Below are 1,146,859 nucleotides of genomic sequence, written 5' to 3' on the forward strand. Positions count from 1 at the left end.
CTCGGAAGGAAGAGGAGGGGCAACTGCGCGTGGGGAAGAGAAGGAAGAGGCGTGGGGGGGGGGGGGGGAAGGAAGGAAGGGAAGGGAGTGGAGGAGAGGAAGAAAGAAGGCGGGAGGGAGGGAAAAGCGAGGGGGCGAGCAGCGGGGCGGGCCGGGGAGGCGCCCGGGGCGGGGCAGCCTCTCGCCTCGAGGAGGGTGCTGGGCGCGGGGGCTACGCGGGGCGGGGCCGCGGGCACTTGAGCTTCGGCGGCGGGGCTGCCGGGAGCGGGGCGCCGGGTCCTCCTCGCGTCCAGCGTCCAGGCTTGGCTCCGAGGGGAATGTCCGCACCGCGCTCGCTGCGCGCCCCGGGCTGCTAGCTCCTCCGGGACTTCCTGCTGGGCCCCCGGCCGGGCTCGGGCTGCAGCGCGGACCGCACCGCTGCCGTCATGGGGCTGCAGCCCCTGGAATTCAGCGACTGCTACCTCGACAGCCCGTGGTTCCGGGAGAGGGTCCGCGCCCACGAAGTGGAGCTCGAGAGGACCAACAAGTTCATCAAGGAGCTCATCAAGGACGGCAAGAACCTCATCGCGGCGACCAAAAGTGAGTGGGGATCGGGGCGCGGGGGGTGGGCTGCGGCGCGGCGGGGCCGGGAGGAGCCTCTCCCCGGGGGAGACGGGCAGCCTCCTGCCCCAGGCCAGGGACCAGGGGGACTGGAGGTTCAGTCGGACCGGCAGGGCCTTCTCTAGGGTCTTTTCTCCCCGGCTCCCAGGCAGCTAGCTGGTCGCAAGTTCGCTTCCCCGCTCCTGCCCCTCTTGGATAGCCAGGGCCGGGAGCCATGCGGGAGAGGTTGGTCCCGGAGCCCGCCTGCCCCAGACGGGCGTCCTTCGGTGCCTGCGTTCCCCGAGCAAGTTTTAATGCACCCTAAAGCTGCCCACAGTCCCCTACCAAACAGAAACCGTCAGCTTTACTAGTTTTTTTGTCTTATGATCTTTCAAAAGAACTTCGCTAAGGGTTCTTTGAAAACCTGGTGGGTGTTGAATTGCACTCTTCCTTTTGTAAATTTCTGATCTTCCCAGACAGTCTCGGGTCCTTCCCTGGCGTGGTGCTGCTTTCTGCGCATTCCTTCCCTCCACGCCGACCACTGATGGGCTTTAAGGCTGAGCAGCCAGCAGCCTGCCCTCTGATCCCAGGCAGGGCTGCCTGCAGATAGGGAATTCCACCTCTGTCAAGCTGGATGCTTTCCTCCCTATCGTGTGTGTGTGTGTGTGTGTGTGTGTGTGTGTGTGTGTGTGTGTGTGATTTTTTTTTCGTGCACATTACAAGGTAATTAATTAGAGGAAATAATTTAACATTGCTATTTGCCCTTTCTCTATAATAGAAGTGTCAGAGACGAAAGAAAATTATTAAAAAATGTATATGAAAACCTTCCTCCTGTCAGAGTCCGGGGCTCACCCTGAGTCCCAGAGTCAAGTCCCCTCCCACCCACATGCACCTCAAAATCGCATGAGACCCAGACCCAGACCCCCGCCCCCCTCCCCAAATTGGGCTAGGTCTAGACCCGGTCAGTCCCACCATTGTCAAGCCCTGCCGAGCAGGGGCGAGTAGCCTCAGATTCCTTGGACCAGTGCCAGGATGGGGGGCATGGCCTGAGGTCCCCCAACCCAGACCCTGGTGGGGGTGGGGTGGGGGTCGTGGGGATGCCTTGAGGTCCTCCATCAAGCCCTGCCAGGCTCCCCCCCTCAAGTCCCACTGGCAGGGTCGCAGCCTGGGGGTGCACCTTGAGGTCCCCCATCAAGCCCTGCTGGGTGGAGGCCCAACCTGAGGTTCCCTGGCCTGGTGCTGGAGCAGGGGGAGCAGCCTGAGGTCCCCTAGCCCAGCACCAGGAGGGGAAGTGCACCTTGAGGTCCCCTGTCAAGCCCTGCCGGGTGGTGGAGGGCATAGCCTCAGGTCCCTGCTGATTGCTCATTAAGGCTCCTTATGGAACTTGGCCTCAGCTGTGGGTGCAGCCATCTTTGTATAAAGCAGTGTTTCCCAAACTTCTCTCATGATGAGAATCACCTGGTGGAGTTGTTAAACCACAGATTCCTGAATCCCACCTAAGAAGTGCTAAACTAGAATTTTTGGGAACATACAGGTAAAACTGTATACTTAACTAGTGCTCTAAGACAATTTTACCTATAAGTTCCCCAAAATTCTAGTTTAGCACTTCTTAGGTGGGATTCAGGAATCTGTAGTTTAACAACTCTACCAGGTGATTCTCATCATGAGAGAAGTTTGGGAAACACTGGTATAAAGTGATGGTCAATTAGCATATTCCCTCTTTATTAGATAGGATTATTAGATAGGATGATTTCAGAGAGAGAAAGGGAGAGGGAGAGATAAAACATCAATGATGAGAGAGAATCATTGATTGGCTGCCTCCTAGCACACCTCCTCCTGGGAATCAGACCCACAATCACCCCATGTGCGTTGACAGGGAATCCAGCCATCGCCTCTTGGTTCGTGGGTCCACACTCAACCACTGAACCACACCATCAGGGCTTTTCTCTATCCTGGAAGACTTGTGAGTGAAGTGGCCACAGAATAAATTGTGTGTGTGTGTATTTATATCTGTCTGAGTATCTGAGAGAGTCTTTCTAGGAGGAAGGAAAGGGGGCCGAAATCCGTGCCGGAACACTGAATTGGTGATCCTGCTGTTAACGGGGGGCATTAACTCCAGTGAGAAGCTGGGCAGATTGACCCCACCTGTAACCCATAGCCTGTTCTGAGGATGTCTCTAGTGCTCCCTGTTCTGTCTTAAAAAATCCCAGCTCATACAGCAGACAGCGGAAGGAGCAGTTATCCAGTCTTGCAAAACTGTGTTAGGGTCTTTCTCTCTTCCCTGGTTTCTCAATCTAGTGATTTCCAGCCTTGGCAGTCTGACCCTTGTATGTTTGTAGCCATCACCTCTATGAAAAATACCCCTATGTCACTGTCTCCTTGCCTTAAGGAAGGTTAAACATACTGAGCAGACTGTCTCAAGTCCCCAGCACGGCTAGGGCCTGGTTACATGACAGTTGGGCAGGTCACTTAATTCTTTTTAACTATCCATTTAATGAATAAGTTGGAAAAAAGTTTAATGAGAAGAATTTAGTGAGCCATCCTTGTGATTTTTGGAAGCTGCTTTGGATAATGTCCAAGGTCCCCTTTGGCTCTGTGACCTCTTTGATGTTGCAAAATGAGGATTGGGAATCACTTTGGGAGATGTGACTAAGTGGGCTTATTTGGTTGATGGCTCTCCAGTATCTGTGGCAGTGGGTATGGGTGGGGAGTAGGGAGGGACTGAAAATCTGTAGGAGTGAGTGTAGAAAGGCAGAGGCCAGAAGGACACACACACACACACACACACACACACACAGTGATCATGAAGCCTGGTGTTACCCGTGTCCCTGGCGGGAGGCACGTGCCTTCCCTGACTGGCTATCGCAGCTCCCTCGGGAGCTAGGGAGCTGAGGAGAGAGGCTTTGGTGTGCAGAGAGACAGATGGCACAGCCAGTTTGGCCACTGGCAGAAAGCTATTTATGTGACTGCATGTTAGCTCTTCTGCCAAGCAGGACACATGCCTGGTGTGTCCCAGCAGCAGCTAGTGCATCTGGGAAGTGGGGGGAGGGCAGCCGTCAGCCTTCCTCCCCACAAGGTAGACTTTGGTGAATTTGTGAATAGGTATTTGTATTCTTCTTCGTTCCTGTCCTTCACCATAAGAAATAAAATTTATAATCATGCTTAAGAGAGCAACCAGAAAGTATCCTTTTTCTTAATCATGTGTTGTTTTTTTTTTTTAAAGAAAAGTTTCCATTGAACCTTTCTTCTTCTTTTTAAAATATATTTTATTGAATTTTTACAGAGAGGAAGAGAGAGGGATAGAGTTAGAAACATCTATGAGAGAATCATCGATCAGCTGCCTCTTGCATACCCCCTACTGGGGATGTGCCCGCAACCAAGGTACATGCCCTTGACCAGAATCGAACCTGGGATCTTTCAGTCCGCAGGCCGACGCTCTATCCACTGAGCCAAACCGGTTTGGGCTTAATCATGTTTAATTAACTTAAATTCTTTCTCAGAAGATGGTAAGAACACAGCTTTCCCTTACAAGCTTTTGTCAAGTTAGGAAGACACCGCCTTTATCCAGCTTGCTCCTTAAATGTTACTTCTAGTTCCTGTGGAAGATTAAGAGCGCTGGATTTAAGTCAGGACATCTGAGTTAATTCGCCTTCACGGTTAGGGCCTGGTTACATGACAGTTGGGCAGGTCGCTTAATTCTTCTGTGTCCAGTTTCTCTTGTCCTACTTATAAGAGACATTAGTAAGGTTCTGCAGTGTTTGGAAATTGCTTGATTAGTTCATCTGAAATTGCAGCCTAGGTCAATCATTTGCCTAACTAGTTGGGCCTTTCCATCACATCTGAGAGTCAAGAAGTGCAGGAAGGACATGAAGCAGAGGGAAAAGCTGCAGCAAGAATTAATCAACTAGGGCAGACTGCTTATATTTTAAGATTGTTTACATTGTTTTTGCAAACATGGATTTTTTTGGGTGCATTTTCAGAATTGTGTGTTTAAGTGATTTCTGTTTTTAATTGCCCTGTAAGATGCCTCCTGCAGGCACTAAATACTTGTTAGGTGTATGTAATTGTGAGGTCTTGATGCTTTGAATAATATTCCACACATGTGTAAGGATGTTGGAGGGGGTTCTGTGGGACCTGAAGACTTAACTGCTGAGTTCAGTTATGTAGCAATCAGAACATACTTAGCACCTACTACAAATATTGGGGTTGAGATAAAAAAGGAGGTAATTGAGTTCATTGTCCTTGGGTTGAATAAAGTTCAAACTAGGGGACATGTCCTCTCTGTATTGTGCTAAGTTCTTGAAGAAGCAAAGGATACACAGACACACATGGTAAAAAGTTAACAATTCAGTGACAAGTCAATATTCTAACTTCCCCAGGAATTGGTTGTAGGTTAGAGTAGAGAAGGTTTGCTGGAACTTTGGGAACTCATTGGTGTTTTAAGTAAGGAATAGCACGTTGTCAGATTGAAAACAGCTTAGAAGAAACCAAACTACTAACAAGTGTCTGAGAACTATGAGGAGACCGGTTTGGTTGGAATAGAGATTCCATTTTGGGTAGTAGAATGGGATGCATGGAAAGGTTAGTTTCAGATTATGGAGGTCCATAAAAGCGAGGTTGGGAATGGGGACTTTATATCCTGTGGAGAATGGCTGAAGGTTTTTCAGCAGAAGCTGGGCCTAGTGGGAAAGAGATGGCTGAGAGATAGTGTGTGACGTCTGTGTGGGCTGGAGATAGCAGTGAGGGTAGGAAGGAGATCCAAAGAGAAGAGTCTAGGATACTTAAGTTGTAGAGTGGAGATCATTCACTGGAATCTTTTTAAAATGATTTTTCAGTCCTTTAATTTTTCACTCTCCTTTCCTTTCCTGTCCTGTCCTGTCCTGTCCTGTGTCCGTCCTCTTTCAATGCAGCTTAAACTGTGTAGTTTAGATACTTGTGATCTTTAGAAATGTATGGCATATTTGCCAGAAACAGCCATAAGCCATATATACTTTTTTCATAAATTTTATGTTAGGCATTCTTGAGAGGATATATTCTATGCTAAAGGGAAATACATATTTTTATTATTTTTTAATTCTTAACTGATATATTTATTGGAGAGAGAGAGAGAGAGAGAGAGAGAGAGAGAGAGAGAGAGAGAGAGAGAGAAAATCTATTGACTCTTGTACTTGCCTTGATCAGGATTGGAACCCGCATCCTGAGTATGTGCCCTGACCGGGAATGTAACTGCAACCTTTTCCATGCATGGGATGACTCTCCAAACAACCAAGCCCACTGGCCAGGGCCCAAAACACATATATTTAAAACAACTAATTCTTACAGTTATTAAGCACTTACATGGGTATATAAAATGCTCTTTAGTAAACTTAGATTGTCTAGTTGTGTGTGTGTGTGTGTGTGTGTGTGAGAGAGAGAGAGAGAGAGAGAGAGAGAGAGAGAGAGAGAGAGAGAGAGAGAGAGAAGGGAGGGGAGGGAGAAAAGCTGGAGGTTGCCCTCATATGTGAGTCTGCTCTTATCACAGATGTGGGAAGAATGTTAGTGGCAGCCAGGACTAGAATTTAAGTCGTCCAAGTCTTGGTTTTAGTACATCTTTAGGCTTTACTATTTTAATAATTTTCGCCTTGTTTTCTTCAGGACAACATAAAAATTCTCTTTTGCTGACTTTCTGTTTATTGGAGAAATTTCATTGCTGTTGCATCGAAACATAGGGAAATTTGGAATACTTAAAAGAATTACTTCATAAACTCGGTTTCCTTATTTGTAAAATGGGACTGCTGCGGAAAGCCTTGAGGATTGACTAAAATGGGGTGAAAGTGCATTGAAAACACAGATGTTAAGCATATCCAATGGATGCAAGACATTGGGTATGTGTCGGGGGTGGGGAAGGGGAGACAGAGGGAAGGTCAATGGAGAAAAAAAAGAGACATACGTACTACTATTTGTAATACTTTAAACAATACAATAAAATTTTTAAAAAAGAAAGAAAACAGATGTTAAGTGGTCGTGTAGATTCTGTTGTTTGCCCAGCCAACATTTTTTCTCTTTCCGACAATCCAAATTTTGTGCAGGGTCTGTACCATTCCCCAAATGACTCAGGAGAAAGTGATTAGGGCTAATTATGATTAGTCTAACTCAGTGGTTCTCAATCATGGCTGATCTTTAGAATCACATGAGTAGCTATAAAAAAGATGCGCTGTCAAGGTTGAGAATCACTGAACCCGGTTGTGGTAAACCTACTTTCTAGGCTAGTAACTGGTTTGAAAGTGAGGAGGTAGTTCAGTTCTGGCCAGTGAGACATGGTGGAAAGTCTGCTGGAGACTTCGGGAAAGATTTCCTTTTGTGTGAGGCGTCTCATAAAAGGGGTTCTTCACTTTCCTGTGATGTCTGGTTATGCTGTCCAGAGCCTCTGCCACCATCCTGGGACGGTGAGTGAAGCCAAAGCAAGGACTGGCGCAGAGAGGTAACTGAGTCTGATTTTTGATGCCACTGTGGGAGCCATGAATTGTCTCAGATTTTTATTATTAATATTTTTAAAAAATATATATTTTATTGATTTTTTTACAGAGAGGAAGGGAGAGAGATAGAGAGCTAGAAACGTCAATGAGAGAGAAACATCGACCAGCTGCCTCTTGCACACCCCCCACCGGGGATGTGCCCGCAACCAATGTACATGCCCTTGACTGGAATCCAACCCGGGACCTTTCAGTCTGCAGACCGACGCTCTACTACTGAGCCAAACCGGCTTCGGCTCAGATTATTATTAATTGTCTTAAGGGAAGCCCACCTATGGATATCTTGTTGAATGGCATAAGCCAGTTTCAGTTGGGTTTTCTGCTACTTAGCACTCTATTTTTTTTTATTATTATTATTTGTTTAAGTATTACATAAACCTCCTTTTTTCCCCATTGACCTCTCCCCAGCCATTCCACCCCCCAGTACATGCCCTCACCCCCCTACTGTCTGTGTTCATGGGTTATGCTTATATGCTGCATACAAATCCTTTGGTTAATCTCTTACCCCCCTCCTTCCCCTACCTTCCCTCTGAGGTTGGACAGTCTGTTCGATGCTTCCATGACTCTGGATCTATTTTTGTTCATTCGTTAATGTTGTTCATTATATTCCACAAATGAGTGAGATCATGTGATATTTATATTTTCCCAACTGGCTTTTTTTGCTTAGCATAATGTTTTTCAAGTCCATCCATGCTGTTGCAAATGATCAGAATTCCTTATTTTTTTACAGCAGCGTAGTATTCAATTGTGCAGAGGTACCACAGATTTTTAACCCATTTATCTGCTGATGGGCGCTTAGGCTGTTTCCAAATCTTAGCTATTGTAAATTGTTTATTTAGCACCCTAATTTTGATGGAGTGGTATAATTAGAAATTTTGCCCTGCTGCTCCTATTAAGTAGAAATTTAGAGAGGTATAGAAATAAAATGCTATTAAAAGATAGAATTTTTCTCTGAGCAGGAAAGGATATCCATATATATTCTTTGCCCCAAGAAATCACACGGACACCCCTCCCCCTGCCACCACCCTCCCTTTACACCTCAGGGCATCCATCACCTGGGGTGAGTATGAAACTCTCCCTTGAGGTTTTCCTACAGGGGGCTGGTCTCGTACATGAATCTAGACTTGCTGTTAAAATAATTGCTATCAAACTGAAGCTGGGCAGTGGACCCAGGCAGGCGTTACTGGATATATGCAGGTGGTCCCTGATTCCATTTAGAGTCGTTCTCATTTAGAGCCCTCCAGCAGCTGGGGCCGCATTTACTTAGATTGTTTACTGGTCAGTTTACTGGTCAGTTAGCTGATGTCCGCTGGGTCTCTCTGGCACATTGCCTTTTCCCTTTCCCCCCAATTGCTCAGGTTTTTGCTTAGTTTTCTTTTGGGGTGTGTGCGGGGGAGATTAGAGAGCATTGTTGACTTTCAGAAGAGGAGGATATTTTTCTGCTTAATCTTTTTTCCCCCTTTTTAAAAAAATAAGTATTTTTTATTTATTTTTAGAGAGAGAGGAAGGGAGAAAGAGAGAAACATTGATGTGAGAGTGAAACATTGATTAGCTGCCTCCTGCACATCCTTATTGGGGATCGAGCCCAAAATCCCAGCATGAGGTCTGACTGGGAATCGAACCAGCAACCTTTCCATGCACAGGACAATGACCAACCAATGGAGCCATTAAAAAAAAAAAAAAAAAAAAAAAAAAAAAAAAAAAATATATATATATATATATATATATATATATATATATATATGTTTATTTCAAAGAGGAAGGGAGGAGAGAGAGATAGAAACATCAGTAATGAGAGAGAATCATTATCATTGATCAGCTGCCTCTTGTACACCCCCTACTGGGGATGGAGCCTGGAATCCAGGCATGTGCCCTTGACTGAAATCAAACCCAGGACCCTTCAGTACTCAGGCTGACACTCTTATCTACTGAGCCAAATCTGGTAAGGCCAATGGAGCCATTTTTTAAAAAAATTTCTTTATTGATTAAGGTATCACATATTTGTCTTCAACCCCCCATTCCAATTCCCCCCCCCCCCCCCCCATGGCCTCAACCCCTATTGTCCTCGACCACTTGTTAGGCTCTTTGGTTGATCTCTCCCTTTGAAGTCCAACAGTCTGACCCGTGGCTCCTTAGCTCTGGGTCTATTCTTTTCATCAGTCTATGTTGTTCACCATTTCCCCTAGATGAGTGAGATCATGTCCTACTGGAGATATACTTATAAGAATAAAAAATGAGACAAAAGCAATAATCGTTATGCTGAAAGGCGTATGAATCAGTCCGTAGAGAGTGGAGCCATTTTTTAAAAGAGAGAGTGGGAGAGACGGGAGAGAGAGAGAAAGAGAGGAAGAAATAGAAACATCGATGTGAAAGAGACACGTGGATTGGCTGCCTCCCACATGCTCCCTGACCAGGGCCGGGATGGAACCTGCAACTCAGGTTCGTGCCCTTGACTGGGAATGGAACCCGAGACCCTTTTGTCCAAGGACGACACTCCAGCCACTTAGCCATATGCTGGCCAGGGCATGTTTAATCTTTAAAAGAGCTGATGAGACAGAATGATATAGAAGATTAAGATCATAGACTGAGGTATTAGTGTGTCTGGGTCCCAAGCATAGCTCAATCACTCACTAACAATGGAACTGTGGTCAGGGTGCTTAGCTTTTCAGTATCGATGTTGTCATCTGTGAAACAGAGATTATAATTATTTCTACATAGAGGGTTAAATGAGTTAATATGTTTAAAGTGTTTAGAATAAGTACTCAAATGTACTTATTTAACCATTGTGATGCATTACCTTAATTGTGGTATGTGTTGTAATATGAAGGCTTCTTTCTTGCTTGAGAAATCACTGCTGTGGCCCAGAGACTAATATTTAACCTTTTAGTGCTTATTTACACTAAGAGTATATTTGTCCAAATCATCCTTACCATTGACCAAGAAGATAGAAAAACTTGTCAAACTGTGGAAAGACTTCCAAAGTTTGAATGTAGTTCAGGATGCTGGAAAGTCTTGAAGGTTAAGTTGATAGACCAAAGCTAAGAAGCATTTGGGGAAAATAGTTCCCAGAATTTATTTCTGACTCACAGAGATTTGCAGATTAGATAGAAGGTGTCACTAAGGCTGTTGTCAATCGAGTGGGCTGCCTGCAGGGACACTCACCCAATTAGCAGCAGGAGCTGGATCCTCTCTCTTCCAGGGGATGATGAGGAAGAGGGGAGATGGCCAGGAGAGCTCTGCTCAACGTCTTGAGATGACACCATCAATGCTGGAGCCTCCAGAGGCTTATCCATTACAGTGATACTTTGGGAGGATATTAACTTTAGTGTTTAACCAATTAGTGGACAGTGCTTGTGCTTGCTATGGGAAATTCACCACGAGAAAAAGAAGGCAACGAGAGATATCTGTAAGAGGAGTGGTTATTCTGAAGGGCTATTAGGTAATCCTATTCTCTACAAAAGAATCATTTAAGTCCCTGGAACAAATTTCCTAAGGGTTTGAAACCTCTGTGACTCTTATAGCCGCATATCACCTTATGATTTTTTTTTTCCATCATAAGAGAGGCAAGAATTACAAAAAATATAAAAATATTGTGTGGTCTGCCAGTTGGTATAAATCATGTTTTAAGAGATTGCTAACTGTATGTGGCAGGAATAGGTAAACTGTTTACATTTGACCACAGTTAATAATATATGATGTCTTTCATTGCTGTTTCAGTTTGATGTTAGAAACATAACTTTGAAAATATTTGTTTGAGATTCTGTGTTTCTTGAATTGCCTTTGACTTTATACATCAAGTTGGCTTTATCAGGATTTGTGGAAGAGTGTTTACACATTTCTAGATTATAACTCTGATTAAGGGTGTCTTGGATGTTTTACTAGTTTCCTGTCAGTGAAATTCCATTCCAGAGACAAATAGGTGATTCCAAACTCCATCTGAAGAGGGTTTTATATTATTTAAGGTGTATTTAATTTAAATAATTTTAATAACAGTAGCTAACTTTTATTAAGCATTTACTATTTGCTTTACTTTGTGTTAAATTCGGGGCAGCTATTATATTATTTAGCATGAAGATTTAGTGAAGTATATTATTATTTACCCCATTTTGGAGATTAAGATACCTAATTTAGAAATATTAATAGCTTGTCCAGATCACTGAATTTGTCAGTGGTGGAGCTGGAATGTGAACCCACATTTGTCTGACTCCAAAACCCTTAACCACAATTATAAGCTGTCTCCATAAAGGGGTGTAACTGCGGTTTTCTGTTAGGGGGAGTTATGATGATAAATCCTGGTTATCAGGAATGTGTGTACATTTCATGATCTAGTTAGGAGACTGTTCTTATACTATGCTCAGCACAATGACCATGATTTAAAATATGAATTTTAAGGCTCTCTAAGATTATTGTAAATAAAACTGATGGCTAACTTGTATAGTATGTACATCAGAGACAAAATTGGTTAAGGACCTCTCACTTTAAAAAAAAAAAAAAAAAACACGCCAAAAAAACAACAGAAAACTTTCTTCCCCTCAGTCTCTCTCTTAGACCCTCTTTTCCTCCTCAGTATGCATCTTACTCTTTACCCTGTTTCCCCGAAAATAAGACAGTGTCTTATATTAATTTTTTCTCCCAAAGTTGCGCTAGGTCTTATTTTCAGGGGATGTCTTATCTTTCCATGCGCTAGGACTTATTTTCGGAGGATGCCTTATTTTCGGGGAAACACGGTAGTAAATTTTAATTTTGTTCTCATAATTTTGTATTAGGCTTTTTTACTTTAAAAGTTTGTGAGATATTTTAGTAATATGAAAAGATATTAAGAACTCATTATTGCCGAAACCAGTTTCGTTCAATGGATAGAGCATCGGCTTGGGGACTGAAGAGTCCCGGGTTCGATTCCGGTCAAGGGCATGTACCTTGGTTGCAGGCATATCCCCAGTAGGGGGTGTGCAAGAGGCAGCTGATCCATGACTCTTTCTGGTCGATGTTTCTAACTCTCTATCTCTCTCCCTTCATCTCTGTACAAAATCAATAAAATATATTAAAAAAGAAAAGAACTTATTATAAACATCTCTGTATTTGCCTCTGAATTTAAGAAATGAAAGCTTCTCTAGTAACAACTCCCTCAAATGTGGTGTTTACTGTTCCCAGGAATTTTAATTCATCTGAACACAGTCCTAAATAATAGTACGTTTTGCATGTTTTTAGACTTTAATAGTGGTTTCATGCTATGTGTTCTGTAACTTCTTTCCTCCTCAACATCATAATTGTCAGACTTATCCATGTGGCTGCATGTGGCTCTGTTTAATTTAGGTAAAACTTTTTCCTACAAGGCATTTACAAAGATTTTGATTGATGTTCTGTAAATAACATGAGTTCAGTGATGTACCTTATATTTCATGCATTTTTTGATTGTGAAACAATATATTTGGAGAATTTCCTCAGTATGAAAGCCTTCTTGTAATTTCATAAAATTTCAAACACTAGCTTTGACAACAATCTGAATTTTGAAGACATTTAGAAAAATTCCTTTTAATATTTTTGAGTTACAAGCTTAGCATAGATCTGTGGTCGGCAAACTGCGTCTTGAGAGCCACATGCAGCTCTTTAGCCCCTTGAGTGTGGCTCTTCCACAAAATACCACGGCCTGGGTGAGTCTGTTTGGAAGAAGTGGAGTTAGAAGAAGTTTAAGTTTAAAAAATGTGGCTCTCGCCAAAACCGGTTTGGCTCAATGGTAGAGGTCAGCCTGCAGACTCAAGGGTCCTAGGTTCGATTCTAGTCAAGGGCATGTACCTTGGTTGCGGGCACATCCCCAGTAGGGGGTGTGCAAGAGGCAGCTGATTGATGATTCTCTCTCATCGATGTTTCTAACTCTCTATCCCTTTCTTCCTCTCTTTAAAAAAAAGAAATTTTATATATATATATATATATATATATATATATGTATGTATTAAAAAATAAAAAAAATAAAAAATGTGGCTTTCAAAAGAAATTTCAGTCATATTGTTGATATTTTGCTCTGTTGACTAATGAGTTTACCAACTAATGAGTTTGCCGACCACTGGCATAGATCATCAGAGCAAGCAAGTGTAAATTTTAGGACTGTAAGAAATTATTGGTCTGACTCAAGAACAAAATAAAACCTTTAAAAAGCCTTCTTGCTTTATTGAAAATAGTCTTCCAATAATAGTAGGTAGAGAAAAATGATGTTTGTATTCATAAACAAACTGCGCATTAAACGCTGTCAGTCTAGTTAGGTCAGATGAACATAATTTTTAGGCAGGGATTGGTCGGCATTTAGCGATAGGCCTCAAAGCAAACAGGAACCACAGCCTGCTTTACTTGATTATCCTAATATATAGCATAATTTATAGACTAGCCAAGGGGATGCTTTTGTAATGAGAGGGCCTTGACATCCTCCTCCTTAAACAAACATATGGGCAAACACCCTGAAAAAAACCCCTGATGCTTTACATTCTTAGGGCAGGCATCTTCCTAAGCTTCAAGGTCCACAGGAGGGACACCTGCATTGCTACCACCGCTAGGCCTGCTTCCCAGGTTGAACTTGAATTTCCTCCCCATGTTTCCTGAGGAAGGTGTTAATTCTGTGCCACTCAATATTTCAACGCTGAGTGTGATTTCTCCTTCCTTGTTGACTTGTTCGCCCACGGGCACTGTCTGCCTTGCAGCACCTTCCAGCAGTGGGTTATGGTGAGGCGTGTGGCTGAGGAAGTCAGTTTGGCCAAAGCACTGTCACCTCAGGTCTGAATACAGGATACTTCATACTCTTAAAAAACAAAAACAACCCACAGAAAAACGGATGCCTTTATCTCTCTTTTTTTAAAAAAAATTATATTTTATTGATTTTGTACACAAAGGAAGGGAGAGAGATAGCGAGTTAGAAACATCGATGAGAGAGAGTCATTGATAAGCAAGGCACATGCCCCTGACCGGAATAAAACCCGGGACCCTTCAGTCCCCAAGCTGACACTATCCATTGAACCAAACCTGTTTCGGCATGCCTTTATCTGTTGACTATAAAGTTGGCTCTACTACTTAATAGCAGAAGTAGACTTGAGCAAGTTGCTTAAACCCTCGGTGCCTTTCTTAGTCAAACGGAGATCGTAAGATACGGCGTGGGGTGATGTTACTTATTCTTCATGTTACGTATCAAAGGATCTTAGCACTCTGCGTGGCCCATGGGAGGAATGGGAGGCGGAGGGGGACGAGCTGCTTCTTTCTTCTTCATTCTTTGAATGCTGTCCTGACTTCCTTTGCTGGACTGGAACACAGTTATAGTTTTATTATTAGTGACATAGAAGCAGTCTGTGAACACATTCTTTTTCTCTTTTGAGCTACCAGTATTTTGAAGCACCGGGCTGACTATAGGCCTCTCATTTATGAAATAGGAGAAAACACCTGTAATAGTGTGTTGTAGTCTAGCATATTCCTGAAGGTCTTTGCTTGATGGGGACAAAGCCGAAAAGAGTACAAGGGGATGGAGTGTTCCTGACAGGCCATTCCTTTTGTTTGAGAATCTGGCAGATAGTACTCCTGCCATTCTGACACACCGCCTTGTTTTCCTTTTGTGAAACACAGGTCAAAGGGAACCCAGGTCTTTGAAGTCAAATGTACATACTCTGTGACCTTGGGTAACTTACTTAATTTCTCTGCGCCTTGATTTCCTCTTCTGTGAAATGTGAGTACTAATGTTAGCCCCCTAAATGTTTGGCTAGCATTAAATTGCTCATTATTTGGAGAGAGCACTTGGAACATATACTCTGAACCAGAGTGAACCCGGTATGTGTTTGCTAAGTGTAGAAACCAAATTAAAAATCTGTTCTGTCATCAGTATAGTAATGTCATTTATAACAATGGGGGAGATGTGCCGTTCCCAGATCATTGAATTCCACCTATTGTGGACTAGTTGCTAGAGGTTTAGCAGTGCAGTGTCTTGGCAGAAGTTAGGATTTGAATGGGAGAGACAGGAGGTCAGTTAGACAAGTAAATGTGGCTCACATTGTGGAGTTAAGAGTGGGATGCTGGCCATAGTTAACAGAACTAACTACATTAGGGGTTCAAAAAAGGCTTCAGGGAAGGTAGTAACTTCTAACCTGAAACCAAAAGGAAGTCTTAGGAGCGTTTCTTGCTGAGGGTAAAGAAGAATTCTCCACGCACAGTGAAATGGGGCCAGGAGGCCAGAGGGAGCATGAGCTGTAGCTGGAAGAACAGCTCAGGTGGGCTGGGGAGTGGGGCAGGGAGCCAGCGCAGAGCAGGAAGGACCCTGCTACAGAGAGGGTTTGGGGGTGAGGGTGGGGGCAGCGCTGGGAAGGGCCTGGGGAAGCAGGTTAAAGACTTCAGATTTCATTCTGAGGACAGCAAGAAGTGATTAAAACATTTTAAGCAGGGGATTGGCATCATTTGAATTGTATTTTTAGAAAAGTTTGTTAGGCTGCAGTTGTGAGAATGGAGCTGAGGAAAGTGGGACTGGAGGTCAGTCACCTAGGCCAGACTTTGGTGGGAAGAGACAGGAACTTGAGGAGTCAGGATTTAGGGGCTGCAGGCTCTGGCAGGTGAGTGGGTGTGGGGGCCTGGATCATTCCTCAGTCCCTGTCTCAGGCTGCTGTGTGGTGACTGAGGTAATCCAGCCAGAAGAATAGGTTTTCTGGGAGAAAGGATACATTTTTGGTTTTGAACATATTGAGAATGAGGTGCTTTTGAGATATCCAGTGGACATAATCAGTAGTGTGTTTGTTTTACGAGTGTTTCAGGAACAGGGAACGGAGCTGGAGAAATGAAAAGATTCCTGGGACACAGCATATAAGGAGGAATTGACACCATGTAACTGGATAGCAAACCTGCCCAAAGAGAGAATGTAGGAGACGGGAGGGTGGCTCAGGGCGAATCCTAAGGAACACCAGCTTTTAAGGTGTGTGTAGAAGAACTTGAGAAGGATGTTTGGAGAGCGGAGCCATTGACAGAGAGGTGGAATCCCGGGAGAGGGTTGCACAAGCCAAGGAGAAAGAATGCTTGGAAGTAGGAGGAAGCAGACAAGGTCATGCCATAGAAATCAAGTATGATGAGTCCAGGTGACATTGCATTAGCAAGACAGTGTCCTTAGTAATAGCTGGGAGAGTAGTTTCTGGCACAGCAGGGAGGGGAACCAAGGGGCAGAGGGTTGAGAAGACAGGGCAAGGAAAAGACATGAGCCTCTGGTACAGATAGATCTCCCAAGTCATTGGATAATGGGTGTGATTTGAATAAGCAGAAGCAAGTATCCAATAGAGAGTAGAGGGCAAGTATCCAATAGAGAGGAGAGGGTCGATTCAGGGAATATTCCAGAGTAGAAAGTAGTTCAGAATAGAGGAAAAGATGCAATTCCGTTTCCAGGGGACGGGGGAAAACCCCCTTCATCTGTTTAAATAACAGAAAGGGTGGACATGATGGGTGTAGACCCAGGAAAATTTGCAGATTTGTTTCAGGACATTGAGCCAATGATTAAGGGATGCTTTTTTGTGGCAAGATAGTTTTCAGTAATTAGTTGTTTTAACTTCTCCCCCAACACATTCTTTTTCTGGTTAGTGAATATGTGACTTATAAGAGTTGTATCATAGTCAGTTTGAACTGGGTGGGATGGACTATAGATGTTTAACTATTAAGAAGTAATGAGAGAAGGGGAAAAATAGAGGAGTAAAATGTCTGGATAAACGGCCCTCAAAGCTCCAAGAAATACTTTTATTTCAGACTTTATTCTGTTGGCACTTAAAGTTGACTAGTTCATTCAAATAGTCCTTATTATTTGTTTTAAAAAATGTGTTAAACAAAAACGTGTTTTTTTTTTCTTTTCTTTTTTTCTTTTTCACTGAAAGGACACTACTGATTTTTGTGTCGAATTTTCGTGGAATAGTGCTGGTTCTCTTTGTATTCTATAGAGAAGAAAATGCTCCTGGCAACATCTGGGAAGATTCTAGGACTTCAAAATTTCTTCCTTTTTGTCTGAGAGAAAAGGAGGGAATGGAACCTAGAAGCGTTAAAAAGGCAATAATATTCTGCGACCTAGAAAGAGCTTCTCTTCCCCTTTTTAGCTAACTGAATAGGTTCTAACTAGTCTAAGAAGTGATTGCTAGAGGACAGAAATTCTTAAGAAAGATATAACTCTAGCCCTAACCGGCTTGGCTCAGTATATAGAGCATTGGCCTGCAGACTCAAGGGTCCCAGGTTCGATTCTGGTCAAGGGCTTTTGTACCTTGGTTGCAGGCACATACCCAGTAGGGAGTGTGCAGTAGATGGATGATCGATGTTTCTCTCTCATCCATGTTTTTAGCTCTCTATCCCTCTCTCCTCCTCTCTGTAAAAATATCAAAATATATATATAAAAAAGAAAGACGTAACTCTCCAAGTGCAGTGGTATGTAGATGGCCCTTTCTGTCTGGATGCACTGATGGCAGGCACGCCATGTGCTTTCCTGGAGGTGCAATGTGGAGGCTTCCAGGTTCTTCAAAGGGAGGGATTCTGGGACTTCATTGGAGGAGTTCATTGCTTTTGACCCTGGAGCTAGAGTTGATGTGAAAAGCATAGGATGGGGTTTAAAATGAACCCGAAGACTTTTTTTTTTTCTTGTCAAATTTTTGGCATAAAACAAACTATATATACTCATTCATTTCCTTCAGTTAGAAGTGAGAGAATCCCAATGAAAACTAATTGAAGCAAAAAAGGGAATTTTTCGCTCCAATGTGTGAAATATAAGAGAGGGCCTTGCTTTATATGCACCTAAACTCAAAGGTTCAGACAGTATCAGTAGGTCTTTTTCGGCATCTCCCTCCACTGGTTTGACCCTCAGAATAGCACTCTTTCCATGATGGCGATAGATTAAGGTTTATTTACTTATTTATTTTGTTCTGAGAATTTTAGAGAAGAGTACCTCCTTTCTCTTAGAGCTCTTGTTCTCAAATAGAGGATTTTGACATCTTGAAGACATTTTGGGTTGTCATAATTGGGAGGTGCTTCTAGCATCTCGGGTAGAGGCTAACGATGCTGCTAAACATCCTTCAGTGCTCAGGACAGCCTCTAGCCTACAACAAAGAATGATCCAGCTCAATGTCTTAATTGTGTTGAGGTTGAGAAACCCTGCTTTAGAGATAGGGAGATCATAGTCTAAATCAGGATACTTTTCAGAATATAATTATGCCAGGACAATAGGCTTAAGCTGGGATTGTCCCAAGTAAACCTGGACATTGGATTCCCTCACTAAATGCTCGGTCAGTCCCGAGTCACTTCCCAGCCTAAACCACTGAGACATGGCAGATGGTGTACTTCAGCCAGCCTGGTGATGCACCAACCCCTGGGGTGAAGAAGCAGGCAGCAGGTGGTGATCTGCTTCAACAGAACATCAAGGTTCATAATAAAGAGATGTGGAGAACATTAAAAAAAAGAAAAAAGATGAAGTTCGCTATGCAAGAGAGGATAGCAAGTGGAATTAAGTGTGCCTTCTATTTCCCCCCCGCCCCCCCTATTGCTTAGTTGATTAATTTTAACCAGAATAGAGAAGGGTGGGAGAGATGGAGGGTGGAAATGAAGACTGTGGTCTGAATGATTTGCCTGGATACAAGGTCAAGGTTGTTGATACGTGTTGGCTAGTATGTGTACCTTAGAGTATTTAACCTCTGAAGTATGTAGTGACTGTGGCATTTTATTGATCATTGTGGACAAAGCTTAGATTAAAACAGTAAATAAAATATTTTAACTTATAGGCCAAGAAAATACTTAAGTAAATAAATAGTGATTTGCTGACTTAATTTAAATTCCTGACACTAACAGTGCTCCTGTTTAGTTTTGGAAATAAAGTCCTACTGATAAAAACTTATCTTGGTGAAAGTAATTCATAAAACAGAGTAGATTGAGTAATTTTACATTCTTTTATCTTTTTTAAAAAAATGATTTTATTGATTTTAGAGAGAAAGGAAGGGAGAGGGAGATATAGAAACATGGATGAGAGAGAAATATCAATTGGCTGCCTCCTGCACTTCCACTGAGGATCAAGCCTGACTGGAATCGAACTAAATGCCTCTTGGGGCATGGGTTGATGCTGAACCACTGAATCATTCTGGCTGGGCTCTTTTTCCTTTAAAACAAAGAAGTGTGTGTGTGTGTGTGTGTGTGTTCTGATTACCATTGTTTATAATTTTTTTCTTTTTGAAATAACTGCTTTCTTTTTTTAAGAATGAGTTTAAAGACTTATTTGAAAGCTTTACACTATGTAAGATATGGAAATCAATATATTGGCTTTCCCAATCTATACTTATCCTCGGTTAGAAAACTTTATAGGCTTGACTTTCTCAATGCACAGTTAACTATATAACTTGAATTGGAAAATATAGTAGAGTATTTGAAATTTTATTATTTATTTAAAAATTGCGTAGTGATAAGCCTCAAGGAAATGGCAGAATTATTTACATGTGAGGAAAAATAGAAAATTATTAATTTTATTTAAAAATTATTTTAAATAATTTTATTTAAAAATAAAAATTATTAATCTATGGAAAAATTTATAGCTTTGCTAAAACAAAAGTAATTTTGAAAGTACCGTTTTATACAAATGTGTTTATTGAGGTGGTTAAAGAAAATTGAACTTAGAGCAGTTTTATTTTTTCTAATTTTATATATTCCAGGTTTAATTGTAAATTTGAAGTCAATAAAGAAATCCTGTAAACATACTGAGAAGTTGTCCATAGAAGTTATAGTCTTCTAAAATTGTGTGTTAGTCTCTGGAAATATTTTCCTAGTACATTTTATTGGGCATGCTGGATACTATCTAAAGTAAGGATTTGAAAGTAGCTAAGTGACCTATTTGGAGTATTTTCATTGATTGTCTACTCTACGGGATTGAGATGATTAAATAACATTTGGTGTGAATTCTGAAATCTTTTAGAATTGACTGCTATGTCTTCATTGATATCCTCTGAAGGCTTGCATGCCATGCAAAGCCACCTGTTGATGAACAGCCAGACACCCAGAAACAGGATATATCACGTAACCACAGTTAACAGTTTTTTGTTTGCTGTGAGATGGTTCAGTGCCTTTTGGCAGTGACTACCAGAGTGTCTGCAGGTCTGATTTATCTTGACAATCACAGCACAAAAAGGTTTTAAAAAGTGCTTCTTTGTCCAGAGAACAAAGAGGCAAGTTTGTAAAGACCTTCAAATTTTCTGACTTTGAAGTTTTCAGTTTCCTAAAGCTTTATTTAAAGGTGAAAGTGTAGTTTTCAGTGAATGGACTTCCTCAGTTTAATGTATGACAGAACAGAATGGAGGGGCATGGAGGGGGGAATTGGCTTCAAGGTGGAAGCTAGTGCACCAGTGTGCACCTGACCTTTGGAAGGTGTCAGAGGGCCACCTTTAGAATGAAGGGTGCTAGATTGTGGCATCTGTTTAATGAATGGGTGCCCAAACTCAGAGTTTATATTAGGAAGAAGAGTTAAAATGGAATGGAATGGAATTAATAGCATTGAGCTCTCAGTCTTCCATTAAGTGTGTGTGTGTGTGTGTGTGTGTGTGTGTGTGTGTCTAATCTGATCGAAGTTTAGATATAAGTAAACTCTATTTATTATGTAAGAGGGCTCAGTGTTGAATCCTTGAAAGTGAATTGTCATCTCACAACTATTTTTTGTGTGCATGTTAATATCCATTTTTACATGATAAATTTGTTTAAATGAAGATGCATATAAAATATTTTCAATTTAAAAGAGCGATGAGTATATTACTCTTAAATTAGAAATCTTAGATTTTATTTTAATTGACCTGATAATCTACAAGTAAGTTTAAGTATTGGTAAGCATTTTCTGAGATGTATGAAAACAAATGCATAAGTTTATTAGAAGTAATAGTAATAATGGTGTTGGTTGTAGTAGCAGTAGCAGGTAAAAGGTATTTTTTAAAATTTTTATACAACAGGTTATTTGATAGTTACTCTTATAATTACTCTTATTATTTTATAGTAAATACCATTTTGCATCTTAGGATGGGGTAAGATAGGTTGTTACTTGCCCAAAGCCACTCACCTGGAAAGCTGTGTGGCCTCTACCAGTGACACATTCTCTCTGAAGTCTCTGTGTTCTAGGTGCTCTTTCATTATCGTCATTGATAAAGTATTTCACCAACTTGATTTGCCACATTTTTTTTTTTTTGTGTAAAGGTGCAAAGGGAGGCTTATGTCTGTAAAGCTTACTTTAGGGAATTTTTAAATTTTCCAAGAAGTGATAGAAACTTCCTGTAAGCTATGAAAAGTCACAGGAAAGGAAGCCATTTTCAGATGATCTGGGTTATATTATTCTACAAAAAGTAAAAAAGTATTGCTGTTTGCCAAAACCAAAGCAGAATTTAAAAAGTAACGGAATTGTTAATGATCCTGAGGGTGATGCATAGATTTTATTGGTACTGACAACCAATATTAATGCTATTTTCAGTGTACCTGGCTTATAACTGATAGGCAAAATCCCTGTAAATTTTCTCTCCTTAAAGGAAATCCTTTGTTTTGTGGAATGGATGATTTACTTAAAGAAAAAAAAAATTCTTAGGCAGTAATGGCAAAATGGAAGCAAACCTATTATTTAAGCATAAACAAAGCTGTGATGTTAGAAGTACTTGTTATTTTAAGAAGAACACAGTGTCATATTTTTTCCCTTATTAAACTTTTCTTACATAACCAGTTCTTGTGATAAACTCAGTCTGGACGTTCTGTGTTCATGGCATCGCTTCCCATTTCATTTCTCTTAGAAAATAACTGCAGGGCATTCCATTCCATTCGACTGTAAACAGGAAGCAACACTAGCTATAGGCATATCAGTACCATGTCATCCAGAAAAGAGGAGGGCTCTTTTTGAAAACACTACTGTCACTGGCCTTTTCTTTGGCAAGCTGCTGATTAAGTATATTTTAGAGAGTAGCTTTACCTTTGCTCTTAGAAACACAGGAAGTAGATAACCACCCTCTTGTCCTTATATTGGGTAGGTGACACTTTTCTATTTGTCCCTTTTAGAAGCTGTGCCATCACTAAAGAAGGAAGAGGGGTGTGTGTGTGTGGGGGTGTGTGTGTGTGTGTGTGTGTGTGTATGTGTGTGTGTGTAGGTGCGTAGGTAGTAAGTATATGGTGAGTCAGCCTCTATGGCGGTTTTCGGTATATGTTGTCCTTGAGTATATTGAGGTATTTATCCCACTTCTGTGTAGAGGAGCAATACAAGAAGCAACTGGCTGCATATAAAAGTCAATTGAGCCGAAACCAGTTTGGCTCAGTGGATAAAGCATTGGCTTGCGGACTGAAAGATCCCAGGTTCGATTCTGGTAAGGGGCATGTACCCTGGTTTCGGGCACATCACTAGTAGGGGTGTGCAAGAGGCAGCTGATCCATGATTCTCTCTCATCGATGTTTCTAACTCTCTATCCCTCTCTCTTCCTCTCTGTAAAAAATCAACTATATATATATATATATATATATATATATATATATATATATAAAAGGCCAATTGTCAGACCTTGACCAAGTTGGTGATTTTATTCTCACATAACAAGTCACATAGGAGGTGGTTGCTGGCTGGTTGTCAAGGCTGAGGATTCTACCAATTTCTTGGCCTTTTCCTCATTGTTGCAAGATGTCCTAGCCATTAACACCCCCTTGCTAGGGGAAAAGAAAGAGGAAGAAGGAGGAAGGAGGAAAAGTCTGTATCATAGGCATTGCCCCTTGTTTAGGGGAGAGTCTGTCTGGCCAAGCTCATGGAAGATCACTGGCCAGCCCACCTATGGGGTGCTCTTGGTTCTGGTGCCTGTCCCAGTCCAGGATCTGTATGTAACTTGTGGCATAGAACAGGCTGAATGAGGGGCAGGCACAATTCAAGTAGGAACCTCATACATGTGCCATAGCTTCCTTTGTGCTATAGAATCATGTAATTCACCAACCAAACAACTCAAAGAGTATAATTCAATGAGTTTTAAGTATGTTTGCAGATATGTGCAGCTATCACTACAATCACTTTTAGAACATTTTCCTTAAAAACCCCCCCCCCCCCCCCCCAAAAAAAAAAAATCTGTGTCCTTTGGGCTCATACTTTCTGGTGCTGAAAATATGTAACCCACTTCAGAGGTTTGCACAGTGAGGTCTTTCTGATCACCATGATTCAATTTGCATCACTTCCCAATTTTTTCTCCCCCTTACCTGCTTATTAGGCACACCAGAGCACTTATCACTTAATGTCCTCAGTATTTTTATGGACCTATTTGAATTATTATCTGTTTTTCTCAGAATGTAAGCTTCATGGAGACAGAGTTTTTGTCTTACCATGTCTAGGGCTTAGGTAGGTAGGTACTCAGATATTTGCTGAATAAGTGACTTTTAGTCAATCTGTGAAGCTTCCAGTTACTAGTACTGTATTGTGTTAAGAACTCTGTACGCTAACTCATCTAAGAGCTATTATCTCCATTTCACTCACATAGAAACTGAAGTCGGAGGTGGAATAACTTGCCCCCAGAAGTTAACTGGTGGAGCAAATTTATCATTTAAAATATAGATAGCTCATTGCTATCCACTAAAGATGAAATATGTAATATATGTAGACATGTAAACCACATACATACATGATTCGAAAACTTGTAATAACCTCATTAAAAAAATAAGGAGAACCGGGTGAAATTATTTTAAATATATTTTATATGATTCAGTATATACAAATATTATTTCAGCTTAAAAATTTATCTAAAATTACTTGTGAGGTATTTTGCATTTTTTTCCAAATGGGATCTTTGGTATCCAGTGCGCATTTTATGCTCACAGTACCTATCCATTTGGACAAGCCACATTTCAAGGGCTCTGTGGCCCCAGGTGGCTATTCTGCTGTAAGCCTGGGTCTAACTGACGAGCAGTCCTGTGGCCTTGCATCTTGCTGCCCAGTATTCACGCTGCAACCCCCTCCCCTCCGGCTTGGGAGGACAGTAGTAATGTCTCCATTTGTAGAGGCCGACTACTTACAAAGAGCTTAGTTTACATGCCTAACTCCTTAGGTTATTATAGGAGTTTCAGGAGGTAAGTCTGTCAGGTCCCAGTGCCTACCCAGTTAGCGTAGAAATTCTCCAGATCAGCGATTGCCAACCGGTGGTCATGGACCCTGGTGGTCCGGGAGGTCTGGAAGGTTGGCAACTGCTGCTCTAGATGACATACTAGTATGTAGAGCTTTTACTAGTAAAGAGTTCGTCCAGATTCACCAGGCCTCCAGGTGGCAGGGCTGGGAGTTGAATGCAGCTCCCAGGAGGCATGGGCTAGCCCTCCCACATGAAGGTTTGTATATTTGGTCCCCTAAGCCCGTGCTTGGCCTTCTCACAGACTCTGTCAGAGACAGATTCGTTGTCGCCGATTTCAGCCTTTAATCTTTTTGACCCCTCCCATGTTCCCTCTTGTTTTGGACACTGTCCCTCCTTCCCTACTCAAACTCATTCTTCTTTCAGATTGGGGTCCTTTTAAGACTTTCTTATTTCCCAAATTCTCCCCTGGAAGTTCCTGTCCTGTTGCTTGCATGATAAATAACTTACAAAAAAATTAATTTGTTGACTTGGTTATCTCGGGGCCAGTTAACTGGTTGACAATACAGAACCAGGCGAAGAAAGGATTTTCTCACCTGTGTCTGGTTTCTCGCTGTCCCAATGGAAGGGAGCTAATTAGTCTCTTCTGGGGGATGATAGGAAAACCCCACTGGCCCGTGGGTGGTGGGTGGGGCTCCCCCTGGCTGAGAGATGGGAGTTCCTGGGTGGCTGCTCCCATGCCAGGCTTGATGAAACCTTGTGTGTTGGAACCAAAGTCTGGTGTGAAGTTGACCCTGGAATGACAACTGGAAAAGAGTTTATGGTACAGTTTCTGCCAGGCAGTTTGATAAGTTAAGGTTATCCTCTTTATAGTTCTCTGGCATTAAATTTGTTTGAAGTGGTTTAAGTCATCTCTCTAGGGTTTTCCCCACCCTCCTCCCCTCCCCCCTTTAATTGTAACGTCTTCACTGACTGCAGGTGTGTTCTGTGTGTTTTGTGTTTGGATGCTAGTTCTTTGGGTGGGTGTGGCAACAGCACTCAATTCAAACCGAATGAGTCTGCAGAATTGCTAGTGTTCCTCTCTGATTGAAAACTTGGTATTTGCATTTGTTCCCCCTGCTCTTCATGGGAGAGGCAGCAGCCTTTCATGAATGGAAGGGGTGCTTTTGTTGGGGAGCTAGCCTTTATGTCTGGCTTTTACGTGTATCCATCATGAAATGTAATTGCATTGCCCTGGCCCAGGGGCTCAGTTTGCTGGAGCATTGCCCCATACACCAAAAGGTTGTGGGTTCGATTCCTGGTCAGGGAAGATTTGATCCTTGGTTGCAGGTTTGATCCTTGATTGGGGCTCATGTGGGAGGCAACATAGGGATGTGTCTTGTCACATTGGTGTTTCCCTCTCTCCCTCTTTATTTTTTATTTTATTATTTTCTGGCTTTTAAAAAAATATATTTTATTGAGTTTTTACAGAGAGGAAGAGAGAGGGATAGAGAGTTAGAAACATCTATGACAGAGAATTATCAATTAGTTGCCTCTTGCACACCTCCCACTGGGGATGTGCCCCACAACCAAGATACATGCCCTTGACTGGAATTGTACCTGGGACCTTTCAGTCCACAAGCCAACGCTCTATCCACTGAGCCAACCCAGTTTCGGCGCTCTCTCCCTTTTTAAAATCAATGAAATTAGAAATCCAAGGAGGATTAATTAAAAAAAAAAAAAAAAAAAAGCAATTGCATGGCATTCTGGAAACAAATAAGGGCAAACCATATGAATTGGGAAATCTGTCCATTCAGAATACGTTGGCTAGCTTACCTTGTCTAGTATTGGGCTCTTAAGATTTTGTGCTGATTGGTACTAAGCAACTTTTAAGGTGATTTTAAGAAGGCACAATAAGGACAAAGGAAGGAAAAAAGCTGAGTTGGATGAAATGAGTAGTACTTGCTTTAGCCATTCTCTGCAGCGCATCTTTTCTTGTGTTCATTCTCTTTAGTTTTCATGCTCACATCTAGGTCAGAAACCATTCTCTTTAGTTCTCCATTCTCCACCATTAGAAATTCATTCCTTTTTAAATGTAAATATGAAACCAATTAACATGTTATCTCCTAATGGGTTATACTCTTTAGCATTGGATTTTTTTTCTTTCAGCTATATTGAAGTCTGATTGACAAATGGAGTGGTAAGATATTTAAAGTGTGCAAATGATGATTTGATACACAAACATACATTTTTGCAGGATTCCTTCTAGCATTGACATATTTTATAAGCACTAGTTGAAACACATATGGGGTGGGTAACCTGGTAGGGGTGTAGGGAAAGGAAAAATAAGTATTGAAGTTGATGCAACAGCCAAAAAGAGAAATGATTTCTGTTTCTATTTTCTTGATTGTATGGACTGGGGAAGGGAGTAGGGTTGACAGTTACTAATAAAAGAACTTATAGCTGTTACTCACCTACTCTCTATTCCATTTGCTAAGGATTATGAAAGAGAACAACATATTTTAACAATTGAGACAAGACTAAGATAGGACATAAACCTAAGGAAAGTGAAATCAGAATTAGCTAACTAATGGTACACTACAGATACAGGAGACCCATAATAAGAGGATGTTTAAGATTTATTGGAAGGTGGATATTATAGAACAGTGATTCTCAATTCCCACTATGTATTAAAATCAAACTAGAGGTCCAGTGCATGAAATTCGTGCCTTTACAAAATAACTGAGTGATTTTTATTCTACTTGTTTTGGGATGAAGGCTGGGCATTGGTATATTTGAGAGCGCCAAGGCATAGTAGTGTGCAACCAGAGTTGAGAATAGTTGGCATAGACCATAAATTAAGCCTTACATAGGGAGTAATTCTTGAACTTTAGTGGAAATCAGATTCACTTAGGATGTTCATTGAACATAACAGTTTCCAGGTCTCCACTTAAATTCTGGAGTCTGATGCAGTATCGTGGGCTGTCCTTTCAGAAAACTATGGTAGGTGTAGGATGTTGGGTTATAGATCAGTGGGCACTGAATGGGGTTAGACAGGTTTCATGGAAATTGGAACATGAGCAAGTGTCTGAGTATAGGATTCAGAAGAAAATGGGGTGAGAAAGTAAAAGGTATATTTGGGACACTGATACAGTTGGTTTTGGGGAGGGGGGTAGAGGGCCTTCATTGCCACTTTATGGAGCATAGGATTTGAATTGTTAGGCTTGGAGAGATTTGAGGGTCTGAGCAAGCCAGGTAAGTAAACACATCCAGAGAATAAGAGCCCTTGACACTTTAGGAAGTGATTGCTATATGGGCGGTGACTTTTGTACTATTGCTTATCTCATTCCACATCAGCTTCCATGCAGTAATGAAATAGTGACACTTGAACCCAGATCATCTAAATTTGGAATAAACTTAGCAAACGTTTATTAAATATATTTTATATGATAGTTATGCTGGGGATATAGCCTATTTTGTAATAACATGCTAGCATGCTTTGTTGGCAACACATTTATATAAAAGTTACAGACTCACCAGTCCCATTAGACCAGGGTGAAAAAGCAATCATGACTTCCAAATGTGCGCAGATTCTAATATCATGGTCAGAGTTCATTGGAAAAAAAATTTTTTTTTTTAATCCTCACCTGAGGATGTTTTTCCATTGATTTTTTTTTTTAGAGAGAGTGAAAGAGAGAATGAAATATCGATGTGAGAGACACACATCGGTTGGTTGCCTCCTGCACACACCCTGACCAGGGCCCAAGCCAAGGAGGAGCCTGTAACTCAGGTATGTACCTTTGACTGGAATTGAACCTGGGACCCTTTAGTCCACAGGCCAGCACTATCCACTGAGTCAACTAGGCCTGGAAATGTTTTAATCGGGACAATTTGCAATGGTTTGGATGATCTTGGGGATTTGGCAAATACAGTTGTTTTGTGTTGCACATATCAGGGTAATGCTAGGAGACTGGTTCATTGAGAGGCTTTAAAAAATATAATTTGGACCATGGAATTCTTTGAGTATCTGATGAAAGCAAGATCTGCCTTTCCACAAAAATGTACAGATATACATAATCTTATAATTCTAGGCCTTTGGAAGTCAACTCATAACCCGTGTGTTTATTGACTCCAATATAATCCTTAGAATAGACTGTGGAATAACTGTGATGCGTGGCATTACATTTTAGGGAAGGAGAGTATACAGATCTTTTTCTGCTTCTTTAATTGTTAGCCACAGTTCATCATGACATAGGAGTAATTCAGCATCTACTAGTATTTAACAAATAGTTTTTGGATGAAGTTTGTGTAATCCATAACCAAATGTTTCCATTTCATCCTATATAATAAAAGTGTAGTGTGCAGATTGTCCCCTTGACCGGGAGTTCGACCAGGTGGCAGGGCCAGCCAGGGAAGGGAGGGAGGCCCCTGCTGGTGGCAGTGGCGATGGTGGTGGTGGTGGAGGACCTGGGGAAAGGAGGGACGCTTCAGCTAGAGGCAGCAGCAGCAGGGGGTTGGGGGAAGGGAAGGAGTACCTGGCTGGCAGCTAACAGCCGCTAGGGACCCTACCAGTGCACAGATTTCATGCACTGGGCCTCTAGTAGCGCTCAAATTAAATCACACATTAGAACAGGGATGGATGAGTGTGTGTGTCAATGTGCCACAGCCATTTTCACTCTTAACAGACTGCAGAGAAATGGGCTTGTCTATTATTATTAAGTCTTCTGAAGTCAAACACAAGATAGGATTTAATCCAACAATTCCCAGTGTGTTCTCTGGGAAATGCTAGTGCTGACAGAAAGAAGCTCCATGAAAGCAGTATCTGAAGTCAAATCTTTCTGTAACTCTCAACATGTTCTGTCCTGCCTGGAAGACACACTGCACCAAAGAAACCTGTTTAGCTTTGTTTAAACTCACCGCTTCCTAACTCTGTTATCCAGGAGCTCTCTTCTCAAAGTACTCTTTAACTTCTCAAAGGTAAATATTGGGAAACATGAATTTAGCTCACTGTAATAAAAGTTGGCTGAATGTGAAATATAAACGAAGCCATGTTGTGTGTGAGCTGAAGAATCCACATCCCAGCCCCCTTATTTAAAAAATCAATTTGGAAAGAATTATGTAGGCACACTGTGCAAATCTATTGTCAGAATTTTGAAAACTATTGTGAGATGTGTGAAATCTGCCTATACAGTACTTTTAAAAAAGAGCTGTATTTGTTTTTATAAAGGAAGACTGAGAATAAATCAAGAGGTTATTGAGAATCATGTTAAATACTATAAAAGAAAAAAAACTTTCTAGTTTTCTTTTTCTACCCTGTGACTTTGCTCAACTGGGGTCCTTTCCTCAGTATACATTGCAAATTTGAAAACAGTCATGATGTGGGTGGAGAGTCTGGGAATATCATATTTGAATGATTAAGGGAATGGGTCTTAATGAATAGGACAGATAAATTAGAGCCAAAAGGAATTATATAAAGTCATGAAGGATATTATATATGAATATACTGAAGAATACCCTTTCCTCTCCAAAATGATATGTCTTAACATATGACAATTGTAGTGTAACTAATGGATTATTTCTTCTTAATAACTTGACTCATTCAGGTTTATTTGAAAATATGTATTTTTAATTAGACCACATTTAAACACTCAATAAATATCTGTCATTGACTGCCTAGTTCCCTAACTGCTGAATGTTCTGGAAAAGATAAAGGATATGACTTCTGCCCTTAAAAAGCTCATAAGTTTAGAGGATTTGCTTTCCTGATGCAATTTTCCTCTGGGTTGCATTTTTCCCTTCTGGGCCCTTCTCCTCCTTACCTCTCCTGCCCCCAACCCCAGCCACTATTTTTGTAGCCTAATTTCAGGTAGAATGGAGTACGGAGCTTAGCACAGCAATACTCACATTGCCTTATTACACTGTAAAGCACTTTTTTTTCTTCTTCTTTTTTTAAAAAATTTTATTTATTTATTTATTTATTATTTAACATTGCCCCACCCCCCCCCACCCCCCCATACATACTGTAAAGCACTTCTGGATAAGAATACACATGGAGTTCTGGGGTTTGGAAACATTGCGAACCTATTGCCACATAACCCCAAAGAATCCACTAGTAGCATCAATTTGAAGACTTGTTAGTGACTTACTTGGCAACTCCTTATTGCCATGATAGCAGTCTCCCTAGGGATGAAAAAGCCATGCAAGCTTTGAATTTAATTAATGTTACTTAACTAAAGTTTTCTCAGGCACAAGAGACTTCAGTATATTCTCAAAACTGTCCATTCTGAAAATCTCTGCCAAGTTTTCAACTTTTGTTGCTTGTTTAAGTAGAAATGGATTTAAGTAAGCTGTAGAAACTGAATGTACTTAATGTCAAGCCTTTTGTTATTGAAAGTTTTCATTTAAATACGTAAGTACTGCCCTAACCGGTTTGGCTCAGTGGATAGAGCATCAGCCTGCGGACTGAAGGGTCCCAGGTTTGATTCCTGTCAAGGACATGCACCTTGGTTGCGGGCACATCCTCAGTAAGGTTTGTGCAGGAGGCAGCTGACGATGTTTCTCATCGATGTTTCTAGCTCCATATTTCTTTCCCTTTCTCTCTGTTAAAAAAAAAAAATCAATAAAATATATTTAAAAACGTAAGTACTTAAAAATGGGGAAATAAATTATGCAGTGGCAGTCATTAGTGCTCTCAAGAACTGGATAAGAGGCAAGATCCTACTAATCAGTTTCAATGATGATGTATTTTCTCACCATGTAGAGTAGTTCTGGACTTTAGGGAAATAACTTTTCAGTAAATGTTCTTGAGGAAGAAGGGAAAAAATGAAAGTTATCTATCATGTCCCACGATTTCAAATTTAAGGTAAACGCCTAATTAGAAAATAAGCATGTCTAAAGTTTATAGGCATCTATGTTATTATATGTCTCTGTTAGTCATAGTACAAACATTGAAAGTAAACCATGCATCAAGACTGTTTCAAGTATGTGCCATAGTGCTTCTTTTTACATAGTAAATTCCCTATTAGTTGACCTTCTGTTACCCATTATGTTAACAGGTTCTTTCTCCTGCAAAGATTAATATTGAACAATGATTACCCTCCGGATATCATCACAATTAAATTATAGTCAGTATACCTTTCCCTCAAATTTGGGTATTGACAAGTCATACTGCCTCGGCCCATGTGGACCAATTAGTTGGACCAATTTGTTGGAGCATCGTCTTGCCCTACACCGAAAGACTAGGGGTTTGTTTCTTCCATAGGCCTGCGGACTGAAAGTTCCTGGGTTCGATTCCAATCAAGGGCATGTACCTTGGTTGCGGGCACATCCCCAGTAGGAGGTGTGCAAGAGGCAGCTGATCGATGATTCTCTCTCATCGATGTTTCTAACTCTATCCCTCTCTCTTCCTCTCTGTAAAAAATCAATAAAATATATTTAAAAAATATATATATTAAAAAAAAAAAAAAAGACGGGGGGATTGTTTCCTGGTCAAGACACATACCTAGATTGTGGGTTTGGTCCCCGGTTGGAGCGGGGACAGGAGGCAACCCACCGAGATTTCTCTCTCACATCGATGTTTCTCTCTCTCTCTGAAAACCAAAATACTAAAAAAGATCAGTAAACATATCCTCAGGTAAGGATTACAGAAAAATCATCCTGCTTTTGTGCAAATGCTGCAGTAACAACGTAAAAGGCTAAGGAGAGAGGAAGAAAACTATTGTAAAGTTGTCATCTTTGATCACCTAAGAGATGGAATGTGTGTTTGTACATCAGCCCTTCCTCTGTCTTTGCTCCAACTTCCTTATGTCAAGTCGTTATCAGGTCTGCCTGCACCATCTCATTACCTATGTGAGCAGGGCATCTTCTTCAATTTTGAACTTAACTGCAATCCTTAGGATTGTTACTGCGATCCATAGGATCGTCTCCCCTGGTTGCTGCTGGTGGTAGAGTCCTTGTGATATCCTGAGGAAAGGAATTTTAGGAGACTCTTCAGGGAGAACGACTGATTTTTCATTTGGGTGGAATTACACCCTGGGTTTCCAAAGTCTCATTTTTCTTAGTCTAGTCACAGAAGTGTTGCTGGGGTTTTAATAGAACTAAAATCAGAGCCGGTGCCTAGACTTTCCTTTCCATGTTGGGAGTCGGGGTCTAGTTCAGTAGCAGGCTAGCTGCGGTCTGTCGGTCCATTGTGTGGGGTGTCTGCACGGCTGTGGGCCATGTCGGTGAAAGGAAGGAAGCAGGAGTTAATGTGCCAAGAGTGAGAACTTACTTGTTTAGGGGATTATATATTCCCAAATGTTCATATCCTTGCAGTGGCCACTCCCATTTGGCCAATGATCTTTGTTCCCAGGTGTGACTGACAGTAAGCACCTTCCCTATGTTACCCCAGTTTTACCGAGCATGTGTCTATTTTCCCATTGTTGGGTCCCTACCCCAGTGTTTTGCAGGGGACATGCCTATAATGTTTGGACTTCCCTTTTCTCCTTTACTATTATTAATAACTAGCTAATTACAATGGTCTCAGAATCACAGGTACAGTAGTACTTGTCTTCAAAGCACGTAGGAATTATACTCCTATCACCTTGTATTATGGCTTTGTCTTGGTGTCTTACATTCAGTTGACAGTCATGTGCAGTAATTAAAGAGTAGCCACTATTTATTGAGCATTTACTTTGTGTCAGGCTAAGTACTCAACTTGGGAAGAGTAGTTTGTATTTTGACCTGTATTCAAATTTCAGCTCTGCCACCTACTTGCTGTGTGGCCTTGCTCAAATTACTTAACCTCTCTGAGCCTCAGTATCTTGTTCTTTATAGCAGTTCTACTACTTGGTTAGGGCTGCCATAGCAAAGTACCACAGACTGGGTGGCTGAAACAACTAAATTATTTTCTCACACTCTGGAGACTAGAAGTTCAAGATGGAGGTGTTGGCAGAGTGTCCTCTGAGATCTCTCTTTTTTGGCTTATAGATGACTGCCCTATCCCTGTGTCTCCATATGGCCATCCTCTGGGCATATATCTCTGTCCTAGTTTCTCCTTTTATAAGGACACCAGTCATGTTGGATTAGGGCCCACCCTAATGACCTCATTTTAACTTAATTACATGTGTAAAGATCCTGTCTCCCAATGTGGTCACATTCTGAAGACCTGGGTGTTAAGACTTCAAGATGAAAATTTCAGGACAATTCAGCTCATAATACCTCTGAAAGCAATATGTAATCAAATGTTATTGTATTGTTGTGAGGATTAAATGAAATAAGATAGCCTGGCACAAGTTTAGTGCTTACTCAGTGTTAAACTTTTCCTTACTGGAGGTGGGATAGAATCTAGTTTTTAGATTTCCCTCAAGTATAAACAATGATCATTAGTAGAATAATATTTTGAATATCTGGGTGTGATTTTTGTTGTTGTTGTTGTTAATCTTCACCAAAGGATATTTTTCTATTGATTTTTAGAGAGAGAGGAAGGTAAGGAGTAAGGAGGGTAGAGATAGAGAGAGAGAAAGGAACATCAATGTGAGAGAGACACCTTGATTGGTTGCCTCCCATAAGGTCAGGGATTGAATCTGCAACCCAGGTATGTACCCTTGACTGGGAATCGAACCTAGACCCTTTGGTTTGGTCTGGTGCTCCATCCACTGAACAACACCGGCCAGGGCAATTGGGTGTTTTTTTTTTTTTAATTTTTCACATGATTCTCATTATCTTTTACCTTCACTCATGCAACGGAATGAGTGGTTTGCTTCAAGGCTACTTGTGGTCTCTCCTAGGAAATTCTCTCTGCTTCTGCTCCCTACCCAATTGGTATCATCATCATCATCTCCTCTTTTAAACTAAACTGGGCTTGTCTTTCCTTCCAGTTGCTACGCATGTCAGAAATCTCTCCAGAGCATAGCCCTGGACCTTGACTCCCTCTCTGCCAGGGCTCTTTCAGTTTTCCTTTCAGCATTACTGTGTATCAGTTAGATGACACTCTTCAAATGCCAGCGTTTGTGGTTTTTAGGCCTAGTCTACTCCCTCCCTCGGATATATATTCTTTTCCTATCACATTTTTGCACACAGACTGGAGATTTAGGGCAGGCAGGGCAAGATAAGTGAATGAGGAATTAACACAAAAGAAAAAAGGGCCCAGGCTTGGAATGACTTTTCGTTTTAGTTCGGACCTGTACCACGTGGCCTGAGCTGTAATTCCTCTGAGAACGGTCTCTGGAAGGTTAATGTTGGACAGGCCTTAGCAAGCGTTTGCCATCCAGGGAATTCCAAATGAGCATTCACACACAGCCTAAAATCCTAGGGTGTAAATGGTCACAAAACCATTTCTCTTGTTTACTTCTAGGGGAAAATATGTATTTTATGAGCTTTCCCAGGCGTTTTCTTTCTTCACTCTGAGCAGTTTCCTGCAGTGTTTTCTGGAGTTGAGAAGGGTGACTAAATGTAGTTTTCCCAACTGGACCTCAGTTTCCTGAAAGCTATTCTTGGTGTGGGGGATGAGTGCAGCTGTTCATATCTCCCAGTAGTTCAGTTTGAGTCACTGGGTGGGCGGAACTGATTAGAATTCCAAAAGCAATACATATAGTAGGCAGTTAGGTAGAACGACTAGAACTTATTAGGAGAGATTTCTTTTTTTTTTTTTTTTTTTTGACAGAACTCCTACATTCTGCACTTAAGTGGTAAAAAGAATATTTTATGGACAAAGTATCTGAATATATATCTTCTACATTTTGCTTTAGTTTCCCTTTTTGGGTGAGTTGCAGGGATACTTTTTTCTTATATTAAGAAACTTAAAATATGTTGTCTAGACAGCCCTCTTTGAAAATAGTTAAAATAACATTTTCCTTCCAAAACTATGCTTATTTATTGTGGGTATGACCTTATTTTCATGAAGGTTCATTTGTGTGTACAACACAATTATCATTTTTTTTTCTTTTAAATACTTCCCGAAACTTTATAGTAATTCCGCCCAAGTTTGACACTTGCTGTGTCCCATATATCTGTGGGAAGAGGAGTTGTATTTATTGAGTGGAAAGCGGCTTTTAAGTTGGCTAACATCAACGTCTCCTGGAATGTTTCCCAGCATACTAGGGGGGGCAGTGCCAGGCTTCATATTTTAAAATTCCAGCTGCCCAGCGACAGCTTGGGGAGCAGTGTTTATGTTTTAGAGTTTATCTTGGATGTCAGATCCATACGTAGGCTTGAGTGTTTCATTCGGAGCTAAGACACACTCTGACATTGGAATGTTTTCTAGTGTGGTTTCCTGGGTTGCCGTGATGTCACAGGGAAGCCTTTGAAAATTCCTGTGGGTTACACCGGATAAGAGGATTCTGGGTCCTCCACCTCAGGTCTTAAGAACGGGTCAGCACGGTAATCACCTGGACAGCTCTGACACAGGCATACTTCAGAGTACCTGGAAGCCCCTTTGTAGGCGGTTTCCTTTCCTCCGCCGTGCAGGGGTTGGTGAATTGCAGAGCATAGCCCGCAGCAGGTCTCAGAAGCCGTCTGTGAAGCCAGTTGTGAAGCTGGAGAACCTGAGCGCCTGGCTGGTTCACACCTGGTTGTGCCATCCCAGCTATGTGACCGTGGGCAGTCACCTACCTCTCTGTGCCCCAGTTTCTCAGCTGTAGAGTGGGCATACTAGTATTCAGAGGGTTATTGGGAGAACTGAATGTGTTAATATATGGAAGGCATTTAGGATAGTCCCTGGCACATCGCCATGTACTAGTATAAGGGTTGAATGTCATTATCATCTTAGTACATACTCAATTCCCATATTTCACCCTGGTCTGACCAGATTGATGTCCAACTCCACTTGTTTTCCATTCCTGAGTCATTTTGTTACCAGAAAGGGCACAGGGCCCAGGCCACTTGGTATGCAGGAAAGATTTCACAACAGGAGTCCAGGTGATTTTTGAGAGTATGTTTCTTAAAAGCTGGGGACAGTGAAATAAGGAAGCACTTAGGATAGAAGGAGCAACAGGAAGAGAGCCTAGGCTGGGTGAGAAGTCAGACAAGGGGGCCTTGGAGACAGGGTCAGGGAGTTAGCCAGGGTTAATTGCCCATTTCTTGGGTTAATTGCCCATTTCTTCCCGGGTTGCAAGTCTCGTGGGGCCCCTTAGTGTTTAGGAGATGCACTCCTGTGGGGGAAGAAGAGGAGGAAAGGAAAGGCTTGGGCATGCTCCTGGTGGGAAGGCCTGCTGGCTCCCTATTCTCCAAGGCCTTAAAGGCTGGGAGTTTAGGGGAGGTCTTAGGGGAAAATATCAATGGAATAGTTATCTGCTTTTCCAGGTGTGCTTTTTCAGGGTCATGGTCTCCACTGATTGGTCAGGGCCAAGGCAGGGGTCTAAATCACATGACCAGAGCTATACCAGGGGAGGAAAAGCTACCCTGGGGTGGTCTGGCAACCATTTAGCTCATTGCTAGGCATCCGGGGTTTTCAACCCGGGTGACCTGTATCTGGCTGTAAATTGCTGGGCCAGCTTGTTCAGTTACCTCTCTCAGTTTCCCTATTCCACTTGCCAAGGAATTTTCCTAGCTTCTTAGTAACCTGCCTCAATTTTTTCTGGGTTGTCCAGCTGAAATCTGAGATCCCCGACGAGGTGAACATCAACCCTCATTCTCAGTGGAATTGTGGTGGCCAAATGTGTTTCTGTAGGCACCTGGTGTTGTGTGACATGTCTGGTTTGTATACAAGAGTGTGCATCTGGAGAACTGACCTGGGTTTGAGGCTTATGAGGGTGACTTTGAGATAGAATTTTTAAACATCTCTTTCTCCAAATTTTCTCCATTCTATAATAGGATATTTAAAAATTACCTTTTAAGGCTCAGTCTCTTTGCTTCTTGTGACTTTATTGGGTGGGATGGGGACCCCAGGGAATCTGAGAGCTTGCTTTTGTGTGCTGTGGAAGGCTGTATAACATGCACTGATGCTCTCACCTAGCCACTGTGGGTGTTTTGTTTGCTTTCCCTTGGCCTTACCTGAAGAGGCAGATATAAAAGAAACCTCTTGGCATTTACCAGGTCCCAGCAGGACTCTGAGCTGATATTAACAGCTTTTGCTCTGTCTTCTCCATGGTAATACTTAACCGCAGTCCATTGCCCCTTAATGGCGAGGGGGACCAAGTCTTGGTACCCCCAAACATGCCTTTAGGGATATTGATTGTAATCTGTTTATTAAGAAACAAAGACCCAGAAAGAACCTTTGACACTCCCCCTTCCTCCCTTTTTACCTGCCTAAAGGAATTCACTTGGAAATTATCTTAGCATCAAAATATAAAATAAACGTGCAGGCTAAGAGAAATCTAACAAAGCTTGTTTATTAGCCTTTTCTTTTTTTTTATTTTTTTAAAAATATGTTTTTATTGACTTTAGAGAGAGAGGAAGAGAGAAAGAGAAACATCTGTATTTCTCTGTGTCCCATTGTTTCTGGGTGGCCCAGCAAGAATTTGCTACCATGTGTTAGTTCTTTTTCCCAACTACCTGTAAACTGCCCACTTTTCCTTTGGAGTCCCATGCCCTTGCCCCTCTTCTCCTTTATCCAAAATGGCATCTAATCCTCAACTGCCCTATGCTCCAGGGTTTCATATTTTTGGGAACCCCCAGATGTGCATCCATAATACACTATGGACATTTTCTTCTGTTAACCTGTCTCATGTTAATCTGACCAGCCAGAAGGACTTAGAAAGGTAGATGGAAAATTCTTTTTTTGTGCCCCTGCAAATGGTCCTTAACTGCTCTCGACATCCTCATGCATGGAGTCCAGGTGAAATGCATGTCCCTCCTGCTGGCCTGTTGTTCCCTGCCATTTACAGCTTCACCTCTGTCTCAGGCGGACACGGATGCTTCTGCGAGGGCCATGCTGTGCAGCTGGGGGTGGCGGAGGACAGCAGCGCCTGTTGTTTGGGGGCTGGCCTCAGGGACAGCGAAGGCTGAGCCCTTTTCTCAGAGCCTCATCACCGTGGTAGTGGAAACATGTTCTCCTGGGATCGGAAGAGGCTTATTGAGATGTGGCCTGGTGGAGAAGGGTGGTCATTCTGATTACCATCGGATTTTGTCTCCTCCTGTTTGGCCCAGAAGGCAGTGTAGGAAGATGGAAGGATCCCAGTGTCTGCGGTCAGGCTGACCTGGGTTTGAGTCCTGGCTCTGCTGCTCACTATATTAAAGCAAATGAGTAACTCACATAGCCCTGATTTCCTGCTCTGGGGCCCAGGGCTTCTAATTCCTCCTGCTCAGGGCTATTGTGGCGTAAAACATGTTTATCCAGCACACCTGGATAGCGGCAGATGAGGACGATGATAACATTCACCTTGATCGGGCTCACGGTGTACCAGGTTTTGTCCTATGATGCATGTGATCCTCACCACAACCTCTTCGTTTCCTACACTAGGACCCTGAGGCACAGAGGTGGAGCGTGCTGAACACAGGGGTCCTGAAGCACAGATCTGGGTCCAGACACGCAAACGTTTGCTTCTGCCGTTATCCAGATGTATAATTTTTAATAATGATTTTCAAGACTGCTGATAATGTAAAATATATCTACTGCTAAATTCTCAGTCTCTGCATAAGAGTTCCCTGCCTGGTCCATTTACCTTCTGCAGGCGGCCTACCTGCGGGGAACAGAGCAGCTTCAGGCTACGAATGAGAAAACTGTCCTTTTGCAGATGTTCCGGATGATGTTTAATGGTTGCTGTGGTTCAGTGGGAAGCATATTTCTCCCCTCGGTGACCGCCGGTGCCTCCACAGAGAGCAAGCAGGCTAAGCATCATGGTTTTATAACTTTGGATAAATGTGTGAAAAGGAATGGCTCCAAACCCTTTAGGTTTCTTCCTCTCTTCCTTTTCTTTCTTTTTGGCTTAATCCTAGTTGACCTAGCTCTGCTGCTGCTGCTGCTGTTGAGGGAAGGTTGTGTCCGGAGCAGCTGTTCTGGTCATGGGTGCCTTCGGGAGCCCAGCACTGGGGCTTCCCAGCAGAGCAGAGATAGTTTTATCCATTGTGAGGCTCAGGTGACATAATGTGGCTCAATTGTACCCTGCTAAGACTTTGGGGACTTTTGCCAGGGCCTGGTGGGAGCTTCCGGGGAGGTTCTCCTCTCTGGGAAGGCATGCCTTCCCTCCCCAGCAGCCAGCAGTCACATGGAGGCTTGGGGGTAGGTGTCTGGCTGTATCATCACCGACCAGTCCAGGAAAACGTTGGCTGCGCTGACTTGGCAGCAGAAAGGATTGTGTGTGACATGCTGTTGTCATGACCCGTTTTCTTCTTTTGGACCTAAGTACGTATTCATGTTAAACTGTTTTAAGATGGATGTGCCAGATTTGAGTTTCAACTCCATGTCTGTTGTCCGTTCACCATTAGGAAATTGGGTTTTCTTTCTTTGCCAAAGGAACGAAGGTCCGTGTGGCTGGATAGAATTGTCTGGCTGGGATGTGTTTGTCCAACTTGACCTCATGTTGAACCTAAGGCTTGGAGATGTAACCTTCCTGTCAGGCAGATCTATGAATCACACTGCGTGGATGGACTTCAAGGGTGATTCATGTGCCTGTCTTTTCCAACTGTGTTTTCACTCTGCCTCTGGTAGGGACACTTTGCTTCTTGAAATAGCGATATGAATGTGGAGGCATTGGCGTGCACTCTGGGTATCACACATGAAGTTATACAGGGTGGGGCAAAAATAGGTTTACAGTTGATTCTATGGAAAATAAAACAATGATTAATAACCTAGAGGCCCAGTGCACAAATTTGTGCATAGGTGGGGTCTGGCTTGGTAGGAAGTTGGCCCAGCAGGCTCACCCTGATTGGGGCCTGATCAAGGCCAGGCTGGCTGGGGGGAGGGCCCCTGGAGGTTGACTGGCCCTTCTCCTCCCCCCAATCAGGTTGGTTTGCTGGCCGCAGTGTGCGTCATAGTGACTGGTCATTCCAGTGTCTGGTCGCTGGCTTTTTACTAGGTGTACTGGGTTAATAATAGTAGATTTTGTAATAAAAGAAAACACAATAATTTCAAGAGAAACATCAAAAGTGCTTTATTTAAAGTAGTGTCCATCACTGCTACATATTTTCCCATCTTTCAGGTAATTTGTGGATACTGTCCCAATAGAACTTTTCTTGTTTTGAGGCAAACCATTCGGAGACCCAATTTTCCACTTCTTTGTATGTTTTGAAGTGCTGCTCAGAAAGTGCATGTGCCATTGATCAGAACAAGTCCTAATCTGAAGGAGCAAGGTCTGGTGAATATCAGCGGGTGAGTTAATACTTCCCAGGCAAGATCTTTTAACATGTCTTTAACTGATTTTGAAGTGTGTGATGGTGTGTCATCATGAAGCAAAATTACTTTGCATGTCTTCTGGAAACATTCTGGTCATTTCACGATCAAAGGGTGGTTCAATTTGATTATTTGTTGTTGCAAATAATGATCAGTATTAATGGTTTCACCTGGTTTTTAGAAGCTCATAATACACCACACCTTCCTGATCTCACCAAATGCAGAGCATTGTCTTCCTTCCAAAGTGATTTGGCCTTGCAGTTGATGTTGATGGTTTTCTTGGATCAACCCATCATTTTGTGTTTGTATTCTCAAAATAAATTCACTTTTCATTGCCAGTCACAATTTGAGGCAAAAAAGACTTTCCTGCCATTGAAGCAACATTTTATTGATGACTTTTCATTTTTCCATTTGTCTTTCATTGAGTTGATGTGGCACCCATTTTCTTCCTTTAAAATGTTTCCCATTGCTTGTAAATGATCAGAAATTGTTTGCTGAGCAACGTTTAATCTTCCTGTAAGTTGTTTTTGAACTTGACATGCATCTTTATCCAATAATGCTTGTAATTGTTGGTCTTCAAACTTTTTCAGTTGACCTTGACATCTTGGTCTTTCACATAGAAATCATCACTTTTAAAGCATTTAAATCAGCATTCACAGGTGTTTTGAGATGGCGCATGTTCACCATAAGCTTCCCGAAGTATACAGTAACTTACAACATCACTTTTCTTCAAAATAAAGTAACGGATTAAAACTTCCCGCAAATGCTTATTTTTTTTTTTTTTGGCATGAAATTCAGTATTTTTAAATGTAAAAATATCTATGATGTTAACACCTTCAGTAAAGTTGAGACGTATGTAGTTTTGAAGCTTGTTGTCAATACAATAAAATAGCATATATATATATATATATATATACAATATATATATATATATAAAATCACATATATATCAACATATGTGTAACTCCATCTATTGAAAAAAAATCTGCATTATTAACGGGTACACCTAATATATACACAGAGTAATATAAGAATAAACTCTGTGTTTTGTGTACTTTCACAACTGTAAACCTACTTTGCTCCATTCTGTACCTCAGGGCCCACCACCAGGGCTGTGCTTTAAATGACCTAAGTTTCTGAACTGGATTCTGTTTCCTGTAGGGGGGAAGGCATCTTTAGAAACTGAAACTCTAAAACTAGAAAGGGGGTTTGCAGGTCCAGCCAGTGTGGGTTACCTTTCATCATAATCTATGTACGCCACTGAATTAGATAATGGGGCGTCAAAATAAGGCCTGCTTCCTGTCTTCAAGTTGCTTACAGCTCCAGGTGGAGATAAGCGAGGTGGAAACTATGTAGTTTTGTAACGCACAAGATCCTGTTAGAAATGTCTGTTAACGTTAATGCTGGCACTGAGAGGAACAAAATGATTTGAAATAGATGGATCCTCCTCCTCTGAGCCTGGCTTACATGTATCTTTTTAGTGTGATTTTTATTTTATTGTATTTTTTATTTTTATTTTATTTTATTTTTTACTTAGAGAAGTGGGTGTTGTCTGACATATGACAGGAAATGGTGTCTTTTTGTCTTTCACACCACCTGGTATCATGCAACTGGAATTGCGGAAAAAATGAGGTATGTGTTGTTTACAATGGGTCATGACATCCTGAGACCTGCCTTGACCTGGGCTGCTTTCTCAGACCTGCTGGAAGGTGGAGCTGCCTGACAGGTGCACAGAGCAGCAAGATGGTCATCAAAAACCAGATTACGGTAGTCTGTTTTGTCTCTGTACCTTCCTCAGCCCTTTCACCCTGTCTCAGTTGGGTTAAAACCGTGGAGCAGATAAGAGACATTTGTAGTAAGCATACCATTGCTCTCCCCCACTCTCCCCAAGGAACCACTCGCAGGGACGTTTTCCTACCTCAGTGCGGCCTCAGAATCTTTCTTAACACATGGTTCCTGTCTGTCACTACTCTGCTTAAAATGGGCACATTTAATGAAATCCCTGCCGTGGAGCTTTGGAGCATTGCCATCTTTTTGTTCTGTTGTATCAATGAGTGTTGAGGGAGTGGTCCAGAGAATAAGTTCTGTTGGAGTTCATCTGCCGACAAGAACACATTAGAGTGATCTGTAAAGGTTTTATGATGAAGGAAGGATTGGATCTGTGCTTTGAAGGTGGGTAGGACTTAGACAGGTGGGGGCAGGAAGCTGGCCTTTGAATAAAGGAACAGAAAAGGAAAATACCAGCCGTAATCTGGGGACGGGGACACTGGTTTGAGAGATCTGGAGGTTTCTGTGGGGCAGGTGGTTTTCAGTTTCAGTGTACCAGTCAGCTTCTGGGCCCCGTTCCTAGAGTTTCTGTTCTAGAAGGTCTGCCTTGGGGCCCTATCATTTGCATTTCTAACACGGTCCCAGGGGCATTGATGCTATTGGTCCAAGGGCAGTCCTTGGGAATTGCTCTGTAGAGGAACACTGCTGGAGTCACCTCAGGGTGGAGGTGGTGCAGGGGCAGCTGTGCTCCCCAGCTCCAAGGGTCCCTGTTCCCACGTGTGCTCCGTTCAAGCAGCAGCCTCCCTATGGCCTGGAGTCCCAGCCTAAGGAGCTGGCACTTGATTCCGGTGTTGAGAAGCAAGGGAAGAATTGTACCAGGATCATATTATTGGCATCTCCTTTCGGTTAATGCGGTAGCAGAGGGAAAGGTGGCCAGGTATGGGGAGATAAGTCCCATGTCTGGGTTATTTCAGGAGTGAATTTTGGAGAAGGATCTGGAAGGTATGAAAGAGGATAAATACAGAGATGACCTAGCCTTCCCTTCAGCTTGGGAGCCTGGAAAATGGTGCTCACACAGACAAAAAGGGGAAATCGGCAGGGACTGCTTTTGGGGAAACTCCTCAGTTATTTTTTTAAGCTGAATTTAAAGTGTTTATCTTTTTTTTTTTTTTTCCCCCCAAAGGGTACTGTTGTCTAGCCTGTTTTCTAACTGAAGGGTTTACATAATTTTCCATGCCTTCCAAATCGCTTATGTCTTTAACGTCTAAGCTTTTCATGAGTCTAAACATGCAGTCACTGTCTCCCAGAATAATTTCCTCTTATCCTGAATTTTAAATGGAAGAATATTGTTTAAAAATATCTCTTAGCTCTTCCACTGTAATTACCTCTAGACTTTTACACTCGTATAGTCTTGCCTAAGTCTAACTGAAATAGTAGTGTCAAAACCACAGGTGTCTTATAACAATATAACCCTAACTATAGTGGGCTGCAGTACCTTTAATTTCTTTTGGTAAGTTACCAGTTTCTAATCATCTTATCACAAATTGGCGTATAGTTCCATTTTCCCTCATTTTTCAAAGTAATACATGTTCATTGCAGAAAATTTGGAATATAAATCAATAATAAAAGTAAGAATTAACTGGGAACTACCATAAATTATGACTCTATAATATTTTCATTCATTTCACTCTCTTTCCGTCTCTGGGCTGAGGCTCCTTATGCCAGTGTGTGGATTTAGGTGACCGTTTTTTCCCCCCCTCCTACCTCTCTGCCACCCCAGTATTTGGCTATAGTCCATATTTTGCATGGGGCCAGGTTACTGGGAGTGACAGTAGCCACTCTCTGCTCTGTGAGAATGAAATGAAGTGTCAACATTGATAAGAGAGGAGTCTGGTAGACAGGGCGGGAAGTGAAGAGGGCAGTGTTTGTAGTTGTGGAGAGAGGCGGGGAGACAGACTAGCTCTGTTGTGGGGTTCTCCTTGCTTGACCCCAGGGAGAGGGAGTGAGAAGGGGAAGTTTCTTGCCTGTCATGCAGAGAGAAGGAAACATTTGAGGTTAGTGACAGGTCAGCACGCCTCATTCTGTGGACGGCCCCAGCAGGGCAGCGGCCATGGGTGGGGCAGCCCAGAAGACAGTAAAGGCAGGCAGTGACAGAGCTGAAGGCCTGGCTGGTGAGCAGATGCCCAGAGGGCTGTTGCTAGAGTGGTATCCCATGTGGGGGTGTTCACTGAGGATGGGAGGGCTAAGGAAAAATGTAGCACCTGGAGCCTAGAGAGTCAGAGGCACAGAGAGCAGCCTGGCTGAGTGTGGGGTAAAGACCTTTCCCCTCCACCGCTCACCTCAGGGAACTCCGGAGAAAGAGAGAAAAAAAGAGGAAGGGCTCATACCTTGCGTTTGGCAGTAGGAGCCATTGACCCTACAGATTTAGGGAATAACTGTGAGTGACTATACTTAGAACCCCAAAACTATTGGGGGAATAGGTGTGGCGACCACTTATTTATTCTATTGACAAAAATGGGGAACTTAATATTTACATTAGAACTCACCTGGCAAGCCAGGAGGTAGCATCGCCTACATTTTGGGGTTGTTCAAGTTACATATATACGTGGAAAAACACCTAAAGAACTGTGTTTATTAGTATGTCTTAGGTACTGTACGGCCATCCGAAAGCCTTAAACTGTTTTCAAACTTTAACTTTGTTGTACTACCTTCAAAGAAAGGATAATAGTCTTATTGTGCTAGGACTATTTTGCTATACTAAGTGTTTTATCAAGAATATTGTTAATGGCTAATTGTGTTCCATCTCATAAATGTACCATCCTATATAATAAAAGCCTAGGTGGTATCACACCCTCGCAATGCCCTTGTGCGACATCGTTGTAAGATGGCCCCCACAAGATGGCCATGCGCACAGTGGAGGCGGGCGCCCGGTGACAGCTCTGTGTGGTGAGGCCTGGGGGTCCCGTCGCTCTGCGAGAATCCAAAGAGGCCAGTGGGCAATCAGGCCTGCAGGGGAGCGCATTGGGGGTGATCGGGCCAGCAGGGGAGCAGTTAGGTATCAATTAGGCCAGCAGGGGAGTGGTTAGGGGGCAATGAGGCAGGCAGGCAAAAGTAATTAGGTGTAATCAGGCAGGCAGGCAGGCAAGCAGGCAGGAGAGTGGTTAGGAGCCAGCGGTCCTGGATTATGAGAGGGATGTCCAGATTGGAGAGGGTGCAGGCCTGGTTGAGGGAAACCGCTCTCCTTCTCCCTCCTCACCCCCACTCCCCCCCCCCCCCCCACAAATTTTGTGCTGGGGGCCTCTAATACTTTTGTTAATTGCATAATGTTACCAATCGAAATAACTTTCCAGTTATTTGCTACTATGAATGGCAACAAAATAAATAGATCATTGTATATAACTCAGTATTTCCAGAGAAGTAAAATTCTTAGAAATAGAATAACTGGGTCAGATTTCATACTTCTTGATATGTATTGCCAAATTCTAGGCATTTGTTTTAAATGTGGACACCTAAATTGAAAAAATGACACAGTTGAGCCATTTTGATTTGGAAATATGGCAAAATAAATGTTTTATGAAGGCACTAAATAGTTTTTATCACTTGGTATTTCTCTTGTGACTTTGGATTTACAAAGGAAGTAATATGAGGAAGGAACAACATGCACGAAGAAACCATTTTTACTGCTAATGCAGTACTTTTCACATTGCCATGGAGTGGCTGTCCTACAGAGAGACTGTCATACACTCAGTTCAGCTGCGATGGGCGTGGGCACACAGAAGTATTTGGCTATGACAGTCCTTATGTTTTCATTGCCGGTTTGCACAATAGGGTGGAAAGATCAACTTTTGGGGCGTGTTTAGTGTGTGTAGTTTTCATGAGGAGTGGGATTTCTTATGTCTGATGGCAGTTGAATAACAGAATGGAGTGCCAATGGCATTTTCCGCATGGCATCTGCATTTGATCATCAGCAGGAAACTAGCACATTTTTCAGGAGTGGGTTCTTCCAGGGTGAGTCAGCTACTACTTTGTGGAAACGGTTGTCAGCAGGAAAAAAAAAAAAAGGGCGGGCGGGGCGGGGGTGGGTGGGTGGGGGGGGCCCCGCGACGCTGAAGAATTGGCTTTGAGAGAACCCTATGTGTAGATCTCTGGGTCCAGGGAAGTGAAGGAAGGTGCTTTGCATAGCCTGTGTGGTTAATTGACCCATTCCTCACTCACTAGAGCCTGAAGACTGCATGCCAGCCCCACATCTGAGGTGCTGATTACTGACCATGTTACAACTTGCTCTGAGGGGTCAGACCAGTTTGCAAACAGGAAAGAAGAAACTTCTGTGAAAAAGACTTCCTGGTTCGTTTGAAAGCATTCCTGAGTTGTTTCCAGCTCTGTTTGGTCTGTGAAGATCCAAAAGACCCAGAAAAAGATTTCCTCCTGTTTTACATATGATAGACTACAGTGATTCCAAAAGAATGAAATGCACAGATGATTAATGTCTAACAGGAAAAAAAAAATGTTCCTGTATGACTGCAGATAATAACACTTAAGCTAAAGGGAAGGGATATCTTTGACTAATGACTTGTTTGGCTCTCAGAGGCTTTCTGATCAAGACTGAAAATGAGGGTTTCTGCCTTTGGAAGCATCATTAAATCTAAAAATAAAAATCACAGGGCTGGAGTTCTGCTTTTTCAGTTTCCCCAGCTTTCTAATGATGGCCTGTGGTGTTTCCTTTTTTTTCTGCTGTGTCCGTAATTCAGTGCTCCCATTTGCTGCTTGCTCTTCGCTGGCAGCGGTTCAGCATTTATCGATAGAGAGTCCCAGCTGTGTTTGAAAGGTGACTTAACAATGTTAGGGGTAAGTAGCAGCTAAATTAAGCCCTTCAGATTACATGACATGCAGCTTTTAGAACATGAGCATTGTGGATATGTTTTTTGATAACTGAAGCACCTCCTCAAATTCCTTGGACAGCCCTGAAATGGATGTATGTGCCTGGTGTCCAGGACATATGTGACATGAAGTTTATGCCTCAAAAAAAAAAAAAGAAAAAAGAAAAAGTCATTCAACAACCTCCCCTACTCCTGCATGTTGTCATAACTGAGCTCTTCACTCTCACAATGGAACATGAAGTCTGTTGAAGGTATGGAAGAGGAGGACACAATTTTGATTTTCTCTCTGTCATAGTGTAGCCATGACTTTGGCCAATTAGTGTGGATTTTCAGCAATCTCCCTATCTGATCGAGAGGGAGTATGCACCTGGCACAGTAGGGGCTCAATATTTGAATGATTCTCAAGGCAGGGTTTAAACAGACAGACGGGATGAGGAAAGAGTATGTTCCCTTTAGGAAACAGCATGAACAAAACGTCAGCAGAGGGGAAGATGGCGGTGGTGAAGGTAAAAATGAAAATCATTCTCTTGGCGGGAGTGGAGTGATGGAAGGGGGTGAGGTGGGAGGAGAGCAAGTGTGTGTTCTTGCCAGACTGTGGAGGGCTGGGAATCCCAGCCAGAGCATTTTGGGTTGTGTCTGTCAGGCAGGGGGTGGACTGGAAGGAGTCTGAGCTGGAGAGGTGGTTGGATTTGGGGAGACTAATTCCTCGGCAGTGGGTTGAAGGGGATCAGAATGAGAAAAATCCTCATTTTGATCTCTGCTTTGGACTCCTCTGAGGCATTTTGTTCCCCAGGGGGCCCAAATCCTAGCCACTCACTGCCTCCAGGCTGCATTGTCTCAGTCCTCATGAGTGACTCCCTGGGTGTCCTTTAGTCACTTAACTTGAGCCGTGGTCCATCAAGTTCCTATCACCTTGTGCGCACAGCATATGGAGTCATAGCAGCCTTAACTCAGGTCTCCTGCTAGCACAAGTGCTAATCCTGGGACCTTAGGAGCAGTCCTCCTACCCAGGAGGACACACAGCAGCATGATGGTTGGAATTGGTGGGAAGCACCAGGTCCGTGAGGGTGAAAGGGTTTGTGATTTAGAAAGTGAGTGAGGAGACTGTGAGGTGGGCACCTTGGGTAGGATTAGGAATAAGGGGTTTAGGGCAAAATCAGGGTTAATTGTTTGTCAGACACCACATAGTTCCCAGATATAAAAAATTCCTGAGAATTTAGAGTTTATCAGCTCTTGTTCTCCAGGCCTTCTTTCTCTGTATCCACAAATCAAACACACGCCCAGTACCCCATATTGACTTCTTCTTCTTTTTTTTTTTTTTTTTTTTTTTTTTTAACTAAGTGTAAGTACTTCAGAGGTCAAATGAAAGCCTGAAGGAAACACTCTGGCAGTACTTCTGTTTGTCCAAACCTTGGTGAGCTGGGGCAAGGACCAAGAGTGTGTGATGAGCACCTTAGGCTGGGAAGGGCAGTTCCTCCACTTCGTCTGGACCAGCTAACTCTAGTGCTTGACACGCATTTGGGACCGTTCTGTGCCAATGACTTGAGCAGCGGTTAAAAAACAATCACTGTATTAGCATATGGTGTCTGCCAGATCTTTCTTGTTGATAAAAGTGAAAAAAAGGATCATTATGAGATATTCTTAGTTAACTATGATTTATAAGTGTTTTGGTAGGTTCCTGTGACATTAGGAAAGCAATATATTTTCATAGGCTTGAGGAAATATTGGTAGCTATGAAACAACACCTGGGAAGTTACTGAAACTGGGTCTATGTTAGAACGTCCATTAATATCTATTAAATAATCATACACATGATGATGGTGCCATCAATCCATTCAGCCCTTGCAGCAGCAGCTTTCCTCAACTATGACATTCTCCCTGACCTGGTGACATCAGTGTGAACTGCCAAGGTGGTGACTGCTTTTTTTTGCGAGTGGTCTCCCCTCTTAGCAGCTTGAGTTTCCTCTCTGGTAATGAGCTCTTTTTATAAGCAGCATCTTGTTTTCCTTCAACTTTGTGGAAGTCGGTGCAACTATACTGTCAAAACCAGCCTGGTGGAATTGTCATGTAAGTCATATTTTGTCAAGGAATACTTCTGTGTAAGTAGGTTATGGTCTCCACATATTTTAAATGAGAGGTTTAGAAGTTCCTAATTAGTGCAATACCTAATTTTGAAATTGAAGAGACTTGGGTCACCTGGACCAGTCTTATGTTTTCAGTAAGGTTGTCAGGTAAACAGACATGAAATATTTCGTATAGTTAGGCAGTATCAGAACTCAGACCTTTGGTATTTTCCCTTCCTATGTAGGGCTTTCCTCAATAAAGTTTCCTCTATAAATCTGAAAGATGAAACAGAGGAGGGCCGGAGACCGGGATGCCAGAACACAGGCTTTATTGAAGGAGAATACCATTGCCAGCTGCCTTCCAGAGGAGGGGAGGGGGGGTTTGGGTGCAGGTAACTTTCAAGGGGAGCAAAGAGAGGGGACGGGACTTAGGGTACTCAGCACATGCTGATTAGTGGTTTCATGTAAGGCATATGATTAGGGACCTAGGGACTTAGGAATCGGGGGCTTAAGGTATTTGGCAGGTGCTGTTTGGCAGTTCAGTGCTCAGGAATATCTGGCTGCAGGTGGAGTTTAATTCATTCTCTGACCAACAGTTGGAGGAAGGGAGGATCTATCAAAACAGTGATGAAACTATTTATAATCAGAGCATTCCTGTTGCTCCAGGAGAAAGGGTTCAAACAATATAGGTCCTCTTCCTCCCCATCCTCCCTCTCCTCCCTTTCTTTCTCCTCCTCCACTTCTCCTCCTCCTCCTCCTCCTCCTCCTCCTTGACTTTTTTTCTTCTTTTTAAAATATATTTTATTGATTTTTTTTTATAGAGAGGAAGGGAGAGGGATAGAGAGTTAGAAACATCTATGAGAGAGAAACATCGATCAGCTGCTTCCTGCACACCCCACCCTGTGGATGTGCCCACAACCAGGGTACATGCCCTTGACTGGAATCGAACCTGGGACCCTTTAGTCTGCAGGCCTACACTATCCACTGAGCCAAACTGGTTAGGGGAAGTTGTGTTCTTAAAGAACAAAGTTTTTTTTTTTTTTTTTTTTTTTTTTTTTTAATCTTAGTGTCAGTCATAGCTTGGGTTGCTATAACAAATATCATAGACCAAGTGGCTTAAACAACAGACATTTCTCACAGTTCTGGATGCTGGGAAGATCAAGGTCAAAGTGCCAGCAGATTTTTCTTGGTCTCTTTCTCTTATAAGGACACTAATTCCTTCATGGGGCCCCACCCTCATGACCTCATCTAAACATAAGTACTTCCCAAAGGCCCTGTCTCCAAATACTAGGGCTTCAACCTAGGAATTTTGGAGAACACAAACATTCAGTCCATAACAGCTAGTGGTACTATGTTTTTAAATGTGCTGTCTAGCAGAAAGCATGTTTTCAATTTAAGAGATGATCCAACATGTCAGTGATTATTATTCATACTCACAAACATTCAGAGATGTGGTTAGATGTATTTGAAAATATTCAGAGATGGCTAGGTTAATAATTTGAAATTTTTTTTTACATGTTTGTCCAGTGTGTTCAAATATTTGAGCACATTTTATTAGTCAGGCCCTGTGCTGGGTCATAGGCCAAAGTAATAATGAGATAGAGCCATTCGTCTTACTTGAGCTGTATGGTAGCTAGTTTTAAAGTTCTATACCATTGTTTTCTTCCAGTCTTCTTTCAAATACATTTTGCAAGTTGCAATCTTGTCCTTTTTAAAAGAAGAGCCATTATAACCTAATATATGGATAATATAATAAATACCTAAGTACTCAGACCTGGATTTATCACATTTTAATCAAAGTATTTGATTTGAAGAAATGTCAAAATATATTATTTTTTCTTTTCAAAATTTTTTTTTTAAGTATGAGAAATAAACATCACTGGCAATAAGGACTCCTGTATGCCCCTTTCTTTTCCTTTCTATAAGTAGCCACTATCTTTGATTTGTGGAATATCATCACCATGCCTGTTTTTTATACTTCTATTATGTATGTGTGAGTTTATGAACAATATAAAATATATCACTTTAAAAACTTCATTAAAAGCAAACTGTATATAATCTTCTGTATCTTGAGAAGAAAAGTAAACAGCCACATCATTTATTCCTCTTGATACTTAGCTCTATCTCTTTTTTAAAAAAACCTAATGTATGTAGTATCTCACTGTATGATTATTCTACGTTACATTCGCCTGTTCTTCTGTTGTCAGATATTTTTGGAATGCTCCCAGATTTTCATTATTGTAAATAGCACTGCTGTGGACATTCTTGTCCCCTGATGTGTGTTTTGAGTTTCCATGGAAAGGATGTAAGTGCTGAATTGCAGGTGATAGGATGTGAGTATCTTTACTTATCTCCCAGTTTTCCTACATTTTGCCCCGGTGCTCTACACAGTCACCAGTTTACCTCTCCACCCTTCCCCCTCCCCCCTACACTGTATTAGTGATTTTGTTGATCTGAATCTTCTCCAATACTTGGTATTATAAAACTTTGAAATTTTTTGACCATTGGTTAGCTATAAAGTAATAACTTATTATTTCTAGCTTAATACTTCATTTCCCTCGTTGCTCATGTCTTTTGGCCTTTCAAGTAGTTGGCATCTGTGAATTGCCTGTTCATAACATACCCCCTCTTCTTTACTGGTGGTGGTGGTGGGACTCAGGTGCAGAGAAGTGGATTGATAGTAATCTTTATTCATGACATATTGCCATCACTGGGTTTTACATGGCCTTCTAATTCATATTTTTAATATAATGAATACCTGTGCATTCATCAACATCTGAAACTTTACGGACAACTTATATCTGCCTGTGCTTTTCCCTATTCCATCCCTGTGCCTCCCCCCATAATACTATCCAGAACTGTATCATTATTTTATTTTATTGATTTTTTACAGAGGGGAAGGGAGAGGGAGAGAGAGTTAGAAACATCGATGAGAGAGAAACATCGATGAACTGCCTCTTGCACATCCCCTACTGGGGATGTGCCTGCAACCAAGGTACATGCCCTTGACCAGAATCGAACCTGGGACCCTTCAGTCTGCAGGCCAACGCTCTATCCACTGAGCCAAACCGGTTTCAGATGTATCATTCTTTATCATCTAGTTCCATATGTCGTCTATCTTCTGGGCCTTGCTTTTCTCATTCTCCATTATTATTATGATTTATCCAAGTTGTTGCACTGGCTTGGTCCACTCATTTTCACTATCATATAACATTCTCTGGTGGTGGTGGTATTTTTCTATCATTTCTCTTTTGAATAGGTATTTGGTTTATTTCCAGTTGTCTGTTGTTATGAGCTGTTCTTTTATGAGCATTCACACATGTGAACCTTGCAGACCACCATCATGATGGTCTCTTGAATACTACCTGGGACTAGAAATGCTGGATTAGGTGTTCTGATGTTTAATTGTGTTAGCTCATGCCACTTTTCTCTCTCTCAAAGTTGTGTACCATCTCTATCCTATAAACAGTGGACCAGGTTGCTTCAGAGCTTCTGCTCAATAGTTTGTAGTTCTTTTCATGTGTACATTTCTCATTAGTAAACATTTGTTGGTTTGGTGGGCTTGAGTAGCAAGGTTTGATTTTCTTGTAATATGATAGCTGATATGGAGAGGATGGTGGAGGAATACACAAGCCTATCCTGCTTACAGTTGGAGGCTATTAGTGTTTATGAAAAGAACTTGACATTTTCTCATGGCCAAGGGGACTCAGGTCAGTGTGCAAAACTTCTCTTCATGTGTATTTGATTATTTTTATGTCTGTAATAATTTTAAATTTGCTGGTTTTATAGTCTTTCTCAAAGGTTTATCATATAAAATTTATAGTGGATCCAGTCTCTGCTCTTTTATAATGCCTTCTCCGTTTGGTTCATAGTGGATTTTTCCCTTGTGTGTGTTTTAGTTTTGGATTGTGCACTCTTACTGACTTGAGCTTTATTGGTGGGAATTCATAAGACCTGGGTTAAAGGTATGACATAAGTAACATAGTAAAATTTCAAACTAGTTTTGGGATTGCAGAGGTTGTGGTATGTGTTCTTTAAGTGAATATTTAGTAGAGCTTCTTATGTGGTCAGCACAGTGAGGGTTTTAAGAGTACCTAATATTTATTGTGTACTTACCCATGTATAAGGCAGGCAAAATTTTATATATAGTTAATCTCTGTAACACAATTTAAATTCTCACAACATTCCTATGAAGATTATCCTATAATTATCCTCATTTGAGTAACTTTTTCAATTGAAATTTACTTGGATGGACTTTCATGAATTGTACATACCTGTGGAACCAGCACCCAAAGCAAGAACAAACCAAATGCTCCAGACACTCTACAAGCCCCCCCCATGCCCCCTTGACTTCCAGCAGCAAGTTTCCCCCCATTTTTGTATTTTCAGGAAACAGAAACATACTGTATATATTTTCTTACTGCAATCTATTGCATGTAGTTGTTGTCTAGTATTCCATTATCCCCATTTTACAGATGAGGAAAAGAGACTGAGAGGTCAGTGTAGCCCAAGATCATGCAACTAATAATGGACCTGCTGATATTGTAGTGCCCTTAAGTGTTTTTCCGAAACATGATTTTTAATGATCTTAAGGTGTTTTGTTATGTAAATACAGCACAATGAATTTATCCAATCCCCTTCTGATGGGTATCGGGTTGTTTCTAACATGACTCATTTATACTTTATCATAAAAGGAAAAGTCAGTTTTAATATTTAAAGTATGCTTTTAAGTTTCCAGCTAATTTGCCACTGACGATAATCAGTTCCCTGTAAATACAGCTGGTAATAAAATAATAATTTCTCCGTGCCTTTCATGTAAGGTGGCAGCTGTTAGTCAAGAGTGGCATCTGTAGTTTTTGTCAGCTGCTTGCCTTTTGACAATGCATTATAAAAGGATGCACGGTCCTTTTTCCCTTTTATCCTAATTGTGTTTTTGTCTTCCTACTCCTGTCTTTCCTTGGAAACTTTTTATTAGGTCATCTCAGTTCTGCTATAATCCAAGATTATATCCTTTGCCCAAGAGATGGCTCTCTCTTTAGCCCCTGATGAATCCGAGACGGGTGGGTTCTCCATGAGTTGGTCCTTCAGAGGATATAGACTTATCTTCATGAGACATCCTCCCATGCAGCGTCTCACAAAGGGAGCTCTGGAGTGTGCGCTTCTGGAAGGCAGGGGCTGTATATTGTGCACTGTGGTGCCTGGCATGCTGTAGATCCTCAGTAAATGCATGATTACAAATGAGGACCTACTGCAACCTCAGATTTGTCTTTTTTGATTGACCTTCATAATACTATGATTTATGCTTTTGGGGAACATGATTAATTTTCTTAGACTCTTCAAACTTAAATAGAATTCTGTTTTGTTTTTAATCCTTACCTGAGGATATTTTTACCTAAAAAGTTGAAGGTGGGGTACTGGATAGGGAATATAGTCAATAATCTATACTAATAAAAGCCTAGGTGGTCCTTGCACCCTCGTATGCGATGTCATCACAAGATGGCCACCACAAAATGGCTACATGCACAGTGGAGGCAGGGCCCAGTGGCCGTTCTGTGCGTGAGGCCTGGGGGTTCAGCAGTTCTGTGTGGCATGTAGGAGGTGGGTCCCAGTGGAAGAGGCAGGTCGTGGCAGGAGAGGGCAGTTGTGGGCTATCAGGCTAGTAGGGGAGGGCAGTTGTGGGCAATCAGACTAGTAAGGGAGGGCAGTTGTGGGCAGTCAGGTAGGCAGCGGAGGGCACTTGGGGGTGATCAGGCCACCAGGGGAGCAGTTAGGCATCAGTCAGGCCAGCAGGGAAGTGATTAGGGGGTGATCAGGCAGGCAGGCAGGCAAGGTCCCTGCAAGACAAGGAATTTGAACAGAATGTTAACTAACCAAGTCCCAAGCACATTGTTCAGTGACTGACCTTTTTTCACACCAAGATATTATATCTCTATTTTATAAGTGGTGGGGGTGGTAAGAAAGGAAATTCCTTACGCCCTTGTAACCAACAGTCTGCAGATAAACATTGGTCTACTGCAGTGTTTCCCAAACTTCTCTCATGATGAGAATCACCTGGTGGAGTTGTGAGGAGATGCTATATGAATTTGCTCTGTCAAAAAGTACTATTTGGGGCTCTGATTGGTTTGGCTCAGAGGATAGTTCATCGGCCTGCGGACTAAAGGGTCCCAGGTTCTATTCTGGTCAAGGGCATATAACTTGGTTGCAGGCACATCCCTAGTAGGGGTTGTGCAGGAGGCAGCTCATCGATGTTTGTCTATTCCTCTCTCTTCCTATCTGTAAAAAATCAATTAAAAATATTTTTTAAAAAAAGTGCTATTTGGGGGTGAAAGATCATGAATTGGGAGTCAGACCTAGGTTTAATTCTGGTTTTCCTCTATGACCTATTAAGAATGAATGTTTATGATAATTAAAAGGATTTAGGCAATATTTATATAAAGTATTCACCATAACACTAGATGTTTATTGTTGTTAGGAAAGATTATGAAATGATTAAGTTCTGAAAAAGAAAAATAAGAGGGGTAATTGTTGACTGTATTAGGTAATGAAAAGTGTGACATGAGACTGTGTTTCAAAATGTGGCACAAAAGATAGACAAAGGAATAGAATAATGCAGACATGCCAGCATTAAATCTTAAAAAAAAAAAAATCAAATTTAGGATAGTTAAAAAGAAATTTAACCTGAATATTTGAAAAATGTTTAGGGATGCAAAAGAGTGGGTGCTTTTTAAGTGTGCAAGTGACAGAAGAAACTTCTTTAAAATAAAGGAAAAATCTGACTAAGTCAAAATATATAGAATTCAAAATCATAATCCAAAATAGAGGCCACAAAAGTAAGAGGGAAAATATTTAAAACAAAGTTATATATCAAACTTGGAGCAGATAGAGCAGATATAATACATTAATCATGGTTTATTCCATAGAAATTCTTTTTGAAAAGGAAATTTAAAAATTAAGGATTAGAAAGTACAAAAAATAATTTTGAAAAAAGTTGAACAATTACAATATTGAATTTCCATGTACCCATTGCTTATTACAATACATCCTTTGAAATGGAGTCTGGATGTTATTAGTGGGTAAGGGGAATCAATTATGTAATTAAACCTAGAATAACATATTAAAAACTTTAACTGGAAAATATGCCCCAGAAGCAAGTAGATCTTCGACCACTATATAGGCAACTATTTCTTACACATCTTAGTGTGGCCTTTTTAGTTAGGTATTTGGAATAAAAACCAGTTGAGCCCTGGCTGGTGTGGCTCAGAGATTAGAGTATTGGCCCTTGGACAGAAGGGTCGTAGATTTGATTCCTGGTTAAGAGCATGTATCTGGGTTGCAGGTTCCATACTCAGCCAGTCAGGAGGCCACCAATGTTTCTCCCTCCCTTCCTCCCTCCCTTCCCTTCTTTCCTCTTCCCGTCTTCCCTCCCTCCCTTTTTCTCTGCTACTCTTTCTAAAGATCAAGGGGAAAAAATATTCTCAGGTGAGGATTAACCAAAACCAACAAACAAAATAAAAACCCAGTCGAAGCTAGGATGTAGCGCAGCTACATGCATCCTGCTGTGCAGTAAGTACATGGCTAATACTGGAGTCCTCTTTCTAAAAGCCATCAGATGACCCCTCTGTAGCTTGAGTGGAATTTCTAATACAGGTTGAACTTGTTTCCCAGGTGGTGGGAGAAGAGCATTCCAGGCTGAAGGCAGGGCATATACCAGGGGTCCTCAAACTTTTTAAAGTGGGGGCCAGATCACGGTCCCTCAGAGAGCTGGAGGGCCGGACTATATGAACTACTAATTCCTACTGTAACACCTCGGCTGCGCTCACTGCCCAAAAAACCTGGCGGGTCGGATCAGACTCCTCGTAGTTTGAATACCCCTGGCATATACAAAGACCTCAAGGAAGGAAAGCACTCTGGCCTTGTTCTTTTCTTCCAGGAATGGAAGGGAGACTGATAACAGCTGGAATTCAGTGAATTTAGGGAGTGAATGAATGAAGCTGGAGAGCCACGCAGCCACCAGGATCATGTAGGGTCTTTTAGAGATTTGGTGAGGAGTTTGGATTTTAGCCCAAATTCAACAGAACAATGTTGAAGGATTTCAGCTGGACAGTAAGGAGATCCAATTTATATTTTCAATTAATTTAAAAAAAATTAATTTGAGAAAGAGGAATAGAGGGAGGGAGGAGGAAAAAGAATCAATGACCCATTGCTCCACTCATTCACACACCCATTGTTTGACGCCTATATGTGCCTAACCTGGGATTGAACCCACAACCTTGTCATGTCAGGACAATGCTGTAACCAACTGAGCTACCTGGCCAGGGCTATTTTCAGTTAACTCTTGATCCTGTATGGAAATTGGACTGATAGGGGGTGAGTGGAAGCCGAATGGCCAGTCAGGAGATGATGGTAGTGGGGCTAACAGTGGAGACAGAAAAGTGAGCAGCTCCATGAGATAGTTTGGGGGGGAGAGTGGATGTAGGGGTTTAAGTGAAAGGGAGGAATCAGGAAGACTTGTCACAGGACTACTTCTTGCCAAAATCTGACTGCTTCACAAAGCATTTGGCACTTCTGAGCATTCTTGGTGTCTTCTCTGAAGCTGCTCTCTTCCTATCCCCCATTTGGCTGCCTTTTCTGGGTCTTTCCTCCCTCTGGCCTTCCCTGCCCCTTTCTCCATTTGTGAGTCACCTTTGTAGTTCACTTTTTTCATCTCTAGAATTTCTATACTTTTTTCTTCTATAAAAACACTCCTTATTTTTCTTTACTCGCTTCTCTGCAGATAGACAATTCAAGCCTGTGGTCTTGACTGCTATTTGGAGCAGCTTTTCATAATTTCTATTTAGCTAAAATGCTACTTTCTAAAATACCTAAAATGCAGTTGTTTCCTCGCCTTACATTGGCTTCCTCTCTTGACTTCCCTTTTTCTTTTACATGGTTCTGCCATTTTCTGTCACCCAGACAGGAGAACTTAGTAATCTTTGATTCATTATTTTCCTTCACTGCAATTTGCTATTTAAAATCCAATGTTATTCCCCAAATTGTCAGGGAAGAAACCAGAGCTCAGACAGGTTGTTCAGGGGGGTCACCCAGCTGGTTGCTGGTGACACTACTGTGTGAGCCCAAGTCTGACTCCAGAACCCATACTCTCAGTCACTGCTGTACTACAAGGGGAAATACTGCGAGAAGTACCTAATGACTGTGAAGTACACAGAGATTGTTTGATAAAAAGCCACATGAAATGCTAAGTTACGGTATTAATTTGTTTGGGTGGTGCCACCAATCTTAATTATATTCTTCACTCTCTTTGAAACAGAATACGAATGGTGATGCTATTCGGTGATAGAACTTTCTTTTGCAAGATGGAACATTTTATAAAGTCATTCAAAAATTTCAGAATGAAAACAGGAGCACCGTAAGTCCTTCTCTAAGAAGGATAGAGAAGACCTATCTCTAAACTCAAACAGGCAGCAAGAGAGGAAGTTAAGATTTCTTGTCTTTTTGTTTTGTTCAGGTCTTCAGCTGGTTGGATGATATCCACCCATATTAGGGACGGCCAACTGCTGTGGTCAATCTACCAATTGAGATGTTAATCTCTACTGGAAACGCCTCACAGACACACCAAAAATCAAATTTAACCAGCTCAGGTTGCTACATAAAACAAAACTTTATAGCCACATTATCTTACACCTATGCCTGTACTTATAAGTGGGTGTCATTAATTTGTTTGTTTGTTTTGGCTTTAATAGTTTGATCATAATTTATGCTGAGTGAAGACTTTAGAAAATACCGAAAAATTTAAAGAACAGAGAACCATTGGATAAGACTTTGGGGTACTTGCATTCTAAACAGTTTTATGTGCACTTAAATATCTTTCTCATGCTTTCAGTGATTTTACACATCAATCATGTGTCTTACTCGGATAACACCTCCTCCCTCCTGGAACGTGGATAGTTTTCAGAAAGCGCAGAGTTTGTCAGTCCGCCCAAGAGGCTTGGGTTGTGTTGATTGTGCTGTCTGGGGTCTTGATAAAAATTGCCCTTGCCCTTGAAGAAGCATGAAATCAAGAGGCAGACCTCAAAACACCCAGCCACTTTTCCAAGTCTGCTCTGTTTCCTTCTTCCTATTGGCTGTGTGTTCCTCAGTGTAGCATTCTGGTATCCTGCCATTCTTCTTGGGAAACTTTTCCTTCCCCAGGGACTGTCTACAATATTTAAAAAAAAATTTTTTTTTTTAAATTCTTGACCTTTTCTCTAACATTTCAACATGAGCAAAGCATTTTGATTATCTACATTCATTTTATGAGGGCATTGCAAGGAGAGAGTCTTTGTGACCTGTGCAGATTTTGTTTTGTATGGTGAGACCTCATAGTCTGATGGTTTAGACTGAAAGCTTGCTCCAGGTTAAGATCAGATAATGTGACCTATCTGTATCTTCTTGTGTTTGTTTATAACATGCCGTAAACAGTGCTTTCCTAATTGGGTTCGATGAAGCTTACATGATCTAATACATGCAAAGTATTTCTAGGAGCAGTGGCCAGCACATAAGAAGTGCTAAATGAACATCAGATGGTTGTTGCACACACCTAAACCATTTGGAACCACTGGATTCGAAATAATTTTTGTAGTCATTGATGAGTGTTTACATTTTTTTTTTTTTAATGAACTTTACACATAGTTCATTATGTGAAAACGGACTCAGACCCTGTCTGCTGTAATTATGTAGAAGGACTGGTTTTTGCCTTTAGGGGTTATGGAATTTTGTGTGTTAGTATAGTAAAGTCTTCAGAAATAATTTTGGCCTTGAAAGGATATTTTTTTCTGTACTTGCTGGCCTTGTACCCGAGTTGTCACTTATGGCATCTGCTGACTTCATTCGTACTTCACAGCCCCAATCAGGGAAAGCGCTCTGCTCCCGGCCCCTGCGGAGGAGAAAGCACGTGGGAACCGTTGTCTTCTCCCTGGACTGGCTGGTTTGATTGGGGTGGGACAGCTACTTTTCTCATGGCCTTCTGTGGGAAAAAATGAGCTCAGCCAGTTTGATTCTCTAGAAAATTTTATTTTGGGAAATAAGGGAAAAGCAGTGGGAGTTGACGTTGAAAGAACGTCATAAACTAACGTAAGGACGGTGAAAGGGCCCTACTAGGCAATGGCATAGCAGCAAACCCTCCAAGTGAGCAGCAGTTCCAACAGTAAGAGTTGATATGAAGTGGAAGAAAAAACAACAACAACAAGTTGTGTTAAGGGCAGAGGTCAGGAGAGAAGACCTTGTGGGGAGGCTGTAAAGCCAGTTCACTTTGTTTTTCTAGGCTCTTTGCGATTGTATTCTCTTTGCTTGAGTCTTTGTTCCTTGCATTCTTTAGGCCCTAAGGCATATAGGTCATATAGTGCAGTTGATCCTTGAACGTAGGGTTTGAACTGGGCAATCAATAAAATGTACAGTACTGTCAATGTATTTTCTCTTATGATTTTCTTGATCACATTTTATTTTCTCTTGTTTATTTTATTGTAAAAATATATGTAACATACAAAATATGTGTTAATTGACTCTGTTATTGGTCAACAGTAGGTTATTAGTAGTTACGTTTTTGGGGAGTCAATAGTTATACGTGAGTTTTCTATTGCATGAAGAGAGGGGTTTGAATTTCTAACCCCCGTGTTCAAGGATCAACTGTCTTTCTCATTCCCATCTAAAGGATCCCCTCATTTTGTTCCTAGTACATTGACTATCTCCTCTATAGTTTATGGTGACTTAAAACAAACAGACCTTTTAGATCCCATTCAAGCCCCCCCATTCCATGACATGCTTTCCTGGTGATTTTAGTGTGTGTGTGTGTGTGTGTGTGTGTGTGTGTGTGTGTGTATGTGTTTTGTCTTCCATGAACTCCTATGCAGTTTGTAATCTGGACCCTCTATGTAGTATGTGATAGTTGTCTCTCATGAGTGGAGGTCATGAACTCCTAGGGCAGCAGTCCCGTCCTGTTAGAATGTCATAGTGCACGCTGGACTCTGATGCATGAGTGGCGGATGCACGTCATTGGTCATTTCTGGTGTCATTTCTCTTAACTCTGCGATCCTGGTTTAACTAAGGCACAAAAGGGAAGGCTTTAGCCCCTCCTTTGAGTATTCTATTACTTTAAAGAGAATAAGTATTTTTGTTTTAAAGAGAATACATATTGAAGCATCTGAGAGAAATGGGGTAGTTATACAGTGACTCTTGATTTTGTTGGACAAGTAAGTTTCTCCTTATGCCGTAACAATGGAAAAGTTCATGTGTAGTAAGCCAGAATAACACCTGACACCTAAAATCCCTACTAATATTTATTTTGGGCCTGAGGCATGCCCTGTGGTTAATAAGGTAGCTTGTTTGGGCATTATCTCTGTATGTGGTTTTCTTTTTCTTTTTCTTTCCCTTTCTTGAAGACATTTTGAAAACTACTTTGTTTGTCAAGTTACTATATTCAGTAGCAAAATGTGTGAATAATTGTTTTGTCATTGAGCTTAAATCTCAGATCTGTAAAAACAATTGCTTAATATTGTGTGGCCTTTAAATCGTCTCTTTCTCTCTCTCTACATTGCGTCTGTGTCTCTGGCTGGCCTGTGGGGGCTGTTCTTGGGTCAGCTGCCTATTCTTCATTCAGCCCTAATGAACTTTGAGTAGGGTTGTATGCTACACCCCACCAGCTCAGAAAGTAGGGACTCTGGGTCAAACAGTTTGTGAAAGTTTGGAAAGTGAGAGGTCATGTGTTAGACATAATATTCTTATTATTTTCAGTTTGTAGGTGGGAATTTCAGTGCCAACTACACACCTGAGAGATGGCCAGTATCAGAACCTAGGTCTGCAGGGTTATAGAGCCTTCTTCCTTATGACAAACCACATTGCCTCTAGTTTATTGTCCTTTTGATTTCTCATCTGTAAAATGGGATCTATGACTAAATTCTCTCTGTGATTACATTCCCTGCTACAGTTTCTTGAGGCCAGGACTTGATATCCAAATGCTTCCAGAGATCAGGTAGATATTCTCAGTGAGGCCAGTGACAATAGGGAATAGTGGGACCAATGGTACCAGAGGGTTTGAGAGATTGAAATTAAAATTTTAATGAAAAGGATGGCTAAATAAGTTAAGTCTGTATTACCACCAGTTTTTGACATTCAGATTTAGGCACTTCCCTGGACATCAAGCCAGCCTAATTTTTAGCATGCAGTATTGTCAACTAGAATGTTTGTCAGCCTATCAGCCATTTGTGTTTACTATGAAGTGTAATTAGAGAACATACAGGTTGGGAGTGTGTTGGCCTAGATATATACTTTTTCATACATAAGCACTTCCTTTTATGTCCCCCATCCCAACACACACACACACACAGACACACACACACACACATACCCTTGTGTCCTGGGCAGCCATTCTCTGGGACATGCTGTCCAACTGCTGGACCACGTGTTCCTCACTTACAGGTGCACCTATTACTGTCCTCCTATGCCTCCCAAAATTACACTAAAACTAGGATTCTATGCTAAAACCTGGATTCTAGTTAGAGCACTCCTTGAACTGGGTGTGTAACATTGAGCTAGTTATCCAAAGTTGTGCTTTCATATCCCAGCTGTGAAGTGAAGGCGAGAGCCTCTGTCACGGGTTTTCAGGTTGGGATCTGCAGGATGAATTCTTCATCCTACCTCTACCTGCGCAGCTTTAATGATCTCTTAATTTAATGTACTATTTATTTAATATAATGTACTACTTACTAGTTGTATGGTCTTGGGCAAGTTGCTTAACCTCTTTGTGTGTCTCCATTTTCTCCTCTGTAAAGTGGGCATAAGAATAAGAGTTGTCGTGATACCTAAATGAATCGATAAATGTAAATACGACTGACATTTTAAGACCCCCCCCCCCCCCCAGAGATGTCCCTTTCTAATTCCCTGGACCTGTGAATATGTTATTTTGCATGGCAAAAGGTACTTTGCTGATGGGATTAAATTAAGGTCCTTGAGTTGCTGAAGTTTTCTAGGGTCAATCATGCTGGGCCCATGGTGATACCAATGGCCCTTAAAGGAGTCAGAGAAAGAGAACTGATGCCAGAAGCAGAGGTCCAAGGGATTCGATTGGTGGCTGAGGCTATGGACCACCCTTTAGAACAGAGGTGGGGAACGTTCGGTCCATTTGGTCTGGCTCTGCCGAGGCATCAGGGGTGAGTTAATTAAACATTGGACCAAATATAGCGGGCTGATTTTCAAGTTGATCACTTTGTATGGCCTGTGAGTGATGTTATAAATACCCAAGTGGCCCTCGGCAGAAGTGAGGTTCCCCTCCCTTGCGGAAGCTGGAAAAGGCCAGGAGAAACACGGCCCTGTGAGACCCAGGGTCGACTTCTGGCCTCCAGAACTGTAAGATAATACATTTGTGTTGTTTTAAGCCACTAAGCTTATGGCAGTTCGTCACAGCCATACTAGGAAACTAATATGTGTTAGATGTATTTTCTGTTCTCACTGTAAATAAGGTTTTCTTTGAACAAAGGGAATCTGTGGCCAAAGACGGTTGGAGAGCCTGTGGGCCAGGTGATCGCCAGCATGCCCGTCTCGCCTGCCAGCCTGTTGTGGCAGGTTCTCTCTGTACACAGAATCTAGCCCGAGCAGATTCCTCCCTCGCTGAATGTGCGCAGTGCGCTTGACGTCTGCATAAGGTGGACTGAGGGTTGGGTGGCGTTCTCCAGAGTGGACCTGCCGGTGGGATCCCCTGCAGGGCACACTCACTTCTGAAGGGGGTCTTTTAAACTAATTGACTCCTTTGGAAAACAGGATCTGGCTGTTGGTTATGTGCCATATTGGGTCTAGAGCCCTAAATCCATCCAGGTTTACGCATTTGCTTTGGGTGCGAGGGTCTTTGTGGATTCAGCTTATATTCCTTTTACCCCATAAATCCATCCATTCAAATAGTTCTTGGTACATTACACAGTGCTTATTCTCTGATTAAGAAGCAGTCACTTCACAGGCACCTTGGATGGGCTGTATTTGGAGAAGTAGAGCTAGGAATGCCTTAACCCAAGCTCAAAGGCCAACGCAGGCCAAATAAACGAGGCACGCGGCCTATGGGCAGCCGGTTTGACTTGCTTGCCTTAACCTAACCGTTCCAGAGACCTTGAGGGCCATGCGCTGCTCCCAGAACAAACAGCCTGTGATTTGCCCTTCAGGCCTCTACTAGCCCAGCAGTGAGTGCATCTTAGGCTCGTGAGATGTTAGCACAGCTTGTAAAAATCTACAATGTACGTTATTTACTTTCTTTTTTTTTTTTGTGTGTGTGTGTGTGTGTGTGCAGAGCGGCCACAATGTTGCTCTTGTGTAAAGCACAGCTGCCGGGTTTGTAAATCTGGAAAACATGAGGCCAAATATGAACCAGCCTGCAGTCCCAAAGGAATTTTGTTTCCCTTCCAAGTTACTTGGATTAACATCAGCATTATTTCCCTGGCACGCATCTGGCGTGAAGGATGTTAAGTTCTTAGAGTCCGTACCCTACTTCTCTCTAAATAAAGCATGGAAGAATTCTGGTGCATGTTTTGATGTGCAGAACGGGTGGCAGAGGTTCGTTGGCAGAGCTTTTGCATAGTTGATAATCTAGTTATTTGGGTCTCTACATGCACAGGAATGTGCGCTTCCAGATGTAATCTGACTGAGAAAAAGCTTTTAGAATCCAGTGTGGTTTGTGAAGAAGCCCGTATTTTACATTTCAGGAGTGAGAAAGGCTTATTTATTTGCTAGTGTCATTTTTCCCCTGTTTATGCCCAGAATGAAAGAACATGCCGCATCTTCTGTGTCCCCGTGAGTGAGTGCCATGGTGGATGGGTGGGAAGTTGCAGGAGTTGTCGGGCCCGGCTTGTCACCTCAGAGGCCAACATTCCCAGGGGGCTGCCTAGAAGTTCAGTGCAAGTGGAGCAACCTGAGTGGAGAGGTATTCTCTTCACCCCCAAGTGGGATAGTTCCTGGTCTTCACTAAAAACTCTTTGAGTAGGTAGCTATGCTCCTGGAAATGATTTTTATGCGTAAAGATCATCAAGGGTGATCCGAGGTGGCTCTGCCAGTGTCCAGAGGATTCTCCAAATCTGGCTGAAAGCTGTGCTTGAATCTCCCCATGGAGTGTCCTCCATCTCAGACTCAGCAGGTCCCCCATAGAATTCCTCACGTCACAGACCGCTCCTGTCCCTGGGAAGGCCTTGCTTTCCCCCCCCCCCCCCCCCCTATTTGTTGACGGATCGAGGGCTTAAAAATTCCAGTGTGGGAGACTCTGGAGTGGCCAGTTCATTTGAAGAGTGCAAATCACATTCAGTCTTTTATGTTAGTTGAGCTTTTTGTGCTCAACTCAGGCTTGGCCTTGTCCACCAGCTGGCGTCATGTTCGCCTTGAAGGCGTTTCAAAGGGCAGTGTTGCTTCGGAGAACTCGGGAATCAGAAGATGGGGGCATGGAGGCCCACGCATATGAGTTTTCCATTTGGTTAGAATTCTGCATTTGAGCCTTTCAGATAACTGGTTGAGATCTGGGCAAAGTATTTGGGAAAAATGTTAAATCCCTCGAAAGCTGGAATGATGTCGTAGAAAGGACGTGAGTGGAAGCTTGGGTCTACACCTTTGGAGCGTACTACCAGCAGCCTAAAGAAGTGTGTGACCTTGATGAAGTCACTAATCTATCTCTGAACCTACTTATGATAAGGTGGCACCAGCAATTACCCTGCAGGCCGATTATAAAGAGTAAATGATATTTAAGTCAATTAGCATAGAGTAGGCACTCAGTAAAGATAATTCTGTCTAGGGTGCCCCCTCACTGTCTTCTCCAGTCTTTGTAACTAGTGCACTCTGACTGGTTGAGTTGCATGTGTAATTATAGTGGAAAGAAAAAAACATTATCCTTTGTGCAAAGCATCACTGTGCTTATTTCATAGGACTGTACTAAATCTAGTAAGCTGTCTTATGATTCTATATTATGTTTAGAAAGGCAGAAGATAGCAACAAAAGTGTAAACTGCATGGGAGGAGAAGTAAGTTGAAAATGTACCAGGTAACAGGAAGGTAATAAATCTGTGATTTTCAAAAGGAATGGAGTTTGGTATAGTCAAATTTTTAAACAAAAATTTTGCACAACAAGCTCTAATAACACCAGAAGGAAGTCAACAAAGAGGAAAACTGAGTGAGGAAAATGGTATATTCTAAAATAAATTGATGTGGTTATAATAATGCAGAGGTTAGACAACATGCTATTTACATAAAAGAAATATAATAACTGTGTAGATGAGCTCAAATTTAATCTGCTATCATAAGCATTTCAACTTGCAAAATTAGGAACTATGAAGTACATGTTGGAAAATTTATGTATTTAAGTTTTAAGTTTCTGGAGGGCATCCTATCCTGATTATATGAAACACGGTCTTTAAAGTATCATGAGTAGGTATTTTGGATAAAATAGTCAAAGGAAATAACTCCAGAGGGAAAATATAATTTATACAGCATTGATGATTATATATACATGTGTGTGTGTGTGTGTGTGTATATTTCTGTTAATATATACATGCATACATTGCATATAAGTAAATATAAACAATAAGTACACATTGATATCTATATATAAAAGCCTAAGCGATCCTTACTACCAGTCGACCAGTCAACTGGTCAACCAGTCGCTATGACATGCAATGACCACTGGGGGGCAGATGTTCAACAAAGGAGCTGTGTCCCCTGTTGGTCAGTGCACTCCCATAGCCAGCCTCCTGCAGCCAGCCAACATCCCGTGGTCCCTCCCCGCAGCGGGCAGGCCCCAATCAGCCTGATCATCAGCTAGGTATAGGGACCCCACCCCTGCACGAATTCATGCACTGGGCCTCTAGTATAAACATAAATGGAACCAGCTTCATACCCCTATTGAGTACTGGCAGAGCATACATTAGCAAAATAGAATAATACAAAGTCATTTTAATGATAATAAGCCCACTCATTAATATTTGGAAATAGGTGCCAGATATAAATTAAAACAGAAAAATCCTGTTGTGGTCCCTATTTCAGGGACATAAGGGAGCAGAAGACTGTCAGTTGCTGCTTCAGGGACATGATATTCTAGAGTCTAAAATAGATCACCATGAATATAAATATTGGCTAAAGGAGGTGATTTTAGGTAATAAGTGCTATTAAGGAAATAAAAGGACAAAGGACTAGAGGGGGACCTTGGGCAGAGGGGGTACATAATTTTAGAGAGGATGGTGAGAGGAGGGGGATTCTTCGGTGAGCCAAACTTGTTGAGAGGACCTGTCAGGTGACAGTGGGGGTGGGGAAGGAGCACCTCAGGTGGAGGGAACCCACGTTTGAGGACTCTCAGATCAGCAAGAGTGAGCCAAGAGCAGGTCAGAGTGGTTAGAGCTGAGAGAATAATTGTATGTTTGTCTAGATTACAATAGAAACTGAGTTAGTTTTGAATGGCCTAAAATAGCTAGACTTTTACTTTCTTATGGTTTTAAAAATTTTATATTGTGAATGTGAAAATTATGGCAAAAATACAAAAGTATATGAAACAAATGTATGTTTTAAAGAAGGAGGACAAAGCACACATCCACAGACCCACCACCAGTTATGACCTAAAACACTATAATGCCCTCGTAGCTTTTGGACTGCGTTGCTCTCCCTGGCTCCCAGTGGTAAAATAAACAATGTGTGAACTTTTGAGATAAGCATTCCCTTGCTAGTCTGTGACTGAGTGACCTATATTTGCAACCCAAACATGTACTCTAGTGTAGCTTGTTTTGAACTTTATATAAAAGATCCATGGTATGTGTGTTCTTCTGTGACTTGCTTCTTTCTCTCCAAATCGAGGTTCCTTTGTGTTGATCTGTGAGTTTTTACTCTTTAGTATATGAATACACTGTAACTTATTTATTTTTAAAAAAATATATTTTATTGATTTTGTACAGTGAGGAAGGGAGAGAGATAGAGAGTTAGAAACATCGATGAGAGAGTCATCGATCAGCTGCCTCTTGCACACCCCCTACTGGGGATATGCCCGAAACCAAGGTACATGCCCTTGACCGGAATCGAACCCGGGACCTTTCAGTCCCCAAGCCGATGCTCTATCCATTGAGCCAAACCGGTTTTGGCTAACTTAGTTATTTGTTCTGTTGACCAGTATTTGTCTCCCCCCCCCCCCCGCCCCCCCAAAGTTTGGCTGTTAATTGTAATCAGGTCTGTTGTAATTTACCTAGAACAACCTCTGGGTTGTAAGATGTCACCAAATGTACTAGACAATGCCCAACTCCTTCCAAAGTAAACACACCAATCTTTACTCCCACTAGCGGTGTGTGAGGCTCTCTGTTGCTCCATGTACAGGATTATACCCACCCTGGAGGTTGCCAGACTTAGTGATTTTTTGCCAGTCTGACGGGTGTGTCCAGGTATCTAGAGGCCTTAATTTTCACTTTTATTCTCACTAATGAGTTGGAGCACCTTTCCATGTAGTTATAGGCTATATGGATTTCTTTCACTTATTTTCCTGAAAGGCTGATTCAAGTTTTTTCCCCATTTTTTTTCTTGGGGTTCTGCCTTACCACATTCTATAGCAGTTTTTTATACCTTCTCTATGCTTATCTTCCCCTTTTTATTTTTTTTAAATATTTAAAATTTAAACAGACGAATTTTAATGATCTTTTTATACTAGTTATCCATTGCTTTGTGACCGATCACCCCAAAACCTAGTGGCTGAAACAACTTTATTTCAGTTGGGACTCAGCTGACTAGGCAGTGACTGCCTGCCTCCTGTCACAAATTCGTGCATGGGGGGAGGGGAAGTCCACTCAGCTCAGCCAGCACCCTCTCCAATCCAGGACCCCTCGGGAGATGTCCAGGGATCAGGCCTAAACCGGCAGTCGGACATCCCTCTCACAAGGTTGGCTGTCTGACTGCTGGGGTGATAACGGGGTGACTGAGCCACAAGTCTTTCATCAGCCGGCAGACCAGCTTGGACTTGTTCACATGGAATTGGGCAAAGGTGTACAGAGCTTCTTGAGGTGGAGGCTCCAAAATAGCAGGTGTCACACTCACCACGTCCTGTTGGCCACAAGCCCTGCTGGTATTGAAGGGGTAGGGACATAGACCCTGCCACTTGTTGGCGAGGCTGTACATGAACAACCCCCCCCTGCAGGCAGGGGTAAGAGCTGAGACCATGCTCACAAACCATTGGCATTTACATTATCGTTGTGCTTTTCTTTCCTACTCCAAGGGTAAGAGATTACAATCCTATAGTCTCTTCTAAAAGTTGTAAGGTTTTTCCCTTTAACATTGAAGTCTTTTACAATTTATTTTATTTTATTTTGAAAAGGAAAAAAATTTGAGAACAGCAAGAGAAACATACACTAGAAGAAGAATGAAGTTTCAAACATAATGACAGTAGGGGATGTTGATGATGAAGGAGGCTGTGCATCTGCAGGGGCCATGGGTCAAAGAAAAATCTGTACTTTCTGCCCAGTTTTGCTGGTAACATAAAACTGCTCTAAGGCATAGTCTAATAGGAAAAATTAAAAAACAAAAACAAAGCTATGACAACAGCTAAAAGAGCTGGTGAGCATTCATTTCTTGTTTGTTAGCTGTAATACAATGAAGAACATAAAAAAAAAAAACACTTGCTTTTACTATCTTACCATCTTATTAAAAATTGCACTTGGTGTTTTGCATTATTCCCTTCACTTTCTTGTCTATATTTATTTGTTGTAAGAGGGCATTCTGACCAGCAGTAATGGATTGCATTTTATTTTTTTCAACTTTTTAAAATTTGCTTGACATGAAGTTTTTTTGGAACACAGTCTGTCAGCACTCATTGTACTGAGACCAGAGGCATAAGGAGTGCAGGCGTCAGTGAGCAGCTTCTTAGAAAGTGCTTTAGACCTGAGGGAGGATTGTACCCTGGCTAGGGCCTGGGCTTTGGACACATGGCCTTCAAGTAGAATTCAGCCTTTACTGTTGCAGTAGCTGTGCCACTTCGTGCAAATAACTTACCATCTCTGAGCTTTAACTCTCCATTGTAAAATGGAGATCATCTTTATTTATCTTTCAAGAGTATTGAATGAGATAGAAAAAAATATTACCTAGCATGGCATGTGGCCCATAAAATAAACATTAGCCTAGATTAGAAGTAGGTTTCCCACTATTTTCTGTTAATCTCCGGTAAGAAAAGATGAGGACTTCTATAGGTCTTTTGCAGAATGAATTCTTTTCCCATTACTGCCCCACCCTGCCAACCTGGTCACCCCTCATTGCCCCCCTCTGCCACCTGGTTGCCCCTCACTGCCCCTCCAACCCCCCCTGCAGGCCTGGTCCCCGCCCCCCCTCTACCCCCCTGCCGGCCTGGTCACCCCTTGCAGCCCGTTCTGTTGTCTGTTTGATTGCCATGGTCACTTAGGCATATATATATATATATATATATATATATATATATATATATATATATATAAATTATTTTGTATTAGTTTCAGGTGTGTAGGATAGTGGTTAGACAACCATATACTTTACCAAGTGTTCACCCTGATATTTCCAGTACTCACCTGGCACCATACATAGTTGTTATAACACTAGAGGCCTGGTGCACGGATTCGTGCACAGGTAGGGTCCTGCAGGCCAGCCCCAATGGGGGCCAATTGGGGCAGGGCCGGTGGGGGGGGGAAGGGCTGTGGGATGTTGGCTGCTGGCCTCACCCCCAATTGGGATGGGGGAGGCGATCAGGGGTGAGGCCAGCCAGGGGGAGGGGCTGCCTTACAGGGTGGGGGTTGCTGCGGGAGGTTGAGGGGGGAGGGCAATCGGGGCTCTGATTGGACTGGTTGGCCGCCGCAGTGGGCCTCATAGTGACCAGTCCTTTTGGTTGTTCCGGTTGCTCGCCGTTCCGGTTGCTTGGCTTTTACATATATAGATTATTGACTGTATTTCCTATTCTGAACTTTATATCCCCAACCATTTTGTAACTACCAATCTTTACTTCAGACACTTCCGTTTGAAACCTTGGCAGCCAGCCGGATCTCTTGGAGCCCTGGGAGATACCATCAGGGGTGTGTGTTCATGGTCCTCACTTTTGAATTGGGCAAGCTTTGACCTGAGTACTAAGCAGAGAAAGAAAAGTGTTTTAGGGAACTAGGTGAAGCAGTTGGATCTCTGAGGAACAAGAGGCTGGGGAGGTGGGGGGTGGAATAAACATTTCTCCAGCACCTGCTCTCTGCCAGAATGCAGAGTGGAAGACAGAAGCCCCAGGAGAGAGCACCAGGGATGGTGGGCCCCTTGGCAAAGCAGTTGGGTTGTGCCTCTTCCCAGACTGATTGGAGTAGAGCTCTCTAGCTCTCTTGACCTTACGAGGAATAAATATCTTCTCAGCCTTGACATAAGACGAGGACCCACCTCATGATTAAATCTTTCTTTCCAGGTCTTTCGGCAGCCCAGCGGAAGTTTGCTCACTCGCTCAGAGACTTTAAATTTGAGTTTATCGGCGATGCGGAGACCGATGATGAACGCTGCATCGGTATGTGAAGGGGAGGGTTTGGTTTGCTCTCCTTTGCTTTGTCCGCCAGATAACAATTCCTTTCTCTTGACAGATGCTTCCTTGCGTGAATTTTCTAACTTTTTGAAGAACCTGGAAGAACAGAGGGAAATCATGGTGAGTTGTGGGATGTCAATGAATAAATCCAACTTTGAGCAGGGAAAATCAGGTTTCCATTTCCTCAGTGGTGCTGACTGTGGCAAGATTTTATAATAGATAAGTTCCTGGACTTCTGGACCTGTTTCTTGATCAGTAAAATAGTGAGTCAGACTATATCACTGCCATCTAGATGTTCATCAACACTTGGATTTTACATTCAGGGGTGGGGAATGTCCGGCCCTCGGGCTGTCTGAGGTCTGGGAAATCATTTGGCCTGGCCTTGCCAGATTATTATTGGTGAGTGAATTAAACGTTTGACCAAATATAGCAGGCTAATTTTTAAGTTGATAATTTTGTGTGGCCCGTGAGTGATGTTATAGATATCCAACTGGCCCTTGGCAGAAAAAAGGTGCCCCACCCCTGATTTAAATTGGGTCTCATGCAGAACCTTAATGCATCAAAAAGATAAAAGCAGAAAAGCTTGTGTAGAAGCATAGGGACAACAGATATATAGAGCTATATCTGTCGATTTCCAGGCTGTGTGGAGAGGGAGGGAACTCAGGAAGTCTTTAAGATCTCACTTTGCTTTGAAAATCGTGAACCTAACAGTAACGATAATAGCTACACTTCATTGGGTGTTCTCCACGTGTGTGATGCTATGCTGAGTGCATTGAGTAAATCATGTTATTTACACCCAGCAATGCAGTTTGAGTATTGAATAATGCTTACCTTTCTTAAAAGTTTGCATTTCCCACCAAGTGACTGATACTCATTCATTGCACAAAAATTTACAGTAGAATTGGCACTGGATTAGGACACAGTTCTCACCATCTTTTCAGGCTTTCAGAGGGCTTGTGAAGGCACTGTGGTCCTGTTAGGTTTTTCTGGCACAAACTGACATAGTCAACCATTGTTCATGTGATCCTGTAGTCACTGATTTTTCAGCTGTTTAGGCAAGTTTACATGTGAGAGTGGATGAAAGTAGTCCTGTGACATCCCTTTGCTGCTCCATGAAGTGGGTGTGAGTGTGTGGCTGGTGGTGAAAGCTGCATGCTCGTAGGCTTTGTTAATAGTTAATAGCCGTGGACTTTAGTCTCAACCCTCTTTGATATTTAGTTGTGCTTTTCTGGGAGCCTGAGCCTTCCCCAAATACGTGTCAGATCTTCTTTTGCCTTTTGTGTTCCAGTAACTGATGAAAATCTGAATACAGAGGCAAAGCCAAGTCCCTGCCTTGAGGGAGGTTACATTCTAGAAGGGGGAAATGATGATAATAAATAAAAAAACACCCATATAATACATTGTCAGGTAGTGATAAGTGCTACAGAATTTAACAAGGAAGGGTACTTAGCCAGAGAGGGGGACCCGGTACTGTTACACCTAAAGTTGGGAGGGAAGACCTTTGCACAGAGAACTGTAGGAGGCTTCTAGGTATCTGGGGGAAGATAGTACTGGTCAGGTGGGTGCTCAGTTTTAGCTCTGCAGGAAATACTGTGTGACCACAGTTGGTCTTTTTTTTAAAAAAATTCTCACCTGAGGATATGTTTTTTATTGATTTTAGAGAGAGAGGAAAGGAGAGAAAGGAGGGAAATATCGATATGAGAGAGAAACATTGATCAGTTGCCTCCTGTACATGCCCTGATGAGGGATTGAACCCTGGGATCCAACCCACAATGTAGGTACCCTGACTGGGAATCAAATCTGTGGCCTTTTGGTGTATAGCAGGGGTGGGGAACCTTTTTTCTGCCAAGGGCCATTTGGATATTTATAGCATACAGAATTCTCAGCTTAAAAATTAGCCTGCTATATTTGGTCAAACATTTAATGAACTCACCCCTCATGCCTTGGCAGGGCCAGACGGAATGATTTGGAGGGCCTTATATGGCCCGAGGGCTGGACGTTCCCCACCCCTGATTGTACAGGATGACACTCCAACCAGCCCAGCCACTCGGGGCACTACTCCCTGTCTTGATATTCTGTTTCCGCTTTATGTTCCCGAGGTGAAACCGGAATGTGGTCTTCCCTCCAGGCTGTCCATGGCTCTCCGAGCTGAGTTAGGGGATTTATTGATTTAATCTTCAGTTGTGATGGGGGCTGACAGGGTATCTGTCTTAGGTAGGAGGAGGATGGCTGGGCTAGGCTTTAACCTCAGGGTAGAAGTAAGACTGGGATGTTGACCATATAAGGCCATGAACCTCAGAGAGGAATGGGACAGTCTCTTATAACCCTCTGTGGGAACAGTAACACCTGCTGGAGAGCAGGAAACTATTCAAAGCCAGCAAGCTGTGGGGGCAGCTGTGACCAATCACAGAATTAACAGGACATCTGGATATCAAATTATCTTTTTTCCCCCTCTGATGTTTTAGTTTGGAAAACTTTGAGCGTGTACAGAAGGTAGAGAGAAAAATATAACTAAACCACATGTACTCATCACCCAGCTTCAAACACCATTGCCACATCACCGATCTGTGTCTCCTCTACCTCTTAACTGCCACCCCCGTTATTTTGATAGGAAGCCCAGGATCATCCATAAATACCTTTGTGCATAGTTCTTAAAGATAACTCGATAACTCTTTGAACCACAGGATCCTTGTCTTAACTAAAAACAAATAATAGTTCCTTAATATTATAAAGAATTAGGTTGTATTTTCATTTTTCTGATATTCATCCACATTTTGTTGCCCCTTCCCCAGCCCCAGTCTCTCCCACCCCCTCCCCCAATAACAGTGGGTTTGTTTGAATCTGGATCCAAACACAATATATTTGATTGATAAGTTTCTAAGTCTCTTTTATTCTATAGGTCCCTTCTTTTTTTTATGGCATTATTTTCTGAGTTAACAGTGATAGTAATCTATAAAAGCAGGCACCGACAGCTGGGGGAAGGAAAGCCTACTCTTGCACGAATTTTGTGCATCGGGCCTCTAGTGAAGTTAATAAAAGATAAAACATTTGACATTTAACCAATATTGATGTCTTTTGGGTGTTTCTGCCAAATGTTAATAGTAATCACTTTTTTTTTTTTAAACCATGTAAATTGTAAGGAATTATTATGGCTAACTTTGTTCCTTTAAGTTGCTTTGAATACTTAGGGGAAAATTTTTTTTATGTTTTAAACTTTTGCGTAAGAAAAGGTACCTCTCTCAAGAAGTGTCCAATGTGTTTGTGGAAACTAACTGGTAAAAAGCTAATCAAAATACATGACAGTAAGTGCAGTAGCAGAGATATGGAGTGTGGCTGCATGGAGTGGGGAGCAGCTAAGCCCGTGCTGCTCAGGAAAGACCGTCTGGAAGAAGTGGCATTTGAGCTGGAGTGTAGAGGACAGAGATGCCAAGGAGAGTCTTTGTATCATTGCACCAGCTCTCACCTCCCCAGCACAGAGAAGGAGATAAGGGCGGTCTTTAAACAGGTGGATGCCAAATTCATTCTGTGAACTTTTAAAAACTCTTATTTTACGTCAAATATTGCAAACCAGCAGCATGTTAAAATAGCCACATATTTAAAAAGGAATGGAAAATGACAGCTGTACATGGAGGTAGAAATATTCTAAAGTTGGAGACACCATTCCTGAGCTGCGTTTGCAGGTGAATGAGAGTTAGGCAGGTAAGGAAAGATGGAAGGGAGGGTGGTTTTCTCTTGTGGAAAACAACTCGATTTTGGGAAAGAGGGAGGTGTGTGTTTGCCTGTCCCCCACTGGTGTCCAGCTCTGTCGCTGTGAACTGAAGTGTCGGGAAGGGAAGTGGAAAGAAGGCCCGTGTAGCCAGCCAGAGTTTTTCCTCCAGGCACGGAAGTCTGGTTTCTATGAATGGTTGTGCCTCGCCCCCATAAAAGGCCAATATTGTCCTTTTTCAGGACAGTGTTTTCAAGTAAGTTGTTTGTGCTGAAAACATTGCCAACCGTGCCTGTGAAAGTGAGGAGCCGGGGCCGTGAGCGGCCAGCATTGCTCTGCCGTGGTCCGTGCCTGTTCTCGGAGGGAGGGAGCCGCTGTGTGGTGTCTCCGCCAGCATTCCGGAGATGCTCTCTCTGGTGATGCAGGACAGGGTGTCCTTATCCCAGGCGGGCTGCTGGCCAGGAATGTAAGGACTTTTAAAATAGTGCTGTCGTGTTTTAAAGGGCTTCATCCTGTATTTACTTCTCTGCATGGTATCCTTTTATCGTAGGAGTTTGTTTTGTCCTCTGAAACACGACTGCTCAGTTTCTGGGGGTTGTGCGAGGCCCAGAGGCCCAGGAAAGCTTTGGGGAAAGGGGGTAACTGGAAAGAGGAGGTCTAGCTTGCCTGATGATGCACAAAAGTGCCCCCCTCCCCATGCCACTGGGCTGGCAAGCCAGCGAAGGGGGGTGTCTCTTCCACCAGCTGCATCCCTTTCCCACCTGAGCAGGATGGCCCTGTGCCTGCACAGCCTCTGGAGGTGGCTGAGACCCTCTTCTGCTTATTCCATGTTGTTTTTCCCACCACAGATTTTACTCTCATGAAAACACTGGCTTGGGGAAAGCTTGCTGGGTGATTTGCCCTGAGCTTATGCCGGATAAGGAAGGCCCTAGCCTCTGAGAACCAAACACTTTTTGTTAATAGTTTAATAAATCTGTGGTGAGCAAACTGCAGCTCACGAGCCACATGTGGCTCTTTGGCCCCTTGAGTGTGGCTCTTCCACAAAATACCACGGCCTGGGCGAGTCTATTTTGAAGAAGTGGCATTAGAAGTTTAAGTTTAAAACATTTGGCTCTCAAAAGAAATCTCAGTCGTTGTACTGTTGATATTTGGCTCTGTTGGCTAATGAGTTCGCAGACCACTGGGTTAGATGGTTCCAGGCAAGATACCAGCATTTCCTCAATCCTTGTCTGATTTGCTTTACTCCTTTCTCATCATTTCTTTCATTGTCTCAAATATCTTAGTCATGTAGTTAAGTGGTTTCTATATCTTTTGAGGAGTTTTGACACTGTTTTTTTGTCCCAAATTTTCTGTTTATTTACTTTCAAAAGTTTCATCATATTATTAGAAAAACGCATGTTGGTTAAAATGAACTAAATCACGTTTATCCTCTGGTAGACATTTTCAGGATAATCTTCCCATAGTGCACCCTGGGGCAGTGGTCCTCCATGGTTGGCCCTCGCCCATCAGCATCAGTATCACCTGGGAACGTGCTGGAAATGCAAACTCTTGGGCCCCAACCCAGACCGACTGTCAGAAACTCTGGGGTGGGGTTCCCCGGCCTCCAGGTTATTGTCACGCACGCTGAAATCAGAACCACTGGCCTAGGGTGTCAGTGACGACTTGGCCGGCATTCCTAGCTTTGGAGCTAAAGCTGTCTGCCGGTGGATGCACTTATAAATTGCCTTTTAATGACTTTAGGTACCACATGGTTCAAATAATCTTTAAAAATCTAAGCTTTGACCTGTCATTTCCAAAGGATTTTGGACTAAATTTAGGTGGTTTGTTTAATGGAACAGGTTTCTGCTGTTAGGAAGTTCAGTGTTAACTTGATTTGTGTTTAACGTTGTGAGTTCCTGTAACGTGTTAAGTACCTGGGGCATCCTGTTGGAAAGACTGTGCCTTTAGTTTCATCTTACATTAATTATAAATTTTATATGATGTATCAGTCCTGTTTTAATCAGTTCTTTTATAGATAAAGTGGCACATTTTTGTGTGGCATTCTGTTGCCAGGCACATTCAGATGGGGAAAAAAAAATCCATCTTCAATTTATTTATGAAAACATTTTTTTCAGTTTTGTTTAAAAGTTTGTAGAAATCTAACTTTATGAAGAATCTTCCCATTTGACACATCATCAGTTTTTCAAATACTGTGATGTTGTTTTTTTTTTCTTATAAACCCATTATAATTCCGTTAAATGTGGATGTCATTGTGAAACCTGTGTTGTTCTTTTGAGAATGTACCTTTTGAGAGTTGGGTTTTGACTGGCCCAGAATCCCATGGACATTGTGGTCAGGACTAACTCAAATCACAGTTCTAGGATGAGTGAAATGCCTTCCGCAGGAGGCCTGGGCTCCTTCTTGGATCCCCGTTTGTGTGGGGCCGTGCCTCTGACTCAGTGTTCTCGCTCGGTGACTCACTGTCATCTGTGGCCTCACAGCCTTGCCATCCCACATTCTACTTCCCCACTGAAACTTTATGTTTCCTATTTTAATATCCTGGGTGTGTTCCCTGCTTCTGAGGAATCAGCTAGTTCTTCTGATTAATCTGTGACTGCTGGCACAAAAGAGCAAAGAATAGGCGTGAACTCTTCTTCCTCTGCCCACATAGCAGGGGACACCCCAATGTAACCAGCCTGCTTACCTCATTGTCTGATCCAGAGATGGGGTTCCCTTCGTGGGAATCAGTTCAGCTGAATGTGCAGTTTTCTGAGAAAACTACTGTGGGCTTAGGCAGGGCATCTCAAATCATTCTTAAGATCCTGCCATCAGGTACTCAGAGGTGTGGCCTTGGCTCTTAAAACAAAGGGCTGAGGGAGAACTTAGGATAATTCACACTTAACCGCTTGATTTAAGCAAACAAACAAGCAGGCTAGTACTAGAACAAGTGAGGTGGAATGATTTGATCTACATCACGAAATTCGTTGGTGATAGAGACTAAAAATCAAATCTTCTATTGTGGGATCCCAAAGACATTATTCCTTGCCTTTAGCTCCTTGTAGGAGTTAATGCCCTTTCCTCCACCTTTCAGCATGGGTGAAATGGAGATGTGTCTTTGTAGCTGCCTTTTACCAGGCAGTGGTCCTGAAGAAACATGAATTTGGTTCTATTTTCTCCCAGCCTGTTTGGTCAACTGTAGGCTCTTGATATTTCAGTCACTAAACCATGTGAGGACCAGTAAAGGAGGACATATGAGTCCTGGTGGGTGTCTAAAGATCTGCCAGTGAGACCTGGTTAGGTCGAGGAAGTGCTAATGTCAGCCTAACGAGTGGGTGCCATTGTCTTGGAGGAAAATTCTGGAGACCCCAGGGGAGCGCTCCTTAAGGAAATACTGCGTCACCAATATTTTTGACAACACAGAGGAAAAAAAAAATAGGTGGGGAAGGCCAGGTATCAGTGGCTGAAAGGAAAAGGGATTCAGAGGAGTTGGACTCTGAAGTGGATTTAGAAATACCTTAACAAATTGCTTGTTTTCTTCTTTGCTCATGCACAAGAGGGTTACATGGTAAAAAAAAAAAAATTACCTAGCTCTCAATCAAAGAGCTTTTTCAGTACATATAAAAGTTCCAAATGTCAAGATACTAAATCAAGATTTTGTTAGCATTTTTTCTTCATAGTCTATAAAATGATGGAGTGTTTTTTTTTTTCTTTCTTTTTTACTATTAATGGCATGATAGATTTAAGGAAATGCAGTGCTAAAATGTTGCTGGGGTCTGGAGGAATACCAGTGGCTGTGGTGGTGCAGTGGGAAGAATTGGACTTTGGCAGCCATGAGTCTGCTCTCAGATCTCCAACCATCAGGCCCAGCTGCTCTGTGGCTCCATCACTGCATTCGTGCGAAGGCCAAGGCCATGGCCATGCTGCTTATGCCTGTCTGCAGCCAGTGAGCAGAGCAGGGGCGGTAAACCAGGCTCACTCCCGGGGACTCTGGAATCCTCCAACAGGCAGCCTGGCTTCAGGGAGTCCCTGAGAGCCTTGCCAAACTTTCCCTGGAACTGCATCCCGTCTAACCTGGTCCCCCCACCTTCCTCCCCTGTCTCCTCCTCCTGGGCTCAGCCCTGCATCACTGTCTGACAGCTCTTCCAGCCTTCCCTGGCTCCCTCCCTCTTTTCTCTCACAGAGGTTTCTTCTATTACATTTGTTGTATTTTAAATCCTGCCTTGGTGTCTGCTTTTTAGAGAGACCTGGATTAGCATAGACACAGACTGTTTTGAGTCAGAGATAATGGACACAGGAGACTCAGTGTGGGCATTTATGGTTACGGGTTATCTCCATCAGCAGGAAATGCTGCATGGTTACTGTTACCGCTGTCACCAGGAAGTGCTGCATTTGTATGGAAACTGTTCTTTATGTTGTTGCAATTTAAAGGAGATTCCCACTTCATTAATACAACATATTTTTGGAGGCCTAGTAGAAGGATATAGTGAGGAGTTAGGCTCTTGTCCAGTTTGAGTGGGAGAGAATGAGCAGGCAAGAGCCTTTCTATCCCATGCCCTTCCTTTTCTCTCTTGGCCGCTCAAATAACCCAGGTGTCACAGAAGGGCTGGAGATCTCTCTTTGTCCTTGGTCAAAGGCCTAGATGTTCTTTTCTGAACAGCCTCTCTCCCTCTCCCTCTCCCTCTCCCTACCTTCCTACCTTCCTACCTCCCTCTCTCCCTCCCTCCCTCCCACTTTTCCCCCCTCCTTCCTTCCCTCTCTCCCCTCTCTCATATTTTCTTGTTTCAACAGTTTATTGCCTTACATTATTCAGTAGGTTCCATTTCTCACTATGCTACTGAATTCTACCATTCACTTTAGAAGTTAAAATGTTCTCTTATTTAAGCCTAAAAAACAAAATAGCAAATTCTCTCGTGATACTTTCACAGCTGTCTTGTTAGGCTTATCTTTTATTTACTTCTGTGGGATTTTATTCCTTCTCATAATGTTCTGCCCAAGTATTTATTTTGTTTTAAAAATAGAAGTTGGTTCTGTATTGTCTCTCATACACGGATGGAAAGAAGATCAACGTTGAATCTCTGCACATCCTTATTAGGTTAGGATAACTCATTCTTAATATAGCCAATAGTTTGTTTTGAAGGTTTTCATTTTTTTCCTAAGCATAATAAAAATTTCTTTATTGTTGGAGTCAATTTGATATAAATCTAAATATAATGACTACTTTCTTTTTTTTTATTAATGTTCTTCAAAATTGAAGTTTTGGATTTTTTCCCCTTCAAACAAACCCAAAGATATTTTTTCATTAAGGAAATCCTAAACTTTTGTGTTACACTTACCTAATTTTTCTTTTTCCCCAGAGATAGGTCATAGCCAGATATTCTGGGAATAAAGTCAGAGAGCAGAAGTGGTCAGAACTTTATTTCAAATCCTCTAGTTTTGTTAGCTTTGAAGCTATTCAGAATTTGGGATTGAAATCTGATATAAACTGTTTTTGGGGACATCTTATTCTTGGACTGTCTGAAGGAAAACAGAAGTGTGGTTACTGAACTAGTGAATTTGGAATATATATTTTACAAGTTTCAGTTCCCAGGCATTAAGAGAGATGCCATGGTTTTGAAAGAATCAGACATTCAAGGAACCATTTCATATTAATTAACTTTTGATTTTTAGGTTTAAACTGAAGTAAGTTAATTTACAGCATCTCTGTGCCCGTGTCTCAGTTAGTGCTTTGGGTATGGGTTCATTAAGATTCTCATTAATTCTTAGCTGGCGTGTTTGAGCTAATACCAAAAACTTAATTTCATTTTTACATTATTTTTCTCTACCAGGAGGATTAGGTTAGCTTGCTTAAAAATAAAATGTCATCCAGGGGTTTCTTTATTTGGAAGTTTGAATTGCTTCTACTGTGACATCCCCTTCCTCTTTTTTACTTAATTAAGTAGGTAGAGTGCGAGCATTATTAGTCCATCTTCACAGGCTTGTCATATCAGAATCTTTGACTCTGTTCTTTCTCATCTTATTTCAATCACAAAAAACAAAAACAAAAAATTGGGAGGACTTTATTGTCCATTTAAATTTTCCTGTTATAACTGGAGTCCTGATTGATGGGGAAGGCACAGGGCAGGGAGAGACCTTCTCGATGGACAAAGAGGTAGCAAAGGATGAAGGTGGATGGATTGTAATCTAATTCAGTAAAAATGAGTTAGTTTAATCAGGAAAAAAACTCTTATGTAGGGATATTAAGAAGGATAGTACGGGAGTCATTTTGATAAGATTAGTTAAGGTTCTGAAAATGCTGAAATATCCTATATTAGTCTAGATATTCATTTGCAAGGTCTAGCTATTTTGCTCAGTAAGTTAATTTATTAAAGAATATTGGTTAGATTGCAGTGTCTTTATAAGGTTTTTGGGAGCCAAGAATGATGTCCTAGGCCACACCGCAGACCTGGGCTTGGAGAAGACAGTCTCCGAATTGCCACTGGATACACACACTGCAGCCTGCACCAGCAGCACCCGCAGTCCCTGGTGGCTGTTGGTACTGCTGCTGCCTCTAGAAACTGGTGTAGTGGCGACCGCCCACTTGACTCTCTGGTCACTGTTTTTTTGACACATCAGCTTCCAAATCAAAGTCTTGGGTGGGAGCATCTAATTAATGGAACTCTACTCAGATGTCAACACTCACTGCAGGACTTCGGGAAAGCAAGTGTGTGGCTTTTTCACCTTTTGTAGTGGCTTCTGCCTCATTAGGAAGGAGAGAATCCCACAAACACAGGGAGGGATTTCATGGGCCTCGTACCCCAGAAGGACAGATGTCCCTACTTGTGTTGTCCATGCCTCATTACACGGCAATGCCATTTTACCATGACAAGATTGGACAAAACAATTTTGGAGAGCTCCTATGTGCCTATTTTTAGGTATGCATATGTATGTTTGCTGGATAATCCCATGTCTACTTTCATTATTTAGTTGATCACACAGGTGTCCGCATTTTAAAATGAAATCACCTGTGCATAATTTAGGAGTAGTTTCCCCCCTTATTTCATGAAAATGTTATTCCAACTCCTGACACCTTAGATGCATGTTTATCACAGACTACCTTCTGAACTTTTTAGCACCGCTTTGCATGTCTGCCTGGGTTCTTTGAGATCCAGAAGCACCTTTTAAAACCTCTTTCTGATGCTTTCATTGGAAATTTTATCTCAAGCCACAAATACTCATTTGCAGAAAATTTGGACAGTCTTTAAAAAAAAAAAATGTATCCCTGGGCTGTGTTTTCATGATTTGCTTAATGTGACCACTCACCTTTCAAAGCGATCTTCACGAAAACACGGAGCCCTGGTCATTTTGGTGGCATCTTCAGAATGACAACTAAATCTTACGTTTCTTAGATTTCCCTTGTTTTCCTGACCCAGCAGTGTTCCTGATCTCTAAGCATCTGAAACCAGCTGCTTAGAGTCCTTTGTTGATCACAGCAATGGGAAGTGCACGCCTTAAGGAAACTAAGAATTCTCTCATAGAGCAGGTCCCTTTCTTCGGAGGGTCAGTTTCGGGGACAATATTCCCTGTGTTTGGAGATGTGCTGTAATGATAGTCCCTTGGCACCCTTTTTCAGGGTTCTGTTTGAAGGAAAATAAGACATATGTCTCTGCCAAATGGTTATTTCATTGCTTTTCTTGACATTGGGATCGGAAAGTAGTTTTCCCTTTAGTCTAATGAAATGGGAAGTGTCTGGAAGGTCATGGGAGAAAATAGTGGAATTCTTGTTTGCTCCCAGATAATGCATTCCTCTGGGGTCAGGAAGACTGGGAATCCGGGATTAGAGTACTGAGGGCCATGGGGAACAGACATAAATCCTTCCGTCTTATTAGACTCAGTCTGGTCTCATTAGTACTGAGTGATTAGAAAGGCATGATTGGCCCTAGCCGGTTGGCTCAATGGTTAGACTCGTAGGGGTGTCGAACTCAATCAGAGAAGGGGCCAAAATCTAAAATCCAGCCTAAATCGCGGGCCGAATGGTTTACTGAACAGTCATAAACTGACAATGTCATAAACTGACAGCGGAGTGCAGTGATGACAGCACGGTGCGGGCCACATTGCAAGGCCTGGCGGGCTGGATTTGGCCCTCGGGCCTTGTGTTTGACACATGTGGAGAGTGACGGCCCCAGGACTGATGGGTTGAGAATTCGATTTTGGCTCCATCCTGGCCCTAGTCAGGGCCTGTGCAGGAGGCAACCAGTCGATATGCCTCTTCATATCCATGTTTCTCTCCTTCTCTCTTTTCCCTTCTCTTCCACTCTCTCAAAAAGAAAATCAATGGAAATATCCTCTATTAACAAAAACAAAACAAAACAAAAACAAAAAGAAAAGAAAAAAGAAAGGCATGATTAGTATTTATATTGATTTACTCATGTCTTTAAAATATTATTAAAAGATATCATTGGATGTGATTTTGCCTTTGTTGCCTTTTTACTGAATATGGGTTTTGGCCCCAAGTCCCATTCTCTTTAGAATTTAGATCAGGGCCTTGGCCTGTGATCTCAGATGTGGGGGGAGGTTAAAGCAGTGGCAGTGGGTCCGTCCCACAGAGGGGTCTGACTCTCTGCTGATCAGCCACATTGTCAGTAGATTTCTCAGCTGTAGCTCAAACTATAGAGGTAGGAAAAGCTACTGCCCTACTACTCCTTTTCTTTTTTCTGAAATTTGTTTTTATTGTTGAAAGTATTACAGCCCTAGCCAGCATTGGCCCACGGACTGAAGGGTCCTCGGTACTATTCCGGCCAGTGGCAGTGCCTCATTGCAGGCTCAATCCTAGGCCCTGGTCAGGGCTAACATGGGAGGCAACCAGTCGATGTGTCTCTCTCACATTGACATTTCTCTCTCTTACATCGCTATTTCTCTCTCCCTTCCACTCTCTCTAAAAAGTCAGTGGAAAAATATACTCTGGTGATGATTAACAACAACAACAAAAGTATTACAGATGACTCCCTTTGGCCCCCTCCACCCTGCTCCTGCTCCCTCTGCAGCCTTTTCGTTTGAGACATGTCATTTCTTATTTCCAAATGTCTAATGAAAAGGGTTTTCAGACTTGACTAGGGGGGAAACATTGAATCCTCCAGGCTGTTATATGATAATCCTGTTCTTTTTTGTTGAGGTGTGAAATTCTAGTGGATTCTGTGGTTTGCTGTCATATGATAAATCAACATTGATATGTAGTTTGTACTTCCACTTCTCCCAGTGATACAGAATCCTGTAATCAGAGAGAAGGACAGGACCTCGGAGGTCTCAGGCCAGCCTTCTGTCAGTGCAGCAATCTGTTGCAGAGCGTCCCTGGACATTGGCCATCTAGCTTCCACTTGTTTATGCTGTAGGGCAGGGTCCTCAAACTTTTTAAAGTGGGGGCCAGATCACGGTCCCTCAGAGAGCTGGAGGGCCGGACTATATGAACTACTAATTCCTACTGTAACACCTCGGCTGCGCTCACTGCCCAAAAAACCTGGCGGGCAGGATCAGACTCCTCTGCGGGCCGCATGTGGCCCACGGGCCGTAGTTGGAAGACCCCTGCTGTAGGGTCACCGCACTGCGTGGTCCCTGGTTGGTCTTAGTGAGTTCCTCTTGAGAGTAAACCCAGGTTTGTTCGATAGCTTCTCCCCATTGGACCCGTGTACGTCCTCTTCAAGCAAATCAAAGTGATTTTTCACTTCTCCCGGCAGTATTCATTTAAATATCGAAAGACAGCTTTCATAGTCCCTCTAAATGTTCTTTTATCCCCAGTCCCATCAAACACCTTTGGTTTTCCTACCTACTCCTATACCTTTTTAGTATTCTAGTCACATTCCTGCTTTGCCTCATTTAGAAAATGTCCCTCTGAAAATATGGTAGCCATACCATCGCAATAAGCTGTGATCTAATGGAAGACAATTGAATGATTACCTTGTTTGTATTCAAATAGTATATATGTACCCGATGTATGTATGTGTTCATTTTTTTCCAGGCCAGCTTATGACGACATTGGCACACGCTAAATGTCAGTTAGTACAAATCTTCAGGAATTAAAGCTCCTATTAAGGCTCTATTACATTCACATAAACTGTTAAGATAACTTTTTTACACTTGAGTCTTTCTGCATTGAAACGATAGATTGCTTGTCCCAGGCAAATTCTATGGCACGACTTTGGAATCTCTCTTTTCAGCTTAAGGGCTAGTAGAACTGTGATTCTCTCTCATCCCAGTATCGCAACCTTTGCTCCCAACTTCTGGTTCCCTGTAAACTTGGTAAATGTATTTTAAAAATATGCCATCAGATAAGAGTAAGTAGAACATCTTAGGCCTCTGTACTCAAGATGATTCTCTCATGCAGGGCTCAGTCAACTGTGGCCCATGGGCCAAAGCCATCACCCCTGCTGTTTTTGTAAATGAAACTTAGTTGCGACACAGCTACGCTCATTCACTTTTGTACTGTGCATGACCGCTTTTGTGCTGGAACAGCAGGACTGGGGAGTTGTAGCTGAGGCCATGTGGTGGCCAAGTCTACGTTAATTACCACCTGGCCTTTTAGAAAAAGTTGGCTGACCCCTCCTCCACGGTGAGAGCAGCTGATTAACTCACATGTTTTCTGTCTGTGTGGATACATTCCGTTTGTAAGCCAGACTACCCAGAACCCTCTCCAGAGCTCATTAGCAAAGGCTTCCTTTTCTCTGTGGCTGTTCCAATATTTTATGAGAAAAAAATATGGTTATGCAACCGTATATGTATCTTTTTAAATCACATTCTATATTTGCGTTCTCTCACTTTAAATTACCGGATTGATTTCTCATATGCTGGTTTGGAAAGCTTTTCCCAACATCATTACTTCAGCTGTCTCTCACATTGGGAAACTGTCATCAGCAGAAATTTGCCTTCAGAGTTTCAGGGGTAGCTGTGTTTGGTATTCATTTGTTTCTGGGGATGAAGAATCCTGTCTCGGCATTAGGAAACTTCAGTGACACTTGTTACTAACAAATATTATCCAATACTTCTCTGAGATTATAAAAGGAAGTGAGAGATTCCAGAAAACAATCCTTATTGCGCAACCCACATTGCCTTACTGAAGCATTTAGTAGCTACATTATTTTGTTCCTGAATAGAATGCTTAAAGTTCAGTTCACAAGTTACACAATTAGACTTTCTTCAAGAAAAATGGTAATGAATTCTATGTTAAATGTTTTTTTTTTTTTTAATGTTGTTGTTGTTGAAGAATTGGATATAGGGTTATCTGACACAGCTACAACTTTCCTATTTTGAAAATTTGCTTACTGACCCACAAACAATAAGACTCAAACCCCCCTTATATTCTTTTCCTACACTAGTGTTAGCCCTGGGAAGTTAGATATTGCATCACATTAATTCTCCAAGTGGAAAGAAAATATAATGACCTAAAAATTGCTCTTGTGTAATCTTGTGTCCTTTTTGAAGGACAGAGTATGGAGTTTTAGTATTCACATTTTAAAAAATTCTCATCAGAGGAGATGTTTTTATTGATTTTTTTTCGAGATAAGAAGGGTGGGGGAAAGAGAGGGAGAGGGAGAGGGAGAGGGGGAGAGAGAGAGAGGGAGAGAGAGAGGGAGGGAGGGAGGGAGGGAGGGAGAGAGAGAGAGAGAGAGAGAGAGAGAGAGAGAGAGAGAGAGAGAGAGAGATGAGATAGAAATATTGACTGGCTCCCTCTCATACTTACCCCAACCAGGGATCCAACTGCAGCCTAGATATGTGCCCTGATGGGGAATCGAACCTGCCACCTTTTGGTATAGAGGGCGATGCTCCAACCAACTGAACCTCCCAGTCAGGGCTAGGGTTCACATTTTAAAAAGCCCTTCATATACTATGTTATTGGTGCCTACATTAGCATTTTCTGAGCATTTCTGAGGTGCCCACCTGATCCTGACTCTGGACTTCTTCAGTTGCTTTAGTGACACTGAGCTGCTTGTAGTCTCATGCCCTAAAATTGCTGTTTTCCCCTCTCTTTGTACCCCTACCCTTTTCGTGGAGAACTTCTGTGCCCTGTTTTGGCCCAGCTCTGCATTTTCCCCTTCAGGAAGTCTTCTCTTACTCAGGCGCCTCCTCCATGCAGCTTGCCAGCACTGTGCATACAGTGTCATATGATGCTGGTGTGTTCACTCTCTTGGCAATACTCTCACCCAGGATGCACTAAATCGCCCATCGTCTCCCTGCATGGCTAAAGAAGGTTCTCACCATGAGGCAGATGAATGTCTTTAGAAACTCCTGCTCCCCTGTCTCCAAGGGCCAGCCGTCCCGCTCAGGAATGTTCATGGCTCTGTGGGAAGTGCTCTGGCCACTGTTTGTAATGATCCTCCCTTCATTCTCCTCTCTTCTCAAACTTTGTCCCATGCTCAAGCTCTCGGAGAGATACCCAAAAGATGAGTGAAACAGAGACAGGTCCCCAGCCTGAAAAAGAAGTGCGGATCAGAGATGCACAGCTGGAAGACACCGCAGGGGATGCGTTTGAAGTTATGGAAGGCCACAGGCCATAGGATGGGTAGAGAACAGAAGGAAAAGGTCCCAACGCTCCGTCAGGAAAGAGGAGCTTAGTTCCAATCCACAGCAAGGGAGATTGAAGCAAGCCATCACAGCACTGGGTGAAGGAAGAAAGGAGTGTAACGTGAGCTGAGGATAAATTAAAGAAGGAATGAGACCTTAGCAATATCTAAGAAAGAACTAACATGCAGGTAGTTAATGACCAAAAGGTGAGACCTTTGTCGCAATAGCCCTTCAGAATGCTGTTCATGAAGACAGAACAAGAGAGATGTCTGCTGAAAGGGAACACAAGGTCATGTGAGGGAATGTCTCTTCTGTTTTTTAAGATGGATTTAAGATGGACCAGCTTTTAAGAGATGAGAGCACCTCTAAAGGACCATGGGAACCAAAAGTCATGGCTCGACATCTCTAATGTGGGGGGAAATGGGGTGCTGATCATGTACCAGTGTTGAACTGTCCTAGGAGAACATACCCTTCATTCCCTGCAGTGGGACATCAGGAGAAAACAAGCGCCAGCACAGTGGGTCTGCAGGTTTCATGAAGGGAAGCGAAGCAAAGCGAAGGGAGATGCTCCCAGATGGTTATTTTGTCCGTGACAAGGCAGGGGAAGAGAGTTCAAACTCCTGGCATCGAGAGGATTCCCTACCACACAGTATGCATGGCCTCTTTGGGAGAAACCCTTACACAATGAAACACAGCAAATGAACCTGTGCTTAAAGCTTCACTTGGAGAGTTCGTGGACAACAGGGGGTGGGCATACATGGGGAAGGGTTTGGGATAGGAATGGGGGGATGAGGACAATTATGTGACACCATAATCAATAAAGAAATTTAAAAAAATAAAAAAGACAGTAGCTCTCAAAAAAATAAAATAAATAAAGTTTCACTTGGTTGGAGCATTGTTCCGTATACCGAAAGGTCATGGTTTCAATTCCCAGTCAGGGCACATACTCAGGTTGCAGGTTTGATCCCTGGTTAGGGTGTGTGTATAGGAGGCAACTGATTGATCTTTCTCTTTCTCTTTCCCTTCCTCTCCCTCTAATATCAGTGAAGATTTTAAAAAATATCCTTTCCTATTCTAAGCCATGTATTTTTTTTTTCCCCCTGTGACTTTTTAGTTTGAATTTTTAGGGGCCTTTGTTTGGGGTAATAACAAGGGTGGCACATTATTGTAACGTGTTTTGAGGTTCCTTTTTCTATTCTGTATATCTCTGGTCTCCTTTGGTAAATGGTTCCTTTTATTTGCATTTCAGCATTGTTTGTTATAGATTCTGTCTTCACATGGAAAGCCCTTCCCATCCAACGTAAGAGTGAGTGCGGCTGCGGTTGGAGTCTGTGTGGCTGCTTGTGTCTTGTCAGTCTCCCCTCCTGTGCTGTGTGCCAACACGCCCAATGTTTACTGACTCCTGAGCTCCAGGGCGCTGCTTCGCTGGCAACTGGAGTCCTCAGGAGGAATTTTCAGCTGCGAAGGGCAGACGGAGCGTATTTAGACTTTGCAGCCACAAACCTAGCCCTTAACCTAATGTATTCTGATACGTCATAAAGTTGACTTTGACATTTCTGAGGAGAGGGAGGGGGAAAAACACCCCTTAAACAGAAGCGTGCTGTTAATGGACGTGATGGACCCCTTTGTTATGTAAAGACAGCCCTCCCACTATTTCCCAGAGCTCCATGGGGCTGTGTGGGACTGGGTGGTGCATTTCCCTGGCTCCTGGCGTGGGGCCCCACCTCCTCTTCCCAGAAAATATTTGTGGAGAACCCAGTGTGTTCATAAATGTAGTCGTGATTCCATAGCTGTATTGGCAGGGCCAGATAAAGCCGCTAAAGGTGTTGTTCATGTTAGCTCTGGGTGGGACGGGAGAGGGGAAATGCAGTGCTGACTTTTTCCTTTTGGGAAAACTAATCTGATGTTCTTTTGTTATCACTCTTGTTCTCTAGGCATTGAGTGTAACTGAAACCCTGATTAAACCCTTGGAAAAATTCAGGAAAGAGCAACTGGGAGCTGTAAAGGTTGGTGTCTAAATTGGAGTGCGCTTGCACGCAGACAGCATCCACGCCTCTGTGCCTTGGTGTGCCCTTTACTCACGCTTGGCAGCTTTGAAGGAGCTGCTGGGAGAAACCATCTGTTTTATGTTCTTAATGTGCGTTTTCCCCTTGAGGTGTGTCGGGGGGTGGGGGTGGGGGGAGATATGAAATGAAAAACAAAACAAAAGACATGGACAGGACCATGAAGCCTCTAGTAATCTTCTTGGGCCACCCTCTTCCATATAGGGTTTTAAGACGGCCTTGAACCAAACAGCACATTGATCCCGAGAGGAAGTGCCTATGGAGGAGTGGAGCATTGCAGCGGGTTAGAGAGCGGTTTAGGAACTGGGCTGCACCACGAGGCCGTTGAAAGTAGGAAGAGGCCATTAGGCTATGGGGATGTGATTTCCTTCCGTTTAGTGAGCTTCTGTTGGGCGCCAGTGCAGCTATTGGAGCTGGGTGTCCAGGATGAGCGAACCACACGGCACTCAGGGATGGAAGAGTGAGCCAGGATTTCCGGGAATAATGGATGATTTTGCCACAGGGGGCCTGGATATATTTAGCAACTAGTAAAGTTTTCCTTAGAGCCCTGCTTTGAGATGATCCCAGGGAAATGAATTCCACTAACCTTTCCTCTGAATCTTGTGCCATGTACTGGAGGGGAGAAAAAGTAATATTCTGGGTGTGGTAAACAACTTTTTACTTGGCCCAAGAAGAAGAGAATAACATCAGTTTTAGGCAGGAAAGAGAGTTTTTATGTTGGTATTTTGTCCCTCCTCCTCCCCCATGGGTTTAGATATGTGAAGTGTTTTTTCCTTATCTTCTTAAAAATGCTATTAAATTAAACACACACACACACACACACACACACACACACACACACACATTAACATCAAGGCCTCAGTGGCTGTAGCTACGCAGATGGGCCCAAAGAGCACTACGTATTCAGTTGCTATTTATGGAATCAGTTTTCTTTTAAGCCATTTGTTAAACTGTTAGACATTTCTTTTCAGTATAGTATTTTATAGTTCTTAGGGATGTATATATTCTTTAATTCTCATTTAAGGATATGGTTATTGATTTTAGGGAGGAAGAGAAGGAGGAGGAAGGGGGAAGGAAAAGAGACAAACATTGATCAGTTTCCTCCCATACATACCCCTACTGGGGATTGAACCTGCAACCTAGGTATGTGCCCTGACCAGGAATCGAACCTGCAACCGTTTTGGTGTACAAGATGATGCTCCAACCAACTGAGCCACCCGGCCGGGGCTACGCTGTGTTTTGAGGCGAGGTCAGGGAGGGTGCCCCCCCCAATTTCCCTTCCTGGGGTCCTTAGCTGAGCTTCCGGAAGCTGAATTGTGTCCTCTGGCTTTGTAGCAGGACACTGGAGGTCTGGTTTCCCACCTGAGACTGGGACAAGTACTGGGCTCTAGTTTCTGATCTGTAACCTGAAGGACTTGGGGGCTCTGATTGCTCTGTTTTGTAGTTTTATTATCGGTTTTATGATCTTGTCTTTTTAGAACTTGAACGTCTTAGTTATTTTCTCTTTCAACATTTCACTGGTAGGTATTGAATACAAAAAAATGTCCATTTATTATTTTTCTCATTTTACTGGAATGATGGTAGTTGTATGGCAAGGATTATGTTCTGGAAATGAAACATGATTGTGATTTAAATATATTTTCTTTTTATTTCCTATAATAACTGCTGGGTTTTCCTAAATTCCTCACCTTGGATTTTCTGTTGACTCCTCTCCATCAAATGTACCCAGCTTCTAGCTCAGAGTATAGCCTATAAAGCAATTGCAAAATGAACTGCTATATGAAAAGGAGAAATTATTTTAATAGTTTTGGTTTATGCCTGGAGCTGGTTAGTGGCCAAACTCTATCCCAAAGTCCCCCTCTTTTATTTCCTCATTGTTCTTTCAGCTTCAAGTGTATGAAGGACCCATCTTACCTTCTTGTGCTGTACAGTATGTTTGTTGACTGTTATACCTATTGATGTTCTCTTTGAGCAGGCCAGTCACTGTAGGTCATAGGCAGAAGCCTTTTTGTTTGTTTGTTTTACCAGCAATCTTTTATATTACAGTAAAGAATAGAGAATGGTGATGTTCTTGTAATAGATAAACATTTGCCTCTTTTATTAGATTCCTAAATCTTGAAGAGAAAATACTATGCTTTATTCTTTGTTTTCTTTTTTTTTCCTTTTTTCTTTTTTTATAATATATTTTATTGATTTTGTACAGAGAGGAAGGGAGAGAGATAGAGAGTTAGAAACATCGATGAGAGAGAGTCATCGATCAGCTGCCTCTTGCACACCCCATAGTGGGGATATGCCCACAACCAAGGTACATGCCCTTGACCGGAATCGAACCCGGGACCCTTCAGTCCCCAAGCTGACGCTCTATCCATTGAGCCAAACTGGTCTCGGCTATTCTTTGTTTTCTAGTAGCCTCTACTCTGTCTTACTCTGTAAGGTACCTAATAAATAACCAAATCTACTGAAAATTCTAGAAAGCTTTGTGATCAGGGCATTTGGTTATTTCCTACATCCCTGCTTCCTAAACATGCAATCATATTTTGACAAGCACATTGGTCTTGTTCCACTGGTTTATCTACTTACCTGGGGTACTTAAGAAAACACACACACACACACACACACACACACACACAAAACTGATTCTCTTAGATTAAGGATCTTATTTGAAATAGCATAAGGCAGTTTTCATGTGGGGATTTAAAAAAAAAAAAGTCTTTAAAAGTTGACCACAGCAGAATTTTTTTGGGTGTGAATGACAAAATGTTTATCTTCTCTATTCTCCTTTTCCCCATCTGGTACTGCCCTACCCTTCGCCTTCATCTCGAAGCTCTTTCAGTTCTGTTTACTCTTTTCTCCAATTTCTACAATCCCAATTAGGTGTTTAGCTTGTGGTTTTACCGTAATCTAAACTGCTAGGTGGTTTTGTGAATTGGATTTTTTAAAAGCCCCAAGGTATCTTTTCTACTGTTTGCTTTTTCTCTATGGCTATATGCTCCTTCAGTCATCTCTCTTTACTTTGGGCTTTTCTCTTCACTCTGTAGATTCTGCTCCATTTTCTTATTCTCGTCTCCATTGAAAAAGCCCCATCGGGGGTCTCTGCTGTGTCACAGCAGGTTGCTGGTCAGTGTCCCTCATGGCCTAGCTCAGCTCTTGCCTCCTCTGAAGCGATGTCACCTCCCTCAGGGTTTGTAACTCATTCCCCAGTGTCCACACTGCACTGTCAATAGCTGACTTAGCCGCAGGAAATGAATACAGGCGCCAAACCACATAGAAGCCAAGTAGACGTATAAGAACACGGGGAAATACCAGAACTCGATAAGAGTCGCAGTGGGAGAATTTAAAATCACTCCTCCAGATTTTCAGGCAATCAGGTAATGAAAATGTGGCTTCTACATGGGTACAGCAAAACTTACTATTATTTTAAATACATTTTTATTGATTTTAGAGAGGTGAGGAGAGGGAGAAACATTGGTGTGAGAGAGAAACATTGATTGGTTGCCTCCTATATGCACCCCGACCGGGAATTGAACCTACAACCTGGGTATATGCCCTGACAGGAACCCAATCAGCGAACTTTTGGTACACAGCCAGAGCTAAACTTATATTGATAATAGAACATATTTAAATGCTATTTGCTAAGGCTTCTTCTATTGCTTTTTGGCTTAGAAGGCCCTTCTGTTTTCTGATGTCTGTGAAAATACTATTTTTTTTTTTATGACTTCATTTTTTACTGTGACTCATTCAATCCATCTGGAATTAATTTTGATATGAGATATGATTCTCATTCTGTTTCCAGACAGCAGTTAGCCAGTTACTCTAGTGCCATTGGTTGAATAAAATTAAATACACACACACACACACACACACACATATATACCCACACACATATGTGTGTGTGTGTGTGTGTGTATGTATGTATGTATGTGTATATATATTCTCAGTGATTTGTAATGACACCTTTATATGTATATACATGCACATATTTATAATTTTTTATGTATTCCGAAGATCTGGTTGTTTAAAATTGTGGTTCTTAGTGTTATGAATTCTCTTTACCAGTTACACAGTGTGCATCTTATTTGACCAATTTTAAGTAATAGCTCTTCACTATTTTCTTTTGCATGTGAGATTTTATTAGTGATTACAAGCTGACTTACCATTAATTATTAGTTATATTTAACCTGTTTTGGCTTACTCATGTGAAAAACTTTTAAATTTGTTACCACTATTTAAAAAACACTGGGTGTTTCAGCTCTTCCAGAAAAAGTCAGAGGATGCCCTCGAGACTGGGCCTACATTCCCGTGAGGCAGGATGTGCTGGAGCTGTGGTGGCAGCCTTCCCCTCTGGAGCACATAGGCTTTCTGGTTTGCCACTGCCCCACCCGCCTTAATGACTTCCTCTTCCAGCTTGCTTTATTCATTATATTGCTACCCAACCTATTGATATATTATTATATTAGTACTTGAGTTTGTAATGCAGTTTTATAGAAAAGTTTTTATTTGTACTTAATTTGATAGAGCCTTTTGTCTTATGTTATGCAATTATCTATCATCCATCTATGCCTAATATGCAAATTGCTCCCTCTGGAGTTTGCTTGCTTGCTATGACATGTGCTGACCACCAGGGGGCAGCTGGAAGACCCATTTGGCCCTGATCGCCCAGCCAGGCCTAGGGACCCTACCTGTGTACAAATTTTGTGCACTGCGCATCTAGTATATTATATATGTATAATCCATACACATATGTATTATATGTATAGCCTATATTGCAGTGTTAAAGAAATATTCATATTGTTTCAGCACAAAAAGTTATATGAGCACAAAGAAACAATAATGCTCTAGAGGGCATTAAGAACAGATGCAGGAAGAAATAATTATGTAAGTCGCTTACAACTCAAAAACAAAAACACAGCAGTGTTTGTATAATACCATAGTCTGTGTGAATGAATGTATTTGCATTCTCGGTGGAGGGTGTAATGTTGTTCCGTGGCTAAATTCTTTCTTCACGAAGCTTTGATATCTCCCTATTCTTTCATTCCAAACTTGACCCACGTGTTAAGTTCCATCCCCCGTTGTTGCTGAGTGTGCTGGGTGTTTTGATGCTGATTTTAGCATCATTCCTTCTTTTGTCCCATGCTGTGATTCAGAAGAAATCATGAGTAGAAATGTTCTCCACATTCCTGGTCAGAAGCAATCTGCAAAGATAGTGAACCTTTTTTACTTGGTGACCTTGCGTTGCAGTAATCTTGTTGTAAATGCAGCTGCATGGCTTCCATTCCTGCGCTCTTTCAACTATGCAAACATGCTCCGAGAGTGCTGGGACTCCGGGCAGTGAGAGTCCTAAGTGGCCATGACTGGAACTTGAGTCTCCTGACACACCATCCAGGGTGTCCTGTACGATATCAGCTTTTTTATTTTTTATTTTTATTTATATTTACTTTTGAAATTGATTTATTTGAGAGAGGGGAAGAAGGAGGGAGGAAAGGAGAAAGAGAGGGAGGGAAGAAGGGAGAGAGAAAGAGAGAGATTTGTTGTTCTAATTATTTCTGCATTCATTGGTTGCTTCTTATATGTGTCCAGACCGGGAATTGCACCTGTAACCTTGGTATACTGGATCCATGCTCTGATCAACTGAGCTACCTGGCCAGGGCTATATCAGCTTTTTAAAATAGTGTAGATTTTGAAATAATGGACACATTTTTGTTTTACTTTATTTTTCTGTTACTATGATAGTTGAGGAAGAATATAATCATGAAAAGCAAAAGACAGAGGAGGCATATATTCATGCCTTAAACTTAAGAAAAAATGGCTTTACATTAACCCTAGGGCAGTGGTCAGCAAACTCATTAGTTAACAGAGCCAAATATCAACAGTACAACAATTGAAATTTCTTTTGAGAGCCAAATTTTTTAAACTTAAACTTCTTCTAACACCACTTTTTCAAAATAGACTCGCCCAGGCTGTGGTATTTTTAAAAATATATATATATTTTATTGATTTTTTACAGAGAGGAAGAGAGAGGGATAGAGAGTTAGAAACATCGATGAGAGAGAATCATTGATCAGCTGCCTCTTGCACATCCCCCACTGGGGATGTGCCCGCAACCAAGGTACATGCCCTTGACAGGAATCGAACCTGAGACCTTTCAGTCCATAGGCCGAAGCTCTATCCACTGAGCCAAACTGGTTTTGGCCAGGCTATGGTATTTTGTGGAAGAGCCACATTCAAGGGGCCAAAGAGCCGCATGCTGACCCGGCCCTAGGGTATAAAGAAAAAGTGCTGCTGTTTCAACAAAAGTTTATTCGTACACATGGGTCCGTCATAGGATACGGAATGCTAGGATTGGATCTATGAGGGAGCTAGTGCAAGAAATACTTTCTGATGTTCTTGAGAAGAAAACCAAGGTTCTGTGGTGGAACTGTGTGTGTGAAGTTGTGTAGCTAGTTTGTAATGAAACTTGGAGGAGGAATAGGAAGAAACTTCAGTTCCTGAGTCTGTCTCTTATCCATCAGTGTAGGTTCTTCAGCTGAGCTGGGAGCTCCTGACCTAGGGTCCCACCGGAGCAGTTTGTAGTCCCCACATAGTGGAAAAAAAAAATAACGATCAATGCAAAGGGATAGATTGTATGTGCTTTATTCAGGCCCCTTGCCTACTCCGAGAAAGACCATACCAGAAAGGGCTGGACTGGTTCATTATTTTGGCTTTAGAAAGGGGAAGTTGGAAAACAGGGAAGAGAATGTTCCTTTCCAGGAGGCACTGGAGAGTCGGGGGGAGCTTGCAGTTAGTGGAAACATTTTGACAGCATGAGGACATAGCGTGCTCTCATTGGTGCTCAGAAATATTTATTTAAAAATCTGCTTAAGTTGGCAAGCAGTGTGAGGGTAGATAGTTTTTTCCTCTCGATTGATTAAAATGTTGATTACTTGTTTTCTCAGAGAGCTTCTATAGCAAAAGAAAGCAAATGCTAGTTCTAGACAGTATCAGAGAGATGTTTGTAACATTAACCATAGGCCCTTCAGATAGTGTTCTAAAAATCACTGCTGGGGTTAGGAAAGTCGATGGCATTTCTTGTTAGAGGATCTTATTGTTATATCCATACTGGAGACAATTAGGGAGAACTTCCCCACCCCCATGTGATTATTATTATTATTATTATTATTATTATTATTAATATAGAGAAAAAACTCAGTTTTAAGTGAATTCCATTTCTGTGCCAAAATCTATATCAAGTTTGCTTTTAAAAAATGTTTTTATTGGTTTCAAAGAGGAAGGAAGAATGAGGGAGAGAGAGATAGAAACATCAGTGATTATAGAGAATCATTGATTGGCTGCTTCCTGCACGCCCCCGACTGGGGGCTGAGCCTGCAACCCTGGCCTGTGCCCTGACCAGTAATGGAACTGTGACTCCCTGGTTCATGGGTTGACACTCAACCACTAAGCCACATTGGCTGGGTGCAAGTTAGCTTTTTTAGCCTTTATATTCTTATTATATATTCTTCTTTTACATTTTTTAAAAATATGGGATAAGTGACATGGCATTAATTCTAAACACTGATAAGTATGAAGACTTGGAAAATAACAGGGTTGGAATAAAGCCCATTCAACAGAAAAAATAAAGAAAAAATAAGTGGTTCTTCAATTCTAATGCTGTCTTGTGTGTTTTTTTTTTTTTTTTTGTAATATATATTTTATTGATTCTTTACAGAGAGGAAGGGAGAGGGATAGAGCTAGACATATCGATGAGAGAGAATCATCGATCAGCTGCCTCTTGCACATCCACTACTGGGAATGTGCCTGCAACCAAGGTACATGTCCTTGACCGGAATCGAACCTGGGACTCCTCAGTCCGCAGACCAATGCTCTATCCACTGAGCCAAACCTGTTTTGGCTAATGCTGTCTTGTTGATGAATAATCAGTGGTCTGATACAGATAGATTTTTTTTCAGATAACTTCACTCTCAGTGGCACTTCTTTTACTTTCAGATTATTTTTCATATTTTGAACTTCCCTGCGAATTTACTACGTGCATGCATTTCTTTCCTGTTTAATCATAGTTGTCTGTGTTTTTCTGATTTGTAGGAAGAAAAAAAGAAGTTTGACAAAGAGACAGAGAAGAACTATAGCCTAATTGATAAACATTTGAATTTATCAGCAAAAAAGAAAGACTCACATTTACAAGAGGTATTGTTTTTACTTTTCTACTCATTCGTTTCTAGATTTGAATAAGCAGTGCATGTATTTTTAAAAGTTTTATTAATTTTATTGGGGGTAACATTTATTAATAAGATTATATAGATTTCAAGTGTACAGTTCTATAACATTACCTGTATATTGCATTGTGTGTTCAGTCAGGCCTCTTTCCGTCACTATATATTATTTGTATAACTTTTTTTAAAAGGTGTTTTTATTTTAAAAACTTTAAAAAATATTTTTTATTGATTTTAGAGAGAGAAGGAAGGAGCAAGAGGGAGTGGGAGGAGAGAGAGAGGGAGAGCGAGAGAGGGAGAGAGAGAGAGAGGAAGAAAGAAACATTCATGTGAGGGAAAGGTAGATCAGTTGCCTCCTATGCGCCCCCTACTGGATAATCTATCAACCTTTTGGTGCATGTAACTTAAAAAACTTTCCATGTAGGATATTGGAGATGGAAAAAAATGAACATGTACTTCCCTGAGTGAAGGAAAAGGAGTTCTTGTGGAACGAGACACAGAGTAATTAATACATCTTACAGTGATCAATCCAGTGTGGATTCATAGTATTACAATCTTGGGTTCTCAGTATATATTCACAGGAACAGTTTTAAAGATCATTAAAGATCAACAGTTACATTATTTTCAGGAATTGAGTCACTGAATAGCTTTCAAGATTTCTTGAAGAAATGAAATAAATTGAACAAGCTCAGAGGCCATTTTGCTCTTATGTGAAGGCAGCATTAATCTTATTTAATGCGGAAGATTCAGGAGGTTCCATTTCATTAGAAGGAGAACATCTGTTTTCCCTTTGTTAATAGACTCATTGTTTTTTTTTTTTTTTTTTTTCTTCTGAGGGAGTTGTATGTAAGGAGAAAGGAATTTGTATCTTATCTCTCATTTTCTCGTTCTCTTTTCTAAATTTCCTGCCACTTTTTTCTCTCTCTCACACACACTTGAATGCAAACGCAACGGTTTTTCCATTTGGAACATATGCTTTCCTTAAAAACAATCCTGTGTGCAGCTGTTAGGCTCTTGGCTCATCCTACAAAAGTGTGATTTTTTTCTTCTTCATTTGTTCATTTTTAAACACATAAGGAATCTGACATAATTTACCGCTACAAGATACACGCTTTGAGGGAGCGTAAAAAAGGCACTAGCAACATGAACTCTAGTACAAACCTGGGTTATTTTTAAACAGCAGCATGTAGTTGGAAATTGTGTGCATTCATTTTGACCTTATCCACATGTCACCCTTCCTTTTGTCCCTTTAATACCCTTGACGGACATTTGGGTGGCATTTGACAGTTTGGAAAAGAGAAAGGAGCTTTTATGTCACTTAATCCGAACTACAATACTGTACTGGGCAGGTAGGGCTCCCCACATTCTCTGCTTGTCCCATAGAGAACCACACCCCTGCCCTCTGTCCATTTTGAAGTGACAGCTGTTGTTTTTATAGGTTCTCTTTATGCTGCCTCCCTTCTCCCCTTATTTTTGTTTTCAGGTATCCTGAAGGGATTTTCATGCCCCAAGTTAATTTCCATTTCCACTGCACTATTGAATTAGGTATCTCCTTCTAAACATTGCTTAGACAAAATCTTTAGAGTCATACTTGGCCTTCTCCCTTACCTTCTCCCTTACCTCCACACCCAGCCTGCCAGCCTCTGTCTTCTTTAGTTGCAGAATATACTCAGAATCACCCTGGTCCAGCTGCTGGCATCTCTCAGCAGATTTCTGCAGAAGCCTCTTACGTGGTCCTCCTGATTCCACCAATGTATTCCCACAGTCTGTTTTCTATGGGACAAGCTGAGTGCCCCTTCCTGTGGTTCCTCTTCTCCAAACCCTTCCCACAGCTCCCTCCCACCCCACCTGTGCTCACCCCCACATGACTGCCTGGCTCTGACTGGACTGGGACAGGTGGATTCTGTGCACAGGGCCTCTGTATTTGGTCTTCTTACTGTCTTGTGTGTTTCTAACCCAGATCCACATGCCTCACTCCTTCACTGAGAAAAAGCAGGCCGCGGGCCATCCTTGGCCTGTGGGCTATGGTTTTGCTGACTTGTGATCCAGAGTTTTTCACTCCTCACTGCCTCTCACTTGACCAGCCTCCGTTACTTGAATGCAGGCAGACGTCCAAGTGGAGCAGAACCGGCAGCACTTTTACGAACTGTCTCTCGAATATGTGTGTAAGCTGCAGGAGATCCAAGAAAGGAAGAAGTTTGAATTCGTGGAGCCTGTGAGTACTGTAGCCGGTTGTCCTGCTGGATTTTTGTGGTGTGATGGAAATGGTTTTTTGTTTCAGCGTTCATGTTTGGTTTCTAGAGGCTGCAGTGCCCACCTGTGAAGCAAGGCCCCATACATTGTACAGGGTGGACACCCAGCCGTGAGGCCAAGGAACGAGTCACCGACACATCAGTCAGGGGTCCTTAGCCTCGTCTGCAATGGGTGTCATTGCTTTCGCTGCGTGGACTCTAGGATGCTGCCGTGAGGGGCAGATCCTCCCTAAGTGAAAGCCCCTGTAAGAGAAACGATACCGGGATGTGAGTGTGAGGGATAATACTCACTCTACTCACGCTGGTTTCTAAAGCAAGTACACCAGTCCAGACTTGGGTACTCTCAACAATTACTGATAAAAAGATGATTTCTCAGACAAGTCCCAATGCTAATGCCAACCTAAGTTAAAAACCAGCGTGTGGAACATTTGAAAAACTACTCTGTGAGTTTTCCTGAGATTGCTTTATACCTATTTTAGAAACACATGACTTTTGTTTGTGCTTATATAGATGCAAGAGGCCCGATGCACAAAATTCGTGCAAGAGTAGGCCTGCCTTCCCCCGGCTGCTCTCACCCGGGACCCGGGCTTCCCTCGCAGCCCCAGCTTCATCCGGAAGGTCCTCGAAGGACATCTGGTCTAATTAGCATATTACACTTTTATTATTATAGATATTACAATAGCTTCAGTTCTGTATATATTAAAGGTTATCATGAATATATTTATATTCTGAGTAGAATGTAAGCTGTACTTCATTTTTTAGCAAAAAAAATTTAAGAAACACTAGAATTTGATTGACAGTATTAATTTTAATATAGTGCCTGGTTTCTTTTTAAAACAGCCTCATTGGTACAGTATAATTTCACATGCCTTACAATTTATCCATTCTGTATATACTTTTGAGAAACAAACAAACAAAAAGAAGTAATGATTGACGAAAAATTGGCATTCATGGGAGGTATGGTCCAGGTGGAGTAAGAGAATTAACCTAAATTAGAGAAAAAAATTTTCTTTCTTAGAGCTTTCTTCTCCTCTGAGATAATGCACGGCATTTACTGAGCCTTTACAGTGCTCATTGTTCAGCTCAGTGTTCTAAGTCCTTTCCTGTGTTCCTGCAGTTTTATTCCACAGAATGACTCAATGAGGAGATATGTTTGTAATCTCACTTAGCAAATAAGCAAATGGAAGTAGAGTCGGTTTCAGTACTTTGGCCAAGGTCACTTAAGGGCGCCGAAGTTGGGAATTGACCCCTCGTGGCTATTGGAGGTCAGAGTCCCAAATTCCTAACTGTTCACCACGTGACATTCTGAAGAAAATGGATTTCAAGATTTCCTCAACTCTCACCCCAAATCACTTTTGCTCACTTAAGTTTCACTCACATGTGCGGCAGCAGCGGCTGCCTTCTAATGGAGAGGGGCAGGTGGAGAGCTGGTAGGAGACCCAGGGCTTAATTACTGCTCCTCTCTGCCCCTCTCTGCCCAGCGACTGAAAGTCCTTATTGACAGGACAGATTGCACTACCCTGCCTGCCATTTAGCGCTTTGATTCTGTGATTTCACTTTCTGTATAGATTCTGTCAACCTACAATGATAAAGTTTCAATGATAAACAAATATAGCAATTTTCTCTACTAAAAAGAACAAATGGACTTTTTTTCTTCTATATATTGTACTATAAAAATTGCATGTCTCATGGCTCTGATATTTAAGGGGGGAAAAATCACAAATCATTTTTTAAAGGGCAAATTAGTTGCATTTGGATTTAATTGAGTTTGTGCGATTTCCTTTTAATTATTTTACTTCATTAGAATCACTGTGAGATTAGGGGAAAATACGTGGCTGTTTTTATTCTTTTTTTTTTCCTCCTGAGTTTTTTGGTGTTAATGTCACTCTTCCTTTTTTTGTCCTAGATGCTGTCATTTTTTCAGGGAATGTTTACTTTCTATCATCAGGGCCATGAACTTGCCAAAGACTTCAATCACTACAAAATGGAACTGCAGATCAACATTCAGAACGTAAGGAAATGAAAGCTTTCGGGTCTTAGAAAATGTGAGAGATGTGCGCTTTTGATAGGCATTTGTTACATGCAAAATCTTAAATCCAATATCAGTCTGATCTGTTGGTATTGAGAAACTGAGGCTGCACTGCCACCTTATGGTCAATGAGCATAACAAACCTCTCTTAACTGGGTGAGGCTCAGGGAATTCTGCCACCTAGTGGCTCTTTTTAAAAAAATTTCATGCAATTTATTTTTCTTCCCTTGTTTCCTAAAAAGTCACCAAGTATGTTTTAATTTTTCCAGTTTTATTGAGATATAATTTCCAGACAACACTGTAAGTTTAAGATGTACAAAACACTTGACTTCCATATATGGCAAAATGCTTACCACGATAAGTTTCGTTAATATGTTACCTCATATAGCTACCAAAATATTTTTTTTTCCCCTTGGGGTGAGAACTTTTTAGGATCTCCTCTCCTACCAACCATTTACATATATCTGAGAGCAGTGTTAACTGAAGTCACCCCACACTCTGGGGGGTTGTCCTAAGGAGAGCCTTGGTTACGCAGCCCTGAGCCCTCTGTGTACAACGCATAGAGCACTTCGCTGTAGCGTGAAGGCATTTCAGTGGTAAGGATCCAAGTTGCTCCTCTCTAACCTGTGTAAATGTTAGTTGGATTTTACTCCAAGGCGGACTTAGGGCACATGAGGAACTTCTCTCCGTGTTGTAAGCCTATTCACTAATAGTTTGGGTTCACGGTGGCTGTTTGCTTTGTTATTTTCCTGGAAAACATATGCTTGTAGTAGGAGAACTTGATCTGTTAAGCAGTACAATATGTGTGATTTTGATCAGGTGGTTGGATGTTGATTCTCTCAATATTTAAATCGATGTTGGACGTGTCCTTGTGGACAAGCCATTCAGGTTCTATTTAGTGTAACTGGAGGCCTTGTTAACCACATGGCGAGTGAGCTTCTGGACAGACGGCTAGCACGTAATCAGAGGCATACAGGTTGAAGGGTAGGAGTCTCTGTGATGTTTGCTGCCTGGCTTTCAATTTCTTAAAGTCTTAGAAACTGAGGATGAAAAGTTTTTGTTTAGATTTGGTTTCTACTTTTTTTCCTGTATAGTTCCCTACACTTAGGAACGTAGACAATGAAATCTCTTGTGTTTTGTAATTTGTGTTAATGTGTGTGTATCCATTGTTTACACATTCAGCTGAATTAAATGACTAAAAGAGTAAGTTCCATTTTCCCTAGCATTCTTTTATGCAATAGAGTTTTTAAAAATATAACATGTATATGTATAGGTTAGTCCTAATTTAATGATCTCTGTAGGTGCTAGAATGTTTAGAGTCTAATGATACTGTGATTTTTCAGAAAACTTCTTCAGACAGCAGAACACAGGGTTGTAAAAAGAACATTGCATAGTTAGTTTAGAAGAATAGATTATAATCCTGATTTATTTTGTCTCCTCCACTAACTGGCTGTATAACTTGTAGAAATTCATTTTTTTCTCTCTGGACCTCATTTGTCAGGTGCAGGAATGGCCTGGATGAGACCTACTCATATCTTGGCCATTCATTTCATTTCCTAATCATGTCAGCTTTTAGCATATTAAAGGGAAAACTCCATAATGCCACACAAAAATCCCAGTTGTGTTATTTTCTTTGCTGTATATATTTATTTATTTAAGGAAATATATGCACATGTTAAAACCAAATCTTAGACTTAGCTACCTGTGTGATATAACATTATAGTTAATCTCGGCCAACTTTTTAGTATTTTACAATAATAAAAATAGCAATACTATTTTATAATCAGAAAAAAGATAAAAGTTATTTAAAAGGCAAAACAACCTATTTTCTCCAATTTGATTCACCTTTTCTATAAAATGCTTTGATTGTTGTTTTTTTTTTTTTTTTTTTTTTTTTTGAGAGAGATTGATTCTTTATCTATTTTCCATGAATAATAAATGCAAAACAAAAAAGAGCAGATGACTTTTAGAAAATAGATTATGTATCCCTGGCTGGTGTTCTCAGTGGTTACAGTGTTGGCCCTCACACAGAAGGTTTGATTCCTAGTCTGGGACACATACATGGGTTGCAGGTTCATTCCCCATTCAGATCGGGGCGTGTTCAGGAGGCAACCAATCGATGTGTCTCTCTCACATTGATGTCTCTTTCTCTCTCTCTCTCTCTCTCTCTCACTCTCACTCACTCTCAGTCACCCCTCTCCCTCTCTTCCACTCTCTAAAAACCAGTGGGAAAAATATCTTTGGGCGAGGATTAATAACAATAAAAAATTTAAAATTTAAAATAATAAAAAGATTATGCACACGAATGTAAATTTCATAAAAATTTAAAGCATATTTTAAAAAATCAACTTTACATTTCTGTGATCTCTTTCCCCAGGGAAATATGGGGAAGGAGAGTAGAATAGAATTCTTGGAGGAAGGTACAACTTGAGAAATTTTAGGTTTCATGAAGAGTCCCTAGAAGATAGGAAGAATGGTTAAAAACAGTTTAAGAATATACAGCCGGGGCTCCTTGGGTCAGAAAGGATGGATCTCTCAGAGGATTAGGGAGCATGTCAAAACACACAGGTCAAATCCAGGACCATTTGAACATAAATAATGCAAGTATTGAGTAAATACCGTGTTTCCCCGAAAATAAGACATCCTCCGAAAATAAGACCTAGCTCATGGAAAGATAAGACATCCCCTGAAAATAAGACCTAGTGCAACTTTGGGAGAAAAAATTAATATAAGACACTGTCTTATTTTCGGGGAAACAGGGTAGTAATGTGTGTGTATATGCTCACGTCTGTACATATATGTGGTATGCACATATATATGTGTCTGTGTGTATATATATGTCTATGTATAAAACAGAGATGGAAAGAAGTGAGTGTGGAAAGAAATCCCAGCAAAGTGACAAGGCGAATAAAGCCAGGGTGTGGTCAGGTTGAGATAAGAAACCCTGGATTCAGGAGGATGGGAAATGGCCCTTCACATGTGAGCCCCACCCGCTTTGCGGCTTTGTAAGTACTTTTAACACATTTCCAGATCTTTTATTTTTTTTTGTACTTTATTTGTTTTTCTTTTAGTTATCTTGATTGTCTAGAGTATTACCAATATCATTGTTCCCTCTCCCCTCCTCGGTTCCTGCCCCACCCCAGGCCTTCACCACCCTATTGCATTTCTCTGCAGACCCGTTTTCCCCATTACAACCACGTCTGTCAGACTCCCCACCCCCCTAAAAATGTCTACATTCTCCCGTTTTTCTGCTCTTAGGACCCTTGGTGACCCCTTTCATTATAGGGAGGTGAGGGATGACTTTCAATAGTAATTTTTTCGTCTCAGCAGTTTTTCGAACTAATACAGTTATTTGTGAGAGTGGACGAGAGCGAGGTCCGGCCAGACACCTGCTGGTGCTGACTCCTCAGTCACCTTGGAAATGGTGCCCCTCCCCTTCCTGTGCTTTGTTAGTGTAAACGCTTGGCAGAGATATTGTGTTCAGAAATGAGATTTGTCCCCTCAGCTACAGGAGACATTATTTGTCGGTGAGATTCCCCGCTCCCCTCCCCCATTTCTGAGGAGAAATGTCATTTTCAAGTGCAGTTGCCTTAACCTGGAAGAAACGGCGCTCATATTTATCTTTAGAAGAAGGAAGTTTTTCAGGTTCTGAGCACTCGGACGTGTTGCTAGCATAGTGGTGATAAGGAGTCAGGATGATTGTTGTGAAGCAGAGACTTCCAGGATCGATGCTTTATGACCCGCATTGTGACAGACGCTAAGAGTTAGTAGAATCGTGAGACGTGGATGCAGGGATTCTCATGTTGAGTAATAGAATTAATCTTGGTGTTGGTAAGCTTCTCAAGTAAGTAATCTCTAGTTACTTTGATTTGTTGTTTTACCACTACCTCTTCCCCCTTTTCTTAACAAAGAGGCACACTGGAAAGGCTGGGTACATTATGAGAAATTTATAGAAAAATGCTACAAATGTAATTATAGTTATGCAGACACTTAAATATATCCATGAAAAAACAAACATAAAAAACTCGTGTAAGAACTTAAAACATGCCTGTGCTTTTTATCCATCTCAGACTCGGAATCGTTTTGAAGGAACGAGGTCGGAAGTGGAAGAGCTTATGAACAAAATCCGACAGAACCCCAAGGACCACAAGCGAGCCAGCCAGTTCACGGCCGAAGGCTACCTGTATGTGCAGGAGAAAAGTAAGAGGCCGCCAGCAGGAGGGCGACTCCTCAGGAACTGTTTTAAAGCTTGTTATTGTAATGATTGTGTTTTTGGAATAATTGTTCCTACCACCTTGCCTCCTCCCATCTAGAAGGTGTATCTGCGTTTTTTTTTGGAAACACATTCCTGCTCCGGGGGGGGGGGGGGGGGGGGGGGGTGTGTGTGTCTGTGAGCTCTGGGCTTTCGGTCCCACCCCTGAGTTCTGCACCAGGCTCTGGGGGGGTCTTCTTCATTCCCCTACTCTCCTAATACCATCTCTCTCTCTCTCTTTCCCTCTCTCCCTCCCTCCCTTCCTCCCTCCCTCCCTCCTCCTTTTTCTTTTTTTTTTTTTTGCTGGTTTGTTTCCTTGAGCTGTCTTACCTGCGGCTTACTGGGTTTTTCCTCTTTAGTAATGTGGAGCTCTGCAAGTTTGCTTATTTCCGAGGAAACATAGAAAGTTCTGTTTTCTTATTTCTTGTGCCAGGGCCTGCCCCATTCGGGTCCAGCTGGGTCAAACACTACTGCATGTATCGGAAGGCGGCCAAGAAGTTCAACATGATCCCGTTTGAGCACAGATCCGGTGGGAAACTGGTAAGTATCTGATGTCACACTCTGTTCTGTGGGAGGGAGTCTTTGACATGTCGCTTCAATGACGGTCATCTTCACTGATGGCGAATACATTTCCTTTTTTAGGATTAAAATGTGTTTGTGTGTTTTTTGGTTTTTTTTTTTGTTTGTTTGTTTGTTTTGTTTGTGTTCATATGTGTGTGTTCCTAAGTAAAATAGGCCAGGGAACAACACTTCATGGTTTTTCACTTGGCTGCATGGGTGTCTGTGGTCAGATGTACTGTGTTTTTGAGAGAGAGTAGAATGCTCTCACGTCACTGTTGTTGGAAGATAAACCTCGCACCTGCCACAGGTTGTCATCACAGTGTTTACACGCAGATCTGACAGAGCATGTGTATCCCTGAGACATGATAACGGGGGGTGATCTGTAATGATTTTCACTATGTTTCCCTTAGACTTTCCAGGTTCTTACTTAGGGAGGACCCTTAGTTTCCTCTTCCCATAGGAAGGAACGACAAAACCTCATAATGCAGGAGAAGAGCAGGAAGGCCCGGCGCCGGCTGCGTGGGGAAGGTGATCTCTATTTGTGTTTTCAGTAGAAGCGGCAGCTCAGAGCAGAGTTCAGAGGCCGGGGGACAAAGGTCTTCCCACCAGCGTTGAACGTCATTGGTGACACATTTTGTTTGCTGGGTGGACAGGCATACTTTTGCTAATGTGACTGCAGAGCTAACCTATGATAAAAGAAAAGCTCAGGTGGCTTAGAAAACGAACACGTTTCTGTAGTCATGATACAGACGTGGAAAATCAGGTTTATGGACAAGAGGAGGCAGTGAGCGTGCCCCTCTCCAAGGCTGATGGGGTGAGGATGGGGCCGAAGGGAGTCTGAGTTTCCTTTCAGAGCCAGCTCAAGTCCTAGGTCCTGTCTGCTGAGGGATGCCTGTTTTAGCCACCAAATAACAAAAAATACATTCTATCAATAGTGACTGTGACATTTTGAATATTTGTATATTTATCTGGAGATCCTTAGTCTAGAAAATGGTACCATGTTCTAGGAGTAGCCCGACTTCTCACAGTTCTTCACCGAGGACCTGTGTTCCTGCATTGCCTCTTTTGAATGCTTTTAGAGAGGATGGGTTAGGGAGGTAAACAAGTACCATAAAAAAATTAAGAAAAGATAAAATTCAGGATGTTCACTTAGGAAACAGGAAAACCATCTAGATTGAGTGGTTCCAGCTTTAGATGACCTGGATTGCTAATCTAGGGCCCTTTGTGTACTTCTATTATAGGTAAGTTCCAGACTGTTCTGAATTCTTTTTTTAATTTAATTTAATATATTTTATTGATTTTTTACAGAGAGGAAGGAAGAGGGATAGAGAGCTACCACGTTTCCCTGAAAAATAAGACATCCTCCGAAAATAAGACCTAGCGCATGGAAAGATAAGACATCCTCTGTAAATAAGACCTAGTGCAACTTTGTGAGAAAAAATTAATATAAGACACTGTCTTATTTTCGGGGAAACGGGGTAGAAACATCAATGAGAGAGAAACATCGATCAGCTACCTCCTGCACACTTCCTACTGGGGATGTGCCCACAACCCATGTACATGCCCTTGACCGGAATTGAACCTGAGACCTTTCAGTCTACTGAGCCAAACCGGTTTCGGCTGTTCTGAATTCTTATTGTGCTTTTTCTCATGTAATCCTTACCACACCTCTATGAGGGAGATGTTATCCTTTCCCCTTTATGACGGGGATCTGGGACATAGAGAACTTAAGTGAACTCCCAAGTTCACGTAGTTAGAATCAAATTTTTATAGGTCAAAATGGTGACATACTGGCTATTTTATTTATTTATTTATTTATTTATTTATTTTGTTTTGTTATTTTTTAAAAAAATATATTTTATTGATTTTGTACAGAGAGGAAGGGAGAGAGATAGTTAGAAACATCGATGAGAGAGAGTCATCAATCAGCTGCCTCCTGCACATCCCCCATTGAGGATATGACCGCAACCAAGGTACATGCCCCTGACCGGAATCAAACCCGGGTCCCTTCAGTCCCCAAGCCGACGCTCTATCCATTGAGCCAAACCGGTTTCGGCCATACTGGCTATTTTACATGGTATACTGTACTAGGCAATAAAAACGCACTATTCTTCTTTTTAAAAGAATACAACAAGAGAGTAATACATATTCTAGCATGCGGAAAATGCTTTGTTCATGGAGCTCTTAGAATGAGCCCTGCTGAGGTCTTACTCAACGATGTCGTCACCGAAGCAGGATCTAGAAACCCCCAAGGAAAGGAGGAGGACAAATGCGGTTAAGATTCTAAAAGGAAACTAGATTGGAAGATAATATGTAGGATAAAGAGACTTAAAAAAGTCTTTCTCTCTCTCTCCGGCTCCCAATCCAGGGTGCCTCAGTGTGCATAGGTTTGTGCTGTGGTTTCTGAGAATGTCTCAAACGATTCTTTGCAGGGGGATGGCGAGGTGTTCTTCCTGAGAGAATGTACCAAGAGGCACACAGACTCCTTAGACAGAAGATTCTGTTTTGACGTGGAAGTTGCTGACCGGTAAGTGACTGGAATTATTAGACTTCTGAAAAGAACCATTTGAAAAAAAATGATTTAAAAAAATATAGAGATAAATTGCAACTGAGATTCCCAGGGTCTGAAGAGAATGTTATCTTGTGACATGTCCCCGCCGATGTGTTCCTCACTGTGAGCTGTTAGTTGGTCTCTGCTTTTAGCCAAAGAGAGATAGCTCGATCTTGGCTGACATTTGGAGTCATTCTAAGCAGTGTTGTCACTTAAAAAAAAACCAAAAAAAAACATTGGGCCCTGGCTGGTTTGGCTCAGTGGATACAGTGACAGCCTATATGGACTGAAGGGTCAGGGGTTCGATTCTGGTCAAGGGCACATGCCCGGGTTGCAGGCTCGATCCCCAGTAGGGGGTGTGCAGGAGATAGCCGATCAATGACTCTCTCTCATCATTGATGTTTCTCTGTTTCTCTCTCTCCCTCTCCCTTCTCTGAAATCAATAAAAATATATTAAAAAAAAAATAACCTTGGCCTTTCATTGTAGATGTTGCACTAAAGGAATAATGGCAGAAAGTAAGGAAATGGGTGGCAAAGCTAAGTAGAGGTGCTGGTGACTGTTCACACAGAACAGTGTTCTTTGTTGTGTGTGGGAATTTTTAGTGTGTATGCTCTATATGTGAGGAAGAGTCTTAGATACTCTGTTAAAAGATTACTGTATTTTTCTTATGGTATGACTTTCTGTTGTTTGCTTATGAAAGAACCTTTGCCAGAGAGAAGGAAGGAAGAAAAAGTTCACCTGCTCCTATCACTTCGTGTCCGGCATTTATTTCTGTTTCTTGCGGGGGCACCGAGGGACATTGTAGTCCTGGGTTTTGCTTTGTTTTCTTTCTATGGCGGACAGCATGGCGGCCCACTGCAAGCCCTGCTTTTGGAAACAGTGGTGCTCAGATAGGGCCGTTGCATATTTGTATCATCAAAGTTTTACATATGAGTGTTGTTGTTTTTTTTTAAAGCAAAAGTTTATTTCAGGCCAGGACCTAATAATACAAAAATAGCTCATGCTTCCTCTTCCTTTAGATGATACAACTAAATCTGTGGGGTGGGTGCGGAGAGAGGAGATCTGTGATACACTTTCTAGTAAATGAACTGAGACCAGAGAGAGAGAGATGTGCCCGTAAGCACCAGGATACAGTTGGCACTACCATGAGAAGGACAGGATTGATTAAAAAAGTGAAGGAGAATGAGCAAAAGAAGTTACATTTCAAAGCCAGTGAGGACTGATTCAAAACTTCAAGAAGGGATTCCAGCTGCGTAGCACAACTCCTGTGTGCAAACACCCACAGTAACTCGTGCTGCGCCCTTTCTAAGTTCCAGACAGCGCTCTGAATTCTTCTGTGCCTTTTCTCTTTGAGTCAGGCAGATGTTATCCTCCCCCTGGATAATGAGGACCTTGTATATAGAGAACTTATTTGACCTCCCCAGGTCACGGAGCTGGGAAGGAAATGAGTGAAGACACTCCCGAATTTTGCCTCCAAGCCCCAGCTCTTATCCTCTGTGCCCCAGGCCCGAGTTTTACTTTGCAATCCTGACGTGTCCTGAGTAACCGAGGAAGTTGAGTCAGCAGTGACGCCAACTAGAAAATGTGCTGCAGGAGGTTAATCTGGTTTGTTTTGAAAGCAGGCTCCTTCTAGTACTTCCTATATATGGCTCTAATGCAGTCTATGTTATTTTTGCTTAAGTCTCTGTCTTCTCTAAAACCGTCATCACACCAAGTGCTCTTCTTCATCAGCCACGATCCTTAGGACGATTGTGACCTCTTCACCCCCTCACAGAGATTGAGTTGGGCTCGCTGTGGAGTTATCGGGAGAAGATAATACCTTGTAAGGAGACCCTTGGAAGACCTTAGAGATGATTTATCCTAGTGGTTCAAACTGGTTGATAGGGAGTCCTCTTTTCAAATAAAATTTTGTGCATATCTAAGACAAGAAAAATCTGGAAAGGCAGTGCCTGTTGCTTGGAGGTCTCTACCCCAATTCTGGGGCTTCGAAGGCATATTTAATGAAAAGTTTGAATGAAGTAGGCTCTTTTTTTTTTTTTTTTTTACTCTTTCCCTGATTTCTGGCTGGTGGACTACTGGGAAGTATAGGTAATTTGTCCCTTGTCTATTAGATCATGAATTCCATGGGTTGGGTACCCCATCTCCGTATCATTTGGTACTAGAAAACCAAATGCAGTGCTTTTTGTATGGTGGGCATTCACCAGACTTGTTCTGGATTAAATGACATCGAATTGTTGCTTAGCAGCGATAGAATTGGGATTAGATCCCGTCAAGCAACTGCCAGTCAGCCGTTCTTTTCTCCTGGACCACACACAGCACCGAGCTCCAGGGTGTTCATTCTGCTTGAAGGAAGTGAAGGTAACCCATTTTTCGAGCATGCGAGGCTTGTGAATGGGTTTCTGATGGGATTTGTACAGAGTTCTTGTTGGGTACCTTCATATAGCAATTTCACAGCTGATCGCACATGTTTACTCTAAATATATTGTATCTTCTGGTATTAATTGTTGCTGCTTTTTATTCCTTGTGTTGGAAAAGGAGTCGGGTAACATGGGCTTGGGTAGGGAATCTTTTTTTCTGCCAAGGGCCATTTGGATATTTATGACATCAGGAGGGCCATACAAAATGATCATCTTAAAAATGAGCCTGCTCTGTTTGGTCAAACGTTTACTTAACTCACTCCTAATGCCTCAGCAGGGCCGGACCAAATGATTGTGTAGGCCGTCTACAGCTCGAGGGCCGGACATTCCCCACCCCTGCAATAAGCGATACTTCCTAAATGGCAAGGTGGAGCCTGAGCTTGCTTTGGTTTGTGTGCGTGTAAACACAGAGCTTTCACTTAATTGTTGCATGAGTTCAGATCACCTTTGATTCCATGTAACAGAAAAACTCCAGCAAGGTGGCTTACATCAGGTAAAAGTTTATTGTTTTCTCGTGATCTGGAAGCCTCGAGAGGTGGTCAGGCAGTGGCTGATCAGCTGCTCTCTGTTGTGCTTGGTTGGCCTTCCTAATCGCTTTAGGCCCCAGGGGCCTGCTCCTGTTCACCACACTGCATCGTCTTTTGTTGTAGGAACACTGTCTGGAGGTTATGCGCCATTGTGGCTCACATACCATTGGGCTAAATGGAGTGGCATGGTTACACCTAGTTGCTAGGGAGGTTCAGAAATTGCCATCTTTTGTTTCCAGACATCCATATGCTGTTCTAATAGTTGGAGAATCTATTACTGAGAATGAGAGGAGGGTGGCTGGTGTATGTGTGGGCGTGTGCATGCGTCTGTCTGTGGGCGTGTGGGCGTGGGCGTGGGTCTGTCTGTCTGTCTCTGTGTGTGTCCAATTAACCATTGCTGCTTTCATTATCATTGGTTAGATGAATGTGTGCTTCATTTTCCTCCCCTAAATTCACTAAAAGATTACTTTGACTATTTCAGCTAAAGTAGTGTTTTTAACCACACATGTCCTTAAAAAAAAAAGAAGAGATAAACCCACAGATTAGGAAAAAACACTTGCAAGTTATATAGCTCATAAGGCACTTGTATCCAGAATATATAAAGAATGCTTGTAACTCAATAATAAAAAGTCAATTAGCCCAATTAAAAGTGGGAAGGTAGATATGAGTTAGAAACTTCTTTAAAGAAAATATATGTGGCCAATAAGTACATGAAGCGATTCTTAACATCATTAGCCATCAGGAATGTGCAAATCAGAACCACAATAAGTTAGCACTTCACACCCATTCGGAGGGATATAGTGAAAAAGTCAGATAGTAGTGTTGGCGAGGCTGTGGAGAAATTACTGATGGTAGGAATTTGAAATGATGTAATTGTTTAGGAAAACAGTTTGGCAGTTCTTCAAAAAGTTAAGCATAAAGTCACCCTATGACCTAGACATTCTACTGGCTGTATGTGCAAAAAAAAAAAAAAAAAAAAAAGAAAAAAGAAAAGAAAACCTATTTCTACATAAAAACTTGCACATGAGTGTTCCTAGCAGCATTATTCATACCAGCCAAAATAGTAGGAGTGACTCAAGTGTCTACCAACTGATGAATGGATAGATAAGATCCTACAATCAAGACCTGTAATAAAAAAGGAATGAAGAACTGACATGTGCTGCAATGTGGATGATCCTTGAAAACAGCATGCCACGTGAAATAAATGCGTCAGAGACCACATATGTATGATTTCATTTATATGAAACATCCAGAACAGGCAAATCCATGTAGACAGAAAGTAGATTAGTGGCTGCCTAGAGCTAGGGGGCTTGGACAGAAGTGGACAGTGACAGCTAATGAGTATGGTGTGGTTTTTTTTTTGTGTTTTTTTTAAGGGGGGAGGGATGATGAAAACATTTCAACATTGATTTTGATGTTGGTTATACAACTGAGTGAATGTCTTTAACAAGCCATTGAATTGCATACTCGAAGCAGCTACAATGTATGGTGTGAATGATATCTCCATAAAAGTCGAATGAAAGGGAACACAGCTTCAAACGAATACTTAACCATAACTAAAACAAGGATCTTAAAAATGACTATAAACATTGACTCAGGGCCAGCCACACTTCAGACACCAGGGGCTGTGGAACGGCCGTGTCACTCACAGGAGGCTGTGGGGGAGTGTAGCCGGGAGCTGGTTTCCCCGTGACAAGCTGCAGGCTTTCAGGAGAGGCTGCTTTCTTCTCTGAAGGGGTGAAACCTACTCCCACCTCTAACAATTGCGTTATATAATGTGCTTTTAGCTTGATTGGCAAGCTTGCCACATGTCCCATTGTGCTGTGACCCCCACACATTTGCCTGATAAATAATTATCATTCTTTGAAATTCTCCCACACATCATATTCAGGCACTGCTGAAAGAAAATGTGCTTCTTCCCATTTCACTCTCATTAATCTGACATTTCAAATATCATATTTCGGTTTGATTTTTTTGCCCTGTTCCTGGTATCTCGCTCTTGGAAGGATGGCAAGATACTTTTTTACCTTTGTAATTCACCTCTTTATATTTTAACGAAAATGGGGGGAAGATGAAGCCTCCTGTGTGTTTGAAGCATTGTGCGTTTCGGAATGCTTTTATACCAGTGACTTTATCATCTGTGTGCATGGAAGTGTACCGTTTGTCACTCTGAAAGGGTGAGTTAAGAGCGTGTTGCTTCCAGAAACCCATGCAAGTGGACTGAATAATAAGAATGTTACTGTAGCCCTCGCCAGCCTGGCTGGGTAGATAGAGCATCGGCCTGTGGACTTGGGGGTCCCAAGTTGGATTCCAGTCAAGGGCACGTGCCTGGGTTGCGGGCTCGATCCCCGGTGGGGGGCGTGCAGGAGGCAGCCAATCGATGATTCTCATCATCGATGTTTCTATCTCTCCTTCTCCCTTCCTGTCTGAAATCAATAAAAATATACTTAAAAATATTACTGAAGCACATTAGCTGTCGTAGTATTTGTATTTTAGTGCATGGCGTTTCGGCACCGAAACAGTCGTTCACTATGATTGGCACTGGTTGCAAGACTAAACCAGACACTGAAAGGTCCAATCTTAGAGAACTTACAGACCTGGAGGGTTTACAAACAAATAGTTCAAAAATCTCTTTAAGGTACTTTGGGAGCTGAGAAGCAATTGGGAATGGGGTTGGCTGAGAAAGCTTTACTAGAAAAATTGATCGTTAAATTGAATTTTGAAGATTTAGTATGTGTTTGGAAGCTCAGAGGAAGTGAGGCCCAAGGCAAAAGGAATTATGGAAGTCTTGAGAAAATAGGTTGAGATAATTCTTTAAGTCAGAGGTTCTCAACTGTGAGCGATTTTCTGTCTGGGAACCTTTCTTTTCCTTTTTATTGCATTTATTGGGGTGATACTGGTTAACAAAATTTTACAGATTGTCACAGCTGGGATGGGGAGGGAGGGACTGGGCAGGCCACTGGTGCTGACATCTCGTGGATGGAGGCCGCAGTGCTGCTAAATGTTTAGTACAGGCCAGCCCCCTACAGCAAAGGGTTATGTGGTCCCAGATGTTAGTAGCGTTGCTGTTGGGAAGCCCTGCTTTCAAAGCATTAAAGACCAACATCTCCAACAAATGTGTGTGGAAGCAAATGGAACTGTACTGTTTTCTTTTACGTGAATATATTTATGAGGCGCATATTTTAATTAAAAAAGTGTAACAGTAGCTTAATTAGTTATAGTTAAGGGGATGACTTAAAGCCAGATGGGAAGGGCTGGGTGTGGCTTTGTCTTGCCAGGAATGCTGCATCTTCCAAGAACTCTGAGATTTTAGGTAGAGAGAATAGGAAAGGAAGTTATTTTTTAAGTAATTTACATGGGATTAGTAGAACATGGAACAAATAGAATTAGAAACAGCATTTCATGTATATAGACTACTATGTTTTTCAGAAGGGTAAGAATTTGCCCTATAGATGATGATGTTGGTAGTGGATACTGAAAGCCACATTTATATTGCTTCTAATATTTAAATAGAAGTATAAATTGACATTATTGTGAATTTGTTCTTAAAATGCATGCTGAAGGATATTGGAGTCTGGGTCATGGAAAAGTTTTTAGCTTTTGAATAAAGCTCTAATAATTGTGGACATGTGTTTTCATTTCTCTTGGATAAATACTGTGGAGGGGGATTTCTGGGTCTGGGGTGTGTGTGTGTGTGTGTATACAGATAAATATGTATATATTTGTGTATTAGTATATGTATGTGTGTGTGTATATTTGTATCTATTTGTTTGACTTTCTAAAGTAGTTTTATCTTCTCACCAGCAGTGTATGAAAGTTCCAGTTTTCCACCCTCATACCAACTTTTCATTATGCATTCTTTTTTTTTAAATATATTTTTATTAATTTTTTACAGAGAGGAAGGGAGAGAGATAGAGAACTAGAAACGATGAGAGAGAAACACCGATCAGCTGCCTCTTGCATATCCCCACCAGGGATGTGCCTGCAACCAACATACATGCCCTTGACCGGAATCAAACCTGGGACCTTTCAGTCCACAGACCAAAGCTCTACCACTGAGCCAAACTGGTTTCGGCTCATTATGCATTCTTTCCCATTTTAGCAATTCATGGTTAGTGATGTTGATCACACCTTTCTTGTATTTTTTGGACATTTCTATTTCTTCCATTGTGAGGTGTCTATTCAAATATTTTGCTCATTAAAAAAATTATGTTGTAAGTCTTATTTTAAGTAACCTAGATACAAATGTTTTATCAAATATATCAATTGTGAGCATTTTCTCAGATCTGTGGTTTACCTGTTCATTTTCTTCATAGTGTCATTTGATGAGCAGAATAGTCTAATTTGGCTGAAATGGAATCGATGAGTTTTTTAAAACTTCATTGGTAGAACTACTTGCTCTAAGAAATCTTTTTTCCCCCCAAGGTTGCAAAGCTATTTCTCCATATTTTCTTAGAAAAGCTTTTTCATTAGTCTATGACTCATGAAAATTTTGAGGAGGATGCATGGGATGATCTGTGGAGGTTGAGTGTTACTTTTTTTTCCTTTTCTTATACAGATAGTATTTCTAACACCATTTGTTGAAAAGGGCTTTCCTGTCATTGAATTATTTTGGCATTTTTGTTGCAAATGATCTGTGTATGTATAGGTCTATTTCTGTTAATAAAGTCTCTATTCTGTTCATTGATCTATTGGTCTGTTCTTTTGTCAATTCTACACTGTTACTATTACTGTAGTTTTATCATAGTAAGTCTTAGCCAGGTTGTGTGATTCCTCTTTTTTTTTGTTTTTTTGTTTTTGTTTTAGTTGTAGTTTTGAAGTTGTTGTGCGAGGCAACAAGTTCATGTGTTTATGCCACCATCTTGGTTTCTCCTTTGGGTTTTTCTATGTATAGTATCACGTCATCTGTGAATTCTGTGAATAAGGACAGTTTTACTTCATCTTTTCCAATTTGGATGCCTTTTATTTCTTCTTGTCTGATCACTATGTCTATTACTTCTAGTACTATATCGTACAGGACTGGGGAAAGTGGGCATCCTTGTCTTGTTCCTGTTCTTAGGGGAAATGGGTTTAGTTTTTGCCCATTGAGTATGATGTTGGCTGTAGGTTTGTCATATAGGGCTTTTATTATGTTGAGGTATGATCCCTTTATTCTCACTTTGCTGAGAGTTTTTATCAAGAAAGAGTGTTGGATTTGTCAAATCCTTTTTCTGCATCAATTGATATGATTAAATGATTTTTGTCTCTCATTTTGTTTATGTGATGTATCACATTCATTGATTTGCGGGTATTGTACCATCCTTGCATCCCCAGAATAAATCCCACTTGGTCATAGTGTATAATCTTTCTAATATATTGCTGAATCAGCTTTGTTAGAATTTTTGTTGAGGATTTTAGTATCTATGTTCATTAAGGATATTGTCCTATAGTTCTCTTTTTTTGTGTGGTGTCTTTATCTGGTTTTGGGATTAGCGTAATGCTGGCTTCATAGTAAGTGTGCCTTCCTCTTGAATTTTTTGGAATAATATGAGGAGGATAGGGTTTAGTTTTTCTTTGAATGGTTGGTAGAACTCCCCTGTAGGGCTTTCAGACTAGGGCTTTTGTTTGCTGGAAAATTTTTGATTGCTTTTTTAATTTCTTTGGTAGTTATTGGCCTATTCAGGTTTTTTTTATTCTTCTTGGTTGAGTGTTTGGAGCTTGTATTTTTCTAAGAATATGTCCATTTCATCTAGGTTGTCAATTTTGTTGGAATAGAGTCCATTGTTGTATTTTTTCATAATCATTTGTATTTCTATGGGATCAGTTGTTACTTTACCTCTTTCATTTCTGATTTTGTTTATTTGGGTCTTCTATCTTTGCTTCTTGGTGAGCCTGGTTAAAGGTTCATCAATCTTGTTTATCCTTTCAAAGAACCAGCTCTTGGTTTTGTTCATCTTTTGTATTTTTTTTTGTTTGTTTTTATGCCATTTATCTCCGCTCTGATCTTTATTATTTCCTTCCTTCTGCTTATGCTGGGCTGTTTTGTTGCTCTCTTTCTAAGTCATTGAATTTTATGGTTAGATAATTTATTATCATTGTTTCTTGTTTTTTGAGGTAGACCTTAGAACTATGAACTTCCCTCTCAGAACTGCTTTCTGTGTCTTATAGATTTTGGATTGTTGTATTTTCATTGACATTTGTTGCCATGATGTTTTTTATTTATTCTTTGATCTCTCTGGTAACCCAGTCATTGTTTAATAGCATGCTATTTAGCCTCCAGATGTTTGATTTTTTAAATTGTTTTTATTGTAGTTGATTTCCAGTTTTATGCTACTGTGATCTTCGAAGATGATTGATATGATTTCTATCTTCTTGAATTTGAAGAGACTTTGCCCATGTCCCAATATATGGTCTGTCTTTGAAAATGACCCATGTGCACTTGAGAAGAATATATATTCTGTGGCTTTGGGGTGAAATGTTCTGAAGATGTCAGTTAGTTCCATCTGATCTAGTGTGTCATTTAGAATTGATCTTTCTTTGCTGATTTTTTGTTTAGAGGATTTGTCCAGTGGTGTTAGTGGGGTATTAAAGACCCCTACTATGACTGTATTGCTGTCAATTTCTCCCTTCATATCTCCAGAAGTTTTTTTTTTTTTTTAATGTATTTGGGTGCTCCTATATTGGGTGTGTATATGTTTATCAGAGTTATATATTCTTGTTGGGTTGCTCCCTTTAGTATTATGAAGTGGCCTTCCTTATCTCTTGTTATGGCCTTCACTTTGAGATCTAATTTGTCAGATATAAGTATTGCTACCCCAGCTTTTTTTTTTTTAAACTTTCATTTGCTTGAAAAACCTTTCTCCATCCCTTTGCTATCTAGTCTGTGTGAGTCCTTTTTTCTGAGGTGGGTTTCATGTAGACAGACAATAATACTCTGCAATTTCTAACTTATGAAATCAATAATCAGTAATCTTTTAAAGAAATATAAAATTTTACTTACATATATGTATTTCCACACATATATACTAGTATGAGGTGTGTGTGTGTGTGTGTGTGTGTGTGTGTGTGTAATTTTTTGGGGGGTCTTTTCTTTTTTTATGCCAACATGTTTATTATCCACTCTGATTTTCTTCATTCTTTTAAGAACTGAATTTTTAACTTGTGCCATTTCCCTGAAGTTCTTTAAGCTAAATTAATTTGAGCATTTCTTGTAATGCAGGACTACTGGAGAAGAATTCTTAATGTTCTGTCTCTCCGAAACTGTCTTTATTTTGCCTTCATTTTAGATGCATATATAATTCTACAATGATAGTTTCTTTCCCCTTAGCACTTCAAAGAAGTTGTACTATTTTTCTCAGGCCTCCATTCCCCTTCCTCCCCCCCATGGCTAGTCATCCATTTTTCTTATTGTTTCCCTATATGTTATCTTTTGCTGCTTTCAAGATTTTCTTTTTATGATGTGCCTAAGTGTGTTTTTTGTTTGTTTGTTTGTTTGTTTATTTTATCCTGCTTGGGGCTTATTCTATCACTTTTGGAAAATCTTAGCCATTATCTCTTCAAATCATTCTTCTGCTCAATTTTCTCTTTCTTCACATTCTAGGATTCTGATTACATCATGTTAGACTATTTGATACTTATTTCAGACAGACCTGAAGGATTTAATTGGTGGAAGGGACTGAGTGACAAGATGGTGAGGCTGATGCCACTTAAAGAAAATTTTTATTACTTAATTTCTGAGACAATAAGCCGGGTCACACCATAAAGACCATGTGGGCAAACATCAGGTTTAGGCCAGGAGTCAAGATTGGCTAGTTTGAATAATATTGGTGAGCACTGGGCTATAGGGGTGGTTTCTGGTTGTCTGGTACCTGGCCATGGGGTAATGTAGGGCAGGGGAAATTGGGTTGGTGGGAATTCAGTAAAGGGAATGGTTGTGATATAGACTCAGGCTTGGTTGGTTTGCATATGAAAGGTGTCCTCCTGAAGTCTTCATCATTATTTTATTTTCCATTCCTGCATATCCATTTGTCTCTTTTTAATAGTTTCCAATTCTTTGCTGAAATTCCCTTCAGTTTATGCATGCTGGCCACTTTTTTAGGTTTCTGTCTGATATCTCCCCAGTCCCATATCTGGGTTATTTCTAGGTTTGGTTCTCTTGACTTAACTCTTCCTCTTTTGATGTTGGGTTACATTTTCTTGTTTCCTTGCTTGCCTTGTATTTTTTTTTTTTTTTTTTTTTTTTTGGTTGAATGCCAGATATTGTGTGTAAGAGCTTAGAGACTAAAGTAACATTTATACCTGATAAAGAGCTTTTCCATTTTCCCATCAGGCTACTAATGTGCAAAGCTGTCACTTCAGTTGGTATTGAGCTGATTAATAGCTTTTCTGCCTAGTATTCTTTTGTAATATTAAGAATTTTCTGGCAGAATCTCCTTATATCTGAATAAAACTGAACAGAGAGAGACCGACCTTTGGTCCTGAGAATCAAATGTGAAGGAAACAGACCAAATAGTTAACTGTGCTGTCTTGGAAGTGGAATTAGGATGGGGTGAAAGTGACTTTCTGGTTTTGTAACTACTATGTATTTCTTTCATAAATAAAAATTTAATCATTGCTACCACCTCTTGCCCATTAGGATGGCTTTTCCACACCACACAGTTCTCCAATGCTTTGCAGAGACCAACTGAGTGTCCTACAACTGAACTCATTCTGACAATAACCAGAGTCAGCACAGATCCCACCAATTAGGGGCTCAGTCCCACAGGCCTGCCCTCTCCCAATTTGGGGGCCATTTACAAGTCCAGGTAAACACCTGTGCTTTTGGCTGACTGGTTATAAATTGAGGGTTACCATGATCCCCTTGGGTTCAATAATAAGTTGGGCCCTGGCCAGTGTTGCTCCGTGGTTAGAGCATTGGCCAGTTTACCGAAGGGTCTCGGGTTCCATTCCTGGTGAAGGGCAAGTGCCTGGGTTAAAGGCTTGCTCCCTGGTTCTGGTCAGGGCTCCGGCAAGAGGCAACCAATTGATGTGTTTCTCTCAAATGAGTATTTCTCTCTCTCAAAATCAATGGAAAAAATATCCTCAGTGAGGATTAACAAATAAAAAAATTATTTATGTATTGGGAAGAGGATATTTAAAATCTACAGAAGAGGATATTTAAAAATCTGTAAGTTAACAGCCAGACAGAGAGATATATTGGACAAAGTATGGGAGGCGGGGCTTGGAGCTTCCATGCTCTCTCTGAGCATGCCACACTCCCAGCACCTCCGTGTGTTCGTCAGTTTAGAAGCTGTCCAAATCCTAGGGATTTTTATAGAAGCTTTCTTGTGTGGCAGATGATTGATCAAATCATTGGCCATTAGTGATTGAGCTCATTTTCCATCCACTCTCCTTGCCTAAGAAGGGTAGGAGAGGATAGGGCTTAAAGTTCAAAATTTCTGATCTTGTGGTTAGTTCCCTAAGCAATCAACCCCCATCATGGGGGTATCCAGGAGCCCCCAGCCTCATCATCTCAATAGTGTGCAAAAAGATACAGAGATTACAAAGGTTTTTAAGGAACTGTGTGTTAGAAAGTGGAATTAGACACCATATATATATTTATTATTATGTCACACCGAGCACTTCTGCTGCTGAGTGTATGCCCAAAAGAATTGAACACAGGCTTTTGAGATCTTTGTATGCCTATGTTAACAGCAGCCTTGTTTACAATAATCTAAAGGCGGAAGCATCCCAAGTGTCCATTGAGGGATGAATGGATGAGCACATGCATACAACAGAATATACAACAGAATATTTTCAGCTTTCAAAAGAAGGAAATTCTGAAATATACTCTATCCATGATGAAAATGGAGGATATTATTCCAAGTGAAATGACCAAGTCACTAAAAGACAAACACTGTATGATTCCACTTATAAGTGTTCCCTAAAGTAGTCAGATTAGACTCAGAAAGCAGAAGGATAGTTGTCTGGTGCTGGGAAGGAAGGAGAATGGGGAGTTCTTTATGGGTACAGAGTTTTAGTTTTAGAAGAGGAAGAGTTCTGGAGCTTAGCTGTTCAATAATGTACTTGAGTACATCAACTCAACCCTGTTGAACTATACAGGTTGTTACATTGTAAATCAGAAGAAGCCTTAATCAATAAGCCACATTTATTTGGAGTCCTTTTCATTTAGTTAGTCCGAGTAGGCACAGAGGAAATACTGCTTCTCAAATTCTGGGACCCGATATGGTGGAAGTCTTTCCTATTTATATGTTTTTCAGCTCTTTCTTTTCCAAATTTGGAATGAGACTTCCAGACCTTCTGAGAAAAAGTCCTGTGTGCTGGGACAGAGCCATGAGACCATATCTCAAGGCCTGGCCTGGCGCCAGCACTGACAACTCTGGGGCAGTTTATGGCCTCTCTGGAATGGGGAGTGGTCTTATTTTTCCCTATTATTTAAGCAAGCAAACGTTTACAGAAGCCAGAATAGCAGGGTTAAATTTTAAACAGCAGCTTTTACCGAAGATGAGGTTACTGTGCTTCAAGGTAACACGGTTAAGATGGTAAATTTTATGATGTATATTTTCTCCTAATTAAAAAAAAACACAAAACAAAAACAAACAAACAAAAAACCCCCACAAAACTTAGTCACCATCATAAAACATTAGAAAATGGAAAAGGAGATTTGTTTTTAGCAGCCGAGGAATAACCTGATTGTTTCGTGTCTTTCAGGCCCGGCGTGGCCCTGACCATGCAGGCGTTTTCAGAAGAGGAGAGGAAGCAGTGGCTGGAAGCTCTGGGTGGAAAAGAAGCTGTAAGGATAATCAGTGGTTGAGTTTAATTCCAAATCCCGTAGAGTTGTGTTCATTTTTCTGTTATTTTATAATATTTGTAAAAAGTTCCCCACTGAAACTGGCGCTTGAATTAATCTCAGATATGTTAAGAATTAGAGGAATTTGGCTCGAGACGGCAGCAGCACACACGAGAGTGGTGTATCATTAGTTTTTATTTTCGATTTTTCATGACTTGCCACTCTGATTTGCTCTGCCTGGGGAAGTCATCTGAGTTTTCCGTTTCTTCTCTCCTATCTGACAGTACTTTGGGTGATGAGCACAATAAAGGCTTGCAATTTATTTTTATCTCCGTGGAGGTGAAATAGTAAATACGAGGCAGGGCAGGCAAGCCCTATAAGCGACTGCTGTCATTATGTCGCTTGCTTTAACAACTTGTGATTTAGCCTACTGGAACACTGTGCGCAGTGCTATGCAGCCTTAGTGAGTGGGCCTGTGTATTTGGATCGGTTTGAGGAATAGAGTCAGGAATATAGATCCAGAGGCACAGAAATGCGGTCTGTTTGCCACTACTTTCATTTCAGTGGCCTTTGGGAGTTGAAATTGGGCAGATCGTGTGTTGAATTGGGGACTTAGGGTCATTATAGAAACAAATCTATATAGAAATAAATCTGTTGGCAAAGGCAGCCTCACCTTGAAGACATATATAACCCTTCTGTAAAGAGTAAAGAGCCAAGTAATTCATTCGAGATACACAGATAAAGGCAAGTCTGCAGAAAGAAATACAGTCATGCACTGCTGATATGCACCACATATGCTATGGAGGTCACACAGGATTATAATGGAGCTGAAAAATTCCCATAGTCTATCATAGCCTTTGTGATATATGACTCACATGTTTGTGCAGACATGCCTTTGTAACCAAACCTACTGTGAAGCCAGTAGTATTGAAGTATAGTCCCATTTACCATTACTATAGTAGGCTACAGCATCTAGGTATATGCTCACACAACGATACCATCACCTAACAATGGATTTCTCAAAACATAGCCCCTTTTGGTAAGTGGCACATAACTATGTCCGGCTGTGTATTTATGTGGCAACAGTTAAGGTACTGTGTCATTTTTGCAGGTGCTATATATGCCTTGCACATAATGGGGAAGTGCTAGAATTCTTAGAGGCAGCCTGGAGTGATCACCTACCTATTTCAGATGTGGTTATTTACATTATGGACCTGAGTCATCTCTGAATTAAGTAAAAACCAGGTTTTGGAAAAAACGAGCTTCACCGTATGGATCAAAATGCAGCAATGTCTCTGTCCTTCTAGAGTTGTAGGCTGAGCATTTCATATTCGCATGGACTTTCAAGAAGTTCCCTAAGGATTGTGATCCCTTCACCTTGTTTTTGCTCCCTCAGCGCGAGACGGAGTAGGCTGGCTGTCTCTACATTAGAGCACATGATGGGAATTCCTCAATACTACTGTACTTTTTGCAGGGTCCTAGGTGTGCCTACATTTTATTGATTTGTTAAAAATACTGTTTCTCCTTTTTTCTCTCTTAACCAGCTGCTCCATAGTTTTAATAGAGCCATCGTCCCAAGACCAGAAGGAAGTAAGTGCCAATTTATAAAACGAACTGTTTGCCTCCTTTTTCCACTAATGTTTTTGTTTTCATTACCGATGCCAGACTGTTGCTGGGTGCTCACTCTCTGCACCCCTCTCTGCGCTAGCCCTCCAGATACGATGTGTATTTTGCCTTATCCACTGTGGACCTGCTCAGATTTTCCTGGGCTTTTGTAACCCTCATTGATCCCATCTCTGAGCATTAAAATAAATTATTTCTCTACAATAACTTTCTCTAAAAACCCAAAATATATTCTGTCATTCACTTTGATATTTATTCTTGTAGCCACACATGAACACATAGGAGTGTCAGGGGTGCATCTTTGTAAGTTCCTGTTGGAAGGAGCTGCTTATCAGGTCTCTTATTGGCCACAGCTCCCTTATCCTTGATACCCTTTATCCTGAGAGTCTCTGCGTATGGCTCCACAAATAACATATCATGGCCCCTTAGAATAGAACAGTGACCAAACATACTCAGATGTTCTAGGACAGTGATTTTCACATGCATTATATGTATGCACTAGAGGAAAATGAAGTACTGCTTGGCTCTGTAGTCTGGATTTTACTGAGATAAACCAAACATATGATCAGATTTGCTAGATTCTTTATGAATTTACTTTTGATATCTTTGGATAAATTAAGACTGCATTTATCACATGTCCACCATTTGGAGATTATGTCACATAACGTACAATTTCAGAATTACCATGATGTGCATATCACTTGAGCCAGCATATGAATAAAATGGCATCTTTTCTAGCTTGGCCCTGGAAAGGGACAGTGTGCATGCAAGGTTGTAAATGTACTGCAGCATCTTCTTAACTTCTTTCTGCCCTCCTTTATCTTCCTCCTTTTCCTCTTGTTTCCCTCCCTCCCTTCCTCCCTCCCTCCTTCCCTCCCTCCCTCTCTCCCTCCCTCCCTCCCTCCCTCCCTCTTTTTTTTCTTTTTTCTCTCTTGACCCTCTTTACCTATTTTCCCCTATATTTCTCTTTTTTCTCCTTCTCTCTTTTCTTTCTTACTTTTTTTTTATAGAGAAATGGAAACAAGCCTTTAAAAAAGTTTTGCCAAAACAGAAAGTATCACTTGCATTTTCTCAGCAAACCACTGCCCGATTTTCCTCATTAAATTTATTTTCAAGCATTAAACCTGCAAAATTTGTATTCATGGGTTGTTCATGCTATCCCCGCTGAGAGGCAAGAGTTAGCATTACTGTTCCCTAGTTCTAAATGCAGAACTAAACTATTTGCTTTCCCTGTTTTCATTTTGACACAAGAATTGTCTTTTATTAAGTGCTCAAATATGCCAGCCTAATCCATAGGCAAGTGTCTGTATTAGAAAAAAAACTAATATTATATTTTCAAAATAATCTATACGAATCATCTGTTCTAAATTCATTGTGAAAACAATAAAATATTAAATGCTTAGAGCATGGAATAAAATATGAAATTCTTTTTGAAGCTCATGACCCAAATAATGTTTTAAAAAAGTGTTTCTTAAATATTTTTCCCTAGGTTTTAAAAAAATAGTGTATGTTATTTCTCCAACTGTCAAGTAATTTTAAAACCTTTCTCTTATATAACTTTTTAAAACCTCCACTGGTATATAATTTTAAAAGAAATTGTTGGAATTTTGGCAAAATGTATCTTAATTATTTCCATATAGCTTCCCTTAAAGGTTTTTTTTTTTTTTTTTTATCACTTTCTCTTCCATTGTTTGATATAAGTTGTATTTATTAATATAAACATTGTGTTAAGCTGGAAATTTATTGATACTGATAGTAAATGGCCTAATAGTCCAGTAAGTGCTCCTCAAAATATTTGAAATTGTCATTTACATTACTTAAACAGGGAATACAAGGCCTTTGACTTTATTTTTCTTAATAGGAAAATAAAAATTAAACTGAGTTTAAATAAATTTTCTTGTTTTTGTAAGGAAGAGAAATGCAAGTAATTAATTGTGGCCTTCATGTTTTATCACTATTCCTTTTAGGTGCACAGTTGGATAAAATGGGATTCACAATTCTCAAAAAGTGCATCAGTGCAGTTGAAACACGAGGTAATATGATTGAGTCATTTTATTCATGAAAGTTTACAGGTATGTGAAATCTGAGAGATGTTTGAAATGCTCATTGCATGGTTGAGTGTCTTAAAGGCAAATACATAGAAGAAAAAGCACATTCTCCATGTCAGAAATTCCGTTGTTCATTTATTGTGTCAGGATGGGGTTTTCTTTTCCCTTACATACTCCTCCCTGCACTGAAAAGGAGAATTATGGAAGAATCATCAGTGTTGGCTGCCAATCTTTTTAAAAAATATATATATATTTTATTGATTTTTCACAGAGAGGAAGAGAGGGATAGAGAGCTAGAAACATCGATGAGAGAGAATCATCGATCAGCTCCCTCTTGCATACCTCCTACTGGGGATGTGCCCCCAACCCAAGGTACATGGAATTGAACCTGGGACCTTTGAGCCTGCAGGCTCTATCCACTGAGCCAAACCGGTTTTGGCTTGGCTGCCAATCTTAATCACCTTTTGTTCATGCATTATTGAGATAGTCCCATCTTCCATTGTTGGCCTCCATTGAAAAAATAAGCCTCTTTGGTGTCTCATTTACATATAATAAAGTTCATTGACTTCAGTGATACAGATTGATGAGCTCTGACAAATGTATACAGTTGTAGAACTACTACTGCAATCATAGATTGCTCTTTCTCCTCAAAATTCCTTTGTGCCTCTTTCCAATCAATCCCTATTCCTTCCTTGGCCCTTGGCAATCACTGAGCTGCTTTTTTTTTTTTTTTTTGCACTATAGTTCTTTTAAAAAGTAGCATTTTATATAAATGGATCAATGCAGTATATATAGCCTTTTGAGCCTACCTTCTTTATTTGACTTAATGCTTTTGAAATCCTTCTTGTTGGGTGTATCTTTAGCTAATCTTCTTTTTATTGCTAGGTAGACTTCCATGACATGGATGAACTGATTTTGTTTTTATCTTTTAACATGTTGATAAATATTTGGGTTGCTTCCATCCTAAATTGAAGGGAAGCTAATCCTTTCCCCAGCCAAAAGTCCACGGGCATTTTTTTACAGTCCTTAAAAAAAAACAGCAAGAAAGCTGTGGCACTTTGCAACCCTTCCAGCCAACTTCAGAGAAACTAACCATTGAGCCATGCAGACGGGCATTTTGGAGGTTAAATTTCTTTCTGTTAAGAGACTTGGTGAAGTACTGGAATGTTGAGAACTTAATTCACTTTCGTGCATGTACATCAGGGGTCTACTTTGGATGGCTTAGTCAGATGAAGCATTGCATTCGTGTTCTCTGTCAAAACAAGGCCTTTGTCATATACAAGTCAGGACTGCTGCCTGTGAAATTAGTGTGGAGGAGACGAGCTGTCCTGTGATTTGGGGATTTGCCCACCAATTACAAAGACCTCAACCACAGAGTGTTCTCCCAGACTCTTGTTACAGTGGCCAGCGAGGCTCTGACAGTGTTCCTTCATGTCCACCTGCGCCAAAGTTGAGCTGATAAATGTCTTCATTTTCCTTGTGCTTCAGAAATTTCCAGACTTCAGAAAAATCCTGTGATTTTCATATCTCTCCTTATTCCCGAGCCTCTTAAGAACCTTAATTGTATTACTCGCATGATTATTATTTTGATAATTAAATTATTTCCCCCAAAGTTATATTTTATACATTTTCTGAACTGATAAAAATCTGTGTAGAACTCTTCCTGGTTGATATGTGTAGCTTTTTGAAATCTTATGTACATTGAATAGAACATGCAGGATGGGGCAAGAATAGGTTTACCATTGTTTGTTTAGAAAATAATGCATTAATTAATGATAATACAAGAATAAACTCTGTGTTTTGTGTATTCACAACTGTAAGCCTACTCTTGCCCCACCCTGTATATATTAGAACCTTTATATATGGAAGGTATTTTTATTATAAATATATTCAGTTGTCGGATTTTTTATTTTTTAAACATCACCCAGGATATTTTTTCCATTGCTTGTTTTAGAGAGAGTAGAAGTGAGGTCTGGAAGGAGTGAGGGAGGAGGAAGAGAGGGAAATAACAATGTGAGAGAGACACATTGATTGGTTGCCTCCCAAATAAGCTCTGATAGGAGCTGGGGATTGAACCTGCAACCCAGGTACTTGCCCTTGGCTGGGAATCAAGACCGAGACCCTTCAGTTTGCAAGACAATGCTCTAACCATTGAGGAAACTGGCCAGGGCTGGATGTTTATAACAGAAAAATGAGTCTATACTTTTTAAGTTAGGTTTTCTCATTTAAATATTTAAAAAAAAACCACATTTTTTCAAATCTTTTGTTCTCTCAGGGCTTCCATTACTAAAGCCTTTTGTTTTTAATGAAGTAATAGACTAAAAATAGAGTTAAAGAATCAACTGTCAGATGATATTATTAAAAATAATGAGGAACATTAGAGAATCTCTGAGGCTTTTTATGCTAAATTTGGAAGCTCTTTCAAGGAATTTGGTTTTAAATTTGGATTTTCCCCCAGTCAGCTCTAATTGCTGCTATTGATATTTTTTTTTATGCTACAGGTGTTGTTGTCTCACTTTATTTCATCATTCAGAATAAAGCCACTTTACCTTATGTTCCTCTAACAAGAGACCAGCAAGGACTGACTTTTCTCTTAGGTAGGGGTAGGTGGGCTTTGCTTATCACTGATACCTGGCCTTAAAGGTGCCTGGTCCATTTTGCAACCCAAAGAAGTTAAAGGTTCCAGGTGCTGGAAGGTGGGGAGGGGCAGGGTTCAGTGAGAACAATGCCCTGGGACCTAACTCAGATACAGAGAACAAACTGATGGTTGCTAGAGGGGAATCAGTTGCAGAGATGGGAGGAAAAGGGGAAGGAGATTAAAAAAATGCAAACTTCCAGTTATAAAATAAGTCAAGGGGATATAATGGACAGCATAGGGAATACAGTCAGTAATTTGTAATAATTATGTGTGGTTACTAGAATTACTGGGGTGATTCCTTTGTGAAAGGTATATAAATGTTGAACCACTATGTGGTACACTTGAAACTCATACAACGTTGTACATCAAGTATAATTAACAAAAAACAAACTTAAAAAACAATGGTTGAGATCAAAAGAAGGACAGGAGAGGATTGTGGGAGGAAGGGGGACACTTGTTACTCCGAAGGAGGCTTACTTATTCATGAATTGATAAGCAGTTGTCAGGCTTAAGCTCCAATGTGGTGAGATAAGATAGGCATCTAGGGAAGATTCTTAACCTCTGGGACTCTTGATTTCTAAAAGAATGTACCTTGGAATTTCATCCATGCTGTCTACCTCCCTGCATGTTTGTGAGGAAAAAGAGCCAATTTTTGTACGTAGTAGATATTCATTAACTATATTTGTCCTCTTTCCATCCTTTCCCTGAATTCTTTTAATTGTGAAATGTCCATGTTCTTCCTTTAACAACTATATTGCATGGTGTGTTCATTACATTTCATGTATTTATCTTGTTTCTGAAACTTGACGATTTCCTTTATGTGGAGAAAATGTCTTAGTGTTTGCCTGCCACTTTTCATCTCTAAGTTTGGTGTCTTACACATATAGTAAGCAATTGCTTTCTATTTGAGTTTTCAGAGCTTTGATTAAAATGGTATCTTAGCACTATTGTGTGTCCCAACTGTTTGTAAAATTATTGGAAGAATTTATTCTATACTTGGTTGGGATTAGTACTTTCAACTAACAGGAAGGATTGTTTTTTACTGGTTTATCAATTTGTCAGCATCTTTTTGCATTCTGGATAATATTTCAGATATCGATAGAAAGATGTATCATATTACATGTGGAAGAGTCTTCATGGTTTCAGAACTTGGGAATTCACTACCTAATTTATTTAAAAGAAACCATCTCCCATACCCAGTACATTGTCTTGTTCTGGAATTGCAAGACACCTAGTTTTTCAGGTACTTGCATTGTAAAATATGCAACAACTAAGGAAGACTCTTTTTTCTTAAAAACTTCTTTTAGTTGCTATTTTTTAAATAGTCATCATGGTTTAAAATTAAATCTGTATGCAACTTTTGTTTATGAAGTTTCCCTTTAAAAAGTCTTCCATATGGGAATAATTTGAATATTCACTTTAATTTCTAGAGTATGGCATTAAAATGTCGGTCTAGGCAAGCTGTCAGTAATCAGGTTCAGCCTTGTAACAAGCTGTGAATTCCTGGGCTAGAAGTAGGAAGCCACCTCTAAGATGTGACAGTCTTAGATTTGTCACATGTGAAAGTGAATTTCTCTTTCTTTGAAAAAGTAGTTTTAGGTTTTTGGAAAAATCTATCTGAATTTGGGTTGAGGATTTTCCTATTTCCAGAGCATTTCCAGACTTATATGGGGTCTCACAATGGGTCTGGAAGAAGATAATAATGTAGAGTTTTAGTATTAATCTTTGTGGGAGGGAAGACGCCCAAAGTGAACTTGCAATATATTTTGCCATGATTGCACATTAATCTTAAATTGCCGACGGCAAATTACGTGCAAAATGAAGAAAATAAAGAACAGCTGTCCCCAGGAAATTTTACAGCCAGTAAATGAAAGTTTTTTGCTCACTGTCTCTTTTTTAATCATAATATAATGGGTGTGAGAAGAGTGTGGGTGGATACAGAGGACAGTCTTATGTGGGAGGAGGGAGCTGGGGAGTCTTGTGGTGACTGCAAAAATGCATATGCAAAACCGAAATACTAAATCCAGGCTAGTCGGGACTGATTATTCATTTTCTCAATTAGTCATCTTATTTGCTTTAAGAAAAAAAATAAGTTTCCAAAGCTATTAGCTGCCAGATGAATGGTTGAATAAGATTAATAGAGACAAATTGTTCAACTGTCTTGCTACAGAGTAGACAGGCTAGATTTTATGTGTTTGGTTCAAATTCCGATGAGATCCTTCTAAGTCTCTGAAGCAGTGTTCACATAGTGGTGAAGAGCGTGAGCTCAGAACTCGGCCTTGTTTGGAAGACTTGTTAACTTTACAACCAAGTTAGTTACTTAACCTCTCAATGTCTCTCTCTCTCTCTCTCTCTCTCTCTCTCTCTCTCTCTCTCTCTCTCTCTGTCTCTCTCTCTCTCTCTCTCTCTCTCTCTCTCTCTCTATATATATATATATATATATATATATATATGTAATTTTTTTATTTTTTATTTTATTTTATTGATTTTTTACAGAGAAGAAGGGAGAGAGAGAGAGAGTTAGAAATATCGATGAGAGAGAGAGTCATCGATCAGCTGCCTCTTGCACACTCCCTATTGGGGATATGCTCACAACCAAGGTACATGTCCTTGACTGGAATCGAACCTGGGACCTTTCAGTCCGCAGACTGATGCTCTATCCTAGGGGTGTCGAACTCAATCAGAGAAGGGGCCAAAATCTAAAATCCAGCCTAAATCGCGGGCCGAATGGTTTACTGAACAGTCATAAACTGACAATGTCATAAACTGACAGCGGAGTGCAGTGATGACAGCGCGGTGCGGGCCACATTGCAAGGCCTGGCGGGCTGGATTTGGCCCGCGGGCCTTGTGTTTGACACATGTGCTCTATCCACTGAGCCAAATCGGTTTCAGCTCCATGTCTTGATTTTATCATGTGTAATAGGGGCTAAAGGTAGGATCTCCTTCCCAGGTGTTGTTGTAAGAATGCTTGAGGCATTGGCACATATTAAATGGTTAGTAAATGTGAATTGCTTATTTAGTGATAACTTATATTAAGTGAGGCCAATCATAGTTTAAGTAGTCCCATTATTGTTTCAAGAGTCTGGGAGCACTGAGAAACTTTGCTTAGTTTTTAAAAACGAGTAAGTTACATAGGGAAATAATTCACCCAAGTATACTGGAGCAGTCACATGGCAGGGGACAGTGAAGAAAAGGGAGGAGGGTCAGCAGGATGATCTCAAGCTGTCCAAAGAAAGAGATCCTCCAACGTTGCCTATAATTGTTTAGTCCCTGATGCCACAGCTGCTGAGTGGAGGCAGGTGGCAGTAGGGAGACAAGGTCCCATGATCCGGCCTTTTTTAACATCCTGGTCTCTGTAGAGAGATGGGATGCCAGGAGCCTTGCAAAATGCAACAGTTGGCTTTTGCCTTGACTTTGAGTATCTTCATTGATTTATATAAGTAGAATTTGTGACGACTTAAGCTACATGAATGATGAATTTGAAAATAAAATGTACCTTGGTTTAACAGTCTCCTCCATCCCATCTTACTTTAATTACTTACCTATTCCGGGACATGCACATTTAGTCAATACTTTCTGGATGTTTCCTACAGGAAAGAGATTGGAAGAAAAAATAGTGGAGATATGGTTCCTTTTCTTAAAGGGTAGCTTCAGTGTCATTGCAAGACAGTAAAGGCTTTGAGATTTTATGCTGCTTTTATAGATTTCCTGCATGGTTTCATGAATACGGTCAAAGACACAAGACTCCTGGGCCATAGAGGAAGGTCAGCTTATTACTCTCACGTAATAGGTTGCGTTATAGGAGAAGAACTCTGAATTTAGGAAGCAGATTCTCCTATAAAGGTGGGCAAGCGTATTGGCTCTTTGCTCTAGTTGGAGACACCTATCTCTATTTTTCCAAAATTGCACGTGAATCTGCTCTTTGCTCCAGAGGGAGATGCTGGAGTAGATGGCGTCTGCCGGCTCACGGTGCTGCTGGCAGAGGGGAGTGGGTGGGTGGTACGATATGACAGACGCTCTATGAGCAGTGGAGGCCAGTGGGGCAGATCCCAGGTGCTGTGCTATGTGTCGGCCTTGGCCCTGTGGTAAGACACTGACAGGTTTGAGAAGCAGTATGCTCAGCTCTCTGACAGGAAGTGGAATGGATGGAAGTGGTGTGTCTGCAGGAGATGGAAGGTGGGATCACTGGTTGGGTTTAGAAATGCTGTAGGTCATTGGAGAGAAGAAGGGGGACATCTGTAAAGATTTAAAAAAGAGATAATGCAGATGAGAGATGATGGAGGTTGAAACTAAGGCATTGGCAATGGAAAGAAGAGATGGATAGGAACAGAGACTTGGCAGGAAAACAGAATCCGTGACCTATGGATTATAGGGGGTAAGTAAAAAGTAACAGTAAAATCAATCGGACTTGGAGCTTTCCAGCTAAGGTAATTGCCAACATCTTGAGCCAAAACAGAATGCACGAGGAGAGATAGGCTTGGGAGGAATGTACACCAGTTTTGTATATCCCGAATTCTAGGTGCCTATGACATTTCTTTTGGAAGTAGAATGAAGGCAACAGGAGAAATGGTGGGCACCATTTTCTGAGAGAGAAGGTTTTTTTAAAGAAAAGATTTATTGATTTTTTTTTTTTACAGAGAGGAAGGGAGAGGATTAGAGAGTCAGAAACATCGATGAGAGAGAAACACCGATCAGCTGCCTCCTGCACACCTCCTGTACATGTCCCTGACAGGAATCAAATCTGGTACCCTTTAGTCCACAGGCTGATGCTCAACCCACTGAGCGAAACCAGCCAGGGCAAGAGGTGAGGTTTGGAATGTCAGAAAGTCATTCAGGTGGATGGTGAGGTAAGAAGGCAATGGAACAAAAGGAAGACTATGGGGATCTTTGTATTCAGGGAAAGAGAGAAGAAGACGAGTGGACACATAGGACACCAATGGTTTCATGGTTGTGAAGGCAAGATGCTGGAGGACAGCCAGGTTGTACGGGTTGTACTTCTTGTGTGTTGTTCCCACAAGAACCCTATGAGACAGTGGCATTTACTTGAGCAACTGAAGTGAAGAGACATGATTTGACTTGAATAAGACTCAGAGCTAGAAAGTCTCCTGACTGAAACGCAAATCTAAGACTGAGCTTGGCAAGCCAGTGCTTTCAGCCACAAGGAAAGCGAGGACATGGAGGTGCAGCAGGCTGATCTTCTGAGGATGTTTGCCCTGGACGAAATAAAGAGAACACATGTTGTCAAAGAACAGAGGTGATATGAAACTGTAGGCAATAGGAAAGGGAAGATTTAAGTATCTCTGAAGCACTCCTCTAGCTCTGGGATGAAGCCATTCTGAAGTTACACCTATCTGTCTTCTTTCCATTGCAACTTAACCAAGGACCTCTGCAGGTGCACCATCCGCCCAGGAAAGAATTGCTTGCTTTGCTGGGAATCTCTGCGACACTGTGGGAAGTCTCTTAGTGGTAGACACGATGACTTGTAGGCTCTGCATCAGACAATACTTTAAATCCTAATATGCAGCATTTTCCGAGTATTCTGTGTACTCTAGCTGCCGAATCTTACACAGCTCAGTGGGTAGTTGAGCAGGTATAGCTTATTAGGCCTTCAGTGCAGATGAGGAGTCTATGATTCAGAGCAAGTTAAAGGTAACTAAACAGAGGCTGTGAGATCCTCCTTTCCTAAAGGTTCATACCGGGAGGAAGGCTGAAGGCCACATCGAATGCATTATGGCTACAGCCTCTGTTAAATCCTGGGACAGCAAGACATCTGACAAACTGGGGGAAGTTTGGGACCCCAAGGGTTACAGAGAAGGAGGAAACTCCTTGTTATTCTGTAGCTTGCCTCCAGTCCCAGTCTAGGCAAGGTGGTTATACAAGGAATTAGCAACAAGTCTAGGGTTTTCTGATCTGAAGCAAAAATACCCTCACTTGTGTTGGTTAGAACCTGGAAATGAAGCCAGCCACACAGAGCATGGGGAATATTTATAGAGTCCATTCTGACCCCTACAAAGGTAGAATCTAATCAACCCAACACTGTTTGTCTTTGGACTTGAATTTGAGATGAGACTTAGAGTTAAGTATAGATGGTGTTTACGGAGTCCTGAAATCACCAGTACTTCCAGAAATACGGGGTTGGATCTGGACATGGATATTTGCCTTTTGCTTTTCCCACATTTATCACACAGCCTGGGCTGGGCAGCAGGAACAGAAGTTAGGTGTGGCGCAGCCGCCCTCCTGAGCCACGGGGTTGGATTTCCAAGCTCAGTCTCTGGCTGGTCTGGATGTGGGAAGACAGGTTGAATGAAAGCACAAGCCCTTCCCTGACACTGGGAAGCCATTCATCATCGTGCACATGAGGATTTATATGAAAAGAGTCTGAGGGCCAGCCCGAGAGTGAAAGCAACACTTCGCAGGAAGGGAAAACGCAGATCGGTTCCTGGCAGATAGGAGCTCTCTGTAATGTTTTTCTCTCCGCTGCCCAAATGATTATGATCCAGGGGAGAAATTCCAAATGTTATTGGTGAGCAGTAATTTTATATTTTCCATGAGTCATTCATATTAAATGAACGTTGACTCTCTTCCCAACATGTGCTTTATTTTATGAAAGTGGGCTGTGGACTACACGCCTTGGTTAGGATAGGATGACTTTTAATGTTTATTGTGCCTTGCTGTTTTGATATTAATTTTGCATTTTATGCTCAGTTAGAGCTTAGAATGAGTGTGTGGTATGTGGGGCTGGATGCAAACGCTTTGCAAACATTACCTCCTTTAATTTTCACAACAACCCCATTCCTCCGTTCACCTCATTGATCAGGTACAGAGACTGGAGACACAGGGAGACCGAGTAACTTACCAGGTCATACAGTTGGGAGTGGTCAAGTTGGAAGTTTCCAGGCTATTAGTAACCTTAATCTGTAATAATTTATATCTTACGAACTTAACAAATTTGTGTCTCCACGATATATATAATATATCTACAAAGTTTAAAATGTTACTCTCATTTCGGGCTTTTCATCTTTGTATGGCTATAATCTTCTAACATTCCCAGTGTTTAGAAATCATCTGCCTTGCTTTGTATAGTACAGAGTGCATTGTATGTGTTGAAAACAATGCATTCTTCTTCCAAAGTTTCTATAATACAATACCTTAAAAGTATCATGCTGAATGGTATGTCCCTTTGATGGAATAGAGGAATCATTTTGAGATCTGCATGCTTATATTGAAAAGTAAATTTAATATGAACACACATTTTTGGCAGAACCTTAAAATGGTTTCAATTGCCCAGTGTCTTGGAAGGATGTATGCCTGTGAACCTGCTTATTTTTATGTCACTCAGCACAGTGGGTAGCTTGGGAAGTGCTTCCTGGACTCAAATAGACATTTAAACATAGTGCCTGTTGAGAATTAGTTATACACCTGTGTGTGGAACACATTGGGAAATTTTTTGTAGTCCACCCGTGACCCGAAACAATATTCATGAGCCTCTCATTGCTTCCTTTTAGTCACCTTTATAGCTTATCATTCTGCACCTTTGTGTTTGGTATTTCCTCACAATTTTTTCCTGATCATTTTACCTATAGTGCTTTTTTTTTTCTCTTTTATTTTTTAAGAATCTTTCAAGATTGGTTAATATTTATAACTACATAAATATATAATTCTAAAACACATTATAATGATATAATTTTATGCATATATAAATATTAATCATGTTTGTTCATTCCATACCCTGTAGGAGAATTTGTCTTTGCAGTGCTGGTAGGATATGTAACCTGTATTTATATTTATGCATACACATGTATCTCTATGCACATATGCCCCATTAGTAATGACATGCAGCAGAATTTTAAAAAAAATAATTCTTTATTGTTGAAAGTATTACATATGTCCCCCCTTTTTCTCCCATTGATTCCCTCCAAGCCACCCCCCCCCCCACCCCCTGGCCTTCAGCACCATGTTGTCCATGGGTTATGCAGATATGCATATACAAGGTCTTTGGTTGATTACTCCCTATCTACCCACCTCCTCCTCCTTCCCTCTGAGATTTCTCACTCTGTTTCATGCTTCCGTGTCTCTGGGTCCACTCGGTTCATTAGTTTATTTTGTTACTTAGATTTCACATATGAGTGCGATCACGTGATGCTTGCCTTTCTCTGACTTATTTCACTTAGCATGATACTCTCCTGGTCCCTCCATGCTGTCTTAAAGGGTAAGAAATACTTCTTTTTTACTGCTGCATAGTATTCCATGGTATAAATGTACCTCAGCTTTTTTACCCACTTTTCTACTGATGGGCACTTGGGCTGTTTCCAGATCTTAGCTATGGTAAATTGTGCTGCTATGAACATAGGGATGCATACATTCTTTCTGATTTGTGCTTCGGGTTCTTAGGATATATTCCCAGAAGTGAGATCACTGGGTCAAATGGCAGATCCATATTTAATTTTTTGAGGGAACTCCCAATGCGGCAGACTTTTGATGTAAATCCTTGAATACGTGCAGGAACATTAATGACCTTTCACCCTGTTGTCAACATGCACAAGTGCAAATTTGATTTATCCCCTCCCCAAATATTGATCAATTACCTCATTCTGTGACATGCACTCTGCTTGTTACTAGAAGAGAGCAGAATAAATGTTAATTTATAGACCCAAAGAAACTGATCATTTATTTCTGTGAAATCACACACCTGCAAAACTTTAAAAAACAATTGTGTGCCTGTTACCATGGCAAGTGTTTATGCTCCACTTTGAGCCTTACCCCTTCATATTGTTATATTTATATTTTCTAGTTAACAATAACCTTTTCTGTCTCTCTTAATTTTCTTTCCTTATTTCTTTGCTAATCAGTCATCACCTTATTATTCATTTATTCGGCTCATTCACTAATTTATTCAGTCCATTTGTTAAGTCTATACCGTGTGCTGAGGACTGTGCAAGGCATTAAGAATACTGAGCTGTCAGGTACAGAATCTGTTTCTGAAGCCAAAAGGAAAGGAAAGACTTTGTGGCTCAGTTGGTTCCAAGCTGCTTTCTCTTTTCACCTTATATTTCTTTTTAGTTTTACCCCAGTTTTCAGTTTATCCCACCTTAGTGACTGAAATATAGTCAGCACCCAATAATTCCTAAGAAGTTAACAGGAAATTAAGGGTTATATAATTTTTAGCCTGTTATCTTTTCATTTATTTCCAGTTTTGCCTTCTTTTCATTTTGTGTTCTCCATTTGTGTGTGGTGTGTGTGTGTGTGTGTGTGTGTGTGTGTGTGTGTGTGTGTGTGTTTTAATGATCTGTTTTCTCTCTTCTGCTTCTTGGAATTGCCACTTTGTTTCCTTCTTACCACATTTACTTGCCAGACTTTGCCTCCACCTCTGTTATTGAAACGAATTTGTCAACCCTGTTAACTTTTATTTTCTTTTTGCCTCTAATTCATTTATTGTTTCAGATCATCTTACCTGCTTTTGTGTTCTCCAGCTCACTCACAAGGGCCTCTGGGGACCCCTGGCAGCTCAGACACAGGTGTTTTCTGGTGCTGAGGAGATTGGTGCTGGTCCAGGCCTTTGGGTTCTGAGAGGGAGGCGGTTGGGCAGAGATGATGATGAAGCCTGACTCATTCCCGCTTCTAATGCTCTCCTCCAGGAAGATCTGGGTAGTGTCATGTGACAGCGCTGTGTGAGATTGGAGGAGGCAGGTGGTAGGAAGTCAGACACAGTTGATTTCACCTTATTCACTTTGCCCAGGGACAGCTGTCATCACCTGCCCATCACTGTAATGGAGAGTATCTGCTTCCCTTTTCTTTACTGCTGATCAGAACCCATCTTAGTTATCAGGAAGAAAAAAAATATTTTGGCCTGTAAAAATGTTGAGCAGATGACAAATTTTTTTGTTAAAACTTAGAAAGTGTTATAGTAATGATAGCAAGTCAGTGGGCCTTAATACCCTGAAAAAGTTTTAAAATATATATATATATATTTTATTGATTTTTTACAGAGAGAAAGGGAGAGAGAGAGCTAGAAACGTCGATGAGAAACATCGACCAGCTGCCTCTTGCACACCCCCTACCAGGGATATGCCCGGAATCGAACCTGTGACTTTTCAGTCCACAGACTGACGCTCTACCACTGAGCCAAACCGGTTTCGGCTGAAAAATTTTTAATAACTTGGATATCTTAACTTTAACTTCTCATTTTCTAACTATAATAACTGTTTTGGCCCAAGTTTAATCTATATCAGTAGTTCTAAATTAATTTCAAATCAAGTCAACCTAGCTATAGTCTATTCTGCACCCAACTGTTTTATGCAGGGCACCGTGAAATGTACTAAAGACAATAATAACAGGGAACAAGGGTGATCTCATATCTTTCCAGGTGAAGTATCTGTGCATTTAGGGAGAGAACGTAGAAGATCACAGGCCTGCAGTTTGTAATCTGAAAATTCTGAAGTTGGATGTATTTCAGAATTTAGATTTTTCTTTTAAATTTAAAAAGGTAATAAGGGACATATACTGTGCAGTCTATAACATCTCCAGGTAGGTTTGGTGTGGAATAACATTTTTTAAAAAATACATTTTTGTTGATTTCAGAGAGAGGAAGGGAGAGGGAAAGAGAGAGAAACATCAATGGCAAGAGAAAATCACCAGTTGACTGCCTCCTGCATGCCTCCTACTGGGGATCCAGCCCATAACCCAGGCCTGTGCCCTGAGTGGGAACCAAACCATGATCTCCTGATTCATAGGTTGAGGCTCACCACTGATCCACACTGGCCGGGTGGAAATTACTTTCAACATGGTGAAATACAAATATTCATAATTGAGTGGGGAAAAGAAAAGCTCAACCTGATGTCAGGTCAAGCATTCAGATTTTTTGATTTTGTGAATTGTGCATAAGAGATTCAGTTTTAAAATGTAATTAAGTGTGAAAAGCATTAATTATGAGCAACACTCAGAATAAGGGAATATCACTGTGGTGTCAGAAGGATGGTATTTTATCTGGTTTTGAAGGTCCAGATAGAACTTTATGTTTGCTCACTGTTGAATCTTTGGCAGCTAGACTGGCACCTGCCACCTATTTGATAAATAATGTTTGACAGATGAGTAATTTATGACGAGAAGGGAGGAGGCTTCCACCTGAACGTGGCTGTGGAGGAGGGAATGCATTTGGTTATTGTGGGCCAGCCAGTGGTTTGCTCTGATTAAAGCGAGTATTTCACACAGTGCATGTGGATAGGTGAGATGGGGGCCATAATCGGTGTTTATATGTTTATGCCTTACATACTTGTTCATCTGAAGAGTTTGGACTGGATTGATGACTTACTCTTAAATGGGGATGGAAGGGAACTTAGATAATCAGAGGTTTGGGGGGAAAAAAGGTAAAAGAAAGATGATGTTTCGAATGGACTATGGATGTATGTGTTTCCTGTAAGGGTGCCTTAAAAATGTGTCTATCACATTTAAAACTGTTAAGAAACCGAAATCACTCTGCGTTTGAAGAAAATGCAGACACTGACCTGCTGAATTTGGAAAGTGACAGGGAGGAAAGCAAAAGAAAATTTCAAAATCTTAATACGTGGTGATTAGAAATAGTGATCCCTTTGGCTGAGAGACGGAAATTTGAGAGAAGCCGGAGAAAACAGGCTAAATCACTGACATGACTTGGCATATTGAGCGGTTTATATTCTTTAAAGTCTTTATTAATATCTTTTGTGTGATGTGTTTATAGATGTAAAGCATGCTCCAGTGTTCGTAGTCCATAGCATCTAAGAACAATGCAACAGAAAATCTTACACAACTCGAGTGTGCTTTACGTGCTACTTGTTAGCTTGCTTTTGTACAAAGTTTATTTAAATTTCATTAAAAAATAAATAAAAGCTGTGCTGAGTAGCATTCATTACCCCTTGCACCTTTTATTATGCATTAGCAATTAACTCTACTTCCCTTAGGATGATGAGTTTGAACTTGATCAATTATCTGATAGTAATTGCCAGTGCAAAGTGATTGTTATTGCTGAAGTAACATTTTAATTTAATTTCTCCGTGTATTTCAGGCACGTTTGTTTGACTGTAGACTATGGCTTGCTCTTTTGGCTTCTGGCACCGAGGACAGACTATTTCAGGTCTCAGAGCAGTACTGGCGTGGAGCGGGGAATCCTCTGGCATTTTAAACTGCCGCGGCCTTCTGGCCTCCGGGAGGAGGAAGGAATGAAGCTCAGCCGTTCCTCCCGCAGCAGGCTCAGACTCTGAGTTTTGTGTTTCTTGACACATTCCCCCCCCCCCCCCCTTTTTTTTTTTTCCAATTCCTGGCAGAACTGACCTGCATTTTTCTCCTCCCTTGTAGTCAGTGGGCATTCCCCATCAGGAAGGTGCCTCTGCTACTCCGGCGCTTTAGCGTTCTGAATAGACTTGTCTGCAGGGAAGGGGTGGCCTGTGCTCTCTGGTTCTGGGCTCTGTTGAGTAATTGAGAGAGTACGTGTGGGCATCACCTGTTTCCTCTCCCAGCACAACACGGGGTGTAGGCTGCTGTCTGTGATCGCAGAGGCAGTATAGAGTGAGAGCTTTCTAATGTAGCCCAAGCTCTCCGCTCAGGAGTGACTGAGCTGTGATTTAAATCCGGTTCTTTAGACTCTGTCTAGTATTTTTTTTTTTTTTTCGTCACTCCAGGCAGGGAGACATAAAGCAAGTATGGCCCTATCTGGTTTGGCTCAGTGGATAGAGTGTTGGACTGTGGACTTGAAGGGTCCGGGGTTCAAGGGCACATACTTAGGTTGCAGGCTTGATCCCCAGTAGGGATGTGCAGGAGGCAGCCAATCAATGATTTTTCTCTCATCTTTGATGTTATATCTCTCTCTCTATCTCCCTTCTTCTCTGAAGTCAGTAAAAAATCTAATTAGGAACTCATACAAGTTAACAAAAGGAAAATAAATAATCCCATCAAAAAATGGGCAATGGACCTAAATAGATACTTTTTGAAAGAACAGAAGGCCAAGAGACATATGAAAACATGCTCAGAGTCACTAATCATCCGAGAGATGCAAATAAAAATGTCAATGAGGTGTCATCTCACACCTGTCAAGATGGCTATCATCAAGAAATCAATAAATGATAAATGCTGGCAAGGATGCAGAGAAAAAGGAACCCTCGTGCACTGCTGGAGGGAATGCAGACTGGTGCAGCCACTGTGGGAAACAGTATGGAGTTTCCTCAAAAAATTAAAAATGGAACTTGCATTTGAAACAGTGATCCCACTCCTAGGAATATATCCCAAGAAATCAGAAACACCCATCAGAAAGGATATATGCACCCCTATGTTCGTAGCAGCACAATTTACAATAGCTAAGATTTGGAAACAGCCTAAGTGCCTACCAGCAGATGAGTGGATTAGAAAACTGTGGTACATCTACACAATGAAATACTACACTGCTATACTAGTAAAAAGGAAGGAACTCCTACATGCAACAGCATGGATGGACCAGGGGAGCATCTGAAATAAGTCAGAGAAAGATAAATATCACATGATCTCACTAATTTGTGGAATATAATGAACAACATAAACTGATGAACAAAAACAGATCCAGAGACAGAGTAGCATTGATCAGACCGTCAAATCTCAGAAGGAAGGCAGGGGAGGGGGGAATAAGGGGGAGAGATCAACCAAAGGACTTGTATGCATGCATATAAGCCTAACCCATGGACATAGACAACAGGGGGGTGAAGGCATGAGCGGGGGTGAGGTGGGAGGAGCAATGGGGGGGGGGCAAGGACACACGTAATACCTTAATACAGAATAAAAAAAAGAAAAAGTATACTCCCATGGGCAAATTTCAAGGTCTGTTTGGTGTTTTTTTTTTCTTTGTTTTGAAAACTTTGGAGATTAGAGGCGTCATCTCCTCATCATCCTGGTGTGTTCAACATGCATAGTGCAGAGAATAAACACACAGGCAGAAATCTACAACTCTTTGGAGAAATAAATAAGTCACATGTTCTGGAAGTCATTATTTTCTGATGGAGTAGAGAAAGTGGTGCAATGAACTCCCATTTTTGTTGTTGCTAAGACTCGGTGACTTCCAGGATTTTGCTGCAATTGCTTCATCTATCCCTTTCCCCTTCTTAAAGTGAATCTAACACAGGTCCCTCCTTTCAGTATATAACCTAAAAAATATAAACTATTTTTGACATAACCTTAATGCCACTCACAATTTTCCTGATTGCCTTCCAAAGTCCTTTTACAATTGGTTTATTCTAATCAGCATCAAAACAAGGTTATGTGTTCAACATACTTAACGTTTGATAGTAACTTTTCTTGCCTTTCTTTCATGCCTGCTGTGCTCTGGGATACTTTGCTCGCAGGTCTCTACAGAGAGAAAATGCAGCGATGTGGTTTGTTTAGATGTAGAGTTTGAGTGATGCTTATTTAAAAATTCAGAGTTTCTCATCGGACAGTGCATTTAACAGCTCTGAACAACAAAACCAGCTCTGCCGCAGTTTTAAATGCATTTCTGTGGTCTTCAAAAATCATCCAAATAGTGATTTTTTTGCTGAGTATTAATCGGCACTCTATTAGTTTTATTTATATATTTAAATTTTTTATATGTTTTTTTTTTATTGATTTGAGAGAGGAAGGGAGAGGGAAAGATAGAAACATCAGTGAGAGAGAACCATCAATTGGTTGCCTCCTGCTCGCTCCCTCTGGGGGTCGAGCCTGAAACCCCCGGCATGGGCCGACCTGGGTGGAGCCTGCTGTCTTGTGCGCAGGACGACACTCAACCAACTGAGCCCCAGTGGCTGAGGCAGCACCATATTGTTCATATAAGGCTGAAGTTTTAAAGAAGAAAATGTCAAGAAAAAGTACACATAATAAACATGAAAGTTGTATATTTTACACACTATATTGATATACATGAGTAGTGCTTAACTAATTTCATTGACATGAATTCATTCCATTTTGACCACATGAAACGTTGTTTATGACATGATTTTCCAACCATAACTTATGAATACCAAGCTGCTCAACAAGTTAGTAAACACTTGGGTTTTGTAAAACGTTATTTTTATACTCAACAGGAATGCTGTTAATGTGAGTTAGCAAAGATTCTGAAAGCAACTGTTTGTTGACAGGTTTTAAGACATGACAGTCTCGTATTTTGTTAACGTTTTGTCTCTTCCAATAGGTATAAATGACCAAGGATTGTACAGAGTTGTGGGGGTGAGTTCAAAGGTCCAGAGACTTCTCAGTTTGTTGATGGGTATGCCTCTTTTCTAATCATTTTCCATGCATGATTTGTTTATGTTCATTGACGTCACGAATTAATGTTTCATAGTCACGTCCAGCATACTTGTGAATCCATTCTCTGCTGCTGCCTAGCTTAGTTTTCTCCCAGTTGAATCTCAGAAGTAGCGTTTGCATCAGCACAGATGACCCACTTCCCCTTGACTTACTAAAAACTGCAAGAAAAGAAAAGCATGCAGCTCATGGGTGAATGTCTTCTGCTTCCATCACACAGGAAAGTAGCAGCCAGGCCTCTGTGTGGCTTCCGCATTGGCTGTCGGGAGTCCTGACAGTCCATGTGATTGGACAAGACCACGGGGAGCTGCTTATTTTTATGGAGCTTCCCAAACTGTCGTTTGACAGCAAGAGTCTGGCTTTCAGGGGTCCATTTGTATTCACAGGGACTTGTTTGTAGTTTGCACCAGGCTCACCTCCAGAACCATGTTCTCTGGCATCACAGACCAAAGGAAGCCAGAAGATGAATGCATTTCATCACCCCAGACATTATTGGGATGACTTTTAAAGCGCTTTTCCATTGCACACGGCTGACAGGGCAGAGCCACCTGTAACATGCCCGCTTCTCTGCCCACCCCAGAGCAGACTGCCTCTGGAGGAGTGATGCTAGCTCATGGAGCTTGAGGGCCTGCGTGTCATTAGGACCTTGCTAAATATTAACTAATGTGATATATCTCTTTAATTAATCAGCATTCCCAGTGCCCTCAGGTGTACCTTCCATGCATTTAAACCTGTCTGCATCTCAAAGCATTGTAGCAAAGACTCATTTTTAGGAAGCAGAAACCAAGATGAATAAAATCATTAATTGAGATGTCACAGATAGGATTTCTTGTTTGGCTGTAGTGGAATTAAGGATTTAATAAACAACAACCCCGTGTTTTTTTTTTTAAGCTATTAACTACAGAAAGAAGTTTCCTGTCATCAGGTGGAGACCTCGTTAGAATACATCCCCTCCCATGAGCTGCTTTATTTTCTGCCTCCCTGGTTTAACTTGGGTTGCCGTTTTGGCAGTCAGATTTTCCCTTTTGCCATTAGCGGTCTCCAAATTAAATAGGCTCAGGTTGCCAGTGGTTCAGTAGCAGCTGGAAGAGTTTAATGGGGACTATAGCATCTGCTTTTAGTTCATTTTAAAATTAGAAACACTTTCCTCATTTCCAAGATGGTGTTACGATGATTAGAAGTGGAAGGCTGCTGCTATCAGAAGGGGGGATTTTGGCCGACGGGCGCACCCTGTGGCAGTCAGTGGGTCCTGAGGATCCTGCACTGCTTTTATTCTGTTCATGTTCAGGGCCCGTTCCAGCGGGGTGCCTCTGTGGCCACCCTCAAGTGTTAAATTGCTCCCTCCCCCCCAATTTGTCTGTCTGTTTTTAATCTCACAAAACCCCCTTGTGATTTGTATCCTTGAACTCGAAGGGTAGTTTCTTTGCTCCTGGGAAATGTCTCATTGACAGCCCTTCACTTGCAAGGTGTTTTAAAATAATCGAAGCCCTCAAAAACTCATGACCTGGAAAACTGTTTTTGCTTTCCGAGAGACTCAGAATAGAGAAGCCCAGGACCCAAGTGTGACAGCCTCATTTATGTGGCTGGCAAAGGAAAGACGTGTTTTCAGTGGTATTCTGCAAACAGAGGAAGTTAGAAAACTGATGTCAGGGAAAGATACTGGCTTGTTGCTTTTGTATTAAGTATCAATTCATTTAGAGGGGCTATGAGATGTAAATTATTCTACTTAATCTATAATTCCTGGTATAAGTTTAAGATTGTCAGTCAGAAATTTTGGATTTTTATTAGCATTAATATTTTATTATTACTTTCTCACCAACTCAAACATTAGCTCTTAACAAAATAGATTTACTTTCCTAATACATTTACTATTTCTTTAAGATATGTCTTTCATTCTGATTAAGTGTTCAGATTCAAATAAATACTTCTACCCCCCCCCCCCCAAAAAAAGGATTTTTAAAGTTTCTCAGCAGCTTGTATAGAGCTAATTCATAGACATTCCTTCTCTCCAACTTCTCCATCTCTATACATTATTTTAAGATTGTATATTTTAGTGAAAAAGAAATTGGCTGAATCTGCCAGATGTTTAACGTTGCACTTTTAAACCAATCAATATTTCCTCCCTCTAGATAATTACTTCTGATAAGTTTGTTCATTTGTAGTACTGTGCACTTATTTTTTTTTAATGACTATTCCTCCAGGTAATGTTTATTTCAAATTAGAATTTTTCAAAGCACCTTTTGTGATGCGTTTTTCTATGTACAAATGAAAATTGACATAATTTTTAAGTATCTGAGAAAAAGTTTTAAGTCATTTTATACTTTTTGAGAAGAAATTTGATTTACTTAGGTTTCTAGTTCTTAAAGGTAATTCTTTGGTATTATTTTTCTATTATTGCCATTTTTACATACATTTTTTTTTGGTATCGTTTAAAATATTTTGAGTATTCCTTAAATACTCACATGTAAAAGTTTGGCTGTTTTTGAAAGAAAGGATGTCTGCTCAAATCTTGCAAGTTTTCTTCACTTGTTCCCCCTTTTCAATATGTTTCCCCCTTCACATTTAAGATTAAAAGAGAAAAAAATGTTTCTATTATTCTTTCTTCCCTTCCTCCTCTCCTCCTGCTCTCTCTCCTCCCCACCCCCCTCTTTCCCCTCTCTCCCCATCCCATCTTCTCTCTTGTCTGCCCATGTGAAATATAATGGCAATATAATCACAATAGAAAGTCAGCAGTGTCCTTCCAGGCCTGGGCACAGAGGGTAGTGGTCTGCTGATTCCCAGCAGCCACCCCTAGTTTTCCCTGGACCAAGCTTCTTAAGTTCCCAAGAGAAGATGCTCAGGTGAACAATTTGCCTTCCTTCCCTTTACAGATCATCTTCCTTCCCTTTGGCTCCAACAGAGGGCGCACTTGGTCTCAAAAAAGTTTTTTTTTTTTTTTTTTTTTTTTTTTTTTGTAGTTGGTTTGCTTTTTAGAGAGAGCAGTTGGGAAAGGCAGGGAGAAGTATCAGATGAGGTGTCTTTGGGTGAATCATTTTTTTAGTAAGTGGGGTGAGAATATAACAGATGAATTACAATAGTTATGGGTAGTTTAGAACTGAGAAGAGTTAGAATTTCACGTGTTCTGCCTTTTCCCCCACTTGGAATGAAAATACCAGAGCAGGGGGGAACTTGTGAGAAAACGTGATAGTAGCTTGTGTGTGTTGGTGAATGTGGTGGTGATTTCCACATAAGTCTAATTTGCAAAAAAGATTGGATAATTTTAAGTTTAGACAGAAACATAGAAAACAAGTAAAACTAATTTAAAAATTAGTTTTTTTTTAAATTTTTAAAACTACTTTTAAAATATTAGCTTCTTTACTTTGTAGAACAACTTTTTCATATAGATTGGCGAAAAAGTAAACTAGTAGCTGGAAAAAAAATCATTTTCAAAATTCACTCTCAACTATGCTTCTTACGTACTTTAAAATGAGACCCCAGTCAGTGCCAACACTTACATTTAGGTTGGGCTGGAAATTTCCTGTTAAAAAAAAAAATGACCACTGGTTAGTTATAAAATTATGAAACATAATCCAAATAAAAAGCCAACTGTTTGGATCTGTGCTTGTTAATTTAAATGTTTAAGTAGTCCACCAGGTGGTTCCCTTGGTCAGAAAGGAAGCAAAATGTTTACCTTATTTACAATAGGACATATATTCTCATGACACAGTCCAATGCATTTCAAGTTTGAATCCCAAATAAGTTAACACATTTATCTAGTCCCAGTGCATCCACTGATGGTAAAAAAAAACAAACAAAAAACAAAAAACTACCCACAAAAACTGCTATGAGTGGTTGAGTTATTTGAAACCAGTAACATTTAATGGAGGATCAATACTGTAGACACAATGTAGTTATTAGCTCCTGAGTTATAATGTAATAGTTATTAACAGCTACGTTTTGTTCCATGAATCCAAAGATGTGTTGTTGTTTTTTCATTGAAAAAAATATGATTCTCAAAATATAGATGATAATTTGGTAGAATGCTGAAAATAAAAGGTTTCATTTAGAAGCCTTTCCTTCAGAAGGTTTTAAAAAGGGTGATTTTCTGGGAGCAAGTTGATTGAATATGTTATCTGACTTGTATGTTAAAATGAGATTTAAATAATTGATGTAATGAGAGAGAGAATATTCAGTTACTGAAGTAATTGGTTGGCACAGCCTTTAGAACAGAATTATTTAGTCCCAGTTATAAAGGATTGCGTCTTTAATCAGGCTGCCTAATTTGATTTCTCGAATGTACCTGTGGCTTGTCTGACAAGCTCAGTAACAAATGTGTCCTGAATGGTAGAAACTGATCAAAATGTAATCAGTGTCAGTTGCCATTGTTGTAGTTTATTGCATGCCGCTGTCAGTTGCTGTAATCAAGAACTGCTGAAGCGCTTTAAAAAGTCTCCAGACTTTTGAGTAATTGACTTCATATGTCCGCTGTTATGGCTGTGAAATAACCATCGCTTCCTGTTTTACCTGATTTTCAAAAAGTTCGGGAATAACATTGAGTTGTCATCCACCCTTCCGCATACCCAAGCCTCAGACGTTTTAGGTGGCATGGATGACATCATAGGGTGGTCCCATTTTGACAGGTTTTTCGTTTTAGTGCTTTTAAAGAGGAAATGCTAACATGATGTCACCTTCCCTGGATAGACAAGTGCAGTGTAAGGGAGGAAAAGAAAGGAAGAGTTTCTGTCTTAGTTGAAACGTCCTTCTGGAGTGAGGGAGAGAGTCCCCTCCATGCATCTCCTCTTTCTCCTTTGTGTGGCGGGAGTGCAGAAAGGCAGACATGCTTATAGTGGTTGTTTGAGACCAGGCATTATAACCCGTCTGCTCCTCCCTCCCTCGGAGGTCAGTATTGCCACCGACTGCTGACTGCTGATACTTGTAGTGATTCAGTGATGGCAATTACCTAGTCATTGAATAACATGTTTAAATATGTCACATCTCTGATTTGTTCTGATGCTCTCTGAGAGCTTTTACATGACCTCCTTCCTGCAGGTGAGGGCCTCAAGTTCAGATGGGTTTGGAACTGATGTGTGTGCAGTGGGGTTTCCTCAGAGATTGCAGCCTGGGTTTGTGATCCCAGGGCTGCACTCTGCCTTGTGGCCATGCCACACGAGCCATGGTAGCCCAGCCTTACCAGGATCGGAGATCCCACCCAGCTCCGGGGGCCGGTCTTCCCCACCATCCAGGACTGACTGTCTCCTCTTCAGAATGCACTGCCTCCCTCCCCTCCTCCTCCTTCCCTCCTCCCCTGCTCCTCCCCTCCCTCCCTCCCTCTCTCCTTCCCTTCTTCTCTCTTTTTCTCCCTCTTTCCCTCCTCCTCCTCCTCCTCCTCCTCCTCCTCCTCCTTCTTCTTCTTCTTCTTCTTCTCTCTCTCTCTCTCTCTCTCTCTCTCTCTCTCTCTCTCTCTCTCTCAAAGACTCATGTCTTCTTTGAGCTTATTAGCTATTTGAAAGGCCATTTGGAAGAACACATCATTAACACACTTGTAGGACAAAGAAAACTGGTTTAATTTTAGAGTGAACGTCATAAGTGTCACACAGGGGGTTCCAATAAATGTTTCCTGAATGAGTGTATCAATTCTAATATTAATGTGACAGATTATCCACAAATGACTGTTGAGGTTTGCATGTCATCATATTTCTATTTTGACTGATCACGTATTAATTTTCAGAAATGTGATATGATGAGTACATATCTTAGACATGTGGGGCCAAACTCATCCTTTCCTCCCACTGACTTTGCTATTCTAATACCGTGTTTCACTGAAAATAAGACATCCTCCGAAAATAAGACCTAGAACATGGAACGATAAGACATCTTCTGAAAATAAGACCTAGCGCAACTTTGGGAGAAAAAAATTAATATAAGACACTGTCTGATTTTCGGGGAAACAGGGTAGTCATCTTGCCATTAACAACACTGCCTGTTTCCTGTCCTAACGCAGTGTGACAGCAACAGTGCCACCTGAACAACCGATAGTGTACAGACACTGCAAATGCCCCATTCGCCAAGCCTGTGGTTGGCAAACTGCGGCTCGCGAGCCACATGGCGACTCTTTGGCCCCTTGAGTGTGGCTCTTCCACAAAATACCACGGCCTGGGCGAGTCTATTTTGAAGAAGGGGTGGCATTAGAAGAAGTTTAAGTTTAAAAAATTTGGCTCTCAAAAGAAATTTCAATCGTTGTACTGTTGATATTTAGCTCTGTTGACTAATGAGTTTGCCGACCACTGCTCTAAGCCATGGCTACTGAGTAACAGCTTGAATAACGAAAATAATATTGATCATATAATAATAGCTATCCATGCTTTGCAGTAGTCGCTATTGAAATGCTCTACTATGTCGAGCTCCTTTCTACTCTCGGCCCAATCCTGATCCTCTTATTTTGATCTCCACAACAGATTTTCTGAAGTGTTAGAAATGTCTAATAATAGGTCATAGCTTTTACAATATTATAAGAAATGGTATATAATGTTTTTATAGGAAACCACAGAATTAATTACTTGTGGTTTGGCCACTTATAAATGAAAGCTTTGTGAGCCAGTCAAGAGGGCCTTTGAATGTTCAAAGTTTTAATTATTTTTTTTTCTTTTTTGCTTGCTCACTAGATGTAAAAACCTGCAATGAGTTGGACCTGGAGAATTCCAGCGAGTGGGAAGTGAAGACAATAACGAGTGCCCTGAAGCAGTATTTGAGGTAAGTTCCTCTGAGGACCAGGAGGGAAGCAGGGAGGATATGGACATCCGATGCTGACTCTGCACAGACATCTTAATAGTCAGGTTAAACCTTATTAAAAGGAGAACTGTGTGAGGTAGCTAATAGTGTCCCACAAAGTGAGTTAAGTAGGGGAACATCAGGTAGGTAAATTGCAACAGAAGAGATTGGAGGGAGCAGACTGAGGTATAGAAATAGATGTCTATTATAAGTGTGAGCTTTAGGATGTAAATACTATGAAACAATGGGGGAAGAATGCTATTTATTTCATTCACTGAATTTTTTTTTCAGATAAAATGAATTTTTTAAAGCTTAAATTTAAATCATTTGATCTTAAAGGTTGAAATGATAACAAATGCAGAGCCATTTGAAAAGATGTTTACTTATTGAGGTTTTAAGATAAACTTCAATTTTCCATTTATTATAGAAAATATTTAGGACTAGAATTAGAAAAAGGTTCATCATCTATAAGTCATTAAACTTTCTCTAAAAAAGAAAGGAGTTTAATGATTAAAAAATTTGAGGTTTGATAAAAAGCAAATAACTTAAAAAGCTTGAAGTTAAATAAAAAATAAATACCTAAGGAGTAAAAAAAGAAGTGAATAAGCCAATGGGGGAAAAATCCTGGCAGCTGCCCCGCTGGTGTGGCTCAGTGGTCGAGCTTTGATGCATGAACCAGGAGATTTGAGGGTTGAGTCCGGATCATGCCTGGGTTGTGGGCTCGATCCCTGGTAGGAGATTTGTAGGAGGCAGTGGATTGATGATCTTCTCTCATCATAGATATTTATATATCTCTCTCCTTATCTCTTCCTCTCTGAAATCAATAAAAATATAATTCTAAAAAATCCTGGAGGCAGTTCTTAGCTGTGGTCCTGTTGAGGAGGTTGATTTTTCTTTGGCAAACATGACAGCTCCCACAGGGTCAGTTCTGTCCAACATCTAGGCTTTTTTTTTCAGGTAAATATTGTTTGCATTCCAGTGAGCACATTAGAATCAACTTGTTATTACATATTTCATATTTATAGAAAATTTACATATTTTTAAAAATTCAAATATATAAAAGCAGAGAGATTCATATAATGGATCCTTATGGCCCCATTATCTTGCCTTCTTCAGTTATCCACATGTTGCACCCATAAACACTTAAATATATATGTCAAAAAAGATAAGGACTTTTAAAAAAGACCATGTCCTAGCTGGTTTGGCTCAGTGGATAGAGTGTTGGTCTACAGACTGAAGGGTCCCAGGTTCGATTCTGGTCAAGGGCACATACTTGGGTTGCGGACTCAATCGCCAGTAGGGGGCATGCAGGAGGCAGCAGATCAATGATTTTCATCATTGTTATCTCTTTCTTCACTCTCTCTTCCTCTCTGAAGTCAATAAAAATATATTTTAAAAAATTAAAAAAGACCATATAGAAAAGACAAGAGGAATATAATTATTATATCTAACAAAATTAATATCATCAAGTACTTAGTCTTTGTTCCATTTTTACTGATTTATTTTTAAAAAAGTCTTTTTATGTATATTTTTAATAAGTATAGGATGTAAACAGTGCCAACACATTTTACTTGGTTGATATGTGAGAAGAAGTGGGGAGACGAGAGAGAGACAGAGAGAGAGAGAGAGAGAGAGAGAGGAAAGAGAGGAAAGAGGAGAGAGAGAGAGAGAGAACATTGAAACATCAATTTGTTGTTTCATTCATTGGTTGATTCTTGTACGTGTCCTGACCAGAAATCAAACCCACAGCCTTGGTGTGTGGGGATGACACTCTAATCAGCTGACCTGCTTGGCCAGAGCTGGTTGATGTGTTATAAATTGCTTTTAATCTTCAGATTCTCTTCCCTCTGCACCCTGCACCCTCACCCCCCCACCTCCCCGCCCCAGCATGTTTTTGTTGGTGAGCCTGGGTCATATTTTTAAAGAGAGTTTTCTGTGTTTTTTTAGTTATGGCTGTATTTTGTGTCCTTATGGTGTCATTTAACATGTTTCCCTAGCCATCATATTTCCTGTAAACTATTAGTTAAATCTATAGACTGCATTAGATTCAGGTTAAGGTTATTTATTGCAAGAACATTTACATACTGTAAGAATGCATCATAGTGGTGCTATATTCTTTATGTTGTTGTTTTTTTTGCATCAGAAGGCCTGTGTTGTCTGGCTGTTCTACTTTTTAATGAAATTAAAATATATCAATAGATTCTGGTGTTCAATATTTTTGAATATTTTATTTAAGCCAGATGTTTTTAGTCACTTTTAGATTTTTTTTTCTTCAACAGTGAAATGCATTATTATTATGCCTAGTCTATAGAAGGACACAAGTAATGTCTAATTTGCCATTAATGGTGCTTGACAAGTGTAGACGAGGATTACAGCAAAAATGAATCTTGTTGGCCTGGGATTAGAATGTAAGCTTCCTGAAGACAGTCATCTTATGTTTCATGCTCATTGCAGAATTCCCAGCATGTAGAGCTGTAACTGTCAGTCAAATATGAGAGCAGCGGTTTTCAGCTGGGGATGATTTTGTCTCCCCCTCCCCCCCAAGGGGATATTTGGCAATATCTGGAGACATTCTTCGTTGTCACCATTTCATGAGAAGGGGAGGGGGTGCTATTGGCATGTGATGAGTCGAGGCCAGAGATGAGCTAAACATCCTACAATGCAGGAGACAGCCCATCCTTTTCCCCCAGATGGCCAACATGCCAGTAGTGCTGAGGTTGGGAAAGCCTCTGTTAGGTGCTTGACCGAAAGAAGGGTAGAGGGATATGAGCATAGAAAGAATTGGCATGTTACTGACTAGCAAAGGGAGCTGCCACTCTAGGGGGAAGCTTTAAACTCATTTGACTGTTTAGTAAACTCGTGCAGAGTACAGGTAAGGGGTTGACCAAGGTGATTCAGTTATTGGTGGGATAACTAAAGACAAAAATACAGTTCTTTTGCAGTGAATGGCATGTGTTCCTGCTGCTCCACATAGTTCTTTTTTTAACGGCTTGTGTGAAGAATTAGTTTGAATGGTTCTTGACACTCACTGTAGCTTGTTCCTTATGGCCCTGGTCCTGTGTTGCGTTCTCTGCCTTTCTCTCTCATCACGTTGCTGCATCCTGTCAGATTCCACTTTGAAGCAGACATCACTTTACAGGGAAACATTAGGAGACGCTACATGTGTCCTACAACTTCCCTCCTAACAGTCCCCACGTTCTGCGTGAACATGATGAAGCAATGAACATGAACTGGCAGGTGCCTGGGAAGGTTTGAGAGGTTGCCGATCTTTCCTCCCGTGTGATGTTTAGCAACTGGAAGTGCAGTCATGAGGATTTGACACTTTTTCTGGCGATGTGCCAGAGGTACCTCATTTTGACTACCCAATTGTGGCCTAAGCAAATGTTTTTCTTTCAGCACAAGGAGTAATAAATACATTGTCAAGAGCGTGGGCGCTGGAGCCAGCCTGCCTGGGCTGGAATCCCAGCTGGCACATGTGCCTGGCACAGAGCTGCAGATAGCTTTTCTCACTGCTGCCCTTGAATTTGCTGCAAGTAACCCTGCCACCTTATGGGATGGGAGGTTGGAGGTTGTGGAAGGGAAGTAACCAAACCCCAAAATGGCAAACTAAAACAAGAAGTAAAACCACCTCCCAGGGTCTGGAAAAAAGAAAAAAAAGATGTTCAGTGGACATGCATATTGTGTTTCCCTCTTTCTTCTGACTTGAGGCAACTTTTGCTTACCTTTTAGTGCTTAGAGAGGCTGAATTCCAGCCCTCTGACTGATTTTCACTTTCAGCAATGTGTTCATTGCAACAGTTTCTCATGTGAGGGGACCAATGAGCTGTTTTGTGATGTTTTTAGTAAAATGATTTTACCTAGAGGAAACTTTTAAACCCTGCAAATTGGAATGGGACTTTAGGGGAAGAATTTGCCAGCATTGGTTGATATTATGATTTATAGTCCCAGACAGATTGCAACGGGGTGCAAAGAGAAGTAGCTCAGAAACACGTTGGGTTGGAAAACTGAGGGATGTTGTGACTAAGGATAATACATTTTGTATGGGCAACTTGTCATTTGTATTAACAGTATTTAGTGTTTGCTTTTAAAAATCCTCACCTGAGGATTTTTAGAAAGGAGAGGGAAAGAAAGAGGGAGGGAAAGAGGGAAGGAGAGAGGGAGAGGGAGAGAGAGACATGGAAGTGAGAGAGTAACATAGATCTCTAATGCTTTTTATGCTTCATTGCCTAGCAGACATATGGCGATGATGTAAGAAGCTTGTAGAAGCTGTTCAGATACAAATTCACTTTTATTGAAAATGAAATTCCTTTGATGTTTTTTCTAAGTGTTCTTATTTTCCCCACTTTTCTTTTCAGCACTCTTTAACTTTCAGTCTTTGCCCAGTAACAGTTTTCCTTCTTTGCTTCATCTTACTTGTCCTCATTTTGAAACCAAAACCCCAATAAATTTACTTCTCTCCCTTAGGCTGTGGTATAATTAATCTTATTTTTCTTCTTTAATAAATGATAGTGTAGGGCAGTGGTCACCAACCAGTGGTCTCCACCGGTGGTCCATGAAGTTCGAAAGGTTGGCGACCACTGGTGTAGGGGGTGAAGAGGAGGAAGAGAGTAAATAAGAAAACAGTTTTCATCAGTACTTCGGTTTCAAAGTCTACAGTGTCAATGCGGGCATGCCTCCGTGTGTGTGTGTGTGTGTGTGTGTGTGTGTGTGTGTGTATTTGTCTACTATACCATTATAAATTGTGAATATATCTATATATTTTTTATATATATTTATATATAAGTTTTATATATAAATATATATAAGTTTTATATATAAATGTATGTTTACATCTATTTTGTTTGTAAACAGTTTTACTAAAGTATAATTGGCATACAGTAAACCACAATTTATAGTGTACATTTGGATAAGTTTGATGTGTATGTATCTGTGAAGTCATCACCATAATAAAAATAGGGGCTCTCTCATCACCCTCAGTTTCCTTATGCCTCTTTGAAATCCCTCGCTCTCACACCACTCTTCTTCCTTTATTCCAGAAAGCAACCTTGGTCTGCTTTCATCACTATGTAAAAAATGTTGTATTTGCTATAATTTCACATAAATGGAATATTATCATATAGTTCCATTTTTTTCTTTTAAATCTTCTTTCACTCAGCAGAAATTCACTTATGTGAATTATGTTGTAGCATAATTCATTCCTTTTTGTTGGTAATTAGTCTTCCATTGTATGGGTATCCACATTTTTTAAAAATTTATTGACCTGTTGATGAATATTCGGGTTGTAGCTTTTGGCTATTAAAAATGCAGCTACTAAGAACATAGGTTTTCATTTCTCATGGGTAAGTCCCAATGTCTGTGTAACGTTAAGTTGTATGGTCGGTATGCCTTTAACTGTTTGGTAAACTGACAAACTTGTTCCCAAAGTGATTGTGCTTGTCTACCTTTCCACCAACAACATGGAAGAGTCTCATTTTCTCTACATACTTGCCAGCTCTTGAAATGGCCAGTCTTCTGAATTTTAGCCCTTCTACCAGGGCCGTGGTGGCATCTCATTTTGCTTTTCAATTGATGCTTCCGTAATGACTAATGGTATCAAACATTTTCATGTGCTTTTTTTGCTATTTATTGGGTCGGCAGCTAAGTAATTGCGGATTTTTTAAAGAAAATCAAAGACAATTTTTTCATGGAACTAAATAACTTTATTCTGTAATGTATTGCCCATTTTGATCAATGACCTTTTGCCATCTTTCAGGCAGCATCATAATCCCACGTTCAAAAAACTTCTGGTTTTTATTAGCAAAAAACTGAATCAGGTACGATTTGACATCATCATCATTATTGAAATTTTTACCATTCAAGGGGTTTTGTAAAGATCGAAACAAAAAGTAATCAGATGGTGCAAGGTCAGGACTATATGGTGGATGTGGCAAAACATCCCAACCAAGCTCCATTAATTTTTGCCGAATGACCAAAGATGTTTGTGGCCTTGCATTGTCATGATGGAATACAACACCTTTTCGATTTGTCAATTCGGGCCGCTTTTCTTCAACTGCATTGTTTAATTTCGTTAGTTGTTCAATGTAGACATCAGAATTGATCGTTCGGTTGGGTGGTAAGAGTTCAAAGTAGACAATTCCTTTGTAATCCCACCGAACTGATAACAAAACCTTCTTTTGATGAATATCAGCTTTTGATGTTGTTTGAGTTGGTTCACCTGGCCTGCTCCACGATCTTTTCCGCTTGATATTGTTGTAAACAACCCATTTTTCATCGCCAGTTATCAGTCGTTTTAAAAATGGATCATTTTCATTACGTTTCTTTAGCAAATCGCAGCTGCTAATGCGTTGCGTTAACTGTGATTCTTTAATTTCGTGAGGAACCCATGTATCGAGTTTTAAAACATAGCCAAGTTGTTTTAAGTGATTTTCAATGCATGTATGTGATACATGAAGCTTCTCTGCAATCTCACGTGTTGTACTGTGACTGTCCGAATTGATTATTGCTTTGATTAGGGCGTCATCAACTTCAACTGGACGACCAGAGCGTTTTTCATCTTTGAGTGAAAAATCACCAGAACAAAATTTGGCAAACCAATTTTGACACTGCCGTTCTTTTAAGGCTTCGTCACCATAAACAGCACATAACTTTTTATGAGCTTGCAATGCGTTTTTCCCTTTGAGGAAATAAAAAAGCAAAATATGACGAAAATGTTCCTTTTGATTTTCCATTTTTTAACGAACGCCAAACGAAAACTACAAAACAGATCAAAAAACTTTTTTTACTGATTAACAGCTGAATAGCCAACTATCAAATAACAAAATGTGTTTTACATTTGTACTACGTCTGCAAACCTAAAAATTCAACTGAAGCCATATATGTGAGAAACCCGCAATTACTTAGTTGCCGACCCAATACATGTATTCTTGGGTGTCTGTGTCTTTCACACAATTAAAAAAAAAGGATTATTTATCCTCTTATGTGTTTTGGTCATTGTTTATATTATTTTGGATATAAATCCTTTCTCACATAAAATGTCTTCTCCAGTCTATGGCTTTTTAAATGTCTTCTCCAGTCGGGACCGATTTGGCTCAGTGGATAGAGCGTCGGCCTGAGGACTGAAAGGTCCCGGGTTGGATTCCGGTTAAGGGCATGTACCTTGGTTGCGGGCACATCCCCAGTGGGGGGTATGCAAGAGGCAGCTGGTCGATGTTTCTCTCTCATCGACGTTTCTAACTCTCTGTCCCTCTCAATTCCTCTCTGTGTAAAATCAATAAAATATATTTAAAAAAAAAATAAATGTCTTCTCCAGCCTATGGCTTGTCTTTTTATTCTTTTTAAGATCATATTTTAAATGGTTTTTAATTTTAATGAATTCCAATTTATCCATTTTTCTTTTTTGTGATGTATCAACAAATCTGCCTAATTCAAAGTGAAACAGTTTTTCTATTTTCTTCCTTTTTTTTTTTTTTTTTTTTTTAGGTTTTCTATTTTCTTCTAGAAGTTTTATAGTTTTATGTTTTATACTTAGATCTGTGGTCTATTTTGAGTTAATTTTTGTGACGATATGGGGTGTGGATCTAAGTTCACTTTTGAATATGGATGTCCAGTTGTTCCAGGACCATTTGTTGGAACAATTACCTTTTTCTTCCCTGAATTGCCTATTGAGATGATGATAGAGTTTTTCCTTTTGTGGATAAATGATTTCTATTTCCATTTTTATTGTTTTTCTTTTTCTAGAATGGTTAGTTGCATTGAATGGTTAGTTGCATTTTAATATTAAGGCAGTTAAATTTTTGTTATAAGCTCATGATGTATTATCCTTTTATTTATCTTTGTGAATTTGAGTTGCTAATATTGATATTTTATTTAGAGTAGTTTAATCTATATTCATTATATTCACTATATTCATTATATTTGGAACTTAGGTAATTCTTATTTAAAGAATGAGTTAAAAGTACTCCCTCATATTTTATGGGAGAATTTGTACATAATTGGTGTTTCCTAGAATTCACCAGTGAAGTTATCTGGGCCTAGAGTTTTCTTTCTGGCAAATTTTAAAGTACAAATTGAGTTTCTCAAAGAGATGTGGGAGTACTTAGGAACCTTGGGAGTTTGTGTCTTTCAAGACATTTGTCCATTTCATCCAAGTTGTTGAATTTGTGTAACAAATTCATTTAGGAGTGTCTTTTAGGTAAAGGATGTACCAACTAGATGAAGTTGGTTCATCGCTTTGTTCAAATCTTCTGTATTTTAACTGATTTTCTGTCTCCTTGTCCTATCAGTTATTGAGACAGAGAGGTATTTAAATCTTGGCTATGGTTGTGGATTTGTCTGTTTCTCCTTGTAGTCTCATCAGTTTGCTTCATGTATTTTGAAGCTCCTATTATTAGATCATTAACATTTAGAATTCTTATGTCTTATTGATTAATTGACCTCTTTATCAATATGAAATGATCTTTGTTCCTGGCATTTTTCTTGGCTTTTGAATATGTTTTCAATTTTTTTTGAGTGTGTGTATCTTTGATGTTTTCTTTAAACATTTGAGGTGGAATTTTTGGATTACATGATTTAAATATTTTAAAGATTCTTAACATCTTGCCAGATTGCCCTCCAGAAACTGTACAGATTTATACTTGTTCTCAAAGTGTGTATAGAGTTCAGAGATCTGGTCTTTTTAAAATTTAGATTTGTATAAATGGTAGAACTATAGCAATTTGTTGACCACAGGATAAAATATACTGCCATTTATGTAATCTTTTTTTGTAAAAAATTAAAATGGTACGGGTATATTTTAATAATTATAATTTATTTAAAAAATATGTTTTTATTGATTTTAGAGAGAGAAGAAGGGAGAAGGACAGAGAGATAGAAACAACGATGACAGAGAAACATCGCTTGGCTGCTTCCTGCACATCCCTTGCTGGGGATTGAGTCCATAGCCCAGGCATATGCCCTGACCAATCCAGTGACCTCTTGGTTCATGGGTTGACACTCAGCCACTGAGTCACACTGGCTGGACTGGCGTGGATATTTTTCAAGTTGTCTTCAATTTCACTTCTACCCTATGTTTTATTGTTTCATGGGCATAAACCAAAAATGGATATCATATTTTTATAATAGGGATATATAAGAGGAAAAGATTGATTTTTTTGTGTGTGGCATTTTCAATTAATATATTAGAGATGATTTACAAAATTATGTGCCTATTTGATTGATTAGAAGATTTGACTTTAAATAACTTAACGAGTCGAAGTAAGTTTTATATATAAAATGTTGTAAAGGTACTACCCAAGATTAAATATGAAATACCATGTGCTTCAGTCTGATAGGAATTCATGGGTGCTTACGCTTTGGTAGTGCCCCGTGCAGATAGCCTTTAATAAAGTAATCTACTGATTTATGTATATTTTGATATGTAAAAGTGTTCCCTAGGGAAGTTCTAGGCATTACTAAGAAATACACAACATATTTAATATCCTCTATTAAAGAATGAACACAACAAGCGGTGACCAGTGTGGATTTGTTTGGTAATCCTGCGCTGTCCCTTTCCCACAGGAGTCTTCCGGAGCCTCTTATGACCTATGAGTTACACGGGGATTTCATTGTTCCAGCCAGTAAGTATTACGTAGAGGTACAATGATGCAGTGTTGTGGTTGGTAGTGTGTATAAGCTGTAATTTCCACATGAACATTGAACTTCATTACAGTAACTAGTGTTTAAAAATAGAAATCACTTTTGAAGATCTTGGGTTTCTTTCCTCTTTTAAAAGGTGAAAAAAAGGGACAATTAGTAAATTCATTCATTCATTCATTCACATGTATTCATTGTCTACTGTACCGTAGTCCCTGGTAGATGCTGGGTATGTAGAGCCATGAAAGAAGTTCTGCCTCAGGAATCAATTCTCTGGCAAATATTGGTGCATACACACCTCCCACTATAGGTAAACAATATAATAATGACATGAGCACAGTGCTGTGGGGACATGTATGTATTTAATTTACAGAAGGTTAGGGAGATGAGGAGATTTGGAGAGATTAATAGTTTGGAAATGGCTTCACTTAGATATTTAGATGGAAGTTAAAGGCAGAAAGAATACTTTGAGATAATGCCAGAAACCCACATAGTATTTAATAGAGAATGAATTATATGTGACAAAATGGTAAAAAGGCCCAGAGTTGGTAGAATTTTAATTTGTGATGAAATTTTGGGCGAGTTATACTTATTTGAAGTGTTCTTGTTTTCTGTTTTATTATCATACACCTCAGTTTTTAAATTCGACACATGGTGTTCAATCCTTACAGCCTTCTGAAATACGCTGGTGTTAGGTATTTCATAATTAAGGAAATGAAGGTGGAGAGATGTTAAGTAATTTGCCAGATTATAGGGATCTTTAAATTCAAAGCCCAGGCTCCACTGGCTGAAACCTGCAGTTTGGTTTTCACAGGTGCACCGACAGTAGCTATAATTGTATTTTCATTTACTTTTTTTTCCTCCCCATCTTGGATGTATTCCATACTTCAATCTGCGGTTGGAAAACTTGGAGCAGTCCCTTTGAGGCCTGTGTCACTGCTGCCCAAGCATTGCTTTCAATGTTGCCTTTTTGTGAGGTCTTTGCTCAGGCCCACGTGAAGGTGCCTAGTATGCTGCAGGAAGAAGCTATGTGCAGGCCTGGTTAAGACTATCATGGAAAATAGGCTTTCAGAAGAGGGGGAAAGTATGGTTCTATTCACTTTTGTTTTCATGTGGGAAGAGGATTTTTTTTTTTTTTTTAAGAGAATTTGTGTGATCAAGGAAGTGGGGGAAAGTTTTCTTGGCAGAAACTCAAGCAAATGCTTAGTTGTTTTGATTTCTTCCCTGTGGCATTTTTGGCACACAGGGGAAAGAGAAATTAAACTCTACTCGGAGGACCATTGTTTCGTGTTGTGCGCCTTGGGGACTGGAAAAAGCAGAAGCGTGCCAGTTTTAATCTGGGATCCTTTGAGAATTGGAGAAAGATAAAGTGATTATGGAATAAGTTTTAAGTCACCACAAGGGAGTATCATTATTATTACTATCAGGCCTTGTAACCGAAGCCAGCGTGTTTGAAACCCTAATGTCAGTGCATTTTACCAGATGAAGGCCCCCTAAGAAAAGGGATTTGCAATTGGTCGTGAAGTCATTGGTGTGGGGATGAGCTGGAAGCGTTTGTTGAGGGTACCCTTCAACAAAGTGGTAGAGGAGATTGTATAAATACAAAAGGTATCACCACCCATGAGGCCAGAACCTTGTGTGTTTTGCTTCCTGACTTTGTGGGATGCTGTTACGGAGCCTTAACCATTTGAGTAGCAGGCCTGTTCCAAAGAAAAACTGTGGCTCCTGTAGTTATTGGCACGTATTTGCACCTACGTGGAGTTGCGGTTGGAATGGACCCGTAGTTACCATAGTTAATGAGAAAAAGTACATCTATGAACCAGGTGTGTTTTAGAGACCAACATTTCTAATTTTTTATTTGAGTTTTGTGAGTTCCGTTCTCTGTACTCACTTTTCCTCTCAGGAGCAGGTCCTCTAATCTCTTGCATATGTACTTCCAAGTATGGAATAAAACAGCTACAGAAATCAGGTGGCCAAAATTAGTCTCCCTTTTTGAATATTGTTGGGAAATTAGGATTGCACTTAGGGCTCTCGTTGTCTGTTACCAATGTCAGAGATGACCCTGTTGTGCTGAAGTGTCTGTTAGCTGAGCTCACTGCTAAAATTACCAAGCATCACCAGACTTCCTTACCGCCTCTCACCCCAGCATGGAAACAGAGTTTTGATGCTTTTCACGTGTGGTAGTTTCCATCTGTTCACGGCGTTGAGATAGTCTCTTCTCCTACCCTCCCTGCTGAGAGCTCTGAAGGTTGCTCTTGGTTCTTCCATTTCCTGTTGTCCGTTTCTTTCCCATAGAGTTTCGCTGAGAACCTGTGAGTTAATTTCTGAAGTGCATGATACAAATATGAATTTTGTTGGTTTTCACCACAGGAGGCAAACATTTTTATTTTTTTATTTTTCCATTCTTAAGAAATACTAACTTACTGTTCAATGTTGAATGCTTTGGGGAATTAAATATTTTTATTCTTAGAAATAATTAAGAGCATTAACTAAACCCTCTCAGCTAAGAGAGTTAACTAAATTTGCTGAAAGGAACTAGAAAGTATCTGTCTAGAAAAACCACTCCTGTGTTTCTCCTCCCATCACACACACACGCACACACACACACACACACACACATACACACACACAAACACACACATACACACACACACTACTTCTAACAATCCCAATCACCAAAGGTGTGGGCTCCCCGCCCCAAGCAGTGCTGGGGCACCAGCAGAGTGTCCTTACGTTCAGTTTCGTTCTGATTCTTTCTACCTAGAATTAGCGTCAGATCCCACAAGTTAAGGACTTAGTCCCACAAGACTGCCCCCGCTTCAGATACTAGTCGGAAGCCTCTGGTTGCCCCCAGTAATTCCGGGTTCTCATAACCCCCCTTTGATCTGTAATTTTCTAGAAAGGTTTATAGAACTCAGGGTGACACGTCTTAGGTTAACAGCTTATAACATAAACCATAAAGGATACCGGGGAACAGCTAGGTAAAAGAGGAGGTTTGGAGGTACTCTGGTATAGAGGCTGTCCGTGTGTAGTGAGTGGGGTGTTCCACTGCCCCCGCATGTGGAATGTCCATGCACTAGAATGCTCTTCCAATCCTGCACTTTGGGGATTTTTATGGAAGCTTTATCATGAAGGTAATATGGATTATTAACTATTTCAGGCCCAGTTGCCTCTCTGGAGAATGGGGGATGGAACTAAAACATCTGAGCTTCTAATCATGGCTAGATCTTTTTGGTGATCAGTCCCCATTGAAAGGCCCACCCAAAGTCACCTCATTAGAACAAAAGAAATTTCTTATCCAGGAAATTCCAAGGGACTTAGGAGCTTGGTGTCAGACATCCTATCACTCAAATTATGGATGGAGGTCCTAGGAGCTCAGTGTCAGAATCTGGGGTCAAAGACTATTAATATTAGAACAAAAGATGATCTAAGCACCTCCATTTACAAGGAATCTGAGGACAGATTATATATATATATATATATATATATATATATATATATATATATATTTTTAACATCATCAATCTTTTTGAGAGGATATAGTGGACTTTTAATGTAGAAATTTATAAGATGTAAACACAGTTTACTTGGTGTACAGAGGAATACAAAAGATTGTACCTATCAGGGGAACGCTGTTGTTGCATGGTGATCACTACCTTTGAGAATGTTGTAGTCCATGGCCTGTGTCTCAGCCTCTTAGACTTGGATTTCTTGATATGTTGTATTGATAAGAGTTGGACCCATGCTTCAGGGTTGGACTCAATGTTAGACTTAGTTTGAAGATGATAGCTGAAGCCTAGATGCCTGCGAAGGCATCACACAAGAAATCTCAGTCCCCCAAACCAGAATACTTGTGTTGTTAGGTTCACTGGTCAAGTTACGTAGGAAGCAAAATTATATTCATGTGATGAAAAATATAACAATTATAGGCTCCAGGGCACTGGTGTTGGCCTACCCAGAATGTTCTGTTTTTGTTGGTAAACAGACAAAATCGTATGGTCTTGGTAGGGAAGGAGTTGGAAATCTGGAAATTAAAGGAATCAAATGATTATTGACATCAAGTTATCTTAGCCTGGTGTATTCATTTCTGAGTCAATTGGAGCTTCCACAGAAGAAGTGGGATTCTTGGTGCCTGTTGAGTGAAGATACCCCCTTGTCCCTTGGGAAGTGCTCATCCTTTTCTAAAATTACAGTACTATTGATTTATGGCATTTAAATATTAACATAACTGAACATTTATCTGCCTTTGTATCTCTGATATGCTCCAGTAAGCTATGATCATATCTTTTCCAGTCTCCATTAGTTGGCACAGTTTGTATCATAAGCAGATAGATGTGAAGTGTTGAGGATGCTAATTTATAGTTACACAATTAAACATATTTCTGCTTATTACAGTAAACTCCCAATTCCTTGGCATATGTTAGGAATTTGGTGTTATGGTGAATTCAGTATCCTAGATTTTTTTAAAAAAAGTTATACCTTTTCTTTTGTTAATTTATATCAATGAAAACGTAAGATAATTTAGTTTAGATGACTTTTGAGTACCATAAGCTAGTATGTTGTATCTACATGGAAATGCCCATTGATAGATTAATATCATAATATAAAGAACTGGAGAAAAAGGTAGAGTTACTTTGAAAGCATTATCTCAAAAGTTCTATTTGGAAGAAGGAGGAAAAAACAGACTTGGATACACTTCCTTGATGACAGTCATTTCCATGCCTGCCTGCCTCACCGTACCTGATTAAAACAAATCCAGGGTGTGTTTTAAAACAGTCACGTTCTGAGACACTGGAGCGTGGGCGGGGGAGTTGATGAGAGGGGGAAGAGGGTTAAACGTCAACATACGTTGTCGGGGGATGAAATTCAATCCATAAAAGGAAAGAGTTTTATTAGCTGATATGTTATTTGCATTTCATTGTGGGCAGGACACAGGGACTAGACCCCTTCCAGTGAGCGAGGAGCACACTGTGAGTGCAGAGTGCCAGGGACGGGCTGGGCTGGCTGTTCTTCGTGTCAGCGGGGAAAGGCAGGAACTGCAGCCTCCTTGAAAGCCCCCACCAGGGAGGCGGGGACATTCAGAATAGGGAAGAGAGGTGGATTTTCTTTTCCTTTGAAAGGTGGCAAAACATGTTTAAATTCTCGGAAGATGTTGAACCGAAGAGATATTGCATGTGTTGACTTTCAGGAGTATATTTGATTCCAAAGACACTACTAACTGTTCTTTCTCCTTTTTAAAGAAAGTGGGAGTCCAGAATCTCGTGCTAATGCTATCCATTTCTTGGTGCATAAACTGCCAGAGAAAAATAAAGAGATGTTGGACATCTTGGTGAAACACTTAACAAAGTAAGCCTCTTTTTCCTTCCTAACGTTCTGTGCGGGTGTTGTGGGGGGTTCTTGCATTTGTAACGGTCAGAATTGGGGCTGCATACACAATACCAGGGACCACACCTGGAAGGGCAGGCTGGACATCTGACTCCTTGTGTGTGCTTTGGACAAGACTGCTGAAACACGATGCTTTCATGAAGTCTTGTAATTATTTGCTTAACATCACTGCCAGCAACTTGGGGTTTGATTTGAAGTAAGGGAAAAGAATATTATACACTTCCCTGTACACTGATTCTGGAAATGTGATTATATGTCTGTTAGCAAATTTAGCCTGCTTTCACACCTACCTAACTCTGAGTTTGAACATGCCCTTTAAGATTATTTAATCGAGGAATAGGTAGTTATTTCATAGGATCCATTCTATTCTTTTATTTTTAAAAAATATATTTTATTGATTTTTTTACAGAGTGGAAGGGAGAGAGAGAGTTAGAAACATCGATGAGAGAGAAACATCAATCAGCTGCCTACTTCACACCTTCCACTGGGGATGTGCCCGCAACCAAGGCACATGCCCTTGACAGGAATTGAACCTGGGACCCTTCAGTCCGCAGGCTGTCACTCTGTCCACTGACCCAGTAGAGAAGTTAGCCCTATCTTTAAATATATAACTCCTTGATCTCTATTTTTGAGGGGAGAGGAAACTAAGGACATTATGTTTTAGAACCCTTGTTTTATATAGAAAGGAAATGAAGGCCAGAGGATATTATGACCTGTGAAGAGTACTAGTACTAGTATAGCCATTTATTCATTTGGCCAATAAATAGTTGTTAGTGAATGCCTTTTTTTATTTTTTATTAATCCTCACCTGAAGATATTTTTCCATTGATTTTTTAGAGAAACTGGAAGGTGGGGGCGGGGAGAAACAGAGAGCAAGAGAAAGAGAAACATCAGTGTGAGAGAGACACATTGATTGGTTGCCTCCTGCTGCTGCCCCTAGCATACAACCGAGGTATGTGCCCTTGACTGGAATTGAACAAGGGCCCTTCAGTCCGCAGGCTGATACTCTTATCTGTTGACCCAAACCGGCTAGGGTTGACCTTTTTTAGGGGCTAGTAGACACATGGTTGGACAGGATCCTTTCAGGAAGTCCTGTTTTTCTGAGGGGAAAAGACAACCAAAAGAATACAAATACAAATATAAAATAATTCCAGGGGATAAGTGGTCAAAGGCAAAAAGGAGCATGAGGAGATAGAGACTATATGTTGGGTGTGGGACTACAAAGAGGGCTATTATGGAAAGTCTCTTTGAGGATGAGACCTTGGAGTCGCTGGGAACAGTTGTGTAGGTTGTTCCCAGGTCTTGGGCGCTGGGACTGAGTCCTAATGTGCTTGTAAAGGTCATTCTGTTAAGTTGCATAGTCCCTGGGAGCCAGAGTACAGTAATCTGGGCTCAGAGGAGGTGCTCTAAGTAGAGGAGGAACAGTAAATAAAGGCTTCGGTGGGACACAAGCGTGGTTTTAGATGGAGTTATTAAGCCAGCCTCTGTGGCTAGCGCAGAGCATCAGAGAGAAGCCAAGAGGTAGCAGGGGCCTCATGATGTGTTGTCTTGTTGGAGGATCCTGTTATTTCAGAGGCAGACATTGAGGACAGTCGAGTCCTGGTATTTAGGGGAATAGTCTTGCAGAATACTGCACAACCCACAGTTTTCGCTCATCTTCTAACCAGAGAGACCTTTCTTTCCGCCCTCATCAACGTTAGTGTTTCAAACCACTCCAAGCAGAACCTGATGACCGTGGCAAATTTGGGAGTGGTGTTTGGACCAACTCTGATGAGGCCACAGGAGGAAACTGTTGCTGCCATCATGGACCTGAAGTTTCAGAACATTGTTGTGGAAATCCTAATTGAAAACTACGAAAAGGTAAAACCATATTAATATTTTTTTTTTCCTTAAAGGAATTTCTGTATTTGGCTTGTCAATTTGTAATGTAAAAGTATCCCCTTTTCTCTCTTTTTAAATTTATTATAATAATGAGCGTGGTTCTGAGAAATTTGCACTGAGGTTCTCTGTTTTGATGTAGCTTCATAAATCGGGAGCCTGCCAGGTCTTCTGTTCTCTCACTGGTTTAAATAAGAAATATTTAACCCAGTTGCAAATGAATATTGGCTCTGCAGTTGTGAACTGTTCAGGATTTTTTGTGTGTGTGTGTGTTTTTTTTTTTTTTTGCTTTGTTTGTTTTTTTTCCTTTTCTGCCTTCATTCCTAGGATTTCTCACTCAAATTCTAGTTCCATGACACAGGGATGCACACATAATTCCCCTCTACCCTAAGCATGTTAACAGTTTCAGGAGGTTTACATGTATCTCTGAATCTGGAGACCCCAAGTTAAGAATCTCTGATTTAAAAGGAATAATCTCGTAGGTGAGTCAGCTTGCTACTTGTTCTATATAATCAAGGGGAATACATGCTTTTTAAAAAACACAACAGGCTCTTTCAAGGACTTTTAGACTTCTTTTTTTCTCATTCTGTCACTTATAGATCAGGACCTTGATAATCATTTTTCCTCCAAGACAACTGTTAAAATTCTTGGTTACTCACTTGTTCATTAAAAGATTTTAAAAATTTTGAGATTACATTATATGCCAAGCGTGTGTTAGGTATGGGGATGCGAAGAGGAACATCATAGCTCCTGATGGAAAGCAGGTCACAGTCTGGGGGTGGGGAGCCTGTGTAGGGGTTTGTATCCTATGGCATCCTTCCTGTCTAACATACTATATAATTAATTCACTTACCTATTTCCTTAGTTGTTATCTCTCTCTCTCTCTGCTCGATCCTGGAGGGCAGAGATTTTTTTTTGTACACTTAGAAACGGTACATATCTGAAGCTCAGTTCATGTTTATTGGATGAATTCATGAACTCAAATTTTGAGGGGGTCAGAAGAGTGGGAAAGGGGCGGTCAGGCAGAGGTGTGGCCCCTTGGAGCAGAGCATTGAAGGAGCATTTCTTGGGCCCTTGTTGTATTTGCTCTTTGTGAGAACAAGTCTAGCTTGTGTGAGAATTGGTTCCCACTGAAAAGCTTGAAAGCTGGTCACTAGCATAGTAAAAGCAGCCTGTTTATGGGAAGTTAGTATGGGGTGTGTGTGTTTGTTTGTGTGTGTGTGTGTGTGTGTGTGTGTGTGTGTGTTTAGTAGCAAATGGTGAATTTATGTCTCCTTTTATGCTCCTGTCAAACTGTCCTTGAGCCTCATTAGTGTGCACTCAGCTTTCCAGACAGCTTCATGGAATCGTGGCTACTGTTCAGTTTTCGAAAAAGAAGTAATTGGACTGCAAGTTTTGCAGCAGTGTTTAGTAACGCGGCTGTCATTAGACTGACTCCCAATTAGGAAACTTTTATCCCATTTGTTTGAGAAAGCACTGGCCCTGGGACTTGCTCTCAGAATGGTCTCCATTGAGTGCTGTGGCTTCCTGAGTTCTGGTCTTTTTTGAAGCTGGGAAGATAACTGCATGATTCTTCTGCTGGGAAGTAGACAGTGCGGGTTCCACCTTGTTAACAAATCTGCGAGGAATTTCCAAGTGGCGTTGCGGAGCCAATGATAATAGCTACAGCAGATGAAACTGGACCTGTTTTCAGAGTCGGAGCTTTGCAGAGCTAAGTAGAGGGTTTTCAGTTTCCCCTTCTCCCTTTCTGTGGCCAGGCTAGATAATGCTATGGATACGCAACCCGTGTCAATTGAAGCACTGAGGTTTCCTACCAAGAAGGGAGGCAGGGAGACACTGAGTTTCAGGTTATTTGCTGAGTGCCTGGGGTTAGGGAAACACAGAGTTGCTTGGTATGCAGAGAGGCAAGAGCAGTTACCTTGGATTTATTACTATTTCTGAGAAAGTAGTTCCCCATAACATCATCTTTCTTCTCCAGTTTCCTCCTTGTCTCCTTCCATTCTCACTCCCAGCTCTTTATCCTGCTTGACTGGGCTTCTCTTGAGAGTCGAGACTCTGTGAGAAGGAGGAGGAGGAAGAGGAGGAGTAAGAGGAGGAAGAAGAGGAGGAGGAGGAGGAGGAGGAAGAGGAGGAGGAGTATTTCTGCTGACAAGGGTGGTCCTGCAGGAGAACTTCATATGGGTGCGTGTACCATGTGAGCCACAGGTTGCCTTGACAACAGATGCACATACACCACCCAAAGCCTTTAACGTGGTGTGGGAGAGCTAGAGATTCTTTTAGTATACAATTGAGAATGAAAAGAAAGAGAGGAAGTAAGAATAGGGGAGATGAAAAAGAATTGTCTAGTGAGGAAGGAAAAAATTCATACGACATGGGGGGCAGGGTTAGGGGAAGCTGGGGGGAGGTCCAGGAGGGGAAAAAGGAGACATATGTACTACTATTTGTAATGCTTCAAACAATTTAAAAAAATAAAAAAATAAAGCAAATGTTAATAGCCAAAAAAAAAAAAAAAAAAGAAAGAAAGAAAAAAATTTAATACAGAAAGGATGGGAAACTAGAAAGGAAATGGAGAGACCCAGGTAGAGTCTACAAAGGAAAAATAATAGAAAGATGTATTCTTTTCCTCTGTTTATGTTTACTCCCTGGGGATGCGAAAAATATTGACTGACTAGGAAAGTCACTCAAGTAGAAGAAGAAACTTTCAACATGTAATTAAAGCAAGACAGATTTGGCTTGTTTTGGAATTAGAAAAGGACCCCTAGTGAATCTGCTTTGGAGATCACATTTTAGCTCAGCCCCTTTGCCATTTTCATAAAATCCATATGGACTTTATAGGAAACTTAACCCATATGTTTTGGCTTCATTTCCACATAATACATGAAGATGTTGTTTTAAAAGAAGTGTTTGTGGGCCAAAAATATTATCAAGGTCTTTTCTTCCCTTGCAAACCAGAAAATTGTATTTCCCAGGTGGAAAGGGGTAGTGGGAAATTCACATGGAATTTCAAGCTAGGATTGTGCCTTAGAATTTGTGAACTGTGCATGCATTTTGTCCTCAAAGTGTACGTGTTATGGATTAGTTCAGTATAGCGCCTGCTTAGTCAGCTGTGGCATGAGATTTGGGGGAAGGAGGACCATGAGCCCAGTAGGGGAAAGAAGAAATGTCCAACAGTAGCTCCAAGAGATGGCAGAGAATAAGAGTAGAGAGACAGAGAGAAGCTGACGGGACTTTAGATGGAGTCCATCCCGTTATGGGGGATTGGAAAATGTCTTGAATAACGGTGTGTTGGTTTTGGAATGGTTTTGAATAGGTGGGGTGTTTTAAGAGGACATTTTGGGTACGGGGATCATGTGATCAGAAAAGTACAGAGAGTGGATATTTGTTCTGTGAAAGCGACTCCTGTTGGAACCTGGGTGAGTGGTTCGGGGTGAGACTAGAGAGTCAGGCCAGGCGCAGGGAGGTTGAGAACGCCACCCAAGGATGTTTGGACTTAATTTTATAGGAACCAGGGCCTCTCGTGGTTTTCAGGTCACCTGCTTCAGGAAGCTTAGTTTGGCAGCAAGGTTTGCGGCAGGAAGTAGAGGAATAAAAAGGCCAGGAGGCCATCGCATGGTGCAGATGAAGGCCCAGTGTGAGAGCGGGAGTTACAGGCTGGAGAGCATCGTTCTGTGAGGGGGACCAGACACCATCCAGGGCCTGGATTTGTGGGACTTCTAAGAGGAAGGACTTATAAGTCCTGAGGACTCGATGCTGAGGACTCGATCTGGGGGGAGTGTTAGTGCCATTAATAATAGAAAAGAAAAAAATGGGCAGGAGTGAGTTCACTTTATAAGAAGCTGAATTTTAGTTGTGGTCTGATGTCTAGCAGACAGTTGGAGGCATGGGGCTCAGCCTTTAGTGGTGGAAAGTGTAATATAAAATAAAGAGGCATGAGATTGACATGTGAGAGCATTAATGGATGCTCATTGTATTATATACTTTTGATCTACTATATAGAGTGTTTATCTCACATACATATAAACACACATAAAATACATATATTTTAAATATATGTATTAAAATATATACAATTCCTGTGGCACATATATTTCACAGTATTTATATGTATGTACAAAATACTTATTACATGTGATATCCTCTTATGCATATGTGACAGTGAAGGGTGAGAGATTAACTTGCTCACAGGCACATAGCTAGTAAGTGGTAATGCCTGCATTGGAACTTAAGGCTTTGCTTTCCAACCCTAGAATAAGGTAATAACAATATACTTTTAGAAACAATGAGATTTTACTATTAAAAGTGGAGTCAGAAGCAACGCAGGCAAGTTCAGTGTCAGGTTGTTGAGTGTCAGTGATGCCAGATGCTGTCATGGGGTGGGAGGATCTGAAGACTGGCATATGGCATATGTTCTCTCCAAGAGTGAAATTTCTGTGGAGAGCAAGGGCTGAAATCAACTTGTAAGGGCTTCAGTGAGTGTTCAGGACTGGGCAGTAATGAGTCCAGATGCTTTTCCCCCCATATGACAGAAAAATATACAGGAAGAAGAGTCAGAATAGACACAATAGGGAAGGAAAGACAGAGTAGGACATGAGTTGTATGTAGCTTGTTAATTTCATATTTGAATGACCTGTTAGTTCATATCTATAAAGTGTCACTTCTTTAGTCCATGAAGGCCCTTGAAAATTCTATGAACATCAAGGAAGACCTTAATATCAGGGTCATTTTCATTTAATATGCCTTATCTTATGTTAATACTTAAAAAAGCAGTTTACATAAAGTAAGGCATATAATGTTCTCAACCAAATCATTTTATGTAATACACATCCTATATAATAAAAGGGTAATATGCAAATAGACCAAACGGCAGAACAACTGAACAACCAATCAAAGCTTAATATGCTAATGATATGATAAGGTTGCTCAACCACTAGCTAGACGTGCACTGACCACCAGGGGGAAGTCGACTGGCCAACCAGTTGCTGTGACATTCACTGACCACCATGGGGCAAATGCTCTGACCTGTAGGGACATGCCCTGGAGCCTTCCTGCCGTCCCTCCCTGGCCCAATCCATAGTGCACCTGTGGGGTCCCTCAGCCTGGCCTGTGTCCTCTTGCAATCTAGGACCCCCCCTTGGGGGATATTGGAGAGCCAGTTTCAGCCTGATCCTGCAGGCCAGTCCCCTAGGGAGGGCGCCAGATGCAGGGCTCATGGCTGGTGAGTGCTGCTGCTTCAGTGTGAGCCTCTCCTGATTGGGACTGATTGGGCACGAGCCCACAGCAGGCACAGTGGGGTCAGGATGAGTGGGAGCAGCAGGAAGGAACTGTATGCGGCATTGGACTGCAGGCCACCCAGGGGGACACCACCCGTGCACAAATTTGTGCACCAGGCCTCTAGTAATAATATAATAACAATCTAGATTATATTTACCTTGAGGATTTTTATAGGATTTTCAGTGCAATATGCAATATGTGGATTTCTGGGCTGATCGTAGCTTTGCGTGGTCTTCAGTACGTTCTGATATCATTGATCTTCTGATAGCTACTGGGTCATATGTTTTCTAGCCTTTATTATAGTGCCTGTGGGCCACAAGGTGTGGAGGGACAATTATATTTTGTTTACATAAACCTTTTCCTCAAAAGGAGTATTTTAGACTTTGAGCTGGGCTCTCTGGTGGTCCATCTCATTTTTCCTGGTGTGAAAATGGAGGCCAATCATGATGACCATACTTTGTGGAAAAGGCCAATGTCATACGTCTGCTCCAGAGCTTCTTTTCTTTTTCGGAAATAGTGGAATGGAGGGGTAAAAAGGAGAGAGAGAGAAAAACATCAATCTGAGAGAGACACATTGATTGGTTGCCTTCCATATGCACCCAGGGATAGAACTTGCAACCCAGGTGTGTGCCCTTGACTGGGGATTAAACCTGAGACCCTTTGGTGCGTGAGCTGGCACTCTAACCATTGAGCAATGCTGGCCAGGGGCTCCACAGCTTCTTGTCACATCTGGCAAAGTCCTTATCTTTGAATAACCAGTGTCCTCGTCACTGAAGAGCCTAGAAAGAGTAAAGGTGAGACGGGCATGTGTGTTTCCCAGTTGACACATCACCATGACATTACATGACAGGCACATGAAGAAGAGTATCGGTGGTGCAGTGCATTCTCTTGTTAAACTTGGGACCACCTTTCTGGTCTGTGACCACTTATCTTTGCCAAGAGCTAGAAGGGTGGTGCATCCCTGCCCCCATGTTCAATGGTGGAATGGATTCCTTGTTGAGTCCCAGCTTGTAGTCCAGCAGTGGCCACATGGGGACCGTGATGGACCTGGGCAGCCCACTTCTCCATTTCCATTGCTGCAAAAACAACACACATCCTTACCCTCTGTCTGCTGCTGGGTCTCTGACATCCTGTAAGGAAAAGCTGGTCCAAGTGAGTAGTATGCAAAATGCTCCTTCTTCCGGTACCAGAAACCTCCCAGTCTTAGAAGGTGCTTGTCATTTAATGGGAAATAAAAATCTCTTAAAAAATACACACAAAAAAAACCCCAGCCTAAATGCTTCCTGATTTAGCTTTGCTGGCCCTGGGTTGCTAGGCAGCATCAGTTTTCAGAGAGAAAAATAAATGTCTTAAACACAAGCAACACAATGAAGCTCCAAAGTTTTCTCAGAGCTTTAGTTTGCCTGCGTAGTGACTGTTCAGTGCAGAAGTCAAGACGAGAATATTTGACAGATTTTCAGAGGGTGTTTTTTGTTTTCTTCTTCCAGTTTTCATGAATGTTGGCCTCCTTGGCATAGCCACGAAAATTTGCTTTCTATTTGATTATTATTTTTTCTCTCAGCAGGGCCTTGCCTTTTCTAGAGTGTTTAAAAAGAAGGTTTAAAAGCACGGAAAACTTTGTATCATCCTCCCTGCATCTTTTCAGGAGAGTCAGAAAATAACAATGGCATTGTCTTCCGAATTCTGCTCTTTTCATGAGTGGACAATATAGGAAGTCCCGGCTTTGTGCGGTTATGTAGCTCTGTAGAGGGTAGATAGTCTTTCCCCCGGGACAGGAGGGGTTTGATAAGAGGAAATTTGGGAGACAGGGATCTTTCACCCTGCAGTGCTTTTGTGTCCAGTCTGGAGAAAGCATCGAGACTGTCTCAAGAAAATTGAGGAGCCGCAGTAGAGAAGATTAGAATAGATTTATTCTTTGTTATCCAAGGGCGCATACTCAGTACAAGTTAGCATAACTTGCCAGGAAATGTGTTTCTGATTCAGTAGAAGGAAGGCCTTCATAATATTTCTTTTAATAATGAGAATGTGTTCATGCTAGCGTTGGGATTGAGGTGTTAGAGGAAAGCTAGCAGGCCTCTGAGGTCTGATCCATGCTGAAATTCTCTGCCAAAGTCTCTGGGAATGCAAAGCTGCAAAGACAGAGCGAAGCTCAGTGCTTGGAGCTTGGCACTCAGTGTTCACAGAATTAAAAATGAGGAGAGGTGTGGCCCCTTTGTGCATACTAGTACACCTCACTTTCGAGACGCATCTCTTCTGGGGTCTTCCAGCTGGTAAATGGCAGTGCTGGGATGCAAACCCAGGGCTGTCTGGCTTTGGAGGCAGAGCTGATTAGCCTTAGACTATATGTGGCTGTACGTGGAAGGCTTCACAGCCACTGTCTAATAGCCCGGACTGCTATATTGTCATCCTTAAAGATAGCAGATCTGGAATATATGTAGATTGCACTAAGGCACCCAAAATAAAATATTTTTTTTTCTAGAAATCGAAAATTACACCAACTAGTATAAGTGGGACAATAGAAACAGGAAGTATCATCACTTCAATATTATGTAGAATGATTTTTCTGAACCACAAGCCAGAGTATTAAAGATAAACTGCATGCTTTTAGCAAAAACCTTGGAATTAAAAATGATCAAAGTTTATATGAATATAATATGTATTCCACCGAAGCCGGCACATTGATAATTTGCATCAGCTAAGATTCTTGCAGAGAAAACATTTTTTTCTTTCTTTTCCTGGGAAGATGTCCTGCTACTTTGCAGACAGACAGGGCTAGGAGAAAGGTATTTGTCTCGACTCTGAACACACAGCCCCTTCCCCTTTTCCCTCTCTCACCCCCACCCCGCATCTGTAGCTTCCATGTCATTTAATACAACCTGTCCTAGCAGACGGCCCAGCTCCTCTGAGAATTGCTCACAGGGGAGATGGACCCTCCGGCATGTCCACTCTCCTTAGACCTGATGATCAGAGGCGGCTAAAACATAAGAATAGTCTCTTCTAGAGATTTGCAATCGGGATGTGGAGAAACCCAGCCAATTACAGGGTAGGGGCTGAAGAACCCCCTGTAGTGGGCCAGGTGGGACAGAGCAGAGGGCCCGCAGGCAGTGCTCAGGGAGGATTAAAACATGCAGAAGTGAGAAATGGAGAGTTGTTGGTTAATTTGTTGATGGCCTCAACCTACTAATTTGGAGCAGCCTTGACTCTTTTTCACTTCCTGGCCTTTCCTTGTAATAGCTCCATTTTTACTCATGTCAACTTGGTAATGTCAGTTTGGTTGCAACCAAATCATTTTTGGACTCTCTGAGAAAAGACAGAGTGCAAAGTACATTCAGTTTGATAAATTGACAGATACAGTTTCCGCACTAAGTTAACTCCATTTCGTTTCTGTGTCAGTGTATCCTGCATGTCCATATATGGCTGGCTGCTTCCTAGGCCCAGTTGTAAAGCAAATATATCGAGTTTGCCTGAGCAACATAATTTTAGGTGAAACTGGGCTTTTAAGGTCACCCAAACCAAAACCTGTGGCTGCATTCCCATAGTTTTATGACTAGAATTTCATTTTTCTTCTTCAGTTTTCTCTTCACAGGCCAGAAATGGCCTTTTCTCTCAACTCTCACATTATTTCTTTTTTCTAGATAATTGTTTTCTATCTCTTGGTTTCCAGTTGGATATGTCCATTATACTCCCCACTGCATTCTCCCATGTCTGCTGGCCAGGTGATCCTTTGGGCTGCCCTTGGGTTAGCAGTTAGCATTTTAGAGTCCACTCCTGCATCTGACATACTCTTCCTCTATCCAGAGCCGTAACTTTGAAGCTTTATTTCATTAGGACTCACTTTGAAAATTGAATGGAAGCTTTGGGTCCTATTCCCTGAAAACAGTCTATTATATATACAGTAAGTCTTCCCTTAACATCATCAGTAGGTTCTGTGACTTTTAGGCAAAACAATCGATAATGAAACTGATTTACTATTTGCAAGTTGGTGTAAACAAGAGTTAAGTTCCTACTGCATGGCATCAACATTATGACGAAATGACATTGGATGAAATGACATTATTTGAGAACCTGCTGTATGCTCAAAAGAAATGCCTATATAATTTAGGAATTTCTGGGATTCCCAGGCCTACCACCATGGGGAAAACCAAGAGCTGCAGTAAGATCATGAGAAGTTAGGGTCTAGAACATGCCTTTCAGGCTCAGCTTTTCTCATCTCTGGCTGTTATCTCCCATATTTCTGCCCAGGAACTGGGAGGGGAGAAGGTAAGGATGCCACTCATTTTAGATTCATGCTTTATCCCATCAGTGAGTGACACTTTGTTGTTCCTATTTCCCATGTGGGCCAGCCACCAAGAGAATCTTTAGTTGAAAATATGATTCCTCAGTGGGCCAAGGAAAGTATGAGCCCACAGTGAAAGACACTCTGCTTTAATAACAAAAAATGGCCACTGTCTATGACATTGAGATGTGTAAGTATCAGTCTGCATGGAGAAGGGGAGGGACATCTACTTGGGGTAGTTGGAAGAGGGTGTCTCTGTCCAGGCCAGGCCTTCACAGTACAACCACATGATCTCATCTGAATTCTACTGAATTTTCCTGAGTTTAGAACCATTCTGAAGCACCATTGCTGAACTGCGTGATAATTAACCACCAACCATATGCTTGTATCACTGTGATTCATTCTCTTTAGCTTTGGGAGTGTCCCATCTCCTTCTACCAGTGAAGTGTGGGTCATCAGCCCTATTAAGAAGGGCAGGATTAACTTGACTGAGAAGCATGGGAATGAAGAAGAATGTTGTCAGAGCAGGTTAAGTGAATTATAAGCCTTGCAGCCTTGTGTTGGATTAATTTGGCACGGGGTGGAAAGCCCCTCAAATGCCCTCCTTGTGTTAACTTTCCAATTGGTCCATTTCTCCTGCAGAGGGACCCCTACAGGCAAGAATCAGTGTATTAGCTTTATTTCTGTTTTCATCCTTAAGTTCTACTGAATACTGCCATGCTTGTCCTGCCCCTTTTCCTCTGTGTCTGCTTCAACCTCCCTCCTTCCTTCAGCCTGGGCAGTGCAGTGTCTGGGTGACACTGACCCTCCTCAGATCTGCTCCTCCCTCCATTTATCATCCAGATTTTTCTCTGGGAAGCCTTTTTATAAAAATGGGTTTTAAACTATTCAGTAGCATTTCTTTCAGTATTTCTTAGGTGACCTTGCCATCCACTGCTAACACTGTCATCCTCTTCCCTGTCTCAATTTCATACATTCATTTTATGTAGATGTTTATAAATATAGATTCTTATATGTAGATATTTATAAATAGAGATATTTATAGAATTACTAGAGGCCTGGTGCATTGGGGGCGGAGGGGCCGTGGGAAGTTGGCTGGCAGGCCCCACCCTTGATTGGGCCAGTTGGCCAGCTGCAGTGCACGTCATAGCAACGGATTGTTCTAGTCACTTGGCTTTTATATATATATATATATATATATATATATATATATATATATATATATATATATACATACACACACATACACACACACACACACACACACACACACACACATACACTAGAAGCCCAGTGCACAAAATTTGTGCATGGGTAGTGTCCCTAGTGGCTGCTGGCCACTGGTCGGGGCCTCCCTTGGTTCTATACTGCCCTATGGTGGTCAGCACACATCATAGTGAGCAGGCGAGCTCCCAGTTGGCTTGACTCCTACCTGAGGGGACAATTTGCATATTAGGCTTTATATATATGTAGTTTCTATTATAGTTTAGTATCATAGGTGGCCATATTAAAATTGCTACATATTAGTGTATCCCCTAATACACTAATATGTAGCAATTTAGGGGAAGTGTTTGATTTAAAAATATATTTTTATTGATTTCAGAGAGGAAGGGAGAGAGAGTTAGAAAGATCAATGATGAGAGAATCATTGATCGGCTGCCTCCTACACCCCCCCATTGCCTACAACCTGGGCATGTGCCCTGACTGTGACCTCCTAGTTCATACATCCACACTCAACCAATGAGCAACACCTGCCAGGCTGATTTTTTTATTGTTGTTTGTGTCCCGGGTCTTCTCTTGTTTTGTCAATCTTTATGCAGTATTGTGTGTTCTTGTTACCATAGAGATACAATAAGTCCTTACTTAACTAGAAGTGCAATGACATAAGGAAACCAGTTTTAACATGGGCTAACTGATAAAAACACAGTTAAGTCTTACAGCATCTCATCAACGTCATAATGAGATGACGTTGAATGAAACATTATTTGAAGACCTGCTGTACAAGTGCCTAGAGTTTTAGGGCAGAGTAAAACTGAATGACCCAAAGCTTCCTTAAAGCACTGCACTTGTGTGGAGTCTGCTTCACTATAATCTGGGAGTGGAGATGAACTCAGATTGATGTGTATGTAGAAGTTCATTATATTAGTTTTACCTCTCTCTTTCTCTCTCTATATATATCTGAAGTTATATTAATAAAAGTTAAGCATTCTGAAATTTTCATTGGCACCCTTTTTTAATGCAATTTTTAATTCTGTCAGCAAACATTTGTTAAGCTGTCCCTCCAGTCCTTGTGCTACCTAGAGAGGCACAAAGATTAAGAAAATAAATGCAGATCTTGCTCTTGAGAAAGTCCGTGCCCTGTGAGAAAGACAATAGCATACGTGTTGGCGGTGGAAATCTCAGCGCAGGGCCTGAAGGTTGTGTATTAGAGATTTGACCCCTGAGAAGCCATTGGCTTTCTTTGTCCAAAGCCAGGTGAAGTCCAGCTCTGCACTTTAAAGTCTTAAATGCACTGACTGGGCATCCCTTTGTGAACCAACTTCATTGTTTCTCCAGAACATACTTACCTATTCCATTCACAGCAGTGAGGGAGGCCTGCAGGGGGCAGAATGGATGTAATTATTAAATGGAAGATCCCTTGTCCTAAGCATTAAGTAGTATTCCAGTCTGCTTAGGGAGGAGTTTCGGCAGGAGCGCCTCTGTCTTCCAGGCACTGGCCAGCTCTCGTTCACCAGAGCCAAGAATCAACCAGCCAACGCCGAGAGGGTGGGGAGTGTTGGTTTGCCTGCAGTTTATAGATGAGTGCAGCAGGCCATATCTTTGGAGGGTTGAAATGAACTTACCCAAGGTCACACAGCTTTCTTTATTCACTTACAGCCCGACTTGTTCCAAAAAGGATTTCGAGCAGTTCAGCCACACAGTGAGAAAGTTTCTTGTGGTCTTTCTACTGTCCCAAGAAAAACAAGACCGTCCGTTTTTTTCTTTTTTTTAAGCTTAAACGATGCATAGTGTTTCAGTCAATATTACTACATGAATAGTTCCAAGTTTAAATTGCACAAAAGTGCTTATGTACGGCTCCGTTGGAACGTGTGGGGGTCGGAAAGGAAATCTCTATTTGATTCCATCAAGTCGGGAGCTCCACAGAGTCCAGGGAGTCGCGCAGGCCGGGGCCTGGTTGTGTGCACGAGGAAGTTCTGATTAATCATCGCACAGCTGGTGTGGTGTTGTCATCAGCATTACTTATTCCTAATTACCAACGTGCACATGGGCCACAGGCTGTCGATTGTGCCAAACCAGATCTCTGATGTGGCTGGACTCATAGGTTCTGAGGAGGATTTATAACCCTCTGCAAACGGCAGTCACTCTCGACGTGTTCCTATAAAGAAACAGTGCACATCGGGAACGCACACAGAATCCGGATCGTAACCTCTAGTGTATTGTTGTCAGTGTCCACCTCCTGTTCTCTTCAATTTGTTGCCAAACCAACTTTGCTTTTCGTGTATAATGAAAGTGGAGTTTTGTTTTTTTTTCCAGGCTCTGCCTTTCTTTTTTTAGGAAATAGTTTTCCTTCTTTTACCTCAGTAGGAAGTATACGTGGAGACAGTGTATCTCCAGGGAAGGCTTCAAGCACTTGATTTCTCTAGGTCATTTCTGTTTAGATGCAAATGGGGGGGGGGGATGACCACTGAGGGGCCTAGTCGTCATTTTCAGAATTTAATGAAGGAGTTAGGTCATTTGCGCTTAATGCGCTACAGAGCCCAGAGGAAGCTGTGCTCGTTGAGATGGAGGTGGAAAGGTTCTTGGAGTGATCCTTATTTCTTGTGTTGAATCATTTTCTTCCCGTGAATCCTGCAGGACCGCCTTCCTCCCATGCCCTGGGCCACAGACACACCCACAGTGGACCTGTTTTGGAAGTCGGCTGTGGCTTTATCTAAATTCCATGTAATTCAAAACTTTTTTTTTTTTTAACTTGACTTTATTATTCAAGGGAATCGAAACTGCTGCAAATTGTTTCTGATTCTTTCTTGTTTCCTGTTCTTGGCAGCTTTCCTGTTCATTACTCTAGATCAGTGATTCTGAACCAGTGTTTATGTTTCATACCCCTTTGAGAATTTAAAAGATAATATTTTCACTTTCTGAAAAAACATAAAGGCATATGCACCATTTACAACTGCTTTCAGGCATATGCTAATTCTGAAGAGCTCAGTGAGGGACCTCTGCTTTAGTGGAATAAACTTAGGTGATATTGACATAACTTATAAAAATGCCGTATGTGGCTCATTTACACATGAGGCGAGTGAGGGAAGGAGTGAAATTTATCGAATTACAGGTTTCTGCATGTGATAGTATAGTACTTTTTACTATATTTGGTATGTATTTACTATAAATAGTATGCATTTATCAGTATTACCTATTGCCATTTTCTTATCTTAAAACAAATATCTCAAACACATGCTGTAAGATGGCAAAGACAGAGCTTAAAATCTTATAGTACAAACCCAAACTAAGTTGAAAGAAAGAAAGAAAGAAAGAAAGAAAGAAAGAAAAGAAAGAAAGAAAAGTTGGTATTAGTCAATGGAGGGAAAGGCTAGGGATCAGCAAGGGATGTTTCTGAAAATGGGCACAGGCCAATTCCGGTTTACTCCTGACTGCACTCTCCACAGAGGCGGTATGGGACAGGCACCCGTGCTTTCCTCAAGAAGCTCCCCTGGAGGAGGTGGAGGGGTGGTTGGTCAGCTTTGGGTCAAGATGAAGCTTCCACCAAGATAAAAGCTCCTCCTGACCACCCTGCTTTCCTGCCAGAGAAAGGAGACTAGCAGGAGCGTGACTCCCTCTCAGACACCCCAAGGCCAGTGATCTCCAGAGAGAAGTGTCTGAAAGACCATCAGAACTGAAACTGGGTTAAGGGAAAGAGCTTCTATTTTGGTGGAAGCTTGGAGAGGAAGATGGGAAAAGGAGCCCTTAAAGGGAGGAGTGTCATTTCCCACCTTTATAACTTCCATCTTGGGCATCTGGAAGTCGTCCTCTCTTTCCTGGCCCATCTACCGCCTGGAGAATGGAAGGAATTGGTCGCTAACTTGGCCGCCTAGGACAGAGACTCCTGGCAGGGGCTGGAATTGTGGACAGCCCAAGCAGGAGGTATGAACACAGACACGGCATTTTGGCAAAAGCAGAGATGAGGTCAAAGATCAGGCTGAAGACAGCCCTGGTGGCATCTTTTCCCCCCCCAAAAAAACCCTTTGGTTATGGATTGAATTGTGTTTCCTCAAAATCCAGAAGTTGAAGCCCTGGTCCCCAAGGCGATTCTCTTTGGAGAGGGGTCTTGAAAAGGGAAATTATGTTTCCATGAGGTCATAAGGATGGGGGCCCTAATCCAATAGCACTGCTGTTCTTATAAGAAAAGAAAAAAGACATCAGGGATGTACATGTACAGAGGAAAGGCTATGTGCAGACACAGCAAGAAGTGACGTCTGCAGTCCAAGCAGAGAAGCTCAGGAGAAACCAACCCTGCCGCCAGGGACTTTCACCCCCCAGAACTGTGAGAAAATAGGTATGTGTTGTTTAAGCACCTAGTCTGTAGTGCTCCATTGTGGCAGCCCTACCAGACTAAGAGGTTTTCTCAGAATGCTGGGCAGGCACACTGGGTAGTGCATCGCAGAAAACACACATCCAAAACCTGGGAAGAGATTCAGGATGTCACCCATACTCTAGTGGTGTGTGCTGAAAGTGTTGACACAGCTGCCCATTGAAGACATTAATATCATTGAAATCAGCCAACCCCAAATAATCCAGTGTGTTGTCTATGTGAATGTATTGCAACAGGAGGGAGGAAAATGTAAACTGTAGACGAAGAATCTATTTTGGAAGAAAAATTGATCTAAGGAAGAGAATAAATGAACGTATTAAAATCCATCTTCATAGAAGAACTAAATATTTATTCAGTAAAATGGGAGTTTAAAAATAAAGTGATTAAAGAGGATTTTAAAAAAAGGTGCTTGCTGAGCTAAGAAAACAGACTGGCACCTAAAACAACATCCAAACAAATGAACAGATTAAAAACCCGAAATGAATAGACTCAGAAGTTGGAAAACAATTCCCCTTGATTGATGAAGCAATCACATTCAGTGGATGAAAAAGAGAGATGAAAGAAGTCAGAGAAAACTGTGGACATGGAGGGCAGAGATGACCCATCACAAGACATTGCTGTCACGGGAACACCAAATCAAGTGCATTGAACCAATCATTTGTAATGATCACACAGAGACCTTTTTATCTGAATTACAGTGAGACCTTCATTTGATCAGTGTAATAACTAAATTTTAGGAAATAGCAATTCTGAATTTTAAGTCACTCAGAATAATCCATGTGGAGACATACTGTGGTTCAGTTACTGTGTTGGAGTTTTGAGGAAAAAGAAAAACTATACCAGGAGGATGCATCTGGTAGCCTTATGTTTTTTTACAGCAGCTCTGAAGACCACAAAGCAATATTTGTAAGTCTTGAGTATCTATTTTGGACCCAGAGAAAAATTCCAGACTTCAAACTAGAAATAATACAGACCTCTTATTCTGGTCTATAATACTCTAGCTTTAGAAATTAACAACAGTAATAATAATAGAAGCCCCCACCCCTCCTCAAAAAAAAAAATAGTTCCTGGTTATCTGGAAATTTTGAAGCGCTCCATGATTCATAGATAAACATTGCAGACTTCCTATAAAAATATGAAAGCATGCATATCAAAACTGAAAGAACAGAGTAAAAATTATGTCTCCAGGAAATTTATAACCTTATACAACTGAATAATTAAGCCAGAAAGAATGAAATTAGTTAAGCCTTTACCCATTTACTCCAAATTTGAAGAAAGTAAAAAATATATATAAGGTGAAATTAATTAGAAAAGAAAAGGGTGTTTTCTTTTGTGTGTGTATTTTTTTTTTAATAATACCTTTTACATTTTTGGTGTATTGGGGCGCATAAAATAAAACAGATTTCCTTGGTCAGACTAGTTAAGGGAAAAAGGGATGGTGAGAAGGCTCACACAAAGAGGAACAAATATGGAAATAACCCATAAATACTCAGTGCACAGAATTTTGAAAATCTGAATGAAATTAGTGAACTAATAATGAAAGAAATGGACCCAATAGTAATATAGCTGCCATCCATTTCCCAAAAAAGCACCAGGCTCAGATATTTTCACAGGTGAATTAAACTGGGAAGAAATAGATCTGTTGGTGTTTACACTGGACCCTAGCAGAATAAAAAAACCCTTCAAATTTTTTTTATGACTCCAGTAGGGCACTAATGCCAAAGCCTGGCAGAGACAAAGTTGTAGATCAATTTCCTTTAAGAATTTTATGCAGAGATCTTAAATAATACATCAGCAAATAACAGCACTACTTTAACAGCATAATATTTCAATCTAAGTTGTGTTCATCCCTGACATATAAGGGTGACTCAATTTTAGGAAATGCAATATTAGGAAATGTACCATATTATGAAGTCAAAAGAGAAAATCAGGAGTTGCCTAAAAGCAATTGACAAAATTTACATAATTCCCAAAACAATATTTTCATAAAACAGAAATTATGGATAGTTCCTTAAAATGACTTAACAATATTTTAACCCTTAAGTTAGTATCCTGTTTAATTGTTGAAATGCTTAAAATGCTGAAATTGTGATTTAGTTCACTATTATTAATGATTGTCCTAGAATTACTGGTCAAGAAGGGAAGAAAAATAATAACTGGTAGGAAAACTGGAAGGGGAAAATTGTGCGTTATTTAGAGAAGTGATGGCATAATATAGATAACTCAAGAGAACTGAGTGACAAGCCAGTAAATACACTAGCAGGATTCATTGGGGTGTAGTATTAAACATAATCACCAGAATCAATAGCTTGCTCATATACAACCAGAAGCAGATAATACAGGGGGAGAATAGGCCCTATTATCAATGCCATCTGAAATATAAATTTCCTGAGTGTAAGTCTAAATCAAGGGAGGAAGAATACATATTTGAAGAAAGCCATAATGTCCCACCGTAATGAGACTTGAGAAGTCACTTTGATAGGAGGAAATTAGTGGTCTTATTTGGTGGGGTGTGATCAAGCAGCCTTTTTGAGACAGTTTGGCAGTGTCAGCAAAACGTAAATGCATGTTTGCTTTGAAGGTAATCTCTCTGCTACTGCATACTCTATAGTATTCCCTTAAAACTTTGCAAAAAAAAAGTGAGAGTGGGTTCACCTCCACATGCCTCTCATTGGAAACAGCCTTCCATTGAGGGTTAAATCAATTATGTCATGACCGTAGAAGAATGAGGCAGGATGGTAGTAAATACCGATTCTAATTGTGGTGGACACACCCTATGTTGACCCAGTGACCCAGTGACCCAGGCCCTGGAGTGCTGGTGGGACCTGTGACTTGATTCTAACCAGGATAATCAAAGGCGGTGGCCTGTCTTTTATGATTGTTCTGTTGCATCAGATTCCATTAGAGCAGATTCCATTGGGGAGAGAGGGACTCTCCTACTGGCCAGAAATAAGCCAATAGTCATGTTGTGAACTGCCTATGGAGAGGGCCACATGGCAGGGAACTTTGGGTTACCTCCAGCTCTTAGTCAGCAAAACCCAAAACCCAAACCCTCCTCAGTCCTGCAACTGTAGGGAAATGAATTTTGCCAACCACCTGAACGAGCTTGGAAGCAGATCCATCCCCTGGTGAATCTTCCAAAATGACACCTGATTATAGTCTTGTGAGCTGAGGGCTAAGCAAAGAACCCAGTTAAGATGTGCCTGGACTCCTGACACATGGAAACTTTGAGATAATTGACAGCTTTCTTACATAGAACAAGAATCAGAAAACATAGGAACAGTAGATGTGCTGTTCTCAGCCTCTGAATTTGTGTTAGTTTGATACACAGCTATTTTGCACTTATTTATTTCCAATGTCCAGAACATCACTTGTCTCAGAGTAGGCATTCAGTTAATAATTTGAATGGATAATTAATTAAAGATACAGATATGAAACTGTATCTTTATTAGGATCCTTCAGATATATATATATATATATATATATATATATATATATATATATGTGTGTGTGTGTGTGTGTGTGTGTGTGTGTGTGTGTGTGTGTGTAAATTGTACATATATGTAGGCAAATACTTAGGCAACTTTTAAATTTCCTTGGAAGGAATCAAAGAAACTATTGACAATGATTATTTTGCTGGGAAAGAAACTTGGTATTTTTCCAATATTCTTTGTGTCAGCATCATCAACATGTTTTCAGGATGAGGAGATTATGGCTCATATGTAGTTTTCTTCTTTGACTTAAAAAAAGCTAAACCAACTACCATGTACTTAAATTTACTTTACAAAATAATCAAATACTCTCGTTCCATATCTTAGAGGGTAGAAATATCTGTCAACTTGACTGATCTATTGTACAAAACTGGAAATCGCTGGAGAAAGAGCCCTGAAAAGTTTCCGTGTGAAGAAACCTTTAACAGTGAGTCTGATTGTTTTTGACTTTGAGCTCCGTGCGTTCTTCCATGCCCTTCCTTCCTGGTGCACGAAGTCCTTGGGTGGACATTTGTCCTTCGATGACAAAAACCTGAAGCAGTGGTGGGAGAAGTATTTGATCTATTTAGCACATTCTATTTCTTGTGTGAAGCACTGATATCTTGAAGTTACTTTAAATCAGGTCATTTTGCTCCCGTCCAAACTATCATCTGATTATACTGGTACACACGGTATCAGATGAAGAGCTGAAATAAACAGGCCGCTTGGTGGCAGATTGAAGATTGCTAGGGATTACTTCACCTTCCTCCCTTAGTGTCTCCTTTCTTTAAATCTTGGTGGGCCCTGAGATTGCATTGATCGTGAGACTGTGGCGTGAGTGACTCTTCCCTGTGGCTTGAAGAGACTGACGGCTTTCACTTCCTTCCTCCCTCATGGGACACTCCTCCCAGGGGGCTCCCGCTGCCTTGCAAGGAGTCCACTCACCCTGAGAGTGAGGAAGCCCACACTGGCCATGTGGCGAGGCTGGGCAGGGGAGAGGAGGCGCTGAGCCCAGCCAGTCCTGGCTGTCCCAGCCTTCCCATCCCAGGCATCGGACGTTTGGAAAAACAGCTTGGTCTTCCCAGACTCCAGCAGACAAAACGGAGGAACCCAACTGACAACCAAAACCGAGCTCAGGCCCGTGGCTCTCTTCCCAGCCGCCTCCAGCCGTTTGGCAGGCCCGGGCTGAGGCTGCTCATTCCTGCTATGCCCTGCCCACACTCCGGAGCCAGGAAATTACCAGCGTAATAAAATGGGGGTGGTTTGATACCGCTAAGCTTCGGAGAGGTGGTTACGCAGCAGTGAACAGAAGGAATGGTCCACTATTTCACTGAAAATGAATGTTTAGTGAATTCTGTTTCCCTATTGACCTCCAGAACAGTATTTTTTTTTTTTAAGGTGGGAAAGGGAATGTTTTTAAAGGTTATGTATTTAAAGAGCAACAAAGTGTTACCTGACCCCCACCCCCACACTATAAAATTTTTTAAAATGAAAATACAGCCTGGCCAGTGTGCTCCATGGTTAGCTTCGATCCAAGAACCAAGAGGTCGTCATTTCGAATCCAGGTCAGGGCACAAGCCCAGGTTGTGGGTTCAATCCCCAGTAGGGGGCATGCAGAAGGCAGCTGATAGATGAAGTTTCTCTCTTGTTGATGTTTTTATCTCTCTACTCCCTTCCTCTAAAAATCAATAATAATAAAAAAAAACAACCTAAGAAAATACAGTGGAGGGGGTGTAGTTGATTAATTATCCTCCCCACTTCGATAGCAGTTATAGAGCTTCAGCCACCTGGCTCAGAGTTCTACCTGCCCTGTCCTCCTCTCTCTTCCCCCAACACACAGAGTTGACTTCTCCAGGGGGATCTCTGACCTTTTGGGAGCTGGCTCAGTACTGCTCTAGCACCTGCATAGTGTTTTGTTTGTTTGTTTATATACAGTTGCATAATAGGATATAGGAAAGTAAGATAAAAATACCTGTAGGTGCTGTGGCTCTTAGTAAACTTCAGGGAGCTAATTACTATGTTCTTCCTCAAAAACTTCTGTGGAAGACTAAGGTTATAGTATTTTGGGAGCCAAAAAAGGATGGATTTGTTTTGTTTTTTTTCACGATTGTATTTATGAAATGGTAACAGTTTACAAAGCCTTTTCATGTACATGCTAATATCTGACATATTATTTTGTGTGTTTTTTTGAAAGAGACAACCAGAATAAAAGGAATGTTAAGATTCTGGAGATTACTCCCTAAACAGTCCGGGCATCCCTGTGGCATGTCAGCCATGCATTGCCAATGTAATGGGAACCCGCAGAACCCAGAGTATGGCTGACTTGAAGTCGGGAAAGGAGGAAGCTCAGGTGTCAGCGTGGTGCAGTGATCAGGAGATAAGAAGAGGTCCCCTTGTCCTGCAGAAAAGGGAGCAGGTCAGCTTGACAGGTTTGCTTCTGTATTGAGAAGAGGGAGTTGCTAGGCTCAAACAGTTCGGTGAAGTAGGCCATCTTTTGGGATTTTGTACATAGTTTCTCTCATAGGTTCATGAGTCCACCCAGTTAAACCCTTTACCCAGTGTTTGGATGTCTTTGGAATGACCCCGATCTTACCTTGGAAAACTTTGAGGACATAGAGCTCATTATCTCCCAAACTAACCTGCCCAGGAGATGTGTAACTTCACAGTTCAGAAGGTTTTTGCTCTCATATTTAGCTGACATATGCCTTCTTATATTCTCAACCCAATAGCCCCGGTTTTAACCTTTGGGACCCATCCCAGGTGACTCCCTCTTCCACGTGATAGTGTGTTTAGAATCTGAGTATGGGTACTGTGACCTGCTGGATTTCTTCTGGCCCTTTAGTTATATGACTTTGTTTTGAACTTCTCACCTTCAGGTCATACTCTGTGATGTGATTTGCAGTAGGAAATGTATATATTTGGTTCTTCATCCACAGTTCCTGGCTCACAGCTCCCAAAACCCTTATAATTTCCTCAGCGATAAGAGCAAAGGGAGCATCTTCACTGTGTTTTTTTCTCTTGTCTTCCTTCAGTGTCTGAAAACACTGCAGATCCATGAAGGTGAATGAAATGGGCGTCTTATTATTCACTATAAGCTCCTTTCCACCACAACTGGGCTTACGTTAATAAGATAACTTTGGAAGGCACCAAAGGATGGGACTGGTTGCTAGGGAAACCAACCCTGAATAGAAGATTGTAAATTTCAGTCCCATCCCTTAATTTGTGGGAGGAGGAATGGGCTGGAGGTAGAATCAATCTCCACTGGGCAATAATGATTTAATCAGTCATTCCTGGGTAATGAAGCTCCATAAAAACCCAAGGACAGGATTTGGAGAGCTTCCAGGTTGAGGAACCAGAGGCTTCTAAGTGCTGCTGTGCCAGTCGCCAAACTCCACCAGGACAGAAGCTCGCCCTGTGTGTCTCTTCATTGGGCCCTCCATTCATATTCTCTAATAGCCTTTGGTAAACCAGTATCTCGTGAGGAACTGGCTCTCCTGAGGCCCATGAGCTGCTCTGGCAGGCTAATTGAACCCAAGGAGAGGGTTGTTAGAACCTCTGATTCACAGCCAGTTGGTCAGAAGCACAGGTAACAACTTGGGCTTGTGACTGGCATCCGAGCGGGGGCAGTCTTGTGGGGACTGAGCACTTAACCTGTGGGATCTGATGGTATCTCCAGGTAGAGTGTTAGAGTTGTGTTGAACCTTGAGACACCCAGTTATGTTGGAGAATTACTTGTTGGTGTGGGAAATCACCCTTCTCGTTGGCATTGAAGATTAGAATTTTCACATTCCACTGCAGACACTTGTTTCTCTGTGACTTTTACCGCACAATAGAATGCAGTGCCCTTTGTGGCCCTGTCAATGAGGACCCCAGCCGGGATTAGCATCACTTTCCTTGCAGGTGTACTCAGTTCTTCCTGTCTAAGATGTCATCAGTTTATATCAGTAGTGACAGGTGGTGGTGGCCTTACTGTCCACGTTGACTTTTTTCATGGCTCTTGCCGAAGCACACATTTTCATGCCATCCTGCAGCTGCTTTTTAAACGTGTAGGTGCGGCACCATTCATCACTTTTGGAAATGGGTTAGAGCTGGTCCCAGGTGAGGTGGGATCAGTTGAAGGAAATTCTAACTTTGGCAGCTCAGACACAGCTACTCTACCTGCGAATCAGCGAGTTGCATGCTGACGTGTAAATCCAAGAATCTAAACATTAACCTTTTTAGAATTTATCTTCTTCAAAAGGCTTTGTTTGGTGTTTACCAGAATTTCTACAAGGAATATAAGTATATTAGTTATCACTTTGGTAACATGAATAAATTATAATTTGGGGGAAAATTATCAAGAAAAAATGTAAACCAACCAAATTTTAGGAGCAGTGACTAATCTTGAAGGCTGATAATTTCCCTGTGGGGTCATCGCTTATTTTCCAAAAGAAGAATGTCATCTTCCTTGAAAACTTCAAAAGCTAATGAGTCCGTTCTAAATGTGTTTACTTATATTCAGTTTAAAGTTTCATAGTGAACATTGAGGCAGGGTCCTTCTTTTTCTCATGGCTCAAGCTAGACCTGGGTAGGGGAGGCCTCTCCCTGTGTGTCCCCAGGCCTCTGGTGACTATAAATGGTAGGTTTCCTGTATTATGATTCTCTGCGCTGGTATAGGACTAAGTGACTTCTAAGGGAGGCCTGAATCCTAGAGAGAAGAAATGTAAAAGGGGGAGAAGAAAAAGAACCTTGGAAGAAGTTGTACTCCCAAATTGAAGGATGAGGAGGAAAAGATAAAAACAAAGGAATATCATGCATGGAGTTATGTCTTCTAGTTGACATAGAGAAGCTATATTTCTTTAATGGGTTTCTAGACTTTAATTGCTGAAATGCAAGCTTTGTTTGCTTGTTAGCGAAGGACATAGCAATGGAAAACAATTCTAGCTCGGCATCAGCTCTTTATTCAGGGAAGGATACTTGTGTAGACATTTGGGTTATGAAGTCAAAGCTACAGCTATGTTTGGTCAAGTGTTTTTTGTTTTTTTTTCTGACTTTGGGAAATGTATGCTGCATTTTCCAAACATTTGCAGGTGCAAATTGATAAAATTGTACCCAGAGTGTTTAAAGGTTTGCAGACCAGAAAACAACATTTTATAATTGGGGTTATAAGTTCACCCCAAATGTAAGAGTGATGCAGCCTTGGGTTAATCACCTTATGTTGATTGGGGAGGATGTAATTTAGATAGCAGTAGAAAACGTATTCAATGCCATGGGTTCTCAGTATACTATGACAGTTATATATTCTTCTTATTTCTCGCTGGTTGTTGTTTTTAACATTGGAGAAAGCAGTTATACCCACAGTTAATGCCATTGAGAATACTCATGGTTTGGGGTAGGTAGTTCTGTGGTCGTTTTAATTTTATAAAGTCTGGTTGATAAGTTGTCCTTTATTGAAATCTTGAAGCCAGACACCAAAGTCTGGTATGCGTTACTCGATTGAATAGAGTGCTACAGAAATCAGTGTGGTCTAATCCATTGGCACTTAGGAAAGGGTCTGAAATGTCTCCTGAAATTAAAGCTCAAAGCTTTGAAAGAAAAAGAAAACCAGAAAGCCTACCAATTTTGTAAATTCCAGCAAGCATACTTTTTGCTTTTCTTTCTTCTTCATCTTATTTTATTTTAAACCAAAATTGAAGTTTTTTTTTTTTTTTTTTTTTTTTTTTTAAAAAGCTCATTGTAAGTCATGGCATAATCAAACCTGAACCTCTGGGATGAATGACCATTACCATGGGAATGTCTTCTGCCCCCGTCCATTCTCCTGGGAGGCAATGGAACAAGATCCTGTAACATGCTTCAGTGTCAGCTTCACAGGTCTCTGTGTCCTTGCATCAGATAATGTGCCTGAAAGCATTTTGAAGAATTTCAACTGTTGAGCAAAACTTCCCCTGATAGAAAGTACTACATGCATAAAGGGTAGTCTGTTAGAAAGGGCCAGAGCCAGCAAGAGGGGAAATAAAAAGTTGGCGTTGAGACCTTGGTCTGGGAGGAAAGCCACTAAATAGTGGTGTTAATATGAACAAATCTGTAATCATAGGGGCCTTGGTTTAGTCAACTGTGAAATAGAGGGGTTGGCTTAAGTGATAACTAGGCTAAGTTTCAGCTCTGAGGTTCTGAATTTTAATGAACCAGAACCAGCATGAAAACTTAGTACATTTCCAGCATCAAGCCTAAACCCAACTGGTATTTTGCTGTCAGTCCCCATTACCAAATCTAGTTAACTTTTCCATAAAAGACCCATATTTAGTCACAGGGTAGCGCCGATTCAGGAATGGACAGCTGGAGAGTTTTCAGAGCTCTGTGTGCTGTTCACATGGGGGCTAATCTCTGAGGTTACGTTGTGGAGGGAGGTTGAAGCTGCGTTGGAGCTGAAAGTAATATTTGGCCATTCTGTAGTCACATGCTTTAGAAACTAGCTTGGAAATACTCTTTTTGTCCCTCCTTTCTATGTTAAAAGTTTACTAAGGCGAGTGTGTATTGATTTCCAGCTGCCTTCTGGTTACAACTCTTGTCTGTTGTGTTAGATACAGAATCACCAAAGAGGATATACTGTGAATGGGGCTTAATATGGCTGGGTAACATCAGAGGCAGGGGAGTGTGGTGTATAAGACTTGCACACCGGAATCAGAAAATCTGGATTCAAATCTTCGTAGGTCAGACACTTGGCATAATGTCGGGCATATTGCAAATAGCCATTGGTTGCAGCTGTAATTGTTCAAGATGAGAGAATATACAAGCTTAGTGGTGGTCTTCTCACCATAATGAAGACCAGTGAACTCTTCAGTAAAACGTATTTTTTTTAAAAAAAAAAGAATGACCTCATCCTCTTTAGTTTCTTTTAACCATAGTATTTATTCATTCAGCTGAGTGAAATGTTGCAGGTTTGAGCTGAGTACAAAGCCACATTTCCAGAGACCTTCCTTACTTCCTGTTGTCTGCAAAGTATTTCTGGCAGAAGTGTCTCAATCATCTCCACACATGGCCCCTGGGGGCAGAGCATGAGGGACCTGGGGAGGTATTTCTGTGTATGGCTGAGTCCCATGGGCATTGGCATCCAGTTTGTTGAGTCTGAGGTATCTGTGACTCCGAACCTTGGTGCCAGACTTGTGTTTGCGCTCACACCCTGAAGAGACCTGAGTCAGCGCCTACTTCCATGACACACCTACTCGCGGAGTTTGTTTTTTGTCATTGGAGCGTCTGGTTTGAGTATTTTCTTGTTATGAATACGTAGGTGCAGTGAGGGAACTTTCTCACCTGAAAAAGAGTAAGTTTTGACTAGACTTGATTTCTTGATTCTTAGTGTTGGTTGAGATGAGTTCATCTGGCCTAGAACAAAGGAAACACATCATAGAGTCCTAGGGGAGTTAGGGGAGTCAAGGGATTTTGGCAAGAGACCTGAGTGGCAGAGACATTTGCATCTACTCAGTGGTTCTGGAATCAATGTTATATTTAAGGATGACACACTCTGCAAAGTAATGAAAAAGATATCCTAGGGTAAGGATTAGCAACAACAACAAAAAATCTCTCAGCATTGAAGTGCAGAAATAAATACACAAAAGAATTGTATGATAAAGGTGGCTTGGGAAATTTGAAAGATGTTCTTCCATTGCTTCTCTTGGCCCAGTGCTTGATGAGGTTTCCCCCACAAATACTTTAGAACTGTGGCCGGCAAACTGCAGCTTCCAAGCCACATGCAGCTCTTTTGGCCCCTTGAGTGTGGCTTTTCCACAAAATACCACGGCCTGAGCTAGTCTATTTTGAAGAAGTGGCGTTAGAAGAAGTTTAAGTTTAAAAAATTTGGTTCCCAAAAGAAATTTCAATCATTGTACTGTTGATATTTGGCTGTTGACTAATGAGTTTGCCAACCACTGCTTTAGAATAACTAAACACTGAATTTGAGGAATATTTAAAACCTCTGAATTGAGTAATGAAGGTCTGTGCCCATTTATATTATCACTAGAGGCCTGATGCACGAAATTCTGCAAGAGTAGGCTCTTCTTCCCCTGGCTGCCGGCATCAGCTTTCCTTTGGCACCTGGGACCCGGACTTCCCTCTGGTGGCTGGCAGGAACCTGATACCTGGGCTTCCCTTGCAGCCCCAGCTTTGTCCGGAAGATTGTCCAGAAGGACATTCCGAAGGATGTCCGGTCTAATTAGCATGTTATGCTTTTATTATTATAGATGATGTAAGCATCTTACAAATACCAGTAACTATTTATTTCTGATTACCAAATGCCAAATGCTATACTAAACACTTTATAAACACTATCTCATTTAATCCCAGAAATAATGTAAGATGTAGGTTTTTATGGTCCTCATTACATGGATGAGAAAATAAGGTGCTTCATGTTTTAATATGTCTAAGCTTCCATAGCTAGGAAGACTTAAAAACCAGGACAGTTCATTCTCAAATTATCATTTTTGCTTTGCTACAACATAATCTGACTGATAGGTTAGCTCTTTGATTTGCAACATGACATAGAATTTCTTGAAGGAGTAGTTGGCCTATAGAATCTTTGAAACATTTTAAGCCCAATCAAGATTTGGGAAGGTCTAAGAAATTGATTGCATATATCCACTGGCAATTTTTCTGAAGTAATTTTTCTGGTATTTTGATTTGGACTTTGATCCATCCAAGACAAGCATCGAATGTAGTGGAATGACATCTAAATGGGCGGTTTTCACCAGTGGCTACACAAAAGAATCACCTGGGGACTTTTAAAAGGCAAACCCAAGAAAACAAAACAAAAAAACTGGAAAGCCCAGTCTCCTTTCCCAGATATTCTTGTGTGTGTTTTCATCCCAGCTTTATTGAGATGTAATGGACAGAACATTTTACTAGTTTCAGGTGCACAATGTAAGTATTTGATGTATGAACAGTGACAGAGCGCCGAAATCCAGCTGTGGCCAATAGTCTAGAATGCAGAGGATTTTTAAAGAAAGATAAGTAGTGTGCTGTTTTTCAGAGTACCCAATTGGAGCACAGATTCTGTGGAAATAGGTGTTAGCAGGTTACCAGTTGGAGCACTAAATTAAATTTTCACTAGCAAATATTTGTCCACAGCAGTTTAAATCATTTTTTATTCTCTTCACACATGAGAGGGCAGTATGGTTCTATAAAGTACATGTTCTGGTGTAATGCTTGTTTATACTGGCATATAATAGTTTTTAGGTGAGGACTTTTAGACCCTATGATTATAACTTTGATACGGTTGTCTGTTATTAAATATGATACCCATATATGATACTCTCACTCATACTTACAGGTCACATGGCTGTTTGTCTTTAAATGCACAAATATAATAATTTCCTTGCAACAGTGGCGCTTTCACACTGTGCCTTTTATTATTTTATATTTATGTTTTGTTGAATGCTAGCTGGCTTTCTTCCCTTTTCTTGCTTTCACTTGAGGAACATCAGCCCTCTAAGGATGCCGTGTCTGCTAGCTTGTTGTCTTTAAATACTTTATTTTATGACGTGATTGAAGACCGAAGGATCTCCAGTGTTTTGGGGGACAGAAGGCCTCTGAACTCAGGTCTCAGCAGCCACGAAAGCTCTATTATAAGTCACCTGTATGATATACTTCCCTTGGCGGCACAGCTTGCTTTGTCTTGCTGGATATATGAATGTCACTGAATAATCAGGGTGCTAATATCCTAGATTTCATAAGTGGAGAGGGAATTATTAAGAGGGATTGGAGAGAATTCAAGTGAATTGGTAAGATCTATAAAACAGTTTATGAAAAATCTATGTGGGAATCTGAAAGGTAATTTCATAAGCACCAGCTACTTTTAAACATATAAAAATATTTGCAGTCATATGTTTTTATTTGTGTAGTTTGAAAATTTTGGGACAAGCTTTTTGGCATAAATATAACCAACGCTGTGTGAAATTTAAGGAGATATTTGTGTGTTTTTTTTTAAATTTTCTGGCTACTTTCCTTATGGGTAAAGAGCTGTGGTACTGACTACACCTGGTAAAGATAATTATAGTTGTTTAGTTTGGGGATTAATTTATTTTGAAATATAATAATTTGATGTCGCTTTGACTTTTCAATGAGAAATTTTATTTAGAAAGACTTACAACTTATACCCACAATTTGAAGGAATGGATTTTTGGCTCCATCCTGTTTTGGATGCGCTCCAAATCAAATGCTGTTTGATGCTGGTTTACCGTTGGAATACACAGGTAAAACAATTAATGTCCTTTGCGCTTTGATGGCAGATTTTTCGGACGCTGCCTGATGCCACACCCCCTGAGTCAGTCTCCCAGTCACCCCCAAATGCTCCACCAAGACAATCGAAGCGACAAGGCCAGAGGACCAAGAGACCTGTGGCTGTGTATAATCTCTGTCTTCAGCTGGAAGATGGTAAGATGTTCCTTATATTTTTCTGCTTGACAGCATGTTGAGAATATAGCATATCATATGTCCTCTGAGCAGGTCATGGTTGTGTTATTTTTGTAAAATGGTTTTTTAGAGAGAGAGGGGGAGGGTCGGGGAGACAGAGAGAGAGAGAGAGAGAGAGAGAGAGAGAGAGAGAGAGAGAGAGAGGAGAGAGGGAGAGAGAGACTGATTTGTTGGTCCACTTATTTATGCATTCATTGGTTGATTCTTGTATGTGCCCTGACTGGGGATTGAACCCACAATATTGGTGTCTGGGGATGACGCTCTGACCAACTGACTACCCAGTCAGGGCCATCCTTTGTGTTTCAATTTCTTTTTCCCTGAAGATTTTTCTGACATTAACAGGGAGGGTGACGCTTTCCTGTCTGGGAGAGAAAGTAAGTTTCAGTTTTGTGTTTGTCTTTGTTATGCATGGTTCTTTTTATATTTTTAAAAGACAGCTTAAATTTCTTTTCTGGGAGACTTGTGTGACCTCCTGTGAGGTTATATAATCCTGAGACAAATAGAAGGGGAACTAAAATTAAAGCAGATCTTTCATGAGAAGACTCTGATGTTAAATGCATTTAAACTAAAGGCACAGTTCACCGTAGCACTGGGGTTGTGGCTTATGCATCTTACTTGCTCCATGTTTCTTACTTTCTCATAAGGCAGGTAGCTGATCATATGTTAGGGGTGGCAAATTGACTTGTTTTTAGGGGCTAAGTTGAGTGAACTGAGCTGTAGTCAGATTCTGACAAATGTAAGTTCTCATGTCCTACTTAAGCTACCATGTTATGGATAAATTTTTTTAATTAATCCTTTTTTCCATTGATTTTTTTTGTTTGTTTTTTTTTGTTGAGAGAATGGAAAGAAGGGGAAGAGACAGAAAGAGAGAAGCACATTGATTGGTTGCCTCTTGCACACATCCCAACAGGGTCGGGAGACTAAGCCTGCAATTGAGTTATACGTCCTTGACAGGGAATCAAACCGGTGATCCTTCAGTGTGCAGGTTGAAACTCTATCCACTGAGCAAACTGGCTAGGGCCAGGCTAATTCTTGTCATGTAATCATGTTGTCTTAGTGTTGCCAGATTGCCTAGTTTTTTTGTTTCTTTGTTTTTTTAAGAGAAAGTGGGAGGGAGGGAGGGAGGGAGGGAGGAGAGAGAGAGAGAGAGAGAGAGAGAGAGAGAGAGAGAGAGAGAGAGAGAGAGAGAAAGAGAAACATCCATGAGAAAGAGACAAAGAGACCCATTGGTTAATTACCTTTTGAACACACCCTAATCTGCAACCTAGGTACATGCCTCTGACCAAGAATCAAACCCTCGACCCTTTGGTGAACAGGCTGACACTTTAACCACCTGGTTTTTACAGACAGTCTGGAAATTTGAAAAACAAATTTAATATATATTTCTTTATTGATTTCAGAGAGAAAGAGAGAAGGAAAGAGAGATAGAGAAACGTCAGTGATGAGAGAGAATCATTGATTGGCCGCCTCCCGCACCCCCCACCCCTCCACCCTACCCCCAACCCCGTGCCCACTGGGGATCGAGCGGCAACCCAGGCACATGCCCTTGGCCAGAAATGAACCTGGGACCCTTCAGTCTGCAGGCTGACACTCTCTCCACTGAGCCAAGCCTGCTAGGGCAAGGAAATAGGAATTTTAAACATGAATTCCTGCAAAACAAGATGGTGAGCCAAGCAGAGAACACCAATTGCTGATTTGTAACCATATGGTTATTGATGTGATTTTTTTCAGTGTGCCTATCTGCAACTGTGACTTTGTTGCAGGTCTTCACCCCTGCTGAGGACATTTCCTGATTTTGAAATTAGTCTTCAGTTTTCTTCCTCTTCCCATCCTCTTTGTTTTTGGCATCTTTCATTTGTTATTCTTTAAAGCTACAGAGCTTATATTGGTTTGGAAGTGTGAGATTATTATCAAAGGGAGGAAGGGAATGAAGATAGAAACCATGCAATATCTTCATCATAAGCAGCTGTGTAATCTAATGTCTAGGTTAATATCCAAATTAACCGTGCAAGCAAGTGACATTGTCTTCAACTCAGCTGACTTGGAGGTGTCTGCAGAAAGACTCAGAATGCTTCCTCTAATAACATGGCGGGCTATGATGTTTTTTTAAAAGATTTTTAAAATTCTAAAGATTTTTAATTTTTTATGGGTGATTTTATTCTTAAAAGTTTTTAAGAACTAAATTTATTGGGGTGACATTGGTTGATAACATTATAGGTCTCCAGCGTATCATTCTATACTACAACGTCTGCATATTGCATTGTGTGCCGGCCACCTCAAGTTAAATCTCCTTGTCTTCATATAGTTGATCCCCTTTACTACTCTCCCACCCCCCTTTCGTCTGGTAACCACCAGACTGTTGTCTGTCTTACTTGTTCATTAGTTGCTTTTTGTTTTATATCTCACACATGAGTGAAGTCATGTGGTTGTTGACTTATTTCCCTTAGCATGATGCTCTCCATATCCATCCATGTTGTCACAAATTGCAGTATTTCATCTTTTCTTATGATGGAGTATTACATCTTCTTTATCCAGTTATCTATTGAAGGATAGACACTTCAGTTGCTTCAGTGTCTTGACACCATGAGTAATGCAGCTATGAACATAGAGGTGCACATATCTCTATGAATAATTGTTTTCAAATTTTTGGGATAGATACCCAGAAGAGGGGTTGCTGAATCATATGGTAACTCCATTCTTAACCTTTTTGAGGAGCCTCCATACTGTTATCCATGGTGGCTGCACCAACTTACATTTCTACCAACAATGAATGAGAGTTCCTTTTTATTCACAACCTCTCCAACACTTACGTGTATTCTTGATAACAGCCATTCTCACAGGTAAGAATTGGTGTCACTTTGTAGTTTTGATTTGCATTTCCCGAATAGCTAGTGAAGTTGAGCATTTTTTTTCCCCATAGTTTTTTGGCCATTTGTATGCCTTCTTGGGAAAAGTGTCTGTACCGGTCCTCTGCCTATTTTTTAATTGGATTATTTATTTTTGTTGTTGAATTGAGTTCTTTATATATTGTGGATATTAGCCCTTTATCACAGGCGTTGTTTGCAATACCTCTCGCATTCAGTTGGTTGTCTTTTTGTTGTTGAAGGGTTCTTTTTCTATGCAGAAGGTTTTTAGATTGATATAGTCCCATTCGTCAATGTTTACTTCCCTTGCCAAATTCATACAATCCTCTCTTAAGACCAAGGTCCGTAAATTTAGTACCCATATTTTCTTCTGTGTGATTTATTGTTTCAAGTCTTATATTTAGGTCTTTGATCCATTTTGAGTTAATTTTTGTATATGGTGACAAAGAGCAGACTAGATTCATTCTTTTGCGTGTGGCTTTCCAATTTTCCCAGCACCATTTATTGAAGAGGCTTTTCTTTTTTTTTCATTGTATGTTTTTGGTTCCTTTATAGAATTTTTTCCCTCATAAATGTTTAATCTTTATTGGGGGCTTGATTAAGACATATTTTATATGATATAAATACTAGTTTTACAATCAGATTCTTGTTTTCCAGGGGAGGGACATGAATCATTAATATGAATCTATAATTTCAGAGCTTTCTTTTAGACATTAGTTACAACTTCTGAACCTACCTAACCTTTTTGTTCTCTTTTTCTCACTTTCATTCTTTCTCAGTAGAGTTGCTAATAAGGAGTAAAACTGGTTGAAATTGCACCTTTTCTTATTCTTCCACTTGTTCTCAGGTGGAAGTGTTAATAAAGAGTGAAAGAGGCAAACGTTGAGAAGTAAAAAGGGTAAAATCAAGAAGACCAAGCCTCAAACTGAATAGACTATATTTAATTAAGGAAATGACCAAACAGGGGCCTTTTGTGTTAGAATTACATCTACTTTTTTGGCATTTTTAGGACTTTAATCATAATATTCCATCACAACTTCATAGCATATCAATCTTTTGACCTTTGAGTTGCTAAGTGATTATTAAAGAGTAAGATTGTTGAAGTGGTATTCAGCACATCTTTTATGGGAATATTGAAGACGGTTTGCTACAATATTTAGGTTATATAATAATTAAACATTATTTGATTGTAAAGGAAAAGAGATAGTCAGATATTCAATTCTCTAGTCTGTTTTTATGTTCATCATTTATATGATGTTTCAGTCTACATTTTGTCATCCATAACTTACATTGATTCTTCTTTTGAAAGATATCAGAATAAGGAAAGCCCATGATTTTGGTGAGGGAATGATTTTATTTTACCTTAGAGGTCACAAGATCAAGCAATTAAAACTATTATTTATCCCCCTTCTCCCCCATTATTTGTTACTTAAACTTAAGTTGTGTGAAAAAGAATTATTTCAGAGAGACCAAAATAGGGGTATGTTTGGCATATTCTAAAAAAAAAAAAAAAAAAGGGAAATAATTTAAGAGAAGTGGTGTACATGCTTTTGAAAGGAAGCATACAGGGAAAGGATGCTGAAAGACAATGTTATTGCATATGACTCAGCATTCTGAAAACTCTACCCCTTCAAAAAAAAAATCTATTCTTATCACTAGAACTAAAATGATGTTGTTTTTGTAGTCTGAATCATCTAATGTCAACTCTACTTGAAGGTTTCAAGAAGTTTAATCTTTTATTGTATTTTTAAAAAATATTTTGTAGTAGAGTTACTTTCCATGTATAGTTCGGTTGATTATTTTTCGAAATGTTTTAGTTTATATCAGTCTGATAGAAAATTTAAATGAAAATATGTCCTTCTCCTCGCCACTCCCCCCTCTCCCCAACACACACACACACACACACACAACACACACACACACACACACACACACACACATTTATTCACTGTAGTATAAAGTAAATTCAATTTAATAAAATCCAGGACAAATAATTTTTAGTTCAAACTTTGGTAGATTATCTACCAGGATTCAGGGACCTAAAGTGGATAACTGGGGATTTTCTCAGCACTATGATTTGGTCACAGATTTGGTATTTGAGAGAAGTGGTTTGTGGTGTGTTATTTCATCTTCTACTTTGGTAGGGTATGAAACTGTGGTGTACCAAATAGCCAACCCTGAACAACACTCATTTAGTTTCAGTTTAACATCAGATGGATCAAAAAGTCATTATTAGCAAAGATTCAGGAAGACTGTTAGCATGAGTCTGGAATCACAGAATCCAAACTGGCGTGAAGTAGGAGAGAAACTCTGCTGTTAGACCTGACTTTTATTATGTCATATTTAATCCCACTGCACTTCCAGTTGAGAGATGATCAGTTTAATTAACCATACTTAGTATCTTTACTTTGATAAAGACTTTCATTGGCTTTAGCACATTCAGCCATACCATATGTACAGTGCTCATTATTCTTCTTTGTAATATATGATTAAGACTTTAACATTCTACTAGGTACTTTCCTATGGATCTTCGTTGATGATTATAAAGGCCTTAGAATGATATAGTATCTAGCTAGATTTCTTTACCTAGAGCAGCTGTTAAATATTTGCTGAAATCCTTGTCTCTCATTATTTCGTAGAAGCTGTATTGTTCATTTTTACGTAGCCTTGAATTATCTTGCAAATTTCAAAGCTGTGTTGATTTGTCTAAGTCAGTTGTGAAATATCAAAATATGATGTAGAGCTCTCTCTGCTAAAAAGAAGATGAAGAGTCAAAGGTTGCTTTCATTTCATTCTGAAGTTACCTTGTGTTTCTTGTGTTTTTATTTCTCTTGAGCTGGTAGTGAAGCAACTCTGAAAATGTTTAGTGTTTGTTGTATCTTTGTTCACTCCAAAGTTGTCCTTACTGCTTCTATGCAAAGAGAGGCTTGTGTTCATTGTAATGCCCCCAATACGAGGAAAGTTCATGAGGCTCTATGAGATTTATTCTTTGTTGTTTTTCATTCAAGGCAGAAACATTTTTTAAAAAAAAGAAGTTTTTGGAGGTGAAAGGGAATTTGACCATCTAAATTTTTACTAAGCTCTCCTTTTCTTCCTTTATGCCAGCTTTAATTTTAAACAGAACTAGACAGTCACAGGACTTGTTCTTATTTGTATCTGCTTGGGTAATTATATCCTCGGTGCCCATCTTTTTTAAATACATGATGGAGCAGTTTATTTATTTAGGCAACACCAAAATATGATTTATAGTGAGTCAAAAACAAACTCCTCCTGCAACTCAGCTGGCAGGATTTAAGCTATTTTAGAGTGGGTGTGACTTGGGTACCATTGGGTTGGCACTTTCCCACCCTAATCTCGGATGCGCTAATTGCGGCACGTTCTGTTGTACGTGTGTTACTGTGGCGCTGCAGTGATGGATGCAGAGCCCTATACGCAAAAAATGTGAAAATGCACCTGTCCATGTGCAGTGAAGCATGATCATGCTCCTTCTGACCCGAGGAGGAGCGTGTCCTGATGGGGATCAGTCTCTAAAACCAGAGCAGGACAAATGCTGTCTGTAGGAGTCAGGAAGGCCATGGTGACAGGCTGGGTACTCACTTATCTCAGTTCCCAGGAGAGTATCTTTAGAAATTGCCTTCTTGAAAACACGCTTCTGTAAGTGAACTGCAACCACCCTGTCCCCTCCAAAATGTTACCAGGACACTCATATGTGAGAAGAACCATTGTTGACATGGAGCTTTAGTGACACATGCTATAGTGATTGATGTTTCCTTTTAGACATATCTCATCCTCTTGACACAGAATTATAATCAACCCAAGTACCCAGACACAAGCATATCTTTGCTTTCAGCGTGGTAATCCTCTTCTGATTCTTTTTTTTTTTTTTTTTTTTGCATGACACTTCAAAGGTGGGCCATGGGTAATAACTTTCTGCGTGCCAAGACTTCTTGCAACATTATGATTTCTTGACATGGAATTACTGTGTTGTGAAATGAAGCCTAAGACCAGGTTTGAATCAGTGACAGTATATGTAGACAGATTATTTCTTAACTCAATTTTACAATGTTGAGATCAATGGGTTGGAAAAGGCACTCAGAAATTTCAGGGCTGGAATTGAGTTGTGGTGTGCCCCCATACATCATGGGAGCCACCTCTCCTGCATCTTCCTCCCCCCAGAAACCTTCCAGAACACCAGCCCCCTTACCCCCCACCCCCAACGTTAGTGACAAAGCACAAGGCAACTTGTTATATGACTTCCTGTATAGTCTTCACTCTGCTTCTGCGTGGGATGAACATTTCCCCCTTTCTCTGGAGGGGGAAAAAGAAAGTGTATTTAATGCCTTTATAAAGTACATAGCTGCTTCTGTGGTGAAAATAAGTTCATGGCAGGTAACTGGGATTTATAGGAGAGAGAGGAATTCTTTAAAGCTTGTCTCCCTGCGGTGTGGGTTTTTTTCTTCACTTCTAATAGCTTGTATTTTAATTTCTAGTTCTGCACGCAGGCAGCTGTCACTCTCTTTATAGCCCTCTTTGAAACTCTTACAGCGTAGGAGGTAGCCAGGCTGTCTAAGAAACATCTTTTCAAACCAACCAAAGTATTGTTTATCCTGAACGAAATAGAAATTTTAAAGGCTGTCAAGAGTGACTGATTTGAAACGCTCTCTTTGGTAGCCAGGAAGATGAGCAGAAATCTTGAAGGAGAAGGTGTTTTGTCTCAGCGTGGCCAATTCCAAGTGGAACGAGGAAAAAAAAAAAACACAACACAACAAAAAACTATTGCCCCAGTAAGAAGGGGATGGAGTCCCTCTTGCATGAGTTGGCATGAAGAGACTTTATTGGTGCCACGTTGAGAAAGGGTAGCTCTTGCTGCTTAGCGATTTCCTGTTCGAGCTGATATGTCTTTCACCTTCTATATGGGCTGCTCTCTCAGAATCACGTTGTCCTAGCATTTTGGGGAATCTGTATCACTGGAAGTACTTAGGCAGCAAAGAATTTTATTGAATGGTAGAATTATTTGCGGTTAAGTTTGGATTCAGACTAACCTGGATTTAAATCTCTGTCACTTCTTGCTGTCTTTTATGATCTCGACAAATTCTCCTCTACGCCTCATGAGTTTGGGGCAATAAAATTTTATGTGTTTTTTGCCAAGAACAAATGTGTTAATGGCTATACACCATCCAGGTAGTAAATCCTTCAGAATTTTAGCTTCTATTTTCCTGAGGGCCTGATGTATGAAGCAGAAGGCTTAAACATATACTTCCATAGAAAATGAAACTGAGTCTTCTGGTTTCTGTCCAGTGTAATAAATAGGTTCATTGGTCACTAGTGTCTTAATCTACAAATTGATAGTAATTAACATTGTTTTCTTAAAATATATTTTTATTGTTTTCAAAGAGGTAGGGAAAGCGAGAGAGAGATAGAAACATCAATGATGAGAGAGAATCATTGATCAGCTGCCTCTTGCACACCCCACACTGGGGATTGAGCCTGCAACCCGGGCATGTGCCCTGACCAGGAATCATATACCATGATCTCCTGGTTCATAGGCCAATGTTCAACCACTGAGCCACACTGGCTGGGCAGTATTTAACATTCTTATGTGAGAAGAATAGTGGGGAGGAGGATAGGTCAATGGCTAGGAGTCCAGTAGCCTTCACTGTCTCCCTGGGCTGGAGTCTGTTCCCAGCACTTGTTCTAAATTTCCTGGGCTGTCACAGTGTCAGCCTCCCTCAGAAGTTTATGGAAGATGGTATCTGACCAACAGGAGAGGGCAGTTGGGGTGATCAGGTTGGCAGGGAGGGAAGTTGGGGGCAATCAGGCTGGCAGGGGGGACAGTTGGGGGTGAGAACACTGGTGGGGAGCAGTTGGGGACAAGCAGGCTGGCAGATAAGAGTAGTTAGGGGTGATCAGGTAGGCAGGCAGGTGAGTGGTTAGGAGCCAGCAGTCCCGGATTGTGAGAGGGATGTCTCAACTGCCAGTAGTAGTTGGACATCCCCTGAGGAGTCCCAGATTGGAGAGGGTGCAGGCTGGGGTGAGGGACACTCCCCATCTCTGCCTGTGCATGAATTTTGTGCACTAGACCACTAGTGTGATTATAATGCAGCTGATTCCCTCCTTAGCTCTTTCTAGCATACACTTTTGGCACATTTTAGCTATCTAACAGCTTTTTGGGGCTAGCATTATGCTTTATTTTTTAAACCTTTGGACAATAGAAAATAAAATCTGCAGTATCATTTTACGGCAATGTCATTTACATCTTTTCATGTCTTAATGAGTTATGTTAATTTCTAGTTCAGGAGTTGCTTTTTCTCTTATTCAGTCTTATTTTTTGGGGGAGGGGAATACATATCTGTATGTAGTTTTGTTTTTGTGCTTTTGCGATTGAGGTGAGAGGTTCCAAGGAGAGTCACATTTCCCTTTTGCAGTTGTGATTTCAGCTGGAGAAATTGTATGATCTGATTCAATTAGTCTCATCTAGCCATTGCCTGTCTTGGATCTGTCTGTTACTTAGTTTCCTTATGATTGGCCTTGTTTGACAAGGGCAAAATGGACTGAGAGGAACTGGGACATCTTGCCCCCCACCCAGCCTGGCATAGCTTTAACTTGCAGTGGAACTGAGAATGGGGCTAAGTGGGACTTTAGGAACCTTTCCTTCCAATCGGCAATTACAACCTGTCTCTGGTGCACCTCCCACTGCTGAGAAACACAATTACCTTTCTTTCCTTAATGGGCATTTGGCAGGGATAATTTCTTGTACCCCCTGCCCCTTTCCCTAATGTAAAACTTAGGGATGATTTTCTGATCAAAGAATCTGTGTGTTTTGCTTTTTTTTTTAATGGTCATCATTTACCACCTACTGTTCTATGGAAGGAAAGAATTCCCTTTGAGTGGTAGTGTTGGGTTTGCCTTTTAAAGAGAGCTACCCAATTACATTAGCAATTCAAAAGTTCACTTTTAAAGTCAAACTTTGGGTTCCCTAACCTGTCTTTATTATTCTAATTAGTTTAAGGAAGGAACTAACTTCTCTCGCCTCCCTTTCCTCTCCTCCTCCCCCTTCTCCTTCGGTATAATTCTTCATTTAAGGGAAACTAATGTACAGTACAATATATTAGGATATAAATCTTCTGGGCTATGTTTTGAGAAGGATAAGAATTGATTCTTGGCCTAAAAAAATATATATCAACTTTAATTTTTGTCTTAATTAGGACTTTTTTGTTTCTTCTATAGATCTTCCCTGTTTAATACTACCACATGTTTAATGCCACCATGGATAGTGCCTCTTTTTTGTTTGTTTGTTTGTTTTGTTAATCCTCACCTGAGGATATTTTTTCCATTGCTTTTCCAGAGAAAGTGGAATGGAGAGAGAGGGAGGGAGGGAGAGAGAGAGAGTTGTGAGAGATGTGAGAGAACCATATCAATTGGTTGTGTCCCACAGGTTCCCCAACCAGGGAATTGAAGCCTGGACCTTTTGGTAAGTGGGCCGATGCCCTAACCATTGAACACACCTGCCCAGGTGATAGTGCCTCTTAAAGCATGTTATTGGCATTATCTGGCCGTTTGAGTTCAAGTCGACTGCATATAGAGAGATGTGAAGGGAGTGCTGGATTCTCTTTGGCTGGTTGGGTGCCCCTTGGGCTTTGGATCTGGCCACACCTTTTGTCAGGCCTGCTGCTCAGAAGCTGTTCTGCTGTGCACCAGCCTTTCTGTGCGTACACCACGGCTTCCAGTCAGAGAAGGTCATGAACTCCACGAGGTTCTGGCCCAACCAAGCATGAGAGTAGGTTGTGAAGAAACAAGTCTGTTCACCTTTCTTCCGTATCCAAGGCGTGGCCTACTTGGATGCAGGCCTCTGAGATAATCCAGCGAGGCAAGACATGCTGTCTTCTGGGTGATGTTTGGGTGTGGCCATTCCCCGTTTTCCTCAGCCGTGCCGGAGAGTTGGGCATCTGGCCACCCGTGTGTCTGTAAGTTAATAATTATGGGATGCCTGTGCCAAGGACAAGATGCAAAACAACATACCGGACCAACAGTGATCCTCCCTGTGGAACAGCAGTGAGTGGCAAGCTGCTCTGGAAGCCACGCTCCTGTATCAGAGGTGGCACGCTTGGATGTTTCACTCTCCACAGCAGTTTCACCCATGATAGGGAAGCAAGCAGATTTGGGTTGGAAGGGTGAGGCCATGTACAACTAGAGCGACCTTGGGCGTCCTGGTTAGAAGTGGAATTCCTTGTTAAAAGATCGAGTTGTTGTTCTGATCTAGTCTGCAGTTCTATGATGTCTCAGTTCTCACGGTCAGGCAGTCCACTCTGACCTATAGTAACCATATTCTGGGGAACAGCCTTGCTTTGTGCAGGCTACTCTACCCATGCACTGATCATTGAAGAATGAATAGCTGTAGCCTTTGACTTCCATCAGCCATCAGATTCCATTGTTGGCCCCATCCTATCTATCAGGTTGAAAATCAGCAGAGTCCTAGCTGATTTTGCTCAGTGGAGAGAGCACACGTAAGGCCTGTAGACTAAAGGATCCCGGATTTGATTCTGGATGGGGGTGCAGAAGGCAGCCAATCGATGTGCCTCCCTCACATTGATGTATCTCTATTCCCCTCCCTTCCACTCTCTCTAAAAACAAACAAACAAAAAACAATGGGAAAATATCCTCATGTAAGGATTAACCAAAAACAAGAAAAAAAGGAAATGGATGGAGACATGTTTTCTTGCTACTGTTTCATATATCTGGAGCTTCTCACCAGCTTCTAGAGAGAGCTAGCTTTAGTTTTACAAATCACTTCCATATTGGCTGTTCAGCACTTGGTTTTATTTACAATGTCAAGTTCAACAGCGTTGTGAGCTGAGGGGAGGAGAAATGAGTGTTGGCTCATTCTAATTTACACTTGTCAGTGCGGCATCAGGAACCAGTTTTGACATGGCAAAATATAGCTACTCAGACTATATTATAGCAAAGTAAGTCAGAGTTTCAGTGACAGGAATTTTGGAGTATTGTTCTTCATCCTAGACGCCCCTCTCCGTTTTAGTGCCCCCTACATTCTAGGTAACATTTGGAGGAATGACCACTATGGTTTGAAGGAGAATTTATTGATGTCAGAACATCTGCCACATGGTGATGGAAACTAGGGCAGCATGAATGTTTCCTGCTTAGTTCAGAGGTTATGCTTTGAATAGGCTTATATAAGCTCGCAAAACAAACAAATAAAACTCTTCTCCTACTGCAGCATTTCATAATTTTCTCCCAGTTTTAAACCTCTTCCTTTCCGCTTTGTTCCAGATCTGTTAGACTGTCTGCTACTTAGACTTTTATCCAGAGAATGCTTGTCTTTAAGGATATCCCTCCCTCTAATGGAGAGAGCATCATCAGAGCAGGCACACCATTTGGGCAAAGGAGAAGCTGAACTACTCTAAGCAAGACATCATTGCCTATTATTGGCCAGCCCCATTTAAAAGACGGAAAGCACAGAACGACAGGAGCATGAGTCCAGGCACAAGGGGGGAGGGGCATGGGGCGAAGTTAATCAGAGCAGCTTTGTTCATCCCTGCTGCTAAGAGCTCATCTGATTCTTAAATCTTATTTATTTATCTATGGGTTTATTTGTTTAACATATAGTTTATTGCTTTCAGAGAGGAAGGGAGAGGGAGAGAGAGATAGAAACATCAGTGATGAGAGAGAATCATGGATCAGGTGTCTCCTGCACATCCCACACTGGGGATCAAACCCACAACTTAGGCCTATGCCCTGATCAGGAATCAAACCATTTCCCCCTGGTTCATAGGTCAGTGCTCAGCTGACTAAGCCATGCCAGCCTGGCAAAGCCCACCTGATTTTAGTTGAAGCTACTCTCGAAACTAAAGTAAATTATGTTTAGGTTTGTGATTTATTACTCTGTATTTAGGTGAATTTTTATACATTAAACCATATTTTTTTCATCAATGTCCACTGTGATTTGGGAGAAAGTCTTACCTACCAGCAGATAATCCTCTATGAGCTAATTTGCTAATTAGACTGAACAGCAGAACGACCGCTGGACGACCTTCCAGATAAAGCTGGGGCTACAAGGGCCGGCCTGGACTGTGAGGGCTGAGCCCCTTGCAGAATTTCATGCATCGGGCCTCTAATAAAAATAATAGTTAGGAGTATTAGCTTTTTACTTTATGGAATAACCTGTGTATAATTATTTATAGTATTCAAGTAATCCCTGTTGAGTAAATAAACTAAAATAAAAAAGACATGGAATAGATTTTAGTAAATGTTAGTTTTATTGAGAGTTCACCCCGACTGAATGTAATTTCAGTATTTAAACAGTCATGGTGACTCTACTTTGATTATTATTATGTAGGAAGTTTGCCTATTTAAATGCGGCATAAAAATATTCTGAACCTTTTCTGTTTCCTTTTTGAGCTATAAAATTCTCTTTAGTATTATTTTGCTGTGTTTCACAAATTTTGATAGAAATGTGTTTATTGTCCTGAGTTATAAATTTTTTCTTCATTTTTATTGTGATTCTCTTTTTAGCCACACTTAGTTTACCAGCATATGGAAAATTGTAACATCTAAGTACTTAGGTTTTAAATACTTTGCAATTTTGGCCTGAGAATGTTTTATCTGGTATGCATTATATTTATTATTTGGAATTCTTTAAGACTTTAGTCTTCCTTCATAAATATTTGATGTGTTAGGTGTATGGTATGTGTGTAAAGTGGGTCAGCTTTGTATTTTTTATTACAGAGACCTTGTCTTTTTTCTTAGTGTATTTTTTTCCTGGTAGCAGTATCTAAGAGGAATGTGTTAAAATCTCCAATTACAATTGTTGAATTTTCTATTTCTCTTCATAGTTCTATTTGTTCCTTGAGGCTGTATCATTTAGGTGTTTGTTTTTTTCTTGTTTGATCATCTTGTCTTTTTATCAATATAATTACTCTCTTCGTCTATCATGCAGATTATTAAAATCATTATCTTTCTTTGGTTTACATTTGCCTGGTATATCTATCTTACTTTTTTCTTTTCTATCTTTGTTTTGTTTTAAGCATGTTTGTTGTAGTTAACATATGATTGTATTTAAAATATATGTTTGGAGAGTCACTGCTTTTTTAATTGGTGAGTTAAATCCATTTCTATATATTGTAATTACTATGATGTTAGAATTTCTGTCATTTTATGTTTATTTAATGAATTTTGATACATGATTTTTCCCCCCTGCCTTCTCTTCAAAAAAGCAAATGTGATTTTGCTATTTCCAATGACATATGGTCTGTTTTGTTTCTAAGATTTCCCTTATTTGGGGATTTATAATCTCATTTATCTGTTGACTTCTTAAACTAAATTATTTATATTTCTCTCTCCACTGTCATCTCTCTCTGGGCTGTCCACCCCATCATGTTGGTATTTTCCAGAATTGGGTTTTGGATAAATTTGGTTGTGTTTTTACCTTTTCTTTTGCCCCTAAAGTTTAAAAAAAGACAACAATAGACATTATCAAGTTTGTTGAATATCTCATATTATTTTTCTTTGTGTGCTATCAATATAGTTCTTTGTGTGAAAACCTGGGTATTTATGTGTAATAATTTTTTTATGGCCTCACATCTGAATGTGAAATTGAATATATAATTCTATGTTCAAAATTCTTTGATACGTTAAATATATTATTTCAATATTGTGCATTCATTGATGCTATTAAGAACTCTGTCAATTTTTTTTTAATATTTTTTTTAATGTAATCTGCTCTATTAGGTGTTTTATTTTTATTTTTAGAGGCCCAGTGCATGAAAATTTGTGCACTGGGGGGAAGATGTCCCTCAGCCCTGGAGACCCCTTAGGGAGAGGCTCCTGCCTGCGCCACTGTGCTGGCCAGCTATAGCTGGCTTCTGGATGAGTGGTGCTCCCCCTATGGAAACACACTGTCCAATAGAGGGGGCAGCTCCTGTGTTGAGCATCTGCCCCCTGGTGGTCAGTTCCTGTCATAGTGACTGGTCGTTCCATGTAGTTCCATTGTTAGGGTCAATTTGCATAGTACCCTTTTATTATATAGGATTCTTAAATTTTGCAATAATGTATCTTAAAACAGGATTTTTTTTTTATTATTATTATTATTCCCTGTTTGGCACTCTGGATCCTTTGGATTGAGGTCTTTGAAGTTTCTTTGATTTTGATGAACTGGTCATTATGTCTTTATTTCTTTCTTTCAGTTTATTGCTTCTGGGCCCTGGATGTTGGCAGATCCATTTCTGTCCTACATAGTACAAAGCTCTAAATCTCTGAGTAGTTTTGTTGTTGTTGCATTTGCTGACTGTGTTAGTTTTGTTTGTGCTCTTAGAATTGTGGTGCATCGTGAAGAAGGAGGGTTTTGTGTGCGTAAACATGGGTCTGATGAGTTGAAGCCTTCTCCTCTCCTACCTTCTTTCTACCTTCCTTCCACCCCTTTTGCCTCCTCCAGGTTCACCTAGGTGCTTTGGTTCAGAACCAAGTCTTTTTATTCCCTAAGTCAAGAATTTGAAGGTCATCTTAGGTTCCCTCTTTCCCCTTCACCTATTCAGAGAATTCTAATGGCTGAACTATCTGAAGCCCTCTTGAATCCATTCTCTGGATTATATCACTTCTTTGCTTTATCTCAGCAATAACCTCCCAATGCCCATAGAACAAATTCAAATACCTTGGTATAGTCAGAACTTCACCCCCTTTCATATTCTGGCTATGTTGTACTGAGATTCCGTGATCCCCAAAGACCACTAGGGAGCCAAGTCCGATGTAATTAACAAGAGAGAGCCTCTTCCATGTTAACATGGGCTCTGTCCCACTCACACCGACAGCATGGCGGACGAGAGAGCGAACTTCGCCAAGTCCAGGGGTTTTACACCGGTGGTGATGTCACTGCTTTGGCTGACCCTGATTGGTTGGATGAAGGCTAGGGTCCAGTTACACAAAATGGAGGATAACTCTGCCCCGCCCCACAGTGGAGTCAGGGTTCTAGTTAGGAGTTCACCTTGCCCTGCCCTGCCCTCTTAGCTATTGACCTTATTCTCTAGAAAAATCCAACTACTTGTAGCTCTAAAAATTGCCACCTGCTTATTTTTGTGCTTCCAGTCTTGATATTTTCTCTTTGAGGTTTTTTTTTTTTTTAAGCATTTATTTGTAAACCTTTTTTCCTCTTTCTTTATTGATTAAGGTATTACATATGTGTCCTTATTCTCCCCCCCACCCCCATACACACACTCATGCCCTCACCCCCCTGGTGTCTGTGTCCATTGGTTATGCTGATATGCATGCATACAAGTCTTTTGGTTGATCACTCCCCCTTACCCCCACTCTCCCCTCCCTTCCCTCTGAGGTTTGAGCATCTGATTGATGCTTCTGTCTCTAGATTTGTTTTTGTTCATCAGTTTGTGTTCATTATATTTCACAAATGAGTGAGATCATGTGATATTTATCTTTCTATGATGGACTTATTTTGCTTAGCTTAATGCTCTCCAGGTCCATCCATGCTGTTGCAAATAGTAGGAGTACCTTCCTTTTAACATCAGTGTAGTATTCCATTGTGTAGATATACCACATGTTTTTAATCTACTCATATACTGGTGGGCACTTAGGCTGTTTCCAAATCTTAACTATGGTGAATTGTGCTACTATGAACATAGGGGTGCATATATCCTTTCTGGTAGGTGTTTCTAGTTTCTTGGGATACATTTCTAGAAGTGGGATCACTGGGTCAAATGGGAGTTTCATTTTTAGTTTTTTGAGGAAACTTCATACTATTCTCCACAGTGGCTGCACCAGTCTGCATTCCCTCCAGCAGCGCATGAGGGTTCCTTTTTCTCTGCATCCTGGCCAGCACTTGTCATTTGTTGATTTGTTGATTATAGCCATTCTGACAGGTGTGAGATGGCATCTTACTGTCATTTTGATTTGCATCTCTCGGATGATTAGTGACTTTGAGCATATTTTCTTATGTCTCTTGGCCTTCCTTATGTCCTCTTTTGAAAAGTTTCTATTTAGGTTCATTGCCCATTATTTTAATTGCGTTGTTTATGAGGGCTTTTTTTTTTTTCCTCAAAAGGTTAGTGATAATTTTTTCCTATTCCCGTTGCCTGACTCCTACGTCTTTCACTCCCACCTTGGGCAGGTTTAGAAATTCCATTCTTTGGATCTCAAAGCTGCTTGATACAACAGTCATCTTATCATATGCACCACCTTCTGCTTGTTTTTATCTGGTTGTCTTCCACACTAAGCTACGAGCATCTTCAGTTAGGAACTGATTCGTCACCTTTGTAACTCAGCGTCTGTGGCATGCCTTGTACATAAGTAGAAGCTCTGTAAATGCTTGTTGATTGAATATAGAAAGTTAGAGATGTATATGGCTTGAATGGGGGAGGATGATAATTGGTAGCTGGGTGCAGATTTTTTAACATTACTTTGAGATTTGTAGTTTTTTTCACTTCTTAATTCCTACAAGCATCGGCTTTCTGTGTTTATGATGTTTCTCGTGAAAGTGAGTCCACTGTGGATATTTTTTAAAGACTTGTGATTTGTTTGGCTCTGCATTGTGTTCTTCAAGGATTACCAAGATTGAGACATGGTCTCCATCCTCAAAAATGCATAATAGAAATGGGGATGTAAAACCATGCCAGGAAACTACAGGTGACAGTGAAATGTGAACTTGATTTCTGCTTACAGTTGTGAGAAAAGGAGAGAAGAGGCAGGGAAGGTGGTGTGCAGGCGCTTTGTGGAGAGGGTGTGAATTAAGCTGGACGTTATGAGGGTCATTTTCTCTTCTCCACAGTGGTAGTTCGGCTTCTAGTGAGTTTCTTATCTTGGAGTCTGTTCATAAGGAAAGCCAGTCGGCACCATTGTGTTTACTTACTTGGAACAACTTGACTGCTTAAGTTGTTCCAATGGACAGATTACTTTGTTCAAAAAAGCCTGTTAAAGTGCAATACCTAAGAAGTTGTGTGACACTCAAATGAAATGTAGAAAAAAATGATGAAAGTATCCGACTTTAATTCTCAAGTACGCATTAGTTTCACAGGAGTTAAAATCTTCATTCCAGAAATCATTGAACATAGAATTTGTTTTTTTAAATTGTATTCTTTTCATACAAGGTAAAAAGTAGTGATTTGGTTTTGGGGAACTAAAGTTTCACACATCGCAGGAGTATTTACTGTTGACGTGCGTGGTGTTGGTGTTCCCTGAGTTCCATGATTCTCAGGCAAATAAGCTCATTCCTGAATAGTGAAGGCAAAAGGAATTACGTGCCCTTTGTTGCCCTCGTGAAGAAGGGTGAGGTATCCTTTGTTTGATCAGTTTGTGTAAACATATTCCCCTCTATCAACCAATACTGTTTTCACCTGGGGGTTCAGATCACCCCTGTATGGCCAGAAGGAAGAGAGAAATTCTAATAGAATGGGATGTAACCCGTTGAATGACAGTTTATGCTGTGTCTATTGGCTTGGGGAGAGGGCTGGGGGCAGTGTGGAGGAGCTGGGGTATCTGTTCCAGTTGCTTCTCATTGACAGGTTTCTCCCTGTGGGAGTGATTCAGGGAGTAAGCTGGTCCCAGGCCCTTGTTTGCTATGTTTGCTCTGTCATGCCCTGCAGTCAGGGAATGGGGCCCAGAGAGCCAAGGGCTGGCATCCAGCCTCCGGAGCCAGCAAGCTGTGTGTGTGTCTGACTCATGTTAAGGTTATCCTGTCTGCTTCAGAGCTGAACCTATTTTGCTACTTCTAGCCAGGCCCTGAAGTGGGAGCTGTTGTGCAGGTAGATGTTCAGGAGTTTCTTGTAGGCCCCATGCTGAGCTTCTCTTTGAAATGTTCTTAATTTTTAAGACAGCCCTTACTCATGATGAGGAACACAGGTGAGTGGGGAGCGGCCTGACAGTCCTGGGCTCATTTGCAGAGAAGAGCTAGATGGACTTGAGCTATCCAGGCATGAGGGAAGAAGTAGCATGTGTTTCCAGGGGGTGGGGGAGGAGGGAGATGTGTCCCAGAACAAAAGTGAGTCAAAAGGAAGTCACAGTGTCTTCATTGGGTTTCAGTTCTTTTGTCCTGAACTTGGCCCCTCTGTGTGGGGCGGAATGACTGATTTTCTAAACACCTTTGTAGTGAAGGGCCATAGAAAAGTGACTTCACTCAACGAGGAATCATGCCATAGACTGTGTTGCACATTGGTGAATGGGGACAGAGTGAGGCTTTACGGGGTGACACAGACCAGGAAGAAGACCTGATCACAGACATTAGGTCATCTCATGCCCCACCACGTCTCACATCTTCCCTGACAGCACATTCATGAAAGAAAAGGCTCAGAAAATGCTTTCTTCCCAAAGCCTTCTGCACGGGATCATCTAGGCATCTTCCCATGACTGTCCCCATAAAGAATCCCTCCTTCCATCCTTCACCTTCATCTCTAAAGCCCCCACGCAGAAGGGCCAAGTTTAAACCCAATGATAGGCCACTGTGACTTCCTTTTGATTTATTTTTGTTCTGGGATGCAGTCCACTAGGAAACACAGGCTGCTACTTCCCTGGTGCCTGGATAACTCAAGCCCATCTTTCTGCAAGTTAAGTTTTTGAAATTGATGCTTATCTTCATCCAAGAATGCTTGTAATTATTGGTCTCAAACTTTTTCAGTTGACCTGGATGTTCTTTGTCTTTCACATCGACATCATTACTCTTAAAGTGTTTAAACCAGCATTCACAAGTATCTTGAGATGGAGCATGTTCACCATAAGCTTCCCAAAATACTCAGCAGCACTTTTCTTCAAAATAAAGTAATGAATTAAAACTTCCCGCAAATGCTCTTTTTTTTGGCACGAAATTCGACATATTTAAGTGTAAAAATATCTATGATGTTAACACCTTCAGCAAATTAGACATATGAAGTTTTGAGGCTTGTCAATACAACAAAATATCGTACATATCAAATTGCATGTATATCAACACCAGACGCCTAGTGCACGAAATTCCTGCAGGGGAGTGTACCTCAGCCTGACTTGTACCCTTTCCAATCCAGGCGCCCGTAGGGGATGGCTTACTGATGGCTTAGGCCTGCTCCCCCTGGTTCTCTGCTCTCTGTGGACCCTGCCTGCTCCAGACCACAGTGACTGCCAAGCAGGCTGTGCTGGGTGCTGCCTGCAGGCCAACCTTGCCTGCTCCCAGGTTGCCATGGTGATGGCCAAGCAGGCCAGGCTGGGAGCTGCCTCCTTCCTGCTGTCAGTATTCACAGAGGCAATGGGATTAATTTGCATACTCACTCCTGATTGGCTGGTGGGCATTGTGAAGTGAAGGTCAATTTGCATATTTCTTTTTTATTAGTGTAGATATGTGTAACTCCATCTATTGAAAAAAAAAAAATCTGCCTTATTAACAGTATACCTGTTAAGAATGATTTCCTATAGTCAATTTTCAAGATTAGCATCTTGGGGTCTAGCTTAATTAGATTTCAGAGTTTCTCATGTGCTTTCCTGTTCCTAGAAGTGAAAGCCGTCTGAGATGGCTTTCTGAGAGTAAGTTTCTTGCTGCTCCTGACATTCCTGCATGCTCTGTTTAGAGGACTTAGGGCTGAGGAGAAATGTAAGGTTTGATCGCCAAAAGCTCTTTGTGCCTGATGGTGTGGACTCTCACCTTATGTATTAATCTGTTTCCATGTTGCACTTTGCTGGCCAGCTATTGAGACCCATAATCTATAAAACAAATGCGAAATCAGGGCCAACTCAATAGAATGCTGTTACCGCTACGAGGCAGTAGAATAGTTAGTATTTAGGGGAGTGTCAGTTTGGATGAGGGGGGTTTCTAGCCCTGATGGGTGCTGCTCATGTGTGTCTGTAGAAGCTGGGATACTGTGACAGCAAGAAGACCAGTTGAGGGAAACCATGGCTGCTGGGGGCCTCCCTTTTCCATCTTCTGTATTTTCTACCAAACTGTGTACAAATGATGCTAAACATATTACATAAAGTGGTCCTCTGTGAATGAATGAATCATGCAACCCATTTTTGAAGTGCCTTTTAATTCTGGTTTGATGTCATCTTCTGGAGTCACTGCCCTGGGCTTGATTCTTGTGTCACATCCTCCCTAATGTTCACAGGGAAACGGAATTTCTCTGTATCTGGGATTTTAGTAAGTTGGGCTTTTAAATTATAATCCAGCTCAGAAGACAAGGTCCCTTAATTTATTTTTTAATTTATTAAGTGCTAAGTGGTGACTGGCAATGTCTTAAAGAACCATCAGGTGCCCTGGCAGGTGTGGCTCAGTTGAGAAATGCCCTGTGCACCCAAAGGTCGCCGGTTCAATTCCCGGTCAGGGTACATGCCCAGGTTGCCGGTTCAGTTCCTGGTTGGGGTGTATACTGGAGGCAGTCATTTGCTGTTTCTCTCTCACATCTATGTTTCTTTCTCCTTATCTCTACAAAAAATCATTAAAAACATATTTTAAAAAAAAGAACTATCAGGTGACTAGGAAGTGAGAGGTTGGACCTTGTGGGGCTGGTGTGCTGCTCTGACTTGTTTTTGTAATTTATAACAGTGCTCCTTAGAGATTAGGAGGTCACTGTGGTCGCTACTAAAGCTTTCATCTTCCATTTGATCTGATTTTGATCATTGTAAGTTCTTCTGGGGGAAACAGTCCTCACTTATTATCTGTGATGTATTTTAAGCATCTTTGATTGAAAAAACACTGACAACATCTTTAAAGTCAGGACACCCAGTACTCAAGCTGCTTTGTAAATGTAATTTTGGATATAATTTGATTGGCTAATCAGGTGATATGGTATAATTATTAGTGGAGTTGGTTTTTTTCCCCCTCCCCCGAGTGAGTATTTGTTTGAAAGTTGATGCCTTATTTTTTTCTCCTCCACAGGGGACAGCCCTAACCCTTCAAAGGAGGACACGCCGACCAGCAGTCTGGACTCACTTTCCTCCCCGTCTCCCACGACGGCCACTGTCCAGGGGCTCCCTGGGCCAGACAGAAACCACCTAGTCGCTGACGGGGACTGGGCATCCACTGCGTAAGTTTCACTGTGCTTATTTGGTGTGATTTTTTTCTTTTAATCTTTATTATTGAAAGTAGTACATATGCCCTCCTTTTCCCTGTTTGACCTTTTGGTGCAATTTGTTTAGAAGCTTCCATGGCCAGTGGGTACTGAAGCTGTTAGATCTGAGAATCTTTGTTCTCTTGTCAGCGGGGCTGTCAAAAGGAGAAAGGTTCCTACAAAAGGCCTTTCCTGAGCAGCGTCTGTGTTCCTGGTATGGGAGGGGTGGGTATGGGAAGGGTGGGTATAGGAGGGGTGGGTATGAGAGGAATGGATATGAGAGGAGTGGGTATGGGAGGGGTGGATGGGTGCTGTTTCCCATATCTTTCAAGTTCAGCTCATGTCAGTTTTGGGTTGCACTAAGGAACTTTGTCATTGTCCTCCTCAGGATGCGTTCCCACTGGTTATGCAAACTTCTGCAGACATGAGAATGCGTGGATTGTGATCGATAGGCTGTTGAAGCTATCGGTAGAAGGATATTTTAGTTGTGTGGATTTTTGAGGGCTTTATAGCCAGCAATCTGCTCTCTTGACTCCACAGTACCCTGTATAATTGAAAGTTGATGGATGGAGTATCTGATTTTATCTTCTCAGTTTGGTTTCATGCCAGACATGTACAATGTACAGGTCAGCTCAGGGGTATTTGGACAACCAACACTAATACAAACACACTTCCTTGGACCTGGTTTGGTTACATGAAGGTCTGTCTTTCTGTGCTTACCAGGCTGTGGGGTGAATGCAGAATGCTGGTGCAGAGGGTCATCAAAAGAGCATCAAATTTCAAACAAATTCTCAGAAAGATAAAAAGGGACTCCACTAATTATTCCATGGCCTTACTTGAATGTTCAATCAAATTGCACCCAAAATTCATTTTATAATACAGCCTGAGAGTATTTGGGTATCTTGCGTTTAAAATTTAAAAACCCGGCTGGGACCGGTTTGGCTCAGTGGATAGAGCGTTGGCCTGCGGACTGAAAGGTCCCGGGTTCGATTCCGGTTGAGGGCATGTACCTTGGTTGCGGGCATATCCCCAGTAGGGGGTGTGCAAGAGGCAGCTTATCGATGACTCTCTCTCATCGGTGTTTCTGATTCTCTATCCCTCTCTCTTCCTATCTGTAAAAAATCAATAAAATATATTTAAAAAAAAAAAATTTAAAAACCCCCAAATCTTTTAGTGGTGGCTGGGTGGCTCAGCTAACTGGGGCATCATCCCACAGACCGGAAGGTTTTTGGTTGGATTCTTGGTCAGGACATATACCGAGGTTTCAAGTTCAGTCCCCAGTTGGGAGGCAGCCATACACTGTTTCTCTCTCACATCAGTGTTTCTCTCTCACCCCCATCCTCCACCCCCGTCTCTCTCTTGAATCAGTGGACATGTCCTCAAGTAAGGATAAAAAGTAAATTAATAAATAATAAAGGCTGCTTAAAATAACTCGGAGATAATGATGTCATTCAACCCTAGGCAGGCATTCTTGGGACTTTAAATGGAATTGGAAAGTGTGCGTCACATTACATGGTGGCTTTTTATAGTTACTCCTGGATTCACCTGAAGTCATTAGGAACTTATTATGTATTAAAAGGGGCTGGTATGCTAAAATTTGGGGTGATCTGAAGACTTTGAAAATCTTACTGAAAAGCAAAGTGAAACTCAAATAGGAATCACAGTCTCCAGATGAAATAACCCGTCCCCCCCCCCCCCAAAAAAAAAAATCAGCATCTATGCATGCTGAAGACTGCATGTTGTGAGTTTAAATTAGATGTTATTCAAACATGCTGTTCATTTTTACTATCATTTTTCCTGAATGAATATATCCTTTTCTCTTTAACAATCTTAGCACCAGTGACAGTGGGTACATAGGAACCTGGGATCTGTCATCCTGGGTACTCCCGGTGGAATTCGGTACACATGAGCATGTTTAAAGCAAACACCAGCTCTCTTAATTTCTCCTTGCAGTGGGCGTTTGTCATGGTCCGTGGAGCACAGTGTAGCCAGGCATCCTTCTTCCATCATGGTTCCGTAGAAAAGGGACAGGAGCCGCAGCATAGCCAGTGCTCAATTCACAGCACGTCCATCCTGAAACATGAAGAGCTTGATATATCTGGTCATAAATCAAACGAGGAGTGAACTCCCCAGCTTCCCATTCACACAAATTTTAAAATGTCATGAAAAGCACTCCCAACACAGAGGCCACAAAAGAAGAGGGGGAAATAGACATTGAAGGAAGTCTGGAATCAAGCATGTGAATTTTTCTGTGCGTTAGATAAAATAGACCCATATTTCTCTTAAATTTGTATATCTCTATTTAAATGACAGTTGAAAGTCAGTGTTATTTTATAATAGTTCTAGGTGTACAGCATGGTGCTTAGGCAATCATATATTTTACAAAGTGTTCCCCCGGATATTTCCAGTGCCCACCTGGCACCGTACGTTATTATTGCAGTACTATGGACTGTATTCCCTATGCTGTATTTTACATCCCGGTGACTATTGTGTAACTACCAATCTGTACTTCTCCATCCCTTCATTTTTTTCATGCAGTCCCCCAACCCAGCCCCCTCCCCTTCTCTGGCAACCACCAGTCTGTTTGTATATTTCTTAAAGGATTTACTTGAAAGCATATTGTGGTCCAGATTTATCATGAAGTCATGGGCGCGTCTTGAACTTGAGCTGATGTGAGGACCCCACTGAGGGCTTGTTAAGCGCCCCCTGCTGGGCCGCACCCCGGGGTGATGCTTACGTTTGAGGGGAGCCTGAAACCGTGCATTTCTAACCTCCTCCAGTGGCCCTTGCGTGCGTCACACATACCCTTGATCCCCTCAGCCTGAAATGTCTCCCTTCTTTCTTTGCTCAAGACAAATCGGACCTATCTTCAGGGTCTAACTTTGTTTTCACCTTCAGAGAACTTTCTCTAGTCCTCTTGTCTACAGGAAGAATAGGAAAATATTGCCTTCTAGTAGTGTTAGAAGTGTTAATATTTACCCTTTAGTGCTATTTGATAGTTACATGTATGTGTATGTGTACCTGTATATCTGTATCAAATCTCATTCTGCCTGCCTGCCTGTCTGTCTTAGTCAATTCGGGCTGCTATAGCAAAAAATACTTTGATTGAGTGGCTTCTAAACAACAGAAATTTATTTCCCGCAGCTGTGGAGGGGGAGTTGCCAGGTTCTGGTGAGAGCCCTCTTCCACAGACCGCTGGCTGCACTCCTCTTGCAAGGACACTGATCCCACTCGTGAGAATTCCCCTCTCATGACCTCAGCTAATCCGATCCCCTCCCCAAGGCCCTGTCTCCTCACCGGAGTGGGGGTCGTGGTGGGAAGAAAGCCGGGGGGCACAAACATTCAGTCCATAGCACTCTCTAACTTTTCCCTCAAGCCAAGATAGATTATAAAGTTCGTAATGATAGACACTGGGGCTTATACTCTGAACATTTCAGTGATATTGATGTCGTTATCAGAACATACATCCCATCTTAATTACGATGTGTTATTAAATAAAACTTTTCCTTTGGGAATCTAATTTCTTTCTGTATGTCACTGAATGTCTTTTAGGCAACTATGTTTGGTGTCTGATCCATATTCCTCTTTTGTAAACATCAGAAAACTCCTCGTCCTGAAATGGCCCAGCATTAATCTCACCATTTTCCCTTTATAGCCTTTCTCTTTGTTTCCTTAGCTTTTGTAAATTTAGTTTTCATTGAGTGTGTAGTGGTGTTTTGTTTTTTTTTGTTTTTTTTTTGTAATCCATTATCTCTGCATACCAGCTGTACAGTATGAAATATAGTTGCATCTGAGTAAATGCTGATTAAGATCCCTTTTAATAAACCCAACGTAGCCGTGGGGCCAATAAAACCCTGCTCGGGGCTCAGAAAGGAGGCAGTGCGTGGGCTGCCTGCGGACACACTTTTCCAGAACGTCCACTTGCCTTATCTCAGGTCCTGACACGGGGAGCCCAGATGTTTGTAATCACATCTGGGACCCCTGTAGCTCTGCGGCACTGAAACGCCGTGACCCCAGCCACTGGAGAGCCAATTGGCAGAGAAAACCCACAGCAGCCGAGAAGCTGATGTATAGGCGGCCTGTAAATACGGCTGTGGCCGCTGACAGGTGGAGAACAATGCAGCAGAATTGGGTTCCTTGGGTCTCTGCTGATGTTGATGACTTGCGAGTGTTATTCATTGCCGTCAATCAGTCTGCAGCTATTACTTACCTGTACGCCCAGCGAGGTGAGAGGTGACTTTGTGGTCTGTGAAGCATCGCTGGCTCAGTCTCCTTGGAGGACATGACATCCTAGGTCAAGGTATTTCCAATGTTCCCAGGTCATTTCCCCCCCAATAAAGTAGTTCCCTCTATAAACAGGTTTTCTTCCACTGTTAAGCGAAGGGGCAGGTCCTTGGCAAGTAATCCTGTTAAGTTCCTTGCCATGGAAGAAAACCTCTTTTAAGTAACACTGGGCATTGTTTCCAGCTTCCTCCACAGATTTCCCCTGAGAAGGAAGACCGCCTTTTCTGCAGGCGGCTCCCGTGCCTGGGAAGCTCTGAGTTGCTGGAGGTGTTGATGCCCCGGGCGCTCTGGGAGGCCAGGAGGGGGGCGTGGATGAGAGGCATGGCCTGGTGTATCCGAGATGCCCAGGTATTCCTGCCGCCTCTCTCCCAGGGGGTGCCCTGAGCTGCTTCGAGGCAGAGATGTCTGTCCACCCAGACTTGACGTTAGTGGCTTAGAATCCTACTCGCCTGGACAGCCTGTGCCTGGCACCCCTGGGCTGTGTGTGCTGTGGCTTCCTTTAGACACAGTGACTTGGCATGTCACATCACTTGATGTTGCTTCCACGGTTGCTTTTTAGGAAGTCGGTGGATTTTCCCGGGAAATAGCAAAGTGCCCCTTACACTTGATTTGTGGCTTAGTGTTCTACAAGCCACGACTGATTTGTTTAAAGTTCAGGGGGAAAAAATAGTCTTACATATTTTTTTTTTAACACATCTGTGAAATCTGGCTCTCAGCTAGAAATCATAAGGTGGCAGCAGTTATAAGCAAACGCTGTGTTCACCTCCCCTTCCCCTCCCCTCCCTCACTTCAGGGAGGGTGTCTTAGCCCATCCCTCCTCCCCCTTGCTGCTCCAACCCTTTTGCCAGGGGCAGTCAGTTCACCCTGTCAGTTGATGGCTTATGTTTTTTTATCTCTTTTATTACGATTATTGTTTGAAGAGCAAACAGGGAATTTATATTTTAAAATTTTTTTTTTTTTTTGCGCATCTGCTTTATTACTGATTTGACTAAAATGAACCTATGTTGCGTTTGTAACAAGGGGATGAAAGCTCTGCAGATTTAAAAAGAGATCAGATGAGGGTGATCATTCGCCCAAAGGAATGAACTGCCTTGTCCTAGGAATTTGTAGCATTTTTGGGGTCAATAAGGAGGATACATCCTAGTAGGTGAGCACCTTTGCTCTGCTCGCCGGCACACTGGCCCCTGGTTACTGGAGCTGTGCCCACAGTGCGATCTCTGGCAGAGCCCGTGCCTTCGTGGGAAAGGGTGTGCCCGTGGGTGCTGTGAAGAGTGACGTGGAAGCCAGCCCCTTCTCCCATCCCTCAGTGAGCAGGAAGGTCCCTGGGTGGGTTCAGAAAGTTTGAAGCCGAAGATAGCCCAGTGTAAGGGGGAATCCGGCCAGAGGAGCAGGAGAAGTCGATCACCTTGCTGTTCACCAACAGTAGCTTTGTAAATGCTACTGAGAGGTTAGCTCCTTTTGCACTTCCTGCTGGGGGGCTGGGGTCTTCCGGGGGAGAACTTTTGCTTCAGCAGTGGCTGGTGGCCAGCGGCCGCAGAGATGGCTTGATTCGATAAGGTGCCCTCTTGTGTTTCTCAAAAACCATGGAACTTTACTTAGTGGTGGTCAGCAGATTTTGTTTTACCGGCTCTATAAATGCCATTTCATTTTAATCCCCTGGGACCCACCTTCGTTTTCAGAGAGGGAAGCAGAGGCACCAGGAAGGGTAGGAAAGTGGCCTCCAGCGTCAGGACGTATAAGGGACAGAGGTGGAGTTGGATGTCTCTGTGGCCGTGGCTGTGGTTCCCGTAGACTGGTTTCACTGTTGGGACTGAAATTGGTTGCTTCTGGGAAGATTGTTCCAATGATAGATAGGTGTCCCCCAGTTTTGAGGCCTGGTGAGATAACTGGCCATCAGCTGGCCGCTGCCCTTAGGAGAGGGCGCGCTGACCCTGCATTGTCAGGTGGCTGTGGTGTACAGTTACGTCTGGGGAATAAACACTTGAATCTGGTTGTTGCCCATTCATCATCCAGCACCTCTGGCTGAGGTTTGGGGATGAGGGCATCTTCCCCTGAAACAGAGCCGGGAGACTTGGAAATTTGATATTTGGCAGCAGCGCAGCATCCATCAGCTTCTGTGAGTAACGCGATACCCAGTTGTCTCCCTTCGGCTTCAGGAAGCTCTTGAAGCTAATCGCAGGGCCCACATACTTGGCCCTGGACCACAAATGTCTGCTTGCATTCATTTCTTTGGGGCGCAGTTTTTGTCCTGTATATTTCTTTGAGTCTTCTCTCCAAATCTGTATAGAAATCATGCCTTGAATGCTCTCTCTCTCTCTTTTTTTTTTTAATCCTCCCATGGGACATGCTTAGAGGAAGGCAGAGGAGTGTGGGGGGGGGGGGGGCGGCACGTGAGAGAGAAACATTGATCAGTTGCTCTCTGTAAAGGCCCTGACTGGGCACTGAACCCGGGTATGACGGCAGCCTTTTGGTGCCCAGGACAATGCTCAACCATCCGAGTCACTCTGGCCAGGCCTCCTCACATCGTGCGTACGCCCCTTGCGTCTTGCTAGGGTATTTTTGATATTTTTATTGTGTACTTTGCACTGATGTGTGGCCTACCACCTGTCTTCCTTTGCAGTGCTGTAATAAACAAGCTAGCCTGTTTATTAAAGCCCCATAATGAAAAGTCGATTTTCCAAAAGAAAGAGACACGTCTGAATTTTATAGTAGCTTTTTTTTTTTTTTTTTTTTTTTTTTTCCTCTGCTCCAGACTCACAAATTATCTTCCATTAGTCTTGTTTTGTTTTTGTTTTTCGTTTCACTGGCTGGATCTGTCTCAGGGTTGAAGTGCAGGCAGGGCCCTGGCACTCCTTGCATGGTGGAAGACAGTCCAGACTTAGAAAAGCACTGACTTTAGAGTTAGACTGGCCTGGCTTTGCAGCCTCATTCTGCTTCTCGAAACCCTGGGGGCCTCCTATCCATTTTGTAAGCAGACCGAGGCTTAGCAAGGTGATCTGTGAAAGGGGAATCACGGCATCAGCCCCCTGGGCCGCTGTGAGATTTCAAGGAACCACATGTAATAAAACCCAGTCCCCGCTCCCCCGGGAGCTCCGGGCAGCCCCCTGCTTGGCATCCCCTCCCCTCGGAGAACCTACAACTTGATATTCTTATTTTCACTTACCCCGACTTCCTGGTTCGTCCGTTACAGAATCTCCTCACCAACAGCTCAGGAAGGTAACCTCTCGAGACCTGCAGAAGCCTTAGCTGTTGGCCCGAAGTTGTGTTGTTTCCAGAAATTGCTGTAGGTATTTTCCAGGAGGACTCGGCCTGGGCTCCTCGCCAGGGTCTCTGTGTCAGAATCTACTCTGTAAAAGCCTCTGTGAATAGGACCTTTGGATACTGCATGACCCAGGCCTGGGGTTCTCCCTGGGTCCCCCCAGCTCTATATTCTGAATAGTGTGGGTGGCTCATCTTCTCTTACCACAGGTAACCCATCCAACAGTTTGGTGTGAACCTGGAGGATTTTGCTCAGCTGAGGGATGCTTAGCCCTTCCCAACTGCAGCCCCTGTTCAGCCCTCAGGTCGGGCTCAGCTCGTTTTCACAGGGGAGCTGAGCTGGTAGAAACATTCCTGTGAGGTAACGCAGGGACCTCTAAAGCCCCGGCATTGGCCGTAATGAAGCCACAGTTCCTTCTCGGTTCAGCTCTTGCACCCGATTCCACAACGATCGTCTGGAAGGAGACGCTGGAATTCAGGGGATGCTCCCAGGGAAAGATGGGCTGATGGGATCCTATCCTTTTATATCAAAACCCCAGGGAGCGATCACCCTAGCAGTGGCTTTTGTAGGTTACAAGCTGACTGGCTGGTGGTGCCCACTCACGTTAAGGGGGGGAAATCACCCAGAAGCCTGAATGCCTGGCAGGGCGAGGACTGAGCGTCCAGTGTGGCCGTGTCCTTCTTCGAAAGGCTCCGTCTTATCTGAGTGGGACTTACTTCCTGTGGTGCCCTCTTCTCCCTGGCCACCTGCCTCCTGTAAAAGGCATTTTCTCTTAAGGGTGAACAAGCGATTGCTTTTACTTGCTGGCTGATGCATCGGCTGTCTCCCTCCTTCAGGGGATGACCTGCAGTGGGCGCAGAGAGTTTCTCCTGGGTGTGTGCAGGTGGGCTCCGGGCACACAGGACCCCCTGCCACGAAGCCCGCGGAGATGGAGTGGGGGAGGGGCCTCTCAAGATCAGGGGCATTTGCTGTCCTCCCTACCTCCCCCCACCAATGGATTCCCATCTGGCCCCTCTAATCCAGGGGGGTCAGCAAATGATGGCTCCCTGCCACCTGTTTTCATAACTGAAGTGTTATTGAAACACAGCCACCCAGTTGTTTGCATTTTGTCTGTGGCTGCTTTTTAGATGCAACGATGGCGGAGCTGAGACCCGCCATGTGTGGCCTTCAGACCCTACAGTATTTATTGCCTTGCCCTTTACGCCTACCTGCCCTGTCAACAGAACAAACCCAGTTGGAAGAGTCCCCGTTTCTTAGAAGTCAGTGTTGTGGTTATAATTGCCATTTTTCAGATGGGCAGCGCAGGTGATTTTTTAAAGTAACCCTCAGGAATTCTTTCTTGTCCTTGAACCAATCATTTTTCTTAAGCTTGTGATTGTCATTTCAAGAGGCCTTGAGTGTTTCAGTCATTAAAATGTTTATTTGAGGGTCATTCTTTTTTACAATCTATTGATTAAAATTAAAAGTGTATTTTCAAATAGCTTTAGATTTACAGAAAAGTCACAGAAGTAGTGTAAAAGTGCTCCCATAGCCCAGCCAATGTAGCTGAGTTGGTTGGGCATTGCCCCATGCACCAAGTCCCAGGTTCGATTCCCAGCCAGGGCACATGCCCGGGTTGCAGGCTTGATTCCCAGTAGGAGGTTTGTAGGAGGCAGCCAGTCAGTGTTTCTCTCTCATAGATGTTTCTATCTGTGTCTCTTCCCCTTTTCCCTTCTTTTTTCTCTCTCTCAAAAATAAATAAATAAATAAATAAATAAATAAATAAATAAATAAAAACACATTTAAAAATCAAATAAATAAAAGTGTTTCTGTAAAACCTTCCCCAGCTTTCCCTGCTGTTAACATTTTACACGGCACCACAGAACTTTTGTTTAAAGTAAGAAATTCATCTCGGTCCAACAGTATTAACTCACAAACTTTATTTAGATTTCACTGTTTTTTTTTTTTACTCATGTCCTTCTTTTATTCCAGCATCCAACCTAGAATCCCACTACATTGCATTTAGCAACTTTAAAATTTTTTATTTTTATTTTTATTTAAAGTGGTGCTGGAAGAAGACTTGACTTGGGGTGGTAAACACACAATTGAAAAAAAAAATGGTGATATCCACTTAATATCAGTAGTTTTCCCCTTTGGCATAGATTATTTGTTTTGGGGTGTTTTTTTTTTTTTTTGGTGGGGGGGGGGGGAGGAAGAAAATGATTTGTAAGTCACTCTCACCTTTCTCAGGCTGTCTTCTCACGTGTACCGTGGAATAGTAGTGTGTCTAGGAACATGTGGACTCATGTATGGAATAGTAGTGTGTCTAGGAACATGTGGACTCGCCAGTCAGTTCTAGACTGTGCAGCTGTGCCTAGCAGGAGCCTGGGTGATACTGGCGATGGCAGCATCAGCTCAGGGCAGACACCGCCGCCTCTAGGAAGCCTTCCTGGATGCCCTGTGGTAGCTAGATGCTTCTTCCTCTGTTCTCTGAGGGCCGTGGGCACCTCTCTACAGGGCACACATCACATTGCATTGTGAGGATCAGTTGTCAGTCCCCACCGACTTGCCTGGGTGCTCATGGAGAGCAGATGTCACAGTCCCCTGGGGGTCCCCAGGACCCGGCAGGGGCCTGACTGATAGTTCCCGGACCTTGAATGATGAACAAACAGGGTTTGTTTGGGAGCCTCCTGGGGCAGTGAAGGCCCCCTTGCCCAGTCCCCTGGATGATGGTGACTCTCTTGTCACGACTACTTGCTTTTCTCCACTGCTGTCCCCTCTGCCGGCTCAGTAGGAGCCAGTGCGGTGCTGGCTGTGGCATTCTCTCCCTCCGGCACTTAGGGAATAACTGTGGCACTTACTGGAACAGAGATTTCCCATAATATACAGATCGACAATATTTCCTTCTGTCTTTATTAACATTTTCAAACACTTTTGCCCAGGACAGCTGTTCTAGACTTATGCTATGTGTGTTTCTCAGGCTGAAAGGAAAGATCATTCCACTAATGTGTTAGTTTCTGCTCAGAGGCCTTGCAAATAAATGAGGTTTTAAAATCTCTCATTCCAGTGCAAACTTCTGATTGGATTCTGACATCATAGAACCACATCAGATATCTTGCTATTTTGGGGGTTTAATCACTTCATATAAGCAGTCGTTTCTTGACTTGCATTCTCCCTCTTCTGAATCCTTTACATTTTAAATCGTGCTCGGCACTCAAGACTGCTGCCCAGAGCCTGTCCTGGCTGTGCGTTCCCAGAAAATGTGTGTGAGGTGCAGGAGCCCCCTGGTGACTCCGCAGCTGTTGTCCAATTGAAACAAGTTAAGAACCCTAACCGCAGCCCCCATTTCTGAAACGTTTGCTTTGTGGCTGCCAAAAAGTGTTCATTCTGCACAGAGTGTATAGTCTGATATTGGAGACCGTTGGGTCACAGTGTGAATGAGAAGCAGCATATAGCACCGATTGGTTACAGAGTGTGTGCATATGCAGCTACTGTCCAAATGTCATGGTTTGAGAGCTTCTTCCTCCCCACTGCAAAGGCTGTAGGGTCTTACCCTGAAATACAGTCCTGTTTTTCCAAAGCAAGTGTGTGGATGCTTTTTATAGAAGAGCATTCTCTCCTCACTTTCACAAATGCCTATTCTGCTCCCTGCTGATCATCCCGAACACCTCCGCCCACCCTGCCCTGCACAGACACAGGAGACTTTGTTGCCTTGGGAATAGCCTGGTGGACTTTATTAAAAAAAATAATAATAATAATAAAAAAATATATATATATACACACACACACACACACACACACACACACACACACACATATATATATATATATATATATATATATATATATATATATATATATGAAGGAAGGAGGGAGAGAAGGAGAGAGAGAGAGATCAATGATGAGAGACAATCATTAATAGGCTGCCTCCTGCATGCCCCCAACTGGGGATCAAACCAGCGGCCTGGGCATGTTCTCCGACAGGGAATCAAACCGTGACCTCCTGGTTCATAGGTTGATGCTCGTAGGTTGAGGCTCAACCACTGAGCCATGCCAGCCAGACCAGGTGGACTTTCAATGTAAGTGCTTTCAAGGCTGAATTTCTGAGTTGGTGGTATGGAAAGGAACCTCTGTGTGTTTTTAGTGAGGCCCTCTTGTCCACGTGTCCCCGTCTTTCTGAAGGAAACATTTCTCCTTAAAGCAATGTGGTGACGTTGGCTTCCCCATGTGGAGTGGAGAGGCGTTCTTTTTTAGGAGAAGATTCTTCCCATTTAGTGTGTGAAATCAGGAAGATAGCAAACAAGCAGATATTACTATTTCTCTGGAGTCTATTTTTGTTTTGGTGACTGTGGTTTCTGAGCTTTTCAGGAAGAGTTGACTACTCTGTCTCCAGTTTTGCAAACCACAAGTTGCCTTTCAGGAAACATGTAGCACTTAGGCATATTTTTTTTTGTAATTGGTCAGCAGCTCATCATTGAATAAAATTGGTGGTTTGTGATCACGCCAGTCTTACTCATCAAAAATCCCTCTTTAAAGCGGCAGCAGGAAGAAGGAAATAAGGAGATTTTAAACAAAATGTTTAAATTTGGGGAGGTAGTAGGAGAGGACACTCAAAACATTTCATTTTGGCTCGGCTGGCATGCCTCAGTGGTTGAGTGTTGACCTGTGAACCAGGAGGTCACGGTTTGATTCCTGGTTTGGACACAGGCCAGGGTTGCAGTAGCGGTTGTGCAGGAGGCAGCCAATCAATGATTCTCTCATCATTGATGTTTCTACCTCCCTCTCCCTCTCCCTTCCTCTCTAAAATCAATAAAAATGTACATATATATTTAAAAAAAACACACACACTCACAATAAAACCATTTCATTATGTTCTAGCAGGTAAGGAGATTTTCATACTTATGTCATCCATCATTTTTCATCTTTAACCCAAAAACTTCCTTAGCCAGGATTCTCTCCTAAACCACAGAATAGGAAAATGGCCTGAGTAGGTTCTCAGTTCTCCCAAGGGTGTTCATGGAAGGAACTGTGAGGTCTGAAATCTTACCCTGCTTGCCAGCTTCCTGATTTGCCTGTGGTGGGGTCACGGATGCTGGCAGAGGACGTGAGACTCCCGGTCAGAGCCAGAGGACTCCGCTGATGACAGCCGTGGCCAGCAGGAGTGTCACTTCCCCTCCCGATTCCCCTCAGCTGGTGCCCTTGGGCCAGGCAGCACCTCCGTGGCGTGTGACAGGAGAGGAGCCTGGAGCTAAGAAACCCAGACCTTTTAGGAAGAGCAGTGAACCTGCCCTTTGCTCCAGGGAAGTCACAGTCTCGATCTGCCCTGGCTGTTTGCTCTACACACATCCATGGAAAGATAGTCCCGAACAAAGGCAGCCAGTGCCTCTCTTTGTAACAGATGCAGAGACACTCGAGACCCTCAGAGAATTGTCTCCCAGCACAGGTGACTAGAACCATTCTAGAGGTACAGGAGAGATGCTCACTCATTATGAATGCCTTGGAGCTTAACTCGCTCCTAGCAATCAGGTTGAGAAGAACTGCTAGACCTTTGCTATGGGCCGCCGTTTCCAAAATAACCTAGTATTTCTCTAAAATGTTTTAAAACAAAGAAGAGAAAGGAAGAGAATATCAGGACTGTCTTGTAAAACTAATATTTTCTTTTACTGCTTTTTGAGAAACTGTATTATATTTTAAAGAATTAAATTGTTAAAACACACACACACACACACACACACACAACACTTTGATACTTATTACCATACACACACACACACACACACACACACACACACACACACACATGCCCTACCAGAATTCTGGGAGGTAGGAGATGGTTTACAAAAAGAAACTCATGTTTGTAATCGCTTGGCTTCAGAACAATATGGCCAGTTTGTGTAGGGAGACTCCTGTGAAACACACTGTCACTTGACCTCTGCTGTCTAAGGGTAAGCTTTCATTTTTAGGTCTTGCGTTTATTTATTTAACCACTTCTTGCTCCTCCCATTCCTTCCCAGTGGAAAAGTTCCAAGCAGCTATTCTGTTTCCAAACTTTGTTTTGTTCCTTGTGGTTCTCCTCCTCCTCCTCCTTCCACCACGACCGCCATCACCCCTATTCAAGCACCTTGAATAATTGCGGTTAGACAAAATGACTTCCAATTCTCCACATGATTTCTTATGCCTCATCTCCATACCTGCGTTTTGCTCCCGCTTATGAATATCCCAGCTTGCAATGTCTGTGCCCACTTGGGATTCTGGAACCCAGAGAAGCACTAGCTGAGGCTTCTGAGGTATTGTGGAGAAGACAGAAACTCAAATACAGAAACTTAAGTCTAAGTGGGAAGTCGGACGGGCTGTCCTGGTGAGCAGGTTAGTGTTGGATCATGTAACACATCTATATTTTGAAGGACAAGAAAAAGATCACAGAGAACAAAGAAACAAAAAAGGCTGGGGTTGAGAACTTGGCCCACGAAAAGGCTTCTGATTCTGAGTTCTGCTTTGGGACAAGCAGGCACAAGCCAACCTTACCTTCTGCACCTGCCGTTCCAACAATTCCTCTGCTTTCCAAAAATGTTATTTCCCCAACAAAAAGACTTTTTTTTTTTAAAGAAAGATGTGAGGATTAAGTAGGTAACTATAAAATTTATGATCTGTGTTTTTAAAGAGCCTTATAAATATAGTCACATTGTTACTTTATCTTTATCCCATCGCTGTCCTCCCTCTGAGCAGATAGATGGCCATCATTTAGTCGCTTGGCTATTTATGACCAGAAAGAGTTGGCGGGGGTGTGGTAAGACATCTCATCTTCCAGCCCCACCGCCACCACCCCTGCTCAAGCACCTTGAATAATTGCTGGGAGACAAAATGGCGATTGTTTGGCTAATGGCAGTCTTAAATTCTCTGTCAGAGCTCCACTCATCCCTTCCTCTCCCTTCCCGATCAGGAAGACATTTTCAGGTGAAGAATGGAGTGAATTTTGCTGCTGGTGACAGGGATCACTTTGAGAGTTATGGGTGTCTTTGCTGTGTATGAGATAGGTTTTGTGACTTCCAAATGAACGGCTGGATGGGGGGTTATAAATAAGTTGTTCAACGAAGAATGTTTTTTAAAAGCACATCCCCCTATCCCCTTTCCTGATCAAAGGATAGGAAAGCTTCTGTGAACTAATATTTCTGGTACCTGATTTATAAAATCCAACTTTAGCTATAGAACAACTGAATTGATTGTTTGGATGTTAGTTGAAGACTTTGTGTGCCTAGCACTCTTCCTGGCCATGTGAGGTATGCAGAAAGAGCTAAAGAGCTAAAGATGGTATCTGAAACCATTTCCGAACAGCTCATGGCAACCTGCCCTCCTGTTTATTGGTGTGATGGGCCTTCGGGGAAGATCTGTGACTTAGGCCAAAAGGAAAGTACTGGGGCAGACCAGCCTGGAGCTGAGCTGAGCTAGGGACAGCTTTGACCAGGCAGAGGGACGGGGGAGGCTGAGGGATGAGGAGAAATGGGAGACAGAGTGTGTGCAAAACCCCAGGAAGCAGAGCTGCAGGCAGACAGGCAGTCTGCCAGGGCAGGTGGGGGGCACACTGGCTCTGAGGGAGGCAGGTTGGGTAGACTGGGTCTTGGGTGGCTGAATGTGTCTGAGCTGGCAGAGGTGGAGGAACAGGCTGGAGATGAGCCAAGAGACCACAGTGGTAACGACACAGGGCAGTGAGAATGGGATAGTCTCCTGGTAATGATGAGAAAGTGGGCAAAGGAACAGCCTGGGGAGAAGTTGAAATAAAACTGGACAGAGTGTGGTGTTAGTTTTTCTAGAGAAGGAAGACTCAATGGCAATGCTTAGGAATGTGGGAGGACAGGAAGCAGCTGCTCATGGAAACTGGTTTTAGCTGAAGAGGGCGAGTTTGAGGTGAGGAGCACTGGGTTCGAGCTGCTGTGGAGGTGTGTGTGCTGCAAGTGAGATGGGACGGAAGGAGTGAGCTTCGTAGACCACTGCCACACGCCTCCCATTGGGATGCCCGGAGAATAATGTAATTCAAGTCAACACACATGTATTGTTTCTCCCTTTGTGTTTAGAGACCCCTCCTTCCCCCAGGAGTCTGTTCACTGACCTTTTCCATTATTTTTTCTTTTGAAATTTGCAAATCTTAGGGAATGTTCAGGTCACAAAGATTTTTGCTCTTCGTTGTCTAGTCCTCTCCAGAGAGCTCTTGATTCCCACTGGATTTTCTTCTGAGTTGCTACATGTTTATGACCAGATAAAAAAGTTTTAAACATTCGAAGGCCACGTGCTACATTTTTGGAGCTCCAGGCCGCCATGTCTACTGCACATCCATTTAACTTTCCGTATAAACAGAAGACCTCCAAAGTCCAAGCAGCTGTTCTGGTGCCCTAAGGAGGGAGCTGGTATGTGGCCAGGTCGGACAAGACCTGACCTTCTCCACTGCCCTGGAGGAGTACAAGGCGCCGGTAGTTTGGGGGTGTGGCTTTTGGGGTTCAAGCAGCATGTGGAGAGGACTCCGTCCTTCTGTTCATCCTGAGAGACGAGGGAGCCATCATCCTAGCTGATTAGGATGGAGGTGTCATGTGTTTGGTGTTCTGCGGCCTTTATCCTATTAAATCCGGTTCTTCAAACTTCCATCCTTAGCGCAAGCCAGACCCGACCACCGATGGTCCAGTGGCTTAACCCACAGTCTCCGACCGCACTGAGCTGCAGCCCAGCGGCTACCCCTCCTTCACCCAAGTTGTCACCTTTCCTTTCCTGTCCTCCTGCCGCCCCAGCGGACAAGCCACCGGAAAGGTACCTGGTTGTGGTGGGAGGTAGAGTATGGTGACAGCACATGGAAGGGGCTCCTTCACCCGAGCTGGTCCTCCTGTCCTCGCTGGAAAAGGCTGGCTCAGGCTCCTCCGGCCGCCCGGCAGCACTCACAGCCTTGTCCCAGAGCTGTACCCCTCTTCCTGAGCAAGGTCGTTCTCGGGAGAAATTCACCTCCTGTGAGACTCTCTCTAACCTGCTCTTTTTGGTGCTGATGTTGCAGTTTTGAAACCATTCATGGTAGAAGAACTTTTTATGCCTGAATGTAAAGCACGTACCTTGTTTTAAAGGAAGGTACACAGCACCGGGAACGGGTAAACAAGCCCCTGTCGGTCCAAACAGATCAGTGTCCGCAGAGCATTGTGGAAGCCATGTAGCACGTGTGTGCCTCTGTCTGTCACCGGCCTGTCTTCTGCCTCAGGACACTGGAGCTTTTCCTAATAGCTGGACCTCAGGGCTTAGGGAACAAACATGCCCGGGGGTGCTGATGACAAGGGAGGATCGGAAAGGGCGCCCCGCCAGGCGGAGAGGAGAATGAGGGGAAGCAGTTCAGTGGAAGCTGCTCAGAGAGGCTCCCCAAAGAAACATTTGAATTTGAAGCCCATTGTTTACTCGAAAATCAAGTGCTATGCTTGTGCCTGAGGTTCCCTTCCCTCATTTCTCTGGTGGAGGTTGTCCCATCAGTGTCATTGAAATGAGACCTGGGACATGGGCGGTGGTGGGAAGGTGAGGTTTCTCTCTCCTCGTTCCTCCACGTGTTAACTTGTGTCTGTCTCGGTCCTTCCTCAGCGTCACCAGTCGGAAGGCTCGGGCGGTGTATCCGTGTGAAGCAGAGCACAGCTCCGAGTTATCGTTCGAAATAGGAGCGATTTTTGAAGACGGTGAGTGCTCCGGGAGCTGTGTGGTCGGACACATTCTGCCTGCCCCCCAGGATGCCCCCCAGGATGCCTGCCGCCTAGACCAGGCGGCCAGGGTTGGGGCGTGGTCAGCGGCACACGTCTCTCCCGTTCTGTTCTGGACAGGAGGGAGCTGGGCCCTCCCAGGAACGGGACGCCAGCAGCTGTCTGGAGGGCTGGCACCCACCCCTGCCTTCTTCTAACTCTTTGGGTCTTCATCGAGGATATCTTTCTCCTGATCTCCTGATGCAGAGAAGCTAGTGCCACTGGAATTAAAATACATTTCTTTTTTTGTTTTGTTTTGTTAATTCTCACCTGAGGGGTGTGTGTGTGTGTGTGTGTGTGTGTGTGTGTGTGTGTGTGGAGAGGCAGAGACAGAGAGAGACAGAGAGGTGAGAGAGACATAGTGATTGGTTGCCCCCTGCACATACCCCCTTAGGGGCCAGGATCGAACCTGCAACCTTGGTATGTGCCCTTGACCAGGAATGGAACCAGAGACCTTTGGGTTTGTGCACGGCTTCTCTAACCACTTAGCAACACTGGCCAGCGTAAGAATATTTCCCATTTTCCATCCGTTGTTTCTTCTTTGAGTCCCCAACCAAGCCTCCCAAATGCTTCAGGTTTGCCAGATCTGAGTTACTGAAAGAGAACTATTATAGAAACATTTTGGTTTATAATTCCCTTACTATTCCTATGCTCTGCATGATTTTTGCTGATTTGAGTATTTAGATATGGGTATGGACTTTTCACACTGAAATAAGAGTGCACCTTTTATTTGTGTTTACTATTCATTCACGATCATTTAGGAACTGTGTCCGGCTTAACACTTTACAAATGACCCCCTGTGGTTGAGTGTGTCTCCCCTCTCCCGCTTTGATTAATTTCTTCTCCAGTCTAGCTCATGATGAAATTCACTGGTTGCTGTGGAAACAGTGATGTGGTGTGTGGGTGGAGCTGCCCAAAAGAGTTCTGGGGAAACAGAACCTTAGTTCTGGGATGGTTGATGAGCCAGAATGTTTGGAATATATGGAATATAACAACACAGTGCACGGCAATATATTGTCAACAAGGCGTCATTTGCTGGTGATGGTATTTTTAGGAAGCACGTTGCCTCTTTTAGAAGAGATTTCTCTATATGTGTGTGCTCTTGAGAGCCCAGGACTCCTGAATGTGACGGAAAACAAACCACCGCAACACAATGCCACATCTGACAGAATTATACTTTGTGGAGGAATTTTCATCTTAGCATGTAAGCAAGATCATCCCTCTGTCAACACCGCGTACGTCACACGGAGAGCATGGTGACATGGCCACCCTGCCCCGGGCCTGCCACCTGCGGGCACCTCACAAGGCAGAAGGGGAAGCTGGGATGTCGTATTGAAACCCACCCATGTGAGAAAGGATGACGGACTTTTGCATTGTGTGATTAGATTGGTTTGGGAGCCCCTGGAATCCCTTCCTGGTGCTCACCGCTGAGATATCTGGTAACGGGTGTATCTGTTAGGAGGCCGTGTGCTGCAGTAACAGAAACTGACACAGGAGGCACATTAATCATGAAGACGGATTAGCTCACGCAGCAGGAAGTTGGCGTCAGGAGCTCTAGGGCTGGTTCCCGCACATTCTCCACCACCACCACCGTGTCTCCCCTCTGCTGAAGCATCCTCAGCTCGGGCCAGGGCGTCTGGCTGGCTTCCCCATGAAGCCAGGACGGCCCGCACAGTTGCAGGCACCGTGGCCACACTCAACGCCAGCAGAAGGCTGCCTCTTCCTGGCTTGTGTTCCATTTTTTTTTTCTCCTTAGAATGAGAAAAGTTTTCCAGAATTTCCCTACTTGACTTGCCCTCTTGTCTTGATAGCCAATGGAATCATATACTCACCTTGACCTTGTTAACTGGCAAAATCCAGAACCACACTGGGGACAGGGACGTCTCCTTTGGGCCCACAGATGTGGGGAGGAGGGTCAGGCCCTCAATCAAATGCACTTCTGTCAGCAAGGATGGTAGATGTCTGCACTGGGGACTGAAGTTCTCCACCTCTGAAGTCCTTAGATGACTTGCCGGAGTCCTAAAAAAGTGTGTGTACATGAAACTATTTGTGTGGTGTATGTGTGCGTGTTTCTTTCTCTCCACACACACACATGTACATGCACACACAGATACCAGTATCTCAGTATGTTTGACGGGAGGACAGCTTGACAGCAGGTAGCTACGGATGGTCAACTGTGGAGTTAATGAGTCTGAGATCAGATCCTGGCCTTTCCACTCTCTGTGTGACTCTGTATTTGGTCCGTAAGTTCTCTGTGCAAGCTGTTCTCATCCTGATCTTCAGGGATGTCCACAGATTGATGTGTATGTGTCAAGACAGCTTTTTGGGTCATGGAAGGTGGGGCTTTGAATGTGTGGATGGAGGATGTGGCTGACGTTGGAGCACCGAGGCCAAATGCACTATTGGTTGAGCCTTCAAGATACACAGCAGCCCTAGCCGTTTTGGCTCAGCGCATAGAGCGTGGGCCTGCGGACTGAAGGGTCCTGAGTTCGATTCTGGTCAAGGGCACATGCCTGGGTTTCAGGCTTGATCCCATGTAGGGGGCATGCAGGAGACAACCGATCAGTGATTCTCTCATCATTGGTGTTTCTATCTTTCTCTCCCTCTCCCTTTCAGAAATCAATAAAAGTATATTTTTAAAAAAGATACCCAGCAGTACGATGAATCCACAGGGAGAAAATACTTGGGGCGTTTTGATAAAAAGTGGTTTCTCTTCCCTTTCAGTACAAACCTCGAGGGAACCTGGCTGGCTAGAAGGGACTCTGAATGGCAAGAGGGGGCTGATTCCACAGAATTACGTCAAGCTGCTCTAGCGCCCGTCCTGTGAGGGCCCCCATGGACCCTGACGCCCAAGGCCCTGCCTGGGGCAGCGAAGCCACAGCCCCCCGGACACGGGAATTCCGGATCTCCATGGGCGCTCCGGGGGCCTGGAGGGGCACACACTGCCGGAGGCGGGGAGAGGGACACACCGCAGAGAACTGTGTGGCTCTGTGGAGCAGGAGGGCAGTGTCGGGATGGACCTTCTATTTGTCACGCCTCAGACACGTGATTGTTACTTATCCAGAGCAGGAGGGACGGGGGTGGCCGCCTGCCAGCCCCACCTCCCCCTCTGGCCACCACCCCGAGGGACACCTCCCCACCCTGCTGCTGAGGTTTGAAAGGGAGCCGTCCTCGTGGTGGTGTTTGCAGGAGGCCTCCTGGCTCCGATGGACGTGCGGAGGGGCTGCTGCCGGTGGTCAGGGCAGTGACTCGGTCTACACCCAGCGGGCAGGTGTTCCTGCCTGGACGGCCCCCCTCGGGCCCCTCGGACCCCACACTCATGCTACACTGAGAGCACCCGCGTATTTATAACAGGCTTCTCCTTGGTGGTGCTCACCTGCGTGCTGTTTCCTGAACACCACCTTTTTGCTCCAAGGTCTTCTCTGTACATGAAATAAAATGTAATTTGCCATGTGGTGTGTGTCGTCATGTGGGGAGGATGCCAGAGTGTGTTCCCTCTGTAATGTCTTATGATTTGCCAGCCGGTGGATGGAAATTCCCTTCCTGCTGACCTGGCACTCGCTCCCCGCCCGGGAAGGAGTCATTAACGCGGAGCCTTATCTGTGGGAGCCATGTTCCTGGGGGCAGCCGCCTCCCCATGTGTGAGGCCCCAGAAGCTTTCTCCAGCCTCCAGGGCCGCCTTTCCCCAGGGCCTGCGTGACCCTTGACCCGGAGTGGGGCTGGCGCGATGCCCCCAGTGGCATGTGTGGGAGCTGCAGCAGCGCTGTGAGGCCGGCCCTCCCACCCGCTGGCTGTACAGCTCTGCTCTCTGTTTTCTAGGCTCTAACTCTCTGGATTAAGCTGGGCTTCACAGCAGCAGGCCAGGCCTTCAGACCTTTCTGGAGGAGCCTCTTGGGACACTGCACAGGATGGCCCCCCGCCTGTGGGCAAGCCCTGCTGCCCGGTGTGATGCTCCCTCGTTCTTAGCCTCAGACTCCCAGGCCCGGGCTAACGCAGCCTCTAGGGGCAGAGGACGCCCCTTTGTCCTGGGCTCCCTGTGTTTCTGTCCCCACAGGAGGTGCTGGCAGACCCCTCTCCAGAGAATGTCACGGGAAGAACGCGTCGGTCGCCTCTGCCTAGATGACTCGATTCAAGAGCTCGCTGGTCCTCAGGTTTGAAGGCCTCCCCTGGACCAGGTAGGTGTCAAGTTTGGGGTCAGGTGTGTGCATGGCAGTAGGCCTGTTGAAAAATGTCCATGTTACAACTTAAAAATAAGCAGCAGGGACCTGTGGGCTCTGTGGAGACTATTGGGACTGCCGAGGCGCCCAGGCCACAGGCCAGCAGCCAGCCAGCTAATCTGTCTTCATGATTGACCCTTCACAATCTCTAGAGTCCTGTTTATGAGTGGTCATTTCCTGCGCTTACGGTTATAGAAAGGCTACTTGGCTTATGGAAAGGGATTAAGGTGTGCCCCACTTAAAGACAGTGATCGCCAACTGGTGGTCCGAGAAACCCTGGTGGTCCGTGAGGACCGAAAGGTTGGTGACCACTGCTGTGAGAAGCCTCTCTGTGGGAAAATGGAAACCTAGGGGCCGGTGTGTGGGCTCAGCTGGGCCCGGGGGATGATTTCCAGGCAATATTGGTGTGTCCTCACGGGACACTGAAAAATAAGACCCATCACACCTGGATGTGATTTATGTGTCTGCTTGAGAGATTTCCATCACCCACACTGAGGTGTACCCAACATGCTGTTTCCCCAAAATTGCTATTATCCCCCCAAAGGGTATATCCTACCGCTTACCTGGAAAAGGAAATTGCCACTAAGTCTGGCTACTTGTGTGGTTTGGGGCAGATTAAATCAACTCTGTGGTTCTGTTTCTGCTTCCTAAAAATACAATTCCTGGGGTTGACATACCGAATACATCATGCCCAGGACGTCATCCCTGCTCAGCTAATGGAACTGCTGGCACTCTGGTTGTCACTTGCATCTTTGTCAGGACCATTGGTGCTCTGTGGGGTGACAGTGAGGCCCCGCAGGGCTGGCTGCAAGGGTCCCTCGGCCCCACGCCCTGCAGACCCTTCCTGGCGCACCTGGTGAAGAGCAGGGGGGTTGTTCTCTGCGGACAGGCCCTGTGGCCAGGGTCCCCACGTGGGCAGCCTCCCCCGGGCCAAGCCCAGAGTAGATTTACGAACAGGATCATGAGGTGCTTTCTGACATTTGGCAAATCACCCTCATTTCCCCAGAAGAGAAACGGGGTGCATTGTTTTCTGTGTGTTTGCTGCCTGGGTGTGGCTGATCCCAAGAGTCTGGGCCATGGCCCCCACCTCACTCAGGGCGCAGACCCCTCCCCTTGCCCCTGGTCCAGCACCAGCTGCAGCGGCTGAAGGGGTCTGCATTGGTGCTCACCCAGAGGCACGTGGGGGCTTGGGCACCAGAGGGCACTCAGCTGCGTCTCCTGTTTGCAGAGGGGCAGGGGGCCTGCATCTGATGGTGTCACCCAAGAGCCTGCCTGGTGGTCTCTGTGCCTGTGAAGGAGATGCCACGGGAGAACAGGCCTGTGTGGGTCACACCCCCTTCCTTGTTGTGGCAGAGACGTTCGCCGTTGAGGCTGGAGATGGGGAAAGCAGCGGATTGGAGTCGGGGAAGGATCTTGTCTTATTGATGAGAAAAGGGAGGCACTCCAGGGCAAAGAGCTGGCTCTGCTTCAGTAGGCTGCTCACCTGTTCCTTCTGCTGCGCCATTTTGCTCCGGGAGCCCAGAAGGGGATACTGGTGGTGATGGGCTGAATTGTAACTCCACCCCACCCAAAATTCATATATGGAAGTCCTGACCCCAGTACCTCAGAAAGTGGCCTTATTCGGAGACAGGATTATTGCAGATGCCATTAGTTAAGATGCCAGTGGGGTTGGGCGCTAATCCAATGTGACTGGTGTCTTTATGTGTCTCAGTATCGCTTAGCTGCTGAGAGACACGCCGAGGGAAGACCACATGAAGAGACACAGGAGAAGATGGCCTCTGCAAGCCACAGAGAGAGGCCCAGGGCAGCCCTTCCCCACAATCCTCCTACTGGCATCTGGAGCTCGGATTGCCGCCTCCAGAACTGTGAGCGGTGAGACAACACATTTCGGTTAAGTCAACCAGTTTGCAGTGCTTGTTACAGCAGCCATGGGGAACTAACACAGTGGCTCAAAGTATGGTTTGAGTTTAAAAACAGCTGGGTTTGAAGTCATTTTTTCACTCTGCCTTGCTGACCTTGGGCATGCTAACTCGGGCTCTTTAAGCTTCAGTTACCGCTGTGAAGTGGAGAGAGTAGCACCTGTCTCGTTGAGATGCTGTGACAAATAGTGACGCTTGCAAGTGCCTGAAGGGTGCATGGCGAAAAGCACGGTTAGTGAGTGGAGAAGATGGGGGGAGGCGGGGTACAGTGCTGGTGCGGGTTAGTCTGTCCTCTTTCTTCTCCCCTCCTCGCTTCTCTCCAGCGTCCCTTCTCCGAAGGCCATTCCCTGCTCTTTCCCTCTGCCCAGCACAGTTTGGCCTTTCCTGGGCCTTGTCTTCGCTCCCCATTCACTTCAGTGCTGGGCCCCTTCTCATCTTCTTCCTGGTTCTCCCCTCAAGTCCAAAGGCAGCCATGGTCACCCCTTCCTCAGCCAGATGTTCCTCATGAGTCTGAACCTTCCTAAGCCATGTGACTTTCTCTCCCCCACACCCTTGCCTTCGCAGGAAGATGCTATTCCAAGAGAGCATCCTAAAGTGGCTGTCCTGTTACTGCCTCTGCTTATGTCTTCCCAGAGGCTTGTCACTCTTTTCCCCTTTACCGGCCTGGGCAGTCATTTGTTGCTACCCCAGGCGGGTAAGCTGGCTCATTGTCCCAGTGCTTTCATGCCTGGCCAAACATATCTCATTCTTCTGGTTGGAAAATTACCTTGGAGATTCTTTCCTATCAGAAGATCAACTCGATTGGAGGGCAGGTTTCTGCTTTTGCCCCAAACAGGGGCAGTAGAGGCATGGGGGCAGCTCAGTGCTCAGTGCCATGAGTCAGAGTCTGGATTTCTCCTTCCTCAGAGGGTTTGGCCTCGGAGGAAACACTGTAGGCGAAGCAAACGGGGTGGGAGGGACGTGGCCTGGTCCATTCATGCGTTTTCACAATCATGAGGGAGCCATGATCTCTCTGGAGAGGCGGGCCGAGGCCATAGAGAGCCAAAGAAATGGGTTTGTTAGGCCATGAACACTTGGAAGCCACTGTCTTGGCAACATCAATTCTATGAAGAAGATATCTGAGTAATTGCTAGTGGTCGATGGATTTAATGACACCCCCCTCCCCCCAATTTCACACCTCCCTTTCCCATGCCCTTTTTGAGGGGCCCTCCCATGCAGACTGTAAGCTTGGCCTTGTCACTTGCTTTGGCCAGTGAAACGGGAGCAAACGTGATGCAATCCAATGCTTGAAAATTGTTAGACCTTCCCACTGTCCTTCTTAGAGCCTTTCTTCCTCTGTGAAAATATGCACAGGCCAGCCTTCTGGAGGATGAGGCCGGCTTCTGGAGGCTGGCCGCCCACGGTCTGTGAACGAGCCTGACTCAGCCCCGCCTGGCCCACATCGCAGAACCCTCCTGGCTGACTCAAAGTCATGAGAAGTCATACATGGTGATTGGTGATTGATGTAAACCACTAATTATTTGTGTGTGTGTATGGGGAGGGGGGGGGGGGGAATTTTCAGTTAACTACCAGCTACTCTGCCCCATGATTCACTTTGCTTCCAATACACTCTTGGTCCATGTTGATCATTCAGATCATATCTTAATCTCCTCTTATCCAGTTTGGGAAGCCACTGTTTTATTTCCAAAAAAAAATGCAGCATTGGCAATTGGATGACTGGAAATTCAAGTGTCAGAGATACTTATAATGAAGTCATTTTGGTCTGTGAACACTTGTGGTTTATCAAGAAGAATGTTAGAGCAGACTTTAACATAAAAGGACAGTGATATCTACTTGCATTTAATGTAGGAGAGCAAGCCAGCCCCTAAGTACATATGATCAGGATGCAGGTTCCCACTGCCCTGGCCCACAGTGGTGGCTGTTGCAGGGGCAGTCTTAGTTCTTAGCCGATTCCTAGATGTGCAGCTGGATTCTTTGGGTCTGAGAGCACGCTTAGAAATTCTTAATATGGTCATACTTGGCCTAACACTGAGCCTGCTTTATTCAGAAAGGGCACCCACTTGAATCAAGGGTGCCAACTGGGGTGGCCTCTTACTAACCTTGGTGGGCTCATGGCCTCAGATGGCTTTTGTTTAAAATTATGGGTTCTATGTGAAAAGCCCTACTCCTTAATATGTCAAGTTCCCTAAATTTTAAGATATAAAACTATCTTCAATTATATATGTCTTACAAGTTTGTACATACTTCAGTTTTTTAAGTGAATTTTTTCCAGTGTTGTGTTTAATGATTGTGAGGTGTTCCAGAAAAATATCTACTGTGTTTAACTGAAGTTGAATCTGTTTAACTCTCAAATAGTCTTGTCATTCTCAAGCAAATGGGTTTGAATGATGACCAGTTAAAATGACCTCCTGGTCAATGGCAGACCACATAAATGACCGCTGTCTCTGCAGTTATAATGGAGCTGAAAAATTCCTACCACCAGCGACATTGTAGCCATGGTAACATTACTGTGTAATACATTATTCACTTGTTTGTGGTGATGCTGGTGTACACAAACCTATCAGTGGTGTGAGAGAGCAGCACTGGTGGTTATGTACAGTACATAACACTTGATCATAAATGTCTTTCTTACCAGTTGATGTATTTTCTATAGTTTAATTTTTATCATTATTGTAGAGTGTATTTTTTCTACTTATAAATTGTTTGCTGTAAAACAGCATGGTTACATAGCTCGTGTTTACCGTGCTCTCTTGATGCACCCTTTTCTCTTATGCTTGATTTAACTTCATGTTGTTTTATAAAGTTAGTGTAACTTCAGTGTGCAGTGTTCATAAAATCTACAGCATATACAGTAATGTCACAGACCTTCCCATTCCCTCATCACCTATTCACTGACTCACCCAGAGCAACAGCCGGTCCTGCAAGCTCCATTCATGGTACGTGGCCTGTATGAATGTAATATTGTCAACTTTTCGACAGTATTGTTACTGCACCTTTTCTATTTTTAGATACACAAATACCTAACATTGTGTTGCAGTTATCTATAGTATTCAGTACAGTAACATGCTGCGCAGGTTTATAGCCCAGGAGCTCGGGTGTATAGCAGGCTACCGCGTCTAGGTCTGTGTGAGTGCTGTTAACGTCCCCACAATGACGACATTGCATGACGATGCAGTTCTCAGACGTATCCCCATCATTAACCTGTGTGTGGCTATGCTTTAATTTACCTTGTGGGGGAAAATGTTTTCTCGTTTTAAAAGGAGCTGATAACTGCTTACTGCTCTCCTGAGTTTCATAATAACGAGCAGAATTGAGGAAAGTCTATAACGAGTCTGAGAAACATCATGGCCAGCGGGGACCTGAGTCTTCCTGGAGGAAGACCTCTGAAGTCAGACTGGGCACCTGGTCTACTCACATGAGTCTCTAGAATGAACAGCCTTTCATGTAGTTGTCAAGACAAATGAGGGAGATAAATGAGGTAGATACAATGGTTAGCAGAAATCATACGTTTATAGGGCATTTTAGCGGGCCAAATATTAATAGTAAGAAACAAGGCATCTAATCAGTCCCCAAAGAGTAAACACGTGGCTAACGCAGGTCTCTAACATGGTGGGGAAACACCAAAAACCTGATACTCCATCTTGGATGTAGGCAGAAGCACATGTGATCAAAGTTTAGGAGGACACAAAATCCAGGTGTTCCTATAGACATTCAAATGAACTGTTTCCCAAACAACAGGTGATTAAGTAAAGGATTTATTGTAATCTGCTTACAGTCCTTTGCAAAGACAGACATATGTTTTTGCATAAAGATATAAATTGCTTCATTTTTAAACTAATTTAGTGTGTTTTCTTTTTAATTATATGAAGAAGTTCTGGTGAATTATGAATTGTACCAAACCGAGATTCTTAAGAGCAATATGGTACAAAAATAAGAGCAGACAGACAATTTGGATCGGGACAGGCATTCAGCAGTGGATTTAGAATATGGCTTTGCTGTTGAACCAAGCAAAGTTACCTGGAGACACACAAACAGCCAGGACCGCCATGAACATGAGAAGCCGGCGCAGACCACCTCCATCCCAAACCTGGTTACGTCGGAATTCTGACTGCTAAAAAGTAAGTCTGAGCTGAGAGCTGCTCGTGTAAGCAGTTTCTTTTCTAGAAACTCCCACTCTGCATGTGGTGCATCTCTCCTTTCCGAGGGTGGCTTTCATATTGCTGTGCATGTAAGTTAGCTGTGTTTAAAGATCTGCCTACAAATTAAATTCCTGAAATTGCAAATGATGTAAGAAAAACTCCTTCCGAGTGCAACTTTCACAGGCTTCCCCTTGCATAAGGCAGGTGTCGTTGGAAAGACAGGGTAATGTTGCCTGCACAGTGAACCCTGGAGAAAAGGGTGGGTCCGACGCTGCCTTCTCCTGGCCGTGGGCTTCTCCAGCTACCGCTTGTAGGTTTTGAAAAATATTGTGATTTCACTGAGTACCTGATGATTATCATCACTTTTAAAGATTGATTTGGCCTCTAGTCAAAGTAGTTTATTTAGTGCAATCGTATTGCTAAGTGTCCCCAAAGACAGATGTTTGTGATTTGGGGCAAGAGAAAAGCCGTAAACTGCATCAGTGCCAAACAGATTAATGAATTATAAATTTTAGTGCCACTGTCTTGCTTATATGATCTGTAGTTTTTTTCCCCCCAAAACTGTTTTATGTATAAAATGTATTGTTAAAACCTACCTTTTAAAAATCTAAAAACCCTCTAATGATGTCGCGGTCTCCACGCTGCTCTGACCGTGCCCGGCAAACCTGCGTGTTCCCGTGACCCATGCTAGGAGTGCCAACACCCTTTCCTCAGACCAGACGTGAACAGGTCACCTTTCACGGGAGGAGCGAGAGCATGGGGTTTCTATCCCCACGGGAGAAGACGCGTTTCTCTAAAACGGGATGGGACTGTGCTCGCCGAGCCCTTGCGTGTCACGGGCTCTCACCAGCAGCCGGTTCTGCTTCTCGAGGACCGAGGAACCCGGTGACGCCTTCCAGGCCCTCCGGACCCCGCAGCCCGCGGCCAGAAAACATGCTCACGTCCCACGCACACCTCCGCGGGAGACCAGAGACAAAACGAAGGTACAGACAACGTAGAAAGGCTTAAGGACAACCCAAGAGGTTTCAGTGTGGTTATTTACAACAGAGACTGGAAAATGGTAAATCAGAGGTGAAGCTAAAAAAGGCACAGCTCTCCCTTTCTTAAATACACTGTAAACGGTTCATTGGGCATGCAGAGCATCTCACTTTACAAAAAGAAATTTTTTTTTTACCTTGTTTAGACAAAGATAGTACTTAAATAGTCTCCAGCAAAATAGAATTCTTTCAAAAATACTTTCCCATTCTTCCTATTAACCATTGAAGTTTTTTTTGTGTGTCTTTTTTTTTTTTTTCTTCTTCTCATTTACAAAAGTTCCTTATACCATATATAACTCAGGTCCTTCACAATTTATACATACAGTAATGTACAGCACAGCAAAAGACTGCAAAAAATTATCTGTAAAGCCAACACAATAGATACTAGGAATCAAAACTGAGGCATTTGTTTGAACGTCTTATCCATTCTAATTAACCAGTGGACACTGGGGGTGGGGGTATGGGGGCGACACACGCCAGTGATGCGGAGGGACGCGGGCGAGTGCGAGCCAGAGGGGGGCGCTCTCCCCCTCGCGTGCTCTGTTATGACACAACGGAATCTGTATAGGGTTTTTTCTTTTTTTTTTTTAAATAACAAAAGAATATTAATGCCCCATATAGCCTATACGTTGTATGTGCAAACCAAGGGTAAGCTTGAAAAAGTTCATTAGTCCTTGAACCCTTTTAAAACAAGCGGCTGATAACCAGAAACTACATGGCATAGTTAAAACCTCCATCTGTTAAAGTATCAAAATCAGAGAGTTATTGACTAGATATGGCTTTTCATCCAGAGGAACGTGTTTCTAAGCGCTGGGGACTGGAGAGGGGAAGAGTCCTTTAGACTGTGTAGAGACTGTCCGGGTCTTGCCAAATCCATGTCTTAACTTCTAACCTGGCCCCAAACCCTTAGCATGACCTTAAACTCCAGAGACTGCTGCACGAGGGCGACTCTGCCATCACCTGCTAGAAATACGATCTCTCGGGTCCTTCCTTCGTGGGTGCGGAACGACACAGGGGAACTTAAGGCAAAGTTCTTCTGCTGCGGCGAGTCCCTCACTTCCTGTGGAAGTAGAGCGGCTTGGCGTTCCCGGACTCCACCTTCGGCAGCTGGTCGCTGATGATCTCCACCAGCATCGCGGGGAACTCCACCTTCAGGGCCTGGGACTCCCGGAAGGTGTAGAAGCAGAATTCCAACAAGTCACTCACCAGCTGCAACACAGAGAGGGGGCGTGACACAGGTCAGACTTCCGTCCCTGTCCCTGCAGCGTTCTGCACTATTAACGCGCGTCAGATCCCAGAGCCACGTTCAGAAATCCAGCCGGGAGATCTTAGTACGTCACCTGTCCTGCGGGAGGAAGGGGGGTGCTCGCGTCACCGGGCACGTTGTATGCCTTCGTGCGAAACAAATCCCACCACGAGCCGAGTAACTGCTCAGGATTAAGTGGATCGGTGGCAACAGGGACAGGAACCAGGATCAAAGTGGCTGGATCACCGAATGGCTGCCCTCAGATTCTCACGTGTGATCGGGTGGGGCGAGTACAAGCGTGTGTCTCTGGGGGATGGGCCTGGAGGGGCAGGTGTCCAGGACAGTGAGGGACAAGGCAGAGCTCCTTAGCTGGCAGGGGCCATGCCCCCTCTAGGCCTGGCTTAGCTCCTCATCCTTTCTTTACTCCCCCTCCCCTTGTCCTCCCTCCTTCAGGCTTTCTGTCCTCAGCTGGTGGCAGACTTAGACTTCTCAGTTACTTTTTTCATTTGCCCCCAGTTTTTCTTAAAATATTTTATTTTTTTACAGAGAGGAAGAGAGAGAGATAGACAGAAACAATGATGAGAGAGAACCATCGATCAGCTGCCTCCTGCACACCCACTACTGGGGATGTGCCTGCAACATGCTCTTGACCGGAATTGAACCCGGGACCCTTCAGTCCGCAGGCCGATGCTCTATCCACTGAGCCAAACCGGTCTTGGCATGCCTCCAGCTTTTGAGCTATGCAATGTTATGCTTGGCATAGAACATTATAGAAGTTTAAGCTGTATCATAGGTTGATGCAATACACTTATATATTGCAAAATGATTAGCCAAAACCTGCATGATGTCACATAATTACCATTTCTTTTTTGTGGTGTAAGTCCTTAAGATATACCATGTGATTAGCTATAATCACCATGCTGTACATATTGGATCACCAGAACGTACTCCTCTGATAACTAGAAATTTGTCCGCTTTGACCAACATTTCTTTCCCCCAGCCCCTGGTAACCACTGTCCTACTCTGTTTCTATGAGTTTGGCTTTTTTAGATTCTGCAGGAAAGTGAGATTATACAATATTTGTCTTTCTACTTCTGGATTGTCTCAGTATAATGCCTGCTCTCAGGGTCCATCCATATTGTCACAAATGGCAGGATTTCTCTTCCGCACAGCTGTGCCATATTCAATGTGAGGGCATCTACTGCATCTCCATGCATCTGCCCACTGTCATCCTCGCTCCATTGCAGGCGGATTTTAAGTAAAAGCATTAAGGACAACTCTGACGTCCCCTCGCCCATCCAGCCATTTTCCCTCCTCTGTCACTCAAGGACCTTCTCAGTCTCCTGGGTCTGAACCACTTTTGTGAAGTAAAGAAACAGCAACCACAAATGCAGTAGAGCATTCTATGGTTGTTGTTCTGTTTACTAGGAATATCATTTCACATCACAATGTACACATTCTGATTTTTTTTTTCCTAGTTAACTAGGCTTTTGGTCATTTCCCTCTGTGGTAAAGCAGGCAATACTAATCCATGTCAGAAAAGCAATTCTTATGAAAACACGTCTGTCATTTTCCCTCAGGTTTTTTTTTAAAACTCGAATAGCGAGCCTTAATTGCATGGGACAGTAAATGAGTGTGTGGCAAAGGCCTTCACTGCAAACCGGAAGTCGAGAAGATGTCACTGGGAAAGATACCGGCTCTGCTGGAGGCTGCGGAGTGCCGTTCCCTAGGCAGGTGCCGAAGACGGTGACACGCAGTAAGTGCTCTGTGGCCTCTGGGCGTGGGGGCCGGAGAAGCTGGGAAATAGCACAAGCCTCCATCCCCATCCGCTCTGGGCACATACACTCACATGCTTGCTCTGTGAATGTGGTGCCTCAGTTTCCACATATAAACTGAGGGTGAGGAGAGCACCTGCTTTCTAGGGTGCCTTCTCTTTAAATCAGAGGCCAAGATGCTCTGCTGGGGTGGAGCCTCTTTAACGCTGCCCTCCTACTGGCTCCTCACTCCTTCCACCGTTTATCTCCACGGACAGTTTACCAAACCTGCTCAGGCATCTTACTGGAACTTGGTCCCCCTTCTATAAAGTGAAGGGCAGGAGGACTTTGTTTTCTGCTTTCCCAGAAAAAAAGATTCTCAAAACAGAATCGGGATGGCAAGTTTCTCAATTGAGGTGGTGGGCCAGTGGCTGTGAAAGCAAAAGCCACCCATGCCTCCCTCTCCCCATGTGGTGCCACACCTTTCAGTGGGGGAGAGCCCTGCAGCTTGGGGTGAGCAAAGGTGGAGTCCCTCGGGACTTCAGAACAGGGGGAAGCTCTGTGCAGACCTACTGCCATCTGAAACAGGCGAGAGCAGTGCTGATTCACACACACTCAGATGCAGGCAGAATAAATCAGCTCTCACCGCGAGGCAGTGTGCATGGAGCGCCTCTGTGCCTGCTCATGGGGACAGGGCCCGACCCACTCGGCACCTTTGTCCCTGACTGTGACACTTGCATTCCTAGGAGGAGCAGAGAAACCCAGAAGGGACAGGCCTGGAGCTCGGCTGTGTTCCTCACAGGTTGGCCGGGAACAAGGGTCCCGGTCACTACTCCCTCACCGTACATCTGACCTGGAGCTGCCATTTCTACCACCTCTGCTCCTGTTTCCAGTCAGGAGCGGATGGATACCCAGGGCTCCTGTTTACAGTGAGTGCAGAGGGAGGGGTGGCCTGGAGCACACCCAAGGGAGAGGGGCCCTGTCACCACCACACACTCTCGGGAAAGAGCTCACCCTCAGGGTGGCTGCTTTGGACGACCACCGGGCCCGGGGACACGGCTGAAGCCCTCTGCAGGCCAGGAGTCACCCGTGACAGCCAAAGGCATGCGCCCCCAGTCACTGGGTGAGAACGTTCCTGACCCGCTGCAGATGCTGGGGGATGGCAGTTCCAGGCCTCCAGCCCTCCTGGAAGCTGTGGCTGAAGGTGGTCAGACTAGGCCCTAAGAACTGGGACACTGACGAGCCAGAATGGACTGTGCACCAAACTGCTGTCACGGCGGGCACAGTGTCTAACCCTCATGCTGTCTCCCAGGTGTCGCCCCGGAGCAATGAGCGGCGTGTGCAGAGGAGCCCAGCAGGGGGCGCCTGCCCGGAGGAGCCCAAAACCACGGCCCAGACAGGTACAGTGCACACGTCGTCACTGGACACGCTCCCAAGATCAGAGTTGGCAGAGTGAGGCTGTAGTCAGACCCTGCAAGATGGCTGTGCATCACTCAACCTCCACAGATAGTTCCTGCTTACACCCAAACCACGGTTTCCCCTGCAGTGTCAGAAACCACCAGGGCAGGGCAAGGAGCTCAGGCCCCTGCCCCCACCCTGTTGTGGGGGGAAAGCCAGACTTCTCACAGGCCACCTTTAAAATTGAATCACTCCAGCCGAAACCGGTTTGGCTTAATGGATAGAGCGTGGGCTTGGGGACTGAAAGGTCCCGGGTTCGATTCCAGTCAAGGGCATGTACCTTGGTTGCAGGCATATCCCCAATAGGGGGTGTGCAAGAGGCGGCTGATCGGTGACTCTCTCTCATCAATGTTTCTGACTATCTCTCTCCCTTCCTCTCTATACAAAATCAGTAAAATATATTTTTAAAATTGAATCACTCCAAGTCCACAGCATGCACAGCCATGCATAGTCCAGAAGTTTTCTTGGACACTCCATTAGCATGGAATGATTTTTCAAAAATGTCTCTTCAAATGATAGTTTTGGCTTTTTCTACAGGTTTCCCAGGCTCTTCCTTTCACAGAGCCCCACTCCCTGCAGTCACCTCCCGCCCCCAGGAGACCTGGAATCTTGGCCTGAGGACCCTTGCTCTCCTCTGTACTCAGATGCCATTTTTTGTCTTTCTGATTACTTGACAGTTAAAGCCAGGTGACACCCTCCTCTTCTATCCTGTGGTTTCCACCTGCTGCTGGTGTCGCTTTGCACATCTGCAGCTCCTCAGGTGGCCTGCAAGCTCCTTGAAGACAGGAAGTACGATGCAGCCACACAGCCCCTGGGAGAGGCCTTCCTGCGAGCTCTGGGCAGCCCTGGCTCCTGCCTTTCTCTGACTGGAAGTGGCCAGTATGCTTTTTCAGAGCAGCCTGTTGCTGGTATTAATCAACGAACAACAACAAAACCTGGCTGATGTAAGTGGCACCTGCATTTCAGCGGCCTGAGTAAATAACGCACACCTCAATCTGTGAAGCTACCCGCTTCCATCTTTTCCCATCAGTTCGATGCCCTTCGACTTGTTTGCGTTGGGTTTCAATGTGAGATTGTGTGCACCCCACCTTTGCTGTCAGAGGGACTGGGGTCCAAGGGACATCATGGCTACAAGGACCAAAACTCTGCCCTGCCAGCATGAACCTCTAATTGCATTGAGACAAACAGCCAGGCCAGCCGTCTCATCACTGATTCCCACCGGCTTTCCTGGTGACACCAGACTAAATGGAGAGGTAAGAATCCAACATGAGGAGGAATAAGAGACAGTTTTGTGCAGTGACTTTTCATTCTGTACAAAATGCATCTGCTGGGATCACAGAAGTTTAGCTCGATGCTCAGCATTTCTCTGTCTGCTGGGCAACAGCTGCCAGAGGCAGATGAGCCGGCAAGGTCAGAGCGAGAGCAAGGGCCCTGAGCGGCGCCCACGCGTGGCCTCTTGGTTCCCCTGCAGGTGGACCTGGCGCTGGGGCTGGAAGGTTACTGAACCACTAGGTGGGACAAGAACCTGGCGGATCACTGCCTCCAGGAAGCAGGCCCGACTTGTTTTCAATTGTGTGCTCCCTTCTCCCAAGTTACTGCTGACTCCAGAGCTTCCACCTGAGTAGGATCAAGCTTTATTTGCTTGAAATAAGCCTTGGGGGGAGGTTTGAAGCTTTGTTGTCAAAGATCAGAATTCTACGCAGCTATAGGATGGGGTTAGGGCCAGATACAGAACTTCACCACCATACCGTCACAGGAAGAGAAATAGTCATACATTCCAGGTGTTCCCCGACAGGTGTGAACACTGGAAAGTGTCCTGCAGTGATTACAGAGGAGCCAGGGCTTCATTCAAAACCCCCGACGTCCACGCAGCACAGGCTAGGGAGGACGGTGCACAGTCTGGTGGGTTAGCCTGCTGAGGTCTGGCTGGTGCTCTCAATAAGACACGATAATTACATGGAGATGCCACCCTTCACTTGTGGATCCCTCTGCAAACCCAGCTCTGTGCTCAGGAGCTGAAGGCCTTCTGGATGTGACCAAGTAAAAAATGATCAAAAGATACCATCAGGAGTGACAGTGGCATAAGATGGTTCACCCTGTTTGTCCCCAGTTCAACAAACAGGGAAGCCACCTGTGCACCCAGCAGAGCAGCAAACCTGGAGAGTGCTGGCTTGGGCAGATACTCAAGAAGGAAACGGCAGAGGTCTATCTGGCCTTCCCCAGGGGAAATTCCAGCGTGCCATCGGAGCAAAAGTCAAACGAATTTAAATGCCGCAGAGACGGCAAGAACTTGACTAGCAAACCCCCAGCCACAATGCACTGGATGATCTACCAGTGGTGTTGGCGCCTCCCACAGCTGCCCAGTGGAGCGCTGGAGAAGCCTCTTTCTCTGCAGTGGCACCCAGAGTGCTGAGGCGGGAACTCCATCGCCAGGAGGAGGCAGGAGACTGGGAAAGAAGCATCCAAAGGCATTACAGGGACAAGGCTGCTGCTGACTGCTCAGCAGGAAGTCTACCGAGGAACTGCTGGGAGCACCACACCTGGAGGATCCCTTTATGTTTCTGCAGGCACACCTGATGCTCCAGTTCTGCACTTCCCCCCACTGTGTCCACTTCCAAGTGTGGAGGCAAGAACAAGATCCAGAAGGGAGGGCCCTCAGAGAACAGGCCGGGGTCTATGGGCAAGAGAGAAACCACAAACTTGAACTATAGCGCCACTACTATGGAAACAAAGAGGTTTCTTGCCAGCAGTTTGGTCAGTGGTAAGAACCAGAGGCATAAAAGCTTAAGAATTATTCCTCAAGAGGGAGTAAGACCAGAGTAACATACAAAGGTACCTCCCCCCTACCCCCCAACCAAGCAACTATGAACAATACTCATTGAGGTGTCTGCTACTTCAAATGACAAAGCAGCAATGCAAAACTACAAACATTCAAAATCAAGGAAATCTCTCCACTGAAAGGTAATCCTCTACCATCTGTGTTCAAAGGCACAGTATTTTGTGATCTTGCTGATAAAGATTTCAAAATCCCTGTTTTGAAGAAACTCAAGGAACTAAAGAAAGCTCAAAGACAATTCAATGAAATAATGAAAAAGAACCAAGTAGAAGTTATGTAGCCAATAAACTCAGTGAGTGAAATGAAAAAAATGCAATAGCATATATATATATTAGAAAACAGGAATTGTGAAATAACCTAGTTAGAGGAGAACAAAGAAAACATAATAGAGGAGAACAAAGAAAACATAATAAAGCTTACATGGCCTGTGGGATTTCATCAAAGCAACAAGGAATAGAATATATCCCCTGTCTTCTTCTGGAAAGAACTAACCCAACTTGGGAAATGAATTGAGCACCCTATTATACCAATGCACAGAGAGTTTGTCCAAAACATATTGTAATGAAACAATCCTAAAAGGAACCTGGGGGAAAATATTATAACCTACAGTTGAGCTGTCATTGGAACTCTGCAGACCAGGAGAGAGTGGAGTTAGATATTCCAATGTTGAAAGAAAAAATGCCAGCAAGTATACTGTATCTGGAAAAATTATCCTTCAGCTATCAAAGAGAAATAACTTTCCTAGAAAAACAAAAGCTGAGACAATTCATCACCACTCGACCTGCCTTTCAAGAAATTCAAGCTGAAATGCACAGATGCTAAAGTATGCAACACATTGGTAAAGGTAAATAAACAAACTTAGAAACCCCAAATTCTGTAATAGGATGTGTGTTACCCACTTAACTACAATAAAAATTTCAAAGGGAAAGAATATTAAAAAATAGTCACAGCTACTGTAATTTGCTAAGCACATAATACAAAGAGGTAAATAATGACATCAAAGATATAAAAGGGTGAAGCTTTTCTAGATGATTGAACTTAAATTTCTGTCAGCTTAAGTTTAATCCAGGAGATGTCTTATGTAACCACAAAGCCAAAACCTAGAGTAGGTGCACAAAAGATAAAGAAAACGGAAACAAAGCATACCACCACAGAAAGACAACAACTTATGAAGACAGGCTAGCATGGAGGGAAAGGAATAATGCAAATGCAAAACAACCAAAGCACAATAAGATGGCATTTGTAAATCCTCACTTATCACTAACACTCTAAATCTAAATGGACTGAATAATAATAATAAAAAAAGAACCAACACTACAGGTATATATTGCCTACAAGAGACTCACTTCAGCTTTAAGGACATCCATAGGATCCAAGTGAAGGAATGGAATAAGACAGGGGTCTTCAAACTACGGCCCGCGGGCCACATGCAGCCCGCAGAGGAGTCTGATCCTGCCCGCCAGGTTTTTTGGGCAGTGAGCGCAGCCGAGGTGTTACAGTAGGAATTAGTAGTTCATATAGTCCGGCCCTCCAGCTCTCTGAGGGACCGTGATCTGGCCCCCACTTTAAAAAGTTTGAAGACCCCTGGAATAAGACATTCCATGAGCCGAAACCGGTTTGGCTCAGTGGATAGAGCGTCGGCCTGTGGACCAAAAGGTCCCAGGCTCGATTCCGGTCAAGGGCATGTACATTGGTTGCAGGCACATCCCCTGTAGGGGGTGTGCAGGAGGCAGCTGGTCGATGTATCTCTCTCATCGATATTTCTAGCTCTCTATCCCTCTCTCTTCCTCTCTGTAAAAAATCAATAAAATATATTAAAAAAAAAAAAAAAGACATTCCCTGGAAGGTGAGGTAAATATACTTAGACAAACTTTAACCCAAAACTGGTAATAAAGATGGCCAATATATAATAGTAAAGAGGACAATTCATCAAGAAAATGAATTCAAAGCAATCATATGTAACAGATCTGGGAGAAATAGACAATATTGTAATAGTTGGGGACTTTAATACCTCATTTTCATCCAGACAGCACATCAACAAGGAGACATTGAACTTGAACCATACATTAGTCCAAATGGACCTAACAGATATGTATAGAATCCAAAAGGAGAATACACTTTCTTTTCAAGTACATCACAACACTCTCCATGATAGAACATATAATAGGAACTAAAAGAAGTCTTAGTAAAATTTAAAAAAAAAAAATGTAAACTACAGAAAACATCTTTTCCGGCCACAATGGTATGAAACTAGAAACCAACAAGAGGAAAGCTGGAAAATCTACATACATGTGGAAATTAAACATAACTTCTGAACAATCAGCTGGTCAAAGAAGACATCTAAAGGAAAATAAAGCATCTAAAAACAAATGAAAGCACAACATACCAAACCATGGAATTCTGCAAAAGCAATTCTGACAGGGGATTTTATAGTGATAAGTGCATATATTAAGAAATAGAAAGGTCTCACATAAACAGCCTAACTTTACACCTTCAGAACTAGAAAAGAACAAATTAAACCTAAAGTTAGTAGAAGGAAGGAAATAGAAAGATCAGAGTGGGAACAAAATAAATAGATACCTGAAAGAAATAAATCTTTGACTAGACCATGGGGGGAAAAAAGACAAAATCAGAAATGAAAGAAGAGATATTACAACTGATACTTATAGAAATGCAAAGGATCGTAAGAGACTAGTATGAATAGTGAGAAGCTAACAAATTGGATAACTTCTAAGAAATGGATAAATTCTTAATGAACAACATAAACTGATGTGCAAAAATAGAATCAGAGTCATTGAAGCGTCAAACAGACTGTCCAACCGACAAAGGAAGGCAGGGGCTGAGGGGGGTAAGAGATTAACCAAAAGACTTGTATGCAAGCATATGAGCATAACCAATGGACACAGGCAGCTGGGGAGAGGTCAATGGGGGGAAAAGGAAACTTATGTAATACTTTTAAAAAACAAAGAATTAAATAAAAGAAATGGATATATTTCTAAAAATATGCCAAGACCTAACTAGGAAAAAAATAGAAAATCTGAACAGATCAGTAATGAGATTCAATCAATATTCACAACCCTAAGACCAGGTGGCTCCACTGGTGAATTGTACTAAACATTTAAAGAATAAGTAACATCAATCCTTTCCAAACTCTTCCAAAAAAATGAAGGAAACACGTCAAAACTCATATGAGGCCAGCATTACCCTGATTCAAAGCCAAGTAAGGCACAAAAGCAAATTCAACTAGTAGGGCTACGTTAAAATGAAAGCTTCTATATAGCAAAAGAAAAAACAAAATAATGAAAAGGCAATGTACAGAATGGGAGAAAATATTTGCAAACTACATATTAGTGAAGAGGTAAATATTCAAAATGTATAATGAACTCATATATCTCACTAATGAATAATCCAATTAAAAAATAGAGGAATATTTTCCCAAAGAAGATATACAGATGGCCAACAGGTACATGAACAGATGCTTAACATTTCTAATCATCCAGGAAGTGCAAGTCAAAACCACAATGTGGTATCACCTCATACCTGTTAAAATGGCTGCCATCAAGATAAGAAATAAGTGTTGGTAAGGATGTGGCAAAATAGAATCCTTGTGCACTGGTGGGGGAATGTAAATTGGTTCAGCCATTATGAAAAATAGAGATTCCTAACAATATTACAAATTGACTGAAGCACTGTAAGATCCAGCAACTCCACTCTTGGGTCTGTATCCAAAGGAAATGAACACAGGATATTCAAGAGATAGCTGCACTACCATGTTCATTACGTTATTCGCAGTAGCCAAGGCATAGAGACAACCTAATTATCCATCAGTAGAATACTATTCAGCCAAGAGAAAGAACATCTGCAACAACATGGATGGACTGGAAGGCTATTATGATAAGAGAAGTCAGACAGGAAAAGACAACTATATGAGAGCACTTATATGATATGTGGAATTGAAAAAAAACAAACTCATAAAAACCACAGAATGGTAGTTACCAGGGGCTAGGGAAGGAGGAGATGTTGAAGGTAGAACCTTGCAAACAAGTTCTAGGTTTACAGACAACAGTACTGTATTATCATCTGTAGAGATGCTAAGAAACTAGATCTTACTTGTTCCACCACCAAAAAGAAAAGATAATTAAGTGATAGAGATGCTATAGTGGTAATCATATTGCAATATATAATTGTATCTAAGCAAGACGTTGTACACCTTGAATGTACATGCTTTATATGTCAGTTATATCTCAATAAAGGAAGTTACCATCAGAAAAATATCCAAGAAGACTAGTTGTCAGACATTCACCAAAAGACATTTCATAGCCCAAAGCTTAACAGGTGAGCTTTGCTAGTGTGTCAGCAAAATCCGAGGCCTTTATAAGCCTGTGGGAAGCTTAGCAGGATGCTTGGGAGCTCTGGGATAGCACAGTCACCATCGAGAAGGGGACATCTTTGGTTGATTCCCCATTTTAAAAAGGCCACCCTCCTCTGCCAAGGACCAGTCTGCATGGGCAGGGAACATCTGGACTCAACAGGGCGGGGCTGTGAGCTCTGCCTGCAAATTCTAGGTAAGGGGAACCTCAGTGAGTGGCCAAAGCCATGGCTCCAGGCCAGAAGCGTACCTCTGTTTCACAGGGAGACTGCCTCTGGGCTGAGAGGAGGGCGTTACTCAACATCTCATGAAAAACCAAGGGCATTTCCACCCATTAGCATCGAATTATCTGAGATGTCACATTTTAATTTCTTCTTAACCATTTTTATAATATATTAAAAAAAAAACTGGTATCTGTTCAGTGGTGAATATTTAATCTTCAAAGTATGTTGTTTGGATGCTGTGCTAAGCAAGATGGGTTCATTTCCCTTCCGATTTTTTTTTTTTTTTTTTTTTTTTTGGTACTCAAATTTATTTAATTCCTACTCTCTGTAAGTTCCCTTGTATTACAAGCCTCGTTCTAGATTGCAGCCCCGCCTTCTTGTGAATAAGGTCTATTGTATGTGTGAAAACACAAAGAAAAACGACACAATGGAGGAGAAGAAAGTAGAGCTTCAAGATAAAGGGATAATTAGAACATGGCTGCACAAAAGAATTGTAATGAAAGGGTTGTGTTTGAAATGCATTGGCATGTTACTGTATATAGAAGTATGAACTTTTCCCAATTTTGTTTTCAATATTTCCTAGATCCTTCTTGCAAATGCACACCACACCAAGCAACATAAAAATCTAAACCAATTCATGTTCCTAAGTTACCAACTTTAATATCAGGTCTAGTCAAGATCGAGCAGTTAAAGCCTTCTTTCAGGCACAAACAGAAGAGGAACATGCAACAACCAGGGGCAGCCACACTGGCGAAGGGCAGCTTCCACTGACCCAAGGCCCTGACACCAAGGTGATGTAGATTCCTCCCGTGGTTCGATGTTGCCACGGAATGAATTGGTTGGCAGGCCAAATCTGGCCCAATAATTGTTTTTGTACACTTTTAAATGGTTGGAGGAGTGGGAGGGAATCAAAAGAATATTTTGTGATGTGGAAATTATACAAAATAGTTTTACTGGTACGCAGCCATGCTCACTCATTTAGAGATTATTAGTGGTTGCTTTTTAGACTACAAGGGCAGGCCACGTTATTGAGATAAGAATCACAGGACCCACAGAACCTACAGTACTTACGATGTGGCCTTTTAGGGAAAAGCTTCTGCTGTCTCCTGGATCAGAAGGCAAGCCATGGACTTGGTGACAATTTAAGGGAAAATAGGTTTTGGGTGTTTATTAAAATACATAAATCACGTATGTCTCCTGATTTCAGAAATATTAAATGTGAAAAATAAGTCTTTGAGTCAGGAGATATGGCACCAGCTAGATCTGGCTTTCCAAATATTACACAGATTCTCTGAGCCTTTAGGAAATGCTTTTGGGAAAACCCTTGTACTGGGGCTGAGCTAGGTAAGGGGGTGGTCTAGCTTACAGCCTCTAGAATCTCCATCACTTACGCCTTCCATTTCTGACTGCCCTCAGGAGCCATTTCCTTTTGTTCCTATGGTCCCTGCAGATCATACCCATTTACAGCTGACTCTCATTGTCCACAAAGTCATTGGGAACAGTGAATTCCAAACACTGAACCTTCACTCCTAGGGAAAATATGGAATTAGGTTCCTATGACATTTTCATAAAATCTCTATTTAACCTTATTTTATGTGTGTTTCTCTTTAAAGACTCCTTATTTAATGTACATTCCTTAACATTGAACTCAGATTCTACAGCACCATACCTCATACTGAATGAAGCTTACTGAACACTTATTTTCTCCATGAAGCACATCCCAGCCTCCTGCCTTAAGAACACAAGACAGTGTATGAGCACTACATTTGGGACAACTTTAAATAGCAAAATCACTAACAAAAATGCAAGAAATGTGTTATCAAGTAGATCATGAAAAGCACACTCATTTATGAGCTGAAAGAAGAAGGGAGAATTTCACCTTGTTTGACCTGCGTTGGGAACATGCACTTCAGGTGACTCAGTTTATTACTCTGCTCATGCCTGTGAAAGTGCTGAGAGTATTGATTTGGGGGGTGGGGGTTGCAAGTATTTTAAATGTTTTAGTTAATCCTCACCTGAAGACATTTTTCCATTGTCTTTTGAGAGAGAGTAGGAGGGAGGGAGAGAAACACACATAGATTGGATTGGTTGCCTCCCGCATGCACAGTTGCCTGGAATCAATGCCCTTGACTGGGAATTGAACCTGTGATCCTCGAGTGTATTGGTCATGCTCTAACTCTTGAGCATCACTGGCAGGGCTGAAGGATACAATTTTAACTTCTGGGCAAACTCAAAAATACAGAATCTGCAAATAATACTTGACTGTGTGAACCTATATACACTTTCTAGTTCCTTTCACCATGACCTTGACCTTGAACAACTGGCATCTTCAATGTCAGTCATTTCATATGATCTGCCCTAGTCCAAAATGGCACTGATAATAACGTTCCTCTTTTCTGTTGCTTAACAATGTCTCTGTCCCTTAGGATATTTTTTCACTATTTTTGTTTTAAATTAGACCTGAGGTTTAAGGCTCCTTGCCAGTGTGTGGACCAGTCTCCAGTTTCCTTCTATTGGACCCCCTGCTCCACTGAGGCTTCTGCCTTCCACCCCTGCAACTTCCATGGACACATCTGCATGGGCCACCACAGGTGCTGCTTCCACTTTACTTAGTGGAACCCCTTGTTCAAAGCGTATGAAGGACCTCAAGATGGAGACAGAGGAACAGGAAGCTAAGAGTGAGACCCTTCTGTGTGTGGGATGCCAAAATGACACCTCACCTACCAGCAGCCCAGGAGCTAACCAGGTGCAGGGCTGGCTGTGCACAGATGCCTCTCACAGGTGCTGCGTCCTCTCCATTCCTGCCTTCTGCTCCCTCCTCCCTTAGGAATCAGGGAAAATGCACTTAATCACTCCCTGCCTTAATTCTTTTCTCCATGAAAGGGGAAAAAAGGGAGTAAATATTATTATTATTCCTCTTTTGTAGAGAAAGGAATTAAGATGAGGTGGTGAAGTGTAAATAGTAATATTTACTCATCCTTACCACATGGAGATATTAGGAGGATTTAATGATGGGACTTGGGAAGAAAGGCACTAGGTAAACCCAAGGCATTACATGGTTATTTTGTATTGTAAGAAGAGGGATTTAGGCAGCATAAGAGGGAGGGATTTATGGACACAGGTGTTAGACAATGAGATAGTTTTCCAAAATCTTCCCTAGATATATTTCAGATTAGAGAGAGATTCCTGTGTGTCAGGTTAGATTTAGACGTGATTCTCAATGAGCGAGCTTCCAGGACCCTCAATGCTTCTTTCCACGGGATAATTATTCCCCCCCACCCCAAAGCTTACCCTGTGGCATCATAAATCCCAAAGATTCAGGTGGAAATGGAATGCACAATTCCTTTATACCTCCCCAGACAAGGCCAGGCCCTAGTTCCTCCCCAGCATTCCCATAGAAAGTTATTCTCTGACAGATTTGAAAAACTGAACAATGAATGGCACATGTTCTGTAGATGTGCAGCGTACGAAACATTCATTAATAATGAAGTCAAAGAAGTTATAAGAAAAACACTTTTTACACTCTAAATAAATTGCAATCAGAGACAACTGGAATCCATAACTGGCAAAACTTAAAGAAACAAACTACTGACTTATAAGTTCAGAAGAGAAGACTTTGACACCCAAACAAACAAAAGTCATGAAATGGGAGAAAATGTTTGAAGTCATATATTAGATAAGGAGTTAGTATCCAGAACATATATAAAAAGAAAAATATGGACCCAGAACTTGAGTAGACAATTCTCCAAAGATGACATAAACTCATGTGTTCAATAAACACATGAGAAGATACTGACCACCACAAATCATTAGGGAAATGCAAACCACAGTGTGATGCCAACTTACTACCCACAAGGAGGGCCACTAACAGCAGTTAACACTTGCAATGCAAAAATACACCCACCCCTGGAAGCCTGACCACAGCTGCTTTAAAACTTTTTTTTCTTTTTTTGGGGGGGGCGGTTAAGAAATAGATGCTCAGAGGGCTTATGATTCATTAAAGTTGCTGACCAATTCAGATACTCAACTGCCAGCCTGTTCTTTTGGAGAATGCTGTTGTCACTCCCCCTGGCACAGTTCTGCCAACATATGTGTGCACCGTGTACGTGAGATCTATGGACATGTGCCCTGAAGGGTGGCCTGGTATGCTGCTTTCTAAAGCAGCACTTAGATTTCCATCCACAGGGTTCCTATTTGTAGGAACAAACACACTCTTTCCAGAAGGTGAGCAGGACTCACTCTGCACACAGAGCCGGTCCTCCTGCAGCTCTTTGTTCCCTGGAAGAGAATCTACAAATGCTGACTCACTGATTCCCTCTAATGAAAAGCCGGAGGCAGCCTCAGGTCTGGGTAAGCACGAATGTTAGAAGGGTCCCTCTAGGCTTACAATGCATTTTTCAATGTTCTGTCTGGAATAGGAATATAAATAGAACTTTCAAGATGCTCCTGTTAGGCTATTTCTAAGAGCAAACAGTTTTTATAATTTAAAATAAAGGCTTTAGAATTAAAATGATTCCCCAAAGAGGATTCTCTTTCCAGACAAATGGAGTAGGAAGGACTGGCTTTACCTGCCACCAGAAACAACCAAAACTCAGGAAAAAAAAAATGCTTTTTAAGCTACATATCAGTAGAGGACAACAATCTCGAGGAGAAAATCCAGGATCAAAGCTTTGTGACACTGGCTTAGACTAGGATTCCTTAGATACAACACCAAAACATGGCTCATAAAAAAAAATAATAAATTGGGCTTCATTCAGATGGAAAACTTATCTTCCAATAACATTGCTAAAAGAATTAAAAGAGAAGCACAGACTGCAAATCATATATCTTACAAAGGAATTCTACCTAGAATGTAGGAAGAACTCTCAAAACTCAACATTCTTATTAAAAACAAGCAATTCTCCCCTCCCCACCCCCACCCCCACTCCCCAATGAGCCAAAGGGCTGAACAGACACTCTACCAAAGACATAAAGACGGTAAATAAGCACATGATGAGATCATTCATCACCAGGGAAATGCAAATTAAAACCACCACCACACAGTTATTGCGATAGCTACGACTAGGAAGACTAATCTTACCGAGTGTTAGCAAGGATGTGGAGCAATACGAACTCACTTGTCAAAGGAAAGCACAATTAATTGTACAACGACTCTGGGAAAGAGTTTGGCAGTCTCCAAAAAATGGGAACACTTTGCCTATATGACCCAGGCATTCCACTACTAGCGATTCACCCAAGAAAAAGAGAGTGATGTCCATTTCAGGACTTGCACATACATACAAAAAGTTCAGAGAAGGCAAAGGTCAATCTGATAGGCAACGGGTCTTCCATGCAAAATACTGCAAAGTGACATTCTTTTATCAAAGAACCTGCAGAGAGATAACGTTCCACTGGCATAAACAGATTTCTAAAGGATGAGCCATTAGTTCAAAAGAAATATTAATATTGGTCATTAAGCCTGCAACATTTTCCTCAACAGAGAAATACCTGAAGATGAATTTCTTATGCAAATCCATGGGTTGTGCTTGGGTGATACAGTTTACCCCCAAATAAGTATGAAAACCTCATAAACGTGAAGAACTAAATTAGCATGACTGCATACAACTTAACTTTTTTTTTTTTTGAGCCAAAATTGGAGAAGACGCTTACAAAGTGAAGCAAGAAGCACATTTTAAATGACATAAAGCAAGTGATTCAAATCAATATTTTGTAGAAACCTCTAACCAATACCTCAGCTGCATATATAACTGGTTAAGTTAGAAGAAACAATCTCAGAATTTGCTTTCTGTATTTACATTAAGACAAGAAAGGTGACTCCTATGAAGAACAGTGAATATAGGATTCAAAATTTGGCAAAGGTTGAGATGATCCACGCTGGCCCTGGACCACTAATAATGTTTTTAGAAGATTGGGTTATTAGATTAACAGTTGTAGAAGATGGTCCTATGCAATGTGAAAGCAAACAGTCTACTAACCAAACATTCCCTAAATTGCATGCAGAAATGTGAAACTTGACCCGACCCTGGGCCGGGACCCGGGTTCTGCCCTGGTGGCACACGTTCCTCCAGTCCTACTCCCAGGGAAAGCCACACCCTGGGCTTGAAAGGAGGTTTGTTACAAACGTGATCTGGAGGAAAATTTCCTTCCTGGTCATCTCTCACCTCCCACTAGATAACAGACCTTCCTCTTCCCAAGTCCTGAGAACTTTCTCAACTCTCCTACTTCATTTGGTGAACAGTGTGTGGTGGTTGACCCTTCATTGAAGAGGCATCACAGGGCCATACTCACATCATGCATGGAGTCCAGAAGCTTGGTCAGTTGATAGAACCTCTGCCAACTCTGCCCAGAATTGTTGGGACACTTGGTTACCATCTTCCTCAGCTCTTTGATGTAATTTGTCCTCATTTCTTCAAATGCAGCTTGGCTTTTGAGGCCATCCTTTGGAACTGTGTTTAAGGAGAACAGAAACGTAAAACCCCAGGATGGAAAACAGCTTTCACATCTCAGCAGTTAAATGGCCTAGGATATTTTAGGTTCCCACTTTTAGATTGATACTGAATCTCAATTAATTGCATTTATTAGTAAATATGGCAGTTATCTTGGTAACTATTGTACATATACATACACAAAAGAATAATAACTGCTATTTATCAGGAGCATGTTATTAAACATTTTGCGCATATCAGCTTACTTATTCTTGACATCAGTCTTATGACAACCATTATATTACTCTTATTTTATAGATGAGGAAACGAAGGACCAGAGGTTTAAATACGTGTCCAAGGACACAGTAAACGGGAGAAAAGAGATATAAACCTAGCTTGGTCTGTTTCCAAAGCCTGACTCTTAACCACAATGCTTCATGGCCTTGTGGCTTGTCATCAAAGTGTTTTATGAATCCTGACTTGCCAACACCTCTGAGGAAGGAAAACATACTTTGATTTTCCAGAACAACTGGAAGAGCCACAGACAATCTAAACTGGAGCTAGAATTAGAAAGCAATGTTTTCATATTCAAGTTCAAATATCAAAGACACTTGGGGAAACTGGCCATCTACCCATGGGAGAATGTGTATACAAAGAAGCACTCTCCATTCTCTTTGCTCCAGATCACATGACAATGAGGCAATGTCATGTGACCTCCCAGATAACCTGATGGGGTGGGGATATGTGTGTGTAGTGGCAGTCCACAGCCAAGGGAAAATCTAAAACTTACAAACAGAAAATAGCATGTTCATCTTTATCTTTGGTAAGGTAGAAAATGAAGGATTATGTTTTCTTCTTTTATGTAGTGACTAGCTGACATTAACATTCTGAGTTGGAAACTGCTCTTAATTACACAGCACATTTGTTGCTTTATCATAACTGGTATACATAATAATTGACAGGGTCATGAGCACTTCAGAATGGCTAAGCACGTTTCTGAATAGTATGTGCAACCCTGGAAGCCAGGAATGCCACTGTTTGCAATTAAGCCTGTGCTTTTCTATAAAGATATGGATTATCCTGAAAAATTAACTTCACATATTAATAATTCTTCCCCTTGAGTTGAATTGGTAAGGCTTTTGATTTGTCTGTTTTTGTGGGGGGGAAATAAGTCTCTAAAAGCAACTGCACAAATTCCTGAGGCTTTCACAGTATTACTTGTGGTTTCAAATATTTGACATTCACATTAAGAATGAAAACCATCCGTTACATAACTTTTTCTTTAAAATTAAAAACTTGTTTTAAAAGTATAAAAATACTAAAAAAAAAAAAAAAAAAAAAAAAAAAGATGGTAACAACCAGGATGTTAATATTAGAGCCATATATCTGTTTTAACCAAAATTTTTAGGTTCACACAAAACTTTCTAAAAGAAACTGAAAGTTTGCACGTAATAGCCTATACTTCTCATCCATGTATTAACTTTTGAAGCTATGACATTTTATGGAGTAAACTTTTGTTTTTCAATTTAGAAATATTTATGGGTATCATCCAATACATTAAAATTTTGCCTAAAATTAAAATAAGAGAATACATTTCACAACTGTATTTCAATACTATTTGGCACAAAATAGAAGATTAAGCAAAGACCTTCATATTTCTGATAGCTGTGTTAGCAGAAGTTCTCAAAATATGAACAACCTGTGTCAAATTTTACTTATACATTATTGAAGTGGTTGAAATATAATGTACCAATTTTACGGATAGATATTTTAAAAGCTGAAACAAACCCACAAATAAAGAGAACTTGAGCAAAACCTCAGGTTTTGGAGGTCTGTCCAGATTTTGTGAATTTACTTATTAAGCATCATGGCTGCTGGAAATCGTCCAGAACCTACGGGGCTGCAGAAGAGCAGAGACTACGGGCGGAAGGAAGTCTGCCTGCTCTCCTCTGCGAGCAGAAGGAGCACAGAACTCTTGCTGTCATTGCTAAACAGTCTCCTGATTCGCTGGTCATACGGAGTGCAACAATCCTAAGAGGAAGGATGCGTAGGCATTCCACAGATCTGCAAATGAGCAAACTAAAGCCCACAGTTCCTGTGGTTCATAAAATTCTTGCTCTTTTGCTTTTCCTGCATCTATAAAAAATCAGAAATGAAAGTACTGAGCTCCTTGGAAGCTAATACATCAACCTGGACAGCTTCACAATCATATCAGAGTTGATGACAGGCTGGCTGATTAAATGTGCAGGGATGGGCAAATAGGTTACAGTTGTTCAAATGGAAAAATACCAATTAATAAATAATAATACAAGGACAAACTTATGTACTCAAAACTTACTTTTGCCCACTCCTGTATGTAAAAGAGTCAGATACCAATTAAGATTGAGTAGTCAAAATTTATAAATAATTAGAATCACATGAATTTTTAGGAAAAATATTTCATTTAAATTTTCTATTATCTCGTATGTGTGCATATTTAAAACACGTTTCTAACCACGGATGGTTAATGGCAAAGATTGGAAAGAGGAATGAGATTACTGATTTGAGTATCAATTTCCAAGGTTACATTCCAGGGAGTGCAGGAGTAGGGACAAAGAGCCTGGATACTGCCTGGCTGGCAGATGAGGGTCTGAATGTAAACAGTGAGGGATGGTGGGGCCTGTGGCAAAGGAGAGAACATGCCCAGGCTCTGGCGATCACATTCTATGAAAGTAAGACAAAAGGCCAAAAGCAACCTAAAAATCCTGCCCCGCCAAACAAAACAGCTGTGAGGTGCAGCACGCCCCTGCCAGGCTGCCATGGCCCCTTCTGCAGAGTCCACTCGGCCCACGCACAGCCCGCTGTCCCTGAGGCTGTCAGGCGCCACGAGCTAACTGCAGCCCTCACTCCCTGCTCCTGAGACAGTGGGGGCAGCTCTGGGCATGAAGTCCACGGTCCTGGGTGAGTCCTGACTCACAGAAGGCACTGAACAAATAACTGTGTGCCTGTTCTGTCAACTCCAGCACTGGGCTATCAATCTCATTAGATAACAGAAAACTGCAAGGTGCTGAACGTGTGGATTCTTAGGCTTGGTCACCACTACATCCCTGCTCCTGTCTGAGGCTCCCTCTTCCGCAGGCCCAGTCGCTCTTGGCTGGAAATACAACTCTTCTAGTCCACTGTGTCCTCCTTACCTTGGCTACTGATGCCCTTTTCTTCCAAATGACTCTGCTGCTAACAGCCCTTCCCAGCCTGATTCACTGGCCAGGGAAGGGCGGGAAGCCACAGCTGGTCGGTCACTCAACAACTCCAACTCCTCTGAGGTCCACGCCACTCGCCCTGGCGTCGCTGGCATCCAGAACATGTCTTGAGTTACCTCAGTGGCCATGGCATGTGGTGGAGGGATTACCTCTCCAGACAGTGGGTCTCCTGCCGCCATTCTTAGTCTGCCCCTCATCCTCAGATTCCTTCCCCTGTTTGAACATGCCTATGCCCTTGTCCAAGGAAAAGGTGCTCCCTGTCTTTGCCAAGGCTAATCCTGACCTGTCTCTTCTGGCTTCTTATGCCATCAACTCCTACTTGGTTCCAGAAGCTGAATGAAGCTTCCCATCCATCTAAAAGTCGCTGGCCATCTGGCACCTGCCTGACGCCTAATCGTCAACGCTGTGCAAGCCAGGCGGCTCTTCTCGCCCCTGTTGGAAACCGAGTCTTGGCTTCCACGCTGTACACCTCCCCTCTGACAGCTGTGTCTCTGTCCCTGCCGCCTGTGCCACCCCCTTTCACGTGGCTAACTGGACCTGGTCCCATCTTTCTGTGGCCTGGCAACCCACTCACCAGTTGAGTCCAGACTACAATTTTCTATAAAGATAATTTCAAGTTTATATCTTAATACCCAAACCACTCTTCTGAGTACCAAGCCCAAATTTTCTCCTTCTTTTGGCCTCTGTATTAAGATATGTTTAAAAATGAATTTAAAGATAAAATTCATTTTTTACTCCATAAAACTTGCTCCAAGTACCAATGTTAAAACACACTCCTCTTAATGGTATTATCACTGCCATCCTGGTCATTCCTCTGTGCTCACTTCTGACCCAGACCAAGTTCATTTCCTCTTCCTCTTTCTCTCCCCATTCATCGTCAACCAACCACCATGAGCCAGTCCATTATTTCATCAGCCTCACAGGTCTCCAGGCTTCCAGACAGGATAGATCCTATCTTTGCCTCTCCTCCCCCATTTCCTGTCAAATCCATCAAATCCAGTCTACCACCCACACCTCTTCTAAAGCCACAAATTCAGCTTTGCTCACATCACCCCACTGCTCAGAGCCTTCAGGGTTGTCCTCTCTGCCCACCCAGCAGAAGCCAGGTGTCTCCCCAGTCCAATATAACCAGATGCACCTTGGAAAATTAAATACTTAAATACAATAAAAATTAAAAATTAACAGGCAACAACTCCCCAGAAGTAACTGCTATTGCCTGGTGTGCTCTGCCACATTGCCACACCCCCTCTCCCAGTTTCTTGCTGGAAATGCCATTCCATTCCTCATATCCAGCCCGGGAACCCTTCCAAAGCTCCTCAAGATCTGCTCCCCCTGCATCCCTCCTTGACCCCCAGAGCTGACCATGCCCTGCCCTTCCCTGAGCCGCCATGACACTCTACATCATAGTAGGCAGTCCCTTCCACATGTATTGCAATGATGTCTAAACTTAAAGTAAAACTCACCAAGGGCAGAGACCCTGCCTCAGTTACCCAATCATCCCTGACCTGCCCAATCCTACTACACACATCACAGACACCTAGTGAGCAGGTAGAGGCCAGATGAATGAGGACTGAAGGCATGTGCTCTTTCATATGCCCCTAGCTTTATCCTCTGCAAGTAACCTAGCTCATCAAAGCCTCCCTCCAGCTCCTCAAAATGTTCCTTTTTATACCAACTACCTGATACCCTCCAGCGGCTACTCCCCCCAGGGGGAAGTGGCCTGACCCGGTAGAAAAGTGCCCGGGATGGGCATCGGCTTACCTGTGCTTAACAGGAGCAGCACTTTCATGATGGTGTACTCTTCAAAGGTGAGCTGCAGTCGGACGAACTGCAGGCTGACTTGGTGCATGCCCTGGCACAGCTCATACATGGCAGACTGGTGCATCTTCTCTCTGCCGAGGAAAAGGGAAAAAAGGGTCTGAAAAAACAAGGTTCCCTGTCAAACCCAGTCTGACAGCTCCAGGCAGCCTAACGAGAGGGCTAAGTTAGGTGTCATCACGGAGCAGATGTGCATTTTAAAGACAAACTGGATGCCTTGCCCAGTACGGGGAATGGCTTCTACACCCACACCGCATGGGAGCACGTGTCTGGAGCCCTGCTGCCAACTCTCAGCGTGCCATGCTTCCATTGTGTGGCGCGCGCTGCTGTAGTGAGGGCATCCGGACAGCAGAGAAGCCACTGTGATGTGGTTTCCGGTCCGTGTCAGCAGAGACCAAGCACTCGCTGTTCGGAAGGACTGTGCTGGGTGCTATGAACACAGGATAGTGATGACCAAATCCAGTTTCCACCTGGACACCCTGACCCCCTTCACCCGCCACACACAGAGGTCTTGACATAAGTTTGTTAACTGATGAAGCACCTTTAAAAAGGGAAATTAGACACAATTTGAAAAGGTGAGAACTTTGACTAGAATTTTTCTGATAAAGGGAGAAAGCGATGTGGGAGTTTGCCAGATGTTTCCATTCATTCGAACAACCAACCAATCCACTTCCTCCACTAAATCCAATGTTGTCATAAAAACTCACATTATGTTACGACAGAAGGCATTATTTTCTCTTTCCATGAGAAGTATGGCATCACTTACAGGTTTTTCGATGTATTGGCTCATAGTAAATTGGGGAGACCCTGGGTAACTACTACTTTATATTGAGCAGAATGTAATTAGTGAAAAAGAGAAACAGTGAAAAATGTGAAAGGGCTCGACAAAGGCTGAAGAAATGAACAAAGAAAGGTCATAGTGGGTGATAGAAATCTATGAATAACTGACAGCAGGGCATCTGTGGGAAAGCAACACTGTGATGCCTCTTCCAGGAAGCACTCTTGGGTTCAACTGGCAGAAATCTCTCTCATCTCAACTCTGAAAGCCATTTGTAAAGAACTCACAGTGCAACACAGAACGTTCTGCTCTGCATATGATGGTGATGTCATTCCTCTCTAATTATAAGCTGGAAGTTATTTCCAAAGAAGGGAATATTTTAAATACACACACACACACACACACATACACACACACACACACAGAGGCAATAATAGCAGGAGCTATGCATCTACAATCCAGAATTAACAATGCAAATAAGTGCTAATATGTTTACTATATTTGATTCACATCATTGCAAATGGAACATGACAGAGCTCAGGTCTGCTGTGTCTTCCTCTCTGATCCATTCATCTTCCTCATTCAAGGCGAACCACTCACGTGGGCTGATTACCATTGCCCCTCAGATGTGTCTATTTCCCTGCACACGCACGCATCTGTAAGCAGCACACAGGACTACTTTGTTTTAGTAAATTTGAAACTAGATATGCACTCTGCCACTTATTTTATCCAATGTTATAATTCTGAGATTATCCATTTTAGCACAGATAACTCTTAAGTTCCCTCATTTTCACTGCTACAAGCTTCACTTGTGTGACTATGTCACAATTCACTAATCCATCCCATTAGGGATGGACCCTTTGTGTTTACTGCTACTGCCAGTGATGCTCAAGGAACATCCCTGAGTGCTCCTCTAGGACAGAATGAAGATGGTGAGCTGCAGATCTGTGCACATCCTTTCCTTCTAACCAGTAAGAGATGAGACTGTCCTTATATCCCACTTTCCACCAATACTTGTCATTATCCAATTTAATCCCCCTCCCCCCCCCAATCTGGTGGGGTTTGAAAGGGTAGCACACTGCTGATTCTATTTGCATTTCCATTATCAATAGGATGAATATTTTTCAAATGTTTTCTGACCATGTGGTTTTTTTCTTGATTTGTCTAATATCTTTACTCATTTTATTGTAAGTTTTTTTTCTCTTGCTGTTACTAATAACATCTTTATTTTTAATCCTTATCCAAGGAGATTTTATATATATAAATGAGAGAGAGAGAGAGAGAGAGAGAGAGAGAGAGAGAGAGAGAGAGAAGCATTGATGTTTGAGAGAAACATTGATCAGCTGCCTTTCGCACCTTGACAGGGGACTGAACCCACAAAATTGGTATGTGGCCTGACTGGGAATCAAATCTGCAACCTTTTGGTGTATGGGACATGATGTTCTAACCAACTGAGCCACCCAGCCAGGACACTAATACCATCTTTAGTCCAAATATTTTTTGTCTTAAAAAATTTAGTGATATTCATGTTATTCCTTCATTATTCTCTCCCTTTTTTCATGTCTTTTGCTCTGCCTTTAGAATTTGCCTGCTAAACCTTTTTAAGTTCCTTATTTCTAAACTTCCCATATAATTATATTTCACATAAGTCTCTTATAAACAGCAAAAGGCTAGAGTTAAAAAACAAACAAACAAACAAAAAAACACCTTGAAGTCTTTGGATTTTAACCTGTTTTCATCAATTATGATTACCGATATATGATTTTTTTCTACCATTTTAACGTTATCCCCTCCTTTGCTTCTCTGCTTTTCTCCCTTTTATCGGATTGATGCAGTTTGTTGTTTTTTAAAATCCCCCTCTTTGCTCCTGGACTGGGTTTATACATTTTATTTTTACTCTTTAAATAATTGAGTTATGAACTTGCATACTTAGACATCTAAAGCTAATCAGTAGCCTTCCAATTAGCAACAGAAATGCAGTATACTTTTTCTTTGGTCTACTGCTCCCTGTCTCCCATGTTATTGTTCTTTACTATTTAAATTCCAGCTTGTTTTCAAATTGGCCATGAATTTTGTCTCTCCTACACATCCATACCCCATGTCTGTTTAGAGTTACCAATGTGTTTCTTTAGCCACCACTGTTTCCGGCATTTCTCTCCTTACTTCTGGGTTCAATTTCTATTTTGAAGACCATTTTTTTTTTGGGGGGGGGGGAATTCTTTCAGTCGTTGAATGTTTATCTTTCAATCTTACTAGTAAATTGTGTGAAAAATTTCTTTATATCACCTTCATTCTTGAATTATAGTTTAAAAGTTCCAGATTACTAACTTGACAGGTAAGGAAGCTCAGTTCTGTGAAGACGATATTCCACTACAGCTGGGCCTTTAGCGCTGCCTCTGGGAAATTTCTTCGTAGTCTAATCGTCATTCCTATGTAGGTGACCTGCATTTTTCTCTTTGGAAGCTTGAAAAATTTTCCTATGCTAATTTGATGTTTGCAGTTTCACATACTGAGGTGCAGACTGATCCTTATTTCTTCTGCCTGGGGTTCAATATCTGCATTTGATTTGGAAAATGCAGGTATGTCTTCAGTTCTGAAATGGTCTTAACCATCATTTCTTTAAGTATGATTCCCATCCCATTTGTGCTCTTTTTTCTTTTTGAACTCCTATTAGCAGTGTGTTGGACCTCATTTTGTCTTCCACAGTAACTTCCCTTTCTATTATCTTATCATTGTGCTGGCATTCTAAGTGATTTTCTCAGATCTAGTTCCTAACAGATATTTTTTTCTTTCTTTGTGTCTAAATTATTTAATTTCTATAGTGTATTGATTATAATGGTAATATTTTTCATGTCTAGGTGCCTAGAAATGCTATATTTAGTTCTTTTTCAAACATTTGTTACATAATATACTTTATTGTCATTATATCTCCTTTCTCTAAATTATATCTTTACCTATTCTAATTCTAAATACATTTAATGCATTTATTTTATAGTTTCCCTGATTTTTTTCCCCAATTTTTTTTAATGCTAATATGCAGCTCCACCATGTATTGTTTTGGCATATATTTGTTTTGGTGAATCCCAGGGCACTGTCTGTGGAAGGGACTCTGTAGGAAGTTTTAGCATTTGTAACTGTCAGGGTATAGGCCTTTCACTTGTTCTGGACTAGTTTTTATGCTAATTTCTCAGCTTGAATGCTTTTTGTGATACTTGTGTAGTTTAAATTTAGACCCCACACTTGATGTGGTGCAGGCTTGTGTTTCTTATTTCTTTCAGCTTCCTTGCCATGTCCTGGGCTGCTGGCTGGCTGGCTTGTTGAGTTTTTCCTTCCTTGTTAGTAGACAGAAAATTTTTACAGAGCCTTGGCTCTATGCAGGGGCTCTATTTCAGGCCCCAGCCCTGCTGGAGTTCTAGCTCTTGTCTGCTGTTCCAGTTGGTGTTCTAATACTCACCCGAAGGCATTTATCACATCAAGTACTTTGTGGGCCAACTGTAGCTTTAGCTCCAAGTTAAACCACTTTGGCTGTGAATTCCATATTCTTTTTCTTTTTTCTTTTGAGCTTGGCTATATATTTAAGGCTTTTTTTTCTTTTTTCTTTTTTTTTCTTTTCTGAATGTCTATGTGTTTAGGAAAAAAAAAAAAAAAAGGCTCAGTTCAGTTCCATCATTCTAATTGTGAACTGCAAGCTTCTTAAAGGCAAGCTCCAGGCCTAGCTAACCTTTTTGAATGCCAAAGAGAACATGATGGACAAGTGCCATAAGTAAAATCTTTGTTTGGTCAATATTGCATGAACGAATAGAGATTAGGAAAGGAAAAGGAGAGAGAACAAGTGAAGACAACAAAAAGAATTAAAGACACAAATTTGCATATGATGATGATGATTAGAGAAAGATAATCCTGAAAATTTACAGAAAGGTTAAATGGCTAATACAATAGATGTGGCATCTGTGAAGTTCTCAAAAAAGAAAGAGATTTAGGTTGTAAAATGGGGGGAGGCAGGTTGTGAATCAGGATGTCATGGAATATAATGCAACGTGTACTGACACCAGGCATTTAAAAGTGCATTCAGGTGTCTTTGATCCCTTCAGCCACCTTGTGCTGGAGGCAGAACAGCCACCCTTGGCTTTGCCACAATAGACTCCAGAGATGTGCAACCCAGAAGCCCTTCCACATGCTGTGCTGTGAGCCTGTGATTGTGTGGCTCCTGAATCCATGCAGTCCTGTGTAACACACGGATACTAACAGTAATCCCACCTTCGCAGGGATATAGGAACCAACCTATAGAGGTTCTTAAATTATATATATATATATATATATATATATATATATATATATACACAATATATATCTTGTGTGTGTGTATTTATATATATATATATATTTATATATATAAAATGGATACAATAAAATGCTTCTTGAAATTCAACCAATGATCATTTTGATAAAATAAACCAAGATAGAATTAAATTCTTTTATAAAATATATTTTTATTGATTTCAGAGAAGGAAGAGAGAGATAGTAACATCAATGATGAGCAAGAATCACTGATTGCCTCCTGCATGCCCCCTAGTGAGGATGAGCCAGCAACCTGGACATGTGCCCTTGACTGGAATCAAACCTGGGACCCTTCAGTCTGCCGGCCGATGCTCTATCCACTGAGTCAAACCAGCTGGGGTAGAATCAAATTCTTAAAATGACTTTTCAGGAAAATAATATTGTGTTATTATTGTTAATATTTTCATGTGCGGGATGGGGAATTGAGAGAACAACCAGAGAGAATGCTGATTTTGGGGAAGGCGGGAGGGACTAGCTTAGTATAGAGCATGAGGATTAAACCCCTTTGTGTCTGTGTTTCTGTTATCAGATGTGGTAACTGAACATCACACAAAGATTAAAGGCTAATTAAAGAGAGGCCTCAGATGCTACAGGAAGGCAGATGTGAATGCTAATGTGACAACACACCTGGAGAATGCATGCTCTGCCACTTCAGTGAGAATAGCATCTCCATGCCTCCAGGAAGTATCCAAGGAACTCCCGTGGCCTTCAGTGCTGCCCCTCATGAACACCTATCACACAGGGAATCTCACTTTCTTCTTGCTAATTCTCACAATGCCTTGTGGAGATTATCATCAAGGTCATGATAAGAAAATTTAAGTCCATGATGCAGCCAGGATCCAGACCCAGGTTTTGTATCTGTGAGTTTGTTTCTGACTCATTTTGTTTGTTCGTTTTGTTTTTTTTTTTTTAGATTGCACAGATAAGTGAAATCATACAAGAACAAAATAGTGGCCCCCAGCGAGGTGAGGAAACAGTAAGAAAGGGGGAGAGAATTAAGAAGTACAAACTTCAGCTATAAAATAAGTCACGGGGATGTCATGAACAGCATAGGGAACGTAGTAAATAATATCATAATAACCATGGAGGGTGACAGATGGTTACTACACTTACTGTGGTGATCACATCATAAGACATATGAATGCTGAATCACTTTGTTGTATACCTGAAACTCATATTGTATGTCAACAATGAAAGAATTAAAAAATTAAAACCTTATACCTTCTCTTCTCTCTATGCTACCGGCACAACAGTTTTAGCTCTTTTCTCCACAGTATCTCTTTACAACTATAAAGATATTGCCACCTCATATGTTTTGTTGTTATATTCACTCAATTGTTTATCCTTTGGTCCCCCATTATGTGGTAAAATTCTGTGTCTTCAAATTCCATTGCTGTTTGTACGGCATGAAATTGAGTTCTCTAAATGAAGGGTACTGTGTACTCAATATAGCTTGAAATTTCAAGAAAATAGGCCATCTCAAAAACACATTTTGCATCACATCATTTTCTGTATAATTAGATTAAATGCACAGAAATGTACATCCAAAGAAGTTGAATCAAGGACAATCTTTTTTGGCATGATACCGATATTAATTTTGCAATATTACCTCACAGAAATCTTTTTGCTACATGCTTTTATTCATTTAATAATCTTACCTCATTTTGAGTAGAGTAATGTGAAAAAATATGGATTACTTTGGGAAAGAGATGAATTTTGTATAATGCTTCTAAAAGATGAAAGTAAGTGAAAACGTCATCCTTGGACAGTGGACTAATATAAAGGCTGTAGGAGATTACTGAGTTAGGAAATATCCCTACGTCAAAGTGAACATCAGCCCTGAATAACTGATAGCCATCCGTCTCTACTTGTGAACCGTGGGCACATTACCCATTTCTAAGCATCATTTCATTTGCAGGAATAGAATAACCTCTGCTTTCGGATAAATAAATAAATCAATACAACCCGGGACCCTTCAGTCTGCAGTCCCATTCCAAAGACCTTGGTTAAAATCTTTGAGAAAAATAGTTCTAAAAAATATTTTTAGAGAAACCCATCAGAAAAAGAAATGTTTCGGTAGTTTTGTAAACTTAACATTTTCTCCAGTTAGGACACCAGTTTTATTCATAGCTATAACTTCATCCTGTCCTCTCTTAGAACATCAATTACATTAAACTACAATCATATGATCATTTAAAAAGTTTTAAAATAATCTCATGTCTCCAAACCCTATTCATTTGGGACCAAAGTGAATAATTGAAGAGTTAGACCCCCCCCTCCTCCCGCCCTCACTTTTGAAGGAATGTAGAGTTGGAAATGGAGTTTAGTCTTTAAAAAAAGCCCCCATTAAAATCAGAGTGGTAAGGACAGTCACAGTTTAAATGATTTGTATGCTAGTTGCCAGTCTTTAACTTAGTAAACAACCTGAACAACTTTTGTATGTGCCATCTTTACATGTTAGCGGTGTTACCAGGTTTCACATTAGGAGAACAGCCTCCTGGACCTACTGGCCAATAGCTGTCTACAGGAACTCTCTTTAGTATGTTAGTATTCCAGTACTAGATTTGCAAGACAGGAGCAAAAAGGACTTTTGGAAAGGTTAGTCCTCTAGTTATCTGGAGGACCAAGTGGAGGCAGCTGATAGGGAAATCACTGCCCCAGACTACAATGCAATCCTGGAACCACATCATCTTCTACTTTGATAGGCAGATACTGATACATAGATACTATAGCTGATAAGCCCACAAAGCATCCAGGCTAGCCTGACTGCCTCCTGGAACTCCTCAAGCTTTGGCCTTAAGCAGGAAGAATGCAAGCTGGCTTCTAAGTAAAGAATCTCTGAGGCTGGTCTCTAAGACATTTACACTCATGTCACAATAGCACTACGCACAATGTCCAAAAAGTAAAAGCAACAAATGAATGGATAAACAAAATGTGGTAAGAGCCTTCAATGGGATATTATTTTTTATTTATTTATTATTTTTTAAAAGGCAATTAAAATATATATATATATATTTTATTGTTTTTTACAGAGAGGAAGGGAGAGAGATAGAGAGCTAGAAACATCGATGAGAGAGAGTCATCGATCAGCTGCCTCTTGCACACCCCCCAACTGGGGATATGCCTGCAACCAAGGTACATGCCCTTGACCGGAATCGAACCCGGGTCCCTTCAGTCCCCAAGCCAACGCTCTATCCATTGAGCCAAACCGGTTTCGGCCAATGGGATATTATTTAACAGCTATTCTGATACATGTTCCATATAAACCTTAATGATATGCTGCTGAGTGAAATAAGCCAGTTGCAAAAGAAAAATACTGTATGATTCCACTTACATGAGGTACCTAGAGTAGTCAAACCCAGAAACAAAGCAGAATGCTGGTTGCTGGGGACTGGGAAGAGGAGATGGAGGGGACTTGTTTATAACAGTGTGGATGTACTTAACATTATAGGACTGCATAGTTAAAATGGTTACGATGGCAAATTTTATTGATATTTTAAGTACAATTAAATTTTTTAAATTAAAAAAAAATCTGCAACCCATGATCCTATCTACTATACTTTATTTGATAGAGATTAAAAAACTAAGATTTGTGTTTAATTATGTAACTTCTCTTGGAGCCTAGGCTTTTCATTCTTCTTCTTTTATACTATATAGAATATCTCTTTTATCCTCTATTTGGATGACTTGTCTTTTTCGCCTTTTTGGGTCTTGATGGATACTTAGACTTGCTGTATCCATGCTTTTATGGCAAGTGGTGCTAAATGCTTTTTGAAAACAGGAAGAGTAAAAATCCTTTAATGAACCATAATTTCAAAAACATAGTTGGGAACAGTGCCCCAAAGGCCTGCCTGTTGGTTTTGGTACCCAAAGGGGGAAGGCAGAACAGAAGAACTCTATCACTCCTTTCTCTTTCAGGGAACTCACGTTTCCCAGATGCCACCATCTCACACTGGCTGAGTTTAGAGATGACGCCAGAGCACCAGGGGTCCTGACATTCCCTCCCAGGCATGCATGAGGCACAATGACATCTTTTAACTGAAGATCCTTCAGCAGTATTGTACCAAACACCTTTTATCTTAGGTGTGTAAGACATCACTTTATTTAGTAGGAATTACAAAAATAAACCTGCGAAGTGCTTCACTTTAGCCCTTGGATTAAACAATAGGCAGCGCTCGTCCCTTGGAAGGGCTGAGTCCTTCCAGATAATAAGGGGCCTATCTCTCTATGATTTTTTTTTTTAATAATGCATAGGTCCAAAATTATGTGAGTGCTTAATAAATACCTGGTAGCTACTGAGAAGAGGCAAATTCAGTGACTGTACAGACTCTGAGTTGCTCTTCAAATACAGATATAACCAACACACTGCGATGCTCACTCTTAAAGTCCCTGCAATCTCAAGAGGCCTCTTTATGAACAGGTTTGCTAATATGCTATTGCTTCCATAAATTGTCCCTAGGGGTGTGTGTGTGTGTGATTGCTAAAGTGTATGCAGCGATAGTGTCAATGAGAGTTAAATAGCTTGAGTGGTGTGGTGAACACACATAATCACAGCAGGTCTGAAAGACCAGCCCCTTCTCACATCTGATACTGCAAACCACATCATTATGTCTGAGTAAATCTAACATCTTGTTATATGGTCAGTGTAACAGATGGTCCCTGTCTCAGGCTTATTATTTTCCTAAAAAACAGATGCAGAAACAGGTTTTTTTCCCCCCCCAAAACCTTAATTAGGATAAAAATGACCTCAACTTGAGCATTCAAATTATTCCAGTTTATGGTTTTTAATTTTTTCATATTCTTACTAGATTTATCCTCAATAGATAAACAAGCTATCTCCGTAGGAGGACCGTTTTCCTAGTTGTGGTTGATGTCTGTTCATTTTTATAGTATTTACGGCAGAACTCAGCAGCTTCGATCTCTGGATCACTGGCGAGTGTTGTTTGTGGTCACTGCTTCCCTGGGCTCCTGTGCCAGAGAGAGTGGTGTCCCATGGTCTCCATGACACCCATCTATTCTCATCCATTTTACATGGCCAAGCCTAGTCACAGTTAACAGCCAATTCAGGGTTTTGTTTGTCACCTTAATTGATGTTCCAGAAGGGACATGTTTTCATAGAACCGCCCTTGGACGAAAGCATCACAATTTCCACTGGCTTTAATGGATGTTACACAGATCAAAATAATACCTGATGATCTAAAAATCTAGAAGGGACCTGGTTACATGGCAACCATATCTGACTAAGGATAGCTGTAAAACTCAGGAAATACATTTTTTTTTTTTTTTTTTTTTTTTTTTACCATAAAGTTTTGGGTAAAACATTGCTTTGCACCTTAGATTTTTAAATACTTACATGCTTAGCACAGTTTTTTTGGGGGCACAAGGACACACGTTTTTGGTAGAGGAAAGAAAACAGGCAGCCAGGACCCACCCGGAAATGCCGATGTGAGAGAGAGGGTCTCTGGTAAATCACAATACAAGGAGGCGCTGGCTTAGCTACAGGGTCAATCTTACTCACTGAATTGTGACTTTCATAGACTAATGACAACGTAATTCATTAAAAAACTGATTTCTAAATACATTTTCATGACTCACCTATGGTATCAGGCAAGGAACACCTATCCCTAAGATATGTGATTAATATCTCACTCTGGGATAAGGTAAAAAAAAAAAAACACACAGCAACCTGCAGAAAATTTAAAAAAGAATATTAGCTCACTGTCTATCTTTTCTGTCTTTCTCACTGTCTATCTCTTTTTTTACCTTATCCCAGAGTGAGATATTTAATCACATATAGTGGGGGGCTCTCTGGCAAAGGGAGATATTTGCACACCACTGCACCCCATTCCTGCTGGAGGGGCCTGCACCAGCAGCCCTTCTACCCGGGCTCAGAGGCGGGCCTGTTTGTTCACCAGACGTGTTAAGACCTAGCGACCTCATGTTTGGATTCTAGGCTTTGGTGAGGAAGTTTGTATGAGTCACTGACAGACGAGCAGGTGTGGTTCTTAACTCAGTGACTTTTGAGTGTGGCCTCAGAGCCTGCACTCTTCGCTGTCCAACTACAGGCAAAACACCCAACAGGGTACAAGCACTTACGACTGTTAAGACTTATGGCCAAAACTGCCCTGCACATAGAAAGGAGACAAAAGAAGATGGAATTTTTTAATGCCTTCAAGCCTCATTTTTGTAGACTGTAGACTTAAATGCCAAGTTTTGGAAATCTCACGGTATGTAGACTACAGGGGGTAGAAGACAGAAAACCTTTGGTGGCTTTCATAGGGACATTTGGGATATATACTTAAAGACATTGCTTAATTTTAACAAATGACCACTGACCACAGTTTCCTCACTCGTAAAAAAGGAGCCATAGAAGGTAAGATTCCTGCCTGATAACTAGTGAGTTTCAAGAATGTGAAGAAAGTTAACGGCTGAAATTAAAAGTGTTGACGGACGCTTGTTTGGGTGAAGGGTTACAGCAAACTACTTCTTCCCAGTGCAACCCAAGACTGGCATCGGCTGCACCTCGTGGAGTCAGACTCCCCCTGATGCAAAAGTGACGTCGCTCTAGCAATCACAGCCTGAGGTAGGTAGAAAGAAGGAAGTTCACTCTGATGAAGGTGCAGCTGTGCTTCCATAGCAACGGCTCACACCCGCAGAGGTGAGGGGAGCAGGGGTGAATGTGCAGGAGCTGGGAGGTGGAAGGTGCAAGGCAATTGCGATCACTTTGCAAGATAACAGATTCCTTCTTCTACCTTGAAAGCCTTGCTTCAGAAGAAGGAAATGGCTAAACCTCTAGAGACTGTTATCACAGACGCTGTTCATTAATCAGCCGGGGTCCTAGAAAACATCTTTCGGCACCATACTCTGGGTGAAAGGTGCTTTCTTCTGTTTGAATCATTCTGAAAGCTGATAAATCATCTGCCTTAACAAATTACGATGTTCAACTCGATTAATTTATTAGAGATTGGCCACGTGTCCTTTCTTATTACTGATTCTGAACATCTGTCACAGAGCAGATTCTGTTCAGGACATTCTGAACATCTACATCATTCATGACTGCGAGGAATGAGTACCGCACCACCGGGCCGCTCCGCCAGCAGTGACACCTGTTTCCCGTAAAGCGCCCGCACAGAAACACACCACACACGCACACGAAATGACATGAGCACGATGCGTATTCAGAGGGTAGCCTTCTTTTCTCCACCCGCGGTAGAAGGTTACTAGTCACGGCAGCGAGGAGTACGGCTAGCGTTTTGTAAACGTCTACTTTTCATTCTGTGAACTTCTGAACTTCCTGGAAGCAGATGGCACTGGCCTTGTAGCCTCTCTTTAACAACAAGTAAATGAGTCTTCGGGGTTTTGTGTCTATCACCAAGAAGCAATGTGTTAAGGCCAGCAGCTCAAAAGTGTTAGGTCCCTGAGATGGCTTGAGCAGACAGGACCCCCAGTCCCTGGCCAGACACTGCCTCTGGGAGGAGGGAGGGAGGGAGCGAAGGAAGGAGGGAAGAGTGTTTGAGAGACTCTTGTTTGGAGTGCAGAGCACAGCACCTTTCCCAAGCTTTCAGCATCAGCTCCCATCACTCAAAACCCCCTTCTAAACCACTTGACTATCAACTAGTCTTTATCTTTAGGATCATGTAAATGGAGAACGGTATGAACTGAATGTATGCATCCCCCCCAAATCTGTATGTTGAAACCCCACCTCGCACTGTGATGGTATCAGGAGGTGAGGTCTTTGGGAGGTCACCTGGTGGGGTGGAGTCCATGATGGGGTTAGTGTCTTAGGAGGAGGGGAAGAGACACCACAGCCTTTCCTCTCTGCCCCTGAGAACACGGAGGAGGCACTGTGGCAGGCTGGGAAGGCCCTCACCACACCCGCCCATGTTGGCCCCTCACTGTGGTGCTCTGTTACAGTGGCCTGCGTTGACTAAGACAGAGAGGTATCATACCTGTACCAAAAGGGAATTTGGAGTTTATAAGCCACAACTGCATGGATTCTATTGAGGCACTGTCGATTTGAAGGAGGAGGGGCACAGGTGTGGGAAGACAGACAGAGGTTGCCATAATGTAAATTTGTACATTGGTTGGGGCAACATTTCAACTGCAGCATGAAGGAAGTGAGCTTGTAAATAAGGAAGTGGAGGGTCTCCCAATAGGACATCCTTGTAGTTTGTTTCTTGCGCTTATCCACTGTTGCTTTCGGGAAAGTATCAATCCGAGAACCCCCCAAAATTAAATGACCTCTTCAGAGCCCTCCAAACAGTCCTATTAAAGTAGCTTAGGGTTCATGGTTGGAAGTGAGGGATATAAAACCCAAATCGTCATTCTGCTGTGCTGCAATGGAAATGGATAAGCATGGGCTCCGTTCTGGTTCTAGAAGTGTCTGAAGACACCTGTTCAGAACACACTTTATATATCAAGACACATGCGTGCGTGTTCTCCTGCTTCAATATGGAGGGCACTGTCCACACCACCGTCCTTCTGTCTTGTGACAAGTGTCAGTCGGGGAAGGTGGAGCCTCCTGGGTCCTATAATTAATCAATCCATTCCTCACCTGCCCATTTGGGCAATACAACCACTGCACCAAAATTAAATTTTCTCTATCAATTTTTCAATAAAGAAATTTACTCCCGTGGTTTTATCTTGTATTGAAGAGAAGAGTATTTTTAGCTGGAGACCAAGGTTCTTCAGCATGCTAACTGAAATAAAAAATATGCTAATATTAGCCACCTTAAGCCTTTAAAGATAACATATGATCTTAAACCGGTTTTGAATTTTATTCAGAATGAAAATAGCCCGAATGAGTTTGGCTTAGTGGATAGAACGTCAGCCTGAGGCCTGAAAGGTCCCAGGTTCAATTCCAGTCAAGGGCATGTACCTTGGTTGCAGGCACATCCCCAGTAAGAGAGGTGCAGGAGGCAGCTGATCAATGTTTCTCTCTCATCGAGGTTTTCTAACTCTCTATCCCTCTCCCTTCCTCTCTGTAAAAAAAAATCAAAAAATAAAAAAAATCAATATTTAAAAAAAACACAAAGAAACAAAATGAAAAATAGCTCCCTTATGATTCCAATATAATAATATATTGTTTAGACTGATCCTTTCTATTTGCTTTAATTTCATACTCTACTGGCAATTAACCAGCTTCATTAAATACTTAGGATATTTCTCAAGTACACTACAATGCAAGAAATATTACTATACAGCAGTGTTTCTGAAGTGAAACTTGAAAAAAAACCCACAGAAAACTCCACAAAGAATGAATCCTTTTCATTAAGTTCACATGCTAAGCCCTAAAAACATTGTAGGGTAACCCCACACCAGGGACTTTGCTTCTGACCCTCATGCTAGGAAAAGTACTCATTAACAAAGCAAAAGTAGTCTCTGAGTGCCAATTACGTAGAAAGCGTTTTGCTGGCTATTCTGAAAAAATTTAAATGCATACTTTCTGTGCTCTTAGAGTTTTTGGTCTATCTGGAGTGAAATGTACACAAAACACATAAAGCACCAAACAACTGATATATTAAAAAAAAAAGTTTGGGAGGAAAAGTCCCTTCTGACTTTGAGTGGAGAAGCAGCGTCCTTTGAAAGGCAAGGCAAAGGAAGTGTGAGGAGAGAATCCACAGTGGGGGAGGGCAGGACCAGGGAAGAAAAATGCTAATTTGTCCTGCACAGAGTTTATGCAGAGAGCAGCAGGAAATAATGTTGAAAACAGCATTTTGAAATTAATTAGTTCATCAAGCACTTACTAATGTCAGGTAGTATCTAGATGTTGGTGATGCAAAGGTGAGCCAGGCAGGCCAGGTTCTGCCCCTTCCCCTGCCCCCCAGTAGACATTGGGGGGTGGGGTGGGGAAGGAGACCTACTACAAAGAAAACAAGCACTTGATACCATGGGGAGGAACCGGGCAGAGGGGCCTGCTCAAGGTCTGTGGTCAGGCAAAAGCTATATGGATACGCAGTATCTGAGGCTGAGACAAGAAGGTGAGAAAAATCATCTTCCTGCACAGAGCAAACACCAAATGCCAGAGCTGAGTCAAGAATGAGCGTGGATTCTTAGAGCACCAGGAGGCTGGTGTGGCTAGCCCAGGGCCCTTGTTCACCCTCTGAGAGAGTATGTCCACACCCCACCTTACCATGTTAAACACCACTTTCTTGCAGGAATACACAACCATCACAGGGATGGAGGCGTGCTGCCTAAGCCGTTGTCCTTGGGGACACAGCCCGTGCATTTCTTCCCAAAGCTGCCGTTTGTCTGGGCCACCCACCCTCCCTGCGGTGTGAGTTCCACGGTGTAGTCACTGTTGTATTCCCAGTGCCTGGATCGGTGTTTAGTGTTCTGAAGTTAGCTGAATGAACAACTGAATGAATAACATGTGTCTCCATCTCCCCCGAGTGGTCCTGCATGAAGAGGCAGGAGTTGGCAAAAAAGAAAGTGGGTCAGGAAATGAGTGAGAGAGTGGTTCTACACGGAGTGGCCAGATTATTATGATCTCTGAACACATAATAATCTGGCCACTAAGTGTGTGTGTGTGTGTGTGTGTGTGTGTGTGTGTGTGTGTGTGTGAGTGTGTGTGTGTATGTGTGTGTATTAGAGGCCCAGTGCATGAATTTGTGCAGGGGTGGGGTACGGCCAGCTTGGCCAAGGGGAGGGGACATGGGTGGTTAGCTAGCCTGCCTGCTGGTCCAACTTCTGGTTGAGGAGACAATTTGCCTATTAACCTTTTATTATACAGGATATACACTGAGTGGCCAGATGATTATGCGTTCAGAGATCATAATCATCTGGCCACTCAGTGTAGTGTTAAACTAACCCTGCTCTCCTCAGGTTATCTTCCCAGGTGAGGACAGTTCTGTCCCTGGCATGCCCATTTCACGACCTTTCCTCACAGTGCGCCCAGCTCACTGTGAATTTCCCTGCTCTTAATTCCTCTGCTGGGAACGTCTGGAAGTATCTTCTTACTACAATTCTACTTCTTACCTTTATGCTGGGTTCAGTAAAGAATAAAATACTATTGGGGGGGGGGGGACTACAAACCAGCCATGGGGATGTAAAGGACAGCACAGGGACTGTAGGCAGTGACACTGTAATAACTGTGTGTGGTGTCAGGTGGGTCCTAGATTTATTGGGGGAATCACTTCTTATGCTAGGTAAACGTCTAACTGCTATGCTGTACACCTGAAACTAATATTGAATGTCAAATTATAATTTTTAAGAATTTTAAAAAGAAAAAAAACTCTTGTTTTTTGGGGAATCTCCCTACCTCTCCTCTGCCCCCATACACACTGAGAGAATTGCTGTTTCTAGTTTGTAGCCTATCACATCTCCTCAGGCCACACTGCATCTTCCCCCAGGCCCCCCACAGCCCCCTTCAGGTGACAGGTGTCCTCTGCACCCACCTCAGTGTAAGAGAATTGCACTCTGCCCTTTGCAGTTAGAATGGGCCACTTACTACTAGTGACACTGTTTCTGTTTATCCAGGCCTCTCAGACTCAGCCATCTGCGCAGGTAGGCAGAGCAGCAGGCAGCAGCAGGAGCCACAGTGGGTCGGGCCGCACAGGCGCCCATTAGGGGAGCTGCTGCTCCCGTCCAACAAGCACAATGCTCACACTTCCTGCTGCAGGCCCGGGCCCTCCAGCTGCTGGTATAGGGCCGGGGTTTTCATGGGTCCAAGGCAGAGATAAGGTGCGGAGGAGACTTGTTTTCTTTTAAAGCTTATCCCCTCATAGTAAATCAGAAGTAAAAACAAACAAACAAAAACCCAACAAGGGGCATCTCAGTGATGGGAAAAGAGGTGTGTGTGACAGAGAGGGAAGAGGGAGGAAGGAGGAGGGAAATTGAAGGAAGAGGGAGGGAAGGGAGCAAGTGAGGGAGGGGAAAGGAAAGGGAGTAGGACAGAGACTAGAAGCAACACAGATCAGGGTCCCAGGGAGCCAATGGAGAGTAAGAAATCCTATTGGAAAGAAGCAGAAAGGGAACAGAGGAGGGAGAGAGAGGCTGGCGGCAGTGAAGGGGAAGCTGGCCCAGGCTCCATCCCTCATCCTGGCCCCTCTCATCAGAACTCCTGTCACTGACCGACCCTGGCCTTGACCTTGACCTTGGCCTTGGCCCTGGCCCTGGCCCTGGCCCTGGCTCTGGCTCTGCTGGAGGAAGAGTCCAGGCACAGAAGCCGCCCCTATGGCTCAGGAATACCAATGCCTAGCCTGGGGACTGAGTGCAGAGCATGTCACATTTGACCTCCAAGCATGCTAATCCCCCCAAGAGAATGCTCAGATTCCCCCCTGAACCATGAGACACAGCCGTGGGACATGTAGCCTGCATAGGAACCAGGCCACCAGGAGCTGGGAGACCCCAGACACAGAGGGGCCGTCAGGGCACCGTCCTGTGGGCAGAGCTGGGTGGAGGGGAGCTCTGAGGACGACTGGGCTCTGATAGCACCGTGATCCCTTGCTGGGCACCCAACAGGGGTGGACCGCACTCCAGGAAACATGACCTGAGATGACCAACTGCGCCTCACGCGGCTTTTCTACAGCTGCTGCCATCGCACAGTCAGCACTTGATCCCGAGGATGGTGTGGGCTGACTTCCCCTTCCCACTCGCAGCCTCGTCAGAGTGCTCGCAGGGAGGGTCAGAGAGGGACACCAAGACTTAAACCTTCTCTCTTTTAGCAACAACCCGTGAGGCACAACCAGGAAAGGATGAGAACCACGGAGCACTGAAAGGTCACCCAAAACATTGTTCATTGGGCTACAACTCGAGACCATAAAAATCTGCTCTTAACTATGCTTTAATTCCCACGTACTGGCTGTGTCTCCAAAGAGAGTGCAAACTGAACCTCCATTTCAGAAGTTAATAAGAAACATTCTGGAGAAATTTCATTACAGGCTTAGATGGGAGTTCTAATATGTGCATTGAATTGGTAAGGAATGTGAATACTTGCAGCGATCTAGTGCAGTACATGATAAGCTGTTTCAAGGTAAAAATGGAATAATTAATCATTTAATACATAGTTGGAAAGTTTTGAGTTCATAAGGAAAGTTCTATGCTAATTTAAAGGACGAACTCATATCTTCACACCAATGTTTAATAAAAAGTTAGGAAGAACGTTTTCCTTGATCGTTCCCTGCTCCCCCCTTTCCTCCAGGTCCCACATGGCGGGTGCACAGCCGAAGGGGAGGTCGCTGGGAGCCTGCGGATGTGTTTCCCAGCTGGAGACAAACACTGATGACTGCCTTTGGAAGTTCTGTCCCCTGTTTCAAACACAGCAGTGCCTCTGTTCATGGCACCCCATGTCACAATTCTTTTATTTTTTTATTGATTATGGTATCACATAATTGTCCTCATCCCCCCATTCCCATCCCAAATTCCTCCCCACATATTCCCCCATCCCCCTGTTGTCCATGGCCACTGGCTAGACCCATATGCATGCACACAAGTCCTTTGGTTAATCTCTTCCCCTTACCCTCCCCTCCCCTACTTTCCCTCTGAGGTTTGAGAGTCTGATCACTGCTTCTCTTTCTCTGGGTCTGTTTCCATGTCACAATTCTTTACCATAAACTTCATTCTCATCATGAGAAAGGATAACTTAGAAATCCCTTTCTAGACTGATTAACAGACTGTCAATTTGTTCAGTAATTCATTTATTCCACAAATATTTACAGCTTACCTAACCTACTGTGCCTTGGACACAGTGTAGGTGCTGGAAATGAAAAATGATATGACAGAGTCTGTGACTTCACTGAGAAGGTGCCATGTAGACAAGAGTGGGTGGGGAATGCAGACACCTAAAGAAGAAGCATCAGTGCAGGTGAGAGGTGGTCTCAACGGTAGAGGGTTGGTGGAGAGCAGGAGAGGACCACATCAGAGTGTCCTACCCTCAGCAGAATGGCACAGGTTATGCCCCTGCCCAGAATGCCAGGCTGCTTCCTGCACTTTGATGGAAGGGTGTGGAAGTGCAGGTACTGGCCAGGGGGGAGTTGAGAGGCATATTCAGCAGAGATGAATATGCAAGGTACTGGCAGGCAATGAGTGGGCATGCTTCCAGATTTCCAGTTCACATCTCACTGGGGTCACAATGGCATTTAGTCCCAGGGAGGTGTGGGATTCCTTCTGTAACCTCTATGGCAAAATGTGTTCAAATTTTACACCTTTAGCCTGGACCTCTCAACTGTCTGGTCCATATAAATAACTGCCTCTTTAATATTTCCTCTTGGATACTGTTTCAAACATAACTCAACCCTCGCATATCCAAAACTGGCCTCCCTTACTCTTCCCTTCTAAAACCTGGTCCTCTATCTTTGTTTCCTACTCCAGGGAGTCACACCAACCAAATCCTACCTGGCACTTAGGGCACAGACCTGGACATCATCCTAGACAATGACTTCTTCCTCCCCTCCAAACCCCATCAGGATCCAACCTCTGGGAACTGCTGGTGATTTTGGCTTTCACCTCCTGTTCACATCTCTCCATGGCCATCATTACAATGTCTTTCACTCAGGCCCTTCCTGCCATAGGGCCTTTGCACATGCCGGTGCCTCAGCCCAAGTCAGCTCTCCTCTTCCTGTACCTCCTTCACCTGACAGACACTCACTGAGTCCAGGGAAGCCTTTCCTCACTAGATCAACACCTCCCAGGAACTGCTTGCCCTCAAAGCAATTTCCCTTTTGATACTTATCACAATAATAATTCTGGGATTCTTTAAGTAATTTCTTTTTTCCTACTAGACTGTTAATGTTTCCTGAGATAAGTATTACATATTTTTTTTCAGTATTCTAAAACCACTGCTTAGAACACTAAATAAATGCAGGGTGAAGCATGCATCCACGTTCAGACTTCAGTTGTAGGACATTCTCTGTAACTTAGTAGTTTCCCTAAAAAATACAGGGTCTGTGATAGCACCCTCTAATAGAGCTACTGCATCAAGCTCAGTTTGCCTAAAAGGCTTTATGCTATTCCCAAATGTTTCCTGGGAGTAGCCTTCTCCCTTCCCAGTCCTTTGAAAAAGACACAGCTCCACCCTTTTCTTTCTAGTTGAGAGAAAACTTACAGTAGGTTCAAGTTGAGGTCAATGGTTTTAAGAATAAGAAACAAACTTTTCATTCAGATATTATGTAATTTCATAACATTTAAACTACTTATAATATTAGAATGCAATTTTTGTTGTTGGTTCCATTTTATCTCTATTACTATTTTCTAGAATAGATAAATGTATAAAAAGCTTGTATGACCTTTTCTTTTTCTTTTTCTGGTTTGTTATTCCTTATTTCCAAAACTCTTTATTGACATTAATTCTCCCAGGCTTCAAATATAAGGTGCTTGACCCTAAGTTTCATTTGTGAAGAATTCTTACAATTTTGCACTTTGTTTGGAACCTGTAAAGTTGAATGTTTGCACACAATTAAAAATTAATATATGACATTAAAAATAGGCAACAAAAGAAAAACAGATAAAATGGGCTTCATTAAAATGAAAAACTTCAATTTTAAAAGTGCATTAAAAATATTATATCAAGAAAGTGAAAAGACAATCTACAGAATGAGAAAAATTTACAAATCATGTATCTGATAAGGGTTTAATATCCAGAATATGTAAAGAGTTCCTACAACTCAAGAACGAAAGGCAAGCAACCAGATTAAAAATGGGCAAAGGACTTGAATGACATTTCTCTAAAGAAGGCATACAGTGGCTAATAAGCACATGAAAGATTCCCAACATTAGAGAAATGAAAATCAAAACCACAAGGAGATGTCACTTCATACCTACTGAGAGACATGCCAGACAGATAAAGCAAATACACTAAGGTATCACTTATTTGTGGAACCTAAAAAGCCAAACTTGAAAAAATAGAGTAGAATGGTGGTCTGGTCAGGAGCTAGGGGTAGGGGAAGAAATATGCCATTTAAATACACAAACTTTCAACTAGTAAAGTAAGTTCTAGAGATCTGATACACAGTATAGTGAATACAGACAATGGTATTATAACCATTAAACTTACTAAGAAACGAGATTTAATTTGTTCCCACTACAAATAAGGAAATGATCATTATGTGACATGAGAAAGGTGCTAGAGCCACAATGGCAATCATATTACAACTACAGATCTGGTGCACAAATTCGTCACCAGTGAGGTCCCTTAGCCTGACCTGCGAGATTGGACTGAAACCAGCACTCTGACATCCCTTGAGGGGTCCCAGATTGTGAGAGGGCACAGGCCAGGCCAATGGACCCCTCTAGCGCACAATAAGGGCTGTGGAGGTTATCCAGCCACGGAGGGACTGCCAGAGGGCTCCAGGGCATGTCTGGCCTGTTTGGCTCAGTATTGATCAGCCAGACCCCAGCATCAAGCTAATCTATGGTCGGAGCATCAGCCCCCATGGTGGTCAGTGCACATCATAGCAACTGGTTGACCGGTTGACTGTCCCCTGGTGATCAATGCATATCATAGCGAACGGTTGATTGGCCTTAGTGTATCATTAGCATATTACACTTTGATTGGTTGAACGGCTGACTGGTTGACTGGACACTTAGCATATTAGGCTTTTATTATATAGGATATGTAAATGTATCAAATCAACATGCTATAAACTTTAAAATCTACATGATGTTATATATGGAGTATATTTCAAACTTTCCCCAACACTTTTCACCTACTAATATACCTATTTAAAAACAAAACAGAAAATAGTGCTGGCAGGGATGTGGTGAATTTGGAACTCTTGTTACTCTCGTTACATTGCCAGGAATGGGAAAAGGTGCAACTGCTGTGCAAAAACAGTTGTGTGGTTCCTTGAAAGTTAAAGAATTGCCATGCGACCCAGCAGTTCCACTCATGGGTACATACCCAGAAGAAATGACAGCAGGGATTCAAATACATCCTTATACGCTGAAGTGGATAGCAGCAATATCCACAGTAGTCAGAGGGGAAAACAACCAAAATGTCCATCAACAGATGAAAGGATAAACAAAATGTGGGCCAGTCTCTCTATCTGGTGAAAATAAATAAGGTCTTATATTCTAGGAGGTGACAGCAAAGACTGAATTAGTGAGCACTAACCTGCTCCTCCTACAGGAACGTCAGGCTCTCAAGAGCCACCAGCTCTAACATTTTCACCACTGACCTATACCTTCTCCCGTTTTATGCGTATTTCTGTTAGAGACACCTTGGTAACATATACTGATGTTTCAATAACTCGAACTCACCAACAGCACTAACTCAGGCTTGACAGAAGCTTATCTAGCGCCTGCATTTTCCCCTAAGGCGCATCACAGCCTCAGGAACTCTCAACTTCAGCACAAGCTTGGGAGTCACCTTCAACAGGGAAATCACCCACAAAAAAACCAACAATGCAAACCTATGGTTCTAAGTAGACGGTGCAAAGGACAACTTATTTACAACGTGAGGGCCGACACGGGGGCAGTCTCAACTGAAATGCACAGCCTGGCTGCTGGAATGCACTGCCTCTGTGCAGGCCTGCACACAGCCCAGAGAGTGCTACAAGGGCTGACTTTGGGTTACAAATAAATGTAGACAGAGGCTGATTCCTAAGTGCAAAACCTGTAATCAATGAGTACACACTGGAGATACATACAATGGAATAATATTCAGCCATTAAATGAAATCCTGATACAGACTCCAATAAGGGTGAATGCTGAAGACATACTAAGTGGAATAAGCCAGAAGCAAAAGGACACATATTGTCTGGCCCCACTTACATGCAACGTCTAGGACAGGCAAATTCACGGAATAGCGGTTGTCAGGGTGTTGGGGTGGAGGAGAGTCTGTTGTCAGGGTTTTGGGGTGGGGGGTGAATGTGGAGTTACTGCTCCATGGAATCAGAACTTCTGTTAAGGACGATGCAAAAGGACTGGAGACGGACAGTGGGGAGGGTAATGCAGCAACGTGATTGTAATCAGCACACTTAAAATGATTAGAATGGAAAATTCTATTACATATATTTTATGACAAAAATGCATGTGCTAAATAAAATTAAATGGGTCACTTTAATCTCCCGTTAAGAATAAATGGAGACACACTGGACAACACCAACAGCCTCTTGCCCTCACTTCTTTTTAAAGAACGTACCCTCCTTACTATGTTTTTCTCTTGGTTTATAAGCCATATTTTAAAACAGGCTTATTATTAGTAATATCAACTAATTACTGAGGACAACAAGTAAATTAAAATGTGCACGTCAGTTGTTTGGCCACACTTCATGCTTTTGGTGAAAATTTATGCAGTAACAGAATTATTCTTTGTAATTGCCAAGAGAAGGGTCACCTTGAGAACCAACAATGGACGCTCCTGATTTATCTTGGAATACAGTTGCCGGCAGGTCACCCCGTTTGGGTGAAGCAGTCCTCCCAGGTAAATTAGCACCGGCACTATTTCAGTATCTTGGCACTCTGTGTCCACTTTTAATCTCTTCCATTGCTTTTGTTTCTTTGATCATCAATCTATTTCTCATCTGCTCCCTTCCCCACTGAACACCCCTATTTTCATATCTCCGGGGAGAGCCATCTGTTGGAATATGGCTGCGGTTCACTTCATCATTCAAACGCTCCAGTTTAATTTCTGTATCTCTTGACCCAACAAATACAAAGCGGCGCTGCTGGACAGACACAGAGGAAGTGTGCTCATGTGGAATACAAACAGCATTAACATGTAAACTTAACATGTAGGAAGGGATTCATGGCCAAAGGAAAACCAACAGCGATTCTTTCAATCTTGGAAAACGTATCACAAAACTATTTGGCTTCTCTTAGGACTGCGGAGATGAATAAATGTAATTGCCATGATGACACCCCGAGCAGCCGTACAGCAGTCACAAAAGAACCACCGCATGAATGTGCACTGAGGTAGATGCTTCTATAGTCACACTTCCTAGAAGTTAGACAGCCTGAGTGTAGATCTCCAAAGTGGCCGTTTTCTATTAATTGTGGCTTTGTACCAGTCAAGCTTTTGGAGCCAACTGGATCATCTTCCTTTTGGGACCATTCCCACATCCTATTATGTGAAATTTATATATACTGATTCATACATATGCAGGCGGGTGTGTGATGGTTTGGTGAAGAGTAATTTTTAAATTCTCAAATGAAAGCTTTTTTTTTTGACTCTTAAAAAATGCAAGAAGTAGTAGATTCCTTCACAAACATACACCTGTTTAAAAATCATAAAAACATTAAAAAAAAAATAACACAGCAGTCTGCTTTATGAAGGCCAATGAACAGGTACTCACTCATTAAAGACCAGGTCTGGTGCAAAATAGAGGAATTGGCTGTTCGTGTGTTTGTACGACCTCCAGCTCAAGGCGAAAGAAGACAGACACATCCAGGAATACTGGATGAGGGTGATTTGGTCCTCCAGAGGCAGGTTTTTAAATCCTGAAGAACAGAACAATTAGACACAGAGAAACACTTAGCATCTGAGTACACTCCAGGAGGAAGCTCCTTAAGTTAACCTCCCAACAACCACCGTCCTCTAAGGCCCCCGATCGATGTCACAGCCACGTACAGAGCACCCGCCCTGGGCCTGGCCCTGCTTAAGGCCTCATTTCAATTCACTCTTGGTTCTCAGTGAGGGCGGACAGCCTGGGCCACTAACACTGGGGGATTCAGGGCATTTCGCTGGATGACGATCTAAAACCCTTAGTTAGATGGAAAGAATCTGTATTAACCTGTGAAGCATCTTTATCGCACTCCCAGGGATAATGTTAACAGATTGGATAATCTAATAACCATCAGCTACTGCGTTATCTGCAATTACGTAGCTTTTACTCTTCAAGAGTTTGTGGTGGTTGAACAAGCATTATTCCTTGCTTCCCACAGTCTGGGATAACACTGGACTCAGCACTCTTGGCACCTGCCCCCCTGCCCCACAGGCCTCCTATTTGGGTCTCAAGCCCTTCTTTTGTTCCTTTCCCCAGGCCCTGCATTCCCAGTGACATTAGGCTCCTCTTCAAAAAAACCCATCGCCGAGCTTTCCCCAGACTTCATTCCTATGGCTGCTGGTTGGCCAGAGGTCCTTAAAGAAACTGCTTTGGGTAAATGTATAATAGTAGGATATTATGATAGCAATTCTAAGTGATGTTTATGTAGATTAATGGGGACCTTATTAATAAAATCCTATGGCATAAAAAAATGACTAAGAATTTCAAGGATGCTTTATATTTTTTTTTTTGAAAGAACAGATTTTCAGGGGGTCCTACAATTTAACAGACAGGTCTTGCTGTACTGGGTTTCTGGTTAGGTCAGCCTTGGTTACAAGATGCTAGCAACAGGCCATTAGGCTTTCACGATAATCTCTATGGGATGGCATTGCCACCGCAACCATCCGCAGGAAACGTGTGACATATTAACAATGGAACCTTTAACGCTAACTGCTCAGGAAAAGAGAGCAGGATTCCGCGAGGCACCTGTTCCTCTGATCATTCTAAAGTCCGCTCCCAGGATTTAAGAGGAAGCCATCTCTGATCGCTCTGCGGGATGTGGGGAAGGAGGCTGCCCTGACCTGTCCCGTGCAGGACACAGACCGTGGAAGGAGAGGCAAGCCTACCTGGAATTACCTTTGCCCACTTCACGACTTGGATCATCTGCTTGCCCGCCAGGCGGTTCAGCGTGGAGAGCAGGCTCTCGGCGGTGTCCGGCTTGGAGCCGTCATAGCCTGCGTACACAATTTCGGGCTCGATGTTCTCCAGGACCATCCCGGGGGAGGGGGTGAGCGCGCGCGAGATGGTGGAGAGCTGAGGGACCAGCGCGGTGTTGACGGAGGGCTCTTTTGCAGGGGCGATGTAGGTCGTCCCTTCCTCGGGGCTCTGGGGCGGCGGGGGTGGCGGCGGGGGCTGCTGCTGCTGTGACTGCTCCTCGTGAATCCCTTTTAACTTCCCCAGCTTCTTTGACTTGCGGGCTGTATATAAATCATAAGTGATGAGAGCAAATTAAAATTACGATAGGGATATATACACCATCGGAGGTAAATTACAATCACACATTGACCTATATAGAGTGGGGAAAAAGAAAGTTTACAATTATTCCTGTGGAAAATAAAATGATAATAAGAATAAACTCTGCTTTGTGTACTGGTAACTGTAACCCACATTTGCCCCACCCTTTACTAGTTAAAACATGCCTTTCCTCTAAAGATGACTTACGATACTAATGGAAAGAGTATCTTTTTAAATATTTTTTGGGATACCATGTCCTAATGCTTTATATAAATAAAACAGTTTAATGACATTATGAGTAGGTACTATTCTTAGTCTCATTTTATAACGAAGAAACTGAGACCAAAAGGGTTATGAGATGTGCCTAAGGCCACACAGCAAATATACGTAAAGCAGAGACACAAATTCAGAGGAAAGGGAAGTCATTTCATAGGTTAATAAATGGCTATGCCTCAACTAAGCCTTCCGTCAGTCAGTGATCCCCACTTACTATATTCACTGACGAGTTGCCAGCAAGCACTAGGGTGGCCTGACTGAGCTTGTGATTCTCGTGCTGTCCCTGCTCCCTGGGATTAGGAGTTGCTTTGGTGCTGCGTCCTCTCCCTGTGGTGGTCGCTGCACAATCACCTGCTTTGCAGAGCAGTTGTGTTGTGCAAACGCTGCTGGACCTGCATTCCCAGCCCTATTGTGAACACAGAAGCACAAATGCTGGATGCTCCTCCTCTGTTATGGCCCCCTTGGCACCCTGGGAAATGCCATACCTAATGCAAGTGATTTATATATTTCCACAGGATGAATGGGTGAGCAATCAACCCCAAGTCAATGAAACAAAGGGGAAGACATTAAATATCTGGATGATTTCAAACTGGACAGCTAACTAGCAATGCACAGGAACCGATGCCACACAAAAAATCAGGTGCAAGTTACAGCCATACACACAAAATGCAATCTTTAAAAGGCTGTTCCAACTCTTTGTTTTTAATATAAGTAAGGAATTCACATGACTTACAGCCAAGAAGGAAAACATACCACAATCCTATATAGGAATCCTAGTTTAGATGTTTAGGACAAGTGACCATATTTATGCTCCGATGTACCCAGAAGAGCCCTGGTTTATGCTGTTTCCCCAGCATGATTAATTATCAATAGAGCCCTGTTTACTCCTAAAAGTGCCAGATTTTGGGCAACTGATCAATACTGTGCTCATCTTCATTAAACCAAAGAAATAGTGCTGGCTCTAATAGCAACTGTCTTTTTTTCCCACTCCTTTCAAAGTTATTATTGTTAAAATAAATAACAGAATGAGAAGGTGGAAAGGGATATTGGCAGGCAGATGGGAGGGTTTGGGTGGATGGCAGGTGGGTGGGGTGTGTAGATAGGAAAGATTAATGAATAAAGAGAAGAGAAAGCCCAGAACTTAGAGATGTGGTAATAACTCAATTTCCAATTGGAAGGTTTTCCATTTTAAAAATAATTTGTTTTAAAATCCTTGAAGACCCAGACAAGTTCTTTTTTTTTTTTTCTTTTTAAAATATATTTTATTGATTTTTTTACAGAGAGGAAGGGAGAGAGATAGAGAGCTAGAAACATCGATGAGAGAGAAACATCGACCAGCTGCCTCTTGCACACCCCCTACTGGGGATGTGCCCGCAACCCAGGTACATGCCCTTGACCAGAATCGAACCTGGGACTTTTTCAGTCTGCAGACTGACGCTGTACCACTGAGCCAAACCGTTTTTGGCTAGATAAGTTCTTCTTAGTTTAACATATGTGCGGAATTTACAGTATATAAATGTAACACAGTACTATGCCCACACCAATGAACTTGATTTTAATAGTAACCATTCATGTTTACAATTATAGCCATTAACATTTACCACATTCGCCACAGAAACACTCACCAATTCAGATAAAAGAAGCATTGGCCACACATTCATTAAATAATGGAAGGGGCTTAAAAGATGAACAAGCTACAATGTCTATTTTTAAGGTGTTTAAAATCAGCAAAGTAACTTTAAAATTCCAATAACTTCAAATCATTTCATTTCTTATAGATAAAAAGTTGAGGCAGAAAAATCTGATTTTTTTTTTTTTAATGAAAAGCAGATGTGTCATTCTCATGCATACTAATGAGAGCTGCGACAAAGTATTGTCCCATAGCACTGAGCATACAGTAGGTAACTAAGGTGCGTCTTAAGAATGGATAGAAGAAAAAATAGCAGCTAAATGCCCCCCCCCCGCCCCTCAAAAAAAATAAAAAGGCAAAACAAAAGAGAAGAAAATAACCAAATATGTAGATAATCCAAAATGCTGGCCAACTGATGACTCTGGAAGAGCTTGGAAAAATCCTTAAAAGCGTATCCTGGTCATTGGGAATCATATACCTGGAACTGCCCCCGTGTCACATAAACCTGCCGTAAGCATCAACTGATTCTCATAAGAGGAATGGGGACAGCAGGGGTTCCCACTCCTGTCTCGCAGCGAGCTAAATGGATGAGAAAAATAAGAACCTGCTGAACTCATTACTAACATCTGAAATACTATTTCAATGTTACTTCCATTCTTTCCCATAATTTCGCAATTAAGAATGTCCCCATTCATGAAAATGTCATCACCTTGTATAAAACAACATCTGATAATAACCACAATTTGATTGTCTAGAAATAGCCCTGGGTGATAGTCTCAAATTTTAGTAAGAGTGATATTTGCTTGCAAAGTAATGATAAAATTCACATTTGTTTAAGGCCTTAGGTCTATAATGCTGTGTTTATTCTCATGGCCTGTTTAAGGTCAGTGCAATGAAATACCACAAAAAAAGATCCTTAACATTTCCTCTAATGTTATAAACTGTGGCCTGGAGCATAACCTACTGAGCAGATTATCAACATTCTCTTTAGCATGTCAGTCATATTTAGTTTCATGCTGTGGTTTTATGAATATATATGGGGAACTTGGAATTGAATAATAATATGTATTAATTTAAATACTTCAAGGCAATGCATACTCTCAGTGTGCAGACTCTTCATCTAGTGTCTTTTCTCAGAGCATGGAGGTAAGGTTACATATTAATTATACTTATATTGCTCCAGGCAGCCTTCCTAGAATGCTTGACAGTCCTACACTGTTTTTCTAACACCTGCTGTATTCTAGAAGTAAAGCTCCTGGGAGTTGATAAGGCCTTATGTATCCCTACAACATTCTCCATGATGCTTATGGGTACTCAATGTTTTTTGACAAAATTTATTCATTTTCAAATTTTAATAAACTGTTACATAGATTAAGTATTTGTTTACCTCCATTTAGAAAACATAGGCAAGTTTCTGAGATTTTGAGATTCAATTTCTGATTTGTTATTCTTCCTTTTCAAAGTGTCTACTGGACAATGATCCATTTGTGGAGTTGTTACTCATAAAATGCCATCACTAAAATAACATTAAACTAAGTGTGCTGGGCATGTAGGGGCTCAGCACAGTTCAAAACTGTGATTTGGTATATTATTTCCATTTCACAGGTAAGAAAACTGAAGCAGAGAGAGGTCAGTCCTCCAAGACAATAACCTGGGCTCAGAGCCTACAGCCTTAACCTCTATGCCATGCTCTCCTTTAATCCTTTCTCTTTACTTACTTTGTATTTATTTACACTGTAAGGTTAGCAGGGGCTTCAAATCCAACTGTATAATTAAGAAGTTTGCTAATTACACAGGAAAATCTTTGGCCAAAGAGACTCAACAAGCAGGTTTCCATTACCCACAGCAGGAGTGAACGCAGGTTTTGGGCCATATCCCTACCTGCCACCTTCCTTAAATGGGGAGGCACTCACGTGCCCAGCTGGCCAGAGCCACACTTCATTTCTCCACTGCCAGCCACAGCTGCACGAAGGTGCATGTATGGTGTGCATTAATATGACTAAATGTCTCCCAGTCCCACTTAGGCCTGGAGGAGTCGGACTTTTTCTGTCTGGATGCTATAGTCACTAGTACTCGGGTAGTGGCTGCCCTCTGAGGCCAAATCCTTAATTACCGGCAGCATCCTGACAGCCAGTTTCTCCTGGCCTTGCTGGGTGGCAGAACTGCACTGACTTCTCATGACTTGTTCGTCCGGAGCTGTAGGGTGGGCAGGCCCTACTTCCTATCCTGCCGACACGAGGAACACCCAGCTGCGAGCATCTGGTGGGACCCTACAAACATTGTGGCAAGCTCGCAGTGGGGATCTCTAGATGCACAAAGGCCATGAACGTGGCATGACAACCCTTCCCTTCCCCTTTGCTCCATCTCCTGAGACTCATATGACCCAGTACACACCTTTCTGGCAAACGACTGGTGTGATAGGAAGGCGGCTGACTAGAAACTACCTCATTCTTGCTTCCCCAGGAAATTGACAAGACCAACAAGGTTCTTGTGGTATTTCCATCATGACTTTCTCAAGTGCAGCAACTGAAGATTCTTTAGATTCAGCAGCAGGGAATCAGCACAGATTTTTTTTTTTTTTTTTCCTTCTGGAGAAGAGTAAAACACTGATATGGAATGTTTTCAATCACAATGTTTCACCGGAAAAAAAGTTAAAGTGAGAAAGAACTCTGTCATTTTAGATATACCATGCTTGACATTTTAGGTCTTGGCAGTAATTATAATGAAGAAGATATATGGATGTTATATGAAAATATGCATTTTTCTGTTTATGGGCCAAATGTAATCACTGGCTTAAAGCCACAGGCCAATATCTACATCCACCCCCTTCTTCTATCTTCCACAGCCTCTCACCCAGATCCTGAGCTCCTACTTTCCATGTCTTCTCTCTTTACTTGAGGACATCTCTTCACCTTTCTACTGCTAGAGGCAAAACACTGCGAGTTCAGGGACAACCGAGTATTTTTGTCATGAAACCAAAGGAAGGAATGTCACTTTTCTATAAATGTACGTGGCTTTGCAGCAAAACTTCTCTCATTTGTACTAATAGCAAAGGGCATCTATGGTTCTCAAAGTAACACACATCACAGAACTAGGGTGGGGGTCCAAGGGCACAATGATTTAATTAATGAATAAATAACTAATGTCTCAATTGATAATACTGAAGAGGCACTGCCATTGTTTATAAATACTCTTTGAGAGGCTAAGAAACTTGAAAAAAGGGCGTTTTAAAAAGTACCTCTAAATATTCTTAATCTACATTGTGTAATGAATTAACAGGCATTATTGATTTTATTAGCATAGAAAACATGCACAGGCAACTCAAACCCAATCTTTGACTTCTTTAAAAGACACTGAGCACCGCACATACACAAAATGGTAACTATGTGAGGTGATGAAGATGTTATAAATCAGCTTGATTGTGGTAATTATTACACAGGCATACTTATGTCATAATATGCTATACTAGTACACTTGAAATATATCCATTTTTATTTGTCAACCATAACCTCCATAAACTGGGGTGGTGGGGGGAAGACATTCCAAATTAATGGATCCCCATATATTAATTTTTAATGTGTATATAAAGATATTTATAGGTACCTTTATATCTTTAATAAGGATACTTTTGTTGCTATTATGGTAGGATACATCTGTCCATTACTTAGCACATAACTAGTATCTACCCACTGTGTAGACAGTGTCCTGGTTTTGTGAGCGGTGCAGTATTGAGTAACAAGGTCTGGACCAGAGACCCCTGTCTCAGAGATGTTGGATCAATACAGAAGAAAGTAATTGGGTTTATAAAGCCATAATATGTTGTAAGTCAGTGGAACTAACAATATATCAGAGTCAGACAATTGCAGGGAGAAGAAGTTTTATCTTCCTGGGAGCTCACACTTCCCTGTGTACCTCACATTAATCTCACCATGCCCTGGTTTGCTTTTGTTGTGATTCAGATCACACTGAGGGCCCATGTGGAGAGTGGGCCAGTCTTCTATGTAGGAATCCCCCCAAAGCAATGACATCCCCAAGAGGAGAATCTGTAAGACCTGCAGCCAATCTGAGCAGAGAGACAGAAGGAAATCTTAGGGAGTTGCAATAGGTCCACTGATTTTGCAGAGAAAGTGACGGTTCTGGAAGACAATCCTCAGTGACGGATCCTGATACCTTCCCTGCTGGAGAAAGGGAGTCAGAAAGGGGCCAAGCCAGCATGCATCTGCGAGGTACTTCTGGGGCTAGACAGATAATTAACGTGATTGCTTTTATGATATTCATGTTTTCTATAATTATATTCTTTTTTCCCCCTCCTCTAATAATTAGCAACATTTTTTTCCTCCATTTCCCCCCCCCTTTTAAAGCCAGTCAGACTCGGGAATGTGTTCATACATTAGAACATATGTGGGGAGGGTTCCTTTGGGCCAGGGTTTTAATTATTATTATTTTTTAATTTAAAATATATTTTTATTGATTTTTAGAGAGAGTGGAGGGAGAAGGAAAGAGAGATAGAAAGATCAATAAGAGAGAAACATCACTGATTGGCTGCCTCCTGCATGCTCCCACTGGGAATCAAGCCCGCTACCCGGGCATGTGCCCTTGACCGGGAATTGAACCGGTGATCTCTTGGTTCATGGGTTGATGAGCCACACCGGCCAGGCCAGGGTTTTAAAGGTGAGGCAACCTGATTCTGAGTTCTGGCAAAGCTGGGATGGCATTAAACCAAGAATCTCAGAAGAGGAGGAAGCACGATGCTGAGAAATGGCCTCTTGGTGACGGAGAAACCTGCCAGAGGTTTCTTCCACCGCAGCCTTAGTTCAGTTTGTATTAAATCAGGACACTGTCACTGCTGAGCAGGAATCCCAAAGCTCCTCCTGGCACCGCTTCTGCAGGACTGCAGGCCGTGGCGAAGCAGAGGCCGCTGAGGCCTCCTGCGTGGCTAGGTGCACGGGCAGCAGGTTTGTGACACGGCCACCTCCCACGTGGGCCTCGCCATCTCTACCCCCAGGAAACCTCGGAAGGGGGCAACACAAGGACAACCCCTCCCCCACTCACAAAGCCCTGGACAAAATGATGCTTATGGAAGAGAATCGTGGAAAAAGATGGACTGACTTATCCTAGGGCAGAAGGGGAGGGATATGAGAAACCAACCAGCAATTTCAAAAATGTCAGGCATTTGCCAAATCATGGTGAGCATCTCTTTTCTATCTCCACTGAAGTCAAGATAAAATATAACGTGTTCAATGGGCAGAAGACGGGATTTAGATCTGACACTGGGATAATTTCCTCCAAGTGATCTGGAACAAGTTAGAGAGAAGCTGCAATGCATTACCGACCAGAACATGTAATATCCTCTTCTAAAAACGCCAAAGTAGCAGGGGGACAGGTGTCCTGCCTGCCTGAGTGCGGTCCTGCCCTAAGGCAGGGGACTGGGATGAGATGAGCTACTGGGACCCAGTGGCCTGCAATGGGAGTCAGATCTCCAAGGTACAGCCTCACCTTTCATTGTCTGAAAGGAACTTCTCTAGTTCAGGAATAAATTCCTTACGCTTCTCAGTCTGGTAAGAGACAATTTTAGAATATTTTTCTAAAATGTGTTCAAAGAGCAAATACTGGGCTCTCAGATTGCATGACTGGAAGAATTTCTGGCACCATGGAAAAAACATGTCCCCCCCCCCCCCCTCACCCCCCATCCCCAGTCACTCTGCCTTTTTAAATAAATAGTTTCACCACTATAAGTTACAGGATTGTTTCCTCAGTTCTGTATTTAAAATGATTTCTCCTAATCCTGAGATTATTGTATTAGTGGGAACAGCAGCAATAATAAAGAGCTATTATTAATGCAATCTGTATATCCTGGGCTATGACAACATCTTTTAAAAATACCTTCCCCTTTAATCCTCCTAAGTGCCCTAGGAAGTAGGTACCACTGTTATCACCACTGCACAGGGTCCAAAGAATATGCTCACAGTTACTGAGGTTGAGTTAAAAGGAGGTGATTTATGGTAACGACATGGAAAAAACAGAGAAGCCTCATTACATGTAAAGATGACACTGAATCAGAAGGTCCAAGGGGGTGGGAACAGGACCTAGAGCTCAAATGACTTCTAAATTATCAGCAAGGTTGCCACTGGATCACCTCTACTGAAGAGCTTAGTCTTTTTAATAGGAGGTGCATAACAACCTGTACCAATGGATGGTTTCTCTCTAATTCCCTGGCACAACAGTCAACTTCTGTGAACTCGGGGGCTACTGCTTTGTAAGATCACCTAGGCTTTTTGCTTTTGCTCCTATTATGACACCTTAATTCTGATGGGAAGAGAAACCAAAGGAGGCAGAAACCAAACCAGTCAGTCTGTATAAATAACAAAATATATTTGGGGAAGAACTTGCTACTTATGATTAAAAATAAAGTTTGTAAGCTCCATTGCAAATATTAGTTGAGTTCTTCAGACAAACATATAAATACTAGAGGCCCAGTACACGAAATTGGTGCATGGAGGTGAGGTGTCCCTCAGCCCGGCCTGCACCCTCTCCAATCTGGGACCCCTCAGTCGGACATCCCTCTCACAATCCCGGACCACTGGCTCCTAACTGATCACCTGCCTGCCAGCCTGATCACACCCTAACTGCTCCCCTGACGGCCTGATTGACACCTAACTGCTCCCCTGCTAGCCTGATTGCCTCCAACTGCCAGCCTGATCACCCATAATTGTCCTCCCCTGTTGGCCCTCTTGTGGTGGCCATCTTGTGATGATGTAAGGGCGGCCATCTTGTGGTGGCTAACTTGTGACAATGTCGTGTGAAGGCATGACACCTTCATGCCTTTTATTGTATAGAATTTTATTTTTTATTAATTGTCATCTGAGACTATTTTTTTTCATTGATTTTTAGAAAGAGTGGAAGGGAAGGGGGTTGAGGAAGGGAGACAGAGAGCGAGTGAAGGTGAGGAAGGGAGAGTAGGAGGGAGGGAAGGAGGTAGGGAGAGAGGGAGAGGGAGAGGGAGAGGGAGAGGGAGAGAGAGAGAGAGAGAGAGAGAGAGAGAGAGAGAGAGAGAGAGAGAGAAACACTGATGTGAGAGAGATAAATCAATTGGTTGTCTCTAGCACACACTCCTGCACAAGTTCGATACCCAGGAGTGGGTATCAAACTTGCAACCCAGGCATGTGCCCCTGACAGGAATTGAATTTAGTGCACAGGTGGATACTCTAACCACTGACACTGGCCAGGGCAGACGTATTTTAAAAACCCAATGATAATTCTTTAGAAAATAAGAGTTGACCCTTGAGCAGCATGAGTCTGAATCACACGGATCCACTTACAAGCAAGTTTTTTCAATAAGTATATACAGTACTGTAAATGTAATTTTTTCTTCCTTATGATTTTTAATAGCATTTTCGTTTCTCTAGCTTAGTTTATTCTGAGAATACAGTACATGATACATATAACTTACAGAATATGTGTTCATTGACTATGTTATTGGTAAGGCTTCTGGTCAATGTTAGGCTATTAGTAATTAAGTGTTTGAATAGTCAAAAGTTATATGTGGATTTTCAACTGTGCAGGGGGTCAGCACCCCTAACTCCTTCCTTGTTCAAGAGTCAACTGTACAAATTGCCTGCTTTGTAAATGCCTATTCTTTGGAATTAACTATACTATGAGTATATGTAAAACAAAACACAAACAAATAAGCCAAAAAAAAAAAAAGAGAGAGAAAAAAAACACCTTCATTTAGTTTTATAATATGTTTGAAATAAAGAAAATACACACTATGAAAATAGCTGTGGCCGCCCAGCAAAAGGTCCCTCCCTCAGTTAAAAAGTTAATTCTTTAACAGCTGCAAGAGCTGCTTGCCCTCGTGGCATATGTTTGAGCAGAGAATTTATTACATGAAGCACTATCTTATTGGCCAGGCAAGGTAAATAGTCTCATTAAGAATGTTTTATGAAGAAACATTACTGTTCTAACAAGGTCAAGGGGTGAACAAGGCATGAGAAAGAGTCAAAAGGCAGTGACCCGGAACTAGACCAAAGCGCCCAGCTTAATTTACGGTGCCTTCCCCAGTCCCAGTGTGATCCTCAATGGGCCCAGGCCGAAATGAACTCCTCAGATGCTGGAGCACAGCGGGCAGGAGACCTCCCCCAACTGGCAAGCGGGCTAAGCAGGACCTACCCGTAAGCAACCTTACATCCATATTATATTTTATGTCAGAGTTTACACAGGAAGAGGTTATTTACACCAGGCAATGACATTTTTCTTTATAAAGTGTCAGCAGGAGATTCCTTAAATAAGTTCTTAAAGAACACCTAACATATAATGCCTGACCATCTGTGCTCACATCACTTTTTAGGCCTGTTTCAATTACTCTGTTTTTGCCTCTCAGCATTTGCTGCTACTTTACTGCAATGGTTTCCTCGTTTTGGTCCATTTAATTCTGTCTAGTGACCTTAGAACTTGTACGTGTCTGATAATTCTAATGCAGTGAAGGAAACTACATAAATTCGATTTCATGTTTTTTTTTTTTTGTTTGTTTGTTTTTTTTTTTTCCTGCTTAGTATTTGTGTACATAAGAAATAAAAACTATGGTGTGGATTGAAAAAATATACAGACTAGTTTTATCTCCAATACAAATTTTCTTCAAAATATTTCATACCTTATCTTGATATTATTTTGTAAAATAATTACTTAGAGCTTTATCATTATAGTTTTATTTTTAAAAAATTTATTTAAGAATATATTTGATATCAAATAAAATAAAATTATAAGTCATGATATTTATATGAAAATTAAACTGGCTAGGTTTTAGTTGAGATTACCAATGTTGAAATTATAACTGAATGTTAAAAGTTATTCAAGTTTTTGCTTAGGTACAAAGAAGAGCTGGTGAGCCAGGTAACCACACATAAAGTAATAATCCCAACAAGTACTTCTCACAATTTGTACGACACTGAAGATATTCTGTATTTCTGTGTACTATTACTCTAGTATTCAGAACATTTTCCAAAAGCAAGATAAAAGAAGCCAAGCAGAATTTTAAAAAATCTTCATGTTAGAAGCTAACACTGACATCAAAAAGGACTTGTGTAATAAATAGGAACATGATGCCACTCAAGTTGGGGATGGGGAGCGGGCAGGGAGGATGTAATTAAGTAGACCTGGGGGGGGAAAAAGGTCAATGTTTAAAGTTTTTATGCATTTTAAATAAATATTACTGCTTTTTATTTTACTTTATTTAAAAGCTTTTTATCCACATTTTATTTCACTGACATTATTAGAAAGAGTCTAAATTAAGAATTAATAGCCCTAACCAGTTTGGCTCAGTGAGTAGAGCATCAGCCTGCAGACTGAAGGGTCCCAGGTTCGATTCAGGTCAAGGGCATGTACCTTGGTTATGGGCACATCCCCAATAGGGGGTTTGCAGAAGGCAGCTGATCAATGTTTTTAACTCTCTCTCTCTTTCCCTTCCTCTCTGTAAAAAAAAAAAAAAAAAAAAAAAAAAAATCAATAAAACTTTTTTTTTTTTTTTTTTTTTTTTTTTTTTTTTTAAATTAAGACTTAATAGTAGCCAATGATGCACATACTTTGAAAAGTTATTTTGCTAGGCTGGGATCTTTTTAGGATACAGGTTGACTCGCTCTGGAAACTCCTTAAGAAAGCTGAGCCAAACCAAATGGCTTTTTTCTGGATCATGGCTTTTTCTCCTGCATTTGCTTCTCAAGTTTTCATTCTAGCTTTTCTTTGTACCCAGGGCTGGCAGTGAGATGTCTTGAGGCACTTTGGTGACGTCTGGTGTTGGCAGGTCCCAGGTCACTGCGGAGGAGGAGGAGCCTTCCCAGTGGCCTGGCAGGGAGGAAAGCCACGGCTGGTGGAGACGCTGCCTGACCTCTCAGCCCCGGTGAGAAGGGGACTGCAGCTCCTTATGGGGCGTTTGGCCTCCCTTCAAACGCCAGAGCTTCGGGGACTCCCATAAAGCCTAGTTCGGCGCAGCAGGCTGAATATCATCCTTAGAAGAGTATGTTTTCCATTTAAGTTTCAAAAGTACTCTTAAAATTTACATTATTTAGTTACATTAAACAAAGGTCCAAGAGAGAATTAAGCTCTTAATAAATCAGATGCTAACTCATTAAAAAGAGATTTTTAGGATTCATAACCATGAAGTCCTTTTTACTTTGTGTCTGCATTTTCCTTTTCCGTATGGGATGGAAACAGATTTAGATGGAAACAAGTCAGCCCTCCACCAGAGCTGGGATGAGCCGCCCTGGGGAGGTCTCCTGGAGACGACTCAAGTAGTTCAGGAAGGCTAACGGGGCCACTTCTGAAAGTCTTTCTTTGGGGAGAAACTCCACAATTCACATTTAAGACACCTTTAATAATTTTTAAGTAACATCACATTTACAATAAGGAGATAAAACAGTAACAGTTACTTATTTCTTCTCACAAATTGCTATTAGTATTCTGCTTCTGTCCCAAAGACAGGGTTTCCCTTCATTTAAAATCACAGTCTGCTAGCATGCTGTGATTTTTTTAATACTCGCATACATAGCTCTGAAGAATGAGTGGTGCCTTAAAATTTTTTTGTTGTTGTTTCTGAGAGGAAGGGAGAAAGAGAGAGATAGAATATCACTGATTAAAGAGAATTATTGGTCAACTGCCTCTTACATGCCCCCTGGGGATCAAGCCTGCAGCCAGGGCATCAAACCATTACATCCTGGGAATCAAACCATTAGATCCTAGTTCATAGGTCCATGCTCAACCACCAAGGCATGCCAGCCATACCCCATAATCATTCTTAACCTCCATAAATGAATGGGGATGAAATTCCTGTATAGGACTTTTTTTTTCTATAATGGTATTTTGTTTAGACACAGTTAGGATTAGAGATTCCCTTTCAGAATCAAATAGTCTCCCTTTACCCATATGATAACAGAGAACAAAGAACATTAAGACTATGCACAACATAATGATATACTCTGTATTTGTTTTTTAGATTATCAGGCTTAGAACTTGTCTAAGCATTTTGTTGCATGGCACACAGTAGGTGTTAAATAGGTGCCTACTGAATGAAGGGAAAGAAAAGTGCAAATAAACAAATACTATATGAATGCTTTGCTGACCTTGCATAACTGGTTGGATTACTATGATGACCATTCTCTAACAAAGCTTTTAAGAGTAAGAGAGAGAGAGAGCATATTAGGTTTCAATCCAAATGCCAATGAGCCAAGCTAATCTACCTGAAAAACAAGGCCAGCCAAGGCTCAACCCAGCCTCAGTTTGATAGTGGGCATTCTCCAAGAAGCAGCAAGTCAAGTCCAGTCCTAGAGGGCAGGCAGCCCTATCACTTCTGAGTTTGAGAGAGTCTAAGGAGAGATGGAAAGGGGAAAAGCTAAAAAGCAAGCAGCTTTTTGCCCCTTTGACTTCATAGGAGAAGTATACTCTAGAGTTAGAATCCAGGGAAGAGGCACTCTGCTGCCTCCTTAATCTTAGGATCCAGTTAGTGTCACAGAATTGGAAACGTCAGCATGGGACACTCTGTGGGTGGAATGACAGGAAACATACTTGCCCTTGACCCTGGCCCATCCTTGGGGAATGGGTGGGGAATGCAAAGAAAAGCTGTGATCTTCTTCTGGTCCAAATAAGTGTCATCAATTCAACATTTTGATAGCAACAGTGTGAGCAGCCTTCCAGAACCAGAAGGGACATATCTCTCTCTCTCTCTCTCTCTCTCTCTCTCTCTCTCTCTCTCTCTCTCTCTCTCTCTCTCTCTCTTTCTCTCACACACACACACACACACACACACACACACACACACATACAGTTTAATGTCTTCATTTTAATTCACAGGAAATAAAGTTCCCAAAAGATAAACTGGCTTGCCCAGGATTCTCACTGGTCAAGATGGTATAAGCATGCAGCCTCATCATTTCAAGTTTAATGGCTTGTTAGTAGTGCCAGGATGAGAATTTTTATAGAGCATGGGCTTAGGCAAACCTGTGAAAGCACATTTGGTCAATGAAACATTTGTTTCTATTTATTTATAGCAGGCTGGAAGGCATTAAATGGAAATTATGAGGGAGAAGCTAAAGACCTCTCTCTAGGCTATCTGACAACCACTTTAATATCTGTTTGATTTGGTGTAACCACAATGCCATCCAAATGGAATTCCAGCTTTCTCAAAATAGTTTCTTTAGGATTACCATGAGAAGTGATTAAGTTGGAAAACAAAGTTATCCGTGACTCTTGGTGGTAAGCTGGCTAGCCGACTGCTGGTGTCAGATGACTGTTAGTTGTCTTACGTGCGTAGAAGGTCATCTTCATTTTTGTAATGATAGCAGGAATGATACAACTTAATTAACGACCCAATAACTGCCATGCATTATCCTAGTTTTAAATTCCAAGAGCACACTGAGTAACTGCTGCAGACCTACTACCAAAGCCCTGTGATTTCAAGTCATCACATTATAACACATGGAATGTCAGATCTGAGCTGAAGCCCCTGAAGGCAGGTGCCTGCATCAACATTCAGTAACAGGTGGCATGTGTGGGAAAGGCTCCTATGTACCTAGAACTGCCCTCATCAGTTTGCCTACATGATACAAGTACACGACATTTACTACTATCTCCAAGGAGTTTTATGGTTGAGATGTTCAAAAATCAAATTTTTAATCTGTTATTTTCAGGGACCCACTATCAACTAGCTTCTTATGGGGAAGACATATAGTTTATTATAAAAAAAAAAGTAGGGAAAAGAGACTAGAAAGTTTGGGGAAGAAATACTTATCAGATATACCATGCAGCTAACTGGGATACTTACAAGATCCAAATATAGTTATATATAATTTCAATGCTTTATCCCTAAATACACGTTACTTGATTATTTCTCAAATTATAAATAATTATTAAAAGCTATGCATATTTTCAAGGCTTAATAAAAGTAATGATAGTATAGAGAAGTTCAACTAATAGAAGACCTAAAAAGTGAAGACAAGTACAGTGCCAGAGATTATGAAACAAAGACTCTCCGGCCAATTCTCTGTGCTCCATGCCTGGCCTTCCTTAGAATTATCTGGGGGCCACCCCAAATGTAGATGTCAGAATATCTGCAAATGGAGCCTGCACGTCTTCATTTTCAACAAAGTCCCATGTGATGCCCCTCTCTGCATTCTGAAATAGAACCAACCTAAAGATTCTGAATGAGATTACAATGAGGGGGAGAGACAGAGAGACCCTGGAAAAAGGTTAAGAAAAGGATAAGGAGGTAGGAAGGGAAGGAAGGAAGGAGTTATAGACAGGGATAAAAACATCTTCTACTCCAGGGTTTCTCAAACTCATCACTATTGACATTTGGGGCCAGATAACATTTGCTGGGTCGGTCCTCCACAATGTAGACTATTTAGCAGCGTCCATGGTTCTCTATTTTCTAGATGCTAGTAGCATTTCCCACTCTACTCCGAGTTGTGACAACCAAAAACATTTCCAGACTTTGCCAAATGACCCCGCTGGAGGTATTATGGCCCCTGACTGAGGACCACTGGTCTCTGCTAAGGAAGTTGATAAAAAGTAGAAGCCTAAGCTAGACAGATAATTAAATCCCTAGACTTACATTAAAAGGAATAAAATGAGAACTGAAATAAGAAGCATAATCATTATGCTCCTAAAGTGAGTTTCCTTGATAGCAGAAGTCATAAACTGGAAAGTGAGCTAAGGATAATTTAAAAACTTCATTTTCATCTTTCAGAATTTGGCATATTTCATATAAAAATTTGTATTTCTCATAGCTCAAAAAGAAATCTTAAAATCTGGCAATATTCTCCCGTTTTCCCCAATGACAACATATGGCTGGAGCTGAGAGGAGCTCCTCCCTTTAGATGAAGCCCTCAACTTTCCCCCTGTGCTTAACAGACAGGCGAATCCTATTTAAAATTCCTTATACATGTCATCGGTGTTGCAAAGGATGAGAACCTATCCATATGTTTGAAATTTACCTTTAGTTTCCTAGAAATCCAAATCTCATGATGAGTGTCACACTTTTTAACTACAAACATAATTTACAGGCAACACGGGCATACACATAGAGCACACTAGAGAAGGTCTCGAAGTTTGGTGTAGTTGTAACTTCAGGTTTACAATTCACTAGTCACAGTCAAGGACTGATGCTACCACACCCAAAGGGTGTATAGTACTGACCGACAAGTGAATATCCTGTGTTATTACACTCATAAAAAAATGAGTCATGATTGCCTGATTTCAACATTCCCATTTTAAAATTCAAGCTGGGCTTTATATAATAGGCTTCCTTACTAAGCATCCATTAAAAGGAATATGTGTTCCTGTGATGAAACAGGGCCTTCCCAAAGCTTCATCTTTCTTAGCCTATGTTGCTGGCACTGTTCCCCAGGGTCGACTTCCTGCTGACACCACCTGGTGGGAAAGAGGTCCACACCCCTAGGTTTATAGCCATTTCTTGTCTTCGGAAGTTGCTCCCTTTTCCCCATCTCATGAATGCTAGCCCTGCACTTAGCAAATTTCAGTGTTCAATTAAACATGATGACAATCTGAAGAAATTTCCAGGTGTGAACTGCACAAAGTTAATTCAATCATGAACGTAGGCTGATCTGCAAGGAATGCCTGAGTGTGGAGGTGATGAGGGTTCAGTGATGTACACACCTATTTTTTTTCTTCTTCCACATAATGAAGGTCCTAAAGAGCCCCCCAAAGAACATTCTCCTTTTTCAGCTAGTGGGACTCTCTATTGCAGAAATAAGGCTGGAATACTCTTTGTGTTGATGGCCATGAATTCAGCAATGTTTATTTCCACTTTACTCAAGGAGCCACCCAAACATGGGCTGAGCTTTTCTGTCAATCTTGATGAAATTCTTGGAAAGACAGGTTCTTCTTTCACCTGGTCTGCATATGTCCTTTGGCTGTGACCTTGGTTTACAACTCTTCTAGAGACCATGGATTCCACTGATTTTATTAATAATCCTATTAAAAGTGTAGCACTCCACTAAGATCTTCAACCAAATATTTTTTTAATCCTTACTCCTTTGATTTCTCTTCTTTCCATTACCTTCTATTTATTTTGGAGGTTCATTCCTCCAGCCCTTTAGAAGATCAACTCATCCTAACTTCCCTTGACCTTGAACTTGATGCTTCACCACAAACCATCAGACCAGGGCTAGAATTCCCTCAACAGCAGCAAGAGTTATCCCAAAATACCATTCTTCCATTCTGGTGACAAAAAATGCAGTTACATAAGCATAATCCAAAAGTCCAAATGTCACTTTAAATTACTCATCAATTAATGAAGAGATATACAAAACATTGTCTACAATATTAAAAAAAAATATTTTTTATTGATTTTTTACAGAGAGGAAGAGAGAGGGATAGATAGTTAGAAACATAAATGAGAGAGAAACATCCATCAGCTGCTTCCTGCACACCCCCTACTGGGGATGTGCCCACAACCAAGGTACATGCCCTTGACCGGAATCAAACCTGGGACCCCTCCGTCTGCAAGCCGATGCTCTATCCACTGAGCCAAACCGGTTTGAGCTGTCTGCAATATTTTATCATTTCAGATGTTACCAACTTTTACTACATTAAGCCAATGTTAAGATCAAGACTCTCTAATATGTTTTGGAAACTGCACCTTCCTGAAGATGGAAAAATAATATTTACACATGAATGTTAAAAAATATCACCCTTGGACTCTGCTATGGAACTACTTTTGAAATGAAGTCCATTATGCTTTTAATAACTACATAACTAAACTTAAAAATTTTAGGTAAATTCTGCTTAGTGATACATGAGCATGGTTTAACTTCATGTTCATTATTTCATTCAATAAACATTAAGCATCTACTTTCTAAGTGCTCTAAGTATAAATACAAAAGAATACCTCTGTTCCTGAGAAATTCAATGACTACTTGGTAAGAAATAACTATAAACGAATAATTACAATAAAACACGGTGATACAATAGAGGCTTTGGAAGCACAGAAGAGGTACTAATTAACTTCCTCTAAGGAAGTTATAAAAAGCTTTATAGGAGAAGTCTTAATAAATTATATGCATGCGTAACACCTTAGGGACGGAAAGCTCTTTCCACTGTGTAAGTCTGATCTGTGAGGAGTGCCTGACTGTGGAGGTGATGAGGATTTTGAGGTAGGTCTGGAAGATCTTATAGAAACTCAACCCAGGGGAGGAATATGTGGTCCATGCAAGAACTCTGAGGACAAAGGCACAGCTGGAAGCTTGTGAATAAGACATCACAGTGGTTTTAGGAACAGGGGGGTGGGGCAGGGATCAGGAGAGAGGGGGATGAGGTGACTGAGCATAACATGGTCCCAAATCAGAAAGGCATCCCAAATGCTAGCTTGGCAATATGTTTTCTTGAACATAGGTCATAGTGTGATGGGCAAAATAATGGTCCCCCAAAGACATTCCTAATCTCCAGAACCTATGAATGTCTTGCCTTATAGGGCAAAAGGCACTCCGCAGATTTAATTAAGGATTTTTCGGATAAGGTAATGATTCTGAATGCATAATCACAAAAGTCCTTGTAAGTGAAAGATGGTGCAGGACAGGCAGACGTGGAGAAGAGACAAGAGAAGCAGTGATAGGAGCAATGCATTTCACCTGGGTATGAAGATGGACAGAGAGGAGCCAAGGAATGTGGGCAGGCTCCAGAAGACAGAAAGGCAAGGAAATGCATTCTCTCCTTGAGACTCTACCAAAACAAACAAACAAAAAAAACAAGCGACAAACAAACAAATGAAAAGACACAGCCCACTGACACAATGATTAGAGCTCACAGGAACCCATTTTGGACTTCTGAGCTCTAAAACTCTAAGATAATAAATCTGTGCTGTTATAAACTTGTACTGTGTTACAGCAGCAATAGGAAGCTCCTATTGCTGCTATAACAAGCTGACTTGATAGAAGCTGCCCACATCACTGGACCAGAGACAGCTGTGGGTGGGAGAAACTGCTGACTGTGCAGAGGGCACAGCTGAGTAGGTGGCCTAACTAGTCAGTCACACAGGATGATCCCATAAGAAGCTCAGACCCTTTCAAGGGGGAGGGGAGAACAGGTAGAGCTGGAAAGGGAGAGATGTGAGAGTTCAAATCAAACCAGCATTGTGTTCACTGCTTTATGTTTGGTCATAGGGTCCCACTTATTTTTAAATAACCTAAGGGGAGGCTTCTGATTAAAAAAATAAATAAAATATTTTTAGAAACATCAATATAGTAGAAATAAAAGCCTGTTTGGGAATAGGGCAGCCAGTGAGCCTTAGAGTAAATAAATAAAGTTAAAGCAAGCTCCTTTCAGTTTTATTTTGAATCTGATTTTAACTCCAGAGTATTTTATTCAAACATCTTACATAACATTGTAAGCCTGATAAAGGACTTTGCTTTAACCATAAAACAACTAGAAAGCCAACGACAGTGTCACCATTAACATTCACTGAAAAAGTGACCCACACCATCTCTACTGAGACTTCTCCTGATGAAGAAATGGGTCCATTTCTCATCCTGCTCTGAAGAACAAACAGTAAGGAGGAGAAGAGACCCATCCTGATGACTTGGGAGACAAAGACTTTTTTCTCTCTTTTCCTTCTAACCCACAAGCTGCAGGCATGAGAGAGGACACACAGGGCGAGAGTGAGGCCCAGAGCCCGGGGCACTGTGTGTGTGTGTATGTGAGTGTGTGTGTGAGGAGGGGAGTGGCAAGGTGTAGTCCTGGCACCCTTTGCTCTGCTCTCCCCTCTTCCCAGTGGGATACAAATGTCTACACGCATCCAGGGTATGAGGTAAGGAAAGCAAGCAGAAGTGGGTACACTTAGGGGAGCATTTCTAAATTTGCTTCCTCTTTTATAGAAGATCACAAAGCTCTCCAGGGCCCCCTTCTTTTCCTGCTCAATCTTCTTTTAAGATTGTTCCTCACCCTTGGCTTCTACCCAGAAATGGAGGGTCACGGCCTGGTACTTGTCCTCTCTGAGGATAAGGAACTACCTTCCTCTTTTAGCTTTGAACACTCTGCTCCAAATATCTGGACCATTTAAATGTACAGCTTATCAAAGATACCTAACGATATTGCATCATCACTAGTATTGTCAGTAGGCTAAAAGCTAACCTGGCTCTTTATAAATCTATGTTAGACTTGGTAAAAAAAAAATAAAACAAAAAACCCACAAAAATATTAACTTAAAATATCATTTTTTAGGAGACTTCTCCAGATGAAGAAATACCAAATGCTGATTAGTGATTTCCTTGAGGGAAATAAAAATAACATTAAATAAGAAAAAAATTAAAACTAAAGGTCTTTTAAAAAATAAATGAAAATGCTTTCTTATCCTAAGAAAACTGCTGCTAAGGCTATAACAACAACCAGGTCAGAGGTTCTCAGTTCCAGTGAACTCAAGACAACAGGCCGAACTCGGTGAAGGTCAAGGTGCCCACCTTCCATTCCCATTTACTGCAGGAGAGCCTCAGGGAGGAAGGCATGTGTGAGTGTGCTGAAAAAAAAGCCCTGACGGATGAATCTGATGCCCAGTGAGAACTGAGAACAGGGTCCCTCCACTGCCCAGTCCTCCCAGCTTCCCGTCACTCTCAGGTGTAGTCTTTTGAATGTGGCTTAAACTTTCTAATCTGACTCCACTTGATTTGTCTAAACATATGAGTACATACTAGTACAGAATGGAAGAGCGTTTTTGCTCTATGGGATTTAAGTTTTTGCTTTAAAATACATTTAAAAGTGATCCAATTAACATATCAAATGTTTCTAAGTAATTAACATGTAATTCCTTTCATTTATATAGCACATAAAGAGGAAATGGAATTTTCACGGATGAATCAGCATAATTTTAGAATTAAGAATGGCTCAGTTTGGAGATTGCTAGATTAAGAAAACTCTATGTTAAAAGAAATCTTCAGTTACCAACATTAAAAACAATTATTCATAAGCATTTCCACTGGTTTCTCTGATGGTTGCTGAAGATGAGTTCTGAAGTTTCTAGGGAAACAGTAACGTGCTGGGGTGGGTTAAAAATGGAAGGAGGTGATAGAAAGCCAGCTGCTACAAAGTCACCTCTAAGTCCGAAGTCCTCCTTCACAGGGATTTCCTAGTACCTGTTACAAAAGCCGCAAGAGATCCTTTTTCATTTTTTGCCGAAATGATTTTCCTCTGGCTCAAGGAAACCCCCAAATCATTTGGGCAAAACAAATGAAAAAGAATCCCAGTCAAATTTATAGAAAATGTTCTTTTATTAACTTTTGGTCGAGAATATGTTTATATATTTTCAGAAAACAACTCAGAGACCATATGGATTCTGGCAACAGAGAGGAATTGACAGGACTACTCCAACCATGAAGACAGAAGAGAAGCAGTCTAGAGATGGAAGACACTGACAATGCCTTGTCATAATAGCAGTCAGCAGCTGTGTATCACTGTAGGCTGCCCAGGACCAAACCAGAGAGGGTTGGACCTGCATTACCACCATTTGTCCACCATTCAGAACTGAAATATCATTGCTGACATGTACACATAAGGAACTGTTTGACATTGAAATTGGGTCTCAAAAGAACTGTTGGCCCAGAAAGAAACTCATTACAGACTGATTCATATGCCTTTTAGCATAACCGTTATTGCTTGCCTCATTTTCGATTCTTATATTTCCAGTAGCACATAATCTCATTCATCTAGGGCAGGGGTCTTCAAACTACGGCCCGCAGGCCACATGCGGCCCGCAGAGGAGTCTGATCTGGCCCGCCAGGTTTTTTGGGCAGTGAGCGCAGCCGAGGTGTTACAGTAGGAATTAGTAGTTCATATAGTCCGGCCCTCCAGCTCTCTGAGGGACCGTGATCTGGCACCCACTTTAAAAAGTTTGAGGACCCCTGATCTAGGGGAAAAGGTGAACAACATAGACTGATGAACAAGAACAGACCGAGATAAGGAGCCCTGGGTCAGATTGTTGGACCTCAAAGGGAGGGTAGGGATAAAAGGGAGAGATCAACCAAAGGACTTATGTGCATACGTATGAGCTTAACCAGTGGTCAAGAACAATAGGGGGGCGGGCGGATGAGTGGGGAGGGGTGGGGGATTGGAATGGGGGTGTTGAGGACAAATATGTGATACCTTAATCAATAAATTAAAAAAAAAAAAGCGGCAAGAGGGATGGACAGGGCATGCATTCCAAGGAGGTCAACCGATAGGCCTCAGTCTTCCTCAGACTACAGTGACTTTAAAAACTCTAAGGTGGTCAGAAATCTTTACAGGAAAGTTGCATTCAATTTTGAGTTGAGAATGTGAAGGGCTGGTTTTCAGAGTCCAAGTTGGGGGGAGAATTGTGTCTGTGCTTAGATGCTGCAGCTGGAACGGAGGTGAGCAATCAGGAAGGAGCCATGGCCTCTGCAGGACTTCACAGCCCAGAGCTGCTCCTTCCCAGACAATGTCCTACCTACGTACAGGTAGATGCCACAGGCCATCTGATGGGATCAGTACACAAAGGGAGCAACCAGGATGAACCAAATATCAAGGGACAAGGGACAGGGGCACAAAGGCATCCTGAGGTGCCACCGCCCTGTTTCAACAGACACAAGTCAAGAAATTGCTGATACCCTTCTAAAGCAAAGAGGAAGGTCTCGGGGGATTTGGGCCATTGTCAACACTAAGGGTGAGCTTAAGCACCCATTGCTGAATGTCCAGTGCCTACGTGGCTCTTAATACATTTCTTCATTCAAAAAGATTAAATCTTTGAGAGCAAGGCCAGTGCCTGCTTCATCCTCACTATACTGGAAACACCACAAGGAACACCTGGAATTTCAGAGGCATGCCATGATAGTTGTGGAATTGATGAGTGAACTTTTTAAACACTGTGAGACTCTCCTATACAAAAAAAATTAATCTCACTATAAAAACTATATAGTAACAGAATGCTTATTTTCATCACTATTTAAACACACTTCACATTATTATGCTTTCAAAATAAATATGGCATAAAACACTGAAGGAGGAATATAGAACAATTACATTTTGGAATTTTTTATTTTTATGATGCAACTCAGCAACTGCCATTATATTGTTGTTGACAGATCAAAATAATGAAGCATCACATTCTGAAGAAGCTACTTATATTAGCTCTGCCAGTTTAGCTTTTAAGAGCCTCTTTGTCAAAATGTAAATTATTTTTGAATCAGTAAATAAAGGGCTCAGCAAATATCTTGACTCTTCTTCCATCTTTGTTCTCCTAATTTATTACAGAGGACTTTTACAATCCTTTTTTAATCACTATGATGGTATGTCTTTTATAATTTGAAAAATCAATAAAATTTTTAAAAATAATTTTCCTTATTAATGTTTAGAGAGAGAGAGAGAGACTGATTTGTTCTTCTATTTATTTATGCATTCACTGGTTGATTTTTGTATGTGTCCTGCCTGGGATCAAACCCAGAACCTTGGCCTAATGGAATGACACTCTAACCCAGTGGTTGGCAAACACATTAGTCAACAGTACAACGATTGAAATTTCTCTTGAGAGCCAAATTTTTTAAACTTAAACTATATAGGTAGTTACATTGTTATTAACTTAATTAGGGTACTCCTAAGCTGGCCTTTGCTAAAAACTCAAGGGGCCAAAGAGCCTCATGTGGCTTGAGAACCGCAGTTTGCCAACCACTGCTCTAACCAACTGAGCAACCTGGGCAGGGTTGATAAAAATATTTTTAAAATCTAGTAAAACTGGGTTAATCTTTAAAAGGTATGTTATCTGTCCCCCCAAAATCATCACTTTAAAAGATCCTAGTTAAGTATCATACATATTTACTATCAGAGTCTGAAGGACTATTAGAAAGTTAGCTGAATGGTTTTCTGTACATGCTAGAGGTGAGAACAGAGGATTTATTGTAACATAAATAGCTGCCTCTCCCCATCTTCACAATCACAGTATTTTACTGAGAAAATGGAGAGAAGAGGATATTTATTCAGAAAGCCAACACACAGGAGATCATTAGTCTCTAGATCTTTGAATGGAGAAAGCCTGAGCTGTATATTCCTCAGTGGACAGGTCTGTTAACTGAAAGTAAATGAATTCAGGGATTATAACTTTGGGACATCAGAGTCTGAGGTAGCCAGGACAACTGAGTCCTAGAGGACAGGCAGGGAGATTTCCTCTAGAATGTTCTAAGATGACTGAGGTTGGTAAACCTAGGCAGCTTGGTTATAAGTGGTTCCTTCTCCTTCCCTAATATCTTCCATATTCCTCACCCCTCATCCCCGATCTTAGGGAAAGAGAACAACTCAAGTATAGAGAGAGAGGCTCTGTAAGAGAATGTCCACCTACACATTAATTGGTGATTATGAAAAACAAGCTTAAGGTTTGCTTTTTGAGTTTGGCTTGGTTTGTGTGTTTTCAGAGTAGCCATATCAAAAAGCCTTGAACTCTAAAATAAAGCCTTAGTCATTCTGATCCAAGAAGTATGAAAGCCTATTCTCTTGCTTTGTCAATCTGCTTACTAAAACTGACACATTTTTCTTCTAAATATAGGGATAATTTATTACATGTGAATAAAAATCAAGGCTTGAAACAACTGCTGTGATTTAAGAATGCTCCACAGTGAACACATGACTAACTGTTATGAGTTCATCCTGGAGGTGCCTCCCTTATCTGACTGCTACCTATACTTAGAGCTCCTTCCTGAGAAAATGGGGTAAACGTGTGCCTTGGCACAGGTCATGGTTTGTACCACAAAGACCTACAACCTGGGCACAGTTGCCTGGAGGGCAAGGGCAGCAGAGGCAAAGGCAGATGTTTGTCGGTATCCCCTGGAGGGCTCAACCCAATAAGAAGCTCTATCCTACAGTGGCCCACCCACTGGCCTGACCCTCTCTCGGGATGTCTGAATGGAGGACACTCACTGACATTGAGGCTGACAGACAGAGAGAAGACAGTGAGTAGAAACAGGGCGTGAAAACCTGGTGTAACAAAAGAAACCAGGTAAGGAGGAGAGAGATCGGTGCAAAGAAGTTGGTAAAAAGAGAAAAAAATATATCCCAAAAAAATCCTAGAAATTGAAAACCTGTTATGTTCTAAATTATATCTCAGTATTTCACAAAACCTGCGAAATTAACAATATCCTTATACCCCCAAAACTCCATCATCTGAAGTGACCGGAAAGACTGTAACGATGATGTGAAATGCCATGAACAAAACAAAACCAAAACCAAACAGCCCCATTATTTCACCCAAGAATTAGAAGACAGTTGTGTGTTACAGAGAACATCAGGGACTGTGTGGAGGTAAAAGGCTGCTGCTGGGCCAACGACAAGAAAACTAAGAAAGTGCAGCTCTGACTCTAGGTGTCCCGAAACCATCAAGGCCAAATAACAGGATATCCTGGACCCATAAGGTTGGGAAGTAAGACTGGGATGACAACCTGCCAGGACGGATGACAGATGAAAAAGCTAAAGGAAAAATGGAAGCACCAAAGAGCATCTGAGGCCCAAGAAGAAGTCGCAGCATCCCTGCGTTGTGTCCTTTAAAAGCCCCGAAAATGGCAGCCTGCAGGAGTCGGCTCGCTGAGGAGTGTGCCCACAGATGCCTGCATTCTAGGGAGGGTGGCCATCTGCACAGAAGGCCTGGATTGCTTCTGTTCTGAGACGTCAGGGTCTTAAGATAAGAAACCAAATCAATGAGAGTTTCAAAGGAAACAAATACAAACCAAATGTACATATTGATTGCAAATTATAACCAAAATAGTTAAAAATGTGAAAGGAAGGAAGTGACCTGGAGTTGAAGAACAATAGAACATCTTTAAATTCTATCTGCTTTGGCACCAATTCTGAACTTTCCTCCATAAAATTCGTAGGGTAAAAATAAAAATATGCTTAATCCAATCATATCTCTATGACAATTAATATGGCGTAACTTATATATGGAGATTCTAAAAAACGTAATTTCATCAGTTTATACAAATGTGCTATTTCCCCCTCTTCTTCACTGCTCAGAAGTCCCACTGAAATTATTACTGCCTAGAAGTAAGAGGAATGAAAGGAAGAAAAAAATACCTGGGGAATGGCATTTCTTCATAAAAGTCATTACACTTGGGCTTTCTAAACTTCTACAGACTACTGTATATCCTGCCTCAAGAGACCCTTAGAGACACAAAAATTGTTTTTCTTATTTGATTTCTGATATTAAACCTACGTTCTCACCAGAGTTGATCTTGTAATTTCTCTCACCAGACCTACACTGCCTGAGTTTTGCAGGTGACCAAGCCAACCAGTTGCAGCAAGATACTGGCAGATAAAGCCAATTTCAAGTAAAAAGATCCTTCTCTCTGGGCTTGATGTGTAAGTCATGACTCTGTCACTCTTTGGTCTCTGGATCATTTGTTTTTCACTTACTTCTTCATTTCAGTTTTTAAAGCACTTCCCAGCAGGAGACTTACTGATGTCTTGGTCATTTATTCCCTCCTCTCCCCCGACTCCTTCCTGTTTGGGAAAAACTACTCTTTTGGCTACTTGGATGTCTAATTCTTTACTTTTTCTAATTTTTTTTTTTTAAGTTTCAGCAGCACTATTAGTTATCTTCTGTTTCCTTTCCCTTTTGTCCAAAATTACAAACTCTCTTTTCTTTAAATTTTGTTATAAAACATGTTCATATTATTCACAAACTAGAAAAAAAGAGAAAAGCCTTGTCCATAATCCTCACTAACACTATCATTTTGTGTATTTTAACATTTCTTTCTCGTCTTTTGACTCGCATGAATCTATCTCTTCACATATAGTTGTAGTCACAGCATAACCAAAATAATTCTGCATACTAATTTTTCATTACTAGTTTTTCAGGAAGTATTCTATGTTGTTATGAATTTTCATTGCTGAGATTTTATTGGCTGATTAATAACTGCATTATGTTGATGACCTTTAATCTAAATATTTTCCTCTCTTTGGTTCCGTTCTTGTTAGTAATGCACAAGAGTATCTTTTTTTGAACGACTCCCAGCATTTTAGCTTTCTGACCCTTCAATTTTTAACCCAGTTGCCTTTTCTCTCCTCCCAAAAAGCGACCAGGAGGTCCCCTGTTGCTACTCCGTCCTGCATCCGAGATCCTTTTCTCTTTCCACATGACATGTTCCATTCCAAGAGGAAACGGTAGACCCGATCTGGCTACCCAATAAATAAAGTGGGGAACTTTCTGCCCGAAGGCTGTGTAAGGCCCGAGAAATCATTCGGCCTGGCCCTGCCAAGGCATTAGGGGTGAATTAATTAAATGCTTGACCAACTACAGCAGGCTAATTTTTTAAGTTGAAAATTTTGTATGGCCTGGGAATGATATTATAAATATCCAGATGGCCCTTGGTAGGAAAAATGTTCCCCACCCTTGCTGAAAGGCTCCCAGTAAACCGAGTAAAAGTGGTTGCTGGGATTAAGGAAAGCTGCAGGTATGTGATGGAAGTACACTGGAACCAGAATTAGGATTATCATGCGGTTTTGAAGTCTACATTTTTTAAAGCTACAGGAAGCAAGATTTTAATATTTTAGAATCTTCATTAAAGAAATGTAAAAATGGATTTCTTAGAATAGTGAAAAATGAGACATGGGGAGGTGCTTTGAAAAAAATGGAAAGGTGATTGAATTAAAGTCCTTTATAAATTTTTTTTTAAATTAAGTATAGTTAGTATACAATATTACATTAGTTTCAGGTATACGATATAGTGATTCCACATTTATATACTTAACAGTGCAGTAAGTCCAGCAATTATCCTGTCACCATAACGACAATGCATTTTTCAGGTCTCTAGTGATAGGATCTTGAATTCCAAGTTTCTTATCTGTAAAATGGGAGGCCTGGAGCAGGAAAAACACCTTTAAGATCTCTCTAAATCCTATGGGCAAAGTGCAGACAAGCCGGAAACACACTAAAGAACTCATTTTTGATCTGAGGGCCACTTAGCTTTCAGGCTGAGCTTTATATTTTTTAGGAGAATCTTTGAAAGACACGACTAGATCATGCTCTTCAGGACAGGCATGTAACAATAAAGTGGCTCCTTCCTTTGGAGAAGGGGGTAAATGCTCCTGCATATAGAACCAGGACTTTTTTTAGATCTCCTAATAGGGGCTGTGGTTAAGAATGGCAGGCCCAGCTTGGGGCCAGAAAAGCTCTTATTTTCCTTTCCATTTCTCTGTTGACATGCTCACATCTCCTGCTATATTTTCCTTTCTATGTGGCCTAAAGCTCAGCAGGATTTTTGAAGAAAAAGAAGAGTACTTGTGGTGGGAGGGAGGGAGGGCATCTAGACAAAAGGGAAGAGGCCCGTTTATGGCTTTATTCTCTGAGGAATACAAACGGATCGCCCTTGCTCTGCCTCCACTTCCTAAAGGAGAGCCTGCTTTGGGAGCATGGGCAGGGTTACACTCTAACCAGCTGGCAGCAAAGGGCAAATAGCATTTTAAAGTGCTGGGTACCCTGAAGTCTTCAGAAGGGTGTGGCTAATCCTGCTCTGGGAGCCCCAGTATGTGGGTGGTCATCTGCCTTCCCCCGCCACCCCCCCACCTGCCGAGGTGGCAGGGAAGAGGGCTGGATGAGAAGGGACTGGCCAGCTCTGCTTTGCTGGGAAAGCTGGGGTGATCGTGTAACATGTCTGAAGAGGTTTTAATTATTTATTTATTTATTTTTTAATTTTAAAAATCACTTTGCATTAAAAGGTTAACCATTGCATTAAAAAAATGTAATACAATGGCTAACATTTCCTTTGGCCTAACTGGAAACTAAAAGAGAGACTTCAGAATAAGGGATAAAGGAAAAAGAAAGTTACAACGTATGTTATTGCAACTGGATAATTAGTAAAAGTTAATTATTTAATCCGTGAACCAGAAGTGGTTAAATTATAACTTGACCGTAAAGAAAATACTACTTTCATAAATATTAATTTCCACTCTGTCCGTTTTGACTCACTAATTTAAATGACCTCAGGTACTCAAAGCGAGCTTTCTCTCTATTAAAATGGTTTACTAAAACCCACCAAACATAACCCACATGTACAGAAACCAAGAACAGGCCATGTGGTACTGTATCACATCTGATCAGACCTCTCTTACAATCAGTGTGGAGACCAGTTCGTAGATAACCTGGGCTGTGTATGTGTGAAAGGCTCATCTGCAGAGAGCGGGCCTGTGGTATGCAGCAGTGACGGGGGGGGGGGGGGGGGGTGCGCTTTGGCGTGGGAGCGGAGATTTGGGTTCTGGCTCTGCTACTCCTTGGTTTGTGGCCTTGGGCCAACTCTGGAACCTCTCGGTGCCTCCACGAGCCCCCTCTGACACGGACAGATGAATAGGATGTATGGCGCAGTGTTGCTGGGAAGCTTAAGAGGCATGACACACACAAAGGGCTTAGCAGTGCGCTCAGAGCATGGCAGCCGTCAAAAATACCAGCTACTCATTCGTTTATGCAACAGTTAGCTACTGAACAGCCACTGTATGCCAGGCACTCTCTCAGGCACTGGAGATAAAGCACTGGACAAAACCGATAAAAAGCCCTCTCCTGGTGGAATGTATATTCTAGAGAAAAAGAATATCCAACAATGAAATGCTGCTTATACGTATCCTATCTAATAAAAGCCTAATATGCAAATAGTCCCCTCAATGGGGAGTTCCACCAGTTCAACTGCTCGCTAATGATATGTGCTGACCACCAGGGGGCGACCTAGATCATGGCATAAGGGCTTCAGCAAAGCAGCATAAGTGAAGGCACTGCTGACCCCTACGGGCCCTGATGAGAGTGTGACCCCAGCAGGATAGTGGAGCAGGTGAGCAGGCAGTGCCAGGCCAAGGCAAATATGAGCGGTGGCCTGATTGTGTATCGCCTGCAGACAGTGACCAGTGGTTGGCAGGTCCTGATCACTTGATCAGGGCCGGGCCCTGGGCTAGGATGGGGAACTGGGGGTGGGTGGCGGCAACCAACCTCCCTCCGCACCTGGGCGGGAGCTGCGACCTTTCACGGCTATCTGGGGGTGGGGATGATGGGAACGGAGGTGTGGTGAGAATTCAGGTATTCTTGGAGCTTGCCCTCACTCCCCCTGCTACCCTCCCCCGGGATGCCAGGACTCAGGTGGCCTCTTCTGGGTGAGCCAGGCTATAGCAGCCAGCGAGGCTGGCGGAGAGAGAGCCACTGCCCGCCTGGCTTCTGTGCAGTGCCGCTGGGTGGCCCAGAGGCCCAGGTTGCGCCCTGGCCCATGGTGTCCGGCCGTGCTCACCACATCTCCACGTGGAGACTGGAGTGCCATGACTCTGTCAGAGGGGGGCATGCTAGGGCCCAGGGACCCAGGTGCTTCCCAGGATCCAGAGGTCAGGTAGGACCTGCCCTTTCACCCCATACACTTGTGCTTCGATTGCCAGCCAAGCCTAGGGTCCGCACCCGAGTGTGAATTTCATGCACTGAGCCTCTTGTTTACAAGAATTGTTAAACCAGTGGGTCTCAATGCCACCAAGGGGACATTCAGTCAGGTTTGGAGACATTTTTTATTGTTACCACTGGCATCTAATATGTAGAAACCAGGGGTGCTGACAAACACCTACACTGCACAGGACAGCTCCCCACAACAAACACTTCCCGGCCAAAAACGTCAGCAGCGTAGAGGCTGAGAAACCCTGTTCTCAAGGTTATGTATTGACTTAGTTCATCCTTAAGACAACCGTATGAGACAGGAATTATAAGTATTTTCTTATAGTCACCAATAGTAGCTTCATTTTATAGAGAATAATTAATGGTAGTGTATATATACCTTTCACGTCAATAGGTTACATAATATTTGTAGAGTTATATAAAATTATATGCAGATGTTTTAAAAATACCTTCCTAGTGTATATGTGTGTGTTTAAATACAGATGTTAGACTGACAAACTTGATTTAGAGTTCCTTTTGCAACCGGTGGCTGTACAATTGTGCCATTCAGATCGTAAAGTATTAACCTCTTCTGGTCCCCACTCACCTGCCCCAGAAGGCCATCTTTTGTGCCACACCTGCGGTGATTTGGGTATTACAAGAAGAGAGCTGTGTGGTATACCAGAAACACCAGACCAGGTGCCCACCGGTCCACCATCCAGCTTCAGCACCTTACTGGCTGGGCATGTTTGGACAAGTCACTCAACTTCCCTACACACATGAGGTTTACCATCACCACAGCACGGGGCAATACTGTCTTCCGCAAACTGTGTGAAAGTGCTATGGAAATTGCAATGGGCATTACCATCGCCTCTCACACCACCGATGTGATCGATGCAAATGGTAGCTGAGGAAACACAGAAACCTGCTAACTTGCCTGAGGTTACATGGTTAGAAAATGGTAGAACATGGGTTCCCAAGCAGGCATTCTGCCTCTTAACTGGCCTGGGCCTCTCTGGACCAGCCACCATTTGCAATGATATTTGACTTGCCATTACTGGTGATTTCTTCGATTCTTTTCTTTATAGCTTATGCGTTTATTAGATGCTTAGAAAGGTCTTCTCTACTTGGAGAATATATATTTTTAAAATCCATGTTTTCTTTTAGTAATTCTATAGTTATATTTCAAAGTTCAAATCTTTGAAATACCCAGAATTTATTTTGGTGGATAGTAAGAGTTTAGATTCAACTTTGTTTTCCAGATGGCTTCCCAGTTGTCACGATAACTTCTGTTGAATAGTCTACCCTTTCCCCACTGATCTGAAATGCTACTTTATTATACACAAAATTTGGATCTATTTCTTGACTTTCTGTTGATTTGACAATCAGTAAACAAATACACAGCCTATTTTAATTACTGTAGCAGTATCAAATGTTTAACAATTTGTGAGAGCTAGTTGACCTCATTATTTTTATTTTCCAGAATTTTTCTGGCTGTCCTTTAGAAACTTAGAATCATCAATTAATATTTCTGCTAGGATTGTGTTATAAATTAATTTAGGGAAAACTGATACCATTATATGCTGCATAATATCCATGAACGTGTGCACTTTTATGTTTGGTTCAAATCTTTGCCCTCCTCCCCACCTTTGTTTGGTGAGCTCCTATAACATTTTAAAGTTTTGCTCATATAAGTCTTCCTTTATTACATTTCCTCCAGGATTTAGGAATGCATTCCTATCTGGCTAATGTTATCACATGTATGTGTTATTTAAAGCAGATGTGGTAACAAAAACTGTTAGCTACAATGCTATATAAAGTGTCATTCATTTTTGTTTTGGTTATGCACCCTGTTCTTGAAACCTTGGCAAACTCAGGTTTGAAAACATCACTAGAACCAAGGCCACATGACGTACTTCTTTTTAACTCCTGTTAAGACATGCTTTTCTCCAAAAATGTTTCGCATGAATATAGAACTTGTTAGAGTTTTGGAAATCTTTGCTCTATGTCAGATCATCTTAAATTTTGGGAGTACATAGAGTCTAGGGATATTATATTACAAACTAACAATTTTTACTGAACTGCAAACACAAAACTTACCTCCCAAATTCATTCCGGCTTGAAGACATTTCTGAAGTCTGCAGGCAGGACAATTCTTCCGTCGAATCTTATCAATGATGCAATCATTTCTTCCGGCACATAAATAGTTATGTTGCCCTGCATAAAATAAAATTTAAAAAGCAATTGTTAAAATAAAGATTATTATACTGATATAAATTACTAACATGCATCCTCAGAATATAAAATTTCCTCTTTCCTTCGTTGACATCTCCTTTTCAAAGAAGCAAGAAGGGAAACAGGATGTATGGGTAATACAGGCACAGGGATGGTCAGCTGAACACAGCTGAGATTTTGGATTACAGATGATCAGATTAACGCTACATTTGTTCGTTTCCAGCAGGTCTTCGTTCGTAGAAGGATAGCGGCTCTCCCCCACTGTTTAAATATTTTGATAGCCACATGCAGCTTTCAGGAGATGTGCACATTACATGCAGGGATCACAACAGCACTGATCTGAATGAGGGTCCTGCCACAGCTGTGTAATCTGCCATGCCTACAGACTGTTTACAAATGTGATTTCAACCAGAAAACTTTCAAATTACACAGTAATTACTGCACATGTTTAACTTCCATTCTGCAGATGAAGCTGGAACCAAAACAGTCACAGGTGGGAATATGTTTAGAGAGTGGCATCTACTGGCAACAGGTAAACTTGTAGCCTAGCTCTATCCCTCATTTATTTACTCAAAAAATATCTACAAAACACCCAGTAGGTACCAGACACTAATAGAAACACTAGGGATACAATAATTAATATGACAGATATCCCTGATCTCATTAACTTTCACTCAATTGTGGGGAGAAAGACAACAGATGAGGAAATTAGGTAAAATGTACAAATGTACAGTAATGCACTCTAGAGAAAAAGAGAAGGGAATGGGCATATAACACAATGCAGGTATGGGAGGGCACGGGAGGATGTTGACAGTTTAGAGACAGTGCATGCGGGGGGAGGGTGGTGGCGCTCACTAGAAGATGATTTTAAAAGAGAGGTCAGAAGGAAATGAAGGTGCTGTGTGGATACACCTGGCAGCGGGAAAAGCAAAAGAGGTGGGGGCAGGGGTGGGGTGGCTGCTTGGCATGTTTAACAACAGCCAAGTGGGAAAGAGGAGAAAGAATGAGTGGAAACAAGAGGAGACGAGGAGAAATAGCAAAGTGAGTCAGCTCATGTAGGGCCTTTTAGGTCACACTGGACTTTGACTTTTACCCTGAGATAGGAAGCCACTAGCGTAGAGGGCTCTAAGCAGGGAAATGACCTGATAGTTTACATCTGATCCTCTTGTTGCTGTGTTGGGCACTGACTGTAGTGGGCTAGGGACGGGAGTAGGGAAGGAGGCTATAATCCAAGGGTGGGTCAGTGGGGTAGCAGAGACCATGGTGAGAAGTGGTCAGGGTGTAGAAGCATTTGAAACTCAAAAGCTATTAGACTTTGCTGATAGACTAGGCAGGGGTCTTCAAACTTTGCCAGATCACGGTCCCTCAGAGAGCTGGAGGGCCGGACTATATGAACTACTAATTCCTACTGTAACACCTCGGCTGCGCTCACTGCCCAAAAAACCTGGCGGGCAGGATCAGACTCCTCTGCAGGCCGCATGTGGCCCGCGGGCCATAGTTTGAAGACCCCTGGACTAGAGAAAAAGCGTAGTTACAGAGGCATCAAGATGCTTGGGCTGAACAATTAAGAAAATGGAAATGCTGCAAATCAAAATGCAGGAGACAGGAGGAGCATGAGTTTTACAGGTAACTGTCAAGTTTGAGAGGCCCGAGAGGTATCTAAGTACTGGTGTCAAATTGGCAGTGAGATTCCATAAGTCTGGAGTTAGGGAGAGGTCTGGGTTGGAGATGGAATCAGCTTGTGGCCATTATTTTTTTAAAAAATATATATTTTATTGAATTTTTACAGAGAGGAAGGGAAGGGGATAGAGAATTAGAAACATCGATAAGAGAGAAACATCGATCAGCTGCCTCCTGCACACACCCCACTGGAGATAAGCCCGAAACCAAGGTACATGCCCTTGATCTGAATCGAACCTGGGACCCTTGAGTCCGCAGGCAGTCACTGAGCTAAACTGGTGAGGACATTGTGGCCATTATTTTAAGCCGGGGTGGGAAACCTCTTTTCTGCCAAAGGCCATGAGGATATGTATCACATCATTTTCAGACTGTGCAAAATTATCAGCTTAAAAATTAGCCTGCTATGTTTGGTCAAACATTTAACTAACTCACTCTTAATGCCTTTGCAGGGCCAGACCAAATGATTGTTTTGTGGGCTTTATATGGCACGAGGGCTGGTCGTTCCCCACCCCTGAATAAGCCATGAGATTGAATGAGATCATACGGAGAGTGGGCAAGTCTGGGAAGAGAAGGGTCTGAGGACTGAGGCCAGGGTCCCTGCAAACATGGAAACAGGAGTCTAGGGAGTGAACAGGCTTGAAAGCACTCCCTTCAGCCTAGTGCCATCACGCTCCCTTGGTTGAGAATTCTACTCAATAAAAACAATGTGCGTTCCTTAATGCAATTAAAGTAATTTAATCCAGAGCACATTCTCAGCAAGACATTGGCAAATATTATTAATAATAATAAAATGCTATCAACAGCATAGGACAGTGGTTGGCAAACTCATTAGTCAACAGAGCCAAATATCAACAGTACAATGATTGAAATTTCTTTTGAGAGCCAAATCTTTTAAACTTAAACTTCTTCTAACGCCACTTCTTCCAAATAGATTCGCCCAGACTGTGGTATTTTGTGGAAGAGCCACAGACAAGGGGCCAAAGAGCCACATGTGGCTCGTGAGCCGTAGTTTGCGGACCACTGGCATAGGGAAATCTATTAAAGTGAAGAAATGAAACTCCACCATTATAATAATCTAATGACTTAATTTAAAAATGAAGACTCTAAGTGAATAGGTGAGGTGCAGATAATTACACAAAGGAAATCAAGAGGTAAAACCTGTGGGAGGACATTCAATAATTTAATGTATGTGTGGTTGGAATTCCAAAAGGAAATGAGAACATAGGTGAGAAAAAATATGTGAAGGTTTCCAAATTTGAATAAAACCTCCACTCAAAAATCCAGAAAGTTTAGCTCCAAAAGATAAATACCAAAAAAAAAAAAAAAAAAAAAAAAAAAAAAAAAAAAAAAACAATCAAAAACAAAACACACCACAAATAAAAAATATAAAATAACCCATTATGGCAAAAAATAGTGAAATTGCTAAAAAAAAAAAAACAAACATTAAAAGACTTAAAAGCAGCCGAAGCAAAAACAGAAACAAAAAACATTACATAAAAGGGAACAAGAATATGAGTAATAACTGATTTAATCAAGTAAAACTACAAAACATATATCTTTAAAGACCACTAAGTCAGAATAACCGATGAAAACATTTATCAAAATGAAGGTGGAATAAAGACAATTTAGGATAAATAAAGCTAAGGAAACTCATTGTGTGCAGAATCACCTTATATGAAATGAAAAAGGAAGTTCATGCAGAAGGAAACCAGTTAGAAGCTGAGATGTACCAAGGGTCCTGCTTGGCATTCTGACCCTGGCTTAAGCTGCCCCTGCCTTTCTCAGAACCCTCTGCTGCTTCTCTGCAAATCCTCAGAGCTCTTTTCCTTGATGTGTATGTGGAGAAGGGACTGAAAGGTATACTACTGGAGATGAGGCAGAAATGATTTGTACACATGAATCTTTTGTGACCCTCTTAGGAGCCAGAAGGCCTTGGGTGGGTTTGTGTCTATATGCAATACACCGCATGAATGTGTAAATTCTGTATATCATACATGTATTTAACTTATCGGTAACCATGTGTTCCTTCTTTCAGCATTATGCACTAGCAACTATCTGCCAGGCAGGATTCTGCTTGTACCATATCTCTACTTCCTCATTGGCTCACAGACAGATTCTGCATGGTGTCCAGCAGAGCGTCAGAGTTCCCAGCGATGGGTGCTCAGCACTTCTGTACTAAAGTTTCATTTTAAATGGATATTTTGGAATCTTCACATCATATCCCATTTACTTTAAGCTTTGATTTCTCTCCATGTTGTGGACAGGTGCACTTTTTTTTTTCCCTTTGGAGAATCCATTACTGTGCTTGCTACCAGCTAGTTAGAACTTTCTCTAAATTTTTATGAGAGAAACTAATTATAATCCATTTGAAAACTTTAGGACATTTGCATTTCCCCTGTAAGTTTTTGATTTATTTAGTTTCCAACTTTTTGTACAGATCCTTGAGTATTGGTATTATTTACACTGATAAAATAGGTTCTGAGTTTTTGGACTTAGGGGTGGGGGAGTCACTGGATCACATTCTTAGCCAACCGCATGGACAGGGCAGAAAACATAAGCAAAGCTCGGATCAGAGGCATCGGATACAGTAATGTTGCACCATTATTTTTACTGGTGCTTTTATTACCGATATTTTATCTGTATTATTATTGGTGTGAAAGATAATGAATTCTGTGACTTACTTTTTTAAAATATATTTTCATTGATTTCAGAGAGAGAAAAGGAGTGGGAGAGAGAGATAGAAACATCAATGATGAGAATCATCCATGGGTTGTCTCCCACACACCTTCCCCCACCCCCCAATGGGGATTGAACCCGAAACCCAGGCATGTGCCTTGACCGGAAATCAAACTGTGACCTCTAGGTTCATGGGTGGATGCTCAACCCCTGAGCCAGGCCTTATTTTTCACAGAACAGAAAAATTCCAAAGATCTATCACTTTGCATAGTTGGATCTCTATTCACATATACAGACATACAGGTCAGTCCTGCATCCCACACACCATGCTCAGAGACATCCTATAGCTGAGGCTGGGCAGCCCAGATGAAGGTCAGCCCGAGGTGGAGGCAGCACTGAGCACATCTTCCTAATAACTCTTTATGTTTTACCTCAGGAAGGAGTCCTATCCTTGAATTTCTGTGGCGCCACTAATTTCATATTCAGTGATATATACAGATATGCACACGTCCTTCAAGCAATGTTCTGCACCCCTAATTATCTGGAAAAATCCGCTCTTTTTAAAAAATCTCACCTGGGAGCTAAGTCATAAGCATGGCTGATAATGAGGGTGGCCACCTTTCATCAAGGAAAATACTGAAGTTTTCAGGTAAAATTACATATGGAAAGAAACAGGTTCTAGAAACCCTAAAACTGGGATGAACACCTATAAACAACTTTTAGAATCTTGAAAGAAAGGAGCAGGCAGGCATTAACCAGGTAGGACGTTAAAGTGATTCTAGACTAATTGGAATGTGTCAAATTCTACGTTTTGACTTACTGAGACACTCTGGGAGCACAGCCCTTTATATATCAGGGGGGAAGGGTAGGCTAACTGGAGGGAATAAGAATGGACGTTGGCCCCTGTTCGGCACCTTGGGTCCTTCCCTGTCTCCCCCAAAGGAACTGTGCCTGGGGCCTCAGACAGGGCTTCCAGAGGAGACCACTTCTGTCCCGCACCCCACTGATGCTTCCTCCACAGATGGACACCATATTTTAGGCATCTCCCCGCACACCCCTCCAACCTCCCCTGCTACCTCCACTCCCTTTCCTCAGAGGGCCTTGCTGAGCAGGTCCGAGAAGAATCAATCTGACCCGATTGCCTCCTCGGTCCCCTCTTCCTGGCAGAGGAAGACTCTCTTGGGGGCAGATGCAGTCTCCAGTCTTGAGGAGCCTCTACCTTAAGCATCTAATTCTAGAGCTTAAGGAGCAGGCCCCCACCTGTTTTGCTCTTACCACTCAGCCATGTCCTTTAACTTAGTCACCCACCCCAAAGTTGATATTTTATCGTCCACCAGCCACTGCAATGTTTTGTTTTCCAGCACGATCAGAACCTGGTGGGGAGGTGATAGGTCACAGGTGCCTTGGAGGTGGAGAGAGAGCCTAGAGCTCCAGAGTCCCTGCCACTCTACAATGGGGACAGATACTAGGTGAGCTCCCAAGCCTGGATCCAGAGACAAGGAACCTGTGGTCCCCTCCGCCCCGGTCATGGGACGTCTCTCCCCGGTTCCTGACGCCCCAGGTCTGCCGCTGTGGGAGGGCAGGGAACCCAGAGGGGGTGGTCACTGTGGGAACAGAGCTGCGAGAGTTAAGACTTATTTCAAACTCTGCTCTGTTGTTGTTTTCCCTTTAAAAACACAAGCTGTCAAGTAATTTCAGAATCTTGTTTTCCTTTAAAACCTTATTTTCATGCTTACCATGTTATGTGACATGTAATTTTATTTTTTATTCCCCCCCCCCCCCCCCCCGCATTTAACCCAAAATCTTTATTTTAATCGCCTTCTTCAGGCCATAGAGATGCATGAGGATCCTTCCAGCACTTTTTGTCTGTATCCCATATTTGACCTCTGGCACTGCTTTCTGATTTTTCGTGTTGAGGATCCTTCTTCCCATGGGATAAAGAGCACCTTAGAATATAGGGCAGGAATCTGTGCTAGATTCTTGGCAAGTTCATTGGAACTGACCTTACTTGATTGAAATGCATAGGGAGGAATGAGTTTGGTGAGACCGAGCCATTCTCCTGAATCAGAGCTAACCTAGTGACCTTTCTGTTCTTTAATTACTCAGCGTGTCCGTTTCCCCAAATGTACGCAAGGATACTCACACCCAGGGACAAACAAAAAAACAGTCTCTAGGATAAAGACAGAAAACAAACCACAAGCTGTCCTCTTTGCGAATTGATATTCATTTCTGTTTCCCATCACTCGCAGTATGCAGAACGAGGGGGACACACTGCGTGAGCTCTAAGGCGCCGTCCGGTTCTAACACAAATCACAACCCCCTGTGATTGGTGGCTATCACTTATCATGTCCACCCACTATCGCCTATTTTTGTAAGTAGTTGAGCATGAATCTCTAAGAGAATTTAACTAAAAGAGACCATGACTTATAAGATAGTTGAATGTGTATGATATAGTGCTCAATAATGTGTTATATGCCCAAAGAATGAGACCGATTCCTGGTGGTGGTGTTACTTTTCATGAAAACATGGGGGTTCTGCACTTTAGCAGGAAACCAAACTTTGGAAGAGTCCTCTTCACTTAACTTCCCCCAATGGACACTCAAGAACAACCAGACTTTATGCACAATGTAAGTTTCCCTTCTTCGAAAAATGCACTCATTTTCAGAAAGGCAATGTCACCAGATTGCTCTCCAAATTAACTTGTTTAAATCTCTCATTTTTAAAGATCCATTTGTTGTCCTGCTGGAGGATTTTTTTTTTTTTCCTTCAAGCAGTTGACAACTGCCCAGCAACAGCAGCCTGTGTTTGCAGTCACTATTTTGGGCTACATCACATGTCACTTACATAACCTTGTTTAACTGCTCTTGAACCAGTTTGAACAACCTGGGAAACAGATTAGGGCAGTCCCAGCAAATTCCTGCACTGCAGATTCTGATGGGTGATTTTCCCTCCCCCCTCCCCATCTTATAATGTTGCAGGGTGAGTAAGAGGGTGTCCAACGAGAACTGGTTATTCATTGTCAGAGCAAGCTAAAATAATTAACTTCCTTTGCTCGGTCTGAACCGGTCCAGTCCGCCCATAATAAACCCGTATGAACAGGGCTCCCCTGCTGCTGGGGTTTATGCGTGAGCCCGGATTAACATGCTTTCAAGTGCCGGGGGGAAACTCACTGGAGAAGTAAGTATAGGTTGTCTTTGCCACCTTGAAACACAGATCTTTTGTAGTTCCGTTTTCAGGATTCTAAGATTTTAATTTTCCCCCTGTGGTGTTTCAAGAGTTCTTCCCATGTGGGTAAGCACAAAGTTCCCAGATAAACATTTCTTCTCACTGGGAACGGTGTTGCTCTTTTATGTAAGAAAATATGTAACTTCTAATTATCACGATGCAAGCTTTAGGTGCTCTGCACATTTTAGTGAAAGATAATAAAAGAAAATATTACATGACAAAAGCCAAGCGCCTGCCGTAAGCTTTTAACCTTGAGAAACATTGATTAGGATGTGAATAAGAAAAGACAAGCAAGTTATCAGCAAGGAACAAGGAACATTTTTTCAGGAGGAGTGACTGGCGTCCCACACACATTCAATAGTAGGAATTTAACAGAGTTGCACTTCACTATGCGAAAACATCTGTTATCTAGATAAACTAATAAGTTATTCAGGGCAGTGGGTAGGGAAGTAACATTTGTTGAATTCCTGTTATGTGACAGGTGTTTTACCAATCACAGAGTTTAATCTTTAATTTAAAAATCCTATGGGGGTAGACCACGTAAGATAGGACATATTATCCCCGTTTTGTCAATAAAGGCACATGCAGGTTCCATTATGTGGCCAGCATGGCTGGGATGTGTACATGGATTGGTTTCATTACAGTACCTCCTTTTTGTATGGCTCCATGCACATTAAAAAGGTATCTTTAAGAACCTTTGCAGTAAAACATTTAGACTACTGAGTAACTTCAACACGGAAATATCACTAACCACTGTGACACATGGAAGAGGAAACTGCATGAGGTGAGGCAAACCTACAAGCTCAGCCTCAGCTAAAATATACACAGATGGCAGACTCATATACCCCCTAAGCCACCACTCTCTACTCTATCCAAAATGTACTTACTTCTACACCCCAGACCTCGAAGCAGAGGTGTGCACAGCCCTGCGGAATTGAAAATGCCTGTGTGTCGGGCCCTGAATGATCACATTTCATTCATTTTTGCCCAACCGGCAAATCCACCAAGATCTCAACAGCAGAAATGAGGCATTGACAGACACAGGGACTCTTGTTCAGCCACTGGCCTCACACTGTTTATTATGATTTGAAGGTCTCCACACAGCTCAGTGGGCCTTTTGTGCCACCTCAGGCACAGCCTGGTGTCCAAGCACCAGAGCTCTCAGCCTAGATAAGAGCTGCACCGCTGCCAGAGGATGACTGCATCATACACGTCTAGCGACAATCTGCACTTCTGCCAGAAAAATAGTGTGTAACCATTTGATACTAGAGGCCCAGTGCACAAAATTAGTGCATGGGTACAGTCCCTAGGCCTGGCCTGCGATCAAGGCCATGTTCCCTGGCTGCCCGCAGCCAGTCCTACCCCGACACTACTATCACCTTCTGTTCACATTTGCCATCTTGATCGGAGCCTGTTGGCTGGAGAAAGGAACCAAGAGGGGGTCAGTGTGCCTCATGGTGACTGGTCCAGTGGTCATTCTGGTTGTTCTGCCCTAGGGTCAATTTGCATATTACCCTTTTATTATATAGGATGAAGACGTTTGCTCATACACACACATATGAAATTATAGACTAGTTTGAGTGCTATTAAAAAAGATCTCCCTCCCTCATCCTCTAGCCACCCAGTTCCCCTCCCCAAAGTGTCTCTCTGAGACACTTGTTTTTCTTTAACTACAGTAAATATATTCTGTTTGTTAAGTTCGGCCCTATCAATGCAATATGTCTGTTCTTTTACTAATTAATTCAACAAATAATAATTAAGTGGCTATTACATGCCAGTTACTGTGATCAGCACAAGAGCTGAGACATGAATGAGACCGATTCCTATCCTTCATGGCCCTGCATAGTCTAGTGTGGGAGACAGGGGTCTATGCAGATAGAATCCCGGGACAAGAATAGCACAAGGGGCAGGCACACGGGAGAAGACCGGATCGCTCCGCAGTCAGAAAAATCTTCCTAGAAGAAACAATGTCCGGCCAGCTTCTTGAGGAGTGGTTGTTGATGGAAAGGGAATCAGAGGACTTTTCTTACTAGAGAAAGAACAAACTACAGAAGGAATGTTATTCCAAGGGTACCATCTATTTATTTAGAGATGCATGAGCTCAGTGCGTGCGCCCAGAGCATAAGGAGTGTATGTGGAGGCAGCACAAGTAAGACTGTGAGACCTGCTATGCCATGCTCCATAGTTTGGACATGAGTGTTAGGCAAAGGGGAAGCCAGTCCAGGGCTGACTGGTGTTCCAGGAAGTTCACTCTGGCACCTCAGAGGAAGGTATCCTGGAATCATGCTCAGAACTCAGATGACTCTTTCGAAAGCAGGTGGTTTGGAAGGACAATTTCCCATCAGTCAACCTCCTTTCTGCTACTCCCTAGCCCCCAATGTGTTTTTTCCATATCGTCATTGCTTCATCAGCCACTCATTATCCAAGTGAGAATGGCTAAAACCACTCATTTCTTTTTGGTCCTCCTTTGTCATATTTCACACCTTTTTGATTTTATAACAAAGTTGTTGACTTCTGCCTCTTGGGCCCCATCAATGCCTCAAAGAAGCAGATAATGGGTATGCTTGAGATAAAAATGGCAGCCTTGGAGTTACCCACTGAGCTTGCCAAAGCAGAGTAAATATTTTTCTTTTTTAACATTCTAAATAGGCCAGTCCCCTTTGTCCAATTATTTCCAATAAAAATGACTCACAATATTAGAATGCTTGAACCAAAATTCTTGTACTCATGAGGGAAAAATGGTACAAGATGTAAGTCTGTGTACTCTAGAACTTGGAGTTGAAGATTGGAATCAGATGAGCGAGGGAGGAGGAGAGAGGAACTGTGGGAAATCATTGTATGAAGTAAGACAAGCTGTCAGCTGAGAATGAGAAGGGAGGGGTGGATGAGGGACCAGATCCTAAGTTGTCCAGAGCAGCCCTGGGAATGTGACACAGTACGACATGGAAGTGAAGAAGACTGACACGTGTTAAGTACAGACTATGCTATAAGCTACTAGGCTGGGAAAGTTATATTATGATCATATTTAACGTTTTTGATGACCTCTTTGAAAGGTACTATTATTACCATCCTACTCTGGCCAAGGAAATGAGCAGCTGTCCATGGTGCTTCCCACAGCGGGTGGCGACGCAAAAATTTGAACCCAGGTCTCACAAAAGCCCACGTTCACTTGACAAGTCACTCAGAAGCCATCCTGCCATCCCAACATGCACATAAAGATTGCATTCCAGCTTTCTAAACAAGCTTTGTAATTACACATTTTAACCTTGTACATTTGACCATTTGACTACTAGTAAATAGTTAAAATCAAAGCATTTCCCATTTAGAAAATAGCTTAGACCTTATTTACAGCTGAAACTCAGTACAAGAAAAGTTCCAATGTAGTTCACAATGTCCTAATGGGCTTTGGGCAGGACACATGTGGGATCCACCCAGACTCGGTCACTTATCTGCTATGGAAAGCTGAGCAAGCCATTTAACTTTGTATCTTCTCATCCATAAAGTGAGGGTAAAAAAAAAAAATTATCTCACAGGGCATTATGAAGAATAAAAGCAATAGTCTGTTCAAAAAGCCTCGCAAGGTCCCTGGAACACAACTGGTGTTCCACCAACCTTCTGCCCTTCCCCAGAAACAGCCCTGTGCCGGGAGCATCCCACCTGGCTCCCACCTGGTCTCACCATTCCCTCACTGCACCAGCTGGGCTTAGCCAGCCTCATGAAGCTTCAGTGCCCCCATCTGTAAACAGGGGCAGTGTTTGGCCCTGCCCAGCCCAGTCTTGACTTTGAACAGCAAGGATCTTGTCCCTGTTCCAAATCTTGGAATCCTGTGTAACTCACTTTTCAGCTAATTGTGCTTTTACTAAGGTTTGCTTTCTCTTAACTGGGCTCATGCCTCATTCCTGTGTCCCATTGCCTGTATTGTAGCTTGTAGAGTATTCCCCGTTCTTATACAAACAGATTCCCCACACCCTGGCTCCCAAGACTGGGGCTTTGACACCTGCCATTCTGGAGAGGCAACGTGTCTCCTCCTGCACCAAACACTCTCATGGTGTCCTGCCCAGATCACATGGGCTTCTCACTCTGCCTTCTGAATTATACCTTCTGCTGGAACCTGGGTCCATGGTCCAGTTTCTGATCCACCTTGGGGACCAGGGCTGGTTTCCTATCCCAGGCCTTTCCAGTTGGTCCCATCATTGCATTCATTAATTTCCAAAGACATACGGTATTTCCTTTCTCTGATTCCTGTCACTATTTCTCTTACACAAAAGAGCTAAGATGCATATAAAAAAATAATAACATTGAGTTCATTTGCAACTATGTTATGCTTTTTTTTCTCTCTCAAAACCAAGAGCTGGTCATGAGAAACATACAAAAACTGCTTTATTTGATCACTAAGAAAACATATAGATTTACAAACGGATTGCCTATCATTGCAGTCATCTGTAAAGGAGAGAGACACACACATTCTTTCCAGTGTTTTATGTAACTGGAATGTGCCAGCTGACTTGTGGCTCATTTGGAAAATCTAAGCAGGCCTGTGGTGGTTGATCAAAGCCCTCATCTGTCTGGGCCCTTCCCTGCTCCTCCAGGTCTCCCACCTTCAGGACTCATCTTAAGGCTAGAAGTTCCTAGAATGTTCCAGCCCTTCCTTGTTCCTACTCCATAATCCATGATGCCTCCTGATTTTGCTCAAAGCTGCACAGTGTTATCCTCTTGGACAAGAGTTTCCCTACTGGTTCCCAGATCACAAAGTCAGCAAAGCCAGGTCCTCTGTTCTGCACCCTCCCCTTGTGGAGGAGTGTCTGGAGGCTCAACTTCAAGAGGATGGTCCCTTTTTGCTAACAAAAAATGAAGGTGCGCAGACGGAAGTCTGCATTAGTGTGATGCCTTGCTAACTCTGAAATTTTAATATCCTCTCCAGTGGGGTATGCACCCAGCCCCAAGCATTATAGCAAGGTACTCTGCTTCCTCGTTTGTCAGCGTTTCTATGCAAACTCCTCATGGGGAAAAAGAAGTGCAGCTTGAGGCAGGGCTGGCCTTGGTTTTGGTCCCCCATCTCGGTTGCTTTCCCAAGCACCTGTCTGACATTGCTGGTGTGCCTTTATTAGTCCCCATCCTTTGTCCCTATAATCTATGGTTTAAGCTCTAAAAACCATGGGCATAGCTCCAACATGCCAACTGTTTACCTGGATTCTCATTTTTATGCCCTGGTCCATCTGTTACATGATCTCTGAGGCCTCATGCCAACCACTTGCCTGAACTGAGGTTGAGGATTACTATGCCTCTTTGACTCTTGACCTTATTCCAATTTGTCCTAGGGTATGTCATAAGTACAGTACTGTACCATGAAAATGAAGGAACCCTGAGATATAACAGTGCAAAGCAATCACAATGTGGATTTTAAGCCTTTTCTAACCACAAGTACTGATAAATTATTACTTTCATATGTTGAGCTTTTTCATATATAAGTTCCTCCGTAAATCACTAACTTGTTGGTCATTCTGGTGAAGTCACAGCCTTTCCATATCCCTTTTCTTAACTATAAATGCAGAGATGGAGTTGGATGATCTCTAGTGCATCTATCTCTCTATGTCTTTGTTTCTATGGTCTTAAGAGGAACAGTGAAGGAAAAGATATAAAGTCACCACGAGAAAGATTAGGAAGTAAATAGGGCAATGCAGACTTACCCTGTCTCCTGTGTACTGGCAAAGCTGTACTAAGAGCAAACTACTAAAGACAGGAGAGCAAGCTGTAATCACTGTCCTTACCTGACAAAGAGTCTTGGAATTGCAAATCAATTAAGAGAATTAAAAAGCAGTCACCAAGGCCTTTGATGAGAAAAGTAGTCAGAGATAAGGAAAATTACTTTTTTGAAAATACTTCTAAGCAAAGTACCCTAGGAGATAAAAACCTAAGAAAAGAAAGATTGTGTACATATGTGTATAGATATGTATTCATACACATATTTTAAATAATTGCAACAGTGTTGAAAGTTAGCAAGCAATCACATTACTATCAAAGTCATGCTCGCAAAACAAATCTAGAATTGTTCCTTAGGTGTTTCAAGATTAAAAAAATAAAAGCAGAATTGAGAGTTTCACTCCTCCTTTTTCCTGCTCACTGCAGGCCTAGAAGTTTTTAAGGAGGTCATTTGTGTATTTATCTTTATGCTGTAATTATAAAATTGACTAAATGTGGTGGGCAACATCTAGAAGCTACATTTTAAGCCCCCAAACCCTGAGATTATTACACTTGATAAGCTGTGGCTTCACTGGGAGAATATTAATGAGGTGCTCTGTGGCTAACACCTTAGATCAAGTTACATGAGATAATGTGCCTGTAGGAAGCAGGAGGATGATAAACAAACTGCAGCTTGTAGGCCAAAAATAGCCTAGTTTTTCCCAGCTCTGAATTCCATCTGTCAAAATGAGGTGGATGGCATTCACCAGATAGCAGCAGTGCACAGATAACTGAACGGATTCAATCTTCTGGGGGACTTCGTTTTGTTATTCATAACAACTAACCATCAATTAATGAGACTGTTTATATCATGAAGGCTTGGCCATTATCATCAGCCTATGCTTCCTCCCTTCTAGAGACTCAAGTCAGAGCACTTTCACATCCTCTCTACATGTGGAGGCCCCTCTCTAAGACCCTGACTACATATCAACTTTCCTGAAACTTTCACTGGCCTTGAACAATAGATCTCCTGTGTCTGAAACACCTTCTGAAACATCCAACCTACACTGGCTGAGAACTGTTACGAGCTGGGCCCCATAGCACTATCATCTCAATGAAGATGTGCAAGAATACCAGAAGCTATTAAAATTACTCCCACTCTATTGCCCTGCCAAATTCTTACCAGCAATTAGTATCGCTTCCTTCCCTTTGTAAGGCAGGGTGTCCGGGTGTCATTTCTTCCTATCTATATCAGAACACCTGCAAGGCAGGGAGCAGGTCTTATGCATCCGCAGAGCCCTATGGTGCGTAGGATACGGCAAGTGTTAAACATCCAAAGGTAGGGCAGTTACACCCTTCCTCTGAGGAGTAAGAACTACAGTGTCCCAGTTAGCAACAGCCTAGGGCCTGGGGCAGGAACGCCTTAGTCTCAGAGGACGCACCAGCCTGTGCTGTGAGCTGCCACTTCCTCCCACGGATCTTAGGGCCCAGGCTGGTAGAATAGTAGGAGTTAATGTTTGAAACCTTCCCTCCAGAGAGTCATCAGTCATCCTATCACTATACAGTATGCAAATATATGCAGGGGGCCAAGAAAAGACCTAACAATGAGTGAGTCCGTTTGAAAAAAATGAACATTTAAATAAAAAATACATTTTGACTATTTTTAGTCATGTGCAACAAGAGAATTCTCATTGAATCATAGTTTAATCCTGTGATACAAAATGATTTGTGATAAAAACAAACATACTTTCTAACTGCCTAGTTTCTGTCCCTTTATAAAACCTGCTGTGTGATGGTATGTGTTGACTGAGCCTACAATGGGGTATAAGAAAAGTATTTGCTCATAGGAGTTCACAAAACTATGCACAATGGTGGTGAAAAGTGCTGAGTGCACTTTAAGGTATAAAGTGCTAGGATGACTATTTTTAAGAAGGTAAGAGATAAATGTGGACCAGAATGTGAAGAAAAGGGGACCCTCATATACTGTTGGTGGGAATATAAACTACTACGGCTATTATGGAAAACAGAATAGTGGTTCCTCAATAAATTAAAAATATTACCACTGAATGATCCAGAAATCCTGCTCCTAGGCATATATCCAAAGGAAATGATATAATTATCTCCAAGAGATATCTGCACTCCCATGTTCGTTGCAGCAATATTTACAAGCCAATGTGTGGCAACACTCTAAGTATCTGTCAACAGATGAATGGATAAGCAAATGTGATACATGTGTGTATATATCAGCTACCTTGACACACACGCAGAGTGATATTATTCAGCTACACAATTCTTACCTTTTGTGATAGTTTGGATGAACCCAGAGGGCATTATGCTAAGTAAAATAAGCCAGACAGGGAAAGACAAATACTACATGGTATCACTTACATATGAAATGACAACATCAAAAAAAAGTTGAATCATAGAAACAGAGAGAAGAATGGTGGTTTTTAGGGGATGGGTGATGAGGGAAACAGGGCGAAGGTGGGGCAAGGGTACAAACTTGCAGTTTCAATATGAATAAGGCCCGACGATCTAATGGTGGCTATACTGCATCGTACAATGACACTACTGTATTGTACAATGCTAAGAGAGCAGAACTGAAAAAAAAAAAACAACAAAAAGGGATGATGGATGTGTTAATTTGATTGTGGAGATCCTTTCACAGTGTATACATGTATCAAACCACCATGTTGTATATTTTAAATATACTAAAATTTTTGTCAATTACATTTCATTAATGTTGAAAAATGTTATGAGGAGAAAATTAATGGGGGAAGGAAGGGAGACAGCAAGTGATCAGGGAGACTTGAGAAAGAGGTCATCTTTCACCTGGGCCTTAAAGGAGAAATGCAATTTCTACAAGATGAGAAGGAAGAGGGAAGGACATTGATGGTTTCTGTCAGCCAAGGCCGTCCCTCTCTAGGTCACAGCTGCCTCGACAATGCCCCACAGCACACGCAGTGCCTTCTGCATAGGACTCACGACAAATCACTTAAGTGTAAACTCCAATGAAGTCATGGAATATGAAAATCAATATAATATAGATATAAAAATATTAATAAGACAATTATTGCTAAACTAAGGAAAAGTAGAAATCATAAGACTTGATTCTAATGCCCAAGGAATGTCGATCACAAGGTGAGAGAAACTGACCCCTAAAACTTATGGAACTCTTCTGTAGGTTTGGATTCACATGATAACTTACTAAAGAGAACCAGCTTTCCATTTTAATATTTAATATTTATAGTACTCTGAACTCAATAAATTTATCCCATATGAAATTAAAGCTGAGCATTTTTATGCAACAAAGGATATGGTCTTTCACACGTACTCAACCTTTAAGTCAATACAATCTAATAGCTTAAGGAAAAAAGACATTAGATTTCAGAGAGCCATTCTGCCTAAAAACACTCTAAATTATTTAAATTGAATTCTGATTAAAGCTAAAATAAAATCTTATTCAATAGGGCATGCAAGGTTCTTAGAACTTTTGCAAATAAGATCTTTGTAATCTGATTCTGTTTCATCCAGTAAAGCCATATAATGAATATGTCATGACGCTGCAGTCCCAATGGCTGTCTGTGGAATACTTTGCAACTTGCCCTTGAACTCTAGAAAGACACGGAGAATGGTGCAAACCATTCTCCTTGATGTCTGACTACTAGGTACTACCTGGAATCATTGAATTGAAATTTCTATTTCTTACAGAGGAAAACAGAGGGTTTCTTGAGTCTTTACTTTAGAAAATTCTATAATTTTACAGCTGGAGGGAAATAGTTCCTTCCTACTTAGGATTGAAACCAAGGCCACGGAGATAACAGAGAGGTGCTAGACTAAAAAATCATGAGACCTGGATTTGAAATCAAACTTGTCCACAATGCTCCTCAACTTAAGGGGTTACATTCCAATAAACCCACTGTAAGTTGAAAATATCATATAGGTACAGCATAAGGGATATAATAAAAATAACATTGTAATGCCAATGTATGTTGCCAGGTGGGTACTGGAAATATTGGGGGAAACACTTTGTAAAGTATATGATTGTTTAGTTAGTATGCTAAATACCTGAAACTAATAAAAATAATATTGAATATAAGCTATAATTAAAAATTAAAAATATCATTAAGTTGAAATGCATTTACTAAACTTAACCTACTAAACGTCATAGCTTAGCTAAAACATGCTCACAACACGTACATTAGCCCATAGTTGGGCAAAATCATTTTAGTGCTGTTACCCATTATCACAAGAGGTAAATATGTTAGCCTGGGGGGAAAAAAATCAAAATTCAAAATTTGAAGTATGGTTTCTACTGAATACACATCACTTTTGCACCATCATTAAATCAGCCACTAGCTGAAGTCACTAGCTGTGTGAACTGGAGCAAGTCACTTTACTGCTTCTGGGTCAGTTCCTTTATCTGTACAATTGTAAAAATATAAACTATCTTGCTAAATTACTGTAAAGAACAGAAAAAGGACATATTTAAGGTGCCAAGTACAATGCTTAGCAGAATGGGTATGCAAGCAGCTCAGCTTTAATATGGATAGTAAAACTGAGTGTTGAGTCAAGCAAGATCTTCTGCACGTCATCACATTTTATTGTCTTAGTTGTTTTTATTTGCTCTGTTGTAAAAAGTATACAGAAAAATTATTCAACAATAATTTGGGTAGTTGTTTTCAACCCTAGAAACAAAACAAAACAGAAAGATTTCCCAAATCATGGTTTAGGTCTAAAAAGGAATGCCTTGGGCTCTGTGAGCATAATTCAGCATTTCAGGTGGACAACTGAAAGTGGCCATAATGAAAGAACCAGGGAAGAGAAGATTCTACTGAAGGGCTACCTGGGCCCCCTCTAGAAAAAGTGAGGCCCACTGAGCTGCAGGAGGCTGGGTGGGAGATAATGGAATGAAGCCACGGGAGAAGCAAGCAGGCCCTGGCTCTGGGAGCGAGCAGCTGCTCCAGCTGCTGGTTGGGGCTTGCCAACTGCTGGCATCAGGCATGTGGGGCGGAGGTGCTGCCAGATCCTCCGCTGCTGAAGGAGAGGCGGGGCGTCCATGTTTTACAGGAAATTTGATTTTTGAATGCTGGCAACTAATTCACCCTCCCCCCCCCAAACAAAACACCTCAACAAGCTGGGTTGCAATAAGGAAAATCAGTCTAAGACCCTTCAAAGGACAAGGGCACATCCAACCTTCAACATCTCATGGGGGATTAGAATGAGGAGCGAACTCCTCACCACGCATGGCTGGGCAGGAACTTGGCCTTCTAAATTGGGACTTTTTATTTTTATGCTACAAATTCACAACAAATCCTGGAAATTGGCACCAGGGTAGATAATATGAACCTGGTTCAGGGTATGAGAGTACAAAACGGGGCGTTAGAATCCAGGCATGTCCCTGAATTTCGTTACCCTCATGTCCTTGGGATTCAGTGCTGTACGCCTCCGGTGTTTCATAGAGTATCGGGAAAAACATTCAAATCGACTGAGCTCTCTGGAAAACCATTCCAGTTCACTAAGCTGCAAATGTTATTAAATGCCCTTGAGGTGTTTAGCCGAGAACTGCTGTGTGCGGGTGGTGACTGTGCCCTGCAAGCTGACGGACGCTGACCCGGGCCTTTCTTCTGCGAAGCAAATGCTACGGATAAACAATACAAAAAGGTGGAGTAATTTATTAACTCTAGTCCCAGCAATGCCACCCGTGACTAAAGATGTGCATTTGTAGCATCAGGATTAAAACAGCTATTGGATTTGTGCTTCCTTTGACATATCCTGGAAAATAACACTGGGCATCAGAAAAACTTCTAAGAATGTCAAGGTGAAAAGGCTTCCTCATTCTTTGGCCCATTTGGAAAAGGGTATGATTAACCTGCTGGGCTCTGAGCTTTGTAACGATGAAGCACAGAGCTAGATAAACTTTCTGTAAAGGGACCAAATTATAAATATTTCAGGTTTTACAGGACAGTCTGTGTTACAACTATTTGACTGTTTCATTATAGTGTGAGAGCAACCACAGAAAATATGTAAGTGAATGTGCATGATTGTGTTCCAATAAAACCCGACATACTCTCCTAGGCCAGGTAGCTCAGTTGGTTAGAGCCGTGGTTGGCAAATTGCGGCTGGCGAGCCACATGTGGCTCTTCCACAAAATATCACAGCCTGGGTGAGTCTATTTTGAAGAAGGGGTGTTAGAAAAAGTTTAGTAAGTTTTAAAAATTTGGCTCTTAAAAGAAATTTCAATTGTGTACTATTGATATTTGGCTCTATTGTCTAATGAGTTTGCCCACCACTGAGTTAGAGCATTGTTCTGATATGTCAAGGCTGCAGGTTCAATCCCTGGTTAGGGCACATATAGGAATCAATCAATGGATACATAAATAAGTGGAACAGCAAATCAATGTATCTCTCTCTTTCTGTCCCCATTCATCTTTCTCTCTAAAAATCAATAAAAACTTTATAGACTCTGAAATGTGAATTTTGTATATTTTTTTAATTATCACAAAATATTATTTATCTGTTGATCCAACTTACCTTCTCCCCCTCGCCTCCCTCCCATTTCATTCTTGGCTCACAGACCATATAAAAACATTCAGGCCAAAACTGGTTTGGCTCAGTGGGATAGAGCATCAGCAGACTGAAAGGTCCCAGGTTCGATTCTGGTCAAGGGCATGTACCTTGGTTGCAGGCACATCCCCAGTAGGGCATGTGCAAGAGGCAGCTGATCGATGATTCTCTCTCATCGATGTTTCTTTCTATCCCTCTCTCTTCCTCTCTATAAAAAAATCAATAAAAAAATAAAAAAAAATAAAAATATTCAGTAGGCTGTATCCAGCCCCTGATGTATAAATATAGTCAAATAAAAGGAAATTATTTTTAAAATTTATTTTTAAAATTCTTAGACTGCTAAGAATTTTACTGGATCACTTCATTTAACTATGACAACGACTCTGAGGAATATTCTTATTATGTTCATTTTACAAATAAGAACACTGTGACTTGGAACAGCCAAGTAACTTTTGCCTAAGTGTGTTAAGAAGTGATTAGCCAGGATTAGAACCCAATCACACCGGCCGTGGACTCCATGCTACAAACTGGGGACACACATGCACATAGTGGTTCTCGACCCTGCCTGGGCATCAGATCCTTATGAGAGAGTTTTAAAGAAATACAGGAACCCAAATCCTCCAATTTACCCAATCAGAATCATTGGGCATGGCACCCAAGCATCTTCATGTTAAAAGAATCCCCTCCCCCGCCCCACCACAGATATTTCTGGAGTATGATAAGGGCCTATGCCTAGACACCTGCTTTGTGGGGCTGAGTATTACTGAGCATGGTCCTACTGGTAAAGGGCTTGTACATCTTGAAGGTAGATCCCCCTGCTATTTGGACCTGTTACTTAGTTCATGTTCACAATCATAGGCAAGTTCTTTAAAGGAATCAGGCTCACCAAAAGCTAAGTCCCAGATGGTGTCTAGAGATTTATTACCAAAGCCATATTTGCTAAAAAACAAATAAACAAACAAACAAACAAACAAAAACTACAGCACAGAACTCGAAACAAGTCAGAGCTGAAATAAAACTGGGTGCCTAATTCATATCAAGAGCAAAAGGTGATAAGATGACTAGAAAAGACAATACAAATCACATAAGCACTTTAAATAATATATTTAAACAGAATAAGCCCAGATAAACCAATCTGATTAGGAGCAAAGCATTTATTTGCATGACGGTAATGGGTTCCTGTGGTCAGAATTCCCTTGGATGGCTCTGGGAAGTATTTAAGTTTCTAGCTCAGGAAAAAAACCTCAGAAATTTTTTGACCTCCTTGGTTAGATCTAATTCAATGGAAACCACACTGGAAGGCAATCTGCCCAGGAAACGTGTTTCTACTTCAGAACAAAAGTACAGACAGCTCTTAGGAGATGCACAGGAAAAAGTCCGCAGGGCCCACAGAGTCCAACCTGGTACTTCACACCTGAGATGTTCAATCAGGGACAGGGCCAGATATGTCTTCCTGAACTTGCCCTTGTCAAAGGCCATTCATGCAACAGGTTATTTGGGAGCCTGCTTGAATGATGTGACGGTTCCCCGAGGTCCTCTCTGTGCAGGTCCACTCTCCTATGATAATGTTACTCTTCCAGTGGAGTTTTTGCCCCTGTCCATCTTTTCTTTTGGACTACCCATGTTGATGCGTTTGCTACTATCTCTGCTGACACTTCCTTTTGTTCACTTACATGTCTCAGACACCACATGTGGACCCAGGGGCCTGGTCCACAGTTTTTCACCCTCTCACTGGAATTGAGTACTTGCTGCCTATTGAGTACTCAAGAAGCTTAGAGCTATACGGAGAGAAGTCAGACATGGAACAGAACCATTCATCTAAAGGAGCAGACAGAAACAGAGTCCATTGTAATGGACGGTGGCCCTAGAAATGAACACTGGTTGCCACTAGCACAAAACTGCAATAATAGCACCTTTGAATATAAAGGACAAAAAAAAAACACAAAAAACAAACAAACAAAAAAAACCAACAAACTCTTAAAACCAGGAAAATTTCCCTGCAGCTACATGTCTTTATTTGCTGGGGGCTTTACTCATTCAGATAAAGTTTTTGTCTTGTTTTAATTTTCTAAGGAGTAACATGTAACCTCAACAGAATTGTACAAAAGAAAGTTACCAGTTACCAACATTTGATCTTAACTTCTTCAGACACTAAAAGCTCAGTGTCTGGAGTGTAAGGTGTGGATTTGAAATAAGCTTAAGTATACAAACAAGGGTAAAAATCAGTTACCATTACTGGGTGCTTAGTTAGTGAGAAAAATGGAAATGAGAGAATATTTTAGTAATAGTGCACGGGCATCATTAAATAAAAATACTAGAGGTCCGGTGCACGAAATTCATGCACAGGTGGGATCCCTAGGCCTGGCTGATAATCATGGGTTCATATCACCCAGTCCTGATCGGGGCCAGGTCAGCCAGGGCCTGCAGGCTGCCAGATGGGGCCTGCCGAATGTGGGGGATGGACTGGGAGAGATTGGCTGGCCACAGGAGGTTAGCTGTGGGAGCACACTGACCACTAGGAGGCAGCTCCTGCATTGAGCGTCTTCCCCCTGGTAGTCAGTGCACATCATAGAGACTGTCCGACCTGTCATTCCAGTGGTTCTAGTCATTCTGTCATAATGGATGCTTAGGCTTTTATATATATAAATGAATATATATAAATTATTATATATAAATATAAATGTTATACAATATAGACAAATTATATATACATTTCACACATAAAGTTATTATGTATAAATATAAACTAAATATATTAATTATACATGTAAACAGAATAGCAAAAACAAAACAATACTTTGGAAACATGGTCCAAGGGAATCCTCAAGCACAAAAAGGATTCTAGTTGACTAGTCCATCACACAAATGGTGCGTGATTCTGCAGAATCATAGGAAATGCTGTTTTAAGGGCATTAAAAGGCTACAGAATTAGCCACAGATTTTCTCACAGGTAACAAGGGTTCAGTATTAGGTTAGTGGTTTCATTGTTTTGTTTTGATTAATATTTTAATGTATTTCCCTTGTCCTATTTTTCAAGCACATACTTTGACAACACAAAAATATGTTTTTCCCACCCATTTTAATTCTTAAATTAATGATGATTAGTTAATTTATAGACTTGTGCAACCATTAGCACAATCAAGTGTTAGGACATTCTTATCCCCAAAAAGGTTCACAATTCGGGTCAATAATGGAGGGTCTCTGGGGTGATGTCTCCCTTGTGCCATGCTATGCTCTTCATCTATCCCAGGGCACTGTCATCAGAAGACAATGGCTTAGGCGTTTGAAAGGTAAATTATAAGCTTTTACTATTGTGTAACCCTACCAATACTTTTTTTTTCAAATACACCTGTGAAATCTCAAGATTTTCAGAGTCGTAGTGCTATAAAGTCATATGAAGCAGACATATGGGCCATAGAATAGTTCTTTCTCAATCTATACTTTATTTGCAGACATCTGGAGTATAAAGGGGCCTTCTGTTTATTTTTAAGTTACAATATGCCATAAAATATTACAAATGAAAAAGAAAGTTGATGATAAAAACTGGAAGAAGAAATGGTAAAGAAGATAAGTTCCTCAAAACAAACTGATGATAGTTTTTTTTACTTATCTCTTACTCTATTTATTGAGACTAGAAATGAACAAAACCTCTAATAACTACATGACTTAATGGTAAAATATATCTCTATTATATTGTAAATTCAGTTTTAGAAAAAGGACTACAATCTTCATAGTCTAATATGGATTAGGTATAGCAACCTAACTTATACATGTGTGTTGTGTATTAAATAAGTTATTATGTAAAGATCTGGAACTATGCCTAGCAATCACTAAGCTTACTCAGTCACTAATAAGTGTTAGCTATTATGATTGTTTATTTATATGAAAGAAAGCTCATATACTAAATAGAAATGTTTGTTGGCTTAGTCTATGCAACACCATCATTATATTTTCTTCAAATTAAATGAATCATCATTGGAATTAGAATATATCTTATGAAGAGCCATAAAATGCTATCTAAAATGATTAATTTTTGGTTATTTGCAATTAAGGAAAATGGGGAGAACATGAAGAATTAAAACTCCCCAATAGATTCTTATTTCTTAGGAGGGGGCCATGTGCTAAGTGCACCAAAGTCTGTTGATTTAACTGTTGAGCCCAAAGTCCATTTTGGCATACAATGTCTCCCAGAAGGAAATTCACCCTGATCACCCAATGCTTTTAAGAAGTTGAACAAATTCATATTTTCTTCATCAGCAACTCTGCTCTCTGGTGAATGGCAATAATTCTTGGATATTTTAAAAGATAATAGCTGAAAGAGAAGCAATGCACCTTGTATTATATGCACACAGATTAACTACTGAATGCTTAAAAATTTTCAGTATGCTTTTTTCCCCCATTACAAATGGTAGCATTTAAAAAATTAACCAAATATACTAAAGCAACATAATTTAAAATGCCGGTTATACATTCTGTATGATTGAGATCCATTATTTAATTCAGATAGCTTTATAGCTGGGTATTTGACAAGTTTACTAGGAAGGAGCAGGGAAGGTAGACATTTGCCATTTATTTTATAGATCATGTACTGTGTGCCTACCAGCTTCTTGGATGCTATGAGAATTCAAAGATAAAGCTTTCAGATAGTGCTTGTGTGGTCAAGATCTATATATCCAGAAATGTGTAGGAGGGAAAGTCAACGAAGGGGAGGGAAAGGAGAGAGATACCAGGGTAAAAACGTGTGGTAAAGATAACATGGGTGTAGTTGGGTAAAAGGACACAAATAATGTGAACTACATTCTTTAGAAATGCTTTAGAAATAGTATTAAAAAGGTGATAGAACTTGAGTAGCTAAAGAATACTTTATTCTGGTTCCAGTCCCACTTTTCAAACTTATCATCCACTCTGCTCTACAAAGACACTGCTCTTCAGCAACAGGGAGCTATGCATTAGGCTCCCAATATTACTTAGGTCCCCTGCAAACCTCTGGATGCACTCCTCCTTCCCTGTGTCTGTCACCCTTTTTATTCTTCAAGACTCAGTTTAAGATCCACAGGGAAACACCCATTTGGTCCTCAGTAAGTTCCATGTATTGTTAATGTTTTCACACATGTTCTAATTCTCCAACTAGACCATAAACTGCTTGAGCACAATACAAATCTGTGTACCCCCACAGTGTCTGTTAGATTTTCAATAAATATTTGGTAGTTCATTAAGGTAGAATCCTATTTAAGAGCAGACAAAGTCAGACTGTTATTGAGCTATGATAAGCTCTTACTAAAGAAAGGCATAAAGAAACAAGCATGGGAGAAACACCAGCTGCACAATAGTAGTAAGGGAAGTTCAGGGACTCTGCCAAGAGATAGAGAATAAATGCCCGGATAGACAGGAGAAGGAGGGCCAATATATTTTGAAGGAAAAGTTACTAAGGCTTAGAGACTGATTTTGCATAAAAAACAAAGGCAAGAGATCAATCCTAATGACTGTAAAGTTATAAACCTCAGTGCCTAAAATAATAATGGAGTTCACATTAATAGTAATGCAGGAGTTTGAAAGAACTGCCAAGTTTGTAGTTAAATTTTCATCTTCTGTTTTTGGTATCTGCAAAATATACACATAGAAAAAAAATCTGTAGGCAAAGTAGAACACATCTTAGAACTGAAGCTGGAGAGAGAAGATACTGATCTGAGAGATATTACAATAATTCAGCCTGTTTGTGAACATACAAAAGGGATGATGTGATAAAAAGAAAAGACCAAAGTTAAGAACCTTAAGTTAGGTGGAGAGAATATCCATCAGAGAAAAAATGGGGGGCTGGGGGTGGGGATAGTGGGAAAAAAAAGAGTGAATTTGCACAGTTCACGGGGATGCCTAATTTCAGGAAGAAGCAGGTTACCTTACAATAAATTTAATGAGTTGAATAGTCAAGAAATTTATGATTAAGATACAAACTAAATGTTAAAGATTTTACACTAGTCAAAATCGAATGTATTATATTATTTTATGATGTGACATTCAAAGCACAATGATTTTATGTTTCACCCGTTGATCCCTAATACAGAGTAAAGTTCAAAGCAAACAATGAATAAATGTTTGTCATACAGACAAAATATTTCTCTGTATTTAGAAACAACGATGTAGATTCCAGGGTGGATTCAAGAGACAATGTAAAATGAGGCTCTCCTGCAAATAGACAGTGAGACCCACATTTACATTCCATAGCTGGAAATCATTTGAAATCTTTTACACTTTATGGATTTTAAGATTCTAAACCTCAAGAGATAGGGTGGCAAGTAGGAAATGTTTGGGCTTTTGTGTTGAGAAAACGTGGCTTAGAATCCCAGCTCTCCCATCTCTATATATAAAAGGCTAATATGCAAAGTGTCCCTTCAGGAGTTAGACCATGAGACCAGGAGTTTGATCACTCACTATGATGTGTGCTGACCATCAGGGGGCAGTGCAGAGCATGGCAGACAACCAGCAGCAGCAATGGCAGGGTGCTGAGGGAGTGAGGGAAAGAGGAGGTGGGGATGTGGGGAGGTGAGGAACCTGATGGCTCTGATACCCAGCCAGGCCTAAGGACCCTACCCATGCACAAATTTCATGCACTAGACCTATGTTTATTTAAAATCTCTGAAGATTCTTCAATAATGATAGGAAGAAATCAGTTTATTTTTTCCTCTTATTTCAGGAGTTAACCTTAAAAAGCAAAATAAAACAAAACTCCAAAACTCCAAAATTCTTAGAGTTGAAATTCTAGCATCATATTTCCATTTTAATCAAGTATTTCTTCTTCCTGCTGAATCAGGACAAAAGTGATGAACAAAGAGGGACTTATTACTAGGTTATGTGTAAAACTGGAACCTTAAGTCTTCCTTGGGTAGATGAGAAATCATGAAGAGATTGATGAAACATCAATTATCTTCTCTGTTCTGAAGGCCTCTTCCTGTAACTAGAATCCAATTTCCTCAACCTTGTACCAAGCTGACAGAAGATTCTAGAGAATCCTGATACCAAGTCCACAGAAATATGTTCGACTACAGGAAACATGAGGTTTGGCAAGATAAACTTTCTGCTGAATTACTGTTAACACAGAAGTCTATAAAATGCTGTGTGAGTTTCTAGAAAAGTTTATCCACCTACACATAATTATTGATAAATTTGACTTAACGTTTGCCAATATAATCCATTATGAAACAACATAAAAATAATGCCTCAAAAGATAGATATAAAAATATAAATTCCCTCATCTCTGGAACTTTATTTTCAAAAGTTTATACATAATAATTGTATGAATTCTGTAGGAGTTTAATTTTTTTCTCTGCTGAAACTGACACAAATATTCATTTAGAAAATATGCACTCCCATCATCTCCTAATGAAGTAGATATAATTTGTGGATATTAAAACTTGACTAATTTTGAAATAATTAGAGTTCTTTTGAAAAGAAAATTTTAATATCACTTCCATACTAACAGATTTACTCAGTTCCAGAAAAATGTCATTTTAAAAACACATGAAAAACGTTTTTATTAACAAAAAACAACTTCCCGAGGAAATGAAATAAACACGAGGTATTTAACAGAAGACTCATCTGAAAGATTATAACCCTAATATTTTTACACCCATACTTAAGCTTAACTCAAACATCTGGCATTCTACTCCATTATTGCTGGGTCATTTTCTCCTTTCAAAAAGGATGTTTATGACTAACTAATTAATGTCCTCACTTTATACAGAAATTTACTGAATAGATATTTTCAACCTGCAAGCCAGAGTATAAAATAAAATTTAGTTAAAAATGTAAGCCTTTATGCTTTTCTAAGACACGTCCAATGAGAAAATAAGGTAAAATTTCTTTAAGGCACCAACCATAGAAAGTTACTGAAAGCTTTTCATACACAAATATTAATTTAAGGTTCCAATTTAATACATGACATTTTTGTTTAAATTATAATTCCTTAAAAATTTTAGTAACAGCCAATTTAATAGCAGGTCTTCCACTCCATTCTAGGCCTTGTGCTTAACTGAGATGACATTTCTTTTATAATTCAGTAAGTCTGGATACATATATACATTCACCGAATCAAGACACAAAATATTTCCATTTTCCCAGAAAGTTCCCCTAACCCTAACCCTTCCAGCCAATCCCTACCTACCAGTGAGCAATCACTGTTATGATTTCAATCATCATAGTTTGGTTTTGCCTTTTTTGAATGTTAGATAAATGGAACCACACAGTAAGCCTTCTTTTTATGTCTGACTTCTTTCACTCGACATACATTTTTAAGATTCATCTATGCTGTTTTATGTATGCTTCATTCTTTTTATTATTGCTGAGTATCATTCCATTAGATGAATATAAATATACTAGAGGCCTGGTGCATGAAATTCATGCATGGGGGGTGTCCCTCAACCCAGACTACACCCTCTTCAATCACAACCAGGACTGCTGGCTCCCAACCACTCACCTGCCTGCCTCCCTGATTTCCCCTAAATGCTTCTGCCTGCCAGCTTGATCACCCCCTAACCACTTCCCTGACAGCCTGATTGATGCCTAACTGCTCCCCTGCCAGGCTGTTTGCCCCTAATTGTCCTCTCCTGCAGGCTTGATCACCCCCAACTGCCTCCCTTGCAGGCCTGGTTCCTCCCAACTACCCTCCCCTGCTGGCCATCTTGTGGAGGCCATCTATGTCCACTGGGGGCAGTCAACTTTGAAAACAGGGGGGCAGCCATCTTGTGTGTTGGAGTGTTGGTCAATTTGCATAATTACTCTTTTATTAGATAGGATAGAGACCTGGTGCACAGGTGGGGTCCAGCTCATTTGCCCTGAAGGGTGTCCTGGATCAGGGTGGGACTTTCCTTGGGGCATGAGGTGGCCTGGGTGAGGGGCCTGTTGTGATTTTCAGACCAGCCTCGCACCCCAGTGACCCAAATGGAGGCATTGGTATCTGGGATTATTTATATTGTATAATTGAAACTTTGTACCCAAGCCTCCTGCTTGCTCTGTGGCCATAGCCATTTTTGTTGGGATTTATGTATCTTCTATAATTGAAGCTTTATAGCCTTGAACGGAGGCCTGGGCCAGCCAGGGTGTGCAGAAAGCTTGGCTTCCTCCATTGCTGGGAAAACCCAAGCCTCCTGCTTGCTCCATAGCCGCAGTCATCTTGGTTAGATTAATTTGCCTACCTGCTCCTGATTGGCCGGTGGACATGGCATGTGGGTGTAGCAGAGTGATGGTTAATTTGCATATTACTATTTTATTAGATAGGCTAATTATGAGGTTGACCATCTCCCAAGTAATGCCCCAAAAGCAATCTCCACATGCAAGTCTGGCTCCGTTATTTGTAGTCAAGGGTAGAAGTATTCTGCCTACTGAAAACATGTACCAATATGTGCAATTTTCCCATGATGAGATTTCATGAAGGTGGCATATTAATCAATGGCTTTTAAAACAAACTAGGGAGATCAGCTGTACATAAAAATATTTTCACAGGATATTTGGATTAAACTATATGTATTGTTTTATGTTATCTTGAAAACACAAGACTTTGGGGATGGTTAATAAATCACATTTAAAGTTACAATTCCTAGCCTTTATGTGATATTCTATTTAGGACATTAAGATTTGTGGAGCTTGCTTAGTTCCTGACTTAACAAGACATTTATGATATGATACTAAGGAAATTTTAAATGATTATTCTTTTAGTGTAATAATAGTTCATATTTTAAGAGACATTTATATTTCAGTTAATATTTTTAAAGGCCTCCCTACTCTTAAATATATGTATTGAAGAATTTATGGATCCCAGGACATGCTTAAAAATAATGCAATGAGGCAGAAAAAGGAATATACTCATAATTGTTAAACATGGGCAATGGATATATATGAGGGTTCATTATACTATTTTATCTACATTTGTGTATTTAAAAAATTCTCCATAATAAAACTTTAAAAGCCCTTTTTAAGTAAAAGGAATTGAAAGCAGATGTTTCAGAATTCTTAAAAAAAAAAATAAAACCACTCAAATCTGATTTTCACTTTTAACTGCTTCATTGAGGCTATGATTTAGGTGTAATTTTTACTCATTAATATCAAATGGCTATTGTATTGGCTAATGTATTGTTTATATTTGATAATCTAAGGAAAAAGAGGTCAGTGCCCCTAACTAACTAGTCAGGTATTACATGTTTTAAAAATTCTTGTATCACATCGGTTAAAAATCACTGCTTTAAAACCATGTCTATTTTTCTCTTCCTGAAATAGCAGTAATCCTAAAAATAAGAGACAATATTTATCAGGAACTAGATTTTGAAACTAGAGCTATCTTTTTGCATCCCCCTCCCCATATTCATTGACATGTTTCTTCTTTTCCAAGTTATGGAGGAGAAATATAACCACCCCCCCTTCCATATAACTCTTTCTTGGCAGTCTATCACTGCCAGCACCAATGGGCAAACTTGAATAGACTCTTCTGTGTTTCTAAGGCTTGATCAGGGCAGCTCTGGGGAGTTCGCCACCCCATCCCAGACACTTGGGGGAGGAGCAGAATATAATTTATCTTCCTCATTTCTAGACTGGAAAAACTGAAGACACTAAAATAGTCCTGAACAGGACTGTACTATCAGGTAAACCAATTTTGTTGCTGCTCCACTACCGTTTCTACCCAGGCTTTCTTTAGAAGGTTGAGGTGAGTTGTCACCCAGCTAAAATGGCTTCTGATATGTGTCTGTATAAATCCTTCTGTTACCTCAGTGTCATCTCTAGGAATCAGCATTCGTGCTGTTGTTTTAAAATTTATGTTAACATATAACAACTAACAATGCATATGCCTTATGTTTATATAAAAGGCTTGGAAAACTTTTCTTTGAAGGTTTACAGAGACTATAAATTTATATGACAGTACCATTAGTAATAATGTTAATATTCCATTGTTTTAGGCATTAAAAAAATGCTTTTGGGGAGGTGCTGAACAGAGCGGGACACTCCTGGTAATAATTAATAATACATCATACATAGAGTAACCATGCAACTTATTGTCCTAACACTTCTGAGGGTGAAAGGAGGCACTATTAAATAAAAACTACACCAGGATAATTGGTGTAAGTCAAAACTATGCCAGGCAAACTGGAACCCAAGAGCACTCTAGTTATAAGCAAGTCAATACAAAAACATTTATAATTAATTAGCAAAAGTTCCCACTCCTTGGGGGCTATGATAAGATCTCCAATAATTATTCTCAAACTTCTACCTTAGGAAAGATTTGGCCACCAGTATGGGAGAAACAAAAAAACAATCTCTTTATAATCCCATCCCTTGACTCTGATAATTTACCTTTGTACCCATAACATCTTTATCTTCATATTTATAATATATACCACTGAACTATGAACTTCAATAAATACTGAACATAGTATAATAGATTACAATTTATCAAATGAGAATCATGACAGTCACCCAATGGTAAAATTTTGAAAATAACATCCAAATTGTAGGGAAGACACTTTCATTTTCCAGTTGGATTAATTCTGTAAGAAATATTGCCGAAACCACTAGCACTATAAAATATTGACAACAATTTTGAGATGCGGAGTACATACTTATACTGGAAGTGTAAAAAGAGTGAACCTAAATGTGCTCCCCACAACTATTTATATCATTTGGAGAACTAGAATTTGACTAACATTTCAATTTCTTTTAAGGTTTCCTCACACTAAAAATGTCATAATTAAAATTCTCAGTAGCACTTATGTCTATGAACATTAAAATCCAAATCAAGCTAAAAAATTAAAAACAGCTGGAATTTATAAACCGAAAGGATTTTCTACTTTGGTAAAGAGATGATAATGAAGTGCAGCACAATTTTATGAACTCATTAGCCCCACTAAATGAATTTACATTCTGTAGCATGTCTGTAACTTTAGAAATTGGAGCACTGCCCAAAAGTGAAGTGGGAAAATTTTTCTTGTTGCTTTTTATACAGAAGTCAAATGGTTTACATTTAAAAATTAAATTACCGAATACAAAACATGGCATTAAAAGTCAGATTAAGAATTCTATATAAAGTTGGTGCATTTTATAGAGTTGAACAGTGCTATATATTTCTTTGGGGAAGCTAAAATGGTTTATAATAAGTGATTAATACCAATGTGAATTTCCCTGTCAAGAAACAAGCGATATACATGTTAAACAGATATCTGAATGAGATTCCAAAAATATTAGCATTACCCATTTAAATACTTGGATATTAAAATGCTAGCAGCTTAGATATGGGTTCTGACAGTTTATTCCATTTATAGAAGACATCACAAGGAAAGATTTAGACAGATCTGGGGTCCCAAATAAGAAACCTCAATATAACTTTTCTACTAATGTTTAAAATCAACCAACCAGCTGGGGTTTCCACTAAATACATTTCCCTTTCCTTAACTGATCACTACAATTACTGCGAGTATTATTTTATATTTTTGTATTTAAAATTACAAAAATTATCTACTTTCAGGCCTCCTCACATGGTACTGTTTAGCTACCTAAGAAGCCCCTCAGCATGAAAGAACTCTGCAGTCACAGGCGGAAATGACACTCACATTTAACTCTGACATCTGTTTAAATAAGATGTTGTGCTAAAGCCATGTTTTCCCTCTGCTGAATTTTACTGTCAGATTGGTCCTTGAGTAAAAAAATGACTAAAGTTTTCTTTATTTCATCTGCAAGAACATGAGAATTCTGAGCAAATCACTATGATAAACGCTGGGAACGAAAAAACGTCATTTTGCCTGGCAAAGGACAGGTCAGAGAAACCAACGTAGCACTGACACTGAAGGAAGCTATCAAATGTGTGAGAACAATTTAAAAAGAGTAATAGCTATAAATTGCATCAAAAGACCATCATTAAGTGTTGAATTACAGTGCATCGCAGGAACCCAGTTCAAAAGATAATAAGCTTGCACTGTTCTCCTATAGTTAAACTTTCAAATATTGTATTTCCCCAAGATTTGATATGAGAAGAACATTCAACAACTCCATATGACTTTGAGGAGACGATGGATCTGTGTTCACAGCTCATTCATCCCTTCACCTACAGTGTGCTACGTCCTGTATTACTTGTAAAATAAATGGCTAACGAGGCACAGTCCCTGCTCTTAACAGTCTAGTGGGAAGACACAACAGGCACTTCAACAGAGCATGCTAACACCTGTGACAGGGCGAACTCAGGTGTCACAGGACACACAAGAGTCAAGGAAGCTTCCCAGAGGCAGCCAGCTCTCCACTGAGAACTAGCCCTCCAGAAATAGCTGGGGCAGAGGAGAGAGAGGACACAATAGTGATCAAACACAGCTTACTGTGTGTGCAAAGGCCATGGGGGGGGGGAGGGGTGGAGGGGCAGCCAGCCACACAGGAGGGATTGACACGTTCATGAACTCCGTGTGGCTGAAGAATGGATTCTGAGCCATGAGTGATGAAGCCAGAGACATGTGTAGGATCCAAAGCTCTACAATGCCGAGGAATCCTGAGGAATCTTGAAGAGCAAAGCCAAGCAGAGGGGAATGCTGGGTAGGCCCATTTGTTCTCTACTCCCAACGCCCCTCTCACCACTCAGTGATTCAAAGTGGTGCTTCTGGAACACCGCTCAGTGTAATGCACCTTCTAATGAAGGCCAGGCGCTCACACCTGCAAGATGACTTTGTTGAACAAGACTCATGACTTTTGGTTTCTGCAGGCCTTACACAAGGCGTGGAGTCTCTGAGAATTGTACTATTACCACCATCCTTGGACAGTTATTATTTAAGACTAAGGCTTTTGACATGATAATCATAACTCAATAAAGTGGTTAAAAAAAAAAGACAAAATGTCTGGGAGGAATATATCTGGCTTTTTTTTTTTTTTTTTTTTCTCTGCAGGGAGATGGAGAGAAACAATTCTTAGGCTAAGATGTTGTGCCTGGCTAAGTGGCTGCTAACCAGTCTCACTTTCTCCTGGATTTATGATTAGGTTGAAATAATGTACTTAGAAGGTGAAAACCATTTCATGGGTTGTCTCCCAGTGTCTCTAGCAAAAATCCCAACTTCTACAATGATTTTTGAGGTCCGACATGATCTGGTCTCACCTGTCTCTGTCCCTAACTCCTCCACCTTCATTGCTTCTCCCTCTTGTGCATTCTCCAGCCCCACGAGCTGCCGCCTATTCCTCTATCCTCTGTCTCCCTCCGGCCCCAGGGCCTCTGTACTGTCCCAGGCACACTGAGGGCTCCTATTTCCAACTCAAACTTCGAGTCTCAGTTACTTTTCTAGGTAGCCCTTCCAGACAGCATTAACATAACCACTCCCGTGCTCCACTTTAGCATTCTTAGCACTCTTTTTCTCCCCTGCCCACCTTTTATTTTACCTATTGGCTTATTTATAGATTGCCTGTCTTCCTCATGAGAAAGTATGAGGGTGCAGTGCCATTCTGCCCCCAGTGCCTACAACAGCATGGGCTCACAAGACATCCTCCATACATGTTTTAGATTAGAATTATAGGGATGAATGCTGCTCAGATACAGATTTTTATTATTAACCATTAGGGAACATCATGACTCAAGGAGATAAAATATCTTTTTATTGACATTATGCTAAGTGAAATAGGCCAGTCACAGAAGGACAAAAACTGCATGATTGCACATCTCTAGAGTACCTACAGCAGGCAAATTCAGAGACAGAACATGGAGGGGTGTTGGTCAGAGGGTGGGGGAGGGGGTGCAACCTGGAATGGACAGTTCCTGTTTAATGGATACAGCATTTCAGTTGGAGAAGATGAAAAAGTTCTATCTTCTTCATTAAAAAAAAATTACAAAATATATTTTCTTATATAGCAGGGGAAACGACTACTTATTAAAATTAAAATGCTAGCCAAAACTGGTTTGGCTCAGTGGATAGAGCGTTGGCCTGTGGACTGAAAGGTCCTGGGTTCGATTCCGGTCAAGGGTCATGCACCTTGGTTGTGGTACATCCCCAGTGGGGGGTGTGCAGGAGGCAGCTGATCGATGTTTCTAACTTTCTATCCCTCTCCCTTCCTCTCTGTAAAAAAATCAATAAAATATATAAAAATCTACAACAAAGAAAAACATCCTGCTTGCATATAAGAAACTGAGGAATTTAAGTAAATCACGCTAACATTTACCTTCCTTAAACACTGTGCCAAAAAAGTATAGCTATTCAATGAGACTAATAAGGAAAAAAGGAAATACTATTAGAATGATTCTAATAAAAGTAGGAAAATTGGTTGCAAGAAAGTTAGCATGTTAGGTAGCATGATTTCTCCAGATTTTTTTCTTTTTCATTTTCATTTTCATTTTAAACAAGATAGTTGGCTATAAAGGCATATCTTTAACACTGGGAAGGATATTCCCATGATCAATAGGATTCCCTCAACTACTACTACTAAGCAGATTATTATTATGAAAAACAGCTCAAAGCAAAGGCAATTTTACTTTATTTAACTGCCTCAATGAATGGTTTTAAGAAGTTTTTTTCCAGTATCCACTTATCATCCTTTCAGATTTCTCTATGAATCCAAACCAACTTCTCTGGATTTCAAAGGGCTCCACAGCACCTCTTAACACACCGAGGAATAAAATACACCCCTCAAAATCTCATCATTTTCACTTCAACACACACACGCTGCCACTTAGTGAGCTTTCGATAAGTGGCGTCCATTTGGCTAGCTCGGAACGGTGCTCATGACTCTACAATGACATAGTCACAGATCAAAAATGCAAGGCCATTCCGATTTCTCACAATGGCGTCGAGCGTTTAAAAGTCTTGGAAAGCAAATCATCTGTGGAATTGAACAGTGTGCCAAGTATGACCTCGGTTCCAGTTTATTGCAGACAAGTGCTGTATGATTACCACTGTAATTCTGCAACAGAAGAGTTTCCTGTGATTAGATCATTTACAACTGGCGCTATGTACAGAGTTATTAAGAGGGGTTGCTTTGAGGCACAGACAGTCATTTACGTAAGAGAATGAGTTTATATCGTAGTAAATTCTGGCTAATATGTACCAACATGTCCGCCTCATACACAGGTGGAGCTGGTGGTTAACCGCTGACAAACCACCTCCTGGACAGATGGGGCCCAGAGTCCTATCCTGAGACACATATTGACTTCCCTTGGTTTAAAAGGCCAATGACTCAACAGCCATCACAAGTGAATAGTGCCCTCTTAAACTTATTTTACATATTTGCTCTACGTTTACTTATCAGCTATAAATTTTGGGATGAGAGCAGTGAGCATCCTAGCTACCCCATTTCCCTGAAAATAAGACAGTGTCTTATATTAATTTTTTCTCCCAAAGTTGCGCTAGGTCTTATTTTCAGGGGATGTCTTATCTTTCCATGCGCTAGGTCTTATTTTTGGAGGATGTCTTATTTTCGGGGAAACATGGTATTTCTGGAAGAAAATAAAAACAGTAGAAGCTTAAAAAAATACCTTTGGACAATGTAAATCAACTCAAATGTAAATTTTAAACCAAGGGACACTCTCTCCATTTTTATCCAATGTGCCACACTCTAAGTGTTAGCTGCTTTGTCAGGGAACTGTACTGGCTCTGGAGTCAGATTCAGGTTTGTGTGGAAGCTGTGGGAGCCTTCTAAGTCCTAACTGCTGTGAACACATATACAAAGAGAAGCTGTCACAATGGCACATGAAGTAAGGGAGGAAGGGAGGTGAGCCTTGCTGTGTACTACTTCTCAGGAGCAAGCCCACAGGTTCTTAGCTGGGGCTGCCAGTGTATTCTGGTTTCTGTAGAGCTGATTTTGAAAGGAGAGAAATTGCTAAGTATCTTTTTTTTTTACATCAATTATTGCATTCCTTTCTCTTTGATTTTTTTTTTTTTTAAGGATACTTCTGCATTAGGGTTTTGTGGGCAGACATTTAGTAAAATTTTGCTTCAACTTAGGATTAAAATGACTCCTTTTAGAAAAAATTACAGCTTGGGAACTTGTGATATGTGCTCACAGCTAACATCATGCAGTGAATCACCTTCTGCAAAATAGTATCAAATAGACTTATAGCTTTTAATGTCACCCATTGCTCTATTTGATAATAAAACAGAATTGCTTTAACAACTGGAAAATCTGCTTGTCCTTAGGTCTACATCCAATTTCAATGGTATTTATTCTCACCAAGATTCAATGAGCCTCTTATTGATTTCAAATACACATTTTATATTTAGTGCCTGGGGGTGGAATCTGACATAAAATTATGGTTCCCCTGACATTGTCTATACTATTCCATCAAGTAACCACTTAGAGCTTTGCATACTCTGTGATATATGTCCAGTCTGACAAATGGTAAGAATACCTCGAATAGCTATTATTTATTTAATGTCCACAATGTACTAGGTAATTGCAGATTCAGCATCCTATCTTCATTACACAGCTAGGAATCAGGGAGAGCCTGGAATCTTGCCCCAGATCCTAGGGCAACATTGTGAAATAAAACAAAGGAGTGTGTGGAGTCAGAAAGACCAGCATGCAGTTCCAAACTCTGCCCTTTACTGTGTGACTATGGATAAATTGCTTAATTCTTCTAATTAACTTCCTCATTAAAAAAAATAAGAATACTACTTAACTCCTATAGAAACTATATAGAACCCCCCCTCCCCAGAATGTCCATTCAATATCTATTTCACAGTGGGATTTAATAAATATTAACTATGATGAACAGTATATACAGTGACACTAGAATTTGAACACAGACCCTTAAGGTTATGATTCTGACAATAACATGGACCATCTAAATGACACCTGGAAAATGAGATACTATCAATGTTAAAGAAAACAAAACATACAGAGACAGAAAGTATATTATTGATGGTTGTCAGGGGCTAGGAGAGGTGAGGTCAGGGAGTTCCCGTTTATAAAGTTTCAGTTTTATAAGATGAAAAGTGTTGTGGGGATGGATCTTGGTGATGGTTGCACAACAATGTGAATGTACTTAATTCCATTGAACTGTATATTTAATAATGGTAAGATGTAAGTATTATGTTATGTGCATTATACCACAATAAAAACAAAACAAAACAAAACAAGCATTAATATTTATTAGACTGAATCTGGAAATACTGTGTTTAATGGAGATCTTGTGTAAGAAATAGAATTATGTCATGTCAATTGATGCAGAAAAAGCATTTGACAAATATAACACCCTTTCTTTTCTTTTTTTTAAAATATATTTTTAAATTGATTTTTTTACCGAGAGGAAGGGAGAGGGATAGAGAGCTAGAAACATCAATGAGAGAGAAGCATCGATCAGCTGCCTCCTGCACACCCTGACTGGGGATGTGCCTGCAACCAAGGTACATGCGGAATCGAACCTGGGACTCTTGAGTCCACAGGCTGGCTCTCTATCCACTGAGCCAAACTGGTAAGGGCCCAACACCCTTTCTTGATAAAAACTCTCAGCAAAATGGGAATAGAGAGATCATACCTCAACATAATAAACATTATATGACAAACCTACAGCCAATATCATACTCAATGGGCAAAACCTAAACTTATTTCACCTCAGGACAGGAACAAGACAAGGATGCCCACTGTCACCACTCCAGTTTGACACAGTATACTCAACTAATATTTGACGAAGAAGGCAAGAGCATACAATGAAGTCAAAGCAGTTTCTTTAATAAATGGTGCTGGGAAATTTGGTCAGATACATGCAAAAAAAATGCAACTAGATCACCAACTTACACCATACATAAAAACAAACTCAAAATGGCTAAAGGATTTGAATGTAAAACAGGAAACCATAGAAATCCTACAAGACTCCCTAGGCAGCAAAATAGCAGACACATATCATAGCAGTATCTTTACAGACACAGCTCCTAGGGCAAGAGAGACTAAGGGGAAAATAAACAAATGGGACTACATCCAAATAAAAGCTTCTGCATGGCAAAAGAAATTGTCAACAAAACAAGAAAGCCCGCTGCATGGGAGAACATATTTGCCAATGATATTTCTGATAAGGGTTTAATCTCCAAAATTTATAGAAAACTCATACAACTTACCAAAAGGAAGATAAACAACCCACTCAAAAAATGGGCAAAGGATCTAGATAGACACTTTTCGAAAAAAGACATACAGAAGGTCCAGAGACATGAAAACATACTCAAATTCACTAATCATCCAAGAGATGCAAATCAAAACAACAACGAGATACCATCTCACACCTGTCAGCATGGCTATCATAAATCAACAAACGACAAGTGCTGGCAAGGTTGTGGAGAAAAAGGAACGCTCCTGCACTGCTGGTGGGAATGCAGACTGGTTCAGCCACTGTGAAAGATAGTATGGAGTTTCCTCAAAAAGTTGAGAATGGAACTCCCATTTGACCCAGTAACCCCACATCTGGGACTATATCCCAGGAAACCAAAAACATCAATCAGAAAAGATATATGTACCCCTATGTTCATCATAGCTATCAGCAGATGAGTGAATTAAAAAACTATGGTACATCTACACAATGGAATACTATACCACTATAATAAAAGAAGGAACTTTTACCATTTACAAAAGCATGGATGGAACTTGAGAGCATTTATGCTAAGCAAAATAAGCCAGTCAGAGAAAGATAAATATCACATGATCTCACTCATATGTGGGATATAATGATCAACGTAATTTGATGATCAAGAATAGATCCAGAGACAAATGGTAGGGGGGAGGTTAGAGAGCAATCAAAGGACTTGAATGCACGCATATTAGCATAACCAATGGACACAGACATGGGGTGGTGAGGGCTTGCCCAGGGTGGGAATGACTGGGGAGAGTGTCAATGGGGAAAAAGGAAACATATTTAAAACTGTAGACAATAAAAAATAAATAAAAAAGAAATGAAATAGATGAGCTATTTCACATCTGATAATAAATTTCATTATGTGATCAATAGGATCAAATAGTAGGAAGACTATCTTGTGTTTTACTTGTCTAATATACAATAAGTCATTGCCTGGGATTGATTTCATAATTAGTCATTCCATAGAAATGAGTAGGTATATGCAACATGTTCTAGAAACCTGAATCTAAGAAAATCGCTGATGTCCCTATTTCAAATGATATGAAAGAGAGAAGGCCCTTTCCATAACTCTGTATGCAGCAATTTCTATTTTAAAAGAGACTGGTCTACAGTAGGCTGCACAATTATTCACAGACACAATCTCTCTGCACAATAACATTCCCTTTAAGTAACTGCTTTTCCCCAAAAACAAATTAACTGTGACTTACAGTAGAATGATGTCCTAATGCAATAACTAGAGGAAAACTATTTTATTTTTGTGTTGTTACATGTTTAAAAATGTTCATTAATGTCTCAGCTTAAATCTTAAACATATCTCAGTAACTGTAAAAATATTTAATATAGGGTTGATTTTTAAAAATTTGTTATTTAAAAGTACCACAGAGACAAGTATCCGAAACAATATAGTTATGTAGTTCAGTTAGCAAGTGAGAATCTTCAAAAAAATTGTAATCGTGTACCTGGAGGATACTTAATTAAAAATTTTTAAAGGGAAAGTTGTTTTAAGGAATTTCATATGTAAAACATTTAATATTTCTATAATTATTTCTTCATAGTGTTTTTTATTAATGCCTATTAATGCTATTTAGAATTACTAATTATTTTTAAATTGTAATTTCCAGTCATATTAGATGGAAGGAAGGAAGGAAGGAAGGAAGGAAGGAAGGAAGGAAGAAAGGAAAAAGATGGGACAAGCGAAAAAATTAGTATTTATGCAATAAGCTATGGTAAAGATAAAATAGGAAGTGTCATCTGCTTTGCTACATAAATGAAGAAACAGACATTTCTGTTACATTTATGATGGGCTCCCCTCACTACTAGAGGGACAAATTGCTTGATTTTTTAAGTAATTTAAAAATTACTTTAATTTTCTGATTTGTTTTACAAATGGTGAGTAAATGGCTCAATAGAGGTCAATTTTTGCTGCTAAAATAATTTCTTTTTCCTTCCCATCCCTTCCTTGTGAGTCACAACTATAAATTACAACTCAGTCTAATACAGAAAATAGCTACCAGTACTTGAAAACTCCAATTTTCTGCATAGTAAACTGAGTTCAGCAGTGAGACTCTGTAAAAAGGGAAATTTATCCTGGTTCCATTTTTCTGCAACTTGTACTGCTTCACTGAAAAAGTTGAAGTTAATTCCTAAGGCTCAATGTGATTATTTCTGCTTTACAGCTAATTTTCAAGATGCAGTATATGATTTTAAAAAAACATCAACAAAACTTACACTGCTTGAAATGAAGTAAGGGGTGGTCTGTGGAATCCCCGTGCTTTCTCGTTGCTGGGAATGGACTAACACACACACACCCAGTGTCTCCTACATAGCAAGCACTCAGCACATGTTTACAGAATTGAATGACGGTGCCTGGTTTCTGTTTGATTCTACCCTATGGGCACCTGTGGGGCATTTTCCTCCCATTTTCAATGACTACTTTATACCTAAACGGCTCTGGCCCTGCCGGTTCCTTGCTTCTTCATTTGTCTTCTCGGCACCTGTTCCTGGCTCAATTCTCCAAGTTCTGGACCTGGATTTTTAGGTGTCAGTGACATCTTGTCTATTATGCTGTTGTGAAACGATGGTCAAGTTAGGCAGAAGTCAGTTATCTCAGTATTTGGGAGATATACCATAAATATTTATTTATTTATTTTAACTATCACCAATTATAGTGTCTAAAGCTCTTCAAATACATTTAAATCCTCATCAGAAAACTCAGAAGTACATTTAATTTTAAAAATGGAAAGGGAAAGTTGCTTGAAGGATTTTTTTTTTACCCAATTCTATTTAATAGTGGTATTTAATAATGTCTCCATCTCTTCTTTAAAAAACAGTACTTTTTTATTTTTTATTTTTAAATATATTTTATTGATTTTGTACAGAGAGGAAGGGAGATAGAGAGTTATTAGAAACATCGATGAGAGAGAGTCATCGATCAGCTGTCTCTTGCACACCCCCTACTAGGGATGTGCCCACAACCCAGGTACATGCCCTTGACCAGAATCAAACCCGGGTCCCTTCAGTTCTCAAGCCGAGGCTCTATCCATTGAGCCAAACCGGTTTCGGCTAAAAACAGTACTTTTTAAGGTTTCTAATTAATAGCTATTAATACTCTTCATTCTTTTTCTCTTTTGGAATGCAACTTCAGTTCATATTGGTTAGTAAAAAACAAAACAATTATTGCTTATGTAATGTCAGCAATATCAAATTGCTGAGACTGGTTCAACTGGGAAAGTGCGGTGATGCAGGCTGGATGAGAAACAGTCAACCCAGACTCATTCTGCACTGGTTTTCCAATCAAGTTCTTCACCCACAGTGGGAGGGTAGGAGAATAGAGAATGCTTGAAAAAATTTGGTACAATTAATTTAAAAAAAAAAAAAAAAAGAAGAAAGTAAAAAATAGCTGCAACCTTCCAAATTGTTTAAGATGCAGGAAAAGCGTGAAAACTGTCTTTGTTCTTTGTCTGGTTCTATTTCCAGGCAGATTAAACTTGAAGGTTTCCCCATTGCAGCCCTTTGGTACAGTACTCATGCACGATACAGACCTGCCTAGACCAAGGGAGGAGGAGGTCAACATTCCAAGCCTGGCCTAAAATAATATAAGCTTTCCTTTAATATTTACTGTTTTTTTTTTTCTTCAAAATCAAATATTTAACATGAACATAAGGTAGCTACAGTTTAAATTTTCCACATTTTCTTGAGAATAAGAGTATATTGATCACATTACTTCCTAAAAAGGGGAACATTCTTTAAAAAATATTTTTGTAAAGTAATCCCTTATCGTTTATAAAGCAGTTCAACATATGGGTACAACTTTTTGACCTCTTAATTCTGAGAGATGGATTGAGCTGATACTTTTAAGATTTCTCTATGTGTATCGTGGAAATGGGAACAGGCATTCAATTATTTGAAGTCTCAGAATGAGCAGAGTCATTCTGGACTGAAGTCCAGGCTGTCTGACCCCCAAGGCAAATTCTCTCTCTATTCACTATACTCTACATAAAATGACTGTAGAACCTATGTTGGTGATGCTTTTTATAAGGTTTCTTACTGGAAAATTCGTACAGTAAGTGTTAAATTGTTGGAAAACACCCAAGAAGCCTTTCACTAAAATGTTAGCAGATAGTCAGTATGGCTTCTAAGATGGTGGAGTGACTCTCCCAACTCAAGTCCTGGTTCTTCCTTCCAAATTGGAGAAAAATGAAAAAATAAGAAGGGATTAGGAGGAAGAAGAAGTATTTACTTCTTTTTCACCAAACTATATCATTTTAATTCTACTAAAATGAATACAATTTAATGGGCCTGTGTTTTATTTATGGTGCTGTATGTAAGTATGAATTTATGTTAAACTTCATAGGAAAAATATCACCCAATTGACTCCTCAGCTTAGTTGCTATAAGTAACTTTAATTCTTATTGACAGTTATGATATTCTTCCAGATTTATATTATTTAACCTTTTGTTTTATTTCATTTGCTTTACTTCTTATTTTTACCATTAGAAAAACAAACAAAATATTTATGCAAAGATGCACTGGGTTGTCACCAGTGACTTAATGGAGGCTTAGCCTTCTACCTGTTTGGAGAAAATGCATTTCTCACTCTTTTTTGGGGATGGCTCCTTGCTCTATGGGGTATAAGAGCTCACTATTGATTAGCAGCACAGCTCACACAGGAAGGTGATGCTTTTGTAAACACATCATCCCTTTTGGAGAACCTATCTCCACAGTCTCGACAGTCCTGAACTCTGTTCCTTGTCCGCATCCTGACAGTTCTCTGTCAGAGCCCCCTCATTCTCCAGAACTAACCCACCTCCAGGCCCGCCGATTCTTGCTCCTCTCAATCAGGCCTCCCACCGGATTGTAACCAGGCTGGCCCTTTCTCCCATCTCTCATCCAGCAGCCCACCCCAACTGTCTCCTCCTCCTATAGGGGCCCCCTGCTGCAAGTCCCTGCCCAGCACCAAGAGATAGAAATACCACCTAAGCCACGGCGTCCAATCTTTCCACTGTAAAGAACCTTATAAAAAGATCTGCTGTGTTTAAGAGAAGGGCTGAGATTTCTCATTCCAATATGAGGACCTTACACACTCTGCCCCCAGTGTCTTTGTTCGGACACCTCCTCTGCCTTTGGGCACAGGCCAGCTCTAGCCAGGCCAGGCTTTCCCTGAACTGAGCCTGCGTTAGCCTGTGGACTCAGGCTCAAAGCCTCCCCTTCCCATTCCTCCTACATGCCTCCTCCTCCTCAGCCTTCCAGGGCTCTATCTTGGCATTTGATTGCAGTCAGTTTAGTGATTTTTCATTTTTGGTATCAAATCACTCTCAGGAGGATCAAATCCTATAAATTGCATGATCCGATCCTAATTACACTAGAAGTACAAAAGCCACGAGAGCGACAGTTGGCATGAGGCAGACAGCAAAAGCGGAAGAGTTAGTAGCTCTCAGGTTTGTTTGAGGCAGACCATTGTTGCAATGGTCCTCTGAGCCTGATAGGCTATGTTTAATTTTTATCACATATAGGAAATGAAACACAGGAAGAAAAAAGTTTTAAATACAGCTTAAATTAATATCAAGATGTTAAAAATGGTAATGGTAATATTTAAAAAATATGGAATTCATCCCTTAAGAAAAAATAGAGACTAACCAATTTCTTTCCCATTAGGGCCACAGAAATTTGAATTAGAGTTTTAAGTTGGAATGGCTAGAAGTTAATTATTTAGAGTATAGGGGGATTACTGTTAAATTATAATGTGCTCTTCGTAAGTGTTAAAAAGATAAGAGACGTTGCCCTACTTTTTGATGGGTAAAAATAGTTGGGATTTGATATGACCCTGTGAGAGGCAGTGTGGCTTATGTGTTAAGTACACAGAGTCAGAATTCCTGGACTTCCTGTGTCCAAATCCCAGCTCGGCCACTTCTTTCAACCCAGTTGACCTTGGACTAGCTCTACCCGCCTCAGATGACTGATCTCTATCGTAAGGATAGATAATAATCCTAGCTATTCCATAGAATTATTATGAGGAATAAAATGAGAATATACAAAGTTCTTAGCATAATGAGCCCCCCGATAAGTACTCAGATAGTTACAAATATTTCTATTAATTGTAAGTGGTAAAGAGTCATAGCATTAAGCCTTGTTTAAAATAGTCCATGTTTCCCTTGTCACAACAACTACTTAGAGAGTTCAGATAGAAAGATAATACCTTCTAAAATTCATAAAACATTCAGTTTTATGAAGGCTGTTATGAGGAGTAAATGAGATAAAGCATGGAGCACTTGGCCCAGTGTCTGGCATCTAGTAACTGCTCAATAAACAGCAGCTATTTATTAGTAGGGGAGTGGGTGAGTCACAGAATGAAACATTTATTTAGCTCTGCTCCTTAAGATAAACAAACGATTCCATTAGTACCAAAGAGACTTACTTTTTAAATTTCAGGTTCTTGTTCACATGGAAAGAACAGACACATTAAAAATACAGTAGCTCATGAACATTTTCTTATCAACAGACAATCTCATAAACTAGTTTGCAAGAACACTGTAGGTCAGGTGACTTGTCATTGTCTTGGGTTTGGCTGCTAGAAAGCTAACAGCCAAATCAGTGGCTGATCTCTATAAAAATCTCAGAGCATTTATTAACTGTCAACCCTGTTCCTGGCTCTCTATTTCTTACTTGCTCTCATTGTCCCTTTGCTTGTTTTTCATATCACTTATTTTAAATTTTATTTTGACTCAAGTAAAGCTGTTGACTGCTTTTGGATTTTTTGTGGGTTGTAAATAAACACATATACATGGAGAGTAACTCTTAAAAGGATTACATGCTTCTAATTTATATTTTTCAAGTTTGCTATGTGAAGTGTACCTTAAGTTAAAAATTTAAGCTACAAGAAACTCTCTTTGGATAATGTCTATTTATTTTTGGCTCAAATGTCCCTACTTCAAAACATTTTCTAATCAATTATGTCAACATATTTTCTACATCAGAGAAACAGTGACAGCAATGAGGGCGAATCCCATCCATATATGTAAATAGTTATCAAGCAATCATTCAACCAATGTTGTCTGAGCACCCGTTACATGCTTCCATCAGTTTGGTTGTGGGCACCGGACTGGCTAAGATTCAATAACAATCAATACTTAATAAAGAATAAGCTGGGAATGGAAATTCCACAGATGTAATACCGTCTGAACTTCAACTAAACTAGGAATAACTGGACCAACTAAGACTTTTCTGTGTGCAGCTTGGAGAAGGAAAGTAAGATTATTCACACACACACAAACACAGTGTTCTAGACATATGTCCTCTAAGCTTCTAACTTGTCTCTTAAATACCCATTTATTGGGCAAACACATCTACTCTCATGGATGATGATTCCAAAATCTTTCTTTTCAATCTTGCCTTGCTCCCCCTGCTTCAGAATCACACATCCAACTTCCTGTTAGACACACTTGACTGTCTTATAGACATTTCAAAGGCATTGTCCTAAACCAAAGCTCATTTGAATCTCCTTGATCTTGGCAATGCTTTTTCCTCCTGTAGAACTTACCAACTTTTCATAGGCAACATGAGTAACTCTTCTTATGCTTAATATTTCCACCACCTCTCACTGGAATGTAAGGCTCCATCAGAGCAGAAATCTTAGTCTATTTTTTTTTCCCACTTGATCTTCACCCAAGATGTCCCTAAGTCTGCCTAGAATGGTGCCTAGAATTTATTCAGGAGACACTGAATAAATGTTTGCTGAATAAAAGGACCTTTGCTCCCATGCCCCCGGATTAGCTCCCATTCCAGTCTTCCTGATCTTAGCAAAGACCTCAGCAGCCAAGCCTGGGGAATCTTCCTAGGGTTTTTTTTTTTTTTTTTCTTCTTCTTCACTTTCAATCCAGAACTGCAAATGATACTTCCCAGATAGTCTTATTCACTGTCTCCCCTCTATTCTATGCCTGGACATCTCTTCCCCAAATGATTTAAAACAGCCCCTATAGGTGAGCATACCTCCGTGCAGTCAGATATTAAATGCAAAGTGGAGCTTACCATTCTGCTGCATGAAAACATTCAGAGGTTATGTTTTACCCAGAGTCCGGGACCTGGACCTCAGCTGTACCTTTGGCCTCATCTTCTGTCACCTCACACTGCAAATTTTCACAGTGGAAACATGAAGTTGCTTCCAGTGCCCTGTGCAGACAGCCTGTCCTTATTCCTCTCAGCACTGCCAATTCTAATCTCTCAGGATTCAGTTTGGGGGTCAATTCTTTAAGAAGCCTTCCATGACCTTCCAGGTTGGCCTAAATGTCTTGGCTCTGCATGTTCCCATAGTAACCAACTGAAGGGTTATAAAGATTCTGGGCAATAATTTAAAATGAACACTATAGCCTTATGCCTATGTAGGGAGGAAAGGAGTATTCATAAAAATGACAGTTTTAATCTACTGGGTAGGTATTTGTTTAGGCTCTGATGGTAAGTAATTAGAAAGAATCAGGATACCTGGTTCCTACATTCTGGTAAAGGAAAAAAATACTTAATCTTTAAAGTGTTTAGTGAGAAAAATGTAACCCAGAACAGCCTTTGGTTCCCATCTCTGACTCAGCAGCTCTGCAGCAGTGACAATGGACTTTGATGTCCATTAGCTTCTGATACATGGTTCATGGGGACACTGAGGGCTGGATCATATCATAAAGCAAAGACATCATCTATTAATATACATTCAGTTATTTCCTTGCTTTATCATTTCCTGAATTTTACATTGCCAATTAGAAAGAGTTGGCTACAATTCAATTATTATACAACCCCATCAGACTTAGCCTGTGTCCACTGAGTTTAAGTTCTCCTATTTGCAGCACAATTGTTCTGTCAGTCCCCCACACCTCCCACATGCTCATGCTCCTTTCATCACAGGCACACACAGCAGTGATAGGACAACTGGGGTGTATGACATGGTGAGATGCAGTTCTCTGGGCCTTTTCAGATGACTCATTAACTTTAGAAAAGCAAAGAAAACTATTCATTTACCATTACATTTTCTTAAAAACATGTTCCCCATGGAATAGTCAATCTACAATGTAAAGATTTGTTTTTAGCCTCTATACTATGAACTACATGCAAAAGGAATGAGGTACAGGATCACAGACTGGTTGCTTTAAACTACCACCTCTATGTGAGGAACCCTGAGATTGGTCTACAATTACGTTTTAAAGCAATTTTATTTTGGGAAGTAGATTTATAAGTCTCTCACTCAAAGGGAAATGTCAGAGTTGGAAACTTACATGCTACAATTTGGCTAGCCTTAACAAGCTCTGGCCTCTTTAGTCTAACAGGTCTGCTTACAGATATACATACACAGTTGACTTTACATAATAATGAACTCTTTTCTTTTACAGCCTTATAACTCTTCAATGATTTGTGGTGGCTGTGTCTTCCAGATACAGCTTATATACTTACTATCCCAAAAGGAAATTAGGTTATAAAATAGTGTGCTGAATGTCGTCAGCTCTGTTCATTGAGGGATCACAAAGTAAAATACACATGAGATGAAACACATGGCAATTTACAGTTGGAGAAAGACTGAGACAGTAAAAACTCAAGACTAGAATTACACGTTACAGATTAGAAGTCAGATTAGAAGTCAAAGGGCTTGCATAAATTCTAGGGGCAGCTTCATTGCTCATTTACAGATTTTTTTTTGGGAGAGACATCATTTAGTCTTGTTTTATGCCACAACCTCAAAGAGTGGCTATATGGATAAAATAACATATTACAGGAAAAATGAAAATCTAATGAGGAAAAAATGAAGGAAGGGCTTACAAGTGAAGACCTAACAGTGCAAAATCACTGTGTCATTTACAGGATCTCTCTACACAGACATGACCAGGAAACTTTAGCATTTTGTTCTTAGAAAATAATAAAGATCTAGTATTTCAAACTTACAACTGTAAAATTTGCCTATTTTTTCATGTAATTTTTCATAGCAATGTTAAGATAGGGAAATACTACATTTACCATTTATATACAAAGAAACAGAGACCCAGATAAATTAAGTAACTTTCCTTAATCTTACACCTAATGAGTGGCAGAACTGGAAATTAAAACTAAGTCTTCTGACCCTCATGCCAGTTCAGTTTCCACCACAAAGGAGAACTCAATTTAATAATAATACACACACACTTTTTTTTTCCCCAGATAAAAAAGGTCCTGAGAATACTTCAAGGCAAATAAGCAGGTAAAAATGTAAAAGAAATTACAAACTTCCATTTGTAAGGTACAATAACATGGCTTTTAACTGGCACTATTGGCAAATGTATTCTAATGAGACTTCTGAGTGTTTTTATATTAAATGCTTAAGAAGATAAAAACTAAGTACACATATACACTGAGTGGCCAGATTATAATGATCTCTGAATACATAATAACCTGGCCACTCAGTGTATTTGCATTTCAAATGGGTATGAAAAGTATTCTAGATTTTCGGTGGAGATCAACCACCTATTTGCCCTGAGCTTTCTATCAGCCAGTGCAAAGGGGAAAACTAATTAGGTGCACGATTTGTAGTATCTTTGATATAAAATAAATGAGGTACTCAAGAGAAGTACACTGAGGGGCCAGATTATTATGTGTTCAGAGATCATAATAATGTGGCCACTCAGTGTATGATGTCCCATTAAACAGAACATATCACATAATTTACACTAAAAAATGATTTGTCGTCTCCCTACACAGTCACCACTATGCTATTACCAAGCTTTACAGTGCTGTGTTTGGGCATAAAGCCTAAAGCCAATAAACTCAGGGCTCTGACTAAGATGTGCTTCCTCCTGTCTCCTCAGAGAAAGAGGTGTGTGGGGAAGGCCTTCAAAAATAAACTAATTTCAGTATTGTACAAATTAACTTTTCCCATTTTCTTGAAATAAACCTCTGGTAACAGCACCCACCTTTTCCTAAGAAAAATGCCCTTCCCACACTCAGTCTAGGAAGGAAGTTCAAGTTGGCTGACTCCAGCCAGAACTAGCTTATTGGATCACTGCATTCCCCAGCCACAGTGATTACTTTGGAGTGGAACGTGTGAGTCAAGTTAAATTCAATAAGGGGTTTTATGAGAACTGCTGGGAAAAGAAAACCTCTTTTTGATGGTGATCCGATGGCAGTCTCATCACAAGGACAGAACTTGCATGAGAACACAGCAAGAGAAAAGTATAGCAACAGAGAGAATGGGACTGAGTCTAATGACCTGGCTTCAGACCATTGCTTGCCTGAAGCCACACCTATATTAGGAAATGTTGTATGGGACAATGAATTTACACTGGTTCTTAAGCCAGTTTGTGTTGAATTTTCTGTCCTTTGTTACACAGAGACCATCTATGGAGAAAGAAATATGGAACTCATATTACCAATTAAGTGCTGGTTTTATGGATTTTTAAATACTTAATAAAGTAAATAATGTAAAATCATGTAATATCAATTCAATAATACAAAAGCAATCCAAGAAGCAAAGAAATAATTAAGCAGTCAGCTTTTTCATCCTAGAATTAAGGATATTACCTTGTGGTCTCTAGCAAAACAAAGGTGAAACATTTGAGTCATTTATGCTTAGATCTCCAAAGCATCATTTATCTCTCAGAGAACTGCCCTGAGAAATAAACCTGCTGGATTCTTCAAGTTGAAACTCATTAATGAAAATAAGTGTCAATCCTATCTAATAGAAGAGTAATATGCAAATTAACTATCACTCTTCTACAACCATAAGCCATGCCCACCAGCCAATCAGAAGCAAATATGCAAATAAACCCAACCAAGATGGCTGTGGCCACAGAGAGCAGGAGGGAGGCTTGAATTTCCCCAGCAATGGAGAAAGCCAAGCTTTCCACCTGCCCTTGCTGGCCCAGGCCTCCACTTAAGGCTACAAAGTTTCAATTATAGAAGATACATAAGTCCTAACAGAAATGGCTGCCACCACAGAACAAGCAGAAGGCTTGGCTCCGCTCCAGGCTACAAAGTTTCAATTGTAGAAGATAAGTAAACCCCAGCTACCAGGGCCTATGCTTGGGTTGCCAGGGGGCATGGCTGGCCTGCAAACCACCACAGGCCCCTTGCCCAGGCCGCCCCACACCCCAAGGGAACTTCCACCCTGATCCGGGACATCCTTCAGGGCAAACCAGCCAGCCTCCACCCATGTACCAGGCCTCTATCCTATCTAATAAAAGAGTAATATGCAGATTGACCACCACTCCAACACACAAAATAGCTGCCCCCATGTGGTTGAAGATCCTGACCCCATGTGGACACAAGATGGCCAGCAGGGGAGGGCAGTTGGGAGGGACCAGCCCTGCAAGGCAGGGCAAGTTGGGGACGATCAAGCCTGTAGGGGAGGGCAGTTGGGGGTGACCAAACTGGCAGAGGAGGTAAGTTGGCGGTGATCAGGCCTGCAGGGAAGGGCAGTTGGGAGGGATCAGGCCTGCAAAGGAAAGCAGTTAGGGGGGACCAGGCCTGCAGGGGAGGGCAGTTAGAGGCAAACAGCCTGGCAGGGGAGCAGCTAGGCATCAATCAGGCTGGCAGCAGAGTGGTTAGGGGGTGATCAGGCTGGCAGGCAAAAGTGGTTAGGGGCAATCAGGAAGGCTGGCAGGTGAGCAGTTGGGAGCTAGCAGTCCTGGATTGTGAGAGGGATGTCCAACTGCCCATTTAGGCCCAACCCCCATGGGATAGGGTCTAAATGGGCAGTCAGAGATCCCTCTAGGAGTCTCAGATTAGAGAGAGTGCATGCTGGGCTGAGGGACACGCCCCAGCTATAGTTATACAATAATACTTTTAACTAATAGCAAAAATTCTACACTTCGACCAGCCATAGCAGTCAACATTAATAAAATCAACTGGCTTAAGTCTCTAGTTAATCAATTGCTTATAAGTGAGCGTATGAATGCAAAATTAACTAAAAGACTGTTCTCCTTAGGAAGTATTATTACTTGGATAGAAGAAAAATTCATTTTCAAAATTTTCATTTAAAAAGCCATTTGGAAACCTTCAGTAGGAATAAAAGTAGGACTGAAACAAGGTCCTGGCATCTGAAATCATTCTGCATTGAATACAACCTAAATTACAGAAGTGATCCTCATATTAATGTTTTAATATGCAGTTGACCCTTGAACAACATGGCAACATGTAGTTTGAACTACACAGGTCCACTTGTTGGTGGACCTTTCCCTCAATAAATATTATAAATGTATTTTCTCTTCTTGACATTTTCTTTTGTGTAGCTTACTACACTATAAAAATGTAGTATATAACATAAAAAGATATGTTAATTGACACATTTTTATATTATTGGTAAGGTCAGCCGTGTCAATTAGTAACTATCTTTTGGGGAGTCAAAAGTTACACTGATTTTCAACGACACAGGAGGTCAGTGCCTTAACCCCCAACTTGTTCAAGAGTCAACTGTACAGAAATGTAGAAAAGGCAAAAGTTATGTTTTTTGTGTGTTCTTACCAAAAATGGTCTTTCAGATTATACAAATGAAATCTATGACAGAATTATTTTTCTATGTCTCACTGAAAAACAGATCGAGACAAACAACCAACCACAAAAAAAAAAAAAAAACTTCACAATTTCAAATCATTCCCATTAAATATTTCTTGGTGGAAAATCTTCAGGTGGATTTTAGAGAAGGCATTATTACTATGCATTACTGACAGGTCACATCAAAATACTGTTTGCATTATTTCCCAGTGATGCTATAGAGTAAACTGTGCAAGTCTACACGCTAGAGAAAAATGTGTAAAAGGAACACCCACATGAACATTTACCTTCCACTGCTCTTTTGAAGAACACTTTGCAGCTGCCACAGGTTACCACCCCGTAGTGGCAGCCTGAGGCCTCATCCCCACACACCAAACATATCTTGGAAGGTCTTGAGGATCCAGTAGAAACACTTCGTAAAGTAGAGCTGGGGGAAGAAAGAAAGATTTAAATAACTATACTATAATGACACCTTTGATATGCCGTACAACTTAGGTCAAACGTTATCATAAACCATGGTTCCATAGAATAATTCAGTATGTACTGGTCACATATAAGGACTTACACAATGAAGGTAAACCCTATCAGTGGAGTCATGCTATCAACCCATTCTGTAGAGCAAAGCCTCTTCTCAGTATCAAGAAATAATAAACAACCACCATTTAAGTTGCTTTCTTCCTGTCCCTGTTTTCAAAAAAAGTTTACCAAAAATTTATATTCAAGGTGGCCAGGGAGAAGAAGAGTCTTGAGCTGAGTCATCATGAAAAGTATTTTTTGGCATCAAAGAACAATTATAATATTTCTCAACTCTCTTCACCCAGACTCACATCATATATCTCAATTATGCCAGTTTAAAAAAAATAAACACACAAAAAAACCATCTCCTCTTTCCAAAACAATCCACTAATTAAAATTAAAAAAAAAAAATCTTGTTTCTACCGCCAGCAATTTGACCCCTCCCTGAAGCTTCTGCATTTTTTCCGTATTACCTTACTTAGGTATATTCCAATTACCTCATTTTGCTTACTAGTTCAAAGGGACACAGTCAATATATTTTTAAAGCCATATATGGTAAATAGCTCAAGTATCTTTCAAGTAAGAAACTGATAGGTTCTGGGCAATAGCTTTTAGGGGCAAATGTAACCCTTTAAGCAGCAATCTGTATGAATATATTTAAAAAAGAAAATATATATATATATATATATATATATATATATATATATATATATATTATTGTGTAAGTTAATAGCACAGTCTGAACAACACATTTTCAATTCTAATAAGGAATCAATTCTGTGACTGTTTAGATGTGCATTTTTTTTTAATCTAGCTACCCATAGGTGTTGAGCAAAGTAATGAAAAAATAAATATATAAAAAACCACCCAGGCTGTCCTCTAAGATAGTGGTATGTGGACCAGTAGAGTCCGTGCCATGGTGTGGGGTAGTATGGTGGCCCGTGTGGGCTCAGCCTCCACTCCGGAAAGGGTGGGAACAGACTAGTCAGAGAGCATTTCCGGAAAGGTGACAGCAGCCCTGAGTTTCAGAGCAACACCAGATGACAGCCAGACCAGGAAAGAGGGCAGAGGAAGCAGTAAGTGTGATGGCACAGAGAAATTCTAGCTGGACATGCCCAGAAAACTCTGGGTGGATTGTTATGTCACCACCTCCACCTTCCTGTAGGGCATTTGTGTCCATGTGAACCAGTAGGCATGTGGTTAAAAAAAAACAAAACAAAACAAAACAAAAAAACAACCCAAAACCAAAGAAAATATACCAAAAGGATTGAATAGTTGCGATACATTATTTCTGGGTTTCAAATTAGTGGAAAATGTAATAATATTGCCGTGATCATTTAAAAAAACAACAACACAATTTTAAATGTTTAAACTCCAATCTCACTAGAAAAAGATGAAGGAACAAACTACTCAGCTGCTCCGAGCACTGTAGCATGACCGGCTTTCTAGAAAATGACTTCTTAAATCAAGGGCTGAAACAATGTTCTCCAAAGTTGTTTCTCCTTCTGAGAAAAGAGCTCTTTATTATTTTTATTACTGTCCTTTGACTTCTTTATGGCATTCAAAACATTCCATTTCAGCACCAGTGCCTTCTTTAGCATGTCAGCCAGTAAAACTCAATCCATACTCTGACTACCTCTCTTACGTTTCACAGGAAAACACAACTTTGTAAACATTCAAAATTTAAGTTAAAATCATCATTAAAGTGTAATTATGTGTGTGTTTTTTTTCTCACAACTACAAGCATACACGGGGTTTGTATTTAACATTCTTGTGTGCCTTGGTTTTGGTCCTGATACTTAATAGTCTTCCCTTCAGTCTTTGGCACTCCCTCTTCTATTCAAACTCACTCACTTGGTGATCTCATTCCTCTCAGCTCTAAATATCATCCATTTACCTTGGACTTCCAAATGTTTATCAGCAGCGCAGACTCCTCCCTGGAATTTCAGACTCATTCATGCAACTGCCTGTTGGACGTTTCCGATATGCACCTCAAACTTAATATGTGCACAACTTTGCTGACCTTTCTCTGCCTCCAAACCTGATCTTCCCACAGACTTGCTCAACTCAGTTAATGACAATGGTTATGGGATGAACTATGTCCTCACTCAAATTCCTATCTTGAAGTCCTAGATCCTAGGAACTCAGAATGTGACCTTGTTTGGGAATAGGGTCATAGCAGATACAATTAGTTAGTGACAATTAATGAATGAGGTCATTCTGGAGTAGGGTGGATCCCTAATTCAATGTGACCAGTGTCCTTTTTAAAAAGGGGCAATTGGGACACAGACACACACACACACACACACACACACACACACACACACACACACAGGGAAAATGCTATGTGAAGATGATGAAGGCAGAGATGAAGCCAGGGATGCTTTCACAATCCAAGGGCTGCCAGAAAATACCAGAAGCTAGGAGAGAGGCACAAACAGATTTTCCATCACAGCCTTTCAGAAAGAACCAATTCAGCTGACACATTAACCTTGGACTTCTAGCCTCCAGAGCTACAGAATAATGAATCTCCCTTGCTTTAGGCATCCAGTTTAGATTGTGGAATTTTGATATGCAGCCCTACGAAACTAATACAGCAACTTGGACTCACCCGACTCTCCTTTCTCTCACACGACACATTCAATCTGTTATACTTAATCCACTTTACTCTCAGAATACATCCAGATTCATTTCACTCCCCACAATTTCCCCTGGTACTACTCTAGTCCAAACTATCAACACCTCCTAGCAGATTTTCTCATCGCCCCCTTTCTCCCATGTAATAGAAATGAACCTTATTCACTCATTTGCTCAAAACTACCCACGGACTTTCCCTCACACTCAAAGCGGAAGCCAAAGCCATCTCTATGACCACAGGGCCACAATCCGGCCCCTGAGATGTCTCTGATCTCTCGCTTACATATTGCACAGTGGACTCCTTACTAGCCCTCAAAACATAACACCTCAGTGCCTTTGCACTTGCAATACCCCCCCCCCCCCACACACACACATACACACTAGATATTCACACACACACACTATATCCACACAACCCCCACTCTCATCTCCTTCTGGGCTTCATCAAACAACACTTTCTCCATCAGGACTTCTTCACTGACCACGCTACTGACAGACCCCTTGCTTCGGCAGCTCTCCCTCTTACACGCTCTGCTTTAGTTTCCTTCCTGGTACATATCACCATCTCACATGTGGTACAGTTTGCTTCTTCTGGTTTTTTTATTGTTGATCTCATCACACAAGAAAGGAAACCCAACAGGGGCCAGGGTTTTCTTTGGTGTTACTCACCACTGTGCATGGAACTGTACCTGGTACCCAACAGGCACCTAAGAGACACTCGACTGAATGGGCGATTTCCACTAAGTGGCATCATCACAGCAATCATCATAAAACCCACCACGGCATCAATTCTGAAGGCGCACTGCATTCCTTACATAAAGAAATGTGATTTGTTTTTAACTGTCTGGAGTATGACAAGTATGTAGCAGAAACAAAGTAAGAGCAATTGAAGAGAAAGTCTACGTATAAAAAAGGTGAGAAATCTAAATGAAAGCAATATATTTGCTTAATTATAAAATTAAAACAAACATGGATTATTTTTCCTTCTTGTTCACCAATGTATTTCAATGACAAAAAGGGAAAATTTGCTCCTAACTGCCTTTCATCAGTGCCTCCTTCAATTTCTGGAACATTCTCCTAATGCCTCCTTTATTTTATAGTCTCTTATTTTCTTGATCACCAATACAGACTTTCTTAGGAGTTCTCGCTTTGACTGTCTTTCTTCTTATTTCTACACTCTATCTCTTAATGACCTCTTTCACCACCCAGCTCAAATAGCTCTCCTGGTGACTAACTTTCCAGATCTTCACACCCAGCTCTCGCCTCTTCCCCATGTTCCAATGTCATGTTTTCATGACCTTTACAACAACCTCTCTGATCCATGGTCAACTTCTGGAAGATTACTGCCATCTGCTAGTCACCAGGTTCAAGCCTTAGACCCCTCCTTAACTATCACATTTAATCAGTCACCAAGTCCTGAACACTCCAGCCTTGCACACCCTGACATAGCCTTCACCACACAGGTGGTACACTGCTTCAGGCTCAACACCTCCAAAGGACTCTTCCTTAACCCCAGCCTCTCCTCACTCCATTCCATAGTGGCAGACAAATGAGTGTCCTGCTAAAGAGTTCTGACTCTATTGTTTCCCAGCTCAGAAATCTTCAATCGTCCTTACCAAATTCCATCGTAGGATAACCTTGGTAGCACCTTTAATTACCTCCTCCTAATCACCTTTCTCCTGCAGGTCCTCTCCTACTGCCTGACCTTGTGCTTGCCACACTCCAACATCCCTGTCAAGGTGTGGATGCCACCATATATATATTGGAAACCCTGTCCATCCTTCATGGATCTGTAACGTTCTCCAGCAGGGAGCACCACTGTCCTGTTGCCTGATTCATTTGAGCATCTGGCTAATGCCTCCCCTCCAGCAGTCATCACTTTTTCCCTTTACATTAGTGACTTGGGCACTTATACTAATCCCTTGAGGGCAGAAACCATGTCCTATGCATCTCTGGGCTCTCTGCTGCCATTAGGGCAGCACTGATACTATTTATTGAATGAATGAAGCTGCACTCTTAATCTCATTACAGTAGAACATAAATTTCTAAAAGGCGATTTTATAGAAGGTCAGTTAATCAGGCCAAGGTTACAGGTTCAATTCCCATATGGTTCATTTTACTTTGCACAGAGGAATGAAAAAAAAAAATCCAGGAACACAGACTATTCTCAAAAGCTCAGCCAGCTGTCTCATGGACATACACATTATTATCACACGAGAGTCCACAGACTGTGGGTGGGGCGGGAAAATTCCAGTTTCTACTGACATCCTATCATATAGTTATCTTTGAAACTGATTGTCCTGTAAGAATTTTACTTTGGCTGCTGTGTGGAGAACGGACTGTAGGAGTGGGTGTGTTGGAAGTGGAGAGATGAGCCAGGTTCCTGAAGTTATCCAGGCAGGAGATGAGAATGGCCTTGATTACGCATCAAGTAGTAACAACAGTGAGAAGTGGCTACACTAGGAATAGGTGTTTTTTTTTTGTGTGTGTGTGTGTTTTTTTTTCTTCTTCTATTTTTTCCAAGCAGATAGCATTGAGGAGGCTTGCAGGAAATTAGTAGTGCTATTAATTAACATGCAAAATGGGGGAGTTTGTTTTGGACTTGTTAGTGTTAGAACACTATTGCAAAATACGTTCCTATTTTTGTAAATAAAATAACCATAAGATTAAGTTGCAAGCTACCCAAAGAAAGCACTTGGGGCAATATATACCAGTTTTATTTAAGCTCTCTAAGCCAGTTTCCTCATCAGTAGTGATAACAAAGGTCCTACCATACAGGGTTGCTATAGATTAAATTACTCACTATATGTAAGAGCACTGAGAACAGTGTCTAACATATTAAATATTCTTTACAAAATGACAATTATTAGAATTACTGTTGTATCTGTAATTCTTAACAGTGACTGCCATAATAGTGAAACTGCAGGTAATTCTACCTTTCCATATTATATTTTATATACTGCTTTTAATTTATATAAGCATACATAACATTGGAAAGCACCAGAAGAAAAGGGTTTTAAAAATATACTATGACATAGTGGTATTTCAACAGCCATAGTGTTCACTTACTGTACAGGCAATGTTTTGTGTGGATATGATTTGAGCATTTCTGGTAAGAATTCTGGCTCCCTGGTGTCTGCAGAGTATAGGTTTGGAACAGCCACATTAAATCACTAGGATAAACAATTATTGAGATTCAAATACATACTCTTCTATATAAAGAACACTAAACCTAAGAAACATGAGAATTTGGAGAATACTCAATATAAAAAAATTCACAAATATAAATCAATGTTTAACAAAAACATTTCTTATTTTTCCCACACATAAAAACAAACAAACAAAAAACAAACCACAAAAAACCTCATTGGTATTATGTTTGCTGATAAGTGAATCATTAATGTTTTAGGGGACAATTTCTCACTCAATAAGGACCATCATCTCAAACCCAATTAATAATGCACCACAGAGAGGAATTAAAGAGCTGGTACTTATTGTAATAATCTTAGCTATATGAGTAAAGTTATAACTAAAGTTAGCAGATACAGAAAATTCAAGGACATAACTGGCTTGGAAAATATAATTTAAAGCACAGCAATGGCTGATTAGTCTTTTCCAATTTACTTTCTTTGTTTGCTTTCACAACAGTTTATACCATTAATAATATTTATTAAAGTGGCTCTGTTTAATGAGGTATGTACTTTCTACACTAAATTTCACTTAAATGAATGCAATTTGACCATCAAGGACTCAAAGTTATAATTAAGAAAGCAAAGCTGCAGCCCAGCAGATAAGTATCCTGACACAGAGCTAAAAGAAAGAAAAGGGGGCGCAGGGGGAATACTTTCTATCATAAGAAAATGAAGCCCACACTAGTATGTGTAGAATTTTTCTTAAAAATATGGGTCTATGTTAAGAGGTCATTCAAATAATGTTTTCTCCATAAACACAAGCTATGGCTAGAGAGGTTATCATTTGATAAAATATGTAAAATCTATTTTTTTTGGGAAAATATGCAAAAACATTTAAATATAAATGTCTTTTTAAGAAATATTTTTATTGATTTCAAAGAGGAAGGGAAAGGCATGGAGAGACAGAAACAACAATGATAAGAGAGAATCACTGATCAGCTGCCTCCTGCAAGCCCCCTACTGGGGATTGAGCCTGCAATCCTGGCATGTGCCTCGACTGGGAATCAAACCCTTATCTCCTGATTCATGGGTTGACTCTCAATCCACTGAGCCACAGTTAAATGAATTTTCTAACAAAACAAGGGAAATAAACAATTTAACTACTAGGTACTTTGTTACTAATGAGTTGTTTTAATCAATCTATTTTTATTAAACGCAAGCTATGTGAGATTCCTTCTGAGACTACAAGGATAACAAATGGCCTCTATGCTCAATGAGTTTACAGTCCAGGAGGGAAGCTAAGACCTGGAGATTGGTAAATATTAAAGTCACTAAGTGCTAATCACTTAGTGACTTTAATATTAGTTTAAAATAAATCAGAATTCCAAGAAAGTCTGATAATTTGCAATTGAGTTGAAGGAAAGTTTCGTGGAGGAACAGAGCAATGGAATTAGTCCAGACCATGGCAAATGCTCTGGGATCCATCACTGGATCAGCTGCCCTCCACAGGCATGAAAAATGGTCCAAATCACAGAAGGTCTCTGACACCAGCTGAAGTATTTTGAGATAATTCTAGGATAATCTAGTGAGCAACTGAAAATGTGGCAAGGAAAATGAAGAGAGATAGGTAGAAAATTTAGCACGTTAAAGGACATAATTAAAGTTATTGATCACAATTTTAAATACATGCAATACAGACAAATGAAAGCAAAAGGGTCTGATGAACTTCAAGACAACTAACTTGACTGAATAGGGAGCGCAAAAAAACAACAAAAAAACAAAACAAAAACAAAAACAAAAAACAACAAACCATGTACTATAAGAGAGAGATTGGGACTTACCTTCTATGATAGATTATTCTTAGAGAAGAAAGATTCTAGATTTTATGCATGGAAAATGAATGGATGAGCTCACTGAGGGAAAAGTTTAAATAAGGAAAAAACAAGGTAATAGATAGAAATATACAGAAAACTAGCATTTCTGCCTAGGTGGTGTCTGGGCAGGGGGAGGGATGAACTCACTCGTCAGTCTAAGGAAGAAAAACCAAAGAGGCAGGAAGGCAAGATAATGCAGAATCTTGGAATCAAAGGGATGGGTGAGAGATTAACAGTGTCAAATGCCACCAAGAGGACAAGACTTAAGGCCATTGGCACACCTGACCTTAGCTATGGTCATTTTTATGCATATATAAGATTCATATGTAAGCCATATTAGAGTGGAAAGCACTCGCCATCTTTTTATTAAGGAATTTCCATATTCAAGAAAGTTGATTTCATAAAACTATATCTAGCATTACCATTTAAGCATATGCAGTCTCAAAAAAAAAAATCTAACATCAAATCATCTCCAGAAACCTTTATGGAGCACGATATGCCAATCAGTGGTTGCTAAGACAATGGCCAAATATGGGTGCTAAAAAAAATGCCTCTACACTCTAATTTGCCTTTGCAATCATTAGCATGTGTGAGTATATTTATATACATTAGTTGGTTAGAATCCTCTGAGAAGGAATCATGAACTTACTACATCATCTGTGGGTTAGTACTTTATAAAGTATATTTTAATGACAGTGACTTTTGAAATGTCCTATATATACTAAACATGATTTAACCTTCCCGGTGAAGAGTAACTCTCCTTATGTTAAGATGTAGACATAGAGGCTAATTCAGATGGCATGAGATACTGAGTGCTGATGGGTTCTAGTTCTAACTGGGGACCTTGAACCTGAGTGATTTAGAAGTTACTGATTTCAGCATGCTATTTGTTTACCATATTTTCAAAAAGTTGATCTAAAATATGCTGCACCATGGCCTCTCTGTGCCACAGAATATGGCTTCTCTCTATCAATTTAATCAATGAGTCAAAGCTCCAAACAGCTTTTTCCCTGATGGTTTTCCTGCATTCCAGAAATAATGCCTTCACTGCCTCTGGTACTGCTCTCTGATTCCCAAACTCTGTTCTCACTGCTGCTGGCTGACTCCTACATAAAGTCACAGGGGCTTTCGTATCAACTTGTATCCTCCTTTCTTCCTGCCTTATACTAAGTCTGTTCCTGTAGGATAAAGGGATAGTGTTCATTATTTCAAGAATTTACATGTGAGAGGTTTAGAGAAGCCAATTCCAAAATTTATAAATGAAGGACATCAAGGGCAATGTCATGGTACTTTTGTCAACATTGACACCTACCACATTTACTTCAGACTTACTTCAACTCTGACTTTGAGTAGAGTTACCACCTTCAAATATTAAACATGGCATCTTAATATGACAAAGTCCTAAAGAATGCTTATATTAAAGGGGTTAAGTAAATCTGTTCATTAATACTCAGTTTTTGAATAATCAATGAGCTATCACTTGAGAGAAAAACTGTGGAGGGAAAATCCCAAGTTATAAACTTATTTTCTTAGGGTTAATTCCATAATTGTGAAATAATATCAGAGTTTTCCGGTCAGTTTAAAACTCTGAAATGATCTTTCAGGGAAGGTATAAAAATATCTTTCCCATTCACACATTAGCTTACAAACACGGCCCTTTTCAAAATATCAATGAATTTTCCAAGTCACCCACAGGGTATTCTCGATGGGAGCCTCCCGTATAACGGTGCACACAAAACAGCAATGGAGCCTCATCCTGCCTACAGGCGGCCTCGCTTGCACTGGGCTCTGGCTGCAGGCATCACAAACACAATGGCTTTGTCAGAGCTGCCAAAGGCCGCTCAGGGGCAAGGCCAGCCTCACTCGGAATCTCGGGAAATAAGGTCTGCTTGCACACACACACTGAAGGGGAAACACGTATGCTCACACATGCAAAAATCTGCAGGGTCAAGAGCTGCTCTTCAGGCATTTTTCATAAAAAAATTCCCTCTGAAGAAAAGGGCAGAGGCTGTTAGCCAGAGCAACCAGAGGGCACTGGAGTCAGTAGATTTTAGATGACTTAAGTTAAATTCAGAGGTACCTCTTCCACCTCACATGATATCCTCCAGCACTGAGGAAGCAATGCTGTATGTTCCATCAATGGCTGCCTATGCTTACCGGTGAAGTTCCCTACAGCGCCTCCTTTTCAAATTCTCCTGCTAACACACAGGTTGGAGGATTAAGCCACATTGGAAATTGCTTACTGTTTTCCTTCTGCTTTTGACCTGCAAAATCAGGACTTGCTAAGGTTTCTTTTAACCTAACCTTTGGCTTGAATGACAAAACCAGGGTCTGCCCTAGAACAGCATTTCCAATTAAACTCAATGGGATTACCACTGATATTCAGCTGTCTCAGGCCTTCAATGCTATTCAGAGGGCGGAAGTGCTGTTATCCTCACCTCCCATCGCTGAGTTCCTTCCACCACCACCTTCTCCACCAGATGTGGCTATTGTTTTTAAAATTGTGATTGTTATCATATACTATCCTCATTTTTTCTGATCAATTTCATTATTCATATTAGATTTAAAAAAATAATTTAATAATCCAAACTGGGTATTTACCTTCTGAGTTGGTGTGAATAGAACAATGAGAGGATCCTGAGTACTTTCTTGGAGGTCTTTATTTTTCTTAGGGTTTGAGGTTTGGGGATGTATCTTTGATTTCCTCCCACTAAAAATATTTGAAACCTAAGGTTTTAGAAAGGGTGTTCGTTGGCTATCAAACATTGTACACACACTTGTGCTAAGACATGGCCATTGGTTACCATCTTTGTCAGATATCTTGAACTCTACCTTACTTTTAAGAAAAAAAAGTGAAGAAAAGCAAATATCTACTGAATACTCTTTCTCTTCCTCATTCCCTTTACCTCTTTCTCACCTCTCTCGCCCTACCTCCTGTTCCACACTCATCCATATTTTGGCTTTGAGAAAAACAAACAAACAAACAAACAAACAAACAAACAAAAACTACCACTATTATTAGAGGCATGGGTATTCCTTATTAGCACAAACATTAAAACTGAAATATTTCATTTAAATTAAAAGGACCAGATAGGTATTTGCTGGTAGTCAAGAGTGGAAGAACAAAGAACTGCTTAGGACCCATCTTTTTCTAGTTAGTTCACTTTACCTCCTTCCTCATCCTGTCTCTGTAGCTATCTGGATACTAAGGGACAGAGACAATTCCTTCCAATCTCTCTCCCAGTCGTGTGCTGATGAGCAATAACCAGGTGCTGAAACAGGTGTTTGCCCCTCTTCTACTGAATACCATTCCTGAGCACCTACCACTGTTCTAGGTCTCTGACACACATAAGCTAACAAATACACTAAAGTCCTATACAACTGGAGGTCATATTCTAGTGCCAGGATGGGGTGAGGACAGAAGTACAGACAAATCCCTACAGGAAAGTAAGAGAATATTAATATTTTAATTTCTGAAACAATTTTTCTCACTCTTTCAAAAAGATACCAAGCCTACTTAAAACAGCTCTTAAAAACCAAGGAAAACCAAACAAAAGTTCTAGATTCAGATAATGTGACTTCTGTTTCTTACCAATGAGATGGAGAATCAGAGATTAATTAAAGAACGTGCTCCCTAGAGTGTTGACCTTGGGATTTAGATGCCAACTTTTACTGCTTAGTCCCGGGTAGTGTGTTTGTGCTTAGAAAAGACAATTGTTGACTTACACCAAAACAATTCTTATCGTTTCCCTGACATTCTAAAAGCAATGACAGAAGCTTTTCTCAAAAGTTTAAAAATCAAGTTAGGCTTTTGCCTTTGGAATAGATCTGAGTAAGATGAAAAAAATATTTTAAAAAAGCAAATGGCACAGATATCAAAGCAAATATGATATTGTTTAGTGGTCAGAAATAGTTCCACTGGAGTCTGTAAAAAAGAAAAAGCTTTCAGTGTGCTTATAAATAGTGATGAAAGATGGTGAAGAAGTTGAGGAAGGGCGTTCCTCGGCTTTAATTGCAACAAGGCAAGAAGCGGTGTAGAAGTTACTTAGATCTAGCTTGCTTCCTGCCACGCACTGTTGCCAGAGGAGAAACAGGACGGCCGCCTGATACTGCCCTCACACCCCTCCACCAAATACATGAGAGCCAGGCCTTTCCGTTTCTATTTTATTAGAACCTCAAAATAAGCTTTATTGAACGTCTTATGTTCAATTTCAGTGTCATGAAACTAGGACTGCTACAGACCCTGACCTGACACCAAGGACACTGCGTATGTCCTCAATGAAACTTGTACCATCAACACCTATTTGCAATAAAACTTTTTTGAAATGTATGTTAATATTCTCTTTATAGAGTTTGAAACAATGTATATACTATATGCAACCTTAGAGAGAAATACAAAACATTTTCCAATATTAGGATCGTAACACAAATATGTATATATTCTTTAAATATGCAAATTTTACAATGCTTTAAAGAAATATGGTCAATAATATATATTTTTTAATACAGTAAAATAATGTTTAGGAATCATAATGTCATCTTGGCTCATCCCCTTTTAATTTAGTAAAAGTTATCCAAACTGACAATTTTTAAGGAGCCTGAAGAGAAAGAGTCAGCCCGTGAGGTGCTGTGCTGTAACCCCAGCTCAGTGGGTCCCGGAGACAGGAGGCAGCTGACAAGAGCTGGGACAAGAGAGTGGTCAGGAAGCAGAAGAATGAGAAACAGAGAGGCAAGAAAAGGCTAAGCAACCAGCTAGAGCCAGTGACACCCAAAGTTACAAAGAAGGTCTGAGTCAGCAAGGCTAGGGGAAACCAGGCAACAGAATCACAGCCATCTGTGAAGCAGACACAGGGTCAAGGCCCAGAACAAGAGTCAAGATGGCTGGCCTGGCTGGTGTGAGCTGGGGGACAGACACAGATAACAGAGTTGGGGTACCTCACCCCAGGAGCCTCCCTGGCTTGCCCAAAGGCACTGGAGCCCTACCCTGGCCAATGGGTGTGTTTAGCCCAGACCAGGACACACACAGCAAAAATGTTCAATGGGTAGCAGAAAGCCAGTTCACGGGGAAAGGAACACTCATGCAGCTGAGAAACGAAAAGAAGAAAAATAAACCTTTGAAAAAAAGACAAGTAGCTGGAAAGAGCATAAACTTTCTGAATATGGAAAGTGTTTTAAGGGTCCACTCTTAAGAGACAAATGGCAAATAATTTGTTGGGAGTCCTAGAGAAGTGGATATACACAAATTCAATAAAAAGTTTACCTAGAAATGGCATGTATTTCCAAGAAATAAACAGGAAAATAATGATTAGAAATAAATTTAAGGTAGAGGGAACATAATTCTGAAGAACGTATCTAAGTTCACTGTTTATCTTCTGGGCAAAGTAGACTATTCATTAATACAATAGAAATAATTATAGCCACACTGAATAGAAAGATCAGTAAGTGACAAGTGTTGGAAATTAAAGATAGGAAAAACGATTTGCTCAGATGGTCCTAAGAAGTTTCTACTGTACATCAATAGGATAAAAAAAATAGATATATTTATATCTATTTTTTTCATAGGCATTAAGCATGGCATCCTACAAAATGGAGTACTATCATAAATAAAAACTTAAAATTCAGCTCTAAAAATTCAAGTCTGATATTTTGTAATATTAAGCAAGACAATGAGTACCTAAAGAGGACGTTTAAAGATTAATTTGATACGAGTCATCACTGCATAGAAAATAATATGCTCTGGAAATGTCATGGAAATGGGTTGTGCTCAGAGGCATATGAAGTCCCACACAATTTTAAATACATAATAAGCTGTCCAAATTTCTAAAAGACTAACTTAAAATCATGTGGTTTTTTTTTGTTTTTTGTTTTTTTGCTGTAAAGTTCAAGAGAATAACAGGAAATAAAAGTTTTGCAAATGGCGCCCGGACTGAAAATAATCCACCCCTCAGGAAGCCTGTTCCCCTTCTCCCTACCCCACCCAAGCACTCAGGCCAGAACTCCCACTAGCTCTGTGGAGGTAGCGCTTGCCATGGCACCCAAAGTCACTGCAAAGGCCAAGACCTGGGAAGGCAGGGGCAGCTCTACACCTGTAGGACCTCAGGAAAGGAAATCCCACAACTCAGTCATGGTGCAGACTGCCTTCCTGGCAGCCAAAGCGTATTCTCTGAGGAAATGAAAACAGGCTCTCAGCATTGCAAGATGAAACTCTATGCTAGGAATAACATTACTTAGTTAAGAAACTATCCTTACAGACACGTTTCAAAGGACTTACAGAATCAAGTTTTTATATACAACTGATGTTGACCCTGGCTGGGTAGCTCAGTTGCTTAGAGTGTCCTCCTGCTATGCCAAGGTTGTGGATTAGATCCCCAGTCAGGCCATGTACAAGCAGCAACAAATGAGTGCATAAGTAAATGGAACAACAAATTGATGTCTCTCTCTCTCACACAAACACATCTTCCTCTCTCTCTCAAATCAATAAAAAAAAAAAAATTAGAAATACTTTTTTTTTTTAGTTGAAGACAGCATGTAGTAGGCTTTTCTAAGTAATAAGTACAATTTTCTGAGGATACTGGTCTATTATAAATGATAACCTGAGAAAACTAAATTTGAGCCCAGGACCATTAAGTAAAACATTTTTTTAAGTTTTGGATAACACCTGGTTTTTATCCCTACCACACTGAAAAGCTTCACCCTTCAAGAAAGCTTATTGTTTCTTATGACTTTGTCCAGAAATACCTCCCTAAGAAAGTTTATCTGGGGATAAAGACACCGAATTTTTAAAGTTAAAATACATGTATACACACATTTATAACATATGCAGACTAGTATATTTCATACTACTATGTAAAGAGACAAAGTGAGTATTCTTTAAAATGAGAACTACTCAGATATTATTATTATTATTATTATTTTACCCTCTGGCTCCCAAATCAATTTTGGATTTTGAACCCAAGTACAGTCAAAGGGGGGAAAAAAATCAAGACTGATTTCTTGGCTTGTGAAATAGCCAAATTTCACCTTAGGATATTAGCAGAAAATTTTCAGAAATTGTTAGTCTAAAGTAAAATAATAAGTGATTACATGAGCCCAAAACTTGGCGGGGAGCAGTTTTAAATGGGCACAATTTTTCATCCCTTTTATTTCTGTTATTGGAAGTGCTGTAATGATCAATACTATGCATTTCTTCCAGGCTTATGGAAAGAGAAAACAATAATTTTCATGACTAGTAATTCAAAATTAAAATCTGAGCAAAGCCAAGCCCTAAGTTTTCCAGCTCATATTATCAACCAGAAGGGTTCAGAGTCTTTACAAAAGAGTAATAATGTATATAGTGACAAATTTATATGTAAACATAAAATACACCTATCATCCTCAATGTAGGACAAAGAATTTAACTTGAATCAAATCAAGCACTGCATTCACTCTTTACCACACTTTATAGAATAGTAATTTTATCTTACTTTTACCTTAAAATAATTTGTTTACATCAGGAAACATGAAAACTTAATAACAGCAGATACACTCTCCTTTAACAGAATTTCACTGGGCTCCTGTGGGAGACTAAATCTAGTTATCCACAATTGTTCAAAGAAATTTTAAAGCGTTATGTATCCTCACAATTTTTCTGAAATGCATTTTCTGCTAACTACTATCAGAATTAATATGATTCTATTTCCCTGTAAGAAAAAAAATGACTGCAGTTTTTCAGCTTATGAATGCAGTTATCTGTTCACCTGGAGGATTAACTAGGAAGAAAGGTATGAACAGTACCAAAAAGAATGTCAATGGTAAAAATAAATAAAATAAAAAAAAATAAAAAAAATCCAGGGTTCTCGAAAAGAACAAGACAGAGCTTTCATCTTGTGCAGTGTATCAAGTAACAGAATTAACAGTTTCACAGTATACATGGGTATATATTTTCTCTGATGAATCCATGGTAAGGTAAGAGACACAGACTCTTATGTGCACTAATTTATCTTATGTTCATGTCTTATTGTTAAAAGATGTTTGAGAGACAGGGTGGAGACCAGTTGGGAAGAGCAAGCGAGAGGAGCAATCTGAGTCCAGGCACCTGTGCTCCCTGGGCCAGCGCTGTGGGCCCCTCCGAAGCCACTTCTGGAGAACAGGACTCAGAGTCTGACTACCTTCACCTCCCATTGACGCTTCATTATTTTTTGTTCCCTATGGCTTTAAGTTGAAGACAGCATTAGTAGGCTGTCATGGCCTTAACTTCCCTCTGCTTTTTCTTATATCCACTTGTTTTCAATTATAATCCCTAAAGAAGAGAAGAGAGGCCGTGGCACTAGCCAGTTAGCCCCATGGGAAAAGGGGGGGGGGGGGGGAGAGAACAGAAGGCATTTCTTAAGTTTTCCTCTATTGAGCTAGTGCATGCAGTTATAAACAAATGCAAGAATAATTGTTTGAACTGTAGTTAATTATCCTTAATTGAAACAAAAGTTATAATTCATTCAAACATTATCAAGCACTTCTATATAGTTCTGTATTACTTCTGTGTACTTTCCTAATTTTTTTTAAAATGAGCATTTTATATATACCTATACACTTCAGTCAGTACAGTATATTTTATTTATTATTTTATGTTTTTCTTCACAATTAAGAAAATTCAATCACAAAGCATTCAAATACTCACGTATTTTGAAGTTTCAAAAATCAGTGTTTTCTGAGATATGTCTATACTTGGTGCTTTCTCAACTTAAGTGTCTATTTTACCCTCGGTTCCACTGCTTCTTCTGCCTTCTGCCTGATGAACAGATCTGGTTCAATGTCAGCATTCTCTGAATTTTAATTTTCTACTCTTCACAACTCTCAATTCATTCTAACAAATATTCAATAGGTATCTACTAGTATGCTAATTAGGACATCATCATGCTAAATGCTTAAGGAGATGCAAAGACTATTTTAAAAAGGAATAGAGAAGCACAAATACGTATAAAGATAACCATATATAACATCAATGCCATGAAATGTATAGAAATTGTACCATGGAAGAAAATAGGAAGAGATTAACTCAGTTTAGAAGCAGTAATACTTGTGGTGGATCTTGAAGTACAGATAAGATTTTTACACCTGAGAGTTTTCGTAAACTTCTATGATTATCTCTTTTAGATGATTTGTTTACTAGATGGTAGGCTTGTACAATGAGAAAACAGAATCATTTTATGGTAGGAAATGTGTTCAGTATGAAAACTGCATATAAGCCTAACATATATGTATAAATACTGCATGTTAGCCTAACATATCTTACAGTATAAGTGCAGTTGAGGATAAAAGTAGAAGTCACATAGGTTATTTCTCCAACAAACATTTACTGAGTAAGTTAGTAGAATATAGAGAAGACAGAGAAGACAGTGACAAAGACCCTGCTGAGAAGCAGCAAAGAAACAAAGAACTGGTGTGTGTGTGTGTGTGTGTGTGTGTACCCAAAAGGACAGAGATACCAGGAAATTGTCGAAAACCATTTGGAAAGATTAACCTAAAGAATTAATAAACAGTATTTCTAAAGAATTATATAATGTGATGGTATCATATAAATAACAGACATTAGTTCTTTATCCTCTGTAGAATAAAGCTTTAAAAAATAATTCATCTTATTCAATCCCTAGCTCTGTCTACTGAGAAGGCTTAAAGACAAGGGTAGATTAAAGACAGAATAGCAAGAAAGAGATAGATGGGAAAGAAATATAAGTATACATGCCATTAATGGGAAGAGCAGGATTTAAAAGCTGGTAAGTGAAACAAAAGAGAATGAAAGTGAAGAACCCTGTAGGGAATATGGGCGAGAGAAAGCAATGAAGTGAGAGGTTTTGAAGCAAAAGAAAGAAAACATACAGTTGTGAAAATAATGATACCTAGCAAAGTATAAGGAAAAATTATTCTAAGTATTCTATGTGCTACAAGTGCAAACATACAGCACCAGAAGAAGGATCAGAATAATTGCATCATTTTGAACATAAGAAGCAGCACATGAAGAAAGAAGATAAATTTAAGTAAATAAAAATTAAAATAGCCCTTTTTAAGAGTATGGTCAGGTAAACCAATTTTAGCCATTACACACGACTGCAAAGATCAGAAAATTGTGATTTATGTAGAAATGACAACACTAAACTTTTAAATAACCAATACCAAGTTCGTAACCCTTAGAATTTATAAGTATTGCTTCCTTCATGTCAAGGAATGTTTTGTAGAACAACCGAAGGATAAGGGAAACAGAAGTGACAATGACTCCAAGCGTTCCCGGCGTTTTCCCACTGTGACTGCTGTTGACAAGTGTTTTAGGAATCTTGAAAGCCCATCAGGAAATACAAAAAGCATGAACTTCAAATTCAGATGATTTAAGTTGAGCTGCATTTGTAGTCATATATGCAGTTCCTTATCTGACGCTTTTGCAGCTCAATTGGCAAAAGGTGCTTAAAGTTTTTCTCCCCATTTTCAGAATATAACAAAAAATGCTAATTATGCAATCTATACAATAAAAAAAAAAACAGCAACTTGTAATTCAATTCTTGGTTAATTCCTAACTGCTGCCTAGACAACAAATAACTTAGTTCATTAATTCATATTTGATTGCATCAGTTTCTGGTAAATCATTATTCAATTTTTAATCGTAGGCACCATTGAAATTCAAAAGGACACAGATCCCTTCATGTCACAAGACAACTGAGGCCCAGGTTGCTTACCAGCCCATCTCAACCCAGGTTGGGAATGACTACTTAGAAGATGTTCCTATGACAACTAAATTCACGGAGGAAATTACTTTATTGACCTTCCACCATGTACTTAACGCACTTGAGAGGGAGGGCCGTAAAGAAGACTGGGCGGATGCAAAGGTGAAGGGATGGGGCAGGGCTCGGTGTGGGAAACTCCTCCTAATATTTATTCCTTTGGGTTATTCTTGCACACGTGTGTCCCCTGGAAGCATCTTCACTCCTTTAGAGGACAGGGCTGACCCACTAATTGTTGGATCCCCAAGAAAAAGTCAGACATACATAGATACTCAATACATGTTTGCTGACGTAAATGCACGAATGAGTAAACCAGAGGACCACTGGACATGCCCATGTTTTCACAGACAGCTCATGGCAGAACCGAGTCTGGACACTGGCCAGTGATCTTTACTTAGAGCAGTGATTTTCAACAGGCGTGCTGCAGGAATTTTTAAAACATGCAATGGCTGGCTATTTAGTCAGAGGCACTGACCTCTTGATCCTTCGATTGTCAAATAAAAAAACGATAGCAGCCAACACATTACTGTCTCATGTGAATGAATCAAAATTATACCTATATTTTTTGTCAGAATAGCAAAAAAATATATATATATATATATTTTTGGTGTGCTACAGAATCTTAGCAATTAGTGTATGGGTGCCATGAGGTGAAAAGGGTCGAAAATTGCTGATTTAGAGAAAAAATACATTTCTTTCTTTCTGTAACAAATCAGGTGAGTGAATAAATACGTTCAGATTGTTTAAGGGTTCCTGTTTGTTCATCTCGCTGTAAGGAATCTTACTGTTTCAGCCTCCTGACTAGCAAAGAAGGTGAAAAGACCCATGACTTTCTATCCTGTGAGCCAAGCTTTATTTTATACTGACGAGCACAGCTCCAATTAGCGCTGTCTGCCATCAGATGGCACACTGGCCCACAGCACAGTCATCCCAGGCCACTGTCCAAACCTTTTGACCTTCAAAGGGAAGAGGAAGGAAATTAGCATGCGCTGAACCTAAAAGACAGCTAGAGGCTTTACATGCACTCTTCTATTTAATCCTGCAAACAAGTCTTCCTGCTATAGATCAATGTTCTCATTTTACAGATGAGAAACTCAGGCCCAGAAAAGGCAAAATATAACTACCCTCTGGGCACAGAACGGGTACCTGGCAGAAGCAGACTTGAACCCAGGCTAGTCAGATGCAGAGGCCAACTGTCTCTCTGGATCAAAACAACATATGGTTCATTTCCAGAGTCCAGATCTCTGGTGGGAGATGTAGCAGCTCTGAGAGTCCTACTCCAGAGTTGTCATGGCCCATATCACAGCAAAAAAGGGAACCCAGGAGGCAGGACACTAGAGTGCAGCATGTATTCTGCCCCAAGAACAGTGATTTTCCCCTGGCGGCAGCCTCTGCCATGGGATGGATGGATTCAAACTTGCTCTGGGCTTTCTAATTCCTGGCTTGTATTACTGAAGACAATGAAAACCAGACCCTTCTGAAGAATGAGGCTGAGGTCGTGCAGATTCTACTGGTGCCAATAAAAGAAGCAAGAAGCCTGATTCACTGAAGAGGCAATAGAGGAAGTGTATTTCAATTTTTCAAATCAGAAAACTCCTTCCATGCACACACACTACAGCTGCATTGCTGTCCTTTCCACTGGGGATGTGACAAGGTAACATCAGTCACAGTCAAATAGACCGTTATGTAACTTAAGAAGTCTGATGCTTCCTTGTAAAATTCCTGAGAATCTGTTAAACGCTAATGGCATGCTATAAAATACATTTATTTTTCGTGGAATTTATTGTAGAGGAAAAATAATAATGTTAGTTTAAATCAAAGAATGGTCTTACCATTTCTTTTTAAGATTAAAAACAAGTGAAATGTTATGTATCATTTGCTTTAAAAATAACACAGGATCACGGGAGTTGGAAAGCAATAAGTTAAATAGGTGTAACTGGAATATTAAAGTGACATTGCAAGACCAGCCTGGGTGTGTAGCACAAATAATTCTGTTATTTAAATTTCTGCCAGCAGTTTAAATTTTATAAACGACCTCAGTGAACAGGAATACATTTTCTTAGGATATGCTGAATTACTAAGATATTAGAACATTATAAAGCCAGTTGACAGTCATAACAGAGCAAACTAGGAAATACCTTTAAAAATCTCAGCTATGCCCTGGGGTGTGGGTCAGTGGTTAGCATCAGCCTATACACCAAATGCGTGCAGGTTTGATCCCTGGCCCTGATCAGGGTGCATCTGGGAGGCAATCAATTGATGTGTCTCTCTCACATCAATGTTTCTCTCTTTCTCTCCCTTTCTTTCCCTTCCCTCCCACACTTTATAAAAAACAATGGAAACATATTCTCAGGTAATGGTTAACAACAAAAAATCCCAGCTACTGTGAAATCTGTCTCTATCTTCTGGGGTATTTTCATTCAAATGCTCATGAATATATAGGTGAGTAAAAATCAGATTGCACAATGGTGAGGAAATTAAACTGATTATACAAAGCAATTGCTTAGAGGCCACAGCAATAGAAATCTCTGTGACTCACTTCTACAATTAACAACGTGGATCTTCACAACGGCCAGATGGTCAATGAAAGAAAATTCAGTCAAATCTGTAATTTCATGAAATAAAATAGCTTGAATAGTCACTCTTGGCTCATCCAACGGAATCTGGATGAAGGAGAGATGTGCCCTCCTCCTGAATAAATCCAAGAGGCAACCACCGATCACTCAGTCAAGATAAGCAAATCACACAATTGTCAAGCACAAGGATGTTTTTTCAAAGGTTGCACGCAACCTCTCCTTGGCATCTGATGGGCTAGAGCGGTGGTTCTCAACCTTTCTAATGCTGCAACCCACAGGATGAGAACTGCTAGCAAGGTCGCCTAAGACCATAGGAAAACACAGATATTTATATTACGGTTCATAACAGTAGCAAAATTACAGTTAATGAAGTAGCAACAAAAATAATTGGGTCACCACATATATTAAAGGGTCGTGGCATTAGAAAGGTTAAAAACCACTGGGCTAAAGGTTTCAAGAAATCTCCGTCATCTCACAAAAGCATTTTAATAAAGTCTAACCTCTTATTTTATAGATATTAACATACATCCACCAACTGAACTCAGTTACAGCCAAAGGGCAGAGCGTAACTTCTGAACATTACTTCTTGACAATCCCGTATAATGGGAGTCATGTTTCTTTTCTGAATGTGAAAGCCCTCAGAGAGTCAAGGGCTCCGGACTCCCCTGCCCGCACCACATTCTTATTCTGCATCTGTACTTCCTGCTCCCTGGTGGCAGAATGCGAATTTCAAGTAATTTAAATGAGAGCTCCACAGAATGTAGCATCCTCATTCTATAAAACAAAAACTAGAGATAAGGAGCATGTGAGGGATGGCTAGGAGGCTGGCTCACCCAGCTTTCCATTACTGAAGAGAGAATTACTAGCTATGCATGGTAACCATTTTCTCCCTCTGATGTTTCTGAATTCCGATCAGAGACATTACTACTGTTTCTAACTTTGTACCCTCTTTCACAAGCTTCCACAAGCCCCTCATTAAGCGCTGGGAAGGCTTCCTATCTGAGGCCCTGCCAGGCACTGTCCTTTTGGACACAATGCACTCAGGTTATTAGCCTGATGGGCACCATTCAGCGGGCTGTCTTACAATTCCACTGATCGTCATCTAGTAAAACTGGAGAGCTGCCTTGCCCGTGGCTTTTTCAGATTTATATAATTAACCAAAATTAGCTTGATGTTTAAAACACAATGCCAGCCCACTCATTTATTTTTGGAAGAACACTTCAGTGAACACAATGAGAAGGCCGATTTGGAATTGCCAACTTAAATTGTCAAAGTTCCCCTATAAAATTACTATACTTAAAAAAAAATTCAAACTCCATTAAGGCAGACACCATTAAAAAGAAAACTATGTGGTAAAATAATCAGGTGCCACATTTTTTTTTTTTTTACTTTAGTTCACTAAGTATAGTCAACTAAGTTCTGGTATGAAATATTGCACACAGTTCCCTGGGTGTGTATTATTAATACTATATAATGGTTTTGGTTACATAGCCCTACAAAAACATAGCATGCACAAAATAGCATGTATAGAGTCTGTCATTCAGAAGTTATTAATGTCAGACAAGAAGCTTTTAAAAAATGCCACCTACATGCTAAACATTATAGTAGGTAGTAGATAATACTTTGGGATAGACAGTTTTTTCCTACAACAGTTTTACTTACTTATATCAAAATTACCTTCATAATTGATCCATGAAAACATAATGAACTAACCACATTTTTTCATAAAGAGATTAAAAGATAGAAAACAAAAAAATTATTTCCATAAAATGAAACAATCTGTAAGTAGCATGTAGAAAAGCTAAAATTAAAATCTGGGTCTCCCGGCTATTTCTAGTTGCTCAAAAACCAGTGGTATGAATTTTAGAGTTTCCCAGACCTTGGTTTGAATACTTTTAGGCAAATACAAATTTCTCTGTTTGTTTATAAATAAGGTGGTGATAGTAATACCTACCTCCTAAGGACCCAGTAACGCACGAACATCTTATTAACTATGTGAGCATCACAAAGCCTGACAGAACATCTGTGCTCTGTAACAATTAGTTCACTCATAATTCACTCATACATTTATTCAGCCAACATTAATTGCGCATGCTTAATGCCAGGCATTGTTCTAGACACTGCCCATGTGGAGCTGTCATGCTACTAGGAATAATCAGGAAGAGGTTTACTTGTGGCATAAATGCCAGTAAGTGGCCCCTCAGTCAACTTGTCCTCATGCTTCCATTCAGCACAGGGTTCCTGGGCACCAGCCAATTGCTCTGGAAAGCAGAAAAGGTTAAGATTTGAATCCTGCCTAGCTACTTTACTTTTCTCTCTGGTTCACTCTGTCTGCTCCTTTCTTTGCTTCTCTGGTTTACAGCTAGGTACTTCAAATTGTGCCAAATCCCGGGGTTCTATCAGGAAGATGGCTGGACTAGAAATGAGGTGTCCTGGGGAGACAGGTGTGTCAGCCCTGCCTAAATCAGAGCAGATGCCTTTATTTTATCTGTTTCATGCCTTCTACTTAATATACTAGCTTCCGGTGTAAGATTCTAGTGTGTATAAATAACTATTGCTAACAGAATGCTTGGGGAAGAGAGAAAAAATCGCTGATTTAAAATATGTCCCATTCTTTACAAAAAGTGCATTTTTATTGATTTCAGAGAAGAAGGGAGAAGGAGAGAGAGAAACATCAATGATGAGAGAGAATCAACTGATTGGCTGCCTCCTGCATGCCCCCTTTTGAGGATTGAGCCTGCAACCCAGCATATTCCCTTGACCGGAATTAAACCTGGGACCCTTCAGTCTGCAGGTCTATGCTCTATCCACTGAGCCAAACCATCTAGGGCTGTCCCACTCTTTAACAAGCCAATGTACAATACATGAAAAGAAATGAGGGTGGGGTAGGAAAACAAGTATACTAACAGAAACTTACAAGACATAAAAAACAAATAAAATATATGGATCCTGGTGTGAACAAGTCTTCCATAAAAAGGCATTTTTTAGACAACCATGGGAAATTTAAATGTGAACTGGGTATGCAATAATTAATAATTTTATTATGTATTATTATAATAGTACTAGAGGCCCGATGCACAAAATATGTGCATTTGGGGGGGTGGGTCCCTCAACCCAGCCTGCACCCTCTTGCAGTCCAGGAGCACTTTGGGGGATGTCCTACTGCTGCAGAGGCGGGAGAGGTTCCCACCACCACTGTTGCACTCACCAGCTGTGAGCCTGGCTTCCGGCTGATCAGTGTTCCCCTTATGGGAATGAACTGACCACCAGGGGGCAGCTCCTGTGTCGAGCATCTGCCCTCTGGTGATCAGTGTGCATCATAGCGACTGGTCATTTTGCTGTTCAGTCTATTTGCATACTAGCCTTTATTATATAGGATATTATGTAGAAAAACATGCTTCTTAAAAGATGAGTACTGAAATATTTAGAGATTAAAAACTATGATGTTAGTAATGGCACCTTTAATTCTTGCGGCTAGGAAAAAAGATGACATAAATACAACAGTCAACAACAGTTAAATCTTGGTAACAAGTGTGCATTATAGGCTTCTGTTGACTTCCTGTGCATTTGATATATTTCAAAAACATTTTTAAATGAGGTATGCTCAATGCCTATTGAGCAATAAAATGATTTTTCATCTCTATGCTATTTCCTTTCCTACAACTTTGCATACTTACCTGCCTTTAATGCTTGTCTACTTAAAATTAAATCAGTCAGCATTTTTATTGTAAGATGACATGTATAACAAATCAGTTTTCTAGGTTGACATCTACTCTTATGCCACTTGCTAATTAAAAAGAAGAATCCACATTATATAAAGGCAAAAACATGCTCTCTTCGATTTTGATTTTATTTCCAAAAAGTTATTTCCCCGGCAAATTATAAACCTATAAATAGATTGTGGCTTAGAACTTTTTTCTAATAATTCTAAAACAGTTTTTACAACTTGAGTCTTTATGTTAAGAATTTCAAGTTTGCTTTACTATAAGGAAAAAAATATGAACAATATTTCAAATTCAACCTTTTGATGTATTATTTTCCAAAGATATATCTGTGCTTATGTTTTAGGAGATGAAATCTTAGGGGACTGCTCTTTGTACTCTTTTTATATGTATAACTTTACTATAATACTTTTTATATGTATTATTTTTATATGTATTAATCTTACTTTTGAAGTTTGACAAAACATTCATATCTTTTCCTGTTACTATCAATATTTAACTATGCGACTGCATAATAGTTGATAACCAATTTTTATCTGCAAGCATTATGCTTTATTCAGTTCTCACCTGTATTTATACATAGTGAAGTGATTTTACTTCTTTTTTCTTTGACTTTTTCAATCTATTATTAGTGATGGTTAGTTTTTCTTTAATTTCTTAAAATTTTTTCAAAACATTTTTTCCATTGAACAAATACCACAGTAGCATTGCTATTCTCAACTTTACTTTGTAGTAATCCCTGCAAAGTATTACTACATTCTTAGTAATGAATTTCTTTTCTTTATTTAAAGTAACCTTAATTTTCTTGAGTATTCTTTCTTATTACATTCCGATTTTTCTAAGTTGTTTTCTTTTGGTCTTTATTATATTCTATTAGCTCTGTTTCTGGCATTATACTCTATTATCACTATTTCACTGAGCATAGAGAGGATGAACTACTTTATTCATGCAAAATCAGCTGCCATTCTGATAGTGTCTTGTATGAAATTATTCCTGTTCTAGATTTACCTCTCATGGTTTCTTAACTGAAATGCTGTCTGGCATGTATTAATGCCCACTAAACATCTGTTGCTTTATGTATTCATATTTTAAGAAGATAAGTATAAAGTGTCATGTGTATATTGCTAAACCCTTATTACGATACACAACACATTTTAAAAAGGGATCTAAAAGAGAAAATTCTAGTATTTTAGACAACATTTTCTGTACTAATTTATAAAGTTGGAAAGTAAGGACCTACATAGAAAATACTAATAGTCCCTTCAATTCTTACGCAAGAATCTTTACCGTCCAAAAGTAATCCATTCCACGTTGGTGGCTAGGACATGAGGTTTCTCTCAGTCTGTAGTTTGAATGAGGGTAAGGCATCAGAATAGAGATAATTTTAATATGGCCCTTTAAAAAGTCAAACAGCTGAGTTCCTAAGTGTAGCCCAGCTCACAAAGATCTGTGGACTACTCGGGGCTGTTGCCAGACACTGGGCAATGGAACTGGCTGTAACTTTGATAGGCTAGGTTAATATTTATAGAAAAACTGCACTTGATGTGTTACCAATTAGAAGGAATCCATCCATCCATCTATCTATCTGTCTATCTATCTATCTATCTATCTATCTATCTATCTATCTATAAAAAGCCAGCGACCATGATGCTGTAACGAACATGACTGGTCGCTATGACACCCACTGTGGCCAGCGACCTGGCCAGATCAGGTACATATGTCTCTTTTGTTCCCCATTGACCCAAGAGGCCTCTATGCGGTTGCTGAGTCTAATCCCTGGCCAGCATTGCAGCTTTACTTATTCCTCTGCTCAAAGCTGCTCTTTTCCCATTCTTCCGTTATTGTTCTCAAAAGTATCCTTTAATAAGTACTGCCTACTACCAGACTCTCCTACCCAGATCAAGGGCTGGGCCAGCCAGCCAAATGCCCCACCCTCTTACCCCCAGCCAGCCCTGTCCCCAATCTGCCTGCCCCACCATGATAGGCCCGCAGCCCTGCCCCCCAGCCAGCCTGCTCCTGATTGATCCTGTGTTCTAGTGTAATGTAATGCAGCACCTAAACTATGGATAATCAAAACTTCAAATTTGATATTATAGTATCTGTACCTTCATTCTAGTTCGAGATTTCCTCTTAGAGCTCTTCAATTACATTTAAAAATGTTGTTTTGTAACACCAATAATCGAATGACAATAAAATAAGATTATATGATTTAAACACTGACAAAATTATGAAATAGTTAAAAATTTATTTAAACATATTCACAAAAATGAAAACTATGAAAGATAAAGAGAGAGAGGAAGGATCCTGGATTTCTACCTGATTTTAGACCTTCCACAGAATGAAAGTTTATCTTTAAAATTAGAAACCCAGCCCGTGGAATCACGCGGCCCCGCCCACCCGCGCCAGCTTCAAGGCCCCGCCAGGGCCCACGCACTCAGCCTCCTGGCGACGAGTGAGTCTTTGGTCCTTCCACCGCGACAGTGTCATGACCATGGGGTTTTTATGATAGGGGTAAGATATACTGTAAGATCATCTTTTCTGGAAAGCAATTGATGTTTAAGATATGCTGATATAAGAGAAGAGAATCTGTAGAAAATAGAGAAGAGTGAATGAATTAAAGATATTTAAACCTGAAAATAAGCGCTATCCCAAGAAATGCCCAAAACTGTGGCCCTGACTGAAGACGGTCAGAATCAGGCTCCAGTGGTGGTACCTGATTTTCTCTGACCTCACGCTAATTCCCTGTATGTGCCCTCCACTCCAGGAAGTAAGCACACAGACCTTTCTGGTATTTCTGGCCTGGGCCATTGTCCCTGTCAACTGTTCCATTTAGAATGCCTGCTCTTGCCATCTTTGGCTGTCAAAGATACTGCCTATCTTGGAAGGGCACGCCCTAGTGCCAGGAAACACCAAGACGGACAGGCTCTCTCTCGCTTACACCCGCACCCTGAATAAGTCTAATAGGTGCCTACCCTCCTCTTAGATCCTAAGCTCAACAAGGACAAGAAACAGTCCTACTGACTAATTCATCTTCACTTCACCGCACCCCCAGCAGAGTGTGAGCACAGAGCATCAGCAGGTGGGCTGGAGGCTGCTCTGCTTCCCCTTGCCTCTTCCCATCCCCACAGGGCTCAGGGCACACAGGCACTGCAGCCTGAGAAGAGTTGGAAAAGGTGCATGCTTTATTTAATAGTCAACCCATTTTCATCCAGAAATACAGCAAGCACACAAAACATGGCTCAATTTTTTAAAAATATATTTTATCGATTTTTCACAGAGAGGAAGAGAGAGGGATAGAGAGTTAGAAACATCAATGAGAGCGAATCATCGATCAGCTGCCTCTTGCACCCCCCCCACTGGGGATGTACCCGCAACCAAGGTACATGCCCCTGCCCGGAATCGAACCCAGGACCCTTCAGTCCGCAGGCCGATGCTCCATTCTCTGAGCCAAACCAGTCCTAGCAACATGGCTCAATTTTGTTCACATGAATACTTTGCTTAAAGCAGAGGGATTCTTAATATGAGCTGATTTAAAAACAAAGGAATGAAGTTAGTTCACCAAAACAGGGCTTGACAAACCTTAGGATGGCCTTAAGAAGGTCACAAAATATCACAATGGACTCACTTTCTCCTTAAGCCATTTATCTAAAACAAGCATCTATTATTTTAAAATATTATTTTGAAGGATGAAAATAATATTTTTATTGTCAATTTTCCTATCTGTGCTTCAGCATCACTTAAGATGTTACTACATTTCTGGGAATTAACTCAAAAAGCCATCTTCACAGTTATTCTCTATGATCTATAAAAGATTCTAGGTTGGATAAAACAAACAAGTAATATTTTACTTTATCCCATTATATTTAATAGTAGAAGAGAACACTGTCTAATTAGGATCTTTTATTTGTTTTCTTTCTTCACACTGAGAACATTATACCTTTCATAATCACATAATCATTGAAACCAAATGACTTCATTCTTAAGAAAACAGGATTGTTTTTAATGATGCACTGTCTTTATGACTTCAATCTGCTCAGTAGTGATCCAATCAATTAGAAAAACCACATGTGCCTATAACATAGATGGAACAACATATGACAGTTTCTAACGTCACAAATGGAAGGGGGTTGGGACCAGCTGCCCACTACACTGTATGCACAGAAACAACTGACCAGTCGGGTGAATATTTTTACAGGTGGCTATTACCCTAAATAACCTAAGCACTAGATCCAGTGCACACTAAATGTAACTTCACAATACGGGGAGATACGGGTTTCATTGTACCTGTATTGATCTTACAGTTGTGATACTGTACTATATTTCCACATAATGTTACAACTGGGGGAAAGTGGATATAGAACATTCAGGATCTTTATTAAGTTTTACAACTGCATGTGAGCCAATTATCGCAATACAACCTTAAATGAAAAATAATTTTAAAAATAAAATTGCTAATATTGAAAATTTAAGTGAAATCAAAGGCAATGATTACAGGCAGATTTACTTCCTCATACATAAATGCAAAGGACATTTTATTTATTTTACTATATCATACAAGACCAAATACCACCTGATATATCTATTTAGACATACACTATCCAATACAGTAATCACTAGCCATAATTAAACCAAAATAAATTTTAAAAGCTGTTATTTAGTAGCACTAGCCACATTTTACATGCTTAACAGCCACATATGGCTGTTAAGTGACTGCTATAGTCAATAGCATAAAATGACCATTTTATACTGTGGCGCAAGTGAAACAAATTTTTCTACTTCACCTTCCTTTACACTAGTATAATATAATATTGAGAATACAGAAATAATAGTAACCAAAAAAACAAAAAAACAAACAAACAAAAAAAAAAACACTGAGTGTCTGTTAAATGAAAACTTCTGGGACACAAGATTTTTGATTCTAGTGAACTGGAGAAAATATGATTTTAAGATGTACACTGAGGATTTGCTGACCTGGATGTATTTTGTCATCACTTTCTATGCAACATGTCCACACATTATTTCACTTATAAAAACTTAAGTATGAATTGGAAATATGTGCCAAAACGGATTTTCAGCCAGCGGTGCTCAGTGCCTGACGGTCCTTCCTTTGTTGGCGGCTTGAGGGCGATGGTGAAGGCAGCACCCACAGCTCTTGTACCAGAAGGGCCTCCCTCCCGATTCCTGCCTAACCTTTCATAGTAAGTGATTTTCAACATATTTTATCTCATGGCACATAAAGTGCTAAAATTCTAGGCACACTAGTACATAATTATTTTTTTTGCCAATCAGACAAAAAAAAAAAAAAAAAGGTATAATTTGTATTCATTCACACCAGACAGCAGCTATTGCTGTGTTGGCTTGTGTCTTTTTTTTTTTTTTTTTTTTTTTTTTTTTTTTTTTTGACAATGATAGGGAAAAGTGGCCAGTTACCCTGACTAAAGAGTCAGGTATTTCATGTTTTAAAAATTATTCCGGCACACCCTTTAAAAATTGCTGAAGTCAATGAAATATTTGTACTTGTAATTCTTGAAGGAGGATATTACAGTATTAAAAGTTTTCTATAAATGTTTTCACAATTGAAAAAGGGGAATTCATATACTTTTTTAAAGAGGTAAATTTTCCTAGATAATATGAAATAAAATTTGAGGAAAGAAAACAAATTTGATAATACCGATTCAGTTCTGAAGGAAAAAAGTCCGGAAGAATACATTTCCTACAGCAATTACCTATAAATTGACGGACTACACTGAAACAAACTGTGATCAATTTGTACAAAATTCTGTACCCCTATTTTCAGACTCATCATGTCCCTTGGTAATGAATGATTATGCATATTTACAGCTCTATGAAACTGCCTTGAAATCAGATCCTCTGCTGAATTCATTTCTGAATCCACTCCTATTTCCCTTCTCCCACTGGCTGAGTAAACTTTCAGATAAATAGATTATCCCTATGTCTGAGGAAAGTCTGTCATAAATACTCCCCTAACACATCCTCACATTTAAAGACTTGCTATTAACTGGACACAATTTTTTGCTGCCTTGGTAAATTACAAATATTTATTTTTATAGCACCATTCTGAAATATGACAAAATACAAAGCAGCAGAGTTTGAATCCCCCGGTGGGAAAGTAATAGGTCTCATTTTCAATGTTCCTCATTCTTTCAGTCATGGATTAGGAAGGATGACATTGAATGCTTAAATCCCCCAAATAAGGAAACACATTAAAGAAGGAAGTTTCTATTTTCCAGTAAGTTCTAACAGATGGCTTCCAAACACATACCATAGATTTAAATGTATAATTTCACCCTATAAATATGCTACAAAACATTAAAAATAGATTATAGCACGCATATGCCTTATGGGGCAAATGAAAAGATAAAAGGAAATTTGAGCTCCTAGTTAAGAGATAACACTTGTTTACAACTGTGTGTCCTTGTAAATAGAATTAATGGATTAAATACAACAGCTTTATAAATAACATTTAAGACTATTTCCTTAGTATACATCTTAATATCCTAGCAGAGTATAAGAGAAAAGGTTTTTCACTTTAACAAAAATATTTTTGTGAGTTTAGTTTTTGAATTAAAATTTTTTTTTCTCTTTCTACTTCATTATAAGGAACCAAGTTATATTCAGACATTAGGAAAGTTAATAGTTGTAACATTGTAGGTAAGAAATGCAAAAAGATAAAACTTGGCAAAGAGAAAGGACAACTACTTAGAAGGAATTTTCCTACATAAGATGGCTTTGTGGAATAATCTCTGGGAGCAGTCATTTTTTATGACTTCAGACCTAACTTATTGCAGCATAAATGTATTGTCTACTAGAAAGTGAGCTAGAAGTCAATCACTATTCTGTATATTTCTATTGTACTTTGTAATTTTCTAAATAATTGCCTGAAGTATTAACTTACTGATTGGTATGAGGATGAAATGAGATTGGTGGGAGACATCTGACAGTGGAGACTCAGAGCATGAGAGATGTGAGCATGATGCCGAGGATCTACTCTATCTTCTATGCCAAAATCACTAAGAAATTGTACTTTACGAATGCCCTTAGATACAAAGCACCAAGCCAAACATGGCTAGAATTTTGCTTTAGGAGCTCATGCTTATATTTATTTACTATGCAAAACTGTCTATAAACTTGCAGTTAATTACCTTAAATAGGTAATAGATACTGAAAACGCCTTGCTTCCCAATTGTTTTTACGACATTTTACTCTATCAAATATGGTGAGAATACTATGTAACTGAATAGTAAATACTTAGTGTCTTTTTCCAAGTTCACATTCAATAGCATCACATCTGTCACTTGAAATTGGTCTTGGTGGGAGTATTGACACCACAGACATCAGCAAACACTAGAAGTTGGGGCCCTTCTTCACCCCCTACCCCATCCCAGAAAGCCAGTTGTTAACATTTACCAGCACAGTGCTAACTGTCTGTCTGACTATAATGTGCCGTAAGCTCAGCACCTAATCCTGTGCCTGGCACACAGTAGGCACTAAAATACTCTTAAGAAAATGAAGTCTCTGAAAGTCAATTGCAAAAATATACTAAGAAGACAGAAACTGCAGAATTATAATGTATCCTTACTTGATAAGTCACATACAGTTTTATATGGTGCTCTGCTAAATAATGTCACATTAATTCAAATAAATGTCTCATAAAATGATGATTCAACTTAGCTACAGCTGGCAATTTTCCAAACAAATAATCATACTTTTAAAATTAAAATATTACTCCCTCAAATTTCATTTAGTATTGCATTCAGCAAATTTATAAAAAGGCTTTAAAATTTTTTAAAGCACATGATTTTAGTCAAAGATCTGTAACACAATGAAATATTAGAGAAAACCATTTTAAATGTTGGAATGGTAGGCTTTAAAGTACTGGAAGCTGTGAGCATAGACAATAAATGCATCATTAATCCACAACAAATAAGATTAACACTTTCAACAGCAATAAATACTAAATTGTCTCTTAACTGCCTGTTTAAATGACCCTGGACTCTTTTCTTACTAACTGCAAAGAATAATCCATACCAAAATAAGATAAGACAGGTTGGGTAATTTACCAGGGTAAGGAAATGTGTCAGTTCTTAGAAAGTCTTTGGGCTGCAGTCCAATAATCTTTATCTTGTGAGTAGTAAGCAGATTTACGACAATGCATTTAAAAAATAATAACTATAGCCCTAGCTGGTTTGGCTCAGTGGCTAGAGCATTGGCCTATGGACTAAAAAGTCCCAGGTTCAATTCCGGTTAAGGGCACAATCCCAATAGAGGCCATGCAGGAGCCAGCTAATCAATGATTCTCTCTCATTATTAATGTTTCTATCTCTATCTCCCTCTACCTTTCTTTCTGAAATCTGTATATATATATATATATATATATATATATATATATATATATATATATATATATATATAAAACTTTTAACTTTTAACATACTTAGTCCTGAATAACTTCAAATTTATAACAAGTTCATCTCATTCAGTGCAAGCTTTAATATATAAAAATAATTTAAACTGATGGACAACAATAATACACTTTGGTATGCTTCCTACTAGACCTTGCATTGGTTGACATTTTTTCAATCTGCATTTTGTAACTAAGAAGAACTAGTAAAGTATTGTAACTGTAAATAAAGCAAAAGGCTAAAATCCTTTTAAATCCAAGGACAAACCTGAAAGATAGATATAGTTGACCCCATTTTTAAAATGAAAGAAAACTGAACTTCAGTGGCTTTTCCAAGTTGACGCAGGAAGGTGGGAAACTCAGTACTCGGTTTGGGCTCTGAATTCTCTGCTCTTTCCATTAGACGCCGCCGAGTGTTCAAATGTACTTCATGTGCCAGTTTTAAAATTTCAATTGCTTTGACCTTACCTACTGCAGCCTGGCTTTCCCTCTCCTGTATGCATCCTGTCTTGCAACGATGGCAAGCACACCTCCAGAAAAAGCAACTTTCTTGCAAAGCTCAACAGAAAAAAATGAGCATCCCCCGAATCCTACAGCTAGCCTTCCTTGCTCGCACACACTTGCATGTTTTATGAAAGAAGCTAACATAACCTGCCTCGCATCGTTTCCATCAGGAAAGCAAGTGATGGGTCTCACTGACAGCAGCTGCACGTATTCCAGCTTCTGCTTGAAAGATGTGTATTTAATTGTAAGAGCAAGTGCATGCTATTGCCATTCCTATACTGACTAAGGAGTCAAACCCTCATGAGCGCAACAAAAAATGGGTTTAGTTAAAAGGCACGACAAAAGGACCACATTGGGAAAGCAATCTTCAAAAGTAATATGACTGCGTAGGTTGAGGAGGAAATGAAAAAGAGCAAGTGTGACATGAGAAGGTGATGCAGCAGCCTGACCACATGTCCCCAGAAACCACGGCAGCATCAGATTAAGGACACTAATTTTAGCACAATATTAAAGTTTGGTCTTTTTTTTTTTTTTAAGTTCTGCGGACAATATCATCATTCTTTCAGATACATAACCATGCTTAAAATATGACACCTTTCTATAGTTAAGAGCTTCATTCAGTCTCCATGAAAAAAGTGTTGTGAGCTTCTATGCACATAGCTTTGGAGGTGTTTTCCCAGGAGTGGTCTGATTGGTATATTGTATTTTACATTTATAGATACAACGGACATAGTAATAAAAAGTGAGTACCCAAAGGCCTTCAATCCGTACAGTACTTTAAGAAAATACAATACCATGAAACTACCTATGTGTTCATATAGTATACATAATTGATGTTATTAATCACTTGCAAATGGTTTTGTAATGTCTTAGAATGGACTCATTTTGAAAGTATCTAATGTCTACCTTGGTTCTGAGGTGAAAACTAAGTGTCTGACTTCCCAATAATCCAGAAGATTTTCAAAGAAAAAATTAAAATCTAAAAGCCTTCTATTACATCTCATATAAATTGCAAATTCTACTCCTATTTCTGATATCAAAGTAAATTACCATAACATTCTTATAACTAAAAAACAGGCAGGCAATTACACAGAATCTTTACATGGTAAATGATTTGAGTGTTTCCATCTAAATGATGTAAAATCTGTTATACAAAATCTAACAGTGAAAACTGTGTTCTGCAAACTTCATACAATAAATGATGATTATTTTTAATGTAGAAAACCCTGATTACACATAATTCATGCAAACAGGAATTTTAAATAACCAGTGTTTTGACGGTACCAAAGTTACTCTGAGTATTTTTACAAAGCAGTTTTGCAGCGTCATAGTTAGGGCCAGCCTTCTATGTCCTCCAACATCATGGCTCACTATTTAGTCCCTCTGATCTGCCAAGTACTCCCAAAGCTCCACAGCGTCTTCCCAGGGTTGGCCACCCCAGCTCTTAGTTACTCAGCCATCCATCCCATAGCTAACCACAATCCCGCTGGGTGGCTTGAAGTTGTCACTGTGCCTTAGCCCACCTGCCATGCAAAATTATCTTCAGTGTCACCTCAGAACTACCATGCTCAGTTGTTAGTGTTCCCATTAGCCAACCCCTAAACAAAACCTGAGCAAGATAAAAAACAAACTCTTACGGAAAACCCTAAACTCTTTACTTTCTATCTAACCAATAAGTAACGCTGCTCCACAACGTTGTATGATTCTATAACACCTTCAGAATACTTTTTTTTTAAATTAAAAATTTTAATGTTGACATTATTGCTGATGTACCCCATTCTCTCTCCCCAGTCCACTTTCAACCATCCTCACCTCCCTCTTCCTTGGCCTTCACCACACTATTGTCTGTGTCCATAGGCTATGCATATATGTTCTTTAGCTAATCCCTTCACCTTCTTTAGCCAGTCACCCCTATCCCACCCCGCTCTGGCACTCGCCAGTCTGTTCCATGTATCCATGCTCTGGCTCCATTTTGTTCACCAGTTTATTTTGTTCACTAGGTTCCTCATACTGGTGAGATCATATGATATTTGTCTGTCTCTGACTGGCTTATTTCGCTTAGCATAGTACTCTCCAGGTCCACCCGTGCTATCACAAAGGGTAGGAGTTCCTTTCCCCCCCCCCCTTTTACAGCCACGTAGTATTCCATTGTGTAAATGTACCAAAGCTTTTTTATCCACTCACCTGCTGATGAGTACTTTGGCTGTTTTTAGATCTTGTAAATAAAATAACATTGCTATGTACACAGAGGTGAATATATTCTTTCTGAATGATGTTTTGGGATTTTTAGGATATATTCCCAGAAATGGGATTGCTGGGTCAAAAGGTAATTTTTAATTTTTGGAAAATTTTTGTTTTCCACAGTGACTGCACCAGTCCGCATTTCCACCAACAGTTCACTTGGGTTCCCTTTTCTCCAGTCCCATTTGTTTATCTTTTCCTGTGTTTCTCTTGCCCTCAATATAATACAAGAGATCAAAGAACCTAAAAGCTGCTTCTCTGAAAGAAAAACAAGGTTATTAAATGTTTTTTCTTCATGAAGCTTAAAAAAATGTTTTGTTTTTTTCAATCTGAAAATCTATGAAAATAACTGAAAATCAATGCTTAATGTAATGTAAGTTGTATTAAATTTATAAAAAAGTTTTATAATATATACTTTAAGAAATTCTTACTCTTTGACTTTACAATCACCTTTTTTTAACTTTGGAATTCATCTTTAAGTGTCAGAATTCAATGAAGATTGCAGTACTATTATGGAAATTATAGAAGTTGTATGGGGAGGAAAAACGTATGAACTTGAATAGTCAATGAAAGAAAATTTATAGTAGACCACTGGCCTTCTATAATATAGGCCAGCGGTCACCAACCTTACTACTCACAGACCACTGGTTGGCGACTGTTGGGGCTATGATCAAACACTAAAAATATTCCTTATATATGTGTGTGTGTTTGTGTGTATATATATATATGCAAAAGTGTCCCCTTAGGAATTCTACCCACCTGGAGTTTGATCACTCACTATGATGTGCGCTGATCACTAGGGGCAGTGTGAAATGAAGGAAGGCCCTGGCCAGAAGCTACTAGGGATCCTACCCCTGCACAAATTTCATGCACTGGGCCTCTAGTTATAATATAAAACACGATCCAAAAACAAAAACATGATCACACATATTCAACTAGAGGCCTGGTGCACAAAATTCATGCATGTTGGGGGATCCCCTCAGCCAAGCCTGCACCCTCTCTAATCCAGGACCCCTCAGGGGATGTATGACTGCCAGTTTAGGCCCTATCCTGGGGATTAGGCCTAAACTGGCAGTCGGACCTCTCCCTCACAATCCAGGCCTGCTGGTTCCTAACTGCTCAACTGCCTGCCTTCCTGATCTCCCCTAACTGGCCCTGCCTGCCAGCCTGATCATCACCAACTGCCCCCCTCTGCTGGCCTGGTCACTCCTAACTGCCCCCCCACCCCACCAGCCTGGTCACCCCTTACTGACCCCCCTGCCAGCCTGGTCACATCCAACTACTCCCTGTTGGCCTAGTAACCCCCAACTGACCCTCCAGGCTGGCCTGGTCACCCCCAACTCTCCCCCGCCCCCAAGCATGGTTGCCCACACAGCCTGCTGTTCAGTCATTTGATTGTCCCTCACTAACCCCCCTGCTGGCCTGCTGTTTGGTTGTTACTGTTACAGTTTTGGTGTCCCAGACAATTTGCATATTCCTCTATTATTAGTATAGATACTGCATTGTGAGTTAGTATACACACACAGAAATGTTTGGAAGAAAATATATAAAATATTCATAGTGGTTGTATCTCGTGTGGTTGAATAATACTGGTTTGTTTAATTTTTAATTATATATATGTATATATATATATAGTTATTGAAAATAAAATACATTTATATATTTATAGTGAGAACTTATTTTTATCCCCTCTTTAAGGGGGGAAATTAGAATATTTAGTTTTTGGGAAGCCATCACCCATGTAAATGTAGTATTAATTTTCTGTTCACAAATTTCTGTAAGATGCTGACTTAAAACCAGTGCCAATTTTAATAGAATCTAAGGGAAAATGTTATCTTATACATTTTTTACAAAAAAGTATAACTTTTTTTGTGTCTTAGGTTAATAAATTCTTATGCCTTAATAAATTTATGATTTTTCTTTAAAATATTAATAAAGAACATTTCATTGGAATGTTGGAAGTGGAATTAATGTTTCAACCATAAACACATACTATCCTAAATAGTATAAATGTCAAGATGGATAAATTGATGTAATGTGACATATAAAGTATTACTCAGAATTTAGAGAAATACAAATCAGTAAGTTTTTATGAAATTCATTCTTTTCAAATTGTTTTATGAATTTTTATAATTAGCTAAACGTATGCTTAGAGTTACATAGGTTTCTGATTTATGGATGTGACCCCAATTTCATACTATACATTTATACTATTTAGGATAGTATGTGTTTATTGTTGCTACATTCATTTCACTTCCAACATTCCAATTAAATGTTCTTTATTAATATTTTTAAAGAAAAATCATAGATTTATTAAGGCATAAGAATTTATTGACCTAAGACACTAAAAATTTAATCTACATAATTATTAGAAAGATTATCATAAAACATAGTTATTTGAATGGGGAAAATATACTTTAAAATGTTCTAGTATAAAAATTAAGACAATACCAGCTTATTAGCTTCTTTATAACTGCAATAGTTCAACTAAATATAATTGAACCATGTTGCCTTGAATCTATTTTGAACAACTTACAAAGAGTAAGAAGCTACAGAAAAAAACAAACACAATAGCATAGTTGTAATACAATAGCAGAGAGGGAGTGTAGAGATTGAAGATGATAAATAGAAACAAGGTAAATAATGACCTCAAAGGGAAATGTATTTATATTTGTCCTTGAAAGATGCATCATAAATCATTTAGGCATTATTTTGAATAGATGGACAAATGGAGAAGTGTTATGATAAAAATGAAAACCTGATGAATCTTTAGAAAAGCAAAGTAAGTAAGATTACATCTCATTTTGCCAAAGTCTTCCATTTCAAGTTTTTTTCTATACACTTTATCACTTAAAATGTCTGTATTTGTTTCCATTTCACTTCCAAATACTATTATACACAGGTCTAACAAGAACAAATCTAAATCTCAGTGCAGAATGACACCAGCTGGGAGACCAGCATTGCCCACCATCCCATTATCAACCCATAGGATGCCCCATTATCAACCAGAGAAAATACTGCAACCCTGAGAGATTAGCTACCTTTAATTGAATGAGGAATAATCCTAACTGCCATAACAACTATTGTAGAAGACTTTTTTTTTCTTTTTAATTGTCACAAGCTGGCAAATTAAAGACGGCAACATACCTGTGCCCAAGGCAAATGTTATTTCAAAACGCACATGGGTCTGAGAGAGGAAACAGTATCATACTGCAGGGACATCTACAGATTGGGAATCATCTGAGTAAGCTAATTTCCTCAATTCTAACTCGATGATCATTAGTAAGATATAGCTCCATTTCTGAAAGTTCAAAAAGTGGACAGGAAAAAAAGTACTTTTTAAAATTTAGGCTCTGAAGTTAATTTTGTTTAGGATATATGAACCTTCAAAATCAACTGACCAAGATAATTCTCTAACACAAGCACCAGGAGCTGTGCCCCTGTGACTAAGGAGGGAGGCGCATATGTACCAGCAAGAAGTCATGACATGTGAAGCATAGGAACTGCATGAAATCGGGTGTCCTCTCATGACAGTAGAGGTGGAGGTTTCACACGTGTGGCTGTCATTTGTCAAGTGTACTACAGCATAGAAAAGATAAGATCAAAACAGACCGAAAGCAAACAATAGGTAATGTATGCATCTGGGAGAGAAGGCAGACTTTTACTATTGGTGTTGAATAAGAAAGCTTATAGCAAGTGGAACAGAAGTTTTCCACAAGGAAAGTGTCAACAAAACCAAATACTTCCCCTACCTGTGTAATAATCAGAGCAAATGGTTATCTTTTCACAGATGCAAAGGTGAAGCCTACAGCAATAGATGCTGCTACCTAAACTCTTGTTTTGTTTTGCCTGTTAAGTAGGAGATACACACATACACACGTATTAGTTTGGCTGCATTGGTCAAGATTCTGTAATTTTTAGTTTTATTTTGTTCAGTGAATCATGCCACTATTAACAAGTCTGTGACAAATAATCCTCAAAAACACACTTGATTTTTAACTTCTAATTCATTTTAGATATGGACGCTAACTAGCAAGACCGCGGGACTCAGGTGGTCATAAGGAATATAGACGTTGTGTTTTTTAAATATTTTTTCCCCATAGTATCTGATAAGCTTTATGTGAAGCTTCACGTTTGCCAGTGTTAGTATTTCATGTTGAGAGAGTTATTTATAGAAAACACAGCTAGGAATTGGTGCAGGTAAAGGTTGTATTATCCATTATTTTTGTTGCTTTAGTATGCAAGCTGTCAATCTTTGAAGACTTGCGCTTCTCAGGTGTTGCTTTTTTTCTTCAGAGATTGAAGGATTTGCACGCCAACTGTTTATATAACATAGCGATTTAAACAATACATTAGAACACAGACAGACAATGTTAAACTGTGTGATGGGGATTCTTCACCACTCCTGACAATGCTTACCTTTTCTGGAGGGAGCTTGCGCCACAGCATTGAGAAATCCCACTGCCTAATGCTTACCACCATCTACAGTTATACTTCTTCTAAAAGAATGTCTGCCTTGTAAATTAATACAACAGCAAAAACAATCAGGAGAAGAGCTCATTAATCTATTATAAGCTTTAGTAATACCATGAAAATACATGAAATTTCTAAAACATAATGGATATAAAAATACTACCTTAAATATCTCTTTTCAGATCTACAGAAGGTCCTCGAGTAACTTCATTTCATTATGACACTGATGAGATGCCACAGGAACTTAACTCTTATTTATGTCAATTAGCCTGTGGTAACATTGGTTTTGTTATGCATGATTTCACTTAAAGTCACAAAACCCATGGATGATGTTAAATGGGGTCCTGCTATACTATCCAAGACAAGTCCACAGCTGAGTAAGAATTAATTTTTTGTCTGAGAATTCAGTTCTAGACTTTCAGGGCTACATAAAGAGAAGCCACATAATGGGAATAAATTTAAATGAAACCGAAAGAGATGTCAGTGGGGTTAGGGCAATAAACTTCAACATCAGTGTAGCTCAGTTAGGAATGTATTTTTAAAAAGCTAATTTCCTCCACTCTAATTCATGATCATTAGTGAGGCACAGCTCCCTTTCTGAAAGTTCAAAAAGGGGACAGGAGGAAAAAAGTACTTTTTAAAATTTAGGCTCTGTAATTAATTTTGTTTAGGATATATGAATCTTCAAAATTCAAGTTTGACTTTGTGTAGCCCCAATCTAAAAAATATCCTAATCATGCACTCTTCACATGGACCACAGTGGTTCCTCAGACTACTGTGGGGTCCTGGGTGCTATTACTCTGGCAAAAGTGTGTCCACAATCAGGAGCATACTGTGGAGCATACTGATGGGTTCTGGAAGGCTGTTCTTCCCCACGGTCAATAATCAGCTGACAACTCCGGGCACTGGAGCTCCCCAAGTCACTTCTGTGGTGCCCTTCTGATAATTTTACCAAAGAGCCATGGGACAGGAGTGGATGGATGCCTGGATAAGGGGCAAGGTGAATGGGTTCTGCCACAGAAGTAAAATAAAACGTGTTCTTCCTGCTGTTTGTCACATTAGTATCACCAAACTGAGATGGAAGAGTTTGGTCTTGTCGCTCAGCACAGGTGTAACCTGCTAGACTTCCCTTTGCCTCTCCATTTCCTTACATTTTGCCTTCTCACAAACATACTCTTACCCCCATGCAGAGTTGCACAGCTTAGCCACATGGTAAAGGCATCCTCTATCGCACCCCCAACCCCTAAAGCCTCTTTCTTCTCGTGGGGGGATTTTGTTCTTTGCAGTTGTCTTTTCTTGCCTTGATTCCATGCCCCAGCTTGTCCTTTTCCAGAGGCAACAGTGAGGGCCCCAGAGCGATCGGTTTTTATTTCAACACTGGCTTCCTGCCAGGGCTCTACCACTTGGAGCCAGGGATGCATTTGCTACAGAAATGACTGAGGTGAGGAGGGAAAAGGTGGCAGCAGCTGAGAGAGGAATGAATTGTTCTACATCCGCTTCTCCCTGTAGAAACTAACCCTGCACGGAACAGGGGCATTAAGGGGTGCAGATGGGAAGATTCTATTTCCAATCACAGGAGGGGAGAAGTCAAAGGAAGAAGAATCAGCTTCGGGGAAAGAGAAACTTTCCTGTGGCACAAAACAGACCTGCTCCTCACCTGACACTCTACAATTTCTCTTGCTTGCAAAGTGAACACATCATATGTGTCAAAGGGAAGAAAGACACAAAGCCTTTGAAGCTGATCCTTCCATCTTCCCTTATCTTCCTCTACCAAAGGAACAGAAGTGATGGCCAAGTTGGGAGAGTTTGAAGAGAATGAGAGTAGATCTCATCATCCCCCCAAGATATAAGAAAAACAGAAAAAAGGCTTCTTTCTCAAGAAAAGGCAACAAAGCTACTAGTCCCCAATTTGTAGGAGTTATCAACACAGCCAATCCAGATTCATAAATTTGTATCCCGTAGTCTGAATGGTAAAGAGGGCACCGTTGAATCAGAACTATATTCCATTCTCAATTCACAAAGGAAGAAACTTACAACAGTTCAACATGCCACCAGTGAACCAGGGGCTGTGCTGGATCAAGGAATTTATCCAAGGCCTCAGAGTCACTACAGGTGAAATGCAAGTTCTGGGTTTTCTAATTCCAGATACATTCTCAGTTATTTCAAAATCTCACTTTGGCCGGGCTGGTGTTGCTCAGTGGTTGAGCATCAACCTATTAAGCAGGACAGGAGGTCACAGTTGGGTTCCTAGTCAGAGCACACGCCTGGATTAAGGGTTGAATTCCTAATCGGGGGCATGCAGGAGGCAGCCAATCAATGATTCACTTTCATCACTGATGTTTCTCTCTTTCCCTCTGCCTTCCTCCATGAAATTAATACAAATATATTTTTTAAAAACTTTAAATCATACTTTATTACATAATCTCAAATAGTCTCCAACCATACTTCTGCCAGATTTCTTGATGGTATTATTAGTTGTTATGTTATCCCCTTTCATTCACAATACTGTAGAAATGACGGGATGAAGGTCTATCAGAGGCCAAAATTGTCAGCACTTTCAGGGGCCTGGTCACATAAAAGGAAACCGGGCCTGGGTGAATGAGGAGCACCAGCCCCAGGTCCCATCCAATTTCTAATCCTGAGAACATCAGGACTTCCTCCCTTACACTGCCTCCAGAGCTTATACCTTTTGGTTCTAAAACTTTCATGTCCCTTTCTGCCACAATACCAATTTAGTAACCCAAGAGATTTCACACATAAATGGCAATATTTTAAATCAAATGGAAAGGAGGTAGTAAGACTTCTATTTGCTGAGCAAACACCTACGGTGTACCCAGCAGCACACTCATAGATTTAAGCAAACCAGGCTCAGTCAAATCTTGGAAAACTATAAAAACTCCTATACCTACAAGTGAAGAAGCCAAAGTTGAGAAAGTTTAAGTAACTTGTCCAAAGTAGTGAAGACTGGATTTGAAGTCTGACCAATTCTAAAGTCAGTTATTAATTCAATTAACAAAAGGGATTATTAAAATTAAATCTGAAAATTAAAATTCAATTAAAAATATGGAGTAATTCTTAAATGGATTTTAAGCTGTTAACTGGAAGAAGTTTTACTTAACTCTTTACCATAACCTGATACCTAAGCCAGAAATTGGTGCTTAGTAGCTTTTTACTCTGTGATCACCTGCCATCTTTACGTGCTTGGCTACAGACTATCTCTTATCTGTTTGACTAGCCAGGGATACCGTGTTCCCACAATGTCAAGATTTCTGCAATTCTAATTTGAGGGAAAGTTTTTAAATGGATAATTTGGTTGAAAATTCAATGGTGAGCTTCTAAAGTTAATCTCTCATTATCTAAAATACATTACAGTAAATGTAAGTGGAAAAATGACTATGCCTCTTAGCACCTACAGGTGCTTTTCATCTTCATAAAATTTGGCAAATAATAGCTAATTAATCCTAGTGAAATCCCCACAATACGCATGAGGTCAGAGTCCTTCTCAAAAGGCATTTATAAACTAGACAAGTTGTGGTTTCAAAATTTATGAGGTCTTCGGCTCAAAAAAACATGATGAAATGCAGCCTCAAATTCACAACTGGCCCATTTAAAGTCCCCATGAAATAATGAGCTCCAGCTCATCAGTCTCTAAGCGAGTGTTTCACAGAGGTTCCTCTGGGCTGCCCCCTGCCTCCAATCTCACAGCATCCAAGGAAACAATTCCTTTGGTGCCACAGCACAGGCTACCCAAATTAGACCCCAAACTACTAATTTTTATCACATATAATACTTTGTATCTTGCTAATAAAATTTTTTCTCTGGTTTTGGCACATGCTTTTGTGTTTTATTTTCTAAACACCAAGCTTCAGTCATATGTGCACACACAAAGTACCCAGATGCTCCTATTCTACTATTTGACTTTATACTGTTAGGTTCACTCATAGTATATAAATGAGATACATATATTCTCCAAAATTGGGTCAAAGAAAGTAGGTCTGATCCTAATCTTTGGCATTCATAACACTTCTCTATAGATGTGTGTGTGTGTGGGGGGGGGGGGGGGGGCGGGACGGGGAATGATGGGGTCAGGGGAAGGAATAGATCATTCTTCTAGTAGTATAAAGTTTTTGTAATTTTATTAAAAGAAAACAAGATTGGTTAAAAAAAATCACAAAAAATAATTGTGAAAAATATTGCCCCAAACAAAAAGAATAAGGGTTTAGGAGAAAATACCCTAGCTGTCTACAAGCATCGACATAAGGGGGCACCAGAGAGGTGACAGCATCTTTTAAGTGGAAATATCACATTTAAGGACCAGGGTAACTCTCCTCATTCAGAAGTATATTATGATACTTAGAAAACTTTTCATATGAAGGCATTTCCAGGATGAAAGTTATGTAAATTGCATCATCTACAAGGCCTCTAAGAAACCGTTTAAACTTAAGTTTTTCTTCCACACTTACACAAATCTTCTATGAACCCTGGGAAAAAACTGCCCAGTTCATCAATATATGGAGATACACTCTGATTTTTGGAAACAAAAGAAAATAGGTAGCTGCCTAGTAAAAGAGAAGTAGTAACACTAAAAAGAGAAATAACAGTATCACTATAATCTGATATGCTGATCCAGGTGAGCAAAGGGCATGAGAAAATGAAACAACATTTTTCAGAGGACAGCTGGCCTTGTTACCAGTAAAACACCATCTTTTATTACTAAGTAATAAGTACAACTGCCAGCTCTCACCTTGGGGCTCATCCATTTTCCTCAACGCTCCATTTCATGAGGCTGGAGAGCTGGGGGAAACATGTGGGCTTTGTATATTTGTTGTTTAAAAAAAATGTGAAATTTTGATGGTTTGTAAAAGTCTCGGGAGAAAACTTAGGAGAATTGTCCTATGAACTTAGGGTTGGGAAGAACTTTCCAAGTCTATCACTATGAACACAAATCATAAAAGTTGATAGCTATTATTACTATTTTTAAAAAGTACTTTAAAAATACTGACAGCTTATAAATTTGAAAATAATATAAATGCAACATATTGTGCTAAAGCCCAAATTCTTTCAAAAATGATTAAACAAGAAATCCATAGGGTTTAAAAAATCTGTTTAAAAATGTCTAAGAACTTACTAAAAACCATTGAATTATACACTTTAAGTTGATAAATTGTATGACATGTGAATCATATACTTCAATCAAGCTCTGCAAAGAAAAATAAAAAAGGAATGGAAGATAATCTATGCAAATAGGTAGTCATGGCAAGAAATGAGCTGCAAATAAAAGTAATGACCTTTTGCCCAAGATTACAATATATGTAATGCCTACTGCCACTGATAAACTGACTTACTCTTTCAGGAAGCCATTTAAAAATATGCTTTAATATTTTAACCATTATAACCTTTGAGGCAGAATTCCATTGGGAATGTACTTTTTTCTTAATACTTATGTGAAAACTACCAAAATATATATTCTCCCATTTATCAAATTTGGAAGAATGTACATAAGCATTGTTAGTCATAGTTATTTCCAAGAGGTTCCTTTGCTTATTTGACTTGTGTCAAAATTCTTATTTTAAAATGGCTATCAGACTATCCTCAGTATGCCAATGTCTGTGACAATATATATTTTTTTAGAGTTTTTTTTTTTCTCTTTCATTGATTATCCAGCTTTTTCGTTTTATTTTGTTTTGTTAATCCTCACTTGAGGATATTTTTCCATTGATTTTTACAGAGTGAAATTTACAGAGAGGGGCAGAGATAGAGAAACATTAATGTGAGAGAAACATATCAATTGGTTGCTTCCTGCACTCACCCTGACCAGGGCCGGGGATAGAGCCTGCAACCTACATATATCACCTTGACCAGAATTAAACCCATGACCCTTCAGTTCATGGGCCAATGCTCTAGCCACTCAGCCAAACTAGCTAGGGCTGTGGCAAATATCTTAGTTAAAAAGATAAAACTTTTTAAAAAATCTTCTTAAAATTTCCCTAGGAATAGGAGAATTAAAACCTGAGAGGACCATGAGTCTCTCTGGGAGTCTCTGCCAATCATGTAGAGTCACCATAATAGCCCCAGAAAGCCACTCTCTAGGCTCTGTGACATGAAAGAGAAATCTTATTCAAGCCACTCTGTGTGTGTGTGTGTGTGTGTGTGTGTGTGTGTGTAATTAAACTTAAACCTAACTGATATAAAATGAGGAAAAGGAAGGTAGTTATTAGTGTGAAAGTTGTGTCAAAATGAAGTAGATTAAGTTTTCCTGCAAGAAAATACTGTGCCCAGGACCTTGCCCATGGGACCAGTACAGTGCAAGGAATAAAAAAGCTAGAAATTCATGACTTTAGTTCTGGGCCTATGATGCCCACAAAATTAAACTGCTTTGAAAATAGCTTTGAAAAAATGGATAAAAACCAGTGTTTTGCTTCTATTTTTTATTTAATAATCAAAATTATTATTATTTTTTTACTTTTTAAAAATGTCTTTATTGATTAAGGTATTACATATGTGTCCTTATTCCCCCATTACCCCCTACCTCCCATTTATGTCCCCAACCCCCTGTTGTCTGTGTCCATTGATTAGGCGTATATGCATGCATATAAGTCCTTTGGTTGATCTCTCTCCCTTACCCTCACTGTCCCCTACTTTCCCTGAGGTTTGACATTTTTGTTAATCAGTTTATGTTGTTCATTATATTCCACTAATGAGTGAATCGTGTGATATTTATCTTTCTCTGCCTGGCTTATTTCACTTAGCACAATGCTCTCTATCTCCATCCATGTTGTTGCAAATGGTAAGAACTCCTTCTTTTTTACTGCAGCATAGTATTCCATTGTGTAGATGTACCACAGTTTTTTAATCCACTCATCTGCAAAATTATTTTAAATTTAGGGCTTGATAACTAACTAGAAAACAAATCTGTGAAGTTGGAAAAAGGGAGAATACACAAAATGATAAAGTGGACCTACAACAGCCAGATACCGTGAAATGCCCATAGCTGAACTGAGCACAAAGGTCATATAAGCCTTCAGGAATATTATAAAGAACATGAGAAACCTTCATGGCTAACCTAAGAGAGCTTTTTTAATTTAGAGTAAGCACAAAGCACAGAAAAGTTTGCTTAAATCATCCTTTAAGACAGTAACAGAATGGAGGTAGGTAGGAAATAGCACATAACAGAAACTTTGGCATTAATGTGACCATACCTTGCTATGGATGACACAGACCAAAAGCAACCAACCTCAAAAAAGTACCTCTGGGAATCAAATAGATGTTGTGAAACATTTCTGAACTGGTGCATTAGATGGTTAGGCTTCCATAAAATGTACCACAAGCCGGGTGGCTTGAACAACAGACATTTACTGTTAAATAGTCTAAGTGACAGAAGTCCCAGACCAAGGTGTCATCGGCATTGGCTCCTCTGAGCACTGAGGAGGAGAATGTGTTCCAGGCCTCTGCCCTACTTCTGGTGTTTACTGGCAACCTTCCGCTTTTCCTGGCTTTGCTGCATCACTGTGATGTCTGCCTTCATCTCTTCACGTGGCCTTCTCAGTGTGGGTGTGTGTATGTATCCCAATTTCCCCATTTTATAAGGGCACCAGTCATATTGGGTTAGGGGCCCCACCCCAATCATGTATGAATTTGTCTTAACTAATTATATCTGTGCTGACTATTCCCACATAAGGTCACATTCTGAAAAACACTGGGGGGAGGGGAGGGTTGTTAAGACTTCAACATATGAATTTCAGTGGGACACAAGTCCACCCATAACAACTGGTGAAAGACTAAGGTGAATCAAATTCTTCCCCCATTACACCTGGATGAAAGAATGGGGATATTAACACCTGCACCATTTAGCATTGCTTTTGATTTGCAATTATTTATACATGTCTGTGAAACATGTTAATTTACAAAGTATCTGATCACAAAAATAACTAAAAGAATAATAAAAATGCATTATTTTTTTTATCGAAATAAATGCTCTTAATAGTAATGACTAGAAAAAGATGTGTGGAGACATGCACAATGGGCCCACATCTAAAACAGGCAAAGTGACAGGAGTATCACCCACAAAGGAGCGACCTCTCAGCCCCTCTACTGCCACAGGTGCTGGTGTCACAGACAGTCTCACTCCTTCCCACCTCTGGGAGCCCATGCTCTGAAAAGGGATTAGACCCAGTCTTCCTGTGGGTGGGGATGGAAGAGAGAGGCAAGCCTTTGAGAGCCGCAAGAGGATGGCAGCATGAGAGACCCTATTCAAGCAAGAACAGGGCAGGCCTATGGGAGTGTGCGGCCTTCTGGGTGGGTCTACACAGGTTACAGGCAGAGGCCCAGGATCCAGAGGTTGCAGACCTGATGGGATTCCCACGCCCAACAAGGCAAAGAAGATGTAGATGCAGCAAATGTTGAAGGATCACGGTGGCTGGATAATGGGTATGCTGGTGAGGCACATGAGGAACCATAACCTCCGCAGTGCTAGCCCCTGTACGCACACCACAGGATCCTGCCAGGCCCTGGGAGGAGAGAGCTACAGATGAGAAACTGTGTCCCTGTTCGTCCTGGCAAAGCAGTCTCAGATTGAGAAGAAAAAATTCCACACACCCCAGGCTGAGGGTTAAGAATCTTGTGTATTACTTAGCCATTAAAAGAGTATGAAAACATTATAATTATGCCAAGAAGTGTTTGTAATATGTTATGGAAAAAAGACCAAATATAAAAATATGGAAGTCTGATAACACATATATAAATTGTTCTAAAGCACATAGCGGGGGAAAAAACCTGTGCAGAAATATACTAAAATGTCAACAGCTACTGTTTCTTCTTTTTCAGTGGCATGGGAAGAGGGGATATTGCTTTTATTTTATCTATAATATGGCTATATTACTTTTAAATTGGAAAAACAATTCAAAATAATCACATGTGACTAGAATATTCTTTCCTTTCAAACCTGAACTAAGTTCATTTTTGGTTCACGTATAGCATCCTACTAGTTATTTTATGATTGCTGATTTTCATGATAGCTCCTGTTATAACACAGAAATTATAGTTTAGTGGTTTGTTTACTGGATTTTGAGCAGCTCCAGCGCAATGTAGAAACTTTAGGAAGAAAATCTTCTATTAAGGTTTCACTTGAACTTTCAAATATATTTAAGAATTAGGATTTGCTACTGATAAGCCCAAACATAATTTATCTGTTTTTATACAGGATTTAATTGAGCCTAAAATGCTTTGGTTTCAGCTTAAGTAAATCAGTTTGACTACCTTTTCTTTTAACAATTGAAAGAAAATTAATGTTAAAAATGCACCTTCGAACATACAGAAATATATGGTACATTTCAAAAGTACACTGAATTTTCAAGAAAAGAAAATCAGCATTTTCATTAATATACTTTTAATGCAATGATTTAGTACACAAAGTGAAAATTCAGATTTTTGTTTCGTTTCAGTTTTATGAGGAAAAAGAGTCTAGGGAAGGCTGTTTTGCCTTTTGGAAAGAAAACTGCATGGTGGTTTAGTGTTTATAAAAACCTGACTCTGTATCTTGGATCTCTCAGCAACTTTGTGACTAATTATACTTTTTCTGAACTTTATATAACTCATTTCCCCACTTGCAGCATGGGGGTAATATAAAAACTGGTGTTACTGAGACTGTGAGGATTACACAATATATGTAAAGTGCATGGGCACTGAGTGAGCACCAGTATATGACTCTACTTTTACTGTTATTATTAGGAATCGTACTTGCTCTCAAAAAGGAAGACTTTTCTTCACTATGGGAAACGGCAAAACTACAATGTAATTCCCAGCAGTCACTTTCCCTTTGGAAAACCCGAGTATTTTTTATAGTAACAACCTTGGAAGAAAAGCTCAGTTATAGGCTTGTTCCTCGTTACTGGTATACATTGTTTAATATCCAACTAATTTAGAAAGAAATGTTATCTGACAAAGTAAGCAGATCCAGGGCTCCACGCATGTATAGACTAATTATTAAAAGTAAAACATCTAAGAACTGGATGTAATGTGATTTTTAAAATAGTGTTATTTTTTAAGATACAAAATTATAATGTTTTTATTTTTAAAGAGTGGAGATGAAGGAATTGTATCTATATATTTTACTTTGCTCATTGTATAAAAGTGTTAGCATTTATGCATGATTGGTTTATTCTTATAAAAGTCATGGGTCAAAACTAAAGTGGTATAGAGGCGTTAGGCAGATAAGATAAAGAAGGAGCATATCAGGTCGGGACAGGGTAAGGCTGAGGTTGAAAGACAACCAAACCTTGGGCTTAGCATGAGGGGGCAACGGGGGACAGTGGCAAGCGTGGTCACCTAAGGCCATGTATCCCATTCAAAGAAGGCAGCTGCTCTGGACAAAGCAGAATTCAAATCCAATAATGCCAGGCAGGCTGGTCCCCCTGCCCCCTCCATAAAGAAGCAGAAACAACTCAATTTAAGAGTCAGGAACTAATTTAATTTAAAAAAAATATATAGGGGCCAAAGAAAACACAACGCAGGGCCAAACTTGGCACGGGTGCCAGTCTGTGACCTATGATGTCAGTGTTCCCAATCAACTAAAACATTTTCAGTGACATCCCTTTTGGAGTGTTTAACTAGAAAAAAATATACAATGTAATTAATAAATTGCATTATATATTCTCACCCATTTTAATATATCCACTTATTTTTTTTCAGTCAAGAAAAAGTACCTGAAAACTAGAATAACTCCTTACTTATCTGAAACAGAGATATCCCTAACCGCTGCCTATTCACAATATAGTCAAGAGCTAACCAACAAGCAAATGGGCTTCTGAGGAGAAAACACTGTCACAAATTCACACACTCTGTTTATACAGAAACCTCTGGTGCCCCTCTAACTCTTCCTATTCTGGTTGTACATGTTTTACTTAATCATTCTGAGGGATGACTGGGGTTGCTGATGCCAGTCCAACTCATAACAATAGATCTCAAGGTATAAAGTGAATGACAGGAAAACTCTAGTGACAGCTTCAAGTTGTCAAGGGTCAGAGCCTGAGGTCCTTGGGGAAGGGTCCTGTTGCCCAATCCGATCACGGAACTCAGAGTGCTGCAAGGGACTTCATTTACCAAAGGGTCCTGGTGGATTTTGTATACAACACAACAGTTCAAACAGAACTATAAATAATACAACACACACACACACACACACACACACACACACACACACAAAACGATGGCTCTGGGTTCTTCAAACAAATGTACATGATGGTCGGCATTACATTTCAGAAAGATACCTGTTTAATGCAACAAGCATTTATAGGAAGTCTATCATGCACAAGGCATTGGGCCATTATAAGTACTTGGTAAGAATTATTTTAAGAGCTGATGCATCCTTGCAGGTTAGACAACATCTCTGAATGCATTACAACTCTGGATCAGTCTGCTTTTCTCCTAAGCGGCTAACCACTGGAGCTACCCAGAAAATCAAATTTGAATATTTACAAATTCCTCATGGGAGAGTTAAGGATTTTTTAAAGAATAAGAGTAACAGTTTGGCTCAGTGGATAGAGCATCAGCCTGCAGACTGAAAGGTCCCAGGTTCAATTCCGGTCAAGGGCATGTGCCTTGGTTGCGGGCACATCCCCAGTAGTGGATGTGCAAGAGGCAGCTGATCGATGATTCTCTTTCATGGATGTTTCTGTCTATCTCTCTCTCTCTTCCTCTCTGTAAGAAAACAATAAAATATATTTAAAAAATAAGAACAATATAGATAACAAGTCACTTAAGAAAACCCATGAACTCTGTGATGTTTAAGGGTTTTAGCTATCAAGGAATTGACCAATTTTACTCACATACAGTTGGCCCAGAACTTTCCCATAGATGGATTAGACTTTATCAGCGCCTTTGCCGTGACTGATACTGCGGCCTTCCCTCTCGGCTAACAGTGTCAGGAAGTCAGGGACACAGTTACCCTTCGGCTCAGTGCGCCCACAGCTCTGCAGTCTCCCGCATTCCTGGCCTGCTCTGCGGAACCTCCAGGGAGTTAGCATTTAGGAACTGAAGCTGCACAGCTTTGCTGATAAGAGGTTGTGGCTATTTATTTCTTGAAGATACACAATTTCTAATCCTAGAGAAAACAAGAGCTAGTGACTTCTTAAGCAAGTATACAACAGTTGTAGCTGCCTTTTAAAATAAACGATTCCTATGTCTTCACTACTCAATAGTATATAGAGTTGTTTCATTTCAAAATTTTTGTTCTCTGTATTATTTTAGATTTAGATTTCAAATAAATCAGATATCACAGTGAGGAAATCCTGCATTTTTCATACAGCTTAGAACAACTCCAAGTCTGGCTTTTAGGAGCATCAACACAAAGATGGCAGTGCTTACTAGATAGAGCTTCTCTGAGTCAAGCTTTGGGACATATGCAAGGGGCCATCTAGAGCAACACAAGGAATGCGATTCAAGTTCAGAAAGAAGAATTGTCAATGAAACAGAGAACACAGCCGAGAAAGGGAGAGAAGGCAAAAGCTTATGAGGAAATCTACCACACATTACCATTTCTTGAATGTCATGGCTACCTAAAAGCACCAACTAGCAAGAGACTGAGCGTTTAAGAGCACAATAGAAACATCTCCATTAGGGTGCTCTGTGCATGCATTGTGATAGGTATCAAGTTGCACAAAGTGAAATAATTCCAAGAATACACCTGTATTTCATCTCTGACGAGGCCCTGGCTCCCTGATCCATCATAAGCCCCTTACAGCTAAGCCGCGCTTTCACTGGAATCCTTTCCCACGTATCTGAACCTGCTGTGGGATTTTTTAAAACTGCTATTAGCAATGACTAAAACTTCTAATCCCCTGCTATGCCTTTATTATTAACACATATAATTATCCTGCTGTAGCATTAAAGAGCTGTGAAAAACCTTACTTTATTTCTAAATCTCACCATTTTAAAAAGAATTAACAGTAAGATTTGCACAGAAATGCCATTTCAGTCATTTTGTCTGTATTTTTTACTGTAAATCGCTTTGGCTGTAAGGTTAATTGATTTCTCTTGCAGGTGACTTCAAAGTACCTGGAACTCACCCATGACTAATGCAACTACTTCAGATTAAGTAATCTTTAGTTTACTAAAGACAAGGGCATTTTTTTTTTCAGACCATTCCTGGAAAGAAAAAAATAGAACACAGTTTGGAGATGAATTCGGTAGTTGGATACAGAGTGGAATTCATCTGCATCCATGCTAATTGTTAAATTACATATCACAGCTCTTTCCCTAGTCAAACTTAGGAAAGAGTTCTGAGAGCCCAAACTCTGGGAACTGCAAAGACACACACCCACCACCCCACATCCTGCAGGACTTAAGAGGCAAATGGGTAATATTTACCTCTTCAGGTAATGGGTAACTTCTTCACCCCCACCACCTTCTTTCCATTCCCTCAGCCCATGTTGGTTAAACTTCATCCCATATTATTTCATCTTAAATTCAATGACTTTTCCTTCTTTGGTTTCAGTGCCATTGGATGAACAACAGAAATGTTTAAACCCCTTCATTATAGCCCAAACTCAGGGTTTCTTAATCTCACAGATTCAACACCAATGGGACAGCCCTCTTTCAGACCTACCAGGATTTCAAGGGGACCAGAGTTAGACTGGTTGCCTCGCTCGCTACTGCTCCATGACACCCACCTGACTGGTCACCAGGATTTTACTAGGTTAATTTTTTTTTAGTCCTTAAGACTTAGGGAAGAGTTGGATGGTGTGAATTCCAAATTTCTCATTGTGTTTGTAGGCAATGCCAACCTAAGCTTTTAGAAACTAGGACTAGAATGTTCTATGAAAGAGAAATACCCCCTGAAAAAGGAACACTTTCAATGTGTATGAGAAAACCTAATGTAAGATTAAGCAGCAAAAGGTAATGAGTGATTTAAACCTATGTATGCACAAACATACCCTGCAAAAAAAACAGCAAAGGAAAAAAAGCAAATGTAATAATTAAGTACTAGTCTTCTCCCTTCAGATTTTGGGGGTAAGTTACTGCTTCTCCATAGAAAGACAGGTGCAGAGTGGCACCTGGTTCAGCTATAAGAATTCCAAGGCAGGGTGCATTCCTCTTTGCTGAGCCTCAGGAATGACAAGCAAGACTACAGTTGCTGAGATGGACTTAAACTTACTGCCAAATGCCAACTAAGACATAAGCTATACCCAGAGAAAGGACGATAGACCAACTTTTTGTTTAAAACTTCCCAAAGAGTAGTTCTGAGACCCTCATTCTTTTTTCTAGGATGGAATTTACTCCATCAAGGAACAGATGGAGGTTTCTCTCTGCAAGTAACATAAATGGCTACCTGCAGGTTGACATTTTCAGAAATATTAATAACTGGAGTTTTTTAAACTTCTTGAAAATACACTAATGCATTCCTTATATTCAGTTCCATTAAAATAGTATTATAATTATATCATATACGGCAATATTGGAATTACAGGTAATGACAAAGCCAATAACTCAGGAAATCTGAGCAACACAGAGACAACATGGTTGGAAAAGGCCTGGGTGCTAAAGCCCAGGAGATCAAACTCCTCTGGGAGCTAAACTTGAAAAAATAACTCAAGCTCTGTAATTTATACAATGGAGAGAGCACTATGTCCTCAAGGAGATAACATACCCGCAGGACCCAGCAGAGCAGTGCTTGGCATTCGTCAACACGTAATACATGTTAGCTGCTCTTTGCAGGAGCTAAGGGGAGAACAGAAGAGCCAGCCTGGATCTGAGTCTACAGCTGTCTACTTCCAAAGCCCAAGTTTTTTCCACTGCTCCTCTGTTATTAGTCTGAGGTCAACATTGCTACTATTGCTCAACATGCTTAACATTATTAAGAGGGTTAGAAATTTTAAAACCAGATGACCAAATCTGAATTATCTGGTGGAAGAACTTGGATAATAAGCACGGATCGAGATCTGCTTTTCTGCTGGACTTGCAACTGACTCCAAGAGTGGAAAGAAGAATGATCAACACATTAAACTATCTGGTTCTTTTCAACATTATTCCAAGGCCATATAAGATTAGCAATTCTGCCAGTTTACTTTCCACCAAATAGCAAAGGATTAAAGACAAACAAATTCAAGTTGGTTTTCAGATGCACAGAATTGAAGATTTGAGAAAATGTGGTATTTTCAAAGCATGCACCAATGAAGGACTTCTTTTTTCAATTTAATTGTTCTTTCCAAAACGTTAAGACATTCAGTGAAATAATCTCAATTTGCTTTGCTTTGTTCTTTGCTTTCAAATACTGTAAATGGCTGGATTCCAGATAGAGTAGTTATCCTCAAATGCCTTCCAATGAGGCCTGCCAGATTCTGTGGTTCAGAAGTAATTTAAAAGCAGAAATGTGCAACAAATGAGACCTAATGGAAAACACTGGATACTTTATAGTTGGAAAGATCACTTTTTCCCCAGCAAGAAACAGACAGTAGATATACACATTTGTATATGAACGCATAGGCAAACACACCCACGTAAACAAGACAGAAAACTAATTGACATGTGTTTTATTTCTCTTCATTGGAGACACTATTTGGCAAGAGTAAAAAATATACACATTGCTCTGTTTTTTGTTTTTGTTTTTTTCAATGGAAAATGAAATGCATGATTCAACTATTAACCAAACTCAACAATAACGCCTAAGTCAAAACAGTATATTTAGGACAATACAACCTTTATCATTTTTTGGAGGGGGAGGGAGAGCTATATTGCTTGAAAGTTTACAAGTCATTTTCATACATAGAACAAGATATTCCTTTATATAGAGAAACAGTTTTTTAACAATGACTTGTTCAAAGGAAAAAAATGCCCATCTAGTTAGTGATATTTCCATCACTAGTATTCAGGCAGATGCTGGGATGTTCCAAAGGTAATTGTTAAACCTGGGAATCACCACACTGTGTTTTTTCTTGGAAATGTTCATTCATTCATTCATCTTTTCAAGTATTCATAAAGGTCAGGCACATTACTGCATACTACATTACAGTAGATCAAAGGAGACACCTAGTCCTTTCTCCCTGGAGCTTAGAGTCCAGTAGAGAAGATGAAATACAAGAATTTACTCAACAAACACTTATTGAGGGCCTAGTGTGTGCCCCAATGGGGATACATCAGTGTGCATAACAAAGATCCTGCCCTCACTGAGCTTAGGATCAGAAATGAATAACACTGTTTCATAGCAATCCTAATATATAAAAACCCTAGGTCCATAATGACTGACTGAAGGCTCAACCAAACACCTCAAGTCAGTCCTGCAGTCATGGCAACCTAGCACTGACTGCCACTGGTGTGGGCGCAGCGACCCAGTACGGACTCTGAGGGGGCTGTGGACCAGGCCCGGAGAGAGGCCTGAAGAGAGAGGCAGGGTCTGATCTGCAGCCTTCGTGGCAACTATTGATCAGCTATTGCCTCTCTTTTTCTCTCCAGACTTCACCAGCAGCCACACCTCTGGGGTGGCTGATCAGCCCTGCCTCTCTGATCAGGCCTAGAGATAGGCTTGGAGATGCTGACTGGCATAGGAACTGACCAATCAGAACCAAATTGGTTGGCAGGGGAGGGCAGTTAGGGGAGATCAGGAAGACAGAGGCAGTTAGGGGCAATCAGGCTGGCAGGGGAGAGAAGTTAGGGGCTAGATCAAGCCAGCAGGAGAGGGCTGTTGGGGAAGAGATCAGGCTGACAGGGGAAGGCAGTTGGGGGCAACCAGGCCAGTAGGGGAGGGCAGTTGGGGGAGAGATCAGGCTGGCAGGGGAGGACAGTTGGCAAGATGAGGCCAGCAGTAGAGGGAAGTTAGGGATGATCAGGCAGGCAGGTGAGCAGTGAGAAGCCAGTGGTCTCAGATTGCGAGAGGGATATCCCCAGGGGTCAGGCCTAAACCAGCAGTTAGATATCCCCCAGTGGGGTATCCAATTAGAGAAGGTACAGGCTAGGCTGAGGAAACTCTCCTCTCCATGCACAAATTTCATGTATCGGGCCACTAGTAAAAATAAACAACAACCATTTTAGCAGCAGAGGTATATAAGGCTTACAACTGCCACTAACTGTGTCATTACGCCCTTCAAACCTAATATGTATTTGATGCTCATAATTAACTCTTGAGTTATGTCATCCTTTAGGCCAGGTTGGAAAAAAAACATCAAGAGAGAACAGCCAGTCCTCAAGCCACACTCTGTCTGGGGAGACCTAATTTCTTGCTTTGGGATCTAAGTGACATTCCCACCTGCTGTGTGGGCCTTAAACCTGATGTTTCAACTCTCTGCTCTCCCACAGCATCGCCTACCATGGTAATAACTCAGATCGTGCGATTTACAGCTGGTTCACCCATTGGTGTGTCCACTCCAAGAAGGCAAGGGCTGTCTCTATTCTTATACCCTTTGCACCTAGAAAATATTTGGGACCCAAGAGATGCTCAGAAAATTCTAGGTCAATGAATAAAAAGTAAACTGTACAGATTCAGGCCCAAACTTTTATTTTTATCAAAGAAAAATCCCTCATTCTCATCTGTCTTCTGGTTTAATGCAGAGTAAATGTAACTGTAGCTTCCCGGGGTCATCATTATGAACTCCAATTTCGGTACTTGCTTGTAAATGCAGGATGCCATCGAGGAGCTAATGAGGTTGATAGGGTCGTTTGCTTGGATGACAGATAACTCCCTAATTGCTGGCCTAAGTGCTTGTAGGGTTTTAATGTCCTACCCCACCATTTCCAATATGTTTGTTCTACCCTAATTTTCTGCATCTAATATACAATAATCTAAGAAACTTGATATTTATTGGTCTTATCAAAGTAGCATGGGATTTAGTGCAGAGACTTTGTTGTATCTATTCTAACTACTACAATAACTTTTCTACTTTCTTCCTTCTGCTTTTCAACCATTTCCAAGCAATCAGTTTAATTTGTTACTCCATTTTTAAATTTTTTTTTTTTGCATTCAAAGCATTATTACCAAGCACAAAGAAAATAACAAGAAGAGATTGGAATAACTGAACATGTACTAAATTAATTTTCCCATTTGTTACACAGAAGTGTCAACAACTCGAAAGGCCTTACTTATTATTAACCTAGAACCTGATGTAGATAAAAATAATGGTTTCAGAACCTGTCACCTTCTGGTATAGATATTCTATGCAAAATCAGCTTTCATATTTCTGGTTTTCAAAGTGTATTTTCTCAAAGGAGTCCTTCCTTTACAGTGATCATTTTATTTGTTTCTACATTTCCCCCCTGGTTTCATTATGTCTCTCTTGTACTATAATCAGAGTCTGAGATACATCAACTTTACAGGGATAGCTCATAATTTTGCCTGTTGGAAATGTTGTTAAGGCCAGCTGGAAAGCAAGCCTAAAATAACAGAAATCATACGAAGAGAAGGAGGGACACATGACAAATGTCTATCATCTTCTTTAGGGCAACTCTATAAGGGATTACAAAAAGGAATTACCAATACTGACACAGAGCCCAGCAAACCTTTTAAACAATAACCATGGCCCTTCTCTGAAAGTTCTGTGGGTAGCTTGGGGGGAAAGTTCATGATGACCATTTTCCTTAATGTTTACAACACGTTTGATTTTTGTGGTTAATGGTAATGAATGACACACGATTCTCAAGTTAATTTCAATACTTCCATTTCCCATTAGGCAATTTTTCATTATTTGCTAAATTCGAGTCCCCAGAAAAGTGTAAAAGAAAGGTTTATGGTGTATATTGCTGGCATCAAAGAACACTACTGCATACTATTCTCAAGTTAATGTTATGAGGCTGAGGGAAAACACTTGGAGGAAGAATAAAAGATATATAAACATAAAATTGAGGAAATATGCAAACCAGGGTCCTATTATACAAGTTGCAAAGTAAACCAAACAGCCCCAAATTACAATATAATTTTTTCCCCTGGAAGACAAGTACCTGACTATAAAAAAAATAAAATTTAGTTATTACTTAGAATCTGAGCTAGCACTGTGCTAGATCCTTTATGTTCATTATCTCCATGATTCTCACTGACTTTACTGTCCATGAAATCAGGCCCATTTAATAGATGAAAATACTAAGGCTGAGGAAGATTGAATTGCCCAAGAAACAATTACAAAGTAGAGAGGAAGGTCTACTTGACTCCAAAGTCAGTGTCCTTGGATGCTGACCCTGATGAAACCATGTGTACACTGACCTTCAATTGCTGAATATGGGAATTTCCAAGAAAGTTCAAGAGGGGGATTAGAATCCCATGTTCATATTTTTAACATATGAATAAGATTTTTAATATGCTATATATTTGAATAAAAATACTGACTATATACCCTTTACTTAACTTTTTCAATAACTAGAATTAATACATTGAGGGAAAAAGCTCAAAGATTTGGAAATACTTCTAAAATATTTTCTTAATTTTTTAAATTCTTAAACTCAGTTTCTACATTATACCTTCACCCAGGCCATGCTACTTTCTCAAACTACTGAATTAGTCTCCTAACAGATGCCTTCAAATATTCTTCACATAGCCACCAAAGTAAAATATCGAAAACGCAAATTTAAAACTACCTGTCCATCATCTGCAGCACAAACTCCAATCTCCTTGGCATGAAACACAGAGCCCTTAGTAGCTGGCATCCATCACTCCTCTTGTGAGCTCAAGGGCAAGAAACGAACAGGTTTTATTAGTTCAATAAATGTTTATTGCGATGAATTAAATTAATAGCTTTACACTTGGCACAAAATATTCTTCTACTCTCCTATTGTTCTTTTTCATGTTTTCTTTTTTTCCTGTCCTGAAAGAAGCTATACATATCTGAATGCCAAGTTATCTGGTGTGCTATAGTGGGTGTTCACTTAAAAAAAAAAAAAAGTTAGAAAAATAAAATCCCTACCAGGCTCACTGTTTTTATGTTTCAATGTTTTCAGTTAATACTTACAAAGGTCTTTTTAAAAAATATATATTTTATTGATTTTTTACAGAGAGGAAGAGAAAGAGATAGAGTTAGAAACATTGATGAGAAAGAATCATTGATCAGCTGCCTCTTGCACACCCCCTACTGGGGATGTGCCCCGCAACCAAGGTACATGCCCTTGCCCTTGACTGGAATCGAACCTGGGACCTTTCATTCCGCAGGCCGAGGCTCTATCCACTGAGCCAAACTGGTTTTGGCAATACTTACAAAGGTCTTGCATATGAAATCCAAGGCTTGTGTTTGAACACCTGTTTCTAGGCTAACTTGTCTTTTCTAGTCAGTAACTCTTGTCTCTTTCTTCTTCCTGGTTGGGAGTACCTACTACTGCACCTGTCGGTGGGCCCCCTAACTCGTTATGTTTCTCAGCAGTGGCGCAGAGGCAGGAGTCCTGCAGGGGGTCCCTGGCCCCGCTGCTTAATGACAACCTTGGGGAAGCTATCAGCCCTCTGGGACAAGGACAGCTTCTCCTGGGGCAGCTGGCAGGTGAGCAGCAAATGCTTGCTGAGTAAATGAGTGAATAAAAGAGCAAATAAATTGACTCATGGTGTCCAACTCTGAGTCTAGCTTTCCCCAGTCAGAAAAGGATGATAAATGTCTACCTAAAAGGTGACATTAGATATTGAAGGTGATGCTCCTGCCTCATGGGAGACAATATCAAGATTCAGCCTTTATTGTTTTTTTAAAAATATATTCTAATTAATTTCAGAGAGGAAGGGAGAGGGAGAGAGAGAGGAAACATCAATGATGAGAGAGTCATTGATCATCTGCCTCCTGCACACCCCACACTGGGAATCAAGCCCGCAACCTGGGTATGTGCCTTGACTGGGAATCAAACCTGTGACTCCTGGTTCATAGGCCCATGCTCAACCTCTGAGTCATGCTGGCGAGGATTTGTTTTTTAATTGAGATATAATTAATATGTAACATTGCATTAGTTTTAGGTATACAACATAATGATCTGATATATGTATATATTTCGAAATAATGACCAGAATGAGAATCTTTACATTCATCAGCACACAGTTTTTTTGTTTGTTTGTTTTTGTTTTTACAGAGAGGAAGGGAGAGAAATAAAGAGTTAGAAACATCGATCAGCTGCCTCCTGCACATTCCCTACTGGGGATGTGCCCACAAGCAAGGTACATGCCCTTGACCAGAATCAAACCTGGGACCCTTGAGTCCACAGGTCGACGCCCTATCCACTGAGCCAAACCAGTCAGGGCAATCATCAGCACACAGTTTCAATTTTTTTTCCTTGTGCTGAGAACTTCTGAGATCTCTCACAACTTTCAAATATACAATACAGTGTTGTTAACTATAGCCACCAAGGTATAAATTACAGCCCCCGGAGTTGTTTTTCTCACAACTGGAAGCTTGTACCTTTATTACATAATATCCATTATGTCCACCCCTATTTCTGGTAAACACCACACTGCTCTCTGCATGGACGCCAGTCTCTGTTCTGGTTTGGAAGCCATGGCTGATCAAATACCACATACCATGTTTGTCCTCAGTGCCCTAAACTCTGAAAGGGTGGGTTATCTTTAGCTAAAAAAGAAAGGAACTTTGGAATCTTATTCTTAACTAACCGAGGGAAAGATAGGCTATTTCATCCTCCTGACTTGCTGGAGTGAGGAGGGTTGAAGAATCAGATCTACTCCTTTGGGTACCTCCTGGAAGAATAGTGTTCTACCCATTTTCCAGGAATGAAACATTTGAAAATATTTTTTTTTTTCTGGGTTCCTCTCTGAGTTTTTGAAAGTCATGCTGAGAAAGGGTGATTTGTGGTGTGAAACTGATGGGATGTTACTTTATACTTAATTTTTGAGGTCACTCAAGAGTATCCGCTTTCTCTTTTCCGTGTTAATTAAAACAATAAATCTTTGCTCTACATGGAAGTTGACAATATGTGTCCTTGTTCATCCAGCAAAAATGCTGCTTGGCACCGCTGAGCCTGCCACTCGCTGCAGGCTGCTGCGCGGAGGGAAGGGAAAGGCCCCGTCCGGCATCACGCTGAGCCTCTTTCCCGACTGGCTCCTGCGGCCATCAGAGAGGTGAGCCTGTGTGGTCCTGGATCTCTACCTAATTTCCAACATTAATCAGCAACAAGCGTCCTCCACAATGAAATCTGGTAGAGAGCAAACTATAGATTCCTCTTACTTTTTAAAAAATCACATCTTACTAAATGTTTTTGGAAATGCCAACCAACCTGGTTATTTTGAGTTTTTCAAAAGTATAGCTGTAAATAATGTGAATGCAAAACCACAAATCAAACTCCTGAAAGATAAGGATCCTTATAGCATGTGGTTTAAAAATGTAGTGTCACTAACAAGTTTTTAACACATTTTCTGACATAAGGTAAGATATTAAGTCAAACAATGAATCAACACTAATGAGAACACCAGAGGTGATGATACAGGTCTTATCATATTAAACACACACACACACACACACACACACAAAAACAAACAAACAAACAAACAAAAAAAAAAACCTTCCCCAGAAATGGTTTGCATGGATTACTAATGGCAAAAAAGTAAAGTCCTCACTGTAGAGCAATCAATCAGTTTTCATAAAACAAGAAAGATCTGATTTTTCTGACTAAATAAGTAAACTCAATCTCAAAATGCTCCTATGATATAATTAATCAAGATAATATATTTTAATATTTACCTTTATTCTGCTTTATTTTCTAAAATGTAAGGAGGCTTACAATAAAAACACTAGTTAAATTAATTTCAAAATGCTGATAAAATATACAATTGAAGTAGAATATATTTTCATTAATACTAACTTATTTTCATTTTTAAATTATGGAAATTCAAGAGTCAAAGACAAATTTATATTTTGTCAAAACCACAAGAAGTAGCAACATATCCAGCCCTGACCAGTTGCTCAGTGGTTAGAGTGCTGGCCAGTGGACCAGGATTGCGGGTTCAATTACCAGTCATGGTTACGTCCCTGGGCTGCAGGTTTGATCCCCACCCAGTTTGGGGTGAGAGCAGGAGGCAATCAATCAATGTTTCTCTCTCTCTCTCTCCCTCTCTCCCTCTCTCCCTCTCTCTCTCTCTCTCTCTCTCTCTCTCTCTCTCTCTCTCTCTCTCTCTCTTCTCTCAGAAGCAGCAATATGTCTAATAATAGAGGATTATTTAAATTCACCAACATGAGATAATTATATGTATACCTTCCACATATATAAATATGTACTCACTATATAACAACACTGGAAACCTTTTCATGAGATATGATAAATGTAAGTGGCTACAAAAAAAGAAAACAGGTTGCAAAAAAAAAAAAATACTATTTTTACTTTTAAAGAAAAGACTGAAAGTAAAAAATTGGAATTCTAAGTTTTCTATAATAAATGTGTTTTACTTCCATAAAGTCAAAACATACTTTTAAGACTAGTGTATATTATTCCCATGATTATATCACTATATGAAAAGACCATTACTACTCAAAACAACAGACTCCTTGCAGATGAGTAATAGTAGAGGATCTATTATCACTCTTTTTACTGACTAAACATGTCTTATCAATATTTTATTGTTTTATTGGGCAGTTTCACCCTACGTCATCCATGTACTGTAAATAAGAAACCGTATTATAGAGGCATTTCATTGCATATAAAATGGGTTCTACTTAATGACATCTTTCATTTAGGGATAAAAACTTTTAACCATTTCTTAAAAACTAGTATTATAAGTATTATACAGCTTGAATACTATTAGACAAATCAAAAGTCCTAAGTTATACACATGGGCTATGTGAAAATTACTTTAAATCTTTTCAAATTTTCAAATATCCACTCATCCAATAAAGAGAAATAATTGGAAAAAGAAATGAAATATATTTTCTCAATGATTATATTATAAAATCAATTACATTATCCATTATCCAATAGGATAACTGTAAAGGCATATATATTTTTTCAAGCCTGTGGTTATTTATTTATTTATTGTTAATCCTCACCTAAGGATATTTTTCCATTGATTTTTTTAGGGAGAGTGGAAGAAAGCGGGTAAGACAGAGAGAAACGTCGATGTGAGAGAAAGACATCGATTGGTTGCTTCCTGCACAGGATGGGCTTGGGCTGGGGAGGAGCCTGCAACTGAGGTATGTGCGTGCCCATGACCAGAATCGAACCTGGGACCCTTTGGTCCACAGGCCTACTCTCTATCCACTGAGCAAAACCAGCTAGGGCTGTGGTAGATGCTTTAAAATAAAAACATTCTGGTACAAATAATGGTAGAAAGCTAATAATTATAATAAAATACAAATTCCCCCCCCCCCCCCAATACTATTGGTATACCAACTATCTTCAAAAGAAACATAGTTCATGAATTTTTTATGAAAAATATTATAAAACAGCTCTATACCCAACTATGAATGACACAGATTCATCTTAATGAAGAATAGTTTCATTTTAGAAGTATAAAATTAAACAAATCTCTTGTCGCTAGGAGAAACTAGCATGATAGCAAAAACATTATATACCAAATTAGCAATGGAAATTAAGAAGTAATTTGATGATTTTATGAAATTAAAAAAATAATACCTCTATCATAATTAATATCACTAGATTATTTCAATGAGGGGAGGGTAGTAAAATTACTTTTTTTTTTTTTTTGGAATTGAGCAAAATAAAACTACCAGTTACTTAAATAATCAAAGGTTTAAAATGAGCTTTTGTCACAAGTTTTCTAGATATAACTGCTCTATACCAAGTAAGGATTTTCCTCACTGTTCCCACACCTTCCACAATATATCAGAAGGCTATCTAATACCAAACTTCTCAAGGTGAAGTCAACATACTGCTTGGGGAGTGCCAGAGATTAGAAGTCCAAGAAAAACTATATAACATGTCACACCTTAAGTTGTTTGCTTTATGAATAGAATGCCTCAAAGAAAAATATTTCAGACAAAAGCCCCACCATGCCTATAGCCTGCATTTATCACCATGTTTCTTCTCTCAGTCTTTTTTGCTTTATCTATCTTTTGCCCAGAACATCAAACCCTATACCCACCACAGACTCTTTTCCAGATCCATGTCTGTTTAACTCCAGTCCCGGTTCAAGAGCCAGAGGCAAGTGTTCCTGAATTTCCCAGGCAGCGTGCCCTCCGGGGCAGGACTCCCAGGAGCCTGGAGACTGCACCTCCAGCACGCCCCTGCCACAGGGCAGCCTGGCGAGCCTCTCTCCCACCCCCACAGGGGAAGGGCAGCGATGCTCTGTCAGTTGGCCATCGTTGGCATAACACTGGCAAAACAGAAAAGCTTTGCACAGCTGATGTAAAGCTTAGAGGTCAAACATGATCCCTGGGAGGGCCCCCCAGTAAAGCTCCATTTTTAAGTACAACACTTTGAATAAAGGGGTTTTGTGTCAGAAATCTTAAGAGGAAAAGTAACTTTTAGGCTTTGGAGAGCAAATCCTGGTCCTGCTATCTGACCCTTGCCAAGTTCCTTAACCTTTCTGAGCCTATTTCTCCTTATTTTTAAAAGCAGAAACAGTGCTAATACCCACAACGTTTGGTTAGTGTAGTAACGGAGTCATGAGCCTGAAGGTCTTAGCAGAGCACCCACCAAGTAGCTAGTGTTCATGGAGTGCCATGATCAATCAAGACCTTGAATGAGAAAATCACGAAACAGTCACATGCACACTTCAGATATTTAGAATAATAGCATGAAAAGAAACAAATTCAAAAGTATTTTATATCTTGTATTTACCAAATAAAGGAAGCCACTGCTGTTGTAATAATGAAAGTATGCTCTCGGCACATTTAAGAAAATTTCAAAGTACTCAAAATACTGGTGGAAACAAAAATCTGTTGTAAATGTACAAATTATTTTGCAAATTCCATTCAATTATTTGTGCCATGTAGATGTGTGTGTGTGTGTGTGGGTGTGTGTGTGTGTGTGTGTGTGTGTGTATATATATATATATATATATATATATATATATATATATATATATTACATAACTTTGAAGAAAACAGTATGAATGGAAAAACAGTGAATTCTCATTTGATAATAAACAGCAGTGAAAGAGACACCCCAGGGAGGGGGAGAGGGGAAGGAAAGAAGAAAGAATACTTTTTCAGAAGTGCCAGTCATAAAGGTTGTTGATCTATGGTAGGGGTGTCGAACTCAATCAGAGAAGGGGCCAAAATCTAAAATCCAGCCTAAATCGCGGGCCGAATGGTTTACTGAACAGTCATAAACTGACAATGTCATAAACTGACAGCGGAGTGCAGTGATGATAGCGCGGTGCGGGCCACATTGCAAGGCCTGGCGGGCTGGATTTGGCCCGCGGGCCTTGTGTTTGACACATGTGATCTATGGTGTAGTTTATTGAGTCAGTTTCCACAAGTAAATCTATTGTAAGCTTAATGAGAAAATATCCACTATAACTTGGAATTTGCTAAAGGATACTTAGGACCATGTATAACTATCACATTATTTCACAAACAAAAAGACCACTTCTTAAAGTAGCCTTATGCATATGGCACATATCCCAAGAACAGACTCATTTACAAAAATGCTGACACAGTAGCATATGTGTGTGTATGTATAAATAAAGTATTGTTGCCAAAATAAAATTCTCACTTTCCCACAGCTCGCTGGTCATAACTTTATAACTCTGGTCAAACATTCATTTGTAAATTTTAAAAATAAGGATCCCTTCCCTTTTATAGTGAAACCATTAGTATAATGCAAAAAAAAGCTTTTCAATGTTGTCCTCACCCTCCTCTGTAGTGAGATGACTGAATTCCAGGATATACTTCCCAATACATATTAACGTGCTTTTAAACAACTATCTCTTCTTATATAGTAGATGTAGTTTACACATGGAAGTCTACCCAAGTCATAATTTTACCAAAGATAAGCAAATATAATATACACATATATTGCTCCAAATATAAAACATTTTTGTGATATCTAAAAAATTTTAATTTCTTCCATGAAGAATCTAGGAAAATGCTAACATGACAAGCTTTTATATTGAATACAACAAAACTTTTAAAATAATTTAACATTAATTACTAATCTCCATTATATATTTTCTTTTTAAATTATCATTTAAAACTACATTGTTTTTTCCCCATCTTTTAAATTAAGGTATTACATGTGTACATACCTTACCAATCCCCCCCACTCCCATACATGCCCTTCCTCCCCAGAGTTTTGCGTCCATTGGTTATGCTTATATGCATACATACAAGTCCTTCGATTAAAGAAAAATAAAAACAAACTACATTGTAATAGAAGTGTAAGCCACTTCAATTCCTGGCATATTAAAATTAAAAGTGAGGCAAAGATTATGAAGTGAGGAAGAAGTCTAAAAAGGAATAAACACAGTGAGATCAGAATTTTTTACTTCTGCATTTATAGAGTCTGATAAGAGGAAAACACAAACCGATATCTTTAAATTATAAAAATGAACCGAAAGTACCCTCTTTTAAAAGGACTATATTTATTCAACTATGTGCTCCCAATACAAAGTAAACCCCTTATTAAAATGCCATGCATCAACTCTTTGTTTGCTAAATTTAAATTACATGAAACTGCTTAATCACTGGGATTCTAAAAGTAGCAGGTTCTAGAATCTCAAGGGGAAAAAAAAGATTCTATTTTCAAGACACTCATAGCTGGTAAGTTAATATTTAAATGGCAATTTCCTTAAAACATGATAACAGCATCCCAGTAATAGTATTTCCACAAACCACATTTGCTCTTGAAAAAGGGAAAGCACTTACAAAACACCAAGTAGAGAATATAAAATAAGGCAAATCACCACAATTCACAAAACAGACAGAATGAAAAAAAAAAAAATCCAAAATACTATGCATGTTATTCAGTTGCTGTGTCATAGAAGTTACCTATTTTTCAAGCATCATTCCTTTAACCATTATGTCAAAGAGAGCTGTGTAAATGGATAATTCCTTCTAGAAAAACAACAACTAATTAATGGATTGTTTTTGGTAATCTGTAAATTGGGTCCAACTTCTTATGCAGTTTTGTCTATTAATTTTCTTTTCTGGACCATTCAACTTGAATACATTCCAAAAAGATCATATGTCAGTTCTCCTGTAACTGCAACCAACATCTGACCAAATATGTTTGGTTTATCTGCCTTGCCCTCATCACAGGTATTTTTTTTTTTTTTTAATAATAATTTAACTACCTCATAACATAGGTGAAACTTTTAGAATTTATTGGATCATATGCTTCTTACCCGATAGAAGTTGAGGTTTTTATCACTTACTAGAGGGCTGGTGCACAAAATTCCTGCATGGGGAGGGTCCCTAGGCCTAGCCGGCGATCAGGGCCAATCTGTGCAGTGACCAGTAGGGCAATCAGGGGGCTCCCACTGGAACCTGCTTTGGCCAGCCTGGGGCTGGGGAGCTGGGGAAAGCTCCTGCATTGAGTGTCTGCCCCCTGGTGGTCAGTGCATGTCATAGTGACTGGTCGTTCTGCCAGTCGTTCTGCCTTTTGGTCTATTTGCAGATTAGGCTTTTATTATATAGGATAATTCTACCTCCCCTCAATAAAAGGATTCTTGTAACCTTGGTTTTACATCTCACAATGGGCAGGTATAACTATAAAACTATTATAAGAGAAATAATTGAGTACCAATAAATTTTGTATGTGCCAAAATAAATTAGCTATCACTACACCTTTCTGCTGTTTTAAGAACCAGTTTTTTTGGTTTTTTTTGTCCCAAATTCCTTTAAGAAACAGCTATGCACCTAATTCCTCTCCCACATACACATGCACACACACACACACACACACACACACACTCACACACACACTCACACACATTTTATATATATATATATAATGAAACTTTAAAAATGGCAATGCCATGTATAGAGTGAGCTATCTCTTGACATATAAACAACCCTGTGACTGACTGTCCTATCTGATAATGTGGGCTGGGGAGAGGAGAGCATTTGGGATGAGAGACTAAGGCAGGTAGGGATGAATGAGGAAATGATGACCAGGGCCAATGGTTTGCTCTGTTCACTTCTAAGCAGGAAGCAAAGAGAGCAAAAGGAAGTGAAAAGAAGTTCTAGGTGATAGTGGCTGGAAAGACACTGCATTTTCAAGACTGCCTGTTCAAGCACAAAAATATAGAAGGGATATATCACAAGTCATTTAGTACAATCTTGGCATCACAAAAGTGTTTTATACATTCCTGTTTCATGCTTCATTAACATTTTGCTAACTTTGCATCAAATACTGTAGAGAACTTTATAAAAATAAAGTTATTATTTTTTAAAATATATTTTTATTGATTTTAGAGAGGAAGTGAGGAGAGATAGAGAATCATTGATCAGCTGCCTCCTGCATGTCCCCTACTGGGGACCAAGCCCACAACTCCTGGCATGTACCCATGACTGGAATCGAACCTAGGACCCTTCAGTCTGCAGGCCGATGATCTATCCACTAAGCCAAACAGCTAGGGCTAAAAAAAATATTTAACACTAAAGTTATGTACACATATATATAATATGCTGTACATATTTGCTGTGTGATTTCTTCTTTAAGCAAAACCAAAAATATGCTTCAACTAAAACCGGATCACAGTAACGTAGGCCAGGATCCATACACTGTGCCACCACAGTGAGCCTGCCCATTAGTTCCTTACTCTGTGCTATGGGTAGTCAAGTGTCTTACTATGAAGCTAGGGTCCTCATCAGAAAGGCGAATAACAGCCAAAAGAATAACAAAAACAGTATTATCATAGATATTACAGTTTCTTCAGTAACAAAGTCTACTTTTTCCTAAAAAAAACTTTTAAAAATTTATAAGCCTCTGACATATTAACTACAAATTAATCACTCCTGTTTAGATTTAGGATGTGTTTTGGTTTTAAACAGAATCATGCTTTTGAATCACTGTTAGAAACATGATTGCTCAGATTCTGGGAGATTCCAATTCACACAGTAACTGACTGGGTTATAAAAGAGAATAAAAAAAAAAAATCTTTAAGTCGGTGTGCCAGGAATTTAAAAAGAGCTTTCATTTAAGTTTTTACCTTAATGTAGTTATGTTATGCAAGCATCTTTTATAACATAATATTAAATGTGGACTGGCAAGAAAGAGTAATGGTAAAGTCTATTTTAAACCCACGAAGTCTGGGGCTCCATGGCATTGGAGTGTATGGCTCTGGCCACAGCTCTCACCCTCACAGACAGCCTCCTCAAGAAGGCACTTGAGCAATCTGCACTGTGGGCATCCTGGACTGTAATTTTCCATGTCCAGGACTTTCTCCCTCACTGACCTGTAAGCTCCCAGAAGGATAAGCCATCTACACTAATAAAATGCAAATTAACTATCACTCTGCTACATCCACAAGCCATGCCCACCAGCCAATAAGGAACAAGTATGCAAATTAACGCAAGATGGCAGCCGGCCATGGAGGGAACAGGAGGTTTGGGTTTCCCCAGCAATGGAGGAAGCCAAGCTTTCTGCCCACTCTGGCCAGCCCTGAGCTCCACTAAAGACTACAAAGTTTCAATTATAGAAGATAAGTAAATCCCAACAAAAATGGCTGCACACACAGAGCAAGCAGGAGGTTTGGGTATCCCTGGCAATGGAGGAAGCCAAACTTCCTGGCCTGCCCTGGCCTCCTCTCAAGACTACAAAGTTTCAATTATAGAAGATAAATAAATCCCGATCCCAAGGCCTCACTTGGGTAACCAGGTGACTGGGCCTGCAGGGAAGGGCAGTTGAGGGGACCAGGCCTTCAGGGGGGAGCAGTAGGGGGTTACCAGGTTTGCAAGGGAGGGCAATTAAGGGTGACCAGAACAGCAGGGGAGGGCAGTTAGGGGCAAACAGGCTGGCAGGGGAGTGGTTAGGGGGTAATCAGGCTGGCAAGTAACAGTAGTTAGGGGCAATCAGGAAGGCAAGCAGGCAAGCAGTTGGGAGCCAGCAGTCCTGGATTGTGAGAGAAGTGTCCAACTGCCCGTTTAGGCCCGATCCTACTTGGATCGGGCCTAAACGGGCAGTTGGACATCCCTCGAGGGGTCCCAGATTGGAGAGGGTGCAGGCTGGGCTGAGGAACACCCCCCACCCCCTGCACGAATTTCATGCACTGGGCCTCTCGTCCTATATAATAAAAGCCTAGCGACCAGAATGACCTGTCAACAAGTTGCTATGACATGAACTGACCACCAGGGGGCAGACCCTCAACACAGGAGCTGCCCCCTGGTGGTCAGTGCTCTACCACAGTGGGAGTGCTACTGGGCTGACTGGAATGAGTGGCTGCTCCTGCTGTAAATCCCGGGCTGATGGACAGGAACCTGGCTGTGACTGTCACCTTCTCGCCCCAGGCTCCTCCTCCTTGCTCCCTGCTGCCTGGTCCAGATACCCAGAGGCCACACAGCGCCAGGCTCGCAGGTCTGACCCCGAAACCTGGGAGGTGGGTTTGTGGCTGCTGTGGGACTGAGGCCTACTCCACTGCCTCTCAGTGCTATTTTCCCTGGCTCTGCCCTGACCGGGTCTCCTGGAGAGGCAAGTGCTCTGGCTCCACAGCCAATGCCAGACCAGGGAGCAGCCACTCAGAAGGCGGGTCTACAGCCACTCAGCTGACGGGGATGAGTAGTGCTCTCACAGCAGCCAATCCCTCTGGGCCACATACCCCACCAGTGCACGAATCCTGTGCACTGGGCCTCTAGTATGTTAAAAATGGTGTATCTTGGCACCTGATACTAAATCTCTGTTGAATAAAAAAAATAAAGTGTTTGTTTACAAATGATTTTCTAATAGAAGTTGTGGATTTAAAGAGTGCAAAGAGAATGCAAATCAAGAGTACATTTTAAATGAAAATAAAGACCCTCTAAATTGACAGCCCACAATAGTTACACAGCATTGATTTAGACATGAGAAAGCTCAGTAACAGAATTAAAGTGCTAAATCTTTAATCACTTTGAATAAAAACCTTTGGACTACGAATGCTTTTCTTTCTTAAGCAGAATACAATCCATTTGTCGACAGCTCAGTAATTACTGTGAGCCAGTTTCTATACAGGACTTTAGAAGCCGCTGTCAGTATAGATGGCACAAGGCAAAGAAGTAAAGAGCCAGTGAAACCTGCCCCAGCAACAGATCTGCAAGCTGATGCCTTCAGCGGCCTCGGACTCTGTCCTTTTCCATCTCCCTCACACACAGTGTAACTTATGGACAACGATGGGCTCAGGTTTTAATCTCAGCTCTGATGCCTATCTCATCAGCTGGATTTTGGGCCAGTTAAGTTTCTCTATTTCACCACCTAACTGTTAGGTTTAATTAGAACCATCAACCAAAGGACTACCCTGAGGGCCCTTTGTCTTTTGCCTAACCTTAGTGGTTACTAAGGTATACGTGACCATATTTTCTGAACGAAAAATTGAGGAGCATAATCGCATATGCAGACTTATATTTACAATACAGATTTCCTGGAAAATTTAGGACACAGGACATACCACAAGGTTGTAAGCCATTTGCACTATTCCCATCTGAGTCTTTATCTTTGCATTGGTCACTCCGTTATTTCCATTTATAAAATCAAAAACATTTGAACCTTGAACAACATGGGTTTGAACTGTGTGGATCCATTTATATGCAGATTTTTTCAATAAACACTGTAAATGTAGTTCCTCTCCCTTACAATTTTATGAACTTTTTTTTCCCCTCTAGCTTACTTTATTGTAAAAATTCAGTATCTAATACTTATACAAAATATGACTAAGTTATCAGTAAAGCATTTGGTCAATAGTAGGCTTTCAGTTAAGATTTTTGGAAGTGCCAAAACCGGTTTGGCTCAGTGGATAGCCTGCAGGGGTCTTCAAACTACGGCCCCGCGGGCCACATGCAGCCCCCAGGGGAGTCTGATCCTGCCCGCCAGGTTTTTTGGGCAGTGAGCGCAGCCAAGGTGTTACAGTAGGGATTAGTAGTTCATATAATCCGGCCCTCCAGCTCTCTGAGGGACCGTGATCTGGCCCCCACTTTAAAAAGTTTGAGGACCCCTGCGGATAGAGTGTTGGCCTGCAGACTGAAAGGTCCCAGGTTTGATTCTAGTCAAGGGCATGTAGCTTGGTTGCGGGCACATCCCCAGTAGGGGATGTGCAAGAGGCAGCTGATCGATGACTCTCTCTCATCAACGTTTCTAGCTCTCTATCCCTCTCTCTTCCTCTCTGTAAAAAATCAATAAAATATATTAAAAAAAAGAAAAAAGAAAAAAAGATATTGGGGAGTCAAAAGTTATACACAAATTTTGAACTATGCAGGGGTTCAGTGCCCCAACCCTGATGTTGTTCAAGGGTCAACTGCATATTCAATCCTGCTTTCATCTGCTCAAAAGTCCCGGAGTGCCAGGCGTTATACTCTAAAGCAGGGGAGGAGTGTGCACAGCAAGTTAAACCACGTTTGGCCAAGGGGTGAGTGGAGGAGCAGGGGAGGTCGGAAGGGTCTGTGAGGAATGCACACTTCAGCAGGGAACAGAAGGACAGCAGCCCCTGCACCTGGGATGGCACAGTGCTTCTGTGCACGAGATCTTTCCACATTTCTTCTTACAGCTTTTTATTTTCCCCATGTTCTCGCCCTTCCCACACTGCAACAGGGGTGCGGCTAGAAGGTGGCCAGAGTTGCTTTATCTTCCTGGGCTCAATCTGTAAATTTGGGGGCGGGGGGGGGGGAAATCACCTACTGTGCGCACCTTGGCGTCCTGTGAATGAAGACTGTGTGTGAAATGACAGATGTCGAAGCTCTCGTTGATGACAGGGCTACTCAACCGTGTAGACTTATTGTTTCTTATTACATTTTTCCTTCCTCTTACCTTTCCTGTTATCTTTAGTGGACTCTTCCCTGTGGTTAGCGTTCTCTGAAGAGCATAGATCCTTTAGCTACCCTGAGTCAATGCTCTGTTTTCCTTCCAGTCAGAATTTTGGTCACTCACAACACAGCACACCTTCCTCCTGGTTTTCTGTCACTCATTCACTTACCAGACCTTTGAAATACATTTGTTATGTATCCAAGTTACAGACACTAGGGAATAGGATTTAAAAAAAAAATATGGCACTCCTCATAACTATTGTTGACCATGCATATATCTCTATATCAAGTGTCACCTTCGCCTTCAATGGGGTAAACATACTCTCCTCTCAGACTGTATGTTCTAATCTCAAGCATCTATGAAAAAAAAAAAAATGAATGGAGCTTCAGAGATAGAAAATTCTTTTTTTCAAATTCTCACATTTCAACATTCATGCCTAGTTAATTTTACTCAGTAATTATGTTTAATTTAATCACATGCCTTTACAATTAGTCTTGAATATAAATCTAAGTTTTGTAACTTCTGAATAATGTGACCATTTAATAAGATGATACCTATTTCGGTTTACTCACCTATTAAAAAAGGCTACTAGTTAGGGACTACATAAGGCTGTCCTAAAGCAAAACTTCTGTAAAACATCCAATTCAATGTGCAGTACCTTTGTTCTTCCCTTTTCCCGCTTATATTCCCTGACAAGTATCACAGTAAGCGCTGGAGCTTCACCAGGCTGCTACGCTGCGGTAGAAACAGAACCCGCTGTGTCCCCCCATGCTTTGCCTGACCGACGTGAAGCCCCCGGTGTGGACCAGAGGGGTGCAGAGGACAGAACTCCATTTTAGAAGAAAGAAACATCTAGGGAAACATAATCCTCTTTGCTTCCATGAATGGTAATGTTTTTGGTGCGAATTTGAAATTAGCATGTTTCTATAGCAGTTCACTCTAAAGTGTAATGACACTCAGCCATACTTGGAAATTGCAGAGCGAGAGCAGAATTTATATGAGATGCCTTACGTATGTCCTTAACAATTATTAATATATGCCATGTTCTTAGAAAAGCAAAAAAAGTCATTTAATAGCATTTTCTGTATGTATAATACCCTTTGCATAGCTTTTCAAAACTATTTCCCTTGTTTTATCTTTATAATAATTTACTAAGCCAATGTATGTCATCATATAGCCTCACTGTCCGAGTGAGGTGCTGGTAAAACCAGCTCTAGACTACCCATCTGACATGTGCCATGATGCTCCAGGCAGAATGGCAAAGTCTATGGACTATTTCTCAGAATGACATTTTCCAGTGTGTATAACTAGATTGCATAGCAAATATTTAGCTTCACAGCTATCAAAATATTTTAAAATGTGATACGGCAACGGACTACTTTATTAATGTATTAAATAACAAGCTCTACCTGTGGGTGTAATAACTAATCTAGAATGAAGAGCTTCAATATATTTAGTTGTCTGCAACTATTATGTGATATGAGAATGTTGGTGATTTACTTCTGTCAGTGGCAAAGTCATAGACTGCCAATAATATCCAATAATATTATGGCTAATTGCCTACATTCAGAATGAAAGGAAATGCTAATTTTTCAGTTAGGTATTAGTGAAAATAGAAATGTAATATCTTATCCCTAGCTCACAAACTCCTGGAATCCTAGCCACTGACTCCAGTGTGGCCCCTGCCAATGTTCGCAACGAAGTTCACCCATTTATAAGACAGCCACAGGAATTTTAACATGTTTCAATACATAAAAAAAAGTTGTCCTTATAATATCAGTATAAATCTAAAAATCAAATTAAAAAGCCAAAAATTGTGTTTCATAAAATCAAGGCTTTATTGCCCAACCTTCACCCATCTTAATATTCCAAATCTTAACATAAATCTCTAAAATGACTTCAGGAAATAAGGAATTCTTTTAAAACTAGTTTCTAAAAATATATGCAGGGGTGGGGGAAGGGAGTTTTACAGTTGTGAGTACATGAAATGGAGTTTATGCTTGTATTATTGCTAGTGGCCCAGCACACGAATCCGTGCGTGAGTAGCTTACTGCTGCTGGCCTCAGCTGGCTGCCCTCCCGCCACAGCTCCCAGCTCTCCACCACTCCTAGCCTGCTGCCCCGCCCTCCTGCTTATCCGTCGTTACACATCATGGCGTAACAACCATTTGCACATTACCTCTTTATTATATAGGATTTCTTGTATTATTGTATTACTTTCCATACAAACAACTGTAAACCTACTTTTGTCCCACCCTGTAAGTTGGATAAATTTACTTTGGTTTCCAAGAAAATGATAAGGAGGCAGGCATATCAACATGCAGTATCTCAAGAATTATAAAGCAGGACATATTTCCCCACCTTTTCCTGATCTACCTCTGTTTGTACCTTTCCCCAAAAAAACTCTGGATATTCACTGCTTGCTCCCTGACTTCAGTATCATCCTGTCCATCTCTAGCTGGTACCACGTACCCCATGCAGGGAGAACTCAGAACTGCCCCAAATTCATTTTCTGTAGATACAGAGTTGTTTTTTTTTTTGTTTTTTTTTTAATTGAATTTATTGTGGCAACACTGGTTAATAAGATTATATGTTTGACCCTGACTGGATTGCTCAGTTGTTTGGAACATTGTCCCGTACACCAAAAAGTTGTGGATTTGATTCCCAGTCAGGGCACATTTGGGAGGCAGTCCATCAATGTTTCTCTCTTTCTCTCTCCCTTCGTCTCTCTAAAATCAATAAACATATCCTTGGGTGAAGCTAAAAAAAAAATTATACTACTACAGGTTTCAAGTGTACAATTCTATAACACACATCTGCCTATTGTACTGTGTGTTCACTACCCGAAGTCAAACCTCCTTCTAGCACCATTTGTCCCCCTTTATCCTCTCTCACCACCCCATCCCCTTCCCTCTAGCACCATTCTGTTATCTGTGTCTACAAGATTTTTTAGAGACCACAATTTCTGAACCCAAAATAAGAAAATAAATCTTTATGAGAACTGTAATAGAAATGATTTTTCTAGAACATCAAGTCTTCAGTGAAATATCTTTGGATTTGATTAAAGAAACAGCTAGATATACCATTATACTAGCAGTTTAATTTCAATAGTGCCAACCTACAAAACATTTTTTTTTTCTAGGGGGCTGTGCTAACGTTGTATAATCAATTAATAAGTAAGAAGCAGCCTCTCTAACATTTAGAAAGAAGTATGGTACATTATATCACCCCCCCATGGTTACCCCTTTAAAAAAAGAAAGTTCACATCGCTTGAAAAATGAAAAGGTTCCAGTACTTCTACAGAGTTGCTGTCCAAAAAAAGGTATATGATAAAATAGATTTGTCAAAAGACTTTCCTACATTTCAAAGCCTCCTAAAAATTAAGAGATTGTTTCAATGAGTACACTTATTTGATTGAGCTAATATAGCAACCCAAATATTAGACATAAACTTTCAATACCCTGTAATTATTCTGCTGGTCTACACATCTTATTCCATAAATACTATCATCATGTTAAATCAACAATGTCAGCATTTAGGTGGAAATTATAAAATATTTAAAAATTTAAAGGTACTGTCAAATAAAGTGAAAAAATGTCTGTCTATAAAAATTCAGCTTGGGTTTAATATGAAAAATGTTAACGTACCAAAAGAATTCCAGCGAAGCAATCATGTATAAACATAGATATTAGCCTGAAATTTAAGACAAGCTGCTGGATTGAATGATGAGACCATCAGCTTGAGTTTTTCAGCTCATTAGCTTAACCACAATCCCAACCTAAAATCCATAAAGTCACAAAGGCAAGTGTAATATACCTCCTAAGTTTAGAGAACTACACAAATTTTTCATTACTCACATCGTGAAGGATTTATGCTCAGCATTACTCTAGTGACAGTGGAGAGAGAACTCGGAACAGTCTTTGAGGAAGAACTTAACTTTTTAAAAAGGTTAAAAACCTGTTTTTGTTATTTTCAATGCCAACATATTAAACAGAAATGCATCCCTCTTCAGAATAACAACAACAAAAAGACAAAAACCAAACCCTGCAAATGACACAGCATGCGGCCATCCAGAGATGTACCAACACTCAATCTTCCTCCACAAACCTGCCTGCCCACTGCAGCATCTCTGCCATCCGCACAGGCTCCCAAAGTAGGTCCCAGGTATCCCCCCGAACTCTTCCTCTTCCTGGATCCCTACCATCAACCATTCCCCACGTCCTCCTGTTTCTGCCAAAGGCTCCAGATCCATCACTTCGCCTGATGGCCTTCCTGGGGTGGTGGATTCTCCTCTCCCACCCAACAGCAGTCACCTGTCTCCTCCTCCCACAGTCCCTCTCCAGACATCACTGCCTGCTCTGACTCTTGAGGAGTCTCTGACCTTGGAGCCTCTGCACACTTCCCATTTCACTACAGTCACTGTGGGAGGAGGAAGAGGTCCAATGATTGGTACTCACCTCTTTGGTGGGATGTGTGTTAACACAAAAAAAGTGTTCCAACCAAATTATTACCTCCTCAAAGAACAGAATCAGGGAGAGGGACTGGAATAATGAGCTATGCAGTTGTTTTAAATATCAGGGCTGATATTTATCTCTCCTTATCCCTCACCCAGTCTCTGCTACTGTTATTTCATTCTTATTATCACATCATTGTTATTATTAACTAGAGGCCTAATGCACAAATTCATGCGTGGATGGGGTCCCTCAGCCTGGCTTGCGATCGGGGTCAATCGGGGCCCTCTAGCCCAGTCTGGGGGGAGGGACTGTGGGAGGTAGGCTAGCCGCTGGGAGGTTGGCTGTGGGAACAAACTGACCACCAGGGGGTAGCTCCTGCATTGAGCATCTGCTACCTGGTGGTCAGGTCAGGGCGTGTTATAGCTACTGGCTGGTCATCCAACCATAATGGTCGCTTAGGCATATATATCCAACAGTGGTATATTTTTTATTATTAATAAAGTGAATATGGTGCTTTAACATACATAATCACAAATTTACTCCTGGTCCTAGTTACATGGAGCACAACAGGGTCCTATTCATTCAGTATATCAAGGCTTACTAAGCTGGATGAGAGGAAACAGCAGAGAGCTGAGGACAGGAGCGGTGTATAAACTGGCCCTGGCAAGGAGACTAAAATATCAATAAATGATAGGGTAATATTTAAGGCACAGAGGAATACTTCGGAGATATCCACAGGGAGACCCCAGAAAGTGATAACCTCTGTTAGAGACTCCTGTTCCAATGTGTCCAGTATGTTTTCCCAAAAGACAGTGCCCTATGGAGATGGAGCCTCTTTACACAACACTGGGACCTTGACCTGGCGCTCACTGACTCTCCTAGGCCTTTCCTACACGCAGCTCCTTTCTGGATCTATCCCGCTACAGCTCAACTACAAGCTGCAAAAATGGAGTCTGCACTTTAGAATGCTTTGTAAGTAGTGGATCTGGTCACGCCTGGCAATTACCTGTTATCAGGGGGAAAATTATTTTCCTTAATAGTGCTTATGCAAAAATGATCCAGAATGGATTATGAGGAAAGTATCTAAATTGTGATTCCATACGTGGCACTGCATTAATGATTTAATGTGGTTTTAAAATGTTTGCTATGGTGGACAAAATGAAAGCTATTTTGAAATTTTGATGAAGGTGCCCCAAACAAAATTAAAAATCAATTAGAATACAATTTCACACTGACATATATCAGCCACCTCGCATTGCTACTAAAATGCCTCGACCCCCGCCCCCTCATTTCATGACTCTTGTGCTGGCCCATAGAAATTTCAGTGCCTAAAATGGCAGCACTATCAGTAACATACATACCCTTCACTTGAAGCATTAAAAAATTAGAGTTGGACTAAAAGTTAAAACTGACAGCATTTAACTGATCACAGATCTTAAAACGGATATTTAAACAGCTCTTTATCACACTGAGTGCAATCATCATGCTCACCATTTCCCCTAAATCCTTGGCTGTTTCTCTACATTGTAAACCATTTCTCTACCGCAGATGAACTGTGCCCACTCTGATGTCACTATATAAACCTTATCCAGACACACCTATTTAACCTCTTGGCAGGAGGTTAATGAAGAGAACAAGCCAAAGAAGCACAACAGTTTTGTAGGTGGCAGAGGTGAGCTATGCTTCAAAGAGCAGCAAGCCTGGCCTCTGAACCCAGGGTTAGCCATGCTGGCTGTCAGTCTCTCCGTGCGCCACACAGGATTGAACACAACGGCTGGGCACTGAGGGGTTGGAACCAAGCACCACGGTTCAGAAGCAGTAACTTTTAAGTCTGTAACAATGTGCTTTCTGGCAAACCGACATGATGTGGCCAGCCCACCCACAGGAAGACACGTGCTATGCTTTTAAGTGGTGATGACGGTAAGATCTGTCCCATGGGGATGGATGTCCAGTGACAGGTGCAAGACAACTGGCCACAGCCAGCCATGCAATCTGACCACAGAAGACAACCGAGTTCCTGCTCCCCATGGAAGGAAACCTGCACCTGGGGCACCATGAACTTGATGGCTGACCTGTTCGAACAGGCTAAAACAGACCCCAAAACCATCACAAGGGTTCAGAGGCAATTCTGCTGTCTCAATACTAAATATTCATTTTCCTGTGGGTTTACATTTGGAGCAACCTCACTGCAAACCAATTAAAATAAATCAACAGTTTAAAAAAAAAACTTTCTAAGCAATGGAAAGGTTGCTATTTACTGAAGGTTTTCTTGTGAATGTGTTCATGAAAGTGGTATGGTTAGAAGAATCATATAATTAGCCTTCCTACGTAACTTTTTCAATACTCTGTATGTCTACAAGTGAAAGAAACAGATGTGCATTATTTTGGGTAAAATTACATGGAATGCTGTCAAAATCAAGAGGTTTCGGTAAGAAATTCCCTCCTAACTATGCAGTTTATATGTAATTGAAATGGATGAATGTAAGGGAGTGCTGGAATTTAGATATTTGGAAATAGCAGAAGACATGCCCACAATCTGATTTAGTTTATAATAAAGCAGGAGAATCAATCTTATTCATAAGTATTTGGGAAGAAATTATAAATGTTAAATTCCCTTTATACTTTTCATTCCCATAATCATGTGGTAGAAAGAATAGCCGCTAAAAAATGCTTCTGGACCAGTCTGCAGAGTGAACTGGATAAATGCCCAAGACCCCATGGCTTGATGCCTTTAGAATTCCACAATTTTGTAAATATACAAAGCAAGAGAGGCACCCAAGAACACCAAAGAATCAAAAAGGCATGTTCAGTTTTACAGAATGTTAAACATTTTATACCTAGTAACCTTATAGGTAAGCGTTCCCTTTAAATGTGATCTCTAATTCACCAGAGGAGGGGGAAAATAGAGGAAAAGACATTAAAAACTACCAATAGCAAACACATTTACACTGAATATTTTCCTTAAAATTTTCCTAAAATGAAAATATTACCTAACTTAATTGTCACTAATCCAAGAGAAAGATATTATATGGAGATAATACAGATGGATAAACTGTAGATAAGATATATTAAATAAGGTCATTGCTTCTGGTCATAAATTAATGAGTGATTGCACCCAAACAGTATAAGATTAAATGGAGAAGATAGAGAAACTCAACCTTTCCCCTTAAATTTTCACTTATTCACTCATTCATTCATTCTGCATACATTTGATATTGTCATGTGCCAACTACTATTGGCCCCCTAGTCAGGAAAGAAATAACAAGGAATGAATATTGCTCAAGTACAAAAACTCAGCCACAATTTTAGTAGACTATATCTAAAGCAAATAAAGACTAGTTAGTATTCCAACCATATATAAATTAAGATCTATTTCTCTGATAAAACATAACATCATCAAATATCATCCTCCATGTTTAAAAAATGTTCTATGGATGTATAATCCAAAACAAAAATATGTCTCACTTTATAGAAAGCTCCTAGGCAGAAACAGAATTCTAGATTCTATAACGGTGACTTCCTGTTTTTAAAATATGCTTTATCCCCTCTCATTTATATGTCCTGTTAATATTTTCTTCCAACAAAAGCCCTGGCATTGACCATTACTTCTCAGAAATTTTATTAATATCCTTAAAAAATGATGTGACTGGTAATCTCAGCATCCCCCAAAGCTGAAAGAATATGATCAAATGCTAAAGAAGTATTCTTTATATGAACAATTTATATGTAAGAAAATATTTGACTCAAGGTTTCAGAAAAATATTTACTATTGGCAATGAGAAACACAATGTGCCTATCAGCAATCTAATTCATCGTATGCTACATTAAATAATATATTGTAAAATTTTATTGAAACTGATTTGTTACCAAATGGAAGGTATATAAAAGAAAAAAGCTGGTAAATTTTATTTGTCAAAGTCATTAACACTTAAACTCGCTATTCACTGGATCAATTCCAGAGGGAAGTTATTAAGTTATGGCATGATTTTAAGGGATAAAAACTAAGATTAAGTATGTCAATCCTTCCACTGATTTCTGAGTATGCTTCAGCTAGTTTAATCCCTTTAAAGAACTTTTCCATCTTAATGAGTTCAAATCAGGAGTACAACACTCTCCTACTACCAGAGGAATTTATGGGCCACTTGTAATTAAAAGATTTTTCTGTAATATCTGATTATATAGATATACTTATTATGTAACTTAGGGAAAAAAATCAGTAGATGTCTTTCATAAGGCAGTAGGATAAACTATCACTTTATATAAATTTCCAACTTCTAATGGGATTAAATATTATATTTTACTACATAAAGCAAGGCTATATTTTGATTCCTTCCTGAAGTAACTTCTATTTGTCTGTCTTTCCTTTCAAAGCAAACCAAGTTCCATCCACACACTAAGCCTTCTACACTGATGGCTTTTTTTCCTCCTGCCGGGAAGCCCGCTCTGGCTCACTCTGCCTTCTCCTCCCACTGCCCTTCAAGCCCATCTCCAATCCACTCACTCATTGACGTCCACCCTTCCCACTGCATTATTACACTCTTCTTCACTTGTTTTACAACTACCTTTTCCATAAAAGTGTTTCATTCTCATTATCCAGATAATGAGAGCACAGTGCCTTAGCTACCCAGCAAAGTGTGCTGACTTGAGCTGAAAGATGACATTTTTAACTCTTCAAACTGAAGTTAAGGGAAGTCACACACACAATCTAATCTAAACTCAGTTAAGACTCACAATCTATCTGTGAAACAGTCATCACTATCCTCATTTCAGAGCTATGGAAACTCAGAATCAGAACATTTTAATAAATTACCCCAGAGATCAAAACTTTTGGGTGACAGAACCAGAATTCAAACCTAGGGTCTAGGCTCAGCCTTGCAGCTGCTTTTCAAGACACAAGATATATTTCTTATCTTGAAGGTTTTATCTGCACTAGAACTCTTTAAAATTACCCCATACCTAATCTGGAATGAATGAGATCAAATGACAATAATTTATCATAAATAAAAGACAAAGGAATCCAAAGTCAGTGGAAACTAAAGATAAAAAAACCCCTGCAAATCATTTAACATTACAAAATAATACCTATATTCTATAAGTTGAAGTAAATATACCCTACCTTAGAATATCATCATTATTTACAAATTCCAGTCTGTAAAAAAAGGAAAATGATGATGGAATTTTGTTTAGAATTTTCATGTTGGAAGAAACATCTAATTCTACTTATTATTTTACAGATGAGGAAACTGGGCCTAGAATGGTTCAATACCATCAAGGTCATAACATTATTAAATGAAGGCCAAGAGAAGAACCTGGCCTCTTAACTCTAAGACTAATTGCTTTCTCCATTCTACTGGTAGAGTTATATGCCATATTTCTAAAGGAACAATGAAAATAAGAATCATTTGTGGCATATGTCAATGCCCAAAAGAACCTCACAGATCTACAGACTTTTGTCTACAACCTAAATTTTCCTACCTGATAACCGAGGCACAAATAGCCAATATATTTTGCCCACATTTAAAAATTATTTTAAATCCAATGTAAATTCCTCCCTCAAAAATTTACAAGTACTTAAATATAAGATGGGAAACCATAAAAAATCTTAGAAGACTCCATAGGCAGCAAAATATCAGACATATGTTGTAGCATTACCTTTACCAATATAGCTCATAGGGCAATGAAAACTAAGGAGAAAATAAACAAATGGGACTACATCAAAATAAAAAGCTTCTGCACAGAAAAAGAAACCATCAACAGAACAACAAGAGAGCCCACTGCATGGGAGAACATATTTGCCAATGCTATTTCAGATAAGAGTTTAATCTAGAAAATTTACAGGTAACTCATACAACTTAACAAAAGATAAACAATCTAATAATAATAAAAAAAAATGGGCAAAGGACCTAATACTTTTTGAAAGAGGACATACAGAAGGCTGAAACACATATGAAAACATGCTCAAAGTCACTAATCATCCGAGAGATGCTAATCAAAACGACAATGCGGTATCATCTCACACCTGTCAGAATGGCCAACATCAACAAATCGACAAACGACAAGTGCTGGCAAGGATGTGGAGTAAAGGGAACCCTTCTTCACTGCTGGGGAAATGCAGACTGATGCAGCCACTGTGAAAGACAGTATGGCATTTTCTCAGAAAGTTAAAAATGAAACTCCCATTTGACCCAGCAATCCCACTTCTAGGAATATATCCCAAGAAAACAGAAACACCAATCAGAAAAAGGATATATGTACCCCTATGTTGAGAGTTCACAATTTACAATAGCTAAGATTTGGAAACAGCCTAAGAGCCCATCAGCAAATGAGTGGATTAAAAAACTGTAGTACATCTAAACAATGGAATACTACACTACTATAAAAAAGGAACTTTTACCATTTGCAACAGCATGGATGGAACTGTAGAGCATTCTGTTAAGCGAAATAAGCCAGTCAAAGAAAAATAGACATCCCATGATTTCACTCATATGTGGGATATAATGATCACCATAAAATGATGAACAAAAATAGATCCAGAGACAAGGTAGGACTGAACAGACTATCCAACCTCATAAATAAGGCAGGGGAAGGGAGGGTTAGAGATCAACCAAAGCACCTGGATGTATGTATTTATGTATGCATGCATGTTAGCATAACCAATGGACACAGACACTGGGGCAGTGGGGACTTTTCCTTAGGGGTAGGAGTGGTAGTGGGGGGAAGGTCAATTAGGGAAAAAGGAGACATATGTAATACTTTCAACAATAAAAAAATTACAAATATATTAAGAGATAAAAGAAGATTCATCACAGTAATTAAGCATCTTTGTGAAAGCAGACTCCCTATCTTGTGTTAATTACCTAGGCTAGTAGTCGGCCAACTCATTAGTCAGCAGAGCCAAATATCAACAGTACAAAGACTGAAATTTTTTTTGAGAGCCAAATTTTTTAAACTTAAACTTCTCCAAACACCACTTCTTCAAAATAGACTTGCCCAGGCCATGGTATATTGTGGGAGAGCCACACTCAAGGGGCCAAAGAGCCGCATGTGGCTCTCAAGCCGTAATTTGCAGACCACGGACTGAGGCTTTCTTAGATCCTCAATATATCCTTAAAAAGACTGTCACGAAAGTTATCTGATTAAAAGTATAAGTATAACATCCTCTACCTTTAATTCGATTTGAAAATAAGAAAATATATCCTCTAATTACAGCCTAGCAATGTTTCCTTTTTATAAGAAAAAAATTAATGAGGGGGGAAGTAAATATATTGATATGTGTCTATCACATAAAAGAACTTTAATGTCAATAAAGTAGGCAAGTACAGGATATTCAATCTTAGCTTGATGTTTTTGAAAAATAATCACAATATATGTTTAACATCTACTTAGATCCAGAAAACTTCCTAGGTGAAAAATTAATCTATCAAGAAAACCACAAAATTAAAACATTTTGACAAGATGTTATTGATGGCAAGAGAGTACCTATTTCTCTTTGGCATCTCTATTTTAGCAAAAGAACAAATACTCCTTGCAAAAACACCAAACATCCAAGCTTTTTCTTATATTAGAAAAGAGTTTCAAAAGGGACACACCCTGCAGTTGAAAGCAGAATTCCACACCCGTCATTTCCCTCTACCTCTTTTCAATTCCGCTGCAGCCACACAAATTCCAGCACCAGGGAAAGGCGACTGAGGGATGTCAGAAATAAAGCAGGCAGATTAAAACTAGAGCCTAAAACCAAAAATATCCCAGGACAACAAGAAGCAAAACCACGGACGGTATCAAAGAGAAGTCGGAAAACACCAATCCGTCTTTAACATGGCATGGAACTGAAGAGTGTTCTGAACACAACTGCGTTCATACTCGACTTTTCGTTTGTCAGGAGAGCATGGGATGCTCTTGCATTTCAGAGCAGTGAAGTTATCCTGCTTATTTCATCAGGAATTGACCCAAGGTGAAGAATAAGGCAGCAGCAGAAAAAAAATGAACTGTTTGTGCATTCCCCCCCCCCCCCCCCGACCACAACAACTGTTTTTCTATTTTACCATAAATGAAACTCTTCGTTGGAGAGGGAGAAAGTAAATAAAAAAGAAGAACTGTAATCCCTGAGCCCGAGCCAGTGTACAGTATTGGAAAAAAGGATCTGCGCCACAGCTTGGCAGGCGGCCATATTTACAGTAAGCTATCTAGTGTTTTGCCCAACAGGAAGAACAAAGGGCGCAGTGTAGTGCTGCTGGGTTTGTGTGTTTCAAATGTTGTAGGGAGAAGGAATGTAGCCCCACACGCAACAGACTCCTTCCTTTCACAGCTCTCTCTCCTCAATGACTCCCAAAACATGGTCAACAAGCCTATAAAAGGGCAGCGGACAGCTTACCGCTCCCAGGGTTTTAGCTTAAACTTTAAACAACTGTTTATGTTACTTACAAAAACTGCAACATCTCTAGTCGTTTAGTTTGAATTTTTAAATTTCAAAAGCTTAAAAAGTCTGTGTTTAATGGTATACAGGTAATCCTGTCTTCCAAGAAGAGTTAAACCTGAAACAAGAGCCCTGACCACAATTCTCTTAGTGAGACTTAATGGATACTCCCTCCATGGATTTATTACAAAATTTTAGCTCATAAGTGGACTGAATACCAGAAAAATTATAGTAGGCATTCAATTAGTATTTTAACCTAGTACATTCCTAGTTTATTTCCAGAAGTAAATAAAAATTTAAAGTTATAGTTTATGACCAACATATAGAAATCAACAAGAACTCTTCCCTCATTTATATTTCTTTTGAAACTATGATCAAATACAATCTAACTCAAAATTAAGTATACCTAAATTTCTCTTTCTTTATATATGCCTGAGGTTACATATTTTCTTGAGGCAAAAAATAAAATTCTCAGCTTAAATACCAATGTGATGGACCTCACATCCCTAATTTAACTATTAGTGGGAAAGGAGAACAACATAAAGGAAAATGAGTATTATTATAGATGATGAAAATTTTAAAGAGAAAAAAAAAACAAGAAAGAAATGAGGCAACAGGACTCAGTGGGGCAGAAAGAAGAGGTTAACATTTTTAATGTATATTTTTATTGATTTCAGAGAGGAAGGGAGAAGGAGAGAGAGAGAAAAACATCAAAGATGAGAGAGAATCATTGATTGGCTGCTTCCTGCAGGCCTCCGACTGGGGATTGAATGCACAACCCGGGCATGTGCCCTGACTGGGAGGTGAACTGTGCTCTCCTGGTTCATAGGTCAACGCTCAACCACTGAACCACAGCAGCTGGGCAACTTTTGTATAAGGAGTCCGCAAAGGTGTCCAGGAGGGTGAACCTGGAGCCTACACCTGCAAGGAGGGAGTGGACCAGCCTGTGGATATCAGTGAGAAAAGCCCTTTAGCTGTGTTTACCAGCAAACCACGGGGTTTCCTGAGGAATAACTATGTATTCTTCACTATTGTGAAGCTCTTCCCCACGGCGGGGAGACAGCAAGAGAGTGCTATTGAAACACAGATGCTGTCGGAAGGGCTGGCTCAGGGACCGAGGCCGCGCCAGCAGCTGGCAAGAACGCACCAAGGAGAGATGGTGAGGAAAAAGCAGAGGCGTACAGGAGAACCAGAGCAGGGGAAAATTGGGGATGGTGTGAAAAGGTTTTGAGGTAGGGTCCTAAACATTAATATTATTATAATAGCTGGGTAGTAATCATTTAGAAAGAGTCTATGATAAACTCTGACAGCCTGGAGGTTTCTCCTGAGAGCCTGATAAGCTTAGGAGAGGAACCACCAAGACAATGTCAGATAGGGCCACAGCAGGCTAGTTTACTGAGCTTTTATTTTTGTTCCGTTTCCATTGTTTTGTTTTGTTTCCTTCCTTGTGGGGACGGGCGGGGGAGGGGACTTCATTGGGAGACAGGCTGCAGGGCCTGCCAGTGCCCAGGGGACAGCAGGACCGGAGGAAAAGGTTGGGTGTGTGGCACAAACACAGACCCTGCAGGCAGGGCATGGGGATCAGTGCTACGCAAGGGGGTTCCATGGAGTTGGGTGAAAGACACACCAGAGAGTGGGTTGTAGACTGACAACCAGAGGGCCCTCCTCCAATATTCTACTAGTACCTTCACCTCAGCCCTGAAGGTAATTAGAGGAATAATAATAAATAGGATCTAGGAAGATTCCATTCCCCTCCATTCTGGGTGCTTAAGGGCTCTTTAGAAAAAGTGAAAGACAACAATAAGAAAGCATTCATACCCACCAGAGTAGCAAGAACATCAAAGTTACCTTGTTTCCCCGAAAATAAGACATCCCCTGAAAATAAGACCTAGCGCAACTTTGGGAGAAAAAATTAATATAAGACACTGTCTTATTTTCAGGGAAACAGGGTATTAATAACACTGTTCCCAAAATTTGAAACAAGGAGAACTCTCCCATACTGCTGCTGTAAAAACTGTAAGAAGTACTTGGCAACAACTAGAAAAAAAGTGAAGATATTTATACTCCCTGCCCTGTCAATTGCATTTACAAGAATATACCTAGAGAAAAAAATTGTCGTTTTTTTTTTAAATTTTGTTTTGTTTTTTAAAAAACACACATAAAAGTATTCATTGCATTATGGTTTGGAAGGGGGGAAAAATACAAAGGATTTTCATCAAAAGTAAAGAAACAGCCCTGGCCAGCATATTGTGTTTAGAGCATCAGCTCACATACAGAAGGGTCACAGGTCACAGTCAAGGTCATGTACTTGGGTTGCAGGTTTGATCCCTGGCCTTGTTGGGGCTCTTGTGGGAGGCAACCAATTGATATGTCTCTCTCACACTGATGTTTCTCTCTATCCCTCTCCCTCTCCTAATCCTTTTCCCTCGCTTCCTACCTCCCCTCCCCTCCACTCTCTCTAAAAATCAATAGAAAAAAATATCCTCAGGTGAAGATTAATAATAACAACAAAAGTAAAGGGATAAATTGTATTCATACAATAGAATGTTATGTAGCAATGAAAATAGATTTACTGAATCAACCTGTACCAGCAAAAATCCCCCCCAAAAAAGATAAATAAACAAAGGAAGTCACAAAAGAATTCACAGTACAATATAATTTATGGAGATTAAAAGCTGGAAAACAATACTAGAGAGTGATTAAGCATTTAATGATAAAGGATTGGGATCTAAATGTTATCCCTAATTTGGACCTAAATTTTATCTCCCATTTTAGTCATATGTCTGATGCTTCCTTCAGAGCATGCATATTATTATTTTAAAATAGCTTTCATTTAAAAAGTCAACTTAGGGATGTAAACAAGCATTCTTTATGCCAGAAATTATCAAATGGAGGTGGTTCGGAATCGATCAGTGAATCTGGGCAGGGATACATCTCCTGCCCACCTCCCAACAAGGAAAAGAGGAAAGGATTCAAACTAAGGTGTGCGAATAGGCAGAGAGGAACTGCACAATGGGGCAGCAACCTGTGCAGCCTGCTCAGCATCCCTCCCAGAGGCCCACCGCTGACCAGCCAGCCAATCTCTGCTTTCAAAATCAAGGTCCTGAAGAATCATCAGCAATGCTCCAGGAGGGTTTCTATGCGGGACTTTCAGAGGGGTCTAGAGACCATCACTTTGTAACAACTATTTAAGCTTCTATGCAGAAGAAGAGTGGAGAAGAGATGATGGGCCAATTTTGAAATTAAAAACAAAAACAAAATTTTATAGTATTCTCCCATATAATCAACTAAATAAGCATCTTCGATTTTCTAATGATGCCCGGGATAAAGAGAAAGATGAGATGCAAAGAAGAGTCAAAGAATCATGAATAACTCCCACGTTTCCAGTTGGGTTGACTGAGTAGAAGGCCACACCCCCTTCCACATGAACCTCTGTGAAGATGTGAGTCAAGTCAGAGAACACTCTCCCAATTAGGAGGCACAAAACTAGCAGGCTTTTCTAAGATCTTCTAATGAGCCCGTTTTATTCATCTGTTTACTCAAGATTTATTCCACCTTCCCTAAGTGGACCCTTAATTATGTGCTAAGGATAAAAATAAGGAGCTGATTGATCCAAGCACTGAATAAACATATCGTGTTATGTAAGCACTTACTATGTAACAGTTGGTCCACATCTGCAATATTACTTATAATCTTCACAAAAGACCCTACTATTGTACCCACTGCATAGACAAAACAGATTGTCCAAACTCTCAAAATGGGCCAGCACGGAAGCCAAGTTCAAACAACAGGCCTGTCCAACTCCTAGCCAGCCAACCTCACTGCCTCAAGCAACTCAACCAATGAGGAGAGTTTGAAAGGCATAAAGTACATATTCTAGAGATACAATCATTTGGTATGTATACCACATAAAATTAATGTCTATAATTTCCATGACATTATACATTAAATAGGCTAGTCTAGGTATTTTATTCGAGTTTATAACATAATTTCTTTTTAAAATACGCAATTAATGACAGTAATCAATTTAGCAGAGATTTTACAACATTACTCATAGTTACCAACTTCATACTGTAAAAGGCTGAAGCTTCAATTTTCTCAGAGACAATATTTTCAAATCCAGTTTGTAAGTGTAAGATAAAGTTAATTTACCCAAAGTACAACTAAATCTTATAAGTTAGACAGTAAGTAAACACATTCAATATAGTCTCAAAATTAAACTGTGTAAAGAGTTAAGTATTCGCACCTCGATTATTGTAATGTACGATAATGTGTAGGGTAGCGTGAAAAATTATCGTGTTGCAGTTTTTGTTACATTATATAAAATGTGATGATAATAATAGGAACTAAAGCAACGATTCTGAATGATTTCCTAGCATTTTCCTTCCTGAGCTAAGAAAACCAAGCGTCAGGCAGTGAGGATGGAGGTAACTCTACTGTAGGAGGCATTTTTACCTTCACATAAATCATGACAACTTAGTTATATTTTTCTTATGCCCCGATCTATAGTAGCCTAGAAATCTATCATAGTTTTCTTTTAGAATGATTTCACAACTGTTGCCCTTGGTTAACAATTATGGGTTTTCCATATTTTTAATGGATCTGAAATTAAACACAATTTTATGAAGTTTTATAAATGTTAAACAACAGCTGTTCGACTAGAAATTTTCCATATCAAAATGTAAACTAACATCACCAGTGCAAAGGGCCCAAGTTTATAAGTTTAACACCACAATCCAAGGACACGGTTTGATTTCACCAGGTCTATAAATAAGTACCTTTTACAGTCAAATGACAGTAATAAGGAACTACATGCTTAGTAAAATGAAGCATTTTGTTGTTTTTTAGAACCGAGATTCACTGGGAATTTCCGGGAGGGAAAAAACAATAAATTTTACACCGAACACACCTGGCATCTATTATTCTACATATTAAACATAGAATTCAAATCATCATGCATAATAAATAATTCATGTATTTTCTATTAGTAAGAATATTAAAAATGTAAAAACAGATATTCTCTACATGTAATAACAGAAGCTAAAAATTTTCACATCAACGTGTGAATACTTGGAAGTAATTTTATTTCTTAAATATATGTTGATATCTAGTATAAATCTTTGTGTTTATTTAAAAGCAAACCATATTTTTTGTTAGTAAGAATTATGAGAATTGTATCAGTAATTTATTTTTTTCTGTTACTGACAAGGAAAGACATTCCATATTGTCTAACCGAAAGGAAATTTTAAAATTCAAATTGTATGCATAAATCCTACTAATATTGTGCACATCAACACCACATGGTTTTGAACTTATTACTCAAGTCTAAAATTCAGTATGCACTTGCCCTGGCCAAGTGGCTCAGTTGGTTGAAACATCATTTTGTACACCAAAAGTTTGTGGGTTCAAGTCCTGATCAGGGCACATACCAAGTTGTCCGTTTCCATCCTGGTTCCAGGCCTGTATGGGAGGCAATCAATCAATGTTTCTCTCCTTTTCTCCTCTCTCTTTAAAAAATTAATAAAAATATTTATTCCAGTGAGGATTAAACACACACACACACACACACACACACACACACACACATTAAAATTCAGTACACATTCTAAACAAATAAGAAATTTTATTTGCCAAATCTTAACTCCCCCTCTGAATACAAATTTTTTTTCTTGTTCTGTTTGGTGAGTATTATATTTTTCCTATGCTTACATCAATACAGCCCAAATGTTCCATTATCTGTTCTTTTTAAGATATAAGGTAAATGGAGAATTGTGAACTTAATAAAATGTTTAATTGCATTTTATTGCTCCTTTTCAGAAGCCCTGTAAAAATAGTGGTAAGGAGACATACTGGTAACCTCTCTGTAATTAGAGTCCTATAATAACTGCAAGGAAAGACTAAAAAGTTACCACAGCCATCAGGGCAAACATACAACTCTACTCATGGAGGAATGAACTCCCAGGATGCCTAATTCCCTAAGCATACAGAGGAGAGCCTAGATCCTCCCATGCCCATTTGATCAAAATGGAAGAGCATTCCTCGGGTGCTCCCTGGCCCTCTGGAGGTTAGCGAGCACCTAAGTACAAACATGCCACGGACGCATTGTGACCACAGAGATCCTCCAGGCAGGACAGCAGCACAGAGCGCCAAAGCCAGGATCTGAGAACTAAGCTGCAACATAAATGAAAGAACAAATTCCCAGCAAAACAGATTTATCACATCACCATTATATAATAGGAAGCAACCCTAAGCACCATGCGGCTTGTGCTAAAAGGCTTAGTGATCTCATTCTTACCATAACAAATTAACTGCCAGAAAAGACCGTCAAGGTCAACCCTGGCAACAATTAAAAAATAATAATAATGAAAAGCATTCATCCCTGAGGCAGAATTAGAATGTTTTAGTTTGAAGCAATGTGCTGTATATTTTATTAGCTATAACTTGTTTAATTATTCATTGCAACTCTTCTTATATTCCATACAGAAACCTCAGGTTGCTCAAATTTCTATCTGAATATTTTTTTTTTCCTTACTCAAGGGCAAATGTCTTAAGAGAAGGAAATTTCTATCTACTATTCTCAACTGAATACAGAGTTAGTTGTTTAGATTAAAATACTAAGTGAAAGCCAAAAAAGAGACAGAGGGAGAAGAAAGAAAGAGATAATACAGTGTTTTTCATCATCCTTAAATCACATACACCTCTGACCAGACTTTCCACAGGGATCCTCCTCCTGCACCCTAGTTGCCTGCACACCTCCCACCCCCATTCCACCTGCATTCCTGTAAGTAACAGAATCAGGTTATCAAGCATTTTACCTTAGAGGGATCAAAAAGATTAGTTCTACTCCCTCATTCTTGAGATGAAGGGAGGAAACCCTATGCCAGGAAGAACTAAGCAGTCTGTTGAGTGTAACAAAGTCAGACATGGGCAGATCCAGGGCCAGACCCTGTGGTCCCCTAATACTGGGTCTGTACCATTTCTATTACTCTATAAATTGCTGTAAATCAAGAAATCCCTTGCTCTAAATTGCAAAAGAATGTGTGGTCAATTCCAAAAGAAAGGACTACAGAATGACAACTTCTCTTTACTCTATCATTTCTTAGAGCTTTGTCTTAGTCCTATATCAGTGATTTTAAAAAAGCAGTTCTCTCATATACGACTTGATCTCTCTATCATGGCAACCTTTTCACATAAGTGTGGTGGATCCTTCTAATTGTCTGGTCTAGTTTATCCTCCCCTTTTCTTAGTGACACAACCCTATTATACACAGAGTAGCAACTTCCAGCTGGAAAACTACATATGTAACCCCTAGTACAGCTATGGATGGCAGAGACCTAGCTGTGGTCAACGAGATATAAGCAGAAGCCATCAGTTGAAGCTCCTAAGGAAAGCTCTTTAAAGGGGAGCAGATTGGGCTGATTTGTGCCCTTTCCTCTTTGGCTTTCTCTTTCTCTGTTACTAAGAGGATCCTGGAGGTGTGGCAGCCACATTGTCATCATGAGGCAACTAGCACGAGGATGAAAGCTGGATGGCCCAAAAGGAGAACCGAACAGGAGGTCAGAAAGACCTTCAGATGGGATGATGTGATGCGACCTGCACCCTGCCTGGGGCTGCCTTCCTCTAGACTGGAGAACAAGAGACCCCTATGTGACTAAGCAATTGTGGCTTGAGCTTCCCGTTATATACAGCTGCAGTTATCACTGACTTATATATCAGGTGTCAATGAGCATCACCATGAACAAAACAAAAAATAAAATAGCATATATTTTTAATTGCATAGTTCATTTTTTATAGTAGCTTGTTTAAACCAAGCACCGGATGAACGTTACCTGTGGCAACATTGGTCTGTGGAGGAGAGGTGGGTGGCACTTGGAAGTGACAGCAGTATGTCCCATTGTAAAAAAAAAACAAAACCCAAAAAACAAAAACAACACAACACAAAAAAACAATGATCTGATTTCATAAAGTGCTAAAAAATGGTTGTATCTTGAGAAAAGTAGAAATTGTGTCAGTCACTTATGGCATTCCCTAAGAATTTAACAGTAACAGCAACATCTCCTATATGAACAGAGGATATTGCTTTCTCGGAGGATGTGTTTTTATGCTAAACAGATGATATCTCAAGGCCTTAGTTCTGAAATATAGAGCAAGCGGTATTTCCCCAGGGCTACAGGCAACATCTAGGCAACTGGTTACCTATCTCCTTTCCAATACTTTGCAGCGAGAAAAATAGGCAGACTATGAACACAGCACTGAAAATACTGCTATCCACACAGCATTTCTGATAAGCCACTTCTCTGTCCAGATTCATTCTGGGACTACATAAGAAATATGAACTGCCACTACCTCCGCCTCTTGCCAGACACATTCAATTTTATTCTTGTCTCATTTGCAAATTCTAATAAGCTGAAATGAGAAAATGGCTTCACAAAATAATTATATGCTACAGTAGTTTTCTTTCCTTTTCCCCCTGAATATTAGACAAGCAAATAAAAGTCCAATATGTTAGGACAAAACAATAAAGTTTTAAGAGATACACTAACCTCCAATAGCCACTCTTATAAATTATAAATTATTACTCTTCAAAAGGTATATTTATATCACATCATAACTTCACATAAAATATATCAACTATCAACAACAATTTCAACATATAAAGGGACAAAATGTTTATATGTAAGTAGGAGAACATTAAAGAGTCCTTTATTTGGAACTAAACAAACTTATTTTTTTAAATGCTTACCATTTCATCATTTTATTGCTGAATACATGGAAGAACGGTAGGAATGGCTGCCAACTGAAAGGCATTCCTTAGACATGGGGCTTACTGAAGACCCAGATGAGAAAGTGTAGTTTCTCTGGCCCTCTAGAAGAAGCTCAGCCAACCTCAGTCAGGGAACTTGGCATATAACCATAGCAAGCAGACTGAAAGGGACATGTGCAATCATATATGCTTCCTTTGCAGGCCATCCTATAGAGTATTAAGAGAAAGTTTTGCTTGACTAATAGATCATAATTAAGTTGTGCTACATATCAATATTTTATTTTGAAGATGCATGTGATAACCTCAATTGATTCAATGGTCAATTTCGAGGTCCATTTTTCAAATCATATTTCCAAGTTCATCTACCAAAGCATTGCCCGTGGCTCTTCCCAAGACAAGGAAAGCCTCCTTCAGCCACACATCCAGGTCTTTCAAGCAATCTGACTTGCCACTAGCAGCAATGAGAGACCTGGCCATTTCCTTCAGAAAGAGCAGAGCCCCAGATAAAACGGGGCTCACTGCAGAGAACGTGGCCTCCTTGCTTTGACAGGATTCTAAGTGCATGGATGCAAGGTGGTTCAGTGGCAGGACTCAGCAGACAAGAGATTCAAATGTGAAGGTACTATTTTTAGGACACTGATTTGGGACATTTAGCTGTCCCTCATATCCCCAGTTTATTTTAAGAATATACTATGTTGTTAGTTTTAAAGTCTTCTTGTCTTTTGCTCTTTTATTTACTCATTTATCTCCTAACTTTCCTTTTGTGAAATATGAGGCTTTCTTTTCTCTTCATAATTAAAGGAAAAAAGCCCTCATTAGAGAGGGTACCAGTTTACCTTTTAATGAGATAGTCCATGCAGATAATAATTAAGAAACTAATCTATACAAAAACATAGTTTCTGACTGATAGAGATATGTCTTGAATAGTCTATGCATTTCATAATGACTAAACAAAGCTAATCAAGTGTTACATGTTTATTAATTCATTTAAATATAACAGAGCATTAAGAACAAAAATACTAGAAGGATAAAGAATATTGTTGAGCCTAAGAAACTATATTTCCAAACTATTTTTCATATTAAATGTGAATTAAGAAAATTAAATTCTAAATCATATACTTATTTCACCTGCACATCATACGTCATCAGGGAAGTGCAAATTAAAACAATGAGATACCACTACACGCCTATAAGAATGGCTGAAACCAGAACACTGAGAACACTAAATGTTAGAAAAGAAGTGGGACAACAGGAACGCTCATTTATCGCTGGTGGGAATGAAAAATGTTCTCGTCACTTTGGAAGACACTTTGGCAGTTCCTTACCCAGCTAAACTACTCTTAGTATACGATCCAGCAATCAAGCTTTTTAGTATTTATCTAAATGAGTTGAAAGCTTATATTCACAGAAAACACTGCATATAAATATTTAAAGCAGATTTATTCATAATGGCCGAAACTTGGAAACAACCTGTCCTTTAGTAGGTGAACAGTAAACTATGGCACATTCAGACAATGGAATGTTGTTCAGCACTCAAAATAAGTGAATTACAAAGTCATGAAAAGACATGGAGAAACCTTAAATACATATAACTACATGAAAAAAACTAATCTGAAAGGGCTAAGACTATATGCTTCCAACTATATGGCATTCTGGAAAAGGCAAAGCAATGGAGAAAGATCAGCAGTTGGCAGGGGTTCATGGGCAGTGAGAAGAGGATGATTACCCAGAGCAAAGGATTTGTTAGGCTATAAGTACTATGTATGGCACTATAAAGATAGATACCTGCTGTTATGTATTTGTCCAAACCCACAGAATACAACACAGAGAGTGAACCCTAATGTAAACTATGGACTTTGAGTGATAATGATGTGTCAGTATAGGTTCATATTGGGCAAAAAAAAAAAAAAGTGCCACTCTGGAGAATGATTTTGATAATGGGTAAGACTATGTATAGGGACAAAGGATTTATGGGGAATATCTGTAGCTGCCTTTAATTTTGCTGTGAACTTAAAACTGATCTAAAAGAAATCTAAAGAAATTTACCGTAACACTATTCCTCCATTTTTGTAATTACTTTTACATAAACAAATTTAAGGACATGTAATACAATAGTTCACATTGTTTGTGGATATATAGGAATATGGTAAAAGTATACTGGTAAAACATGCCAGGAGAGTGGTAACATCTGAGAAGGATGCAAATGTTGATAATTGAATCAGAGATACAAATTCATGAATGTTAATTTGTCCTATTATTTTCTAGTCTTTCCATATGGGGAAACACACACACACACACACACACACACATACACATACACACACACACAAAACCTTGGGGTGGAATTATAACATTCTCAGGTGAAAACATGACCAAATGAGAAGATCTGGGTTTAGGTAAGAAGTGGCAGACTGTAGTGAGAACTCAAATGGTTTGGTGAGAGTGGCCGGAAGGGTATTCAGAAGGGTCAAAAAGTAGGGCCAGGGTCACCTGAAAGGAGGACAGGTAGAATTGACTGTCTGGGGAGACAGCACACTACAGGCACTGTGTGAACAGGAGACAAAACAAGGTCCTATTCAAGGAGATGCTGTTTACTTGGTGATGTGTGACCCCAGAATTCAGTACTGTATATATCAGCTTACTGTGAACCAAATAGGAAGACGCTTGATTTGCTGCATAAAATGAAACCTTAAATACAGAAGAAACCACTAAAATCGTGTAGGAACAACAATCCTGAACAAAGATTTTGATGGCACATACACACAAAAATTGGTATGAAATACATACTTACCTTTAAAAGTAAAAATTTATAACTGCTCATAATATAACTTTTAAGAGTGAAGTAAGGAATGTATTTTATCTGGTATACCACAGTAATTTGCTATAAAGCTTTATGAAACAGCTAACATAATGTTGCAGCCAGAAACCAATTGTTGCTAAAATACATTCAGTTAAAATGGAAAATATAGGGAAATAAAACACTGTAATTGTCTCTCAACCCACATTGTATAATATGTCACTAAATGACATACTATTATATTTTCTGTTTTAATATGCTTTCCCATAGAGGAATTGATAACATAAGGAAATGATTCCTGCTTTTATTTCTGAAGACCTAAATAATATCCCACACATATTTATAAACCAAACAGTGCCTTAGCCTCTTATTAGATCCCAAAGCTTATAAAAATCTATTTCACAAAACCACCACATGCAGCTATGCATGAAATAGCTAACATAAATGGTTTTCTGTTCTTCTTACTTTGATTCACAATTGGGGAGTTATATATTTCAAGTGAGCTATAATAATACATAAGAAAAAAACCCCACAGTTTTCTTAATTTTAGAAAATCTTTTAATAGAGTATTATATAACTCGTACAAATATTGTCTTTGGCCTTCATGATATTTTATTTAACCTTGCCCATCCAGTGGATAGCTGGTGCAAGTACAGCAGAGACTTCTGTCCAAAAAGATGAGAGAATTCTATGGCCCTGATCCAGATGTGGCAGGATGTTGACAAACCACATACTAATAAGTAATATGTTTAGTACTTACATAAAAGGTCAAATGTCCCTTTACAGGAGGCTATATGAGAATTTCTTACACAATAAACTGTCATAATTAATAAAATACTAGAAAACCTTTGGATAAAAATAAATTTACATACCTCAAGAGAGTAACTTTCTAAATAAAAAATCAACAATAAGGCCAGGTGCTTGGTTTAAACGGGAAGTACTGTACTTGAAATTTAGAGCAATATTTGTAAGGCCTGAAAAGAATCTGGTCATCCAAATATGATGAATGCTTGAGTTTCAACCATCTGACAGGCTAAATAAGATGCACTTATCAAACATTAACAGAGAAACCTGAATCAAAAGAGATAGACCTGTGTAGAAATTTTAAAGAAACTCTTTTGTGGTTATATGATTAATTCAGATTTTCTCTGAATACCTTAAAGTATGAAATAAGAAATAAAATAACAGGTTTAGCCCCTTTTAAGGTTCAGACTTCAGCAAAAAACTGTGTTTCTGAAATGGTTGCTATAGGCAAGTTTTCGATTGTGTTTCTCCCACTGACTTCTGGAACAGCTACCGGGAATGCTCTCTTCCTGAAGCCCCCTCTAACCTCCCCCCGGCCCCCGTGCTCACTGAGGACTGGTGTCCCCGAACCCAGCCCAGCACTTGCTTAGGACCCTATGAATCTGTGCTACACACAAAGACCAGCTAACAACCCCGAGAAGGCAGGTCAATGAAAACAAAGGCTGACCTTGAAAATCTCTCAAACAAGCACTGACCATATCTAAAAAAAAAAACTATAAATGATATTATTGTAAAGTAAAAGTATTTTACTACAACAAAAGATTACAAATGAAGCTGCTGTCTGAGGAGCATAGAAGGAAGACACAATCTGTGTGCTTCCTCGTCCCTCTAGTAATTTAAGGCTTGACCTTAACTTCAAGGTAAGTGGTCCTATCTCCATAGCTATCCTCTACAGTTAATCAGAAGCTATTAAAGCTGGCAAGTCCTCCCATCGTTATAAAGGCATCTTTCAATAGGTAGAGATTCAGGTGTTAGCAAAAGGATCACTACTAAAAATTATTGTTTCTATTTGCATTTCCTATAAGTGGAATATTCCTGGAGCTGTAATAAATGAAGTTGTGTGTGTGTGTGTTTTTTTTTTAAATTAATATGGAGAAGGTAGAGTTTATAAGCTTACATTTCCCAGCAAGTCACAAATTCCCCTTGGTTTCATCACATGCCTGTTCCACTGAGAAGTTATGAGGAAAAGTGAAATAAGTGTGATACCACATGACTTTTCTTTTTAGTAGAGAAATAAGAAAATTCAAAGTGCAGCCATTTCTCCATTATTCAGCGTTATTCAAATATGCAGGAGCCTTATCTTGAGTCAGTGGCTCTTAGGATGGGTGTAGCTTAGAATCACTTGGGAAGCTGTGTAAAAACACATCCACCCAACCTATGAGTCCAGCAAATGTAGCTCAAAGGGCCATGGGTGGAGCTAGAGCCTCCCAGGTGGTTCCGACACGCCCCTGGTTGAGGATGAGCTGGCACTGGCTCAGACGCCATGGAAGCTGAGTGGGTACTTTGAACTAGTGAATGGATAGGGACGGGGACTGTGACGAACTGGAAAAGACACCCCCTTGCCATAGGGGCACAGTCTGCTTAGCTCTACCTCCTTGGGGATGTGTAGAGGCAAGCCTGGTACAACCGGGGCTCCCATTGTGTCAGAGAGAGAATCTGGGATTCAGTTTAATGGGAGATCTCTTGAGTTCTAAGTGTTGAAAGGCCCTGGCAGTCAATCTGTGATCTTTGGTTTAGAAGATTAATGGTCTCAACTGGAGTATTCTCAAGGTATGGAACAGAGGCGGCAGTGTGAGGAACGCGGCCATGGCATTTTGCAGCTCTTCCACTTAAATATGGCTGGCGTGGACTTATTCTGACCAAAGGAACTCAGCAAGAGTGACAGTGTGTGTTCCAGAGCTGGGGCCCAAAGGCCCTTGAGGCTTTCACCCTCCACCCTTTGTACAAACCTGCTGCCTGGGATGGAATAATGGAACACCATGTGGAGAGAAAGGGACTGTGCAATAACCAGCACCATGAACCCAGACAGAAGCGAGGCCATTTATGTGGAAACAAAGTGTCTTTCCTTAGATAACTGGATAAAGAAGATGTGGTGCATATATACAATGGAACACTAGTCAGCCATAAGAAAAGATAAAATCCAGCCATGTGTAGCAACATGGATGGATCATGAGAATATCACGCTAAGCAAAATAAGTCAGACAGAAAGAGTTAAGGGCCATAGGATTGTGGGATATGAAACTGAAAGCAATGAATGAACAAACAAGAAAAACAAACAAAAACTCATAGACACGGGGAACAGTACGGTGGTTACCACAGGGAAGAGGGGTATGGGTTAGTAAATGGTAAAAAGGTCAAATATATAGTGATGGAAGAAAATTTGGCTTTGGGTGGTAGACTCACAATGCAATCAACATACAGATGATATATCATAGATGATGCATCATGATGGATGCTTGAAATCCATAAAATCTTGTTAACCACTGACACCTCAATAAATTTAACTTAAAAATCAAAGTAAAACTCTCCAGCCATCATCAGGCAAGAGACAGACGACCACAGCTGCCTGTGTGGGCCCTGCTAGTCCAGTAAAGTACCCAGCCAAACCCACCCAGAATGAAGACAAATGAGCAAACAGCTACCACGTCTGCCAGTGAGCTTCAGGAGGTTGATTCAGCAGAAACAGAAAACTGCCACAGAAACCGTACTGACCATAGGATGCTGCCATAATAGAACTCAACACTAAACACCAATAATAAAAACTTGAAACATGTGGCATCAGTTTTGGGGCAGGTGGTAGACAGAAACAGGCAAAATAATAAAGAGATAATTAAAGGTCGGAGAGACAGCAGTCTGTTGTGGTGAAATAATTGACAACATATTTGCCTGTGATAACCTGGAAGATCAAAATGTACTAATGACCTTGTTGGTCTGGCTAAGAGCTCTAGAAAGAATGCTGAAAGTATAATTTAATTTTCTTAAGCTACCTATGGCAAAAGCACAAAGGGGAGGTGGCAGCGGGGGTGGGGGGTGGGTTGGAAGGGGGTGAGAGATACTGAGAAATTGCTCAGTTTGCAAGCAGAATTTAAAGGGAAAATAGAGAGCCCAGGAATTGGTGGGTTTGAAATAAATCTGTCTCTCATCCTCAAACTTTTCAAAGTGATAGACAGCCAGTATGACTGCGTATGTGGTGGTGCTTATGGGAGAATAATACTTGTAAAAAGCAGAGTACATAAGTGTGTGTGTGTGTGTGTGTGTGTGTGTGTGTGTGTGTGTACAATATTTTCCTATCAGTTATTTAAAATATTATTTTACAAAATAAATAGACTATGTATAGATTCAAAGTTGGCATTCATTTTTAAGATAAAATATAAGACTTTAAAGAAATTTTATTTTTGTGGTTTGTGGCTCAGCATATACCCCCAATTCCTCTGGAACAGGCATTTACTCTGTTATTACGCTAATGTAACTAATGTAATCACAGTGTCTTACGTTACATTAGGGGCACTTGGTGGTAAAGGGGGAGTAGCAGTGATGAGCCATCCAGGTGGGTCCTCACTTGACACGTATTGGAAACTTGGCATCAGTTAAAGGTCTCGGCAAGGTGGGAGTATGACCACAAGGAGTTGTGGAATTACAACTGTGCCACAAGGATCATCCAGCCTTCACAGAGCCAGTCTCCTCCCCTTCTACCTGCCTAACCCCTCTCCACTCCCCCCACCAAACAAAAAGACTAAAGGACTGAGGCAAATATGGAGGGGAAAAAATAAGAAGCACAGACCTCCGTGATTAAAACAGATGATCCCGAATCCATGTGGCAAAAGCCCTCCTGTACAGTCAGAGCCAGCCAGCCAGGTTCTTGCTCTTACTTGTTTGCTTTCACTGTACATAATATCGAGCCAGCCCCAATTACACTGTCCAGACTCATGACAAAGGGAGGAAGGTATTTAGATGAGCTCTATAAGCCTGACAAGATGACAAGCCCCAATCAAAAAGCAGCGACAGCAGTCTGAAGTCCTTAATTTAATGGCAAAGTGCACTCAAAATCTATCAGCTGGTACTAAGGACATCATAATTTGGTATAATAGTTTCATTCATTCAACTAATGATTGAGCGAGTGTCCTGTTGGGGATTAGTAATGTTAGTCTTGTCCTTGGAGAATTTACACGCAGGTAGAAGTGGTAGTCATACTAGGGACAAAGCATTCTGCACTTACAGAAGCAGCTAAGCTCTCCAGGAGCTTAACATAATCTACAATTTGATCATTCATAAAGTACAGGTTTTTGCTCATTACGATCCATTTAAGAAGACAGGAAAACAGGCAATTTATTTTAGACTGACTTTCATTCCAACTGTCTAAAACAAAACAGTCCTGAATTTTAAGCAAATTCTCAGCTCCCTGGAACAATCCCAATGCTCAAGTTGTACGGAACATATCACATGCGATATTTCAGGATACATCATATAAATATAAAGCAGCACATAAAATAAATTACATATATAAACAGAGACTAGGAATTCATATGTTAATACTTATGCGTAATAAAACTTGAAATGGTTATGTTTTCCCTGGGGCAAAGTTTCTTCGTTTTCTCCATTAAAAGTTCAAGGCAATTTGAGAAAAATGTATATCCAACCATTCCGTGTACATCTAAATTACCCTCAACATTGTACAACTAAGCACCTCTCACCAACAAAGACTTGAGCAAAATAACTGAAGCCTAACTTGAATTTAATTGCATAAAAAAGAGAAATTATTCCCCTCCATAGTTAACTGAGTACTTTTCTGGAAACAGTTACATTAAATCATAAAAAACAAGTACAATTTTCATACCAAGAATTTTATATTTTTCAACCATAATGATAATATAGGGACAAAAAATGTGTACGTTCCTGGAAGCAGGTTTCCATAAAACTACTTCCTTAGAGAACACTGTAGGAACTCAAAGATATTTTAAATTCATTTAGAAATCACACAATGGCTCATTGGAATGTGTTCCATAACATAAAATTTACTCTTGATTAGATGAAAGCTTAATAGACTCTAATAAACTTTGAATACTTTTAAAGCAATTTTTAATCTTTTCGTTAACTTTCTAAAAGTTTCCTTACAAATGCAAGTACGTCACAAAGGGCAAGGTGAGTCTAATCCGCACTTCAATTTACAGAAGTTGATGTTCTACTCATTTCTTCCCTTTTAGAAATCTAAGAATGTTTCTTTTTTAACAATTAGAGTTTACATTCAATAGTATTTTGTATTAGTTTCAGGTGCACCCTTAGCTGTTAGACAATCATATACTTTACATAGTGTTCCCCCAATATTCCCAGTACTCACCTGGCACCATACATAGTTATTACAATAGAGGCCCAGTGCACAAATTCGTGCACGGGTGGGGTCCTTCAGTCTGGCTGGTGATTAGAGCCGATTGGGGCCATCTTGCCTAGTCCCTATTGGGGCCTATCTGGGCTGCTGTGGGGAGAGGGAAGAGGGATTGTAGAGGTTGGCCGGCTGTGGGAGGTTGGTTGTGGGAGTGCACTGACCACCAGGGGACAGCTCATGCATTGAGCATCTGCCCCTTGTTGGTCCTTCATTCATTCAGTTGCTTAGGCTTTAATATATATAGATTGATGACTATATATATTTCCTTTGCTGTACGTTCCATCCCCATGACTATTCTGTAACTACCAATTTGTACTTCTCAATCCCTTCACCTTTTTCACTCAGTCCCCCCAACCCATCCTCCCCTCAGCAACCTTCATTCTGTAAGAACTCTTCTTTTGGAAGGATTCATAGGTGTTAAGTATTAAATGTAGATAACCATTTACAGAAGTTCTCTAGAAGTATCAAAATATCCTGCATGAAACCCACTGATATTTACAGTTTGAACAGCTACTTGTCATCTCACCTTATGGTTTACCTGTCATGTTAAAAGCAGCTGCTCTCCCTGAACATCCCCTCCCAGGCCCCATAGTAGAAAATGCCAGTGAGGACCAGCCTGTCCCCCTTTCCCTCAGTCTTGGACTGGCTGTCCTGACCACCAGGCCAGGTCCTGGATCTAGAGGGGCAGGGCAGCCCCACTCCTGACCCTAGGAAGCCTGATCTTACACCTTGACCCCTTTCTGGTGGCCCTGTGCAATGAAAAGAGGAATGCTTGTGGAGTCAGAGAATCCTGGGTTGTAATCCTGGTTCTACCATCTAAGAGCAATGTGGCCTAAGCCAGTCCCATTGCCTCTGTGCAGTGGGTACACATAGAAACCAATCTCATGTGCTACCAAAATGTACTGCTACACTGTTAGCCACATCATGTAATCTGTTTTACATTATGTAACCTGAGACAAGAATCTAAAGTATAAGTATTCCAAATTCATATTGAGAAAGACTCAAAAAGTTAAAGAATGTGCTCATGGCCACACAGCAAGAAATCATGTTAGGGAGAGAGTTTAAACTCCTGATATATTCCTTCAAAAATAGTTAATGAATGGTCCATATATAGCAGCCATAAATTTGTAAATATAACAGATAGTCTCTGCCCTCATGGAGTTTACATTCTACTAGGGAGAAAAAGGTTTTAAAAAAAATTCACAATGATTACCAATTGTGGTTATGATATGACAGAAATACACATGGTGGGGAGGGGCAAGTAGGAGGGAGAGATGGAGAAGGGAAGGAGAAGGAAAGGGAGAAAGAGCAAGAAGTTCAGACAGTGTGTTTGAGAGGAAGGACCTTTATAAGGGGTTAAGCTTTGCATCACAGTCCGAGTGAGGTGAAGCAGTCAGAAAAAAGATGGGGAAGAACATTCTAGGAAAAGAGAACAAATGCCTATTTTGAATGGCACAGACAAGACTCTAAGCTGTCTCCTGCTCTCTCTTCGGGGTCCTTGCTCATCACTATACTCAGCTAACACCCTATGCTCCAGTCACCCCTCAGAACCACTTTCAGTCCCTCAAATAGCTGCCCTCTCCTGGCCCTGGCCTCCTGTGTAATGGCTTGCCTACATTTAGGATACATATGGGATTATTCCACTCTTATATATAGTGAATGTTCTCCACACTTGTATGAACTTCACACTTATGTTAAAATGGCAACATAAAACCCCGCTGAATGCCATCATTATTCACACACTCATTAATGCCTAACACTGTATTTTTTTTCAAGTATGGAAGTGTCCAGGCTGTAGGTACCAAAATGGGGCACGGGTTTCAGGCTACGAGCAGGTTTTTAATCTGAGTCTGGCAGAATGGTTAGTGTCCTATGTATGGTAATAAGCCTCGCGGACAATAGACAGACACAACAATTACCTTCTGGGCTTTGAATTCTTAATAATAAACGCCAGACTAAATTATGTTTCAGTAATTATCCTCATCTAGAAATAACTTAAAATGGGAGAGACAGGAGGAGTTAATCAAGGTGAAGGTCTTAATGACAAAGCCATCTAATATTTAATAAAGGAAAAATAATCAGTAACTATATCTGCATTGTAGCTGATGACATATGAACATGATATATCTGGCCAGGATACTGCATATTACACTTAAATCAATAAGCCAGTATTTGCTGAGCTTCACGTTTTGCAGTAGACACAAAAATTACATGGAGCATCTGGGAGTGAACCACCTCAGAGAATGAGGCAGAGACCCTAGAGTCACTGGACTGACTTCTCCTTATTAAGATCTGCTATATTTTCGGTTAGAAGGCATCTTTAATATTTATATACTTTTTTGTGAAAGGACTAAAAAAATTGGCATATAAGCCCTTGAGGTCAGAAAGCTATATATTAATTTCAATATTCCTAGTAACCTATGTGGCAAATGATAGGCATTCAATAGTTATTTTATGAAGTAATAAATGCTCAAATTTATCTAGTTAAGTTTTAAGAATAAAACATATACACAATATGGAAAGTAAAGCAGGCTTCAAAGGCTTTCCTGAGAGACACAGAAATAAGTCCAAACTTTATTATTAAATTAAAAATGACAAAAATGACAAACAACAAGAAAATACATTAAAAATAAATCTCTGAAAGGATATACACCAACTACTGGCTCCTTTGGTCCCAAGGGGATGGGTGTTTTGGTTTTTGGGGTGTGTTTTTTTGGTAGTGGGGAACAATAGGCAACTTTTTATTCTATATAATTCTGTATCATTTATATAGGCATATATATTTGTATGTTCATGCATATACATACACATATTTTTAAACATGTATTGTATAATAAGGCACTTAAAATTATTTTAAAAATTACTTGTGAAATCTAAGTGAAAAAATTAGTATTACCCAAATAGTATAATCCGCAAATATAAAAAGGTGTGTAGTATGCAATCCTTACATCTTCCCTCTTTCATTACTATAAAGATTTAATTGTATGTTTCAATAAATTACTATTTGTGACCCAAATCGTATACTGGATGCTGGGAGAAAGAGAAAGAGTTCTCTCTATTCTACCAGCCCTTAATTTTTTATACTTTGTTATGGTCTGCTTCCCATCTACTGGGCAATAATATCTCTATTATAGCCCAAATCCCTGCTGGCTTCAAAAGGAAATCTTCCCTTAGAAAGTAGTCAAGTGTTGAAAAAAAGGTGATCAAGAGACAAAATAAAATAGAAATTTAGGAAAATGTTCTATTTTCTAAGAACTGAGAGAATACTGACTTCTAGCAGTTTTTAATACCTCTCCTCTCAGAGGTACTCAACTTTATTTCAGAAAATTCTTTATAAATTACTCTGTTTTAGAAATACCATTTTTACAGAGAAACCAGTTACTGCTTGCCAAATGAGGCAATAGAATTCAGATGAACTTTTTACTATACTAGATTTGACCACAGTAATTTGCAAATTTAAATGTTCTAAATAACACAGAGTGAAAAATAAGTACCTGTGTAGAAGTTCTAGAGTCTAAAAATGAGGAGCACTTTTTAAACTTCTTCTGATAACAAGTATGTTTTAAATGAAGATATATATTTCTGAAGTCTTTTAATATGTCCCAAAATTTCAAGTCTTCTTTTATATAAATGTACCAGGGGAACTATTTATGGAGAGGAGAAGTGGTCAGTAGTAAGTTGTTAAATACATAAACTTTCATATTCCACAATGAACTTTACGACTTATTTGTCGAAAGTGTCATCTCCACTTCTTGGAAGAGAATTTTAAGAGCATTTGCCCAAGCTCAGAGAACTTAGTTTCACACTCAGAGAATATATGATTTTATGCTCAGGTATATTAAAATCTGCGCTTCTGATGCTTTCTACTTGGAACTATTTTGTAAAGTATAAGTTCATCTCCAATTTGTCTTCATTTCATTTTCTAAATCAGGCTAAAAGCCTGAGTAGACCTGCATAAAAATAGATAAAACTCTATAGAAATGGATATTACAAAAGCATTAAACTACTCATTGATTATTTACATTAGATAATGTTTTTCTTTAGAATAAAATTGGTTTAAAATTAAAGTTCTGAATAAATTTCAAATGTTGATTCAACGTCACATACAGAACTTACATTCATAAAGGAGGAATAAAACACATATTAAATGAGGCACATTCATTTTTATGAGTCAAAACTTTGTTACTGGCACAAGACCATTTCCAGCTTCCAGAACCTGTGTTTTGTTTTTGTTTTTGCTTGAGGTGGGGTGGGAGACAAGTATCTGTGCACCATGCGCAAACTTCAAACAGAAAATATTTCATGTCCCCTGTCATAAGCATAAGTATGCTGCTGCTATAATGCTCTGTTAATTTCGAGGAATTGTTTTCTAACACTTATGATCTACCATCTCATCTAGAAATTCAAATCCAAACTAATATACACAGATCTTGATGAATTTTTCAGAAGGAAAATGATTAAACGACTTTAAAACATAGTAGCAAAGCAAAATAAAATATAATAAAAAAGGAGGAAATATACTTAGGGGCATACTTTCAATAACAATGAAAGTCAATGTAATGTTTTTCATTTACATTCACAATTTATTTATAATATTTGCTTCTCAGAATATTACCTGAAGGAAAAAATTATAATCAAATGCAACTGACTTAACCAGAAATAAAAGCATATATTTAGCAGAATCTTCTAAGCTTATCAGCTAAAATGCATGTGAGGAATTAAATGATTCCAAATTCTTGTATTGGATTTTTTTTTTAGCAAATTATATCAGCATATAAAGTCAGTGGACTGTTACATTTCAAATACTTTATACTATTGAAAATTAATTTCTAGTGAGATAGTAACATTTTAGAAATTGTCTTCTCACATAATGTCAAAATCCAAATTAGACTTATTCAGCTTAAAGAAAATGCAGTAGATGGAAATAACAAATCATTTTATGTAGCAATTTATCATGCAATATGTCTCTGTACAGAAAAACACACTAGTCCCACCAAAAGCTGTATGGAGAGCCACTACCCTTCTCTCTCCAACAGTCAAGAGTGAAAATACATACCTTGCAAATATTTTACCAACTGCACACATGCATGGTGTGAATGCACACACACCGTCCTCACACATTCCCCAACTGGGACTAGGAATGCCTGTCAACCACCAGGACCACATCATCTCTTCTTACACACTCACAAGCAGAGGCAAAATATATCATTCACTTCTCCCTGGTGAGGGATTTTACTCCTGAAGCTACCAAATTTAACAAAATACCAAGCTGGTCTAGAATAAGTCTTGGCTAGATTTTACCTACACTAAGAAGAACTGGCATATTTCCAGCAAAGCTTACTCTGTACCAGTAAAAAAAGGAAAGACCTTTGGATTCACAAAGCATCTCACATATGCAAGGTCCCTACTGGGAAGTTAGAGGTCTCTAAAGCCAAGTCCCTGCTTCACACTCAGAGGGCAGGCTGAGAGAGGCACCTGTTTGCATACCTGCAGGCACAACAGCTGTCCCACAGGCACCCAAACCCCCAGCTCCCCAGCAGCTCTCCCTGGCCTTGTCACTATTTGCTGATCTCTGTAAGAAGACAATAGTGAGCAAGAGAGACCCAGCACTGTCCTCACTGGGCATGTATTCCAGAAGGGAGGACAGTTAAATAGGTAATAGAAAATGATAAAACTGTAGGAGTATTAATAATCACTACACTAATAATATAGACATTTGATAGAAAGGTTGAAGAGTGGTAAGAATATACAGAAGGAGAATTTAAGGTCACAGAGAATGCCTTCTTGATGGAGAAATGTTTAAGCTGTCACTTAATGGTAGGATTCGCATATGGGGCAAGGCAGTTTTGGTGATTGGAAGGCATGCAAAGAGAACTGCCCCGTGAAGAGAAACATTTCCCCAGAGGAGGGTACAGATTGTCAGAAAACTTGGACGAAATTCAGCACTGCAAGGTAAGAGCTGAGAAAAGAGGCTCGTCAGGGTCCTAGTAAGGTCTGGGAGGCCATAGTAAGGAGTTTGGAATGTTTCTTGTAAGGACCATGAGAAGTCATTGACATTCAGGGATTTTCAAATATTAAACCCTCAGAATTTTAAAATAATATTTTTCATTATTCTACAAAATAATTGTTAATAACTTCCCCCCCCAATGGTTTTGACCATTGGAAAACTTTTTCCAATTTTATGAACTAATGAAGAATAGGTGCATATCTCAGTGCTGAACTCTGACCATTGACAGAGCAATGTAAATCCAAGGTTCGTAATTATTGGGCTAATATGTGTTAGTCTAAGACAATGTAATATGAAGTAATTAAAAATATGTATTTTTACTTAATAATGGTAACCAATTGCATAGAGTTAAGAGCTCCATAAGTGCCAATCATTATGCTAAGGGTAGTCTGTGTGTACTTTCTTTAGTCCTCACAACCACCCAATTCATTAAGTAGATGACCAGAAATAGAGAAATGGAGGCTTATAAAAATTACAATAGTAACCACCATTTGGAACCAGAATTCAAATACAAGCCAGTGTGATTTCAATCCCTGCCACTACACAGTGATCAGTTACAAATGCCTGTGAGGGAGATGACATCAATAATATAAGAGAAATATGGCCCATTAACCACCACAAAAACCCTGTTACACACACTGGTAGAGTTCAGGTGATTATATTTTATTTAACAAAAGAAAGTCTTCAAATCAGAGTCTATGGCCATAAACTACATACAAGGTCATAAAAATGTATCTCTTTGCAGTTTTCTATATTAAATGATTGCATCATGCCCCCCAAAACATATAATTAGTTTTGATTGAATGGCTTACTTTTGTGAAACTGTATTGATCCATTCATTAAGCAGCTTATTCTTCATAGAAAACAGTGTTAAAGCCTGCATAAATTACCACTGACAGACAGGATTTCACTAGCCTTCCAGATATGCCAACTATCTTTTTTCATAATTCTAGAATATGATTTGCAAGCATATGCACATAATGAATCTGAATGAATGTAAATCACTCAAATCTATCAGAGGTCCCACTTCATTAAGATTACATCCTTCTAAAGAAAATAGTTCACATCCTATTTTCACATTGGTTAGCAGCGCTTTTAACTATTTAAGCACCATCACAGTAGTATGAAATACCACACATATTTCCATAAAAGATCAGTATCCTTGCCCCATCACTATTTACTACTGGAATAATGTTCTATCTAGAATTATTGAACTAATATTAGAGTATTTTCTTCTAAACAATTTATGTTTGCAAACTGATGCAAAAAGAATCCCAGCAACCTGGTTGACAGTTCCTCAGTAATACCCGCCTAGAAATTAAAAAGCAACACTTTTTAGATTACAAAAAACAAAAACAAAACAAAAAATGCACCTTAAGAGAACCTTCCCACTATTGTGCTGTACCAGGAGGCAACCCAATGTGTAGCTAAATTAATGTCCTTAGCTGAAAAAATGGAGAAATTCCTTTATTAGCTGTCACCTATGAACTAGCAGGGACCCAGTACCTGCAGGAGGGGTACAGCAGTCACAGATGCTCCAAAATAGGCCTCAGTGAATTAGAGTAGATGATCACAATTATTAACTCTGTTGATTACTGCCAATTATAAGAGTATTAACTAGATTTCCATCCGCAATTTTAATGTAACTACAGAGTAAGTTCTGAAAATGCAGTGGAGTTTTATCTTGCCTCTTCCATCCCGGAAGGCAGAAATCATTCCATATGTCAGTATGCTTCATACCCTCAAACTCAAGATTTTTATACTCAGTTGAAAAGCTTACAATCCAAAAATATTTTCTTTAAAAGAATTGATAGTATTTTATTTGCTTAAAAAACAGGCAGCTGTTGTAACTACTTGATCTTCTGTTTATAAAAACACTGGACTAACTGTAGAAAATATAGAAAATTTTAAAGAAAATGTTAATCTATTCCTGCCCTCCTTCCCGACTTCCCTCTGAGATCTGCCAGTCTGTTTCATGCTTCCATGTCACGGTCTTATATTATTCACTAATTTATTTTGTGCCTTAGATTCCACATATGAGTGATACCATGTGATACTTGTCTTTCTCTGATTGGCTAATTTCACTTAGCATAATATTCTCCAGGTCTATCCATGCTGTCTCAAAGGGCAAGACATCCTTCTTTTTGATAGCTGCATGCATAGTGTCCCATTCTAAGCATACTGTATATGCATAGCCAATGGATACAGTCAATAGACAGGTGAAGGCCTCGGGTTGGGTGGGAGAAGGGTGAGGAGGGAAAATGGGGGACATCTGTAATACTCTCAATAACATAAACTTTAAAAAAATGTTAAGGCAAATTAAATCATTCAAAATCTCACCACCCAGAGAAATAAATTAACATTGTATATTTCATCCATGACTCTATTTCATCCATGAATACATCTAAGAATGTATATTTTTACATATATATAATATATGAAAAGATCATGCTATATATTGCCTATACCCTACTTTTTCCCCCCACTCAGTGTATGTATGTATTTCACTCATTTTGTATGTATTGGAAGATATTAGAAGATATTTAAAATACTTATGGCTACAAAGTTCCAAATATAAAAGGAATGTCCCAAAGTTTGTTGCATAAGTACACTATTAGTTGTTGTTTTCTAGGTCTTGCTAACACTGCAATGAATCTTTGTCAATGTTTGTCCACATTTCCCTTAGGATGGCTTCCTAGAAGTGGGGATACTGGGTCAAAGGGTAGAGAACCAGGCTGTTAACATATTGCCAAACTGCTTTCCAGAAAATAAATCCCAGTTTCTGCTCTCATTATAAGCATATGTGTGCATTTCTCATTAAAGAAAATGAAACCTATTTTTAATATTGTATCAATATAGAAAGCAAGCAGAAGATTCTTATTGTCTCAATTTATATATTTTTGATATTGAGATAAAACATTCACATTTTCATTAGCCATTTATACTGTATAAGAAAATAAAACTTTAAAGAACCACCTACGTTTATTTATTTCTCAATTGAATGACTGTCAAATTAAAAACTATGTCTGAAGTTTTAGAAAACATGCTAAAATCTTATATGTGTAAATTTTCCATTATGATGAAATATGAGTATTAACCAAACTGCTTTCTGAACTAAGTTCACCTCTAACCAGCTGGCTGCTTCTCACCCATACTATTCCAAATCAGGTCACCTATGCTTCCACTAAATTAAACAGCGCTTAAAATGTTCTCTTAATGAAGTTTTAAATAAAAGTCTATTCTTAAAATGAGGCAATGGACAGAGAAGGCTCCAAGAAATCAGACCGTCCTCCAAAAAGACAACAAATCAAGTCTCTCAACTCCTCAGTTAATAGCATATTCCCTTTTAATTGAACAATAACCGGAATTTATGAACTTCAAATTTAGAGAGACTTAATTTAGGACACTTTTAACCACATTTTAGTTTAAGTCAAAGTTTAAGATACAGAAATTGAATTAATATACAAGCTAATGTCTTATGACCTACCTATCTGGTTGGGGACCTTTCACTCTAGCTCAAAGGGCAGGGTCACTTGGAGAAATTATTTTCCCTACTTATTACCTATCTGTGAGTTAACTTGAACATCTAAAACTGTGAGAGAGAGAGAAAAAAAAAAAAAAGTAACTCCAAGCAATAAGTACTTGTAGACTGGCCAGCCAGATTTCTTTCTTACCTAAAGCAATTGAGGTACTTTTAGCACTTATGTGCCCACAGAGGACAATAGTGTCATACACCATTTGATCAGCTGCAGTAACAAGATGTGCTTCTACAGACCACTACCAGATTCACAGATATCCAGGATCGATCCAGCACCAAAGATAAGTCAAAATAAGTCATACAAAGAAACCTCAGATAATCTTCAGTATTACAATTCTCAATTCAATCTCACTGTACACAATTGAGAGGTCTAACCTGTAGTCCCAACTGCATGTTTCATTTTGGCAAGAAGAGCGTAAGGCCTGGCCTAGTGACATGCTTGGTTAGAGCATCACCCCATATACCCACAGGGGAGGCAACCAATTAATGTTTCTCTCTCGTATCAATGTCAATATGTCTGTCTGTCTCTCTCTCTCCCTCCTTTCTTCTCTCTCTAAAAAAAATAAAAAAATAAAAAGATATATTTGGTGAGGATTAAAAAGAAAAAAGAAAAAGAGCTTAATGCATCTCCTTTTAGCTGTGAGCATTAATCTTCTTCTCTTTCCAATAACCCAAATAAAGAATCTATTTAGTTGTAGGTTCCAAAATATTTTTATCTGGGGGGCACAGTAATTAGTAGCAAATCATCCCAGTTTCTGGACACTTTTTGTTGAGGTGGTTATTTGGAGTGGGGGTGGAGGGGATACAAACACAGAGAAACATAAGAAACAATATAAGCATAAAACAAATACTCAGATACCTACCACGTAGACTTAAAGGATATTAACATTTTATGAAATCTATCTCAGATATTTTTCAAGTATAAAATGAAGATATTAGAGAGAAGGATGATGTCTCTGCCCATTCTTCCTTTCCCAGGGGCAAGCCATAAATTTTGTATGATAACTTTGTTCCATATTTTATATCCCCTTTACACACGCAAACATATAAACAGGAACTCTAGTCTATGCGCTTTAAAATTTTTATACAAACGGTATCAACTATGTTGAGAGTACTGAGCACACATTCATATCATTTGAGCTTTTCCAGTCTGTACGGCATTATATTTATTTTCAAAATTTAAGATAATCTAAATCTATACTGAAAAACTAATCATCAAAATTAGAAGTCTTTTTATTTCATCTTCCCATATCAGCATATTATTTTCACAAATATCTGAACCTCAAAACCAAATAAAAAAGAAACAACCCTGACTTACGTGTTTTATCTTGTGTTAAATGAGAGCTTCTAAATAGCTATCCAGCAGTCACTCTTTCCTCTCTTAGCTCCTTAACCATCACAGGAAATCATTCTTATTGCTGTGTTGATTATTTTAGCAGATGGTAGTGGCAACCCATCATTTCCTAAAGTAACCCTGCTTCTGAAAAATAAATTATTTTTTAACTACTATATGAAAATTGTTGAGACTTAAAGAATAATAGAAATGATACAGAAAGTCCAGAGTGAAAATCTTTATGATGTAAGGTGGGAAAGATTTCTGAGGGGGAAGGCATATGAAGCACAAACCTTAAGAAAAACTAAAATTCTGCATCAAATTTAAAGCATCCCAGTGAAAAATAATGCCAGAACAAGGTGGAAGGACAGGACACAGAGTAGGAGATCATATTTTCAACTAACATGACCAAAGATTTAATGTAGGATTAGTTGCTTTTGAAAATTATTCAACAGAAGAAAAGTCAGAAGATATCTCAGTAAACAGGACATGAATAGCAATATACAGGAGAGGAAACCAAGTCTGATAAACCTGAAAATAGGTCCAACCTCATTACTAAGAGGAGATTCATATTTCAATCACAAATGAAACACTAGTTCCTACTCACAATACAAAGTGTCAATAAGGATGTGAGGAAGCCAATACCTTATACATGCTGTGCAAATGGAAATCCATAGGGGTTTAATGCAAAACTTGTAAAATTCAAGATACATACATTCTCCCTTCCTCAGTGCCCAAAAATTCTACTTCTAATTCTATATCCTAGATCCGTGGCTGGCAAACTGCGGCTCGTGAGCCACATGCGGCTCTTTGGCCCCTTGAGTGTGGCTCTTCCACAAAATACCACAGCCTGGGCGAGCCTATTTTGAAGAAATTTAAGTTTAAAAATTTGACTCTCAAAAGAAATTCCAATCATTGTACTGTTGATATTTGGCTCTGTTGACTAATGAGTTTGCTGACGACTGTCCTAGATAAATCTTCACTAATGTGTGTATGCAGATATTTACAAATGGATCTTTGAAACACTATTTTTATTAGCAATAAAACTGAAAGCAACCTCAATGCCCACTAATAGGGAGTCAGATAAGTGACAGAATACTATAAAGCAATTAAAGTGCAATGGACCAAGTCTAAAGGCATCACCACACTTAAGAGTTCAAAACTGTAGATGTTTCCCAATGGTAAGATTTCATTCCAAAATGTGAAGTACATGCATATATTTTTGTATGTAGGATTAAAATATGGGCAGGGAGTACACATGACATTCTTGCCTCAGACTGCCTCTGCAAAGACAAGGAAGGGGTCCAAATAGGACTCAAATTTCATCTGCAACAGTGGGTTCTCTAATTAAGGGAAAGATCTGAAACAAACAACTAACTTGTGTTAGCTCTGAGTAGCAAAACAGGGATATTATTATCATCTTTGGTCATTTAACAAATAATAATAAACAAAGGGACAAATAAGGCATCACATGGAAGAGCCTCACTCCTGTGTAGATGATTCGGCTTCTGGTTCAACTGACTCAGCTTCCTGGGAAGTAACTGTAATCTACCTTGATAGTCATTCTACTCTCAACTTCATGCCTTTTTTGAAAGATTCACCCAAATATGATAACCAGTGGATAAAACTTAAATACATTAAGGTTAAAGGATACTCTGTCATATACACTGGCGTTAAAAACGTAACTTCTGAAAGGAAATTATAAATTTAAATTATAATTAAATATAATTATAAAAATATATAAATTATTTTTCCTTTATTTTGCCTAATGGAAATTTAGTTTTTACTGTAAAGAAATACTACTTAGCAATAACAGCTGAGTAATTATAGATCTAGACAAGTCACTATTTCCATGGTTATCAGAGCCTCAATGAATAGAATATCTAGTCAGCAGACCAATTTCAAACATGACATTATTATTGTACAATAATAGATGTTTTTAAACAGTAAGAATTATATAGTATATTTAAAAGCCAGTCTTTAAAATATTTTGCACCTGAATAGCCTACAAAGTTTCAAAACATTCACCTGATACCAATTAATAAAGAAAACTTTTCCTAACTATTCAAATTTAACTTTTCTATATTATTAAGTTAAAAGACCATGATATGAGAACAGCACAGCTTTACACAAATGGAAAGGAAAACAAAAATCAAAAGATTGTCTACCTAATGTAAGTACCTGAAAGAACTCTTCTTACATAAATACAGAAATCCAAGGAACCAGGTCTCCGGCCCGATAAAACTGGGCCTCATGGTGGAATAAGGGGAATGACCATTAGAGCAGAGGAGAAATACATGGGAGGATAATGTATTTTTAATGCAATATTTTATTCAGTCCTAATAGCTCTTAAGTTCCTTTATTAGCTATGGAAATAAACTATATTATGTAAAACCTGCTTTATTCATCATGCTTGCTTATTCAGATAATTATAAACATAACAATTTAATTTACTCTCAAGTAGTTTTAATGGATGTTACAACAAATGGTTCAACAATCTTAAAGCATCCAGAAGCAGGCAAAACCTGCAAGAAACAGACCAACATTCCGAGGGGGGGGGGGAGGGGGTGGTGGTGGTGGTGGTGGTGGTGTGTGTGTGTGTGTGTGTGTGTGTGTGTGCACGCGCGCGCGCGCGCGGGGCCTCCCTCCTCTCTTCCTCCACAATCTCCCTCCTGCACCCACCCAGGTGTGCCAGGGCTGGGCTGGAAAGCAAGGCAAACATACTCCTCAAACACAGATCATAAGGAAACAAAATGCCCATGAGCCCAGAATTCTCTGCTTCTCTGTGAAAATGGCAGTGCCACCTGGAGGCAAATATGATCTTGTTCTTACATGAGAGAGATTTATCATACTCCCAAATGAAATCATTACTGATGCTGTTTTAATAATGCCTTGTCACAGAATTAGTACATTCTTGGTATGGAAAATTTGATAAATACAAGAAAGAAACATTAACCAAGCAATAATTCAAAATTAGTATTCAGAGATAACCTCTACAGACTTGAGGCATTTCCTTCCATGGAAATACACACATTTTTTCCCCTCTGAGAATTTAATACACATACACAAATAAGCAAACACAAGTTCTGTAAATACAGTTATACGTATATATATTAAAAAAAAAAAAAAAAAAAAAAAAAAAAAAAGCCTAAATGACCATTACGACTGAACAAGTGAATCACAGGAATGACCAGTCAACCAGTCACTATGACGTGCACTGACCACCAGGGAAAAAACGCTCAATGCAGGAGCTGCCCCCTTGTGGTCAGTGCGCTCCCACAGCCAACCTCCTGTGGCTGGCCAGTGGCATTGGCATCTGGCGTCTGTTCCTTCTTGCCCAGCCTGGCCACCCTTGACTACTCTCTGACCCTGCTGGGTTCTTTGGGACCACAGCTGGGTGGGAAATCAAGGATGGGTAGCAACGGATGCAGCCCCTTTCCCAGGGGGGGCTGAGGACCAGTTCCCTCCTCGGGGCCGGTGGCCAACCTCCCACTCCCTGTTTCTCTCCCCTGGCCAGCAGGCCCTGATCAGCCCACTGCCCACCTGCCATGGTGGTGGTGAGGGAAAGATGAGGGGGGAAGTAGGGAACTACACAGTGTTGGGGTGCCAGTGTACCATGTCCATTTCTTTGGTGCCCAACCCAGCAACCATAGTTTCCTCTCCTGACCCCACTGGGGCCTTCGGGCCCTAGGCTGGGACAGCGAACTGGGGGTGGGTGGTGGTGTACATAGCCCCTTTCCCAAGGGGCCCAAGGGCCGGCTTCTTCCTTGGGCCCTGTGGCCAACTCCTGGCCATGTCTCTCCCGCTGGCCAACAGGCCCCAAATTGGCCTACAGTCCCTCCCATATTGGCAGCACCTGATCAGCCCAGCACTGATTGGCCCTGATCACCAATCAAGCCTAGGGACTCCAACAGTGCACAAATTCATGCACTGGGCCTCTAGTCCTATATAATAACAAGCTAATATGCTAATTGTCATGATGCCCTCATGCTGTAACAACCACTTATCAGGAGGCTGTGTGCCCAGTGGGGTGAAGCCACCATGTTGCTCCAGAGACTGGGCAGATGTGGAGCAAACACATTGCTCCAGAAGCAGGAGGCGCCTGGAGAAGATGGGACCATAAGTGGCGGGAAGGGTGGGGGGAGGGGGGGGGAGCCCATAGAGTCCCCTTCACCAGTCCTTCGCCAACCACCACTCGCACTCAGAGCACCCTACTGCCCACCTGCCAGGGGAAGGAGTGCAGCGAGCATGCTTCCAGGAAGTGGCACTGGAAACTGCAACAGGAGTGATGCTTCCACACTCTCCTCTGGTGCCATAATGAGACAGAGCTGCTACATTGCTCTGGGGATGGGGCAGTAGTGGGGAGGTGCCCTGAGGAGGCAGGACTAGCTTGAGGCAACTCGTGGGACCAAGGGTGGGGATTGAAGCGGCCAGAGAAGGCCAAAGGGGTTGGGGATGGGGCCAGACACACTCAAGGTCTGGGGGTGTCAAAGCAGGATGGTGGGCGGGTGGGCGGGGCATGCCCAGATGGGCGGGGCTGTGTGATTTCAAGTGCTGGGCCTCTAGTATAAATGTAATGTGAAAATAATTAGATCTTAATGATATCATGTTATTAAATTTAATGTTATTAAATTTTCTCCATAAAAATGCATAAATAACACATTAATGGTAAATTTACCAGAATTTGGCTTATCCCGATTCACTGGAAAAAATTAAATTTTTTTGTCTTATGCCAAAATAAACACCATTATACACAAATTTTTGTCCACATGTAAAATAATTTCCTGATGATATAGGCCTAGAAACTGGACCTTCTGAGGCTCATAAAGGCAATGATAATTAATAATAATAATAAAGCAAGCATACTTATATAGGGCTACTACAGGCCAAATACTCTTATAAGCACTTTATATATCTTAACTTAGGGGTGTCGAACTCAATCAGAGAAGGGGCCAAAATCTAAAATCCAGCCTAAATCGCGGGCTAAATGGTTTACTGAACAGTCATAAACTGACAATGTCATAAACTGACAGCGGAGTGCAGTGATGACAGCGCGGTGCGGGCCACATTGCAAGGCCTGGCGGGCTGGATTTGGCCCGCGAGCCTTGTGTTTGACACATGTGTTAACTCAATGAGTCCTCATAACAATTCTATTTAGTAAATTCTACTGTCGTCTCCATTTCACCTGTGCAAAAACTGAGGCACAGAGAGGTTAAGTAATTTACCCAGTCACATAGCTAATGAGCGGTAAAGCTGAGATTCATATAAGACCATTTCGCTGTAGCGTTCATACACTGGAATTACACAGCACACTACTTCTGATGGCACATGCTGACAAACTGTCTCTCTTTCACTGGTATAATCCCCCATTGACATCTTTCATCAGTATCCATCTACCTATCTATTGTTCTCTTCTCTGAAAAATGGACAGGTGAAAATGCTATCTAATTGTTGCTTTAATTTCTAGCATGCTATGTACTAGTGTGGCTAAATAGCTCAGAAGTTTTCACACCCCATCTATATTTGCTTTTCTATATTCTTTGTATTTGCTTTTCTATGTTCATGTTATTTGCCTGTTTCTCCCCCAACCCCCACCCATCCCTATTGGAAATCTTTATTATTTTCTCATTGATTTGTATTAGTTGTTTATATTATGTAAAGGTAATCAACCTAATCACCACTTCCCCTATTTTGCCTTAAATTTATTTGGCATACAGGCTTTTTTAATTTTTGTATAATTATAATCAAAACTTTGTGTTTATGTATATGTGCTTTCTTTCCACTTCTCTAGTCTTATAAACTACTTCTCTATTCAGGATTCAGATTATGTGTTCAACTAAATGTTTTTCTAGATTGAGTTTCTCTTGAAGCCATCTGGAAATTATCTGGTGTATGGTGTTGGCATTAAATCTTAAACATAGTGGAACTGTAAGGAGTTGGTATTATAGATAGTTATATAATATGTTTTTATCCTCATGTAGTTTTTAGACGAGAGGGCAACATATGCTGATTTATTACAACAGAATTACTCAATCTGAGGAGAAGTAATAATCTAAGACTTCTGTTCTGGTAACAGCCACATCAAAATATTTAAAACATAAAAATTATTCTTAGCTTTAAAAACTCTCAGACTGAAAGCTGCCATGGGCCTTCCCTGAACAGTAATTCTAGCCCAACATTTAACAATAATAGAAAGTCATTGGATTTTTCATTGCCAAACTAAATCCCTAACAGGGTTCCTTTTTTATTTTTATTTTTTTCTGCTGTCCAAAGAAGACAGTGACTCTATATTTGGTACCATCAGATTAATAGTGCTTACATTTGAATAGTATTATTTCAGTTAGTGATTTTAACTGTACGGAGGAGGAAGAGATTAACTAGAGTACCATACAATACCAAACAACAGGGTATGATCTTGTGTGCCAAGTAATTTATTCATAAAAAATAATGAGAGATGTTGTGAATTATTTCCTTTTAAACCAGAAACATAGAACAGGTTCATGGTTTCCATAATAAAACCACTCACTTATTTACATTCTAATGTTTTCTCAAGTGGGAGAAGAAGTGGGAGTTAAAAACCATCATAGAATATCACTGTGCAGCCTACTTTACCTATGCTACAGTCCATAATAAACAACTCTTAGTAAATAGTATTTTTATGCCAAGTATTAAATTTTATGAATACTACCAAAACAAAAAGCTGTGCTATTTGCTTTACTGCCCCCACACACATACCCACACAATGCTTTTAAATCAAATTTGCCATGGAGTATGTGATATATGCAAATATTAAGTTTCATTTGTATTGCTCTAAAAGAAATGAGAATCACTAAACTGTCTTCACTATAATATCTCTGTTTTAGAGAATTTTCAGAACAGAGTTCCCAATTAAGGATCTCATGAGGGCACAAAGAATTGAAAGGATTTCCTCTCTCTAAAATAATGTTAGTTTTGTGGTTGAATTTATTAAATCTGCATTGCTAATTCTTGTCACAATATAATCTCTTAGATCATACTTTCATATGATTAATAATTTACCCAGGTAGCTCCTACTCCTCCCTCTATGTTAATTCTAGGTGAAAGTAATCTATATATAAAAGACTAAGTGACCAAATGTCTATCCGTCTGACCATCCATCCAACTGACCAGCCAGTACATATGACACGCATTAGCAATTTAAAAATAAATGTTAATTTACACATGCACAAAACATATAAAGCTCTCATTGGTGCCAATTGCTTGCATGTGCACAAATCTGTGCACTGGGCCACTAGTAATAAATATCAACAATAATAAGAATTAAGATTTTTATTGCTAGGATTTGGATTGTCAGCATTTTACTATATGCCAGCATTTTATAATAGCCATAGAAGGTAAGGATGATAACTGTCACTATTATAAAGATGTGGAAAATCTTAGAGAGGTCAGGCAACTTGCCCAGGGTCATACAATAAGCAAGTGGAAGTGTGACCCCAAAGGTGACCTTCCTCTCAATCACCATTCTCCTTTATACTTATTTATCAACATTACTCTAACTTTCAATTGTATCCTTCCTATAAGATGCTATCTCTGCCAATATCTTAAAGCTTACTGATCCTTATCTTTTTCAATTTATCAGATATCAATTAATCAGATCAATTAAAATCTCTGGACTGTTTCTATGAGACACAGAGCATCACCCCCTATTTCATGGGATTCTTTTTGCCCAGATAGCCATCTTGAATAAATATTTACCACATTGCAAGATGATGTGGCCAAATGTATAATCTAGTGCTACTGTTGAACAAACTATTAAAATTGCACTTTCAACTATAAATGTTCTATTGCAATTGATTACTGTGATCCTCTTTATGCAGTTATGTAGTTATCTTATATAATAAAAGCCTAATATGCAAATGGACCAAAAGGCAGAACAACCAATGGAACAACCGGTTGCTATGACATGCACTGACCATTGGGGGGGGGGGGCAGACACTCAATGCAGGAGCTGCTCCCAGCTGCTCCTAGCTGCTCCCTGGGCAGTGCCAGGCCAGGCAAGGTGGGTGCCAGGGGGAGCCCCCTGATCACCTTGCCAGTTGCCCCACAAGTCAGCCCTGATCACTGGCCAGGCCTAGGGACCCTCCCCGGGCACAAATTTTGTGCACTAGGGCTCTAGTATTTTAATAATGATGAAGAGGAGTGGTTCTTAACCTGGAGTTCATGGGTTCATGAAAAGATCCATCAATTTTCTGAAGTCATATGCAAAAATCTTGCGTAAGTATGTATGTATCTTGTATTGGTGAGCAGGTATATAAGTTCATTTTGTTAGTAATCCTAAAGTAAGAAAATTTCTTTGTACCAAGAATGGCAGAAGCTCTCAAAAAACAAGCAAAAGAAAATACTTTATCAGACCTTTCTTAGGTGCTCCTAGGTGGAAAAGGAAAAACATGTGGTCTAGGGGCATATTTGTTAATTGGGTCAATTCAATGTGCCTTTTAGATTTATATTAATGCCAGTTTCCCTACGTATCACAGAATGAGAATGAATCTGCAGTGTACTGTTCTTGGAACATATTCTGTCTACTACCAAATTTTCTCATCATTACAGCATCTGTAAGTGCACTCCACAAAATAGACTAGCAGATCTTCCTTCCCTTGGGGGAGGGGGGGGGGGGAGAGGCCCTGCATTAACCTTTTCCAACTATCAATTTTCCATCCTCCTCAAATTGTCAATATTACTAGGTAGAGTTTACTTCAATGACAGTAAAGTTCTTATTAAGGACAATGCTTAGAGAATCAATCACTGTAGTTAATTTTTCTATTTATATAAAGGACTAGAGGCCTAGTGCACAAAAATTTGTGCCCTGGGTTGGGTGGAGGGGTCCCTCAGCCCAGCCTGCCCCCTCTCACACTCTGGGAGCCCTCAGGTAATGTCCTCTCTGGGAGGCGACCAGGCTGATCAGGGAAAGGCACTGCCCCCATTACCCCGCTGCTGCTGCCACTGCTGGCCACTGCAGCCGCCAAGGTGTTTTTATCAACACAGACTCCAGTCCCTTCACCACAAAAAAATGACAACTTTCTTTAGGCATTTTCAAGATGTTTCTTTCATAAGATATGACCTTCCTTCCTCTTTCCTCTCTCCCTCCCTCCCTCCCTCCCTCCCTCCCTCCCTCCCTTCCTTCCTTTCTTCCTTCCTTCCTTCCCTTCCTTCCTGTCTCTTTCCTTCTTTCTTTCCTTCTTTCATTTTTTCTTTCTTATCCTCACTTGAGGATATTTTTCCATTGATTTTTAGAGAATGTGCACTAGGCCTCTCAATGTGAGAGGGACACTTTGATTGGTAGTCTCCTGCATGAGCCCTGACCTGGGGCCCGGCCAGGGAGCAGCCTGCAAACCTAGGTACATGCCCTTGACCAGAATTGAACCCAGACACTGGAGTCTGCAGGCCAAGGCTCTATATTGGCTAGGGCAGGATATGACATTTCTTAGCCCCTCCAGCAGCAGATCTTTGTTTTTTTCCTTCAGAAGTGAGGTGGAAAAACTCTAGATTGCCTTTTTGGATCCTTATTACCCAAGTAACCAAGAATACTGTGAGTGGTGTACCGGGAGCTTAGCCAATGAGCTGTCAGAAAAGGTGTTTCCTCTGTAGCTCATGCGCAGAGGCAGGGCTGCCAGTGCGCTGTGGCAGGCAGGCCCTCTTCTCTCTGGGCCGCAGCCTGCACCATCCGTAGCTTGTCTCACCTCACCGCACACACAGTCCCCTCCTGGGCATGCAGCCTCTTCCTGAATGGTGCTGATGTTACAGCATCCCAGGCAATTTGCATATTACCTCATATATATAATTATATATATAATAACTACATGATCAGTTTTTGAAACTATGAGTACAATGTGTTCTTAGTTTACAGGGTTGGTTGAGGCCAAACAGCCCTCACCCCACATGCATACATGTACACACATGCATCATCTCCACGCAAGTGAACAAGAGACCCAAGTCAGACCAATCAGAGTCTATGAAGAAGCTATGTTTCTTTCTTGGGGATCAATAACTAATGAAAATGCAAACCCAAAGTAATACTGGCTATAGCTCCAGGAACCAAAGTTGAACAGAAAGAGAAAAGCTCCAATAGACAGAGACAAAGAAATGTATGACTCTATCATTTGAAACCTAGAATCTAGCCAAGCCTGAGGTTTACCCCTTGAACTTCTTCCACTTTGTTAGCCAAGAGATTCTATTTTGTTTAAGCCGTTAAGATGTGGTTTTCTGTGCTGTTTACAAACCAGGAGTTCTGACTAATCACACTCAATTCACTTATGGCCATCATGTTATTTTATTAATGAAATAATTAATTTCTAAATATTCCCTTCCCATGTTCTCAAAACTTTATTTGGTACATCCAGAAAAACAATGTGATCTTGGCTCTTATCTAGATTGGGTATCCTAAATGATGAGAAATTTCTCATCCTTGCTTTGACCACTTATTCAGGATTGTGCTTTGACAGAATCAAGAGCTTAATGAATGCTCGTTGAATAAGAGCCAGTATTGAACATAGTGTGTATATGAAATTGTACTTATTTGAAGTGCCAGAGTTAAGTATGCCATGGTCTCTGCTTAGAAGGGCTCACACTCTGGACTTTCAGCATAACTGGGTATATTTTATTTTGTGCCAAGTCTCATCAATGCAAGGCACTCCCATTTTTATTAGGATTAAGTGCTATTTTTAATGTGATTAAATATATATTTACTATTTTAACCATTTTTGAGTGTACAATTAAGTGGCATTAAGTGCAGTCACACTGATGTTGAACTATCACTACCATCTACCTCTAGAGCTTTTTCAGATTAAGTGTTTTAATGCACAATGTTTTTTGTGATAGATTCCAGAGAGTTGAGTAAATAGAATAGGTATTTCATTTAGTTATTTATAGGTAGCAGTGCATTTCTCTTATAGCTCTCCATATTTTCTGTCTTATGATAGTGCATCTCTGTCCTCTCTTGAACCAAGGCCCAGGGAAGGACACCCCCTCTTTTAAAACCAAGCAATGGAAACATCATAGTCTGACAAACTTTCATCATTCTTCATTGATTAAGGACCTTGAATAAGTCAGAGCAGCATGCTCACCGTGTTACAAGAGACCAACTGTGTATGGATTCTGACATATTCATGAAAACTTAATCATTTTCCCCATTAAGTAAAACACTGTTGTTTTAAAAAAAAATAGAATAAAATTAAAAAAACTTGTTATAATGTCTTCCATCCTTAAAACCTTCATAATACTCTACTTGGTTATTTCTACTAGGGTAGTATTGTCAAGAATTAAATTTTTTAAAGCACATTTCATCAGTGTTATGAAATCACTCAGGCTAGGCCATATCCACAGATTTCCATTCTTTACTTCTTACATTCTATGGTATTGGTAACAAATCCACCCTTTAAAAATGGCACAGTTCATGTGAGTATACTCTATTATAAAGCAGCTTTGGCTTTTAAAATGAACATTAGCTCAAAACCAGGGGGATAGCTGCTAATGTACATCGAAGAACCACCATGGAGCTAAAAGTTTCAGAAATCATACAAATATAAGAGCTATCAGCTTTAGATTTTCCTCATGAAAGGTTGCTGTGTTTATAATTCTTCCTTGCCCTACTCTAAGGATCTGTCAATTTCTTTTTTTTTTTTTTAACACAGTACTCAAGAGAGGGGGAAAGTGCTGTTTTCACCTGAAAACCAAGGCCAGAATACAGGGTCCATGGCCAAAATATGATTGTATTTCTACCGCATATAGAAAACTCAAAATGCTTCTAAAAGTACCAAAAGAATACATCAATGACACTTAACCTCAACTGTGTCTGAAAATAAGGGAGAAATTAAGGAGAAAACACTTTGAATTGTATGACTATAAATTCTTCTCTCATATTTTCATGTTTCTAAGAATGAAGACCTCTCTGAACATAATCTCCATTTAAAAAACACAGTGAGAATCAAAATGGAGTAAATTAAGGAATGTCTGCTCCCATTACACCTCAAAACTCCCAATTTTACACTTGGAATCCCTTCTTAAACTTATCAGAAAAAGTACGTTTTAGGTAACTACAAACTGTACATGTGATGGAAGAAAATTAGCCCCATTCCGCTTTTGGGAAGAGCATGGTGAAGTGAACACCATTTACTGGAAGATAATAAATGGGCTTCCAAAAAAGCCGAGATTCTATCCCCTTCTCTTTGGGGATGCATATCAGAATTCTGTATGCCGTTATCTATAATTTATTTCCATAATCTCTCACCAGTTTGCTTTCCAACTTTGTCAAAGCAGGACTTGATTCTTCCTGTTTCCATTTCCCTAAGGGGGTATTTTTTTCCAAAGTCTAATAAAATGTTCTATTTTGGTATCAAAATTACCAGGCTTTAACTTAACCCAAATAACAAAATGATCTCACTTCTTGTAGAATCATAATTATGCTTATATTTTTCTCCTTATAACTATGAGTCTGCATTTTTCTTCCCTCCGACTCCTTGGCAATCTACTTTTTGTGGGCTGTTAACACACGTGGCTTAGTGGAATAGTGGAAAAGTAACAGGTTTTGGGTCAGATAATCTAGAATTCAATTAGTATTTACTTCTTAAAAATGTCTATAATATCTACCCCTTGCCCACCACTCCAACCACTCTGGCCCTCACCTTCCCCATCTGAATTACCCATGATAGCCCCTCCGCTGCCTTTTTTTTGTTGGTCACCATTTACAATCTCCCTCACCAGGCTGACCTTTCTAGCCTTTTATGTTATTCCTTGGTTTTAAAAATACATAGTTAATATATGTGTGTGTGTGTGTGTGTGTGTGTGTTGGGGAAGCCATACACAAAGCATTTATTTGGAGAAGGACAGGGAGGTTGCCCAAGCTACAGAATACTTCAGTTGAAGGCTGAAAGACCCTCTCCATTTCTAGGAAGCTTTTCAGCTCAATGGAATCTAGCAGGATTCCAGCTCGGGAAGGGCTGGGGATGAGAGGCTGTTTGGGGTAGCCAAACACTGATTAGCATTCACAGATTTCTGTAATGCAGTTTTCCCCGACTACCGATAAACCCCTCCACCCTGACTTGGTTTGTCCTCTGTCCAGACACGTGGCCTGTGTTATTACTTATTCCTATAATACCTCTCCACTGCCGACGAAACACCACCGATCCTCAAATGTCAGTGGAGACCTAACCTCCTTCATGAAACTCTCCTTGACTATTCTAGCCCACATAGAACTCTTCCTTTCCTAATCTTTGGAAACAGTTTTTTACTGCATCACATGTCCAAACACATAATTAGGGAATAATGACAAAAAATGCTGTTCATACTCATGTGAGTCATCTCCCCTCAAGATGGAAATATAGGGGAGCCATTTGGATTGCTTCACATTCCATGGTTTCACATTCACATTTTGTGTGTTTTTTAACCCACATTGAGATGATAGTAGGTACTAAATAATTTGAAAATTGTCTATTAGTTTTCTCTCTGTAAAATATTAAATATTAAGTATTTTTCAAAAAGCAGAAGGCTAAAAAAAAGGCAGAAGTTAAAAAACATAAAAAGAAGACATATGGATGGCAAGTAAGAACATAAAGATATTTACAATAGTATCAATTAGGCATTACCAAAATGTCTATTTAAACCATAATGAGATAGCATTGTACAACTACTGTAATGTCTAAAATTAAAAAGACCAATTATCTCAAGTATTGGCAAGGATATGGAGAGAGAACTCTCACAGACTGCTGGTGGAAATAAAAAATGATATATTTTGGAGAACAGTTTGACAGTTTGTTAAAAATTAAACCTATACCTATCATATGATCCAGCTATTCCAGTTGTAGGAATTTACTGAAGAAAAACAAAGCATTGTCCATACAGATGTTTATATGTGAATATTTACAAAGCTTTTATTTGTCATAGCCCAAACTGAAAACTCACACACACACACACACACACACACACACACACATACACACACACACACACACACACACACACACACAAATGTCCATCAACAGAAGAAGAGATGAGCAAACTGTGGTATATAATATTGCTCATCACTAAAAAGAAACCTAAATCTGGAGGCAGACTTCTTGGCAAGGGGAACAGTATGTACAGAGGCACCCAGAAGAAAGGGGGGCATGGTTCACCTGAGCCATAGAAAGGTCAGTGTGGGGAATGAGCCAGGAGGAAACAGATTCCAAATAAGGTGGGCAGGGGCCTGGTGAGTGAGTGCTTTACAGACCCTCAGGTACTTTAGTCGATGCTGCTTGTAGTGAGAAGCAGCCGGAGGGCTTTCTATCAGCCACATAATCTATGTATGTTGTTCAAGGGTCCATGTGGCTGTTTCTTTAGGGCAGTGGTCAGCAAACCACGGCCCGCGAGACACATGTGACTCTTTGGCCCCCTGAGTGTGGCTCTTCCACAAAATACTATGGTCTGGGTGAGTCTATTTTGAAGAAGTGGCATTAGAAGTTTGAGTTTAAAAAATTCAGCTCTCAAAAGAAATTCAATCGGTGTTCTGTTGATATTTGGCTCTGTGGACTAATGAGTTTGCCAACCACAGCTTTAGGGCATTCAGATTTCTTCTCTAACTTGAGTATTTGTTCCTTCACTTACATGAGCTACATAGTCTTAGGCAAATCACATATGTCCTTTCTGATCTTCGACTTCCATATCTGATACTTGGACACTAGCTGCCGTTAACTGCTTACCCATATTGGCTCAATCAGGCAGTAAATATCTAACTCTGAGGCTAACTGCAGTCTCATTTCTATTCTCACCTTCCCGTGACACAGTCCCCATCAAATATCTTCCCACACTCTGACATTTTCAATGTCAGTTTCAGCATTGGTACACTGCCCTCTTCACATCTTCCCTGTCCAACAGAACCCTGTGCTGTTTCAGATCCTGCTGTTTCCCTGTGCTGCCACCTCTTCCCTCAGCCCCTTTCTCTTTACCACCAAATACACGCCTCCCAAGAGTGAACACTGCACCCACAGCTCCAAGTCTCACCTCCTCATTGCTAACTGGCTCCTTAGCCAAGCACAGTCTGATGCCTGTTCCCACCACTGGACAGAATTCCTTCTTGAAAATCGTCAGCACCCATCTGTCACCAAAGATTCTGTCTCACTCCTTGTCCTTCCAGCCCTATCATCGGATTTGGAATCACCATCTCTTCCTGGAAGGAAAGGTTAACATAATAGACAAAAGGGAAGGATTTTACTCTCAGGACTGTCATTAATTTCTTTGCGGAGCCCTGGAAAAGACAAGTAATCTCTCTGGGTCCTCGTCTCAGTATCTGTACCCACAGAAGTGCTGGACTTAGAGCATTAGAGCTCTTCTAATTTGGAAGTTATTCTTCCCTGTGGCATCCATGACTGGGCACTATCTTGATCGTTAAACAATTCACTCCTCTATTAGTATGTATTGCTCATCTTCCAAATTCTTAGAAAAATGCACTGTGAACTGTACTTCAGTCACTATACACATTCTCTGCCTGGGCCACAGTACCCACATTGACTCCCTAAAAAGAGGCCTCTCCTGCCTCCAGACCAACAGTCCTACCGACACAGAGAATCCTTCCAATCAGAGACAGCCTGGAACTTAGAACTCATGCAACCAAGGGAAATCCTCACTTCTCCAAGCCTCTTCTTCTTGATCTCTGCATAGCTCTTAATTGCTTGCCATTATCTATAACAAGCAAGCTCATAACATGTGAGTTTTCCACTAATTTTCCATATACTTCACTCTCCGCTTCTACTCAAATACCAACTCTTCTTCTTTCTCAACAATTTAGTCCTAACGCCATTAAAGCAAGACACAGCAAAATGGATATCCACAGTGGGAGGTACCCAGCTGTGCTGGCCCACAGTGGGGCATGAAGCCCAGGGGTGGCTCTGATGCCAGATGTGGAGAGTGCAGACTGGAGCAGAGGCAGCGTCGTTCGTGTGTTTGAGTGGTCTAGTGTAAGGGACAGTCAGCGCCTGAGTAGGGTACGAAGGGCATCCTTTGGGGAAGCGTGGCCCTGTGACCCAGAATGCGGAGTTGGACCACAATCACAGACAGTAGAGCATCTGCAGGATGGTGGGTGGGTGGGCCTCCCTGGAAAAATGGCTGAGTGTAGGACTGGATTGGGAAATGTACAAGATGGGCCTCACGCAAGAAAGTGCTCGGGCAAGGATGGGAACATGGCAACGGACACAGAAAGCAGCCTGAATGGGTTCCCACTGGCTGAGTCAGAACAATGCGAACATCAAAAATGAGGACAGTGACTAACTATAACCAACCTATAAAAAGATAAGAAACAACGATGCCATGCAGACATGTTATTAAATCAATCAACCAAGTTTGATGAAGAATGTGATGTTTATACAGTTTTAAAGTACCTCTCTTCCCCAAATATCTCCTTCACTGCAAAAGGGAAAGAGGGACTTCACTGTGGAGAAGGCTGTCAGACAGCAACTGAATTGGGTGATCCAAGAGGACAGGTAATGGTGCAAAGGGAATCCGCTCATTACCTAGCAGGAAGCAATGAGAAGAACGCAGCATCACTCTGTAACGTGCCTGCCATAACTGCATCACCTGGACTTACTCATGAGGAAACATGCCACAAACCCAAATGAAGGGACTTCCTAGAAATAACCAGCCTTTAATCTTTGAATGTGATGTCAAATCATGAAATTGTCCCAGACTGAAGGACACTAGAGACATGAAAAGTAAGCACAAGTTGCAATTCTGAACTAGATCCTTCAGCTAGCAGAGACTTCATTGGGACAACTGGCACAACCAGAATGGTGACTATGAAGGAGACGTTAATTTCTTGACTTTGATGCTTTTATTGTGATTATGTGGGAGAAATGTCCTTGTTTCTTTTTAATAGACTTGCAACTTTTCTGTGTGTGATTATTAAAGTTTTTTAATACAAAATCACTCCTACAAAGGCTTCTTCTGTACTGTCTCACGTCTGTCTCCTTTTTCCATTATCCCCAACATCCTGCTCCAGAGGCAGGTTCCTAGCCTCTTGGGCTGTTGCCATAACTTCTTAACAAGGCTCTTTCTGCTCACATCCATCCCACCACCACCACTGCCTAATTAAGGTTTTTCCAAAGTGCTCATGCCACTTCCCGTTCCAACATTCCAATAGCTCCTCATTATCTACCAAATCAAGTACAAATTTCTTAGTGTGACTTTCATGTTCCACTCTCTTTTAATTCCAACTGGCATCTTCCAGGCTTTCTTCCCCCTACCTCCTCCATCACAGCCAACCACACAACACAGCTGGACCACACAGTGTTTTCTGCCCATCTCCAGGGTTCTGCTCAAGTAACTCCTTCCGCCAGGAAGTGCCCACCCCCAGATCCTGCAAATTGCTCCAGACTAAGCATAAACACCAAGTCTGACCACCATTGCTCCCCATGCCCCATTTTCTAAGACTTGCCTAGATAATCTTTGCCTGTCAGAATACCCAAAGTTGATTTCACCTATTACTCACATGTCATTCTGTTTATGTAGCAACTTTTGTATTTGTTTCAACAACTAATATGCAGGGTGGGTCAAAAGTAGGCTTACAGTTGTGAGAATGTAAAACAAAGAGTTTATTCTTGTATTATTATTTATTATTATATTATTTCCCATAGGAACAACTGTAAACCCACTTTTGCTCCACCCTGTATAAGGTGAGGTTTCATACCTATGAAGTATTCATCATTAATAAACTAAGTTTTAGCCACGGTTATGAATTCACACCCCCAGTTATTATCTCACACTCTCAGGCATTAACTTTTTAAATATTCAAATTACCTTTTGTTTGTCACCTTTCCTTTCTGAGACTTGAGTTTTCTATTTCTTGCATAAAGCACAAGCAATTTCTACCTCTTTTCCACATAAAACTTTGATCTTGGCCATACCACTAATTGTCATAAATCCAGAGGTTTACAGATCAATTAAGTACATATTGGCCATATTAATACTTATTATAAATCCAGAGGTTTACTTATATGCAATTATATTTTAGCTTCATCATTACCTTATAAAATAAAACTCTTAAAACTGAAAATAAAGTCTATGCTTGACAAGTTTAAAACTAGAAATTCTAAAGTTTAAGATGAAGACATTACTCATTTAACATGCTTATATCTCCTGCACTTTCATTAATAAATATTGGAAAGTAGTCCACAAAAATATACAATTTAATGGCTATATTTAAACATAACCCAAGAGCCAATATTTCCATCTTGATTTGAATTTAGTAAATAAAATGATACATTATTTAGCCACAGAGCTGAAATTTTATCAGTAGATGAGTGATATGAACTTAAAACAACAGTTGAAAACCTGGGGGAAGGGTAGTATTATTTCAGGGGGGAAAAATTAATGTCATCAAAGCATTAGGGGAAGTGAAGTGTTACTCCTAAATCGCGGTGATCAATAGGACATCTGCTATTACTCTAAACATAACAAAAATAGAAAAGGTCAGACACACCCAGGACTTCGATATTGCAAAAGGCATCAAATCAATAAATAGTAAATATCCAGGTCCTCTTTCAGTGTGTGACCAGGATGAAATCTGCCTGAAGTTGAATACTTTTGAGTTGGTTTAACTGAAACCATGACTTTTATCAACTTTTTAAGGTACAATGTAAACAGTTCAAAATGTTTAGATCACAAAAGGTGGATATACTAACATATAAACCTAGGATACTTGTGATGTTAAAAGCAAAATGCATAAAAGCGCATTATACAGAGTGGTTTATGGATTAAAAAACACTAAAGTTTGCTGTTGTTTTTAAATAAAAGTATCACCACTCTTACCAGAAATACCACAGATGAATGAAAGTAAATGAATCATCAGGAGAAGCAAGTCTCATTTGAAGATCGTTTCTAATAATATTTAGAATACTAACCTGGAGGAATTCTAGGTATACTAGCAACTTCAGAATCAAAATATTATGAGACAAATAAAAAGAAAAGGACAATTCCATCTTTTCATTTCCAAATGACCTAAGTAATCCTTAATAGATTTATTTGTTATAGTAGGCACCAATAATCAATCAATCTCTCCCTCCACCCCAAACCCATCAACCTTTCATTCTTTTCATTACAAAAAGATAGTTACAGCTCAAGGGCTGACTTAGAACGTTTACTAAGAGACATGGCAATCTCTGTAACAAGCTTCTTAAATTCTGAAGGTTTGGGTTTATTATAGAAAGGGAATTTCATAAAAAACTAGGGGCATTTGAAAATAAACAATAATTGTAGGTTATTTACTAAATTGTTTCATTATATCATGAAAAAATGCAGTATATATTAAGATAAATACCTGACTACTTGTCTTGAAACCTAATGAAATATGCCCTTTGAAATAGTGAACTTTATATTCAAAAGTCTAAGTCTATGTTAGCACTGCGTTATGATGCTATCAAAGTGACTACCCCATCACCATAAACACCCAATATTATGCCAACAGAAAAACCTGTTTCCAAAAGGAATGGTGTAAATTAAAAGGATAAAAAATTCATAGTAAGTGTCAAATTTTGCAAAAAAAAAAGGATGATCTGATTTTTTAAATCCTGCTTTTCAAAATAAAATGATAGGTCAAGCCTACTGGCTTTTAGTTTTAAATGGTAAATGACTTTTCTATCTGGAATACCCTGGAAACTGCAGAGCTAGATTTGTAATTAAAACATATTTGAAACTATATTAGCAAATGTGTTAAGGGTGCAAACCCTTAGAGAGCATCTAGTTCAAGTCATTCTCTTTAAAATAAAGAAACTGAGGCTGGGAGATCTCATGACTCACTCAAGGTTAGTTTTGCAGTGTCCAAGCTGGCAGGGGAATGCCAATCTGCATGACACAGCGAGGTCCAGTGTCCACCGTGAGCTTTACATTCAGCTTTTGCCATAATTTACTTTACAGTGTGGCACTCAGACATCCATTTGCTGGAAATTATTAACAGACAGATGACTTTTGTCACCACTCTCACAGAATGCCCAGAGCCTGCAAAGTGCAACACACACTTCTCAGCCATTACTCATTTTTTTTGTCAGCTTGAAAATTTAATCTGGATTAGAATTATTTTTCTTATTTGAATAGGACACTCCTTCCTTGGCATAACAGCCAATAAGGCGAACACAAATAAAGTAATATCTTTCTTTTTTGTTAACTATCACTGGGTGTACACAACAGCAGAGACCAGGGATTTTCAACTTTTGGAACTCAAGACGCATTTCCTCTTCTAAAATATATTGAGGATACCAAAGAGCTTTGGTTCCTATAAATTATATTCATTTATCATGATTAGAAATTATAGCTAATGTTTATTTTAAATCATTTGAAAATAAGTCATTGTATGTTAACAGATACATTGTATGTGGTGATGTGATGATTTGGAACAAATATATAAATAAACTCTGGTCCAACACAGATATGTTGTTGGAAAAAGAAGGTCTTTTTTAATGGTCTTTTCAGATTAGTGCAGATATTATTCTTTGACACTACATTGAAAATTGACAGTAAGTAGTTTCTTAAAAGTGAGTTGCAATGTGGAATCTGAAAGCATGGATATCCCTGAACTTTTCTTACACTATTCCATTAAAATTCATTGGTCTATCTTCCATTTCCAATGGGTCTTTTTCCAATGCATAACTTCTGACCTCATGAAACTCCTGAGGTCTCAGGAACCTCAAACTGTATTTTGAGATCTACTAGAAAACAGTTTAATAGAATTCAACTAAAAGATAAAGAACGCTATAAAACCTACAGCAGTTCCACACTGCCTTGATCCTTTATAATCTTTAATTTATTAATTTATTCAACATTCTCTAGCATGGGGCATCATCATTATCTATTAAGAAATGGGCAAAACTATTGGATTTTTGGTCCAAAAGGCACAAAATAATGAAGCTTAGACGAGGTTAAATTAAATATTATAACATAGACTAAATTCTAGAAAAAGACCTAAATTTCCTCTGAGCTTTGAGCCTTTATGCTAAGAATGATCAAAAAAATAGATTTGGATAATATTCACCAGGAAAAAAACTATAACTAGTCATCTCTAAGAGACTTCAAATAACATTAGAGCTTTGATATTAATATTTTTGGAAAACATTAACTAGCACACAATACCAGCATATATGTAAATGAATACCCTCTGGCTTTACCCGTGGTTGGCAAACTGCAGCTTGCGAGCCATATGCAGCTCTTTGGCCCCTTGAGTGTGGCTCTTCCACAAAATACCACGGCCTGGGCGAGTCTATTTTGAAGAGGCATTAGAAGAAGTTTAAAAAATTTGGCTCTCAAAAAAAAATTTAAATTGTTGTATGGTTGATATTTGGCTCTGTTGACTAATGAATTTGCAGACCACTGGATTACACTAACACATACAGAATTTTAGAATACTCAAACCGGCACCAGATAACACCTCCAGCACCCACAAATGCAGGGTAAGTTCAAGGTCACTGATTCACAGTAATATGTTTCAGGCTAGGTAATCAGGAGGTGCTTCATGAGTCAACAAAAAAGCATAAATAGAAATGCAGTAGACAATGTCTAGTGCCTAATCATAAATTTTTAAATCAGAGTAGAACTTACTCATAAGAATTATCAATAAATAATCTTTAACTATGTACATAATACTCCTTAAAAATTTTGTCGAATTCCATTATCAGGAAGAAAAAGAAAACTAAAAAAAAAAAAAAAGGAAAGAATGTGAAAACAGCTTAGATTTAATCAAATTACCAGTGATAGCTAAAATGTATAGAAGGTATGCTTACAAACCAGGTGATATTCAAAGGGCTTCTCATAAATTAAATCTATTTAATTTCCTTTTTTCAGATACGAAAACCACAACCCAGAGAGGGAAAGGGAGGTGCTTCACCCAGGGCAGCCCTGCTCTTAACTACCAGGCTGCATCCCCTCAGACTAACTCACTGAAAGTAACATCGCTTACCTAAGTATCTACATTATGCACCAAATTTCCTTAAGTAAATCAGAGCACTAGCAGAACACGGGCTGAGTTTGGTTCTGATGAAAGCTAGGCTATCTACTGTGCCCTGTTAAAATCTGAATTTAAGAGAGAGAGAGGCAGCACTAAAATGTAAGAATGTATCTTTTATGGAATATCTGCTCCCATAAAAGCAAGAGGAGTCAGGTTTTAGACAATGATGAGAAAAAGAATGCACAAATTAAAGTTTTTTTGCTCTTGGTTTGGAAAAACAAAAACAAAATAGAAGGACAGAGACATAGGAATATACATATAACCTATGGCCTAGTCATATTACCCACAAAATTAATTGTTTAGGAAAATGTCCATATATTCCTAGATGCCAAAGGAACGAACTATATCAAATAAATCTGTTCTTTATAAGTCCAATAAAGGAATCATTTATTACAACCGTGTAATAAAAATAGTACTGAAGCAAAGTCCAATGCAAGCATTCATTATATAACTTAGAACCACCCTTTCGTCATATCTACAACCTCTTCTTTGTTTTTCTAAATATATACAGTATGCTATCTGCAATGAGGAAAGCCAAGAGATGTTTTACAGCAAGTTATGTATGTCTTCTTGCAGATCTTAAGTTATAAATATACCAATTCAAAACTGCAGTAACATAGTTCTCTTCCAATATAAGAAAGCAAGACTGTCCACTTAGTAATTTTAGCTGTGCTGAGTCTTTAAAAGCTCTCAAATGTTAAGGAAATAGTTTATTTATATTGAAAACCACAACTTACATACAATTAACCTAACCAGAAAAGGACAAGGAGAGTGGGGAGCTCGAGGGTAACAGATTTGAGGTTCAATTTCATTTTTCACAGCCAATGAAGTGATTAATAAAGAAAAAAAGAAAAAAGACAGACGGAAAAGAAGTCTAAAACCACAAAGAAACAAATTTAGAGCAATTTTAGTGAACCAGTATACAGCTAAAGAAAAAAAAATATATATATATCTGGCACTAGTTTGCTAAAGTAAACCTAGTAACAGGCAGCAGAAAACAAACTTTTTCCAAAGACCGACAACAGGCAACGTGGCAAACACCTATCCACACTCCTTCAAAATCAACACATCTGTTTTCTCAGAGGTTTTAAGAACTTTTTGTTTCTCCATTTTTAAAAAGCAATAACATTCTACCAACAAGCAGGGGGTGGGGGTGGGGGGGAATGACGACACTAAATGACCATCCTAAAAATATAAGTAAACCAGTAAACTGAAACGTGCTTCATTTGTCAACTGCAAATGAAATGCTAGCCTCTCCCATGTTATCAAAGCCATGATTTTCAACAGGAAGAAAGAAAAAAAAAGCCAACTTACTTGGATACATTTTCTGGAATGTACTCTAGGACCGGGTAGCCGTCGCTTCTCCGAGAGGCCAGGTCACTGTGGGATTTCCACGACTCCACTAAGGTGTTGACAGGAGGAAAGGAGCTCAGGTGTTGGAAAGACTGGTCTCGGGCCGCTCGCGAGAGAGAGATGGTACCTTGAGCACCAATCCTGTAGTGAAAGGACTGTCCACCCGAATTCACACCGACGATGGCGGAGGACGGGATGCTGGCCTCGGGGTAGTAGCTCCCGTCGTCTGGCTCCTGCTTGATGCCCACGGGGAAGCCGCTGCCTTCGCAGCCGCCGTCGAAGCCGGGCACGGGCGGCCCTAAGATTCCTGATAGAGAGTAATAGTCTTTGTCATCCATAAAGGAAAAGTAGGAGCTATCCATGAAGGGAAACGGGTTCACGGATGGATTCCCTTTGAAAGAGGTGCCCGAACACGAATGCTTGGCCGATTCCTGCTTGATTGGTACTGAGAACGGGGAAGCGGGCGTTGTCTTGCTGTGTCCTCGTAGACACGAGCTGCTGAAAACCCCATCTGGCTCCGGCTTTATGTACGGGACGATGTGCAGCTGGCCGGTCACACCGTTGGAGGTGGCAGTCTCCACTTCTTCCGTCTTGGGGAAGGAGGCCTCGTGAGCACTTTTCTCTTGTGTGTCCGGACTGGACACGGCGTCCCGGGCCGTCCCGGGTCCCAGGGGGGTGCCCGACGCCGTGTAGCTGAAGGCGTTGCTCCCGGGGCTGCAGATGGAGCCCACGGTACTAGCCGTGGGGCTGGAGAGCGTGGATCTGTTATTGGTGTTGGAAGGGCTGGACACGGAGCACCTGGAGTTGTGGACGTTGGCCGGGCTGGACACTGCAGATCGCAGAGGGACGTTGGGGCTGGAGACAGGAGATTTCACGCTGCAGTGACTCGGAGGGCTGGACACGGGGGATTTCCTGCTACTTAATGGGCTGGAGAGGGGCGAGCCCACGTTGCTGGCATGCGCCGGGCTGTGCGACCTGGAGCCGCGGGTCTCGATATTCGGGGAGCAGGTGAGGGGGGTCCCCTGGGTGATGGGGCTGTGCACTGTGAAGTTGCCGAAGCTGGCCGAGGTGGAGGACACGGAGCTGAGGCCAGCGGGGCTGCATGCTGAGGATGCCATGGTCAGAGGGCTGCAAACAGACGAGCTCTTCTCGTGACACAAGAGGGGGCTTTTGACAACCGTGCGCATGACCCCGCCATTCACCGAGCTCCCGGAGTCAGCCATGAGCGGCCGCAAGGGCCTGCTCATCCCCACGGCGGAAGGACAATGGCCGTTTTCTTTGTAAAATTTCACCAGCTGTTCAACGTTCTGGTAGATCTTTGCCGGACTCACGCTTCCTTGCTGGTTCTGCGGGTCATAGGGGTACTCGGCATCTCTGATGGAATCCATGTAGAGGCCCATGGACTCGGCTACAGTCACGGAAAGTTCCTTAGATTCCAGCTCGGTTTTAATTTCAGATGTTAAAATCCCGGGCCGATTGCTGTCTAGCTGAAGGCAGGGGAGTAGTTCAGGTTTTTCGTGGCTGCTTCCTTGAGTACTGTTGTTTGGAATAGCACCGGAAACACAGCTTACGTTGACAATCTCCATGTAGTTGCTCTCATCGGTCCTCTCGGCAGGCCCCAGGGATGAACGGTCCACGGCCTGAGAAACTTGACCCCACCGTCTTTCCATATCTAGACCTTCGGGGAGACTGTGGTAGCCTTTGGTCTCCATAGCTAACAAATAAATTTATATTAAAAAAAAATTGAATTAGAGTCATTTATAACATCACTCTAACATTATTCTTAAATTCCACTTACTAAGCCAGCAATTTTCAACGGGTGTGCTGCAAGATTTTTTAAAACATGCAATGCCTGACTATTTTGTCAGGGGCACTGACTTTTTTCTGTTTGATCATCAAGTAAAAATATGACAACAGCCAACACAACAACAGCTGTCCAATGTGAATGAATCAAAATTATATATATATATTTTTATCAGATAGAAAAAAATATAACATGATTTTGGGTGTGCCACAGAATTTTAGTAATTAGTATGTGTGCCAGGAGATGAAAAAGGTTGAAAATCACTGTACTAAGCTATAAGTGCATATTCTACTTATTATAAGAAACACTTGTATTAAAATTGTTACCTGTCTAGGTGCTAATACAACAGAGCACTGACTATAACTTGTCCAGAAGCCAGACTATAAGAAGCAATTATAAGAAACTATTTTTATCCAATAAAAGTAACACATTTCTATAATACAGCCCCTAGAGTTTACAAAGAATATTTACAAATGTTAACTTATTTAATATTTAAAGTAATCCTGGGGACCATGCGGTAAACAAAGAGGAAACTTTGAGGACTCAGTGAGGTAGGTGGCTTGCCCAAGGTCAAAGAGGTAAGTGACAAAGGCAGGTTTAAAACGAAATATTCTAACTCCAAAGCCTTTTGAATCTTTGGGGTATATGGAAGATACTTTCCATATCTAAAACATGGCTTTATTAAAAATAATAAGAAAAAGGTAATCAATGCTAACATTTCCCAATATAAAGTTATGGAGTAAATTAGCACAGGAGAAAAAAAAAAAAAAACAGTAAGATTGATTGTGATCAAGATAAATGAATGTCAAGTCTAAAAAGTAAAGATTCATCTATCCGGATTAATTAATTAATTAAGATGGGCCAAAGCTCAGAGAGGCTATGTCGGGAATGGCAGAGCTCTTCTCTGCATTTCAGTCCTGGTGAGGACTGTGATGGGCACCCTGACCTAATGGTGTTCCTCTTGCTACAGAGATTCCTGGCAGACAGACAGTTTCAGTCTCCACTCTAAATGGAAGAAGTTCAAGGTGGGTCCTGACAACTTACGTGGTCATCCATTCAACAAACACCCAGGGTGTGCTACATCCTGGGCCTACAGCCGGTCACTGACTCTATAGTGATAAAGAAAACAGGCACCATCTCCATCCTCAGAGAGCCCAGAGGATTACTGTAGATATACAATCACATCCATTGGCTCTCTCTATGTTTCACTGACATAATTATTGTAATAGGCTATATGTATATAATTCTTATGCACCATATAATTCAATGCGATATTATAAGCCCTTCACAAACATTAACTCATTTACCCTTATTAATATAAACAATCCTTTAAGATTGGTAAAAGTATTACCCAAATGATACAAGTGGGGAAACCGAGGCATGGGGCACACAGCTAAGTGGCAGAACTGGAATTTGATCCCACGTCCCTCCCTCCATAAGGTTATCTCAACTTGGCACCGCTGATCTTTTGGGCCTGATAATTCTTTGTTGTGGAGGTCTGCCCCATGCACTATAAGATGTTTATCATATCCTTGACCCTTTCCCACTAGATGCCAGTAGCAGTCCCAAAAATGTCTGGACATTGCCAAATGTTCCCAGAATGGAGGGAGGGAGAGAATACCTCCCACACTCACCACTGAGAACTACCACAATAAAGAAAACTAACTTATTATGAGTAAAACTTTCATTTGCACACTGCACTATATAAACCTCCTAAAATTATTATGCATTCATTTTTCAAATCCTTTTGGTTGTGTAAACAAACTATGACCCAAATTAAGTTCCTGATCTTAAACGTGCTGTTTCTGCAGATCTGGGCACAAACATGGCTTTCGGCCTCTCATCCTTCCTCCCGCTTCGCCACTCACATCTTCATCCTTCCTACCTTCCTCTCATTAAAGAGAGGCTAGGAAGTCCTTGTGTTACAGAACTGGTATTATAACTGATATGCAAAAATGATGATGACTCTACCAAATAAATTGGCAATAGCTATGAGAAGGCTCTGCAATGACATTTAATGCCCAAATTGTATGCATATTATAACTACCTCTAACTTTTCTGTATTCTACAGGAGAATGTAAGGTCCCAGAAGGCAGGAGATTTATAAATTTCACCACTGCATCCCAAGCTAATAGCATAGTGAAAAAAAAAAAAAAAAAAAAGTGAACCATTATAATCAATACTCACTAATTTATGACCATAAATTAAAACCTATCTATTATGTAGCCTCCTTTTACTTAAGGAGCATTATTCTATAAATTCCTAATCACAGAACCTTGGAAAATAAGTAAACTACAGAGGCTGAGGTGGTTATCTGGTAACTCTGGCAAAAAAATAAAAAAATAAAATAAAAAATAAATAAAAAATAAATTAGTAAGAATAAAAGCCAAGCAAACGTTGAGAAAAACCACACCTCACAACAACTACCCAGTATAATGGGATAGAAATGGCTACCACTGGCATTTTCTCCTTTTCTAAAAAACCATTTAGTCATAGTCATAGGTTGAAAAAGACCAGTAAACATTATGTGCTTTTCCAACTTCTACCTGAGAAAATTCTGCCCTCCCCATACCAAACTTGAAGGGATGTACATCTAAGATATAGATGTTTTGGCTCCAAATTCATTCAACACCACAAGTAACAAGGCTGTCTATTCGTGTTCAAAACTGAGCACCTTCTGTGTATCACCACTCACCCCTCAACCCAGTCCCTACACCCATGGCCTCTGTCCAGCAAACTGCACCACCCTCTGCACAGACGCCTGGAACTCACCCTTGCCTAAGCACCTTTCCTACAGGCCTGCACCGACCCACCCCTTCCCACTGCCACAGGACAGCCTCTTCCTCTCCCCAGGTCCCGGGAAACAGGCCTATCTTCCCTGCATCTGAAGGGAAATCTCCATGCAAATCCCTCTACAGAATTCCACAGTTTAAAGTCTCTTTCGGGAAGGATGATCACGTACTGCCTGTTTAAAGGTTCCCTGTGGAAATCTGCATGCTAACACTCGGACAGCTCCACAGGGCAGAGACCTGTTTCCCTCGGAATCCAGCATTCCCTAGGGGCCACTGCGCCCTTCCTGCACAGAACACCTACTGATATTCCAAGGAACGTTTTTTCATCACTTGCCCGAAAGTTGGAATCACAGCTCAGGTTTATGAATTTATGTGAAGATGTGAAGAGAATCTATATGGGAGATGGTGGGAGAGGACAATCTTAAACTGAAGGCAAGCACCTTATCAACTAACATCACGCAGCTGACCACAACTTTCCAAGTCCTGGTTAGCCATCCTTAAACTACCTTAAAAGTAACGTAAGATATCCCTGCATTTCACTACGTTATTGACAGGGCTATCATTATAGAATTTGCAACAGGCTTTGCTGAAATCCAAATTAGCTTTGCAGGTACTCTCATCTATCAACCTAATGCAACTCTCCACAAAAAAAAAAAAAAAAAAAAAAAAAAAAAAAAAAAAAAAAAAAAAAAAAAACAGAGTAAAGGTTGGCAACAGTCAAACAGAAAAACAGAGGACATCAAGCATCTGCATGCGTGGCTTCCGCTGGAAAGACTTTTAAAGATCAGATGTTTTTCAAAAAATAGTTTTATTGAAATATTTTACTCTGAGTTCTCCCTATTATTTTAACTCAACTCCTCTGTAAAGAAATGTATCCGGTTAGAGAAATTTATTTCCTATGTTGTCCAGGAAACCCAAGTTGTTGTCCTTTTGGAATTGGCATAATGACCATGATGGTTTCAAGAGAATTTCGGTCAACTGCAACTTACTAGTGAATACTAAAAATACTAGTTGGTGAATATGATTCTCATAGAACTTACCAGCCACAGGGTAAAGGGTCAGTTTTTTATTACTAGCCTATAGGATACTGGTATAGAAACCTAGCTTATATAAAATGAAATTTGTCTCCCTTACAATGAGGATTACAACAGAGACCTTTTCTGGACAAAGTAAAAAAAAAAAAAAAAAAAAAAAATTAGAACCCTTTAATTTTCATGCAAATGGCTTCTCCACAAAACATAATGGAAATTTCACATAAGAAAGGTAAGGGCAAGCTCTGCTAGAAGTTCTACCTTAAGCCATATGTATGCTCTTAAATATCATTTTTGCAAAGGAAAAAATCTGACTGTAAAATTTTACGTCTTATACCCTGTATTAAATTGTCCCTTTCCATAAGGAAGTAGTTTTTTTTTCAGAAATATTAACAAAGACTCCTGCAAATGTTTATTTTATCTGAAAACATTTTCACTTTTAATATTCCCCAATAGCTCCATTTTAAATGCATCATGTTCTATAGTTATTTCACTATAACATGGCATCTAAAAGACCAGACTCTTAAGAATTTCAGTTTTCACTGGTTGCATAGTTGTCAGTTTGTTGTATGTAACTATTTCTCTGTCATCCCCACTACAGAACCATGATTATGCCCCCCTCCTTTACAGATGAGGTAAATGATAGAAACCTGCCCAAGGTCACCTAAGAGAGCAGGAGAACCAGTTAGAACCGCGCACACCTGATTTCTATTCACTTGCCTAATTCACTGAGCCACCTGATCTTTCCAAAATCCCCAAACAAAACTACTACTTCTCCCTTAAAGGAAAAAGCTCCCCTTTAGATTTAAAAAAAAAAAAAAAAAAAAAAACTTCTCTCCTAGGCCATTTCCATGAGAGCATGCCATGAAGTCAAACATAAAATTAAAACTTCGCAGCAGAACTTCGCAGATGGAGAAGGCTGTCATCATTATAATGTACATATCATCAATAACAGCACCTGGAGAAATGGAGATGGTGCATTGGGGATTCAGCACGTTCCTAAATTTGCCTGCTATCAAGTAAAAGTTTTCCTAACTCCTATGAAATAACAGTTAAAAGCGAGGGTGCCATAAACCATTACGGTTTAAACCTGATTTTTAAAAATTCAGTAGGAAAAGCCATGCACCTAAATCCAGTAGAAGGGTATGGGTGCCACCCAAAGCAGCTTCATCCCTTACCCCCTGCCTTTAGAATGCCAACTGATGCCATGGAAAGAACAGCTCTCTCAAGAGTTTCATGAATGCCAAGGAATGGGGAATTCACGGATTTCCAGAGCCTCCCTCACGCAGGAGATCTATTAGGATCCTTATCTCCTTCAGCTGCCCTTAATAAGCTACCCCTCCAGCTATGATTTGGGTGTTTCTGCAATGGATAGAGGAGAGACATTATTATTCAAAAGGTCCTTTAAAAGAAAAAAGTGTACAAGGCGAAGGACCCGAAATTCATCCTGGGGAAAAAAGAGAAGGGTGATGATAGACCTCCCACTGCCAAAAGCGGCTGAAAGCCGCTCGTTAGAGGGCATTTCTCCAAAGTGGCCAAACTTTCCCAAAATAGTCCTCTGGCGGCCAAAGCGGGGGGGGAGGAAAAAAAAAAAGTGGAAAACCAAAACAAAACAACAAGCATACAGCCCCAGACCGGCTTGTGCCTCCGAATTACGCAGCCACTTCTCCCGGCAAAGTGCACGCTCCCGCGCCGCGGCCGCACGCCCGGGCCGGCGAGCGGCAGCCCCGCCGCGCACCCCCACACACACCTGCCTCGGCCGGGGTCCGTCTCCGCGTCTACCTGTTGCAGCTTTCGCCAACGCTACGACACTCCAGCTGCGGAGCCCCCCCAAATCCAACCACATCCAGGCCAGCGGGCTGCCGCTCCCCTGTAGCGGGAGCGCCCGGGGAGGCAGCGAGGCTCCTGCACCCAGGTGACGGCTGCACGGGCTTCCTCCCGCAGCCTGAAGTTGGCTCGCGTCTCCCCCGTCCAATGACACCCCGGGCGCGGAGAGGCGGAGAGGACCCGGCAGCGGGGCCCGGGGTAGGAGCGGGGCTTGGGGCGGGCAAAAATGGGGAGGGAGAGAGGAGAGAGAGGGCGGGTCGAAGCCCGGAGGGGGGGGGGAGTGGGTCGGCTCCAGCTCCTTTTAAATGCGGGTCACATGTCCAGATAAAGTTCAGGTTGATATCCCGCCCCCCTCCTGAGCGATTGGCCCAGGGGGAAGCAGAGCTCCACGCTGCCTGGGCGAGGGTGGCTTCTCATTGGGCAGTCGCGGCTGTCAGTCACCGGGAGGACGACAGGACTGATACAAAGTTGCTGCGACACAGCCTGGACTGGCAGCTCCCTTAAAGCCGCAGCTGCGGCGGGCTTTTTGGGGTGCGGAGCGGCGGCTACGACACCGGGCAGGAGGTCCCTCCTCCGCACGCTGACACCCTTCCCCCCTCCCCGCGCTCAGCCTCCCCTTGCCATCTGGCTCTCCTGCCGACGCTGAGCTCTCCGAAAAGACGTGCAAAGTGTGGTGGTGACGCGTAAAAGTCGGCTTTTCCGAGAGCCAGTCCAGGTGCAACCCCCTCGCGCTCTCCACCTGCGGCGCCAGGTGACCGGCAGCCCCGGCCCGGACGCCGCCCTCCGCGGCCGCGCGCAGGGCAGGGCTCCCTCCCGCGGGGGCTGCACCGACCCCCGCGGTCCTCTCCACGCCCCTCTCCTGGGTCTCCCCAGTTACCTCTCAGCAGAGCAGCCGCAGCGGCTGCTGCCAGCCTGCAAGAGGAGGATCACGTTCCCACTTGATTTGAATTTCCTTGTTTTAAACCGTGCAGGAAAAGTGGGTGCTTTCAGCGTAGCCGAGCCTTTTAAACACAGCCTCCCACCCACTTCCTCACCCCCCCCATCCCCAACCAAAAAAAAAAAAAAAAAAGTACCAGGGTCAAGAGCTGCTGCGCTCTCTCCTTATAATTCTGTAACTGTACTTACTACTCAGTGTTGGATTTTTCCACTAGTTCCATTAGGAAGGAAAGCCTTCCATGGAGGACAGTCACTTCTTTAGAATGGGTGGGAGTGGTGCAGATAATTGGGGGGGGGGGGACATACAGAACAGGGGGAAGGAGCCCAACTATTTTCGAAGGATACACAGCATCTGCAAGAAGACATTTCCAATATTCCCTCCAACCGCCCGCCCGCCCCTACCTCAACTCTCCTCCCGCCCACTCAAACTCTGGGCTTCTTAACTTCGATATCTAAGCAGGACTTGGAGAGTCGGCAGACAAGGCTCGGTTTTAGGCTCCCCGCTGGCTCCCAATCAGCGCCAGTGACGCACACCCCTAAATCTGGTACCCGGGCCCTCGGCGACCTGCCCGCCTGCAGCCCGCAGCCGGGCGCCAGCAGCTGCCCAGCCTCCCGCCTCACCCTCGCCCCGCGCCCGCCTAAGTCGTGGGGAAGGCGCTCGCCCTGCGCCCAAAGGCCCCTCTCCGCCTGACGGTTAGTGAAGCTTCGAGATTTCAGACCCTGGAAGCAAGAAGACTCGAACTTCCAGCCATTCCAGGCAGGGAAAACTCCCTGCTAGCGGAGGCGACAGGGACCGCGCGGGAGGGCTGGTCCCGAAGCCCACTCAGATGTCCGGCATCCCCCTGCGCAGAGCGACCCCCTGCGTCCCAGCTGCCGGGAGTCCCCGCCGAGTGTCCCCACTCTCCCGAGGGGCCCGCTGTCACCCGCGCCCTCCCAGCCCGGCAGCTCGGGGCGCCGATCGCGCTCGGGCGGAGCGCGGGGGGCAGCGGGAGCGAGGGGAGTCCCGGAGGAACCGGCGCCCGGGCACACGGGGAAGCGGCGGCGGCCGCTCAGCCTGCGCTGCCAAATTATTCATTATTAAAGGAATGGCCGTGCCTGTTTTACTAAGTTTTTTTTTTTCCCCTCCTTTACGGGGAGAGCCCATTTTGCCCTGGATCTCAGCTTCTTGCAAAATCTAGGTTAGGACGGTGCAGAGACGACAGCCCCTGCGATCGCTCGCTTTGCCCGCGCCCAGCAACCCTGCCCAGAGGCGGCCAGGCGGGCACCCAGTCTCCTGCCCGCAGCCCACCTCTGCGTGGACCCAGCCTTCACCAGGGTCGCCCCTGAGCTGGCCGGGTCCCCTCCCGCCGCTGTCAGTGCAGTGACTCGCTGCACTCACCTTTTCTAGGACATGGTAGGGAGGCTGGGACGCGGGTGGAGGGAGGGGGGGTGGCAGCGAGACTCCCGCCGCCGCCGCCGCCGCCGCCGCCGCCGCCGCCACCAGCAAGTCCAATATGGGCAGATCGGCAATAGCGATGGAGAGGATGGTAATCCCGGCGGCCGCCCTTCGGACGGTGGGTAGAGCGATAGAGCAGTGGTGTTGTCACCCGGCAGGAGCAGGCGAGGCGCCGGTGCCAAATGGCTCCGAGGGGGACGCGGGCGCCCGCGCGCCCCCAGCAGCGGCGGCTGGCCTCGGGCGGGCCTCTCTCTCTCTCTCTCTCTCTCTCTCTCTCTCTCTCTCTCTCTCTCTCTCTCTCTCTCTCTCTCTGGGGCGTCTGGTCTCCCGGGCGTTGACAGCGGCCCTGGGAGCCTGGGAATTCCTCGGGGTGATCCCGAGTCCACTGCCCCGAAGCGCGGCTCTCCGCGCCCCCTCCCCAGGCCCGGGGTGGCCAGTGACAGCTTGGACGTCGGAGTGTGTGTGTGAGTGTGTGTGTGTGTGTGTGTATGTGAGTGTGTTTGTGAGAGTGTGTGAGAGAGTGTGTGAGTGTGTGTGTGTGTGTGTGTGCGCGAGTGTGTGTGTATGTGAGTGTGTTTGTGAGAGTGTGTGAGAGAGTGTGTGAGTGTGTGTGTGTGTGTGTGAGTGTGTGTGTGTGTGTGTGTGTGTGTGAGTGTGTGTGTGTGTGAGAGTGTGTGTGTGTGTGAGATGGGGAGGTCGTGAGGGGAGCTCTGGGCGCCGCGGCCCCCTCCGGGGGTCAAGCCCTCCCCAGCTGGAGAAGGTAGCAAAGCGCACAGCCACCGCCTGGTGGGAGACGGGCTAGGGGTGCCAGGGGCCGCCCTCCCACCCAGGCTTCAGGTGGGGAGGAGGCCAGGAAAAAGACGGAACCCCAGTGCACGGAGCACCCTGCCCCTCACTCGAGGCTCCCCTCCCCCCCAAAGTCTGGCCCTGCCTCAGGCCCCAGCCCCAGGTGCAGTTCCCAGCTGCGGGGGGCCGCGCGGACGCCGGGCTACTCTTCGGGGCGGGAGGGAAAAGTTTCTTTTCCTGCTCCCTCGCTGCCCACCCGGGGAGGAGGCAGCATCTGTACTCCTCCTCCGGGGCTCTCTGCGCCTCTGCCCCATCCCCACCATGGGGGGGCGCCGAGGACCCGCTGCGTTTGGGCGGCGGGGGCGCTTTGGGGGAGGGGGAGAGGGGGAGCGGCGGCCGCCCCGGGCCCCAGCTCTGCCGGCCGCTGAGACGCGCGGCCGCGGGTCCCGGAGCTGCCAGAGGCAGGAGCCGCGCGCCCGGGCCCCTTCCCCGCGGCTCTCCGAGCGCCGCGCGCCCCCGCGCCCCCGCGCGCCCCCGCGCCCGCCGGGGCAGCACCTACGCAGACGCGAAAGTGAAAGGGGGGCGCCCGAGCCGGGGAGGCGGCGGGTGGCGCGCGCGTGCGGGAGCGCGCGGTTGGGGGGCGGGGGGGGGGGGGGGAGGATGTAGTGATCCAGGGATTCTCCTGCTCCCCCTGCCCTGCGCAGCTGCCTCCTTGCTCCGAAGCTTCTTTGAAACCCCAGGTCACCTACACCCCGCTACCTGGAGCTGGGGATGTATGTGTTAGTGCACAATAGGCGTCAGCCCCAGACTGTTCCACCGCACTGGTACCCTTACCGCTGGTGGGAGATTGGGATGGGGGTACGGGAGGGGATGTATTGTGAATGTCATTACCACTTACAGTCTCCTTTGCTTGTGGTCCTTTATGACTCAGGTGAACCCAGAGAACTGGCTACGTACACCCCTTTTCAGGTTTAATATCCCCCCCCCCCCCACAGGCTCTACTGGAACTCCCCCCGCCCCCGCCCTGCCTAATTCTGGGTTCTTTCACGTTTTCTTTCTAAATAGCTGTGAAAATTGCTAATCCCTTCCCACACTAAGTCCTGTTAAATCCCGAGCTGCCCTGTGAAAACAATCACTACCTTTCTTTGACCACATTCCCACTGTGGGAATATCAACCTTCCCATTTCACCCGTCACCCTCCCAGGCAGTGTTGGCAGTACTTAATTCTTAGATGGCTTCGAGTGGCATTTTGGCCTCTAGCAAAATGACCTTTTGCCTCAGTTTCCTTATTTGTAGGGAATGTGGAATCCTGAAAATATTTAGGTGAATTAAAAAAATAATAATAACAATGTATTTTAAAATTACCATATTAAAATATATTCAATGAAATGTTTAAAGAACCTCTATTTAAAAGTTTACTGACTACAAAAAAAAAAACCCTGATTTTTGAAATGCATCAAATATTAGATGAATTGAGATTGGTGGGTTGATAAAGTAGACAGAGGGATAATAGATATCTGATAAAGCATACAATATTAATGGTAGATTCTAAGTGGTGGGTATACAGGTATACACTGTAAAATTTCTTCAACTTTTTTATGTGTTTGAAATTTTTCATAATGAAATGATAGAGAAAACCCTTATTTGTGGTAAACAAATATTGTAAGTTTTCTGTTTACAAACTTGGTCAATTAGTCTTTCTTCCCACTTTACAAAATGATTACCATACACATTCTATACCTAGGTACCCCACTGGTACTTAGTCAATAATTCCATTACAGACTGCTTGGTGGGGATCAGACTATTGTGTTATAACTAGAACATTTTAGAATTTGGAAGCTTTTACTTGTGTGTTGTTTTGGGTTTTTTTTGTGTGTGTGTCCATTCTCAATTTTTTTTTTTTATCTTCCCTGCGCTTAAAAGTTTGTTATTATATAACTGAGATTGAATTCTTCAGGATCTATGGATATTCTTTTGAAACTTTTTCACACCAAAATAGCTTCAGGAGAAGGTCCATATGTCCATACATATCAGCTTCTACTACCCTTTGGGAGAGATGTCAAGGGATCTTGCAATAAATAATGTTTAAAACTTTGCTTTTGGATATCTGGGTATCTAGATATTTGCCCAAACGTTTGAACAATTAAATTTCCATTTTCTCTTCATTTTCTTTTGCTGGCTGTAAAAGGAGAGGTGGCCCTGTGCCACTCTTGAAGGGATAACAGCTCTAGGATAAGATGTGTGGTGCCCTCATTGGAGGAGAAGGTAACATTGATTTTGCTAAGAATCAAAGATAGGGATGGAGGGGTTTCTGGTTATTTGGATTACTTTCCATTCCAGTGCTCATTAATAAAGAATCCAATAAACTTTAAAAAGTATACATCCAGAAATGTCATTACGTGTTGTTGTTTTTTTTAAGATTTAAAAAATATATATATTTTATTGACTTTTTACAGAGAGAAAGGGAGAGGGATAGAGAGCTGGAAACATTGATGAGAGAGAAACATTGACCAGCTGCCTCCTGCACACCCCCTACCAGGGATGTGCCCTTGACTGGAATTGAACCCCGGGCCCTTCAGTCCACAGGCCTATGCTCTATCCACTGAGCCAAACTGGTTTCAGCCATTATGTGTTCTTACGGCTGTCCTTAAACAAAGTTAGTTCTTTTCATCCTTTTAGATATGTATATTTTTCTTTGCAAAAGAAAGGAAAAGTTTGTGCATTTTTTAAAAAGAGAAATAAGAATTAAAGGAAAAGCTTTAACTCCATCTGCAAATGGTCGGAGACTACTTATAGCTGCCAAATAGTCTTAAATCTTGAAGTGGCATCAGATATGTCCCTTTTGACAATTGTTCACTCTTACTTCCAGTTGTGGTACCACTGGACACCTCCTTTCCTCAACCCATTAGTGTCAAACTCCCTGAGGTTTGCCACATTAAAGTGCAGGATTTAGCGTTTGCAATGATATGTGACATCACATCCTCTATTACCGTGTTTCCCCGAAAATAAGACCTAGCGCATGGAAAGATAAGATATCCCCTGAAAATAAGACCTACCGCAACTTTGAGAGAAAAAATTAATATAAGACACTGTCTTATTTTCGGGGAAACAGGGTATATAACTTCAGATACAAAGCCTAATATAATCTAAATTTGTGTTGGAGAAAAAAATCCTCTCTTCCTCTATAAGTTTTAGCAGTCAACCCTTGGTTCTGATCCTACTCCCATTTCTTTCATCAGCTGACACGGGGGACGGGGGAGAGAGGGGTTTGGGTGGGTGGATAGGCAATGAATTGTTTGAGCCATGAAATCATAAAACCCCTCCCCCCCCAAAAAAGAATATATTTCTTAATGTATTAAATACCTCTCCTTTATATATTTACTATGGACCAGAAAGTAAAGATCATTAAGTATCATATAATTTACTTCAATAATTTTTAAAAGCTAAAAGCTAAGCATTTGGTCATAGTTAACTTCATTAATAAGCCAAGCCAAGCTGGTTTCCGGTCTCTCTCTCTCTCTCTCTCTCTCTCTCTCTCTCTCTCTCTCTCTCTCTCTCTCTCTTCTCCTCTCCTTTCTTTCTAAAAAGCAAAGCTTACCCCCACTCCCAAATCCTGTCTCTTACCAGCTGTTGGGAAGAGTTGAGAAAGAGAGAGAGAGAGAAAGGGGGGGGGGGGCTGTTAGAGAAGATGAATCCTGGAATAATATAAGATAGAACTTCTTCTTTGTTTATTGCAAAACACACATGTTACAGTTTATAAACACTGCAAGCAAATAAGAAATTGTGGACCAGAAGATAAATACAAAACATATCAGGATTTTTAATACTATCCAAAATAGACCAAACTCAATATTCTAAACAAGTTGGAATATTTTTAATAGATTTGGTTACTCATTAATTTCTGTATTTGTTTATCTAACTATTTATTCATCTGTCTACCTTAATTTCACTATAGTCATTTTAAATAGAAAATACACAAACCTACTACATTTCTATGGCCAGATTTTGAGATGACAGAGCACCGAACAGCCTATGCATCACAATTAGCATGCCATATTATTAGAAGCAAATCAGATTTCACTGTGCCTACACTGATGTTCTAAGTTTAGAAATAATGTACAATGGTTGAAAATTGGGGAAGGGGGATGGGGTTAGAGCAATTTATTTTTAATAAAAATAAAAATATTTCTTTTTTTCTTTTTTCTGTTCTTTTTCTTGGTTTAGTACTCCAAATTCAGCACTATTAAATAACTGTGCTAATCTTAACTACATAACTGCATGATTTGAGTGCTCATTGGGATTATGGATCGAGACTGTTTTCTCATGTTATTTGCAATCACAATCACAGAAAAGTGAAACAATCCAGTGGGTCAGGTGTGAAAAACAAGAGCCTCTGTTGAACTTGGTGAAAAACTCATTTAGAATTTCCCATTAGGACTTTACAGAAGCTTTTCAGTAGTTGGCACTATATTTTTAGCAGCATTTTAACAGCTGTCAGTAACAACCAAGACAACATTTTGATCAACACTATTTTTTTTATTCTAACAGAGATGATTGCAAAGAAATAAAATGCTTCAGGATTTAAATGTTGAGCTATGAAAGAAAAAAAAAAGGGGGGGGTATTTTCTTATGATATAAAATGTTAACACATCAAGGGCAGACAATAAGGTATTTATATTAAAAGAGGCCAAATGAATTTTTAAATTTTAATTTTCTGATGCCTATGTAACATCATAAAGATGATTTTATTCTTAAAAGGTGTGTTCAATGTCAGAAATAGAAATGTCAGAATAAGAGGATGTGCAGTGTATCTTGTCATATAATTTGCAAGTAGGTCAAGAATAGCCATGTGGGTATCTGAAATGAATAAAATCTTTTCCTTAACATTAGCGTTTATAAAGGGAGGTTATCACATGTCAGATATATGACACTGGAAATAGCAGACAGAAAAATGTAAGAAGCTTCATGACAGATGTCATCTTTATTCCTAAAGATAGAGGTAAATTTGCTATGGATAATGCATTACAAAGCAAACTAAAACTAAATATCTGCAAGTATCAAATTTCTCTCTCACCTATAGTCTCCCCAAATTGAATGATTTGGGTTTCAAGGGAAGTAAAGTGATGGTATATTATTAAAAGAAGCTACTGAATCATCTTATCTGGAGGTCATCTGCTCATTTCAAGGTCCTAATCCAATTTTTGAGTTTGTCCCAACAAAGGCAGCTGAGTATTTCCCACTTCATCTAGCTGGCACAGTAGGGAATTAGTGCATTCTTATATCAAATGATATTTTTATTATATTGCATTTGTCTCTTCTAATCCTAATGGGGGCACCAATTATTAGCTCTTTCAATATGAAGCATTTTCAATTGCTTGGTAGGACTTTTTTAAACAGTCATGGAATTTAGAAGAAAAAAAAAAAATGAAGTCAGATCTCCTTTCCTTGTTCCCAGTACAAACCCCTGCTAGATGCAAATCTTTTGGTGTTGGCAGTTTTTCACAGAGCATTGTATGGTTTTCTTAGTGCATAAATTTTTGACATTAAACATCTATATGTAAAAATGAAACATGTATAAAACACTTCCTATGTGTAAAGTATATCCACATCAGTTATTAATACTTAAACCACAATATATTTTGAAGTGCTTAATGCTAATTATAGCTTATTTTTTATTTTATAAAAATATTTAATATTTTATAAAACAAATAGACATGATTCCATTTAAATTAGTTCATTATTTTTATTTTATTTTATTTTATTTATTTTATTTTTTTAAGAAATGTCTGAGCTGGTTCTTGGTAACCAATGCTCTAATTTTTTTAAAAAAATATATTTTATTGATTTTTTACAGAGAGGAAGGGAAAGAGATAGAGAGCTAGAAATGTCGATGAGAGAGAAACATCGAACAGCTGCCTCTTGCACACCCCCTACTGGGGATGTGCCCGCAACCAAGGTACATGCCCTTGACCGGAATTGAACCTGGGACCTTTCAGTCCGCAGACCGATGCTCTACCACTGAGCCAAACCGGTTTCGACTAGTTCATTATTTTTAAAAAATGCTTTAGCCTTAGCCATGAATGTGGTGGAACCATGTACTCTAAATAGAGGCTGAGTAGAGTTAGCCTGCTGCTAGATGATGACAGTAGAGATTGCTTGCTTGTATAAGGGACCAAATAAAACCTCAAGTCTTGGGATTTTCCTTATATATTCATAAATGTAACTTATACTCAGTTGTTGTAAGTTCATACAAAAGCACATACTTTTTTTTTTAATTACAATTAATGATCTTTTAAAGCTAGAAGAAACATCAATATATAAAAAAGCATAAGCGACTGTTACAACTGGTCGACCAGCAATAGCTATGATGTGCACTGACCACCAGGAGGCAGATGCTCAATGCAGGAGCTGCCCCCTGGTGGTCAGCGGGCTCCCACAGCCAACCTCCTACAGCCAGTCAACCTCTTGGAGTCCCTTCCCCTTTTTGGACATGGTTCCTCACCACTGGCCAGCTGGCCCCATCAACCCTGATTACCAGCTAGGCCAAGGAACCCCACCCATGCATGAAATCGTGCACTGGGCCTCTAGTATTGGATATAAAACAATCTCAAAAATGTCAAATATAACAAAAATTTTATTCATGTGAGATAAATCAACAGATTTTGAAATACAAGTAATAATATTCCATAGAAAGCCAATAAAGTTCAGCTCTCAACCTATTCCTAATACAGAGAGAGAGCTAGTATGAGGCCATTGGTGTGTATTAGCACAGGGGGAATGTGCAGAACACACTCTCTCCTTAAGGGCAGAACTGACAGCCCTGTTCCTTCTGATTGGCTAATACTCATGCATAATTGGTCAAGGCTGCCAAACAGGTCATTAAACTTTATCAGCATTATCTCTGCTTTCAGGGGCTATTCAAAATTTGCTTGAGACATGTTCAGACCACAAAGAGCCAAGAAAGAAGGATTCCTACAATAAAAGTAGTAGTTTCTTTTCCTCCAATTTGCAAAAATTCTGTATGTTGGATGAATTAAATGAAGAAAGAGACAGGCTCAGGTTGATCTGTCAACTTCTATATGAGATAAATGTAGAGGGTCTGCAGAAGGCATTCATTTTGCTATTTGGGGTTCATATGCTATTTATAATTTATTGGCCTTCCTGGGATTTTGATGAAGAATTCCAGATTTTCCACACATTCCAGAAACAATATATCTATCTACCTTACTTACAGATTGTAAAATGTTGAGATAGATTACAAAGCAAGTTGTGAACTTCTTACTCTGGAGGAATTTATAAGTAAGTTTTCCTCTGATCAGGAATAGCAAAGGCAGGGGTCTGTAAACTGGGCAATGTAGTAAAGTATCTATCATCTTTGTTTGGCCTTAAAAATAATTGTTTTACAAAGAGGAAATGAGATCAGGAAGAAAGGCCCTATATAGCCTGATGAATTAATGGGTGATAAAGTACATTGGAACTTTGACACCTAGCTTTTTACATTTTCTTTTGAATAGCTGCCTCTATGTCATGAACCAGGTATCACACAAAAGAGTAAATTCAGCAGTTTGTCAGTTAGAGTGGCAGTAAAATATAAAGGTTAAAAGCAGAGTCGGGAGCCAGATTTAGCCTGGATTTGGACCCCAGCTCTGCGTTGGAGTAGCTGTATGACTATGGGTAAATTACATAAACTCTGAGCCTCAGTTTCATCTTCTACAACAAGAGATATAACAACTTACCTCATAGGGTTTAAAAACCTGCATGATGACTGGTTTATCCTATATAATAAAAGCCTAATATGCAAATTGTCCCCTTGGGTAGGCAGTTGACTGGGAGTTAGACAGCTTGCTATGATGTGCACTGACCACCAGGGGACGGTGAGGAACATGGCGGGCATCAGCAATGCAGTGCTGGCAGCAGGTGGCAGTGGAGGCACTGCTGGCCCCGGGGGGCCCCTGGACCATGATGGGATGGTGGAGAAGGTGAGCAGGTGGTGCCAGGCCAAGGTGGGTGAGAGTGGGGGCCTGATTGCCCTGCTGATCACCCTGCAGATGGCGACCAGCAGCAGCTCTGACACTTTCATTACAAAGAAAGGGCAATAGCAACATTACAATATTTCTTCTAATTATTTTCCTTTCAATGTGCACAAATCCATGCACTGGCCCACTAGTAGTAAATAATAAATATCAGCTGTGCTATTTTTACATACTCTTAATTCTATACCATTTTCTCATACCCATTTATCTACCTATATTCTTCCCTGCTTTCCATGCACTTGGCATCTGACCTTATTGGATCACCTCTCCCTTTTTTTGTGTTTTTCTTACTGAGCTATTTGATATTCGGGGCTATCTGCTTGGCTTCCTTCCACTAATATCCAGGCACAATTTCTTCTTCTATCTCAAGCCTCCCATCATAAAACATGCCACCCTTGTGGCATGTTCAGTCCTGGACCTTTACATACTATTTATAAGGTCTTTTTGCTACTTGAAGAAGTAAATTCCCTTAAGTGAAATTTAAGAGACAAGGCTATGGGTTCCCCAAATCTGATTTTATTTTCCCCTTTCCCCAGACACAGGAAAGCTACATACCCCAGCCTCCCTTTCATTTGGGCTGAGTCCATATGACTGGGTCAGGATCCCAGTGCAGTGGAGGTGATGTGCTCCACTGTTGTAACCCTCCTCAGTGATTGTCCAGGCTCTCCCTTCCCTTGAAAGCCTCAGGGGCCTGAAGTTTAGAAAGGAGACTGGATCCCAGAGTCGCCTCTTGGAGGAAAGCTACCTAGGAAAGTTACCTGAACTCCACTTGACTATAATGTGAGAAATAAATCTTAATTGTGCACATTTAAGGATATTTGGGTGTATTAATTTAGATTATACAGAATAGAAGTATTTGGACAGGAAATGAATTTACTGTGAATAGTATTATAGTAGAGTTTGAATGTAGAGTTTTATTGAATTCATTACGGAGTTTACGAGTAGGTAGCTGAGCAGAATGTTGTAGAGAAAAGGATAGGAACTGTAGAATGCCATAGAACCAGATTCAATCTCTGTCTCAGCATTTATAACTTTGACTTTAATATGTTCCTTCTCTGGAATCCAAATAATACTTTTTCTCATAGTGTTATTGTGTAAGTTAACTAAAACATATTAAGTAACTCTCTTCTATCCCTATACGCTTTCCAAAATTCCAATATTTCCAATCTAGTGTTTAATTTCTGTGATTCTTCATTCTAGACTGCTTTCCATAAAGTTGACTTTATAGGAGTGCTGGACTAAAGTCTTGACAATAAAGGGTAGCAATTTGGTCCAGAGAAAATATCCATATCCTTAATTTGTGTCCAAATAAAAGAAAATCATTATAAAATTTTATGTACTAAAAGTAGTACTTAGTAGAGAACAATTTTGCCTTTATTTAGTGCATTATTCAGAATGTCCCCAAGTTAGAAAGCTATGCCAGGCACCATGGCACAATTGTGAAAATACTGTATTTAATTAAAATGGGAATTTCTGAAATAATTACTATATAATTTATATTTCAAAATCTTACATAAAAATTTGACCCATGCAATATTGATGAGTTAATTTTCCTTTTCCCTGTCCCATCTTAACAACTAGAAGAACAGTCTCTATTTGAAATTATTCGGGGTGGGCCATTGGCAGAATGAACACCAGTAAACATAGAAATATCGAGTAGCACCTATTTTTCACCCTCTCTGTTTGCCACACACAATGCTACTGGGACACTCAATATAAATGCACACTTCAAAGGCACACCTGTGAGAGTTGCCATTGTTACCTGCTATTTATATTTAAGCAAATTGTTAAGAGTTTATGCCATATAAACTGGTGATTTTTTAAATTAAAAAACATGAGCTAGCACATAACTTATTCAATTAAAGGGCAAATATGGCAAAATTTTACATTAGGCACACAAGGAAGGAAAATTAAAAATTCAAATGTAGGTTTACATATCTTGGTTCTACATTGCATAGTAATGTATATTAAAGCTCAATATTGCAACAGACTAAGCTCTCTATAACACAGCTTTTCTTTTATAAAATTAGTAAATGCTTCTCATCAATTATCAAATAGATGTCCCTGAAAATGGACAGAGAGACTGCATGCGCGCTTGGTCTTCATTGCTTTCTGACCTTCACTCACCATTTCTTCTTTTCTCTTCTCACCATTCCAACCTCTAACTTCCATCCAAGTTATATTCCAACACCTTTACTCCCCCCTCCCAATGTGGCATTGCATTTTACATAGAGTTTGGTTCTGAAGTCAATGAATAAAGTGAAAAGTCGTATAAAGTCAGAAATTTCCTCAGGGGGAAAAAATCCCTTAATCCCCACTTAAAGTACAATATGCATGACCATTTGCATGCACATTTGAGGCTGATATATGGTCCAACTTAGCTAGTTTTTCCTCCAGCCTAGGAACAGATTGCTGTTTTCTCAGTTAAACACCTGATGAAGTAGTTGGCTTGCATTTAGGGGCCATGTTGTAAAAAAAAATGTATCTTTAAACACTTGAATCACACTCTGCATGGTGAGATGCTCATACTATGAGAGTGATTCAGGAATCAGATCAACTGAGGGAACATGAGGTTCACATCTCTCTTCCTGCGCTCCCTGGGGCATATGCTCAGTGGAACGCGGGACAGAATCTCCCACACTATTTACATTCTCCTCTTTCCCTCTCTCTCTTTCTGGCAAAGGAAGTAGAGTTGAGTATGGACGAGAACTTTATCTGTATTAAGGAAAAATCCTACACAGAACCACAACTTTTTCTAAGAAGGGCAGCTCCTGTTAAAGGGAAATCCAGGGCCTCTGTTGCTCCCATGAGCTGAAACAGCAATTGGTAGCCCCTTCATTATAACAGAGGGAACTGCCTTACAGGTTATGGACATACAAAAATGAATGTCCAGCCGAAACCGGTTTGGCTCAGTGGATGGAGCATTGGCCTGCAGACTGAAAGTTCCCAGGTTCAATTCCTGTCAAAGGCATGTACCTTAGTTGCAGGCATATCCCCAGTAGGGGGTGTGCAGGAGGCAGCTGGTTGATGTTTCTCTCTCATCGATGTTTCTAACTATCTCTCATCTTCCTCTCTGTAAAAAATCAATAAAATATATTTAAAAATGAATGTCCACTTGGATCAAGGAGTATGGAAGCTCAGGAGAGTTGACTTGCTGTATATCATGGTTATCAACCTTTGCTCTATTGGCATTTTGGATCATATAGTTTTTTGTTGGGGTGGGCTCTCCCGTGCATATAGGATAGTTAGTAGCATTCCAGCCTCAAGTCACTTGGTGCCTGTGATATCCACACTCCTCTTCGACAATCTATGAAAACCAAAAATGTCTCCACACTTGCCAAATCACTCTTGAGGAGCAAAATCATCCCTGAGAAACACTGTTCTATGTGATAGAGTGGAAAGCCTTTAAAACCCTTGGGAGGAAAGTCTAGATGGATGAAGTGAAAGAGGCAATATGGGATGGTGATGGGAGGAGCTTTCTAGATAGTGCAAGGCTGGACACTATGTGAGGCAAAGTAACCTCTGAAAAATCCTTAGTAGGGAGATGGCTGAAGGTTTTTAAAAGACAGTAGTGTCTAAACTCCCATTTGAATCTGTTTTCTGTTATATGAACTCCCTTTCATTTCCCCAGACCTCTAGGAAAGTCTATTGTAAACTCCGACACCATGTGAGAGCAATGAGGGGATAAGTTTCCCACCTGAGCTGACATTATGTGCAACAGGGACTGTCCACATGCATGTTACTAAATGACATCTTGGAACCAAAGTAAGCTTTCCAAACATCTTTGGATTTGCACAAAAAGTGGACTATGGGTTTAAAAAGCTCTTATCTATATCGTAATGGGCAAGGGCCTCTCAAAGGTTTTATGACTTGTGGGTTTCCTGAGCCACACAGAGGCACCACCAACCCTGACAAGGGTTAGTGTGGGAGGAGAAGGTGCTCATCTCTTTTCCCAAGTCTTTCAGGGAACTAGGATTAGAATCTGGGGCCTCTGGGAATGGGAGGTGATCACCTCTCAGTGTGAGGATGATCTTTACTATCCTATTTAATAAAGAGCTAATATGCTAATTAGGCTGGATGACAGAATGACCTTCCATAATGACCAGTGGGTGGGGGGTAGGGCCACAGGCCCCCGAGGCAGCCGGGCTGTGAGGGCTGAGGCAGCTGGGGCTGCAAAGGCCTACCTTTGCACAAATTTCGTGCATCGGGCCTCTAGTGTCATATAAATCTTTCCCAGGCACTGCTCATTCCCTTGTTCTCTCACCCTCAAAAATCTCACTGTCTCTTTTGCTTCTCCATCTTAGATGCTCCTCTACTACCCTGTCATAATGTCCCATATATTCTATATAATAAGAGGCTAATATGCAAATTGACCTAATGGCAGAACAACCAAAAAACCAGTCGGTATGACATGTGCTGACCATCAGGGGGTACGTGTGGAACATGGTTGAAATCTGCTGCCATGGGATGATGGAGCAGGTGAGCAGGGGCGCCAGAACAAGGTGGGGCACCAGTTACTGTCATTGAGGTGAGCCTCTGGTGGTTACTGAAAATTCTTTGCTCCTGTGCACTATAGTCCCACCTGACACTCGCACCCGCTGCTGGTTCCGGAGCCGCCACTTGCACCCACTGCCAGCACTGGCCCCGTTCTCACCCACAGCTGGCGCCAGAGCTGCTGCTCACACCTGCTGCTAACACACAATGTCAGTCCCAATTGCCTGGCGGCATCAGCAGGTGCAAGCGGGTAATTGCCAGCCCCTGAGGGCCACAGCAGGAGGGTCTGGTGGGGTGCGGAGGATGGACTGAGACCCGCCCTGCACCTCCTGCAGCCCCACAGTCCACAGTTCTTTTCAAAGTACACAAATTCATGCCACTGGGCCCCTAGTTTTTCTATAAAAACTTCAGCTGTATCTCTTTGCCACCTTCCCAACGCTACCTCACTAGCTGGGTACAAATTTGGAAGGCTTCCTCTCCTCTCAGCCCACTCCCCTTTTAGGGTCAGGTTTAAATTATTTCCTCAACACATTCTGCTCTTTGTTACTCCCTTGCTAATCTGGTCGAAAGCTGCGCCTTCCTACAGAGAATAGAGAGTCTTTCATTACCATATCGTCAGGTGTTAGTTTAATCTATTCTATTCTACTTCAATATATAGGTTCAATAATACTAGTTCTTAGAGTAAGATAAACTCTGAACTCAACAGTTTATTTATACCTCTTTAGGAGCAGTTATTATTTTCTATTCATTGTAATAGCAATTATTGTACATAGTATATTTACCCCTAGGTGAAGAGCTCTTTGAAAACAGGAACTATATCTAAACATAATAATTGGCCCATAATTGTTGTTAAGTAGTTGATTTAAAATTTTTTTCTATTTTTTCCTAAAAGAATTTAAAATAGCTTAGGACAATAAATACTGGCTAATGACTGAAATTAGAATAAAGTGAGAAAGAGAGAGATAATAGAAACCTACGAATAGTAGGTTATTAATAAGTGCTTGCTAGAAAGTAAGTCAATTTTCAATAAGGATTGCCAGTGAGTTAGTTCAATTTTCTAACAAACTATATTTGCTTTCTCACTCACAACTCTGTCCCAGCGGTGATGTCCATACCCCATCCCCTTCTTTACTCTCTGTCTCCTCCACTTCCCAAATCTGGCCATGCTTTTTATGTGGTCCATTAGAAACTTCCATCTTCTTCCACAACCATACCTTCCTGTCCACAGAGCTGGTTCTAGACATGGGCACTGGACTCCAGCCAACCCGCATTTTTCTTTGGGATATTTGAAGCTGGAGCAAAAGGTAAGAGCCTTTTTTTTTCCCCTATGGATGGTAAGGTAGAAATCTGCTGAATCACCACAGTCCCTGGGTAGAGAAAGTTGAATTTTTAGGAGAAGAAGCCAATCTATAGAAAGAAGCAAAGATCAGAAACACAGAGATAATTCTGGTGGTATTTGAATCACTGGTTCTTATTTCTGAGAAATCACCCTTAAAGCTTCCCTCATCCCCTGCCTTTTCAAAGCATATTTGTTAGAGCTCCTTTTGATTTTTGTTGAATTAAGTCCAAACCCTTGAGTCTGACAATATAGCATTTCCAGCACCCAGTCAGCCTTATCTTGCTTCTAAATTCTCAGTGGAGAGCTGTCTTCTCCCAGACACCAGACTCATTCTTTCCTCTGTGGTTTTCTTAGTTATTTCCTTACCTTGAATGACCTCCTGCCTTCTCTCCCTGCAATACTAATTCTAGCCTTTCTCCAGGGTCCAATTCAAGATCTATCTCCTCTATTAAAACCTTCTTGATTGATCTTTTTCTTCTCCAAACTACTGTAGTCCTTACATCCCCAGCTTTTATCATGATGTCTGAAAAATATTTATTTTTCTGCTTTGGTTTTTTCTCTTATGTGTTTTGTGTTAGAGAATTTTTTTTTGGTTTGTTTATTACTTACAAACTTAACTATCTTTAAGAAACAGCATCTTCCCATTTGTTTGTTAGCACCTTGATTTGTTTGAGTATGGACAGTTTGGGGTGAGGATTGAAGGGGAATTAAATTGGTCCACATTAAAAAGAGAGCATAATATGAGGCTTTTGCCAGCAATTTGGAAACGGAGAAGTGAGAAGGAGAGTGCACAGCATAGCAGTGAAGCAGAAGAAGGTTGTGTATAAGCCAATGTTATCATTCTCCAGGATCCTCAGTTACTCAGGGAATTGAAATAAAGTCATAGTATCCATGGAGAGCATATGTATATATTTCCTGGAAATTGGTGAAGTGATAGAGATTTTGGTATAGATTATCAAAGGGAAAAATAGAAGCAAGCCAATATACGCATGTGCCATAGAGAGCAACCATGAAATAATGGCTGCTGGGTATTTGCAGAAAGCATGAGAGAGTTTTCAAATTCAACAAGGTCTGTACCTGGGAATTCAAGCCATGGGGCAGTAGGTCCCAGCAAACAAGTGATCATTAGTTTAGTATTATACACATTAGTCTTGCTTTTCCACCTTGATGATAAGTTTCGTGACTTAGGAATTATGCTTTCTTCTACCTCAGAGATGCTTATGCTGTGTCAGGCTCAAAGTAACTGCTTTCATCCCCTGTCTTTTCATTTCCAGTACTTTCTCTTTATCAGTTCTCTGCTGTATGGTAAAAGTAGGACAGGAGAGGAGAATAGTCTTCTGCTAGTGAATAAACTCTACCCTTATCTGGTCTCATCTGATTTATCGGATCTCACCTTCTCTTACCCAGCATGATTCACTTTTCCAGAGTTCCTCTCTGTCTACCCACAGAACATGGAGTCTCATCTCACTGTTTGTTGTTATGTTGTTGTCCTTACCTAAAACACTCTCCATTCTCTTCTTTACCTACCAAATCCTACTTGTCCTAAATTCTAGCACAAGCCACAGTTCCTTGAGGAAAACTGTTAGGGCTATCAATCACTCTCCAATTATCATTCTTCTATCGTTTGTGCCATGTCACATAACACCAATTCTTGCTCTAGTGATTTTTATGATGGTTAATCTTCTCATAAGGACCTTAAGAACTGAAGGAGTGATTTTATAGATCTGATACACTGGGTTCTCAGTACTTAGCAAGTGCTTAAGAATTTCCTCCCCCAAGTGGATTCACAAAGGGCAGGACTTTGGTTTCCTAAAATCCCTCAATGCTAGAACATTGCCTGGAAAATAGTGGGCACAGAAGAATATTTGTCTAATAATGAATGAATGAGGGAATGAATATTAATCTATCAAACTTTATGACTCCCAGTAGCAAAGACAAGTCTTTTCACTTTTTCTTCCCCACCTATTGTTTAAGGCATTTTTCTCAATCTCTTGAATCTAATAAATGTTCTTCTGTTGTTAGATTTTCCAGTCTCTTTGATAATTTCAGATGCTACTACCTAGCTCCTTTAGTGTGGCATCAGTCATTCTTAAAGCACTTCACTTATTTCAAATCACATTTGTGCTGAATTTAATCTATTTATACTTAAAGAGAAAACTTAAAGAGAAAACATGAATAGCCTGCTCCTTCACTTTCATGCTCCCTTGAGTGTATTGTAATATTGAAAAAGTGGAATTTGGGCATGTACATGGTAAAAACGAATCTCTCTAGAAGATATACCATTCTCATAAATAAAAGTATTCATATCATAAAGGTATTATTCCCAAATTAATATATAAAAATCTGATGCAATTCCAACTAAAATCCCTATAGATAATTTTATTTGATGAAAGTTAGTTTAAGAATAGGCAAGGTCAAAGGATGAGAATAATCAAGATGATTATAAAGAGGAATAAAGGAAAGGAACTTGACTTTTCAGATATCAAGATTTATTATAAGGCCATAGTAATTAAATCAAAATGTTAGTGCAGATTAAGACAGACTAATTAACAGAATTAAAATACACACACACAGACACACAGAGAGAAAGAGACAGCATGAGACAAACAAGCAGAGAGAAATAACATTACAAATTAATGTTGGAAAAAAATGGTGCTGCCGAGACTGGTTTGGCTCTTGGGTAGAGCGTCAGCCTGCGGACTGAAAGGTCCCAGGTTTGATTCCGGTCAAGGGCATGTACATTGGTTGCGGGCACATCCCCAGTAGAGGGTGTGCAAGAGGCAGCTGATCGATGAATCTTTCTCATTGATGTTTCTAACTCTCTATCCCTCTCTCTTCCTCTCTGTAAAAAATCAATAAAATATATTTTTTTTTAAAAAGAAAAAAAAATGGTGCTGGGACAAGTGACCACATGAAAAATAAGTATATCCATTATATCACATAAAAAATAAAATAAATTTCAAGTCAATTAACAGATCAAATGTAAAAAGCAAAAACCATAATATTTTCAATAAAATACAGAATATTTTCAAGATTTGGGACAGGAAATTTTTTCCCAAATAACACAGAGAATGCATAGGCAATACAGGGAAAAAAGATTAATAAATTTGACTCCATTAAAATTTGAGGCTTATAAGGCAAGTCACAAAAGAATGGTATCAAGAATATACATTTTTTAAAGCTCATTATATATATATATATATATATATATATATATATATATATATGTCCAATGAACAAAAAACAAAACACCTAGGCAAGGAGATGAATAGGAAATTCACAGAAAAAGTAAAATAAATGGCCATTTATATTTATTTATATTTAACTCTGTCAGTATTCAGGGAAACACATCTAATAAAATTGAGAATGTAAACAGCATACATGTGCTTTTTTATTTTAAGTTTTTAGGTGTGTGTATATCCTAATATATAAAGAGCCAGGGTCTGTAACATCCAAAATGACCAAACAGATGACTGCACACACAGCAGGCTGCACACACAGCAGGCTCGGGTGGGTGGGGATTGGTGACCTCTTGGTCCCTCCTGGGTTGGGGATGCTGCAGCTACCCAGCACTGACTGACACCACCAAGGCGTGTGCAATGTTATTGGACAGGGGGCCCTGCTGTTGTCCCATGATCACCCTGCAGAGGGAGGCCCAGGCTACTTGGCCAGTGGTGGTGGTGGGGCCTCCCTCTGTGGTGCAATCAATCATGGGGCTCCCGGACTGTGAGAGGGTGCAGGCTGGGATGAAGGACCCCTCCTCCCCCACTGAGTGCATGAATTTTGTGCACCAGGCTTCTAGTGTGTGTGTGTGCATGTATGTGTGTGCATGTATGCCTGTGTGCGTGTGTGTGCGTGTGTGTGTATATACACACACATATGTATATATATGTGTGTGTGTGTATACATATATTAGGGAAACTCATATATGTGAACAGGCAGATATGTACCAAAAATCTCAGCAAAATTATAAGTGTAAAAAATGGGGAAAAGCCCAAATTCTCATTAATAGAGTAATAAGTGAATTGTGGTATTTTCCAAAATTCAGTTAAAATAAACAAACTAGAACTACATACATAAATACAAATAAACAAAAAAAGTAATTTAAAGGCAAGGAAGCAAATTGTACAATTTCTTTTACATAAAGTTTAAACCACACAAAACAATATTTCATATTATGCAAGGACATATGTTGTATAGTATAACACCCTGGGTTCCCCATGAAGCAGCTTCTAAGATAGAGATTACCAAATAGGAGGTTCTTGAGAAAGTGCTTTTGGGAACATCTTGCAGAAAGGAAGTGAAGACAGCAGGACTGGATGGAGGGAGAGTTTTGGTCATGATATAGTTTTAATAAATGCCTCAGCCAAGCCCTCTGAAAGCCTGTGAAAGTAGGATTGCCCCTCAGAATTATCCTGATTTGGGGTGAGGGCCCTGGCCTGAAATGGCGAGTCACTGGATGTGGGAAGGCACATGACCTTGGGGGAGACAGCTCTCCTCAGTCTCTGTGTAGTCATTAGGAACATCCACATGGATACTTGGATTTTCTTCTCTTAGTCACATGATAGCATTATACTTCCCATGTCTTTGAGTTAGGTATGGCCATGTAATATGCTTTGACCAATGGAATGTGAGCAGAAGTTGCATATGTCACTTCTGAGCAGGTACTTTTAATAGTGTGCATGTGCCTTTCCACTGCCATGGTGACCTGTGACCTTCTAGCTCTGTGGAGGCTCTTCTAGCTGCCTGTCTGAAGGAAGGCAATGTGGAGCAGTGCACACAGCCATCCTGGGACCAATGTGAGGCATGATCACTGGTTTAAATCACTAATATATTGGGGGTTTTGTCACTGGAGCATAAGAACCTAGATATCCCTACTGATACCTACTCTGGGCTCCAAATATCACTTTTGCCATCTTTGAGCTCTCTTCTTCTTGCTCTATACTAGTATATTTACTTAATAGCCTTTCTTGTGTTGTTTCCTAGATCAGGTTTTCAGTAAATGTGTTCTGCCGAAAAGTAGCCATATGAACCGCTCTTTAAAATCTTGATTTTTATGGTTAACTAAGTAGGAAACCACATACTTTATCACTCTCTCAAGGATTTATAAATGCTCATTAGCATATTAAATTTCCAGAGCAGTCTTTCTATAAAGAAACCTGTTTTAACTAATTTCAATATTCCATTTCACAAATGCATTTGACTATGGAACCCTAAAAATAACATCAACTAACATCTGACAGAGGAACACATTTTTGGAAATTATGCCCTAAGCAATCTTCCTCTTTCCATTTCAAATTAAACATATCCAGAGGTTCTACTTGAAAGTGAAAAGAATGGACCTGGGACTTTTTTACAATGAGTTCAAGATCTAAAAGGCTTTCTATAAGCATAACATTTCAATAGAACTGATTTATAAAAATAAAGCAAAATATTCTATTGGCTTCTAAACCAATTAACATACACATAGGATATACAGAGTAAGAAACACAAATATATTTTAGATATGTGGTCCTTAGTCACCTAAGGCTATCAATATGTTTGCAAAGGTAATATATAGATTCATAGAATGCAAACCAATAAATGTATATAACTACTGTCAAATGAGTGGGCGCAGACAGAACCCCGAGGATGTCAAACATTACACAATGAGAGAAGGCCACAGGTAGTAGTCTACATTCCACATAGTGAATCTAAGAAACAAGTATTCACTGAGTCACAGAACCCTTACTCTTCAATAATATTCTGAATCTCTTCTTATTCAAGTGTGATATATAAGAACTTAAATGTTAGGCAGAAATAAGGGTGGGTAGCTTTTCTGTATAGTCCTATTACAGCATCAGAAAACAAAAGGATATGTGCCTATTTCCCAATCTAGCAAAGTCCAAAAAGAATTCCTGCCTGCCTTCATTGCAGCAAATTCTAGCACAACATGCCAGCGGAGAAAATGGCCCAGTCAGAATGAGGAGACAGGGCAGATGTCTCCCTTGGCCTTTATACTTTTTTTCCTTACACAATTTAGTTAAGCTAAGGAATTGCTTCTTTTGAATGAAAATTCCATATTTTAATAAATCAGAGTGGTCAACAACCTGGATTAGATGGAGTACAATATTGTATAATTTTTAACCTCCTCTTCTCCACATTTATGAGTTCTAAATGAAATGGAATCTATTTTAGCTGACAGGAAGAAAAGACAAAAACTTTAAACAAAATATTACAAAGTCTTGCTATTGAGATAGGAATGAAATTCATAGTATAATGTATTAAAGACTCAGAATCTAGATATTTTGGGAGTAGATGACTCAGCAAAAACACAAATTACTTTTAGACCCAATCTATTATTTATTATTTCAATTTATAAAACATGCACCCAATGCATCTTCGAGATGGAGAGTTCAAAGTCATTGTGATTGTTTAGTTGGCTTATCTCTGGGATTTAGAAATCTGCATATTTCATGTTGACTTGAAGTTGTCTTCTATAAGAGATTTTTATGCCATAAAAATAAAAAGTAAATTTCAAAGAATAAAATTCACAGAGTCATCACAAATATATTAAGTACTTTTAAGTCACATATCAAATGATATCCTGTCAATAAGAGGTTTGAATTGTGAGGAACAGTTACTCAGATTTGGAGTGGAGCATGATTTTTATCACTGTACCTAATCATTCCTATTGTCTTCAAGCCAGAATATGAATTCTTCCTCATAAATAAAAGTCTGAATCCCATTATTTGTAAATTGAAGGAATTCATTTCTTTAGTTGGATTACCTGTGCTTACAGTACATCACCACTTCTAACACCTTCTTTCTTCCCCACTCCAACTCTTCCCCTCCAACCTCCCAATTTCCAGAAGTGTTTTGGTCTGCTAAATAGACCCAGCTTTTTAATTAAAAAAAAGGAGGAAATTGTTATACTGAGCTCAAGTTCCCCATATCATTTTAGTTTTTGATTAGTAACAATTCTTAGAAAGTTCTAATTTTATTTTGAGATTTTTCTTTCTAAAAGAACTTATAATGATGAAAAACAATGCTTCCTATATTAAAAGTTAACTTTGCTCCACTGGTGTGGTTCAGTGGTTGAGTGACGACTTATGAACCAGGAGATCATGGTTCCATTCCCAGTCAGGGCACATGCTCAGGTTGCTGGCTTCCTCCTCAAGATGGGGTATGCCAATCAATGATTCTCTCTCATCATTAATGTCTCTCTCTCTCTCTCTCTCTCTCTCTCTCTCTCTCTCTCCCTCCCTCCCTCTCTGAAATCAATAAAAATATTTTTTTTAAAAAGTAACTTTAAGGATTACATTTGAGACAATATTTCTTTGAAATAAATTCCTTGTTTTTTTTCTTAAAATATACTGTATGTAAACAGATAAGAAACAATAAACTGCCTTTTAAAAGCTGTATTGTAGATACCTACATACATAAATGTTCAAATCTTGAGTCATAGTTTTGCTTTATAGTTGATTTGCTATTGTTCTTTCTTGTGTACCATTACAGATCTGATGGGGTGCAATTATTTCCAAATAGAGTAAAAGTAATTCAAGTTTAGCTTTAACATAAATACAATTTATTATACTATCATTATTAAAGGTTAAATAGTTCAGGACATTCATAAATCAGCAGCTAGTTTGCCAACTTCTTATATTAAATTAGATGGCACTTAATTATTAAGACAACTAAGCAATAAGTGAGATGCTAATTAAAGCCCAAGCAAACAGCTACTCTCCATTCTTAATTTATAATTCAGTGTCTATCTAAAAAGTCAAACAAAGGTCATTATATCTCTTCATACCTGAATATCTTGGTAAGAAATCTGGATGTTGAATTCAACATCATTAAATCTAAATCTGAATATAAAAAATAACATATAAGACAACCGAACAAACAAACTAAACAAACCCGAAACTCCATAGAGTGAGATTTCAAAAATGACAAGCATGTAAGACAAGCTACTTAGAAAAGTACATTTCATATTTTTTTTCATAAAAGTGAAAGGAATACAGAATTTTCAAATGCAGGTAAATAGACATTTGTGTTATATCACCCATTTGACATTTCTATAGGCAAAACTAGGATGCATGAAGTTATATGATACAGAAATAGATTCTTAAAAATCAAGTTCAAGTTTTATCTTTCTCATCATATGAATGTGAATAAAAGTAATTCAAAAGCCAGTCCTGAATAAACTGCTTATTATAGAGCACTTAATGAAATTGTCATTTCAAACAGCATTTAGGATGTAAACTACAGAATGAAGAATCAGAGGTCCCACTATTACAGGGATAATAAAGTGTTTTTTTTGAAGCTACTTTAATTCTTTTAACCTCTAGTTGATAAAGATGATTGGTAGTTCATCTAGGAAGAATCTGGTTGTTCTTATGAGGCTGTCTACCTAGACACTTTTGGAGCCAAATTCATATTAAATCAAACACTTCTTCTGTTCTCTCTGAACTACCTTCAGGAAATTATAAAACAACACCACATATATAATAAAAGCCTAATATTCAAATTGTCCCCTCCGACAGTCCTTCGACTGGGAGTTTGATTACTTGCTATGATGTGCGCTGTTTACCAGGGGGTAGCACAGAGCATGGCGGGCATTGGGTGGCAGTGGAGGCACTGCTGGCCCTGATGGGCTCCTACTAGAGAGCAGGACCGCAGCAGGATGGTGGAGCAGCTGAGTGGGCAGCACCAGGACAAGACAGGTGCAAGCGGGGACCCAATCGCCCTACCGATCACCCTGCAGAAGGTGACTAGTGGCAGGGGCTGGGGGGCCAAGGCAGGGTGCCAGGCAGGGCTGTGGGGCTGCAAGGGGTGTGTGAGTTGTGGCCTGATCCCTGCAGGCCACCCTGAGGGACACCATCCATGCAAGAATTCATGCACCGGGCCTCTAGTGTTGAAATAAATGCCCAGCTGCCCAAAGTCTAAGAAAATGGGATTTAAATGACTGCATACATTTCCTCTAAGATTTTGATTCTGTATTGTGTTTGTAAAGTAGGAGTAAATAATATCAGAGTATATAAATTTATATGTATATATATTTAAGTTTTCAGAATATATAAAATCAGTGTGAAGAATTAAACAATTCACTTTAATAGGAGTGAAGAATTCACCTAGTCCAGATCACCTAGTTAATTAGATAATCCTAGGGTAGTAGGGTTATTTACATTTATTGAATGAACTAGAGGTCCGGTGCATGAAATTTGTGCATGGGGGTGGGTGGCCCTTAGCCCAGCCTGCACCCTCTCCAATCTGGGACCTCTAGAGAGATGTCCTACTGGTAGGATCGGGCCTAAATGGACAGTCGGACATTACTCTCACAATCCAGGATTGCTGGTTCCCAAGAGCTTGCCTGCTTGCTTTCCTGATTGCCCCTAACTGCTTCTGCCTGCCAGCCTGATCATCCCCTAACCACTCCCCTGCAGCCTGATTGATGTTTAACTGCTGGCCTAATTGCCCCTAACTGCCTCCTCTGCAGGCCTGGTTCCCTCCCCTCCCCCCGCCCAACTTTTCTCCTCTGCAGGCCTGGGTGCCCCCCAACTGCCCTTTCCTGCAGGCCCAGTCACCCCCACCTTCCCTCTTCTGTCAGCCTGGTCACCCTAACTGTCCTCCCCTGCAGGCTTGATCGCCCCCAACTGCCCTCCCTTGAGGCCTGGTCCCTCCCCACTGTCCTCCCCTGCTGGCATCTTGTGGCAGCCATCTTGTGTCCACATGGGGGCAGCTATTTTTAACCACATAGGGGTAGCCATCTTTTGTGTTGGAGTGATGATAAATTTGCATATTAGATGGGATTAGCTAGTCAAACACCTTTTTGCTGAAACCAAGCACTACACTGAGCCTGATTGTATCCTTGTCATTATCCCCTGTACCCATTCTCTTAGCAATGTGATCTTGCAGATTTGTTCATCAAGGGGTAGAGTCCATGTCCCCACCCGTTTAATTATCACTCACCTTGTCACTTGACCAGTGTAATGGGACAAAAATGATGGTGTCCTAGTGCTGAGCCTAGGCCTTAAGAAACTTTGCAGGCTTTTATTTCTTGGTACCCTTTCCTCTATCAGGTAAATAAGGGTTGAGAGACCAGAAGCATAGAACTAAGTTGGCCCATTTACCCCAATAGTGATCCCAGATGTGAGAGAGCCCTGCTAAGGTTAAGACCTGGCTGAAGCTTCATATATAACTTGAAGCTGATCTAGAGCTGACCACAGACTCAAGAAGGACCCCAACTGAGATAAAAACAATTGCCTAGCTGAGCTCAGACCAAATTACAATGAGCTAAATAAATATCTGGTGGATTCACCTATACTGTCATTTGATAATACCCCATTGTTCTCAATTAGTAGGATAGCAACTAAGAATTGAGCCAATAAATTCAGGATTTAAAGGCAAACACATTAAGCCACTTCTCTATATGAATTATCATCTTTAAGCTGTTGACATATTGCATTTTGCAAAGCTGTACAGGAATCAGGTAGTCACTGCCTTTCAACAACTTTAAAAAACATATTTACCATAAAAAAACACATTTACATTTCTTAATTGTGTGGAACTATATAAAAAGTGTGTTTGAGTTTAATTAATTTTAACTTTAAATTTAAAAACCCAAAAGAGATAAGCCTAACAAGACCCACATACTTACCAAAAAGCAAACAATAAAGCTGCTTTGTGTATAATTAGATATGTATATATACATGATATGAGGCAGGGTCATTAATTCTTCTTTGTATCTGGGCATTTTACAGTCAGCCAAGAACCATTCTATCAAAATAGAGACATGAAGTGCTCATTTCCCATCCCAAACCCTTTACATAATTATAATTTTATTTATGCCATTATATATCAATGCCCAAATTCATTACGATCCACAGAACAGGCAAATGATAAGATTTTAAAGTTAGAAGGAACTTTAGAGGTTCCTGAATGGGGTGGTGGTTTTTAGTAAAATGATGCTTTGGGAATATATAATTTCTTTGTGTGTGAGGGCAATTAAAATGTATTCCTCTCTGCATTCTAAAGGGTGGTTAAGAAGAAATGAATTGCAAAGGATGACAGAGAAAGTCTTTGAGAGGCCACTTAAGGAAAGAGAGGGGGCGATGTCACTAGACAAAGGAAGTCTACTGGAGGAATCGGGTAAGTTTCTTTGATATGGCTTGGGTTTCCTCATAAAACTTGGCAATACTTTTGGTCCTATAGGGGAAGGGGAGGGGGCAGATTGAGGAGTACACCTACGTGCACCTAGGGGCTCTGACATGGGCTAAAAGTAAGAAAAGAAGCCCCCCACAAGCCAAGTCATATTACGTTACATAAGATTCTTTGCAGGTCTAAAAATCTCTGGCTGTGAAAGTTGCTGCTGCTTCATAGCATTTATACTAAATAACACTTCTCTTAATTCCAAATTCTCTAATTCAGAATTTTTGATGAGCCATTTGAGACCTGGCTAATGTATATCTCTGTGCTATATATAAAGAAAAGATTTGTCAAGGAAATAGATGGCATTAACCAGGTTGTTAAAATAACACTCCAAATGCTTGAAAGAGCTGTTTTCAAACACCTTAAATACTTTAGGAACATGATTTAATAGTTGTCCCCCATAAAATATATTGAAATTATGACTGATGCTCTAAAAGAATGTTTTTATCTCTAATTCCACAGAAAGACATTGGAAAGACATTGCCTTTTTAATGTGTAAATTATAACAAGTTTTAGGGAAATTGGCTAATAATATGGCAGACTGATAAGATGAATTAGTAAATTAACCCAAGCTGTTAAATGTACATGGGTAAGTTCTCTGAGATGATAGTTTTAATTAATTCCTCAAGGATGCTGGTTAAAGTGACAAGATGACTGTTTGACTGTTCATGTAAATAAAAAAATAAAAAAAGGAGTCAATTAACTTCCATGGTCGGAAAGAACTTTATACAGACCCCACAACTGCTAAACACGTCTCAGTTGAAACATAAGGCTGGTTAGTTTCATTAGCTCTCCTCCTGCCCACCTCCCAACTTCCTATGTCCCCAATGTCATCCATCAGTAATTGCAGCTCCTTTTGTTAGCTACCTTGGTCCAGCTCATTTTTCCTCTTCTATGGCCTCTGTCCTCTGCTAGTTCTTTATCATTCTAATGTTCTACATTCTCATTTCCTCTATAAAGCACTGAATGCATCAATGTTTGATGTAATGTAGTTGATTGGGAAAAGAATGAGATTTGATTTGTCTAAGCTGGTTTCAAATTCTGACCACTCTGTTTACCAACTGTGCAGCCTGGAGAAAGTTACTTAACCACAGTTCCTGGATCCTCATTTGTCACCAAAAGGTAATAATATCCACCTTGCATGGCTGCTATGAGGAGCTCAAGATGATGCAGTTAAAGCTCCCAGAACATAGCACAAAATTAGCATCTAAACTCATTTTCTCTGCCCGTTTCCTTCTACCAAATCCCAGATTTATTTCTAGTAACACTGCTTCTCCAACAACACTCAAGGTGCTTCTGCGTTTTGGCTTTTTGAAGAGGACTCGGGATTGTTTTGGCTCCCACAACTTCTCCCTGACAATTTTATATCATTTTCATTAGGCTCTCTTCTTTTGAAGGACACACTGCCTACTCGTATATCTTCCTTCCCAACAGGAACATTTACTCATAAACAAATATTCTTTTAGTTGATTCTCACAATACTTCTGGGTGGTTGGGAGGTCCAACATCATCTGGATGATAGGGGTTTATGTTACTGTTCCATCCAGGTCATTTTTTTTTATTACTCTGCAAGGATTTTGGAACTTGGCTCCAGTCTCTCTTTACCCCAGCATCAGCTGTCATCTTAAGTGACTTCCGGATACAGCGAATAGTACTAATGAGCCATCTAATAGCCTGCCCTAAACTGAAATTTACCTCCATTCCACTTTACCAATCCCATTTACAGAAGCACATTGGGGACTTTTGAATCACTTGAAACTGCTCCCCCAAGAATCTGAGTTTTGAAGTGATTCTCTCTGACCACAACCTTGGATTCTTTTAACTCTTTCCTTGCCACAAAACCTGTTCTGCTGCCTCATCACACACTCTTCTTCTCAAATCCTTCCTACTCTTTCAGTGATGTTTTCCCACTTCATTTCCCTCATAACCAGCCTGAATTTCAAGTATGTGCTCACTCGTTCATTCATTCCACATTTATTGAATGTTCTGTATGTATTGGGCACTGGGGTAGAAATTGTGATAGGCCATTACCTTAGCCATGAAGCAGCACAGGGTGGATTGGTCAGTCCTGTTCATAACATACTCATCAACACCTCTGGAATGCTCATCTCATTTTCTTTTCTTTGTTTCACGAGAAAAAAATATCTGTTTTATTTATTGTTTCTCCCTGATTTTAGATCTCTGGTTCTAATCATTACTAGACCATGTCCTATCTCATTATGACTCCTGCCTGAGCTGGGTCTTCAGGGCAAATCTAATTTCTCACACTCCCCAGACATCCCTCCAACTCTGCAGCTGCCATTGGAAAACTCCACTGTCTCCCCAGGCTTTTCCTTATTGGATGACCCAGCCTTACTTCACTAAGAAAATAGTGGCTACCAGTTAAAAACTAACTCAATATTCCTCAGCATTCATCTGCACTTTATTCATATTTTTCTATTTTAAAAAAAAGGTATGATAAAGCAAGATAAGGCATAATTTGTGTAGCTATTCCTCCATTCTTACTTTGGTCTCATCTCCTGTGACTTCCACTTTGAATCTTTAAATTTTACACTCTTTTGCGCAGATGGGATGGCTCAGTAGTTAAGCATGACTTCCTATAAACCAGGAAGTCATGGTTCAGTTCCCAGCCAAGGCACATCTTCAGTAGGGGACTTGCAGGAGTCATCTGATCAATGATTCTCTCTGATCATTGATGTTTCTTTAAAAAAAATTTTTTTTCATTGATTTCAGAGAGAGGAAGGGAAAGGGAGAAAGATAGAAACATTAGTGTTGAGAGAGAATCATCGATTGGCTGCCTCCTGCATATCCCACACTGGGGATTGAACCCATAGCCCAGGCATGTGCCCTGACTGGGAATCAAACCGGTAATCACCTGGTTCATAGGTCAACACTCAACCTTTGAGCCATGCTGGCTAGGCTGATCATTGATGTTTCTATCGCTCTCTCAATTTCCTTTCCACTCAGAAATCAATTTAAAAAATATATTTTTAAAAAATTACACTCTCTTTTAGTTTTTAATTTCTCCTTCTCCAGTAGACTCTTGCCTTCAGCCTAGCAATATTCTATTATATATTAGGCTTTCTAATATATAGGCTTTCTATTAATTGTATCTCCTCCTTAAGCTTCTAACACAGAATCCCATTAATGTCCAGCAATGCTGAGAAAACATCTTCACTCATAACCTCACTGCAATGTGGCATCCGCCTCCAAAACCAACAAAATTGCTTGAACAGCTAACTGCCAGCCCTCCATGGCCCTTCAGGCCTCTTGTTACTGTAAACGACGAACCACCACTTGTGTTTATTCTGACCCAGACTATCATCTGGCCAGGACCCGATAGGAAGCAGCTCTAGCAAAAATTTTGGACATTTTTTGCCTTTTCCCAGTTTTGATCCTCCACCTCCCTGGTTCTGCATTTACTTGATACTTGACCTTTTGCTGAATCTCTGATTTCCAGCCAGAACTTTTCACTTGAATCTGATGACAGATTTGCATTCTCTGGCAAATCTTCGGAACATGCCCACAGTATCTGACATAGTTCCAGGCTCTATAAGCCTACTCTATGGCTGGTTAGCATATCTTGTTTCCCTACTGGTCTGGTCTGAACTCTTCTGCGTGGGTGGGAGTCTCCTCCCTGATTTGCGTGATATTCTCCTCTCCGGATGCTTTTTATACTCCTCTCACTGCTCTTTCATGCAGCCAGTGTTATTCTCTCCCTTCTCTCTTCACTCTATATACACTTGGCAGATTTCATCCACTCCAATGGCTTAGCCATTATCTCTATGTTGCCAACTCCCAAATTTATAATTCCAATTTTGAATTTTTTTCCTGAGTTCTATATATGTAAATGCAGACTGCACACTAGATGGCTTCTTTAATTTGGATTTTGAATTCAACATGTTTAAAAGCAAATTCATCATCTTTTTTTTTTTTCCTAGCTTGTATCTTCTCTTATGTTCCCTACTTCGGGTAATGTTATTTTAATTTCCGATATCTAACATCTAACAGGTACTTGAACTCTATGCCTCTGAAATGCCTGCTTGTGAAATGCATCATCTACTAATAAATGGTCTCGTCCTGTTTTTTGTATAAATTTCTTCTGATGGAACCTAGATCAGCTCTTGCATTGTTTCTTACCTAGACTTCTGCAATAGTCTGGCAACTGGTCTCCCTCACGTTTGCTTCCCCTTCCCAGTCATTTTCCACCTCATTTTCTACCATAATCTATGCCTCCTACATATAGATTATAAAGTGGGCTTATGAGAATGACCAACAGTGGTTAAGAAAGAGGAGCTTGTAATATTCATATGACTATTGCCAAGAACACATTTCTTAATGTTAAATTCAAACTATTAGATATTTTCATGACATGCTAAGCAGTAGGCAAATTTTATAATTATCTCAGATAAAAAGGACTGGAAAGAAGATGGCTCCTTGCTCCTCTTCCAAATATTGGCTTGAGAATGGAAACACTCTTGATAACTGTTTGTATTTGTTTCAATACATACATAGAATAAAATGTCAAAATCCTTTGTGAAGTGAGGAAGGATATATACAGACACCTAAACAACTAATTTTGGAAACAGAGGGATAGAATTGAAAGAATATTTATAAGGGTACAAAATGAGAGAGAAATTCCACAGGGGGACTATTTCACATTAATTGAAATACCCTTCCTAGGGTAAGTAATGTGATAATTAGTCATGTATGCTTATAGTGTAACCAGTATGTATTTTAACTATCATTGAAAATTCAGTCTTAACAATAACCCCTACCATGATCTGAAAATCAGCATCATTTTTACGATTCATAGACAGTAAATTCCATGTCCTCTCATTTATTCTTTGATTTAGTCATCTTAAGTTCAAGATTTACTGTGCTTTCTGAGCATCTACTGTATGACTTGGGGGGTCACAGTTTTATAGTGCCTGGGAAAGAGAAGCAGGTTTTAGAGGTATAGAACACTGGGGTTTAATTGCTTTAGTTGGCAAAGAGAAAAGGATTTCTCTTTTCTCAAGTTTACACCAAGTGCTACACCCCACCCAAACTGGTCCCAGAAGACTCATGATTGTTAAACTTGAATGTGCTTAATGCACACCTGGCGTGCTTGCTACAAATATACAGATCCTGGATCAGTGTGTCTGGGGTGCTGCCCAAAATCTGTATTTTCAATAAAGACCCAGGTGCTTCTGATGCAGATGGTCTGTGGGCCACACTGTGAGGAACACTGTTTAGACAAATTTACTCAAAGGTAAAGAGGTCTTTAAAGAAGTTGACTGTTGTAGTAAGAGGCAAATGGTTGACAGGTGGTTCTGCTTGAGCAGGAGACTGAGAGTCTTGAGAAATTGGTGGGGACACAGAGAATTTTAACACACACTTTTTATAACATTTTGATAAATAATTATGAATTGATCTGGTTATAAGAAGCTATGGTGAGTACTTTTTTTTCTTTTTAAAGGACATTGGTTGATCTGAGTTAGAAGAGCCTTAAAGTCAAAAAGAGGATTTTTCCCCTGCAGGCAAATATGAGGCCCAGAGGAGGGACAATTACTAAAGAGCTTTTCCAGGTTACTATAGCTATACAACAAACTACCCCACAACTTAGCTGTTCAAAACAACATCCACCTTATTGTGTTCATGGATTAAGAACTTGGATAGTGCACATGGGAACTACCTAGTTCTTGCTTCAGAATGAGATCTGGGTCACCTGCCAAGACTCAAAGGCTAGAGGTAACTCAATAGATGGGTCAGCACCATCAGCAGGCTCCTTCACTCATGTATCTGGCACCTGGTCTGTGCTGATCTAAGAGGCAGAACTGCCAGCTCTAGTTCCTGTAAGTGGACTTTCCGTGTAACTTGGATTCCTCACAATATGGCTACTTCAGGGCATTTGGATGTGTTACACGGTGGCCCTGAGCTGTGAGCATGAGTGTTCTCATAAATGAGGGAGCCGCATCGTCATGAGAATATGGCCCAGCCTCATAAGTCACAGTGTCACCTCTGTGATACTTTATTGGTTGAAGCAGTCACAAGCCCACCCAGAGGAGAGGATAATTAAACTTGACTTCCTCATGAGGTAGTGGCAAAGTACAGTAAAAGAGTACATGGTATGAAAAATATTGATATACCATCTTTGGAAAATAAAAACTGCCAGAATCTAGGGAATTGAGAGGCTGGATAGATGTGAACAAAATGAATAAAGCAATAGTAATAAGTTTATTCAATGCAATATTATATTGCAGTGAAAATAAGTTAACCATAGCTGTATACATTCACAAGGATGAAGCTTAGAAATACCATGCTGATGTTGTTAAAAGTACAACTTAAAGAATATATTTTTTATTTTTATAAAGTATGCTATTATTTTTATAAAGTTGAAAATACTTAAAAATAAGCACACATTTTTTATGGTTCAAGCTTACCTACATATGTGGTATGACTCTGAAGAAAAATCAAGCCAATGAGAGAAAGGAAAACAAGTTTTGGGGTAGTGGTGCTTTACTTCTAAGATAGGTGATGGATTCATGGATGTTATTCCATCTTCTATTTATTTTCTGCCATTTTGTTCATGCTGAATAACTGATTAATTTACTTATGCATTTAGCAGAGTGATCAACATGTGTTAGGCAGTGAGAACAGAATGATGAATCAGATAGTTGTGATTCTCCCTTTTCAAAGGAGTTTGTGATGAAGAGACACACAGTAGAGGAAACTAAACAGGGAATGATACATCTGATCATTGATAGAAATTTCCCAGAGACTTGCTTTTGGGTCCACAGACTTTAAAACATATTTATTCTCTACCACCCACATCTTTGGGGCCTAAGAGATGCAGGGTATCCTATAACTTCACGTCTAGGCTCCAGGTAAGGTTGCATTGCATCATAGGAATATTTCTGAAACCATTCCCTTTAGTATATTTCCCCAGATGCCAATAGCCTCTATAGGACACAAGGGAACTACGGTCCTTTCTGAGGCCTTGGATGAGGCCCATGCAAATAAGGGACCTAAAATTAAGTTTCATTAGCTTTATGGTAAATTCATCTTTGGCAACAACCCTAATTCTAGTCTTTATTACATTGTGTTCAGATCATTGTATTTATTTCCTAATGAATTTTTCTGGATCAAGTCTCCCCTCTCAACCAGGTTACATAAAAGCTGCAATAAATTTTCCCCCAATACTGCTTTCACCCTGACCTTGTTTGTTTAAAGCCATTGAATACCTATAGAGAAAGACTCAGTCCCTTAGTTTGATACTCAAGGTATCTACAAAAAGTACTATATCATTTATAAATTACTATATAATTTTTGTTTATACACTTGTATCCTGTGGCTTCCTCGACAAAGAATAAAAAGCAATTATGGGGTTCCTTAATTACTTATAGGCATATTTCCAAATGTCAATATTTTAAAATTCTGTAACAAGCTGCCACAAATTACAAATGAGAGAACAGAGTTCAGAGATAACAGCTGGAATTGGAGGTAGATCTGTCTGGCTCCAATTCTTGGCTCTTTCTACCTATAGATGTGTCTCTAGCTCATCTCTATGTGAATTCGATTCTCTGTGTGAATTTGGAAATGGTTAAAATCACTGTTAAAATCCTATCTATACTAATAAAAGGGTAATATGCTAATTAAACTGGATAGACCAGATGTCTTCCACATCATGCCTGACATCCTTCCTGACAAAGCTGGGGCCTGGGTGCCTGTGGCCAGCCCAGGTGAAGCTTCATGTGGTACTGGGTGCCTGCCACAGGCCAGAGGGAGAGAAGCCTGGTCCCAGGTATCTTTGGTCGCCATACAGAGGGAAGCCCGGTTGCCTGAGGCCGGCCAGAGGGAGGGAAGCCTGGGTCCTGGGTACGGGGGCCTAGGCAGAGGCAGTTAGGGGCAATCAGACAGACAAGTGGGCAGTTAGGGGCAATCAGGCAGGCAGGTGAGCGGTTAGGGGCCAATGGTCCTGGGCTGTGAGAGGGATGTCTGACTGCCAGTTTAGGCCCGATCCCTCTAGCTTGTGGCAGGCACTCAGTACCGCGAGAGGGTACCCAGGACCCCAGGCAGCAATAAGCTTTTTCTCCCTCAGCTGTGGGCCCTTCTCTATTCTGAACTGCTACAGTATTGGCATCTGTATTATTTATTGGGTATATATCCTATATTGCCTTGCATTTTTAACTTGTTTCACCCTTATGTGAACTCATTTGTAAGCCCTTTAGAGAAAGAGAATGGTCGATGCTTTGTGTATGCCTTGTGACACCTACACCATTTAATAGATAATTCCACAATCAGTACATATGTCCATCAGTGGGGCTTATAAGATTAACAGGTCAAAGGATGGGAACAACCAGCCATGCTTCCTCTCCCTATTTCTCTACCCCATAATTATATTATTAGGGCAAGAAGAGCTGCCACTAGGGTTTGGTTTTTAATTCTTCTCTAAAGGACAGCTGTTGATTGACAAGACCTCAAAGAATATTAAAACAGCATGAGCACCAGTTAACACACGATACTTTCCCTAAAGCACCACTCTCTGGGGTGACCGACACACCCATCAGCTTTCACAGTAATGACAGAAGACAAAATATTTTGGTTCCCTGGAAATTATTAACACTTTAACTGGAAAAGAAGCTCAAGTTTTCTGAATCACTCTGACATGTGTCCAGTTTTCTCCACTAAAGCTATGCTTATCTATCTATCATATTTATTGTTGGCCTTTATCTCTCAGAAGAAGTATTAAATGCTGGTTTGACATTTTGCTTCCTATTTTCAGCTCTTTATCCCAGAATATTTGAAATACATGTAAAAGTAGAGAGAAGCAGAAACCGGTTTGGCTCAGTGGATAGAGCATCGGTCTCCGAACTGAAGGGTCCCAGGTTCGATTCCGGTCAAGGGCATGTACCTTGGTTGCAGGCACATCTCCAGTAGGGGGTGTGCAGGAGGCAGCTGATGGATGATTCTCTCTCATTGATGTTTCTAACTCTATCCCTCTCTCTTCCTCTCTGTAAAAAATCAATAAAATATATTTAAAAAAATAAAAAGTAGAGAGAATCTTCTAAGTTAACATCCCAGCAGAGCCAGTGTGGCTCAATGGTTGAGCATCGATCTATGAACTTGGAAGTTATGGTTTGATCCCCCTTCAGGGCACATGTCTAGGTTGTGAGCTGGATCCTCAGGGTGGGGTGTGAGGGAGGCAGCTGATCAATGATTCTCTTTCATCATTGGTGTTTCTATTTCTCCCTCCCACTCTCTTCCTCTCTAAAATAAATTAAAAATATATTTAAAATTAACATCCCATGGTCAATCTTGTTTCATTGCTCCTCCAGCTCTGGATTATTTTGAGACAAACCTCAGAACTCAGTATTTCAGACTTTACTTCTTTCTAAAATATGACAAAGTAAATCTTTGACAAAAGAAAATTAATAAGGTGACATTTAGTAATAGCATTTTTTACGTGACAATTTAAAAAAAATTATGACATTTGGTTTGTGATTTACAAAACATAATTATGGAGAAGTTCTCTTTATTATAAAAATTCTGAATATAGAAATCCTGACTAATATCAAAGAAGACAACATTTAATTGTATTCAACCTATTCAAATATTGGAGGCTGGCTAGCAGAAATAAGTAAAATATCCAACAAGTACAAATGTACATCTGGTGTCTTAGCTGGAACACGTTTTTAAGTTTGTTTACATAACTCTTGTATTTATACTCTGCCAATATAAGTGCTTAGCAGTACATCTGCAGAATTTATCTGACTCCAGAATGGTCACTGGGTTATTGTGTTTTCCCCAAGTGAGTAAGTGCTGCAGAGCTTTGGATCCAATGAGAAAAACAGAGTCATATTAATGAGGAAGAATATGTTGCTGGCTACAGTCATGGCTCTTCCCCCATCAACTCTTCCTCCATGTCAGGTTTCCTCCTGCCACAAGAGAACAGAGGCTCATTCGACACTCCAAAAAACTTAGCATGCAGGGCAGGTGAAGAAAGTAAAACACAGGCAATTTAAAGACATTTCAAGAGCTTGTAATGAATCACATTCAATTTATCTTTTCCATTTATTAATCTTTTCTGTTTATTAATCTCTCATTGTCTCTTAGAAAGGATTCATGGTCTCCTCCCGGTTGCTTTGATGAGACAAATGTGGAACTTTTATTTTCCTGGATTGTGTAGACTTCAGCTGTCATCTCTACTAAGTAAGTCAGTCCACAAGACAGCTTAGTTCAGGCCTTTTGATATTTTTATTTCCGTAATAGTAAGAAGAAGAAGAAAAGGACTGATGTAAAGAGAGGACTGCATTTCTAAACCCCGTGAAGGGAGATTCTGCCAGAGAGGTAAATGAGGAGGAAAATAGAAGTGCTAGGTGTGAGAAGAGGGGGAAAGCAGGTGTTTTGGGGTTGAAGAGTAGTCATACTCTCTGCACTCTTTCCTCCATCACTGACCCTAGGGAAGCAGAACCTTGGTGATAGGTTTTCAGTCTCAGCAAAATCCCACAGCACATCTGGGGCCACCGTGTGGTTGGGACAATGAGCAGTCTACTAATGACAATGACCAGTATGGGCTGAGAAACACTGGGTTTCCCCAAATGTTCTCAGCCAAGTAGAACTTTCAGGATCTACACTGGATCTGGATGAAGGAGAGGTGATAGAGTCCCCCCAAAATAACATAATGGTACATGACACATTATTAATTGCTGATTTTGCTAAGTGACTTTCCCAGTTTATAGAGGAGGCTATAAAGCCTGAATTGAAATTCTACACCTAAATTCCCATCTCGGATATTTCAAAATATTTTGACCCTGGGGGAAAGGAGGTCCTTTTGCAATAATCCTGAAAGCAACCAATATTTGAGAGAACATATAGTTTTCAGGGTGCTCTCACAGACTTGGGATAACCTTGAGGAATTGCAATGGTCAATGCTTTCTCCACCCACAGCATACAAATGAGGCAGCCGCAGTCAAAGGAGGTAAGATAGCCAAGGCCTATTGCCTTTGCATGACAGGACTTAGAGTCTGTCCCTAATTATTGCATTTCATTGCTTTGAGTGTTTCACTGCTGGAGTATGCAGTTGACTATAGATGAATATGCTGATGGCTCGATCCCTAACCACACACAGTGGGTCAGGAGGCCAGTAATTAGAGAAACAAGACATGCAGTGAGTGTGGAGGAGGCTGGTATGATGGAGGCATGGTGGAAACAGACACAGGAGGAAACTGCAGTGCTGGGAGCCAAGAGGTGGATGAGCTGAAGGCTTCTCCAGATGTTCACAAGCCATTCAGGATAATTTTAATTTGCTAAAAAGAGTAACATGACTTGAGGCCTCTGCAAAGTGGCAGGATGCTACCTTACAGTATCACATCTTGCCTCGGGCACAAAGTTTCTCTAGTGCTGTGGTAAGATGAGGGAGTATTTCACCAAATATACTTAGCTCTTAATTAAACTCTAAAAATTTAAAGTGATACATAAAAAAGGTTGAAATGATCCACTTCAACCAATGTCTCTGACTTTCTAAATAGATATATGTTACACTCATGATGATTGATTCATCATGAAGACTTTCTAAGTTACCTTGTTACAAACACAGAGGAGATATAAAAAATAGAAGGGTTAAAATTAGTGTTAAGAGAGATTATAGTAGCTAATCCACATCGATTTAGCTTTGTATAGCCTAAAATAGCATATACTGAATTGTAACAAAAACAGAGGTGCAATTAAAAATAGAAGACAGTGAAATCTGTCCTTAATTCCTCCAGCAAGAATTGGTACATACTCCACCCATATGGAGAGCACTAAGACTGGACTCTTCAGCAAATCACTTGTTCTTTCTAGACTCATTTGCCTTATTTATGTGATACTACCCTTTAGCTAAGCATTTCATTTAAAACTTGCTTTAAGAGTGCAATCTAGGTACTAAGTAGTAAAAATAATTTCTCTTTATTGGATTTGTAACATATCTGATAGTATATATGTATATATTAGTGGATATATAACAGCAAGTTCCCTCAGCCCCACTGGGGAGGCAGGTGTGCAGCAAGGCTAGGCCCACCCCTAGGCAGGCCTGGCCACTCCGTGCACCTGCCTCCAGAGTCCCCCAGTCCCCTCAGCCCCACAGATGCCCAGGGCCGGCCCGAGGCACAGGCAAACCTTGGATGGCAGCTGCCCAGCTGCCCAGGGCCACCCAAGGCTCAGGTAACCAGGACTGGCTGAGGCTTGCACTGCCAGTAGTGGCTGCAGCAGAGGTGTGAAAGGGCACAGCCTTCCCTGATTGCTAGGTTACCTCTTGTCCCTGAGGGCTCCCAGACTGTGAGAGGAGGCAGGCCAGGCTGAAGACCCCCCCGCCCCCCTCCCCACACACACACATCCAGTGCATGAATTTTCATGCACCAGGCCTCTAGTTTATTTATAAAAAAAAAGTTCCATCATTTTGACATATGTACATATGTGCTTTATGTTATTTATTTATTTATTTATCATAACTAAATGTGAGGAATTGTTATCTTTCTTCAAAGTTTTTTTTTTTACTGTTTCATTTCATTAGTGCTGTGCATGTGCTCCATATGAGTGATGTTGGTGTTTATGTAGGTGGGTTCCGATTTACGGTGAAAATCGTGTTACATTGCATCAGAGGAATGAATCTCTGACATAACCTGAGGACCTAGTGCATATTGGACTGTGAGTGCATGCACACATGTATTACTGTAATCTACAGTACAGGCAGGCAGAGTATTGTGAAGCTTAGTTCATTGGTGATTGGCCTAGATTAGAATCCAGTCTTGTCTACCTTGAAAGTATGTGCTCCTTCTTCACCATACATATGCTAAAGGTGTGTAGAGATGTTTCATATTTAAGAAGCCAGTTTTAACACATAGTATGATTCAACTCACTTATTCTGCAAATAATTACTGAATTTTTATTATGTTCTAAGGGCTGTGATAATAGCTCAATCTATACGGATGAACACAACCAAGTGGCCCCTATCCACATGGGGTTTTACTATGTTGTGGAGGAGTTTGTTAGTAACAGCTCTAGTAAGGAGGAAAAACATAAACAGTTGGTATTGATAAGCTCTGTTTCAAGTCCCCAAATGTTTACTATAAGAACAGAAAAAGTAAAAATTATGAAAAATAAGAATATAATGAAGCTATTTTGATTTTTGGATTTTGTCTCTAAAGGTTGCAAAGATATTTCTTACGGTGGTATTCTTTTGACCTCTTTTTCAGATAAAGTCATTCCTCCCCACATATACACTGAGGACTCCTTCTGAAGACTCCCCATACTAGTAGGTAGTCGCCCTAACCCCTCCCTGAGAGTTAGGGTCTCTGACTGCATCTAGAACTTAAAGTAATTAAGAATATTTTTTTTTGCAAGAAAGTTACTTAAAAAATTCTGCTACCATGAGTGACAGAGATACTATTTTCAGGAATTGATTTTTTTTTTTTACTGAACATTTCATGCATTGTTATTAGTTGGTAAAGAATTAAACATCACCTCAGAGTGTTTATTTACTTTGAGAAATATGAACTAAATGAAGAGTAGCATTTATATATCTAATAATTAAAATTTATAGTCCTTCCCCAATATGTTTTCTTTCATTTCAAAATACAATGTAACAGACTCTACTATTCATTGTCCTAGGTATCAACTAATGAGATTTAATCTATTCTTGAGCTCATCTCTCTATCAAGCTCTCTGCCTTACTCATGCTTAAATTTGGTCACATCTTAAATCCAACAGTCCTGCAGTTTCATTCATTACTAACCCCAACCAGGCTTTGATGCACCTGTTCCTATTACAAGTGAATCTCAAAGTGAAAGATAATCATAGTCAATTTTCATTCTTCCTGAGGATGATTTTTTTTTTTTTTTTTTTGTCAAGTGGAGATCTTCACTGTAAAAATTTCAGCTTCCTTTAACTGGGGCTAAGTATAACTAGAGTTGCCCAGGTGTGCCTGACAAAGAGTGTCAAAGGGAGATCAAAATAAAGGTGCTAATGAAGCCAAGAATAGTTGCTTAATGTACTTAACTCTTAGATTCTTTTTTAAAAAAATTAAAATGCTTGACTGAGAAGGATTCGAGAATTTCTTAACAAGGGCCAACTCAACGTGTGGACATAATTGTAAAAAAAAAGTCTTACTGAAGTGCCAAATAAAATAATCAGATATAAGCCCCAATGGATGTTACACAAATACATTTCCATATTTCTTTAAAACAAACTTTTAAAAAATATTTTTATTGATTTCAGAGAAAGAGAGATAAAAACATCAATGATGAGAGAGAATCAGTGAGCTACCTCCTACACACTCCCCATTGAGGACTGAACTCACAATTAGGCATAACCCTTGGCCCTGACCAGAATCCAACTGTGTCTTCCCAGTTCATAGGTCGATGTTCAGCCACTGAGCCACACCAGCCAGGCTCCATATTTATTAAGATTTTGCAGCTGATAAAAAATTATTCCTAAGACATTTAGAAATTCAAATTACTGGAGATAAATCTTGGCTTCACTTCTCTTGACATGTTCATACTTAAACTTTCTTTTGATATCCTCTATTGTGGTGTGATCACCAACATTTCCATTACTTACTCAATTCTTTTAAAAAAATATATTTTTATTGATTTCAGAAAGGAAGATAGAGGGAAGAGAAAGATAGAAACATCAATGATGAAAGAGAATCATTAATTGGCTGCCTTCTGCACACCACCTACTGTGAATCCAGTTGGCAATCCCGGGCATGTGCCCTTGGCTGGAATCGAACCTGGGACCCTTCAATCCACAGGCTGATGCTCTATTCACTGAGCCAAACCAGCTAGGGCTCTCAATTTTTATTGACATTTTTTATTCCTCTATTTACTCTGTTCTACATTATAGCCTGAGGTCTGTAGGAGTGGAAAGCAGTCTCATATTCAGACTTTGCTAAAGAGAAGGTTCATTTAAATAAAACTTCCAATAGTCCAAGTTCTGAAATTTTAGATTGGAGGTTACTTCACCAACTTTCCCCAAGTGTAAGAAATTACTTCAGAGTGTAGAGACCTTTGTCATAACATTAAAATGAAGAGTCATGCTGTGTGGATTTCCAGGATGGAAAGCTAATTCCTCTTGCATTAAGCCTTCTATGGGCAGAGCAGAGGGTCCTTCTCCCATTCCTTCCAGACTTTAAAGAAAAGGCTATATTTATGTTTCTTCCTACTTTCAAGATTTGGTAAAATTAGGGAATTTAGACAGACAAGGTCTCTCTTTCTAGAACCTTACCTAAATTTCTATATATAGTTTGCTATATAAATCTTATTTATGTGTCTCAACATAGAAACATATAAGAAACTCATATAGAGAAACTTATCTAACACATATGTATGTAATTTTTTGAAATTTTGAAAAAAAATATGTCAGTAGTCCAATTTACATTGTAGAGGAAAGAACGCTGAAAACTGAGTTAGAAAACCTGGATACTAAATAGTCATGGGTCTATAAGCAATGTATGAAATATCTCTAAGACCAGAATAGTTGACTCATCGGAATATTAATGATAATAACTTCTGTCCAAATTGCTAGCTTATTATTATGAGCATAAAACAAAGTAACATATGTAAAAGTGATTTAAAACCTGTGATGCCCTATACAACAGCAAAATATTATTATGAGGTACGACACCTTCCTTCATTTGCCTGCAGTAGTCACCTGCTTAGCCTGTGTGTTTTGAGAACTTCATCTACCAACTTTATATTGTGAGCCAAAGGAAAGTGTGATCTGATCTAATATATATATATATATATATATATATTTGTCTTGTCTATATAACGGTTATAGCTAGAGGAGCAAATACCTGCATGTGTGTAAATAATAATATATAGAAGATTCTTTATAAATGAAATAGTTTAAAAGGGTTATCATTATGCCCCAGTTAAGAGAGTAATTATATATTTATGGGTGAAAAGTGCAAGTCTCGGATGCCTATTCATTGGGGCCAAGACAGGTGTGTGTTTAGTCTCACTAGCCCAGCCAAATAGTATCTGACTCTGCTGTTTATTAATCATAGCTGGCTCCTCCCTCTGCTGTCTGTGAGTGTCACTGAGAGACTCTACCTACAATGAACTGTATTTTGGATCTTAAACTAATGAGACAGGCTAGTAACCAGAGGAATAGGAAAACTGAGACAGAGTGTTAAACAGCCAAGCAGTTTACAGCCATCTAGTAAGTTGCAAAATCCTGTTTTCCCTAGCCAAGACACTTAGGAGTAAGTAATTGATATTTCTCACCAACCAGAGGGTAAATCGCTTAAATTGCCCTACTCAGGGAGACAGGTAACAGAAATCCAGTTAGTGCCCTTTACCAACTACACCCAAGGACAGATGAAGTTATTTTGGCGCATGAATATTCTATTGAGATCCTCCCCTAAGACCTCCCCTACCAAAAGCCCCAACTTTAAAAATCCCCCAAACAGCCGAGACCGGTTTGGCTCAATGGATAGAGCGTCGGCTTGGGAACTGAAGGGTCCCGGTTCGATTCCGGTCAAGGGCATGCATCTTAGTTGCGGGCATATCCCCAGTAGGGGGTGTGCAAGAGGCAGCTGATCGATGACTCTCTCTCATCGATGTTTCTAACTCTCTATCTCTCTCCCTTTCTCTCTGTACAAAATCAATAAAATATATTAAAAAAATAATAAAAAAAATAAAAATCCCCCAAACAGAAGGACCCAGAACATACCCTCCTGGGAGCACACCCAAAAGCCTTTCAATTTTCCCTCTTCTTCCCTCTCAGGCATGCATCTCTTAAACTCTAAGGGACTTCATCAGACTTACAACCAGGGGAGCAATGGGCAGTGGTGGCTCGTTCCCAGCTAATCCCCTGAACCTGTCTCCAAGGTCCCATTTTCTCCGACTTCCCAGTGAGCCAAAGCAGCCCTGCCTCGGCTCTCTCCTATTGCTCCTTCTATTCTAAGCTCGCTCTTGTTTCGCTGTCCCCAGCTTTAATAAACATGCTCTCAAAATCACCTGCACTCATCTTGTAAAATCTTTCCTACATAAAGTTGAGAACCCACACACTACCAACGGCCCAAGGCAGACCTGCTCTGGGCCTGGCCCTGTCTAGTAACACTATCAATAGGTTGACCATCTGAAATAACATCAATTAAATTGAACACTGAGGCAGAGTAATTTATTTGCACTGATTTGGACTCACCACTAGACATCAGAATTAGCACCTTTTTCCATGCCACACTTGATTCACTAGTAAACATATAAAGGCTAGATCCCCTGAAATAATCAGCTCTGGGCCATTCACCTTAGCTCGCTTGCTTTCCTTCTTTTACAAAGTCCACCACGTGTGTTTGCGGGCACTTTCATAGTTCTGTAATCAGTCTGTACAAGTATGCACTGCCTGTAGGCTATACTCTCCCTCCTGATGTTTTCCAGATACACCCAGACACCATCCACAAACGTTCATAACAAACTATTCAAGGACCAGTTCAGAATAGCCAGAGGTCACTGTACCTTTTACTGTCTCCTGTGCAAACATGGCTGCTGGTTGGTGATGTTTATACGCTGGTGTGAGTTTGCTAACATTCTGCTCAATCTCTGAAGGTTGTGTTTATTCAACCATGACTTGTGGTCTTATACTATGTGTATGTTTAGGACTTAGAGTTGAGAATAATTACTGGTATTTCTTTAGTTCTGAACTACTTCTTCCAAAATCCAATTGCATATTAATATTACTCAGTCACTATGTATTCTTGCCTGTGGCATGCTGTTTAAGCATTTTGACATCTGTTTTTTAAAGAATGCATTTAAAATACCTTTGCAATGGTAAATGTGCAGAGCCCACCAGAATAAGTTTGTGACAGTTTTTTGCCAAACGAGTACCACAATATAGCATATTAAAAATTTAATTGAGATTGAATGAAGTTCTTTTAAAATTAGCAGAACAGCAATGAATAATAAAATTATGGTAGTTTTTGGCACATGTTCACATAGTCACAAGTCTAACTTTCACTTGTTGAAATGGCAAATGCAATGTATCTGTGACCTATTGCTCATGTTTATGTTTCCTAGAACTACAAGTTCAGGTCTAATTATGCTTGGTTAAGTCTTAAATTTTGGGGAGGAATATTTACATTTCAAAAATTCCAAAGTCCAGAAATTTTACATAACATTTAAAAAATAAATCTCTATTTCGTCTGTCATTAAAATGCAGTGTAAATTTTCAGAAAGGTTACATTCTATCTTACTGTTCATGGGTAGCATTTCTGGAATGCTGCTACATATCTTACAAAGTATTTTTTATAAACATGTTTAACATGTATGCGTTTAGAAAAACATAGGCTAGTGGCAGTAGTCGATATCAAGAGGAAAATATCTATAGCTTTGAAAAAAAATCTACCTTTTTACAATATTTGCATTCTTGACACTTTCAATGTCTATAGTTATAGAAATGCAATGCTTTTTCACTGAATTAATAGCAACTTCAGGAATGTGTCTCATACAGACTTACATTTCAAACATTACATGAGTCATTTTCTAGAATGTAGTAAGTTTCTTTTCTTTTGTATTTTCCTTCAAAAAGTGCATGGTGAATATGAATTGCATTTTTTATGAGAAAATGTATTTAATTATCTTATCAATTTTATAAATACCAAGCAATATCCAACACAACATTAGCTAAAAACTATTACATCTTCATACAATGAAAACATATTCAGTCATTAATGCTCTTGTTATAAATAATATTAGTGACATGAGAAAAAAAACAAAGCATATATTACATGATAAAAGCTGGGTTCAAAATAGTAAAAATGAAATTTTGGAAAGAAAATTATATGTGTATACACAGATAGATAAAAATACACAATGAAATATTAACTGTAATTGGCTCTGACTTGTAGGAATGTGAATGCTTTTGTGTGTGTTTTTCTAAACTCTTTTACATTTCCTAAATTTCTATGAGAATTACATATTATTTCAAAAGCAGGATATATATATATATATATATATATATATATATATATATATATACTTTAACATAATAGAGCATATAGTGCTTTTATATGACATTTAAAATTATATATTATGGGCATGACAGAGTACAGGAAATTTAGGCATAGGGATCAGAAGAAGTAAATTCACAAAAGTATAAAACAGTACATTATGTTTGCGGAAGGGCAAAGAGGTCTATAGACTGGAAGAGATGGATAGGGCCAGATCTCATAAGAGCTCATCAACTAAGCTAAAAAATTCATCAAAATCTTTGCAGGCTGACCATACATACTGACTTACTGGAGAAAGCCCCATTTTAGTCCTATTGTAGCAGCATAATTATTAAAAGCATCCCCTTTTATTATCAAAACTATCTGGATTTAGGTGATAAATTATGTAGTTATCTATATAGCTACTGGAAAACCAATGAAAACTTACTACTAGGAGATCAACACAACCAGATTTATATTTTGGAAAGAGACTCTTGGCTGCATTGTGAAAAATGAATTTTGGGAGGGTGGAGGGAGTGTGCAGGAATGTGGGCAGGGTGAATGTTAGATTACTATTGCAAAGTTTATGGGCACTAAATTGGTAGCACTAGCTTTAGAGATGGAGAAGACAGAAGAGAAAATTCATATGGAAGAACAGCTAAGAGAAATCTGAGATGTAATTTATAGATAAATTCTAGAGCAGTACTGTGCAATAGGACTTTCTGCATTGATGAACATGTTTTTCTATATTTGTGCTGTGCAAGGTGGTAGTTTTCACTAACCTCACGTGGCTAGTGAAAATTAGTGAAATTGAATTTTAAATTATATTAAATTTTACTTAACTTAGATTTGAATTTCAGTAGCTCCATGGACCAGGGCTTCTTTACTAGACACAGTAACTCTAGTTCTTTATCTGGAAGGTGAGAGAGAGAAAGAGAGAGAGAGAGAGAGAGAGAGAGAGAGAGAGAGAGAGAGAGAGAGAGAGAGAGAGATATGTGGCCTGGAGATGGAGCTTTGTGAAGGATCAGTTGGGTATTGGTTTAGTAAATGCATTTGGCCAGCAGAGCTTGTATATTGAGAAGAGAGGAGGGTGCCATATTTAAGAGACTGGCAGACAGAGGAAGAGGAACCTGCAAAGAAGAGACTAAGTGTTAGTAAAAGGGTTGAGGGAGTCTCAGGAGAAGGATTTGATTTGATAGTCAAAGAAATTGAGAGTGTCAAGAAAGGAGTGATTAACAGTAATCAAGATTCTTTTTTAAAAATATATATTTTGTTGATTTTTTTTTACAGAGAGGAAGAGAGAGGGATAGAGAATCAGAAACATTGATGACATTGACCAGCTGCCTCCTGCACACCCCCTACTGGGGATGTGCCTGCAACCAAGGTAAATGCCCTTGACTGGAATCGAACCTAGGACCTCTCAGCGCTCTATCCATTGAGCCAAACCGGTTTCAGTGAGTAATCAAAATTCTTATGCTTTTGGCCATTTAAGGAAAATGGAGATATTTTGCAAGGACTGAAGTTAGGAGAATACAGAGGCAGGGAGACATTTTGAAGTCAGTAGAAGAGTCTGGATCTCAAAGAGTTAATTAGCATCTGAATTAGGATAAAACAGTTGAAATTTTACTCCCAAAGGTGGCCATAAGGGAGAGAGTTCAGAAGTAAAATCAGTGGGATATGACAATTAATTTAATCTTCTGAGAATAAAGGAGATGGGTTTCAGAGTTGACTAAGAGGAAAAGTTAGTGAAAGACAAGTTATCCTCTTCCTGCGAGGGTGAAGTGATACAGTCGAAAAGGCTGAAACACACAAACTCAGCCTCATTTCACCCACTACTACTATGTCCTAATCCTTAAGGAATTGTACAGATATCTTGATACAGCTACTTTCTTTTCTTTTTAAAAAGAATATATATTTTTATTGATTTCAGAGAAGCACTGGGCAATGGAGACAGAGACAGAAACATCAATGATGAGAGAGAACCATGGATTGGCTGCCTTCTGCTTGCCCCACACTGGGGATCGAGCCAGAAACCTGGTCATGTGCCCTGAATGGGAATGAAACCATGACCTCCTGGTTCAATGGTTGACACTCAACCACTGAGCCATGGCGGCCAAGCTACAGCTACTTTCAAAAGAACTGATGGCTTATGCCAACCAAGAAGGAAAATTGTTTCATAAGTGCAAGGAACTGCATTTTTTTTTCTTCCTTCTTTTAAGATATCAGAAAAGAACTTGGAGGTTTGTTTACTATCTCAATAGGGGGATTGGTGCAAAGGCCCACAAATGAAAGAAAGGTGGAACCCAAGAAAGAAAGACAGAATCAAAACATTCTCCCTTCTCCCCATTCCCAAATAAAAAGTATTATTATAGAAAAAAAAAAAACCTTCAAAGAACTAAGTTTATTTTAGGTCTGGAAAGAAGTCTGTATTAATCTATAAACTGCATTTGGAGGAGCAACATGCTGTGGTGGATTAAACAATTGAACTGGTTGTGCACTCAGTAGACTTAGGTTCTAGTGTTGATTCCATTGTTAATTATCTATATGACCTTGTCATGTGTGCCATTGAACTTTTCTGGGTACCAGCTACTCATAAAACTAGACTAGTGTTCAAGTTTATGTTTTCAATTTCAAAATTCTATTAGTATAAAGGCAAGTTAAAATTATATCTCACACATTAAAATAAGTCTGGGTGCATGAAACTGTGCTAAATTTTGTTGACTGTGTCACAAAATTTCACTCACTGCTTCAGTGAATACGTTTTAAATGAATTGATTAGCTGTGTTAGCCATCCATCTATAGCAAATCAATGTTGAAATGGATAGTACAGAGAAAACCTGAGTTTTGTGAAGTTAAAAAATATAAAATATATAAGGAATTATTTTCAAGTTATAAAAATATAAATCATGAGGTTGTACCTAGGCTGAGAACCTGAATGACAAGTTTTAGTTCAAAGAAACTGTTGAAGCTTCTTAATGGTGCCTGAGGGACTAGACAGGTTGATGGTTAAGGAATGCAATACTTTTAATCTTTGGTTTCAAGTTTTATTCAATTCAAAAAAGAAAGGAAGGAAGGAAGGAAATAGAGAGAAAGAAAGAAAGACAAAAAGAGAAAGAAAAGGAAATCAGTTGTTTATTGTTGCAAGAAAAGTTCAGTGTGGTATGTATGGGGAGATCACTTTGTAAAGTACTAGCATATGATTGTCTAATCACTATGGTGTATACCTGAAACTAATACAAAATAATACTAAATGTAAACTGTAATTAAAAAAAAAATTCTCCCCAGAAAATATCTCTCCAACAGAAAAAATAAGTGCTCAATATGGTGGGGGCGGAAGGGGTGGGAAGAGTTTGGTGTGGTAGGCCATAACTAGCATTTCAGTCCTTAATCTTCCAGTAACTGTATGACCTTGGGCAAGAAATACCACAACACAACTCTGGGCCTCCATTTCCTCATCAATAAAATGAGGGGTTTGGGCCTGAACCTTTTAAAAGTCCCAACTATAGTGTTTCACTTTAGTGCATATACTCAGTTGTAGGAAACAATTTTCAGCAGTCTGAGAAAAAAAAGAAAAAAAAGAAAAAAAAGAAAAGCAATCTTAACAGTTAATGTTTCCCTATCTCCCAGCTGAAATGGATAGAGGTGCCAGGAATCACTCACTTTGCCCAAGGAGGGAGTCCTGAGGATTCACCTCCTCTATGCCCCCTGCCACCCTCTCCCTAACAACATCAGTCCCAGAAGAAAGATGTGTTCATCTCTACTGCAGAAAGCAAAGGAAAACCTCTGTTCTAGAGGAGGAATGTGGGAGAGAGCTAAAAAATATCCTGAAACACTGGACCTGTCAAAATTCTTGTATTTTTCTGCAATTAGTAAATGTTTAACAGAGATTTATTATAAATAATTAGCCTCTCCACACTCATGCAGTTTGATTAGTCCTTTGAAGCACCGAGGTTACCCTGCAATGACATGAGAAGTATCCTTGTCAAAGAGAATGCTTGCTCTGGTGCCATGTGCCAAAGTCCTTCCTTATACAAATAAAATAAAATAAAATAAAAAAATAGACATACTTTTTCTTTGAAGAAATTGCAAGATTCCAAGAAACACAATTTTTTTTTTTTTTTTTTTTAAGTAAGGGGTCTTCTCTCAAAATCTTTTTCTTTCTGGGGCAGGGTTGGGCAGTAATTTTACTATAGGAACTATGCCCATCAACGTGCTATGCGAGATTCTGGAATTGCAATGGTGCGCATGTGTGAGATTTCCAGATGTCACTTGAGTTTGGACTGTCATTAAAGGCAGAGTGAGGGTAATGGAAGTTCATTCCCAGGGTGCATATTCCTTCTTTGTTTCATGTAAACATAGCTAAAGTGATAACATGTGATGACTCTTTACAGAATTGTTATTTTCTTCCCTTTAGTATAGAGATAGATAAAACACTTTAAGTGATACAAGAGGTAGTGATTTCTTTAAAACTTGTGGGGCTTAAAATATCTGATTTGAGTTTAATGTTCTTGACCATTGGATGTTAACTATAGCTCACTTATAACTGCTTTTTTACACTTGCATCTTAATTGGTTGAGACTATAGTATAAAAGTTTCCCTTTTTTTTTTGCACAGACACTATAAAATCCCTTGACTACCTGGCACTACAGACATTGAGTATGGGCATTCCTTTGAAATCGGTCCATTATCCACTTTATTACAGCAACTTCCTTAAGTATCTCTCAAAAGCCAATGATCTTAATCAATCTTAATTTTCCAGGACCACTATTCAAACAGGACTTGGCTGATGAACTCTTCCAAGTTCTTCCCTCTTGAACTCTTTTTCTTTTATATGTCAGACATTATTATTCTAGTTCTTCCCCTTACGTTTCACCTTTCCTATTTTATTTTTGTTGGAAAATTTTTTCCACTTTCCCCCCTCTCCAAACTTGACACTTTTCTCCATATGTTTCTGGAATGTGACTTCTTTCTTATGGGTTCATCTACCATTCCTAGTATAATCATTCTAAATTGAAATCTCTGGCTCTGATTTGATATCAGAGTTACACTCCTGAGTCTCCAGTTGCTTCTGATATGTCTATAACTTTTGTAATCTGTGCTTGTAGGGGTTAAGTGTATTTCTAATGAGTAAACTGCATTGAAAAGTCACTGGTAGTTTTTAGCTGTGGAGGCAGAACTTTGAAGAAGATCTTTGCTTTCTTAAATTAAACAACGACTAGAGGCCCAGTGCATGAAGTTCATGCAAGGGGCTTGACCCTCGCAGCCCTGGCTGCCTCTGCCCCCACAGCCCCGGCTTCCTCCAGAAGGTTGTCTGAACGGTCATTCCGCTGTTCAGTCTAATTAGCATATTAACTCTTTATTTTATAGGATAAGGCTAATATTTAATCTTGGGGTGGTTCTGAATAATAGTGAAGTTGTCTGTCTTAGAGATGTCAAGTGTTCTGTTTAAGAAGATAAAAATATTTTCTTATGTCAATATACATACTACTGATAACATTTTATGACAATAAATTAAAAAATTCAGATGGAGTAAATAAGTACTTTTAGAACCACAACTTAAAAGTGATGCAAGAGCCCTAATTGGTTTGGCTCAATGGATAGAGCATCGGCCTGCAGACTGAAAGGTCCCAGGTTTGATTCCAGTAAAGGACAGGTACCTTGTTTGTGGGCACAACCCCAGTAGGAGGTGTGCAGGAGGCAGCTGATCGATGTTTCTCTCCTATCCATGTTTCTAACTCTCTGTCCTCCTCTCCCTTCCTCTCTGTAAAAAAAATCAATAAATATATATTTTAAAAAGTGATGCAAGAAAACCAAGTCTGGATAGTTCTATTTAAGAAATGGAATCCCTCTTATACAATCTTCTCAGAAAGAAATATCCAGGCCCAGTGAATGCTCCATTAATTTAAGGAAGTGATATTACCCACAGCCACTTACCAGGCCATTACAAAAACCATCAACAGCTATTCTCACTCATGAGCATAAAAGTAAATATCCCAAGCACAATATTAGGGAAGTGAATCTACAGTGTGTTAAAAGAATGATATTTCACCAGTGTTACAGATGTGACCTGTGGGAGGGTCAACTTGCCCTTTTGAGTATATGGATTTCTTGCTTGAGGGCATTCCCTGGAGCTGCAGAAGATCCTCTCCCTCAATGCATGGAGGCCACAGATAAGAGAGAATTAATACTTGCCAGGAATAGTTCTTAACAACTGATTATTTGGTGGGGTGGTACAGGTTTTAAAATGTTTCAGTCCCTCAACTGAGGAGGGATAAATCTGAGACGTGGGCTACACCATTCCCTAGAATTTCTTGGTGGATTTAAGCTCTAGTCACTCCACCATGGTCACTGGCTTGATAATTCCTTCGCTTCCCTGTCTCACTCTCTCCACCATCAGAATTTTTTAAACTCCTAATAAACTACTGACAACCAAATCCTTGACTTGGGGTCTGCTACTGGGGAAACTTAAGCTAAGACAGTAATGAAGTTGGATTATTCCAACAACACAAGGTAGTCTTAATCAAAATCAAAAATCAATGTTTAATCCATCCCATGTACAGATTGAAGGAGAAAAAAATCATCATACTATTATCTTAATAGGTACAATAAAAGTATTTTCAACATAACCATTCTTGTTTATAGTAAAAAAAAAATCTTAAACTAGGAAGGGGGTTTATCAATCTGACAAATAATATATACAGAGAAATCCTATAGTAAATGTAATTTCTTTGTAATGAAATATTTAGTTCCTTAAGATAGGAGACAAAAATATTGCTCTTACCACTTTTATTCAACATTGCACTAGAGGTCCAATAATGCAAATAATAATAATAATAATAATCAAGGATTGGCACAAAATGATTGTTAAAATAGGAAATACAAAAGAATGTACATATGCTGTAAATTATTTGGATTAATACGTGAATTTCACAAAATCACAATATAGGGTTAATATAAAAACAAATTTCATTATCAGCTACAAAAAAAATCAAACCCCTAGAAAATAAGATTTAAAACATGGAAAATAGCATCAAAAGCAACAGATACCTACGCATAAATCTAACCAAAAATGAGAAAAATTCCCACACAAAACTATAAAATGCTACCAATTAAGTTAAAGAATAACTAAATAATTTTCCATGTTTAGTAATTGTAAGACTCAATATTGTAAAGCTATCAATTTTTCTAAAATTTGTCCATAGATATAAGTAAAATGCAATTTCAATGACAAATTTAAAAAATGATCTTCATTTGTTTGCCCTGGAAAACTTGACAAGCTGCTTTTCTATTAATGTGTCAATGTAAAGACTCAAGAATAACCAGGGTAATCTTAAAAAAAAAAAGTATAAAAGCCGAAACTGGTTTGGCTCAGTGGATAGAGTGTTGGTCTGCGGACTGAAAGGTCCTGGATTCGATTCTGGTCAGGGGCATGTACCTTGGTTGCGGGCACATCCCCAGTAGAGAGTGTGCAAGAGGCAGTTGATCGATGATTCTCTCTCATTGATGTTTCTAACTCTCTATCCCTCTCCCTTCCTCTCTGTAAAAAAAAATCAATAAAATATATTTTTTTAAAAAGTATAAAAGACTTACATGATCAGGTATGAAGACCTATTACAAAGCTACAGTAATTAAAATAGTGAGGTATTGATGTGAGGATATTTTAAAAGGTGAAGAAGAGAATGGAATCCCAAACTTACCACTAATATATGGTAACTGATTTATGTTAAAGTTGCTCCTGCTGAGGGTAGGGGTGGGGAAGGCAGAGATGGGAAGAAAAGCCTTTTAAATGGTACAAGATTGATTGCATATCTAAATGGAGGAAAAAGAAACATTTATCTTTATATACTAACTAATGAAACAAGAAAAGATAGTATAAATAGTTATATTCAAGAGATGGAATCTCTGACAAGATATTCCCAGAAATAAATATTCAAGCCCAGTGAATGCTCCAGATATTTAAGGAAGAAATGTTCCCAATAGCCAATTACCAAGCCATTACAAAAGAAATATAAATAAGGATCAATTGTCTAATAATATCACTCATAAACATAAAGGCAAAATCCCAAATACAATAATAGCCACTAGAATGCAATATTATGTTAACCATAGAAAACATAACACCACACACACAGAAATAGATTATAAATCTAAATGACATAAGTAACCTGATAAAATCTCTAGAAAATAATATGGAGAATATTTTAATGACTAATATATTCTTAAACAGGGCAATATTCCTTTTTTCTTCCAGATTTATTGAATTATAATTGGCATGAAACATTGCTTAAGTGTAAGGTGATGATTTGATATGTTTACATATTGCAATATGATTACCATAATAGTGTTAGCTAACACCTTAATCACTTTACATATAACTATTTATTTTTTGTGGCAAAAAGTTAAGATTTGCTCTCCTAGCAACTTTCAAGTATATAATACAGTATTATTAACTACTAGAGGTCCAGTGCACAAAGTCATGCACCAGTAGGGTCCCTTGGCCTGGCCTGAGGTATCAGGCCAAAACTGGCTCTCTGACACTCCCTGAGGGGTCCTGGATTGCAAGAGGGTGCAGGCCAGGCCAAGGGATGCCACCAGTGCATGATCAAGGCAAGGAGGGATGCAGGAAGTTGGCCATTAATTTTGTCTTTTTAATGATCTTTGTGATTTTGCTAAAATAATATAAAATGCCATTTTGTGATTAGCCATGTATTTTATTGTTTGGTCTTTTCATTAAAATTTCAGAGATCCTTGGGGGAGAATGATAATCTTTTCCTTCGCAAAGGAATTAGTATATTGCTATAAAGGTAGGAGGTACAAAAGAAATATTTGCTTTTGATTGCTCATTATAATTCCTAGTTCTCTAGGAATATATTTACTATTTACTAATATATTTTAACATTTTCTCTCCCACACTCCAACTTTACCTTAAATTATATAGAGGGTAAAAGCTAGGAAATACATGGTATTTCTAAACATCCAATGGGAAATGAAACTTGGGTAATAAAATGTTTAACTTCTTTGAATCCAAATTTTTAAATATAACCAATAAGATTTTTTTAGAGGGATAATTTATACTGAGTAAGAAATACGAAGTTGGATAAGTAGGGTTTCAATAGGAATAAAGAACCAACTGACCGACAAACCTCTAAGATTCTTGAATCTATAGGGCAGCGTTTTTCAACCGCTGTTCCGCGGCACACTAGTGTGCCGCGAGATGTTGCCTGGTGTGCCGTAGGTGCAGACAAGACAAGAATTTTATAATTTTTCACTATTTTGTTTACTTAATATTTCATAATAAAGTAATTATAAAATACTTTCTTTGTGTTTATTTGATTCCTATTCAAGAGAATTACTTTATATATAGTCAGTATAGGCACAGAGTTAAATTTTTTAACATTTTCTAATGGTGGTGTGCCTCATCATTTTTTTCATGAAACAAGTGTGCCTTTGCCCAAAAAAGGTTGAAAAACACTGCTATAGGGCATAGAAAATATGTAAATGAGTGATATCATGTTGTGAACCCATACCTGCACAATGAAAATACTAGTATAGTTGGTGTACTCAAGATGAATGGTGCCAAAACTGGTTTGGCTCAGTGGATAGAGTGTTGGTCTACAGACTGAAAGGTCCCAGGTTCCATTCCAGTCAAGGGCATGTATATTGGTTGTGGGCACATCCCCGGTGGGGGGTGTGCAGGAGGCAGCTGGTTGATGTTTATCTCTCATCGATGTTTCTAGCTCTCTATCCCTCTCCCTTCCTCTCTATAAAAATATCAAAAATATATATTTCAAAAAAAGGTGAATGGTAATAAAATATATAAAAAGCTTGGCAAAAACAAAAGGGGGGGGGGATCATTGGCTTGTTATAATTCTGGGAGGAACAAAATCATATCCTATCTTGTAAAGAGGAACTGATGTAGTCAATAAATTATTTTGACAGGGAAAAGTGATCTAAAAAGCCATCATGGCTCTGGCTAGGTGGCTCAGTTTATTGGAGCGAATAAAAAATAATAAAAAATAAAAAGTCATCATGATTTTTGTTACTTAGGCAGTAGCAAAAATCTCCAGGAGATCCAGTAAGTAGAAGTGGAAAGTAGAATTAATTAGAAGTCCAGTGTTCTCCAAGGTTCAGTGGCAGATAAGATATTTGTGTATGTCTGTGTGTGTGCACCCATATGTGTGTGTATATATATATATATATATATATATATATATATATATATATATATATATATTATATAGTATACACATATACATATATGAGTAGACATATATATATTCAGACTGCAGCATAAACTGAGGTTTTTAAGAATTCTGACCTGACTTAGCAACATTTATTAAGCATTTATTAAATGAAAAATCATTGTCTAAGTGATGTTAAAGGAGAGCTGCTCTCTCTGCTCCAAAGTGTGAGAAAATGTGATTTGCTATAGTGAAAGCTACACTGTGGCAGTGCCTCTGTTTACTACTGTATTTCTAGCACCTAAACTAGTGTGCGGTGCTTCAATAATAAGAAGTAAATAAATGAATAAATTTTTCTTGAATAGGTTCATCAGTTCCTCTTGTGAGTGATATTTAACTTTAAATAAGCAAGTCAGACAAGGCTAACCTAAAGTTAGCTAGTGTATATATATTCTTACAGAAGCATGAGGCATTGAGGCTGAGCAGGTTTGAGGAATGTACGACAATAGGAGATTCACATAGATGCTGCTTGCTAAACTGAAGGATGACAAGCAAATACGGAGTGAGCAGAAGAAAACTATAAAACCTCCACAAACTAAAACTTCATGATTCGGTGTAATTCTGCAATTCTGAGTGCTAATAGGCAGAACACCTTTACTTGGGTATAGTTATTTATGAATAATGGTAATGGGTAGGGTATGATTTTAAAAAATGAAGTCACAAATAGCTGTGGTTTCTGCAAATAGGACTGCAGCTGCCAACCATAGAATAGTCTTTATGTGTGTACAGTGTGGAAAGAACAGTTGGTCATGGAAAGGTTTTCTCAGCCACACCTGTTCACTCAGATAACAATCATCACCATTAGTATTATCTCTAAATATTGTATAAAGGTAAATATATATACTTGATAATATCTATGCCTACATCTATACACACAACTTATAAATGAGATAGAAGTTAGATTGGCTGATTTCATTCTTTTTAAAGAAGACTACAATCCATTTTAGACACTGGATAGAAACGGTCAAATCTCACTTATGTAGTGGTATCTCTTAGTTGAGCTGATTATTTTAGTCATCAGCACGGTCTCATTTGAGTACAATAATAGTAGAACCTTGTTATGAAATGACTCATTAATTATATCGAGTCAGTTATATCATGGATCAGATCACATCTCCTGAAGTACATCAACCACATATCTTAAAGCCTGAAACAATGCAATTGGCTCATTAATCATTCACTCACTCAATAATTCATTCACTTGTTCATTCAACAAATGCATATCAAGTACCTCCTAAACTGGAGGGATTATGAGCAACAGGAAGATGAATAATTCATAACCTTTGTCCATAATTATCCTAAGAAAACTAGTTTTATATTGTGAGATTGATACTCCAGAACTCTGCTAATTTTCTGTGTAAATTTAATATCTATTATGAAATATTTTCAACTAGCTTTTTTTTAAAGAAATATCTATGGCATCCTTATCAAAACAGGTTTTAGAACATCTATTAGAATTTATCATAAATAAAATAAAACAAAAGAACAGCAATAAGTATCAAGTGCTATTTGTATTAAAAAACTGATTATATGTCTTCATTACAATTACAAAGTTGAAAAATGTGTAGCTACAGGATGAAAACTGGTTAGAACTTCTTGTTTCTCAAGTCAGACTTAATCCAAGCTATTAATTATGATTACAACTCAAGATTCTCAATTCTCATGATTTAAGATATATCTATGCACTCTAAAACATGTTTAAGTGGAATATATGTTTCTGGTTAAAGTTATAGAAATGGTAAAGTTTGCCTGCTGTAAGGTTCTCTTCCTCTATCAAAGGTTATAATTTAGGTGTTATTTAAAACAAATAAAATGATTTTTTATTCAGCTGTAGAAGCTGGTAATATCAGTTACCTATGGATGCTTAACAAGTCATCCCTAAACTTTGTGACAAAAAATGATTTTTTTAAAATATATTTTATTGATTTTACACAGAGAGGAATTGAGAGGGACAGAGAGTTAGAAATGTCGATGAGAGAGAAACATCGACCAGCTGCCTCTTGCACACCCCCCACTGGGGATGTGCCTGCAACCAAGGTACATGCCCTTGACCGGAATCGAACCCGGGACCTTTCAGTCCGCAGGCAGACGCTCTGTCCACTGAGCCAAACCGGTCCCGGCCAAAAAATGATTTTATTTGCTCAGTTTTCCTGATCATCTGGGTGGCTCTTACAATCTGAGACAACTTTCTTAATCTCCACAGAGCTGGCAGTTCAACTGAGGCTGGATGGTCTAATATGTACAGTGGTCTGCAAACGTCTGCTCTTGAGACACATGCGGCTCTTTGGCCCCTTGAGTGTTCTAATGCCACTTCTGCAAAATAGACTCGCCCAGGCTGAAAACCGACTTTTGGCATGGGCCAATTGCACTGTACATGTGTGCCCACACTTGGTATTTTGTGGAAGCGCCACACTCGGGGGCCAAAGAGCTGCATGTTGCTCTCCAGCCGTGGTTTGCACTGGTCTAAGATGATTCCTTTGCATGGCTCCTTTTTGTGCCAAATGGTCTCTCATTCTCCAGTAGGATAACTGAGACTTCTTCACAGGGTAGTGGAAGGTTTCTCAGAAGCAAAAGAGGGCAAGCATCAAAGTACAAGCCCTATTCTAGTCTCTGCCTGTTATCATGTTGGCTGATGGCCTTTTGACCAGACCAAGTAAAAACGAAAGAAAGCCCCAAGATTCAAGAAAAATTCTCCCTCTTGTGGGGAGGACAGCAAAGCCACATTGCACAGAACTGTTCTTACAGAAATAGGAGGGACTTATGTTTATTTGTAATCTGTCATACAATAATCAACTCCCCTCTCTTCTGCCAAGGAATGTCAATGAACATATTTAAATATTAAATAAATCTGTAGATTAATTCCAGTTCTTAAAATTTGAAAAGTAACCAGATGTTTTTATCTAGGAGCTACTTTTAAAAAATAGTACTTATTAAGAAAAATTATCAAGGAAAACAATAAAAATTTAAAATCTATTTTTACTGTAAGACTCATGGTGAGTTGTTTGGGATAAAGAAAGGTTGAACTCTAACTTAATCTTAGCCTGTTCAGCCCCATTAATTAGGACACTCACTACCTTTTAGTTTGTATAATTATGCAAGTCTCTGTTGTTTTTTTTCTTTTCTCTGCTTAATTCTCTTTGTTCCACTTTCTGTGGGACATACCTTTATCCACACTCACCCATATTATGATGATTCCCAATCTAAATGTCTAATTTTGACCTGTCTTTTGAGTGACAGATCTACTTAATTCACTGAATCCTTGATTATCTCTAGAATGCTATCCCTTAGCCTGTCCAAACCTGAACTCATTGTTCTGCCCAAACCCTTTTCTCCTACTACAATGTCTAAAGTGGTAATCCCAAAGTTCATTCCATGTCCAAATTGGAAATGAGAATTATATTAGGCTCTTCTTTCTCTCTAATCATTGCCGCCTTCTCATTAATCACCAAGTCAGTGGTTTTGACCACTTAATATTTCTTGATTTCATTTCCTACAGTTCTACTCCATTTGTCTCCATTAGACTCCTCAGCTCATCCCCTTGCTTTCAAGTTTTACTCAAACTCCCCAATCCATCTAGAGCATTTGTTCTAAAACATGAATTTCATTATATAAATTTTCATTATATAATAAAAGGCTAATATGCAAATCAACAGAATGGTGGAATGACCAGTCACTATGTGCACTGGCCACCAAGGGGAAGACGCTCAAAGCAGAAGCTGCCTCCTAGTGGTCAGTACACTCCCATAGGGGGAGCACTGCTCAGCCAGAAGCCAGGCTCACAGCTGGTGAGTGCAGCAGCAGTGATGGGAGCCTCTCCTGCCTCGGTGGCAGCACAAAGAATATTGGATTCACAGCTTAAGTAGACCTAAGCTGTCAGTTGGACATCCCCTGAGGGCTCCAAGACTGTGAGAGAATGCAAGCCAGGCTGAGGGAACTCCCGAGTGCATGAATTTCATGCACCAGGCCTCTTGTCATATAATACTAGATGTACCGACTAATAATAGCGGATTTTGTAATCAAAGAAAACACAATAATTTCAAGAGTAACGTCAAAAGTGCTTTATTCAAAGCAATGTCCATTGCTAGCTACACATTATCTTTCAGGTAATTTGTGGCTACTGTCCCAATAGAACTTGTCTTGTTTTGAGGCAAACCATTCAGAGACACAATTTTCCACTTCTTCATATGTTTTGAAGTGCTGCTTAGAAAGTGCTTGTGCCATGGATCAGAACAAGTGGTAATTTGAAGGAGCAAATTCTGGTGAATACAGTGGGTGGGTTAATACTTCCCAGGCAAGATCTTTTAACGTGTCTTTAACTAGTTTTGAAGTGTGTGATGGTGCATGATCATGAAGCAAAATTACTTTGTTGTTTCTTCTGGAACATTCTGGTTGTTTCACGATCAAAGTGTGGTTCAAATTGATTATTTGTTGTCGGTAGCGATCAGTATTAGCGGTTTCACCTAGTTTTAGAAGCTCATAATACACCACACCTTCCTGACACCACCCAACGCAGAGCATTGTCTTCTTTCCAAAGCGATTTGGCTTTGCATTCAATGTTGATGGTTGACCTGTATCAGCCCATGATTTTGTGCATTTGGAATTCTCAAAACAAATCCACTGTTCATCACCAGTTACAATCCAATGCAAAAAAGACATTCTTTCATGCCATCGAAGCAACATTTTACTGATGACTTTTTGGTTTTCCATTTGTCTTTTATTCAGTTGATGTGGTATCATTTTCCTTCCTTTAAAATCCTTCCTATTGCTTGTAAATGGACGAAAATTGTTTGCTGAGGAACGTTTAATTTTTCTGCAAGTTGTTTTTGAGTTTGACATGTATCTTCATCTAATAATGTTTGTAATGGTTGATCTTCAAACTTTTTTGGTTGACCTGCATCAGTGGATCTCAACTGTTCTAATATCGTGGCCCTTTAATATAGTTCCTCATGTTGTGGTGACCACCCAACCACAAAATTATTTTTGTTGCTACTTAATAAGTGTAATTTTGCAGATATTTTCAATTATGGTGTATGGCTGGAGATTTTTATGGCATATATATGTATATATATCTTTAATATAACATATTCTGATATAATCTGTGGATGACTGCACCCAGGATGGTAAATCAAAATATAAAACCAAAACCTAGAAAGACAGGAAAGATGTTTGAGTCTTCGCACACACAGAAATGCCATGTTAAAAACAAATAATTTCCAGGAGAATGTGAGTTCATGAAATTTACAATGATCATGGTGCTACCCTCCTCCCAGCATATTAATTATGTTGTGGGAGTCATGTGGCTGTGTCTAGTACATTAACCTTCCCAAATTAAGTATTCATTTGCTGTGCTGATATTATTAATGCATGGCTTTCCTTCTTCACTTTTTCCTTCTCTCTCTCGCTATCTCTTTCATTCATAATTTTCCTAAAGTCATTTGGATAGAATGAACAATTGGAAATTGTTGACAGGAAGCACAATACTTTGGGTAGTTTTTACATAAATATTGATAAATAAGTGTTGTGATTACCTAGAAATATAAGTAATTAGATCAAGGGGCATGAACATATCTCAAATAAGAAGACTATATCTATTCACTTCAATTTTTAAAAGTACCCACCTTAATTGTTGTTTAAATATTACAAGACGTGAAACAAAAACAGCCGGAATCTCCATAATGCTTGAACGATGTCTTAATCTATTGGAAGCTGTATATCAAGCAGTTTGGAGCACATTCTTTTTTACACATGTACCTTGTTCATACCTGTCTTCAAGTTGATGCTCAGAGATTAAACAATTAAGAAGCAAATAGATCGATCTGGCCTAAAAAAAAAAGTGTATTGGACTTTGGACTTTCAAACATGAATTACCAAATATTCATTATCTGAAATTCCATATGTTAACATTTTAGTGAGTCTAAGATTTCATTGATTATGTACCACCAAGAAAAAAGAGATTAATTCATTGCAATAAGTTGTAAGTTTATTCTGATTGCAGATTTGTAAAAGTGAGGAAAAATATGCATTCAAGAATTAATGAAAAGTAGTAGCACTGTTGGAAGTATACAAATATACACAAAAGGCAACCATACACTCACACATATAATGCAGTGCTCAGTTTCATTTAGTAAGAAATTAATTAAGCACTTAAAATATGCTTAGCTCTGGGCTAAATCCTGGTCTAATAATTGAGCTGGAACCTTTTAATTAGCTAGAAGTTTCTTTCTGGCAATCACCTTCTGTGTGCACCTCATTAAACCTGTTGGAATAGCTGAAGTATGTAGCTGCCTATCATGTGTGGGTTAAAATGCTCCAGTAAAGTCTATGTCCTTACTATTCTTTTACTGATCATGTCCGAAAATCTCAGGTAAGTGTTTTCTTCCTTTGGCTTGATGTCCTTTGAACATGTGGATATTTTTTGGAGGGATGCATTGAGTGTTTTAACCACTCACTCTCCAGTATGGAATCACTGATTACATTTTCCCAAATGAAGTAGCAAATAAGGCATTTTTTTACAGCACACTTTTGTAACTGATGAGGAATCAGAGCTTCAGAGAGCTTATGAAACTGTCCAGTATTGCACAGCACATAGATGGTTTAAATGAGCTTTCATGCCTGTGCTAGGTACTGATTCTGAATGTCTTTCACGAGTATCTCAAATATAGAGAAATGAAGTCTGTAATGTAGCTAGGGTTTTGAAAAATAAGAGGGTAAAGAGACAAGTTGAGTGCACGAGGTATTGCATGAGAGGATCAACCGTAGGTAGCCATGGAATGAGGCGTTGGCTTGGGCAGGAAGGTAAAGGTTTCTGAAAAGGAAAGTGGAAAGATGCCAGAAATAAACTTGTTGATTTATGTTTCCCCTGTGCTTATATGTATCTGAATTACCGATTCCTAGAACTGAGCTCATCTACCTTTCACATTTGCTAGGTTTACTTCAGTTCAATATTTTACCGTGATTCCTCAGAAAGACTAGGACTCACTTAGAAATACTAGCAAAATTTTAAAATAGAGCTGAAATGATAGCATTTTAAACCCAAGATTGAATGCAAACTTTTTTTTTTTTTTTTTTTTTTACCAGTATTTAAGACTTTGGGAGTTCCTCTTATTCACTTTTTTTTATTATTGGGATCAAAGGACAATTGAGAAACTGTACAAAATACTAGTGTGCAAACATTTGAACACACCCACACCCATGTCTGTATAGCTGAATCTTAATGGCGGTTCATAAAATTTATGGAGAGATAAGAAGAGTAATATCATTTTCCCTTGAAGTGGATAATATTCGTTGTCTCTGTCTGCTAATAACTCTGAAGAGTAAGCCGCAGCATCTGATATGAACACAGGGGTGACATATACTATTATATAAGCAATGGATTCTTGATATGCATCAATGGTACCAATGCAAACCCACAACTTTAATCAACAGAGTTCCTGGTTGGAAGCCATCAGTGGAAAATAACAGAGCTGAGCTGAAATTTATTGGTTCATTCCACAAATGTTTATAGGGCTCCTACTGTATATCACTGTACATGTGCTTTTCTAGGAGTTAGACATATAGCAGTACACAAACCAGACAAATCTCTGCCCCTTATTCTACCAGAGAGACAGTGAGAACCATTACGTTTTTGGGGACTACTGTACATACAGTAGTCTTCATATATGCTATTCCTTTTGCTTCAGAAACCTCTGATGCAGACTTTTACTATTCTTACTCTTCATTTCTTCATTTAGGCATAGCTCTTCTGTGGCAGCCTCCCCTGAACCCCAAGTTCAGTAGAACTGCTTTTCTCATGTACTTTCATAAAATTTGCATTATGCACTTTTTAGATCTTATGCTACATTGTTCTATTTATTAAATTTTAAACTCTGAGGTAACAAGAAGTACAATTGTTTTGCTCATCTTTGCATCCTCGTTTGGCATGGGATAGAAACTATTATTTCCTCAGTGAACAAATAATTGAATGAAATGTGTTATTCTTACACATCTGTCACTTAGACAGTATCATTCCAAGTTCTATTTCCTCATGTTACAGATTATTAGATATTTTTTTTTGGAAAGAATTCACCAAGGATGTAAGATCCCACTTTATCAAGAGCCAAATGCACTGAATTCCTAATCAGTGTGTCAGTGTGGTGAAGTGAGTGTCTGGCAAGATTTTAAAACCTTCTTGCCTAGTGTTTGTACATCTGTGTATGGGTGCACACACGTGTGTTTGAAGATGGTAACTTTGATTTGCCACATCTTGACATGTGAAATTTCAACATATATTTCATAGTTGAACACTTGAAAATATCTATATACTGTATATAAAACCCTAATATGCAAATAGACCCAACAGTGGAACAACCAAATAGTCAGTTACTATGATGTGCACTGACAACCATGGAGTGTACGGGGAACATGGTGGGTGTTAGTCATGGCTGTGGCGGGATGGTGGAGCAGATGAGCAGGGGCACCCAAACCAAGGCAAGTTGCAGATCACTGTCATTGGGGCGAGCCTTTGGTGGTTACTGAAAAGTCTCTCCTGGTGCTCACACCCACTGTCAGCACCAGCTCCACTCACACCTGCTTTTGGCACCAGCCCAATCGCTTCGCACCAACAGCAGGCACAAGCGGGGCCAGCACCATCAGCAAGTGGGGCTGCTGCCAGAGAGGGGACGAGGACCTGGGGCGGGAGGGGCTGGGCAGGGGCACAGAGGATGGGCTGAGACCAGTCCCTGTGCCTGCCACAGCCTTGCAGCTCACAGTTCCTTTCAAGGTGCATGAATTTGTTCACTGGGACCCTAGTATAGTATAAGAACATTGAGGAATGACATGGCATTAAAGCAATGATATAAGATAACAGTCATAGTGATAGCAACATACACCTACTTATTCTTACTAGGTTCCAGGAAATGTATAAGCATATCATGCACACTTATTTTTATACTATGCACAACTCTATGGGGAAACTGAGGACCAAGGTACTTGACTGTATAGTGAGTAAACAGTGGAAGAGAATGTAAACTCCAAAGTTTAGTCTAGAGTTTACATTTTACATTCCACTTCTTTAATTTGAAAAAAATCTATTGATTTGAAAACAAAAGAAAATAAAAAAGAATAAAACAACTAAAGGAGTAACCACTTAACTTGGACAAAGGCATTCTCTTGACACACTAGAAACCAATATATTAAAAACTACCACTGATGCCTATTTTTTTTTTATCAATGGAATTAATTGCTTCCTAGACAGATGGAAGAGCTCAGTTGAAAGAGAAAGCATTAAAGTATGTAGCCCATGTGAGAGAAAGGGCAAGCTTGGCATACAGTGATATGCCAAAAATACTTGCAAAAATATGTCAGAAAGATAGCAGACAGGTGACTAGCATCCCAAAGTCCACATGACTGAGGCCAACATGGGAAACAAAAAGAAGGCAATGAAAAGAAAGATGACAGGTGAACAAAAGCCTTTTATCTTTAAAAAGAAATCTTGTGCAATGAAATAAAAGAGATGAGTCACAGTACTGTAATTAGACAGGTAGAACATTGTAAATCACAGATTATTAGTAGAATAAAATATTTTAAAGACTTAACTAATTAATATCAAATACTATTTAAAAAATAATTTTATGATTACCCTTTGAAGAGAACTCTATAGAAGCAAAGTAGATTTATTAATAACTTTCAAATGTTGAAGATTTTCTCCACAATCTAGAGTTAGATTGAGTTATGAGAAAAAGATATATTTGTAAATGCCTTTAGGGGCTCTTAGCCACAAATACATATGATAAAACTTGAACATAAGCAACATCATTTTTTTAGGTCATATAAATTTGAACATAGGCAATAAATATTTCATATATAAGGATTAAATATTTTATTGAAACATTTAAAAACAGAATATAGACATTTCTTCTGCTATAGTATGATATATGCTTTTCTGAAAAACCTCATGTTTGGCAGAATCATCTCTAAAAAACAACAAAGCTTAATGAAACAATAGAATTGGGGCAGGCCATTCCAAAGCTATACAACTTCATAAGCAGTGCATAACAAAAAAAAAAAAATAAATAAAAAATAAAAAAATAGCAGTTCTAATCACTAACACTAATGCAGTTAAAAAGACATGAAATACCTTTTAAAAATGCTACAGTAAAGTTTAGATTGCACCCGTGGTAAATAAGAAAGGTAAATATACAATAGCTGGATGGAAGTGAATGCCAGAAAAGGATGAAGCTTCTGAATTATGGAAGAGAGATAACTTGAAGGTTGGGGAAGAGTTTTAGGCTTTGCAAAAAATGCACAAAAGGAGAAAAACCTCCCACCAAGTACTTCCAAGACAGTCCTTCTTTCATTGGGGACAGTACTGTGTCCATTTACAGCTTCCAGCAATGAGCTGTTGTTGTATGGTATTTAGTTACTGTTACTAAATGACACAAAATAATAAGAGTCTGGGAAAATTCATGTATGAAGCAAAGTTACTTTTGTGTAATATAAGCTTCCATATTGTAGAGAATCTATTAATTGTAACATTGAATCCATCCATCCAGTCACCCTATATAATAAAAGGCTAACATGCCAATAGACTAAACAGTGGAACAACCCGTCACTATTACATACATTGACCACCAGGGGGCACGCACAGAACATGGCAGGTGTCAGCCATGGGGGATGGTGGAGCAGTTGAGCAGGGGTGCCAGACCAAGGCGGGGTGCCAGTCTTTGTCATTGGGATGAGCCTCTGGTTGTTACTGAAAATTCTTAGCTCTTGTGTGCCGTGGTACCACTGGCAATCGCACCCGCTGCCAGTGCTGTCAGTTGGTGCAAGTGGTGGCTGTCAGCCCCGATCACCCCTGAGGGATGCTCCTGAGAGGCGATTGGGACAACAGCTACCTCTTGCACCCGCTGATGATGCAGGCCCCACTCACACCCGCTGCTGGTGTGGGCCTCAATCATTCTGCAATGTCAGCAGGTGCAAGCGGGGCTAGTGCCATCAGCGCATGGGAGCAGTGGCAGTAGGAGTGGGGCTGCCAGCAGATAGGGTACCAGGGCCCTGGTGGGAGGGGCCCAGCAGGGGCATGGAGGATGGGCTGAGACCCACCCCTGTGCCCACAGCAGCCTCGTGGCCCACATTTCCTTTCAAGGTGCACAAATTCATGCACTGTGCCTCTGGTCCATTAATATTCATCTCTTATCTATCTATCTATCTATCTATCTATCTATCTATCTATCTATCTATCATCTAATCTATCATCTATCTATCTCTATCTATCCAACTACCTACCACCTACCTAGGTAACATGAGAGAGAGACTGAGAATGTTTTTAGAATGTCTTTCTCAGAGCTCAGAAAATGACCCCTCCTCTCTCGTTGTATCATATTAGAAAACTCCCATATGGATCTTTTATTGCTCAAAGCTGTTCCTCATGTCTATGATGCTTTGCCTTAATTGCTGACTTTGGAGGTCAAAAACCATGTTGATATTTTTTAATTCAAGAATATTCAAAATTAACACTTTTCGCTTTAAAATTTAAAGCATCTTCAAATACTCCTGATTATAATAAAATTAGTCTCCAAAATGTCAACAAAAGCCCTTAAAAATATGGAAAACCTGAAATATATATTTATCCTATGAAATGAAAGTAAACACAGGCAATTTTCTCCTTTGTTTTGAACTAAATTGATGTTAATGCTTTTTCAGCTCTATTTTTGTACTAAATGACTAGGCTATATGATTTTTTCTTGCATGTTACTTCCTTTGCATTGGTAAAAATAATTTTGAGCGAATAGTTGCTTCTTTTAATATAGGTTAATTATTTCTGAGGAATATTATTGTGTTTAGCTTTTAGCATATTTAGCAAGTGTAGCTGAGATAATTAGAATGAAAAGAATGCTCTTTTTATTTAATGAATTAATGGAATGGGCATCTAGAAATTGCACTGCACAAGTTCAACCAAAGATGCTTAATCCTTCTTCCATAAATCAACTAGGTTGGTTCAGTAATTTCATAGCCAATAAAATAATATTTTCCTTTGCTTTGCATTTGAGTTACATGCGTGCACTCATTTGATATACAACTTCTTTTTAAAGTTTATATGAAAGATGCAACATAATTTTATTCTAAACATGGACTTGACAATATGGATTCAAATTTGATTCACTGATGTGCAACCTTGCATGTGATATCTGCAACCAGAAATTGTCAAATGGTTTATCAAAAAGGTAAATTAGCATTTGCTCAGTGAAACCTGATATGACAGATGGGTAGGAGGAGGGCTGTTATCCTCAAGAAGAGACTAAATATATTATAATTTGGATGTATACACAAACTGGATAAAAATTTTCATAAGAGAATTTTCTATGCAAAATCTATTTTTTACACTCATAATAATTAGCTAAGCCCTTGCCATCACTCACTTCTTTCTATGCTTTTATGAATTTCTCTGCAAAGCATCCATGCATAAATATTGCTTTACAGAATTTGTGTTTATCGAGCACATAGTAATTTCAAGACACTATGCTGGGCTCCATATAATACATTAGTATATCATTTCCATGATAATAACAATAGTAATAGTAACCATAAGAATACTCATACTGATAATTGCTAATAGCTCGTGAGCACTTCTTATGGGCCGGAACCATTCTAACTGCTTTACACATATTCTGACTTTCACACACAGATGCACACAAACACACACATACACATACACACACACACACCGCACAGTCACCTAACAACAAATAAAAGTGTGTGATGTGGGCAACACTTGTTTTTGAAGATCAGAAGAGGATTAACACTTGAAGGGTCACATGGAAAAGATAGACTGAGCTAGGACCAGAAAGAAATTCGAGTTTGAGAAACAGCATGGAGAGGAGAAGGCATTGGGGAGCAGGTGGTGGAGAGAAGCTCTGTGAGCCAGAACTTAGAAGTGGGAAACTAGTCTGGATGTAGGAACACAATTTATATTAGGAAGTAAGTAATGTTAAAAAAAAAAAAAGTGGGGTTTGTGTCAAGACTAAGGGTCTTGAGCTCAATGCTAAAGGGTGTAGATTTGCTATTATGTAAGTCTTTGGGATCCGTTGAAGGTTTTTGATAAGGAAGTGATTTGAAAGTAATAATTTTGGAAGATTTACATGGTAACAGTGCACGTTGGGTTGAATAGAGAAAAAGTAAAGTTAGAGAGACTAATGAGGAGACAGAATTCATCTAGAACTGACATAAAGAAGGTATGATAGGAAACTCCCTTTGCCAGCAGAGGTGAGGAAAGAGGAATCAGTGATGACTCTGATTTCTTGGTCTAGATGACTGTCCAGAGAGGACCTGTTTCTTTTTCACTGTATATTTTTAAAAACATATTTTTATTGATTTCAGAGAGGATGGGGAGAGGGAGAGAGACAGAAACATCAATTATGAGAATGATTGATAGGCTGCCTCCTGCACACTCCCTACTGGGGATTGAGCCTACAATCTTAGCACATTCCCTGGCCAGGAATTGAACAGTGACCTCCTGGTTCATAGGTTGACATTCAATAGCTGAGCCACCACAATTGGGCTATATTGTATATTTTTATTAATCACAAATTACTTGATGTTGTCAGTTGCCAGCATTTTGATAGTTTCTAATAAGACTAGATTGTCTAGGAAAAAAATGTGTGTCTTTAGGGTTTCAACAATGATGTGGAAAATAGATAAAGGAACAGGACAAGGCACTACTGGAGATTCTTTATAGTACCACATTAGATTCCTTATAGTAATACAGGATAATGTGAGGTGCTCAGATTTATTTAATAATCTGCTTAAAACTATTCTTCCTAAGGCAGCCAGAGAGCATATATAGGCTAGTGTCTAATCCTATAATATTTAGGTTTTGAGGAAAGTCCTCCTACTTAAGAGGCCTTTTGCATTTATTTATGTTCTTTTAATATATATATATATATATATACATATATATATATACATATATATATATATATATTATTGCTTCAGAGAGGAAGGGAGACGGAGAGAGAGAAACATCAATGATAAGAAATAAATCATTGATCAGCTGTCCCTTGCATATCCCCACTGGGGATCAAGCCCGCACCCCCAGCATGTGCTCCTGACAGGAATTGAACCCAGGATCTTCCAGTGTGCAGGCCAATGAGCCAAACCAGGTAGGGCTGTTCTTGAAACTCTTTAAAACAAATTATGTCTTGTTTATGACTCTTGGGATGTTGACAAATTTAAAAGCATGAAAATATTTCAATATACTAATAATTTCACTTGAAGGGATTAAAATTCAAGTACCAGCATTTCTCCCAAATATCCAATTCTGCCAATCAGAACCAAATAACAAAACAAAATAAAAAAACCCAACACAAAATTAGAAAAATATTTTTTTAGGTGATACAAGTTGACTTTCCAATGCTAACTGGTGATGAAACTATAGGCCTGTTCAGTAGAAGTTTAGAGTGGCCAAATATGACTATTTAAATTTAAATTCGTTAAAATTAAAGTTAAAAGTTCAGTTTACCAGTTGAACTTGCCACATTTTCAGTGCTCAGTGGCCAGAGCAGATAAGTAACATTTCCATCACCATAGCAAGTTTTATTAGATAGCACTGGTATAAGCTATAAAACCATAAAAACAAAACAAAAACAGCCTAGTATCATAACCAGATGCAGAGTGCCATATATAGATAATAATTTCATTTTAAAGACTATAACAATATTTCAACATTGCTTTTGTGTTTGTTAAATCTTATTGCAAAGGGGCTTATTTCTTACACTATCTGGAGCTAAATTTTCTTTTACAGTAAAAGTAGTTTTTGCAAATAACAAGAACTGTTTTCCAAACAACTATAGTGGGAATGAGGATGGGACATTGGATAGTGGAAACAGCAAAGGAAGATGTTTGATGAAAGAAGGGGAAGAGACTGGAAAAAAAAAAACATATACACATAACATACAGACACAGATATTAGTGTGGTGATAGACAGAGGGAAATGGTGCTGGGGGTAAGTGGAGGTGGGCAAAGCGGTAAAAATGGGGACAGAATGAGACTTTGCTTGGGGTGATGGGCACACAATGTCATGTGCAGTTGATAATTTGTTGAGTTGTACAGTTGAAACCTGTATGGTTTTGAAAACCAATGGCAACCCAATAAATTCAAATTCTATTTTTTTAAAATATATTTTATTGATTTTTATACAGAGAGAAAGGGAGAGAGATAGAGAGTTAGAAACATCGATGAGAGAGAGTCATCTATCAGTTGCCTCTTGCACACCCCCTACTGGGGATATGCCCGCAACCAAGGTACATGCCCTTGACCGGAATTGAACCCGGGACCCTTCAGTCCCCAAGCCGACGCTCTATCCATTGAGCCAAACCGGTCCCGGCTCAAATTCTATTTTTGAAAAAAGAAGATGTTTGAAGAACCTTAAAGCATGAATTTCTTGGGATGGGGTAGCATGTTGCTGTCTGGGTTTATCCTGTTAGTCATTTTACTTGAGTTCTAATGAGTCCCAAAATCTAGCTCTCTTATAAATTTCAAAAGATGTTCTTTAATCCCCTGTGCATAGACATCTCACTGCTATATCCACCTAACATCTCTAGAACTTGATTGTCACCAGCCTTCCATAAACAGGCCCTCTCCTGATATTTGATGAAGAAATCTGAGTCATCAATTCCTCTTTCCTCACATCTGATGGCAAAGGAAGTTTCCTATTATCACCTCTTTATGTCAGCTCCTCATTAGTCTCCCTGACTTTACTATTTCTTCATTTAATCCAGTTTTCACTGTTACATATTTCCAAAAGCATTACTTTTAAGTCCCCCCTGCCCCACTTACCCAAAACCTTCAATAGATCTGAATGACTCACTTAGTAATACATTTATAGCCCTCAGTTTTGTGTTCATGAGTCTTTTCCTTGATGAGAACTTCACCTTCTCTTATCCTTCACGTTTTATGCCTCTTATGACCTTCAGAAACAAGTACTACCCACATCACACACTTGTCATTGTTGGTTAACTGTGTGGTCTGTGTATGAACGTGTTTGTGTGTATCTGTGTGTGAAAGTCAGAATACTCACAAAGCACTTAGAATGGTTCCTGGCCCATATTAAGTGCTCAAGAGCTATTTGCAAATATCATTATGATTATTATTACTACTACTACTATTATTATCATGGAAATGATCTACCAATGCATCCCATAGAGACTACCATAGTGTCTTGAAATTAGTATATGCTCAATAAATAAATGCTATAAAGCAATTTTTATGCATGGGTGCTTTGCAAAGCAATCCATAAAAGCAGAGAAAAAGTTGAGCGATGGCAAGGGCTTAACTAATTATTATGAGTGTGGAAAATAGAATATTTTATGAAGAGTGAAAGCTTCTTGTGTGCACTGAAGTTAAGTCTGTGCCATAGGAGCCCATGGGCCTGACACAGCCTGTTTTATAGTGTCTCAGTAATGAAATAGTACTTTTAAAAATCCTCATCAGATGATGTTTTTATTTAATTTTTCAGAGAGAGAGAGAGAGAGAGAGAGAGAGAGAGAGAGAGGGAGAGAGAAACATCAGTTGGTTGCCTCCTGTATATATCCCAACTGGGGAATGAACATGCAACCTAGGTCAATGTGTTCTGATCAGGAATTGACCTTGCATCTTTTTGGTATGCGAGCTGAGCCACCTGGCCGGGGCTGAAATAGAACTGTGAATAGGGCATAATTAGGCATGTGTTGGAAAGACGTGGGCTTGGAGATGTAAGAACAGAGGTGCCACCCATTCTAAAGCAGGCATTTTCTGTTGGGAAGCAGAGGGTGGAAAAGCCAAGGTGAAACAGGATTGTGACACAAAGCCACAAACTCTGTTCTCCACAGCCACGTGAGATTGTATGATAATACAGATACATGTATGTAGCAAGATATAAATCACAACATACCATATATAGCATTGGCTGAAGAAGAGCCTACTAGTATATGGCTGGGGGCATGAGGAATGAACATTTCATGGAATCGTTGCATCTGATTTAAAGGGGCAGTTTTCTGGTTATGGTCTTGGTTTGGAAGCAGAACCTCCTATGGCACTGAGGCAGACAGTTTACTTGAGCAGTGATCACAGAAAGCTGGAGAGAGAGAATAAGATTATAGATTAACATGGGGAAGATAATCCATTATTATGGCCACTAGTATGAGCAAGGGGCCTCTATTCTGCTGGAACCTCCACGATTCTCCTTCTGCCGGACATGGCTGCTTGCTATCCATTATTTACTCAGGGGTTTTTTTCCCCCAGGGGTCTTAACTCCCCTCCATTCCTGTGTTGCATGTTCAGCTGGCCCAGCAGTGCTCCCAGGATCTGGAGCAGAATGCAGAGAGGTGCTGAGATGGGGGGCTGTTTGTGCATCAGGAGGCTGACACACATAAACTCTCATCTTTGTCTGAAATCAGAGTGAGCCTGGGGGATGGGACACAGGGCATTGCAGGCATCTGCTACAGCTACCATTACTCAGAATAATCATTATGTGTCAAACACTGAGCTAAGACAAAGCGTATACATTTTATGAGTTAGCTATACAGCTCCCCATGGAGTGAGTGGAACATGTCTGCATTTCACAGGAGATGTGCAGACTTTGAGAGGTGAAATAACTTGCTCAGGAACTCAAATGTATCGAATGCCTAAGATCATACCCACACCCCCAGCTCCACTATACCTTACCCTTTGGAAAAAGGTTTGGCTCTCATCTTTGCACTCTATTTTCTTACTAATTTTGGTAATTCCTCCTCCCACATTTCTCTCCCATTTACTCTTTATAGTACAGCATTCTGCAAGTTTTGGCAAACATATAGTCAAATAACCATCATCACCTTCATAATCTATAAACAGCTAACTCTTGCACAACACAGGTTTGAACTGAGTGGGTCCACATATACACGGGTTTTTATAAATAAATGCCTATAAAATGTTTCAAAACCACCATATGGAGTCCATATAATGCTGATTATATGCATTGATCTACTAGTATATCATTTTATAGAGGGGACCTGAGCATCTTCAGATTTTGGTATCCAAGGGTGTCCTAAAACCAATACCTCGTGGATACCGAGGGAAAACCAAGCTTTGGGGGAATCAAATTGACATCTTAATAATATTCCCCTCATTTCATTATTTTATTACTAATTAGTTGTCACACAGAGGGACTAAACATAGCAGTGCAATAAAAGGAAGACATGCTTATTAATGTGTGACTCCTAACTAGTTAGGAAATTGCAAACTTCTGTTTCAAGTGTACACACATATATATGTTAAGAAAATAATACAACCTTGTGTTGTTGTCTAGGAGGAGGAAATGATGTGTGTTAATCCGGAGGGAACAGTGATATTTGAGAGTTGCAATAGCCCCTCCAACTTTGCTAGTGACCCCTCCTGTGTGTCTGTCAAATATAAGTTATATATCATTTGTAAGTCTTCAGGGAATCTAGTATGTTGTTAAAAAAATAATTATTTCTTAAATATATTTTAAAAATGAAACATTCTGTACTCCTAAAACCAAAAAGTGGATCTCTTATAGGAAACAAACTTAGTTTATTATTATGTTTTAAAATATAGAATAGGCAAACAGGTCATTGTTAATCCAGGTCTCTGGCATTGGACATGTCAGTGTTTCTTGAGTCTGCATGCTTCTCACTGGCAATGCTAAGTGTAGGAAATTTTTGAATGTTTACTATTAGTTTTTAATTGATAACTAAAAAGAAGTATATGTCTTTCTGATATAGAAGAAGTGGCTTTCTTCAACATTGGTAACTTAGAATTTTGTCACCTTTACATCTGGGCACCAGTCCTCCTTTCTGTTGTTTGTGCCCCAAATTCAACTTTCAGAACTCTGTAACTTGCCAGCTCGGCGTTTCAACCTTCCCCAGCCCATTGCTGGCTTCCTGGCAGAATGTCAAGTCTGCCCAGGCGGGACGTCAGACCCATCCAGATTGAACTAGCTTGATCGGAGAAACAAGCCAGTGCAAAACAGCAAGAGCCTCGTTAGTTTTAATTAACAGTTCCAAGCAGAGTTGCACAACAAGGTCATTTTCCCTAAATGAATTATTAGAGATAATATAAGAGGGAGACTTCTCCAAGCAGTATTTTTAAACCCCAGGAGTTGGCAAAAACTGTCCAAGAGAATATCTGTCCTTCCAAGTGAGTCCACTCTCTGAAGGTTGAAGTAAATATTCCCTGAAAACACTGAAATCGTGGTCTATGTCTGTTCCCCGCACCCTTTCCCTTAAGATTCCAATTACAAAGCTCAAAGCTTTGCAGAGAATACTATGCAGTGATACTTCCACACAATGACGAGAAAAACGTAAACAGATTGGAAAATAATTTTTTTTTCTTATACATTGAGAATAGCCAATGTCTTCCAGAGAACTCCAAACTATGCCCTTTCTAGATGATTATTTGCTTACCAACCTACTGGCATTTTGCTTATTAAAAATCAATTGGGCACATTTTTAAAATAAATTAGAGCCTTTGTGTTTTTTTTATTATCCCCTTTTTCCCTTCACGAACTTGTGTATGATATCTTAATCTTCCCCAAAAGGAAACTGTTCCTATGAATGGGCTTTAATTTATAATGAAATGCGCAGAGTATATGTAGTATTTTCCTATGCATTTGAGATCAAACCTTAAATTATCAGTAAAGAAATGCTAAAAATTTAACTTGGACATATAAATGTAAATGTCATAATAAAGTGACAGTTTTGCAAACTTCTCTAAAAATTGTCAGATCGTTATTTATAAACACTAGTCATTTGTCTGAATAAATACAAATATGCATGACCATTGTTGGCTTTCTTGGCAGTCTGATATCCTAGTGAAGAGATAAAAGCACTTAGCTTAAAAGTTTATCTAAGAAAATCAGTTAGATTCTGAGTTACTGTAACAATTCTTGTGAAAAATCAAAACACTGCCAAAAGCAGCTGAAGCCGCTGACCTAGCAGCCTGCGTCTGAAAGAGGCACGCAGTAAAAGCTGCAGGGGCTGAACTGAACATACGGTATCGGATTACTATTAACCTGGAGAAACAGACCATCAGCAAATTGAGAAAACTATCTCTTATTGCAAGCCTTTGAATTTTCATCTTCACTCTCCCTATCTAATTTGTCTTCTGCTGTTTGCCTTATTGTCATGTAGGCATAATGGTTTTCATAACGAATGGACTCCCCATGCAAATGCTTATACACATGTTCCCATCACTAAACTGTGAAATTTCAAGCTGACATATATGTGTATCTATATCCATGTCCATATCCATATCCATATCCATATCTATATCTATATCTATATCTATATCTATATCTATATCTATATCTATATCTATATCTATATCTATATCTATATCTAGTATTTTAAAAAAATAATCCTCTCCTGAGGATATGTTTTTACTGACTTTTAGAGATAGAGGAAGGGAGGGAGAGATAAACATCCATTTGAGAGAGAAAAATAAATTGGTGACCTCCTGTAGGCACCCTGACAGATTGAACCTGCAACTTAGGAATGTACTCCAAACCTACGACTTTTGGTGTATGGGACGATGTTCCAATCAACTGAGCCACCTGGTCAGGGGTCTATAATATTTTATATATAACATTAGAGGCCTGGTGCTGCCTCCTGCACCCACTGCTGGCGTTGGCCCCAATCACTCTGCGCCATCAGCAGTGCAAGCAGGGCCAGCACCGTCAGGGCATGGCAGCAGTGGCCATGGGAGTAGGGCCACCAGCAGACAGGAGACCGGGGGCCATGGCAGGAGGGGCAAAGAGGGCCTGGAGGATGAGCTGAGGCCTGCCCTTGTGCCCACCACAGTCTCTCAGCCCACAGTTCCTTTCAAGGTGCACAAATTTGTGCACTGGGCAACTAGTGATCTGATAAAAAATCAAATCAATACAAATTAACAAATAGATTTGTCTCAACACATGCAAAGATAATTCAGTGAGTTCCATTAGTAGCTCTACAGAAATAATTTCATTTACTTGTGCTGTATTACAACATGATAATTTGTCCATTACCTAAATATACCATCAAAGTATTTGATATTTACATATTATATCCCATATCATTTTATGTCAAGACACACCATTTTAATGGTTGTATCTACCATCAGACCCTTGAGAATAGGAAAAGTCTGTTACCCCTCATGTTTCCAAGGTTAGCGCAGTGCTCACTCAGCACATTGCTGGAAGGTTGGTGAGCAAAGTGTCAAGTACAGTAAGCAGTAAGTTGTTAGAAGTGGCTGGAACAGGACAGAAGCTGCAACTCCTGAGAGATCTGGGTCATACCAAGTCAGGGCCTTCATTCAAAAACTGAAATGAAGTTCTTTGCTGCGATTACATATAGTTCTAATTCCCTATCCAAGGCCTCTAGACTTAAGAACTTCTGAACCTATATTGAAAATTTGCCCTGAATGTAACTTCCCCCTTGTTTTAAATTTATTTCTTTTTCCTTAAACTATGGTCTTTAAGCAGAGACCCATATAAATTCTATCAGTCTTTTATTTGATTATAAGTCACTACTAATAGAGTATCCTTCTCTGTAGGATGAGTAAGTAGAAAAACCATCAGACTTATGGAAAATCACTAAAACCCAGAGATAAAAACAAAGGGAAGGGAGGAATGAAAAGGTGGGAGAGACAGAGAATATGTATGAGAATGAGAATATAGGAACCATTATGGAAAAAGAAGAAAAAAAATCTATGATTATCTGGAAATATTGCATGTAATTTATAGAAAACTTAATTGTTTAACTTACAGATAAAATGTAATCAGTAGAAGCAACCTAATGAAAATTGAGTTGACATAGTAAAAGATAAATCTATTCACCCACACTTCAGAGATTAAGAAGAGAAAAATATAGGAGACATGGATGATCCATCCAAGAGATTAAGCTATATAATATAGTATAGATTAATCTATACTAATAAAAGGGTAATATGCAAATTGGTCAGGATGCCCTCACAGTAACAACCAAACAGCAGGCTGCCTGGGCGACCAGGCCAGCAGAGGGGTTAGTAAGGGACAACCAAAAACACTGAACAGCAGGCTGTGTGGGGCAACCAGGCTGACAGAGAAGAGCAGTGAGAAGTGACCAGGCCAGCAGGGAAGGCAATGAGGGGCGATTAGGCCAGCAGAGGGGGGCAGTGAGGAGGACCAGTCTAGCAGGGGGGCCAGTTGGGGGCAACCAGGCCAGCATGGGGGGCTGTGAGGGGTGACCAGATCAGCGCGGGTGAGGACAGTTCGGGGCGACCAGGTCAGTGGGGGGGGGCAGTTGGTGATGACCAGGCTGGCAGAGGGGGGCAGTGAGGGGCGACCAGGGGCAGTTGGGAGCAACCAGGCCAACTTCTGAGGCAGTGAGAGGATATCAAGCCTTAAAGCAGAGGCAGTTAGCAGTGATCAGGCTGGCAGGGGGAGGGGGCAGTTAGGGGTGATCAGGAAGGAAGGCAGGTGAGCAGTTAGGAGCCAGTGGTCCCAGATTGTGAGAGGGATGTCCTAGATTGGAGAGGGTGCAGGCTGGGCGGAGGGGACTCTCACCCATGCACGAATTTCGTGCACTGGGCCTATAGTAGGAAAATAAAAGGAATGAATCAAGAGCAACGGTCACTAGAGAAAGGAAAACTCCTGTACACCCAAAAGGATGACCTCAGCACCAAAGCTAGAATGTACATGGAAGTTCATTATAGGTCAACCTTATAAAAAAGAACCATATTTAGAAATTCTTATTCAAGTCTTAAAAATCCAAGAGCACATAAATATAAGGACAAGACAAAGAATAAAAAAATATGTTATTTAGGTTGCCCAAGTATCCTAGAGAGGAGATTTGTTGTCTTTTAATTCCTTTGCTATTAAATGTTACAGGTAAAGGAAAAGAGGTTAATGATCAAGATCATGGAGGATGATGCCACACTGCCTGACTTCGAGACCTCCTTTTCAGAATATTAGTTATTGGAACTTGAGTATAACCCCTATCCTCTTTTGTGCCTCATTGACATCAATAGTACATGCAGATAGTAAATGTACTTTTTATGGGTATTGTTAAGAATAAATTGATGTATTTAAAATATTTAGAAGAGTACCTGAACCATAGTAAGCAAAATATATGTTATTTTTCTTCTTCTTCCCTACTCCTCCACCTCTTCTTTTTCTCCTCTGTCCCTACTCTCCTTTTCCCCCTCCTCCTCTTCCTTTTTCTTCTTCCTCCTCCTTCTCCTCTACTTCTTCCTCTCCTTCTTCTTCTTTCTCCTCTTCCTCCTCTTCCTCCTCTTTTTCCTCTTCTTCCTGTTCTCCTCCTCCTCGTCCTTGTCCTTCTCCTCCTCCTCGCTTTCCTCCTCCTCCTTCTCCTCCTCTTTCTCCTTCTCCTTCTTCTTCCTATTTTTTTTTTTTTTACAGGGCTTTGTCAACTTACCAATGTGTGGAAACAACAGAAAGGCATTCTTTGATGAGTATGGATTAATAATAAGCTATCCAGGTAATGTAAATAAATAATTAAAAAATCTTATAAAACAAATAATGTCAAAGACAAGAATTCTTGACAAGGGAAAGCATGGCTAAAAAGGGCCACTAGTCTACATCATTATTAGTCTAATAACTTTTAAAGTAACATATGAGTTACAACATTTGGTTCCCATTTAAAATACGTAGCTTCTATTATATATGATATTAAAAACAGAAAATAAGGGGTTAATATCCATAATTAAGTTATAATCTAGAAATTGGAGAGTATTTTAAATCAAAGGCACAAAGCATTTTACTCTTCATCAGTGGTAGTCAACAAATGATTAGTTTGCCCTGAACTCAGGGTTACTTTACTATAATTTTATGCTGTCTTTGAAAGCTTTAAGGTATTTAGTTAAGGAATAAGTGTAGGTTTTCCTTTTTCCCAATTAAATAAACAACAGGAAAAAAAAGAAAACCTAAACCTCAAAACTAAAGCCAATTCTGAAAAAATAAATAGGGAAAATTAGCAAGCAAATGTTTTAAAAGGACAAAAAGAAAATATACATTGATAGAAACATGACCAAGTATTAGTTAGATTAATAAAGGTCTATTAGCTAAATATTACAATGAAAGAGTAAATCCAGAGATATGCTATTTTATAATTTCCTTACCTAAAACACACGTCTTTGAAATATTGGCAAATATATGCAAGGAAAATGCTAATTTTAAAAAAGCACTATTAGTATTACATATAGTAGAATTTAAAGCAAAATATGAAATGCTCTAAGAGGGCATTTTAATCAAAAGTGATGGTATTCATAACAAAAAAAAAAAAAAAAAACCAAACCATTTAAAAATCCTTATGCATGGATTAATATAGTAATATTAATAGAGAAGTAAATGCTTTTGGAAGTTCCAAGTAGTTTTACCAAATTTAATTATTGTGAGAGATTTTAACTACCACGATAAATCAATTAATCAAATTATTAAGCATATAAATACTTAATATCATTATAAATAATTTTTTTAAATATGTACCTTTTTCTATTAAGCAAATGTTTTTTGAAAATACAATAGCCAATGTTAACAAGTATTATTGAGATGGACCCTCTTATGGCTGTTGCATGTGTAAATGGATACAATTTATGAGAAAAACAACTTGGTCACATCTTTCAGGAGCCTTAGAAAAACTCATGTTCTTTGTCAGACTATTTTCAATTCTTGGACAGGTTGGACAAAGATTTGTATTTATGCACATTAACTGCAGAATTCTTTGAATAGAGAAACAATGTAAATAAAATACCCATTAGTAGAGGAATAATAACTTATTTTTGTCATATTTAAAATATACTATAATAGCATCCTATATAATAAAAGCCTAATATGCAAATTGTCCCCTCCACTGGGAGTTTGACTGCTTGCTATGATGTGTGTTGACCACCAGGGGGCGGCGCAGAACATAGTGGGCATTGGCTATGCTCTGGGACCTCTTGCCAGCTACCTGGGGGTGGGGGTGATGGGGATGGAGGTGCGGTGAGAATGCAGGGAGTCCACCAAGCTCATTCTCACTTGCCCTGCTACCCTCTCCAGGGATACCAGGGCTCATTCCCTGGGGAAGCCCCGAGCTCAGTTGCCAGGTGCCTGCAAGGAGCCTGCCCCACACCTGCACGGACTCTTTTGGGTAAGCCAGGCCACAGCCGCTAAAACCACAGGCTGGGCTCCCCGTGGGTTTGCGCAGGAGCTGGTCTGTGAGGCCAGCCGGGAGAGAGCGCACTGCCTGCCTGGTTTCTGTGTGTTGCTGCTAGGTGGCCCAGAGACCCACATTGTGCCCCAGCCTGTGGCATCTGGCCACACTCACCGCATCTCTGTGTGGGGACTTGGGCTCCGTGACTTGGGCTGAGGGGGGCATGTGGGGGCTAGGGGGCCCAGGTACTGCCCAGAGACCAGAGGTCAGCTGGTGCCTGCCCTTCCACACCAGATGCTTGCGGTTCAATCAGACGGCCAGGCTTAGCGACCACACCCATGTATGAATTTTGTGCACAAGGCCTCTAGTAGAATTATATGGAAAATATCCAAAAATAAATATGACTAAATATTAACAATGTTTTTATCTGAGTGGTGCTACAGGTAATTTTTCATACTCCTTTTGCATACTTTCTAATTTTTCATTAAGGATATAGCCCTCATAATGAAAAAAAAAAACACACACATTTTGAATAGAAAGAGCAAGGAGAGAATTGTCAAACATGCAAAATAGAATGCTTTGAAAAGTATTTTCTGAAATGTTTTTTTGCTATTAAAAAATAGTATATATAAACAAACACAGTACTCTAATGTCTTCCTTTCCTGAGACCTATAAAACTGAAAAATTAGAACATCAGCCAAATAGTCACGTTTCTCTATCATATTACTAAATATTAGCATTTATATAGAACTCTATGTTAGGAAACACTTTCACAATCATTACCTTATTTATTTAAGTTTCACAACTCCTCTCTGAAAAAAAAAAAAAAAGGTGGTACTATTATCTCTAATCAACAGGTAAAGAAACTGAGACTGGAAGAGATAAAAGTTACAAGCCTAAGTAAAGATAGGCAGTCAGATAGAATCTCCAGCTCTTTCTGCCTGCACTGTTTATGCCGATATTCAAACGTGCAGTCTGGTACTCTCAGTATCTCCTCCCCTTGTGCTTTTATTAGGATCTTAGTATCACGTGAAACTGAAATTGCATATACAAAGATGGAGAAACTTATTCCTAAGAGTAATATAAAAAAATAAATTAGTGATACAAAATTGTGGTTGGTTACCTTCCTAAGAAAAATCTATACTCCTTTTATTTTACTTTTCATTGACCTACTGATTTTGAGGCATATAGAGTTAAAGTATGCTTGTAAATTTATACCTATTATGTTTTTTTAAGTGTTTTATCTTTTTTTTTCTTTATTGATTAAGGTATTACATACGTGTCCTTACTCCTCCCCCTCCCCCCAGCTCATGCCCTCACCTCCCTGGTGTCTGTGTCCATTGGTTAGGCTTATTGCATGCACACATGTTTTATTTTTTAAAACAGTTTTAGATGCACAGCAAAATGGAGAGGAAGGTACTATACAGATAATCTTGATGTATCTCTACAGGCTGCAGGTCACATGGCTAGTTTTCACTTTTGTGACTGAATTTAACATTAAATTTTTTAGGGACTTTGGTCTACATGGAAACCTCAGCTGGGTAGTAATGGAAGAGCTACTGGGTACTCAAAGTGAATATATTCAGCATTTCGTCTGGACTAGAAGTCAATCAGAATGCAATCATTCATTAAGACTCCTGCAAGCAATAGCCACTGGACTGTGCCAACATTCATCAAGTTAAGGGCCAGGAAATGTGAGTGCCAGGGCAGATCTCAGGAAGACAGCACAAAAGTCAGCCTGTCTCAGTTACAACAGCAATGGCCGTCTTCCTTGGAACTGCAGTATACTCTCAGGAGGGAATCTGAGAGGCAATTCAGATCTTTCTTGTTGGGTTCATTCCCAGCAGAAACATCCTATCAGGAACAAATCAGAATACTTACGTTCCTATTCTCCATTTTCACAAAAATTGTTGGAATAGCGTGTGTACATCTTGCTGACTCAAGAAATCAAAGCAGCAAGAATGAAGAGTAGTGACTCTTTTGTGTCATGTTGAGGCAGAATATTGAAGTAGGACAAATCAACAACTTTTTAGGAAGACAGTTAAAGTCTTAACTCTCCATCTTGCTAACTATGCACTCCTCAGCAAGTTCTTAAACTTTTCTGATTGTTAGTATACTTATCTGTAAGTTATCTACTCCATAAAATCATTCTAAGAAATATATAAAATGATGTAAATTAAGAACCTAAAAAAAAAGTATACAATAGGTGGAAGCTATTATGATAAGGCTAAAGATGTCATGGAAATTAGAATATTGTCTTTCGGTTGAAATTTGGATGTGGATAACTATGCTTTTAACAAATAGTTAAAAAAACAAAACAAAACAAAAAAAAACTCTGCAAGCAAATGGTAGTGATCAAGAACGTAAAGAAGTCCAAACAACTCCGTAGGGAATAGAATCCTCAAGTTCCGTTTGTCTCATTATAAAATCCGAATGATGTATGCTTCTCTCATAAGCCTATGAAAATGTTTGAAACTCACCTGTCAGGATGGAGACATCCAGAATAATTACTGAAAACAAATGGGGCTTTTATGAGTCCAAGATGTTTTGACAGCAGAGGAAATGACTAGGAGCAGGCTTGACTTTTTGCAACCCTCACTCATCTTCATAGTTTTTGTGCATGTAAACATGTATGTGTGTTATGGGGTTGTTAAATTATGAAACCTCAAACTGTTTATTCTGCTTTCCCCAGAATTAAATGAACATGGGACGTAGTTTGCTATAAATTAAAACGATATAAATATAACAATGGTGTGAATGCTATTCTCAAAATGGTAACATACTTTGTCTCTATTCTCACAGTGATTTACTGCTATCGTTAAGTGGCCCTGCATCATTCCTGGAACAGTCACGTAGCAATGAAAATTCTAGTTGAACTCATGGTCTGTTTCTCCCACTGGCATGATGAGCAAAGCCCGTGGTACAATTCACAATCAGAGTTTCCCCTTTCACTCAGAAGCCTACTATATAGCATGCGAGCCTATAATTCTGGTATGTATGACACCATGGATGAGGAATTGGAGTCTTGCTTCAGGGGTTGGGCTTGATGTTACTGTACGGCACATGGCCACAGTGTTGCTAGGCAACAGGGTTTGTTTTCTGCTGCTGGGATTCCCACTTCTGCTTCCATTGACACATGTTACATAGTTTATCTGTGTGGTGTGTTCTAATTCTGTTTATGGAGGGCGGCTGCCAGCAACCCAGGCTTGGCAAGGGGTGGGGTTGGAAGGCTTTGGTTATGTAACATCTGCCTCTTTTCTTATTAGGTTAAGAAATAATATTTATCTGATGTTACTGTCACACTCTTGCTTGCCATCACCTGTTTAAAAATCTCTGATCACTGGCCCCTGACCCACGCTTCTGTAGGTGCACTAAGTTTTAATCTCTGAGGAGTTCATCTAAAAGTAGCTGAGAGGATAAAGGAATGATGTGTGTGCCAGCAAGGACGGTGTTTCCTAGAAACGTATATCAAAGTCGTCTGACAGAAAGTTGCTTACTGGTTTGACATAGTGTGACAACATTCTTTGGGGCATTGGTCATCTCAGCCAAAAATACACAAATCTAGAACTACTTTCATATGCTGTCCTGTGGGGAATCAGAGCTATTTCCATAGGATGGGATTAACAATAGTTATGGTTTAGATGGGGCAAAAACAATCAGAACTTATATTGCCTAAGAAAAGCAAAAATTTACAGTTGTCTCTTTCTGCTGCTTTGAAAGTACTATAAATGTTTTGTTCTGCTCTCAGATTTCTACACTGTACTGCAATATTGCAGGAGTACTTTCCAACTTCTTATACTATGTCAATTTCTACTCGTTCCCCACCTTCTTTTAGTGATTTAAAAGTAATTACAAACAAATTTTAGTATTCCAGGAGTAACAAAATTTTGATTTATTTACGGACTAGAGGCCTAGTGCACAAATTTTGGCGGGGGGGGGGGGGTTCCTCTCAGCCAGCCTGCACCCTCATGCAGTCTGGGACCCCCTGCTCATTACCGCCTGCCTGCTGGCTACTGTAGAGGCAGGAGAGGGCCTGGCTTCTGGCTGAGTGGCATTCCCCCTGTGGGAGCACACTGACCACCAGTGGGCAGCTCCTGCATTGAACGTCTGTCCCCTGGTGGTCACTGCACATCATAGTGACTGGTTGGAGAGATGGACACTTAGCCTTTTATATATAGAGATTACAAATGAAGAATATAAAAAAATTAAAATTAAGGACAACCAGATTCTAGGCAAAGGAAGACAGGTGAAGCACAACTTCCCCATATCCTATGAAACATTGAATCTGCTGGACTACAGTGTTCAGAAGAATGTTTAACTTGTAGCTTTGGTGGTAGGTAGAGTGTTGATTTGTTTGCTGATTTCCATGGTGTAAATGCTCCCACTAATATTCCATTATCTGAACATATTACAGTTCATATACCCATGCACCTACTAAAGAACATCTTATTTACCTTCCAAGTTTTTCACTTTTGAAAGATAACATCACTGGCTACAGACTTCTAGGTTGGTGTTTGTTTTTCTCTCTCTCAACACTTTTAAATATTTCACTTCACTCTCCTTTTGCTTGCATAGTTTTTGAGGAGGTTTCATTTAATTCTTATTTTTGCTCTTCTGCAAGTAAAGTATTTTTCCTCTGATTTCTTTCAAAAATTTTTTCTTTATTATTAATTTACTGTAGTTTAAATGTGATATGTCTAACTGAAAATTTATTTTTGGATTTTATCCTACTTGGTATTTTATTATACTTTACATATATAAGAGTTTCATAATAAAATTAACATTACTAATTATGATTACTGATAATACTTAAAACTTTTCAAAATGCTTAAGCTTTGCTGGGAATATTTTGTTTTAGCTCTCTGGTTTCTTTTACTATTCTTACGTGAGGACTCGGAAAGATCCCAGTGCAATACTACTGGCATCATCTTTCTAGAATGCACATATTTTTCCTTCTTAAAGGAAAATTTCCAGGTCAATGCACATAGATCCAATACATTATTTTTAAATAATTGAGTAATATTGAGTTTTAAAATGTAATTTATTCAGTCATCATTTAGATCATAAGCTTTGTCACATATATTGAAAATATTTTCTCCCAGTATATTTTTGAATTTTGACAGAAAGTTTATATATTTATGTACTTAAATCAATTGATAATTTTCTTTAGGTTTCTATGCTCTACGAATCTTTTAACTATTTTATTAAATTTATTGGGATGACATTGGTTAATGAGATTATATGGATGTCAAGTGTACATTTCTATGATCCATAATCTCTATGTTGCTTTGTGTTCCCACCACCCCAAATCAAATAATCTTCTGTCACCATATATTTGACCCCCTTTACATTTTACTATACTCCCACCCCCCTTTCCCTTTGATAACAATAATACTGTTGGTTGTGTCTGTGAATTTCAATGTTATATCCCAAATGAAATGAAATCATATGGTTCTTAGCTTTTTATGACTCACTTACTTAGCTTAGCATAATATTTTCAATGCCAATCCATATTATTGCAAATAGCAATATTTCATCTTTTCTAATAGTATTGAATTGTAAATATGTACCACATTTTTATCCAATCATCTATAGAAGAACATTTTGTTTGCTTCCATATCTTGATCACCATAAACAATGACACAATTAATATAGGGGTACATATTTTTTTTTGCAAATAAATGTTTTCAAATTTTTCAGATACCCAGAAAAGGATTTGCTGACTCATATGGTAACTTTATTTATTTTTTTTTTTTGAGGAACCTCCAGTATGTTTTCCATACTGGCCGTACCAGTTTATATTTCCACTTATGATTAAAACACTCAACAATATGGGTATAGAAGAAAGTACATCAACATAATAAAGGCCTCAGCTAATATCATACTCAATAGTGAAAAACTGAAAGCTTTTCTTTTCTATGATCAAGAAGAGGATGTCTATTCTTTTCTATGATCAAGAAGAGGATGTCTATTCTTACCTCTCTTATTCAACATAGTTCTGGAAATCCTATCCACAATGTTCTTAAGTCATTCTCAAAGTTACACAAGTATTTTAAAAATATTTTAATACTATATTTTTTAACATTTAATTTTTAAATTCATGTGTGATTTATTTTTTAATGTGGTATCTATAGGGTATAATTGTATTTTTCTGGATGGCTAGTTAGAGAATAAAGTGCATATTATTCAATATACTGTAAAATAATTTATTAAACATAAAATTCATATGTAGTTGATAAATTTCTATACTATATAGTCTCCTTTTTGACTATTCCCATGCCAACATGTTCTAAGTTTTATAGTAATTTGATGGTAATGCAATGTATTTAGTTGGACTAGAATCCCTTTACTATTTTATTTTCAGGTTTAGTTATTGTCAATTTTTAAATAATTGCTTTTGTGCATATAATTTAATATAATTTTTATATTACAAAAATTATTTATTTTAACTTAAATGCAATACATTTGATAAATATATTAATTTAGGGAAGACAGGTATTATATGATATGGTCTTTGGAATACACTATGCCTCCAATCACTTTTGTGTGATTGTGTATATATATATAAGCATAGAATTTGCAATTTTTATTTTATGGTCATATAATATTTTAAATATTTGTTCATGTACTTGGTCACCAAAAACTTTTACCTTCCAAAAAAATAGGTTTTTTTTCTTCCCCCCAGAGAATTGTCTCCAAATACCACCAAATAAATGTAGAAAACAACAATAAAAAAGTTTCCTAGAATAATTTTCATAGACTGCTGGTGAAGGTACACATTGATTTAACTAATAACTTTGAAATTTGACATATTAAAGCTAAATACTGAATATACACATACTCAACAGTACTACCCTAATAAAAGAGAAACATGCAAATTGACTTTACCTCCACTATGCCCGCAAGCCATGCCAACCAGCCAATCAGTAGTGAATATGCAACTTAATCCAACAAAGACGGCAGCGGCAATGGAGCTGGAGCCAGCAGGAGGCTTGGGTTGCTCCAGCAATGGAGGAAGCCAAGCTTCCTGCCAGCCCTGGCTGGCCCTGGCCTCTGCTCAAGGCTACAAAGTTTCAATTATAAAAAATAAATCCCAGATACTTGCTTCCAGTTATGGCCTCCACTCTAGGAGGCACTAAAAATGAAAGAAAGAAAGAAAGAAAGAAAGAAAGAAAGAAAGAAAGAAAGAAAGAAAGAAAGAAAGAAAGAAAGAAAGAATTAAAGGAGGGTCTAGAAACTTGGGTCGCCAGGGGGTGATCAGGCCAGGATGAGATGGCAGTTGTGGGTTATTAGTCTGAAGGGGAGGTGGGGCCATTGGGGGTAAACAAACCAGTATGGCTCTAGTTGGAGGTAAGCAGGCCATCAGTGGGCGTCAATTGGAGGTAATCAGGACAGCAGGGGGGGGGGGCAGTTTGGAGTGAGCAGGCCAGCAGGGGGGCAGTGGAGTGAGCAGGCTGGCAGGCAGAGTGGTTAGGGGCAATCAGGCAGGCAGGCAGGCAGGTGAGTGGCTGGAGCCAATAGTCCTGGATTGCGAGAGGGACGTCTGACTGCCGGTTTAGGCCCAATCTCTGTAAACTGGCAATAGGACATCCTTTGAGGGATCCCAGATTGGAGAGGGTGCAGGCTGGGCTGAGGAACACCCACCCCCCATGCATGAATTTCATGCACCGGGCAACTAGTTTAAGTATAAGCCCTGTGTATAGCTATGTACCAAAACACAATATGAGTATACACAGCAGTATTGTTTATACTTGCTCCAAGCTGGAAACAACCCAAATATCTGTCAATAGTAGAATATATAAATAAGTTTTGATACCTTCAAACAATAAAATACTATATAGCAATGAGAAAAAATAATCCATTGTTACATGGTAAAACCACCATGACTCTCATAAAGATAATATTAAATAAAGGAAACCAGATAGGAAAGAGTGCATACTGCATGATAGCATTTATATAAAGTTCAAAAACAGGCAAAACTAATTTACAGAAGTTGAGATAGTGGAGCCCTTGGGGGAAATAGCTCTCTGGGAGAGAATCTGAACACTACTGTTATACCAAGATTCTCTGTTGATCACTTTGTGAAAAGTTATTAAGCTGTACACTTATGATTTATGCACTCTTTTGTGTGTATGCTATGCTCTCATAAAAATACATTTAAGAATATGTCCAGGAAATATTGTTAATTGCACTTACTTCTTAAACAAACAAGCAGAAAGCCACTCCCCAATTCACACAACCAAATAAACAGATCTATCAGTTTCAGTACACAAATAAACATTTTTCTTCAGATGGAACAGATGGTTTTTGTTGTTGTTCATCAGTTGTTTTTTGTACCTCATTTTTTATCAAAAGAAGTTTTGACAAATGGCTCTGGCAGAATTACAATGTTGAGAAAAGATGAATATTAATACAGAGGGAGGAAATATCTGGTCCTGCCTGCTTCTTTTTAAGGTGTCAGGCTGACCCAGCGCCATGGAAGCAGTGTGCATCCTTAAGAGCAGCATTTCCAATTACCTCGCATTGTTTAAGGTTTTAAACCTGAAGTGCTGGCTCTAATTTATCCCATACCATGCTTTCCAATAGTCTACAAATCTGAGTGGCTTACGATCCTATGATTCTTTTCATATTCAGGGCTCCTAATGTGAGGTACACACCTCTTGTACCTCTTCTCTTTTGACCATGGTTGTACCCTCCTAATTATGTGGCTCATGCCAACCCAAGTAAATCGATGCCTGCCCAGCAACATTCTAAATCTTTCCCCAGTGTCTCTAGATTGTTCTTGGGACTGAAAAAAGGGGTCCTGCTTCAAGGGGGCAGATTTTTTTTCCATTTTAAAATTCAGACATATAGAAAAGCTATAGAAATAGTAGAAAGAATTCCTGTATATTCTTCTTCCAGATTCGCCCAACTAACATTGTATTACATTTGCTTTCTTATTCTCTCCCTGTCTCTCTGTATCCTCTTCATTCGTAGTATTTTGGTTCTATGAATCGCCACAAACACTGCATTAGCAAATACCAAGTTCCTAGAGAAATACAAGGTTGGGTTCCCATAAGCTTCTGCTCACAACATTTCCTCCAACCCGTCAATACAAAGCCTTTTTAATGTGTGTTTCTGTTTAAAGATACTTTTAAAGCATATTGTTGATTCATTAACCTTGACCTCAGGAACAACAGCACTCTAACAGTCCTGGAATGGAGCTTATTTAACACAAGACTTTTCTTTGTAAGGCACATCGCAGCCTTGTTATCCTAGGGGCAGTGGACAGCACTTCAGTACTATGTTGGGGGCAATTTTAAACAGCAAAATCAACAACAGAAACCCCCCACAAAAATGCAAAACATGTGACACTAAATTGACCACAAAAAGGACACTAATTTACAGTATGATGGTAAAAATGAGAAGGCAGAGCAATGTTTACTGGACATCAACTGGAAGAGTGTGTTTGGTGACAACTTTTCACCACTCTGTATGTATCCATGAATGACTGAACAAGCGCTACAGATATTGATTTTGTGGTTACAAATAAACTTTAGTGAGGAATTAAAAAATGGAACATATCAATAATAAGGATTAACTATATGTCTATTAAATACACTAAAATACTTAGAGTAAAGGAGTATTATATGTGCAACTATAAACAAAGATATTATCTTATATAACCACATTACAATGATCACCAAAGATCAATAAATTGACCTTGATAAAGTATTGCTATTCTAGCTTGATCTTTTATTTATATTTCACCAATTATTTGACTAAAGTCCATTATATTGATATATCAGGATGCCATCCAGAATCACAGGTTACATTTAGTAGCTATGTCTCTTTAGTTTCCTTTCATCTATAGCAATTTCTTAATCTTTATTTACTTTTAATTGGTGCTACCATTTTGATGATGTCAAGGTATGGAAGTAAAAAGGAGAAACTTGTAAAAGATATATATGGATAGAGATGGTAGACTATTCTTTATTAAATATGATTCAATTCTCATGATGATAATGCAGAGGAAATATAGCAATGGGAAGTAAGAACTAATGTTTTCGACCTACACAAGTTTAATATCACTATGTCTGAACTAATTCAATCTTTATGCAAATGAGGACACTGAGGGTTAGAGTAGTTAAGCACTTGTGAAAGGTCACATACTGGTAGCTAGCAGTGGCGGGATTAGAATTAAAATCAGGTAAACAAGGCATTAAAAAGTAATTCTCTTTTAAGCATACATCCTATTATTATGATGATGGCATCCAGTGAAACATAAAGTATTCTCTGGGGCTACATCATTGCTAAATTACCATTATTTTTTAAATCCTCTACCTTAAAAAATACCAGGAAAACAATATTAAGAAACACAAAATACACTTGGACAAAACAATTGTAAATTCAAACAGAACCATTAAAAACTTTCAACAGGAGTGAACTAGAAGAAACCTCATCATTTCCCTCATCACCATCTCCCATGAGTACACATTGAAGGCCATTATTAAATATGTCTTTTAAAATTTGTAAAAAGCAGTATTTACAAGTTGTTTGCAGGGACTCCTTTAAGGTAGGAGATATATGGATTGTATCAGTGTTCGCAGGCATGTTGGAAATGGATATATTCTGGGAATTAAGTTTGAATTTAGGTCCAGTAATTCCAATCAAGAAAGAGTTTGTCTGCTTAACTATAATATTTATTTTTTTTGTCTCAGAGCTATAGTGAATATTCTGGATGGTATTGCAGTGTATAAGCTAAAACCAATAGTATGTGAGCACGCCATGCTATATAGATGGGTTGTTTGGTGGCATCTGAACCTTCACATAAGAGGCAAGCATGAATTGCTTCCCTGATCCTTCTGTCTTCATTTGGAATTATACAACCAGAAAGGCAAAACTAGAGGCAATTTAACTAACCCTCTAATTTGGGGGGATTTATTTTTCTATTAAAATAGATATTTAAGCTAATATTAAGTGAACCCTTATCATGTGCTAGATGTTTCATTACTTAATTTTCATAATTCTCTGAAGTATCTATTACTATACACAGTTTACAGATGGTGAAACAGAGGCTCAGTAACTTGTCCTAAGTGACAGAGTTAATGAATTATGGACTTAGGTCTGGCATCAGAGCTTTCCAAAAAGTTTGTGTACATTTCATCACATCACTGATTTTCTGGGTATAATGTTTCCATCCTCTCTGAGGAAGTATATTGATAGTTATTCATAACTACTACTGGTCTAAGAAAAATTGTGAATTAGCTCTTGGTATCTTCCTAGTTATCATCTTAGGCAATCCCTTTACAGGTCTGGTTCACATGTCTTGGCCCAGTACCTTTGAAGATTTATTTCCATTATATACTACTCTGATTTTCTCAGATCAAAAGGTGTCACCTAGATATGTCAGGTAAATTAATACCTGTAAAGGTGAAAATGGGAAATTACTAGATGAGCACCTTTTGGAGAACATATGCACTAATTTCCTCTCTAAGACAGAGTTAATACTGGTGCCTAATTCATTGAGGTGAGATTTTTCAGGACAGTCTACAGAAAGTTGTATGAGATCAACTTTGCAAATGAAGTAGAGAAAAGCATACCTTTAAAAATGAATAATTAGTGCTCAGCTGATCTTCTCCTCTATGTTATTTGTTTCATAACTCCTAACAGGTTAATAAAATAGGTACGGGAATTAAAAATGAATATCAGGGAAGGCAAAGAAAATCTGTGTTCAAACAAACAGGTTATTGTTATGAAATTAGGAATGGAGAAATTTAAGAGTGCTTTTCTAAAGGGTTTTCAGTATCTTTTAGCATTGATATTGGAAAAAAATGTAAAAAGTAATAGCAGATATATCAGAGTCTGAATAAAGTAGTCATAACTTCAACTGTGTGGTGAAATCAACTAGTAATATCTAAACCTACAGAATTTCACAATTTTATTATGCATTTTGAAATGGGTGAAGAATTTATAATGCCCTTATTTTATGATATAGAAACATGGAAAAGTTTTGTTTCAAACATAATGTCTGACTATTACCATATATCAAAGGAAAATGTACATCAAGACTGTATGTGTTTAACATCTACAGAAGACAGAAATAAAATATTTGACCTATTTATTACAGAGCTTTAGTAAAATTAATCAACTCATGTACAGGAATGTGGAAATAGAAAATGAAATGGGAAATTATTGTTATCAAATACATTTTATGCTTAGTAGTTTCAAAGGAAAAAAACATACATATATACATGTAAATATACATGAATATAAATTTTCTATTATCTAGTCCCAAACTGAGTGATAAAATATGGTAGAGAGCAGGAGAGTTAATTAGCTTCAAGGCATCATCACATTGATGGAGAAATAGATGGGTTACTTAATAAAGAACAATGGTTATCATCTGAGGATAAAGAGAATTGGATCTCCCTCTTCAACTTATATGGGACTAAGTCTCCAATTTAAAGAAAAAAAGTGAACAGGAAAATAGTAATAACCCTTAAAAATACTGAATGCAAACATGCATGAAAATGAGGCCTAACGGAGAAAACAATGCAGAGATAATTCAAATACTGCAGTTACCAGATAAGAATATATATAAAAAATAATATTTTGAGTATGATACAGAATATAGAAGATGAAAAGGTAGAAATTTCAACAGAGAACTCAATATTATAAAAATAATTACATGGTCATTTTAGAACTGATATACACAACATTTAAATTTAAGAATGCATTTGTTTGGATTATCAAAAGGCTGGGCACAGTAATTCAGACACATACGTATAGGAATTCTATATTAGAAAGTACAAAATGCTGTTACAAGTAATTAAGGAAGGTATGCAAAATGACATACCATGTCAAAATGATATATGGAGAAAATAACAGAAGGAAATAGAAAGGAGTGCAAGAAACATGGGGGGGGTCAATGCAAATTATCTAATATTCATGTAATTATAGTCTCAGGGAAAGAAGAAATAGATCAGGACAAAGTAATATGTGAGAACTAATGGTAAGTATTTTCCCCACATTGATGAAAGATATAAAACTATAGTCTAATGCACATTTATGAACCCTAAACAGAATAAATACAAAGAAACAATAACTAGGTACATCATGTTCAAACTGGTAAAAACAAAGATAAATATAGATTCCTTATTTGTTCTGGTTTTCTGGAGAACCCAGACTAAAATAAGCTGAATCTATGAATACGTCAATAAATTTATCAACACCTAGCAAGACTGATCAAAACATAAAAGAGATAGAAAACAATAATTACGATGAAGGATGAAATGTTTTCAACTGTGCAAATTTAGGATGTATGAAATTAAATTAAAATTATAATAAAGTATATTTTGCACAACTTTTAAACAATAATTTAACACCTACAATAGAATGGGAAAATATATTGAGAAACACAGATTACCAAGACTAACACAAGAAGTAATTGAAAAATCTCAATAAGTTGTATCTGTTAAAGAAATTAAATCCTCAATTAAAAACATTATCACAAAGAAAACTCCAGAAAGAGATGGCTTATTGGCAAATTCTCCCACATATTTAAAGAAAAATAAAGTCAATTTAACATAAACTTCAGAGATTCTAGAAGAGATACCACCTCCTGGTATATGAGACCAATATAATCCTAATTCTAAAACCTGAAAATTAAACATCAAGAGAATGGAAAATTAGGGAAATTCCTTTAAAATTATATATATATATATATATATATATATATATATATATATATATATATATATAATTGATTTTTTACAGAGAGGAAGGGAGAAGGATAGAGAGTTAGAAATATCAATGAGAGAGAAACATTGATCAGCTGCAGCCTGCACACTCCCTACTGGGTATGTGCCTGCAACCAAGGTACATGTCCTTGACCAGAATCAAACCTGAGACCCTTGAGTCCACAGGCTGAAGCTCTATCCACTGAGCCAAATCAGTCAAGGCAAAATTAGAGAAATTCTTAAACATAAGATTAGCAAACTGAATCTGGGAAAATTGGAAAAGGCTAATATTTCATGACTAAGTAAAGTTTATCCAAGAAATACAAGGTTAGCTTAACATTAACAAGTTAACCAATAAAAAAATAAATCTAATTCATCACATTAACAGAATGAGAAAAAGACACATGATAATATCAATCTATACTAATAAAAGGGTTATATACTAATTAGGTCAGACGTCTTCTGGACACCCTTAGTGACAAAACCAGGGGTGTGGCCAGCCTGCAAACTGTCCCAGGCACCTTGCCCAGGCTGGCCCTGTCCCAGCGGGGACCCCCACCTAGATCCAGGGCCCCTTCAGGGCAGGCCAGCCAGGCCCCATCCATGCACCAAGCTTCTATTCCTATATAATAAAAGGGTAATATGCAAATTGACCCTAATGGCAAAACAACCAGAATGACCACTGGATCAGTCATTACCGTCATTATGAGGTGCACTGACTACCTCTTCGTCGCTTTCCCTGGCTGATAGGCTCTTGATTGCCAGATGGCCAACTGCTTTGGGGGGCGGGGCCTGTGAGCAGATAGCAACAGCCAACCTCTGGGTCTCTTCCCCCATCTGTCAGACACCAATCCTCCAATGACAAACTGGGAACCTGGGTTAGGTGGCAGCAGGGGGTGGGGCTGGCTGCGGGCAGCTGGGGAAGATGACGCTGACCGCAGGTGAGGCCTAGGGACCATACTCATGCATGAATTTCATGTGCTGGGCCTCTAGTAAGTATATAAAAAGCTATCGATAAAACTCAACCCACATTCATGATAAGAACTCACAGGAAACTGTGACCGTAAAGGAGTAATTTAAATTGATAAAATCATATATAAAAAATGTCAAACTACCCTCAAAATTAGTTTAAATATTGAATGCTTCCCCTCAACCTTATTTTGGGAAGCATTTCTATTCAACATTATTTTGGAGGTCATATCCGGGGGGGGGGGGGGGGGGGGAAGCAAGAGAAATAAGTGGAAGTGTAAATAGCAAAAAGAAAGAAGTAAAACTATTATTCTTTTAGATCACCTTATGTACATAGAAAATTCAAAGGAATCTACAAAATAGTCTATTTAATATACAAATTTAGCAAGATTTTTGGATGCGATGTCAATTTAAAATTATTGGTATTTCTGATAATAATTAATATCTATAATAGTATCAAAAATCATAAACATTTCTGGGAATAAGTTATCTGGGTGAAATACATATCGGAATTCTATATTAGAAAGTACAAAATGCTGTTATAAGTAATTAAGGAAGGTATGTAGAATGACATACCTTAAAAAAAATTATATTCAAGGAGGATCAAAGGTCTAAATATAAAAGGCAATCCAGAGTCATAGAAGCATGGAACAGACTGACAAATCTCAGAGGGAAGGGGGATGGAGGGAAGAGATCAACCAAAGTATTTGTATTCATATATGTATAATCCATGGACACAGACAATAGTTCAGTGAAGGACTGGCTGGGTGAACTATGGGGTTCAGGGGATGTCAGTATGGGGTTGAGGGTGTCAATGGGGGTGTCATAGGCCTCTAGTTTATATATAAATAGCAATAAAAGGACTGAAGAATTTCCATCCTCTACAATATAATTAAAATTCATATATCTAACATTTAGTGAAAAAAGTAGACAATAATGAGCTTTTCAATGAGAGGAAAAAGCGGAATCGTATACTTTTAAAAATAAAAATAAGTTAAAAAAATAAATGTAAAAGACAAAATAATAAAGCTTCTAGAAGAATACCTCAATTACCTTCAGGCATGTAGTTTAATTAAATAAAATACAAGAGCACTAACCATAAAATGAAAGATTGATAAATTGAACTTCATTAAAATGAAGAACTTTTGTTTTTCAAAAGAGACCATTGAAAGAGTGAACAGAGAAGACACATGCTGGGAAAAAATATTCATAAATCATACTTCCAACAAAGGCTTGAGTTCAGGATATAAAAAAAGCCTTACAAATCATTAATTAAGAAATAAATAACCTCATTACTAAATGGTCAAAGGATTTAAATAGACACTTCATAAAATTGTCTTCAATAAAACCGGCAAGGGCAAGAGAAAAAGCTCAACATCATTACTCATTTAAAAATGCAAAGTAAAACCAATGAGATCCTATTACGCACACATCAGAAAGACTAAATTAATATGATTGCAAATAGGTACCACATGTCATATGGTATAGGACAGTGGTTGGTAAACTCATTAGTCAACAGAGCCAAATATCAACAGTACAACGATTGAAATTTCTTTTGAGAGCCAACTTTTTTAAACTTAAACTTCTTCTAACACCACTTCTTTAAAATAGACTCACCAAGACTGTGGTATTTTGTGGAAGAGCCACACTGAAGGGGCCAAAGAGCTGCATGTAGCTTACTAGCCACAGTTTGCCAACCACAGGTATAGGATATTGGGCAACGGAAACTCATAGGTATACTTTGTGAGAATGTAAATTAGTACAAGCTCTTTAGAAAACTATTTTGCAATATCTAGCAGCTTATCTACCCAGTAGTTCTTGTCATAGCATAAACCCAAGAGAAATGGTTGCATATACCCACCAAGAGACACATAAAATAATAATTTTAGCATATTCATAACATCTCAAAGTTAACAGATCCAAAGTTAAAAATAAATAGAACATCTACACTAATAAAAGAGAAAGATGCAAATTGACCATACCTTTGCAATGCCCACCAGCCAATCAGTAGTGAGTATGCAAACTAACCCAACAAAGATGGTGGGTTAATTTGCATACACAGGCGCTGAGTGGCCAGGGGTGGGATGCTTGTGTCATTGCCATGGTGACAACGCAGGCATTCCACACCGCTCCAGCTGCTCCAAGCCTCTGGGCAGTGTGGGAAGGTGGAAAGGAGGCTCTGGGCTGGAGCAAAGGTGGTGCCAGCAGCCAGGGGAAGAAAAGCCCATCTTGCACGAATCTTCATGCATCAGGCCTCTAGTTTATATATAAATAGCAATAAAAGGACTGAAGAATCTCCATCCTCTACAATACAATTAAAATTCATATATGTAACATTTAGTGAAAAAAAGTAGACAATAATGAGCTTGTTATATGAACTATTTATATAAATTCAAGAACAATCAAAGTTAATCTGAGATGCTAGAAGTCAGAGCATTGATTCCCTTTGGAGATGGAATGAGGGAGCAGTGTGTATTATTTGCAAAGGGGCACATGGATGCCTTCTGGGATGTTAATATTTTGTATCTTGGTAGTGGAGGTATGTTTATGCAAAAATTCATCCAGCTGTACAAACAATATTTGTGCACTCTACCACATGTATGAAATGACTTGATTTAAATGTTTAAAAAATGTAAACAGAAAAGTCTCAGAAAAACAAATCCAAATGGCCAACAAAGTATAATGTGCTCATATTTACAAATAAGGAAATTCATGTTAAAGTAACAATGAAACATCACTTTATACATATGAAACTGCCAAAAAATTAAATAGCAGGTAAGCACATCACTGGTAGAAATGTGAATTATTACAATAGCTTGGAATGCAAACTGGCAAGGTCTAGTAAACCAAAGCCATATATACTATAGACCAAAAATATCACATCTGATAATTTCTCTCAGGGGCAGAATAAAAGTTCTAGTACTTGATTGGTAGTTATAAAAGTTTATTGTGACATTGTTTATGGAGGGTAAAAATTGAAACAAAGTTGATGTACAAATAGAGTATTGATTTAAAAATTTTTTTTGATACATATACATCATGCCATAACAAAGAAAAATTAAATTGGGAAAATTAAAGCTATGTAAGCTGACTTAAAGTGTTATAAGTGAGAAATGGAAGATATAGACATGGACACATTTTATTGTATTTTCGTAGCAAATGAGAAAAATTCAGTATTCATGTGTATTTGTATAAATTGTATGTCAGATACAATTTAGTTTTTAAATTGAGTTAAGTTTACTATAAAACTAATGCCTGGTATGATGCTGTAATGGTGGATACTTGACATGTATTTGATTAAACTCACAGAACGTACAACACTAAGAGAAAATGCTAATTTAATTTACAGACTTGGTGTGTACCACCCTGGTGAAGCTTTGCATGTGTGGCACAGGGCTTAAGTTGGAACTCTGTACTTTCCACATAATTTTTCTCGCCTGTGTTATAAGAAAAAATAAACAATATACTATTTTATTTTAACAATTATTACTTTTAATCTTTACCCAAGGATATATTTTTATAGATTTTTAGGGAAAGAGGAAGGAGAGAAAAACATCAATGTGAGAGAAAAACATCTTGTACTTATACCATCTGGGGTGAGGATGGAACCTGCAACCTTTTGGTGTAAGGGGATGTAATATTTTAAATATGGTTCAAATGTTGGGATGAGTGATGGGAATTGGAGATGTTGACTAGGATACTAATAAAAGAGGAAATTATAAGAATACACAAAAATTTCCATTATAAAAGGATAAAAATACATTTAGGAATCTATGTCAAATTATGTCTATATGTGTATATGTAAATTCAAAATTGGCATTCATTTTTAAAATTATCAAAAATTAACCACTTTATTATTTCACTTTATATATCGTAAGTATTTTTACTTAGTAAATCTATTACTATCATTGTTAGGTTATGCAATTGTACATTTTTCTCTTAATTTAATTAATTTTTTCTTTTAATCCTTTTTTTGTTTTTTGTTTTTAAATGCATTTTATTGATTTTTTTACAGAGAGAAAGGGAGAGGGATAGAGATTTAGAAACATCAATGAGAGAGAGACATTGATCAGTTGCCTCCTGCACATAATGGTGATGTGTCTGCAACCAAGATACATGCCCTTGACCAGAATCGAATCTGGGGCCCTTCTGTCCATAGGCTGATACTCTATCCACTGAGCAAAACTGGTTAGGGCCTTTTAATCCTTTTGTATTTTGACCTATATGGTCCTATTTTAAAAATTACATTTTTGTAAAAAGTGAGAAAAATTCCATATATATTTGTATGAAATTACATATTTATGTATGATATACATGGCTGTGTGTTATAGAATATGGGAAATATACTTCATTTTTACTACTATCAATAGATAACATCATAATTTATTTTTTCTGGGTGCTGAATCATTTATTTTAAAAAATAAGGATATTAACATTCTTACCCGAACCATTTTTGGCCATATAGCATTCTTCCCTTTTTAAAAAAATCATTTTATTAGCTTAAATTCCTGGGAATATGATTATTGAGTCAAAGATTATAAACACCTCTATGACTCTTGGAATGTATTGCCAGATTTGCCAGAGCTTATCCCTAAGAAAGTAACAATATGTACCAATACCAGAAATGTGTGTCTTTGATTTTTCAAATTTTACCTCTTTTTATTTTTGCTAATTCAATAGATGTGATAGGCATACTTTGTTGCTTAGAGATAAATATTAATTTTTTTCAACATTAAGATAATATTGTCATTCCATTTTTTATGCCTTTGAACTACATTTTAATATGGCTTTGGAATTGCTCTTTATAAATTGACATTTAAAATGTATTTTAGATTTTTACTACTCTGAGAGCCTATGGGGATTTCGTGAGGAATAAGATTTGACTTGTACAAATGATAAGGACAAAGGATAACTAAGGGGAGAAGGTAAATCACAAGATTGCTGTGCAACGCATTACCCTCTGCCACTATCATTTCACAAGAGAAAGTGCATTTTATTGAAACAGTTAGCAGAAAAAATATAACTTTAGAATAAGGTTTAGTTTTTAAATTTTAGCTTTTTTTTTTTTAATTACACATTATGTGTATATGTGTGTGTGTATTTTTGGTCTGCTTGTGTGGTTTTCTATAAACTATAAAACTAATCCATGATATAATGGTGGATACATGACATGTATTTGACCAAACTCATAGAATGTGCAACACAAAGAGAGGCCCCGTTGTAATTTACAAACTCTGGGTTTACCACCCTGATGAGGGATATTAATAATGGGGGAGACTATGTATGTATAGGGGCAGGGGTTATATAGGAACTCTGTACTTTCCACTCAATTTTGCTGTTAACTTTTTACTCTAGAAAGTCTTAAAATACAAAACAAAACAAACACAAAACCCTAACGCATGGACCGGTATGTGCTAACCCCAGTTGACGCTATTACGTTGCTTCCCTATCAAAAGGTAGAAACTTTAGCAGCTGTTCAGAAAACTGAAGCAGAAGATGAGTGAGGTTCCAGAAGAAATGTTAATTTGACACCCTGAAATACCATGTAAAGAATTGCCACATAGTTAAGATATTCTGGGTATAGCAGCAGCCAAAAAGCCCACTTGGCAGTGAGTTAAACCCATGAAGCTCTTTTGGAACTAAGACATCAGTAACCCATTGAGTATAGAGACAGAGCCATGAGAATTGATTTGTTCTAAAATGGTCCCTAGAATTACAAAAATAGGACAGTCCTCCCATGCATCTGCCCTTGTGGCAAGGCTGTTAGTCTGCCTCTGAGATTCTTAACCTTATCCATATATACGGCCAACAACCCCGTTAGTAGTTTTATCTGTGAAGGCAAAATACAACAATACATTATATATGTGCACTAACATATTTGCTGAATTTTAAGTGTGCAGCATGTGAGAACTGGAGTGAGGCTCTTGTTTATAAAGTATATCATGAAATGAGGAACAGATGATCTAAGAATGAACATTTGTGGGAAAGATCTCTCTGGGCTTAAATATTTATTTTACTTCCTCTACCCCCCCCTCCCTTCTTTATAAAGTACTATGTTTTCAAAAATCTACAATATGGAATCATGGAAAGTTGATGACAAAATCACCTCAAATTGCTACCATAAATTACCTCACACAGTCTTTTTTTCTGCAGTGTGAAATTAATCAAGAAAACAACGTATTCTTTCTAATTAAAGAACTGGTTTGAAGAGTTTCAGGTGTGAGAAGTAAGGTTGATTTCTGAGGAAAACTACACCATTGCCCTATAAATGTACTGTGCTTTCATGTCTATCTTCAAGGTTTAATATATGATACCAAAGAAGGTACATCCCTTGTCCTATTCCTCAGGTAAATGGGTACTCATTGCTGTAAAAGTTTAAAGTTTTGAAGAGTCTTGAAGGAAACAATGTCTCAATAGGGAGTTTATATGGTAGATTTCTCAGAGACACACTTAAAATTGAGTTGTTGAACTCCAAAAGGTAGAGCTCATTAGAGAGGATAATATTTTTTTTCCTTTTAACTCCTGCAGGGTATGGTTATGGTTTCATTGCCTATTTTATAGGTTCCTGGGTTTTTTTGTTTGGGTAAATTATTTCACTATAAATGTATTCATTCTTGTGCAATGATTCACCTATTTACTCATCCATCTATTCAGTCATCCTTCCATCTATCTCTACATCCAACCATCTTTTAATCAACCAATAAATAAATACTTATTGAGCACCTGCCAAATGAATACAGGATAAGGTCCTTAAAACTGAAATATGAATGAGAAATGATCTCTGGTTTTGAAAAGCTCACAGGTCAATATAATTGTGTAAAATAACATTTGCTTCACTCCTAAATTATTTTTAAAAACATGTCAATAACTCTTCAAGGGGTCTCCATTGCTATCAGAATAAAACTAGCCAGTGTGCAATTTGAAATCATCTGTTGCTTTTTTTTTTTTTTTAATATTTTTTATTGATTTTAGAGAGGAAGGAATAGGAATAGACAGAAACACCAATGAGAGAAACAGAGTGGCTGCCTCTAGCATGTCCCCAAGTGGGGATCAAGTTTGCATGTGCCCTGACTGGGAATTGAACCTTGATCTCCTGGTTCATAGGTTGATACGCAACCACTGAGCTACACTGGGGCTTGAAGTCATCTCTGAATTCATCTTCAGTTACTCAATTACTCTTGTAGTCTCACTGTGGCCCACATTCCTTCCCAATGCCCACAATTTAGCCCAGTTTTTTTTTACTTTGTGCTTCTCATACATTTGTTCTTCGCATTTTCCCATCACCTTAACCTTATTCATGTTGTTCTATCAATCCTGAACAGCATTTTTCCAACTCCAGGACACAGCTCAAATTCTTTCTTTTTCAGGGAATTACTCCATTCTTTACAATCCAACATTATATTCTGAGGTGTGAACGCCATATTCATTTGTGGCTAGGGTTCAAGGTCTGGTGAAGGGGCTGAGCACAATTGAATATACTAGACAAGAAATATAAACTTAGAAGGCATGGGAGGAGCCAGGCCTTTCTCTCTAGTAGAGGCTCTACAAACCCCAGACCCATTAGCTTTTATTTACTAGAATATACATTTGCCCTTTAGCAAAGCAAACAGGCATATCAATGGAAAAGTTTGGTAAACAAATAAAAGGGTTATCAGGTAAGGGGATTGCTGTCAGTCATTTGGCTAAAAGCAGGGCAAAATTATGCTAATTTTCAGCCCTTGCTGAATATCAAAGTCCATTAGCCTTCCACCAGAATTGTTGCATAATTATGCTAACTATTTGTTGGTCTTAGCCTCCAGCATGAGGGACTCCATTCTCACTATTCTACAACCAATTGCCAGAATGATCTTCTGAAGCACAAACTCGATCATGCCCTTCTATTAATGACTTGCTGTGCTCCCTTTAGATCAGTGGTTCTCAACCTTTCTAATGCCACGACTGATATTTTAATACAGTTCCTCATGTTGTGGTGGCCCCCAACCATAAAATTATTTTTTGTTGCTACTTCATAACTGTAATTTTGCTACCTATGGTGTAATTCTTGAAGATGACACCATATGTCTCCTATGGGTTTCCATAGTATCTTGTCATTTACATAGCAAAGCACAGCAGGTACCTTGCCATGTTCACATGAAATAGGTATTCAATGAATGTCAACTAAGAATATTAAGTTGAGCCACCATAATTTCCTTTAGGAAACATATAAGCTGGATATTGACAGTAATGGTTTACCATGTGGGAACTGGAAGAAAGCAAGTGAGCCTTGAAGCTAAATATTCCTGCCCCAATATGCACAGGCTAAAGTTTCTTATACAATTTGATTTTTTTAATATTTCCTCTTTAAAGTGTTTTTATTTTTATTTTTTTCTTTTCGGTCTGATGTGGCTTCTTTATAAACTTTACTAGAGGCCTGGTGCATGAAAATTCATGCACTGGAGGGGGTCCCTCAGCCCAGCCTGCCCCCTCTCACAGTCCAGGAGCCCTTAGAGGCGAGAGGTGACCTGGCAATCTGGGGAAGGTGACACTTCCATCCACCTCTGCTGCTATCACTGCTGGCAGTGCAAGTCTTGGCCAGCCCTGGTTACCTGAGCTTTGGGCTGCCCTGGGCAGCTGGGCAGCCGCCATCTGAGGCTTGCCTGTGCCTTGGGCTGGCCCTGAGCAGCTGGGGAGTTGAGAGTACTGGGGGACTCTGGAGGCAGGTGTGCAGCAAGGCCAGGCTCACCCCCCAGCGAGCCTAGCCTTGCTGTGTGCCTGCTGCCCTGGCGGGATTAAGGGGATGTGGGTGCTGCCATCTTTGAAGGCATGACAGTCAATTATCATATTTCCTCCTTATTGGCTGCGGGCGCCGCCATCTTTGTAAAAGAGTGAGGGTCAATTGGCAAATTCCCTCTTTATTAGATAGGATTATAGGACATCTGTTCAGCTAGTCTTCAGATGGTTCTCAAGGATGACTATTCTATAATTTAGTTATAATTTTGATGTGGTCAAGGAAGGAAGATAGCACAATGTCTACTAGTACCTTGTGGATAAAAAGGGGCCTCATGCTAGCCTGACTAGCTCAGGGAAGGCCTACGTGGCAGCCTTGCAAACTCTAGAGACCTAAAGTTACCACAACAAAAGATGGTCTGAAATTAAAACTTTTTAATTAAAAGCAGTTTGTGGTAGATAGCTATGTCCTAGGCTAGATTCTTCCCCAAGGAATGTAAATCTTTATCTTAACTGTTGTCTTTTGCATCTATGATAACATATCATTGGAATGTTAGGGTAACTTGTAATTTCCCTTTTTTAGGGCCCCTAAGGGCACAATCAAGTGTCAGGGAGCCAGGGCAAGACCAAAAATTCCCTCATTGGTATTTTTATCATGTTAATTGTTGAATGCTAAGTAACCTGCACCAACTTATATAAAAGAAGCATGTGTCTATCATTTTACTTTTTATCCAACCCTAGAGGTTCTCCTTCACTCTTTGCTTTCTTCTACCTCCCTAATCTATCACCAGTGGATTTCATATAACCCACTTATATCTCATCCTTTGATTGTAACTTATAAAGCAAGGTGGAAGACGACCATTCTTGGGAGCATTATCCCAATAAGTTGAGATTTTGCTTCTCAGCAATTGTCAACAGTTTGACTCAAATAAACTCACAAAGATTCTTTTTAGGTTGGAATATTTTCTTAAGTTAACAACCTACTTTGCCATCTTGACAAGAATCCCCTTATACAACTTAATTTGAAGCATAGTTTTCACGGGGTAAGAAAAATACTTTTCTGTCTAGAAATGCAATGTGTATGAATTCAAACAGTCAAATCACTAAGAGGTCCTAAACCAATTAATAGGTGGGGCTCAAGCAATTCTTTTTTTATTTTGTTTATTCTTGGGGGCGGGGGTATCTTTCTTTATATCTCAATAAACCATTAAACTCTAGGTTAATCAACAGAATTTTCTCTTAGTAGATGTGAAAACAGTGAGCATGACATTGGGGAATAGAGTCTTTTCTGCAGGTATTCAGATTCTAGAAGTTATTACGAAAGGAATATAAGAGAGACAGTTGGGTGGTGGCTAGGTGGGGGTGGTGGAGGGATTGAGCAAAAAAGAGAGAGGGGGAGGGAGGGAGGGAGGGAGGGAGGGAAGGAGGGAGGGAGGGGGAGAGAGAGAGAGAGAGAGAGAGAGAGAGAGAGAGAGAGAGAGAGAGAGAGAGAAAGAGAGAGAGAGAGAGAGAGAGAGGGAACTTATGGACAGGGACAACAGTGCATTGATTGCCAGGGGGAGCAAGGGAGAGGAGAGTAAGTGGAGGAGGGTAAAAAGGGGATAACTGATGATGGAGGGAGACTTGACTTGAGGTGGTGAACACACGATACAGTGTACAGATGATGTGTTGTAGAAATGTGCACCCGAAACCTGTGTACTTTTGTTAGCAAATGTCACTCCATAAATTCAATTTAAAAAAAAAAAAAAAAAAAAAAAAGGAACACAGGGACACAGGGAGCCAAAATCAGTCCATCAGGCTCTCTGGAAGAGACCAGTTGTGGAGATCCGCACACAATGTGTCTGATTCACAAACCAGAATAAACCAGCCTGAGATCCTTCATAATGTGTGTATGTGTTTGGGGAAAGGGGCACTATAGCTTGAACTTTTAAGATAATGCAATCAAATGTTGTAATTACACTTTGGGGAAGGGAAGGTAATATAAAATTATAGAGCATAGGGCCTTACCAAAGTATAGATTTATTTATTTATTTTTATTTTTTATTTTATTTATTTATTTATTTATTTATTTATTTATTTATTTATTTATTTTTTGCCTCCAAGAAGGTTCCCATTGAAGGAGTTATTTGCTCAACTCTTCATCTTCCAAGAGGAAGATTCACTAACTTCCTTAGGTAACTAGTTCTTCTGTTTTCTGAAGTAATTTAAGTTTACTTCTGTAATAGTTCTTCCTGCAGTAATTTAAAATCCTAGTTTCTTTTTGTGGCCTTGACCTAAAATGACAACCATACTTAGTGTGCTATGATAAAGTAAACTTTCAATTATCTGCGTTAATGGGCTGGGCAAGTGAGGAAGAACATGCAGAATTGAAATACATGTATTATCCAAATCTCATTTTAACTATTAATTTTGACTTTTTCTCCAGCAAACCTTTCAGAGAGTCTACTAAAAAGCAACATGCTGATTTGAATTTCGTGCCTTTTCTTTTTTACTTGTTTATTCTCTGATGGAGTTGATAAAGATCATTGAGCTCCTCAAAAGAGAGAGGAGATAGAGAAGTCAGGAATATGGTAAATGGAGGCTGCATTCATGCATTTATAAAAGCGTCAGGTTTCTGGTTTGCCAATCTGTACTCTCCAATTACTCTATAACGTCATTTAGCATTAAGTCCTGAAATCATTGTACATACATGTTATTTTGAATATGCAGGATATGCAGAATGTAAACTATTTTAAACAGTATTTTAGCATTAAACTTTGGTAATGTAGCCAGTCTGGGCTCAAAATTCATGAACTCCATAACAGTCAGGTGCTACAAAAATAAAACCTGAATTTACTATTTTGTAAAAATTAGACAATAAAATAATAATGGATCCTCAATAATTAAAAATACTTCCAATTAGTAAAATAAGACAATCAGAGAAAGGTAAGTACCATATGATTTCAGTCATACGTGGAATATAGTGAATAAAATAAACAAACAAAATAGAAACAGATTCATAGATACAGAGAACAATCACACAGCTGTCAGAGGGGAAGAGGGTTGGAGAGCTAGGTAAAAAAGGTGAAGGGATTAAGCAGAAAGAAAAACAAACTCCTAGATAACAATATGGTGATTACCAGAGGGAAAGGAGAGTGGGCAGATAGAAGAGGGTGAAAGGGAATATAAATGGAGATGGAAGGAGACTTAACCTGGGGTAGTGAGTATATAGTACAATGATGAATTATATAACTATAAACCTGAAACCTAGGTAATTAACTAATGTTGTCCCAATAAATTAAATAAAAGTATATAAAATGCAGCTAATTAAAGCATGGTAATTTACATAAATGGAAGAACCTTAAATTTTGCATTTCCTGACTGATAGGATTAAGCTTCCCAAAAAAGTGTGAATTAATGCAAATGTTAACATGGCATCTCCTAAATCCCTTTCTACTTTTACCACCAAGAACAGAATATAGAAAAGTAAAAATATATAATGAGAGGCTAATCTTTGTTTGTTCTGTCATTTACTCAAGGAATACCAAGCATGCTTAGAAACTGTGGAAAACTTAGCAAGATTTCAGGTAGCCAACATTCATCTCACACTTTCTCTCTCTCTCCCTCTCTCTCTCTCTTCAACTCCATGTCCAACTCCATATCCATCTTCATCTCACCTAACTTGATATATTGATCTATCTAATAGAGACCTGAGTTCATGTAACAGGACAATGCATTTGAGACACTGAGAGGAAATTTCTGACTGGATTTCTCTTTTCAGAGACAGTCATATTTGGTGGGCCCATTCCTTTAATGAGACCTTCCTCTTTATTATCTACTAGAGGCTGGTGCACAAAATTTGTGCGCGGGGGTGGGAGTGTCCCTCAGCCTAGCCTGCACCCTCTCACTATCTAGGATCCCTCAAGTAGGGTTGCTAGACCTGGCAGACGATCAGGGCCTATTAGGGCTTTCCTTCCCCCAGCTGCCAGCAGCTGGTCCCGGCCCCACCACTGTCATTGCTTGACATCTGTACAGCACTGTCCCTCCTTCCCCATGACCCATTGCCTCCCTCTGTGTGCAACAGGCATGCGGTGTCATCAATTTGCTGGCCTGGGCCTTCCTCTGTGGGGCAATCAATTGTGGGGCTCCAAGATCAATCACCTCACAGAGGGAGGCCCCGCCCACCTGTCACAGCACCATCAGCCAGGTGGCCTTGGTCTCCCTCTCTGGGGCGATCACGGAGCACCCCCTCCTCGCCATTAATCACCCTGCTGGCTGGTGGGCTGGGCCTCCCGTTGCGGGGTGATCATGAGGCAATGGCAGGGCTACCCCTACCAATCACATTGAACCCGCCTTCACTGGTCTGGCACCAGTGCATGTCATAGCATGGTCATCCAGAAGGTCATCTGGATGGTTGTTCTGCTGTTCAGTCATTTAGTCAATTTGCATACTACACTTTTATTATTACAGACTAGAGGCCTAGTGCACAAAATTCGTGCATGGGGCAGGGTATGTTCCCTTAGCCTGGCCTGCACCTTCTCACAATCAGAAACCCCTCAGGGGAAGTCCTACTGATGCCTTAGGCTCACAGGGATAGGGCCTAAAGCATCAGCCAGACATCTCTCTTGCATTCTGGGACTGCTGGCTTTTAACCACTCACCTGGCTACCTGCCTGCCTGATTGCTCCTAGCCACTCTGCCTGCCTGCCTGATTGCCCCTAAGTGCTCACCTGCCTGCCAGATCACCCCTAAACACTAGCCTGCCTGCCTGATTGCCCCAAACTGCCTCTGCCTCAACTCCCAACACTGTGGCTTTGTCAGAAAGATTGTCTGAAAGGATGCTCAGAAGGTCATTCAGCTGTCCAGTCTAATTAGCATATTACACTTTTATTATTATAGATAGGATGGGAGCTTGCCTTCCCTCTGGCTTAGCAAAAGGTGCATAGGGTATTTGGACATTTGGATTCCAGATTGATGCTTATTTACTAGATTGTATTTTGAGATTGGTATAAAGAGCTATACTATAGAAGGTCTCTACTTTTCTCTGATTTGCTTGTTTGACACTGCTTAATAAATATTCATGTGTGTGTCTTCTTATCTTTACCTGCTCATTTATTGAAAATCTCACTGACATTGAATATTTTTTAACCAACAAATGCAAATACTTAGGCTTATTTTCATGAAGATTCATTTAAGATACAATTATCAGAAGGGGTTTACATTGTAAAGACTCAAGCATCTGTCAAAAATAAATGCATAACTGCTAAACCAAAGATATAGAAGAATAAATACAGTGTTTTAAAAATGAGTTTCCATAAGAACACAAATTATAATGACCCATAAAACATAGTTCTTTGTACTCTATCATGTGCAAACTCTTTATTGTGTTTCAAATATCTTTTAAATAGTTTCGTGCCCACTCTTCTCCCTACAGTAAATGCATTTAAATTTTTAGTTATCAGAGATGAAAATCACTTGTGAAATACAAAGTTTCATGGTTCAGCTATATTGGAATGTGCTTGTATTGTGTGCCACTGAGTCCCTCTGATTCTTGGGGACTCTATGAATGATGGCCACATGTCCTGTCCTTAATAGCCTTGCTCAGCTCCTGCAGACTCTACCTACAATTTCTTTTACGGAGTCAACCCATCTCACATCTGGTCTTCCTTTCTTCCTTTGGCTTTCTATATTCTCAGCATCATGGTCTTTTCCAGAAACTCTGCCTTCTCGTGATGTGCCTGAGAGCATTCCTTCAATCTTGTCATTTTTGTCTCCAGCAATGCTTCAGGCCTAATTTGCTTTAGGACCCACTTGTTCATTTTTCTGGTGGCCCAGGGTATCTGTAGAGCTCTCCTTCAACACCATGTTGGGATGACTCACTGCTAAAAATAGCCATGGTCCATGACCTATTGGTTCAGGATCTCACTCTCTTGTAAAGCACCGAGGGGTATATCTACCTCCTTCCTGTTATTCATATTAACTGAGTTCCCGCAGAGTTTTTGAGCTAACCTTCAATCACAGCTTGAACTTGTAGTTGAGATCCCCAGTTTTGTAAATGTGTGGTAAGGGATGATTCAGTCTCGCTGGTGAGAGGTGAGGAGGGCAGCCTGGAACCTCAGGGTGCTGGGATTCTCAGCTTCCTTGGATTGTTCAACTCCTGCCTTTTGTTTCTCACAGACAAAGTACTGTACTCTTTTTGGGTATGTTTTTAAATCTCACAATTTACTTCCCAGGAAGCCTTTTATCAGTCCTTTTTTTGTTTGTTGTTTGTTTTTTTAGTTTTAAAAATTATATTGTTTTTATTTCTCAATTTGAAAAAGTAATGTTCAGGAGCATTTTTAATTTACTACACAGCACAGCCCTCCATGCTTTAAGATAGAGCCGACATTCATTGATTTCCTCTGTCAGCACTCTTCCCAAGGGGTCTATAGGCTCCACAGACCCTTCTAATTATGTCCTGTGTGGAGTGTTAGAACCTATTTAACTCCACCAAATCCTTTTTCTCATCTGCTTTCTACCCAAAGGGGCCCTTTTCCGAGTTGGGTTCTCCAGCAGCAGGTGTTGAGTCGGAGACGGAAGTAAAGGGTGTATATTACGGGTGAACACCTGTGAAAGGAAGCAGGGTTTGGCAGGAAGAGAAGTTGAATTGCAGTGATGGCCAGAGGAGCTCCGGAGTTTACATATTCCGCCGGGTCCATCTGTGGGCTGAAATGGCCTGGCCTTTATATACTTGCTGCAGTCAGCCATTGGCTGTGGATCACTCCTGGGAGCACATGGCTTGGCTGAGGAGGGTCTCTGAAGCTGAAGCAAGCCTTGAAGCTGGCAACCAAAGACCATTTGCGGACAGTATTCCCAGCAGTTGTGACAACAATTTCTTCCCTAGAAGGGGATTTGGGCATGTCTCCATGTCCTTGAAAGTCTTTTAGTTAAGCTGGTACTCATGGCATGCTACCAGAATCCCATGCTTTCTCTAGGTAGATATATGGGCAGAAATGATTCTTTTTTTGAGGGGAAGGGGCGGGAGGAGGCTGTCTTGCACACTGTAGGCTATTTAACAGCATCCTTGGCCAACACCTATCAGATGCCAGCAGCAGTCCCCCCTTCCTCAAGTGTGACAACCAAAAATGTCTCCAGACATTGGGAAGTGTCTCTTGGGGATACAATTGTCCCTGATTAAGAATTACTGTGTTACATAGACAAAAAGGCAAAGTGTATTTTTTGCTTTTTTTTTTTTTTTTTTTTTTATAAAAAATATATTTTATTGATTTTGTACAGAGAGGAAGGGAGAGAGACAGAGAGTTAGAAACATTGATGAAAGAGAGTCATCGATCAGCTGCCTCTTGAGCACCCCCCACTGGGGATATGCCCGCAACCAAGGTACATGCCTTTGACCGGAATCGAACCCGGGACCCTTCAGTCCCCAAGCCGACACTCTATCCATTGAGCCAAACCGGTTTAGGCTATGTTTTGCTTTTGTAGTTTAAATTAGCTGATGTACTTGAGCAAAAAGAAGAAAAAAACATCTTTTCATAATATGAAGAAACATTCATTCATACCAGTTGTGCCACACAAATGGGTGTTAAAGTAGTTAGGAGAAAAACAATTCTGTGCTTCAGGGTAGAGATGACTAGACATTAGATATCTTTTTATGTGAATAGAATGCATTATTTCCCTTTTTTTTTCCTTGAGTATTCTATAAATTTGCTAGGACACTTTTTTCTTCTCTCGTATCTCGTATCAAGTTGGCTTTGGTGTATCTTGTCACAGGGGAAAATTCTATGCTGGGTGATATATTTGATGAAAGTGATGTCTAAACAATTGTCACTGAAGTAAAAAGAAAGAAGAAAAAAAACACCTCATGAAATTGCAATAAGACATTTTTCTTTCTTGCTTTTTCCTCATTGCCCAATGTGGATGACTTCAACTTATATCTAGGCATCATTTTAACAATTGATCTAAAACTGATGTTGACTTAGTATATACTTTTCCAAGGTTGCTTTGGGAGAGCAGTTGCTATTTTCGCCTTTTCAAGTATATAAGAAGGAGGCATAGGAAAACAGAAACTCTGATACATCTATATGCTGGACATAAAGTTTCCATGAATGTTTTCTTCATGATTGCTGAGGAGGTGATGATTAAGCCACGGGGATGTTTTAGATATTTTTCCTTTAATAGCATGAGCTAGATGCAGAGATATTCTCCCAAAGGGAAGTAACAAGATTTGCTCTGAATGGTAAGTTCATATTTGATATGTCTGTGTGAAATATAAAAGCTACAGTATTTCATTTTGGAGCAGTAGAAAGATTAAGGTAAAGAAAAGTGAGTTTAATATTTTATATTTGGGAGAGGAAAATATATTTTAATTTTTAAAAACATACAAATTAATGGGTAAATTTTGAAACCTTATGTATTTACAAATACTATAAGTTGCTTTTCAGTACTTGTCCCTATTTAGTACCTGTCACTTTCTCTTTGTTAGTGATTTATGATTCTTCCTTGAAATTATCAAGTTCCTTTAAATTGACAGGTATTATGAAGTGTGTTCAGTGCCAGGGATGTAAGACTAATACAAAACACCTGCTCAAATTCTTCAGCTTAAAGTACTACCAGAATAGTGATTGTTCAAGAGATTTAAAGTTTATAACAAATCTTTTTGAAGAATTTTCTAAGAATACACAATAAGATCACTCTGATCAAAATATCAACACAGTTTTTCATTTCTTCAATATAACCCTGCTGACTATAGTTGACACACAGTAGCAGTCACATTTCTTATTCAAGGATAAAGCAAGCACTTGCCTACACAGTCTGACTGAATTGGCACAGAGAAAGGGATCCAAAGTACACATATTCTCACTGGGGAGCATGTTCCACCTAGCAGGGCTGGATGGCTCTCCTAGAGGTACATTTTTAAAAAAATATATTTTTTTGATTTTTTTAGAGAGGAAGAGAGAGGGACAGAGAATTAGAAACATCGATGAGAGAGAATTATTGATCAGCTGTCTCTTGCACACACACCCATAGGGATGTGCCCACAACCAAGGTACATGCCCTTGAACGGAATCGAACCCGGAACCTTTCAGTCCTCAGGCCGATGCTCTATCCACTGAGCCAAACCGGTTTCGGCTAGAGGTGCATTTTTGGGGGACTTAGCTTGTGGGGCAATTGGTTTGTGGATCAAAATCCCTTGGGAAGTTACTGCAAACCCTGTTTGCACAGTTATTATTATGTGAGGGTTTAATAAACTCTTCTAGATTAGAAAAGGTCCTCATACTGAAAAAAGGTTGGAACTCCACAGAGGTTTATGCAAAATTCAAACATTATTTAGAGCAATAAACTTAAGTTCTGTTCTCCCTATGAGTGGCTGGCTAAAATGGGAATCTGATAAAGAGAAATGGGTTGAATAATTCAATAGTGACCTCCACCATGCTGGGCAGATTCAGAGTGTTTGCCCTCATCTCAGGTCAGTGCTGAACACACTTTAGCTGCTTTTCTTAATGAAAGCCCATTTAGTTCTGGTGAAAACCTTTTATAAAAAATTCTTCTCAGCCCTGGCCAGATGGCTCAGCTGGTTGGGGCATCCTGCCATTCACCAAAAGGTTGTACATTCAATTCCCGGTGAGGATGTATACCTAGGTTTAGGGTTCAATCTCCGTCAATGTGCATAGTCAAGGCAACTAATCAATCTTTCTCTCTCACATTGATGTTTCTCTCTCCCCACTGCCTTCTTAAACCAATCTAAAACAAACGATGCTTCCCAGCAAGGGAAAAATATTTGTAAAAATATTTATGAGGGATTTGTATTAATAACATTGTCAGTCTTTTCACTTTTTCTTTGTAATAACTTTAAAAAAAAATCCATGCTATGTTGATTACATTTTGAGTTTTTCTAAACCTCTTCAATCTTCTACATTGTCATTCCTAAGACCATTATATTTTAACATTTTCTGATGTATTATCTGCATAGTAGACTTTCACAAACTGAACTCACCATGGAACCAGGCCCAGATTAAGAAACAGAAAATGTCCAGTACTGAGAGGCCCACCATGCCCACTTCCGCTCTACTGTAAGCACTCACCTAAAGGTCAACTCTATTCTGACTCCTGTGGTATAGGAGACCTCTGTTGAGGCCAGGGTGGTGCTTCATCAGAATTTTATTTCTAGACAGCTGTGTTGATTTCAACCTGTGGTTGCCCATGTCCTGCAAGTAGGTAGGACACTGCCTAAGGAAGGTCTACCAAATTGAAGTGCTTCAATGGTGCATGTGCTCTGGGTAATCAAGACACAGTTAGAAGGATGCAGCTTAGGAGAAGTGGTTATTAGGGAAGAAGGACTTAGAAAAAGTGAGATGGGCAGAGGCCATAAAAACAAAACAAAAAAAATTCTCTGTCTTCACTCCTCTGCTTAGAAAAAGCTCCAGAGAATAAAGTTATCTTTAAAAACAACAACAAATCAACAACTGTTTGTTTTCTATTTTAAAAAGGAAGGGAGAGGGATTAGCAACATCATTGAGAGAGAAGCATCTATTGGCTGCCTCCTGCATGCCCCTTACTGGGGATCCAGCCAGAAACCCAGGCATGTGCGAGGAATTGGACTGGTGACCTCTTGGTTCGTGGGTCAATGGTCAGTCACTGAGCAACAATGGCTAGGCCTTTTTTTTTTTTTTTTTTTTTTTTTTTTTTTTATCTTTCCTCTTGATGCTTCTATGTGGTTCTTGTGGTTGACTCTGCCATTTGTGTTTGTGGAGAAAGATTAAGTGTTGCTTTCAGTACAAAATAACTTGGTGAGTATTAAAGATATAAATACTGAAACTTATAAGAACATTGTGCTTCCATGAGTATTTTATTTTCATCCATTTCCAAGGAATGCCTTTTTCAGGGCTGAATAGAACCCACATTTTCAATTCACCAAACAGATCATTAGTCAGTAACAAGAGGTACAAAAATAAGTCAAAGCATATGATTGTGTCATTAACTAGAGGGTGGAGGGTGAGTAGAAATTGATGTATAGGTTTGAACTATTGAATAGTAAGAACTGCTGAGCGGGGAAAAAAACACTGAGTAACTTATAGCAATACCTACCAGCTCTCACTTGCTAAAGGCTGAGGTAATTCATTATTTTTTTCTTTTTTCTTTAAGAAACATCAGCCTAGAATGCCCCTTACTAAAGATGGGAGCAGTCAATAGCAGTGTGATTTATCCAACATACTCATAGTCTAAGGGCTGCACCTATTTTCTTGTCCTCAACATAATTCTCAGAAAGCACACTTCCCAGAAGAGCATGACTCAAGGAAACTCCTCTATAGTTGCAAATGCTTCCACTTTTATTTATTGGAGACAGACTCCATCCTTCCAAATGTGGTAATGATCTCAGGTATTAGAACATGCGACTTAGACAAATAAAGCCATGGCTATCTGTTCACAAGTTTCCCTATGTTCTCCCCTGCAGAGCCAGGGGAGATGGAGAGCTACAGGAAACAAGAAGCTAGAGACTCACTGAGCCAATGTCCATACCTGTCAGGTAGAAGTGTGTCTGTGTATCCAATGAAGCCTTTGGAATCCCTAGGCTGGGAAGAAAAGACCCCTAAAATGTTAGGTCTGGAATTTTCTCTTCAGGTTCATCCTGAGCCCTGGGAATTTCACTAAAACCACACACACACACACACACACACACACACACAAGCATATTCATAGTTACAGCTTATTTTCTTGAGACTCAGTTCTCTTAGCCTTCTCATTTTTTATTGCTATGTATTCCCCCAGCCCCATTTTCATCACTACTCAAATTTCTCTCTTATGCCCACTAGGTTTCTTGTGACTTCTGATTTGATTCTTCATCAGATATTCAATTTAGCTCCCACTCTGTGAAGCTGAGTCTCCCAAGGCAAAACTGACAAATCCTGGTCTCCATCCTACTTATTCCCAAGGCTCAAGCTGTCTCTTAATGCTGGGCTCTTGCTCTTACTTTCTCCACCCCATTAATAAAATGTGCCAATTTATTAATTTATAATGAGAAATATAAACGTCAAGTTTAATTTAGCTCTTATTTTGTTAGACTGGTTAATTTTTCTCCCTGTAGGCAAAAGAAAACTTGCTTAGTGAACATGAAATCAAACACAGGGTTGTCAATTATTATACGACTAGAGGCCTGGTGCACAAAATTCATGCACTCAGGGTGGGGTGAGGGGGGGGTCCCTCAACCCAGCCTGTGCCTTCTCACAGTCTGGGAGCCCTCAGGGGATGTCCAAATGGAAGCTCCTGCATTGAGCATTTGCCTGGTGGTCAGTGCGTTTTATAGCAACCACTCATTTTGCCATTTGGTCTATTTGCATATTAACCTTTTATTATATAGGATTCTTTATGTCATGTGTCTCCAAAACAGGAAAGCACTTTCCACTTATGTCATATGCTGATACCGGGGACTCCTTGTACCATGCTGGATCGAACATATTCTGTGTGTTCTGTGGAGCTTGGGCACCCACCTTGTCCAGTCACACATGCAGGCAGTATGTATGACTAAAACTATGGCTTTGAAAGTTCTTCCACCTTTTCTAAGTCTCCTTGATTCTCTTTCCTTTTTTGATGCTTTCATGATGCATTTCTGTCTTTCCTTTTTCTTCATCTTCTATCTCTTGTTCTTTCCCCTGGACACTGTCTTGCTAAACATCACATGCTTCCCTGTAGACTCCTAACACTGCTCCTTCACTCCCTCCTCTGCTTTTGTTTTCCTATGTGGGAGGGACTATTAGTTTCCACAGGAAACCATATGATTATAGGTGAATAAAGGCAGGTATACTGCAGAATCTATGTTTCTTTAGTATTTCCTTGAAATAGAAAAGTGTGATCCCCACTACATCTTAATATCCCTAGCTGCAGCAATGTGGCAGGGACCAAGGCACAGCAAAGGCTTTTAGACAAACTCAGCTAATTGTCAGTCATGGTAGTGACAGAAAGAATGCTACTTTCAAGCTTTACATGCATTACTACTTATAGTGAGTGCTATACAATGACATTTATTTTTAAGAAAATCTTAACCTGCTTATTTACCTTACCAAGGATGGAAAGAAAGGGGAAGACATATCTTAGGACATACTCTCAGCAAGTGTGTGTGTGTGTGTGTGTGTGTGTGTGTGTGTGTTTCTGAATAACCAAGCAAGTAAGTAAATGAGGGTGATCTCAAACCTGATGGGAAAATTAATTTAAAAAGAATTAAAGATTAACAATGTAATCATTCTTTTTTTGCTTTTAGTTGTCCATATCCCACATGTTCATTAACTAAAATGAAGGTGCTATAAATGAATGAAACTGGAATGAAAATTGGGCAAGATACAGTATTTTTAAAGAAAAGCTTTGTTTTCATTTTTTCAACATGTGAATTAACTCCAATTAGCTGCTTACAACATGATGCCAAGTAGAACTCCTACCACAACTGTTTTAGTAAATATCAAAGGCTCATTTGTAGGTAGTCATTTTCCACCCTGAGAATATGGTCAAAGTGTGTTTTGGGGTTGGTTGATCATTTCCCCCGCAACCAGGCTTAGGCAGATCTGCTCAGATCCTTGCTACTCAAAGTTATACTTGCACACTGGTAACATAAATATCAACAAGGGGCAATGCAGACTAGCAGGGCCCCATCCTGGAGCTATTGAATTAGCATCTGCATTTAACAAGATCCCCAGGCAATTCCTATGAAGATTAAAGTGTGAAAGCATTGACCTAAATCCTAAATTACCAGAAAGGTAAATTTTCTTCTACATGAAATTATGTTGGATTTTAAATTAGTAAAGTAAAAAAAGAAATCAATTTATATTAAATTTTATCCCCATTTATAGATTTAATTTTAGTGTTTTGATTTTATTTTTATTATCTAATAAGTACAATTATTTTCCTGAATATCTTATTTCACAGGCTAATCTACCTTAGATAAAATATCTATTAAAAGCTGGAGTCATACTAAACTACTCTTTTAATCCATTAAGCATAGCTGGGCTTTATCTATTGGGTTGTATTGTAGAGAGATTTTGACATCTTGGCGTTTTCTTTTCTCTGGTGTATTGTATCTTTCCTCTAATTATAGGTAAAATAATTTATTCAAGCCCCCAGGAGGAACATGCATGTTATGTTTTTTATGAAATAAGAACTCTCAACAGACTTAGAGAAGTCTCCTGATATATGTTCAATGGACAATATGTGGAACCTATTTGATGAGGTAGAAAGAACTTGCATAATATAAAATACATTCAAAGACAAGTTTCACATCTTTGTTCAAATAGGAATCAATGTGTATAGTAGTAGGGAAAACTGTGCTTATCATGAAATATACTTTACATTTCTTATATCCACTTTGTCTTTTATCTTTGTATGTCAAAGAATACTTTTAATGGTTCAAACATGTGTAAGCCAAAAAACTATGAGGCAAAATAAAAATAGTATAAATCACATCAGCCTGGCATCCCTTTAAAAAGGACAACTTATTGATCAATTGTGAATCCATATTTTTCTATTTAAAGATATATAATATTGTAGCTATGTAGATGACATCCTTAATCCTACTTATTTATACATGCTCCCTGAGGTAAAAAGAGTTCAGGATTGACACTTTCTGAAAAGGAGACACTTTTTAGACTTTAATTTATTTGCATATGAATCTCATATTACTTTAGAACTAGAATATAAACTCTATTTTTGTCTATTTCACTATTGTATCCTCCAGCACCTAGGACAGTGCCCCAGATGGTGTATGGTAAATACAGAATAAGTAAATGAATGAGCTTAAACATGTCTCTTCAGTATTAAACTATTGGAATTCATTCCTTACCAGGAGCATTTTTTAATTTTATTTTTTTGTATGCGTGAAAAATGTCTTTGAGTAATAAGATTCTCCCTGGACACAAGATCTTATCTAAACAACTAGATAATCAAAGCCAAACAAAGATAACTGTGATTCTAAAAAGTACTATGCAAGAACGACCCCAACAATATGTCAGTTTACCTATAGCTCATCCATTTTATGGCTTTTATTTATGATGTTATTACAAATGAATGGCTTTTTTTCTTAAAGCTCCATCTCTTCCCATTTCTTGATCTGACCCCATCACACAGATTTTTACTAACAAAGTTGTTCAAAGGGATGCCTTTTTACCTCTCATCTGTCACTTTCCTGGCCATGACATGGAGCCTATTTTTCCTTTGAACCTTGACTCTGATGCCCTTCTATCTACTTGCTTGGCTGATGGCATGGCTCTCTGCTAAATATATCTGATAGACTTATGACCTTCAATTTATTTTCCTTTTCCCAAAGAAAGAACACACTATTTGTTGATGGTGGGGTGTATAGACAAGTATTAGGAAATGATGAAGTGACATTTTCCCTTTTGGAGGAGTTTTTTGCATATAAATAGGATTTTAACAACGAGCCTGAAACATGAGAGAGTATGATATGTCCAGTTATGCTAGGTAGTTCATATGACTAGAAAGCTGGCTGAATTAGGTAAAAGGCTAAGGAAAAGACAGAAAAGGAAAGTCAGAATCACATTGTAAAGGATTTTGAATTTAACATAAGTGGAATATCCACGAGAATCCAAGCACATGGTTATATTCTGGATGGACAAAAAATGCATTAAAGTCGGAACCTAAAATGCTCAGTTATGTGTAATGTAAGAGTCAGATATGAAGTGATGTAGAAATGCATTGTAGGCAGAGAGAACTACCTGGACAAAAACACAAAGACTTAACAATGCCCGTGATTTCAAGGAACAACAATAATCCAGTGCTGCTGGATGTGTGATAGGGATGGTGGCGATACATCTTAAAGAGTAGGTTGAGATGAGATTGGAAGAGCATTATATGTCATATTTAGAATTTTCTGCCATAATTAACAAGAGGCTATATTTTAAATAAAAACTAACATGGTTCATAACTGATTTATAACTGGTAGCTTTGGTGATGTTATATAAATTGTGACTTGACAGAAAGGTGGAAAGAGATACTAGAGATGAAAAGAGTAGGTTAAATCTATAAAAATGGTCGAGATGAGAAGTTTTCTGATCTAAGGCAATATGTTTTGTCATTAATTGGAATTGTATTTTATGGACCTTGAGAGGACAGGGAAGAATACTTTTTTCCTTTGCTTGATTTTTGGTGAGAGAATAAACACCTTGAGTTTGAGGTATCTGGGTCATTCAGGTAGAGCAGTGAAGTGGTCAGTTGAAAATATGCACCTAGAAATAGATTAGTCTAGTTTGGAAATGTCTATTTGGTGTCAGCAACTCACAGGAGGTAAACGAAGCCAAGTAAGCAGTCAGAGATGAGCTGAGGAAAATCAATGTTTGAAGATGAACAGAAAAAAGGAGCCAAACGAGACAAGAAAAAATAGGAGAAAATCGGGGCAAAGAATATTTTAGAGGTTTAGATTCTCTTCTCTGTGGACTTTAGAGAGAAAAAAATAATTTCAAGAGGAATAGATTGGTCAACAGTTCTAAGTACTGCAAAGATGTCAAAAATGATAAAAACAAACAAACAAAACAAAACAAAAAAACCAAAACGAAACAAGGAGGAAGACTTCTAGGCTAAGTTCCACTAGGGCAAGGGCCATTGCACTTGACACATATTAGGTGTTCGGTACATATTTGTAAAAAGGATAAATAGAATTAAATTCTGGATTCACTTTGAAAAAAATGGCATCTGTTTTCAGCTTATTCTTGCTTACCTATGATATTACTTATTATTAAAAATGTAACCCATATTAGATATAAATATTTCTCTGGTTTAAAAAAATTAAGAAAAATTAGTTTAAAAAGAACATGATCACATTTTTTAGTTAAAAAATAAGCATTATTCTGCATGATAAAGGTTTTTCCCATTATCATTTTAAAATAAATGATACATTATGCATTAAACAATGGATGATGAATTAGCACCTACTTAATTTACTATGTCATCAGAAGTATGTTTCTTTTGACCTTTACAAGTTAAATTCAGAAGTTAATTCAATTTTCCCTTTAAGGCTTTTAAAGCTCTGAGGCAAGGATTTAGGTTGCATTCAGAAAGATTTTAATGAGCTGGAAGTGGGTCAAAAAACATTTACCACTGATTTTAAAATTGCTCCTGATTTATCATGACTTTCTCTCTAATATTTTCATAGTTTGTCTTCTATCAAAATTAAATCCTATGAGCTGATAAATTACTATATTAATTTGAAAGTAACCAAATCTCTTTCAATGGTTCTAAGAAATACTTCACAGATCATTTAAAAAATATATCATTTGAAAGAAATTTGACACATTTTTTTTCATTAGAGAATTTTTAAAACTGCTACAAACCTAAATATGATTTTTAAATCTCCACTAGTTTATACTCTTCCAATCTTTAATTTTATTTTCATATGTAATAAAATGATGTTTAGTTTTATATTTTCTTTGAAGGAGAGGTTTATGAAGGTAATTAATAGAATTTGGTTAATATAAACTTATTCAGAAAAAAATTCTGTTTTTGAACATTACATTCAGATACTCCTATACTTTTTTTCCCCAAATACATTTTATTGATTTTTCACAGAGAGGAAGGGAGAGGGATAGAGAGTTAGAAACATCGATGAGAGAGAATCATCGATCAGCTGCCTCTTGCACACCCCCTACTGGGGATGTGCCTGCAACCAAGGTATCTGCCCTTGACCGGAATCAAACCTGGGACCTTTCAGTCCGCAAGCCAACGCTCTATCCACTGAGCCAAACCGGCTTTGGCCAGACATTCCTATACTTATGATGGGGTATGTTCTGGTAAATTCATCTTAAGTTGAAAATATCATAAGCATTTAATAAATCTAACATACTGAACATCCTCTCTTAGCCTAGCCTACCGTAAGTGTGCACTTACATTAGTCTACACTGAGGCAAATCATCTCATTGACACTGACCAGCACCACAAGAGAGTATCACACTACATACTGCCAGCCCAGGAGAAAATAAAAATTCAAAATTAAGTTTGGTTTTTATTGAACGCATGTTGCATTCTGCACCATTATCAAGTTAAAAAATTGTAAGTCAAACCATTGTAAACAGCATACACATATTCATCTAACTATACATTAGTAGGGGATTTAGATAGTGTTGTTTTATTATTTGGTTTGAGCTACTTAGATTAGTTTCTTCAGAATCAGGCTCAGAGAAGAGGCATTGTGGCCAAGTGACTTATTACTTGGGAGAAGCTGGCAAGGGAGTAGGAAGCTGGGTAGGGAAGGGCCAGGTCAAACAAAGAGGGGATTTCAGGCAACATCTTTCTTAGTCTCAGCTTGAACCCCAAGAGAAGCTCTGGAGCACATGTGTCAAACACAAGGCCCGCGGGCCAAATCCAGCCCTCCAGGCCTTGCAATGTGGCCCGCACTGCGCTGTCATCACTGCACTCCGCTGCCAGTTTATGACATTGTCAGTTTATGACTGTTCAGTAAACCATTCGGCCCGCGATTTAGGCTGGATTTTAGATTTTGGTCCCTTCTCTGATTGAGTTCGACACCCCTACTCTGGAGTGTTACTTCACCTCTGAGAGTCATACCCTAGGCAAATAACTGGCTGTCTAGACCTATATCAATTGCTAAGAAAGCTTGTGGTGATGGTAGGGAAGAAGGACAGGCAAGGGGGATGCATTCTCAGAACTTCCTTCTCCTATATGTAGGCAAGGCAGAGCTCACCATAGCTCAAAGGCAAGGCTCTGAGGAGAGTGCAGGGCTTTGGCCATTGAAATTACAAGGGTGCTGAAACCGGTTTGGCTCAGTGGATAGAGCATCAGCCTGCGGACTGAAGAGTCCCAGGTTCGATTCCGATCAAGGGCATTGTACCTTGGTTGCGAGCATATCCCCAGTGCAGGGTGTGCAAGAGGCAGCTGATCGATGACTCTCTCTCATTGATGTTTCTATCTCTCTCTCTCCCTTCCTCTCTGTACAAAATCAATAAAAAATGTTTAAAAATTAAAAAAAAAAGAAAAAGAAATCACAAAGGTTGGGAGTGGGGGTGAGAGTAGAATGGCTCAGAAATGGTAGAAATTATCTTAGTGCAACAACAATATGCTTTATATAGTCAAGACCAAATTTCCTAAAAAAATTACAATTTCCAAATTTCTCTAATTTCAGTTTCATTTGTAATCTGAAAGTCCACACAAATGAGGTTTTATTAACTACCAATAGTACATTTGTTGTTTGGTTGCTAAGTTAAAAATGTCTTATTTTCTCTACAGACAAAAACCAAGTAGAAATGCATTTAGAGACACACCAGCTAGCTAGAAGGAAATGCTCTTTATTGCTCCATTTTTATATAGAGAGGCCCCCTTCCTATATTTTTATATAGAGAGGCCCCCTACATGTAGTAGAAATAGGTATGCGATTCACCAAAAGAACATCTGTATTATATTTGACCAATGACCTTTTTTTTTTTTCATTCAAAAGAGTTTTTCCAGATTCACACAAAGTTTGTTTTGCTTTTGTTAAGGATGGCCATTTCTCTTATCTTTGCCTTGCTAAGATATTGTTAGTGCAAAGATAAAGAAACCATATAATTGCATATTGTGATGTATTAATTCAAAAGTACTTTACAGCAATCTCTATAGTAAGCTATTAGTTTCTCTTTATTAAGAGTCTGAGAAGGAAGTTGGTACAAAACGTTTCTTCATGGTTTGGAGTAACTGCTGGGAATATTATGAGGATTAGTTTAAAGCACATGTGTCAAACACAAGGCCCGCGGGCCAAATCCAGCCTGCCAGGCCTTGCAATGTGGCCCGCACCGCGCTGTCATCACTGCACTCCGCTGTCAGTTTATGACATTGTCAGTTTATGACTGTTCAGTAAACCATTCGGCCCGCGATTTAGGCTGGATTTTAGATTTTGGCCCCTTCTCTGATTGAGTTCGACACCCCTAGTTTAAAGGATGTGATGGTTGGCTTTGCTTTTGTGACAAGAGGGGCATTCTGAGCTTCAGTATGGTCTGAAAATTTTCATATTTTGATGAATGTCATAACAGTTATCTATATATATAAAACCCTAATATTCAAATAGACTGAAAGGCGGAACAACCAGTTGCTATGACATTCGCTGACCACCAGAGGGCACATGCAGAACATGGTGGGCATTGGCCACAGTGAGATGATGGAGCAGGTGAGTGGGGGTGCAAGACCAAAGCGGGGCACCAGTTGCTGTCATTGAGGTGAGCCTCTGGTGGATACAGAAATTCTTTGCTTCCACGCACTGTTGTCCCACCCAATGCTTGCACCTGCTGCCGGCGCTGCCACAATCGCTCAGTTGCTCAGCACCATCAGTGTATGTGAGAGGAGGCTGCCGCCCCAATTGCCCCTCAGGGATTCTCCACCTCCACCTGCTTCTGAGGGGTGATTGAGGCTGGCAGGCACCTCTCACATGTGCTGCTGGCACCAGAGCCGCCACTCACACCCACTGCTGGCATCAGCCTCAATCACTCCATGCAGTCAGTAGGTGCAAGTGCGACAAGCACTGTCAGCATGTGGAAGCTGCTGTGGTAAGAGTGAGGCTGCCAGCAGACAAAGGATCAGGGGCTGTGGTGGGAGGGGCCAGGCAGGGGTAAGGAGGATGATCTGAGACCTGTCCCTGTGCCCACCAAAGCTTCACAGCCCACAGTTCCTCTCAAGGTGCACAAATTCATGCACTGGGCCCCTAGACTTAATGTAATAGCCACTGTTTGTTGCTTCAAATGAATATTTCACTAATTCATTGACAAGCCATGCTCAACAGGCAAACCATATTAGAGACTGGCAGTCCTTTCCAGTACAGAAAGGCAATGTTAGCTTCTCCTGTCTTTCATTACACAAAACACCTAAAATCAGGGCAGTTTCCCTTTCAGGACAATTGCTCTGTCCCTCTGGCATTCTTCCCTTCCCTCACCTTCATTCCTTTCTATATTTATCCAGCATGAGGAGAAAAGAAAAGGAGGTAAAATGGACTCATTTCTCCAGGACGCATGACCTTGACTTACTTCCAAGAGGATTTTACTAGTTTGTTTTGTGAATGTAGTTTAATCACTTACTTGAAGCAATAAGGTTTGGTTTTGTTTATAACTGTTTTCCCTCATCCCCCAGAAAGTCATTACCGAAATGACTCTAAAAGACACTAAAACTCATATCTTTCTATTGCCCAGAATGTAGGTGAAGCACAGGAGGTAGGAAGAAAATGCCCCCATTCATTTAACTTCAACCCTCTGGTCACTCAAGGTAAAAGAAAAACATTTTAGGTTCTTATTTGCCCTCGATATCAGATCACTTTAACCCAGAAAAAATGGGCCACACACTGAAAGGAACTTGGCCATGTTTGTCCTCACCAATTTTGCCCTTTTCTTCCCAAATTCCAGTCCAAAGTCAGAAATTTCAGATGAAGATTTTACATGTGAAATATACATAACCTAAATATTGAAAAAATGAGACCCAGAAGTAATGTGACTGCTAAAGAATGTGCAAGGCCATGGAAATGGCCTGAGCTAGTCCCCATGCCCAGACCTTGGACTGATATCTTCATCACCATTTTGGTTTTATAGTGGAGTGAAAGCTAAGTTAGAAACTGGGGGGTGGAGAAACTCTGCTTGGAGAGCAGGTGAGCAGCCAGGTAAGATCACCGGCTCTTTTCTCATCTGATCCCTCTCACTCTTCATTCTTCTTTATCTTTATACTTCTCATTTCCTGTGGTGACTTTCAGGGAACATAGTTTGGGTACCACCATATCTACTATGGCCAAACTATAATTTGTCAGCAGACAAACCATTGTTCTTTTGTGCATCCATTTCCATTACTATTGTATAAAACAAGGAGGCTAGTCTTTGTCTTCCTCCTGCCTCATAAGAATTTAAGGAGGAGGAAGGAGAAAGTGCATGGAATGTTCTAGTCATCTGGAGTAAAGGTGCTGCATACCAAAGGTTATCTACATATCTCATGAGATGTCATGAACTAAGAAAGATAATATGTGAAATATTTGAGTTTTATGAAACACAAGTAGCATATATATTTGATCTGCAATGATTTATGTTCTATGTAGTTATATTAGCGTTTATTGAACATGTTCATTCTCTCCTTCATTAATTCTATAGCAGACTCCACATGGGCACTGATTCAATAGTAGAAGAAAGGGACTGCATTAAAAAATTCCTGTAGAAATACACAGTCATACAATAAATATTGCACCCTCTGTCTGCATACCACCACTAGGTTGTCTATTGTGATAACATTTTCCTTCCAAGGAGGAGGAGGTTGGGAGAGGAGAGATGGGAGTGAAGAAAGGACAGTGTAGCAAGGTTTATATTTACCTGATTCCAGGTCTTACAGCCAGCATGTTGAATGTACCTCCAAACATTAAGATACTCATATGTCCCTTTTGGAATGATTGATTGGTGAAATAAATTTGAATTTCTCTGTTTTCTACAGAATGAGAAGCTCCTCCCCTTTTAGAAAATTATAATTTCATTAAATTCTACTTTAGGAAACATAGGCAATGGAGAGCAAGCTCCCCCTGGCCCATTCATGTACCAGAGAACCATAAAAAATGTCTGTTTAGCGAATGTTTAAAATTTATTATAATTAGAACATTACTTTTGACAGGCTAACATAAAACAAAACATTTTGTTGATTTAATCAACAAAAACTATTTGGGGGAAAAGCTGGGTAACCCACATAATCCAAGAAAGAGCTGAACCAGCAGACCTTGAGAAAAACAGAAACACCTGCTCCCATCTGTACAGCTAGAATTCAGGCCTCTCTGCTTTGGTTGGGGCTATTACTCACATTCATTTCTGTGTTTTTTTTTTCCTTTTTCTCAAGATTAATTTCCTTGGGTGAGGATACAATTAGATTAGTTTGTATTGGGTGATCATCTTGGTGGTGGTGGTTATGAAGAGGTTCCTGGAATTGGCAGTCCCACCAGAGACATAGTAAAGTTGACAAAATGTGGTAAGTACATTTTATAGCATATAGGACTCCCTGGAAGTGTTTCTGCTATCTTTATACTAGTGTATGCATTGCTGAAAGCTATGTAAAGGATGCAGTGGGGTAAAGTAGTCAGTATATCTGAGTTTGCCTTGCTATGGCCACTAATTAGCTGTATAACTTAGATAGGGACCTTCATCTCTCACAGTCTCTGTTTCCAAAGTTGAAAAATGAGGGGGTTTATAAGTTTTTTATTTTCATTTATTTTTCTATTGTTGTTGATCAAAGTTACATAATTAAATTAATTATGCACCTCAGTGTATGGTATACCATCACATTCTTCTAAGCAAGAATCCTTTCTTGTTTTACTTTTTTTTTTTCTACTAATATCTAATCTCCATTTTTATTACCACTTTGATAAACATTCTAGTACTTTCAACATGTATACATACACATATATACATGTTTTGTGTATGTGTAATATATATATTTTGGTATGTGTGTACATACATGTACATGTTCATAATATATACAGGTTTTCACCACTATCCAAAATAGACCATTCCTATGAAACCATTCATAAGCCAAAATGGCATAAAGTAAAGAAGCAATTACAATTAATTTATGTGAAAAGTATTTTTCAATGCTCCTAGGCCCCTAAATAACCTCCTATATCATACCAAATAACACACACAACATATGAGAGCCACTAACATATAGTAAAAGTAGGAATGATATGATATATATACAGTGGATATAAATAGAAACCATGTATGACGAAGCAATTTCACTTACCAGAGTGCGCTGCCTCTGTCATGGCTTGCTGCAAAACAAATCCTGAGCACCGATTTCACTTTTGTCTTTCTCTGTGAATGTGCAAATCCTCGTAGGATTTCCTTTGGCTAGTAAAAACAGGAACCTTTGTAAAAGCATCTATTCCTCTAGTGATAAATACATAAAGCAGTTGCAAATTCTACTAATACTAGCAAATTGTTTGCTTATACATGTTTTTGTAGGTCTTTCAAGAGTTTCTATGGGATATTCCTATGATAGTGAGATTAAGATATGAGGATTCATAATTTCACTAAGTACAATCAAATTGCCTTCCAGAAATATCTTACCACTTACCATTCCATCAGTTTTACATAAAAGCTTTTGTCTATATTTTCTTCAAAACTTGATATTCTCTAATTTTCTATAAATATGCACACACACACACACACACATATGCACATATATATTAATTTTTCTCAATGATCACTAAGAATTTCCCTATAGTTTCTTCTATTTGCATTATCATTTTAACTTGCATATTCAGGTTTTTAATCCATTTGAAACAAATATTTGTTTTTCACTTTGTCTTTCTTCAGGTAAGTTCATCTTTTCAAGACCATCTACTGAATAAGTCACCTTTCATCTTTTTCAGTAATTTTTGCTGTCAATTTTAAAATATAGTGAGTCACACAAATATTAGCCTATTTCAAACATTCTGTCTGTTTCACTGAACTGTTTTTTGTATCTATAAATACTATTTCAAATTATTATAGTTGTGACATGCCTTAATATCTAAAATAGCCTGCCCTTTTTTTAAATTGAAATAATGGCTCACTAGCTATTCATAAGAAAAATATGCTCTATTATAAAAAATTCCAGATAAATGAAGTCTTAGAAATAATAATAAATAAAAACTTTTTTGAAGATCTGTGAGAAAACACATCAGATAGATCACTGAGATCTTTAAGCAAATGGAAATCCAGAAGCTATAAAATAGGTGATGTAAATAATTGACTATATAAAACTTAAGCTGTTCATATGGCAAATATTCCATTTAAAAATCAATAAACAATCATTAAAGAAGAAAAACACATCATTAACTCAGACAAAGTATTAATTTCTATATTATTCAAAGATGAACAACAATTAAAAATTGATATAGATGTGAAAAGACAATTAAGAAAAAGAACAAATTTAAATAGCTAGCAAATGTAAAAAGGTGCACAAATTTAAAAAAATGGAGAAATCCACATTAAAGAACAAATGAAATATAACTTAATACTCATTGAACAAGGCTAAAGAGAAGAGTATGATATATAATGATTGTGGGAATGTTAAGCTATATAGCATTTTGGGAAAGGAATATAGCAACATCTGTGGAAAATAAGTGTACATATTCCTTCTATTCAAAACTTCATTCCCAGAGATCTATTATAAAAATAAAAGTGGAGGGAGTTATGTTTAATGGTAGAGAGTTTCAGTTTTGCAAGATGAAAAGAGTTCTGAAGATGGTTGCACAATATAAATGTATTTAATACCACTGTGCTGTGCACTTAAAAATAGTTAATTTTTAAACTATATATATTTTACCACAATAAAAAAGTTTTAATTAAAAAAGTAAATAAAAATACCACATGAATTAATAAATAATTTAGTACAATTACAAAATAAAGATCAACTTATAAAAGTGAAAACTTCTTTATCTCAAAAATAACTAGTAAATAAAACAGAAAATAAGAAAACATTAATAATAGCAAGAAAAACAATAATGTATTTAGAAATTACCCCAATAGATGAAAATGACCTTTATAAAGAAAAATTTTAAACTCTCTTAAGTATAAGAAATGAGCTAAACTAGATAAATATAAAATGAAATGTAATATTATAAATATATCAAATATAAAAAATAATTTTCTTGAGGTCTTTAATGCAGTGAGATTTACTGAAAGTTTTGGTATACCTTTTTCAAGTGGTGAAAACTCTTCTATTCATGGTTTGTGAGACTAAAATATGTAGTGTCAAACTACATATTTCATTAAGGTATTACATATGTGTCCTTATTCCCCATTGACCCTGCAAACCCCCTCCCCCCCTAATGTTCTCATCCCCTGGTGTCTGTGTCCATTGGTTAGACATATACTAATATGCATGCATAAAAGTCCTTTGATTGATATCCATCCCTTACCCCCACTCTCCCCTACCTTCCCTCTGAGGTTTGATGGTCTGATTGATGCTTCTCTATCTCTGGATTTGTTTTTGTTCATCAGTGTACAATGTTCTTTATATTCCACAAATGAGTGGAATGAGATCATGTGATATTTATCTTTTTCTGACTGGCTTATTTCACTTAGCATAATGCTCTCCAGTTCCATCCATGCTGTTGCAAATGGTTAGTATTCCTTCTTTTTTATAGCAGCATAATATTCCATTGTGTAGATGTACCACAGTTTTCTAATCCATTCATCTGCTGATGGGTACTTAGGCTGTTTCTATATCTTAGCTATTGTAAATTGTGCTGCTATGAATAGGGGTGCATATATCCTTATTTTTATTCTTTGGGATATTATTTTTATTCTTTGGGATATTATAATTTTATTTTTATTCTTTGTGATATTATTCCTATTAGGGTCATTCTTAAATTTATATTCCTTATTGGTTTTTATTTTTCTGTATTCTTTCTTCTCCCTGAATTAATGAATACTTTTACACACATACAACTACTTCTAGTTTATTATTACCAACCCTCAATGTGCCATTCCTTCATGTGTTATGTTGGTATTTTTTTTTTCAAATATATTTTATTGATTTGAGAAAGTGGGGGAGAGAGATAGAAACATTGATGAGAGAAATATATCAAGTGGCTACCTTCTGCATACCCCCTACTGGGGATTGGGCCCATAATCCAGGCATGTGCCCTGAGCAGGAATCAAACCCTGGACCTCCTGGTTCATGGGTCGATGAGCAACCACTGAGCCAACTAGCTGGGCATGTTGGTATTTTTCTAGTCTTAGGTTCAAATGAAGGATCCACCAATCAGGCTACATTCCATTTTATTAGATACTAAAAGTCTTAGCTCAGCATTTAGTGGGTCAAAACTCTCATTTATACTCCATGTATCACTTGATAGAAGAATGATGCTCTTTGTCTAATTTTGAGTTAAAATCATAGAGTTTTTGTGCAGAAAATTACCTTAAAAATAATTTAGTATAGTAATTCCCATTCAGTAGATAAAGAATCAGTATCCTGTGGCTTTCCAAGCAAGTTGCTCCCACAAAGCCCATGTTGTAAAAAAAGAAATGCAGGTCATTACAAAGTTTAGCTACTCTACACAGTATATTTAATGTTATTCCCATCTATAAATGAGCTTCTGGAAATTTTCATGTAAAAGGCAAACATCAATGTTTTTATTTTAATGTTTTTCAGATAAATAGGTACAGAACTAGGGAGATTGGTGATTATGGTTCAGGTCATGTAGTGTGTTAGAAGCAGAGGTATAGCTGGATCCTGGATTCTAATTCCTGTTCCAGGGTTCAGTCCTTAGGTCCACAATGGCTTCTATTTAGATTCTATGTAGTACAGCAGCATAAGAGGAAGTAGCTACATGTGAGTATGTAAGAATTCCACATTACAATACAATGCTGTGTTAGAAAGAGAAAGTAATTTTCATTATAAGCCATTCCTTTCAGCTGTTCAAAGCCTTCTGAAATAATCTGTTTTAGATTTAAATTATCCATGCTTGAAAAATGCATGGTTGAAGCCCAGAGGTAATTTTATTTTAAGAAATTGAAAACACCAATAAGCATCATGACCCCTATTCTTGTTTCAGCCAGCACCATTTCTTTTAAAACCATCACACACAAAAAAAAACATATACAAACTTATTATAGGTATGTCCTTTGAACACTGTACTGTCAGTAGTTTTCAAAAGTAAGGCTCTTTCTGAAATAAACACAAATCAGTATTTCTTGCTATTTTCTCCTTTTTCCCCCTGAATATTTAGTTAGGCATTTTGCTTTGACTGAAAGAGAACTGCTCTAACAACCCAAGCTATGGGGCTAATTGGGAAGGTACATGTGGTCTGGAACCAGAGGGGGAAACTCACAGAGAAGGAAGAGCTCTAGACTGCTCTTTCTTGATCTCACTCATGGAGTCTTAGCTTCTATCTGGGTGTCTGTTTTGATTCCTTTATACCTTCTAGCAGATTCTTATATTTAAAGCTTTCCCTTGCTTCAATGTTACAAGGTCACTGTAGTCTCTCTGCATATCATGTCTCTTCATCTCACCCTTATCCTTGGGAAATAGAACATACCCACCCACAGGTCACAAGTGATGCACTTAGTTTCAGGTAGGTGCCAAAGTGGTTATGTAGTGCCAGCTATGACTGCCTTGGTCTCAAGAGCTGATGGAGGGTACATAGAGTCCTTTATGTCTCTAGAACAAATATGTACTTATGTACATATTTAACAAAGAATGACAAATGGATACATAGACATTACCATGCCTATATGATCATCATAAATTACAGTTATTGGAGACCACATTGGATATTCCATGGCATCAAAAGTGATAGTACATGAAAGGCACAACTATCTAAGAAATGGGTACTCATTATAAATCTCTTACTAAGTATTATTACAGTATTTTATGTACTCTAGACACATTGCATGAATCTGAACATACACAGTTGCTACACATCACCACATCTAAGGAGTTTCTAGTTACAATTTCATGATGGGTGAAGCGATGGAGAGAATACATAGTTTTGTGTTTTTTTTTTTGTTTTTTTTTTAACCTGTTAAGCGAGCGGGATATATAAATACGTCAAACGTAAACAATATCGGGTACGGGTAGGACGTATGAATACGTCCTGGAAATATATGTTGCGCCCTGAGAGGGACGGTATATATTTTTTGTAATCTTTATAATTGTTTGTAAAATTTATAATATTTTAATTCGATGTTTCCATTTTTTTGTTGGTATTCTTTTCTATTTTTTTGTAATTCTGTATTTTCCTTTGTGCTTTATATATAAATAAATGAAAAAATATATATCATTTATTTTAATTAAGTATAAATAAAAAAAATAATAATATGAAATTACGTCCTCTGGGAGTGACGTACTGACACGTCCTAGTGAAAGAGTATGCGCCCATTACAGGTTGCATAATTAAAAAGGGAACTCCCCAGTTAACAGGTTAAATAAAAAGGAGGAACAAGGAACTCAGTGTCAAAAGCTTGTTCAGTTTGATCAATATGTGTACACAAAGGTGTAAATATTAGATAAGTCTTATCAGATGATCTTTGAAGCCTGGGATTCCTCAATGGACTATTCTTAACATATTTTCCCCCGAGACCTTCTCCTATTTTCAGTTGCCACCATTTGAATCCCCGGAAGGCACAGCTTGAACAGCTAGCTTGCCCCTGGTGCCATTGCAATCTTTCACCGGAACCCAAAGACCATGTTGTTCCAAATAAGCTTAGAAAATAATGGAGATAAAGGAAAAAGCCCTGCGCCTGCCACTCTGTGCTTTCACAGGCCCAGAGTCACAGGGGCAGTAGAGCCAGGGGGCATATACAGCAAGAGGCCAACCTCCTTCCAGAGCAGGGGGCTTCTAAGGATGGAGCAGTGAGGTCAGGGACCCGAAGTCAAAGTCTTGGTCTACATGCTTTGAAGTTCCTGCCGCCTGCCAGAATAACCAAGCGGTTCATGTGAAAAACATAATGCTATAGTTTGAAAAAGCTCGATTGAGGTGCTAATTTTATATTTGTGTAAATAACCTAGGATTTGTAAATCTTCTGCAATAGAGTGCATTTCTATAGCAGAAAGATTTACCGTGTTGTAATGAAAAAACCCTGGAACAGGCATCAGTGACAGAACCCTGATTTGTCTCCATGAGCTGTTTGACCTTGGACTTTTAGGGGACTGGGTTCTTCATCTGAAAAATGCAGGTACTTTTGTTTTGAACACCCTATTTTTTCTCCACATGAAATTATAAATTGAAACCTAATACATGTAAGATTTAAAGCTCAGATGGGATACTCATTACGCTTTCTCCTACAGCAATCTCTGAACCACCCCTGCAGAACTTTAGGATTTAGAAAACCTTTTGGAAATGATTAGGTTATCACAGTGGTTCCTGGGCTCTGATTCAGAATCTGTGGGATCAGAGGGCACTGCCTAGGAATTTGATCTTTAAACATTTCTTCTCCCATCAAATTATCCTGTTGTAGACCTTGATGATTTAGTCACTTAGGCTGTTACTGTAGCTTTGTAAAATTCCAGTTTGCTCATCTGAAAATATGAAGATTAAAATATCACTCTACTTCAAAGTTTCTTTTTGGTGAGGATCAGATGAGATAACGTATACAAAATTATGATTTTAAAATGGCATCTGCTGAAAGATGATTTAAATACCTGACAGACTATAGAATACTACACTACTTCAAAAATAGCTCCATGTAAAAATGCAATCCAAAGAGTTTGAAAAGAGTCTTTTAATTCCAAAACTTCTATTTCAAGGTTTTCTAGAACAAAACAATTCTATTGAGCATTTTTCTTCTGTTAACAAAAAAACCAACAACAACAAAAAGTAACAACATGCAATCTAATTGATTAAAGTAATACTGGTACTGATTACAGTAATACTGTAAAACTAATACAGTTTTTAAAAGAATACTACTTATTTTTATGGGTTGTTCTAGAATTTTTCTATATAGTGAGGGAAGAGATAAAAAGATCCTGGGAATTGAACCGCTGCCCTCTTGGTGCATGGGTCTATGTTCAACCACTGACCCACACCGCCTGGGCAGAACATTCCTTCTTTTGGATAAAAACATATTTGTACATATTTGAAGAAGTTCAGCTCTATGGTATATTATATGCAGTTTGATACTCAAAACACTTTTTCATTTAAAAAGTCTCTGACCCTTTAATCCCTCATCTATAAAATGAGTGACCAGATGATCTCTGTGTCTCTCATGCTAAGCAAAAGCTTTTGTAGTTTGTAAACAGCACTTGAAAGGGGAGAAGTCACCTCAAAACAGCTGTGTAGGTGAGGAAGAGGTGGAGGCTATTGTTTGACTCACTGTCATGTTAAGCTTTATTTTTTTGCAGCAGCCAATATTCTGATGATTTTGTAGAATTGCCTGATTAAATATGGTTATTTATTAGCCTATAACTGGAAGAACCATTAAGCCATTAGTCCCAAACCAGGCTCCTCCCAGACCTATTGAGTAGAATTCTGTTGATTAGCCAGGTTTGGAAACCACTGTACATGAGAATTATTTATTGAAAACATAACTTCTGCTGATGTAACTCAATTAATTCTAGTCAGTCCATCACTCTTAAACATAGCTAAAAACGGTGAGTTTTTCTATATATATGCTGCATGCAGTGTGGTGTGTGTGTGTGGTTTGTCACTATTTCTAATAGAATTCATAACTGTTCACATGTGGGTGTTAATAAATACGTACAGCATATTTTGCTGCAATATATACATATACCACTTGCTGCAACAGAAATCTAACTTTCATCACACAATTACACCAAGTTTCTCTTCCTAATGGTATTTTCCTCTTGATTTAATCTATACAATAATATCTCTATTGGGAAGTAAATACATTTTGTAACTTTACGGCTATGCAGAATAGACGTATACAAATAAGTTAGGTCATATTCTATTTCGAAACAGAACCAAATGAAAATCCTTCCAGGAATTTAGTCAATATGCCTACAGTTTCTGAGCCTACACTGCTTTATGCATAGGCTAAGGTGTATTTCTGAACAATTTCCTATTTTAAAAATTTTATTGTTGAAAGTATTTCAGATGTCCCCTTTTAGTCCCATATTTACCCCATTCCCTGGACCCTCCCCCTTCAGGCCTTTATGGCACTACTGTCTGTGTCCATGGGTAATACCTATATGCTTATAAATTCTTTGGTTAACCTCTTCCTCCCTGCTCTCCCCGACCCCCAGCCACTCCTTTCCTTCTGAGATTCGTCAGTCTGCTCCAAGCTTCCATGTCTTTGGATCTATCTTGTCCGGTCCTACTGAAACCACATGATAGGTGCTGAGGGCTCAGTTATTCCACTTCACTCTATAATTCCTTTGTGAATGAAGAAGACTAAGATTTTAAGGGAAGTAAAATAGAAAAACCCGGAGAATAAAAAGCTGCTGTTGAAATAATTATTATATATCAAGGTTGTAAATATTTATTTAAAAACCTATAAAATATATAGCCCTCTTCAAGTCCTGGCATCTTGGAAAAAGACTGATTTAGGACATTTTAAAAATGCCTTTGACTATCTCCTATGATTCCCCCTACAGCCTGGACATCTTCTTTGCACCTATGTTTTTTTTTTTTAATTAAGGTATTATATGTGTACATACCTTACCAATCCCTACCCCACCCCCACTCCCATACATGCCCTCTGTATGTTTTTTAATGTTTCTTACAACTGGCTTTGAAATGTTTTTGTTGGTTGTGAGACAGCTGGAAACCTTAAGACTCTTACTTTATTTTGTTCTTCTGAGCTCATTGTTTTTATGGCAACCACTACCTAAGCTGTTATTTGGAATCCAGTACAAATATGTATCATGGGCACTCAGAATTTCCTTGTCTCTAATCAATACAAAGTCATAAAAAATGTCCTTTTAATGTACCACATATTGTTATCACAAGAATCAGAAAGGAAAAGCCTCAATCAGAAATTTTGAAATATTAATTTTTATAGCCCAGTTTTTTAAGGATGACGTTAGCAAAAATAAAAACCCACTCAAGCTGGCGTCAGTGCAGGGCCTGTAGCTCACGATCTCTCACTGGGGGATAGAAAGGCAGAATTTTCCTCTTTCCTTGTCACTATAGATCTAATACCTTCAGCGAGTCTCTCTGGCTGCTAATTCCCAGGAGGGAGAGGCTGACTGGCTCAGGTGTCATACAATCAAGTCACCCTTCCTGGGGCTGGGGTTGCTGGGAGCAGGTAGTACAAGAAACAGAGTCGGGACTGAGCAGAAGTGATGGTATTTCTGGTCAGTGATTATTGCTGCTTTTTGAATTTTGGTCTTAATATTTATAACATTTTTCCTTCCTTCAATGTACTTCCAAGATTAAAGCATTTTTAAAAACCATATTAAGTCACCTCACTAGCATCCTTGTTTCATTACAATTATTTTATGTTTTGCTTTCTAATAACAGGTTGGGCTTACACCAGACTGCTCCAGACCTTGACTGTCCTTTACCCGGCTCTGGTCTGCATCACAGGGGTAGCTGATCACACTGTCCCATTGCTTAGCCTTGCATGAAAGCTTTGTTAGGCAATAAAAGGCATCCGCCAGAATTTGGAGGATGTGTGAAAGGGAGAAGCATGGGGTTTCCTTCTCCTTTTGCATCCGTGGGTATCGTTTATGGTGATATAAGGGCCTTTGCTTCAGCTCCAGTGCCCACAGTCCACTGTGGGTTCTGCTTCTCTATGTCCCTGTCCCTGACCGTTATACCATGTCTTCTTCCCTTTGTCCTTTCAGTTTGGGGGGGGGGGGGGGAACTGCTTCCTGTTATAGGAAATCACTGTTCCCCCTTTCATTTCTCATCTCCCACCTCACCTATGTAAGCAATCCGTGGTATTAAATTCCCTCTGGTTTAAATATTCACAGTGGTTTGTTTTCCTGTTCGGACTAAGATTGAAACAGATTGAGATCTGAATGTGCCATTAATTTATCTTTGGACAAAATGTGATATGATAGCATAGAACTAATTCTGCTTGTCTCTTGTATTTTTTTTTTTATATTAATGGACTTATTTTTAGAGCAGTTTTAGGCTTACAGGAAAATTAAGCTAAAAATACAGGGTTCCTCATATATCCTCTTCTCGCCCCCACATACAATTTCCTCTATTATTATTTTGCATTGATGTGTACATTCTAAAAGACTGATGAGCAAATAGTGATATGTTACTATTAACTAATGTCCATAGTTTACATTAGAGTTCACTGTTTGAACTGTACATTCTATATGTTTTAACAAACATATAATGACATGTATCTGCCATGATAGTATCTTAGAAGAGAGTTTCACTGCTTCATTCTGTTCCTATTTATCTTCCATTTCCTCTTCCAGCATTCTTGATCTTTTGCTGTCTCCATAGATGGCCTTTTCAGAATGACAAATAGTTGCCATTCTAGAGCATTTTCAGATTGGCTTCTTTCACTTAGTAATATGCATTTAAATTTCCTTCATATACTTTTGTGGCTTGATAATTTTCTTTTATTGATGAATAGTATGCCACTGTATGGGTGTGCCACAGTTTGTTATCCATTCACCTACTGAAGGACATCCTGACTGTTTTCAAGTTTTGGCATTTATGAAGAAAGCTGCTATAAACATTTCTGTATAGGCTTAGTGTAGGCAAATTTTCAACTCATTCAGATAAATACCAAGGAATGCAATTGCTGGATGATGCACAAATGCTGGATGCTTCTTAGTTTTATAGGAAACACCATACTGTCCTCCAAAGTAGCTGCACCATTTTGGATTATTACCACCAGAAATGAATGAGAGTTCCTGTTGTTTCACATCCTTGCCAGCCTTTCTTGTCAGTGTTTTAGATTTTAATCATTCTAATAGCATTTTAAAATATTTTCTTGCTTATTTTATTGCATGATAAGTATAGTTGGTATACATTACTGTATTATTTTTAGGTATATAATATAATGATTTGACATTTTTATATCTTACAATGTGATGATAACTTAGTTTTTCTGGTGGTGACATGATTAAATTGGAGGTTATGTCCTAGCTGTAAGCATGTTTTGTTAATCATCACTATAAGTTGTTTTGAAAAACTTGATATTCATTTGCTCCTTATGGATCGTATTACTTTTTTGGTCACTGTTATTTCTGCATTTTATTTCTTAACTGGAGGCCTGGTGCATGAAATTCATGCATGGGTGCGGTCCCTAGGCCTGATAGCTAGCGAGAGGTCGCAGCCCCCTCCCAGGAGCCACCAACCACCCTCAGTTCCTGGGGCAGGTCCCATCAAGCAATCAGGGCCTGCCTGCCTCTGGTTGCCATCTGTGGGGCAATAGGTGGGGCAATAGGGCCCTGCTTGCTACTGCCTTGGCCTAGTGCTGCCTGCTCACCTGCTCTGCCATCCTTCCACAGTCCCACTCTCATTGGGACCCATTGTGGCCAGCAGTGCCTCCACTGCCACCTGCTGGCAGCACCAAGTTGCTGATGGCTACCACACTCCACACTGCCCCCTAGTGATCAACAAATGTCATAACAAGCGGTTAAACTTTCGTCAAACAACTGCCCGAGGGGATAATTTGCATATTAGGCTTTTATTATACGTATAGGATTGGTAGTAAAAGTAGGAGTCAAGGGCGGTATGTGTGTGTGTATGCACATGTGTATATCTAAGTATGCATTCAAAGAGAAAATTAAAATGTATTTCCTATATTTTTTATTAGCAGTTTCCATATACAAAGAGAGAATAAAATATATTTCCAATAAGCAGTATTCCTATTCCTGTTTTCTCTGGCGGATATGTGGACCAATAAGCCTAATCATTATTTACTATGGTGACCTATAAATCATGAAAGAGAAATAAAATTGTATTTTTTCACTAGCATTTTTGAAAAATTCTGAGGACGTAACCTATTTTTGTAGTGTCTTTGGATGTCCATTCCCAATGTGGCAACCTCAACTCAAGCCTTCACATCGCACTTGGTTCACTCCAACCATATGCCGAGTGGTATTCTTGCCGGCATGCTTCCATTCATTCACTCCATAAACACATGTTACTATGAAGAACCTATTATGTGTCAACAATGTGCTAATCGGCAGGAATACACTGACCAATGAGCTACAGTCTCAGCCATCACAATATTACATTGTAACTAGAGGCCCGATGCTTGAAAATCATGCAAGAGTAGGCATTCCTTCCCCCAGCCGCCAGCACAGGCTTCCTGCTGGCACCCAAGACCGGGGCTTCCCTCGCAGACCTGGCTTCATCTGGAAGGACGTCTGGTCCAATAGCATATTATTATAGATATTATAGTGCAATATAGTATTATATTACAATATATTAGGAGAGGAAATTAGGTAATGATGTGATCAGAACAGAATTTGGTATGTTAGACAATAGAGGTATTACATAACCATATACTTATTTGTGAATATCCCCCCCAGGCAATTATTTTTTTGATAGGAGCCCAGTTACTATGCCAGCATTTTCGACAACAACAACAACAAAAAAAGGTGAGGACCTTAGCTAAGTCGTAGGCAAAGTCTACAATCATCTCAAAGTTTAGCTTAATAAGACACTGTGCAGATCACAGATGCTCAAAATCCTTCAGTGGATTTGCATTTACTATTTACCTAAAACCAAATGCCTTAGCTTGGAAATTGGGGCCATTCAAGCAGTGATCTTTGCCTCTCTATTCAAATTTATCTTATTTTGTTCCTGCAAACATATTGTACCTCCTAATAGATTGGACTATTCACTCCTTCTTAACCCCCTCCCATAAGCCCCTGTATCCTTTGCTCCTGCTATTCTGATTATAAAACTTCCTTCTGATCTCTACCTGTCAACAACCTTATCTTTCCTGTTCAAATAACAGTGTACCCATGAAGATAGTTAGATCTTTCCAAACACATGCACTCTCTGGTTTACTCAGTCCTTTTAGCACCATATATTGTACTTTTCTCTTTATATTTTGTAAGAAAGTAATTATTAGTGTAATTTGCATACTGGCCTAGTCTTCTTTATAAAAATTCTTGAAGGCTTTTCCCCATAAAAGGTTTTAGCACAGGGTGGTGGCCATAGCATAATCTACAATAGATAATATTTGTTGAATCAGTGAAAGGACCAGTTTTCTCTCTCTAAATGCCAGCTAGGTCTTGATATTTGCAGTTTAAGAAGGTGCAATTCTTTTTTTTTAATTTTTTATTAAATTATTATCTGTGTACATATACCATTGCCCCCCCCAATTCATGCCCCCCCCCCCCCAGAGTTTTGTGTCCATTGGTTGTACTTATATGCATGTATACAAGTCCTTCGGTTGATCTCTTATCTTCCCCAGATCTCCCTCCCCTCCCCGCTGTAATAAGAAGGTGCAATTCTTTGGGAAGCATAAATCTCACTGCCCTGCCAACTCAAAGGTCCAGCTTTCACTGGGCAATAAAAAGCCTATTCTCTATGTTCTACAGAAAGAAGAAAGTTGCTGTTTAGAATATCACTTGTTTTTCTCACAGGTTTCAAGTCATGTAGTATATAGAACTCTATAAATATCCTGCATCCTGACCTATGATTCAACTACAGTTGTTTTCCCCTCTGGCTCTTAGGGTTCTATCCTGTGTCTAAAGATTCTTGGGATTGTGGAGAGGCAAGTCAGAAGCCTTCCTTGTTACAGGGAAAACAAAGAAGGTTCCATCTCTAGGGGCCCCTGTGGGAAGGAAGCAAGGAACACACAGAGTCACCACATGGAAATGGCAAAAACAGACCCACACATGTGCTGGATCATGCAACCAAAAACTGTTCCCTGTGGTTTCTCAAAATCAAGCTAGACACTTTTTCATGTATTAATACTTTGAAACAAACAGGCTACCACATTTGCTAGCAAGGAGATGGCTTGATTAGAGTAGCTTTGGGGAGAGATGGTTAATGTGTGGAAGAGTACACAGAGGGGTCCCTGTGGAGGAGTTATATTCAAGGCAGAAGGTAATAGGGAGACCTTGGCATGGGGCAGAAAATGAATAAAAGCAGTGTTTTGGGAAAATTTCCACAGCAGACTTCTCACTAGCCTGAGAGCTGATGTAAGAGACAGACCTTAGTAAGGAGGGCCTGCACTTGAGCTGAGCTGTGAAGTTCTCCTTTGATACCCATGTTCTCTGGTGCATTTTATCACCTTGCTGTGTCTGGCTCTGTGTGCTCTGCCCTTGCAGTGTTGAGCTCTACTCAGCTCTGAAGATAGAGATGAGGGGGCCAGAAGCACAGATGGTCAAGACAAGAGATTCAGGACTCAAGGACTAGAACTTGAAGGGGGTCTTAAAGATGCAAGAGAGAAAGGAGTCAACAAACAACCTGAGGGGTTTATGACAAGATCAAGAGATAAAAACCAAATCACTGAGTTTTAAGAAGAAAGGAATGTTCTTTGGAATCAAGGGCAGTGGAGTCTGTTAAGAATCTAGGAAGCTGATTACCACAACTCCCTCATCTCTGTTCACCCTCTATACTTCCATTTTTTTTTTTTTGAAGAATCAAATATATAATAGGTACCATGACTTTTTTCACATACTATATTATCTATTTAAGTCACCATAGCACTTTTATGAAGTAGATATCATCAACATCATTATTTATTAATTGCAGACGAATAAACTAAACTCGAAGAGGTCAAATAACTTGCCCAAGTTTACATAGATTTGGGATCAAAACCCATGTCTGTTTGTTTCCATAGTCTGAGTTTTTAGTATTGGTCTTATTTTATGACAAATGAGTTTTATATCATCTCTCCATTCCCTTCACCCTCAAAAAAGATAAGTCCCTTTTCCTATTGCTTCTTTGTTCTTTACCGCCTTGTGCACATTGTGGTAGTACAATGCATAATAACCAAAAGACTGAGAAAAGTGGAATGACAAGTAACAGGCCATTGGGATGGATGACAGAGAAGAAATTGTTATCTCATGAAATCAAGATTGTAAAGACCTTACGTCTGACCTAAGCTTGGTTTACTATTCCCTCTCCCAGGTGATCTGTAGGCATCTCCAGATTCCCATTTCCATCTCTCTGACTGGCCTAAGAATTATTGTGTAGCTACCCCTGATCTTATTGCTAAGTGTAACATTTGAAGTCTAGAATAATTTTTGACTCCCATTTCCTGAATAGCCTATTTGCATAGAATTTCCCACATTTTTTTCTAAATGCTTTGTAGGCTGATTTTGGTAAAAGTAAGCTCAAGGAGTGTTGAGTGAAATGTAAGTATTTTGCACACTCTAAATACAATATTTAATCAGCCCCTCTCTGATATCTGAAAAAGATACTACCTACACACTAAAGGTTAATAGAGTGGAGGACTGCAGATCACTGGATAAACATGATCTGCCAAACATCTGAATAGTCAACTCCACATACAGAAACTCCTGTGCAAATTGGACAGTTAGCCCCCCCACCCAGGTAAGTGAATGTTGCAGGATATTTAAAATTAGAGTTGTGAATGGTCTTTTTATTAAAATAAGGAGTGTGTACAACAGAAGTTTGCATTTGCATGAACCACAGGGATCTTTGGATTCACATTGTTTCTCACAGATGAGGAAATTGAGATGAGCTAACTGGCTTTAAAATCACAAAACTAAGAAGAGGGGAATTCCATCTTATTCTATCCTGTTCTCTGGTTACCACAGCAAACTGTCATCCACAACTCTGCAGTCCCTCCTCTAAACAACCCTGGAACAAAATTCTGAACTTTTCAAATGTTTCTAATCTTGGGTTATAATATTTATTTTGGGATATTAATACCCATGTCCACTCCTAGATACATATATAGTAGAATAACTGGAATGATAAAGAACATGGTTTTAGAGCGAGATTGATTGATTGACTGAATTAATGCTAACTGAACTCCTGCTATGTACCAGGCACTGTGCTGCATATGTTAGACCCAAGGAACTTGATGGTAAACAAGACAGGGACCCCTAAACACCAGGAATGTCAAGGATAGTGAAGTTGGTGTTTTGTTGTGCTACTTAGAAGCTTGACATTGGGTTACTTAGCTAACCTTTTGGAGTCTCCGCTATAAAATGGGATAATAATATATCATAGAATTACTGTATACAGGAACACACAAAAGTTGTAGTACACACGAACTCAATAAGTAGTAGCTATTATTAGCAGCTTCATTTCATAGGCAAAACCACCATAGTGCAGAAAGTCCAAGATATGAGCTAAATTTCACACAGTTGTTAGCAATCTGATTTATTCATATCCTGATTTAGGTGGCGGGGACTCTCTGAGCATGCTCAAAGATGTACCCTTCACATAAATTTTATCGAGTAACATCTTGTGCAATAGCTGCTTTCTGTAGTATTTTTACATTGCAATTTCTTGGAATGTGGAAGCAGATGACTGAATGCCAAAGATGATTTACCAGGTGTTAAGGGGAAAAAAAACAACCTGGTATGCTAAAATTGAATCTTTCATCTCTTATAATAAAAGTAACTTTACAGACCATTTAATGCCTCCTCCCCATTTTGGTCATTTGAGTAACTTCTTTGTATTAGTGTTTTAAAAAGCTATCTGGAGGTTAATTTTAAAGGATGCTTATTAAGTATCAAATAATCATCACATCCAGGGATTCTCATGGTTACAGAGCTTTTCATTTTACAAAATCACACATTATGGAACCTATTCAAATAGTGTGTCCTCTTCACACTAGCCTGGTGGGTTTGCTGCTAGATGCAAAGTAAAGAAAGGTGAAGAGGTAACTGGTGCCTCCTGAGTAATATTCAAAAACTTCCAGAAACATTTAAATGTAACAGCAAATGAAATTTTAATAAGTACTCCTATTTTCTGTTATCCCATACCAAACTTCATTCTAGGAAGAAAATGTTACCTCTTTCAAGACTGAGTTTTAGTGCCCTCACTCTGGACCAAGGCAAGGAGGGTGATCCTCAGCATTGCATTTCCAACTCTCTTCTTCTTCAGTGTCCTCATCAGTCATCTTTCCCTAGGGTTTCTCCTGCCTCCGGATCGCAGGGGAGCTTGTTATGATTGTAGATTCCTAGGACTCATTCAGATCAACTGAATCTGATCTTCTGGGGGGTGGTGTGGGGTGGGTTTGGAAGAATCCATAACTTCAACAAGCTCTCTGGGTGACTTTTCCCCATAATAAAGTTTGAGAACAACTGCAGGTGTGTCTGTTTATTGTCTCACTCTGGTCCTTGTTTTAAACCAGTGGTTCTCAAACCTGGTTGCATGTAAGAACCACCTGGGAAGCTTGAAAAACTGCAGCCAGGGCCCCACCCCACAGTGATCCTGAAATAACTGGTCTAGGATGAAGCCCAGCCATCAGGATTTTTGCCAAATGGTTTTCATTTGAAGCCAGAGTTGAGAACTATGACAATCCTTTTGGGACCTCCACCTGATGTTCTCAAGTATCCTTCCTCTCCCTGTATTCTGTCCTTTTTCTAGCACTTTCTTTCCAGTTTGCGGCTTCCTTTACTTGCCTTCTACCTCTCTAGTTCCTGACAGGTAGGATTCACAGATATGAAAAGGGACACTATAAAGCACAAAAAGCAGGAAGTCACTCAATATTTAACATATCTAGTGCTTGCTTATAACATCCAGGAAGGTTGTATTGTGGTCACCGTCCTGTAATTCAAATGATACACTTTGCACCTGGCTCTGCGATTCTGATTATGTAATTGACACACCTTAAAAATAAAATAACAGAGAAGGAGGGATTGGTTCTATTGCTGCTGCTGTTTCCACTTACTATTACCACATGGGGAGGGCCATGAGACACACATGATCAGACCATATCTTATATCTACTGTAATCTTAGGGGACTCAGTTTGAAGATTGGAGTTGGTCAATTTCCTTCATTCCATAATAGACAAAGACTGATTTCCTCTTTTGGATTTTAGTGACCATTGTTTCATTTATTGTATTCATCTAATAAATATTTATTGGGTACTACTGCAATGTGAATAAATGATCTATAACCACATGTAATATTATGAATAAATTTTACTAACATAATGTTGAACAAAAGAATCTAGACACAAAAGCAAATGTACTATATGTAAAGTAAAAGCAAATACAAATTCTCAATATATATATTGTTGATAATATTACAGATGTCTCCCATTCCCCCCCTGTACCTCACTCATCCCACTCCCCCAGGTCTTCACCACCCTATTGTCTGTTTCCATGGGCTATGTATATAAGTTCTTCGGTTTAACTCTTCTTGTCCCTTAACCCTCACATTGATGTATGTCAGTCTGTTCCATGCCTCCATGCTTTGGGTCTTGCAATTCAAAATTAATCTATGCTGTTCTAAACCAGGATTATTACTCAGGGAGTATGTAGTTATTGGAAAAAGTACAATTGGGGACTTCCTGGTGTGAGCAATGTTCTATTTCTTAATCTGGGTGCTGGATACAGAGTGTGTTTGATTTTTGAAAATTTATTGAGCTTGTTTACTTATGATCTCAGCATGTTTTGCAGCAATCTTATATTGCATTTAAAGTTATTATTAATAGTATTTCTTTGGATTCTGCAAGACACTAGGGATTCAGTAGTGACTAAGTCACACCTGTACTCTGCTTTCATTGTATATGCTGTTGAGTGGGGAATACAGGATGTTAGAGAAAAAACATTACAAGGTTTGCTGAAGAAAGTGGCTGCTAAGAGATCTGAAGTGTGAGTAGGAGTTGGCTAGTATAAGGGATGAGGAAAGAGAATGTTCATGGTAGCAGGAGCAGCATAAATGTGGTTCAGAAAAATGAAAGAGGAACTGAAATAATTTTTCATGGTAGAATATTGTAAGAGGACAAGTGATGAAATATGAGACTGAATAGATACACAGGGACCAGAACCAAAATATCTTTATAAGGTATTTCAGAAGTTGGACTATATATTATACTGAGGTCATGAAAAACATTTAAAGGGGACATGACAGGATGCAATACTGATCAGATGTGGTCTTAGAAAAATTACTGTCACTGAAAAGCAAGAAATAGATTGCAGTGGGCAAATCTACAGGCTGAGATGCCTGTAATCCAGGCAAGAGAAAATGAAGGTCTAGCTATGCTACTGGTCGGGGTGAGGAGGAGTACTGAGAGGCATTTAGGAGGTAGACTTGCCAAGATTGGTGCATTTCATTGGAAGTGAGGGAGAAGAAGTGGTCAAGGGTGGGCAGTTGGACAGATGGTGAACACTGGTAGGAAGATGGTGAGTAGAGTTCTGGGTACAGAGAGAATTAGACTAACCCCAGCTGAGAACTCTCTTGCAATGGGTGGTTTGTCCTGCTCTGCCTCTAGTCTTCTCTAAGAGCAAGGGCCACTTCAAAACAGACTCATTAATGGTGAAATGGGAAGAAGCTATTAGGCCCATTCATTGGGCAACTCGAAGCAAGTCTCTTAACCACCAGGTTTCTCAGCTTCCTTCCCTATAAACTGATGACAATTAGCAAGCCAGCCCCGCCCACCCACAGGGAAGTAGAGATGATAAAATGGAATCCTAATTGTAACCATGCTACCTACATGCAAGGAGTTATTATTCTTGTTGCTCTTTCATCATATTAACTTTTGAAGAGTATTTCCCAATAATTTCTTTTACTATTGATGCTAGCTGATATAAAATGTCTCTTCTCCCTAGCATCGCATTTAGATGAGAGGTATTTCTGACATCCATGGGAAAAGGATTGGAATCAGACCCTCCTTTATTTTTACATTTGTGATGGGGTCTTTCTGTTCCTATCTTTGCCATTTTGGTTCCTCCCTTATATCCCAAATATTGTACCGGAAGTTCATGCTCTTCTTGGAGCTGCTCTTAGTATGTTTTATTTATACGTCTGGCACCACCCATCCCATGGATTGTATATGCAGCCCTGGCGCGCAACCTCATAGATTTGAAAAATGGCTGCTCATACACTATCTCTTTCCCACCTGCTAATGAAGAAAATCATAGATGTTACTTTATGATTACTTCCAAATTTTATTAGTTGTGTATCTAAGAAGATAAATGAAATTCTTTTTTATTATGTATGTTTTAAAAATTCCTCTAGCATGAAAGGTCAGATTTATGTTTAATCATGTTTTATTTACAACTTAAACTCTAAATCATAAAGTCAGAGATTGCTTGGATGGCAGCCTAAAGTGTCTAAGTTAAGCGTATGGCATTTTTGGGGGTCTGTCTGATTCAGCTACATAGCCTCCAAGGATTTGAAAATAATTTTGTAAATCATTATATACCACTATGGACGTTCATTACTTTTGATATTAGGCAAAATATAAATAACTTTCATAGAAATATTAGTCATTAGAATCATTTCATATAGTTCTGTCCAAGAAATAATAAATGACTTGGTAGCTATTGAATATATAGCATTACATAATGCTAGAAAGAGTTCATTTGACTGAAGACTTTATTACATATTTAATTTACTTTCTGTATTTCTGTGTATCCAAGTGCCTTCATAAGGTACTGAATTTGTGCCATGCTCAGAATTTCAGATATATTTTAAGCCATTCTTTTCCTCACATCTATCTTCCAATGCACAAAATATTTTCCTTACCTATATCCACACTGTTCTTTAATCTGTCCACTAAAATTTTCATTGCAATGATTACATTTTTCATTTTTATTATTTATGTTTAGTTGCTTTTTAAATATGCTTGTAAGTTATGTAATTTCTTTTGTTCTTTTAACATTAAAAAGCACTTCAGGGTGCTTTTTATCTGTAAGTCTTAGATTTTGAATTATGCTGTTTGTTGCATCAGTAGATTCTTCGCCGTGTTGGTTTGCTCCCTCCTCTTTGTAGTTTTGGTTACCTCCTCTTTCATTAAATTCTATAACATGCTCTGGATGAGGGACTCAACACACAGTGGGACCCTGTACCTTCCCTTTTACCTTCTTTTTTGTACCTTCCTATTTTCAGACCTGCCTTCATTTCTACTTTGGGAGTAACTGGTGCCACTGAGTTTTGAACCACTGTACTATGGAACTACTGTATACTCTTCTATTTCCCTTTCATCCATATAGCTGTGGATAAGAAAGAGGCATAGTTGAAACTTCAAGTGAGACTATTTTAAAACACAATTATAAAGAGCATTAACCACCAGGTTTCTCAGCTTCCTTCCCTATAAACTGATGACAATTAGCAAGCCCACCCGCCCACCCACAGGAAGTAGACCATTGGATGATTGCCTCATTGTTCATACATTAATTAAACATACGTGTGTTGATAACATATGTGCTGGGCCTCCTCTGGTCACTGGAGACAAAAACCTGAGCAGGGCTTATCTAGTTGAAGAGACTGACAAGTGAATAATTCTTATATATAATAAACACTATTATAGCATATGACAAAATGTTCTCAGAGAACAGGTGATAATTACAGTAGTCATTTATGGATACTTTGTGCCAGGCACTGTGTTAAAGACTGAATTTTAGTAATAACCCTGAGTGGCAACTGACAGTGATAGACGCGCGTTAATATTCTCATTTTACGAATGAGAAAACACAGCTCATTCTGTGATCAGAAATTACACCCCAAGTAAGTGGAAGAACTGTTTTTTGTTTTTTTTCTCAAGTGTGTATCTTCTAACTCTAAACCATTCCTTGTGAGAAACTGTGGGACTTCATAGAGGAGATGGCACCTGAGCTGGGTCTAGGATGAGAGATCTCAGCAAGTCAGTGATGTGCTTGGAAGGAGAAGTCATAAAAACATGTGGAGGATCTAGAAATGAGAAGCAGCTAGCCCAGTGGGGACACAGAGAATATTAAGGCAGGGAAGATGAGTCTGGAAAGGCAGATCCTGAAGACTTCTCAGCCACCGTTGTCTCCAGTACAGGGCAGCAGGGACTGAAAAGATAAAGATTGAGGGTGGAACTGAAGCTAGAAATAAAATATACTATTAATGTGTATGTAAACAAGGAAAACGTAAAGTTAAGATATTGGCATTGTGTCTGATTTCTCTGCTCCTGATGGTCTCATGTATACATTAGCACCAGAGATGTGTGGTCAAAGGGGCAGGCTGCACCCAGGATCCTGAGGCGATGTTTGCCCTGTAAACACTGCTTTATACCACTGTCCTTCCATCCCTGCACAGCATCTGTTCCAATCTACTATTGCCCTCCACCTCAAGGGTTTCAACCAGCAACTTTTAAAACAATAATTTGCATAGGTGAAGTTTGCAAGGAAGGCATGCCCCCCACGCCTACACACATACATATACACATACCACCATTGCTACCAAAACCGTTCTCTGGAGAGGATATGTTCTGTTTAATAACTTCAGGCAACCAAGCTAAACACACAGTAACATGCTTTATGCTAATATTTAGAGAAGTGCCAGTGATCTAGGTATTACACCCTCTGCTACATCTCCCGTGGTTGGCTCTCACATAGGTAGAAACATCTCCCTGTTCTGCACATCACTCAAATACTCTGCTGCATTTGGGGGCTTTTTCAATGCAGCACTGACAATTTTCCCAAATTGTCTGACAAAGAATGTTTTGAGGCATTTTTGTACATGTGTTCACAAAGAGATTCCTCTCCTCTAACAGTGTATACGTTTTGAGAAAGTGAAGACATAAAGAGTTATTGCTTCCTGTGGCCCTTTGTTGATAAAGATGTTTCCCTCTCAGGGACCTGTGCACAGTGACTAAACAGTGGGTACCTGAGCACATATTTCACTTGAAATCCCAATTAAAGTGTCTTATAACAATTGCAGGTTCAGTTGAACTTGTGTGCTTGGATTGTGCTCAGTGTCAGCAATTGTTTTTTATTGCAGTGCTGGATAATCACTAAATTCTTGTATTTATTTCCATTTTACCAATTAGCTTAAGTTGTTAGTGCAAATTTATATGTCCTGGTTCTTCCAAGTTCTTGCCAATTACTTTGGAACATTGAACACTTAACTGTGCTTGCTCTGGGGCACTAGCAATGAAACAGTAATTAACTAAGATAGCTGCCTCTTTTCCTTAAAAGCTAGAGAATGGGATTGTATTCCAATAAACTGGCTTAAAGCAACATGATAGCAAGTTTTTAATCAGAGCTTACATCTATAATTTGATTTTTACATTAGTTAAACACTACAGAAGTGAAAACAAACCAAATTGTGGTTTGTCAGATATAATAAAATGCTAACAGATCAAATCTGGCTTGGCTCAGTGATGCTCTACAACCTACATGATGTTTTAAATGAAACATAAAATGTTAATCAGACAAAATTCTTGACCAGAAATCCAAGTAATATGATTCAGGGCTGCTATAGATATAAATCAAATAGAATTTTCTTTCCTAATTATATTCATCACCTTTAAAAAATAATTTGTAGTTATTGAAGAACAGACATAGAAATAAGTTTTAAAATAATTTAATCTCTTCAGTCATGTTAAACATTTTGGTCATTTTCCTATGGAGAAAAGTGAAATGGGATAAATTATCCCCAATGTTGCCTCAATAGTTAAGTTAAATTTCAAACACTCTTAGGGACAATTAATCGAGTAGCAATCATTTGCTGAGTCCCCACTAATGTATCTAGATAAGGTTGTTAAGGATCTGGAAAGATAGGGATATGTGTGTGTGTGTATGTGTGTGTGTATGTGTATACACACACACACATATATTATATATATATAATATCATGTATATATATCGCATATGTGTGTAAATGTAATATTGTTTGTATATTATATACATATATATGTGTATATATGAGTGTGTATATTTTCCAACCCATCATGATTTTACAAATAATATCTGTAGGGCACTTTAAAATATAAATTGCTCTAAATCCAGAGATGATGTGAGAGAATTTTTTGTATCATGTAACCTTCATACCGTTGGTTATAGAGAGGCCTGAAGTGGAGGTGAGGGCAGTCTGAGTTGGGAAGTTCTGAGTGTCACAGAAGATGAGATCCTCTCACTATACAAGGGGCAGTGTAGTCAGTGGGAGCAGAACTGATTCTTTCCCTTCTAAAGGTATTCGAGCAGCTTACTGGAAGATCATTTTTTTTCATGCCAATATGTAGTCAACTTTATTATGTAAATTAAAAACATAGATATGGATAACTAATTTATGACAAAGGATCCAAGAACATACAACGAAGATTATTATGCTAAGCAAAATAAGCCAGTCAGAGAAAGACAAATATCTCATGATCCCACTTACCCATGGAATCTAATAAACAAAATAAACTGATTAACAAAACAGAACCTGAGGCATAGAAACAGGGAACAGACTGACAAATCTCAGAGGGAAAGGGTAGGGAGGGGAGTCAAGGAGTGATTAACCAAAGAATTTATATGTATACTAGAGGCCTGTTGCATGATATTCATGCAAGAATAGGACTTCCTTCCCCTGGTTTCCTTCCCGGCAACCGGAGCCTGCAAGTCCTCACTCCCAGCCAGAGCACCACTCCTGTAGTTCCCTCCATCACCCCTCTCTCCTTCATAGCAGGCGACCCACCCCACCCAGCCACTCCATGCCTACATATGCAAATTAACCCACCATCTTTGTTGGGTTAACTTGTATACTCACTCCTAATTGGCTATGGGCATAGGGGAGGCACAGTCAATTTACATGCTTGTCTATTATTAGGTATGTGCATAGCATACCTAATAATAGACAAACATGTAATGGACACAAACAATTGGGTAGTGAAGGCCTGGGGCAGGAGGGAGGACTAGGTAGAGGGGAACAATGGGGGATAAAGGGGAAATACCTATAATACTCTAAAGAATAAATATCTTAAAAAGAACAGTGGAGAAAAAATATCTTCAGTAAATGGTGCTGGGTAAACTGGATAGCACATGCAAAAGAATGAAACTAGGTTATTGGCTAAAACCTTTAAAAATAATGCAAAATGAATAAAAGACTTGAACATAAGATCTGAAACCATAAAATACATAGAAGAAAACATAAGCTATAAGCTCCTTGACACCTGTTTTAGTGATGCTTTGAGGAATCAACTCCAGGGGCAAGGAAAACAAGCACAAAAATAAATTAGTGGGACAACATCAAACTAAAAAGCTTCTGTGCAGCAAAGGAAACTCAATAAAATGAAAGGCAACCCACCAAATGGTAAAAAAAAAGAAAAGAAAAAAAAAAGCAAATCATACACCCCAAAAGAAGTTAATATCCATAACAGATAGAGAACTCATACATCTCCATAACAATAACAAAACCTGATTAAAATATGGGCAGATCTGAATAAACATTTTTCTGAAACAGATATACAGATGGCCTAAGGAACATGAATAGATGCTCAACATCACTAACTATTAGGGAAATGCAAATCAAAACCACAATGAGATATCACTGCACACCTGTTGGAATGGCTATCATCAAAAGACAAGAAACAAGAGTTGGAGAGGATGCAGAAAAAAGGGACCTACCTCAATTTACAATCTTCCAACAACCATTGGAACCTGGAAGAAATCTCTGAGCCTCAGAGGTGATCTCAGCTTGCAGCCCATACTGTGGTTACCACCCATGAAACCCTGAGCAAAGGACCCAGCTAAGTTATACCCAAACTCACAGAGGACACAGACCCATGAAAATTATGAAAAATAAATTTATGTTGCTTAAAGATGCTCAATCTGTAGTAATTTGTTACACACACACACACACACACACACACACACACAAAAAAAAAAAAACATTAAAAGAGATCTAAGATATTTATACATGCTTTTCATTAGAAAATGAATGGTACATTAGGACATCTTTGTTTTTCTTTAAAGATTTCCAATTTTCCCCTCAATAGTTCTTTTCTACTGTCTAAATGAGTATGACAGAAATCATTCTCCTGCTTCAATACAATGTACAGTGAAATGTATCAGCAGATGCTTGGTTCTAATAGCTATCTCAACCTTGGCATATCCAAAATTTAGCTAATCTCCAAACTCCAGCCCATTCACCAATGACCCTCCCCTCTGCAACTTGCTCTCTCCTCCCCCACCTTCCTAATATTTTTTAAAGGCAACACTATCCTTCTAGTTATGTAGTACAAAAATTTTGGTTCAGCCGTCCCCGCTTAAAACCATCTTATTCTTGTCTACCCTATCCCTCTTGTTATGCTCTATTGTTTTCCTTTTCCCCCACAGCACTTTTCTTTCAATATACTATCTGATTCACTCCTTTATAATGTGTATTATTTGTTTCTCCACATTAGAATGTAAGATTCTCTAAGACACCAGGACAAAGACATAAAATAGTTCCTCCACTGAGGACACTCCAAGAGATATTCGGGAATAAATGATAAAATAAGCTATAAAGACATTCCATAACAAATTCTTGAGTTAGTTTATTTTATTGCCAGAAGTCACTAAAATTATCCAATATAAAAAAAAATACCTTGCTGACCATCATTTAGAATATTCCCAGAATTGCAATGATTGGGCTTTCAAAGTAAGAGTGAGCTGGATTAGGCTGGTTTCTAGAGACATCTTGCAAGTGAAATTAATAATGAGGACTAGAAGAATGCTCTCTAATTTTATTGGTATATCTTTGTTAAATCTTTTATATGTAACATTTTGAGAGCTGATGAGTGCAGAGAAAGACATTTTCTAGAGTCTTGAGAAAAATCCAGTTTATATTTTGCTGTTGTTCCTGTAATTCAGCATAGTCAGTTAATTCAAATACCCTAGCTTATACCTGATAACACTCTCAGGAAAATTTATTCTAAATGACTAAATTATTTCTGCTTAAACTTACTCAACTGAGCTATAGGAGCTAGGACTAGATCGTTTGTACTTATTTCTGCCACCAACCAAGAAAATCAATTTAATTGGTTTTCTTAAAAAAATTATTAGGACACGGAAAAATAATAATTCATGGGACATTTAATTTTCTTTTAAGATAATTAAGAAAAAAGGCTACTGTTTGAAAGGTAAATTGTACAGATTATTTGTGAGATGTAAAAATTTATTTTAAAAAATTACCTTTATTGTTCAAAGTATTAAATATGTCCTTTTTCACTCCATTGACCCTTTCCACCCCACAAGTGCCCTCCTACCACCCAGGCCTTCACCACACTATTGTCTGTGTACATGGGTTATGCATATGCGCATATGAGTTATTTGGTTAATCTCTCCCCACCCACCAAATTGGATTTTTATAATTAAAAGTTTTATTACTATTTTAATTTTTCCAGAAGAGTTGGCTTCTATTTAATCTGTTTGATTAAAATATCTGAATCTCAGATACATAATTTTGAGTAATATCAGTTAATTTATTTTTACTTTACATTATAGGCCAGTATTTCAATTTACACAATGCTTCAAATTGATATAACAGAAATGGTTGGTGTTTCAGAAACAAAGGGGAATGGGTAAAATAATTTAACAATTTATAAATAACCTACAGACATACAACTGGAAATTCATACAACTTCAGAACTAGAAAAAACTTGGAGATCTCTAAAACACTAATTTGATATATGATGAAACTTAACTAAGAGACACCTAGGATTTGCCCAAAGAGTCCCCATCACACAACTAGTTCATGGCAGAGCCAGCACTAGAATCCAGGAATGATGGCTGCCAGGACAGACCTTTTCCCAATATATTATGTCGTTTTCCTTGTATATTTTTTCCTTCTTGATTTCAGTATAATTTTATTAATGCTATATTATTTATATTATAAAAGGGCTGTGGCCATAATGCCATAACATCTAAACAACCAGCCACCAGGAGATGGATTGATGGGTCTCATGGCAGCATGGTGGCTGTAGGTCTCACACGATTTCGTGCATTGGGCCTCTAGTTACAATAAAATTTCTGTGGCGTTTAAAACCAAAGGTAACTGTAGAATGACAAAAATTCTGCCCTAGGGCATATACTTTCACTTTTGGCAATCAAGCAATAATCTTATATTTGTAATCTGTAATATATGATTTTCTGCATCTTTCATATTTTCTATAATGAGTATGTGCTATTTTACAATGAAAACTTCATTTTATAAAACATTAAAATTAAACTATTCATCATGCATATTAAAAATAAATATAACATATAAAACAGATTTAATAAGAGACTAAAGTGGATTCTGTATTTTTCCCTTAAAAGAATAAATTGTCTTATTTAATGTCATTTGTTACTTTTGATGTTTAGAAAGAAAGCATACTCGTCGGGACCGGTTTGGCTCAATGGATAGAGCGTCGGCTTGGGGACTGAAGGGTCCCGGGTTCGATTCTGGTCAGGGGCATGTACCTTGGTTGCGGGCAGATCCCCAGTAGGGGGTGTGCAGGAGGCAGCTGATCGATGACTCTCTCTCATCAATGTTTCTAACTCTCTATCTCTCTCCCTTCCTCTCTGTACAAAATCAATAAAATATATTTAAAAAAAAAATAGAAAGAAAGCATACTAAAATAAGCTTTGTGAATAATTGTCCTTCTATTTTCTGACTTCTTTTGTAAAATAGTTCTTGTCTAAATATATCTGCGTATTCATCATATATTCAAAAACCAAACCTATCAAAAATGAGACATAGGTAACAGTCTACTGTAATTTTTTTTTTTCATTTATGAGATTTTCTTTTCTGGTAACTTTCTCTGTTCACTCATGGTAGATGCACTAGCCTTGGGCTTCATGCTCCTTGATAGTGACTGCACACAGGGCAGTGGGGGTTAGAACTCTATTTAGGTACTCTACTTTATTATTTTATTTTAACTTTGCAAAACCTGAATTTTGGGCTAAATTCACTAACTACCTTGGAGTCTGACCTTCTCTTTTAAGTTGGCTGAAAAAAACATTCTTATTATAGGGAAATAATTCCTACCAGGAACAATTTGTATCTAAGAGCTATCATGTTTCAAACATCATTAGGAGAAACATTGAACAGTGCTAATCAATTTGGATAAATATTGAAGAGAAAACAGAAGTTTGCGAATTACAATGGGGCATAGAGTCTACAGATTGGTTGGAGGAAGGAAAAAAAAAGACAGATAGAGGAAAAAAAGAATATCTGGATAAGACAGAATATGGAATATACTGGAGGAACATGGGGGAGAGAAAATACTCTAAATTGTTAAAGTGCCCTGCTCCCTCTGGAAAGGAGTGTGAAATAGCCTGGCTGATGGCGAAATTCCAGCACATCAGCTCAGGAGCACCTGGTTGAGGAGTCCGCATGAATGAAGAGAAGAGGAGGCAGTTTATCTGGAATCAACCTGAACTTGGCCCCAGAACTTGGTGGGAGCTAACTACAAGAACATAGCTTTAAAGAGAGAATTTTTACATCCACAATTCATCTTGAGGAGCTGGCAAGATATAATAAAAAGTACAAGGAGGAGCCAACATACATTAAGACCTCATAGGTCAGCCCAGGGGGGACATAACCTGTGGGAGAAGTAAACTAGGTGTTTATCTGTTAGGTTTATTCTGGACCTTTTCTGTCTAGACATAGTCTATGTAGTTGGACTAAATATGTTCATTATGGCATATTATTTGTTAATATCCTATTGCCAGTCCTTCCTACTGCATTCCTTTTTCCCTCACTAGAGTTTGCTAGATTCTTGAGAGACTGTGCACCATTCTTAGTTCTATACCCTGGCCACCCACCTCCCATTGCATCCCATGCACACTGCAGTATTCCTCAACTCCCTGCCCTGCCCTATTTTTAACCCATTGGAGCCATCATGACATACTATTCTATAAAATTCACTGTATGTTACATTTATAAGTAAAATATCTTGATTAGTGACATTTATCTTATGGTTATACCATTCTCTTTTCCTTATAAGTAGAGCTGTAAAGGCAGATGTTTAAATTAACATAGCCTCTCTTGTTTTTCTATGAGTTGGGAGCAAGTACAATAGGCATTGACAGAAAGGAGAGAAATAATATAAATTCAGATGGAAAGGATGGAAGCACAATGAACAGGACTTTCAGCTGGAGTATATCCTAATTCAAGGAAGTCCAGAATTTTCCGTAGTGTCCTAAGCTTAGCAAGGAGAACTTGGTTCTAGTTCTGTTCTGTCACTACTGTGTGAAATTAAACAAATCCCTGTTTTAGTTTCACTGCCTATAACATGGTGATAATAATAGTTTTTTTAAAATAAAAATAAAAGATTTTTAAAAAATGTTTTCTCTAAGGTATATTTCTATGTGCAGAATTAGATGTTAAGGCCTAATATACTATTAGATGATACTATATTTAATATTCATGTAAAATATTTCCTGGTTTAAAATATCAATCATTTTTGTAAAGTACGAATTTTTTTTACCTTCTCTATGCCTGTGTATACTCTGTTGGCAATTAGAAAATGAAGTTTGGCTATTTGTGATCACTGCTTCTGGCTGGGAAAATACTAGTTTTGAAGCGAGGAGCAGAGCGCCTGTTGAATGGAGGGCCTGTGGGGAAGGTTCGGGCCGGTGGTGAGCACTGGCGAGGAATGAGTTTGTCAGCAATTGGCCCATCAGGTGCATGGGCCATAAAATGAGGCCATGAGGGACACAATGTTCTTGATGCCAGTAGTAAATCTGTTGCAAATAAAATGAACTGTTTGCTTAAACTTTCCTATGTTCTGTCAGACCTTTCGCGCAGAGAATTGACTCAATATAGAAAGTAGTTACTTAGAGGCTGAAGGTCAGAAAGACTCAGAGTACAAGTCGTTGCATCAAAATTGTGTTTAGTAAGACAAAACTCTTGTGAACTATTTGGTATCTTGCTTGTTAGAACTTTCAAGTTTTAGTATAATTTCCCTTTTTTTGATGATACTACTCTTTTAACATCCCATTTGGAATAAAGTACTCACTTGATGAATTATGTACAGTGTGTCCCACCAAAAAAAAATGTACATAGACTTTAACATCTGATAGTTCAATTTTGAAAGGAAATGTATGTTAATAAACATTGCCTTTATAATTATTCAAAGTTTGTGTATACATTTTATGGCACATTCTCTATAACCACTTCTCTGACAAATCTATGATCTTTTAATTTCAACTTTACATTAATATTATGTAAGGAAAATTGTCAAGCATTCATTGTACTTCTCCTTGTGGATACTTCATGTTTTACTTTTATGTGGACTTTTTTCTATTCTCTTTCTCCCAGTGAAGAGTGTTTCACAGAAAGCTGTCTGCTGGTGAGACATGGTTGCTATGAAGCCAGAGATGCTACAGCCGAGGTTACTAGGGAGAATACCAAGGTGAGTCTTTGATGATGGAAGAGAACACTTTTCATACTCCTGTGAGTCTTTGTTAGGACCAGATGACAAGTTCGGTAGCTTGGTAAGACTAAGACTGCAGAAAGAAATATGAAATTTTAACATGTTTCCTCAGAGTAATATAAATTTGAAGATACTTCTCCAAGGGTGAATGAATTTGGTTTATGCCCACCTGATCTTAATCTACAGTGAAAATGACTTGAAAAATCCCACATGGTACAGATATTTTGGTTATAAAACTAGGCAGGCTCTCCCAGGCCTTTGTCTCGTCACCTGCGTGGGATGACAAATCTCAAATATTTCTTTCATTTTCACATTTGGTTAAGTAAAGGTCAATAAAAATTTATTGAGATCTACTATATGCTGGTGTTTTACTAGGGACTTTTCATACTTTTTCTCATTTAATCCTGTCATCCTGATGCATGGTGTTATCATTTCAATAAACACTAGGAAATATTACTCAGTGGAGAAGGTAGGATTTGAATCGTATTCAGTATCACTAAGTTCTTTCTGTTAAAATATTTCCAGCTAATGAAGAATAGAATATATACATAAATATATTGATTTCATATATTCCTCACAAACAGTTCTTTTCCTGATAGTTTTATTAATACTTTGAAAATTTATAAATTATACAGTTTAATAAGATGCATTGAGGAGATTATTCTGGCTTTTGAAAACAAAATGTGTGAAACACTGCTCAGTTTTACCTTTAGCATGTTTAATCAGCGCTGTATTGTTTGGGCTCCCGTAGGTTGTTGTTGATGCCTACAACATTAACTTAACTTAATTTAAAAAACTTACTGAATCTATATCTTGTATACAACATTGTGCTAGGATAGGTAAAACTGTCATTCTAAAGCTTTCTATATAAGGCAGTGGGCATATTACTGGATTGTGAAGGGAAAGCTTCTTGAGTAGAAATCTTAAATGCCCCTTCAATTTTGAAATTGGCAGTTAATCCTATCAACAATATGTTACAGAACAATTCAAATCCTACCTTCTCCACTGAGTAACTTTAAATACCTTCAATTTCTAGTACCCTAAAATCCTTTCATGGAGTCACAAGACCAAGCCAAAGAAAATCTGCACCTTCTGGGATTATGGAGTTTTTCACTGTCACTAGTATTCATTTATTGAATCTGAATAATGGTATGTGGATTAGACCAATGCCCTTTAAGAAAGGGTTGTGGCCAAACTGCCATGGCATCAACTTATGAACCAGGAGGTCATGGTTCGATTCCCAGTGAGGGCACATATCTAGGTTGAGGGCTCCATCCCTGGTGTGGGGTGTGCAGGAGGCAGCCGATCAGTGATGCTCTCTTATCACTGATGTTTCTATTTCTCTCTCTCACCCTTCCTCTCTAAAATTAATTAAAAATATATATATATTTTTAAAAAGAGGAAACATTGTGAATGTTTGGGTTCACATGTAAAAAAAGAATGAATTGACACCCTATTAGACTGGAAAGCCACATTTTTTTTTGGCTCAGAATATCTTTTAGAAAGCAAAAGTGGATTGAAAAAGAGAAAAAATATGTTTTTGGAGATCAGGTTGTATGACCTGAGTGAGATTTATTGAGGCAGTTTTTGTGTCTGGGTTTTCAAAAGTGCTGGAAAATTTTATGATCACCACTAGGTACTTGTAACTTGGTCAGTGGGGATATAAGAGAAGTTATTTAATGCTTCTAAATATGGATTTATTGCCCATGGGAATTAGGATTGAGAGTTCTTTCTACATAGTGCTTTTTCCTATGCTATATTATTTTTTTAAGGAGTTAAAAAAAAAGAATGTTAGGTCTCTTCCTCTGAAATACCTGTTTGTTTGGTTACTCTTAGGGACAGGACATTTGATTAGGTGGACTAGGTCACATATAGCAAATGCCACCCTATTTTAATACAGGTTGCTTAGAAACAGTGTTTTGGGATTACTACCTTAATGGTTATCTATGAATTGAACACTGCCAATGTCTTATCTCACAGAGGGCGTGGGCAAGCCTTTAAATGACTCCAGTTTCAAAGATTGTGACACTGTGCATTAGACATCAGCCTTTGCAGGAGATCTGGGCCTTGAACACATACCAAGATAAGGGATTTATGTGAAAGACAAGACTTGTTTCTCAAACCACTGGGTGCTCATAAAACAGGACTATCAGATAGAGCTGTATGAGCTTTAGACATAGGGGGAGAGAGGAGGTGAATTAGGTACGTGGAAAAACAATACCTTGTGATTTTATCTATAAGCCAACTTTCCAGAAAAAGCCTTATAAAGAGTTGCAGTAAGATGCCCTATCTATGTAAGAGGTTACAGGAAACAGCAATATTAAAACCACTTATAAGACTGCATTGTATAAATTGCCTATGTCTATAAGTCTAGGGAGTGTATGTATATGTACAATTCGTGAAGCATCTAGAAATTGGAAGGAAGTCTTGGACATGGTTTAATATGGACTTCCCTATAGTGTAGATGAGGAAATATTCAATTCATCCCTAATATATCTAGAGTACTTATTTCATATTAGGCATTGAAGATGTGAATATGGATTAGGTATGTGGAAAAACAATCCTACTATTAAAAAAGAATACTTACTGAACACAACATTGCCACTGAGACAGATTGTTCAAAACAAAATAGGATTATTTGTCCTTGGTTGCCATCTTAGCCATCATCTTCTATTCTAAAAGATAGTGGTCCATCAAAGCAAAGACCCAAGAGACTTGCATATTTTAGTTTATAAGCACAAGAAATTTTTAAAAGACCTGTTTCACAAATATTTTAAATATGGTTTGCTCTTCAGAGGTGCATAAATTGCTGCTACATTTTTTTCCTTTTCTTTCATTCTCTGTTAGCAGGCAGTGGCTACAATTGATTCAGCACTACTTTATCAGAATAAGCAAAGGTTGATTTGTCTTGTGTGATATTAAATTAAATCTGAGAGATAAAAAAACTTAAATTTTAATGCTTCATATTCAAGAGTGCATCTATGGTAATATTTAAATAACATTACAGAGTAAAGCAAAAGTAGGTTTATAGTTGTTTATATAAAAATAATATAATTAATAAATAATATTTCAAGAATAGTCTCTGTATTTCATGTACTCATAGCTGTAAACCACTCTGTATATCTATCTTTCAGACTCTGATTCTGTCCTTTGGTCTTTGGTTTCAGACTTTTGCTGAAAGCTCTACATGAAGAAATATAGAAAGGTGAGAGTATTGCTCTAAGCCTTACTCAGCTAGAAAAAAATTTGTGCAAACCTTACTTGAGATTTATTCACTGAGTTATTTATTTTACTAGTGCAGATCAAGACTTAGTCATAAAGGCAAATAATATACAGCAATATTACCTTTAGTATTCTTTTAGTATATTTGATAGAAGTTTAGGATGACCACATCATCAAATATGTGCCTAAAAAAAAATGTGTTTCATGTCTTTCCTCACCAATTTAATCTATTTCCCAGATCACTGAAAGTGAAGCATGCTGTTAGGGTATTTATGTGAGTATAGATATTTTTTTTTCAGTTTTCATATAGTATAAGATGAACCAGTGGAGTATCAATATACTTTCCTTTTCAATTTTCTTCCTCCCTTATATTGGTATATATTGTTGTTGAACTTTCTCCTTTATGGAAACTTTGCTTTATGTGTGTGTGTGTGTGTGTGTGTGTGTGTGTGTGTAGTATATGCATATATTATATACACATACACATATGCATATATGTATATATATTATACACACACACGTGTGTGTATAATATATATATGCACACACTCACTTTCTCCATATACATATACACACACATATATATTATGTATATATTATACAAAATATGTATATTATATAATAAAAGGGTAATATGCAAATTGACCCTAATGGCAGAACAACTGCTGGACCAGTCAGTATGAGGCACTGACCACCTCTTGGTTCCCTTTCCCAGCTGGCAGGCTCCGATCGCCTGATGGCCACCCACTGCGGGGGTGGGGCCAGAGAGCAGGCGGGAACAGTCCACCTCTTGGTCCCTTCCCCCGGCCATCAATCACCAATCACCAGGTGGTAAATGGGGAACCAGAGGTGGGTGTCAGTGGGGGACAGAACTAGCTGTGGGCAGCTGGGGAAGATGGCCCTGATCGCAGGCCAGACCTAGGGACTGTACCTGCACACGAATTTTGCGCACCAGGCCTCTAGTGTTATATAATACGTATAATATATATATACATCACACACACACATATATACATACATTCACTTTGCCTTAATAAAATACAGATCCCAACTTGAATAAGTGTCTAAACCTCAAAGAACTTCAGTTTCTTATTTGCAAAATGCAGTTAATCATATCTACCTTTTTTGGATTTTATGAAGACTAAATTAATATGCAAAACAAATAGATCCTGACAAATTGTGGGCAATAAAAAGTGGACTTTTATCCTAATTGTTAATTATTGGATACATTAACAAAGCAAAACAAGCCATTTAAGTTTCTCACTAAGATCTAGGAGAAGTGGGAGGTATATATTTTACTTTTCATAAGGTGTAAGGTTGTCAATCAGAAGAAATATGTGGTTGCCAGTACGGTTCAGTTGGTTGAGTAATTGTCTCATGAATAGTTGGTTGACTAGTCATCCTGTGCACTGAAAGGTAGCCAGTTAGATTCTTGGTCAGGGCACATGCGCAGGTTTCTTCTAGATCCCAGGTAGGGTGTGTGTGGAGTCCCTTAATCAATGTTTCCCCCTTTTCCTTCTCCTTTCTCTAAAACCAATAAACACACGCACACACACACACACACACACACACACACACACCCTATATAATAAAAGGCTAATATGCAAATTGACCAAACGGTGGAATGACCAGTTGCTATGAGGTGCACTGATCACCAGCGGACAGATTCCCAACACAGGAGTCGCTCCCTGGTGGTCAGTGTGCTCCCACAGGGGAGTGCCAGAAGACAGGCTCATAGCTGGTGAGCTCAGCAGCAGCGGCAATGGCAGGAGCCTCTGCCTCCGGGGCAGTGCTGGGGCCCAGTGTAGATATTCCCCAAGGGTTCCCAGACTGCAAGAGGGCACAAGATGGGCTGAGGGAACCCCCTGAGTGCACAATTTCATGCCCTGGGCCTCTAGTGTGTATATGTGTATCTTCAGAGATAATAATAATCTGGCCACTCTGTGTGTGTGTGTGTGTGTGTGTGTGTGTATTTTTTTTTTCTCTAAAGAACTAGGATCTTTTGTGATGTTTCCTCTCTGAATCCATCTGCCTTGCTTGTGAAATCTGAGCCACATGGAGCAGCGTGTGCAGAAGCTCCAGCTAACAGCCCCAGGAGAGCCCAGTTGGTAGCCATCATCATGAAAATGAGCCATCTTGGCTGTCCAGCCCTGTCAAGATTTCATATTAATCTAGCCTCAATGGCCAATGCAACCACATAAGAAACCCCATGTTACAACCAATCAATCTCCAGAATTGAAACAGAAAACAATAAAAGTTCTGGGTAGTTTGCTATAGACACCTGAAACAGCATTATAAGCAAAATCATGGTCATTCAAGCAAACACATTCACCTAAAGAGATATGTTAAACCTCAAAATATTAAGCAATTAATGCTCTTTATGTCCAAATCACATTTTTAAAAAATTCAATGTGATCGAGGAGGTAAGATGGCGGAAGAATAGATGGGCGGATTCTGAGCCCGCTCCCGAAGCAGAAAGAGAGAGAAGCTGATGGTCTTGTGCTGTGAGTGTTTATTAGCAAGCTGGGAGACAGCGAACACCAGAAGAAACTGCTGGGGGGCTGCTGACGGAGGTGCCCCTCACAGGGAAGCACCCACGCGGGCTGTGTTCCTGCCCGGAGCTACCTACCGGCTTGCACGGGGAAACCTCACCATCTTGAGAGGAAGATAGGATCGTGTCAGAGGCCTGAATATCCACAGCCGCAGCGACCACCAAGCAGCGGTGCCCCTCAGAACGCGGATCCCAGGCGGTGCGAACACCTGACTGCATTGGACTACCCCACTGCTCGGCGAAAAGGTCAGATTTCGCGGGGAGAGGGTGGAGAGTGCTCGCGGCGAAGATAAAAAGCCTGCGCGCCCGCGCTCGCGGAAGCTGGAGGACAAAGGCAGTGATTACAAGTAGAAGCCCCCGCTGTTGGGCGGGTGTCACCCGTGAGAGTGGACGGGGCTCCTAACAGGGGAGATATCTAAAGAGCAACACATTTGGATCTGGCTCGGAGGGATATCGGAGAGTTGCGGGAGATTGCAGTTGCTCGGGCCTGCCCCCTCCCCACTCCATAGTTCCTGCTGCAGAGAGGGCGGAGAGAAAAAAAAAAAAAAAGCTGGAGAGGCTCTAGACTAGAGTCTGGAAACTCAACCTAGAAACGCTGCCCCCAGAGGCTAATTCACAAATTGATTCTAGTGTAATAAAAACAAAGCAAAACCTGCCTAAAAATCAGGACTGGATCATAACAATAGAGGAAGCGAATGACCTTCATTACTGCAAATTTTACTTAAATTTTTTAAATTTTATTATTATTTTTTTAATTTTTAAATTTTTGTTTTTTATTTTTGTTTTCATTATTTGCAACGTTTACTCAAGAAACTATTTTTTTTTCTTTTTCCTCACTTGATTTTATCTTTATAATTATTACATTGTATATGTAATCAACATTATTACTACTATTAATTTACCTTTTTCATCTTATTTTCTTTTATTTCTTTTTATTATTTTTATTTCATTTGATTATATAGATTTTTTTTTTTTTTATCTCAGGATTACTGTTCTACAGTCTTTATCTATCTTTCCTTCTCCAACGCTTTATTCTATCTCAACCCTACCTTTATGCCTTCACCCTCTTTCCGATCTTTTCCTTTGGTACCCCGTTTATCTTAACCCTTTCCTGCTCTAGATTTTCCCCATTCCTTCTGTCTACCCCCTCCTAAAATTTCACCCTACTTGTATATATCTAATTTCCAACTACCTGCTCCAAGCCCATTCACACCTCCCTCGTAGTTGTCCTAACAACAAAACAAAAAAAAACAAAACAAAACAAAAAAACAGTCTATCTCTCTAACTCTTTGAAGTTGTATGTTGAATGTTAACTATACTGAAGTTGTATGCTTTTTTTTTAATATAAGATTGATTTGCCTATGCTTTTTGTTTGATTGTATGTTTTTGTTAGCCGGGTTCTAGTCACCATTATTGGTGGTTATTAATATTGCAAACACATTTCTATTCAGTGCCTGTGTGTAGTACCTGGTTGTGTTGTATTTTGTGCCCTTAAATCAAAGCAGGAGAGAGAGAGAACTACACAACCAGACATCCTAGATAATGGGCAGACCAAAAAACAGTCCGCAAATGAAAGAAAAGCAGGCTTCACCAGAAAAGGAAGTAAACGAGATAGACTCAAGCAACCTACCAGAGCAAGAATTCAGAGTAATGATCATAAGATGGCTAAAAAGAATGGAAGACAAATTTGACAATATGAGTAAGACCCAAGAGGAAATGAAGAAGAACCAAGAAGAAATGAAAAATGACATTGCTACTGTAAAGAACTCAATAGAAAGCATCAAGAGTAGATTAGAAGAAGCAGAGGACCGCATCAGTGAGCTAGAAGACAAGATGGAAAAAAATACCCAATTAGAACAGCTTCTGGAAAAAAAAATTAAAAAACAGGAGGAAAGTCTAAGGGAACTTTGGGACAATACAAAACAAAACAATATTAGAATAATAGGGGTTCCAGAAGGAAAGGGAATTGAGGAAGACATGGAAAACGTATTTCAAGAAATAATGACAGAAAACTTTCCTGAGATAGAGAAGAAAAAACCCACACAAATCCAAGATGCTCGCAGAGTCCCAAGCAAAATGAACCCCAGAAAATCCACCCCTAGGCACATTATAATTAAGCTGGCAAATACCAACGACAAAAAAAGAATTTTAAAAGCAGCCAGAGAGAGACAGACAGTTACATATAAAGGAGCCCCCATCAGACTAGCAACTGATTTCTCCACAGAAACTTATCAGGCCAGAAGGGAATGGGATGAAATATACAACGTCATGCAAAGGAAGGGTCTGAATCCAAGAATACTGTACCCAGCAAGGCTATCAATCAAAAGTGAAGGTGAAATCAGGAGCTTCACAGACAAAAACAGACTAAGGGAATTTATCTCCACCAAACCAGCAATGCAAGAAATGCTAAAGGGTCTACTGTAAAATTAAAGAAATTGAAAGCAAAGAAGGAACACAGGGGTATAGAATAAAAATGGCGTCAAATCAGTATCTATCAATAATAACTTTAAATGTAAATGGACTAAATGCTCCAATCAAAAGACATAGGGTAACGGATTGGATAAGAAAACAAGACCCATATATCTGTTGTCTACAAGAAACCCACCTCAGAAAAAAGGATGCACACAGACTGAGGGTGAAGGGATGGAAAAAGGTTTTCCAGGCGAATGGAAATGAAAAAAAAGCTGGGGTAGCAATACTTATATCTGACAAATTAGATCTCAGAGTGAAGGACATAACAAGAGATAATGAAGGCCACTTCATAATACTAAAGGGAGCAATCCAACAAGAAGAAATAAACCTGGTAAATATATATGCACCCAATACGGGAGCACCCCAATATATAAAAAAATTGCTGGAGGACATTAAGGGAGAGATTAATAGCAATACAATCATAGTAGGAGATTTTAATACCCCACTGTCACCCTTTGACAAATCATCTAAACAAAAAATCAGCAAAGAAATATCAATCCTAAATGACTCGCTAGACCAGATGGAATTAATCGACATTTTCAGAACATTCCACCCCAAAGCCACAGAATATACATTCTTCTCAAGCGCACATGGGACATTCTCAAAGATAGACCACATTTTGGGACATAGGCAAAGTCTCTTCAAATTCAAAAAGATAGAAATCATATCAAGCATCTTCTCAGATCATAGTGCCATAAAACTGGAAATTAACTACAATGAAAAAAATCCAAAGAAATCAAACACATGGAGACTAAACAGCATGCTATTAAACAAGGACTGGGTTACCAAAGAAATCAAGGAAGAAATTAAAAACATCCTAGAAACAAATGACAATGAAAACACAACTATCCAAAATCTATGGGACACAGCAAAGGCAGTTTTGAGAGGGAAGTTCATATCCCTACAAGCCTATTGCAAAAAACTGGAAAAAAGGGTAACAAATGATCTAACTCTACAACTCAAAGAGTTAGAAAAAGAGCAACAAGAAAAGCCCAGAGTAAGCAGAAGGAAGGAAATAACAAAAATCAGAGCACAGATAAACGACATAGAGACCAAAGAAACAATACATAAGATCAACAAAACCAAGAGCTGGTTCTTTGAAAGAATAAACAAGATAGATGGACCTCTAGCCAGACTAACCAAGAAACAAAGAGAGAGGACTCAAATAAACAAAATCAGAAACGAAAGAGGTGAAATAACAACAGACCCCGCCGAAATACAAAGGATTGTTACAAAATACTACGAACAACTCTATTCCAACAAACTGGACAACCTGGAGGAAATGGACATATTCCTAGAAAAATACAACCTTCCAAAACTCAATCAGGAAGAATCTAAAAATCTCAATAGAGCAGTGACTTGGGAAGAAATTGAAACAGTCATCAAAAAGCTTCCAGCAAACAAAAGCCCAGGGCCAGATGGCTTCACAGGAGAGTTTTATCAAACATTCAAGGAAGAACTAAAACCTATCCTCCTCAGACTATTCCAAAAAATTCAAGAGGAAGGAACACTTCCAAACTCCTTCTATGAAGCCAGCATCACCCTAATACCAAAACCAGATAAAGACAACTCAATGAAAGAGAATTACAGGCCAATATCCCTAATGAACATAGATGCCAAAATCCTCAACAAAATTCTAGCAAATCGGCTCCAGCAGAGCATCACAAAGATCATACACCATGACCAAGTAGGATTTATTCCAGGAATGCAAGGTTGGTACAACATCTGCAAATCAATAAACGTGATTCATCACATAAACAAGTTGAAAGATAAAAATCATATAGTCATATCAATTGATGCAGAAAAAGCATTTGATAAAATCCAACACCCTTTCCTGATAAAAACTCTCAACAAGGTGGGAGTACAAGGATCATATCTCAACATAATAAAAGCTATATATGATAAACCCACAGCCAACATCATACTCAATGGCCAAAAACTAAAACCATTCCCTCTAAGATCAGGAACAAGACAGGGATGCCCACTATCGCCACTCCTCTTTGACATAGTGCTGGAAGTACTAGCCATTGCAATTAGACAAGAGGAGGAAATAAAAGGCATCCAAATTGGAAAAGAAGAAGTAAAGTTATCCTTATTTGCAGACGACATGATATTGTATATAAAAAACCCAAAAGACTCCATTAAAAAACTAATTGGCTTAATAAATGAATTTGGCAATGTAGCAGGATACAAAATTAACGCCAAGAAATCTATGGCATTTCTATACACCAACAGCGAATTTATAGAAACAGAGACTAAAAAAGCAATTCCATTTACCATCGCACCAAAAAAATTAAGATACCTGGGAATAAACTTAACTAAGGAAGTAAAGGACCTATATGCGGAAAACTACACGACACTGAAAAAAGAGATAGAGGATGATGTAAACAGATGGAAGAACATACCATGTTCATGGATTGGTAGAATCAACATCATCAAAATGTCCATACTTCCTAAAGCAATCTATAGGTTCAATGCACTCCCCATTAAAATACCAACGGCATATTTCACTGACCTAGAAAGAACTCTCCAAAAGTTCATTTGGAACAATAAAAGACCCCGAATAGCCACAGCAATCCTGAGAAAGAAGAGTAAAGTAGGAGGGATCTCAATACCAGACTTCAAACTGTATTACAAAGCCACTGTTCTCAAAACAGCCTGGTACTGGCACAAAAACAGACATATAGATCAATGGAATCGAATCGAGAACCCAGATATCAACCCAAATCACTATGCTCAATTAATATTTGACAAAGGAGGCACAAATATACAATGGAGTCAAGACAGTCTCTTCAATAAATGGTGTTGGGAAAATTGGACAGATACATGCAAAAGAATGAAACTAGATCACCAACTTACACCATACACAAAAATAAACTCAAAATGGATACAGGACTTAAACGTCAGACGGGAAACCATAAAAATACTAGAAGCATCCACAGGCAACAAAATCTCAGACATATGCCTAAAGAACTTCTTCATTGATACTGCCCCTAGGGCAATGGAAGCTAAAGAGAAAATAAACAAATGGGACTACATCAAAATAAAAAGCTTTTTTACAGCAAAAGAAACCATCAACAAAACAACAAGAAAGCCCACTGTGTGGGAGAACATATTTGCAAATGTTACCACTGATAAAGGTTTAATCTCCAACATCTACAAACAGCTTATACAACTAAATAAAAGGAAGATTAATGATCCAATTAAAAAATGGGCAATGGACCTAAATAGAATATTTTCAAAAGAAGACAGAAGGAAGGCCAAAAGGCACATGAAAACATGCTCAAAGTCACTAATTATCCGAGAGATGCAAATCAAAACAACAATGCGGTACCATCTCACACCTGTCAGAATGGCCAACATCAACAAATCAACAAACGACAAGTGTTGGCGAGGTTGCGGAGAAAAAGGAACCCTCGTGCACTGCTGGTGGGAATGTAGACTGGTGCAACCACTGTGGAGAACAGTATGGAGTTTCCTCAAAAAACTGAAAATGGAACTCCCATTTGACCCAGTAATCCCACTCCTAGGAATATATCCCAAGAAACTAGAAACACCAATCAGAAAGGATATATGCACCCCTATGTTCATAGCAGCACAGTCTACAATAGCTAGAATCTGGAAACAGCCTAGGTGCCCGTCAGCAGATGATTGGATCAAAAAACTTTGGTACATCTACACAATGGAATACTATGCTGCCATAAAAAAGAAGGAATTCTCATCATTTGCAGCAACCTGGATAGAACTAGAGAACATCATGCTGAGTGAAATAAGCCTGTCAATGAAAGAGAAATACCACATGGCCTCACTCATTTATGGATATTAAAAAACATTATAAACTGACAAACCAAAAGATAGATATAGAGACAGTAAAGCAAAAAGTAGACTGTAAAATTACAGCGGGGAGAGTAGGGAGATCTGGGGGAGATAAGAGACCAACCAAAGGACTTGTATACATGCATATAAGTACAACCAATGGACACAAAACTCTGGGGAGGGAGGGTATGTATGGGGGGGGGGGCAATGTTAAAATATGTACACAGATAATAATTTAATAAAAAAAAAAATTAAAAAAAAAAAAATTCAATGTGATCAAGTTTCACATTGTTATAGTTAGTGTATGGTGTTAGATTAGAGGGAGAGAATTGAAAAGAATTGAAATACAGCATTTTAGAGCTCTGAGCTTCATATGCTTCCATCCATTCATTTAAATATTGATTATGTACATATGCAAAACAATACACCAGGTGGCTGTGGGGGATAAAGGGATGAGTCACAAAGCTGCATCAATATCAGCATTTGGAAGACCCTCCCTTTTCCCTCTGAAGACAATAAAACACAGTGTACAAGTTTCCTGCTGTGTTTTCATTTGGTATTTTCTTCCTTTCTTTTGACCATTCCCCCACTTCCTCCTCCGCATTGTTAGTTTGATTGTTTGAAAAGTGCAAAAAGTTAAATCTTTGATCTGAAGGAAAGTAGTTACATATATAATGACATAGTAATCTTTAAAAAAAAACCCACACTAGTAATATTAATAAGCAATTTAGAATTTTGCTTAAGACCTTTATTTTTATTGGCTCCTATTTTTTTTTAATCCTCACCCAAGGATATTTTCCCATTGATTTTTAGAGTGGAAGAGAGAGGGAAAGACAGAAATATCTACGTGAGAGAAACACATTGATTGGCTGCCTCCTGCATGAGCCCTGACTAAGGCCAAGGCTGGGGAGGAGCCTGCAAAGAGGTATGTGTCCTTGACCAGAATCAAACCGGAGACCTTTTGGCCCGCAGGCCGACACTTTATCCACTGAGCCAAACCAGCTAGAAAGGTTCCTATTTTTTTACCCCATAATTTTGCTATTCTTTCAGTGAGATTTATGTTCATGATCTGGTATAAATGACAGAATGAATTATAGAATTATGTAGCCTGGAAGCTTTAAATGTGATAAACCAATTATTAACAGCTTTTAAATATTGTGACTTTGTTAAACACATGGGCTTTGAAAGGGCAGAGACTTGACTCTATTTCTGATACTGACAATTACTTTTTTTTTTTAACTTTAGGTAATTTTGAAAACACTCTAAGCCTAAATTTCATTATCTATAAAGTGAGTAAAAAAAGGTATTGATATCCACAGCTATTGTGGGTACTGGCTGCAATTATGCATGCAAAGTACTTGTCAGGGCTCTATCACACTGTAAGAGACTTAACCTTTTCTGAGAGCAAGGTTATGGGGGATTGCATTTTCCAGGGTATAAAAAACAATGGTGATGTTAAGGTTCCACAGTCAGTGAGGCAATTTAAAAGTTATCTATCCTATGTACCTTTTACAGATGTTTTGAAAGTTTAAAATAATATCTTTAAACAACAGTACAAGTTTTGTTAAATGAAATTCCATGTAAACAGATGAGGGTGGGGACCAGACTCATTTGCTACAGTGTTTCTCTTATAACAACTGAATGGCTTAGCAAAGTCCAATTTATAATCTATTGCACTAGGCTATTTCCATTTTCTTAGCTCTATTTCTTTCCAGCCACGCTTTGCCATGTGTTGTAAGCACTTGAAAGTATATATTATCCTCAATGTCCCATGTCACTTTTTGCCCCTCTACTGGAGTTCCGACTCCTCACTCTGACTCCATAGTCCTAAACTTGCTTTGGCTTTTCAGACATCAGCCTCTTTGCTTAAGCTTGAAGATGAAAGGATATAAGGATGCCTTAAAAAAAAAATCACACTTAATATGCATTAATTTACTATTGCAAGCATTTTATCCCAATTGCAAGCATATTTCACCTTAATTGCTCAAGCAGACTGAGCTTCATTTTCATTCCATAGTTTTAAATTTTGTAATTTGGGATATCTCCAAATACATTCTAGAGAAGTTGGTGATGGCACTACCAGCTGGTGAGCACAGATGTCAACTCATTTACATATTTAGCCAAATTTTGATAAATCCTAATATGCATTTGCTTAAGCCAGAAGTTCCTTTTCCTTGAGCCTCTTGTCTCAAAAATTCCAGAAATGTCCAGGGTTGTTGACAAGTATTGAGATTTGCCCGTTTTAAGTTTTATTTAAGTAAAGTCCCATCCAAACTCTACAGACCTGAGTTGTTCTCCAATTTTTGTGCCACTCAAGATTTGCCATTGCCATCACTGATTGTGCTGGCTAGCCTTTATATTTGGCATAGAGGATTTTAGCACCTGCTCCTAAACTTGTAGAGTATGAATGGAAACATTTCTGATGTGCTCGACACAGGAAGAAGCTGAAAGTTTGCTGGAACAAGCAGATTCTAGAATAGTTGCTGATAACTTTATTTTTATTTATTTATTTTTGTTATTTGCTTGTTTTTGTTAATCCCCACCCAAGGATATTTTTTTTCATTGATTGTTAGAGAGAATAGAAGGGATGGGGAAAGACGGAGATATAAATATTAGTTCCTTCCCATTTGCATTGGACCAAGGCTGGGGATTGAGACTGCAACCAAGGTATGTGCTCTTGATCAGAATCGAACCCAGGACCCTTTTGTCTGTAGGATGACGCTCTATCTACTAAGCCAAACTGGCCAGGGCAATGGCAGCTCTTTTAATTAAACAAATATTATATTTTAAAATATGCTGATTTTAAAATTTGAAACAACACAGATACTACTGGGTCAGAAGGAGAAATCCTCCAATTTTTTGTCCATTTTATTAAAATCTTCTACATATTTCTACTTTTTTGTTTGTACAGCATATGTTCACTTTTTAAAAGTCAGAGATCTTAAGAAGAAAGAAGAGATAACCAACTTTGTTTTGGTGTTTTATGATATATCTTTACTTATGCTTTCATTTTTAACCTTTCTAATTTTTCTGTTATCAATATGTTGCATCTCATAATAAATGCATAGTTGAAAATTTTAAAATGTAGTGTAAAATTGTTTTGACCTTTAACTGGAACGTGTAGTACATTTAGATTTAATGGAATTACTAACATTTCAAATTGTTCTCTCCATTCTTTAAGTTTTAGGTGTATTTCTTTTTTTAATTATTATTATTCTAGTATTACCTTCTACTAATTTGGAAGTTGTATATTATGTTTCCTTTTTTTTAGTGTTTTCTCTAGAAATTACATCAAAATCTAATGTCAACAATAGCTTTACCCATCTCTTAGACAATGCAAATCTTAAAAATCTTTCATTCTATTTGCTCTCTTTTTAATTTATGTTATTTTGCTAGATATTTAATTCTATTTTTATGCTGCAGAATACATTAGTATAATTATTGGTCTTATAGAGTAAAATTTATTTAGATTTACTCAAATACTAATTTCTTTGTTGTTTTAAAGAAACAATTCCTTATCTTGGACTTTCCATTTGGGATCACTTTCCTTCTGCCTGAAGAATATCCTCTAAAATGTTACTAGTGAGGATCTGCTAGTGGCAAATATTCATAGCTTATGTTTATACAAAAAATGCCATTATTCCTCCCTTTGAAAATATTTTTTCTCTGGATATAGAATTCTAGATTGACAGTCACTTGTTTTCAGCCCACTGAAAACATCATTACTGTCTTTTAGTTTAATTAAAGATGTTATGAAATCAAATGTAAGTCTGTTGCTCATTGAAAGAAATATCTCTTTAAAATGTTTTTATTGATTTTAGAGAGTGGAAAGGAGAAGGAGACAGAAACATGGATGAAAAAGAAACATTATTGGGGATTGATGAGGCAACCCAGGTATGTGGCCTGCCTGGGAATCAAATTGGTGATTTCTGGTGCGTAGGATGACGCTCATTAACGGAGCCACATGGGCCAAGCAAGAAATCTCTCTTTTTTCTGTTAGCTTTTTTAACCCCATCTCTTTGTCTTTGGTGTTGCACTGGTTTATTATAATCAGTATTTCTTCTTATAGGGATGTATTAGGCTTCTTAAATCTGTGGATTGATGTCTCTAATTATTTCAGGAATATTTTCAGCCATTATCTTCCCAATTATTTTAATTACTTCATTCTCTCTCTCCTTTCTTTTTGGGGCTTTAATAGAAAATGTGCTGGACATGCTAACTCTATCCTCAATCTTTCTTGACTTTCCTTTTGCTTTCCTGCTATTTCTTTATTTCTTTATATTGCATTGTAGATATTTTCTTCTGACCCATCTTCCAGTTCTTTATTTTCTCTCCAGATGTGTTCAATCTACTCACAAACACATCACTTGTATTTTTAAACTTAAATAAACGTGTTTTGTTTTGTTTTTTTAATTTCTAGAACATCTAATTCTTTTTCAGATCTGATGGGTCACTTTTAATAGGCATGTTGTAATTTAGAGTTAATTATTCAAATATGTAAAATCTTAGTCTGTTTGTTTTGTACATTAGAAAGTTTTTAATTCTTTCTAGTTTAGAGTTATTTCCTTCTACAAATTATTTTTTTTTTGTTTTCAGCTGTTCCTGCATCTTATTATATCTATTTGTTAATCATACAGCAGTCCATGTAGCCATTTTAAGAAAAGTCTGATTGATCATTAGAAATTAAGTATACATGTGAAATAGTTTTTTTCAGGAGTAAAAGCAGCATAAAATTTTAGCTATTGTTACAAGTGTGTATGTACAATATGGAAACAGTGATTTTACTGAGATATACCAGTTCTAACAATGCAATTGGTTTAGATATAAATAACATTCATAGACAGTGAAGATTGGGATAAGATAGCACATTTCTATTCATTTCTTTTGAGATAATTTCAAAGAGCTTGAAAATTAAAGAAAAAAATTAAGTGATGAAGATTAGTATAGGAGCTATTTTGAGAATGTTTCATATCCTGCTAGCTGTAAAAAAGCCTCCTAAAAGAACAAATACCCTTCTCTTATTATCTTTAATGTTTATATTGGGTTAGGGATGAGAGACTTCAATGAGCTCTGCACAAGGAATCCTGCACCTTATTTGTTGGCACATGGAATTCTTATCACATTTTTACTACCTGGTGGAAGGAGATATTTGGCATAACATTAAGAATGATAACTCAATTTTTGACATCATTTATGTCTCATAAAGTCAAGGTTTAACCTGAGGAAAAGTGCAAATTTAATTTGGGCAATAATAATGCCCAGAGAAACTATTGCAACCTTTATAATTTACACTATAAAAGAGGTAAAGAACTTTACAAAAAAGTAATGTGGTATTCTCTAAAGGGAAATATTTTAGGTCATATGATGTTCAGGAAAGGCAAAACATTTCTTATTTTTATGGAGAAAACAAACTGATGAAATGTATACCAATTATATTCACTAGCAACTTTATATTGATTCCATTTATGAAACCTGAACTGATATTCCCTTTTCTGACTCAGTTAAGTACTCTTCCAGTGTGCGGTGGGTCTACGACACATCGGGGAACAGATTAGTATGTGAAATGCAGACTGAGACCACAAGGGAAAAGGCTGTTGATTAAGGAAGAAATAAATATTCAGCCCACTGTTGAAATGTCAGCATTTGTGGAAACTGCAGCCAGAAAGGCAGCACTGATTTCTACCGTAAAATCCTAAGGTAGAAGGAGGTCCACCATGGAAGGATGTCAATGAAATGGAGGAAACCATAAGCTTAGCAAAAAGAAATGCATGTATGGGTAAATTTATTAATGTTTCATTTCTGGTACAAGGGTAACTTCCTGGCTCTCAATCCACAGTTCTTTCTACTACATTTGGTAGTTCCTTTCTCTTAAAGAGAAAGCCTTCTCAGAAGCTGCAGGCCAAGGAGAGACACTCTATGGATGGAAACATGAGGGAAGGTAAGGAGTATGGTAATTAAATATATTGATCAACATAAGAATAGTAAAAGTAAAATATTGGGGTAGAATGTGGTTAGAAAGCTCCTTTTCTGGAACTGGGTAAAATACAATTTGAAAAGCCAAATCAACCAATATCAGAATAAAATCAGAAAATTAAATAAATTGAGATACAATTATAATGCAAAAACTAACTTTGTAATTTGAGATATAATTAGAATGCAAAAACTATCATTGAAAAAATTATTTTCCTTATTAAGAATGATGGCTGTTTAAATAATTACCAATGTTTGATTGTCACAAAGTGCTGAAAAAATATCCTTGGCCTGTGTTCACTATACCACTTAGGTTCAGGTTATATTTGGCATATTTTTTTTTTACAATTTCTTTTCATTAATGGGCACAGAGAAGTGTTACTGGTAGCATGGAAAAAAAGCACTTATCCAATTTTAATTTTAATGTAGGTGTTTGAACTTAATTATACAATTCATTAGGTAATTCGTTATGTATTTATTAAAAACCCATTTTGTACCAGATACTGTTCTAGAAATACAACGGTGAGTAAGATAATAATGATCCTTTTCATTAGTAGATTTCTGTAGTGGGCTTTAGTAGAACAGTAAAATGTCTCCTCAGAATTTTTTAAGTAACTCTCTATACATTTTTAAAAAAATATATTTTATTGATTTTTGTACAGAGTGGAAGGGAGAGAGACAGAGAGTTCGAAACATCAATGAGAGAGAGTCATCGATCAGCTGCCTCTTGCACACCCCCAACTGGGGATATGCCCGCAACCAAGGTACATGCCCCTGACCGGAATCGAACCCGGGACCTTTCAGTCCCCAAGCCGACGCTCTATCCATTGAGCCAAACCGGTCCCGGCATAACTCTCTATACTTAATGCATAGTATTAATGCAAAATATAGGGGAAAAAAGATAAAGAAATTATATCGATTTTTCTTGGAAATAACTATTATTCAACTTTTGATATGTTGCTTTCTAATTACCTTTTTGACTGTGTGGAGATCTGTGTGTCAACACTAACATATCTTATATCTGTCTTTCTATGTATTCATCATCAACTATATATCTATTCCTCTGCGCACACACACACACAAACACACACACACACTTTAATGTTTGCTCTACAATGTTTCCTCATGCAACATCTCTGTGACTTCTTAACATGTCCTTTTTAATTGAACCAAAAGCTCCTAACCAGAACACCTAACTGCCTCCTATTGTCCCTCTTGAGTGGTTCACATCCATCATACCACTTAGCCCTTAGGAGACGTTTGCACCCTTGCCCTGCAAAATGGTTGAATTACAAGCTGCTCTTTATAACTGTCCTGTGTCCTTACTCAACTCACTGACCAGCCTGCCTGCTTTGAGATTGAAAAGCAGGTTCTAGTCTCCCCAGATCCTAAGACACACCCAATCAGTCTCTAGTAAGAACTCTCACTGTATTTCAGTCCCGTGCAGCTGTGAGGACTGCCATTTTACAGGGTTAGGACACATGGGTGGCTGAGTATCTTATAGTTGCCCTATCCTTAATATGGGTGTTTCTTTTGGAGCATTTGACGGAGGGCTAGGAAAGAAAGGGAAAGGAAAGTGGAAAATACCACTTTACTCCCTGTGAGTTTGATCACTCTTCTTTATTAAAGGTGTTCTTTATTCAACTTCTGAACTTTAGACTTCTTTTAAGTAGGTTAGAAGCCATGGTGGGGGTTGATGGTTGCTGGACCAGCTCTGTTCCCTTCACTAAATCCTCCCTGGATGGGTCCAGCATCTCTCTTTAGAATGTACCGTTATTTATAACTCATTGTTCTCAGCTTTGGGGCTTCAGCCAAAATTCGAAGGTCTAAGACAACAGGAAGAGTCCTATTCAGATTCCTGTATATTTATATATATGTGTTTGATTTCACATTGCTTATGCAATACTTTTTAACTCTTTTTACTTATATCATAAGCATTTAATCAGGTCATTAAATTTCCTTGGAAAGGAAATATTAATAGTTAATGTTATTTCATTTCATAAAAGAATCATAACATTTCCCTTTTTAACTATTTACAATAATGGTGATTTTATTTGATTATAAAAGTAACTAGAGACTCAGCACATGAAATTTGTGCACTGGAGGGGGGTGCCCTCAGTCTGGCCTGTGCCCTGTCACAGTGCAGGAGCCCTGCAATCAATTGCCCCAAAGAGGTAGGTTCCACCCACCCATCTGGGGCTCCTTGATGGATTGCCCCAAAGAGTTAGGCCAGAGCAGGGGGTCCCACCTCCACACTGCAAGGAGCCGGGAGGCAAGACTCCCAGGGCCTCATGCAGGCCTGGCCAAGCACAGCTGGGAGGAGGCAGGACTCCCAGGCAGACTCTGCCTAGCACACAGCATCAAGCCCAGTCCAGCCTACCTGTGCATGCCCACTGTGCATGCAGCCATCTTGTGATGGTGTGAGGGCATCTCAGCATGATGACCATTTAAGCTTTTATTAGTAAGGATAAGTATTCATTATAGAAAATACAGAAAAGCACAAAGGAGATAAAAACGTAATTTGAAATCCCACAGAAAAACATCTACCTACATTTTACTATGTTTCTTTCTAGGTTTTTCTCTGTCTAAATAGATACAGATAGATATAGATACAAGAAAATAGCTATGCCTATTATGTATATGTGTATTTAATTTCATTAATATTTTGTCTTAAGATATATCTGCAGTGAACAATGAATGGGGTTCCTATTGTATACAGTTTTATATACTAGTTTCACTTTCTATAATGTTTTAATCTTTTTAATATTTGGAGAAGTAGTGAAAACTGGGTTTATTAATATAAAATATATATCAATTACAAAAATTTAGAAGATATCAATTGTCAAAAATAAAGTCGCAATAACATTAACTTTTTGTTACCTATCCAATCTGAATCTTTCAAACAGACTTTAGATAGAAATGAGGTAAATAGTATGAATAAAAAATTTGTACTAGCTCTAGACTACCCTCTCTTCTGTGAAGCTTTCTCCTGTCCCTACCCTCTTCATTATGGTCACTCCTCACATGGAATGCTAATCAACTTCATTTTTGCTGCTCATTAAAATATTGGTAGAAAGTATATTGAGATGAGGGGACCTGGGAGGACACATTGCTCCAGAGAACCTAGTGGGTGGGTGCAGTGCTAGCCGCTATGCTCTAGTACCCAACTCACTTTTTTCTCCCATCACCTGGGACCTCAATTTTATTTGTTTTACTGAGTTCCTTCTCTCCTTAGGATCCTTTAAGGATCACAAAAGTACTCCCCGAAATCTGGCCTTTGTGCTATTATTCCTACACCTCCCAGAGTCTGATAAGTATGCCTGTATATGTGTGCAATTCAATTGTAGACACAATAAATCTATTAAAGGGGATGCTTCAGCCCTGTTTTAATTCATTAGAAGTGGTTAGGAGGAGAGTTGACACAGGCAGTATTTGGTTACGCACACACATGCACACATATGAACAATGATGGCATAAATTTTATAATATAAATGATTTTATAGGCTATGTGATTTTGATGCAATTATTACGAAATATTTTATATATATACTTAAATGTTTTTATCTGTATATGTTATGTGTACATGGTGATTTTAAAAATGTGTCTACAGAACCTCCATCCAATAGGGGAGCTTAAATACCCTCCCCTTGAATGTTGGCTGGACTTGGTGACTTGCCTCTAGTATTACGAGGTTACTCCTAATGTTAGATTTAAAAGATTGCACATGCATCTTAAGTGTGCATGCTTTCTTTTTCTCTCCCTCCCTGCCTCTCTCTCACTCCCTCTGGAGGAAGAAAGGCTGTGAACAGTCCTATGGACAGGTCCATATGGTCAGGAAATAACGCTTCTCCGGAGCTTAGAAGAGGATCCTTCAATCCGAGTCAAGTCTTTAGAGACTAAGGCCCTGGCCGACAGCGTGACTGCAACCTCATGAGCGACACTGAACTAGAACCACGCAGCTAAGCTACTCCCAGATTCCTGACTCAAAGAAACTGGGAGAGAATAAAGATGATAGTTGTTTTTTGTTTGTTTGTTTGTTTGTTTCGTTAATCCTCACCCAAGTATATATTTTCCATTGATTTTTAGAGAGCATGGAAGGGTGGGGGAAAGACAGAGAGAAACTTCAATGTGAGAGAGACACATCAATTGGTTGCCTCTTGCATGTACCCCAACTGGGGCTGGGGATTGAGCCTGTAACTGAGGTACATGGTAGATGCCCTTGACTGGAATTGAACCCAAGTCCATGGGTTGATGCTCTAACCACTGAGCAAAACCAGGTAGAGCAGTTTGGGGGTAATTTGTTACATAATAATGGATAAGTAACATGAATAGACAGATGATAGATATCTACCGTATTTTCCGGCATATAAGACGACCCCCTAATTTTACAGTTAAAACATAGGTTTAGGCCTATATTTGCTGTAAAAGACTACCCCCCACTTCAAAGAAAAGACTTACTTTGCCGTCAAGATCTGCAGGTAATTTTTGTGCAATTTTGGTCTTTTGCCCCCGATTTTCGGTTGACTTTTTTTCGTTTCGAAAGTCGTCTTATACGCCGGAAAATACAGGATATATGGATAGATATGATAAACAGATAAGTAGATAGATAAAAATAGATGATAATATGTTATAAGGAATGTATAAAAACAAATTTGTGACCCAGCACTCAACTTGCAACATGGTTTGCCACTCCATCATGAACACTTTTGTAAGTCGCTAAATTTATGGGGGGGGGGGGGGGAAGGTAGGTTTGTTGTGTAGGTAAACAAGGTACTCGCATTCTCCCCCAACAAAAATTAAAACTAAGCCACAGGACCACCATCTGCAACCTAAGATAATGGAAAGGCTCCTTAAGTTTTTACCTACCACCTTTATAAATATTCTAAAATGGTGTGTGTATGGTGGGGGGAGTGAAAAATAATAGATAGCCTTTTTTGTCCACTTCTTAATGACAAAAAGGGGGACATGATCATTTTTTTTGGGTCTGTGTAGTGGTGAGGAAATAGTACCAAACTTATCTTGTTCATCCTTTATTAAAAATTCCCTGCCGACATTTTCCTGTTCATTCAACAAATCCTCCATCTCTTTTCTTGTTTGCTCAACATAGTCATCTGGACTTTCTTTGTCTCTCTTCATACACATTTCCCTGAAGTCTTTCCAAGGCTATTTACATAAACATAGTTTTTCATGATTAACAAATAAATACTCAGCAGATGTAACATTTAAAACATTTTAAATTCCAAATGAGAGCAAATATTACTATAAGATACAGGTAATTAAAATTATGAAGACTATCTGATAGGTTAGTGTTAGGTGAATCTTATACTATATTTATAAATACATACTTGCACATATCTTAATTAGTATAATATAAGTCTTATAAGTAAAATTACTGGGTCAAAGGGGGAATGTTTTCACAAGGAACTGGAGCAAACTTGTCCCAAGAAAATATGAATTATAACACTAATAGTGTACAGAGACTTTATATATTTCATCACACCTTTGCTAACCTAAGATATTACAAATAAAACAATCTTTGATGAATTTGTTAGGTAACAGATATCACTGCCTTATTTTTTTTAATGTACAAATCCTCCTACTGATGGCAGAGTGGGTTTAAGCCATCAGTTGGGCATCCTTGGTTCTGCTGCAGAGGCAGGAGAGCTCCTGCCACCACGGCGGTGCTCGCCTGCCATGAGCCTAGCTTCTGGTTGGGTGGTGCTTCTCATGTGGGGCACACTGACCGCCAGGGAGCAGCTCCTGTGTTGAACATCTGGTAGTCAGTGCCCATCATAGTGACTGGTTGTTCTGCTTTTCAGTCGATTTGCATATTAGCCTTTTATTTTATAGGATATTCAATTCTTAATTTGACTTTGGTTTTCTGTTGGAGAGAATATTCTATTTTCAAAAAATATTATTTTCTAAAATGACTCACTTTGTCAAAAGTATTTAATCTGGAGTTTTATTTCTAGGATATTACTATAAAGTTTGAATTGGCATTAAACTCCTATTTTAAATGATTATTCATGACATTTTTATTCATCTCCATAACTATATTAGCAACAGTTATTTTGCTTTAAAAGTGTGTAATTGGTTTCAAAGTACTATCTTTCCCTAATAGATAACATATTCTATGTTCCAGAGATCTTTGTTTTGATTCTCTTCTTAGTGTGTTAAAATAAGAGTTGAAATATTTTGTTTTCAAAAAGGTTCATCAATAATATACACAGGAACACACATGAGCATAAACTAGCATAGGTATTAGTATCTAAAGCTCTCTCTTGGTTGCTAGTACACAAATCTATATTTTAGCTGGGTATAGATTTGGGGAGAGATATAAATTTTTTTTTCTTTAAAAATATCTGCTGATGTCACTCACTTCTTAGTATAATTTATAATTTTGATTCATTATTCAGATAGCTCTAGAATACTGTTTTATTTTATCCTGAGGGACTGTGTTTTGGTATTTACTCTATTGCTTATCTTAGATTATCATTTTGTTATTCTCATGTAAAATGACAATTCTATTATATAATAAATTATAAGTTACTCCATTGTTTTTGACAGTTCATGTTCCAGAGTATACAGCTGAGAGTTTCCTAAATTTATTTTTATATGTAGCATATACCCTTTTTTTGCCTGTATACTTATACTTTGTCTTTGCAATTCAAAAAAAATTTCAAGGGAGTTTAGGTAGTTGGCATACTGTATTTTCAGTAAAATGTTCTGTAGCATGTAGAGCAACAATAGTGTGCACACTGCAGTTTCAAAAGGTTTTGTACAATTATGTCCTTGATTCTTTCCTTCTGTTTCAGTGTTGTGTTTTTTCTTGTAATATGTAACTTGATTATCCCTTAGATTAATACACATTATCACTGTATTCTTCATTATACTGTACTGATTTTAATACAGATTTTAATTCTACTGAAATGCACATTTTATCCCATTGTTCCCTAATTTCATTCAATCCAAGGCATATCCTTGGACTCTCTCTATATATTGCATTCAATCATACTCAGTTTTACTAAAGTTTGATGTTATATTATTTCATTTGTTTGTCTTAAAGAGAGCATGCTTTCAGAAAATTTCTGATAACATTGAGTAATATGTTGTCATAACAGCAAGTCTTCTGCACCAATCCCTCCAAATTTCCTATTTTTATTAATTTATAGCTACTTATCTATACTAATAAAATGGTAATATGTTAATTAGACCAGACATCTGGACATCCTTCTGGAAAAAGCCATGGTGGCGGGGACCAAGGCAGAGCCGGTTAAGGGCAACCAGGCCAGCAGGGGAGGGCAGTTAGGGGCAACCAGACAGGCAGATAAGTGAGTGATTAGGAGCCAGTGGTCCCAAATTATGAGAGGGATGTATGACTTCTGGATTAGGCCTGATCCCATAGGCCCATAGGAATTGGGCCTAAACTGGCAGTTGGACATCCCCTGAGGGGTCCTGGAATGGAGAGGGTGCAGGCTGGGCTAAGGGACACTCCTCACCCACCAGGCACAAATTTAATGCACTGGGCCTCTAGTTTTTTAATAAAAGCCCAGTGTGTGTCATTAACTTACTGAACTAGATTTGCTTAGATGTCTTTTATTAGATCTTAAATATAAATTCAAGTTATGTGTACAACCATAAGCCTGATTTTGGAGGATTGTGGTCATTCAAGTAGCATCAACTCTTACTGCTTGTGCCAATCTTTGGAAGGTAATATTTTCCTCCTAAATAACTTGAAGCATTATATATTTCCTCCTCTGATAGAATCAGTGCATTTAAAACTTCAATTCCTGCATTGCTCTGAAGTTGTTATTGTCTCTGTCCCTTTTAGGTCTGATCCTATATCCCAATGCCACCATTTCCCCTTCAGCATAACTCTAACAGCTGTTGCACATTATTGAAGTTGTTTATGAATAAAAGAAAAGCAGGAAGAATGAGTGTAAAAGAGAAGTGAGAAGAAGGATGGGGTATTCTCCTTTAGTGTTAGTAAAGAAATTTGATGTGAACATTTTCTAATATTCAAACTGTTACTATTGCAAGGTTGCATCTCTTTCTGTGGCAGGGGGGTGAAGATGGTATTCTCAGAAGAGAGAACATGCGTCTAGGCCAATAGGTGGGATACACCATCATGGGCCTGGGGATTGCAAGCACATTATGTGAATGGACTGTATATAGAAAAGAATGGGAGGCAATGTGGCTGGGAAGGAGGTCAGGGGATTCATCACTGTGAACTGTGAACCTGCTTGTAAAGTTTACCTTTATTTTAAAGGAAGCATTAAAATGTTTAAAGCAGGTGTGTGACACAGTGGGATCGAAAGATCTCTTTGGCAATAATTTGATTGGAGTAGGAGACCCTGTGATGAAAAGAGCACATAGGAAGTCAGTGTAATCATCCAAGCAAGAAAAAGGTAATATCCTGGGGCAAAAATTCAAAAGACTTGTTTGTGATTAGAATAGAGGGCAAGGGAAAGAGGAGCAATCTAGGATGATTCTTACGCACTTGGTTAATGTTACAGGGTCAATGAGTGTGACATTCACTAGAATAAACTGGTTTGTTGGGGCTGCAGTTGGAGTGAAAATGAGTTCAATTTTGGAATCTCATTAGTGCTTTAATATAGACAATTTTCTACACAAACAGTGACCACTTTAACAACAACAGCAACCAAATGTTTCCAAGAATAAAATAAGATAAAATTTTAGAATGCATATACTGCTTATTTTAACAGTTTGTATTGTGGTATCTTGTTATTAAAACCAATGAAAAGGAAGAAATTAACCATCATGCTCAGTATTTAAAGCCAGGCTTGAGTTGGGAGGGAATGAGAAGGAGCTTAGCTTTGGAAGACAGGAAATTAATATCCTTGAACGGATTTTACCATTAACTGTGGGATTTGGGGCAAGACACTTAGTCATTTGGCTCCTCAGGTCCCTGTTTGTAACAGATACTATCATCTTTCAAATTATTTCACAGAGTCTTAAGATCTGAACTAGATAGTTGATATGAAATTGCTTTCATATGCTGGTTTCATATCTGATGAGAAACAAAATATTAGATGTTTGTTGGAAGTAGCATTGGGCAAAAATTTTTCTTGTACACAACTCTAGTATGTAAATAAGACTAGCCTTTGGGACATTTTAATGCCACTGTTAACAAGAGAATCTATTTAATTCCGTTTTTAAAAACATACTAGTTTGGAGACTAGAACATTATAAATGCAAATTCTAACACATTACAAATAAAATAAAGCTAAATGACAGTACTTAGTGCCAGAGAGGATTTTTTTTTGCCATCAATTTTTTAAATTAGCATTTTTTATTAAAAATATAAGAAGGGAGAAAAGAAAATAGTTTTGCATTCAATGTTAATATAATTTTCATCTCCTGGCTATGACTACATCATAAATATCATAGCCAAACATCTTACAGAACTAAATACAGAGCATTTCATATTCTTCCAAACAAGTTCACATAATTAAGAAAGTGTTTTTCAAATGAAATAGAATTATCTCATTTACTCTGCTGTGTTTACATATGTCTTTCATGAAGAGCTATTTGGCAGTAAATCTAACTGTTCTTTAAATAAGCACACCAAAATACTTCTTCAGAGTCTACAGTTCAGCTACACGGGAAAAAATCCACACCAATTTTGCCTCTGAAAAGATATTATCAGTGCTCTTTTTGCTGGTCTAGAGAAAAAAATGTTGGAGAAAATGGAATTTTACCAAAAGCAACTTATGAATTCACTTCCATAGAATCTTATCCCACAGTTTTTTATAAGCAAATAAAAATTAATGGATTAGAAAAAAAAAAAAGCCTGCCTATTTGCCTCAAAGTATTTTGGCATAGAGAAACTGATATTGATTTAACCAAGTAGCATTCTTGGGTAAGCTCCCCTGGGATGGAAGACCAAATGAAAGATTTAAACATTATAAATTGTGTTTGTCACCCAAAGCCCTACAGATTCAAAACTCAAAACAAGAGCCGGCTCCACAACTGATTGGTAGGTGTTGTTAGCTACTATCCATTCAGCACCTTAGTTTGAGTAGATTTCATCACCAAGTTTTACTTTTGGGGTTTCACATCTTCCACAGAATCTATTTTAACTCTGTCGTTAAAAAAAATAGAAGATATTTTAATAGTTGAATTGTTTTGAGAATAACAACTTTCCAGCTTGTGCCTGAGGGTCAACTGCATTCCAGTTGATACCAAGGGATTAGTCTAGTGGTTCAGAACTGGTCTCTGCAGCAAGGCTGCTTGGGTTTGAATCCTGGGTTTGGCCACCATTCACAGCTATGTGATTTAAAACATATTACCTTTATTCTCTGTCTTCTTAATGATAAAATGGGGACAATCATATTACCTATCTCATAGCTATTGAAAGCATTATATGAGTAAATATACCAAGTGTTTAGAACACTTCCAGACACATAGGAAGTACTCAATAGTTATAAGCTCTAGTAACTAGTATCAACTCAAAGAATTGTGAACACAACAGGAAACTGATAAGCAATGAAAAGGAAAAAGTTTGACTCTTTGGTTGGGCCCTTGACATTGCATGGGTTTGGGGAAGGAACGAACCAATGATGGGGGCTCTCCCAAAGGGTGCCTCTCTTTCCCATGCTTGGGGTCCATCTTGGAAAACCAAGAGGAGGAGGCGTGTATCACCATATCCCTAAATGTTGGTGACTTTAACCAAAAACATCAGTTATTTTCTTATTGGTAACATTCATTTTTAAGTGACTCCCTCCTCTTCCCTTCCTCAACCCCCCACCTCAAACATGCAAAACCTACATGCCTCACTGAAGAAATGCATGTGCCAAGTTTGAAATTTTAAAATTCAAATTCTTTTAGGTTGTTTTTTTTTTTTGTTGCATAGACATAAATTCTGGCAAATTTCAATGCTGGTTAAAAAAAACATTTTGCTTGTTGGAATGCTATAATTTCTCTAAAAGATTGAACAGATTTCTGCAGTCTTTCTAAATGTAATTCATTTCTGAGAAGACAATAAGGTTGAAGAATTTCTTCTTCAAGGGTCATGCTGGGGAAGGTTTAGAAAGTACTGAGTTTGTGCACAGAACATATAGAAAAAGTTTCCTCTCATAATTGGTTATTATGTATACTCCTCTCTTCAAAACTCCCACTGAGAAAACATAAACTTGACAAAATGAAGAATGAGTTTCTACTGCAACCGATACACCCCATTGTGATAGATAGGTTTATGTGTTCAGTTGGGTAGACTGTATTACTCATGTTTTCAATCACATACTGATCTAAGTATGGCTGTCCAGTTCTTTTGGAGAAGTGGTTAACATCTACATTCAGTTAACTTTATTTTTATTTTTATTTTTTTATTAAATTATTATCTGTGTACATATCTTACCATTTTCCTGGCTTCTAAATGCACAGTTAGCTATCAGGCATAAGAGTAAAGTAAGGTGTCTTGAAGCAAAGAGCCAATCTCATTATTCAGAAGTTGCTGTCTGTTAAGACTCACTGAAATGTAGAGCAAATGATGAAGTTTTCTTACTATTTTAAAGTCTTAGTCACTAGAAAGTTTTTTTTAAAATGTTTATTATAAATTCTACTCCAGTTAATAGGTAAGAAAATCTAAGTCTGTAGAGCATTTATTAGGCAGATTTCCACCCTCCCATTATTTAATAATTAATTCCAAATATAATTCTAAAAATTAATTCTGTAAAAGAAAATTTTATGTTTCATTTCAAACTTCAAACCAGTGGTAATGTAGTGGTTTTATTATGTGAATATTCCAGCTTCCCCATGGAGACACATAGATCAGTTTCTTTGAAGAAAGGGAGCTTTCTATGATATACACCATAAGAAAATGTCCCAATTATTGACATTTACAAGATCTATTATTGGTAGCACTTGATGACTTTGTGAAACTCCCTTAGGTTTCTGCAGCTGTTTCCCAGTATCACATATGCAATCAATCCACAAAAATTCTTTACTGGCGAATTCACTCACAGTAATTTCATTTTAAAATTCAATATCAGAAGATTACTGGTGTAACTAACGTTACTTCAGAGCTTGCAAAATCGCAACCTCAGTAGTAGAAATAGTACTGATTCCCATGCCCAAAAAAGTTTATGGAAAGGTGGTCCTTAGAAAATGATGACAGAAAAGGACTCCAATACTTCGGTGTCCAGTTCGTTAAGTACTATCTCCTCTGGCTAGAAGTCTCTTGGGCACCTGTTAGAGCATCCCTTCTCTCCCAATTGAGCACCCAATCCTATTCCTCAGATGTGTCCCATTACTCAAATATAAATATACACCATTCCCCAGTCCCTTATGTTATTAAAAAATTGCATGGTATTTGATTTATTGACATGAAAAAAGAGAGAAGCAGTTCAGGGGAGTGGAAAGCCTTTGTGAAATAGCTTGGCCTTCTAGTTCTCAGTGTGATGATGAGAACAAAATCAGAGAAACCTGGCTGTTGAGGATTTCCAAGTTGATAAAATGTTTGTATTTATATCACAATTATATAGGTACACGTCTTCTCTTCTCTAACACACCACAGGCTTCTCAACGAAAAGGTATCTTCCCAACAAAGCTGTGTGTTGCCCCTTGCAGAGCATAGGGCAGGTGCTCAATCAGTATTCGTTAAATGGATTTAAGATAATAACCATCATTTAGTTTTTAGTATTAACATGTTAGAATTAGAGCAAATTATGCAGTTTGGGGGATGAACACTGTTTATCCTCCAAAGAGATTTAGATTTCCTAATTATTGCTTAATCTTTTAGAGAATAAATAAACAGAACAAATCTAAATAAAGCCTTGATATGTCAGCACCTGAGATACTGCACATAATTCTGGTTATTTCATCTTCTGAAACAGATGATCAACAGAAATAATCAGGGAGACTGGTTTCCTTATAGAAAAAGAACTGTAACAAGGATGCGAACAATTCCTACAAATTCTTGATTTCATTTCTTCTTTTAGTTATCAACCTTCACAGCAAAAGTCCTTGAAAAGGTTATCCTTTCCACTTGAATCTCATTTCTCTTCCACATTTTCCCTCAAACCTTCCCCCATTTACCTTTGCCTGAACCAAATAGACTCTACCAATACTGACCTCTGGGTCACACATCTGGGTCACAAATCTCAGTGTTCTTATGTCTTGTCTTACATACCATTGGACAAAACTGACTCCTCCCCCTTTTTCTAAGTTTTTTGGCTTAGCATTGAGGACACAGTCTTCTAAAACAGCTCCTCTGCCTGCTCCTTTTCAAGAGTTTGTTCTAAACCCTCCTCAAGCACTTAATGTTGGAGAGCTTCAGGGTTCACCTCTTGCCTCTTCTCTCTGATTGTCTTCATTCTCTTGATCATCTCCTCAGTCTCATTGTCCAAGTAATCTTTTGTATATTTATGACTCTCAAATCTGTAATTCCAGGCTCACCTCTTCTAAGACCTCCAGTTCCACCAGCCTCTGCAAACTTTTACATGAATATCTCATAGGAATAGCAATATTAACGTGTCCAAAATGACCTGCTACTTCTCCTAAACCTCCCCTGATCTTTGACTACAAACTTCTCATGTATTCCTCCTTATCTCAAATTCAGACTCAAATATCATCTTTAACTGCTCTCTCTCACATACTCTATACCCAATTTATCAGCAAATCCTAGTGGCTCTTTCTTAAAAATGTTTTCAGAGTTTAACCATCTCTCACCAGTTTCACTGCACCCATAATCTCTCACTTACATAGATTATTACAATTGTCTCCTAACAATAGCCTCTCTGCTTCACTTTTACCTTCCTATAGACTTTTCTCAATAAAGCAGCCAGGGTGATCCTATTATAGTAATCAGATCATGTTACTCCTCTGATAAAAACCCTGCATTGTCTTGATAACACATTCAGAGCAAAACCCAAAGTCCTAAGATTGGCCTCCAACAGGATATGCCTTTCTCTTCCTTTGTCTGTCTTTTCTTCTCTACCTAGATTTATTCTTGTAATGATCCCTCCAGCTACATGGCTTCAGTTACCACAAGAAGTATAATCACAACTTGTTTAATAATTATTGCAATGTAAAATATATTTAGAGCCATCTGCTCCTATTCAGAAAAGAAGATAGGCAACATAGAAATAAAATGTTTTTTAAAAAATAATTGATAATTACAAAATGGAACTTATTCTTACTACGGACAACTTCATTCAGTCTCTCATTATTTTTTCTTGGATTATTAGAATAGTCTCCTACTTTTTATCTGTAACTTATGTGTAAATGTCTCCAACCTTTCCTTCAAATAGTAGACAATGAAATCATATCACATACCTTTAAATATATTCCAGAGGAAAGTAACAATGATGATAAATATGTGGAATCAAGTATTTTGAAACTGAAATGAGTCTTGTTCTTTCTCTCAAAATCAAATATATTTTCTATATGAGTTTATTATATCAAGACATTCTGAAGAATGTCTATATGATATGTGTACATAATATTTCCATTGCTTGAAAGATACTTTTTAGTTGAATAAAACAGCCTATATTGCTATTAGAATGTCAACATTTCATTATTTTAAAGTAGAACTAAAACTGAGACCTATCCTGAAAGTCATGATGCATTACTATAACTCTGTGGACTTGCTCGTCATTATGCTCCAGTTTTGGTTTGGTCAGCATCTTCTTCACTGAGATAGTTATCCATGAAACCCATTTTAGATTGATTCTTTTTTTTTTTTTTTTTTAAGTTGCACAGTATTTTAGTGGTGTAGAACAGGAATAAGTTTTCTTAAAGAAAACACAGAAGTAGAAGTGTTTTCCAGATCTTTCTCTACTTGAGAGGCATTCTTCACTGGCTCAAAGTTCTTTCACTAATTAATTCTCTAAGCAAGACCTCAGCCAACCTTCAGAGCAGCTGTTTCTGGAATAACGGAGACTGGCAAGTGAGGGAATAACTGTGGCTTTAACAGGCATGCATTTGCTTTCCACCACATTCTAAATTGCTTCTCTGAAAGGGTTGCTTTTGATGACCAAATGCATCTTGTTTTCTCTTGGTTAAAAAAAAAAAAAAGAAAGAAAGAAATACAGCCCTATTTTTTAGACCATGATAACACAAAGCAGTCACTGGAAAAATTGGCAAGAGTGAGTAGAGTTCCTAATAGGCTGGCCACTGTGACTTGGGACATTTTTCTGAGAAACCCAGTAATGCCTGTTTCATTTTGGAATAGATTCCTTTCCCCCAGTGGCACTCCAGAAGCCTTACTGTCTGTTTCAATTACAAATCCCCAGTCTTCTCATCACAGACTCAGGACTATAACTGACTTCTGGCAATTTATGATGAAACCTAAAGCATTTAGCTAGTGAGTTGTACCATTTGTTGAACATGTAAAAATCTCTGACACTTGGGGCTGAAATTAAAATGTCATTTAGTAAATGAGTGTGTTAATAGCCAGGAAATCTCATAAGAGAGATAACCAGTGTCTCATTCAAAATTCTAGAATTTTAGAGCTGGAAGGGAACTCAGTGATCATTTACTCTAACCTTAATTTTACTTATGAGGAAACTGAGGCCAAGAGGGATTAAGTACTTGGCTCAAGGTCACATTCGGCTTAAACAGAAAATCAGTTGCCAGATTCTCTCAAGTGCGTATTTCATGACCCATATTCTCCTCACTCTAATTAGCTTTTGTAAAAGAGCAAAACTGGGAGCCAAACCAAAGATTTGAGGTGATTATTTTCCTTCCTTAATGATTCTCTTTTTATAAGGTGGGCTTAGAGTAGGAGACATCTATTCCAGTTGAAGGGTACCTGAGACAATATTATTTAATTTCACTAGGGAATGTTACTGTTGCAGGAAGAGTGAAATGAGGGTGATAAAATTATCTTTTATGGAAATATAAACAGATAAGAACTTTTTAAATATATTTTATTGGTTTTTTTTACAGAGAGGAAGAGAGAGGGATAAAGAGTTAGAAACATTGATGAGAGAGAATCATCAATCAGCTGCCAAGGTACATGCCCTTGAACGAAATCGAACCTGGGACCCTTGAGTCCGCAAGCCAATGCTCTATCCACTGAGCCAAACCGGTTTCAGCGTGATAAGAACTTTTTGAAGTCTATCAAATAGTAGAAGACATTGGGGTGTTTTGAATGGCTGGTTTTAGTTAGTGTGTCTGAACACATTGGATCATTATTAGTTATTTTTTATTATAAGACAACCACTTTTAGGAAAACATGAGCCTGGGGAAAAGAAATAATAAAAAAACTTAGAAGAGCCTTTCCATGTCAACAGAATTTTTGGAATTAAGCCATTTATTATTTATGGCTGAGACACTGGAGTTTTATAGACAAATTTGATAGGAAGTGAGAAGAATATTTTTGCAGTCTTATACCTATAGTGTTGTTACATGCAGAATCAATCTGCTAAAATGGGTGCATCCTTTCTGCACCAGGACATCTGCTGTATGCTATATAGGAGCTTGGGTACCCTAGAAGTGTATCGGGATTTGAGTTTCCTAATAGTTGGCATTGAGGCTGGCTCTGCTGTAGGAATGTAGGTTGCCTCTCTGATAAACATCTCCCCTCCAACTAATCCTGAACATTTACATTTAATTGTATTATCTTCATGTTTTAATTATCAGGATATCAGAATATCTGCAACATAGTAGTTACTTAAATGTTTTTCAAATGAGAGCAAAATAATTGTGAATTTCAATCTAATTTTGAGAGGGCCAGGGAACAAATGAAAAAGTTTTATATTGGATTTGGGCATGTCAAGGCTGAATAATCTTTCCAGAACACTGGATCACATCACACAGAGGTCCATAGGGATCCTTGTTTCTCTATTTCTTTCCATCCAATTTGGGAATAAAAGAACAGGTTGTTCTTTCATTCCATCAAGCCATCAAATAATAACCAACAATATTCTATAGTGGCCAGAGACTAATGTTTTGATGTATGTAAATTAAGGAATAGAAAAAAGTGAAATTGTCAAGGGTCACTAAATCCTCCCATTTCTAGTAATTCATCTACTATGTTAATAGATTCAATTGTTCTCAACAAACATTTGTTGATATCCTGCTATTTGTGAAATATTTGACTTCTCTAGAGAAGACCCCATACGTTCCATCTGAGAAAGTTCAAATTAGAATCTCTTAATTTTTATTTTAATCTGAAGGTTTACTTGAAAGAAGACAAAAAAACCTGACTTCTTGCTACTTTCACACATTGTACCAGTATGTAAAACAATAAATTGATCCCCCTTTTATTATTTTGAGCAATTCTTCCCCATTGACTGATTCTACTAGTATGATTATTAGAAAAGATCCTGGCTCCAGTATGTTAGTTTTGGTAATTACACAGGATTTCATACACCATACAAATGCAGAAGACAGTGTTCATCATTTATATCAGATAATGAAAGAGAATTCAGCATTTAAAGAGCTGATTTCTTGGAACAGCTGAGCTCCCTGGAAGGAAGTGCTGATAAAGGTAAAAGGGTTTTCAAAGCAGAAAGGTATCAAGTCAGTAACACCTCATTAGGTGTAAGTGCTTTGTCTGCAGAGAAGACAAATGAATGATATCTCCACATCTTGCAACATTTGTGTGTAATAAAAGTCTTTAAAAAAAAAGGATCCTTTACCTTCTGGGAGTGGGCCTCATTTCAAAAGTTCCAAATTGGTGAGAAGTCACACTGAAATGTTGCCAGTTCTATATAGTACAACATACAGAACTGGTTGCTGCTTATTGAGGAGTATAGACAGGGAGACTGAGTGAGCAGAGTTACCTGTGCCAGGGAAGGAGTGGGAGTGGCCACAAGGAATACAAGGGGACTCTTTTCTCCTTCCAAAGCCAAATTTAGTGCTGAAATATTCTAACCCTTGGAAAACTTCCCAAATAGCTACGGATATAAAAACAATTCATAGGTAGGAAATGTTTTTGAAATAACTGGATTTTTTTTTAACCAAACAAGTATTATACATTAGGAAAGAAGATGAACTATTGTAGTATAGGTTATTGGATCCTTTCCCAATCCCAAAGCCAGAGAAAATAGAGGGAGATTGATGGATCTCAGGGCTATTGTGAAACACCACAAGAAAAACGTTGAGAAACCTGTGGGAGGCAGAAGATAGTTGGGTTTTGATGCAGAGATAGCTAATGTAAGGCTGGTGGGAGAAACAATCGGGGCTCAAAAAGGTAGTGGCAGAGGAAGAATTCTCTGGTCATGCCCTTTCCTGTTCCTCATGTTGCGCTGGGCGAGTTATGGTCCTGCCCTGTTGTAACTGGGACAGGAGAGCTGCTGTGCCAGCCCGACACAGGGGTACAGACACGGCAGTGCAGGCTGTGCTGAGCTGGGATGCTGAGCTGTGCTGAGCTGCGATGCTGATCTGCATTTCCTCGTTGCCCACAGCCTATCTATCCAGGATGCATCTTATCTTATGGTCATAATGTTTATTTCACTGTTTCAACCTCTCTAGCTTTGATGCTCAGAATGAGTTCTGTGTGACTTTCTGCTGATGTCAGTAACTTGGATCGACTGCAATTGCAGAGGGATTCAGTCTTTCTGGTGGGATAATTCATAATTTTCTGAGTACTTTTTTACATTCCAGAGATCTGAAGGGAATATTTTATACTAGAGTAAAATGGTAACATTCCTGAAGAAAAACAAAACAAAACAAAACAAAAAACTGGATTATAATACGTCTCAAAATACTTAGGACCCATAGATAGAATTCCTAAAGGAGGAAAAAGGCATTATTCTTTCAAAAGCACAAGTGAAAATACCCATGCTTTATTCAATAAGCTCTTTGCCTAGATAGCACCATTATTTTCCTTTCAGATAATATGCCCAATAGAGTAAACCTCTGGCACATTTATAAAGTTAACCACCAAATTAGAATAATAATAGGACCATTTGTATCTGAATATTCAAAAGTAGACACAGATAATTAAAAAAAAAAGTTCTAATGATAACTGTTCTTGTTAGCTAACTGGTTTCAGCTAGAAAATAGCAAGTTATTCCAAAGAGATTGTTTTATTAATTTAATTCTGACCTGGTTTTCTTCTAGGTTGATTCTGGTCTGCTTCAGCACTTTTGAGATCAGCTATGAGTATCACCCTCAGTGGCTTCATGCTTGGATCCATGGCTGTTTGGAGAAAAATCAGATGACCTATTAGTCCAGAGAATGAACAGTCAGTTATCTGTAACTCATAAAGTATACCTGATAAATCCTGACTTGTACACAAAGAATAAAGTAGAGTTCATTTATTTGACACATCCTAAACTTAATCTTCCATAACAGATGACTTGGAATTTGGAGGCTAAAGAATTTGTTTCTTTTTCTTCTAAAGCCTGGTATCTTTATTTCATATTTTACTATAATGGAACATCTGAGGACAGTCGCTTTGCTTTAGATTAATGAACTTGGCTGATAGATTGATGGCGATACAGGGTACTTCTTTGTTAGATAAAGACATTTGTTTCTCATCTCCACGTAGAGAATGAATGTTGTCTTTTTATAGTGCAGGAAGTTAATTAAACAACAACTTTTTAAAAAGGAGGGCTGGGGATGGAGAAAATATCTAGAAATTATTAAGGCTTCAAAATGATCATCCCAAACAGCAATAGTTTGCATAGACAGTGCTTTAAAGTTAACAGCGATACTCAGATATTATCTCTCTTTCTCATTCAACATTTATTTATTCACTCATTTATTTACTATAATACTTATAGAGCACCAACTATATAGGAAATGCTGAGCTGTCTTTTGATCACAAACCATTCTCTTTGGGTGCCATCCACATTTAAGAAGTACAGTATATGTTTCTATGTGAATGGTATGAGTTGTTTTATGATGGGATTGTCTTATAGATATTTCTTTTTATTCAGTCTTTCTTAGGGTTTCAGATTTATGGGGCACATGAAGCCAAGTGCTTTAACCATGGTGTGCCTTGAATGAATAGCTAGCTGCACATCTCCAAGTACTCACTATGTACAAAGCAAATAGATGTTTCATTGGACGTAGCAGACATAAGATTGAACAAAATATACTCTGTACAGCAGACAACTATGAATATCATGTACACTAGTAGTTATATGAGGAAAATAGAACGGGTTCCTAGAAAAGATCACTTTGAAATATTTTAGAATAATGTTTTCTCTGTGCTCCATTTAAAATTAAATGCCTATGCCAGGCACTTTAATATAATTTCCAGTTGGAGCAAATACCATTTGATTGATAACTTAGATTTTATCATAGCCACAGACACACTGGCTTATTTAACCATCTCTTCCTCTAAACAGAGTTCCTTAGAACATTTTGTATCTTTCCACTTGCACTTTTCCTGCATTAAGAATAGTATTTGGGCCTGACCATTGTGGCTCAGTATTTGAGCATCAACCTATGAACCAGGAGGTCATGGTTTGAGTCCTGGTTGGGGCACATGCCCAGGTTGTAGGCTTGACCCAGAGTGTGGGATGTGCAGGAGGCAGCCAATCAATTATTCTCTCTCATCGTTGATGTTTTTATCTCTCTCTCCCCCTCCTTTCCTCTCTGAAATCAATAAAAATAATATTTGGAACCTAACAAGCATTCAATTTAAGGTTGGTTTTTAAGTTGATGAGTGGCTATATTATAGATCCATTAACCTAAATTTTCAAAGATTACTTTTCTACCTATGAGCAGTCCCATTCAGAAATGATTATCTTATAGGATATATATATATATATATATATATATATATATATATATATATATGTAAAACAACAAAAAAATGAACTCTACTCATCTCATTGAACTTCAGTGGCAAAAATAGGTTAGCTGCTTTTAATGTTTGTATTGTATTAAATTCAGATTAAATTCAATTTTACAAACAAGTTCCTTATCACAAAAAAAAATAAAAAACTCAGTAAACAACATTCAACTACAAACAAAATAAGGCTATTGTAAGTGCATCATTTGACAACCAGGTTGGTGCTCACCATCTCCCTTCCTTCTTTCCTTCCTTCCTTCCTTCTTTCCTTCCTTCCTTCCTTCCTTCCTTCCTTCCTTCCTTCCTTCCTTCCTTCCTTCCTTCCTTCCTTCCTTCTCCTACCACCACCCCTCCCCATACCTCTTCCTGAGAACATTTAAGATCTACTTTTAGAAAATTTCAATTATATAAGGTACTTACAGTATATTTCAAATTTCAAAACCTACTTTTTTATGTTAATTTGTGAAATATATCCAAAATGACTAAATCTGGACAGCCTATCACATTTCATCTGAAATAATTTGGTACATGAAAATGAAAACCTGTCTTGGTTTGATTGAATGGAGTAAGAGCAAAGTGGCCAGATATAGAAAGACTTCTTAAAAAGCACCATTCTTTCCTCCTACCCAAAAAGCTCAATGTCATAAATTCATTGGTACTTCTTACCTTGAGAGAATACATGAGAAATATAATTTTCGCTTTCATAAGACAGAGCCAAGAAAAAATCTAAAGTGATGTAACCATTTGTATTCCCTCTTTTCCTATTCAGTTAGACCGGTACAACTGCAAGGGCAAGAAAGGATACTTACTAGGGATAAATGCAATATGCTCCTAAAAAAGGCCTTCAACCTGGTATTAATCACAACCATTTTAATGATGCCCATGTTGAGGTTGAAGACTTGTAATATAAAGAGTGGGTCAATCTTATCATCATTGTGCTGGTGACAGACTTTGTTACATGTAAAAAGAAAAATCAGCTTCCGAACATTTCAAATGTGTTGGCTGAACAGAGATAAACAAAAGGAGACTGGCATCCTTGTAGCTATGTCTTATGTATTCAAAAGCTCCTTTTTGTTCATGAGTGGAAAAAAAAAAGAGTTCATTATGTATTTATGAAAAACAAAATTACTTTTTCATAAAAAATCAAAAGCAATATGCTTTACTTGTATCAACAGGCAAAATTAATACTTTTCCTATAATAGTTCATTTACTAAGACATAATTTTGAATATTAGAACATAATGTCAAGAAGAGTTATAAATCGAAATAAGAGATAAAATTCTTCAAGTAAATTGTTTTCTCTGTAGAGTCATAGGAATCAATTATTTATTATTCATGGAAATGTTAGCACTTCTAATTTATACAATGGCTTTCATCTTTACTTATGATTCACCTACAGGGCATGGCCCAGCTGTAAACATCAAGGTACATTATTTTTATTATTGCTGGCACTGCCTATTAATAACTGGGTATCTGAGCTGTATTTTCAGTGACATGCTTAATCTGCTTTTGATTAAACCAAGCCTTCAATTATTCTTGGATATTATTCCCTTGAATCATACTTTTTTAATATTAGGAGTGAAAACCCTTCTTCTTTTTTTTTTGCTAACTCTTCTTTTTCTCTTTATATTTTATTTCTCTATTATATCTGTCCCTGTCTTGTAAACATGACTGCAGATAGATTGAAATTTCGTTCTGGCCATTCTTCCAGATCAGTGCACCTTTCCCAGAACATGTAGGGATGGGAAAAGCAACTTCCTACCAGCCAGACAGTGCTGGGTAGGATTATTCAATTTTTGAAATTGCTGCTGCTACCAAGGTTGGTAATTAATACCAACCATGACAGCTTGTGGTATGAATGGGCTCTTGTTCAACACAAATAATCATTAGCTGCTAATGACTTTAAATCACTGTGAACAAAGCAGAGTCTGACCTTGTGACCTAAGTGTTCCAGGGAATGCTTAGAAGTTACATGGTCTCCAGGAACAGATGAGTCTGGGTGTCTGAATTGAGAACTGGGATTTTGTTTTCTTAGCCACAGAAATCATTTTTTTTTAACAAATAATAAATAATATTGAGGTCTCAATTTATTTAAAAAATGAATATTTTATCTAATGTCATATAGTGTGTGATAAAATTAGTGGCATACAAAATAATCATGTAGGAAATGCATAAAGAACTTTCTACAGATTTAAGTTTATACCTTTATTAAGTTATAGGAGATGCTCCTTTTATTTTTCTTTCCAAAGTGATTAGGATGGCTAATTTCTCCCCATAACCTCTACTTAATGGATCAATTGATTGTCTTGACTAAAAATAGAATGAATAAAGAGAAAGTGAAAAATGACTCCTTCAAACGTTTTGGAAGATAAAAAAATGAGTTGGTAATGTAGTTATTCACATATTTTGTGTATATTTAATATTTTGTGTAACAGTTATTGAATGGTATACATAAAACTGTTATCTAGAGACAGACCTATAAAAATGACCTTAAAAAAACCACAGTTAAATAGAACAGCAATTTGATTTAACAAGAAGAATGTTCTAATATATAACATAAAAATATAAGAAATAATAATGAAAGAACTATAAAAATATAATAAAAAAATTCTAAGAATAAGAGTCTTGGGTTCCACTTTTATTTTATTTGCTGCTCATTTTTTTGCATAACAATGTCCAAAACTGTCACCACACAGAATCCCTCCAAGATGGGTGATTATTGCCACTCTATCAATGGTGACACCGGAGACATAGGATTGTTGCCACTCTCATCAGTAGTCAATGAATGGCATATATAAACATCCAACATTATACATGTACTTTTCAAAATGGAATTTTACTTTCAGACAAGCATAATTACTACTTTCCTTTCCTAAGATTCCCTATAAATATGTATACATTAAGAGATTATTTTATATGGGATTGTCTTAAGGATTATTCATCTCCACTGCAAGGTAACAGGGAACCAATGAAAATGAAATAACTTGGAAATTTGCCTGTTTTTTTGTTTGTTTGTTTGTTTGTTTTTTGAATGAAAACTCAGGGAGACTTAGCAACAGAAAATAGAAATTCTTAGGTTTCAGAATTAAAATAATTTTTATATTCCTGGATGAAGGTAAGGCTTAGAATTTTTATGGTAATAGTAAGTGTGTGTTCTCAGTTTGGAGTATTTTATTCTAACTAGCTCAACTAATTTGTAACTTCCTTTACCAACTGGTTAAATCCTGCTTATGATAAGAAGATGCTTCACATAGTAGTAAAAACTTGTATTTATTGGGGAACTGCCACTTCCAGGAATTTAGCAAGGTACTTTCACATATATTATCTAATTTTCACAAAAACATTATCCAAATTGATGGAGGAATTAAAAGCCAAATGTAAATGTATCTCAATTCTCATGAGACATAGAGCTGGTTCTTGGCAAAGTTGTCACTGTTTACCTCTGTTCTTTCTAGCCTCCTTTTCTCTACATTATTTCCTGAATTCTTGCTCCATGAATACTTAATCTATAGAAAGTATACGATATTGGCTTTTTGCATCTTATGAATATTTAAGCAATATCAAAGAGAAAAATCCGAGGTGTTTTAATTCTAATCCTATATAATAAAACCCTAATATGCAAAATGACCGACCAGCAGAATGACCAGTTGCTATGATGTGTATTTACCACCAAGGGGCAGATGCTCAATGAAGGAACTTCCCCCTGGTGGTCAGTGCGCTCCCACAGGGGGAACACTGTTCAGCCAGAAGCTGGGCTCATAGCTGATAAGGGCAGTGGCTATGGCAGGAGCCTTTCCCACCTTTGAGGCAATGCTAAAGACCCCCAAGGGGTGCCAGATTGAGAGAGGGCACAGGCTGGGCTGAGGGACCCCCCTGACCCTACCAGTGCATGAATGTCATGTACTGGGCCTCTAGTACACAAATAATAGTAAGAACGTATTTTAGGATAAAGACCTGGGTGCTCCCTAATGCATTATAACCCTGAATTCTCTGAGATGCACAGAGAATCACAGGTGCAAAAGCAGAAGGTTAGTAGTGGACCTGGAAAAATAAAACAGTGTCCTTGGTTAATGGGTGAAATGATGGAATCATGATGCCAAAAATGCTCTACAGAGGTACTTAATTGTTATTAAAAGCCCCAGGATTAAAACTATAAAAGTGAATGTCTAAATTAGTGCCAAATCAATTAGTGTCAAATTAGTGTCAGCATTTGTCTCCTTTCATGAGGGAACCATAAATACATGGAATGTTCATGTGTGTGTCCATGTCTATATGCCCACATCTGTGAGCCCCTGTATGTGAATGATTTGTCAGAAAGAAAAATCACAAACAGTGCAGAAGCCCATAGTAACTGTCAGTGAGTGATTATATCCCAATCAAACAAAATCAGAAATTTTATTAAGCTTTACTCTGTCTGTGGATAAGTCCTATCAGGTTAGACTCATATAAGAAAAATGAAGCAAACATTCAAATGAAGTAATGGGTGTGAAAGACAGGGAAGAAAAAAAGAAAGAAAAATCATCCTAAAATTGTCAGTTTCAAGCCAGGAAAATATGATCAGAGCCACAAAAAGTCTTAGATTTAAGGAAACTCTGAGTCTAACTAGACAAAGGGACCCTTGATACATCTAGCTGAATCCTGTTTCTATGTCTGAATTGAGGATAATATTTGAAGAGAAATGTGGGCATTTTGACTGCCTAGATTCTTCTCCTTGTATCAGCACTGTAATCCAGATCAATTCAAGGAAATTGGTAGAGAGTCTGTGGAAAACAAATGCAGGTATTTACGCAACATGTGCTATAGGTTAAGCAATGGACAACTGGCTGCTAGGGACAGAAGGCACCACTGGATATGTGCTAAGCATATGCCAAAAATGCTCTACATCATGATTTGGTACCTCTGTAGAGCATTTTTGGCATCATGATTTAGTACCTCTGTAGAGCATTTTTGGCATCTCTCATTACAGAGACAGAGAGAGAGCTTGCAGCCTCCACCAGGTTTACATTCAACAGTTATTAAATCTATTTCCTATTTAGGTCCCCAAAGGTTCATCACAGACCTCCTTCCAGAAGTGACCCGATTCTTCCACTGTGAAAGTATGGTGAGACTTGCAGAGCTGCTCTCAGTATTGTAACAGTACACTCTTTTCATTGCTATCCTTTTCTCAAGGCATGGGCATTTTCTCAGCAGTACTTACTTAGCTCTTAAGAAATCAACTCCTGTCCTGGCTCTGTGTATATCACCCTACTGCTTTAGTGTTTTTTATTATTATTTAATATTTAAAGTTTGACATCATGATCATTGTGTTCCCATTGCAGACATCCTTACCCTCATTTTGACAGTCTGTACCCACAGTGCTACAAATGCCCAGTGAAAAAAAGGAGGTACAAGCTTTCAGAGACCTTCACTGAGAAACCATTAGTTATTTTCTAATTAGCATGTTTTCTGCAGTATTTTTGATGGTTTCAGTCTTGCTTTCCCATTCTTTGTAGCATGCATTGTTGTTGTTGCTGTTGTTGTTGTTGTTGTTGTTATTATTATTATTATTATTATTATTTTGCCTCTCTTAAGAACACATCATCAAATTTCATTTCCTGAAATTACATCTGAAAATAAATCAATAATTTTTCAGTAATTAAGTGTGGTTATTTCATTGCTGTTTTACTATCTGGTAAAAATCTCAGAATTTTCTTAAACATTATACCAGAATGTAATCCAGGAGAAATATTATCACAGATATTTAAAAGTTTGGGGTAAACTTAATGAGTGCTCATGATAATTTGGGTGATGCCTTATTAGAATTCCCTGTAGTAAAATTAAGCCCTACCATCCTGCTTTTAATTGCAGGGAGGGAATTCTGAACTATAACCACTTTATGAAAATTTTAAGACAGCAAGTCTCAAATAGATAGAGATTACTATTATGTAAATTATAAATCCACACACACACACCTCCATGTGCATACACATATGCAGACACACACACATCTGCAGCAGATGGGACTTTGTCTCGAAGTCAATATACAGATACATTATCATCAAGTCTTGCATGTAATCAACACCTTCTCCACCCACCCCTCCCTATTTATTTCATCTGCTACACAAATCCATAGAAATCCAACCCACTATCAGTATTCTCAAATCTAATTGGTTTGTTCTTCCATCTAGTATTTCCTTTGATACTGGAATTCCTGGCCTGTCCCCAACAGAACACCTAGGACTACTTTTGCCTACATTTGAATCCCAAGGATGTATGACCTGCCACAGAGAGTGCTGGGCAGCAGTAGCCCCACCTATCTTTAAGCCCAGGCATGAAATCAGCTCTGAAAGCTGGTTCCCTCTCCATCTTTGCATGAGAAATATATGCCTTGAAAACAGCTACCGATGTGTCCTATCTTGCACTTACTGGGTCTCCAGTGCCTACCAATGTATTATGCATAGAACTCATCTGTTGATGAAATAAGTAAAATGATAAAAATTTCTCAATATAATTTCAATTTTATTGAGATAAATTTGATTTTATGAAATAATACATGTGGTTTATTAAGTAATACAGAGAACTCTTTCCTGGTGCTTATATCTGTCCATTCTTTTCATTGAAATGTTTGATCATGTATTTTGCCATTTTCTAACTGGGTTGTTTCTAGATTGCATCCTTTGTCAGATATGTTGCTTGTATTTATTTTCTCCTAAATAAATACACGTCATTTGCATATGTCCTTTCACAGAGCAACAATTTTTTAATTTCTTGACATCATGTTAATAATACTTCAGTGAGGAAAGAGGGAAAACATTGGAGTTTGTTATTTAAAGACCATTATCAAGATGTAAGTTAAACTTCAAAGTCTACAGAAATGGTACTCCCATATCTAGTTTGGTATATGGATAATAATAACTGGTGGCAAAATGAGGCCATGTTGTAATACATGGGTCACTTATCCATTTAATAAACAATGACTGAGTGAGTCTTATGTGTTAGGCCCTATGCTGATGATGTAATGGTGATAAAAGTCACAAGAATGTGTAACGAATCCTATATAATAAAGAGGTAATATGAAAATTGACCCTAATGTCCTCACAAGATGGCTGCCTATGACCAGGCTGGCAGGGGGTTAGTGATGGACAACGAAATGAATGAATAGCAGGCTGTGAGGGGTACCGGGCCAGCGGGGGGGGGTCAATTGGGGGCAACCAGGCCAGCAGGTGGGCAGTTGGGGTGACCAGGCTGGTGGGTGGGGAAAGTTAGGAGTGACCAGGCTGGTGGGGGGTGCAGTTGGGGGTGATTAGGCTGGCAGGGGGGCAGGTAGGGGTTACCAGATTGGCATAGGGGGGCAATTAGGAGCAACCAGGCCAGCAGGGAGGCGGCAGATGGAGGCAACCTGACTGGCAGGGGTGGCAGTTAGGGGCAATCAGGCCGGCACGCAAAGGCAATAAGGGGTGATCAGGCTGGTGGGGGGTGGGAAGCACTAAGGGGCAACAAAGCAGGCAGGCAGGTGAGTGATTAGAAGCCAGAGTTCCAGGATTGTGAGAGGGATGTCCAATTGATGGTTTAGGACCAATCCCTGGGATTGGGCCTAAACCGGCGGTCAGATATCCGGTTGGAGAGGGTGCAGGTTGGCTGAGGGAACACTTCCCCCCATGCATAAATTTCATTCACAGAGCCTCTAGTACTAATATAAGAACTTTGAAGTAATAGAATTTGTACAATAAGACCATTTAACAGTGAAAGTAAAATTCCTCTTAGGAAATAATGCCTCGGTTGAGAGCTGAGGAATGAGTAGGAGTTAACAGTGTAAGAAGGAGTGGAGCAGAGGTTAGGCAGTGAGGGTGGGAGTTGGGGGGTATATTGTACTCAAAGGAGGTGCTGAAAGTGTAGTCACCCCACAATGAGAGGGAGCTTGGAGGGCTGAGGAATAAAGAGAAGGGCAGCTGGAGGGTGTGGGGAGTGAGAAGAGTGATGCCACCTGGGGCTGGACTTTGGTCTCCATTCCAAGAACAAGTCAAAGACTTGATAAGTTTTAGGAAGGAGAAGTGAGCAATGACATAAAACTTGCCCTCTGAAAAATATGCCCCAAGTGCTGTGTAGAATGAGGAACAGAAGGAGCAAGGAGTGGTTGTGGGTGCATAGTGCACGCAGAGGCTCTGTTGTTGTTTAGATGAATGCTAAAGGTGGTTTGAACTGAGATGCTTTTGATATGCTCTCAGTATTTTCAGAGAATTCATAGTCAATCTCAGAGAGATTCAAGATGAAATTTTGGCTGCATTTTATAAAATTAAGTGTCCATAGATATGGTGGAACACCTGGTGAAAGGACAGGAAAGGGCCAGGACAACTATTTACCTGCCCTTGGGGCTGACTCTAGAGGCCTCAATGCTTTGTCTTGCCACTAATTGCTGAGGGGACACTCTATTCCAGTCAATTTTGTGACACTCCTCTTCAATCATACCTAAACCATTCTGTAGCACTACAGCCCCAAAACCCACATGCTGTCATTAGCTTTATTAAGTCCTATAAAAGTTTTTTTTTATGTTATAAAAAAGGAGAAAATGTCAGAAAAACTAAGGGAGAAAGAAAAATGGAAAGGAGGGTGGGACATATAAACAGAATCTGTGATAAGTAAGAATGGGGAATAAGGGTGCACATAGCAAGGGATGCCATCCATTATCAGTTGGCATTTCCTCACAGACAGAGACTCACACGTGTATAACTTCCTTTCTCTAGCCACATTGATGGCAGGACTGGTAATTTTGTGGAAGAAGAGTGTGGTAACCCAAGAGCCACATTGGAGCCCCCTAAGAAGGAGTTTTAGGAGCTGGAAAGGTTCCATGATGAAAAGTAGCAATTATATTTCAGAAGCCACTGGAGGACTCAAGCAGGAGGGGGTTTAGGCTTAACTTGAACCAAAGTTAAGTCAGGTTTCCAAGTCTTGTTTATACTTTAAAAATCATAGTTTGCTTTATTTGAATTTTTAATAAAGAGGTTAAAGAGAAAAAATACTTTTAAGGCTTTTGAATGGCAAATTACTTTAACAAAACATATTTTAATAATCTAAGTATAAATGATTCAAGAGCATATAGACTAAATTTCTCAAAATGCAAATATGCAATGTACAGAGATATATTGTTCTTATAAAATATTTTAAGATTTCTCTGATTAATATGCAAAAGATCCCCAGCCCCAGTTGTGTTTATCTGCATAAAAGATTAAAAGATCTAAGAGACAAATGAACTCTAACTTACTTTGGTATATATGAATAAATATGTATTTAAGAGGCCAATTCCATTCCAGTGATTTAGACTGCTATATGCACTTCCTTTCGGGTTCAGAGGGACTCTTGTTCAATACTGTTGACCTTTAGAAAACTGGCATTTTTTTTTTCTTCTCTCCTGTTGGCCTCCATATTCACATTCTAATTCTAGCATATGGGAAAGATTGGCAGAGCTGGTAGTCTGGGCTTTGGGGCAGAAAGGGCAGCTGGCACCAAGAGAAAAATGCTGCAATGCTCCGAAGGCATTTTAGAAATTATTGCGACTGTGAATGGCTATCTCAGGCAATGTCGATGCAGACTTGCCTTGATGAATATTACTCCCTTTTCATGCCGAAAAATTCAGGAAGATGCTTACTTTCTACTTTAGATAATCTCCACATATTTCCTTTTTCTCTTCTATTGAAGGCAGCTCCTGTTGGAAAATGTGTCCTGAGAGGCATCCACAGACCAGTGCTGGTCACTTGGTTATATTATTAGCTAGTCCATGTGTAAACTATAGTGGGACAAGGTTCTTTCTCTCATGTTATTAAATGAAAGAAAGAGGAAAAAAATACTTGGAGATAGAAGAATCACAGCAAAAAGTATGAACCAATTATATTTCTATCCATTGCACTCATTTCCTTGACATAGTATTAGATTTATAAATTATTTCATTGTTTGAACTCAGAATGTTTTTCTCATAATACTGTTTTACCTTAGGAATCCTAGTCCATTTTATATAAAGTCATCTAATTTTGGGGAATCTTTTGATAGTACAGGATCCTCTATTTCTTAGTTGTTCCAAATTTTCTAAAATGTAATTGTGTTGTGTTATGTTACCTAAAGAGAAAGAAAAAATTTTCCTGAGGGAGAATTTACTAATATGGGAGAACTCTCCTATGATCAAGGATCCAGAGAGTTGATGCTGTCATACAGTTGGAAATCACTCTTAAGAGCTTGAGAAAAATCATGGCCCAGATAAAGTGAAGTTGAATGCCAATGCTATGGTACAGACAGTAAGGAAGGGATCAAGAGAAGTAGAAATGGTAAGGAAGCCTGAAAAACTTGCCTAATGACTATGTTATAAAGGAAGTCCCAGAGGACACTCCATTTATAAAAACAGTAAAGAACACTTTGGCAAGAGACATCAACATCATAAAGGAGCTCTGTGGTGGTGATGCTTCATAGGCCGAGTTCCCTAGATAGAACTGGCTCCACAAAGCAGAAGATAATAACAGGATCCTGAAATAATATAAGCTATTTATTAAATACTAGAGGACTGGTGAATGAAATTCATGCATAAGGGGTAGGAGGTGTGCCTCAGCCCAGCCTGTACCCTCTCCAATCTGGGGCATCCCTTTCATAATCCAGGATTGCTGGCTCCTAACCACTTGCCTGCTTACCTGCCTGATTGCCCCTAATCACTCCCCTGCCAGCCTGATCGATGCCTAACTGCTCCCTTGCTGGCCCAATTGCCCCTAACTGCCTTCCCCTGCATGCTTGGATCCCCCCTGCAAACTGTCCTTCCCTGCAGGCCTGGTCACCCCCAACTGTCCTCCTCTGCAGGCCTGATCACTCCTAACTGCTCTCTTCTATAGGCCTGATCACCTCCAACTGCCCTCCCTTATAGGCCTGGTCCCTCCCAACTGCCCTCCCCTGCTGGCCTGATCACCCACAAGTGCCCTCCCCTGCCAGCATCTTGTGGTGGCCATCTTGTCCACCTGGAGGTGGCCATCTTTGTCCACAAGGGAGCGGCCATTTTGTGTGTTGGAGTGATGGTCAATTTGCATATTGCCTCTTTATTATATAGGATGAAAATACAGATGGGTACGTTTACTCTAATGAGATATGAGGCTGCACTGGTAGCTGATATGCAGAAAGCTCAGGAGATGGTTAATAGAATATGGCATGTCTCAGGGCAAGATAAATGGGAAGTAAACAAAGGTACTGCTCAATCTACACAATTAAAATAAATCAAAAATAGATCATCAATAGGCTATATAACTTCCCTAGTAAAAGGTCAAAATCTCTTATTCTTTTTCTTGATCTGAGCCAGTTTACCAATACATAACTCATCATGGGACAGACTAGATCTCCAGAAGGAAGGATACAGCAAGATCATGACAAGTGTACACGGAAATAATTCCCCTAAGACTTCCACAAGGAGATTTATAGGCATTTACTTAATTATGTACTGAGAACAGGGGAATATCCAAACATTTTGAGGAATGTTGGATACATAGTACATAGGAAATAATAAATAAAGTCCTACCTCAGGTTTGGCTTAAGGAGTCTAAGATCCACACACTGCTTATTTCCCCAGTCCCTAAAATCTATACTAATAAAAAAAGGTAATATGTTAATTATATAGGACATCTGTCTGTATGTCCTTCTGGATAAAGCCACGGTGATTGGGGCCAAGGCAGAGGCAGTTAGGGGCAATCAGGCCAGTAGGGGTGAGCAGTTAGGGGCGACCAGGCTGGCAGGGGAGGGCAGTTAGGGGTGACCAGGCCAGAAGGGGAGGGCAGTTAGGGGTGACCAGCCCAGCAGGAGAGGGTGATTAGGGGCCACCAGGCAGGCAGACAGGCAGAGTGGTTAGGGGCGATCAGGCAAGCAGGCAGGCAAGTGAGCATTTCAGAGCCAGTTGTCTTGGATTATGAGAGAGATGTCTGACTGCTGGTTTAGGCCTGATCCCTGGATATTCCCAGCAGCCAGACATCCCCCAAGGGGTCCCAGAATGGAGAGGTTGCAGGCTGGGCTGAGGACCCCTCTTCCTGTGCACAAATTTCATGTACCGGGCCTCTAGTATAAGTAATAGGAAGAAACCCCACATTGGTGACTAAGCCTAAGCCTTTGGGGTAAGAGCAACCATAATGAGGAACACCAAGTACAAGCTCCAGAAACAGTCTCTGGTCCCCATCTTTCCTTCCTGGGACTGAATTTCTCACTCCCTCAGCTTCTGCGAGTGCTGAAGGTCAACAATGAAAAATAAGTTCCCATCTCCTCAATAAATGGGCCATTCCTTTCCAGGGGTGCCTGAATCAAATGGTTGATGAGAATACAAAGGTAGACTTCTTTGCCCAATTTTTGACAACTCTGCTATCAACACTCCCAGCTACAGAGCACCCATAGATTGGCTGAGGTGTTTGTGGTGCTCACCTTCTCTCTCTATCCAGTCTTGCTTCTTTTACCATCCCACAGGGGGTATCCCAGGGTACTCCCCAATAAATTTTCAAATGCAAATCTCAGTCCTTCAGAGTACACTTCCCAGTGACCTGACAAACAACATTATCCTTTCCCTTTTTAAGAAAAGTATTGTGAAACTTGCTCAGCAAAATAAACTCATTGGTTTACTCTGGTCAACTCATCCAAAGTGTTAGGTATATTAAGTGAACTTTTGTGGCTTTCTTGATATATAAATAACCTTGATTTGGTGAAATGTAAATTAGGAGAGAAAAAAGTTGATTATTTTGTTTAGGATTAGCCTAGCAGTCCTAACAGAAGTTAAAATAAAAAGATTTAAGGTATAGAGGTGGTTATTTCTTTGGGGAGTTGTTTAACTGCTTTCCATAGTTAGGAATTCTAACTTGCCTTGAGCCACACCACTGAGTAGAAAGGAACCTTTTTCTCTTGGTTCATTACATGAAAAATGGTGAGAAGCTTTGTTGAAATCCTCTGTACATGAAATGAAAAGGTTTTATTTGTTTGTTTGTTTTTTCTCTTCTATACAGTAATTAAATTATTGTCTTTAATAATAGAAAATCAGGAACGATTTCACCTCTCATTTTGATATTTTAAAATTAACTTCAATTAAAAATTTTTGGGTTCAGACTGGTTTCTATCCATTGCTTTCAGAAGACTTTATAGCCATTACAACCTAAGGATATAAAACCCTAAATAACTGAGAAAGATACTAATGTTTACCAAGTATCTAATATGTGCCTGCTATTATGTTTGGCATATTCATATGCATTATTTAATTTAATTTTTATAACCATCATATATTTTAATCATTCCCCCTGTTATATAACAAGTAGGGGGGGGGGGGATGACTTGGCTAAAGTCAGACAGCTCATCAAATGAATAATCAAGGTTAGAACCCAGGTCCTAAATCCAATGTCAAAGGTCTTTCCACAGCTAATTTGATTGTGTGTTTTATGACTAAAACTCATTTCCTATTCATGACATTTTTTAAGGTCTTAAAAATTGCATTATGCTTACCAGAAGTATTGTGATTTTATGGAGTTAGGCTCTATTGACATTTTTATTTCATTTGTCCAAAAATCATAGAGAAATTTGTGGTATGTTTGATAAGAAAAATTTTATTGTTTGCCTCTGAAAGCAGTAGATTATATCATTATTCTTTTAAAAAATATATATATATATATTTTATTGATTTTTTTACAGAGAGGAAGAGAGAGGGATAGAGAGTTAGAAATATCAATGAGAGAGAATCATTGGTCGGCTGCCTCTTGCACACCCCCTACTGGGGATGTGCCCACAACCAAGGTACATGCCCTTGACCACAATCGAACCTGGGACCATTCACTCTGCAGGTCGATGCTCTATCCACTGAGCCAAACCAGTTTTGGCTATCATTATCCTTTTTAACTATTTGGTCTGAACTTTTGGAACATCTTTTCAATTGTGCAAAATAAAAATTTTGTATTTAAAATATAATTAGCTGTGTATATATGTGTGAGTCTGCTCTTGTTTTTATATTTAATTGACATGACATATTATATTGCCTCCTGGAAGAGAATTAATAGACTATTAGAATGGTTTATAAATATTCAATATATTTGAGGAATGAGACTCTGCCTATTTCACCAGTGGTTTTAAAAGACACCAGGATGATGGGGCAAAGCCATGGTTTTCCTGAATGAATATGAAACCAATGACAATGACTATCTCAGACAATGACTGTGCAGGAGAAAGGTTGTTCTTTAAATGTTCAATACAATTGAGCCCAGTGCTGACTGAATGGTAATCAAAGGAATAACTTCAGGAAGTAAATCCTTTGACTTGACCAGTTCAGTTAAAAAACACCTTTGTGAGAGAGCTAAGAGAGTATTATAGTAATAGCCTTTAGGGGCTCTAATTTTAGTAAAGTAAATAGCTAGGAGAATAAAATGAATTTATCTTGATTCCAGAAAGTATTTATGAGTAATTGTATGTGTTGCCTTAAATCAAAAACAGAATTTTGTCAGCAACAAACATCTCTGTTTTCTTTCCCCTCTGGAGAAGAAAACCAGGGACCGGCACATATCATTAATGTCAGTGTATCCAGAGCAACTTTCCTTGGTTCTCGGTCTGGAGCAATGACTCAGGGTGCATTAGATTGTTATTCATTATGGAGCATTTTCTGCTTGCTGTTACAAATACTTCATTTTAATATTTTTGGTAGGTGTATTACTATGTGTTAAAACTCCAGGCTACCCAATGTAGTCTATTTTTACACTGACTCAAGAGGATGACACAAGAACCCGATTCAGTCCCCTAACAAATGACTAATTTTATGTAACACTGCAGTTATTCTGTAAGTGCAAAAGCTCTGGTTTAGTTACTAAAGCAAACACTGCATATTCTGTCCAATGAAAGCTCTGATGTCCTGCAGTTAAACTATTAGAGTGATAAGAATTAATTGTTGTGTGTTTACAGTACAACTTTCTAAACTGCTCTGTTTTATTCAATATCTTGAGCATTTAATATAACTAATCGTTTCTTACTCTGGAAATGAGCATGTTCTTTGATAAATTGTTTGAGTGTTCAGGCATATAAATTGAAAATATTTTAATTCCTGACACTGTGTAGAGCATACAAGTTGATAAAGAGAACCTCATTATCACATGCCATGCAGGTTCTTCAACATTATGTACCTCCAGAAAAATTGTTGAAAATTAACACAGGCTTTGGAAAGTTAACTTCCTTTCATTGTAAGATTAAAAACAAAAACAAAAACAAAAACAACTATAAACATTTGAGCCATCACTGCACAGGTGAAAAAAAAGCATGAAGGTCTACTTTACACACACACAGTCATTAAATAATTTGTATTTTCTGAAGTATTTGTGAAGGCTAAAGAAAGATGTTGAAATAACTATAGATGGTGGTAGTGATGGGGGAGATAAAGCAACAGTGCCACCACTTATCCTTATCAGCAATGTCACCCCATTATTTAAGTCATAGAGATATGTAGATATATCTTTATAGATTGGCTTTGGTTTATTTGTAGACAGATGTTATCATTTATGTTGAACCCAGCACATTGCACATTCATAAAGCCAGATGGATGACACTGCTTACAGGGAATTTAGTGCCTGTCTATAAAGGCCAGATGGGTGCCGCTCACAAAAAGGTTTATGTTGGCCAGCTATGGCTGCACTCCAAAGAGTAATGAAATGTTCTCAATTCTCCAAATAATTTCTGTACTCTTTTTCACCTATTGTAATTGTCTACGGAACTTTTCAGGACTGAGACTTACCATTGCTTTAATCATATACATTCTATTGGGTCGGCAGCTAAGTAATTGCGGATTTTTTAAAGAAAATCAAAGACAATTTTTTCATGGAACTAAATAACTTTATTCTGTAATGTATTGCCCATTTTGATCAATGACCTTTTGCCATCTTTCAGGCAGCATCATAATCCCACGTTCAAAAAACTTCTGGTTTTTATTAGCAAAAAACTGAATCAGGTACGATTTGACATCATCATCATTATTGAAATTTTTACCATTCAAGGAGTTTTGTAAAGATCGAAACAAAAAGTAATCAGATGGTGCAAGGTCAGGACTATATGGTGGATGTGGCAAAACATCCCAACCAAGCTCCATTAATTTTTGCCGAGTGACCAAAGTTGTGTGTGGCCTTGCATTGTCATGATGGAATACAACACCTTTTCGATTTGTCAATTCGGGCCGCTTTTCTTCAACTGCATTGTTTAATTTCGTTAGTTGTTCAATGTAGACATCAGAACTGATCGTTCGGTTGGGTGGTAAGAGTTCAAAGTAGACAATTCCTTTGTAATCCCACCAAACTGATAACAAAACCTTCTTTTGATGAATATCAGCTTTTGATGTTGTTTGAGTTGGTTCACCTGGCCTGCTCCACGATCTTTTCCGCTTGATATTGTTGTAAACAACCCATTTTTCATCGCCAGTTATCAGTCCTTTTAAAAATGGATCATTTTCATTACGTTTCTTTAGCAAATCGCAGCTGCTAATGAGTTGCGTTAACTGTGATTCTTTCAGTTCGTGAGGAACCCATGTATCGAGTTTTAAAACATAGCCAAGTTGTTTTAAGTGATTTTCAATGCATGTATGTGATACATGAAGCTTCTCTGCAATCTCACGTGTTGTACTGTGACAGTCCGAATTGATTATTGCTTTGATTAGGGCGTCATCAACTTCAACTGGACGACCAGAGCGTTTTTCATCTTTGAGTGAAAAATCACCAGAACGAAATTTGGCAAACCAATTTTGACACTGCCGTTCTTTTAAGGCTTCGTCACCATAAACAGCACATAACTTTTTATAAGCTTGCGATGCGTTTTTCCTTTGCGGAAATAAAAAAGCAAAATATGACGAAAATGTTCCTTTTGATTTTCCATTTTTTAACGAACGCCAAACGAAAACTACAAAACAGATCAAAAAACTTTTTTTACTGATTAACAGCTGAATAGCCAACTATCAAATAACAAAATGTGTTTTACATTTGTACTACGTCTGCAAACCTAAAAATTCAACTGAAGCCATATATGTGTGAAACCCGCAATTACTTAGCTGCCGACCCAATATGTCTAAAGACAATTGCACTTTTGATTATACATGAAAAAAAAAGGTAAGGCACTCAATAACCACTGGAGCCAGAGAAAACAAACCAGTCAGATGGTAAACAGATTTTATGCTGGAGGTTTTTTGTTTGTTTGTTTGTTGTTTTTTTTCCCATTTATATATAGTTTTGAGTCTATAGATATAGCTAAAATTATGTCCAAATGTACAAGATATCTTTTGACGGAAAACACCCCAAATCCATTCATTTCACCTGTATTAACACAAAAGATTCCAAAATCTTGTGGTGAATGAAAATCAAGCCAAAGCTGAATGGAGACTGAATTGATATTCCATCTCTATGTGGTTTCCTCATAAAACATTTATGTTTGTGCCGAGACCGGTTTGGCTCAATGGATAGACTCGCACATGTGTCAAACACAAGGCCCGCGGGCCAAATCCAGCTCGCCAGGCCTTGCAATGTGGCCCGCACCGCGCTGTCATCACTGCACTCCGCTGTCAGTTTATGACATTGTCAGTTTATGACTGTTCAGTAAACCATTCGGCCCGCAATTTAGGCTAGATTTTAGATTTTGGCCCCTTCTCTGATTGAGTTCGACACCCCTAGAGAGTGTCGGCGTGGGGACTGAAGGGTCCGGGGTTCGATTCCGGTCAAGGGCATGTACCTTGGTTGCGGGCATATCCCCAGTAGGGGGTGTGCAAGAGGCAGCTGATCGATGACTCTCTCTCATCGATGTTTCTAACTCTCTATCTCTCTCCCTTCCTCTCTGTACAAAATCAATAAAATATATTAAAAAAAAAAACATTTATGTTTGCGACTTGTTCTCTTTGATGACATGGTGACAAAATTTGTTATGCTTGGTTTCTTAAAATTTCAATCTCATAGTTTGCTGTGGTATAATATTATGATTACTTAAAATTCCTACTTTCACAACAGACTCTTTAAATTAAAAAGAGAACCATCTCAAGGCTTTGTAAATATTCAGATTTCTGAATATGACAATAACAAATTATTTTCCCCATGAAACTTTTTTATATTCTAAGACCCATAACTTTCTTACGTTGTTTCACATTCTCTTTCACTTCTGCCTCTAGAAGTAGCAATTCTCTCTCATTTGAGGACTATTTTTTCCACAGGAAAACACAATGTGTATCACCTCGTGATTTTTACCGTGTACATGGTGACAAGTAGAAGATAATAGATCATAGCTGTACAAACGAGGTCAGTAAGCTTCTAGCTTGCATTACGTCCAACTCAAATTCTTAATAGTTACAAACTGATGCTGACAATATTGATGTTAAGTCTGCAAGCTAAGATCTTACCATGTTGCCTAACCCAATACACTTGTACATGATAAAACTTTTAAGGCTTTGGAGATAAATGGATATTTAATGTGACTGAGCAGAGGAAAGAAGCATCTCAATTTAGGAAAGAGGAAGCACAAATCTCTGCCCATGATTGAAGTCGTTCTTTTTTGCCTTAAAATTTCTCCAGATATTTCTCTATTTTTTAGTATATGTACTATTTTATTAGTGTGAACATTTAAAAATGTGGGGGAAAATGATTGGAGAAAAATTACAATTGAACAGGAAAGAAAAATATGGATAATTAAAAGATCTGAGGTTGTCTAATAGTCAAACCTAGTTATCAATGTTCCTTTTAAAAAATAATGATATATTGGAGTGATATTGGTTAATAAAATTATATAGGTGTCAAGTGTACAATTTTATGATATATCATCTATATATTACATTGTGTTCACCACCCAAAGTCATCTTCTGTCACCATTTATACCCAGTTACCCTCTTTTGCCTTCCCCTCTTCTACCTTTCTCTCTTCTACCTTTCTTTCTTTCTACCTTCCCCTCCTCTAAAGATCACCATACTGTTATCTGTATCTATGAGGTTGTTGTTGTTTGCTTAATCCCTTCTCCTTTTCACACAGCTTCCAAATCCTCCCCTGACAATTGTCAGTCTTTTCTCTGTATCTATGAGTCTGTTTCTATTTGTTTATTAGTTTGCTTTGTTCTTCAATTCCACATATCAGTGAAATCATATGGTATTCTCTGACTGGCTTATTTCACTCAGAATAATATGCTCCAGGTCAGTCTATGCTGCTGCAAAAGTAAGATTTCTGTATATTTTACAGCTAAGTAGTATTTCACAGCTTTCCCTTCCTTCATTTTATTTATTTATTTATTTATTTATTTATTTATTTATTTATTTATTTATTGCTTAATAACTTCACCCTTTTAACGTAGCCCCACAAGGCCACTCCCCTCTGACAGCTGTCAATATGTTCTTTATCCATGAATCTGTTTCTACTTTGTTTATAAGTTGTTGTTTTTTTCATTAGATTCCACATATGACTGAAATCACATGATACTTTTCTTTCTCTGACAGGCTTATTACATTTAGCATAATACTTTCCAAGTTCATACTTGCTATAGCAAAGGGTAAGTTTTCTTTTTTATGATTGAGTAGTATTCTATTGTGTAAATGCACCACGACTTTTTTTATCCACTCACCTACTGATGGACACTAGGGCTGTTTCCAAATCTTGGCTTTTATAAACAATGCTGCATTGAACATAGAGGTGCATATATTCTTTCTAATCCAGATATTTCAACATAGCTTCTCTTCACCAAAGTTTGAGAAACAATGAACTAAACAACAAATTGAAAATTCCATCAAGTTTCAGGTGTTGGGGCCAAGGGTTCAGCATGGATACCACTTAGATTGTTCATTGAGAAAGCTCGGAGCAAAAAAGAGCAGTACTATACAATCCATCCACACAGCTTAGGGCCAGCAAGCCAAAGAGATGGATAGACAGCTATGTTACCACATCTGGCTCTTCTAGTTTTTAAAGTAGTAGGATTTCTTTGCAGTTTAAAATACAACATTATGGTTTTGTCGAAGAATGAACATGGCTCCATCGCCACCCCCACCCCCAATCATGAAGCAGCATCTATGGCTCTAGCAGTAGTTACCTCAATAGTCTTGGCACAACTGAGAGAGGGTCTAAAGAGTGAAGAACTTGGGTGGGCATTGGCATGTGGGCAAGACAGTTTATCTTAGTGCACTTAGGATAATATAAGAAAGGGGGACAAGATCTCTGAGATTTTGCAAATCTGATCTCCTTAAATATCTTTTACAACTAGAAATAAAGCATTGTACAATAATTAGAAATTTCCATGGCCCACTATTATGGCCTTTCCCCAAAAAATAAAAAGTTAGCTTTATAGATAAAACAATGTTTTTTTTAAAGTTTATAAAGTATTGTTATTAATTGCATACATATATGTAGTTATTACAACCCAATTGCTTTAGGAAATTTTACAATGAATAGTATGTTCTTAACTGGACTGATAATATTTTCCCTGCCACATTTAATACTAACTTTAGTGACTGTACTATTTCTAAAACTTACAACAGATTTGGATGCAGTGGAAAAGATTCAGAAGCATATAAATATGGGGTTTAGAAATGAAGTTCAGGAGGAATTGTAATTAGTTTTTTGGTTTGTTTTTTAGCTAGAAAAATGTAAGCTGTAATTATATTGATATTTATTATTCAAATATCTGAATAAAATGATACTATTTGTAAACAATAAGAATATTTTGTCTGTAATAATATGAATATTTAGGCCCTAAAATAGGCTTCTAAAAGATGATTCTAAAGTCCAAGAACTATAATTATTGCAAAAGCAAAATTAAAAATGGCACTTGATTTTTCTTGCTTGATTTGTATGGGTTTCTATTTCTTTAGACTTTACATAAACAAGGAAAAGCCAATATTATAATTTTCTGTCAATTATTATTTGACCTTTACTCGATTTTAATCACACAGAACAAAAGTGACCAAATTTTAAAGACTTAAAATTGGTTCCAAACGCATTACACATTTACAAATTTTTCTAATGTCCCAAATAATTAGAAATAATTGTTAGTTTGAATTTGTGTCTGAAGCAGATGTATAGCACTGATAGTAACACCAAAGGAATGTTTTAATTTATTAGAATGCTATGGCATCTTCAAGGTTGGTACCTAAATGTAAGCTAAAGCACTGATCTGTGAATTCGTTTCTATGTTCAAAGGTAGAGTTGCTATGGATTTTTAAATAGGATTTGACTGAAAAAGAAAGTTCTCTGGCTAAATCAAAGCATTACAACAATTTAGTGAAGTTTAGATTTTGTTTTACTTTCCAACCTTGAAAATGAATTTCCCCAAGCATGAAAGGCAAAAGATGAGAAGGCTGGGAAGAATGTAGTTTCTGTACAGTGAAGCACTGATTTCTATGTAATTGCCACAATTCCACTTCAGTCTTTATTTCCAAAGTCTAATCAGGATTTCTTTTGTGGTTATCTACAACTAAAAATGTCGAACTGATAACAAAGAACCATTAAGTTGTTCTAATAATTGGATGGCAGACAATTCATTTTGGTTCAAGAGACTGGAGGTGAACCTGACAAAGAAACCGAGGCAATTCCTTTTCAATTCCAAGATCTCTCAGGACTGAAATTGATTGAGAAATCCTGGAGGTAGAAATGATCCCTCATTCTCTGACCAAATCTGGTCTAGATCATCTTAACCAGAGATACAGAGTGGGGATGAGAAAATATCTAGGATAAATAACTACAGCATTTATCTCTTTCATCTTTGATTCTACTTAGACTGACAGCTCTGATCAAATTAAAGTTGGTGTTATCTTTTGTACAACTTCTTCTTCAAGGGAAGCTTGAAGAAGGGTGTGGGAAAAGACAATACAAGCTATGACATGCATTTTTGGAAGCTCCCTGGCCATATACCAACTTTCCATCATGTGTGCGCCATTTCTTATTAGTTTCAGTATCTAATGCTTTTCTTTAGGCTGAAAATGAGTACTTTGCTGGTGATTGAATAGAATGTGTAAATTAAATCTTTACAATTGATAGAAAAAATATAACAGATAAGAACAGAGAAAGTTAGAGGAGTAGGTAGTGTTAGTTATTGGGGAATCAAAATATAAAGAAGAGATGACTTTGAGGCATGACAGAAGCAGGTTCCCCTCTACAATTCTCATTATATACTACAGGCACAATGCACAAAATTCATGCTGGGGTGGGGAGAGGTTCCTTAGCCTGGCCTGTGCCCTCTTGCAATCCAGGATCCCTTTCTCCTAACAGCCTGCCTGCTTGGTCCTCACTGCTTAGCTCACTGCTCCTTAGCACTGCTGAGGAGGTGAGAGAGGCTCCCACCACTACTGCTGCACTTGCCAGCATGAGCCTGGCTTTTGGCTGAGTGGTGCTCTCCCTGTGGAAGCACACTTCTGCATTGAGCGTCTGCCCCCTGGTGGTCAGTACATGTTATAGTGACTGGTCATTCTGCAGTTCGGTTGATTTGCATATTAGGGTTTTATTATTTAGGATGACCTTAGAAAACATTAGTGACTCCCAGTTGTATGCTATCAAGTGAAATGAGACTATAGTCAAGAGGAATCTTGGACTGCAAAACCACACCCAAAGATACACAATATGAGTAAAATTAGTCTACATTTTTAATACATTCTCACCAGAGATACTCTTAAAAGGATGACAGTGTTATAAAACTAGTTCAAATTCCCATGGAAGAACTAGAAATGGTCACATTTTCTTTGATAGACTTGTGCAAATTACAAGTAAACCAATACATCTAGAAAGAATAAAATTCATAAAGCTTGGATCTTATATCTGGTTCTCTAAAAGATGGAGTTTGTGACAAAAGTTTACATGCTCAGGCTTTATTAATAAGTACAATACTAGAGCACAAGGTCTGAGGCAAAAAGGAAAATGAGGCAGGGAATGAGGATCTGTAGACACAAAAAATATATAACCAAGCTGGCCATAACTATATAAGAAACTCAGCTGATGACTTGGTTTATAGTGTTTTCCAAACAGGTCTGCCTCAGAGTAAACCTTTAGGGCAAGGTCCTGCAGACATTTTCTGTAAAGGGCCAAATAGTAAATATTCTATACTTTGCAGGGCATAAGGTCTCTGTCACAATTACTCAACCCTGGTGTAGCATGGAAGCTGTCATAGACATAAGTAAATGAATGGGCATAGCTGTGTCCTAATAAAACTTTATTTACAAGATTAGGAATCAGACCAAATTGGTTCTTTGGCTGTAGTTTGACAACTCCTGTTTCAGAGGGAAAGGGAAGAGGAATTTACTTGCTCATTCTTCCCTGTCTTCTTTCTCTTATTGGTTAAAGTTTTCACCATGAAGCATTAATACTTCTAGATTTTTTATCATCTTCCCTCCAGATAATTCCTGAGAAATCTGATTCTACACATACTAGCGTGGTGTATCATTTAAGCTTGCAAATATTGGAGGAATTATTGCTTTCATAGGTCCATTCTGTTTGTACCTGGTTCCAAGAACCACTGTGGCTGCCACCATAGTAGCAGAGGCTAAGATGTTGGGGATAGGGGACAATGTTGAAATCTATTTGATCAAGCAGCCATGGACTGGGGACTTGTACCCTGGCAGGGTTGTTTCAATCTGGGTAACTACCTAAACTAAGTCTGGTAATGTTTTCCTAATGAAGGAAGAAATAAAACTCTCCATAAAGGATATGTAAGTGAGAAATTCTGATTGAAACATATCCACTTAGGTGCTTTGTTTTAAAGTTTATTAAATTCCACTCTAAAATGTAAAGATTTTCCTTATTTCTTAATGTCTGAGCCTTAAACACCTACTGAGAAAGTTGAGATACAATCAACATTTCAAAATAATTACCAAGATGGGGATGCTATAATCAGCAGAAGAATTAACTGATATGTCCACATCAGTGGGCCAACCCCAGGTATTGGTGTCAAAGAACCTAGATTCAAATCCTTGTTTTGTGTCATAGATCAGTATGACCTGAGCCTATTCCCTTGTTTATAGAATATAAAATTAATATAAGATTAAATAGCATGGTAAGTAAACTGACAAACACAATGCCTGGCACACATAGCCATATAATAAATGGAAATTATTAGCTACTTTGTGTTTATGTTTGACAAGGTTACTCTCATGCTCAACTTGAGCCTCTTGAGAAGAAGCTTTCTGTGGTTGACTTAGTAGGTCGGCATGCCCACTGCTATCATGAACGAATGACTGTAAATATGCACCAGGGCTCGGTGAGCTTCGCTTTTTCCATTTGTCAAATGAGCATAATTTATACCTCCCTATAAGCTTTTATAGGGACTATAAATGACTTAATAGTGTTTGTAAAGTACCCTGTTCAGTGTTTCATATATAGTAGAATTAACTCAATGGTAGTTACTATTATTACAGTTATAATTTATAATTCATCTCATATAACAAAATCATTCACTGGTTAGTATCTGTCTTTTCTCAATAGCTTCTCCTATGTAGATATAATGAGTCAGGAACAAAATAGCTAAATCTGGGAATTTATTAGTTTTCTGTTTCAATCCTTATTAGAGTTGTCTGATAACATCAGTACCATCATGAGCATTGTTCTGTGTAGTGAGCTAAACAGCATTTTGAGACGATACAGGCTCTGACTTCTAGGAGCTTTAATGGGATGATGCTGTGATGGTGGAGAAGAGGAAAAGCCCCCCTAGTTTTGTACACCAACTGCCTTCCAAACATTCTACTGGCTTGCTTTACATATAATTAATCACAAAAAAAATCCTATAGGTAGGCACTATAACTAGCATTTCCATTTTACTGATGTTCAGCGAGTTTATATAATTTCCCCAAATCTACACACTATTTTATGGCAAAATTGAATCCCCAAGTTGTCTAGCACCAAAGCCCTTGCCTTTTAATTATTCCATACTAAGCTTCTGCTTGAGAATAGAAGTCACAAAAATTTCCTGTTCTGCCTGGGTAGTCAACTTGGTTTATGACCTTAGCAAATCCTATACATTTTAAGCTTCAGCCACCCCTGAAATTAGGTGGTTGTATTATCTGAATTTTAAATTCACTCCAGATCTATAATTCTGTGTATATTTATTAGAAGAAATGAATATAATGATGATGAGAAGTGCACCTGTGGCTGGGAAGGGGTGGGGGTCAGGTATTATTGGAGACAGGGAATAGATAAGGTATGCCCCCTATCTTCCCATCCCTGCCCCTATAGCTGGAAGTGCACATGGCCTCAGTAAGATGACAAGCTTATGCTGTTCAAACAAACTAGATCACATCACTCCAAGATCTTTCCATCTCACTCCATGCAAAAGGTCCTTGGAATGACTTACCACAATTCCTTTCACCCCACTATCTCTCTGCCTCACCTCTAGCTCTGGCCCTTGCTTACTCTATTTCACCATGTTGGCCTCTTGGCTGGTCCTAGAACACACAGGTACAATCTTGGCTCAGTCCATGCAACTTGCTGTTCCCCTGTTTGGATACCCTCAAGACTAGGCCACTCAGATCACTGGGAATCTTTGAGGAAATGACACCTGTTCCATGGGGCTTTTTTGGACCACTTGTTTAAAATAAAAATAAAAAACCCCCTCCTCATTCAGCAATTCCTATGCTGCTGCATGTATAATTCTCTCTATAGTACTTATATCATCTAATACATGATACCTATAACTTTTTTTTTTTACTTTTATCAAGTGCTTATCTCCGCTTATATAGAGAGAGGGAAAATTTCACCTTTATTGGTCACATGCCTTTAACAATCCTAGCACATTTTTTAATCAGTAAAAAATCAGCATTTGAAAAAGTGCTGTATAGGATAAAGCCACAATATATAGATCTCAAATAAACTAGTTAATTTTGCAAAATAATATAACATTTACCTTAATTATTAAACATCTCTAATGAGTATCCAAATAAATATTAGGTGAAGAATGACTTTGTAGAAGGATGGCAAAACCAGTGTGCTTAGTGGTTGGGCTTCTACCCATGAACCAGGTCACAGTTCACTTCCAGGACAGGGCACATGCCTGGATTGTGGGCTCAATACCCAGTAGGTGATCAATAATTCTCACTCATCATTGATGTTTCTTTCTTTTTCTTCTCCCCCTTCTTCCCCTCTCTTCTCCCCCTCATCGCCTCCTCCTCCTCCTTTTCCTCCTTCTTCTCCATCTTCTTTTTCTTTTTTCGTTAATCCTCACCAGAGGATATTTTTCCATTAATTTTTAGAGAGTGTGGAAGGGAGAGGGAGAGACAAAAACATGGATGTGAAAGAGACACGTCAATTGGTTGCCTCCTGCAATCACTCCAACCAGGGCTTGGGAACTTGCAACCAAGATACGTGCCCTTGACCGGAATCAAACTCAGGACCCTTCAGTCCTTAGGGGCTGATGCTCTATCCACTGAGCCAAACTGGCTAGGGCCACTGATGTTTCTATTCCTTCCTCTCTGAAATCAATAAAAACATATTTGAAAAAAAGAATTATCTGCAGGTTTCAGTTTTTTCTATCAACAACACTCAAAACTAAATATAATTTATGTGCAAGCAAATGCTTAAAATCCTAAGTTTACATATTCAGTGGAAGTTGTATATCATGGCTGTCAAAATCATTAAAACATCTTTAAACTAATTAACATATATTATAGATTAACTTCATATTGAAAAAAAAAAAAAAGAGAAAGTCATCAAAATGTTTTTGAGTTAAATTGCATGAAAACTATCTTGGTTTGTTGCCAAAACCAGTATTGGGAAACAGACTTGTTATGATTCCTGGTAAAACTTCTGACTATTTTAATCATTGGTCCCTAAACTTTAATATATACATAGTTTGAGCCTAATAAAAGTGAATCACCTCCTATCTTATTAAAATGCAAATTCTGATTCAGAAGGCCTGGGGTAGGACCTGAGATTCTCCATACCTCGAAAGCATAAAGGTGAAACTGATGCTGGTCTTTAGACATCTTAAGTGGAGCCAAGTTCCTAGTGCATCTGCCTTCTCCTAATATTTTCATTTTGAGGTCTAATGAACTTGAAATAGGAGAGACAGTCTCTCCAGAAGCTTCATTGATGCATTGACCAACTGGTGTTTGAAACAGATGCTTACGATTATGGATGCCACTTCAGCTGGAGAAGCAAGTGTGAGAGGATTGGGTCACAAGTATTAGGCACCTCTGATGTCTAAAGAGATATCGTGAGGCAGCTTAACTCTTTTCTCCATGTGAAGTACTTATTTCATTGTTGTAGCCTAGCCTCAAACAGACTTAAAACAAAACAAATACAAAAACAACTGTAATATTTTAAAGCTGTGTTTTTCTTAATTTCTAATAACACAGCAGAGAAAAGAACTGAACATGTCAGTCCCTAAAATATGCAGTGAAATTGAATAAGGCATTAGGGGTGGGAAGAACTACCACAGACTATATATATATATATATATATATATATATATATATATATTATTTTTTTTTACTAGTAAAATGATGAGCATAGGAATTGTACCGAAAATATCACCCAGGCTTGCTTCTTGACTCTTTTTGCCATTGCTGTAATTCAGCATGGCTCTTAGACCTTTAGGCAGAAGGTATATTCAAGCGGCTTCACAAATATAGGGCTCAGTTTTGCAGGTGGTGTGCAGCTCAGGGTGGAGTGACCCATATCCTGGCAGTAATTCTGTTGAATAAACATCTACCACTGGTCACCTCCCTGGAAGGAGTTCTGTTTCAAGTGGGCTTACCAAAGCTTTGCTAGTGGTTAGTGACAGAAACCTATTCTCATCCTGACCCTGCATTGACAGAAAAATAGGAGAGGATAGCAGGGTAAGATTTGTCTTTTTGTGCCCAGAAGTCTCCTTTGCTGGCATTCAAAGGGGATAATTAATTCAAATATATCTTCAGGATACCATGAAACTGACAGTGGTTAAGAAAAGAAGAGGGTGCTTTTTTTATATCTTTGGCTTTTGTTTTTGAAGTCATCAGGGAACACTTTAATAAAATTAGCCTGTCTTGTCTTACTCCTGATTTCTGGTACATGGCTTGAGTCTAAAAAAAGCAAGTCCCAGAACAAACCATTATGGTAGAGAGTGGTAAGATAAAATCTTACTATTCCCTTCTAGGTTGGGTGGCACCAAATTCATCCTGAATTCACTGCATTGTGCAGTCTCAGATTCTTTTCTCCAAGCCCAGGGAAGAGAGTGTAATGGTCTCCATTCTCCAAAGTAACTAGGGTAACATTCAAACCCTTGGGAGCAACCTCTGAGAGTAGAATAACCTCAGCCTTTCTCATCTCCCCAGTTATGAAACCAGCTCCTCTGTTCCAAGGATACCTAAGATCTTAGTTTTATTTGATCCTTTAAACAACGTTGGAAGTTAAGACAAATTATTTTCTCCTTATTTTCACTAGCAAAACTCATCCAGTGATTATTGTGACATTATATTTTTTCCCCAGTAGAGCCAATCATGGGTTAGTGTTAAACACTGCACAATTTGGTATAGTTCTTCAAGTAGTCTTATTTTATTCTCATAACAATATTGACTTTGTTCTTAACCATTTTCTCCTAAGTATATAGGTTTTGTCTTTGATAAACTAGTGCTAAAGCTGGGATCTGAACCAAGCAACCTACTAGCAGCTTAGTTAATGCTCTTAACTGCCTTGCCATATCTTTTGTCAACAATAAAACAGATTAATGCAATACAACTGCTAGTCTCTATTAAATTACTTTATTCTTTCTTGAGTCCTATTTGGATGTGTAAGTTCTATGATGAAGTGATAATTAAGTGATTTTTCAGACAACTACCTTATCTCTTATATAAGATTGGACTCTGGTTCTCCCATTTCTTAATACTTTTATCTATGTATCAGTGAAAATACTTCTGCTTCTTACTTGCTAACAGATTTCATGACCACGTATAGAAAATCAATAGTAACTGTAAGGAGAACCATGTAAAATTATTCTCGTATGTTTTAGGATTTGAAAATAGTGAAACAATACAAATATGGGTAAAATGTAATTTGAAGGCTATAGTTTTACATGTCTTAGTCAGAAATTTCAGTATCAGAAATCCTATTTCCCTTTTATAGGCAGGGAGTGGACATGCAAGCCTCCTATGACTTAAGAATATGTTTGCTTAATGACTTACCAGATCTAGCGCCAGCTCTGGTTTATGAGCATGGCCGTGTCTGTTGCTATGTAGATGAGGAACTGCAATAAATTTGTTCAAGGACATTAGATCACATCTGCAAAGAGATTCAGAGAATAACTACTGTGTAGTGTGGAAAGGAGTTAGAAACATTTCTGCTTAACAAAAAGCTATAGTTTTGTGGTTGTATTACTTCATTCATCTTTCTGTCCTTTAATCTTTAACTAGTATTTGAAAATTCTCCAGTTCCTTTGTCATTAAATTAGTCTTTTGAATTTACTAAAATATATCTTAGTTTATAACTGGCTACCACTAGATGACAACTCTGTTTGACTTATCTTCATAGACTTGACTTTCTTTCATTTAATTTTCATCAAGGCATATATTGAATGAATGCGTTTTGCAAAGCAGTAGTTGCTGAATTCTGATGTGTGCGTGTATGTGTTATATCTAGGAGCATTCTTTTGTATCAGGGTGAAAACTTGGCATTTTGAGTTTCAGTCAGAATCATTTTTTATGACTTAAGTTATAAACCCACAAAAACATGGCCTTATAATGTAAATGCTGACATTACCTTTACATAGCCTCAGCTATAAATCAAGGTGCTATAAAACACCATATTTGAAAAGTCAAGCTAGGTAAAATACTAAGTTAATATTTGTTAGGAGAAAGAGAAAAGCCAACTGGTTAAACATTTTCCATTTCAGTTTTGAATGGAATATGTACCTTTTGGTTATCTTCAGTAACAAAACAAAATGAAAAATAACCATCACATATCAGTGAAACGGATGCAAAAATACTCTTTAAGGGAAAAAAGGATACTTCAGTTAGGGGGCTCCTATTTTCAAATCTCTGCATGCCATTGAGTGCTACGTCCCTAAAGAATTAAATTTCCGTCTAGTATGCTTTGTTGGAGATTGAAAAGGTACTCAGTTCTCACTGAGGGCTGTGAACAGCAAAGAGCATGTGAAACATTATGCCAGCAGAATTCTTATTGAACACTTGATGTCATATGTCATCTGACACTGGCTTTTCCATCAGGTCATTTCAGGATAAGGTACTACTGAAAAAGCAGAACCAACTTAGCGGGTGAACTGCTGACAAGTTTCAGGGGTTTGGCTGGCATTCCAAAGTTTATTTGAGTTAATCTTCATTCTCGTTGGCCTGCAGAGCTCAGTGAACACTGGCTTTTCTGCGAACACTTTGACTGCTTCCTGATTGTACTGGTATCAGAAACACCGCAAGAAATGTACTTGAGGGACAGATTTTTATTAGAATAATTTTATTCAGGTAAGAAAAAATTTTCTGTTAAAAGGTACAGAGTGTTTGTTTATAGTTAATTTGTAACACATGGCAACTGCAGGTAGTGGTATGTAATTGATGTGTTGATGACTTGTTCCTGGGCATTATTTGGAATTTATACTTGCTACAGTAAGGTTCCAAAGAATTCCCATTGATTGACTAAAGTACCAACAGATACAATCAATTCCACAACAGCACCCTAAAACTGTGGAAATTTTAGCTGTATTTTTAAACCTAACAGCTGATGACTGAACTGAGAAAGTATTAGGCCAAACAGAAAATACCAAATTTATTGAATCTTAGGAGCTTAGGCTTAAAGGACATGATAAATTATATGATGATTCTCACATTCTCATATATACTATGTCACCATTTACATTGAAAAAACCTGGATTCTTTAAGAGGGTAACATGTATAAAGTTATAAAATTCTGCTTATGCTTTAGTAATGGTTATGTAAAACTCATGTTGTCTTTAGACCACCCAGCCTACATGTGTCACCCTGCCTGTGAGTTTGGTCAAATTATTATCTGTGGTTTTGATAATAGCTGAGTGGTTAATGGCTGGCAAATAGAAACACAGCTATTATCTAGCTTTGTTAGACAGAGTTGAGAACATAGTTTAATACTGGAAGCCCAGATGCAGCCTTTAGCTTCCTCTTAAGGAAATCTCAAACCCAAAAGATCTCGTTTCTCCAGTGGAAAACAGGCGAGTCTGCGATACCCTTTTTGCCAGGGGAAAAGGGGAAAGGGGAAAGGAGAGTTCCCTTTCCACTGATGGCTTGTTGCCAGCTGTCCTAGGCTACTTGCCCCACTGCTAGACCTGACTTCCTTCTGTATCAAGAAAGGAAATGGAGCATTGATATGTGAAGAAAAATTTAAAGAGAAAGTAGGAAAGACCTGCTATGAATGGATACAGGAAGCAAAAGAAGGAAGCAGGACACACCCACTTCTTTTCAAGATACAATAACACCCTCTGTTCAAATATGATGCCAAAGATGCCAGCTTTTGTCAATCAGACTGGAGCATGGTGGGAGGGGCTAAAGCGCGAGCAGGCATTTCCTTCTCTATGAGCAGAGATAGGAATGGCAGGAGAGAAGTGGGAAATGTTCCTGTCCCCAACACCACACTCCCTTCTGACAACAGAACCCTTTGTATAATTTCCACACCCAGTGACTGCCCAGGACTTCCCTGAATACCTCCAGAAGCAGGACATCATACGGAACCCTTGTGTCTTCCACTATGCACTTTGGTGTTGTCCAGGAAAGAGTAAATCTAATCACATTACTGATTTCCAGATATTTGTGACATTGTTTCTCTCCACATACTCCTCCCTCTCACCCCCCACCCCCCGCCCCAAACACCGTATCTACCCATGAAATCCAAGTACACTCTTAAGATAGAACTAGGAAGTATCTTTTGAAAATGTAAGGAGAGAAAAAATCTATTTCCTCTGAGAAATACTTGCCCCATCATCACGTTGTGGAGGGGAAGTTCAGGTTAGTGACTGTGGGAAACATGGTTTTGAATGGCAGTGCATCCAGTAGCACTGTGGGATTGTGTGGTGCCTCCCCTCCCCTCTCTGCATGTCTCCTTTTGCCTGTTTCAAAAGTGCAATTCTGCACAGTCGGGAGGACTGGTGCAGAGTGAAGGCACTTAGAGCAAAGAAAATAAAGAGTCAGATGTCCCAGCAGCTTTCATTGCGTCCTGATTCTCACCACCCCCAGATCAGCCATGAAAGTAGGAGGGACCAGATGAAGACATTTAAAAATTGGTCCTGCTCCACAGTGATCCGGATCAAGCTGTGGCTCGGCTGCTCCGAGGTGGTTTGAGAGGCTGCTCCTGGGGTCGGGACCCTAATGTGGCAGCTCTGCTCCCCTTGGGGACCTCTCTGACTCACCATAAACACGAGGTACAAAGAACAAAACTTAATTTTTTTCATTATATATAACAACATAAGTCTAATGAAACTGAATTCCATTGAAATCCAACAGAAGTATGTATTCAGCATAGCCATGGCCAACTTCTAGTCTTTCACATGGATCTGTAACTGAGGGAAGTGCGTGGGTGTTTGTGTGGGATCCATGCCATTCATTGGGTCTACAGTGAGATCTGTGTGAATTAAGAATTCCATTTATCCCATACGTTACTAGGGAAGAAAGGAAGTGCACTTATGTGCAGTGTTAAAAAACAAACACAATAAAATCCCCTACAATGTAAAGGCCCACACGTTCAAAGCTGTATGCCAACTGCTGGAGAGTGGATTTTATAAACCAGGGACCTTTCTCTGAGGTGGATCAGAAATGACATATCTATTGCTGCACGGTCACTTATGTAACAATCATTTTGGTGGGGAATTACCTATTGAGTGCTTTGCATGACTACTAAAGAAACATTCATAAAAAAGAACAAGTGTAACATGAAATGTAGATAAAGTAAACTTACTCTTTAGCCACCTGCATATGACTTGGCAAAAGGTGAACTTCTCTAATCTCCTTGTAAGGATCTAAGGTCTTTCAAGTTCTTTAGTAACCTTGGGAATTCATTAAGAGCGTCAGGGTCTGTCACGAGGTAAGTGTTGAGTGGATAAGGTTGAAAGAGCAGTAGATTAAACTTCCTTTATTTCTTTTTCATTACATCACACAAATGTCTGTGTCCCCAGCCAAATACATTAAGAAAAAATAAAAGAGGAAACTCTAAATAATGATTGATAAAATGCCAAGCAACTTCAGACCTTTGTTGACGTTTGCTCTCTTAAATTGAATTCTAATGATTATATAACATGTAACTCTACAGTAAAGTAAATAAACCCACCAAAACCCTCAAAACATACCAGAAAATGTATATAAAAGTAAAGCATCATTTCCTTTGGATCAGTCATCTCAGAATTCTAGCTTTTAACCCAATAATTCTGAAAATTTTGAGAACCATTTTTATACTATCTCTCTGCAAGTTTACACAGTTCCATATACATTTATGTAAATCTCTTAGCATGCCTGGACCTTACAGTCTGGCACATGCTTCTTATCTAACAAACCCATTTTATGGAGACATTTAGTCTAGAAAGTTCAATTGATTTGTCCAGAGTCACAGAAAGCTGAGACAAGAACCAAGATCTGTTTTCCAGGATATCATTTTTGCCACAATATCCTTCTGTCTTTTTCTGTTGTGGAGGAAGAAAAAAAAATTATTAGTTATTCAAAGCAAAATCTAGTGAATATGATGGATGATCAACTCAGTGTAATGGAGTAAACATTTACTGGGTGCCAATGGTACACAAGGCATCCTGATAAGTGCTGCATAGAATACAAAGGGCAGGGGCATGGCCTTAAACTAATTCCAATAGATGCATTAAAAAACAGCTGTGCCGAAACCGGTTTGGCTCAGTGGATAGAGCATCAGAATGCAAAATGAAAGGTCCCAGGTTTGATTCGGGTCAAGAGAATGTACCTTGGTTGCAGGCAGATCCCCAGTAGGGGATGTGGAAGAGGCAGCTGATCGATGATACTCTCTCACTGATGTTTCTAACTCTCTATCCCTCTCTTTTCCTCTCTGTAAAAAGTCAATAAAATATATTTTAAAAAATCTGAGCTGTAATCTACACTAATAAAAGAGTAAGATGCAAATTGACTGTACCTTCTAGACTCCCACAATCCAATCAGGAGTGATTATGCAAATTAACCCACAAAGCTGGCAGGTTAATTTGCATACACAGACACCTAGTAGCTGGGGGTGGGGCAGGACACTTGCATTGTCACAATGGAGACGATGCAGGCTTTCCATAATGTCCCAGCCACTCTCGGCTCTGGGTAGCATGGGAAGGCAGAAAGGCAGCTCCAGCCAGAGTGAAGGCTGTATAGGTAGCCAGGGGAAGGAAAGCCCATTCTCACATGAATCTTCGTGCATTGGGCCTCTAGTTATAGTATAATTGAGAGTAGTTTCCTTGAGTTCCTGATTCTGTATTATATTCCTTCAATCAACAGGTTTGGATTTATAAAACCACCAGAGAAAGCACTCATTTTAGTTAATCCCTATTTGTTGTGCTCTTCTTTCAAATTCACAATGAAGGATTGGAATGAAAAAAAATTCTTAGCTTATGAAAAGAACTATGAATCTTTCAAGTGAAAATAGGACCTATCATTTTAGGTAAGGATGCAATTATTATTTTCTGTAAAGACAGTTAGAATTTTGAGAATATTTGTGTACTGCCAAGTTGCTATGTGAATACCTTTGGGAAACAAATCAACACATGCAATCTGTGGTGACAGACCTTTAATCAGTCCTATGCTATTCTAGTCTTTCAAATCTGGTCAGCTCTTCAACCTGCTGCTTTTCAAAAGCCTGTGATAAAGATAATAAATACCTTATTTATCTACTCTTTCTATTTCAACTAGTTTATATTATGGTGACAACACTATCCTAGAAATATAAGCTCATCATCTACATCTTTTCCTATAGTTTATGCAATAAATGTATTTTTATAAGATAATTTTCTATTAACCTATCACCAGAGTTCTGAGTTGTTGTTTATTTAGTAGTAGAAAACACACATTAGATATTTGGAATGTTTTATCTACTTTTAATTGCTTTACTTTTATGTTTAATCCTCATAATAATTTCTTGAGATAAGTGTCACTAACTCAGTAAGAAAACTGAGCCTCAGAGGTATTAAATGACCTAAGTTCGGGAAATTATGCTAAGATTCAAACCCAGATCTGTGGGTCCCTATTATAATTAAGGGCATACATTGAAAGATGCCTGGCCTTGTGGGAGGGGAGACTTGGGAATGGTTGAAAAAGAAGTAGTAATTCATTAGAACCCCTAAATCTAGTGCTTGGCCTACCATGCTTTCTTAATTATAATCATATATATATATATATATATATATATATATATATATATATGAACAGAACATCATGTCTGGTAAAGATGAGTACCTTATTATTTGGCCACACAGTTTTGTGCATTTCTTTGGGGATCTAAGCTGGACTTTGTGGAAAACCTCTAAAGTCTGTTCTTTGGTCAAAAGCTGCCTAAGTTGCATTCTTTTTCCTCTGCCTCTCTCTGGTCCCCACGTGGCTTCTAGGTGGGAACAAAGTAGAAAGGAAGATACTAATTCTTGAGTGATAACAAGGCCTGATTCTATTTTATCATGCAGGGAGGAAGCAAATCCAATGAGATAGGTGTTTGTATTCCTTCCAAGAGAGAACACGTCCCTAGAGCCTTATGTGCCCCAATCCTTCCCTTCTGGTGCCCTTAAATTTTAACTCTTATCAAACCTTGTGAAAATTGTTAGTCCAGGGACCAAAAATAAAAATGTTATCATTTGATTATTCTATAATGAATAAATTAAGAATAGTAAAAATGGAGATAGGCTAGTGCAGAGGTGGGTAGGGTAGATGTCAGCTTCCCTCAGGGAGTATCCAACTCAAGATGTTGTTTTTTTTTCATTCATCTGGTGTAATTATCTTCTGGGTTAAGTCACCCAGATATTCTTTAAGGTTAGGTGAATTTATTTCAATAGAGCCAAGGCTAAAATAAATGCACAAGAATTACCTCTGACCATACCCTTTATGCATTGTAGTGTAAAGGACTTGACATGTAATTTGAGATTAAATATCTTCAGAAAAGAGAGTCACTCATAAAACACCTGAAACAAATAATTTCCAAATCTGTGGCTAATGGATTCAATGATTATGGCAATTTCAAAGCTTTCATTAATGTTATGCCAAACTCCTAAACACATATATCAAATCAAACTGATCAGCCCCAAGAGTTTCTAATCTATATTGTAGAAACAAGGCTTAATATACATGTGCTTCCATGAATCTAGGCTTATCTTTTCATGTATACATATGGGACTTTATTTATTGTTCTAGTTGGAATAAATGGCTAAGCAATGAAGAGTTTTAAAGTTGTCTTGACGATTTAAAATAATAAAACACCTATTTGAGGCTCCAGCAAATAAATATAACTATTTTATCACCACCTATATAATTTTTCTTGCTTTTTATAGTTCTCTTGATGTAATATTCAAGAGGGTGTTTAGTACTTTTATTTTGTAAATCTACCTGTGACAGATACTATTATAGGACTGCCCAAAAGCTATAGCCTCTTCCTGGCTAACAAATTCCAAGTTCATTTAGGTAGGCCATGTACCAGCTCCAGGACATGAACCATGATTGAACTATGTGGGACAATTGTTTTCACTTTATCAGACATTGCTTTCCCAGCCTTCCTTGCATTGGTAAGAACTTATAAAAAGTTCTGACCAATGAAACATAAGAAGAATTATGATGGGCTTTTCCCCCTCATTTCCAATTAAAAAATAGAAGCTCTCTTCTACCTGCTGCCATGTTCCTCCCTGCTTGAGATACTGAAATGAGTCTATGATTCCTTAAAGAGGTCATTATCTTGTAATCATAGGGTAATAAACCTTAGGACACAAGCCTAAGGTGGACGGCAGAACAAAAGAATGGCTGAACTGCTGCACTCAATATGAACTACAACCTTCCAGAATAAGAGATGGTCTCTGTTAGTAAGATTGGGGATGGAGTCAATGGCAACACACTTGCATATGGCATGTAAAGGAGCTCAAGGGCTATAGTAGCAAGAATGAGGGACACCAATCTCATATTCCAAAAAACAGTGGGAGGCAGATGAGAAGTTATCAGAACAAAGTAGGTAGAAAAATCCTGTAAAGAAAAGACTAGCACATGCAAAGGCAGGGCAATGAGAGAGAACATGGCCTGATCCCCGAATGCCAAGGCATCAATGCTGAAAGATGAGGGTAGATATGGGGCAGCATTCTGATTCTAAAAACACTTTTCTGTCAGACTCAGGTTTTTTAACTTTCTTCCAATGATAGAGTGCTACTGAGGGACTTGTATACATTATATGTTAGTATATTTTATACTCTAGAAGTTTGAGAGCTTGGAGACAAAGAAAATGTTTGGATGGGGAAGAACATAAAGAATGCAGTGAATTTTTAACCCTCTAAAAAAAATGTGCAGACTTCATTGTTTATGTGTTTTTTTGGGGGCTAGTGATGTCCCAGAAAAAGGCCCTGCTAGTATCAGTGGGAAGTTTTCATACGGGATCATGTCTCTGGATATGAAATCCATGAGGCCAGTTCTTAAGCTAAGAACTATACAAGCTGGAATCAGGGCCCTCTCTCAGGAATAGCAGTTTCCTTATAAATCCAGGCAAGTTCGACATTGCATGACAGGCATGTGTCAGGGGGGGCTCTTCTGGCTCACTTTGGGTGCTGACTCTGTATTCTCAAGGGCCACTGATAAGCAGGAATAGTGTAACCACAGGAATGACTCCTGATAACAGTCAAGTGGGCTGTACAATCCTGGGCTCTGGCTGATGTCTCCCCATTTGCTGCCAAGCTAAAGAAAATGAGTTAAATTGGTCAAATCTGAAGTCTTGCCTATTTGGGTTGGCAGTTCTTAGGGAGTGAGTAGTGGTGTACACACACGAACACACATGTGAAAGAGTAAGAGAGAGAGTCAACAAAGGGATGCATATGGCAGAATTTCCTTCCTTTCAAAGATGAGTAATATTTCACTATATATATATATATATATATATATATATATATATATATATACCATATTTTTTATTTATTCACTCATCAATAAATATTTGGGTTGTTTCTGCTTCTTGGATTTTGTGAACAATGCTATTATAAATATGAGTACACAAATATCTCTTTGAAATCCTACTTTTAATTATTTTAGATACTAGAGGGCTGGTGCACGAATTTGTGCACAGGTGGGGTTCCTCTATGTGGCCTGCGGGGATTGGGCCAAAACCCGCAGTCTAATGCTGCCTGCAGTTGCTACCTGCCACTCCTGCTCATCCTGGCCCCACTGTGCCTGCTATAGGCTCATGCCCAATTAGTTCTGGTCCGGAGAGGCTCGCACAGCCATAGCAGTGCTTGCCAGCCCCAAGACCTGCATCTGGCACCTTCCAAGGGGAGTGGCCTGTGGGATCAAGTTGAAACCAGCTCCCTGACACCCCTCTGAGGGGTCCCTTATTGAGAGAGGGCACAGGCCAGGCTGTCCAGCCCATCTTTCTCAGTCCTGATTGGCTGGACCCCAGCAGCAAGCTAACCCAGGAGCATCTGCCACCTGGTATTCAGTGCACATCATAGCGAGTGGTTGAGCAGCCTTAACATATAATTAGCATATTACACTTGATTTGTTGTTTGATTGTTCTGCCACTTGGTCTATTTGCATATTACTCTTTTATTATATAGACCTAGTAGCCCTGTGCATGCATCTGTGTGCCAGTAGCTTACCAGCAACTCGCTGCTGCCCTCCAGTAGCTCTCCACCTGCTTCCCCCGCACCTCCCATAGCTTGCTACCCTGCCCCCTCTTGTAGCTCTCCACCACCCGCACAATGCCTCACCCTCCTGCTGATCCATGATCAGGTCGTTACATGGTTGATCTTACATGGTTAGTCATTACATTTTATGGCATAATGACCATTTGCATATTACATCTTTATAATATAGGATATCTGGTATAACCAAAAATGGGATTGCTTAATCATATGGTAATTCTATTTTAATTTATTTGAGGAATCATTTTTCACAGAGGCTAGATCATTTTGCTTTCCCATCAATAGAGAAAAAGGGTTCCTCTTTTTCCACATTCTCACTAACACTTATTTTCTGATTTTGTTAGGTTGTAGTCTTCCAAAGAGTACAAGTGATATCATCTATTAGTTGTTTTGATTTGCATTTTTCTGATGCTTATGATAAGCATCTTTTAATAGCTTGTCGGCCATTTTTATGTCATCTTTGTAGAAATGTCTATCCAAGTCTTCTACCTACTTTTGAGTTGGGTTGTTTTTATTGTTGTTGATTTTTAAAAGTTGTTTGTATATTCTGAACATTAATACCTTATTAGAAACAGGATTTGCAAATATTTTCTTCCAGTACATAGACTGCCTATTCTTTTTATTGATTGTATCCTTTGATGCACAGAGTTTTCATTTTGATGTCTCATTTTTTATTTTGCTGTCTGTGCTTTTGGTGTTTTGACTATTTGGGATCCATTAAGACTCTACATAAATTTTTTTAATAAAGTATTTTTATATTTCAATTGACAATTTGCAATTATCCTTAGTGACACATATATTTATTTTAATTATTATCATTTTTTAATCCTCACCCAAGAATATTTTTCCACTGATTTTTTAAAAAGATATTTTACTGATTTTTTTACAGAGAGGAAGGGAGAGAGATAGAGAGCTAGAAATGTTGATGAGAGAGAAACATCGACCAGCTGCCTCCTGCACACCCCCCACTGGGGATGTGCCCGCAACCAATGTACATGCCCTTGATCGGAATCGAACCCGGGACCTTTCTGTCCGCAGACCAATGCTCTACCACTGAGCCAAACTGGTTTCAGCAAGATCCTACATAAATTTTGAGATGGATTTTTCTACATCTGAAAAAAATGTCATTGGGGTTTAGATAGGTATTGCATCAAATACATATAATCACTTTGGGTAGTGGAATAGACTGAATTGTATCTCCTCAAAATTTGCATGTTGAAGCCCTAACTCCCATTGCAACTGGATTTGGAGATAGGCACTTTAAAGAGATGATTAACTTTAAATGAAATTGTAAGGGTCAAGCCCTAATTCAATACAACTAGTTATAAGAAGAGAAAGAGATCCCAGGAATGCATGCACACAGAGAAAAAGACTATTTGAAGACAACATAAGAACATAGGAGAGAGACCTCAGGAGAAACCAAACTTGCTGATACCTTGATCTTGGACCTCTAATCTCCAAACTGAGGGAAAAACTTTTATGTTACCCATTCTGTGGTATTTTTTTATGGCAGCCCTTACAAACAAATACAGGTAGTACTGTCATCTGAACAATATTGTTAATTTACCTATGAACAAGAAATACCTTTCCATTTTTTGTGTCTTCTTTAATTTTCTTCAGTAATGCTTTGTAGTTTTCAATGTACAAGCCTTTTACCTCTTTGGTTAAGTTTATTCCAAAGTATTTTATTATTTTTGAGACTGTAGTTAAATAAATTATTTTTTATTAATATCTTTGGAATTATTATAGGAATATAAATACAATGGTAAAAATTTCTATAAAATAGCCAAAACCGGTTTGGCTCAATGGATAGAGCATCGGCTTGGGGACTGAAGGGATCCGGGTTCGATTCCGGTCAAGGGCATGTACCTTGGTTGCGGGCACATCCCCAGTAGGGGGTGTGCAAGAGGCAGCTGATCGATGACTCTCTCTCATCGATGTTTCTAACTCTCTATCTCTCTCCCTTTCTCTCTGTACAAAATCAATAAAATATATTAAAAAAAAATTTCTATAAAATAAAAAGGGCTCATAGACTTCAACCAGGTGATCTAAGTTAACATCAATGGTGATGTCGCATTGAGAGTATGTACCCTTGATAAAATGTGATGAAGATAACACGTGCTACCTTGGCCATGTCCCTTGCTGTTTCCACAAAGGGCATCACAAATAGGCTATGCCAAAGGGCATGGAGGGGTAGAGCAGACACACAGCAACATCAGCAGACATATTCCAAAACTCTCAGGATAAACCATTATGAGATGCCTAGAAATAACTGGAAGATAGGTTGGGGAAAGTTGAGGTACTATGATCATGAACTTGAGGACAAGAGCTGCTATAGTTTGGATACTAATGTTATTAAGACTCCACATAGGAAGGAGGCTTGGAAGTATTCAGGTTATGGAGATAGCTACCAAACCATGGATACAACATACGAACTTGGATATTTAAGTAATTACCACCAGGAAAGGCTTAAGTAGAAACAATACAGGCTTTTTTTAACACAAGGAGAAACGCCTGTGGAGTAACAAGTGAGTCATAGTCCTGCCTGGCTGGGGTTCACTAAAAGGTAAAGGGATTGGTATGAATGCTATTATTCAACTGTCTTGAAAAGTAGGCGATAACCAGCATTAACAAGAACGTTTTGCAATAATACATTTCAGTTCTAAGGAAACAGTGGCCAGTCTTCTACACTCCACTACTTAAAATTGTCATGGGCTTTTATTGTTACTCTAAAATTTATTGCTTCCTTTTAGGTGGTCATATGGCAAAGTTATCATCAACTTGTTTATTCCAAAATCTTAAAAGTTAGGGGGCTGGTATGGACTGATAGTCACTTAGAGCCTGGGCCAAGGAGTTTGAGAAAAGAAGTTTCAGTGGGAAGCACAGGGCCAAAAGGAAATTAAACATAATGCACACACACATACTTTCTCTTAATACATTGAAAAAATATATTTCTCATCATTTATAAATCATTTCTGAATTAAAAGTATTACAGGTAAACAAATGAACAAATAAGGAAAACAAATAAGAACTCACAGTCACAGACAACAGTATACTGGTTACCAGAGGGAAGAGGGGTAGGGAGGGTAGTAAAGGGTAAAGAGGGTCAAATATAAGGTGACAAAAGATACTTTGACTTTGGGTGAAGACCATAAAATGCAATACACAGATCATGTATTATAGAAATATACACTTGAAACCTGTATAATCTTATTAACCAATATCACTCCAATAAATTTAATTTTAAAAGTATTGCTTATGGGCTGCTTTTTAGGAAAATGAATTTGTCTTCTAATTATAGCTTTATGAAACCTCAAATTCTGCAATGAATATTTTTAGACATTTAGAATCAAATTGATTCAATTACCACTGCACAAAAAGTAACAACTTTTATAATTTTCAAATGAAATGGATTATTTCTAATACCTGGTTTTGATAAAATACTTCCTTTGTGGTTCCCACTGATTTTTCCCCTCCTAGGCTGAAGTGTTTTGAAATAAAGACCTTTGTTTTATCTTGACATATTTCCCATTGCTGTACACTTAGTAGGAACTTTGATATCTCTCTGCCTCATCTCATATTGCTTGCACTTGATAGGAACTCCATTACTAACTGAATCACTGAGAAACTGGCAGTGCTTGCTTCGTAGATAGTGAATTTCTGTTGTAGTTTTCTCTCTTTAGTGTTCAATATTTATGTAACTTTGAAATACATTGAGTTTTATCTGTGGAAATATCAGGATTAAGTTTACAAATGTTAGAACTGCTGAAGTTTAGTTAATACATTGACTTTGCTCATTGGTCTTAATTGCCTATATTAGCACTCTTGCACACAGTACATCATTGTGAACATATTTTTTAAAAAAAATTTTTTTCACTTTCAAGATAATCCTAGAAGCAAGTTCATCATTATTTCTGGAAGAAATTAAAACTAATAGAATTAATATTACTCTTCCGCAGAATATGTAATGTTCTTCATAGTCTGGAAATCCAATACCAAACCAATCATGTTTTAGCATCTGAAATTAACTCTATTGTTCCTATTTGTAATAGTATTTTCTCTCCTATACCGCCTCTGTATCTTGAATAAATGAGTCTTCTCACAACTGAACCAATTGCCATGGTTACAGGCAATCTGTGTTATATCTCCTCAAAGTAAAAAAACACACAAACAAACAAACATACCAACAAAAAACCTAGAGTAATGTAAGGTAAATATTACCCTTCTTTTAGGATGAACAATTCTCCATGCCTGTATCCCATTGAAAACAGCAGTGCTTTAAGGTCCAGGTTATCTCCCACCCTCTCACCTCACGGACAAATGCACACCCTTGATGCCTAATACTATTTTCATCTCTAGAGGACTAGTTGGTTTCTGGTATATGGGGTTGGGAGCAGGTTTAGAGTTGCAGACACAAAGAAATCTGTGAGACCTGTAAAGTTATATTTATTATTAATACATAGTTGGTAAGCACTGGTATTATCATTGTGCCGAAAACTAATTCCAGCATGTAATAATTACAAGAGTTTTGTCTAAAGGTTGATGGGACTTGGGGGGCTCAACAGGGGTGAGCCACATATGTAGTTTACCTGTTGGAAATGGCTAAAGGCACTTCCCCCAAACCTGAATAGGATAATTGCTGCCAGGCAGCTCAGGGCATTTTATTGCCCCCTGTTGGCCAAACACCTGAACAGTTGTAGGTTTTTCCCATACTGACAATGTTTCTTTACCCTTTGATACTTTACCTTTTGAAGTGTATATTTCCACCTTGCCTTGGGACACATTGTGTTTAATAAAAGCACAGGGTCCTGAGACAAGGGGAGTCTTTGGTACCTTTTAGCTGAAGCTCCTTTGACCCCAAATGCCTTTCAAAAATATCTTTGGACTCCTTCTTGAATCTATGTGCAGCCCTTTTCTCCAGAATGCTGAACCCTTTGTAAGGCTGGAAAAAGAAGCCCAGCATTATGGTGTCCTAACAAGGGACACAAACATCATTGGCACCAGATAACTGAGCCCTAATGCTTTTGATGTTGCAATAGCTCACATGAATAGTGTTGATACTACTAGTTCATAGGAACAGCTTTGGTACTAATAGAGGTGCCTGCTTTTCCTCAACCATGCCTCTCTCCTCAGGGCCTAATGGGGAGTTGGGTGTTTAAGCTCTGTGAGTAATGGGCTGGTCTACACTCAATCTTACTGAGTTCATCTAAAAAGCATGTGTATTGAGAGCTTGTTGTGGGCCAGGTGATCGCCTAGATCTTGGAATTACAAAGATAAAAAGATGAACAAATCTTTTCCCTCTTGGAGAGTTGAGCCAGATAATCAGTATTCTTTCTCAGGACAAAAGAGTGAGTTCGGAAACAAGACTTCTTTATATTTAGGTTTTACATAATAAAATATGGCTGAGAGGAGCTTATTTGTGTAAAAAGAGAAAGGTTGCAGGTGTGAGAGACCATGATCAAATAAATGTTTCAGTAATCCTACAAACTGAAGGTAGAATCCTAGTTCTTACTCTACAAAATTTTTCACCTATTTTAGCCCATATTTCATGTTTCCTTATGTCTCCTTTTGGTTTATTTTTTTTCTACATTCTTTTTTTGTCCTCCTGGTAATATATCTATAGATGATTTTTAGACATCCCCCCCCCCTTCTCTCTCTCTTATTTTAGATAATCCCCTTGGTAATTGCAGCTCTGTTGAAATTGGAATTGAAATAGGGAAGTTAATGTTGTAATTCATTACTAATGAATTCATACTTTTCTTTGCATAAGAGAGATATTAATGGCATGAACTAAGCTGGCTGGTTTGCTCTCTGGAAGAAAGAGGTTTTACTTCTTGATTACAAATCCAGCTTTTGGGCAAGGGTTGCTGTTTTGTACAAAGCACATTTTAAGCCGGATTCTGTTGTGCAGAAGCAATCCAAGGTTTTAGATAAACTGGTAAGTACCAGATGTTGGTGGATACGTATTTATTCTATTTCTGTTAGAGTGGACTAGTCAGACCTTTCATAAAATGTCAATCTTCAAATTTGAACTTGGGCAGAGAATCTTGCTGTTCTAGAAGTGAAGGAAGATAAGCCACTGAGAACTGGACATGTAGTCCAACAACTTAGCTTCCATTCCACAAGTCAGAGATTTTTAAAGAGCTATCTAGGAGAATTTTTATACTGATGTAAAATTTTTCAGTGCAATCAATATTAATGCCAATTGCTTCCCTTTGTCAAAGTGTGACAAGTTTTTATTTTGTCCAAAATAACACACTGTTGACTTTTTAGGCTGGCCATTTTGATTTCAGAAGGCCTTCTGTCTCATTAGTTCATGCCAACGTTATTGAGATTATTTTACTTTCTTCAAGGATTTAAAAAAGGAAAAGTAAAGTGTAAAAGTGGGCCTACCTTTTTGCCCTTTTAGGGCATAGTGACTATAGTTTCAGGGTTTGCTTGTGATAGTAGTTCACCTACCAACTTGGAACTGGACATGAGCCAAGTATGAAGGAGGTGTACCCATTCATGAAATAAAGAAAAATTATGAATAGCCAGAGTTTGGGGTGAATTGTTAAAAGTACATTTTTTTTCAAAATCACGGTGGATAACAATTTTTAGAGCTTTATCATTTCACTATGTCAGTCTCCTTGCTTATTGAGGGTAATTACTGTGAAAGGTCTTAATCAGTTTCAGGAAGGGGAGTGTTGGAAGCCTAATGGGTAGGTCTTTCAGGGTTTTACAGAGAAGTTAGTTGTACTTTAGAGGTCCCACCTCAACCTAACATGAAATTTACTCCTGGCAGACCACACTAACAGGAATTGGCAGGATTCACTTCCAACCACTTCTGAGGAAGCTTCACAGCAGTGATATTCAACTTTTAAATCTTAGGGCACACATAAACTAATTACTAATATTCTGTGGAACACCCAAAAGTGTATTTTTTTTGCCAATATGACAAAAATAGGTATAATTTTTATTGATTTATGAAAATAATAAAAACAATGGTAATTACCTACCTTTTTTTCTCCAAAGTGATTTTTTTAAAACTCAGGTGCCTATTCTTGTATATAAGGATTTCTGGTACCAAGAATTAACCAATAAGATGCAACTCTATTATGTGTCCTATATTCAGTGTTCCCAAAAATGTATATATACTTGAATAACTAATAACTTATTTAATTTTCACTCCTTTTTGGGTTTAACTTATTTGAAAAATAATGAGTGAAGCCAGACTAAGCTTTGAACAAATAAAATTTATTCTAGCCGAGACCAGTTTGGCTCAGTGGATAGAGCATCAGCCTGCAGACCGAAAGGTCTCAGGTTCGATTCCAGCCAGTGCATCCCCGCTGGGGGGTGTGCAGGAGGCAGCTGATCAATGAACTCTCTCATCGATGTTTCTAGCTCTCTATCCCTCTCTCTTCCTCTCTGTGAAAAATCAATAAAATATATTAAAAAAAATTATTCCAAAGTGTCACTAGACTTTTTTATGGGGATACTTAAAAGATAAAGTTTACGGTACAAAACCAACAAATGAATTGAGGGTGCAGAAAAATAGAACAAAATGATTTTTGATGTTTGCAATTCCAGTGCTTCACATTATCAGCAGTTCTTGGACTAGAACTGTTATCGGTTTGAAAAAACATGCATTGACCAAAAGAATTATCCATTTCTATAGATTATTTTAAATTTAAAAATGAACTGTATGTATAAACATTAACTTTATAATTATTAAAAGTGTGTATACATTTTTTGGAACACCATGTATGTTTATGGTTTAAGACAGGACATTCACAGCAGGTGGCTATTGTTGTGTTGGTTGTTGACTTTTTTTTTATTTGACAATCTAAGGGAAAAGAGTTCAGTGCCCCTGACTAAATAGTCAATTATTGCATATTTTAAAAATTATTATGGCATACCTGTTGAAAATTGCTATTTTACAGAGATGTTTGGCTGTTTAGGAAAAAAATTCAGGGAGGTTTATGGAAACAACTGATGATTAGACATGATGACTTGGAAATAACTATGAAGAGACATTTTATGTAAAATGAATAATGATGTATCATTTTAATAGGCACCAAACATCAACACAAGAGCAATCTATATTAGGGCCTTGAGTTATATATTACATCTGCCCAAAATGGGCTCTTAAGTTATGTTCTAACTATATTTTGAAGTTAAAACAGAAATAGTGCATCTCTTCTTTGTTATTTCATTGCTTAAGCCGAGAGGACTTAGATGCCTTCCCTGAGTATGGAATTCTTTCCAACACTCTGACAAACAAATTGAGGGAGATTATGGGTTTGGTATGCATGTTGGTCAACCAACTGCATCCTCTACAGGTCCTTTTAAATATTTTGTTTTTCTTCAGATTTTATTTCTGACTCTCAATTTGTGATGTGGACATTGGCTAGGTATCCTAAGATTCAGAGTAGGTAGCTAAAATATTCCAAAACAGGCAAACATGAAAAGAAGTCTAAGCTGTTTTGTTTATTAGTTAGAAAGGGGGTTGTTTTATGTTTTCCACCAAACATTTCTCCACCCTCACTTTCCAATTTCCTCATCCCCAGAGTAAATATGATACGTGAATTTTTTATAAATTAAAATTTCGTTCTTAAAACTTAATAAAATGTCCATGTAAACTAGGCTTCATGTTGCTGGTGCTGTGTATTTACTGTTTCTTTACTCTTTGCTTTTTTATTTCACTGGCCACTATGATCAGTTAGAAAACAGGATTCCCAATTAATTATTAATGATACTATTTTGACAAAAGGATAGAGCCCTACTTTTCATGTAGCTGTTTTTAAACTATTTGTAAGGGCTAAGTCTTCAAGTAACTACATTCATAGAAGAACAAGGTGCCGTTAAAATGATACTTAAAGATTAATTAATAGATATAATTTCTAGAAATAAAACTTCCATTAGCTGTCTGACAAGATGGTAGACTTTTCTAGGCCTCCATTTTCTCATTCTGACAAATGAGAATTCTGTGCTAGATGTTTTCCTACTTTTTAACCCTAATATTCTATGGTTTAGAATTATAATCCACAGATGCTGATTATAGTAATTAAAATGCTCTATCTTTGACCAAAGCGCTATCTTTATATTAACTAAAATGTTAGAAATATACCTCTATGAAAAAAGTATTCTTAGTTCAGTTAAACCAAAGCTTTCAAGAATTCCACTTTTAATACCTAATTCAAAATTGAAAAAGCTCTTCACTCTCAACTAAAAGGAAGACATTGCTAGATGGGCTGTGTTGGGCAGTACTTAGAAATCTGTGGACATCTGGAATGAATCCTTTTCCACCTTTTCATTGCTCTTCTTCCCAAAGCCAGCATGCTCTGAAACTTCACATTTCTGCACTATAAATATGTAGGTAATGGAGTTTGAGTATGCATTTTTAAATCCCTCATGGTTACAAGCATCTAGAAGTAGTGTTCATAACAACAACAACAACAACAAAAAACCCTCTATATTAAAAAATAATATTTTAATAGAGCAGTATACAATTAAAAAAAGAGAGATATAAGGAAATATTGTTAAAGGAACTCTTAAAAAGAGATAGCAAAATAAACTTTCTATATTTACTAGAATAAAATTCCTTCAGTGATTAAAATATTTAGAAAAAAGTCTGATTTAGTTAAAAGTGCATAGTCAGATTCAAAAGGGGTTGATTTGGAACCTACCATGTCCCAGGCACTCCAGCAGATGCTTACTTTTTCATCCAGCTTAATCCTCAGAGTGATACTGTAAAAAGAAAGTATTATTTCTTTTTCAGATGATGAAAGTGAGCATTGGTAAATGTAAATGCCTAAGCATTTAAAAACTGCATCTCTTGACTCCAAGTACCAAGGACAAACGTTATCTGGCTTTTTTTCCTCCAAAAAAAAATTAAGTTCTTCAAGTACTCACAATTACAGGTGAAATGCTAACTAAGTGTTGTCCAAGGGAAAATTTACACAAAAAAGACAAATCATTTGGTAGTAATATACCCAAACAGTAACATCATGTGTTCCATTTACATAATTTGTAAATAAATTGATTCACTTAGGTAAGTATTCCTCTTCTGGATTTGCCCATGCCATAGTAATTTGCTTAGCTATACCTTTTTCAAGAGATAGTGCAAAGGTAAAAATCAACCAATGATGTCTCAATAAGTACCAGATTCATGAAATCCATATCAATTCAGATTTATCTTCATGCCACTATGGGACTATACTAAAATTATTATAGCTTTACTCTAAGAGATCAATTTGTCTTGGCTGATGAGGTTGTGTAATATTAAATATATGTCTTGGAAAGTGGTAAAGTTTTTATAGCAAACCTGTTTTCCCACTTTTCAAAGTATTAAATAAAGAAGCATTTTTGAGGTTAAAACCAATTTACATCAGAAAGTTAATGAAGCTTTGCAATTTTTAAATATCTTTTAACACTCAGAAAAAAAGAACTAAGCAATCAGTGCTAAAGGTCCTGTAAACATGCCGAAAAGAATGGTATGAAAATCCAGTTATACTTTTTGCTCCTCTTTAAGTTGTTAGATTGATTAATTAAACGTTTTCAAAGAAAGAAATGTCTTGCTGTGTGATTTTTCTGGGCTGTGCCAGGAAGACATAAACCTTGCAGGGAGGGGTTTATCAGGAAGAAGGATGAGTTTTTCACCATTATCATGCCTGCTATTCAGCACCTTCTTGACTTTTGGAACCCAAGTGCTGGAAAGGCCCATGCTCTGGTAAGGACTGCAGTGTCACATGCTCAGTGTCTAGTCAAAGGGGAATGGTCTTTCCCCCGTATTTCCATGCAGAAAGGCATGGACCAAAGGTGTTGGGAAAAACAAAGTTGCAGCATAAAAGGTTTGCTTAAAAAGCACAACAGAAACAGATATCTTAATTTGTTTTAATAACAACACATTCATATTCATCTATACACCATAGTTGTTGCTTTTCCCCCCGGCCTGTGGAAACACTAATTTAAAGCAAAGTCTTCCCCCTGAAGAGGACCAGGTCTTCTCCTATCCTAGACTGACTGAAACCTGAATTGAGGTGAAGTGTGTTCATTAAAAACAAAAGCTAAGAGATGTATCTTTCCATGTTCTCAAATATCTATCTGATGCTTCATGCAGTGTCCTTCATAAATGTTTGAATCTCTATATACATATTTCTCTGTCCCCAAAAGACTGGAAAACAAGACTGAAACATGATATCTTACTTTCATTATAAACTGAACGGGGAAAGATATAACAGAATACCACTCTTTCAGATTCTCTTCAAGGGAATAAAGGAAAGAAAGTTTTAAAAAAAGAAAACACAGATCTCTAAATAAAGAAGTCCTCCTGTTGAAATCTCTGCGAACGGCCTCCCTGATCCATGCTATTCCCCAGGAAACACCTGCCTCTCCAGTTGGCCCTTTGTTGGTGATGACAGTGCGTCAAGGGGAAATAGCATTTCCTCTGTGTTAGATGTTTCTTTGTTAGAGCTGTATCGTATTCAGGCATTTTTCTTTCCTTTCTTTGATGGAGGAAAAATGCAGGATGATGAGAAAGCCCTGATTGACATCACTAGATTATACTTTTGAATTATAAGGCCATTCCAGGAGAATCGCTGGAGCTTGAATATGCCTTAGGCTCAGAGTACATAATTGGAGTTTTCTCTTGTAGTCCATTTTCTTCTGAAGAATTACTGAATTAGAGCTAATAGATAGAGAAAGGGTAGTCCAGAACATTACATTTAATTTGGCTGGATTATTCATAAATGTCTCAGCCCCTTCACATACACATTTTCTGTTGATGCTTCCATTGCCTTTTTGGAGGCACATGATTCCATTATCAAATAGACTTTCTTTCCCCTGAAATGTCTTTTCCATTTTGGAGTTGTAGGGAATTGTGCTTATTTTTGCTTTTGATCTACATAATCATTGGCTTTTTGGTAATAATGCTTGTAACTTTTCTCTTCAATACAGTGAAACTTTGACAGTGTTTCCCAAACATTTGTTAGGACTATAAGTAAAAATTATGAACAATAGATTCCCTTTCATGCTTTTGTTTCCCCCACTTCCAGTCACAATGAAATTCCCATACTTATATTTGGTAATCAAAATGCTTGGCCTTTCCACTGTTCTCCCTCTACTATGGATATTTTAGTTATCTTTATTCCGTACCCAAGAATCAGGAATGTTTGGGATGCAAAGAAGTAACTTGAAGATGTGCCCAAGGGAATGGAAAACACAGGGGAGAATTATTAAGTATCTATGTTAACACAGTGCAACTAACAGTTTTGTTTTTTTTAATGAGGCAAAAAATAATTTTTCTCTAAAACCAATTGGGACAAAATGGCAAAGGGATCAAAATTCAGAATTCATAAATAGGCCTGTAAAACATAAAGACACACACACACACACACACACACACACACACACACACACACACATATATATATATATATATATATATATATATATATATATATATATATATTTGAGTTTTAGTTTGATATTTTATTTCTCATTTATCAGATGCAAAACTTGTAATACAGTTACTGTTATCTTATCTGTGGATGATACATTCCAAGACCCTCAGGAGATGCCTGAAATCATGAATAGTACTGAACCCTATATATACTGTATATAATACACACACACACACACACACACACACACACACACGTATACCTATAATAAGGTTTAATTTATAAATTAGGCACAATAAGAGGTTAAGAATAACTAATAATAATGAAATGATTACAACAATATATAATAAAAGTTGCATGAAGTGCTCTCTCTCCCTCTGATAACTGAGATGGCTACTGAGTGACTAGCCAGAGAGTAGTGTATGCAGCATGGGGATGCCAGACAAAGGGATGATTTCTGTCTTGGATGGGATGGAGCAGGATGGTTTAAGATTTTATTACACTACTCAGAATGGGTCACAATTTAAAACTTATGAATAATTTCTGAAATTTTCCATTTAATATTTTTGCACCACGGTTGACTATAGGTAAGTGGAACTGAGGAAGTAAAACCTATAAAAAAGAGGAAACTACTGTAAATAAAATTGTTTGGCAACTGATAGAAAGATATCACCAGTCTCCCAGAAGGATTATTGTATTAAATTATGTTTGCATTTATAGTGTGTATTAGTTTTAATTTAATAAAAGGAAACAATGAGAAGTGGGAGAAAACAATGCAGAAGTGGGGAATAAAAATAAAGACAGATTTTGGCATCATGTATTTATGTAACCTCAAGCAAGTTACTTAACCTCTTTTAGCTTTAATTCCTTACCTTTAAAACCAGTACCTCTTTCACAGTTATGAATGTTAGATAATACAGTTGGCCCTCCTTATCTGCATATTCAACCAAGCTCAAATAAAAAATATTTGAAAAAACATTATGTTGTATTATGTAGATAGGCCTATAGTAGTTGCATCTGTACTGAATATGTGTAGACTTTTGTTTCTTGTTATTACTTCCTAAACAATATGCTAACATGACTATTTTATAAATAATTTACATTATATTACACATCAGAAGGAAACTAAAGATGATTTAAAATATAAGGGAGGATATGCATAGGTTATATGCAAACACTATGCCATTTTATATAAAAGACTTGAGCATCCAATGATTTTGGAATTCTTGGTAGATCCTATATTCAATCCCTTGCAGATATTGAGTGATAACTGTACATCCAAAAATCTTTGGTGCAGTACCTAGCTTACAGACATGCACTTTAAATGTGTTATTTTTATTACCATTATTGTCATCTTTACTGTAAGCTCCTTGAAGAAGGAAACATATCTAATATATCTTTACATTTCTATTGTGTTTCATAGTGTTTAAATTTGTTTGATAAATGAATAAAATTATACAACTCACATTTCAAAACTTCTATAATTTTTTCATTTGATATTAACATTTGAATTATAAAGAACAAAAGTTTTTGCTTCAGTTCATAGCAACATCTGCAAAGAAATAATACATTAGAGAGGTCATTAAAATGTGTAACTGAATTAAGATTTACAGCGGAGTCAAGTAAATGCAGAATTGATGCTTAGAAATAGCAAATCAATGCAGCAGAGGAAATTGTGAGAAATCCTGCCAAATGTATATATTTTTTATGCAACAAAGAAAAAGATGAAATTAATACAATAAATAAGAAAGCCAGTCTCATTTAATGAATAATCTCTGAACAAATGGGAAAATACTAAATATATACTAAAGAAAAAATTACTAAGCTAAAGAAATAGCCATGTAGCATTTTTCTTTCTTTTTTAAGTTATTGCTGTTAAAATTGTATCTTACTATCCTAACATATCTCTCTTGTATAATTATATAAAAGTTTGTGATTCTTTATGTGGATTATTGGTTATGCAAGAATAGTATTGCTTTTTATAATTTTGGAATAATCAGGATGCTTTTTAATCTATTTGTATAAAAGCCAAGCAAAGTTAAACAGAGATGACTAAAATATCATCTAGTTAAATTTGAATTAAAGTGCTAGATAAAGCTTTGAGTTATTACACATGGGAAGTAATGATAAAATTGTGTGTCCTATACAGGAATCTAAAATATTGGCTATGGAGTTCCATTGTTTGAGCTTAACAACACATATAAGTTTAATAACAAACATGTTTAACAATATTCTTCCTGGATTGTGACAATATAGGCTGTAAAGGCGAAAAACACAAAATCCTTGCCATAAAGAAACTTATAATATGGTTGGAGGGACAATCTGTGCACAAAAAAATAAAGAAATAGACCAAAAAATGGTCAGTAAAGTTTTAAAACATGGTTTAAATACAAAATTGAGCTTCAAAATTTCATATTAGACCACTAGTTGTATGAAAAGGACAATTTCAAAGCATATGTCAGAATTATCATTAATTTGAAAAAATTTATTCAGGTCCTGAAGACTGGAAATCCTTGTGATGGACAAAACTTTTAAATATTGTCAAGGTGGCAAAGGTGTTTTGATTATTCTAGTGCTTTTGGAATGGAGCCATTTGCTGTTTTTACTCTCACATTCTATCTCTTCTAGGCTTCCTCTTTGTCATATTAATGCATGTCATATATTAAACTTCTTAAACAGTTAATATTTGCATGTTATATAGTCTATGCTGGATACTGTCACAAGTGTATTATCTAATAATATGCATTATTCAACAATCTTCATAACAATCTTATGAGGGAGATATTATCGTTATTCCTATTTTATAAATGGGGAAATTGAAGCAAATAGAATTTAAGTAACTTTCCCAAGGATACAAATTCCAAGTAGCAGGGCTAGGACTTGAACCCAGGCAGTCTGGCTCTAGATTTTATGTTCTTAATTACTATGCTGCACTGCCTATAACCAAATCTTGTAATTGGTGTTATAGCAATCTTCATCAGATCTTCATGAGAACCTACCAAGATAGAGAATATTATCTTCATTTTCATATGATAAAACTGAAGATCAAATAAATCTCCCAAAGTCAGAGCATGAGCAAGTGATAATGCCAGAACACAAACCCGTTTTTATGAGCCTATTTTCATTATCCAGTACTCTCATTAAATTTTACGTAAGATATTCTCTAAGCAGAACTTTCAACCTAAACAAATAAATTCATACTCTCTGAGTGTGCAATATATTTTAGATAGGTGTTTCTTTCTTTTAGGAAATATTTTCAAAAACAGATTTAAAAATAAATACGAACACAGTCATCCTATATAATAAAGAGCTAATATGCTAAATAGGCAGAACAGCAGAAAGACCATCTAGAAACCTTCCAGATGAAGCCTAGCTGCAAGGGCCTAGGCAGCCAGGGCTGTGAGGGCCAAGCCCCTTGAATGAATTTCCTGCATTAGGCCTCTAGTTTATTTATAAACACAGGCCTGGAAAAGGTACATGTTTCTTAGTTTGCTTACAAAAGGGAAACTTGACAACAACAAAAACAAAAGTCATATCAATATGTTAGACCACACTCAAGCTGCAGTAAGGTTACAACTAATTAACTAAGTCTTTTTATGATTTTACTCTGTTATCTCATATGAGAAAACTCTTTTGTGTATGTGACATACACAGATAAAGGGAATTAGCATTTAAATCACCACATCAAGTCTAACAAAGCAGGTATTTATTACTAGGAGCGGTTTCCAATGAAGAGCAAGGTGTTGGATCAAAGAGATAAAGAGCTGAAACTAGTTTGGCTCAGTGGATAGAGCATTGGCCTGCAGACTGAAAGGTCTCACATTGGATCCCAGTCTAGGGCATGTACTTTGGATTTGGGCACATCCCCAGTTAGGGGGTGTGCAAGAGGCAGCTGATCGATGTTTCTAGCTCTCTATCCCTCTCTCTTCCTCTTTATAAAAAAATCAATAAAATGTATTAATAAAAAAAAAAAAGATAATAGAACCAGTGTCCTTGAATCTCATGTTGATGTTCGGTGTCCTTGAACCTTCATGAACTCTTGAAGCTAATGATCAAGTAAGTTGTATGCCTCTGAGTTTTCCCAGAGACAATGAAGGGTGTTTTTTTTTTTTTTTTAAATTAAATTTATTGGGGGTAATGTTGGTTAATAAAATTATATAGGTTTCAAATGTATAATTCTGTAACACATCACTATATATTGCATTGTGTGTTTACCACACAAAGTCAAATCTCCTTCCATCGACCCCTTCTACCCCCTCCCCCTCAACACTTTTCCCTCTGGTAAACCACCATATTGTTGTCTTTGTCCATGAGTTTTTGTTTATTTGTCTTGTTTATTAATTTGTTGCTTAGTTTTATATTTCACATATGAATGAAATCATATGGTTCTTGACATTTTCTGATTTATTTTGCTTTGCATGATATTTTTAAGTTCCGTCATGTTGTCCCCTATGGCATTACTTCATCTTTTCTTATGGACAATGAAGGTTATTTTTGTTTGTTTATTTTTTTGTAAGCCATCCTCATTCTTGCTTTAAGGCTCCTGGTGTCATGGACTACCCATTGTATAACAGCTGGCTAACACCAAGTTATCTGTGGCAAACTGGATGAAACTAACTGCTCTGCCATATAAAATGATCCTCTTGTTTCACATTTCTTGTCACTATTGTTTTTGTTCTTTTTTAATCCTTCCCTGAGGATTTTTTTTTCCCCAATTGATTTTTAGAGAGAGTAGAAGGTAGGGAGGCAGAGAGAGAAACATCAATGTGAGAAATACATCAATTGGTTGCCTCCCACACTTACCTTGAACCGGGTGGTATTAAACCTACAATCAAGGTAAGTGCCCATAACCAGAAATTGAACCTGAGACCCTTAGTGCCCAGGCCAATGCTCTAACTTCTGAGCCATTCTGGCCAGGGCTTGACACTATTTTTTAAACTGATCTATTTAGCCAAAGCCGGTTTGGCTCAGTGGTAGAGCGTCAGTCTGAGGACTGAAAGGTCCCGTGTTCGATTCCGGTCAAGGGCATGTACCTTGGTTGCGGGGACATCCCTGGTGGGGGGTGTGCAGGAGGCAGCTGGTCGATGTTTCTCTCTCATCGACGTTTCTAGCTCTCTATCTCTCTCCCTTTCTCTCTGTTAAAAATATATTTAAAAAAAATAATCTATCTCTCTCCCTTTCTCTCTGTTAAAAATATATTTAAAAAAAATAATAAACTGATCTATTTAATTCAGATTGTTTTCTAATTTGGCTACTTGTGTGATTCTAAATAAAATTTTCATTCTAAGCCCTGCTCTATGTATAAGGTTAAGAAAGCAATATACTACATTTACTTATTTTATACCTTTAAATAGTAATATGATTAATACTATTTTTTGAGTTGTCAGATAAAAGTGCTATAAAAAGTTTGTGGGTTTTTTTTTTTTTTTTTTTTTTTTTTTGTGTGTGTGTGTGTGTGTGTGTGTGTGTGTGTGTTTTAACTACAGTTTGCCTGTTTAAGTGTGAGCCAACTTCAGTTCTCTTTGGGTAAAAGCCAAGTCAAAATATGTCTCAAGTTCCTGACATGAAAGAAGCATTAAAGACAGGAAATTTAAGACCACCTAGTGATTTTTAATATCATAGGGAAAAGTTTTGTTGATTTTTAGTATCTTTTTTACCTTTAGAAAAATAGATTTAAAATGCTAATAAAGCCCTTCCTTTGAACATGAAAAATAAAATGGGGGCATATATCCATTTATTTAATGATGGATATATAAAAATGACAGCATCCTAGGGAGAAGAACAATGATATAAATCTTTTAAAATGAGGATATGAATAACTTATTCTTGATATGCTAAAGGTCATGCATACAGGGAATAATTACAATGCCCACAAGAGGGTCCAAAGCTGACCTGGTTTGTTGGGAAAGGTATTATCAGGATGAATCTTTTTTTTCTAATGGGCCTCAAATAAATGATTAATTAAATATATGTTGAATATTTATTTTTGAAAAATGTTAATACACATTTTATTATATGGCCATGTTTTTGAAGGAATTATGTGTGCCCACCTTCTCTGGAAGATTTTATCTTCTAGCTTTTCTTCCTAGTGTCACAACTATGTCATATGTCTTATTCTTCCACTCTTCAGGCATCCCATAGGTTCCTGGTACACAGGGTCCTGTGATGCCCCTTATTAAATGCAACACACAGGTATCTAGATTGGAGCTTCTGCTGTCCCTAGCTCCTTTCCTAAAGCATTATATAGATATTGCTGAATAGTCTCTTAGGTAGATCTATACTTATCTGAGTTTATGGGCAATCTCTCGGAATGATAAAGAATTTAAAAGAAATTTAAGAGAATTGAGCAGAATATTATCACGCTCCTTTGTATGTTCATTTCTATTTTTTTACCTTTATAATAAGTATACTCTTTCACCTTTGGTATACAATCATTAGCAGTTGAGAAAACTTTCATATCAGTTTACAAAATGAAGGAGCCATTTAAATAAGCTTAACCTATGTAAGTACTCATCTTCACAAAGTTTTTTTTTTTTAAAGCAATGATCACAATATAAAACACTGTTTAAAATATGATCAATGAAAGTTCATACATTAGCTAGAGAGATTCTCCCTGGCATGAGTCCAGGCTTGTCTTCATAAGTGAAAAGAGAACATTCTGTATTCTACCTGGCAGGTGAGAATCTGAGTCATACCTTCCAGACTGGTGTTTTTGGAGGCAGAGAGCCAATGATAAATTTAAACTGTAACAGTTCTTCCTTCTTAATATAATGCATAAAATATTGACAGAGTGTGCAACATGGATGATTTTTAATTTTGAGATCTGGTTATAAAATTCTAATAAATGATCTAGAAGAACACTAGCTAATTTAGGACATAATTCTTGAAGGAGTGTGTTATGCCCCAGAGCTTTGGCTTTGGAAAGACCTTTAATAATATTTAACATTTCTCTATTGAGCCTTTTGAGTAGCATAATCTGGGTAGCTTTGTGTGAGGATGTTTCATTTCATTAAAACATTCCTTCCCTTATTAGCATTCTCAAGTTTTTCTAATGAGTATAGTATGTGATTGGATTGATAAAAGGTTTTCTAGAAGACTACTCAATTCATTAATAGGATTTTTATTATAAAAATCAACATTTAAAAAATATTTAAATGACACAAACAATGTCTGATTCAAAGAAGGCACTCAACGCTTGCTGCAAAAAAATGGGAGGAAGGAAAAAAGGAAATGAGGAAAAGAAGGAAGGGTAAAAAGAGAGAGAAAAAGAGAGAGTGAGATAAAGGGAGAGAGAGAATAATTGATTTATCTCTTGTCACAACAGGAATTTAAGTTTTTGAAAGATAAAGACTATTGGTCTTTGTGCAAAAAGAAACCACAAATATACATTGCAGAATTGTACATGGTTAAATATTCATTCATTTAATAAGTATATGTTAAGTTACTGCTTTTCTGTATGTCTGAGGCATTTTTGCTTTCTAATTATAGAAAGTACATCCCTGCTATAAGACTCATGATCTCAACAGTAGCAAAAATTAGTTTCTTCTTACCAAGTTTTTGGTGAATACCTGTCAGCTATGCTATCCCTCTCTATATTGATGCAAAAAGTGAACATTTTCTCATATCTAATATTTTCACCATGAAATATATTGTAACTAAGACTTCCAGATAGAATATCCAAATCATCTTCTAAAAATTAAATTTAGATAGGACAAATGATTATGATGGGTCATTGTTATAATAAGATTATGGATAATGAAAGCCTCAAGTAACCTTTGTTTTTCTATGGACATAAATATGCATTCTTTCAGTGCCAGACAACAATCTAAACCTTATTAAAATATATTTACACAGGATGCATATTCTGATTTTAGTTTTTGCTTATCTGTATATCTTTATTCTACTTTTTTTTTCTTTCTCCATGGCCTTTGTAAAGTAAAATGGAGCATATTTTCACCTCTTTGTTTAATGTCATCTGTCACCAAGGCAATAATGACTTTCCGAGTCTACTCTGCCTGTAAAAAATGGTCAGAGATCAGTTAGATCGCTCACAAATGGTTTCTACTAAACTTGTACACTGTAGGATATGCTCAATAGGATGTAACAGAAAACTCAAGTACAATGGCTTAAGCACTATGGTGGCCAAGATGATTAGCTTAGCAGTTCAATGATAGTTATTTCCAACTCTTTGCACTTCTGTCCTAGGAAGGTTGACTAGCTCCTCTGCATGTTGCTAAAGCTCCAAGATCACATCCTAGTCATCAATGTCAGAGAGACAAAATAATTTCTTCCTTTGTCATTTAAAAAATATTAAAAATGAACAATCTTTTCCCCAAATCTTTTAATACTCCATGTTTTCTATTATCCTTATTTTTTCTCTAATTAGAATCTGGAGCCCATGTGGACAGAGACAATTCTGTTTTGTGCACTATTATTTTCCCAGCACCATGTAGCTGCTCAGTAAACATTTGTGGAATTAAAGGATAAAGACTGGACTACATATGCCCTTTCCCCAAACCAATTGTAGACAAGTAAGACTGACAGTGGACCTTCAGGGTTTATCTCAGTTGAATGGGGAAAAGGATACTCCAGAACAAACTGAGGCCCTGGCAGCATGGAAAGGTGGCAAATGGCTGTTAGAATTACAATACACATGGTTATCAGTGCAGCAGCAGTAATAAAGAGAGAAGCAAGTATGAGTTAACCTAGGAAAGAAATGAAACAATGTTCAATGCAGTAAGGAGACTAGGTTATGCAATCTGAGGTTGTTGAACTGTTTTAATATCTTTATGTTCTCTATCAACTTAAGGCTTTATCATGCCTAATGTAGAGCTATTTGAACTTCATGTGAATGGTTGCTTTGCTTGTTCCATTTTAGGATTACTCAATCATATCATTAGGAAGTATCTCAAGTTGCTTGGGGAAATCAACTGCACCAGATAGTTTACTTCTATTTATCCACATTATATGTTATTTTTCTACATTTAGGCCTGAACATCCTGTGGTGAACTGTTTAAATTCTGATTCTACTACCTACTCTATTTGCTACAACTTGCTATGAGACTCTTATTATGGACACATTTGGACAATTAACCAATTGGCTTAGGTTTAATGGTTGAAATAATCAGTTCTTCATCAAAGTGCATGTCATTGACCTTGTTTTTCTGTGTGTGTGTGTGTGTGTGTGTGTGTGTGTGTGTGTGTGTGTTTTCTTGTATGCCTTCCCCGTAAAAGTTTTTGCTAAATACTTTTCCAATAATTGGTAGTCAGCAACTTCAGCAATGTTCATATACATTGATCCATCAATAACAACAAAAAGAAACAGATTTTCTCTTTGAAATCTAGTTCTGTCAATTGTTTTTTTAATGAGAAATGCTTTCAGTAATCACCCCTAGAATCTTGCTCGTTTGCTAAATGCACCTAGATATACATTTTCAGAATCTTTCTCCTCCTTGAATGTCAAATCTCTGACTGTTTCTTATAAGCATGTTTACTTGACTCTCCATGATTTCCTCAAAGTTTCCAAGTGAGGTTCCACAGTCTAATTTTGTATTCTTCCAGGATTTTGGAGAGATCTCAAACACATTTTGAAGGGCTAAATCTTCTTCCTTGCTTTAGGCTTTAGAGTTTCTTCATGAATATTGTGCCTCCAACAACCTGAGAAATACATTCCCTGGCTATAAGACAGAAGCCAATGGAAGGTGAGTAGGTCTAGTCTCATTACTGTGTATTAATAGGGAGCTATCACAATGATCTGAAGGTTTCTTCCTTAAACATTCTGAATAAAATAAATGATGTCCTCTGACCATGCCTGACTGGATTTGAGCCCTGGTTTTGCCACTCATTGGCACTGGGATCTCTTTGAATCTGCATAATGAAAGTAATAATAGCATTGATTTCATAGCACTGTTGTGAATGAATGTTACATGAGATAATGCTCAACAGGTACTTAGCACAGTACTTTTCACATTGTACTTGCTCAAAGATTGTAGCTGACCTAATCATGCTAAATAAGCAATATGATACTAGAGCAAGGAGAAATAAAAATTTGGAGGGAGGTTCCCTACATATGATAGAAATGCAGTGTTGCTCAGAGATTGAGCATTCTGCCAGTGATCAAGGGGTTACATGTGCCAGTGCACGTGAGCTACTCTCATATATAGCACTTGCTATTATGTTCTACTGTTGCTGTTAAACATTCGTGACAAAGGACGACTATAGCAATTTAGAGGGTGTGTAACCCCTAGAGAGCAAGCACACTTATGTGTGCTTTGACCTTTGCTTCCGTCAAGCACTTGGAAAGTGTCAGAGTTTTCATTTTCCTGAATCTGACTTTAGATGCCCTTGGTGTGTCTGTTTCCAGCACTCACCTTTGAGACATTTGTTTTCTCCTCCCATTTATCCCCTTCCTTTATAAACATGAACTGTGAATCCTATCCTGTATCTAAATGAGCCCTCTCCTTGTTGAGAGTATGTTAAGAGCCACTGATCTTCACAATCTCAAGTTCAGCTGTAGCCCACTCTACTGAAGTCCATGGTGTAGGTTATGTTCTATGGGATCTTGCCCAGCTGTGAACTCTGCAGCTTATCCTTGAAAGAATAGTGAGGTGCTTGTCTAATTCTAGATTGTGGATTTGTCAGACTCTTTATTTTTTATTTTTTTAAAAATATATTTTATTGATTTTTCACAGAGAGGAAGGTAGAGTGACAGAGAGTTAGAAACATCGATGACAGAGAAACATCGACCAGCTGCTTCTTGCACACCCCCTACTGGAGATGTGCCCGCAACCAATGTACATGCCCTTGATCGGAATCGAACCCGGGATCTTTCAGTCCACAGACCGATGCTCTATCCACTGAGCCAAACCGGTTTCGGCGGATTTGTCAGACTTTTTAGAGTAAATGGTAAAAATAAACCTATCATAATAATTTATAGGCAAGAATGTTTATTGTGGCATTATTTTAATGGTGAAAAACTGAAGACAGACTAAATGTTTATCAACCAGGGAATGGTTAAATAAATATGACAAATAAATAAGATGGAATACTAGATAGTCATTAAAATAAATGAGGCAGATTTGTATGAAGTTGTATAAAAATCTTTCTATAATGTTGGGTGAATAAAAGTTAATTGAAGAATACTTTGTTTTTTTGTGTACAAACATATGTGTATATGAAAAATCAAAAGGGTCTACAAGTCTAGCAATGAAACTGTTAACAGTGGTCACCCTGGAGCACTGGTGATGGGGGCTTATGAACAGTCAAACTTTCGCTTTTATTTAACACCTTTTGTAATGTTTGAATGATTCCAAGTGAGCATGAAATATTATGATAATTTAAAAAAAATAAAGCTTGTCAAGTAAAAGCAGATTTTATTAGCACCTGAGAATATTTCTCCATTTATTTTTAGAGAGAGTGGAAGGGAGGGGGAGAGGCACAGAGAGAGAAACATTGATTGGTTGCCTCCCGCACATATCGGGACCAGGGCTAGAGATTGAGCCTACCACTGAAGTATGAGTCCTTTCCTAAATCAAAACCAGGACTCTTCAGTCTGCAAGTTGATGCTCTTCCCACTGAGTCAAACCAGCTAAGGTTAAAATAATACTTTTAGAGCACTTAGCAACATAGTGGACAAATGTCCAATAAATGTTAATTTCTTCTTCCCTTTACTCCATTTAAAACAGTAATAATGTGGATAGAATTGAAATAAAATTCAATACTTATTAGATCTAGGACAATTTTTAAAAATATAGATTTATGATTGGTTTTGACATGGTAAAATTTGTTCAAAGTTGTTTAGATAATCCTGCTTGAATCCAGAAAGACTAGATTATTTTGGAGATTTATTTCTCTTCTCTAACTTTTTATTTCAATATGAAATATTAAAAATAACATAGTGGTGCAAAAAATATTTAACATGTACTAATAAAGGAGTTGAATACTACTAAGGATCATTAAATATTCTAAGTATGTAGTAAATACAATATAAGAAGGTCTATCTAATTATTTAATAATGAATTCATTGATAGAACATATAAATTATTATTTCAGATCAGGAATCTGGGGTTTAAAATGATTCCTGGACTGGCTGAAGGTTAAAAAATATATTCATATCAAAATGAAGCATGATTATTTAGCAACCAATCAAAGTAGTTGCTACTCAAAGTAGTTTTCCTCTCCCAAATTCAGCATAGAGCATAAACCAAGAGAAAGAAAATAAAGGAACTCAAATTAAGGATATAAAGAGAAATAATACAGCTCCAGGTATACTATTAATAAAAAGAGAACACAGCCGAAACCGGTTTGGCTCAATGGATAGAGCGTCGGCTTGGGGACTGAAGGGTCCCGGGTTCGATTCCGGTCAAGGGCATGTACCTTGGTTGCGGGCATATCCCCAGTAGGGGGTGTGCAAGAGGCAGCTGATCGATGACTCTCTCTCATCGATGTTTCTAACTCTCTATCTCTCTCCCTTCCTATCTGTACAAAATCAATAAAATATATTTTTAAAAAAAATAAAAATAAAAAGAGAACACAAACAAACAAAAATGCCCAGATATAACAAGCAAGGAGTAGGAGAAAAATACTTGAGATGAATTAACATTTTGCCAACTAAGTTACAAAATACAGAGTTGAATCCTATATAATAAAACCCTAATATGCAAATTGACTGAACAGTGCAATGACTAGTTGCTATGATGCACACTGACCACCAAGGGGCAGATGCTCAATGCAGGAGCTGGTGGTCAGTGTGCTCCCACAGGGGGAGCACTGCTCAGCCAGAAGCCAGGCTCCATGGCAGTGCTAAAGACCCCTCAGGATGTCTGCCTGCTGGCTTAGATCCACTTCCTAAGATGGCAGGCAGACATCCCCCAATGGGTCCTGGCTGGTGAGAGGGCACAGGCCGGGCTGAGGGACCCCCCACTCCCCTAGGGCCTCTAGTATAAGAATAAAGAACCAATACTCAAGAACCAACATAAAAGGAAAAGGGAATATAGGGAGAAAATGAAAGAGTGGAAAAGATTCACATTGTTTTCTGGGAAGCAAAAAGCATTACAGAGTAAAATGTCAAAGCTAGATTCATATCGCATGTAACTTACTGGAGAGTCTCCTCCAGTTGTGCAGCACTATACTGAGCATGGCATTTGCCCAGAGATTCCAGACCTCTGAGATATGGTTTAGTACCCATGTCACATTGGTAGATTTCTTGTCAAAAGTCTTCCACAGGCTAGTGATGAATGAGAGCTAAATATAAATAACTATGTAATACTGCTCATCACATTAAAAAGGCATTTCTGTTCCACATTCAAAACCAAAGAAAACTATGTTGTCAAATTAAAAATAAAAAAAATGAACATCTGTAAAAATTAGGAAATCTGGCTGCCTTGAAGAGAAATGGTAAAAATTCACTCTGAATTTCTATGGGGCCAGGCTAAGAATTGTGTCCTTTGTGGACACATTACAAAAATTAATTCCTTCATAAGCCATCTTTAAATCCTCATTGAGAAATAAATTCCTAATCACTGTAAAAGAGGAAATAAATATGGGAAGTAAGTTTGGGGGGTAATTACCACATTTTCATATTAGAAGATTTCAAGATTATCCAGATGTTTGTATAGTTCCCCAGAGAAAAATGAAGGCCATTTCCTGCCAGAATGGAATGAATTATGTAGTGTATATGTAACATCTATTCTGTCATTATAAAAATACCCCACAAGTTTATTCAATAACAATGAAATATTGTTAATTCTTGGAAGATTAAAAACAAAACAAAACAAAGCAAAACAAAACAAAACAAAAACCCTGGGACTATTTGTAGTTAATTTCGTTCTTTCTTCTACTTTTTTACAAATTCCCACTTCCTAATTTTAGAGATCACACAGAAGACTCCATTCACAGTTTATCTGAGTTCTTTGTAATGTCTTTTTATTCCCCTCCCAGCAACTTGATCTCAGTGGGACCACAGTTCGCCTACCCAACCAGTCTAATGGGTGAGGAGAGAAAAGGACCACATTACAGGTTGAAGCTGGACTTTATGGTAATACACTTTGGTAAAATCAGAAGGAAAACAGAGTGACATCCAAGAAGCCTATTCTTTAACAATTTTAGAAAATAACTTTACTGGTTTTAACACACTGCTTCCAATAAGGTATATGGAATAGATCAAAGGCCAACACATGACCCCTTTTTCCCTCCTCACCACATTAGACTTCAATGTGATAATAGAAAATCTTTCCACCTTTTCATGCAAGGTCAGTTCTCCAAAAGCCCTATATTAGTGAAAATTGTAATTTAAATAAGAAGAATTCAATTAAAGAAGCATGAGCCACATATTTCTACAGAGAGGGTGAAATTCTCCCAGATTTATAACAATTGTAATATTTATATACATTTACAGTAAACATTTTATATTTATTAGCTATAGTTTTGAAATCCAGTCTCATAATTTATATAGTCTGATTTATGGAATATAGTAAAAACAGTCAAAAAAGATAATATTATAACAGAGACTGTTAAAATCAGTGCAAATAAGTGTAATCAGCCTTAGCAAAGTGACTTGCCTGAACTCAGCCAGCACCTGGTCTGAGACCTCACAAGCAGGTGTGTTTACTCTCTTGATTATTTAAAGGCTCCCGTACATAGTGGCTTTTTCTGAAATTCTCTGTATGGTGCCTTGCACATAATAGTGTTTGACAACTTTTTTGTTGAAAGAGTGATGTAACTGGAGAGGCCTGGCTGATGTAAGGGGTGTGGACTTCGGAGAGCATGTGGGTCAGAGTGAGGATAAGTTATGGACCATTTAACAACTGCACTGTTTGTGAAGTTCTTACTATGAATGAGGACTGTTTTTTTTTTTTTCTCCTGCTTAAATAGTTATAATATTTAGTGCATTTAGTGCTTGTAAGAGTGCTGTGAAATAAGTATATCATCTTCATTTTAAAGATGAGGAAAGATGAGGAAAGAAAGTAAATAGGTAGCCCAAAAACATTAGGGCAGGTCTCCCCAAAATGAAGCTCTAGGCTCTTTCTCCTTAGACTTAGGGTTCCCTCAAAGAGATTTGCTTAAGCAGAATAAAGGAAATACTGTAAATAGAGGAACAGAGAGAGAAAGCTACAGTAATGCCAATATGCCCAATATAGTCACTCTGCAATGAGTGTAATTTCTGCCTCAGACTACAATATTAGCATGTTTCCCTCCTGTATTCTGCTTTGAAATTTGATGGGGATGCAGAAAGCATAAGGAAGGTAAAACTAGAAGTGCACCCAATACTCAAGTGGAAGGAAAGGAAGAAAGCCGAAAATGGCTGAAAGCCTTTTCCAATGTTAATGACAAAATAGGAGAGATAAAAGGAAAATGTCTGATCCTTTAGTTCACTTGACAGCTATGAGTATTTATCCCAAGTTTCTGTCACTCTTAAAATAAATGGGGAAAAAATATCCTTAACATGAAAAAATAATATAAGGTATGACATTACAAAAGGTATAATACTGTTATTTTGAGAAATGATATTTCATAATTATAAAAAATAAGCTCAATGCCTTCAGATATGTAAACATCCATATGTGAAGTCAGGAAAAAAAATGGAGTAAATGGTGTGTAGAGCCAACTGAAATCATGAATATATAAAATATTTAAATCTATGTTTATGCTACCCTATACATTCTCAAAGAAGGACTGCTCCTGGAAAACGGAAAAATAAAAATAAAAACATCCAGGGGTTTGCCTGATCTTGACCAATTTCACAAAATAGTAGCTTCTAAATATAGTACATTGAAGTTCTATAGTTTTGAGATTGAATAAAACTATATAATGGTGTCACTAGCATTCAACTCTGCAGAACCTTATTTTCCCATGGAGTTTGCTTTCAATATCTTCCGATCTATCTTGTTCTGCCTCTGGCTGCTCACCTGCCCCTCCTCTAATTCAGGAGGTACCTTGTCATTGAACAGAGGCAAATAGGAGCTAACTTTCAGGGAGTCCTACAGATGCCATAAAATGTAGTGCCGTACCAATACAAACTCAGCTGCAATATTATTGAAATATGAAGCTAACTTTAACATATTTCTAAAATCAAGCAACATGCAACTTTAGACTAGTTTTATTTTTATTACTTCTTACTTCTGAAGCCTAAGATCTGAAATCATCAGTATTGTACGAATTTATATGCTAGCTTTAAATCAGACCCATAGAGTGCATTTATAGAATTTTAAAATAATATTCTAGGAAAAAATGTAATCATAAAAAATGGAATAATATTTTGTTCATTATTTCACCACTGTTTTCCACAGAAATACATGGAAGAGTTGGTATTCTATTTGCTGGGTAAGTTACAAGAATAAATAACATTTTAAAAGAAATATAGGGTATCCCAAAAATGTATACACATACTTTGAATAATTATAAAAGGCAGTGCTTATTAAAATACATTTCATTTTCTTTTTTAATATATTTTATTGATTTTTTAATGTTTTTTATTTTTTATTTTTTTAATATATTTTTTATTAATTTTTTTATAGAGAGGAAGAGAGAGGGATAGAGAGTTAGAAACATCGATGAGAGAGAATCATCGATCAGCTGCCTCTTGCACACCTCCTACTGGGGATGTGCCACAACCCATGTACATGCCCTTGACCGGAATTGAACCCGGGACCTTTCAGTCCGCAGGCCGATGCTCTATCCACTGAGCCAAACCGGTTTCGGCTATTTTATTGATTTTTTACAGAGAGGAAGAGAGAGGGATAGAGAGTTAGAAACATCGATGAGAGAGAATCATCGACCAGCTGCCTCTTGCACACTCCCTACTGGAGATGTGCCCGCAACCAAGGTACATGCCCTTGACCAGAATCGAACCTGGGACCTTTCAGTCTGCAGGATGATGCTCTATCCAATGAGCCAAACTGGTCTTGGCAAAATACATTTCATTTTCAAAATGGAGCTATGAGCTATTAAAGTGTGTATAGATTTCTGTAACGTAGACACAAACCCTGTCTAAGTTTGAAATAACTATATAATTCTATGTAATAAAAGGCAAATATGCAAATAGACCGAATGGTGAAATGACTGATTGCTATGATGCTCACTGATCACCAGGGGGCAGATGCTCAATGTAGGAGCTTCCCTTGATGGTCAGTGAGCTCCCACAGGGGGAGTACCACCGCTTAGCCAGAAGCTGGGCTCATGGCTGGTGAGTGCAGTGGCAGTGGTGGGAGCCTCTCCCACCTCCACAGCAATGCTAAGGATGTCCAACTGACAGCTCCTGGACTGTGAGAGGGCACAGGCTGGGCTGAGGGACCCTCCTTAAGTGCACAAATTTCATACACTACATAATTATATATTAGTAGAGGCCTGGTGCACAACATTTGTGCATGGGGGAGTTGTTCCTCAGCCCAGCCTGCACTCTCTCCAATCTGGGACCCCTCGGGGGATGTCCCTGGGATCCGGCCTAAACTGGCAAACATCCCTCTCACAATCCGGGACCACTGACTCCTAACTGCTCACCTGCCTTCCTGCCTGATTGCCCCTAACCACTTTGCCTGCCAGCCTTATAGCTCCCTAACCGCTCCCCTGCTGAGCTGATTGATGCCTAACTGCTCCCCTGCAGGCATGATCGTCCCCAACTGCCCTCCCCTGCTGGCTCAATCACCCCCAACTGCCTTCCTTTGTGGGGCTGAGGGGACTGGGGGACTCCAGTTGGATGAGATGGGGCTGTGCGGACTGAGGGACTGAGACTAGATGAGGTGGGGCTGAGGGGATTGGGGACTCTGACTGGATGAGGCACACAGTGCCTGCCACCCCCTGGCAGGGCTGAGGGGACTGGGGGACTGAGGCTGGATGAGTCAAGACTGAGGGTACTGGTCACCAAGATCTTGTGGCTGTGGGCACTACCATATTGTGAGGGTGTGAAAGTCAATTAGCATATTCCCTCTTTATTGGCTATGGGCATTGCCATCTTGTGAGGGTGTGATGGCTAATTAGCATATTCCCTCTTTATTAGATAGGATATGTAATGAATTAAGTTATTCATTTATCCTATGGCTTTCCTAAAATTAAAAGATACATATGGATAATTAAAGATACATATATAAAATATTATACCTTTAATTTAATCTTAAGTTATAAAAACAAAGTACACTATAGGACCTAAGTCAATTTTGTCACTTAGGTTCCTATTTGATGCATAAAACTCCATATTTACTATCTATGATGTCATAAAATTCCTGGGATGTTACTCATTGGATGTTGATTTCATGTGACCAAATACTTTACTTTGCTGGATGAAAACTCATATTTAGCTTTCTTGGTAGTTATTCTAATAATTTAACCATGGTGACTCATTATAGCACTGTCTGACTATAATAAATAATTTTATGGGAACCCTAATGTAATTCAGTAATAATTAAAGTTCAATAAGTAATGCCAGAATACAGAGGTTAGTTGTCCATCATGGATTTTTAAAAATTGTGTATTATAATTGTGTATATAGAAGAACTTAGAAGGATAAAAGGAACAGGTTTTTCTAGAATCTTTTTCAAAAATCTTTCTGATTTCCATGTAGAAAATAATAGTTATAATAGCTACCATTTATTGACCAGTTACATGTCTCAGTGTTTTACAACATGATCTTATTGAATTTTGGGAACAACCATGAGACAAAGATATAATTGTGCTCACTTTACAAAGACAGGGAAATAATTCTCAGGGAGGTTAATGAATTAGTCCATGATCTCACTTGTAGTGAAAGGCAGAGGTGACATTCCAAAACCAGGCTTTCTGAATCTGAAGTCTTCCTCTGTTCCAAGCTCTACTTCCACAGAAAATCGTGACTTCCTAGTGTATGGCTACTTCTCAAAAAGGAAGACTTTTCTAAATACTTTTTTTCATGCCTTTTGAATACTCAGCGATGGGAAAACCTGGTTGCTCTGCTTCACAAATAGTTACAAGCACATAGGTCATTTGCCTTGAAAACCAGATGTTCTGATCAGGCAGAGCAAGAGCCTAACTCAGGGGTGTGATTTCAGAAGAACTAAAAGGTCCTTCTGTCAAAAGAAATATGTTGGTAGACTCCTTGCCCAGAGCTTTGCAGGGTTTCAGGGGAGGAGGGAGGATTAGGATGGAGGAAGTGGGGAGCTGGAGAGGTAGGAAGGAGCCAAGCCTTTATGCCTGATTTGTTCCTTGTGAATCATTTAAGTAGGGACCGTGATTTACTCTTTCTTTCTCACTTATAACCCCAGGCCTGGCACATTGCTTTTGTCCCATTATTGTTTACTGAGTTTCATAAGAGTAATTTGCAGGTCTTTTCATCAGAAAATATATGGGATGAGAAGGATAAAAGAGAATATGAAAATCCTCCATGCTTGATAGGACTTTCAGAATTGAGGAAGAATTCATAAAGAGATTGGAAATGCAGGATAAAAATAATGGAGTAATATAGTAATTGTAAAATACAGAGCAAAGTATTGGAGTCAGGGATTCTGCCTCTCTTCCTCCAATAACCATGGGATCTTGTGTAATTTATTTAATGTAAAGTTCATTTTCTCTAAAGAGAGAACTGATATTCATTTCATCCATCAATACATCTATCCATTCATCCATGTGATTATTTAGAGGGAAATTGTAGAGATGGAATCAAATTCAGGAGTAAACTTATACTCAAGCTTCTCTTTTCTGATTTTGCATGTTTCACTGAATGACCATTAATTCTTTCCTTAGCACCTGCCAGGTAGAAAGAGCCTTAGACATTGGCAAGGAACTGCCTCATTACCAGTTCCACATTATAGGAATTTCTCTCCTTGCTTGCCAAGGCATTGGTTGCTCCTTTGCTTTATTTGAGGCGGGTTAGTTTAATTTTTCATTATGACAGGTATTCATCTCCAATTCTTTATTTAGAGCAGGGTTCTGAAAACCTTTTCATTCTCCAATACCTTTGAGGGTTTCCACAACCCTCAAGCATACCTTGAACCTCTTTGCTATCAAAATAAAAGTGTGAAAGAATAATTCAGCTGTTGAGAGGAAAAGCAGGTGACATTTTTACTTTTCTTGACCCTGAAGAAGGGTGGGAAGCACTGGGGAGAAGATGGGAGGTGAAGGGAATACAGGGTGAGCAGGAAACCAGGCCTTGTAGTTCCAAAAGAAGAGAAAGAAGGGGTTGATGCAAAGGCAGAGGTTTTTCAGCAAATCTAAAGCATCCCTTGCCTAACAGCTGTTTATAAGTGTTGAAGCTCTGGTCCTATGACTCCCTCAGAATATCCCTGGGGAACTTGACATCCTCTGAGAAATACTGATTTAAAATAAGCAGCTTTTTCTCCTTTTGTCCCTATTCCCTGTCTTCCATCTCAAATCCCCTCCCATTCCACATTTTTTCTCCACCCCTCCTCCTTCTGGATTCTCCTGCCCTCACTCATCCACTCCTACCTGGAGAAATTTCAAGTGATTTAATATATTTTTCTTGTGTGTGTGTGTGTGTGTGTGTGTGTGTGTGTATGTATGTGTATGTTTTTGTGTGTGTGTGTGTTCTCTCCCCCCCCCCCGCCCCCAAGGAGTCTTATTCATAACCTTATTGACTCTGAGAGCTAACTTGGCCCTCTGATACATAAAGCCTCAGCTCCCAGTTCAGTTTTTTTCTTTTATACCGAATACAGATGGATGATACTGGGATTTTTGTCTTTCATTAGTGTGCAAAATCTGAGCTGGCTTTCTCTTTAACTTGCTCTCTTTTTTTGTACCTCATTTTCCCAAATCGATCAAGTTGCAGCTGTTTTTCTCTCTAACTTCCGTTTTAATTTCAGCAAAAATAAACTACTTCCTGACTTCAGTGCCTGGCCATAGAGTGATGCTATCCTGAGTGAGTTGCTTAACCATAGAGTTAGGGAAAGTAACTTTCAGCGTTGTTTGCCAGATGGGTATCATTTGTTTTTTGCTTTGGGTCAAAGAACCTAATTGACTTTCAAGGGCATCCTGCTTATGTTTTACCCCCAAATAAAGATTATGGGTGGTCACAGAAGGTTCAGCTGCCACCAGGACTATACATGTTTGCAGCTGGCCTTCTGCCACTGGCTCATTCCAGTATCCTCCCTGATGCCTGGTTCTCATCTGGTCCTTCCCGAGGCCATTTACTTTGTGATATAGCACTGAGATTTCTGTCATCACCTGCTCTGTAGTTTCCTATTCTAGCTGCACTCACAAACTCATGCTCAGTGACTCTATATCACGATGAATCAACATTACATCAATCACACTGTCTTTGTATGTCTTTATATAATTTGAAATAGTTCTTCCTGCTCTGTTTTGCCACACCCTCTAGTTCTATGTACTTATACTGTCTGCTTACATGTTGTCATTTTCTATGCCATCTTTTCCCTCTCTCTTTGTATACCTAAAGTTTACTAATATCTCTTGGTCTTCCACCGAGGCAGTCTATCTTCCTTTCCCTACTGGAAACAAGGCCAAAGTTGTTTCCTCTTAAAATTTAACTTTGATCTTTCTGGGGGTGGAGGGGAAGGGAGATGTATGATGTGGGAACTTTTTATCCTTGCCCAACAGGTAATATTTCTATCCTTCCTCCTTTCTTCTGTCTCTTTTTATTCCTTCAAAATAATTTTGTCTAGCAATCTCTGTCCTTAAATGTGCACATTAATCTTATAATGTAATCTAAGACCTAAATGTAGTTCAGGTATGTCATAGGTGACTTCAAAATCTAATTTTTAGCAACAATTACTAGAAAATTCAGTATCATATGCTTGTCCCATCAGCACTAAAAAATAAGAACACAATTTACCATAAGTTATTCCCATTCATTTTCCACTCACTGAGTTTTCCTAAAAAATGATTAATATTCCAAAATTCTAGCCTACTTATTTGGCATAAACCATTATCTGGTTGAGTGGGCGATGTTTTCTCTAAAATATGGAACTACTACATTATCATGTATACTTGGTTGTTCTTTTTAAAAAAATTTCTTTATTGATTAAGGTATCACATATTTGTCCTCAACCCCCAATTCCAATCCCCCCCACTCATTCCCCACCCCCCTATTGTCCTTGTACCTGGATGTTCTTGAATAGATTTGGTTTAGATATATAATATACAAATTACTCATTTCCCTTTTCATTCCTGAGATTATGCAGATTTTGGCTTCTGCTCTTATAAGATTGCATTGAATATGGTGCTTACTCTGTCACCATAAAGGCTTTTCCTGCCCAGGGTACCTTTTAGGGACTTACTAATGTCCCCACAACATCTAAAGTTGGTAAAGACAAATAGCACCAGAATGTTGGACCTTGGTTCAGCAACTTCAGTTCTTGAGTTTGGTTGGAAAAGAATTCCGAGCCAAGAACTCTAATTATAAGAGAAAGTTTACTTAGAAAGTCACAGAGATAGAAGTGAGCCATTGAAGAAGTGAGCCAACTGAGCTGCATGGACTCAGGAAACAAGTTACAGAGGCAAAAGAAGGGCCCTTGGAGCCAGGAGAAAGAAAGGCAAAGACAACACACCTAGGGAAAGAACGGGAGGAAAGGAAAGATTCTCCAGAGAGAGCTGCCTGAAGAAAGCTAGGAGTGAGGAAAGGCACAGGCATGCTCTTGAGAGAAAGAAAGCTCAAAGCTGGGTCCTTTGTCTTAAATAATTTTAACAGGAGGTCTCAGAGGACAATATCAATCGAATATGAATCAGCTTTCTAAATGTGTTTCCTCAAAGTTATGGTATTCACTGATTGGTTGGCACAGGGCAGGGGGTCAATAGCCATCACAGTCATTCCACCTGGCCTTGTTGCTTTTCTGGACCTGGAGCTGAACACCATTGAGACCTAGATGTTATCTCTAGTTTGACAAAAACTGTCACTGTGGTCAACAGACCCAAGGCTTTGTTTCTAAGAATGCTAGATGTGGATCAGAAACTCACTGTCTTGAGCACTTAGTGCATAAGAGAGTATTCATGCAAGGGAGTCATATGAGACTTTTCTCTGGCCCCCTTATTCCTCTTCTAAGGGGGTCTACCACATGACTATCACCATTCCAGGAGAGTAAAGGTCAGGAAAGTGTCTGAACCACATAACCAGCAATTTGAAAGATCAGGGGTTCTAAACCACATGCTAGGGGAGGAAGATCGCCCTGGGGACAAGGTCCCACCCTACAACTGTCCTTTGCTAGGCACCCAGTAAATCCCCCACCCCCACCACGTGACAATTCATACATAGTTTATTGTTCCTACTCTGCTCATTTCTAACTGCTTACTATATCAAAGTGATAGCAGAAACAGTGAATGTTGAATAAGTTAATAAACATTTTTGGATTGACCTGTTTGCATTCCCCAAGATAGCTGGCTTTAAAATATAGAAAAGGAAAGAAAAAGTTCTAAATTTCGATAGGGTTTATCAACCTCCCTAATAATTACGCCCTCCCCCCCTCCATTTGTTCCCAAATTCGCTTTATTGTGGCCTTAACCACTTCTCAAAACAATGGTCACCTTTGGGAAAGAAGCATAGGAGACTGGAAAGAGCTTGAATTGATATGACCACCCCTTATCTGGGTCTGCAGGAATGATTTCAGTTCTCAGGGCCTCATTTTCTCATTTGTAGAGTGGGGATAAAATTCTTAAGTTTCCATCAGAGTAATGGGATTAAATATAATATGTGAAAACACCTGTCATTTTTTTGGAAATTAAAGGTGTGGATCAAATAGTGTAGGCTTATTTAATTGTACTATTTATTTTGTTTTTGAATCACTAGGGGCCTAGTGCATGAAATTCGTATACAGGGGCAGGTCCCTTCAGCCCAGCCTGCACCCTCTTCAATTCGGACATCCTCTCACAATCTATATAATGGATTATATGGCAAAAAAAAAAAATCCTAACTGCTCCCCCCCCCCCCCGCCCCCATGGCCTGGTTACCCCATGCAGCCTGCTGTTCAGTCATTTGCTTGTCCCTCACTAACCGCCCTGCTGGCCTGGTCACCCCTGGCAGCCTGGTTGTTCAGTCATTTGGTCATCCCTCACTAACTAACCCCCTTGCCGGCCTGGTTGTAGGCAGCCATCTTGTGAGGGCATGAAGGTTAATTTGCATATTACCTCTTTATTATATAGGATACCTACATCAAATTTACAGGTTTACCCACAGATTGGTGGAGTAAAACATCCTTGATGTGATTTCTGGAATACTGAAAAGGTCCAGAAAATGTTCAGAAATCACTTCCTGACATACTGGCATGATATCTCTATTCCCACCTTCAATGTGTTAATTCATTGTTAAACTGTAAACACTGTTAGGAGAACTAATACTTTATCTTGTCAATACTTATCCTTTGATGTGAATGGATTTATAAGAGATCTTATTTAGGAGGGATTTGATTAGAAAAAATAGTAGAGAAAGAGATGATTAAGGTGTTGGGATTCTGAGGCCTAAGGGGAGGAAAGAATATGTGAAAGGCCATTAAAAAGCAATGCCTGGAGGCATGAGGATAAAAGGTTGATCTAAATTCCCTCCTCATATTTGACCCCAGGTGCCCATCAGAATCACCCCAGAAGTTTTTATAAAAAATCAAAACTTAGGCCCCACACCTCAGGCTTTAGGATTTAATTATTGGGAAAAGGTATCTTTAGTGCTTAAAAGCCCTTCAGCAATTCAGATGTTTAGTGGAATTGAAAAACCAGAGTGAGAAGAAAGAGGAGTATAGGAATAGGAGCACATAACTAACTGTATTTATTTTTTAATGTATAATGCAGCTTTTCATATATCATATGACTATGTAGATATTATCATTATCATTGGTCCCATTTGCAAGTGAGTAAATAAAGGTTAGAGACCCTGAATTCCCCAGGTTACACAACGATGTTAAAATTTGCCTCTCTTGTCCAAGTTCATTACTTTGAAGTTCATTCTGTGTTTTTATTTATTTATATATTTTTAATTTTTTTAAAATATGTTTTTATTTCAGAGAGGAAGAGAGAGGGAAAGAGATATAGAAACATCAGTGATGAGAGAGAATCATTGGCTGGCTGCCTCCTGCACACCCCTTTCTGGGGATCGAGTCCATCATCTGGGCATGTGCCGTCGACCAGAATGGAACATTGAACCCAAGTCCACAGGCCAATGCTCTATCCACTGAGCAAAACCGGCTAGGGACATTCTGTGTTTTCAGATATGTAGACTGTATTTTGCTAATTTTTTTGGCTTCAACTATTTTCTCTGTAATTACTAAGAATTCATGGATTATATGGCATAAAAAAAAATCCTTGAACAGAAGGGTCAGTTTTCTTTCTCTGTATCTTTATAATTTTAGAATAACAGAATTCAGACTATGCACAAAAGGGTGATCCTAACTCCTTGTTCAGTCTGGGATAGTCTTTGTCTATGCTGTTGTCTGGGCGTATTTCCTAATAGTGGCCTGCCTCTTCACTCTCCTAAAGGTCCCGACTAGGATGTTAAATTATATGGTCATTCTCAACTCTGCCCTTATTTTGTAAAAACAAGTTATTTATTTGGTTGGGTTTCCTTTCCATCAACAGTTTCCATAGTTTTTTTGTTTGTTTGTTGATATTGGTTTGTTTTTTTTTAAATCTCCCAGCAGGTTTTACATAGAACTTCATTTAGGTTTGAATATGTAGTGTATATAGAATAAAGGTAGTGATAAGCATCATAGTAATTTACATTTACTAATCATTGACTTATCTAAATTGCATACTTTACACCCATTACCTCACTTAATACTTATAAAACCTTGTGAAGTGGGTACTGGTGTTGTCCTCATTTAACAGATGAACAAACTGAAGTAGAGAAGCTAAGTAACTTGCCCTGGGCTTAGGACTTAGGCATTCAGGACTTTTGCCCATGTCTCAGTTCAAGTTTAAGCTCTAAGTTAATACACTAAAATCCACAACCCTGGAACAAAAGTTCTTATACCCATTATTTGCCAGCTGAAGTAGGCTGTAACGGGGTGTGAGAAAAGGAAAGCATTTTAGTCATCACGCTGTTAAAAACTTCAAGTCTTCCTCTATAGTTGTGTCTATAGCTACAGGAATATTTGTGGAGAATATATAAAATTTAGCTCAAAATCATAACCTGTGTTCTAGTGTAGACTAAATATACAGATGATGGATGTCTTGCTCTTCACCCACATGTTTTAAAATAGTCCGAAACATTTAAAGTCAGTAACTTGGCCAGCAATTTGTACGTAACTTGTAACTTTCTGAGTTATATGAATCTAGATCTACCTTTCATTATTCACATGGACCCACTATAAGAAAGGGATCAAAGGACAGTGTCTAAATAAATGGTGCTCAGTATAGTTGGCCAAATATTTGTCTCAAGTTTGAAACATTGTAGGTACACAAATATACAGCAGAGAGATGGAATTTTCACTAAATTATTTGCTATTGGGCAGAAATATGGAAAATAGAAGTTTGAACACCAGAATTTGGGGGGAAATATCTAAAACTCTGTCTCAGAAGTACCCACAAGAAAAAGAAAATCAAAACTGTGTGGCTAAAATGGCAGTCAATGCAAGTAGATTTATTTAGTGCTCAATGACTTATTTGGTAAAAGAAATTTAAGAATTACTGATTTCAAACCCTTTCCTAAGGGTGGCCAGGATAGTAGTGAATATGAAAGAAATGTGTTGATCTTTTGCAAAGTTTGAGGCAGTATTTTGAGGGCAGGGAGCAGAGAAAGCTTCCTGAATGTGTAGGGTTGAACAACAATTGCAAAAAATGAAGGGCATTTGCTTTGTGGACCGCAGGAACATGGCTGTGTTTGGGTGTGATAAAGGACCATTAATGTACCAGGGCCAAAGGAAGATGGAGTATGGAGCTGTGCAGAGCTAATGGTGGCAGTACAGTGGGTAGTAGCACACAGATAGTGTCAATAGTAAAATTATTTGAAGTCAGTACTGAAGACGAAGTAATAAGTGGGAAATGATTGTGACAAAACATACGGTGAACATGAGAAATTCCTGTTACAGGTGTTGCAGATTTGTGAAGGGGTCAGAAAATAAACCAAAGGTATAACTTGAGCAGACTTAGATCAAGAGATTTAGTAGATGGCACTGCTGAGGGAGAATGTAGAAAAAGATAAATATGGAAGTGCCTGCGATTAGGAACAAAGCAGAGGTATAGTCTTATATAAATTAGAACAAGTCTAACTCTTCTTTTTACAGAGGTGAAATAGAAAGCATATTTTCTTCGATTTATCCAAACCAAACACTAATAAAATTGGCCAGCATGAATGCAGAAATAAATCATCCCAAACATGATTAATGTGCACATGTAACAGAGTTTCTGAAAGCAGGTACAAAGTATAGTGGTACAGTGTGTATTTTTTCCACCATCACATAAGCTTTGTAACAATTCCATATTTTGAGATTTCAAGATAAGAAAAAAAAGCTCTAAATGTTGACTTCTTTAGAGCACTGATTATAGAAATATTTGGCAAAAAAAAATTTTAATGAGTATTTAAAAGTGAAAAGAACAACTTTTGAAATTTGGTTTTTAAATCTAAGTTGAATTAAGACTTTATTTTTTAAGAATAGTTTAAGATTCATAGAAAGGTAAAGGTACAGAGATATCCCACATAACCCTTGCCCTCACATATTCATAGCCCCTCCCATTATCAACATCCCCCACTAGAATGGTACATTTGTTACAATTGATGGACCTACATTGACATGGCATAATCACCCAAATTCTGTAGATTACATTTGGGTTTATTCTTGGTGTTGTATTCTGTGGATTTGGACAAATGTATAATGACATGTATACACTACCACAGTATCATACAAGTATACACATTATAGTATCAGACTCCCTAGAACTCCTCTGCTCCTCTTATTCCTCCCTCTCCCCACTCCCAACCCCCGGCAACCAATAAACTTTTTATTGTCTCCATAGTATTTTCTTTTCCAAAAAGTCATTTAGTTGAAAACATATAGTATGTAGCCTTTTTTTAAGTGGCTTCTTTCACTTAGGATTATGCATTTATGTTTCCTCCTTGTCTTCTCATGGCTTTATAGCTCTCAGTTCTTATTTAGTGCTAAATAATATTCTATTGTCTGGATACACCACTGTTTATTTATCCATTCACCTATCGAAGGACATCTTGGTTGCTTCCAAGTTTTTGGCAGTTGTGAATAAAGGTGCTATAAACATTCATGTGCAGGTTCTTGTGTGGACATTAGTTTTTTAACTCCTTTGAGTAAGTACCAAAGAATGTGATAGTTGAATTGTATGTTAAGAGTATGCTTAGTTTAATAAGAAACTATCTTTCAAATTAGTTGTATCATTTTGCATTCCTATGAATAATGAATGAGAGTTTCTCCATCATTACCAGCATTTGATGTTTTCAGTGTTTTGGATTTTGGCCATTCTGATAGATATGTAGTGATATCTCACTGAGATTTTCATTTGCATATCCCAATGACTTACCATGTGGAGCATCTTGTGATGTGCCATCTGTATATCTTATTGAGGTGACCTGTCCAGGTCTTTGGCCCATTTTTTATTATATTTTTTCTTACTGTTGAGTTCTACAAGTTTTTTTTTTTCTTAATATATTTTGGAATAACAGTCCTTTATAAAATATGTCTTTTGAAAATATATTTTCCCAGTCTGTGGCTTATCTTCTTATTCTCTTGACATAGCCTTTTACAGACTATAATATTTAATTCTAATTAAGTAGTTTATCAGTTATTTCTTTCATGGATCATTTCTTTGATGTACATAGGAAGTAACTGCTATACCCAAGGTCATCTAGACTTTCACATATGTTATCTTCCAGAAGTTTAATAATGGCGTGTTTTACATTAGGTATGTGATTCATTTTGAGTTAATTTTTCTGAAAGGTGTGAAATCTGTGTCTAGATTAATTTCTTTATGTGGCTGTCCAGTTGTGCCAGCATCATTTGTTGAAAAGGCTCTCTTTGCTTCATTGTATTGTCTTTTCTTCTTTGCCAAAGACCATATAACTATATTTATGTGAGTTTATTTCTGGTCTCTCTAGTCTTTTCGTTTTCTTGTTGTGAGAATTTAGCAGGCTTGTAATATTTTTAAAAAATCTGTGCTTATTAAAATAAAAACTACAGTGCCTTTTGTCTATGTATAAAACGCCTCATTAGTAGTTGCAATAATAATAAAAAGCCTATGGGTGTGAATAATAACTCTCCTTGAAAGGCTGCTGAGATGTTAGAAAACCTCTCCACCAAAGGAAAGCCACAGAAGACTAAGTCATATTATGATATTCTCTCACCACATGTGTTCTTTCTTCTCTCACTTCCATTCCCAACTGTGTTCCTTCTACAATGTAGAAATGGTCCCCAGGACCATTCTATCCATATCCTATTTCTTTGCAAGCCAAAGACCCTTGCTGGCTTCCTATTTCTACTTTCTACCTCCAACAGAAATTCCAGCCCATTTCTCCATCCCCCAGTGATTGTATTTTTTCCTATGAAAATGTTAATGAATAGACAGGCTCAATGAGTGTGCAGATGATATTGGTGTTCTGCCCAGGTCCCTTTCAAAGCCTTGCTCCTATCTTAGGGACCCTCCTGACTTAGTGTACAGTAGCTTTCAATAGCCAATGTCTATAACTTGAGAAGCCCCTTTGCCCACAAGAAAGTAGGAGTTTACATTTTGGAGTAGGCTTTAAAGCACAGCTGAGTATAGTTTTATGAAAGCTCAGTTCTTCCACCTTGAGTCAGAAACAATGCTGAAGCAAAGCTTACCCCTGTGAATCAGGCTGGAGTATGTGGCTTCCTCTTTGTACTTCTCTTGTTCACCCCTACTTTGCTGATATCCCCTGTTAGTATATACATATCTTTCCCATACATTCTTGTCAGGGCCTGCTTCTTCTTCTTTTTTAAAAAAATATATTTTATTGATATTTTACAGAGAGGAAGAGAGAGGGATAGAGAGACAGAAACATCGATGAGAGAGAATCATCAATCAGCTGCCTCTTGCACACTCCCCACTGGGGAATGTGTCCACAACCAATGTGCCCTTGACTGGAACCGAACCCGGGACCCCTCAGTCCGCAGGCTGACGCTCCATTCACTGAGCCAAACTGGTTTGGGCAGGGCCTGCTTCTGGTATAGCACTCAAGATAGTAGCTACCTGTTTTAGAATTATTTATATTTTACTTTTGATTACTGAAGATATGTGCTTTAGCTCAAAGGACCTACTCTCTAATGATGGAATAATATGCCATAAATGCAGCATGTGTGTAAGCATGTGTCCATAAATAGTGCCTTTAAACTCTGCCAGTGAACACCTAATTGCTATGCATAAGGCAAGTATTAGTTATACCTAAGTTACTGTTTTTCAAAATGGGACCAATCTCTCAATAACTTCTTCATGAGGTTGTTGTAAAGTCCAAATAAGATAAAGAAATTACTTTGAGCTTAGCTTGTGCTGAACACACAGTAGTCATTCTTTAGCATTTGTTAATTCTTGCTAAAATTAACAACTTTAAATTAAAAAATACTAAATCGGTTTAAATTATACCTTTCCTGGGTCCTTTGGAGTTATTCTGATTTGTTATATTATATATATGTCAATGTATATAGATGTATACATATTTAACGGCCTTGTGGGATTTGTACTGGTATGTTCACACTCGCCAGTTTCATTAGTGTTCTCATTTTGAGCATTACAGATCCACATAATGGATCTACTTTACCTTTTGTAAATGCCTCAGTTATCACTATAGAGTGAAAGTTCACAAATCATGAAAATTCAGTTTGAACTAGACCAATGAGCAGAATTAAAGTAGGAGATTTATAGCAAAATATATATTAACTTTATTTAAAAACTGAGGTCTTGACATTAATGACTAACAAAGTAATTATGAGTGGTAAATCTCAATGTATAGTTTATGGTACCACTTGACAAAGTTGAGAGCTACTAGTTTGATATTACTACATGAATTGAATTTATCTTTTATTGTGTTTATGTCTTAGGACAATGGTTAGCTTTATTAATAAGGACATTAATGAGACTAAGTTTACCCATTTGATCTCACTGTGGGCCAGTGAACTTTGCTTTGTTTCATGATCATAGACTGAACTCCTAATTCTTTTTTTTTTAAATATATTTTATTGATTTTGTACAGAGAGGAAAGGAGAGAGACAGAGAGTTAGAAACATTGATGAGAGAGAGTCATCGATCAGCTGCCTCCTGCACACTCCCTACTGGGGATATGCCCGCAACCAAGGTACATGCCCTTGACCGGAATCGAACCCAGGACCTTTCAGTTCCCAAGCCGACGCTCTATCCATTGAGCCAAACTGGTTTCGGTTGAACTCCTAATTCTTGCTAGTCACTGTGTGGATCTGTAATGCTCAAAATGAGAATGCTAATGAAACTGGTCAGTGTGAACACACCAGTACAAATCCCACAAGGCTGTTAAATATGTATGTTTGTATACATTTACATATATATAATATAACAAATAAGAGTAGCTCCAAAGGACCCAAGAAGTATTAGGTAAGAAGGAGTGTGTTAGTATAGCTATGAAATTCACTAACAACACATGACAATGACTGAGAAAGATACTCAAAGTGCATGCATAGTTCTATGTGACTAGATTCATTTTATGAAAACAATGGAAATATTTTTAGATTATCTCATTGAGACTTAATTCTAAATTTATAAAATAAGAATAGTAATATTTTTTCTCATATGTTAAATTACCTAATTTGTTTAAGGAGAAATGGGGAGAAAATATTTTGGGTTCTTTAGAAGAAAAGCACAATATTCAACATAGTTGTAAGAATACTGGTAGGGAAAATATATTTTGCTCTGAGATAGCAAACCACACAAATAATCAAAGTTGGTTTGAGAGATGTCAAACAGTACAAAAAGAGCTATGTAATTCCTTGTTGCCTAAATAGGCAGGGACTAGAAGAACTCAAAGAACCATTTTAGCTCCATGATTCTCAATCCCCCGATTCTATAATTACACACACACACACACACACACACACACACACACACACACACACAGAATTCCATGTTTCAAGATGCATTAATTAGACCCCTCTTTTATAAATGATTCCATTTTGCTACCGACCCCCTAATTAGTTCTTGAGCTTGATCATTGGCCTCCTTTATGGGTTCTTTCATATAAGATTTATAACATTTCCTATGTTCTGAAACCTTATCAAACAAAAATGGTCCATCTTCTAGGAAATAAAAGATTATTTTTACTTTTAGAAAGAATCCACCCTCAAATTTGTCTAGTATATTTCTTCAGTGCTCAACTTTACTTGCTAGAGAATACTGATACTATGTGAAATCTATAATTTTATGCTCCTAAATGCATTGGTAAGGATAAGATCATAACTGATGTGGGAACAGATTTATTGGGCTTTTAAATTTTCAAAAACTATGAGATACACAATAGACCCCCTCCCCTCCCCCCCAAAAAAATGATCAGAGAAACGAAAAATTAAACACTGGTTGATGTTGCTCTGGATCAGAACAAGAACCCCCAAATGGAGCAAATATATTAGGTGAAGTAAAGAGAGGACAGCTTTCATATGCTCAAACTTTTCCTCACTGAGTAAGTAAAAGACTGCTGCTGCTAATGACTAAATCTCCATTCTCAGACAGTTGGTCTTGTGCGGAGTGTGGCGACAGCCCTGAGAGACACCATTCTGAAAGACAATGCTAGTGCCTTTTGCTTGATATTTTTTCCTTTCTAAAACCAAGTGTATCGCTAGAGTAGAAACATTTGACCCATGCAGCATTGCCAGTGCTCTAGAGGGTATTGAGCACAATGAGAATCTTTAGCAAATACAGAAGAAGAAGAAAAAGTTTGTGTTTCTTATTTTTATTATTTTTTTTCCATTTAGATTAAAGTTTTTTTTTTAGAACTTTAACTTAGAGATAGAAAAGTGTTTTGTTTTTTTCTTACTTTAGTGGCATTACTGGACATAACGACAACCACAATTGCCAAGTAGCTGGAAGAAATGGTTTCTCAAGTAAAAGGGAATATTATTAATTCCCAAGATAAAATTGTGGCAAATTCAATGGAATTAATTTGTAAAATTGACTTGGTAATGAATCACTAAGAAAAAAAAATGGTGCCAGAAGTTTTCCCTAAATCAATAGCTAACATTGAATAATTGAAATGCTATGACACTTTCACAGAACATTTTAAGTAGATAGTGAAAATAATATTAGTCAATTATATCACAGGGCTTGACAAAAAGAACCACAGCTACTGAGGCTTGGAAATACAATCTTAGAATCTAAATCCAGGAAAAAAATCTTTATAAAAGTTGGGAAATAAAGATCTTTTTGTGTTTTGACTGGAGAACTTAAATTTTAAAAGGAAAATTCCTTAATTTCTGTTTATAGTCCATATTTTCCCAGACAAAATCTTATTTCTCATTTTGAGTAACCAGTACCCAGGAAAGGGAAATCTCACTCTCATAATGAGAAAAAGATAAGTTATGAGTAGGGAAAGAGACAGTGGAAAAATAAATAGGAGAAGCATTCATAATTTTAAATCAATAGGGCTCCATAGAGAGGACTATAAGAGTGGGAATAAAGTCTAGCCTCTATTTCAGGATACTTAGTACTTGAACTTACACAGTATAATGACGATTGACAACTTTTAGTGAAATAAAAATGTTAAACTATAAATTTATTTACAAAACAACACTTAGAAAGAAATATAATTTGAGGTTTTGAAAATTGAATGACTCAGTTTAGTTGAAAAACGTGTGTGTGTGTGTATGTGTGTGTGTGTGTGTATATGTATCTTAAATATGCCATACATCTCCCACTTTTAATCAATTAAATATTTGGTTTCCCCACCTTCCACCTATTTTCCTTCTTTATTACCTATGTAACATCATCATCTGTTATTGTAGGCTCTTTGGTTCTATAATACCTCCTTTAGAGCTGAAAGAAAAATGCAATCCTTGTCCTTATGGTTGATCAACAAATACACAATAGTAATTCCTCCTATGGGTATCATTAATGACGGCTAAATTTTCCTTATTATACTCAGTTGTTAGAAATACCCGTCATTCAATTAAATAACAGGAGTTGTAGAGGATATGGGATGGAAGTTGCACTTTGAGACCTGGCTGAGGAAGCAGTATCCAAGGTGCTTCACATAGACTTGGAGGGCAAAGCGAAGTTCGCTCTCAGGCAATGCATATTTCACTGCCAATTTCTACCCTTAAAGCATTTCAGGTAGATTTCAAAGGCTCGGGGAACACTTCTCCTCCTGGCCCTTGCACAGTTAGCAGTTTGGGGTCACCATTTGTGCACTAGATAAATTGTAAAATTGAAAGTTCTTTTTATATTTGACTATTTTATGTGTGGTTATTAAGGTAAATGTTTAATAAGCAATCACAGATCAGTTATGGGTGCTATTTCTTTTCTACACAGATGAAGTTGTGAGCAGCTCTGAGAAGAATAAAACATATGCAAAAGGTTTTAAAATGGGTTTTATTGCTTTATTAAAGTGTTTGCAGTGTTTTCCTCCAATACTACTAAGTGGATAAAGTAGCACAGGCTGCCTTACACATTGGCTGGAACTTATGTACTGAGTGATTTGGATTTTCTCTTTACATTTTTCAGCTAATGGAGTCTATTTTTCTTATTAAAAGATGATCTAGGCAATTTTTCCAGCAACACTAGTCATAAGCCATTTTGTTCTTTATCCCACTTCACAAGTGAGCTATGATCAATGTACTGCTATTGAAATACTGCAGTAGGATGTCTGTGATCTAGATTTTGCAGTTAACACTTGGCATTGCCTGTCTGAAATGTGGGATTCATCACTTTCTTTTGGCTTTTGCACTGTCTGCTTATGCTTTTTTTTCTTTGTTTTTATGTTCTTCCTCATGCGGTAAGTTCCCCTCTTCTTTGTAGAATACTAAGGCCTCAAAGGCCAATGATTAACTGAACCCTAGATGACTATACAATTCTCCCACTCTGAACTACATACACAGGTATAAATAACATTTATACAACTGCAAGCCTACTTTGCCCCATCCTGTATACAGATATATAGATATAGATATAGAGATAGAGATAGAGATAGAGATAGAGATAGAGATAGAGATAGAGATAGCGATAGAGATAAGATATATAGATATACATGGATAGATACAGATATGTATACACATATATATGTGTGTATATATACATATATATAATGTATAACTGTAAATATATACACATAAAAAGACTAAATATATAAGTATAGATTTTGTCTATCATCTATCTATCTATCTATCTATCTATCTATCTATCTATCTAAATCATCTCTCTTCCTTTTCAGAAAAGGAATTCAAGGATTAGCAGAGTTATTCTTTACCTCTAGAGGAAAACATTTTTTTTTTGATGGAGAGGACTTAAAAATCTGAAACCAACACTTAATTTATTTAAAAAATATATATATTTCAGAGAATAAGGGAAAGGGAGATAGAAACATCAACGATGATAATCATTGATTGGTTGCCTCTTGCATGCCCGTACTGGGTATTGAGCCTGCACCCTTGACCAGAATTGAACCCAGGACCCTTCAGTTCACAGGGCAATGCTCTATCCACTGAACAAAACCAGCTAGGGCCAAAGCCAAAACTTCAAAACTTGATCTGTATTTCAAACACTGCCTAGATGAATACTCCCATGTTTTGACTTTTGTTCCTCTGAGTTGTCACTGAGTAGCAAGTCTTACGGGTATGAAGAAACGGTCACAATCTAATATTAAGGGGTATGTGCAGGTGTCTGTCTGGATGGTGTCATGAACTGCCATTCTCTGTCATTTTTGCCAGGAAGAGTCATGACGAGCCTGTACTTCTCACCAGCCACTGAAACCAACTCCCAGGTTCCTTGGGCATGGTTTTCCCTCAAGTCACAAGTCTCTAATAAACCTACATACAAGAAGAAAATGAGGTCAGTACCAGAGTTCCCTGTTCTCACCCACAGCATTTGTATTTCTCTGTGCTTTGTGGGGGTAAATTAACTTGCATGGGTTTTGGTGCCACTAATACCCGTGACACACCAGTTGGTCTGTTTACTCCAGTAATAAATAAGATTAGGAAGCATAGCAATGCTTTCTGATGAGAACACAGATATTTGTCTCTGAGCTAAGAAATAATCTGTGACACGAGCCACCGGTGGACTAAAATTTTAAGTTTCTTCAAGTAGAGCCTGGTCTCTCCCAGAACCTTTACTAAACCTGCCTTACCCTGTGATGATAGTTTCCAGTGTGCCAGGAATGGTCCATGTGCTTTAAATATATGACTGCATTTAATCCTCACAATGTACCTTGAGGTAGATTCTATGATTATCCCTATTTTTCAGATGAGAAAATTAAGGCACTAAGAGACTAAGTAACTTCCCCAAAGTCATAGAGAAAGGAAACAGAAGGGCTAAAACTAGAATTCAGGCATTTTTGACTCCAGATACTTGCTCTTATCCACTCTGAGGGACTGAATATATTGGGGGCAAGATGATTCTGGGAACTTGCCTTCTCTCATCATTTCTTTATAGTTATCTGAAATAGCAATGGGCTTCCAACATGGCTCTTTGAAGCCCTGAGGACATCCCATGAATTATGGTGGATGTTGGTTCCAACACATTAAATGCATGATATTAGCCACAGGTATTAATTTATTCCTGGGCTGCTGAGATATACACCAAATGATTGAAGGGAGAGGAGTACACAACCATGGAAAACCTTGAGCAGAATACCTTTCCATGGGTGCATAGCTTCTCTAAGTATAGAAAGCCATGGTTGAAAATTGACATGGCATTATTTGAGGATAGTGAAACAATCTTACTTCATGGAAACTATACCCATATGCTCATGAGCTTATGGTATAACCAGTTTCTCTTTTATAAGATTTTGTGGGACATATGAAAACATACTTTTTTAAAAAAAAAAATCTCACCATAGATTTTTTTTTTAAATGGATATTTTTTCATTGATTTTTAGAGAGAATGTAAGGGAGGGATGAGGGGGAGACAGAGAAACATCCACATAAGAGACACATCTATCAGTAGCCTCCTGCACATGCCCCCATCAGCACTAGGAAACCTGCAACTGAGGCACATGCCCTGAATGGTAATTGAATTTGCGACCCTTTGATCTGCAGGCCAATGCTCTAACCACTGACCAAACTGGCCATTTTAAGAAAAATGATTGAATATGTATAAATATCAATAATTACTTTATTATTATTTATTCAAAAGAAAAAAACTAGATAAAGAGATGGAATAATACCTAGCTTTTATATTATCAGATTACCTTACCTAATCTTATTCATAGACTAGAAAGCTAGACCTTACACAGATACAGTAACTTTCTTAAGATTAAATGTATTAAGATTTTTGAAATCAAATTTGTCTGATATCAAAGTGCTTGATCTCTATACATTGTTGTGTGTGAGGGGGGGCAATTTGAGGGGGTAGGAAGAGTGTTTGAAAAGAATAAAAACCTATAAAATGGTTCCCTCTCATAGTTCCATTAGAAGCTGTGTTGAGTTACTTCTATATATACACTTTAGAGGTCTTTCAGTTAACAGATGTTATTGAGAATATGAGTTACCAAGACTGTTGAAAAATACTCCTAAAAACATTATAGGATATGAAGAGATAGAAGAGCCCAAGAATGCCAAGTTATACAGACCCTCAGCACCTTGTGCCACTGGTATTTGGAATGTTGACTCAGTATCTCTTCAGCACCCATTTATTTCTTGTTCAATGCTCTCTTACTACTTTTTCCTTGAATATCAGCTCATTTAATCCATCAAGGCAATTATTTTTCATTCAAGTATAAGTGAAAAGGGGCATACATCAGAGAACTCTCATTTGAAACTAAGTGGTAGAGCAAGATGTAAGAAACATTAAAAAGTAACAAAAAAGCATGATTGCTGATGTTATGAGGAAGGTGGAAATAAAGGGATATTTAAGGGGGTGCAATGATTTTTAAGAGAAAAATGTCCTTATTCCAAACCTCTTTGTGTCAGGATGACTTGACCTGTTGTCAAGTATACTTATTCTTTTCACTGATGTTTCCAGTCTGTTTATGCATTCATTAGTTGATTGTTGTATATGTCCTGGTCTGGGATCGAATCCATCACCTTGGTGTATAGAGATGATGCTCCAATCAAATGAGCCACCTGGCCAGGGCAAGATATTACTATTGATGAATTATTTTTTATTATTTATTTACTTATTTATTTTTATCTTTATTGTTGAGAATATTATAGATCCCTCCCCTTTTTTCCTCATTGCCCCCCCCTCCACTTGGTTATTGATAAATCATTTTTTAGAATGACTGCAAAGGTATTGCTATTGATGAATCATGTTTTAGAACAGTGTTTCCCAAACTTTTGACATATGTGTACCCCTTCTATAATTTTCGTAACGCTGAGTACCCTTCGTACTTATGAGAACATAGAATTAGGCGCAGCTAAGCACAGTGCAGTGCATATCTCCACCAAACTCTGGTGCAACGAGTACCTCCACCAAACTCTTCCCGTACCCCTGGGGGTATGTGTACCACACTTTGGGAAACACTGTTTTAGAAGACAGGTATGAACAGCTATTATATATAATGAACTATGAAAACACTGCTCTTATTGAGACTAATGGTCATAATAATTATTAGAGCTATAGCTAAACAGGCTTTCACACAGGAAGAAAAGATTATGAGGCTTCTAGTGGAATCATTGCCATAATTATTTTTTTCCAGGGAGGTGTAATTTCTGTTGGTTCTCATTATTATATGGCTATAAGGTTCAGGTCTTATTCTGTGGTCATAGAAAATAATCAGGCTAGCTATAGGTTAACGTGGGGTTGGGATCCAAAATTTTTCCTCATTAGCATGGTGCATCCACCAGAAGAATTGCTTTATCACATATAACTGAATGTATTTCTTGGAAGGGAAGTGCCAACTTTTCCTATCCCTCTACCCCTCCCCATACATACACCACACCTTTATTTGTTTCAAGAGTGCTTAATCAGGGAATAACTAAATTGGGAGTAATATGTCATATGATCAATGTGATAGGGGAGTGATAAGTACACACTGAGAGTTCAATAAATCTCAACAGCTGGTCAATAAAAATAGGAGGGCCGGTAATTAAGATGAATCTCCACTTGGAAGAGGTAACCTGAGATAACCTGAGATGGGGAAGGTGTAGAGCTATGCTGCCCTCAGGAGTCAGCAAAGCCTTCATGCTCTTTCAACTCCAACATCTCCCTTTGTAAGAAATGCCATGGCATTAGGTAGATACACACCTCAGGTATGGCAAACTATAGGGTTTGCCTAGACAAGGTTTAGTTTCAGAGTGCCCTAAAGAGAAGGGGGCTGTGGCTAGGCTGATAGAAAAGCCTTAAAAGTCCTGAGAAGGTAGCATGATGGATAAATGAAGAATGAAATGTCTGAGAAATGAAGACTGAGAATCAGAAGGCTTGGATCTTCCTCAGAGAAACTTGCATCCACACCTAACTCCAGTTTCATTGGCAGTGCCAAGGTTCCTTCCTGTTTTAAAGCCCTATAGTTTTAAACTAATGTCATTTCGGAATCTGTTCAGACTTGACACATGTCCTTGATTACCAGTGAAATGGGAGGTTGCTTGCCTAACCCCAAAAGCTCCCTGCCCACTCTATAACCACTTCACAAACAGCGTAGTATTCTCTGGCAGTATCATTTCTTTTTAAGGATGGTTTTTGGATATGTTTTTAAATATATATATTTTATTGATTTTTTACAGAGAGGAAGAGAGAGGGATAGAGAGCCAGAAATTTCGGTGAGAAACATCGATCAGCTGCCTCCTGCATACCCCCTACTGGGAACGTGCCCTGCAACCAAGGTACATGCCCTTGTTCAAAATCAAACCTGGGACCTTTCACTCTGCAGGTCTACACTCTATTCACTGAGCCAAACCGGTTTCGGCGGTATGTTTGATATAATTTCTAACATATGAAAAAGCTGTATGAATTGCCTAAGGAGCTCCAATAAAACTTTTTCCAGATTCACCAGTTATTTACATTTTGCTTCATTTGTGTAATTAATCTCTTTTTCTGCGTATATGTACAATATATATATTACATGTTTATAGAGTACCATTTGAGAGTATGTTGAAAAATTGTGGCCCATTATCTTTAGTTTATTGTATATTTATATAACTGCAGTTCAATTATCAAAACCAGAAAGCTTAGTATTGATATATATATATTATTCTAATAAGCACACCATATTAAATTTTAATTATTTATGACAAAAATATCATCTATGTATATTTTCCCTTGCCCAGTATCCAATCCAAAATCCCTAATTGCATTTAGTTATAATGTCTCTTTAAATATAGAATGGCTCCTTAGCCATCTTTCACCTTTGTTGATTTTAAAAATTTTGAAAAAGTACAGGGCGAATGTCTATAGGCTGTTCTTCCACTTCAGCTTATCTAATGTTTTCCAATAATTAGATTCAGATTATGCATTTTGAGAGAATTTATATCCCTGAAGTTGGTATGTACTAACCACTGACATACTTCTCAGTTCACTTTGGTATGCACTGTATCCTTCTCAGTGTATCACATCAGGTGGTGCATGATATTGGTTTATTCTAATACTAGAGGCCCGGTGCATGAATTTGTGCACAGGTGGGGTCCTTTGGCCTGCCTGTGATTGAGGCCTATTGGGAGGCTGACCGGCTGGGGGAAGGGACTGTGGAAGGTTGGCCTGTTGGGGGGTGGGGGCTGGAGATAGGGGCTGCAAGAGGTTGGCTAGCTGGGGAGAGAGGCCATGATAGGAAGGCTGTGGGAGCTCACTGATCATCAAGGGGAAGCTCCTGCATTGAGCATCTTCCCCCTGGTGATCGGTGTGCATCATAGCGACTGGTCAACAAGTTGTTCCAGCCATTCCAGTTGTTCAGTCATAATGGTCTCTTAGGCTTTTATATATATAGCTTGATAGTAACTCTGATAATGTGATTAAGGTAGTGTCTGCATGGTGTTTTTACAATAAAGTTATGATTTTCCCTTCCTAATTAATATAATTTTAATTAACATTATGGGATTCTAGTTATATATAATTTAGACTGATATTGTTACTCCATTTTTTCACTTTTATTCTGTTAACATTTAGATGGTTTCCATTGACCCATTGTCAAGTATACTTATTCTTATCACTAACATTTCCAGTCTGTTGATAAGCTAATTGTATAAATTTTTTTTACCCCAGATATTATATTTTATTTGTAACAATTTTATTTGGCTCATTTTTAGAAATAGTTTCAATTTATGGGTTAAAACTACCTATCTGTTCACTTGCATTATTACCTTTCCCCTAGATACGTTACCATATTTATCAAAGTTAGTTTGAAGTCCCTATCTTAACATTATAATCTCTGGGTATCTCTGAGACTGCTTCCATTTCATTCAAGAAATATTTTTTTATGGGTGTTTCATTATTTGTGATTATACATAGGATGTTGTGTATATTATAAAGTAAAACAACCAGTAGAGACTGAAGTAACTAATATTCCTGCTCATGAAAATAAAAACTTTTTATGTGCAAACCATAGTTGAGCTGGGACTGAAACTTTTATTTTAATTTATATTTAGATCACCATTAAATTAATGATTCAGGAGGGAGTCAGTACTTTATTTCTGGCAGAGCAAGAACTCTCCAGTTTTCTGAACCAACTGGAATCTCATTCTGCTCTATAAAGTTACTTCCAGCTTTTTATATTGCTATGGCATCCAGTCCTGCCACCTGGCTTTCTGTGGTTCAAGGGATCTCTTTCTATTCTTCTGCCTTGTGCTTCTCTTTGGAGTGTTGAGAAGTGCATTCAGTGAATGCTCAGACTGCCTGTAAGGAATGAGCATGGTATGTTTCTGATGGAGTGGAATTACTAAAAGAGCCGCTCACGCCCAGGAGTCTTTCCTAGCACCCCTGACTTCCTCCAGCTATGGGAAATCTCTAAGAAGTATATAATGAGGACTCACAGTGACTTGGAGGGTCCGTCTCTCTTCTCCTGTCCTTCACTCGACAATCAGCAAGAGCCTGTATTTTAGGGATTCCATCTCAAATCTCTTGCTCTGCTCTTAACTTTTTGCATGAGCACTTAGTGAGAGCTCCTGGGGAAGATCTGATGAACAAGTGTAGATTCTCTTTGTGCATAGAACTCCTTGGAATTCTAAACATCATACCAACTGTTATTTAGTCTGTAAAATTCTTATAATATTCAATTAGTTTTTCCTTAAAACCATTCATGTTAGCTTCTTCCTATTTCCAGTGCCCTACAAAAGCTGATAGAAGATACAGGACATTTTCTATGAGGGGTTTGTCACTTTCTAGATTTTAGCTCGCTTTGTTTTCTCTTCTCCTCAGCTAACTGATGGAATTTCTAAAAACTAATATGACCTTATAGGTTATTTGGCTTAGGATATCAGGGTAGAAGTAGAAGCAGAAATTAGGTTTTGGTGTCCTTTTGGTATAGTTTCATTATTCCTTGACTAGTTTGTTTTAAAATAAAATTTAAAAAGATTCAGCCCGAGCCAAGGAGCTCAGTTGGTTAGAGCATCATTCTGATACATCAAGGTTGCAGGTTCAATCCCCAGTCAGGGCATATAAAGAATCAGCCAATGAATGGATAAATAAGTGGAACATCAAATCTCTTTCTCTCTCTCTCTCTCTCTCTCACCTCCTGCCTTCCTCTCTCTCACTAAAAATCAATCAATTTTAAAAAAAAATTCAATTACAGTTGACATTTACAATTATATTAGCTTCAGGCGTATAGCTTAGTGCTTTGGCCACTTTCTTATTTTCTGTATACCAGATATTTCAGAATAATTTCCCTGATCCAGCTCTTTTTCCATGGATCCTAGGTTCCTTTTACTGTAGAAACCACTATTGTTTAGAAGCTAAATGAGTACGAGATATGCTCATTGCTGCTAATGTCATTGCTTCTAGGTCCTTTCAAGTAGACAGAGCCGGGAAACTAATTTTCTTTCCTTCTTTCAATTTTCATTCATTTATTAAAAACTAAGGGTTTATACTGATGCCTCCAATTCCAATGTCCATTCCCATCTTCCCTTTCCCATAGTTGTTAACTTTCTTTTATAACAGTGAGAAATTGGAATCTCATTATCCTTAATATATTTGCTTACTTGCTCAAGATCAAAATACATAAAAATTAATTAAAGAATTGTTAACCCATATTACCGGGGAGTATAAAAACTAAAGCTAATAACTAGACTTCAACATTTTTTGGCTAATTTTAAGATAAAATTTGCATATAGGAAAATAAAGAAATATTAAGTGTACAATCCAATGAGTTTGATAAATAAATACCTAATGTAATCTACACTTCTATAAAGATATTGAACATTTCCACTATGCCAGAAAGTTCCCCTTACAATCAACCCCCAAAACACCACAGTTTTAAGTTTTTTGCTATATATTAGTTTTGCTTGTTCTACAACTTTAAATAATGAAATAATACATGTGCATTCTTCTGTGTTAGTCTGTGAGATTCATATGTGCCGTGTATATCAAAAGTTCTTTTTCCTTTTGCTGAGAAGTATCACCTAATATGTATATATTCTACAATTTGTTTATTCAGTCTCCTGTTGACATTTGGAATGTTTCCAGTTTTTTGTTTTGTTTTGTTTTGTTTTTTTGCTATTATGAATAAAGCTGCTATGAACGGTGTTGTATAAGTCTTAGGGTGGACATATGTTTTCATTTCTCTTAGATATACAAAAAATGGAATTACTGTGATATATATATATCACTGGGTTATATATATATCTATATCAGTGATTCCCAAAGTGGTCTATATCGACCCCCAGGGGTCTATGACAACCTGCAAGGGGTCTACGTCAGCAAAAAAAAAATTTGGGGGTCCATGAAATGAAAATGGGGGTCCACGATAGTGGATCTCAACATACACTGATAGTACCTATTTACTTACATCATATTATCTTATAATGTAAAAACATATAAATTATTTATAAAAGTACCTATGAAGTAAAAATTTTATTATATATATTTATAAAATTGTGTAAGTTGTAGGATAAAAACCTGCACATAATGATATACCAGTATCATCTTGTTACAAGCATACGCGCAGTAAACATTCTTGCCAATTTTTGTCTCAAAGCTTCGCGAACTTGCACCGACTTGTTCAATTCGTCACTCTATAAATATGAATGTGAGAAAAATACGTTCATTCGTTTCCTGAATCTTGAATAGGAAAGTGCTGAGAAAATATTTTTAAAAATATAAACTGGTAGTTTATCATACAAATTATAGTGAATCAGTGTTATTTTGTTTGAGAATGCCGGAGAAAAGTAGGTACATTATTTTTTATTAAATTTTAACACTAAACTTCACTACAGTTAGAAATTTACAAAAAAATCAATATCAGGTAAGTAGGGGGTCTACCCAAAACCGAAAAACATGGCAAGGGGTCTACAGCACAAACAAGTTTGGGAACCTCTGATCTATATCTATATCTATATCTATATCTATATCTATATCTATATCTATATCTATATCTATAGCTTTAAAAGAAGAAATTACTAATTTTTTTGTCAAAGTGTTTGTGCTTCAAGTCTGTTTTTGTTTTGCTTCACTTTAATGCCTTTTTTTGTAACTAGTATGGGGCTTTATGACCTCCCTCACTGTATGAGTATCCTCCATAGAAAGGACTAGATTGGTTTGAAGGCACACAGGGTTCTCTGAGCTACTTAGATTAGGCTCCTTAGGCTTCTAGGTAAACTTCAGTGAAGTGATAACAAGCCCACATTCTTACTCCCAGAGTTCCTGGTATATCCCAAATTCCTCTTTCCTTCTTCAAACATGCAGCTTGTCAATTTTTGACATCTAGTAGAATTGTCATATTTCAACTGCAGCTGAATTTGACATATGTGAGGGAGCATTATTACCTCCACAGACTTCCTGAGATTTCATAGTTTCAGAGTTTATCTTAATCCTCTACAACCATGAGACGCTATGGTACCAAGAAGGGTGGGTGGTGGGCAGGGCTTTGCTTCTGGCTGATCTGACTCTTGCTTTTCTAGTCACCTTCCAGCAGAGCCATTGGAGGCTGCTTCATGGCTAAACCTGGCTCTAGTCTTTGTGATGTCTGGGCTTCGTGAGCTCTGTGTTTACCTAAGAATTGTCAGAAGCAAAACAACTTAGATGTTTGAAACTCTGCAGTGTTCTGAAGTACAGTAAAGCAACTATACCCAAAAATAGCACTTACACAACACGAGGAGTATGCATTCCCTCCTTTTGCTCTATCTCTGGGGACACTGTTGTTGGACTTTCTTCCCCTCACCAGTTCACCTATTAATTCAGTGTTTTTGAATGCACTATGTGCAGCAGTTTTCTTATCAGATTAAGACACTTCTCTCCTTCAGATTCATTCCTACTCTCCCTTTTCAGGTTGACTGGTGTCATAAGATATTATCATCTGTTACTGCAAGACTGTGTCTCCTTAAATGCAGGAGATAACTGAATCCTTGATAATTACAATGAAGAACTCTTGTGATTAAAATGTTTTATGGTCAGTGATTGTCTTGCATGAGATTCTTTTTAAATGTAGATGCAGTGATGAACATTTATGCTGTAAACAGAGCTGTGATACTTAGCTAAAAAGAGCAGTGAAAATACATTTCCTGAGTCAGTTCATTTTAGGTAAACCAGACCTGGGTTATAGCGGAAATGGCAGGTTCAGAGACTGCAAGTCAGAAAAAAAAAAAAAAAAAAAAAAACACACAAAACTACAACAAAAAACACTTCTGCTGACGATGAGAGCTGCCAGGCACTTTCCTTTTTGGCAATGGAGAACATGCCAAGAGCCCTGGTTCTCTTCAAAGAGAAAAACTATTGCCACTACTAATTTGGACTCTACCTTTTTTCTACTTCCTGAAACGTGACATTGTTCTCAGGAAAAGCTGTAGTCCAACCTGCAAAGAGCTTTTTAACCCCTCTTGCCTTAGGAGTGCTATGTTAAGGGTTCTTTCTTGGTAATCCAACTAGAAACAAACTTAAATAAAACCTAAGCCACAACATACTCCTCCTCCCACTTACTCCCCCAGCCTTCCATCCATCCTTCTAACAAACATTTATTGAATAACCAATCTCTAATGTGCTTAATAAATGTATTAAGCAGTGGTCAAATAATTGCAAATAAGATAAGATATCCTTTTCCTCCAAGAGATTATAGTTTAGAAGAGATAGGGAGAAAACAATGCCTTTTTTAAATGATTATAATAAAAGAAAGAAAGTATAATAGAGGTATAAACAGTGCTATGTCAGGTCAGAAGAGTAATCACACTTTTTGATTATATAGTTCATTAATTATTATTTTCATACCTACTTATAATACATATTTATATAAAATTATGTGTATATAGTTTATAGTAACACATTACATACATTATTACATACAAAACTATAAATTAAAAAGATATAAATATGAAATAGATAATATTTTGAAATTATTTTAATCTTATTGAATATAAAAATTTTAACTTTCTTTAATATACTATTAATGAAATTTTTGGTGATGGTAATATGAATTTTATGTCAGATATGATTCAACAGACATTGTTTTTGCATCTAATGTGATATTAGATAAAGTTCATATTAGGAGAATGGGGAAATGTTATATCCCTCTTTAATTCTTGTTTGCTGGTGCTTACACTATAATATTTCTTAAATTTCAGGTTCTTATAGGGGGTAAAAAGCATGTTTTGAGAGTTAGTTTAATTAACAACTAAGTAGGGCTATTCAAATACCTACATAATCTGCAATAGGTCACAATGTACTGAAAATGATTGATAGATCTGTGGCACAGCAAATGCTTTTTCACTGTGGAATGCCAGACTTCCCAATGGCTACTTTCCATGGTATCCATGTCTAATGCATGGGCCTGGTGTCAGTCCTAATGACAATTAGTACGTTAAAGAAAATCAATCCTTACTTTATTTCCTATTCTTTAAAGTACTTATAACAGATGGTCAAATAGTTTCTACCCACACTCTAGTAGATGGTTGGCTCTCCCTCAGAGTGTGTGCATATCAGTGCATATCAGGTCAGAGACTCTAGATTCGAGGATGGTTTGGATATTAACCCCCTTGGTGAAAACTTCATCTAAGTATTTAACTTTGAATGATGAGGAGAAGCTGCAGGAAAGTAAGCATTTGGAAGAAGGTGGATGGCATATATATGTCATGAAAACAAGGGGGGTGGTAGAGGAATAATAAAATGTCCATTATATTAGAACATCAAAGAATTGTGGGATAATTAGAGCCAGAATATGAAAGGCACTAAGTATCTTATTAAGAATTTGAACTTTACTTAGTAGGCTTTGGAGGGCATTATGTATATACTCTTTTAACTGGGAGGTATTTAATTAAGAAAATCAACTTTTCCTTCTTTTAACATCTCCCTTCATCTCAAAGAAAGTGGCCTTCCTTCATCTGCATTACTTTCTCTATGCAGCCTGTTACTGGAAACGCCTGTCTAGAGTAGATAGGAGTTGCAACTTGTGATAATGGTGGTGGGAGAGAAATTTTCAAATTAAGATGATTGTTATATAACCAACAAATGGTTTAAGTCAGAAGTTATAAAGACTTTAAAGAGTGTGATGACAATAGAAATGAAGGCAAAATAAAAGATTGTTTAATGAAGTAAGAGAAAACCCGCAGCCCAGTTCACAAACTTTCCAGCCTAGGTAGCTAGGAGAGTGGGGATCAAAAAAAAAAAATGGAGATTCCAGCCCTAATGGTTTGGCTCAGTGGGTAGAGCATCAGCCTCTGGGTTGCGGGCATATCCAGTAGGAGGTGTGCAGGAGGCAGCTGATTGATGTTTCTCTCTCATCGATGTTTCTAACTTTCTTATTTCTCTCCCTTCCTCTCTGTAAAAAATCAATAAAATATATTTAAAAAAAGAAACATGGAGATTTCAGAGAAGCAGATTTGAAATGATCATTATTGATGTGGGGATATATTTTGCTAGAGATGCCCAAAATAAAGCTAAAAACATGGGTTTGTGAAGTAAGACTTAAGCCTGGCTGGAGTGGCTCACTAGTGGAGCTTAGATCTATAAACCAGAAAGTGATGGTTTGATTCCTGGTCAAGACACATGCCCAGGTTGCAGTCTTAAACCCCAGTGTGGGTATTTAGGAGGCAGCCAATCAATGATTCTCTATCATCATTGATGTTTCTGTCTGTCTCTCTCCCTTTCCCTTTCTCTATGAAATAATAAATAAATAAATAAGTAAATAAATAAATAAATAAACAAACAAATATTTTTAAAAGACTTGAATAATCTGAACAAGGGAATTAAAAATTAATAAAGGGGAACTGGTTAAAAGAAGAGGATCAGACAATGTTGGGAAACCTCTAAGCATTTTAACCCAGCAGTTCCAGTGGATCTGTAACTGGGGAATCTTGGCTCTTAGTCTCTCAATTATTAATATCTTTGGTGATTGTAGTTACTTCAAAGATTCTATTCTACCAGTTAAGTAAAATTAATATGTTTCAGAAATCTGGTTTCAATAATCTTAGGGAATTAGTTTAAAAATCTCTATACTGAAAGGGCTTAAGGAGCAAAGCAGTACATAAGAGTTAAGCATAGTTAGGCCTATGAATAGCAGCCAGAATCCTTAGGCCTCATTTTTAAGCTTTAAATTCTGCACTAAAGAATATAGAGGATTTAGAGTTTTGAAAGATAAAAATAATGAGAAATAAAATATATTTAATCTGTAAAAATATATACAGATTAAAGTAACAACGATCATTTAACTAAATAAGAGAGGCCTGGGATATTAACAGTACTTTTAAAAAATAATGGTTTAGTAATAATTGATAGTAATCCACTGTTCTCCATTTACACAGCAGGGGTCAAAACAAGAGGAAATGAGCCCCTACTACAATGTGTGGGATTCAGATTAACTACAGGGAAGAAGTGGCTGAGTGGGATGAATTACTATGGAAGGATATGGATTTCCTACTTGGGAGATCTTTAAAAATAGTCTCTCAAGTGTCAAGGCCAATTTAAACATTGAATCCTGTCTGAATAGCTGTGGTGAATTGGAAGGTGTAGGAGAAAAACATAAACCCTGAGGAGCCCTTCTAATCTGAATATATGATGATTATCTTGAAAATAATACTAGTTATGAAGTAGGATTTTAGAAAATCATTGAGAATTAATATGTGTTGTGTTATATTCTTATTATATCTTTCTTTCCCCCCATTAATCAGAGAAACAATTTGGGCATTTGCCAAGCAAGTTACAATTATCTATTGTTGAGATTTAAATATCTTCATTATGCAATAAGCAACCAGAATGACCGGATAGAGAGGTTGGGAAATTTCTGTTTTGAGCAACACTAAGAGCAATTGATTGCACTGTTCCTAAAGTTTATTAATTTATCAGTTTTTATTCAAAAATAAGTTTTATTTTATAAGTCACTTCTATAAGCTCATTAATTGAACTAGATGATGTGGGAATACAGAAGGGGAATAGGACAAAGCGGTGACTGAATTAATGCATGTAAAAACTAGTGCACAATAACTGACAGAATAATTGATTATGTGATAAGGGCTTATGTGCTGGAAGAGTTGGATAGTGAATAGGATTTATGGAATGAAAATATCACAGAGTAGATAAACTGTAAAGAATGAGAAAGAATTAAAGGGAAGGAGTATAGTCTGGTAGCATCATGAGCAAAGGGCTGGAAGCAAAGAGAGTATGTGCTTGAGTTATACTTTTGATACACTTAAGAGCCTTGAATAATTCTAGCCCTGGGGAGAAATTCACAGGTGTTCATATGTCACACAAAGCTTTTGTGATTTGCAGGTTGCTGAAGTCTGTGACCTTATACTGTGTCTTTGCTCCCTCTCACTCACATAATCCCAAATTTGTTTGAGTTCAAATTCAAGTTCTGCCACTTGATCACTCTATGACCTTGGATCTTGGTTCCTTCATGTATAAAATTATAATAATAGGACCTAGGTCAAAGTGTTGTGGTGAGGGTTAAGTGAATCAATAGATGCAAAGTGCTTAGAATAGCATGTAGCATGTTGTGAATATCAATAAAATATTATGTGTTATTATTGTTCTTATTAATCCTTTAAGCCTTTAAATCCAGGTGTTGTGTCCTCCTGGAAGCCTGTTCTTTCCTAAGCATCCTGTATCTGCATCATCCTGTGTGCTTGTCAGACCTTGTTCTTACCTTGCTCACAGAACATACTGTTTTGCACTGTAATCCTAGGCTGGCATGTCAGTTTCCTCCAGACCTGGAGGTAGCCATGTCTTAATTATTTCTATATCCTAGAGTTTATGGACAGTCAATCAATATGTATGGAATAATTAGGTGAAGCAATGAATAAATAATTGATAGCAGGATGTAAATCTATGAATTCACACATTATACTCTCCACCCACTTTCACTATACTCAATCTTATTTAGCTATTAATACTAAAAAGTAATATTAGGACCAAAAAAATGTAATGTGGAATATGTAATGAAAGTGTATGGGTCAAAATTTAGTGGCTTGCTATAATTGGTCTCACTCAAGACATACTTACAAATTGGGTTTACATTTATATTTCAAAATTTAAAGGCTAACTATATCATCTTTATCATACTGTACTTTGAAGATTCACTTGTAGTAATCAAGTCATACTTCCATAATCTAATTTAGTTGTAAACTGTACTTTCTATTTTTAATGATTTTTTTTCTTTATAAATTCTTAGACTGTAGACATGGAGGTATTACAGGTATAAGAATCAAGAGATACGACAATTAACTTCTCTAAGCCTCAGAATTTCTCCTTTGAGGGTTTGAACTAAAAAGCCTGTAAAATTTGCTGTATTTTCTTCTGACTCTGACCTCTCTGAGCTCAGTTAGTCTATGATGTAGTAGAATTATCATCTAGGTTTCTTGAATGTGGAACACTGGGCTTTTCATTAAAACCATGTTTGTTTATTTTTAATTAATCTTTATTGTTGAAAGTATCACAGATGTCCCCACTATTTGTCTGTCTGTTTTTTCCTATTGACACCTTCACCCCACATCCACGCCTCCCAGGCCTTCACCATTCTATTGTCTGTGGCCATGGGCAATGCATATGCATAGATCTTCCCCAGTTAATCACTCCCCTCCCACCCCCTTATCCCTGCCTTGCCTCTGAAATTTGTCAGTCTGCTCCATGCTTCTATGTCTCTGGATCTATTTTGTTCATCAATTTCTTTTGATAGGGGGGGATTTATAATCTGATACATAGAGCATCTGAAAGCCTTCTCAATAAACACCTTATGTCAGGAGCCGAAAAAGAATTAGTGACTACATCTTAAGACACCTCCATCTTAGACACTGAGTTTCTGACTTACCAGAACTCATGTGACAAGCTGCGGTGTGGCAGTTAACTAGAAACAATCTAAATGCCTAGCAGCATATCTGGCCATTGAGCAAGGCACACCTGTTGTGATAACTCGCCCCGCCCCAGAGAATCTCTGCTGTATCCTCCCCTGCAGGACACATCCGGCTGATACACAACCCTTCCCGCCCTGGAATGTCTCCGTGGCAACTTCCCCCTACAACCTGTGTACATATATTGTGGCTGCAACAAATAAAAATTGAGGCTTGATCAGAACCCTGTCTTGCCTCCATTTCTTGTCTCCTGTCCTCCCTCATTCCCTTCCAGGATTTTCCTTGCTCCCACGTTGATCTCCCGCTGGCCGGGGCAACCTTATATGATTCAACACTGCCTTCCTTATTGGACACTGCGATAGGCAGCCAGAGCCCACTGGGGGGTTTCCTGGTAACAATTTTGTTCATTGGATTCCACAAATGAGTGAGTTGATATCGTATACATATACGTTTCTGATGGGCTTTCTCTGGTGGGCTTATTTTGATTAGCATAATATTCTCTAGGTCCATCTATGATATTGCAAATGGTAAGAGTTCTTTCTTTTTTACATCTGCATAGTATTCCATTGTGTAAATGTAACAGCTTTTTAATCCACTTATCTTCTGCTGGGCAGACACAGAAGCAAAAAACAGACTAATGACTCTCAAAAGAAAGGGGGGCATGGGTGGGCAGGTGGGAAGAGATTAACTTATATACATATATGAATAATCCATGGACACAGACAATAGTGTATAGAAGGCCTGGCAGGAGAGGCATGTGTGAGGTGAAGGGGGTCACTGGGTGGGGAGGGGGAGGAGACATTTGTAATACTTTCAACAATAAAGATAAATTAAAAAAAATAAAACCATGTAGTGTTATTAGATTATTAGCCACTCTTTAATTGTTTTTAATAAATGTATTTTATTTGCATAGAAGCATTAATAGATAGAATTATGATAATGGATATTTGTTCATGTATTAATGAAAATAACATGGTAAAGGTAGAATGTCTTATGTGAAAATAAAGGTAAAACCCTATAAACAATTAGCTAATAATAACCAATATTGCTTATTAGTTATCAATGTGACAATTCATAGGACTCTACTGTATAAAATAATCACTTTTTAAGGCAATTTAATTTGTAGTTACATATTTTTCATATTGGAGATAAAAGATAAAGACTATATTTATTTCAGATATAGAACCTATTAAAAATAGATAGGCCTAATACGTATTTGCTTTCATCCCAGGCTGGTTCTTTTTTGAGGAAGAGGCATTTCAAGGCCATAGTTATATTACTGAAATATTATAGTTAAAACACTATACACAGTATTTCAGGTATCTTAACAACCAACTAGGTTATCTGCCTGATAGATTAGGTCAATTTCTAAAAAATTCAACAGTCAGATATGAAATTAGCCATGGCACATTCAGTCTGCTACTTACTCTCATTTTTTAATTGGATTGCTTAGTGATTGAACTGACCTACCATTTAGCCACCACTAATTAAAATGGCCAGACTGACTATTCTATGCTCTGGTTAACTGAGACATAAATATCTTAGTTAACCACTATCATGGTTCAGAGAGGGACAGCAAAATCAGGATAAACACACTAGACTGGTAAAATTACCAAACCCATATTAGTATTGCCTTCCTGCCTGCCTGATTGCCCCTAACCCCTCTGCATGCCTGTCTGATCAGCCATAACTTCTCTACCAACCTGCCTAATCACCCCTGTCCTTCCTGATCTCACCCCCAACTGCCTCTGCCTGCCTGATCACACCTAACTGCCCTCACACCTGCTGGCCTGGTTGCCCCCAAATGTCCTTCCCTGATCTTGCCTCTAATGACCCTCCCCTGACAGTCTGATCTCACCCCTAACTACTCTCCCCTGCCAGCCTGATTCACCCCTAACTGCTCTCCCCTGCCAGACTGATCTTGCCCACAATGGCCCACCCCAGCTGGCCTGATTTTGCCCTCAACTACTCTCCAGTGCAGGCCTGATCATCCCTAATTGCCTCTGTCAGACTGATCATCCCTAACTGCCCTCCCCTGCAGGCCTGATCTTGCCCCCATCTGTCCTCCCCTATTGGCCAATTTGGTTCTGATTGGTCGTCAGCTTCAAAAGCTCTGCCTCCTAGGCAGCCATTGGCTCCTCACAGTCCACCCAGATTTGGGTCTGATTTGTTGGTTTCTATGCCAGTCAGAGTCTCCAGGCCTATCTCTGAGCCTGATCAGAGTGGCAGGGATGGTCAGCAGCCTCCATGGAAGCCCAGAGAGAACCAGAGGCACAACTTCTGGTGAAGCCCATAGAGAAAGAGAGAAGCAAAGGCTGATCAACAGCTGTCACGAAGGTTGCAGATCAGACCCTGCCTCTGTCTTTGGGCCTCTCTCCGAGCCTGATCCACAGCTCTCTTGGCAGTCTGTGCTGGGTCACCACAACAACCCAGCACTGACTGCAGGTCTGACTTCTGATGTTCCGTCGAGCATTCGGTCAGTTGTTACGGACCCTGAATTTTATATATTAAGATTATAAGGTGTTATTAGTAAAAGGAGAGACAGATAACATGAAACCAGCCAAATAAAGCACTGGTCCCAAGGCATAAATCTAATTACAGGAAATATAGTTTACTTAAAACTGATGTATATTGAATTAAATCATATTTTAATCTGTTGACAGACTTTTTCATTTAATGTAGAAAATGATAGATAGAAGGTAAAACTGATTTGAAAGATGTCAGCCAGCTTTGGGTTCTACATTTGAGGGGGGGATAAAGACAATGTATAGAAGGTTCAGAGAAAAGACACAAAAATGCCAAGAGGAAAGGGAAGCCTAGGAGGATACGCTAATGGGAATGTGATTATAAAGTCTGGAGTGAAGGTTGGACAATAATGATACTAAAATCATTAAAATTTGAAAAGGAAGTGTGCAGCTTGGTGGTCTTATATGCAGAGAAGGCCAGGCCAGACTAATTCTGCTCCCAGAATAAGGAAGTCCACTTTCCTTACATACATCTTTCCCTTCCCTTCCTATATTACCCAACCTTTCTCTTTGCTGCTTTTATCTCCAGCATGTCTTGGTGGAAATAAGATAAGATTTGGGGCTAGAAGTTCAGAATATGAGGTTTTAGAAGGTAATTACTAGATGCATAAACTTGAGCCAATTCTGAGCTTTATGCCTGCTAATTTGTAAAAGGAAGATAATAATATCTGCCTCATAGTGCTGCTGAGAGGATACTATAAAGAGGTACAAAAATCACTTTGTAACATATGAATGTGGGTTTTTAGCGTTATTAATGTATTTCCTCAGCCTTTACATCTTTTCCTCTCTCCCTTGCAGATAGCAGAGAAGAGAGATACAAAATTGCCTTCTTACCTTCCTTTATAAGATAACTTCTTATCTCCAGGAAAGGCTTAGTGATAGAGGAATGAATCTTGGGCTCTCTTAGGCTTTATTCCAGGCTTATGATTTCATGACAAATAAGCCTCCATACATTTCCTCTGAGGGGTTGCTTATTGCTTTTTCTTCAGGGCCCAGATAAATCACTATCCTCTTCTAAATCTATACTTTGAGACCCCGGAAATATTTTAAAGAGAAAACTAAGGAAAGGAAGGATATCAGAGGCATGATTTCATTGGTATGGATTGTGCAGTGAGCCCATTCTATGTTTGTTTTTAAAATTAATCCTCATTGACTTTTAGGAAAATTGGAAGAGAGAGGGAAAGAGGAAGAGAATAATCGATGGGAGCAAAACAAATCGATTGGCTGCCTCATGCATGAACCCTGACCAGGCCCAGACTAAGGAGCCTGCAACCAATATGTGCCCTTGACTGGAATCAAAGCCGAACCCTTTGGTCCATAGGCTGATGCTGTATCCACTGAACCATACCAGCTAGGGCCTGTGGCTTTTCTTCCCTTCCCTCCAGTCCTTCCCCCCTTCCTTCCTCTCCCCTTTCCTTCCTTCCCCTCCTCTGTCCTTCTCTCCTATCCCCTTCCCCCCTCCCTGCCCCTTCCCTTGGATTCCCTTCCCTCCCCTCCCTTCCCTTCTCCTTTTCTTCCCTTCCCTTCCCTTCCCTTCCCTTCCCTTCCCTTCCCTTCCCTTCCCTTCCCTTCCCTTCCCTTCCCTTCCCTTCCCTTCCTTTCCCTTTCCTTCCCTTCCCTTCCCTTCCCTTTCCTTCCCTTCCCTTCCCTTCCCTTCCCTTCCCTTCCCTTCCCTTCCCTTCCCTTCCCTTCCCTTCCCTTCCCTTCTGTTTCTTCCATTTTTCTTTCTTTTTCTTTCTTTCCTTCCTTCCTTCCTTCCTTCCTTCCTTCCTTCCTTCCTTCCTTCCTTCCTTCCTTCCCTCCTTCCTTCTTTCCTTCCTTCCTTCCTTTAACACTATCATTCAAAGAGCTCATTTTAAATATTGAATTTTATTTCATCAGTTTTTAATTTTATGGTTCATACTGTTATATAATTTCTAATAAATCTTTGCCTAAGCCAAGGTCACAATAACTTTCTTCTAGAAGTTTTATAGAAACTGAGAAAATTTTAAAACACAAAATATACAATCACACATACTATTAGCCCTGACAGAGTGTGATATATGTCTAAATCAGAGCCACACATCATGTAGACTAGAAATTTCCACTGTACACTCCTGAGAGGATGAGAGTGATGAGGCAAATAACATCTTAGTATTATTCTGAAAAAAAATTACCTTAAGAGATTTCTTAAAGAGTCTCAGGGACTCCAAGGAGTTCCTAGACCACATTTAAGACTTATGGATCTAAAATATAAAGATTAAATAATTTTTAGATCCATCCATGCCATCACAAAAGATTTCCTTCTTTTTTATGGCTGAGTAGTATTCCACTGTGTAAATGTACCACAACTATTTTATCCACTCATTTACTGATATGCACTTGGGCTGCTTCCAAATCTTGGTTATAATAAATATGCTGAAATGAATATGGGGTGCAAATATTTGTTTGAAGTAATGTTTTGGGTTTCTTTGAATAAATTCCCAGAAGTGGAATTGCTGGTTCTGATTTCACTTATATGTGGAATCAAATGAACAAAATAAACTAACAAAATGGAGATAGACTCATGTATACAGAGAACAGATCAACAGCTGTCAGGGGGCGGGGATGGGGCTAGGTAAGATAGATGAAGGGATTAAACAAAGAAAAAGAAAAAGATTCATGGACTCAGACCATAGTATGGTGATTGCAGGGTGGGGGTGGGGGGGTCGGTACAGGTTATAGAAGAGGTAAATGAGGGATAAATAGTGAAATATGGAGACTCAGCTTGGGGTGGTATTGTATTGTAGAATTGTATACCTTAAACTATATAATCATAACCAATGTCACCCCAAAAAATTCAACTAAAAATAAGTAAAATTACAAAAAAAACAAACAAACATGTTACAGGTAAAAAAACAAACACAAAAACTAAAAACAATCAAACATAAATTATGAGTGGAATATTAAAATTCAAGTGAAGCAAAACTCAAGGCCAAAATTTATAAAAGATTGCCAAAATCTCACTCTAAAGCAAATCCAGAGCCTTAAATTTATATTAGCCAATAAGGAAGAACTTTTCAGCATTCAAAAAAGAAAAGGATAGTAATATATAAATTTAAGTAATACTGATAATTAAATAATATAGAAGGAAATATAATAAAACACTGAAAAATCTCATAAAAAGGAGAGAAAAGGCAAATAAAATGTATTTTAATCCTCTTTTAAACCTCTTTGAGGATATGTTTTCATTGATGAGAGAGAGAGAGAGAGAGAGAGAGAGAGAGAGAGAGAGAGAGAGAGAGAGAAAGAGAGAGAGAGAGAGAGAGAGAGAGAGAAGTCAGTTGCCTCTGTTATTCGCTTGGATCTGGAATCAAACCTGAAATCTTGGTATGTGCTCTAATCTGGAATCAAACCCCCACTCTTTTGGCATAGGGGACAATGCTCAAACCAACTGAGCAACCTGGCCATGGCAACAAAGATATTAAAAAACAAACAACAACAACAAAAAACATTATGTATATAATATTTTCCTAATAATATGAGAATATTAATGATGTATATATATTTTTTTGAAGAAAAGAATTTCCAAAATTATCTAGAAAGACATTAAAAAAAACACCAATAACAATAAAAACTAAAAGAAATTGAAGAAAAATGAACAAAATAATCAATAAAAATCACTAGGACTAGTTGATCTCATAAGATAATTTTTTTCAAACTGTCAAGGAAAAAATTAAATTCTTTCAATTTGAACTGTTTTAGAGAGCAGGAAAAGATGGTTTAATTTTGTGAAGCTAACATAAAACTTATGCCAAACATAGAATAGAAAGAAAACTATACCCTTTTCCAAATGCTAAATGAAACACTTGATTCCTGTCAGAGGCTAACAGTTATTCTATATAGAAAGCATTCTGTGTATTTAGCCAAATAAATTTTATAAGCCATGAATAAAGCAAATCTTAACAAGAGTTCTTTAGTTCAGGCTATCATAGGATCTATAGTATACTAAAATGCATTGTAAGTTTCTGTAACTTATTGATCATATGAAATGAGCAAGCCAGCAGGGGGGTAGGCGGGGGTGAGAAGGCCAGTGGGGATGGGAGGTGGAGGCAAACAGGCTAATAGGGGGGCATTTGGGGGCAAGCAAGGCAGGCAGGCAGAGTAGTTAGGGGCAATCAAGCAGGCAGGGAGGCAGGTGAGAGGCTGGGGCCAGCAGTCCCAGATTGTGAGAGGGAGGGATGTCTGCCAGTTTAGGCTTGATCCCTGTAAACCTGCAGTAGTATATCCTTCAAGGGGTCCCAGATTAGAGAGAATGCAGGCTGGTGGAGGAACACCCCACCCCCCATGCATGAATTTCATGTACTGGGCCACTAGTATGCATATAAGCATGAATAGGTTAGATTTATAAATGGGATAACTTAAGCCAATGATGAAATGGGCTGTATTAAACATTTATATTAATAAAAGGGTAATATGCTAATTAGATGAGGTCGACCAGATATCTGACTTCCCTCCAGACAGTTAGGGGGCGACCAGGCCAGCACAGATCCAGATAGGGGGTGATCAGGCCAGCAGGCAAGTGGCTAGGGGCAATCAGGTAGGCAAGTAGAGTGGTTAGAGACAAACAGGCAGGCAGGCAGGCGAGTAGTTAGGAGCCAGTGGTCTGGATTGCAAGAGGCGTTTGGACATCCCCCAAAAGGTCCCAGATTGGATCCCCCCATTCCCATGCATGAATTCCGTGCATCAGGCCTCTATGTATATATATCTTTATTAAAGTGGCAAAGATGGAGAGAGCCTGGTTACAAAGCTGGGGAGATTGTTGGGAAGTGGGCTCTCTCAGGTCCTGCTGTCAGGAATGTCACTTGGTACAATTTTTCTAAGGGACAATTTGATTACATATGTATTTTATATGTGGAAAATTCTTTAAAAATTAAACATTCTTTTATTTAATTTCTTCAGGGAGGAGGGGAAAGGAAAGCGAGATAGAGGTGGAAATATCAATGAGAGATAAACATAAAAGGGCTGCCTCCTACACAGCCTCCTCCCACTGGGGATCAAGCCTGAAACCTGGCATATGCCTGAACGGGAATTGAATTGGTGACCTCTTGGTGCATGGTCAATGCTCAACCACTGAGCCATATCAACTGGGCTACAAATGAAACATTCTTAGAAGCCTTAGATTTTATGCTAATTTATGAGAAAGTAAAGGAAGAAAAGAGGGAGGGAGGGACGGAGGGAGGGAGGGAGGAGGAGATTTGATTAATAGAGTCATTAATTTAGAAACTTTATCTAGCTCTTCAGAACAAGCCATCCTCTGCTCTATCTTCCCCAACTGTCACCCCCATAGCCAGGAGGCTATAGTGTTAAGAAAAATAAAATTAAGTATCCAACTCAAAAACACTACTGACCCCCAAGTGAGTGGCATGCAAATGGTTATTTGCAATCACAGGTTAAAATATTCCTGGGGTTCTCAAGTCATATCAGGAAGGCAATCTCTGACTTAATTGGCTAGGCTGCAGTATCCATGTTTTCCTTGAACAGTAATAACTTGAATTGCTCTATTGCCAAGATTCCTGAGAACTGAAAGGTGCTCATAGGAGAAGCCAGTTTATCAGCAGTTTCCTTGAAAGTTCAGAGGAACAAGTGAAGAAACAATGGTGGTTCTTCATCAGAACTTTCTCCCTTTGGGAATGTTTTTTAAAAAATATATATATATATTGATTGATTGATTTCAGAGAGGAAGGGAGAAGGAGAGGGAGAGATAGAAACATCAATGATGAGAGATAATCTTGCACACCCCCTACTGGGGATCGAGCCTACAACCTGGCATGTGCTCTTTGGCCGGAATTGAACCTGGAACTCTTCAGTCTGCAGGCCAATGCTCTATCCACTGAGCCAAACTGGCTAGGGCTCCCTTTGGTATTCTTAATGCTAATGAAATTTTGGAAATTTAAAAACATATTATGTTCTCCATTAGCTTCCTGCCTCCAAAGAGTCAGCCAGAGCTCTAATGCAATGATTTCAAAGAAGCAGACCTTTGGTTCCCCTGCAGTTGCAGTCTTGTAGCCACAGTGCCATGCTAATGCATCTCCTGCACAATCACAAAGAGCTCATAATGCAGGCGTGGAGGAGCCTGGATGTCTTTTACACCTATTTGTTACCTTCAAGTTCAGTAAGGATGCACCTGAAAAACACAGATACTGTAACTCAAATCCAACCTACTCACAAAGGCTTTCTCTAATTAGGTTATTTGAATAAAACATTATTTGGAATCTCACATTATATATCAACACATGCTTATTTTAAAAATCTGAGTTTTGTGTAATATGCTCATTTTAAAAGATTCACTATGGTTTGCTGCCAATTACATATTTTACTTTGCTTTTTACAGACATCTGACAGCAACAGCAATGAAGTCACCTGAGGAATATGTCACATATATTGAATATAATGAGAATGTAGAAAAATGTATAAGTATAAAAATACTGTGAGTTTGTGTGTTTGCAAGTGTATGTGTTTTAGTTATGTATGTGTTTCCATGGCAACAATTGGCAATGAAATAGAGCAATTAACAAAATTTGACAAATTAATTTTACTAATCCTTTGCCACTTTGAAATTTACCAGGATATGTAGTTACTTTGGTTCCTCTTCTTTCTATCACACTTTCATGACTTGATGCTTATTGCAAAGGATAGTCAACTAAATACTAAAAAGCATTTCAAAGCAACTTTATCACTACTATAGCAATGATAATTAATTTTTCAATTGGCCCTCATTTAAAGTTCTAGAGCAAATTATTTTGGGTATGTGGTGGAAGGTTTCTATTGGAAAGTTTTTATTATAATAAAATATTCTGAAGCACATGATTTAAAATAATGTAATTTTATACTGCCAGTACAATTTAATACTAATGTTATTTACATGAAGCTCAGTGGAATGACAGCATCAGATTAGTGAAATACACTAGTGTCTTTATCTCCCTATTGCCATCCCCTCCCCCTACCTCATGCCCTCAACCCCCTGTTGTCTGTGTCCATTGGTTAGGTTTATATGCATGCATACAAGTCCTTTGGGTCTGGATGTTTTTAATGTATAACTGTGTAATCTTGAGATTCATTCATGGCACATTAAAGCAAATAATGCTAAAGAAATAAAAAATGCAAGTTCTGATGAAGGGTCACCAAAAATTAACTTGGGGCAGTCACTTATCCACTTAGTGCTCAATTTTATAAACTGTAAAATGGGCTCATTTGGACCACAGAATGTGAAGAGAAATGCAAACACACTTTGAGAGTGTTGCTATAAAGATAATAGAAAAGTAAAGGTGGTAAAAGGGACCATGGCTAGGTCAACCACATAGCCTTATTGTTAATGCTTATGAAGGTAAAATTATGGGATAGATTTTTAAAATACAATTGTATTTTAAGGAAGCATTGAGAGGAAATGTATTGCTCTCTGCATATCTGTTACATTTTATTATCTCAACTATAGGCCCGTTGCACAAAGATTTGTGCAATAGGCCTCCTTCCCCTGGCTGCTGGCACCGGTTTTCCTCCGGCACCCGGGACCCAGGCCTTCACTCTGGCCACAGCAAAGAAGCCAAGTCTCTTCGTCTTCAGTCTTCAGCTGTCTTCAGTCTTCTTCAGTCTTCAGTCTTCACTCAGGCAGGAGTCTTTAGACTTCACTCTGCACCTGCACATGCAAGTTAACTAGCCATCTTTGTTGGGTTAATTTGCATACATACTCCTGATTAGCTGGTGGGCATCAAAGAGAAAGTGTCAAATTGCATATTTCTCTTTTATTAGTGTAGATTAATATTTTATCCTTACTAATAACTTTCATTCCTTCACAATTTTACCTTGTATATGTCCTATCATATACATAGTTTTAATTCTGAGTCATATCTTGCTCATGTTCTAATGCTTCTTGGTTCAAATTTCTGAGAAGGGAAACTTATTGGTCTGGTTTATTGTCCATGCTAAGCTAGATGGAAGATTGGCTATTATTGAGATAGTGCCACCCCTGGTTTGGCCAGTTTTGGTCAATGGGGATTAAAGGTTTATATGGTACAAAACATTGCTGACTAGGCAGCAAGAGACCCTAGGCATGGAAATTTCACTAATAAGTAAATGTGGACTTGTAGGTGCTGATGGATATCTTTATGTTTATCTTAATATACTGAACTATTTCCAGCTTCCTAAAAGTGACACAATCTTTCTTTTCTCTGTGTCTTTGTAGACACTGATTTTTCCAGTTCCATTTCTGTAATGGATCTTGAATTTGGCCCAATAAATAACTTACTTCATTGAACTTCCAATGTCTTTTCCAGTATGGAACGCTGCCTTGGCACTCAAAGATGCTTGGCCATGTGTGTTTTTAATGAGCTGTGTTCATTGTGGGTTGGGGATACAGGTAGGATGAAGAAAAGGGACACTAATAAGGTATAAATACTTGTGGGGGACTGTTTCTCTGTTTTCCGCGACCAGCTCAGGGAAACTTAGAACAAGATTCACATTGGCCAACAATCTGCTGAGAAGTGATTTTGACTTTCTGAAGGGGTAGAAATAGTAAGAAAGCTCTAAGAGTGCACTTTAGACTTTTTTTTCCTTTCAAAATATATCTAAAATATTTTGTACTCTGTAGTGAATATTGCTTAAGTTAAATTAATTTAATACTATATTATTTTGGGGGCAAAAAAGAAGAAAAATGTTAACTTATCTCTGTCAAGCAAATTAGCCTGTAGTTTAAAGCCTAAAGCTTGAGTCATGTGACCAACACGCTACTGCCACCTTTTGGAAGCTCATCTATTTTGTATGTTTATCATTTTGAGTCATTAAACAACTCAGAATCATTTTGAGTCATTAAACAACTCAGAATCTGTAAAATTAAAGGTATTTAGTAATAGTAAAGTAAAATTAGGTAAAAGCAGTAATAAATAGGATAATGGAAAAGACCAGGATATAATTTCTTTCTGAAAGAAAAAACTCACAAACACAAAAAAATTAACTTTGCCGAAACTGGTTTGGCTCAGTGGATAGTGCGTTGGTCTGCAGACTGAAAGGTCCCAGGTTTGATTCCGGTCAGGTGATATATATTGGTTGTGAGCACATCCCCTGTAGGGGTGTGCAGGAGGCAACTAGTCGATGTTTCTCTCTCATCAATATTTCTAGCTCTCTATCCCTCTCCCTTCCTCTATGTAAAAAAATAAAAAAGTCAATAAAATATATTTTTTAAAAATTAACTTTTATATCTTAGAAGGCTGAATTCACATTTTAGTATTTATCTTTTGTAAACTCAAGCAACTTTTCTCACTTATTTATTAATTTATCTATCATATAATACATGTTCATTCTGTGCTAGGTGCTAAACATAATAAAGAGCAAAACAGAACTCATGTCCTTCAGAAGTCTAAGCTAGTGACTAGTATTAACTGTATTTCAAATATAAGAAAAGTTTTATTTCTCATTTTTTAGATTAAGAGATATATAATTAATCATTTTAATATGAAAGGTTATTGTGAAAATTAGATATTATATAAAATAACCATTATAACTTCTTAACACATTGTAAATATTCATAAGTGCTATTTATTATTCTATAGTGTCTTCTAAAATGTATAACATGGGATTATAGGAGTACTGGTAATAAATAAATTGATATTAATAATATAACTAACTGAAATTTTAAGTTACTTAAGTCATTGAGAAAAGTGTAATAGATAGTGTGAAATAATTTGTCTTGTATATAAGAATAACTTTTTCCCAACTGATCATATTTGCTATAAATTCTTTTTTGGGAGATTGGAAAATAAACTATAAATACATAGTATTCATTGTTACAGAAAGCCTTTATGAATAATGGTTTTTTAATGAGCAATTTAAGTAAGGAGAAAAGTAGATGAATGTAGACAGAGAGGATGTTTTGCATTTAGAGTGCAGCTTGGGAGAAGGTTTGGCTGTGGGTGGAAGTGGAATGCAAATAGGAAGAAGGCTGTTTGCCCATGTGCTCAGAGAAGCAGAAAAAAGCTCCCCAAGGGAATAAAGGAATTGAAGGAAAAGAAGAACCAAGAAGCAGTGATCAAACAGGTAAATCCTAATCCGAACTGTAACAGATCACTCCAAAGTGCAGTAGTGTACTCCACTGTTACAATAATGGCACAAGTAAAGGAAGGACTTCTGAAGTCATACATTTCCCTTGTTAACTTGTGAAGCCATTTACTTCCAAGAGATTAAAGGGAAAACAAAACTGAGATGCTGCAAATAGTAGAAAAGTAACAGTTTTGGGAAATGCTGCCTGAAATTACAAGTAATTTATATTTCCCTTTTTCTTTCATTTTTTATTTTTTAAATTATAATAAAATTGACATAAATTTACCATCTTAATCACTTGAAGTGTGCTAATTCAGTAGCATTAAGTATATTCACATCATTGTGAAACAGACATCCAGAAGTTTTTTATTTCACAAAACTGAAACTATGCTCATTAACAACTCCCCATGTTACTCTTACCTGAGCCCCTGGCAATCACTTGTTTCCATGAGCTTGACTACCCTTAAAACCCCATATAAGTGAAATCATATAGTATTTGTCTTTTTGTGACTAGTTAACTTTACTTAGCATTGTGTCTTTAAGGTTTACTGGCCTTTTCTAAACCGTTGGAAAACGTATAACTAATCAGAGAAGATACCTTCGGAATGGCAATAAGTAGAAAGCTTCTTCCTGGAAACTGAGGGAACCAGACCTCAAATTGGGCTTGAGTACTTGGCAGAGGGAAAGATTAAGGGATGGAGTTGGAACTTGGATCAAACTGGGGAAGTACACAGAGACTGGAAATATAACTAGAAGCCACCAGAAAAAGGAAATGGGAGCCTTTTATAGTTGTGACCTAGATTGAGTAGTAGGTCTAGGGAGCGAACAGGAACTCCTAATGGAGCCAGTCTAATTTGGACTTTGCTACTAGACAAGGGATCTGGACAGCATCTCTGTAAAGTGGGCTATATACAAGTAAAAGATAATCTGAGCTGTCACCAGGGCAGAGATTAAGAAGTCCTAAAGAAAAGTGGACTAGACAAAGTGGCAAATGCAACTGTTTGGGGATATTAGAAATGAGAAATTGCCCTTAGAAATATCTGTGAATCATATAATGCTTCTTGAATGTCTTTTATATGACACTATGTCATCTTTCATTCAAAATAGAGAGTGAAGAGGTGGCAAAGAATGTGGCTATATTTTCCAAGTGATCTCAATTAGTGTGTGCTTCAGGGACAATCTAAGGTTATTATGCTGTATGTAGAAAGCAGTGTTCCAGCTCGTCAGATACTGGGCAGATTTTATAAGAACATCACAGAGTTCTAGTGATTGTTAGTTGAAATATGTAAATAAGCTGTTTCTAAAGCAGATACACTGACATGGTTCTTCAAAGTTGAGTTGAATATTCTCCAACTTTTTAATAAGAAAAAGTCCATGCATAAAAAAAGTTTGAAATAATACTATAATGAAGTATAATGAATATACTGAGTACTTTGTTCAAACAACTGTTAACATTTTAAATCAGTTTTCTTTCAATATCTTCTTAAACAAATTAACCATTTGAAAGCAAGTTGTAGACCTCATGAAATTTAACTAAATGCTTCAGTATTTCCTAAAAATACATTCTCCAATATAACTTTAGTATTACTAATCATACCTAAGAAAATTATCTATACTAATAAAAGGGTAATATATTCATTAGACTGGATATCTTCTGGATGTCCTTCCAGACAAAGCTATAGTGGCAGGGGCCAGAGAAGAGGCAATCAGGCCAGCAGGGGGGGAGCAGACAGGGGGCAATTAGGCTGGCAGGGGAGGGCAGTTAGGGGCTAGATGACGTATCATTGCATATGATCAGTGGGATGGTTAATACTGAAATTCAGGCAGGACATTCCTTCTCTCTCTCTCTCTCTCTCTCTCTCTCTCTCTCTCTCTCTCTCTCTCTCTCTCTCCATTCTAGCTCTGGGCCTCAATTTCTCTCACTGGTTCACTTGTAGCCTTGTCAGAGAAGAAGAAAAAAAAAGAAGAAGAAGAAAAAAGGCTGCTGTCTGTTTCTGAATCTCAGATGCCTGGTTGAAAATTCTAGAAGAAAAAAAAGACTGTTACCACTCAACTCTGGCCAGGAAATAATAATGATGAACAAATTTGCTTGAGCTGTAAATTGTGACTTCTCTCAGATAATAAAGGACCTTACGATGAGAGACTCCGATGCTACAAAGGACAAAGGTGAACATTAAAACCCTATCCTGACTTAAATGACATAAATAGCCTGCTCTGAAGGAAAACACCAACTGCAGAAACCCTTCATGGCAACCTCAAGCCACCCTGAAGGAGAAAATGCTTGAAGGTCACCTGGCAGTGCCACATTAAATATTGTAGCATAGTTGGGGTGACTGGGAAATCCCTGCTACCCACAGACAGGCCAGGAATGTAGCAAATAAAGTAAGGCTTTTCTTTTATGAGAAAGTAGGAGAAAGCTGTGAGACAAGGGCAGTGGTGCATACCAGCTTAGACTCTGCAAACATCTGCACTGTGGCTGAAAGCCAAGGGTGAGGCCCAGAAACCATGGGGTTGTAGGTGAGATTCTAGTATCTTAGTAGAAAAGTCCATTCTTCTTTACATGCATGAGACCTAAAGGTCCTCAAGTTGAAATAATTCAGTAGCAGAAGTGATCTTCAGCATGGGGGTCTCCTGGCTCCTAATACTCATCTTTCCTACAACCATCCTGCCTTAAGAAATTACCTTATCTCTACAGAAGCCTGGCATGCCTTCCTATGGATTATGGACTGAGAAGAACCCAGGCTTGGCTCTCTCTGTGTGGGGACAAATGTCTCCAAGTACCAGTTTATGAGGTCATTGCAAGGACACTAATAGAGGAACTTTCAATTTTAATTTTTGTACTAGTTATTTTTATATTTGCTGAATATCATGTGCACGCACACAAATTTTTCCATGAAATTATTCATTTCTGGGAAAATTCTAAAAGCTATAACATAGAATTGGGAGAGAGGACATTATGCATTACAGGTTCCTGGGAACTAGGTGCCCTCACTTTGTCACTGCCCACCTTCTGACCTTTCATGTCCTATCTTTATCTCTCCATCTCCCATTAAGGCTGACCTGAAACCAGGAGTGAATGAAGTGGGGTTTGTCAATACAGCTAATCTGTCTTTTGCATAATCCCCCATGAAAGAGGAAGTAGAATGATGGTGATGATGATGATGATGATGATGATGATGATGACCTTGAGGACAATGATGAAAACAGTTGTCCCAACCAACCAGCAAGTACAGGTGGATCTGCTTTGTGATTCTGAGAATGCTGTTAGAGAGTGGAGGTAACTAATGAAATGAAAGCTAAAGCGTTTGCACACTGTTACTTCTCTGAAAATCCATAAGGAGAATGTCCAATGTCTGAATGTTTCATTATGCTTTATATTTCATGAGATGCTGCAGGGTACAGAAAGAATAAAAAGTTAATGGTTAAAAAATGGAGAAGCAGAACTGATGAGTTCTAGAATTGAAAATAATCATCACCCTTGGTTACTGTGGGTAAACAGCACACTATATCAACCTTAGGAGGAAAAAAAAGCAAAGACTAACAAAAGTAGCCCCGATATGGATTTAAATAGGTCTACCAAAAGACTCACAAAAACAATTAGGACAATAGAGAAACAACCTTATTTCCACTGCCTGTACATTGATGTCAGAAGTAGAAAAGAGGTACCATTTCGGAGAATTTGCTATAGAACATTATAGTAGCAGCAGTGACAACAAAAACATGCTTGCTTCACAATGAGTTCTGGATAAGACCTAAGTCTATGACAAATAGTGAAAGCTACAGCACTTAAAAACATATGTTTCCCCCTCCCCGTATATCTGGATATGGAACACACAGCCTATTAAAGATATGCGCATGCTCATGCACAGAATAGATCAAGGATGAGCCCAGCAGCCTTGGGACCCGAGACACTGGCTAGCAAAGGACCCACTGCTTTCTGTCAGAGTAATCTGATAGCCTCCAAATATGTCACGTCTAAATGACTGCTTCCAGAGTAGGCATCTAGAGGGTGGCAACATGTCTTTAATCTGAGCAACAATACAACCATTAGAATACAACGGTTAGATGACTACTTGAGTGGTGGAACTGAGGCAAAATGAGGAAAGAAATTGCAATTTTCTCCCCATAAAATGGGTGTTTTAAGCACAAAAGGCTACTTGCTGGACAAACTGAGCCCCATTTGTGTGAAGCATATTTGTTGTAGGTACCTGAGGGAGGATAACATAGATCATAGATGGTGTGCAGTTTATGAAGGCAGTGTCTTCCCCCTTATTTGACTTGACTGTGACCTTTAGTTAGCACATTTGGCACTGAGATGTATCACACACACACACACACACACACACATACACACACGAAACAAGATTTCATGAGACAATAATTACCTTAGCTATGTATAATACTAATTTTTCATCCCATTCCATTTCTTTTATGATTTTTCCCTCTCTCTCTCTCTCCCCCTCCCTCCCTCCCTCCTTCCCTTCCTCCCTTCCTTCCTGCTTTCCTTCCTTTTTTCCTTCTATATATGAAACTGGTTTGCTCACTCTTTGAACTCTGAATTAGAGATAAAGCAGAGCTTCTGTGGTGTATTCAAGAGGCTAACTCCAAGAGTGTAGAGTAGGGGTGTCGAACTCAATCAGAGAAGGGGCCAAAATCTAAAATCCAGCCTAAATCGTGGGCCGAATGGTTTACTGAACAGTCATAAACTGACAATGTCATAAACTGACAGCGGAGTGCAGTGATGACAGCGCGGTGCGGGCCACATTGCTAGGCCTGGCGGGCTGGATTTGGCCCGCGGGCCTTGTGTTTGACACATGTGGTGTAGAGGAATCTCCAACACCGAGCACAGGGTATAGTGCATAAGTCTAAATAAATGTTAGTTGCTAACAACACAATCTACTAATTATTTACCTTGGTAAAGTCACTAACTGCTTTGTACCTCTATTTTCTCATCTGTTAAAAAGATAGTAATAATATGCGAGGAAGAAAGGATTTAGAATAGGGCTTGATACATAGTCAGCCATGATTTTTACTGATAATGTTATGATTAAAGACTCATTGGAAAATGCTATATCAAGTACACACGATTTACTTGGCAATTCTCTTTCATTCATTCATTTCTGCAGTGCGTCCTACACTCCCTGAAATAAAATGCACATCATTTGTGACTTAAGAAAGGAATAAGTATAGGTTTACTTCTTTTTGGGTTCCCACAAAAGTACTTTCTTTCAGAAGATGCTGCTCCTCAGTGCTGTGGGTGTGACACTGCCATGGTGGGCAGGTTGGAGTCATCCACAAGGGATCAGATGACTCCTTTAACTTTAATTTGTTAAAGGTCAACGAAATGTGGCCAGAAATAGCTTACTTGAAAAGCAGGAACAAGAGAAAAAGGGAGGTCAAACAGACAAATCCTAGAAAATTAGTGCCAAGTGCGTAAGAAAATAGATGGATGAGGTTCTGAACCTTGTGTTGTCAGGGAGAGCAGACTGACGGGCAGTGACTAATTTTCTAGGGTGGGTTTTATCTGCCCAGCTGCCACTTTTGAAGGGCTGGGGCTACCCATCTTTGGCCCAAACTTCAATCTTTGGAACCCAGCTTTGAAAAGGATGGCATTACTTTTACCAAGTTCTGAAGGTGGTGGCTTTTTCTGCAAAATTCCACTCTTTATAACTTACTTGCTTATTGAAAATTTCTTTACCAATTTATATCTTCAGCGGAGTGAAGCATCTTCATCAGAACTCCTGTCTGGTTCTCCAAAATGATATTTGATAAACAATTTATTCTTGTTTGTCTTGGAGGAGACTGAGGGCTGTCCACCTATTGATCTAGTTTGGTATCACAGGAAAAGCAGTTCCACACAGCCTATTTCTGAAGCAAATGGTTGAGGTGTTCTTATTTTATTAACTGGGCCACTTGCAGAATGAGAAACTCTTGCTTGAGGCAACATGAGGGACTTTCTTTTCTAGATATATTCTTGTTATAAACTTTTCACCCTACTCTGCCTATTCTGTAAAGTGTGCTGAACTTCTTTCCTGATGCATCCTTGGCCCATCCTAAATTATCTCTCTCCCTAGTGGGAACCCTAAACTAAAGATCCTTTGATAGGAATGACTTTTATAATCTAGTGCCTTCTATACACCAGAGAGCTGGGGTACTATTAAACCCCCTTCTCCATTGCCTGGGATGCTCCCATTCTTATCAACTACCAAATATCCCACATAGTGTGTGTACATACTAGTATTCTGAATATTTAACCTGGTCCATCATAGGCCATGGACACTGGCCTTATCAACTCCCTTTGTATTGATTAACTAACAGCGTCGCTCATTAACACTTCATATTAGCATTTCAATTCAGACATAACTGGGGAAAAAGTTATTTCTTATGTGAGACAGGTTTTTCCTACTAGTAAGAATGGGAGGTTTAGAGCTAGTATTCCTGAACTGTCTTTTGAATTTCAAGCTTAGTTGCTGGAATTGATTTTGTCCATGGTTTTCTACTCTCAATGTAGAGTCTTTATGAATAAGTGTTTGCTTATACCCTGTATTAATATTTTTATAAATAGCCATGCTGAGATTGACAGAAACCAATTGCTTATGAGGCTTCATGGAAAAATATTAGATTTCCCCCCCATTTTTCAGCTATGATTTTCACGCCAGCTGGTCAAGAGGCCATCTGATATATATGAAGAATTGTTGAATTCTGACTTCCACAGGACTCTGATTAAACTGATTGGCTTGAAAATATACATTGGCTCTACTGTGTCCTTATTTCCAAGTTTAAATAGATCATGAATACATTTTAGTTTGCATATTTAGAAATAGGTCTCTTATACATATTATGCATATGTGTAAAAAAATAAACTGTACATTAGTATTTGAGCCAATGGTCTTGGCCCAAACTTACAGCAGTAAAATATTGCAACATTGATTTCTGACTGATAAACTTCACGCCTCCAGGTGTGTTTTTGGCAAGCATACCTTAACAATTTCATTTTTCTGTCAATAAAATTGGCAAAGAAAATTATACTTTATGGTTCATATATCGGATGCATGTATATTAAATGCACAGTATTATTATTAATAATAGAAACATTAAAGTCTGAGAATTGATAAGTATTTGAACTCACATACTAAATTTAACACCGCTGATTAGGCAAACGTTGATTTAACAGAGTGACTTTCACAATCTTCCATGCTTCTTATTCTAAACTTTTCATTTGTATGTGCTTTTGTACCTTGAGGGCTTTGTATCACAAAATTTTAAAGTATGCTATGTTACCTGTCACTATTACTCTGTCACCCCATAAATGATAAATGTTCCCTATAAACTTATTTGACACAAATATACTATATATTAAGAATACATATATTTTAAAGATGGTGTATCATTTCTAGATTGTAAATTATGTAAAATAGAGGCTGAATTTATTTGTTTCAACTTTAGTGGTCAGCAACCTCATTTACAGATTTTGTGTGGAAAAACCATCAAAAGCTCCATGTCAAATAAAAACAGCCTGAAAAATGATGCTTATGGCATTGGTGCTATTATGAAACACAATTCCTGTGCTTTGAAAAACAATAGGGTTTGTTATGAAATTGAGTTTCCCCAGAGAGCGCCACATGACTGGAGGCTATTAATTACAGAGTTTTATGGTTATCTTTGTTCGGAACAATGGCGCTCCTGAGGTCCTGAGGAACTTCTCCTGTGCAATCATGTCGAGTTTTGATTAAGCGCCATTATATACAGTTCATTAACAATGTATCTTAAAATGAGTTTTTGATTGAACATTTTTATTGGTCATTTACTATAATTGATGGATTCTGTTGGAATTTCACATAGAAAATTTGCCAGGATAGTTACAGTATTTTTCATTATGTATCATTATGCCTTTTTCCCCCTAAAAGTACCCAAGTTTCTCTTAAAAAATTAACTTCTGAAAATTAGATATTGATCTATTGCTGATGCTGTTGCTCTTTCCATAGTTCAATTAGGAGAGAGACAGAAACTGGTAATATTGAATAGAAATAAGAAAAATTTGGGACATTAAATAATCCTATTAACTTAGCCCTTTTTTTCCCAGTGCCCAATCACTCTTTAGGACAGTAAATGAACTCTTGCTGGTTGATAAGTGTCCTTTTAATGCATTATTAAACATGATCTGTTTCACTAGATCTTCCAATTTTATAATATTAATCATAATGTTTACCTCTACCATTCTTATCTTAATCAAAAGGTTAAAATGATTTGGCAATGGGTCAACTAATTATTTTATAATGCCTATATATTTAAATAATAGTGAGGAATCTCTCAGAAAGCTTTCAATGTGGTCATAAAAACTGCCCTGCAATCTTATTATATTAATTTATTCTCACTACAGGCAGTCAAGCAAATGCTTGTAGCTACTCATTGGAAAGAAGAAATTAGATAATCTTTAATTTTTCTTCAAATTCTAACTTTGTATAAATCACTCAGGGAAAATAGAATAGGACAGAGGTGAAAGGCAGAAAAAAACTGGAGAAGTTTTAAAATGGATCCTGTTTGACTTCAGGCAAGTTACTTATCTTCTCTGGGTTTTGGTTATACTGTGATAATAAGGATACTGGATTAGATGATACTAAAGGTTCCTTTGCACTGGAGCATGTAATAATTCTTTATTTCCTTAATGGCTGAGAAGTAACTAAAAGTCCTCCAAGGACCTAATTTTCATGTAGGAAACACTAGACACTTGGGGCAATAGTCCACTAACATTGTCAAATTTGTAAAATTCCAATGAATTTTGTAGTTCATTGGAATATATTACATTAAGTTATACTTAGGCTAACTTACTGTATAGCTTTCCTGCTACTGAAAATGTGAAAAAGAAAAAACATTAATAAAAACAGTTTTCTCTTAATAATTTTCTATTTTTTTTCCCTTTGAAATAGCAATTACTGCTGCCACTCGAAACTTCTATGAATTGGAACATGCTTTGTCATTGTCATAATAGAAAAAAGCTCAAATTACAATTTTAGTTGCTGATCTTTGGCTGATCTTTGGAAAGGAAGAGCTATTATTCACTGTTTATTTTTCCAAATCTCATTTACTATCCTTATATTTCCCCTCATATTCTACTTTCCTCTTTTTCCCCTGGACAGAATATAAGGATATATACAATACATTAGCTCATAAGTATAATTCTAACCCAGGTGCAATCACAAGATTTAGTCAACCACCCATTTTGGGGACCAGAAATGCTCAATCTTTTGAAACTTCAAATACCATAACAGGAACCATTAAAACAGCTAATTTTTATTTTATCTATTACAGAACTCTCTTCTTCTTCCTCTTTTGATTTCTCTCTCTCTTATTATCTTACCCCTTTAAGATGCAAGGTGCCATTTAAAGAAGGAAAATGTGCCAGGAATTTACCAAATTATAATTAATTTGATCACTGTCTACCCTGTAATATTGAGTGGATCACACTTCATCTTTAACTTGTATCTCACACTTATTGTTAACTCAAGTTGTGGCCAACTAGGACACTTTTTTCCTCTTGTTGCCTTGATTCTTTTATGATTTAACTGGGGGAAAATATAGGTGAAGAGACTTAATCCATTGTAACATCAGGTTCATGGGTCAAGTTTAAGACTATATTTGAATTTCATTCACATGATATTTTTATTCATTTCCCATATGTGAAGTAAATGAGCAAAGTAGCTTTGTGAGTTCTTAATGTTTTATTCATATGGGGGAAAATCACTTTTTCTACTTAAATGTAAAACAAGATGAGATACATTTTATTGCCCATTTTATTATGGGTTAAGATCTACTTAAATGATAAGAATTTCCTACCCCACAGTATATCTGTACATATTTGGGTAAAATAAAAATGTTCCAGAGTCAAAATGGCAGCTTGGACACCAATGAACCATCCTATTAATTGGTATTCTTGGCCATAAGGAAAAAAAAAAATAGGCAAGTGTGACTCTATGCATTATCTATGCTTAATATTGAAAAACAGCTAAGCATATCATATGAGTTGTCAATTAGTATTATAAGCTTTATATAGAGAGAAACAATATAAAACAGAGTTCAATGATCCAACCTGGGAATAAGATGAAAAGGTCAAAGTGTCTTATCTTTATGCCACCAATAAGGTATTCTGGGAAAAGCATGGAATTCAGTTGTTAACCTGTTAACTGAGCGGGACGTATAAATACATCAAACGTAAACAATATTGGGTACGGGTAGGACATATGAATACGTCCTTGAAATATATGTTACGCCCTCAAATGGGTGGGACGTATATTTCCAAACAACGAAGGTATTAGTCATCCGGGCATGTCTGGACATGAATTTAAGACACGGAGGGAATCAGTATAATTTCTCTATTGAGAGTGGTGGACATGTTCTGGGTGAGCAGTGACGGGTACGTACTTACACTTACCTACCTATTTTTGTATTATATATTATTTAGTTTTATTTTTTATATCTCCAACCTAAATCCAGGAAATGCCGAGTTTGCTACAAAAAAGGTGTTAGGAAAGAATCTATAATACACACTGGTGTCCGGATTGTGAGGTAGCACTATGTGTCAACAATTGCTTTAAAATATATCACACGGAAGTTGAGTTTTGAATTTTTACATCTATATTTCAATTTTTTTAAACTCAATATTTCTATTTTATTTGTGTTCTTTTGTTTATTGTTCTGCAATTAACTTATTATTTTTTGTGTATCAAAATAAAAAATATATATTTTTTGTTATCTTTATAATTGTTTGTAAAATTTATAATTCTTTAATTCGATGTTTCCATTTTTTTTTGTTGGTATTCCTTTCTGTTTGTTTGTAATTTTGTATTTTCCTTTGTGCTTTATACATAAACGAAAAAATATATATATATTTCATAGTCTTTTCATTTATTTTAAGTATAAATAAAAAAAATAATATGAAATTATGTCCACCAGGCATGACGTACTGACACGTCCTAGTGAAAGAGCATGTGCCCGTTGTAAGTTGCATAATTGAAAAGGGAACTCCCCGGTTAACAGGTTAATAATTCTGGCCTCTAGCCTTTGGTCTATCTTGACTGCTTGGGTGACCTGGGCAAAGTAACTCATTTCTATCATATTTACTTTCTTAGTCAGCATATGGACAAAGACATGAGACTTCATTAGAAATCCCTGACACATCGCCGAGCATACAGCAGGTACACATGAAGTGGTCATGGGTTCTGAATCTTCTGCGGTTTCTTCATTCATGAAGTGAGGAGTTTCTATCACACAAAAGTGTTCAAGATTTTTTTTTTTTATGTATATGACAGCAACACAGTTTACATGGAATAGCAATGTATTAAACAGGCACCTTTCTTACTCATTTGTGTTAATTATGTCAAAGGCTTGACACTCCTTCAAACTTCCAATTAGTACAGGTGCACCAATGTGTGCATACAAGTGCATGCCACACACATGCATGCACACACACACACACACACACACACACATACATCTTTTCAGCACCTTAAAATCTTAACTATTTCTTGGACCAATGCATGTCCTATGTGGATTACACATAACAATGGTCTTTAGAGTTCCACTTGCAATTTCCTGGAAATTCCCTTGACAATTCAAGATGAAAGGGGGTTGATATTGATGTGGTGAATGATAATGATCATTTAAATTGTGTTGGAGATCACACTGCTGAAAATAAAGGGTGATACACCCAACTGCAAGAAAGCCTAATGCAGGCAGAACGCTATGATGAATGTCATCTATCTGTTCTCTGGCTGTGAGTTCTGGAATTTTTACTAAAATTATCATTTGGGCCCACCTAGTTAAGATATCTATTATTAACAATTCACAACATTTATTTTTTAATTCAAGACTATAAAAAAGGCAAAATAAATGTTTGGTTTCATGTAAATCAGAGCATCTTAATAATTGTACATACATTACTAAACAGTTAACATTTTTATACAATAACTATACTTAGCAGCATGGCAGGGTGGGGAGAGGTTTTGAGTCAGATTAAATAGGTTTAAAATCCCAGCTCTTTCACTAACTAGCTTTGTGACCTTGAGCAATTATCTTATCTTTGCTAAGCCACAATTTCCTCATTAGGGAAATAATTCCCTAATCGGGTTGCTATGAGATCTAAAAAAAAAAAAAAAGAAAAAGAAAAAAAAAAGCCAACCTATTCTGGAGCCTAGAGTTGGACCCAGAATATAGTAGATGCCCAGTAACTATTAATTCCTTTTTCATTTAAAATGTGGTGTGGGCTGAAGCCGGTTTGGCTCAGTGGTAGAGTGTCGGTCTGCGGACTGAAAGGTCCCAGGTTCGATTCCGGACAAGGGCATGTACATTGGTTGCGGGCACATTCCCAGTAGGGGGTGTGCAAGAGGCAGCTGGTCGATGTTTCTCTCTCATCGACATTTCTAGGTCTCTATCTCTCTCCCTTCCTCTCTGTAAAAAATCAATAAAATATATTTAAAAAAATAAAAAATAAAAAATAAAATGTGGTGTGGTGTTGATGTTCAACAAAATACTGATAAAACTTAAGGACCAATTTTGGCTAAGGAGCTGTACTTGTATAGTTTGGTTACTTATCTTATTTTTCTTTACTTTTTCTAACTGTTATTTACTGATTATCCTCAGAGTTGTGAGAGAACTTGGATATTTATATTAATTTACAGAGATTCTCAATTGTTGTTAAATATTTACAAATAAAAGAGATAAAGAAATAAATGTCTACACTAATTGTATATCTATATTCCTATAGACTTCTAATAGCCACTGCAGATTCATGTGAAGTTAGAACCAGAAGAAATAAGCTCTGCTGCAAAATGTGCAAAGGACCTGCTATTGTCATAAGTTTTCCTAGGAATATCTCTCTCCTCTCTTCTCTCTCTCCTCTCTCTCTCTCTCTCTCTCTTCCTCCCTTCCTCCCTCCCTCCCTCTCTCCCTTCCTCCCTCCCTATTAGATATTTTACAGGAAATAATGACTTCAGTTATATACCACATGAAAATGTTTGTTCTTCTCTGCAGACAGCACTAAGAGTAGAATTAAATTCTCACAAACTTAAACTTCATGATTTTAAGAGCTGTTTCTTAAGAAAACTCTGGGCTAAGCATTTAACAAACTTTAACAGACAAAGCACGTGGGGATCTTATTAAAATGCAGATTTTGATTGTGTAGGCCTATTGTAGGTCCTGAGATTCCACGTTTCTAACAAGTTCCTTGACGGTGCTCATGCTGCTGATCTACAAATCACAATTCGGTAGCAAGATTCCAGTATATCCCAGGTCACCTTGTCAATCACCCATTATTGTTCTTTCACCATGTCCTTTCCCCATCCAGTTAGAATAAGAATACTTAGGTTTTTGTTATGTTTTGTTTTTGTTTATTTATATATTCCACGCAAGCCATGTTTGAAATAAAAACAGGTCCAAGAAAACCCTCCTGCCAACTAGGAAATTTTTAGCTGTTTATCTCCCAAAAATTATCATCTAAAAGAAAAAACAAACTCAACCTTTTGTCAAATTAAAATGATGACCTAGTTTTATATGACAGCCTTCTTTGAGAATTTAATCTTTTTTTTTTTTTTTTAAACCATCTTGCAGGTTGATTTTTCTAACCACAAAGAAAGTAAAATCCCTCATGGAAAAAAACAACTCTATGACTTTGAAAACTATAAAAATAACATTGGCATGTGACTGAGGCCAGCCATTTATAACAGCACACACTCTTCCTTCCCGACTTCCATTCAACAGTGAGATGTCTGTGAGCCCTTGTCCAGTCAATGAGAATGATGCAGATATAAAATGGATCTCCATTACTTTATTAATTTGTCAGTAGCCACACTAAGTGGATAACCTCCCCAAATACCCATGACTAGAGGATATTCAGAAATGCTGTCATACACTTCATGATTTTAAGAGCTGTTTCTTAAGAAAACTCTGGGCTAAGCATTTAGAATATATTATCTACTTTAAACACAGATTTTCATTGATGACATTCCATGGGCATCCATTTAATATTAATATTAAGCCAAGGAAATAATGGTCCTTGTTTCTTTCCTTTAAAATGACAGGAATAGTGGGTATTTGTTCCTTCTGAAAAACAGGAAATATCTAAGCCAGCAGTATTCACACTGGTGTCATTACTTCTATTACTGCAGTTATTGACTGAACCTTGCCAAATTCTCCATGATGCATCTGTCTACCAGAAAGGAGGCTTGTGTGAGGGATTGACTTGTAAAGGTTATCTCAGGATTGATGATATGCAGCTTTCTGCCTTTCAAAAACTTGTAAAAGGCTGGAAAATCAGGTAGTCACCATGACCCAGAAAATGAGGAATCTGGCTGTAACCTGAAATTATTATTGTAATATTTTTAAATAATCAGTATAGAATTTGGACTTAATTCTTCAGAATGGATGTGCAAACCAAATAGGCACTCATCAGTATTATTTTCTGTCACCTTGAAACAAATAAAGTCTAAGTATTTCCCAAAGTTAGAACTCAGGAATTCCCTAGGAGTTTCCCAGAATTGAAGTTCTTGCTTACCAGATAATTTACAAGGTGGAAAGGGAGTGAGAAATATCTCAGGAATACTTCTTGTTGGTACTTTGGCCAACATGTGAGTGTGTATTAATTTATTTTGTCCCTTTTGTTGAAGCTAGACTGATAATATGCTCCCCTAAAACTCTTGCTCTGGGGTCTATACATTTATAAACACAAGAAAAGGAATTACTGAGACCTCAGTTCTTTGTATTGATTTGGAGAGTGCTGCAGGGAGTCCCGTGATCAATAAAGTACTGGCTTCCTCCCTCTCACCTCTTCCTTGCCAGTTTTTACTGCCTTTTTCCTGTTCTTGCCTTGCTCTTGGGTATCAGTACCACATGCATCTGAATTCTCAATCTCAGTGAAGAAAACAATCCTAAATGCTGAATGATTATATCAGGATTTTTATAAGCAATACATTTCAAGTGGGATGAGAGGCATACCAAACTCGCATGACTTCCTCTAGGTCCAACTTTCTTGTGTCTACCTTCACCTTTATATGGTGAAAAGGAGCTTTGGCTTTCACAAGGGCAGGTTTAGCTATGGTTTTTCCGGCCTTGCTAGAGGCTTGAGTATTAGTCTATGCAACTCTGTGCACACCCAGAATGTTTCTTTCTGTATTCCCATTCCCCAATCCCATTTGTATGAGCCTGCAAATTTTTGTACATGCATGTGTAAGTAAATACACACACACCATGTATGAAAAAGAGAAGGGAGATGATAAAAGTCAAATGAAGAGACAATTTCTGGCCTCAGGACAAACTGACACTTTGATAATTCAGTTATACCCAAGATCCTCGTTTTCCTCTCTAGAAAACCACTTTACCTTGGACAAGTCTTTCTTTAGCTAGGTAACCAATAGGTGACAAAGACCTACCTGCACTAAGAAAGCATTCTGTAGAAACTGCCTTTCATCTCCTTAAGAACAGGAATGAATTTCTTTTTTCCTTTCATTCATTTATTCATTCATTCACTCATTCCTTCATTCTATTATAAGAAGACCCAGAGCAAGAATGAGTTTTCTCAGATGCACTTGTATATTCACATTTAAGGTGTCTTTATGTTATCTTGAATTTTTCTCTTCTACTTATCCCCACAACTAATACACAAAAGCAGAAAGTGGAAAAATATGGTCATAGTAAAAGGAGGTTTGGTTAAAGCCCTCTTCCTAAGTAAAAGAAGTAAAATATTATGTTACTTTCACTACCACAGATTACTCCTGCCCCTCAGAAAAAAAACTTACTACTGCTGCAGTTAGGTAAAGTTTACAGAATGTACTCTTACACCTTTTGCAATGGTCTCCAATGGGACTCTCTCCTCTGCAATTCTGGCCTCCTTTCTAGACTCTAGTCTCACCTTAGAACAGTGGCTGTTCCTTCTAGTGGGAAGAAATGCAGTAAATCTGGTGCCCATCCAAAGTGGACTTTTACATTAGAAACAACACTTCCTCCGTGACCAACAAATGGCACATCTAAACTGGGTTCTGGCTAGAAGAGAGGAACAATGAACAAGGTAATCCCTATTTAGTTGTTAATTTCTTTCTCTCTACCTCTAGATTGAAGAGAAATTCAACAGTCTTTCAGATTGATCCAGGAACTTCTTGAAAGTGAACAGACATGGAGTTGCTCCAGTTTAACTTCTGATATTAGCGCTCTTGATCCACATGCCACACTCCAGCTTCGTGTTCAGCCCTCCCCCCGACAGCCCCTATCCTGTACCGAGGAACCATCTGTCTCCACAGTTCGCCCACACAAGGACGGAACTATCATTGATACAGCAGCCAGGATTGTGGCAACAGGCACCGATGCCAGACGACACAGGTGGTTGGGAGCACTGAGAGTCACCAAGGAGATTCAGAGACGACATTACGGGGATGGGATGCATCTGAAGGCATCCCAATCCTGTCTCAGTTTAAGGAAATCTGAGCCAAATGATGGATACTGATCCAAAAAGTGTGATCATCACATTCACAGCAATGTTAACAAATGTAAAATCAGTTACCATTCACTGAAAACCTACCGTAAGTTTTCACTGTAAACTACCAGACTTTAGTGATTTCTTTGATTTACAGAGTTAAGACAGAATGTATCTTCTGGGGGCCAATGTCTCTAATTCTAGTATTCACAGTATAATTAGAAAAATGTACAAAAATATTCTGATTATTTATTTCAAGATGACCCATGAAGATCATTGGACAGCCATTCAGCTGCCAAGAAGCCATTTCCTGGAAACAATAATATTGCTGGCTATACTGAACTATTTCAAGAAATTTAATCTATTTGGTACTTCTTGGAATATCCTCTACAGAAGTCGAGCAACATATACTAGTAACTGTAAACAAATTATACAACAAGAACTTGACTCTTTAGCTTCACTTCCTAGTAATGACTCATATTCTGATGACAAAACAATATAATTCTTACCCTTCATTTCTGTCTTCAATCTAATATCTAATACATCCCCAATGGAGTCCTGTTTATCCTTTCAAGTCATCTCCTTCTCTTCATTCCTATTGCATAATCTCAGTTCTTAGCCTCTCCATATCTTCGATAATGTTTTAATGGAATCTTAATTTATATATCTGCCTCCAGTTTCTCTCTAATCTCTTCAAATTATCCAAAAGAATTGCTCTAAACCATTTCTTTTCACTTGTTCCTGTTTTATTTCTTTCCTCAGCACTTATTGGCTTTAAACGTACTATAAATTTTATAAAATTTATTTTGTTTATTGTCTGTCATTCCCCATTTGACTTAACAGCTTCATGAAATCAGGAATCATTGCCTGTTTCTTTATGACTATAAAGCTGAGCCTAGAACAGGTCTGGCATATACTAGGTTCTAAACGAATACATGTGAATGTCTAATATTCCTTGATTAAAAGTCTACCTTGTCTTTCTATTTCTTTCAGGATGAAGTACAAACACCTTAACATGGAGTTAAGACACTTTGCATATTGACCTCAACAGGGCTTTCTACCTCATTTCATCGCATCTTCTGCATAAACCTTCTGTTCAAGTAACCTGAATATTCTGTCATTCCATAAGCTTGCCATGTTTTTTCATGCATCTCTACATCATTTGCAAATGCTGTTCTCCTGATCTGAAAAAATCTTCCCAAGAATGCCTAGAACACAACGGGTATGATGACTGTCTTTTCAGTCATCCTGTCAAACCATTCATTCATTCATTCATTCAATCATTGTCTCTACATCCTTGAAGACCCAGGTGAAATTTTGTCATTTCTATGTAGCCCTACCAGACTTCCTGATTTAGGATTCATTAGTTTTTCTCAGTGTTTTCATAGTACTTTGTATGTAACTCTACTTTGATTCCTATTACATTTAGTTGTAATGTACCTGATATGCTTTCTTTGTCCTTCTCTGGTCTATGGGCTATTCCACAGTAGATAATGAGTAATTTATCAACTTTTCCTCAGAATATTTTATAGTGTCTGGCACATAAGTACTCAATACATATTGAATAAATTAATAACTAAGCTATTGAGGATAAGATATATATGTTTGGGGAAGCAGGGCTCATTGTTCTGGATCAAAGATTCTGCAGATGAACTCCACACATTCTATCCAGCTATCTGAAAACCTCCAGGGAGGATCTTTAGTATGTATGTGAAATTCATATTTAAGTTTTACTAGTATAATAATGTACCTATGTGAAATTCATAGAACAGCAAAAAAAAAAAAAAATAAAGATCTTGGAGCTGTGGCACAAGTAATATAATATAATAGTGAGTCACTTATACTGAGAAAAGGATAATGCAGTCCACAAAAACGTTCAGGGCTACTTAGGACTCAATTATTTTTACTTATTTCTCTACAAAGCCAACGAGAATGATGCATGACTAAGTAGCACAATATTTGATTTCTAGAGCAGAGAAGTTAACCATTTCAAAACAAAAAATATACAAGTGTGGTGATTTTCCTCATGTTTCTTTTAAAAGTGATGAATCTGTCAAAAAATGACTTATTTAAATTTAAATGTAATTTGTTTTTTTTAAAGTAGATACTTGAATGCCAAAAGAGAAGAGCTGCCTAGCCATTTTTTTTTTCCAATCTTCATTCATGCTTTGGGCGTATGCTCCTCCATCAGTGAGATGTTTGGAAGCTGTCCATAGAGAAAACAAAATAAAATGTTTAAAGGACATTATGAATGAGCAAGCAGCTAGGCTTTCCTCAAGAAAGAGTACTTCTAAATAATCTGACAGTTTTCTTTGTTGGCACAAATGGAAAAGCTAATATAAAAATATATTCTATGCTTTACTTTTAGTTTTATAAGAATGGACACCAGCTTTGACACATGTCTGTGTGCCTATCTTAATCCTCCAGGACTGAGGATTCCTAGTAAACTGCTGAATTGCAGTGTTTGCCTATTTATCTATCTCCCATCTGCACATAATATAGACCTCACATTGTTTATTTGGGAGTCCCTATTATTGTCCAAATGCCTATCACAAAGTGGGTCTCCTTAGTCCTCTGGGGTAACTGGACATGGTACCAACAGGCACAGATGGTGAGTGAATGCATTAACATGCTCTGCTCATAGTTGAAATTGTGCAGAAATAATATATAACTGGAAGGATTACTTCTCATCTTCCTTACAAAATTTTTGAGTCCATGTCTGCATGGATAAAATGAAGATTTCAGGCAATGTCTGAGTAATATTTGGTGTGAAAAAATACAGCTTCCTGTTAAAAGAATCTGTGATTGATTTTAATCTGAAATCGCTCAACTAGTAGCCTTTCCTGATGGATTTCACTTTGTTTACCATTTAATTTATCCTGCCATGTTTCCTGAACAGTCAGAATCTTAGAGAGCCTAGGGACTTGAAATGCAAAGCTGTGTTTCTGTCCCTTTAGGATAAAGGAGGAAAAAAACAAAAAAGAAATGTTCAACGTGACTCAATTATCGCTTGTAGTTTGTTAAGTAAAGAGCTTGCGTTTAATCTGTAAAGTGGGAAGCACAGTCTCTATCCCCCCATAGGAACTGCAAAGTCCGTTATAAATGAAATGCCACTGTATAAAATTGTGGATAGATAGGGGTTGTAACAGAAGATATGAAACTAGAGGCCCGGTGCAGCCCAGCCTGTACCCTCTCCAATTGGGAACCCTCAAGGGATGTCCGACTGCCCATGGGATTGGGCCTAAACAGGCATTCGGACATCCCTCCACAATCCAGGACTGCTGGCTCCCAACTGCTCGCCTGCCTGTCTTCCTGATTGCCCCTAACTGCTTCTGCCTGCCAGCCTGATCACCTCCTAATCACTCTGCTGCCAGCCTGACTGATGCCTAACTTCTCCCCTGCCAGCCTGTTTGCCCCTAAACTGCCCTCCACTCAGGCTTGGTCACTCCTACCTGCCCTCCCCTGCAGGCCTGGTCACCCCTAACTGCCCTCCCCTGAAGGCCTGGTCCCCCCAACTGCTCTACCCTTCAGGCCTGGGTCCTCCGAAACTGCCCTTCCCTGCAGGCCCGATCACCCCCAACTGCCCTCCTCTGCCAGTCTGATCATCCCTAACTGCCATACACTACAGGCTTGATTGCTCCCAACTGCCCTTCCTGGCGGGTCTGGTCTCTCCCAACTGCCTTCCCATGCTGGCCATCTTGTGGTGGCCATCTTGTGTCCACATGGGGGCAGGATCTTTGACCACATGGGGGCAGCCATCTTGTGTGTTGGATGGTCAATCTGTATACTACTCTTTTATTAGTGAGGATAGAGGCCTAGTGCATGGGTAGGGGCTGGCTGGTTTGCCTGAAGGGTGTTCCAGATCAGTGTGGGAGTTCCCTTGAGGTATGGGGTGGCCAGGGTGAGGGGCCTGTGGTGGTTTTCAGGGCAGCCATGCCCCCTGGTGACACAAGAAGAGGCCCTGGTATCTGGGACTTATGTATCTTCTACAATTGAAACTTTATAGCCTGGAGCAGAGCCAAGCCTCCTGCTTGCTCTGTGGCTACAGCCATTTCTGTTGGAATTTGTTTAGCTTCTATAATTGAAACTTTGTAGCATTGAATGGAGGCCTAGGCCTGCAAGGGCAGGCAGAAAGCTTGGCTTCCTCTGTTGCCAGTGAAACTCAAGCTTTCCTCCTGCTCTCTGTGGTTGTAGCCATCTTGGTTGGATGTATTTGCATATTTGCTCTGATTGGCTGGTGGGTGTGACTGGTGGGCGTGGCTGGTGGGTGCATGGCCAATTTGCATATTAGTCTTTTATTAGATAGGATTTTCAGCGAAAAGGAACCCTGTCTTTTATTAAATCAAATGCAGACACTTTGGAAGTCATATGGACATATTATACAAGTGCAATATGTATATGTGGCCAAAGATTCTGCTCCATACCTGAGTTTTGGCTAATACATGTGAGCTGGTATGCTTCCCTCTCTCTTTTTAACCCCATCTTCTCTCTGCCCCTTATGCTAACTTTTACAGTAATTTTTGTGTTTTCTTTTACCAAATTTCCCTGAAAATATTTAAGAGCAACTCATGTTTTCTGCCATCAATGAAACAATGGAAACATACATAAGAAAAAAGAATAGTTACTATTTTCCAACTTCTCTCTCTGTACCCCATTCTTGATGGGCACAATAAACTTTTAGTCAGTTGTGATGTTAACACCCTGGAATGCATCTTTTTTTTTTATTTCTCTTCATAACATGCATCTATATGTACAGGAAAAATATATACACATGTACATTTTAGGCTGGGTTTTTTTTTGTTGGTTTTTGTTTTGCTTTTATGAACTTAGACTATACTAAACTCATCCCTCTGCAATTTATTTGTTTCACTTAAAAATCATAATAAACAGTCTTCTTGGACAATAATGTATTATTTTAATGGCTCCATATTATCCCATGATAATGCACCACTATTTGTTAAATCTATAATGTTTTCTAAGTCTATTTATAATAATTTTACCACTAGAAAATTGTGCTATGATTAACACACTTCTTATATTTTTATGTATTAGTGTGTATACACACAGGTAGATAAAATAATGTATACTTTTACTTTTTATGTATTTTATGTGAATTTTTTAAGCAATACATATTAACAAAAATTTTACAAGGTGGTATATAGCAATTCACATTCCCACCAAAATGGAAAAAAGTGCCTCCTTCCCCTCATCTTTTATCAGCACTGAACTAAATCCCTCATTTGATTATTTTGCCAATGTTACATTAAAAATGTTATCTCATTTGAGCATCTTTCACACATTTATTGGCCAGTTACTTCTCCTAGTTTTCTGAATCCTTTTTATAAAGTGTCAGAGCTATGCACATAGGACCTCCATCAATATTGGTTGAATGCATAAATTAAAATATCTGGCCTAGCCATTGTAGCTCAGTGACTGAGCGTCAATCGATGACCCATGAACCAGGAGGTCACAGTTAGATTCTAGGTCAGGGCACATGCCCAAGTTGTGGGTTTGATCCCTACCAGGGTGTGTGCAGGATTCTTTCTCATCATTGATGTTTCTATCCTTCTCTCCCTCTCCATTTCTTTCTCTGAAATAAAAACATATTTAAAAGATAAATACTTCCCAACAGCTTAAAAAATATCTAAAAATTTAGACTTTTCCTCTTCAATTTATAGAAGTTCTTTGAATACTGGAGGTGTTAAGTTTTTTACTCTATCTGTATTTTTTTTTTCCATTTCTTATTTGTCTCTTGACAATGTTTATGCCATAAATTTCAAGCCACAAAAGAACTCTTGGAAAATCATCAGTAAAAAAAAAAGCTGATAAAAGACATAAAACCCTCCATTCCTCTATATATGTCTAATAACCAGATTCCTTCCCATTTCTTGTATGCACAGCAGAACTAGCACTGTGTCCCCATGACAGATTAATGGCTCTAGAACAAGGCCTAACATGTCACCTGTGGGTTTATTTAACAAAATCAGAGAGCAAAGCACAAGCAAAAGAACAGCCTTTATACCTCCACAGATTGGAAATGGGAGTGAAAGTGACTGCAAAATTGAGAGCACATTAAAAAAAACACACATTAAATGAGAAGTAAATTAACATAATGATGATGATGATGATAATAAATATATTCTAATAATAAGTTTGGTTTCTCTGTATAATGGAGTACTTTATATTTTTTTACTGGTAACTTAATCTCATTTCCATGATCTCAAATAACTTGAGAAAAAGAAGGTAAATTCAAATATTTCCATTTAAATTTGCCACTCACTGAATTGCTTTTTTTTAAATTCTATGTCACTTTGAGTTGATATTTATAAAGCAATAGTGCTGTGTATACAGGTCCTCAAAAAATACTGATTGCATAAATGCAGAAAAATATCTAAAAAAATTAGAATTTTAGAAATGGGAAGAAACTTTATGCAGTCTAATTCTCTCACTTTATAGAACTTGGAAGTCAAGGAAAGTGGGTGACTGACTGGGTCAGGCAATTAATTTGTGGTGGTGTCAGGATAAAGCGAGATCTGATGCTTTGGGGTTCTTAGTTCAGCACCCTTTAGTTAACTAAGGACTTAATAAAATTTAGCCATTTGACTCTAATTGAGCTTTGGATAAATGCTAGAGGGAAGCTTGGGTTTGCTCTTATTTGATGGGAAGCATGTACCATTGATTTTGTGATTCTTTGATAATTAAGAGTGTGCTTACTCAACTTAAAAGGAAAACTCATCTGAAGGAGGTTAAGGCACCTAAGGGCTGAGTCGGGACTTGAATATCTGTTTGTGATTTTTATATTGTTTCATAGGACTCAGCTCTTAGATTTGTTAATCTAAGAACAAATTAGCATCTCTATTATTGTTTTTATTTTGCAGTATACTGGTAGTTAACATTTTATGAGTTATATAGACTTCTGCCATGGATAACCATTATCAATAGTTTTCACCTCCAGTATCATCATCAAATATCTTACCTGATAAGAAACTTAGTGGAGACCTAAACCCAACTTCAGCATTGACCTTAAACTATTTCTGATTTCTGATAGATGAAGTTTTTATCTATCTTACAAAATGTGTATGTTTCCTCTTTTGCTGGTACCAATCCCCATGGACTTCAGATGTCTCATCCATCTTCATGAACAAAGCAATCATGGCTCTGCTTAGCCCCACTCAGAATTCCCAAGGAACTCAGAATTCCATGTGAGGAAAAGGGAGCTTATAAGCACATTCATTCTATTTTAATTATTTTTAAAATAAGCAACTTAAATCACTTTCTTTTTATTTCATTCTATTTCTTTGCATTAGTAATATATTCACATGATGGTTCACAGACATTGAAAGTAAATAAGACAAAGTACACAGAAGTCCCCACTTATCTGTGGTTTTGCTCTCCACAGTTTGTTACTCACAGTAAACCATGGTCCAAAAAATATTAAATGAAAAATTCCAGGAATAAACAATTCCTAAATTTTGAATTATGTGTGGTTCTTAGTAGCATGATAAAATCTCATGCTGTCATCTTTAATCTGAAAGGGATGTGAATCATCCCTTTGTCTAGCATCTCCATGCTATAGATGCTTCCACCCATATTCACTTAGTATCCTTCTTGGCTATCAGGTGGAGTGCCAAGTATTGCATCGCTTGTGTTCAGGGCACCCTTATTTCATTTAATAATGGCCCCAAAGTGCAAGAGTAGTGATGCTGGCAATTCAGGTATGCCAAAGGAGAAACTATACAGTGCTTCTTTTAAGTGAAAAGGCACAAGTATTTTACTTATAAGGAAAGAAAAAAAAATTGTATTCTGAAGTTGCTAAGATGTAAGGTAAAAAGTATTCTATTTGTGAAATTGTGAAGAAGAGAAAAAAAGTTTATGATAGTTTGCTGAGAGAGAGAGAGACTACCTCCAGCAACCTGGGAATGTGCCCTGACTGGGAATTGAACCATGACTTTTCTGGTTCCAAGGTCAATGCTAAATCACTGGGCACAATGACTGGACCTATTGTTAATCTCTTATTGTGCTTAATTTATAAATAAATTTTAGCACCTTTATATATGCAAAGAAAAATAACATAGTTGTACATAGGGTTCAGAATTACCTGCAGTTTTAGGGATCAAATTGGGGTCTTGAAACCTTTCCCTCTTCCTTTTTCCAGAAGGTCATGGTTCAATTCCCTGTCAGGACACATGCCCAGGTTGCTGGAGGTAGTCTCTCTCAGCATACTACCATGTATTTCTTTACCCTTCTTCACAATTTCACAGATAGAATACTTGTTTTACATTACATCTTAGCAACTTCTAAATACAATTGTTTTATTTCCTTGTAAGTAAAAAATGTGTATCTTTTCACTTAACAGAAGCACTTTATAATTTCTCCTTCCTTGTCATCAAGTTTGCTCTGTAGGCAGATTTAAGTTTCTTATGCATTCTTTCAGAATGATTTTATACATATACTAGTGTGTGTGCAGGTGTATATGCATATATGTACACTTACTAGTATGCACATATTTAATTCACCTTTTATTCGCAAATGATTGCATTCAATACATGCTATTCTGCTCTTTGATTTGTTCAATTTATAATAGAACTTGAAACTCTTTCCTTTCATTATGTAGTTTCTTATGTATTAACTAGAGGCCTGGCCTGTGATCAGGGCCATCTTCCTCAGCCTCCCACAGCCGGCCCTACCCCTGCCACCACTCACTCCTGGTTCCCCATTTTTCCATTGGGCAATGGGAGCCTGCTGGCTGGGGAAATGGATCAAGAGGTGGTCAGTATGCCTCATAGTGACTGTTGAGTGGTCATTCTGGTCATTCTGCCATTAGGGTCAACTTGCATATTACCCTTTTATTATATAGGATGGCTTCAGAGTATTTCATTGTGTGGATATATCATAATTTGTTTAACTAGTCTCCTATTAATAGACACTTAGATATTCTTTTTAACACTTGACATTACAAAAAAACGGTTATGATAAATAACTTTCCACATTGACTATTTCATTCACATGTGAAAATCCATTTCAACTGAATAAATTCCTAGCATTAGAACTGTTAATTCATGACACAAAGTACATTTATTTTGAAAGATATTGCAAATTTTCTTACATATAAATGTTAGTAGACAAATCACCAAATATAAACTGCTTGTTTTGTTAAGAACCTGTGCATCTAATGATAGGTGCTTTTGTTATTTTTGATTAAGGAAGTGATTTTTTACAAAGTAGAGGAAGTAATACCAGTAGCAAATATTCCCATAGCATTAGTATGTGCCAGGCATTGTTCTAAGAGCTTTGCGTTAATCTGTGAGTGAATGTTTTATCTGCTTCCTCCTTCAGGCCCCCAAACAAAAATTTTCCACATTCACCTAAAATAGTTTCATGTAATTTTATTTAAAAAAAATTTTCAGTTCAACTTTTTAATCTTTTGTCATGTGAGTGATTGAAAGAATATGGATTCCTTCCTTACTTATAGCTTCCTACCTACTACCTTTTATCATCTTACCACTTTTTTCTCCTCTTACCAGTGTACTCCCTGATGTAGACTTCTTTCTGTGAATGCCACTAGAGCACATGGCTGTTAGGGAAAAGCAGGTACTGAAAAGGTTTCATGAGCAGCTTCTTATTTCCAGGTATGGATGGTCTGGCTCCTATCACAGAGTTGAACAATGGCTGATTTCTATGTTCTCTATAATTTATCCAGGATTTTTTTTCCCCACCAAGAATGAGTCATTTCCCCAGATCTTTGGCTTTATTTTCTTTTATTGCTAGCACAATTCATTGATTTTCTATTCAGAGCTTGTTTAGTCTCATCTCTCTGTGGTTTAATATCAGGCAAGAAACAGTGAACAAGGATGGAAAGCACTTGGACAGTGTTTGACATGTGCCAGGCTCTGTTCTAAGTACTTTGCAGACTACTAGGTGTACAAAGCTTTTGTGCCTCCTCAGATCCCTCAATCACTGCCTGGCTGGCATGGCTTCAGGAGTTGTACATTGTCCTTTGGACCAGGAGGGCTGGGTTCAATTCTTGGTCAGGGCACATGCCCCTGTTGTGGGCTTGATCACCAATAGGGGGTGTGCAGGAGCAGCCTATCAATGATTCTCATCACTGATGATTCTATCTCTTATTCCCTCTCCCTTCCTCTATGAAATCAATAAAAAAATATTTTAAAACACAGTTCCTTGTTAACCTATAATAATCTATAATAATAAAAGCATAATATGCAAATTGACTAAATGGCCAAACAGCAGAACGACCTTCCAGACAAAGCCAGGGCTGCAAAGGCCTACTCTTACATGAATTTTGTGCATCAGGCCTCCAGTGTATATATATATATATGCTTATACACACACACACACACACACACACACACACATATATATACACATATACACATATATCATATCTAATAAAGAGGAAATAAGCTAATTGACCCTCACACCATCGCTAAGATAGCAGCACCCACAGCCAATAAGGAGGAAATATTCTAATTGCTGCTCCCTCTTCACCAATAAGGAGGGAATATGCTAATTGACTACCATGCCCTCAAAGATGGCGGCGCCCACAGCATAAGATGGGTGGCAGGCATGATGAGTCCCCAGTTCCCTCAGTCTCCCAGCCATCCAGGGCTGGCCCGAGGTGCAGGCAAGCCTCGGATGGCAGCTGCTCAGCTGCCTGGGGTGCCCAAGGCTCAAGTAACCAGGGCTGGCTGAGGCTTGCACTGCCGGCAATGGCAGCAGCAGAGGTGTGATGGGGACATCGCCTTCCCCTAATCTCTGGGTTGCCTCCTGTCCCTGAGGGCTTCTGGACTGTGAGAGGGGGCATGCCAGGCTGAGGGATCTCCCCCCTTCCAGTGCATGAATTTTCATGCACTGAGCCTGTAGTATGTATATATCTTTCTCTTTCAACATTCAAATTGTACTAGGTAACTCTTCATTTTTAGACTTGGCTGGGGAAGAGGGTGGGATTTATAAAAATGCCTGTCAAGAACCAGATGAAGCTATTGGTAGAATAGGGGAGTTATCCCTTATGAACCACTGGAACTCAAGAATGGAGCCAGACTGGTAAATACCCTTTCTTTATGTCATTTGAGGATGGCTGTGAAGTGCAGCTCTTTTTGACACCCTTCCACACAAATCCCATTAAAGTTTTGTGTGGAAAGAACACCTGCTGAGCAATGTGCTGTTCTCTTAGCTGTTGGTCGATTAGCCAACATGCTGACACATCAAGCTGCAATGCATTGTATCTTCTCTTGTTTCAACTCCCTTTTACCCTCACTGTTACCACTTCCTGCCTGTAACTCCCACATAAGCATCCTCATCATAATGTGTGCCTCTGGATCCTCTTCCCAGAGGACTCCAGCTAAGGTCTTTACATCAACTGGTTTAGTCCTCATAAAAACTCTACTAGGTAGACACTACTCTTTCTCCATTTTGTAAATGATGAAACTGAGACACAGGGGCTTACATGACTTGCCCATGGTCACAAAGTTACTTTGAGGCAGTACTAGGTTTCCATACAATCTGGCTCTGGAATGTATGCTCTTAACCATTGCTTTCAGCTGCCTTTCAACGTAAAGACTCTTGGAGCTGAGATGTATAACAACACAAGGCTCCCACACTAGAGAAGTGACTCCTAGTGCTAAGTCATTCTGGAGCAACTTCTTTGCATCATGAAATGTACATGTGAACCTCTGCCAAATGATACTTTGTTACCTCCTGGACCTTGAGGGGCTGTTTGAACTAATTGGTGAAACTGAATCCAAGGGTTGGCTGTAACTCAGTAAGCCCCACATTTACTTTTCTGAAAAGTATATGTTGCAACGTACACAACAAACCAGATGATAATCATATTTTCTGTTCTAAGTATCAACACGTGTGGACTAACCTATCAATATATAACATATATGACACTTTAATGTTTCTCCATGCAACATGAAAAGTGACTCTGGAAATCTGAGACATGTGGTTATACAGGCCATATACTAGTACATTACATTGTTAAAGCTAGTGGACATAGGGTAAAAGGTCTAAATTAATTTTTTACAGGATTTTCTATTAGAATAAGATTAGTTCTCTCTTCCCCCAATTTGACCTTTAATTCCTGGGAAACCTGGGCTTAACTGATTTGATTTACTTCCATAATAAGGTGATCGATTAATGTAAAAGGCCAACTTTATGAGACCTATTTTGGAACATAGTTGGAAACTGCCGTGGTCAGAGAGTTATATTGCCACTACTTTAAAAAAGGTCATTGTAAAAGAATCCAAGACAGCATAAATGATGGTTTACACATCAGGAACCTCTCTGTAAAACAGGCAGAGAATGTTCAAAACATCATACCTCATGGGGGTTGGTGCAGATGTTATATAATAAATTTAGTTTGAATTATGTAGATTACCTGTCAAAAATTATGCTCTGTGAGGGCCACTCATAGGCACTGTCCAGTGACAAAATGAGAAAAGCCCAGAGAAGCTCAAAAGTTACTGAATGGAAATCATTGTACTGTAATCAGGGTCTTTCGGAGCTGATTCATAACCCCAAACGACCAGTCCTTGGGGTCAAAGTTCAAAAAGACAGTTTTCGTACCAGAAGGAGATATTTAAGTCAAAAGAACAATGTTAGAGTGAAGCCAGTTAGAGGTGATCTTGACTCTGTATTTTCATATTCACTGACCACCGAGAAGCACAAAAAGGCTTTGACAGGCATCTGTGTTTGTTGGGAAGGGGAACAGCCCATTTGCTGTGGCATCTCTAAGCATAACATTATGTGGGTATGTGTGTGACTTGCTGGCCATCTGAGAACAGATGTTGGCTTTCTAAAGCTAGTGGCTCTCCCTGACATTCAAATTCCTCCCAGGCTCTGTGGGCTTGCCAGGACCATTATTGTCATTTGTTTCATTTTCATCTTCCTGATATAATATGGCAAAGCACAAGACCACAGCTGCGCCTTTTCTCAAATCCTTTCATATTTAAACTTGGTTTTTGTTTGATGAGGAGAAATTTACCATACAACATGTCTTTTGGACATGGCTGGCAAAGCCAAATAGGATGATATTGTCACCTGGCTTTTGAAGAGGCTTAAACACTGATAGGCCAGTTTACAAGCCTCACATATTTTGTCGCTGACACCAAGCTGGGAAAGAAGCTAAAATATTTTGATCACTGGGTATGGGTGTTTGTGGCAGATGGTCTCTTCAGCAGCATTACATTTTGGGGGTCAGTCGGGGAGAGAAGAGGATATTCAAATAGAATATTTAAAGTCAAAGAGAGAGAAACTTGGCCTCATTTTACAAGGCTCTGTGCCAAATCTTGGAACACCCATGCATCTCCAATCAAGTGAGAAGAGGTTCCCAGTCTGAGCAGTGTGGTGGGGATGACAGTTCATTTAAACAGTCTGCTGGGAGCATTTGCTGTGTTCAAAACCCAGGACCCAGACAGTCTAAAGAGGATGGGGAAATGCATATGCCCATACCACCCTATCTAATAAAAGAGTTCTATGCAAATTAACCATAACTCCATTACACCCACCAGCCAATCAGAGCAAGTATGCAAATTAACCCCAATGAAGATGGCTGCGGCCACAGAGAGTAGGAGGGAGGCTTTGGTTTCCCTGGCAATAGAGGAAGCCAAGCTTCTGCAGCCCTGACTGGCTCAGGCCTTCACTCCAGGCTACAAAGTTTCAATTATAGAAGATACATAAATTCCAAAAGAAATGCTACCACCACAGAGCGAATAGGAGGCTTGGTTCCACTCCAGGCTACGAAGTTTCAATTGTAGAAGATAAATAAATTCCAGATACCAGGGCCTCTTCTTGGGTCACCAGGGGGCATGGCTGGCCTGAAAACCACCACAGGCCCCTCACCCAGGCCACTCCACAGGAAACCCCACCCTTATCCAGGACACCGTTTAGGGCAAACCAGCCGAGCCCCACCCATGTACCAGGCCTCTATTGTCACTAATAAAGGAGTAATATGCAGATTGATCATAATTCCAACACACAGATGGCTGTCCCCATGTGGTCAAAGATCCTGCCCCCATGTGGACACAAGATGGCCACCACAAAATGGCCAGCATGAGAGGGCAGTTGGGAGGGACCAGGCCTGTAAGGGAGGGCAGTTGGGGGCGAGCAACCCTGCAGGGGAGGGCAGTTGGGGGTGACCAGGCCAGCAGAGGAGGGAAGTTGGAGGAAAACAGGCTGGCAGGGGAGCAATTAGATATCAAGCAAGCTGGCATGGGAGTCGTTAGGGGGTGATCAGGCTGGCAGGCAGGTGAGCAGCTGGGAACCAGCAGTCTGGATTGTGAGAGGGATGTCTAACTGCCCGTGTAGGCCTGATCCCAGTGGGCAGTCAGACATCCCTTGAGGGGTCCCACATTGGAGAGGGTGCAGACTGGGCTGAGCTCCCCGCCCCATGCAGGAATTTCATGCACTGGCCTCTAGTTGGTCATAAAGGGGTGGGTTTTCAGAGTGCCTGCATAAATCCTTGGTAGGAAGAACACTGTAAGGGGCATGTGTCTATGGAAAAGGCTTTAAGAAATGCAGCCAAGGACCGAGCTGAGTCAGCTGACCTCACCTTAGGTGACTTTGCATGCATAGGATTAAGAAATCTCCTGCACATCTCCTTATCTTAAAACCTAAATACTGCCAGCTGACCAGCTGGCTAGCTGGCGGGCAAGGGTGCAGAGACTAAGTTATCTAGAAGATTTGGCCCTACCCCCATTCTGACCAAAAACCATTGTGATAATGCAAATGTGCTCAGAGAAAGCATGGACACTGCGAGCTACATGTAGAGCCAGGGCTCTTTGAGGTCACAAGACTTTGCCAATTCCCACTCACCTGGGTTTTCTGTCTTGATATTATTTCTTTATGTGCCTGGAAACTGCAGGGTTGTTTTGTTTGTATGAAAACTCTTGGGCAGTGGCAAGAAAATAATTTTTTGGAAAATCGTGTTGTCAGAGGAAAAGCAAGAGAATGAAATCAGTGTCTACAAAATGATATCAGTGACATTATGATGGATCACTATTTCCCAGCAGGCCTCCTGGTTAAAGGTATCTTTCCCAGTCATCTTTAGTCATTGGTGGACTTGAACTTGGATGAACCTTTGTTGTCTCAAACATCAAAGGCCTTTTTGAGGCTCCTCATAAGGCAGCTTAGTGAACCATAAAACACTAGTGCTTATCCATGACCAGCTCAGGTAATTGTTAGCTCAAGTGATAATATTTTTCTGAGCAGTAGTTGTGCACTAAGATTTGTTTCACTCTTAGGGGAAGAAAAAATAGGAAGTTTAACTCTAAGGAGCATACTGCTTATAAATTATAAAAATTGTAATTTGTTGCTCTTTCTCTTTGTGTAAAATACCAACTAAAGCCACAAGGTCATTATTCAGAGCTAGCAGTAGAACACCTGGTTTGAACAGCTCTTCCCCTTAACCATATGTTAAGAGTGACAGGAAGTCGAAACCGGTTTGGCTCAGTGGATAGAGCTTAGGCCTGCGGACTGAAAGGTCCCAGGTTCAATTCTACAATAGTCAAGGGCATGTGTCTTGGTTGCGGGCACATCCCCAGTGGGGAATGTGCAGGAGGCAGCTGATGGATGTTTCTCTCTCATCGATATTTCTAGCTTTCTATCCCTCTTCCTCTCTGTAAAGACTCAATCAAATATATTTTTTAAAAAAAGAGTGACAGGATGACAAGATAGAGATGAGCTTTCTTTCTTTGGTACACTCATCTAAATAAACAGTAACATGGTATATTAATTTTGTGAAATACTTCATGTACATTTTTATGCATTTCATATTTGCAACAATAGGTATGGCTGCCTCTGTTTTCCAGATGTGGAAACCGAGTTTAAAAAAGGTCACATGAGTTGTACAAAGCAGAAGAGCTCATTAATGAACAGCTGGGATGAAAGGGCACAGATTCAGGATTTCTGAAACAAAGCCTGGCATTCTTACTCCTTTTCACAGTTGCCTCACTTACATAGAGAAAGTGCTAAGTGAGTACATCACCGTGAAACCTATAGATTTTTAACTGGGGAACATTTAAAATGGAAATAGACTAGCACAAAACGAGGCTAATTTTCCCTGTTTGCAGATGGAGAGGTTAGCATGGGAAAAGCTGTACTGGCAGCCAGGACATATCTGATGTGAAGAGGAGACGTCCTTGCAGGCCCTCCCTCCCCTCTTCTGGAGCACAGAGGCTACTGGAAGAAAAGGTATTTTTGCACATCACTGGCATGTATTGACGATCAAATTTCATCTCTTGCTGTGATTATGCAGCTTAGGTCTTGGGTGGGAGGTGAGACAGGAACTTTGAGTTTCTCTGTCTTACCTGAAAATTCCAACAGAACCTGCTGGAAAGCTTTAAGGGGAACACAAAATATTCAAGTTATCTTTTATTTTTACTTTTAACTTTTATATAATTTCAGACATACAGAAAAGTCACCCAAATAGTATATCAGATTCTAATGTATATTTCATCCCATTTTACTACATTTTCCTTTCCTTCTTTCTATTTTATTTTATATGCACACAGATGCATACATACATCTCAACCCATGCATATTTTTTTTCCCTAAACTTTACAAGTGTAAGTTGCTGATACAGTGATAATAGTGTTCTTTTTAAAAAATGTCTTTTTATGCTCTGGTTCATAGGATGATGCCCTAACCAACTGGACCACATTGGCCAGGGCAGTGATATAATGTTCTTTCTACTCTAAATACTTTGCTGTATTTCCTAAAAATCAGGACGTTTCATAGCACAAATATCAAACTCAGAAATTTGGCATAAACACAATACTGCCTAATCTATAAAGATGTTGGGGCAAAAGCTGGTTGTCCTAATATTGTAATTTATAACAAAAGAAACTACTAGATCATGCTTTGCATTCAAGAACCTGTCACTTTAGTTGTCCTTAATCTGGAATACTTTCTCAGTCTTTCTTTGACTTTGATGTTCTAGATACTTTTGAAAATCACAGGTCAATTATTTTATAGACTACTTTTAAATTTGCCCTTATCTGATAATTCACATTCTGGTTAACTTCTAAAAGTGAAGAAAACTGTCACTCTAATAAAAGCATAAATTAATAACTGTCCCTAATTAAAAAGTTGCTTGTTTCTTTTCTCCCCCCCCCCCCTAATTTACTGTTTTCCATCCTTAATACCAATTTCCTTTAGGTCAAGAACACTATATATAAACTAGAGGCCAAATGCACGAAGATTCGTGTAAGAAGGGGCCTTCCTTCCCCTGACTGCTGGCACCGCCTTCATTCTGTCCAGAGCCACCTTTCCACCTTTCCATCTTCCCACACTGCCCAGAGGCCTGGAGTGGCTGAGGTGGTGTGAAACACCCCGACTCCAGCCACTAAGTGCCTGTGTATTCAAATTAACCCACCATCTTTGTTGAATTGATTTGCATATACACTCCTGATTGGCTGATGGGCATCACGAAGGTATAATCGATTTGCATCTTTATTAGTGTAGATGCTCATTTTAACTAAAAAACTCTTGCTTCGTGCTCTTTAAAAGTTTTCTCAACACTTTCTTTGTTTGAAATGGAACACGCTTCTTTATCGTCTTTCTCATTAGTTTCTTGAATGTTTGTGTGTGTGTGTGTGTGTGTGTGTGTGTGTGTGCAGTGTCCCTAGATGTATAAATTACTTCTTTCCTTATGCACTTGCTCTGTAAGTCCCTTTTGTCCCTTCTATAAAACACTTCTATTTAGGGTGATTGTTTCTCATTTGCTTAGAGATGTGACTCTAAGGGTATGAATCCGTGTGATATTTAGCAAAGTGTATAAGCAGTATGATATCTCTTGGATGCCAGCTCTGAACCTCTGAGAGTCATTAGCAGTGAGGGCCTCTGTAATTGGGCATGGAGAGGTGGGCTGGACAGAAAGTGCCTTGTGGAATAAGTAGGCTACACTCATTTGGAAGTGGAACACTTTGTTTGTTTTTACTACTTAGCTAAAGGTGGCTCTGACAGAAATATCTAACAGTTTCCTGGGTGCTTCCCATGTCCCCTTCCTTACAACCAACCCATAATATACACACCCTCTCATATACCCAGTAAATACTAAGGAGGGACAGGAATTATCAAGAGCATGTTCTGAAATTATTGGAGAAGGAAAAAAGAAGCTCAAATATAAATGGTCCTAGAAAATAAAATATAAGTACAACCATTCTGCTCTTACTATTTTTATCATGGAATGCTGGTTAGAGACAGTGACAGAGAGCAAGGTTGTGGAAGTTATGGTTTGCTGTAGAAATGCATCAGAACAGTAGTAAAAATACAGTAGTTAAAAATGTAGTGTGTATTTCCTGTGTCCTCATAGATTTGAACATGTTCACAAACGGTGTCATGTAGAACAAATTTTGTGAGTTATCTCTGATTCATGCCAACCCTCCTGCAAATTTACTCTTAAACAGGATATATCAGAAGGGAGGCCAACTGGGTATAGGTTGATTAAAGGGCTGCTAGCTAAAGGTTATTATAACTGTTGTTGTAGAGCCAAGTTGAGCTCCTTCCATCTTATTGGTAATTCAAAATTCAGGATCCATTATTTGGAAGGAAACACAAAAAGTAGGTGATGGAGACCCTGTGAAAATACAGCTTTCCTTATTTATGTTCCTGAGTTCTTCATCCTAGATGTGTTTTCCTGCACATGAGACTGAAAGCAATAACATAACAATGATTTTGAAGGATTCAACTTTTAAGTGAAGGCCATTGACATTGAACCTAATTATGATTATAAAAAGAAGAAACCGAAAACATTCTGTATATAAATAAAAATGTTATTTGCACCCTTACTCTATAATGATCTCTTGTTTTGATTCCAAACCCTCAATATGTTTATACTGATCTTTGTCTGTTTTAGTACAGTGTCACATACAATTTCAAAGCTTTAATGTTTTCACATACTTAAGAACTCAGATTAATTCACACCAATTTAGCCTCTACTTTGGTACAGCATACTATGAGAACTAAATCACGGCTGCACCTTTATCAATGTCATCTTTTAACATAGGATTGCAATCTATAAATCTTAGAAATGACCAGACATAACAAAATAGGAAAATTCAGGCGCAGTCATCCTGGCTCCCACAGGTTCACAGACAAAGTTCCAGTGGAAAATTCTCCCAGCTCCTTCCAAGGCCCAGTTAGTCCGGAATACTCTTTATACTCACAGGGTTCATAGGTCATACATAGCCCATCTTTCCATCCACAAAGAGTAGAAAAAGAATGGAAAGGAAGTGTTACTTATGAGACATAAAATGGGGGTCAAATTATCCAAGTTTGGTGTTTCTAGAACTAGAAAATATAAGGCAAATCAGATAAAGTTTTAAAACAGAAAGCATATGGAGATATAAAAAGATATTGAGAAACAATGATATGGCCTGTAATGGACTCATTTTAGAACAAAGGGTAAATTAGCAGATTATTTTTCATACAATGGGGTGCAAGGACCTCATCTATTCATACACTGACTCTTAGTCTGTTACTTATTGGTCCCTCCCTGCTGCACATGAATGTTTTGTAACTATAAACACAATTATGAGTCCAAATGGAGATGCTCTAAGATACATGAGAGTTAAAATTATAGCAAGATATCTGAAAACTGAGAATACTTATTTCTAATTACAAAATAAACACATTGACAAAAATTTTAAAAGTACAGATAAAAAATTACTAAATAAAATCCATTCACAAAATCAAACACTGATAACATTATATTTATACCGTGTGATCTCTCCTCCCAAACTTATGTAGGCACATGTAAATATCAAACCATTTATTTAAAGATGTGTCAGTCTGTCTTTTTCTGTCTTCTATCCATGTCTTTATTATGTCAGTCTTTTTAAAATATATTTTATTGATTTTTTACAGAGAGGAAAGGAGAGGGATAGAGAGTTAGAAACATCGATGAGAGAGAAACATCGATCAGCTGCCTCCTGCACACCCCCTACTGGGGATGAGCCCGCAACCAATGTACATGCCCTTGACCAGAATTGAACCTGGGACCTTTCTTTCAGTCCACAGGCTGAGGCCCTATCCACTGAGCCAAACCAGTTTCAGCTATTACATCAGTCTTTATTAAAATATTGATCAGTGTAATATTACTTTATATTATGTATTATAATTTATTTAGCTGATATCTTATTGTTGAAAATTATATTTGTATAGTTTTTAATCATTTACTTTTATAATAACATCTACCATTTATTGTTTACAGCCTACCTTGCACTTTATTAAAAAACTAGAGGTCCAGTGCATGAAATTCATGCTCAGGGGGAGGTTGTCCCTCAGCCCAGCCTGCACCCTCTAGCAATCCAGGACCTCTGGCTCCCAACTGCTCACCTGCCTACCTGATCGCCCCTAACTGTCTTTTCCTCAGCCCCCACTGCTATGAATTTGCCAGGAAGGACATCCGGGGGTCATTCGGCTATCTGGTCTAATTGGCAAATTATGCTTTTATTATTATAGATAAGTTTACTGAGTAGTCTCACTAGGCCTTGACATAGAACAAATTCATTTTTCTGCAATCTTTCCCCCCAAACTTGTTATTTTAGATCTTTGTTCTTTGTTACACAGCAGTTCCATGCATGACATCCAAATAAAATTTCATAAAATTGATTATTTTCAATTATTAAATACCTTCCTGGTTTAAAAATCAAACTTGAGTTCAAGAGATTTCTTTTGAAGGCCCTGTAGGGACTGTTCCATGATGGAGTTCCCTGATGTAGAAGAGCCTGGGACTGAGTCTGACTGAACAACTTTCAAACCCCTCAGATCCCACATCCTAGTCTTTGTTCCTAGGCTAGCTAGCACTCTGGATGGTGGATGGAGGTTCAAGCCTGGTTATCTTTAACAGTGTTGTTTGGCATATAGCAACTTAGGTATCAGAACCCCTCAAAATATAGAATATGGGGTGACCCCTCTCTGTCTGCTCTACTACTTCCTCTCAGTTTCTTTTCTTTTTTTTTTTTTTTTTTATGTCAAGTAGTCACAAATGGATCAGAAAGTTAGCTATCTAAAATCAACTTCCCTTCTGGTTGAGAGCCTAATCTTTTCAAGTGATTCCTTTGGGACCTGTTGTACTCTGTTTGAGCTGCTATAACAAAGTGCCATAGACTGGGTGACTTTTAAACAATAGAAATTTATTTCTCATAGTGCAGGAGATTAGGAGTCTAAGATCAAGGTGACCTGTGAGAGCCCACTTCTTGGTTCAGAGATGGCATTTTTTCACTGTGTCTCAGTGTCTTCTTTCATATCTACCACCATCATCTTCAATAAACTTTAATAGAAATGATATAATAAACAGAAATAATATTTCTGTCTACCAATGAAGAAACTGAGGCTTTCAGAAGTTAATAACCCAACCAAGGTTACATAGCTGTATATGTCAAAACCAAGAAATAAATCTAGTCTGTCCAATCTCTTTTCAAACTTTTTTCACCTAAGGGTTATTGCTAGTACAACAGTACCCACACTTGGCATCCAAGCCCAATTTTCACAAAGACTGTCATGGAATTGTTTGCCTACAATAACAAAAATAACAACTGAAGTTTATTAAGCATTACTAAGTGCCAGAGCAAGTGCTAAGGACTTTATAATATCCTTAATATCTTATTAATTTTACTTCTACCCAAAAGGTAGTACTAGTATAATTTAGATTCAGATGTGTTAAGGAATAAAAGAAGCTGGGATTAGAACTATAAACTGTCTCACTACAAATCCCAAACTGTTAACCATAAGCCTATGTTGTTGTATATATTGATATAATATAGTTTTTGTTTCAATCCTAGACAAATCAAGATAATTCCAATGGGCTGCAGAAAGGATAGAGAGATGATTGTTAATAAGAAGCTTCTGCAAGTTTTATTAAAGAGATTTGCCCTCAAGTATTTGGTGTTTTCTATAAATTTTTAACAAACACTCATTGAGATGTGATGATACTTTTTTCGATATGAACTGCTATGTGAATTTAAGTGTTTGTAATTACATGAGGCAATATTCCTGGAATTATAAATTTTTGAGTCTCCTGCTAATTTGAAGTATGAATGGGGGGTTTGTCACTTAAAAATTGCAGATTAATCTTTTCACTTGTAACATATAGAAAATTATAATGGAGTTGAATATCTGGATATCCCAATGGCCTGGTAAAATCTATGTTACTTTTCGGGAGTGACCTCTGACTGTTTGGGACTGGACCCAGAATCCTAGTCTCGTGGCATTCAATCCAGGTTTTATTCAACCAGATTATGTTGCATCTCCCTTTGTACTTACCTTTGAAAAATGTGCTGGTCCAGAATTTGTTCTCTATTATGTATTAAACACCCCTCTAAAGGATTGGGTACATTAGGTCTCCAAATTACAATTTGTGCAACTGATACTGGCTTCTGTTCTCTGAGCTCAACTCCTTGCCAACATGTGATTTCTTGGAAAACATCAGGAGGCCCCAGCAAAGGGCATAGCACTTCCTGGAAACATGAGCCTGCTTTTGCTGTGTACCTATATGCTTGTGACCGGGCCTTCTTTTGCCTTTACAAGATTTTGCAGTGACAGGATTGGAACAGATTGCTGGCATTATGGTAGCCAGGATATTGTCAGGAGGAACTTGGCAGTGCTCATAGGTGTTATGATGCTGGCTCTTTACTCAAGGGCAAGAATATTGAAGGGAAAATAGGGATGAAAGAGAGAGTGAGAAGTAATGTCAGAAAAGTTCAGAAGATAAAACTGGTATCAGTAAATACATGGAAATTATTTGAGGTTTATATACTTTGAGTCTTTGGTGACTGAAGATATAGAGCCAAGAACTGCTTCAGTGCTATTCCTTCATAAATCTGCATAATAATATCTTGGTGGGGATTTGGGGAAATTACAAGTATTCATTTACTAAATTGGGTTCAGTGTGTGTATCATGCATGCCATATGAATATTCAGTGCAGTGAATACTTCCCAAGCTATGTTGAAGTTAACACATAAGATGAATATAATCAAGTAGAACTCAAAATTGCATGCTTATTTTAACCTAACAGAGGTCCTGTCTTAAAGAATTGGACCCACCCCCACCCCTCATTCTCATAAAACAAAATATAAAGCCTTTTCAGTATTTGTATCTGATTTTTGGCATAAAGTAGTTTTCTTTATAAAGGAGGATTAGGATAATATATATACATGGCTCTGAATGGTTCCTTAGTACACAGTGGCAGCTGCCAAGCAGATTTAGGACTGTTTAATTACAACGCTCAGCAACAGCAACAAAGGAAGAGTTCAATGAGAAGAAATGACTCTATTATGGACAGAGAGGTCTGTGGTGAGTGGAGGAGGTATAGTGGAGTCTTTTCCCGATCACAGCCATTTCTTCTAGCTGAAATTGGCCTGGAAGCTGATGGGCATTTTACCTTAAAACATGATTTTTCCCCCCAAAGAAACTCTGTTGGCCTTTCAGGTTAAGAATACAAAATTATTTCTATTTCCAAAATATGTACTTTTCCTTGAAATGAAAACTATTAATAACTTTTAGGAAAGAGTCGATCACCTCCAGTTCTATAGAATCAAGGATTTGGGGGAGCAAACTAAATGTTAAATCTGAAAGATTTATTTTAGCAGCTGACCAGGTGACAGGCACTCTGAATTCTTGTCCAGACTATAACAAAGCTTCAAATGGATAATTTCTCAGCCTCTTTCAACTATGATATTTTCCATGATATTCTTTTCTAAAATTTATTTTTATTTTAATCTTTAAAGTATTACAAATAGTAGTACATATGTCTCCTTTTTCCCCCTCATTGACCTCCCCCCATGATATTCTGATTATTAATTTATTTTGAAAACATTCCTTTGGAACATTTTTGGTCATAATATTATAAGTTGCCCTAAAATATAATACAACTTTAGATCCATGGGAAATGGTCAAATGTAGTATAGAAATTTTATTGAAAGGTAATATTTATACTTATTGCATGGAAGGCATTATGCTAAATGTGCTTCACATGCAAAATGTTGGCATATAATATGGATTATTTCATTTTATATAAAATTGAAGCTCGGAAAGTTTAAGTCACTTGCACAATATCATATAGTTAGTAAGTAGCAAAACTGACACTCAATCTGAAGTTTCTCTGATTCTAACAACCATAACTTTTACCATTCTGCCTCTCCTTCCTTTAGGAGAACTGCTGGATACCTGGTGAGCTTCAAATGTCCATTACTAGTGTGTGCTGAGGAAATTGGATTGGGTTCTTTATTGAATGCATTACTCATCTGAAGAGATATAGAATAAGAGATGGGAGCAAAATAATTTGTAAAGTACTAAGCCTTGCATTTCAGAGGAACTCTAAGCACATTATCACCGTGCTTAGCAATAGCAAATAACCAGTGAGGTCTGTATTCTTCTCTCTCTAAGGATATTACCTTCTTATCTCTATAACTACAGGACAAACATGACAGGCACAGACTTATGCAAATACACAAATGGTCCCTAGAAAGACAGTTCATGACAGTGGGTTGCAGATACAAACCAGGAAGAAGTAACCTCACTTGAATGGGTTTCATCAATTTGGGAAAGCGTTGAAAAGATAATACAAGAATCTGGGGAAGCAAACTAAATGTTAGATCATAAAGAAGATTTATTTTAGCAGAAATAGTATGTACTAATTAGAAGACATAGAGTTGCAACTAGAGAATGGGTGTGGAGTTGTCTTAACGATGTAGGATGAGCCAAATCTGAGGAAAAGAATTAGTGGTTGTCAAGAGACATGAATAAAATACCTGGAATAAGATTTATCAGTCTTAGGTGGTGAGGTCTCAAGACTGAGCTCTGTCATAAGAAATGCCTCTTAATGGGAAGATTTGTAGTTGTAGAGGAGCCAGAAGGAAAGCTATGTGCCGAAGTCAGCTTCACAGCAACTTATGTAGAAAATAAAACCAGATTTCCCAAATGTGAAACTAAACAAAATTTATTTTTCTGTAAAGAAGTTCAAATTTATATTCCATGGAACATGATAATCACATATGGAAATATATATGATTTGTTAAATAAAGCGATAGAAGAAGAATATAAAGATCTTTGGGGATTGTTGCAACTAGTGAGAAGACTGAAGAGTATTTTGAAGAGGTAGGTGAGACTTAATTTGTCAAAGTTGAAAAAAATGTATAGAATATAATTATGCTGGGCAGTTAGCCTTGGCAATTGACCTGAAAGGTTCTGGGGAAACCAAAGTAGTCAGGGGCAAATTGAGTAGACATAAGTTTCTCCTTCAATATTTGCAACTAACATATACCATTAGGATCAGTGTAAATGTTGGGCTATCATAAAGATTAAAGTAAAACTTTTTTATTCTTAAACTCATAGAATCCAAGTCCAGTATGAGGGAGATCTTTCTACATTCAAAATGTAAGCAAAGAAACAATCACATATAAATGAAGTTGTATAAATGATCTGATACTAGAGGCAAAAATACATATTTTTTGTTTATAAAAATAATTTTAATACCTTTATTTTTGTTAAAATTATGAATGTTATTATGGTCAAGTAAGCAAATATAAATGTAAATCATGGAGAAAAATAAAAAAGGGTCATTAAAAAGGTACTAATTGTAGCAATGCATAGATGAAGATGGTGCTTATATAGTCAAAGGGGATTCTCTTTCCACTTCCCAGTAAGTCTCCTTGTAAGCGTGAATCTAGGCAATAATCATTGGAAGTGTGCATATCCAGGGTTAGATGGGCCTTCACTATGCTCTGCTTAGCCAGCTAACAGAGCATGGAGCTCAATCCCAAGGAGATCAGACTATTTATGGTGCTTGGTGACTTTACTTAGATTACAAATGAAGTAGCCTTATTTCAGAAAATAACATTCAATAGAGGCCTGGCCTTGTGCAGGCAAGGAATGCAGCTGGAAAGATGCATTCTTAGGTCAGGACATTTTCAGTCCAGTTGACTTACGTTCTTTTATTTAAATATTTTTGTTTGTATCAACAAGCAGTTTTGGGTTGGTCTGTGAGAAAAATGATAAAAAAAATAGTTTGAAAAATATCAATCAAACAAAATAAAACAAAGAAGATATTTTAGGTTTATTCTCTAGAACCTTCTCCTTTGCTAAGGTCACTTTTTTCGGTGGGTATAATGATCAGATCAGTAAAATGGAACCATGAACAAGCAAAAGTAAATGGAATTATCTGATTTGAAAAGCAAAAGTGGGTCATCTTGTTTTTGAACACTTTGGTTATGATATATTAAACTTAATGTGCTATGTAAACCAAGTTGGAGTAACATGTCTTTAAATATGGAAAAGGCTAGGCAGCATATCTTTGTCAGCATTCAATAATTTTAAAAATTATTTTAAAGGGGCTTTGGCTTTTTTAGTCAGATGCCTAGGTAATAAATAGGCTTCAAACTTTTCAACAAATGCCTGCCTTTGTGTCCTGTGGACGACAGCAGAACTTTCTTTAATACTGGTTTAACAGCAACTGAACATATCCAATGACCTTGAGAATTGGTGGAGAGTAGATGAAGTAATTCACATTCACATTTTCATTTCAAGTTTAGTAAACAGAGGTTAGATGCTTTTTTATGAGGGAAACAAATTACAATAGAAGAGTAAAATTTTAAGAAGCAAAGACATGGAAATGCGATTTCTTAGAAGAAAAAGAACGGATTTGATTCAGTTTAAATTTCCCATGGCTGAGTGATTTACTTGAAAACTACATATATACAGGTATTTTATTATATACAGTGTATCTAATCCTATCTAATAAAAAGGGAATTTGCTAATTAACCATCACTCCATCACAAAGATGGCTACACCCACAGATGAGACCAACCTGAGGCTACACCCTTCCCTGCCCTCGTGGGGCTTGACAGGGGACCTCAGGCCATGTCCTCCACCTGGCAGGGCTTGACAGGGGACCTCAGGCTACTCCCCCTGCCCCAGTGCTAGGCTGGGGGACCTCAGGCTGTGGCCCCCTGCCTGGTGGAGCTTGACAGGGGACCTCAGGCCGTGCTCCCCACCCAGCAGGGCTTGACTGGGGACTTCAAGGTGCACCTGCAGTGCTGGGTCAGGGGTACTCAGGCCACACACCCCCCCACCCAGTGGGTCTTGATGGGGTCCTGAGGCTGCACCCCCCCTGCCAATGGGGCTTGACAGGGGACCTAAGGCTGCACCCCCAATGTCTGGCGGGGCTTGATGGGGGAATTCAGGCCATGCTCCCTACCCAGTAGGACTTGACAGGAGATTTCAGGCCATGTCCCACATCTGGTGGGGCTTGATGGGGGACCTCAAGGCATGCCCCCCTGCCCTGGTCTGGGCTGGGGGACCCCAGGCCATGCCTCTAATCCTGATGCTGAGCCAGGGGATCTGAGGCTATGCCCCTGCCTGGCAAGGATTGACAAGGATGGGTCTGGCTGGGTCTGGATCTAGCACAATGGAGAGGAGTGGCTGGGTCTGGGTCTCATGCGATTTTGAGGTGCATGGTGGGGACTTGACTCTGGGTCCTGTGGTATATGCCCTAGACTCTGACAGAAAGAAGGTTTTCGTATACATTTTACTAATTTTCTTTCATCTCCTACACTTCTATTATAGAGAAAGGGCAAATATTAAATTATTTCCTCTAATTAATCCCCTTTTAATGTGCACGAATTTCATGCACTGGGCCACTAGTATGGAAATAATAATTCCATCCTGCCCTATGTTAGACATAAATAACTTTTAATGGACTTTGAGATCATGAGCTTAACAATGTGAATGATTCAGTCACTTAAAATAAATCAAACTGAAATTATACTTTTAAAATGGGTTTTTATAAATGAACTAGGGGCCCGGCCAGGTGCGTGAAAGTCGTGCATGGGGTGAAGGGTGTCCCTCAGCCCAACCTGAACACTCTCAAATCTGGGACCCCTCGGGGGATGCCTGACTGCTGGTGTAGGCCTGTAAACTGGCTGTCAGACATCCCTCTCACAATCCAGGACTGCTGGTTCCCAACCACTTACCTGCCTGCCAGCCTGATCACCCCCTAACCACTCCCCTGCCAGCCTGATCACCCCCTAACCACTCCCCTGTCAGCCTGATCAACGCCTAACTGCTCCCCTGCTGACCTGGTCACCCCTAAGTGCCCTCCCCTGCCAGCCTGATTGCCCCTAATAGCCTCTACCTCAGCCCCCACCACCATGGCTTAGTGTGGAAGGATGTCCGGATGGATGTCCAAAAGATGTCTGGACATGGTCTAATTAGCATATTACCCTTTTATTAGTATAGACTGAATCAATTGAAATAAAAAACAAACAAACATAGCAATATACTCTGAAGGAATTACTTTTGAGAAGCTAAGCTTTACTTTAATTATTATGAAAGAAATAGATAAAATACAATAGATTAATTTGCATTTAAGATATGACTGTTCTTGCCTTTCCAGAAATTCCAAATGATTGTTTGTATGTGGAAATAATTTTGCATTTGGGCTATAATTTAAGTACAGAACATTTTTAGGTCATCCATTAAAATTTTAAAAAATCATTTATAATGTATCTTTTGTGTTTTAAGCAACATAATAGACACTGGGAGTACTGTGGGACGGAAATAAAGAGATGACCTAGGGCCTACATGCAGACCATCATAAAGACCTGATTTGAGTCTCCATTTCCCATGACAAAGACCTATCAAAATACCATTAAAGAATATAATATAAGAGGACAAAGCATCATCACATGAAATGTTTCCAGGACTGTATGGCTGAGTTCTAGAACAAGGACTCAAGATAAGAAAATGTAGAATGTAGCCAATGGGCAAATTAAGGAGCATAGTGTGATGTGTTCTAACTGTTGTGTTTTTTGTTATTTTCCCCAGCAGTTTTACAAAACAAAGAGTTCCAGCACTGAGAACAATATAGAAATGGTAAGTCTAAATTGCTCTGAACCCAGATATATAAAGAGCTAGTCATGCTGGAGGATTTGGGAATCCTGTATCTTGAGACGAGGAGTACCTTAAAGATAATTATCAGACCATCAATTTGAAACCTGAAATTCATTAGAGGTCTCCAAAGACCACAGAGAGGATTTTTCCACCCACCTCTGAGGAAGGCAAAATACTACTATCTACCTGATTTCAAGTACGATGAGGAGACTGACTTGTTATAATAATCTTCTCTATGCTGACATTAGAAAGAGGAGTGGAGTGTATGGCTTGCTCACAACCTACCTTTGCTTCTATTCTGATTTCACACAAAACAGGAAACTTTTAGATTGTTTCTCTATTGAACACTGGCGTAAGTAGGAAGCAGGGGTTATTTCCCCTAATGCCTTCTGGTTGTTAGGGGATCTGATGAGATATTACATGAAATTTAATTTCATCTCTGAGCTAATCCAGTCCTTTCTAAGGCTACAGAGAAATTTATAGAGCCTAAAGATCCCTCACTTTCCCATCATGTGCTAGAAGTGCTTAATGTGGGACCCTTTAACAACTAGTGAAGGTATAGAATTTTACTTGGGTTTTCTTGCTGGTTAATCCTAGTGCAATTTACCTCATTAATTTGTTCTTAATGAGTTCATCAGCAATGATTTAATACAACTTTGAGGAACAGCTTTCTTTAGTCTTTAATTCGCAACAGTTCCCCTTCTATTTGGCAGTACATTAATGGAAATGGAAAATTGCCTCATTCTAAATGTCAGAATAATACCGCACCAAAAACAATTCAGTCATGTCTTTCAAACCACGCACATATGGTTCATCACCAAATGTCACTGTTCTCCCTACTTCCCCCTGTGTACCCCTCCCGCCTGTACCTTCCCTCATTTTCTTCCTATTTGCCTGCCTCTGTGGATCACTGGATAAACTTTATGTCTTCTGTTATCCAGGAACCAGTTCTCATTACACAAGTTTTACCTAGAACCTTGGAATTGGCAGAGTTTACAGATCAGGTGAACACTGATCAGCTATAGCTTTCAGTTTTGCAAATATTGCTACTCTCATCTGTTCACAAAATAAATTTTAAAAGTTTGTTAAGTTTCTTCAAATAATTTTTGTGCATACTTTTAGATGGTTTTGTGAAATTCTCTAAGTAAAGCTATATTTCCACTCTGTCCATATTAGAGCAATTCTTTCTTTTTCTTCTTAGCACTCTGTTCAAGCAAGTTTTTCTCTAAAATAAATGCTTTCATTATGAGTATTTTAGTTGTGATTTATTAGATATGTTCATCATGAGAACACCCAGCAGTTTCACTTACACATAAGGATATACTTTTAATTGCAAATCATATTTCACTAACTCCTTAAAGGACATTTTAATTCATTAAAAATAATTAGTCTATATTCTAAACTATTCAAAGACTGTCTACTTTTTCTAAGAGATTGCTAAAAGGTAGTAAAGCTACATTTCTCACTCTGTCCATATTAGGGAAATCCTTTTTTTTTTCTTCTTCTTCTTCTTAGCACTGAATTCAAGCATGTTTTTCTCTAGAATAAAGGATAGAGTGATTTCCAAAGTTATTAACAAACCATTTTCATGCGTTTGTTGACCTCTAAAGACTATCTTAAACTAGGGGCCCAGTGGATGAATTTGTGCACCTCGAGAGGAACTGTAGGCCACGAGGCTGCGATGGGCATAGGGGCGGGGCAAGTCTCAGCCCATCCTCAACACCCCTGCCTGGCCCTTCCTGCCACAGCCCAGATCCCCTGTCTGCATGCAGCCCCGTCCCTGCCACCACCACTCCCACATGCTGATGGTGCCAGCCCTCTCACACCCGCTTATAGCACAGAGCATTTGGAGCTGGTGTCAGCAGTGTGTGTGAGCAGCAGCTGCTGCTCCAATAACCCCTTAGGAGCAGAGGGAGATAGAGAAGCCCTCAGAGGTGATTGGGGCCAGACACTGGTAGTGATGTGAGCAACAGCTTTGGTCCTGGCAGTAGATGTGAGCAGAGCTGGCACTGGTAGCAGGTGCGAGTGCCAGGGGGGACTGCAGCACATGGGAAAAAATAATTTTCAGTAATTTTCAGAGGCTCACCCCTATGACAGTGACTGGTGCCCCGCCCTGGTCTGGTGCCCCCACTCATCTGCTCCACCATCCCAACACCTGCCATGTTCCACCTGCTATGTTCCACACGCACCCCCCTGGTGGTCAGTGCACATCATAGCAACCTGTTGTTAGGTTGTTCAGCTATTAGGTCTATTTGCATATTCGCCTTTTATTATATAGGATGATAAATTTCTCTTTCTGTAAAGGACCCCTTCTTTAGATATAGATATAGATAGATAGCATTTTTTAAAAATATGTTTTATTGATTTTTTTTTTTTTTACAGAGAGGAAGAGAGAGAGATAGAAAGCTAGAAAAGTCGATGAGAGAGAAACATCAACCAGCTGCCTCTTGCACACTCCCTACCGGGGATGTGCCCACAACCAATGCACATGCCCTTGACCGGAATTGAACCTGGGACCTTTCAGTCCGCTCTACCACTGAGCCAAACTGGTTTCGGCAGCATTTTTTAGATTGGTTACAAATGGTGCCTTTCCTCCAACAAGTCATTTTTAGACATTCTACCTTTTTAATTATGGCTCTCATTCAGAGCTGTTTATGGTTATAGCAACTGGGGTCATCACTCTAGACCTCATGCTCTGGGAAGACCCAAAATTCAATGGAGAACAAATTCCTGAAATTTATGATAATTGGAAGAGAAAAAAAAAAGGTATGTAATCCTGAACAGGGGCTAAAACTACTTAAAATATTTCTATTGTTACATTCAGCAGATATAATTTTGATGTGATAGAGATATCAAGGGAGACAGGGCTTCTACTTCCCTTGGGTTAACTTATTTCCCACACACCAACCCCCCAAATCTTATTCCTTAAGTTTCAGGCTATCATTTTTGGAAATACTGTCTTCTTTTCTTTTTAAGATGCCCTTCATCTGACTTTTGACCTGGCTCATTTGAATACCTTTAAGGGAATGTTTGTATAGTTGGGCATATAAAACACTGATTTTCATTGGTCCTCTGTGTCCCTAAGTGTGAACTCAACTGTCTATAAAACAGTCTAGCACATTTGTGTGCATTTTCTGATGTTAAAACTGTAATTACAAGCTTTTATGGTAGACTATTTATTGTACAAAGAGGGTCACAATTCTTTTCATTCTTATAAGTACATCCCTTTGCTATGTGGCTTGATTGCTTCTCTCCTTAAGATACAGAGTTTATTTTTCTACCCTTTGAAGATAACTTGGCATGTGACTTGCTTTGGCCAATAGAATAATAGCAATTATGCAAAGTATTGAAAAGTGTTTATACCCTGTTTCCCTGAAAATAAGACAGTGTCTTATATTAATTTTTTTCTCCCAAAGTTGCGCTAGGTCTTATTTTCAGGGGATGTCTTATCTTTCCATGCGCTAGGTCTTATTTTCGGAGGATGTCTTATTTTTGGGGAAACACAGTACATTGGGGCTCATCTTCTTTCCCTGTGCTGGGGAAGCTGTTGCCATGTGAACAAGCTTGATTCACTTCCTTGAGGAAGAAAGACAATGTGTAGAGAGATCCATGCCAGCTCTGCCCCTGTCATCTAAGGAAGGACATCACAGACTTTCCAGCCTCTAGTGAACTGCTCTAGAGATTAGAAGAACAGCCTATTCAACCCAAAGAATCATGCTCAAATAAATTCTTGTTTTCTAGTAGCCAGTGTAACTGCTCTGTACTTCTGTTCTTCCCATATTGCGTGGGAGTGGTTTATTATACAGTAAAATTAAACTGATATGGAAATTGGGACCAGAAGTGACAGGTTGCTGTAACAAAACTCTGAACATATATATAGCAATGTCTTTGGGATCACATAACAAGTGGAATATGAAAAAGCAATGAGGAAACTGCTGGTAAAATATGAAGAAGAAAAAAGGCTAACGAGCTGTGAGCAGAGGCTAGGAAAATGGTGAGGAAACAGCAATAGCTGGCTAAGAAGATGGAGATCCATGTTATGTAGCTTCAAAACAATCAGCAAAACTGTCACCATATAAAAACAAATGCACCCAATATATACTTGTAGATATGCCAAAGATGCTTTTATTGCCAAATGGTTAAAGCATCCATTGGCTTCTCCTAGTGGTACCTGAATATGCTATTGTGAAAGATGAGCTAAAGAAAGATTTGGCAAGAAGAATTTAGAGATGTACAGGAAAGCCAAATTTTCTGGGATAGAAAATAAAGTTGTTTTTCATCTCTAGTCTATCCAGACAGTAAAATATTCTTAAAATAAGAAGTGATTCTTGGTAAAGGCTAAATGGAGGCTATGGCTAACAGATGCTTTTAAAAGTCCTCTGGAAGGTTTAAGGTGGTGCCTAATAGATTTGAACAAAAGATGTTTCAGGAATTTATTTAGCTATTTCCCCCTATCAGTTCCACAGACTGCTCAAATAGATGGTGTCTATTTCCAAATAATTTGTGGATGTAGCTTTTGGGTATGGAGAGGACTCTATTCTGCTTCCTGGGGGAACTTTTTAAAGCTTAATGAAAGCACTGCAAGGTTTGGCTGAAAAGAACAGAAACAGTTCAAAACCAAAGGAGGATTCTGGGCCCCAACTTTCTATGAAGAGGACTTAGGTCTCTAGCGGTCATAGCTAAGAGCCACCCAGAACAATAGATTTAGGAGCCATTCTTGGGGATTAGAACTGGCCCCCAACTAAGGACCACTCCCTGCTCTAGGAGTAGAGGCCCTTGTTAATATTTGCTTGATAAGATTTCATGACTGTAAACCAGTGTGACTGGTCTGTACTTCTGTTCTTCACATTTTGTGTGGAAGTATCTATTAGTGTTACCTGTACCCTCTCACTATTATATAATATGTGTGTAAAGTTGACGAATAATTTTAATGTATAAATGTTTGGATAAAAAGGAGCCATACCCAAGGAACTGAATCTGAAGATCCTCATCCCTAGTTGGACATATTAAGATAAGGATCCTGTACTTCAAGCTTGATACCATAATAAGATATAATTTGGGGGCAAGAGAGAGAATTCATTTTGCATATGGGAAAGTTTATTTTGTAGCCAGAGGGCAAACTGTGGTAGATTGTTTGCAGAAATGATCACAATAACTCTTGCTATCTTTATATACACATCTCTCTGTATAGTAACTGTCATTCTTGCTCCTTTGAATCTGGGCATAGCCAGACAGCTTGCTTTGGGCAATGGGAAATGAGGAACATAAAAACCAAACCCAGGCTCATAAACATTTGTACATTAGGAATTGCTCTTTGTGGCTGCACATGTCATCCTCAAACAAGGATGTGACAGTCCTGAGCTAGCCTGCTGGAGAGACCACATGAAGGAGAACCAGGGAGGAGAAGCTGAGGGTTTACAGACTGGTGAGTGAGGTCATCCTGACTATTTACTGTAGCCACATGAGTGAGACACAGAGAAGACCCATAGAGCTTCTCAACTGATCCAAGTCCAAACTGCCCATCCACTGATTCATGATCTAGTAAATAATTGTTTTAAATAGTTAAGCTTTAGAGTACTTTGTTAGGCAGCAAACTCTAACTGGCATAGATTCTCTGTTTAAAATACATGGGAAATAGGGTGGTGAAGACCTGAGGAGTAGGGGTTAGATGGAGGACGGAGAGGGGAAGAAAACTGAGTTATCTGTAATACTATCAACAATAAAAATTCTATATAATAAAGGGCTAATATGCAAATGGTTGTCACACCCTCACACAGTCACACCATAACAGATCAGACACTCAATATCAGGGAGAGAGTAATGGTTACCAGCCAGGCACAAATGAGCTTGTGAGAGAGGAATGGGGACCAGCCAGGCTGTGGCCCAAGAGAGACACAACCCACCCGCCCCGTGGTCCTGGGCACCAGTGTCTGCGCCTACCGCCTGGAAGAGAGACAAGCCACATGTCCCATGGTCCTGGGTGCCAGCGCCTTGTGGCTTCGGCCAAGGCAAAGCTGCCCGCAATGGTCCCCTGTGGCTGCGGCTGGCCTGGGAGAAGCCAGCCAGGTCCTGGGTGCCTGCAGCTGGCAAGAGGTAGTGAATCCTGGGTCTCAGGTATGGGGTGAGGCAGAGATGGTTAGGGGCGATCATGCCAGCAGGGGAGCAGTTAGGGGCGATCAGGTAGGCAGGCAGAGGGGTTAGGAGCCAGTGGTCTTGGATTACGAGAGGCAGCTGGACATTCCCCAAGGAGTCCCAGATTGGAGAGGGTGCTGGCCAGGCTGAGGGACCTCCCCTTCTATCCCCACCCCCCACCCCGTGCACAAATTTCATGCAATAGGTCTCTAGTAGAACATAAATTAAAAAATTAAAGTATATGCTATATCTGATGTCCCCTCAGAAACATTTATAACATGCATTAATCTATAAAATTCTTCAGATTAAAAAAATAAAATTAGAAAGTTCCATAAGATCTTTTTCAATAAATACTATGACAATTTTTTTTTTTTGCTACTGCCTTCATATGCTTGAGTACAACTTTTTTAAAACCTGAATCTCAAGTAGTTCATTAATACTCTACTAGCTTTTCTTCCCTTCTTTGAAGACTTTTGTGTTTGGTCTTAAACTCTCTTGCAAGGTAGGTAAGCAGTTTTGACTTGTGTAATTTTGTGCAAATTTGACCTATCACATTTATAGGATTCCCACTCTTCTTCCTGGAAAATTCTTTTCCTCCCTGTAAAGATTCTTTCACCCACTCCCTCCTTTTTTAAAATAGCTTCTTTCCTTTGCCACTTAGGCATTTAGTGTTTATTTTCAAATGCCTGTTCTTTTTGGGCTGAGGCAAACATTTTTCCTGAGTTTCCAATCAGCTGTTCTTAAGCAGTCTCCAGGCTTCTTCATGGCTATTTACTTGGAAAACTATTTCTTTCAGGTTTTTATTTTCTCTCTCTTAAAAAAAAAAAAAAAAAAAAAAAAAAGGCCATATTTTGTAATAATTCCATTTTCTGTTACTGAGTAACTTCATTATAAATATTTTTGGTTTTCCTTTCTTGCCAGAATGTTGGAATTAATCACACAGTAATTGCTGTTAAACAGGCACTCCTTGAGGGAAAAATTCTCCATTCTGCACATCCCTATAAATGTCCCCTCTTTGGGGGTAGTTGAAAATCCTTGAGTTATTGGGACAATTCAGATGGAAATGAGGTAGAGAAAAAATGCTATTTTGTTATTTCTTTTGGCTTTATTATTATTATTAATTAGCCCTCTCTCCTGAGAACATACCTTTATAAATTTTATATTAGTTATTTGTATAATCATTTTATCTTCCACATTAGACTTAAGATATTTGAGAGTTAGGTCCAAGTTTCTGTAATTTTTGTCTTAGAATAAACCTAGCACATAGAAGATAAATTATAAATATCTGAACAAATGAACCATTAACAAACTGATGACCAAATCCAAGCTATGAACTGGGATAAGAACTCCTTTGGTGGTAAAGAGGGAAGGTTACACCAGATAAGCATCCCTTCTTAATGAACTGTTTATCTCTCCACAACTGAAAACTTTTATTTTCCTACCATAATGTGCACCCTTTAAAGAAAAGAGACAGTTAAAGAAATAAAAGTTCCATAGTAACCGATACCATTCTCTCCTTATTCCAACAGGCATATACTACAGAGCTATCATGTATTGCTCACAGGGAGTTTGGACCTGCTGTACCTAATTCTGCTGATATCCCTAAAAGGGAAAGAGGAATCTAAGATAGCAGTGGCCTAGCTTTGGAACTGCTCAGCCTACCCATTAAAATAAACAAAGCAATGACTATAACAAAATCAAAGACCCATATGCAAAACTATATGAAAAAGCATCTTCCCGAACCTCCAAATGTGAGTGGTAACAAACCACCAACAATTTACAATATGTTGTGTCCATATCTGTGCAGAAAGAAGCAGAGAGATGATTGGGATTCTGTTAGTTCTGAAAATGGTAAGCAATCGGCTAATTTGAGAGTAACAATAAAAAACACAAACAAATAAAAAAATACTATGACAGGTTTTTGCAATATTTAATTTGAAGGTGAATTCAATGGATTGCGTTACTACCAATTCTAATGGTGCTAAAGGCCAATAAACTCTCAGTATTATCAAGATAAATCTATCTTCTCAGACAAAGCCCTGAACTGAGAAATAGCTTAGACTGGAATTGAAATTGAGTAAAATAAAGACAGTGGGGCCAAAGGACTAGACAGGCCAGATTAAGGTGAGGGAAGAGGCAGAACTCAAAATCATATAATTTTTGTGTGGAAACAACAGAGAGAAAGCTCCGGAACCAGGAACCTAGAAGAGTTCTCTTTTTTATATAAAAGGATTATGGTTGGACCCCCATATAATTGTTAAACAACAAATAAAAGGGTATTATTCCTAAAGAAAATAACATCATGCAAATAACATTTTTTTAAAACAAAACATTTGAAAATTGTATGCTAATTGTATTGCCAGAATAATGACCCCTAAGGATATCTACATCCTAATTCATATAACCTACGAATATGTTAGGTTGCCTGGCTGAAAGGAACTAGGTTGTAGATGGAACTAAGGTTGTAGATGGACTTAAGGTTGCCAATCAGATGCAAATTTCATAAAATAGGAAGATAAGCCTGGATTACCCAGTGACCTAATGTGATCACAAGGGTTCTTATAAATGCAAGAGAGAGGCTGAAAAGAGGAAACCGGAAAGATGTGCATCTGAGGATACAGCTCAACATCGCTAGCTTTGCAAATGGATGAATGAGACTATGCCAAAGATTGTGAATAAGCTCTAGAAATGGACACAGGTTTTCCCTGGGAGTGTCCATAAGGAGCTCAGCCTAGCTGATACATTAATTCCAGCCTAATGAGACTACTTTAGGATTTCTGACTTCCAGAACAGTAATGTAACAAATATGTATTGTTTTAAGCCATTAAATTTGTGGTAATTTGTTACAGCAGGATTGGAAAGCTAATGTGTGAATATTTCAAGATTACCTCAAATTAATAAAATTATAGGAGCTATGACAGAAAAACAAATAAAAGTTTTAAAATTTGGAACAAATAATTACAGATACAGAAAAAATAAAGAATTAAAAATATATTTCATAAGTAAAGCACTCGGCACAAAAAAATTATAAGAATGAATAAAACTACTGTTATTGCCTTAATAGAAATTTGAAGACAGAAAGGAGAAAAAAATTAAAAATAAATTATGAAGATTAAAAATGAATTCCAAGAAAAGTGATAGAGATCAAGGTTCATAGAAAAGGTTTAGTCATTATATAATGATTCCCATATTTTTTATGGAATCATTATATAAAAAGCAAATCAAGAGAACAAAATACACTTGAACAACTAAAAATTTTAACAAATTTGTGAAATGAAAGATTATTTAAAACTTATTAAAATATGTACAAAATATATACCTCAAAAATCTACACAGAATGACAAACATCAAGGTATAGTCTAGCAATAAAATTGAATTAAAATAATCCCTTAGACATCGAGGTAAAAAACAAAACCATGCATAATGAATGAAAATTAGATTGTCATTGGAGTTTTCAACATCAACATGTAATTTCAGAGATCAATGAAGTAACATTTAAGATACTCAAAAGAAAGAAAATGTAAAATGTGTTTCCTAAGCGAGAATCATACCCCTAGACAAATGAGCCAAAATGTGTTTCCTTGTAGACAAATCGACCATCAACATAAAGGCTGAAAAGACATAGCTATGATCATGTAGCAATTTAGGAAATATTATTACCATGAGTTCTACCTGAGTATTTACTAAAGAATGAATTTTGCCGAAGCTGGTTTGGCTCAGTGGTAGAGCATCGGTCTGCGAACTGAAAGGTCCCAGGTTCGATTCCGGACAAGGGCATGTACATTGGTTGCGGGCACATCCCCGGTAGGGGGTGTGCAAAAGGCAGCTGGTTGATGGTTCTCTTTCATTGACGTTTCTAGGTCTCTATATCTCTCCCTTCCTCTCTGTAAAAAATCAATAAAATATATTTTTTTAAAAAAGAAAAGAAAATGAATTTCAACTAACTGGAAAGATTGGAGAGACTTAGAAGTTATAATGTAACATCTGTATTTTCTGATAATGTACATATGGAACAATGATTAAAAATAGAGAATATGGAGCATAATTATGAAAATATGAATAAGCTTACTGATTGCTTTAAAAGTATTAATTGAAAGTAAAAAAATATTGCTTCATATCAGATATTGTGCAAAGGGTAAGATGGAAGGAAAGATTACTACCTAATTTTAACATAGATCAAACTAGAGAATCAGTATACTAATAGAAATAAAATTAAGGTGACTCTAAAAATATTAATGTAAGCTTTTGAACGTATTAGTATGTGTTTACATATATATACATTTATTTGTATAAAACAGAACTAAGGCAAAACATAGTGACATATTGATCATGTCAATAAATGTACATTGAAATAAAAAAATGTGGACTGATTAACAAATTATAATTGAATACTATGATAAACACTAGATATCTGAGAAAGTAGAATTAGAACAAAATTCATTAAGAGACACAAAATGAGGCCGAAACCAGTTTGGCTCAGTGGTAGAGAGTCAGCCTACGGACTGAAAGGTCCTGGGTTTGATTCTAGTCAAGGGCATGTACGTTGGTTGTGGGCACATCCCCAGTAGGGGGTGTGCAAGGGGCAGCTGGCCGATGATTCTCTCTCATCGATGTTTCTAACTCTCTATCCCTCTCTCTTCCTCTCTGTAAAGTCAATAAAACATATATTTTTTAAAAGAGACAAAATGAGACCTTATAGTGCTAATGCTACAATTCCCCCTATAAACATGGTACTGACCTTCATAAAACAGAAACTACACCAATAAGGGAAAACTTCATGAATTGGAAAAAAATGAACTGAAAAGAACAAACAACACAGAATTATTAAATAAATATAAATGCCAGTTCTTTAAAAAAAAAAAATACCTCGACAAAATAGGAAACTAACCATTGTGTAACTTAAGAACAAAAGGGAGAATGCACAAACACAAAAATCCAAAATCAAAATGAGGAAATGGCCTTAAGAGAAGAACTTTAAAATGAGTTATAAGACAGTACTTTGTATAACTTTATGCAAATAAATTTTAAAACTTTGTGCAGAGTTCTGCAAACTATAAGCTTTGAGCCAAATCTGGCCAGCTGCCTCTTTTTGGAAGTAAAGTTTTACCGGAACATATCATTTTAAAAAATACATTATCATTTATGGCTGCTTTTGCTAAAATGACAGAGCAGTTGTGACAAGGACCTTATGGTCTACACACCAAAATATTTACTACCATTCCCTTAACAGAAAAAAGAAAAAAGGAAAAAAAAAGTTAACTTTGATCTAGAGAAATAGATCATTTTCTTTTTGGGAAAAAAAAAAAGTACATTTCAAAGTGGACTTCGTTAAACAAAATATCACTGATTATAATTAAGTAAAAAGTTGCTTCACAGAAAGTGTCATCCTTTTCTCCCCACTGAGAGACACCAACAAGGCCAGGAGTTGTTAGCAGAGAGGATTCACAGCACGTGACCAGCCCATGAAGACTTTGTCTTTGCATTACTGAGACTCCTCTTCCTAAGGAGAGACACCCAAGCAACTTGGCAGCACCATAAGCTGAATTCATCACCACAAGCAGACTGGCTTGTGGGCTGGAGACATCCTTCCCCTACCTAGTAGTACCAGGTGACTCCGAACTAGGAAGCTCCTTCTCTCTCCTCAAGCAGCATCTTTAAAGACAGTGAGCCTCACAGCACCAAATAAACCAAACACATTACAATAGCACTACAAAGGCTCAAAAAATTAAATTGTCATTGGAATTTTGTAGCAGGGGTGATGTTAGTACTTAAGGTAATGGTGAGGATCAATAATATTACAGGTTTATTGAGGATCTGAGAGAATTTTGAACACTTCAATTCACTATTCAATTGTCTGTGGCCTTTGGTTATGCTCAATGCATGGAAGATTGTAGTAATTTGTTTCTTTGATCTGGGACTTAAAACTGAGCATTTGATGGTATGGTATTTGCTTCTGTAATTCTCCACTATTCATATGCATTAGTTTCCTGTGGCTGCTGTAACAAATTACCACTAACTTGGTGGCTTAAAACAGAACTTTATCACAGTTCTGAAGGCCAGACATCTAAAACCAAGGTGAAGGCAGGGCCATGCTCCCTTTGCAAGTTTTAAGGAAGGAGCCTACCTTCTCTCTTCCAGCTTCCCTGGCTTGTAACTGAGGTGTTCACTCCACTCTCTGCCTACCTCTATCTTCACAAGACCTTTTTCTATGTCTCTGCATATTCTTTTCTGTCTCTTAGAAAGATACTCTCATTGGATATGAGAATGCAGTATGATTCCATTTCAATGCTAACCTCAAGTACTTCTGCAAAGACCCTATTTCCAAATAAAGCCACATTCCAGGGTTCTAGGTTGATATGGATTTGGGAGGATGCTATTTAGCCCACCACAGCATCTAAATATACATGGTAACTCTTTTTATTTGGCTTCCTTGGCTTGCGGTTGCATCACTCCAATCGCTACCTCCACTTTTATGTCACCTCTTCCTGTCGTCTTCTTCTCTGCTTGCTTATTCCCCAAACTCCTGATTCTTTCTTATAAGGATACATGTGATTGTATTTAGGGCTCACCAATGTAATCCCAACTGTGCTCCTTCTCTCAAGAATCTTAACTTAATCACATTTTCTTTTTCTTTTTTTTCTTTTTTTTATATAACATTCACAAATTACAGGGGTTAGGATTGAGATATATATTTTTTAAGGACCAAAGTTCAAGTCATTACACCAACTACAGGAACTCTTATGTCTCAGGGATCTAATGAGGAGCTGAGGCAAACATAGCAGGACTAAACTTCAGCTTTGGAGGCAGATAAAAAGGCAGCAGAGTTGCCACAACAGTATCTATCAGCTGCCCCACCTGGCTGTGCTAACCCTGGTTCAGAAAGTGTTGATGTTTTAAATTCCCATCACCATGGTCAATGTCCACTAAAAATGCTACAACAAAGAACTGAATTCTAAGAACATGGCTTCATTAGCTTTTTTTCCTGGCCTGACTTCAAGGTGGCCCAGCCTGTGAGACCACATTCCTGACTCACTGCGGGTGCTTAGAGCACTCTTTAGATGAGTGGCTCTGACATATTTACTTTATTTTACTTTCAATTATAAAGGTAACACATGCTACTTGTTAAAACCTTAACCAGTTGGGACATATAGAGTATCCCCCAAAATGTATACACACACTTTGAATAATTATAAAGGCAGTGCTTATTAAAATACATTTCATTTTCTAAATTGAGCTATCAGCTGTTAAAATGTGTAGACATTTCATCCTATAAATATATATATATATATATATATATATATATATATGTAAAAAGTTAAAAAAAAAAAAACAACCTTCATTCCTCTCTTCTAATTATTTTCCTTACCCCATCACCACAACATCATTATTATCAGTTTGGGGTTTGTCTTTCCATGCCTTTTTATGTATACTTAACCAAAGATAGTCATACCATACACATGATTTTGAAACTTTTGTTAAACTTTAATTTCTTTAACATTTATTAATAGCACTGTTTGATTTTCCAGGAACAAAAATATTATCCTGAAAACTAAATTACTACTTCCAAAATCACCCATTCTATTGTAACAATTCAGGTGAGAAATGACAGTGGACAGTACTAGTAATAGAGCTGGGAGAATTAGCCAAATAATGGAGATCCAGATGTTAACTGAGCTCCAAGCACCCAAAAAGCAAGAGTCTTTGAAACATTTTGGGATATTGGAAATTGAATAAGTGATTCATACAGGGCTATTAGCTTTATTGGTTTCTATTTACTGCTCAGGAAGCCAAGTATCTTCCCTTTACTTTTGCTTTGATGGGAAGCAGTCACCTACTTTATTTTCAATTTAAAATGCCCTATTATAACTATTAACAAAAATTCTAAAGCCTTCCCAACCCCATTAAATATTTCTAGGTCTATTACATGCATATCATTTAAGAATGGAATTTTGCCAACTGCATTTCATGTTGTTTTATTCTCATGAAAACATTGCTTCACTATTACTATCTTTCAGCCTCATCTCCACTGTCGTTCTCATCAACATATCCCTTAGTAAAGTCTATGTAGATTCATCTGGTGCTGTCCTGGATGATAAGGGTCTAAAGTTATCTCTAGTGATTAACTTCTGTCCTTCCTAGTAGAGAGGGAAAGGGGGGCTTCTACAAATTTATGTCCTGCTTTCAGGAAAATAAGGTGAGCTTTTTTGTATCTACTTCTTTTTAACTACATTCGACTCAAAATAATTCTTATGCCAAAATGACAAATTTGAGGGTGGCATAGTGGGCTACTATTCAAGTGCTTTTTGAAGGGGCAGATTCTCTTTAGTTCTCCACATTCATTACTTACTATCTTTGTCTAGCCCATATAGGTATTCAAGCTTGCAACTCCTGCAGAAAATTTATGCCATTGTGGTTTTAATATTTGCAATTGTAGTCTTTGTGAAAAACCCTGAAAAATATGTAGCCCTTGGAAACTATATCAATACACTTTATTCAAATTTTTCAAATATAAAATACATTTTTTATTTTTTGGAAAAATTATAAAGCTAAAATTTGATTTGTTCATGGTGTACAATTTAGAAAATATATAAAAACAAAAAAGAAAATAACACTTTAATCATACTATCATAAATGATCATCTTTTTACACTTGGGCAGGTATATACACTTAGCCTTGTTTTGTTTTTATTTTTCAATGAAATTATAGTATATTTTTTAAAAATGTGCTTATACAATAAATAATGTTGACTAATTTACTCTTTACTTTCAACATAGCAATAAAATCTTTTGAAATCAGCAAATATTCCTATTATATCTTTTGTATGATCTACAATGCCATGTTTATAAAGATATAAAATATCATTTTATGGATAGACCAGTATTTGTTTAATTGATCACCTGTTTAAAATTTTATTAATATATTCAGTTATTGAAAAATATAATGTGCTAATGGACATCCTGGAAGTAAACATTTGCATGCATTTATTCCTAAAAGAGGATGGCAGTGCTGCAAGGCTGGTGTGACAAGTGAGTCACTTGGCCAGAGGGTGAACTTACTGACTTTCTCATAACTCTGTTGTCCTATTAAATTACCCCAATCAATGTTCACCAAAAGAGGTGGGCATTATACATTTTTTCTTATAAAAAATGAGGACATTTTGGAATAGTCACATGTATCCTGAAATAAAACATGTCAGATGTTGGAAACACCAATGATACAAATAAGAAGTGTGCTTTACATGTAACTTTTTCTAATCTTCCTTTAGAGTTTGTAAATAAATAGCACCAGGTCTAACTGAGTCCTCTCATATATCAAGTCTTCAGTAACAAGTTATTTTAAGACTTTGTTTTGCTGCCCATCATTTAAACTCGTTTTTATTATTTAGGTCATTAGCATTTGAAGACTACTGCATATTTTTGCTTGCTTTTAATTAAAAAAATGCAACTTCTCAAGAAACACATATCAATTGTCTAATTAGATGAACTGATTACTTTGTTATTTTCACTTTTCTCAAAAGTAGCATAAATTCGCTTTCAACTATATTGGAGATGTTTGTTTTAATTAAAGTTTTAGGCCTGTCCATACCAAAATCCACTGAGTACTTAACTTTGTAGATTGCCTATATAATTTTCAAATAGTTGGTGCCCATCTTGTCTATATAAGTTTGACCTGGGGCCCCTGTTCAAAAGCAGCAAAGAAAAGTGCCATTAAAAATTCCAATATAAAGTTTCTGCATTTTCCCCCCACATTCCCTCACAATTTTTCATGGCCCTTTTTATTTATTATTCAATATTTTCCTAGGTAGAGAAAAAAATTAAAACTTAACGTCATTAATAAGAATATTACTTTTATATTACCTTTATATTAACCAATTCCAGTTTTAAAGGCATTTTGAAGTCAGATCACTGAATTTACACCGGTTTTAATTTGTGGTTTATATTTAATATGTAATTTGTACTTATCAGATAGTAGAAATGATGCACACAACTAACTCAACTGATCTTTTTTCTTAGTTTGTGATACAATCACATTCTATGAATAAGGAAGGACTGAAAAGAAAAGGAGCCATCTTTCCCTTTCCTGCTATGCCATCATGTTCAGCCTAAATGGTTGGCTAATATAAGGAAACAATACAAGTAAGGAAAGATATGATAAGGTTCCTTGACTATTTATATTTCCTAGAATAGCACTGCCTTCTTCCTTATTTGAAGCAAATTCTGGCCATGTGGTTTAGACCCCCTGACCTTTCATATCATTGGTCATTCAGTTTGGACCCTACCCTGACCTTTCCTCCCCTGCCATAGAGCCTCTTAGGGAAGGAACAGGGGGCCAGAGGATAACCTCATACAAGCCCTTGCATGACAATTGCCTTAAGCATTAGCCCTAAAGATAACATCTAGGCCTTAGTTGTATTTCAGTTCTAGGCCCAGAAAAATAGCAGCACCAAGTGCTTGACATCAGGATCAGCTGCATTGACTAATTACTCCCTACACTGGCACTGACCAATCAGTGGATACCACAACCCTAAGGGAACATCTGGAAAACTGATGAATATTCTATTGAAATCCTCCCCTGACTCCTTCAGTTAAAACCCCTCAAGGCCAGAGACCCAGAATAAGCTTTCACTCTCTGGAGCACACCTGAGTCTTTCTCCCTCTCCTTCTTACAGGTGTGTTTTCTTTGCCTTTCTTTCTTTCTCCTTGGATCTAAGTGCCTTTCTTCTGCCTCTGTAACTTGTTTCCTAAGTCCACATAACCCAGCTGGTTCACTTCTTCCAGTGGCTTACTTCTTTGTGACTTTCTAAATAAACTTTGCTTGTATTTAAAAACAAAAAATAAAACCTGGTTCCAACAGAAAGCATGGCCTAAAAGGGCTGTCAGCTTACTCAGTTGATTGCATGCTTAATTTGCATTTGCTTTGAGTATCACTGAACTCCTATATGTTGTAAGTCCACCAGAATTTTGTGTTTGTGGAGCATCACAAGCACTATATGTGAATGGAGCAGCAAGGAATGGAATGGAATGGCAGAATATATATTGAACTTATCTCCTTTGCCACATTGTCCTATCCGTCTTCAGTTTCTAAACACAAGTTCAAAGACAAAATTGGTAAACGTTTCAAGATCATGACCACAGAACATAAAACCAAGCATGGGACCCTTCTGACTACGGGGTCCCCTGTAACTCCCCATCATACACCCATTAAGCCAGCTCAAATTCCAGCCTTTTCAAATGACTGCTTGATCTTCATAGTGCAAAAAAAAAAAAATTAAGTTCTCTTCTTTATTGATGTTAGGTTGTCTCCATAAGAAACATCATCTCTCTTCAAAGCTACAATTACCATTTCTAATTAACAGACACTGTCAAGTCAGAGAGCATGTCTGGTCCATTACTGCAGAGTCAGTTCCCAGCCCAGACTCTAGCTTATAGGAGAGACTCAGTAAATATCTGTTATGCCAAGGAATGAAAATGTACTTTTGTTCTAGGCATGGTACTTGGAACTTTACATACTTTACGTAATTTACTCCTCAAACACCTATATGAGGTGGATTCTATTATTACCTCCATTTTATGGAATCCAAGGCTTATAAAGTTTCAGTTATTTGTATAAGTTCATATAGGTTATAAGCAGCAGGATCAGAATTTGAATCCAAGTAGTTTATTCTCTCATTCACTTTAAACAGAGTAAAGGAGATAACTTAAAACTGGACTTTGGAGGGGTAATAGTAGAAGAAGTTGAAATTTGAGCCAGCATATGGAAAAAAACCCTACATGGCTTATTAAAAATTTTTTATTACAACTTCAAATAATAAATATGCAACTCCATTGTTAAACGCCAGCTCTCTTTACCAAAATATTGTGTAGACAGGACTGGCAAAGAGAGGGATATCTGCTAGGCTCTGCAGCAGATTTTTCCTTTCCCTGTCCTGCCATTCACTGATCCTTTTCTGGGTCTTTGATAAAGTATGTCCCATCCAGATCTACCCGCACCCTTCCCATGTGCTCTCCCTGATAGATCTACTGTGAGAAGCTTAATCATCTGTCAATAATTGCTTCAGAATCAGGCTGTAAAATACAGAATTTTCATCAACGACAGTCCAGCTTTTCTCTAGAGCCTGCCCTGCCAAATATGTCTGGCAAAGCTGCTTGGAACATCTTCTTGGTCTGCACACAGAAGGGATAGGAGGGAATTCAAATATCTTCTTAACTTTATGCAAGAATAATATTTCTATGCTGAGTGCCACCTCAACAAGGCTTCCTATGTCACATAAAATGTGTAAAATACCATTATTCTTCAGGCACTTCCTAGGTTCCACTATTCAGCAGCTGCTTTGTCAGCAAGAATTGTTAAAGTGTCACTGGCAGCTTTGGGTTTTGTGCTCTAACCATTTCAGGACTTTATTTATTTATTTATTTATTTATTTATTTATTTAGGGAGGGGGAAGACTGTGAATTCAATAATTATCTTAAAATAATTTTCTTTGAGCTCTTCAAATTATTGATTGCTGACACTTCCTCCTTTGCTCAATCCCCAAATAGTTTTGATTGTCCATATTTCCTGGCTTGTCCAGTTATTTCAAAGATCTTACAATCTGGAAAGTTAATAATGAAACTCATAATAATGATGAAAGCTTTCCTTTGAGAATAAGTGTGGAAAAGAAAGACAAATGGTAAAAAGGGGGAAGGGGTAAGTTAGGGAATGAAGTTGGCCACAATGAATATATACATGTGATTCACAAAGCATGGTTTGAATTGGAAAGGCAGTAGAATCCTCATGACTGGACTTGGGACAAGGTGATGATGCAGTAGTTAAATACTTTATTAGTAGATTGAACTGGCTGAAGGGCAGAGAGCTTAGAGGTTGGAAGCAAAAAAAAAAAATCAGGTGGCAGTAACTAATATAAGTCAGAGATGAGGACAATATTCTTTTAAATGAAAGTCCAATAATTATTTTAATTTGAAATATGGTGAGGCACATATTGCTTTGACACACTTTCCATCATGGGTAATGCCATTTGTAGCTTGTGACACTAATAAATGGTTTTTGATTTGTCCTTTTTGCTGGCATCAACATATAGGGAAACAGTCAAAGCAAAACAAAACACAAAGGGGCTACTGTAAAAATATTGTATTATTTGGATTCACTCACTACTGATCTTGCCAAATCCCTGCAGATTTCCATTGTCCTGCATAGGAAGAATGAAGGAAAATACAGGGGTAGATGCCAAATTGCTTTAAGTTGAATATTTTCCAATGTTTTTTCATGAGATATCCTTAGTTCTTTAAAACCCAATTAAGTGTTTTATAATATTTTTATTTTCCTCTTATGTATTTAACAATTATGTAATATGAATCTGCCTTATTTATTTTTTGGTCATCATTTTCAAGGAACAAATTTCATTTGTGAATATGCTAAATCCCCAAAGAATGGAAAAGAAGAAATATTGGTGTGAAAATTATGTTTTAAAGGCATGGATGCCAGACAGGAAAAGTGCTTAGTCTTTTCCTATATTTGATCAATTGGCATGTATAATTCATTTGACTGTGGAAGGTTGGCCTGACATGACTTCAGATTAGTTTAATAGGAATTAAGGTGGCATGAAGTGTATAACACTATGTATTTGCAAGTACAAACATGCTTAGAAATTCATTTGTCTTTGGGGGAAGGCTAGTTCAAACTCTATATTTACAAACAGATTCTAGTCACAGCTGAGCAGTGTGGAGCTGGGAAGAGTAACTGTGCCTGTCTTTCCTTAAACCACAGGGCTTTTGATTTCTGCCCAAATAAAGCATGCCTTTGGCATTCAGTTCTCTTAGTTGGCAAGTTATCTGCATAATGTCTGCAGAATTTAGAATGACCAGGAGGGGCAGGTCAAAAACAGCCAAATTATGATATCACACCCATAAAACCTCATCAATGGTGACATATAGAAAACACTCAGTGAATTGCTTTCATTAATTCATTCTTATTAAGAAATTCTAAGCAGTGTCTTCATTCTTTGGCAGGTTTCAGATTCTGCCCTTTCCATTTCCTTCATTCATTGCTTTTCTTTAAAAAGAACAGGCTACCATGGGCATTGATTGACAGTAGCCAAAGAAATGTGGCTTGGGGAAGTCTAGGATGCTTAGCCTACCCAGGAGGAATGTTTTATAAATGCTTTGCTGTAGGAAGAGCCAAAAACTTTCCAGAATCTTCTGGTATGGGTTAGAATGAGAGATGCAGAGAAGTAAAAGGAAACCTGATGACAGAGAATTCTGTGTCTGTCTCTTCTCCGGGACACGGTCAGGAACTCTGATATAACACCCAACCAGACCCTTACCTGGACCTGGGTTGCAGTGATCAGATTCTTTTGGAAATAGGAAATGGGGATGGATGTCAAGCTGTCAGGATAGATGTCAGATCAGGGAAAGAGTGGGATATGCAATTGAATGCAGGCTCAGCTTTTCTTTAGGTCACACGTGTTTCTAAAGCCAAAAATCTGGCTTGTCTATAAAAACAACATCAGGAGGTACTGAGGGAAGTGAGAAGAACCAAAGGCAAACATTTCCTGGTAACCGGCTGACCCTGTTAGGAATTTAGAATGTCATCTGTGTGGGGGCAGATAGTCAGAGGACTCAGCTGCTTTGTCTGCTTGTCTGGAGTGGCGCCTGGGAATCTTGACCTGAAAGCTTTACTCAGGGAGCAGCATTTATAAGCCATCAGAGTGCCATGTGGCAGAGAACTTCTGCATGTAGCTACCTAGTGAGAGAAGGAGAGATCACGAAAGCTAAGACCAAGAGAGACAAAATGAGGAAAGATTTATCAGGGCATGTTTAAGATTGGAATGAGTAGAGAAAATGTCACAGATAACAAAAGCGAGGGGCAAAGATATTGCATGGTTTCACAGGCAAATTTTAAAACAGCAGGAATATAATTTTTGTACTACAAATGAATCCTGGTCTTTTTTCCTTCCTGTGCTAAATTTAATTTACCAAGTTCATAAATATATTTTAATTCCTTTAGTTGTAATAGGAAATAACTGGGCTATGGAGTATTTTGGCTAGTTGAAAAAGTACCCTTTTAACATAAACTTGCTAGTCACTGGCATTCTTAAGAACTTCCATGTTGAATAAGCATGTCAAACAGACCCTCCTCAATGACTGGCACTGATGTATGATGTGAAACTCTTTGACCATAGGCATGAGGGCATGGAACCTTGATGAGGGAAATACCCAAGTACAGGTGCTACCCACTCTAAGGAGAGATGACAAAAGCAAGACCCTGAATCATGATTTAAAGATGTGAAAAACTGTGAAAATAGATTTAAAATCTGTGAAAATAGGAGCTCCGTCTCCCCCTCAATATCTGAAACTTATTAATTTGACCAAAATATTATCTGGGAAAACAGTCTTGTACCAAGAAAATGAAAAAATAGTCATAACTCTCATTCAAATTCAATGTGAATGAACCAAACTATTAGAACTATGCCCTAAATTCCTAAGGACATCAGAGTCTTGAATGTTTTGGATTGATAACTTAAATACATCATGCTTATTCCATCTAGTAAAGAATCATGACATGCAATAATGGGAGGGAAAACCAAGAGATAAAGATGGGACTCGGCTATTTAAAACAAAAATCACAAACAAATGTAATTGAAAATAAGAGACCTCGATCAGGATTCAGGGAACTTGAAGTCTAGTGCAGGTTCCACTGCTGACCAGCTCTAGAGAGAGGGACTAGCTCACCTCTAAGTCCACTTTTAGGTTTGAATATTTATGATTCATTTTCCTGAGGAGTATAGCTGGAATCTCAAGAACACTGAACAGAAGTGAAAAGTGAGTGAGTCCTATTTCTGCTAGTGATGGAAAAGACCTGAAATTCTGTCTAAATTATTACTTGGGTTTTCTTTTGAGTGTGGCTTTTGATTTTATTTCTGTAAAGCTAAACTGGATGCTTTTTAACTTTTGAAAAGTTCAAACATAAAATGATTATACTGCTTAGATTTTTTTTCAAGTATAAATGATAAACCAACTTCCTGGTTCCAGACCATATTATTTCTTCACTCTGGCTAGTTAGATCTGTTGTTGAGGTTAGTTGCAGAGAATCTATTGCATTTAGGTGGTATGTTGAGATATTTTACTCATGACCTCTTCCTTAATCTAAAAAGTTAAAACACACAAAACTTGTGTGAGCTAGTTTAACAATATTTTTTTTAATTTTAACAGTTATATTCTTCTCCCTTATGGTATGGAAAAATAAATAAAAACTCTGGGGTCAAAGATATTCACATTTTTACAACTAATGCTTGTTCTATGCAATAGTTTAAGCACATTCAAGTAAAATTGGCGGGAAAAAGAAAAAAAATGAATAACAAGCTAACAGCAAGCTCTTGGCTTTCAGGAGTCTCTTGGCTCATGATTTCAAGCAACAGGGAAATAGAAGTGCTAGAAGAGATACTGAGTGCGAACCAATGTACACTGCAATTCCCACCTCTACCGAGGAGTATAAAGTGGTCTTGCTCTTGTTGATGTGACTATGCATATAACAACAATCACCAAACACCTCACCTTTCAATGCCTTTAGGAAAATTTATATGTTAACTGAACAGAAAATTTGACCAAAATGGCAGTTTCTCACATCTCTCTATGGAGAAGTGTAAAAATAAAAGCAATGACCTAGTGTCTATCTGTGTGGGTATGTGCTTGTGTATTTATACACAGTGGGGAGGTGAGGATATTCAGACTTGGGTTCTTGGTGTCAATTAGTAGACTAACAGTTGACCCCTTTAAATTTAATAAGGGCTTCCATCTCCAGAAGAAACAAAAAGAATGTCAATCATTTGGTCATCTATCTTTATAGGTTCTCCAGTAAGTGTGGTCTATAGAATAGGTCTCTATCATCTCCAGATAAATTGTTCTCAAGATTTTTCACTAGGTATTGTCAACAAGTTTCATATTTATTTAGTTAACATTCCCGAGATACTGATTGGATATGGTGTCTGAACATGGCATAAATCATCACTTTGTCCTTTTGTGTATTTGGTTTTTAAATTTATGATTTCTCCATTCTTTTATTTTGGATCAAGAAGATAACGGAGTTGGTTGTGCTTATAAACCACTGTGTCAAGTCCCAGATTCCCATGTGGATATGTCCACGCCTGTAGGAGCAGTCATGAAAGCCCTCATCAAACAGACTTTATTGATTTATATACTGCTATGTTGATGCTGGGTTTTGGGTGTTTTCCCCTCTCACTTTTTTATTATTTCCTTGGCACTTCTAGCATTGTGTTGAAGATCTTATGAGATGGAGACAGAATAATGCATGATGTGAGGAAATTGGAACTGAATGTATTTACTGTACTGGCAGGTGTACCACACATTTCTAAAGCTGACAGACTTATCTGAACAGCCCATCTTTCTAGGTCATAGCATATTCCTGTAATCCCTGGATGTCTCATTGTCTCTCCTCCAAAAGCAAGAATATCAGAGTAACTTAAAGGAATAACCTCAATTGCTATGTGCATTTTTATCAGACTGAACATCTCAATGTTGGCTTTCAACCTGGAATACCAGAGTAAAAACTTAATTATTTAGTACAGATAATATTCAAATGAGTGAATAAGATATTTTCTGTTTGAGGTGTTCTGGAAAAAAACACACAAAACATATACCAAAATTATTCTATGTACAACTTTCCTGGTTTTAGAAATGTGGATATCATTCTCATCTTTATTAGAAATACATTTAGATATAGATGAATACAATGTAAGGATGGGCATGTTGGCATAAGAAAGTCTGAACAATCAACTCTGGTGGGTTAGAGAATAAATTAAATGAGAGTAATTTATTCAATCACTCTTTATTGAATTTTATACAAAAACCGGCAATGAAAAGCTAAAGGAGCCCTAGCTGCTTTGACTCATGGATAGACCATAGACCCGTGGACTGAAAGATCCTGGGCTCAATTCTGGTCAAGGGCATAAACCTGATTGGGGGTCCATGCAGAAAGCAACCAATCAATGTTTCTCTCTCTCTCTCTCTCTCTCTCTCTCTCTCTCTCTTTTCCACTCTCTCTAAAAATCAATGGAAAAATACCTTCAAATACCTTCAGTTGAGGATTAACAACAAGAACAAACCAACAAATTAAACTAAAGGAAAACATTTCTGTGCAGACAAGCTTTAGGCATATGTTCCCTGATTCATGCTATAGAAGTAAAGAGAATATGATAGCTTGCAAGGCTGCATAGCCTGGAGATCCTCTACTCTCTGACTTAAAAAAATTAATAGGAATAGTTGTTTTTAAGTGAGGAAGGCAGGCTTTTCTTGTGTAAGTGGCATTTGAGAGGTCTGAATATCAAGGAAACTTAGAGGCTGAAGGACAGTTGGAAGTGGTGAGTGAAGAAGGATGGATATGTATAAAGAGAAAAACCCAGATATATACAAACTTATTTGGATCAGTTTCTTCAGTGTTAAATCACAGACCCAAAAAGGGGCTCAGAGAGAAACTGAGGTTTGCCCCTCTTCCAGAGGGCAACTGCATTTCTTTTATGCAATGGTGGGTAGGAGAGAACAGTGAGTTGGCATACTGGGAAACTCCATTACTGTACTGGCATCATAAGAGTATGCCTATCCCATGGGAGACAATTTGTTAAATCCCATTCATATGTCCAAATCATGATTAGGGACTTGTAGTAACCACCCATGTTCACACATCTATCATTCAGACACAAAACAAAATACAAAACACCAAATGTCTCTAGAGTTGAGCCAGATCTTTCTTATCCTTGAACAATCAAAACTTATAAAAGCCTTGGGGAACTGAAATGATTTATGAATGTTCAAAGTTGCTAAACTTTTGACAATTGTTCTTGCTAAAACAAAACTGTCTACATTATCTTGTATTACCATACAGTTTTTGATTTTAAAAAAATCTGTTTCCCCAAAAACGAATTTTTTTGGTCATTTTTCCCCCCTTCTATTTAGACATTGAAAAACAAAAAACAAAAAACACTTTCTTTGATTCTTTTCTTCTGAAAAGCTGTTCTAATAAGAGTGTCTGGAAGAAACAAAACCTTCTCAGTACAGTGTAACTAAAATCTCTGTCCTGCTTTGGCCTGAAACTTGCATCCTGTCACCAGACTGAACAAGTGGGCAATCGTTACCTCATAAAATACCAGGGAAAATTTTAGCTCTAGAATTCACTTTTACTTTATTTTGCAGAGCAGTTTAGGAATCTTAATTTTGATACCTCCATTTTAATCTTTGGCAAGGACCTATTTTTATATTAAACCAAAGAATCTATTAAATGTTTTTGTCAAATGCAAGAGTAATTAATCTCTTTCTAAAGTTAGATTCTGTTCTCATTGCTTCCTGAAATTTCATAAAAAAAATCATCTATTTTTTTCCAATATACTGAGAAATGGATAATACTAGAAGTAGTCTGAAAATAAAGTCACCCCCCAAAAAATTAGTGAACAAATTATATCCACAGAATTAAATAATACCTTATAATTATAAATTATATTCATGAAGAAGGTTTTGGGTTACATGTGACTATTTTAAATGACCTAAATGATATCATATTGAGTAGATTATATGATTTTGATTGTGCAAAAGTACTAAAAAATAAGCAAGAGGCAATGTACTAAAATATAAAGAGCATCAATTCTAAGTTATGGAGATTTTAATTTTTAAACATTTATACATTATTTATAGTTTGTCTTTGATAAACATATATTACCTTTCTGACTTTAAAAATAAGTTTATTAAAAATTCTCAGGAATTTGGACTTAAACCTATATTTTCCTTTTTACTTTCTCCTTATACTATTTATTGTTTAGTTGTTGGTGTTGGTTCGATCAGAATATACCTCAAAACAGTTAATGATCTGGAATGAATAGTGGGACCAATTATCAAAGAACTCAGGCAAATAATGATGTAGCTTAACAGGAAAAACAATGAAAAAAATCACATGTTATCTGAGGGCATCCATTTTGAAAAGTCTCCAGAAAAAATAGTCAATTAAATGCCAAGAAGTTATCATCTATATATAATTTTCTAAATTTCTAACCTGGCTCCAAGTTAGAAACCAATTATAATAATTTCATAGTCTAGTCATGTCCTTTTCATGACAATATAGTCAAACATTCAACTTTTTCCACTGTATTTTTATATATAAAGTAGGACCCATGAATTTTATATATCTAAAGCCATCTATTGTGATCCAACTGTCCCTGATCTGATATCTTGGGCTGCTATGCAACCACACATTGTATATAAAACAAGCTGAAAAGTCCCAATAAGATCTCAGCAAGAACCTGTTGTGTTTTGTGTAGCCTTTTGAGTCTTGTAAAATGCAACTGGCTCTAAAACTGTCCTCACAGCCCCCATTAGATGCTGTTCCAAACATATTATTCACATGGTTCAACATCTTTCTTCATAAAAACAGGCATTGCATCTGGGTTATAACCTTAATAAGCCAAGTAATATAAACATCAATGATACAGGCAAAACGTTTATTGCACAAAGTGTAAGCATGCAATGGTACAGACTATAGCACCAGAAATCCTTACAGAGCAGATACCCCTCACAGGCAATTATATTCTCATTAAATGGGCCTTTCTTTGTGATATACACAAATTGATCAATTATTGGATAATAGATGTATACAATTTCTCAAATTATTTAAATGCCTATAGCAATAAATAATGCTAAGTATATAGTCCTCTTATCTTCATTAAGAAAAACAGTCTTCAGCTTCACGGGTGTGGCTCAGTGGTTGAATATTGACATATGAACCAGGAGGTCACAGTTCAATTCCAGGTCAAGGAACATGCATGGGGGTTGCAGGCTCAATCCCCAATAGGGGGTGGGGTGCAGGAGGCAGCCGATCAGTGATTCTCTCTTATCACTGATGTTTCTATCTCTTTCTCCCTCTCCCTTCCTCTCTCTGAAATCAATAAATACATATTTTAAAAAGAAAATAAACATGTCTCCTGTCAAACTTGGGATATATAATTTGAGACTATGTTTCTCAGTCCTCTCCCCTGTACACACAGGTCTGATGAGTAAGACAGTAATGAGTTTTTCTAGTAAACACATATTTGATGCCTCACTTCAACCCTCTGTTTAAGATAGCAACCTCTTCGCCTTCTGTACTCTGAGTTATACCTTATGTTTGACAAACACAAAGAAAAATAGTCTTTAGTTCTGGGTAGGTCAGGATAAGGCTAACTTGTCATTAGCATTTAGCTTAGTTTACTTTTTTTTCCTCCCTGTCATGCAGAGGTTTCTTTGTCCTTTTTACTTGATTATTTTATGCCTTGGTTAAAACTGGCCTCATATCAGGTTATAAAATAATTTCTTTCTAAGCTTTCCTCTAGTGCTTTATTGAATAGTTATTTAAAATATTTAAATATCTTGATGCCTTGGAATTTCCTCTTAGAATATGGTATAAGTACAAATCTATTTTTTCCCCTTTCAGATGGCTAGCTACCTAGTTATTCCATTTATTTAATACTAGAGGCCCAGTGCATGAAATTCATGTGAGAGTAGGCCTTTGCAGCCCCAGCTGCCTCAGCCCTCAAAGCCCAGCTTCATCTGGAAGGTCATACAGAAGGTTGTTCCACTGTTTGGCCATTCAGTTGATTTGCATTATCACACTTTTATTATTAAACACTAGATGCCCAGTGTCTCTTCCATAGCCCCCACAACCATGGCTTTGTCCAGAAGGAAGTTGGACATCTGGAAGATGGCTGGTTAACCCAGACTAATTAGCACATTACGCTTTTATTAGTATAGATTATATAGGATAGGATTGCTTAAATTGGGGGAGGGGAAAAGGAGTCTTTTGCAGCAGGAGGAGATGCTCTTGGCAGACAAAAACACATAATCCCTACATCTGGACTGATAGCCAGCCATATGCACTATACTGCCAAACCAGTCATTAAAAAATTGGATCACTTTCTTATACCTTACACCAAACAGCTGTTGCCCTTAAAACCCCTCCTCAGCTCCTACCTTAAGTTCTGCCTTCGCAGTTCAGCCAGATTTGATTCTGATTGGTCAGTTTCTATGGCAGTCAGCATCAAAAGCTCTGCCTCCTAGGCAGCCATTGGCTCCTCACAGTTCAGCCAGATTTGGTTCTGATTGGTCGGTGTCTTTGCCAGTCAGCATCTCTGAGTCTATCTCATAGAGGCAGAGCTGAACAGCAGCCTCCCCAGGCTTCTGGCAAGCAAGCTGAACTGTTGACCTCTGGTAGAGAGAGAGAGGTTTGGCTGCTGCTGCTAATCAGCCCCGTCTCTCTCTCTCTCTCTCTCTCTCTCTCTCTCTCTCTCTCTCTCTCTCTCTCTCTCTCTCTCTCTCTCTCTCCCTCTCCCTCTCCCTCTCCCTCTCCCTCTCTCTCTCTCTCTCCAAGAGGTCATCAGTTCAGCCCATGCACAGGCTGGTGTTAAATCAAGCTTCCATTCATTGTGGATGTTACGACCCTGGCTCGCTCGCTCGCACGCGCGCGCGCTCTCTCTCTCTCTCTCTCTCTCTCTCTCTCTCTCTCTCTCTATATATATATATATATATATATATATATATATAAAATTAGAAGCCTGATGTACAAAGATTCATGCAAGAATGGACCTTCCTTCTCCTGGCTGCTGGCACCACATTTGCTCTGGCCCAGAGCTACCTTTCTGCCTTCCCATGCTGCCCAGAGGCCCAAAGGGGCTGGGGTGGTGCAGAACACCTGCATTGTCACCATGGTGATGATGCAAGCATCCCACCCCTGGCCACTTGGTGCCTTTGATGCAAAGTAACCCACCATTTTTTGTTGGGTTAATTTGCATACGTACTCCTGATTGGCTGGTGGGTGTTATGAAGGTATGGTCAATATGCATCTTTTTTCTTTTATGAAATAGCCCAAAGTTGTCATTTAAAGGTAGAATATCTATATTCTACCTTTAAATGACAACTTTGGGCTATTTCTAGATTTCTTTATTCTTATATAGAGGTCTGTTTGCCTATCTATGAACCAGTATCACATTGTTTTAATTATAGGATTGAGGCTATAAATATGAGGTTTTAATATCTAATCAAGCTAACCTCTCCACCATTGCCCTTCTTTTTCAGAATTTCTTTGCTATTCTTATTTATTTTTCCCAGATAAATATAGCATCTGTTTTTCTAGTACCTCAAAAATCCCATTGGTATTTTTATTAGAAACTCATTACATTTATAAATTAACTTTATGAATTAACTTTCAGAGTATTGACATTTTTGTAACACTGAGTTTCTAACACAGGAGTTTGGTATACAGTTACTTATTTGAGCAACATTTCTTTCATCTGGTTTTGCATATTTCTCCTGGAAAATTTCTTTCATATTATTTTGCATATATCCTTTTATTCCCAGACATTTTACTTTTTATGGCTCATGAAAAACGTCTTTTTTCATAATAATTCCAAATTATTGATTGTCAGTATATATGAAGTCTGCTTTTCAAATATTAATGTTATGCTATATTACCTGATGAAGTTGTCTTGTTTGTATCAGGTTTCTAGATAGATAAGTATAAATCTGCAAAAAGTTATAATTTTTTCACTGCCTTTCTCATTTCAGTTAATTAAAACTCACTCTTTACAGTTTGAGGTCCCAAACTTGGGTGATTCTTTATCCCTCTGTTTTTCACACTTCATATCTAGCACCCTTAAATTTTCTCAGCTCTTCCTTAGAAATATATCCAGAATCTGATCACTTCTTATTAGCTACCAACACATTAACTTGGATTACTGAATTGTCTTCCTTCCTGGTTTCCCTGCTTTTGCTATTTCTCTTCTATGGGCTGTTTTCCAGATGGTAGCCAAACTAATACAATTTCAATGCCAGTATTATCACATCATTTCTCTTCAAAATTCTTCAAAGCTTGTCTGCTTCACTATGATGAAAAGCTATGTCCTTTCATAATGGCTGCAAGTCCCTTCATAATGTGGCTCCCTGCTCCAAATACAGTATCTTTTTATGGTTTGTCAATCATACCACGAAATTTTCTACCTCAAAGCCTTTGCACTTATGTACTATCTCCAGGAATTGCATTTTCCATTTGTCTTCTAGGTTCACATTCTCATGGCCTTACCATTGTGCTCTAATAGCTCATCATTTAAGGTTTTCTGTTAAAAAGCAAAAACAACCTGATCACCTCACATACCAAGTAGTATGTATTTCCTTTTTCCTGCTTGATTTTTCTTTATAGTATCACTATTTGACATAGTAGATGCCTGCATATTTATTTGTTCATTACTTTTCTTTATCATTTTGAATGTGCCAAGAATGCCAGAGTTTATTGATGTTTTTCAACATTGTATCTTCAGGACCTAGCTTGACCCATAGTAGAAAGTCAATCGGTGGTAGTTGCATAAAGAAATTAATTGAATAAACAATAAATGGGAAAAGTATAAAAACATCTATGGATGTTAGGGAGGGAGAGAAGTCACTAGGAGAGGTACATGAAGACTTTCAATTATATGATGTCTACCTCAAGAATTATGAGAAACAAGTATAACAATATTAGGACTTGTTAATGAGTGCGGGTACACTGGCATTTTACTTATTCTCTATTTTAATTGATGTATTTGAAATATTTCATTTCATATTTTAGGAAAACAGATTAATCTCTTAAAGGAAAACATATTAATCTCTTAAAGGAAAACATATTAATCTCTTAAAGGAACATGAAGCAAATATAGAGAACAAGAAAAACCCATTGCATGAATAAAGAGTTACTATGCCTAAGGACTGCTGAAGGTGATTGAAAAGGATTAAAATCCACCTAAGTTAAACAACTCTGAGGGCAAAGGAATTCTACCTGGATCCTTATTTCATCAGATACCTAATAAAATGAGTCAGGACCAAAAATGTTATTGATCTCACCTAGAAAAAGCAGTTTATTGTCTAACTTTAGAGATAATTTTTCCTGGTTATTTTTCAAAACCACATCTACACAGTTAAGTATATAACATTTTCCCCCTATGGATAAGATTTGTGCTAGTTACTAGGATTATAAAGATAAATAAAATTAAAATATCTACCTGCAGAGCTCATAGTCTGGTGGGGAGAATGGACAAATAAACAGTTCTAAGACAATAGTGGCATGATGGTGATTTGTGGGGTGCCACGGGGCAGGGAGCTGTGAGAATGAGCTTCCCATATGTCAATAGAGATCTGTGCTCACAGAGAAACTTTACTCAGAGCCATGCTGTTAGCAACTATGCTCCAAAATCTACCATAATAATTAGTCCTAACTGCCAAATCCAGGCTTCCCACTAGAATTTGTTATACTTTAGGTTTTGTGATTTTTAAAAAGATAATAAGGCATTTGTTGAACTCAACATGATCTCAGGAAGTTTTTATATGCCTAAGAACTTAAGTTTTTATACTGCAACTTAATGAGGTTGTTTTTTCTTTGTTTTTTTTGTTTTGTTTTGTTTTGTTTTGTTTTTGGCTAATTCTAAAATATCATTACCAAACAAATAAAGCTTTCTCTAGTGCTTTATTGACTGGTTATTTAAAATATTTAAATAGCTTGATGCCTTGGATATCAAGATATCAGGGGAGGGCACTTGGGGGCAACCAGGCTGGCAGGGGGGGGCAGCTGTGGGTGAGGTCAGGCCAGCAGGGTCTGATCAGGCAGGCAGAGGCAGTTAGGGGTGATCAGACAGGCATGCAGGTGAGCAGTTAGGAGCCAGCAGTCCCAGATTGCAAGAGGGATATCTGACTGCCGGTTTAGGCCCTATCCCATACTGGCAGTCAGACATCCCCCAAGGATTGGAGGATGCAGGCTGGGCTAAGGGGAACCTCCTCCCCGCTCCCCCTGTGCACAAAATTTATGCACCAGGCCACTAGTATACCACTAGTATATACAGACTGCCAGGGCAATCTGTTAATACAATTTACTTCAAGTCTCAATCTCTGCTGATAATCATCAAATAGGACCTTACTGATTATAGAATAATGTAAACATTATTCAGTCTTGAAGGTCATTATCTGACTCCTCATTATCCCTCATTTTTTCCTTTACTAACTTCTTAACTATCCTATTTTCTGTCTATACTGCCTCTTGGAATTTTCCTCTATATCTCTGCTTTCCCCATCTGAGTGACTCTCTTTCCCCATATCTTCCTCCTCCTCTCACATACATACTTCAAAACTCAAATCTTTCCTCATGAAACTTTCTCTGGTCCTTCTGGTTAAATGTAATCCATTACACTTTGAACTTTATACTTTTCTTTAGAACTTTCAAATCATAAATTCTTCTATAATTGTTAAAATATTTTTAAATTTTTTTATTTCAAAGGTATTTCTTAAATGCCTACTATTGATATATGCCAGGAACAATGCTGGTATTAGAACATGAAAGAGAACAACCTTATTGACCTTATATTCTATTGGGAGGAACAGGAAAAAAAAAAAAAATATATATATATATATATATATATATATATATATATATATATATATATATGAAAGAAGAAGAGGTAAAAGGACATGAAGAGAGAGAAGGAAAGAAAAAACACAAATAAAGAAATGATATACTGTGAGAAATGCTATAAGAAAACAAAGGGCTGATATTATAACTATCACAGATGCCAAGACACTTTAGATAGAAGTATACTAGTTAAGGTTCTCCAGAGAAACAGAAGAGAGTTGAAAGAGAGGTAGATTATTAGGAATTGGGTCACAGTATCATGGAGGCTAAGAAGTTCCACTCTCTGATATCTGTACACTAAAGGACCAGAAAAACCAATTATGTAGTTTAGTCTGAGTCTGAAGGTCTGGGAACCAGGAGAGAAGATGGAGTAAATCACAGCTGAAGGTCAGGAGAAGACCCAGGTACCAGCTCAATCAGTTCAATCAGCTGTACAGAAAATAGGTGAATTTTCCTTTCTTCACCTTTTGTTCTATTCAGGCCCTCAAGGATGGGATGATGCCCACCCACATTGAGGAGTATACAGACTCAAATGCTTTCTCATCCAGAAACAGCATCACAGACACACCCAGAAATATAATTTAGTCAAATATCTTGGTATCTTATGACCCAGTCAAGTTGACACACAACCACTACAGGTAGTCATGGAGGGCCTCCTGAGAAGATGAAATTTAATCTGAGCAATAAGTAAGAATGCAGCTTTGGAAAGATTAGAGGAAGAACATTGCAGACAGAAGCAAAGGTGAGGAGGAAGAAAGAGCGTGGCATGCTCGAGGGAAATGAAAGACTACTTGTATATAAAGCAAGAGGGGAGCATGCCGGGCTTTCCCTAATTTCTTCCACAGCACAAAGCAGTGTCTTTTGAGTATCAAGTGCAATAAATATTTCCCAAGTTGAACCATGAAGAAGCTACTGCCCACTACTGCAAAAGTGAGACCATCCCTTCTGAAAGCATTTATCTACAATATATATGGATATAAGTAAAAATGCATTCTTAACATTTGCATAAAAAGAATTGACAGGTTACATCAATTAATTACATTTGGTAAAGGAAGTATGCATAAATTTACTTGCTGTCTTTCAGACTTTAGCTGCACATAACTTGATAGAAGGAAGTAGAAAATGAATGGTTAACTTGGTTCTTGGAGACATACATATATTAAAATGGGTCATATCAGTCACAAAAATGAGGAATTGTTGTTCTACATAGTGTTCTGTAAACAAAACCTCATATTTCTCATGTGTGGCTAATTCTAGCTTGCATGCCTTTTGGCTTTACCTTACAATGCAGCTGCTTAGATTTGTGTTAACGAAGCCTTCCTTATAAAGTGCCTAATTGAATATATTCACTCCAGAGTTTCTGGGAACTTCCCTGATGGGTCAAGGACTTTAATTAGATCCAATATCAGAGGTGACATAACTGCATTGACAGAAGGGCCCTTTTAGCAGGAACTCTCCAGAATAATATGTAAGTGGCAACTACATCTTTCTGAGTTTCTTCACTTTCTGTAGCTTCCAAGGGGGAAAAGCCATTCAACTTGCATTCTTAGTGTTTGACTCAAGGATTTATGAAAAACTTGACCACTTGGCAAATACCTTCACAAGATCTGGTTTTTCTTTTCTTTCTGGCACCTAAGTTTAAGAATTTATCCCTCTTAAAATATTTGCCAGTTTCATTTATATTCAAAGGGCAAACATGAATTCTGGAGACATCTCCTCTGGTTACATTATTTCCCTCTGCGTTTCAGGGCAGGACGGAGGGGGAGGGGGCAGGGGGAGGAATGCCATGCTGTGCTGTGGGTGCAACACAGCATGCCCATGTGGAGAAAGGCAAGGCCTTGAGACTGTGCCTCACAGGCTCAGCCTCTGGACACAGAGACCCTTTTTCTAAACTGTTCATATCCAACCCAGGGAAAGCTTCAGCTCTCCAATGATAAAGATGCTTAATGACAAAGACATTTCTCTTCTGATTATTTTCCTTTGGAAAGGAAGTTCATTTAATCAACTCATTTGGCTTGGCTTTTAAAAATGATGGTCTTGTGCAAGATGTTAATGTTTATCCCTTATTAAATGCTGATTCTAATTAAACAAACTCTCCACCTTGAACAAGAAAATTGATTTTCTGTTTGAGATTTTTGTCCATAAAATCATGGTGATTAGTGAGGTTTCAGTGAGTTATTAACTCTTAATATACTAGTATAGTGGTGACTTAAAGGCCATTATTTTTCAAATAATGTTCAATGACACCTCAGGTTTCCTAATATCTTTAGAGTTTTCACAATTCATAATCCTCTAATGTGCTTGGAGGATTATGAGGTGATCTAGGGAGCAGTCCTAGTTTATTTTTAAAATTTTCCCCCAACAATGAGATTAGTATTTATAAAGGATCAAGTTATTCTACATCTATTGGCCTCAGGACATCCCATGCTCACTGAATGCAGCACACACAGACTATTTCTTTCTTCTTAGTCACTGTTTTAAGGTTAATATGCATGCATTCTGACTTTTTTCGTTTTCTATCATATATGCACCCACAAGCACATGTACCATATATTGTACATGTATGACTGTGGTGTTGTTACTGGGATTTTTTTGGTCAAAATAGAATTATACAATATAGTGCCTCCAGCTAGCTTTTCACCCAATAATGTGTTATGGACAAATGGCATATCATAATATTCAATAATAGATTATACCAAAAAGTATATACAGAATTCCAAGTTATTCTCAAACTAATTATCATCCAAAATTGTTCTCTTTATTCTAAATCCATTGGAACTCTAGCTACCTTGTTTTTACAATACTATCATTTTTGAAATACTAATAGTAAAAGAAGCAGATTAGGCAATTCATGTGAGATTAGATTATGTTATTTTGCAGAGATGTTTTTAAGATCCTTAATCACTTAACTTTGAGTTAATCAAATGGGAGATTACCTTGGGTGGGCCTGGCCCTTTAAATCTCAGTCTAGAGGTCAGAGACAATGTCAGATAGAGTCCATATTGCAGCAGATATTTTCCTATTGGCTTTGAAGAAGGAAATTGCCTTGTTTGGGGGGAGGACCATGTGGCAGGGAATGCTAGGCAGCCTTTAGGAACTGAGAGCGACCCCTTGCTGAGGACCAGCACAAAGTGGGCCTTAGTCATACACCCTCAAGAAACTGAGATCAGGCCTGGCTGGCTGGCGTGGCTCAGTGGTTGAGCATCGACTTATGAACCAGGAGGTCATGGTTCGATTCCTGGTCAGGGTATATGCCCAGGTTGTAGACTCAATTCCCGGTGTGGGGCATGCAGGAGACAGCTGACCAATGATTCTCTCTCATCACTGATGTTTCTATCTCTCCCACACCCTTCCTCTCTAAAATCAATATGTATATATAAACTGAAATCAGCTAATATTTAGTACACTTGGAAGAGGACTGAAAGCCTCAGATTAGACTGTAATCACAGTGGATACCTTGATTTTAGTTTGTGAGAGCCTGACCAGAAAACACAACTAGCCTAGGTAGGAATCCTGACCCACAGAAACTATGAGAGAATAATTTTGTGTTGTTTGAAGTTGCCAAGTGTAGTGGACTGAATTGTGGCCACAAAAAAAAAAATAAATAAATTAAAAAATTAAAAAAAATAAGTAAATATATATATCTCCCCACAGGAACCTCAGAATGTGATCTGTTTTTGGAAAGAGAGTCTTTGCAGATATACTTAAAGTAAGAATACTAAGATAAGATCATCCTGGATGAGGGTGGGCAGAAAAGGTGACATCACAGAGAAACAGAAAGGAGGCCAGGTGAAGATGGAAGCAGAGGTTGAAGTTCCTCTTATCAAGCAACACTACGGGATCTTAGGAGGGAGTCACTGAATAGTTTCTGGCTCAGAATTTAGAAACAAAACCAACCCTGCTGACACCTTCATTTTGGACTTTTGGCATCCAAAAACTGTGAAAGAATAGATTTTTGTTTTGTTTTTTTAAGTCTCCAAGTTTGTGGTAATTTGTTAGGGCAGTCCTAGGAAACTTACACACCGAGTTTCTGGTTATTTGTTATGCAGAAATAGAAAAATAATACACAATATTAAGATGTCAGGAGATTTTTTTTCCTACACAACACTGCATCTGACATAGCAATAATTGTCTAAACAGGCAGCTGCTGGAGTCCAAGTGATCTGGTGGTCTCAGTGGGCAACACCACTTCCACCACACTATCATGCACACTCATACCTGGCCTGATTCCTCATCTGCTGAGCCTTATAGTCATTTGCAGTTTCATTCTTTGCTTTATGGTTTCACATTTTTTATATATATAACCTCAAATATTGCCTATTTATTGGCATTTTGTTGCTTCTCAGAATTGAAAACACTCCCAAACAGCATTGAGGATATTCAGAATGGAAATCTGTAAATGATAAAGAAAATTCCAACACAGTTCCAAGATTATGTTGAACCAGAACAAACTATTTAGAGCCAACTTAGCCAAGCAGTCTCTACACTGGACTTGAAATGAGGTGGCCCTTTGCACTCAGATCTACTTATTTTTTAGCATAAATAGTAACAGTTTTCTCAAACACACAGTATGGTTTTCTGCCCTGAAGCTATGATACCAGCACAGAATACATAGTAACCTTAACTTCTATGGAATCTGAACTTGTCAAAGACAAGCTGACCTTCAAAGATACATTCTAGAGGAGTCCACTTTGCATTAGGTTCATAGTTCATGCTATGTAGTCTGCTGACTGAAGCTTCTCCTTTTCATACTTGAGTTGGCAGCAGGATTTGAAATATGACCTGCTTCTGAAGAATGGGTCTTTATTTTATGAAAATGATTTATGGCTTCAGCTATTCTCAACATCAAGACTTCCAGTTCTTTCTATCTCCTTCAGCAGAGGACAACCTATCCTAATTACTCATGCAAATGGGGAAAAACTTACAAATGGCTTTAATAATTGCTTATTTCTTTGTCTGCCAATAGTGAGTTAATTTAAAGAAAAATGTCAAAAGAGCAAATACCCCCTTTTTTTTCTACTTGTGTGTTCCCTTAACAGGGAACTAACTGGTATAGTGGAGAACCAAAATTTTCACAGCTGGCAAAGGAGGAATTGTTAAAGCTCTGAGGTAAAAATGATGGAAGAAAAAGCTATATTAGAAAATAAGAACACTTTAAATTTTATTCTTAACCTGAATTAAGAATAAAACCTGAGCCCCACTAGTGTGCCTCAATAATTTAATACTGACCTATGAACCAAGAGGTCACAATTCCTGGTCAGAGCATATGACTGAGTTGCGGGCTTAATCCCCAGTGCAGGGTGTGCAAGAAAGGCTAATCAATCATTCTCATCCTCTCTCTCTCTCTCTCTCTCTCTCTCTCTCTCTCTCTCTCTCTCCCCCCCCCCCTCCCTCCCTCCCTCTCTTCCTCCCTCCCTGAAATCCATCACACACACACACACACACACACACACACACAGTAGAGGTCCAGTGTATGAAATCCATGTAAGGGGCGGGGGGGGGGGGTGTGTTCCTCAGCCCTACCTGCACCCTCTCCAATTTGGGATCCCTCAGGGGATGTCCTACTGATGGTTTAGGCCCGCTCCCTGTGGTTCTCTGCTCTCTGCTCTACACTGCCACTGCAGGCCCTGGTGTCTGCTTTCTGTGGGAGCCTGCTTGCCACTTGCCATCACAACCAGGAGCAAGAAGGGTCCTGCTGTCTGCTCTGACTCACTGCTGTGGTTAGGGGCAAGCAGGGTCCTCCTGTCTGCTCACTGTAAGGCCTGCTTGTCCCTTGCCACAGCGAGAGCTAAAAGGACTGGGAGACTCTGGCGGGGCTGAGGGGACTGGACGCTGCCATCTTGTGGCTATGGGTGCTGCCATCTTTGTGACAGAGTGATGGTCAATTTGAATATTCCCTCTTTTTAGGTAGGATATATATATATATACACACACACACACACACACACACACACACACACACACACACATTTAAAGAATAAAACCTGAGTCCCTTGCACTTAGGATATATGACAATCTGGAAGTTGTGTTTTAATGATGGTTGTGGTTAAATTTCAATTGAAATACCATGTTCAGATTCACTGCTGTTAGAACCATTACTATTTTGTCCTGACATGGCATTGGAGGGTAGGTAAACCTGGACATGCTACTTTTCCCAAGTCTGCTGGGGTTTGGTGTAAATGGGTTTCTCTGATGATCAGCATCACCAATCAGTATTTATTGAGGGCTGAGTGCCTCAAATTGTGTGAAGCCATTTCATTTGTAAAATTATTTTTGTGCCTTATTTTATTTTTCTTAAAGAGAACTAATGTATACTATTATGGTTGACAATATACACATAAAGATACTTCCTTTACTATCCTCACTTTCAGCTAGAAAAGGAATTAAAGCATGTATATTATACCATCTCCCAGTGAATCCATATCCACATATGTCACCTTAGGTTTAATCTTCTTCTGAGGTGACTGGCTTTTCTGTTAGGACCAGTGAATAAACTGCTCTCCTGTGCCTCTTCAGCTCTCTAAAAATTTCAGATCTCATACCCATTTTGACTTGCAGGTTCCTCAGCTGGGTTACAGATAAGGGACAAAAGAAACAAAGTACAAACAGGAAATGACACTGGACACAGAGCTTCACATGGAAATCAAAGTAATACATTTGACACAATAACTAATCATCCAATTTTGCAGCTTTTCAGAGGATTTCTGTGTACCACACATGGTATGTCATTTTGTTGTCAGAGGAAGCAGGAAATAACAATGTTTGTAAGGTATGTTAGGAGAGTGCCCAAGATAACTGGGTTCTTGCCTCAAGAGAACAGCAATATTTATTAGTGTTGTTTATGTAGAAGAGTATATTTCCTTTCTTTTTAAAACTCATTTCCAAAATTTCCTTCATTTTGCTAAATCACTGGATAAAGGAAAGTATGAAATATTAATTTTGGAAAATCTTAGAACATGCTAAATTTTTCAATTAAAAATTTTACAGGTTTGGTTATTGAGTAAGGGTGAGTTTTAACATTTTTTTTTGTTATGTATGACACCACTCCACTTTCATATTTCTGCATTACCTTTTGAATCTTATTTATCCACTAGAGGCCCGATGCACGAAATTTGTGCAAGGGGCTCAGCCCTCTGCGCTGCCACTGCCACCCGCCACCAAGGCTGCCTCTGCCTTCTCCCCCCACCTCCAGGGCTTCATCCAGAAGGTTATCCACTCTAATTAGCATATTATGCTTTTATTATTATAGATTACTCAAAAGAACAAACAAACTAGATGCAGTGAACAAAGAATCATTTTCTTTTGTGGGTGTTTCATTTTTGGCTTATTCAAACAGTACTGGGGCCAACAGTAATTAGCTGTCATTGTTTGTTTTAGTTTTTTGCCTAGGTGGGTGGATAGAAGACCAGCTTTTATGCTTTTGTTTTTATTTATCATTTTTTTTTTTTTACTTTTCCTTAGGTTGAAAAAACTTGCCTTTCCTGTTTTATTCATTGTGAAGAAAATGTGCTTAATTAAACATAAGATTTTTACAGATGCTTCAACAAATGTCTTTTAGTACAAAAGCACCTATCTGGCAGAGAGAAGGGGAGCTTTTCCTTCCAACTCCTTTTGCATTTAAAGAAAACAGAAACAACGGTGATATTGCTTGGGTCCAAATATATATGTATCAGGAGGCAATCGTGTTGCCACAACAAAAAATCAAATTATCTTATTTATAAATCTCACAAAAGCTTAAAGAAATATTAACCCAATAGGATAATATAAAAGGTATTATTCCATTACATATATGTAGCTATGTAAAACAAGGACAAATATATTGAGGATAGTAGATAAATACTTTATATTCTTTAGACAGTAAAGCATAATGGCAAGTGTTAGTAAAAGAAAATGCTGAAAATAATTTATTTAATGGAAATATGTTTTCTGGTAGCATTTTATTTCAGCATTCGAATTTTAAATGAACAGTTAAGCATACTACTGCAAATGATTAAAGACACTGTAACGTATCCCCATGGCTGTGAGGGCTATGATCCTCCGAGATATGTCTAGTCCAACTTCCCTCCAGGACACCACATATGTCCTTTACTCCAGGATATGTGATAAAGATTGCCATCTATTATATTCATCCTATTTTTCTTTTATTTTTTTACTCTCTCCCCTTTTGCATAGTTTGATCCAAATTTTCTATACTTGTTACACTCTTTCCTGTTTCAAGAAACTTTTAAAAAATGTAATCTTATAATTTTATGATTTGCAAATAACTAAAGATAACTGTCTTTTTAATTTATTTATACTGCATATAAATTGTAGTTGCAACTACAACTGAAAAAGGAGAATTTGTGATCAACTCATGATTAGGACTCTGTTAAGTTGGATTGGAAGAACGCCCGTGTGGAGAGACTGGCCTAATATCCTATTAGTGAAGCCCATTCTGAGGATTATAGTATATTAATTTTGCAGTAGAATTAGTTTATGTAAGTTTTTTGCTCTGACTAAATACCTAAAAATATTTCAACAGATACAGATAAAATGCCTCAGAAATAATGTCATCTCAAAAATTTAAAAAATGAGAAAAGCATGTTTTTCCTTCAATTTTTATATAAATGAAACTCCAAACAAACAAAAGCAGGACTTTATCTATGTATCTGTGAGCTCCCTGTTTAGGCTCCATAGGATGATTATGGAAGACCATACACACTGGAAGGGTGAGATTATCTCCTTTAGTCAAATCTGATCTTTTCTGTTACAGGGAACTACTAGCAACATTCAAATTGCATTATGCTGTTTCAGGGCACTCTGCCTACATCTCTTCTGCCTAAAGTGTCCTTTGCTATTTCTTCATTTTAACACATTCTACTAACCCTTCAAGATAAAGGTCTAGCATCATCTCTTCCAGGAAGCAAGCATTCTCTGGAACAGCCCCCCACCCTCCAAAAAATCATTAGTGTGTAACACTTTCAGCTCAGGTAGTGCTTCCTATGAGTACTAGAGGTCGGGGGTGGGGGCTGGGGGTGTCCCTTGGCCCAGCCTGTACCCTCTCCAATCTGGGACCCCTCAAGGGATATCCACTAAACGGGTAGTCAGACATCCTTCTCACAATCCAGGACTGCTGGCTCCCAACCACTCGCCTGCCTGCCAGCCTGATCCCCCCTAACTGGTCCAATTGCTCCTAACTGCCCTCCCCTGCCAGCCTGGTCGCCCCTAACTGCCCTCCCTCCCTGCAGGCCTGATTGCCCCCAACTGCCCTCTCTTTCAGGCCTGGTCCCTCCCAACTGCCCTCCCCTGCTGGCCAGATTGCCCAAAACTGCCTTCCCCTGCCAGCCATCTTGTGTCCACATGGGGGTGGCCATCTTCTGTGTTGGAGTGATGGTCAATTTGCATATTAACTATTTATTACATAGGAAGTATTTTTATATAGGATTTATCATAGTAAATATGTGATGCCGTGATTTTGATTTATTGTGTGTCTTAGATTACAAGCTTCTCTGAGGATAAGATCATATCTTTCTTAGCTTTATGTGCCTAATACTTAGCAAAGAGCCTTTCACAGAGGAGGTACTAATACTAATTTGTTGAATGAATAAATTTGGCTAATGCATTTGACTTACAGCATTTCAGAAACTAGTTGGCCGAAGAAGTTAATCAATATAATGAGATGGCGTTTTATCTAAAAATAAATCTGATCTCAGAAGTCCATTTAAATTATACCTTTCAAATGAAAATCATGGAATTAATTTATCTGCTTTCCATTTACAAACTGTATATTTTATAACCATGTCATAAAATCCAGTTAAGGGAAACCTTTATACCTTAATAAAATTATGTTAATAGTTTTAATATTTTAAATCCATATTCTGGCCAATTATTTAACAAATATTTATTGATAATTCACTATGTGCCAAACCCTCTCTGCTTTGGGCACTAAATAAGCAAAGTACTTGCTCTCATGAAACTTACATTCTAAAGGGTTAGACTGATACTACACCAAACAAAAACATATACAGACAGAGACTCTCTCTTTAAGAAAATCCATTTTATAAACTTTGGGCTTAAGTTGAAACTAACTATTAAGAAGAAGCTTTCATTTATCTAAAGGAGCTGTTAAAATACTAAAACACCTAATTCAGACCACAGACTCCTGTTTGCTCCTCTTGGGGATGCCTAACTGTAGAATTCAGGAGAGGCATAGTGACCAGTAAGACAGAGCTTCTTTTTCTGAGAAAACAAACATGGATATTTTGAATTCTTTACTATAAAATAGACTGAGTGTGGTTCTGAATATGGTCACAAAATTGTTTGGCTCTGTGAATCCACAGCACTATAAAATTAAGCTTTCTGGTAAAAGGATTGTTTTTTTAACCTTAAAAAAATTGGTAGGGATATTTTTATTTTTTCCAGCATCATAGACCCTCTTCTCCTTACCCCTTTCTTTGGGGTTCTTAGCAATGAGCTCTTTTACAGCACAGCTTTTCCAGCAGGTAGTATCTATTATTTTTAGCCTAGTTAATGGTTTACTTACAAACCAGTGAGACTAAGTCATAAAAATATAAGGAATGAGTCGCATTAATTAAAGAATTGTGATACATTTGCTACTTTTATAAAATAGAAGGACATCAAGAGGCAATTAGAGGACACGGAATTCATTAATCCATGAGGTGATAGTGATACCAAGTAGAGAAGGTAGACATTTCTTTTTTTAGGTTCTTATGAAGAAAGCAATATCTTCTTTAAAAGATATGCAGTTTTTGAACATCCACTGAAGGAATCCCCCTTCAGAACTCAAAAACCAGAATACCTATGAGGAATGTTTCTGAGGAACTAATCCAGATGCATGAGTTATCATGGTTTATAGTATCCACTTTAATCCCCAATTCCTTTTACATATCACTTAACTGGCTTAATTTGGATTTAGGCAGGAGAGTTGTCTGAGCATCAGGGGAAAGGGCTGAGACAATCCTCACTGGCTCTAGTAACGACTTAGAGATGTTTGGGGACTTGCTTCTGTCCATAGATATGGATTGTTGAATAGACTTGCTCATTTATTTACTTCAAGACTGGAAACAACAAAGGAAAAGCTCTGTCTGTTTAGCACAAAAGATATCTGTTATATGGAAAAGTCCTCTTGGCAGAACCCACTTTATTACTCATTGGGCCATTTTTCCAAAATATGTTCTCAGCTCAATTCAGTCAATCTAAAACAAAATATAATAAAATAAAAGTAGCTGAAAAAAGACTCATAGACACAGAGAATAAACTTATGACTGTCAGATGGGTAGGGGGTTTGGGAAACAAGTTAAAAAAAGTAAAGGAATTAAAAACTATAAATTGATAGTTACAAAACAGTCAAGGGGCTAAGGGCTGAATTCTAGTCAAGATGGCAGCATAAACAATAAGTGGTACTTAAATTCTCCCACAACCACATCAAAATGAAACTAAATTACAGAACAACCATCATTGAGAACTGCCTGAAGTCCATCTGAACAAAAGTCCTACAACCAAGGATATAAAGAAGAAGCCACACTGAGTCTGATGGTAGGGGTGGAAATGCCACGAAGGCTGGTCCCACACCCAGATGTGGTGCTTAAAAATCAGGAGATATCTCAACTGCAAAGGTCCCCCCAAGGAATGAGGGGTCTCAACCACACCAAGCTCTCCAGCCTGGAGTTCCAATGCCAAGAAGAAAACTATCCATAATTTACAATTGTAAAAATCAGAAGGGATTATGGCTGAGTGACATGGAAGTTCTGCTGGAGTCCCAGGAGTTCCTCTTAAAAAGCCCATGCATGGAGTACTTGGACTCACTCTGAGATCCAGCTCTGGGGAAGCAACTAGAAAGCAGAATAAGGGGAGGAACTAAATTATCTGGCTTCAGGATGATGGCTGAAAGGCCAGCTTTCTCCCAGACAAAACAGCTGGCAGAGGCCATTGTTCCTTTGATGAGCATGTCTCTCCTCTCTCTGTGCGGGGGAGGGCCACCCCCCCCTCCCCCCCCCCCCCCCCCCCCCCCCCCCCCCCCCCCGCCACACACACACACACAGGTTTCACAGGCAGGTGCCATATCTGAGTCTCCATCAACCTTAACATTGTTCTCCTGCCCTGGTGACTCCATGAAACCCTGCCCCAACCTGCAGCCCATCCATTATGTTTCAAGTAGCTTTCCCAAACAAACATGTTGTAGACTTTCCTAAAAACCTCTCAAAGGTTAATAAACCCCAACAAGCAGCATCTGGACTCAGTATACCCTGTACTTCTTACAAAGTATTCTGAGGCCCACCACTAGTGGTTACAAGCCTTGGTTATCAGCTTGGCCTCTACTGGGTACCTCCACACCCAGCATAAGCAGCAGTCATTTGCAAACTGCTTTGTAACTCATGCCGGGTAGCCCAGGCAGGGTACCAAAAGTAGCTTATATCGGCCTGCACCTCCTGGGAGGCCCCACAGCCAGAATATCTTGTGGGTAGCTTCAGACCACCTGGAGCACCATACAACCATCTCCATTAGAAGCACATTCAATTGATAGATGCATCAGGCACAGGAGTCCTATTGAAGTGAATCCTGCTCTGAGGCATCAGCCCCTGCACAGCAGCTCCTCTATGTGAGGTTGCAGCTAGTCCTCTTAGCCAGTCAGCCTAGGAATAAATCCCTCCAATTGATGTATCAACAACAATGAAGGCCCAACTATTTACAACAAGAGGGTGCACACAGCTAACAAGGTATGTGTAGGCACACCTTGGGCGCCCAGCTAAGGTGACTGGGGATGTGGTGCCACTGGCCCTACAGGTCACGTACTATATAAATCATTCTATCAAGCCTTGGAGATACAACAGCTTTACTTAATACTTAGAAAGAAACACAGAAATTCAGCCAAAATGAGGAAACAAATTAACATGTCTCAAATAAAAGAACATATCAAAATTCCAGAAAAGAACTAAATAACACAGAGTTAAGTAATCTACCAGATGAAGAATTCAAAACACTGGTGATAAGGATGCTCAATGATTTCAGTGAGAACTTCAACAAAGAGATAGGAAACATAAAAATGGAGTTAAAAAAATATAAGAAAGAACCAAATAAAGACTATGATAACTGAAATTAAGAATAAAATTTCAGGGCATTAACAATAGAATAGATAAAAGAGAGGATCAAATCAGCAATTTGGAAGATAAAGAATAGAAAAAGCCATAGAAAATAAAGTAAAAAATAACTCAAAAACAATGAGGACAGATCAAGGAGCCTCTGGGACAACTTCAAGTCCACCAACATTCACACCATAGAAGTGTTGGAACTAGAGGAGAGAGATCAATAAATTGAAAACCAGTGTGAAAAAAACAATGATGGATAAATTCCCTAATTCTATGCTCCCTGGACTTGTATGTCTATTTAAACTATAACAAGAGTGTACACACAGCCCACGTGTGCACCCTCTTGCTGTACTTGAAATAGACATATAAGTCCAGGAAGCACAGAGTGTCACAAACAAGAAGAACCCATATAAGTACACACTAAGACACATAATAATTAAGATGCCAAAGGTTAAGACAAAGAAAGAATCTTAAAACATCAAGAGGAAACAGTTATATTCAAAGTAATGAAAATCAAGGACCTAAAACCAATATTACTCTTCCCAGCAAAGCTATTTTTTAGAATTGAAAGTCAGATAAAGAGCTTTAAGACATGAAAAAGCTAAAGGAGTTCATTACCACTTATATTATAAAAAATGTTAAAGGATCTTTTAAAGAAGAAAATAGATTAAAAATACGAATAATAAAATGGTAACAAACACATATCTATCAAAAATTAAATGAAAATGTATTAAATGTTCTATTATAGCTAAAAAACATACAATAGCTGAGTGAATAACAAAACAAGACTTACATATGCTGTTTATAGGAGACTCACTTATGATCAAAAAGACACATACAGACTGAAATAAAATAGATGGAGAAAGATTATTTTATGAAAAGAGAAACAAACAAAAAGCTGTGGTGGCAATACTTATACCAGACAAAAATGATTTTTAAAAAAGGCTGTAACAATTAAAAAAAAAAAGGACACAGCACTTTTACTTCTGAGTATTTATATGAAGAAACTCAAAACACAAATTAAAGAAGACTTATGCACCATATATTTACTGCAGCATTATTTACAACAGCCAAGATATGGAAGTGACCTAAGTGTCCATCAAGAGCTAAATGAATAAAGAAGAAATGGTGCATATATACAGATGCATAGATACAGAGAAAATTTTCCTGGTTGCCAGATGGGAGGGAGTTTGGGGAATAGTGAAGGGATTAAGAAGTACAAATTGGATATACAGAATAGTCATAGGGAAGTAAGATACAAGATAGGGGCTATAGTCAATAGTATTGTAATGGCTATGTATGGTGGCAGATGGATACTGGATTTATCAGGGTGATCAATTTGTAAGTTATATAGAAATTATACACTTGAAACTAATATAATATTGTACATCAACTTTACTTGAAATTTTTTAAAAATTATTTTTAAAAGACTATGTTGAATAGTTGTTCCCAGAGTTAATAAATGCTAACTATATTATGGTATATACCAGGATCCAATACATATCAATTACTGAAAATGTAAAAAAAATATATTATTCCATGAACACATTATGTATCAACTATTTTTAATTTATTTTCAAAATAAAGTTAACTTTCCATCTTCACTCTAAAATGCTTTTGTCCTTTCTTACATAAATGTTCTCTCTAAAATTATTCTACTCTGTAAAACATTCCTGAATTAAAATATTTACTCTCCAAAAAATAAAATTGTCACAGGAATATAAAATATAGCGTAGGGAACATAGTTAATAATATTGTATTAACTATGCATGGTGAAAAGTGGATACTAAATTTATTGAGGGAATAACTCAATAAGTTATATACATGTCTAGCCACAATGTTGTACACCTGAAACTAATATAATATTGATTGTCAACTGTAATTTAAAAACATTAGGTGTGAAATTGAAAAAAAAAAAACCCTACTTAAGTATGACTATTGCTTTAACTGATTTTTTACTGCCTGAATAGATTCATTTTCTAAATAAATTAATAGCCAAAATAGTTGGTCTGGTCACAGGATAAAGAAAATCATAGATGGGGGCCCACATATCATAATTTCTCTCAAAGGGGTCTCATTTTGGAAGAATATAGATTTACTCAAGTGACTGGAACACAAAGGAGGATATTATTCTATTGATGTTGACAATGTGGGTTACCCACTGAAGAAGCTTTGCCACAAACCAGGGTTACTAACAGAACCTGAAAAGCTGCAGGAGGACCTTGGGCAAGAGCTGGAGGATGAACAAAATGATTTCCAATAGCAGCAAACAAACAACATTACTGCCCATAAGATAAAAACAAGTGCAAGATTGTTCCAATTTATACTGACATGCCTGGTTCCAACTCCTGACTGGGTGGGGGTGGCAATTATTGACTCCTTGTGATTCCAATCCCAGTTGACTGTTGAGAAAGTGACCCAGTTACTGAGTAAGTGATCATCATAAGTGGGTAAAATGGATTTTTATTTTTTCACATTAGATGTGAGTAAGCAGTCCTATTCATCTAGGATGTGTCTTATTTGAAAACATATTTGTTCAATTTATGAACCATTTGTAATCTTCTAATTTCAAGGTTAGGTCTATGATAGTGGGATGATTTTAGGAATAGGTATTTGGATCCAACTACAATCTTTATTTTTTTCTTTAAACATATTTTTATTTATTTTTAGAGAGAGAAGCAGGGAGATGGATAGAGAGAGAGAAACATCAATGAGAGAGGAAGTCATTGATTGGCTGCCCCCTGCATAGCCCCATTGGGGACTAAACCTATAACCCAGGCATGTACCCTGATTAGGAATCAAACCTGTAACATCTTGGTTCAGTCAACTGCTGAGCCAAACCAGCTGGGCCAGCTACAATCTTGAAGATCTATAATGGACTTATAGTATCTACATGTAATCTACTTCCCTCTGACCTTAACATTGACTCTTCACACAATCATGTTAGTGTCCCCATTCCTGCCATCTTAAATTTTCTTCCAATATCACCCTTACAAAATGGTCCTCATTCTGCTCTTTTTTAAATCCAAGTCCAATAACTTTGACTAGATAAAATTCTACTACTTCATAAAGCCTTCGTTTTAGTCCATACCAATTTTGCTTTTATGACTCCTCTCATATTTTATATTTGATATCAGGTCATTAATCTAAATGCTTCATGTGTGTTAGATCTACCTCTCATATTAGACTATATACTTTCTCAGGAGAACTTTTATTTATTATTTTTTAAAATATATTTTGTTGATTTTTTACAGAGAGGAAGGGAGTGGGATAGAAAGTCAGAAACATCGATGAGAGAGAAATATCGATCATCTGCCTCCTGCACACCCCGCAACCAAGGTACATGCCCTTGACCGGAATCTAACCTGGGGCCTTTCAGTCTGCAGGCCGATGCTCTATCCACTGAGCCAAACTGGTTTTGGCTTAGGAGAGCTTTATTAGACTTCCTTTCTATTCCCTAAAGTATCTGCACAGTGTCAACTTAGTAAGTTAAGTATTTATTGCAAAGTGAAGAAACCTTCATTCCCCTGATTGCATTCTTAAAGGAACATATTGTAAGTAAATAAAGGAACTGAGTTAGGAAGATGATAGAAAACAGTGCAATATAAGGGAATGAGACAAGAAGAGTTTTGAAAACTATTTTCAAGCATGAGCCAATGTTACCATGACCAAGCTTGTCAATAACCACCTGCTGTGGTAAAAAACTGTTTGGAGCTCAGAGAGAGTGAGTGGTTGCTTCAGATAACATTCTGACATTAACACATTATTTATTAATATTATTCTGAGATCCACTAGCTGATTTCTGGGCAAACTTTTATCTTATACCTGTGGAGAAAAGTGAGGGTTGGGATTGTGAGCACTTTGACATAAGACAGACACAGAGAGAAATTCCTTGCCAAATCTCTAACAGTGATACAACTGGGAATAGAAACCAGGTCCCATGCCCTACCATCTGGTGTTCTATCAGCTAGACCACACTGTCTCTGTAAATTGCCAATTATGTCACATGCACAGTCCATAACTGCATGTAACATAATTCTGGGCTTTGTTTTTCTATGTTGTTGAAGATAAGAAATCTTTCTTTAAAAAAATATTTTATTAATTTTTCACAGAGAGGGAGAGGGATAGTCAGAAACATTGATGAGAGAGAATCATCAATCAGCTGCCTCCTGCACACACCTACTGGGGATTTGCCCACAACCAAGGTACATGCCCTTGACGGAATCAAACCTGGGACCTTTCAGTCCACAGGCCGACACCCTATCCACTGAGCCAAAACAGTTTTGGCCAAGATAAGAAATCTTTCATTGGACATGGAGAAAATGTTTATGTCCATACAAATTTGTAATTAGTGATGTTGGTCCTTCATACATAACAACAAAGTATTTTATTAAAGTTTATTTCAATGCTATAAGAAAATTAAGAAATTCTTGATGTAAGATAAGAAGATATTTAATTACAAATTATTTAAAGGAATATATTTTGAGAACTGGCAAATCTATTATTTTAATTTCTACACATCTATGTTTTTCTACTAGAGTTTGAGCTACTTTGTTCAACAAAGTGGAATTCTGAGCACTTAGGACTTCTGTAGCTTTATACTTATGCCATACCATGATTACAGAAATAAGAATACTATTTTTTTCCATCTTCTAGCCTGCATGCACACTTATATATATTGATCACCAGAGTTGAGAAACTGCATCTTTGACTCAGAATGAAATGAGAATTTTCTAACTCCAGAAAAATGAAGTTTTAGGATCAGTTAAAGTATATTTCTTTAATTACCAAGGCAGAGATCTATTTGGGGTTGCCAAAAGGAAGCAATACTTGATACTAGTATTTAAACCTTTACTCTTTCAAATATCTATGTGTGCTTCAGCCCAGCTGTTCACTACAAACTGCCCTACAGCTACATGAACAAAGCATTTTTGATAGTGGCAACTGTAATGGTGTCTATAGAGGTAAAGTATAGCTGAAAACTGTACAAGCTGATGAGTGGTGAAAAGGCTGGATCATTCTCTAAAATAATTCAACAATATTACAATCTCCTGTTTATACTTTTATGTTTTGTCTAATCCACCACGACAAAGAGAGAAAATTGTAGAGAACAAATTATTCAGTTGAAAATAATTAAGGGTTAAAGCAGTATAGATTATTAAGAAGAAATATCATAAACATGGTTCACTTAAGGGACATTTAAAATAAGTAAGTGCCAGGAGGTGGTGGATGCAGGGGAACAAATTCAATAGGAGGGCACATACACCGAGTTGGTCTCTAAAAGGTAATAGGGTCACTGCCCCTTTTGTTCACTGGTTCCTAAACATGGTTTGTCCTATTTACCAGTTCGTGTTTTAAAGGAAAAGATAAGATTTTGAAATTTCAATAGTGAATTTGAGGTAGACATGATATGACATGCCAAGAAGAATTATTTTAGCCCCAAATTAATTCACTGGAGTGTAAAATGAGATTATATATATATATATATATATATATATATATATATATATATATATAAAACCTTTTCAGATTTCTTTTTTATTTGGATATATATATAAAATCTCAATTAGGAATATAAAGCTATGTGAGAGAGGCTATGAAGAGAGAGTGGGAAGTGTATTTGGTAAGGAAAAATATCTATAAAAAATGTTAAGCCCTAAAATTTAGGATAAAGAATGATGGGGGGAGGCAAATTATAAACTAAATAGATGAACACAAGAAGGGAATATTTATAATGTCTTTGTAAATATACTGAACAAAAAGAGGAAAACTTCATTTGTCTAAGAAGATAATAGTGTTCTAGGGAATAAAGCATATTATTCAAGAGCCATATATTTAGGAAACTGGAAAAAGTCCTTGTGCAAGATTAAAAAAAATAAAAATGGGGATCATCTGTCATGCCCTCCACAATAACAGAGAAGAATCTTGTTTTGTTTTTGAAAATGCTGATAACTATAAATGTATTTTCTTAATTCTTTTCAGTGTTTCATTAAAACAAGATAGATAAAATGAAATGGTGAAGGAAAAATTGGAAAGGGACTCTGAAGGAAATGCTCATAATTCCACTTCCACACAGTCTGCCCTTCAGGGGACAAAGAACAGAGAGCTTAAGTGTGCACCAGAGCTCCTTCCCATGTGACCTGTCCTCCATCTTTCCTCACTTCTCTCCTGCTTCTCACTTATCTGCCCTTCCCCAGATTGACCCAAGCTCAGCTTAATACCACTCCCCACCTTTTCTCCGGCCTTTCTCCTCCAGGGAATGGCCCTTTCCACCCTCCCCTTGGTCATTTGTCTTAGCTTTGGGCATACTAATATTTCCACAGTTACAACATCTAAGATTGTTTGTTCTCTTCAGAACATCCAATAATACATACTTTTTTCCAGGTTAAATTTATTTTGTTCTGCTTAATGAGTTTTTCATGACGTGTGTTGTATTTTATAAACTAAGACTGAGATAGTGTGAAGGTAAATTCCATCTCTGATACTATGTAGACTTTCCCAAGTTCACTAGATTGGCAAAAGATAGTGAGGACTGAGAAATGAAGGTTAGAAAGTGCTTGTTTCACTAATAATAAGGATAGCTATCATTCAGTACTTCAAATGTGCCACGTTCAGGGCTAGATAATTAACTGATTTTTGTAATAATGATCATAATCATAAGAATCATCATAATAATGCTTCCCTCCCCTCCTCTCTCTTCCCTCTCCTCCCTTCCCCTCCTCTCCTGTTTCCCTGCCCTTCACTCCCCTTTCTTTCCCTTCCCTTCCCTCTCTTTCCTCCTTCCTTCCATTCTATTTTTCTTAGGAAAGTAGAACTAGTAAGTACCATGATATAAAAATATTTTTAAAAATTTCTCTGTGCTGTATTGATGCAAATATTAGGCTTGCATTAGGAAGTCAGTAACTTGATCTATATGACATTATTTTAAAATTTTATTTCATTCACATGCTAAATTTGTGATAAATCTATAGGTCTAAACATATCAGCTTATACAGTCTGAATCTCTTTCCAGCCATACTAGAACCTTCCAAGTCAGTGGGAAATGGAGTTATTTACTGAGCTAGATCCTGTACTGTTATCAATTACTTCAGAACATGATTCAGAAAGGCTTGGTGAACAATTAATAACAGATTCTGCCCTGTTTTTTTAAGCTTTACTTATTTTCAGTTATCTACTGTTACTATAGAGTATTACATACAATTTACAAATACCATGGCCCTGAGAAAATCACAGACTAAAGTCTGGGCTTCTCATCTGTGTGTCAGATTTGGCCAAGCGTTTTTATAGCACGACTATCACAGAGCGGTTGTGTATATATCCTTTGGTTCAGGCATGTACTCAATATTTGCACTTCTTTGTTAGGGCTAGTTGGCAGTCCCTTGGCAAGCTATATATCTTTGCTTAAGTTCTCTTAGTGATTAGCTGGTATTATTTTTATTTTTAGGACAATAAAGAACAGGTAATGCTCACATATCTAGTTCTAAGATGCAAACTCTTCAAATGCCTTCATGCTTTGAATTTTTTTCTCATATGTTGATATTAATTTAGTATTCACTGGTATTTTCTTTTCAATTTTATAAAATTATTTTCACATTAATATCATGAATTCAACTCAGATTGTATGTTCTATCTATCTATCTATCTATCTATCTATCTATCATCTACCTATCGAAAGGTAATTTGTATGATGAAAGGCAGAAACACAATTTATTTTACCCCAAGTGGCCATTAACTAACACACCAGTAGTTTGTACTATTTTCTGCCTCTTGTATTCCAGAATCTGTTTTAGGGTTATCTGCTCTGTTTCCTTGATCTGTCAGCTTATTCTTATGCCAATATCACACTGTTTTTAATTATTGGCTCTTATAATAGAATAAGTCTTCTTGTTCCAGTATTTAATTCATTATTTTGGACAGTTCCCACTGTTTATTTTTTTTTTCAGATGTAATTTTGAATCATTTTCCCAAAGTTACAAAACAAATTCCATTGGGATTTTATTTTGAAAATACAAACTGATTTGGGAAGTACTGGCATTGTTACAATATTTAATTTTCCCAACAGTATAATCTAAACTTATGTATGAAACGTGAAACTGTTTTCTTTCTATAATTTTGGGGAAAATAGCTGTGAACAAAATTTCAAATATTCCAACAGTGCTTGTCTGATTTATGGATGAATAGATCTTCAACTTCCTTAATCTCACAGCCTCCTCAATTGATCACGGAACTTGCTTTTGAGCACCTTCTTTGAGGTGAACCGAGTCCAAAAGCGAACCCATGTTAACAGTTCCAGAGTCAGGCTTGGTCAAGAAGGAGTTGATATACTGGGGTGTGAACAGGACTCCTTTATATCTGGGAAGAGATCTATCTGCCCATGATGTCACTAATCATTCCTGTTCTTTCTTGTATATTTTCCTACCCTTTTGTGGCTGCCTCTCCTCCACCACCTCCATCCTGCCAGGCACACTGGTTCAATATATATTTGAATTGAGTTTAGGTGCCAAAGGAAGTTTAGCTCTTAGCTTTCCCACTGCAAATGAAAAGAACACAGATGTAGAGAATCAAAAACAAACGCAGAGCATAGTTTTGAGGGTTAAGTGTATGCCTTTAGTAACTTTTTTTTAGTATTTAGAAGAGGCTTCATTGCCTCTTGTCATATCTATCAAAACTATCTGATTCATGTTTCTTTTCCCCTGTTGTTAGAGATTACATTGTATTTTTAAGGAAAACACTTTCTAGTAGCTACCTTTCTCCCCTATGGACACTGAATGCTTTCTCTTTTTTGATGAAAATGATTTTTCATTTCAAGGAGACAGCTAGGAAGGTATAAGCTCAACCATCAACAGGTTGTTGGCCTTGTGGTTGACAAGGTTGAAAGGTCTGTGGGTTTCATTTCTGTCCTCCCACAGTTCCATCAATTTGCTGGTAATGTATGTGATTTCACTGTTCTCTGATGTGAGCCCACAATGGCTATGGAAAATAAATAGCTTTTAAAATGCAAGTGTGGGTTTTAGAAATCTATAGATCCATGAAATCCAGAAGTGAGTTGCATAGTTCTTGCCTGTATTAATACCCGGTTTCTGCATTCTCTGCAATCTTCCTCTTATGTTTGTTAACCCCAAATTCTTCTTGAAAAATGTTTGGCAATTTGACTCTACACAGTATTACTAATAAAAATACTCTTCCCTCCCCATGGTTGCATTTAAAATAGCCATTTAAGCATGATCCACAAGCTTATTTTAAATGTTTGCAAATGTAGTATTTATAACAGAAAATTGGCACTATATTTTCATAGGTTCAAATAATTCATATATTTTTTAAAAATGTAAAGCAAGTTAATAAAATCTTCCAGTGTTAAGTTATTTTGTTAAGAAAACAAGAAACAGAAAAAACAGTGAGATGTAGAGTTGACACCCTTTTCCATTCTATTTGGTATTAGTTTCCTTAGGGTGACTCCCAAAGTTGAAGTCAAATTCAATTACCTGAGTGTTGGATCTGGTCAGCACAGACCAAGAGTGACTGTGTGCTCTGTACATGGCGGGTGTGTGTGTGTGTGTGTGTGTGTGTGTGTGTGTGTGTGCGCGCAACCCAGAGGCAAGTAAAATGTGGGCTCTTCTGAACAGTCTTCAGTTATACCTTGGTTACTATCTAACCAATCTGCTTACTATTCCAGAATTGTTACTCTACTCTCCTTAGACGCCTGATGTCCTATTGCATTTTCACAGCCCTCCACAGCCACTGCTTGTTTTAGACCTATTTTTCACGACAGGATGATAGCTTTCTCTCCTTGCTGTTGCTTCAACAAAGGGCTGTGAAAAAATGTTTCATAAGATTTTCTTTTGTTCCTCTTTTTTTTTTCTTCTTTGTTTGCCCTTTGGGGAACTCCTGTATACTCCTTTCACATGCAGCATGAGATTAGATTTTTCAGAAATTACACTGCATGTCAGTTATGTATTAGAGCAATCTGTCATCTTCACATTGGGAGCACTGGATGCTGTCTCCAGCACCTGGTTCTCTAGACTAATATTTCAGAAAATACAGTAACGCATGTTATGTGAGCAGTGTCAGCAAGCCGTTAATATGAGGTTCTAAATTATGAATATTATCAGACATCCCATTGCCGCATTAGGCGGTGATTCTGTGGTTCAAACAGAACATTCACACAAGACAGAGGCAAATGAACAGACTAAAAATATATTGCTTCTATTAGCTTTAAAAGCTGAATTGGAGAGCAGTAGCCACTTGGTCTTATGTAGCAATAATTTAGGACTCTGTATAGTATTTTTCTTCCCATTTTATAAATAAGTAAGTAAACCTATGGCATATTTATACCCCACCTCTCCATGCCTCTCCAAGTTGGTCAGTGCCTAGCTTGGGCAACTATCAAATCAAAGGTCTGTAATTCTTTTAGGATGTCTGCTAAAGGTGGGAGCCCAGCAGCAGCTACATAATAGTATATATTATTAACGCACATCCATTTTATAAAAAGGATCCATGCCAGGAAGCACTCCAAAGGACCCAGTCATATTTTGTCTTAGGAAGGTTGATATTTAAAACATCAAAATAAAATGGTTCACACAGCTGAATGGAAAGCAACAGCAAAACAGCCAATAAAGTGGTGCAACCCGAACTCCAGCGCAGGCAACCAGGGGCTTTCCTTGCACACAGAAGGTGTATGCTATTCAGGAAATGATTCTTTCTGCAGCAACATGGATTAAGGCAGGGGTCTTCAAACTACGGCCCGCGGGCCACATGCGGCCCGCAGAGGAGTCTGATCCGGCCCGCCAGGTTTTTTGGGCAGTGAGCGCAGCCGAGGTGTTACAGTAGGAATTAGTAGTTCATATAGTCCGGCCCTCCAGCTCTCTGAGGGACCGTGATCTGGCCCCCACTTTAAAAAGTTTGAGGACCCCTGGATTAAGGAATAAGTGATTATGGAATCACAAACACATCAAATGGTGAAATGTAAGCCTCATCCATTCATTCATCCATGTTTCTTGCAGACAGTTATTTACAGGTACAAATAATGGGGGTCCATCATTAAGTACAGATGCATATTACAGTCAATTTATGGTGACTTGAGTTTTTCTGAGTGAAACCAGAATTTATACTATGTTAAATATACAAAACACTGAAAATGATCACAAGTGAAGGTTATAAACCCTCACTCATATGCTCCTATGATTATTTTATGAAGCAATGTTATTTGAAATAAGCTTATTTAAAATTCTCCCAGTACATGATTGGTTGTCAGTTCACAATTACATAAAAGGTTTTTTCTAAAATACTATGGTTATGACATGTATCTATGAAAAGAGACCGATACATTCACATTGTCTTTAAAATCTGTTGTTTTAAACAGTATCAGGCAAACATGAAAAGTGCCCATGCAGTCCAAGATTGCTTTGTTCATAAAATACACTTTTCTTAATATGAATTCACAATCTTACTATCATCTCTTCGTTATATATTTGGTATAAGTTTTCTACATTTTGAAATATTTGACCATTTATTTCCCTTATATGACAGAAATGCAACCACACAATTTTTTTAGGCTGTGACAAAATCTATTTGAAAAACTGCATTTTTTGTTTGTTTGTTATTCTTTGACATTCAGTAGCACAGTAATTACAAAACTGGGAATGTATTTTTTATTTCTTACTCAAGGTCTAGAGCACAAAATTAGTGCACTTAAGGGTCAGGGGGGCCATCAGCCTGGCCTGCGCCCTCTTGCAGTCTGGGAGCCCTAGTGGATGTCCAGCTGATGGTTCAGGCCTGACACAGGGAATGGGCCTAAGGTTTTGTCAGACATTCTTAGCCCTGCCACGGAGGCAGGAGAGGCTTCCACCACCACCACTGTGCTTGCCAGCTGTGAACCCAGCTTCTGGAGGAGCAGCGCTGACCACCAGGGGGCAGCTCCTGCATCGAGTGTCTGCCCCCTGGTGGTCAGTGTGCATCATAGTGATTGGTCATTCCACCATTTAGTCAATTTGCATATTAGCCTTTTATTATATAGGACTAGAGGCCTGGTCCCCTCAGCCCATCATGCATCCTCTCCTATCCAAGACCCCTTGAAGGATGTCTGACTGCCGGTTTAGGCCCAAACCCAGGCATGAAACCGAAGATGACTGCTGACAGGAAGGCAGACTGCAAGATAGTGTGTGAGGGAGAAAACAAAGGGAGAGTGTGTGGTTGCATGGGTAGTGTTTGTCGGTTGAGGGACAGCTATACTCCAAGAGTCTGTGGGCGACTGTCAAATGGGGCTCCCCTTACTGGGCAGCCCCCACTCCTGCTGGGTTCCCTCATGGAGTGATTGGCTCGGACACAGAGACCACGCCATCTGTGAACAAAAAGATAGATACAGAGGCAGTAAAGCACCAAACAGACTGTCAAATTGCAGTGGGAAGGTGGGGGGGTGTTGGGGAGCGGGTGAAGAGATCAACCAAAGGACTTGTATGCATGCATATAAGCACAGCCAATGGAACAAGACCCGTGGGGGGGTGGGGGGGCAGAGGGGGATGAGGGCAAGTCACAGGGGCTAGGGGAGGCTGGGGGAAGATCAATGGGTGGGGAGGAGATATATTTACTACTATATGTGATACTTTAAACAATAAAAAAATGAAAAAAAGGAAGGCATGTGCAGATCACTCAACTGTAATATTAATGTCCTATTGCTTTATAATAGCCAATACTGGGGTGTGTTTCAGCTAAAATATAAATAAATAAATAAATAAATAAATAAATAAATAAATAAAAATATATATACTCTCACACACACACACAATACTTCTCCCTGGAGCCCAAGAATATTTTTTATTTACTCTCTCAAGGAAGAAATTCCAATTTTGCTAGTTTATAAATATACTGCATTTTTGTTCTCCTCAAGTAAACCAAGAACTACAGATAAAATAGTGTTTTTTTTTTGAACAAAACAAAACAAAACTGTCCTTCTATAGACTGAAAATATTTTCTGTACTGCAGATGTTGAGCCTTATGTTATGCTTCTTCCATTCAGTCATAGCAATAAAAAATGACTATGATTACTAGATGATCTAAAGGAAGTAAATTAACCTTCGCTTTCAGGTTTAAAGAGTGTACTTGAAATAGTGAAACACAAAACAATGCATTTGTGCACTACAAGATGGTTTGAGAGACCTCAGAAACAGTCTCAACGCTAGCAAACAGTGTCAGTTGGTATTATACTCTATGAACGAATCAATATGCTACAGTACAAAGTATTTCTACCACCTCTAAAACACCTGTTTTCTAAACCACTTTTCTGCTCTCTACTCTGAAATACAAGGGTGGAACAGGCTTTAGGCTTTTTTTGTTTATTGATCTGTTTGTTTTATTCTTCCTGAGTTTCAATGAAGTTACAGATTTTGAATCTATAAACCCATTTCAAGTCTCCCTCTAGTAATAGAGTTGACATAAAAGGAGCAGCCTACAATTGAGGAGTTAAACAGTGACTTGCATAAAATTGCAAGTCTGTCTATGCCTTCTGGGCAGAGAAAATGCAGTGGGCGTCAGCAAGCCCTCACACCCCACACAGTCCAGCCACGCCAGTGGTGGAGCAAAGCTCTGCTCCTGGGTTCCCCTTAAGGACTCCTTGCCATCTGATATCAGGGAATTTCGCTAGGCCGGCTTCAGTGGTTAGTAAAACACAGCGATGGTCCTTCTTTCCTGTGTTGTTATAAAAATGAGATTGGTGGAGAGGAAATATGTGAATGGCCTTTGGAAGGTCAAGCTATTTCTATCCTTAGGGATGTAGTAGATCAGAGCCAGAATAAGGAATCACAGGCCAGGGAAGCTAGCACCTGGGCACTAAAATGTCTCTGAGGCCATGGCAATGTGACTGAAAATGCTGGGAGCTGTAGCAAATTGCATTTTTCAAACTCCTCTCAGAGAGAACTGAAAATAATTGCCATGAGAAGGGACTGGCTTCAGCTTTGTAAGTCCTAGCCAAGCAGAGTGCCTGAAACAAAGTAGGTGCTAAATACTAGTGGTATTCTAGAAATAATATTCATGAAGATGAAATTATGAGAAGCATGACCTCTAGAGCCATGTTCACGAGGGAAATGATCACTGTATGTTCTGTGAATTTTTTCTAAAGAGGGATCCCTCTAAGGAACATTGCTCTCATTCTAAAATGCCCTGTAAAGAATGTTTGTTCCTTGAGTGGGGAATGCAAGCTAAATTGCTCTAAACATTAGAGGAGAGGCTGATTTCTAAACCAATACTTCTCAGCCCCTACCCCCCTAAGTGTTCAGCTTGTCTGCTAATATATGTTCATATTCAGAGAATATTACTTTGAAAAATTGCCAAATTATTCATTTGCCCTGTATGCTCACATATTTCAGTTTGACTCTGAAAGTGATCCTATGACTTTGGACTTGCGTGTAGTTATATTTTCTTGGAATTCTGGCCTAGCTTTGTCAATACACTTATTTTTGAAGTCTGGACAAGAACCACTGTTCAGACACATGATTCAATGGTTCATTTTGGTTCAATGAAAAGTCTTCCTCCAGGCCCCTCCCCTGAAAAAAAAAAAAAAAAAAGACTGTACTTCTAGGTCAGAAGGTTAGAGCTGGCCACATTCTTCCCAGTGAAATAATTAGTCTAAATTATATTAGGCAGAATGGATTAAATTTTTCATTAAATATCATTAGAAATGAATTCAAAATTAAAAATATCTGAGGCATGAATTTATTTCTCAACATTAGATATTTTTAATTCTAAGAGTAAAATGATTGCAAAGTATATATATTTAGACAGTACACATGTTGGCACAATTTCATTTTAATGCATTAAAACAAAAGGTATCTAGTAAAACACCCAATCTGTTTTTAACAAATCATGAGATACACTCAAGATGACAGAGATTGCTTAGTGGGAATCTATATAACCTAGCTTCCTGCAATGTTTATTGAAAACAGTAGGCCACTAGTACAACAGATGTGGCATACATTATCATGTATAACAGATTAAAGAAACTTTCTCTTCAATGATTACAGAAGTTGGATTTAAACAAAGGATGCTTTTAAAAAACAAACAAAATTCTAATGCTTTAAAGAATATGTTTCTTTGGTATGGAATGTTTCCCATGATGGGATTTCTAAATGAAGCATACTTTACTGTACAATCAGAAATCATATGTGCGAAGGATAGACTAAAGGCTCAAACATAGCCAAGCTATAATTCTTATAAAAATGCCTCCTTGGTGAAATTTAACCTGCAGTGCTTCTTTCTTCATTGCCAGAATTCTGAACATTTATGAAAGGGGATTAGATAAGTCCTTCACTGAAATGTTGTCTGATTTCTCTGACTTTTGTTTCTGGATTACCACTTTTAAAAACCTCTAACAAGTCAAAGAAGAATGTGAAGCACAAAGCCTATTAGGTCAATTTTAAAACATACCCAAATATACAAACAATGAAGAAACCCTGAATATATTAAGTGCCATGTATGCAATTTGGGAATATTAAGACATTTTTGTTAACTTTCAATTTCATTTTCTTAAAGCAACCAAATTGCAAAAGGCCCAAATTTTGAAGGTTATGGAAAGACTTAAAGAAACATGAATCTGATAGTGAATGTTTAAAAATTGCTTTTGTTGATCTAGCATTAAACTGATAAAAACTAACATTTGAATCTCTTATTGTTTTCTGTTTCCCTTTGAGATTCAAAGTGCATTTTTTCATTTAAAAATATTTTTTCAACTACAGTTGGCATATATTATTACATCCCAGTGAGTAGACATTAAAATGTTTATTATTATTTTAGATCAAGAAACATTGCATTAAATAAGATTAGTGATAATTGGCAATATCTGGAAATTACTTCCAAGCTTTTCCTCCACCATCCTACTCTTTACCCCATAAGCAGGATTAGTTTAAGGAAAATGTTTCTGCCAAAGTATTATCTGATTGTGGGCTCTAAATTTACTAATCAGCTAGTTATAAATATCAACAGCAAATGCCCAGACTGAATCAGTATACACTTAAAAGTGAGAGAAACACTGAGCCAGGTAGGATAAAGGCAATTGGTCACCTATATTTTTTGTATACCTGTTCTCTGCTAGAGCAGTTTCTTGGTCTGGGACTCCCACTGGCCATTTCCCTGACATTGAATATTCGCTACTCTAGTATGTCAACTCTTGAAGTTCAACTAATTGTTGTCTGTGAGACTTTTTAAAAATAACATAAAATGCCTGATTATAGATATTATTTGTGTGTGTGTGTGTGTGTGTGTGTGTGTGTGTGTAGCTATAATTTTTAATACTGGAAAACTCAAAAAATAACAAAGAAGATAAAAATCACTCTTGAGTCCATCAACCAGAGTAATCATTTAACATTTTCACACACACACACACACACACACACACACACACAAATATATATACTTAGAATAATTTTTCCATGAATAGATGTAATTTTAAGGCTTTAGATAGCCTGAAATTAGTCGAATACATGTGAACATTTTCCCAAGCCATTTAAAAAAAAAAAAAAAAATATATATATATATATATATATATATATATATATATATATATATATTATTGATTTTTTACAGAGAGGAAGAGAGGGGGATAGAGAGTTAGAAACATCGATGAGAGAGAATCATCGATCAGCTGCCTCTTGTACACCCCCTACCAGGGATGTGCCTGCAACCAAAGTACATGCCCCTGACCGGAATTGAACCAGTCCGCAGGACGGTGCTCTATCTACTGAGCCAAACCAGTTTTGGCACTCATGCCATTTTTAATGTCTGTATATTTCATCCTAAAAATATATAATTGTATTAACCAATGCATATTGCTGAACAATTAAACTGTTTTACATTTCATGTTACAATACTTCTGCTACAGACATTTTAGGAAATCATTGTGTATTACACCCATAACATTTTTCTAAGGTAAACTCTGAAAAGTAAGGGGGGAAAATGAAATTGACTTTGCAATAGGTGATCTTGGTATTTCCATGATTTTTATCTGTGTTACTCGGGGTCAACTAACTGCTGTAACAATGTCAAACACTCAGAGACTTAGTGTAACAAAGATTTCTTTTTCACTCACACTGAGTCTCATGATCCTGATCAATGGTTCTCCTGGGTGGCTCTTTTCCAAGCAGCAAACTCAAGATCCAGGCTCCTTTTACTGTACATTTCCAGCATCAAAGGGTCAATGGAGACCATCTTATGATGACTCAGGATATTTTATGGACTGAATATTTAGATGAAGGGCTTAACTCTAGTTTTCTAAAATATCTTAATACTAAAGATAGTTTCAATGTTTAAAAAAGTGGAATTTCTGCTCTGTGCCTTAGGGGATTACCAAGGGAGAATATATAATACTGTGTCTTTTCAACTCAACTAATAAAAGCATGACTCTTTTTGAAAATATTCTTTTTTAAGTTTACCATATTGTCTACAATTCCAGTTATGTTTGCTGCTAGAGAAGGAAATTCTGTGATTAGCTGCATTCTCATAACGTAATGGGTGATTGCTAGCTCTGTTCTCTTTCTTTTTTCCATCCCCTTGCAAAACAAGCAACCAAACAAGAGCCTTGCCTCAAATGCCTCCGACATTATTTTATCACTGTAAAAGTTAAAGGAGAGGAAGCAGAGTGATAGAAGGAGAGAGTGGAAGGAAGGGATGAAAAGGGAGAAAAAGATGTATCAAGGGGGTGTAAAAATAGAAAACGAGAAATAAAGAAAAGGGAAAAATATAAAACAATCACAAGCAAAGTGATACAATTGCTATGCTTTCCAATTATGCACTGGTAGAATTGCCTAGTGATGAAACAGCTAGAAATATGCTGCAAAATATGTCTATTGTCAGGCAAACCAGAGAAGAATCGTACAATTTCAGAAAACAAAACTATCATTAGGGACACTGAAAAAAATGAATGCAAAATACAGCTAAGTTTCTGTTTTGACTTAAATCAGTATGAAGAATAGCTTAAAATCACATATTCATATTTATTAATTTGAAAATAGTCTGATACGTTTAAAATTGTCAACTGTTTTTTAACTTCTACTTAGTCTCTTTCCATTTTTTGAGGCGCAGACCAAACCCATCCACAGACTGTAGCTTCCTGTTTATGGAGTATAAAGAATGGCTTTGTGGTTGCCATCTGCCTGCTTTATCTTTTGTTTTCTTTTTCTCTTTTTCACTCTTCTCTCTTTTTCAACTTTTCATAACCCAGAGATAATCACAACAAACTTGGGCTATATTTCCTCAGTTGTTTTACCTTTAAGAATTTACCCGTATACCATCTGCAAAATCAATTTCAAATGATCTTAATCAAAATGGCAAATTTTATCTTTAAAATCCTAGGAGTAATTTCAAATAAAAACAACTTTAGAGGTCTCAGTAGACCTGCTGAATATGGTATAACCTAGTAGAGATGTGAGGAAAAGGAATAATAAAAGGAAAATATCATCTCTAATAATGACCCAACAGCAAATACTACCTTATGTGGTAGTCTTTGATAACATCAGATTACTGTATTAGCTCAGTGTCTGGCCAGGATTAAAGATAGTACATTCAAACTGATGAATTAGGAGACATTTTAAGTAAGACACTACTTGAACAGGTATAAGCAGATTTAGATAAACCAACAAAGAAAACTTTTATAACACACAATTACTAATATGGGGAGTCATTTCCACCCAAAGAAGTGAAGAGACAAAGGGAGGGAGCAGGTACCAATATTCAGGGAAATTAGGCACTGCCTGACTTGAGCTGTGGCCTTTTGATGTGGCACAGAAAAGGTCAGGTTCCAGGAGCCCAGAATGGAGCCAGCCAGAGAGCGACTCCAGAGTAGCAAACAGAAGTTACTGGGTGAGTGGTCTCCTCACTCCTGTGCAAGACCCCCTACCATCTGTTCAGAGTAGCCAGAGGGACCCTTTAAAAATATAAATCTTTTTATGTCATTCTAGTTCTTCAAACATTTACGTGGCTTTTCCTGACACTTAGGATACAATTTAAAATCCTTACTATAATCTACAGTCCCTACATGATCTCATTCTTGGCTACTTTTCCAATGCAATCTCTAATTACTCTCCATCTTTTTTCTGCTCCCGCCACAATAACCTCCCTGCTTCTCCTCAATACTCCATATTATTTCCTGCTTTGCACTTGCTGGTCTCTCTGGCTAAAAGCTTTTTCATCATATTCCCTCATTGTCTTTAAGAGGTCTTCTGAAATTCACTCACATTATTCTTTATCTCATTGCCTTATTTTATTTTATACTTATTCACAGAAGTTATTGCTGCTTGTTTATCATCTTCTTCCATGATTAGAATATAAGCTCCATGAAAGCAAGAGCTTTGGCTATATAGATAACTACAATACTATGATCCCAATGGCTAGAACAGAGCTTGTTCAATTATAAATAGTAAATATAAACCGAACAAGTAAAGGAATACCAGACAATTCTCTTCCTCTTTTCTTAATTCAGAGAAATTTTCTTAATGTCCCTTCCAATCACTGTGTCTCATTGTGCAATACTAAAAACTTCCAATCAGTCTAAGTAATGTTCCTGCCACAGCGGAGAGAAGAGGAAAAAGGCAGACAATTATGTGGGGGTGGGAGGAGGAGTGATCCCTCAAAAGAAAGGTTGCCTTGTCCAAAATAAATGGAAGGAGTCTTGGAAGAGGTAGAGAACAATTTATGAGTTCACGGATTGCCACTAGTCTTAAATAGCCTTAACAAGGAACATATTAGTTGTTGGAAATGAGCTATGAACAATGCGTTTTACTTTTGTTGTTGTTGTGAAACCGCACCTGAGGATATTTTTCCATTTATTTTTAAAGAGAATGGAAAGGAGGAGAGACAGAGAGAGAAACATCAATGAGAGAGACACAAGGATTGGTTGCCTCCCTACAGTGTCCTGACTGAAGCCCTGAATGGAGCCTGCAGCCAAGATACTTGTCCTTAACCAGAATTGAACCAACAACCCTTCAGTCCACAGGTAGGCTGATGCTCTAACCACCGTGCAAACCAGCTAGGGCAACAATGAGCTTTTTTTTTTTCCTTTTTTTTTTTAAACAATGAGCTTTCTTAATGTGGAAGCAACTTGGGAGCTCTGTGGTAGCCTGAAGTATTTCTATGAATAAAACAGAAAACACTTGTTGCTAATATTACTTGATGATGGTGAGGGTGAAGAGAATAGGATTATGACCATGTCCAAAGTGTTGTTTTATTTCAATATTCTAAAATAAAACATATTCTTCCTCGAGCTTTTCAGAATGCTTTCTAAATTTATCTTTCCAGATGGAAAGCATTTATATACTATCAAAAAGCAATGATTGACCACCCCTTGATTTTTATGATGGCGTCCCTTTCCAGTTCACCTTAATATAGTCCATGTTCAGGTTCAGACCTTGTTTGAAGACCTATGATGTGTGAAATGATCATGATAGATTAATTTTAATCCTTACAATAGTTCTGCAAGCTAAGTATCATTATCCACATTTTATAGAAGAATAACTGTGTCTGTTATATATTATTGTGTAATAAATTGCCACAAAACTTAATAGCCTACAAACATTTACTATTCCATAGTCAAGACAAGATAAAATGTATCACAGACCTGACCTAGAAGTGGTAAATTCAAGATATACTTTGTATGTAGTTTTGGCAGGACTTACTGGATGATTCAATATGAGGTAGGTAAGAAAGCAGAAGAGATAAAATATAACTTCTAAGTTTGACTTTGGTAATCTTTATTAAAATAGGAAAGAGCAAGATAGAACTATGTTGCGTGGGGATAATGAGTATTATTTTGAATATATTAAGTTTAAAGCACCGATGAGACAGCCAAGTGGAGATGTCAAGGATGAACTAAACCTTCAAATTGTTCAAATAAGAGGCCTAGAGGATACTCTAGGCCTAGAAATACCTTTTTTTAGTAGCTGAGACTTGGGACCCAAATCTCAATGTGATTTGATAGTGAGGTAATCTAGATTCATATAGAAGACTAGACAAAAGGCAGGAGAGAAATCAGGTCAGAAAGCTTCCTCTAAGTGTCTAGACCAGAGCTAGCCCAATTTCATGCCTTAGGCTACTAATATTATTTTTAACTAGAGGTCCTGTGCACAAAATTCATACATGGGTGGTGTCCCTCATGGCCTGCAGAGATCAGGCTTTAGCTTGCATCCCCAGCCTCGCAGCTCCACAGCCCTGCCTGGCACCCCACTTTGGCCTGGTGCTGCCCATTCACTCCGCCCAGTGGGGCAATCTGGGCACCTGTTCATATCTGCATTGGTCTGGTGCCGTCACTGTCTGTGGACAATCAATCTATTGGGGCCTGCTCAGTTCCCTCAATGCCTGAGAGCTGGTCGATGGTGGCATGATTAATCGGGGGCCCCATCTGGTGCCACCGCTCACCTGCTCCATCATCCCGCTATAGTCCCGCTCTTGTCAGGGCCATTGGGGCTGGCAGTGCCTCCATTGCCGCCTGCTGCCAGTGCAGCATTGCCAATGCCCACCATGTTCTGCGCCACCCTCTGGTGGTCAGTGTATGTTATAGTGAGTGGTCGAACTCCTGGTCAGTCGAATTCCCACCCGAGGGGCAATATGTATATTAGGATTTTATTATATAGGATATTTGGTGGGGATGGTACAGGAGTAACATCTCTCTCAGGTGCTGGCAAAGAAACACAATATTGAGAAAGAGAGATCTCCGATTCCAAGAGCTGGCTGCATCAGGGCTTTAAAGAGCATTAGATACAGATTATTTTGAAATACAAGTGGTTTCCAAGAGAGAACAGATCTGGGGTCTTGCCTTACCTCCCTTGAAGTATAAGAGAGGGGTTTAAAGATATAAAAGTGAAAAAAGATCAGCCTCCTTCCCACCTCCCTGTTGATGATATTTGAGCCTCTTAACATAATGAAAGCTTCTATCACCTAACACAGTTTCTATAAAAACATCCTTGACCCTGAACAATTCAGAGTTGCATTCATCCTATCTGGTAGTGGAGAAAATCAGAAGACAGCCTTACAATTCTGTTTCCTGGAGGCCTCCTTCATCTGTAGGCTGGCTAGGAACATTCAAGTTGTCATGGTCAGACAACAGTGGCTTTTTTTTTTTTTTTTTTTGCCTAGTAAATGCTTTGACTGCATCATTCCACTCTCTCCTGACATTTTGGCATCCTTTTCTGTTCCTGCAAATGTCCTGCTTTTGGCATAGATCTCACACACAAATAAGTTCCTTATATTCTTAACTAGAGGCCTGATGCATGAAATTCATGTATGGGTAGGGTCCCTAGACCTGACTGGAGATCAAGGCTGATCTGAGCCTTCCAGCTGCCTGCCAGAGCCTTCCTTTGTTCCACACTGCCCCCTGGTGGTCAGTGTACATCATAGTGGGCAATCAAACTCCTGGTCAAACTCCCGAGGGGACACTTTGCATATTAGCCTTTTAGATGATAGTTAGATAGGTAGACAGACAGACAGACAGACAGATATAGATATAGTTTTAAAGTGACAATAGATGTCTATGTCATTGGTAAAACTATTCAAAAGTAATTGTGGCACATTTTTTCCTGCTAATTCCTTTAATCAGAGTTGGGTATGTGTCTGTAACTTCCCTCAGAGGCCTTTTTGGTTACAGCTCTTTTCTCCTAAGAAAGACAAAATTTAAGCCATCTTCATGGTTCAGAGTTTAAAAATCTCAATCTGGTCGTGTACTTAGACTTACTTCTTCCATCTGGACTCACTCTGTTCTCCCGAGATACTCTGAACAGTCTTTCACATTCATCAACAACTTTGCCTATTGAGTGATTCTTTATATATCCTTTTATGAATCCAGAACTGTCAATGTTTCTTCTGTAATATTTGTTCTCTATTCAAAGATTACCTGCTGGATAATTCTTGAGGTAGTTTGCTGGTGATGGATGATAATGGCAGCAGTTGTCCAATCCCCATGCTGTCCTCCATAATCAAAGTTGGCAATGCAAATGCAAGGCTGTCTGTTTTTCCATTTGCGAGAAACCTCTTACAGACAGGCTGTAAACAGCTTGGGTGGTATTGGCACGACACTAGCTAACATTTCTACCTACTCTTTTTAGATTTTTCTGCTTCTTACTTTGCTCATATGTATCCTCATGTCTAAATATGTTACGGAAGGCCTTGGAGACAGTTCTTATTCAATTTTTATACTGTCTTTTTAATTTGGTAAATTTTGCATAGAGAAATTTATACATCTTATGTGTACAACTCAACACATTCCAACAAATTAAACACTGCAGGCAGGATAAAACATACTTTCTACCATACATCCAAAAAGTTTCTTCTACTTTTTATTAAATAAATCCCAACAACTCATAAGCAACCACTATTTTGATCTATATCTCCACATTCTTGAACTTTCTATAAATGTAATCGAACAATATATACTCTTATCACTGGCTTCTTTTAGTTAGGCTTCTTTTAATTTTGTGATTCATCCATGTTATTGGGTATAGCATTGGTTTATTCTTTTCTTATTGTTGAGAATTATTCTGTGGTGTGAATATACCATAATTTTTTTATTCATTCTCCTGTTGATGGACATTATTTGGATTGTTCCCAGTTTGAGGCTATTATAAATGAAGTTGTTATAAATATTCATATACAAGTTTCTTCTAGATATTTATTTTAAATTATCTCAGGTAAATATGTAAGATTTTAAATGTTGGGTCATGGGGTAAGTGTATACTTAATTTCTAAAGAAACTACCAAAGAGTTTTCCCCAAAACTGTACCATTTACTATTTCTATAGCAATATTTGGATGGTCCAGTTTCTCTTCACATTCTCACTGACATGGGATATAATTTGTCCTAATTTTACCCTTTTTGAGCAGGTGTGCAGAATGTGATTCTAGCAGGTGTGGTTTCCATTTGTATTTCCCTAATAATGAGAATATTTTTTGTGCACATTTTCCACTTGTTGTTTATCTTCTTTTGCAAAGTGTCTAAATCACTTGCCATTTTTATTATTCTTTTTATTTTTATTTTCTATTTATAAGAATTATTTGTATATTGTGAGTAAAGGTGCTTTCTCAGCTCTCTACGGATGTATTCCACAGTTAGTGGCTTGTCTGTTTTTTAAATGGTGTCTTTTGGTGAGCAGAGTTTTAAATTTTTAAAATAGGTTTTTATTGACTTTAGTGAGAAAGAGAGGAAGAAGAAGGATAGAAACATTGGTGAGAAAGAATCAATACTTGGCTGCCTCCTGCACACCTCTACCAGGGATTAAGCCCACAACTCAGTTATGTACCTGATTAGGAATTGAACCTACTATCACTTGCTGCACAAAAGGATGCTCAACCAACTGAGCCACACTGACTGGGCTAGAGTTTTACATTTTAATGAAATCTAACTTATCACTTTTTATAGTTATTGGTTTCTTCATACTCCCTAAGGAATATTTGCCTACTTCAATTATGTAAAGATATCTGCCTATGTCTTATTTTTGAAAAATTTATAGCATTAGAGTTAATGATTATATACATAATCCTTCTGGAAATAATTTTTGGTTATGGTAAATGATAAGATCTGTGTTTCATTGTCTGACATATGCTTTATCTATTTTTTTTTTAAAGCACTCTTTATTAAAAATATTTTTCTAACTCCTTTGGCACCTTGATAGGGAAAATGTTTCAGGTGTCCCTTCATTTTCTTATAAGGACATCAGTTATATTGGACCAGGGCCCCACCTGTGTGACCTCATTTAACAGTAATCATCTCTTTAAATAATTTTTTCCAAGACAATTACATTGTGGGTTAGGGATCTCAACATATTTATTCATCTGCATTTAAAGCATGTTGCTCATATACAACATATAATTAGACATTAATTTTCATGCAGTCTGATAATCTTTACTTTTAAATTGGAGTGTAGTCTATTTATATTTAATAAAATTTTTGTTATGGCTATATTTAAGTCTAATATATATATGTATATATAATTTGCTTTATAATTTTCCAATCTGTCTTCTATTTTCTTCCTATCCTGCATTTTTTTTTTAGTAAAAAAAATAGTCTATTATTTTGAATCTTCTTTTGTCTTTCTAGCTATACCACTTAGTATTTCTTAGTGATTGTTCAGGAGTACAATGTGCTTTTTTATTATAATGTTCCTAGAGTTAATATTGTTATTTTAACATTCACTTAAAAATGCATGAATCTCTAAAAATATTATTTCATTTATTTTCCCCAATTCTTTGAGCTACTGTTGCCATATATTTAACTACAATATTTGTTATAAATCCTATAATATGCTTTTTTCCCCTCTAAAAATTAGGTTAGCAAATTTCTTTTAGAACAAAATAGTAAATATTTTAGGCACTAGGGGCAGTATGTGGTCTCTGTCACATATTATTCATTTCTTGTTTTTTTGTTGTTGTTTGGTTCACACTAGCTTTTGTGTTTATAACCCTTTAAAAATGTAAAAAGCATTCTTAGCTATCAGACCATATAAAATATCCTGTGAGCTGGATTTGGCCCATGGTTCCTAAAGTTTTCCAGCTTCTATTCTAAAAAATCAGTTATCTTTTAAAGAAATTAATGTAAGAAAAATAATTTTTATATTTATAATTTTAATGCTATTTTTCTTCCTGCAAATGTGAATTTAAGCTGGCATCATCTCCCTCCATCCTGAATAACTTCCTTTAACACTTCTTGTGATACTTTTGGTTACCTGAAAATGCTTTATTTTTATCTCATTTTCAAACAATATATTATTGGATAGGAAGATCTGTTTTGTTTTTTTTCTTTTATTCCTTTTTGTCTTTAAAATGTCATTTCATTGTCTACTGTCACACATTATTCTGATAAGGAATCAGGCATATTCATCTTTATGTAATATTTCTTTTGTAGTGTATGTGGAATTCTAAAATACCACCTACCTCCCAAGATTTGCTAGTCTAATTCTTGGGACAGAGTACTCTGATTTTGTTATATTAAATGACAAAAGGGACAGTGCAGATATAATTCAAGTAATTAATCAGTTGACTAAAAGTTAGTCAAAAGTAAGATTATCTGGTTGGATCTAATGTAAACATGTGAGATCTGTAAAAACAGAGAGTTGTATACCTTAAACTAATACAATGTTATATGACAATTAAATCTTAAACTGGAAAACGTTTTAAAAAACTGACTGCTGGATTACTCAGAGCCCTTCAAGCTTGGTTTTGTTGCTTGTTTGGTTTGTTCTTAGTCCTAGGGCATGGTCCTTATTTAAGGACTTGCTTCTTCTAATACACGATCTTTTTGATACCTAAAAAGAATTACTGAAAAATCTCAATATGGTTTCTTCACTCTGGTTGAGCTAGAACACAAATGTCTCCTCGACTTGCATTACCTCTGCTATCTGTTCTATCATACCTCTGTTGTCTCTGTTCAATTCTCAACCTCCTAGAAACTACTCTGCTGGCCTCAGATTGTCTGCACTTGCGGTTGCACAGACAAGCCTTGGGCTTAAGACCCAAAGGGAAATCCCTTGTGGATTTGAGCCAACTTTTCACAGTTCTCTACATTTTGGTGCCCTGCCCCACACTTTAGTAGCTCTGAATCGTGATCTTTCCTTGATTACCCCTCCAGAAATTATCCCCTTCAGGCAAAAAAAGCAAAGACAAATATGGGTTGATACCTGTAGTCTCCTTATCTAAAGGATTATAGTCTTGGGTTGTCTATTACCAACTCCTAAGAAAAAGTTGTTTCAGATAGTTTTTCAAGTTTTACAGTTGTTTATGGTGGGAAGGCAAGTCTGGAACCAGTTATGCAATTATGACTAGAAGTCAAAGTTGCCGTACTTGTTTTAAAAATGATCTTCGAAGTCTTCTCAATATATTGCCATTATTTTCCCTTACAAACTAGGAGTATCCAAACTGCAGGTCATGGAATTTTAGAGCTATTAAAAGGATTCCATAAATAAATATGTGTACCAAGAACATATTACTCTTTTTCAGATTTTTCCGCTATAAAGTTAGTTGTTTTCCCTCTTCTTCATACTGTACTCTTTGGAAGGAAGTCATTGCCCAGTGTGTAGTCACTCATTGGAGGCAGTATACCTACATGCATTATTTGGCTTTCTTCTGCATGAATGACTTGCCTTTTCTTGTCTCATTTACTGGTATGTCAATTATTGGTGCCAAGTCAGGGTTTGATTATTTCTGTTTGGAAGACACATGATGCAGACAAAAGGACATTAAGTGTTGGGTTTGAGTCCTAGCTCTCCCATATTATTGTTCTGTGGCTCGGCTTATGAAATTTATTTCATGTCATTAATGCTCAATTTATTCAAATGTGAAATAGGAATAATAACATTTGCTTCATAAGGTATCATAAAGTTAAAGAAGAAATGAGGAAAATATATTTAATACATTTTTTCTACCTTTATCCCCTATAAGTAAGAGGAAGTGGGTTGTTTTAAAGAAATCATATCAGAAAAGGGATAGAGTGATAGCTACGTACCAGAAAATATTCAGGCAAAGAATAACAGATTAAATTATTGAGATGTGAGCATGTGTGTGGGTATGTGTGGATGCGTGGGTGATGTCTATAACAAATGTTTATACTGTTAGAAAACCAAGATCATTTATTCAAATTTTGCTTTTCAAATTTTTGGCACTACGCACAGTTGAAACCAGAAAGATAATTAGTCCTCTTCCTTAATTTAGTATCAACCAGAAACTTGAAGACAATTACTAATTTATCTTTAGCCCCATTAACTCTAAGATAAGGCAAACACCACTTTTCACTTTTCACTATATACTTTATAAATTCTTTAATAAACATTCCAAAAATACTCCAGTTTTACAAACCCCTTTAAATATTTAAAATAGGAAATTATCATACTTTCCTCATAGATGTCTAATAAAAAGAAGATATATTCTTTGAGAATGGTATATATAATTGAGATTTAAGAAGGTTGTCAGCAAGTGTAATAAATTCTATTCTGAGAAGAATTAGAGAATTATCAGCCCAACAATGTTGATCTCTGTTTCAATTAAAATAGAAAATGGGATAAGAAATTCAGATATTCTGAATTTTTTTTTTGAAGAACAATAAAATGTTTTGAATAATGATATCTTAGAGGATTATCCAGGTAGAGTGAGAAAAACACAGGACTAAGGGATGAAGAGACTATTGTTTAGATCAGGTCAAGAAAGGTCCTACTGCAGGAGCCTCCCATATCACAAGCTACCAACTCTGGCTCTGCTCTACATGCCACTAAGACAAACAGTCTTTAGGGCCAAAAGGATGTAACCAGCCATAGGTAGGACCCACCTCACTCACTACCACCGCCAGACCACATTCAGGTTAGCTAGGATTCTAAAATATTCAGAGCACCTGTTACGAGCTGGCTCTTGTGGACTGAGCAGGCCGTTAGAGCCGAAAGGCAGATGATTTCTGTCAAGTGCTTCCCTAGACTTTAGAGTTTACCAAGAGTATATGGGGAGTATAATGGGTCTCAGACATGCCTGAACATGCAGACTGGGTTGTCCACAAGTATGTCTGTCTGTGAGGCCTAATTGATGTGGAATGGAGGCAGGAATGAAAAATGGCGGTGAGCTGCAGACAGGGGGCTGGATGCCAAGGACTGGTTGTCATGTGCTGTGAGGAATTCACAACAAAGAATTTCATTTAAACCTGATCTTTCAGGTAAAGGTGAGATATTCTTGTCGAAGGAGAAGTACAGAGCATATTTAATTTAACAATTTGTGGGCTTGGTTAATGATGTTTAAGTCTTTAGCGTTATGACCTGTAGCTTCCATATGTACTCTTGCCTTAAGTTCAGAATATATCAGGGACAGCCTGGAAGTGACCCAAACTTTAGTTTTGGCCCTTCCACCAGCCAACTTAAGCTTGAACAAATGACTTCTAATTAAAAGGGGGGCAGAGGGGTTTGACTTTTATACAGTAGCAGAACTTATTTTCACTACTATTTCTGTCACTTTTTAATGGTGTAATTTCGAGCACACTGTATAAAACTGAGTCTTGGTCTTTTCATCTGTCAGAGTTAAAGTTTAGATCAGGTGACTATATGGTCTATTTTAGCTCTATTCCATGAAGACTTATGCTTTATTAGACTAATTACAGACATTTTGTTAGAAGGAAACATATTATTAAAGCAATAGTGAAAGTGGATAAATGTTCATCTGCTTAAATCAAGTCTCTTCTTCCCTGCAGTGCCCTCTTTGCTGGTTAATAATCACCTGATAGCTCAGTTTTGCTTTCACTTCAATTAAAATTACAATTTAAAAATGTAGTTCATGGTCAAAAATCAATTAAATGGAAATTACAGTTATTTGTTTTAAAAGTTCAGGTAATATTTTACATCATGAATCTGTTGGATGATAGTTGATATGGATTAATTACCAAACTGACTTCCCTTTGATCATGATTCAAATCTTCTCTGGACACGAATGATAATAAGGAAGTAATTATGAGCCATTCCCTTGGAGTAGTGCACTTGGAGGGCTTTGGATAAAAAGCCTTTCTTAGTACAAAGTGGTTCCCTTATTCTTATGTAGAAAAATCTGATTAATTGTTTCAATTTGTGTCATAGAGCACAAAGGGCGGCTCCTGGTCAGTCACATCAATTCTTTGCCCTCACAGGTAATTATGCTAATTATCTGTGAGACAAGGTTGATCTGTTTCTTCTTCTTTTGCAAGCCATGGAGAGAGACAATGAGGTTCTCTAGGTTATGTGATGGGCTGTGAACTCCGGGGCTATGTTTCTGCCTCCAGTTTTTTCCTGAACCATAGGAAAATCATAGAATTTAGTCTCAGAGGGCTGTGCTACTTGGGGCAGTAATTACTAGGGGAGAAATAGGAGTTTTCCAATCGCAGCCACATAGACCACAAGGATGGCATATGATGAAATTTTATCTCCTCAGACTTTGTGCTTCAAACTGTTGACATCAACTTCAAATATTCTCTATACCATTTATTTCACCTATAAAATGAGCTTTTATTTTCACTTCCCTGAAAAGCTATGATGCATAAGAATGATTAATATCAAAATTTCCTCTTGATCTTCCCTTTTACATAACAATGATCAAATGAGCTTTCTGCCCTCTCTATCGCCTCGTTTGGATTAAAAAAAAAAAAAAAAGGAAGAAAGAAAGAGAAAATAATATAGAGCCCATTCAACAAAAATTATACTTATGTTTCATATTTGATTGATAAATATGATGACAACTAGAATGTCACAGTAAATGTGTGTGATTTCTCTAGAATATTTACAATTCTGATTTAAAGAGAGGGGAAAAAAATCACATGCTATAGTCTACTCAAGGACAATCCTTAAAATATTACTATCACAGCTCCAGAAGCAAAAATTTATAACTTTTCCTGTACTTTGGATAAACTGTCCACACATCCATATTTAAAAACTAATGAGAATGTTGTTCACATATTGTTGGGGGTGATGGATAGGGGAGTAGTTGGGGAGGGATGAGAGGGAGAGCTGAATTCAATAGCATTCATTTGAAGGTAAAATGAGGGATTCTGCAGCCTACTCAAGTTTAATTAAAAATAAATGTGGAAAATTGTTTTAGAAGATTGTACACAGTGATTATCTCAAATTGCCATGGGAAATACAGAAATGCCTCATTAAAAAAACACATTTAGACACTTTTTATATAAAAACTCCATCATTTGTATTCTAACTTAGAAACACATTCTCACTTCTAAAAAAATAACAAGCTGAAATATGTCATCATCATTTTTATGTATCTTAGAATATTATGTGTATGTTCAGACTACTTTTGGTATACATGGACATCACAAAATTATTTTAAAGGGAAACTGTATAGAAAAACAAAAAACAAAACACAGGACAATTAAAGGATTACTAAATTATCCACAGCAGTGAAACAAGCAATAAAACTGAGTCAAGCCTGGGTAACCTCCAAAAATTAGGCTGCATAGGTATCATGATGCTACTTCCCCATGCAATTTCTTGAAATTAGGTAGGAGTTTTATATCTTCTCATTTCTAAGATGTATTTGTATGCTATTTAAACATCTTGATATTTTTAATTGAAAAAATGAAGTTGACCAAAGATAAATTTTATTAATGTTTTTGTTATTGAGTTAAAGAATAGTTTGGTATTGTATAACATGCACAAATACCGGTTTTCCTCAAAAGCTAAAAAGAAATCTGCTGTTTTCTTTCTGATTCTGAGAAGCCATAAACATCTCCGGTGCAGTTGAGTGGCTGAAGATGTGAGCAACAAGTTATGGAGTAGACATGATGTAGAAAATAAATGACTCAGTTCAAAGTTAAGACTGATGGAATAATTTTTTTACACATTTTAAATAATTTAAATTTATATTTCATGGTTTCAGGAAGAAATGATATCAGTATTATTGTTAGTCATCAATAACAATTAATGATAGAAATTGCAGAGAAAATATAGGCGCTATATAACTCAATTATTATTAGTTAACATATTGCTTATTTTTAATTGTTTTTTTGTGGGTGATAACCTTTGGTGATCCAGTATATCTATGACATATTTCTTCCTTGAAATCCCCCAAGTTGTTAAAGTTTGTGACGAATATAATACACATAAATATGAAACCGAGAAATATTCATCACTAAGAGAGATTTCATTCTTAGGTATAACTATCCATCAACAGTTTGATCACTATCAGTATCATGGGAAGTAACCCTTTTCTCAGCACTTACGTTTTGTGTCAAAAGCTGCTGTTTTATACAGTAAGGGTCAATGGAACGTGAGGTCAACAGTAGAAAATTTCAGACTAGCAAAATACATTTTCATTCTTGGTAGGAGTTATATTTGTCTGGGGATATGTTTTGTTTGGCTAACTCAGTCTCTTCAAGCAAGTTGTCTACGTGGTACAGTTTACCTGAGGCAAACCTTGTACAGACTTAGGTTGGACTTACATTTTTTTCAACTTTATAATGGTGCAAAAGCAACATGTGTTCAGTAGAAACTGTACTTGTAATTTTTAATTTTTCTTTTTTCTGGGCTAGTGATATACAGTACAATACTCTCTCTTGATGCTGGGCAGTGGCAGTAAACACAGCTCCCAGTCAGCCACTCAACTATAAGGTGGAACAACTAATTCTCTACAGTGTATTGTATTGCCAGTGTTTTCTGCATATTGTATTTTTACATCTCATGATGTCCACAAAACACGTACCTGTGTTTCATGCATCCGGTAAGAAGAAGAGGAAGGCTATTATGTCTAAGATGAAACTCAAGTTAATTACCCAACTGTAGCCTAATGTAAATGTTCTGAGCACATTTAAGGAGGCCTAAGATATAAGAACCAAACTATAATGTTCAGTAGGTTTGGTTAGAAAATTCATGTCCACTTAGGATATTTTCAACTCACCATGGCTTTATCGGGATGTGGCTTCATCATAAGTTGAGAAGCATCTGTATTTATAGATAATGAACACTTGCCAGGCCAGCAGCTCCTATGGCCTCTATAAATCCAGACTTTCTAAGACAAAAGCCTAAAGGGTGGAATTTGAAATTAAAGTACTTCCCTACCTTACTTGGGTGCAGGCGGTTTCTGTGGGAAAGATGCACGGTGCTTGGGATGCTTTGGGCTGATCTCACAAGTGCCCCTCTCTGGGTCCAGCATACCATGCTGTGGAGGAACAGCTAGAAGATGGGAATAGGGAAGGAATCATGAATAATCAGAACTGTGTCCTCATCATCAATCATTTGTCTTTCTTCTTCAAACAATTCAACTACAAGATTTTCATTTTTAAAATGACTATAAATAAAACATTTTAAGTTGGAACCCAGTAAAAAAATAGGACACAAAAAAATTGCCTAAGAAATATCTGATTAAACATTAGCTCTATGGGAAATAGTCAAACAATCCAGGCAACATAGAGATCTATATGTGATTTATTGCTCTAATTGAATCCAAGTTTCATCGTATACTATATGCCTACTTGATTGGTAATGTTTAGAAAAGAATCAGGTAATACCAAGCAATGGTAGTGATATGGATCAATCTTTTTCTCATAAACTACTGGTGGGAGTATAAACAAGTGAAACCATACTGGAAATTAGTGTGACATTATTTATTAATGTTAAAAGTACAAGCAACCTATGAGTAAATATTTCTACCCACAGGTAAGTAGAAATGTTTGCATACATAATAGAAAGGCATACATACTTGTTAAAAGTATGTGAAAGAACATTTACAGCAACATTATTTGCATTAGCCCCAAATGAAAGACAACTTAAACGTCCGTCAGCAACAGAATGAATTAAAATTTGGTCTTTTTTAATAAGGTAGAATACTACCAGCAATGAAATTAAAAATAAATGTACAGTATACAAAATAATGTAGCTAAACCTTAAATATATAACATTGACCCCACATTAATAAACCTCAAGTTATAAATCTATATACTGTTCTATTCTTATAAAATTCAAAATAGTCTAAATAAAAATATTTTCTTTAGTGATGCATAGCAGATAAGAAATGTATAAGGAAAAAAAGAAAAGAAAATGTATGTCATAAAAGTCAAGGAGGTGATCATCACTAGAGAAGACAATGCAATAGTAATCCAAAGAGTGGATACTTATAGTTTCTGGGGTATTGGCAATGGTCTAATTCTTAAACTAGGTGGTAGTATCTGGGTATTTACTTTACAATATTTAACTGTATACTTATGTTTTATGCATTTATTTCTGAATATGTACTATTTTTCTTAGTTAAACAGAAAAGCATCAAGACAGACTTTATAGTATGACTTACTGCTTTTTTGGGGGGAAGCATATTTTTTGTTCCCAGAATTCAAAACACATGTACAATCATACCTAAGTCAAAAACATATTGTATATATTTTTTAATTAAACTTTTATTTTGAGATGTCTATAGATTCATGTGTAGTTTTAAGAAAACTACATGTAGTCCATGTGTCTGTACAGAGTTCTCTCAATAGTAACATCTTGCAAGATTATACTACAATATCACAAAGATTTTGACATTGATAAAATCAAGATACAAAATATCTCCATCCCCACAATATCCCTAGACCACATCCACATCCTTCTTCTCCCCCTTCCCTCCTTAACCTTTGGCAACCACTAATCTTTTCTCTCCCCCCTTTTAAAGCCACATCTTAAAGTGAGAACTTAAATAACTGATTACATAATTTTCTTTTTTAATATAATATTAAAACTGTAAAATTCTTCCTAGGAAACATTCTAGCTGTGTCTCACAAATTTGGTAAGTTTCAATTCCATTATTACTCAGTTAAAATGTGTTGTTATTTCCCCTAAAATACTTTGACCTCTGCATTATTTAGTAATTTAATTTTAAGTAGAAAGAAATATACCTATCTTATTTTATTGATGTCTAGTGTGGTTAGATATCATTGTATGCATGAGTTTAATTCTTTGAAATGTATTGAGATTTGCTTTTTGGCAAGCATATGGTCTATTCTGGTGAATATTACATGCACATTTAAGAAGAATTGTATCAACTTGCATGATAATAGTCAAATTTAAATATTTACTGATTTATGTGTGTTCTATTAATTTCTGAGAGAAGAGTACTGAAAAGCCAATTATGACACTGGCCATTACGTTCAGTGGTTAGAGTTGTGGGTTTGATTCCAGATAGTCAAGGGCAAATATGCCCATTGAACATTCAATTCCAGCCCCAGTTAGGGCACAAGCAGGAGGAAACCAATCGATGTTTCTCTCACATCAATGTTTCCTCTCTCTTCTTTACTCCCTCCCTTCTACTCTATCTTAAAAAAATCTATGGGAAAAATATCCTCAGGTGAGGATTAACTAAAAAAAAAAAAAAAAAAAAAGCCAATTATTTTTGTGATTTGTTTAGTTCTAACAAATTTCACTCCATGTGTTTCAAAGCTTTGCTTTTAAGGGATATGCACTTATTATCATGATCTCTTTCTGGAGGATTGCTCTCTTATCATTATGAAATATTCCTTTTTGGTCTCCAGTAATACTCTGACAAAATTCTTAAAGTTTACTTTATCTGATATTAATATAGCCACAGCAGTTATATTTTTCTACATTTTTAAATTTCAATTTAAAGTCAAATGATAGACTGAATGTAAAGACAGGACCCAGCTATTTGCTTTTTATAAGAAATGAACTTTAACGATGAAGATGCAGGTAGGTTAAAATGAAAAGAGCAGAAAAAGATTATATCATGAAAAAACTAAGCCTAAGAATACTTCCTATGATTTAAGTAAAAGATAAATTTCTCTCATTTATTTCTGAGATCACTGAGCTGATATGGTGCTTTTTTGGAAGGTTTGGGGGTGGGAACTACTGTTTTCTCATTATAAACTTGAAAGAATTGTTTGATTTTCTTTTTTATGTTCATGTATAATTTTGTTGATAATAATAATAATAATAATAATAATAATAATAATTTAAAAAGGGAAGTTGTAAATTTGTGTGATTACATTATACAGATTTTTATTAAAATACTGCTTCTCCAGCAAACAGGATTGTGATGTTTTTATTAGAAATAAAGAAAAACAAACAAAAAAATAGGACAATAAATAATATGTTGTGACACTGGGAGGTCAATATAGAAAATTATCATCCACAAAATGGCTACATCATTTAGCAGTTTGTTTATTTCAGGATTTGTTCTCAGGAACATGGTGAAGGGGACCAAGCACCTTCTCCCTTTTTGCAGAAGCAGAGAGAGAGGTCACACATTGTGTGCCCTTCTCAGAAGCCCAATATAATGAAGCAGACATTTGGGCAAACTTTGTAGGTAGAAATACAGAGCATGCTATCAACCGCAGGGAAATTTCAAAAAAATATTCTAACAGATATGGATGGCAAATTTGACACACACACACACACACACACACACACACACCACTACATGCAACATTTTGTTTTTATGAGTAATGGTTAGTCACTTATCAGAACTCTAATGAAACCTTGACTACTGCATTCTTTGGCCTACAAATATAAAGAAACAATAAAAGGAAGAACATTTTCCCCCAATCGATGCTCTGTATTTTCAAGCCTTACTGCTCAGCACAGTCAAGAGATCCCAAAGGAATACAAACCAGAAATCTGGAGAAACTCCAGAATCCATGAGAAAAGGACAGAAAAGTCACAGGAAAGAAGAGAGGGGAGAGAGGACAGAGCAGATGGAGGAGAATGACTTAAACCTGCCCTGCAACAAGTCTCTTGAGGGCCTTGAGAAAGTTTGGGAAGTATCTGAAAATAATTTGTAGATCATCCTGGTGAATATCAGATACTACCTGAGGGAGCCATGAGGTAGCAGAAACAGGATCTGTGCAATGCTCCTTCCAGAGGCTGTTACCTTAAAAGAATTGACTAATATCCATAAATGGTTCTTTTTAAAAATATATATATATATATATATTTTACTGATTTCTTACAGAGAGGAAGGGAGAGAGATCGAGAGCTAGAAACATTGATCAGCTGCCTCCTGCACACCCTCTATAGGGGATGTGCCCACAACCAAAGTACATACCCTTGACCAGAATCGAACCTGGGACCTTTCCGTCTGCAGGATGATGCTCTATCCACTGAGCCAAACTGGTTTTGGCTGTAAATCGTTCTTAATAGACATATATATTACCTTGAGATTTTAATTTTAGAGGAGACAACTCATTCTTCCATGACAGGCTTGGGCATTAAATATGACAATCCTGCTCTGTTCTACGAGAAGGCTCTATGACTGAAATTGATAAAGTAACATTGGAGAATGCTTCATTAAATGAATGGCAACATTGGGGTGGGGGGGAAGAAAAAAGAATCCCTCCTAACACTTTTTCCCAGCAGTTCTTTCCCTCTTTTCTTCTTCCAGTATTAAAGCTATTCCTGGAAAAGTTAAAATTGGTCCCTGCTCCATAACCTTTGATTTCGCATCCAAGTCAAAACGCCTCAGCAATGCAATACTGCTTTATTCCATCTTCCCAGCATTGTTTCTCTCCATTCCCCCAAACTAACATCCTAACTGTTTTATCTCAGCAGTCTGACACCAGCAATTTCTACTGGCATTATCATACTCCCTTCTTTGTAAAGTCAATTTCAATACCACCTCTTTTCTGGTAGTTTCCCTGACTTCCCTAAATTTCATTACTTGTGGTGCAATGTCCCTGTAGTTGACTATAATACCATTGCTTTTATAAAATTATATTGTGATTAAATGTATGTTTACAGTTGTTCATACGGAAAATAATACAATAATTAATAAATAATAATGTGAGAAAAAAACTGTTTTTCATACCTCCAACTGTAAACCTACATCTGCTGATCCCTGTATTCCTCCCACTAATCTGACTTCTTCCAAGATAGAAACATATCTTATTTACCTTCTTTGTCCCCAGTATATTCCAGTTTCTCACACAAGAGAGGCACTTCACAAAAGTGTGCTGATTTATTAATGAATACAAGAGGAACTGAGATTTTCACAGTGAAAGAAGAGAAAGTGGCTAGATAGTATTCTAAATTCTTGATGTAATTCATGGTCAATCTGAAAAAAAAAAAATACACACCACCAAAAACCTCTCATTCTATTCTACTGTTCTCAGTCCCAATTCATTAGAAATTTGTCTTTGTGTCTGTCCCAGTCATCTTTGTGTCTAAATGTCCTTTGTTTCCACTACAGCCATATTGCATTTGATGGGCAACAGCCAAATATTTCCAACTGTGCTTTGTAGAGAGGGTAAGTTAGCCCAATCCTGAAGAACATGACAAAATAAGGGAGAGTGAGAGAAGATAGAATTAACCCAAGTATAGAGAAAATTGCCATTGTGAGCACTTTATATTAACCTTTTTCAATGATGGATTACCCATTCTGAGCACAAATATATCAATCAGGGAAATTATAGAGCAAGGGATATGACAGCAGCTGTGTAGTTTGCCTAATGATTCTGGACTCCCAACACTTCTCTGCTTGGTAGTACAGAAGATGAGTACTGAAAATTATGTGAGGCTGTGAGGAGAATACAAATGTCTTGAACACCAAGGAGAAAAAAAGTACCCTAGGGATTAAGACTTTAAAGTTGCTGGTGAAATGGCCTCTTGGTTGTTGAGGGTTTTTGTTTTGTTTTGTTTTCACTCTATCACTACATTTCAATATCTGAAGCCCTCCAATTTAGGGGACCTTTATGACTCTTATTAAAAAGAAACATGAGCTCTTACTGGTTTGGCTCAGTGGATAGAGCATTGGCCTGCAGACTGAAGAGTCCCAGGTTTGATTCCAGTCAAGGGCATGTACCTTGTGCAGGCACATCCCCAGTAGGGGTGTGCAGGAGACAGCTCATCAATGTTTCTATCTCACTGATGTTGCTAACTCTTTATCCCTCTCCCTTCCTCTCTGTAAAAATCAAAAAAATATATAAAAAAGAAACATGCAACTAACTGTTCTTAGGTAACAGAATTGGAGGAAATAACCAAATATATATTATGCATATACATAAGTTTACTAATACACACACATAATAAGAAAACATCAAACTCTGCAACTAAACACCAAAGAGACCTGAGAATTGCCTATTGTTAGATGATCAGAACATTTTCAACCTAAGATTATATGAGCTCTTTTGTATCTAGCACAATGTTTGCTATATTCCTGATTTACAGCAAATATTGAAATTTAAACAGAGGATGAAACATAAAAAATAAACCTTTTAAAGTTCAATTCATATTTGGTGCTTTTGGAAAGTCAAATTTGCTTTTCAACCTTTTGTTGTGCTTTAATAGATCCAGTGTATGTTTGATAAGAGAATCTGCAGTTTAAAAAGTAAACTAAAATTGTTGATTAGGTCCCAGGATGATGATGGGAATGGGCAGAGCATGACTTCCACAGTGGAGCAGGAGGGCTGTGTAACCACACCAAACAGATCTCCTCTCCGTTATTTTTAAGTGTAATAGCAGGAAAATTTTAATAACATAGAGATAAATAAAGCAAGGGTTGTTGCCTTCCCTTAATATACTATTGATAATTTACACACAATATAAAGTTGCATGCTGAGCTAAATGATGATTTAGTAATCCATTTGATGAGTGATTTTTGAGCACCTATAATGTGCTAGAAACTGCTGTTACAGGTACATGAGACACACCAGAAAATAGAACAAAGATCCTGCCTACACAGGGTTTATTTCTAACAGAAAGATCATGGTTTCTAGAGGTGCAAGTCTTTGGGACGCGCAGAATATATGGTGGTTTAAAAAAAAAAAAAGTCAGACTGTAATCTCATTAACAATTCACCTGTTGTCCTAAAGGGGAGCATTAAAAATGCTAGGAGTCATGTGAAATGTACAGATAACATTAAGGTTAAAATACTTTTTAAAAATTAAATGACAGCAACTTCTTGCCTCAAAGGGTAAAATCTTCTAATAAACTTATATTTCTGTCAAATTCCAGTCATTCTTTAAGGTGGGGGGACAACTGAATCGATAAAATAGCCTACTAGAAGGAATATATATATCTCTTAAAGTTTTACATACGTCTCCTTTTTCCCACAATAGACACTCTCCAGCCATTCCTACCCCAAGAAAACCCCCACTGCTCCAGTGTCTGTGTCCATTGGTTTTGCTAATATGCATGCATACAAGTCTTTTGGCTCTTTGGTTATTTTCTAACCCCGCCCCAACACCACCATTTGTCTCTGGATCTATTCTTGTTCGTCAAATTATATCCCACATATGAGTGAGATCATGTGATATTTATCTTTCTCCGACTGGCTTATTTCGCTTAACATGATGCTCTCCAGTTTCATTCATGGTGTTGCAAATGGTAAATGTTCATTTTTTAATGCAGCACAGTATTCCACTGTGTAGATGTACCACAGTTTTCTAATCCACTCATCTGCTGATGGGCACTTAAGGCTGTTTCCAAATCCTAGCTCTTGTAAATTCTGCTATGAACATAGGGATGCATAAATCCTTTCTGATTGGTGTTTCTGGTTTCTTGGGATACAGTTGTAGAAGTGGGATCATTGGGTCAAATGGGAGTTCCATTTTTAACTTTTTGAGGAAACTCCATACTGTTTTCCACAATGGCTGCACTAGCGCTGCATAGGAGAACATATTTGCTAATGACATTTCCAATAAGGGTTTAATCTCCAAAATTTACAGAGAACTCATACAACTTATCAAGAGGAAGATAAACGATCTAATTTTTAAAAAATGGGCAAAGCATCTAAATAGACACTTTTTGAAAGAAGGAATACAGAGGGCCCAGAGACATATGAAAACATGCTCAAAGTCACTAATCATCTGAGAGATGCAAACCAAAACAACAATGAGATACCATCTCACACCTGTCAGAATGGCTATCATCAACAAATCAACAAACCATAAGTGCTGGTGAGGATGTGGAGAAAAAGAAACCCTCCTTGCACTGTTAATGGGAATAAAAAATATTTTATTGATATCAGAGAGGACAGGAGAGGGACAGAGAGACAGAAACATCAATGATGAGAGAGAATCATTAACTGGCTGCCTCCTGCCCCCTACTGGGGCATGTGCCCTTGACTAGAATTGAACCTGGGACCCTTCAGTCCATAGGCTGATGCTCTATCCACGGATACAAACTGGCTGGGGCTAGGAAAGATTTTCTTTAACCATTTTCTTTTCTTATAATTGCTCTGTGCTCTAAGGGTTGTAGAGCACAGAGCAATTATAAGTTTACTCCTCCTCTGGAGAGATGAAAATTCCATGAACTATTATTTGTGGTTAATAGTATATGAACTTGTCCAAGAACCAGAAAAATTAAAACATCATAGAGTCGAAAAATAATAACTATTTATTAGAATGTTGCTTTTTTGAAATATTTGGCTAGAATACATGTGACCTATAATACAAAACTTGTATTCATTAGTTAGAGGAACCAATATAGAAAAAAAAAAGCCACCTTTTAGATATGTGACTTCCAAACATCCATTATTGAAAACCTTTTCAATGCACTCTTGAATATTTTAATGAGTCATTCTCCATCTTATTACAGGGCAGAATTTGTACAGATAGAAGTATGCATAGGTTTCAGAATAGATCCTTAGAGCAAATCTTTGAAAATATTAGCAATGATTACTATTGATTAATGGCCCATTAAGTACCAGTAGTGAGTTTAAACTACGTACCAATTACTTAATTTAATACTCACCACAACCTTATGAGGTAGACTTCAGAATATATACTTAATAGATTAGGAACTCAAGATTATATAAACACCAAAACAATACTTGAACCTCAGTCCAACTCCAAACTGCATGCACTTTCTACAATGCAACAATGCCTCTTTTAAGTGAGTCTGAATGGATGGAAAGCTAAACAATTTACATGATCTTACTGATGCATGGTTTTAAGAGAGCTTCTTTACTAATATGTGGTACCAAAAAGCTGGCTGTCAATATAAGAACATTCAAGGGACTAGAAGCCTTTCTGTGTATTTTCAACATGCTTTATAGAATAAGAGATTCTTCCCCTTTTTGTGAACATGAGCAGGCAAACAGAATAATCAATATATATTTTTTAAAACTATATTCTGAGCATCAAATTATAAACAAGATTACAAAAATAAAAATTCATATAAATACTTAATAAAGTTCACTTTTTTAAAAAAAGTTTCTTTATTGATTTTTAGAGTAAGGAAGAGTGAAAGAGAAATAGAAATATCAATGATGAGAAACATTGATTATCTGCCTCCTGCAACCTGGGCAACCTCTTGGTACATGGGATGATGTTCAATCCACTGAGTCACACAAGCTGGGCATAGAGTCCTTTTTGTAAAATGAATTCATTTCAATTCCACAGAAAGGTAAATGCTCTAAAGCTGAACCCATTAAAATATAAAATATATTGTTTGGCTTATCAGGTTTTATAAATTAATGGAAGGTAGAAGAGAGTTTGGCCAAAAAGTAAGTACTGGCATGCATTTTTGGATTACATGATTTTGTGCTTGGTGGCTTAAGTTTCTACTGTACACATCCTTTAAAAAATTTTTATTTTCTAACATAAAACCTCAGCAGGCATGCACTTGGCTAATGAGGAGAAAAATCTGTCCCAGTTTTCCATAATAAATTCATGGAGGGATTTGAAGCAACCAACAGTTACTGCAAAAGAAAAATGAAAAAAATGTTGTTCTCTGGTATTTTTTAAACAAACACAAAAATTCAAGTTCTACAGCTATTAAGCTCTTCGGAGGCAACATAAACACTGGCTTGATTCTAACCCACTATAATCCCTGAATCCAACCCAGCCTTCATTCTCTGTTGTAATTTCTCCTGCAATGCCCCAGACAGCAGGAACTCATGGGGCAGGGTTGCCAGCCTTGGGTCTGTTGGATTTCTACAATAGCCATAGCAGGGCCAAGGCTTTCATTTTGTATCTCTCCTGGTTGAGAGATCTTACATAATAAGTACCTTCTTTTCTCCTCTGTGTAGTTTACAGAAAGGCCTTTTTTCTTTGGGGGAAAAGTACCATTTATTTTCATGTTCTTTTTCTTCAGAAAAGGAAGGGGCATGTCCAGGGAGAATGTGGTTGACATATTTGTCTTCCGTGCAATTCTTTTCAAGACATCGTTTGATTTTTACAGGATCTCCTAGGATATTATAATACTAGAGGCCTGGTGCACAAATTCATGCGCGGGTGGGGTCCCTCAGTCTGGCCAGAATTGAGGCTTACCAGGGGGCTGGACAGTTGTGGGGAGAGATCCTGGGAGGTTGGCTGGCCACCCTCCCCCCCATCAGGGCCTATGGGAGGGGGGGGCAGTTGGCTGGGGGTAGGGGCCTCGGGAGGTTGGCTGCCTGGGGAAGGTTGGCTGTGGGAGCACACTGACCACTCCTGCATTGAGCGCCTGTCCCCTGGTGGTTAGTGTGCGTCATAGCAACTGGTTGACCAGCCATTCCAGTCATTCAGTCCTAAGGGTTGCTTAGGCTTTTATATATATAGATGTCATGTAATCACTGTGCTCAAGGAAACCTCCAGGGAACAAGACCCACCCTCTACCTCTCAACAGGCTGAGTACAAAAATAGTGAACAAAATATGCAAATGGAGCTACTTTCATTATTCTGGGTACAAAGTTGCCACAACTAAAAATCTACAGTCAAGATTTTTGCCTGGTTTTGTCTATAATTCTTTTTGCCATCACCAGATGGCTTTCTATAAATCCTCCTCTCAAGAGAGAAAGAGAGAGAGCAACTGACCACCATCACTCAAATAATATTCCCAAGATTATTTTTAAATGTGGCATTAGCATAATGGCATAATGGGTACCAGAAAGTGAAATTTCCTAAGTGGACATGGAAGTCCTGAAAAGGATGAAGTATAAGCAAATGTTACTCAATTGACTATTTTCAGAGCTATAACCAGGCCCAATGATTTTAGGTGAATAGTGTAGACCTACATTTAAATGCAAGGCCAGAGGGTGTTTTTTCCTATTTGCAGTCTTGCACCAGCAGTCAAATATGCACAACAGGTGATCATTACTAGCAAGGAATATCAACCCTGATGACACAAAAGCTCATTTCTATAGAGATAAATACTGGTACAGTAGGTAGGAGAAGAAGGAAAAGTTAACCAGAAAGATCTATGAGCAAACTTCATGAAGCAAGGGTAATATTTTTATATTTTGAATTTATATTTTTGGCTTCTTAATAGCTATTAAATGAGTAATGAGAATTAATATTTATCTACAGTGCAATGGTGATTTGCTCCTTAATTGATTGATGCTTGCAGAGCTCTGTAGATAAAAGTTTCAGTAAACAGTACATGCAAATATTTTAAAAATATAATTCTTTAATTAGCAAAAAATTTAAGATTCATATTCTCCTGTTAAGAATTCCTTTAGGGCAGCAGTCACCAACCAGTGGTTCACTGGTGGTCCCTGAGGTCCAAAAGGTTGGTGACCGCTGCTTTAGAGGGACTTTGAACAAGGCACTTAAACTTTCATCTAGACATTGATTTTCCCACATGTAATAGAAAAATGTTTAAATAGATGCTTTGTAAGATCCCTTTTATCTCTAAGATAGAAACTGATAGAATTTTGGATATAGAAGATATTCTGAAGTGGGATATATAGATTCATTCTCCTGAAAATGATGGAAGCGGTTTTTTTAAAAAAACATTTTAATTATTGGGTGCATACTATATACCAGACACTAAACTACCTTCACACATCCATCTCAAAAAAGTCCTGTGATTAGTCATTGTTATAATCCTCATCTAATGGAACCAAAGTTCCTGAAAATTAAATAAGTTGCTTAAGACACAGAAAAAGGGCAGAACCAGAACTTGAACCCAACTGTCTTTGGCTCCAAAACCTATGCTCTTAACCATGAATAGCCTACGTTTAACATGGCTTCTCCATTATCCTATGGTCTGGGGTAAGTCTGAATTTGCTCTTATACACTTCCTACTCACCCCATGATCTTCCTGCTTCCCTCAGCTCAGAGCCCAGGTTCTTTTCATCTCAGAGAATCTAGTTTCTTATAAGAAAGGTGAGCCTCATTTCTTCTCAGTGTTTGTACTCACATATCTGCACGCAAAGGATGAGACAGGTGGAACACCAAAGTGTAGGTTATTCTCCTTCACTATGGGCTGACTAGTGGAGGGTCTTTCTGGCAGACACCTTCCCTTCTTTCCTCCTCCCTTTGTTCTTTTTTTTCCTACTATTATGCAAGCAATTAATGCAACCGAATCCTTAATAAGCCAGTTTAGTCCAGTCCACATAGCTATTTTGTTCCTCATACGTCAATTAATTCAGCTCACATTTGAAGGGACTGTCATGTTTACAAAATCACAATCACTATCTACACATTTCTGTAGGAAATAAGATGGTAAGGAGTAGTGTTAAAATCTCATCTTTCTCTTTGTGGAGTAGCAGTTTGCTATTACTGGGAGATCCTTGCCTTAACCAGAGGCTTGACAAGATGACTTAGCAGTCATTTACAATATATATTTCATGGGAGTGGAGTAAACAGATAAAAGTGAACCGAGCTTTGCTTATATTGGGTACAAGGGATTCAAAGAAGGATGAACAGCCCTTCTGTGAAGACAGCTCTCATTGCTGGATACCATTAAAGAACCTAATACCTAAGGCTTATCTTCAAATGACTTGTAGGAATTATTGATATCTATCAATCTCTTTTGATTTCTTCAACCATGATAGCAAGATAAAGCTTAATGTTATTCAATTAGAATTTGAAACTTATGTCCAAAATATTCCCAAAGCTCTACCCTAGAATGGAGAAAATTTTGGAACCACATACATAAATGTAATTTAAAGAATTTCCTTAATAAATAGCACTAACAGGTCAATAATGGGATATGGTTGCTCATATAATCCATTGGTAAAATACCTAAAACGAAAAGGGTATGCTCTTACTTTTATCTACATTTTTTCAGATAATTGGACTCAGTATTGGGAGCCAGTAGACTCTTATTAAACTACTAGAGGCCCGGTGTATGGATTCGTGCACAGGTGGGGTTTCTCCACCTGGCCTACACCCTCTCGCAACCTGTGACCCCTCAAGGGATGTCAGACTGCCAGCTTCGGCCTAATTCCTGCAAGCCAGGCTGAGGGACCCCACTATTGCACACATCTGTGCACTAGGCCTCTAGTATGCATATAAATTTGTTGGTTAATCTCTTCCCACATCCCTTCCCCACTTCCCTCTGAGATTCATCAGTCTGTTCCATGTTTCCAAGCCTGTGCATTGAGCATCTGCCCCTGATGGTCAGTGCACATAATAACTACCGGTTGAATGGTTGAAAGGTTGAACAATCACTTAGGCTTTTATATATGTAGACTAGGGGGCCAGTGCACTCCCACCTCTTGCACCCACTGACAGTGCTGAGCAATTGGGGGTGGTTCTGGGTGCTGGTAGCTGGTGCGAGTGGCAGCTCTGATGCCAGCAGAGGGTGTGAGTGAGGCCAGTGCCGGCAGCAGGTTCAAGTGCTGGGTGAGACCACAGTGTGCAGGAGTAAAGAATTTTCAATAACCACCAGAGGCTCACCCTGATAACAGCGACTGGTGCCCCTCCTTGGTCTGGCACCCATGCTCACCTGCTTCACCATCCCACCTCGGCCACTGCCCAGCATGTTCCATGCAAGCCCCCTGGTGGTCAGCGCATGTCATAATGACCAGTTGTTCAGTTTGGTTTTTCTGCCATTCAACCTATTTACATATTAGGGTTTTATATAGATAATTAAACTACTATTTTAAGAAAAATAAAAACAAACAAACAGTGTATTCTAGGAAGAATGTCAAAATAGCAAGTATATTATAAACCCTTTCACATAAGAAATACTACAGGAATGCTGACTTATCCTACCTAATAAAAGAGTAATATGCAAATTAACCATCACTCCACTCCACAAGCCACACCCACCAGCCAATCAGAACGAGTTATGAAAATAAACCCAAACAAGATGGCTACAGCCACAGAGAGCAGGAGGGAAGCGTTTCCCGGCATCGGAGGAAGCCAAGCTTTCTGCCTGCCCTTGCTGGCCTAAGCCTCCAAGGCTACAAAGTTTCAATTAGGTAAACAAATCCAAACAGAAACTGCTGCCACCATGGAGCGAGCAGGAGGCTTGGCTCTGCTCCAGGCTACAAAGTTTCAATTGTAGAAGGTAATATATCCCAGAGACTAGGGCCTCCACTTGGGTCTCTGGGGTCATGTACAGCCTGCAAACCACCACAGGTCCCTCACTCAGGCCACCCCATGCCTCCAGGGAACCCCCACCCTGATCTGGGACACCCTTCAGGGCAAACCAGCTGGCTCCCACCCATGCACCAGGCCTCTATCCTATCTAATAAAAGAGTAATATGCAGATTGATCATCACTCCAACACACAATATGGCTTCCCCCATGTGATCAAAGATCCTGCCCCTATGTGGACACAAGATGGCCAGCTGGGGAAGGCAGATGGGAGGCACCAGGTCTGCAAAAGAGGAGAGTTGAGAGGGACAAGGCCTGCAAGGAAGGGACGTTGAAGGCAATCAACCCTGCAAGGGAGGGCAGTTAGGGGTGACCAGGTTGGCAGAAGAGGGAAGTTGGGACAAATGGGGTGGCAGGGAGCAGTTAGATATCAATCAAGCTGGCATGGGAGTGATTAGGGGGTGATCAGGCTGGCAGGTAGAAGCTGTTAGGGGCCATCAGGAAGACAGGCAGGCGAGCAGTTAGGAGCCAGCAGTCCTGGATTGTGAGAGGGATCCCAGATTGGAGACGGTGCAGGCTGGGCTGAGGGACAAATTAAGCTGCTTTGATGAAAAACTGTCCATGTCATCTGGTTTTGCTTTCTCTCAGTTTATATCTACTGTGGGTTGGCCTAATAAACTTGTGTGTGTTTGGGTAACTTATCTGAAAAGACATCCCTATTGAAATTCAATGGAATAGCTCTACTTTCATAACTTTTTCAACTAAATAAAAAAAAAAAAATTAGTATAAGTCTCCATTATTTGGTAAAAACATGTGGAATTTCCTTAAAATATTTCATGTTAAGGTACAATTTTATCTTAAAGGACACACCCAGCATTTTGCATCCAGAATAACAAAGCTTTTTTTTTTTTCCTTTTTGAGGCTCTTCATGATTTTATTTTGCCTTCCTACAGTTTTTAATCACTATCCTTCTGGTCTAAAAGGCAAATTAAATTGTCCCTGAATTCAGCTCTTTGATCATGCAAATAACTGAAATCTCTTTGTGAATCCCATTGGTAACACAAAAATCTAATTTTGAATTCTTACTTACATCTAATATCCTACCACAGATAACATCACAACTATCAATTAATTAGATTCCTTTCATATTTTGGTTAAAATAAGGGGGGAAAAAATTGCACATGGCCAAAAGGAAGTTTCTGTAATCTTGGAAATATTAAGGTTTCCCTGGCAGCTAATTTTAAAAACATCTATGGCCTTTTGTGTTATAAACTGAACATGACTGCAACCTAAATCATCTTTTTTTCTAGGTGGAAGGAATTTTCTCCTCTTGGAAATAGTATGTATCATTTATTTTATACAAATTAATCTGCACTAATGAAAACCTGTCCTTGTCATCTGGTTTTGCTTGTCTCAGTCCATATCTACTGTGGGCTGGCCTATCTGGAAAACCTCTGCTACTTCTCTTATTTATTCAGTGACCCATGTTGATTGAACAGCCCCAATCAGGGACTGATGAACTCATGACAGAGGGAAAAAGAAAGGCACATTGTCAATTCTCACAATCCACTGGCCAAATCAAGTCATAAACATGCTGTCAGTCAATGCATAGGGGATAGGCATGCATATGGAGAACCTCTACAGGCCCTCGCTACTGAATGTAATGCTACAGGCATCCAAAGGAGACTATAATGGACCAAAAGTCAGTGATAAACTGTTTTTGCTTTATCTTAATTATTTGACTGATGTGATCAATTGAGGGACTTTTACCAAGTCGCCAATATCTCATCATGTTTTACTATGTCCTTAGCTTTAGGTAGTAACTTCAGATTATTTGCTAGAAAATGACAATTTAGTAAATTTTCATTATGAATAAAGGAAAAATATATATATATGAATAACCAGGGAAAATGGTGCTGTATTTAAGGCTTTCTTTTTTCCTTAAATAATACACGAAGCTTCCAGATATATTTTTCTCATCAACACTTCATAGTACATGAATATTAATTCTTGTTACTGTAAATTACAATGGCGTGTCTAAACTGCTATGGAATTACACCTCACAGCTGCAAGAATACCTGGAGAGTTGCTGGGGAGTAATGTGATTCTCAGAAGCAACACTAGGGAAATAATATCATTTGTTGCCTACTATAAAAGGCTACCCCATTTTTCTTAGAAGCTTGGCAGGTTGAAATAAATTCTTTTTAAAGTCAATTTATTAGATTTTTAAGAAGTCCCACCAATTCCCCCTTTCCTTTCTCACCTGGAGACCTTTAACAAGTAAGTGTGAAAAATCGGCAGGCAATGAAGCTTCCTGAGGACTTTTTTTTTTTTTTAGAAAAACCTTTCAGAACTAGCTAGGATAGCTATATTCTAAACATTGCTCTGATTACTGCCCCAATAATTTGTAGTTGGTTACTTTGAGTACACTGTGAAATTAAAATCGTGATCACGTGGATACAAAAAGGGAGTGAGGGCAGAAGGAAGGGAGGGGGAGAGAGGAGAAAAAGAGAGAAAGGGAAGGGGCAAAGGGGACTGGGAGAGAGCCTCAGAGAACAAGATGATTTCCTGCAGGTGGCACAGAGGGGTCAAAGCAGGGGAGATTAAAGGGACTCCAGGTGCTGGTATAAATCCGCGCGTGTGCCTCTCCATCAGAAAGTCACACCAGCTGAAACTGGTTTGGTTCAGTGGATAGAGCGTCGGCCTGCGGACTGAAGGGCCCCAGGTTCGATTCCGGTCAAGGGCATGTACCTTGGTTGTGGGCACATCCCCAGTAGGTGGTGTGCAGGAGGCAGTTGGTTGATGTTCCTCTCTCCTAGATGTTTCTAGCTCTCTATCCCTCTCCCTTCCACTCTGTAAAAAAAAAAAAAATCAATGAAATATATTAAATAAATAAATTTTAAAAGTCACACCAGCTACCTCAAGGTTCCTACGATCACCCCTCGCCTGGGAATGGTCTCTTCCCCCCGTGGCCCTCCCGCTCACCTGAAAGCACAGAGGCTGTGCAGCATGTAAGTAGGAATGAGGGTTGTCTGGGGGCTAATGTTGATGTTTGCTACATTGTCCTCTGGGTTTGCTACATTGTTCTCTGAGCCCGGATGCCTGACTCCCTTTCAATCAATCAATCTCTCTCTCTCTCTCTTCAAATTAACAAGGAAGCATGCAATGTGTGTTTCCTTTCCATAGCCCATCGCTAAAATACCCGCAGGCACGACACGAACAGAGAAAGGGCACCGGGACACCAGGGCAGCCTTTTCACCTCTTACCTGTGTGCACGCGGGGCCACGGAGAGGGAAGTCCTGGGGAAGCAGGTGCGGGAGGCCGAGACCCAACCTCCTCAGCAACCCCGGACTCACAGCCATGGGGACGCTCAAAACCCGGGCTTCTCTCTGAAGAGCAGGGAGTCCGCGCCCCACGGCGGCGCCCCAGCTTTGGCTTTGCAGACTGGGCACCTGCGAGGTGAGACCTTGAGCTGGCTTTGAGGACCAACATGGCTCCGCGAGACCCACAGACCCACGAGGCTGTGCTGGGCGGAACAGTTTCTTAAAGGGGCCGCGCACACCTTCACCTGCCCACGTGCAAGGGGCTCCCATTCTAGTTTTAAAGCATTGGTTTGAGGAGCTGGTGCCAGCTGGGATACTCTCTGGGGGTAAGGCTGGTGGGCCATCTTCCTGCTCTCCCTCTGCCTTGCTAATACTCCCAGATGCCATCTTATCCCCTCCCCCCCCCCCACACACCTTTTTTTTTTTTTTTTTTTCATTTCTTTTTCCCCTTTATTTTTTCTTATTTTCACCAGGTGCCATCTTTGCCCTAACCCTCTAGCTCTAACCAGTGTGCCATCCTCATACTTCCCTTCAACACACTCGGGAATTCCGTTATCTTCCAGAGAGGAGCTTCTGCACACACTTGGCTTTTATGGACAGGTTTTGAGGACAGGTGGGCTTGTGTTCCTTGGTCTCAAAGGACTATCTCACTCAGAGAGAGAGTTCTTGGAAGACCACCCCTTCCCAGGACACTGAACAGACAGCGGACTGAAACACACCTCAGTCTTTACAAGAAAGAGGCCTATTTGCTTGTCTAGAAGTTTTAAAAAAAATTATTGATTTGAGAGAATGGAAAAGGGAAAGAGAGAGATGAGAGAGAGAGAGAGAGAGAGAGAGAGAGAGAGAGAGAGAGAGAGAGAGATATGTTGTCCCACTTATTTATGCATTTGTTGCCTGATTCTTGTATAAGCTCTCAAACCCACAACTTTGGTATTGGCACATGCTCTAACGAACTGCAGTACCCAGCCAGGGCCTGTCCAGGAGCTATGGCCTGAGGAACAGGCTTCTGCTTTGGCACCCTTATAAGAGCCTATGACGGTGCTCTCAGGGAATGGAGCCTGGGGATGAAATCTTTGCCCTCTCCCTCTGCCTTACCCCCACACTCCACTGTTTTCCAGAAAGAAGCCTGTACCCTGATCTGGTGCCTTGAATTTTGCGGCTGCTGTCAGGGGACAACCGTACATTGTCTGGTGTTGAAACTAAAGGGCTGGGCTCATATGTGCAGGCCCCACAAGGCTGTAACAGAAAAATAGTTCTTAAATAGCTACTACTTCTAGGGCACAGCATAAAACCTACGAAATCAATCTTTCTGAGGAAGAAGCCTATTAGTTCATCACTATAGCTATAGCCAGAGAGGCAGGCTTCTGTTTACATACAAGGAGATGGAAAATATAAGAAAGTTACAAACGGAAGTCATAGAATTAAAAAATACAAAACTCTGAAGAATATACTAGAGTTTAGCAGTGGAATAGATGCAGCAGAATAAAGAATCTGTGAACTCAAAGACAAGGCAGAAGAATTTTTACAATCAGAGCAGCAAAAGGAAAAGTGATTTTTTTAAAAAGTGAATATAGCTTAAAGGACAACATAAAGCAAGTTAACATTCACGGAAGGCAGAAAAGGAAAGAAAACGTATTTGAAGAAATGGTGTCTGAAAACTTTCCCTATAAAGAAACAGACATCTATAACCAGAAAGCCCAGAGCTCAAAATAAGATAAACCTAAAGAGACCCACACCAAGACATGTTATAATTAAAATGCTAAAAGTTAAAGGCAAGGAGAGAATCTTAAGAGCATGAAGAGACAAATAATTCATTACATACAGGGACTCCACCCCCATAAAACGGTTAGCAGAATTTTCAACTATTCAAAGTGATGAAAGAAAAAAAAAATTCCAACTTAGAATACTGTATCCAGCAAAGTTATCATTCAGAATAGAAAATGCAATAAAAAAGTTTATCAGATAAACAGAAGCTTAAAGGAGTTCATCATCACTCATCAACCTCAACAATAAATGTTAAAGGGGTTTCTAAAAAGCTGAATAGATTTTGGATATCTTCAACACTAATGGAAATGGAGCAAAAACTAAACATTTACACTTTTTCAACTCTTTGATAGGCAACACTAGCCCCAAGGTTCAGAAAACAGGAAGGCCCCACCCAGCAAAAGAAACACTCCTTGCCTGTTAAACTCACAAATGGCTAGAGAATTGAAACCATAATGACTATTGCTACAATGCCATAAGGATTCAAATCTGGCCTATATTATAAAGGCTGAGGGAGCCTTAACCTCCTTTTAACACACACACACACACACACACACACACACCGCCCCTCAGCCCCTGCTGTTCTTGACTTGAAGCCAGGGTTTTGCTATACATTTTGGAACATAGTTCAAATATTCTCCTGCTCTCTTGTCTATATAAGCGTCTGTCTTGGGTAACGTGTCTGTGAGAGAGTCCACCTTCATGTCCAATACAATCCAGGAAAGCTATGTCACTGTATATATCCAGCTCTTAACAAAACAACAAAGCCATATTCCAGGACAAAAGCACTGGAACTTTCCATGTGAAAGACACAGTCCTGCTATTGTGGAGATGGCTCAGGGGAGAAAGGGGTGGTACCGGAGGTTAGGATATAAGAACATGAGACCTCCAAAGAGAGAGGCCAGAACTGGATGTATGAAGCTTTGGCCCAGTTTATGCACAGCTGTGTTATAAATGTGATGAACTAGTGTTTCTTGGATCATGTTCAGCCTGGGTTGCAGGGCAGTGAAGGTGGGATAAAAATGTTACCTTAGGCCTGCTCTCCCCAGCATGTCTATTTTTAACAGTTGAAAATGGCCGAGATCTGTCCTCACAGCTGTAAAGACTCAGAATAGTGTGAATGATAGGCATTTTGTGACACAGTTTCTATTTGCCTATAATTGAGGGGAAGGGGAATTCCTCTGTCTTCCTCTGTCTCTGTCTTTCTCACTCTTCTATCTCAGGATTGGTAGAAGGAGAAACTCCTCAGATTAGCTCAATCTTCCTTCTGAGCTTGGAAGGTGAGAGGGGGCAGCAGTGGTGGGAACTCTGACATATGCCATTCATCCATTCATTCCAACAACCATCAAATAATCTGTTGATTATGGTGTGACTTATTCAGTAAAATGCGGCCAAACAGTGATTGAATTAGAAGACCACTTGTTCATATTTCAATGGAAAACAATATTCGAAATTAGAAAACATAGAAGCATCTTCTACAATGCCCGCTTGCTCTGTGTCCCCTACATAAACTATATCTAATACTTTCCTTCATAGACTATAGCTCCACAGATCCTTTTTTTTTTTTTTTCATTCCAGGAGTCGTAATTTCTAGAGATGGAGGCCAATTTATAGGTGGAAAAGCTGAGTACTGCAGATGAGGTGTTGACTCCGAGCGCCTCACTGCAAGGTAAGAGCGGAGACAGACCGGTATTTACACATCGCACTGGGCTGCCTTTCTCCGCTGAGAAAACCAGCACATCCTCTATTGATTTCCATGTTTTAATGAACCAGATGTAATTATGAATATAAGGAAGGGAAGACACTGAGGGAAATTGATTTTGAAAAGAAACAGACAACTCTCTCTGTCAGATGAGTTTCTCCTGTTGAAGACTTAGCAGGCAGGGAGTAGCAGCCACAGGGTACACTCCCTGTGTTTCTTGTCAGCTGCTCACAAGAACATTCTCTAAGTAGAATTAAGTTCAAAATTTATGTCAGTTGATGCTTGTTTAAGCTTTAATGTTGAGCCTAAGTGAAAAGACTCGCTCCAGGGACTAGCTAAAAAGGTTCAAGTTGGATATGATGAACTTTTCACTTTCTTGTGACAGATGATGAGTGAATTGACTTACGCATTACGCTCTAGCCAGAAACCCACCCCCTTAAATAAGCCTTTGGTCCTAATGGTTGAATCCATTAAAAATACTGCTATGGATTTAAGCCTAATATATCTGATATGATTAAAAAAAAAAAAAAGTAAGCATACAAAATTCTTGACAACCACTTCTGAAGCGGCAAATGTTCTAATTACCTCCCAAGTCCTTGAGATTGACAGCAAACCAACTTAATTTAATTCATGTGCCATTCCTTTACAGTAGCAACTCTTTTTTTTTTTTTTTTTTATAATCCTCATCCAAGGATAATTTTCATTGATTTTTAGAGAGAATGGAAGAGAGAGAGAAATAGAAATACCAGGGAGGAGCCTGCAACTGAGGTACATGCCCTTGACCCGAATCAAACCTGAGACCCTTTGGTCAGCAGGTCGACATTCTGTCCACTGAGTTAAACCAGTTAGGGCAACAATAGCAACTCTTGAAGAGGGCAAGGCAGGTTGCTGGCACAGGCAGATCCCTGGAAGACAGTGCTCTGATAGAGCTGGCCAGGGACATCTGTTTCATTCTGTTACAGAATCCCAGACTATGACACCACAACAGTTCCCGAGTCCTGTAGAAAACCACACCCCGTTGTTTTTATTTTCTGAGAGAAGTAAATTAAAATCTCCCCTCCAACCTAATAAACTCCATTGTACTTAATCCAGTTAATGTTCATTACAAAATACATAAAATGAGAGCAAAACATTGGAGGAGACTGATTCACTGTCAAAATAAGAGCCATTCTCCAGGGCTGGAACTCAGAAGGGCTCATGGTAACGCTAATGAAATGACACTGAAGAACTAATGGAAATTTTCTAACAAATGTCTTTCATATTCTCTTTATCTTTGCACTTGAAAATCTATTTGACACAGAACTCTCTCTGTGTGTATGTGTGTTTGTAGCAGGTGTTTTTTTTTTTTTTTTTGGTTTTTTTTTTTTATTATTCTAAACCAGTGTTTCCCAAACTTCTCTCATGATGAGAATCACCTGGTGGAGTTGTTAAAACACAGATTCCTGAATCCCAACTAAGAAGTGCTAAACTAGAATTTTTGGGAACATATAGGTAAAATTGTATACTTAACTAGTGCTCTAAGACAGATTTTATATACAGAGCACTAAGTTAGGTATGCAATTTTACCTATATGTTCTCAAAAATTCTAGTTTAGCACTTCTTAGTTGGGATTCAGGAATCTGTGTTTTAACAACTCCACCAGGTGATTCTCATCATGAGAGAAGTTTGGGAAACACTGTTCTAAACACTGTGGGAAGGAATAGAAGTAATTAAGGAATAAGGAAACAACGATTTAAACTGAAATGTGAGTTGTGTCAATGTAAAACATGTCACATATAAATTTTTATAGCTGATGATTTGAAAAATGTACTTTGCATTTCTTCAACCTAATAATTGAGACCCCCCCCACACACACACACACAAAGAGCAAAATAATCACTTTTTTATAGTGACCCAATGTTAACTGAAACTGATTTCATTTTGAGGCACATAGGGTTTTAATAGCCTCTTCAAAATGAAAACAAAAACTTACCCTCTTTCTTTTTATTTATAATTAGAGGCCCAGTGCACAAAATCATGCACAGGTAGGGTCCTTAGGCCTGGCCAGCAATCGGGGCCTTCCAGCTGCCTGCCATGGCCTCCCTTCCCTGGCTCTGGCTGCCAGGGGCCTTCCTTCATTCTGTCCTGCCCCCTGATAAGGAATGTCATAGTTAGTGATCAAACTCCCGGTCTCCTGATCCAACACCCAAGGGGACAGTATAGAGGCCCAGTGTACTAAATTTGTGTGTGGGTACGGTCCCTAGGCCTGGCCTGTATCAAGGCCATCTTCCCCAGCTGCCCACAGCTGGCTCTGCCCCCAGCCGCCACTCACCCCAGTTTCCCTGTTTGCCATCAGATGATTGGTGCCTGACAGCTGGGGGAAGGGACCAAGAGGTCTGCTGTTCCTGCTCACTCGCTGGCCCTGCCCCTGCACAGGTGGCCATCAAGCAATCAGAGCCTGCCAGCTAAGGAAACAAACCAAGAGGTGATCAGTGTGCCTCAGAGTGACTAGTCCAGCGATCATTCTGCCATTAAGGTCAATTTGCTTATTACCTTTTTATTATATAAGATAAAGTTGAAAGTGAACTTCATTCGGACTCTTGTCCTTCAAAACAAACTTTCAAAAGCTACTCACAGCCAAAACCGCTTTGGCTCAGTGGATAGAGCATCAGCCTGCAGACTGAAAGGTCCTGGGTTCAATTACGGTCAAGAGCATGTACCTTAGTTGCGGGCACATCACCAGTGGGAGGTGGGCAAGAGGCAGCTGATCAATGATTCTCTCTCATCAATGTTTCTAACTTTCTGTCCCTCTCTTCCTCTCTGTAAAAAATCAATAAAATACCCGAAATCTGTTTGGCTCAGTGGTAGAGCGTCAGTCTGTGGACTGAAAGATCCTGGGTTCAATTCTGGTCAAGGGCATGTACCTGGGTTGCGGGCACATCCCCAGTAGGGGGTGTGCAAGAGGCAGCTGATTGATGATTCTCTCTCATCGATGTTTCTCTCTATTTCTCTCTCTTCCTCTCTGTAAAAATTCAATAAAATATATTTTAAAAAAAGAAGCTACTCACAGTTTCTCCTCCCCACATTCCTACTTTCTCACTCTCCTAATTGTCTTTTGACCTTGACTGCTAATTTTTCTTTATTAGCTAGTTAAAGAAATGGTTTTCTCAGATGATTTTTTTTACATAAAAAGGGAAATAGAAACTTATTTCTTATGAACTTTTCTTAATTTCTCTCAGTCCTATAAGGCTTAAGTCTATGAGAGTAAATAGATTCCCAAATACATTTTTTCAAACTCTATCATGTGTTTTAATACTTAATTACCGGCATTTTGAATGCTCTAATTTATATTAATTGTTTTTTTTTCTTTTTGCACTATTTTTCTTCCATCATTATGCTCTCTGTTTTTCTTATTTCATTTCCATCATTACTGTCTCATGGCCTAGTCTTCTTTCTTCATATATATGGTCTACATGGCTAAGATCCATCCCAAGCATTTCCAAAATCATTTTCACCCATAATTCCTTTCACAGAGTGTTAGCCTATTATAGAGGGTGACAGTAATATGTTGTGGTAAAAACAAAAATTCATAAACAGTAAGGAACAATTTGTCAGTCTTTCTTGGATGAATAGGCTTTTTAGGCTGAATTACATACTGAAATTGTTAATTAACTGTCTAGATAAGAAATAAATCAAAGCAAAGCATGACTAAATAAAGCAGCAGAATATCCGCTCTTGACAATACAATGTTTATCTCAAGGTTTTGCCCTCATTGTCAAACTCCTTATAAGAACTGAATTTATTAAAATTTAAACTCTTTTTCCTTTTTGATAATATCCTTCCTTAGAATGTAGAAGTAATTGATTATGAAAGTGGAAGAATGCTAGTAAACTGAGGAAGCACTTTTTTATGTCAAAGGATTCTAGTAGATAGAATAATTTTTCTCTTAGTCCATGCCTCACACCACTACTAAGCTGCTGTAAAAATGAGAAATGTGTTTCTTAGTCTTAATTCTTTTATTTTATCCTGGAAATAAACAATGTAGAATGCTAAAGGTGTCTTTAATTTTCTTTTGGAGTTCTTATTTGGTTCCAAGAAAAAGATAGAAAATATTATATTAAAGATGGAAGGAAACTACCTTAAAATAGAACAGATCTTCTTAAAGAATATTTATTGGTTACATCCTTCATACACTGTGAGCTCATTGAGGAAAAAGGCCAAAGTTTTCAATTTTTATGTTTTGCCTACTTGGCTTGATGCCTATGACATTACATTGCAGATGCTCAGTAAATATTTGTTGAATGAATGAAGATGACTGTAAGCATTAAACTTTATAAAGGAACACAATCTATAGTGAATACATTGGAAAGATATCTGTAACTTATTTAAGTTAAATCCCAAACTTCCAATTAGTACTTTGTGTCTGTTGGCATTCAGCAAATAAGTGATCTTAAATAAATTGTCATATTCATTCAACATTAACTTCCATCTTTCCCTGATGTATGTGTTGAAAGTCCTTTTCTTTGTTTGTTCCCAATGAGCTGCCTAAGGAAAACTGTTAGTTATCAGACCTTATACAGTTTATTTTATAGTCACAGAAACTTAAGATACTTTGTAATTAAGTGACAAACTCTGAAGACTATCTACCTAATAAAAGAGTAACATGCTAATTGACTGTACCTCCATGATGCCCACCAGTAAATCAAGAGTGAGTATGCAAATTAGCCCAACAAAGATGGCAGGTTAATTTGCATATGCAGGCACTGAGTGGCTGAGGGAAAGGCAGGATGCTTGTGTTATCACCATGGTGACAACCCAGGCATTCCACACCACCCCAGCTGCTCTGGACCTCTGGACAGCATGGAAAGGCTAAAAGGCGACTCAGGCCAGAGTGAAGGCAGTGCAGGCAGCCAAGGGAAGGAAGGCCCATTCTTGCACAAATCTCATACATCAGGCCTCTAGTCAAATATACATAAGCCTTTCAATGAAAGGTTAGTTCTTTATGCTCCAAATCAACCCTGGGTTAATGACCTAGATCTTTGTTGGGTTGCTGAAGATCTCAAAATAACATGTATACAGCCCAGGCTTGATTTAAGCCCATACATATTTTGTCAAGGGATTAGTCTTCATTAAAAGCAAGAACACCCTGAAAGTTCTAATACAACTTGAGTCATTGAAGTCATCAAGGATAATATTTAAGATTTATAGAATCTCCAGGGAGTCTTTTGAGATGTATTTTGCCAGGTGCAAACAAATTTAAACACCCAAAGCCTCATTTTTCTGTTCTAAACTACCAACCATAGAAACAACTTCTAGATTTGGCAAAGCTCCCCTTCCTGGTACACCGGAAGCAATTATCTATCCCCTGAGATGAGCAGCCCTCTATACTTTATCAGCAACAACACAAGCCTCATTGAAAATACATTAAGCTATTTCTTCTGTAAAGTTGGAAAAAGCTGAGGAAAACATCCACCTTTTGATTAATCATAACAAATGAGAATTTTATTTAGAGCAAATGCTATCTGCTAACTAATTTTGAAAATACACAGTAGATTAAAAGTTTTACTGAGGATATGGGGGAAAACACAGAAACATGAATATATTTATGGATATGCCATCCTGGGATCAGTGAATATCCATCACAGCTAAAAATGACAGCTAATATTTACAAAAGGGATATATATTGTTTTATCCTAACATCAATCCTCAAAGAGAAAAAGAAAAACATAAGTGTGATTTGACAGGCTCATAAAATACTATTTTGATGCATTAAAAGCCCTTAATCAGAAGAGCTAAACCACACGTTCATACATAGGGACCTACAGAGGTCTGTTAGAATTCAAGGAGGTTTGCACATTTAGATGAAAATAAAGTACATTTTTATTTTTGCTAAACTATCGCTCAAATTTTAGCATCTCCTTCCACTATAAATGTAGGCAACAAACCACATTATTATTAGCAATATCTACAACTTTGTTCACAACAAAAATTAAAGGTATTTTCATAATCTCATATTTACATGTATTATAGATATATAGAAATTTCATTCTTCTTACTATTTTTAAATTATGATAGTTATTAAACCAACTGCTAGATCTTGTTTTTTATTTAATGTTTAAATAAGGAAAATTATTTGTCACAAATATTTTCTTAATACTTGACCCTATCTATAATAATAAAAGCGTAATATGCTAATTAGACCAGACGTCCTTTTGGAGGACCTACCAGACAAAGCCAAGGCTGCGGGGAAGCCCGGTTCCTGGGTGCCTGCCAACGGCTGGAGGGAAGCCTGGGTCCCAGGTGCCAGAGGGAAACCGGTGCCAGCAGCCAGGGGAAGGAAGGCCTAATCTTGCATGAATTTCGTGCGTCAGGCTTCTAGTCAATTATATTAAAATAGGGTCAAACAGGAAGGAAGGAAGGGAGGAAGGGATGGAGGGAGAGAGGGAGGGAGACTTAATGCCTGAGAAATTAATGGGCCAGACTTCCCAGACATGAGTAGGAATGAAATTCTTGTGATTATATTCAGAAAATGAATTTTCTAAGACTGGCATGGGAGGATGGGATGTGGAAGATTCTACTGGCCTGGAGTTACATTTCTTGGGTTGCAATGTCCCATTTCCTCCAAGCCTCTCCTGAAAGAGGGGCAGCTGGGAATTTAGCAGAGTTTAGAAACAGGGCCTGAGTTTCCCTTCCATGTTGCAGCTGGGTGTGGTTCAGCATTCAGGCCGGATTAAAGTCCATTAGTTCATGTGTGGAGTCCAACATGGTTGTGCACCGTGTGGGCACAGGGGAGAGCATCCCCTGCCACAGTGGTCCCAAGAGTGAGAGGAGAGAGGAGGGAGCGAACTTCTTTTGTTTCAAAGTTTATATATTTAGACTTCTGGAGCTTGCAATGGCCATGCCTATTCTGGCCACTTACTCCCTGGCAGGTGTGATTGACAAGCTGTTGTGATCGGCAGGCAGGTAGGCACCTTCCCAAGTTGCTTAGATCTTACTGGGCATACTTTTAAACTGCCTTTGTCGAGTCCCTTCCCCCATCAATAACGGGGGAAAGACTTGAAGCATTAATTGCAGCTTTTTGGCAAAACTAAATAAATGGCATGTCTATATTAATTGGTTTCCCCTTTACTCCTTTTCTGTTAAATGATAAACAGATTATTACAATGGCATCTGAGAGAAAGACTGATGTCTAAGGTATGGGCATTCCAGGCAGAAGGAACAGCAAAGGTCTTAACCTTGAAAATGTACTTCAGGGAAGCCAGTGAGGCTGGGAGAGCTGGAAAGATACTGGGATGAGGGAAAATCATGTACTGGGTCAAGACTGTGGCTTTTGCTTTGAAAGAGGAGTGACAGGAAGGTCTTAAATACAAGGGCAACATAATTTAACTTACATTTAAACTGATTGCTGTGATGAGAATAGGCTGGGGGTAGGGGAAGGCAGAATCAGAGAGACCAGTTAGATCAGTTGTAAGTAGGTGATTTCTTGATATATTTTGAGTTAAGCCAAATGGGATTTGCTGATGATTGGACATAGGTTGTAATTATAAAAAGGAGGAGTTAAGCAATACGAAGAGGTTTGAGGCAGGACAACTAGAAAAATTAAATTTCTGTGAATTTTGATGGGAAAGCAGGTTTGGGGATTGGTGGGTAGACATACTAGTATGTGACATATTAAATTAGAGCTGCCTCTGACACATCCAAGTGGAAGTATCAAGAAGGTGGCTGGATATATGTATGCAAATTTCAAGGGAGAGGTCTATACCAGTGATATGAATTTGGAGTCATCAGCATACAGATGATAGACCTGAGGCTAGATGAGGTTGTCTAGGGAGGGAATATAGGTATGAAAGACCATAAAAGAGAAGAGGCCTAAGGTTTGGACTTTGAGACACTCTCTCAATTAGAGGTGGAGAAGATGAGGAAGAACGCTCAAAAAGACTGAGAAAGAGCATGGAGAAAGACAGGAATACCCATCAGTTGTTCCTCCGGGTGCCTTTCCATTCCCTGAATTGGCACTATAAATGTGAGCAGTTAAGTCCTGGAAAATTCTATAAGGATGATGATGTTTAGTCCAAATATGTCTACAGAGTCTGAGAAGTGGGTCATATACAGTCCATTGATACTTTTGTTTGAATTAAGGCTTGCCGGCTGCAGAGAACTAAAAATACATCATGCTGAAAAATGGACACAGAACACTGTGTGTGTGTGTGTGTGTGTGTGTGTGTATGTGTGTGTGTGTGTTTCACAGTTTCCCATGACATTTTAAGGAAGTGTGGAGGATATTGTTCTTCTTTTCGTTACACTTGGTATGGCTAACGCTGAATGTGTGTGGATGGCAGTCATGCCATGTGACAGATTGCAGTGTCGCACACACAGGATTTTGCTTCCACTGCAGGGAGGAACAGAAGGACATCGTGGCTGTGAGAGAACTGTTTATTGAGCTGCAAATAGTGTCAAAAGGGGGATGTAAATTAGGAAAGTTACCAGGTAAAAGCACAGCTTCCTTTAGGTTCTCCCCTAATCATCATTACTTCAAAGTATACTTTTTCTTTAATTCAAGCTATATGCATCACTACTGGGACAGTTCGTTATATTTTTCAAAAATAACCTCCTTTATGATATTTTGTGCTAAAGATAGCACTCAACAAAGCCTGACATTTAATTTGGGAAAATCTGATTTGTTTGGGAACTCAAGTAATGGTACTCATGAATATAAAATAAGAATGAGGAAAAGAAATAGAGAACATACATTGCTTATATAAACTCTATTTAATTTTTGGAAGCCAGATACATTTGATTTGGGGAAAAAAGACCCAGCATCCTGGTAAGATTATGATAATCTAGGATGAGGCATTGTGTAGAGTCTGTTCTTCTTGTTCCTTTGGGGGAACTGAGCATTTTTCTTTGAGCCATAGCACCTTCCTGTAGACAGATAAGGAAGGCAAAGAAGGCAGACAATAAATGTCTTAGGTTTTCAAGTGGAACATATCACTCATCTTAAGAAGAAGAAAGTTTTGAAAGAAGAGCTAAATTTTGACTAAAATGAATTTCTGGATATTTTGTCAAGTTAATTCTTTTACACTTTCTCTGTTCTCCATTCTGGAATTAGTATCTTGGAGATTCAACCCAAGTGAGCAGATGGCTTCATGTAGTTGTCAGGGGAAAATGCCTTTCTCTCTAGTGCCCTCTCTTTCTGATTTGTTCTCTGTCTATTTGTATTGGCTGTTTCAGTTTCTGTCACTCTCTCTCTTGTTTTGGCTCTCTTTCTTCCACAGTCTCTTTTCATATTTCCTCTACAATAATATTAACTTTACAAGTAACTGATTATTTTTCTAGGTAAGATTTTTATGGGTTAAAATATTCTATTAGTTGCTCCTCAGGTTTGGTAAAGATATATTTCTCAGGCCTCACTTCATACTCAGTCAAGGGGGAAATGTCACATCCTAACTGATTTATGTTTTGTGTGGTAATCACTTGTTCTAAGCACTGTGTGAGTGATGACATTGAATCCCAAGGTTTAGGTATAGTGATCTGTGAGGTAAAAGCTAACAATTAGGCCCCCTGAACATATACAGGGGTGGGAAAAATAGTTTTCAGTAGTAATACAAATAAGTAGAATAAATCAATAATAATATACCAGTAAGAATAAACTGTTTCATGTGCTCACAACAACTCTAAACCTACTTTTGCCCACCCCTATAATTTCAAAATTTGTTGACATGACATTGTGAATAGCATCACCCCTTTTATTCTTCTTAGATTATGCTCTTGATAAAAATTAAATAAAATAATAAAAGCAATTAATATCAATTCCTCCAGCCTCCTTCCTCTTAGAGAAACAATATGTCATAAAGGAAAGCTAGAACTAATTTAGATTAATGTATATTTTTCTGAGCAACAAAATGTATTAATAGCAATTTATAGGAATTAGCATGAACATCAGATTTATCTCATGGATTAAACTTTTTAATTTAATTTAATTTAATTTAATTTAATTTTATTTTATTTTATTTTATTTTACTTTATTTTACTTTGCTTAAGTATCCCTTTGATGCCTTGAACTCCATGATAAAATTAGGTCAATGAAGGTGATACAGTTTAATGATGTGATAAAAAAACACCCTAAGGAAATAAAAAGTCAACAATAATTCAACTTGTATTCAAGATTTATAGTCACCAACTTGGTGACACTGAAGAAAATGCCATTACACATTTACTGCATCTCTTTTTCTCCCTGAAGGGAAACCACGCATTTAGCTCCTTTTACCACCATTAGAGCATTGTCACCTTTAAAGAACAATGTCCTTTGTGCCCAAAGCAGAAACATAACAAGGAAACTGCAAAGCATTTTCTTCTGAACTTCTTTGGAATTATGTTTGGTGATCCCTTTACGGAGGCACTTCTTGTAAGTACACACAGAGGTGCCCTTTTATTGAATGATACCACGTGCTAGACACGGAACTGCACACTTTCCCTACTTTAAGCTTTTAGACAACGGTTTAAAATGTGTTTCATTACCCTTGTTTTCCAGAGTAGAACACCAAGTTCTAGAAAATTTTTTGGATGCTATAGTTGGCAATGCTAGTGCCAGAATTTGAACCTGGAACTAGAGGTGAAGCTATGTATGACAATTTATTTCATGCTTTAAACTACATATGTACGTGTGTGTGGGGGTGTGTGTGTGTGTGTGTGTGTGCGTGCGCACGTGTGTGCATGTGCACACATATGGTGGGCAACCTATTCAAGCCAGCCAAGGAGCTGAGAGTATAGTTCTGTTATCCCAGATTCAGAAAATGAGATATAAATAAATAGAAGTGATGTTATGATTTGAGGCTGAAATGCAGCTGTGCTGTTGAGTAATCTTCTGCTATGCATATGAGGGCAATTTCCTAGGAATAAGAGGGGAGCAAAACGGAAGAATCTCAGGCCCCAAAGCCTTTAAGCCTGGACTCCAATTCAAAATATTTCTGAAAATGTCGTTTCTCTCATTATATTTCCCCAGAGCAAATCATAACTAACAGCAAATTGAATAAGTTAAACATGAATTAACGGGTTAAACAATTATATATAAATTATAATCAAGGAATTAGAAAAATAATAAAGTGAAACTGAAGAAAGAATTATAACAAATAGAAGAAAAATTAATCTAAAGGAAGACAAAAATGAAAGTAAGAAAATAGATTCCAATTAAATAAAAACGCAGTTTAGAAAAATACTATTAATATAGACAAAAATATGTCAACATTGAACAGGAAGAGAGAGAGAATGTGACACAGAGAATACTGAGCATTTTACAAATTTCTTAAAAGTATGAGAAGCTTTATGATTAATTTTAAGACATGATAATTATCTAAAAATAGGTAATTTAACAAAATGTACTCAGAAATAAGAAAATCTAAATTGATCTATATCAATTGAAGAATACAATCATTACAGAAAAGTCTACATGCAAGTAATTCAGCAAGTCCTCATGTTTTAATCTGTGTGCTTTGCCAAGTTATCAAAAAATAGATAACCCTTTTCTTATAAAACTCTTCCAGAGTTCAGAAAATTTTATAAAACTAGTATGAATTTGCTAACAACACTGCAAATAAATATTCAGAAAAATTATTAGCAACCATAATTTATGAAATAGACACAAAAATACAATATAAAATAGTAAGCTGATTCAAACTGTGTGTGCATGCACATGTGTACACAGGTAAGACAACCTCATGACTAAATATGTTTTATCTTGAGAGATTAAGATGACATAAATTTAGAAAGGGTAATATTAATGCAACATAACAACTGACAAAGTAAAGAAACATTTTATATCAATAAATGCATCAATCATTTAATAAAATTCAAAACCAATTTATGAAAAAATAATGAACAAAGTAGCAATACAAGGTAAATTTCCAAATTTATTGTTATAACTACCCAAAAGCAAAACAATGCAGTGATGTTGAAGTGTTAGAAGCATCCCTACTTTAATTAAGCCTCCACACATTTCTTTCTAAGTCTAAATTTAGGCCAATAAAAAAAAGTGCAAATTTTATGTGGCAGATTTCAAGAGCCTTCCTTAATAAATACTTGGCATGAGGCTTTTGTCCTTTTCTTTTCTACTCCTTCCTGTCACTGCTGAGGTGGAGGCTGCTCGGAACCAAGGGTGTTTACAGGACTGGAAGATCTGAGTCCCTAACAACTTGTAGCACCATATCAGGTCAAAACTCACAGCTGCTAGACTTCTTGAAATTTAAGAAATAAACTATTTTCTGTAAGCTGTTGTTACCATAACACTGCTCGGAAAAGTACTAGCAAATAATAATGAGAAAATAAAAAAAAAGAGATATAAATGATAAATAGTCCTATCTTATAAAAGAAAAACATACAAATTGACCTTACCTTCGCTATACCCACCAGCCAATCTAAGTGAGTATGCAAGTTAATCCAACTAAGATGGTGGCATCCATGGAGCTGGAGTGAGCAGGAGGCTTCCTGCCTGCCCTGGCTGGCCCTGGCCTCCACTCAAGGATACAAAGTTTCAATTATAGAAGATAAATAAATTCCAGATATCTGCTTCCAGCAAGCCCTGGGCTCTGCTTGGATCACCGGGGGGTGTGGACAGCTTGCAAAACACCACAGGCCCCTTGCCCAGGCTGTCCCATGCCCCAAGGGAATCCCCACCCTGATCTAGGACACTCTTCAGGGCAAGCCACTCTTCAGGCGTCTATCCTATCTAATAAAAGAGTAATATGCAGATTGACCATCCCTCCAACACACAAGATGGCTGCCCCCAAGTGGTCAAAGATGGCTGCCCCCATGTGGACACATGATGGCTGCCAGAAGATGGCCCGCATGGGAGGGCATTTGGGAGGGACCAGGCCTGAGAGGGAAGGCAGTTTTGGGTGATAAGGCCAGCAGAGGAGGGAAATTGGGGGCGACCAGGCCTTCAGGAAAAGACAGTTGGGGGGCACTAGGCCTGTAGGGGAGGGAAGTTTGGGGCTACCAGGCCAAGAAGTCTAGCAGCAGGGAAGGGCAGATGGAGGGGGACCAAGCCTGCAGGAGAGGGTAGTTGGGGGAGGGACCAGACCAGCAGGGGAGAGAAGTTAGGTGTGATGAGGCTGGCAGGGGAGCAGTTAAGCATCAATGCAGGCAGAAGCAGTTAAGGGCAATCAGTAAGGCAGGCAGGTGAGCGGTTGGAAGCCAGCAGTCCTGGGTTGTGAGAGGAATGCCCAACTGCTCTACCAGGATTAGGCCTAAACAGGCAGTCGGACATCCCTTGAGGGGTCCCAGATTGGAGAGAATGCAGGCTGGGCTAAGGGACAGCACCCCCCAGGCACAAATTTTGTGCACTGGGCCTATAGTCTATAATAATAAAAGGGCAATATGCTAATTAGACCCGATGTCCTTCCTGACAAAGCCAGGGCTGTAGGGAAGCCAGCCTGGGTCCTCAGTGCCTGCAGGAGGCCAGAGGAGGGAAGCCCAGGTTCCGAGTACTGGAGGGAAACCGGGGATGGCAGCCTGGGTCCTGGGTGCCAAAGAGAAGCCAGTGCTGGCAGCAGGGGGAAGGAAGGCCTACTTTTGCACTAATTTTCGTGCATAGGGCCTCTAGTCCTATATAATAAAAGCCTAAAATATGTTAAGTGTCTGGTTGTCCAGTCGTCCGTTCAACCAATCAAAGTGTAATATGCTAATGATATGCTAAGGCCGCTTAACCGCTCCCTATGCCATGCACTGACCACCAGGGGGCAGACAGTAGACTGGTCGACCAGTTGCTATGATGTGCACTGAATACCAGGGGGAAGATGCTCTAATAGGTAGGTTAGCTTGCAGCTGGGGTCCAGCTTATTGGGTCTGAGCAAGGCACACCCTGGAGCCCTCCTGCAGTTCCTCCCACAGTCCCTCCCTGGCTGGCCAACCTCCCATGTCTCTCCCTGGATCCTATCGTGCACCAGTAGGGTCCCTCGGCCTGGCTGCACCCTTTCACAATCCAGGACCCCTCAAGGGATGTCAGAGAGCCAGTTTCAGCCTGATTCTGCAGGCTAGGCCAAGGGACCCCACTGGTGCATGAGTTTTTGCACCAGGCCTCTAGTATAGCTATATTGAGGTTTGGAGAATTATATGATAGAAAATCACAGAGATTAACATTGGAACATCAATAAGCTATAATTTCACACCCACGAGATTGTCAGAAATTAAAAGGTCTGATAATACAAAGTGTTGATAAAGTCATGGAAAAATATAAACCCTCACATTGCTAGTGGGAATATAAATTTTTTAAACTATTTTACTGGGTATGTAGTTAGAATTTTTTTTGGCTGTAGGCAATGGAAATCTTATTTCAAATTGATTTATTTAATATTACTTAAAATAACATCTATTATTGCCTAAATCTAGAGATTAGGTAAAAACCAGACTTACAATGATCAGGAAATGAACAAGTCTTTAAGAACTCAGTGCTTTCCAATCCTTTTCTTGCAATTATTAATATATCAGCTCCTATCTTTTGTTAATAAGAACGCCACAGATTTTCCATGGATCTCATCCAGGTAGACAATATTCAGAATAAAAATAAGTCCCCTATATTACTATAACCTCTTTTTAGGATTGAGGAAACCATTTCTAAAAACTCGTGTTTCTTTGGTCAGCATTCATCATGTGCCCATTCTCAAACCAATATTTACAAAGAAAATGGGAATAACATAATCATTGAAGATATGTTTTAGCAAAAAGTTGGACTAAACATTCATTAATAAGCCGAAGCCGGTTTGGCTCAGCGGTAGAGCATCAGTCTGCGGACTGAAAGGTCCCAGGTTCGATTCCGGTCAAGGGCATGTACCTTGGTTGCGGGCACATCCCGAGTAGGGGATGTGCAAGAGGCAGCTGGTCAATGTTTCTCTCTCATCGATGTTTCTAGCTCTCTATCTCTCTCCCTTCCTCTCTGTTAAAAAATCAATAAAATATATTTTTAAAAAATATTCATTAATAAGCAAATGGCTAAAATTTTGTATTATAGCATTACAATAGAATATTATATACCACTACTAATAAGAGTAATATGTGACATTTATGAATATATTACTATGTGCTAGGCATTCAGCTAAGCACTTGCCCAATATATATTCATTTTTCCATTAAAAAAACCCTATATGGATTGGACATTTGAAATGAGACAGCAATTTCATCCTATTTCATACCCATAACTCAGGCAAAAATGAAAAAAATCTGGTAATAAGTGTTGGTAAAGCTATATAACATGTGCTATATGTTATGCATGTTTATGTATATATATATATATATATATATGTAAATATATATAAAACAGAAATCTAATGTAATACCTAAGTGTAAGTTTTCAGATGAAAAAAATATTGACGCAAAAAGAATTAAATAATTTACCCATTCACAAATATATTAAGAGATAAGATTTGAATCCAGTATTTAAATAGCAGTTTAATATAAATAAATTTGATTCATATGCATCAGTTTGGAAAATATTGAAGGCTTAATCATGAATGTAAAAGGAAATATAAGAATAGACTGCATTTGTTGAAAGGGAAGTAGTCTTCATGAGTTTGTTTTCGAGTAGGCAGTATTGAAGATAAGGAAAGGACCATGCCCCATAGTCATATATGCAACTATCCAGGAGGAATAGTCTGGTTAGACTAGTCAAAAAAGATTTCAAAAAAATATATTTGGTTCTGAAGAGTTGAGAGTTATTAGGTAATAGTGGGAGTTGAACAAGTAGATACAATTTGAAAAGAAGGAATTAGGAAATAAAAAAGTCTTGAGGATGGGGAGAACAGAATCAGAAACAAAAAAAATATAAGAGTAGATGCAGATGAGAGAATGATATGTCAGATATAAATAAGGGGTGAGCTTCAGGGACACTGTGACTGATAATGTCAAAATGCTGTCAAGAGTAGTGAAAAATATTTGGTATATTATTAAAGACCTTGATGAAACCTGTCTCAAATGCAATTCCAGTTGGAGACCTGAATCCATGCTTTGAAGACAATAGGAGATGATAGTAGGAGGGCATGTGAAATGCAGCCCATTTTTCAGAGGAATTTGCTTAGTGAAGGGAAAGTAAATATTATAGTATTAGCCAGAGGGAATAAAGGGATTTTCAATGGAAAAGAAACAGTAATATTTTTAGTTTGTGTGAAAAGAGTCATTAGAGGGAGAAAGCTAAAATAGTGGGAAGATAGGGAAGAGTAGGATTTACCATAGGAGCAACATCTGGAAGAAAATGGGAAGCAGCAGATCAGGAGTACAGGTGGAGAATTTAGCCTTAAACGTGAGAAGTAATTGGGAAGTGAACAAGAGATCTCCCAGATGAGAAGAGAGACAGATGGAACAAAAAAGAGGAGAAATGAGTTTTATCCTGCTGTGTTTCCCATTAGTTTTTCCCAGAAGGGGTACTTGGAGAGGAAAACAGGAAACAGACAGGTGGTCCATGGTCTGTTGGGTAACGTTAATATATAGTTGTTTGATTATTCAGGTCTGAGTTTTAGGACAAAAAAATTACTGTAAATTTATGAATCATATACAGTTGCCCAGACATCAGTCTCCTGACCTAAATTTCTCTCTCCCTTAGTGAGTGGAGCTGGAGTGTTGCCTATTTGGAGGCCATTCTAAATTTATACCAAAGAACTGACTGAAATGAGAAGAGTTATAGAAAAGTCTCACTGAATGTCAGTGACAAAGGCCACCTAGTGATCATCCACACAGACAATCTTTCATGGAGAAAAAAACAGATCTCAAAAATGTACATGATAGCCCCAAATTCATCAAGTCCTATATAATAAAGATGTAATATGCAAATTAACCCTCATACCCTCACCAGATGGCTGCCTATGACCAGGCCAGCAGGGGGGTTAGTGAGGGAGAAGCAAATGACTAAAAATCAGGCTGTGTGGGGTGACCAAACCGGTTGGGGGAGGTGTGAGAGGTGACCAGGCTGGCAGGGGGGCCAGTAAGGGGTGACCAGGCCAGTGGAGGGGGGAGACAATTAGGAGCAGCAGGGGGCAGTTAGTAGTGACCAGGCTGGCAGCAGGGGGCAGGTAGAGGCCAGCATGCAGAAGCAGTAAGGGGAGATCAGGCTGGAGAGGGGGCAGTTAGGGGCAAGCAGGCAAGCAGGCAGGTGAGTGATTAGGAGCCAGCAGTCCAGGATTGTGAGAGGGAAGTCTGACTGCCGGTTTAGGCCCGATCCTACATCCCCCAAGTGGCCCTGGATTGAAGAGGGTGCAGGCTGGGCTGAGCGGACATGCCCCTGTGCATGAATTTTGTGCACCGGGCCTCTAGTTATTGATAAGCATCGGTGAAGATCAAATACATTATATATTGTCCCTCTTACTGTGGGAACATGGTCTCTCTGGGAGCAGGAATTTTTCTCTCTTTTGTTCACTATTATTGTCTAAAACCTCAAAGTGTGTCTCATATCATTATTTGTTGAGTGAGAGAATTGAATCTACCCAGTGCACTTTCTACTTTGCCATTACACATTCAAGGAGCACTTCAAAGTGAAATTGGTACCTTTAAAAACCACCTGCATGCAAACAACTTTTTAATTAACTATTTCTTCATTGAGTAGAGATGACTCCAGGGCAGAGCAGAACACAATCCTAGATTGCCTGATCTCAGAGCCAAATTTGAATAAATTCAACCCATTCAGTTAGTTCTCCTTCAGAAGAAACTTAAGGAATTTTTGTGGCAGTAGACAAAACAATAGCAAGGTAAATGAAAGCCAAATCAATATCATTTCACAAATAATATAGAATTTGCACAAGGATGAGCTTCATGGCATATGTTTTTTACACATCACCATTTGTCTTTCCCCATACCTTCATGTCTATGTACATGTTCATGCCACCCCCCAAAAAGATATGATAGAAAAGTTTCACTGGGTTTGTTGCTAGGACAGTGTTATGAAAATTCTAACTTCTTATGACCCTTTCTCTAATAAAAAGACAAAATTTGTGTTGTGTGTGTGTGTGTGTGTGTGTGTGTGTGTGTGTGTGTGTGTGAAAAGATGAGAAAGAAACGCTGTGAATCTAGTAACTACAAAGAAGAAAGTTGGTGGACCCTGAGTGAATCTGAGAGAGGTCTTCCCTGCTCTCTCTGGAATCTTCTTCAGGCATAAGAAATACTGTGAATGGAGGTGTGTCCATCTCAAGGGAAATGTATGAAACCATAAAAGCAGCTTACACAACAAAGTATTTGTTTGTGGAGTCAAACTTCTGCATCTCTTATAACTTATGGTTATAATATAAGAGATGCATTTGAATATTCAAAGATTCATATTGCCTGAGATATTCTAGTAATTTCATAGCCCAAATTCTTAACAGAAAATATATAGGTTAGTACTATCAGTACATTGAACTTTATAATACCCATAATAGGATGTCAAATAGGTTACTCAACTTCAAGAATTTTTGCTAAGATTCAAAGCCAAAGGAACCTCATATTCTATGTTGAGAAAGCCCAGCATCTTCCTGCCAAGGATTAGTGAGTCAGTTCAGAAAATATGTAGCCAGCAACTCTCCCTGCTCCCCAGCATCATCCCAGTCAAAGTAAGAGGAAGACTGAGTGGGGAGCGAGGTAATAAGCTTTGTGGAGGGAGCAGAGTTCAGGAGAGAAATGAAAACACCCCCTTTTCCTTTTATAGGCTCAATGGGAGCATTCCAGGAGGTCTCATAATGGTTGACATTGCTTATAAGGGGAGCCTGGCAACCCAAATCTCAGCAGGATGTGTTCTGGCTGTTAAATACCATCATTAATGCTGAATATAGAGAGAGTAGACTCTGGAATTGGTGTCTGGGAATCTGAAGTTTAGAACCTTACCTTTTGCTGTCCTCTTTATCCACTATGAGGAAGAATAAATGTGTCTCTGCAGTTTGGAAGTGTACATGGAGGTGCAGGGTTGTTTTGAGCTGTCTGTAACAAAAACATCCACATCAGCAACACTAAAGGAATGGTGGTATAGTGTAGCTGGGAGGAACATGGTGCTAATCCTTCCCCATTCCAATGTTTTTACGACCCTCCATAGTGTGACACGGATTCCAGTGGTTTCTACAGCTGCATGGAAAGGATCATGAAGGGTAGGAAAAGAGAGTGGACCTTGAGACTGCTAGGTGACTACTGGATCATTTCTTTTGGTTCTATTTAGAGAGGTCGTGGTGTGCAATCTGCTGTAAAAGTCAAACAGTCCTGTGGGGATTTTCATAATATTTGAGTATGGTGAGTTAATCAAGTTTCTGAGACAATGTCATGTCACCCACATTTCTTCCCATTTAAGGGAGACATTCATTTTCTTCTCAAGCTCTTATCAGCAAATAACCTAGTATTTTAGCTTTATTTTTCCCCATCATTTTAGGAGATTAAGATATTCTTTATTGCTATGAGAGGCGAGAAAACACAGAACCCTGAAGCAGAGAGCCAAAGAACACAAAATAAGAAGGGAAACATCAAGTAGAATGTTAGGGTCACCAAAAAATAAAATAAAACAAATAAGCAATTCTCAGAGTACTAAGTGATTAGTGGAATAAATCTTGCCAGTTATACAGAGAAAACCAACCTCCTAAGGAACACTGTTGATAAAGGTTTGGTACATACAAGTGGAAAAGATGGATTGTCTGTAGTTATTAATAAGGGCTCAATATACATGTAAGCAACCACCAGAGCAAATAGATGTGAGAAAACAAATGGTGTAGGAAACATCAACAGAAACAACAATTTGAATAATGCAAGAACTAAAATCTGGATAGGTTCTATAGTGGATGGTATATTCTGAAGACCAACACCATAGTAGACTCCATCCCCCATGCTCCATTTACAATAATATTGGAAACCCTTCCATCAAGTGGGAGGATCTCTGCCCCTCCCCCTTGGACCCAGGCAGACCTTTGTGACTGCCTTCTCAAAGAATATAACAGAAGTAAGGCTATGGGACTTCCAAGTATAGGTTATTTTAAAAAAATGCCTTGTTCTCCTTATTCTCTTGGGATACTCTTTCTTTAAAACCAGACACCTTTATATGAGGAGAACCATACAGAGAGGAACTGAAGATCTAGACACTCAACCCTCACTGAGCTCAAGCTGGTGGCCAACATCAAATTGCCAGCCAAATAAGTGAGCCATTCTGGAAATAAATCATCTGATGTCCAGTTGTGCTGATGCCACATGGAACAGAGATTAGCCCTTTCCACTGAACCCTGCCCAGACTGCAAATTCTGCACTAAATACGTGGTGGCTATTTTAAGACTCTAAGTTTAGGGGAGGGTTAGTTTTTTAAGCAGCGATAGATCATCAGAACAGGACTAGCAAGGGTATTATTTACCTACCCTGAGCGAGATGAGTTTCTGCATGTTCCTTGGGAGGAAGAATTGAAAGTTTTCATCAGTATTATATTTTGTATTATTTGTGGTTTTCTATAACTTATTACTTCCTCAATAAAGTATGTATAGAGAATTATCACTTGATTATGCATGCAATCCTTTTTAAATTTTGAACTAAAAGACACCTTAAGTATAAGTAAAGCTTTAGTTCACTATATGGAATGTTCAAGTATAAATAACAATATTGGTTAAGAACCTGTTGCTTCCAAAGCGGTACACCACATAAACAACAGAATTCTGATTTGCCTGGGTGACTTTTTGATTAAGCAAGTAACATACTACAGCTATAAAGACTGGTATGTGGAAAAAAACTGCTTTCTAAAACATACTCCCCAGAGCACAGAGGTATATTTAAAAGTATAATCCAGGGCCTTTATGTAACAATTATAGAAACAGGAAATTATAGAGACCAATGAAAATATTTTAGCTTTTATTGAATGATTATAAACATATTAGAGGCCCCATGTATGAATTTGTACATGGTTGGGATCCAGGAGACCCACCTGATAGGGGCTGATGGGCCGGGCTGGCCAAGGGGAGGGAAAGTGGGAGGTTGATGGTAGGCCCTGCCCCCTGATCAAACTCCAGATAGAACTCCTGGTAGAGGAGACAATTTTCATATTAGCCTTTTATTATATAGGATTATTATATAGGAGGATATCTGTTATGGACTGAATACTTGGGTCCCCCCAAATTACTACTTTGAAGTCCTAATCTCCGATGTTATAGCATTTGAGATAGAGCCTTTGGGAGGTAATTAGAGTTAGATTAGGTTATGAGGGTGGGGCTCTTAAAATGAAATTACTGGCCTTATGAAAAAGAGGAAAAGGAAGATTTACCTTTCTCTGTACTCACTGAGAGAAGGCCATGTAAAGATACAGGAAGAAGATGTCTGTCTACAAGTCACAAATAGAGCCCTCACTCAAACCTGACCATGATAGCATCCTGATCATAAACTTACAGGAGAAAATAAATTTTTGTTGTTTAAGCCACCCGGTGTATGGCACTTTGTTATGATAGCCCAAGTCAAGACAATATAGCTTTAGTCATGGTGTATAAATGATGCTCCAACTAACTGAGCCTCCCAGCCAGGGCTGTTTGTTTACTTATTAATTAATTAATGGTTTCTCCTATTATCAGCTATTTCTTATACTTAATACAGATGGGTTTCTTATGGCTTTATTTCAGGGTTATCTACCTAATTTCATATATAAGATATGACAATGTCAATGTCATTTTTTTTTAAATTCAACATTTAAATACAATTTTCTTTCAAAATATCCTATTTTTTATTCTCCTCTTACTTCATTGGTCCACTTCTACTAGCTTTCTGGTAACCAAGGTGCTAATGGCACTGTTCATTGCCTGAATTGCTTAATGATAGGTTTCAATTCCAATTTTCAAGTTATATATTTCTAATATTCTATTTTTGTGAACTATGAACAAAAAACATGAACTTTGGGAAGTGAATGTCTCTGCTAATTGGAATGTCTGTCTCTGTTAAAGCCTTTTCTAAACTATCACAAAAATTAAAATAAAAAGTATTCTCCCATATCCCTGTTACAATTTTACTAGTAGAGATTTTACAGATTGCCCTGGCTTTAAGAGAAAAACAGGATTTTCTTGTTTGAATGGAAGATTCTTACCCAGTAGGTAGAAACCCTTCTGTCTATACTTATTTGTTTGTTAACTTACTATTATTAATCCTTAGCTGAGGATATGTTTTAGAGAGAGAAAGGGGGAAGAGGGACACACACAGACAGAGAAATATTGATGTGAGAGAGAAACATCATTTAGTTATCTCCCATAAGGGCCTGAAATATAGGAATGTGCCCTGACCAGAAACTGAACTTGCAACCTTTTGGGGTATGAATCATGCTCCAAATGAGCCACCCAGCCGAGGTTGTTTGTTTACTACTTAATTAATTATTTCTCATATTATCAGCTGTTTCCTATGCTTAAGACAGATGGGTTTCTTTTGCTTCCTCCCCCCCCCCCCGCTTTATCTATCTATCTAATATCATATGTATGGCAGAGTTCAATTTTGTCTACTAATCCAGGTTCCCCTGAGTGGATGATTATTTTTAGCTTCTCCTGTCTACATTTATTGCTCAGCTAGTTTCTCCTGAGCTCTACAGAAGTCCCATTCCATCTTTGTGATTCCTGCTGTGTTCACAATCTCTCAGTTCCTGCCTTTGTTTGTTGCAAGAGTGCTCAGGCATCACACAAAGGTAGATCTTTCAAGGACATCCAGATTCACTTCCCTTCCTGAAGCACCTCATATTCTCATTTCCTTCACGGTTTTTCTTATTTCTTGTGCCATTTCTTCCTCTCTTATCACTATTTCCTCCTCTTCCCCTCCCCCTCTATTCTTTCTCTCCCTCTAATATCTTGTCTTTTCCCACTTCTATCTGCTCTCACATCCAACGTTTGTATTCAGGCTACTGAGCTCAAGTTTTTCTATATCTCTACAAGATTTTCACCAACTTTCTGTATAATACAATGGGAGGGGCTATTTATCATCTCTCGGTTAATACTCTTTTTAGGAGAGAAAATAATTGGCTTCTTGGCATTTCTCTCTAGTAAACAAACATACAAAAAACAAGCAAACAATCAGCTTTTAGCTCTGGGGGCTTCCTTTTCTTGCCTTTAAGACTCATCTAGTGGTGATGGGCCAGACATCATAAATGTGAAGTTAGGACAGAAATGATGCTTTGGAAATTGCTGCTCCTTAACTCTTAACTAACTATAGCATGGGTTCTGTAAGAAATTTTAATTTTCAAACTTAAAGATCAGTGAGAATGCTAAAAATTAGATAATTTATCATTCTAGGAAAAAATGAACTTCTCATAAAGAATGTGGCTCACCCTAGCAAGGTAGCTCAGTTGGTTGGAGCATTGTCCCATACACCAAAAAGGTTGCAGGTTTGATTCTTAGTCAGGGCACATACCCAGTAGTGGGTTCAATCCCCAATCAGGGCACATGTGGGAGGCAACTAATTAATGTTTCCCTCTCACATTTATGTTTCTCTCTCTCTCGGATCAATAAACCTATACTTGGGTGAGGATAAAAATAAATAAGAATGTGGCTCACCTATGTGGTACCTACCATATATACATAAACATGATATTTATATCTTAGAGAAATCATGGTCATATAAATAAAGCAAATAACTGTTTTGTTGAAACTTAAAAACTAATTTTTTTTTCTAAATTCGTTTAGATTCTCTATCTTTCATGGCAGCTTTGATTTTTATGCTTATGAGTCATAGTAAGAAGATTTAAAAACACAGCTGACAAGATTTATGGAAATTTTATTCCATTACTTTTAAAAGAAACACTTTTACTGGAGGAAAGTAGACATTCATCTCTTGAATATGTCCTTGTCTCAAATGCATAGAGTGTCATGGCAAAAATGTTCATCTGGTTGTTTTTTTCAGAAAAATGAAGGATCCTGGTAAGTTACACTAAATAATTCAAAAGAGCCACATAATTCTGAACTTTGGAGTCAAGGGGATCTGGCTTTGTCCCTTGTTCCTTGTATAGCCTTAAACAACTTATGTAATCTCATTAGGCCTCAGTTTCTCTATATGAAAAATAATAACATCAAGGTCTACCTCTTATGGTTATTGTAAAAAGAAAATTAGAAAATTATACATAAACATATTTAGCAACACATCTGGCACAGAGTAAATTATCAGCAAATATTAGATAATGTTATTACTAAGAGCACTGTGCATTTCCATTTTTTGTAACTGCTGAATGTCAGTGTAATGATGTATTTTCCTCAATTCCTAACTGAAAACTTTAGTTAAGTCACTTAGCCTTTCTTATTTTTCATAAACTATGTTCTTATATGTGAGATTTTTTTTACATAGTGGGTTATAATAGCTATTTAACCCCCCAGTAAACAAATTTGAGATAAGATTATGTTGTTTAAATTATATTTAATAACAGATGTTCATTGACTTGCTAGTTTTATGGTCAGAAGTTAATTAAAAAAGGAACTTCAAGGTGTTATGGTTCTCTTTATTTCTGTTGTTGAAACCCAGGGTCTATACTAAATTAAGACATAATCACAATGGCTTATGCTATGCAATAAAAGCCTAATATGCAAATTGTCCCCTAGACCTGGAGTTTGACCAGGGGGTGTGGCCGATGGCCACATCAGGTGGCCAGAGAAAGGGAGATGATCCAACCTGCAGCCACTAGGGACCCTACCTGTGCACAAATTTCATGCACTGTCCTCTAGTTATAATATACAACCTTTCATGGCAGTAACATAGTTTTGACCACAGTAATTTCCAAATAAAAACAGTGCATTTCCTCTGGCCTATGTGGCTCAGTTGGTTGGGCATTATCCAGTGCACTTAAAGGCTGCAGGTTCAATTCCCAGTCAGGGCACATGCCCAAGTTGCTGGCTGAATCCTGGATAGGGAGTGTATAGGAGGCAGCCAATCAATGTTCTAATCTTACATTGATGTTTCTCTCTCTCTCTCTCTTTTCCTCTCTAAAATCAATTTTAAAATCCTGAAAAAAATATATACACACAAAAACCCACCCAACTATCTTTTCATTCATGTACCTTCTAATTATTGAACTTGATATGTATTCAATAATGATAGAATACAGATATTATAAATTAATCATTATTCAGATAATGGAACTGACATTTAGTATAACCAAATTTAAAATGTCTTGACCAAAACAAAAAGCAGCAAAGAATAAAAGGTGACACCAGTATTAAATTCTTGGTCTGTCAAGCATAAAGGAAATAGCCTTAATCATTACTCATGACCATACAGAATACCGATCACTACTAAGGGAGATTTTCAGACAACCATAATAGGAAAAGTTATCTCCCCAAATGAACAACATCAAACTGTGGTGTATATGATATTGCTTTCCTTTTCTTATGCATAATTCAGATAGTTGTTGACCCATAGGGGCTACACCTGTTACTTTATAGACAGCCTACAAATCTTACGGCATAAATAATAGAAGAGCTTGATGGATTTTTGTGAATTTACACACCAGGCCAAGTTTCCAGCAGCCTAGCTGTACCACACAGGGTAGAATATTTACACTGCTGATTTCTAGGAGCAGTAACAAGAGCTGTGTGGCAACAAAGAGTATTTAACTTATCTATTGGATAGACCTTATATATTTTTTAAAATGTGGACTAGATGCATTCTTAACAAATAATCTTCAAATCACCCTAGCTGCACTTGATAGATGGAGAAACCAGAGGAGATGCTCTATGTTTGACTGGCTGCAGACATTTGCTGGGGCTGTTTTGTTTGTTTGTTTTTTGTTTTTTGCATGTGTGTGCAAGGATCCACACATGTAATTTGTCTTCCAAAAATAACATTTTGCAGCTTTAAATGGATTTGACATGAACTAAGGCATCTTTAGCATTTATGTAAAGAAAATTAATTGTGAAAGATATAATGTTATCTATAAATGACTGTTTTTGCTAAAATAGTTTTGGATGCAGACAGGAAACACTATCTTTTCAAAAGTGTGTCAAGTTTACACTGTCTTCAGATGACACTTAGAGAGCAGAGTCCCAATGGCTTGTCTGTGTGCACGCACACACACCCTTCTCCAGTGTGTGGTTAAGAAGTGTGACTTAGCTCTTCTGACAGAGAGCTTCCCTGCTAAACATCTAGGATCCCAGTCCTTGGGTGTCCCATTCTCAGAAATCCTTCCCTTAGTAGTTCTATCTTCTTGACGTGATGCTCCTTCCATGTCAAGGAGATAGCTTCCAAAAGAATGAGCCACACTTAGTGACAAGACTAGAATGACTAGCCACATTTGTTATTGTCAGTTACTAATAATGATACCATTAAGGCCAGTCTTTGTCTAGACCCTTAAAGTTTATTTAATGCACAAAGACAAGTCTTTGTCTAGATCATTAAAACTTATTTAATAAACATTAATAGAATTGCAATGAATTTTTTCTCCTAGTTTATTAAATAATATTCTTGTGCTATAGTCATATTTTGATGATTTGCTACTAAAGTTTAAATGAATGTATGTATTGGTATAAAAATTTTTCATATAGTCTTCTCCACTTAGATTTGAGAATGAAAAAAACCCCACCCAGAGTAATTTCTTTCCATTAGTTTCTATGTCACTCCTTTTGAATTTTCTTCATAGCCCTTGTTCATCACAATTTATAATTAATTTGTTGATTTACATCAACTGCAAAGGACACAGATCCTACCAATTTCCTCACCATTGGATCAAGAATGCTGTCTGAAGGCCCTCAATAAATATTTGTTGAATGAATTAGTAAAGGATTGAAATAAAAGACAAGTATTAATAGCTTACCTAATCACCATTGTAATATACAAATACTGTTTGAGAAGGCAAACAGGAGGCAGCCTTTAGAATATTTAAAAATATTTTTCCACAAACAGTGAATCTGAGAATGGTAGAGTTTGGGTGGAAATATTCAGAAAAGGAAGTCAGGTAGTTTAAATAAGTATGGCAAATACAATTGCTGCCATCTGAGTTCAAATTTCATAATGAATTGTAGATAGAACAGCCTTTAAAAAATAGTTTTGCAATCTTTAGGCCAAACTCTAGAACAAGGATGAAAAAATACCAAAATCCTTAATCTGAAAATTGGCCTTAAGGAGGTGTCCTCTCTGAGTCCTGTCTTCTCAAAGCAAACATTTCGAGATTTCAAGCTGGTCTCAATTGTCTATGTGAATGCTAATCGGTGAATCAAAAGGGTGCCTACTGATGATCAACTCTTCAGAGTCAATATTGATGGTAAACAAATGGAAAGAAAGCTACAGTGTAAAGTGACCACATTAGTCTTCTTCAGTGCAAATGTGAGCCTGCTCATTAGGCAAGTAAATGTTCATCTTATAAACACTTATGTGAAACAAATTGTTTAGGGTTTTAAAAATATATTTTGCAAAGTTGATAAAGATAGATAGATAGATAGATAGATAGATAGATAGATAGATAGATGATAGATAGAAGTACATATCAAATGCTTTATATTTACAAATGCATCATTTGTGTTAAATATTAGACACAGATTGATTTTTTAAGATTCTGAAAATGGCTCAATGACATACGATATGTCCTCAGGATAGAATATTTTTACAGATGAGAAATCTTTTCCCTAGTGTCTATGCTCTGATTCTCACCCTCATCTTTTCCACCCTTTGGGAACCTTTGCCTTCTTCTCTGTGTCTTATTTGGAGGAGTTGCTAAGCTTGTCAGTAAGAAGCCAATCTTCATTAGTTTACCTTTTCACTAGTGTTGAATTACTTTACCTAACAACTAGACACAGAGTTTTAGTCCTTTATTTTATTCTCTCTTTCTTTCAGATGCCCTGGTTGGGGACATGAAAGAAAGTTAATAGGATCCTTACCTGGATGTTTTCACCATGGGAAGGCACATCTAGCTCAGGCTCCAGTGGCTGCATTTTAGAATGTATGTCTTAAAAGCTGGTAGGACAAGTTTCCCTTTTTATTCTTTATTTTGAAGGTTAAGGTGGACCACAATTTCCCAAGTAACTTTCAATTGAATTTGTGAAAAATCTAAATAGATCTTAAATTGAGTTTGTATTCATTTTCTAGAAGACAATATGTAATATTGTCATCTGTATAATGTAATGAACTTCTATTCACAACCATAGGTGTCTCTCCATTTGACTTTTATTGGGAGTTTTCCCCCAAGGGAGTATGAGGTAAATAGTAAACCTGGGGAAATTTGTTAGGATTCTTCTTTGGGTCCCTTTGTCTTTAAAAATAAGGTTTCTCTTTTCCTCTGGGTTTAGGGAGGGAATTTCTCACATTAGGGTTTTATGAACTGTTTTGTGGCAGAAGGGCTGATAGTGGGATAAAGGTCTGGGTGATCTTCCTGCCTTTGTCAGTTTTCAAACTCCTTCAGCTTAAAATATTCATTATCTCAAGACACATATTTTTAGATTAGAATGTCCTGAACCCCAAAGAGAAATCCTCAAATATTACCTAAATATAAGCCTCAAGAATGCTACAGATCATTTTTGAAAGATTTAAAAAATGAACAGACATACAATTATCTCTGCAACTAATTTTTATTTTCTGAATCAAATCTAATTATTTTTAAAAGTAAATCTTTTACTTAGAGTTACGCCAGTAGAAAATCATATCTAATAAAGAGGTAATATGCAAATTGAGCATCACTCCAACACATAAGATGGCCGCCCCATGTGGACACAAGATGGTCACCAAAAGATGGCTGGCAGGGGAGGACAGTTATGGGTGACCAGGCTGGCAGGGGAGGGAAGTTAGAGGTAACTGGGCCAGCAGGGTAGTAGTTAGGCATCCATCAGGATGGCAGAGGAGTGGTTAAGGGCAATTAGGTAGGCAGGCAGTTGGGTGAGCACTGGAGAGGATGCAGGCTGGGCTGAGGGACACACACCTCCAGTGCACAAATTTCATGGACTGGGCCTTTAGTTATTAGTATAATTCAATTTACCTGGAAAGTAACACTTTCTAAGGAAAAACAACAAATCTATTTCAGACTAATCACTATGAGTAAATCCCAATAGTGTTCTTGCTTAATTCCTTAGTACCTAAATTTTCATTATGGAAGACTTTTATAGAAATGTTATTTGGAAAGACAGAGAGAAAGACGAGAGAGAGAGAGAGAGGGAGAGAGAGAGGGAGAGAAACTTTTCTATTTACTATGTTCCTTTTTATCCACTTTTCCATTATGTGATAGTTGAGTCTTGCCAATATAATTCTACTTAATCATTTTTATGAGAATTAAGTTGCCAAATTTTTCATCAAATATCAGCTAAATATTAGAAAAATAGAGAATTTGTGGTCACATTTAATTTAGTGTTCTATAAAAATATGTAAAGATTGCATTAATATATGCAAAGCAAATGGAAGAAATGGGGATATTTTCTGGTCATCTGTGCTGACATCAAATTTAACCTTGAGATACATGGAATGAAATATCTTATGATGGAAAGTAACTAAGAAATTAGCCCCATTGTTTCACTTCATTCACAGCAAACAATACCTATTTCACTTAAATTTTAAGGGAAAAAAAAGATTTCATCTTATGCTAAGAAAAAAATTACAGAAGGAAAAGCTAAACACATTAGGAGTTGAGGAGCTAACTAATTGTTACTCTGTAAAAGAGTTTGTTGGAAATCACAAATTGGATCACATAACATATTTCTACAATTTAGATTATTTTTCTCTGTGATTCTAATCTAGAATAACATGACAGAATAACTGTGGCTAAGAGATATCTTTCCTTCAATGGCATTTTACTAACCAGCTGCCTTTATGAGGTAGAAAACTGAATTTTTAACATGAACAATGAAAACAGTGTAAAAGGCCTCAATCTAATTTTTATTAATCTTCATCCTGGGTGGATTCTCTGAAAAAAAAATAATGAAGAGTGCAGAGGAACACTCTTATAATTTTTTTTTTTTTTTTACTTCTTACAATTTATAGTAAATTGTTTTTTTGACAGCTATTTTGGGCTTTGCTCCTCCTCTTCTAAGGAATTATGAGAGAGTCTAAGGTGTATTTCTTTAAAAAAAATTATTTTATTGATTTAAGAAAGGAAGAAAGAGGAAGAGAGATAGAAACATCAAAGAAAGAGAGAATCATTGATTGGCTGCTTTCTGCACACCCTATACTGGGGATTAAGCCTGAAACCTAGATATATGCCCTGACCAGGAATCAAACCGAAACATCCTGGTTCATAGGTTGATGCTCAACCACTGAACCATGCCAGCCAGGCTATAATATATTATAAAATGGATAATGAACACAGAGCTAACATTGAAATCCAAGGGTACAGATGATGGAAAACACACCATAGGCATTTTCATTGCCTTTATGTTTTTAATGATGTCTTCATTGTGTCTTGTAGTGTTTTGTTTTGTTTTGTTTTCTTTAGACAGTCACTTACGTTTCCCTATCTTTGTCATTTGCTTTCTGGCTGGTACTAGCACTTCCATAAAATATTTTAATGGCCCCCTGCAGGGCTTCTGCAGTGAAGGGTCTGCTAATGTGTCTGTTATGACCCTGGTCTCTGAGATATTTATATCACCATCATCTTAATTTACATTAGACCATGGGGAACATCTCACATAGGTCAGTCTTGGGAGCAATATTTTTGGCACATTTAAAAAAAAGAAGATAGTTTAAATTCTTCACCAGTTGTGTAGCTCTAAAGCACTGAATCTAGTTACAAGAGCATTTGCTGGGGTTTTAGCTGAGTAACTTCCATAAAAGTTAATTAAAATTACCTGAATGAAGCCTCAGATAATGCTTTGAAAATAGAGACTAACTTTGTAATTGCCCTGTTCTCCTTTCACCTTCTTCTCTTGTCTTAAATAGTAATGTTGTAGCTGATTAGCTAGAATGTCATCTTACTAGTATAGATGAAGGTAAAGTGACATAATGATTAAAAATAAATTGTACCTTAGTTTAATAAAAGATCCCAATAAAACATAAGGCAAAGCAGTTGTTTTGAAATGTCAAGGTGACCTAGGGTAGTGATAATAGAAAGATGCAAATGTCCATGGCACAGTCCCCAAGAACAGATACTGTTCCAGCATGGTGGCCATGCCCTGGACTTGGAATCACAGGAAATTAAGCACTACTTTGAAAAATGTTTGAGAGGCATTTTCTTGTTATAAAATGTGATAAATTTTTCAAAATTTGTATTTAAATCCTGAATTAAAGAATTAAGAATCAATGGAATAATATAAGGGAAAGGATTCTGTAATACCCAAATATGTAGTAGATTTTTTAAAACATTTAACATTCAATTATTCTTTGAATCTTTACAACGATCTTTGGAATCATGGAAAAAATTCCCATTTTTAAGGTAAGTAAATGAATGATTGACTGGCAGTATGGATTTTGCAGACAGAAATGAATTTGAATCCTGCCCTAACATTACTTGGTGAGAGTTTGAAGCAAGTTACTCAATTTCTAAGAGCCTCAGTAATGAACTTGCAAATGGATAGTGTAGTGTTATTTTTACAGGTCTACTGTAGGGGGGAAATAAGATTTATATACAGCCTCACACAATCTAAGGACAAAGAAGGCACTTCAAATGCCCTTTACTGTGTTTCTTTGAAAATATGGAGGCTTAACTAACTTCATTGATGATTAACAGCAAAGATACAATTAAAATATGAGAGTTTTGACTTTTGGTCTGAATTGGTACACTCCATACCTTGCTACTCACAATTAAAGATAATTTACCAAATATTTGCACATAATTATAATTTACTAATTTTCTAATCAAAACTATAGTTGAAAAAGCATGCCTAAGAAAAGGGTTATGTAAGTAAAAGAGCAATATATGATCTCAATGAGGAACATTTCTTTTTTTCCAAATGAATTCAGAAAAATTAGTACTCTGCCATTAGTCATGAAACAAAGTGTGCAGAATCTACCACAAAGTTCTACAGAAAAGAAAAATCAGGAATATGAAATTGAAGAAGATAGAGTTAAGCTACATAGATAATAAATACATGTGACATTTCAGTCTTTTTTGTTCTTGTTGTTAATCTTCACCTGAGGATATTTTTACCATTGATTTTTTTTTTTTTTTTGAGAATAGTAGAAGGGAGGGAGGGAAAGAGAGAGAATGAGAGAGGAGAAACATCTATGAGAGATATATAATTGATTAGTTGCCTCCTGCACATGCCTAAACTAGGCAGGGGATTGAACCTTCAACTCAAGTACATGCCCTTGACTGGGAATCAAACCCTTCAGTGCTTGGGCCAATACTCTGACCACTCAGCAACACAGGTCAGGGCTGACTTTTTATTCTTGATATCTAAATCATTCTCTAGTGAATCAGTCATTTCACTTTATTGCTCATTTTATACATAAAGCATCTCACAAAGTGTGTTCTGAGGAAATGCTCACATTATAGTGTAACTATCAATATTTGTCTCTGCCTGAGGTGGTCTCTCTTTAGGTTTATTGTCCTAATAAAATTATTAATAAGTTACCTTTTCACTTTCAAAAGGTATCTATATTTGGGTGATATATTATATCATCATCCTATCGGTTGAGAACATAAGCCCTTGTCTTGAGAATAGATAGGGCTCTATCATAATTCAGAATCAAAACCAGATATCAATTTGGTAATCTAGCAGGGCATCTAGAATGAGTGTCACCATGCTGGAAGTCAATCTCTAGTGTAGGCCCAATTACATTCTCAAAGCCTTCAGTTTGGAGGGAATATGCAATTGTTGATACAATTACCACTATTGTTAACAGCCTTATTACTTAGTCTAATGGGGCCATTTTGATTAAGGTTCCAGGAAGGCTTCCTGTTAAGATTGTTTCTGAGAAAATGTATCATTTTGTTTTAATTCAATGGTCAGTTGTCTTCACCTTTCTTGGAGTGAATAGATTATCTCCTGTACATCATTTGAATTATTAGCTTGGACCATGTAAAATTATTGCTTTTAAACCATTGACTTAAAAGCAGAATTTCATCTGACTCAACCTAATATAACCCTATTAAAATAGGAAAAGAAAAATAGGGAGCTTAATCAACATGGAAAATGTCCTGAAGCATAAAAGAGATTGGCAGAGAGAGCAGGAGTAAATACAGAGAAGTCATTCAACAAACTTATTGAGTGCCTATTTCTACATGTCAAGAAACTGTACCAAGTCCTTGAGTTTAGATTGGGAATAAAAATAGACTTTATCTCTCTCCTTGTGGCACAGTTTATAGAGAACATATATTAATTTTTAAAGATAAATGCTGGTAAAGCAGCTTCTCTTTCTCCTTTTGCCTTATATTTTCCTCCTTCCACCTCCTTTTAAACTTTTTATCCATTCCATAATATTTTATATTAATATGCAGTTCATTTTCCTTCCTCAATCTGAAAGCCTATACTCATATTGCTCTAATGCACCTGTGTTGAGATCTGTGCTTCCTTCTCAAAGCACCAAAATGTACTAAGCTCATTGAGGAAATATTATTAATCTTAACTAACCTTAATCATATTTTAATATAATTAACCTATACATTATATTCCTGGTCTTAAATGTTGCTCAGTATATTCTCATTAAGCAAATAATGTCCAATGTACATTAGTGATGATAACTGGGCTATCTGAGCCTCAACAAATATTATCATATTGATAGTATAGATATAACCACTACTACTAGTCACTAACCAGAAATTAAATGTAGTCACTGAATACTATGTTTTCAGATAAATTAAACTAATTTTATTTTCTCATATATATGTGGCCTTAGTCTTTTTTTCAAATGGGAACCACAATGAGAATTATTTTTATTGCTTAGAATAAAAATAAAATATTTTAACAATTTTACTAGATTTTTTTAAAATTTATTTATTTTTTAAATATATTTTATTGATTTTGTACAGAGAGGAAGGGAGAGAGATAGAGAGCTAGAAACATCGATGAGAGAGAGTCATTGATCAGCTGCCTCTTGCTCACCCCCTACTGGGGATATGCCAGCAACCAAGGTACATGCCCTTGACCGGAATCAAACCCGGGACCCTTCAGTCTGCAGGCTGATGCTCTATCCACTGAGCCAAACCGGTTTCGGCAACTTTACTAGATGTTTGCCACTCTTTTATGCCATCATACAAGAAATACAGAATTTTACTAAGTGATGATAAACATGATAAAACCTTTTTGTAATAAGCTACATGAGCCTTACACTATTTTCTTCTATCTATTTCTAAGAGGAGACTTTGAATCTAGAACCTGTGTCGGTTGTCCTGAGATGTCAGGGGAAGATGAGGACAGCCAAGCTGGAAGGTCATCAAGAGACTCACTCATGTACAATCTGGCTTGCTTTCTGCAATTCACAATTTTCACAAAATCGTTTCCACTTCATAATAACATAATAAGCAATGCATAGCAATTTACTCCTTAAAACAAATGGGAATCCATATGTATGTATATATGTGTATGTGTATGTATATATGGGAGATTATGCATACACACAAATTTTTTATTGTATTTAGCTTTGAATTTGAGAAAATATATTAGAAAATATTGATATATTCAATCACAATTCTGTCCCACATTAATACACAATATGTCATGTACTCATATATATGTTCAGTATACTTTATTTAGGAAACTTACTAAACTACTACCAATTAATGTATATATTGCTCTCCAAATATACTCTTCCAGACAATGCTTTTAAGATATGCATTAAGTAGTAAGTTTTGAATAGGTTTAATATGTTTCACATAGAATCTTTCTAAAAGAATGGATAGAGTGCCCTCCATAACCTAGGGAGACCAAAATCTAGATTAGGAGTTGAAGAGCAAAATGGTTTTAGCAAAGCAGGTGCTTGCCCTTAGTAGAGGACTGACCCTAGTTCCTCTGATAGGTGAGGCTGAGCTAGAGTTCAAAGTCAGTGTTTGCTATCAGGTAAAGGCTCTGATAACAGGGTTTTACTCTGCTCTTGCTGATATTTGGGTGAAAGACAGCGAAGTGATTCACAAAGTAATCACTTTATTTAATAAAAAACTGAGTTCTGGAAATAAATTCCATTTTGGCATCTGGAAAACATATTTTAAACAGTTCTATATTTAGAGCACCAAATAGTGTGGTTTTAAAGGTGCTTCTCTACTCTCATACCTGCCATGAGCTCACTGGGGTCAGAGGTACATATTTATGTCTCGTCCATATTGTGTCTCTCAGCACCAGGCAGAACTGGCCACAAGTAGGTTACCAATAATTGTGAGCTTAATGTAACTCAATGTGGAAGGTAAATCCATCTTAATTTTCATTATAACCTTAAGTTAGCTTTCCATTTCCCTGAAAGAGTATAAATAAAGTGAAATAAGAGTAATGTGAGGGGAAATAAGGTAATCAGATTTACAAGCATTTCAGTATGAGCTAATATTTGCTTTGTGCTTATTCATGTTTCAGACAATTTTTTAGGCAGGTAGGTATTCTTATTCATCCAATTTGACAGATAAGGGAACTGAGGCAGAGAACTAGGAAGCGATTTGCCTAAAGTCACAATGCTAAAAAGAGTCAGTTTCCTCCAGAATGTTACAATATCAAACTAAGTTATAAAAATCATGAGGAGAAAGGAAAAACAACTAAATAATATTCATAAATTTGGCAAATTTGTATAATATAACAAAGAAAAAAAGTGAATCTAGGTTTTGACAAAAGAAATTCAGCACTAAAGGTAAACTATATGCCAGTTGGCATTTTACATGCTCATGCATGCGTATTCATTCCACTAACAAATATTGAGCAGTTATCATCTGCAGGTGTTGAGGACAGGGTGTACAATGGCAATCAAACTACTAACAGACCTAAGAGGCAATGAGAGGTACATGAATAGCTTCTGTGCACAAGACTATGGCAGGCAGTGTGCTTGGGAGAGGGAGAGAGTTGTTCCTCCTGTGGGAAGCTGGGATGTGTGAGATGGGGGACATTGTGCAGCGAGAAAGAGAGGAGCATTCAAGGAAAACATATGGTAGTGTGGTTCACCAGGTGCATCCAGTGCATGAAGATTAAGTATTTGCAAGACGATATTGTCCCTGTTGGTGAAGGCCTTGAATTGAGATGAAGGAGTGTGAGTGTGTGTGAGAGACCATCTTTTCCTCTATGTATTATTATTCTTCCATAATCCAGCCTCCTCTTAACAATCTGCTTATTGTAATGTATGTATAAATACAAATGCATCAGGTTGTGAATGAAATGATATGGAATCTGGCCTGAGATGGACCTGGATCCAGGCTTCATCTCTCTAGCTCTGAGATCTCAGGAAAATTATTTGATATCTCTGAGTCTTAATTTCTTTACCTATAAAACTGGGATAACACTAACTTGCAGATTATGATGACTAAATAAATTCAAACCTCAGTGCCTTCATTAATAATTATCCAATATATAGCTCTAGCTGGTTTGGCTCAGTGGATAGAGCTTCAGCCTGCGTACTGAAGGGTCCCGGGTTTGATTTTAGTCAAGGGCACATGCCCTGTTGCAGGTAAGATCCCCAATAGGAGGTATACAGGAGGCAGTTGATCAATGCTTCCCTTATCATTGACATTTTTATCTCTCTGACCCTTTCCCTTCTTCTCTAAAATCAATAAAAATATACTTAAAATAATAATAATTCCACATATATTTATATATTTTATTTATGAGTATAAGCATCATCCTATAAACAATGCAAAGTGACAACAGATTTTTAGGGAAGGGAATTGCATGGTAGATACTACATCTTGCTTCTGATTTCTGTATAGAGAAGAATAAAGATGTTTTTAAACCTGACTGAAGAATTCACCAGTAGCCAGTGTGTATATTATTCAGTGCTCTATTTCTTTTGCTGTTGTTCAGATGTGGAAAACACAGGTTACTCTAAGGTCACATTGTAAACATCAAGGGTTAAGAGAGATGGTCTAATCCCTCCCTCTGAGCACAGGAGTCATCAGGGACTGCTAGTCTTCCAAGAGCATAAGTGAAATGTGTCCTAGCTAGAAAATATCACTCTGCTCCTCAGCTTCCTTTTTACTTCCTTATTAGCTTAGATAACCATGGAAACTGTGAATAACAATAGGGACAAAATACCTTTTGGCTACTTTGGTGGAGCTTTCTGTTGTGTCTTTTGTTTTAACTGTTTCCTGCACACGTATAGTCAAGGTAGATGGATGCCCACTATCCTAATATTCTCCAGATTACCTAAGAGTAAAAAAGGAAGCAGTGACAGTCCCAACATTATGAATTGATTGCATGTTGGGGATTAAAGGAGAAAAAAATGAGGAGGTGGTTGTGAGCAATTGGGGTCCATGAATTTCATGGCGGAAGTGAAATTTTCTATAATACTGAAACAATTTCCATATACTGAATGCCTTTTATATTTTCTCCCTATATTTTTTTCATCTGAGCATATCTCGAAAGGTTTACATCAATGTATTTCTTTCAGAGCTCAATCCTTTGGAGGTTTTAGGAGTATATATTCTTTTTTGATTATGGTTTTAAGTTCCTGGAATTTTTTCTTTAGCATTGAATTCAGTAAGCCACTTATCACTCCACACTTTCAGCCTGTCCATGTCAGCCTGAGATCTCCTGTGACTGCCCCTCAACACCCCAATTCTCTCTGTGTCAGCAGATTTCATCCTCTTAATGCACATGCCCTCTTTTAGGTCATTGATATATAAAGTGAACAAAACTCTATCTTAATATTTATACCTGTAGCAGTTCTTTGTTAGCCCTGACCAGTTACCCTTTTCAATTACTTTCAATCTTACTTATATAAGCTAATTTTTCCCTCATTCACGTATTTCATCCTTCATACTTCTATAAATTGCTGAACTTATACATTCATTTCTCTGTATTCTTTTATATTAAGAAATAACTTAAATTCCAGGAAAGTATATGTTCATTATATATATTCTCTCTAGATAAAGGTGTCATGAGCTTTGTTTGAGAAAATTTTATCAGTTTTATAATGCATGGCTTCCTTTAGTAAATCAGCATTCTCTCTCCATTTTAATATACTAGTTTTTGTATATATTGGTATTCTTTCAGTTTTCCTTTTAGAAAAAAATACTGATTTGTAGACTGTACTAGATATATCTGATTTGCTATATATAAGCTTTAAAATTGAAAACCTAAGCATAGGTTTAAAATATTTACAATGTATATTGATTTCAAATTTCCAAATGAAAATACATATTTGCCTGAATTAACTGACAAGCTATGAAAGTAAAACTGCCTTCTGAGAATTAAAACTCATGGGCCATCTGAATGCTTTTGTCAGTGAGCCGCTTCCTAAAGTGAGGCTATTATTTGATAAATGCAAACTGCTTGATTGACTAAGAAATATTATCTACATTTTATTAGTGATGAGTGTGAAACATTAACTTATTTTTAAGTATTGCACTTTATCAAGTGATTAATCCAGGGTTAGAAATTTGCAGTATTTTTTTTTTTTTGAAAACCCTTTTTAGGTCTGAATGGAGAGCTGTCATCTGTTGATGGCTCTCTGGAATTGCCAGATATACTCTTAAAGGGTTTATTGACCTCTTGGGTATCAAAACAACAAATCTATGTCACAAAACTTGTTTCTGACCTTTTTTTTTTTTTTTTTTACTATTAATAGAAACTATAAACATTGCTCCTGTATATTAAGATACCATGCCATTATCATCACGTAGAAACCAAAGATGGCATAAATGGAATTTAATCATTCTCATTCTAATTATAAATATATAAAAGTTGTAGCCATTGCTAGAAGACCATTACATTTAAATTTTAGGTCAAATCTAATGAATGTTTACAGCTGGAAACATGTAATAATACTAAGAGAGTGGAGGGCATTTTTTAAATTTTTGATTGAATTTTTAAAAAAGTGACTATAAGAACTCATTTTTAGTGTAGAGTTGTCACTTTATAACTTTAGTATTAGACCCCCAGAAAGCCTGAAACACAGGGCATCTTAAGACAGTTTGCCTGGGAAATGGCCTTTTAGTCACTCATCACACAGTGAATACTCAGCAACATGCCTGTATTGCTTCTAGTTCCTCACATCTCATTGGAAGAGAAGCTCAGAGCCAGATTTTCCAGCATGAGAAAAAGGGTCTAGAAGTGTATTTAAAAATTAAAAAAATGAACAAATAAACAAAAAAAAATGTACTTTTAAGGATTTACTGAACTTCCCAACCTGATCAGGGAGTGTATTGGTGTGAAGACTTACATGCCAGGGAATTAGGGAACTTTGATTATGAATGCTGCTGTGTTCCTGCATTTTCTTTGAAACTTTTATAGAGACTATAAATTATGGTGTAATTCATGAATATGTTATAATGATCTGAAAACAACATGGGAAATTATAAAAGTGAGCCAAATATTTCAACCCCATTCCTTGTGATCTCAATTCACAATGAGCTTGAGTCTTTCAGTTTGCTTGCTATGGCTGAGATATTGGGGAGTTTTTCTTTTTGGGCCTTTTGGTCTTGGTAGTGAGTCCCAATAAGAGGCCTAGCCTTTGCCATGTGCTGGCCTCTCCTTTTTTGTGTGTGAGACTGAAGAATCACAGGTTGATTACCTGTTTTCTTCATAAAACAAAGGTGGTCACCATCTTCTCTTCTTTCTCTCTGGATTTCTTTCTTTTGTTCATGGCTTTGTGCAAGAGAAAACTATTCTATACTTCTCTTGCTTGCAAATTTTCATCCTTCATCAAATAATAATTCCTGTGTAGTACCCTAGTTTCTGTTCTATGGATTAAACTCCCAGATTTGTGTGTTATGCCTATCCAGGAGTAAATTACACAAGTTTTTTTTGCAACTCTGTTTTTGATATTTTGATAATGTAATGATTTTTTGATGTGATGCATAGCAATCCCTTATCAATTTCAATGGTAAAGGTCTGAAATACTAATTTTATTTTTATGTTAATTTCATCCTTATTGCAATGGTCATTTTAATACATAATAGTTTTCATTGTCCTATAACTTATTGTATCAAATTTAAAAATGCCTTTCATCCATAAATTTTACATTTTGTACTAATCTCAGTTAAATGTTGTTATTTTTATATTGTGTATAGGAAAAGGCCACAATCTCTGAGATTTGCTCTAGAAGAGTTGGATGTATATTTCTGGTGCTAAAACATCTCATGGCATTAACTGATTTGGGCTTTCATTGGTGAAGTCTCCACATTTGGCTCCAGAGTTGAGATTGAGTGGAGGATCCTCACTTGGGGACAAGATTACAGGTGTCAGAGAATGGAATTCTCAGCTGGGAAGGAGAAGCTGTCCAGACAGGGCAGCTGACTGCAAGCTGTAGAGAAAGGCAGCTCATAAGAGGATCTGCTCAATTGGTATGACCAACTGATGGTGATAGCTAGAATATTTCATAGTTTTAATTTTTTTTAAATGTCCATTGTGTCATTTCATTATTTATCTTCAATCCCATGTATCATCTAGGAAAGTGCAATCTGAGAAATAAAGAAATATCCAAATTTATGTTTCAGAGATGCTGTTGGCCAAAAAATGCTAGTATAATAGAATATTTGACTTCTAGAACATATATATTTATATAAGGAAGCCCTAAAAGTACTCAGAAATATTTGAACAGGAGTTTAGTTTTCCTGAAGTCATACATATAAGATTTAGTTCACTCAAAATTAAAGGGGAGGGTAGTTCCAGAAGGATCTTTATAAATTGAGTATAAACCACTTGGGTTATATAACTTTTTTTTCTTTTTGCCAATTATTATGCAGCTCTAGTCACACAAGGTTTTAAATAGATATCCCTTTTATTCTATTTGTATATTTTATTCATCATATAGAATCCTTGTATAGCTTAATTGATTATAATTTCTTCCTTTTGTCTATAATCCTAATTTAGTTATATAAATACTACACTGCTTTAAATTATGGTTGTTCTTTTTAAAATATATTTTTTATTGATTTCAGGGAGGAAGGGCAAAAGAGAGATAGAAACATCAATGATGAGAAAGAATCATTGATTCACTGCCTCTTGCACACCTCATACTGGGAATCGAGCCCACAACCTGGGCATGCGCCCTGATTGGGAATCGAACCATGAGCTCCTGGTTCATAGGTCAATGCTCAGGAAATTGCATGACTTAGTGCAGGGGTCCTCAAACTTTTTAAAGTGGGGGCCAGATCACGGTCCCTCAGAGAGCTGGAGGGCCGGACTATATGAACTACTAATTCCTACTGTAACACCTTGGCTGCCCTCACTGCCCAAAAAACCTGGCGGGCAGGATCAGACTCCCCTGGGGGCTGCATGTGGCCCGCGGGCCGTAGTTTGAAGACCCCTGATTAGTGGTTGAGCATTGACCTATGAACCAGGAGCTCATGGCTAAATTATGTTTTAATTAGATTTAAGTATTGTATTAGTTTCCTATTGCTGCTGCAACCAAGTACCACAAACTTGGTGACTTAAAATTACAGAAATTTATTGTCTCACAGTATTGGAGGTGGAGTCTAAAATCAGTGTGTGAGTAGGACAAACATGCTCTCTCTGAAGGCTCTGGGGGGGGTGATCCTTACATCTTCCTATCTTGTGGTGCTTGTGGGCAATTCTTCGGGTTCCTTGTCTTGTGGAAGCCTAACTCATAGGTTCATAGGTTTGTGTGTCTCTGTGTCCAAATTACCCTTTTTTATAAGGATATGTAATATTGGACTTAAGCCCCACTCTAATCCAGTATGAGCTCATGTTAACTTGATTATGCCTACAAATACTTTATTTCAAATAACATCAACTTCATAGAATTTGGATGCATTCAAAATTTTGGAGGATAATTTTAATCCAGTGCAAGTACATTCTAATATATCTCATTGTAATATTGCTCTTTTCTTATACAGACTTATGGAAATATATAATTTATATTGCCACTATGACTTAAGATTTTAAAAATTTGTCTTACATTAATTAAGCAAACATTTATTAACGAATATAACTGTGTGTCAGGCACTGTTTTAGGAACAATGATAAGCAAATAATGTGCCTGACATCGTAGGGTTTATATTCTAGTGTGGTGATAAGTCACACAGATAGTAAACTAGTAAATAATTGGATACTGTCATTTCAGATATCAGAAGAAAAGTCAATATGCAGTGAAAGTCACTTGGGGTGGCATTACTGAGGAGTGACGTTCGAACAGAGATCTGAAGAATGAGAAACAGCCAGTCATGTGAAAATTCCAGGCAGAGATACTTGAGTGTGAAGTCATAGCCAAGGCAAAGATCTTAAATGATGACATGTTGCATATTCGAGGGACTGTAAATAGTGCATTAATGTGGACTGTAATTAACAAAGGAAAATGTAGGCTTTGAGACCAGATAGGAACATATGCATCAGGTTTTCCAGGGTCTTTTAGACTATGCCAGGAATTCAGGTTTTATTCTATTTATAAAAAAAAAAAAAACACTGGGGATATAAGTATGGAAAAGGTATGATCTGATTTACAGTTTCAAAAATATTATTCCACAAGTGGTGTTTGTAACCATTCTCCATGACTCTTGAAGAGTTAGTACCCTTTCTTTATGTCAGGATAGTCTGGGTTATGTTGAAATAACAGATATAAACTCTGAAATTTCAGTGCTGTAATACAATAAAGATTTATTTCTTCTTCACATGAAGTCATATAGGTCAGCAGTCTCTCCTCCATCCTGTAGCTGCATGATTTAGAACATGTACTTCCCTAAGGAAGCCACGGCAAGGAAAGAAAGAAGACTAGAGGATCATGTAAGATATTTTTATGGGCCAGACCCAGAAATGACTATATTGTTTCTGCCCACATCCTGTGGACCTGCACTCAGTCATATGGTACCAAACTCCCAATAAGAGAGTCTAAGAGTCTTCGTGTGTGTCTGAGAAGAGGAAACAAATGTTCCTGCCAAACTCCCTGAGCCAAGATAACTCTGACTTATTCTTATTACCTTTAGAAGCTTTAGGAGCCGGTAGATACTCTATTCTTTTCTTTAGGAACAGTGAGGCAGGACTTTCAGTTCTTTGCATGGTCTTGGCATCAACAGCAAGCAGGAATTCTGTTAATCAGATATAGTTCCATAGTCTACAGACCTCCTAATTGATCTGGGCTCTTTAAATAATGGTGAATGTTCCCTGGTCATTCTAGACCAGATCTGACTTACTACACACCAAAATGGAATAGCATAGGTCAAAGACATTTATCCAAGACCAGAACCTAGAATGATATTCATCTCAAACAACTCAGACTCCAAAAGATAAGTGAGGCACTGAGCATGAGGAAAATGAACTATGAGCAGTTGAATATTTTCCTTTGTTAAGTGAGAGGATGGCAGAATGAATACATGAAGGTGAGTCATCTCCCTAACACTTCTTTAGAGTCAGCAAAAGTATACTTCTTTCCCAAATTTTCTTTATATGGCTCCCTTTTCTCTGCGAGAATGAGAAAGTTATTATTTTAGGACCACAAAGGGAAAATTATAGTTATGATCAATGAGGCACTTGCCTCAAAGTCAGTAGTAGCACAGATACTGGTGATATTGAGACTATTTTTAATTTTTTTCTTTTTGGCCAGGCTTTGTGACGAATTCTTTAGAATATGTTTTCTCTTAACCCTTACCACAAATGTATGCACTAGGAACTACCAAAAATTTGAAACTGCGCAGAAAGGTTACATCCTCTTTCTGATCATACACCTAGTGAAAAATGAGCCAGGATTCAAATTCATGGCTTTACAACTCTTAATCCCATACTCTGAATCACAAGAAAGAGATAAAACAAAAACAAACAAAATGTAAACAGACTCATAGACACAGAGTGCACTGGTGTTTGCCAGAAGGAAGGGCTGAGTGAAAAAGTTGTAGGGATTGAGAAGTACAAATTGGTAGTAATAAAATAGTCATGGGATATAAAGTATAGCATAGAAAATCCTATATAATTAAAGGCTAATATGCAAATAGGCCAAGTGGCAAAACAACCGAACAACTGATCACTATGATGTATCTGACCACCAGGGGGTGTGCACAGAACATGGCGGGCGTTGGTGGCAGAGCACCGAACATGCAGGCATCAGCCACAGCGGGATGGTGAAGCAGGTGAGCGTGGGCACCAGACCAAGGCCAGGCACTGGTTGCTGTTATTGGGGTGAGACTCTGGTGGTTACTGAAAATTCTTTGCTCCTGTGCATGCGGTCCCATACAGTACTCATACCTGCTGCTGACACTAGAGCCACTGCTCACACCCACTGACAGCGCCACCAGCTCTGCTCATTCCTACCTCTGGTGCCAGGCCCAATCACTCTGTGCTGTCAGTAGGTGCGAATGGGGCCATATCTTCAGCACGTGGGAGCAGCGAGAGGGGCTGGGTGGGGGTGCAGAGGATGGGCCAAGACCCACCCCTGAGCCCAGCACAGGCTTGAGGCCCACTGTTCCCTTCAAGGTGTGTGAATTCGTGCACTAGGCCCCTAGTATAGTTAATAATATTATTGTAACAACTATGTATATTGCAGGCGGGTACTGGAAATACTGGGTGCAACACTTTTTAAAGTATATGGTTGTCCAACCACTATGCGGTATACCTGAAACCAATACAAAACAATATTTAAGGTAAATTGTAATTGAAAAATAAAAACAAAAAGTTTAAAAAATAAATAAAACCGATCTGCCTATTTTGATTCACTAAAATACAAATATTTAGCTGAAAAATTTCATATCCATTTACCAGTTTTCATAAGAGCTAGAATTCTGGAGTCAATAGTTTATCTTTTAATGACAAGCAAATCAAATGGGTATTAACTTTTTTTTACAACAGAGATATTAAATATAAATTTTCTCAGAAATTGTAAGTGCCACGGAAGCATGAGGGTGGGGTGAGCATGCCTTCTCTGATCGCATTGACTCCCCAGACGGCCACCGCCTGCTTATCAGCCCTCCCAAGCCACCTTTGTCTTTGAATCTCAAACTGCTTTGCACATAGAACACTTTTAACAAATGCTTGTTAGGTCAGTAAGTTGGTATTGCTGTAAGTATTACATGGTTGACAATACATTGAAAAACAACAGCATTAATGTCTTTTAAAAATACAATATGATGTGTTTTCAAACAATATCTAAGTTTATAAGGCTAGTCTGTAAACTTTTCAGTCTATTTTTATTGTCATTCTCTAGAGCACATGTGTCAAACACAAGGCCCGCGGGCCAAATCCAGTCCGCCAGGCCTTGCAATGTGGCCCACACCGCGCTGTCATCACTGCACTCCACTGTCAGTTTATGACATTGTCAGTTTATGACTGTTCAGTAAACAATTCGACCCGCGATTTAGACTGGATTTTAGATTTTGGCCCCTTCTCTGATTGAGTTCGACACCCCTACCTAGAGAGAAACATGTGAAATTAGGTCTAAATCTCTCTGTGAAATAGTTTAAAGGTTTTACTAGTGTGCCAATAAAATGTTCTTACCTCAACAAGGCATCTCAAAAGTGAGATTCTTTTTCACATGTAATATGTACATTGCAGGTTTATGCAAAACCTCTATTAGTAAATAGCCAAACAAAATATGGTACCTTCATTCTGAATGCAGGGAAAATTAAGAAAATTAATTAAAAAATTGTAAAATCCACAAACATGGTGCTCACACACACACACACACACACACAGTCTCATTAACTTCAAACCATAAGAAATTAATTACAGATTCACTGCTAATGAACATATGGGATAAGTGCTGACACTCAACTGGTTTCGGTTCGGTGATCACAGAAACAAAGCAATGCTCACAGACGGATGGCGGGGGAAACGTCAGTGAGTGGGGGCCAGGAAGCTAGATTCCTTCATAGCTATGGAAAACAGTCCCAAAATATTCACACAGTGAAAAAAGAGCTTCAACAGTCATCCAGTTCTGAACATCAACAGACCTTCTCCATCACTACCACCTGCTGTCTCTACCTCAGAAGCTGAAGCATCTGAAAGGAAGAAGCTTGAGCACAGAGGAGAGGGTAGGCAGAGAGGCACTGGCAAAGAAATAGGACTCTGGAGCAAAAGATACCTACCTCCTTAAAAAAAAATAAAAGAAGAAAAAGAAGAAATAAAAGGAGAGGAAAAATATGGTAGTATCTACAAAGAAGAGTCATAAGCTAGAATCAGACAGTAATGTGTATGTACAAAGAGGTTGTGAGTTAAATCCAAGCGTAAACTCACTTAGCGATCACAGAGAAGTTCAGATGATGATATTATATGTCCTTTTCCACGTAAATGTGCTGACAATTTGAAACACCCTCATTGAAGATGCAGATCATGAACACACCTGCCTTTTAATATGCCGAGTTATAATGTCAAACTCTAAAGAAATCACAGCAGCAGAATCAACACCACTTTGTCTTAAGGATTCTGACCTCACTGAAAACAAGAGGCAGCTAGTCTGGGTTGCATATCTATTAGCAGGTTGTAAAAGCAAATAATACTACCTAGAATTACAAATAATGCTCCCTTCTATATTAATTTGGATAAACACCTCTCCTATTTCTGGGCATGTCCAGAATCATCAGTTCATTATTCAGCACCCGTGACGCATGCATTTTATATTCATGATTAAATATTTATCCACTTATATTGGTGGTTCTTCTTATTGAAAATACTCTCCTACTCCTACTCATCCCTGTTTAGATCCATTGAAAATGGCTTAATTTAATTATGAGATCGGAAAATCCTAGCCATGTGATGTTTACATAAATTACCCGTCTTATAGTTATTTTAAGAAATTATTTTCCAGGTCTTTTAAGTTCTTTGGACTTAGGTCCCTTTAATATTCTTCTTAGTTCTAGAGTAATTTTCCATCAGTTTATAAGACCTCTAACTCTACGCTGATGATTTTCAGCTTAATATGGATACCAATAAGTAACTTCTGGTTAAGATCTTCATCTTCCTATCTGTCAGAACTTTTCCAATCTTGAAAAAAAAAATAGATACTGACTTCTTTTCTTTCTTTCTTTAAATCTTTATTGTTGAAAGTACATACCCTCCTTCTCTCCCAACTGATCTCATCCAGCTGTTCCAGTCACCTGTCCCCAACACCCACCAAGCCCCTCACCACCCCATTGTCTGTGTCCAAGGATTATACATACATGCATACAAGTTCATTTGTTGACCTCTTCTCATCCACCCACCATCTCCCATCTTCTCTCTGAGGTTCAAGAATCTGTTCATGATTCTGTCTCTATGCCTATTTTTGTTCATCAATTTATTCTGTTCATTAGATTCCACATGTGAATGAAATTATGTCATACTTACCTTTCTCTGATTGGCTCTGACTTTCAATTAAAACAAAATCTCACAATAATAATAGTCTACTTCATTATATTAGTACAAATCTATCATTTTTACCATATTTTGCATAAAAACATTCCCAGAAAGGCTTAATTTAAATAATGAAAATGGACACTAAGAAAACATGAATTTCTTACTACCCTTTTTAAAAAATATATATTTTATTGATTTTTTACAGAGAGGAAGAGAGAGTGATAGAGAATTAGAAACATCGATGAGAGAGAATCATTAATCAGCTGCCTCTTGCACACCCCTTACTGGGGATGTGCCCGCAACCAAGGTACATGCCCTTGTCCAGAATCGAACCTGGGACCTTTCAGTCCACAGGCTGATGCTCTATCCACTGAGCATCCACAGTTTTGGCATTACTACCCTTTAATGGGCATTTGGAACCTTTGTTTCTTCTTCTGGCTACTAGAGAATAAATACAGCTCTAGCTAATGCGCTTCCAACTAAAGTTTCCAGAACACAAAATAGTATAATTATAAATAGATCACTATGGTACTAAATATGTACACTTTCTAGAAATTTCAGTGACAAGGTCTGATTAGAGGGTTGTTTAATCATTACTTTGCTGATATTGAAAAAGGATGGCGTGGTAATAGAGGATGTGGCTTTTAATATTTAACTTTTCATTTGAATCCCAACCTTTCCACTTGCCAACTCAGTAACTGTGACTCCGTTTCCTTTTATGTAAAATGAGGGGGGGGGGGAAACTAGTTATTTGGAGGAGAATTATTTTCAGAGCAAGCACTCAAGGAATGCTGGTATCATTACTTTGATAAATTAGTTTAAAGAGAAAAAACTTGTTCTGAAAAGGGAAGTGGGTGTGGTGGGGTTGGGGGGATGTAGGGAGGAAAATTGGACTTCCCAGCCCCTAAGAGAGGAATGCTGCTGTCTCACTTTATGCACAGCTCATGGATGTTATCATCAGGCTCAGTGTGTGCATTAGAGGGACATGGGACTAAAGAGAACCCTCAAATTAAAGATAAGAGAATATCCCCGTTGGGCTACCTTTCCATGTGAAGATTTGTTTAGAAATATTATCTAATCACTGCAATCATCAAAGGAAGGAAGGTACCAATTAATTATTTCCTTTATTCTTCTTCAAGTCTCTAAGCTGCATTTCACAGACCTTTTAACTGTCATGAATAGCAAAAAATGATATTCTTTCTCCTTCAGCTCCCTATTCTTTTTTGGCTCTCCTCCCCTCACCCTGGGTGTTTCTTCTGTCTCCTACATAGAGTCCCCTTTCACTCACCTCAGGTTCTATGCTCAACCTTATTCTTTTTAAAAGTATTCTCTCTGAGAAATACCTACCCTATTAGCTCCATCTGCCACCTAAAATTTATATTCCCCAATATCATATATCGAGCTTCCTTCTTAACATCCTCTGGATGTCTCATTGAGAGTTCAACATTAACATCCTATAATATATAACAAAGAGGTAATATGCAAATTGACCCTCATGGCCTCGCACAAGATGGCCACCTCCATGTGGTCAAAGATTACCACCACAAGATGGCCAGCAGGGAAGTACAGTTGGGGGCAACCAGGCTGGCAGGGGAGGGCAGTTAGGGGCAACCAAGCCTACAGGGGAGGGCAGTTGGGGGCAACCAGGTCTACAGGGGAGGACAGTTGGGGGCAATCGGGCCAGCAGGGGAGGGCGATTGGGGATAATTGGACCTGCAGGGGAGCAGTTAGGCATAGATCAGGCTGGCAGGGGAGTGGTTAGGGGATGATCAGGCTGGCAGGCAAGCGAACGGTTGGGAGCCAGCAGTCCAAAACTGTGAGAGGAATGTCAGATTGCTGGTTTAAACAGTCAGTGGGACACCCCCTGAGGGGTCCCAGATTGAAGAGGTGCAGGCTGGGCTGAGGGATACCTCCCCACAAGTGCATGAATTTTGTATACTGGACCTCTAGTTTCTAAAATAATTTTATGCCCTAGCCAGTTTGGTTCAGTGGATAGAGCATTGGCCTGCAGACCAAAGGGCCCCATGTTCGATTCCTGTCAAGGGCTTATACCTCGTTGCAGGCTCCTCCCTGGCCCTGGTTAGGGTTCCTGGAGGAGGCAACCAATTGATGTGTCTTTCTCACATAGATATTTGTCTCTTTCTCTCTCTCTTCCACTTTAAAGTATTAATGAAAAATATCTCGGATGAAGATTAATACCAACAAAAAGATACTGCCAATAAAATTTTTTAAAATTAAAATAAACTTATTTTCAGAACCCAAGTCTGTTTCACCTCCTAAAATCCCTCTCTGAGGAATAGCCTGCTATTCATTCATTAGTCCAAGCAAGACATTTGGTAGTTATCTGCTTTCCTACAACTCCCTAACTCAGTCATTTCATTGTCAATCAGGTTCTAAGAGTAATGTCTTAACTCACTCCCAACCATTGAGTCTTCGGGTATCTTAATTCAACTTTTCATTATTTCTTATCCAAATCTCTACCACATTATTGTACTGATCATCTCCAGGTGTTTCTCTTTTCATACTGTTTTCCATTCCATAGTCTGAGATTAATTCCTTATCATATTACTCCCCTGTTTAAAAAATGTTTATTCAATCAACAAGTATTTATTCAGTATCCACTACGTGTCAGGTCCTGTGGTAGGGCTAAGGGCATTACAGTGACTGTGCCCTTTCCTTAATGTTCTATACAGATAATTAATTTAAATATATATATACATACACACACACACACACACACACACACACACACATATATACACACACACACACACAGGATGGGGCAAAATCAGGTTTATAGTTGTGAGTACATGAAACACAGAGTTTATTTTTATATTATTATTTATTAATTACTGTATTATTTTCTATATAATCAACTATAAACTGACTTTTGCCCTACCTTGTATATCTATGCATATGATGCTGTATCTATATTTATGATATGTCTACCAGTATTTTATATATATATATTTATGCATATATTATATTTATACATGAACCAATCTATGCTTATATTATATTATATATATTATATAATAGTGTATATATATATATTGTATACACATATACACACATATATATATGTACTCACATATACACATATAATAGATATATAAGAGCATTAACGTTGCCCAAAATTTCAACTTCAACTTGGAAATGCATTAAAAGTATTCTTGTCTTACATATATGTTCATTTATTTAACTATTCAGCAACTATTCTTTGGTGTCTTTTGAATGCTTTCATAATAAAGTTCAAATTTATTATCATTACATACAAATTCCTTCCTGATTTTATATATGCCTCTCTCTATGGCTACATTTTCTGCTACTTTTTTCATACATCTACTATATTCCAATCACAAGTTTTGTGTGCACTATAATAATGCCTGAAATTTGGCATTTCTATCCCCTTCTACTGGGAATATTCTTTCTTGCCTTACTCAGGAAAACTGAAACTCACTTATTCAGAGTAATGTCTTGACTCACTGCAACTTTCAGGCTGTTAGAGACCCCTCATTGTACATAAATCTATCCTGCCAGAAATCCAATTGCAGGATAATTGTTAATTTGCTGATCTCTGCTGTGATCTCCCTAACATATCTCCATCATATTCACTTTCTTACACAATGGCTGGCACATAGCAGCAATCCATAAATGCCTTCTGAAGGAATAAATGGCAGAATGGATTAGTAAATTCACTACTCTATTGGCACTTGGTCACATGCTTACAGAACTATTCAGAGCTTTGTTGAACAAGATTCTTTCATTTCTTTTCTCCCAGAGAGTTCTGGAATGTTGGCCTAATGGCTCTATAAAAAGTTTTCCTAAATTGAGAATCAATTTAGCAGCAAAGCCAAAATTCCAACAAAATTACCATCTTTAAAAGTTCTAAAAATGCATTTAACACAAAAAAAAACCTCACCAAAATTATACTTTTTTTTTTTTTAACAAATTGGCATAAAAATATTTTTTGGTGTGTCTCTTCTTATCTCCTCCCAGTTAAAAATGCTTGTACCTCTTAATAGCCATCATTCTCTTAGGTCTGCTGTTCAGCTCAATGCATTCAAGCCTCAGCACTATCTTCTTTGTAGTTTCAGCCTTTTGGTAGAAAAATGGTTTAGTCTGCCCACCATAGCCACTCTGCTGCCTGAAAATGCACTGCTTTCCCTGAGCATAAAGAGGATCCTTGCCCTTCTTTCTGTGTTGCTTTGTGGGGTTCATGCTTGCCACACTTCTTACAGAAAGTGCCATTAGTTTGGGGAACGGAGCGTTCACCATGTTTGCAAGAACGCTATGGGCAGGGATAGGAAAGGCAGGCCCATACCTTCTGAAATCTCTTTATTTCACTCAAAAGGCAGCTTGACTGGATATTCATTCTTGAAATCACTTTTACTTCATTCACCTGCAGTTCTGAGAACTGATAAAATCTTTGGGTTCTTCATGCCTACTTTTCCTCATGTTTTGTTTTGTTTGTTTTTTAAGTGGGAGGATGGGCATACCTTGGAGATATTGCAGGTTTGGGTCCAGATCACTGAAATAAAGAGAGTATTGTAATAAACCAAGTTGTAATCTTTTTGCTGGTGGAGGATCTTCAGTTTGTAAAACAACAACAAAAAAACATCACAGATAAAACACAATTATCTGTAAGGTGCAACAAAGCAAAGCACAATAAAATGAGGTGTGCCTGTGTCCTGAAAGCATCCAACATTCAAATTTGGTGTAGCTGTTGAGACTAATCTCCCCTGTCCAAATACAGTGAAAACAGTGAATGGGACAATCAATTTTGCAGGTGACATAACAGAAGCCCCTGGCTAACCTCAGGTCACACCACAGCTATCTCTAGCCTCAAACCTTCCCAGGGACCCTTCTACATGGAATGCACTTATCTTGCTTTCTTTGACCATTTCCCCAAAAATAAGACTTAGAAAAATTAGGATTCTTCAAATAAAGGGTCATTTATCATTCCCAGCTTCTATAAGTCTGAGTCTACTGCAAATTGCACATAATGCTTAGCATAGTGAGTGTGCTTAAAAATGCTTTGTTATGAAGCAATAAACATATGAATCCTAAAATGAAGATTATTACTTCATGCAGGAAATATAAAAATAATATCTATTTTATATGCAAGATATTACATATGTATTTATCTATCTAAAGCCAGATGAAGAAATAGCATGAATAATATATGGATTAAAGTTCCATCTGACTTGAAATAATTATCTCATGTTCTGAAATGTCCTAAAGTTATAAGAAAGTTAAATTTCCATTAGTAAGGCTATTCTATATTATTGAATTGTTCATTAATTGTTGCTTCAAGATTGAGTATGAAGTAATGGATTCTATGGTATTTACTAGTACATAATATTTTACATTTGCAAAGTGCTTTGCAATTGTATGATGGTTAAATGTTAAATGGCCCCATATCCATAATAGATAAGAATAAGGAATTCCCTTACACAGAAGGATAGATTGGAACTTCTTTATATGAGACCAGAAACCTTTGAGTTAGCTACATATGTCCTGAAAATCATTAACCTGTCTGCCTCTTAAATTTTATGAACAGCCTTTGAAGTTAAAAGTTTAAAATATGCCTAGTCATTCTTCAATTTTCACTTGGATCTTAGAACAGAATTCTCGCTGATTCCAGAAATCACATATTTCTCTCTAATTAATATTCATCTCAAGTTGTCAATCTACCCTGTATTTTACTGCATATTAGCATGAGTATCTCTTCTTCAACTCTATACCAGTGATTTTCAACTGGTATGCTGCAGAATTTTTAAAAAGTGTACTATCTGACTAACTAGTCAGGGGCACTGACCTCTTTTCTCTTATACTGTCAAATAAAAATTGTCAACAGCAAACACAAAATATGTGTGGTATGAATGAATCAAAATTCTACCTTTTTTGACAAATTGGCATAACATATATTTTTGGTGTGTCTCTGAATTTTAATAGTTTATGTGTGCCATGAAATAAAAAAGGTTGAAAATTGCTACTCTGTACTGAAAACCTTTGTCAGTCAGTAGAAATATAATAATATCTTCTGTTTTATTGTTCTTTGTATTCTTTATGTCAAAGTTTTTCAGGCCCTTGCTTATTATGTAAATATGTTCACCCTTCAATAATATTACTCAACGTTTATGAAGTATATATTATCTCTTCTCACTCCTTCCTATTATATCATTCTTATGAACATGTAGTCTTTTCATAAAAATAGTATTTACTAATAAATATTATTTAATAAATATTATTTTAGCCATACATATTATTTAATAAATAATATTCTAAATATGTTTAAAATCTTATATTAGAAAGAGGTTTTTTGTTTAGTTTAATTTTAAATAAAATTGAATAAACTAAAATAGGGCATGATAAATTTACCAAATAAAAGAAACTCTTTAAGAACCCACACAAATCACACCTTGAAAAATTCTAACTCAAAATAGGTATTTGTTGAGAAATAATTGAAAATAGAACTTATATTGATATTTCCCTAAAAGGTGGTGATTATAAAATGCTCATACAATTATATAGCAATGTGCTTGATTCTTTAAGCAAAGAAACCAGAATGTTCACATTCTTTATTGAAGTCAAGAAGACCAAGTAGAAGGCTCTAGAAGGGTTCAGGTGATATCCGATAAGATCTGGAAATAGGATAGAGCAACGCAAATAAGAAAGGGATGGCAAGGTAAAGGTGAGGTTGCTGTAGAATTGTCACAGTGAGACAAGGCAGAATACAAGTATTAGGGAGTGGACGAAAGCCTTGCAGGAAAATTAGGCAACAGAACAAATACTTGAGTTTAATTTCAGATATTTAAGAATAAAGGTAGAGATGTCTGAGGGGGTATGGAAGTATAGAACTGGAGTTTGGCAGATGGAGAGAGTTAGGGACAGGGGAGTAATGGATTTACAAGTCATCCGCATAGTAATTTCTATAGGTTTATTTTAAACAGAGATTTGGGTTTGCAAAGTCAAGATGTAAGTTCTGCATACTTCTTTCTGAGTAGTAGTTGGCTAAGCTAAGGTAAATGCATATATCAACTATTGTATTATACAACTATATGCAAGTAGAGAAAGATTTAAAGAAATAAAACCACCCAAGTACTGTTGGCTTTGATTCTCAGCGATCATCACTTACTACCTATTAACTCTGGATTTCCACACAAAATGCCTCAAATACAATCCTTTATAGGTGGCAAAGTCCTTTTCCTTGGGGAGAAAATGGGATTGGGGTTTGCCTCAGTTTCCAGAGTGTCATGGATCCAGAACAGTAATTTTTTAAAGTTGCTTTTTCTTTGACCCCTTTCAATAAGCTATATCTAACTACGTACTTGTCCCCACTTCAGGAAAAGTAGTTTGTTTTTGATTAGCATTCTCTGTGCTCTCAGAGTTCTGTCCTAGGCTTACTTCTGATCTTCAACTTCCCTGAGTATTTAGACTTGGAGGGAAGAAATACAAAAATAGAATGTTAAAATGAAACACTTGTGCTACATTATTTGTGACCATAAAATTTTTCCTAATGAGAAAAAAATCACTCTCTCTTTTCTACCTCAGCTTTTTGACCTTAGTACAATAGCTAAATCTAATTATCACTTATTTGCGTTAGATAGTTCATTCTCAGCCATCTCTGACATATAACTGACTTCAGATACCAGATTCTGAAATATTCATATTTTTTCATTTTTACTAAAGGTTCTTTTTATAATTTTAAAGTACAGTTAAATGGAACCTTAAAAGAATTTTAAAATGAAGATGAAAAGAAGTTTATAGTAGGCATCAATGCATGCTCAATGTATTTGTAGCAGTCTCATATTTTTCTAAGTAGAATACATGGAAAGTTACATAGGAAACAACTTGGCTCTTTTCTATTAGCAGAATTTAAGTCATAGGGATGTACTCTAATGAGAAAATCCAGTCCTAGATTAAAGATCAATCCATCCATCAATAAATCAATCAATGTAGCTGCTGACACAATTGGGACTGTGACAAATAAAAGAATAAATTCACATCAACTTAAATGATTACTTAAAAATAGGTAGAACTGTATTTGACTGTGAAAGAGATTCAAGGAGGATATATTCCAAGTCATAATCAACAGGCACTTGTGTGCATTACTCACTATAAGGTAACTAGTATCCTTTGAATATATTTAGCAAGTTTACTGGCAGATTTATTAGCAGATTTGTGGTATTTTTGTCCTACCACTTGGAAAGCATAGCTTCCAACCTACAAGGAATGCTTCTTATTTTCCTAGGATGTGCTAAGTTTCAATATCCGCTTTACAGTTTGCATTCTAGGGGCATCCTGTGTTCTATATACGAACTATGAAAGATGAAAATGTGTTGTAACACTTGATGTGTTAGCAAGAAATTTTGTGTATCATGCAAGTTATTTATATAATTTACTGAGACTAAAACAGATGTAATACATTGCCAATTTAAATCTTTACATAAGAGAGAAAATATGTGCAATTTGCAAGATAGTGCTTGAAAGCTGTTAAATCTGACACACTGCCATGACTTGCATCAATCAATTGTGGATTCTCTGGTGCAAGAGCTTTCAGTTTTGCACTCTCTCAGTGAGAACACAGCAATACACACGGCTTCATATCTTTTTTCTTCTTATAGCTCTCTCATTAAAGCAGACTCAGGCAATGCATATTTGAAAACATTTCTTTTCCATGGTGAATATGTGAGAGCAGCAACATAGCAATGTTTTCATTTTTATCTCAAAATTCCACTTAATATCCAAAGCACTCACATGCAAAAAATAGTGGGCTCAATCGGGTGGGTGATCTAACAGTGGTATTTATCAAAGATTCTGCTGAAGAAGAACGAAGAACAAAAACCTGAAGGCTGAACCTATTAACCCCTCCCACTGAGTGTAGGTCCCCACAGTGTAGAGCCCTCACCTGAGACAGTTCCTCCCAAGGACAGTTTTCCCACTTCATCCAGTACTTTACTCAAACCATTATTTTAAAGAAAGCAGTCAATGTTGGAGCAGGAGGTGAGGGTAGGAATGTGAGAACTGGGCAGAAAGGTACATGGCAAGCAACTATTTCATTATTGAAACTCAGCCTATTAATAACCAGAGGTAGCAAGGCCAGCCTGATTCATTTGGTAATGTTTTCCTTGTGCACTATTATTAATTACACTCATTTTCTCTGCCCACTGTTAAGCTCTGATGAGGTGAATTGGATAAGATATAGATTGGGTTGCCAGATTTAGCAAACCAAAACACAAGAGGCTCAGTTAAATTTAAGTTTTAGATAATCTCTCTGTCTCTCTTTACATACACTGTATGTGTGCAATATACATATATACACACATAGTTATACACCTATATATGTATAAATGTATATGTATATATACATATATGCACATATAAACATGTACATATATAAGGTGGTGCAAAAGTAGGTTTTTATATGGAAAATAATGTAATAATTCTAACATATAAAAACCCAGGGTCTATAACATCCAAAACAATAGAAGTCTTGACCTAACAGTTCTGCAGTCAGTGTGAGTGCAGAGACCCAGCACTGGGGGCTGCAGATCAAGCCCAGAGAGAGGCCCAAAGAGAGTGGCAGGGTCTGATCTACAGCCTCCATGGCAGCTGTTGACCAGCCCTTGTCTCTCTCTTTCTCTTCCAACTTTGCCAGCAACCACACCTGTTTCTCTCCAGGCCTCCGTGGGGGCTGCTGATCAGCCACACATCTCTGAGCAGGCCCAGAGACAGGCCTGGAGATGCTGGTTGACATAGAAACTGACCAATCAGAACCAAATCTGGGTGAACTGAGAGGAGCCAATGGCTACCTAGGAGCAGAGCTTTTGATGCTGACTGGAATAGAACTCGACCAATCAGAACCAAATGTGGGTGAACTGTGAGGAGCCAATGGCTACCTAGGAAGCGATTTGGCCTAAATCAGCAGTCTGATATCTCCCAAGGGGCTCCTGATTGGAGAGGGTGCAGGCTGGGCTGAGAGAATCCCCCCACATTCATGCAGAAATTTTGTGCACTGGGCCACTAGTTAATAAATAATAATACAAGAATAAACTATTTCATGTACTCACAACTGTTAACTTATGTTTGCCCCAACCTGTATATATATATATATATATATATATATATATATATATATATATATATGTGTGTGTGTGTGTGTGTGTGTGTGTGTGTGTGTGTGTGTGTATGTGTGTGTGTGTGTTTATATATATGTGTGTGTGTGTTTATATATTTATATATATGTAAATAAATATTTTTTTAATAAATAAAATTACTGTATACCCAAAATGTAAATTTAACTGAGCATTTTATATTTTGTTAAGTAACCTCATGTTTAGAGAGAACACATGGAAGAAGATGAGCATATTAAAAAGACAGGAAGAGGAAATGCATGGAAGCCGAGGTCATATCTCTGCTTCCAAATGAACAACCTCTCATTGAGCCCTACCTTCCATGATCCTCCCTCTCCACATTTATTTCAGGCCCATGCAGAAGAATCCTCATGAGTTCTCTTCTACTCTCTTTGAAATCTGAAAGCCTATTATGAGAACCACAGATATATTTTACTACATTTTGTTTTCCAAACTACTTTGCTGTAAGGCTATGCCTTGTGAAAACCTCCTCCTGATGACCTCACACAGTTTGAATTATTCATTCAACATATATTTTCCTCTTGTGAGCAAAGTTTGTTTTCTGAAACGTAGAAATAATTTGGGACTAATGAGAAATAAACCTCTAATGTCCTGACTCAATTCTTTCACATTTGCCATATGTTTTTTAAAAAATCTCAAGGGAATTTTAACCCTCTTCATAAACCAACACCTTAATTTGACTTCTCATCTAAAACTTGCTCATCACCATTACATACAAAAAATTCTCCACATATTTTGGACAACTCACTCAAGGCAGATGCTATCACAAGATTCGATTACATTCTTAAACTCATGAGTGGTAGCCAAATTTTATAAACCTGGGGTTCTTTAGCTATCTTGGTTGAGAAGATGATGGTGCATTTTGGAAACTTCTGTCCAGTCAGCGATGTAAATGTTATTTGCACTTTATTCTCTGTGCATCTGTTTTAAAATCAGTCTATCATCACTAGGGCTGTGTGAAGTGCAGAGCTATATCCAGGGTTAGGTATCCTAAGGGAGATCTTTAACCATGATGGATCTGGTTGAATTCTTGGTAGCTAGAGGGTTAAGGAGAATCTCTTTGCCATTTCTTCAATGAACTCATGCATTGGCTCTTCCCCATGGATATAGAATGCAGCTCACATAGAGAGTGAGCGCATGATGTTGTGATCTCATCCTATAGTGGGACATTACTTTGTTGGCTCCTGCACTTGAAGCAATTTGAAATTCTCAGCAGCCATACATCACCAATTTTGACAGAATTTGCAGGTCTATTCTTAACTCTAGGCCTAATGGATGAAATGAAACTTGGTGAGCTCCCAGAGTTGGACAACCTTCAGAATTCTGAGACAGACCAATGAAGGCAAGAGTGCTGGTGTTCTCACAAACTCATCTCTCCCAGTGCCTGTGACAGATCCTGTTGTTTCTATTCTTTTCTTTTCTTTTCTTTTCTTTTATTTTCTTTTCTTTTTTTCTTTTCTTTTTTTTTTTTAATGTTTTCATTGATTTTTTAGAGAGAGAGAGGAATAGAGATATAGAAACATCTATGAGCATCATCATCGATCGGCTGCCTCTTGCATGCCCCCCTACTGGGGATGGAGGCCACAACCCCAGGAATGTGCCCTGACAGGGAATAGAACATGTGGTCTCTTGGTTCCTGGATTGACACCCAACCACTGAGCCACAGCTGCCAGGCCAGGTTCCTGATGTTTCAATGAAAAGGTATTGAGCTTTGCAAACCAGCAGGTAGTCTCTGGGATGACAATAGCTTCGAGATTCCAGATTATTTTATAGACCCCACTTGTTTCTTAGGCAAAGAGGATGGCATTTAATGTAGGAATAATACCTGACCTGAACTATCCAGCAAAATGACTGGCACAAGCAAAGTAGATTCTCAATGGTTTATGCTTGATTATCTCCAAGAGAAAAGACATTTTATAAAACCAGTTCAAACTGTTAGGGTTAAGTTTCTTTGTTTTGGGGTTTTGCTTTTTTTATTCACTTGTTTATATTAAAATTCATCTTAACTTCTTTTGAGTAAGACTGTTTTTAAGATTGGTAGCCCTGAATTTATTTTTGTTGTATTTGTGCGTAAAGAATAATAGCCAATAACACAGTTTTCAATGAATGAGTCTTCTGGTACATTGATTAGATATACTATTTCAGATGCACATTTGTTTTTTTTTCTAATTTCATATGAAATATACAAATTTCCTGTGTACTCTATTTATTTTCAGGTCAGAAATAGCATAAAAACATATATCATATTTATTTTTGTTATAATTTTGGTGTTTCCTCTGATAATGATTGAAATGGAAAAATAGATAGAAGCCATTGACCCAGTTAAAACAACTTGTTTTTTAATGCTGAAAGGGGTGTTGGATTTTAGATGAGATCCTGCCTTTTGCTTCCTCAAATATAAACCATATTCAGTAGGATATCTAATAAACATCTGATTGGGGTGAAAACATTGTTTCGCATAATTGAAGTTTGCTTTATTTACGTATTCAAGCTCAGCAAGGATGGAGGGCAGGGCTGGCATGGAATTGATGTCTTTATATATTATGAAACATTATAGCTGAGCTATATAGCCCCTGAGCTGAGGTCAAGTGAAGGTGGAAAAGATGACTTCATGTAGACTCCTGCCAGAAGCTTGATATCTGATGCCGACTGCTGACAAAAAGCCAAGTGAATTCACTAAAATTTGGCACTGTACAAGTTTGGTGCCTCATCTGACTGCATAATTGGTCTACATACCCCAGATTAAACTACTTATAAAAACTGAGGAATTATCAGGGTGGTACAAATTTTACTACAAAAGAATAGATGTGCATTACACAGTATTCACAAACAACTGCACTGACCTGACTCTGAGGTGCACATGTAATAAGTATAATTGACCCCATGTACTTTAAATGAGAATACATTTGAGAGCTAAACTCCTTTTTTCATATAAAATTGTCAACTCTGTTGATGTAATGTGCTGGTTTATTTGCATGTTGCCTGTCCTCTTCCATGTTAGAATATAAGGTCCATGAGAATGGGAATGTCTGCCGTGTTCACTGCTGTATGTATCCCCCAGCACATACAAGAGTCTTTGGCCCAAAGTAGGCACTTAAGAAATATTTATTAAGTGAATGATACATAATGGAAATAAGAAACACTAAACTCAGGTCACTACTGGGTAGAAAAGTGGTAGGAATAAACTGTGAAGAGTTACACAGGGCCTTACTTGTATCTGCAATATCACCTTAAGACAAGATCTGATATAAATATGCCAGAATATTGAACTCTAACACCTTTCTGCCACAGCTAAGGGGTAGGACCTAAAAAACAACTTTTTTTTTCATCTTTTAAGATTGACCATTTTAAAGTGAATTCTTTGCTTCCTTGATCAACTATGTCTTTGTCTCAGTTTTATCAGAAATAGCCACGAGAGCCACCTTTATTTTTTGCTAAATTTATATAATATCTTTCAGATTGAAATTGTAATTGATAGTTTCAGGATATTCAACAGTCAAAGGTTTAACATTTACCGGTATATTTGAATAACTTAAATTATTCAAATCCATCATAACTAAAGAGTTAAGTTTTTTGATGAAAAGTCTTTAATAATTAAATTAACCAAATAATGTTAATTTTCTATTTCACTTAGCTTCCTTCATTCTTTGAAGACTAGAGAAAACTTCCCGACATATATTATATTGTAGCTATTATTCGTTTACAAAAATATTTATACTTTAAATCTCTTGGATTATAAGATTTCAGAAGTTGAACAAACTTCTAATGATTTTTCTGAATACACAAAGGGCAATGCCAAACAAATCTCACATATTGACATTGACACATTTACAGTTCAATAATTTCATTGGCAACTGTTGGTTGTCAGAAATATTTCTTGGCTCTTTATCTTGGCTTATCCATGCCTCAAGCTTCAAGAAAACTCAAATGCCTCTGTGGAAGTAGTATTAACAGATATGTGCATACCCCAAAAGCACTTGGAAGGGATTTTACAATATAAGAATCTAGAACATGTTATAACCCATTTCTAAAAGAGTTCCTCTAAATCACACCATCAAAAATGGTCTGCTGGTTTCCTCTCCACTCACTCACTCATTCATTCATCCAAAAGACACTTTCTGAATTCCCCTGCCTCAGGAAGATGGACCTAATATGGGGTATTATGTTGGCATCGTCATTGGACAGAAACATTCTCATCTCTACATAAATTCATATGGCAAGTCTAAACACATCCCTTTGGAAATATGGGGGTTCTGTATACCTCCAGTGGGATGGTAAGTGAGGAGGAAGAGAGCTCCCAAAACTCATGCAGGGGAAAAAACAAAAAACAACAAGATTCTTAAAGGCTGCCAAAATATGATATTATTCAATATAGCTAAGAGATTTATGAATGATACTATCTAAGGCTTTTCTTGAAATTTTTTAGATACAACTCTTCTTCCCCAAGCAGGCTTGATGCAGTTTCTTATTTTGTGCCTTTGCTCCTGATGTGCCTTCTGTCTAGAATGACTTTTGTATCCTCTGCCAGATGGAATATGATACCTGCAAGGCTCAGTATGAGTAGAACCAAACTCTCTCTCCAAAGCCTTCTTTAAGTCTTTCCGGTATAAGTCAGGTCTCTTTCCTCTGAATTTCCTTAGTGTTTTTATTTATTGATATAATGATCTTTAGACACTTTAAACATACTTAACAGCTATCTATGTACTTTAGACAGACTTTTGGAAAGTAGTGGGTATTGTTTATCTTTGCACCCTACATCTTAACCACATCAAAGTTTTACATGCAATAGGTTGTCAATATGCATGGTGAATACTAATTGAATAGCATATCTCTCTTTTCCATAGAAGAAATAGCTCAAAATTACACATTTTTATAGCATAGTTTTTTTTTTTCATTTCTAGCTAGTCTCTACCCCAGTTTTCTCAAAAAATTAAAAATGGAACTCCCATTTGACCCAGTAATCCCACTTCAAGGAATATATACCAAGAAATCAGAAACACCAATCAGATGCATAGATATATACATCCCTATGGTCATAGCAGCATAATTTGCAATAGCTAAGATTTAGAAACAGCCTAAGTGTCCATCAGCAGATGAGTGTATTAAAAAATTGATACATCTACACAATGGAATACTAGGCTGCTGTGTAAAATGTTACTATTTGCAACAGGATGGATCTGGAGAGCATTATGCTAAGCGAAATAAGCCAGTCAGAGAAAGATAAATATCACATGATCACACTCATTTGTTAAATATAATGAACAATATAAACTGATGAACAAAAATAAAAGTCATAGAAGCATTGAACAGACCATCCAACCTAAGAGGGAAGGTAGGGGGTGGGGGTGATAAGAGAGGAATAGAGAGATAGAAACATTTCTGAGAAACATCAATTGGCTGCCTCTTACATGCCCTCCACTAGAGATGCAAAGGACTTATATGCATGCATATGAGCATAACCAATGAACACAGACAGTAGGGGGATGAGGGCATATGGTGGGGGGTGGAAGTGGTTGGGGAGATATCAATGAGGAAAACAGGAGACTTATGTAATAGTTTAAACAATTTAAATTTAAAAATAAAATAAAATAAAGGGCTGGAGATTCAGCCTAAATAAATAAATAAATAAATATAAAAAAGAAAGAATGAAAAAATAAAACACACACATACAGACAACACACACACAAAACAAACAAACAAATAAACAAACAAAATAACCACATACAAACTAAATAGCAGTATAAGTACCAGCTGCTATCTCTTTTAAGCTTCAGGAATTCAATATTATCTTATTTCCCATCTATCTCAGAACTGTGGAATGTTTCATTCCACATTAAATTCTGATTAACTGATCATTCATTCAGTTTCCATTTCTTGCCATATTCTTCTTGGCTCTTAGATAAAAGTTAAAACTAAAGCTCTGTCCACTGAAACCAGCATGGCTCAGTGGATAGAGCATCAGCCTATGGAGTGAAGGTCCTAGGTTTGATTCTAGTCAAGGGCATGTACCTTGGTTGCGGGCACATCCCCAGTACGGGGTGTGCAAGAGGCAGCTGATCGATGACTCTCTCTCATTGATGTTTCTAGCTCTTTATCCTCCTCTCTTCCTCTCTGTAAAAAAATCAATAAAATATATTTTTAAAAAAACACAAAAAACTAAAGCTCTGTCCAAGGACTATATAGGGAAGGAGGTGGGGGTTAGTGAATAGATCGAAATGAGATTCTCACTTTGAGTTATCTGTCTTCAATTATAAATTAAATTAAAATGGCAAATATCTGAATCAAACCTTTTACTTAAGTAATTTGAATTTATCTATATTATTTTGTTTTCTCATCATTTTTGTCTAAATCTGATGTAATTTATTACAATTTATATAATTTATCTTTCTGATACACTTCAACTGGCTATTTATATATTGTATTAAATAATTTTTCTCAAAAAAAGTTCCTTCTATCTTATGGGTTAATAATAATGTCCAGGTCTCACAGGTTAATAGTGACTCACATAGTGAATTAGAGATCAGCTTTGGAATCAGGTTTGCTTTTCCTAACTCAAAACTTTTACATAAGTGTTAAGATCCAGATACCATTAAATATCAAGCTCCTTTAAAAACACATAAATCATGATTCCATTAACAAATAATTCAACACAAATGGAATTTTTCCAGAAAACATCTACTACCAAGAGATGAAAGTAATAAGACAAATTTAATAAAATGTAAAACAAAGGTAGAGGATATAGTCTGGCAGTTAATCAAAAGATTAAGAGTAGCTTAGCTGGCCCAGTGGCATCAACATATGAACCATAAAGTCTCAGTTTGATTCCTGATCAAGGCATATACCCAGATTTTAAGGCCAATCCCCAGGGTAGATTGTGCAGGAGGCAGCCAATCTCATTGATGTTTCTATAACTTTTTCCTCTCATTCCTTTTTGAAATCAACAAAAACATATATTTTAAAAAGATTAAGATTAGAATTATTATGACTCAGTAATTCTACTAGATACAAACAAAATCTGTACACAAATGTTCATAGCAGCATCACTCCTAATAGCAAAAAAAAAAAAAAAAAAAGTAGAGCAACTCAAATGTTCATCAATTGATGAAAAGATACACAAAATTTGGTATATCCATACAACTGAATACTACCTATAATAATAATAAAAGTATAATATGCTAATTAGACCAGACGTCCTTCCAGAGGAAGATAGGGCTGTGAGGAAAGCCCGGGTCCTGGGCGCCAAAGGGAAACCAGTGCTGGCAGGGGGGGAAGGAAGGCCTACTCTTGCATGAATTTCATGGGTCTCTAGTTCACTATAAAAAGGAATGAAATGCTAATACATGCCACAGCATGAATGAAATGAAACTTGAAATATTAAAATAGAAACTCAGACACAAAAGACCAATATTGTATGATTCCATTTATATTAAGTTTCCAGAATAAGCAAATATATAGATTCAGAAAGCAGTCAGTGCTTGCCTATAGGTTGGTGGGGGTAGGTTGGGAAAACTATGGAGTCACTGCTTATAAGTATAAGTTTATTTTTTGTGGAGGGGGAATTGAGAATGTCACAAAATTAATTGTGGTGATGGTAGCCAACTCTGTGATTATACTGAACACCAGTAAATTGTGTACCTTTTTTTCCCAAAAAATATATTTTATTGATTTTTTTTTTTAACAAAGAGGAAGGGAGAGGGATAGAGAGTTAGAAATGTCGATGAGAGAAAAACATCAATCAGTTGCCTCCTAACTAAAATATGAAACATTGTACAATAAATAGAAGTAACTTAAAAATCCTAATATAGCATATAAATAGATAATTTTGTGAAGTTAGTGTAATAATAAAAATAAATAAAATATAATATTAATTGTCTTTCATTGAAATTTTAATCCAAATCTTCATAGTTTGTTTAAACTATGTTTCAAGTCAAAAGAAATCATGGGTTGATTTCAGGGAATGTATTTATACATTTTCTATGAGACTATATATAGATGTTTATATTTTTAAGTAGTTCATTAGACTCCAAATGGTCACTATTAGAATTTGATTAAAAAGCTTCCAAATACTAGTAAAATTCAAAACAGTAATTGTTCACAAGTTTACTGTCTCTATTTCCCAACATCAATTCCTAATTATAATAACACATAATTATTAACTGAATTTGCCCTTATGTTACTATTTCTACTTCTATTGATTTGGTTTAGGCTCTTATGATTTCCTGTCAGGACCAATTTAACAGCAGCCAAAACTATTCTCCTCACCACTAGCAGAGAACTGCTTATGTTCTTCCATGAATTAGCCATTCACAGATGCTATGCAAATATACAACCCTGGGGTGACTATTGTATGCATATCTGCAATTGTTATTGTTTTACTTTGTTTTCAGTTAGTGCATATAAAAGAGACAATCAGATTCCTACTAATGAAGGTAATGATTAATCATCTCTATACTCACGCCTGGACTATTGTAGATGTTGAATAGTTAGTTATTATTTTAATTGAATGAACCTGTAATCCTCAAATGCCTAATATGGGAGAAGCTTAATAACATCTAACAAATGAATAATATTTCTATATGCTATCTATCTATCTATCTATCTATCTATCTATCTATCTATCTATCTATTTATCTATCTATCTAGATAGCATATAGCAAACATATATGCAAACATAGCATATAGTAAAATGTAACGTATATATTTTGCTATATGCTATGTTTGCATATATATTGCTATATGCTATGTATCCATATTACATTTTCATTTTTAAGGTTTTCTCCAAAGCCTTCCTAAGGGGAAAGAAGACAAAAACCTTGAAAACAGCAGGAGTTTACTTCTACATATGGTCTTAAAACCAAAGCAAATCCTATTAACAGAATAAAACCCTAATATACACATAGTGTAGTGGGAGAAAATTAACATAGTCCTGGGATTAGCTACCTTGAAATTATCAACTTGTTCCAAGGAGATTTGAAGATTATTTTAGTATTTTATGTAAATTTGTAATTTGAATTCTGAGAGCTGTTTTATCAAGGATTTTTACTGTGTAGAATTAGCACATTAGGTTTAGTCCATTTTTTGCTTTTTTGAAAATCCTTAATATGTATGTAGTGTGAGCTTATGAAAGAAAGATCTATTACAACAAAAACACTGAAGTCCAAGTAGCTGCTCTATTGTGGGGCCACAAACAGCATAAAGTGCTTATTTTGATTTTGCTTCTGGTTTCATGTTGGCTAGTTATCAGAAGTGTTTAGCTCAGATAATTAGATTTTTGTAAATCCCTTGGTAGATGATACATTTTCAAACAAGGAGGTAAATGCTTAGATTTGAAAAAGTTCAACATGGCATTATAAACTAAAGTATGGGAATAAAAAAGGCACTTACAAACTTTAACGACCTAACCTGTGTTAGATTATCAGTGTCCAATCCCTTTTGCATTATTTTATACACGATAAGCAGTTGACAGTTCCAACTTCCCAAACCACATTTTGTTAAATGAATCCCCGGCAATCCATCATCCATGAGGATGTGCTCATCATGCTTTCCAGGTGGCCCTTTGCTTCCTGAAACCCTATTCTACTTATTCAGCCATTAACTAGTTATTGGTCTTGGGCAAATCTTTGAGGCTTGATTGCATCATCTAATAAAGAATCTAATATTTTAATGTGCATTTAATCTTGGGGGCTGAAGTAGATCAAGTGTCGAGGCCCTTTCCAGTTCCAAGGTCTAGCAATCCAGAATTTTAAAGTTCTAAAGTTTCTCCGCCTTCTCTCCAATCCAACTGCCATTGCTTTAGTTACCCTGATGTTGTTAGGGGAAATAAATCACTGAATTTCTGATCGATGTTCTTAAAAATGATTAGCTTTATTCTCAGCTTGTCCTTGCAAAGTAAACACTTGGATATATTTCACTCACCTGCCATTTCTTACCTTCAGTATTTCCCAAACCCTCTAAATAACTCTGAGCTTCTCACTCTTAGCAGATAATCTTTCCTTTAAAATTAGAAGAGTCCTTTCCCCCAAACATGAATCTATTAAGAGGATATGAAGAATAAGTCAAATTACAGCGGGGAGGTTAGGGAGATCTGGGGGAGATAATAGATCAACCGAAGGACTTGTATACATGCACATAAGTACAACCAATGGACACAAAACTCTGGAGAGGGAGGGTATGTATAGGGGGGGGGGCAATATTAAAATATGTACACAGATAATAATTTAATAAAAAATGTAAAAGAATAAGTTAAAAAGAAAAGATCTTTTGTGCACTCAGTACTTCAAGAAGTAACAGAGCCAAATCATTTTAAGGAAATTGGGAGAGATTTACAAATCAAAGAGCTAAAAATGACTACTTTTAGAAATTTGAGTATACCTAATTATTAAACTGATAGTGAGACACACTGTATCACTGCCCTCCAATGGCACATTGCGTACAACCTCTGTTCCAGAACACTGGCTGGTTTGATTTAAAATGGAATTTCTTATATTCACAAAAATGTGAAGAAAGATATTTTATATAGTGGGATACAGCGCATTTTCAACCCAGATCCTGAAAAAGATTCCATTTCTTGGTACTGTATATCAGAATCTTGTAGTTGGGACAGGAAAAGAGAGGGAGGCATTATGGGCTCTAGATCTAGTGTAAAAAAAATGCTTCAAATATTAAAACTATATATTATCTATAAAAAAATATTTAAAAATTGTAAATATCAATAACATAAAAAAGTCTCTAGATTTTTATGTTTAATAAAAGTGGGCATGGACTTCAAAGGCTTGAGAAATAGTTGTTTTCTAACACAGAGACACATTAAAAAAAAAACTTCATTATTAAACCAATTGTTAAACAGAAAAATTTTTAAAAGAATTTGACACAAGACTATACATTCAAAAATCAAGACAGAAATATTTTTATTCATGTAGAAAAACAGTATTAATCATGACTGGAATCTGAGATTAGAAATCAGTCTCATATTAAATTAATTCCCAAAATATCATTCATTAAAATAGAATCCCACATGTAGAGAGACATTTACATGTTCTCCAGTACCTGCCAGAGACTAAATTAGCCAAAGAAAGTTTCAACACACTGTCCATAGACCTCAAGAAACTGTTATAATCCCTGTAGCCTTGAACAATCATGGAGTTCGGATGATGTCATTCCTCAGGAGGCTCTGCAACTGCGTCTAAACTTAGGCTTTCATATCTGTGTGCTATGCCCACAGTGCAGAGCACATTTTAATATTGACTACACGATTATTGTAATTAAAGATTTTATGCTTTTAAGCTGCTCTAATGTGACCTGGATTGAATTCATTTTTTAATGCAATTTCAACAAAAGCATTCCAACAAAATACCTTGGTGAGGAGACAAGGGAGAAGCTTAAAGTAGAAGACACAAGCAGTAGAAAGTAGCTACCGTGTTTCCCCGAAAATAAGACATACTCCGAAAATAAGACGTAGCGCATCTTTGGGAACAAAAATTAATATAAGACAATGTCTTATTTTCGGGGAAACAGGGTATATATTAAATAATGTGTTTCTTAATTGGGTTAGAAATGTATCTTTTTAAAGTCATTATGCTTAAATTTTCTATTTGGTGTTTATTCCTGCATTCTTGAAAGCTTCCTTAATCAGCAGGATTTCAGAACAGAATTAATTCTCAATTATTTGCACTAATGGAGAGAAAGAGAATAGAAAAGAAAATACTAGCAAAAATAAGTAAATTTATATAAAAAGCAATTAGTAACCCCAAGTAGATCAAAATAAACCTAAATGTAAAACTATAAAAATCTCAAAAGAAAACACATGTGTAAATATATTATTAATAATTCTGCATTTAATACCAAAATTGAGCATGATTTTTCTAAGTTGCAAATTAAGTAAAGTCAATATAATTTCTGCAAGGGGTACTTTGGACATTATAACCTATTTATAGTTAGTTATATATGCCCCTTATCCTATATAAAAGCTTAATATGCTAAGTGTTCAGTCATCCAATAGTCTGGTCATCCATTCAACCTATCAAAGCATAATATGCTAATGATATGCTAAGGATGGTCAACCACTCGCTATAACATGCACTGACCACCAGGGGGCAGACAGTTGACTGGCAGACCAGTCACTATGATGTACACTGACCAGCAGAGGGCAGGCTCTCTGACTGGTAGGTGAACTTGCTGCTGGGGTCCAGCCCGGTCAGGACTGAGCGAGGTGGGACAGAGATGTCCTGGAGTCCTCCTGCAGTCCCTCCCTGGAGGGCCAATCTCCCGTGTCCTTTCCCAGCCCCAATCATGCACCAGTGGGGTCCCTGGGCCTGGCCTGCGCCCTCTCACAATCCAGAACCCCTCGGGGTATGTCAGAGAGCTGGTTTTGGCCTGATCCCACAGGGATAAAAGGCTAATATGCAAATAGACCAAACAGCAGAAAGACCAGTAGCCATGATTCACACTGACCACTAGGGGGCATACACTTAATGCAGGAGCTGTTCTCTGGTGGTCAGTGCGCTCCCACAGGGGGAGCACGGCTCAGCCAGAAGCTGGGCTCACAGCTACTAAGTGCAGCAGCAGTGGCAGGAGCCTCCAGAGCAGTGCTAAGGATGTCTGACATTCCCTGAGGGCTCCCAGATGGCAAGAGGGCACAGGCCAGGCTGAGGGGACCTCCCCCCTGCCAGTGCAGAATTTTGTTCACAGGGCCTCTAGCGTTTGAAATAGAATACTTTACTTAATATAGAATGTTTCTGGATTAATTTTAGATAAACTTTAAAAGGAAAAGCAGGATTTAGTTTACTTAAGCCATAAGTAATAAAATAAAGAAAATGCATATGCTTTGAACTATAGCTTCCCAAGTCAGTTTGAGAGCTAACTAATACTGAAATTTATATTTTAGCCTCTTTGAAGAATCTAAGATAATATTTTGGCCTTTTTCCTCTACAGAATGACCTCATCATTGGCTCGAAAAGTAGGTGAAATAATGCTAATAATTCATGGAAGCTATTTTAATATAAATTTATTTGAGTTGGAGAACATTCAGGTAAGCGCATTTTTTTTTTTGTCTCTAGCATGTATGCAAAATCTTATGACATAGCAGTTATATTATTAATGTAGTATATGCTTTTTTATTTTATACTCTCTTGATTTTCTACTACAAAATAAAACTGCCAAAAGCAATTATAAAAAAAAGAACAATTTTTAAAAGGTATCATGTGAGTTACCTCAAAATGTATAATTTATTAATTGGAATATTCCAAAAATAATTATCCACCATGAAAATAAAATAAAAATTTGAGAAAGTCTATGTCAAAGCTAAAAACACAGAGAACTAATTATTTTATTCAACCAAAGAATGTCTAATAACTGTCCTATGAATTTCTACAGGGCTGAGATCTTAAATATTTTCTTTATAATATCACAGCACTAGGCTTGATGTTCAATAAAAAAACATGTTGAATGAATTGGAAGGTATAAATATGGTTAATGGGTTGCAGTATTAATGAAGATATATCACTTCAAGATCAAAATGATGTTTCTTGTTAAAGATAGTAAATTATCATATGTTAGCTTTCCGGCCAATGATAATTATGGCCACTTTTACTTTGCATAATACTTGTTTTTAAAACTCAGAATTTATCTTACTAAAGATTGTAGCTTATTAATTCTTTGGATAATATGTGTTCTTTTCCCATCTGTGGCATTTATATATTATTAAATATATAAATATATATTATTGAACATATGTTTTCTTAATTATTATAGGGAAAACAGTTTAACACACAAGCAAACAAACATTTAATAAGTGTGAAATAGAAGGAAAAATTCACTAAGACTCACTATTTTTTTTTTTTTTAAATATATTTTATTGATTTTGTACAGAGAGGAAGGGAGAGAGATAGAGAGCTAGAAACATCGATGAGAGAGAGTCATCGATCAGCTGCCTCTTGCACACCCCCCACCGGGGATGCGCCCGCAACCAAGGCACATGCCCTTGACCGGAATCGAACCCGGGTCCCTTCAGTCCCCAAGCCGACGCTCTATCCATTGAGCCAAACCGGTCCCGGCAAGACTCACTATTAATACCAATTCCTTTCCAAGTTCTTGCTTAATGGTTTAGTGACTAGCTCCTTAGGCTTGTGTGAGCCTCTGCTATTCTGGCAAAGAATCTGTTTCAGAAGATTTCTTACATTCTGTACACCCCTACTGTTTAAAAAAATTAAATCAAAATACTTTAGATTTCAGTCAAACACATCCATGACAATTTTAAAAACTGTCATTAAATTTTTCCACCTAACTAGCACACAAACAAAAATAATTTGACAGACAGAAATAGACAATGGAATTACTAAATATCAGCCGGTCTTTGAGAGATAAGGGTTGAAAATAATGTTCTGTCAAGTTTTAGAGTTAGATGAGATAAAACTAATCCTTTCTACTTAAGTTGGCCATAAATGTCTTCATATGTCTTGCAGTACCTTTAATAGTGTAACTCATAAACCAGACTCAAATTGAGAAGTGAATGACCCGTGATTCAGCAGTGAAAGCCAAGAGAAGCTGGGAGTCACTGAAATCAGTAAAGTGAGGTGTTTTTTTGTTTTGTTTTTTAAAGTGAATTTAACAGTGCTAGTGGCTGACACGACAAACAAAGGAAGACCTGAAAAATGTCCTTTTGATTTAGTGACATGATGATTATTGATAACCAAGGTAAAGAATAGTTTTCAGTGTAGTCTCAGGATTAATGTGAGCCTTATTACTGAATCAAAGAGTGAGAGATGAGGAAATAGAAAAAGCGATAATTAAAAATGATTTATGAACTTTTGATAATGAAAAGTAGTAAACTGGTAGGAATTTAATGATGTCCCCAAATTCCTTTGACTCTTCTCCATTTATATATATATATATATATATATATATATATATATATATATTTTTTTTTTTTTTTTTTTTTCCTCCCTAGATTTTTTTCCCCCCACTCTCTGAGTTCTTGATCACAAAAATTCGCTGTGCTCATTTCCAGAACCGAGCCTTAAGATAATAGCAGCTTACACTTTCTGTTTCTTGAAATATAGGCACCCTTCTGTGGAGAAGCTGCTAAGGAAAAGAACAGACAACACTGATTTTCCAGCCGTGCAGAGAACAATCTTGGAAGTGAATCCACCAGCTCCAGTTGAGCTGCCCCAGCATATACGGTGTGGGTGAGAGGTGAACTGTCCTCACTGATCTCTGCTCTAATTTTAGACATGTGACCAAAATAAATGATTGTTATTGTTTAACCCATCACATTTGGTGGTGAAGCAATGGATGACTGATACAGATGGTGGCGCTGGAAGTGACATGCGTTTGTAACAAAACCTCTCAGGTGGGTTGACTTGAGAACTGGATGTGATCAGAGCTGGAAGGGCCCTGTTTGGGGAAGCCTAGAAAACTCAAGGAGAGTGTTATTCAAGGCCTCAAGGGATTAGGTGAACATTAATGAAAGACTAAAGTGCTTCATAGTGCTCTTGGTGAGAGTTATAATAAATATCATTGAAAGCTGGTAGATTAATATCACATGATCTCACCCATTTGTGGAATATAATGAACAACATAAACTGATGAGCAAAAATAGATCCAGAGACAGAGAAGCATCAAACAGACTGTCAAACCTCAGAGGTGGAGAGGGTGGGGTGGTTAACAGATCATCCAAAGGATTTGTTTGCATGCATATAAGCATAACCGAAGGACACAGACACTAGGGGGGGTGAGGGGGGTTGTGGGTGGCCAGGGAGAGGTCAATGGGGGGAAAAAGGAAACATATGTAATAGTATATGTTATACTTTAAACAATAAAGAATTTTAAAATAAGAAAGCTGGTAGGAAAGGAATTCATATAATGTTAGAAATTTGGTAAAACTCTCTGCTTCAGAGATGTGGAAAGAGGAACACACCTACTGAATTCAGTTATCTAGCTAAGGGGATTTTTTCAAGCAAAATATTGAAGGTCCTGCCTGGCTCCCTCTAGCTATTTATTATAAGATTAAAGAGGAGAAAGATTAGCTGAAAAGGAAACTATCTGGTTTTTGAGCAAAATTTAGAGAAAATATAAATGACTCAGTATCTGCTAGGCTAAAAAATAAAGTTCCTTATTCCCAGTCTCTCTAGATGACAAAATATTCTCAAATTAACAGATGGCTTTCACAAAAGTCAAATCTACGGTGGGCTCAGAGAGCTTGTTGATTTAAGGTAATGCCTTATAGAGCCTTTCAAACAGACAAAAGACTTTCTAAAGATGTTAAAGGCATGACGCATGGAACCTATTAAACATTAGGGCTTCCAAGAAAATTAAGGACATGACTCAGTAATCCACAGTAGAGCAAGCTCTAATGCAAATAGATTTTTGGTTGTAGACTTTGCCTAGAATAGTAAAATTCAATAATTTTTAAACTAAATGCATACAGGTTTAAAATTAATTGTTCTGAAAGAAGTACTACCAACTTAAATAGAGACAGTACAATATTCTAAGAGGCTTTTAGCCCCCCCCCCAAACCTATACCTTCTTATGTCAAGAAATAGCTGAGAAGGCAATACGGTTGCGTTGCCAACTCAGTTTTAATATGGAAAGAGAAGAGCGATTCAAAGGACAGGGCCAAGAGCATTGAAGGTGCCACAGAGAATCATTCACAGGGAGCGGAAGTAGGCTCTAAGCAAGGAACTGAGAACATGTGTCAAGACAGCTTAAAGAATTGTGATGGACCAGCCAGAGCTGCATCCATTTTTACCATTTTTGAAGGTGAATGTCTACTGTGGTTATCCCGTGTGTGCTCCTCCACTGTTTATTGGTTGTAAGGATGGTGGAGAAAATAGCCTGTCCCTTTAGTTCACAGGTCTTCAGTTTGAGAGGAGCTATGCCCAAGGGACCTTACTTTACCCCTAGACCTGCTATTTATGACATGAACCTGAAGCTCAAACCTGATCCTGATCCTGATCCTATCATGGAATGAGACTTTTGGAAGAGGAGGTGTAATGGGAGGGCGTGAATGTATTGTTCATGTGGGAAAAATAAAAAATTAATTTGTGGTCATGTGTGGACTGTGGCTTAGACTTTAATAAACCGGCAGCTTCATTTCCTATCTCTTAGAATGCTCACTCTTGGAATCTTTCATCATGTTGTGAAGAAGCTCAAGTAGCACATGGAGAAACTTAAGAGTTAAAAAAAAAAGATCTGAAGCCCCAGGCCTATAAAAGCCTCAGTGTACATCTTTCTCTCTTCCTCAACACATGCGACTACCCAAGGATTCTTAATATACTATCATAAAAGTTATTTTTAATTTCATCACACACATGTGCAAAAATGTATATAATGCACATGTATAGTAACTATGCACTGACACATTAGCTCAAGAAATAGAACATCAGAAGTACCGAAGGCCCCATTTGCTCCCCACAATACACATTCTTTTCTCTCATTCCAAAGGTTTCTAATATCCTGAAATCTTTGTTTAAAAATTACCTGTTTTTCATTAAAGTTTTAATATTTATGTGTATATGCTTGAATTACATATACTTACTTTTTTACTTTACACTTTTTATAAGTATAGTAATATATTATGCATCCTCTGTAACATATGTTCCTCAAAGAATTTAAGATCTTTCAATGTTGCTCTGTGCAACTGTATTTTATTTGTATTACAATTTATAATATGATTTTTAGTACTTTGTTAATATTTGTTTCTGATTTAAGCACCCAATAGATCAAATTGGTTATTGCCAGAGACAACTAAATTTTGTCTTCTATTTTTATTCACATTGCTAGAGGCCCAGTGCACAAAATTCGGGGGGGGGGGGGTGGTGTCCCTCAGCCCAGCCTGCACCCTCTCCAATCTGGGACCCCTCAAAGCAGGGGTCTTCAAACTACGGCCCGTGGGCCACATGCGGCCCGCAGAGGAGTCTGATCCGGCCCGCCAGGTTTTTGGGAAGTGAGCGCAGCCGAGGTTTTACAGTAGGAATTAGTAGTTCATATAGTCCGGCCCTCCAGCTCTCTGAGAGACCGTGATCTGGCCCCCACTTTAAAAAGTTTGAGGACCCCTGCCTCAAAGGATGCTCAACTGCCCATTTATAGGGATCAGGCCATGGGGGTGGGGGCAGCCTGGGTGAGGGGCTGATGGCTGTTTGCAGGCTGGCCACACACCCCTGTGACCCAAGCTCCCAGTCCCCCCGCCCTTTTTTTTCAGCACCTCCTTGAGCAGAGGTCATGGCCAGCCAGGGCTGGTGGGAAGCTTGGCTTCCTCCATCACCAGGGACAACCCAAGCCTCCTACTTGCTCCAGCTCTGTGGCCACCACCATCTTTGTTGAGTTAATTTGTATATTCACTCCTGATTGGTTGGTTTGTGTAGCAGAGTGATGGTCAATTTGCATGTTTCTCTTTTATTAGTATAGATGGCACCTTATAATAATAATCTAAATTTATATTAATACATGGAATATGCTGTCCTTTTCCCTTACTTTAAAAAATATATATATTATATATTATTGATTTTTTTACAAAGAGGGATAGAGAGAAACATCAATGAGACAGTAACATTGATCAGCTGCTGCCTCCTCCACACTCCCTACTGGGGATGTACCACCAACCAAGGACTATGCCCTTGACCAGAATGGTACCTGGGACTCTTCAATCTGCAGGCTGTTCCATCCACTGAGCCAAACCAGTTAAGGTTCCTTTACTTTTTAGTGCCTTTTGTGCCTTGTTTAAGAAATCTGACACACCACCAAAAATATAACAAAATCCCTCTCAATCTTCTTTTAAAACATTTATAGACTAGCTTTTTATATTATAGCCTTAATTCATCTGGAATCCATTTTTATATGGTGTGATGTAGAAATCACAATTCATTTTTTCCAATAGGAATAATCAATGTTGTCATTTATTTAATATTCCCAGCTTTCCATATAGATGCTCAATCGATCTTTATACAGAACTATTTATACCTTATTACAAATTAAATTTCCACTGACACATGAATATGTTTCTAGGTTCTCTATTTTGCTTGATTGTTCAGTTGACTAAGAGTATACTAATATAAAATTGTCTTAATATAGTATATTAATATTATATGTTAGTGGGGTGGCAGGCAGGAAACTGACACAAACATGTTGATATTCATGCTGCATGTTAGGTCATGAGAAGTTATTTTATTTGTTTTTGACCCAGGAGTCTCATGTCATCTGCTATTTTGAACATTCTTGTCCACAAATATTTGTAGACATATGTTTTATTTCTTTGAAATAAGTAACTGAAGTAAAATTGTTGAGTCATAGGTATAAGATATTGATAAATTGTTTTCCAAAGTATTGTACCATTTATCACTCCCACCAGCAATCCATGATCATGTCTTTTCCTCCACAACTTGCCAGTACTTGCTATTGCCAGGCTTTTTAATAGACTCTGCAGTAAGACTGCCAGAATTTGAATCTTGGCATTGACAGTGTATAACCTTGAACAAGTTATTCTTTATGCCTCAGTCTTCTTTGTAAATTGAGAATGTTATTAGTTCCCTATCCATAGAGTTGTTTTGATGACTTAATGAGTTTATTTATGTAACATACTTATAATTGTGCTTGATATCTTATATATAAATAAAATTATTGTTTAGTATTTTTACATTTGCATACATAAAAAATTGCTCTATAATTTTCCTTGTATTCACCTTTTTGAGTTTTGTTGACTTAATAAATAAACACTAGCATATGTTAACTTTTATATTCTCTAGTAAATTTCAAATATTATAGAGCAATCTAAGCCTTAAATATTTGGTAAAAATTGTGATAATATTATTTTATTTTGGGAATATTTTGAAGTCCTGATTCTATTTTGCAATAGTTATGTGAAAATATTTTTCGGTTAAGGTTGGTAAATTATATTTCTCCAGGAATTTATTAACTTTACCTAAGTATTCATATTTATTGGCTCATTTTAAAAAAGAATCCCTTAAGGTTATTTTTGTATCTTTAAGTATGAACTTAATTATTTCCAATAATTGTCTATGTTTTCTGCTGGATACCTGGACACTGAGCATATAGACCTTTTGGGCCTCAACTTTTTGTAGGGGAGTTCTATTAGACTCCATATTTTGGTCTGGCTCGAGACTATATGTTTTGTCTCTCATACATGCTGTAACCATTAAAACTAACATGTAAAGTCTCTAGGATTTGGAAGATATCATCAGAGTGGTTTAGGCACTGGCTCACCTCCCAGAGTTCCTGCTTTCACTTCATATTTTCACCCCTTATTGATTCCCACTTTCAAAACATATTTTGGCCACCTCATTTTTTACTAAAATTTGATATTATATATTTTTTTAATTTGCCCAGATTATTATTTTTTTTAATTTGCCAAGTCTGTCATATTATTAGGAACTGAAACAGTTATATTTTCTTAAGAATTATAAAACCCATCCTTTTCCTCTGCCTCACCAACAGCCTCCTAAGCTTAGTCCTCATTATTTCTCCCCTGTATCCTATCTTTACTCTTCTTCACCTTGTGGTTATGCCAAATTATTATAAAGTTATCTTTAAGTTTGGCATAAAATCCAAATTTCTTGAACAACATAAACTGATGAACAAATGTAGAGACAGAGAAACATCGATCAGACCACTAAACCTCAGAGGGAAGGAGGGGATGGTGGGGGTAGGAGGGAGAGATCAACCAAAGGACTTGTATGCATGCATATAAGCCTAACAAATGGACACAGACAACAGGAGGGTGAGGGCATGAGGGGGGTAAGGGGGAGGTAATGGGAGAATAAGGACACATATGTAACACCATAATCAATAAAGAAATTAAAAACATTAAAAAAAATCCAAATTTCTTGGAGAAAACATAGAAGGGATGGTCAATAATCTATATAATAAAGAGGTAATATGAAAATTGACCCTCACACCCTCACAAGATGGCTGTCTATGACCAGGTCAGCAGAGTTATTAGTATGGGATGACCAACCAACTGAACAAGCAGGCTGCATGGGGAATTAGGCTGGCAAGGGGGAGAGGGGGTGAAGTTGGGAGCCTAAACTGGCAGTTGGACATCCCACAAGGGGTCCCGGATTACAGAGGGTGCAGGCTGGACTGAGGGAAATCCCCCACCCAGTGCATGAATTTGTGCACCAGGCCTCTAGTATATGAATAAAACTGAATAGTGTTCTATAAGGAAGAAAAGCCTATTAAAGAAGGGGTCAATCAATATATAGCATAGGATACAAGGCCATGAAGTTATATCATTTTACTTTTTAGTTTAAAAACATAGGTTTCTATTTTGAATTAAAAAAAAACCCACAAATTTTCCAAGTTTATCACTTGTATTTCGAAGCACATAAAGTTATTGGCTTAATCAAAAAAGATCTTTGACAGCAAGTTTCAAGTACTTAAAAATGCATAAGCCTTCTTGTCCATGAATAGAATAAACAGAGAGATGGATGCACGCTTCATTATGGACGTCTTCCTGAATGATAATTCTATTGCAGATGGATAATAATATATTGCCTCTCTTTGCCATTACTGAGCATTAGATTGTTATTAACACTTTGTTTCATTTTCTATTACCAACAAAGTAATAATAGGGAGAGAAGTAGGTTCTCCTTTCCATAATAAATTTTAAAGCTATTTTTTTATCAGTTTCTAACACACTGTGATTTTAAAAGCATGTGATCAGTTTTTCTGATCAATTAATTTAATACTAATTTAAAAACATATAATCTTTAACAGTAAGTACAAGTTCAAGAAAATAATGGATCAGATAATATACTACATTACTTTTCATATTTCTGTACAGTATGCAATGCACACACACACACACACACACACACATCTGTACCAATTATCCCATTTAGAAAGTTACTGGAACTTTATCTCTTAGACAGAAGGGGTATTTTTGTTGATAACATATCAACACATCTAATATATTAGCAAAATTTCATTTAGCAAAAATCTTTAGTGAAAAGCAAATTTTATGAAGAATATTATCATGGTTATAAACTGAAGAAGCACAGCTGTTAAAGTAACAGTGTTGATATGGATGTTTTGGAAAAACAATATGCAGTCAGCAATTCCTTACTAAAGGCCTGGAATGGATAGTACATACATAGATATGTAGGCTCTAAACATAGGGCAGATGAAAACCATTTTCCAAGTAAGGAGTATGCTAAGATTAGATGACTGACTTCATCAAGCCCACCTCTTTAGCGTGTGCCTTTGCACCTCTGCCTGTACTTTCTTTATAATTGGCTTATGGTTAAATCTAGGCCAGTCTAACTCAAAATATCAGGGCTTGCTGATTTTGTTTTCTTCTTAATGGTTTTTCCCTGTGTCATAGTCATCAAATGAAACAGAAAACATACAGTACTATCCCTCCTAGGCCAATGATGTCCATTAGAAATACAACATAAGCCAAAAGTGCAAGCCATATATATAATTACAAGTATTTTCTAGTACACATTTTTAAAAAGAGAAATTAATGTTAATATTGTGGATTATTTAATCCAATATCCAAAATATTATCATTTAAGATACAATCCATTTTAAAATTAGTAATTAGGTATTTTACATTATTATTTTTTTCATACTAAGCTTCCCAAATCTTTTGTGTATTTTAGACTTCCAACACATTTCAATTTGAACCAGCCACATTTCAAGTACTCAATAGCCACATGAGGCTAGAAGCTATGCATTGTCAGTGCGGTTCTATACAAAAAGTTTTAAGTTTTTAAAAATATATTTGTATTGACTTCAAAGGGGAAGAAAAAGGGAGAGAGATATAGAAACATCAACAATGAGAGAGAACCATTAGTTGTCTGTCTCCTGTATATCTCCTACTGGGGATTTATTGAGCCTGCAACCCTGGCATGTGTCCTTAGCCAGAATCAAACCAGGACCCTTCAGTCGGCAGGCCAACACTATCTACTGAGCAAAACTGGCTAAGGCAAGGAGTTTTAAGAAGCATGGAAACCAAACTTTATGAACTTTAGCTCAGAGTTATCCAGTCTATTTCTGTGATGAAGGTTGGAAACACACTTAACATTCATTTTTAATCTCAGAAATTGAAATAGCCATCTGTTTACTACAAATATTTGGTTTTTTTTGACTGTGTGTTTTGTAATGCACTAAGTCCTAGGGACCGTGTCACAAAGAGTCCCCATTCTCATGGAGTTTGCATTATCATAAGAAACACAAAACAACATGAAGTGGCCTTGGAAACTCAGGAGCCTCTATTTTTCTTGCTCACAATAGAATACTTTCTTTTAGCCAATTTAACCTTCTCTCTCCTCACCTATCTGCTGCACCCACCTTTTATGTGGGAGCCAGGGTCTGCTGCATTTCCAGCAGATAGTTAGAGGTGGGGGTGTCTCATCTAGTCACTGTGCACAGTGAAGCTCCTCGACTTCTATAGTGAAAACAATATATACTTCAAACTGCAGCCTTAGTTCAAAAATTAACATGGTTTATTAGAGTTTTGAGCTTGTGGATTGCCTGATACCCCAGTCCTTGCAGAGGTCCCTGGCCAAAGGTGACAGTCACCAGGATGAAAAGAAGATAACATCACCTCTTGTCCTATAGTTTCTTGCAAGCTATTTTCTGGTTACCCTTCCTAAAGGCTTCCTTGAGTCACAAAGGAACAAATAATTGCTCCTGGCTGCTAAATATTCAGAGACTACCTCTTTGTAATACAATCAGCCTAACAAAAGATAAGCATGGAAGCACACCCACATGCTGGTTAAGTTATTGCAAACCAAGAAGGGCTTAGGTGCACTAAGGGGGAAAAGCTTGTGCTCAACATTTAAAGCCTAGGATGTCTCCGTAGTAGAAGACTATAGTGCTTTAGTTGGAGATTAGTTTCACGTAAACTTGCCAAGATAAAGAACGTTTTTCTATACCAACTTGTATCCTCGCTGCTTTATGATTAGTCACAAAACCACATCTTGTGGTCTCCTACCTGCTAAGGTGTCACTACACATGAATTTACATTCAATGAATACTGACTATTAAAATGCATTTTAGTTTATGCTGATTGGACCTCTTGTAGTTTCACATACTCAGCAGTTCTGAAATTTCTAATGACTTACTCTTTTCATAATTTTGTTACTGCATTCTAGCATTCTGAGCTTAAAAAAACACAAATTAAATTTAGCTCTCACGTCACTCATTTCTTAACAAAAAACCCACACATTTCTTCAAAGAACAAGTAGTATAAAATTACATAGACACAAACACATTTCCAGTGGTTATCCAGGCCATACACAAAAACATTCCAATGGGAGCAAATCACTTTGATGGTATTTTTTACGTTTTTAAGTTTTTAAAATTTTTATTAAATTTATTGGGGTGACATTGGTTAATAAAATAATATAGGTTTCAGGTATACAATTCTATATAATATATCATCTGTATATTGTATTGTATAGTACACTTTTAATTCTTTACATTATTCCTATAACTTCAATGGTTTCATTATAAGTCAAAATTAAGGCCTTGGCAGAAAGTGTTTTGAATGATGAATAAGGCAGTTTAGTAAGAAGCATTCTAACTATGAATTCCTTGAGTGTAAATCTCATAATGCAAGAATAAAAATTACATTGTTTATATATTCCCATATGAATAAGCTAGATTAAGAAAAAAGTATAAAGTATAGTTTTTGGTACATTTATAATAGTACTGGGATTTTTGGAGAAGAAGAAGATTGGCCCCATGTCATGTTCTCACTGAGAATCCACTCCCTATTGCTACCACATAATCAGCATTTTAATGGAATGTTCTCTTCTCACCTCTTTTTTTCTATAGTATAAACTCCTAGTGCTTCTTGACCTGTGTTGGATTAGAAAGAGAATTATTTTGTGATCACAGTGATCTACAGTTGCCTTTCAATGATCAGCCTGGACATTTTCCACCTCCCAGGTTACCTCTGGCATTTTCTGAGCCAGCTTTTCCCACTGCTCAGCATGCTCCCAGGATAAATTCCCTGCCATCAGTTGCTGTGTAGGCAGAAAATGCAAACTAATTTTAACCTTAGCTTAACCAAACCATTATGGGAATCTTAATTCCTATAGAAAAGAAAGGATAACTGATGTTTTGAGGAAGTATGGGGCTATTTTGTATGCTTTTGGAGGTGATTCTCATCTCTGATTCTCTCAGTGAATGCCAATAATTGAAACAGAGTCTAGGGTTTTGTATATTTATTATTCTAAAGCACATGTCAGACCAACAATATTTATCTGGATCAGTGAGCTCAGTTGGTGTGGAGCTAAATAAGGCCAAAAGCATGGACTCTTTCCCCATAGAAACCAGAAAAATTGACTCAGAGAGAAAAACAAACCTATTCTACATTCACAAGTTGTACCCCTAAACCTGGCCAGACATCTAGCAAATGCATGCTGTGGATAACAAGTGGGGTGAGAGAGTGTCCTAACTCAGAGTAAGTCCAAATTTAGTATCTAGAGTTGACTCCAAGCTGAGGTCATTCAGGAAGCAACCCAGGACTGAGGTGTATTAGGAGGGTTGGGGTTCACATATAGATGCATGTCATTGCCACTTGCCATAGAAAGTTGCTTATAAGGTGATGTTATCTATGCTGACGTATACATTGTTTTCAATAACAGAGTTTTTCGCTGTCTTCCACTATGTTTAAGGTTCATCTTTTACATGAGACTCTACCTCAGGGCCACACAGGAAGACATTGTGCAGAAATACCATCTACTTGGGCTTCAGAGACCTAAGAGCAAATCCTGCCTGCATCATTTACTTCTTGCGTGGCCTTGGACAAGGTACTTGTACCTACTCTCTAAATTATTTCCTCATACATGAGAATTGTAGGGGGATTTACTGAGTGAAGGTATATGAAGCTATTAATTTAGTGCCTGGAACACAGTAAACATCACGAATGGTGATTTGTGCCATTATTACATCATGGGATAGCATATGAAAAATGACTGGTGTGGTGTCAACTTCATAATAGGAAGTCAATAAAGATTAGTTCTCATCCTTCTTCCCTGTTTGATCAGTTTCTATTATTTTCTGTAGGTGTATCCCTTTCGTCATGGTGTTGTATTCTTTTATTTTTGTGGGACTCTTTTCCTGCTGCATGATTTCATGGAACAGGCGAAGAATCCTGATGCTGCTGGCTCAAGTGTGCTGTATCCTACATCACCTCATTCCTGCATTAACCATGTTTCAAGGTCCTTTTTTATTGGAGCAGCTATCTTGTTATTTAACCTTCTCTAAGGCTTGCCATTTGAAAGATTTTATTTATCCATCCAAAAAAAATGTATATTAGTGGTATATTAGTTTAGAAAGGCAGGTGTGAGGAATATTTCTAGAAGGTTAGAAACCTGCCTTTCTACAGACCTTTTTATTTGTCCAAAAGTTGGATTCTATATTGGCACCACATTGACCTATGGAGTTAATTTTCCCCCTCTAAATGAAATTGAGAGGAAGCTTAATGTAAATAAATTGGTGAGCATGGAAAAAGTTTATAATGAAACTTAAGTCTATTTTCATGTTATGTTTCTTGAAGTTTAGTATTTGTGTAGGGACTCTGATGCTGTTTCCATATTCAGTGATCTTAGTGGACTTGACTTGATTATTGGACTAGATTTTTCCATGTGCATCTGGGGAAATGCATTGGTTCACATTTTAAACTATTAAATAAGAAAAATCTCATTTGACTCCCTTTGATACTGTGAAATAGAGGGTACCAGAGATCATTTCAATTCAGCCATGGGAAACAGATTCCTTTTTAATATTCAAGAGAGTACACCTGGGGGTACAAAGACCTTCAGAAGAAATCCCACCAGAGCAGCTCATAATTCAAGGAACTTTGCCTGGTTTCTCCTTGTTTACTCCCAACCAGTTCTTGGGCCAGAGGAGTCCTCACTCTTCCCCCACCCACCATCTTTGTTTTTATTAAGTGCTATAATGAGATTTAATATATTCCACTATTAATATAACTAGGGGCCCAGTGCACAAATTTGTGCACCTTGAAAGAAATTGTGGGCCATGAGGTTGTGATGGGCACAGGAGCAGGTCTTGGTCCATCCTCTATGCCTCTGCCTTGTCCCACTCACCACAACCCCAGGTCCCCTGTCTGCTGGCAGCCCTGCTCCTGCCATCTCTATTCCCACACACTTATGGTGCCAACTCCCCTTGCACCTGCTAACAGTGTGGAGTGATTGGGGCCAGCATCATCAGCTGCTGCTCCTATTGCCTCTCAGGAGCAGGGGGAGGTGGAGAAGACCTTAAGGACAATCATGGCCCGCAGCTGCAGCTTGTCCCCACTGACAGTGCTGGCAGCAAGTGCAAGAGGCATACCAGCACCAGCTGTGGGAGTGAGTGAAGCCAGCACTGGCAGTGGATGTGAGGTCTGGGCAGGACCATTGTACAAGGAAGCAAAGAATTTTCAGTAACCATCAGAGGCTAGCCTTTATGACAACAAGTGGTACCCTGCCTTGGTCTGGTGCCCCTCCTCACCTGCTCCACCATTCTGCCACAGCCCATACCTGCCATGTTCTGCACTCTGCCTCCTGCTGCTGACCCCCACCATATTCTGCACATGCTCCCTGGTGGTCAGCACACATCATAGCAACCAGTTGTTTGGTTGTTGTGCCATTTTGTCTATTTGCATATTAGCCTTTTATTATATAGGATTATTGATTTCAGTTTTCTCCCCAGCTGTGATTTTTCTATACATTCTGAATTTTGATGACTTACTTGTACCCTTGTAGGTAGGTAGATAGATAGATAGATATAACCTTTATTTGTGTTTTGTATTAGTGTTGGAAACTATTGATAGGAGTCCCAAAGAGATAAGATGTTGTATGCAAGGATCACTATATGGAAAGCCTAGTCAAATGAACAAAGATTAATACATTGCAGTCTTCTACAGTGAAATCCCCTAAGAAGTGTATATTTCTTTGAACACAGTTTTGAATATATTATCCAATATTGTATAAAATAGATTATTCTTAATTCATTCTTTCATAATATTGTCCACCAATAAAAGCTTAACTTTCCAAGTTGTTGTTTTTCTCAAATATCTTTTTAAAAAGTCCATTTTTAGTGTGGGCTGCGTAGACTTTTTAAAAAGTCCATTTTTAGTGTGGACTTTTTAAAAAGTCCATTTTTAATGGTTGGTCTACAAGTTAGGAAGGCATGCTTTAATATTTTCTCACCACTCTACAAAAGCGGTGAGAGTCATAAGGTCAAGTTTATTCCTTCATTAAACTAACACACATTGAGCACTTATAGATGATTAAATACAAAAGCGAAGAAGACATTATCCCTGCTTACTATCTAATAAGGAACGACAGAGAAATACATAAACAAATAATAATACTAGGGGTTAACTTATGGATAACTGGCATATTTTTAATATTTCATTTCCTTATTGACAATATATGTGCTTTTCAATACTATTAAACTATAAACCTTTCGGGATGAAGCTAGCACTATACAATTCCTCTAGTCTCACTATAGTCTCTATCCATATTAGTTTCCCTGACCTCCTTTCTGTTTTTAATTTCCTGTCCTTCCCCTTGGCCCTGAGCCCTCAATCAATCAGTTTCATCTATTGTCCCTTTGATAAGCTACAGGAGCAGAGTTATAACTTTCAGTGTATCTGCCAGCCACTACCCTGATAACTGACTAACTATACTAAGACCCAAATATCATTTGGCAATGCTGTTGGTTGAATCTATAATAAAATTATTCACTAGGATAGACTTGAATCTCAGGCAAACATGGAAAAAAAAAACTTTTTACTGATACATTCCCTGAATCATGGACTCACATTTTAAAACCAAATATTCTTATAAGTAGAGTCATTTATAATGTATTCATTCATTAATTCAAACTGCCTTCACAATTTTTTCAAAATTTCAGAGGACTCAGAATACCAAATGTATTCCTTAAAAGGGTGTATTTTAACCCAATTATAAAATGTAAAAGGATCTCATTTAGTCAACTAAACTTGTGAATATTCATAAAAGCTTTACATGTCTTTTCTCCTGTAGACTATCAGAGCCTGACAAGTCATTTTCTCTTCCCTTTCTTTATACTAAATGAATTTATTAACTGTGATGACAATGATCAGAAATGAAATGTTTAACAGAGCTGACATTTAGGTGCTCATAATTGGGTTTGAAAGTTTCCATATTATTGAGATGAATAGAACTGACTGTCACTTTCTCTTGTTCTAGTGAGCTCAGTCCATGGGCAACAATACAACAACCGAGGGAAGTTAATAAGTCCATGAAGTTTAAAGTAGAATCCAGTAGAAATCTTGCAGAAGGCCATCAACTCTCAAAGTCATAAACTTTAAGCATTCTGATTTGAGTTGTCTCCGTACAAGTTAGCAATTATTCTATGCCTATAAAACAACTAAATGTATTTGTGTCCCTATTTATTTTCCCTTTATTCCTTTTAATTACATCTATATTTATATTTGTATCTATTTTTTTAATTTTACCTTTAGCATCTAGAAGAAATTGATTCTTGCTAAGTCACCATTATGTTTGAAATATTTCTAATTTGGAATGTTCATTCTATGTACCAGAATCCTGAGAGCAATTTTCAGTCATTTCCTCTGTTTTTTTACCTATCTATGAATGTAATGGATTGAATCTGGACTAAATCTTAAACCACACAGAGATAGTGGTGGAATGTGAACTTGATCCACTTTATTTAGGTTTAAATGTAAATGTAGTTTGGTTCTAATTTCAATACCCAGTCCAGCCCTTTCTTAAAATGGTGATACTATTCAGTAAAATTGGATTGATTGACTTTAGCTTCTTTAAGTTTATATCCTCTTCTTTTAAAAAAATATTTATTTTTAAGAGAGAGAGAAAGAAAGAGAGAGAGAGAGAGAGAGAGAGAGAGAGAGAGAGAGAGAGAGAGAGAGAGAGAGAGAAACCTTAATTTGTTGTTCCACTTACATTGGTTGATTCCTGTATGTGCCCTGAGTGGAGATTGAACCCACAACCTTGATATATCTGGACAATTCTCTAACCAGCTGAGCTACCTGGCCATGGACTGGATCCTTTTCTTTGATTTTTCTGGCACTGCTTTCCTCCCTCACTAATAGATAAGTTCCATAAGATAGGACTTCTATTTTGTTTACTTCTGACATTTCCTATTCCTGGTTGGTGCTAAATCATGTTACTATGTGAAATATCCCTCTACTTTCTATGAAGGTAGTAACTCAGGTGTTTCTGTGTAATTGTCACACCTTTGTTTTATGAAGCCTACAAATAAATACACATACACACATGGAGAAATACATACATATATCTGGCATATCATTTTTTTCTTTTTTTCTTACTAGCACCTGTCACCATTGGATGTATTTTAATTTTAAAAAGAAATTTAGCTCAGTGTAGTAAGAAAGTTTTTTATCTAAAAATAATTCCTACCACTTAGCAGCTGGTAGTATGAGCCAAGGTAATTAACCACTTTGAGATTATGTTTTTTTTCACTTGTAAAATTATAATACCCACCTTAAAATTGTTCTGAAATTAAAGTATCATAATACATGTGAAGTGTTTTGTACAATGTTTGGCATCTAGTATATGCTCAATAAGCATTATCAAAATGGTAGAAGTAGTTTTTTTTTGTTTGTTTTTTTGAGGCTGAGTTGCATGAGACATGTTAACAACAAGGTTAGGAAATTGCTTGGTGGCAAACAGAGGATGCCTGACCAGTTACTGACTATGAAATCTTGTATAGATGACAAGGCCTAATTACCCATAGCATAACTGGATTGCTTATTTTGGCTTCATTTAACAATTAGTTCTGCACAATTAGTTGCTATCAAACTATTCAAAATTAATGGAGTTCCTTCTATTAAAAGAGTAGCAGTTCTATAAGTTATCTTTGCATATTTACTCAAAATGCCCCACACAACTGCTTCAAAGTTCCAAAAACATGTTGGTGCCAAATCTACAGGCCTCTAAAAATTCAATGAAAAAAATTTCTGGAAAATCCAAGCTCCTACTAAGTTGTGTTACAGAACTTCAGTAGATTCTAGGAAGAATTCTTGGATTTGAAAAACTGAGTCCACATCTCCAAAACTACTCAATTGCTGGAGCTCAATAGCCCTTCCAACATACATGCTTTTCAATTTACCATAGTCCATCCTGTACTTGTCATGGTTCATCCCACTTGCACCAGTTTGGTTATATTCATTGCTCCTGATGCATTAGATTTGGAGATTCTACCTCCAGAGAGTGGAACAAAGTAACTCCACACATAAGAGGAAGAGCAACTTATTTTAAAAATGAGATTGTACAAAGTTAGATATGTGAGAGAGAATGTGATGTTCACCGAGGCCATGTGGATAATATAATAGGTGAAGAACTCTAGAGAGGAGAGACAGTGTCATATAAAGAACTGAAAGCTATGGGTGGCTAAAAGAGAAGTTTCAGTGCTAGCAGCAGTCACAGGTTTCAGAAATAGATCTCTAGAATACCATTTCTAAATAAATTATGTTTTGATGATTTGTTAAGGATGGAATTCATAAATTCCACAGGATCAACAACTTTTGCCTTATTACTATCATTTACATTAGAAATGTTGCTATCAGTTTATTTGTAGTTTTAAATGACAAATATTTACATAGCATTTATTGTATGCTGAACACTAATCTATAAATTTTATAAATAGACAAGTATACCATTTTATAAATGGTAACTCAGTGGACACCCCCTCTCAAATAATTTTGGTTGTCACAATTTGAGAGGGGGTGTTGCTACTCCATCTAGTGGGTAGAAGTCAGAGCTGATACTGAAAATTCTGCAAGGTATAGGACAGCCCCTCTCTCTAAATCAGAAATTATCTGGCTAACAATATCAATGGCACCAGTGTTGAAAAACTCTACATTAATTCATTAATCTTTGTAAAAGTCCTATGAAGTAGATACTGTTACAAATAAGGAAAGTAAGACTCAGAGGGGCTAACAAACTCAATGCCACATAGTTGGTGAGTTGCAAGGCTAGCATTCAAGACTAATTAGTCTGTGTCTACAATCAGTGTTCTATCACCCTACCCTGGCACCTCTCTCATTGTTTATATACAAATTATTTTCACTATTTTGAAATATCCCCAAGAAAGGAAACACCTCGCCGAAACTGGTTTGGCTCAGTGGTAGAGCGTCAGTCTGCGGACTAAAAGGTCCCAGGTTCAATTCCGGTCAAGGGCATGTATATTGGTTGCGGGCACATCCCCGGTGGGGGTGTGCAAGAGGCAGCTGGTCGATGTTTCTCTCTCATCGACATTTCTAGTTCTCTATCTCTCTCCCTTCCTCTCTGTAAAAAATTAATTATATATATATATATATATATATATATATATATATATATATATATATATATATCTTTTTTTTTAAAGAGAGAGAAAAGAAACATCTCATCTCATCCCATTTTCTTACCTACAGACAACAGAGCCCAGACAATGCTGGTTTTGTTCTGTGTTGCCCATTCTTTAGATTTAACAGGGGTCTTCAAACTACGGCCCACGGGCCACATGTGGCCCGCAGAGGAGTCTGATCCGGCCCGCCAGGTCTTTTGGGCAGTGAGCGCAGCCGAGGTGTTACAGTAGGAATTAGTAGTTCATATAGTCTGGCCCTCCAGCTCTCTGAGGGACCGTGATCTGGCCCCCACTTTAAAAAGTTTGAGGACCCCTGCAAGGATACCTTGTTATCCCACTAGAATGGGCATTTCAGACACAGGGAAGCAATGCCTCCCTCAAATGGACGCTGCTCACAGTTCATCCATAACCCTACTCTGGGATTATTCAGTTTTGTGATCTCTTTATCTTTCTCTTCATGACTTTTTGGCTTTTGGCTATTTCACAGCTAATTTATGTATGTTTCAAAAGGTAGGCAATGGATAATCAAATTCAAAGGAATCTACCTTGTGATAAATTATCATCCGTAAAGGAAGTGTGAAGACAGAGTTTGGAAAATGATGAATAAATTTAAAATCAACCCACTAACTGTTCATTCTTTATATTAAGATTTTTTTGGTCCTCACATTTCTTTTGATAACTCTAGGTTAAGTATAAATATATTATTTGATAGTTGCAAAAATTGATATGAATTGCATGACAAACACACCCTTGTCTGAGAAAATAAAAGATTTGTGCATTCATTTTATCTCCCCTCAGTACTGTATATGCATTCACTGGGAAAACAGGATTTCTAAGCAATATGTGAATTCTGTCACATAAAAGATCTGAAGAAAAATATACCAAAGAGTATGCTTCAAAAAAAGCTACTCTCAAGTTTGCAAAACACTTGGCATCCATCAAACAATGTGTGGGTGGACAGCCTTGCTCTCAGTAAAACAGATACAGGGAGTAATAATTAGGTGTTTTTTGGTTTTTCTGTTTGTTTATTTGTTTTTGTTTTGTTTTACTTTCTTCTATAGTGCTACATTATGATTCTATATGTATGTTGGGAAACCATGGCATATTAACTATACCTGCCTAGATCTTCTGATGCCATGACACAGGTGGCCTGTGCCCTGGAATTACCCAGTGTAACATGCTGTCACTGAATATAGTTCCCTTGTCTTTATGGCTCTCATTTCCATGCAAGTGTGACTACCAACCCAGGCTGTGTTGCAATGATGCTGAAGGAACTGTATACACAAGGGAACAGAAAAGAGAGGAAAGGGAAGGAACCCAATGAGAGAAAATGGGCCAAGGCTTGAGTCCTTCAGCATTTAAAAAGAAGGGAAACAGTAAAAGAAGAAAGTCAGTAGACTGGAAGAAAAACGAAGGAGGACACTGTTGTCTTCCAAAGGCCAAGGGAAGAAGTATGTCAAATTAGACAAAGTAAACAACTGTGTCAAATATAGTTGGAGAGATTGAGTAAGACAGGCTGGGAGCTGACCATTGATTTGGCAACATGGACACAACTGAAAACATAGCCTGAGGATCTTTTCTATTACTGGGAAGATATTACACAACAAAGGAGAGACTCAACAGGAAGGGCTTCCTTGTCTCAAACTCTTTGCCATTCTGCATCTGATATCAGCCCTGGCTCCTTCTATCAAAGGTGAAGTGACTCCAGGATGGGAGGGTCACAAGAACAGGCTGAACAGGAAGAGCTGTTTGTCTTTGCCAGAAGCAAAGTAACTTATGGGAAGAACTCACTCCATGACTGAAACCAGGCCTGGGTGTCAGAAGTACATCTATGTGTGTGTACATCAGTCCCCATAGACTTCTTCCATCTGGTTAAAAGCAATGAACTGTTTCATGTCTCTGCTCATATCTAAGACCACATGCTCCACGCTGCACTGTAGCTTTATTCATGCATTTATTACTTCTTTCTCTTTCACCCATTTATCATCTACGTCTCCCTCTCTCTCATCCTTTCCAGGTTAATTCTACCAACATACAAACAAGCTGCATTATATCCAACATACAGTGCAAAATACGTAAGCCTTGGTTGACGCTTTATCCCCTCTAGCTATGGTCCATTCATTTTTTTCCCCTTCACAGCAAAAATCCTCCAAAGGGGAGTCTTAGGACTCACTGTCTTCGCTTGTTTATCTCTCCATATCTGCTTATGTAACCCAAATCCAGAGTTTGTCCCCAAGACTCTACTGAAACAACTCCTGTTAAGTTTTAATCACCTCTGATCCCAGAAACAGGAGCCAATACAGAGGTAGGATGGAAAAGATTGAGAGAGAACAGGCCTTTCGTGCCCAGGAATGCCCAGACTCTGTCCTAAGTTTCTCTTTTGTTCTGTAACATCCTTCCCATAACAGAAAATGTCTCCAGGCTATGTCTTCAGTAGGTTTTCTTTCTAGTCTAAGTTGATAATTTAGGGAAATGAATTTTGTTTTTTCTCCCATTTGAGAATTGGGATTTTGGAACCAGCTACTCTTGGTGTCTGTGCACATTCTGCTACAGAGGAAAAAACAGGAAGCATACAATGTGGTCTTTGCCCTTCAAACACTGAAACTTGCTACCTACAGAGCATACTTTTTCAGTGATGATAACAAAAAGCAGAATTGCTAAGTTTTTTTTTTGTTTTGTTTTGTTTTTTGTTTTTCTTTTAATATATTTTATTGATTTTACACAGAGAGGAATTGAGAGGGATAGAGAGTTAGAAACGTCGATGAGAGAAATACATCGACCAGCTGCCTCTTGCACACCCCCCACTGGAGATGTGCCCGCAACCAAGGTACGTGCCCCTGACCGGAATCGAACCCGGGACCTTTCAGTCCGCAGGCCAACGCTCTATCCACTGAGCCAAACCGGTTTTGGCGGAATTGCTAAGTTTTTATCAACAATGATTCTGAGGTCACAATTCTAATTCCTCTTTGAATGGTACATCTTGGCTAACGGCACATACATATGCGGAAGAACTGTGGTCTTGCCTCAGTTTGGTGAGGAAGGCACCAGAATGCAAGGACATGGTTTGCTTCTCAGTTGGTTGCAGAAAGCTTGTCCTATTTAAACTTTCCTCCAAAGACAGTATGATGTCCCTTGCATCATTTTGAGTGTAAGGTCTCTGTGTATTAATTCCACTGCACAACTGTGAAAATATGTAAATAGAAAAGAGCTCCCACCCTCCCCAATAGCTAAACTCAACCTGTCTTCAAAAATGGCCCTTTAAGTCCCAGTGAAAGAGCCTTCATGGTTGTTGCTCTGACTGCTGAACTTATTTGAAAATTTAAGATTCCATTTTAAATGAAAAGATTAACAAAACAGTTTGCTAAGCAAATTAAATTATAATTTCCTTTCAAGAAGTGATAATCACACCTGGTTCCCAGGCAACATCAACTTGAGCTAACGATAAAGATGGTGCCAAATAAGAGAGGGTTTGGGACCTTAGCATTGGATCATTCCTAAGGTCCTTGCGAAAAACTAAGAATGCTGTTGTGCACTGAGAAGTCTGTGAGCCACTCTGATGGCCCAGGAAGCCAGCATTAGCCACACAGAATAACAATCCAATGTACTGAGCCTGGGCCATAATGAACTTAATAGGGCTCACAACGACATCTGGCCAGTTGTTCATCCCCTTTTTGTCTTATATTCCTCATCTGTAAAATGAGGAAAACAATAGGATCTGCCTCTTTAAGCAAAATGACACACAAGGAAATCAAATTTACCATAGGATAATTGATATAAACAAGAGCTAAGTCCCTAGGCATCTCAACAACATTATAATGAAACGACCTCGAGTGAAATGATGTTATTTGAGGACCTGCTGTACTTGTTTTAAGGATCAGGTGACATAATAAATGGAAAAAAGCTTTATAAGTTAAGTTCTTTACAAACACAAGGCATTATTATTATTATCTGAATTCACCACATCCCCCAAGGAAAAAAAATGACTTTAATGATATGCATTAAACTAAATAATGCAGGATTTAATTAGTTTAAACTGTGGGATTCTATAGGAAAGACTTTTTAGGTGGGCTGTAGCATTGCTTCTATAGGAAATAATGAACAGATTTTAGGGTATTAAATGAGTTTTGAATGCCTTTAAGAATGAAGGCATCCCCTGAAGAGCCCTCCTTAGGAGGGGCTTGGCACTAGGGCAAAGGGCGTTCCTTGTTATACAGACAACTTATTCAGCCATTCGTTCTTCCAGTAAACCATCTTGGGCTATGTGTAGTATAGCTGGGCATTAGGCAAACTCTTCTTTTTATTTGTTTCTAGTCTATTTTTTAATAGATTTAACCCTTTGGGTGTCTTGTTTCTTTAAAGAATTTGAGTGTTTTTCAAGTATTTTATAAATATAAAAGTTTAAGTTTTCTAGATTGGCACAAGAAATTATTTTTTTATGAAAATTAATTTATGTATTGGTGCAGTACATGCCAATTATTAGCCTGACAGCTGAACTCTTGGGTTTTTTGACAATTTAAATATTAATGTAGAATTCTAATAGTATCTTATGCATTATAGGCCATACAGTCAAAGGGGATATGGATTCACTCCAAATAACTGACATTTGATAATGTGCATTTTCTGAAATGCCCAACAGAGAGATTTCCAAGGGAAGGGAACGTCCACAATATTTGCCATAATATTTTATCAGCCACGTGGCTTCTTTCTCCATTCCTAGAAAAGTTGTGCCTAATTTTAGAAAAGTTCCTAGCCACTTAGCTACTTCTAGATGTAGATAGTTTTTTGATTCATGAGTGGGGCTAGTATTAACCAGCGATTCCACTTTGAAGTAAAATCTTCAGCATTTCAAGAATAATCCACTTACAGAAAATAATAAGCTCCTGTTTTCATTCTATTATCATGAACAGTAATATTTGGAAGGGCATTGTTAAATTAATAATACACCTTTGATAGATTTCGAATGTAACTTTTAAAATAAAATATATTTGAAAATACAAGCATAATCTATTTTTTGCCCATGATATAACATGGATAAGCATTAGGTAACATTCATTGAATTTTGTATTTTATATTCTTTAATGAGGAATAAGTAGTAATAGAATAAACCCGATAATTTTTACCTACCATTAAATGAACAAAATGTGAAACAGGGATGGTTATAAAGAATAAATTCAGAGTAAAGAAGCCAGTAATGATCTACTAATAATAAATCTGTCAAAACTTATATTTCTATAAAATGGTGGATCAAAAACATTTTTCCAAGAGAAATTTTAAGTATAAATTTGCAATGTCATGCTTTGAAGTCAGTTGGACCTGATATTGAATCCTGTTTCTAATGCTTATTAGTGTCAATCACCTGACTAGTGATTTAAACAAGCTTCTGTGTTTTCTCTGGGGCGAGTATATAATAATGACTACTTTGTAGAACTGAAGGGAAATAAATAATAATGTAATTTATGAAAAGTACCTGGCTCATAGTAAATACATATGGTAAATGTGTGTGTGTGTGTGTGTGTTGTGTATAGCTTATCCCCTTTACATATATACAGAAACTGAGACCTGACTTACTTTTCTTGAAACATATATCTCTTCAATAGCAGGATAAGCTTTGAATTTAAAATAAAATTTTTCAAGTTCCTTCTAGTTTGTATGATCTTCATAAAGGTCAGTAAGTTCGAAGAATTCTCTAATCATTTCTGAAAACAATCAAATTGCTCTACTTAATTAATTCTGCATCTGATTAAGTATAATAACAACAAAACAAACATGTATATTAGCATACAAGTGCAGTAAACAGTAAACCAGCACGATGGAAAACTGAGGAAATCTTCAAGATGCTAAAACTGGAGGAAAAACAATTAGCTTGCAAAATAGTTTAAACATAAGTACAGCAGACAAGCTGTGGGGCCTTTGTTTAGTATGGGTCCCTGGGAGAGAAATGTTTATGTCATTGACAATGTAAACCAAACCTTGCAATAGGCACTGAAACATTAGCATATCCAAAACTTTGATTCATCATACTGGGTTTTACTTTCCTGTCACCCATCCTTTGCTTTAGCTTACATGTTTTGCTAGACAGGAATAGTTATCATTAATAATGCCTATTCCTGAAATTCTTCCAAAGTTTCTTTGGTACCAGCAGTCTCTGCTAAACACCAGTTCCCTTATGTAGCAATACAAATGCAGTGCCTCTAATAACAGTACATTCACATACTTTCTCTTCTAGTCCATGGGAAGAACAGACATAATGATAAGATTCAGTACTTGATTTCAAGATGTTTATAATATAGTTTGGGGAAATGTCTTTAAGGATTAGGTTACTTTATGAGTGACAGAAAACTCAAACTATAGCAGTGAATCAAATTTGTTTGTTTCCTAGTATAGTGGTATAGAATTCTCCATCTTAGTAACTATAAACAACAGAAAGGTATTCTCTCACAGCTGTGAAGGCCATAAGTCCAAAATCAAGGTGTTGGCAAGGCCGAGCTCCCTCTAGAGGTGCTAATAGAGATGCTGTCCTTACCTCTTCCAACTTCTGGTGGTTTCCCCAGTTCCTTGTAGCTGGATTGCTCCAATTCCTGACTCTGTCTTCACAGCCCCTTCTTTTCTGTGTGCCTGAGGCTTCTTTTCTGTCTGTGTGTCTCTCCTGAATGTCTGCAAGGAAAGAACACTTATAATTGAATAGAGGGCCCACCTGGATAATTCAGGATGATCTCATCTTGAGATTCCTAACTTAATAACATTTGCAGACTCCTTCTCCAAACAAGGTTACATTCACAGGTTCCAGGAGTGAGGATGTGGACATATCTTTTGGGGGGTCATAATTCAGCCCACTGCAATAATATGCAAGTTTATTTCTCTCATAAAACCTAGGCGAAGAGCCAGAGGTTGACATGATTCTCCACGTGTGTTAGGAGACTAGACTCCTAACAATCTGGTTTCCTGTAATAGCTGTGGTCTTCCTTTTTGAAGACCACTTTATAATCCAAGGTAGCTGCTCCAACCATCACAGTTCATTTTGGGCCAGTAGGAGAAATTGGCTTCATGAGAGATTTTTTTTCCAAATGGATTGCAGAGCTGCTGTCCCTGATGCCCCAGACCCCTTATTATATAATAAAATAAATATATAACTACATTTTAGTAATCAATAAATTAAATTCACTTTTCTGTTATTTCCAGCAAACAGTTTCTTAAGTGAAACCAGGCTATAAGCTACATACTCATTTTAAGGACAGTAAGCCAAGTAAAGCAGCATGTCATAGGGATCTGTGACAGAGTCCAAAAGAGGGGACAACTCTGAGCCTAGGTGGTCCAAAAAGAGCTGTTTCCTGGTCACGGGGATTGGTCAGAGGAGATAATTTGGGAAAATGGACTTCCAGATAACCTTAAGACTTAGTTAATCCTTCTTAACTGGGTTTTTGTAATTACTTGTCATCTACCATCACTTAAACAGCTCAGGAGGGAAATAAGTGCCATTTTAAGCAGAATCCTATGTTATATTGCTCTTGGGTGGTTCTGTAGTGCTGAGGGAGGTTAGCTAGAAAAGGAGAAACAAAGGAAAGCTAAAATTTACCTGAGACAGCTATCTATCTGCAAGGCACTATCTTAGGAACAAAAAGTCAGATCTAGAAGGTAAAAGTGGTGAGAGTTTTAAAGTTTTTAGGGAAACACAAGAGTGTGCTGAGGCTGTTGTTATTTAAAAGAAATGTTCCTGCCCTAGCTGGTTTGACACAGTGGATAGAGCATCAGCCTGTGGGCTAAGGGGTCTCCTGTTCAGTTCTGTTAAGGGCACATGCCCTGGGTTTGGGGCTCTATCCCCAGTAGCAGATGTGCAGGAGGTAGCCAATCAATGATTCTCTCTCATCATTGATGTTTCTATCACTCTCTTCCTCCCCCTTCCTCTCTGAAATCAATAATAATATTTATTTAAATAATAAAAGAAATGCTCCCTGTCTCCTGCTGGTCCCACTTTGCTGCCACTGCAAGAATATTTGGAACAGACTTATAGTACTGAAGGCTTTTGGAGTAGCACTGTAGCTAGCAAGCCTAAAAGCAAAAGACAAGAAGAAACAGGGAAGGTATTTGTAGCTCTAATATTAAAACAATAATAATAACAAACTCAACAAGCATACATAGTACAAATCTTAATTAGGATAACTCAAAATCACCTCAAAGGTAGAATACTGTTATTCAAGGTAGAGATACTTGAGAAACTGGGCACTGAGCTAGCCACAGAAACATTGGTTTCCCTAAAAAAAAAAAAAAAAAAAAAAAAAAAAAAATTACAGAAAAAAAAAATATGGCATTAGATAGTGGTTATTTGCATGTTAGTTTTAATATCATTCTACATGTATTGATTTTTTTCAAATATTATGTGCACTATGAAAATAGCCATCATAAATATTTTTTCCATAGATTATTTTTTCTATGCCTAAAGGAACACAAGAGATTCCCTACCTGAGGCACAGGCACTTTGAGTTTACTTGCTCTACAGTGACATCTAGTGACAAAAACTACAAATTTCAGACACAATGTCCCTGGGCTCCAAAGAGAATGGCAAGAACAGGTAGCTAGAAATGTCAACTCAATAGAAAATAAGCTAATACTCTATCTTTAGGAACATTTGTCAAAGTTGAAAATCAAGTTATTTGTTAGTTATTTACATTAGTATACTTAATATCTAGTTTATATATTCTCAATAAAAATCAACTCTTGTATAAAAAAACTAATTCTTAATTATGAAAATTAAAAGTCTGCATAACACTAGTTTCCAAAGTCCTATTCATACTTAATGCATAAAATGAGTATGGATATTATAACTTTCTCATGAATGGAAAGCCAGGTCCAAGTAGGTTATAGAAATTCAAGAGAAACCAAGATGTCAGCATGGGTAAACACCTAAACTTGTTGCCTTGCACAACAACTTCAAAACTACAACTAAAAAACAAAATAGACATCATCCAGAACTGCAGGAAGGCTGGCTGAGTGGAAATTTTACAACTATAAGGAATGAGAAAAGCACAATGAGACTCAGAGGAGGTGCGGAAGTGAAGTGCAGAGGTACTGAGGCGCGCACTTGGAAAGGGCTGGTAACTGAGGACACTTGTTTTTTTTGTTGTTGTTTTTTTTTTTCAATCGGGAGGGAGACAAGCTCCTGACTCCAGTTCTGGTAGAGACTCTGGGTCTCCAGAGTCATGGGGGGGCGGGGAAATATGGACTGTCTGGCATTGGGCCAAAACATGAGGGTGGCTTTTTCTCAGATGTGCTTGCAGGGATTACAAAGGGACACTGAAACCTGAGGGCCTCTTAGGGCGGGGCTAAAGGTCAGCCATTGCTGTTTGCTTTGCCCTGTTGATTCCCTGAGATCCTGCCCCACCAATTTAAAACCTCACCCCAGCTGAGCACAGAGGCTTTTGCAATCTAAAATTACCTAAAAAACTGCAGCTGGGTCAGAAAGCCCCGGAACTTCCAAAGCTCCACAGCAGCTTGCATTGCTTCACAGCTGGGCCTCACCTGGGCACCTCCAAACCCCAAACAAGAAGAGGAATCTGCAGATCTCTCCATAGCTCCTGCTGAGTAGCCTCAGGCAGAGCTAAATTTGTACCTCCTTGGAGATCCAAGAGCCAGTGTACCAAGTGGTCAGAGTGGGACCATCCAGATTACAACTGTTCAGATACATAAGAGACACATTCAGGGGGCAGACTCAGTGAGCATCAAAGCCCCACTGAAGCAAGTCCATTCCATAAGGGTGTATCCAGCACAATTCTCTCATGTAGACACAGCTGATCCTCACAGCCAATTGGCCTGGAGGTAAATTCCTCCCAAAGATACCAACAGCAATCAAGGCTTAACTACAACAAGACTGTGAACACAGCCCACAAAGAGGTAAATCAAGTGTCCACCTCAGGTACCTGGGGATGCTGAGCAACTGGGCCTTATATTCGTGTGACACCTAGCACACAAATCCACTCTACAACTCAGGGAAGTAGCCAAAATGTGGAGACAAAGAAACATCACACAAATGACATAAATGAAGGAAAGCAAACTACTGGATATAGACTTCAAAACCATGGTTATAAGGTTTTTCAAGAATTTTCTAGAAATTGCCAATAAATTTAGTGAGTCCCTCAAGGATATGAAAAAGGACCAACTAGAAATTAAGCATACACTGGCTGAAATAAAGAATAATATACAGAAATCCAACAGCAGACAAGAGGATCGCAAGAATCAAGTCAAAGATTTGAAATATGAAGAGGAAAGAAATACCCAACTGGAAAAACAAAAAGAAAAAAGAATTAAAAAAATGAAGATAGTGTAAGAAGCCTCTGGGACAACTTCAAGTGTACCAACATCTGAATTATGGGGGTGCCAGAAGAAGAGAGAGAGCAAGATATTGAAAACCTATTTGAAGAAATAATAACAGAAAATTTCCCCTACCTGGGGAAAGAAATAGACTTACAAGTCTAGGAAGTGCACAGAACCCCAAACAAAAGGAATCCAAAGAGGACCATACCAAGACACATCATAATTAAAATGCCAAGAGCAATAGACAAATAGAGAATATTGAAAGCAGCAAGAAAAAAAAAAAAAAAACAGTTAGTTACCTATAAGGGAGTACCATACGAATGTCAGTTGATTTCTCAACAGAAACTATGCAGGCCAGATGGAAGTGGCAAGAAATATTCAAAGTGATGAATAGCAAGAACCTACAGCCAAGATTACTCTACCCTGCAAAGCTATCATTCAGAATTGAAGGTCAGATAAAGAGCTTCACAGATTAGAAAAAGCTAAAAGAGTTCATTACCACCAAACTAGTATTATATGAAATGCTGAAAGGTATTCTTTTAGAAGAGGAAGAAGAAGAAAAAGGTAAAGATTAAAATTATGAACAATAAATACCTATTTATCAACAAGTGAATCTAAAAATTAAGTGAATAAAAAATCTGATGAACAGAAATACTGGTGAATATAATAGAATCAGGGGCATAGAAAGGGAGTAGATTGACAATTCTCGAGGCGGGGAAGGGTATGAGGGGTGTGGGAAGATTCTGGACAAAAATCGCACACCTATGGATGAGGACAGTGGGGCTGAGGGTGAGGTGGCATCCGGGTGGAGGGGAGCTATAGGGGGAAAAAGAGGAACAATTGTAATAATATGAACAGTAACGATTTATTAAAAAATAATAAAAAAAGAAATTTCTCAAGCTCACAAAGCTAAAAAATGGTGTTGCAGAAGCCCAAATAAAGCTTCTCTATCTCTAATCAGTGTGTTTTCTTTATGATGATTTTTTCACTCTGCTTAGAATGAAATGAGGCAGTTTCAGCTGAATCTACACTGAAGCCTTAGTTTTAGCAGAAAATGAATTTTTGAATTAGGTGGTATTTTGTAAAGTAGTAGTCCCAAGCCAGCCCCTAGTAGAATCTGGAGGAAGACTCAGAAAAACTTGGTGGAAGTAGCTGGGCATTCCTAAAATTTGGTACATTTTTTCCCCTTGTTTTCTATCCAGAACTTGTATTTACATATATGCAACTCTGTCTTGTTGCCTTGTTTTTTCCTCTGCTGCCCTGTCTTGGGATGTACCCTTTATATCTTTCTACTCACTCGCTAGAAACATTACCTTTAGGTGGCCCTTCACTTCCTGCTAGTAGATGGTGTGTGTGTGTGTGTGTGTGTGTGTGTGTGTGTGTGTGTGTGTTTTCAGAACTATAATAATCAAAGAATGATACTTAAGGCAGCATCTCTTATTGGGCATCTAGATGACTTATGCCATTCATATTAATGAGACCTTTTCAACTCTCATATCTGTTCCAGTGATCTATGGAGTATGACTTTGAAATTTAAGTATGGTGATATTTCAGAGACTGATGGACAGCTTTAAGCATCTTGCTTTAACATCCTTAGACAGCCCCAAGTATCAGTGCTATATAAGATTGAAGACCAGTCTAGTGTATGTCTTACCTTCATTATGATATGTAGGTCTAAGCCAACATTTCTCAGACTCTGCTAGAAGATTTTTTTTTTATCTTGTGGCTGTGATATTTCACCTGTATGAGACGATTGAAATTTAGGTCATTTTTTTTTTAAAGCCTACTTAAGCTGATTGATATTGATGCTGTCAGTAAATATATTGGTCATTTCTCTATAGTTACATATATTCTTAAATATGGTCACTGAGTCCTAAATTCCAGGAGGATAACTGAGACTTATTAATGTTTTATTCCTCTAAAATAATTTCCTGGGGTTGGGGGGAATGTGAAGGGGGAATTGTAAATATGCATTTTATAATGTTTAATCTTTATTGGTTCATCAAAACCATTTAAAATATATTTCATAATGTATCTTAAAATGCAGAACATTTTCTTTCCTACAGTTACCAGACTACTAAAAATCCAAAATTTCCCTTTTGCTTTATGCCATTTATCATGAGCAGCAATAGAGATTTTGGAATGAGAATTTAGGTAGCAATTTTGGGATGATATATTAGCCCTTCTTCAGCTATGTTTGCTCTAGAGAGCTGATTAATAAAAATGTCAGTTTATTTGTAAACTAGAAATATGGAACACAGAAAAGTACTGACAATGCCATATCCAGCGCCTGGATTCAGACCCTAAATGAACTTCAGTTGGGCAATGGCTGTGCTGATAAGCCCTAGAAGTAATATTGCCTAAAGTGACAGAAAATACAGTGGCATCAATCTCTTCTGAAGGTTAAGAATTTGTTTATTCTGTTTCAAGAGCTCAGCATATAAATACAGTTTACAAGGAATTTTAAACATCACTAAAGCCTGAGTATATTCAACTGTTAAATCAAAAGGAAGACTGCGGTGTTGATCAAGTTCAATAATCACTCTTTAATATCGCTGGGGAGATAGCAGGATGATGAAAAGGATAAGGAAAGTATAAATCAAGTGAAGAAATTCTGAGCCAAGGACCTTCATTTTTAAAAGGCAGAGATTAAAATCACCAAGCTAATGAGATCAGCTCAGGGACCTAGAAATGTCAGCCAAAAATATGGAAAACGTATCCCTCAAGAGTAAGCTTTACTCATGGTGGTTCATAAATAATAGTTATCTGCTGAAAACAGACCATTAAACTTACTGCTTAGCTTAAAGATAGTATTTAGTTAAAATTCTATATGTGGAATGTCTTTTTCATACATTAATGTTCATGTCCAATGGCTAAGAAAAGCAATAAACATTGCAAATAAATTTTGCATTGGCTTCCTCGTTTTTTCCTTTCATCTAGCATTCCCATTAATACTGCTTTGAAACATCTCTCTCAATCCAAGACCTTCAACGGCCCTCTTTGACAATGGGGTAACCTCCTTATATTCTTTTACTAATTAAGATATTCTTCGTTTCTACTGATGTTCAGTCATTCCCAATAGATTGAAGGTTAAATAACAAAGTAGTGTCTTCATAGTTTTTACGTCTCTAGGGTCTAGCACTATTCCTGACAAACAGCAACTGCTTAATGCAAAATTGTTGACCTTTATTCAGTTCTCTCACTGCATCAACATGTCTTCAACCCAGCCAATCAACTTATTGATCCCCAAACAGTGAAAATCCTCTCCTCTGTGCTTTAGTTTTCACCATGTCTCCTTCCAAGAGGTCCTGACTCCCCTTTCCATTTTAATTATTTTCTTTCTTTTATAAGATACAATCTATGAGACATTGTTTCCCAGAAAACAAACTTTTCTTTCTCTCCCTGCAACCTTTACCATTTTCCTCATTTCTCCTAGTTCTTATTAGTACATGCTATTTTGTGTTACTACAATACTTAACTTTTTATTCACAATCAAAATTGCTAGACAAAGTTATGTGTTTTCTTTTTCAAGGAGGAGTAATATTCTAGATTTCATCACTCAGCATTTACCTAGTGAACACCACGTTAGCTCACTCAGGTGCTTGGTAAATCTGAGTTTAAAGAATGCCAGTTCAAGGCAAGTCTAATAATAAGCTAGAATGATAAACACGAAGCCCAGTGTCTGACAACACAAGTGTAAACCATGAGCAGCCTCTTGGTAAATTCTGTGATGTTCAGGCTGAAAACATGTGCTTCACAATTTGATGAAATTAGTTTTTAAAGATAATTTAAATCATTATAGTGAAAAGGTGGTGTAGAAAATTCTACTCTTTATTCAAGATATAGGAGGAAAAGGTCACCTTCTCTAGGAAGATTTTCCTTATCCATTTCCTTCCTATTATCAGCCAAACTAAAAGCAATGGCTTCCTGAGATAAAGCAATGGCTTCCAAACAGCATGAATTTCTTTCTTTTTTTTTTCTTCTTTTGTTCTCAACCATGCTTGGGGTACTTATCATCTGCACTTTGAAATGTACTTAATTAAACATAATGTATTTTATCCTCTTTTAAGCCATAAGGTATTTGAGGGCAGGAGATCAAGTTTGATTTATTTTTAAAATACTCCCAACACTTAGAGAATGGTTTATCTATAGATGGGTTTCAATGCATGCATGCATGACCATATGAATGAATAAGCATTTATGTCATTAATATAGGTACATTCAAGTTAAATTTCTGTGTCTGGAGACAAACAACTGGTTCTTGATTCTTAGAAGCAGACGCATGTGTTTTTGTTTTTTCTAACCGGAGGACATGCTATTTTTTTTTTTTTTTGACAGAGAGGAAGAGAGAATCATTGATGGGTTGCCTCCCACATGCACCCCAACTGAAGATCAAAACCGAAACCTAAGTATATGCCCTGATTGGAATCGAACCTGTGACCTTTCGGTGTATGGGATGATTAGAAGCATACTTTTTAATTATAATGTTTCTGAAATCAGAATACCTTTTACATTTTATGTAATATTTAATGTTATTGTTGATGTTTTGTATATGTAAAAAAGCAGTTATCAATCAATGGCACATCTTAGAATAAATGCTATCTCTGGTTTGAGGAACTGTAATACAGGTCAAAATTTCTAACTTATGGATCAGATATTGGGTTTACATGTGTCCAGGAGAGAGTGCATGGCTGAGAGTGAGGGGAACTCTCCATCTTCTCAGAGAGGGGCAGACTTCTTTGCTTACTGCATTTCATTTCTGGAATAAAACTAGTAAGTATTTCCTATGACTTAAATACATACTGATTTCTGAGAAACTCAGGAATTATTTAAAAGAGATCTAGCCACCTTCTCACTGTTCTTCCTGCATTCCTTTTTTCTCGGATCTGAATCTGTTAGCCCCCCATGCCCCTATTATCACACTGATTCATGGCAATTTTTTAATATACTTGCATCACTTAATAAGCCATGCTATCCTGTCTCTTTTCATTTGTGTTTCCCCGAGCCTTCTCATTCATAACAAAGACCGGTTATTCTGGATATGTAAAATCTTGGATTCATAGATAAACCAAACATTGGCCAGTTTGCAAATGAAATCCTTGATGCACGGAGGTCCAGGAAAAAAACAGAAACAGTGTATCGTATGGTGCACCTAGAATTCTACCTCTAGAAACACATTCCCTGGTGCTAGATGTGCTGACAGCATGACATGAGCTTAACTGTGATCACAAAGGACAACAGATTAGGCTACCCAGACTATACGGCAAGAAATAATCAAGAATAAAGAAACTTATTTGATCCTTTGCCACCTATTTTGGGATAATCCATAAGGTTTATAGAACAGAAGAAAAATCACACAGTGCATTAATTTTGGATAATGACTAGGGCAGCTATTCAAGTCATATGGAGATAAAAATAGATAGAGATATATAGGTAGAGATAGAGATATACTCAGAAAGTTTCTATAGGACAAGAAGACCTTATTTCTTTTTTTAAAAATATATTTTATTGATTTTTTACAGAGAGGAAGGGAGAGAGATAGAGAGCCAGAAACGTCGATGAAAGAGAAACATCGACCAGCCGCCTCCTGCACACCCCCCACCGGGGATGTGCCCGCAACCAACGTACATGCCCTTGACCGGAATCAAACCTGGGACCTTTCAGTCTGCAAACCGACGCTCTACCACTGAGCCAAACCGGCTTCGGCAATTTTCTTAGGAAAAAAAAAAAATATATATATATGGAAAATGCTGTTGTTTATTTTCATTCATTCTTAGCAGAGCAAGCTAGCCACTATGTGTGAATGTACATGTGTCTGGATAGGGTTGAGTAGGCAAATGTTAAAGAACATGTATTAAGTGGAATTGTTTTTTGATTCTTGATCATTGCTACAAAAGACTGCAATTGTCATTGTGAATATAAAGAGTTAATTTTTTCCAGCATGATTTCATTTTACATCCCAAAGAATGAGATTACTCCCAGAGAAATACCACTTAAATGGGAAAAATAAAAGGAGGCAAGAAAGGAATTGACAAAAAACAAGCTTGAATGCATAATGAATGCTTTGCAACTCATTGATAGACAATCCTTAAAACAAAGCATTGTTGTATGAAATGTTCTAGAAAAAAAGAACTCGAGAGTTTATCAAATGAGTTATTGGAAAAGAATTTTTTTTCAAATCTGCCAGAAATGTACCAGACCATTATTGCATCTTATAAATTATTTATTATTCTTAGATATGTCATAAAGTCTGACACAAATAAAGGAAAAATGCTGACAAGACAGAAACAACATTGTGACTATAGAGATAGCTTCCTAAAGCCTTGAAAAAAAAAAAGTTCCAAAGATCTCTACACCCTGCTGGCCACATTTTGACCATTTACATATTTTCTTCTTTGTATTTGAGACTGTCAGCACTTTTCTTTCCCAACAAGACCACCCATCCCATTTTTTTTCACATGACTAAGCTGATAAACAACAAGTGTTTTTGCTGTTTATGTGTGAGAGAATTAACCATGAAAAATTATGTAAAATATGACAAAAAGAGAAATCCAGTTTAAAAACATCTATTAATAAGATTGCCAAGTTTTATCTGCATCTCTGCAAGATTTTGCTATTGCTCACAACTGCCTTACTGTCTGGAGTCTTAATAAAACAGTGAAGTCTTCCTAGTCTTTCATCCTTAAGAAGCAGACTAATGAAATATCATAGAGACAGTTTCATTTTAATAACGGGATGACATTAAACATCTGAATGTAACATATTTTTCTCATTCACTTTTGAGGGTCTTAAGAGAATGGCTATAGTTTTACATAAGAGCAGAACTGTCCAAGTTGCCTAGTGATATGAAGACATATCATATTTCATCTCTTGCTTTATTCTTTGTCCATTACTTATTTCAGATTCTGGAAGCAAACTTCTTTCCCCCCATGGCCTTTCCAGCAAAGTGCTGGTACTAGATCCCAAATTCCTTTAGGACAGACACTAAGTTAGCTGTTAGCTAACTTCCTATCCCTCTGTCTAATGTCAATAGGTCCAAACATCTCTCATGTCTTGATTCGAAACATAGCCCCTGTTTGTGCAATTGTAGGTCTAATTTCTTTCCTATATCACCCAACTGCACAGTGAACTCCTCCCCTCCCAAATCACTATGGTGCTTTCTTTTCCACTCATTTGATCTTTGCCATTTATTGCTTCAATTATCTGGATCTGTTAGTTTCTACGTGGCTTTGAGCAAATACATAATCTCCCCATACTTGAGTTGTTCTATCTGTCAAATACGAATAACAGATGTACGTGCCTGCTGGAAGTTTTTGGTTCCCTTCCTCATAAAGAGCACTTTGCACTGTGTTCAGTGTCTAGCGGCAACTAATATTATTACTTAGAAAATATGTATGTCGTCCTTTTTCTTTATAAGGAGTTCACTCTTTGTGTACAAGCATATAACTGTTCTTTAGCGGATGATGAAAGTGCCTGAGAGTGTGTAACATGGAGGTGGTAAGGAATCTCTGGCCAGAAAAGACTTGGGGAAAATATCATCCTCACAGTGGAATTTTAAAGATTTTTCCTGCTAGAAATAGCAGTCATAAAAGCATATTGAGAAGAGGCACTCAGAGGCATATTGCAACTCACTTCCCTAGGAGATAGAGTAGCCTCATGGCATCCAAGTAGAAGAGCTCAAGTGCCCCATAAGTACCGTCTAATCTGGAAAGCAGAGGTTTGACGGTAAAGGTGAGATAAAAAACAAAGGGAGAGAAGGGCTCTGCTAATCCATAAAAGGCAGTTGTGGATTAAGGACATTTGTGGGAAACTAAGAGGGTTTATCCAAGATCATTTGGGTTTACACACAACATATGGTCTGTTCTTGAAAAAGCATGGGTGAGCCATGAGTGTCCTCTCCCAGGCTAGAGTGGTGCCATTAGCCACTATGAAAAAGACTGCCAGGATGTGCTCCTCTTTTGGGAAGGGCCTACCACTTATACAAGGAAACAGGAAGTAAGTGGATATTGAGCCAAGATTTAAACTCAGCTCTGTTTGGCTCCAAATGCTGAAATAATAGATTTAAAGAATAGGAAAGTCATAATATAATTGACTGCAGGTGTGTCCTGGATGCATTTTAAAAAGTTTGAATAATTATTTTATATATGGTTGCAAAAGTGATAATGTTAATTTTGAAAAATAAAATACTTGATTTTGTAAAACATTTGAAAATTATAACTAGAATAAAATATATAAATAAACCAGGATTTGGGTGAGAAGTTAAAGTATATTATATTTCCATCTTGCATCACAGCAAGACCATGAATACCAGTTTGCTCTTGATGTTGATGAAACACTTGGAAATTAAATACTCTTATAAATAAATTGTGGGTTATTAAATACATACAAACTGAATGTATTGAATATGTAGAAATGATAGTGAAAAAACTGCATATTAAAACCCATTGACCCTGACCAAAGCTAAAATTTAAAGCAAATTTACATAAGGACATACTATGATTAAAATAAGGAGGAATATATTGTAGATATGCAATAAAGAAAATAACTAAATAGTTCAAATAAAAGGAAGAATAGAAGGGATTAATAGAGATCTATATAGAAGTGAAGAAATATAAGCAAAAATGGTAAGAATCAATAAATAAATTTCGCCGAGACCGGTTTGGCTCAATGGATAGAGCATCGGCTTGGGGACTGAAAGGTCCCGGGTTCGATTCCGGTCAAGGGCATGTACCTTGGTTGCGGGCATATCCTCAGTAGGGGGTGTGCAAGAGGCAGCTGATCGATGTCTCTCTCTCATCGATGTTTCTAGCTTTCTATCCCTCTCTCTTCCTCTCTGTAAAAAATCAATAAAATATATTTAAAAAAATAAATAAATAAATAAATAAATAAATAAATTTCATTCTATTATATCACTCAAAACTGCCTTATAGATCGTAATGTTTGAGATTGTCTGATTTTAAATATTGGCCTGTGTAGCTCAGTTGGTTAGAACATCATCCTTTATACCCAAAGATCTCGGGTTCAATTCTGGTCAGGGCACATACCCACAGGGAGGCAACCATTCGATATTTCTCTCTCACATCAATGTTTCTCTCTCTCTCCTTCCCCCCTCTAAAATCAACAAAAATCTATCCTCAGGTGAAAATTAGAAAAATGAAAATATTGGATATGTGAACAAGTCAAAATTAATTTTAGAGATTCTATGGGGCAACACAAAGAAATAGATATTCATATTTCAATATAACTAAAACTGAGGATGAATTTTTACCTAATGTTGACAGCTGGGATGGTATGCTATCAAGTGAAGTCCATCATGGATACATGAACTTCACTTTGGGAGCCCATGGAAATAGCTAAGTAAAGAGAAGTTTGTAAACCTACAAAGAACTGAAGCTGAGGATTAATGAGTGAGCCACCGATTACAAAGAAGGACAGATATGCACATGCATTAAGACATAATAAGGAAATATTTCAATATAAGCATAAAATTAAAAATCAGCATAAAAAACTATGCCGGGTGTGAGATCTTATTTACCACACTTTAAAACTAATAAGTTGTTCTACTACAATTTCATGAAGATGGCAGAAGACACAAACCCAATGGGTCAGAGACAAAGGGCTTTATAAGTATCATATTTGCATCAGTTCCTTCTGATCCTATATCCTAGGGGGTGACATGGAGTGGACCAGGTGGATGCTGTACACACAGAGCATTTGCATCACAGCTGAGAATCCCTAAGGCAGAACTCAAATCTTTTATAATGGACTACACACAAACCTGTCTGGCCTTTGTGCCATAGTGAAATTATTATCTTTATTATGCTAGACAGTAAACAAATCTGTCTCTACTCTTGAGGGAGACAGTATCTCTACCTTCCAAGGCTATTTGTTCTGAAATATCCTTGAAAAGATAATGCAGGACAAAGGCCACTGTGCCTCTGCTCACAGTATGAGCAGAAATGAAGGAAACGCCTGGAGAATTGTCTTTGAACACACACAGATGCTCTAAATTGCAGATGTTGATTTATAACTGCTCTGCATCTTACCTGTACAACTCTGTAGCAGGCTACATAATAAAAAGGAGCCAGGATTTATTTAGCAATACATAATGATCTTCCAAGCAAGCAAGGATAGTTCAGCCAGTAATAATCCAAGGATTAATTAATTGAAATATTTTTAAGGAAGAAATAATAGCTGGATAACCTGGATGAAAAATAAACATATAGAAAATCAGAAATTAAGAACAGTATACAACAGAGATAAAGATGTCACAAGTGATTATAAGAAAGCATGGTACTATATTTAACTTAGTTATAATGTTGATAAAAGATAGGCTTTACTAGAAAAATATAAATTATTTTAGTTTTTGGTATTTGACTCTTAAATCATTCTAGAATATGATGGAGGCCACCAAAGTTTTTAAAACATTAGTTGATCAAATACCATCAATATCTGATATATCAACTATCATTTATTATATAATTTATCTTTAACTTCAGAAAAACCTAAAATAAGAGAAATAGCATAATGTTATATATAGTAAAAAATAAATGGTCAATAGATTTGCTTTGAATTTTATTACTATCTAATCTGTCCTAAGCATATAAGAGTTTAGAGCCAAGAGCCTGATCTCCTGGGTAAGAAATTCAACCCATTCCTAAATAGCTGAATGGTTTAGGACATGTTACTTCACCTCTAAACCTTCCTGTATCTCAGTTTCATCCACTGTAAAATAAGAATAATAATTGAACAAATATATCTTTTATGAGGATTAAATGTGTAAATAATTATAAAGACTTAACAGTTCCTGGGACAAAGGCCACATTAAAAAAGTGTCAATTATAACTATTTTTAACTATTTTTTACTTAGCATAGCAAAACATACCAGTTACATATAGATAACAAAAAAAGTAACATATTTGAGAGGCAAAGTATAAAGCATTGATTTATGAGAAACTTGTAATTCTTTAATGAAAAAAATGCTAATAGACAAATAAGCAATACACATACATGAAATACAATGACTTATAAAGTATTAAAATATTTAATACTACTAATGTTAAATAATGAAAATAGAAACAACCTAATTTTTTGGGTCTATCATATTGCAGAGATTAAAATGGGTAGCAAAACATGTATGAAAATTCTCAAGTACTACTAAAAAAACAAAAACAAAACAGGGACCTATCAACTTTCTGGAAGAAATACATTAAAGTGGATCAAATCCTTAAACCTTTTAGGAGGAAATCCCACCACTCCACATTGATTCCAATGATAAAATCAAACATGTCTATAATGTTGCATATCCATGACCGCTAGACTGTTATTTAGAACAGCAAAACATTAAAAACAAACTAGCTGCTCAACCAGAGAGCACCAATTACGTACATTATGGAGCATGTATAGGGTACCAGGTGAGGACTGGGACTTGGGTGAGGCTCTTATGGTTGTGCAAGGGTGGATATTACACTTGCAGGCCCCTGAGAATGAGTGCCACCTTACATTTGCTATTAAGGTACTTCTTTTGCCTCACTCAAAGTCAGGCACTAAAACAGGGATCGTTTAAAACCATGTTATATAAGATTATCTAATTATGTAAGTTCATAATTTTGTATGTCTGATGTAAAATCTAGGCTGGACGTATGTGCAGATATGTTATATTTGGGTAACCACAATCTAATGCTTATGCTAATATTTGACATTTAATTTCTGGATATTTTTCATTATAATACTCTTTTATTATCTTAAGTGCTATGGTATATAATATAAATAATATAATGTATGTAATTCTTTTGCTATATCATACATTATAGATTTCTTACAATTGGGATTGTTGGTCAAAAACCATGAACATTTTTAAGAGCCTTAATAAAAGTGAATGATAAGCTTCCAAAAAGGCTCATTTTTTTGTACCCTTATGTGTGCAATGTAATTTTCTAAGGCCTCCAGACTTGTGTCACCTCTTCTACGGAAGCTCACATACATTATGCATTTAGATTATTTTCCCATTTCACCAACTATAGAACCTTCCATGCAGGCAAAGACCAGGCTGTATACATTTTTGTTTTTCTTGTTGTGCTGTGCCTTGATGTATCTCCCCTAAGTTAGAAGCTTCTTAGACACTAGTTGATGATAATATCTCAAGTATATTTTTTATCCCAGTTTTATACTCTTCTAAAACCTATGAGGGTTTTTTTTGTGTGCCTTTTAAAAGTCTTCTGATAGCAGTGATATGAATGGAGCTTGGCCAGAAGTCAAGGGAAGACAGAGGACCCAGCTGGCTTCAGCAGCTCCTGTCATTCTGTTTCAGTCTCAGTGTGGAGGAGGCTGAGAAATGGAGAGTTAATGTAGAAGGACTTTACTCAGCACTTCTTCCCGGCAGACAGCTATCCTGGGTGGACACTATGCTGGGATTACATGCACACTTTACTGCACTGGTAGTATTGGGAATTGACTAAATTAAAATGTATAGAACATTAACACCCACAGAATAGAAAGAAAATAGTTCTGACCCTTGTTTCTACTGTCCGGGTGACAGCTCTTTGAAATGTTTTCATGAGAATGGCCTGAGCGTCCAAGGAGCCATGTTTGTACTGTCAGGCCACATCTAAATGGATCACAGCATTGCCCTTAATCGTTTTCATTTTCCTGTCATCAGTAATGGGAATTTCCACCTAATGGATCCTATCAGTGACCCAAGTCTGCTGTTCAGAGGAGGTGAGAACACCGATTGAAGCCATTGCCAAGGTTTCCTCAGTTATAAGGACATGGGCTGAGAACCCATATTAAGTGTCTTTGGGCTTCCTGCAGGTGATGGCTCAGCAGCAGATGGCAATGAACTCTGCAGGAATTTGCAGTAACGGGCAAACTGACAGAAAAACATGTAATGGTGTTATCTCAAATTCTTGGAAAGGAGAAATTGTTGTGAAGGCTTTGACATTTGCTTTATTTCCCTGTTCCTTCCTCTTTCTCTTTCTGTCTCACTCTCACAATTATGCATAAATGAGGGAACTTTCCATTGAGTTAAGGGAATCTGTTTTTTGGGTTGTTTTTTTTTAAGACAACTGGAGGTCACTAATCTTATTCACTAAATGAACACTTATTAGTAGGCATAATTGCAATGGGTATCAGGTTTTATTACTGGACACGGTGAAATTTTAAAAATAATAACACCCAATACTGATTTTACCAATTGACCCAGAGCGTTATTTATGGTCTTTCTATCAGGTAATATGAGATAATATTTGCAGTTTTGAAACTTAAGCTGCCAGCTACCAAACAGCTCTTTTACAAATGTTCGTCCCTCTGTTAGCAATTACAATATTGAAAATAATGGTACAGACTTTAAAAATCTAAAAACTATTTCTGATGACAGAAATAAAATGAAGCAATCTTAACTGTTTTCTTTCTTTGGTCCCTCAACATCTGACAGGTCAAGTGTTCCTGGTAACTGCCATCCCTAACTACGGTGACTACAGTCTGTCTGCATGAAAATAGATTAATCACAGTTGTGTACCGCCAGCTGTTCTGGGTTTCCAGGTCTTGTCCTCAAGGCCCCATTCAGATTTCAGTTGACCCAACTGGTTGCAATGTGAATGCTCTGGGCGTGAATTATAAATGGCATGCCTTGACCGTCTATCAACTGGACTCTGCAGGCATGGGCTCACCTATACATGTCAGAAGCAGGCAGGATGCTGCATAAAAATAACATCCAAAAGAAGGAATGGCATTCTCTGCATTTTTTTTTTGTTCAGTCCAGTTCTGGGATTCCTATTTGCCCTCATCTTGTCAATACATTTTTCCTTTCTGGCCAGTTAGGAAGTTTTGTAGTCAGAGAGCTTCTGACAAACATAAAACACAATGAGAGAAAAAGAGTCCGAAGGAGTCTTGAGTCTGAGTTCTACTTGAGGATGTGAGCACATTTATGCAATCTGGACCTGCATATTCATCTAATGAATGCAGCGTGGAGATTTGGCTCCCATCCCTACTTCCTAAAAGCGATGGAGTGCCAAGAGGGTAGCAGCTGAGAGGGGAGGGAAAGAAGGCTGGAGAGTGGGCGAGACTAATTGGTCTTGTCACATAACACAGATTAGGTTATGTCTGCCTGAAAGTAGAAGGGGAAAGTATAGAATCACTGTTTATACCAAGAAGATATAAAGCTGAGCATCCTCATAGACCCAGATGCAGTGATAGAAGGACACACTTCTTGACAAGAAAACTGGAAAAACTGAGTGAAAACAATTTTTTAAAGGTACATTTTTTTTCTTTTCAACTAGATAAGGGAACAGAGAATAGCAAAGTATAATCTGATAGAAATTATGAAAATGTTTTTGTTAATCCTTAGCCAAGAATTTTTTTTTCCTATTGACTTTTAAAGAGGGTGCAAGGGAGGGAGGAAGTGGGAAGAGAGGGAAAGAGAGAGAAACATAGATGTGGGAAAGATACATCCATTGATTGCCTCCAGCATTGCACCCCTACAAGGGTTGGGGATCAAACCTGCAATGGTACATGCCATTGACCAGGAATTGAACTCATGGCCCTTCAGTGTGTGGACTGATGCTCTAACCACTGAGAACACCTGTCAAAGCTATGATAATTTGTGATATGCACTAAGGTAGGAACAGAACTGAACCTTGCTAAAGTGATCAATCGATTTTTTTTAAGTGAGAAGAAAATGTTGGGGTTAGGGGGGTATTCTAACTACAAAGAAAGATTGACTTTTCAAGAAATTAGAAATAAATATTTCAATATGTATAACTAATATAATTAAATATCCATGAGTCTTAACTATAAATAGAGTAAGGCATCTTAGAATCTCTATTATGAAATTACTATTATAATTCAAGTTATTATATGTTTTACAATGTAAAATGTTACTTTTAAGGACAATATTCTACAAATCAAACTTAGAATTCAGTCTGAACATTCCCTAACATGCTCTTAATATTTAAGGGGCTACTTCATAATGGCTAAATGAACAAAGTTCCTAAAAGAAGAAAACCAATGCATTCCTTCTCTACCCTTCCTTCTTACCTCCTGCCCCACTTCTTCCCTTGAATCTTTCTGTCTCTCTTCCTTTTCTGAGCAATTGCCATTATTTTAATGTGAAATTATGAGAAAGAAAAAGTGTTGCTTTGTGACTAAAAAGTTTCTTTAGATTAGTGTAGATTCTATAACATAACGTTTTCCATAGACTCTGAAACTCCAAAGTCATTCTCTCTGTTGCCTCTGGCTTTGAACCACAGTTAAATCAGACTCCCTAAATTTGTCTTATATACCACATCTGATATCCCAAACACACCCATTATTAAACACAGTTGTGAGCTAATCAATGACACTAACACAGATTTCTCTCTCATCTCTACTATTGGGGAAACATATACCTGAGTCATAACGTCCTGTATAATGTCGAGCCTGTTGTGCTCTTTTAGTAAATAACCTGTGGCTTTGTAATGGGGAATTTTAATTTAATTAGTGGACCATGTTTGTTATATTGTCTTTTGCCAAAGAACTTAAAGCTTTTTTTCTATTTTTTTTAAAGGAAAGTTTCTGAGTTTTCTCTACTCAATAAATCTTTCCAATCGTTTCTGTTTCCATTCTCAGGTGCTGGATATTCATTTTCTGTGATATTGCAATTAGTGATCTTTCTATTATAGTAAGAATAATGTTGTTTTGTATTGTGCCTTTCATACACAAGTTCTCCACAGATGGTGTTTAGCAAGATGAATGATAAGGTGGCATAATGACTGTGAAGGCAAATGGTCAACTAGTGAATGTTCAGAAATGGCTCACCTATGAGCTCAAACTAGAACATTTCTTTCTGAAAGGATATTGGCAAGGAAGCTCTAGCAAGGAAGCTTATTGCATTTGCTTTGAGAAATATAAGAGGGTAAATCTAGCTTCTAACCTTACATTCATAGGACAGAGATGTTGATAAACAGGGGCAAGAGGGAGCATGCAGAGAAAGGAAGGGAACTCCTAAAAAAATGCTGAAGGATATTTGGTGAATACAAAATCATGAGGAAGGGGACAAATATAAGATCCAAATAATTTTTAAATAAAAGTGAGATTCTTGTCCTCTAGTTGGTTACAAAATAATCGTAGGCATGTCACAATAATAAACAAAATATCCTCTTAAAAATTCTTTGTAAATTATTTGAATTATTTTTTTTTGCAGACACTGTTGCCAGACACTGTTTGATTTATTGGTTCATGCTTCTGCATTTTTTAAAAATCTATCTTTATTGCTTAAAGTAATACAGATACATCCTCTTTTCCCCCATTGACCCCTTTGTTTGATTTTAAAAACAATGAAGTTTTCTCAGAGATCTGAGTTCAGGAGATTACATTAAGGGGCAGTATTTAATCAGTTGCTCTGATAGTCCTAGGTGAGTACAACACAAATAATACTGTCAACTTGTGCCTATGTGGTCTCTTGGACAATAGAACTGAACTGTAGTCACCTTGGCCATTAATCACGTGGAGTTATTTTCTATTTCACTTTGTACCCAAAATGACATCTTTAGGTTCCATTAAAATAAACAAGTAATGGGCATGTCTTTTGATATTTATAAACAATGATGATTGCTATTAATATTATTGACAACTTATAATCGTGATAGTGACTCTATCTATCATCTATCTATCTATCTATCTATCTAATCTATCTATTTACCTACCTTTCTCTCCCCATTTAATCCCCATAACAACTTTATGATGGTAAGTGATGTTATTTTTTCTATTTTATGGTGAGAAAACTTACGTTTAAGGATTGAAAAATTGTCAGGGTTAAAAGACAATTAAAAAGCCAGAACTAAGATATGAACCCTCATCATTTTGACTATAAAGTTCATACAACTACCTTGCTATTCTGCTATTTTAATTGAGTTGATGATATTGCACTGCCATTGTTTATGTCTAAGGAGCAAAAGAGGGACACATTATAAGAAATGTTGGAATAAATTAAGTTATCCTTTGTTTTACTACCATTCACTTGCCATTGTCCCATTTCTGGTCACTTGTTGAATATTCTTTCCCAGATAATTAAATCAAACAAGGAGCCAATGGGGTCATAGGACTTTGCTTTGATACTTCCTGTTTAGGTCAGCATTTGCATTTTTCTCATAGAAAAATTTATAAATGCTTTGAGATCATCCTTCACAGCTGTATTTTGTACTACCTATTTCTATTTTTATTTGTCTGAAGACAGAATATTTTAGTGCTGATAAAGAAAATTTATAAGAGTAGCTAGGAGTATTTCTCAAATAACCTAAATAGTTGTGCTCAAATCCTCCAATTTACAACCTTGTGATGACAATGCATTGTGTGTGTGTGTGTGTGTGTGTGTGTATTTTTTTTAATTGATTTTTTACAGAGAGGAAGAGAGAGGGATAGAGAGTTAGAAACATCAATGAGAGAGAATCATTGATCAACTGTCTCTTTCACACCCCCTACTGGGGATGTGCCTGCAACTAAGGTACAAGCCCTTGACCGGAATCAAACCTGGGACCTTTCAGTCTGCAGGCCGATGCTCTATTCACTGAGTCAAACCGGTTTCAGCTGCATTGTATATTTTTTAACACTGAATTTGTCTAAACCTATTCTATACAAAATGATTTAAATCAATTACAACAACAACAACAACAACAAAAGACACAATAACAAGCATAATAATATGATGGAAGAAGGAATCAGCAAATAAGATTGAAGGAAAAGATAACAATGCAGGTAACCTAAATGGCAACATTAGCTCAATCATATACTGAACCCTATATTTGCCTCTGAGAATCCTTATACATCAGAACCAAAAGGAAGAATGAAGAATTGTATTTTTATTATCTCAAAAAAGCATATGTTTTAGGTAATATAAAATGAGTGCATGTCAGCCCTATTATGGATTCTTCTTCATTTTCACATTTTTTATTATGTTCGTTCATTCATATTAATTTTTATAAATCTTTTTTTTTGGGGGGGGGAGAAGGTAAGGAAATTGTTAGATATGGCTCTCACTTTTATAATATCAAACATTTCTATAATTTACCTAAATAGTAGAGTTGTTATACAATGAATATTCATTGTAAAGCAAATAAATAAATGCATATAAAGTCTAAAGCTTTATATTTCTGATTCATTCTTGTGGAACATCAGTAAAATCCACTAAATAAATGATCAAAGATTATGAAAAGAGAAACGTGGTCCTCTGTAAAATAGTACAAATGAGCTGGTAAGTAAACTGATAAATTGCAATGTAGAAGCAATCAATAACATTCTCATGTCTCAAAATCTGGCAATGGTTAGCTCTGTTTCTGGATACATAGAGTTCAAATAGAAATGAAATAGCACTGAGAATTCTTAAAGAAAACACAGGATAAACATATTGAAGAGACTTCACACCAATTGTTTGTTTTATTTAAATTACTGATCAAATTTTTGTTTCCTCTTGGAGCCATAGACCATAAAAATCAAAGTTTACAGGTATCAGAAATATTTATAGTCCTGAAAAATGTCTCCACCTAGCACCAGATACCTTAGCTGGCCACTAGACAACATGAAATGTATTTTGAGATAGCGCCTTTCAACTATTGATATTTCCTAGTGTGTGGTTTTCTAAGTCAGAATTTTACTTGACACTGAATGTTTACCAATCCCGATTTCAGGTGGCATTTTTGTAACATCTGAACCATTAAATAAATCATAGTCCCACTAAATCTAGAATCCAACAGTTCAACAAAATGGTTTCTAGGCTTTCCTGGTACATTTTTTTTTTTTTACATTAACAACAATAACAAAACCCATGACAATTTTCTATAAATATCACTTTATAACACTTCTGAAAAAAAAATGTGTATTAACTTGTTTCTAATTTGTATTATGCATATTTTCTGTAAGAAAATTCTATCATTTTAAGGTTGAGAAAGAAAAATGACAGGCAAGAGCAACCCATAAAAAATCCATAAAATACTAATATTCACTCTAGTAGATTTCATATTAGATAAATCAATTAGTTGAAAGAATTTAACTCAATGTTTGTGCTGCTCAACAATTTTGATAAACTTCCTCCTAATATAAAAAAAAAACACTGATTTTAAATTTGTGTAATTTTACTTCATGTCCACTTGTTTTTAGGAGCTGTGATTAAATTTATTGCCTATTAAGTAAAGTAAATGGAAATGCCACATTTATATTGGAAAATGTTCCTCCACTTCTGTAACTATAAGAGTTCTTCACTTGTTATCAGAGATAATGATTTATGTCTGTCATAGGCAAATATACCAGCAAATTAAATGTACTTTCTGGATAACTCGTACAGGTAATGCAGAAATAACATAGCAAGCACATATATCTGTGACTCGACTTGCATTGTTAGTATCATTTCTGTATCACAAATGAAAAGAATGCATGTTTAACTGAGAAAGAGAAGATTCTAAAATAGCATGAAAAAAATGTTTTCTGATCAGACATACTATCATATAAAAGAGATGCTAGATTTGATCTATATGACCCAATAAAATAGATATGGGATCAATGAGGGACTGTGAGGAAGAAACTGCTTTCAACTATCTACAAAAATGGCTTTACATTTATAGCTTCATGAGGGGGGAAAGACAACTGTCTTTTTAACAGTGTCTCTATGCATCTAGCAGAATGCCTGAAAAAAATAATAGCTATCTTATCAGCAATAATCAAATAAGTAGAATTAGGATTATAGAGGGAGAAGGGAAGGAGTTCTCATTACTCTGGAGGATTTTATCTGCAAAAGATATGCTCCCATTCAGAGATGGGAGGTCAGGCTCGGTATTTAACAGAGAGATGCTTTGTAGGAATCCCAAGATGACCAAGCAGTTCAGATCATCTAGTTCAATGGCTGTCAAACAGTCTCCGTAAAGTTCAGATAGTAAACATTTTAGGCATTGAAGGTTAGACAGTCTCACAGCTATTCCACTCCACTGCTATGGTATAAATGTGGTTATAGACAATAAATAAATGAGTTAGTGTGGCTATATTTTGCTCATAGGCAGGCCATACATAGTTGGCCAACCTGTGATCAAGTTATATTTTAATTTCTCCCTACTTCCTTCATTTACCAATGCACTTTAAAAAAATATAATATTTCATTTTATTTTCTATTGTGGTAGACTATATATTACAAAAATGTTACCTTTTAAAACATGTTTAACTGTGCAGTTCAGTGGCATAAAGTACATCAACATTTTATATGCTTTCCATCTTCAGAACTTTTTTATTATTCCATATTGAAACTCTATACCCATTAAACAATAGCTCTCTATTCCCTTCTCCCTCTAGTCTCTGGTAATCACTGTTCCACATTTTGTCTTTATTACTTTGACTACTCTTCTAGATATTTTGTGTAAGTAAAATCGTACCATAATGTCCTTTTGTGTCAGGCTTATTTCACTTAGCATAATGTCTCCACGTTTCACCATGTTGTAGCCTATGCCAGAATCTTATTCTTTTTTTTAAAAAAGATTTGATGTTTTTAGAGCACTTTTAGGATCACAGCAAAATTAATAGAAATATGCAGACATTTCCCACATACTCCTGCTACCACACATACACAGCCTCTACCATTATAAACTTCCCCTATCAGAGTGGTATGTTTGTTACAATTGATGAACCTACTGATACATCATAATCAAAGTCCATAGCTTCAGTTAGCATTCACTTTTGGTGTTTCACATTCTATAGGTTCGACAAATATTTGGATTCATGTAACCATCACTTTAGTATCACATAGAGTATTTTCACTCCCATACACAATCCTCTGTGTTCTGCCTATTCATCCCTCTCTCTTCCATTTCCTGGCACCACTGATCTTTTTACTGTATCCTTAGTATTCCCTTTTCCAGAGTGTTATATAGTTAGAATCACACAGTATATAGCCTTGTTAGATTGGCTTCTTTCACTTAGTAATATTGCATTTGAGGTTTCTCCATGTTTTTCATGGCTTAATAGATGATTTCTTTTTAGCACTGAATAGCATTCCATTGTCTGGGTGTGCTATAGTTTATTGATTCACCTTCTGAAGGATATCTTGGTTACTTTCAAGTTTTGGCATCTATAAATAAAGCTGCAATCAACATCTGTGTGCAGGTTTTTGTGTGGACGTACATTTTCAACTTTGCTGGATTAGAGGGCAAGAATAGGTATAGTTTTGTATGAAACTGCTAAACTGTCTTCCTAAGTGGCTGTATCATTATGTATTACCATCTCATTGTTCTTTGAATTTGCATATTGGTAATGACATGTGATGTAGATAAATCATTTCATATGCTTATTTACCATCTGTATATCTTTTTTTTAAGGTGTCAAGGTCTTCAACCCATTCTTTAATCAGGTTGTTTTTTATTGTTGAATTTTAAGAATTCTTTATATATTTTGAATAACAGTCCCTTATCACATGTAACTTTTGCAGAAATTTTCTCCCAGCCTTATTTTCACCATGTACTTTTTTTGTTGTTGTTACCATGTACTTTTAATCCAATTTTATTTAAACATTTTAGGCACACCTCAAGGGTAAGAAAGCAATGGAAGTATGAACTTCCAGTTTAGGCTACAGCAGCTCCTTCTGATCCAGTATGAAGATATGGATCAGAAGATAACAAGTATAATATCACACTTGGAAAGAGAAGTCACAGGAGTAAGCTGAAGTCTGACCATCATGTTTCCTAAAATCATCTCTGAAGATTTTCCTTGGGCATTTCAGCACTTTTATATGATTGCAAATATTTTTATTAGTGTTCTGGTGTCTGGTAGCATGAAATAAGCACATTCTTCCACTAAATGCAGCTATAAAACATGCACAGAATGCATGAGCAGCTACTTGAGAACTCTGAAAATTAAACAGTAGCAGGCAACTTGGGAAAGAAGATTACAATTCTAAGTGCCACTAAACCACCAGTGACCTTACCATTTCTTGTCTTAGATATCTCCAGACTTGGTCTCAGAGCAGCCTGAAATCTAGGAGTGGGCACTCTTGAAGACCGAGTGAGCTCCTTGCTAGCTCACAATTTTGGCTAGCAAGATGGAAAAGGGATGTTCTCATGGTTAGAAAGAGTGATATAAAACTCCCTGTGTTGTTGATATTGTGGTGGGTTTTTTTTGTTGTTTTGTTTTGTTGTTTTGTTTTCCTCTACTCTCCTCCTCCAGGCTTCAAGCAATCCAGTGCAATTGGTGGTAGCCTTGGAAGCAAGAGCAATAATGATGGCTAAGGGATACACAATGAGGAAGTGGGAGTTTCCTTATAAACCAGAGGAAATTAGATCCCAAAAGGGTGGAGCAAGCACCTGTTTCTTTTTAACTGTCTCTTATCTTACTGTATCTAGGTTCAGGGAGTGATCACAATCGCAGGAAGCACAAGACAGAACTAGGAAAACAAAACCCCAGCTTTCTGGCTGAACTTAAAAGAGGGGCTCCAGGGAACCAAAAAAGGTCCCAGGGAGGTCACAGACAGGAAAAAGTAGGGAGAGTGACTAGAAAAAGTAGTTTATAAACTCCTGAGAATATTTCCAAGATGCACATGTATAGCTTGGACACATAATAGCATACCACCAACTTTGAAAACTGCACTGCAGGATAGACCACTACCCAGAACTCAACTACAGGGTGGCACACACATAGGACAGAGCCAAGTAATACTGCAAAGAAATTGACAAAGAAAATCACATTGAGACTACAACTCCTACAAGGCTTGTTGGAACTTGCAACCGGAAACCAACCAGGTCAATTGCTTGCTAAAAGAAAAATATCAGCATTCCCCAGAAGACTGAAGCAAAACCCAGAAAATACTAGCATAATATTCAAAATAGCCATAATATTCTCCAACATTGCATAATATTTACAGAGCCTAAAATGTTACCTGGGGTGAAAAGGCAACAAACAGATGCCAACACTGAGATGAAACAGATGTGGGGATTATCTAAAAAATATTTTAAAGAAACTATTATAATAATCCTCTAAGATGTAAGGTCAAACACATTAAAATGAGTGGAAAGAAATTCCTCATCCAAGATAGAAAAGATATAAATAAGAGCCAGAGAATTTTAGAACTGAAAAACCAGTAATCAAAGTTTGAAACTCACTGGATGGGCTCAATAGCAGAATGAAAATGACAAAGCAAAAAGTGAACTTGAAGATAGATTAATGATAATTATCCAATATGAATGCTAAAGTAGAAAAGGGATTTAAAAATTAATGACTAGAGTCTTAGGGAGTTGTCCAATGCCAAAAAATAAATAATAAAATTTGTATCATCGCAGAGACAAAAGAAGAGGAAAAAGAGCATTATCCTGTGAAATATTTGAAGAAATAATAGCTAAAACTGTTCAAATTGAAAAAGGCATAAATCTACAGAATCAAAAAACACAGCAAACCCTAGGCAAAATAAACCCAAAGAAATTCATGCATAGACATATCACAGTTAAACTCTTCAAAACTAAAAGTAATATGCAAATTAACCATTACCCTGTTAAACCCACAAGCCATGCCCATCATCCAATCAAGAGAGAGTATGCAAATTAAACCCAACCAAGATGGCTGTGGCCATGGAGTGAGCAAGAGGCTTGGGTTTCCCAAGCAATAGAGGAAGCCAAGCTTTTCGCACACCCTGGCAGGCCCAAACCTCCACTCAAGGCTACAAAGTTTTAATTATAGAAGATAAATAAATCCCAACAGAAATAGCTATGGCCACAGGGCAAACAGGAGGCTTGGATCCACTTAAGGCTACAAAATTTCAATTGTAGAAGATAAATAAATCACTATTTATAATATTAAATGTTAAACTGGGAACAAATAAAAATAATTATTAACTAGTTTTAATGTAACAATAGCACATTGATTACATATTAAATAACATTTTAAATGAAAAACTATTTTTATAAATTAAAAATAGAGTGAGAAGAGTAGAGTTGTTTAAATATTTCCAAATGTCTCAATGCCAAGTTTAATGGAAGTCAGCTGGGATCTCAGGTCATACTTTGAGAAGTATTGCTTTATAGAATAGGATGAATAGGAGAAAAAAATGTTAGATATGAAATTGTCTCTATCAATGTATCTTTATATACAAATCATCAATATGTTTTAAAATGGTGTTTGTTATAAAATCATAAATATAACTGAAAGGTATTTATTTGTATATGTATGGGAACACATGAAAATTGTTGCCTTAGCCAAAAGTAGAATTTACTTCTCTTGCTCCAAATTCCATATTCTTTTACTATATCATGCTGCCTCCCAAATGCCTTGTTAGGGTCGTTGCAAATCCTTCTTTCCTTCTCCACTTTCTAATTATATTGAAAGGAACATTCAACACTTCTGAAATCATTCGATATTTTCACAGTCTCAAATATTATTCTGATTTAGCTTGCTTTTCCACCATTTTTCTTCTTAATTTTTTTTCTAAAGTATGCCTTCCCAAATATTGTCTGCATTTTTCTGAATAACACCAGCTGTTCATTCCCAGGTTGGCTATGACCCCAATGCAGCAATGACACCAAGCCAATGTTCTCTCCTTGACAGCATCAAGAAATTAACGTTTTATGGATTCGCTTCACTGCTAGATTCTCTTTATATTTGAACTCACAAGATGTAAGGAGGAGTGAAGATAAATGAAAAAAAAAAGTATGCCTTATGGACTTTTGCTTTGACATACTTAAGAATACTTGGATATTCCAAATATTAATAAAGAATATACCTGGATGTTAATATATTATACATTTAATGAATATAAAATGTCCTCAAGAGACTATTTTACTTTCTAATCTTTATTCAGTAACACACTGACACAATAATTATATCAAACTGCTACAAGCATTTCTCACAGAAGAGAACAGAAGAAAAGGAAAGGAGACTTTACAAACTTCTCAAGTACCCCCATTGTAACATTTTGGTAAATAACAACCCACTCAAAATGTATTTAGTTAGCTTATGAACCAGCAATTGGGGCTAAGTTCAACTGGCTAATTCTTCTGGGCTCAGCTGGCCTCAGTCATCTAGTCAGCTGGGATGACTCATTTTTGCAATGCAAGGTCTTATCCTCCAGCAAGTCAGCCCACACACTGGCTAGTCAGATTTTTGCAACAGAGCAGACTCTCCTGAGGCCCAGACTTGGAATTTGCACATTGTCTGCCACACTCTATTGGCTAGAGCAAACCACAGGCCAGCCCAGATTGAAGGGGTAGAAGAGCACAATCGGCTCTTGATGGAAAGAACTGCTGAGTAACGTGGTAAGAGTATGTTTTTAAGGAGAATAATACAGCCAATTTTTCAAACCATCTACCATACCCACTGTATGAGATCCAGGAAGCTACTCCAGATTAATTCTCAGCACAAGAGAAAGATTATAAAGATGTGGAAACAGAAATTTAAAAAGGTCTTGGAAAAATGCCTAAAAATTCAAGAAGGGGCACTTTTGGTGGTGGTGATGAAAGATGGAAAAAGCTGAGTGCTGAAGAAAATTAAGAGCACTTCAATCTCCACTGTGTATTATATAGGGTATAAGTAGGGGTAATGGAGAGTGAAATTGAGGAGAAAACTTGGGAAGAATTCCATGAAAGTCCTAAGAGTAAAGATTATTATTCTATAGAACAATCTTGCAGACAAAACAGTATTTGTCCATTGCCTGTAAAATCATACTTTTAAATTCCATAAGTAAGAAACTTGCCTTAGACATTGCAAGGCTGGCCAGTTTATTTGACCTTCCTCTCTATACTTAATTGCTGATGTCATCAGTTTTCGGGTATTATCCCTTCCCTTTCTATTGTCACAGTCCTTGGTCCAACCCTGATTGGATCATGCCTGGTGTGCTGTAACAACATGCAATTGGCCACCCTATTTCTGTCATTTATCTTTTCTTCATAACATTGAGAACTGAATTTTAAAAGTATCATTTTAGGATTACACTCTTTTTAAAAATGTGTTGTCTTGTTTAGACTATCATTGTCAGTCTGTGGACATTTATTCAGTTCCTGCCATGTCCTAGGTGCTGGATAAAAATTAGTTTGGGATGTAAAATATCATTACTTTCTCATTGAATAGTTTCTTTTTTAACTATTTCATAGACATTTCTCATCTATTGTTTCATTATTTCTGTAAATTGAATAAGAAGATGTTTTCTGCCTTCTATACATGTGGAAACTAAATCACTGTAAAATATATGGGAGTGACTAAGGTCATGTAGCCAGTTATTCCATTATTCAATTCCCCAAATTAACATCAGCAAGAGTAAGACAGTAAAGTGGAAGGAAAAGATGCTAAGTGTTTAACTATTTGTCCTGTTTCTATACCTTTTTTAATGGAGCATGTTCTTTTACTTCCTGTTATGGGCTATATTGTTCTTCTACCCCTTTATGTGTCCCAACCCTCAGTACCTCAATATACCCATATTGGAGAAGAGCTCATTAAAGAGGTGATTAAGGTAAAATGAGGTCCTTAAGGTGGAGCCCAATCCAATATCACTAATGTCCTTAGAAGAAGAGGTGAGACACCAAGCATGCCCATGAACAGAGGGAGGACCATGTGCAGACACAGCAAGAAGGCAGCTATCTTCAAGCCAAAGGAGAGAAGCCTCAAGAGAAAGCTAATCATTCAACGCCTCGATCTTGGACTTCCGGCCTCTGTAATTATGAGGAAATAGATTTCTTTTGTTGAATACACCTACTTTGTTATGGCAGCCTGAGCAGTCCAATGCACCCTTTACATCATGCTTCCTACTCTTTCAATGTTATTATGCTACTCTTATAACAGGACCACTCTCACTTCCTGGTAGTTTTTGCCTCAACATAAAATTTCACAGTTTGAGGATTTTCCAGCAACTTCAAAAGTGAGAAAGAAAACATATAAGCTTTGCCACATTTTTATTCCTTTAAGATATACCCATCAAGTGATCACTGCAGTGAAACACTATTTGGGGTTCTCAGGTGAAGAAATGGTGGGGAAGGGTTTGACCAGGAGAGGGTTGTTTCATATTACCTCCTGCATCTTATGGCTGTTAGGTAACCAAAGACAAAAATCTTAGGTGTTGTTGCAATATTCAAATGTGTATTGGGAGCCAGAAAACAAAGTGTGTTGAGAAAAGAGAACCTGTTTCTTCCTGCCTATGGGTCTTCTCTTTCATCCTGGAAACACACAATTCCACCGGCAGGTTAGCTTCCAAAACTAGAAACAGGCACACTATGCATGGCTTATGTGTTCCAACTGGTGTCTTTACTGCTTCCTAGTCATGTTTGAAGCGCCACGTTGACTTCTTCTTCCAGCCTTGGAAGGACTGGTTCATTCTCCTTAAAGAATGAGCTTTTGAAGCACAGGGAACAGATGAGACATGGTTTAATGGTTCTTACAGTGTCACATCTCTGGCAAAGGATGTTAGTGGAATAACTCAAGTCAATGCCACTCACACCACACCTGCCAGATTTTTTGTCAAATAATGTGCCAAATATTTGACAGAACAGTGATGAATAAACAAGAATGTTTAAAAAAAAAAACATTAAAAATGGTTTCACTGAGATTTGCTCAGCACAAAGGCAAACCATAACTCAGTAGATTTTTGCCACAATTTACAAAATAGAAAATAACATAACAACTGTTTCTCAGGCAAACAGCAGTAGTGCAACGAACAGAAGTACAGGTACATTCTAAAAAAGAATGCATCTGTTCTGTGCCTCCATGCTTCATGTCTTATTTTGTTGGTAATTCATTTTGTTCATTAGATTCAACAAAAAAAAGTGAGATCATGGAACAGACTGACATACTTTGATGTGGGGTTGAGGTGAAGAGATAAACCAAAGAATTTATCTATAGTAATAAAAGGGTGATTAGACCGGACATCTTCCAGATGTCATTCTGGACGTCCACCCTGATGAAGCCGGGGCTGAGCGAAGCCAGCCTGGGCCCCAGCTGCCTGTGGGCGGCCCAAGGGAAGCCAGTCCGGTTCCCGAGTGCCTGTTGGCTGCCAGAGGAGGGAAGCAGCCCGAGTCCCAGGTGCTGGAGGGAAGTCGGTGCTGGCAGCCAGGGGAAGGAAGGCCTACTCAAGTTGCAATAGAATTAAAATGGATTTCTAGAAGGAATAGGAACCAGGAGTAGAGACAGTCCATCATCTTAAGGACTTAGAATCAAATTCCAGATTTCCCCAAGGGCAAAAACCAACATCTAAGGCTGGTGGGTAGAGGTGCGTAGAAATGAAGCATACTTTTAAACCTATGCCAAAGCAAGAGAAAAGCATCCTTAATCAGAAATCCTTTCTACAAATTGTCACAGATTTACTTTTCTATGCTGCATGGCTATTAAGCCTCAGGATAGCTGAACACTTGTTAGCTGAATTCATTTATTTTGCCTTTCATGGTCATCATGTGGACAGTAATGGATAAGAGGGCATAGCACACCCTCCACCTGAAATCTAACATTTTTCCCGCTCTATGTACCTCATCAATATGGAAAGGACCATGGTGTCAGGGAGAGGATAATGATCTGAAGGGGAGAAAATATAAAGCTGCCCTCACTGCCCTAAAGCTTTAAAGTGCATATAAATAATTCAAAATGTAGATTATTAACTTGTTCATAAAGTTAACTTTTGCTGGAAATCCAACATGCCAGTATAAATGAAAGAACTTTTTTTTCTCAAAGAGAATGAGAAAACATGGAAAACACAGAGTTCTATTTTCAGATTGATTTTTTCTCCAGCAAAGAATTTTTTGCTGTTGTTTTTAATGCATATTCCCAATATATACGTAATAAAAAAGAGACAATAAAAAGGAGATAAAGTAAAATATAGGAAGCCTATCTCTCCCTGATCTGCTCTCTTCCTCTGAATCTAATTCTCTAGGGATAAGAACAGTTAATCTGAAGTACCGTATTTTTCGGACCATAAGACACACTTTTTTCCCCCCAGAAGTGGGGGGAAAAAGTCCCTGCGTCTTATGGTCCAAATATAGCCTACACATACACTTTTAAAATAAAGTTTTTTTACTTGCCCGGCTCTGTGTGGTCTCTGTGTGCTTGCCCAGCTCTAAAATGGTTCTAAATGCTGCTATTTACTTTACAGGGTTGATTACATGTGTTTATGACTGTGATGTTGGGTTTTAATGCATATAAAATATTTTAGGACACTATTTGTTTCAGAATCTTTTTTTCTTCATTTCCTTTCTCTAAAAACTGGTGCGTCTTATGGTCCAGTGCGTCTTATGGTCCGAAAAATACGGTATATAGGCTTATGCAAATGTCTCTGAATTTACAAAGATACATTTCATATCCAATTGAGTTACAGTAGATTATAAAATAGAGAACATCTTTTTTTCAAAATATTTTATTGGTTTTTTACAGAGAGGAAGGGAGAGGGAAAGAGAGTTAGAAACATCGATGAGAGAAACACCGATCAGCTGCCTCCTGCACAACCGTCACTGGGAACGTGCCTGCAACCAAGGTACATGCCCTTGACCAGAATCGAACCTGGGACCCTTCAGTCCGCAGTTTGATGCTCTATCCACAGAGCCAAACCGGTCAGGGCAATAGAGAACATCTTATTACATTTTCATTTAGCAATCTACCATCCAAAACAGAATATGTAGATCTATTTTGTTTCTCATAACCACTGTATAATATTCTAATACTAGAGGCTCGATGCACAAAATTTGTGCAAGGGGGTTGGCCCTCGAAGCCCTGGCTTTGTCTGGAAGATTGTCCAGAAGGTTATTCAACTGTCCAGTCTAATTAGCATATTATACTTTTATTATTATAGATAGGCATTATTAGAATATTATACAGATGAGCCAAAACCGGTTTGGCTCAGTGGTACAGCGTTGTTCTGCGGACTGAAAGGTCCCAGGTTCGATTCCGGTCAAGGGCATGTACATTGGTTGCGGGCACATCCCTGGTAGGGGGTGTGCAAGAGGCAGCTGGTCGATGTTTCTCTCTCATCTACGTTTCTAGCTCTCTATCTCTCTCCCTTCCTCTCTGTAAAAAATCAATAAAATATATTTTTTTTTAAAAATAATATTATACAGATGAAAATGTATTTTTACTAAATTTCTTCATGCATTTATAAACTTTGCTCTTATAGCACTTATTCCTAAAATTGGAATTTATAGTTAAAAGGTTATTAAGCATTAAATATTGACATATGATAACAAATTCTGAACTCTTTTGCAATCCAAGTAGCACTGTATAAAACTGTCCAATTCTTCATTCTCATTCAAGCAGCACTGTACCAGTCATTTTGTCTTTTCCTAAATGGATAGGTAAAGAGTTACATTTCTTAGCTATTTTCATTTTTAATTGTTCAGTAAAATTGAACACATTTTATTTGATGTTGAGTATTTGTAGCTCCTGTTTCATGAGTTGTCTGTGGATAGCTTTTGTCCACTTAATAAATGTTTTCTTCTTCATCGTATTAATATGTAAGAGCACCTTTTACTTAAAAAATATTAGTTTACTGTACATGCTATATGCTGTGAATATATTTTTATTAATATTTGGGAAGTTTTTTTGTGGAGAAGTTTTAAATTAATATGGAGTAAAAATGAATTAGTTCCTTTCTTTATGACTTCTAAATTGTGTCAGGCCTGAGAAATCCTTTCCTAATCCAAGAGTATCATAATATTCAGTTATATCTCATCTCAATACTTCCATGGTTGCATTAAAAAACAACATTTAAGCTTTTAGGTCATCTGGAATTCATTCTGGTGTTGAATTTGATGTAGGAATCCAACTTCATTTTTTTTAAATGGCTATGTCACTGTTCAAAACAGTGATCTTCAATAACATCTTATACAGTGAATTGCAATAAAGGTTTTAATCTACTTATTGATTATTCTGCACTATTGATTATCTATTCTCTTATTGGTACCACATTATTTGAATTATTGTAACTTTATAAAAACAATTTAAAATCTAATATGAATATTTTCTTCTGATTATTTTCCCAGCATTTCCTATCCAAATCACAGATTTTATCTTCTGGATGAAATTTATGAAGTTTTTTAAAAAGCTATGTTTTAATATACAACAGTTCATTTACCTGATAGATTATTTTAAGAAGAATTTATATAATTACAGAATGTCTTCCTAATCAAGAATAAAACATTGTTTCTCTTTTAAAATATATTACTTCTCACACTTATCATCATTTCCTTTAAAGAAGTGTTATGTATTGTTTTCCTATATGCCTAGCTATTTAATTTTATTTAACTGGAATTTTTTTATTCAGTTTTCTTTGCCAGCTTCTTATTGATGTTTGTATGTTAGTTTATACTCTAGGCATGCAATCAAAATATAATCTACAAATAATTTACCCCATTTCAATGGAAACTACAAGAGTGTAGCCAGTCCATGTTTACGTGGCAGCATGTCCTGAGAGTCTTATTACCTGGCTGACATTTAATAGGCTGTCAATCAATATTCGTGTAATAAATGGATGAAATAATATTTCCCCTTTGGTACCAATATTTCACATTTGTTATTCTTAAACACTACCAATAATAGTAGACATCACTTTTCTTTATGACTTAAATTGTAATTTAGTTGGCTAAAATATTTTTTCATGTGAAGGAAATTTTTATTCATTTCTATTCCTCTAAGAGTTTTTGAGACAGGAATGGGTATTGAAATATTTCAAATGTCATATCAGCATATGTGAAAGCCACCACTTATTTTTTTTCTCCCTTGACTTATTAATATGCTGAATATTATGAATGCATTTTAAAACACTGAATCAGTATAGACTTGTGGACTGAATCCCAATTGGCCATGGTGACTTATTCTTTTAATGTACTGCTGGATTCTATTTCTAATATTTTATTTAGGAATAGCGCCAATATTTCTAAGTGAGATTTGTCTTTTGTTTTCTGTTGTGTTGTTATTCTTTTTTTAAATATCTGCACTAAGGGCTTCAAATAGAAAAATAAAAAGTTTACTTTCTTTCTTTGCATTACAGTACATTTTAAGTAGTATACAACCATTTCTGATTTGCTGTCCTTCTCCAAATTCTGCTAGCCTGAAGTTAAACTTGATCCTTTTAGATCCTTTCAGGGAAATTCTTCCTTTCCTAATTTTGAGCTGTTGCTTTGGTATCTGGCCCTTTCAAGTCTGGCAGTGTTTTGAAGTTTTGTGTCCCCACTGACCCCCACACACACCCCTTGGCACCCCCAAAAAAGCTGTTAGAATTACTATGTGTGTGTCCTAGCTACATATGTACTTGAGTATTTGAGAACCAATTCCATCTTTGTTCACAGCAAATTTGAATTTCCTCATGTGATTGAAGAGTTTCTGTGGACCACATGTATAAGCATGTGTTTCATACTATTAAAAAGTTTTATGGAACACTATATTTTTGCTAAAATTAAGCATTTAAAGAAGAGATATCAGCTGGAGAAGATCGCTTATCATTCAACTTCAAAACATTTTTGTAACAATTTTGAAACATTACTGGTTATCATTTGAGAGAGAGGTTTAAGGTAAAATCTGAGTGGGGTGACCAAAAAGTACTGGCACCATGATATTCAAAATCCTGACATTGTGCCAATACCTACAGACACTGTAAAATAGACCAGACTGTTTAAATCTATGGTTTGGAGCAATAAGAAATGAAAACTTAACACTGTGATCAAAATATATGAAAATAAAAGTGCTACCACTTGTGATGCAACCTGCAGATGCAAGTTCCTTGGGGTTACGGTGGGTTTGTTACCAAGGCATAAGGAGGAAGAAGCACATGGAGAAATGTTTCAGATTTGAAGAAAGGCTGGTACCTTTGGAAGGGTAGTTCCAGGGGGCACAGAAGAGGCCTTTGAGAGTTGGAGAGAACTGGAGACATGAAAAATAAAGCCTTGTGGGTAACAGAGGGTCGCATCATATGTGCCAACTGACAAAATCACACTTTGAAAACATGGTCAGCTTAGTCTCATTTCGAGGAGGGTAGAAACTGGGCCTATGCCCAGAGACCTTGGTATTTAAAAATAGTCAGGTGTCTGCTATATACAACATTCAATACAAAAATATTAGCGACTTAAAACTGGAAATCACATAGAAAGCTAAATGTAATTTTAATGAACTCCCTTTCACTTACAATTTACCTATTTGGTTTATAATAGGTACTGTGGCATCATAGAATGATATGTGGTCTTTGTCCTCAGTTCCTTTGTTCCCAGCTCCTAAAATGTTTGGAATTTCCTGAGTGACAGGGCAATAGAATTGTCTTATGCCCTAATGAGGTACCCTTGGCAGGCTCCTAGATAGCTTCAGGATGGGGCTGGTTATCAGAAAGACCAACCCTTCTTTAGAATTTAAAACCTGATATCAGATCCCCAAACTCTGGTAAGGGAGAGAAAGGGGAATGAGATTGACTTAATTAGCAATGGCCAATGATTTGATCACTCACGTCCACCTAATTAAACCTCCATAAAAATCCCTCCATGACAGGTTTTGTAGGGCTTTTGGGTTGGTGAACGAATTCATGTGCTGGATGGGGGGGGGGGGGGAGAAGACACACCCCAGTTTTATAGACCTGGTGCTCAAGACCTAGATGTTGTCCTCTGTAATTCTTCATCTGGTTCGTTTGTATGCTTTATAATAAACTAGTGAATGTAAGTTAAATTTCTTCCCAAGTTCTGTGAGCTTTTTGGCAAAGTATTGAACCTGAGGAGAGGCTCATGGGAACCCCTGATTTAGAGCCAATTGGTCAGAAGATTGGAAGTGCAGGTAGCCTAAGACTGACATCTGAAGTGGGGGCTGTCTCCTGGCATTGAGTCCTTCAGCTGTGAGGTCTGCACTGATTCCAGGTAGTTAGTGCCAGGACGGAATTGAATTGTTGGACATCTAGTAGGTGGCAGTGAAGTAGAAAAGAGATAGTGATAAAATACATATACTAGGTAGCAGGAGGAAACAGCATCTCTCAGATACTTTTATTATTATTAGTCTATAGAGAATTAAGTAAAACCAAATAGAAGGTGAATTGTACTCTGTAATTCCCAAGTCAAATGGCAATAATGGCGAGCAGACCTGAAACTTGACGGCATGTGTACTGGATATTTAATAAGAAACTTCAACCTTCCTTTCTCTGCATCATCTATAGAGTTTTGGTCCTATTCCCAAGATTAGAATGTAATTGTTGTATTTAGCTTGTAAATTTCAGGATCATTCTGAGGTCAAGCTTGTTAGGATGTTTCTATTGAAATGGATAACATTCCTAGACTGAGCTGTAATACTCCAAAATATTATGTGAGGAAGGAGGTTCAGGGTGTGTGCCCAACATACAAGCCCCACATGAAATAAATGTGTTACTTATTTTTACAGCAATTATGGCATGAATTCCAACCAATCAGTAAATATAGCTGTTTGAGACCTTCAACATCTTTTGAGATAAAATTTAAAGTAATGATTCACTCCCTCTGAGTCAAAATGTTTGATGACAATACAGAAGTTGAAGGACTTTCTGCTACAGAATTCCTCTTTATAAATTATACCATAGGTTTTATAGAAGTAAAAAAAATATCTGAATATCTGCTCTTTCTCAATTCAAATAAATATTCTGAAGCAAATATCATCCTCAGGTACTCTGTAGTAAAGAGTTCCTGAAATATTTATCAGATCTATCTTCTTTGAAGGAAAGAGCATGTCAGTTTTAGTCTACAATGTTGGTGTGAGATAACATTTTCTTCAACAGCTTCCCTATGGAGTAAGTATGGAATAAAGAGGACAATTTTTAACTTGTCATCTTCCAGTTGACAATGAATTATTAAATATAACACATAAATGTCAAAGTGAATCTCTTACGTGTAATGGATGATTTTAGAGGACTCTTTAAAAATTTAAAATTAAATCTATTGCAGTCCTATTCAGTCAACATGCTAACAAAAGGCTTTCATACAGCATGTTAATTATATATTTAAAGACTGAAACCTTTAGCATGCATATCTTTGAGTTACTAAGACTATTTCTACTCAAGGTATAAGCTAATAACATGTACTGAGTTGTCTAAATTTTATTCAGAATTAGTGAATGTATCTTAAAAGACAAAAAGTATGCTCATTAGTTGTGGTTTTACTTTAAGAGAGGTGAGGTGCTCATATAATTTTCGCCCTCCCTATTCTATACTGAACTTCAATCTGTAGCATATGCACTTTAAATGGGCACTGGAGATATGTGAATATGTGAACAGGTGGTGTTGTTAAAATTAAAACAACAGTCACCAGGGGCTTGAGGGCATGAGTGGGGGTGGGGTGGGGGATAATGGGGGGATAAGCACACATATGTAATACCTTAATCAATTAAAAAAGTTTAAAAAGGGTTTAGCAGTTGTCAATTCACTGTAGCATAACAACACAATGAAATGTATTTTTTTTGTTTGAATTGGAAGACATATGTAGATTTACCTATGACTACTCATGCCTATGTGCATTAATAGAATTAAAAATTTTATGTATATCAGTGAACACATGTAACTTCCACTATTTAAAAAAAAAGAAAGGTAGTGGTCTTCTGAAAGGCACATACAAAACAACAACAAAGCTAACTCCACAGCACTCTTTAGAACAGTGATTTTTATCTCATTAGCAATCTGTATGGTACTATATAAAGAAGGGAATTAAACTCTCTAAATAAGCTCTCAAAAAATGAACTTACCAAATTCAAGTTAATCCACAAACCATTTAATATTCACATATGTGCTTTTGCATGGCAGTAGAATTCTGAATGTAAGAAATAACAATATAATCTTGAAAATAACATTACACTACAGGTGATAAAAATTTCAAATCAAATACAAATTTAAAATCAGCCCTGGCCAGTGTGGCTTAGGTGGTTGAACGTCATCTCATGTACCCAGAGGTTGCTGGTTTGATTCTGGTTGGGGCAACTGCCCAAGTTATAGGTTCCATCCCCATTAGGAGGCCTGCAGGAGGCAGCCCATGACCATTGATGTTTCTCTCCCTCTCCCTTCCTCTTTCTCTAAAAACAAATAAAAACATTTTTAAAAAAATAAAGCTAGACCTTTCTTTTCTTTTCTTTTCTTTCTTTCTTTCTTTCTTTCTTTCTTTCTTTCTTTCTTTCTTTCTTTCTTTCTTTTAGATCTTTAAATTGATTTTTAGACAAAGAGGAAGGGAGAGGGAGAGGGAGAGTGAGAGAGAGAAACATTGGTGAGAGAGAGAAATATCAATAGACTATTTCCTGGATCCCCCCCTACCAGGGGATGAAGCACACAACACAGGTATGTGCCCTGACTAGGAATCAAACCAGCAACCTTTCCAGCATGAGATGATGCCTAAACCAACTAAGACACACTGGCCAGGGCAGGCTAGACCTTTCTTTAAAAATCTTGTAAAATACGCTGAAACCAGTTTGGCTCAGTGGATAGAGTGTCGGCCTGCGGACTGAAAGGTCTCAGGTTTGATTCTGGTCAAGGGCATGTACCTTGGTTGTGGGCACATCCCCAGTGGGGGGTGTGCAAGAGGCAGCTGATCAATGACTCTCTCTCATCGATATTTATAACTCTCTATCCCTCTCTCTTCCTCTCTGTAAAAAAAAAAAATCAATAAAATATATTTTAAAAAATCTTGTAAAAGCTTTCAGTTAAAATTATTATTATCTCTATGTAGTATGTATGCTACTCTAAGCAAATAAAGAGAATCTTATTTAAAAATACTCTATGCAAACCCCAGAAAAATTCTATACTTTCACTAGTTTTCACACAAAAAAAATAATACACAAAAAGAAACTATTTTCTTCAAGCATCCAATGCAATTATACAAAAATATCAGGGTAATAGGAATGGCTCAATCTCAATGAAAGATAGCTGGTTATATTTTCTTTTAATATACAGTACTTCTACTGACAACCAAATCTGGCAGCTTTTAAATGTATGCAAAACTCAACAAACATGAGTCAGGTTTTCATGAAGCTTTCCATCAAGTTTGGGCCATCTCCAGAATTCAATCTAATGTTAATGAAAGAATTATACTTTATCTAACATCAGGCACTCTTGCTTGGTCAAGCTTGCTGAAGTTTTTGCCTCTTTCAAAATGGCAAAAATATGTCTTTCCAATATGCGCTCATTTCATTAAATGACTAGTTTAATAACCAAGTCTTCGGACTTGATCAATCATGTTGAAATGTGTGTGTTCAGGACTATTTCAAAACTTTCCCAAAGAGTCCTTTGTCTTTCTTTTGAGGGAGAGAAAAACTGGGCTGGCTACAGCATGGTGAAAAATATGTTTTAAAAAATTGTATTACCATATTCTCTTTCATCAAATTTTATGAATCTCTCCATGTCAAGACACTGAATAATAGATATTTTTTAAAAGTGGCGTTTCCCACCAGATAACCCCAGTTTAAAACAGGATATCCTGGTCTCTCAATTGCCTGACAAGAACTCTTTTTTGGATGAAATAGACCATATGTTTTCCAGGATGGGAAACAAAGATATGAAGGATTCGGTGGGAACTTAGACATTCCCTACAAGGATGAAGGAAAGCACCGACGCATGGCTGAGCTGCACTCTCCAGGAGCATAACAGATTTAGGAAGTGATAATCCAAGCCACAGAGAAATATTTAGCTAGTGAACGGGAGAATTCATTTTCTAACCATGAAGCTATTTAACATTTAGTTCTGTGGAGCGAAAAGTTTATAGGGGAAATTCTTTGGCTTTCCTGCTGAGATAATTCCCTGAGGATGCCTCTTCAACTCTTATCTTAAAATACACCACTGAATCTTGGAATGGTAATGATTTCCATTGCTTTTATGGGGATTTGTCTTTTTCCCCCCAACTTTGAGTATGTGAATTATTTATTTCCCCAAAATAACTAGAAAAATATTCGAGGACATTATTTAACAAGTATTCCTTCATTCTGAGTTCATTTAGAAATAATATTTGCTTGGCAACATTGCATTCGTAATTATGAAAAGAATGACATTAATAAAATAAAATTGACTTACATACTCTAAGTACAAACATAATCATACCAGTGATGCACTTTCATTTAGTGTTGGTAACATGCAGTGTGCTTGTTATTACTAATCACTATCATAAGAATTTTATTTCTGAAGTTAACCACCATTTATCAAGTGCTTTCCACTTGATAAATGGTGGTTAACACACTAAGCACTATACTAGACATGAAGAATCAGAGACGATCAAGAAAAATATCTACAAAATACAGTATATTGTAACTACTAAGTTTTTTTTTAAATCTAAAGGTAATAAATAATCTTTTTATAATTAGGCATTTATTAAGTACCTAGTATGCTCCAGAAGCCATGGCTAATTGCTGAACATTGTAAAGTGAATACAAAAGACATGATTGCTGCCCCCATGGATCATATGTGTAGCATAAGAGGAAGATTGTTAAAAATAATTGCAATGAAATACAATAAATTCTACGGGGAAGTTGAGATTACTGATAGAGGAGTACAGAACTAGCCAACCAAAGCATTCGAGGTAATCAAGGAGTAAAGCCTTAGAGGAGGAAATGTCTAAATTGGGACCTAAAGAGCTATTAACAGTTTTAAGATCAAGGAGTGGAAAGGAGTATTCCAGGCAGAGAAAATATATGTGAAGATCCAGGAGAAGAGGAAGGACCAGAGGTAAGCTCAGTATGCTGAGTAAGAGTGGAAGTGACAAGAATTGAGGATAGGTAGAAGCAGGGCCAGATCATAAAGGACTTTGATCACTGCCTTAATGGGATTGGTCTTCATTTTAAGATGAATGAGGAATCATTTCAAGTTCTAAGTACAGGAACAATTTATCAAACTTATCCTTGGAAATATTACAGTGGCTGCACTATGGAGAATAGATTGAGTAGAAACCAAAGAGATCAATTAGGCTTTTGTAACATTAATTCAGCTAAGAATAATGATGGTCTGCACCAAGGCAGTGTGGGTGGAGAACAAAGATGAATTTTAAAGCTATTTAGAAGACACAATGGCAGTTCTAAGTGACTGGTAAATGTGAAAAGGAGAGAATGAAATATACGAGGTTAGACTAACCCTGCTAGTTTTTTGTTTGTTTGTTTGTTTGTTTGGCAACTAGTATGAAGTTGCCAATCTTATAAACAGGGAATTCCAAAGGAAGAACCACTTTAGAATGTGGGAATTGAGTTTTGGATAGAAATTGTCTAAGGAGCATGAGAGAAGACTAAATTAGAAGATCAAATTTGGGAGTCAGCAGTCTCTCAAATCAGCAGAGTGCGCTATCATAGAAGAATTATTAGAGATCTGCAACTCACTATTTTCCCCCTGGCTATAAGTTTGTACTGGGCCTATATTCAGGCCAACTCTAAAGTGTCAAAGAAGCAATGTCCACTCCCTAAAAGAATCCATCATCCAATGAAACATGGCAAACTAGTAGATAATTGCCTCAACTTGCTTGCATTTTTCTTTGCAGGTGTTTTTTACAGTGTCCTGGAGTTCCTAAGTTGAATAAAGACCCAGCTGTTCATGGTGTAGATAAACTTGCCAATTCAACTTTTTATTCCTGTATTCTCTGCTTCACTTTATCATACTTCCACTTCTGTTTTCTGAAGTCACCTTCAAAATTAACTACTTGCGTGCAAAACTGTATTTCAGGATATGCTTCTGAAGAAACTAAAACTTAGATAACTCGTACAAGAATTTGCTTTAGGAAAAAGTCTCTCAACAGAGTACTCTGGAACTCAATCATTCACCAATCAGATGGCAGTTAAGGACATAATTGCTGGTCATGGGTGGTTTTAGCACCCAATATTGCTTGAGAACCACAATTACTGAGGCTTTTGTGTGTGGTGAATTGGAATAGACCCAAATAGAAGGGAGTTCACTGTCTTGTGCAATAACTCTAATCTTAATGGTTATGGCGTCTATTTTAATTATAAGAATTGTGAGGTAGGTTGACAGTTGCAAACTGTGATAGATTGAAACCCCAGCACCAACAAGTTTCTACATTAAATTAAGAATTGGAGTAGATTTTTGAATGAGTTCTTGAAATCAGAACATTTGGGTGATATGTTTGAGAAACAAAATCTAGTAGATTCTCTGGAAATCATTAGTTTGGAAAAATGTCATCCTGACCCATTAATCAGGTGATTAGGAAGCCTGGTAATATAAATACCAGGCAAAAGAAGGTTCTGCAGCAGACATAGACTTCAATACAAACTATCATTCTGCTCAATCACATGACCTGGAAGATTCCATGTTATTAGAGGGGGTAACCATTGTGGATAAGGATACCATAAGGATTTGCTAGCAAACTCTGATACCAAAGTCATAATGTACTCCCCTAAATTCCTAGAGCAAAGCCATATTGCCTTTGAAAAATACTATTCGAGCCTGGCCAATGTGGCTCACCAATTGAGCGTTGACCCAGGAATCAAAAGGTCACCAGTTTGATTTCCAGGCTAGGTGCGTCCAGGAGGCAGCCAATCCATGATGTTCTTCCTTCATTGATATTTCCATTTCTCTATCCCTCTCACTTCCTCTCTCTTCAAAATCAACAAAAACATATACATCTCTCTCTCTCTCTCTCTCTCTCTCTCTCTCTCTCTCTCTCTCTCTCTCTTTCTCTCTCTCTCTCTCTCTCTCTCTCTCTCTCTCTCTCTCTCTCTATATATATATATATATATATATATATATATATATATATATATATATTTTTTTTTTTTTTAAAAAACTATTCAATGTTCAAAAAGTAACCTTGGCCAGCTATGATGCCTCCATAGAGTAACTATATATTGAAGCTTCTGATCATGAGCTGTATTAACAACCCTGTCAGGTTGATGGGCATAGCATCAATCTAACAAACAAAGCAAATGACATATTTAAAATTGGATTAAAACATGGCAAGAAGGCCAAAGTCAGTTACATGAACAGGTAGCTGACACTGCCATGTCACCAACTTCTATTGCACTTAGCTTACTCACTCTCTCTTTGCTCACATATATGATTTTGAGGAGGACTCCCTATTAACAATTTATGGAAAGAAACAAAATAAAATCTGTTGATTTTTTTCCCACAGGTGAGTTGGCTTAATGTGCCTGTGTTACTTACTAAGAAAAAATCTGGATTAGCAGGGAAAAAGTTGGCCATGAATAGGATAATAAAATGGGTGGCAAAATAGACTAATGATAAATACTAATAACAGTCTCAGGACCAACTGCAGTGGGACAGAATGTATCTTGTTCCACTAATCCTCCTGCTAGGAGCCCCTTTATTGGAAACTGTGACCAGCCAAAATTATTTAAATTGCAGAATAGATTAATTTTATATTTTGAGAAAATTACTGACTATATTCATGATTTATAAGACTTAAAATTTCTCTTCCTAAAGATTTTTGGAGGCGATTTATAAGTAGGGTTAAATTTATAGCCAAGGATATGTGCAAGTTGGCATTTTCAGTTGTCTTACAGCTTTCTAATGAAGATATGTGAGCATAGGTTCTAATATATAAATATTTAACGCATATATGTAAATTTTTAAGTTATTTGTTTTATAAAATTATATTAATATAAAAATCATTTCAATTTCCACATTGATGAAAAATCATATTATATGTTCAATTATTATAAAGCACACATTAAAAAAACTTTATATGGAACAGCTGAAAGATTAACTTAGCATGTAGATTCAAATCAGCTTTCATAGATAAACATAAGCTGATGAGATTTTTTAAAAATATATTTTATTGATTTTTTACAGAGAGGAAGAGAGAGGGATAGAGAGTTAGAAACATCGATGAGAGAGAATCATAGATCAGCTGCTTCCTGCACAACCCCCACCGGGGATGTGCCCACAACCAAGGCACATGCCCTTGACCGGAATCGAACCTGGGACCCTTCAGTCCGCAGGCCAACGTTCCATCCACTGAGCCAAACCGGTTTCGGCTGATGAGATATTTTTATAATTTAGTTTAGTGATGCATACAATAAGTAAAAAATTTAACCTGTTATTGTTAACACTGTAACAATTTGAATACTTGAAAACTCTCTTTGAAAGAAAATATCAATCACTACACTGTATTTTTAATTTCATATGAAAATTTGAAATATCAGAAAGGTTTTCCTAATCAATCCTGTATAATAAAAAGCTAATATACAAATCGACCAAACGATGGAATGACCAGTCGCTATGATGCGCACTGACCACCAGGGGGCAGATGCTCAATGCAGGGCCTGTCCCCTGGTGGTCAGTATGCTCCTGCAGGGGGAGTGCAGCTCAGCCAGAAGCCCTGAGCCAGGCTCATGGCTGGTGAGTACAGTGCTGGTGTCCGGTAGCAAGCTTAAGCTGTCAGTAGTACATCTCCTAAGGGCTCCTGGACAGCGTGAGAGGATGCAGGTTAGGTTGAGGGACCACCCGAGTGCAAGAATTTTGTGTACCAGGCCTCAGTATGATATATATTGTGCTAAATAGGTACATATGCATAGATATAAACATAAAGATACTTTTAATACATTTATATATATGCTCTTTAGGATAATAACTAATTTTAAGTTTTTCATGGTTAGAGGTATCTAAAACTCTTTGAAGTGATGCTGGGTCTCTAAGAATGTGCCTAGGACACACTCTGTTAAATAACTGGTTAGAACTAAACATTTTTTTTTAATGTGTGTCCAGTTACAGGATCTTTTGAAATCAAGAGTCTGCAAATAGTCACTCCATGATTCTGCCTCCATCTCCCAGCACAAATACCTCTGATCACATCACCTACCATTTGTTCCCTCTCTCTGGGTCTGCAGGCCTTTTTCCCATATCCACCTATACTGGCATGCTTCTGCTTCAGGCCTTTGAACTAGCTGTTCCCTCTTTGTCTTCACTATGATGCCTTCTGATAATTAAGTTCTTCCAACAGGGAAAATAGTACATTAGAAAATATTTACTGAGTAAAAGCATGGCTTATGAAGCCCACAAATAGCTTTATGTCCTCCTAGAAAGAGTTAATTATAAAATATTTTCAAACATTTTAATTTTTATAAAGAGAAAATTTGCTAATTGAAGCAGAGAATCTATTGAGCTTTTGCTATCTCCAGTGGAGAAGCTGAAAATGCACAAGTTAATATACTGTGACTATGGAGCTTAGATACTATTAACAAGGGGTAAAATGAATATGATTCTAGGCCACTGTCCATTTTTAGTAGCAGTTATTTCTAGCTATTGTTTGCCCTTTTATAAAGACACATTAGGATTTGATGTGCTTGGCCTGATGTACAGAATGCTAATACTTTCTCATTAGAAACTGTTTTCTGGAAATCAGGTATATGTTGCAAAGTACACCTGCCCCTGCAGTGTGGCACTGTTAACATTGCAGGGAAGGTAAGTGGTCCATGGAAATATCGCTCAACACGGCGATTTTATCGTAGTTATGATTTCCTTTTTAATATATTCCTCCAACTGAATCTTTGCAACTATTTTTCTCTCAGATTTCTTCAGATTCACATTTAAAGACCATTCGAAAATTTGAAGTATTAGGATCTTAGACTATCTCTACTTGAATATAAGAACCTCAGTGGATACTCATCATAGCAAGAGTTAGGAAGTAAAATCAGATTAAATGAAGCTGTGGAAAGCAAATTATTATGGTGAGAGGCAATAAGCACTGTGGGGGGAAAAAAAGTAGAGAGGCTTTTTGGAGCCAGCTCAACCTCAACCCAAATACTGCTTTGGGTACTTTAAGTTAAGCCACAATTGCCTCCTTTCTTGTAATATGATAATAATAGCCTAACTCATGGGAATTTTGTGAGCAATACTAAGACATTGTAAAGCTTCCAGCATAATCTTTGCCCTGGGTGAGTTCTCATAAATAATCACAATTATTTGAATTATTTTTGTTAAGCTTATTTATGTTTTTATTTAATTATTATCCTAAAAATAATAATCCAGTGGGATAAAAACTTTAAAATTACACAAAATAAACTTGTCATGATATTGATAAAAGTTTTTCCTGGTTAAATAAAACAAAGCACTAAGGTTCCTGTTAAAATTTTCACTAAACAAAAATTTAAGCGAGTTTTGTTGCTGTTATTATTTGTTTTGTTTTTGTAACATATTACAGGGACCATACAGTTACACTAGAAAAATAATTCTGAATTTTAGCCTTAAGGTAAAGTTGGACTGGCATTGCCAAAGGAAAAGAGAGGTCCATTGTCTTATAAGAGGCTTCACGGGAGATGAATATCCCTGATTTCTCCATGATGCTTTGATGACCATTTAACTTTCATGCTCACAAATATGCTTCTTAGGACTAAGATACTGGAGAGTCATAATACTGAGATATAACTATGGTGTCTATCTTATTTTTTTCTTTAAAACTTGTGTTTACACTACTAGGGTTTAACACAGTTCTGAAAGAACTCTGTAAAATTAGACATATCTTTCTACTTGTCCCCAAATTGCTATGTGCATGGCAGAAACATGATTTTATACATGTATCAAGACAGAATCATATTAACTAGTTCATGCATAAAATTGGAATGCCAGTCTCTTAATTGGTAGTGAATAATCTCCAATGAAAACAAAACATTAAAAATCCTACACGCAAACCAATTACATTTCAGAATTTTTATCAGAGAGCAGAAATCACACCAAGAGTGGTTAGATGGGTGACAATAGACTATATTAACTCAATCTTCCACAACATGCATCCTTGACTACATATCTCCCTCTACCTCTGGACTCATAGCTTTGCCCTCTGTTCCTCACAAGCTCTTCTAAAGACTTTTCTGTAATTGCTATCTGCTGGGTCTCTTCCATCTTCCCTTTCTTTCTTTCTTTCTTTCTTTCTTTCTTTCTTTCTTTCTTTTTTTTTAATATATTTTATTGATTTTGTACAGAGAGGAAGGGAGAGAAATAGAGAGTTAGAAACATCGATGAGAGAGAGTCATCGATCAGCTGCCTCTTGCACAACCCCTACTGGGGATATGCCCGCAACCAAGGTACATGCCCTTGACCAAAATCAAACCCGGAACCCTTCAGTCCCCAAGCCGACGCTCTATCCATTGAGCCAAACTGGTCTCGGCCCATTCTTTCTTAAACACACTCCAATGAGACCTTCATATTGCCAAATCAAATGGGGAATTCTCAGGCTACACTAACTAGATTTTTCAGCAGTATAAAACCTGATTGATAACATCCTCCTCCTTCAAATATTTCTTCTCTTGTTTTCCAGCCATAATACTCCTGGTATTTGAATGCCAAGCTGATTCTCAGAGACTTTTGAAACTTTTATTTTGAAGTATTTTTATGCTAATAGAAAAGTTGTAGGAATAGTATAAAGAACTTTCATAGAACCTCCACCCAGGTTGACCAACTGCTAACATTTTGCTAATATTATCATTTCCTTTCTCATTAATTCTTATCCCCTACCCTGAGTCATTTGAGAATAGATTTAGAGATCATAGATACCTTGATTTCTTTTCTTCTCTGTGTAATTCCTCCAAATCAGGACATTATGTAACATAATCAAAATCAGGAAGTGCAACATTGGTACAGCATTACTATGTACAATATTCTGCATTATTAAAATAAAATTTCATCAATTGAACCAATGTATTTTTTCTGGTCTGGGATACAATCCAGGGTCATGACTATATTTTCCTGTTATGTAGATAAATATGCCTCCTTTAATCTGGAAAGTCATCCTATCTAATAAAAGAGTAATATGCAAATTGACAGCATTTCCGCCACAGCCACAAGCCATGCCCACCAGCCAATCAGGAGCGAGTATGCAAATTAATCCAACCAAGATGGCTATGGCCATGGAGTGATCAGGAGGCTTGATTTTCCCCAGCAATGGAGAAAGGCAAGCTTGCTACACACCCTGGCCAGCCCAGGCCTCCGCTCCAGGCTACAAAGTTTCAATTATAGAAGATAAATAAATCCTAGATATCAGGGCCTCTGCTTGGGTCACCAGGGGACATGGCTGGCCTGCAAACCACCACAGGTCCCTAGCCCAGGCCACCCCACACGTCAAGGGAACCCCCACTCTGTTCCGGACACCCTTCAGGGCAAACCAGCTGGCCTTTACCGTGCACCACGCCTATCTACTAAAAGAGTAATATGTAAGTTGACCATCATTCCAATATATAAGATGGTTGCACCCATATGGACACAAGATGGCTGCCACAGATGGCCAGCAGGGGAGGGTAGTTGTGGGTGATCAGTCCAGCAGGGGAGGGCAACTAGGAATGACCAGGCTGGCAGAGGAGAAGTTGGGGGAGATTGGGCCTGCAGGGAAGGGCAGTTGGGGGGGGGGGAACCCAGGCCTGCAGGGGAGAGCAATTGCAGGGGACCAGGCCTGCAGGAGAGGGCAGTTAGTAATGATCAGGTCTCAAGGGAGGGCAGTTAGGGGCAATCAGGCTGGCAGGGGAGTGGTTAGGGGGTGATCAGGCTGGCAGACAGAAGCAGTTAGGGATAATCAGGAAGGCAGGCAGGTGAGCAATTGGGAGCCAGCAGTCCTGGATTATGAGAGGGATGTCTGACTACCCTTTTAGGCCCAATCCTATTGGGATAAGGCCTAAACGAGCAGTGGGACATCCCTTGAGGGCTCCCAGTTTGGAGAGAGTACAGGCTGGGCTGAAGGATACCCCCTCCCATGCACAAATTCCATGCTCCAGGCCTCTAGTTAAGACTTTCATGACATTGACATTTTAAAGAATACTAACCAGTTATCTTGCAGAAGGAGTTTTCCTGTGATTATAGTTAGGTTTGCATGTTTGATAGGAATACCACATACATGACACTGTGTCCTTTTCAGTGCGTGTCACCAGAAGGCACACAAAATTGGCTTATGTCTTCATCAGTAACATTATCTCTGATCAGGTAAAGTTGCTACTTTTCCCTTTACAGTTAATAAATAATTAATAAGGAGATTTGAGACTCTATATATTATGCTTCTCATTAACTTTCAACTTCTAGCCTTACCATTGATTGATGATTCTTGCCTACATCAATTATACTGTCGTGGTTGCAAAATGCTGACTTTCTAGCTTCAACAACGTTAATTAGTTGGCATAAACTACTCTCCAAACCTACACACAAGCCCTTTTCAATATATCTCTTTCTCAATTCTTTGGAACCAGTGTTCAAGGCAAAATTCTTGGAGTCCTTCTTCCTTCTTTTCCTCACAATCCACCTCTAATCTCTCAGTAAGTCCCATAGCCTACAACTTCAGAAAGCACTGAGTATGTGACTGCTCTGAATCACTTTCATTGCTACCACACAAATCCAAGGGGCCATTCATCACCAGGATTACTGCAATAGGCTCCTGAATGTTCTCCACACTTCCACTTTTACTTCGTTCCCCTATCTATTCTCCTTCACCAGACAGAGTGATCTTTCAAAGTGTACATTATAGCATTCCTACTCAAAACCTTCTAATGAATTTACATTCACTCAAAGTAAAATTCAAAACCTAATCATGGCCTGTAAGGTATTTGCATAATTGGGGGAGGGGGGATGATTATCTGTCTGACTTCATCTCTACCACTCTCCTCTTTGCTCAGTGTATTTATCTGTTCTTGTCTCCTTGCTCTTCCTGTAGCCTTCCAAGTCTGCTCCTACTTCAAGACCTTTGAGTGTGTCTTTTTAAAATCTTCTTTTGGCTATTTGCATGGTTTACTTTTTCCCATCCTTTGGGCCTCCTCTCAAAACTCACCTCCTCAAACAGGCTATTGTTGAAAACTCTTTTAAAAAAATAGCACTCCTGCATCTATTCCTTTGCCTTGCTTTTTTATAGCACATTTTGCCACATGATATACTTATTTGCTCATTTTTAATGTCTATGTTCTACACTAGAGTGTAAATTATGAAAGCGAAGATGTGTTTATATTACTTAATCTTATATTTGCCTGTGTATTGAAGAAGAGTGTCTGATACATATTAACAACCCAATAAGTATTTGTTAAATAAAAAAGAATATGTTGATGTAATTGTACTAAGATGGTCTTATACAACACTCTCTAGAGATAGTCTTGCCAATACATACAAATTTCCAGGCGTTTGCTGGAGACCAGTCTTCTTGCCTCCAGGACAGATGTGGGCGGCACTACCCAAACATTTTTCCTTCTTCTGTGTTTCTTGTGGCCTATGCATTCCCATGCTGCTTCCTGAATGTGTGGCACATTATTTGTCTAGACTTGGCGGTATATTTATTTAGTCAGGTTGTGTTTTTATATGTTGCTCTGGGAGTTATCTGTCTATAAGATGATTTTTCCCAACTATGCTCTGATTTATTGTGATTTTACACATCAACTCTCAAAAGCTAATCTTGGTGCCTGGTTCCCAAGTTCTTGGTGACACCACATCATTGCTTCTTATTTTCAAAGTCACAGTGGCTTCTTGTGACCTTCACTTACTGAATCATTTGTCCCCTAGAAAAACTTGTCTGTTTTTCTTTGTAACACAATAGTAACCTGGTTTTTTATTTTATTAGGTTTTCTTACTATCTGATGAGAATATCAGTCTTCATCTTTGGGATTGTGATATGTAGAATCAGGCTTCTATAGGCTCTTGATTATAAATCAGCTTCTTTTAACATGGATGGAACAATTATTTACATATTATTTTTGGGTAACTATGTAAATTGTTTTAATTTACTATCTATCATATACATACATGCTCCTCAGAAACCTCTAAAAAATGTTAAGAAAAGTAAAAATTTCCACTCTTATAAATGAAGAGATGGAAGCGTGGCAGGTATAGCTTTCCTCAAGACCATTAATTTAATAGAATTTCATATAAATAAAATACCTACCTATATTCAAACCCAAGTTCATGAAACTACAGAGCCTTTCTTTTTCTACTATATCATATTATTTTTCCAGTATAGAGCTCTGACTTTTTGTGACTGTGACCTATCTAATCATCCTAGAGGATAGTATTTGTCCAAAATTGCTTTTTTATGAAGTCCTATAGCTAGATCACTGCTTAAGATATGGTGAAAACTCATAATATTCACTATTGCTGTTACTAGTGTTATATTCCTTTTACCTTTGTGCCAGACAACTGAGCCTTTCTGCTTTTCCTTAAAGAATACAACCTAGCCTTGCCTCCCCAAAAGAACTGCTTTGTTGGTTTAGGGAAAAACAAATTTTGAGGGTTAATATGAGCATTCCTTTTTCTTTTATACCACACCATGTCTGCTCTGAAAATTGAGCATCTGTGATCACTTTACACTTTTTTCTGATCCTTTCTGTGAACTAGCAGATTGATTTTTAAGCTTATCCTGTTGACATTTTCAGTTCCTAGGAAGTAAGACATTTGTTTTGTTCGAAGCTTTGTCCCTGTGGATAACTCTATCCTGATGGCACCCATCTTTTAGGGATTTCAGCAATCCCCCGAATAAACCCAAGTCCATCTGCTAAAGAACCTAAAAAGAGTCAGAAGTGTGATTGAAGGAAATTGAGCCTTTTGGTCTCCATTCCCTCTGGATTTTCTTTTTGTTTGGTTTTCACAAAACTCTAAATTTGCCAAGGAACAAATACTGCTTCTCACAAGTTAATGCCCGTGTTCCCAGTAACATGAGAAATAGGGGCTGGGGGGTGGGGAGGAAGGTGCTAAATAGAGAAAGTTATGAGTGGAAAATGTAGGTAGATTAGCTGCAGTGGAGAGAAGATATTTCAGTCTAATGGATTTTAAAAACTTTCTCCCACTATTACATTTGAATATGTGGAATTCACATTTTGCATAAAGGAAAGTGACTTGATAAAAATTTTCGGCACAAATTAGGCTTAGATTTAGGCAGTCCTAAATTTCTCCACTAATTCAGCCTGGACTAACTGCATGTTGTGAGCCTCAGTAAGTGTCTTCATCCATTTCATGAAGGAAAAAACATATTCTCAGGGTAATTTTGAGAATTAAGACTATCTACAAGGACTAGGTGCATAGTACACATCCAACATTACTACTATTGAGTTTTCCAATACCTCTCATGTTCATAGTCTCTAACCCTCTTAGGGAAAAGGAATGCTCCAACACAGAGATTTTATCAAGAAGTTCTAATCACTTAAAATTCGATTTATCACATTCTTTTTTTTTAATTTGCTAGTTTTCTTTCTTTTTATATTGTTCTCTGATACAGAGCTAGATAACAAAGATTTTTATTTTTTTCAAAGTAACGCTTCTTATATGCAAATATTTTAAAAAGGAAATTCACTACTCTTTGATCTATTCTAAAAACAAATCTTAAGCATGCATTAAGCTTATTCATTTGTAATTTGGAGTCCAGCTAGCATCATTAATTCATCAATTCATACTGTAAACTACACTCTCTAGTTGGAACACATAGAAATAATAGAATGTGTGTGTGTGTGTGTGTGTGTGTGTGTGTGTGTAATAATCAACAATTCTAGTTATTCTTAGAAAAAAAATGTTTCCATGACCAGATTGAACAGAAAAATCAGGGACTGAGGCTACAAGCCTCCTGGGCTCCAAGTAGAGGTGACGAAGAGTTGGATCTTGAGGGGAGGCAGGCTGGACTGGAACTTCAAGCCTATACAGGTAGACTGAAAACCTTCAGGGGCCCTGAGGCTGCTGGTTGTACAGAGTTGCATACTCTATGAGGGTCAGGGTGGTACATAATACAATAACTTGGACTACAGCCAAGCCTCTCTTTAGATAAATGTCCAGGTCTATGATAAATCCAAGATCACTTATATTTAGCCACCACTATTATACCAGATTCTACATGGATGAAATGGAAGTCAGAGTAGGCAATCACAAAAGCACCAGTATGTATGCTAACATTTTCAAAGGTAATAAAACCATTAGAGGATAAAAAATTATACAAAAAATATATATCATTCTAACAGGAGGGCAATAAGGAAAAAATAAGCAAAGGAAAAGCATAATAAACAGAAAACACAATGTTAAAGATAGCTCCAAATTCAATAGCCTAAAATGTGAAGTGAAAACTTTTAAAAACTAAACCACACAATTATAACTAAAATAATCTAAATTACATGAATTAAAGAATATGTAGAAATTATAAAATATTTACAATGAATAATATTGTATTACATATTAAAATTAATGGGATGCTGGTAAAGCATTGGTTATATAGAACACCTATTTATGATATAAAAGTTTCAAGAAAGTTTGAATAGATATAACATAATAAAGACCATATATGGCAAACTCACAGCTTGTGTCATGTTCAACACTGAAAAGCTGAAAACTTTTTCTCTAAATCAAGAATAAGACAAGAATGGCAATTCTCACTACTTTTATTCAATATGGTACTAGAACTCCTAGCTACAGCAATCATACAAGAAGTAGAATAAAAGACATCCAAATTGGTAGGAAGAAAGTACAAAAGTCACTATGTTCAGGCAACATAAACTATGTATATATATATAGAAAACCCAACAGATTCCACAAAAAACTATTGAAACTAATAATTAAATTCAGTAAAGTTGCAGTATACAAAATTAATATTCAAATGTGTTTCATTTCTATAAAATGTAAAATGAAGTTCCCTCAAAAAATTAAAAGTAGAACCAGTATTTGACCTAATAATCCCACTTCTAGGACTATCCTAAGAAAGCCAAACACCAGTCAGAAAAAAAATATATGCACCCCTAAATTCATAGTAGGACAATTTACAATACTAAGATCTGGAAACAGCCCAAGTGCCCATCAAATCTATGGTACATTTACACCATGGAATACTATGCAGCTGTAATAAGAAAGGATCTCTTACCCTTTGAGACAACAGGAAGGGACCTGGAGAGTATTATGCTAAGTAAAATAAGCCAGTTAGAGAAAGGTAAGTATTACATGACCCTAATCACATATAGAATCTAATGAACAAAATAGATCCAGAGACATAGAACCATAGAATAAGCTGAAGAATCTCAAAGGCAAGGTGAGGGTGGGTAGGGAGAGATTAACCGATTAACCAGGGAATTTATATGCATATATTCATAGCCCATGGAAACAGACAATAGTATGGCTGAAGGCCTGGGAGGGAAGGGTGTGGTGTGGAGAGGGTCAGTGGAGAAGAAAAAAAGGGACGTTTGTAATATTTACACAATAAAGGTAAATTTAAAATAAATTTTTTAAAAAAGAAGTCTATTAAAGTAATAAGACCCTGGACTAGCAGAATGAATGTGAGAGTAAACAAGAAAGGGACAAATAGAAGTATTTTAAAGAAGTGGGGATTGATAAACGCTCTTACATATAAAACTAAGTTTAAAAAAAATGTAATTCTTTGGTTGTTTAATTCAGACTTTGCATTGGCTAGCCTGGCAGTCAGGTTTTAAACCAGGCTTTTCACTATATCAAACCTGAAATAATATATACAAAATTTCTAGAAAGGGATGTCTTTGTGTTTCTGTGAAATTAGCGGTCAGGGGTGACCTGAATGTTACTGGGATGCTCTGAAACTGGTGTGCACACTGTCTAAAACTTCTGGCAGAAAGTCACTCACAAAGACCTGACAGGCCTTGTTCAAATGCAAAGTAACAGGAGAACCCATCAGGATCCATTAACACCTGGAACCAATTTAATTGACCAAATTAGTTAACTTATTCTAAAGCTTGTGGAAGTGGTGGTGGGGGAGGGGGGCCACCTTCAAGCAAGGGCTGCAGGGAAATTTTTTCTGTGTGAAGAGAGATTATGGGAGAAATTATACGGGGTGTGTAATTCCTTTGTGATGTGATCTAGTTTGGGCCTACATTGTGGATCCTTCTTCTTTCTAGGTGTTTAATATTCACTCACTTTGTCTCCTGGGAGGTAATATTGAACAGGATAAAGAAGACTGGGGTGGGAATCAGAAGATCCTATGCCAATCCCAGTTCAGGCACTCAATTGCTGTAGGACCTCACATAACCCTCCATTTCAGCTTATATTTTTGTAAAATGAGGGCCTTAGATTATATAAGTAACACTGGCTCCAGCTACTCCATTTTATTAAAAAGTTATTCACGTTTTTATTTCCATATGTTTTTGTTGTTGTTGGTATTTTTCTCTTAGTATAAGGAAGTTTTATGAATAAACTCACATTTTTATCAAGAAAATCACCAATTTGAGATTCTGAAGCACCGATGATGTTTCAGACATATTTTCAGACTCTCACACATTAGGCAGCTATCTTGGTTTATGATGAAAAGCTACAGGACTTATATTTGCATAAGGCACTATCAGTTTTTCTTATAAGCATATTTCACATATTACAAAATCTCAATATATGTGTTCCATTAGTCATCTAACTACATGAGAGATTTTATTTCCAGACTAACCAATACATCATCATTGAAAATATACTAATTGTATAGTTTAATCTTTAATATATATGTTGTCAAAATGCATAAAGATTAACTTGATAAATCTTATCCTATAGCATCTTTTTCATTTTTGTGGATTATAAAAAACTGTCAAACCTCTGGGATTTCATCAAGTTATCCTATCAAAAATAAAGTTACTTTTCTGATGTTCTTGGATTTTCTTCTATAGAGAATTACTTATAGAAATACTATTTAGGATATCAAGTATGCTTTCAACTAAGATGAGGCTGCAGTGATATGATGGAGAAAGTGGAACTGGGATTGCTTGGGACAATGTGACATGCCCGGAGATCTGATATCTAGCATGTACATGTATGGAGTACATCAAAAGTCTTCATTTTGAAAAATACATCTTAGCTTTTAAATACCTTTATATTCCTTTACATTGGTAGAGACTTTTCTGACTAGCATTATTTAGCAAAGAGGGAAGGAAAGACATAAAGACAGAAAAAAAGGAAGGGAGGAAGGAAGGAAGGAAGGAAGGAAGGAAGGAAGGAAGGAAGGAAGGAAGGAAGGAAGGAAGGAAAGAAGAGAGGGAAGGAGAGATAATATATGAGTCAGGATTCTGTCAAACACAACAGGGTACTACTACCTATATACTAGTATTGATTAAAAATATACTTATTAAGAGATATAGACAACTCAAAAAGTTGAGATTGCAGAAGTTCTATGAATCATTCCTATCATCCCAGAATTTAACTTGTTAAAATCATGAAGTTACCTCCCAGTTATTAATCTCAGAAACACCAGGCCGTGCCACTGCCTTGAGGTATTCCAGCAGGACCAATGTTCTGTGCTAGTCCATTATCACTGTATAAGTCACTTCCAAAGAAAAATTTTGTATGGGGGAGGCTGAAAATATAGTTTTGTTTTGTTATTATTATTATCATTATTATTTTAGTAATGTATGTTATTTACAATGTGGAAAATGTGCAAAAAAAAAAAAAACTCAGAGGAAACATAAATAAGAGAAGTACAATATGGATATGTTTAATAACTCCAAAACATGAAAGTTTGAGCATTTATTCCAGAGAGATAGCAGTCTTGAAAAAAGCAGACTTAAACCAGCATATTTGCTCAAAACATTCAGCAAAGTTATTTAGAATTTTGGTTAAGTTTTCTCTTTCTCTTACTCCTTAGTTACTTAAAACTCCTCTTTAAATATGAGAAAATTTAATTCCTCAATATTCTTCCCATTGGAATAAAATGAAAAATTCTTCTGAGATGACAATCCACTCTTGCCTAACACCGTTTTATCATACTTTCTTTTCTTGATTGCTTATATAGAAAAATTTGGAGGTGGTTCATTTCTATTCTCCCAACATTGCTCTGTAAGTAATAATTTTTCATAGCCTACTTCCCCAAACTGGAAATAGTGGTTTTTATAAAAGAAGAATGGCTCTTCTCAACATATTATTGAAATTATTTACTTGATGTGATTTTTATTTGAATAACAAAACCAAAACATAAATAAAAGTCAGGTTCTTTAATCTCAAAAAAGAAAAGCACATATCTATGAAATAAAAGATAAAAAAGTATTTCCCTTTAACTTGATGAAGGATCCTTGAATTAATTGTTTAAGGGATTTAACATCAAAATATTAGAGAACCTAAAAAAACACTGAATTATTTGGATACTTTTGTGATTAAATTTTAAACTAGAATTATGACAATCCAAGTGAAGTTATCTGAAGTTTTTCTTGATTCCTAAAATAATGAGTGATGGAATTTACCTTCTACAGCAGAAAGTAGAATATTCTCTTCTTTGATGTAAAAGGAGACCCATATTTTCTAGCCCCCATGAATTTAGATAGAACCAGGTGATAATTCTCCCCAATAGATTGTTAGTAGAAGTAATATGTCCCAACTTCTGATTAAAGTAAAGAAGTGGGTATGCTTTTCTCTACATCCTTTTTTTTTTTTTTTTTGTCTACAGCCTACATGTGAAGACAGGCCTTAAGAATGGCAAAGCTATTAAGATGAATCTCTGAAAAACTACATGGAGCAGAGTCCCTGCTGACTCACTCTGGATTTTGAAGTGAGCAAAAAAGAAACTGTTATTTTTGTAAGCAACAGGGATTTGGGGGATAATTTTTCAAAGTGGTTAACATACCCTGTCTAATATACTTCTTTAAACATAGTGTGCTAAAGGAGAGAAGAGTTAAAAATTTGGTCTACCTATTATTACTATTTTAAAATATATATTTTATTGATTTCAGAGAGTGGATGGGAGAGGGAGAGAGATAGAAACATCAATGATGAGATAGAATCACTGATCGGCTGCCTCCTGTATTCCCCACACTGGGGACTGAGCCTACAACCCAGGCATATGCCCTGACTGGAAATCGAACCATTACCTTCTGCTTCATACATAGGTTGATGCTCAACCACTGAGCCAGGCCAGCTGGACTGGTCTATTTATTATGGATATAAATTTCTAGACTCAAGATGGAGTTGTTTTTCCTCGGATGCCATGTCAACAAACCAAAACTTAAATAATTTTCATATCCCTGTAAATGCTGCTCTGGATGAGAAACTCCGTATATTCAGTCAGCCAATTCCTAAACACCAAGCCAATTCTGTGCTTTAAACTTATCTTTTTGTTCCTCCTCACCCCAAACAAGGTTGACTATGTGACCCCAGCCAATTACATATTTTTTTATTTTTCTCTTCTTTATTCATCGTCCTATAAAAGCTTCCTGCCTCCTACCTCATTTTGCTTTCTCCAAATGGAGGTGTCCACTTCATGAAGTGTCAAATACCAAGTTTGTTTGTGTCACCTGAATTGTCTTTGTTAGTCATTTTAACACTATTAAAGTTTCCCTAATTCATATTATGTGAAAGTACACTGCAAATTCTAAAGCGTTTTGCAAAATTAATGTTATTATTATTAATAATATTAATAAAAATATTAATAGTTACCCAAATTCAGTATCTCAATTATATTTTGGAATGGAAGTCGGGAAAAGGAATGAATACAAGGAAAAATTCCCTTTTATCTGAATTTTCTGAGAAATAATCTATGTTGTAGGGTCATGAAAGCTTTAGCTTTCCACCAATCTAACAGCTACATTTATTAAGAAAAATGTAGATTTATTAAAAAAATGGAAAACATTACTTTGAAAGATGTACCAAACCTAAGTCTTCATCTTTCATTGTTTAATTTTTTTTTTCTTAATGCATTTTTATTTAATTTGGCTGAGCTATTTTAAAGATTGTATGACTCTAGTCAGAAGCAGTGTTTTAGAACTTAGCTGGGTCACAGGAACTTTTTCACCACTCCATTCTAATTTGCAGTTTTGCTATAATAAAAGCCTTAAATATATTGCTACTGTCTAGACGTTTTATCTGAAACAAGTGTCCTTTGTAGCCTCAGAGGACTTTTTTATTTCCAGTAAATCAAAGTCTGTGAAGAGCTGTGGTTCTTATTAAGACATACCCTTCACAGTTCAGCGACTGCCAACAGTGGCAAGCCAATGACAGTTCATTTACATATAAGTGATGACTTCCATCAGGTAGTTGGCTCAAAACCACAATGGACATTTAGAGCACATCCAATATTTCTTCTTCTTTGATGAGCACCAAGTGCCAATTTTTATATGGAAACTAACTATTGAAAAGTGAAGGCTTCTTTTCTCTGACCTTACACTGTCTTCTCCAGCTTGGGAATGACTTATTGTCACTGAACTTAATGTAAGATCACACCTCTAAAAGACATTCAGTGATCCTCCTAATTCAGTCAGCTAAAAATCAAGAATAATAGTCAAATGGAGGAAACATGAGATAAGAACAATTACATTTTATCAAAAGAAAAATAAACTTCTGCATTCTGCTCCTAGTTGTAACAACCATAACTTAATTTTTTTTTTCCTTGAAAAATACTACATTTTATTCAAATCATTTTCACAAGGAACAGAATTAGGGGGATGTAGAAACCTTTTACTCATGCATTCACAAGAAATATTTTTGAATATGTAATAGAGGACACAAATTGTCAAATGAATAAATAACTGAATCAGTGGTTTCTATAACTCCTTATAACTTAATTTTTGCTTTATTTTTATAAGGTACTTTTTATATTCTTTTCTCATAAGTATATTTGCCACTTGAAATAGTGGTAAGTGTATTCAATGCTTATTAGGAAATTCTGTGTTGTAGTTTGTGTCTTTTATTATAACTCTATTCTTTTGCTCCTCCTCTTCCCCCCCCCCTTTTTTTTGAATAGCGGTGGCAAAAATCTAGCCAATTTTTATCTTAATAATGCTGTAAAAAGGAGCAGGCTGATGGATCTGTTACCATTCTGTGACTCAACCCATGTTCGATATTTTTTATTCATTTATTGTGCATTTTCCAGCTTTTTTTTTAGAATTGACATAAAGAAAAACTTCTTTTTAAAATGAAACTCTCTCAATTACTAACAGATAGAATATGAATAATTGAATTTCATATAAACTAACCTCTCCATTTTAGCTAGTGTTCACGTGTTTTCTCCCTTTCAAATGTTTCACTGCTAACATTTTCTGGTTAGAGTATTAGCATGATGTTGAGTCCAGCTTGGTTTTGGTTTTGGTGAGGCCCCGACTTAACATGATTCTTGTAGTTGGCTTTTCTAAAGATTTAATCCTAACAACTTTTATATGTATTCTACAGTAAACTCCACTGCTTGAAGGAGCTTGAGAGAGATTTTTATTTTTAGAAACCAGTCATTTATAAAAGTAATAGATTGGGGTAAGAACTGTAAAAATGGAACACCTGTCATGTAGTGGTTGCCTCTATTCATATCTAATTTCTATGCAATCTTTACAGTCTGGTCCTTCAACTAGTGCCCCTTCACTTGTTTTCCAATCCATTCACAGAGGGAAGGAGAGAAAAAGGGAGGGAGAAAGGGAGAGGAGGGAGGGAGGGAGAGAAACAAAGAGGGAGGGAGAGAAGGAGGGGCAGATGGTGGATGAATAATGGATAGATAAAATTAAATTCAAGACTCTTAAGGAACTAGTATTAGCCACTGTGCTTCAACCCTTTCTGAACAAGGCAAGTATTAACTGTCAGTTTTTCACTTTAGAGTGATAATTGAGAATAAGGAAAATTACTACTATGACTACACTAGTAAAATTGTATAGTTTAAAACACATTTTGAGAAACCATTTCCAAAAATTTTGAGTTTTTAAAAATAAGAGTATTGAAGTTTCTTTTTGTTGTTGTTGTTAATCCTCACCCGAGGATATTTTTCTATTGATTTTTAGATAGTGAAAGGGAGAGGGAGAGACAGAGAGAAACATCCATGTGAGAGACACATTGATTGGTTTCCTCCTGCATGCACCTCGACCAGAGCCAGGGAACCTGCAACTAATGTACAAGCCCTTGACTGGAATCAAACCTGAGACCCTTCAGTCCTTGGGCTGATGCTCTCTCTACCCACTGAGCCAAAATTGGCTAGGTTTTGAAGTTT

At 38.7% G+C, this 1,146,859-nt stretch overlaps 2 protein-coding genes and 1 long non-coding RNA gene across 9 annotated transcripts; 2 read left to right on the forward strand and 1 right to left on the reverse strand.

The window, feature by feature from the left end:
* Positions 1-210: 210 nt before the first annotated feature.
* Positions 211-240,321, forward strand: ARHGAP10 (Rho GTPase activating protein 10). Its single transcript, XM_084884902.1, has 23 exons — positions 211-579; positions 71,500-71,595; positions 71,669-71,730; positions 89,758-89,829; positions 97,963-98,064; positions 100,195-100,305; positions 102,249-102,353; positions 106,442-106,571; positions 107,057-107,163; positions 109,617-109,711; positions 123,370-123,451; positions 124,993-125,038; positions 127,039-127,104; positions 144,915-144,989; positions 151,669-151,756; positions 161,329-161,387; positions 166,644-166,749; positions 168,489-168,648; positions 197,530-197,674; positions 219,428-219,575; positions 235,762-235,914; positions 236,719-236,810; positions 239,595-240,321. The coding sequence occupies exons 1-23, from the start codon at positions 426-428 to the stop codon at positions 239,681-239,683; spliced, it is 2,343 nt and encodes a 780-aa protein (XP_084741028.1). The 5' UTR covers positions 211-425; the 3' UTR covers positions 239,684-240,321.
* A 6,424-nt stretch (positions 240,322-246,745) lies between these two features.
* On the reverse strand, positions 246,746-532,204 carry NR3C2 (nuclear receptor subfamily 3 group C member 2). 5 transcript variants are annotated; one of them, XM_084884898.1, is made up of 9 exons: positions 531,714-532,204; positions 521,907-523,659; positions 382,773-382,924; positions 329,988-330,104; positions 297,216-297,566; positions 295,900-296,044; positions 271,495-271,625; positions 266,358-266,515; positions 246,746-249,391 (listed from the first exon to the last, which is right to left on the reverse strand). In XM_084884898.1, the coding sequence occupies exons 2-9, from the start codon at positions 523,655-523,657 to the stop codon at positions 249,236-249,238; spliced, it is 2,961 nt and encodes a 986-aa protein (XP_084741024.1). In that variant the 5' UTR covers positions 523,658-523,659; positions 531,714-532,204; the 3' UTR covers positions 246,746-249,235. The 5 variants fall into 5 exon arrangements, with proteins under 5 accessions (XP_084741024.1, XP_084741025.1, XP_084741026.1 ...); XM_084884899.1 differs by lacking the exon at positions 531,714-532,204 and adding an exon at positions 530,277-530,352; XM_084884900.1 differs by lacking the exon at positions 531,714-532,204 and adding an exon at positions 529,323-529,648 and having other exon boundaries at positions 382,785-382,924.
* Positions 250,073-278,924, forward strand: LOC311623130. 3 transcript variants are annotated; one of them, XR_014795101.1, is made up of 4 exons: positions 250,073-251,188; positions 251,935-252,111; positions 252,495-264,419; positions 277,197-278,924. It is a non-coding gene; the product is annotated as an uncharacterized lncRNA (long non-coding RNA). The 3 variants fall into 3 exon arrangements; XR_014795102.1 differs by lacking the exon at positions 277,197-278,924 and having other exon boundaries at positions 252,495-266,351; XR_014795103.1 differs by lacking the exon at positions 277,197-278,924 and having other exon boundaries at positions 250,073-251,184; positions 251,929-252,111; positions 252,495-266,351.
* Positions 532,205-1,146,859: the final 614,655 nt, after the last annotated feature.

The sequence above is a fragment of the Pipistrellus hanaki genome (assembly GCF_964339955.1).
Source record: "Pipistrellus hanaki genome assembly, chromosome: 5".
In the NCBI taxonomy this organism is placed as follows: Eukaryota; Metazoa; Chordata; class Mammalia; order Chiroptera; family Vespertilionidae; genus Pipistrellus; species Pipistrellus hanaki.

What these genes read in the sequence shown, in the direction of transcription:
- ARHGAP10 (XM_084884902.1), top strand. Translation starts at nt 426, where the DNA reads ATGGGGCTGCAGCCCCTGGAATTCAGCGACTGCTACCTCGACAGCCCG. An exon ending in TTGGTGAAACACTTAACAAA is followed by an intron (nt 166,750 to 168,488) that starts GTAAGCCTCTTT and finishes CATCAACGTTAG; the next exon opens with TGTTTCAAACCACTCCAAGC. An exon ending in GCGGACAAGCCACCGGAAAG is followed by an intron (nt 235,915 to 236,718) that starts GTACCTGGTTGT and finishes GTCCTTCCTCAG; the next exon opens with CGTCACCAGTCGGAAGGCTC.
- NR3C2 (XM_084884898.1), bottom strand. Translation starts at nt 523,657, where the DNA reads ATGGAGACCAAAGGCTACCACAGTCTCCCCGAAGGTCTAGATATGGAA. An exon ending in AGTGGAAGGTAAATGTTCAT is followed by an intron (nt 330,105 to 382,772) that starts GTGGGTGTTCCT and finishes TATTTTATGCAG; the next exon opens with GGCAACATAACTATTTATGT. An exon ending in CCAGACCTGGTCTTTAATGA is followed by an intron (nt 271,626 to 295,899) that starts GTGAGTACCTGT and finishes TTTCCTCGGCAG; the next exon opens with AGAGAAGATGCACCAGTCTG.